The sequence below is a fragment of the Lutra lutra genome, chromosome 1 (genome assembly GCF_902655055.1).
Source record: "Lutra lutra chromosome 1, mLutLut1.2, whole genome shotgun sequence".
NCBI lineage: Eukaryota > Metazoa > Chordata > Mammalia > Carnivora > Mustelidae > Lutra > Lutra lutra.
The window spans coordinates 177928404-179081836 of record NC_062278.1 but is presented as its reverse complement, the minus strand read 5'-3'; the positions used below and the strand labels follow the sequence as shown (position 1 = coordinate 179081836).

General features: G+C 37.2%; 5 protein-coding genes across 11 annotated transcripts; 2 read left to right on the top strand and 3 right to left on the bottom strand.

The window, feature by feature from the left end:
* Positions 1 to 47836: 47836 nt before the first annotated feature.
* LOC125088772 (U2 small nuclear ribonucleoprotein B''-like) lies at positions 47837 to 48727 on the bottom strand. The gene has a single exon (XM_047710269.1). The coding sequence runs from the start codon at positions 48686 to 48688 to the stop codon at positions 48011 to 48013; it is 678 nt and encodes a 225-aa protein (XP_047566225.1). The 5' UTR covers positions 48689 to 48727; the 3' UTR covers positions 47837 to 48010.
* Positions 48728 to 185557: 136830 nt separating this feature from the next.
* Positions 185558 to 1148683, top strand: CNTN4 (contactin 4). Of its 7 annotated transcripts, XM_047746442.1 has the most exons (26): positions 185558 to 185791; positions 327468 to 327508; positions 408427 to 408488; positions 434888 to 434944; positions 655680 to 655821; positions 833499 to 833625; positions 841300 to 841475; positions 919314 to 919409; positions 968226 to 968423; positions 984260 to 984362; positions 987143 to 987327; positions 999738 to 999874; positions 1003356 to 1003485; positions 1018161 to 1018311; positions 1074636 to 1074763; positions 1122432 to 1122607; positions 1126878 to 1126998; positions 1130772 to 1130930; positions 1133268 to 1133417; positions 1134923 to 1134993; positions 1136057 to 1136291; positions 1136777 to 1136889; positions 1137432 to 1137618; positions 1138051 to 1138163; positions 1143310 to 1143478; positions 1146016 to 1148683. In XM_047746442.1, the coding sequence occupies exons 5-26, from the start codon at positions 655767 to 655769 to the stop codon at positions 1146114 to 1146116; spliced, it is 3081 nt and encodes a 1026-aa protein (XP_047602398.1). In that variant the 5' UTR covers positions 185558 to 185791; positions 327468 to 327508; positions 408427 to 408488; positions 434888 to 434944; positions 655680 to 655766; the 3' UTR covers positions 1146117 to 1148683. The 7 variants fall into 7 exon arrangements, with proteins under 7 accessions (XP_047602398.1, XP_047602408.1, XP_047602434.1 ...); XM_047746452.1 differs by lacking the exon at positions 408427 to 408488 and having other exon boundaries at positions 185558 to 185783; XM_047746478.1 differs by lacking the exon at positions 408427 to 408488 and having other exon boundaries at positions 1126881 to 1126998.
* Positions 305552 to 307145, top strand: LOC125109487 (lupus La protein homolog). Its single transcript, XM_047746490.1, is given in 2 exon segments — positions 305552 to 306203; positions 306205 to 307145. Coding segments are annotated over 2 exon segments (1218 nt in total). The 5' UTR covers positions 305552 to 305633; the 3' UTR covers positions 306853 to 307145.
* On the bottom strand, positions 359805 to 361535 carry LOC125104653 (polyribonucleotide 5'-hydroxyl-kinase Clp1-like). The gene is given in 3 exon segments (XM_047737349.1): positions 359805 to 360874; positions 360877 to 361341; positions 361514 to 361535. Coding segments are annotated over 3 exon segments (1140 nt in total). The 3' UTR covers positions 359805 to 360221.
* LOC125109495 (chromobox protein homolog 3) lies at positions 943902 to 945703 on the bottom strand. Its single transcript, XM_047746502.1, has one exon. It carries the CDS (start codon positions 945637 to 945639, stop codon positions 945088 to 945090), a length of 552 nt encoding a protein of 183 aa, XP_047602458.1. The 5' UTR covers positions 945640 to 945703; the 3' UTR covers positions 943902 to 945087.
* Positions 1148684 to 1153433: the final 4750 nt, after the last annotated feature.

Genomic DNA, 1153433 nt, shown 5'->3' with positions numbered 1-1153433 from the left:
ATCTTTTTATTTTGTAAAAAAAAAATGTAAACCTTGGAGTTAGAAAAATAATACAATGTTCACACACCCTTTGGCAATTGTTTTACACATTTGCTGCAGGCTTCTCTCTCCTCTCTCTGTCTCCTGAGTCTCTCTTACTCCCTGTTAGTCTCTTTCTCTATCTCCACAAAATGGGTCATACCTTCCCTTCTATAAGCAAAGCGAAGTAAATGGATCAAATTCAGGAAATTCAACAGTAATAATATGCTAATAAAGTCCTTATTAATTTCACAAATATCCTTATAGGACTTTTTCATCCATTTATGCCAGGAATGGCTAGCAATCCCTGTACCAATGGATGAAAGATGACTCCCGACTTTGCTGTGAAAGAGAGAAGGCAAGGCGGTCAACTCTCAGAGACTGAGACCCTTTGCTCTTCTTCTGCACCTGCTTTTACTAGTTCTTCAGGATAATCACGAATCCTTATCACTGTTTATCAAGCACCTGATGTGCTACAAGTGGTTTTACTGGAACTAGGAGGATCTCTTTACAGGAAATAGGCCAATCTGTGTGTTAAATACAGCCTGAGGACAATGCATACTTCTCTCAGATTACAGAGCTCTTTTGGCTAAGAAAGCTTGGGGAAGGCAACTCCCTGGGGCATTCCAAAGGCAGAGCCGTCAGGCAGGCCCAGGCATTGAAAGGTCTGTGCCCTTTTCTGAAAACCTTCCCTGCCCTCAGCGGCCTCCATGTTACATTTTAGCAAGCCAGGTGTGTTTTGGCTGATTCCATGCTCTACCTTAATCCCAACACATGTATGAACTAATCCAGGATCATATATGGCATTTAGGTATCATGGTTCTTTAGGCTTTAACATGGAAAAGTTTCTCATTCTTTTTTGTATTTCATGACACTGAGATTTGAAGACCATGGTTTACATGTTTTGTAGACTAGTCCTCACTTAGGGTTTTTCTGAGGGAGTACTATGTAAACAATGCCGTATCCTTCTCAGTGAATCACATGAAGACATGACTGTTACCAGTTTGTCTTATTATTAGTGATGTTGACTTTGATGTCTTCGTTAAAGGTGGAGTATGCCAGATTCCTTCACTTTAAAGTTTCCCTTTTCCCTTTGTAATTCATAAGTAAACTAGGCATAGATATTTGAGACTGTATAAATAGCTTCATTTTTTGGTTGTCATCCTACTGAAGAAACAGCTTGTCACCCTTATTTACTTTCTTTATTTTTGAATTTATCAGTAGTTTCATGGATCACTTTTTTCTGAAGGGTTTTACTTCATTACTCTTACCCATTTTGTGGTTTCCATTGTCCTAGATTGGGCCAGTGGGATCCCAGTCAGCTACCTCTATGCTAGTTTACCATTTATTTACTTATACTTTATGAGTCTTATCTATAGGCACATGACAAACTTGTAGGATTTTTTTTCTTTTAGATTTTTTATTTATGTATTTAACAGAGAGAGAGAGAGAGAAGGAGGGAGAGATCACAAGTAGGCAGAGAGGCAGGCAGAGGGGGAAGGGGAAGCAGGCTCCCTGCTGAGCAGAGAGCCCAATGCGCGGCTCTATGCCAGGACACTGAGATCATGACCTGAGCCGAAGGCAGAGGCCCAACCCACTGAGCCACCCAGGTGCCCCACTTGTGGGATTTTTTAATGACAACTTTATGGTTTTAAGGAAATTTGACTTACGATGTTTTTATGGTTTTGAGTTTTGTGTCCTAAGAAACCCTTGCCAACACCCAAGTTACAAGATTTTCTCCTACATTTATCTCTAAAGCTTTATAACTTCTATTTTTACATTCAAGTCTGTAATACAAGCTAGTATTGTGTTTAGTGTGTTTAGTGTATTTGTGTTAAGGTTCTAGGTATATTGCTTTCCGAGGATATCCAGATTTTTGGCCCTATTATTAAGACTGTTCCTTTCTCCCACTGGATTGTTTTCAGATCTTTATCAAAAATATCTAATGGGTATATAAGTACATACCCATTTCTAGCTCTCTATTAATTTAATCCATTTATTGATCCAGGTACCAGTAAAATAATGATCAGGTCATCATATGCTATCATTAATCTTAAAGTTATATAGTATAGTCTTCAAGCTTTGTTCATCTTTCTCAGGACTGTTGGCTAATGTAGGTCCTTAACATTTCCATATGAATTTTCTTAAATAAGGTTTTTTGGGGGATTGTGATAGGGAGTACCTGGAATATAATAGATCAATTTAAGGTAAATTGATATCTTAAAAATATTTTGCCTTTTAAACCATTACCATGGTTATATTTCTCCATTTTTTTTTCTAGGTGTTCTCAATTCCTTTTAGTAGATGACTAAGCCAGGTACTACATGTGTTCTGTTAAACTTGATCTCCTATGGGTGGTGTCTAAAGTTTCCTTCATCCTTAGCCAGGCTGCTGGCAGCGTGCTTGCTCTAAACATGCACATTTGGGGGTTCAGCCTGGGATGTCTGTAGAGCTAATACACAGACTCAAGGGCTCCCTTCTGCATATCTCCTTTGTAGGATTATCTTCTGACCTTGGGAGAAGTGATTGTCCCAAACTCTACCGACCAATGCTTCTTGGGAGAAATTTTGGGTTTTCTTATAGAGGTGGATTTTTTTTTCTTTCTTTCTTTTTTTTTTTTTTAGGATTTTATTTATTTATAGAGAGCACATGATGGGGGAAAGGGCAGAGGGGAGAGGGACAAGCAGATTCTGAGCAGACAGCCTGACGCAGGCCTCCGTCACAGACCATAATCTCCTGAGATTATGTCCTCAGCCAAGTCAGATACTTAAGCTTCTGAGCCATCAGGCACCCCCTCTTTTGGAGTTTTAACTACCTGTGCAATGCTGACAATGACTTACCCTTAGACTAAAAACTGTAACCTCCAGAAACTCGCCTTGTGCTCTTATTATTTTTTTCCAAATGTCAGTTTCCCTCTAAACTATCATAGTTTTGTTCACTGCTCATTGTCTTCATGTCATTGTATTTCATCTAGAGTTCATGGTCAGTGTCTGCAGGAGCATTAGTTCTACATAACTTACTTGGTCCTGCCACTTGAAGTTCAGTTTTGAATTATGACCTGATAAACACACAGGGGAGATGTAATAGAGTATGTAATTACAGATGAAAGCAAAGACAAGTGTCCTCAGGTTTCTCTTCTACAAAACAGAAATGCCACAAAAGAATGGATTTTCCTCAGAATTTTCAGTGAATATCACATACACCTAAATATGCATAATCAGTTTTAATGTCCTTCCTGGATGGCAGGATTATTGAGTGTTCTTTGATATACATGGACTTTGAAACATATCTGCCACTGACACCTTTAGGAAAAAATCACTAGCATCTTGCTACCAAGTGTGGGGCAACTCTCAGCTGCATTAACAGAACTGGCAAGGTTATTAGAATGCAGAATCTCAGGCCCTATCCTAGATCTAGTGAATAAGAAATTCAATTTTAAAAATATCTCTAAATACTTCACACACACTTTAAATTTGATCAGCACTGCTCTAGCTGTATGATATTTTAAATTTTAGGGTATGATATCATTTTTAAAATATTACCATTTATTTACCCAGTTTAGAAGTCAAGTGAAAATCTTCTGAAATGTAAAAATTATGCATAAGGATACAATGCTTATCATAAAAATTGAGAAAAATGAATCCAGCATTAGGAGGAAGGATGTATAGTCAGTCACTGAAATTTTACTTATGAAGATTGTGATGGTATGGTAAAATATTTGTTATGTTATATTGAACCGTAAAGCAGGAAACAGAAGAGTGTATACAATAAAAACTTAACCCCAGAACAAATAATAATCACAGAAAAAAATATTGGATGTAAACATTCCAATATAAAACTTCCCAAATATGTGTGCATATTGAAATAAAAAATACATTTGAGTAACTAAGGAAATGTTATCGATGGAAAAGTTACAGAGGATATATAGGATGCATATATTCCTTTAAGCATTTTACTTCATGCAGATTATATCATTCTTCCTTAGGTGCTATTTTCTTCCTTCCTAGCCCAAGGACATAGTACACACATGACTCGGTTTTGGATGAAGTAATCAGTGAGAGCTAGTGACTGAAGCGTTCTCTGAATTTTCAGTTGCTTTGTGATAAAACGTGAATTCTACAACCACTCTGTGTACCATTTCTCATGTTTGGGTAATAATAAAGTTTGATATGTACAACAGAGCCACTTTATAAAAGTTAATGAGCCCAGGACCCATGAAAATCTTAGAGCCTGAAAATGGAAAAGGACTGTGTGAATAAATGCAGCAAACCTGTAGCCTGAGTCCTAGTGTTATAGAAATTTCCTGCTTAAAATGTTTTCTAAATGGAACTAGAGGGTATCATGCTTAGCGAAATAAGTCAATCGGAGAAAGACAACTATCATATGATCTCCCTGATATGAGGGAGAGGAGATGCAACATGGGGGGTCGAGGGGGTAGGAGAAGAGTAAATGAAACAAGATGGGATTGGGAGTGAGACAACCATAAGTGACTCTTAATCTCACAAAACAAACTGAGGGTTGATGGGGGGAGGGGGTTGGAGAGGGGGTGGGGTTATGGATATCGGGGAGGGTATGTGCTATGGTGAGTGTTGTGAAGTGTGTAAACCTGGCGATTCGCAGACCTGTACCCCTGGGGATAAAAATATATGTTTATAAAGCTGTAAAAAAAAAAAAAAAAAAAGAAGAAAGAAAGGATGAATCCCCAAGTTTTGTAGCAACATGGACGGGACTGGAAAAGATTATGCTGAGTGAAATAAGTCAAGCAGAGAGAGTCAATTATCATATGGTTTCACTTATTTGTGGAGCATAACAAATAGCATGGAGGACAAGGGGAGATGGAGAGGAGAAGGGAGTTGAGGAAATTGGAAGGGGAGGTGAACCATGAGAGACTATAGACTCTGAAAAACGATCTGAGAATTTTGAAGGGGTGGGGGGTGGGAGGTTGGGGGCACCAGGTGGTGGGTATTGTAGAGGGCACGGATTGCATGGAGCACTGGGTGTGGTGCAAAAATAATGAATACTGTTATGCTGAAAAAAATAAAAAAATTTAAAAAAAAAAATGTTTTCTAAAACCTCTCCAAAGTAAGGGTAAGTTTGTATTACCCCATAAGGATCATCTGCCGGCATACTCTTGATCTTGGAAGTTCATAATCTTAGATATAAGGATTATACTTACAAGGTTTATGGCTCATGACTAGTTTTCTAACACTATTTTCCTGTTGTGGTGGTGGGGTTTTTTTGTTGTTGTTTTTGTTTGTTTGTTTTAATTTGAGAGAGAGAGAAAGAAAGAGAGCACCTGAGTCGGGGGAGGGGCAGAGGAAGAGGGAAAGAGACAGAATCAAGCAGACTCCACACTGAGTGTGGAGCCCGATGTGGGGCTCTATCTCACAACCCTGAGACCATGACCTGAACCGAAACCAAGAGTCAGACGCTTAACCCACTGAGCCACCCAGGTGCCCCTAACTTTATTTTCTTTGTTAACATATTGTTACTAATTTTTATTATGTTTACAAATTCAGTCTAAGCCTTTTTCTTGTCTTCTACTCTCTTCCTTTTTGGAATCACGGACATCAATTATGGCCTACTCCACTGTCAATTACAATTACTGCTTGCTGCTATGCAAGTACAAAAGATCTAATTGTTACCAATTTGCAGTTCCAATTACCTGGCTATGTCCTTGCCTTAAGGTACCTCTTCTTAGTGCCAACTATGCAGTTGGCAGGAAAAGGGGATTTTATAGGATTTTTCTTAATATAAATATGAAAGGGTGAATCATTGCTACTGTTGTGATGTTCCCAAATGTACAGCAGTTCAAGTCACTAAATGTCGCATAATCAAAACCATACAGCTGTTTATCCTGAGACGCTCTCTGGTCTGTTTTATGGGTATTAGCTGTATAGCTGCCAAGTCCATTTCTAAGGAAGCCATATTGCTTAGTGTTTAAGAGAACTTTGCAATCAGGCAAACCTAGGTAACATATACTGCCTTTGTGTTGTGAGAAGAATTAGTTAAAACATCTGTGCCTCAGTTTCTTCATTCTTTCTGTTCCTCTGAAATGCCATGTTCCTTCGTGCCCCAGGGACTTCCAATCAGTTTTTCTCTCCAGAATGGATCCCTCTCATTATGCAGATCTCAGCTCAAGTGTTCTCCATACTTAAAGAGATCTTCCCCAAGAATTCCCTCAAATGTAGCTTCTTTTCTCACCCATTCTACCCACTTCATGTCTATTCCATTTTCCCTTTTTTATTTTCTTCAGACCTATCTGAGAATCTTTTATAAGAGTGATGAGACACATTACTATCTCAAAGTATGTTATCAATTTTGTTTATTTTCTGTCCCCACCACTCACTTCTCAAGTTAGTATCATAAAAGTGGGGAACTTACATATCTTTGCTTTGATATTCACTGCTCATTCCATTGAATATATAAGGAAAAAATAGTTGCTCAATAAATACTTGAAGAAATATAAAACAAGTGACAATTTTATCAACTTCATAATGCTGTATTTTATTAGTTTTTCTTTTTAAACTTCTTAATAGAAACCTGGTACATGTTAAGTACTTGCAAATATGCCAACATCACACATACACCAAATGCTTATGAGTATATATATACACACATACACACATATACATATACGTATACATATACATACATACATATATATATGTATATGTATATTTCTGATTAGTAGAATATATACATGAAGTTTCTGGATATTAAACAGTAGAGGACAGTTTTACTGTTGCAGTTCCTCAGATATAACTCTTTTCCTGCCAATTCTTGGCTAGACAATTCTTAAAAGAGTCTTAAAAGCACTTACAGGCTTTTAACCGCTTACTACAAAGTTAAGATGAAGGGAAACACTGTATTATCTTTTCTAGTTATAGACTGGTATGTCTATCCCAAGAAGATATAAGGAAGCTTGGAGGTAGTCTTCCTGATTTTGTGTGTGTGTATATATATGTGTAAGCCACAGAGACACTTGTGTGTGTGTATATGTGTGTGTATGCCACAGAGACACTCTGCAGGTGTTTAGCCTAATATTTAAATTAATCTTGTTCTTGTTGGTTTAGAAATGAGAGGTACTAAGCCTACCACTGCACACTTTCTCCAGTTCTATCTAGTTCTCAAAAATATCCCCAGAGAAATCCCAGTTTATAAATCATTGATTTAATCTAATCTTTCCAGTTTGCAAAATAAGAACATATATCCCTGAAAAGGTTATCACTTGTCAAGGTCACACGTGATTAGTAAATAGATCAGGATTCTTCCCAGAATCCCTAATTCCCACACCAGGGCTCTTCCTATTGTAACTAGATATGACCCTTATATATTTGTGTGTACATATGATTTATTTATTCACTCACTCAACAATTTTTTATTGATTGTTCACCATGTGCCAGATACTCTGCTGGGCTTAGGGAAGAGTGGTGAACTGGTAGCCATAATTCTTTTTCCTTGAAGTGCTTTCAATCTTTTGGGGAGTGAGTCATTAAAAATATATGTATTCACACATAAAATAATTTAATTAAATTCATGCGGAGGAAAGTAGCAGAAGAGTCAAGGTCATTGGCAGCCTGAAGTTAATTTCTGAACAGCTCCCTCACACAATCATTAAACAACAAAAAATAATCACATCTTGTTGGGACCTCTAGGCAACCCCTGTGCATGTTATATGTAGAATTCTCTTGTTTAGAGTGCCAGAGACTTTTGTTTGTTTGTTTTTGGCTTTGTTTTGTTGAGCAAAAGCCTATGCAGGTCCTTGCTGAAGGTGCTTATAGCTACCAAGGGAAAAGAATCCCTCAGTTCCAGTGCTGCAAAGAGGCTGTAGGAAAATCAGTTAGGGTTTCTAAGTCCTTCAGCATTTCCAGGCTTTTCCTGGACTCCTGTTCCCACTCAGTTTTGGGGACTTGGGAAACTCTGTGAAGAGTTCAGGGCTCATTGTCCTAGAGATAGAGCACAGTCATTTCTTCTCTACTGCTCCAATGACACACTGGAGAGTCAAGGAAATTTGGGATATCCTGCTACCACAGCGTTTGCTTGGGTTTCTTTTGCAGACTCAAAATTTATGAGTTTTGTTTTTGTTTTTGTTTTTCATCTCTTAAGTCACTGCTTCCCAAAGAAGAGAGCTAAGAGAGGTTGGAGTTCTAAGAGAAGTTAGGGTGCACCCTTTTTTGGAGACCCACCACTAAACAACCTTCACTTCATATCTCATTCTTCCATTCCAACTCCTGGAATATACGTGATATAGTGGTGTGGCCAGGAGAGGATGTGGAGGAAATGAGAGGTTCCTACTGACAATTTATTTTCAAATTTTTGTCTTATGCTTTCTCCTTCCTCTGAGTCTGCACTAAATCTTTATTTGGGTTGTTTTTTTTAGAATCCACTTGGTCATCCCTTCTCTCAGGCAACAAAAGAAACATATCAGCTACCTTGATAGTGAAGAACAAGTGGGTGAAAAATTCTTAGGGTTATATAAGAACATTTTTTTCCCAACATGTAGTATTTGATAAACATAGAGAAAAAAATGTGTGATTCTGCCTAAATTTGGTCTCACTAGTAGACATGCTACAAACAAAAAACAAAAGCATATTTTAATAGGAAAGGTTTGTTATCATGCAACCTAGCTAATAATTCTTAAAATAACATCTAGTAATTAAAAGATTATGGTGATAGCAGAGAGAAGTAAAATAGAAAGGAGGGAGAGAAAAACAGACCAGATGAATCCAATAGGGAGCCAAGAAAAATGTGCTGAACATATGGGAATTTGGGATAGCACAAATCTGACATTAAAAAAAAAAAAAAACTGTGAAAGAATAAATGATCCTGGGACAATTGGCTATTCATATGAAAAAAGGAGAAAATGGTATCCTGGTATCCTTCTGTTACATAATAGGCAAATATAAATTCTGGACAGATTAAAGCCCTCAAAGCCAAAAAGTTAAGTTTTTTTTTTTTTTTTTTTAAGATTTTATTTATTTATTTGTCATAGAGAGAGAAGCGAGAGTGAGCACAGGCAGACAGAGGCAGAGGGAGAAGCAGGCTCCCTGGCAAGCAAGGAGCCCGATGTGGGACTCGATCCCAGGACGCTGGGATCATGACCTGAGCCGAAGGCAGCTGCTTAACCAACTGAGCCACCCAGGCGTCCCCAAAAAGTAAAGTTTTAAAGCTTTCTTAAGAGAACATAAAAAACATATTTACATCAGACAAAATAAGAGAAAACATGAAGATGAGAAATTTCACTACATTAAAATTAAAGATATCATAAACAGAGTAAGAAGATAAGCTACATACTGGATGAGATATTTATAATGTAAATAACCAAGAAATAACTTATATCAAGAATAGTGAACAAAACAGTAAGAAAAAAAAACAAAACCTAATGACACAACAGAAAAATAAGCAAAGGCTGTTTTATGAAAAAGTAAACCCAAATCACCCGTCTGCATTTAAAAAGATACATATCCTCAATAATGTTCATGGAAGCCAAACTAAAATTGTAATGAGATACCATTTCATGCCCAGATTGGCAAAAATTCAAATTTCTGTATGTGCCAGTTGTTCGTATACAGGAAAGAGGAAATCTCTCAAGCTTTCTCAGTGAGTGTCAATGGTATAGCTAATTTATAAAATAATTTGATTATACCTAGTAAATGTGAAAATACACTTTTGCTACAACTGCAATAAGTAGGCTTAGATCTTTTTTTTTTTTTAATTTTTTTTATTTATTTGACAGACAGAGATCACAAGCAGGCAGAGAGACAGAGAGAGAGGGGGAAGCAGGCTCCCTGCTGAGCAGAGAGCCTGATGCGGGGCTCGATCCCAGGATCCCAGGATCCCAGGACCCCAGGATCATGACCTGAGCCGAAGGCAGAGGCCTTAACCCACTGAGCCACCCAGGCGCCCCGGTAGGCTTAGATCTTTAACCTAGAGCAACTCTTGCATAAGAGCTTAAGGCAGCAAGTACAAGAATGGTCACTTTTGCCTCCTTTTTAACAGCAGAATAATTTATACAGCCTGAAAATCTTTCAACAAAAGATGAGTAAATAAAATAGCATTTAGTCATACTATTGAAAAACATATATAAGTTAAAATGAGCAAGAATGACATGAATTAGAATGGATAGATCTCAAAAGCATAATGAAAGTTGCAAAATAGTTGTGTTCAGTGTGATGCCAGTTTTGGTTATTCAGAAAATATACAGAACAATAGCATGTATTGATTATGGATATATACATATATACTAAAGTACTAAAGTATAAGAGGGTGCTATACACCAAGCATCTGATTCTAAGATTTCGCCCATCCTCATTCTCCATAAACAGGTCTGTTCTATAAGGTCCACCTGGAGAGACCTTGCAGAGGGGGAGTGGGGAGGGATGGTAAGGGGGGAGGGTAGGAAGAGATGGGGGAAAAACTCTGGGCCTCAAATGGTAGTGAACCTACAGTGTTTCATTTCTCTACAAGCATAAAGCAATTCTGATGCAAACATAGAAAGAAATATACATGTCAAACCTGGACAATGGATAAATTGACTTGTATTTTCATTTTAACAAAAGAGTAAAAGCAGTTACTATATGCCAGGTACTGATTAACTCAATGAATGATCTTTTTTTTTTCTTGTGTTTAAAATTTTTCCTACTAAAAATTTGTTATCTTTTTCAAATCTTGAAGGATAGATAGTTATCTTTTTCAAATCTTGAAGGATCTTTATTTTCTTTTCTTATATTTAAAATTTTTCCTATTAAAAATTTCTGTTATCAGGCGCCTGGGTGGCTCAGTGGGTTAAGCCTCTGCCTTCAGCTCAGGTCATGGTCTCAGGGTCCTGGGATCGAGGCCCACATCGGGCTCTCTGCTCAGCGGGGAGCCTGCTTCCCCTCCCCCTCTCTGCCTGCCTCTCTGCCTACTTGTGATCTCTCTCTCTCTCTGTCAAATAAATAAATAAAATCTTTAAAAAAAAATTCTGTTATCTTTTTCAAATCTTGAAGGATATCCCCTTGCTTCTGCTCTGTCTCTCTCTCTCTGTCAAATAAATAAAGTCTTTTATAAATCTTTTATAAATCTTAAAGGATATACCTAGCATGATTTCCAAAAATGAGAAGGAATTTGAGGATGGGAAGGAAAGATTAGAATTTTTATTTCCTATGTCTCTATACCTTTTGAACGGTTACATGTAGTTTACATTTCTTGGGAGTTAAAAAAAAATGCAAAAAATAATGTAATTACATTAATGATTATTGAGTGAGCATTAAAACAGTAAGAAAAACATTCTTAAAAAGAAAACCAGAAAGAATAAGGGCATGAACCAGACACTGTTGGCTGAAAGAGAGTATGGAATTGTGAGATTAGTTAAAAAAAAAAAAAAGATAGATGATCTCATGACATCATAAATGGGTGAGAAATATGGATAGCTCCACATTTCATGTAAAGTTTACTTGTCATTTGAGTTATAGTCATGATCAAAAAGGAAGAAGAGTCTTCAAACAGAATGTCTGACAAGAAATGGAGTTTAGAAATTTCTAGAGGGTAAGTAGGGTAGAAGTAAGTTAATGGAGCAGTCTTTTATATTTTGCCAAGCAACTTGAAATGGGTCCAGTGGGACTGTGGCATGCGATCCCAGTCACGCTGGAAACCTAGATTATCTTGCCCACTGGAATTCCTCCTAAATGACATGTTCATCAAGGAAAAGAATTGACAAATCCTTACTCCCAGCCCTGCCGTGATGATACTTGGACTCCCACTGAGCCAACGTGAAGTGAAAACTCTGAGAAGGAAATCTGTTAGCATCAATTAAGTGATAAAGCAGTCAAAGTTACTGATAATGTGTGTGAGCATGTCTAACACATTCCTTCTTAATGAGGTGTTCTTAGTTAATGCATTAATTACTCCTTTCAGGTCTTGTGCTGTAATGATACCAATGTCCCCTAGAGAAGTGCTTCTTGGTCCACGTCCGGTGTTACTGCAGTAAAAGTAAAAATAATCAAAGCCATCTTCTGAGTCTATCAAGAGACACACTTTTAAAGTGGTTTTAATTCAAGTGATACCTTCCAAGGTTTCTTCACAAATTCAGATTCGTCGCTGAAGATGATTTTAGGCTCACTTGTCAGCAGGTGTTGTGTACACTGTTGTGGGTCTGCCAGGTATCCATTCTCTTTTCCTGTAAGCAAATAAAGCCTACTTCTATTGAGTTATTTCTCATGGACTTAACTTAGGTGTTTCAGGGTGACTGATACGCGCTGTAGTTCTGTCCTCGCTCACCACCTCCTCAGCTCCATGTGCAGTCCTGTTTGGTGTGCGAGTATTCTCATCATTTGTCTTACACATCGAGCCCCACAGTCATTCTTTCATATGCTCCAGCAGGGAGCCTGTAAATGGCATTTCTTAGACTGTCGTGTTGGGTGAGTTTTGCCAGTGAGAGCCAGTAGGTGGGAAATAAGGAGTGCTCTGCTTCTGGCAAAGGGAACCTCCAGGGGACTATGTATTCTAGCAGGGTGAATGGAACAGAGATCTCCTGGTTGTTTTTACCCAGTGACAGAGTGGCCATGTTTTCAAGAGCAGTACTGTGTTACAGTGACCTTCCCCTTTTGTTCTCCCAGGTATGGGGGAGGCAATAGCGGCTTCTTGCAGTTACAGGCCCCGGGTCACTTGCCTGACCCCACTACACATTCTGTCCATGTAACAGTTTCACTGCAAAATGACCTGTATTTTTTTCCACCCAGGCTACTAATTGATTCTAAGAGTAACTCCACGCCACTGCCAATGATAGGCTCAAGCATGGCCTCTTGTATAATTTATACCAATGAGAATACAGGACATGTTTGCTATTGAAGCTTGGAATAACTTTTATTCTATTTTTTGGAACAATTTCTTTCCTGTAGTTTTTTTTCTCTGGTCCTTTCTCTAAAAACTGTCATGTGTTTCATTCCTGTAGTCATTTCATCACCCTCCTGAGGATTAAGTCTATACACAGATGAAAGCAGTGTTCAAAGACCTCTAGAGAAGTGAATTTTGTCATTCCTGATAGGTACCCTACTTCTAGATTCCCAGGGATGGGAAGCCATAAATGTTCTTATTTTAAGTCATTATGAGATGGGATTTCTGTTACTTTCTTCTAGCTGACACAGCTGTGACCTACTATATAGATGTCTATAAAAACAGGATCTAGATGGGTCAGCACATTGGCATGTTAAATTGCTCTACCAGTGGACAACCAGTGGCTCAGTCGGTTAAACGTCTGCCTTCGGCTCACGTCATGATCCCAAGGTTCTGGGATCAAGCCTGCATCTAGCTCCCTGCTCATCAGGGAGCCTGCTTATCCCTGTCCCATTCCCCCTGCTTCTGCTCTGTCTCTCTTTCTGTCAAATAAATAAAGTCTTTTATAAAAAATTGCTCTACAGGTCTCACAGGAAGGACACAAGAATTGCTGTATCCTCCATCTCTGGGGATTTAGAGCCTAGAGTGTATTTGAGGGCTTCTTTTGGCGTTCACTTGAATTCTAAAGGTCTTTCTTATAGAATGTACCTTGAAAAAACCAAATTGACTACATTTGAAGGTTTGGGATAGCCAATGCCAAATATCCCATCTTTTAGGTAAAGAAGACTGCTCTAGAATTTCAGACTCAGTGGCTCAGGAAAAGTTTCAGACAGATATTAGAAATCTAAGAAAGTTAGGGACAAACTTTTTTTTCTTATTCTATTCTGGGGGACTTTAGAGAATTTAAAGCCCAAGGTTTTCTTCTTCTCACCCTGAAATACTTACTGCATTAACAGCTAGACTTTCTTCCCAGACACCCTTCAAAGTTCAAGGTCACACTTCAGGTCTGTATCTCTCTCTGAAGCATCTCCTTGATCCTATCAGTCCCTAATACTCTTGATTTCACTTTCTAAATTTCCTTCCATTCAGTCACTTCATCCCAGCCTTTGGCTTTGTGCTAGCATACTTCATCTCACCCTGGGACCACCTCTGTTCCTAAATAATCTTTGGCTTGATAAGTATCTTTCTACCAACATAACTCATGTCTTCATGTTCATTTTATCCCCCCACTGACTTTGAATCAAAGTCAAGTCCAAATCACTTGGAATCAGATTCCAACTTGCCTTTCCACTCTTATCTCTCCCTTTTTCTGACCTCTCCTCCAGTTCTAATCCTTACGTCCTATATTTAACTGTGGGAATGCTCATTTATCCTCAACACATTCACATTTATACCTCTGTGTATATCTCATGCTGTTCTATTTCTCTGGAAAGCTCGCTTTACTACATTTAATGAATGGTGATCATGTGTACGTTCAAAATCAATTTACTGAAAATTTTTTGTGTGCTGAACACAGTTCAAGGCATTGGGCATTTAAAATGGTATTTGCTTAGGGCATCTGGGTGGCTCAGTTGGTTAAGCATTTGACTGTTGAATTCAACTGAGGTCATAATCTCAGAGTTGTGAGATTGAGACCAACCTGGGGCTCCGTAGTGAAGCCTGCTTAAGATTCTCTCTCTCCCTTTCCTCTTGCCCTTCCCCTCTCTCTCTTTCTCCCTCTCTAAAAAATAAAATTAAAGTAAAATAAAGTAAAATGGTACCTGTTCATGTGTAACTCCATGGAGAATGAACAAACATATACAATTAAATAAAATATGGTCCTAAGTACTATAATAGAAGTGTGTTTTAATCTCTGTGGAAGTAGGCCTCAGATATCATCAATTTGTCTTTCAAAATTAAATCTAAATACTACCACATCATTTGAAGTATGCAGTCCAAACCTCAGACACATTTCTCACATTTCTATATTCCCAGAGCATTTGACCTGCTGTGCTCCAGCTTTTAGGGGTCAATACCACACTCTAAGCATCAATTTCTTTATCTGAAACTGAAGGTTAGAATGGTATAGACCTGATAGAAGTGTTATAAGGAAGAAATAAAACAATCTATCAAAAATGCTTTAAATAACATTCAGTATATTACAAAGTATATGTTCAATACACCTTAGAGAGTATTATATCTTGGTCTACATTTTTCAAGGGTAGAGAGTGTATCATACACATTTTGTATTCCCCATTTGGGTCCTGGAGCCCACAGGGAGTAATGTGAAGAAGAAAAATGAATGAGTGAATAAATGAATGAATGAATGCCTCACTCAGTAATGTATACGGAGGTAGCCTTTTAGAACTGGTTTACACTGTTCTGTGCCTGAACTATTGACATTTTATTTTAGTACGAGAGTTCTTTCCCATTAATCAACTCTTACAGTAGAAAATGACTCTGACTTCAGGGACTGCTAGCAGGGGAGAATGTTAACAGACCTTTCAGTGGCTGCAGTTTCCTTGTTGCCCATTGATGGATCAAGAGCTAATTCCCAAACTATTTTCAAGCCAACCTGGTAAGTACATAATATTTACTCAAGCGACACTAAGCCATTTGGCGTGATTTCAGCAGGGGGAAAAAAAAGGGCACTTTGAGGAAGAACTTGTGGTATAAATAGGGTTTGCTCATAATTGTATGGGTAATGCTTCTGTTCATCTCCTGATAGAGAAGCTAGGAAATAGTTCTTTAGAACTCACTCTGTTTAATATTTTGCTTATTCTTTCTGCTGCTCTCAGTGCAGATCTGAGTGACAGTATAATCAGACAGAACTAAAGTATAATCCCAGCCAAGAAGGGGCAGAGGCGATTAAGCTATATAGATAAAGCAAATGAATTCTAGCTCATCCAAGAAAAAATTGTTTGGGCTACAAGACAATGGCCACTTTTTTTTGTTAAGCTAGTGGAAGGTTTATCAGTGACAAAGGCTTGCTTAGGTTTATTTTTTTAATCCATTTTCCTGCATTCGTGAAGGGGAAATGCTGAGAAATAGAATTCCTATATTCTGTTCATAATGACTTTCAAAGAGGTTTCCATTTTTTAAGATCCATCCCCCTCGTGGGTGGAACACTTTCACCTCCCTCAGGCACCTAAGTAAGACAGCAGTTCCTTTTTAATGTTAGGAAAGCAGAGAAATAGTTTGAAATTATAGCTTGGTTCATTGCAAAAGGCCCCCTAGAGAATTTGTTTTGAAATGTGGTAATTTGTCATTTATGTATCACATCCTATTTCTTCCACTGATATAGGTGACCAATCAAAGGGTGCCTGTCAGAAAGGCCATTGCATTAAAACTCAAAGAGTAAGGGTAGGGTGTCTGAAAGTGGGAAATGACATGATCTGACCCAACTCAAAGAAAAGGAAATGGAAAGCAAAGAGCTGGGAGCTGGCTGAGTAAGGGATGGTGGGAAGGATTATGTTATGTGTTTACTCCAGTCACATAGTATCAGAAATGTTTATGACAGTCCAACATAAATGGTGCTGAATTGCTTCAAGGTCTCAAACCAACACCAGTCCTTACAATAATAATGAGATTAATTGAAAGTTGCCTGACCATGAACCCAATTCTTACTTTTAAACTTTATTTTTGGTCCTCATTCTATTTGTACATATCTCGGGATACATCTCTAAAAGATTAGGACCCTTAAGAAACTGAGCCTTAATATTATTTTTTTAAAAGATTTTACTTATTTATTTGACAGAGAGAGAGATCACGAGTAGGCAGAGAGGCAGTCAGAGAGAGAGGAGGAAGCAGACTCCCCGCTGAGCAGAGAGCCAGATGCGGGCCTTGATCGCAAGACCCTGAGACCATGACCTGAGCCGAAAGTAGAGGGTTAACCCACTGAGCCACCCAGGGCCCTGAGCCTTAATATTATTAAAAAACCTAAATGAAATGATAGTATTTTTTATTTTTTTATTTTTTTAAAGATTTTATTTATTTATTTGACAGGCGGAGATCACAAGTAGGCAGAGAGGCAGGCAGAGAGAGGGAGAAGCAGGCTCCCTGTCAAGCAGAGAGCCCAATGCGGGACTTGATCCCAAGACCCTGGAATCATGACCTGAGCCGAAGGCAGAGGCTTTAACCCATTGTGCCACCCAGGCACCCCATGACAGTATTTTTTTTTTAATTTTTTATTTATGTATTTGTCAGAGAGAGAAGGAACGAGAAAGCATGAACAGGGGGAGCAGGCAGAGGGAGAAGCAGGCTCCCTTCTGAGTAGGGAGCTGGACTCGGGGCTCCATCCCAGGACCCCGGGATCATGACCTGAGCCGAAGTCAGACGCTTAACCGGCTAAGCCACCCAGGCGTTCCATAATGACAGTATTTCATCAATAACTTCAAATAACCAGTCAGTGTTCAAATGTTTCTGAATGTCTAATGATTTTTTATAAATGTGCTTGAATTAGGATCCAAATTATGATTGGTTGATCTATCTCTGCTGTATCTATTAATCTGTAAGTTACTTCAACTCATTTCGCTTCATTGCCAAAGATCCTCATTGTTGCTACTTAATGAAGCACAGGCCTGGCCAGTGGTAAGGATTAACACATATTTGCAGAACAAAGATACCTCCGATGCCCTGGTTTGTGTTTGGAATATAATTCTTTCCAGAATGATCACTTTTTGTCTTTCACTTTCCTGTATCCACTCATTCACCTCTTTTACTCTGTCCTGAGTGCTGAAGGGGCCGAGGACTCCCTGCCACGCATGCTCGCCAACCCGACGGCCAGTCTCTACTCCATGCTCCTTTCAAGCCTCTCACCCTTCCCCAGTTCACTGAATAAACCACTGCATGTTTTCCTCTGCAAGCGAGGACACTGCAAACAACTTGAAGGAAGAAACCCTTCTTCATCTCCTTGTGTTCAGCCTAAAACACATTCCATCACAGAGTATACATGCAGTGAACATTTATGATTGCTGATTAAAACCATAACTAAGCCTTGTCCAATCGTCGTGGACAGGTGTGAGGATTAAGGAGAAACGGCCATAGAAAATTAGCATTTTCCCTCATGTGTAGATTTTAGTTTTCACCAAATCGGCATTGCCTATTTGAATGACCGTGTGCTTTCAGTTAAGAATGGCTGTGAGTCCTTTTGTGTCTGTCTTCATGCCGCCACTTTCTAGCACTTTTTAATTAGTGAACTCCAATTTTACCTTTTGCAAAAAGGATGGTATTATGGAAAGTAGAGCAAAATATGTTCCCACAGTGCCTCAGAAGACAGAGCAGAGCTAGGACTACAGTTCTAAATTGCAGTTAGCTATAGGACTGCACAGGAGTAAAAATAAACTTGCAGTCTGAGAAGAGAGACTACGGTTCCATTTCTCATCAATAGTGAGGAGTCTGGGGGTACCTGGTTGGTTCAGCCGGTTAAATGTGTGCCTTGGCTCAGGTCATGATGGTCATGATGGGATCAAGTCCCGCTTTGGGCTCCCTGCTCAGTGGGGAGTCTGCTTCTCCCTCTCTCTCTGTTCCTCCCCACCCCCCATGCTCTCTCTTGTTCTCTCTCTCTCTCCCTTTCAAAAAATAAAAAAAATCTTTAAAAAAGAGAAAAGAAAAGAAAAAAGTGAAGAGCCTGCCGAAGCATGGCTAAGGAGTCAAGTTTCTGTTTTTAAATATATGTCCCTCTCTCCAGTTACTGCTCTTACTGAGAGTCTAGGGCTAGAGACACACTGGTAACAGGCCTATCTTCTGTGGACTTCCCTTACTCCAGCAGCAAGCTCCCATCCCAATTAAAGTCAGATCTGTTTTAAAATTCCAAATAGTACTATTATTTTAACTTTCTAATGGAGTACCTGAGATAGGCACTTATATCCCAATTAATACTTAGACTTCTCAAAAACTAAAGCTTCAAGGGATAACTTATTTATTGTCAGTTGAGCTGAAGGGTAAATATTGAGGTAGAAAACCCTTCTAGATAACGAAAATGGAATGCTACTCAGAGATGGCTGACATAAAATGAATTGGGATTCAGCCTAGAAAAGTAAATATTAATGCACTTGAACAAGTATTAAGAAAAAGTATATAAGAAAAAAGTATATAAGAAAAAAAGTATTTATTTAGTAGTAAGAGGGTAACTGAAAAAGGGATGAACTAAAACCCTTTTAGATCCTAATAGAGTTATGAATCATCCATTGATCTTTCTTCTCTTTTTCCTTCTAAATATCAACTTTGTTTCTTGTTCCTGATTTTCAGAATTAAATTTTAGCCTATGATGTGGAAATATTAATAGTCATATTAAATATATGAATATTCTTTAAACACCATTTATAAAGATAGTCCTTAAACAAAATGGGGAATGAATAAAATTGGATTCTTGTTGATACAATCCAGTTGTAGAATAGATAGTTTGGTTAATAAATTACTTCCTTTTTACTGTATTGGGATGAATATATTTGCCTGAATTAGAATGCAATAATAATTTTTTTTAAACTCTGGAAAATAAATCATGTATCACTGGCAATTTTAAAAATCAATCCTATAGCATTTAGAGCAATGTTTGTAGGGGATAATATCAGGGCATCTTTCATCTCTGCATATTCTAGAGGTCAGTGCCAAGGTCAAGACCAAATTCCATTCTCTTTGTTTGAGCTCACTTGGTTCCCTCAGGGCAGGACAAAATTGCCAGAAGACTAATTTCCCCAGGAGCGACCATCAGCCTGTAATAGATGGGAAGTTGTAGTTAAGTCTACAGCTTCCTTGTCCAACAGTGGGACAATTCTGTGCTGTTCTGCACCATCTATCAGAGCATCCCCACTGTGATTGACCTGGAGATACAAGCTCAATGGCCCTGACTTGCCTTTTCCCCCTTCCATGTCTCTCTTCACCACTCCCTTCCTGTGCACTCTGGAATCACCTCCAAATGAACCACCAGTATCTAAAACCTCATCTAAAGGTCTGATTTGGTCAGAACTCAAACTTGGATAATGGTTCCCCACTATTTTGGAGTTCCATCAGAAATGGTAATTCACTAAAGTTGACATAATAATTTTCTGGCTTCATTTATTCACATTAAAGCATCATAGTTTTGCCATACCAGCATTAGCATCTGCACTATGATTTACTCAGTAGCCATTCTAAGTTAGTTTAAAATTGATTCACTTTTTAATTTAGTCTTTACTGTGGTAAAATTATGCATGAAATCACATTGTAATATGATAGCAATACATAATTTTTAAATGTTTGCTCATGTATCATCTCAAATGATATCAAGCTTTCCAAAACCCTGGCCTACAGTACAGATGAGAAGCATGCATATTTTCTCTGTTACTGGCTTATGACACCACAGGTGAGAATTCTTAAGGTAGAAAGGTAAAATTTTTTACTAGATGCTTCTCTTGGAGTGTTTGAGAATTCTGCATTTCTTGTTGGATGATTTCATCTAGATTGAAAGTGTCCATCTTGAGTTTTGAACTCCTACTCCCCAGGAACCTTATCTAGCACTTTCATATTAGCATCCAGGGCAATGGGATCAAAAGGGAGAGATAAATGGGTGATAATAGCAGTTATTGGCACTCATTAGATGTCTGTGGCATTTCCTTATGAATATATAAGATACAGGGGCTCCTGGGTTCCCCTCCTGGTTAAGCATCTGCTTTATGGCTCAGGTCATGATCCCAGAGCCCCAGGATCAAGCCCTGTATTGGCTCTCTGCTCAGTGGGGAGTGTGCTTCTCCCTCTAACCCTCATCCCAACTGTGCTCTCTCTCTCTCTCTCAAATAAATAAAATATTAAAAAAAAAAAAAAAAGAATGTGTAAGACATAGAATGCTGATATTTTGGGTTCATAGCCAAAGGACAAAAATTTTCTTCTGCTGTCATGTAGCAAAGGTCTTTATTTTTTTGGAAGGAGGGTTTTACATTTAAAAGGATATTGATCGGGACGCCTGGGTGGCTCAGTTGATTGGACGACTGCCTTCGGCTCAGGTCATGATCCCGGAGTCCAGGGATCGAGTCCCACATCGGGCTCCCAGCTCCATGGGGAGTCTGCTTCTCCCTCTGACCTTCTCCTCGCTCATGCTCTCTCTCACTGTCTCTCTCTCAAATAAATAAATAAAATCTTTAAAAAAATAAAATAAAATAAAAGGATATTGATCTTCATAACAGCTCAGGACCCAAAGTCATAAAGCCACTTTTCAAAAGAGAATTAATATCTCATTTTTTTCTAAAGAAGCACTCCAGATTTCTTTTAAGTGGCAAAATTTGTTTCTCAGTGATTTAATTGTCATTACTAATTTGTGAACCACATGTTGGTGTTACCAAGAAGTCAGATCTATTTAATTCATGAACGGTATTATGGCTCTAGTCCTGAAGGGGTGTGTGTGTGTGTGTGTGTCTGTGTATACATGTGTGCATGTGTATGTGTATGAGAGAGACGGTGACAGAGACAGGCAGACAGACAGACACAGAGACACAGAGATGGGGGAGAGGATGGAGAGATGGAAATATCAAATAGAATTATCAGACAGTATTCATTGAAGTCACTGTGAGAGAGAGACAGAGGGATAAAGAGAGAGAAAGACTATGGGAGAGGAGGGAGAGAGAGAGAGAGATCTAAGAGAATCTTCAGACATAATCCATTGAAGTCACTGTGTGTGCTGATCTACAGAGATATGTGCAGACAGGATATGAAATTGTATAGATTATGAACATTTCTGGTTGATTAAATGGAATTGAAATACATTTTCTCTCTCATATTGGAAGAGGCTTAACACTAAAAAACTAATCTTTTTCTGAGATAAAGTTCATTAACACAATGATTATTCATTTGGCTTTTATAATGATATTGCTGCTTAATCACCAGAACATTGCTTCCTGTGCTTGGTGGGAACCAGCAGGAAGCACTTGAAGAGCAAGTCTTGCTGCTAATGTGAAGGGAGAGGGAATGGTATTCTCCCTGCTCTTTATTTCAGAAGTACATCACATTCCTGCTCAGAAGACTAAAAGCTCTTGTCGGACAGCATGAGCTTTAAACTCCACATTAAACACGGAATAAAGTTATATAACCCTGAAGGCTAAATCTTTGCCTCAGGTCTGCTGTTTCCCTTTGGGTTACACATGATGTTTCTCTAAGAGGATATTTTTATTATAAACCAAGATTTGAGGTGGTTTTATCTTGGTAGTTGCAGATACTGTGGCACCAAATTTGATATCTCCTTTGACTGTTTAGCTCAGTAAACAAAGACATGAACAAGATAGGACCAAATATAAATCTTTAAAACTGTATCTTTCTTGATGCGAGATGAACCCACACAGTGCACCACTTAATCTAAAAACTGGTATCTTTGTAATGGAATCTAAATGAAAATATAATCATAGGATGTCATAAAGACAACTGTTATAATTTTTGTTTTTATTCACTGAAGATTCTTTTGAATGTAGGAATTGATAAACTCCCTGTAGGGAGCTAAATTATCAACAAGGTGTAAAATGCATAATTATCCACTAAGATGCATTGCACAGTGTAGCAATGGTAGAGCTGTAAATTGCAAGCAATAGAAACTAACTCTGGATAATTTAAGTAGACAACAAATGTATTGGAAGGATATTAGCCAATTCACAAAATTGTCCAGTGAATCAACTTCAAAAGCAAAAGCTGGGCATAAACAAAGTATGTTGGTTAGGGCTAACACCAACATCATACCATGGAACCATTCTCAATGAGCGCCAGACAATGGACTTCCCAGCTTGCACTGGATGTCCATATGGAACCACCCTGAAAACATGGCATGATGGCCAGTAAGGCTGTCACTGGCCACAAAATTGGATTCTCTAATGCCTCTGCTTCTTCTGTTCAAAAGCTGGAGATTCCAGTTCTAGAGTAGGTGTACCAGCCACCTGAGGTGTAATGCACTCAGGTCCTTGCAGCAAAGAGACCAAATGATCTCTGGCCTTACTGAGATTCCCAAGACAATGAGTTTCCCCAAGATATAAGATTAGTTCAGACTCAGTGAGCTAAAATGTAACATCTCCATTATCTACCATCATATAAATCTGAAAAATTACACATTCATAACAAGGAGATGCTTAACCTATTACTAATTTAATCATATTATTCAAAGCCTTGTTTACAGTTTCTCAGGCAGCATGACTTGCTGGCCCAGAACCCGCCCATATGTTCCTGCCAGACGCTATATAATGTTCTTTAACTACCAACATTAGTCTTTTGGCCTCCTTCAATCTGCCCACAGCCTTTCAGATAAGCAGTCAGAGTTGTACAAAGAAAGGAAACAGAGATGAACAGGTGTAGGTAGCATAGGAGATTGTTAAAGGTCATTTCAGAGAACTTAGGTGTGCCTTTACAATGATAATTCACATTTTAAAAGGGAGAGAAGATATATCTTTACAAAAACAGTGCTATAGGTTCTCCTTATTTCAGTACCCCTTCACAGGAAGAACTAATAACTTTTCAAGAACAAGATTCCACTGAGGGAATTCTAGAACATGGGGGATAAGACTGACGCCCCTCTGTGCACTGCAGAGACCAAAACAGACTGCCTTAGAATGGTAAGAGAAGCAACTGTATATTGGTCATTGCTCCTATCCTGCCAAGTTAATGTAGCGCCACATGGAGAGGTCTTCCCTGAAACTCTAGTTCCTCCAGGAGAAGAACCCAGGGAGGACAGGCAGCCCTCACTAACATTGTGGGTAGCACTGAAGTGCACTCTGACTGGGGAGCTTGGGGAGAAGATGCGGGGAACTGCCTGATTTGGATCCTCAAAGTTTGCCAGCCCTAGAACCTGGTTTACATATGTCCAGGTAAGGAACTGACTCATAGCCCCATCTACTGTTGAGAGTGTCTTCTAGTTCCAGATGATCAGAAGGGCTGGTGACAGTTTCTGGAAGTAGTGTTGCCCATCTATGTTCAAACTGAGAAGTGAGGGAGGAGAGGAGTGCTGATGCTCTCCTACCCCCCAAGGAAAGCCAGTAGTGGGTATATGGTGTACTATACAGAAGAAGTAGACATGTTGAAGTTCTAGAACCTAGGTGAGGTTCAGTGGGCTGAGGTCCGGAGCCGATGACCAAGAAAGAATTCTTGAGATATTTTTGGTGCAAAATGGTGGTTTATTAAAGCATGGGGACAGGACCATGGGCAGGAAAAACTGCTGCCCCGGGTTGTGAGGGATGGCAGGTTACGTACCTTGCGGTTGGGGGAAGGTGAGGGGAAGGGAGGTTTCAATGGAGGTTTCATATGCTAAAGAGGGCCTACAAGGTGCTGGGATACCAGAGGCCTTGCCCTTGTGGCTTAATCAATGTTGTCTTTAGGCCAGCCATTAACATCAAGATAGTTGGGAGATTCTTGGTGGGGTGTCACAATCCTGTTGTCAATCGTCTTTGTTAGTGAGATTTAGGTTTAGAAGAGATTTAACTATATTTACATTCCCTTCTATCTCAGCCTCCTTCAGTTTCCTTTGTGGTGGGGAGGGAGACATTAGGGCTTGAGGAACTGAGTTATTTGCCTCTGGAAATTTGTGCTATTGATAAGGTAACTTCTTTGTAGATCTCTAGGACATTTGTAAAGCAAGGGAGACTCCTGTCTTGCAGGATTGAGATCTCTGCAAGTTAGCTATTTGTTTATCGTTTATGGCAGTCAGGGGTGCCTGAGGAATGCTACACATATTACCGAGGGGGGGTGCAGATAGAGAGGGGGTGCAAGGTGCCAGCTTTTGCTTTGTCTTCAGCCAGCCTCCTGCTCCCTCATCAAGACATTTTAACAATGTTTATTCTTCCGATCCATGAGCATGGAATGGTCTTCCATCTTTTTGTGTCTTCAGTTTCTTTCATGAGTGTTCTGTAGTTTCTTGAGTACAGATCATTTACCTCTTTGGTTAGGTTTATTCCCAGGTATTTTTTGGTTCTTGGTGCTATAGTAAATGGAATCGATTCTCTAATTTCCCTTTCTACATTTTCATTGTTAGTGTATAAGAAAGCAACTGATTTCTGTACATTGATTTCATATCCTGCCATATTACTTAATTGCTGTATGAGTTCTAGTAGTTTGGGGGTGGAGTATTTTGGGTTTTCCATATACGGTATCATGTCGTCTGCGAAGAGAGAGAGTTTGACTTCTTCATTGCCAATTTGAATGCCTTTTATTTCTTTTGTTGTCTGATTGCTGTTGCTAGGACTTCTAGTATTACGTTGAACAAGAGTGGCGAGAGTGGGCATCCTTGTCGTGTTCCTGATCTCAAAGGGAAGGCTGTCAGCTTTTCCCCACTGAGGATAATATTCCGTTTGGGGTTTTCATAGATAGATTTTATGAAGTTGAGGAATGTTCCCTCTGTCCCTATACTTTGAACTGTTTTAATCAGGAATGGGTGCTGTATCTTGTCACATGCTTTTTCTGCATCAATTGAGAGGACCATGTGGTTCTTCTCTCTTCTCTTACTGATTTGTTCTATCACATTGATTGATTTGTGAATATTGAACCACCCTTGCATCTCATGGATAAATCCCACTGCTACTGCCCCTAGGAACAATTTGTTACTTAAACTATAACCCCTGGAGGATTTTACTAGTTGCCAAGCACATTTAGATATGGCCTTAAGAAAAACATATACTGGCAACAGGTCTTTGGGGAGAAGGACCATATATGACCGTGAAGCTGGGCAGCTGGGGATGCCTGGCTCGCTCAGGGCAGAAGGCCGCCCCTTCACAGAAGCTGAGCAGCCGGGAACGCCCAGCCTGCCCAGGGCAGAACGTCGCCTGCTTCAGGGAAGCCGAGCACCGGAGAACGCCCCGTCAGCTCAGGGTGGAACGAAATACCGCCTGCTTCCCTTTTCCATTATCGCTCCTTTCTCTTCCCAGAAGCGCCCGTTGTTTTTTAGATGAGTCCTTTGAATGTGCTTGGTTAACTATAAACTTTGTCCTCCTTGCTTGTCCTCAAGACAGGTGACTAACGTTTGACTTTCATCGGTCCTTCTGTTGGCTGTTGTTTCTATCTAATAAAAGTGAGACTGTGGAGTTGCTCGTGGCAGCAGTCTTTTCGACTGTTGTCCCCTGCTCCCAATCTCTTGCATCTGACTTGTTTGTGCCTAATTCTTCTCCCGTCGCCGGCTGGAAGCGGCATCCCACCTGGTTATGGTGCATAATCTTTTAACGTACTGTTGGATCCTTTAGCTAGGATCTTGTTGAGAATCTTAGCATCCATATTCATCAGTGATGCTGGTCTGAAATTCTCCATTTTGGTGGGGTCTTTGCCTGGTTTGGGGATCAAGGTAATGCTGGCTGCATAGAAAGAGTCCGGAAGTTTTCCTTCTGTTTCTATTTTTTGAAACAGCTTCAGGAGAATAGGTATTATTTCTTTTTTGAATGTTTGGTAGAATTCCTCAGGGAGTCCATCAGATCCTGGGCTCTTGTTTTTGGGAGGTTTTTGATCATGGCTTCAATCTCATTACTAGATATTGGTCTATTCCAGGTTGTCAATTTCTTCCTGATTCAGTTTTGGAAGTTTATAGTTTTCCAGGCATGCACCCATCGATTTTTTTTTTAAGATTTTATTTATTTATCTGACGGAGAGAAAGGGAGAGAGGGAACACAAGCAGGGGTAGTGGGAGAGGGGAAAGCAGGCCTCCCACTGAACAGGGAGCCAAATGCAGGGCTTAATCCCAGGACCTGGGATCAAAGGCAGATGCTTAATGACTGAGCCACCCAGGTACCCCTTAATATACCAATTGTTAATTAGGAGATCGAATCAGTAATCAAAAATAACCCAAGAAAGAAAGGCCCAGGATCAGATGGTTTTACTGATGAATTTTACCAAACATTTAAAGAAAAATTAACATCAATCCTTCTCAAAAAATTGAAGAGGAAGGAATACTCCCCAAATCATTTTATGACATGAGCATTATCTTTAGAAAAAAAAAAATTATTTATTTATTTGAGAGAGCATAAGTGGAGAGGGGCACAGAGAGAGGGAGAGGCAGACTCCCCACTGAGCAGAGAGCTTGACACGAAGCTCAATCCTAGGACCCCAGTATCATGACCTGAACTGAAGGCAGATGCTTAACCAACTGAGCCACCCACAGGCACCGAGGCCAGCATTGTCTTGATACAAAAACCAGAAAAGAACATTACTAGAAAAGAAAACTACAGGCCAATATTCCTGATGACTATACATGCAAAAATTCTCAATAAAATACTAGAAAACCAAATTCAACAGCACATTAAAAAAGGATCATCCACCATGATCAAGTGAAATTTCACTCCAGGATACAAGAATGGTTACGCATACACAAATCAATGAATGTAATATACGCATTGGTAGAACAAACAAAAGAATCATCTAATCGTCAATAGATGCAGGAAAAATATTTATCTATATACTGGCTAATTAAACATATAATTAGAAAAAGAAATAAAATTTAAAAAAAGAAAAAGCATTTGACAAAATTCATTCATGATAGCAACTCCTAAAAAATTAGGAAGGAACATATCTCAACATAACAAAGGCCAGATACAACAAGCCCAAGCTAGCATCATACTCATTGGTAAAAGATTGAAAGCTTTTCCTCTAAGATCAGGAACAAGACAAGGGTACACTCTCATCATCCCTATTCAGTATAGTACCAGAAATCCTAGCTAGAGCAATCAGGCAAGAAAAAGAAATATGAGTTATCAGAATTGGAAAGGAAGAAGAAAAATTATGTCTGTGCAGGTGACATGATTTTATATATAGAAAATCCTAAAGACTCAATCAAAAAACTGTTAGATCTAATCAATGAAATCAAAAGTTGCAGAATACAAAATTAACATAAACAATTAGTAGCATTTCTATACACTAACAATGAAAGTGCTAAAAAAATTTAAAAGATTAATAGCATTAATAATAACATCAAAAACAAGAAAATACTTATGAATAAATTTAAGGAGGTGAAAGATCGCTACTCAGAAAACTATAAGAAATTGATGAAAGAAATTGAAAAAAGATACAAATAAATGGAAAGTTATCCTGTATTCATTAATTGGAAAAATTAATATTGTTAAAATGTCAATAGTACCAAAAGCCATCTATGGCTTCAATATAATCCCTATCAAGATTCCAACAGCATTTTCTACAGAAGTAGAAAAAACATTACTAAAATTTATATGGGACCACAAAGATGTCAAACAGCCAAAGAAGTCCTGAGAATGAAAAACAAAGTAGGAGGCATCACAAGCTAACATCCTCAAAATAGTATGGTAGTGGTGTAAAAACAAATACATCAGTGTAACAGAATTGAGAGCCCAGAAATAAACCCAAGTGTATATGATCAAATAATATTTGACAAGGCAGCCAAGAATACTCAATGGAGAAAAGACACTCTATTCAATAAATGGTGCTTAGATGGATATTTACATGTGAACACTGGACCCATATTGTTCACCACTCATGAAATTAACTTGAAATGCATTAAAGACTAAAATGCATGGAACTCCTGGGAGAAAATGATCAGAATAAAGCTCCTTGACATGAGTCTTTGTAATATTTTCTTGGCTATGACACCTAAAGAACAAGCAACATAATAAAAATAAGCAAGTAGAACTACATCGAACTAAAAACCTTCTGCAATGAAAAAGAAATGATCAACAATGTGAAAAGACAACCTATGGAATGGGAAAAAAATATTTGCAAACCATCTAGTTGATAAGGGGTTAATGTCCAAAAAAAATAAAGAATTCATGTTATTTAATAACAAAAAACGAATACTCCAATTTTAAAAACTGGCAAAGGATCTGAAAATATACATTTCTCTGAAGAAGGTATATAAAAGGCCAACAGGTACATAAAAGGATGCTCAACATCACTAATCATTAAAGAAATTCAAATTAAAACCACAGGGAGATAACACCTCCTGCCTGTTAGAATAGCCATCATCTAAAAGACAAAAGAAGCCTCTGCCTTCAGCTCAGGTCATGATGCCAGGGTTCTGGGATCAAGCCCACATTGGGCTCCCTGCTCAGTGGGAAGCCTGCTTCTCCCTCTCCTACTGCCCCTGCTTGTGTTCCCTCTCTCACCATCTCCCTTTCTGTCAAATAAATAAATAAAATCTTAAAAAAAAAATAAAAGACAAAAGATAAGAAATGCTGGCATGGATGTGGAGAAAAGGAAACCCTTGAGCACTGTTGGTTGGATTGTGTGTTGATACAGCCACGATTAAAAAAAAACCAAAACAGTATGGAGGATCCTTAACATATTAAAAATAGAACTGCCATAATGATACAGTAATTCCACCTCTGGGAGAATATCCAAAGGAAACAAAATACTAACTCAAAAAGATATCTGTTCTCCGATGTTCGTAGCAGCATTACTTGTAAAAGCCAAGACATAGAAACAATCTGATGGTCCATCAGTGAATAATGAAAAAATGGATAGAGAAGTTGTTCATCCTCAAAATATGTTATTGGACAGGGGCGCCTGGGTGGCTCAGTGGGTTAAGCCGCTGCCTTCGGCTCAGGTCATGATCTCGGGGTCCTGGGATCGAGTCCCGCATCGGGCTCTCTGCTCAGCAGGAAGCCTGCTTCCCTCTCTCTCTCTCTCTCTCTGCCTGCCTCTCCATCTATTTGTGATCTCTCTCTGTCAAATAAATAAATAAAATCTTTAAAAAAAAGAAAATATGTTATTGGACATACATACATACACACATACAATATAGAGTATTATTCAGCCATAAAAATGAGGAAATCCTACCATTTGTGACAATATGGAGGGACCTTGAAGGCACTATGTTCAGTGAAATAAGTCAGAGAAAAACAAATACTGTATGATCTCACACTTATGTGGAAACCAAAAAGAAAAAACAAACACAAGGTAATAGAAAAAGAGATCAGACCCATGTTTATTTACCAGAGGCAGAAGGTGGAGCAAGGGGAATTGGAGGAAGGTGGTCAAAAGGTACAAACTTCCAGTTACAAGATAAACAAGTCCTAGGATGTAATGCACAGCATAGGGTCTGTGGCTAACACTGTTTTGTGGTAGACAGCTATGTTGTTAAGAGAATGGATACTATAGGGACGCCTGGGTGGCTCAGTTGGTTGGGCAGCTGCCTTTGGCTCAGGTCATGGTCCCAGCGTCCTGGGATCGAGTCCCACATCGGGCTCCTTGTTTGGCGGGGAGCCTGCTTCTCCCTCTGCCTCTGCCTGCCATTCTGTCTGCCTGTGCTCGCTCGCTCTCCTCTCTCTCTGACAAATAAATAAAATCTTAAAAAAAAAAAAAAAGAGAGAGAATGGATACTATAGACTCATTACAAGGAGGAAAAAAAATTTTTTTGTTTCTTTCTCTCTTTTTAAAAAATTTATTCATAGGAGAACATAGATGTTAGCTGTATCTATTGTGCTAATCATTTCACAGTATATTTAAGTCAAGCTATCATGCTTTATGCCTTTAACTTATACAGTGGTATGTGTCAATTATATCTCAGTAAAATTGGAAAAAATTTTCATGATAAAGGGGTACGATATAGAAAGAGGTCATTTAGAAAGGAGTCAGTGTTTGTGAGTGTGCTGACCCCATTTGATCATATCTGAGGCACTTACAAGTCTCATTCACTAAACCTAAATGATTTTGGAATTCATAAAGGAACCTGACGCCAGGGACATGCACTTTCATTATGGTGTTACATTTCATTATTTTGCAAAACCCTGGTGAATGCATTTGACTCCCACAGAGATCAGCTCTGAAAAACTCACAGAGATCAGAGTGTATAGGCTGAAAATCAGAGAGAGGTCACTGGTGGGCTATGAGAAGCTATGTTTTGACATTTGTCAAGTATTAACAAAACAATCCACATTAATCTGACATCTATGGATAGTAAAAGGTAACAGCAGGAGCAAATGGGGCATGGATAATCCAAAGCATGAGCTAATATAAAATTAATTTATATTTGATTAGTGGAGATATTATGTAATTTCTGCAATATATATTTGCTTTATGTTTTCTTCTGCTTATGTTGTAATTGGGTTCAACTCCCTGAGTACACCTTAGCTGGGTGATGTACAATTAAACATTTTCAGTTTAATAATGATTAAAAAATTTTTTCTAAGTAGTGGAAATCTTACTCAGGTACCAATTTGTCACTGTGTGAAATCCTAGAAAGTTTCTTGACTAAGAAAATCTTTTGAGCAGGGACAGATCCGAAATAAGCAGCCAGTAGTGTTGGAGAAACATGCGTATTAAAAGACTTGGGAACATGGTGTTTGGTGATAAGGAATCACTAAATTTAAAAGGAATTTTTTTTTAAAAGATTTTATTTATTTATTTGTTAGAGAGAGAGGGAGAGAGAGCAAGCACAGGCAGACAGAATGGCAGGCAGAGGCAGAGGGAGAAGCAGGCTCACTGATGAGCAAGGAGCCCGATGTGGGACTCGATCCCAGGACGCTGGGATCATGACCTGAGCTGAAGGCAGCTGCTTAACCAACTGAGCCACCCAGGCGTCCCTAAAAGGAATTTTGATGAGAATTTTCGCTGGGAAACAGGATGTTCTTTGCTTGGGACACACTCTCTGTGCTAGTCTGAGGCAAACATTGCAGGCAGAAATTGCTACCCTGGCCCCAGGGACCAGATGGAGAAAGAGGCTGCAGTGCTGAGTGCTGACTTAGGCACCACATGAACAGTGATGCGCAATAACCTGTGGAAGATGATGAGGTTCCATATTGATTTTTCAGTCATATCCAGACCCCCAGATAATAAGGAATGGAGTAGGGCCATCGCCTGAGTATAAAGGACAAATCAGAACTGACGGCTGCAGGATTTGCATGTTAACATTTGTTTTCCCATTTACATGGAAACTTCCTTTGCAAATATTATCTGCACTCAATTTTCTGCCCATAATTTCAGATTAGCTAAACTTCAACATGATTTAGACCTGAACTTTGAAATGAGGAACAAACACACATTCTACTCCTGACTATAGAGAGTACTTATACAACTCCGGTCGAGTCACTTAGTCTTTCTTGGACTCAGTTACTTTATTTGCTTAATGAACTGTTGGGTGGGAGGCAATTTCAAAATCTAAGATCCCCTTCAGCCATATGAATTCTGCATTTGGAGTGTGATATGTTAGACTTGATGTATCACAAGAGTTTTAGATCAGACTGAAGGAAGAACTTTATTTTTAAGAAATGTCTAGAAGTATTTAGCTAAAGGTTAGAGTTCTAAGCCAAATGACAGAATCACCCTCCCAAAATATTACATAAACCTAACTATCTTGAAAAGCAGGTAACTAAAATAGGTGAACTTCTGAGATCCCAATTGTTATCTTAGTGTTGCTTTTCTTTATAGGAAGGGAGATGTCTATTTGATATGATTCATGCATTAAAAATTATTTGGAACTCATATCTTTCTATTGCTATGATGAAGAATTAGAAACAAAATTTTTCATTTTAAATTATACATGTGGAATAATTCAATGAAAAGTACTGACATTATAAAAAGATTGATAATAGATATGGGTAGGCTTATATAATTAATGGATTAACTACTCAATGGATTAACAGATTCATCTGAACTTTGCATATCTAAAGCCATCATTGTGTCCCTTGCCCCTTTTGTATCATCTTGGTGAAGAAGGAGAAACGCAGTATGACAAATCTATGTCCTGGCAAGGCCAGGTGTTTCTGTTAATAACACGAAAGTTAAAATTGCTTCATTCTCAGACAATCAATGAAAGTCTCCTGAAGCAGTTAAAAGACCATAATTATGCATATTCTCTAAGATCAATTAGGAAACACAGCTTTCATCCTTTGTACAAACCAACAAATGATAACATATATACACTATGGGAGACCTGGGAAGCTGTGCATAAATAGTAGATACGTTAGGCCATAGTTGCATAGAAAATTCATTCTTCAGAGCAGCACTCAATCTGAGAGGGTAAAATCTCTGATGTTAGATGATAAACCTGCTCTGTGCAGAATACTATGATGGGGAGGATATTGGGATGGTATCAAAGAAACAGGTTTAAAGAAGCTTAAAGTATTCAATAGAAAAGAATAATGGAAATCCAAGTCCAGATTTCTTGAGCTGTTTTCCGTCGAACCCAGTCTCTGTAAGATTCCTAACACACCAGGCAGTCACCTAGGTTTTTGTTGCTGATTTACTCTCTCTGAATTATCAAATCTTTGGGAGCAGGAGGGTCAATGCCTTCAGGCCTTTATACACAAGCCTCTGATTATAGAGGCCTTCCCTGACCACCCTTGTGGAAACTAGCAAAACCCTTCACTTACCTAACCCTGCTTTTTCTCCAAGGCTCTTACCACCATCAGTCAAACCATGAATTTGTTTGTTGAATTTTTTTTTTCTTTTGTCTCCTCACTCTAGAATATAAATCCTGCAGGTCCATGGACTTTTCTGTTTTGTTCACTATCTTCAGTGAGTAGAATAATGACTTATACTCAGAAATTGCATTATCAGTATTTGCTGAAGGAATAAATATATATATATATGAATGAGTGAAATTGGTTAATTAGTTAATATACTTGTATTTATGGGCATGGATGAAGAGCACTTATTTTATTTTAAGTACTTTTGTACTTTTACGATAAGCACACTTTATTTCTACAATCAAAAATTTTAGAAGTATTGCTGTTTAAAAAAATAAGTGCTCTGCCTTGAAATAGAATGACACAGATAATTCACAGAGATTCACACATATCATATTTCTAATCAACTTCAGAGAAAATGATTCCAGCTTCTCCACTGAAGTAACCTATTCCATCATTCAGCATCTCCTGTTAAAAAGAAATCTTCTTTTAGTTAATGTGCATTTTCTGTTTTATTTTCTATATGATCTGTCCTTTTCGCCTTTGATAACAGAGATCATCGTATCACAAGAAAATACTCCCAACAATTTACTCCAAAAAATCTTGATAGAATATGAGATATGTATACATTGAAACCATGCAACAGTCCATAGTAGGGAAAGGTGTGTTTGATGGGAGAAGAAAGAGTTTTAATCCAAATGAAACTATCATGTATGTGTCAGGCAAGATATATATTTTTTTAAATTTCTGTGAACTAATGAGCAAGAGGATGTCAGATTTTCTTAGAAGTCTAAGTACTAGTTCATATTTTAGTAGGTAAAATTTTTCTTAGAAGTATTTAACAGTACAGATGTGCATATGTTTATAAAATAAAAAAGATACTGTCTATATCCTTGCCTCTACCTTCAAGGAAGATAATGGTGATTTTTCATGATACTATTTTACTTTAAAAAGAACAGGGATATTACTTAATTATGTAATGTACCATGTTTTCACCACTTACTTTTTAAAAGTAGTGACAGCTTAAAGTTTGAATTGTACACATATTCCAATCAAAACAAAATAATGCTCAGAAAAATTACATCCTTTTTTCTCCTTAATGCAAGAATTTCATTTTTACTGGTATACTCCTTTTGCAATGCTAAACCATTATGATAATAAGGATAGATAGATAGATAGATAGATGATAGATCCATCTATGGCAAGTTGATTTTCATATCTTGCAAGAAAAAATTGCTTAATGGACAAGATTTTAGTTAAGTGGGTACATAGATAAGATAGGGATATTTATAGCTAGAGACTTAGAACTATATAAATACATGAAATCTATGTTAGATTTCTAAGAAGACAAATTTTAATAAAAGAATTGATAATCTTATCTTCAGTATCTTAATCAAATGGAGAAAAATATTTCAAGTTCAGTCATTAGAATAGTGGATTAATGCTAGGAAGAAGATACAGGGAAATTATATGATTATTTGTAAATGGTTGATATAGCTAAATGTGAAAATAAATGATTTCACACTGTGCTATGCCTAGCTCTCTGAGCAAATAACTGAAGCTTTACAGCAGATTCAAATGCAAATTATCCATGATGCTTTTTGATTTTGTATTAAAAAGTGAGAACTGCATGAGTCCAACTTTTAAATTAGCAAGATTTTTCTCATCAAACATTCAGATATAATAACCAAAATTATTCAACTACCTTATAAATTATTTACATATGAAGAAATTATTCTAAAAATCTATTCCCACCAAATGGGTGCTTATTATTATTTTTCTTTATCTTTTCTTTTGCTGCCAGATTTTACAAATCAGAACTGATTGGATGACAAGTAAATATTTCTTGCTAAATGTTTAGAATTAAGATTTGCAAGTGATTCTCAAAAACATTGACTGTACATAGTTTTTACTGACCAAAACCACTTATAACACATCTTTTTCCCAAAGATAACGTTTCTTTTTTTTTTTAAGATTTTATTTATTTATTTGACAGAGATCACAAGTAGGCAGAGAAGCAGGCAGAGAGAGAGAGAGGAGGAAGCAGGCTCCCCGCCGAGCAGAGAGCCTGATGCGAGACTCAATCCCAGGACCCTGAGATCGTGACCTGAGCCAAAGGCAGAGGCTTAACCCACTGAGCCACACAGGCGCCCCCCAAAGATAATGTTTCACACCTCTCTCACTAGGACTTGGCACTGCGAATGTAACTTTTACAGTGTGAGGACAAAATACAAAATATACATATGAAAATGGAGTCATTATTTCAACTGTTTATTGTATTGTTGTCAGAAATGTTGGGTTGGCTTTCTCACTCACTCCCTATTAAATAGCTGTGTTACTATTAGCAAGTTGTTTCTATACTTAAAGCTGGATCCATATCCTGTGAGTGGACAACCGCTAAGATCTGCTTTAACCATTGCTGTGAGAATTAAGTAAAATAGCATATGCAGACCACCCAACATAGTGCGTATACATGGCAGTCATTCAAAAGATTTTAATCTTTTCTCTTTGAAGTTCTTTCTCCAATTGTACTTGTGAGTAATCCACATATAAACTACTCAAAGTTTCTTTTTGGTCTCAGTTTGTTTATTGGTAAAATGAGGATAATTTTTTGTGTCTTTCTATGTGATATAAGGGTCAAATGAGAAAAAATATATGCATTTACACTTGCATTTGTATGTGTATGTACATATATGAAAATGTTCTGGATAGTATAACAAACTGTGCAACTTTTGGATCATTGAATGAGATGATTTTTTTTTTAAAGATTTTATTTATTTATTTGACAGAGAGAGATCACAAGTAGACAGAAAGGCAGGCAGAGAGAGAGAGAGAGGGAAGCAGGCTCCCCGCAGAGCAGAGAGCCCCATGTGGGACTCGATCCCAGGACCCTGAGATCATGACCTGAGCCGAAGGCAGCGGCTTAACCCACTGAGCCACCCAGGCGCCCCTGAATGAGATGATTTTTAAGGTCCTTTAAAATTTAGATTCTCTAGGGGCACCTGGGTGGCTCAGTGCTTAAGCCTCTGCCTTCAGCTCGGGTCATGATCTCAGGGTCCTGGGATCGAGTCCCACATGGGGCTCTCTGCTCTGCGGGGAGCCTGCTTCCTCCTCTCTCTCTCTCTCTCTCTCTCTGCCTGCTTCTCTGCCCGCTTGTGATCTCTCTCTGTCAAATAAATAAAATTTAAAAAAAAATTTAGATTCTCTAAGGATGCCTGGGTGGCTCAGTCAGTTAAGTGTCTGGGTTAAGCATCTGCCTTCAACTGAGGTCATGATGCCAGGATCCTGGGATCAAGTTCTGCATCAGGCTCCTTGCTCAGTGGGGACCGTGCTTCTCCCTCTGCCTGCTGCTACCCCTGCTTGTGCTCTCTCTATCTCTGACAAATAAATAAATAAAATCTTTAAAAAATAATAACATAAAATTTAGATTCTCTAATTCTGTAACATTTATATTAAAGCTTCCTATTCTTGGAAATTGATCTTTAAATAGATTAACTATGGTATGCAAATTTAAACTTATTTGGGGCCATCATTGTGCTTTATAAATGATTCTGCCTCACTATGATATCTATGGGGCATTTAGGTATCTTTCAAGTATATTAGAACTTCATGACCATTTGGTTAATAGTGATATCTTGGTAGACCTTTCTTTCTTTGGTTCATCCCATACTCTCAGTGAATATGCTTTGCTCTAATCAGATGATCTGAAAAGGCAGGTACCAGACTGGTGCATTAGCACAAATCTGTTTATACTTCTAGAAATGTGATGCTGGGGCGCCTGGGTGGCTCAGTGGGTTGAGCCGCTGCCTTCGGCTCAGGTCATGATCTCAGGGTCCTGGGATCGAGTCCCACATCGGGCTCTCTGCTCGGCGGGGAGCCTGCTTCCCTCTCCCTCTCTCTCTCTCTCTCTCTCTGCCTGCCTCTCTGCCTACTTGTGATCTCTCTCTGTCAAATAAATAAATAAAATCTTTAAAAAAAAAAAGAAAAAAAAAAGAAATGTGATGCACTTATTTAAATACATGAGTGTGTATGTGTTCATATAAATGTATGAACACGTTGTACATATGTGTGTGGTCCTGTGTGTCCATACATTATTTCACTGATGTATTCAGCCCACATTTATTGTGCTGGTATGGTCATACCTAGACTGTATGGATTGAAATCCTTGTTCCATTACTAGTTGTGTAACTTAAGGCAAAAGGTTAACCTCTCTGTTACCCAGTTTTCTCATCTGCAAAATAGGGACAGTAACAGTACCTGTTTTAGTCCATCTGTGTTGTCAAAACCAGTCTCCTTGCTTTGGATCCAAAATATAATACAAAGACAGAGTTTGGGATAAAGAGGAGCAATAGCTTTATTGTTTTGCCTGACAAAGGAGGCTGCAACAGGCTAAGGCCTTCAAAAAAACTACAAGCCCCCTGGAGGAAGGGACTGGGGGCCTTTATAGGGAATACAGGATCTAGCCAGTTTTGACAGGAATTGTGTACCTGTGGTCAGCCTCCTTTGTCATGTTTTTAGATAGCAGGTTCCTGAAACAAAAGGCTAAGAAGGGAGGGGGATAGGTTTGTGAAAGAGAAGGGAAAAAGGTTACTTAGTTTAAAATCAAGGTTTGCCGAAGCATTAGTGCAGCCATTTTGATTATTGTTCCACTTAATGATTTAAGTGGTTTCATTTGTGCTGTTCTAACAAACTCGCATAGACTGGGTGATTTATAAATAACAAAAATTTATTCCGCACAATTCTGGAGACTGGAAGGTCCAAGATTATGGTGCCAAGCGGATCTGGTATCTGATGAGGTCCCATTTCTTCACAGATGGCTATCTTCTCAATGTGTCCTTACATAGCAGAGAGGGCAAGCTAGTTTTCTGGGGTCTCCTTTATAAAGGCACTAATCCCATTCATTAAACAACACCCTCATGACCTAATCACCTACCAGAGATCCTACCTCCTAATACCAACACCTTGATGGTTAGGATTTGAGCATGCGAATTTGTGGGTGACAAAAACATTCAGTCCATAGGGATATTTAATTCACAGGGGTTTTGTGAGGAATAAATACATTAATACCTATGAGTCCCTAAGGAGAGCATGTACCTGGCTTATACATCCAGTTAATATTGGTTTTTATAATTATCCAGCGCCTAATTTTTGCCAGGAACTCTCTTCTATAAGGTGAGCAAAACAGACAAACTCCCTGCCCTTAGACAGCTTACAGTCCAGTGGCCAAGATGGAAGGATGCATAAAAATTAAATAAGTAAATAAGGTAATTTCAGATGGCAAAAAGTGCTATGAAGGAGTAGTAAGATGGTCACACAATAGTCATAAAGGTCCTCTCTAGCTAGGATGGTCAGCAAAGGTTTCTGAGGAGGTGACACTTGACTTGAATTCTGCTTGACCAGAAGGAGCCAGTCATGCAACAGTCTAGTGGAGAAGTAATGTGGGGAATATGAAAAGCATATTCAAGAGTCCTCAATCAAGCACAAGTTTTGGAGTTAAAGAATGAGGGAGGAGGCTGTTGTGGTGGAATCATGTACTCAGTGGATAAACTAAATGGAGAAGATAGGTCATACTAACTTAGAAGCCAGGGCTAGAAGTTTAAATTAATTTGAAGTAGAATCATGTATGTGTTTGCTTCTGAGGTAAATATTTTCCCTTAGGATGAAAACACTTGAATGAAGTGGTATCCATTATAGATATGTTGTATATCTACATGTGAGAGTGACCCTGTTACAGTGATTTTCTGGTACAGTATTATTTTTGTTGTTGTTTCCGGGCTATGACATTTGTTGTAATGAACCATCTGAGGAAGCTTGGAATCATTCTTCACATGTAAAGCTGAATCTCCCACAGAAAATTCCCCTAGCATCTTTAAATGTTATATTCTGAGGATGATTTAAACCATTTTTTTAAACCTATAGATTGACAGTCATCACTTTCAGGTCCTCAGGGTTCAGGCCATTTGCCAAAATGACAATAGCACTAAACATATTGCTATTATTAGTATTAATAGCTCTAATAATATCTACCTGATGACTTCAGTGCTGAATTACCTCAGGGCTAGTAAGAAGTAATGAGTTAAAATGATCATAAAACCCTTTTCAAATATTTCAGGTAATGCTAAATTATTACAAATAGAGGAGTAGATGTTACACATTCCCTATGAAAACACCTGGTATCAGCCAGATAAGAAGAGAGCAACATTAGCTTTGAAAATGGCATTGGAGGTCCAAAGGCTCAGATTATCCCTGAAGTTTATTTTCAAAATCACTGTTACTAGCTCCAGGTTCAAAAATGAAATGGGAATCATTTATCTGGGGATAAGAGAATAAGAAGATGTTACCATTCCAAAACTGAACAATTCCTTATTGGGTTTTGCTTATTCCTATTGGGTTTTGCTGCTCTTACTATCTTCAGCCATTCCTTCCACCTGTCAAACAGCATGGTCAAGGTGTCCTCACCAGATGCTCTCAAATAAGCCCATTTCTAACAGCTCACTAGCCAGCTAGCTACTGGAGGTGAAGTGTAATAGTGCCTGGTCTAAAGGCAGGAACTGAAGGCTCTTTGCCTGCTAGATAGGGTAATGAAACAAATAAGCTGCCAGAGCTTGGGACAGTAGAATCTGGAGACTTGGCCTTAGCAAAACGAATTCCTGGACGTGAAGGCACTCTAAAGCTCCCTGTAAGATGGGATTAGTACTACCTTCCTAGTGCATTCAGTTCTGATGAAGATCAAAAGAAGTAATGTATGTAAAAACCCATCTGAGGAAAAACTCACTGTTTCTTTTAAACTCTCACACTGCTAACTACTACACTGACAACACTTCTGACCTCAGATGAACGGGTTTTCCACAGCAAGCAATTATGAAAATACCTGCCTGGAGTTAGGGTAGACCCCACAGGTGAAGGGCTCATTTCCACCAGACTGCCTCTCCGCCACGACAGTAGTGGGTCTTTAGGTTACCCTCACTTCTGTCTGACTTGGCTGCAAATCAGGGGTCCCTGCAACTCCCTCCCGTTTCATTCATTTGCAAGAATAGCTCACAGAACTCAAGGACCCAGGAATGTTCATTTACCAGTGTAGTATATAATAAAGGATTGATAAATGATGCAAATGAAGAGCCAGTTAGAGAAAGATAAAGGTGAGGCCTGGAAGTGTCAGGAGCACAAGAGCTTCTGGCCCTGTGGATTGGGGTGCACCACCCTCTGGCCTATAGATGTTTCCCCAGCCTGGCTTCTGTCCAGATCTCCTACTTCACGAATTTTATGGTGGCTTTATCGTGTAGGCCTTATCCATTATTGTCATATTCCAGCCCCTCTCTCCTCCCTAAAGAAGAAAAGGGAGCAGTGCTGATAAAAGGTGCTAGCTTATAATCACAACTTCGTCTTTTTCGTATGCGGCCCCCACCCAGGAGCCCATCAAGAATACCTTCATTAGAACAAAACATATTCCTATCATGCAGGAAATTCCTAGGAATCTAAGAGCTCTGGGTTAGACACTCCTATCCCCCAGGAAATGACACCAGTTTGGGAGCTCTGAATCTGAAACTAGGGTCAAAAACCAAATATTAGTTAGAACTAGGGGTGTGTGTGTGTGTTTCTTTTCATTTGAAGAATGCTTTGCAATTAGTAAATTGCCATTGCCAAGTGTTTTTAACCATGAATTGTTTATGTAGAATATAGCATTTGAGAGTTTGTATGGTCTTGGGAGTCATGCAGTTGCAAAGTGGGCTGTCCAAGAGAGTGGCTCTGACATACTCAACAGTTCACATAATTTCTCTCAGTGTCAGTTTTCCCATCTATAAATGAGAAAAAAAGACTAGTACATGGGCCATAGTATTTTAAGAATTCAGTGAAGTAAGTATATGGCACCTAGCAGTTATGCATCTGGACTATAGTATGCAAACATGTTGGAACTTGTTGTTTTTGTTATTGTTGTTACAGAGTCTTTTTTTTTTTTTTTTTTGACTGAGATCACAAGTAGACAGAGAGGCAGGCAGAGAGAGAGAGGAGGAGGCAGGTTCCCTGCTGAGCAGAGAGCCCGATGTGGGGCTCGATCCCAGGACACTGGGACCATGACCTGAGCCGAAGGCAGAGGCTTTAACTCACTGAGCCACCCAGGCGCCCCCAGTTGTTACAGAGTCTTAAAGCAGAGAGGCATAACATCCCGAGTACTGCCTTCAGCTGTTCACAAAAAGGATTCCTAATAATATGCATCAACTATTAGTGCTGGGGGCTCAAATTTGAGTATGCATTAAAAATACAAAAATTCCTAGAAATCGTGATTCGTTTGTTGTGGAGGAGCTTAAGAATCTTCACCTTTAGCACACACTACAGGTGATTCTGGTGTTTAAGAAACCATGTCTCAGAGTAAATGCCAAACTTCCCTTTCTACATCCTTCCTAAGACTTTCAGAGCAGACTCCTTACCATCAGGATGTATTTTAGAAAAAGAGCTTGGCAACTGGGTTTGAGTGTGAATGGCATCCTCACTCTTAACTCCAGAAACTTCACCTAGAGCTTGTTTCTGCAATTCGTACACATTTTTAGCTTGTGGCTATCATGACTGAAGTATAAAACCGACCAACTTAAAAGCTTCTTTCTCTGAAGACAAGACCTCTGATTCATTAGAAGTTAAAAATGATGGCTCTTTGACAAAAGGGGACTGGGAGAGCAGCAAAGAGGGACATATATTCATGTGGAGTTTTGTGTAAGAAGAGAAAGAGACCAAAAATAATGAATTTCAGCATCAAGTGTTCTTCACCCATCCAGCTTTGGGTCTACTTTGTTTACTGGTAAAAGGAATGCCTGAGACGGGACAGAACTGCAAATAGAAAGTGACTTGGCATGAATGTCATCAGGTTTTACCACAGCATAACGCAGTCAAGATTGCAATTTTACTTTGTATAGATTATGACTAGGGCTCGTGGACCCTCAGTTTCTTGCAGTCTTTCTCTTTAACCCACACCATTACTGAAAGTGAACATTTTTGAGTGTTTACATGTATAGGATTAAAACACATTGGTCACATGTAGTATTCACAATTTTTTTTCTTTTCCTTGTTTTTTGTTTTTATTGCAGGCAACATTCATTGGTCATTTAATAATCTTTTTCTGGTACATTCATTTTTGGGTTTTTATCAGTAACTTTTATGTGTTCATGAACCTCTGGTGACCATGCTCACTCACTAGGAGTCAGCACATGACTCTACTCTGGGACTAAGATAGGCACCAAGCCTCAGCCACTCTGCAGCTGTCCACGGAGCCAGACGAGGCATGCCAAAGTCCACAGCTCTGCCTCCTGAAATTATTAAGGCAGCAGGCTAGCCTAGAGCTGGCTTTAGCCCTGGACAAAACTGGGGTCAAGTCCTGAATTGGCTTCATGCCAGCTCTAGGACCAAGAGCAAGACACACATTTCTCTCAGGTTGCTCACCCATAAAACATAATAGCAGTACCTAGTTCATATGATTGTTGTAAGGATTAAATGAGACAAATGGTAAATACATGTTCAATATTACTAGTAATGTCTAATAGTGATTATTAAAAGTGCTAATAGTGTTGAACTTCTCTGAGTGCTTATTAATGTATATCTTCCTGAGCCCCATCCAGACAAAAGATTAGAACCTATTTGAGTGGTTTCTACATGCACTACAGTTTGAGGTCATGGTTTCTATCCACACTATACTTTTAAGTCCAACTGAACTTTAGTATTTTGTTCTGACAACACTGACATATGTCCCATACCTAGAACAGTACTTGGTACATAGTAGTCACTGAAATAATGGATAAGAAATAAAGACATGAATTAATGAACATGCATTAGTATTAGTATTTTCCTTCCTGTTTTATTTCTGATTACCTCATTGCAAGTTACTAGACCACAAGAATTTAGACAACCTGTACATCTTAAAACCAGCAGAAATAAATTCTGTATACTTCTTACTCCTTCATATTTATCATATTTATCTCCCTTACAGCCACCCACAACACTAAGAGGTTAGCACTCTCCTCATCCCATTTCGGGTATAAAGATGCCAAGGCTTGGAAATAAAATTGTCTTGCCCAGGCTTTCACATCATTGAAATTCACAACCAGGATTCTGCCCCAGGCAGCCTCCATTCTGGATCTGTGTCCTAACACCACGCAAACTAGAATTCAGCATTTTTCCTTCCATGAGGGCAGCCATGGAATGGGGATTGCTTTTGACTTCCAGAATGAGAACAAAAACATCCCAAGTACAGATTCTACATACTGCCAAGTCACTTGTTCATTGAGCATTTCATGAAGAAGTACTGTTTATCTACCTACTCGCCGATCTATTAAGTTTGACAGATATTTATTGAGCCCAGCTAGAAGTGTACAAGATATACAGGGCTTCTGTCTCCATAGAATTTATGCTCCACTAGACAGTATGGCGGTATTGATCTAACCAATTTTTAGTAGCCTTTTTATATATAAAATACAGAGTCATAATGTTGGTACTAAAAATATTTTTTTACCTTCATTTGGAAAAAAAGTACCCAAATGTCAGAAAATTTCCAGGAATCCTACAAGTAATGTCCATATAATTTTCCCTCACAGAACTCATTTATGTTTCATCAGTTATCCTGGTGATGCCCTTTATCTTAAGAGACCCATCCCAGATCACAGGTTGCATACATTTATCATGTCTTTATAGCTGACTTCAATAGAATATTCCTCAGTTTTTGACCCATTTTGACTATGGCATTCCTGAAGATTGAAGGCAAATCATTTTGGAGAAGGTCTCCCAGTGCAGGTTTGTCCAGTGGTTTGTCCAGTGGTTCAGCATCATTAGACCTGGAATATTCCATTGGCTGGAATATCACACAAGCACTGCCAACTTCTCAGTGAAACTTGGGCAGTGCAGAGATACTGATGTGTCCCATTGGAGGCAGTGTTAACTTGGATAAGCTGATTAAGATGGTGTCTGCAGGCTTCCTCTCTCTGTAGAGAATAACTATTTTTGTGGGTAGGAACTTGAGATTATGTAAAATCCCATTCCTTATGCAACTTTTACCTGTGACTTACAGCATCTAGTGACAGTTCTTTCCTGAATTAATTTTTATTATGATAGCTGTCTCATGGTAACTTTCTAATTATGTCATTTCTTCTACATTCATTAACTGGGCATTCTACTCAAAGGAAAAACTTTCTCTCTACTCTCTTTCTTTCTTTAATCAATTTATTTTAAGTGTATATCTAGATTTATTGTGTGCTATTTATTTATTTATTTGTTATTTTTATGTTCAATTTGTCAACACACAGTACTCCCTTCCTTCCTTCTTTCCTTCCTTCCTTCCTTCATTCCTTCCTTTCTTTCCTTATATTTTGTAGAATCACTTAGTCAACTGATTATAATCCATTGCTATAATTATTTTTGTTGTTGTTGGTCTGGTTGTCTCAGATTAGCTAGTAGCAGAACTTTCAGTCTGGTTTTTATGTCCTTTTGACATATCCCCATTTTCTTCAGACCTGTCCCTGATTTCTGGCACAAGAAAATGCTTAAGGTCATTTTATTCTTTTCCTGCAGCAGCCCATAATCAGCCATTTTCCAAGAATCTCTGATCCTCTTAGTGGATAATTTTTGTTTGTTTGTTCATTTGTTTGTTTAGAACCTGAGATATAGGTGCTAAATATGCTCATTGCTTGAGGTATTGTTGTCCCCAGCCCATCCCAGTGGATACACGTTTATATCTAGATTTCTTTTTATATTTATAGGTACTGAAATCATGAATTCACACCAGTATTTCTCATTCCAATGCAACAAAGAGTGTTCATTTCAGCTTACTCAATTTCCATATTTGTATCTCCCTTCGCCAATTGTGAGAAAACTACCCGCCATTATCTTTCAGTATATGTATTTATTTATTTCATCTCCTGCCTATAGTTGTTAATCTTAAAAATAAAACTACCAGTTATTTAACCAGCAAAAGTGGTTCTGTTTGGGAATAGCATAAAATTGGGATCCGGGAAAAGTAAGCTATAGTAAAACCATAGGCAGGTCCAACAAAGGAGAAGAACATTATTTTATGCAGGAGGAGAAAATGGAGAGGGATTCTTTTGAATGAAAGTATATTGGAGAAAAGGAAGAATTCAGGGTGGTAATGGTTTCTCACTGGCTGAATTGCAGAAATTGTCAGTTTCTTGTAGGAATTACAATGCACATCTTTCCCTTTTGGGGCCTGTAACTGACCATTCTTTCCTAATGAGGATTATTCTCGAGGAGTCTATAATTGACAATTCTTCTTGTAATTCACATTGAATAGTATGGCTCCCTCTTTCAGGCTTCCTTTCTAGCATCCCAAGTCTACTTTGCTAAGGTTTCCCTTTATTAGTTTTCACACAGTCAACCCTTTGACCCCACTTGGATGTTGCACAGCTGAGACACCCTCTTTACTTGAGCCTTGACGTGAGATGGCTGCTACCCCTGTCAGATAACCACCTCACCTAGGCTGCCTTCCAGGAAGAAAAGAAGGAGAGAAAAGAGAGCAACAGAACAATATTATTGTTTATAAAAATAAATTAACACTGTTCTTTCCATTTATGCATACAAACAAAAGAGCCTAAGGGGTAAAACTTTTATGACTGCTAATCTGGCCCATCACAGCTGTTATTCCAGTAAAAGATGAGAAGTTAGTAATCTCTTCTTTGCCTTGTAGGCTCTGTAAAGAGCTTTATGTGGGATGACTAAGATAAAAACAAAGTATAGCATTGTCTCAGCAGTCCCCAAAGTGCCTAAAGCACAAGTGGTATGGGAGAGTAAATTGTAAATCAAATTCATTACGATCTCATAAGTCATCTGATTTGAATCTATTAATTACATGACAATCAGTTTTGTTGTATAGTTTTCAACAATGTCTTTAGATGACAGTATAGGAAGATGGTTTGTTTTTTTTTTAAAGATTTTATTTATTTATTTGACAGAGAGAGATCACAAGTAGACGGAGAGGAAGGCAGAGAGAGAGAGAGAGAGAGAGGGAAGCAGGCTTCCTGCTGAGCAGAGAGCCCGATGTGGGACTCGATCCCAGGACCCTGAGATCATGACCCGAGCCGAAGGCAGCGGCTTAACCCACTGAGCCACCCAGGCGTCCCAGGAAGATGGTTTTAGAAATATAGTTGGGCACCTGTAATTAACCACACACCACATAAATGGCTGCTTGACTACATAATTATATTTGCAATTATTTCCTTTATTCTTTAATTTTAAGTGAGAACATACAAATGTTGGAAAGCAAAGTGGTAAACAAAGTTAGGCATGGACACTGAGTTTGAGATTCATAATGTTTGGGGACTTAGGTAGAGAATTTTTTGAACCAGGCAAGAACGCTGGACACCAACGGTCAACTAATTGGCACAAATTAAAAGAAAACCTGCTTAAGTTGTGTGTTCATTTACAAACCACTTTGTTTTCCCTCTTTCTTATTTTTTTAAATGAAACAAGTAGCTTTTGCTTAAAGTGAACCAAAAGACTACCCAGGTGCCATTGTCTCCTGAGAGAGAAATGAGAGTCTTCAGGAAAATAAAAATGTTTCATGCCTCCCTTTCATCTTCTGAGAGGTTACTTTTAAAAGTCAACTCCTGAAGAGAAACAGATGTGTCTAGAAATTAAGTATTCAAAGCCAGACCAGGAGAAATTCTTTTTGCCTCTTAATGGAAATGGAAGAGGAAGGTCTAGTTCCAGGAACAATTTCTTTTTTTTTCTTTCCTTCCTTCCTTCCTTCCTGCCTGCCTTCCTGCCTTACTGCCTTCCTCTTTCTTTCTTTAATTTAAATTTAATTAAATTAATGTTTATTTTTCTGATCCATGAGCATGGAATGCTCTTCTATCTTTTTGTGTCTTCTTCAGTTTCTTTAATGAGTGTTCTATAGTTCCTCAAGTACAGATCCTCATAGAGCAATTCAGTAATGTGGCAGGATACAAAATCAATTTACAAAATCAGTTTCTTTCTTATACACTAACAATGAAAACATAGAAAGAGAAATTAAGAGAATCGGTTCCATTTACTATAGCACCAAGAATCGTAAAATACCTGGGGATAAACCTAGCTGGGAACAATTTCCAAGAATTGTTTTGAAGTGGGGAGCAGGGGAGATGGGGGTGGGAGTTTTTGGGCTAGAGTAGAGCTCTTTAGTATGGTTTGTTTTCAATCACAGTTTCCCTGACAGACTGTTATGTGTGCTAGGCCAAAACATCTGCTTTCTCTAGATATTCCCATCATGACATATCCTGAGGAATGTCTAGAACAAATGGGACTTCTTACTGTTTGTTTTGTTTTATTTTCTTGAGCATATGAGGTTTACTGCAAATATATCTTCTTTTTACTATGGGAATATTTCCTCATATTTAACCAAAGTTCCCTGGAAATCAGACTAAAGTTTTCATTGGAAAATTGTATCATTTTAAGATAAGATACTTTGAAAGGTAATTTAGAAATGTACATTTATGCAAATCTAATTACAAAAATACAGAAATCAAGAATCTTGATAATTCATGATGCTTTATCTACTTCATCATGCATAATATGTCACAGAAGAAGGAAAGCAATAATTTACCCACTGACATTTTCAAAGATCTCCTTTCACCTATACCTTTATATGTAGGCATTCCCAAAGGTCCCAGGTTCTCTCTATGTCCTGATTCTTTCCTCCATTTTGTATCTTTTTTTTTTTTTTAAAGAATACAAATAGAATTTTATTATACAAAATTGAGGTCTTCATATTTCATAGTTCACTAAGGCTAAACAAAGACTAGGTATTTTTTAAAATCATTCACAAAAATTTCACTTTCACTCCCCCCTCACTCCAACTATTAAAAAATGGCCTGACCAAATGTTATCAAAACAAACACTATAAACAACACCAAGTCCTTTAAAGACAACTATCCAATATGTTATTTCTTGGCATAGGTGATCTTCATGGCGTGGGACGGTGTGATTTTAAATCCCTGTAAAGCATCCCTGGCAGCTCCAGCCTGTCTGTCATTTTCAAATTCAACAAAAGCAATGTCATGCCTCCCAGGTACCAAACGTACTTCCTTGAAGCCAGGAAACTGATTAAACAGCATGGATAACATCATCTCATTAGTCTCTTCTGGTAAATTATTGAGGAATAAAATATAGTTTGGAGGGTAATCAGGGACCTGAGGATTTGGTGTTGAATTTCCTTGGGTATTTGCTGCATTTGGTGCTCCCTGACCAGGCTTTTTGTTTGCAGTGGTTGCAGTCTGTTCCACAGTTTTTGCTTTTTTCTTTTCCTTCTTCTTTTCTTTGTCAGCAAAAGTGCCACGCATTTTAGATATTATATCAGAATCTGTTTTTGCATACTGGATTCGCATTGGTTTACCATAAAATGGAAATCCTTGTAACTGTCTCAAGGCATTTGTGGATGAGCCCAGTTCCTTAAAAATAACAAAGGCTTGCCCCCTCATCTTCATCGTCTTTAAAGCTACAATATCTACAACGTGGCCAAACTGAGAAAACAGGGCATACAGAGATCTCTTCAACTCTTCTTTTTTAATTTTGTCTTTCATATTGTTGATGTAAATTGTATGATTTGGTCTGATATCCATGTCTGGAGTTAAACTGTTCAAATTGCCAGAGGCCTAGGCCAGTTCCCAATCCATTTTGTATCTTTTGTTCCACACAAGTTCACACCTGTTCCTGCACACTGGTTATTTCTGCATTGTGGTGAAATCTCACCCTAGTCCAAATATACCCAGTGGAATCCTTCTCCAGAAAAATACATCTCCTGATTCACCAAGAATATAAACTTCCAGGTCAGGTTGGATTTTCTTTGCATGTCCTATCAATTCCTGTAAAATTCTCCAAACCTGTCTTCAGCTTTTTTAGACTGTTTCTACTGACAACATACTAATTATAACACTGGTCATCTCAAAGATACTTAATGTCTTATCTCTCGATCTTATTTCTATTTATTATCTATGAGATTTAGAGCAAGTTATTCAAATTCTCTGAGCCACAATTTTCTCATCAATAAAAATGGACTTTATAGTAGCCCTCTATATTACTTGGGAGTATATATTACCAGCTACAAAAAACTGTCTGCCTAAACAAGTAGGGAGGTGATTTTCCCCCACAAGTCATCTCCCAATTGCTAAATCCCTCACATTTGCTACCACAGGTAGTATTTTCTAAAAGAATAATATGGTTATTTTCTACAACTACCAGAAGAAAATCCTGATTTTATGCTAAAGTAAGACCATACTTCTTAACTTTCTTGGAGAATCACTAGTCTCTTCTTTCCAAATATTCTGCAATTCAGCTTTAACAACAACTAACATTTGCTGAGCATTCTCCCATACCTTGTTTGTTCAACCTAGAATGCATTTCATTCTTATTTCTACTGTAACAGCTCTTTGTGCATAATGCAGCCTTCCACCTCCAGCTCAAAAAGTGATAACACCATAAGAACTTTTCCTACTACTGAGCATAGTGGATCACTCACTTTTCTACATTCCATAATGCATCTTTATTTATTTTGTCTCTTTTTAAACCTCTCTGATATTAAAATCAAATAGCATCTAATGTTATATAAGAAGAAAATATATGATGTTATTCACAAGATTTCACATACATAGGCACTTAGTAACATTTGTTGAATCATTAATGCCTTAGATTCTATCAGAGTAATAATATGCATCTTCAGATATGGCATTATAGCTATCTTGTGTTTCCAAGAGTAAGTAAAATTTGAAATGCAGGTAATTTAAAATTAATTTACTTTTTAAATTTGGATAAATCTGGTCAGTTTACTGAGAGCAAATAACAGATTTGAGGGGTGTGTGTGTGTGTGTGTGTGTACACGCATGTGCATATTGAGGGTTGTTGTTTTCTTCCTGAAACTTGGCATTAAATAGATAAACCCTAGAAGTAGGTCTCTTACAAGTCAGTGAAAGATTTTCTCACAAATGAACTCTAGCAGAGGACTTTGTTTAATCCACAGTCAGGTTGGTTTTCTTGAAGACTGCACAGTATTTTCTTGATTTCATTATTATATTAATACAACAACTAATATTCTTTGTATGCTTTAAATATGTCAGACATGCACTGAGTGCTTTTCATGTATTATATCATTTATATATGAACCATAGCTCAACAACCATTAAGGAAATAAAATCTAAGCCATTAACTACAGTCTCTCTAAAAGAAATACCAAAGGGGAACCACATTTACAATAGAAAGCAAAACATCTTAAAACTTTTATTTTCCCATAGTATCAATCTCAGTATCTCACACAATCCTGAGAGATGCTCTCTAAAGACTTTCCATCTCCAGTCCAAACTCTAAAATTCATCTCTCCAAGTCAGCCCAAGAAAGACCCTCATCACTCTTCTCTCTGCTTTCTACCTGTGTGATGTTGGACAAGTTATTTAAACTCACTGTGACACAGTTTTCTTGTTTATGTAATGAGGATGCCTACTGGTAGTAATGAGGCATGAAGTCAGCTGTAAGAAAAGGTAATACCTTGCTCATACAATCTGATTATCTACTTCTCCCACAACAGGAAGTCTACCTGGTAGGAAGTGGTTGTTGGCCTCGGTTTGGGAACTCAATATCCGAGCCACTGCTCTGTAAGTTTCTGGGCTCTTCTCTCATTGTTACGAGATGGTTGCTGCCTCTTCAGCCACCATGCCCATCTTTCAGGCAAGGGAAGGGAGGAAGAGAAAAATGGCACTGGTATCTAATGTAAAAGCTTTCCCCCAAATCCCCAGCTGAGGCCCACTTACAACTCATTGTCAGAACTGCTGCACGGGAAGCTTGTAAGGCCAGTGATTTGCTTTGGAACATTGCCCCCAGACAAAAGTGAAGCGTTCTTAATGAGAAAGAAGTGGGGAATAGGATATTGAATACATAACTGGTAATGTCTCCTACACTACCTTCAGGATTATCATGAAGGTAAAAGGTAAATGAACTAGTTTAATACCTGTACAATATTTATCAGATTGCCCAGCAAATAGTAGTTGTTTTTAATAATATACCCCCTCTTCCTCCTCTTTTCCCTTACCCTCAGTTTTCTGCCACAAGTAATCTTCTGCTGTTTTAAATGTAGATCCCACCCTGATCTGTTTCCCTGTTCAGCTCTCATTCTTAACCAGTGAGCACAATAGGCACAGTATAGGTTAGGATACAGTACAGAGAATTGTTTCTAGGAAGGGCAAAGGAGTTTTTGAAAACTCTCTGGGTTTTTTTGTTATTGTTGTTTCTTTCACACACTCAAAGAAAAAAAAAGTGACCTAGGAAACATCATTTAAAATGCTCATTTATTTAATACCTTGAGCTAGCAGATCAGAGTTAAAATTTGTTCTTCCCCAGTGGCAAGGTGAGGTAAAGATATGCATAATAAGACATATTAAGGTCATCAGCAGTGCTTCTAAACTTTGAAAATAAAAGCTTTTTGAAGTCTATAATTAATAAGCGTTATGTTAATTAGGGCATTCAATCTTAGAGGTTCCCTTCTTTACTTGGGTGAATCTTTGATGTGGAGGATCAGGGGAGTTCTTCTTGACTATTTTTATTGTAAATTTCAGTTAAGCAAAACGGTTGTCTGTCACTACATGATCAGCTTATTATTCAGATCTCTCTTTTTAATAAAAAGTCAGACTACCTGCTGCCATCAACTAAAAACAAATCTCCACTATTCCATGGTCGTGCCTTCTTGACCACTCAGAACTGATGCCACTTGATCCTTACCTGTGGAAACAATGTCATGCTAGGTCTTAGGATCATTGTTGTTGCCTACAGGGAATTTAAGAGCCATTGCCTAGATGCATGATTGACCCACAATCAATTTCAACATGTTGATAACACAGCGTATTCACATTCTGATCATTGGGTTTTGGTCTTATTACTGAGACCAAAGCCCTGCCCCATAACAGAATTCCAAAAATTTGCTCATTTCTTATGTTTCTCCCACTTATAGGTCATAGTTTTGCTAACCTGACTAGAAGTAAATATGTTTATTTGTTTTTCTGAGACTGTGTCCAATCTTTTTATTTAACAGTTTAGCCATAGGAATAGAGATCTTCCATTCAACCCCAGCCCTGTGACCCGCTGGTGAACATCTTATAGGCCAAGATCTGATTTGTAAACTTTCTATCTGGCTTTGACAGAATAGCTGATTCAAACTATCAATCCATTGTAAGCAAAAGTAAAAACTGGAAGCATAGATAGAATGCCTATTTGTGTGCATCACATAAGTAAGCAATGCAAAGTTATAAATTCTTGTTAAAAAAAAAGAAATAGAAGGACTGGGGTACCTGGGTGGCTCAGTTAGTTAACTGTCTGACTCTTAATCTCAGCTCAGGTCTTGATCCCAGGGTTGTGAGTTTGACCCCCATGTTAGGCTCCACTTAAGAAAAATAAATAAATAAATGAACTAGTTTATCTGACTAGAACTCATATTTCGTTATACCATAATTACTGTGGTTATATTATGGTAATTCACAAAACCTGTTTTGTTCTGTTGGCTTCCTGGTATTGCAGACTGATTTACCTGTGCTCTGTATGCTATGCCCTTCGTTATTTTTTTTAAAGATTTATCCAACCATTAGAGAGAGGAGAGAGAGAGAGAACGTGTACTGGGGAGCAGAGGCAGAGGGGGAGAATCGCAAGCTGATTGCACACTCAGCACAGAGCTGATCCTACGACCCTGAGATCTTGATCCAAGCTAAAACCAAGAGTTACCCTCAACTGACTGTGTTACCCAGGCACCCCTATGCCCTTCATTATTTATTGAACAACTTCCTATCATCTGTACCTGGGTTTACTCCCAAGCCTGGATTAATTCATCCTAGGTCGGCTGGTGATAAGAATCCTTAAGAGGTGCATATTAAATATATAACTTACCTTTAGAATTTATATTCAGTAGGTCTCAGTTGCAGCCAGTAATCTTTCTTTTTCTTTTCTCTATCAAACGTTCCAGGTGATTCTTATCTTTAGCCAAATTTGGAAGCAGTGCCCTAGGTGGTATGATTAATTACTGGTATGATTAATTACCATATCCTGACTTGTCCCACTTCTTTACCTCTCTTTCTGACTAGGTCTACCAGGTATCCTACTTATTTTCAAGGCTGAAAGTTTAAAAAAGAGGTCAGAGGAAACATTCAAGATAATTTCAGTGATACTGGAAGTTTTATTGAAGAATTGATGTGTTTTTTCACCTCAGTGGAGAAAGAGCCATGATATGAGGAAGTAGACCTCTGCAGTGATCTTAGTGTCAAGAAGAAGGTTAATACCTGGCCACTTTGTAGACTCAGCACATTATCAAGTATTTAATATGTACAGTTCTCTCAGATAGGAAATCACAATGTTATCACCATCATATCTGCATCTCTGCTGTGATGTTATGTGTTAGCACCACGTCTCATAACTTCTGTGAGGATAATCTCAAGACTTTGCAAGTGCCTGATTTTTCTTCTCTCTTTTCACATAGAAATGAAGGTAGAAAAGGGAAAACATAGGTAAAAATGAACCACACGGGTACTATTTTGTTAAAGACTGCATTGTTCTTTCATTTGACGAACACTTACCGAATGTTTGTTATATGCCAGGCACTGTACAAAGCTGTGGTTTCACAGCAGTAAATAAGAGAAAACATATCCTTCCTTACTAGGATCCCCATAAGAATTTATACTTTCATATGGAAGGGATGGAAGAGAGATTTCTTTTTAAAGCTTACTTAAATTCTTTATAATAGTGTGCTCCAAGATATTAAGGAGAAGTTGAAATAATCATGAGATATTTAATGGAGGGAAATGTAGTTTAGGAGTCAGTGAAAGTTTCTAAGTCATAGTTGAAGCATATATTTTATCTCTGATTTTTAACTTTTTTCGTCAAATGAGGGGGTTCTATTTTGTCGCAAAATGGAATTTAAAAAAAAAAAAAAGAGGTTTCCGTTAACATGTTATGATTTGAGTGTTGCAGGACCAGGCCAGTTAATTCTCAAGGACAACCTCCAAAGCCAAGATGCTTTGAGCGTCACTGACTCTGCCAGAACAACTGTGACAAAGCCAGCTCTTTTCTTCCTTCTGTTTTGAAACAAGTGGCCAACTGCAGTTAGCTTCTTTGCAGATAGTCAATAGAAATAGATATGAAAACTTCAAAAAAAGAGAATGAGAATATCTAGGTAGGCGTATGTGAGATTTTTTTCTTTTTTTTTCATTTTTATTGGCTCTGTTCTAGATACGTGACTCTAGAGAACATCAGAAATAGCATGGTTGATCAGACAGTACCATTTCTGTTTCAACATGAGTCCAGGGAGATAAGTTACATTTTTTCTATTTCCAACTAGACTCAGTGACTCTATAAAAGCATGCATCTATAAATAATATTCAGGAAAGTAAAGAAGTTAAGGTTTGCTAATATTTTCTCATGTGCAGTGGTCACTGTTTCCATTTTATCAGGCTGTCTTGGACTAGGCTGTATATTATAACCAAGAAATACATGTATGCAGTTTGATAGCTATTAAAATTGGTTCAGATTTTATTTTTTAACTACCATCTCCTCCAAAAGAAATCTATAACCAAACATAGTTCTTTTGGGGGAAGAGGAAATATATATTCTTTTTACTGAATTTAATTTCCAAAGCCAAAACTCTAACATGATTTAGAATGTAAGCATGAACCTGGAAGCTTGTCATAGCTCTCCTGACAAGCTCAAGTTCATAACTACTACTTAACAACAACAGAGGACAGTGACTCCTTTCCTGTCCTGTAAGGGAGAGGGTGAATGCAAGTGCATACATACCTGGGTTGATAGGTTAATGTATTAATTTAGCTACTAAATTTATTTATTCACCAATTGGAGGCTGTTGTATTTCAGGCACTGTGTTAGGCAATGTGAACACAGATGAGAATAGAACTGAGGCCTCTGCCATGATAACAATTGTATTTTGGTCAATGAGATGGATAATAATGCACTAAACAAAGAGATACATATATTATAATAATTCAAGGGTATGTTATAAAGGAAACAGAAGCAAGTCAATGTAGACACCTTTGGAAAGGCTTGGAGGAGTCACATGGAGGGGAAGGGGGGGTTCTTTCGTGAGTGATGAACTTTAAGGAAATACTTGAAAAGTGAGAAGAGAAGCCAGCCATTCAGTAGCAAGAGGAAAAGTGTCAGCCATTTGCCAATACCATGAGACAGAAGAGTGCCATGGGTTTGAAGCTCATTGAGGAGATCAGTGTGTTTGGAGTTTAGGATGGAAGTAGAAGATGGTAGAAGGTCAAGTGGGGAAGTAACCAGGAGCCAGATCATTCAGTGCCTCTTAATTTTATATAGTGCACTGAAAATAAACTGTATAAAATCTTCTTAGCTGTTGGGGATTTACAGAGGATAAAGCAAGAAAAGATTGTAGATGTATGGTTTTATAAACAACTAAGAACTATGATAGTAGTTGTTATCAGTTGATCTTCAACCAAAGAAGTAACACTATTATGGTGCTGTGGAGTAAGGGAGATGAGACCTTAGGCAATTATGAAAACTGGTTACAAGAGCTATGCAAGGTTGTTGCCTATATATCTGTCATTGAGCTTAATATGAAGAAGGGCAAGGACAAACTGTAATCTCTTGCACTGGTCTTTCACTGTCTCCACTTTTGATGATGTCAGTAAGGTGTTAGGTGAGGTGTATTCATATCTGGCCCTAAGCTCAGAAAAACCAAAGGAGAAGAGGTGGCAGGATCTGCACCTGTGGGTCTGGGTACTCCCCACACTACCAAAGTGAGTTGCAACAGTATCCATGAGCTGCCCTAGTGGATAGCATCCTACACTTGACCTTGAGTATAAAAACTGGCTGCTGCTCCACTTCACATCCCAAATCTGCCCCAAAATTTCTTCTTTTAATCTGGAACCAGACAAGAAAGGGACTTTGGGAAATGTAGCTACAGTTTAGCTACAGTCTTAAAACAAAACAAACCTGGTATGGAAATCACTTTTAGTGATATGGCTGTACTTTGTGGTTGTGGTGATGAGGGTTGTATATGAATGTCTATGTTCCAGGGAGCTTGTTCTTATATAAAGGCATCGATTTTTACATGTTCTTTGTTCTCTCATACTATTAGACAGTAAGCTTTCATATTCATATAAAAATTTTTATAATGTATTTATTATACTGTTAATAATCTAAAAAATGACTTTTATACCAACTTTACTTTGAGTTTCATGTAGCTTCAAGGTATTAAAGTTAACATTTAAAATGTAAATTATGGGGGCGGCGGGGGGGAAAAAAATAAAAAAAATAAAATGTAAATTATGGGGGCACCTGGGTGGCTCAGTGGGTTAAGCTGCTGCCTTCGGCTCAGGTCATGATCTTAGGGTCCTGGGATCGAGTCCCGCATTGGGCTCTCTGCTCAGCAGGGAGCCTGCTTCCCTCTCTCTCTCTCTCTCTCTCTGCCTGCCTCTCTGTCTACTTGTGATCTCTCTCTGTCAAATAAATAAATAAAATCTTTAAAAAAATGTAAATTATGGAAAACTATGTGCAACAGCTGCATGATAGTCAAGAACATTACAGAATTAGGTCTCAAAAAGTCTCAGAGCTGGAAGAATCTATAGACCTAGTGGTTTTCAAATTATATTTTTCACCATAGATGAAAGGGCTTCTTTATGCAGAACCTAAAAATAAAGAGAGGGGAAAAAGTCCAACAATAGCTTTGATTGAGGCAAAGGTAGGACATTGAGTGGCACCTGTCCTTTCCCCTCTGTGGCCCCTGAAAGGGCTGTTAGGGAATCAACAGTTTAAATATGTGATCTCTCAAGGCTGCTTCTGTCTCATTCTTTCTCTGTTTGAAGCAAAACTCTGTACTTCACTTGCAGCCTCAAGATACATGCAACCACATAGCACATAAATGGGAAACGGTGGTTTAAGTGAAAATTTTAAATGGAGATGGAGAAAATCCTTAGCCCTAAACACCAAATGGCAATACTGCATTAAAATACTCTTTAAAATTGAAGCAGTAATCAATAGTCTCCCAACAAACAAGAGTCCAGGGCCAAATGGTTTCCCAAGGGAATTTTACCAAACATTTAAAGAATTAATACCTATTCTGAAGCTATTTCCAAAAATCAAAATGGAAGGAAAACTTCCAAACTCTTTCTGTGAATCCAGCATTACCTTGATCCCAAAACCAAAGACCCCACCAAAAAGGAGAATTACAGATCAATATTGCTTAATTACATGGATGCAAAAATTCTCACCAAGATACTAGCCAATAGGATCAAACAGTACATTAAAAGGATTATTCACCACAACCAAGTGGGGGTTATTCCTGGGCTGCAAGGGTGGTTTAACATCCACAAATCAATCAATGTGATATACTACATTAATAAAAGAAAGGATAAGAACCATATGATCCTCTCTATTAATGCAGAAAAATCATTTGACAAAGTACAGCATCCTTTCTTAATTAAAACTCCACACAGTATACTGACAGAAGGAACATACTTCAATATCATAAAAGCCATATACAAAAGGCCCACAGCACGTATCATTCTTAATTGGGGGAAAACTAAGAGCCTTTTGCCTAAGGTCAGGAACACAACAGGGATGTCTGCCCTCACCACTGTTCAACATATTACTAGAAATCCTAGCCTCAACAAGCAGACAACAAAAAGAAGTAAAAAGCATTCAGATCAGTAAAGAAGCACTCAAGCCCACTCTTAACAGATGACATGATACTCCATGTGGAAAACCCAAAAGATTCCACCCCAAAATTGCTAGAAGTCATACAGGAATTTGGCAAAGTGTCAGGATATAAAATCAATGCACCGAAATTTGCATTTTTATATTCTAACAATGAGACAGAAGAAAGAGAAATTCAGAAATCTATTCCATTTGCAATTGCATCAAATCCCATAAGATAACTAGGAATAAACTTAACCAAAGAGCTAAAAGATCTGTACTCTGAAAAGTATGAAACACTTATGAAAGAAATTGAGGAAGACACAAAGAAATGAAAACATTCCATGCTCATGGATTGGAAGAACAAATATTGTTAAAATGTCGATGCTACCCAGAGAAATCTGCACATTGAGTGCAATCCCTATCAAAATACCATTGACATTTTTCACAGAGCTTGGAACAAACAATCCTAAAACTTGTATGGAATCAGAAAAGATCCCAAATTGCCAGGGGAATGTTGAGAAAAGAAAACCAAAGCTGGAGGCTTCACACTGCCTGACTTCAAGTTTATTACAAAGCTGTGATCACCAAGACAGAATGGTTTTGGCACAAAAAGAGACACATAGATCAGTGGAACAGAATAGAGACCCAAGAAATGGACCCTCAACTCTGTGATCAACTAATCTTCAACAAAGCCCAAAAGAATATCCAATGGAAAAAAGATAGTCTCTTCAACAAATTGTGTTATGAAATTGGACAGCCACACACAGAAGAATGAAACTGCACTGTATTCTTACACCATACACAAAAATAGACTAAAAAATGGATGAAGGGCCTAACTGTGAAACAGAAAACCATCAAAATCTTAGAGAACTCAGGCAGCAACTTGTTTGACCAAGGCTGTAGCAACTTCTTGCTAGACTCCAAAGAAAAGGGAAACAAAAGCAAAAATGAATTATTGGGACTTTATCAAGATAAAAACGATTTTCACAGCAAAGAAAATAGTCAACAAAACCGAAAGACAACCTACAGAACGGAAGAAAATATTTGCAAATATCTTAACTGACAAAGAGCTAGTATTCAAAGTCTATAAAGAACTTACCAAACTTAAGACCCAAAAAACAAATAATCCAGTTAAGAAATGAGCAGAAGGCATGAACAGACATCCAAACAGCCAATAGACATATGAAAAAATGCTCCACATCATTTGGCAGCAGGGAAATAAAAATCAAAACCACAATGAGATACCACCTCACACAAGTCAGAATGGCTGAAATTATCCAGTCAAGAAATGACAGATGATGGTGAGGATGCAGAGAAAGGGGAACCTTCTTAGGGTGCTGGTGGAAAAGCAAGCTGGTGCAGCCACTCTGGAAAATGGTATGGAGAGTCCTCAAAAAGTTGAAAATAGAGCTACCCTATAACCCAGCAATTGCACTACAAGGTATATACCCCAAAAACCATGATCCCAAGGAGCACCTGCACCCCAATGTTTATAGCAGCAATATCCATAATAACAACACTATGGAAAGAACCCAGATGTCCATCTATAGATGAATGGATAAAGAAGAGGTGGTGCATGTATGTATATGTGTTTGTGTATGTGTATATATATGTGTATGTCACACACACACACACACACACACACACACACACAATAGAATATTACTCAGCCATCAAAAAACCCCCAAAATCTTACTATTTGCAATGACATGGGTGGAACTGGAGAATATTATGCTAAACAAAATAGGTCAATCAGGGGCACCTGGGTGACTCAGTGGGTTAAAGCCTCTGCCTTCGGCTCAGGTCATGATCCCAGGGTCCTGGGATCGAGCCCCGCATCAGGCTCTCTGCTCAGCAGGGAGCCTGCTTCCCTTCCTCTCTCCTTTGTCTGCCTCTCTGCCTACTTGTGATCTCTGTCAAATAAATAAAATCTTTAAAAAAAAATAGGTCAATCAGAGAGACAATTATCATATGATCTCACTCATACGTGGAATTTAAGAAACAAAACAGAAGATCATAGGCGAAGAGGGGGAAATAAAATAAGAGAAAATCAGAGAGGGAGACAAACCATGAGAGACTCTTAATTGTAGGAAAAACTTGGGGTTGCTGGAGGGGAGGGGAGTGGGAGCATGGGGTAACTGCATGATGGACTTAAGGAGGGCATATGATGTAATGATCACTGGGTGTTATATACAACTGATGAATCACTGAACTCTATCTCTGAAACTAGTGATCTACTGTATGTTAAGTAAAAATAAATTAAATTAAAAAAATAATAAAATACTCTTGAGGGGCACCTGGGTGGCGCAGACAGTTGAGCATCTGCCTCTTGATTTTGACTCTGGTCTCAGGACATGATTTCAGGGTTCTGAGATTGACGCTGCATCACCTTGAGCTCAGCAGGGAGTCTGCTTATCTCCCTCTCCCTCTGCTCCTCCCTGCACTCCTACACCCAATGCACCTGCATCTCTCTCTTTTTCTCTTTCTCTCTCTCTCTATAGGTATATATATGAAATAAATAAATAAATCCTTTTTAAAAATACTCTTTAAGCATTTTCCTCCAGAATTTCTTTCTGCCATAAACCCCTTTTATGATTCCCAACATACCACTTCTCAAAATTCCTCCTATTGCACTGAATAACAACTATTATAATTAACAATTAGGTGAAATAAATACTTTTAGTTTAAGCTATCCTCCTAAATAATAACACCAATCTTTTGTGAGTGCTTGGCATATTCTAATCATGGTGCTAATTCCCCATTTTTCTTTTCAAAACAACTCTATTAAGAGGTTATTACTATTCTATTCTGTTTTATAGTTAGGGAAACTGAGGAAAAGAAAGATCAGGTAATCTGTCCAAGGACATTCAGGAAATAAGTGGTAGAGGATACAAATCCTAACAAATATCAGGGAGACTTCTCCCTAAGAAAGACCATTACCAGGGGATGTGTTTTTACCAATCAGAATTTCTGGAGGCTTTACACTCTACCAACTCAAGAAGATGCTCAAAGTACTTACCAAACAAAACCAGTCACCTACTGGGGGTTGAGGAGGAATGGACTCATAATGTCTCTTGAACAAAATACAATATTCCCCATGATGTTCCAGCTGTTTGAAAACCACCAGATCCTCTGACATTCATGTATGAAAGTCATAACTTTTCTTCAGCAAGTCATCAGCAGCCATCTGTTGAACTGAAGTGAAGTATGGAGGACTGAGTTTTCTAGTGATACTGCCTACAACATCTACCATCCCAGAAGCTGTTATTATAATGCAACTCTGACATCCCTTCTATCAAGAGATGGAGTTCATCTTCCAACCTCTTAAATTCCAACAGGCCTGTGTGACTTTGCTGAAAGTAATGCCAAAGTCTTTCAAGGCTAGCTTCCACCTAACTCTTTTGGGACACTTGCTCTTGGAACTCAGCTGTGATTCTGTGAAGAAATCCAAACTAGCCCACACAAAGAGGCCACATAGAGTGTGGTGTTCTGGCCAGCAGCCCAGCTGACAGTCCAGTCAGCAACTAGATACACGAGTGAAGACACCTCTAGATGATTCCTGTCTTGAGGTGTTCAATCCATCCCAGCCTTTCAGCTACCCAGCCAAGGCCTCAGTCAATGCTGTACCAAGACAAGCAATATGGGCTATGTCCTGTTCAAACTCCTACCTGTCCTGTCCTATGAGCAGGACACCAGATATTTTATGCCACTAAATTTTGGGGTGACTTGATGCACAGCATTAGTAACTGAAACCTACGGTGAGGAAACAGGCTCAAAGAGGAATTGAGCTCTCAGTTCCTAGAACACATATTCAGTACACTCTGAAAATGTTCACTGAATTTAACTGCCTCATAGCAACAAAGCCAGTAAATCTTGGTAGCACCCTGTCTGTTGCACCCCTGTACTTTCTCCAGTTAGGCTTAAAAGTAATAAAAAATAAAAAAGGAAATTTTGCTGTACCAGTTATTAAAATCCATGGTAACGGTACTTTTAAAAATATATACTATATGCTATTAAAGTTCTTAAAAATTGTTTGTTCTCATGAATAAGTTAAATACTCTTCCAAATATTTAATTTATATTTTTAAAGTATTTCTTGGCTTTTTGTTCCCACTCTACATGCCTCCTACATTGATTTCTCACTCCATATTCTATATATTCCTCTCTCTCAGTCAAGAAGTTTTATCCAGCTCTCCTTTCAGGCTTATGTAAGGAATAGGTATAGTGAATATACTTTTTCAAATCTGGCATGCTTCTTGATAACAGATTCTGCTATAGCTCCCTATCTCCACTGAGAATCACTGCCTTATGGCACTGCTTCAGAAATCATTTTTATACTTGTAAAAAGATGAATACTAGCTTACTCTCTATCCAAATTACGATGATTTTCTAATTAGTTGTGTCCAAATTAGCCATCCATTATTCTATCCCAGATTTCCTGCCATCTTCTACTATTTCTGAACAAATATCAATTGTGCCAATGTCTTGAGTAGAGTCGATCTAAACAAATGGGTCCAGCTTCCTTAATATCATCACCAACTGTCTTATTAATTAATTAATGATGCTGTGAATAATAAAGTACTAGTGTTGTTAAACCAGGAAAAAAGCAGTAGGCGGCAACAGCAGCAATAGCTCTGACACCAGAGTGCGTATCAACTGGCTAGAGGGAGAAGGTGAAAATTCTCCCCAAGGCATGAAGACAAAGCAAGTGGGGAAAGAGAATAATAATTCATCTCTGTTGGGGGCAGTGTCCTTGTTTGGAATCTTTGGAGGTGAGATGCTCCCTCAAGTTTTGGAAGTGGACTTTCTTCATAGGAAACCCAAGGTTTTCACCATTTGGTAATATAATGAGGGAAATGCTGGCTCCTCTTGTATTTGTTCACAAGCCCTTCAGAGTTTGGGAATAAATGTAATTCATTGGACAGGTCACACGATGAATAGGTTTCATGGTCTCCTCTGTCAGCTTTATGATGCTGAAAGTGAAGGTAGAACAAGAAGAGTGAGTATTAGGGGATATAATACAGTGAGTAATAAGAGAACAACAAAGCCATCCTTGTTGAAAAGAGCTTTTACTCTAGAGTATTGAATGGCAGACTTATTTTTTCCCTCCTCTAGTCCATGTGAACACAATCTGAGAAGACAGTCATTGCCTGAAATGATTGATGTTATTTCTGAGAGTTTGTCACCATTACCACAAGTATGAGTTGGATTGCTTTGTTTACTCAGCTGTTCCTGGCCCCATTCCTCTTGCCTCAAACCAAGCAAAATGAGAGGTGCAGGAATCCCTGGATCCATCAAGTGCCTGATGGAGCCCCGCATTCAGGCCTCCCCCGCTCCTCTACTCATCAGTCTTCATCGTCCTGGCAAGTGGGTAACGTCTGCAGAGTACATTCCGCCCTGAAGCTGTTCAGTGCAGCCGTGCTTTCTGAGGGTGCTAGCTTCATGTGATTAAAGATCTCTGTTCCTTCAAGGAATGGGGTGAAGAAGCGTTAGGGAATGTAATTGGCAGTTTTTAGTATCTTTCGAGACAGGCGCTAAGCTCTGTCTTTACATATATCATTATCCTCTTAAGCCTTGCAATAATTCTTTGAAGTAGATACCATTTTTTTCACTTTACAAGGAAACTGAGGCTTAGAGATGATAAATAATTTGACAAAGGCTAATAAGTTCCTAGTAACTGAACTCTAATATGTAGATGTAGATGCTTCTTGCCAGTTTTTGCTCACTGTTTTGTCCTCATAGTGTCTGGCTTGGCACCTGACACATGCTAGGCATTCAATATTTGTCACGTGATTAATGAATTGATGAATAAATGAACAAATGAATTGGCGGTACAAGCAATTGTGCTCAAGGCTCTGATGCCGTGATAGATCCCCGTGACTGACAAAGTAAAGCATAAAAACAACACAAACTACAACATCCATTGTGAGGGAAAAAGAGAAATAGAATCCATTATGAGTTGACCCCATTTGCTGAACTTTTTGAGGTTTATATCTTTTTGATGTGCAGAACAGGTACGTAACTTGTTGGTTTTTCATTTTCTCTTTTGAGTTGTTGTTTTTCTGTTTGAGGTGCTGTGACTTGATGGTAGTTATCTGGCCAGAAGAGTTGAGCTAATGTTGTAAGTAAAACATTTAAATTAAAACTTCAAATATCTCCTCAACTTATAATTAAATGTACCATATGGTTCTGTTTTACTGAAAGTTGGGGCCTAATTTAATGTTTTCCTTTTTCAGCAACAAATTTTATTGGCTTATTCTCAATCATTTTTATGTCAAGAAAACAATCACAACCACAGCAGTATTTGGAGATTATTAGACAGAAACAATCACTTACCTGGGGATAAAAATACAATTTTTGGTGTGGATATATCATTATTTAAACTCATCCAAGAATAAAGAATAGTTGCTTAGCTTCACAATTGTTATGTCGTTGTAGGAAAGACTCGAACTTTCCCCAGGTTTCATCATCCTACTCTTCTATTTAATTTGAATGCAATTTGGGACAAAATGCTGATTTTCACAAATTTTAACAGGAATGGTTGAGCATTATTTGGGATGTCTTAAAAATGTCCAGTAAGCAATTTATAAATACAAGGCCAAGTTTTATCATCTGCCAAACTTCGTATCTTCTTGTCAACATTCCTAAGTGAGAGAAGTGGGATGTAGACAGTGTTAAAATTTAAAGAAAATAGCATTTTATAGAGGCAATTCCAGTTCTCTACCCACCTTGTTCTAGGTCTGCAGATATATCCAATGGCTGTAGCCTACTTCAGTCTAAGCTATTTGATTAACAGTTATAATACTAAAAAATAGTTTGTAATCTTCCCCACCAAATGTATTTAGGTACAACTCTTCCTCTAGACATTAGTCACCAACTATGTAGGCATGTGTCAATATGCTTTATAGTCTAAAGTTGACATTTGTTTGAAACACTGTTGTAGCCTTTCTATCAAAGGAGTGAATCTCTGGCAGACACCTTCAAGGATCTAATAATGCCAAAAGGGAGAATGTGAATGAGGGGCAAAATGACTGCCTTGTCAGATCCCATAAAAAGTCATTGTGCGTAGAGAAGGATTTGTGTAAAGGACATACTTCAACTTCTAAACAAAAACTAGGATTTAGAGTGGTTTAGTAATTTACCTTATAGCCACATTGTAGAATCCTATGCATGTGTATGAAAAAAGTGAGGTGGACCCAAATCCAGGTGCTGACATGGGATAGTCACCAAGACATAATAAGCTGAAAAGGCAAGTTATATTCACCCAACAAATATTTAAGTGGTTGTTATGTAGCAAGCACTTCTCTGACTTCTGGATCTATCAAAGTGCCAACAAAGTCCCTGTTCCCATGGAACTTACATTCTACTGTAATCCAGTTTATGTAAAAAAAAAAAATGAAAATAAAAATAAGTGAAAAAAATCTATGCACATCTGAGTAAATCTACTTATGTAACTCAGTAATAAGGGTTCTGGAAGGACACACACTATGTAGGTTACTTCTGGAGTTGGTTACTTCTGGAGAACAAAGTAGGAGTGAGGGGGTGGTGATGGGAACTTTGACATTGTTTTTATAATGATGTATTATTTAAATATTTTAAAGCAAGACTGCATTCATGCTTTACTGTGCTTGAAAATAAAACCGTAAAGAGAGAAATGAAACAAAAGAAATAAGCAGAGAGGAAGCATTTTGCACATAGGGAATAATTTGAACAAGAGTGGAATATGAAAATGAGAGCTAACAGCTTGTGCAAGTTTACAAGGAACATGCCCTGAGACTTCCTATAATCCTGAAATTTGCCAACAGAGGGAAGTTTCACCCGAATCATGAATCATGGATCTATAGAGAATTACATGTGTTATCTATAGTGTGTAATATCGTGTTCCTAGTTTGCTGCCATTTCAGTTTTCAATGTTTTATATCTCACTTGATGGAGCTGAAAAAGAAAGAAAGATTGTCTTCTTGAGAGGCAGTGGGAAAGGTAACCAACATTGCTGAACTGAGACATTGCTATTAGGCTGTTGACCAGTTTTGCTACTGGATGAATGCCTGGCTTTGATGATCAGCCTTGTAAGGAATTATTAGAATCATTCTGATTTGTACCTCAACAAGATGACAGATTACTACATATCAGGGTTCTCTCAGGAATAGTTTTAACGATGAATGTTGAATCTGCCAAGTCTCATTTATCTACTCTTCAACAACAACAACCAAAAAAAAAAAAAAAAAAAAAAAAAAAAGGAGGAAGTAGAAGACAGATAAAAATGAGAAAGCATATTGTGTCTGGAAAGTGCACCATGTCTGATTCTGTTGGGTTTATGAAAGTCTCTTGTAGGGCTTGGCAGTAGGGTGAAAGTGTGCAGGTACAATTAATAAATGCCCCAGTGCAAAAGCAAGTTAAAAAGTGAAAAAGCAGGTCAATCACCCAAGTGATATTGCTAGGCCATGCCCTATGTGAAAATACCTTCGATGTCCGTGTTGGAGAGGAAAAACCTATTTCTGGCTTTATGATGTTCCATTTTGACCTTTTATTTTGGCATTACTGAAGAGAAGCAGAAAGTGAAAGATCAGATGGTAGTGATAAGCTTCTTATGTACCTGATTAATGCAGAATTCTTTCTAGCAAGGCTGTGGTCTATATCTAGAACTTGCTGCCATGGTGTGCAGAGTGAAATAGTCTCTCCGTACTCAGGAAGTTCTGTTGCAGGGCTCATTCCAAAGTGCTTTGCTTGTGGGAGAATTGAACAGCTCTGGTAGAAAGTGATATAGTTTATGAGGCCGACCCAGGACACAGGAGCTATATGATCTACTCAGTGAGTCAAGATGCAATTCACCGTTACTGTGTATGGGAAGGGCCTTATATAAGTATCCAGAATACATGTTTCTAATTGTCTTGTGTCAAAATAAACGTACCTGAACTATTTCCAAAAACTTGAAGTTACCATTTAGCTACGTGGGCAAATTTGCCTTTACAGGGGTCAAGAATTTATGTTCATTTTCTCACTTAAACCATTATAATAAACACATTTTAAATTTTGATCATTTTTGAAGAGATGCTTTTATAAAATTTATAACATTTTTAAAAATTGATTTTTACAATAGTATCCCACATATAGTATATGGACAATTGGAAAACTGAAAAGAAAACATTTGAAAGGCATTTGGGGATGTTGGAAAAATGACAATAAATAACATTTTATTTTATTTTTAATTAATTATTTATTTATTTTTAAAGATTTTATTTATTTATTTGACAGAGAGAGACGCAGTGAGAGAGGCAACAGAAGTAAGAGGAGTGGGAGAGGGAGAAGCAGGCTTCCCGCTGAGCAGGGAGCCCAATGTGGGTCTAGATCCCAGGGGATCGAGATCATGACCTGAGCCGAAGGCAGCTGCTTAACGACTGAGCCACCCAAGTGCCCCAATAAATGGCATTTTAAATGCTCATTCAATATATTATCAAAATTGATGCTTTATGAAAGAAACACCAGATTTTAAAACATTGTTTTCTTATCTGGTCCTCTCACTGTACAGCACTGTTCACAGAATACAAGGTAAATCTTTACCAGCAATGTGTTATTGAATATGCAACAATTTCCAATTTTTTTTGTTCGCATTATCAGCACTAACAGTTTGACCCATCAACCAGCATAACTGGATGAGATAAGAGAATCGGAAGATATATTATGCGCTTTGTTAGTATGGGAAGTGCAGATGCATGGATCCATGATCAAAATAGACTGGAAAGCCACAGTAGGGCACTATTGTGAAAGCCTCAAATGTTCCATTAAAATAATTCTTGTGGATCAACCAGCCTTCTCCTTCCAGATCAGATTTCAGATCATTTATATACAAATGCCTTCACCCAGCATGCTTTCTTGTAGCCACAGGAAAAAATACTCACCTTATACCTTCTCTTTTAACAATGCTTTTCTCACACAAATCTCCTCAGTAATTTTTCAAATTCTTTTATTTTTGTTTGTTGTTGTTGTCCTGGTAAAGAGAAAGTTTTATAGCATGTGAAAAATAGACAGTTAATGGAAATATTAAAAGGCCTTTAAAATTTGATGGCATAAGACCCCAAGAAAAATAAAACATCTCCTTAATATTATGTTGTAAATATCAAGACCATATCAAAATCATTTCCCTACTGGTAAAAAAAAAAAAAAAAAAAATGATAGCAAATCTCATTAAATATATACCTTTCTAAGGAAATTTCATTTGTTTAAAAAAATCAGGATACTGGGAGCCTGGGTGGCTCAGTGGGTTAAGCCGCTGCCTTCGGCTCGGGTCATGATCTCAGGGTCCTGGGATCGAGTCCCGCATCGGGCTCTCTGCTCAGCAGGGAGCCTGCTTCCCTCTCTCTCTCTCTCTCTCTCTCTCTCTCTCTGCCTGCCTCTCTGTCTACTTGTGATCTCTCTCTGTCAAATAAATAAATAAATAAAAATCTTTAAAAAAAAAAAATCAGGATACTAAGAAATAGTTTCCTCTTCACCTATCAACATGTTTCAGCTGCAGTGATGATATTATTTTCTTGATGTGAAGTAGAATTTGAAAGCACTTTATCCTTGCATTTATATAGGACAGTATGTCCACTAATGAACAAAGTGATGCAGAAAATGCAACCCATGACGTCTTCTTGATTTCACTAGGTTAATGAGAGCAGTAATAAATGTTTGTTGCAAATCATAGAACAGATTGTCTTTGTCAGAAATATCTCATGAACTAATAGTGAATTAAACTAAGTATCTTCATGTTCATTCAAGGGGAGAGATCAGACAATTTCCTCAATTCTTTGGATCCCTGCTAAAATGAGAATGTTCGCTTGGGGCACTCACTGATTAAAACTGGCAGAGAATTTTTCACAAGTGTTATTTCAGTTAATTCATAAAGATAGATATAAGTATACAAAATAAAATAAAACAGGTATGTCAGGAGCTTTGACAAGTGACATGTGTGGAGCTCTTTTCTTTTTCCATAAGGTCTTCTGACTTAATCTAATCATCGGAAAATAATTTTGTTTGTCAAGGGAAGTTTGTGCATAATTATGTTTAAGTCTCAGATAGTTTCCCCTTTAGAGACACATAAAGATTATTTAATAATACATTTCCATACTTCAAATGGATTAGCATGTCAAAAAGGCAGGCTTGGTGTACAATGGCTTTTCAGAAGCATTGTGTAGTGCTTTTTTTTCAATTAAACAGGCAATGTATCATAAGCTCTTACTGTGTGCAACAAACATGCTGTGATCATATGGGACGAAGGAAGGAATAGCTAGCTATGAAGATGAATAAGACTTAGCACTGGTCCCAACTTAAAGGTGTTTGAAACATGGTATAGTTCTAAGAAGAATCACAATGGTTGGAAACTCAGTTCTTCTCATGAAACAGAATTTCAAAGTGTAAACTCAATTTCCTTCAAGCTGTATGTATGTATGCTTGATAAATTGCGAAGAACGCTGCTCGTTCTGTAGCTTATTAGCTAACTTTCTTGAAATGAATACTTCGTGAAAGAAACACATCTGTGCTCTCTTTAGTCTGTGTAATGCTTCCCATGATATATGGGGCGAAAGTCTTAATACAGCAGCAGCGATCATTGATCAATTCACCATATTTATTGGGCACCTACTGTGTTCCAGGAACATGGTATTCAGTTTTCAATTAACCCATTTGCAGCTTATAATCTTCCTACCACTAATTAACTGTTTGAAATTAAAAATAAATCAGTGCACACAGGATATCCTATTGTTGCTAGTTTCATTCTTTTCAAATTAATGAATATTTGAATATAGCTAGATATCACTGAAATAATAAATTCCAATTTTTTATGCTATTGCAAGTCACATCATTTGATAAAGCAATCTTTGGGGGAGATTGAATTAGATTAAGTTGAAGAATGCATCTGTTTGCAGTAGGAGACTGAAGATTATTTGAATACATTATTGATATTGTTGCCGATCAAATAGTTGTGATGATTACATCGGGCAGTTGAATTTATTCCAGTGCTGTTATCTTGTAAAGTTACTGTGTCCAAATCTAGTTACTCTGCAGTATTTTCTTTAATATACTATTATGTGTCTTTTCCTCCTTCTAACAGCTTTGTTTTGTCCCTGTGTGAATATAATCGAAGGATCAATTTTATTAATCCAGCCCCTTTCCCATTTTAAATGCTTAATTAAATCATCATGAAGTGTACTGTTTTCCTGTGAGAATAAGATTCATTTCCTTAGCCTTTCTCCTCAACATACTAAATCTCTGAAATAGTCACCTTCATAGTATTTCCTAAACTGTATATTTTCCAAATCTATTTTCTTTTCCTTAAGGAATTCCATAATGTGTAATGACCAATCCAATACCTCCTCTAGGTAAGGTCAAATTGGTAACGATGCCCTGAATTTGATTTATTTCCTATTTTGCTAGAAAAACAACCAAGAATGCCTACTTTATTCTGGGCCGCCTCATACTGCATTGCATTCTTTGGAAGTTTCCCCACAATTAGGTTTTAGGTTACCTTTTTATTTATTTATTTTTTGGTCCTCTTCTGACTATCCAGTTGAATATCTTGCGGTAAGCTTGTTTACGCAGTGCTATGAATATGTTGGTTGGCCCGTGGTCCAGTAAGCAAGTGCTACACATCTGTGCCTCCCCTGAAGTCACCATTTCAAAGTAAGAAAAAAGAATGATCTAAGCAAAATTAAATGGCAGCGGGGTGCCTGGGTGGCTCAGTGGGTTAAGCCTCTGCCTTTGGCTCAGGTCATGATGCATCGGGCTTTCTCTGCTCAACAGGGAGCCTGCTTCCCCCTCTCTTTCTGCCTGCCTCTCTGCCTACTTGTGATTTCTATCTGTCAAATAAATAAATAAAATTTTTAAAAAAATTAGATGACCTCATAGAAACCATAGCTTAGTTTCATTTCTGAAGGAATGGCAGGGTTTTTATTTGTTTGTTTGTTTGTTTGTTTTAGACTCTCTATTTCTTAAGCATTCTTTCTATAGACCCAATCAGTGAGTCCATTTAACAACAAACAAATAACAACAACAACAAATTAGTCATTTGGCATTTAATTACTAAAATAAACCAGTATTTAAATATAGTTGTCTTTTTGTGTCCTACATTTATCAATGTAATATTTTTTATATATGGTCTAAAACAGTCATCCTATAGAACTTTCTTCAATGATGGAAACCTTCGGGGCGCCTGGGTGGCTCAGTGGGGTGCCTGGGTGGCTCAGTGGGTTAAAGTCTCTGCTTTCGGCTCTGGTCATGATCCCAGGGTCCTGGGATCAAGCCCCACATCGGGTTCTCTGCTCAGCAGGGAGCCTGCTTCCTCCTCCTCTCTCTCTGCCTGCCTCTCTGCCTACTTGTGATCTATCTCTGTCAAATAAATAAATAAAATCTTTAAAAAAAAACAAAACGATGGAAACCTTCTATGCATTATTATTGGCCATATGTGGCTGTTAAGTACTTGAGATGTGGCTAGTGTAAATGAGAAACTCAATTTTTAATTTAATTTTTTAAAATTCTATTTAAATGGCCACATGTGGCCAGTGGCTGACAGTACAGGGCTAGAATATGAATATAATGGGTAATTCTGAAATCATTCCTCAAATTGTAATTTTGAGAGGGATTTCTATTTGTCTTTTAAGGAGTAATAATCTTCATCATTCTTTAATATAATCACAGTAGTCCCTTTATTATGAACTTTACTATCTATCTTAAGAAAGACAAATGTTTAAACATTAGTAAAATTAGATCTTGACTATATTGCTCAATTCTTAAAACAGCCCTCTAAGGTAAGTATTCCTTTAAACCTATTTTATAGATAAACTGAAAAACCAAACTCAGGCTTAGAAAAATATTTTTCCTAAAGTCACACAGCTTTAACATAGCAGGACTTATCGGAATCCCTGCATTTCTGATTCCAAGTTATAAGATCCTAACAACTCTGAACAGGTATTTTCAACTGCCTGCTGTTTTCCAGACTTTGCTTTGTAGACAATCACAGGACTAGAAATCAAATTTTTAAATTTCCACTGACACTAATGTGAGGTCATACATAAATACTTGTTGCAGCTTTATTCTAGTAAGCCCATCCAAAGATCGAAACCAAACACACAAACTCAAAGCCTACACACGTACATCTATAATCAAAGTCTAAATCAATAAGCATGTTTTAGAACTTCATTCTTTAAAACTTCATTCTTTAAAACTTTTTTTTTAAAGATTTTATTTTATTATTTGACAGAGAGAGACACAGCGAGAGAGGGAACACAAGCAGGGGAAGTGGGAGAGAGAGAAGCAGGCTTTCCACCCTCCCCTCCCCAGGTGGGGAGCCTGATGGAGGGGTTGGTCCTAGAAACCTGGGGTTATGACCTGAGCTGAAGGCAGATGTTTAAGGACTGAGACTCAGGCGCCCACTTTAAAACCTTCTCAGTGGAAAACACTTAAGCCTGCTCGATTTAAAAAAAAAAAAAAGAGAGAGAGAGAGAAAAGAACCATCTTTTTAAAAATCATTTTATTTTATTCTAAAGATTTATTCGTTTATTTGAGAGGGAGAGAGAGAGAACACATGGGTGGAGGGGAGGAGAAGAGGGAGAGGGAGAAGCAGGCTGCTCTCTGAGCAGGGAGCCTGATGGCAGGTCTTGATCTCTCCCCCACCCACAATGAACCTTGGGATCTTGACCTGATCCAAAGGCTGATATTTAACCAATGGAGCCATCCAGGCATGCCTGAAACATATTTTAAGTGTGTACCTGAGCTAGCAAGAAAGTAATCTCCTGCTCAAAAACACAAAAGCGACAGAGTCTTTGCTACTCAAAGTGCAGTCTGCACAACAGCACCCACCACATCCATTAGTTAGGAAAAAAAAAACAAAAAAACAAAACCTCAAACACTACTGGAGACCTATTGGAGAATAAGAATCTGCATTTTTCACATGATCTCCAGGGTATTTGATAAGAATTCACTTGTAAGATGGTTGTTACCTCTGAGGCTTTTGGAAAAGAGGATGATAGGACTCTCATGTTTACGATACGTACATGCATACATACATACAAAAGAAGGAAGAAAGGGAGGCAGGGAGGGAGTTATCACAAAGGGAAGAAAAAATAGAAATGTTAAGATTTCTACTACAAGAAAACAAAAGTTCAAGTGAAGGCTGAGGGATATTTTATAGTGACCTGACTTAGAAATCTTAGAATGTTTTCAATTTGGTTATGTTTCTTGGTTTCCTAGTAATTAATACCAGTGAGCCTTCGGTGAGTTTTTGTAATCAATGTATTATAAAGATTAATGAAAGGCAGTATCATCTGGGGACTGAATAGCATAAACATTTACCCATCCCCTCTCTAAGAGTCCCCCAATATCATTCCCTCCCTCCTAAATAATTCCACGATATTGGCTTATTTTTCACTCTATAGGGTTTATTGCCTTTGTCAACTCAGTAATTTGCTCCACTATTAAAAACATAATGAAATACAGAATTGGACAATCTTAAGAAAGCTTTTCCATTATCATATGAACATAGAATTTTTCAACGGTATTGAGATTCAAAATCGTTGAAAATATTTTGCTTGTTTTTAGAAAAAATACCATATAACTTTATGATTTGTGGTCTACCCCAGTAAATATGGTATTTATAATTAATGTCTTTATATTTTGCCATTTTGAAGGTGAGCAAACTGTTCAAATGTGGTAATTGGGTATTCCTTAACCTTTACACTTTGATTCCTCATATTTACCCATCAAGATTCTTTCTTCCTCTTTTATTTTCCAGATGTTTAATACCATTCAAGGACTATTTTAAACACACATATTTCAGGTTTGAATAACTTCTGTGGTCTGAATTCTTATTAATATGCATTGTATCTATTATCATTTGGCCTTATGCACATACTACACTGAGACATCCTTTCTACTGTCTCCCTTATTATATAATTCTAGTGAGTTTTAGTGTTTATATCTCATCTCTCTCAATAGATCTGTTCTAATATGCATAGTTCTCTTATGGGGCTCTGAACTGTTGCAAAAGATGTAAGTCCTTCCCTCAGTTATTATAGATAAAATATGTATAATTCCATTGATTTTTCACTTTTATGTGATAGAACTAGGAAGTTCTTACCATTAACCTAATAAATCTACTATTAAGTGTAACTAAGGTTTGGTATTTTAAAACTAAAATTGAGGTATTGCTAGAGCTTATTGAAGATTTTAATTCAATAGTCTGCCATATGGCCCTTGGGAACATTTTGAACAAGGAAATTTGGAATTCCAACAATTCTGAATTTGCTTTGTTATCATTATACTATTAATGTTGTCTTGAGTTAGTTGATGTTTTTATTTTCTTCTATCCTTCTTTGTTAATCTACTGTAATAAAGTTATAAATACATCATTATCAATTTGGTTTATTATATTTTATATTAATTCTATAATGAATAATGTTACATGTTACCAATGACAGGACTTTTACTAATAGTGTTACATGATACCAAAAATTAAACTTTAAAACATAATACATTGCAGTTCAAAACAGAAATTATTAAATCTGGTTGCTTAACCAAAAATACATGCAATGTCCCAAATTTTACTGGATGGACATAGTATGTCCTATGAATTCGTGCTATTTCGGTATCTCCTAAAATGCTATCAAGGTAAACATAATAAAAATTCTGGGGTATATTTACCTTTATAGGTTTAATTTATATTCAAAACACATAGAACCACAGATTCTTCTCTCATTGGGATATGAAAGAAAATTCCTATATGTTGCCAGCAACAAATTTATGGCATTTTATTTTTTTCTTCTCTGGTACTTGGCTGCCCATGAGCCTATTTTTCACTGGAAAGCTCCCATGATCTTTTGCTCTATATAAGGTGGAAATGAGCAAATACCTTTGAGAGCCTTGTATATAAATTACAAGAAGGGATTATACTACAGAACAAGAACTAAGCTCAAGGTGCTTTTTTCATAGTATCTAAAACCATACTATGACCTATTAGGGGCTCCATAAATTTGTACTGGTGATTCAGTCTGATCTCAAGTGCAGGAACAATACCTGGTCATATATTATCTCTCTTTCTAAATTAAGTTTGTATTTGAAGGGTGGTGCCTAGATAGCTCAGTCAGTTAAGGATCTGCCTTCAGCTCAGGTCATGATCCCAGTTTCCTGGGATGGAGTACCACATTGCTCTGCATACTTGTGCTCATGGGTTCACGCTCTGTTGCTGTCAAATAAATAAATAAATAAAATCTATTATTTATTTTTTAAAAGATTTTATTTATTTATTGACAGAGAAAATCACAAGTAGGCAGAGAGGTAGGCAGAGAGAGGGCGGGGGGAAGCAGGCTCCCCACTGAGCAGAGAGCCGGATGCGGGGCTCAATCCCAGGACCCTGAGATCATGACCTGAGCCAAAGGCAGGCACCCCAAATAAAATCTTTTTAAAAAATGATTTATTTGAAGGACGTAGTATCAAACATTTTTTACAGTCATCCAGTGCTCTACTGTACAGTAAAATTATAAAATTTGATGAACTTGTTTGGTTAGGTCAGATGTGTCAAGTGAATAAAAAAATGATTTAATTTTCCCCACAGAAAGGAGAAATAATCTTTGTTTAGATCATCCTCATTTACTTTGTGTAGATTATGTGTTCTAAATTTATACTATACATATATAAATATATATGTGTGTATATATATACACACACACATATATTCCATGGGATTTAAGGTGCAAACTTTAAAAAAAAAAAAAAGAAGGAAAGAAGAATAGTAAGAAGGAGGGAGGAAGGGTAAAGAAGGAAAGAGAAGGGAAAGGAAGGGAAGGTGGGAAAGAAGGTAGAAGCTTTATATCCAAAACACAAGATCCTTTGTTTTATGCATACTAGAGTCACAGATCTACTTAGGACTGTAGTAAAAGAGAAGTGACTCATAGTTTCATTCACTCACAACAGAGATATAAGAAACATTTTATGTTTGGCACTTGAGTCCCAGTCTTTATTTGAAACTAAGATGAAGTCAAGAGTAAAGGCACAGGCAGCATCCCTCAGAGAAATGTATCTTTACCCTAGTGTGTCTTACCAATTAATGCTAATTGGTTTCATTAAGCCATTGCTGTGCTTCTCAAGTTGCTACCATGTTTAAGAACCACCTGGGCAGCTTGTTAAAATAAATTCTTGACCCCATCCCTAGAAGGGTTGGTAGAGCCTCAAATTTGCTCTTAAAACAACTTCCAAACAGTGTTGCTGCTGGTGATCACATAGAAGTCACACATAAGTAATATTTAAAGTCCACTGACATGCAAGATGTTATAAATTTTAAGTCTTACCTAAGAAAACACTTGACTTGGGCATGCAGAACACAATGAGTAGATTATTGTTAATTAATAGTGACTGCTGTTATTAAAGATACAATTCTAGTGTAAGTTCAAAACAAGACCTGACCATTTATGGATGCATAAAGTAGGAAGGAACAGAAAGAAAGCAGTCTAGTTTTCATTTTAGAATTTGATGTTACCGAAGTTGTTTTTCTACCCACATCCTCTCAACATATTGAGTATTTAATTACTGCAATAGGTATTTGGAAGTGGAATATGTCATGTATGTTCTGTAGTGGTATAAACTAGAAAGACATAGATAATTTTGGTTCTATTTAGAGACAGTGTGGTAAATGTGCTACTTTTTAAAATTCAACATTGCTGTTTCTTAAGGGAAAAGAAAAAAAAATCTGAGTATTAAACAGTTGTCCCTGGCATCTATTTCACATTTTTTTTTTTCCTGGAAAATGGCCCCAATAAGTTTCCCCAAGATTATGTTAGGGCTTTGTTTTAAGTTTGTAGATGGAAGGAAAGAGTGCCACCTACTGAAGAAGCCAAATGCTGACTCCAACATAGTGCGCACATCTTGGCTGCCCTGATTCAACCTTAACACCTTAAGGAAAAAATGGTTCAGAGCTGCCCATAAGGCATTAATGGCCATTTGGACTTAGACTTCTAAACTAAAGGACTTTTGTTAATTTGTCATTATCATTGCAGAGTAATTATGTGTTATCATTACCCAGGAATACTGGGATGCCCCAGCTGTTGAACCCAAGGCCAGAAGAGAGATGAAAATTATGACCCTACCCTCCTGAATATGCAGAAGGAAGGTAGGAGAAAACATCCAAACCAGAAAAACTCCTGTTTATTCTTTATCAGAAACTGTAAAATCACCTGATCTTCTCATCCAGGTGAGAATTTATAATATTCTGTACAAATTTAAACCCAGTTAGTGTCAAAAATCCTCCAAATCTGCCTACCTTAGCCAATTAATGGGATTCAGTAAAAACAAGATTCTTCAACTAAAAATCTGATTTAACATATAATGAAGGCAATTTAAAATAACATTTAAGAGCATAGATTCTGGAAATATTGCATGGATTCAAATACAGGTCTGCCATGCACTAGCTCTGTGGCTTCGCACACTCACTTGTAACTCAATTCACTCATCTGTAAAATGCGGGTTACAATCTCATAGAGTCATTATTAGAGAAAACAAATAATAAAATAAGTGCAAGTACCTTGAATAAGCAGTTAGTAAATATAAACTGTCACTGACATTTATCAGAATCTCTTAGAAGTTATGTAACCCTAAGGAAATCCCTGAGGGCGCAAAGCTAATAAATAGCAAAATGACTGAAAGTTAACTCAGGTGTATTTCAATTCTGAAAACAGAATAAAAATTTTAAAGTCTTTCTTCACATTAAATACAAAGTTACTAACACTATATTCAATGGTTGTTTTTTTTTTTTTTCCATAAAAGCTTGGCAGATAATGTTGTCAAAATGAAGAAACTATTAATCCTTTAATATGTTTATTTTGTGGGGTCAAAATTGATATAACTGAATGAGAAACTTCACTTTTGCTATCGTCCCACCTCAAACATTACTCGCCCAGGGGAGCTCTTTCTTTTAAAACTGAATGATCTAAATATTTTCTGAGGAAATTTTCACATTTGCTTATTTTTAATTGAATTGTGTTATATAATATTCTACTTTGTTAAACTGATCGGAGTTTAGCTGAAAATTCATTAGATAATTTATAGGAATTACTTTACCATTTTATAAATAATCCTATTCAAAAACAGGAGATTGGGCGTCTGGTGGCTCAGAGCCTTTGGCTCAGGTCATGATCCCGGGATCCTGGAATTGAGTCCTGCATCAGGCTCCCTGCTCAGTGGGGAGCCTGCTTCTCCCTCTACCTCTCTCTCCGTCTATCATAAATAAATAAATAAAATCGTTTTAAAAATCTTTTAAAAAACAGGGAGATAATTTTAAAATGGAAATATTACCCTTTAACATAAATATTTGCTTGCTGTCAACAATCCAGGTGCTTTCCCAAAAGCAAGATCAAGAGAGAGCTATGACAGTGACTAAGATATTTACTAGATTTCAGGCTATTTGTAATAATGGATAATGCAGCCTTACATGAATCACCATGGCTTCTGATTGGTTCCTTCTTTGTTACCTGTAACTTAATCATATTTTAGCATGGGCTGTGTGTGTGTGTGTGTGTGTGTGTATGTGCATGTCTCTCTGTGTGTCTGTCTAGCTACAGATACCTAAATGAGAGATAACAGTCTTCAGGGAGCTAGTTCACATTTAGAAGGCTCCCTCCAGTGAAAATCCACACTGCAGAGGGAGCTACAATAAGACATTGTCCATTATTGTGTAATTAACAGTGAGAGTTTTCATGGTGACCTTTTACAGGTTAGATTGGTAGAGTTCAACAAAAGTGGCCTGTCTGAAAAATTGCAGAGATGTTCCCATCCTTTGCAAACCTGGTGTAAGAATCCGGAAGGACTGGTCTTCTGAACAGTGTCATAAACTTGATGCATAGCTGCTGATCATGACAGTTTTTTACCATGCCCTGACCAGATGTTTAAACTTCTCCTGCCATTAGGAGGTCATTGTGAACATGATGTCATGCAAGGCGTGGTTGGAATATCTCAATGGACAGAGAGCTAGGATTTCACTGACCTTGCTGGAAAGGTGGGATGGCTATATTTTTTGCTGGCTTGCTATGAACATTTGAACATGTTCACTGTGAGATCTAGGAAGGAAGTTGAGGCAGGTGGGACCTTTTTAGCTCTTGCCCCTATCTCTCAAAGTTGGGAAATATAGATTTTTACCAGTCAGAACCTAGTATTTATGAACTGCCATACTTTATTAGGTCAGTTTGCAAGTCTGTTAAACATTACAGTGTGTAACTATCTGAGATTTAGTTTCTTGGAGGAATTTCAAAAATCTGAATTTTTTCATAACTGCTTACTTATTAAATGGAACTGTCAATCTGATAGGCAGTTTTAGTATTGAGAGCTGTAAGTCAAATGTAAGATTTTAATGTGGTGAGAAGCAAAGTTTGTTTTTATCACATGTTATCCAAACTGGGTATACTTAATACCCTAATAATATCTTTGAGTTTTAATCTATTACTGATTTTATTTTAAATTCTGACAGTTTCACTTTCTAAAAGAAAGTCTCAATAAGACCGTCATGTTTCCAAAGGATCTTAATTGCTGGATCTTTCCGCCATGTGTACAATTATTTGGTTGGACAGAGAGAGATGGGAGGGGTAGTTAGAGGAGGAAGGGAAGGAAGGGGAGATAAAGATTGAGAGAGAGAGAGGTTAGATACAGATAAATATGTCTAGGTCAAGGTGATTAGGCATTACAGGGACCATTCTGGGGTGGATGCTCATGAAAGAAATAAACTGAATACAAGAAATAAGACCACACCAGCTCTAGGTAGACTTCGTTAGAAGCTATAGGTACTGGTCCTGTTCTTTTTTTTGTATCTATATAATAATGATATCTATTTTATAATTTGTAAAATAGCTTTTCTGTACAATACTGCTTATTTTTCATGGTCATGTAGTGAGGACAGTCAAAAGGTTATTTCTGTGTCTAAATTCTAGAAGAGCAAGCTGAGTCACCGTGGGATTTCACTGCATGCTAGAATTGGGTCTCAGAAAACCTGGACGTTTTCTGAATCTCCCTCAGGGATCATGATCCAATAGGCATGAGCTGGTGTCAAAATATCTTTAGGATCTTTATGCTTCTGTTGCTACTGAGCTAGCCATATTTTTAGCTTTATACTTATATATTCATTCAAGAAATAAATTATCATGCCTTATTTCAATTCAGGTTTCTATTCTGGATGGATTTGAATATTATCTGGCTTATTAACTTTACCTCTGTGTAAACTGTGTCTACATTGTAGAGTTAACTATTTTGAAATGACCACTTAAAACACAGTAGGTCAAATCATCTGTACGCTCAAAATTATATTTATTCTTTTATGTGCAGCTTGTTCTGGCAACTTTCATTTAATGAGTGTGTGATTGTTCAGCTGCAGGAAAATGAATACTACTGATAACACATTTATCACGTACCTACATTTGGATTCCTTTACCTGTCAGATTAGACTTTGTTAAACCTAGAACTGTTTGTTTTTAATTAGGGTATTCTGTATGTCTCCTGGTGTGCAGCTTTTTTGCTAAGGTCATGAAGAATAAGGTAATGAAATGTCTAAAACACTATTAATTGTGCTAATTCTATTCATAGCACATGGAAGTCTTCATTTTAATGTATCAAATGTCGTTTTTCTTCTTTTAAGAAATTATTATATCTAGTATTTTATTCCCAGAGGTTCTTAACCCTATCCATATGATTATGAAGTCTCTTAAAATGTTGATTACACAGAACAAGTATCCCTGAACTCCACTGTTCAATCAAAACTTTTTTGTTGTTACAAAATTGTGGTGGGAACCTGAGTAATTTCTCAGCTTATCCTTTTCCCACATTTCCTGACTGCCTTCCATTAAGAAATAAGGAAGTGTCTTATTTAAAAATTTTTAAAAGACTGTTAATATTCAGTCTTCCTGTAACTTGAAGCATTCTGTATATATAGCAAATTACTTCATCTATCAGAACCAAGTTTCTTTTTCCTCATGTTAGTTGGATCTGAATCTCATTCATCTTTATAATTGGATTTTTTTCTCTTTTCTCTTGGGCAAGCTTTTATGGGTTGGGGGGAAGGAATACACTTGCTAATCAAGGCCATAGGAGAGCAGCCTTCTGTATCCCTACAGGGGCACCTTCTCCTAAATTGAGGATTGCTGACACAGAGAAAGTCCAGCCTAATGGATGTGGACTGCCTGGATTCCAATTCCTGTCCCACCATTTACCATTTCAGTGACCCTGGACCAATTATTTTATACTTTCTCTGCTTCTAGTTTCTTATCTAGAACAAAGGTGCAATAATAATATTTACTTAATAAAATGTTTCTAGGAGTACCTGGGTGGTTCAGTCAGTTAAGCATCTGACTCTTGGTTTTGGCTGAGGTCATAATCTCGGGGTGGTGGGATGGAGCCCCACGTTGGGCTCTGCACTCTATGACAGTGGGCGGAGCGGGGGTGGGAGGAGGCCTGTGCTTCAGTCTGTGTCCCTCTGCCCCTCCCCCTCTGTCCCTCCATTTGCTCTCTCTCTAAAATAAATAAATTACTAAAATATTTTTTAAAGAAATGTTTCTAGATAACATTAAATAAACTAGCTATATAAAGTTCTAGAACAAATATCTGGCACATAGTGTTTTAATTAATGATAGCTAGTATTACTACTATTGTCACTTTGCCAGTGCTGAATTCTCTGTATCTAATCAATGTTATTTTCTAAACCATTCATAGTATGGCTTATTTTGGTACCATTGGGAGTGTTGCCATCTTCTCAAATAGAAAGCAGATGAGAACAATTCAGAATAAATTAGACCTCTGAAGATATGTCAACACCTTCACTGGAAACTCATTTTCAAAAAGCCTGCTACCTCTAGGATGCTGCCGATACGGAAGGAGGCATTCTTTGGAAATCTATTTGTTTCACATTGCTTATGTTCTTTTTAATCTGTTTATTCAAATATTAAGAAGAAGTTTGTTCTAATACATTAAATTTATCATTGATTTAATGGGTCAAGTCCATTGCAAGGTGGAAAGTACTTCAACAGCTAGAGTAGCATTAATTTCTCTACCTGGCTTTTGACAAAACAGTTTGGCATAATGATTGAGTTGAGGGTGAAAGTTTTATAATTTTGCTGCATGGATTGAAACTTTGATTTTACAACTTTCTAAGGGAGCTACCTCATGTTTCCTCACCTGAAAAATAGAGATAATGATAGCAGTTATCTATCTTTAGGATTATTGTAAAGAGGTGATGCAGGGGGCACCTGGGTGGCTCAGTTGATTAGGCATCCCAACCTTGGTTTGGGAGCATGTAGTGATCTCAGGGTCATGGGATTGAGCCCCACATTGGACTCTGCACCTAGCAGGAAGTCTGCTTGAGACTCTATACCTCTCCCGCTGCTCCTTCTCATTCTCTCCTTCTGCCTCAAATAAATAAATCTTAAGAAAAAAAGAAGTGGAGTGGTAGGTGGCTCAGTTGGTTAGGTGTCTGCCTTCAGCTCAGGTCATGATCCCAGGGTCCTGGGATGGAGCCCCACATCAGGATCCCTGCTCTGCAAGGAGTCTGCTTGTCCCTCTCCCCCTGCCTGCTGCTCCCTCTGCTTGTGCTCCCTCTCTTTCTAATAAAAATAAATAATTTTTTTAAAAGAAAAAAAAAACAGTGATGTAAGAAAAACACGTAAAAGAGGCTCTGGAACACAGTGTGTGTATGGTGTCCACAGTTATGTCAAGGATGATTTATACTGTACTGAATCTCAGTGAGCACTAATGATTCACAATTAGTGGACTATACTAGTCAGTCCCCTAAACTTAGAGAAGAGAGAGCCTTGAGACTTTCTGTCATCAAATTCACTTAGAGATTGAAAAGAAAAAGGAAGTCCCAAGAACTGAGAAGAATGACCCAGGGATTCCAATAACTCTAGTTTGACTACAAATAAAGGTCTTTAACCTATTCCATCCACTGCGCTATTATCTGTAATGTGTGATTCAGCCTTGTCTGATTTATGTCAGGCTGCTTTAGACTGCCAGGCAGGGCCTAGATTATGAAAGGACAACAAATGTCAGACAAAACAACTTGAGGACAGAAGAGGAGAGATATCAGGACTTCCAATGTAACTGTTTTTCCAATTTTAAAAATCAAGTAACTTGTCCCCAAAATTTCTTCACATTTTTTTCTATGACGATTTTTCAGAAATTCAAGAATTCAAATATGGTTGTCATACATGGGTTCCAAGATACAGTATCTAGACTTTAATGAAATGAAAATGTAGATTGTCTACACTGCCTTTCATCTTTAAAGCATGGGATAAAAGAATGATCTAGATCTGTGCCATCCATTATAGTAGTCACTAGCCACATGCACTTACTTATTTTATACTTTAAATCAATTAAAGTTTTAAAAGTTTCTCAGTTGCACTGGCCACATTTCAGGTGCTCAAGAGTTGCAAGTGGCAGGTGACTACCATATTGGACAGTTCAGATGGACACACCCACCATCAGAGAAAGGTCTATTGGATGGTGCTGCCCTGGAGCATCTGAGAAATACTTATATAGTTAGTAGACTAAGGTGCACACTCAGAAATACCATAGAGAAGTGTTTTCACAAAATGTGAGCTGGGCTTGCACTATGATAAACAAAATAATAGCCCAAAATATTTAGAGAGTTCAGTCAAATCCAATCATTCACTGTGCAATGAAGGGTCTATAATTTGTGATATGAGAAATATCTCCTAGAAGAAGGGCAGGAAGGGAGGGAGGGAAGGAGGGAGGGAGGGAGGCAGAAACTGCAGGCTCTTAAGGGGGAATAAGAAGGCAGGCATTCAACTAATTCTGATGTAGGCTCACCTGATTTCCTAATTTATTTACAAGCATCTTTGAAGTGTTTTCAACTTTCAGAGTCACAACAGGGGCTTTTCCAATCAATATTTATGTTACTTACATTACACTTGGAAAACAGCTAACACTTTCAAATGCTGATATATGTGGAAGAAGATCATGTTGGCTCAAGACCGAGTCTATCCATGGAAAATGTCCCTGTTGATATAATTCCACAGTTCACCATGATGAATTTTAAACAGAAGGTACATTTTTGTCTGCTTAGATTTTATTTTGGCAGTAAAATATCTAATGATTATTCAATTTGGTCTGAAGCATAAAATATCATTAGGAGTTCTGCATAAGTGCTTGGGAATTCAGTCTCAACTGCCTATTGCTCTTTACTGTGGATCTAATTAATAACAATAGTTTCCAGCCTTGAAGTCAGGAAGAAAGATTTGGCACTTTGCCCTCACAATTCTGACCTTTGACATTAATAATAATCCTTGTATTGGAATTGTTCTTTAGAGTTTGCAAGATGCTTTCAAGCAGCGTTTTAACATAAAGTAGTCCACTTCCTTCTGAAATGGGCTCATGAAAGAGACAGGAGTTTTAGCCTCTTAACTTAAAAACCTGGAAACTGATGTGTGCAAAATTAAGTTATCTGTCCAGAAAACTCAGGGATATGAGCAGAACTTGTGTTATATCTGCTGTGCTATGCTGTCTTCCTAAGCATCTTGTAACCTACACCAGTTGCTACAACCGGATTTTGGCCCAGACATGGGAAAGAGAAGGATGAGAGGAAATGGGCAAAAATGAGACACAAGATAGAACAGTTTATGCTCTTAAAAATAATTAGCGTAAGGATACCCGACTATAAATGCAGTATGATATAATGGGACCCTGAAATAGAGAAAGGGCAATAGATAAAAACTAAGGGAATCTGAAAGAAATATGGACATCATTTAATAATGATACATTAATATTGGTTCATTAATTAGAATAAATGAACCATTATAAGATGTTAATAATAGGAAAAATTGGGTGTAGGATACATTAAAATTTTCTGTACTTCTCTTGCAATTCTATGTCAGTCTAAACTTTTCTAAAATAAAAAAGTACTTAAAAAAGTCATTGGTAGGAGTATGTATCCAAAACCTCTCAAGAGTCACAGTGCAAGTCTACAAGTTGCAGTTGGCAACTTGATGAAGGGAGATAGTTTCCATTCCAGTAGAAGTTTTTTTGTTAATGATGCTACAAAATAGGTTTGTTGAACTAAGACCTATAGGCCAAATCCAGCCCATCTCCTCTTTCAATAAAGTTTTATTGTAACATGGCCAGGTTCATAAGCTTATATAATATCTCTGGCTATTTTGTGCTACTACTGGCAGAGGTGAATAGTTATGAGAGAGACCACATGGTGCACAAAACCTAAAATATTCGCTATCCAGTCCTTTACAGAAAAAGTTTTCAAAACACTGGTATAAAACATCAGATCCTCTGCTTTTCATCAACATCTATTTATTGAGTGCCTACCATGTGCCAGGCATTTTTCTATGTGATAGTAACACAATGGTGATCAATTCAAAGAGTCTACCTTTTATAGTACCTCCAGTATAATGAAATAATGGTATAAATATGTAAATAAACAGCACAACTGATGAATCGTGCAAAATTAATTCCAACAGTCCTAAGTCCTACCAAAACAGTAAAGTGAACATAGTTGATGTAGAGAGAGTTGTTGGGGATTAAACAGCTAATTTACTTTGGGTAAGCATGTAAGTGCTCTGAGATAGATCCTGAATAAAGGGAAGGAACCGACTATGGAAAGATAAAGGGGATGGCAGTCCAAATAGAATGACTGGTACAAAAGTCATAACACAGAAACAAGCTTAAAGTTCACAGCAAAGAAATTTTAAGATTTGTTTAGACCTCAACTACTTCCAAAGTTAACTACGACAAAATTAAAATAGATACACATCCCATATTTCTTTTCCTTTTTTTTTTTTTGCTGTACATTTTTGAAAGGATTACTCAGCATGAATAACCAAGATTTTCATATCCTATGAGAATTTTGCTAATGAAATTAATGATTATTTTGAAAACATGGGAAAAGAGCAGCAATAAATGTTACTTATTATAAGATATTTGGCATATTATAATTTTCTGTTAAACCTTAAAAATATTTTCCCTCCTTATCCATGCCAGATTTATTGAGATATAATTGACATAAACACTGTGTAAATTTAAATATACATGTGTTGATTTGATACACTTATATAATGCAAAATAATGACCACCACAGCTTTAGCTAACACCTACATCACATCCCCTAATTTCTACTACTTCTTTATGGTAAGAACATTTAAGATCTCTCTCATGGTAACTTTCAAGTATATACTACAGCACTACTAACTATAATCACCATGGTGTACATTATACCCGAAACTTAATTAACTTATAACTGAAAGTCTCTACCCTTTGACCAGCATCTCCCCACTTCCCCCACCCCTGACCCCTGGTAACCATCATTCTGCTGTTTCTGTGAGTTTGGCTTTCTTAGATTCTACACACAAGTAATATCATATAGTATGGGTCTGTGTCTGATGTATTTCAGTTACCATAATGCCCTAAGGTCTATCCATGTTGTTGCAAATGGCAGTATTTCCTTCTTTCTTTGGCTGAATAGTATTCCATATTATCACACACACCCTTCATCTTCTCTATCCATTCATCCACTGACAGATACATAGGTTGTCTCCGTACCTTGGCTATTGGGAGGAATGCTGCACTGAACATGGAAGTGCAGGGATCTTTTCAAGATCCTTTTTTTCATGTCCACTGGGCATATATCCAGAAGTGGGGTTGCTGCATCACGTGACAGCTATCTAATTTTTGGAAGAATCTCGGTAATGTTTTCCATAGCAGCTATACCAGTTTGCATTCCTACCAACAGTATACATGGGTTCCATTTTCGCATCGTCTCCAATATTTGTTACTTTTTGTATTTTGATGATAGCCATTCTAACATGTCTGAGGTGAATCTTTTTGTTGTGGTTTTCTTTGTACTTCCCTGCTGAATAGTGATGCTAAGCACTGTTTCATGAGCCTGTTGGCCATTTGTATGTCGTCTTTGGGAGCATGTGTATTCAGCTCCACCAGGGCTAATTGCTGAACCCTAGTCCTGGAGTTCCTGATGTAGTAGATATTAGTGAGGCCTCAGAATTTGTATTTCTTTTTTTTTTAAAGATTTTATTTATTTATTTGACAGAGAGGGAGAGCCATCGCAAGTAGGAAGAGAGGCAGGCAGAGAGAGAGGAGGAAGCAGGCTACCCGCCAAGCAGAGAGCCCAATGCGGGGCTCAATCCCAGGACCTTGAGATCATGACCTGAGCCGAAGGCAGAGGCTTAACCCACTGAGCCACCCAGGTGCCCCAGAATTTATATTTCTAACAAATTCCCATGCAGTGCTGCTGCTGGTCTGGGGATCACATTTTAAGAACTACTTAAACTAGATAACTTTTCTATTTCTAGGGTCGTATTAATATCTGCAGTTTTGCGGACAAGAATCGTTAGTAATTGTGACATATCAGCAATTTTAGCATCCCCTTTAATAAAAGTTTCATTCTCCCCATGTAGAAAGTTAATTATCAATATGTGTTACTTGCTTTAATCAACCATACAAGAAGTAGTATGAAAGATTAAAAAAAAAATAATTGAAATGGCCTATGACACTAAGGGGTCAGAATTTTTTTTTATAAAGATTGATTGATTGATTGATTGATTGATTTGACAGAGATCACAAGTAGGCAGAGAGGCAGGCAGAGAAACAGAGGGGGGCGGGGTGGGGGGGAAGCGCCCTCCCTGCTGAGCAGAGAGCAGAGAGCGGAGACCTGGATTCGGGGCTCCATCCCAGGCCCCTGAGATCATGACCTGAGGTGAAGGCAGAGGCTCAACCCACCGAGCCACCCAGGCACCCTGAGGGGGTCAGAATTCTTTTTTTAAAAATACAGCCTTGCTCATTGCCCTCCTTAGATACCCTACTTATGGGCTGCTGAGGTCTTCAGTGTTACTAAGTTGAAGGTGCTCTTGAGTCCCTCTCAGGCACACTTGTTTCTAAAATACCTGCTGTGCTGTCAAAGTATAGCTCTCAGAGAGGCAAGTGACTGTCCCTCCACTCCAACCTCAGCCAACAGAAACATTCTACATTAAGCCTCCTATTTTCATTTGCTCTGTTCTCTCTGCTGGGTACCATCTGCTCTATCCCAGTCACTGTATGTATTTATATATGTTCCTGATGTTAATGAACAACTCAAGCTGATTTGAGAATATTTTCAAAATACAGAAAAGTATAAGCAAAATAAAACAATACCAGAAATCCCACAAATTAAAATCATCCATAATGTCAACATGCAGAGAGAACCATTAAGTAACGCTTTGGTATATTCCCTTTTGTTTTTTTTTAATCTAAAATATATGTTAAGTGGAAATGTTTTTTGTTTTTATTGGCCATTTCTGTTTCTTCTAGAAATTAACTCCTATTGTCATTCATCTATTTTTCTACTGGTGTGTTACTGTATTTATCACAATCTGTAGATGTTTTTAATCAGTCAAGGATATTCAACCTTTAATTTTCATGTTGTTTAAACTTACTCCCAATTTCTTAGAGGTTGCCAGTACTTAGCCATGTTAACCCACAAAAGTAGTGATACCGTATGGTTCAACCTAATTTTTAGCTTTCAGTTTTTATGTTTCTGATGTTTAGAAATCTTTTTCCTAAAGATTTTATTTATTTATTTGAGAAAAAGAGAAAGGGAGAGAACACGGGAGAGGGGGAGGGGCCAAGGGAGAGGGGCAAAAAGACTCCCCGCTGAGCAGGTAGCCAGACATGGGGCTCCATTTCAGGACCCTGAGATCATGACCGAAGATGAAGGCAGATGTTTAACCAACGGAGCCACCCAGGCACCCCCAGAAGTTTAGAAATCTTAACTTCTCACACAGTTAAAAGTTCCTTGTGTGAGGGGAGATGGAGAGGAGAAGGGAGTTGAGGGAAATTGGAAGGGGAGGTGAACCATGAGAGACTATGGACTCTGAAAAACGATCTGAGAATTTTGAAGGGGTGGGGGGTGGGAGGTTGGGGGCACCAGGTGGTGGGTATTGTAGAGGGCACGGATTGCATGGAGCACTGGGTGTGGTGCAAAAATAATGAATACTGTTATGCTGAAAAAATAAAAAAATTAAAAAAAAAAAAGTTCCTTGTGTGACTTTTCCCCATTGTTTATTAAAACAACAGTTTACTTAGTCCTACCTGTCCAAGACCATTTGAATATTCACTTTTATTTTCTTTGGTCTTTTATTACATCATTTTTATACCTAAACGAATATGAACAGTATTGTTCAGTGAACAGTAACTTGACATTTTTAGCAAAGATGTATTTTTTTCTTCATGCCATTTGTTGAATATTCTATGTCTTTCTTCTTAAAAGATTTTATTTATTGAGGCACCTGGGTGGCTCAGTGGGTTAAGCCGCTGCCTTTGGCTTGGGTCATGGTCTCAGGGTCCTGGGACTGAGTCCCGCATCGGGCTCTCTGCTCAGCAGGGAGCCCGCTTCCCTCTCTCTCTCTCTCTTTCTCTCTCTGCCTGCCTCTTTGTCTACTTGTGATCTCTCTCTGTCAAATAAATAAATAAAATATTTTTTAACAAAAGATTTTATTTATTTACTTGAGAGAGAGAGAATGAGTGAGAACATGAGCAGGGGGAGGAGCAGAGGGAGAGGCAGATTCACCACCAAACTGGGAGCCCAATGCAGGATTCGATCCCAAGACTCTGGGGTCCTGACTGGATTTGAAAGCAGACACTTAACCTACTGATCCACCTTAGGTGCCCCTTAATATTCTGTATCTTTCTAGCCAGTTTGTTAGGCTTCTTTTAGGATATCATGTGAACTAAAGTTTTTATATAGATTATTAAGGTATTATTCATACAAACATTTATTTCAAGGCTCTTTGGGCTGTCACATTTCTGTTTTCATATTTTGTGTCTGGTATAACACTATTTCTATTATGAAAGCTTTAATAGTGCAATTCTCCAGTTCTAATTAGCACAATTTTTCATATGTAAACATTTCTGAGATGATTCTTACAGGATGACATAGAAAATCACTTTTTTTTCTTTTTAGTGGTGAATAAAACAATGGTATATGTTACAATCAATGATTTTTATATTTGTTGTAATACAGAATATTTTCATATATGGCTGGACAAGTTTTTTCATTACTCCTTGTCAAACTGTATTTGTGTTCATTCCTATTTTTAATTCATTTTCCTATGCTGTAGATTCACTTGAAGTGTATATTACTGTGAAAAGATCTTTTTAATCTTGTGTAATGTTTTTGCTTTCCACTTTACTGAAGTAGTTTCCCACTGCTTTATTATAGTGTGTGTCTATATAAATATATTTTTATTTTTTAATGTTTTAGTGTAATTTTATCTTTATTATTTTCTCTTGTGTGTGGCTCAAATAGTTACATATTGGATTGTCAGCCAAATCCAATTATCTTTGTTTTCTAATAGAAGAGTTTAATCCTTTCATACTTACTTCATAAGTAAGTCTTGTTTTTTTCTTTTTGGAATTTGCCTGTTTTCTACCTTTTTCTTTATGGAAGTATTTTTTTGTTCATGATCTTCAGGGATTCTGAAGTAATTCCTCCAGTTTTAAATTCCTTAAAAAGTTGTTTTTTGTTGGGGTGCCTGGGTGGCTCAGTGGGTTAAGCCGCTGCCTTCGGCTCAGGTCATGATCCCAGGGTTCTGGGATCGAGCCCCACATTGGTCTCTCTGCTCTGCAGGGAGCCTGCTTCCTCCTCTCTCTCTCTCTGCCTGCCTCTCTGCCTACTTGTGACCTCTGTCTGTCAAATAAATAAATAAAATCTTTAAAAAAAAAAAAAAGTTGTTTTTTGTTTTCATGATAACCTCCATTAATCAGCCTCTGTTGATACATGAAAGTATTCCCTTTTACTTCCATATTATCTATTCACAAAAGATGAGAATTTTGACAAGCTTGTACTTCTCTGCCTTTTTAAAATTTACTCCTGTTTATTTGAGAAAATTTGGTTTTGGACCCAAATTATGATACTGAATTATTATTATTTGAACATCTCCCTTCATCAAAAATTTGTAACCTCACAACATGTAACATCACAACATTTGATATAATTACAGATCTTCCCTTACTTATGATGGGGTTATGTCCCAATAAACCCATTGTAAGTTGAAAATATCATAAGTTGACAATGCATTTAATATGCATTGAACAAGCTCAGAATGCTTCTGTTAGCCTGCAGTTGGGCACAGTCATCTGACACAAAGCCTGTTTTATAATAAAGTGTTGGGTGGCTCCTGTAATTTATTGAATACTATATTGAGAGTGAAAAACAGAATGATTGTAAGGTACCAAAGAGTTGTAAATGTATAGATTGTGTACTCTCGGGATGGGGGCCTGGCCAGGAGCTGCAGCTTACTGCCACTGCTGGTATCATGAGAGTATCATACTTTATCCTACTTTATATTGCTAGCCAAGGAAAGATAAAAATTCAAAGTGCAGTTCCTACCAAATGCATATTTCTTCCACAGGATTATAAAATTGAAAAATTGCTAAGTCAAATCGTTGTAAGTCAGGGGCTGCCTGTATTTAAATGTTTTCAAAATTTACCAAATCTTCTAGCTTATATTTTTCTTCATTTTTGAGTTTTAAAATTTTAATCCTTTCTTAATAAGCTGTAGTATGTACTTAAATCTATTTAAAAAATATGTATGTGTGTATACACATTTTTAAGTGCTTCCATCTCTGAGAAGGTCTTCTTGTTGCCTTAACATATGGAGGAATATTTGTTTTACCTTTTTAGGTCTTAAATTTGACACATCAAAATTCTGAGGCCTTTATGCAATAAATATTGCCTTTATGAAATAACTCCTGCAGTGGAGAAGTCTAAGACCAATTCAGGTTGTTTCTCTGTGGGTAACCCACTTCATTGTCTGGATACACATATGAATTTTTACCTTTATTCTAATCAGAATTTTTGGTTTGGTATGGGTTCTTTTTATTTCCCTTTCCTGGAATATTATGAAGCATTTTTATTGGAAGAGTCATAGTTTTATCAGTTGTGGAAATTTTTCATCATTTTTTTTCCTTTAACGATTGCTTCCATTCTAATTGCTCTGGTGTCTTTTTTGCCTCAAATACTCTTTTTAGATTTCGATTCTCAAACTTCCATCTGCTTCAATTTTTCTTTAATAGTTTTTTTGAGTCCCTTGGTTTTTCTCCTTTGTTTCCAGGAATGAATCTCAACTGTGTGCTTCACATGAATGGTTTTATTTGCTGCAATAGTAGCTCTTATCTTTACTGCCTCTGATGCAAATTTTAATTGTGCTTTCCTAATTTAATTTATGATACCTTATTTAGATCAGCTTCATAACTTCTCAGCCTTTGGTCTGTGTGTTTCATCTTGTTTTATTTTCAGACCATCCCCCTTTTCTTTAATATCTTGCTGCATTTGCTCTCAATCCTTTCTGCTCATGTATGCATAGGCACCATTATTTCTTGCATATTGGGATTTATTTTTTTTTATTTTTTTATTTTTTTTTAAGATTTTTATTTATTTATTTGACAGAGAGAGATCACAAGTAGACGGAGAGGCAGGCAGAGAGAGAGAGAGGGAAGCAGGCTCCCCGCTGAGCCGAGAGCCCGATGTGGGACTCGATCCCAGGACCCTGAGATCATGACCTGAGCCGAAGGCAGTGGCTTAACCCACCGAGCCACCCAGGTGCCCGCATATTGGGATTTAGTTCAAGCTGAAATATTTTAATATTTTCTTCTGTTTTCCTTGATAAATCATTTTTTAAAAATGTTCTTCCAAAGAGCCTTCGCAACAATATTCTGTTTTCCCCTTCCCTATGTGGCAATTAGATTTTAATAGAACACATGTTGTTTTGTTTTCCTTCTTGTATGCATGGAGATCTACCCTATTTACAGTGTTTACCAATTAGTAGGATGCCCTTGGCCCCAGCTACTGTCCATTTGATTATAAATTTAATCATCTTCTCAGATCTATATATGAAGAGTAAATTGATGTGCACAGTTCTTGGCCCAGTTCCCAGGATCTTTTCTGTTGAAATTAAGAGGGGTGTCTTTCATCCCACACACAGGAGTTCTTATTAAATTAAAGGTGTACATGAAAATCTACTGCATATATTTCTCACACATCCTTTTCATCTTCTGCCTCACACTACCCCGCTTTCTTTCTGAGAGCTACACTTCTCAGTATATAGTGTGTCCCTGTTTAAGGGCTCCCATATCCCCACGTTCTACTCCATTGTGTTCTTGCTATAGGAAAGAAGATACAAACATTGAGATTACCTGTAAAAGCAACAATGGCATAGAAAAACGGAGAATGGATGTCTAAAGTCCTAGAAATTAGATACAGAAAGCAAATTGTGTAGGAAAGATAGAAAGAAAAGGAGGACAGAAAGAGAGGAGGATATGTAAGGAAAATAAAGTATCTTCTGATCTTTTTTGGTAGTGTGAGGTTATTTTCTTTCATGAAGCCACCATTGTTTTTCTCAATGCAATTCTATCGACTTTATAGTTAGTGGAAATTTCTCCCATTTTCTAGCAATAGGTGGTCTGTCAGTCTTAATTTGTTGTGATGTCGTGAGTTTTCCTGTGTCTTAATAGGTATTTTAGAGAGAAGTTGAGAGACATTGCCACTGGGAAGACTAGCCAGATGCCATTTTAAATGGAAGCCTGTGGCTTAGTTATAAATACAGAAAGGACAATTGCCCATGCCAAAAGATTCCATGCTTGTTCATTTTTCCCATTCTATGTTGATATGAGCCAGATAGTGTTGTTTGTTTTCAGGGTCAAATGTTGAACAAAAGAATTATGCTAACTCCTTGATAAATACCTAAAAATCAAGTTTACATTGACATAAGTTTTTTTAATATGTTATAAGCCTTGGCTAATATTGGCTTTAACTTGATATTTTTGTGTACTTAATTATGATGCTTAAAGTTTATATGACTATTATACTTTGAATTTTTTCCTTATCCCTGTAAGATGTCAAGACTCTTGATATCATCTGATTTTAAAATCACCTTCCACATTTATAAATATTCACCCAAGGTAGTGGTTCTATAACTACATTGTACATAATTTTCAGAGGAGTCTTTCATAAAAACATTCAGATTTCTAGGCATTACCTCTATGATGTAGATTGTGTAGGACCTCAAAGTCTTCATTTGTAATGAGCACCCTCAAATGGTAGGAATGTTTGGTCCACTTACACTTTGATGGCTATGGATGAGGATCAGTAGCACCCTCAAATGGTAGGAATGTTTGGCCCACTTACACTTTGATGGCTATGGATGAGGATCAGTAAAGGGATTAAGGTATGATGCTTTATCTTATTCTCCTTGATATACTTTAGCTTCACAAATGTATAACTAGACGATTTCTTCCAGTGAGGACTAACTGCCCTCAGGCTAGATTTTGTATGTAAAAACCATATGATTACCACTTTAAGAATTTGTGAAGCATACACTCAGATATCTCCTGATTGCCTGGAGGATTTGATAGTTTGTTCTTACAGAAAAAAAATTTCTTTTCATAATATTCCTCAAATGAGTATTATTGACCGCCTACAAAGATACTAATTATCTGATAAACAGAAAAAGCACACTGTAGTAGAAAGTTTAGTGGACATAAGAGTCAGAAGAACTAAATTAAAATCTGTCTATGTGATCGTGAACCCATTTTTAACTCTATTTCTTCATCTGCCAAATAGGGCTAATGCCATCTGTTTTATTCACACAACAGGTTTTAGAAAGGTCAAATAATACACATATGTGAATATACAAAGTACTTTGTGAACTCTAAATACTGAACTCATGAAGAATACTGTGTTAAATGAAAAGTATTTTATTACCATATCTACATAGCATCAACAGAAGTTTCAGCAACTCTCTTATTTTATTGAAAACTAAATAATCAACATGGATATACTGAGGATTACAGCAGGAATAGAAAACTAGGGATCTATCATAGAGTTAGGAAATGGCTTGTTTGCTTTTCTACCTTTCAGTTAATATATTGGTATGTAAAAGTTCAAATATATATTATGAGTTTTTCTAAAACTATTAAAATTGCATGCTGTTCTTTCCTAGATAGGCTAAGTTCATTAGTCTAATAGAATGCGACAGGTAACAGTTACCCGTTGGTAATTTTGTTCCATTAATATCCATGCACCATACTTCACTCTTTCAACACTACTTTAATGACTTGTAGACTTTCACTCAGGTACTTCCTAATTAAGTATACTTGCAATAGCTATAGTTTTTATTATCAAATCATTCTTGATTCAGACTTTAGGCTGATGGTTGTTTCTTAATTGCTCAGATTTTTTTTTTATTTAATTAGCTTTAGATAGCAGAACAGATGGTCTCTGAATTCATTGATGCTATATCTATGTGGTAATACATTTTGGTTCTGTCTAATGGGGTGACTCTTCTTTTCTAAATTTTCTCATTAAACAGCACTTTTAGTTTCTCATTTTCTTTTTTTATTCAATTTATGTCAAAGTTAATGTGAAATAAACATAAATTTCTCAAATTATAATCTTGGCCAAACTCAAAATCAAAAATGATAGCTTTGGATTGGATACAGTTAGATTCATATATTTAAAGTTATACACACCCAATAATATTAAATCAATACAAGTGGAATCTTCTCTCAACCAATATGATACAATCAAACAACTTCCTAATACATCTTGGTAAGCACTTAAGGAGTGCCAGACTTTAGGGATAAATCATGAATCAAAATACACAATGCTCTTCTCTGCTCTCAGAGAAGAGAAGGGCATACAGTCTACTGGCAAAGGAGTGAAGTCTATATATTAAACTAATTACCACATCACTGATCATATAAATTATAAATTGTAATAAAAGATCTGAAGAAAAGAAATATAATTATATGAATGTATTACTAAATAAGCCTAAACAGAGTCAGAGAGTTCTTCTTCATGGAAGGAGTATCTAAGCTGAGTTCTGGATGAGTATCCATAAACTTGGTTATTGAAGAGAGTATAGAAAAATGTTCCAGACACAGAAGGCACAGCATATGTGAAGAATATTATGCAAGAATATATGGCGCATTTAGGGAAATTAAGGAAGGCCAGGGTGGTTGAAGCAGACAAAGCAAGGGGAAGAGTTTTCTGGGGTAAGGTTTGAAAAATTGAAATAGCAAGACATTTCAAGTGAGAGTAAAACTTAGAGCCAATATCCTAAGAGTATAGCAAATTTAGTAGAGTATTTTAAAAGATGGGCAATGTTACCATAATTGCTTATGGAAAGATTACTTGGCTAATTTCAAAATATAAATTAAGCTAAGCCAATACATCTGCCACTACAGGCATATAAAAATGTTGGGTAAATATACTACAACTTCTAAAAAAGAAAATGAAAGAATATATCCAAGAGCCAGTAAAGAAGAAAGATTTTGTCGTGAAATCATAAGAGGAGTAGTTGCCTAGAAAATAAGATAAAAGAACTGTGGTTATTAAAGAGTGTATTAAAGAAACAGAAGATTGTCTTTAAAGCTATGTGAGTCAAGGAGCTGGAATTTGCATATTTGTAAAACACAGGTGTATTAGAAGTCCTGTCTTCCCTGTAAAAGAGCCTAGAAAAATTCTAATTCCTGGCTAAAGAAGCTACATAAAAAATTAATGTAAAACCACTGACCAAACATAGTAAATACCACAATGTGCAGGACTTCCATCATAAAAGATACAGTCCCAACTTAAGAGGAACTTAATTAAAAAAACAACAACAACAACAACAAAGAAGCAAATAACTTCTACTGAGGGACGAATGCAACACACTGGATGATAGGAACTTCAATAGTAGACTTATTTGGAAAAGATAACAAAATAAGAACATTTAAGATTAAAAATTTTAAGGGTGCTTGGGTGGCTCAGTCAAGCATCTGCCTTCACTGAGGTCATGATCCTGGAGTCCTGGCATGGGCCTCACATTGGGCTTCCTGCTCTGTGGGGAGCCTGCTTCTCCCTCTCCCTCTGCCCTGTCCCCTGCTGTGTATGCTCATTCTCTGTCTCTCAAACACATAAGTAAAATCTTTAAAGAAAATTTAAAATTACAGATGAAATAGAAATCATGACAAGAGAATAGAACACAATGGAAAAATAATGCATGTACTTGCAAATGAATGGAAAAGATAATAGAACAGTTAAAATTAAAAAGTATAGGTGTGGGGCACCTGGGTGGCTCAGTGGGTTGAGCCGCTGCCTTCGGCTCAGGTCATGATATCAGGGTCCTGGGATCAAGTCCCACATCGGGCTCGCTGCTCAGCAGGAAGCCTGCTTCCCTTCCTCTCTCTCTGCCTGGCTCTCTGCCTACTTGTGATCTCTCTCTGTCAAATAAATAAATAAAATATTTAAAAAAAAAAGTATAGGTGTAATAGAAATCATGACAAGAAAATAGAACACAGTGTTAAATAATATATGTACTTGCAAGTGAATGGAATGTAACTTCTAAAAAGAAAGAAAGAGCATTAATTTAAAACTTAAAAATCTTTAACCAGCAGATGTTGTAGAAGAAAGGATTTTGAACTACATGATAGATCAGAGCATCCATGTGGATGGAAGATAGAATATAAAATATAAAATGTGACAGACAAGAAAAATGGAATAAGTAGAGATCCCAAATAGAGCACAAGGAGAGAATGAAGAAGAAAATACTTGTAGAGATAATTGCTGTGAATTTTCTAAACTCCACAGAATAAGTATTTAATTTAAAAAAGAACCTCAAAGCCAATTAAAAAAATAAAAATCAGTCACATAACCAGAATATGAGAGTGAATGTGAAGAACACTACAGACAAAAGATGGTTACTTGGTGTTTGGCTTGCCCAATAAGGTAGATTATCGGCCCATTCACTGACACTGAGAGTAATGGAAGTAGAAATTAAGGCTGGTAAAGTCAGTCTTTCACTCATTCCATTTTATATGCCTTAAAGCCACTCATGTGGTGAAACTTAGTAGGCAATTGCAAGTATGCAAGTATGGATCTGAAAAGAGAGGTCTGGGATAGAGATATTTCTTACATGAGTACATCTTAAATGAAGTTGTTTGTGTGGGTCTGGCTCCCTAGAAAAAGGACGAGGTTAAAGTCCAGGACTTTTTGGAACTATATACAGTGACTGATACACCTACAAGAGAAACATGGAAATTTTGCCAGAGTGGAAGAAAATAAAGAAAGGAGATTTATCTCCCTAAAAGCCAAAGCAAAATACTATTAGAAGATACTATTTTTCATTTTCCTGTATTTGCAACAGTTAAGACCATCTCTACAAACCACAACATCATATTAGTCTGACATTTTTCTCTTGGCATTAAATGCTAAAAGGAACACACATTCTTAAATATATTACTGTATGTGGACATCAGGGATTCTTCAGAAATATTGGGTGCTGCATATATATTCACTTTATTTTTGTGGAGTTTTTAATAATTATAATCTCCTAAAGCAAGGATCTTCAAACCTTTTCTGTAAAGAGGATGGTATGTTAGGTGTTGGGTTCCATAGGTCTCTGTTGAAATTATTCAGTTTTGCTACTATAGCATGAAAATAGCTGTAGATCATACACAAATATTGAGTATAGCTACATTCTAATGAAACTGTTAACAAAGACAGCATCAATCCAGAGACACCAAACATATGAGAGCTTTAGGGTTGCTGTGGGATAGACTCTGAGCTATTTCAAATCTTTTTACTGCATGCAAGTAACATTCGTATGCACAGCATCTTTGACTTCCCATATTTCTGTTAAGTCAGAAAAATGCTTTGACTTTAGACAGAAAAAAAGAAACAAAATATTATTAGATGCAAAAAATATGATAGGAAAAATACAGATTTAATTAGAAAATAACTACAAACCATATAAAGACTAACAAGGGAATCTAAAGAGTAATTTTTCGATTAAGGAATATTCCTTATATATGGCAAAAGGGAAATGACATAGAAAATCAGTTTGAGGGGCGCCTGGGTGGCTCAGTGGGTTAAGCCGCTGCCTTCGGCTCAGGTCATGATCTCAGGGTCTTGGGATCGAGTCCCGCATCGGGCTCTCTGCTCAGCAGGAAGCCTGCTTCCCTCTCTCTCTCTCTCTGCCTGCCTCTCCATCTATTTGTGATCTCTCTCTGTCAAATAAATAAATAAAATCTTTAAAAAAAAGAAAAAAAAAGAAAATCAGTTTGATAAGAGAAACTATAAAGGAATTCATGATCCATGTAATAAAACTAAAGTGTCTTTTTTTAGGAGTAGCAAGACATTCACACAAATACTTATGAACAGCTATGTGGAGGAAAAGTAATGATAACAGAGGAGATATCCACCAAAATAAAAATGTATGTGCCTGTATACACAAGATACACACACACACACACACACACACACACACTCACAACTGTAGTTTGGAGTTATAGAGAGGCTTAATACATCTCTGTAGGACAATACAGTTAAAAATTAAAAATAAAAGTTGATGGTTTGAAGACAATTTCAAATATATATGTAAGAAAAGGCTAAATACATTAGTATCCTGTTTTGTCTCCTGCAACTAGATTACTATATTATAACCAGTTTTGTTTTGTTTTTTTTTAAACAAACTGATTTCCAGGGTGCCTGGATAGCTCAGATGGTTGGGCGTCTGCCTTCAGCTCGGGTCATGATCTCCAGGTCCTGGGATTGAGCCCCAAGTTGGGCTCCTGGCTCAGCAGGGAGTCTGCTTCTTCCTCTCCCTCTGCCTCTCTTCCTGCTCATGCTCTCTCTCTCTTGTCTCAAATGAATAAATAAAATATTTTATAAAACCTTATGTCCAAGAAGAAGAAATAGGTACACTTTTCTCTCTTCTTCCCACTATGTATAATTAATATCCCACCAATTATAGGTAAAGTATATAAAAAGAAACTTTCAAGGACGGAAAAAAAGACAGACTGGCAAAAGACCTCAGGACCAAAGGGCAACCTGATAGTGCATTTTCCAAGTGTTCTTTCCATGTCATACAGCTCAGACTATTTCAGACTATAGAAGATAGCACCTAAACATGACAAGAATATAAACAAAAAACAAACAAAAAATAAGACCTACTCAAAAACTGAAGGACCAGGAAAGGGGCAGCCTGGCAAAACAGAAAACCTTGAGACAATAACTGCTTTACTCCACCCAAATACCACAGAAAACAGCTGTGATTCTACACACATCTACCCCAGCAGAGATGGAGTGGATGTTCCATGCTCACCAAGTGGTAATAAGGCACTCTGGCACCCCTCCTCCAACACCACCAGGGTAGTGTCAGAAAATACTGAATAAGGAGCCTGGAATTTCAACTCCATCAGTTAGCTTCTCAACCACTGCAGTGTCAAGAGACTATGTGGGGAGCATAGAATTTCACCCTGACCCAGAAATAATGAGGCACCCCTCTTCACTGGCTTGAGTGACATCAGAAGAGTCCAATACAGAGTCGGTGTTAAGAGGCCATCTCCTGGTGGTTTCAGTGGAGGCTTCATGGGGAGTAATAACATGAGACTCCTATCGTTCCCAGCTAGAGAGGTATCAGTGGTCACCTAGAGCAGAAATGGTACTCTTACCTCCACCCAACAGTAAAGATGCTGCCATTCCCATGGGTATCAACAGAGACCCAGGGGGAACATAGACTTATACTTCTCTTGGCTGAAATAAGGGAGTATACCCCTTTTTCTGCTTTCCTGACACTACAGTGTCAGAGGAAACCAGGCAAAATAGAAGATTTAAATAAGCTCCTGTCCCATAACCTAATAAAAATATGTCAAGGTGTCAGTTGTGTATCACCGAACACACCAAACCAGAAAGATCTCAAACTGAATGAAGGAAGGCAATCAACAGGTGACAGTACTTAGATGACAGAGTTGTGAGAATTACGTGACAAAAATTTAAATAGTAAATAAAAGTTAAATAATATTTAAATTTAAATATTCCAACAATTTAATATTTAACATTTAAATAATAAAATTGTCCCATTGAGTAATTAAAATCTCACTTAAAACAAATGAAAAAGAAATACAAAGTCTCAACAAAGAAATAGAAACCTCCAGTAAAGAAAGATAAGACATAAAGAATCAAATGGAAATTTTTGAAGTGGAAAATATGGTATCTGAAATAAAAATTCAGCAAATAGTTTCAACAGTAAAATGGAAAGAACAGAGAAAATACTCAGTAAACTGAAAGATGGAATAATAGATATTAGGTCATCTAAAAACAGAGAAAAAATATAGACTGAAAAAAGTAAACAGAGCTGAGGGGAAAAAACGGTCAACCCCCAAAGGTTATACACTTCATGATTCCACTTATACAACCAAAAGATGACAAAATTATAGAAATGAAGAAAAAAATTAGTGGTTGCCAGATATCACGTGTGGGGTTAGAGGAAAAGATGATGTAGGTATATGTTACTACAGAGAGGTGACAGTGGAGATCCTTGTGGTTGGAAAGGTACCTGGACTGTAGCAATGTCAGTAACCTGGTAATGATAATACACTGTGGTTTTTTAAGTGTTACCTTTGGGGGAAACTGAGTGAATGGTGCACAGGATCTATTAATTATCTCTTACTACATGTGAACCTACAATTATCTCAAAATACATTTTTTCATAAAAAATAATTGATCTCATACCAATTCAGAGATTTGATGCAATCCCTACCAAAATCCCAGTGGCTTTCTTTTTTTTCTTCCCAGAATGGGAAACTATATCTTAAAAGGTACATGGAATTTCAAGAGAACCAGAAGAGTTAAAACATGCTTGAAAAAGAACAATGCTAAAGGACTAACAAATTTTAAGACTCACTTGAAAGCTACAGAATTCAAAATAGTATGATATAAATCCATAGAATTTTTTTGTTTGGGGTAATAAAAATTTTAGAAATTTGGAAATTGGAGCACTTAGGTGGCATAGTCGGTCAAGCATCTGCCTCTGGCTCAGGTCATGATCCCAGAGTCCTGGGATTGGGCTCTGCATTGGTCTAGCCTGTTTCTCCCTCTCCTCCCCATGTTCTCTCTCTCTCTCTCTCTCTCTCTCTCTCTCTCTCAAATAAGTAAATAAATAAATAGCAGTGATGGTTGCACAACTTTGTGAATATAATTAATGTGACTGAATTGTACACTCGCAAATGGTTAAAATAGCAGATTTTATGTTGTATATATTTTACCACAATAAAAAATATTCAAAAAAAAAGAAGAAAGAAAGAAAACCTTATTATGTCATTTATTAATTATTAACTATTCCATGGCTTCTCAGGCCTCTTTGAATGAAGAAAGAAAAAAAAAATTCTCAGTTTGACCAACGGCTCTGCATCTTCTGACCTACTCTTGCAGCAAGCTCCCCTCCTTCCACTAGATGATCCAACTAGCACTCAGAATCTACCAACCTCAGTCCTGCTCCTGAACTTCTGCTTCTGCTATTCTCTATACCTGCAATAAGATTGCTTCGATTGCTTCCCCATTACCTGTTTTTCCTCTTCTTCTTCTCCTTCTTCCTCTTCTTCCTCTCCTTCTTCTTCTTCTTCTTCTTCTTCTTTTATTTATTTATTTGACCGAGAGAGAGATCACAAGCAGGCAGAGAGAGAGGGGGAACCAGGCTCTCTGCTGAGCAGAGAGCCCGATGCGGGGCTGGATCCCCGGACCCTGAGATCATGACTGAGCTGAAGGCAGAGGCTTAACCCACTGAGACACCCAGGTGCCCCCCTCTTTTCCTTCTTATCTCAATCAGGATTCATTTATTTTCTTTCCTATATGCCTTGAGAGGTTTTATAACCGTAAAACTAACTAAAATTAGTAATTAGTAATTCTCATGTCAGTGGCCTCAGGTATTTCACTTGTAACACTTGTCACACTTGCAAGTTTTGAAATATATTTGTGATCATGTAATGGATATTTCTCCTCTTTCACAGAATACAAGGTGTGTAAGGGCAATAATCATGCCAGTTTATGGTCACCACCAAGTCCCAAAACTAGCACCCTGGTGGCATATAATTGACAATAAGTATTAGTGGAGTGAATGAATATAGTTTTTGCTGTTATTTTTATACAGTGATTTGCCCAGAGGAATATGTGCCATAACTAAGAATCCAAAGAAGTCAGATAAGCTATCCTGTGATGCATGAGTATGTAACTTTGAATTACACATTGATGACAGAGCCTGCATTTTAACATCCCATGGACCCACTACCCATCTGCATTACAGATCTCACTTTGTAATTTAACAAGTATATTCTAAACATAATATAGATTATACATTTAATGTCCATCTTCCCTTTACTACAGTATACCAAAATAGGTTTTTTCATATTACACTTGGTAAAAGTAATGTAGAAAGAGACTTGATTTTGAATCCAGAATTGAAGTTGGACTGGGAATATTGTTTGACAGGAAGTGAGCTAGTGCTATGTATGTGTACTGTGTATGCCATTCTTATTCTCAAGTGTGATCTCTTGACTCTTAACAAATAAAAAGATAAATATTACAAACTTTGAAGTGCATACTCAAATATTAAGTTTTAGTTATGGTGCTCCAAACCACTAAGTCAAGAACTTGATCACGTTTGTTCACTCCTTAATCTTCAGAACCTAGAACAATGCCTGGAACAATGTAGGTGCCTAGTAAATAAGTGCCAAAAGAATGAATGAAAAAAACCAAAACTTCACTCTTAAGCAATCGTTTTTTTTTTTCTTTTTACATCCCGCAGTATATCATCAAAATGTTTCAAGATGTTCTTGAAATTCTTTCCAATTTACCAAAGCATGATGCTCTAATTTTCTTTTTTATTTATCTCAAATGGTCCTCAAACTATGGCATCTTCAGAATTACTTTTCCCAACTTAATTCAAGGGAAAGTTTGTTTCCCTCCAAACTCTTTCTTTCATTGGTCTGCTGAAAAAAGCCTTCAGTATCTGCTCTTTGTTAATAGGAATTTTCAGTAAAATTATTAAGTAAAGGCAGACTGTAGATGAGACTTGAGATCTATGAAAAACATAAAGATCAACCACCAATAATTAGCAACCTCACATAAACTTTGTAGCATCTGCTTTCAGTCTCATCTAATTGTATCTAATCCCATATCAATAGGCTTCCCAAGCCTTTGCCTAATGAAAGAGTTTACCATAAATCCATCAAAATGGACTATGGAAGTTATTTTTTCTCCCTCACCCCTTCAAGGCATTTTAATCCTTTTCCTTTTTAAGAAATGACATTTTGCTTTATTCTTCTTTGATATTTGTCAAAATCATGACCATTAGGCAAACTAGAAAATAGCAGGAGCTAAGAACAAAACTAAGTGCTCAGTAAATATCCGAAGTGATATATTGATTTACTGTTTTCTTAATTCTTCTGCACGTAACTCCTGCTTTTCTATTCCAAGTTGTCCAGAAATTATAAAACCTTTAAAATAATAGTGTCTATGGGAGAAGTTATTTAATCTAAATGTAACCTACTGTGAAAATCCAGTAATGTTATTATGCTTCCTTTTTAATATTTTTTAAATTTTAATAACTTTAATTACATTTCATATTTCTAATAAATACATAATGAATTCTAGCATAGGGTAAATGGACATACTGTGGTCTAAAATGGGGGGAAAACTAATTTAGGAAGATCACATAATTTAGGAAACTGGTTGTAATTCAATTTCTAGATAGCAATCTTTAATCTTATAATTATTTTTCTTTCAATTATTGCTTAAAGATTTGCTCCTATTGTGGGATATTGAGACCATAATAGTAATTCAGAAACCCACCCAAGGGTTGTAAGGAATTCCTCATTACTCCATAGCGAATATTAAAAGTATGGGGGCAAAACAAAAAATATAATAAAACACAAGGTACGATATTACTTACTTTGTTATGCTAGTAAATTACAATATCAAGAACCAAGCTTTCAGAGGTACAATGGTAATATATCTAAACATCCAAAATTTTTAAATTTTATTATATAACAGATGGATCCCATTATTTTTTAAAATTGCAGATAAATTTGTTTTGTTTCTCCCAGTGGAGATTTTTGAGTATTTAATTAAAGGCCTCATTGCCCCATCATTAAATTCAAAGAAGCATATCTAATGTGAACACTTAAATGTAATGTCACTCATTAGTCTTTAATGAAGAGAAACTTATTCTTTCTCTAAAGAACAGCTGTAAAAATAGTATCTGTCACCTACAAAATTATATATTCCCAGGATTATTAATGTGCATTTAATGACTTTGAAATATGTCTTTGCAAGTTATTATGCATGTTTCTTTCTTTTTGGCTTCATCTGTAAGAGAGGTTAATTGAAGTCAGAAGGCCTGGAATTCTCATGCACCCCAGGATACCACACTGAAGCAGAAGCTGAATCTTCCCAGATACTTAAAACAGATTTAGCATGAAGCTGTTTGGCTTTCTATACCACACATTCTCTTATTGGTCCTGCACCTTGATAATAGTTTTTAGAATGCCTTAGTCATAAAATCTGTCATTAGATAGTTAAAATTCATCTGGAGCTCTTTTTCCTAGTATCTAGTCAACAAGAAAATTGATTTTAATGTCTGTGCCATTACCTGACTCTGCAAGATGGAAACTCAGAGTAAGGAGGTAGACTGCAGTTGATTCTCTAGTGTGATATTATGCTCATTATCACCATTACCATTAGCATCAGTAGCAGCATCACAATCATTACTAACTCTGCCATTCTTGAAAAGCATACTTAAATCTATTATATACTGAATTCCTAAAGTCTGCATATTTGATCACTGGCCTATGTTAGCACCCTAAATCTATTCCTTTTCCTTTTAAAGAAAAAGCATTAATTAGTTCTCCTACTACTCAGCAAAACATCTAGACAAAAAAATTTTTTAAAGGCTATCAGTTATCTATGTGAAACAAATAGACGTATATCTGGCTTTAATACACTAGACATCTATATTTTTATAGAACTTTTTAGATTTTATCTAGGAAATTTAGTGTCACATAGGTACAGTTTTCAAGTGTATTTCTACATTGTTAAACACAGTTCATCAAGAAACAAAATCCAGGGGCGCCTGGGTGACTCCGTGGGTTAAAGCCTCTGCCTTCGGCTCAGGTCGTGGTCCCAGGGTCCTGGGATCGAGCCCCACATCGGGCTCTCTGCTCAGCGGGGAGCCTGCTTCCTCCTCTCTCTGTCTCTGCCTGCCTCTCTGCATACTTGTCTGTCAAATAAGTAAATAAAATCTTTTAAAAAAAAAGAGAGAGAGAAAGAAACAAAATCCTACATTAAGTACCTCCATAAAGTGCATCCAACATGGTTTCATTACAGAAGCAACTAAAATATTTCATCACATTTGCATATGTACTTGTTCTGTGGCACAACTCCAAGAATGACAAAATAACATTATTCTATTTATTTATTCATTCAACAAATATTTATTTAGTCTTCCTTGTGCCAGACATAGTGCTGTGTGCTAGAAGTATAATAGTAGAGTTTCACATATATGTGTATAAATACATATATTTCACAAGTATAATTTTATGTTTTTCCCTATGTTGGGAAAATGTTCTTTTTTTTTTAAGATTTTATTTATTTGTTTATTTTAGAGAGAGAGTGTGTGAGTGGGGCAGGGGGAGAAACAGATTGAGAGGGAGAGAAAACCTGAAGCAGACTCCAGGCTGAGGGCAGAGCCCCACAAAGAGCTTGATTTCATGACTGTGAGGTCATGACCTGAGCTGAAACCATGAGTTAGACGCTTAGCCTACTGAACCACCTAGGTGCCCCAGGAAAATGTTCTTTATACTCTGAATACTTCACACTTTTTTTTTCTTTCTACAACAGGAATGTGAACTACAATAATATAAGCAAGTGTGTTGTTTCTGAAACTATTACCAACATTCAACAAAAAGTTAGCTCTTTTGTCTTATGTGGCTTTCATAATCCAGCTACTCTACCACATTACATAAGACATACATAGTGGGTGTCCAAAAATACCTATTGTTTATTTGGTTTAATAAAAGGAGTAAAGGAGTTAAGACAAAGTCCCTTTCTTTGTAAAGCAATTCAGGTGTTTAAGTTTTTCTTAAAGCCACCTAGATATGTAAAATTTTCCAAAACAAGTAAATGTTTTATAGCTACTCTATTTAGCTTAATTTATTAAGTTACTCAAAAATACTTTTGAAATTGATGCTCTGCAAGGCTGATCATCCTGAAAGCCTTTCTTCCAGCATCCTTTTCTGTCTTCTCCACCTCCCTGGCCCCAATGCATCCACATCAAATAACATAATATTTAGGAAATATAACTAATCTTTTAAAGCTCTGCTAAAAATTCACTTTCCCCATTAAACTTCCCCTGGTACATTTTCCACCGAACTATTGATTACCCCTTATTTTGTTTCTACATTGTATCTTATTTTCTTTTTAAACCATAATAATGCAATCATTTTATTGCATACATTTGTTTACAAGTATAACCTATAGGAAAGCCTCATTATGCTGTTTCAAGTATAGTTTTATCCAAAATATAATCCTACACATAAAAGATGAGAAATAATTCACCTTTGTACTGAAGAAGTATCCCAAAAAGTTATATTTCTAAAACATATAGAATTAAAAAAATGTTTTTCTGATCTTTATAATACTCAGTGTCATACATACAGGATTGGCAAAATGTTGAATTGTTTTGGTCAAAAGTCTAATAAGTAAGACATTGTAGGTTGTTGTAGGTTGATGAGATCATAACTGAAATGACTTTCAGTAGGCCTGCACGTTAGGAAGGTGGTTGATAGGAAAAATACAATGAATTTGTGTGGTTTGGAAAACAGAATCTATACTATCACTTATTACTCAAAACTCTTTGTTTGCAAATAAGAGAAACTAATTCAAACTGACGTGGCCGTGTCACTGAGTCTAGGGACAGTCTTCAGTCATGGCGGGCTCCAGATAAACAATGTTATCTTGAATTATGTGCTTGTTTTGTTCTCAGCAGAGCTTTTCCCCCATGGGAAAGATGGGTAGACCCTACAATGCCAGGTCTATATTCAACCAGTTTAACAAACCCAGTAAAAAGAAACCTCATTCCCCAAAATTCCAGCAAGAGTTATACAGGATTAAATCTTATTCCCAAACTTGGGACAACCAAATTAGGACTATGAATAGCTCAACTGGGTTTCCTGGGTATCCTAGAAGGTGTGGATTTTGATCAGCCCCATCTGAACTGCAGGACTGAGAGTAAAGGCAAAAACCAAAGAGCTGTCACCAGAAGGGAGAGATGGAGGCTGATCAGGCAAAACAACAAATGTGCAATGTGCACCGTACATCACATGAAATAAGATATACCATAGATGGATATTCTTGTTTTACAAAGGTTTTCATGCTAAAATACCAAATGGAGACCATAAGATAAAAGAATACATCATCAATCATCCACAGAAACTTTTCACATTTCAAATTTTCAGAAATTCACTTTCCTTTCTATTACATTTTCATATCAACAGTATGAATTATATCTTTTGAAACCTTAGTTGCCCTGCTCTATCGACTAACAAGAGCAAATAACTCAAGTGAAATAGCCTTTCTTTCTCTGTCTTTCTGTACTCTACATCTCCATATGCATATAGATCATATATATGATGCATTTCAATTCTTCTCAGAGTGCCCATTAAGGACAGTGAGTGTATATGGTACCGCTTCAAAGAGTTCAGTGAATTTATTGAACTTTGTACTTGGCCTAATTTGTTTTCCATCTTTTGCTTCCTCAGTGCTCTTCCCAGAATGAATGTATGTGCACATAGAGTCTTTGCATATGTAAACATTTCCCTCTGACACCTCTTATGTGTGGAAATTACTTTGCATTTATAAGCTTTCCCTCCTCACTTCCCCTCCCCTTTCATTTATCTCTAAGCTCTGTCTCTACTGGGGCTCTCTGCTCTACAATCTCAGAGATATTTCTAACTCCTTGCTGTTTGTAAATGGACTCCAGTTCAGCCGTTTCTTCATAAACTCACCATTTTCTCGTACTCTCCTGCCATCAAAATTCTTCAGAGACAGTGTGCTGTCAGTGTATCTGCTACATCTAACCTCATTCATTTTTAAAATCTACCTTACAGTCTGACTTCTGGGCCCTTCCAGTCTACTGAGGCTGTGGTTAACACTGATTACTAATAAACAAAGAATAATGCCTTCCTCTCTGTAATAATGTAATGTTGTAACAACAATTTCAACAGCAGCAGCTACCATTAACAGTAACTCAGATGCTGGGCACTATGCTAAATTCTTTATGAGATTTATCTCAGTATCTTATTTAATTCTCACAACATCTTTAAGAGGTAGGCTGTATTTTTAATCTCCACAGAAACTGATGCTCAGAAATTTGAAGTCAGGTGTCTGAGTGGCAGGGCCATGCTCAGTCCTGTTCTCTTTATCCACTGTACTTGGTACCTATGTTTCCTTTATATCCATTCTTTCTTCATATCTACCTTTCAATCACCTTTCTGGTTCTACCCTTCTAAAGAGGTTATAACCTCAGAAATTTTCAGTGATAACAAATCACCTAAGTATAATGAGTATTCTGTCCCAACCTGTCTACTTTTTAAACAATAACAACAGCATTTTAAAATTGTATCTACTAGGGGAGTTTTATAATCTCTATTACCTGTTTCCGTGTCTTAAGATCATGACACTTGGAGTACAAGGATCATTTCTTAATATGCTTTTATGCTTAATATGGTAGATCTCAGAACTGAAATAAGATATAAAGGAATAAAGTGAACAAAGACTTTCTGTAGCGTATCATATAGCAGGGTTGGTTCTCAGTGCATCAGGGTTAGATATCTATATAGACATCCCAGTTTCAGTGCTAATTCTTGTTCTTCCACTCACCTGATGCTATGGCAATATGGCAATATATTCATCAGAACAGGTGTGTGACCAGCGCAGTGATGTTTGTTTACTTATGAAGCAACTTGCGAGAAAAGATAAAGCAAACCATGTGCTATCCTTCCACCCCCTGCATTATGCTGAGATTAAGGTAGCATTAAAAAAAAAATAGATTAAGGTAGCATTTTGGGAAATCCTATGAAGAAAATGATACAGGAAAGGGGCGCCTGGGTGGCTCAGTGGGTTAAGCTGCTGCCTTCGGCTCAGGTCATGATCTCAGGGTCCTGGGATCGAGTTCCACATCGGGCTCTTTGCTCAGCAGGGAGCCTGCTTCCCTCTCACTCTCTCTGCCTGCGTCTCTGCCTACTTGTGATCTCTCTCTGTCAAATAAATAAATAAAATCTTAGAAAAAAAAAAGAAAATGATACAGGATTAAATGAGGAGGGGAAATATTCTCTCTAGCAACTAGTGTACTTTAAAAATGACTCTTCATTCCGAATCTCTTGGGTAACCAACATCAAAAAGAATTGGAGCATACTGCAGGACTTCAAGCAATTTCATTCATGTCGGAGTTGTGATTTATTACATAAGATAACCTGCTGTATCGTTCGTTCTCTCTTACTCACTGAATTACTGTACAAGTTTATCAGTTAGACTTAGGAGCTTGATCTTGCTCTCTACTTAAAACACACTGTAAGTCTGAATACTCAGAGCAAAGGACCCTGCAATCTGAGCGGCCACACTTTCCACCAGTCCAAAGTTACTTCATTTTGCTTGGATTCATAAGCCAAGAAGAAGTCAAGAATGGAGGAGGAAAGAATCAGAAACAGGTCCACACTGAAGCAGCTTCTAAGACACGGTGTATTTTCTGTGGACTGTTGAAGACCTTGTAACACAGTCCCATTCCTTTCTACCCAAACAGACGGTCTCACTGGACTGAACATTTGTACCAACCTCTGGTTTCGTTTTTTTGTGGGTACTACACTGATAATGCTCAATTTTGCTCCAGGTGCCTGCTCTATTAAAATTTATGTTGGCTTCTGCTTGAAAGAAAAAAAGCAGCAAGGAAAAGAACTTTGAATTGTGTTACAAAACTATGGCTGAATCTCAAGGACGTGTTATTCATGATTCACTTATTTGTGTACAGTTTAATTGAAGTGTATGTCTTCGCTCTAAACGTGCAAACTCCCTTTGGGTACCAGCCCTCATTTTTTAGGTAAAAACAGGGAAATTAATTCTTGCATGCACTACTGAATAAACAAATACTTGTTTCTAAATTATTCCTAAACAGATTCTACTTCTGCTTCTCTCATTCACCTACATTCGTAATATCACCCATGTACAAGGCACTGACAGGCATGTAGCCTATACACAGTATAATAGCGCCTGAAATTCTAATAGATCTTCTAGCCTCTACAATGTTGTAAATGAATCAAGAGGTTGATATTCTATTTATTAAGGGGTTGCAGAGGCACTGTACTTTGTAAATTTCAAGCTTAACAGTTCTAGAAAAGATAATAGCATGCCTTATCTAACTACCTTAAATTTCAGTTTGCTGTAACTTTGCTGTGGCGCTTTGGGTACTCTCAACCATAGATGGCATGGGACACAGGTGTTCTGAGCTGGTTTGAGTTTTATCGATGTGTTACTTAGAACACTAGAAGTCAAGTGCACGTGTCTCAATCCATCAGCAAAATACCGAGCATACTGCACTATGGTAGTTGAGCAGAATGCAAAGATTTTCCCCACCCTCTGATAGAATTGCAGTTTTGTTGGGAAAATGAGCAATACACATATAACAAGGAAACTCAGTGACATTAGGCAATCAATTAAGTGCTAAGAAGCAGTAGGGAGAATACTTGTTGTTGAACTTCGTAAGAGAAAGAGCTAGTTTTGAATATGTAGTCACCAGAAACTAAGTCCAAAGTGAGGTTTGAAGTATGAGTCAGACCTTGATTAATTAAAAGGAATGGAATGTCATAGGTACATGAAACAGTATGAAGAAAGGAAAGAGATGGAAATAGCAATTCTGACAGCTAATTTTTATTGAGTATTGAGTTTGTGCCAGGCACAGTAGTAAATGTTTTGTGTGTAAACTCATTCAAGGAGAAATTAGAGATGTAGTTGAAAATCTTTGAACAGTCAATAAGGTAACCCAAGTTTTCTTCCTGGTTTTGCCACTATGTGACCTATGCTAATATCTTTTTTTTTCCTGTGGGCCTCCATTTTTTCATTTGGCTATTAACTAGTATGCATTGGGCAGTTATTCACATTCCTTCTGCTCCAAATCTAGATCATAAGGTCAACATAGGAAAAATCACTATCAGACTGAAAATTATTATTATATGCTGGGTTTTAGCACAAAGACCCTAGGATCATTTAGTTGTTAATACTGTGTTGAAGGCATTTTGCTATGTCATCTCATTTTCTTTACACCTGAATTTTGTAAAAACTAAGGTACTGTCCAACACTTATTTATGACCTTACGTAAAGATAGCCCATTCATATACTTATAAGGAACAGGTATCTAATGTAAATGAATAAGTAATATTGCATAGTGACCATGGTAAACTGAAGAGCAGACGCTCTGTCTAAACAGTGAAGTCACTGCCCATCCCTGGCATTCATCATCATGTGACTCATAATGCTGGTGATAATCCTTTATTTCCTATTTCAGGTAAAAGGGACTTAAGCTCAGGGAGGTTAAGTAACTCATCCAGATTTTTTACACACATTGAGAAAAGGAGAAGATGATGACAAGTTTCAAACTCAGGATAATCTAGCTATCAGGCTCTTTTCCTCACCAATAACTCTCGATGCCTGGTGAGACAGGAATGCAGCGAGCGGACAAAAAGAAATACAATGTTTGGCCATATTTCTCTTCTAGAATTAAGTTTCTTGAATAAAATCTGGCCATCTAGTTCAAATCAAAGAAATGGAGATATTATATAAATATATCACATTAAAGCTGAGAGACGGCAATGGGAATGAATAAACCATAGTTCTACATCCCCAGGTGGGAAAACTGACATTCATGGGCACTGTGCAATTCAACCTATAATCAGGATCTAGTTCATCTACTTCCAATTGCTTTTTCTCCTTAGGTACAATTGCTTATCTGTTCTTTCCTTGATGTTGTTCAGGGTAGTTCATGCATTTCTCTATGAAGCATTTGGTTGGACCATCGCAGAGTGTTGGATTCAAGGTTATCTTTTTGCAGGTAGTTAGTACTTACTTCTCTGCATTATAATAATTGTGTATTCCTTAATCTTTTATTTATTTATGTGACTTCTGCTACTGCTACATATTTATTTATGTGGCTTCTGCTACAGGTCTACACTCTCTGTCAGTCCCTGACCACAGCAAACCCTCTCACCAAACCAGGGCTCCTGCTTAATCGCATCCAAATCCACTATATGACGTCTTCTGTCCAATCACTTCAGTCCAAAGGGAATTCCACTTCCAGTAGGTTCCCAGGTGTTTGTGACTTATATCAAAACCTTTAATGAGAAAAAATATATATTTTTTTATTTTCAAGACATATTGGAAGCAGTCTCCAAGGGTTGTATGAAGTTAATCCATCATTAAAATACTGAACACTTTTTTGCTCATAAGTATAGTTAAGAGCATTACAGCATCCAAACCAGCCCACCTGTTAAACATCTCCAGCAGTCTGCTGCTGGGAGCTGATTTTCACAACTGTAACAACTTTGTAATTTGGACAACTTTAATCAAGATTTTTACCTTGGCAGATGCCATCTTTTTGCTTCAGTTTCATACTAGGCCTTCTGACGGTCTATTTGTTGAAGTTTTTGCCCTTTATTTGATCCCCAATGATTTCTTGTTTCCTGTATTCTTCTAGATTAATATCTAACAGCTGTTTGTCTAACATAAAAAACTCTTATATAATTAAGACTTTACCCCTCTACACCATTTATTTTCAAACCTGGACTATGTTAACATGTTTGGTAATTTAGAGGAAGATTCTTTGTTGTCATTTCATACGCATGTTCTAAAAGAAAGATCTACTTAATAATGGACAGTGATATCCCAGAGACTATATATACTAATATGAGTGCCATTAGTTAAAAGTGGAATGCTTTCAGTTTTAAATGTTTTCAAAGAATATGAATGCTAATGTATTTTTACTTTAGAGGATTTATTCTTAGCATTTGGAATCATTTTTGCTTAATTGGTATCAGCTATTCTCACATAAATAAATGAATAAATAAAACTCAAATTGCTAGCCCCCATTGACACAAGAGAAGCTGACTTCTGGAGCCTTCCTAGACCTTGTCACTTATTACTGCACTCACATCTATCCACTTAATGAGAAGAGCCATTTCAGCTGACACAACATGGCTTTGATGTAGAAGCTTCGATGAAATGTATGAAGTTTGCTTCTTTTAGAAAACATCTCATTAGATATAATTAAGATATACAGGAAGGGAATACTGAAGTTCAATGGCTTACCAACCAAACGTCTCAACCATTCACAAGTAAACCTTAGTAGCTAGATTAATTCACCAGTCAGTTTAAAGCAGTTGGGACCATATTGGAATTAGCAGCTTAGAGTTAGTGTTCTGTCTCCCACTGGAAGCTTCTGAGGTGAAATGAAAGTAATAAATAAATAAACAAATTAGAATACCTATAGCCTCTTAGGAAAACAGTGTATGGAAGGAGCATCTAGTTAATTATTTGAGAGGAAAAATAAATTTAATTATCATTCTGTGAAGTTTGATGGTTAATTTCACAACAGGAAGAGAAAGTTTAAAGCATTAACATGCATATATTTTGGCTCAGGATTCAATGTGACTATAGCGCAAGGAAATTCACCTATTTAGGTCTTGCGGACTATCTGTCAAACACAGTAGCAGCATTTTTGAAGCTATTACCAGATTTCATTATTCAATAATGTAATTAAGAGGGAGCCTGCGTGGCTCAGTCTGTTGACCACCAACTATTGGTTTCAGCACAGGTCATGATCTCAGGGTGATGAGATCAAACCCCGCATAGGGCTCCGTGCTCGGTGCAGAGTCTGCTTGAGATTCTCTCCCTCTGCCCTGCCCCCTCCCCCCGACCTCATGCTCTCCTGCTCTCTCTCTAAAATAAAATAAATAAATAAAATCTTAAAAATATATATAATTAAGTTGGGGTTTTTTGTTGTTTTTTGGGTTTTGGTTTTTGCCAGGCATGAGTTAACTGTTTTGAGGATATGAAGAGGTCGTGAGATAGAGTCCATAACTTTGAATCTTCAGGGAATTAATGAGTTCCTTTGTGGAACCCCTCTCTGATCCTGATTTATTTTAGTAGTATATCTCTTGCTACAAATCTGTAGGGTGCAAACTTGTAGGTAGTCCTCTACAACAGCTATTGTTAGCTATTTTTCATAACTAGTGAAGGGACACTAATCGCAAGGAATACTTAGAAAATGGAATAAACTAGTGTATTGGATCTTCTTACTGGAAATACCCATGTGTTACTGAGGATGTACTATAATCATTCCATTTATTTTTTATGGTAGCCCACGAAGCTGCCCTATTATTAACATCATCCCTCCCATTTCACGTGTGGAAACTTGGTCTCAGAGAGCTTACACAACTTGTTCATGCAGCATCTAGCAGGTGCTAGAGATAGGTTTTTTTTTTTTTAAAGATTTTTTTTTTAATTTTTATTTATTTGACAGAGAGATCACAAGCAGGCAGAGAGGCAGGCAGAGAGAGAGGAGGAAGCAGGCTCCACACTGAGCAGAGAGCCCGATGCGGGGCTCAATCCCAGGACTCTGAGATCATGACCTGAGCCGAAGGCAGCGGCTTAACCCACTGAGCCACCCAGGCGCCCCTAGAGATAGGTTTTGAAGCTAAGCAGTTTGTCTCTAGAGCTTAAGCTCTTAATACTATTCCATTCAAACCCTGCATATTAGTATGAGTAAATAGATTCGAGTTAGAAGGCTAAAGTAAATTAATGGCCGATTGCTCTGCTCAACATACAGAAATAAACTCAATAAATCTCATGAATCCTTTCAATTTTAAGACTTTACCAGGAGAAAATAGCTTCCAAGACTAACCACAGGTGATATGTGTAACCAGTTTTTTTCCTTTTTAAAATTTTTTTTCTCTATTTTAGTATGAAAACCCCAGACTTGTACTACAGGGTGGTTTTTGCAGAATAGTTAATGCTCAACAATTATTCCATATGCTCCCCTGTATTTCCCAGGCTTCCTTGCTGGTCCCATGAATCTAGTTTGGTCCATGGATGCTGACAGGAAATGGCATATTTTATGTGTAAGCTAAGACAGTTCATCCATTCCCCTCCTTCCCTGCAGTGTCCTTAGAAGATGTGTTTTTCATGTGGCATGACTACAAGATGCAGAAGGGCTGCCCAATATGCACTAGAATAATAGTTTATGCAAATATATTAAGTGACTGAGATTTAGGGGTATGCATAGCCTAACCTAATCTGACTAATACTAAAGTTCAATTGCTCATGGGTTAAAAATCTCCATTATCTGTCCATCGATGCATGTCTTTTCCATCACCTCAGAGACACTCTTCCTTAGAAGACAGAATTTGTTTTATGTGTTAGCCATTAGCAGGATGCCCAGAACCAGCCATTAGTCAGGGCCTCCTAACAGCCTCTGGGTTCTCAGTACATAGAAATTGGAGATGATGATGCATATCTGATTAGGAAGTGAGCTCATTGTCACCTGGAGCCCTTAGCATGTGGGTGGATATACTGAAGTCTCTCTGCTCACCCATAATGAAAGGGGTGTGTAAATTTTCCATAGTAGTCACCATTGTCCCTCTGTTGAGGCAAGTCATAAAACCTGTGCTGCTCTTTGGCAGAAGTCCAGGAAAGCCAAAGACATTTGTTCAGAATCTTTGGCAAGGTTGACTTTATGTCAAAATTTTGTCATGAAAAAATGTCAAATGAAAGGCAAGTCTAGGTAATTTTGCCACCTTCCCCACCCCCATTTTTGGAGAAATATGTTTCCTTTTAAATATATGGTATTCTAGATCTTATCACCTTGAACGATCTAGAATGAAGCTATTAATCTCGGTAAAATTCTGTACTGCCTGACCTCCTGAAGTGTACTGCATCAGAATTAAATGTTTAGATTTAAGGAAGAAAGTTTAAAAATATGTCTCCTGGGTTTTATGTTATAACCTGGGAATTTACTAGAAGAATGTGAGAAAACATCTCCCCAGTCTTAAAGATCCAAAATTATGTCTCACAGTTACAAAAAAAACCACGTATTTAAAGATCTCAACTCAGATTATTTCTGAACATTTTGGATTGTCTCACTACAAATAAATTCTCCTTCATATACATAGTACATAAACTTAAAAGAAATATTAAATGCCAAATAACAATGGTATTGGCCAATCTGAGATCCTCTATTCTGAGAATTTATCATTACGCCTTTCAAATTATGTCCAAACCCCACCTGCTTTCAGATCCTCAGAAGCTGGCTTTCTGTTTTGCTATGATTGCTCAATAGAAAATAAACAGATGGGGCTGAAAAAAATCCAGAAATACAAATGGGGTAGAAACCGCCTCAGGCTTTTGAACAGCATCAAAATAAGGGTTGTTTTTTCTTTCTTTCTTTTTTTTTTTTTTTTTTCAAATCTGGAACACAAACCTCGATATGGTTTCACTTTCAACAACCATCAAATGTTTTATTTTGTTTTCTCTTTCTTGAAATCCAAAGCTAATTTGGAGATTTTCTTTTTTAAAAAAAATTCTGATGAGTGAATGATCAATGATTGGTATTTCAAAAGTATATTAAACTGGGGTTCAGGGTAAGGGAGAAATTCTTGTAAGACATTAGGATATATGGATTTGCTTATTTCAGCAATGAAGAACTTCAGGGGCACTAATCTCATTAATTAAATTGCTTTCAAATAAAGGGCAGGTCCATTGACACCTGACAAAGATAAATTATGCCCAGAATAGATTTTGTTTTTTCTGCATCTGCTTGCCCTTTATGTGTTGACTTCCACATATAGGAATCTAAGTTAAACACATTGTTATGTTTCCAATACCTTATTTTATACCTGCTTTTTTGTTTGTGCAACTTTTCCAGAGAACTTCAGGTATAGGACTTTGAAGGGAAAATTGAAGGGCAGAGATGCTAAATGCTCTAGCTCTATAGGGGCACAGGGTACAGTAGCACAGGTTGTATTCCAAACAAACCATCAGTCAGTGGTATAAATCAGGACTTAAATCTAACTTGAGTTCTGCTCTCGAAGCCCCCAGACTCTTGATGCTGCATTAGTAAGCATGAATAAGTTTTCAAATTAGTTCTCGGGGCACCTGGGTGGCTCAGTGGGTTAAAGCCTCTGCCTTCGGCTCAGGTCATGGTCCCAGGGTCCTGGGATCGAGCCCCGTGTCGGGCTCTCTGCTCAGCAGGGAGCCTGCTTCCTCCTCTCTGCCTGCCTCTCTGCCTACTTGTGATCTCTGTCTGTCAAATAAATAAATAAAATCTTAAAAAAAAATTAGTTCTACCCATGGTTGTCTTTATTTGGACAATCCAGAAGAAGTGTATTTTTCTTACACAAAGGTACCATAAGGCCCTTGCTGAGCCCTGGTTGCTCTAAATAAAAGAAGTGAAAGCTGCTTTTTTTTTCTTTTTAAAGATTTTATTTATTTGAGAGAGAGAGGGTGAGTGAGAGAGAGCACAAGCAGGGTGAAGAGCAGAGGGAGAAGCAGACTCCCCACTGATCAGGGAGCCAGTGTGGGACTCGATCCTGGGACTCCCAGATCATGAGCTGAGCTGAAGGCAGATGCTTAACTGACTGAGCCACCTAGGGGCCCGAAAGCTGCTTTTTTGATTCTCTTCATTTCTAAGATATACAATTATGCTACCATTCCAGTTAGTTCAGAAACACAACAGGATGGCTTCAACAACTGAGGTTAAATTAGGTGTTTTTGACATTCTAGATCCAGCTTTGACAGCCTATCAAAAATAGAGAGATGAAGACTGACATGTTGACAGCTGTGGTAAACTTTAGCCAGGACCTGAGAAGCAATATAGTTTTTTAAGACCATAGGATTTGGGTTCGGCCAGTCTGTGCTCAAATTCTGGTTCTTTTCTTCTGCTAACTGTATGAATGTAACTATTTACCACATAGTTTTTAGGACATCCCCCCACCCCCTTTATAGGTAAAGTTAGCAAGAGTGCCTATGTCACAGAGCTGGTCTGTGAAGAATTATGTCTTAGTATATTTAGGTGATCCATTAAGGATGGTTATTATACCATTATCAACATCACTGTCATCATTGTAGGCTTGAGTCTTAAATCCCATATATGCATGTTAAAAAAAAATGTATGCCTTCAGTCCTCACTCTTTATTAACTTAATCAGAATAAATGGAGTTGGGATCTGGAAATCTGCATTTTGACACACTTATCACAAGATTCTAATGGTACCTTGAGTATGAAAATATCAGAAAAAATAGAAAATTTGCCTCAGAGATAATCTCAATCAACCCTTTGTTTTAGTAGATGAAGAAACATACCCATGTTAGTTTGGTGACTTTCTGAAAGTCACACAGTTTTCCTACTCACAATTCTAAGTATCTTCTAGCATTTTGATGGGTTTCATCATTTCAAAGATGATGGCAGCTTTATTCCACCCATCATGGAAGGATGAGTCAAAGACTAGGTTAAGTGTGCTTCAGAGAGATGAAAAAGCTGTTGAATTTTCTTGTTAGAATACAACCATGCTGAAACTTGCCATGATCCTTCTTATCGCTATTCTCCACCTTTGTGTTCTATCAGATCTAAACTGCAGGCCAGAGACTTGTTAGGTGTAGAACTGTAGCTCCCTCAAGGCCCTGCTCCTAAATGACACTTACATACAACAGGCCATGATTGATAAGTTTGGAAATATATAAGTAAAATTGGTCAGTGGCCTCCAACTCTGGTTGTCTTAATGATTGATGTCAGGCTCTCCCAAATCTAAAGAAAAAGATCACTTTGCCATTGATTGACTAACAGGCCAGAAGGCACTTTGTTGTGAAATTTTGTCAGGCCACATTCTAATGAGCTGTCTGGCATAGAACTGGTATTGAACTATTGTAGATATGGCCCTGAAGATCTGAGATTTATTGGTCAGACTTACAAACAGACCAAGATGAGAACAAACCAAATATTATTCTTCCAGTTCTACCACTTGGAAAAGTAAAGTTTAAAAGCTAGAAGCAAGCTTGGAAATCATCGGACAACTTCTTTAATGTTGTAGGAAGGAAACAAAGGCCCTGCAAAGTCAGATAATACATACGAGCCCATGGAATATAGCGGCATATCTGGTTTAGGAATAGCAATAATACCAGCTTTAACTTAAGCACTATTCTAGGAACTTCTTATTCCATTAACTCATGAAACTGTAATGTTCCATTAACAATGAGCAAAATGCTCAGGATGGTTAAGTAACTTGCCAAAGATCACATACCTTGTACATAGAGAAGCCAAGATATGAACTATTATATCAGACTGCAAACTATGATGCTTAGACCCAGTTCTAATATTTCCTGTACCATCCTGCCCTCACTCCTCATATTTCCAGTCTACTGGGTTAGTGCACCTTCATCATTCAAACTCTTGAAATTAAATTGATTTTGTATCTGAACTCTGGGTTCATCAAGGCTTCAAGAAACACTTCATTGCCAAGCTGTTAGGCGTCAATAAATGAAAATTGTAAGATGGGTTTATAAAGCCAGTAGAAGAGATTTCTGCACTCCCAAATGTCACTGCTGTCATTTAGATGATTAGCTGACTTTCAGAATAACTTGAAGTTTAGAACCAACTTGGAACATTACTTCTCAAAGGAGTCGAAGGGAGAAATGAGATGAGGGTGTCTCCTAAGTGGCTGTTTGTATAGCAAAGGTTTTTGATAGTAAGATAAACAACTGGATACACACACACATACACACACACACACACACGCAGAGAGAGAGAGAGAGAGAGAAAGAGAGAGAGAACTAGCTGAAAGGAAGCAAAGGCCACAAGACCACTGTAAGAAGCCAGTGAAGTTGTTGGAAAATCACATGTGTGCTTGGGAGGGAGGCTACAAGGGGGACTCATGTACTTCCCTGTACAGCAAAAGGACAGCTGCAGTGCAATCTGCTGCTTCTGGAGAAGCAATAGCAGTTACAGAGGATCTGCTGCAAGGTGCTGTTGGAAAGCAACCATCCTGTCACTGACACATCTGTGTAGGAAAAATGGCACTAGCAAGAGATGCTAAAGAAAGCTCTTGGGCACCTGAAACTAATATTACACTGCATGTTAACTAACTGGAATTTAAGCAAAAGCTTGAGAAGTTGGTGGGGGAAAGAAAGGAAGCCATTGGGGTGCTAGCCTTCGGCATTAAGGTCAAGTACAAACATAAGTCTCCTACTGATTAAAATTGTTGTTGTTAATTGTTATTGTTATTATTTCACACATTTTTTATGTTAAAAATATTTATGGCCTCAGGACAAATACAAGATTTGTACAGATTTCATTAACTCCATCTAATACTGCATAAAGGCTGTGGTTAAACATCAAAGTGGATATAAAGGCTTTGCACTTGTGCCTGTAGTCATCTGCCAACTATGTAAGGAAGGCTAATGATGAAAGAATTCCTTAAAAATGGGTGAAATTACAAGAAGTGAGAGAATGAGATGCAACCCAGTTCTGGAGGCAAGAAAGTGGAGGGTGCAAGTAAGGAGAGGAAAGCAATTTGGCAGGTGACTCTGACCCCTGAAGGGAGTTTCAAACGAATCAGACTGTAGATAAGGTCAGGTGGGGATGATGCTCTAGATGGCTCAGGGCAGACTTGTTTCTGTTCCCTAAGTGATGGGTAACTTACAGTTTTGAAGCAGTGGATTGGTAGGCATGGAGTATTTAATGAGATACACCAACAGGTGATCTAAATATTTGCAAATAGAGAGATATAAAGTTTTAGCACTAAAATCTGACACAAAGCAGAAATGGTAGTAAGACCACATAGCATAACAAAAAGTTAAGGGAAGATTTCTGAAGCCCTCTTCAAAAATGAGTAACTTGCACCTGCTCTGAAGCTGAACATCACCATCGCCTTCCTTTCTTCTCGTCTCCTAATTCCCTACATGAATTAATATTTGGCAGTTACAGGTACTTTACTACTCCATCCCTCACCTCAGTACCTCTTTCTACATATCTTCCATGGCTGGGGCTACAAAGGGGCAGAGAGAGTGGAAGATGGGTAGTTGTGGTGTGCACTGTATTGTAGGATGATGAGCTGATAGTAGGAAGGGAACAAGATGGAAATGACCAGAGAAGAGTGAATCTGAAGGAGTTTCCATATTTTTCCATCCTTCTAACAAAAGAAAAATTAAGCACTTTTTCAAGTTAATGAAGAATAAAATTACTTCTCCATTGTTCATGGCAAGATAAGATCAGCCATCTCCTCCTCAGAAGAGCATAGTCAGATTAGGTCAATAGTGGCTTGAGACCTGCTATTTGTCTAGAGGTTCTGCAAGCAGATGAGAGGTTTGATCTGAAGATCTTGGTAACAGCCACACGGCATGAAGCAATAAAAAAGCTACTGCCCCATCTTTACATACAACAGAATGAGAGAGAAACAGTTTCTCACACAAAGGGAAGTATAGAGAGAGAAAAAGGGAAGCTCAGAAAAGATTGTGTGCCATAAGAATGTCTATTTGCTTCATAATTTAGAGAAAATATAGTATAAAAGCATTTTATAGAGGAAAAGGAAATGGGAAAAAATCAGCTTTATGTTCTGAATAGACTTTAAGGAGGAATGAAAAAGCAAAAATAAGAGAATATAGATGACATGAAATCACAGGTTAGAAATATACATTGATTAGTGTTATGAGAAAAATTGCAAGGAAGCTTAAGGTTCAAGAGAGCAAAACTGTTGGCAGTAAGGAGTTGAATTGGCATTGCAGAAAATGTCATTGCTGGAAGAAGATTGGGAGAAGCTTTCCCAAAACAGACAAAGAGGACAAAGGAATGAAAATGACAATAGAAAAATTGTAGATAGCCAGGACTGAAAATAGGGATTCAGCTTTCAGATAATGAGTCTGTCTAATCTGTACAAATGGAAAAGAAACAAGATTCAAACTAAGCAAAGAGAGCTGTTTTTTGAACTTTCTGATTAAAAACCAAAGATTGTGTTTTAATGAAACTAAGTTGATATTGACTCAGTAACTTAGAGTTAGAATAAGGGAACAGAAGAGCAAACTGAAAAAGGATTCCCCCAAAATAAAAAAGTAAGTGATAAAGGTGATAAAGGTGATGGTCCAGTTTAGCAGAGACAGGATGGAAGCTTCTTGGTATAATGGACCACTTATAAAAAGTTTCAGTTAAAGACTCATAGGACAGTGCATATGAAAATATGTAACAGATGGATTTTTAACTTAGAATTCTAAATACAGGGCACCGGGGTGGCTCAGTTGGTTAAGCATCTGCTTTCAGTTCAGGAAATGATCTCAGGGTCCTGGGATCAAGCCCTGCATTGGGCTCTCTGGTGGCAAGTCTGCTTCTCCCTCTCCCTCTGTGCTCTCTCTCACTTTTTACCCTCTCTTAAATAAATAAATAGATAGATAAATAAATAAATAAATAAAACCTTTTAAAAAATAAAATAAAATTCTAAATACCAAATCATATTTGAACTTGCAGAAAATATAAGTGAATACTTCTAGTATATGCTGAAGATATGTCTAAACACAAAAGCAATAAAAGAAGTTACAAAGAAAAAATTATTAGATTTGACTACCCTGTAACCAGACAGTTTCTTTTCCCCTTAGATACCCAAATTTTTAGAAGGATTTTTCCATATTCTCAAGCCTTATTGTACCAATACACCCTCATCACGGCGCTAAAAACCTGGCTTCCACCCTGATCAATATACTTGATTTTGCTAAGGTCAGCAATAATCAAAAACATATTGGTAAGCAGTGGAAAATATCACAATTCTTTTCTTATTTTGTGTTTTGTAATATTTGACAGTTTTTACCATTCCCTCTATTTTGGAATTTTCACTAATTTTGGTGACTTTGTCTTCACCTTGTTTTCCTTCCACTTATGATGTCAACTAGCCTTTTCTGGAAATTAGAAAAAGATGGTTATGCCATGCTGAGGCACAGAGCTGAGTACATGGGATTTTAGCCCACACTTACCCCTTTGGCCAGATGTTCTTGTGCAGGATACAATCTGCTAATCTGTATGTGGCTGCCTTCTTACTATATCTCTGTTTGCTGATTTTAACTTCCTTTATAGATTTCAAACTACACTGCTGATTCTACGCTGATATAATTTAATAATAACATTTTAAATGCTGGAGTTTTTACCAGTTTTTAGAATTAAGCTAGAACTATGCAAAGAACTGTGGACTAATAAACAATTTAAATTACATAGGCCCTAGAAACATGAAAATACATACAGTAATAAAACTAACAAAATTTAAAAGGTAGGTGAAAGGAGTAAGTGCACCAATTTACACATGTTTCGCAATGGGAAGTCAGTATATATTGCATTACATGTTATTATAGCCAGAAAAGAAAGTTAAAGCTGTATTATGTCAAATTATAATAGTAACCACCAGGAGAATAAAAACTCAAACTAAAAGTGAAAATAGTTGCTTCTGGGAAATAAGTGGGGATGGAAGAAAGGAGCAAGATTTTTGCTTTTTATTTTGTACTGTTTAATTTTTTTAACCATCCATTGCTTCTATAATAAAAGTACACATATCCAATTCTAGTATTTATTAAGAAATAAAAAGAAAAGAAAGAAGTTGCTTCAGTTGACCTTTAAGGGCCTCTTTTATCTTGAGAGTCTGTGATTCTGTGATCAGAGATGCAGTTTAGGAAGATTAATCTTATTAGCAGTGTTAAGATGAACTGGAATGGGGAGATACAGAAGTAGAGAAGCCAATTACTAAGTTATTATAGCACAGAAGGTAGGAAAGTAATGAGGATCTGAACTGAGGTGTAGGCAGCAGGAATAGAAGGAAGGTTAAAAATGTGAAAGCCTTTGTAGAGGTAGATGTATGTAATTTGGAAATTGATTGGATGGATGTACAGGGTTAGGGAGAAGGAGGTATTAAATTGACTATAAGATTTCAAGTCAGGGTGATTATATGACTAGAGGCATCATTAGCTGAAATAATAGAGTCAAAAGTAGAGGGCATATTCCAATGACTAGGCCAAGCTGAGCGAGGCAAGATTGTAATTACGAGAAGCACCTTAATCATTAGTGCACGGGGATTTAGGAGAGGATGGTAGTAGTCAAAAGGAATTTAGGCAGCACCTAAATTTGTTGAAGAGCTTTGTTCCTGCTCTCCAACACGAGAGGACTGGAGATCATTTCTGACTGGATAAAAGTTTATTTGTAGTTTGATGTGGTTTAAGTATAGGAAACCAAAAAACAAAATAAAACAAAACAAAAGCAAAAACAAAATTTTCTCTATTAAAAGAAATAGAAAGTATTGTATTGAGATAGCTCATCAGCATTATTTTATAGGATTGACCTTGTCATGCATAGCTTAAAAAATAAAAAATGATAATAGCCTGTCAGGTACTGTGTAAGTAATAAATGTAATTGCTCCTATAGTATATCTGGTAGTATCAAAAATATACTCCTTAGGCAAATAGATGATCATCAAAAACATATAGGTACATTTGTAATAGTTACTCTTTCTACTTTTCTTAACTTACCAGAATTGCTTGAACTGAATTTCCTGTTTTCAGGGATATAAATAAGACTATGTATATTCTGAGTTACATGAATTCACAGCCAACCACTTTATTTGGAGGTTTTATTATATTTATACCTGCCTCTGTTGTATTGAATGAATTTAAGCTAGCTCACACCAAAGAAATTTTTAAATATATCATTAAAAATTAGAGTTAACCCAAAATAAGGAAATGAAGTGGGATAATACCAGCTGCTATTACAAATGAAAACTGAAATCTCAACAGATTAAGAAAATAGAAGTTTATTCCTCCCTCAAGTAAATAAAGTTCATTTGGAATGGGAGTGGGCAGTTCCAGGCAGTTATTCAAGGCTTTAGGTGACAGACTTTACCATCTTCAACACATTTTTTGCAAGGTCTCCCAGAATGTTAACTTTTTATCAGCAGATAGGGGAGAAGAGACATAAGATTACACAGGAAGTTTTTATGGGCCAGGCTTGGAAATGATATTACCTCTGCTAGCATTCCTTTGGCATAAACTCAGTCATATGGTCACAACTAACTGTAACAGATTCTGAAAAATAAAGTCTAACACTATGCCCTAGATGTAAAGAAAATGGAATTGGTTTGGTAAATATTCTTTGCCACAGTTCACACTGCTGATCAATACCTGGTTTACCCTTCATCCCATACATAGAACACATGCATCTCTTTCCCAGTCCCAACCATTCTCTACAGATAGCTAAGTTTCTGAGGTTTCTAGTGAAGCACCTATACTTCCAAAAGGACCCATCATGGATCATCCACCTATGATTAAAAGGGCAAAGTATCATGTACCACCTCAACACACACACACACACACACACACGAAACACACACAGTTTAGTGGAGAAGTAGCAACAGAATCATCTCAGTAAAGCCCTTTTAAAAAATTTTTAATTTAATTTTGTTCTTTTTTCAATGTTCCAAAATTCATTGTTTATGCACCATGCCCAGTGCTCCGTGCAGTATGTGCCCTCCATAATACCCACCACCAGGCTCACCCAATCCCCCACTCCCCTCCCCTCTAAAACCCTCAGTTTGTTTCTCAGAGTCCACAGTCTCTCATGATTTGTTTCCCCTTTTGATTTCCCCCAACTCACTTCTCCTGTCCATCTCCCAATGTCCTCCAGATAAGGGAAGAACACATAGTAGTCACTGGTCTGCACTGGTTTATGTATAGGTCATATGGAATTGTATATGTCTATGATGGTAGACACCTCTGCCCTAGCAGTGAGTCAGTTTCTGAAGTAGATCCTGGTTTTTGCTCTCTTGGTAGCCAGAGGGATTGTCATGGTTTTCCATATTCTGAGTCTGCCCCTTCTTGGCTTTTCCATGTTTACTCATATGCCTGGCCACATCTGAAGTAAGTGATGAGGATATCCTTCTTAATACTGCTGAACTTCCACAATGTACTTTCTGCCCATTCTAAGCCTTAAGAAGTCAAATTTATTTTTTAGTCTAGGTTTCTGGGTTTTTTGTTTTTTGTTTTTGTTTTGTTTTGTTTTGTTTTTAGATCCAATACCTTCATAATCTTACTAGGCATGTGATTAAACTGGCTCTAGTCAATTCCATATTCTGACAGACTAACAGTTTTTTCTGGGTCATAGTTACTGAGTATGTTTTTTTCTTCTTCGCCTTCATGCTTCCCTTGCAAATAAATATTGGCTATATTGAGGCCTTCTGGTTTAAGCGGGAAGCTCCATATCAGATGGAATTTTGCTGCATAGTTGAGTAGAAATGAAGTTTTGTCAGAAGCTGTTTTGATCTTACTCTCTTTTTGGCTTCTACTTTCTTTTTTGTTGTTGTTTTTTAAGGTTTTACTTATTTATTGGAGACAGAAAGGAGAGAGAAAGAACATGTGTACATGTACAGAGGGAGAAGAAGAAGCAGACTTCCTGCTGAGCAGGGCACCTGGTGTGGGGCTTGATCCCAGGATCCTTAGATCATAACCTGAACTGAAGGCAGACTCTTAACTGACTGAGCCACCCAGTCTCTCCTGGCTTCTGTTTTTCCAATCAAGTTTTTCAAATCCTGCAGAATCTCAAATTTCTAGACACTTTCTATTGTTTTTTATTTCTCTGTGAAACACAGCTAATTATTGTTTAACCTTATTTCCTCTAATACCATGTTTTTCTCAGCCAGTGGAAACCAGTCCTCACCAATGATACCATTTTCAACCCCTTTTATAGAGAAAGGCTTTGCAAACATACTGTCTGTCTTCAGGTTATCACGGGCACACAAATTCTTAGCCACCAAATAACTTGCATTTATATCTTTCTTGCCTCTGACATGAGTTTTTTTTCTTGCTAACCAATAATTAACTGCTAAGCAAAGAACAACTTTGGAAGGGATGTTTTAAAGATGGCAGAGCCTCCAGGAACCTGAACATCTGTGTGAAGTAGAACCCATTCTGCTATAATTTTTGTTACACAAGCGCCCACATCTTACCTCAGTAGAGCTTAAAAAAATGGGGGGGGGGTAGAAAAAAGGAAAAAAAAACCACTTTATGTCTGTTACCCATTTCTTTAGTAATTAATAAAATAGTAGCCACTATAATTGATAACCTCTGAAGCTTTAGTGGCTTCTAACATGAGAAGTTTATTTATTGGCCATATAAGGAGTAACTTTCGGCAGAGAGGTGGGAGTGTGGGGTTGAAAGAGGTCTGTTCTCTTCAGTACATACCTTCAAAGATGACCCTTGGCATTGTGAATCAGCAAGCAATTTGGGGAAGGGAGAGAAAATCAGCAGTGGGTGGCCAGGCTGAACATAACACACATCACTTTTACCTACGTTTCATTGATTCAGATTAGTTATCTACCTGCAGAGAAGCCTGGAAAATAGTCTAGTTGTGTTCTCAGTAAGAAGGGAAAATAGGAAAAGGTTAAAGCCACTGCCACAGATGCTAAATGATTGCTTTGAGAGAGCATTCATATTGGGTTGAGCTTCCCAACCACCAGGGTAAAAATGAAGCATGTTACTAAGACAAGCCATACAGTTCCTTAGGGGAGAAGAAGCCTCTCCTGAAAGAATTTCCACAAAAGCACTTTCTTTCTAACATGGAAACTTAGATAGGGACTGTTAAATGATATAGAAGGCAATGCTTTTGACAGGAGTCTTAAAATCAGTTTAATAGTGTTTTTCATATATTTCCCATGACATTAAGTAGTAATTTGAGAATAGTTTTACCTCATTAGCAAGAGCCCAGATCCTCATTTTAAGAAGGATGGATAGCATTTTACAGTGGCTTCATAGGCATTGGAGAATAGCTTTGCCCCTTAATTGTTCTTCTCTAATCTCTTCTGTAAAGAGAACGAAATCCTCTAATGCTTTCTTCTTGAAAGCAAAAAAACAAATTAATTTCTTTGAGCTTCATTTGGTCAGATTGATTGTGGTCACCATCCTGAAATCAACAGTTTCCAGCCATGCTGTTGCAACTTCGTTAGCACGAAGAAATGCTCCTACCGGGGCGCCTGGGTGGCTCAGTGGGTTAAGCCGCTGCCTTCGGCTCAGGTCATAATCTCAGGGTCCTGGGATCGAGTCCCACATCGGGCTCTCTGCTCACCAGGAAGCCTGCTTCCCTCTCTCTCTCTCTCTCTCTGCCTTCCTCTCCATCTACTTGTGATCTCCCTCTGTCAAATAAATAAATAAAATCCTTAAAAAAAAAAAAAATCGTTAAAAAAAAAAAAAAGAAATGCTCCTACCTACCCTGACTCAAACCACTGGGTATGGAGACACAGTGACAACTGCTCAGAGGCCACAGCAGAAGAGGCTAAGTAGGCAGAGGGAACTTTGTAGTATAAAGAAGTCATACTTTGGAATCACAGAGCCATGGGTTCAAAAGTGACTTCTGTCCCTTTGGACTTTTGTGAATTGGGCAACTTGCTTCACTATTTTAAGCACCAGGTTTCTCAATGTAAACTGAGGGTATCATTAATAGCACCCTACTCATGAGCTGTAGGAACCAAATGATTTCTTGTATGTAGACCACTGGGAACAAAGCCTGGTAAAAAGCCAACCCTAGGAGCTCAATAAAGACCAGCTATCATTTTTTTTTATTAGTTATTTATTACTGTGTAAAATATGTTACAGCTTAGAAGAGTGGTTGGAACATTATACCTACCAAACAAATGTCAACTGCCTTTGATGTTATTCCTTCCATCAGCTGGCCATAAATGACCACATGTATCTGTTTCTATCCATCTTTATATATAAATAGTATATCTCCAAACCACGCCAAATGGGTTTTATTTTATTTTATTTTATTTTTTAAAAAGATTTTATTTATTTATTTGACAGAGATCACAAGTAAGCAGAGAGAAGAAGGGAAGCAGGCTCCCTGCTGAGCAGAGAGCCCGATGCGGGGTTCTATCCCAGGACCCTAGGATCATGACCTGAGCCGAAGGCAGCGACTTAACCCACTGAGCCACCCAGATGCCCCACCGAATGGGTTTTAAATGTACAGTAAGAGGGGTACCTGGGTGGCTCAGTGGGTTAAGCCGCTGCCTTTGGCTCAGGTCATGATCCTAGGGTCCTGGGATCGAACCCCGCATCGGGCTCTCTGCTCAGCAGGGAGCCTGCTTCTCCTTCTCTCTCTGCCTGCCTCTCTGCCTACCTCTCTGCCTACTTGTGATCTCTCTCTCTTGTAAAATAAATAAACAAAATCTTAAAAAAAAATAAATGTACAGTAAGAAAAACAAACAAATAGAGTGAATTTTTTCTAAAGTATCACTTTGAAAGGAGGAATTGAGGTATTGAAATTCTTAGAAGTAGAAACAAACATTGTGATTCTTGAGGACAGTCTTTGGAAGAAGATACAGGAAGATTATACTGTTACATAAACTAATTTTATCAATGGTTACAATAAAAGCACTTCCCAAAATTGCTTGATATTCCTTTTTTTTTTTTTTTAAGAATTTCATACTATGCCTGGATATAACCCATGAATATAATAAAATCAGCATTCTTGGTCTGGCATACAATTTTATTTGACCATGACTATCTGTAAATCTAACAGAATAATAACTTGTTCTTTTCCTATCACAGTCTTTGGTTTAATCCCACTGTTCTACTTCAAAAAGCCATAAGTAAGAGTGTAAATATGACAGGCAAACATTTGCCATATGCAACACCCAAATACTAATCCATAGGCTGTGTTCTAGTAGTACATTCCATATTACAGATGATTTATCTATTGTTTCATTTAATAACTTTAAATATATTAGAATATATATTGCTGATTTATTTGAAATTTTAATAATATGAGACTTTCTTACTCACTTTCTAGTATGCATTTTCCAGAAACACAGTGAAGTTATTTTAACCAAGACTGTTGAATTTCTAATTTTCCTAATCTCTCTATAAAAGTACCCAAATTAGGGTTTCTTAATTTATTCAACGTTTTTAAACACACCTCCAAAATGGGCACTTATTTCTCCCATGTAAAACAGTGTGTATATGTTTACCCAAGATATCCAAGGTTTATATTGAAATGTTTATTTAAATTGTCTTATTTCAAATAATAGAAATTATTTGAAATACTCTATTTGAATAACTTGAATATGAATATGAATTTCCCAAACTTGTGAAATAAAACAGTAGAATCTTTTGCTTCACGATGTGAAAAAAGAACCTAAATGAAATAATTATCTCATCAGATGAGAAAGTCATTAATTAAGGAAGAATTATAAAAACATACTCTTTGTTGGCCTGTTATGATTCACTAATACGTGGTAACAAATTATCAAAATATTACTAAAAATCCTAAATCAAAAATGGAGTCTCCTGTTAAAGGATTATGTGTCCTAGGTAATTTACATAATGCCTCTGTTCAGTCCCCTCTTTTGTCAAACAGGAAAAACTACACTGTCTATGGCAGATATGCTGATTGCTCACCTGGTATCTGAGTACTTCCTTATAATCTCTGCCCCCTGCACTTAGGCAGGGTCATGTGGTAGTCATGGCCAGTGGGATCTTCTAAGTCAGTTCTGGGCTAAAGCATTTAAAAGCAGATGGCAACTCTCCAGATCTCTTTTCTTCAGATTTGGGGACTTGGGAGGCATGTGTTAAAATGGTGTCATCGCAAAATTAAAGCAACCCAAATCTCTGAGTCATAGCATGCCAGAGAGCTTCTCTGAAGATTCACCTAACTCTGCATCAGAATTTTTTGTGGAAAGCCACTGAGATTTACAGGTTTATATGTTAATTCAGGGTAGAAATAAACTAACTTGTAGATTGGTTTGAAGATTAAATGACATGACACAGAGTATGAATTCAATAAGTGATGTCAGATAGGAGTAATAGTCATTGTACAGTTGGCCTCACAGTGACCCTTTGAAATAATCAGAAGCAGTGATTATCACCATCATGCTTTATACCAGATGAAATTGAAGTTTCTAAGGGCCTTACCTATAAGTCTGTGATAGAGCTGGAGATCTAAACCTGTGACTTTGTTTCCTGAGCACTGTGTTCCCCACCACCACATTGACGGTAGTCAGAGTTTAATGCATCATTAACGCAATGCATCAAAAATTCACTCTCAGTATGTCTGATTCTAACTGTCTTCCAACAAATAATAACACATACTCATGTTGATTATCTCTGCTGACCAAAAAAATCTGATCAAATAAAATACTTGATATAGGAGCCCCTGTGATATTTCAGAGAGGCATCTAATAATAATCTGGTTAATATCCTTAAATTTTACAAGCTATTGTTTCAACCATATTTGCCATCCAAAAACATATTAAAAAATACTTTGGGTTGGGGTCCAAAAATTGTCCACAGGAATAGACAATCCGCTTATTTTTTTTTTCCCTCTGGCAATTACCTGATCTCTCAATAAACTTTTTCTTGGAGTGCGTCTCCCTAAGTAGCATGTCTCAGTCAAAACAATTATAGTGGTTAATTGCAAATGAAGAGCCTTTCAGGCATCTGAATGAATTTTGAGAAATAAGTATTTGCTAGGTGGATGGGGTTCAAATATGCTGAAACTGCTACTTGCATTGTTCCAGGCTGTTATTTTTGGTCCACTGAATAACAGCTGCTGCATATGGTAGTTGTTGAGTTTTCTGCTAAAGATCCACTTACTGGCACAAATAGTAAATGTTTGCATGTGCTATTTTGATACATCTCCTGTGAGGCTCTGTTTCCACATTTAAATATGGATCACATATGGTGAATTGAAATATCTTTTTGTATGTAAAGCATATGTCCAAGGAGTAAACCAAAGAGACATAGTCTATGGCACTGTCATGTTCCATATGCCTTCTATATGAGCTATAATTTAATGAAAAAATAATAGAACAAAAACCACATAAGAAAAAATTAAGTTCCTAGTTATAACACTAATGTTTGGTGACATGGAGAATAGATATTTATAATGTATAATAAATGCTGGTTTCTCAAAATTTAGTTAATATAAAGGCTATATAGAATTAGAAGACAAAAGTAATAAGGATAAAATATATCACTAAAATATTACAGTAAATTCCTATAAATTTGAATTCATAACAACTAGAGAATTCAGAAACTTGACAGCCCTCCTGAATCCACAACTTAATTTTTATGAAACATAGAATAGTTAATATATGGACAGTAAGTCAATAGATGCTTCAAATATGGATTCTCTATTCAGGGAACTTACAACTTGGTAGGATCAATATGATTTGTAGAAAAAAATATATGTTTTGCAAAAAAACAACTATAATAAGGAAGAAAGGGAAATGTGTGCTATGAGACAGTCTGATAAAGTACTCTCAGAGTTTACTGACCAAGAATCAGGAGCTCTGGGGCCCAATTGAGTTCTGCTAATAATTATATGTCATTGTATGCTAATAAATTTTTTCCTTCTCTGACTGAAGTTTTCTCCTTTGTAAAGTTATGAGTCCTCTGGACTGAATTTTGTCCCCCTCCCCCTGCCCAAAATTCACAGATTAAAGCCCTAACCCCCAATGTGATGGTATTTGAAGTGGAAACTTTGAAAGGTAATTAAATATATATAAGGGTGGGCCTCCCATTTTGAGGTTATAAGAAGAGGAAGAGAAACCAGAACATGTTCCCAGTCCTACTTTCTTCCTCTGTCTCCCTCTCTCCCTCTCTCTGTCTCTCTCTCAATTCCCATTTCTCCCTCTTGCCTTCTCTTTGCCCTATGAAGACACAGTGAAAAGGAAGTCATCTGCAAGGAAGAGGGCCCTCACTAGGGAATTGAATCAAGGCCAGCACCTTGATCTTAGACATACTAGGCTATGAAACTGTGAGAAATAAATTCCTGCTGTTGAAGGCAGTATTCTGTTATAGCAGCTAATATAGTACATAGCAGACTAATGCAATATGTAAATTCAAGGAAACTAAAATGTTTTACATTTATGCACCATACTTCTCCAGTTGGCATCTAGCAGTTTTTTTCCTTCATGACTCTGAAACACTGTAAGATTCTAAAAATAAATCAAAATTAAAGTATGTTCTATTCCAGTGTTCGTTTTCATAGCATCTCATTTTTTAACTTTTCAAATATTTTAAAGTTGAAACCATCTCTAATTTATTTGGTAACTCTGAGTAAAATAAGATATTTAATTAAATTGAACCTCTTATTCTACGAGCATTAGGGGATTTGTTACTTGGTGATATAAAGCCTACTGATATGTCACAACAACCCTTCGAATTAAGAACATCTCCTAGATCATTCAAAATAATGGAGCAATGACTAGCTCCGGTTGTATCTTGGCTCACAAAATTTTCAAGCTGAAGTAGATATTTCAAATGTGTTGGTATATTTTAAAAGCAGTACATTTTTGAAAGAAGCCTTATATAAGTGAAGCATCTTAAAATAAGAAAAAGTTTACATATGAATACTCTATTCCATTATATGATAGTCAACAATTCACCTTATAATGAATACCCAGGATCAATTAAATACTATGAGAACCTGTCACCAATCTTCCTCATTCTCATTGTAACCTGCCAAATCATCTTAATTAAATTTTTTAAAATGCATATTCCTGAGCATCTATTTTTGACATCCAAATATTATTCCATTGTTTGAATATGCCAAAATTCATTTTCATAAATCTCTGTTCCTGGCTCTTTGGAATTCTTTAAGCTTTTACTATAAAATAAAAAGCTATAATTAACTTTCTTATATGCAAATATTTGTTTATTTTTGTTAGCATACATTTTTCTTGGATATATTCCTAGATGGAGATTTGCTGGATCAAATCCACGTATAGTGATATTTAAATGTATAAAAACAATTTGGTCAGAAAATACATAATTTTATTTTTCAGTAACTGAACTCAACAGAGGTCATGAGTTCCCATCTTAATGGAATACTCAAAATAATTACACATTAATTCAAAGTGTATTGGTCATTTCTTATTTAAAACTCAATCACTTTTGGGAAAGTATTTGGTTACATATGAGTCACTCCTTTCCCCTCCTCCCTCCCACTCTTCCATGTAGCCTGAGTCCAAAGTGTGGGACAGGTGATATTGCATCAACCTAGCTTCTGTTCCATGCTTCCTTTAATCCTTATTGCCTCTATTGAGGTATCTGTTCATGCATAGCCTTAGGATGCCAGCCCCTGTCTTTTCTGCTTCCCATCAGCAAAACCCATGCCCTCTGTACCTCCTGGTCTAAATTTCAGGCTTCTTTATATTCTGTGGCCTTCTCACCATTTCTGTCCTGATCCTTGTGTGGCTAAAGGACCCCCACCTTCTTTCTTCACAGCCAACTGAGACTTTGGGTCTCTGGTTACTTTGGAAAGTGAATATTGCAAATAAAAGGTCTTTCTATTTTGGGGCGCCTGGGTGGCTCAGTGGGTTAAAGCCTCTGCCTTCGGCTCAGGTCATGATCTTAGGGTCCTGGGATTGAGGCCCACATTGGGCTCTCTGCTCCGTGGGGAGCCTGCTTCCTCCCTCTCTCTCTGCCTGCCTCTCTGCTTACTTGTGATCTCTGTCTGTCAAATAAATAAAAATCTTAAAAAAAAAAAAGGTCTTCCTATTTTGTATTTATTTAAAGGCTTTATTAGTCAAATTATAGATATAAATGAATAATTTCAGGATCAATTTATAAGGGATGATCAATGAAGAAAACCATTTATAGATATAACTGGTTTTACTGTTTTTGTACTAGTTTTATAAGTGATAAATCTACTACTTTTATTATGTTTATATGTACCTGTGAAATCTTCCTTACCTAAGTTTCTTACTCCTGATTATGGTCTTTCCTTTTCACTCAAATAACTCCCTTTGATGTTTTTGTAAGACTCATTTAATGTTGATGAATTCCTTTAAATTTGTTTCTCCAGGAAAGTCTTTGTCTCTCCTTCTAGTCTCAGTGATAGCCTTGCTGCATAGAGTATTCCTGGTTTTAGGTTTTTTTTCCTGTCAGCACTTTGAATGTATCATGGCACTTTCTTCGGGCCTACAAAGTTTCTGCTGAAAAATCAGCTGATAGATTTTTGGGTTTCCTTTGTATGTAACTATTTTCTCTTGCTGCTTTTAAAATTCTTTATCACTATTTTTTGACATTTTAATTATTTTGTGTCTTCACGTGGACCTCCTTGGTTGTTTTTTGGGGGGGGTTCTTTGTGCCTCTGGGATCTGGATTTCCATTTCCTTCCCTATATTAGGGAAGTTTTCAACTATTACTTCATTAAATAAATCCCCCCACACACACTTTCTCTCCTTTCTCCTTCTGGGATCCTTATAGTGCAAATGTTACTATGCTTGATGTGTTGTTGAATTCCCTTGAACTGTTCTCATTTTTTTTTTATTATCCTTTTTTCTTTTCCTTGTTCAGTTTGCTTTCCATTACTGTCTTACAAAACTATAGGGTTGTTAGATAAAGTTTAAGACACCTAGTTAAATTTAAATTTCAGGTAAATTACTAATTTTTTAGTACAACTTTTTAATATAAATATAGGTAAAAGAATATTGCACTATACCAGTTAAACAGTAAAAAAAAAACCTTTATTCAAGACTGTTTCAATGGAGAAATAGACATTGCAATACAGGAGAGAGATTAGACTCAACTACACTGAAACAAAAGGCAAGAAGGTTTTTAAGTGCAAAGTGAGCTAGTGAAAAAGCATCACAGGACATTGATGGGAAGTTGGTTAATATGATTAGGCTATGCATCTGTGTTTACCAATTGGTGCTTGTGAAAGTTATGCTCCTATCTTCCCACTGAGACTGGAAGATAAGGGCCCTATTTTTTTTTTTTTTTTTTTTTTGATGATTATATTTCCAAGGGAAGGCTCCAGATCCTTGAGAAAAAACATTCCTGGGTTGTACAAGATTTATACCTCAAAAGGGCAGAGAGAGAATTGACAGCTGCTAGTTTCCTGAAGTAAATGTTCTAAGAAAGGAGAGGCAAGGGTCTGAATCAGAAAGAAAACTGTCTGAAGTTTATTGTACCTGAGGGCACCATTAAGACTGTTTTGGTTATGTGTCCCAAATATTGCATAGGACATTGATAATCTGTTTCAAATTGAACTGGAATACTATATTTTTATTCACTTAATCTAGCAACTCTATACATCTAACAAGTTGTCCCAGCTCTTTCAAGGATTATACAGGAAGAAATGTCTTCACAAAGTGTACCTACACAGAGTTATTATGCTACTGTAATAATGATTTCAGTCTTTTAAATTTGTTAAGCCTCATTTCAACAACATGTAATGTATTCTGGAGAAATTTGCCTGTGTGCTTGAAAAGCATGTGTATTATCCTGCTGTTGGGTGGCAAGAGGATTTGGTTTATGGTATTGTTCATGTCAGCTCTTTGTTTATTGATTTTCTTTCTAGAGGTTATTAAATTCCATTAAGTAAGATATTGAAGTTCCCTACTATTACTTTATTGCTGTCAATTTCTACCTTCAGATCTGTCACTATTTGCTTTATGTATTTAGGTGCTATGATTCTTGGTGCATATATATTTATAATTGTTTACTTCCCATTGAATTAAACTTTTCATCATTATATAATGACTTCCTTTGTCTCTAGAGACAGTTTTAGACTTAAAATCTAATTTCCCTGACATAAGTATAGCCACCTCTGCATTTGTTTGGTTACCATTTATGTGAAATATTTTTTCCCATCTCTTCACTTCAACTTGTGTACATCTTTAAATCTCAAGTGAGTCTCTTGTAGACAGCATAGCACTGGATCTTGTTTTTTTTTTTTAATCCATTCATCCACTCTTCACCTTTTGATTGATGAGCTTAATTTATTTATATTTAAAGTACTTCTTGGGGCACCTGGGTGGCTCATTTGGTTAACCATCAACCTTTGGCTCAGGTCATGACCCCAGGGTCCTGGGATTAAGCCTGGTGTTGGGCTCCCTGCTCAGCTGGGGAGTCTGTTTCTCCCTCTCCCTCTGCCCCTGCTCATGCTCTTTTCCTTCCTCACTCTCAAATAAATAAATCTTTAAAAAATATTCAATAAAGTAATTCTTGATAAATGAACACTTACTATCATCATTTTGTTAATTGTTTTCTGTCAGTTGTTTTGTTCCTCTCTTCTTGCTCTCTTCATTTGTTATTTTATGAATATTTGTAATGATTTGCTTTCATTATTTTCTGTATCTCTTGTGTCTTTTTCATATTTTTTCTTTGTGGTTAGCTCAAGGCTTTTGTAAAATATCTTATAGTTATAATCATATATTTTATATTAATAACAGCTCAAATTCAATTGCATATAAAATCTCTACATTTTTCCCCACTCCCCCTATGCACACACTTTGTGTTCTTGTAATTGTTTGCTTCCTTTTCCATTGTGTATTCATTAGTAAATCTTTATCTATTAACTTTTACATTAAAGGTTAAAAGTAGGGGCGCCTGGCTGGCTCAGTTACAAGAGCTTGTGACTCTTAATCTCAAGGTTGTAAGTTTGAGCCCCATATTCAGTGTAAAGATTACTTAAAAATAATAGTAATAATAATAATAAATTTTAAAAATAAAGCTTAAAAGTAACTTACACACCACCCTTACAGTATTATACTATGTTCTGTCTATATTTACCTTTATGAGTGACATTTCTATTTCCATATGTTTTTCAGTATTTTTAGTCCGTTTTCGTTTTGATTTATAGGACTCTATTGAGCATTTCTTTTTTATTTTTTTTTAAGATTTTATTTATTTATTTGACAGAGATCACAAGTAGGCAGAGAGGCAGGCAAAGAGAGAGAGGAGGAAGCAGGCTCCCCACTAAGCAGAGAGCCGGATGCAGGGCTCAATCCCAAGACTCTGGGACCATGACCTGAGCTGAAGGCAGAGGCTTTAACCCACTGAGCCACCCAGGTGCCCCTATTAAGCATTTCTTATAAGACAAATCTAGCAATGAAGAACTCCCTCAGTTTTTGTTTGTCTGGGAAAAGCTTTATTTCTCATTTTTTAAAGATAATTTTATCAGGTACGTTGTTTTTAGTTGGCAGTTTTTAATTTTCTTTTTCTTTTAGTACTTTGAATATATCATCCCACTCTCTCCTGGCCTGCAAGTTTTCTGCTGAGAAATTCATTAATGGTGTTTTGGGCATTCCTTGTATTTAATGAGTTATTTTTCTCTTGCTGCTTGAAAAAATTATCTTTTTTCTTTGATTTTTGATAATTTGATTATAATGTGTTTGAAAGTAGTCTACTTCAGGTTGATACTGTTTGGGAATCTTTTAGCTTTATGAAATTGGGTGTTCATTTCCCTACCAAGATTTGGGAAGTTTTTGGCCATTATTTCTTTAAATAAGTTTTCCGCCCCTTTCGGCTCCTCTTTCTGAGACTCCTGTAATGCATATATTGAAACAGTTTATGACGTCTCATAAAACCCATAGGTTTTCATTACTATTTTTCAATCTTTTTTTTTCCTTTTTTTTCTCTGACTGGATAATTTATAATGATGTATCTCTGAGTACAGATTGCTTCTTCTGCTTCATCAAGTCTGATGTAGAAACTCTCTATTGCATTTTACATTTGATTCATTGTATTCTTCTACTTCCGAATTTCTATATGGTCCTTTTTTATGATTCACTCTTTGAATCTTTGCTGAATTGTTTTGTTCTTGTGTTTTGTTTTGTTTTTTTTTCTTTCTGATTTTGCTGAGTTGTCTGTGTTCTCAAGTAGCTTTTCGAGCTTTAAAGCAATTATTTTGAATTATGTTTCAGGCAATTCATAGATAGCCATTTCTTTAGGATTTGTTACTGGGAAATTATTGTGTTCCTTTGGATATGTAATGTTTCCCTGATTTTTCATGCTTCTTGTATTTTTGCGTTGATGTCTGTGCATTTGAAAGGCAGTTACCTCTTTCAAACTTTATGAACTGGCTTTGGTAGGGAAAGATCTTCACCTATGAGTGAGTATGTAGGCCTGGCTAGTTGGGGTACACTGTCTCTAGCTTTAAAGGGTTGTCACTCCTCTTTTTCTTGATCAGATTATTTATAGTTTATTTACTTGCTTTCCTCCCAATTTTTAAAAATTTGCACATTATTTTTAAAGTTTCTATAGTAATTTATTCTTGAATTTACCTATATTATGCATTTCTTAGTTGTATTTTCCTTCATTTTATGTTACTTTCTAACCTTTTTTGAATCTGGTGTTTAATTTTTTTGTTCTCATTTTTCTTCTTTAAAAAATCAATATATGGTTGGGGCGCCTGGGTGGCTCAGTGGTTAAAGACTCTGCCTTTGGCTCAGGTCATGATCTCAGGGTCCTGGGATCAAGTCCCGCATGGGGCTCTCTGCTCAGCAGGGAGCCTGCCTCCTCCTCCTGTCTCTCTCTGCCTGCCTCTCTGCCTGCTTGTGATCTGTCAAATTAAAAAAAAAAAAAATCAATATATGGGACATAAACATTCATAAAAATTAGACAACTGTTGAAGCATAAAGTAAACTTTGATAAATTTATGAAAGTGGAATTCATACAGATAGTATTCCCTGATCATGGTGAAGAAAAACTATGAGTGCATAATGAAATTATGTAAAAGAGATTATTTTACTTGGGAATTTAAATAATCTCTCTTAAAACTCTTAGTTCAAAGAGGAAAGACCAGAACTGAAGAATATTTACAGAAAAAATAAAAATAAATGTGGTATCTATCAGAACCAAGGGAAACTATCTTCAAAGGAAAACTCATAACCTTGAAACATATATTGATTTTTTTAAAGATCTTATTTATTTATTTATTTATTTGAGAGAGAGAGAGAGAGAGAGAGAGAATCAGAGAGGGAGAGGATGAGAGGGAGAGGTTGGAGGGAGAAGCAGACTCCCCACTGAGCAGGAAGCCTGATGTGGGACTCAGTCCGGGGACTCTGGGATCATGACCTAAACCAAAGGCAGTCACTTAACCAACTGAGCTTCAACACTTGTCTAATTTTTATGAGGGTTTTATGTGCTCTTAAATAGAAGGTATTTTCCTCTTTGTAGCAAAATGAAGCATATCTATGTATTGTTAGATCATCCTTAATGTTTTTTTTTGGTCACCCACCCTTATAGTTTGTAAACTTGATTTGTCATGAACTGATTAATTTTCTACTACTAGTGTGTTTCTATTTATCTTTGCATTTTTAGTAGTTTTATCAAGGACAACTTTGAACTCTTGAATTTATAGCCAACTTACATTCATATGGTATATGCAATCACATCTTTATGTTATATGCAACATTTATGACAGGGTTTAAAGTTAAATAAATTTAGTTTTATTTTCTTCAAATTATAATGTGCAAATTATAAGACAGAGAAACTGAGTGCTGTAAAGCCATGTCATTCCCACTGCTCTACTATTTCTTTAAGTAAAAAAATCAGTAATGTTTATCTGCCCTATCATATCAGAAAAATGTTATATATTTTATAAATCTTATAAATTTTATAGCATTACTTTTCAGAACAATTGGCTTTTACATGAGTAATTTAAACACTAAAACCTGCCATATGCTAATATTTTCTTAGTGTGTGAAAGTAGACTGACACTCCTCACATGATTTCTATAGAGAAGGAAACAGAGAGAAATTAGTATCTTTCCTGACAATGAAAAATTCAGTAGCCACTGGACTGTGGACTCAAATTGTTCTGAAGAATTCAGTGTCTCCTCACTATATTTTGCCTTGTTCATCTCTGAATAAAAAGTGTGTAAGGAGAGTTTTCTCATTTCTTATTATTCTATAATTCCTACTCTTCCCTAAAATCATACTAATGTGCTTCCAAAATCTTTAAATTGTTTGTTCCTTCGTCAGAGCCTCCAGCCACTCAATCTTTGTTATTTCCCTTTTTCAATACTTTTATTTCCCCTTACGTGAACCTATTCCATAAACTCTTTATGTCTTCAGATTCAAGTCTTCAAAACCAAGTCTTTGCAGGAGAAATATCTAGAAGTATTATGTTCTATTATTTATCCATGACTGTGTTTTTTTCTTGTATGATTTTTCCATATATGTAGACTTTTACTTATAAATGTTAAGCTATTTGAAGGAAAGGAATATGCATTCCTACATGGTGCTTAGAACACTGTTTAAAATCCCAACAGAACTGAAAAGGAAAATGTGTTGTTTTTATAAAATTACAGTTTATTTATCGACTATTATTATAACCATAGATTTTTCGAACTAGAAGAGAGATACCATTGAGTCCAGGTGATTTTCTTAATACCTAAATCCACAGCATGACTGTTCAATAACTGACTTCATCATAAAAAGAAAATATTTCAACTTACCATTTACATTATCCCCACAGAAGTGTAATTTTTCAGCTCTGTCCTCATTTCTTTAGTCATTTGAGCTGCAGATCCAGAGAGAAATCAGTTTTATTTATTGAAAACCACTGGGCTTTCCTCTGAATAGGGAGTGGCTTAGGTGGCCTGAGAATAGGGTTCCGTTTGTGCTTTAATGGTGTACATGATACTAAGAAAATGCAGTTGCTTTCAAACTATGCTGCCTGGAAAGCACAGGTGGGATTTGTGGATTCACTGTTTAAATATTTATGAAGCTATTAGACATATTTTATTTATTGCAAAAATGTTTATACTATAATTATTTTGAGAATTAAGCTTCCACATGCTATCAGAGGCTAAAACTAAAATCTAATTCTTCTCCACTACGTCCTTCTAATGCTAAATCATATCCAAGTGGAATAGGGTGAGAAAAATTCTTCAGTGGGTATTTGTTGCCATAGACCTATTGAACTATGTATTAGTCAATCAACTCATGATTTTAAAAGCATCCTCTGTGGAAAATCATTGGATAGATCTATTGCATATTGCAATATAAACTTGTAATAATAGTAAACACATTTACCACTTACAAAAATACAGGAGATAGTACACATTTACTCACTTAAGACCCAAACTAACTTTGCAGTTAGGTCCTACTGTAAATCCCATTGTACAGATGAGGAATATTTCACTAAATTCTATAAGTTTAAAGTTAACTTGAAGACATAAGTATACCTAACAACTTATAGTAAGCTTCGAAGTAAGATTGAGAATCCATTCAATAGAAATTAGCAGGATTTAGAAGAAAAAATGATGAATAAAATGAAGGCTGAGTGATTAAAATTCAAAGAAATCAGACATCAGTAAAGTAGTAACCTGTGGACCATATCAGCCTTTAATTAATATTAAATATCCCATATTTTTATGAAGTCTATTAACTCTCAACATAATATAATCATTCATGTGATTATAACGTGAAATCTTCCACATAAAATTCCATATTTCTAGCTTTTCTTGCAAAAACAAAAAAACAAAACAAATTAAAAAAAGAAATGAGAAGGTCTATAAACATTTGCTGCCCACAATCAGCCTGATCTAAATACTGACTATCCACTTTAGATGAATATTTGTTCTCCATTTTACCATGAACCCCCATTGCTCTGTGAATGCTCTTAGAGCCAACCTACCTCAAGATATTTAACCCCCTTGCTTATGTAGTCAAATGCGCTGAGTGTCTATTTCCTCATCATTTTTTGTTATGTCAACATTATTCATTGATACTGGGTGGCAATAAGCTCACTCAGATGATTTTTGTTATCAGACATATGAAATGGATGGGCTCTCATTATTCCTGTCCAGAGGTGTATAGTTAAACATTTATTGATGTTGTCATTTTAATTTTTTAATTGTAATTATTTTAATTGTCATTGTAACTTTCATTTTAAGCATTCTGTTTGATTGGATCTTTCTTTCTTTCTTTCTCTCTTTCTTTCTTTATTTCTTCAGGGCAAGGGGCAGGATACTGTCTAGTCAATTTTGAAACAATAAGTTAAAAAAAATTTTTTTAAAGATTTTATTTATTTATTTGCCAGAGAGAGAAATCACAAGTAGGCAGAGAGGAGGCAGGCAGAGAGGGGGGGAAGCAGGCTCTCCACTGAGCAGAGAGCCCGATGTGGGGCTCGATCCCAGGACCCTGAGATCATGACCTGAGCTGAAGGCAGAGGCTTAACCCACTGAGCCACCCAGGCACCCCAAGTTAAAATTTTTTTAAAGTTAAAAATTAATAGCTTGTATTATATGTGTTTATCATAAGTAAAAGATCTTCCAATCTTTAATTTTTTTTTTCTTTGCTTCTAGTCACAAGAGTAGAAACACATTTCTGGCCACTGAAAATAAATATAACCAAATCTTAAACCCATATTTGATGCTCAAATTGTGCATATAAATGAAAGACCACAGGCAGTTTCTCCTTTCCCCAAAGCAGACCACTAGATAAAAGATTGAGGATTTTAAATTTCAAGCTTCAAGATCTCAGGAATCCTATTGTCTATCTCAGTCATATATACTTGTTGCAATATACTTTTTTCCCCCAATCTATTTAGGAAATTCTCTCTGTGCCTTGGCCCTCACATTTTCTCATTTCATGCTGCCAGTATGGTGGTTTGCTGAGTGTTCATTGAGTTGAATTATAAAGCAAAAGAGAATATAAGAGCAAGTCCTTTGTCCGGAAATTCTGTGGTCTTACTTATAAGCTTTCAGGCCTTATTTTCCCTTCCTAACTTTTATTTTTTTTTCCCTTTGGCATTTATGTTTCACACCATAAAAGGTAGCAAACATGCCTTTAAAAGATGCAATTGCAGGTGAAAACTTTTAGGAGGGAAAAGGCACATGAGGAAAGGGTGATACGGCTTATTTTGAAAGTGTGAATCGCATACTGGAACTGTAATGCCACCAAACAAACCATGGAACTACACCTTTGGAGGTGAAAATGTGATTTTTAGGAATGTGATAATAGTTTCTACAAAATACAAAGAAAATATCATTGAAAATTTGCTATTCCTTTTATTTCTCACTATAAACATTAGAAAATTGAAAATAAGACCTTGTCGAAGAAAATAAAATTGATATTAATCTTTGTTTTTGTTTGTTGTTTGTTTGATCAAAATTAAACCTCAGAATCCTCTTGGAAAAGAGCATTCTTTACTATAGCCATTTCTTAGGTAACTACCGTTAAGTTGAGTGACCTTGCAGTAAGGAAGAGGTTGGTGGAGATCTCTGCCTCTGTCAGGGAACTAGAGTAATGCTTCTCAAGTTTGGCTTCATACTGAAATCACATGGGAGCTTCAGAAACATTGATGTCTGGGTCCCAACCACAGATATGCTCATGTCATTGATTTGGGGGAATGGCCTGGGCATCAGAGTTTTTGAAGCCCCCAAGTGATTCAAATTTCAACCAAAGTTGTGAACCACTGAGAAAAGGAAACTATTTCAATTATAAAAGAGGAGAAAGGATAAAAAAGTAACAGAAGGAGAGAAGTCAGGCTTCCTCTTTCCTTTTGATAGTTCATCCACATGTGTAGGAAAGAGTGGAAAAAGTAACTTTGTTCTCCATTGAAAGGGTAAGTATTAAAGAGTATTTATAATTTGCACAATTTAAATCCTTGATATGAACCAAAATGGCAATTCATATTGTTTTACCCATTCAATAATTGGCCAAAAGGTACGAATACATTCAGCATTGGTAAATATGTAGTGATACAAAGGATACTCTATTAAGTATTAGTTTACTAATATGAATAAAATATATAATTGTGTATCTTAATGTTTTATGGTGCTTTATAGTTAACTAAATGCTTTCATATACAGTGTCTTATTTATTTTTTTAAGCAACAGGTGGCAAAGTATTAAAGTGATGGTACACTCTGGAGACATGAGAGGGAGGCAAGAGGAGGAGAGAGAGTGCTGTACCCCTCTGTGGCTGGGTTTCTAACTTTTTTCTCAAAAAATTTTTTTAAGTTTATATTTTAACCACTGAGGATTCATCACAAGTGCACTCCTAATCCCTATCACCAATTTCACCCATCCCTCTACCACATCCCCTCTGATAAGCATCAGTTCATTCTCTGTAGTTAAGAATTGAGAGTCTATTTCTTGGTTTCTCTTTCTATCTCTCTTTTCCCCTTTGCTCATTTATTTTGTTTCTTAAATTCCACATATGAGTGAAATCATTTAGTATTTGTATTTCTCTGACTTATTTCACTTAGCATTGTAACATTATATTCTCTAATGCCATCCATGTTGTTCAAAAGGCAAGATTTCACTCTGAATAATATTACATTGTATATAGATAACACTGCTTCTTTATCCATTCATCCTCTATGAACACGGGCTACTTCCACATCTTGGCTATTGTAAATAATGCTGCTATAAATATCAGGATGTATATATCCCTTTGAGTTACTGTTTACTATTTTAGTATTCTTTGGGTAAAAATACCCAGCAGTGCAATTGCTGGATCATGAACCTCCATACTGTTTGCCACAGTGACTGCACCAGTTCGCCTTCCCACCAACAATGCACAAGAGTTCCTTTTTTTCCACATCCTCAACAACACCTGTTGTTTCTATTATTTTTTATTTTAGCCATTCTAATAGGCATGAGGTGATATCTTATTGTAGTTTTGATTTGCATGTCCCTGATGATGAGTGACGATGAGCACCATTTCATTATTTCTATTGACCATCTAATCTGTATGTCTCCTTTGGAGAAATATCTGTTCATGTCTTCTGCCCATTTTTTAATTAGATTATTTGTTTTTTGGGGTTTTTTTTGTTTGTTTGTTTGTTTTATTTATTTATTTGACAGAGAGAGATCACAAGCAGGCAGAGAGGCAGGCAGAGAGACAGGAGGAAGCAGGCTCCCTGCTGAGCAGAGAGCCCGATGCGGGACTCGATCCCAGGACTCCGAGATCATGACCTGAGCCGAAGGCAGGGGCTTAACCCACTGAGCCACCCAGGCGCCCTAGATTATTTGTTTTTTTGAGTGTTGAGTTTTATACATTCTTTATATATTTTGAATACTCTGCCTTTATCAGATATGTCATTTGCAAATATCTTCTCCCATTTCCTGCATTGCCTTTTAGCTTTGTTGATTGTTTCCTTCATTGTGCAGTAGCCTTTTATTTTGATGTAGTCCCAACAGTTTATTTATTTATTTATTTTTTAAATTATTTTATTTATTTATTTGAGAGAGAGACAGTGAGAGAGAACATGAGCAAGGAGAAGGTCAGAGGGAGAAGCAGACTCCCCTTGGAGCTGGGAGCCCGATGCGGGACTCGATTCCGGAACTCCAGGATCATGACCTGAGCCAAAGGCAGTCGTCCAACCAACTGAGCCACCCAGGCGTCCCCCAACAGTTTATTTTTGCATTTGTTTCCCTTGCCTTGGGGGACCTACCTAGAAAAAAATTACTATAGCCAATGTCAGAAAAATTAATGATTGTGCTCTTTTCTAAAATCTATATGGTTCCAGGTCTCACATTTAGGTCTTTCATCCATTTTTAATATGTTTTTCTGTATGGTATAAGAAAGTGGTCCAGTTCCATTCTTTTGCATGTTGCTGTCCAGTTTTCCCAACACCATTTGTTGAAGAAACATTTTCCCACTGGATAGTCTTTCCTGCTTTGTTGAGGATTAATTGAGCATATAATTTTTTGTTAATTTCTGGGTTTTCTATTCTCTTCCATTGATCTGTGTCGTGTGTGTGTGTGTGTGCCAGTGCCATACTGTTTTGATCATTACAGCTTTATAATATAACTTGAAGTCTGAAATTGTGATGCCTTTAGGTTTGCTTTCGTTTTTCAAGATTGTTTTGTCTATTTGGTGTCTTTTGTCATTCCATACAAACTTTAGGATTGTTTGTTCTTGCTCTGTGAAAAATGCTGTTGGCATTTTGATAAGGATTGCATTAAATGGTGTAGATTGCTTTAAGTAGTACAGACATTTTTAACAGCATTTGTTTTTCCAATGCTTGAGCAGGGATATGTCTTTCAATTTCTTTATATCATCTTCAGTTTCTTTCATCCTTGTTTATAGTTTTTAGAATATAGGTCTTTCACCTCTTTGGGTAGGTTTATTCCTAGGTATCTTATTATTTTTGGTGCAGTTAGTTTAGTTATAAATGGGATTGTTTTCTTTATTTCTCTTTCTGCTGTTTCATTATTGGTATATAGAAATGCAACAGATTTCTGTAGATTGATTTTGTACAGTATCTTATTTAATTATCCCAATAACAGTATGTAAGAAAGTAGAAAGTTATCCTCATTTTACAGATAAAGATACCAAAGCCAGGGAAGTTAAGTGATATGTCAAGGGTCATACATGCTTGAAGTTGGGCCCATAGCAGAGACAGTCCAGTGACCCTGTAGATAAACCCTGATTATTTAAACCAGAAATTTCTTATCCTTGATTTCTTTCTTTTGGATAAAACTTGCCTCTGGACATAGAGGCAATACATATTCTAGTAATAACTCACTTGAAAGCTCTCTAAGAATATTGAAGGTGTTCTGAAAAATGTTGAAGATGTTTGGACTGAATGTATGAAAAGATGTCTCTGTCATCCATGAAACCAGGATAGTACCACTTACATGATCCTTTAAGTAAAGAGAAAACATAACTTTGTTTAAAGAACAAGACACATTGAGTCATAATAGAATCTCCTTTGTTCCAGACTCTGTACTTGGCACTTCAAGACATTTAATATTTGAATTAATCTAAAACAAAACCAAACATCAACTTACCCCATTTAACAGAAGAGACTGAGACTCAGAGATCTGTCTAGTTATAGAGTCCATACTTTTTGTGTAGTTCTGGAGGCATACCAAAAAAGAACTTCCCTGAGAGTGAGGAGTCCTGGATTCTAATCTTGGCTGGTTATACACCTCATACTTCCCAAAAGGTCAAGTCTCTTAATAGGTCTCATCTAATTCTAAAATTATATATGAGCTATAATTCAGAATTTAACTCTAAGTTGCTTAGAAGTTGGCCTTTGTTAATTGAATGCAAGAGACATGTACTGTCTGTCATTTCTCTTTCATTCCAGAATTGCATGGTATCAAGGTCCCCAGTTGTCCTGCAGTGAACCACCCTTTTCCTCAATCTCAGTATAAGATTTCCAGGAAGAATTCTCTCTGTCTCTGGCCTTCTAAGTGGACTTGTGACTTCAGCCTAGTTAATCATGTACTCTTTACCACAGTAATTGTTCATTTATAGGCCGGAAGTAACCCAGTTCTGGTCAAAGAGATCAGAGATAAGACTTATTTTTCCAAATTAGTCCAAAAGAAGCTTTTTTTTTCTTTCCTGCTAAACTTGGAAGCAGAATAATGTAGGTGTGTATCTGCTCATGGCCAACTGACCACTTGGTGGACATTAAGAATTAGACTAATATGTGTGCATGCCAATGGATGGACATAAAGTGTCACATATCAGTGTTATTCAAGTCCCTAAATCAGACTTTTACTAAAATTTTCAGTAATATGAGTAATAAATTTCTCTTTTTTGTTTAAGTTAATTTGGTCTTATTTTCTGTCACTTGGAAGTGAAAAAGTTCTAACCAATACATAAACACTAAAAGCAGCCTTTATTGGCAGATGCAGAGATTTTGGGGGTGATTATTATGGGTTTAGATCAAGGATACCTATGCGATAGAGGACTCAGTTTGTGGCAAAGTAGATGAATCAGTAGGAAGCTATTGATTATAAATGGTTATAAATGAAAATCTTATCATTCAAATAGGATTGAACAATAGAGGTAGTTAATGAAACAAGTAACTGTTTAAGGACTAAAGGTTCATCAAGATCAAGCTGGCCAACAATATTGTAAAGACCTAATTTGTTTCTATATATTTCCTTCACCCTTTTGTAGTAGCTGTTTGCATCTTAAGGCTGTTACAAAATAGTTCACAGAAGCCCTAAGAGTTACATATTTCTCTGTTCTCTTCGCAGGAGTTAGCATTGTTCCCTATAGCTCTCTCTCTCTTTTTTTTTTTTATATTTTATTTATTTAGTTGACAAACAGAGATCACGAGTAGGCAGAGAGGCAGGCAGAGAGAGAGGGGGGGAGGAAGCAGGCTCCCTGCTGAGCAGAGAGCCCGATGCGGGGCTTGATCCCAGGACCTGAGATCATGACCTGAGCTGAAGGCAGAGGCCTTAACCCACTGAGCCACCGAGGCGCCCCAACCCCCCCCCTTGATTCTTGTGCCCTGAAACTTACCTGTGGTGTGGGAATTGATTATGCTAACTGGTTTAAGTTGAGGACAGGTTTAGCTTTACCTGAAGCACAAAGGCTGGACCCACCTCCAACTTAAGCCAATTAGCACAACCAATTACCAGCCCAAAAGGTAAGTTTCAGGGCATGTGAACCAAGCTGTTCTCCAGGAATGATTTCTGTGATACTGAGCATTGCGGTTTAAAAACAAATGTGTATAGCTCGATGTCCACATTAACTACAAGACATGGGATTTGCTTTCATAAAACACGCAAAATTATATAAGCCTGCGCTATAGTTTACCATTTTTAGTTCTTCCTGTAATTCTGTATCTGTTTGGCAAATATTTAGTAGTCTTAATATATGCCAGGAACCATGCTGCACGGGTTATTACAGCAGGTCCATGGACCAAACTCTGCATCAAATATCCTACAAAACTATCCCCTGTAATTTTACCAAAGCTCTTTTAGAGTAGGTATGTGCATTGTTAGCATCCAACTCTAGATAAATCAAGTTGAAAGGAATTAACTGAAAAGAAATTAGGGAGATAACCAAACTGGTAGGATCTAGGGAAAATGGGTTGAAGAAGGAAGCAAAACATCTCCAGTGGTGTAGCCTGCAAGAATCCCAGCAGTCTCTTAAAGCAATGACTCTTTGGTACACCGTTGTGTTCCTTGCAACAAAACCCTTACACTTCCCAAATGCTTTTATCACTTACTCAAGCAAAAAGCATCTGCTTGGCCAAGTCAAAGTTATGTGCTGGGGAAGAGAAAAGGATCTTCAGATTCTATAGCAGGATGGGCATGATTTTCTATTGAAAACGTATTCAATCAAGTATTCCTCCAGTGTGAGCTAAGGGTACTAATAGTAGCAGATTTGCATACAAGACAGCCAAAGGCTGTCCATGCCACAATTATTATCTTCATTTTACAGAATGGTTATCTCTGTTTTACAAATGAAGAAACACGGGTTCAGACAAAATGAGTCATAAATTCCTTCATTCTCATATTCTTTAAAGAGTTAACAAATCTGCCATTGAATCATATGACCCTAGTTTATGATGGGTCTACATTTCTGCAGTATAGGATTTACTCTGTTTGGTATCCTGCTTATTTTGACTTAGTTTTTAGCTTCTGCATTTTGAAATTATAATGTTAGGATTTTGTTAGGTTCATTCAACTTCGTATTTCTACATAACTTTGTTTCATAAGGTTTTTCTAAAGTCTATATAAGTCATTAGTCAAAAGGATTATCAAATATTTAGCATATTTAAATCCCAGTTGATTCACAAGGCATGAATTAGAACCAGTACAGATATCCCTCCTGTGAAATAGATAATTTCAGAATTAAATCTAAAAATATTTATTTGTGGGGTGCTTGGGTGGCTCAGTGGGTTAAAGCCTCTGCCTTCGGCTCAGGTCATGATCCCAGGATCCCAGGGTCCTGAGATCAAGCCCCCCATCAGGCTCTCTGCTCAGCAGGGAGACTGCATCCTCCTCTCTCTCTGCCTGCTTCTCTGCCTATCTGTGATCTCTGTCAAATAAATAAATAAAATCTTAAAAAAATAAAATAAGCACTTTTTCATGTGTCTGTTGGCCATCTGGATGTCTTCTTTGCAGAAATGTCTGTTCATGTCCTCTGCCCATTTCTTGATTGGATTATTTGTTCTTTGGGTGTTGAGTTTGCTAAGTTCTTTATAGATTTTGGACACTAGCCCTTTATCTGATATGTCATCTGCAAATATCTTCTCCCATTCTGTCAGTTGTCTTTTGGTTTTGTTCACTGTTGCCTTTGCTGTGGAAAAGCTTTTGATCTTGATAAAATCCCAATAGTTCATTTTTGCCCTTGCTTCCCTTGCCTTTGGTGATGTTCCTAGGAAGATGTTGCTGTGGCTGAGGTCGAAGAGGTTGCTGCCTGTGTTCTCCTCAAGGATTTTGATGGATTCCTTTCTCACATTGAGGTCCTTCATCCATTTTGAGGCTATTTTCATGTGTGGTGTAAGGAATGATCCAATTTCATTTTTCTGCATGTGGCTGTCCAATTTTCCCAACACCATTTATTGAAGAGGCTGTCTTTTTTCCATTGGACATTCTTTCCTGCTTTGTCGAAGATGAGTTGACCATAGAGTTGAGGGTCTATTTCTGGGCTCTCTATTCTGTTCCATTGATCTATGTGTCTGTTTTTGTGCCAGTACCATGCTGTCTTGATGATGACAGCTTTGTAATAGAGCTTGAAGTCCGGAATTGTGATGCCACCAACTTTGGCTTTCTTTTTCAATATTCCTTTGGCTATTCGAGGTCTTTTCTGGTTCCATATAAATTTTAGGATGATTTGTTCCATTTCTTTGAAAAAAATGGATGGTACTTTGATAGGAATTGCATTAAATGTGTAGATTGCTTTAGGTAGCATAGACATTTTCACAATATTTATTCTTCCAATCCAGGAGCATGAAACATTTTTCCATTTCTTTGTGTCTTCCTCAATTTCTTTCATGAGTACTTTATAGTTTTCTGAGTATAGATTCTTAGTCTCTTTGGTTAGGTTTATTCCTAGGTATCTTATAGTTTTGGGTGCAATTGTAAATGGGATGGACTCCTTAATTTCTCTTTCTTCTGTCTTGTTGTTGGTGTAGTGAAATGTAACTGATTTCTGTGCATTGATTTTATATCCTGACACTTCACTGAATTCCTGTACAAGTTCTAGCAGTTTTGGAGTGGAGTCTTTTGGGTTTTCCACATATTGTATCATATCATCTGCAAAGAGTGATAGTTTGACTTCTTCTTTGCCGATTTGGATGCCTTTAATTTCCTTTTGTTGTCTGATTGCTGAGGCTAGGACTTCTAGTACTATGTTGAATAGCAGTGGTGATAACGGACATTCCTGCCGTGTTCCTGACCTTAGCGGAAAAGCTTTCAGTTTTTCTCCATTGTGAAAAAGTGCTCCACATCACTCGGCATCAGGGAAATACAAATCAAAACCACCATGAGATATCACCTCACACCAGTCAGAATGGCTAAAATTAACAAGTCAGGAAATGACAGATGCTGGCGAGGATGCGGAGAAAGGGGAACCCTCCTACACTGTTGGTGGGAATGCAAGCTGGTGCAACCACTCTGGAAAACAGCATGGAGGTTCCTCAAAATGTTGAAAATAGAACTACCCTATGACCCAGCAATTGCACTGCTGGGTATTTACCCTAAAGATACAAACGTAGTGATCCAAAGGGGCACGTGGACCCGAATGTTTATAGCAGCAATGTCTACAATAGCCAAACTATGGAAAGAACCTAGATGTCCATCAACAGACGAATGGATAAAGAAGAAGTGGTATATATACACAATGGAATACTATGCAGCCATCAAAAGAAATGAAATCTTGCCATTTGCGACGACGTGGATGGAACTAGAGGGTATCATGCTTAGCGAAATAAGTCAATCGGAGAAAGACAACTATCATATGATCTCCCTGATATGAGGGAGAGGAGATGCAACATGTGGGGTTAAGGGGGTAGGAGAAGAGTAAATGAAACAAGATGGGATTGGGAGGGAGACAAACCATAAGTGACTCTTAATCTCACAAAACGAACTGAGGGTTGATGGGGGGAGGGGGGTTGGGAGGGGGGTGGGATTATGAACACTGGGGAGGGTATGTGCTATGGTGAGTGCTGTGAAGTGTGTAAACCTGGCGATTCACAGACCTGTACCCCTGGGGATGAAAATATATTATATGTTTATAAAAAATAAAATTAAAATAAATAAATAAATAAATAAATAAATTCAATTTAATTTAAATAAATAAATAAATAAAAATAAAAAATAAAAATATTTATTTGTTTCTTATTTAAGAATTATTTGAGCACACATAACACTGTACTTGATGCTATAAATACAATGAATTGTTAGTTAGAAATGTGGTTGCAGGAGAAAGTAACTCAACTCATATTAGCTTATGCAAAATAACCAAAAAATTAAAAATTGAATATTTTGGATTCAGTTAGCCATACCTTGGCCATACTGTGGCAGGGGCAGAAGTGGGGCAAGCCTTCTGATACCTTATTCTGAGCCCTCCGATACCTGAGACCTCACTATCTCTATCTATATCTTAGTCTTTATTTCTATCTCTGTCTCTCCAGCTGCTCCTAAGAGGATGGGTCCAGGGCATTAAACATTTGGATTACATCCTATCAATCAAAGGAAAAATAGTATCTTCCTTACCATCTATAGTTTTACAGCTACATTATGACTCATTTGCTGCTCCCCAGATCAATTAAACTGGTATGAGGAGTTTGGTTGAGGCTGGGTCACTTGCCAAAATCTGTGGCCACAGTTGGCATGGTCTCTGAAAGAAATGTAGGAAAAAAAAATAATCAAAACAGATATGTCTCTGCCCTCATCAGAGTTTGCAGGACAATATGCAAGAAAATTGCTAAACAAGTATAAATTACTATTGATTACAGTTGAATGCATGCTACTTATAAGGACAAGATAGGAAAAAAGCATTTTATGTGGATAGTCAAAAAAGGGTTCTTCCAGAAAACGATGCCTAAAATGGTGTACAAAAAAAGTGTAGGAATTAATTAGATGAAGGATATAAGGGGTTCCCAGGCTGAGGGGAAAAGAGGAAAAATGGAAGATCTAATTAGAGCCCAAAAATATATCTTGAGAGTCAAAATAACAAGGTTAAGATATTGAAAGAGATCTTGAAAAATCTTTAGTAAGTTTTTTAAAACCCTTAAGGGTATGTGATACCTTATGTTTTATTCCCTTTTTCATTCACATCATTTCTTAATCTAATTACATTATAAAGCAAGTGCTAACATAGGCTCAGAGCTACTTTTGGTAGTACTAATACTGGATGACTTTAAGTAAATTATTTCCCTTCTTGGGACCTCCACTTATTCACCATCATGAGAAAGGAATTGCATTGTACTAAAATATTTTTCCCTATAATTTGTGTCCTCTGAAAATAGTGGAAGCTTTGAGGCCAATAAGTAGATTAATTTGGGGGAAAGAGCAGAATGGGATTAATGGCAAGATTAATTAAAGGACCCTGAAACTTCACCATTAAAAAAAAAGAAAAAAGAAAGAAAGAAAGAGAAAGAAAGAGAAAGAAAGAAAGAAAGAAAGAAAGAAAGAAAGAAAGAAAGAAAGATTATCTGGGAATAGAACGAGGTGTAGGGAAAAAATTTACCAGAGTTCCTGAAAGGAAAAGTTCATTTGAATAGTTTGAACAGTCACGTAGGATGAGGTAAGACCTCTAAGAAATATGTTCATAGAAGAGGATCCTCCAGTGTGTCTCCCAGGGAAAGCCAGTTAACTGGAGGGTCTTGTTTTTCTGATTGGGGTCTGCTAGTTTGTCACCAAAGGTGAATTAATGGTTCAGGAATATAAAGTCAAGGCTGAAAACTGCCAACAGCATGTTTTCCACCTACATCTGTTTCCTACATATAATTCAGACTATTTTCTAGGTAAATATTGAAGAAATATTTACTGCTTATTGATTTGAAGGGTTGCCAAAGTATTTAGTTCTTTGGAATGAATGGTTTGGTACAGATCTAGGTGAGAAATTGTGCTTTTTAGATTACTGAGCATTGTGTTTCCACATTTTACCTAAATGAGGAGACAGAGGTGGGGCAAATTTTGATGTTCTTCCAATATTTTTAAAGTAGTTTAGCATCAGATTCTAAGAAATGCGCACAAATTTGAGTTATCTGGTAAAATGCAACATCATTCCCCAAAGGAGAGAACAGAGATAAAATGTGATCTTAGCAGTGTAGAGAAGGAAAGGATGTGACTAAGGGCATTGATGACCAAAGGCACCAACTGTGACCCTTGGAATGAATTTAACAACTCAGTGCAGTAGTAAGAAACCATGAAAGTGAGAAGTCTGAAAATATGATCACATGTTCCTAAGACAGTGATAGACATAGAAGTAAAATGTCAATATTTATTTTTGCTAAAAGAACAAAAGTTTAGGGGATAGCTGGACTCATCAGGGGCAGTTGTTACAAATATCACTTATTCTATTACATGCTTTCTAGAAAGGAACACATACAAACTAATTTCGTTCAGTGCAATGAAAAGAGTCATCAGAATGCATTTTTTTAAAGATCTTACTTCTTTATTTATTTGACAGACAGAGATCATAAGTAGGCAGAGAGGCAGGCAGAGAAAGAGAGAGAGAGGAGGAAACAGGTGCCCTGCTGAGCAGAGACCCCGACGCAGGTCTCGATCCCAGGATCTTGGGATTATGACCAGAGCTAAAGGCAGAGGCTTTAACCCACTGAGCCACCCAGGTGCCCCCAGAATGCATTTTTAATCTAAATAGATCTCTTGTAAAATTTTATTCCAGAGATAGTCTAATGACCTAAGCTAAAACAGAATCTATAGCTAACTTTGAAATCAGTAGAGAACTCTGAGATTGAAACATCCTTATTTAGTGCTACTTTCCTATATAATAGAGAAAAGCAAGGTTGTAGTTTGGTGGGGTTTTTTGATTGTTTTGTTTTTAACTTGAAGAAAAGGTTGAAATCTTTTTTTTTTTAAGATTTTATTTATTCTGTTATTTGCGACAGAGAGAGAGAAAATATGAGCTGGGGGAGCGGGGGAGCAGAGGGAGAGGAAGAGCAAGAAGCAGAGTCCCCATTGAGCAGGGCACCCAACACAGGGCTCCATCCCAGGACCCTGGGATCATGACCTGAGCCAAAGGCAGATGTTCAACCGACTGAGCCACCAGGCACCCCTGAAATATATTTTAGATAATATCTGTATTCTTATTGTTTCACAAGAGAACTTTCTTTTCCTGTGTTTTCAGAATGTTGTCTCTCAATTATTAAAATATTTCAGTCAGTCCCTTCAGAACAGAATAAATTGATAAAGAACATTCTAGACTATTAGCAGACCTAACCTGGTTTTTGATGTTTTTTTTTCCCCCATATAAACTACTTCTACTTATTTTATTTTAAAGATTTATTTATTTATTTGAGAGAGAGAGAGAGAGCGTGTGCCTGCATGAGGGTGAGGGGCAGAGAGAGAGGAGGGAGAGAATCTCCAGCAGACTCGCTGCTGAGTGAGGTGCCTGACCTGGGACTCCATTCCAGAACCCAGAGATCATGACCTGAGCCAACATCAAGAGTCAGATGTTTAACTGGCTGAGCCACCCAGACACCCATACTTTTACTTATTTTAAGTCTAGTTCTTCTTGTTGTGGAATGGAGATATAACCTTCTTAATTCATTGCAATCATATAAAAAATTGAAATAAGAAAGTATCAAGTCATCTATATATTTACTTGGAAAAAAATATTGTCTTTAAGATCAAAGACTGGATCTATCAATTCCTTATTCAGTGATTCATATTAAGTAAAAAATAAATATATCCTTGATGAAGATGAGGATGGCAATAATCATGGTGATTATCAAAATCAGAGTGAATCAATGTATGGATAATTATTTTCTAAACTATAAGTCTCTACAAGAATGAAAGGTACAATGTTGAAATGGACCTGAGTTGTCATCAGCAATCATAGATTACTACTAATGTTAATATTACTCACATGTATATGCAATGATCAGTCTTTTATCACCTTAATTTGCAAGTATTCCAAGATAAATGTGTGCCACCCTGAGTTCTTTAGAACAAAAGTTAAGTGGAGAGTCATCAGCAATATAGCAACCTCAGTATTATTAAAGTTGTTTAAACAATCAAATATAGACTTAAAAGCAACTAAATCTGCTATTTTTGCAAGCCCAAAATGTTGCCTTTAAAATCTGCATATATAATGCTGGTTTTATTTTCAAAGGTCAAAAGAGGGACAGATTTTTACCCCTGAACATTATTATTAACATTTTGGGGAGTAAAATAACTAGAATATGTCACATACATAAGTCAGAGTCATTTGAATGTGTAATATGCATTTTAGCATCATTAGCATATTCACACTGTCTGATGTTTGCCAAGGATTCATAAATTGGGCTCTCAAAAATTACCCAAGCATGTTCTACAGGAAAGTAATGCAAAAGGTGGTAAGGAAACTAAAAGGTCAAAATAAAGTACTTCTACCAAATGGAGCCAGCATGTCTCAAAGCACTAGATTTGTAACAGGATAATCTGAGTTGAATACTTGAAAATGAATGCAGATGGAAGGACTGTGAATGTTGCCAGGGGCAGGAGATTTCCGAGTGTAATGCTCTCACATTACTGTTATTGATACTTAAAAAGTAAAAGTGCTTCAGAGCAGCTCCACATATACTCCACACATTACCATGCGTGACTCCTAGATCCCGCAAAGAATGCTTATTGCTGAAACAGGGTACCATACAAACACATACCGTAATAAATAGACATTGATACCTATGTGAATGGAAGCTAATGAACCTCTCCAGAATTCTAGCAACTGCAGGAATCTGAGCCACTGGGATACTTCCTTTATGAACAATTGTTTGACAAGTCAACAGAGATCTCATGGTTTGGTAATGGTTGGTTGCCATTAAGACAAAAGACTGTTAAGTCTGGGGTCTTAGTCAACAACTGTAATATGTATAAAATTTGTCTATACTTTTAAATATAAGGCCACCATCTATCCTGACAGACAGTAATAGTGAAGCCTGCTGATCACTGGACAGATTAACCAATGATTAGAACTGATGCTAAACAGATCAAAAATGTTAATGAGGGGCACTTGGCTGGCTCACTTGGGAGAGCATATGATTCTGGATCTCAAGATTATAAGTGTGAGCCCCACATTGGGTGTAGAGATTACTTAAAAATAAAATCTTTAAAAAATATGTATTGTTAATGAATTTTCTAACACCTTCTCAGAGCACATTTGGGCCTCCTACCTCATTGATATGGTTGTTGTGAAGCAAACAGGTAATGCTTTTTGTTATCCCCATTTTCAAGACTGGTAGATTTTTACATCAGTTTTTATGTCAGTAACAGACTCTAGTGAAAGTAACTATCATCAACAAATAAATAAGCCACTGATTTGATCATAGAAGTCATCACAATCACATGCAAACATTATATGTGTGTGTGTGTGTATGTATAATCATACAGATTCACTCAGACTTCTCAGAGGTCAAGAGAGACCAGAACATTTTCATTTTCTAACATCCCTGGCATATTAAAAATTAGGAAAGGCCAATATCAAGATAACAAAAATTATAAGATGTTTCATATGTTTACATATATCACACCAATGTCTGATGAAAGTCTTTTTTCAATTCTTGTCACTATTTCTGCAACTAAATATTACATCTTATTTGAGGATGACATCAAAACTAATTTTGAGCTGCTACCTGATTGTGACTGCCAGACTTCCCTTATGATATGGGATTTGATTTTCAAATATGAATATAGAAGGAAGAATAATAGATAAATACTTTATGCAAATATCATTATATAGAGAAAATAATAAACAAATAGAAAATAAAATAAAATAAAAAAGCCAAGGCTGAGGAAGAATAAATATTTAAAGTATTGAAAGCATAATACTTGAAAGTGACTTCTCATTTCTAATGATTCTCTAACAGTGTATCATGTATTGTAGTCATTGGAATACATGTCTTGCAACATGAAGACAAAGACAGTGTATTAAGCACATAAAACAAGCAAGTGCCAGAGTTACAAAGGCAAAACAGACATCACTCCATTGCATGTCTCTGCACTACCTGATACGTTGTGAGTGCTCAAACAAATATTGTTATATGAATGAATGAATGAGTCAATGAATGCAGGCCTTATTGCAATATTAGGTGACAAGGTAATTTGGTTATTGTTGTTTTGTAGCTCACCAGATCTTTCCCTTTTCCTGATGAAATTAGAGAATCTCCAGCACAGGCTGAGTCTCTAGTGCATTTTCTCTTAGTAGGCCTTGTTTCTGCTGAGGAAGCAGTTCTCTGTTTGTTGGTCTAAAAGGGTCTTTTCAGTAGTAGTCTGAGGCTGCAGCTTTCTTGAGATATGTAATCAATTTTGCATTGAATGCATGAACTCTTGCTAAGGGTGCGTACTGCAGGAACCCTCTGCTTGAATCCAATGCTTTGTGAAGACTATTCAACTTTCAAGACACAGTGAGCCAAGACCACATCTTTGCAGTATTTCACAGCCTTCAGAGATGACCCAGTTAATTTTCAGAGATGGACCTAATGGTCCCTGAAGATATATTTCCCTAATGCTTGATGTGTTTAAGATGACTAACAGCAGATGCATAAAACCCCTGGGAATTCAGTCAAGATGGAAGTCCGTTTCCTCTGGTGTTCCTTTGCCACAGCTCTCTGGGGGAAGAGCTCTGACAGGCAATATGTACATATCTCAGATTCGAATAACAAATACCAAACAATATCACATTATTTGATTGAATTAGGCTCTTTATTACCTTTCTTTATGCCAAGTAGATACTAACAATTCTAGTCCTTCATACCTTAGAACCAAGCCATCCAGATACCCAACCACTATATATATATATATATATATTTGTAGTAACAGAATACTCACAGAAATTAAAGCCTGTTCTAACATATTTTCTCCATGAAAAATCCTTACATTTTAAGGGAAGTGTAGTTAGTTAAACCGTAGTCTCTGTCCCAAAGAGAGACAAATGTTAGTTAGAAACTTCCGCACATCCTGAGAAGCAGTCTTTCAGCAGTCCTTCAAAGACTGGTTTCAGTGGGCTGGGAGGTTTCTCTTAGAACAACAGGAAATGAAATTAGTCACATAAGCCCCAGTAAAATATGCTTATTTAGCACAAAACGGTAAGAAAAGGGGTGGCAGTGGTTCACCATGACTACAGGGAATGATTTTGGGAAGAATAGAAATCATAAGACTTTTTATTTGAAAGTATTTAAGAAGCAATTATAGACAATGAAGAGTAAAACAACAACAACAACAAAATAAATGATAAAGTGGTAAGTACTTGAAAGCTGATGAGTAACAAATAAAGCTTATTCACATAATAATAGGTTGCAGCAAAGTTGCTGGAGAAGTCTGTCAATATTAAGGAGTAGGACAAATACATTTATGCTTAGCCATTTGAAGAATAAATCCATGTGTGTATTTTTATCACTCCTCCAAAAGAATAAAATGGTGCACTTAGTAAGCAAGTTAGGGTTTTATGGTCCTAATTAGGGTCAAATTTTTAACAATAAGTCAAATGCTAACATACACAAAGGGGCCTTGCACAGCAATAATATTAGTTAAAAATGTGAAATTTTCCTGAGCTGGTACAATTTCCCAACAAACACATTATGCTTAAATTGTATTCAGAACTTAAATTACCAAGACTAAACAGAAAATGCTTCTAGCTAAGGCTGCTTCATGGTATCTTGGGTTGTAAATTTCTCAGAAAGAAGTTTTCTAATATGCTAGTTTTAGATTTTCTCTCTCTCTCTCTCTCTCTCTCTTTTTGGCAGCAGAGAATGTACGTACCCTTTTCCATTGACCTAAAAAAAGAACAACACTATTATTCAATAATTACTTTAAAACCATCTCAGAAAATGTGCTGCTCTTCACTTGTAGGTCTAGAATAACTTTAATATAAGAGGTTTTAAGACATTCAATAAAAAACTCCAGAGATTATATTTTTTTCAGAACTCAGTGCCATAACGTATAACCAGATGTTATGTGTTCTTACTTCCCTAGCGCTTTAACTATAAGAACATCTTTTATATGAAGAATTCAGGTTGTATTTGTGTGCAGTTTGGTTCACTTCCCATAATTTTTTCTAAGATAAGATGACAAATGAAGTCTGGGGTTTCAAGTATCTTCTTTAACCACAGTCTAGTTGGGGTTTTTTATTTGTTTGCTTTGTTTTGTTGCTGTTTTAATCTCAAAAGTAATCTTATTGAAGAACAAGTAGCAAATTACTCAGGCATTCTTTCTTTCTTTTTTTTTAATTTTTTTTTAAGATTTTATTTATTTATTTGACAGACAGAGATCACAAGTAGGCAGAGAGGCAGGCAGAGAGAGAGAGGAAGAGAAGCAGGCCTCCTGCTGAGCAGAGAGCCCGATGTAGGACTCGATCCCAGGACCCTGGGATCATGACCTGAGCTGAAAGCAGAGGCTTTAACCCACTGAGCTACCCAGGCGCCCTTCGGGAATTATTTCTACTTACATACTAAACTGTTTCCTAACTTAGATATAACTGCTATTATATGTTGGTGTTCATAATCCTAACCATGAAATAAACTACATAGAAGCTTGCTCTGTTTTACTCAATGTATAACAACCACACAGTAATTCTGGAAATAAACTGGGCACATAATAAATGTTACAAGCTTAAAGAGACTTGAGAGAACACTAAATACTGTGGTTTTCAAATTGTACCTTCTTGAACCTCAGCAGAAGAGAACAGATTGAAGGAGAAGGCCAGCAGTTGTGATTTTAAGACACCCCTCCCTCAAAGACATTATCACACGTAAAATTGCACCCATATGAATAAAGTATTTGAAATAATGTTATAACTTTATTGTTGAGATTGAGTGGCTACAAGAAATTCATTTAATTTATTGCCTATGATTCCTCAGCAATCAGTGCATATTCAGGAATTCTTTCAAAGTGAAAATAGTCTAATCCACACAGTGTTCTCATAAGTGATGAAATTTTTGTGGATAGTTAACAAAATATGTCCACAAATAGCCAATCAAATATTTATCAGTTTATTTTTTGAAGGTTTTTGGTTTTTGCTTTGGAGACTATACATGTTTTTTTGATTCTCAGATCTTCTAAAGATGTTAAAAGTTTATAGGTCCTAGGCCTATGATGCCTAACAGGTAAGATGGTTCTTCTCTCATCTCCACTCTAACAAGAACAGACCAAATTTGAACACTTCTACACGTTAGACATTCAGTAAAAAGCAATGTTTAGAGTTAGCAAACTGATACAGAACTTTTTTAGCCTACCAGATGTGGAAACGGAATACGTAAGCCCCCATTTTGAAATGAGAATTCAGGACATCAGAAAAATGGGACATTTATGAAAGAAATGAGCTTATTTTTAGTGAAAATTATAAAGTCATCACCTGAACATTTCATTTATTCACAGTCAATGCAGTAAACTGCCTTTGCTTCCGAATGTGTAAATTATCTTTGGGATTTGAATGCTGGCTACCTAAATTACTTGGGCTATTTAAAAAAAAAAAATCCAATTCAGACTTAGTCTCCTATACTATATTCTTTCTCATGAGGTTTCAGGTCCCCAAGTCTCCTGACACCTATAGTCTGAGAAGGTGTAAGTGCTCTAAGATGAAGACGAGGCACATTTTTATCTATTAGAATATAAATGCAAATGCTGTATTTTATAGATAATAAATGCTCAGAAATGTATTTTCAATAATTACAAGAAGTCATAAAACATATCTAGTGTAGTATGTAGTAACTGTTCATAAAATGCCCCTGTAAGACGCAAATGATTTCCAAATAAACTCTTCCTTCTTCCTCATCTTAAGAACTTTGCTTAAGGGGTGCCTGGGTGGCTCAGTTGTTAAGCTTCTGCCTTTGGCTCAGGTTATGATCCCAGAGTCCTGGGATGGAGCCCCATGTCGGGCTCCCTGATCAGCAGGAAGCCTGCTTCTCCCTCTCCCACTCCCCCTGCTTGTGTTCCCTCTCCCGCTGTGTCTCCTTCTGTCAAATAAATACAATCTTTAAGAGAAAAAAAAAAAGTATAGTAAGGAAGAAAACATCAAGAAGATGTTTCTGAGCCCATTAGAGATCTGTGTTGTAGGAAACTGAATTCCTGAAGTCCCAAGTCCCTCCAAGAAGAGAATGGAAATAATGAACTATTTCACCTTTAGCAGAGCAAGGACCAGGGGCTGCCATTGTGGTGGGTGGGAAAAAAACAGCTAAGATTTAGGTGAATTCTTAAAGGAAAAATGCGGGTTTAGCCCAAGAGTTCCAATTAATTTTGGCCCCGATCCTAATGGGAGTCTGCTCTTTGAAAGCTCTTTTCCTCAGGCCTCGCTTGAGTGCTCATAGGAAAGATTGTGGACAAAACAAAGACCAGACAGAGAACTTTTTAATGGCTCACAGGAAGAAAACCTGCCTCACACTCCCAGACTCTTTCCTCCCCCAGGTAAAAAAGCCTTAATCTGTGGTGACAGGGATATAAAATCTAGCTTCCTGGAACCTATGTTTCAGGGGAAAGGGTTAGAAACAAATGGCGGATGGTAGGAAACCCTTTCACACAGACTCTTATATTGATAGAAAGCAAAGGTATGAAACTGCTGGGGGATGGTAAGAAACACTTCTCTGCACGAGGCAACCACAAATACAAGGCTCAGTTTGGCTACCACAGGGACATTGGTCCGGAAGGAACACTGAGAAAGCCCCAACCTGAGCCCTGGGCCTCCACAATCTGCCTTTTAAATGACTATGCAGTGCTGATGAGATTTCATGTCCTTTAATCCACAGCAGAAGTTTTATCTTGGAAAAAAAAAAATTCAAGAAAATTTAGAGGCTAATATAGTCTGAGTTTCACAAATCTTCCTGAAACTGCTGTTTTTCCCAAGTTCAAAACTTTTTTCTGTTTATGCAAGACATTTTGAACAAGTTTTAATAAGGCATTTAAACATCTCTTCTCTTTTTCTGAAATACATGTCTCTTTAATAATTGGAAAGAAAGCATTACTTTTTCTCCAACCACAATTGCAACTTCAGAACTACATAATGAAGTTAAACAAGTTTATTCCTTGAAGATTTCTTAGGTAGATGACTTCTTAAAATCTAAATCTCAATTAAAATTCCTTTGCATTCTTTGATTGGAAAAGCTTTAGGGGCTTCCAATTCAAAGTCTTGCCTTACAACTAAGATGATTGCAAATATATTTGTGGGTTACATTGAAAAACCTACAGAGAACATTTTTCCTTTAATAAGAAATATGCAGTGATCTTTAGAAGCATTTAGAAATCTTAACCATGAAATGCTTCAGTAAATGGCTGATAGACTTTTTTTTTCCTTTTTTACAAAAAAATGAACAAGATATATATTTCACATGAGAGATAACATTGGATGATTTATATTATTACCAAATTCTAGTTTGTCTAAATAATTTTCCTAAAATAATCTCTAGTTTTGAATATATTGAAGAGGCAGCAGCAGCATGGTAAAATGGAGATTGAAGGCCACCTGTTCTGGCTTCCTCTCCTGTGTCTGTCACTAACCAGCTGGGTGACCTTGTTTGTCTCAGCTTTTCCTCTGTGCAGTAAAGCGTTGGGGTTATATTATCTCTCTGGTTTCTCTCACATCTGATTTTTTTTTTTAATGTGTTCCATAATTCTTCTATTTTTGTCTATTCAGTTGCCCTACATTTAACCCCTCTAATGCTGTCTTTAAGGAAAGTGTCCAGTTCTACAAGCAGAGGCTCTCAAATGTACATTTGCATGATAATTGTCTGGAGATATTTATTTTTAAAAGACTCTTGGCTCCATTCCCATAACTAAAATTTAATAGATATGAGATAGGGCCCAAGTATATTTTAACTGTTATCCCAGGTGATTCTGATCCAGCGGTCACAGATTCAAGAAATCTGTGACCATAAGACTGAGAGACATTTTTGTTTGTTTTTATTAAATGTTAACTATTATCTAGCCAAGAGAAAGCTAGAGCCAGTATTATATCAATAATACATGGAAAGAATTGGCTTGATTTGGGATATAACTGATGAAATCTACTGAACCAGACTTTTAATTTCATCAAACTATTGATTGAAATGATGGAGATAGAGTGGAGTCAAGGATAAAGATCATGTTTTGGTCTTGGTCAACATAATGAACGGTAAAGCCCATCATTCTGAGGGCAACAGAAGAGTATTAATAAATGATGGGTGAGATAGGAGAATAGTAAAATAATTTGGTAAGTTTTGGACATTATCACCTATGGAACATCCACATGGATTTCTCCAGAAGGCAAATGGACTTTGAAGTTCAGTTCTCAGGAGAAATATTTAGATTAAAAATAGAGATTTGATATTTATCTAAATATAGATGGTAATTGAAGTCCTGAGAAGGGTAAAATGTCCATGAATGAATGAATGAATAAGTTATGAGTTCTTTGTAAGAGACTTATAAAAACACCTATACACTTAAGTTTGCAGATACCCATATTTAATGTGCAAGAAAATCATTGGGTGCTCTCATATCTTCTAAGGGCCTGACAAAAAGAGAATCATACTTTATTGAACTGGGCTGGTTCCAGCAGTCTGATTTTTAACAAGAACCCGCATGCAGTTCTCATATAGGGAACCTTAACCACATTTGTAGAGACTGAAGTATAGGCTCAGGAAGAGGTATTTTTCATCATTCAAGCAGATAAATGAATATATATATTTGGATATAAATATATATTTATTCTATAGAATTGTCATTTGATCCAAACAACTACTGTTACAAAGACATATGCTAAAGTGAAATACTGACCACCTATGTTTATAAACCATAATCACTTTCTCCAACCACTCAGTTCTTAGACTGATAAATGAGAGTGTTCTGTTTGTGCCATTTGTGTGTATATCATTGCTTCCCATTGTTTTATTGGGTGCTTAACACATAATAAGTGTTTAATAAATATTAATTGAACTGAATTATAAGAATAAAGTTCTTGGCAGATGTTGCCTTCTTCCTTTCTTTTTTCTAAATATCGGTAATTGCAAAGTAAAGCACATCACTGAATAGTAAAACCTAGTACTATAAATATGTCACTTTCTCTCAGTCTTTCATTTACTAGATGTGTGAACAATGTTAAAGTTCCTTATCAGTAAAAGAGGATAATAATAGGAACTATTGAAACATTCACTTTTGGTAAGGGCAAACTAGGTTTTTCAGACAGTCTTTACCATGGATAACAAATTGAGTAAAGTCTTTTTAAAAAAAAATCTGTGTGCAGACATCAGAGAACTAACAGGGCAGTGAAGATCTTTAAGAAGAAGGAAAGTCAAGTTGGTAAGCATGGATTTGAGGCTGCTGTTTCTTGAAGGTTATTTCTTATCTGGAAGAGGTTCTAAAAGACAGGGAAAATTATCAGCACTTTCAAGGGCCTAATAGGAAAAAGAACTTAGTCTCCCAAAAAAGGCCCCTTGGTAGAACTTTCATGCTATGGCTTAGGATCATGTAGGGGTATCCTCTAGAAATAGAAATGAGCTGGAATATCTACAGTAAGATTACATTACACTGAGTTTGCTATTGACTGTAGCCACCCACTAGAATCAAGCATAAATAACCCTATGGAGAAGATCATGTCATCCTTGTCCTCAAATTATTTCTGAAACTTTTCATATAAAATTTCTCATACCAAATAAAAAATAACCAGGCACATGATGAGAAAAGACCACATGGCTAGAAAGCAAGAGAGCAGGCCATAGAAATAGAAACTGATTCATAAGAGTTCTGGATAATGGAGCTATTAGAACCAGATGTTAAAATAAAGTTATTACATTCAAGAAAGACAAGATTGACAACTTTGTTAGAGTAGCAAATGAATTGAAAATACAATTAGAGTTACAAAACTCATTGGATGAGTATGAAAGCAGATTAGATACAGTTGTAGAGAAAAATAGTAAACTAAAATATAGATTAGAAAGAAATATCCAGACTGAATATAAAGACACACACACACATACAAACACACATACACATAGAGAGAGAGAGAGAGAGCACACAGAAGAGTGTAACAAGTATAGGAAATAGATTAAGAGGGTCTAACATATGGGTAATTGGAGTTCAAAAGGAACCTATATGATAAAGTATCGTGCAGAAGCAATATTTGAAGATGTGATGTAAAAAGAGTTTTACGAAACTTAGAAGATATTAAGTCTCAGATTTCAGAGGCTCTGCCAATGATCTGATAGAAAACAAATAAATACATGTATAGCCAGAAATTCTTTCCATCTCTGAATGAAAGCCATTTTGCAGTGTGACCCTGTTGATCCTTCTGTCAAGTGAAGTATATTGTTTCACTCTTTTAATTTGAACAAATAAGTCCATTTGTTTTGATTAGTAGGAGTATGGAAAAAGTTTTGATGTGGAATTTCTAAGCATAGACCTCAAGAGGCTTTGGAACTTTGGCTGCCATTCTCTGGCTGCCTATTGTTTATCATGTGAATAAGCTGGGGTTAGCCTCCACAAGGATTAGAGGCCATAGGAAGAGAGGCCCAATGAACAGCCAACATCAACTATTAGACATGTGATTATCCATTCCCAGTTGAGAAATCAGTTGATTGCATCTGCTTACATCATTTCAAGGGCAAGAACCACCTAACTAAATATAGTCCAAATTGCTGAGCCACAGAATCATGAGTTAAGGAATTGTTGTTAAGGCACTAAACTTTGGATGTAGTTTATTTGGCAACAACAGATAACTGATATAGAAATTGTTACTAAAAGTAAGCAGCTGCTACAATAAAAACATAGAATATGTGCCAGTAGTTTCTGAATTTGGTATTGAGTGAAGGCTGGGAAGGGGTGGGGGAGGAAATACACAATATAACCTTAAAAGAAAGGAGGAGACATCTATAGGAGGGTAGAAAAGAGGTGACCTATATCATACAGGGGCAAGTGACACTATAATCTGGAGTGACTTGGAAAATGTACCTAAATGAAGTTATGTAGCTACCCAAGGCAGTATATCACAGAATGTTGAAAATGTGAATTTGCAAGTAAAATGTAGAGGAAATATATGGGGCTCAGGACTTTCCAGTTTGGAACATAAAACTGTTTCTCATCCTCTGTTCTTCAAGCTAGCAAAATGTTCTCAAAGAATTTGCCTCAGAACAAAGATCAAATCACTAGTTTTGGCTCTAAGATCCTTTACTAAGATCTCGGAAAGATTTAACAAGGTGATAGTAGACCCTTTCAGTTAAGCAAAAGAATTCCAAGTAAGACTTTAAGAAGCCATGTACCTTCACGGCACAGGAATGAGTAAGAAGCCAAGGCTAGCCACCTTGAGTATGAGAAACCACATGATGGATGTCCAACCAATGTCTCACTTATAACACAGACATGAGGAAGAGGTCACCTTAAAACAGTCATCCCCAGTCAACCTTCTGGAGTAACTTTGATCACATAGTTATCTTGTCAGGAGCAGTAGAAGAAAAATCCAAATTATCAACACTCAGAATCTGAGCCAGATGAAATTGTTATTTTAAGTCCATAAGTTTTTGAATGATTGTTTTATAGAGCAATAGGTAACTGATGGAACCTCCAGTGTAGCCGATATATTATTTACAAGTTAAGAGATAAGGACATTTTCAGACAAGCAGTACATGAGAGAATTCATTAACAGCAGATCTCCAGGATAGGAAATTCCAGTGAATCCAGATTAAAGATAAGAGATGCAGGAAAGATGAAAGGAACTTGACATGGTAAATATGTGGATAAATATCAATGAGTAATGACTGTATAGTAGTAGTTATAGTGCCTTAGTAGATTAGACAGTTTTATAGGGAAATACATAAGTAGTATTTAGATTAATACGGGAAAGAATTAAAAATTACAATACTAATAGCAATAAGTTTGGAGTGGAATAAATGGAGTTTAATGTTCTAAGGTTCATAAATTACTGAAAAAAAATGGTAAATGTTCTAAGGAACATAAACTTCGTAAATCAGGCAGGCAGTTATAATTTCTAGGGTAGCTTCCAAAACATGGCTAAAAGAGTGGGGAAATGTCAAACTAATAGAGGAGGAAATTGATTGTTAAAAACAACTCAACTCCCAAAAGAAGGAAGATGGGGGAAGGAAAGAGTAAACAGGAGACAGAACAAATAATGTGGTAGATTTAAACATAAATATATCAGTAGTTAAGTGGAAAAATTATTCTACTTAAAAGATAGAGATTATCAAAGTGGAATTAAAAAAAAACCCAACTATATACTAATTGCAAGTAACATACCTTAAATATAACATTACTTAATGATTGTTAGCAGTCAGAAACATGTTTCTCTTTGGGGAAGAGGGAAGAGTAGTAATTGTTAAAGGGTGTTAGGACCTTGTGGGATGCTGGCAATTTTCTAGTTCTTGATATATTTACCGGTTGTGTAGATGTCCACTTTGTAACAATTTATTGATCTCTATATTTATGTTAATGTACTTTTCTCTATGTGTTTATTTCACAATTTAAAAAGTTAAAAAACCCACACTACTTATGTCATGGAGATCTTGTAACGATCATTATAAGCATGTAATAATTATGCTTGTTTTCTAGCATGTCTAAAGCACTTAATAAATGCAGCATTATCATTTTAATAGTTTATACAGTCCAAATAAAAATATGAGTAATAACTTTTAATCTGACAAAATCATTTTAATATATATTCAGAAGAATCAGCTAAGAAAAGTAGTCAAAACCAATAGTGAAAAAAAAAGAGTATAAATGATTACTTATCCAAACAAGTATTAAAATATATATAATAGGGGCGCCTGGGTGGCTCAGTGGGTTAAGCCGCTGCCTTCGGCTCAGGTCATGATCTCGGAGTCCTGGGATCGAGCCCCGCATCGGGCTCTCTGCTCTCTCGGGGAGCCTGCTTCCTCCTGCCTCTCTGCCTGCTTGTGATCTCTCTGTCAAAAAAAAAAAAAAAAAAAAAAAAAAATATATATATATATATATATATAATAATCTGTAAGCATAATACTGGCATATGTTTCCAAGAATATAATGAATAAATAATCCATATGTATATTTAATTAAATACATGTCATATTTTATCGAAAAAACAAATTAGCATTTCAGTATTTGTTGAAGAACAGATTTGTTAGAAAAATAGAATATGCATGACTTGGTGTTACGTTTGTTTCAACAGCAAATGCCTCATTGCTTGATACCCTACCCTGTCTGCTGCCCCTGCTGCTCTTTTATCAGTTTGCTCTCACGGAGAGATTTTTTTTTTCCCCGAAGGGTTAGTCACCCTTTTATTTCATATTTATTTTTCCCCAAAGTAGGATCTTTAAGTTAAATATTTCCAACCAAGTGCTACATCTCAAAGTTAATTTCTTTAGCATCTTAATTGTGCTCTCTTAATTAGCATTTTATTTCACATAATTCAAAAGACTACCTAATTTCTTTGGCAAAAGTAGAAGTGATAACACTATGGCTGAACGAGCATCTACAGTGATATGGAAAGAACTGGGTGATCGTTTCATTAATAAAAACAATAGCTTAAAAATTAAAAATCACCCATAAACTGAAATGAATGCTAGATGAATTAAAGACAATTCTCTTTTGGAGCCCAACACAGAGACTGAACTCATGATCCTGAGATCAAGACCTGAGCCAAGATCAAGAGTCGGATGCTTACCAACTGAGTCACCCAGGTACCCCAAAGATAAATATTTTAAAAATAAAAGCGTAAGTATGGTAGGAAAAAAATATAGGTAGGATTTTATGTTCCCTTGAGATGAGAATACAGGGGTTTTTGATAACAGCCATATTGAGATATAGTTCACATACATACACTTATTTTTTAGTGTATTTACAGAACACTAAACATCACCAAAATCAGTTTTAGAACACTTTCATTATCCCTCAAATAAACCCTTTAATCTTTAACCATTACTTCCTTTTTCAACTCTATCCTCCTCTCCCCCAACACCCAGCCCTAAGCAACCACCAATTTACTTTCTGTGTTTGTAGGTTTCCCTGTTCTGGACATTTCATGTGAATGGAATCATATACTTTTGTGGTCTTTTGTGACAAGCTTCTTTAATTTAGCATGTTTTCAAGGTTCATTTATATTGTATCATATATCATTATTTCATTACTTTATATGGCCAAATAATATTTAATTGTATGGCTCTACCACATTTTGTTTACTTATTCATTATTTGATGGGTGTTTAGGCTGTTTCACCTTTTTTTGGCTATTATAAATAATACTGCTCTGAACATTCTTTTTTTTTTTTTAAGATTTTATTTATTTCTTTGACAGAGAGAAATCACAAGTAGGCAGAGAGGCAGGCAGAGAGAGAGGAGGAAGCAGGCTCCCCGCTGAGCAGAAAGCCCGATGTGGGGCTCAAACCCAGGACCTGGGATCATGACCTGAGCTGAAGGCAGAGGCCCAACTCACTGAGGCACCCAGGCGCCCCTGCTCTGAACATTCTTATATAGATTTTTAGTTACTGTACTTTTCAACTCCAGAAATTCCTTGGTTCTTTTTTTATAATTTCTGTCTCTTTATTGACATTCTCTATTTGATGCAACATTGTCCTCATGCCTTAGTTTACTTCTTTAATCATATTTTCCTTTAGTCCTTTGAGCATGTTCTTAATGTCTACTCTGAAGTCTCTTTCTGTCAAATCTGATATCTGTTCACTCTCAGGGACAATTTCTATGTTCTTTTTTTTTTTCTTTTTGTTTTATGGGTCACATATTAGTGATTCTTTGTGTGTCATATTTTATTTGAAAACCAGATATTTTAAAGATTTTATTTTTTATTTTTCATTTTTTTTTTTTTTTAAAGATTTTATTTATTTGAGAGAGAGAGAGACAGAGTGAGAGAGCATGAGAGGAGAGGTCAGAGGGAGAAGCGGACTGCCCATGGAGCTGGGAGCCCGATGTGGGACTCGATCCCAGGACCCAGGATCATGACCTGAGCTGAAGGCAGTTGCTTAACCAACTGAGCCACCCAGGCGCCCTATTTTTCATTTTTTAAAGTGATTTTTATATGCAACGTGGGGCTTGGATTCACAACCCCTAGATCAAGAGTTGTATATTGTTACAACTCTTGTTGGTTAACTAACTCTTGTTGGTTATTGTTAACCTACTAACCCAGCCAAGTGCCCCTGAAAACTGGATATTTAAAATAATGTATTGTAACATCTCTGGAAGGTTCCCTTTAGCCTCAGGTGTTTGTGATTATTGTTTTCTTGTTTGTTTAGTCACTCATTGATGAATTCCCAATTCTTCCACAGACTGAAGTCTCTATTTTTCTCCTCAGATGGCACTGGCCTGGCATGCACACAGTTATCCTGCGTTGACAGTGGTTTTATAGTTTTAGACTGCTTTTTGTGGTCTCTCTTCCCCCCCCCCCCCATCACATCCAACTTTAAGCTCTACTAATTGCAGCTCACTTTTCTATTGTTTTTAACAACACAGCAGAACGTAATTGCTCCGTAGATTGAGACTGATCCAATTAAATCCGGGTTCCTTTACGGGGATACATTTTGAGGTCAGTGTTTGCGTTTTGTTCCTACCCAAGCTCCTTGTGGTCTTTCTTCAGTAAACTTATTGACTTCTTTTTTTTTTTAAGCTGATTTTTTTTTTTTTAGATTTTATTTATTTATTTGACAGACAGAGATCACAAGTAGGCAGAGAGGCAGGCAGAGAGAGAGGAAGGGAAGCAGGCTCCCCACTGAGCAGAGAGCCCGATGTAGGACTCGGTCCCAGGACCCTGAGATCATGACCTGAGCCGAAGGCAGAGGCTTTAATCCACTGAGCCACCCAGGCACCCCAACTTATTGACTTCTGATGTACCTAATACCCTTCAGAAAGCAACCAACCTCCTCTTATTTGCTTTCTACCAAAACTTCACTGTTTTTGAGAGCACCCTTAGAATTGAAATTCCTCACACTCTGAAAGAGTTTTAATAAACTGAATATTGTCTTTGCCTTTTTTATGTTTGTTTGTTTCCCCAGAGAGTACAGAAGCAGTCTGTTCTTATGGCTTACTTCTTCACTGGGGCAAAATCTCTGAGCCATGGCTTTGGAAATGATTGTGGGAACAGTGGTATGATTCTGTCTGAGTGATCCCCTAGATTTCAGAGAGTTCTGGGTGGGGGGCATTAGCCTCTGGTATTCTAGACTTAATTGTCTTGACATGAAAACTCCACTCTACAAATGTGTTAGGGCAAGAGTGATGGGGTCCCTAGTATTTTCTACCTGTCATGCCAGAGATAGAGCCTCTGCTCTATGAGTGAGGGCAGAGTAAAATAAAGTAACCCTGACTTCATAGCCATACTCAACTGCCATTTAGCTACTGCAATAAATATTTGGGAATAAGATAAATGCTAAAGGCCTACCCCTCCAGTTAAGATACCATATATCTCTCTCAGGAGCTGGGGGTGAGGAGGAGGGAGTCCACATTCTTAACCCCATCCTGAGTGGAGTTTCTGTTAATCTGAGCCCCAGCAGGGGTGGGGCTGGGTGGGTGGAGGGTAGGTATCATGATTGAAATCTAGACTTGCTGTTCTGAGTTTTACTAAATTTTCTTGAATAAATGTTTCTTTATTTCATGTCATCCCTTAAAACTGCTTCTAGAGACTTTAATTGTGTGTGTTTTAATTATTTAAAATTACTTAAAAGTAATTTCACCTGCCATATGCTTGTTTTTCTAGTTGGTTTTTTTTTTTTAAGATTTTATTTATTGAGAGAGAGAGTGAGCAAGAGAGAGAGAGAAAGAGAGAAAGAGAACAGGTAGGGAGAAGAGCAGAGAGGGAGGGAGAAGCAGATTCCCTGCCAAGCAGGGAGCCTGTAGCAGACAGCCTGGAGGAGGCTGGCTTGATCCTGGGGACAACCAGGATCATGACCTAAGCCAAAGGCAGATGTTTAACCAACTGAGCTATCCAGGCGCCCCTAGGTAGTTTAAAAATATGACATTGAAGAGAGAAATGTAAGGGGTGATGTTACCAAGACAGTGGGGTAAGCGGACCCAGTTTCTGTGACCCCACAAAGACTAACAGTTAGCTATCCACAAACAAAAATAGCTCTGGGAGAGCTCAGGAGTTCACTTAAGAACCTTCAGAAATGCAATGGAACAAAAATCCCAAGAATAATTGTATAAAAAGGTTAGGAAGAAGAGTTTAATTTTACTTATTCCCTAGGCCAGCACTGCTCAGTGCCAAGAGGGAATTCCCCAGCTCAGAAACATTCCCCTATATATGACTGGGAGAATGGAGTTAGCAAACAGTTCCCCTAGCCTTTGAGGGCACTGCATGATGGATCCACTGTGGTTTTGCCTGCCAAGTTGACTCATGTAAAGATAGCTAGGAACAAGAAAGATAAGGGTTACCAATAATTAGCCACACAAACGGAGTGTCTCCTGAGAGGACCCCAGAAGCTTTTGCGACTGGAGAAACCAATGGCCATCAGAATCACTGTGCACCCCCTGCTGATTTTGCCACTGAGGTTTTTGTCCCGCAGGTTTTTACATCCATAGACACTAGCTACGTAAGTGTCTCTCTGCTCCCTTCCCAGCACCCTATGGAACCTCTTTGGCTACACCCAGAATGCACCGACCTAGACCAGCCCACAGCTGAATCTTAACCTGTGTGTACCCCTAGCTTGCCCCTGTAGCTGTGCACCTCTACGCTGCTGACCAGACTCCTATCACTAGCCTCCATTGCTCTGCACATGCCTATGGTAAGAGTCTGCAGCTACAGGAGTGCATGCTGAGAGCTAGAACTCTCACAGCTGTTAGTGTTCCTGCAACTGGCCCCAGTCCTGGCAGCAAGACTTAGCCCTTGCCACTACGTGTACGTCTACAGCAGGCCCCTTCTACTACACAGGTACCTGGAGGTGGCCAGTGCAGTCAAGCACATCACTGGGTCTGGCAACCACAGCTGCCTGCCCTGGGCCTTAGTGGCTTGAAATAGAGGTGTCAATGAGGACCGACAGCCCTTGCACCCTTGTGGGACCCCTGCAGCTCTTGCTAAGAGTCACACAGCTGTGGATGTCATGGACTTCAAGACTTGAGCCAATGGGACATTATGTTGCCCATACCTGCAGCAGTCACACACCCCTGCTTTTAGCACACTACACCTAGAACAAGGGTCACAGCATGCTCCAGCATGGACCCAACCATAGGTAAAGGTCTTTTCTTTATTTTTTTTAAGATTTTATTTATTTATTTGATAGAGATCACAAGTAGGCAGAGAGGCAGGCAAAGAGAAAGGAGGAAGCAGGCTCCCTGCTGAGCAGAGAGCCCGATGTGGGGCTCAATCCCAGGACCCTGGGATCATGACCTGAGCCAAAGGCAGAGGCTTCAACCCACTGAGCCACCCAGGCTCCCGAAAAGGTCTTTTCTTAACCAAAGTCAGTCCATAAAGTCTGGAAGAGGTGACTGCTTTTTCTAATGTGCAGACACCTATCCAAGCTACAGGGATCATTTAGAATCAGGAAAACATGGTATCACAAAAGGAATACAGTAATATTTCAGAACTGAGACCAAAGTAATGAACATAAGCAAATTACCTAAAAAAATTTTTTAAATAATTCCTCTAAAGATGCTCAGAAAGCTATAAGAGAACACAGATACAGTTTACATAAATCAAGAAAACAACACAAGAACACAGTAAAAGATTCAACAAAGAGATAGAAAACATAAAACAGAAGCAAACAGAAATTTCAGAATTGAGGCATAAAGTGGCTGATGGGAAGAACTCGATAGAAAGCTTCAACAGCAGATTGATCGAGTCAAAGGAAGAATCAGTGAACTTAGAGACATTATTCAAAACTATCCAGTAAGAGGAGTGAAACAAAACAAAAGAAAAAATATAAAAAGGAATGAAGAAAGTAAATCGTAAATGCTCTCACCATAAGAACAACAACAACAACAATAAGAAAGGGCAATTCTGTGATGTGAAGATTGTGTTGACCTTCCTGTGGTAAACATTTCACAATATGTCCATCTACCAAACATCAGGTTGTATACTTTAAATATACCCAATGTTATGTGTCAATTGTATCTTAACGTATCTGGAAAAAAGAAACATAAAGGAAAAGCAATACAGGGGCGCCTGGGTGGCTCAGTGGGTTAAGCCGCTGCCTTCGGCTGGGGTCATGATCTCGGGGTCCAGGGATCGAGTCCTGCATCGGGCTCTCTGCTCAGCAGGGAGCCTGCTTCCCTCTCTCTCTCTGCCTGCCTCTCCATCTACTTGTGATCGCTCTCTGTCAAATAAATAAATAAAATCTTTAAAAAAAAAAAGAAAAGAAAAAGCAATACATTTGAGCATACAAGAATGTAAAATATAGGGGCACCTGGGTGGCTCAGTGGGTTAAATCCTCTGCCTTTGGCCCAGGTCATGATCCCAGGGTCCTGGGGTGGAGGCCCAGATCAAGTTCTCTGCTCAGCAGGGAGCCTGCTCTTCCCCCTTCTCTGCCTGCCTCCTCTGCCTACTTGTGATCTCTGTCTGTCAAATAAATAAATAAAATCTTTTTAAAAAATGAAAAATATATGTAAAATTTAAAGTTAAAAAGAAAATACAAGGAAATATCTGCAACAGAAAAAATCTTCTTAAATATACCAAAAACTTTGACAAATTTCTAGGATAAAGGTTAACACTCAAATAAGTAAATGAACAAAGAACACAAACTGGCATCTCATAAGATACAGATAACAAATGAACACATGTAAAAAGTTTGACCTCACTAGCAGTAAAGAAAAGTGAGAAACGCTTTTATGTCCACAAATTTGAAAAGATGATAAAGTTATATTACTCAGTGAGTATGCAAGGAATTGGGAAGTATATACCACTAGTGAAAAAGTAAATTGATACAAACTTTCACAAACTAAATAAACATAATACTAAAAATGTGTATTACTTTACCATGTTGCATTCAAGTTATTTGAAAATGTTAGCATAATGTGAAGTATGGCTTATGGGTGTGTGTGTGTGTGTGTGTGTGTGTGTTGATTTTACCCTACCCTCTTGCCAGGTTTGGTTAACATTTTTAGTTCCCTAATCAAGGATATACATTCCAGATGCAGGTAGTTGGCATCTAAAAGCCTCTTATCAGAAACCACGTGAGATTCAATTAACTTTATTTAAGATCAATGATAAAAGCTTTGTTAATTGGCATAATTGAAGGTAACTGTGATTATTCTCTGGTGAAATAAGTGGTGCTCAAGATATGGGTTCGACTAGAAATATTGCAATGAATGTTGCTCTGCAGAACATGGTGTGAGAATCTGGTGTGCCCAATAGCTTATTTTCCTGAGAATGGTGTCCTGTGCTTATGCTTGCAATGATATCTGTGAGTACTTTTTTTTTTAATATTTTATTTATTTATTTGACAGACAGAAATCACAAGTAGGCAGAGAGGCAGGCAGAGAGAGAGGAGGAAGCAGGCTCCCCGCTGAGCAGAGAGCCCAATGCAGGGCTCGATCCCGGGACCCTGAGATCATGACCTGAGCCGAAGGCAGAGGCTTTAACCCACTGAGCCACCCAGGCGCCCCAACCGTGAGTACTTTTCAGAGCATTTTGTTGCTTGACACAAATTAAAATGCTAACTATATCCTGCCCTTGTAATAATACTGTGGCATTTGCCTCTAGTCAATCTTCCATTCAAAGTGCTATTGGAGAGCCTGTAGGACAGAGAGTTGACACTTGGCTGCGCTCAGTTTGAATGATTTTTTTAATGTCCACTTGCTATGTTTTTATATGTACAGAATTTAGACTTGAATCTTCTTTCATTATAATTTGCTAAATTGTTTTGAGGGTGTTGAGAATAAGATCTAGAGCCCTTACCTACATTTAATTTTTGTAAATTATGGATATATCTCCAAAATAATCTAATAATTAAGAATGAACAAAATCACAATACTTTCTCAACTGGTAGTTCAGGGGCTAAATGAGGACATGGGAAGAGTTGCAGACTCCCTCCTTTCGCTACAAAGCCACATAAATCCCCTAGTGGCAGTCACCCTCCAGCACCCATGGGCCCTAGACCTACTCACAGCCAAGAAGGGAGGGACATCTGACTTCTTAAGAGAAGAGTGTTGCTACTAGGTACATCAATCGGGAATAGCAACCACAAAAATTAAAGATTTAAAGGAAAAAAAATATTAAAAAGAAAGAGCTAGAAACATGGGGAGTGGGAGGATTTGGCCAATGGACCCTCTGGCTACTCCCTTTGGCTGGGCCTCTTATCTCCATCGTCTTCCTCATCACTGTGGGCCCCTGTGTACTCAATACCCTCAAAGTTGAGAGAAAAGACGGTCACCAGGCAAGCCGCTGCTCGTGTATTCGCTCGGCAGGGCTACAGATCCGTAGTAGATGAAAATGGTGCCCTCCCAACTAGGTGTTGAAAGGGGCATCCAAGGGGGGAATGATAAGGAAAATCTATGTTCTAAGATGGCTCACCAAGCCAGCAGGGAATCCCAGTCCCTGCCCTGGGGCCCTTCCAGGCTCTTCTTCCTGCCCCACTTACAGCGCACACTAAAAATTGCCACGGATACGGAAGTAGAAGTGTCTAAGTGACCCACCTTGCTTGTGCTCGTATGTGCTCAGACCTTCGGAGATCATTCTTCACTGAGTCCATCGGTGTCAAATAAACCTCCTGTCCTCTAAGGGAAAAAAAAAATTGCTCTAAAGAAGTAATTAAGAATGTATGTAAAATTTAACTTCAATATGATTTTCAAAGACTTATTTATCATGGCAGATCATACATGATTTAATGTTCAACAATTGATTGAAAATTGATTAATTTGTGGTATATTCTAAAATGAAATATTAAGCAGATTTAAACAAATTGGGGCATTGAAAACTAGTGATAGGAAAAAACTGCAGGACACATTGTAAAGGAGCAGTATGTACAATATGAAAATATGCACAAGATGAAATATTTTAGAATATATATTTTAGAAAATATATAATCATGCTTATGTGGATGTAGTACCAGTTGTTTAGAACAAAATGAAAGATGTATGATGGAATGAACTCTCTAATTTCTTTGTAACTCTTTCATCTCCAAATACCAGGGTTTATAAAAGAGTTGTCGAGGAAGCACATGCATTAGAATCACTTGGTTTGTTTGTAAAACTCATATATCCAGGCTGTAGCCCAAACTTATTAAATCAGAATATCTTGGGGGTGGGGTGAAATAGCTATCTATGTAACAAATCACAGCAAAACACATGGTCTTAAACTAATAAACACTAATTGTTCAAATTTTGGGGGGGGGTCTATAATCCAGGTTACCTCTTAGTGGGAGTGTTTCTGGCTGAGGGTCTCTCATGAAGTCAAAGTCAACGTGTTGGCCAGTGATTCAATTATTTTAACATTTCAGTGGTATTGGAGAATCTGCTTCCAAGCTCACTCACACACTGTTGGTAAGACTCAGCAATTCCACCTTTAAAGTCATTCCCATGAATTCTGGCAGATCTTGCTTATTTGCCGTGTGGGTCTTACCATTTTAGGCTGATTGATTCTCTTCACAATGTGGACGCTGGAAATCTGAGAGAGAGAGAGAGCACTCAAGATGGTAGTCACAGTTTTTGTGTAACCTAACGTTGCAAGTGACATCCATCATTTTAGTGAATCAAAAATAGTGAATCAATAAGTCTAGCCAACAGTTAAAAGGAAAGGAATTAAAGAAGGACATGAACACCAGATAGCATGGATTGGTGGTGGGTAGCTTATAAAATTTCCAACATGGGTTGAGAACTTAAACCTGAATTGTTAACAATACCTGTTGTTATTGTTTGGAATTTTTAACAATATTTATAAAGGATTTGTATAAAAACCATTTACTTCCTAAATATTTTTAATAGAACAAAAAAAAAACTGATAAGTAGAACCTGACTAATTAATTTCAGCCCATGGATTTGTTTCCTCTGCACCTAGCCTTCGGTATAGATATTCGCCAGTCTTCTGTTCATCTAGGATTACATTGTTCTGGGGCCAAGACCAGAATTCCAGTTTTCTCAGTTCCTAAAAAGATACACTTTTTGGTTCACTATGCTTCACCTTTGTTTATCCTTAACTTTATCTTAGTTTTTGAAATTATTTTACTTTGTGAACAGCTGTCTGAATTATAATGTTGAAGAACAACAAAAACACCAAAATCCACTTTGGAAGTCAAAACAGAATGACTGTGGTCTATAATAAACAGATAAATCATATGTGATTGTGATGTATCACTTACTTGAGGAAGCTGGCAGAAGACAGTCTTTGATAGTACAAAATACACCTTTTACCTCAGAATAACATGTTCCGAAAACAATTGAATGTAGAAAGGGATATATAAATTGAATCACGTACCATACGGACTCATGTGGCTAGCCATTTAAAGGGTATATTTGGTATAGTCATCTTTATTATTCACAGATTGCATATTTGCATATATAAAAATCATTTGCAAATTTGCGTACTTGGTAAGATTTATTTGCAACCCCGAAGTCAATACCTGTGGCACTTATGCAGTCATTTGTGGACATAGAGCAGTGAAAAATTTGAGTTGCCTACTTTCCCTGTTGAAGTCTATTAAGTCTACAGGGACAGGATACAGGTGGTTTTTTTTTACCTGAAGGTGATGCTCTGACTTCCTGTTTCCTATTGTAAATAGCCTCTCTTTTGCAATCCGTTTGCTGCCCCATTTTCCAAATTTGTGTGCTTTTTATTGGTCATCATGCTATTTAAAGTGGCCTGAAATGTAAGGTCTTACATTCCCAAGGGCAAGAAGTCCATGTGCTATGCCTTAGAGTGAAAATACATACTCTGGATACGTTTTGTTTGGGCCTGGGGCACGTGGGTGGCTCAGTCATTAAGCAGCTACCTTTGGCCGGGGTCATGATCCTGGGGTCTTGGTATCAGTCTGGCACTGGGCTTTTTCCTCTGTAGGAAGCCTGTTCTCCCTCCCCGACTCCTCCCGCTTGTGTTCCCTCTCTTGCTGTGTCTCTCTCTGTCCAAAAAAAAACCAAATAAAATCTTAAAAAAGTTTGTTTGTTTTTTTTTTTTTTTTTTTTGGTTCAGGCATGAGTTTGCTCCTGGCGTCAGGTTAGTGTTAATGAATCAACGATATATATTAAATACAGTGTCTTTAAGCAGAAACATACATAAAATGAGGTTTGGTCTTCACTGGTTTATGAAAATCTTATCACCAGAGGCTCACAGGAACATATTTCTCCTAAGAGCAATGGTTTTAGTTGTCCCTAATTCAGTGTTCACAGAGAGTTTACAGAACGTAACTACTGCAAACAACAAAAAATCAACTAAATACTTTTGCAGAGTAAGCACTTATTGAACTTTTATTTTTGTATTTTATGTAAAGAATCTAATAAAATCAAGAAAAAGAGTGCAGGGGAGCACAGCTGATTGATTCCTAATTCCACTTCATTATGCTTAAATTCAGGGGGAGTCTCACAGCCATGTTTATGAAGGAGTCTTGGCTGGGGTGTCAGGCTTCTAGTTTACTTTGACTGTCTGTCAGTCTATGTCATAACCTTCATGGCAATTAACTGTGCTTTTGTGTGCTAATTATCATTATCACACTATGCGGCCATTATTATTCTGATGCCCTTAGTTTGAAGCTCGAGCATCAATCAGTCACCTAAAACAATTGCATGGAAGAAAGCTTTGGAACGCTGGTCTTAAAGTCCTTATCTGAGCTCTGTTTTATTATACTCTGTTTCAACAGCAAGCACAAAGCTAAGACACAATTCTTTGAAAAAAAAAAAAAGACAGAATTCTTTGAAAAATAATGCTTTATCCATTTGATTAGAATGAAGTTGAAGGTAGTTTTAAAACTGCATATAGGATAGAAGTGGTGCTTTATACCTGAAGATCTATCCAGGCACTCAATACATTAAAATACACAAAAATTACAAAACTAAGGTACATTTTTTCTCATTGAGGCACCCTTGCCATTGGATGACTTTTTCCAAGTTTTTAGAACAAAGAGGGTGGTGTTTTGTTTTGTTATGTTTTGTTTCACAGATTTTACTTATTTATTTGTCAGAGAGAAAGAGAGGGAGAGAACAAATAAGCAGGGAGGAGAGGCCGGCAGAGGGGAAGCAGGCTCCCTGCTGAGCAAGGAGCCAGATGCCCGTGCCGAATGCAGAGCCCAGGGCAGACGCTTAAGGACTGAGCCACCCAGGCATCCCAGGGTGGTGTTTTTGAGTTTTTTTAAAATTCCCCAGGAGGCCAGATTTAGGGGAAAGTGGAATCGGATTAGATGTGGTCGGAAGAGACAAATTTCTTTTCCTGTAATGCTCTTCCTTTTTCCTCCTCCTATATTAAAGCTACTCCTCCTCCCCCTCACCCCTACCACCCTCCCATTGCCCCGGATGTGGGGGAAAGGAAGAACAGGAGCAGATAGATGCCCTATCTGGAGTTTTCAGAACCGTTACATGTTGAGTTTAACCTAATGATGTATTCTGCCCATGTCTCCAAAAAGTCAAAAGCATTTTCAGCGTTGATTTCCCTTAAGAATCATCACACTTTTGTTCAGATTGGTTTAATGAGAGTAAGGGGTGACCTTGTGTCCACATAGATAGCCCTGTATTAAAAGACCTGGAAGTAAAACCTCACACATGTGTATAAGTAATTATTTTAGGGCACATAACGGGGAGAGGTTTTGCAGCTCTCTGCTTAGATGCTACCTAGGCTACCTGGGCAGGAGAAATTTTCCATTGCATTATAATGATTAGTTGCAAATTACATGAGCACCAATAATTCATTCTTGCACTGATATAAAGCAGGGGGACCCAGTGCCGCAGTATTGAACTTGTTGCCGGCAGCATTAATTGATTCGTTTGGAACATATCCCCCTCCCGCACAGAATCCCAAAGACAGCTTCCCTGAGCAAGACACTGACACACAGCCAGGGTCTTGGATATGCAGGGACACACGTGTGAGGATGTTGTCGTCGAAATAAACCACTCTTGTCTCCTGGCAGGGGCTGCTTCTCCTAAGAACACTCCAGAGAGCTTCAGTGAGAGGCTTTCTTTCTTGGCAGAGGTGGCGGTTGAGCTTCACGTCTTCTTTGTGGGATTGGAAAAGGGGACTGAATTATTTGTTGTATTTTAAACTAGCCACTGTTCTTCTCAGGGAAAGGTTGGGCATGTGGCTCTTGGAAAATGTTGGTGAGGTGCTGATCAAGCTTAGCATTTGATCTGTGTGGCCCTATTGATGAAAAGAAAAAAAAAATGCCTCTCGTCACAATGTTTAACTGACATCCCCTCAACATGACCCAAATCTGTCTCTCCTGATACATAATGCCTGTCTTTCCAACTACATGGTAAACTGTGGAGCAGATACTAAGTTTTGGTCATTTTTAGTTTCCTAGCACCTACTAGAATACAATGTCTAGCTTATAATAGAAACAGAAGAAGGGTAAAAGGAAAGAATGAAAATAAAACTATTTAAATTTGAAATTTGAAAACACTGTTAAGGGGCTTTGTCCTAAACGTTAATAAAACTTTGAAAGTTGCTTCAGTTTATAGTCTCTTTGGTAAAATGTGACAGTCTACTTTATTCTTTTCTCTTTGAAATTTTATTTCAAGTTTAAAGCATCACTTTTTCCCTGAACATGTTAAGAGTATGCATGTATACATAGGAATATTTTCTGGAGAATTTCTGGCTAGAACTTTTGTTTTTTCGTTATGTATTTTTACTGAAAATCATATATATAATTTTAAGTGACTAGTGGCAGAAAAATAATCTAAAAGACATTACGTTATAAGTCATTGTTCTGGCAGGACCACAAAAGCCTTCAGAATGAGTAAAAACAATTCATCTTAACTATTTACCATGGAAAATTCTTGCATTACCCAACATTCCCTTTTTGTGAAAGTGCCTGTATCAGAGAAATACACCAAGTGGGCAGGGGGAGGGGGACTTAAAATCTCTCTCCAAGTTTAAGCCATCAAGAAATCTGGGGAACAATAGCAAAAACTCCTTTCTTTAGCATTAATCTCTGCAACAAGGAAAGCCATGGAATTTCAAGTGGTGAAAATTCTGACCACAACAATACATACCACACTTCTGAATTTGCCCACTGCCTGAATAGGAATGAAAAAAACAAAGAACACAAAACTGTGTGAACAAGGCAGCTGCATGTATCTGTAGGAGTTGGTTGCTTATTACAGTAGTTTAAAAATAGTTTTCCAGTTAACATCTTTTCCACATAATGGAGAGGTCAGTGTGGGTTTACGTGATTGTAGAAATGGTCAGAAGCTGTTTATGTAGCTCTGAACTACTGAACAACGCACAGAAAGACTGGGGTTCAGCAAAGCCCTTGGGGCTTTTTCCCTTGAGAGAAGCCTGGGCTTCTCTTGTGGTTGCTGGAAATGCATGCCAATGAATTCGACCTGGCTGGCTTTCCTCTGCCTGTCAGACTCACTTTGCACAGGGTTCGTGAGGGGCTGGGACATTGTTGCCGATCTCTACGGTTACCCTGAGGTTTGCAGTTGGGGATGAAGACAGCCATTTCTGCAAGAAAACAGTAGATTCACACTGTAGAAAGATCATGGTAACGTCATTTTCCAAGCACATGCTTTTGAATAACAAAGATTTCAATGTGCGCCTCCCCCCTCATACACCACAAATTGATCCTTGTACGTATTTCATCGCAACCGTTTCCTTTCCCACACACACATTCCAGCTTGAAAGCACACTGTATGAGAGTTCAGGTCGGAAACGCTGTCTGGCCAGTGTCCTTCGCCTAAGGACAAGTAGGTAAAACCTTCCAAAAGCCCCCTCTTCCGGCTTCTCAAGTTCACTGTTGTCCCCCCACCCACACCCCCCTGTACTCGGCAATTCTCAGCCCCAAAGCAGGAGCGTTTGTTTCCCTGAGTAGGGCGCCTTAAAGATTCCTCTCCTCGAGTTCCCTGTCTACGGAGGCCAGAGGTTTGGGCATCCGCACAGGTCGAGCCTCCTTGTGCCCCTACACTCGGGTTGCAAAGGACGACAGCATCACTGCTGTATATTCCCCATCGCTAAGAAGCACATCCTGTAAGCCTCTGCGCCAGAACGGGCTGTCGTCGGCGGCTTCGGGTTCAGGTGAGGCACCCTACGGGAGTTTTACGCCCAGGAGCTGGGGACCTTCTCTCCGGGGCTGGGCCGGGCAGGGCCGGGCAGGTGCAGCACCCGGGCGCGCGCCTCCTCCCGCCGCGCACTGAGCATGCTCAGCCCGGCTGCGCGCGGGCTCCCGCCCTCCCCGAGTCTCTCCTGGCTCCACGCGTCTCCGCCTCCTTGAGGCTGAGGAGCCGGCTGCTTGAACTCTGCCGCGCCGGGTTTTTTGAGCTGCCGGGAGCGCTGGGAGGGAGGAGAGCGCGGCACCAGACGGAGCACCGGGTTCAACACCAGGATTGGTCGCAAGTAGGGAGCTTTCGCCACTACAGCGGGACCCTCGGGCTGTGCCGACGCCGTTTCCTAGGAGGCTGTAGCGGGAGCTGCGCTCAGGTGCGGAGGTAAGTGAGGCGCGAGCAGGCAGGGTCAGCTTCAGCCGGGCGCGTGCTGCCCCGGGCGCTCCGGCTTTCGGGTTTTGAGGGAAGACGTGGTCCTCGGAGGCTGCGGAGTGAAAAGGGGCTTCCTGGGGCACCCACTCCTGCAGGGCTGGACGGGGTCTGTGGGCCATACTGCCTTGAGCCCGGCAGCCCTGCGGGGTCGGCGCAGCTGGAACTGAGCGCCCTGAATCCGCGAGGAGGCAGGGCACCCACGACGCCACCTTCACCCCACGGCGACCCTTCTTTTTAGTCAGAAAATAAGTTTGTTGCGCTGCAAGGCAGCCACAGAACAAGTAGCCTGGAGCGCGTAATGCTTCAGGAATCGTTAAGATCAGCTTCTCCAACTGGTTCAGGCTATTGCCCCCTCTCCGTGCGTGCTGGCAAGTTTCCTTCTGATGTTGATACCCGGGGGCTCCGATTGCCCAAGCTGTGCAGCCTACGTTAGAGAAAGGCGGACTTGAGCTGGTGTTTGAAGGGATTTAGGACCTAAGGGAGCCGGAGCCGGTAGCGGTGGTGGAAGGAGCCCTGTTGGAACAGACCCTGATTTTGGTGGTGCCCACTGTGTGCCAGGCTCCTTGCTAAACGCCGGGGGTACAGCGGCGAATCCAGCTCCCCGCTCTTGTGCACGTACCTGGTATACCCAGGCTCTGCCCAGGGAACTTGTAGGGGTGGCGTAATAATCTCCAGTAACTTCGGGGTGGGGGGCGGTTTGCAGTTTCTTTTAAAGCGTGGCAAAGACAACTGCCTTGTAGCCTCCTCGGACCCAGATGTCAACGAGATGTGCGCCAGGCACCCCGCAGACACCAACCCGCACTCTCCTTCTGGGAAGGAGGGCTCAAAACCTACCTGCCTTTTCTCCCTGTGATTCGTTTGTATATTCTATTATTTATGAACGGTGTGGAGGTGAGGGTAAGAGGACGTGGGCTGTTCAATCTTTCTGAACCAGTCAGGGAGTCTGATGCATTAGAATATTTTGCAGCACAGCGGATTTCCAGCAAGGAGGCTGCTTCGCGCAACGCGAAGCTAAGGAGGTTGGTTGCTGGCTGGGGTCTCCAGATTTGTAGCGAAAAGGTTTGCGGGGATAGTGTAGGGCAAATCAGTGTGACTGATCACTTAGGGTGGGTGGTCTGCGTAGAGGTGGGGTCGTGAATCTTGGGGTGCGTTGGAGGTTTGTTTGCAAGGAGGAGCTTCTGGAAGGAAAGCTCCGGGAACTTTTTCTAGTTTTCCTACTGAAATCAACATAGGGGCGGGGACATGTTTGTCTGAATTACTATCTTTTAATGGCTTGGGAAGCATCTGCAGCTTCTTGTGACGGGAGCTGGATATTTCAAAGAATAATTCCACGTAATTGATTTGTTTGGACACTTACAGTAATAATTTGGAATGAGCTTTTTGTATTTTGAGGTTTATGCCCTTTAGTAAGGAGTGGAGTCGATTTCCAGCAGGCAGGTCCCCGGAGGAGCATTTATATTCGGGTCAATTAGCAAGTTTGTTCTGTCTCTACCCAAGTGGGTGAAAAAGAACATCGTGTCATGGAGACAGACACCTGGAGGTGATTTTTTTTGTGGCATTTATGAGAAAATTCACATTTCACCCATAACTTTTTTCTTGCCATCTTCATCTTGATTTCATTCAAGACTTAGGTTAATCTCCACAATAGGTGGTGGGAGTGTTAGATTGCTAAGAATCAAAAACAAGTTCCATCATTTTTGCCACGTTATAAAATGCTCTTGATTTTTGTTTGTTTAAAGTTTAAACCAACTTCAGCTGCTCTGGATTGATAAGAAGGGATCACGATGATAAACCTCATTATGGACCCTGTCAGGTTGGAGGCGAGCACAGAGAAACCGACCTTTTAAAATTAGGGACTAAGACCAGTAAGAGAAAAGACCTATTGTTTAAGGGTGCAGGTCGGAGCCATATGGAAGTTTCAGCAGAGGGAGATTTTCTTTTTGGTAGCCTTTATGAAAACAGTTTTCTTTAACTTGGGGGAGTTTGTCTCCTTGAGTCAGCTCAACATCTCTCTAAATAGTCATTACATATTGGTGGGACATCAAATAGAAAGCTTATCAAATAATCTTAGCTTTTTTTTTTTTTTATCATCCATTTATTTTACCTAGTTCTCTGTCTTCTTCTTATTCAGAAGTAGGTCTTCTAATTATTTTCCCTCTAAGTACTAAATCTTTTGACTAGGAGTTTTCTTCTGAAAGGTACACAGGACATCTGTTACTTCAATTTATTTCTTAAAAAAACATAAAGGTAACCTGAATAATTAAGCTTCTCAGCAGAAAACTCCCCTTTATAGTTCCTAATTATCTGCCCAGTTTAACTTGTTGGGTTCTTCTGTGTTATATTCAAAGACATAGATAGAATATACATTAGTTTCAGTCTTGGTTTTTATTTAAAGAATTTAATCTTTTGTGAAAACATGTTTTTATATGATTTTAATTGAATTAGTCTATTTTTGTATGGTAAGCAGAGAGATGTCTGTATACACAGATGTGGTAAGCTTTGTTATTTTCATTTTTTCCATAACACAGTATCTTAAGTCTGGTGAGGGAAACCAGATTTATTACCTAGACTTATTAGTCCTTATTTATTTTTTTCCTCTTACATGCTATCAGAAGAAAATTTGTCCATACTCACTAAAATTTATTAATGTTATACATATATACTAATATGTTGATATTACTACTTAGGAAATATATACAGCAAAAGCTAAAGGATAAATAAAGCAAAAAATATGAAGCAGAAGTTCTAATATTTTTATGGATTCCAGTGATTTGCTCTGCATTGCCCTCGGGTGTATTCTCCACTTTGGAAATCCCTGATGGTTTGTGGAGTTTTTACCTTTCTTTTCTTACCTATGGCTTTGCCATTCACTGTCTTTGGTATGGTAGCCAGTTGAAAAACTGCTAGAAATCTGTGTCTCCTGTAACAGATGGGTTAAGAGCACTGTTTCCTGGTCATGAGCACATATGTGGACAAAATGACGCAGAAGAGATGAATGTGATATTAGGGATCATCCTGGATCTCCCAAATTAGATATACAGAAGGAAAAAAAAATGAGGTTTTAACTTAAAGACTGAAGTTTCCGTGGTTAAAAAGTGAGGAAACCGGGAAGAGTGAGGAAACCGGGAAGAGTGAGGAAAAGAAAGACATTGTCCATGTTGCAGTATTGTGTGGAGGGTGGAAAGATCAAAAACCTTACAGCAGATTAACCTGGATGTGACCCTACCACTTCTTACATTCATGATGTTGGACAATATAGTTCCATAACTTTTTTGAGTCTCACTTTCCTTAGCTATAAAATTGGGATAACATTAAGTTTCAAGGCATCATTGTAGGAATTAAACGTGAGAGTATAGGTATAGAGCTTACCTCTGTTAGCGTAGGCAGGTTAACAGCTGTAACAAATGAATCCAAAGTGTACTTCTTCAAACATGAAATATTCTCATTCATGTTAAGTTCCCAACTGGATGATCCTGGCAGCATTCCTCCAAGACCTCTGTCTTCTTCAGCAGAGTCACCATGCTCATCTTTATGCATCAAAGTACTGGAAGGAAAAAGACTTGGAGAACATTAATTGCTTAGACTTGCAAACCATACATATAACTTTTGCTTTCATTCCATTGGCCAGAACTCACCTGTATGTAAATGAATCTTACTATAAGGGAGGCTGGGGAATGTAGTATAACTGTGTTTCAAGGAATGAGAAGAACAGTTGGGGGAACAGCTAGCATTTCTGACACTCTGTTACTCTGTGTAATATTTCCTCCATTTTCAGTAAATATTATTTACCTTTCCTTCCCCCAACTACCTGGTTTTCCTGGCAGAAAAAAAACCAGGACAATTATAAGGAAATACTTTTCTAAGCACTTCGCCCTCCTCGGTAGGTATTGTCTATGTTGTATAAATAAGGAAAACTTGGCTTAGAGAAATTAAGTCGTTTGCTCAACATAGCCAGTAAGTGGCAGAGCTGGGATTTGAACCAGTTCTCTGGCTCTAGAGTTGATTTTCTTAACAGCTTCATTATACTACTTATTTATTCTTGCCTTAATACTTTTGTTAGGTTGCCATTGGACCACTTTTTCTTTTTGTCTATATAAAAAAGTTGGAGGAGAATTAAAAAATCCCAAAGAAGAAAAAAGATTGTATCTAATCTAAAATGTAATGGCGTGTAATTAGATATGATACAGGTTTATCTTGAATACTTACTTGAATCAGGTATTTAAAGTAAGACTCTCCACCACAATGCTTTTTTACTTCTGATAAACAAATTACCAGAGTCTATGCCCTGAATTATATCCTTTCTCTTGGGCTTTCGTTGTGGGAATTCTTGGCTGCCATTTTTATGCTGCAGTATGTGAAGATAAATTCCTCCTCACTTCTTAGCCTAAGTAAATATCCTTTCTGGCAAATTCATAGCTAAAATATTCTCCTCTGATCTTCCTTTTGATCAAAAGCATTGTTTTTCATCAACATTCCCAGCTCCCAAGAAAGAAAGCTCTTCTCTTGTTCTTTCAGCTTTGCAAAACTTTGTGAGCATTTACTGCACGACTAAAGGTACCTCTCCCAATAATCCTAGCATCCTAGAAAAGAAAAATGATCCCTTTTGGTCTTGTCCTGTTATCTTGTCCCACTTATATTAGAGAATCCGCCTCATCTCACCTTTCCTCTGTATTTGTCCTTTGTAAAAATACCTCTCACAGTTTTGTTTCCAAGCAGTTATAGTAGAGATGTGAGGTGGTTAATAGTGAGAGTGTACTTTCTGCCAACACAATTCATTTTCCAGTATTTTAAGTCATTTTTGTCTTCTTGTTCAGCATGTATTTGTGGCATCTTCCCAATTAATTAATGACACATATGTTCTTACCATGGAGGTGGGCAGATATACTTGCATGCTTATCAGTCAGCTCTTTCTCAAAAGACCCTGTTCATTTCCTAACTTTCCCTGAACCTTTTAAGAAATACACTTTATTTTTTTTTCCCTAAATTTACCTTGCTTCCAAATTTCCTCACACCCACACCATTTATATGTGTGTAAGTCCCTTTTTATAATTTAATGGGGATAACAGGACAGAGAGGTTTCAACTTACTTACTATCGTATTTTCAGACTCCGAGTGAACAGAGTCCCACAGGACCTCACGAAAAGCTAACTCTAGCTGCTGTAACAGGTAAACTCTAAATTTTCAGTGACATAAAATGCTTCTATTCTTGCTCATGTGGGGTAGTTCAATACTCACAACATAGTTCTGATTGAATGGCTTCCCATGGGGTCATTTGAGAAGTCAGGTTCCTTGTCTTCTGGCTTCATCCTCTGCTAAGACCCTGGGGTCCTCCTTCTTCAGACAAGGTATATGGGGTGTGAGGAGGGAAATGACCTGACAAGTTTCACAAGTGGTTTTTATAGGCCTGCATTGAGAGTGGTTATCATGTCTTCTGCCCACATTCCATTAGACAGAACTCTCTTACATGGCTGTTCCTCTCTGTATGGGAAGCTAAGAAAAGGAGTCACTCTGAGTGCCCAGAAAACAGGTATGGTGAATAACTGGCAGATTTTTCAATAAATGGTCACTTACAGATTTCTTTTACAGGAATGTGAGATTGCCAGCCAGTTCTCTATTTTCCTCTCTCTAGGTGTAGAAAAAGGAGTGTGTCTGTGTCTCTGTGGCGTGTGTGTTTGTGTGTGTGTATAGGTTATTTGCCTGGTAAATGCCTATTTCCTTTTTTCCTTTTAATGTTGGCCTTTGTTACTATCCCATTCTAGTATTTGTTTTAGGACTTTATTTATAAATTTCTTTGGGGTGTGGGAGGAGCAGAGCGGGAGGGAGAGAGAGAGAAAGAGTCTCCAGCAGACTCTGTGCTCAGTGCAGATCCTGAAGTGGGGTTTGATCTCAAGATCCCCTGAGATCACGATCTGAGCCTAAACCAGGAGTTGGATGCTTAATCAAGTGAGCCACCAAGGTACCCCTTAAGACCTTATTTATTTGTTTATTTATATTTATATATTTTAAAAAATATTTTATTTATTTATTTGACAGAGAGAGAGATCATAAGCAGGCAGAGAGGCAGGCAGAGAGAGGGGGGAAGCTGAGCTCTCTGCTGAGCAGAGAGCCCGATGCGGAGCTTGATCCCAGGACCCTGAGATCATGACCTGAGCTGAAGGCAGAGGCTTAACCCACTGAGCCACCCAGGTGCCCCATGACCTTATTTTTTAAAAATTTAAATTCAATACATATAATACATCATTAGTTTTGGATCTTATTTATTTTTTTTTTTAAGATTTTATTTATTTGTCAGAGAGAGAGGGAGAGAGAGCAAGCACAGGCAGACAGAATGGCAGGCAGAGGCAGAGGGAGAAGCAGGCTCCTGCTGAGCAAGGAGCCCGATGCGGGACTCGATCCCAGGATGCTGGAATCATGACCTGAGCCGAAGGCAGCTGCTAAACCAACTGAGCCACCCAGGCGTCCCGGATCTTATTTTTTAAGAGCAGATTTATAACAAAATTTAGAGGATAGTCCAGAGATTCTCTATATACTTCTGCTCCCAGACATTATCAACATCACTCATCAGAGTGATACATATTTTACTCAGGATGAACCTACACTGACATCATAATCACCCTAAGTTCATAGTTTACCTTAAGATTCACCGTTGGTGTGACAATTCTATGGGTTTGGACAAATACATGTATGATGACATATAGCCATCACCATAGTATCATACAGAGTATTTTCACTGCCGTAACACTTCTCTATATTCTGCCTATTCATATCTCCCTCTCTTTCATTTCTTTCTAGTGCTCAAGAGTATTCCATCGTCTGGTTCCATCCCATTTTTAGTGTGTATGGTCTGGGTGAAGCTCTTATTTCTTAGAGTTAGGATTGAAACATGCTCTGCTACTTACGAAAGAGTATTGGCTTTCCCTATCCACAGTAATTGTTTCCAGAAAGGGCATGTGGCACAGTGAGAATGACTGCAAAGAAGTGAGATCTTTTGCTGCTTGTAATAAGTCAGTTTCCCAGTCAAGAATCACTTGGCATGGGGGCGCCTGGGAGGCTCAGTGGGTTAAAGCCTCTGCCTTCGGCTCAGGTCATGATCCCAGGTTTCTGGGATCAAGCCCCGCATCCGGCTCTCTGCTCGGCGGGGAGCCTGCTTCCCTTCCTCTCTCTCTCTGCATGCCTCTCTGCCTACTTGTGATCTCTGTCTGTCAAATAAATTAAAAAACAAAACAAAACAAAAAAAAACCTTAAAAAAAAAAAGAATCACTTGGCATCCCCCTGCCAAGGCACATATAGTCATCACTAAATCATAAAGTGAAAGCTGTCATTTCTTCAAAGCCCATCTCTGAAGAACTACGGAGGGAAGTGGAAGTTAAAACCATATCCTCATGCTTAATTTCCTTTTATGAGAATACTTTCGGTCCGTCCTAGATGGTGTTTTCCTTTCCATTTACACTTCCCTGTTGTTATCCCCTTTCCAGGTTTGCAGTCTAGGTGCCCACCCTGGAACCTGACCAGTGATTTTTTTGCATGCCTTTGTTTGCATTGCCTTTGTGTCTGTTCTACCTTTGTCATCTTTCTCCACCATGTTTATTACAGTTTGCATAATGCTCAGCTCAATTGCCACTCTATTAACCCTCTTTCAATATTACTAAGGAATGATTGCCTTTTCTGTATGGACTCTTATTTATTTATTTTTTCCATGCCACTGATATAACACTTATTATGAAGGTGATCAGCCCTCCTAGTTTTCCCAAGACTGAGGGATTCCTAGGCTGTTGAACATTCAGTGTTAAAACCAGTAAAGTATTGGGCAAATTGGGACATTCATTGCCCTACCCAGTACATTGTAATGTTACTCAGTACCATGAGAGTTCCTTGAGAGAGTGGATAAGGGCTTGAAATTTGGAGTCATAGATTTCTCACCAGTCCTAAATCCATTTTGCACTATCCGTGTAATTATGTCATAGCAAGTTACCTACCTTTTCTAGATTTCAGTTTTATTAGCTGCGTAATGGGAAGATACACATTTTGTAGGGTTGTTCAGATAATTAAAAGACATAGTAAGCTAAATGACTTAGTTTATTGATGGACAAATCTTAAAACTTGGATAGTCCTTAAAGGCACAGGAGTTTTATGAAGATTATGTGGAATACTGCTTGTAAAGTACTTAGTTTAGTGCCTAAATCTTAGTAAGCTTCCAATAAACAGATTTTAATTGATTAGTAATATTCATTTTGGATATCTCTTGGTAAAACATGGTAGACACCAAAGATACAATTAACTCAGAAAATACATCTTCATGGAATGTTAATGATATTGCCAGGAGTTTGAGGAACAGACAAGTCCCTGAGAGTAATTAGGAAATACTTAAGAAAGATTTTTTTTTAAAAATTTTCTTGTTTAAAACTTAAAAAAGCAGGAATTGGCTGTAAGATTAGTTCCTTTTTAGACAAGGTTTTATTTATTTATTCTTTTTCTGGCTTATATGAAGCCAGAGTCAGCTGTTTTTGTAGTTTGGAAAGAGAAAATATTTTCCATATTTGGACAGGGTCAATTTCAGGCCCTAACACTTAAAATATGCATTTATCACTATTAATTAAATAAAAGTAGTACACTTCTGGGAAGGGAGTATGGTTCAGGAGAAAATGAGGGTTAGGAGAGCAGAAGCACTGCTGATTCCATAATGACCTGGAGATTTTTTTAAAAAAATGCATACAGAAGTCTCTTTTGTTTATACCATGGTAAAATATATTCTCCATCTTTGAGTTGAACTTTTGTGTGTAAATATTTGTGCCTTGCACAATTGTCCTAATAGGAACCTTGATAATTCATGTTTCCTGTGCCTTTTAGGTTTGTTATGGAAATTTCCAGTGAGGACAGGTGATGTAAGTGTGCTTATGCTGAAATAGGTCCAGTTTGTAGGAGAAGAAAAGTGAAAAAAATAATGACATGACTCAAATCCTCAAATGTGTTTTATGAGGCTTGATTCTAGGCACACTGCCATCATTTTCAGTTGTACAAATTTGTATTATCTGTATTATGATTGCTCTTCAATTATGAAATATAAATATGAATATTTTTTGCCTTTAGTGACTCATTTGATTAGCTGTTAGCTAGCTATTGATTCTAGACTTCTCACAGATGAGCGAATTAATTACAAATCCAAGGACTACTTTTACTGCATTTAATTAGGTGAATGACATCCTTAAAAAAAAAATGTTTACCTAGGTCACATTTCTTTTTTTAATTTTTTTTTCAAGATTTATTTATTTATTTGAGAGAGATAGAGAGTGGAGAGATGGGGTAGAGAGAGAGGGAGAGAGAATCTTAAGGAGACTCTCTGTTGAGCGTGGAGGCCAAAGTGGGGCTCTATCTCATGTCCCTAAGATCATGACCTAAACTGAAATCAAGAGCTGGCCACTTAACTGACTGAGACACCCAGGGCCCAGGTCACATTTTGAATTCCTAGTAAAAATTAGAATACAAACATGGTTATATATAGAATTCTTGGAACTAAGTAGTTATAAATAGAAGTTTATCTTTAATGGTAGTTTTTTTTCTTTTTAAATGGGAATCTCTTTAAAAATATTCCTTTACCTTTTAAACGGGTGGCTGAACATATTCATTTACTTCTTGATGACACAGGATCACCATGATGAACATAGAATAGTAGTTTAGACTAGAACATGGGCCTTTGATGCAGACAGACCTAGATTTGTTCTGTCACTTACCAGCTGTGTGATCTTGAACATGTTCTTAACCCTTCCTAAGGCAGTTTTAAAAATCTGTGAGAAGTTGAATATGCCTATCTTACAGAGATGTTGTGAACGTTAACTGATAAATTGTTTAAGAATAGTACAGTGTTCATGGCACATTCTAAGTAATAAGCAAATTAGCTTTATACTATGATCTTTGCAATTTATACAGAACATAGTACACATGGATGCTTTATATATTTGTTGAACCACTTCATGTTTTTTATATATATATATATATATATATATATATATATATATATATATATATATTTCATGTTATATATATATATACACACACACTGTGTAGCAGGATCCCAACAAGTGCAGCTGAGATGTGGGTACCTCTGTGTGCTTTCTGATGCCTTTTGATGGTCATAATTGATTCCTTAGTTTAGTGAACTAGCCATTTCTATTTGCTGTTTCTTACTGTTTCTGAACTAGAATAATGAAATATACAAGCCATTCCAAGTATATTTAATAGTTTGAGTAGATTCTGAAAGAGGCTCTGAAGGGCCTTTTCTTTTTTTCTCCTTACCTGCAGCTCCCCGCCCCCCAGCCCCTCTCCACCCCAACAGACGCTTTTGGTGACAGAATAGTATGGGTGTTTCACATTTTCTCTGTTCTCAGTTTCACCTTTTCCTACATCCTGACTGAGGATCTGAGAGGTAAAGTGTTACTGCAGTACAGTAGAAATAGAAAATTACCTGCCTTGATAACATTGTCATATGTGTTGGTGATATGCTTTGCAGCAGAATCACCTTTGTGAAGATTCCTGTGATATAGGTGTGGAATGTTGACCGTTTTACCTGCAGTACAAGAAACTTAGTTCAAAAGTCTGTATGGGGGTGCCTGGGTGACTCAGTGGGTTAAGCCTCTGCCTTCGGCTCAGGTTATGGTCTCAGGGTCCTGGGATTGGCTCCACATCAGGCTCTCTGCTCAGTGGGGAGCCTACTGCCCCTTCTCTCTCTGCCTGCCTCTCTGCCTACTTGAGATCTCTGTCTGTCAAATAAATAAATAAAATCTTAAAAAAAAAATCTGTACTATGAGCACATTGTCTTTACTGAATGAAGTCATTCTCTTTTATTTACTTTAGCACATTTCTAGGTTTCATTTACCAGTTAGTAGTTTCTTAAAATTCCTAGTGTTTCCCCTCCATTTTCTTTTTTGAACCTGATGGTCAGAATTCAAGACACTGCAACAATTCTAGATATTATTGAGGTAGTGGTAACCTCTGTATATGCACTATGTAACATGGAGGTATCATGAATTCACAGTTCCAATAACTATTCACTTTATTAATAGCAATTTACCAGCATATTGTAGTGTAGAGTCCGAGCTATAATTGAAATAAGCACTGTTCTTAAAATGTTACTGTTATTTAGAGTAGCAGTTTTCTGTTCTTCTGAATTAATAAACTTTTACAAATTTTAGTGGTTTTCTTACAATGTAGCTCCTTAAATGAGTATTTCAAGATTAACTCTTTTTTTTTTTTTTTTTTAAAGATTTTGTTTTTAAGGGATTCCTATGCCCACTGTGAGGCTAGGACTCACAATCCTGAGATCAAGAGTTGCAAATGCTCCACCAACTGAGCCAGGCAGGTGCCCTATGAAGGCTAACTCTTAAGAAAAGGAACATAATATAATGCACATCCCAAAATGATGAATTCTGTATTTTAGGTTAATATTCAGTCTCTGCAGGTGGAATACACTATTTTATATGATGTAAAAGAGAGGCTATAGGCATACTTGGTGATTCGGTATGATCTGATGACTGAAATATTAGTGTGAGTTATATAACCTCTTCCAGCTTTATTTTCCCACCTGTATAATGGGGATATTATTGTAGGGTTGTGAAGACTAAAATGAATTAATCATATATACACATAGCCTAGTGCCAGGCACATAATTAGACCATTCCTCAAATTGCAAAGTTTATTATTATGATTGTATTCTTTTTATACATTTATTCAGTATGATGCCTATGTTGATGAGACATGTGAAAGTTATTATTTATGAACTTGAAATTTCATTCTTCCAAAACACTCAATAAAGTGATTTATGTTTGTTCCTGTGTCTTTATCCATGGATAGATATTATGATCTCTCTTGACTCTATAGAAACAGAGGAAGGCAACATTTCCATAGTGTGTTGTTTTATCTTTGACTATTACAGGGAGCCAGTGTATCAGAACTGAAATGTGATTAGCACTATTTGAAATTTCATTTTGGAGAAATGGTTTTGGCTATGGTTAAGAGTCTTGTTTATTAAAAAGAATGAATTATCCAATAGGCTCTGTATACTTTTTACTTCAGCTATAGTCTATCTTGCCATGTTGCAAAAGGAAATGCTGACATGTGATAGAGTAGAAATATAAAAATGTTTCAAGTTGCTCTCCATCAAATGTGATTGAAATTTTTCAAAAGATTTACACATTTTTTTTTTGTTTATAATAGTGACGTTACTCAGAAATGAATTTCTGTTTTTTTTTTTTTTTTTCTGGAGAAGAGCAGCTTTTTTATGCGTCTTTGTATTTCAAAACTTAGCAAATGTAACATAATGACTGGTGTATTATTAATATGCCTACAATGAAGGAGTTTTACTTATTTGAAGAGAAACAAATTACTCTTATTTTACTTCCTAATTCTATAACCTTTAAAGCATGAAATATTGTCAGTAACTCTGTTTTGAATGTTTCTCTACTTCCTCCTTGTATATATGTTTAGTGTGGCTTATGGAATTCAAATAATACTTTTATATTGTTTTGTTTATAATTATTTGACATTATTTAGATTCCTTAATTACTTTCATGTTTCTATTTTTTTTTTAACACATGCAAATAAGAACTTACTGGTTTCCATTGTGATTTACATTTTCTCCCTGCTATCTACTAAACTAATTCACATCAGAATCTTAATTCCTTGACATGTTTCCATCCATTACTTCTATCCCATAGAATCTAAGTTTTGGCTTTGTTATGGAAATTAGCCTAACTGCAGGCTTCTAATTGTTAATGCCCTAGTATTTTCTGTCATTTGGTTATTCCCAAAATGCACTGTATACTACAGTTGTTAAGTGATTCTTCAGAGCACCAGACCAAGTTATTTGTGAAAGTCCTAAAGGATACACTTTGAATGGAAAGGATGGTAGAAATCCTGCCATTTCTGCCTTAGGCTTTCAGATGTTAGAAAGAACTATAGAGCGGCGCCTGGGTGGCTCAGTGGGTTAAAGCCTCTGCCTTCGGCTCAGGTCATGATCCCATAGTCCTGGGATTGAGCTCTGCTTCGGGCTCTCTGCTCAGCAGGAAGCCTGCTTCCCCTTCTCTCTCTGCCTGCCTCTCTGCCTACTTGCAATCTCTGTCAAAATAAATAAATAAAATCTTAAAAAAAAAAAAAGAACTATAGAAACACGTTTACATTGATGGATTACATCATCCCAATTACTAGAATTACGTAAATTAAGGGAGTGTAGGGGCGGTTTCCCTTGTATCTAAAAATGATATAATGAATTGTCCATCAATTATTTGAGTTTTCTATTTATCCTCGATGTTATGTACTCTATTTCTTATTGCAAATGAACATCCATTCTAGCAAGGCCTATGTATTCAGTCTGAGTATACAGTCTATAGTTCAGAACAGAACATCATTCATAGAGAAAGTTTGCTCAAGACCTTGATAACCATTGTACTCCATAGATTGGCATTTCCTGGGAACTAGTGAGAAATGCAGTACTGTATCAGGATCTTCATTTTAGCAGGTGTATTCACATTAAAGATTGATAGGCATTGATTTACATCGTATTCTTAACTAACTAAACTAACTGGTTACCTACTGTTAGGCTTAAGTGTGAAGTATATACTCAACATACTTAATTATATATTAAGGACCCAATACTACAGGAATAAAGATAGATACAGTGAAGTTTGGCCAAAGAATGGTCAGAGTCTAGTAGGGTAGAAAGCATATGCATGCGTGCGCGCGCACACACACATACACACACTCAGAAATTCAGGTAGAATAGGTCAACATGAATGGAATAGACAATGAAATCATTGTAGGGAAGCGTTTTCATTTCTTAAGACTGTGTTCTCATCATGTTCTTTTTGAAGGCCTTGGTGGCGGAATATCTCAAGCCATTCTTGCTTATGCTGGGATTAGGAACTCAAGTACAGTATCTACCGTTTTACCCATTAGTGTAATTGATGAACCTTTAGTGAATTTCTACATATCTAGTTTAAAGGATAAACTTTGTGTGCATGAGTGTGTGTGTATGTGTGTGTGTGGAAAGACATGTTAAATATGCTTTCAAGAAGCTTTTTGTTTAGTATGAAAATTCAAAGTATGACGATAGGAGATCTTACGGTGTCAGTTGCATAGAGATTACAGGGAAGACTGGATAATTGATATAAAGTGGGAAGATGGACTGTATTTGCATGTTGTGTTTGGAAAGAGCACTTAAGAAAGATAATATAGGGTGCACAGTGTTATGGCTCACGAGAGAAAAGAGTATCTTCAGAGAATGGCAAAGAGCTGGGTAATGGAGGACCTTAGGGATGTGGGAGTGTAGCAGCAGAGTCCTTGCCTTACACAATTTCATAGGCTAGAATGAGAATGATGCCCCAAGAACTGGGCAGACAACAGATGCATTAGTTGTGACTGTGATTTGTGCATCATAGAATTGTGCGGATTAGCATCTATAGCATGCGAGACAACTTGGGGAATAAGAGAAAATTGGACCATATCCTTTAGACCATAGAAAGCCATTATATGGTTTTAAAGGGCCAGGATGACATCAGATTGTTAAATTTGAAAGATCCATCTGAATTCAATGTGAGATCTGAATGATGTGTCTAGGCTTTTAGATGTATCCCTGCATGATTAGTTCTTATTTCCTGTTCTGGCTCATGGTAATTATGGAGGATAACAGTAAACTGGGTACAAAAGTACATTTTCATTTTATTTATATGAAATATTTATACTTGTTTAATGTATTTCATATTTAAATTCAGTATGCATAGGAATTAATAAGTGATTTGGGGCTTAAATTAGAAAACTCAGAAAATGAGCAAACAACAAAGGTTCTTATGCATATGATGAAAAAAATGCATCTCACAGGTAATTAAGTGATTTTATATTGCAGTATGAAAATAATTGTCTCGTGGCTGTAGGTTACCAAATGGACAATTTCAATTAAGTCTAAGACTTTTTTTTTTTAATTTAAATACTTTTTTATTTGGAATGTCAGAGGTTTACATAGCAAGATGTTCAGGACCCATTTGCTTATCCACCATATTTTCTGGCTTCATTTCATATCTCTTTTCTGTGACCGAGGTATAGTCTTTTGCTAATAGCATTTGCTGTCCTATGATGTTGTTGAAGGGAAATTAATGCTGTTTGACAACATTTCAACTAATAACCATTGATAGTGTAGTGGACATTTTTTCCTTTTAATTCACAGGAACAAGTTTACCTTCTCAACAACAAAATTACTTCCGCTGTTCATAGTCTTATTGGTCAATAAATCCCAAGCCCACTGCCCATACCCACTAGGAAGTGGATGAGGAAGTTTTCTGGTGACTTTCTCAGCCATGCCCTTTCTCTGCCTCAGTATACCAGATGTGCAGGCATGTGACCTGCACTTCTGGATGTTCGGATTATCAGACTCTGTCTCCTTATGTGGAATCTTAAGCTAAGTAATTCAGGATGAAGAAATAGGAAGGTCCATTCATTCATTCATTTAATTTTTGTATTTATTTATTTATTTATTTATTTATTTATTTATTTATTTATTTTTAGTTATTGTCCTGGCTAAACTGCCCAGTGATATCTGCTACTGGGGATTTTTTGGAGCTGCTTGGTTCCCTATTTCTCTCTTCTGTCCCATGATCTGCCCAGATCCTTTTTAGAGAGTCCCTTTTTTCTTAGGTTTTCAGCATTGTTTATTCTTGCTTGCTACCAAAGAAATGTAAAGTTCTCCCAGTATGTTCTCCCAGCATATGCTTGGAGATGTTTCTTACCTGTCACCTACCTGCCTTATGATGTTACCCCTTAATCTTTCTGTTGGGACCTTGTGCAGCACAGACGCATAGGTTACCTTTTGAAGGTTTATTACTTATTAGTTTGACATCTCTCCAGGAACTGGAAAAGTCATCCCCTTGAATAGGCTGTGACATTTTTCAGTTTATGGTAAGTACTCTCATCCTAGGGTTATGCAGAATAGGGAAAGATGGCTGGAAGTTTGGCATCTCTCTGCCTTTCTCTTTTCAGGTTTGGGTAAATGACATCATTCAAAAGGAATTCTAATGTCTCATGCAACCACAGCCACACCTTGCTTCTTCATTAAGCTGTATCTTCTCTGAATAATTCACATAAGCTGCTACCTCTGATATTTCATAACATCACTTAGGTGAAAGTTCCCATCTTGGTCTAGCTGGTACTTAGTGTCTTTTCTACAAATGTGTTTCTGGAGTCTTTTTTTTTTTTTTTTTTAATCATAGTAGGGACCTAAAGCTTAGCTTTTTGGGCATAGCTGAAAACTTGCTAATGCTGGATCTAGATGTGTTGGTATTTGTACTGTTGGACTTCATCTCCATCCAGGATGCCTTATAGCATGAATGTGTCTGAGTTTAACTCAGGTCTGGCATTGTTAATTGGGTTGTACCCCAGGCCAGTGATCTTTTAATACTCTTTCATCTATAGTCACTCACCACTAAACTCTTAGTGACTTTCTGTTAGAAGCAAGGCATTGCAGGAGACCTACTGTTAGAAATAACATTCATTGTCATTAACTTGGAGGTAGAAGGGGGGGGCATGTTTATAGGACTGAGTATAAATTCTCTAGGGTAGATAATACAAAATATGATCCTGAGAAGAACCTTGGCACTTTGGAAGAACATACAGATTTGCAGCCCCACTCTATTGAATCAGAGTCTCTGGGGGATGAGGTTTAGGAAACTATATTTTGAATACACTCCCCATGTGATTCTGATGTTCAGCCAGGTTTGGGAACTAGAGCATGTTCTGCAGAACACTAATTCTTCAAGATATAAATAGATTCCCTTTAAACATGTTTCTTAAGAGAATGAGCTTAGGAAATTTTAAATTTTAAATAGGGTTTTTTATGTTAGTACATTTTAAAATCTTTATATGCTTTGTGAAATACATGTTTCTAAAATTTATTTGAGTAGTGTTGTAGAGTGTTTGGCCTCTATTAACAGAGTACCATAGACTGAGTGCCTTATAAATGACAGAAGTTTATTCCTTACACTTTTGAAGACTGGGAAATTCAGGACCAGATTATTGGCATATTCAGTGTATGGTGAGATCCCACTTCCTGGTTCAAGAACAACCATCACTGTAAATCTCTGGGGTCTTTTTTATACAGGCACTAATCCCATTCATGAGTGCTCTGACTTCATGGCCAAATACCTCTCAGAGGCCCAACTTCCATTTGTCATCATGTGAGGAATAAGGTTTCAGTATTTGAATTTTGACATACTTTCAGTCTGTGGCCACTAAGAAACAATACCTGCCTCTTAAACATGGAATGGTTGTAGTTATCAGCCCTGGCAGATTATTAAAATCATTTAGTTTAGTTTTATCTTTTTTTTTTTTTAAAGATTTATTTATTTATTTATTTGACAGACAGAGATCACAAGTAGGCAGAGAAGCAAGCAGAGAGAGAGAGGAGGAAGCAGGCTCCCTGCTGAGCATAGAGCCTGACGCGGGGCTCGATCCCAGGACCCTGGAATCATGACCCGAGCCGAAGGTAGAGGCTTAACCCACTGAGCCACCCAGGCGCCCCAAGTTTAGTTTTATCTTTTATCTGGAATAAGAATGTGTCCTTGGTAATGGAATTTTTAAAAAGCTTCTGAGATGATTTTATTAAATGCAGCATGGTGTAGGCTACAAAGAGTGAAATATTCTTTGGAATATGGTTTAGGAAATTTTGTCCTACATGTGTGTTTCCTGTCACCCAGTTTTTTAAAATTGTTTTATATCTATCAGTTGGTTTTACTCAATTTATATATGTTTCATGCCATATATTCCAGCATAGGTTTTCAAATTTTTTTTTTTTCTGATTAACTACCTTTTAGGAAGATATACCCCACCCCCCCCATCCGTGGAGACACTCCATCAGAAAAAAAATTATACATTATGCATTATATATTTCATATATATATATATATACACACTTTCTCTGTGTGTGTGTATATATACATTATATACACATTATATATTATATATACACACATATAATACATAATATATACACATATATATACATTATACATTATATATTTTATATATTATATATACATATATGTATTATTATATATGGGTTGTATATGTATATATGGATTGTCTATGTAAATTTTAATCATAATGAGTGACATTAATTGAATACTTAACAAATGTACAGGGAAGTTGTTAAATTCTTTTATTTTATTATCTCATTTAACCTTATGATCATTCTATGAGCTAGGTACTGTGGTGACACCCAGGTCTTAGATGAGAAAACTAAGAGTCAGGGAGATTAAATAACTTGATTCAGGTCATGCAACTATTATATGTCAGTACTGATTTCAGATCCCTAGTATGCCTGTCTGTGACCTAAAGTTTTTAACCAGTTTGGAATCCTGGCTAAGGAAGAGATTTTTATCTTTTATGGTTAAAAGACATCAGCACTTACGCATTGCTTTCAGAATTATATTTTATTTCAGGGATGGTAAATCTTCATAAATTATAGGGGTTTGGGAAGGTATTTCAAATGTTGAGCACCCTTTCTAACTAGGAAGATTTTCAAATAAACACCGGCATATGTGTGTAAACCGAATTTTTGTGGGTATAGTAAATTGGTTATTTGCATATATAAATTGTATATTAATTATTCCGAATGTATTCGAATGTGCAAAATTCACTATATAAATGTATTTTTCATAAAGCTAGGCTTCCAAGTATTGCTAAGCTTCTAGAAAATACTGAGTTTGATAGACTTTTGTTATTCTGGCTATAAATTTAAACAAAGGGAAAAGAATGATTTTGACTGTTGGCAATAAAACTCAGTGGATTTATGTATGGGTTCAAATGCATGCTTATTAGTCACTCAGAAAATGATGTTTCATTTTAAAAGTACATGCCTTTATATCTTATGATGACACTTACAAAGTTTTCCCTTGTATGTCTTTCATTTTGCCAGAGAGGATAAATTGAGTAAATGTAAGTGACAATATAGGGTCTTCTTAATAAAGTGTAAGGGCTACTCTTATGTGTCAGCTTGGCTAGACAACAGTTCACATATTTGGTCAAACACATCTGGATGATACTATGAAGATTTCCTTTTTTTTTTTTAAGGTGAAATTAACACTTAAATCAGGAGACTTTGAATAAAGCGGATCCATAATGTGGGTGGGCCTCATGCATGCAGATGAAGGCCTTAAGAATAACACTGACCATCCCCAAGGGAAAGGGAGTTCCTTCAGCAGACTGCTTTTAAACTGAAGCTGCAACACCAACTCTTCCCTCTGTCTCCTGCCTATAGGTTTCCTACCTAGTCTACAGATTTTGTACTTGACAGCTTCCACTATCATATGTGCCAAATTCCTAAAATAAATAAATCTCTCTCTCTCTCTCTCTCTCACACACACACACACACACATACTCTCTCTCTCTCTCTCTCTCTCTCTCTATTAGTCTCTTTCTCTGGAAAACTTTGACTACTATACCAAGATTCTCTTTATCTCAAGAAGATTCTCCCATAGTTTTTCAAAAGATTTTACTTGGTGTCCTTGTCCATGGAGTTGCCATCATATTTTTGCAGAATGAGGAGCAGTAGATGACATTGAATTCTGCTATCTCCAACACTGGTGATATTTTCCCATGAATTGGGTGATTTCATAAATGCCACATAGAGTTAATGGGAGCACAGAAAGTTTAGAATGAAATTTATTGCTCCCTACAAATTTGTGGTATTACAAGTTTTCAGATGTGGCTTTGGTCTTCTTGTCAAAGTGGGATAACTTAGAAACATGTGAGTGGACTGTCCTTTTAGAAATAATTTCATTCATCTAGGGAACCTATCATAATGCATACTTGTAAGTGCTAGGGCTATGTTAGGTCCCATGGGTAGAAAAGAAAAATGCCTCAGGTCATGATCTCAGGGTCCTGGGATCGAGCCCTGCATCAGGCTCCCTGCTTAGCGGGGAGTCTGCTTCCCCCTCTCTCTCTTCCTGCCTCTCTGCCTACTTGTGATCTCTCTCTCTCTCTCTGTGTCAAATAAATAAATAAAATCTTAAAAAAAAAAAAAAGCCAGAAATAGACCCTGCCTTCATGGAGCTTAGAGTCTGGTAAGGGAGACTGTTAAAAAAAAAAAAAAAGTTAATACTTCAGATAAAAATATTTAACTTATTAAAGAAAAATAATAAGTGTTCTGTAGGAGATGAGGGTGCTAAGGTGGAGAAGAGTGTAGGAAATATCTGTCTTAGATGGTGTAGGGAATGGAAGGTTTTTTGGTGAATGTGAATTTTGAGACTGAAACTTGAGAATGTGCTAGTCCTACAAACAACTAGAGAAGAAAGTTCCAGATAAAGAAGATAGCATGTAAAGAGTAAAGAGACAGTAGGCAAGTAAGAGGTTGATTCATAACTTAAGTTGTTACATATAAATGATGAACTTGTCATTGGTCAGGAAAGCCTTAGACTATCAGCGGAGTGAAGGAGGATGTTGGGAGTGAAGGCTGTGGATAGAATGAAGTAGGAAAATGTAACACTGGGAAAATGAAGTTAGTTTAGATGGATTCAAGTTTGAGAGTATTATAGAGAAACCTTAATTTCATACTTGACTAGTTTTTAAATATGTTTACTTTTCATACTATTTAAATCATACATGAGGCATCTAGGTAAAAAATAGTTTTTTTAGTATGAGTATGACTGTCACAAATGTAGATAACTATCTAAGGCTAGCTCATGGATTCTTGTCTAGATCCTAAATTACAGTGTCATATTGTTGGTTTGGAAGGCTCTCCATACTCAGAGAGGCTATCACAGTATTTCAACTTTCTTGAAACTCTAGGCTTACCAACTTTGTGAATTTTAATAGTCTAACTGTCTCTTGTGTTCTTTTGTCTTGTCTTTTTTCCTCTCCTCTCCTTTCTTCCCTTCTTCTCTCCTCCCCATCTTCTCTTCTCCCCTTCCCTTTCTTTTCCTTCTTCTCTTCTCTCTCCTTGTCTTTCTTCTTTTTATTCTCAAGTCATTACCAAAGGCTAGGAAGTCATTACAACATTGGGTATGGTAAATATATCATTTCAGCTCTGTTTTCCAGTCCCGTAGAATTGTTAAATAGGTTACTCTAGAATTTGTGCTATATAAGAAGCCTTTCACTGAAGAATTTAAGCAAATGTCAAACCTATAACTTGGAAGAGATTCCACTTCATTGTTTCAAGAATTCAACTGTACTGTCTACACTGTTGAAATGAAGAGTTAAGGTAATTATCCATATTATTTAAAAAAAAATTCTGATATTGATGAAAAAGGTAGGGTCTGGGACCTTGATTGATTTGGACTGGCTGTTAATGCTGTTTGATTTCCCTGGATGATGTTTGAACTTTCATTTCAGTTTGCCTTTATAACCCTTTGTATTTTTAAATTATTTTTACATAAAAGTTATGTGTCTGTGAATGGGCATTTTAATAGTATGAAAGTGTATTTGGTCAAAACTAAACTTCTTTCTATCGTCTCCTGATAGCTCTTTGTTTAGAGACAGGAAAACTTTTTTATTTTTAAAGATTTTTATTTATTTATTTATTTATTTAATTTATTTTTATTTAATTTATTTATTTTATTTTTATTTATTTATTTATTTTATTTATTTATTATATATTATATATTATTTATTTATTTATCTATTATTTTATTATTTTATTTATTTATTTCATTTCATTTATTTTATTTTATTTATTTTTTATTTAAAGATTTTTATTTATTTACTTATTTGACAGAGAGAGAGAGATCACAAGTAGGCAGAGAGGCAGGCAGAGAGAGAGAGAGAGAGAGGGAAGCAGGCCCCCTACTGAGCAGAGAGCCCCACGTGGGACTTGATCCCAGGACCCCGAGATCACGACCTTAGCCGAAGGCAGAGGCTTAACCCACTAAGCCACCCAGGCACCCCAGGAATACTTTTATCTATTTATCTTTCTAGGGATGTTTACTGTAGATGAGCATGTGTATGTTACTTCTTTAATTAAAAGAAAAATCTGAACATCTACTATAAAAAGGATGATATGGAATATCTTTCTTTACTGAAAGATGAATCTTAGAGGTCAGTCTCCATTAGTCTACACATACCTAAGCAAGCTATCTCTTGCTTGCCAGTGACTACTTGGAATATATGTACCCTTGTACCAAGGTCGTAATACTAAAACCCTACTTATTGTTATTTATGTTCTTTATATGCCTTTGTTAGTTAAAAAAATTAGTTTTGTAGACATATGTGAATATATCTGTAGAATAAATTCTGGAAAAAGAAACTGGAATTTCTCAGTTCAAAAGTAGTGCATTTGCATTTTTGACATTTATAGTTATTTCCAGATTGCCCTCCAAAGAAATGATCACAATTTACATTCTCCAAACAATGTCTTCATAACTTTGGAGTTGATTTAGTAGCCCCTTAGTGATTAGCAGAAGTTCATTCCATAATCTGTCAACATTGTTGATTTTCACAAAGCCTCAGTCAGAGTGATCACATACCCAGGCAAAGCAGCTTATATTAGGCATTCTTGTACAAGGTCATGGTTGACTGTTGTGACATAGCTCTACCTGCTTCCATGAGTGTTTCCCCATTTATTCTGCAACATTGCAACTGACCATTCAGAATCACATAGATTTACTAACCTTTATGTGTTAAAGAGGTCCTTTCTGACCAATATCCAGGCAGTTTTAAATGGTGCTTTGTCTAGAGGGTCCCTTTATTTGGTTGATCCAGCTGCTGTGTCACCACTGCTTAGAGGGATGTCCAGATCTGTCTTCTTGTACCGAATCCAGCAGTGCTATGTCCCCTCACACCACCCACAACCTGTTTTGAAATGACATCTCACAAGATTTATTGAGATGCTGTAATTTTCTAGCACTACAATGACTGTAATTAGTCGCTGACATACGATGATTTATTACTGGAGGTTTCCTTAGAAATTTACTTTGTGTTTTGGGGCTAGGGAACAGTGTTAGAGTTTCAGATTTACAGCTCTTGTCCTGCACCACTTAACACATCAAAACTACATTTGGGATCACCGGGCAACTTGACATCATCCTGACTCTGTCTCCGAGTAAAACTGGAATGAATAGCAATTAAGAGTGTTAAACAATGTACATGGGCAGATTAATTCTTCTTGATTAGGCCCTGGCGAATTTTTAAATATATAAACAGATTAAAAAGACTTTAAGTTGTTGGCTAGTCAAAACCAAGAATCCAGAAAAACTTCTAACAATTCCACAAAAACAAGCCAGAAGACAAAACTCTAGACTGTCAAAGCATGAAGAACAAGAAGAATCTCCGTGACAAGGCTTGCACAAGAATGAAGATTAGAGGGAAGTCATTTAAAATAGTTAGGCAACATATTCTAAGAGTGTGCCAGAAGAAGTCAGGTAAAATGTGCAGCCCAGTTGAAATGTTTGGAGAGGTGAGGTAGTAAGGGAGAGGAGAAGCATTATCCAAGAAGTATGAACAGTGTACAAGTGAGAAAAATGTTAGTATCAACTTGCACTCACACTAATTTTCTCACCCCAGTAACCATGCCATTTAAGTCATCTTGGAATGTTGTTAAAGTGGGGCATTTTTAGGTAATAATGGCTTGGTAATTAGAGGAATCTTTTGGAAGAATGGAAAAATGCATTCCTCAGAGCCATTGTCTGTGTAGATTTCTGTTAAGACTTCTAGGTCCCTGAGTTGTTTTGTTTTGTATGTATGTGTGTTTTAATTTTAAAAATCCTCATGGGGGCCCCTGGGTGGCTCAGTGGGTTAAAGCCTCTGCCTTCGGCTCAGGTCATGATCCCAGGGTTCTGGGATCGAGCCCCGCATCAGGCTCTCTGCTCAGTGGGGAGCCTGCTTCCTCCTCTCTCTCAGCCTGCCTCTCTGCCTACTTGTAATCTCTGTCTGTCAAATAAATAAATAAACAAAGTCTTAAAAAAAAAATCCTATTACGTTTAGGATTTCTTTCTTGGTGGGTATATTGGCACTGATGGCGGCTGTGTTGTATCAGAAGCCTTTCCTGTAGTGTTATGTTATTATGACTTCTTAAGACCTGTTTTCTTATTGACTGTGGAGCAGTGCATATAGCCATTGGAATGTCTGAGTATTAAACACTTCACTGTCTTTATGGAGTGTCCACCAATGCACATGGGTTTGTTTTTGTTTTTTTAGGGACCTCACTGATTTCTCTCTAGTTAGACCCCCTCAGGCTCTTATGAGATAGAATGGAAAACGAATACTGCACTTCTACTGTGTGTTATGCTATTTTCTTGTCCATATTTCCATTAGAATGTGAGATAATTAACTGTGTTTTCCTTTGTGTTCCCAGCACATGGCACATTTCAGTGTGTCACACAGTCCCTAACATTAAAATGCTCAGTAAATATGAGTGAATTCTACTTTGGTTTCTTTATCTGATTACCTTTTCTTGTACTTTCTGGGTAGAGATCTGGGTTTCTGGTAGATTTATGCTTTATAATTAAGAAATATTGATTTAATAATTTTTTTGTCCTGTGGGCTTTTTTAATCATTAGCTAATAAGATTTACTGAGCACCTTGCCGTTCTATAGCCCTATACTTGATGGTGTTAGCTCCTTAGCACATAATTGTTTTGAATGGGATAATAATTAGGTTAATTAGATATAGAAAACTAAGTGCTATGTATGAAAAGATTGAGAGGAGGAAGGGACAATGTAACTTTAAACATGGCTGAAAACTCATCAGGTAATGGATTTCTTAATTGTAGGTGTGCTTTGTCCTCCTCTGGTTAGTTGCAAGCAGTGAAGACTTATTGAGGTTTGGTTAAGTAATAGTGGCTTATCAGAAGTGAAATACAGACATAAAGTAGAGGGAAATATCTTCCACATGGAAGGTTTATATGGGAATTTTGGGAAAGCTACACAACTGTGGTACAACTAGACCTTAACTAGGTCAGGAAAGTTCAGGACTAGAAGATTATGTGGGATCTTTTGACATGTTACTGGGAACATTAAGAGTTTAAGGATCCCTATTCCACTGTTGTAGAGTTACTGAGATTTACCCATTCATTCTATCTTTCTCATCTTTTGTAGTCTATGCTTTCCCCCGCCCCCCTTTCTCTCTTTCCAAGTGAATTACCTCCTCTTTTTTCATAAAAAGACTGAATCTTTACACTTCTGGGAGCCGTGCTCTTGCTAGGGGCCGCCTAGTAGTGTCTTGCTCTGTGATCAGCTACCCCTTACCAGGTATCCACCACAGTCCCATTATGTGTTGCTGAGGGGGTTGCCTTCAATTGAAAGAACTCAGTATTTGATCAAAATTAAGTGAAGCGAGTGAGAAAGGGATTACATGATCCTAATATAATTGGAAATTCAGGTTAATTTAACTATGTAATAATAATTACCTTTTCAGAATAAGTACATGATTGAAACTAGTCTGTTTCCTCTATTCACTTTTTTAATTGATTACTAGAAATCAAGACATTCCTAAAATATCAAAGAGATTTCATGACAGATAATTTGGGTCTCTTAACTTTTTGTACTCCTGTCAAGTGTTCTCCACAACTCCATCAATTTTAGAAGGATCAGAATCCATATTGGAAATATATGCCAAGTTCAATTTAGCTCCTTAGTGCCAACAGTTGTTGCACCTATGAGTTGCTAGAGGTTTGGGCTAAATGGAGCCACATTCATCTTTGTTGTAGAACTCTGCCAGTGCTTAAAAGGTGCTACAGGGAACTATGACTCATGCACTGAATTAAAAGATTGTAAGCTCCACTGGTATAGCCAAAAGCAAACTCAAAGTTGAGTGGCATCGGTTCATGAGTAGAAAATTACTTGACACTGAATTTTGTTCTGTCTCTGAATGCCATTCCTTCAAGCAGAGCAGGGAAAAGTTGAAGTCTATGTTGTTACAAGATGTTTGTTTCGACACCCCCATTTCTTGTTCAAATTGAAAGCTTTTGCAGAGTGTGTTTCACTGAAACCCTTAAAGGAAAGTGACATGTTACTACATGGGAAGACAAAGATAGAGCCTGTTCTGTAATGATTATATAGTCAAGGCTTTATCTACTTGCCGATAATTTGTGGTTTATTTTTAATCCTCTGCCAGTTTCTTTCCTCACTGTTGCATTACCTGCTGATTACAAACCCTGAGCCAATCAGTCACTGTTGAGTACTTGGTGAATTCTACTTTTTTAAATTGGCTGAAAGAATATATGTATTTCAAAATGGACATATCAACAGTAGCTAATACTTATTGAATACATAGTATGTGGCACATTCAATCTATTACATTTAATGTTCATAGAAACCTCACGATGAAAAGAGTTACCATTATTACTGTTTTCCTAATGAGTGGAGTGAGGCTTCAAGAAAGTTAACTAAATTGTCAAGGTCTCAAAGACAGTGAGTGACAGAGTCAGGGCTTAGACTCTTGGAAAACTGGGTCAGTATTCATTCATGGTTGACATGACCACATTCTGAGGATCGTGACCTATGCTTTTATCTCCCAAACACATATATCATGAGGAGGTCAGGTTGGAAAGTGATGACATCTAAACCATGAAGAATTTAGGATATTTAGCTTATAGTGATGGAAAGTCAGTGCAAGGGATTTGAGTAGATGTCCTCACTTATACAAAAGGCTTTTAAGTGGAAGAAGATCTGTTTTGCATTTACGTAGAGGTAAGAACCAACACATATTAAGGAAACCACAGGAAGACCAAGACATATTAAGGAAACCACAGGAAGGCCACTGAATGGAATGGTCCAAAAGTAAATAGGGTGTCTCAACATGTATTGAGACATCACTAGAAACATTAAAAAATAGGCTAGTTTTTTTTTTTTTTTTTTTTTTTAGGAATCTTAAATCAATGGATTGTTTATGATGAATATCCAAAATACACTGTATGGAAAATCCAGGAAGTACAAACCATAATTTTCTAAGGACAAATATTGGGGAAATACTTCTTTTGTCAATTCATAATATTTATTAGAACATTAAAGGCCAAGAAATTATTCAGGGAAACAAAATAAAAGAATTTCTCAAACTGTTTATCTAACCCTGAATTTATCAAGATTTTAAATGCATTATTATATTAAAATAGCACAGAAGTCTTCTTGTGGCATGGATTAAGAGCCCATATAACATTGTTTGCAAATACTCATTTAAACCTACATATGCAGAGACCTTCTTTGGGTGTTGGATGTAGCTCTTTGTAATGAGAAACAAAAGAATCTTTGGGCTTATTATCAGATTAATGAGAAGAAACCAGTAGCTTTAAACAGTGCGGGATGGATAAAATTAGTTATTTTAGATACACTGTTTTCCATTCTCTTGAATACTTGGAAATAATCAAGTGTTGATGGCATTAAATTTCCTTTAGCAAACATGTAAAGAAGAACGTGTCTCTAGACTTTGATTTTAATTTCTTATAACGGGTCTTATTTTCCCTGGGTATGTTTCTACTTAAAAACAGATGCTCTCTGAAAAATTCATGAAAACTGAAAATATGCTGAAGACTTTGGAGAGAAGCTCTTTACCCTGTTATTAGATTGTTTTTAATGAATGGTCGTTTTTCTCATCTGCTTGGCAGTTAACTTCATGACCTTGAACAAATTTCCTGGTGTTTATAGAACTCATTGTCCTCATTTACCTACTTGCTTAACCAGATTGTATTAAAAAATGACATACCACTTATTGGTGTTTATATGAATAGATAGATCCTTTCAAACAAATTTCTGTTGGTGATTTCATGAAGGACTCTTGCAGTTTGGCAAATATACATGTTTTCTGAAATGAAGTTTTTTTTCAAAATTGGCATTATATGTAAATTTTACCTATTATTTACTAGCTCCCAAAGCCATTTACTCTGTGAATTAAAATATATTTTAAGCAGGCGGTGGGTGGGTGGGGATGGGTGAAATAGATGATAGGAATTTTTTTTTTTTTAAAGATTTTATTTATTTATTTGACAGAGAGAGATCACAAGCAGGCAGAGAGGCAGGCAGAGAGACAGGAGGAAGCAGGCTCCCTGCCGAGCAGAGAGCCCGATGCGGGGACGCCATCCCAGGACTCCGAGATCATGACCTGAGCCGAAGGCAGCGGCTTAATCCACTGAGCCACCCAGGCGCCCCGATGATAGGAATTTAAAAATACATTTACCTTGATGAGCGCTGAGCAATGTATAGAGTTGTTGAATCACTATATTGTACACATGAAATGAATATAACTGTATGTTAACTATACTGGAATCAAAATTTTAAAAACTTAATAAAAAATAAGTAAGATATATCATAAGAATTTTTAAAAGTGATCTAAAAAACTCCAGTGGAAAAATGATAGAGTGCATCACAACCTTATTCATTATCAGAAGTAATATGCCATTCTGATTGGATTGTCACATGAAATCAAGTGTTTAAATTTAAAGATCAAATTGGCTTTATTCAGCAATTCATGATTCGGGCAGCATCCCATGTAGCAACAGAAAGAAGCTCCACAGAGCTGTACAAAAGGAAAGGTTTTGGAAGGCAGAGAAGGGGTGGAGAAAGGACATTATTAGCAAAGTATGCACTGTTCAGGCCTGTCTGCCCTCCCAAGGAGGATAGAAGGGTCTGTCCTATGGAACACCTTACTGGTGCTGAGCAGGTAATTATGTGTTGGCTGGTTAAAGGTTACATTCCTGGATGATTGAAACTGCAGTTAGGTTAGAGATTAAGTCTTGGTTTGCTGATATGTCATTTAACACAAGTGACTCCATTTTGGGCCTGCTTTCACCTTCTTAACAAATTATAATTTTTATATTTGTCATACAGGGATTTGTACATACTTATCTTTAACTTTACATTTTATTTTTGGAAAAAAAAGAGTCTCAGAATCTTAGTATGAAATCAAAATTTAACCCTGGAGAAAAGATTCTACAGTGGTTTAGTCTTTTATTCTGGAGCTCTGAACCGCTGAGAGCCAGATCTGACAGTATAAGCAAAAGCAACAGTCCCAGGGTGGGATTATAATTCAAACCTCTGATTTTTCCAATTCATTGTGAGTAAGAGGATATGATATGAGTGAACAGCAGCCTGTGAGAAACCTACAAGTGTGGAACCAATGGCATTTAATTCAGGTAATAAAATATAATTCTTAAACACACACTAAATTAAAAAGCCAGAAGATGCAGTTCTAATTACATGCCTTAACTAGAAGTACGATATTTGTGGAGTAGCTTATCCAATTATATGTAAATTTGTTCCTTCGGCACAATTTGCCTATATAAGCAGTATTAGTTCAGCATAAAATGTTTGTTTGTTATTTAAATTGGCTTTAGTATAACTTCTGGATGTTGATAAATAGTTGCATTTTTTAGAATCATTCACAGCTCTCCATAGCCATTCTTCTCAGTGTGTATGTTTTTATTTTAAAATTCTTTTTTTTTTTTAAGGTTTTTATTTATTTGACAGGTAGAGAGAGAGCACAAGTAGGCAGATCATCAGACAGAGGGAGAGGGAGAAGCAGGCTCTCCCCTGAGCAGGGAACCCAATGTAGGGCTTGATCCCAGGACCCTGGTATCATGACCCGAGCCAAAGGAAGACATTTAACTGACTGAGCCAACCAGGTGCCCCTAAAATTCTTAAGTAATAACAACTTATAGGTCTGTAGTCTTTTACCTGAAACCCTTGGGGTCAAGGTGTTTTAGAATTTTACCTTTTAAAAAGGAAGTATGCTGCCTGTGCTACATGCTGTGTGATTTTCTAAAAAGATGTTGGGCTACGCATATTGATGTTTCTGTGGTGTAACAAGAACAGTTACTTAATGGGATAAAGATCACCAGGAGCCCTATTTCACTTCAGGTGAGGTTTTGCTGACAAAGGGTTTGGCTTTCAGAGCTTTTTGGATATTAGAATTACAGATAAGCAATTATGGACCTGTAATATTAAGTGTAATAACTAACAATTACTGAGTAGCTTACTACAAGCCAGACTTTGTGCTTTACTTATATCATCTCATTTAATCTTTGCAATTATTTGAAGAAGATATTGTTCATGTTGTTTTACAGGTAAGAAACAGCTTCATAAAATTTAAGTAATTTGACTAGGATGCATACACCTAGTAAGGAAGTGGCAGAATCATATTTTAACTGACCTGGGTTAGATCCCAGAGCTGGTGTATATTAATGACTCTAGTGTCCTACCTGTCCTGCCTACTACATAGTCAGTATATCTCACCTGTGGGCCATAAGTTCTGACTTATATCAGTACAAAGCAAATTTATGGGAAAGATATCAAGTTGCCTGACTCTCAGGCCCAGGAGATAGTAGGGCGTGGGTCTCATTAACAATAATTAGTTGGTATTCTCTCCAGGACATTGCCACTAGAATAAATCTGTTTCAAACATTGCATTCCTTTTGCCATTATGTTTAAGAGTGAGATGAGAAAGAGAGAAAGGAAAAAAGAGAGAATGGAGATACTTGAGTATGTGCTCTCCTTAGCTAAGGTAGAGCAGGACATCTTGAATCCTGTGTGGGTGGACCAGTGTTTCTAAAGAAAAAATGATGGCTGTTAGCAAAAGAAGATGTGATTAATGTGTGATAGTGGGCTGTCCTGAAATGTCCACTCCATGGACAATTAATTGTAGATGAAATTAAGGTTTGGATGAAAACTTCATCTTTTTAAGTGTAATCCATTTTAACATTGCGATCTAACTGGTATAAGCTGAATATTGAAATTAGAATCTGAGTACTTGGAATCCTTTCCCATTTTGGATAATTTCTAGGACTTAGATTACAGACCCAGAATCAAAGAGCCTGTTTCTTGTTTGTAATTTGCAACAGTACTTTACCCTGGTTACCCAGTAGGTGTTGTGTTAGCCAAGATGGCCCAAAGAGCCTCTGGAGGTTTCTCCCTGCTGTGGTGATCTCCCACACTGAATCTGGGCTGGCCTTGTGCTATCAGTAGATGTGGTGGAGGGGATGACTTCTGTGATCACGTCTCAAGGAGCCTTGCAGCATCCACTTTTTCTCACGGCATGTTCACTCTGGGAGAAGCCACTGCCAGTCTGATGAATATGCTGTAAGGAAGCTCAGGCTAACTCTGTGGAGAAAGAGTGACTTCTGGTCAACCACGTGCTGTTCTTGTTGTCCCACTTGATGGGCTAGACATGTGAATTACCTTGGACAACACCGCCTGACCAAGCCATCTGATAATTTCAGTCTTAAGTGACTGTAATTACATGGAAGACCCCAAGGGATAGCTGCCCAGCTGAGCCCATTCACAGAAATATGAGAAATAATAATTCATGGTAATAAGTCATAGAGTTTTTGAGTGGTTTGTTATCCAGCACTAGATATTAAAAAAACAGGTTTGTTGTGAAGAGGAAGGGAGATAATGTGTTAAATTCCTCATATGAAGGTGAGCAGCTGTTTTATTATAATTGTTTTGACAATCCCGAAACCAAGGCCTTTCTCCCTAATATCCTCAGAGGTTTCATTATAATTTGCCATTGTGATGAGGATAGTGATCATTCTGTATTCCCTGGACAAGTATAGAGAGTGAATATTTGTGATTGGCTGGCAGCCAAGCTGGTCATTCTTTTTCCTTACTAGAGGAGTTTTAAAAATTCTATCTTTTCTTTACTCATATTTATTTTTTCATAATGAGTGGGATTTTCGACAATAACAGACCTTTATTGTTATAGCAATAACAATATGTAGAACATCTGATGGGTCCTCATTCTGGATGACACAGCACCCATTACTCTCTTTTTATAGACTCTTTGTCTAGGAAACTATAGGGGAAATAAGATGTTGGATTTTGAGAAAGTGGCAGTAAGTTGAACAGTTGCTTGAGCAGCTTCCCAACAATTGGGAAAGGCTGCTAGAGTGAATGTCAGAGAGAAATTGTTTTTTTGTTGGTGTTACAAGCAAGCAGATAATGAAACAAAGAAAGAAGAAAGAAGTAGGAGGTACACAGAGGGGAAGAGATGATGGATTTGATCTTGGAACACCAGAGCAATCTGTGGTAAGTTGAATGGGGGCGTTGGAAGAAAGAAAGGAGCAAGTAAGGGTTGGTTGGGACATTATCACCTGTTGGGCTCATTCCCTCCTCTCTGTAATTAATTTTCACTTTATTTAGTTCTTCTCTCTCTAGGAAAAAAAAAAAAAAAAAAGGTGACCTGGATTGTTTTCTTTCTATTGTAGTTGTTGACAGTCAAACAGCATTTTTTGCAAAGTCTGTTTTACCATGTAGTTTTTCAGGCTTCTTAAGTGACATTGTCTCATCAAAGCTTGAGTCTTCGTATATACAGTGATTGTTGCCAGCACAGGGGATTATAAAAAGTTAATGCTATTTTGTAAAGAGTAATAAAGAGTAAGTTACACATTCCAGTGTGAATTTATTTTCAAAAGAGAATAACTCAGAGTTTTTCCATAGCTTTTTTTTTTTTTTTTTTAAAGATTTTATTTATTTATTTGACAGAGAGAGATCACAAGTAGACAGAGAGGCAGGCAGAGAGAGAGAGAGAGAGGGAAGCAGGCTCCCTGCTGAGCAGAGAGCCCGATGCGGGACTCGATCCCAGGACCCTGAGATCATGACCTGAGCCGAAGGCAGCGGCTTAACCCACTGAGCCACCCAGGCGCCCTTTCCATAGCTTTTTAAAAAAGACTCTGGTTTCTGTATTTTTCTTAGCTGTACATAGATTTTATTTCAAGGAAAATTTTACATATTGAACTTAGAATCTGTACTTGGATTCCTGTTCCAGTTTGGACAATTTCTAGGTCTTAGGTCACAAACCCAGAATCAAAGAGCCTGTTTCTTGTTTATAATCTGAAACCATGACATTGCTTACATTGTCCTTAATATTTACTGATTCTCTGTAGTGTTAAAATGGACAAATGAAAGCCCTTGAGGATGAGAAATTTATATTCTAATGTAGCACAGTAAATATATGTGTACTGCTGCTAGAATTGTTAGAAAATTTTAGGAAATTACTTGTATGCCTGAGTTAATGAATTATTCAATTTAGGGTTACTTTTGCTTTCACATTTATCACTGGTTAGGTCGTTTAACAATCTTTTGATTTATTAAAAGTCACTTTTCAGAATTAGATTTAAAACCTTATTATTTTCTTATGATTTTCTTTTGAAAATTGAATATGTGTTTTATAAAGCCTGTATTTCTTTTCTATGACTTTGCTCATTTTTCTATTATGAAAGGTAATTCTTTAAGAACTGATGGAATTAAAAAAAATTGACCTCATCTGATGAAGTAGTCCATAGAAGTAAAGGGACATTCTATGATACTTCTTCACTTACTGAAAAGACAATTGAGTTGGGGCCATGCCCATCCTGACTTCCATTAGGAGACAGAATATTTGCTTGTGTCTAGAGATGTTTGGTCTCCTGGTGGTCATTTGCCTCTCAGTTCTTGCTGCAATTTTAGGAAAATTGTGCTTCTACAGGGACTATGTATCAGACTCAGCTATGAAACTTTTTATTAATAGAGATTCCCTGGCCCCACTATCAGATTTATGAAATGAAAAATCTCGAGGGCTTCACAGGTGGTTTGAATTCATACACAGTTTGAGTCTGAGAACTACTTTTACAGACAGGACAGTGGGTTAAGGGATGAAAGAATCTGGTCTGAAGCATAGAAAAGCTTTAAGAGAAGAGAATGGAGACATCTTTAAGAAACACTTGGGGGTGCCTAGGTGGCTCAGTCGGTTAAGCAGCTCCCTTGGCTCAGGTCATGATCCCAGTGTCCTGGGATCAAGCCCTGTGCCAGGCTCCCTGTTCATTGGGGACCCTGGTTCTCCATCTCTTCCCTATGCTCATGCTATCTTTGTCTCTCTCACTCTTTCTCTCAAACAAAACACACTTGGATGCTGTAAATGACATAATCACTGCTAAAAATTTGTGATATTTCTAAGACATATTTATGTCCCTAGTTGTCCTCATGGTGTCTCCAGTTAACCTCTAGTGTAGAAGTTCTCAGCCCAGTGGGGCAATTTTGTCCCCAGGGGATATTTAGTAATGTCTGGAGACATTTGGTTGTCATAACTAGGGGAATGCTACTGGAATCTAAGGAGGAGGGGCCAGGGATATTGCTAAACACCCTTCTGTGATTGAGAAAGCTCCTGTATTAGTCCAAAATGCCAGTAGTGCCAAGGTTGAGGAATTCTGATCTAGTGAAATTCAGTGAAATCCTTAAATAAAAATATTGAGGGCTCCAGCATTGAAAAGGGTGTGACAAACCAGGCAGGAGAGCATTTGGAGAGCCTGTGTGGCCCTTGAGGAAGCCAGATGAGGTAAGGAGGAAGAGAAGTCATGAACATAGGCTGAAGGCTAGAGACAGGAGTAAGGGTTCTAATGCATATTAAGGTCTTGGAAAAAGGCATATTCATTGGAATATTATTTTCCTGAAAAGTGTCATATAAAATACAAATATCTTAGAGTCTGGAAAAAACAAAGCATATTTAATATCAGCTTTCAGATAGTAAATCTCCTCTATTCTATATATCCTAATGGTAGTTACTGAGTCTTAAAAAGTTAAAAACACAAGAGAATGGTAGCGTAAGTGAGCCAGAAAGAATATGGTGGTGAATTAGCATCCTGGGATTCTTATCATCAGAAGAAGCATTTGAGAAAGAGTGGGATAATTGATGTTGTCTCTTCAGGGCTAGTAATGGGGTGATAGTGTTGATAGAACTTTTTGGATGGAGAGCTGGAGCTGGTTGATGCAGATGAATGGGTAGTATGGGATCCTTGTGATTTAATCAGTTAATTAATAAATTATTTTCTGAGAGAGAGAGCGTGTATGGGGGGAGGGACAGTGGGAGAGGGAGAGAGAATCTCAAGGAGGCTCCAGCCAAACACGGATCCTGACACAGGTCTTGATCTCATGACCCCGAGATCATGATCTGAGCCAGAATCAAGAGTCAGATACTTAACTGACTGAGGCACCCAGGCACCCTGGAACTTTGTTATTTAAAATGCACTGCTTATTGTCTTTATAACAGCATCTCTAATTGCCTGATCTGTGTCCAAATTGGTTGTTCAGAATGGAATGGGTTATCATAAGTATGAGAACTGGTTCCTGGCTTCTTGCAGCGTAATGTCTAATTGGAGAGAGGAGGCTACTGCCACGAAACAGCAGAAACCCACTGAAGTTCGTCGTCCATCACCCTTCTGATACATACTTACTTCCTTTCTCTTGGGGGATATTTCCTCATGTTTGTTCCGCTTGATCTGTGAGCTGTTGACTTCATCTTTGTTTTTAGGGTTGAATTTATGTTGTAGGCAGTGTCTCAGAGACATTTGGTTATAATTTTCATTCAGGTATGGACCTACGGACATGATCCATTTAGGTATGTTGATGCTAATTTTAGGACTTTATTTTCTTCACTTCTATATTTTGAGGTGTGAGGATGCAATCCCAAGTTCTTGGCTGTCATCTTGCCATCCTGAAGGGAGGCACTGATTGAGAATATATTCAATTCAAAAGAGAAAAGAGCTTGAGACACATGATATTGTCTGTATTTCTGGATGAAGCTGTACCTGAAGCCAATTTAGTTACAGAATTCACTTATATAAACCATTACATTTTCATTTTGATTTTACCAGTTTGTATTGTATTTTCTTCTATTGATGACTGAAAAAAATTACTAGAAATACGCTGATGTAGGGGAAACTGTACAAGAACAGAATGTTATAGCCAAGTAATAACTCTGGGTCTAGTTTTTCATACTCCATTACTTAGTCTTTGTGAACAAATTCATAATATTTTCCATATTTTTGTGTTTATGTTTTGGTGACTTTAGTAAAATGCATAGGCTTTCTCTGTTAATATTTTATTTAAGGCACTTTTTAATATTTTTGAGAGTTGTATTTCAGAAGTAACATGATGGTAATTTGTGAGAGCATAATTCTTAAAAATGAAAGGGTTACATTGTTTCCTTGGTGAAAACAAAAAAAAAAAAGAAGAAAAAAGAAAAAAAATCTATGTTCTAGGTGTGTAAACAGAGGCAATGCACTTTATGGTATTTGCAATTACAGATACTACTCAACAGAATTGGCCATGTTTTTTTTTTGCTTTTTTATTAGTATACTATAGTAATTAATTAATTGTAAATTCTATCCTTCTCCAACAATCCCAAATAAGTAAAGATAGAAATATATGGATTATCAGTTTAAAGACCTAGGTGCATGTCATCAGGCTTCATGGGATTGCTGAAATGCAAAAAAAAAAAAAAAAAAAAAAAAAAAGGAAAGTCTTTAAATAGGACATCTGTGACATAACAAATTAGAATCTGGGAGAGGAAGAATATTTTCACTGTGTCTAAATCCATTCAATCAAAATAATCATATAGATCATACTTGAGTTCAGATATAACCTAGATAAATTCTCTAGCTGTGGCACCCATCTGTCAAAAAATAAAACTCTGGCTCTCACTTAAAATGGCTCTTTTAGACTAAGGTCATCGAGCTGTATCTAAAATGGACATGAAATGTCAATTTCATATGTTATAGTGGCACATTTCATATTGCTCTACTTAAGGTTATGTCAGCCTTACCCATAAAAAGCAAGTGATTTAGGTCTTATTCTAAATGAACTAAGCAGAGAAATCAGCAGTGGGACTGCCTTGCCACTAAAGACAAAGGGAATGTGCAGAATACTTCTTCATTGTCCTAACTCTGGAACTGTGCAGTGTTTCAAGACAGGATGTCTTCTCTTTTATTTTTCTGCATTCTAATTCCCTGTGATAATTGTTGGGGGTGGAATTTTTGGCAAGGTTCTTTATTCAAAACGAATTTTGTTGCCTGGAGTTGATTCACTTGCTTGAGTTTTTTGTTATTTTGTGTAACTTTATCATGTTGGGAGGTTTATGAACCTTCTGTAGAAGGATTATTGTGTTTGGGGAGTTATGCTCATCATGGTTTTATTCACAAGTGACAGAAAGTTACTGCAGATGATTCAAGCAGAAAGAATTGAAGTTTTTTGAAATGTATTGAATGTTGGAGAGTCAGTCTTAGAAAATGGCAAGGATCAAGGAAGCCAGGTAGGCATCCCCATAACTACAACTTCCCGGGGAAACAGTGTCCTTGACACACATGGCTGCTCTGTCCTGGCTGCTGCAGTGACATTGGACGTTAGTGCTGGTAACCACTGGTCCTGCTGTCCTTGAGTCTGAATGTTGTCTCTGTAGCCACCATGATCACATCACTTCTAATGTTTTGCTTCTCTGGATCCCATTAGTAGTCCTGGGAGCAATGTATCTTGTTGGCTGAGCATGTATTGGGCATTTGTCCTTAAGCAGCAAGGAGGCTGGGAAAAGTGAGTAGCCTGCTATTTTGGCTAGTGTAACAGGAATGCAATTGTCTCCCTGTATGTCTTCTGATGATACTCCCCCCCCCCACCCCAAAAGAAAGAGGCTTCAAATGCTTGGCAGCCAAAGAACAGATAATTGTCATGGTATGGTTTTTTGGCGGGGGGAGAAGAGATAAGTTTTCTGGAAAGCCAGAGAGAGAGAGACTTGGATACTATACCTTTTTTCCTCTAAGAGATAATGATGTGGCCTTCTGGGTACTGGGTTTTGTTAATGAAAAAGGAGAGCCAGCATTTGTGAAAATCTCTTTAATGGAAAGAACATAGACCAAAGATTCCCAAACTTTCTTGGTTCATGGTGTCCTTATGTATTCCTGGTACCCTAGGCCCAATGAAATACCCAACACTTTCATTTATTATGAACTTAGTTTGAAATAAATTACTAATTATTTGTTTTACAAAATAACTTGAAAAAACTATGCCATTTGAAAAAAAGTACACCTCAATTCAAAGAAAAATACTTTTCATTCCATAATGACTTTCAAGTAGATTATGTTCCCTTCTTGGACTCTGAATGACATCTCAAACATTGGAACTGGATTTGGCACTGTTGCCCTATTTCCTGTCCACACTTATTTTTATGCAACACATTTTGTCCCAGCATTGGTATAGACCTAGCTTTGCAAAGATATGACCATCAAAAGGAATGTAGTACAATCTGTTGTTGAAGCTGAACTTCCTGGAACGATCTCGAGAGTGTAGCACAACTTTGGAACCATCAAATTATGTTGTCAATGAAGTTCTCATGGGATGGTGATGGAAATTAGAGATTAAGGGCACTTTTACAGCACTGCTTAATTGCGAGTGTTACAGCACCTGGATGACTCTAGAACCAAGAGCTGGCAAAGCCCTGCCATGGGTTCTCAGTGTAGCCACCCTACTTCTGTTTGATTTCCTTTTCTAAATCATTTTGGCGTTTATCACAGATGTGTGTAGCCTTTTCTTTTTAATCCATGAGACTCACCTAACATACTCTAGCTTTTAAAATATTTATTGATTTATGAGTGACATACCTTCTTACACGATTAACAAAAAGATGAGTATCTTTGCTGCTCATATCAGGCCAATAAAGATTTAAAGACTTAGGCCTATATGAAAACATGGTTCCTTTCTTTCTCTCTCTCTCTCTTTTTTTAAGATTTATTTATTTATTTGAGAGAGAGAGAAAGCATGTACTTGGGTGGGGGCAGGGCGGGCACAGGAACGGGGAGAAAATCTTGAGCAGACTGTCTCCTGAATGTGGAGCCCAACTTGGGGCTTGATCTCACCATCCTGAGGTCATGACTTGAGCCTAGAGTTCAATGTATAACTGACTGTGCCAACAAGGTGCCCCCATGGCTTCTTTTTTTTTTTTTTTTGTAGTATATATTAGCACAAAGTTGGAGTTTGTCTCAAAATTTATATTGCACTTGGAAAAAATTATTTATTTTCCTTTGTTCTTTTTCATTTGCTCTCTATGAGAGCATGTTTATGCCTGGGTCTGCCATATATGTGAGTTGACTATCATTGTGTTAAGAGTACCCTCTGAGGGACGCCTGGGTGGCTCAGTTGGTTAAGTGGCTGCCTTCGGCTCAGGTCATGATCCCAGCATCCTGGGATCGAGTCCCACATCAGGCTCCTTGCTCAGCGGGGAGCCTGCTACTCCCTCTGCCTCTGCTTGCCACTCTGTCTGCCTGTGCTCACTCTCTCTGACAAATAAATAAATAAAATTAAAAAAAAAGAAGAGTACCCTCTGATATTGTTAAGAATCCCCGTTTCTTTTCTTTTGAAGTTCTCAAGTTTTATAATTTACCAGCCTAAGCAAACTAAGTATGCAGTCTACAAGATAGAGGATTATATGGAGCCCTCAAATTGGGATCACTTAATCCTGTTTCAGCTGGAATAACAGTTGTTGGGAAAGTTGGGGAAACATTCCTGAAATGTAGAGCACTTTAGCTTTTTAAATCCTTTTCCCTCATTACAAAAGACAACTTTCTATAAAGTTGTCATGCAGGGTATTGTGGTAGACAATAATAGCCCCCACCAAATATGTCCATGTCCTAATCTCTGGAAAGAGGGGAAGAGGAGAGTCAGAGAAGGAGACCTTATGGTGGCAGAGTGATGAGATAGCTAGCTTTGAAGGTAGAAGAGGGCCACAAAGTAAGGAGTGAGAGCTTCTAGAAGCTAGAAAAGGCAAGAAAACAGATTCTACTAGACCCCTCAAAAGGAACATAGCCTGCCAAAACTTGATTTTCACCCTGTGAAAATGATTTTAAACTTCTGACTTCCAGAACTATAAAATAATAAATTCATATTGTTATAAAGCACTACATTTGTGGTAATTTGTCACATCAGCAAGAGGAAAAGGAATTGTAGATGTAGAGTTGAAGAAACCATAGAAACTCAGCCACTAGAATGATACGGCTCTCAGTCTCAAACTGAATTAACTGCATAATCCTTTACAATTCTCAGGTTTGCCATAAACAGAATTGATTATACCATGCTTGTGTTCAGGCAGTTGTACTCACACTATCATATACTTTTTACATGAGGTTCTGGTGATTGCCTCCAGAAAGCTTAAAACCTTTGGCATATGCATCTATTTTATGAATCCAGCTTTAATAAAACCTAAAGACTGAAATGCACTGAATCATTGACTGTTATTGGCTTAGTAAGGAACCAAGGATGGTTATACAAAAATAAACCTTCTGGCCAGTGGGCCTTGCTACCATCAGTACATATTTCTTTATCCTGATACACTTATTTTTATGACACTTAATTTCTGTCATAGACCTGTTAATCATTCACACATAAATTGTAGGACATTGTTTGCTTTTCCATGGGACTCTCTTAACTGGTCATAACAGCCAGGAATGGAAGAAAGGAATGTACACTGTGGATACATATGTCTTTTACCTGTATTTGTGGAAGCATCTAGCTCTACAAATGATTACTGTGAATAATATTTTTTCATAAAAAATTTTGTAATCTCTTCAAAATGTACTACTTTTTTTTTTTTTTTTTTTTTTAAAGGAGCTTGGGGGGCGCCTGGGTGGCTCAGCGGGTTAAGCTGCTGCCTTCGGCTCAGGTCATGATCTCAGGGTCCTGGGATCGAGCCCCGCATTGGGCTCTCTGCTCAGAAGCCTGCTTCTTCCTCTCTCTCTGCCTGCCTCTCTGCCTACTTGTGATCTCTCTCTGTCAAATGAATAAATAAAATCTTAAAAAAAATAAAATAAAATAAAGGAGCTTGGACCTTTGCCTTCCTGTCTTTTGGATATTCCTTCATTTCTCATTCCAGTTTTCTTAATCATCCCTTCCCTTACCAGTTTAGAAACTAATAAAGCTGCCTTTGCAAATGGTCAGAGGAGAGCAAGGACAAAGGGAAAGAGGAAATGGGGAAGGAACAGGGAGGGGAATGAGAAAGGTAAAGGGAAAGGGGGAATAGTAGTTCTTACTAGAAATTAAGGGTTTCCTGGAGAGAGTTTGCATGTGGCTTTCAGGTTTTATGAATGAGCTGTCTCTATTTTTTGTGATTGTGAATTGGTGAAACTGCTATACTTCTACTCTCCTCTGAAGAAACAAAATGAGTACTCTTTGGCCTTAACCTCTTTTTTCCTTAACTACATTCAAATGTATGTCTTGCTTTGTACTCTCATTACATAAGTGCTTAATCTCAAGGTCACTTAAAAATCAGCACTCATCCCCTCTGGATGGCTCACCATACTGCAATTACACATTTTCCTACCATCTCATGACTTGGGGGACGCTTTCATTGATTCATTTTAGAGACTGGATTTTTTTTGAAGTTTCTCATTTTCTTTGTAAATTGGAATGAACCATGACCAAATCATGGATGATATAGTTCTATTTAGATCTATGTTTTCTTCTTCCTTTATTTGTGGATTTAGTTCACAGTTACTTTCATAAATGTTTTGATTGCTATTGAGGCTAAACTAAAGATTATCAATTCTAATTTTGTATAAACTGTGTGCCCAAACTATATTAGGTTCAATAATGTTCCATTTTTGTTTAGTCGTCACAAAAACTTTTACAAGGAAGTGAAAATATTCCCATTTTAGAGGTGAAGAGTCTGGGGCTCAGAGAGTTATCAGCAGAATGCAGTTTTTCTTGCCAGATTGCTCGAGCTGGGACTGCCAGTACTGTGTTGAGTAGGAGTGGTAAAAGGGCCACTCTTATCTTGTTCATGATCTTACATGAAAATCTTTCACCCTTTTACCAATAAGTATGATGTTAGCTATGGACTTATTATATACTGCCTTTACTATGTTGAGATATGTTCTTTCTTTGCTCAACTCTATTGTTAAGAGTTTTTATTGTGAATGGATATGGAATTTTGTTAAATGCTTTTTCTTCATCTATTTAGATGATCATATGATTCTTTCATTCTACTCTTGTGATGTATCATACTGATTAGCATATGTTGAACCATCCTTGCATCCCTGGATAAACACCACTTGATCATAGTGAATGATCCTTTTAATGTGCTGCTGAATTTGGTTTGCTAGTTATTTATTGAGAATTTTTGCAAGTATATTCATCAGAAATATTGGTCTACAGTTTTCCTTTCTAATAGTATCCTTTTCTGGTTTTGTACCAGGATAATTCAGCCTCATAAAATGAGTTTGGGACTGTTTCCTCTTCAATTTTTTTTTTTTTGGGGGTGGGGTGGGAGGGAGAGTTTGAGGATTGGTCATAATTCTTTTTTAAGATGTTTGGTAAAATTCACCAGTGAACCCATCAAGTTCTAGGCTTTTCTTCATTGGGAGATTTCTGATTACTAATTCAATACCCTTACTAGTAATAGAGCTATTTAGATTTTCTGTTTGTTCTTGATTCAGTCTTGTTAAATTGCATGTTCCTAGGAATTTTTCCATTTATTCTAGGTTGTCCAGTTTGTTGTTGTATAATTGTTCATGGTAGCTTCTTAGGAGTCTTTGAATTTCTATAGTATCCATTGTAATTTTCCTTTTTCATTTATAATTTTGTTGAATTGGCTCCTTTCTTTTTTAGGTTAGTCTAGCTAAGGGTTTGCCAGTTTTGTTTCATCTTAAAGAACTAATTCTTAGTTTGGTTAATCTTCTCCATTGTTTTTCTATTCTTCATTTATTTTTGCTCTATTCTTTATTATTTCCTTCCTTCTGCTAACTTTGGGTTCAGTATGTTCTTTTTTTTCTTTTTCTTTAAGGTGTAGAGTTGGGTTGCTTGTTTTGTATCTTTCTTGCTTCTCAATGTAGGTGTTTATTACTATGAACTTCCCTCTTAGAACTGCTTTTGCTGCATCTTACTAGCTCTGGTGTGTTGTGTTTACATTTTCATTTCTCTCAGACTTTTTTAAATCTCCCCTTTAATTTCTTCTTTGACCCATTGCTTCTTCAGGAGAGTGTTGTTTAATTTCCATGTGCCTGTCAGTTTTCCAGTTTTTTGGGTGTTACTGATTTCTGGTTTCATGCCAGTGTGTCCAGAGAGGACACTTGCTATAATTTTGGCCTTCTTGAATTTTCTAAGGCTTATTTTGTGGCCTAATATATGGTCTTTTAGAAAGTGTTACATGTATGCTTGAGAAAAATGTGTATCTGCTATCATTGGATATTCTGTATATGTCTCTTAGGTCCATATGTTCTATACTGTTGTTCAAATGCGCTGTTTCTTTATGGATTATCTGTCTGGATGATCATTCTGTTGTTGAGACTTGGATATTAAAATTTCCAACTTTTATTGTATTACTGTTTATTTCTCTTTTAGCTCTGTTAGTTTTTAATTTATATATTTAAGTGCTGCAATGTTGAACACATTTAAATTTAAAACTATTATGTCCTCTTGATAGAATGACCCTTTTATCATTATATAATCATCTTCTTGGTCTTTTGTTCTCCCAGTTTTTGCTTAAACTTCATTTTGTCTGACATGAATTTAGCTATCCTTTTTGTTTGTTTACTATTTGCTTGAAATATCTTTTTCCATTGCTCCCATCTCAGTCTATTTGTGTCTTTAAGGCTAAATTGAGTCTCTTGTATTGTATCTTGATTTTGTTGTTGTTGTTTTTTTTTTTTTTCCAACTTATTCAGCCAGTTTGTGTCTTTTTAAAAAAATTCATTTATTTATTTATTTATTTATTTATTTATTTATTTATTTATTTTAGAGAGAAAGAATACACATGTGAGTGGGAGAAGGTAGAAGGGAGGGAGAGAATCCCAGGCAGACTCTCTGCTGAGCACAGAGACTCAATCTCACAACTCTGAGATGATGACATGAGCCAAAACCCAGAGTCATGTGTTCAACTGACTAAGCTACCCCAGTGTCTCCATTTAGTGTCTTTTAATTGGGGAATTTGATCTCTTTTGTTTAAAGTTATTATTGATAGTAAAGACTTACTATTACCATTTTGTTAATTGTTTTCTCATTGTTTTGTAGATCTGTTGTTTCTTATTTCTTATCCTGGTGTCTTTTTTATGTTTTTTGTTGTTCTTTGGTATCAGTATGCTTTGACTTCTTTGTTGTGTACTCTTGTGTAGTTACTACATGTTTTTTTCCTTATGGTTATCATGGAGCTTACATAAAATATCTTAAACTTATAACACCTATTTTAAAATGACAACTTCAATAGAATTCATAAATTCTACAGTCTTACTTCTCCACCTCACATTTTTGGTTATTGATGTTACAATTTAATGTTTTTTATATTGTAGAACTAGTAATAAATTATTGTAGATCTGGTTATTTTTACTATGTTCATATTTTTAAACTTCTAAATTAGAGTTGTAAGTGAATTATGCACTACTATTACTGCATTGTAGAATCTAATGATGACTATATATTTACTGTTACCACTAAGATTTATTTTACCTTTTTAATGTTTTTATGATGTTAATTAGGTTCCTTTTACTTCTACTCAAAGAACTCCCTTCAACATTTCCTATAAGGCAGGTCTTTTGGCAATAAACTCCCTCAGTTTTTTGTTTGGGAAAGTATTCCTTCTTCATTTTGGAAGGACAGCTTTGCTGTGTCTAGAATTCATGGTTGAGACTTACTTTTAGTATTTTGCATATGTCATCCCATTCTCTTCTACCCTGAAAATTTCTTTCGGGAAATCCACCAGTAGTCTTATGGAGGTTCCCTTCTATGTAAATTTTCCCTTTTCTTTTTTGCTTTAAAATCATTTTTTTGTCTTTCACTTTGACAATTTAATTAAAATGGATCTTGGTATAGCTATATTTAGATTCAAACTGTTTGGCATCTTTTAGGCTTTATGGATCTGGTTCATCATTTCTCTCCCCAGATTTGGGAAGTTTTCAGCTTTTATTACTTTAATATTTTCTTATTTCTTTTTTATTTTAGGGAGAGAAAGAAAGAGAGAGAGAGGCAAAAGGAGAGGGAGAAAATCCTCAAGCAAACTCCCTGCCAAGCATGGAGACTGACATGGGGCTCAATTCCAGGACTCCTGAGCCCAGGCCAAGAGTTGGATGCTTAACCAACTGAGACACCTAGGGACCCTAGTATTATTACTTCAATTATACTTTCTGTCCAGTTTTCTTTACTTTCTCCTGGAATTCTCATAATGCACTTTTTAATGTGGTTGTTGTTGGTGTGTACTGTCAGTCTTATAGGCCTTCTTTACTTTCTTTCATTTTTTTTCTTTTTGTTCCTCTGACTGGGTAATTTCCAATGTCCTGTTCTCCAGGTAACTGAATCTTTCTTCTACATGATCAAGTCTACTTTGAAACTCTCTATTGAGTTCTTTTATTCACTTATTTTTTTTTTTTAATGGTTGATATTTCCTGTCAAATTTCTCATTTTGTTTAGCATCGTTTTCCTAATTTTATTTAGTTATCTGTCTGTGTTTTCTTGTAGTTCTCTAAATTTCCTTAAGAGGATTACTCTGAAATCTTGGTCTGAAAGTTCGTAGATCTCCATTTCTTTAGGTCAGTTCCTGGAGCTTTATTACTTTTCTTGCATGGTGTCATGTATACCTAATTTTTCATGATCTTTGGTTAATCAGGTTGGTATCTGTGCATCTCAGTACTTGGACTCCTTCTAGACTTTACAGGTTTGTTATGACACAGACAGTTTATCACCAGTCAGGTCATTTTGTGTTTTGGGCATGTCTGCAGATCATGTCCTTGGGTAGGTGGGGCTTACTATTAGGGTTTATTTTTAGGTGAGGCAATTGTTCTACTTCTGAGAATGGGGATGGGGGCTGTGCTTCTGGCTGAGAACAGCTGGTAGGACTGCTGGCTTGGTTTCCTGCTCAAGTGAAGCTGTAGGATATACTCTGATGCTGCCTCTATTCAGACTTGTTAGATGTTTGGGACTGCATTATATTCAGTAGTTGATAGAGCTGTCAATTAGCTTTTCTCCCATTGCGGGGCAACAGGACAAGACCCAGGGCCTGGATATTTTGAGAACCCCATTCAAGCCAAAAGTGCATCCTGCCTTCTTGGTCAGGTGAGACCACCAGTTTTGCATGCAAATGGGGGAAGCCACAGGCTATACTTTCTGTTGGAGTGCCACTGAAGGTAGGGCTGTTGAATGGGCTGTGTGGCTTTCCATGTACCATGGTTGGGTTTCCAGGTCAGATAGGGTGAATGTTGTATTTAGAAATGAGCAGGGCTATGAATTAGAGTCTCTGCTTGGGCCTAGCAGGAGGAGCAGTTCTAAAGCCTGTAGAGCTCTTTGTTTGTTGTCTTAACTCAAGCTCACATGCACTCCCTGTTCCCTAACTGAGCAGAGCCACTGGTTTTGTTCTACTTCTTGGCCTGAGTTTTGTTCTACTTCTTGCCTGCTAGGTTGCACAACGTCTAGGATTTATCACCAGACCTTATGGTCGTATGGGGCCAGAAAACACTCTGCACAGTAGGCAGGGCTAGGATTTAGCTCCTTACCTGGATGTGGGCACACTGGGTGCAAGGGCCAGCAAAACTCCTTGTTTGAGGATCCAGATCAGTCATATTTGTACTCTGCCAAGTTTCCTTGTCCGAGTGCATCCCTGACTTGGTTCTGTAAATAAGCAGAAATGCTGGTTAGAATTACTGCTTTGACTGCAGATATAAATTCAGTCTGACAAAGTCCATGTGCTGGTTTTTGTAGGTCCCTCCCTACCTTTTCTGTCACAGTCAGATTCCCAGTGGTTGAGCACCACAGATTCCCTTGTATCCTCATGGGGCAAGATCAGAGTTGTGGTTCTCACAAAGTGACCCACAGTGCTGGGGTCAGGACAGGGATGTTTGTCTGCCCTGGCTCTCTTTTCTCCCTGGAGGAACTAGAGGCTCAAGGGAGACCTCTTGGCATGGTGCTGTCAGTGTGTAGCTGCTTCTCTTACCCTTCTAATGCAGTCTGTCTCAGTCTCTGTGATGCAAATGGGGAGGGATGCTTCAGTCTCATCATGTGCCAGAATTCTCAGTGGTGTCTTGTTCTTATAGAGTTGTTAGTTGTTCTTGTAAAGGAGAGTGAAGTCAGGGATGATCTATGTGCCATCTTAGTGATGTCACTTTCTAGAGTGCAAATTTGAACCCAGATTATGATTCTAAATTGTAACTCCTCTATTATACCACTTTGCCAATTTTATTAATAACTAGTATTTGTTAAGTGCATGCTATGTACTAGGTAGGCATTGTTCCCAGTCATTTAGTTACACTCACTCAACTAATTCACAAACCTTTGAGCTATTAATATCTTTGATTTATAGGAGGGGAAAATGAGTTCATGGTTGAGTGGTTGCCCAAGGTTCTATTGTTACTAAGTGCAGAATCAGAAACCAAAAGGATGTGCTATGTCCTTTGGAGTCTGAGATCTTGCATCATGATGAGCCATTAAAGGTAAAGGTGCTAATTAAAGGCAGCCATGACTAATTTCAATGGGTAATGCAAGTTGATTTATACCATAATATTTTGGTTACTTTACACCATCTGACGTATTATACTTGTGCTGGTGTAGTGAATGGTATGAGTGGGAAATAGGGTTTCTGAGCCCCCCTTTTTTGAGTGACAGCTTGATTCAGATAAACTAGAATCAGCTGTAAACAAAGTGCAATCTCTCTCTTTCTTTCTCTTTCTTTCTTTCAACAATAACCCTCGTGCAAGGCCCTGGGATTCTTCAGGACTCTCGAGGTCTTAGCCTCCAGCCTAAAATTACTCTTCTCCTCTAGATTGAGAAGTCATGAGTTCCTTTTACCTGAAAACTTTAATGTAGACAACTTCTGTGATAATTCTGATGATTTTCCCTTTATCTGTGGCTACTTTGTGGGTTTTCATAGGGATTTTAGAAGAGAAAGGCACTTTTCTGAAAAATGGTTCCCACTGTAGAAAGTTCTTCAGCCTTGGTTGTACACATTGTTCAAGGAGTTTGGGATAGGCAGGGGTAAAGTGTGGTTGTGGAAGTATGTGTGACATTTAATTACCTGTAATAGTTGATTCCCTTCTCCCCACATGGCAGCAAGGATTGTTGAGGATCTGGGTTGTGTTTTATTCATTTTTCTGGCTCCAGTTCCTGGTGTTAATTCCCTTTCTTAAACCTGTGATTGAGGACCTAAAGATAAACAAGGTAGTGAGTGCCTGACTGGTATGGTATCCTTTGTTTGTTTTTAAATATTTAAATATTTAACATTTAAATAATTTATTTAATAACATATTATATATATATATAAAAAATAAATTATTTAATATCTAAATTTAATATTTAAATATTTAAAAAATAAACAAGTTTTAAAACTTGTTTTTAAATATTTTTAATTCAGTTTAATTGATTTATTTTTAAGTGAGCTCTACACCCAGAATAGGGCTGAACTAAAAAACCAGAGATCAAGAGTCGCATGCTCTACTGACTGAGCCAGCCAGACACACCTGGTATCCTCTTGTTAAGAGAGAAAAATCGGCCCAGCATTTCCTGGGACAGATTTCTCAACACTGAAGTCACCCTGTTCATACCAGATTTATTTATATAAGCAGGAATACATTTGCATGGAAGATAAGACACCACCATAAGGCTTTTACACCATGATATACATCCTCTCTCCTTCCCTAGAAAAGCACTGCTGATTAAAACCATTTTGGTGGGGGGTCTCATGAGAGTAGATGTGCTGATGGAGGTTATCTCTGATGTTCTGGGTTTATTTTTCACAATTGTTTGCCCAAACAGAGTAGTTTTCAGCCCCACATTTCCTGTGCTCATTTGGACATACGGTAGTGGAAGGATGAAGAGAGTCTCTGACCCACAACTAAAATCTGTGTTCTATTGTCACTTCATCAAATTAGTTCTGGTGTCATTTTGTTTTCTCCTGGAAATAAATCACTGTTAAGCAATTCTTTACAAAGCAGCCCACACATTTATCACACCATGGTGATCTGAACCCATTTAGGGAATTTTGAGGTACAGTTGGTCATGTTGCTGACCTAGCAACTCTGATCTTGTCACATTATATCTTTCTTCACTCCCTGTTCTACCATTAATCCTTCAGAACAGAGACTGGAGGCTTTGCCCCTTAGAGGCTTGGAAATAATCCTATAAAATACAATAATGTGGCAAGGGGAAGATAGAGCTTTTAATTTTTTTAAGTTAACAGAGAGTGGGAAGACTGACAGGAAAGAACAGACAAATTAGGAAAAAATCAGGAATAATGCTAAAATATCCTCAGAACTTGAGCTTCTGTGATTCATTTGCCTCATGTTCAATTTAATTGTTATGAGACTTACTGAAAACAGCAATTGGCTTTTTGCATAAATTAATCATACCAACCATTAAACGTGAAATGCAGTTTCAGTCATATTTGTTGAACATTTTCTAAGTGTTTGGTATTCTCACTCCTCACTTTACATACAGTTTCTCATTATCCTCCTCACAAGACTATATAGTGAATAGTATTATCATTTCCACTATCAGTGCAAAGATACTTGAGGATTAAAAAGCATAAAAGCATAAGTAATTTGACTAAAGTCATACAGCCTATTATAGTAGCCTGGGACACCAACCCTTGATGCTTTAATCCCTATACTAGAATGTATCTTATTTTTTTAAAAAAATGGTGTCTTGACATCAATTTTTTTTCTTTAGCACTTTTACTTGAGATTTGATAATTAAGAAAGTAGTTACAGTATCTAAATTTAGAAGTCATCTGGCAAACAGGTAAACTTGCTACATTATTTTATTATGATGTCTATTTTATATTTGATGGTGTTCTAGAAATCAAATACTTGGCCATGAATTAATATTAATTATTGATTTTCTTGATTGTGCCTTTGGGGAATAATATTTATAGTAATTACTACTAGAATTTTAGATTGGACTAAAAATTTATTTCCAAAAGTAAGCTTAGTAATGTCTACCTATGTCTTGTTTGAGGATTTTGTTGTAAGTACAGTAGCTTTCCAACTTATTTTACTATAATGGCAAATAAACACCATCCCTTATTTATTTTTATTTTTAATTTTTTATTTATTTTTATTTATTTTTTATTTTTATTTTTTTTTTTAAGATTTTATTTATTTATTTGACAGAGAGAGATCACAAGCAGGCAGTCAGAGAGAGAGGAGGAAGCAGGCTCCCTGCCGAGCAGAGAGCCCGATGCGGGGCTCGATCCCAGGACCCTGAGATCATGACCTGAGCCGAAGGCAGCGGCATAACCCACTGAGCCACCCAGGCGCCCTATTTTTATTTTTAATTTTTTAAAAGATTTTATATTTCGGCTCGACACTGACTGTTAGCTCCAACTCACAACCCTGAGATCAAGAGTCTCATGCTCCACAGTCTGAGCCAGCCAAGCACCCCTAAATACCATCCCTTTAAATGTACCAGTAAGAATAAATATGTATATATGACTAATATTTCATAAAACATTGGTTATCCTTAGTATAGTCAGTGCTCATTGGTACTGTTGTTTTATCCCATTTCAAAATATATGGTGGTCAGGATCCACCCACAGTATTTTATAACTCTTTTAGAATCATGACATGCAGTTAATAGTTTATTCAGGTGTGGTGTGATAGATAGAAAATGAGTTGGTTTTTCATTCAGAAACTGGTGTTTAGTCCCTACCAGATATGTATTAGTTATGTGTCACCTGTCAGTCAGTCAAATAGTGATACTCAGTACTTCCCCAGGAGGTTGCAAGATAGTCAGTAAATGTCCAATTTCTTTTGCCTTTAGGGTTCACACTTTTGTTTTTTAATTAGCATTCCATAGTATGACAGAAAACGACTAGGTCTTTGGGCATTCCAGCATGCTATTGGATTTTGTTACTACTTGTGATTTTTAGCTCTCTTTTTCATATCTTGATCTTAAAAAATAAAAATCAATAAAAACAAGCAAACAAACAAAAAAAACTTAAAAAAAAAATCTTTTATCAGTCTTAACAGGCCAATGTTAAGTAATCCAGAAACTGGAACAGAATCTAGGGGCTCATTAATTTTTATGTGTTATGAATGGAAATGACTGCTTGTATTTGTTAAGTATTTTTTTTATGACAACCTTTCGTAACATCTCTTAAGACATTTTTCCTGGCATTCACTCTTTAACCTTCCTGGCCCATTTTTTGTAGGTGCCAGCAAGGTCTTTCTCAGTCAAATCTTTAAATATGTTATTTCCCACCTCAATATCCTTCACTGACTCACTGCTATTTTTCATATTTGTCATATGTTCCTTAGCCTGATTTGGAGTCTTTGTGAAAAACAGGACTAGCCTACCTTTGGAGCTTTATTTCCTTTACAATCTCTACTTTACATATATTGCTCTGATCAAACAAGATGACCTTTCTTTCCCCAAATGAATCTCACAATTTCTAGTCTGTGTGCCTTTCCTTATGTTCTACCTAGAGTGTCCTTCTTCTGGTCCATCCCTACTCATTAATAAGTAATCTCCTGCTTTCAAATTCCGTGTCAGAGCTGCCTGTTGCATTATGATTCTTCAAATTGATCCTACATTCAATCCCATATTATTCCATTGACATTGATTTTTCTGAAGCTACCTCCTATGGCCAGCTTGCTTGCTGGCCTGACTGCCTTCCTTCCTTTCTCCCTCCTTCCCTCCCTCTCTTTTCTCCTTTTTTTCTTTTTCTTTTTTTTTTTAAAGATTTTTTATTTATTTACCTGACAGAGAGAGATCACAAGCAGGCAGAGAGAGAGGAGGAAGCAGGTTCTCCGCTGAGCAGAGAGCCCGATGCGGGGCTCGATCCCAGGACCCTGAGATCATGACCTGAGCCGAAGGCAGTGGCTTAACCCGCTGAGCCACCCAGGCACCCCTCCTTTTTTTCTTTTTAATATCAACTTTATCTGTAGACGTGTCCATTGTGTTGTTTATATCATCTCCAAACTGTACAAACACATTTGAAATAAATGGTCAAACTCATAGAAAAATATAATTTACTATTTTATGGTTTTTCATTTCCTTTATAGCTTTAATGAGATATAATTGACAACATTTAAGATGTATAATGTGTTGACTTGGTGTATTATATATTGCAATATCATTAACAATGTAGTGTTAACTAACACCTCCATTTAGAGAACATTTAAGATTTACTGTCTTAGCAACTTTCAAGTGTACAAAACAGTATTGTTATCTATAATCACAATGATGTGCTTTAGATCCCAAGAATTTAATCATCTGCTAACTGGGAGTTTGTACTCTTTGACCAACATCTTACCATTTTTCAATCCCAGCCATCAGTAACCATTTTAGTATCCAGTTCTGTGAGTTTAGCTTTTTCAGATTCCACATATGTAAGTGATACCATATAGTGTTTGTCTTCCTCTGTCCGATTTATTTCATAATGCCTAGGGTCTTTTTTCTTCATATCTCAAGGCATATGCAGTCTGTCTCAGTTGGAAATACTTCATGGGTCCCCTACAGCTGATAAATGGATAGGTTATATCCCTAAAGATAATTCAGAGAATTCATAGTAGGACTAATAGCAATTCTGCAACTTTGGCTTTAAATATTCTCTGTTTCTTTTTTTTTTTTTTTAAGATTTTATTTATTTATTTGACAGAGAGAGAGAGAGAGATCACAAGTAGGCAGAGAAGCAGGCAGAGAGAGGGGGAAGCAGGCTCACTGCTGAGCAGAGAGCCCGATGCGGGACTCGATCCCAGGACCCTGAGATCATGACCTGAGCCGAAGGCAGAGGCTTAACCCACTGAGCCACCCAGGCGCCCCAAATATTCTCTGTTTCTTGGGCTAGGGCAGTAGGGTAAAATTATCCCATTTGTGTAAGTCTTATGAGGCTTGATAAATGGACTTAGTAATTATCAGATGATGATGGAATTAAATGAGTCAGAGAATGTTAATATCTCTCCTTCCATATAACTGTATGCCTTGAGACAGTTCCAATATGTGGCATTTATACTGTGTTATGATATATTTATAACAAGTGGATCCAAGAGAAGCAAAAGTCAAGGACAAATGTAATTTTCTGTGGAATATACATTTAATACTTTTTAGCCAGTTACCTTTGGGTGCCAATTAAACATTATACCTTCTTCCTCCAGTAATTTTAAATTTTTTTTTGTGGTGTCTATTTAGTGAATCTATTCATTTTCTTATTGCAATCTCAAATACTAAATTATTGTAGATTTTCTTCATTTGCATCAAGTTCAGTATATTTTATTGATTCTGCTCTAATCTGAGAGATTTGTTTTTGTAATTTAGAGTAAACTGGGCAGATTTCACACTGTGTCAAGCTTTGGAGTCATCGATTAGATTAGTATATTATTTTAGAAATGTTTTATCTGCCTTATAGTGGCCTTCAAGTTTGATTAAAGAGTACTAGTATTGTAAAAATCCCAGGATATTATACAGTGGTTTATTTTATTTTATTCTGAACCTTGCATTTGGTTATTTAAATGCCTAATACAGAACTTATATCACGGCAAGTTCAGTGACAACCTTTATTCTATAGAGGGTTATATTGAGAAGTGTGTCGTTTGACCTTAAATTACCATTTTGAGATATATATATATACATACATACATACATACATACACTTCAGGTGTCCCACTGTCTCAGAGTTACTACTGCTGTACTTTAAAAGCACCTCAGGTTTATATGGTGAAGACAAAGATCTTCATAGTTAGAGAATGTCATTGTCCTAGACCAAGAGAAATGCTTGCAATTCTTTAATTCTACTTGATGTCTCCAACATAGCATGCTATGTAGATGCTACTATAGATCATGTTTATTTTTATTCTATACTTACAAATGTAATTAGGCTCCCATTTTTTTTTTTTTTAAAGAACAGTGAAGGGGCCCAGGGCAGTCTACCCCAAAATGTGCCACTTTGGCATAAAGATTATTTTGAGTTAAAAGTAATAAAAACCTAGCAGATTCAAGAAAGGTGCTCTGCCTTTTTAAATACATTTCTTTCTTTCTTTTTTTTTTTTTTAAGATTTTATTTATTTATTTGACAGAGATCACAAGTAGGCAGAGAGGCAGGCAGAGAGAGAGTGGGGGAAGCAGTCTCCCTGCTGAGCAGAGAGCCCGACAATACATTTCTTTATAGTAGGGAGATTTTTAACTAAAATTGTGATCAGAAGATTTTATCTGTATAAAGCATTTCAATAAAAGCCTTCTAATTTGACCTTGGCTTCTATTAGTCCTTGGTCTTTCACAGATCATTTATGGGAGGGATTAAGAAATTTTGGTCACCTTTTCCTCTGGTGGAAAGGTAGTAAATAAGTTATTAACCTTTTAAATTTCTTCCCAAATTTTGTAGGCTCTTTGAAAAGTGAAGGTAAAAGGGCTTACACTTTAAAATATTTTGCTACTGTCCAGGGGATACAATTTCTTTTGCAGTGGGCAATCTAGGATACACCTGTGAAGGACATTGCCCATGAATGCCCAAAACTGGCAGAGCCTGATTATCAGTGCCTGAAAGGTAGGAGCAGAGCAAGTCTATTGCCGTTCTCAGGTGCTTTTGTTAAATTTATTTCCCGGGCTTTCAGCATTTACATGAACAACCTGTACACTTTGAACCTATAGATCAGGGCTGAGTGCTCCTTGTAAATCTTATAGGGAAAGGTATATTAAAACAGACAGATGAGATAAGATTTAAGGGAAATTTGCATCAGATGTGGACATTTATTTCTAAGTCTTAAGCCTAATTTCTCTGATTTTATCTTGTCAAGGAAGTCCCTAAGACTAGCCATTGTACTACTAAGACAACCGAGATCTGTCTATAAAGAATATTTTCTTTTAAATAGAGCTAACTTAAAGGATCCATTGTCTGGCCAATGACGAGAAGATCTAATAGTGATTCAAATCAATAAGCCTTAATGGCTGAACCAAAGGCCAAAGAGGGCATAGGTGATACAGCCCCATGATCCAAAAGTTGACTTCCAAAATTTGTCTAAGAAAGCAAAGATGTTCCTGGCAGAGACACTGATGGTGTGGTAAAAATGCTGTATCCAGTCTCCTCCAAAATTGTGAGATGCCTCCAGTCACAGGCCTGCTAATCTCCAACACTGGGTCGATAATACTGGAATGGGACTTTCCAGCACTAACAAACAACAAAGTTTCCTATGGGTTGGAACCTCTCATGACAAACACCCCCAAGAGCTGGCATGGTGGGACAGACAGAAGGAAAGAGAGAGAGAGGGGTCATACTGACCCCCGTCTGACCACAGAAGTGCACTCCTAATGGTGGAGACTAAAGAGAATATTCTCAAAGCCACAAAGCCAGGCTCTTAAGACATAGAACAAGACAAAGGGAAGATACATGCACATCAAGTGTTGGCCAAGCCTCGGGTTTCTTGGAGCCACAATAATACCTATGAGAGATATGCCACAGGGCTGGAGACTGTGTTGGTTTATAGTGTACCTCGGATGCTTGAAGTTTTCTTGTGGTTGGCAGGTGACCCATGCTCAATCAATCTAACCTGTTCTGTGACCAACTTATCCTATCACAGAACTCTTGAGGTGATAAGAGCTCTACTAGCTCTTAAGTGCTCAAGTCTTGCCCACCAGTTTTTGCGGCTTTGGCTTCCAAGATGTCCCTTAGCAGCAGCCTGTACCTCTTGTGCGCATCAAATGACACAGACAAAAAAATACAAAGACCACGTCTGGGAGGGAATGGATCAGTAACCGAAGAATACTCTGCCATATTTAACCAAAGAATCTCTAGGTCCAAGGAACTAGTTCCACAAATATTTTCTCTCCTGTTAATCTAAATTTAGAGAGAAGAGGACTCTCACCATTCTCACTCCTTAGGACTCAGCAGATAGAGATTCCAAGGAGGTTACGTGGTGAGAAATGTCACCTTCTGCCAGCTGCTTGTTAGATGTCCCAAGAATCTCTCAGCTGCAGCAGCATCTGGGGTGAGTGGTTTCCAGCAAGTTAAATATCCTGCTGACAATGCCAACTGATCTGGAGGAAGACCTTCTTCTGCCCTGTGGTTCCTGTTGCTTGACTTAGAATCAAATTGACATGAGACAGATTAACGGGAGAAAATCAAATTAGTAGGCGTACATACAAGGAATCCACACAGACATGAAATTCCAAAGACGATGAGGGTTATATGAGCTAAGGAGAGGCATAGTGGAGAAAACTCATTAGCAGGAAGGTGAGAGGAAATATTTGGAAAAACGTGGTTGCCCTGTTATGCAAATAGGGTCCATGGGTGGGGGGGCCTCTGTGCCCTGTTATGCAGATAGGGTCCATGGGTGAGGGGGCCTCTGTTAATACTTCTCTTCCTGTTGTAGACTCTCCTTTCCTGTGTAAATTCAGGTAGTAATGGGTGGGGTGGGGTAGGCAGAACACCTTTCCTACTGTGCTTGGTTTTTATCATTTTAACTGTAAATAATCTTTATGCCAAAGTGGCACATTTTGGGACAGCCTGCTCAGGGCTCCTACAACAGTAATGCATAAATTTATACAAATTGATGCAGAGGGTGTTCTCCATAATATAAAATTATTTTAGTGTTTAGTAAAATAGCAAGAACTGTCTGCCTTGTAGGTTACATAGTTGACTTAACATGTTTTCACTTTGTTACAGTGACAACATAACCAGGGGCCTGACCCATGCTAGTCCAATAACTGAAAAGAATTTCCACATGATTGTCAGACAAACCTTTGAGTATCAGCACAAATTGAATTTGGAATGAAGTGGCGATAGCCTTTTATTTTTTATGTTATAAAACAGTTGGACATATGCAAGATTAGAACTGAGGAAATAATGAGTTGGTTGATTCACGTACATTTACCAGCCAATATCTACAAAGTGCTGAGCACCATACTCAACTCATTGTAAGCACCTCATAAATTGGCATTACCCTTGAAGAAGCATTTACCATAAGAATTAGGAGCAATCTCTCTGGAGTATTTATAACATTTTTAACTGGTTTTAATAAGCAAGAAAATAGTAAGAAAAATACCAGCTAAATGTCAGTTGTTATTTGTAATGTATTCTTAAACTAATTTTTTTTTTAAGATTTTATTTATTTATTTGACAGAGATCACAAGTAGGCAGAGAGGCAGGCAGAGAGAGGAGGAAGCAGGCTCCCTGCAGAGCAGAGAGCCTGACCTGGGGCTCAATCCCAGGACTAGGATCATGACCTGAGCCGAAGGCAGAGAGGCTTTAACCCACTGAGCCACCCAGGCACCCCTCTTAAACTAATTCTTGACATAACTGTTTTTTAACATTCTTGGAAAATTGGGATCTCTTCATTTCCTTGGCTTCTTTGGAAATTTGAAATTGCAAGTAGCTACACCCAGGTGTAGGACATGTCTTTCTGATTCTTTCCCCTTGATGGAGAAGTCTGTGTCTGAGGGATGGTTTGGTTATTAGGCTACAGATCTTCTCCTAGAGATTAGGTAGCAACTACTTCAAAGCTATCTCAGCTTGCACTTAATCATTTGAAACATCAGATAACTTGTTTGTTCATTTTATGCATGTTTTCTATTGAGGAAATTAGTTAACCTAAAATGAGCACCAGAAGCTGATTTTTCTTGGTTCTTGATTGGTTTTCTTCTTAAAGTAGTTCTCAAGCATGTTTATCTTGGAAGAGTAGGGCACTCTCCTGTAGCTTTTAAGGATGATTGAACTTGGGAACATTCTGTTTAACCACAAAACTCATGTTCCCTCTATTTAATTTCTTAAAGCTTGCCCTCCCTTCAGTGTAGTTATCATTTTTCTTCTACATTAGGTGGACAAGATTTGTTTTGCCTCCTCATTAAGGGAGGACCTTTATTAAACAAGTGTGTATGTGTGTGTGTGTGTGTCTGTGTCTGTGTGTGTTTAGTTCTAGCCCAGTAGCTACCACTGAGTTGAGGGGGCAGTGATAAGTAAGATAAACCAAGTTTCTGTTCTCATGGGGCTTTCAATCTCATAGAAGACAGATAATAACAAACAAATAAATAGGTCATTTTTGAAAATGTGTAAGTATGATGAATAAAATAAAGCAGGAAAATGGGCCAAAGAGGCAGGAAGGAAGGGGTGTACTTTACATGAAGTGACCAAGGGTGACCTCTGTGAGGAAGTGATGTGTAGTCAGAGATTTGAACGGTGAGAGGGAAAGTACCTGAGTAAAAAAGGTCCCAGGTGGAAGAAACAGCAAATGGCAGGGCTTCAGGGCAAGAAGGAGCTCTGTTTGGGTGAGAATGATTATCAGTGAAAATTCATTTTTTTAGTTTTCTAGATGTTGAAGATGTTTGGGGATGTACACCAGTGAACAAAATAGTTTTCCCCCTTAAGACATTTACATTGTCAGGCTGTGTAGGTGGATGGTATTTGAGTGAGGTCGGAGGGGCAGACAATAGGCAGCCTATTAAATTGGTTAATTATGTAGAATATTAGCAGATCAGTGAAAGAAAAAAAAATCATGTATGGGGGCGTTGGGAGTGTGGGATGGGTGGGCTATAGTATAAAATAGTGAGGTCAAGGTAGCCCTCATAAAACAGGTGACATTTAAACAAAATATTGAAGGAGCTAGGGAAGTTAGCTACGTGGCTATCTAGGGGAAGAAATTGCTAGGCATAGGTAAGAGCTAGTGCAAAAGCCATAGGTAGCAAGCTTGGCTTGTTCAGAAAGTCTGAGGGAATCCTGTATGAGTAATAGAGTGAGTAAGAGAGAGAGCAGTGGAAAACAGATTTGTATAGATAATAAGAGGTGTTATCACATAAAGCCTTTAAGCTATTAGTGTTTCATTTGAGCCTGAATGAAATGAAGTACCATTTGTGTGTATATGTCGGGGAGTAAATTAAGGGGCATCGGCTGCACTGGGGATTAGGGGCAGGATTACCTGCCGGAAGAATAATGTACTAAGCCAGAGGACACATTTTGGTGGCTCATACACTGTGTTAGTAGAGATGGAAAGACTGTTAGATTCTGAATATGTTTTGAAGGCTTCTGGAAGTGGAGTGGGAAGGAAAGAAGGGTCCTGGATGACATGAGCATTTGGCTTTGATAAGTTGATTAGTATGGGAAAGACTGTGGTTAGAGTAGGTTAGGACTGGGTGAGGTTTGGATATGCAAAGTGAGAGACATCTGTTGTACATGGTGGTTATTGTTCCTTGTGCCCATGGGCAGTGTATCTCCCCTCCTCACTAGTCTGTGCAGTGTGACTGGCTTTGGCCAGTGGATCCTTAGAGGTGAGATGGAATGGGAGATTGAGATGTGTTCATCATGAGAAGAGCTCCCCCTGGGTAGTTGTTCACATCTGTTGTGGTTCCCATGTACGTGAGAGCAAGTGAAGCAGATCCACCCCAGCTAAGTAGAACTAGACCAGCAGCTTGAAGCTGCCTGCTGCACCCATTTAGATCTTCACACCCTGACTGACCTGCAGATCTATGAGAATCCATGGATGCTATTAAAATCACTGAGTTTTGGGGCAATCTGTTATACAGAAGTTTTATGCCAGTAATTTACCAATGGAGTATCTTAGCACTGACGTGAAATAGGGAGTTGGATATGAGTCTGAAGTTCAGAAGAGGTCTGGCCTGGATATAGAAATTTAGGAGTTATTGGTGTATTGATGGTATTTAAAACTGCAGGAAGGGGGGCGCCTGGGTGGCTCAGTGGGTTAAAGCCTCTGCCTTTGGCTCAGGTCGTGATTCCAGTGTCCTGGGATCGAGCCCGCATCTGGCTCTCTGCTCAGCAGGGAGCCTGCTTCCTCCTCTCTCTCTGCCTACCTCTCTGCCTACTTGTGATCTCTGTCTGTCAAATAAATAAATAAAATCTTAAAAAAAAAAACAAATTAAAAAAAAAAACGCAGGAAGTAATGAGGTCACCATGGGAGTAAATGTAGTAGAGAAGGTAACCACAGATTGCATTACTGATCGTTAACAAGATTCTAGAAGAGGAGCGACAAGCAGAGAAAACTTTAAAGGAGCAACCAGGAAGGTAGAAGGGAAATAAGTTGCTGTTAAATGTTGAGTGGATAAAACAATGTGGAGGAGAAGGAAGTGATAAACAAAGATGACTACTAAGACTTGGACATTGCATTTAGTAACCTGGGGGCTTTTGTTGACCTTGATGCAATGTCGTTCGCAGGTATGGTGGACGTAGAAGCCTGATAAGAGTGAGTTGATAAAGGGGCACCTGGGTGGCTCAGTGGGTTAAAGCCTCTGCCTTCAGCTCAGGTCATGAGGATGGAGCCCCACATTAGGCTCTCTGCTCAGCAGGGAGCCTGCTTCCCTTCCTCTCTCTCTGCCTGGCTTTCTGTCTACTTGTGATCTCTGTCTGTCAAATAAATAAAATAAAAAAATACTTTAAGGGATGCCTGGGTGGCTCAGTTGGTTAAGCAGCTGCCTTCAGCTCAGGTCATGATCCCAGCGTCCTGGGATCGAGTCCCACATCGGGCTCCTTGCTTGGCGGGGAGCCTGCTTCTCCCTCTGCCTCTGCCTGCCATTCTGTCTGCCTGTGCTCGCTCGCTCTCCTCTCTCTCTGACAAATAAATAAAATCTTTAAAAAAAAAAATACTTAAAAAAAAAAGAGTGAGTTGATAAAAAGTAATTGGAGATTGTGAGCAACATGATTTTTCTGGGGAATTTTGTGGAAATAGTATAGAAATGAAATTAAATCATGGCCCCATTACAAAGGGAATGGTAAACCAAGGTAAAGGTGTTGGGTTTTATTCTGACTGAGGTGGGAGATAGTTGAAATGTTTAAATTGGGATTTCTGTCTTTTAAATATTGTTCTGGCTGCTATATAGGGAACGATGTAGGGAGAGCAGTGAATAGACTATTTCTGTTATCCTAAAAGAGATTGTGTTGTCTTCACTGGGTTGTAGCATGGAGATGTAGAAATTCATGCATAAATTTTACAAAGAGGTAATGCTGTTGGAAAGACACTGTGGGATCTTTAGCTTAAAGATTTTTAAAAAGTTTCTGTGACTGAATGAAATTCACAAATGCACATGAGGATTACTTTTTATAATTTATTTCTAGCTGTACCTTATGTAAATAGTGCCTACTTGAAGCAGTATTTTTTTTAAAGATTTTATTTATTTGTTTGACAGAGATCACAATTAGGCAGAGAGGCAGGCAGAGAGAGAGGAAGGGAGGCAGGCTCCCTGCTGAGCAGAGAGCCCAGTGGGGGGGCGTTCAATCCCAGGACCCTGGGATCATGACCCTAGCCAAAGGCAGAGGCTTTAACCCATTGAGCCACCCAGGCACCCATTGAAGCAGTATGTTATGTTGGTTAATTTATTAAAATTTACATTCTGCCATTTTTCAAAATGAGGATTTCTGTTGTCAGTGGAAAAATGCATACAATCATTATTCTCTCCTTCAAATTCCATTCCACTCCTGAACCATTCCAGTGACACTGGCCTATTTTGCTGGTAACTTTAGAGACAAATTCTTGTATAGTGTCCTTGTATGAGTTCGTATGCAAAATAACTTTTTTTAAAAATTGGAAAACGTTCCATTATCTTTATGTGGGAAGAGGGTTAAACACATTAGACACAGTTTCTGGTGTAATGTCTTTGTGTGAGTTTGTGTGCAAAATAACTTTTTTATTTTATTTTATTTTTAATTGGAAAAGGTTCTATGATCTTTATGTGGGAAGAACAAGACAGACTTTTACTTCCTTAGATTTTGGAGTTATATTTATATATTTACTAGTGAATTCGTCCTATGGAAGTGGTGAATAAAGTATTTTGTCAACTGTACTTTCAGTAAAGACTCAAATGATTGTGATCTGTTTTGCTCTTATACCACATCCAGAGGTTCCCATGGGAACTGCCCCCAATTCGTGGGAAGAGTCAAATTTAACAAACAATACCGAAAAGCCATTTAATCATCCTCTGTGTGATCCATGAAAGAGCCAGAAATACAGAGGAAATTAAATCACTAGAATCTCTATCTGTATGGGGACTGTCCAGAGAAAAAAGTCCTGCTCATGGTAAATAGATTTGATAAATGGCAAAAAAAAACCAACAACAACAAAAACAAACCCTCAGTGTCCCAAATCTGACAATAACAAAATCTTTTTCATCACCTGTCTCTTTCTTGGTTCAAGTACTTTCTCAAAATTTAAGTATTTTGGTGTCTTACACTTTGGCATCTTGCCAGTCTTTTTTTTTTTTTGGTCTATTTTTTTAAATTACCTTAAAAATTAACATATAATGTATTATTAGCCCCAGGGGTACCGGTCTATGAATTATCAGGCTTACACACTTCCCAGCACTCACCATATAGCACATACCCTCCCCAATGTCCATAACTCAACCACCCTGCCAGTCATTTTTATTTAACTGTTTTTCCTCTGAAAGATTTTTTTTTCCATAAGCTGCCAGGGTTCGTAATACAGTAAGCCTTATACATAGTCTTCTCATTATGTTTAGAAAGCTGATTTTATTTTATTTTATTTTTATTTATTTATTTATTTATTTTTAAGATTTTATTTATTTATTTGACAGAGAGAGATCACAAGTAGACAGAGAGGCAGGCAGAGAGAGAGAGGGAAACAGGCTCTCCGCTGAGCAGAGAGCCTGATGTGGGACTCGATCCTAGGACCCTGAGATCATGACCTGAGCCGAAGGCAGCGGCTTAATCCACTGAGCCACCTAGGCGCCCAGAAAGCTGATTTTATTTATTTTTATTTTTATTTATTTATTTATTTATTTATTTATTTATTTTTTAATTTTTTTATTTTTTTCAGCATAACAGTATTCATTATTTTTGCACCACACCCAGTGCTCCATGCAATCCGTGCCCTCTACAATACCCACCACCTGGTGCCCCCAACCTCCCACCCCCCACCCCTTCAAAATTCTCAGATCGTTTTTCAGAGTCCATAGTCTCTCATGGTTCACCTCCCCTTCCAATTTCCCTCAACTCCCTTCTCCTCTCCATCTCCCCTTGTCCTCCATGCTATTTGTTATGCTCCACAAATAAGTGAAACCATATGATAATTGACTCTCTCTGCTTGACTTATTTCACTCAGCATAATCTCTTCCAGTCCCGTCCAGGTTGCTACAAAACTTGGGGATTCATCCTTTCTTTCTTTTTTTTTTTTTTTTTTTTACAGCTTTATAAACATATATTTTTATCCCCAGGGGTACAGGTCTGCGAATCGCCAGGTTTACACACTTCACAACACTCACCATAGCACATACCCTCCCCAATATCCATAACCGCACCCCCTCTCCCAACCCCCTCCCCCCATCAACCCTCAGTTTGTTTTGTGAGATTAAGAGTCACTTATGGTTTGTCTCCCTCCCAATCCCATCTTGTTTCATTTACTCTTCTCCTACCCCCTCGACCCCCCATGTTTCATCTCCTCTCCCTCATATCAGGGAGATCATATGATAGTTGTCTTTCTCCGATTGACTTATTTCGCTAAGCATGATACCCTCTAGTTCCATCCACGTCGTCGCAAATGGCAAGATTTCATTTCTTTTGATGGCTGCGTAGTATTCCATTGTGTATATATACCACATCTTCTTTATCCATTCGTCTGTAGATGGACATCTAGGTTCTTTCCATAGTTTGGCTATTGTAGACATTGCTGCTATAAACATTCGGGTGCACGTGCCCCTTCGGATCACTATGTTTGTATCTTTAGGGTAAATACCCAGCAGTGCAATTGCAGGGTCATAGGGTAGTTCTATTTTCAACATTTTGAGGAACCTCCATGCTGTTTTCCAGAGTGGTTGCACCAGCTTGCATTCCCACCAACAGTGTAGGAGGGTTCCCCTTTCCCCGCATCCTCGCCAGCATCTGTCATTTCCTGACTTGTTAATTTTAGCCATTCTGACTGGTGTGAGGTGATATCTCATGGTGGTTTTGATTTGTATTTCCCTGATGCCGAGTGATATGGAGCACTTTTTCATGTGTCTGTTGGCCATCTGGATGTCTTCTTTGCAGAAATGTCTGTTCATGTCCTCTGCCCATTTCTTGATTGGATTATTTGTTCTTTGGGTGTTGAGTTTGCTAAGTTCTTTATAGATTTTGGACACTAGCCCTTTATCTGATATGTCATTTGCAAATATCTTCTCCCATTCTGTCAGTTGTCTTTTGGTTTTTTTAACTGTTTCCTTTGCTGTGCAAAAGCTTTTGATCTTGATAAAATCCCAAAAGTTCATTTTTGCCCTTGCTTCCCTTGCCTTTGGTGATGTTCCTAGGAAGATGTTGCTGCGGCTGACGTCGAAGAGGTTGCTGCCTGTGTTCTCCTCGAGGATTTTGATGGATTCCTTTCTCACATTGAGATCCTTCATCCATTTTGAGTCTATTTTCGTGTGTGGTGTAAGGAAATGATCCAATTTCATTTTTCTGCATGTGGCTGTCCAATTTTCCCAACACCATTTATTGAAGAGGCTGTCTTTGTTCCATTGGACATTCTTTCCTGCTTTGTCGAAGATGAGTTGATCATAGAGTTGAGGGTCCATTTCTGGGCTCTCTATTCTGTTCCATTGATCTATGTGTCTGTTTTTGTGCCAGTACCATGCTGTCTTGATGATGACAGCTTTGTAATAGAGCTTGAAGTCCGGAATTGTGATGCCACCAACTTTGGCTTTCTTTTTCAATATTCCTTTGGCTATTCGAGGTCTTTTCTGGTTCCATATAAATTTTAGAATGATTTGTTCCATTTCTTTGAAAAAAATGGATGGTACTTTGATAGGAATTGCATTAAATGTGTAGATTGCTTTAGGTAGCATAGACATTTTCACAATATTTATTCTTCCAATCCAGGAGCATGGAACATTTTTCCATTTCTTTGTGTCTTCCTCAATTTCTTTCATGAGTACTTTATAGTTTTCTGAGTATAGATTCTTAGTCTCTTTGGTTAGGTTTATTCCTAGGTATCTTATAGTTTTGGGTGCAATTGTAAATGGGATGGACTCCTTAATTTCTCTTTCTTCTGTCTTGTTGTTGGTGTAGAGAAATGCAACTGATTTCTGTGCATTGATTTTATATCCTGACACTTGACTGAATTCCTGTACAAGTTCTAGCAGTTTTGGAGTGGAGTCTTTTGGGTTTTCCACATATAGTATCATATCATCTGCGAAGAGTGATAGTTTGACTTCTTCTTTGCCGATTTGGATGCCTTTAATTTCCTTTTGTTGTCTGATTGCTGAGGCTAGGACTTCTAGTACTATGTTGAATAGCAGTGGTGATAACGGACATCCCTGCCGTGTTCCTGACCTTAGCGGAAAAGCTTTCAGTTTTTCTCCATTGAGAATGATATTTGCGGTGGGTTTTTCATAGATGGCTTTGATAATATTGAGGTATGTGCCATCTATCCCTACACTTTGAAGAGTTTTGATCAGGAAGGGATGCTGTACTTTGTCAAATGCTTTTTCAGCATCTATGGAGAGTATCATATGGTTCTTGTTCTTTCTTTTATTAATGTGTTGTATCACATTGATTGATTTGCGGATGTTGAACCAGCCTTGCAGCCCTGGAATAAATCCCACTTGGTCGTGGTGAATAATCCTTTTAACGTACTGTTGAATCCTATTGGCTAGTATTTTGGCGAGAATTTTTGCATCTGTGTTCATCAAGGATATTGGTCTGTAGTTCTCTTTTTTGTTGGGATCCTTGTCTGGTTTTGGGATCAAGGTGATGCTGGCCTCATAAAATGAGTTTGGAAGTTTTCCTTCTATTGCTATTTTTTGGAACAGTTTCAGGAGAATAGGAATTAGTTCTTCTTTAAATGTTTGGTAGAATTCCCCCGGGAAGCCGTCTGGCCCCGGGCTTTTGTTTGTTTGGAGATTTTTGATGACTGTTTCAATCTCCTTACTGGTTATGGGTCTGTTCAGGCTTTCTATTTCTTCCTGGTTCAGTTGTGGTAGTTTATATGTCTCTAGGAATGCATCCATTTCTTCCAGATTGTCAAATTTGTTGGCGTAGAGTTGCTCATAGTATGTTCTTATAATTGTCTGTATTTCTTTGGTGTTCGTTGTGATCTCTCCTCTTTCATTCATGATTTTATTTATTTGGGTCCTCTCTCTTTTCTTTTTGATAAGTCTGGCCAGGGGTTTATCAATCTTATTAATTCTTTCAAAGAACCAGCTCCTCGTTTCGTTGATTTGTTCTATTGTTTTTTTGGTTTCTATTTCATTGATTTCTGCTCTGATCTTTATGATTTCTCTTCTCCTGCTGGTTTTAGGGTTTCTTTCTTGTTCTTTCTCCAGCTCCTTTAGGTGTAGGGTTCGGTTGTGTACCTGAGACCTTTCTTGTTTCTTGAGAAAGGCTTGTACTGCTATATATTTTCCTCTCAGGACTGCCTTTGTTGTGTCCCACAGATTCTGAACTGTTGTTTTTCATTATCATTTGTTTCCATAAATTTTTTCAATTCTTCTTTGATTTCCTGGTTGACCCATTCATTCCTTAGAAGGATGCTGTTTAGTCTCCATGTATTTGGGTTCTTTCCAAATTTCCTCTTTTTATTGAGTTCTAGCTTTAGAGCATTGTGGTCTGAAAATATGCAGGGAATGATCCCAATCTTTTGATACCGGTTGAGACTTGATTTAGGACCAAGAATGTGATCTATTCTGGAGAACGTTCCATGTGCACTAGAGAAGAATGTGTATTCTGTTGCTTTGGGATGAAATGTTCTGAATATATCTGTGATGTCCATCTGGTCCAGTGTGTCATTTAAGGCCTTGATTTCCTTGTTGATCTTTTGCTTGGATGATCTGTCCATTTCAGTGAGGGGAGTGTTAAAATCCCCTACTATTATTGTATTCTTGTGGATGTGTTTCTTTGATTTTGTTATTAATTGGTTTATATAGTTGGCTGCTCCCACGTTAGGGGCATAGATATTTAAAATTGTTAGATCTTCTTGTTGGACAGTTCCTTTGAGCATGATATAGTGTCCTTCCTCATCTCTTATTATAATCTTTGGCTTAAAATCTAATTGATCTGATATAAGGATTGCCACTCCTGCTTTCTTCTGATGTCCATTAGCATGGTAAATTCTTTTCCACCCCCTCACTTTAAACCTGGAGGTGTCTTCGGGTGTAAGATGAGTTTCTTGTAGGCAACATATAGATGGTTTTTGTTTTTTTATCCATTCTGATACCCTGTGTCTTTTGATTGGGGCATTTAGCCCATTAACATTCAGGGTAAGTATTGAGAGATATGAATTTAGTGCCATTGTATTGCCTGTAAGGTGACTGTTATTGTATATTGTCTCTGTTTCTTTCTGATCTACTACTTTGAGGGTCTCTCTTTGCTTAGAGGACCCCTTTCAATATTTCCTGTAGAGCTGGTTTGGTATTTGCAAATTCTTTCAGTTTTTGTTTGTCCTGGAAGCTTTTAATCTCTCCGTCTATTTTCAATGATAGCCTAGCTGGATATAGTATTCTTGGCTGCATGTTTTTCTTATTTAGTACTCTGAATATATCATGCCAGCTCTTTCTGGCCTGCCAGGTCTCTGTGGATAAGTCTGCTGCCAATCTAATATTTTTACCATTGTACGTTACAGACTTCTTTTCCCGGGCTGCTTTCAGGATCTTTTCTTTGTCACTAAGACTTGTCAATTTTACTATTAGGTGACGGGGTGTAGACCTATTCTTATTGATTTTGAGGGGGGTTCTCTGAACCTCCTGGATTTTGATGCTTGTTCCCTTTGCCATATTGGGGAAATTCTCTCCAATAATTCTCTCCAATATACCTTCTGCTCCCCTCTCTGTTTCCTCTTCTTCTGGAATCCCAATTATTCTAATGTTGTTTCGTCTTATGGTGTCACTTATCTCTCGAATTCTCCCCTCGTGGTCCAGTAGCTGTTTGTCCCTCTTTTGCTCAGCTTCTTTATTCTCTGTCATTTGGTCTTCTATGTCGCTAATTCTTTCTTCTGCCTCATTTATCCTAGCAGTGAGAGCCTCCATTTTTGATTGCACCTCATTAATAGCTTTTTTGATTTCAACTTGGTTAGATTTTAGTTCTTTTATTTCTCCAGAAAGGGCTTTTATATCTCCCGAGAGGGTTGCTTTAATATCTTCCATGCCTTTTTCAAGCCCGGCTAGAACCTTGAGAATCGTCATTCTGAACTCTATATCTGACATATTACCAATGTCTGTATTGATTAGGTCCCTAGCCTTTGGTATTGCCTCTTGTTCTTTTTTTTGTTGTGAATTTTTCTGCCTTGTCATTTTGTCCAGATAAGAGTTTATGAAGGAGCAAGTAAAATACTAAAAGGGTGGCAACAACCCCAGGAAAATATGCTTTAGCCAAATCAGAAGAGATCCTGAATTGTGAGGGGGGAGAAAGGGGATAAAAAGGGGTTCAGAAAGAAAGAAAAAAAAAACTATTAAAAAAAAGAAAGCCGATAAAGAAAAAATATAAAAAGAGGAAAAAATATATATATATTAGATAAACTATTTAAAAAATGTTAAAAAAAAGAAAACGGTAAAAGTTAAAAAAAAATTTAGCAGAAGAAGAGAAAAAGAAAAAAAAATTGAAAAAGAAAAAAAAATTAAATTAACTGTAAGGCTAAAAAATCATGGGGAGAAAGCCATGAGTTTTGTGCTTTGCTTTCTTCTCCTCTGGAATTCCGCCGTTCTCCTTGGTAGGTGAACTTGGTCCTGGCTGGGTTTCCCGTTGATCTTCTGGGGGAGGGGCCTGTTGTAGTGATTCTCAAGCGTCTTTGCCCCAGGCGGAGTTGCACCGCCCTTACCCGGGGCCTCGCTGAGTCATCCGCTCGGGTTCGCTTTCGGGAGCTTTTGTTCCCTGAGCGCTTTCCGTAGAGTCCGGAGGACGGGAATAAAGATGGCGGCCTCCCGGTCTCCGGCCCGGAGGAGCCGAGAGCCCGGGGCCCCACTCCTCAGTGCGCCCTCAGAGAACAGCGCCAAATGACTCCCTTCAGCCTGGCCTCCGGCTGCGCTCCGAGCTGACCGAGCCTGCGACCGGTTCAAGGCAACCCCGAGCTGAGAGTCACTCCTCGGCTCTGTCTCTGCAGCCGGCTTCCCCGTTCTAATACCGGTAAGCTCTGCGACACTGAGACACCCCCGATCCTTCTGCGACCCTGCGGGACCTGAGGCCGCGCTTACCCCGCCTGGGCTTCACCCCAGTTAAGCCTCTGGAGCGATGTCCCTCAGCGGAACAGACTTTTAAAAGTCCTGATTTTGCTCCGTTGCTCCGCCGCTCGCCGGGAGCCGGCCCCTCCCCCCGCGGTCGATCTTCCCGTCGCTTTGGATTCACTTCTCCGCCAGTCCTACCTTGCAGAAAGTGGTTGATTTTCTGATCTGGAATTGCTGTTCTTCTTCTCTTCAATCTCCCGTTGGATTTGTAGGTGTTTGCAATCTTTAGATAAGCTCTTTAGCTGATCTCCCGCTACCCGAAGTAGTCTCAGCCTGCTACTTCTCCGCCATCTTGACTCCTCCCCTCTATTTTTATTTTTTTTTAAATATTTTATTTATTTATTTGACAGAGAGAGAGATCACAGGTAGGCAGAGAGGCAGGCAGAGAGAGAGGAAGGGAAGCAGGCTCCCTGTTGATCAGATAGCCCAATGTGGGGCTCGATCCCAAGACTCCGGGATCATGACCGGAGCTGAAGGCAGAGGCTTTAACCCACTGAGCCACCCAGGCGCCCCCAGAAAGCTGATTTTAAACTTGAATTCCCTACCTCTCTCTCTCTCTCTCTCTTTCCCAATGCTTACCTGCCTGCATTATGTAATTTTCATATAGCAATGATTTGCCTCTGATACCAGGTTCATCACCTTCTAAAGATAGAGGCTGTGTGCCTTTTATGGGGAAGCGGGGCACCTGGTGCCATAGGATATACAAACAGATTATCTGTACCTGGGAGGTAACTTTTATGAGTTGGGGTCTCCAAGGATCAGCTACTCAGAAGAGTGGTGATGAGCATAGAGGATACCCCCACAATATATTATAGAACCCAGATCCTTCTTTTCACTGATTTGACTGGAAACTATTTTTAAGTAATTTTGTTTTTTAGAGGTTGCTAAAAGCTATTGGGTTCTGAAGGTGGTCTCTGGAAGTATCTTGGAGACCACATAGTACAAGACTCCACTTGATCTTCACCTGACCTGCTTCTCCATGTTTATCTTCTCACTCTCCTCTTTGTTCTCTACTGTGAAACCACATTGGCAAGTGTCCTTGTGCTTGTGGTTTATTTTTCCTGAAATGCCCCTTGGCAATCCCCATTCATCTTTTTTTTTTTTTTTAAAGATTTTTATTTATTTATTTGACAGAGATCACAAGTAGGGAGAAAGGCAGGCAGAGAGCGAGAGGAGGAAGCAGGCTCCCTGCTGAGCAGAGAGCCCGATTCGGGGCTCGATCCCAGGACCCTGGGATCATGACCTGAGCCGAAGGCAGAGGCTTTAACCCACTGAGCCACCCAGGCGCCCCTATCCCCATTCATCTTTAAGATTTCAGTTTCAGCCTCTTCCTCAGAAAAGCACTTCTTTGGTCCTCTAGTCTACATTAGGTTTCTCTGCGTAGTTTCCTCACTGCATCTTGACTTTTCCATCAAAATATTTAACGTGGTTCATCATTTGCTTTTATTGATGAGGTCCTACAAAATAAGAGTGGGGAGTGTTACACTTGGGTTTGCTTTTTCTTTTCCTCAGTGACAGATGTTCCGAAATCACTCTCCTTAAAAGCATAGATGTGAATTTCTCCATGAGGGCAAGCCAGTAGCATGCCTGCCCCAGAAGGCATGCAGTCGAGCCTAAAAGCAAAATACTTGGTATCTTTGAGAGAAAACATGGAATTTCAAAGAGGCGTGATAGATGCTAGAGCCATTCCTTTCCAGTGCTTCCATAATGCACTGGGGTCTTGGGAGGTGGCTGTTTTGGGGAATTAAAACAAAACAAAACTGAGCCATGGGAAACTTGGAAGCTCAAGTACTGACCATCTTGGATGAGCTAAGCACTCAAAAAGTGAAATTGTCTTCCGTATGTCATGTGGGACGTGTGCAAGGATCTATAGCAGCACAAGCCATCACAGCAGTGGCTTAACCTACTGGGTAGCATCCTTAAACAGTGCCACCGCGTGGCCATAGTAAGCAATGGCAGTGATTCAGTATTTTCTCCCTGGGGTGGATGTGCTAGGACTTCCTGTCCGTTATGCACGCGAGACATGAAGAAAGATACTGAAAGAATAAGAAATACAACTGTATGTGAATCCTTATTTAGAGACAAATTTGTTACCATTGGACTGTAAGAGTCATTGTAGATTCTCTGTAGATGTTTTATGGTAGAAATAGAGGCTAAGAGAAGTCAATTACTTTATTATGGGATCCTAGCCTTAAGCAATGGTAGAGTTAGAATAAGAATATATGAATCTTCTGGCTCCATTCTCGGTAGTTCTGTGGCTGAATGACATCATGAGGAAGGCTGGACAGTTTGCTATGATGTCTCTTAAGAGGTTATGGTCCATTCCTTCCTTTGGAAAACATGCCAGGGATATTCCTGGCTATTTTGGAATAGGTAAATGTGTGTCCTTGGGATGCTTGTTCTCTTGATCATTTTGGGGGTCATTCAGATCTCCCTCAGCATGTCTTTACCTCCTTCCTTTTATTTCTGCCTGGCTCCTTGAGGCATTTTTCTTCCATCACTTTCTTAAGTAGATTTCTACAGAAAGAGAAATTTTGCTTTCTGATCCGAAATTACTGTCTTACACAGTAAATGAAAGAAAATATTTTAAAAGTGAGGTAAGAAATAAACACATATTAATATAATAAAATAGATTATATAAGGCCTTGTGAATAATAAAAGAAAGAATGGGGTGTTAATGATGATGGCTTTTTTTTTTTTTTTAAAGATTTTATTTATTTATTTGACAGAGTGAGAGAGCAAAGCAGGGTGATAGCAGGCAGAGGGAGAAGGAGAAGCAGACTCCCCACTGAGCAGGCAGCCCCATGTGGGACTTGATCCCCGGACCTCAGAATTGGGAACTGAGCCCGAAGGCAGATGCTTAAGCCACTGAGCCACCCAGGTGCCCCTAATGATGGCTTCTTAGAGGAAGAGGGTTTTAAGGAGATGTGAAGATACAGATAAAAGATGTGCACCCCAGAGAGAAATGAGACAGGTGGGAAAGAACCAGGTATCTGTATTTACTGGGGTTGAGCGACTCACTGGGATGAGTCAGAACCAGCTGAGGAAAGGATGGCTTGGGAAGGAATTTCTGGAGTCAGTGGAATAGCCCCACACTGCCAAAGGACTGGAGGATGAAGATCATTAGAGGAGCTTATAAAAATGCAGACTTTTATGGGTACAGCTGATTGGCAGGGAATCTTCATAGGTTTTGCATGTATAAACTGGGGATTACTTCTACAAAGTAACATGAGAAAACCCTGGTATAATTTCTGGCTTCAAAATCTGACTTTATAGCTTATTACCTGGGTGATTTTAGATAAGCTTTTTTAAGATGTAAGACTCAAGTATAAAAATTGGTTTTTCTGATGATAAAGTGAAATATCCAATGAGATGTCCTAGGGCAGAGCTGGCTCAGAGGAGGTATCCTATAAATGCTAGTTTTATATTTTAAAATATAGTCAGTCTAGGTCATGGTAACTGATGAAGCTATAGTTTTGAATGAATGTTTTCAGTTTAATTATTTAGTGTCTGACTTAAAACTTTTCCCTTTGAATTTTCTCAGAAATGAATAGTCTTTCATAATTAAGTATGGGATAAATCATTGTTTCCATTCAAGAGGCAAGACTAAATAAGTACACATTGACATAAAATCACTCCCAGAAATCTGTGAAAATGAATGAAAAGAACCCCAAATTAGGGAGGATGATTTCATTTATACCGAAATTAGAGTAAGACTCAACTTCCTACCCTAAATTACAAGGACTAGTGTTTGAATTCAATTTGGTAGAAGTTGCCAGAATTTAATTCACATGTTCTTAATCTTGGGCATGCTGCATTACATGGGAAATGAAAATGTTTGGAACTTTCTAACAGCCGTGGTAAACAGGACAGAGTGGCAAAGTTACACATCAAATTTTATATTTCCCAAAATGCAGCTTATAACAAAAAGACCAACAAAACGGGATGTTGTTTTCCAAAAGTATTAATGTAAGAATTTTAGACATGTTTCTAAAAATCTGCTGTCCTTCATTATTTGTCCATTAATATTTTAATATATACATACTCAATGTTTCTTAAAATACATTTCATAAATAATAAAGAAATAAAAGCTTTTATTTAACAGTTTCTTACCATACAATTGTGGTTGTGCTCTAATCAGCTACTGAAAGAATTATGAAGGACCAACTGAGCCTTTGTACCAAAGACAACTATCAGAGATGTTTGCTTCTTCTTCTTCTTTTTTTTTTTTTTAAGATTTTATTTATTAGAGAGCACGTGAGTGCACAAGCAAGCAGAGTGTCAGGCAGAGGCAGAGAGAGAAGCATCCTCCCTGCCGAGCAAGGAGCTGGATGAGGGACTCAATCCCAGGACCCTGGGAACATGAATCTGAGCTGAAGGCAGTGGCTTAACTTGACTAATCCACGCAGGTGTCCCAGAAATGTTTGCTTCTTAGATGAAAATGGCTGGGCAGATTATCTTCATTGTTTCTGTTCCACATATGAAAAGAGCCTGAATTCCTGGTGATGTGAGTCATCATGGATGCAGGGAAGTGAAAATGTCTGTACCAGCAGGGTCTACGGAGAGTATCAGGTAATCTAAATAGGAGAATCAGACACTAGGTATAGAATCTATCAGTGGTTGAGTCTGCAGAGGCTGGAAAGGCCACAGGGAAGTTATCAGTGCCGGTCCATTGCCATTTGGGAACTTGAGGTCAAACACTTGTTTCTAGATGTTCAATTTTTCAACAGAAGCAAGGTATCTGTTGTTTTTTCTTTGTTATTTGGTTATTTGTTTATGAAGGGGTTAAATCTACAGATTTAAAAATGTAGGGAACTAGCCCAAAGTTTTGTGGGTTTTTTTTTTTTTTTAATTTTTAAAAGATTTTATTTATTTATTTGAGAGAGAGAGTGTGCACGCAAGTGGGGAATGGGGTGTGGTGGGGGGAGAGGGGCAGAGGGAGAGGGAGAAGCAGACTGTCTGCTGAGCAGGGAGCCCAATGTAGGACTCCTTCCCAGCAGCCTGGGATCATGACCTGAGCTGAAGGCAGATGCCTAACCAACTGAGCTACCCCAGCACCTCCCAGCATTCTTTTTAAAGCATAAGTCAGTGTAGGAAGCACTGTGCAGGCTAGATAGGACATTTCTCTGAGCCAGATTTGGCCCATGGGCTTTTAGTTCACAGCCTCTGAGGGCTACTGTATGATGTGGGAATCCTGAGATGCAGAGAGTAAGGTAGGGATGAATTCTCAGATCACAGTCCGTAGTCCTGGCATCAAGCCTACAAAATTTCCTGGAGTGCTGACTATCCTAGCAGGATACAAAATCTGATCAGGAAGATGGTTGTATAGGATTGATGCTCCAGAATTGATACTTCTAACAGGGATCTTCCCACGAAGACTTTTGCTCCTCTATAAGCACACTGCTTTCATGAGTTGGAACATCATTATTATTATTATTTTGCATTTTAAAAGAAAACAGTAATTTTCAGCATATCCCCAAACTCCGCATATCTATGCCTTAACTCGTCCTTATTTCTTAATATTAAAAAACTGAATATCAAAGCAGAACATAAAATCATTAGGCATACTTTACTGCCTCTTGTCCTGATCTATCTTAGGTTCCTTAAGAAGCTTTTCCTACGATGATACAAGCCAGTTTTACCTGAGCATTGGAAAACTGCAAAGGTCTCAGAGAAGTAGGAAATGATACAAGAGGCATTAGAAAGTTGGTTTTGAGACTGTCCTCATGAAAGGTATCCGATTTCTCTGCCCTGTGAATTTCATATTAAATGGATTATCTGTCTGCCAGGAACTTTCAGCCTTCCCCCTTCACTGACTTTCTCTGAGGACTAGTGAAGCATTCTGTTTTGTGATATGAGCCATTTTTTTTCTTTGCAGGTGATTTGTAGAATAGGAGATCTGTAAGCAGCCATTAAAATATCCTATTGTATTTTAAAAGCTGTGTTTGAATGGATTATATTTGTCCCATTATGATCTCTTTTCTTTTTTTTTTTTTAAGATTTTTTATTTATTTATTTGACAGAAAGAGGTTACAAGTAGGCAGAGAGGCAGGCAGAGGGAGAGGAGGAAGAAGGCTCCCTGCTGAGCAGAGAGCCCGATGTGGGGCTAGATCCCAGGACCCTGAGATCATGACCTGAGCCGAAGGCAGAGGCTTTAACCCACTGAGCCACCCAGGCACCCCTATGATCTCTTTTCTTATATGAATAATAGTAAGGTCCATTTGACAGCCTTTTTTTTTTTTTTTTTTTTTTTAAACATTAAGTTTAATCCTTTGAGAAACCTTTGCCCACATTTGTGTTTAACCTTGGACCACCTGTCTTGGCTGATATGTGATCTGCAAATTAGGAAATGTCTATTTCTTTTCCATTGTTATTGAACTTCAGAGCTCACCCAGACTCTTCGTTTTCTTTGGTTTGCTTTCCCTTCTGTCTTTCTAAAAGTTTATTATGCTCATATTGATCACAGAACTCAGGGACATACTTACATTTACCTGTTTGTTATATAGTAAAGGATATGATGAAGGTATAGGTGAACAGACCTAGGTCAGGGTCTGAAGGGGTCCTGAGTACAGGAGCTTCTTTTCCCATGGAACTGGGGTATGCCACCTTCCAAGCACTGGGATGTGTTCACTGACCTGGAAGTTCTCCAAAACCCTGTATTTTTGGGTTTTGTATGGAGGCTTCATCATGTAGACATGCTCAGTAATTCACTTAATCTCTAGGCCCTCTTCCCTTACTTGATGATAGGGGTTGGGGCTGAAAGTTCCAAGTTCCTAATCATGGTGTGGCCTTTCTGGTGACTGGGCCCTGTTCAGGAGATGTTCATTAGACTAAAAAGAAATGCCTCATTATTAAAAAAAAAAAAAAAAAAAAAAAAAAAAGAAAGAAAGAAACTCCTTTAACCTAGGGAATTCCAAGGGATGTAGGATCTCTCTGTCAGGAACCAGGGTGAAAGACCAAACATTAGAACAAAAGGTACTTCTAGGATGACAAAGGTAATAGCTGGTCTGTGCTAGAAGCCATGGATGAAGACCAAATGTATATTTCTTATTATAAATCACAATCTCACAGAGAGGAAAGTAGAAAGAAGACTCGAAGTCGTGATTATGGTAGAAGACATTTCTGCTTCAAGTATGTTAAATTTCAATAAGATTCAATATTTCAGATAAGACCAGTAAATATAACGAGTTAATCTACTAAAGTTGTGAATTGTGAGGTTTGTGTGTATGTTAATCAGAATTGAGGTCTTTTTATTTTTTATTGTTTTGGTGGGTACCATTTTCTTCCTTGACAGTGATCCCAGAAACTATTTAGGTCAACTAAATCACTTTTTAATAAAAACCTAGAACCTCAGTCTCAGTTCTGTGGTATAAATTGATTGATTAGAATTTTGCATCTGAAACTAAGCTAAACTGTGGCTGTTTGTACCTAAGATATTGATCTTGCATCTTTTACCAGTGTCTCAAATATTTTATTTTTTGTTTAGTTTTATTCTTTTTCAATGAGAAGTTAAGTTTCAGACTAAATGATATGTAGGTGTGAATGAGGGCAAAATAAAATACCAATTTAGTGTAGTTTTCTTACACGTATTTTATGCATTTCAGCATATTATAATTTAAACTTGATTTGCACTTGAATTATTTATTTTTGTTCACTGCCTTGAGGTTCCAGCCTATCAAGAATTAAGTATTTTGTGTTCAGAATTCCGTCCATTGTATTGAAAAATGTTCATTTTTAATGTTTACATATTGTTCATGTATATATGTATATTTGGATTAAAAAAAATTAAAATCCTGGGCGCCTGGGTGGCTCAGTGGGTTAAAGCCACTGCCTTCGGCTCAGGATATGATCTCAGGGTCCTGGGATTGAGTCCCTCATGGGGCTCTCTGCTCAGCAGGGAGCCTGCTTCCCTCTCTTTCTCTCTGCCTGCCTCTGTCTACTGTGATCTCTCTCTGTCAAATAAATAAATAAAATCTTTTAAAAAAAATTAAAATCCTTTCGCTGTGAAGATATTTGGGCATAAGACCATGATGGCACTTTAATCACGTTTTTTGTTTTGTTTTGCTTTGTTTTGGACTTTCTTTCCTCCACTTTCCACTACCTACTGTAAAAGGGAAAATTGTGCCTCACAACTGGGAAATCATTAAGAGTCCATGTATATTTGAAACCTTGAAGTATGTACAAGTCTATCATTCATGCAAAAAAGAGTTGTGGGTTAACCATTATGGCCTGTTCTTTAATTCCACAATATTTGCCAAACTTAGGGAATGGAGAAAGGTTCTCTTGCTTTCCACTGGCCACAGTTGTTTTGAGAAAGTTTAAAGCTACATATGGGAGAGGACTGAAATGATACACCAATTGAAGTTTCCAGCCAGACACAAGGGCATATTGCATTTATCTAAAAAAAGCAACCATTAAAAACATAGGGAATCATTAAAAATTAAACAAACAAACAAAAAGGATTGGTAGGGAAAAACATAAATCATCTACCTTACTAGAAACAATAATATCAGAAAGGATATTATTGGAAACCAAATTAATTAAGGAAAGGTGGCCAAAGAACATAACTACAAGTAATAGGAGTTTATAAAGGAGATGAAACATGTAAAGCAGGCTCTGGAGCTCATCTCATAGCTAATGGTAGGAGTTTTAGAAATATGGAACAGATGTGAGGAAGGAGGACAAATTAGTATATTACCATTTCCCCTAAGTGGAACTAATTCTTAAACCCTTCACATTAAATGAACTCACCACAGGCTGGTGAAGATTAAGGAAAATAAGAACTTTGAGACATATCACGGTGAAAATTTTGAATTCCGAGGATAAAAAGAAAATTCATAGAAAAGTTGACACACACAAAAATAGGTTACTTAAGAGAAATGAGAATTTGTTACCTAATTTTCTCATCTATAACACAAAATGCTGGAGCACAGTACAACATAACTCTGAGTAAAAAGAGTTATAGCCCTGGTATTCTTTAATCAGATATTGTTTGCTAATACAGGAAGGGAAAAAGTACATTTTCATAAATAAAAGGACTCAAAGTATTCTACAAATGAATTGTTCCTGAAGGGGGAGCAGGGAGAGGGAGAGGACAAAGAGAAAAAGGACAAAAAAAGAGGGGAGGGGAAATGGAATGACATACCATAACTAAACTAAATTTACTCATTTTTAGATTAGAATATGTTATGAATGAGGAGGACAGACATAATGGTCACAAATGCTGCCCTGGGCTGCTGCATTAAAATCACCTAATCAGACTTGTAATGCTTTCTTGGAGTCCAAAATTAGGAATAAAATATATATACCAGAGAAAGAGCCCAGCAGTCTACTTTTTTATATAAGTTCCCCAAGTGATTTAACACCAAGCCGTATTTGGTAACCTGTGAGTAATGAGTTCAGTAAATTACATAACTAAGTTATTGTTGATAATGTAGTCATGAAATGTTAATGTAGTGTTTTAGAAAAGATAGCTAACTACAAAGAATACAATGTAGATTTTTTTTTTTTTTGTAAAACTACCTTATTTCAGAAGTAGACAGTGTGTATAAATTAGGGTGAGAAGGGGAATGTGGTGTGAAGGGATCACTGAAGAAACAGGAGCCTGTGAATGCCAATGTGGTTTGTGAAGTGGGAGCTCTTAGAGACAGTTTAATTATTGAGCATTGATATGATGTATATGCATACACATTTTAAAATAACTAAGAATAAAAGATATCAGATGAAAAGATCCATATGGCTAGATAATGGAAAATAATAAGGAGAAAAATAAATCTTTGACAATATGGTAAAAATTGGGGGGAAAGGAACAAGAAAATATAAACACAAAAACTAAACTAAAGTGATAGAATATATGCAATATATACTCAGGTGGTTAAATTAAACCTTAATTATAAAACAGATACTGTTACATTAGGTGAAAAACATAACCCAGTTACGTGCTGTTTAAAAGACACATTTAAAGAAATAGAAAGCAAACACTGCAAAATAGGAGGAATTAGTAAAAAGTAACTAGTAATGTAAAAGGCAAAAATTAGTGAATTGTTTACCTACAAAATATGTAAAATTAAAAATAGACCATGTTTTGAAAAGACTGGTAAATCAACAGCAAAACTTTGTCATGTCTGATTGAGAAAAATGAGAAGTCCACAAATATGTAAATTACAGTATAAAATGGATAGGGCCTGAAATATATAATACATTTTCAAAATCATAAGTGATTTTATGGGTGTATACATACAGACAGAATTGTCAGTTTTCTTTGAGAAAACTGTACCGATGTTTTTTTTGTTTTTGTTTTTTGTTTTTATTCAGGAAAAGAAAAATTCCCAATTAAATGAATTACCTTGTGGGGTGGGGAATGAAAAATATCATCTGAGATTTACCTGTAGTTCCACAAAATGCACAGAAGCACATGGCTTTACAGTTAAGTGCAAGAAACAAAACAGATGAACATAGGGGAAGCAGGGGGTCTAGAGGGAAGCAAACCATAAGAGACTTTTAGCTATAAAGAACAAACTAAGGGTTGATGGAAGGGAGGTAGGAAGGGGGATAGGTTAAACAGGTGATGGTTATTAAGGAGGGCACTTTTGATTAGTATTGGATGTTACTTGTAAGTGATGAATCATTCAATTCTACTCCTGAAACCGATATTACACTATATGTTAACTAACTAGAATTTAAATAAAATCTCGAAACAAACAGAAACAGTTCAAGAAACAAATCACTAAGTGATTTTAAATGTTTCAGATTTTTAAAACTAACAGAATATTTTTCTGTCTCACTTCCAATTCCTGTTTTGAGAATCTAACATAAATATATTATTTAATTTGAGAAAGGGGGTACCAGGTAGCAACAAAAAAAGTGTAGGCCATTTTTCTTACGATTGTTAATGTAAATATTAGTGAATCGAAGTTATCATTATTATTAAAAGAATGATATAAGCTTATCAAATCAATTTATCCTAAAAATATGTGAAGAGATGAGTCTTCAGAGGTATATAAATGTAGTTAATTACAGTCCAATAAAAGATAAATGGTAAGTTTCATATTATTATTTTGATAGAGGTTAAATGTCTTCTGATAAGAATGTATAGACACTCCCAAATAAAGCTCTTAGTAAACTAGAAAAAATAAAATAAAATGTGTTAACAAGAATACAGTTGAACATATTTATGAGAAATAGTAGTTAACATGACAATTTATTATAAACACTAAAAGCATTTCTGTTCAAAATCAAAAAGAGTACAGAAAAGCCTTTTATCAGTGCTTAGTCAATAATGCTGTGAAGATTGTAGAAAGCTAAATGTAAACAACATTTAGAATAATTAATAGGGAAGGACATATTACTACTATTTTAAGATTATATTTATGTTACACAACAGAAGTTTCACAGTTACTTAAAGACTTTAAGAAATAATGAGTTTAATAATATAGTTAGATAAAGGATAAAACAAGGAGCTAATAACAATCAGAAGTGTAGAGGAAATGCTATTATATTCATAGGGAAAACAAATAAAAAATAGAAAAAACTTAACAGGAAATGTTCAAGATCTGTGTGAAGAAAAGTATTAACGTTTATTAAATAATGTAAAGCACATGCTCAATTGACAAATAAAGCACAGCATCCTCTCAATTCGAATGACCTAGCCTTTTAAGGATGTCAGTTGTGTACAAGTTAATACATAAATTTATTGAAGTCCAAATAAAAGTCTCAACTAGTTTATTTATTTTTATACTTAGATTTAGGACAGGCAGAACTTAAACAATGAATTAAAATTTGATCTGGAGGAAAAGTGGCTAGAAAAGTATAGAGTATTTAGAAATAGAACATCATAGAAGAAGGGATGGAGGATTTTATTAGATGTAGAAGTGAATTAAAATGCCAAATAATTTAAAAAACTGTATAGTAAAAAATTGTGCAGATATAGATTAATAGAAACAAAAAATTATAGTTAGAAGTTTAAGAGTTTATTAAATATGTCAAATAAAATGAATGGTAACACAGACTAATAACAAATACTACGAAAAGCCCATTTGTTTATTGGATCAAGACTCCAACTAAAAAATTTACATTAGCCTGAAATTTAAATATAAAAATAATCACACACTACTAGATGAAAATAGAAAATATTTTTTACTTTTATGGAGCAACTTCCTTAGCATGTTCCCAATCTAAGGACTATAAAAGAAGAAAAATAGATGTTAGGTTTTCTTAAATACTTCAATTTTATAAGATAGAAATTCCCCATAAATGTAAAACATAGCTACTAGCTTTTTATTGTTGTTATTTTTTTTATTACATCAGAAAATTAAGCACAAAAGTGTCCACAATGAAATAAGTCATTAAATAAAAACAGTACATTCTTACAAAAGATTGTTTAGACAATTCTAACCAATGATGAGGTGTATCTATTTGGTTGACTTAAAAAGTGTTCATTACATTTTTGGAGGAAAACAACAGTTATAAAATAGGATGTAATTTGTGATCTCATTTTTATAATCCTATCTGTTGTGCATAGGGAAAAAAATGCAAAAATAAATACCAGACTCTCAAGAATGCAGTAGCTAAAATGACAAGAGTGAAGATTTTTAACTTTAATTTTATTTATTTCCAAATTATTGCAATATTTATGGTGAACATTCTCTATTTTAATAATTGGAAAAAGTAGAACTATTGACATTTTAGTTCAGGAATTCAGTGGGAAGTTACAGTCAATTTTCTACCTGTATATATGTTAAGCAAAATCATAAACCAAACTGTGATTCTTGGAGGTATTCTGAGTGACCTGTCCCAAAGTGTATATAAACATGCTCATTGTTAGTGTCTCTTCAGTTAAGAGGGAAACAGTCTCCAACTCCATCAGATACCATAAAGGATAAGAACAGATAATATGCATAATATATTTACTTAATTTACTTACTGTATAGTTTGTGTGATAATCTTGATGTGTTTAGTATTAGCATTGTCTGTGACACTCTTGTCTAGACAAGTCATTTTCAAAGTGTTGCCCTTGGATCGACAGCACCTGCGGACCTGTGCAGATTCTCAAGCCTCACCCCAGACTTCCTGAATTAGAAACTGCTACATCCTACCCCCTAGAATCTGTGTTTCAACAAGCATTCCAGTTGATCCTGATGGGTACTAATATTTGAGAACGACTGCTCTAGAGTCCATTCAGGAGAAAGCTTTTTACTAAGTCAAGTTTTATTATAAGTTGATTTTTCCTTTTAGAGACTAACAGAGAATTTATTGACAGTGATAAGAAAACTGATTGCTAATCCATGGCTAAGTAAGCTGGAATTGTTGTTTGTTTGTTTCTGGGTTTGTTTGTTTGGTAGATGGTAGGAAGTTCTAAATGTTTCCGAATATGGGAAGGATGGAATAGAGATGTTCATCATGACAGCTGTTCAGGAGAGTATATAGTGGATTATAGGGGACTGACTTAGGGGATAGAGGCAAGTTAGGAAGGAGGCTATTGAATAGATCAGGCAAGAAATAATGAAAAACCTGGATGTGAATGTGAACTTAGTTATTGATTGACTTAGTTATTGACTGCATGTAGAGGGCAAAAGAAACAAATGGCAAAGTCTGAAATTTTAAGCTTATGCGACAGGTGTCATTGGCATTACAGATATGAATGACTCTTAGTGCTCTGTATATTGGTAGATTGTATTTGTGCTGTTATTAGTCATCATGAAAATGATTGGTTTGTTTGGATGTCTAAATTGGGGCTTTCAGTTAATCAGAACCGTGGTTAAAATTTTCAATGATTAGCATGAAAAGAGAACACAAATACAGTTGAGTACTTTGCCAAACTCATGAAATATGATGGGCTAAGAACTCCTAATGAGGATGCTGTGATCAGCTGAGCAAACAGACCATTTGGCTTCAACAGAAATGTCAACACAGGCATACTCTACTAACTTGTTGATTAGGGATGGTTCTAGCTGGTTGATGGATTTTAGCCAAGATACAGAATGGTGGGAAGCTGGTATAGAAGAGCCTTCAGGAATCTGAATGATCAATTATTTTTCACCACATAAATTAATTTCCTTGTGTTAGAGTTATCTATGAACTTAAACACTCCTTCCTCCAAGTTTCCATAAGACTTCATTTAGATTTTTATTACAGTGATGGCTTATTCATCTTGAGAAGAGCTTTCTGTGAGATATAGAGCTATTAATGGCTATCAAGGGATAGACTGAATGTTTTTAGGAGGTGGATTAGTGTGAACAAAGGTTTGAGGTTTGGATATACCATGACAGGTAAGCTATAGGAATGGAGTAAAAAAAAAAATTAAAAAAAAATTAAAAAAATTGGAAGTTCAAAGGCAACTCAGGTTCTTACTTCCTGAGAGAATTTGGTTTGTACCCTGGTTTCTCATTTGTTAAATAGAAATGGTAATAATAGCTTACATTATAGGGTTGGCATATGAAGTAAATGAAATTATGCATATGCAATATATAATACAGAATCCATAGAAATAATTTCTTGAAAAGTATAGCTGTTTTTTATTGTGAAATAAGCTTTGAGAGTCAACTGGAAGTGTGCAGATCTTGAAGGAAAGTGTGCAGATCTTTGGACATCTTGAATACATTTTACCAGAACTATCAGCTACAAGCTAAGAAAATGTCAATGAGCCTGAATTTGGTGAATAGTAGTGAAAAGGACCAATAAAGGCTACATTCATTCATTTTTATTTGTAGGGTAGAAGGGTACAGTGACCTGGTTATTCTAGAATATACCATGTTGACTTTTCTTTCTTTCTTTCTTTCTTTTATTTTTGTTAGATTTTATTTATTTGAGAGAGTGTGTGTGTGTGCACATGTGAGCACAAGCGGGAGTAGGGGGAGGGAGAATCTAGAGCAGACTTCACGCTGTGCATAGAGCTCAACACAGGGTTTGTTTCCACCACTGCAGGATCATTACCTGAGCCAAAACCTAGAGTCCCAGGATACTTAACTGACTGAGCCACCCGGGTGCTCCTATGATGCTGTCTTTTCTGTGGAAAGGGAAACTATAGTTGATCATTCAGATTGAACAAATGATGGTAAATCATCCTTATGGATGGAAAAACTAGACCTTTTCCCCCCATAGACATGTATATGTCACTTTTTTAAATTTATAAGAATAAAATCTTTACTGGAGAGATCATAAAAGCTACTTTCCAGGTTTACCGTCCCACTTTAAGAAAACTTAGAATGTCATCAATCTCCTAAACTTACGCTTATGGCTTACTTTTTCTCTGCGGCCTTGAATTTTTTCTGTGTGAGATTTCCTGCTTAGGCTACAGTAACTTATTTCTAAACATACAAATCACTTATCCTTCATGACTCAGTTTACAGTCTTTCTTCTTAAGCAAAGTAATTTCCCTTGATTTCAGCCAGGAGTGAAGTCTTGAATTCTGTTGCGATTTGGACCACTATTATAACATGAATTTCAAATGGCCTGGTATTGTATATGCTCGTGTATAAATATCTTTTTATCTTACTAGATCGTAAACTCCTTCAGAGAAATGTAAGAAAATCAAATTTAAGAATATGGGGAAGTATGTGAAGCCAAGGCTCCTGAATGCCTTCCTGAGGGATTAGCTTGAGTAGTGCTTGATATAGTATGACTTGTCTCACTAACCATGGTTTAATGAACCAGAGATGGCTCCCTGCCCCCATAGGATGGGGATCTTTAGGAAGTGGCTTGGCAAGAGCTCTGGCGAACAGCCATGCTTAATACTTTATGGTGGCACTAGGCAGTCAGTTCATACAGAAGGAGTGAGCAGAGAGTGGATTGGCTGAAGCTGGAAGGCGTAAAGACAGGGTAGTAATTTTAGGAAACAAACAGGGTTGCTGAAGGGGAGGAGAGTAGAGGCATGGGGTAACTGGGTAGTGGACACTGGGGAGAGTATGTGTTGTAATGAGCACGGGGTATTATATAAGACTGATGAATCACAGACCTATACCCCTGAAACCAATAATACATTATATGTTAGTTAGTTGAATTTAAATTTAAAAAAAAAAATGAGGGTAGTAATCAGAAACAATGGGTAAGCAGACAGCATAGCATAAAGTCAAGATAAAGAAAGTAGTTACTAGACGCAGATTACCAGCCCTCTTTACCAATTTATCTTGACAGTAAACTTCTTTAATGAAAGTGACCTGAAAATGTGGCTTATTCCTTATATATGGAAAAAAAAAAACCCCAAAACGTAACTACTGCAGCATCATTTTGTAATATCTGCAATAGTAATGACTCTCTTTTTATGTTGAATTTAAAAATGCCTCCTTGTAGCTTCTTTGGAAAAGTACTTGTCATGCTTCCCAAATTATGCACTAACCCTCTGGCCAGTAATGGACCTTCTGGGATAGATCTTTCAGCAGTAGGGGGAATCCTGTTTTTTATAGGAAACAAGTAAGTGTTAGTAAGGACTTTATATGGTTCATCTTTCATCACTATCCCTAGTAAGGAAAGGTAGAGTATAACTGAAGTATGTAAAATTTACTGATTAATGGAGTTTCTTGCTAAGTAGAAATACTTACTACTTACTGGTACTGTGTTTGTTTTGGGTGACATATTTAAGATCCACTTTTGTTTTCATAGTTATGTATCTATTATAATATATATTAGGAAAATAGAACTAGCATGTCAAATCCATGGTTTCTTAGATTCTCTTGGCTATGACAAGTGTAAAATAAGTGTTTAAATTTAAAATATTAAGTAAATAGTTTTGGTGATGTGCACATATGGTCCAAATAATGGAAGATATTTGCTAATGACTGTAATTAATATGACTCCTTTAAAGAAAAAGATTAGCATGGTATCACCTTTATTTTTGCTTTCTAAATTTATTGGGTATATCTTATGATATTTTCTATAATTTGGGAGATATATAAGTCAATTTAAATGTAAAATAAAGGGGCGCCTGGGTGGCTCAGTGGGTTAAAGCCTCTGCTTTCGGCTCAGGTCATGATCCCAGGGTCCTGGGATCGAGCCCCGCATCGGGCTCTCTGCTCAGCAGGGAGCCTGCTTCCTCCTCTCTCTCTCTGCCTGCCTCTCTGCCTACTTGTGATCTCTGTCTGTCAAATGAAATGAATAAAATCTTTTAAAAAAATAAATAAATAAATGTAAAATAAAAAAAGTACTCTATACTAGCACTAAGAAGGCAAGAAATAAACATCATGGCAAGGCCAATAACCTGAAATTGGACCCTTCTTTGAATTTCAGGAATGTGTTGAGAAATAACTTTGTGTCAAATAGAAGTCAATAGGAAATCAGCCAAGAGTTACCTTTGTTGTCACATGTAGATAAATGCAAGAATATGAATTTAAAAAAAAAATCACTTTCAGGGGCACCTGGGTGGCTCAGTGGGTTGGAGCCTCTGCCTTCGGCTTGGGTCATGATCTCAGGGTCCTGGGATCAAGCCCACATCAGGCTCTCGCTCAGCAGGGAGCCTGCTTTCCCCCTCTCTGTCTCTGCCTGCCTCTCTGCCTACTTGTGATCTCTCTGTCAAATGAATAAATAAAAAATCTTAAAAAAAAATCACTTTCAGCAGTCAGAGGGAACATTTTTTTTTATAAACACCACTGCGTATCCATTTCTATGTTGCATGTCAGTTACATAAATATAGATAAAAGCAAAATTGTGGTGGTAATTCTAGAGCATGTATCTATTAAGGAATCATGAAAAAAGTTTAGAGCAAGAAGGGCTAAAACTTTTTTTCAAAAGAGCCCTTAAGACAAATGTGCAAGGGAAAGTACATAGTTTCATCACCATATCATTTTTATTACTAGAAGGAATTCAGCATTATCAGTGTGATTTTTCATAGACTTTATTGGTTTGGGAAGGTTAACTATTAAATGTTGATAATAATCTTCTACCTGGTTTCTCTACATCTAGTATCTTTTGTCTCTTTGGTCCAACGGGAATATCACTGACACATTTGTCTTCTTAAAGTACCTCTTCGATTGTTTTCCTCTGATCATACGTCTTCAGAGGCCACTTTTTGAATTCTTCCTCACATCTGAATTCTTCAGCGTTCCTCTGCTATCTGTTCCAAATCTACTTTTCAGTGGTTTCCCTGTATTCTGTGTGTCTTTACTTTTATCTTAATATGCTTTATCAGGTTCTCCAGAGAAAACCAGTGGGATTGTGTCTGTGTGTCTGTGTGTCTGTGTGTGTTAAGGAATACATTTATTATATATACATGTATAATATAATATAATATAATATAATATAATATATAATATTACACAATATTAATATACACAATATATTACATAATATTATAAATATTATATTATATTATATTTGTATATATACACACATATAATATGTATTAAGGAATTGGTCCATACAGTGTGGAGTCTGGTAAGTCTGAAATCAATAGGGTAGGATTTCAGGCTGGAAACTCAGGGAAGAGTTAATGTTGATGTCTTGAAGTTGAAATTTGCCGAACAGGCTGGGAGGCTAGATACTCAGATAGGAGTTGATATTACAGTCTTGAGTCTGAAAACTTTAGGGCAGGGTGACTGGCTGGAATCACAGAATTTCTGTGTTATAGTCTTGAGATAGAATTCCTTCTTTTCCATGAAACCTTAGATTTGCTGTAAGACCTTCCGTTGTTTGGATGAGGCCCACCACATTATGGAGGGTAATCATTACTTAAATTCAACTAATTATATATATTGATCACATCTACAAAATATTTTCACGAGAATATCAAGACTACTGTTTGGCCAAACAACTGAGCATCATAACCAAGCTAAGTTGTTACATAAAAGTTAACTACCACACATACCATGATTTTTCTTTCTGCATTTTCTGCCTTATATGTCCTTACTTGACATTCCTAAACTTTAAGACACTCAAGCTCTGGCTCATTTTCTTCCTCTATTGCAAAGCCACTACTGTTTACTTCAGCCAGGAATGATATAACTAAGACCTGTGACATTCTGTAGGAGGATGTACCTCTTTTATAGAATGCATTTCATGCTGCCTAGTATTGAATGTATTTGTGTAAGGCTTTTATACTGTGTGCGAGCTTTGAGTTTCTCAAGGGCCAGGGTGATAACACATAGATCTTTGCATTGAATTTATTATATAATGCATTGCTCTACACAAAGGTACTTAGAATTTTTTTGTTTTCTGATGTGCCAGGGTACTATTCTAAGCCATTTTTAACCTTAAAGAATTCTAGCATCAGTGGGAGTGTGATATAGCACAGTGTTTCACAAAGTTTGGTAGGCATTCTGTAACAGAATATAGTGTTTATAATAGTAGATACATGTTAGCTTTAATGTGATTTGGAAAAAAAAATGTAATTAACATCAAACTAATAAATTTGCAGGTATGAATTTTTAGGATGAGGTGAAAACAGAGACCTGATTTAGGATTGAATCTATTATTAAGTAATAGAGGGTCAGTGTATAAATACTGCAACATTATGAGTAGTACGTAAAGCATTTAGGTTTGTGAGATATTACTGTCAAGTAATCCTAGATTGAAAATGAAGAGATAACGAAATTATTTAGTTCTCTCACACTGTGTGATCTAAGGTATTTTATGTCTCCCATCAATTTATCTTCCAACTCTAAAACTATAATTTGTTGCTTAGATCCCTTTAAATACACAATGTAGATCATAATACAGATGGTGTGAGTACGGAGAAGATCTCTGATTTATAGACTAACCCCAAATAGGCTGTGTATATATTGAATGAAATAGGACCAAAACATTTTCTAACAGTAGGCACAGGGCATCCTTTGGCTTAGAAATGAAACAAATACATTTATGATCTAATCTTACTTATTTTGTGACATTCCTGTTAAATGGATGTCCCTGATCTTCCTGCCATACTACTCATATTTCTAATGTGCTCATAGTACTCGAAAATAATCATGATCATTTGCAATTATAAATGTCCTGTTATCAGTTAATTTGCAGTTCACCAGTAACCATCTGATTATCTCTAACAAAGCTGCAAAGGCATGGTAATTACGTTGAAAGTAATTATCATGTAATTGCACATAATTATTTGTACCTTATTAAGTGCTCACATGATTAAAATATTTCCGGTCAAATACAAATTATCAGTGGGTTTAAATTTTTTTAAAATTCATTTATTTATTTTTTTTTTTTCTTGGGGGAAAATAAGAAAGTTTTCTTCCTGGTCTTCTCTTTTGTAGATTAAGTTGAGCCATCAAACTGACATTTCCATGTTATTCCAAATAGGATGAATTGGTAAGGAGAGGCGAAAGTTAGATTTCATTAATGGGATTCCTCATACATCCAATGAAGTTGAGATAATAAACTTCAACTTTCAGCATGGATGATGCTTTTCTTCTTGTAACTATAACAAAAAATATTACCCTATTAAGAGTATATACTATGAATGTCATTGAGGACAATGTGTTTTTCATGACTAACACCACCATTAGCAATTTTACATTGAACTTCTATTTTTTCCCCAGTATTCTTTCTTCAGAACTTTTAATATTCCCATATTCATACTCAGTGTTTCTGTTTTAATTTTCAAAAGCTTTATTTAGAATGGGGTGAACTACATGTATGATTGTAAAAGTAGTTCCCAAGTTTGTTCATGTAGAAATCCATAAAGATTCAACTATTTATATCAGCATGGTCTTTTAGAAATAGTATGTGAGCCACATATCCAATTCAAATTTTTCTTTTAGTCACATAAAAAAGCAGCAAGAAGCAGGTAAAATTAATTTTAGTTAATATTTTATTTAAAACAATCATTAATTCAGAGATAGTGTAAAAATTATTAATGAATTGTTACTTTTTTTTTACTAAGTCTTTGAAATCTGATATGCATTTTACTTACAGCACATTTCAACTCAGATTAGCCACATTTTGGAAATGACAGAGTATGACTTCCATGACTAAATCATTAAAGATGTTGGAGCTTTTGCCTAGTTCTCTCTTGGCTCTCTTGCTCTGGGAGAAGCCAGAAGTGATATGGAACCTTATGGATGCTTATGCAGGCCCATGGAGATTACTACAGGACAGAGAACTAAGACATGCTACCAAAGCCAGCATCAACTTGCTGGCCATGTGAATGAATCATCTTTTTTTTTTTTTTTAAACTTTATTTATTTGAGAGAGAGAGAATGAAAGAGAGGAGAACATGAGAAGGGACAGGGTCAGAGCGAGAAGCAGACTCCCCGCTGAGCAGAGAGCCTGATGCGGGACTCAATCCTGGAACTCCAGGATCATGACCAGAGCTGAGGGCAGTTGCTCAACCAACTCGGGCATCCAGGTGCCCTGAGTGAATCATCTTGAAGCCAGATCCTCTAAGTCAAGCCTTCAGGTACCTCTCTGGATGACCTCTTGACTGCAGCCTACAGAACTACCTAGCTAAGCTGCTCCTAAATTTCTGACCCACAAAAATTATGTGAAATAATAAATGTTTATTGTTGTTTTAAGCCCCCCCCCCCCATTTGACTACACCTCAGTTGCTCAGTAGCCACATATAGCTTATGGCTACTGAATTAATAGTGTAAGTATATTGATTATATTGATCAATATCTACATGATGGAAATATGAGTTATGTAGTTTGCTTTCTGATTTATAGGTTTTTCTATCAGTTTATATCTCATACTCTGGTAAAAAATATGTTTAGCCTAAACAAACACCTACTTTTTTATATTAAAAAGTTTGCTAGAAGGATAGGGATAAAACCAAGATTTATGAACTGCTTTATTAGGTCATATATGATGTTGAGTACATTTACATTTATTACCTGATTTAATCTTCATAAAGTCCAAAAAGATAAGTTGTGTATCCTTACATTACAGATTAGTGAGGCTCAGAAAGTTTCACCTTATCAAAGTTGTATAGTGAATAGTGAGCTGTGATCCAGACTTCTCTTTGATGACAAATTTTTGTCTTACTCTTTTCAAATAAGAAACACATATTTTGGGTCCACTTGCTCATTTGGTGGTCGTAGCAAGAGTATTTTGAATGACTCAGACTTCTGTCAGTATTGTGTAACAGACTTGATATGAATAGAGTTTCTTACAATTATAATTTGACTGTTAGGGTTACTCTTGACCTTCCTTATCCATTGAATTAAGTTCCCAATTCAGCTTCTTAAATTGAACTCTCCCAATAGCTAGGCCTGGCAACTTATCTCAAATGCAGCATAAATTGTCTTTTTATGGCATTTTAACTGAAAGTTTGTTGACTATCACACACACTCATAGAAAGTCGACCTTTGGGGATAACTCCGTGACTGACAGCAATGCCTTAGCAACCATCTGATTGCAGTTATAGAGGAAATTTACCTTGGATTGAAGAATCACATGCCATTGTGATTGACAGAGTCTGTAAGACAATCAAGGTCAAACCCAGAGTGAATTGAGTATGTAGCTATAAGCATTGACAGATAAGTCATGTGTCAAATATTGCCTAGCCATCTGGTTACTGCTCATGATTAGGCTGGACTCATTGTGTTAACATTTTATTGAGGCCAACTACATAGGAAGCTTGTTTGTCTTCAGCTTATCAGTGAAATATGTTTTATCTGCAACACAAAATGGTTCTGCTTAAAGTGAACCTCCAAATCCATTGACTGTAATGACTCCAGCATGATCTTCAAAAAAGCTTTATTTGGGAAATTGTCATAACTATGTTGTAAAATGTTTTCTCATCATTTTTAAGTGATTGATGCATTATTGAAATAATATATTAGGTATTAAAAATGGCACTCATGAATTGGTGCCTAATTTCTTAAACAGTTGTAGAAAACAAACTTGGCCACCTCAGGGGTTTTAGAAGACCTCAGATATTTAAAGACTATTAGCTAATCCCTAAATTAGATGTGTGGGTAGTGAAAGGTGATGGTGTGTCACTACTAAGCTTTGCATAAAGGGATACGTAACTTATGTGAAATACTGAAAACTCATATTCAGCCAAATGTATTAAACATACTAAAACTCCCCTAACAAATATTTGGTTTATTTTTGAGGGGGGGAAAAAAAAGAAAACACAGGGAAATGAAGTCAAATGTCCCTGGGCACGTTATACTTAGAATGGGGATCCCAGCCTACTGACTATTAATCCAGTGTTATTGACTCTTGTAACTTTGCTGTTTTTGTAACTCAAGTTTTAAATACAGTGGCTGACTGACTTAAAATTAATGTTAGAAAAACCAAAGTTGCTTTAAATCTCTTATGGATTAGTAATTATCATTCTGTTTTTAACTGTCATATTCTAACTGGATTATCAGAAAAAAAGCGTCCTTTTGATCACAAGTTGAGTAAACAGATGGGGGCTAATCAAACATAAGTTTTCAGAGAAGGCAGCAACAGCACCAGTTTTGATGGATTGGTAGTTACATTTCCATATACAAATTAGACCATGATATAAGCAAATAATTTGAACCAGTTTTAGTTGGTGTTCTCTCTGTCATGGCTGGTTCCCTTGCAAGAACAGGTATTGAATGCCTCTAGGCATTTACAGTAACTACAGCAAATCCATTCCAACAATGGATGGATTCTTGAGAAAATGTAATAGAATGGTAGGTTCTAGCCAAGTGTAATTTTATCATCAATTACATGATGTTCCACCATGTTAACATTTGTGGTCCAGTATGTCTGGGATGGTACTGCTGAGGCTGGCATCTTAGTAAATGCACTGTACTAGGTGGTGCCTAGTTCACAATGCAGTCAGTGATAATCCTTTTAAGTGAAAAACCAGTTTTATCCGTTGTATTTTCCTTTTTCCTTACTCAGCTTCATCTCTTTATCTATCTACATATTAGTTGTTATCTGCATATTAGTTGTTATCTACACATTAGTTGTTATCTACTTACTTCCTGTTAGTTGTTACCTACTCAAAGGCAAGACCATAAATGAATTAACAATAACATTAATCAACCAGAGATGATATAAATTTGTTCGTCATCTTTAGTAAAGTCTGCAGATACAACATTAGTTGTTTCTTGTCTGTCCCTTTGTCACTACATAGGAGATTTTCAAGTTTTCTTTAATAAACAGCCAGCATATAGTATTTACCATCTATATGCATCATGAACTATCTGAATTAGTGTTTAAAATGTAGGGTAGGCAGCCAAAAAAAAGCTACTGAATATGCAGCTTATTGTATATGTTATAAATTAGCCAAGTTAGTGTTTAAAATTATGGGTCAATCAGCCAAAAGGCTATTGAATATGTAACTCATTATTACATTAATAGAACGAAATATGTCTTCTTATAATCCAATTATTGGTGATTTGGGAGCTATTTTCCAAGCAAAATTTCCCCATAAGTTTGTTTTTGTCTTGGTGGAGAACTGGCACTTTCGAGATAAAGCCACTAACACAGCATGTGTGTGTGTGTTTTTTTTCCTCCCCAATAATTTTGTTCAACTTAAAATGACTTTTCCTAACAGCAGGTGTTTTCTTCTTTGTTTTGAATTATACTGAACATGCTTTTGGTGTTCACAAATACTGCAAAATCAACTATAAAAGTGCTGGATTAAAAAAAAAATCTATTTACATATGGTTGGGAAATAAAATTTTAGTTTTGTTTCACATATTCTACAGAAGTGAGTTCAATAACTCACATCACATACTCTGTCTTCCAGGAAGTCTTTGGATGTACTTTCAAAATATATCTAGAAACAGAAAACATTTATAACATCTGACTGGTTTGCTCATGATGAGTAAAATAAAATCTTTAATACCTGTCAATCTTATATCTGTATGAAAATCATGATTTTGAGTTTTTAAAAATTGATTATATTTTATGAGCTTTGGAGATCTTCCACTGAGATATTCAGAGGGTTCAATTGTCAGAACCAGGTGAATTTCATCACAAAAGAAGTATTCTCTGTAGGAAATTTAAACCTACTCATGTCTTTTCTCGGCTTCTAGAAGTGAATCCAAAGAAGCAGTAGAGTTTTGTTTCCTTTGTTTTTCTCTTTTTAATTTTGTTCTCTACTAATTCCGTGGTGTGTTTTTGTTTGTTTTGGGTTCATTTTTGGCCTGATAAGTTATTCTTCATTAGTGACAAGCATGATTAGGAATTTTGTTTTATGGTCTGACCATTTGGTTGTCTTTGAAAGTGAATTAACAGTTTATAGAGATTTGTTCTCTGTGGGTGAAAGATGATAATCTGGTTTGTTAGTCTTTAATTGTGTTCTTGTCAATTTTGAGCTTAAATCAATTTTTTTTGCCCACTGGGAAGGAGAGCAGTTCTTTTATATCTGAATTATATATAACTGGAAATAATGACAATACAACTAAAGCCTTGGATGGAATGTCCTGTTTGAGAATGATGCTCACTTAATCAGCCCAAACTACTGGGATTATGTAAGACTTGACTGTACAGAGAAGACAGTACTCTCATTAGAAAAACCAATATAGTCAGAAGAAAATATTTTTGTAAGGAGAAACAGAGACCATCCTCTTAAGAGAACAGACTAGTGAAATACATTTTGTTCACATGGAGTGGAAATTTTCACTGAAAGACATTTCCCTTTATAGGAGGAAATGAAAGAGGACTTTTCAGGCATACTTGAAATGATAGTCTCAAAAGAGAGATCAGAACAGGGGTGGGAGTGAGCTGTAGCTTCTTCCATCGTGGATAGCAGCTGGTGGGGATAGAATGGGGACACAGGCTTCTTGGGAGGTGTGGAAAGAGGATACCTCAGTCACATTTGACTTCCTCATTGTTTCTAGGACATCGATCCCTATTTCTGAACTGCCTGCTCCTCCCTAAAAAATCCAGGCCTTTAGAATCTCCTTGAAGGTAGTAGAATGTGGCACTTGTCACTTTGCTTTGCTTAAAGGAGGAGGAAGGTCTATAATTACAGGATTGTTCAACTGTGGGCTCTGCCTGAGCTGGGAGTTCTTCGACGTGTTGTCTGTGCTCTCTCGCTTGAAGTAGATGCCTTAGATGCAATCTCCTTTCCTGGATCAAGCCCATGACTGATGTGTGCTGCAGTCTTCAGTGTTCACATTACACTACCTGAAAGCCAGCTCTGTTTTGAAGGCCTGGGCTCTGCTCAAAGTCTGAGACTCACTTGACATTCTGCGGGGAACCTTGCTGACTTTTCCCTTTTCTTGGATGAACCCAGTGAGGCAAATGACTCTTCCTTTCTCTGAATTGTTTTTTGAAGAGTCTGTACCCTGTTGGGGCAAGATTTGGGATATCTCCCTCAGCAGGTTTCTGTTGATCCTCTCTTTTTTGAAGGGTGGGTCTTTCTCTCTGGTGAGGAAGTTTCTCAAATCTTTATGCCTTGTGGATTCTCTACTTGTTGGAGGCTGCCAGAGTACTCATTTTCTTCATTTTTGTCTAAACCAATACTCTAGATCTATCTTATGATCTGAAATATAGATAATCCATTGTCCTGCTATCCCAGGGTGCTTGTCCTCTCCTTCATATAGTTATATAAAACCTGGGAAGGTGCCATATCCCTGCTGTGCATGCCATGTGAATGTGGCTTTGAGCCAGTAGCAGCCAAACTGAGTTGGGGACATGTCAGTGACACAATTATGAGCCTGGTTCTGAGGTTTTGCCTCTGTTTTAAGCTTTAACTGAGAAGAAGGATGGTGTTTAAAGCATGTTTTCCCTATAGTTTAGACTGCCAAAAATCATGGTTGTATAGGGCATTCCTTAGTTATTAGAACCCTTGAGCTACATAGATGCTCAGTTAGTATGGGAATCTTCTGAGCTTTATGGTTCTCAGAATGTCTTTCTCTCTCTTCTTCAAATGTCTTTGTTTCTTTGTTTCTTTTTTGGCACTATGGTCTCTATAGCCATACTGCACTATCTTCTTAGAAATATTTGCCCTTGAGGGCATCTTCAGATTCATGCCTCATGGCTTCCCTCTCTGAGACATGGGTATGTGATTGCAGGAGTCACCTGAGGCACAGTTCTCGTTCTTTTCCCTGGGTTCATGGTCTGCTATGGTTTTCTCTTTGTTGCACATTGTAGGGGTTGAAAATATATATGGCGTCTTCTCTAGCCTGATGAGTCTATGTAAGACCATCGCAAATATGAAAGTAGGACCATGTCATGCCTCTGGCCTTGTTCTCCCACAAGAGGAAATTGTCCAGGGTAGGTACCACATGTTTTAAAATTACACCTTTTCTCCAGCTTAGGTATTCTCTGCCCCTGAAACATGGGTGACCGAGTAGAAAAGGGTATGGTAAAAGGCCAGATTGAGCCTCTTTGACCTAATACCATAATTTTGTGAATTAAAGGATCTTGAGGAGTAGGCACCACTTTTGCCATTCATGACAGCAAAGGAAGTGGGCTTGTAGTATCAACCGAGAGCATGGATCAAGGGAGGAAAGCTCCCAAGAAGCATTCATGTTGATATTTCTGACTTATTGATGATACCAAGTTTCTGGTTTCCAAGAGGGAATGAGACTTTTTAGGAGCGGGGAATGTAGAATAGCCAATAATCCAGGAAGGATGCTCACCCTCATTGATCTGTCCTTGAGCTTGCCCAAGTATACATTCTACTGTTTTCAGGATACTTTTGGTGGAGGTCTTCCTTGGGCCCCTGAGTAAATTCCCTAAGTGACTCATCAATTTTTTTTTTTTCTTTTCTTTTTTGTCTCCTTCTCACCATCAGCTCTGAGAGTGAGCCTTCATTGAATAGCTTTCTTAGCCCCTTGGTAACTTATCTTTGTGCCCATCCCCAGGTTATAGCCCAGATGCTTCCTCAAGTCATTTCTTAGTGGGAATTATCTGGATCTTCTATATAGAATCTTTCTGGGTGTTTCAGTTCAGTTTCCTTGAGATCCTTTGGCCCTTATATCTCCCTTGAGATCCTTATAGCCTTCTTCATCTTTACCCCAAATAATATATTTTTACACATAAAAAAAATCAATAAGCAGTGTAACCGCTGTATTAAAGATACTGCAAGAGTGATAAAGCTGGAGAAAGCTGTGAATATATCCTATAGCAAATAATTTGAAAACTCTCTTGATCACTGTTGGTCTTTCTTGTCCTTTTGGGGCTGCTTTGCCCTGATGTCTCTCAAATCCCCACTCTCTACCCATATAGTGCCTCACTAGACTGGTCCCACTCTCCAAAACCCTTTTACCTCTTCTGTATTTTAAAATTTTTCTCACATATCCATGCACAGCAGTTCAGGTCTTTTAAGCCCTGGATCCATCTTGCATATGCAAACACTTCTTGATTTAGGGAGTGGCCTAGGCCTTCTCTTACAAAATTAAATCTTGAGGAGATTGAGGAGAACGGTTGGGGGTTACATAGAGCAACATGTTTGTGAGGTTTGTTTTGCATTACAACTATGACTGCTTTTTCTGTGAATGATCTACTGATTTCTCTTTTCTACATTCTAGCATTTCACCAAAAGCACTATTGAATTGCCAATATTTATAAAAATAAGTAATGAGAAAAAATATTTGGTGGTGGTGGTAGTGGTGGTGAGTGTGTGTTTTACCTTGTGATCCAGGCATATAACAGAATCTGAATACTTACAACTTCATTATTTTTTTATTTTCATTTTTTTTAAAGATTTATTAATTTATGTTAGAGAACAAGCAGGAGGGGCGTAGGGAGAGGGAGACAGAATCTGAAGCCAGCTTGCGGCTAAGCATGGAGTCTGACATGAGGCTCAATCTCACGACTCTGAGATCATGACCGGAGCCGAAACCTAGAGTCAACCACTTAACTGACTAGGCCACCCAGGTGCCCCACTTACAGCTTCATTATTAAGACGAGAGACTGCTGAAATCATGCACTGTATAATGTACATGCTTGTTTCTTCATTTTCCTCTGATTCTGTTGCTTCAGTGATAGGGGGATACCTAAACCTTTTCCACTCATGTGATGAACCTTTACCACAGTTGACTGTCCCTTTATTTGTCCATTTTCCCCTGCAGCAAAATAAATAAATCTAAAATTTTAAAATAAATAAATAAATAAATAAATAAAATTTTTTTAAATCCATAGTTTCCCATTCCCCCAAATACTTAGATTCTAAGCTACACCCCATAATCTATTCTCTCTTCAGATTCCCTAATCTCTCTGCAGGATTTCCTTCTAAATGAGGAATTCCCTCCAGGTATCCTAGCATCTCTGGTGTTGTCAATTATAGAATGATTTGGCCCTGACTGGTCTTAATGCTTCAGGACTCTTCTATAAAAAATAAAAACAGCCTTCTAAGTTTGAAGGAATATAAACTCTAGAAAGATAATATTAAGGTGATATAAGGGACTATAAAAAGAGCCCATCAACTTTATTCTTCAAAACTCTCAATATCATAAAAGAAAAAGTCTGGGGAACTTTTTCAGATTAAAAACTACTAAAGATGTGTGGTGACTAAGTAAATGATAGCTTGGATCTTGAAGTATAAGAAATACAATGTCATAAGGCATATTACTAGGTGAACTAACAAAACTGAAATAAAACCAGTAGATTAGATAAAAGTTCTGTATACATATTTGGTTCAATGAAGATAGCAACAATACTGTGGGTATAAAAGGAAATAACCCTATTTAAGGACATACTGAAATAATCTAGGTATAAGTCATGACACCCATTTCAAATGTTCAGAAAAAAGAATAGTATGGATATGTATAAAGACAGCAAATAGTACAGATTGTTAAAACTCTGTTATGGGTTGAGTTGTGTCTACCCAGGAGCAATAGATTGAAGTCTTAAACTTCCAGGACTTCAGAATGTGACTTTATTTGGAAATGGGCACATTGCATATGTAATTAGTTAAGATGAGGAATACTAGAGTAGGATGGGCTGCTAATTTAATGAGTGGTATTCTCTTAAGAAGCAGGCCATGTAAAGACACAGAGACAACCAGGGGGAATGTCATGCAAACACAGGACAGAAATTGGAATTATGCATCTACAAACCAAAGAACAGCCAAAGTTGCCAGTAAACCACCAGAAAATAAAAAGAGTAGGAAGGATTCCATGACAGATCTAAAAGAGAGCAGGGCCCTGCTGACACCTTGATTTCAGACTTCTAGCTTCCCAAACTGTGAGACAATACATTTCTATTGTTTTAAGCCACCTAGTTTGTGATACTTTGTTACAGCAGCCCTAGGAAACTAATTTAGTAGGTGAATGTACCTAAAGGGTTTAGGGCTTTTTTTGTTTGTTTGCTTTGTTTTGTTTTTATTATTTATTTTTTTTAGTGTTCTTGCAGCTTTCAGTATGGTTGAAATTACAGCAAGATAAAAAAGAATTTTGAGATACAAATACACACATGCACTCCGAAACTGATAGCATTTTTACCACCTTCACTTCCATCATCCTGGTCTGAATTACCTTCATCTCTCTGCTACACTCCTATAAAACCTTTTAATAGTTATCCCTACTTTTATGCTTTCCCCACACCCCAATCACCTCTAGTTTTACTAAGTGTGATTTATTTAAATTTTATGTCAAATTCTGACACTTCTCTGCTTAAAGTCCTGCAGTAGTTCCCTTTTCATTCTGAGTATAAGATGCAGTCCTTTGAATGACCTCAGATTTTTACATGATGTAGCCTTGTAATTTCTTCCTTTACTACTCTTTCACTAGCTCTGGTCCAGCCACCATGACCTTCAACACTGCCAGGCACAGACCTGTGTTTTCACTTTGTACTCTCTGAAGCCTCTGGCAGACTTCCTTCTTTACCCCTTTAATTGCTTCAAGTATTTCCTCAAATTACATACCATTGAATTCATGTGAATCCACTTGCCCCATTTAATAGTATGCCCTTTCCTTCCCCAGAAATCCCTCCAATAGTCCCAGTCCTCTTTAGCATGCTATGCTACCTTCTGTCATACTGTTTTTTTTTAATTTTTTATATTTTAGAAAATTTCATTTATTTATTTGACAGAGAGTGAGCACAATGAAGGGGAGCAGCAGGCAGAGGGAGAGGGAGAAGCAGGCTTCCCGCTAGGGGAGGACCCTGGGATCATGACCCCAGCTGAAGGCAGACACTTAACGACTGAGCGACCCAGGCATCCCTGTCCTGTCATACTGTTTATATTGCTTATTTACCTTATGTCTTGTCATCTGGCTGCCCCCACTATAATATAAATTCCTTAAGAGCAGAGATCTTTTTTGTTTTTGTTTTTGTATTTTGCTGTATTTCAATTGCCTAGCACATGGAGGGTACTCATTATGTATTTGTTAAATGAATGGCATTTTAAGTGTGATTGACTTATATAATACTACATACATTGGTAAAAAATTTTTAAAGTAAATATAAAGTTTATATCATCTCTTTTCTCTCTAGTTACCTGTGAAATAATCTGTCATTTTGTTAAAAACAAACAAACAAACAAACATAGCTATAACAGTGACTATTTGCAATCATGGATTAATGGCAAATAGCCCTAATTAGTGGACTTCTAAAATCTGCAATAAATACAGAATTCTTACTGCATTCGGTAGAAAGCAGTGTGGATCTTCCATGATCCTTCAGATCTTGCATTATCATAAAAATAAAATGTTTTTTAAGAGGAGGTGCTTCCTTAGCCCACTTACATCTGTTCCCTTATTTCTTCTCAGACAGTCATTTATTTCTCTGACATTCCAGAATATGAGAATCTTATTTGGATGTTTTGGCTGCAAGTAAAAGTAAGTCCTCGCCCTCACAGTAGGTTTAAAAATGAGCATCTTTATTATTTTACCTAAAAAGAAGCTCTCTGATAGGCAGTCTCCATGGTCGATTAATCTGGTGATTAATTGACTTCATCAAGGGACCACTGCCCCCCCCACTCCAATTTCTTCACCATACAGTTTTTCTCCCATTAGGGAAGAAAAGAAACAAACAAAAAACATGCTGCCCAGATTTTGTTTACTGTATGAAAACATATAAATATTGAAAAGAAGAAGAGGGGCTATTTCTTTATGTATGTTCCTCTTGATCAGCAAGGATGGTCTTTCTAGAAGTTCTTTATAGATTTTTCCATATATCTTATTGGTTAGGATTTTGTTGTATCCATTTATTCAAACCAATCATTGATAAATGAAATGAGATGATTAGTATTGGTTTATACTAAGGGTATCAAACATTTTCTGTAAAGGGCCAGATAGTGAACACTTTAGACTTTGCAGACAATACAGTCTTTGGTATGGATAGTCAATCTGCCAATGTGGCACAGAAGCAACCGGAGATACATCTATAAAGGAATGACTTACTTGGTTCCAATAAAACTTTGTTTATACAACAGATGGCCTGCTTTGCTTTGCTGACCCTTGGAATAGACTAATCCAGTCAATCCTGTCATCATATCCTCAGGTTTGAGAAGAAAGAATTGAAGCCCAAACAAAATCAGGCTTTTTCTCCAGTTAAGAAAAAGATAATGACCATGGATAAACAAGTGTGCCCTACACATTGCCCCTTATGTTAGAGATTTTTTGATATTAAAATAGAGAGATATAAAACTATTTTTAAAATTATTTAGTTACTTATTTAGTGACCTCTACCCCTGTCATGGGCCTCAAACTCATGACCTTGAGATCAAGAGTTACATGCTCTACTGAATGAGCCAGCCAGGCAACCCTGTAAAAGGTATTTTAAAAAGAAGTTAAGAAACTTGTGTTCGGCTCTGAAAACTAGGATGTAGTAGTTCTCTACCCCAATTACTTCAGGTGGAGATGAATACCCAAGGAAGTAGTTATCAAACTTAACTCCTTTTTAATTTTTTTCTTTCCAGAATGTATGTGTGCTTTTATAATCAACTCTAAATTTATGACTAAATCAGAAGTGAAGATGAGGGGATTCTGTTCTGTCAACTCCATTGCCATTGGTACTTTTGCTTAATGGATCAAAAGACATGTGGTATGATGAGTGCAGATTGCTAAAATGAAACAATGTAAAGATTACCACTGTAAACAAGTCATAGAGAACATGAGGATGGTATATATGTTAGGGAATGTTGAACTGATTCTCTTTATATTTGCTCAAGCATCATCTCTTCTACCCATGATGCTGCCAGAGTTACAGTATGTGAATTATAATTTTTAAAAATCTGATTTCTCAGGAATTTGACTTACTTATAAAAATTTAAGTTTTTTTATTTTTATTTTTTATTTATTTATTTGACAGAGAGAGAGATCACAAGCAGGCAGAGAGGCAGGTAGAGAGAGAGGAGGAAGCAGGCTCCCTGCTGAGCAGAGAGCCCGATGCGGGGCTCGATCCCAGGACCCTGCGATCATGACCTGAGCCGAAGGCAGCGGCTTAACCCACTGAGCCACCCAGGCGCCCCTAAAAATTTAAGTTTTATTGTCATATAATAATACATGGAAATAACTTATTCTGGTGCTATGTATAATGTCATAGATTACAAGAAAATTTATTAAAACATTTAAAAGTTAAAAAAAATTAGCATCTATTCTTAAGATTAGTTGCTATATAGGGCAGAAAGCAACTGACACCTTTCAAATGTTTAACACAGTTCTGGATCCATAATATCAGGTAAACCCTCCACTGACAGGTATTACCCTGGAGATCATATGGCTTGTCCAACTGCAGAGCTGACTGAAAAAATGAGGGTGGGCAACTTCCCAGTATTTCAAGGTAATGCTGTAGTGATAATCAAATAGTTCAGCTTGAAGCATCCTGGAGCTCCTTATGAACCAACTTATTTATGGAGGTAAAATAATATGCGTAGAGACATGTTCTTTAACTGGCAGGGAAGAAAATAAGTCTGCTTTCTCTGTGAATTATTGATAAGGGTTGTAGTATTTCCCAATATATTGCTAAACTTTTAGTAAGTACTCATATGTGTTTGTTTGATCTTCTTTTGAGTAAACACTTCTCCCAAAAATCTACAGATGGCATGGGAATAAGGAAGCAGGTCCTGTAATCAATAGTATCTGTGTCTGATCCAACTTCTGAAGATGGCAATTTACATAGCACTGTATCATCTATACATTATCTCCTATAAAGAGAGCAGGCTGAAATTAACACCTCTTTGCTGTTTTTTTCAGATACTAGCTTTTATGCCTCACTTAGAAAGAGGTAGTCTGAGGTCTGTGTCTGAAGGCATAAAAATGGTGCCAGAGTGTTTTTTATTGTTTTTTTTGTTTGTTTGTTTTTTTGTTTTTTGTTTGTTTGTTTGGTAAGTTTTTATTTATTTATTTGAGAGAGAGAGAAAGAACAGGAGCAGGAGTGGAGGGAAGGTCAGAGGAGAGGGAGAAGCAGACTCCCTGCTGAGGAGAGAGCCCAATGCTGGGAGCCAAAGACAGACACTTAACTGTCTGAGCCACCCAGGCACTTCCAGAGTGTTTTTTAAGATGGCCAACTTGATATTCTTGATTTCCACTGACCCCCTACCATGGAATCCTAGTTTCTGTCATGGACTTTGAATTCTTTTATTGACAGAATATTCCGAGAACATATTTGTCCTTTTAGTTATTGGTTGCTCGGTAGACTCAAAGGAACCTTCATTCATTTGTTCAATACAGAAAGTATTTATTGAGTATCTACTCAGTCACTTATCTCTGATTTCTTTTCATCTTGGATGAATACCAACTGTTTTGTTGGTATCATTCATCCATCCATCATCCAACAAGTATTAGTGCTTTCCATGTGCCTGGCATAAAGGGATACAGACAACTGATCTTTGTGTCAAGCTCTTGGCTTAGTTGACTGTGTTGTCTTCTCTGTGAATTGGTCCTATATTCTCCTGTGCTTTGTGTCATGATCCACTCCTGACCTGTGAAAGATACCTGCTCTCAGACCTCTTCCATTAGTAAATTGAAGCATAGGCTTTTCTCAAGTTGTACCAGCTTTTAAATCTTCACAACTTAGCATCATCTCTCTAGTTCTTCATTCTTAAAACTGATTCCTGACCTCTACTATTCTTATTGATGTCCCTGGATGCCCTATTTACCTGGATTTTGTCCTATATATGTAGTGGCAGGTGATGACCTATTTTTAAATTCAAAATACTTTAAATTCCTACTTGGTTTCCTAGCTTGGATTAATTGATATTTTTAAAATAAAAGAATAGTCAGGATAGAATACATCTGAAGAACTCCACATTTAATATTTATTGAAATGCATACCATGTGCCAGGGCTGTGATTCTGTGCCATAATGAAACTACATTTCCAGTAATCCTCAAAATAATACTGCAGGTAGGAGTTACTTTTTTCATTTTATAGATGAGAAGTCTGAAACTCTGATGTTTTGTCACTGTCTCTAGTTAGTGTATTTCATTAATGGTCAAATCTAGATTTGAACTCCAGGCTTTCTGGCATAAATCTCCTATTCTTTTAAAGCTGTCCTAAGCAAAGTATATTGGTCTTGTGAAGAGATGAAAGCTGGTACATACTTTTTGAAATAGAGGATTTTCAGTAATGCATGAATTCTCTCGAGGGAACAGTGTGGCAGACATTTTGGTTTCACCACATGGGGCTCTTGATTAGTGACAAATTCATACTGAACTGCAGATCTGTAACACTGTCATATAAGGTAGTAGATGTATTTGTTTTCCTAAAAATGCTCTTTTTAGCTTTGGAACATTTTAGATTTTTTTCTATTATCTTGGTTGCTCTCAATTTTATTACCATTGAAATATATATCTTCCCATATCACAGCAAAAGAAAATAATGCCTGTGAATGATTTATTTTTAATGTTTGAACACATAGAATTCAAACTGGTGCCAGTTTTCAAGTTGGTATTATGCTATATTTTACTCAGTACATGAAGGATATGAAAGTATTTGTATCATAATGATTTTTACTATTTACTAACTCCACATTAATTTAACTTACGGTTCTGAAATTATACAGGGATATATCATCAGAATCACAGAATGTTCTTCTAATTAAAATTCCCCCCAAATATTCATTTCAAATATCCAAATTTATAAATAACTTTGGACCTCTGATTTTTCATGGGATTAGTCAGGAAGAAATAGTATACTCAAAGAAATAAAATACTCTTCCTCCTTCCTCCACACCCACAATCATCAGGGACTTGCATAAATGTACTTGAGACTTAATTTGCTTCATTTTGAGTTTCATTTTCAAAGCTATTTCTTTTTCAGGCTTCCCATTACACTTTATTTGAAAACCAGCTCTTATCATTTTAGTCATTATTGTCACAGATTCCAAGTTCTTAAATTATGCTGATCACAAAAGATACTAGTTTTATGTTCTCATCTCATTCAGTGGCTGTTCCAATATCCCAGCCGAGGGCCACGTTGGCAACATTCAGCACGGATGACAGCTTTTGTTCTGTGCAAGCACACAAAGAAGTGGCTGGGGAAGCTGAATCACCATTTCATAGGCAGCAGAGGAGCATCTCTCTGGGTCCTGTAGCCCATGGCCAAGAGATGTCAGAATACTTACAGCAAACATATAAGCAATGTAATTAGCTCACCATCTACCTGGTCCTCCCCCTCTCACTTGGCATTATTAATCCAGACCTCCTAAAGGCCACAGGATTTTAGGCAAGCTAAACAGGCTGCAGTTTGATGGAATATATATTAACTTTTGCCTTCTTCAAGATGCAGCTTAGGCTAACATCCTAAATGCAGACTTTTGTGATCCCATCCTGTACTTCTTTCTTTCTTTTCTACTGTTTCATGTCTATACCAGTATTTTGGCATTTCTCACATGTGCTTTTTAAAAAGTGTCTGCATGTGTGTGTTTGTGTGTGTGTGTGTGTGGTGTGTGCATGACTCCCCTATAGACTGTAAGATTTTCCCCTGCAGAGATTTCATCTTACTCATCTTCTTCTATCCCCCTGTCACTACCGTTTTCTATTGTAAGAATTGATAGCTTTGAAATCACTGTTTTTGTTTTTGTTTTGTTTTTTTAAATAGTATAATGGAAAGAATCACCTGGTTTCTGGTCCTGACTCCACAACTTATTAGTCATTAAGTGATACTTTTATTCAACATGCATAAATTGAGTGCCTGCTATGTGCCAGATTGTTCAAAGTGCTAGGAATATAGTGACGAATGAAACAGTGAAGCTATAGACAACACATTCCTGCTATTCTAGAGTTTGCATTCTTTGGAAAAGATAGAAGATAAATAACATACATACTGAGACAAACATCAAATAAATATTATGTAGGGAATTAAAATAGGAAATATATAAGTTGTTATTTTAGATTAGTAATTTAGCAGAGATCTGAGGGTCAGGGTAAAGGCATCCATGAATAGAAGGAACAGTTTATCCAGAGACTACAAAGCAACAATGAACTTGTCCTATTTTAAGAATATGAAGGAGATCACTCTTAACAGTGCTGGATGAGGGTGAAATATCAGAGAGATAAGCAACATAAGTAGTTTGGATTTTATTTTTTGTACATTGGGACAACATTGGAGGTTTCAAACTGCAGTGTTATTGTTTGATTGGTTTTGCAAATATTACTCATGCAATATCTGGAGAATGGATCTGAGGGGAAGAGAGGTAGTAGAGATCCTAGATAGGAAACTATGGCACCAATTCAAGCAAGAGGCACTTCATTGGTCTGGCTGGTGGTAATAAAGATGGAGATGGAAAGATAGATTTTGGGATATGCTTGAGGTAGAGTTAAAGATTTGCTGAAGGTTTGGGAAGTTAATTAAAGAAAGGAATCACAGTCTTTGTAAACTTGGGTAAGTGGGTTAAATGTTTCTAATGACAGACCCCTCATAAAATCAGATCATTAATATTATATTAATCAATTAATTACATTATTTACATTAATTATATTTAATTACATTGATTACAGATAATTAATCAATTAATCATTGATTTCCAGCTGGGAGTGGTTTTGTCATCATTCATCCTCAAACTTGGGGACATTTGCAATATCTGGAGACAGTTTTAACAATCACAACTGTATATGACATTGATCCTACTAGCAATGAGTGGGTAGTGACAATAGATGACGCTAAAACCATGCAGGAGAGCTGCCTCAACAAAGAATCACCTGGCCTCAAATGTCAGTAATGCCAACGTTGAGAAATCCTGAAATACATTTAACCACTTCACAGGACGTTTGTGAAGATTTGCTGAAAACAATATATTGTAAAGCAGGATGGAAGTTTTAAATTCTACATCAAGTATTATTGATGCCTCAATTTTACAGTTTCTTTTGGGGCAAACACAATAAATTCTCCCCATGAAGAAATTGAAAGGACATCCTGTCTCCTACTCCTGAATGAATGTAATACGTTTTGAATGGGGTACCTTGAGCATTGGCTTCATCATGCTTCAACAGAGTAGCAGAGAGGAATTGAAACTTTTAGTTTCAAAGTTTCTTTGGATTCCCCTTACAACCACAGTTTTAAATTGTGTTTCAGAACGGCTCATTATAAAATTAATTGGAAATGAGTTTCAAAGTATACTTTTATTTTTAAAAGAAAGTGGTGGGTGGGAGAAAATGAGACTTCGGGTGCAGGGCCCGGTTGTGCCACCTTTCTTCCTGAGAAATGCCAAGGGAATTAATTAAAGAAGCTGGAGAGAGAGCGGAGGCACGAATAGAGTAGCCAGTTCTTCGTTCCTTCTGTTTCCAGCAGTGAGCACACCTTCCACACTGTGCTCTGCACCAAGGTCTTGTTAGTAACCTCCCATGGGACAGGGCACCTCCCTCCAGGAAGTTATGCTTCAAGATGAGGAGAACAAGTAAGCTTTACCTGTAATTAGCTCCAAGAATACAACGAAAGATAGATTAAAAAAAAGAAAACTGTTTCAGTGAGTTCTTTTTTTTTTTTTTAAAGATTATTTATTTATTTATTTGTCAGAGAGAGAGGGAGAGAGAGCAAGCACAGGCAGACAGAATGGCAGGCAGAGCCAGAGGAAGGAGCCCGATGCAGGACTCGATCCCAGGACGCTGGGATCATGACCTGAGCCGAAGGCAGCTGCTTAACCAACTGAGCCACCCAGGCGTCCCTGTTTCAGTGAGTTCTTAATTGGGTACAAGATAATGTTGGTAGAGGTTTAAAATATTTAACCAGCAGTAAATATTCAAGGCAGTCATTTGAAGTAATCAATGGCTAGGTGAATGCATACATTAGCTAGCAGAGAATCACTTAATCAACAGTTCACATAAACAAGAGGAGAATTTAAAATGCAGAACTGAAAATACAGAGAATTAACAAAGTTGCTAATTACATCCAGGTACTTTCTTCCTCCAGTCATTGACTATTTAAGCATTTGTCAAAGTATTGCTAAAAATAACCAGTTGTCAAAGATTTATTTCTTTTCAGAGATCTGCTTACTTAGATTGATGGCCAGGTCCAGCAGGCAGCTAGAAATACTCAAGAATGAAGTGCCAGGAAGTGACCTCAGAATATAAAGCCTTGAGAACCCGTCAGCTGGCATATTCTGCTGGGGAGAAAAGGTCTTTTTCATTTTTTAATCTTTATCACTTAAAAATTCCAGACTTTTCTCTTTGCATTCAGACATTGTATGATTGAAACTATTAGACAGTGAACCACAATCATGATAATATGCTAAAACTAACATAATGCATGATTTTCTTCATTTAAAAATTCTTAGTTATCTTCCTATTCCAATCCTTGTCAACCTCTTCTATATCCTGCTATATACAAAATAAAAATATATTAAAGTGTTTTAAATCTTACAGAGGAGGCTATTTTCAGTATTTCCAACTAGAAGAACAAAGTTCTTAAGCCATATAGTAGAATCAGAACGAGACATTCCTACAGGCATTTTTCTTTTGGTTTTTGAAGGAAATATGACCTTTTTTCTCCCTTCAAAGAGCAGCTTCTATTTCTTCCTCTAGCTTCAGTAGCCATTAAACAATTCCTCATTTTGAAGGAAACATAGAGATACCAAGATATTTTCTGGTTCAAAAAAATCAATGCATATTTTCAGGGCTCCCTGACTTCAAGTTTCCTACTTCTTATATAACGTAATAGGATAATCACTACAATGTGTTGTTACTTACGCTTTCCCTAGAAAAATCACGAAGCTGGAAGATACAAGTACTGGTTCTAATTTTAGCACTGTTAAAAACTACTATGGCTTTGGGCAAGTCATGTACATTGAGTTTCAGCTTAAATACAGGGATTTAAAGTAGAAAGGATCATTTTGTTAAGTGTATTTGAAACCTTCTGGACAATTAAGAACCCTACCCAAGTGGGTTCGAAACCAGATAAGCGTGTTAGAACTAGTTTCAGTTTTTCCAAAGTCTCAGGTAATGGAGTCCTTTACAACCAGGCTCCCAATGTTTGTGCATTACTTATAATTCATTTCCTTCAATTTGCAGACTATAGAAATTTAAGGTTCAGAGAAGGTAAGTAATTTACTTGAGGTTACATAGCTAGTGGTAGAACTTGTACTTTATTTTTTTTTTTTAAAGATTTTATTTATTTATTTGACAGAGAGAGATCACAAGTAGACAGAGAAGCAGGCAGAGAGAGGGAAGCAGGCTCCCTGCTGAGCAGAGAGCCTGATGCGGGACTCGATCCCAGGACCCTGAGATCATGACCTGAGCCGAAGGCAGCGGCTTAACCCACTGAGCCACCCAGGCGCCCAGAACTTGTACTTTAAACATAATCCACTGACCCACAAAACTGCTCATTCCACAATTTATTAGTTGCTTGTTTAATCTGAGAATGGCTATGCCTTTTTTGGTAACATAATAATTTATTATTAAAAGATATATATCTTACTACATATGCATAAATACTTAACTAGAGTATAGAGGAAACATACCTCAACATAATCAAGGTCACATGTAACAAATCCACAGCCAACATCATACTCAATGTTGAAAACCTGAAAGCTTTTTCTCTGTGATCAGGAACGAGATAAGGATACTCTCTTTCACCACTCCTATTCAACATAGTACTGGAAGTTCTAGCCAGAGCAATTAGGCAAGAAAAGGAAATAAAAGATATCTAAATTGGAAAAGAAAAAGTAAAAGTGTCTTGATTTGCAGGTGACAGGATATTATATATAGAAAATCTTGAAGATTCCACCAAAAAACTATTAGAACTAATAAATGAATTCAGTAGAGTTACAAGATACAAAAGCAACATACGAAAACCAGTTGTGTTTCTATATACTAACAACTATTGGAAAGGGAAATTAAGAAAGTAATCCCATTTACAATTACATCAAAAAATAAAAGATGTAAGAATAACTTTGAATAAGGGAGTGAAAGATTTGTATACTGGAAAGGATAAGTCATACTGTTTAAAGACATTAAAGAATACACGAATGGAGAGATATTCCTTACTGATGGATTAGAAGAATTAATATATTGTTAAATATCCTTACTGCCTAAAGCAATCTAGAAGTACCTTATAATCCCTATAAAAATTCCAATGGCATTTTTCACAGAAATAGAACAAACACATTCTAAAATTCATATAGAGTGATAAAAGACCCTGATAGCCAAAGCTGTCTTGTGGAAGAGGAACAAAGGGGGAGACATCATATTTTCTGATTCCAAACTACCTTACAAAGTTGTAATTATCAAAAAAGTATGGTATTGGCTTGAAAACAGACACATAGATCAATGGAATACAGTAGAATTGAGAGCCCCAAAATAAGCCCATGCATACATGCTTAATTAATTTGTAACAAAGGATCCAGGACCATACGATGGGTAAAGGATATTCTCCCCAATAAATTGTGTTGGGATGACTAAACAGCCACATGCAAAAGAATCAGAATAAACCCATAACTTATACCATATACAAAAATCAACTCAAAATGCTTTAAAGACTTGAAAGTAAGACCTGAAACCATAAAACTTCTAGAAAAAAACATTGGGAGTAAACTCTTTGACGTGGGTCTTTGCAATGATTTTTTGTTTTTTGTTTTTTTGTTTTTGTTTTTGTTTTTGTTTTTTGAATTTGATACCAAAAGCAAAGATAAGATAAGCAAAAATAAACAAATGGGACTACACCAAACTAAAAAGCTTTTGCACAGCAAGGGAAATCATCAACAAAATGAAAAGGGAACATACTGAATGGGAGAAAATATTTGAAAATCATTTATCCAATAAGGGATTAATATCTAGACTATGTCAGAAAGTACTGCAATTTGGGGTGCCTGGGTAGTTCATTTGGTTGAGCCTCTGACTCTTGGTTCTGGCTCAGGTCATGATCTTGGGGTCCTACAGTCAAGCCCCACATCTGGCTCTGTGCTTAGTGAGTGGAGTCTGCTTGAGATTCTTGCTCTCCCTCTCCCTCTTCCCTTTCCATGCTTTCTTTTTCTCTCAATAGGACCATCTAAGGTAATATGCTGACTTAATACTACATATATAGTATATATACTATATATATGTATATACTATATATATGTATATATATATTTATTTATATTTAAAATATTTATATTTAAATATTATATCAATTACACTCCTTTACCTAGCCATAGGATTTGGAGTATAACCTCTTTATATAGATTATAAAACTAACAAAGAATTTGAAACTACAAGCCCAGAGCTGTCTAGCCAGTAAGGACAGAATCAGTATGTGGACTTGGATATAAAGTTAATATATAAAACAAGGTTTCTCTAAATTTCTTTCCTTTTTCTTATAAGTTCTGCATATATATAATATATGGATATGTATTAATGTTGTGTGTATGTATTTTAAATCTGTATATTCAAATTTTCATCATATAATTATAGGAAACAAAAATTTTTAAATCCTTAAATTTCATAGTAGGACATCTGGGTGGCTTAGTGGGTTAAGTGTCTCCCTTTGGCTCAGGTCACCATCCCAGGGTTCTGGGATTGAGCCCCATGCTGTTTGTCTCCCCACTCAGCCAGGAGCCTGTTTCTCCCTCTTTGTCTGCCCCTCCTGCTGGTTGTGCTTCTGTACTCTCTCCTCTCTTTCTCTCTCAAGTAAATATATATATATATATATTTTATTTTATAACTTGTATTTGAAGTTTTGTATTCATTCATTGTTATACGCCATGAGGAGCACTTATGAATACTTGGAAATGGAGAGAAGTGGTTAACTTTTAGGATCTTTGATGTATACACTTTAATAAATAGGTCTAGTAAAATTCATATTTCTTGACATACTCATTACTCAGCAAAAACTTGCATACATCTTTTTAATTATTCCCAAATTTCCAGTGCCTTCAAATCTTAACAATGAATTAATTCCTTTGATGTTATTATACACATTTAATGAAATTATATGCATCTACACAGAAAAATAGTATAAGCTTTTCTTTTGATCCTAAAAGTAGGTAAACTATTCTTTTGCAATTGTAGAATCTGTTCCCAGATTGTTCTTGGAATTTTACACTTTTGTATGTTTCTGCTTGCTATTTTATTGGTTAAGCGAAATAAGACTCCTGGATGGCTTTTAGAATTATACACAGGCTTTCGGATACCTGGGTGGCTCAGCCAGTTAAGCATCTGCCTTCAGCTCAGGTCATGATCTTGGGGTTCTGGGATTGAGCCCCAAGTCAAGCTCCCTCTCTCTGTCCCCCTGTGCTCTCTCTTGCTATCTCTCTCTCTCAAATAAATGAATAAATAAATAAGTAAATAAATAACCTTTTAAAAATTGTACGCAGGCTTTGAAATTTTTTTTAGAGATTTTGTTTATGTATTTGAGAGAGAAAGAGTGAGAGAGAGCATGAGAGGGGAGAGGATCAGAGGGAGAAACAGACTCCTCACTGAGTAGGGTGCCTGATGCATGACTTGATTCTGGGACTCCGAGATCATGATCTGAGCCAAAGGCAGTTGCTTAACTAATTGAGCCACCCAGGCACTCAGGCTTTGAGATTTTAAAAGTCACAGCCTTATGGGGCACCTGGGTGGCCCAGTTGGTTAAGCATCTGACTCTTGATTTCCTCTCAGATCATGATCTCAGGGTTGTGTGATTGAGTCCACTTTGGGCTCTATGTTCAGCATGGAATCTGCTTGAGATTTGCTCTTCTTCTGCCTCTGCGCCACCCGCCGCCCTCCCCACACCCATTAACACACACACTCTCTCAAAATAAATAAATAAAGTCTTTGAAAAAAAAAACAAACCCACAATCTGTAAATAAAGTGTTTAATTAAGAAAAAACTATTACTTTTGAACCTTTTTCCTCCCTTCAGATTTAAGGCATATAAAAGGCATATTTAAGGCGCGCTGTGTTAATATTGTCCTGGGATTCTGAAAAGATGCAAGGCAACATGTCACATAAAGCCATCCTGGTCAAAGAAACATCAGCCTGTCAGCTCTTTAAAGTTCTTCAAATGGTTATTTGGAGTTTGAAATAGGAATGTACAGAGGAGATAATTGAGAAAGTTGATTTAGGACAGGATTTCTGGCCCTGATAATATATGAATGTTTCATAATTGTCAGTATAGAATCATGAGAAATCTGTTTACTTTGAAGCTGAAAATATCATCACATTTATATTTAAGTATCTGTAGCAAATAGATATAGATATTAGGTTTTACTTAATAAAAATAGTCCCTGCTTTTTTATTTTTTTATTTTTTATTTTTTTAAAGATTTTATTTATTTATTTGACAGAGAGAGATCACAAGTAGACAGAGAGGCAGGCAGAGAGAGAGAGAGAGAGAAGCAGGCTTCCTGCTGAGCAGAGAGCCCGATGCGGGACTCGATCCCAGGACCCTGAGATCATGACCTGAGCCGAAGGCAGCGGCTTAACCCACTGAGCCACCCAGGTGTCCCAGTCCCTGCTTTTTTAAATCACATTAAAAAAAATCTTTTTGGTGAGAAAAAGATACCTCAGAATGAATTATCTTTACCAAGACATTAATATTGTCCATTCTTATGAACTGTTGAGTTTAAAACAGCTTTTTTAACCTACTAACTATACTTTTTAATACATGCATGATTTTCTGTCATATCCAACATATTATTTGATAATGCAAAGTATTTTAAATTTCTAAATGTAACTATTCTTCTAATTTTTTTTCTGATCATGAAAGAATATTGTGAAAATGCAGAAATGTATAAACACTGATTTAAGTGGGATTCCCCAACCTGATGTTATGTTTCTTTGACCATTTTAGGAGCCATACTTTGTTTTTGTTTTTGTTTTTGTTTTTGTTTTGTTTTCAACTAAAACTTCTATTAGGGACTTATGACTTGAATTATAGAGACTTATGTCATCCTGGAATTCATTTTGGGTCTAAGTGCAACCTAACATATTCTTAATTATAAGCTCCCAAAGGGCAAGGATTATATATATGTCTCGTTCTCAAAGCACATAGTAGCCATTCAGTAAGGAATGACAGATGGACTTAGGCAGTTTTAAAATAGTCCCTCAGTTCTTCTGCTCAGGAGTCGAAATAGTACTTAGAAACTTGATTGAAATAGAAATAATATTTGTTTCAGCAAATTGACATGTATATGGCTCTCAAAAAACTGGCTGTTTTTTTTTTCTTTTCAAAAACATTAGATTATTAAATAAATTTCTGTAATGAGTGGATAAGATGGTGTGTCTTATGCACATAACCAGAGAAACACTTAATCAGCAGTTTTGAGAGATGAAAGTGTCATTTTGAGGAAATGCAAAACAATTGAATACATTTCATTACTTTGCATTTAAAGTAGGAAGGTGGTGAATACTCAGAAAAGTATTCCAGCTATTCTAGTTCTGTTTCTTAGTAAGTAGTTATTTTTACTACAGGTGAGAGTATTTCGCCTGTACTTATTTTGTAGATACAAGCTCTTACAACATGATTTTTCTTTCCATGCCCCCTCTTCCCTTTTTTTTCTTCTCAAGTCAGTTATTGAAACAGAACTCTTGAGGTAAAGTGAGGAAGGAGACAAGTAATATCTTCCTGCTTTCTCTTTCTAAACAATAGGGAAAGATCAAAGTTAGGGTCAGAACTAATATTGTCAACTTATAAAAGAGCCCACTCATCATGCCTAACTTTCTTTGACAGTATCTGCACAGGCTTCTATATCTAAAGATGATTTCATTGTCAATATGCAATCAGGCAGGTCAATGTTCATTTCATTTGTGAAGAAAACCACATCAAGCAAATTTCATTATAAAACCTAAAAATCAATATACATTTGTGTCAGTGTTATCGAAACAATGAATGTGAGTACTCCTTTACCTTGAAATAACATTTTTAAGGATTGGGTGTTTTTTTTTTTTTTTTTTTTTTTTTTTTAGATTTTATTTATTTGACAGAGAGAGAGAGAGAGATCACAAGTAGGTGGAGAGGCAGGCAGAGAGAGAGAGAGAGGAGGAAGCAGGCTCCCCACTGAGCAGAGAGCCTGATACGGGGCTCGATCCCAGGACCCTGGGATCACGACCTGAGCTGAAGGCAGAGGCTTTAACCCACTGAGCCACCCAGGTGCCCCAAGGATTGGGTTTTTACTAAAAGAAGGAAGAAGCCATATTTAGTTTTGGACTATTATTGGACAGTGTTTTTATTTAATACGAAGATAGTGATATTAAGAATGACTTTTGGAGCCCATTTTGTTTTAAATGTGTTTATTGGTCATTCATGGTGCCTACACAAGTTGCAATTGACTAGAATGAAAAAAAATACTCATGTATCACTAGCAAATACCAGAATAGTACAAGGATCATAGTAGTTGTTTAGCATGCAGTCTTTGTGGACACTGTGATAAGAATTTTCTTTTGATTTTTCATTAGTCTTTAAAAGTGTCCTAATATGGGAGTACAGTAGTGTGTGTAGGCTAAATGCCAAAGTCCCAACTACCCACACAACAGATATTTCTCTTTCATCTGACAGTTTAATACAAATGTGTCTTCCTAGTTGTGGCTCACCATTTTGCAGAGCTTCTGAGTACTTTGTTGGATTCTTTGCTCCATCTGACATAAGAGGAGAGAGATAGTAAGGATAGCAGAGATTATTTTACATGAGCCAGGCCTGGAAGACGCATCTACCCCTTTAGCGACAGTCCATTGGCAAGAACTTGGTCATGTGGTATACCTCATTGCAAGGGAGTCTGGGAAATGTAGTCTAGCTTTGTGTGCTGGGGGAAAGGATATTAAGTTTGGTGAACAAGCAGCCAATCTCTCCCACAAGGGGGTGTTATTCTCCTTTTATAGATAACAAAATAAGACCTAATATTCAAATAATACCCAATATCATCTCAGTGGATAATGGTGATACCAAATATGTCTAAAAGTATACATTTCTAAGCACTGCTTTCTTATTCAACACTGGACTGTACAGTGTACTAGTTTCCTGTGGTTTACCTTGGAATTGCATAGTATCTTCCTAATGAAAAGTTTAGGTAGGGAGATGTATACTGAGCTTTTGACTTTATGTTCTATGCAGGGGCCTCCACTAAACTTGGTATAGCTCTACTGATAATGCTGAAATCTTAAAACAGACATAGTAAATACAACTTCAGGAGACATTTTAACAATCACCTAGGCATTTCCTGTGCTAACTCCGTCTCCTATCATGACAACGTTCAGTGCTCCAACTGGGAGCTGTTCTGTCAACTTTGGTTCCTGTTGAGAGTGATGAGCAGGGCCCCTCTGCAGTTCCATGTCTGATGCGTAGTGCAAGTGACAACTAAAAATTTCTATAAGCCACTGAGTTTTAATTTTGTAGTATTATTGTTATTGAAGCATAACCTAGCCTTTTCCTGACTCGTAACACAGTGTGTCTTAGTGTTTGTTTTACTGGAATATTTACAGAGGTGCATAAATATGCCCGTGTCCCTGTTTCTGTGTACTCCCGTTTTATTCATCCAAGTCTTATTTTAATAATTATGGTTGAAATTTATGCTGTAACCACACAATAGAATATATGGAGCTCATAAAATGCATATAGTTTAGGTCTATATTTAACTACATGAAAAGATGTTTATGATCCATGATTATATGGAAAATGTAAGCTGAAAAATGCATAAAGTTAGATATATGATATTTCATAATGTTAATAAAAACTTTATTCTCACTTTTGTGAGACCTCACAGGAAGAGAGCTATAGGAAGTGATGGTACCTGGCTGATGTAGTTCCAGCTACCACGATTTTTTGCCTGAATCACCAAATAAGCCTTCCTGAATGGTCATCCTACATTTACTTTGGCCCCTCTAATCCATTTTCTACTTATCTATTTATTGTAGAGAGAGATTTATCTATTTATTGGAGAGAGAGAGAGTGTGTGTGTGTGTGTCAAGGAGGAGGGGTAGAGGGAGAGAGAAGCTCAAGCAATCTCTGTGCTGAGTGCAGACCCCAATGCCAGGCTTGATCTCAGGACCCTGAGATCATGATCTGAGCCAAAACCAAGACTCAGCATTGCTGGGTCAGATGCTTAAATAACTGGCACCCCTAGTCAGTGTGATCTTTGTAATAGATTTTATATATATATATTTTTTCTCCTATTAAAAACCGAAAGTTAGCCTCAGTGTTACCATGAAAAACTCAATGTCTTATATCCTGGGTTCCTAAAAAACAGAGCCTAAGACACAGCATTCACATTTTACGGGGAGGTGTAGTCCTATAGAGGAGAGAGTGAAGAAATAAGGATGTGAGGAAGACCAGAAGAGACAGTGGAAGGATGTTATCATGGTTGCCACAGCTTTATGATCTGCTTAAGATCAAGAATGGTTGCTTGGCAGGTACAGTGGCTGGACCATGTGAGATATTTCTGATGTGTGTACACAAGAACAACACAACCTTAAAGAAAAATATCTCATCAGAGGGAGGAAATGAGAGAGAATTCCCTTGCTGGCTCCTTGAAGTCTCCCATGGGGAACTCCTCTATGAGTATGGAGTCCATCATCAGGCCCTGTGGAGCTGCTTAGGAAGTAGATTCCACATGTGTTATAGTGACTTACCTAAATGTGAAATTAACAGTGGGTACAGAGATTGTAGGGTGGGTGGCACGTCAGGAGGATATGAAATAGGAATAATATATGGGCTCACATGAAGTTTACAGCAACCACACAAGCGGAGGTGGAACAAAGTGGAAGAGGGTCCCGTAATGGGGAAGGGGTAGAAACAGATTTGAGGGTAATGTAATATGATGGCTGCATTTCATCATAGTTGGGATCCTAGGTCCTGGCACAATGAAGTGCCTTCTGGGCCTAAGATCATGTTAGTTCTCATTTCCTTTCCCCAAACCTTACTAATTTACTAGGTCCTCAGCTCTGTTTCCATTCTTCTCTGTGAAGAGAATAGAATCAACTCTTGTTTTAACTTTTGTATTAAAGGCATTCCAAAACCTGTTTGATATAAAATTAAATGTCTATATTTAAGACATTTCAAAACTTTTTTGATAACAGTTTTATCTGTAACAACTACCATTCATGAGTTTAAAATAACTTAGTAAATTCTTCATATCGAATTTAAAATATATTTTTTTCTTGGTTGTTAGTTAAAAATATTGAAACACATTTACAGTATTCTGATTTATATGAAAAATATATATTTGATCATCTGAATAAACCATGGGTCCTGACTCTCAGTTCTCAAAACCCTTGGAATTTCCTAAGTGTTGAGAGTGACCAAGGTGTCTCTTGTTATGTTAATGAGGTGACTTTTGGGAAGCACCTAGGGGTGGGGACTGGTTGCCAGGAGAACCCGTGATGTGATTAGAGGGTTTAACTTTCAGCCCCTGGTCCCATCCCCTGTGGGGAGAGGGCTTGGATGTTAAATCAATCACCAGTGCCAGTAATTTAAGCAATCATGACTTATAAAAGCCTAGGAACACAGCCATTTGCAGTTTCTGGGTTTGGGAACTCAGGGGAGGTGATGGGTGAGTGGCACGCCTGCAGGGCTTGGGCAGTCCCTGCCTGTTCCCCATGCCTCACTCTGTGCCTGGTCTCCATCTGGTTCTTCCTGAGTGATGATACAGTAAGTAAAATGTTTCTGAGTTCTGGGAGCCTCTTTAGGAAATTAATTGAACCCGAAGAAGGAGGAGGTTGTGGGAACTTCTAATTTATAGCTGGTTGGCAAGAAGTACAGGTAACAATCTGAATTTAGAATTGGCATCCTCAGTTGGAGGCGATTGTTGGAACCTGCAATTTGTAGTTCGTCAGTCAGTAGCACACGTAACAGCCTGGATTTTCTGGGTTTGCATTTGGCATCTGAATTTGGGCAGGGCAGAGGCAAGTTTTGTAGGACTGAGCCTTTTACCTATGGAACCTGATAATCTCTGGGTATAGGTATCAGAATTGAGTTGGATTGTAAGACATCTTGCTGGTGTCCAAGAATTGTTTGTTTGTGTTGGGATGTACGCCCCCCTCCCCCCGCCTCCGGAAGTTTTTACATTATACATTTAGAGCATTATAGGTATTCTGATGCTTTAAAATATTTTTTCTTTTTTTTTTTGTATTAAAGCTCTTCGCAAATGCCCTTAAAGTGCCCCATTATTCATTAATTTTATTTTTGTTTAAAACAGTGGCTTTGTCTGTGAACATTAGGATTGTATGGGGACTTAAAAAATAGTAATAATAGTAATGACAGCCTGACTCCAGGAATTCTTAAGTGATCTCAGATGGGAGCTTAAATACCGGTATTATTAAAATTGACCCCATGTGATACCTATATGTAACTCGGGTTGAAGAATTTTGAGAAGAAATTTTCTCACAGTGTAATCCTCAAGCCATTGGGGATCTTTATGAATCTTTGTGGTCATTATAGCTCTTAAAATAATACACATTTTGTTCCTGATATGAAAGAATTAACTTTTCAATTTCAAACCTTTTAGGTGTCTTGTCAATATTGGCACCACTTCATAAATTGTTATGTTTGGTGTTGATTGACAAGTTGGGAAGCTGGCTTACTAACTGAAATTACTGTCTTAAAATAATTTGAAAAATCAGGGGAAAGTTACAGTGTTGAAATTGAGAGCTTTAGGTATCTTTAGTTAAACTCACTCATTTTATGGATGAGGAAATTGAGGTCCAGAGGGATGATAGGATATAGCTAGTCAGATGAAGAACAGGGACTTTGAGGCTTCTAGCCCATAGTCTGGTACTCTTCTTGTTTTACCCCTTGCCTCCCTGGAACCTTGTGCAATATCATAGGACTTAAGACTTCAGTTCATGGGCGGCGCTGGGAAGTGGAGACGTTGTTGTCGCTGTTAGTGTTTGTGCGGCGTGGCTTTGTGGTACCGGGACCTTAAAGATAGCCACAATGGCTGAAAATGGTGATAATGAAAAAATGGCTGCTCTCGAGGCCAAAATCTGTCATCAAATTGAGCATTATTTTGGTGACTTCAATTTGCCACGAGACAAATTTTTAAAGGAACAGATCAAACTGGATGAAGGCTGGGTCCCTTTGGAGATAATGATAAAGTTCAATAGGTTAAACCGTCTAACAACAGACTTTAATGTGATAGTGGAAGCACTGAGTAAATCAAAAGCTGAACTCATGGAAATAAGTGAAGATAAAACTAAAATCAGAAGATCTCCAAGCAAACCCCTCCCTGAAGTGACTGATGAATATAAGAATAATGTAAAAAACAGATCTGTTTATATTAAAGGGTTCCCAACTGATGCAACCCTTGATGATATAAAAGAATGGTTAGAAGATAAAGGTCAAGTACTAAATATTCAGATGAGAAGAACATTACACAGAGCATTTAAGGGATCAATTTTTGCTGTGTTTGATAGTATTGAATCTGCTAAGAAGTTTGTTGATACCCCTGGCCAGAAGTATAAAGACACAGACCTGCTAATACTTTTCAAGGAAGATTATTTTGCAAAAAAAAAATGAAGAAAGAAAGCAAAATAAAGTGGAAGCTAAATTACGAGCTAAACAAGAGCAAGAAGAAAAACAAAAGTTAGCAGAAAATGCTGAAATGAAATCTCTAGAAGAAAAGATTGGCTGCTTGCTGAAATTTTCAGGAGACTTAGATGATCAGACCTGTAGAGAAGATTTGCACATCCTTTTCTCAAGTCATGGTGAAATAAAATGGATAGACTTTGTGAGGGGAGCAAAAGAGGGGATAATTCTTTTTAAAGAAAAAGCTAAGGAAGCACTGGATAAAGCCAAAGATGCAAATAATGGTAACCTACAATTAAGGAACAAAGACGTGACGTGGGAAGTACTAGAAGGAGATGTGGAAAAGGAAGCACTGAAAAAAATCATAGAAGATCAACAAGAGTCTCTAAACAAATGGAAATCAAAAGGTCGCAGATTTAAAGGAAAAGGAAAGGGAAATAAAGCTGCCCAGACTGGGTCTGCTAAAGGAAAAGTACAGTTTCAGGGCAAGAAAACTAAATTTGATAGTGATGATGAACATGATCAAAATGGTGCATCTGGACCAGTAAAAAGAGCAAGAGAAGAAACAGACAAAGAAGAACCTACACCAAAACAACAGAAAACAGAAAATGGTGCTGGAGACCAGTAGTTTAGTAAAAAATTTTTTTATTCATCTTAATTAGGTTTTAAGCTGCTTTTGTCTTTAGAGGCTTTTAAAAAGAAAACCGAATTAGATCCACTTCAATATCAACCTGTAAGAAAGGAAAATTTTTTGTTTTTAACTTGTCTTTTTGTTATCCAAATGAAGATTTTTTTATTGTATAGTTCTGTTTGTGTTATTTCAAATGATTCAAATATCAAAAGACTTCCACTAAATTGCCTTTGTAATATGAAAATGTATTAGTACAAACTAATAAAATATGTACTATATAAAAAAGAGCAAAAAAAAAAAAAAAGACTTCAGTTCATTTTGAGTCAGGTCCTAAAAATGCCACCATTTGTTATTTAAACCCCAGTGCTAAGTTCTAATTACCATTCAGTAATTACTTTACAGTGAGCAGATGTGTGTTATTTTCTAGAAAAAAAAAAAAAGCTGGAATGTGTTCTACACCTGTACCTTCAGCAGTGTTTCTCCACTGAGAAGTAGCAATCAGCATTAATGGATAAACTCAAGTTGCCCAGGTCTCAAATTTAGCTGATGCTGAGGCAGAGTGCAGTGTAAAGGTTTCTCTTGCCAACAGATCAAATGTTCTCCAGGCTCCTATCAACTTTCCCAGTTGCCAGTCACCAAAATCTGTTTTCTCCTTAAAAAGCAAGTTTTTTTTTTTGTTCATTAAGTGGTACATTGGTGAAATGAGTTGGTGTCTTTCTCACAGGAAATTATTTCCCTGGGAGCATAAAGTAACAGAAATGTAGCGCTTGAGGGTTTGTTTCTGTTATTAGTTTGTATTATTTGCATTATTTGTATTATATTGTACACAGCTAAGAGTACAGAATTGAGGTTGTAGTTAGCAACAAACTACATCAATGGACTTTAGTTATTCTTTTAGTTTTTCAGTGGAATGGGCTCTTCGGCATGGCACAACCATGCTCAGAAGTGAGGTTAGAGAATGCCAGTAGGCTTGTTTCAAACTGCGATTCATTACATTATACCATGTGGCCAAATATTACTATATTTCAGTTGAATTTCATACTTAGAAATTTTGTACTTTTTCAATGTGGGCTTAAACTGAATGGTGTATATGAATGCAAAGTAGTACTTTTTTTTTTTAAATATACATATTTGTTCAGTAGGTTTGCTCCTAGAGAGGTAGGTTATGTGGTTTAAATACATTAGCCTCCTAAGTTTCCTGAGCATGGAAATCATGTTCACTGTAGCTTAAGGGGATACAGGAACAAACAATTTAGTTGAAGTCTGAATATTGCTACAGTCCCAAACAATCTTACACTTAGCTTTTTCAGATCAATTCATGTTTGTTTCTCAATTTGGACTGTTAATGAGTAGATTATAGAGGCAAGTCCTAAATGGTATTGTAACGGTGGTCAAGCATGATCAGTTGTTCAGCCTTCTATTTGTTTAATGTTGAGGTTTGTGCTTTTTATTTATTTATTTTTTAAAGGTTTTATTTATTTGAGAGCAGGAGAGCACACAAATAGGGTAGGGGCAAAGGGAAAGAGAGAAGCAGACTCCCCACTGAGCAGGGAGTCAGACCTGGGGCTCTTTCCCAGGACCCAGCGATCATGACGTGAGCTGAAGGCAAAGGCCTAACTAAGTCACTCAGGTGCCTCTGAAAGAGGCAATGCAAAATTCTCCCCCATCTTTCTTTTTCCTTTCAAAGAGTAGTAATGGTAGTAAACAGGCAGTGTCTTAAATGGAAGGAGAGGGACATTATAAATGACCAAATTTTGACATTATTAGTTGATATTAGAGTATAAATCTTCTTATAGTCAAATTGACAACATAAAAGTTTTCCTCTCAAAAAAGACATAGTGCCAAGAAAACAGTCACATAAAATGAATCCATGATCCTGTGAACCGTCAAAGCCTTAGGTAAGGTAGCATGTCTACCCAAGGGGAGGGGCTTATGCTGCCTTCCAGTACGTACATAATAAATTCAGTGTGTATACTCTCCAGTTGAGTTAAATGTTATCTAAGAATCTTATTAAATATTAACGAACTTTTGTGGTCAGTTTTAAAGAGGAAATTTTGCATAAAGGAAAATAGTCTCTTAGCATTTTAATTCTTAAAAAAATGACATAAATATTTTATATAGTGCTGTACAAGATAAGCCATATCCTATCTGTGTATTCTTAACCTCCTTGGACATGTTAATATTTTACAGTGTTTACTTTAGATCCATTTTAATGACAGAATCAAACCCTCAAATTACAGATACACATCAGCTGCTTTTCTTGAGCAGCTCTTTCTCTTTCACAGCAGATTTGACAGAGCTGCAGCCCGCTACTCTATAGCTCATGTATCTTTTGTGCTTATTGCTTGTCTGGCCTTTGTGACTTTGTTTAAATAAGTAGACTTTTATATTATAGGCACTTGGACCCATGTTCTGAAAAGTGGATCTTTATGCTCTGTTCAAGAGCCCATCTCTTCAGGATTTTACATTAGGTGTAGGATTAAGACTTTGCCTGACTTCTTAAAGTTTCTATTTCGAGGGTTGAAGTTCAGACCCTGGAATTTAGTCTGCTTCTGGGATTTTGATGAATGCTCCTGGGCTTTTCTGTGACATGATTCTTCATCCCCATCCTTCACCAACCCTCTCTTTTGACTTCCTTCTTGTCTGTATTAGGAAAAACTTGCCCTTTATTTGTTACGGTACTTGCAGGCAGTGTGTTTTCTGACCAAGTTCCTTCTCTTGTCACCTTCCTGGCCTTGAGGGTTGGTCTAGTTCCAAGCAAGTTAATCTTGTTCCACTATGGACTTTGTTGTTGATACCATTTAAGAAAAAGATTGATTGCCTGCACCTCTAGAAGTGATTTCATGCTGTTGGGTCTAATCTTTTGTAAACTGTCAATTTTTTAACTCCTATTTTTCCTTGAGTAAGCTTTGAAGGTCATAACCACTAACAGGTCCACCAGATAGTTCAATCTCTTCTTCACTGATGGGAACATCTTCATAGAAGACTAATATGTACATTCTAATGACCAAGCAGTAAATGACTGCCTTTGACTCAAATACCTGGACTATATCAGAAAATCAAAGCCCCAAGAAAAGCATTATAAAGGGAAAACCACCCTTAGAAAAGGGAATAATTTTCTTGATTTCACAAGAAATAGGTGTTTGCTTTAGAAAATTTGGAAAATACACCGGTGCATAAAGAATAGGTTATCTTGGAGTCGTTATCTTTTTTCCTAATCCAGATCTCAAGATAGACACATGTACATACTCCTTGATTAAATATTTGAGTGCCTAGTATATGTTAGGTGTAGAAATAGAATGGTAAATGAATTGAATGTAGATAATCCACTCAGGGAGCTTAAGGTTTATAGAGGAGACCCATAACCCATGGAAACATGAAAACAAATTGGGAAAAAAAATGTGACCGTAACAAAGAGATATGGTGATAGTAATCAATGTTGTGATTGGGTAGGAAGGAAGAATGGGTTAAAAGGGCTGACAGTGTCAGTAAAAACTAATTAGTGTATTGTGGGAATGCCAGTTTTAGAAGAGAACATTTCAGCTGAGTTTCTCAGGATGAGAAAAACAGTCATGTGAAGATCGAGGAGGATAAAATTACAAGGAGATGGAATTGCTTGTCCAGAATTTATGTGGACAGGAAAGAGGTTGGCATGTGTCTATAGTTAGGAGGAGATCCCATCAGTTTAATCTCAGCTTTCTAGGGAGAGGTCAAAGAGAGAAAAGAATACAAGAACTGAAAGTACAACACGGTTTTAGATACAACCAGTTTCAGATAGTCAGTTTACAAAAGTACTTTTTAGAATCAAATGGTATGGTATGTTTATATTAAAGAAATGGGGAACATGTATATACTGTGTAATAACTGTTCTAAAACATAAGCCTAATACTTTTTTTTTTTACACCTGTCTGAGTATGGCCATGTAGAAATTAATGGATATGTAAATTGGCTTAGATATTTGACATTAAATTTTTAAAATTCCTTTTTTTTTTTAAAGATTTTTATTTATTTATTTGAGAGAGAGACCACAAGAGAGGCAATACAAGCAGGGGGAATGGGAGAGGGAAAAGCAGGCTTCCTGCTGAGCAGAGAGCCTGATGTGGGGCTTGAATCCAGGACCCTGGGATCATGACCTGAGCCAAAGAAAGATGCTTAACAACTGAGCCACCCAGGCACCCTTAATTTTAAAAATTCCTTATCTTCAATTCTTTACCTTATATACTCTGGTAAACATAATTATAGTATTAAGCCAAAGGGACTCTTTCCCTTGATAAAAGGCAGAGTGAGTATTTATGTACAACAAAGAAGGATTGGTCCCAATTTAATCTTTTCCTTCCCTAAATTCTCCTATCATGAATGAGGTCCTTCCATTTCTCATCATACTAGGATTGGCTTATCAGATTGTCCTATAGCAACTTCAATTTTGCTTATCAGGACCAAAATGTGTCCTCCTGTTTTCTATTTTTAGGGATTGTAGGAAGCTGTGCTTTGACATGTGAGATGTGAGGAGCATCTGTTAAAGAGAATGCTAGAGCTGAAGGTGTTAAATGTTTAAAGAAATGATAAGACTTTGTGCTCAGCTTCCACATAGGTTTACAAAGGGCTTGCAGATACTAGAGAGCTAATTCTCCACACATTTCTGTGAGGCGGATTTTATCTTCTATAAATACCTAAATGCACAGAGATGGTGAGTTGGCAGAGTGTTAATCTTTATATGTCTAGCTTGATGTTAACAGTAGCTGTGAAGGAAGAGAGCTGGTGATAGATATTTTAACCAGTTCCTAATTTTGGGCCTTCATCTATCTTGGCTATAGCTTAATGCTTTTTTGTAGGGCTCCAAAAATATGTATGCGTCTGAGATAATTTTGAATTTTCATATCCCAGTGACACAGAAGACTTCTAGAAATGTACATGAACCAGTCAAATATTCTGTCAGTGAACTGGACTTCATTTCATTTATTTATTTATTTATTCTTTATGCCTTTTTCAGTGGTTACTGAAAAATGTTATTTGGCACAGCTTTAGCAAAATCTGCTACTTGGGTTATGGTGAACCTTCCAGGCTATAGTATGTATTATTTTCCTGTATATTACTTAGAAGCCTCCAGGTACCTATTGAATTATTTATTAAACTACCTCTCCCAGAGCTTTGACGCTACTGCTCCCTGCGTTTAGAAGCACAGTTCTTTGGAAGATGTTTTAATTGTAGTGTATATCAAAAATAAAATACAATAAAAGATGGTGTTGTTTTTTTTAATTTGTGACAAGGTAATTTATATCAGCTTTGTTTGTTTACTTAGAATTCATAATTATAATTCACATTTCAGCCTGATTTAAACATTATTTTTTTATGGTTGTTTTGAGCAGGGTTTTAAACCATCAAATATTCTCCAATAAAACATGGCATTTTTGAGAAATATAGACCTTAACGTTAATGGAATTTGCTTTGCCAAATTCATACCATGCCTCTATTTATTTCTCTATGATAACTTTTTTCATACATATAACTCATTTCATACTTCGTATCCATTTCATTTCTGCCTGTCAGGGAGCTATTGTTCTCACCATGCTCAAGACACCATTTAAATTAGTTGATCAATATTTTACTACTTGGTTTTGGACAAATACAGCTACTCAATTTTTTGTTTGTTTTCGCTGCTGCCTCTTAAAATGTTTCCTTCCTCTGGTATATTATTGTCTTAACTTGGGATGCCGTATTTATTTAATAACATAATAAAATCCTATCCTCAATGACTTGAACAACAGACATGTTTCTCACAGTTATATATATCCATATTTAACAGGTTATTTAATAGAAACCTGATATTTGACAGAAACTTGACTGAGCCAGAGTCAGACTTTTGCAAAATTTTATATATATACACCACTGCTGGCCTTAAATGTGCTTTTTGTAAAAAATGCTGCTACGCCTAGAATTTTTGAGTTGGAGTTTTACTCTAACATTTTCTACACCAAATGAAAACTATAGCTAAACTGTCATGTTCATCCATATTATTGGTTTCATTAATCCCTGGAAGCTCCTTATGAAATTCTAAACCATTATAAAAGACCCTGACAGAAGCCAATCCTGATGACCCCCAGGTATAGCCTGGAGAGTTAAACTGCCGGAGGGCTAATATAGACGGCATTTACACCTTTTATGCCATATTTTGCATTGTCTAGATAAAAATTTAGACTCCTGTGCTTCTTGCACAAGAAGGCTTTCTTCCCTAGGATTTCTCTAATATTGGAAACTAATGGTTCCTGAGCACCTTGACCAATAGGGAATGGAGAACCAGTAAATAACTATTTTCTACTTCACTATTTTGAATGGACAATGTTAAAGTTCATTTCACTTTGTGCTTCATTGGGATTGATCCAACTTGCCTGTGGTGGTAACCAAATTAATAAAACACCCTTGAGGGTGCCTGGTTGGCTCAGTTGGTAGAGCATGTGACTCTTGATCATGGGGTTGTAAGTTCAAGCCTCATGTTGGGTGTTGAGATTACTTAAAAATAAAATCTTAAAAAAAAAAAAGACACCCTTGGGTGAGCTTTCCATCCTCATTTCTCTGTGTCCTAGTCCTCTCCATCTCACCTTTACTCCTGTTTCTTGAAATTTTTCTTAAAACTAAACCATTTGACAAGACCTTTGTCTCTGTGTATTTTTAAAGAGCTGTCAAACTAAAACACTGGCACTTAGAACTTGTAGGATCATAGATGAGTTACTGAATGTCTCTGTGTTGTAGTTACTTGATCTTTGTACAGTAATAACTGCTCCATGTGTAGCAAAGGGTTATAAGAGCAGTCCTGAAACTAAGAGCGGTGCTTGTGAGATTGACCCTTGACTGGTACTGATAGAAAGCATGTCCTAATTGATAAGAGCTGTTCACTATGCCTAGTGTGTTAATACAAATAATGTAGTTTGTGCTCAACACTTCCTTTCTTGTAATCTAGAATTTTGTTGATTCTAGGCAGAGAGAACCTATGGACCAGCCCTCCAATGAATAGACACTGGCGCTCAGTCCTAATAGTTTTCCCTGAATGGAATATATTGCACATGTGTATCGATATATTCATTGTTGGGAGAAGAGTGTACTCTGACCACCACATAGGAGAGGGGAGCATAAAGAAGTTTGCATATGGATTCCTACCGATTCTATCTGGGTTTTTTCCCTCTTATTATTTACTTGTATATCCCTAATACAGGGTTGTAATAATTCCTTAACCATAAGAACAGCTTAGATCCTGAGTTCTGTGTTTCTAGCAAGTCTTTGCTTATAGGGGTGGTCTTGGTCACCCCTGACAGACCAGTTGTGGTTATAGTGAAGGTAAAATAAGGAGGAATAAAAGAGATTTCAGCACAGCACTTCTAACATAAGTGTTTAAATATGTTAAGATTTACTAAAGTGCTTCCTGTCAGCTCAGTATTGGGTAACAGTTGGTTTGGGGGTCCCAGTTAATCATATTGATTGAGTGTATGGGCCATAACAGAGTTTTAAGAGAGATAACAGGATAGATTGGCATTAAAGGATTTGCAGTTGAAATTTAGCTTAGTGATGCTCAGTGCGATTGCTTCAAAACCCTGGACAGCCAATAGGAAATGTAGAAGAATAGCTAATGACTTTTCTATTCTTCTCAACACAGCCACCCCCACTGCCAGAATCTCCATGCAAAACCATTGACCTGGTTCTTTACCTTTCTGAGGTGACACCATTTCCCATTTGCAGTGACCTTCTTCTCCCATGAGCATGCTCACTTCTTCATCTTTTTAAAGTTTTCTTTATTTAAGTAATCTCTCCATCCAACATGGGGATCAAACTTAAAACCCTGTGATCAAGAGTTACATACTCTTCCAACGGAGCCAGCCAGGTGCCCCGACATGCTCACTTCAGACCGCTCATCATGAACTGTCTCACATCCTCTCTCTGGGAAGTTACGGAATCTCTGTTTTCAGAAAAGAGTGTGCTGCTGTTTGAAATCTTAGATGTTAGTGTGAAGATCTGGATTCTGCATGACAGCTTTGCCTCCATCTTTAAGGCCTGAACCACGTTATTTAGAATTTCCTGAGGCTTTGTGTGGTAATCTGTAATGGCAAGATAATACAGTTTATTTCTTGGAGATTACTTCCTGGACTGGGGTGGGATGGAGGTATTTCATTTTGTTATCTCAAAATGAGATAACACACTGGTGAAAACATTGTAGATACTAAAGCACTGTACCCATGTTTGCTGTTTTAGTTCTTCCTTGATGTATGATTCTGTGTTTCTGTTTTCATCTTACCTGTTTAAGTTCTATTTTGTTTATCCAAATAGATGGTAAACTTATTGAAGTTTGGGCTGCCTTTTCTAAATCTTGACGTTCCATATGATTGTTAGCAAAGTGGTATGGTCTCTTACTATTGTTCACTGAAGTCCATCTATCGAGTTTATTTCTGAGGACCTTGCAATTTGAAATTAGTAGGTCATAGGGATATTTGGAGGAAAAGAAAGCACTGGATTGAGAGCAGCCATTGTTACATACTGAGCATGATGACTTTTGTTACATACTGAGCAGGAGCTAATGAAGTGGCATATTTTCAGGGTTATTATGGAAGAGTCAAATTTTCTACACTGCTGGTTAAAGACTCCTTCATTATTAGCTGCTTTAGAACTAAGTGCCCTATTGCCCTGTAATTTTGTTTCATTAATTATGTCAGACGTTGGTGGTATTTGAGGCAAACAACCCTTAGATTTCCATTTCACCTTTATTGTTGGCAAACATTTATCATGGATAGGGCTATTAAGTTCTTTAGATTTTTTTTTTTTCTCATAGAGATCTAAAAAGAGCCATTTAGTAGTGACCTATCAAAATGCAAGTTTTATAAAAACAGTAATATAGAGTATTAGTCAATAAGTATTTTAGCCATTGCTTTATTTAATAATGATTTACATAGCTCTTACTTTCAGTTGGATAATATAAAAACTTTACACATGTTAACTCTTTTAATCTTTCTAACACTTTATGGTAACTATGATCATTATTTGCTTGTTACAGATAAATTCAGGCTTAGAATGGCAGGTAAATTATCTGTAATCCTACAAATACAAAATGGGGAAGCATGCAGAACACAGTCAGTCTGGCTTTATCGTATGTATCTATGCTTCGTTATTACCTGTATGTTTAACAATCTGTACATCTATCCAACGGTGGCTGTGTTGCTATTTTGTTAATTGTTTGGGTGCTAATTTGATGTCAGGACTGGGAAAACAAACCTGTCTTGTGATTTGTATACCTCAATGGCTTATTTATCTTTGCATTCCTATGTTTTCACTTCCCATGGTAATTAAGTTCAAGAAGTCAATAAATTGGTGGGTTATAAAGTATGGATAGATAAGGAATTCTTGGTAAATTTCTCCAAACTCGAAGTTACTGTCGTGAGATCAACTGATATGAACCTCAACAGCACATCCTTCAGTGGTGGTGTCAGTCAGCTCGATATTCTCAGCAGAGCTGACCTGATATTCACCGCCTTTGTTCATTTTACAGATAATCCAACATTAAAGGCATAAGATAGAAAAAGGATGAAAAGATTATGCCCCACTTTGCTTATTTAACTAAATTATTATCCCTTGACCTTTTGACCAAACCAAATTCGTCTTCTCTCTCGCCTGCATTTCCACCCGTTTTAATACTGCAGCACAGATTTAATGGATTGGGAGTCTGTGAGTAAGTAATAAGAACACAGAGGAGAGTGGCCAACATGATTAAGATTTTATTTGTAGTGTAATTCCATTATAATTAACATTATGTAACTGGAGAAATACGGCGTTTGCATCTCTTCCTGGCAGCTGTTTTTAAGTCAGTGGCAGAAAGGAGATTAAAGAGTAAATGAAGACCTATTTATTGAAATTGTGTTTGCATCTTGTATTGTGAGATTCATGTTTATTTCAGAGACCACAGTTAATTTGGTAAGGAAAAGGAGCAATGTGTTTAACAAGCATGCTAAATAAATTGGTGGGCGCTGCTTTGGGCTACCAATTGTTGAACTTTTTACACTGGAGGTGAAATACCCTAAAACTTCTACAAAATGGTAGGTGTTTAAATAGTGAGAGCGAGATAGAGGTTTATCCCGCTACCCAAAAACAGACAGGCCCCATGAAGCCTTTTGTAAGCTGAAATAGCACAAAGAAAAGAGTATCCCCCCTTCCTGAAAATTTGAGTTATGCTACTTTGCTTTTATACAGACCTTCGTTAGCACTTGTTTTTGCTAACCAAAAGCAATCTGCAGAGGATTTTTGCTTTTATGAACAAAGCCCTTAACTACTCATGTAGGTAACTAATGTAGGGAACTCAAACTTTAGAAAGCAGGGATTCCTTGTATTGTGTTTTTCCAAAAGTGTTCAACAGACTTTAAAGTTTTTGTTTTTAAAGATTTAATTTATTTATTGGAGGGAGACAGAGAGATTGCACATAAGCAGGGGGGAGGGCAGAGGGAGAGGCAGGTTCCCCACTGAGCAGGGAGCCCAACGTGGGACTCAATCCCAGGACCTTGAGATCATGACCTGAGCTGAAGGCAGACGCTTAACAACTGAGCTACCCAGGCATCCCAGCAGACTTTAAAGTTAATGAAAATAACATGGTTTTGCATGTGAAGCATTTTCAATTTGTTGTAAATGATTTTTTTTTCCTAAAGAGTAACTGGCCAATTAATGATAGAATCAATTTATGTAAATTCAGATCAGAGTCCTCTAGCCCAGGGCTTGGCAATATATGGCCCGATGGTCATAACTGGTTTTCCAGTTCTTTATGTTGCCCACAAACTGAGATGGTTTTTATTTTTTTAGATGGTTGAGAAAAAAACAAAACAAAACAAGAGAATAATAATTCTACATAACATTCAAATTTCAGTATCCACAGATACAGTTTCATTAGAACACAGACACCTCATTTGTTTACGTATTATTGGTGAATGCTTTTCTGTTAGGACAGCAGTTGCATTGTACTAATACAGATTTTATGGCCTGCAACGCTAAAAATACTTACCATCTGCCCCTCTACAGAGAAGTTTATAGACCCCTGCCCTAGCTGATAAAATATAATATCAGTAGTGGTAATAACTTTGTGATAAGTGCTTTAAATACATTACTTCTAATATTTCTAAAATGACTACAGTGTAGCTGCAATTACCTCCATTTTACAGACCAGGACATTGAGGCTTTGATTAAGTGATTTACTTGGTTAGATCTGTCTTTTGAAGACCGTCTATAACAACTTGTAGTAGATAGGAATGACTAGAATTTAGACCTACTTAAAAATATCATTGTTAGTCTTTTGAAAGTAGGATGGTATCGTCTATCCTCTAATTAATAGTTACTAAATAGGACTGGATTGGTGGATTTGAAATCTGTCATTCCAGTGTATGGAACTTTTGACATGCTGTATTAATTTACAGTTATCTGCAAAGGGAACTTGACATTCCATTTTGATAGTAGATGGTAAAATCTGCTGTGGCCATTTGGATTCTGTTCCCTCCCTGCCCCCCACAACATAATAAATGATTACTAATTGATTACAACTTTTGAGAAATTCTATTATAGTGGTCTTGCCAAATTGGCCAGTAGGGGCTTTCCTTAAAAACTGTTAATATTCTGTGAATTATTGTAGGAAGAAAATAAATTGGCAAAGCTGATGGGTGCTCATGGTAGGAGCTTAATGAGGCAAGTTTCTGGAAGGGTACAAGAAGGTATTGAGTTTTTTTTATTATTTGTCTCTCACCTCTCTGACTGAACCAGAGGATCATGGTAAATGGTTATTGTGTTAGTTTGTGATGATGGTGGTTTTGTGTGTTATTAAAAAGTGATTTAAGAGGAAATCCATTTGACAGAGTACTTAGGTTAACTTTAAGCCTGCTGGAAGAGGTAACCACTGTTTCCTCACGAGCTTTCAGAAATTCAGTATGACAAGACTGATTAAATGAAACCTATTAGGTAAACTCTATATTAGTTTGCAAAAATCCTTAGGCTTCTTGAACGGATCCTTCAGAGGATCAAGACTGTAATTACACAGGGCTAAATATTAGGATAACAGCCTGTAAGATCCATATAGCTTCCTGGATACTGGAAAATAATTACTTTTTAGACTTCCTTAGCTACAGCTCATAGATGATAGTGTAGATAATGCCTTGAGGGCAGAGCCTGTGTCTTTAGTATCTTCAGTGCCTAGAACAATAACTAAATAATAATAAATATTATTATTTTAGCTAAAATTTAAGTACCATGTACTAAGAGTTAATTTTTAAAATATGTCATTTAATTGTCCAAAAAAATCCTGCTATTATTAATAATTGATTCCAATATTACAGGGTTGGAAGGGCCACATAAAACACTCAATGGGGCCAAAATTTAATACTCTAGTGTCTGTAATTCAAAAGATTGTGATCTTATCCACTTTGCTGTATTGTAGAGCACACTGTAAATATTTGATGAATGAATGTGAGTATGTGATAGAATTGTTATGAGGAAATCACCATCATTGAGTTTGAGTCTATTTTCAATCTAAAGATTGTTTACTTTTAATTCTGGTACTGTTAAAATTGGTAGGATTTTTGAAAGATTCATATGTTACTTACTTGATTTGAAAAGAATTATTTTTTAAAAATATTTTATTGATTTATTTGAGGGGGAAGGGGAAAGAACAGTGGGGAGGGGCAGAGAGAGAAAGAAAGAGAAGCAGTCTCCCTGCTGAGCAGGAAGCCTGATGCTCCATCCCAGGACCCTGGGATCACGACTTGAGCTGAAGGCAGATGGTTAACAGACTGAGCCACCCAGGCATCCCTTGAAAAAGAATTATTGTGGAGTAATCCAAGGTATGACTTATGATTGGACAAATGAGCTGCTGCCTATTGTACACAGCGATGTGATTGGCAGGAAGGGTGTGATACTTCTGCTCCAATTTAGATGAATGACAAACCGTTTTCCAGATGCTGTTGGTTGGGATAAAACTAAATGTTAATGCCACTTGAAAAGTGTCATAATGTGTATGGCTTGAAGAGTTCTCATCTATACCTTAAGTGATTTTCATAGCAGTGTTGTTGGTCATACAGGTGGGCCCTCTATAGCTAAGAAAAAATATTTCAGAGGCTTTAAATGATTTGTCCAGTTAACCCAGCTGAAAACTAAAGCCTTTCATACCAAGCTGGCCAGTGCCTTGTTTTGAGGGGCAAGATCTTATATCAGTAAGTACCAATATTAAAACAGTTATGAATGAGATCCTTTACATTGACCGTTTGCACTACATTTTCAGTTTTTACTAGTTACATGACAAAGTACTCAGTAGTCCCATCTGGACTGTGGCTACCTTACTGGATAGCACAGCTCTAATCAGCAGGCTAGTCCGACTGAGATTTAGTTCTTAGATATGGGGAAGCTCTGAGAATAAAAGGAAGGGAAGAAGTTCTCCTAATTCATTCCTCTACATCGCCCATAATTTGTCATGAGGATGATCTCCTTTATGTTTAAATTTAAATGTCTTTTCATATTTTTAACCTAACTGGCTAGTCATCTCACTCTTTGATATTCAATCATCTGATAAAGAATTTCTATTCTCAAGAGTTCTCTGAGGAAGCAGTATATCTGTGCAAGGAAATACATAAACATGACTCCAGTGATTGGAACAAAATTAGAAGATTCCTGAGGAAAAATTGCTGCTATAATTTAACAAATGCACCTCAGCAACAGCCAAGGCTCATGAGAAGCAAATTGGTTACTTTGGGTTAATGTCAAATGAATGTGCTTTCACTTCACATTTTTTTTTTTTTCTTTTTGTCACTCACCTAAAATGAATGGATGATAATGGCTAGAATGTAATTTAGTTACAGAAAGAGAAGAAAATGCTGGAAAAAATTTTAAACTACTCTTCAACTCATTCAATCATGTCCTAATAGAATTATATTAATTTTGATTAAGATTATAAGGATTTTTGTTTTTTTTCTCTACTTTTAGACTTTATTAATTCAAAACAAAATATTCCTAGGAAATTAATACAAATGATTATTTATAAATTATACATTCCTCTAAAGAAAATTCTCTAGTTGGCAAGGCTTACCAGAGCATTTAAATAATTATGTTCTAGGTATAGATTTGTACAGTACACACATAGGTTTTTTTCTTTTTACATAATGAAAGCAACACTTGTCTCAAATTTTGTAGTGTTTTCTAAAATGATTAAATCATATCATCTAATAATAATAAAAATCACATGAACTACTTTATACTTTTTTTATACTTTTTTGTTCTATATACTTGACAGCCATTATTTTATTTAATCTTCATTATTTAAGTAGCTTCCCAGTAGAGAGTGCCCCAATGACTATATATTCTTAGACTATATAATTTTCTTTAACTTTTACTTATTTGTTTGACAGAGAGGGAGAAAGAGAGAGCGGCAGACAGAGGGAGAGGGAGAAGCAGACTCCCCGCTGAGCAGGCAGCTCGATACTGGACTTGATTGATCCCAGTACCCTGAGATCATGACCTGAGCTGAAAGCAGATGTTTAACTGACTGAACCACCCAGGCACCCTAGACTATATAATTTTTAGGGAGATATTTAGGAGTAAAAAAAAAAATGCTTTATTACTTTGCATAAATATTGATAAATAATCCTTTATAGATTTTGTACCAATGGATCCACCCACCAAAAATGGTGGGTATGTGAATTTTTTTTATCCCTTGCACATACCAACACAGTGTAAATATTTTGATTTTTGCCAGTACAATAGATGGAAAACATGAGGTGTTAAAATATTCTGTTTCTCAGTTGTATTTTCTCTTATAATTAAAATTGAGCCCTTATCATAGCCCTTATCACCTTCCACATCTTCAAAGCAGCCTTGCCAGAGGATTAGCAAGTTTTAAATGAGATGGCTTTGTCAGTGGAAATTAAAAAGAAGAATTGAGGAGGAGATGTAGGATTCTTCACTTTGGTATATAGTATAATTTTTATAAAATATCTTATTTTTTTCTGAAGTGGTTTGAGAGCTTTTGATAGAGATCTGTTTGCATCCTAAAAGTTGGTTATGGGGAACCTGTTAGAAGCATTCAAACCATCCATGCATGACTGGAGATCTGTCCACTATTATATTTTTAAGGTTAAATAGGGGTTAGACTGTTTCTGAGACATGACAGTTATTAAACTTATACCCACACAAACCCTGGAGGGATGTTCAGAATTGATGGGCTTTTATTTTTATATACCAGATTCTTCACTGCTCCAGGACTGAAATCTGCTGTTGACTCTTCATTCAATAAAATCATATGAATATTGAATATTTTATTGTCAGTAGATGGGATTCTCGACTGGAAACCTACCTCATAACTTTACCTCGTGACCTCTCCGTAACCTCTTAAGTAGTTGATTAAAAAGCTTTTGCTTTATTTTCCATTCTTTCATGGCTATATGCATTGACTTTTACATAGAAAGCTTTTGTGAACTAGGCATGTACAATTCATGAAATACTTGACTTTGGGATAATGTCACTTAAGGATTATCTCCAGTGACTGAGGACAGGCATAGATGGCTTGGGAAATTGTTGAGAATCTGGAGATGATTTTCTATGGGTTTCCACTGACCTCCCTAATAAATCTTTTAATGGAGTAGCAGTATGATAAAATCATCCTAGAAATCATAGTTATTCTCTCATGCATAGACTTGAAGGTCTTCTAGCACACCCCTCTAACTTCATAGATGGAACAACTCACTAGGGAAGTGCTTTTTCCAAGAAAGATCCTAGAAGAGTTAGGACTCCCTGATTTGAGCCTAGTGATTCTTCTTTATCAAAATTGTCCATGGCCTGTTTGAACAAGAAGTGAAATAAATACACAGCACAGGTGGAAAAACAAAGATAATCACATGGACAATGCACCTTATTAAATTAGTGTTGGCAACATTTCTTCACTGTTCCAGCTATTCCATAGGATTCTTTGCTCTGTGAGCTGTCTAATAAGCTTTCTTTGTTTTTAGGTGATAAAAAGGTAGCTTTTAGATTCTGAAATGACAACCTGACCATCTGGCAAGAAAAGCAATACTACATAGGTATTATAAGAGATCTTTTCTTTGCATCCATCCAAGACTTAAAAACTTCATCAGCTTGTGGAATTTCTTTCCTTACACAGAACTACTCAGAAATATGCCTTTATTCCAGAAACTGGACCAAGGAATCTTTGACAGGGATTTATGCTGATACATCTGATAAGAAAATTTATTAAATGTCATTTTACAGAGCTCATGAGAACGGGTATGATACCTGGGGTTCGTAAGTTATAAAATAAATTTATAAAATAAAATTATTTTCCTGAGCATAAGACAGATGCATTGTTGATTGCATTTGTCATAAAGAAATTTAATCTATATCAATTACTCCGAAAGAAGCTTGATCTTTTCATGAATGTCGTCCTAACAAAGAATATATTACTCTTGTCATTTTTTCCTCTATTTCCCTTTTCTTCTGTTTAGTCAGTGGCACCTATCTCTGTCAGAGAATCATCCAGTTGCATTTCCAGTCACAATTGCCTCAGTCACAAATGATTCAAGTTTATGCTAAAAGGGGACCAGATACTTGTCTTCCTTGTTGCTTGACGCTTTGACAACATCTATTCATTTGCCTTCAATAGTATTGCTCTGAGTTTATTTTTTGCTTGGGAAAAAGGCCATAGTTACTTGGAAAAATTGAGTTTTCATTTATCTTGGCCTATCTGTCATACTGATAAGATCTGCTGTCTTACAACTCGCTCAGAACTAACAAGAACAAAGTGGCTGAGAAGACCCATAAGTCTATATGTTTCAGAAACAAAAGATTTATTTTTCTCCATTCCACTTGTCTTTTGAATAGAGTTTGAATGAATGATTATTGTGAATAGCATGAGATTTAATAATGCCAACATTATCAATTTATACATTTACCGAGATGTAATGGATTATGCATACTGAGGTAACCTGAAAGCTGCTTACTTTAAACTAATATGGAACTTAGTTTTAGGGTACCTGGGTGGCTCAGTTGGTTAAGTGTCTGAACTTTGGTATTGGATCAGGTCCTGATCTCGTCGGTCCTGATTTCATAGGTCATGAGATATAGCCCTGCATCATTCTTCATGCTCCGTGGGTTTCTGCTTGGAAATTTTCTCCCTCCGCTCTCTCTCTTCCTCTCTCTAATATATCTTAAAATAAATAAATAAATAAATAAAAAGTTAGTTTTGATGCAGTCACAAATACAGAACCCTTAATGTCTGAATAGGAAGGGAATATCTCATTCTCTCATTCTGTTTTTCAACATGCTACAGTAAATACTTAACAGATATCTTCAAAATTTTGAGTAAATAAATCCTATTGCGTATCATTTTCTTATTTTTGTATTAATGCCTGTAAGGGTTTTTATAAATGTTTGATCCATTCCATCTTCTTAAAATAATGTTTCCCCTTGATGCAATTTGCTTTGATCTTTAACTTGTCAGTAAGAGGAGCTTTGCCATATTATTATAAACACATGATGTATTTTGATTATTGGTTATTCTGCTGACTGAGAACCAGATTTCAATATAGTGGTCTCACTAGATTTTAAGTATTGATGATTTACAAGTCACAGGACTATGTAGTGCTGTGCTTGTTCCTGGCCTAATTCATTTATTTCCTATTTCATATACCCATTCCTCACCCAGGGTTTCAGTGACTATGGTGAGAGAGACCTTGCATTAGGTGCTGGAGTACATATATGAAAGCCCTCTTGCTCCCAGCACATACAGTTGAGTTAAAGCAGAGATGTCACTAAACGGGTATAAAACATGCAGCAGGAAATACTGCAATAGGAGATGCAGAGGTAATCCTTAATTCAGTGGAGAAGGGTTTGGAAAGTTCAGGTTGGCAGAGTTGAGTTTTGAGGGGTGAGTGCTTCCTTAGTTATGCAGTAGTACAGATTGCATACATTATCATGAAAATTTAGTGTAGCGGTAACATAATCATCGTAGAGTTACAACATGGTCTCACTGGGAGAACTTGTCTGGTTTACATCATCTGGATCACTGCCAAGGCTCTGTAATTTAGTAGGAAGTACACAAGAGTTAGAGATAAGAGGTCTCATTCTGCTGCTTATTAGCAATGTAACCACAGGCCAAACATGAAACCTCTTACCCTACTTTTTTATCTGATAACTGGAGATAATACCACTAGATACTCAATATGTGTTCTCCTTTGAACATTAAGTCAAACATTTATCTGAAAGCATATTGTAAATGGAAAGGATTCATGAAATACAACTTTTATTTTATACATATTTCACTTCTAAATTTTATTCATTGAATTACATGTGGGGAATAAATAATTTTGTTTCAGGCTTCAGGAAGCAATTAACAGTTTATAAGCATCGTTATTGGCCTCCATACTTCCTTGTTTTGGAACCCCGGAATAATTTTAAATATTTTCCTCAAGAATACAACATTTTTATGTTCCATTTATATCACCATACCTTGGTACAAATGGAACATAAAAAAGATACACCAGGAGCACCTGGGTGGCTTAGTTCTTAAGTGTCTGTCTTCTGCTCAGGTCATGATCCCAGAGTCCTAGGATTGAACCCCACATTGGGCTCCCTGCTCAGTGGGGAGCTTGCTCCTTCCTCTCCCACACCCCTGCTTGTGTTCCCTCTCTTGCTGTGTCCTCTGTCAAATTAATAAATAAAACATTTAGAAAAAAATATACCCCAAACTATCATTTAAATTCACTTACTCATTTTAATTTTACTCATTCATATCTATTGTATGTCAGGCTCTCTGCTAGGCACCAGAGATGCAACATAGATGCTACCCTCATTTAGTTTACATTACAGTGAGGGATGTAGTTATGTCACAGAGACAATCAGTGATAAAATCTTTGAAGAAGCAAATACTGTTCTGTGAGAATATATTATGAGGACCTGACTTAGAGTGTCAGACTTTTCTTAGAAGGTGAACTTTAAGTGGGAATCTGCAGAAAGAATAGGTGGAAATGAGTTAAAGGAGAGAACATACCAGATGAAATGATATGTATAAACACCCTTAACTAGGAAGGAACATGACCGATTTTAAGAAATGAAAACACTTCAGTGTGTCTGGAGTGCAGACAGCAAGGTAGAGAAAGGTGGAATATACTGGGAATATTTGGCAAACGATAGATGATGGATTTGTCGACCAATTTAAAAACTTTGGTCATTTTTATGACTAATGAGAAGACACTGAAGCATCTTCAGAGGGTTGAAATGGGGGGGTGGGGTTGGGTAAATGCAGTGAGAAGGTTCTTTCTGCTGTTTCGGATATGAAATAATGGTAGGTAGAAGAGAGATGGTAATAGATAACTGTATGAGGTAGAGTGGTCTAGACCTAGTGGTGGCTGATTACTTTTACAAGAGGTGAGAGAGAAAGGCATGAGGGACTTCTGCCTCTCTGGCTGGTGAATTATGGTGGTGCCATTCACTATCAACACTGGAAGTTGACCATTTAGAGTGGGAGGAGAATCGGTATAGGAAATTATGTGTTTGTACTCAGAGACATTGATTTTGACATCCCTTTAGAGTATCCAAATAGTTTGTCAGGTAGCCAATTGGCTGCATGGGTGTGGAGGTCAGAAAGGAGCGTTTGAAGATAAAACAATGTGAATACAAATTTTTGTTAAGCCCAAACTATTATCAATAACTCTTGGAGTTTAAATTTAGGAAGGTTCAGTGTTAGATTTTTGAGGGTAAGAAAAGTGGGGCATTTTTAAATATTGGATAGACCTCACACCATTTAAAATTCTGTAGGGGTGCCTGTCTAGCTCAGTTATAGAGCATGTGACTCTTGATCTTGGGGTCATGAGTTCGAGCCCCATGTTCAGTGTAGAGATTACTTAAAAAAACAAATAAAATTTTTATAATTGTTGAATAATTTATCTAGACTTAAAAATTTAGATTTCAGTTTTTAAAAGTGAATTGTGATCTGAAAATCATCAGTGAATTTAAAGAAATGGTGAGAAGTGAGTTTTTATTTAGTTTATAAAGAATGAATATCAATTGTTGCTCTTTATGATCTTAGGAAATTTTTTCCTTAATTTTAAATGAAGACCATTTTTAATTTTCATATGAAAATCAAATGCTTACTATAATGTGTACATTAAGCAGAACTAGTAGTATCTCTTTGGTTATAGGTATTGAATATAGGTCAGCCTACAGGCTTTTAAAATAGATTTACGACAATTTTCTTACTCATCGGGGTAACATACACACAGTGTAAAGAATATGATGATAAAATCAGATCCTCTGTAATTCACTGAGATACTTTTTCTGGCATGACTTCATGACTTCCCATTCAGACAGCTTTTCAGTTTTGTTCATTTTTGAGGAAGGCTCCCACTGTGGGGCTTGAACTCATGACAATGACCCTCAGATTGAGACCTGAGCTGAAATCAAGTATCGGACACTTAACAAACTGAGCCACCCAGGCACCCCTGCCATTGAGACATTTCATTCTAAAACCAGCAATACTGGAATGCAACTGACTACATTAAACAGGCGCACACACACACACACAAGCCTAGGTTTGTGCTTTATTCTAAAGTCCATTTCTTTATTTGTAGGTGATGAGCAATTGAAGTTGAGATGAATAACATATTTGGGGGTATGTACCCTTTTTTAAAATAAAAATAGGTATGTGTAATGTAGCATATAAATTCTTTTATGAATTGTACAAAGACTATGACTATTGATAAGGACCACATTTCCTTAAATTATAGAATTAGTAAATAGCTCTATTTTATGTAAATAATACATACAGAAAGCAGTAGCAATGGATTTTATAATAAACTATAAGATAATAGGTGATTTTAAATGTAATGTGTAATGTGTTAAATTTTAAATGTAATATAATAAACTACAAGATAATAGGTGATTTTAAATTTTAAATGTAATGTGATTTACAAATAAAATCTTTTCATTAAATTTCATTTGCCAATGTGTTTTAAAATTGTTCAGTTTTTAAAGTAGGAAAGTTAACTAATTATCTTAAATATATTATGAAAATAATTGTAGTATGCACAGTGTTTATTAATTTTCCCTGATATATTTATTTGGCTATAAACCTTTGGTGTTTTTCATATACAAGTTCTATTTTGTTATGTTAAATTCTAATTATTGCCAACATGTGCATTTTTAAACCCAGTTTACCCCTGTAAACACTATTTTATATGTTGTCATTTTTAGTGATGAGTTGGCTCTGTTTTCAGTAGAAAAATTCTCAATGAGCTTCTGTTTCTCAAGCTAACACCTTTATATTTTATACAAAGTTTTCTGTTGTTACATCTTCTGATTTAATATATACATCATATACTGGAGAATGATCAATTTGTTGTTTTAGCAATTTACATTTTGGTTCTAGTTACAAATAAATATAAAATACTAGTTTATGGGGAAGATCTTTAGACTTAAAAAGGGTTACTGACGGGCGCCTGGGTGGCTCAGTGGGTTAAGCCGCTGCCTTCGGCTCAGGTCATGATCTCAGGGTCCTGGGATCGAGTCCCGCATCGGGCTCTCTGCTCAGCAGGGAGCCTGCTTCCCTCTCTCTCTCTCTGCCTGCCTTTCCGTCTACTTGTGATCTCTCTCTGTCAAATAAATAAATAAAATCTTTAAAAAAAAAAAATAAATAAATAAATAAAATCTTAAAAAAAAAAGGTTACTGACCATTTAAGAATGATTATTAATAAGTATAAAATTGAGTCTTCACTGTATTAGTGCCTGACTAACTTAGACATAGATACATGGACACAGACATGTACCACCCAATCCCATAGCAAAGATGACCAACTTATAAAAAAGCAGATGGTATCCTACCATGTTGGGCCATCACAGCCTTGGGCCAGTGGTTCTCAAGTCAAGTGTTTTGAGACAAATCTTGCTTTCAAGAGCTGTGGGATATTAAGCAATTCAATTTCCCTAAGCTCAGTTTATTTGTATGGTTTAGTTGTCTAAATCATATATGATTTCTTAAATTACTTCTTCCTTAAAACATTTTAATTTCATATTTGAAAAAGCTAAAGTTTAGAGGTGAATAATTTTGTATTGGTAAAACTGTTACTAATATTTTGCAGTGTAAGATAAATTTACTTATTAGGATAGGACAATAGAAAAGTACAATTGATTCTTTGGCTGTTATTTCGACAGTGGTTTTCTTTGCTTAAATTTGGGGGTCTGGGCAGATCTAAGAAGGCAGGCTTCCCCTCTGTGTCCTTTTGTCCTACCTGACATGGATACTCAGGATTGAGTCACATTGAAAGAATCCCTCATGACCTTGTTAGCTCAAGGTTATCTTTTATCTGATTTCTCTCTTCCTGGATAGGTTACAGGCTGGAGAACATTAAAATATCTATTTTCTTGGTGGTTTTCTTTTCTAGATTTGAATAATTCACTTGATTCTTCTAAGCTATTTAGATGAAAAAATGTTATCAAATAAACGCGGTATATTTTTAGTCTACATATAAGGCTTCATATCTTTTAATTTGGTCATTTAAAAAACTAAATAATGTTCAGATACCTTTTATATTGTGAGATTAGATATTTGCTTGAGATAGGCATTTCTTTTTTAATAAAAAATACTGGAAGTATCTAAATACTGTGAAAGATCCGTTTGAGTATCGGGCTTACTCTGCATTGAATACTCCCTTGTGTTCCCATTTATTCATATAATATTTTAAGCTCTTTATTACAAACATTACAAATGCAGATATGAAATGACCTCTCTTTTTGTAGAGGGGATTTTTAAGAACCAGGTTAGGGACTCCGGTAGGTATCTTGTGCCATTTTTCTCACTCTGAAATTTTGTTATTATATGATTTTTTTTTTAAAGATTTTATTTATTTATTTGACAGACAGAGATCACAAGTAGGCAGAGAGGCAGGCAGAGAGAGAGGAGAAAGCAGGCTCCCCGCCGAGCAGGGAGCCCGATGCGGGGCTCGATCCCAGGACCCTGGGATCATGGCCTGAGCTGAAGGCAGAGGCTTTAACCCACTGAGCCACCCAGGCGCCCCGTTATTATATGATTTTAATCGGATAGGTGAATCAAAAAAAAAAAGTTAGGTTTGTGAGTGAAAAATGGTAAGATGGTGTCCATTTTATATGGATTGACCTACATATATAAGATTAGTTATTCATTGTTTAGAAGAATGTATATAACTAATCCGTGAAAATGATAACAAGCAGCAAAGCTTATTAAGACACTGACTTCGTTTTAAAAAAAGTAGTTCTCATCATGAGTGTCAGATAAAACTATATTTTAAACATTTGTAAATCAAATGGGAATAAAGTGTTCTTTGCATGTATTATTTCCTTTACATGAATTCTTTTCTATATTTTATGAGACAAGTTACAGGCATTACAGTTTCAAATCAACTTTATTGTTTTCATTGCAATTGCTACATAGCTATTGAATAGTTATAGTAAGTTTTAATGACAAATGAAGTGCATGTTTGATTATATGCCGTTAGTAAAAATATCTTTTTATGGCCCAGGGTGGTTTTCAGCATGACCTTGACAAAAGCAGTATGTAAATGTGTATTTCCCTTCAAGAGAATGTAAGTCAGCATAAGCAAATCTTAAGGGAAATATTTAAAAATTAACAATTAGTGAATATTCTTTGTGTGTTGAAATTATATGAACATGTAAATAGCATAGTTGAGCTTATTTTGAGGCCATTATAATACTAATTAGAAAAGTTGTAAATACCATAATTACTCTACTAAATTAATTACATTTTTATTTCTATGTTATTGCTGAATATAGCAGGGATTAGGAAGGTAGTTATAATGCTGACATTGAGAATGTTCCCACAATTACTTTTTTATCTTGTGTTACTGATTCTCCTGCTACTTATCACTTGCTGTTGTACCCAATATCTGATCCTACCTTTCTGCCTTTTATTCAGTTTCCTTTGTCAGAGATACTCTTTTCTTCCAGTCCTTACATTTCAAAATTGTACTTAACTTGCAATGTCTAGTTTGAGGGTTGCCTCTTTCACAGTGCCCTACAGTCAAAACTCCCTGCTCAAGGTCATTGCTGTCAACTTGTCCTTCTACTGTAGCTCATCTAAAGTATGGTCCCTTGTGACTAACAAATGTTCTTGATGTTCATCTCACTTACTCCTTGTTTTCTGCCCCATTGGAAAAATCATCTCACATCATCATTTATTTAACTTTGAACATAGTTCCTCAGTGTTGAGAAATACTAGAAAAGAATCTCTGCATCTGCATGCATGGTGTGAGGTTTTGGGCTAGAGACCATGAAAAAGTATATTGGTGCTGGGAAGAATGATTATCTAAGGAATTCAACGTGTAATTATTTTATCCAAGAGCCAGGAGGATATCTTTGATAGGAATTACAAGGCAGGAGATACTTTGACCTTTCCTGTTCTGCTTCTTAACATCTCCTTAATATTAATAACAGCAGAAATGAGAACTATAATGGCAACTGTAGTTTTATAGAGCTTACTGTATATATTACACTTCATCTTTTTTTATCTTCATGTCCTGCCATGAAGTTGGTGGAACAGAAGTTGACATTATCCAGAATTAGCCAAGTTTATTTGTTATCAGCTAATACAATTTAAAGCCTGATTATGCAGTCTAACTGTTCTTTTATTAAATGTTAAGTTAATATTTAATATCTGTGATCTTTTAGCATAATTTAGAAATAAAGTAACCTCTGCAATCCAGAAAGCAGTGTCCTAATTTAAAACTGTATGCCTTTTAAAATAGATAACAGCTATTTTGATCAAAATTCTTGGAGTAGGGTCCCAAGTTGCATCAATTTCACAATTCCTAATCCTCTGGACAAAGGAATTCAAGAAAGAATAGACCTATACCCTAAAAGTATCATCAGAGTAGGAACATTAAGAGTGAGTCTCTAGTGAAGAAGGTGACTAATGTCCATACAGTTAGGCTAAGCCAAGATACCCAGACAAAATTGACCAGGGGCAGGGAGAATCCTGAAAGAGTGTCTCCACTTCTGTGAACTCAGCTGCTACTTTGTACAATTTTTCCTTCAATCTTGAGCTATATCCTAGGGTAATAAGGAGCTATAGGACCCAATCAATGACCCTGTTATATAAGCTATACTAACTAGGGTCTTTGTTAATTGCAATTCAGTGTCCTGACTAATGCAGGTAAAATCATTGATATAACAGTATTCTTCTTTCTGCTCCACTTTCCATTTCTATTTTACTTTCTTTTCTTCTTCCCTTTTCTTTCTTCTCCTCTCCTTCTCTGGCTACATTTTCTTTTATCCTTGCCCTTTCTTTCTTCCTCTTACTTCATTACTTGCCCATTCATTCATCCATGTATCCATCCATGTAATATTCATGTAGTGCTTAGCATACATTGGACATTATGCTAGGTTCTGAGGACAAAAAGATACATGACATATACTCTTTATTCTCTTTAGGATCACATTTCCTCTTTTAATTTTAGGAAGTTGGTTTTTGAACAGGAAGATAGAGCTTAGGCCAAAAAATGGGAGAAAATAATAAAAAAGGAAATCCCTAAAGCATTTGCCTAATACTTGAGATTGGTGGAAAGATTCAAGATGGGAAATGTTAATTGAGAAGGGTTGCTGAAAAAGTTGAACTTAGAGCAGAGATTCTTTGTAACACCAATTTAGTAAGTCAGTAACAGTAACTTCAAGGCAGATTATAGATTCAAAGTACATACCCTCATACCATAGCATACATTATTTAAATTGGTAGCGGGAAAATAATCCTTGAACCTTCCTGTTCTATAGTATGATTATAAGGTATGGGTAAAGAAGAAAACCTGGATATGTTACTCTTGCTTCTATAGTAAGCATTGGGAAAGTAAGCACTGTAAGGACACTAATTATAATCACAAAATCATTCACTGCTTTTTCAGGTCCTCATAAACTCACAGGGGACCAACAGCAGAGGAATTGGTGAAATTTCCTTAAAAAAAAATGCTCTCCATATGCAACAAGTCAGTCCAAGTCTGCTCACATTGACATTCACAAGAATAGTAGTAATTTGGAAACCAAAGATGGAAATTTTGATGGCTTTGATCTGTAACCTTTCCTCTTAAAATATTTCAGCTAAATTCCTTAGTTTAGTATGTAAGATCCTGACCACATTGGCCACAATCTACTTTGTACCTCATCACCTCAAATACCCTAAGCTTCTGAATTTCTTTACTGGCATACCTCGGCAAATATTCTTCTTCAGACATGTTACTGACCTCTATCTGCTGTCCTCTTAAACCTGGTAAACTCATTTTTTAAATAGCTCTTTCTGTTAAAGCCTACCTTTTTAAAGGCTTCCCCCTTGGAAGCTTTCTCTGACTATCCAAGGCAGTGTTGTTCTTACTTGATAACTGTGAGCATCTCTTTCTTAAGTCACCAACCACTGTGTGGATTATTATCATTATTATGTTTTTCTTTTTTAAAATGAGATAAGGGCTCTGTTAGAACAGGAACCTTTACATTCATCTTTATATGATCAGTTTCCAGACCCATGCATGAGGGATAATGAGGGTTGAATACTTGTTACCTGAATGAATAAATGAACAAAATGGGATGGAAGAGACACATAATATAGTTCACTGTGGACAAGTAAAAGATAATGCTTTTCTCAAAAATAAGGGCGAAGCAAAGGTTCTGAGGTTTCTAGATGCATTATTCTTAAAACCTTTATGGTTTTACATGTAGAAACTTTTTTTTTAAAGATTTTATTTATTTGACAGAGATCACAAGTAGAGAAGCAGGCAGAGAGAGAGGAGGAAGCAGGCTCCCTGCTGATCAGAGAGCCGGATGTGGGGCTTGATCCCAGGACCCTGGTGAGCCGAAGGCAGAGGCTTTAACCCACTGAGCCACCCAGGCACCCCATACACATAGAAACTTTTACATTGTTCAAAATATTATCTGATAAATAATCATTGCTACAAACATTTCTTATGATCTATATTCCAAAAGGCTATGTAATAAAAAAGATGAATATATAGTAGTTGTCCACAGGAAAATACTGGAAACAAAAGTAAAAGCACTTCAGTAATTCAGGATATTTAATTTTTTAATGTTTATGAAAAGATTCGAACAGCCTATTATAATGTTTAATTAAAAATATTCTGAAGTTGGGGCGCCTGGGTGGCTCAGTGGGTTAAAGCCTCTGCCTTCGGCTCAGGTCATGATCCCAGTGGGGTCATGTGGGATCAAGCTCTGCATCCGGCTCTCTGCTCAGCAGGGAGCCTGCTTCCTCCTCTCTCTCTGCCTGCCTCTCTGCCTACTTGTGATCTCTGTCTGTCAAATAAATAAATAAAATCTTTAAAAAAGAATTCTGAAGTCAAATTGAGAAATATTTTATATATTTATCTTCTATAATATGTATATGTTTCCATATTAAATACAAGGATATGTCCTATAGCTGAAAATCTGTTGTTGCAGGGGTGCCTGGATGGCTTAGTCAGTTAAGTGTCTGACTCATGGTTTTTGCTCAGGTCATGATTGCAGGGTCTTGAGATCAAGCCCTGCATTGGGCTCCACCTGGACAGTCTGCTTGAGATTCTTTCCCTCTGCTGCTCCTCCCCACTTAGCATGTGCAAGTGCACTCTTTTCTCTTTCTCTAAAATAAATCTTTAAAAAAAAACAATAACACCTTTTGTTGCAGATAAAACTGTTCACATAACTCTAAGGATAGAACCGCTCCACCCTTTTCCTTTGGTAACCATATTCCATATAATATATCTTATTATATGGAATATATGGAATATAACAGAAGATAAAACCATAATCATTTATTAGAAAGGAAATGAGACTGGGAGAATCCCTAATTGATTTGTGATCTTTTAAAAAAATTAAAAAAAAAATATTTATTTGACAGTGAGAGAGGGAACACAAGCAGGGGGAATGGGAGAGGGAGCCCAATGTGGGACCTGATCCCAGGACCCTGGGATCATGACCTGAGCTGAAGGCAGATGCTTAAAGACTGACCCACTCAGGTACCCTTTTCTGTGATCTTAAGCTGCCACTTTCAGAAATAAAACCTTGGGCAAAATAGATACATTGATGCAGTAACTTAACTTTCTGAGTAGCTCATTTGTGCCAGGTACATTCTGGGTATATGATGAGTAAGACAGCAGGTTGGGGAATATCACAATTAATAGGTTCCCATGTGATGATTCTCATATTTACAGAAAAAGGCAATAACAGTGTGTACACTGAGCATCATTCTTCTGCTGTAATTAATTTCCCAAAAGCTCTTACTGCATGGAAACTCTTGTAACTATTCTTCAGAACTAGAGACTTTGAAGAAGACTAAAGAAAATAATTAGGAATTTTAACAATGTACTATATACATTTAAAACTGTTACCATTTTAATTTAAAACAATAAAAGTTGATGCATGCATGTATTTTCTCATAGACAAATGACTGCATAGTGAAAAATTCTAAGTTCAACCTAATATTTCATTTTATTATTTGAGTCTCATTGGTCCTGTGTCATGAAAAATGATACACCTTTCAGCTACCTTTAACGTATCCTATCATTAATCATAAACTGTCTACCATTGCTGAAGTTTGCATATTTTTTTGTGAATCAATATTTTTACCCCAAAAGTAAATAAAGTTGCTTTTTGAGAATTATCCTCTTTCTACGACCCCTTCCTCCAACTTCACTAGCATGAGACCAACATATGGATGCATGTGTGTTTGTATAAATATGGGTGCTCTCTCTCTCTCTCTCCTTTACACACACATGCTCTTACATGAACACCTTGCTAGATGTTAGTTTTTTTTAGGATATTACTGGTTGTAATTATTTTCCTCAGGTACACATAGGATTCTTAACCTAAAACTCTGGTAGAATTCTGTTTAATAACAGCTTTGATCTATTTTCTTTCCTTTTACTCTATAATTTAATTTGTACTCTGCTTATTTGGACATTCTTATCTTCCAACCATCTTTTCTTTCCCAAATTTTTTACATTCTGTGGCTGAGATAGAGTAAGGTGCCATAATCATGCAATCATTTACTTACTCATTCAAAAAATTGTCATCAAGGCAATGTGCTGACTGTTGTGGGAATAATAATGAAGGGATTTTATAATATCCCTTCTCCTTAAAGGAAACTTTTAATGCGGATTTTTTTGGCCATTGTACTTAAACATTTCTTTTCTTTTTTTTTCTTTTTCTTCTTTTTTTGAATGATAGAACTGCTATTTTTGACATTTGCTTTAAGTAGTTTCCAAATAGTTATTTTGGTTCTGGCTCTTAGCTATGCTAAGAATGATGGAAGGAATATTTTTAGCTGAGGATACTGGTTTGAAGTTAAAGCATAATTATTATAGACAATGTTTGTTAATTCAGCACATGTCTCTGTACCAGTGTAATATGTAAATACTATTTTAGTAAATAAAAATAAGCTGTAATTATAATTGCGAACTTGTTTTTCCATTGACAGGTGAAGGGGGATGATGGATGCAGATAAAACTGTAATGCAAGATAGAATATGAGTTCCCAGAAGATGTATAGGTGAAGTCTGATGGGGAATTCAGAAATGGCAAAAATTACTTCTCTCTGAGAATCTAGGAGAAATTTTTGGAAGAGGTTGGCATTGAATTTGTTCAGTGTTGATGGTTAGGATATGCATATATGGAGATGGTGATGATGGTCACTACCGGCTAAGTAATTAGTGCAAATACAGTTAGGAAGATATGGCTTGGAGCATGGATGTGTACAGTACATGGAGAATACAGCATGCAATGTGGAAATTAATGTCTCTGTTGTGTGTGACACACAAGTACATTGTGTTCTATATATGTAGTCACAGGTCTCTTCTTTTACAAGGTAGATTTACATGGATGCTTTTCTACTTGGCACTCATACAGTCAGTTCTGTTAAGTTCTTGCTAATGTAGTAACCTCAATAATCTTTGAGTTATGCAGTCTTCACTAGCTTTGATAGAGTGTTGAATGTTCAAAAGAAAAATCCAAGTACCTATTAAATCATCAAATGCCATTGTGTGTTTATGAAATCAGATGAAAGCCAATTTCTACATTAGAGCAAATCTACTTTCCTGTACTTGGTTGAGGTTGTAAGGAGAGATTACTCTGCTTCCCTAAGAAGGTTAAGCTGTCATCTAGTTAAATATGGACTTAAAATAATGCTGCTAAAGCAGCTGCCTCCTGTGATTGATGATGATGATGATGGATGATGATAGTTTTGAAATCAGTTTTGCAGGGGAAATTGCTATTTTTCTACTTTGGCTGATGTTGTAGTCTGGGTTGGGGATTTCTTGTCATATTAGGTATCTTTTTTTATTAAAAAGGAAATTGCTAAGGACTGTATTCTCTATGATAAAATGGCTCTAAAACTGAGCTATGGGGCAGATGATTTTAAGTTTGTCTATATGTATTACTCGAGTGACACAAGTTATTCTGGGCTTCACAGTGTCATCTCATGGTGAATTGTGTTTTGGAGAACAAATAGTGACCCATGTCTAAAGAGAGAAATGGCAGAAAATATGGTATTTAGAAGATAAGATAATAGCAGGTCACTAAAGTCTTCCAAAATTGTTCACATATATTGATATTTATTGTCCTCTTCAAGCCACTCAAGACTTATTTACTCATTGGTTCCCTCATTTGGGTTGCTCTTACCCCAGATGCCTGCTTGGCTGGATCCCTTACTGCATTTGATCTCTGCTCAGATGTTGTCTCCTCAGAGCAGTCTTACTTGATCTTCATCTCTTAAAGAGTCTCCATACATAGCTCCTCTGCTTTTTCTCATTTCCACGTGGCAGTATGCATTCCCTGATGTGTTATGTATTCATTTCCTATTGTCTCTCTCCCCATCTAGAGTAAACTACATGACAGCAGAGACTGGTTTGTTCAGTGCTATAAACTGAGAATCTATAAAAGTTCCTGTCCCATAATAGGTATGCAATTAGTAATTATTGAATGATTAGCTGAATGAATTAATCTTTATTTTATACTTTAAATAAAGTGTTCAAAATATTTTTAAAAGCTTATTAATGTTGGGCTCCAGAGCCAAAATCAAGCTCTTTGGCTTATTAACTCAAATTGCTTTTGTTTGCGTTACACAAATAATACAAACAAAAACCAGCCCTAAAAGGAAAACAGAATATTCAGGGCTTGCTCTTAGGTGAACCATTTTATATCTCATCATGTACTAGAGAAAAGGAATCAATTTTGTTTATACAAAATCACTGGTTAACCACTATTCCATACCATTCCATTGTGTAAACCCAAGCACACACTGGTCTAAAAAAAGCCATTTTCAGAAAGGAGAAGAAAACAAAACATAAATCCCCCACCAACCCCAATATTTTTTAAAGGCCAATAACATTTGTGTCCACTGCGTAAACATGATCAATCAAAGCTTTACAAGCTTTATATGGGTTGCTTCCTTAACAAATGTGTTTTTTGTCTCAGTCATTCATCATATCTGGAAGTTTGGATGATGAGCTTGAGCAGTCTCTTAGGTTAACACGGAAAATTGCCACTTGGTGGATTTGTAAAAGGAAAAGCCTGTTAAAGTGGCAGACATAGCCTCCTGACAACATAAAGAAGCATATTGTAGCCTGTATGTGTTGTCTTGATGTGGTGAAATTCAGCTGAACTTTAGGAGGAGGATTTGTTGTAATGGAGAAATCAGGTTGTGAATGTAAAGAGCTAACATGAACATGTTGAAGGTATTCCCTTGGACTTCCAAATACATAGGAAGTTTTCTAATGAGACTGAAGCTACTAGCTAGGTTATGAGAGTGGAATCATCTGCTGTGTTGAATAAAGTACCTTAAAAAAACTGTAGAATGCCTTCAATAACCAAGATATATGTTGCTGCTGTCACTATCACTACTTAGAGAAATTGAACTGTTTAGTCAGGGGGAGAAGGAATGCAAGCATGTGATATCACATCCAGAGAGGACTTCACGTAAGGAGTTTGGTATAGTCATATCAGGTCTCATGGTAAGACCTCTGGAATGAGATAAGGCACCAATTATATGTCATTGTATGACAAGAAATATTTTGTTCTTCAGCTAAGCTAGTGCTTATGAAAGACAGCAGATAGGTGAAATAGGCTCATTTATCTTTTGTTGTAGAACTGTTAGGGGTTATGCAAAAGGCCCTAGTTCATTCACAGGGTCAAGGTCAGACCTTATTCAGGTTAATAAGAACCCTAGTGACAAGCAGTTGGAACTGCATAGATTGGGCAAATAATTGAATGGAGGGAGGAGGAGAAGGTTGTAGAAGAACATGCAAATGAGACCCAGTGAATTGGAAAGAAATGAAATGGAAATCTGAGACCTTGAAAGTCACAGAGGGGAAAAAAAAAGTTTGTCTTACCATACTGTGGTTTTGGTTTCCGCTCACAGTACTGTGAGCTGAGGTACTGGTACTGTACAAGAGGTACTGGTACAAGAGGTACTGGTACCTCTTGCCATGGACACTTTCTTTAGAAGAACCCAGGAATATACTTACACCTTATCCCCTATATAATAAGTGTTGTTATAGAGCCCCACTTTTAGATATTTTATTCTTTTCAAGATCCCTGCAGAGGGATTTTGAATTATTTTCAATTTCTGCTTTAGCTGGGCTGTGTGCCAGAAATGGATTTTCAAATAAGTATCTCTTAGTGTGTCCTAATCCCTTTCCAGAGATAAACCTATCACCCCAAAATGTTTTTTGAACATAGGTTTTGGGTTTCATAGAACATGGCTCACTTATCTGGCTCTTATCACTTAACTTTTTTAATATAAAACTACATTCATTACTGTGTGGTCAGTTAAAAAATGAAAGTATTTAATTTCGTGAATCTTAGATTTGAAAGGGCTTTAGACCAGGGATGAGAAGGGAGAGTCAGTGTTTCCCTTTAAAGGGCATAGCTGATTTATAGCAAAATGGGATTCACACTTTATGATCATGGCCTCAGTGTACTTTCTTTCAGGGAGAGTAGATTAGAGTGTTTCAGAACATAAGCTCTTCAGTTAAACAAGATCATATTAAAATTTCACCATAGCTGAGTGACCTTACACAAGTTATTTACCCTGTAAATCTTACTTCATCATCTTTAAAATGGGGTTAATAACAGCTTTTGTCTTATGAATTTGAGGATTAAATGGAACAATAAATATTAAACTTAGCACAATTCCTAGCAAAGCCTTAGAAAATATTCAGTACATGATAGTACACCTGTATTGCATTTTTGTTGCTGTGTGATACATTACCCGAGGTATAGAAATATATATATAAAAAACCCACATTTATTATCTCACAAATTCCATGGGTCAGGAGTCAGCATGTTTTAGTTGTGTTATTCCCTCAGGGTTTCCTCATGCTAAGATTGAAGTGTCAGTGGGCTGTGTTCTCATCTGGATGCTCAATTAGGGAAGTAATTGTTTCCAAACTTCTCAGATTATTGGCAATATTCATTTCCTTGCAGTTGTGGCAGTGAGGTCTTAGACTCTTGCCTTGCTCACTTTCAGCCAAACTCTACCCTCAGGTCCTTGCCATGCAGCACCCATCGTAAGTACCTTACACACAGCAGCTTACTTGTTCAGTCAGCAGGGTAATTTATGTCACTTCAAACCTCTCCCTTTATGAATAGAGAGAGTTTAAGATCTGACCTGATTAGTTCAAGAACATCCAAGAGAATCTCTTTTTCAAATAATTCAGAACTGACTGATTAGAGGCCTAAACCTATTCACTTGAGTCATATAAAATAGTCCAGCCATGGGTTTGAAATCCATTCTATTAACTGCCATACACTCATTAATAGGAGGGTATTAGTGTATGTATACCAAGGGGCAGGGATCTTGGGGCGTTCTCAGAATGCTGCCTTCTTCATAGAAATATCATTGTTAATTGTCATTAATTCTTGCTCTTACCATTATCCTATATTTATTGTATTTATATTTGTTTCTGTTATAGTTGTATGCTTTATTATTATATACTTCTTTGAACTTACGGTGGTTGAGAGCGCTAAAGTGAAAGGTGATTGTGTGATAATAGTGGGAAATAAAGGAAACTATTTGGGAACTCTTGATTGTGAAGGAATTGGCATTGTACCTCTCCATGTGCATGCTCATTTGTTTTGCACTGCATAATGATATTTAAAACATACTAAATGTTATCCCCCTAAGAATATATCTATTATAGTATAATTCTTAAATCTTAGAAAGTTGTGAATGAAGGCAAAAGTAGACTGCAATCATTGGAAACACAGACCATAATACTGAATGTTCAGTATAATGCCTAGTAATTTAGAATAGAAACTGTCACTGATTTTGCTCTAGTTCTAGTTAATTGAGGAAGAGATTACCTTAAAGGAATATTTAGTAAAGGGACTTGAATATTTGACACATAAATCTGAGGAAGAGAAGTTCTGCTTCTAATGCTAATGTGTTGTCACCTATTTACAGTTTCGTCAAAGGAGTATTTTCAGAATTCCAAATAGGAATGCCTTACTTCTTACCATACAAAAGAAGCTAATGAAAAGCCAACCTGGCCAGTTTTTAAAATGTATTCTCTGTCCTATAAGCTGTCCTTAATTTCCTGGTACACCTTGAATATGCCACAAGCAATTTATAATGGCATCAATTAACATTTGGGAAGTTGAGCATGGCCATCTAGGATATTAAATATTTGCTCCAGGAATGCTAATAACACCCATTGACCTTATATTCTCAAAGTATTTGTTAACAATAACAGCAAAGTTAAGGGGTACCAGATAAATGAAAGAATATCTGTTTAGATCTGTTTTCCTCAAATTTTTTTCATTTTTGTGTTCCCATTTGATTTTGAAAACTCTACCTCTTTTTAAGAGGTACAATTGGGCTATATCACTAATGATCCCTTAGAAAATAAGTTTTTGTGTCATCAAAGTCATTGAGGAGACTTTGGTAATAAAATGGAAAAGAGAGAATAAATTTACCCTTCCTCCCACTTCTTCGTAGGATCATTGCCGTTTTTGTATTTGATATTCATGGACAGCAAGGATATTCAGCCCTACTTATAAAATATAACATAGTCTCTTCAATTAGGGTGACATGCTGGAAAAAAAAAAAGCTATGGCCCTATTTTTAAAAGTTAATAGTAATTTTTCTTGATTCTGAATATATTCTATAGACAGGTTCCATATTTTTCTGTATATTATATACCATGGTTTCCATTGAAAAATAAAGTTGGTATAGTTTTATTGAAGCTGTGCTATGAAGATAAATATTAAAAAGGAAAATGTTGTTTTCCCATTTGGGCCAGTTTTCTAATTGACACGTTCTTTTTCATCCAGTGTATTTCATATAATAAAAACAACTGTTTGGAAAGTGAATACATCAAACTCAATTTCACTGATTTAAGTTTATTTACCCAAATCCAGTCAGCACTGTATGTGTGGCAGTGTAACCTGTGATGATTTCTATTCATATTATACATTCATGTATATAGGAATTGGAATATTGCTTGCATATAATAGGTGCTATTATATAACATATTTAATATGAATGGACAGATTATAATATTAAAGCCACCAGTTTCTAATGAACTAATTGGATTTTTGTTTTCCTCCAACCTACATGAATGGTTAAAAAAAAAAATTCTTGCTAAAGTTCTTGCTCATAATTTAATGTGTGGATCCTATTAGAAATAAAATGGACTTCATTTCCGAATGGTTCTTTAGCAAAACATTTAAGTCTTTAATTAACCTCTATTACATTTTTGTGTATTCTTTTGGGATACTGTCATTGCTTCAATATTCATGACATTTTGATATTTTTAAGTATGTTTACAAAATTTTCCAGAATATTTTTATTAAGAACAATGGAAACTACTTTATTCTTTAACCTTATTTTCTTGCATTCCCATTGATGATGTTCCCTATATGAAATAAGAAAGGAAAAAAAAGATTGGAAGAGATTCATTAGGAGCGAAATGATATTGCTTGTAATAATTTTAAAATCATAGGCCATCATTTTGATTATACCCCTTATCTCCTAGAATAAAATATGTCCTTTTTACTGGGTTAAGTTATAGATTTTAATAGAGCTGATGATTTAAAAGCCAATCCACTAGGAAACTTGACCAAAATGCTTAAGTATGGTGATTTAAATGCTGAATCCTTTTTAAGTACATCCTGGCTTGATAGTAGTATTTGGTGTTCCAATTGGTATGTCATCCACAGTGCTGCAGAATATTTAGTTCTTTCTGAAGTCAGTACACTGCTGACTAAAGACTTCAAAAACCAAGATTGTCTTGAAAACTACTTATTGCTTTTTTTTTTTATTACTCTCTGTTTGCCAGGGTATTTTATCTACATTTAGTCTTTAGCTTTTCATGCCAGTTAAGCTTATTTTAAATTTATGTCTTGTCCTTTATTATTTTTTTTTAGATTTTATTTATTTATTAGAGAGAAAGAGAGAGAGTGCGCACGCACAGGGAGGGGAAGAGGGAGAAGGAGAGAGAGGATCTCAAGCAGATACTGCTGAGAACAGAGCCTGACAAGGGGCTTGATCTCACCACCCTCAGATCATGACCTGAGCTAAAATCAAGAGTTGGATGCTCAACCAACTGAGCCACACGGGCACCCCTATTTCTTGTCTTTTAGAGACTATGGTATCCACAAAAGAATAGCAGACAAAATATGCAAAGCACAAAGGAAAAAAGAAAACTGCTAAATTTAATATTTGCATGTTTACTTTTACCAATTTAAATGGCCACTCCTAGAGTCTAGTCTTTGTTTTAATTGAAGTTAATCAAGGGAAATAGATAATCATAAATCTCCAGTGTACTTTGTACTGTATCGTTGTTCTAAGATTATTGAAGAGTTTGGTCGTTGATCAGTATTTTTATTTTTATTTATTTATTTTTTTAAGGTTTTATTTATTCATTTAACAGAGAGGGAGAGTAGAAGTAGGGAGAGCAGCAGGCAGAATGGGAGGGAGAAGCAAGCTCTCTGCTGAGCCAGGAGCCAGATGTGGGACTTTATCCCAGGACCCCAGGATCACGACCTGAGCTGAAGGCAGCCATTTAACAAACTGAGCCACCCAGGTGTCCCTGGTCAGTATTTTTAAAAGTGTCTAAACTGCTTGCATTCCTGCTGACTTTTTTTTCTGCCCACTTGAATGAATAGTAACTTTATTTCAGATAGAAGTAACCTTTTCTATTTCTTTAAATTTTTTTATATAGTTTGTTACTATATTATGAGAAATGAGATAAAAAATAAAAATGGATAATACAATATTTTAGTAAACAAAACAAAACAGAACAAATATTCTGCTATGGGATTTATACCATAATTCTAGAATTTCTATTATCTATTTTTGATAAATTCATTGCTGAAGAGTTCTGCTCACTAATTTTTCTTTAAATTATTTTCTTGAAACAATTAACTTCCTACTACTAATCTCTTTAATGGAATTAGTTCGATCATAATGTGCCAAGATTTCTTATTAATTTAACATTTTCAATTATATCTGCACAGTTGATATGTCTTAGTCCTCATATTCTGACTTAAGAAATTTCATTGACTATTACCACAGATTGTCTTATTTCTCTCAGTAAGCATTTAGAAAGTTACTTCCTAATAAGTAAGATAGGCTTAGATGAGATCTATTATGTTAAGATGAAATACTGCTTAAGAAAACAATTGGAAAGTGCTTTCCTTCAGTTTAAATCATCTATTCCTGCTAGATATATATATACTTTATTTGCCCAGGTTTGTGAATCATCATCCGTGATATGAACTTTGAGCTTCCTGGATCTTAAATCCTATATTTAATAATTGCATTCACATAGCCTGTTTTTCAGATCATTTCTGGAAACTCTGATCTTTATGAATACCTTGAGCTACTATCTTGTATCTGAGTTCCTGACCTTTAAAAATTCTTACTTTTGATTATTTGTATTATTCATATATTGATTTGCCTGTTTTCTTCATTGAAATGTGAGATTTAAGAGAGCAGAGACCTCATCTTTCTTATCTACCACTGTTTCCCAGTCCTTAAAGCATAGCTTGGTGTAAGAGGGATTCTAAAAAAAAAAAAAAAAAAAAAAAAAAAAGAAGTGTATATATATTATATATGTGTTTTCATATTATATACAAATACACACATACACATATTATATTATTATTAACATCCATATATAATTCACAATCATTAATATCACAGGAGGTATTGTATACTCTGACACTGTTCTTTTTCATTTATTATTTCATTTAGTGCTTACAACCTCATAAGGCACAAGTAATATACAAATAAGGACATGGTAACTTAGATAAATAATTCAAGCAAAGCTATATTATGCTATTAAGCTGATATTTTAGTGATTAGTCTAAGTTCCGGACTTTTCTTTGACTTCAGATCCCCCCCCTTTTTTTTATTATTAAAGAATTTATTTATTTATTTATTTGACAGAGAGAGAGAGAGAGAGAGAGAGAGAGATCACAAGCAGGCAGAGAGGCAGGCAGAGAGAGAGGGGGAAGCAGGCTCCCCACTGAGCAGAGAGCCCGAGGCGGGGCTCGATCCCAGGACCCTGAGATCACGACCCGAGCCGAAGGCAGCAGCTTAACTCACTGAGCCACCCAGGCGCCCCCAGATCCCCTGTTTTTAACAACTTTTCTGTACATATCCTCTTTCTCCCCAACAACTTTATGTGATTTGGCCATATGATTGCTTTTGGACCTCATCCTTGTTTATTCAACCCATTCAAAGAAAAGTCTGGAACACAAATTCTGAGTTTATTAACCAAATAATAACCAAGAAAGGAGAGGTCAGTGAGCATTGTCTCTAAAGTTAATGATAACATACAGTGGACAGAGCCTTATCTTTTATTATTTAAAAAAATTTTTTTTAATTTATTTGATGGAGAGAGAGCACAAATGAGGGTGGCAGCGGGAGAGGGAACTCCTTTGCTTAGCAGGGGGCTTGATCCCAGGACCCAGGGATTATGACCTGAGCTGAAGGCAAATGCTTAACTGACTTAGCCACCCGGATGCCCCAGTGCCTTATCTTTTATAAAGAGATTTTCATATAAGTTCTTATTTACTTGTAATTGTATTACTAGTAGAAGAAACTAGTTTCACAGTTACAAATGTTCAGCACTGTGGCCAAAGTCTGTAGCTGGTGCATGAGTGGCAGACCGTGATTAAAATCTTGTTATCTTTGTTTTCTTTTCCCTCTGTTGTGGTGTAATACTTGCTGATAGTTCTCTTTTGTATAATTTACAGAGCATTTGGGCCCCGGTTTTTCGTCCAGAAGTGGAGATAGCCATTCTTTTACTTTCTATTACATAATGTAGCTATGGGATTAAATCAAGTTTTCTCAACCACAGCATACTGGCCCTTCGGACTAGGAAAGTCTTTGCTGTAGAAGGCTCTGCTTTGTAAGGTTAGCAACATGACTGGTCTCTACCTGTACTATTCTCCTAGTTAGAACAACCAAAAATGTCTTTAGACTTTGCCTAATTTTTTTTGCCTCCAGGAAGAAGCCAAATTGAAACCTCTATATCAAATTAAGATAAAGAATGTTAAAATGTTTTGTAAAATTTAAAACACTCTTGGGGCGCCTGGGTGGCTCAGTGGGTTAAGCCTCTGCCTTCCGCTGAGGTCATGATCCCAGCATCCTGGGATCGAGCCCCTCATTGGGCTCTCTGCTCAGCAGGGAGCCTGCTTCCTCCTCTCTCTCTGCCTGCCTCTCTGCCTACTTGTGATCTCTGCCTGTCAAATAAATAAATAAAATCTTTAAAAAAACAAACAAAAAAAACCACTCTTCAACATCTTATTAGGTTGAGCTTTAAAAACAACAAAAATGTACTGTGACGTATTAGGGAAGCAGGCAGAAGAGAAAACAGTACATAAACATCAAGGACAAGAGTTGGCCACCTACTGTTACTGCCTTGTGAAAGCTCACTCATCTGGATTTCTGCTATAAATTTCTTGCTTTTGCATTATTCTAAGCAAATATTTAATGTTGCCTGTTAATAGGACTTCCCATTATAGATTTAAGTTTTCATTTCTTTATGAAATATTCTGCAGCATATTCACTACCATATGATGAATAATTAAAACTAAATTGCACTTGTCAAAATAAATGAACATAGCACATTTAGAGATAGAAAAATCCCTAATTTTTTTCTCACATAGTTTATTGCATATTATTCTTACTTGTGGTATTTTTGCTATGTAGTGACTCAAAGTTATTCAGAGTTAGAGCATTTATGCTATATTGGTTTTTGTTGAATTGAGGTTATAGAAGATGCCAATTAAATTTAAAGACCTACATGTTGGTTTGCTTACTATTTGCAGAGTAAAAATTAAAAAAAATCCTCTGAGGCAGCCTTATCTTAATGACATGAACATGTTATGCTCATGCTGTTAATATCATGTCTGCTGATATTCATAAATGAGATTTTATTAAAATGACACATTTATACCATAGGCTTTGGTGACGGGGCTTTGAGAAAGCTATCCAGGAGATGAATGTGAGCATCTTCTCTGTCAAGAATTTTCTACTGTTTTATTTTAATGCAACTTGCTACATTTACCATCTGGGATAGAAGCTTGAGCATCAACACTGACTATTCCAGACTGCAGACATTCGAAAATTGTATGGAATAGAGCAAATAGTGTAAGACAGGCTTGCCTCATTGCTTTTCCCTTTCGGTGGCATATTGCTCAGATGTAGAAGTTAGTTGTTTAATTTTCAGACAGAACTGTGTACCTTGAGAATGGCTGGACATCTTCCATTTGTACTACTTTTTATTATTGTCAGAATTGATCAAATAAATCTGCCTGAGTATCTGTGTGTGGGATGCATGTTGAAAGTGATTTTATTTTTGCCCAATAAGTCCCAAACATGCTGTCATCTTCATTTTATTTTCCCTCTCCCATCTTAGAGAGCCTTTTGCAAGTTGTCTCAAAATCACATTGTCTCTACTTATTACCCAGGCCTTTCTCCAGCTGGTAAAATGCATTTTTTTTTTTCCCCTCAGCAAGATTCAGTTTTTCCCTTTTCTTATTCCCTGTATGTTTCCCTTCTCTTTTAATGTGAAAATTGCAAATATATTTCTAACCCCTTCTGTGCAACACTTTCCATTTATTGAAAACTTAATGCTACATGAAGTAATCTAGAAGAGATACCTAAAATGCTTCATCCATTTTCCACTCTGTATCACCAACTGGACCAATTTTTCTGGATAATTTTCCCTTTCTTTCAAATTTCATCTGCATCATATAATTCAGGAAACTAAAAGCATTTTGTTTTCCAAGATTCATTGTGGCTGCAGACTTTTCTGAATAACAAAAAAGTGCCAGAGACTACTTAAACTTTTTGCAGTTTTATGTAAGAGGATAAAAATCCTCATGCTGGGGTGAGTCAAGCAATCTCTTTAGGTACTGAATGAAGAGTAGGTTTTCTAAGCTTGGACTTGTCTAATAACCCCTCTTTGCCATATTCTTTTGTGTAAATAAGAATTTATCACCTGCCATTTCCTGCCTAGAAGATTTTTGAGATTCCCAAATGTGAGGCATACAAAGATGTGAAATACTTTTGAAGTTCCATGGTATTTTACTTTGCTAAGCTACTTTTTTTCCAGAAATTTTCCTGATAACTATCCCGTCAGACGCTTTAGAACTTAATGTTTCTCTTTCATACCAAGTTAGGTGGAGTTAGACTTGGATATCAGAAATAGAAAATCCATAACAGCAGAGACTTAAATGAGATAAAAGTTGATTTTTGGGGGCGCCTGGGTGGCTCAGTGGGTTAAGCCGCTGCCTTTGGCTCAGGTCATGATCTCAGGGTCCTGGGATCGAGCCCCGCATCGGGCTCTCTGCTCAGCGGGGAGTCTGCTTCCCTTCCTCTCTCTCTGCCTGCCTCTCTGCCTGCTTGTGATCTCTCTCTGTCAAATAAATAAATAAAATCTTTAAAAAAAAAAAAAGTTGATTTTTTTTCTCTTTCAAGTAAAAGTGAAGGTAGTTAATACAACACTGCTTTGGTTTTGCAGGATGTTAGGGATCTAGGCTTTGTCATACATTGTCCTTGTCTTTGTGCTTGCTGGTGGAACGTTGGTGTCATCGACGCAAAGAAGCAGAATCGAGAAGAGAAACAAGTCATTCTTCTCTTCATGAAAATAGTTGCCATACAACTTCTCTGATTAATTCCATGGACCAGAACTTAGATTGCTTCATGTGGCTGCAAGGAAGAGTGGAAGATAGAGTCACTCTTGTGGCCATGTGTCCAGCTAAAATTTCTGTCTTAGGGAAGAAAAGAAGACGAGCAACATTTTCTTCATAACTTTAATTTTAATTTAATAATATTTCTGAGTAGACTATGAACTACATGTGGGCAGGGACTAGTATAATAAAATAATTGGGTATTGCCAGTCTTAGTGGCAACAAATATGTGCCAACAAATATTCATTGAAAATGTGCATGGAGAGAATATTTTTCTTGAATGTGAACTGTGACTAAATATGAGGCTGATTTTTGTTTTAATTTAAAACCGTTGTACCCAGCCTTTCCTTTTTCATTCATTAATCACTGAACATCTTATGTGCTAAGTACTGTCAGATGAGTATAGTTTTTCTTACCCTGGCAACTGTGATATAACCATTTGTCAAGACATGTTTTGGATTCCTCTTTAGAAAGGACTTTCAGACTAATGTTTCAAGACATACAAGGGAAACAGTTTCTTCATTACTAATTTTACTCTTTAAATCGGCTGTTTTCATATTTTCTCTGACAGTTTTCTGACTCTCCCTAAAAAAAAATCCCATTGACCCACCTAGGATTGAAATTTGGTCTCCTTGGAAGATGTTTAAATAAAGACTTTTAACAGTGATTGAGGCTCTCCTACTTTTTAGACAAGGTGCCTTAATGTCCTGGGATAAAATTAATGAAATGTTTTACTTAGTAAGCACTGTTGTTGAAGAATTTATAATACCTTCTATGCAAACTGATTCATTGGTAACAGCATTGCTATTTTGAGTGTTCTAGAAATGTCACAATATTGGAGGCTTCTCAGAAGGATCTCTGAAGAGTTCTCACAAGAGAAAAGTCATTGGTAGTAACAACAGCTGCCATCACCGTCAAGTGGTTTGCTTGGCTTGAGGTTTTTCGATATCAAAAGAGTATGGGCCCTGTGGTACTGAAAGCAAAAATGAGATTGCCCAAGTTATTTTTATGTCTCTTCAAATACAAGCATGCAGTGGTGTGATCCACTTTATTATTACTGAATTTTAAGGGCGAACCCAATTAAGAATTAAATGCATTTGTTGGCATGGATCTGTCTTGTCTCATAGAAACAAAGATGGCACCAGGGGAATTTCCCTTTCAGTGATATAAAGAGCTTTTGATGAGTGAACTTTGCCTGTCTCTACAAGATAGTGTTTACCTCCCTTCCTGCTTCCTATGCCAGACATGACTGGGGTAGTAGGTGGAAATTTCATGTGACAGACATTGAAAGAACCATTTCCTGGGGTGATACTATCTTTGACTTACAAAATGAGTAGGTTTTCTTTGAATTGACCTGTATGTGTTTGTAAAAGAAGCATATATATCTCCTCTCCTCATAGGAAGAGGACTATTTCAAAGGGCCATTTTCTTTCCTAACAAAGATATTTATACTAGAGACAAATCAGCAATTTCACAGCTGGTTTGAAATTTCCTAAAATGATGTATACAAATCAAAGCAGGGGAGAGTCATTTGGAATGAAAGGAATATTTGAATTGCATCCCAATTTCTAATAAGACATTGTTTCATGGTTCTACGATATTATAAACCTGTCATGTGTATTCTACATGACAATTCTGTCTTATCTATGACTCAGGAATCTTTTGAGAATGACCGTTTGAAAGCATAGAATTGTAGGATTAGATGGAGCTATATCATCTAATCCATGTCTGTTCCATACTTTACCCACTTGTAATTGGCCATGCTGACCCTCTTCTAAAAACATTTTTCAATATGTATGTGAATAGACCCATTGTTTTTTTTTTTTTAAGATTTTATTTATTTATTTGACAGAGAGATCACAAGTAGGCAGAGAGGCAGAGAGAGAGAGGGAAGCAGGCTTCCCGCTGAGCAGAGAGCCCGATGTGGGGCTCGATTCCAGGACCCTGAGACCATGACCTGAGCTAAAGGCAGAGGCTTAACCCACTGAGCCATCCAGACACACCAAGACTCATTGTTTCTTAAGATAATTGGTTATGTTGCTGGAAAGTAGTGGATTTTCTTACATAGCATTGAAAATAATACCACTTTAATTCTGCCACCTGGAGTTGTAGGAGAACAAGGCTTTCCATTTCACAGATAACAGACTTGTCATCAAGTCCTCTGGAACCTGTTGACTCTTGGGTGAGGGTTATAGGAATGGAGGTGATGAGAAGTGGTCACATTTTGAGTATATAACAGCAGTTGTTTGTATGTATAGTGTACAGGAATCGAACATGGGATGGATATGAACTGTGAGAAAAAGTATTTTTGGCCTAAACACATTTTGGTATATTCTCAAATACTATGTTTGCTATTACAGCACAATCAAAAATGCATTCACATTGTTGTTCAATTCTACAGATCAGGGATTTTCTCTAAGTGAATGTTTTCCACACCTCTCTTATGGAGAAACTGGGAATTCCCTTTCTTCCCTTCCTTATGCTTTCACTTGGAAGAATAGACCTGTGTATTCATTATGGTTCAAGATGAGAGATTTAACACTCCGTTTTATTTTAAGTCTAGAAATTGGCTTTTGAATATCTAGTATGTACATGAACATGATTCCAGAGTACTTAAAATGAGACCATCTTTGATAAATTATCAGGGGAAACATTTTTAGTCCAGAAATATTACACCCCAGTTACTGCTGCTAAATTCTAAACTTTGTTGAGAGTGGGAATTTGATTCCTCTACACAGCACTTACTGTATAATAGGAACTTAGTACACGCAGGCTGAACTGTTAAACTATAGTCATAGCCCATAAGTGAACTTGTTTTATACATCACCTTCTAGTTAATGTATATCTGTGTCTTTTATCTATATCCATATGTATATATCTTTGGGGAAGAAAATAAAGAACTAGTCCTGAAAAAAAAAAAAACTCAGTTCTTTACATTTTGCAACTCTGTTCTGCTTTGTCAGCTATGTGCATGCAAATAACCTATGCCTAAAGTTAACATGTATAAGTTACATGAGACAGAAGTCTCTGGTGTATTATTTCACCAGTAAACTGTAATCTCTAGGGCAAGAAGAAGTTTCTTCTCCCTGGTTTATACATGCAGAGAGGAAATTAGGTGGCTGACTATCCTGTCAAAACCAGGTTTCTTCCCCTATCCACAAGGTAGTAGGGAAATATTAGTGCCAATATAACAGATTAACTAAATAGGCCTCTGTCTCTATGTGGATGCTTTAGTTGCCCTGCCTATAATAATGTCAGTCTGCCTTGGGAAATAAAACCAGACTGAATTCCGAATATGGATGTGTCCCTCACACTAGCAAAGTTTTCAAAGGTGTGCCCTTCAAACAAGAGCAGAAATAAACTGCACGTCAGAAGAATTAGCACTCAGAGGCCTTTGTTTAATCAATGGTTGGTATGGTGGTGATTGTACAAATTCACTACATTAAATTTAATCAGGAATGTTTCTGGCATGTGGGTGGCAGGTGTGCTGATTAATTCATTTATATTCTGGAAATAAGATATGTTCTCCTGGATGAATTTCCAGAGTTTCGCGATCCCACAGTATGCATTTCAGCATCTCTCAATGGCTTCTTTGTTCACAGTCTCAGAGCTGAAGTCATGCTGGATGCTGTGTGCTGATTAGCTCACCACACCAATAATAACAAACAGGAAATGGCACCATTTTGTTCATCTATGGGAAGAACACCAAAGGAAGAGTTTAGTTAGCTGTAAACACTTCAGGATTTTGATATCACCCATTTGAATTGCCTTAAGAAACCAATTAGAAGTAGGAGAGATCGTGATACAATGACACTTTGGAAGAATTAAACCTTTTTCAGTGGGGTCCTGAAACTGGTTAAATATCTTTATGATGTAACACATTATATTAAAGCTGTAAGTTTTGGAGTAGAAAAGAAACTAGATGGACTAGGGAATCAACCCCCTTATTTCAAAAATTATGAGAAAACAGAAGTGAAGTGACAGTATTTTAGGTGAAAAGGTAGAGTTTGAAGTTAGGACTCCTAGTTTGCTTACTGATCTTTATGGGCAAGAGAAATTGGGTGCATGTGTAGGGGGGTAGGGGACATTTGGGGACAGAGAGAAGAAAGGACTTTGTGCCTTATATGTATGTATTTATATATATGCATATATATATATGATCACCCTTTGTGAACAGTCATTTGGCTATCTGAGTGGAGATGGGATAGGTGTACTAGGTATGCCCTCAGGGTCCCTCACTCTCCCTGTTCTCGAAGGTATTTGACGGAAGGCTCTGGGCAGGATTGCAGGAAAGGTCTCTTTATCTGCACTCTATCTGTGTTCCAGACAGCAATAAGGAGGTGAAAGAACATGGTTCATTGTGATATTTTCTGGCATTAATTGTGTGATTTGCTTGAGGAATACTGAAGTATACTGTGACGGAAAATGGATCCTAGAACCACTCAGGGTAATTGCATTCCTTTGGAGGGTCCTGGGAGGGGACAGACCCTTGCTCAGTGCCTTTTCTTCTAACTCATTTCTCTTAGTCCAGCAGCCTGCTAAAGTCTAATTGTTTGGTGTGCAAATCAGCAATCATTATAAGTGGGGTTAGTAGCAGCTCATAGGTTTATAGGCTGTATCTGTTTTCTCTTAAAGAATTATCTCTGATGTTGAACATCAGTTTTCTTTTTAGAAATCTGAGTGTTAATCAGGGCAGTTCTTACGAACTTAGGGATCTTTATGCTGTTGGTGTTAAATTGTAGCAAAAAAGGATGCAGATAATAGAAAAATTCTTGACATGTTCTTGAATGTGCCTTCAGTTTTGTGGTTGTGCTCATAATTTTGAAGACAGTTACATGGATTGTGCAGCCATGGTGCTGTGTTCCATTTGTGTTTCTGTGGTTACTCCCTGTGTCAATTACTCTACTTAGATAACCTCTCTTTACTTCCATTTCTTCATTTGCAAATTAGGGATAATAAGAGCACCAATATCATACATCAAATATTCAAAATATCGAACTGAGAAATAAATACATATATAAATATTTCATGTACCATAAAAGTAGTATTGAAATGAGTAGAGAAAGGATTTAACTAAAGATGAAGGAAAACCATTTGGGAATATAAAAGTGAGATAAGGTGACCCTGGGGGGAGGAGTCAAGATGGCGGAGAAGTAGCAGGCTGAGACTACTTCAGGTAGCGGGAGATCAGCTAGATAGCTTATCTAAAGATTGCAAACACCTACAAATCCAACGGGAGATCGAAGAGAAGAAGAACAGCAACTCTAGAAACAGAAAATCAACCACTTTCTGAAAGGTAGGACTGGTGGAGAAGTGAATCCAAAGCGACGGGAAGATAGACCACGGGGGGAGGGGCCGGCTCCCGGCAAGCGGCGGAGCAACGGAGCCCAAAATCGGGACTTTTAAAAGTCTGTTCCGCTGAGGGACATCGCTCCAGAGGCTTAACCGGGGTGAAGCCCACGCAGGGTCAGCGTGGCCTCAGGTCCCGCAGGGTCACAGAAGGATCGGGGGTGTCTGAGTGTCACAGAGCTTACAGGTATTAGAACGGGGAAGCCGGCTACAGAGACAGAGCCGAGGAGTAAGCTCTAAGCTCGGGGTTACCTTGAACCGGTCGCAGGCTCGGTCAGCTTGGAGCGTGGCCAGAGGCCAGGGTGACGGGAGTAATTGGGCGCTGTTCTCTGAGGGCGCACTGAGGAGTGGGGGTCCCGGGCTCTCGGCTCCTCCGGGCCGGAGACCAGGAGGCCGCTATCTTCATTCCCGCCCTCCGGAACTCAATGGAAAGCACTCAGGGAAAAAAAAGGCCCGGAAGCAAACCTGATTGGATTACTCAGACCGGCCGGCCCGGGTAAGGGCGGTGCAACTCCGCCTGGGGCAAAGACACTTGAGAATCACTACAACAGGCCCCTCCCCCAGAAGATCAACAAGAAACCCAGCCAGGACCAAGTTCACCTACCAAGGAGTACAGTTTCAATACCAAGGAGAGCAGCAGAATTCCAGAGGAGGAGAAAGCAAAGCACAGAACTCATGGCTTTCTCCCCATGATTCTTTAGCCTTGCAGTTAATTTAATTTTTTTTTTTTCAATTTTTTTTTCTTCTAAATTTTTTTTAACTTTTACCCTTTTCTTTTTTAACGTTTTTTTAACTAGTTTATCTAATATATATATATATTTTTTCCTTTTTATATTTTTTCTTTATTGGTTTTCTTTTTTTAATTGTTTCTTTTTTTTTTTTTTCTTTTTCTTTTTTCTGAACCTCTTTTTTCCCCTTTCTCCCCCGTCACGATTTGGGATCTCTTCTGATTTGGCTAAAGCATATTTTCCTGGGGTTGTTGCCACCCTTTTAGTATTTTACTTGCTCCTTCATATACTCTTATCTGGACAAAATGACAAGGCGGAAAATTTCACCACAAAAAAAAGAACAAGAGGCAGTACCAAAGGCTAGGGACCTAATCAATACAGACATTGGTACTATGTCAGATCTGGAGTTCAGAATGACGATTCTCAAGGTTCTAGCCGGGCTCGTAAAAGGCATGGAAGATATTAGAGAAACCCTCTCGGGAGACATAAAAGCTCTTTCTGGAGAAATAAAAGAACTAAAATCTAACCAGGTTGAAATAAAAAAAGCTATTACTGAGGTGCAATCAAAAATGGAGGCTCTCACTGCTAGGATAAATGAGGCAGAAGAAAGCATTAGCGATATAGAAGACCAAATGACAGAGAATAAAGAAGCTGAGCGAAAGAGGGACAAACAGCTACTGGACCACGAGGGGAGAATTCGAGAGATAAGTGACACCATAAGACGAAACAACATTAGAATAATTGGGATTCCAGAAGAAGAGGAAACAGAGAGGGGAGCAGAAGGTTTATTGGAGAGAATTATTGGAGAGAATTTCCCCAATATGGCAAAGGGAACAAGCATCAAAATCCAGGAGGTTCAGAGAACCCCCCTCAAAATCAATAAGAATAGGTCCACACCCCGTCACCTAATAGTAAAATTTACAAGTCTTAGTGACAAAGAGAAGATCCTGAAAGCAGCCCGGCAAAAGAAGTCTGTAACGTACGATGGTAAAAATATTAGATTGGCAGCAGACTTATCCACAGAGACCTGGCAGGCCAGAAAGAGCTGGCATGATATATTCAGAGTACTAAATGAGAAAAACATGCAGCCAAGAATACTATATCCAGCTAGGCTATCATTGAAAATAGAAGGAGAGATTAAAAGCTTCCAGGACAAACAAAAACTGAAAGAATTTGCAAATAACAAACCAGCTCTACAGGAAATATTGAAAGTGGTCCTCTAAGCAAAGAGAGACCCTAAAAGTAGTAGATCAGAAAGAAACAGAGACAATATACAATAACAGTCACCTTACAGGCAATACAATGGCACTAAATTCATATCTCTCAATACTTACCCTGAATGTTAATGGGCTAAATGCCCCAATCAAAAGACACAGGGTATCAGAATGAATAAAAAAACAAAACCCATCTATATGTTGCCTACAAGAAACTCATCTTAAACCCGAAAACACCTCCAGATTTAAAGTGAGGGGGTGGAAAAGAATTTACCATGCTAATGGACATCAGAAGAAAGCAGGAGTGGCAATCCTTATATCTGATCAATTAGATTTTAAGCCAAAGACTATAATAAGAGATGAGGAAAGACACTATATCATACTCAAAGGAACTGTCCAACAAGATCTAACAATTTTAAATATCTATGCCCCTAACGTGGGAGCAGCCAACTATATGAACCAATTGATAACAAAATCAAAGAAACACATCGACAATAATACAATAATAGTAGGGGACTTTAACACTCCCCTCACTGAAATGGACAGATCATCCAAGCAAAAGATCAACAAGGAAATAAAGGCCTTGAATGACACACTGGACCAGATGGACATCACAGATATATTCAGAACATTTCATCCCAAAGCAACAGAATACACATTCTTCTCTAGTGCACATGGAACATTCTCCAGAATAGATCACATTCTTGGTCCTAAATCAGGTCGCAACTGTTATCAACAGATTGGAATCATTCCCTTCATATTTTCAGATAAAAGTGAGATAAGCTAACTCATAACTGATACAAAATAAATTCTCATGGCCTAATGTGTTCATGAAGAAAGAGAAAATGCTAGACTTAAAACTTAAAAAACATGATGGCATCTGTATCACAAGTTCATTATGAAAACTCAGTGAGCAAGAATTTGTAATGTGCTATGTAATTATTCACCATTATTATTTTAATAAGAAAATCATTGCTTGGATTATCTTGTTAAGGAAAAGAATAGTGTGGCTGCAGATAGATAGCCAATTTAGACATTTTCTTCCCAGATTATGCTACTTACATCAGTGCTTCTGAGCACAAGAATTAGATTCTCTGCAGCAGAATCACCTGGTGGGGGGTCTCACCTCCAGCAAATGACATATTTGAGTCTATGTACTATGAGGCAACTATGATTAACTTGAGAACCTACTTGACTTTATTTACTGTCAAAAGTTTATTCTTCAATAACCAAGTTTTGTAATTCAGAATCATGTCCTGTACTTACTTTCTATATCAGAAACCTAAATAATAGTTAAAGTAATATATTATACCTTGAATACAAAAAAATTTTTTCTTTAAAATTTATTTGCTTATTTTAGAGTGAGAGCACACAAGTAGATGGAGAGGGAAAGGGAGAGAAACTCAAGCAGACTCCTGCTAAGTACAGAGCCTGACTTGGGGCTCGATCTCACCACCCTGAGATAATGAGCTGAGCTGAAATCCAGAGTTGGCCACTTAACTGACTGAGCCACCTGCCACCTCTTTGGTACTGCAAATACCAAATAATTTTTAAAAATCATATTGTTAAAGAATATTTGAAAATATGGAAACATGTTCACAAGATGATAAATAGAAAAAAAGGTTAACAGGTTGCAAAATAGTATTTCAGTATGGTTCTAAATTTGTAACCATCAAAAGATTTTATAATCATGAAAAATGCTATTAAAATATTATAATCTTATGATAAATTTTAATGAGTACTTTCTTGATTTGGCCTTAACATTTTCCAAAATGATAATTACTCTACAGGTTTATTTTTCCTCATTATATAAAGTAGTAAAGCTCATTGTAGGTATTTCACACAAAACAGAAAAGTATATAACGCTTGTTAAAATCTGGATGATCTTACCCATCAGAATGACCATTATTGTTCTTTTAAAAACCTTTACTTGCAGGGGCACATAGGTGGCTCAGTGGGTTAAGCCTCTGCTCTCAGCTCAGGTCATGATCTCAGGGTCCTGGAATCAGGTCCTCATGGGGCTCTCTGCTCAACTGGGAGCCTGCTTCCCCCTCTCTCTCTGCCTGCCTCCCTGCCTACTTGTGATCTCTGTCTCTCTCTCTGTCAAATAAATAAATAAAATCTTAAAAAAACCACAAAAACCTTTACTTGCAGATATAAGCATTTATGTATGCAGTTCTATCATTTTACTGAAGTGGAATTTGTATTATCTACTTTATTCCATTCCACGGTCACGTAGACCTTTGCATTGCTGAGATATACTCATTTTCATTATTATACTAATAGCCTAGTGAACTGAATAGATGTATGACAATCTCTTACTGATGGATGTGTGTGTGTGTGTGTGTGTGTGTAAGTATACTTGGCTTATTTACATTCTACCACTAGTACACTAAAACTACACTCTGGTAAATATTGTTGATACCAGTTTGTACTATCAAAAAAGATGGGTAAGAAATGTTCTTAAAAAAAAAATCTAATTGCTTTGGGGTGCCTGGGTGGCTCAGATGGTTAAATGTCTATCTTCAGCTCAGGTCATAATCCTAGATTCCCAGAATCAAGCCCCATGTCAGGCTCCCTGCTCAGTGAGGGGTCTACTTCTCCCTCTCCCTCGGCCTCTCCCTTCTGCTCTTTCTCTCTCTCTCTCAAATAAACAGAATCTTAAAAAAAAAAAATCTCATTGTTTTAATCTACTCTTCCTTAAGTATTAATGATGAGGGGCACCTGTGTGGCTCAGTCATTTGAGTGTCCAGTTTTAGGTTTTGGCTCAGACCATGATCTTGGGGTCATAGGATCAAGCCGCATGTCAGGCTCCCTTCTCAGAGGGGAGTTGGCTTGGGATTCTCTTTCTTCCTCTGCCCCTCCCCTGGCTTGTGTTTATGCCCCGCCCCCCCCCACCAAGCAAATAAATAAATAAAATCTTTTAAAAAAAATTCGATGAACACTTTCTAAAGGTGTATTTGAGCACCTCAACTATACTATCAGGTTTATGATTGAGCACTGTCTGTTATCACTTTTATTGATTTATTGTAGTATTTTAAGAGAATCAGACATGTAACAAGCTTTTTTTTTTTTTTTTAAATAACAACACCCCATTCCTATTTTGTTGATTTTGGCCTCCTCCCCATGAGGATAAGGTGATGACTGAATTTGAGTCTTTGTTTTTATAACATTACATGGTCTAATCAAAAGAAACTGTTGGGATTATAATCCCATTTATCTTAGGACTTTTCCTCTTGGCGTTGGCATGGGGTGGTGCCTTATGAAGGTTTGCATCTCCATCTCTCCTGTGAGGCTTTGTTTCCTAGGACCAACCTACTTTGGTACGCTCAAACCTACCCATTGCTCGCTCCCCCTCTTCTGGGCACAGATGGCCCCATTCCAGGACCTCTGTAACACATGCCCCCCTGCAAAAAAAAAAAAAAAAAAAAAAAAATTGAGCTTTATTATCCACATTTGAGCTTTATTACAAAGAGGCCTTCTGATTCATCCTTTCATCCTGGATGAGACAGTAAATGCTATATAACAGAATAGAAAGCAGTAATGGTTTAAAAAAAAAAAAATCCCTCCTAAAAATCAGTCCACCAAGTAGCACTGCGGAAGAAATGGGATTCTTCAGGACCTCAGCAAATTCAAAGTGGCACCTTCGGTGATCCAAGAAAACCAATTATATTCTCATGGTTGTCCTTTTGGTTCAAGATTAGAAGAGCTGGGTTTCCACCACCTGTTTTAAGAGGTAGCAATATGCTTTCTACTAGTTCACTATTTACTCCTCTGCGTGGCCTCAACAGAGTCTCATACCTCAGCCTATCTGCCTTTGGTGATGGCCAGAAGATCTTTAATGTCCAGGCAGCAAGGCTTCCTGCCAATCTCTACTTAAGATCCATGAACCGGATATCCATGATGAGAAGGAAGTTCTTGGGCAGTGGTCGAAGGGCTGGAGAGAGAACAGTAAACACCTGATGTTCCAGGTCCACACTGGTCACCACGATGAAGCCAGCCACACTGGTCTTGGAAAGGTTCTCCTCTGTGCCCTCAGCAGTGCTAACACTCAGGAGGTGGTGCACCATATCTCGGCCAGTTGTGACAGGTACTAGCTTGAGCTGATTGTCCTCCTGAGACATGCGTAAAGGCAAACAGGAGTCTGGAATGGTGGGTGCCCCAACTTTGTAGATTTTCACATCTGAAAATTTGACATTGAAGGCATGGGGATAGAAACAGCCCCGGAATCCATAGAAATACTCACGGATACGCTCATCCCTGCATTCCCGCCGGAAGTCTTTGGAGCGTTCAACCACACACCCCGATTTAGGGAGCAGCACAGTGCGGACAAAGTGAGGCAGGTCCCGTTTTAGTTCATTGTACAGTCGTTCTTGATCCAGAACCACTACCACATCGACCTCAAAGACTGAAGCTGCGTGCACCAAGGCTTGGTACCCAGAGCCCTTGACCCAGCCACAGGTGTTAATGACACAGCCACTCACAGAGGCCCTTCGGTTCACTTCACACCTTTGATTGAACACGGCCCTAACTGAGATGTAATCTTATAAAGCTTGATGTTGGTACCAGGAGTGGTGGAGCCAAAATGATACACCAGAGGGGCTTGGATAGAGAATCCCTCTTCAACATCTGCTGGCCGCTCAATGTAGAGGGCCCCCATGGTACCAGGGATGGAAACGGAGCCCTGGCCCACATCCAGCTCCACATAAGTGGGACGGCGGCCCAAACGCACTGCGTAGTTGAGCAGTAGACGATACACTGTGGACTTGCCCACATCAGTGGGGCCCACTACCATCACCCGGGGGCCTCGCTCTTCTTTCTTCTCCGCCTGCCTCCTCATCTGCTCCAAAGCTGTGTGAGTGTTGAGATAAAGCAACATAGGCATGTCCTTGGAGATGTAAGCCACCTCGGTGCGGCCACTCAACTGTAAAGAACAGCCATGCCAATTGAAAACAGCCACCTTGGCACCAGCATCAAAGGTGAATTTCTGGCCTGTTATAGAGGAGGAAGATGTAGGGAACTGATGGAACCATATCAGAGTGCCTTGTTATTTCCCTTCAGAGATAAATTATGCATACTTAATAACCGATATCTCTCTACGTATTGAGACAGAAACAGGGGTTATTTTTATCAAGTTTTTTTTTTTTTTAATTAATCTCTGTACCCAGTGTGCGGTTCACACTCATAACCCCAAGATCAAGAGTCACATGTGCAGGGGTACCTGGATGGCTCAGTCATTAAGCATCTGCCTTTGGCTCAGGTCATGATCTAGGGTCCTGGGATCGAGCCCTACATCGGGCTCCCTGTTCAGCAGGATGCCTGTTCTCCCTCTCCCACTGCTCCTGCTTGTGTTCCCTCTCTCGCTGTCTGTCTCTGTCAAATAATTAAATAAATAAATATATAAATAAAATCTTTTAAGAAAAAGAGCCACATGTGCCACTGACTGAGTCAGCCAGGGACCCCAGGAATTATTTCTTAAAATATCAATATAGGTTGTGAAGTTCTCTGTTACACTGGCTAACCTAGAAGGAAAAATAAAAATAAAGTTAACCTAGAAGTTGTGTTAGTGATAAAATTTTTCTGCTATATCAATGCTGGAAGTCAGATACTAACAGAGTTGTAAGATGCTACGGAAGTTGAAATTTTATTAAGGTTCTTTTAAAACAAATACAGTAGTAGTAGTAAACCACAATGTATTGAACTGTCTACTATTTTTTTTTCAGTGACCATTTTAAAAGTAATTATTTTTCTGTTGTGCTTTTTTGTTTTATAATTGACTTTCAGTGTAGCCTTCTGAAAATAGTATCTCAAGTCCTGTTTTATATATTTATATGAATATATATTTATATATCCCAAGGGAGATGATTAAAAGATTCAACTCAGCTTGCTTTGCAATGTAAGCAACTGATAGATGTGTCAGTAGGATGTATCCTTTAAGTTTGTTTTCTCATACTCTTGATATCTTACTTGGAGACATTTAACTTTACCTCTTGGTCTCACAAGTGGTGACTACCAGGACTGATAGGTGGGTTGAATTGGGGATGGTAGTATATAGATGAAAACAGGATTTCCTTGGTTGGAAGCCAGTTGCCCAAATACTCAAGACTGTTAGCCTTAGAAATTTTTGTTTGTTTATCCTAGAAATTTGAGCCTGTCAGGTAAAGGAAATTTTTTTTTTATTACCATACAATGTATTATTTGTTTCAGGGGTACAGGTCTGTGATTCATCAGTCTTACACAATTCACAGCACTCACCATAGCACATACCCTCCCGGATGCCCATCACCCAGCCACCCCATCCCTTCCACCTCTCTCCCCTCTAGCACCCTCAGTGAGCTTCCTGAGATTAAGTCTCTTATGGTTTGTCTCCCTCCCTGGTTTCATCTTGTTTCATTTTTCCCTCCCTTCCCCTATGATCCTGTCTTTTTTCTCGAATTCTAGATGAACATCTAGGCTATTTCCATAATTTGGCTATTGTGGACATGGTTGCTATAAACATTGGAGTGCAGGTATCCCTTCAGATCACTACATTTGTATCTTTTGGGTAAATACCCAGTAGTGCAATTGCTGGGTCGTACGGTAGCTCTATTTTCAATTTTTTGAGGAACCTTTAGACAGTTTTCCAGAGTGGCTGCACTAGCTTGCATTCCCACCAACAGTGTAGAAGGGTTCCCCTTTCTCTGCATCCTCACCAACATTTGGGTGTTGAGTTTGATAAGTTCTTTATAGATTTTGGATACTAGCCCTTTATCTGATCTGTCATTTGCAAATATCTTCTCCCATTCTGTGGGTTGTCTTTGGTTTTGTTGACTCTTTCAGATAAAGGAAATTTTTGACACATTTGTGTGAAGGCCAGGTTCCCACTTTATAGTTTTCTTAATAATAACATATATTGAATAATAAACACAAACCTGAGCTTACACTATAACAGTACTGATTTTATTTTCTTTAAAGATTTTATTTATTTATTAGAAAAATCATGATTAGGGCATGAGGAGAGGGACAAGGGGAGAGGGAGAATCAGATTTCCCACTGAACAGGGACCTTCATGTTGGGCTCCATCCTGGGACCATGAGATCATGTTCTGAGTTGAAGGTAGACACTTAACCTGATTTAAATTGTGGCTTTACCTTCTGTTATCCAGGTTAATCTCCCCCATGTAAAATAGAGATAATAATAATATATAATATATAATAATAACTTCCTTGGTGTACATTTTTTTTCATTCTAGCTATCAAAGATATATGAGCTTTTTCTCCTTTCTTTCATTTAGTGGACGTTGGGATTGTTTTCGTTCTACTATAAATATAGAAATAGGTATCCCCTGGAAACTTGTGTGAGAGTGGAAAAAATCATTTTGAATGTCAGGCAGATAGATATCCTTTCCATTTCTTCTCTAATCTGCAGAGGCCCATGCCATATTTTAAAAATCAAGGAGTCATCCTGGAAATTATTTATTCTCCAAGTCTGTATTTGTTTCAGGATCTGTGTTTGTTTAATTTTCTCCTCACAAAACTTACAGCAATACTATTTTATTTTAATTAAAAACAATAATTTTTTTGTTTGCCTACTTCTCTCTCTCTTCAGTAGATGCTACTAATCAATGATTGTATCACCTTATTTCTCGTCTATTAAAGCTCTCCCAATGATAATCTTAGAACATTTGAAGGTCAATTATATGGGCCTTGGAAAATAAAGCTAAAAAAAAATATCTAGAGGGAGAAAGAGAAAATGGGGGGGGGGGGGAGGGTATCCAGACCTGAGAAGAAAGAAATCTATCCTTTAAGTTTACTGTCAAGTGTCCTAGTGAAAATGTTAAATATTAGCAGTATCAGCCCATGTCCCTGTGGTATGGCTTATTAACTCCTTTGATTAGAACACAATATCAGGAATTCAGGAATGGGGATTATCTCTTATTAGAGTGTTGTTAATTCATTTTGAAAATATGTCATAGGGAATGGGGTGAGAGGTCAGTGGGTTTGGACAATATAGATGAATTAGTGCAAATCCAAACCCTTATTTTGAAAAACTCTAAAGTGCATGTATTTAAGTGTTCCATGGAGGGATTAGCCTTTTCTCCTTAAGGGAACTAAGATGAGAATTCGAGAGTTACCTAAAAGTTTTGCTTCTGCATCATTTATGTTGCTTGTTAATTGGAGTCACTAAATGTTTAGTGTTGTGAAGTGGTTAATTGTGAATATATCTGCTGATTACATTCATATCAACTGAACTGTGTGTAGTTGTAATACTGGAGTATTTTCTTTACATGGAATTTGGATAAACTAGTGTTTAAATCATATTTCATGAATTATGTGGGCAAAGCCCAATATTACATGGAGAGAATGCCATTTATATGCTACTTTGTCTTCAATATTAAGCAGTGCTATTGACTAAAACGTAGCCACATGAAACTTTCCCACAATAATGTCCTAAACATTCCTTTCACTATTTATTCCCTTCCCTCAGGGATCACTACTTCTTTTGAACTATTTTAGCAATTAATTGTTAGTTATAGGCAATGAATCACACATATATTTTATGTTAATTCTTCTGATCAGAAAAAGTAAGATTTGGTTTGAAAGATTTGGAATATCAGGGGAGTGTAAAATCAGCAATATTTCTAACAGCTAAAATTAACAGTTGTAAAATTTCTGTTAATATCTACATACAAACTGTACTTATATTTTCAACTTATAAGAGCAAATGTTGAGTTCATAACATATGTTTGTATAACCTTTTTGACATCTGAATTTTTGCTTCGAATTTCTCTTTATCTTTTAAATTTTTTAAAATAATGGGCCAATTAAATAAGTATTTAAAAATAGGACTCCTCTATTTCTTTGTGATCTCCATATATTGTTACATAGCAAATAAAAGTTCTCAATAAATACCTTTGTGTGAAGCAAATTCAGTTGCCTTGTAAAGTCATTTGTTCTCTTAAAGTCTTTTTGGTCCTTAATTATGGTGATAGAAAATAGATTAATACAGTTGCCTTTAAAGAATCCATGTGCCTCAGTTACCCCCAGGTAGAAATCTGCCATTTAAAAAAATATTATTATAAAAATATATGGTAACAGAAAGGGGAAAGTTTTGGTGGTTTGGTAAAAACAAATCAAAAATGCAAGAGAGGAAGAAGGAGGTATGTGTTTTAAAATTCACTGGTTCACCACAGGAATTTTAAGGCCTATGGAGGTCCATGAAATCATGGTACCCCAGGTCACTTGAGAATACAATATACATCATTTAATTGTTTTTCTTTATCTGTTAGAGAAATGCTGTATAAAAACTATTGACAGATATCAGCCAAGGTTAATAATAAGCAGAATGCTGTTGGATTTTTTGTTTTTGTTTTTGTTTTTTATTTGTTTTTTATTTGTTTGTTTTGTTTTGTTTTAATATGGAGAGAATAGAATGACTTAGTTAAAGCATGTGTAAGCCGTTGTTTGGTTCAAAAAAACTTTATTTGGAGTTAAAAGCTCCCATTCAACAGCTTATAGAAAAACACAGAAAGGAATGCGGACTCATTTTGCCATAAAATATTTTTATTTCTTGTTTTACTTTTTTTTTTTTTTCTGGACTCTCCTTCTGTCAGTGTTCACGGTTGGATGTTACTGTATACCTTATAAGGACTTTGTGTTGTATATTCCCATGTAGAATATGTATGTGTATAATTATTCATCTTGCCCTGAGTCTCCATTGTTGGCAGAATTCTCATTCAAGCTAGCATTATATAGTTTTGCTTTTCTCCTCCTGGTTTGTCCTTTTCTCACTTGAGCATTATTGATTATTCTCCATTGTAGGTGGGATGCACCTACATGGCTCATTTGTGCTTTTACTTCCTTCTTGTTTGGAGACTCAGCAAGTTCTGCACAATGCTATTTATTGAATTTATCTGTCAATTTCTCCTTCCTTGCATGGCTGACTAATTCAATGGAATCAGCACAATAATAGAATGCACAGGATAATGACAAATTTTTTTTAAACCGAAAATTATAAATCAAAAAGAGACTAGGTTTGAAGACCAGTCACTTGAGATGGTTGCAACTTTTAAAGTGTGTACAGGATTTTCTAGATGCATATAGCAAGCAACACACTATGATTGTATGATGGCTGCCTCCCAACTTTTCATTAAATGTCTAAGAGGATACATGGAAGGACATAAATTGAAAACAGGATTATAAAATAGAAATGGAAAGAGCCTATATCTAAAGCAGAACTTACCCTTTAAATATAAACAAACAAAAAAGATAGCCTTTAAAGAATATAAAGTTTATAAAGAAATAAAAATCAAAATGGTCCCTCTTTGTCATACCATTAAATAGTAGAAGTCAGTAGAGAACCTTTCGTTAATGGCTTAATCTTGAAATTGGCTGGGAAATGCGTTTTTACTCTACACATCCTGGTGAACACTGGCATAGCAGCTGACCACTGATAAAGTAGGAAAGCAAACTGACCAGTAATAAATGTCTTGTTATACATTGAAAAAAATTACTAGAAAAATAAGCAACAAGGCTTTCTGAACAAGATAGTAACTAATAACAGAGCTAAAATTCCACTGGCTTCTGTCTGCACCAATGTCAGCTCCAGTCTGTCTATATCAACACAGAAATGACATATCTTAGGAGGCAACATGTTTGAGATAAATGGTGTAGAGAGGGGCATGCATGCTTTGTTGTATAAAGAGAAATGCTGTGCATATGTATACACATGGGAGTTTCTATACCTTCAAAGAAGAACTTTATGCAGCATAAAAGAAAGGATGTTAAACAGGATGGTTTTGAATTCCAAGATCATTTAACTCAAAATAAATTTCCTACCTTCTTTGTGCTTTAATGTCCTAATGTGTGAAGTGGGGGTAAAGTACTTCATAATAATATTATGAGAATTACACGAGTAAGGACTAAGGTCTGGTAAACATTGGATAGATGGTTGACACTGCTATTGTTTGTCCTTAGTTTAGGCTTGCAAGGAAATGAATCCCTGCTTGTGGTGAAGATTAAGCTAATAAACGATGCCCATCAAGTTAAGTAGATCTTTCCCTGTTCAAATATAAACAAATATAAACAATCAGAACAACTAACTGAAACTAATGAAAAACATCTGAAAGACATTATTGATTCAGGCAAGAGTCAAGAATTTTTAATAAATTCTTTACTTATAAATAAAATTTTTTTAATTTAAATTTTATTTTTTTTTAATTTATTTATTTTAAATTTAATTTTTTCTTGATTTATAAATAAAAAATAAAAGAATTTTTAATAAATTGGTTTATGGTGAGCTAATTTCATAATGCTAAGGTACAACTACACACATAACTTTGTAATCAAAGGAAAAAACTAAAATTGTGCAGTGAAGGAATCTGACTATTTACATGGCAATCCAATAGTAAGTCAGGTATTATAGATCTCTTATGTGATGCAAGATATAATAGATGAACTCTGTGATGTACTCAAGGCAAAAAAGTTTTAGTAACATCAGATCATCAGGAGATAGAGGAAATAGGAGAACATCATCAGGAGATACCAGGAATAGAAGAAAATCATCACAGAGACAACCAGTCAAATGACAAATGTGGTAGAGCCTGCACGATAGAAGTTTGATCCCTTCTTGGGGCTCCTGGGTGGCTCAGTGGGTTAAGCTGCTGCCTTCAGCTCAGGTCATGATCTCAGGGTCCTGGGATCGAATCCCGCGTCAGGCTCTCTGCTCAGCAGGGAGCCTGCTTTCCTCTCTCTCTCTCTCTCTCTCTCTGCCTGCCTCTCCGTCTGCTTGTGATCTCTCTCTGTCAAATAAATAAATAAAATCTTTAAAAAAAAAAAAAAGTTTGATCCCTTCCAGTTTGTGTCTGAAAAAGGGACAGCACTGTGTTAAAAGGGACCAAAGAACATAACGAGATGTGATGCTTGGTCCTGAATTGGATACTTACTTTGTCAAACCATATGAAAAGGGCATTTTATCAATAGTGCCTGTTTTTGTAAACCATGGTATGCATTGTAAGAAAATAAGCAGGACTTTTGTTAACATATCTCTAGACAACAATTGTGATAGATACTTTCTATGACCTTTCCTTTCATCATGTTTTCTTGATAACCAGGTAAAAAAGTAGACTAACCAGTAGGCATTTATAAGCATAGTTATGAATCTAGTGCTCTTGACTAAAAGAATATTTCAAGAATTATTTATTATGATTCTCTGAAAGGCAATTATTATATATTATTATATATAATATGTATTATGCACATTACATATAATACATATTATTATAAAAGCAAGAGAAAGGAAGTGAGTCTTCGTCTCCTTCCTCCCTTTTGGTCTCTAACCTTTGGATCCACATTGTAAAATATTAATTTGCCATCCTGGACACAATTGGAGGACAATGTTCCTTACCCCAAGTCCCATGGCTAGTGACATTTAAAATTTAAATGCAGGCAGTCTAATTACAGAAATCATGCTGTTAGTTAGACTCAGTGTCTTCAACTCTTGACCTCCTAGGAATACGTGGCCACAACCCTAGAGAATAGGGTGAAACACCAAAATAAAAAATGAGAATACAAACTTTACTGTTTTTCATGGAAAACCTCAACCTCTTTTAGCTACTTTCTTTGTCAGCTTATAAGAACTTCTGTATGAAGTTTGATACTTAGAGTCCCAGCTCCCACAAAACTGTTCTAAAAGCCTCAACACTAGTTAAGTTACAGACAGAAGTAGAAAATAGGAGAATGACACACATGGTTTTTGTTCGGATCACCTGGGGAAGGCACGTCATACTGGCATCAACCTCCAGCAGTGTCTGAGAGTGACAGAAGCAGCCTTTCAGTGGTGGCACCTACTTACTCTGTTAGTGAAACGTTGAGATTTGGATGGCATTTTCCACACTCTTGACAGTTCGTGACATACTGGTGGTATGAAACAGGAAGACTGCCTACTGAGAGTTTGCTGTGACCTAACAAGCAAAGTTAGAGAAGTCATTCCTGGTCACATAAGAGATTTCATAGCTTTATTTTTAAAACTTGTGTAATAATTACTAGTTTTTGTGATTATTGGGTATAGCTCTATCATATTCGAATGGCCTTTAGTCCAGCAACATGTAAAGCCAGTGTTGAGCTCAAGATCTGAAGTCAGGTAGCAGCATGATCTTAACCAATGAAGCAGGGATGGTGATAGTACATACCACATACTGCAGTTGTGAGGATAAATAAAATATGCCCAGCTTTGTGACATCCAGTATATACTTACCACAGTACAGTGCTTGTCATTTCCTATGACCCATTTGTTTCAAGCCTACAGCATCTTCAAGAATGAAGGGTGTGGTGCATAAACAATTAATTATGGATCACTGAAAAAAATTAAATTTAAAAAAAGGAATGAAATAGTATAATGCACTGAGAGTGTCTGTAATCTCTTCTCTTCTTACTGTAAATTGTGGTCTTCTGTCTCTTCTGGCCACTTGGCTAGCTCTCTCTAAAGGAGTACGGAAATCTTTGAGATGCTGAAGTTCTCTGTCCTACCTGATAATGCCATTATCTATCAACTGATAGATTTTTATTTTTTCCTCATTCTTTTTTTACAGTCTCTTAAATATTTTTTTCCTTATTCTTGATGAGCTTAAATAGTTGTATTTCACATAATTACTTTGAGAAAGGTTTTGGTTCACAGCTTTCAGTATTGTTAGCTGTTTTGCATTTTTCTCTTATCTTTTCTGTATGTTTTAGTGTTAACTATGAGTTGTTTCATTTATTAAGCCACATTCTCTGTTTGTCTAGCATCATTTTGCTCTACAGAGATAACAATTAGTTACCTTTGAGCATTATACTAGTTTGGTATTCTTGACTAACTTTTTTTGGCTAAAAACTCTGACTCAAAAACAATGATTTGCATGTGTGTGTGGGTTTTTTTTTTTTTTTTGCATGTGTTTTTAATTTAATAATCCATCAGCTTCACAGTTCCCACATATCCCCTGATAGGCATTGTTTTTTTTCCTTTATTTTTTTTTAAGATTTTATTTATTTATTTGACAGAGATCACAAGTAGGCAGGGTGGGGGTGGAGCAGGCTCTACCTGCTGAGCAGAGAGCCTAATGTGGGGCTCGATCCCAGGACCCTGGGACCATGCCCTGAGATGAAGGCAGAGGCTTTAACCCACTGAGCCACCCAGGTGCCCCAAAGATTTTAATTATTTGACAGAGAGAGATCACAAGTTGCCAGAGAAACAGGCAGAGAGAGCAGGGGAAGTAGGCTCCCTGCTGAGCAGAGAGCCCCATGCAGGGCTCCATCCCAGGACCCTGAGATCATGAGCTGAGCCAAAGGCAGAGGCTTAGCCCATTGAGCCATCCAGGCACCCCCTTTTTCCTTTATTTTTACATAAACTTGTTCTCCATTTTTACAGTTAACCTTTGAAATTTTCTTATTTTCCCATGCTTTACAATATATTCATATGTTGAAGTTAATTATAATTTACATTTTATTGTCTAGCATATCATGTATATAAATTTTTATTTTGCAATTTATTTTCTTGTGGATACTTCTTTTATAAAAGTTTTCAGGTGATGGTCCAGAATTTTATGAGGTCAGTTAAATGCAGCAGCCATTAATGATTTGCTGAAAATGTATTAGTTGATTAGCTTTGTTTATTGCTGATTGGTTGTAGTTCCATTTGTGTTTAAGGTATTTTCCTTAAAATAAGGATAGATAACATGACTCCTTAAACACATGGTATGTATTTTTTCATGTCCTCTAGCATTGAGAGCAAGTATACAATATCATGATCACTGTTAGCCAGTGTGTGCTGTAACATGTTTTCCTGAGTTGTATTCTATAGTATATGTTGTTTCTCTAGTATATGACCTCTTTCTGGTATATGACCTTTTTTTTTTTTCCCTCTTCTGTTTTTTGAATAGTTTAGCCAAACATGTGTATATGACATGATGAAACAAAGCAAGACTATCACAGTGGCTATTAAAATGCAGGTTTTAGAGTTTCTTGAATTTCTTTAAAGAAACTATGTCCGGGATGCCTGCGTGGCTCAGTTGTTTAAGTGTCCAACTCTTGATTTTGTTCGGGTCATGACTCATTGTTGTGAGGTCCAGCCCCATGTCAGGCTCTGCATTTAGCATGAATCTGCTTGAGAGTCTCTCTCTCTGCCCCTCCCCCTGCTCTTTCAAATAAATGAGTAAATAAAAATCTGTTTTAAAAAGATGCTAAGTCCAAGAGAATTGGAAACATATTTTTACAGAAATATTTGTACACAAATGTTCATAACAGCATTATTTATGATAGCCAAAAAGTTGAAACAACCTAAATGTTCACCAACAAATGGATAAACAAAATGTAATATATCTATGAATAGAATATTATTCAGCCAAAGAAATAAACAAAATAGTCATATGTATCACCTATGGATGAATCTTAAAAATATGCTGAGTGAAATAAGTCAGAAATGAAGGCCATATATTCTATGCCTTCATTTATATGTAATGTCCAGAATAGGGAAATGTACAGAAACAGAGTTGATTAGTGGTTTCCAGGGCCTGTGGGAGGGTGACTGCTTAATGGATATCAGTTTATTTTGGAAATGATAAAAATGTTCTGAAATTATATAGTGGAGATAGTTGCACAAGCTTGTGAGTATATAAAAACACTTGTACATTTCAAAATGCTTTAGTGGTAAATTTTTTGTAATGCGAATTTATCTCCATAAAAATGAAAAAATATATTAAATAGAGGATATTTAAAAAGCCAATAGAATTAGTAGAAATGCATTGACATTAAGAAGTGCATAAGTTGGGGCGCCTGGGTGGCTTGGTGGGTTAACCTTCTGCCTTTGGCTCAGGTCATGATCTCAGGGTCCTGGGATCAAGCCCCACATCGGGCTCTCTGCTCAGCAGGGATCCTGCTTCCCCTGTTTCTCTGCCTGCCTCTCTCCCAACTTGTGATCTCTTTCTCTCTGTCAAATAAATAAGATCTTAATTTAAGAAAAAGTGCAAAAGTCGAGATTTTAGGAGAAGTGATAAACATGGATGAGTAGTTACAAAATGATAATACTAAATGTAGTATGTTTTTAGATAAGAAACACTTATTACAGACCTTTACAATAATGAGGGTCCCAATTTCCACAAATGGACTGTCTTCCCCTGTAAAAGGAAGGCAGGTAAATAGTCATTGATGGGATGGGTGGCTGGAGTAGTGAGTTCACAAATCTCACTGAAAGAGACCCATGGTGTAGCAGGTACTCTGTTACGAAGAATAGACAGAAGAGAGAGAATTGATACTGCATACCTGAAATGGATATAAAGAAGGGTGTCATTGGAGAGGTTCTATTTCAACTTGTTTGGGAAGAATGCATAGGACTTATCCATGGTGTGGATGAGAAGAAAACATGAGAAGTAAGAGGTTTCATCCCAACTTAACTCCTTTTTCTATCCAGAATGGCTTGTCAGTTGTGCATTGGGCCCAATCATTCATTCCTTATATATAATTGAAATAGCTTACAATCATTATTTTTTGGTTTAGTTCTGTAAAGTTCAGTTTTACTACAACTTTAGCATTTCTGCTCAGGGAAGGCCATTAGAACTTTTTTTCTTTTCTTTTTTTTTTTAATCTACAAAAGCTAAGAAAGCATATTTCCCTTTCCCTTTATGAATTTTTCATATGCTCATTTGATGCTTGTGTGCTCTCTGCCCCTTTGCCTGGCCTGAAATCTGCTTCTTACTTATCTAGTTCATCTCTTGCTATTTGCCAATGCAAATGCAAGACTAAAAACAGACTGAAATAGTAAGGGCATGTTGGCAATGTGAGAAAGGAAAGGAAAGAAAGGTAAATAGAATAAGTACTCAAGGAAGGAAATGGGTCAGGGGTGATGGATTGCTATATGAGATTGAGGCAGCAGGAAAGAAAGAAAATGAGGAAAGAGTTTGGGAAGAAATTAGAATGATGCCTATAGGCTTGAAGTAGTGAAGGAAACCATCTCAGGAAATATGTAAAAGTTAAGAGGTTATAAACATTTTTTTTTATTGTATTGTGAAAATACTGAACCAGTTGTCCTTTGCAAATATATTTTGATATAGGGCAGTCTGTAATGTACATATGAAGACTTAGCTTGCTTTCGTGTTGGGGATAGCTGTATACTTTTTGGATATCTTAAAATAATTTTCCCATTAATCCTTATAACCTGTCTGGAAGGTGGGTTTTTTTTTTTTTTTAATACCTTTACCATATTTTCATGAATCTTATTTGTACCAAACTTCTTATAATTGCTTAAAATGAACTAAGTTATTATGAAAGGTGTAGTTGCAAAGAATTTATAATGGAATATCAAGGTAGGGGTCTTTTTTGTAATCATACTACTGAAGGATAGCTGAATATGCTACTGCAAAATATGCCACTTTTGCATAAAGATTATTTTCAGCTAAAGATAAAAAGAAGGATTTATAACAAAAACTCCTCTCCTATTTGCCTAAAAGCAGGACATAAAGTTTTGAAGGTGTCTTCTGTCCCCTCTCTATTAGAACAGACAAAATTTAATTCCCTGAGAAAACATTAGAACTTAGCAACCTGGAGATGGCTCTGGAGGAATAGACATTAAAAATTTTACCGACTATTCCTTATCTACTATTGGCTTACCTACCTAGTATTTTTCTTTGTCCTGTCATTTCTCCACATTTATCATTTTTTTGTTGAAGATGCTGTATATGCTGAAGTTCTAAGCCACCTCTTTAAGTTACTCAGTTTTCCCTGAGTAACCACCATGAGGTACTCTTGTTAGTAAACTGTTTGATTTTCTCTTGTTGATCTGTTATTTATTACAGGGGGTCTCAGCTAGGAACTTAGGAGAAAATAATTTTCTCTCTCATACAGTACTGTAATTTTCTGTTGCATAATAATTTACTTACATAGTTTTCGAAAGTGAGTTCCTGTAATAGAGGTACTAAAGTGAGCCAGCATCATCTCTGAGGGTGTTCATTTTTAACAATAATAAAACTATTTCTGATTATATGGAAGAGTTATATAAAATACAAAATAATAGAAAAATGGATATTATAAGAAATTACTAATATTAAAGTGGTTCAGATTATACCACAGATATGTCTTCAAAAAATATGTGAATTTTTCATTAGTTATTGTGTTATACCTAAGAGAAAAGTTTTTATTTTCTTATGTATATGGTTTTTGCCAGTTTATTTTCTTGTGGCACAGGCAGAATAAGGAATTAGAAAGTAGTGGTAACTTAGCAAACAAGTAGCTTATGAAGTTTGTAGTTGTTATGGTAAGACCTAGATAAGCTATAGCAAGATGAATAAAAAAATACATACTTCAAAGTTCATAATTAAGGAATTACTAATCTGTAAATTTGATGAATGGGCTGGGTAGCCAAAATGGTTTATCTGGTTCAGTTACCATTGATAAGTCTGTATAATGGCTTTGCAATTGATTATTCTGTCACACCAGAATTTCTTAAATGATACATATTAAAATTATTGAAGTAGAAAAATATAAAATTACATCAGGGTATTAGGATACCTTAGAGCTTTCTTCCTGCCTCATTCCTCTCCTGTATTATACCTCCTTTCTTATATTCTAAGTATACTTCTCTGATAAAAAAAAAAGAGTGACATAGGAGAGAGAACCAAAGGAGGACTTCCTCATATTAAAAATATCATTCTTTTTCCTATCCTGTATTACACAAACAGTATATATTACAAATGAAAACTGGAAAAATCTAGATAAGTAGAACAAAGGTAAGTAGTCATCTATAATTCTAATGCCAAGAGATTATAACCAATTCCATTTTTTTCCCTTCTAGATTTGTTTTTCCTGTGTGTATGTAGTCACATAAATGATTATATATTTTTCAAATTTTTTATGGCTTGTGTTTCACATTTAGTTTTACAACATGAACATCTTCTGTGTCAGGAAATATTATTCTCCATTATTTTAATAGATAGATATTATTCCATTTATGGATGAACATAGTTTATTTAACATTTTATCTCTTGATAAATTCTTTGAGCAGAATTGATGATTCAAATAATAACTATATTTTATACTTTTAATATTTATAAATTCCACTAGGAAATTTTTATCAATTTGCATATTTATCTGCAATGAATTAAAGTACTGATAAGGACATACTTAATAATTTTGGGTGTTTTTTTTTCTCTTTTATCTGCCATTGTTAAGACAAAGTATCATATCTTCTTAAATTCTATTAGTAATTTAAAAAATTATATTACATTAGATTTTATGTATCTATATCTATGTATCTCTGTCCTACCTTTCTCTATTTATCTGCCTATACATAGATGAATATATATACTCACATATATGTATTAAGAGTTTTTAAAATATTGTGAACTTGTATTTTGATGATATGTTTGGTCTATACATCAGTTTTATTGACAAGAAAATTGAGCACTTCCCTTTCTTCAAATTTATAGTAACTACATAAAAATATTGTTAACATTAAAGGAAAATACTACAATCACACTGATAAAGGGTACAGCTATCTTAAAAATATAGTTAATAAACAAAGATTTTATACACCCATATATAAACAGGAAACAGATAAAAATTGTAATTTGTAAATAGGGCAACTGTCCTAAAATGTACTAAGTGATGTTTAGGTTAGATGAGCCTATGGTCAAAATATATGATTAATAATGTGGATGGGATGTTTTTTTTTTGTTTTGTTTTGTTTTTTTTTAAAGATTTTATTTTTATTTATTTGACACAGAGAGATCACAAGTAGACGGAGAGGCAGGCAGAGAGAGAGAGAGAGGGAAGCAGGCTCCCTGCTGAGCAGAGAGCCCGATGCGGGCCTCGATCCCAGGACCCTGAGATCATGACCTGAGCCGAAGGCAGCGGCTTAACCCACTGAGCCACCCAGGCGCCCTGGATGGGATGTTTTATGGCTAACTTGGTAATAAATTCATTTATGTTAGAGTGTTTTATTCATGGGCATAGTGGAAGGTATAAATATTTTGGATTATTCAAGAGATAATATCTGATATTTGATAGGTATATTTGATATTTGATATTTGGAAGGGACATAAATGAAGTAGAGTGGTGGGGGGAGAAGATTAATCACAGTATCATGAGAAACGTTTGAAGAAAATAAGGATGGTTTAGTTGGAATGAGTTAAGATTCAAGAATGGCACCTTTATATATAAATGCTAGAGGGGCTATCAATGCAGATTATGGTTTGTTTTTATTTGTATGCAGGAAAAAGATTTCTTATGAAAGAATGAGGAATCATAATTGTAATAAATGTTATGTAACAATGTCCATAGTTGGATCAAACATTTCCCAAAGGAAATTTTTGGTATATTCTCTCAGTGGACCTCTTTGTTCAGAGACTGGACATTGACCTAGCAAGGTTATTGTGGAGATGATTTTGTCATTTGAACGGTAGTTGAACCAGATTACATTTAAAGCCATTTACAGCCCTGAGATTAAATATAAGTTCAAAAACTTGAACAACTGAGGGACTTTATGATATTCTATCCATTATAGCACTAGAATGTAGTGTGTGGAAAAAAATATGGTGTTTTACAACATATTTACAAATCTAAAATTTGAAATAGTCTGTTTTATGATAACTGGGTTTTTGTCTTAGTGAACTTACCAAGCTCTTTATATTCATCTCCTGATGCTCAGATTATACTGCGTGATTAAAAAGCTAATAATTTTTCTTAGTAAATTTTAAAATGAATAAGTTGAGAATTAAGATTTCATTTTGATTGTGTTAATTTTATAAAGAAATATGAAGAATAGAGGAGTTCCGACACTGATGGCAATTTGACAGAAACAAAGATATTTCATATTGCAGTAAGAAAATTGACAGCAGAATTGGGAAATAAATCAGAGTACAAGTTAGTAGAAATAAAGTGGTATGGAGTTGAAAGGCAAATAAGGAAGGGAGGAAACTGAGATAGATTGCGCCACGTGAGATTTTCAATTATTTTCTGTTTCTAGTGGAATAGATTAAGCTATATGCTAAGGATAAAATGGAAAATATATCACCAAGTATCTGTCATCAGAGAAATGGAAGGATAATAAGAAAAGTAGGAGTCTGAAAACTAGAATGAAAGGAAACAACTCATTTATTGTTGTTGGAAAATAGTTGGTAAATGTTAGATAAGCATAGAAATAAGAACGTAATTTAAGTTATTCTCAGTTTTAGTATTTTAAGTTCATTTAATAATGTATGGAAGGTACAGAAACTAGAAATTCCAAGGGACATAGTTAAATGAGGGCCATCTATATAGGTTTTAAAGCTAAGTAGTTGGGTTGAAGGTGTGCAGAATCATGTTAGGTCTAGAAAGATCTCAAAGATCTTTTAGTCGAACTCCGTAATTAACAAATGGACCTTAGCCCCATATTCCTGAGAAGCACGTTCTCAATATGGACTCAAATGGGAATTCACTAATTTATAAGATAATATATTCTAGTTTTAAATAGCTTTTATTTATAAACTTAATATATTATTATATAATATATTTTATATTATAAACTTATTATAAAGATACAAAATGAAAAAGGTAAGTTACCTTTTGTCTAGTTTTACCCAAGTTCAAACTCCTTTAAGAAAAAAATCTACACATTGATGGGCCAGTGACATCCATTTTTTTTAATGTGTTGAAATTTGACTTTTAATCATGGATAAAATTAGATGAAAGAGGTGAAACTGTAAAAAAGAACAAAGACTAATAGTGGAGATGGCAGTTAACACAGTCTACCAAAAGTGATCTGTCATGACAAGTAGAAGGTAGTGCAGGAGGAAGCAGGTGAAGAGGATGAAAATTATGAGAAAAAAAGCCCAGCAACAGGACTAGAATCTCAGTTGGGGGATCCCAATTGGTATAAACAGACTCTGTCAGTAAGGGTTCTCTCTGTATTCTCTGATAATTTTAGACAATTTATGTTAAATTGACTCAGATTCTCTTCTGATCTGAAGAGGGGACAATAGAAGTTGGGAACAACAGAGGACAAACTGGTGAATGGCTAGGTAGGGTTTGGGTAGGGTAGGAGGATTGAAGACCAAGTCCCTTAAATATGAGTTGATTAAATGTCATTTGGGGCTGTTGCATAGAAACATGAGCATGGGTTAGACCCATGTTTTTCATTGCTTAGCGATATCCTAGGCAAGTTACCTTACTTTTCTTCTCTTAATATTCCCATCTATGTAATAGGGAAAGTAATTACACCTACATGACAGGGTTAGTGTAAGAATTACATGGATCATATATGTAAAGCACAGACCATTGTGCCTGTGCTTTCCTTTCTGTGACATCATTGAATGCTGTTATTAATAATGATACTGTCAGAAAGACATTTGCTTTGATATGTTAATATGAGGGAAGTTAAATCAAATATAATGATCTTTCTAGTCCTTTAAAATACATACGGGATTTTGGACTTTGGGTAACTCCTTGCCAATATCCAAACACTGCCTCTCACCATATGTAAATATAAAGGAGATAAGACAGTGACGACCAGACTATGAGTTAATTTAGGGGCCTATTGTGACTATCATCAGTTTTTGTCCTCCTTGTAATTGTGTTCTACTTTCTCCTTTTATAATAATAACATAGGTGTATAAGTCACAATAGTGGCTAAATAACTTACTAAAAATATTTCATTATAAAACAGTTTTATTTGGATATTTGGTTTGAAAATTAAAACTACCTCATTTTAGAAATTTTGCAGTATAGTTTTCAGGGCTTTAGACTTTCATCATTAGTATTTTTTTATATTATCAGTGGCTCTCTTGAGATTTGACCTCTGAGCCAAGTACTTTCTGAGGTCTTGGAACTTCTTCATCTATACATTCCATCTGTGATGGAGTCACAGGGACTGGAGGTATGCTTCTGCCAAATATAATAACAAAAACTGAGGGGAAAATGATGGAGTTTCTAGATTGTAAACAACAGGCAGGACAGAACAATGATCCCCAGACCAAAGGCAACAAATGAGTTGAGTACAGAATTGTTCTGGCTCACACCCTAGAGAGAGCTTCCAGGTCACAGTGCAGGAAGATGGAAGCAGAAGGACCCTGGAAATATCTGTAGTAGTTTTTAGAAACTGTTCAATCCAGTCTTGGTACATTATGACTTGAATACTATTAAACCAAATTGTGTTTCATGGAATTTATTTTGGGACATTTTCATCTGTACATGTAACATACTAAATGAGTACTTAGTAAGTACTGTGGTTGCAGTTACAAGCAAAAATCATTAAGGATGATTTTGATGTAGAAAGTCTAGGAAAGAGAGAGAGAGACAGAGCAGAAGACTATATATGAAACATGAGTAAGTGAACAAATGAATGATATATCCAAGAGAATGGTAGATATCAGTGTGACTGAAATCAGTTGTTGAATCAGAATTGGGAAGAGATGAGCCAGGCTACTACTACCCTGGGTCTTAAGAGCCATGTTAAAGATAGGAATATTGATGGGAAGGCAGAATCAACTCACACTCTGCTTAAAATTCTGTTAGCAGTGCTCGAGAATGCTGTCTAGAGTAATAGGCATTAAAATATTTCTGATTTCACACAGATCAGAATGGAGGAAATAATTCATTTTCCTTTACACAGGTGTGAACTTCAATGTGAGCTTTGTTGAGTTTATTCTTACAGTAACGAACAGAATTTCCAGAGAAAAACTTAAGATACTAATGGAATTGTATGATTCAAGACTTATTTTTATGAAAGTCTTATATTTGTATAATTAAATCACTGTCTTACATTGAGCTGTCTTTCTTAAAGAAAAGAACTTTGTATGTTAAGAGTGGCCAGGTACTTTGGTCTTGACTCAGTCATAGCTGTGTGTTTGGATAACTGCATCCCTGGTCATTGAGGTATCCGGGCGCAAAAAATTCCAAACATGGTGATTTCTACTCTTCAGTGTTCCTCTGTTTAGATCTTTATACATGTTTTACCCTCCTCCTGTAACTAACTATGTTAGATTTTTCTTGGTGGCATTATGTTTGAGTAGAATGTTAACTTCCGCAACGCTGAATGTAGAAACTAGGCATTCAATAATTTCATTGAAATTCAATGTATCGTAGGATGAAACTCCAACCCATATAGAAGGACTTTCACTATACAAGAATTTATCTTCAAAATTTTAGCATCATTTAAAGATGATGGATAATTTGTTTATTTTAATTCTTTTTTTATTGTGATATGTTAGTCACCATACAGTACATCGTTAGTTTTTGATGTAGTGTTCCATGATTCATTGTTTGCGTATAACATCCAGTGCTCCATGCTATCTTGGCTCTTTCCACAGTTTGGCTATTATGGGCATTGTTGCTATGAACATTGGGGTGATTCTGGCCCTTCTTTTCACTACATCTGTATCTTTGGGCTAAATACCCAGTAGTGTAATTGCTGGGTCATAGGGTAACACCATTTTTAATTTTTTGAGGAACTTCCACACTGTTTTCTAAAGTGGCTGCCCCAGTTTGCAGTCCCACCAACAGAGTAAGAGGGTTCCCCTTTCTCTACAACTTCTCCAACATTTGTTGTTTCTTGCCTTGTCGATTTTTGCCATTCTGACTGGTATAAGGTGGTATATCAATGTGGTTTTGATTTGAATTTCCCTGGTGGCTAATGATGATGAATGCTACTGTAAAATCATTAAAGGCTTAATTCACTGAAATGTTTAGGATAAAATATTTGGAGGTCCCTAGAATTCTTTTGGCATTTTAGTAATTCTATTTGTGTTGCTTCCTTTTGAACTATAATATTTTCATGAATTTTAAAAAATAAAATGATAATCTTTATATCATTAAATGTTGAAATGTCTCATAAATGCTTACTCCCTATCTCACTTGTAAAAAGTGATACTTGTATTTTATTTCTATAGCACATATTATCTGCCACACATTTTATTTAAAAGATTTTATTTATTTATTTGAAAGAGGGAGAGAGAGTGCAGGAGTGGGGGTGGGTAGGAGGGAGAGGGAGAAGCAGACTCCTTGGGGGAGCCTGTCTCGGGGCTCAGTCCCTAGACCCCAGGATCATAACCTGAGCCAACGGTCATGATCAAAAGCCAGGTGGCCCCTCTGCCACTCTTATTTTGGCAACAGATTATTCTCCTGGAGTTTGCCCTAATTGTTAAATGTGATTAAGTTTGTCTCTCTCACAACAGAATGAATTTCAAAATAGCACAGACTTTCACTAGATTTCCTTCTGTCACTCAGGATTGTTTGAGCACAGTACTGAGTACATGGTAGGTACCCCACAGATATTTCTTAACTTGAATAAATTGAATTTGATGGGTTTTGTTTTGTATGCTTTTTTGGGGATCATTTGCATATGGGAAAATGCTCATTTTGCACATCTGAAGTGTGCAATGTGTTGACTTTTTAATTTTATTATTCTTATTTAAAAATTTTTAAATTTAAATTCAATTTAATTAACATATATTGTTTTGTATCAGAGGTAGAATTCTTTTGACTTTTTGATACCCATTTGCCTACCACTCAGATAAAGATACAGACTATCTACAGCATTCCATAAAGTTCTCATGCATCTCCTCTATACCCAGTTAACCACATTTCTGGCTTACTCTTCCTTAGAATATTCCCATGTGTTGTATAATTTCTTATAAATGGAAATATATATTACATATTAGTCTTTGCCTACCTTCTTTTGCTTAACATAACATTTTCAAATGCATGTTAATTTGTAAAATTTATAAAATGTAATGTATGTTATTCCATGTATTGGCAATTTGATCTTTTAAAATTTCTCAGAATATTCTATTATATGGGTATGCACAGTGTATTTTTCCATTGCCTCATTGATGGACATTTTGGATGTTTCCATTTTGGGACTGTTTTAAATAAAACTTATGAATATCTGGTACAAGTCTTTTTGTGGACATATGAACTTGTTTCTTTAGGAATATAATTGCTAAAGGATAGGGTAAGGATGTGAACATCTTCATTAGAAACTACCAAGCTATATCCCAAATTCATTGTATGATTTTACATTGACACCAACAAATCATGGGAGCTACATTTGCTCTTACATCCTCACTAACATGCGGTATTGTCAGGTTTTTTGTTTTTTGTTTTTTTAATACTAGCTATTTTAGTGATTGTGTAATGGTATTGGATTGTGGTATCTATCTGTCTATCTTTCTTTCTTTCTTTCCTTTATTTCTTTTAAGATTTTGTTAATTTTTGTGAGAAAGGGAGAGAGAGAGAGAGACAGTGAGCATGCGCTCACGTGAGCTAAGCAGGGAGCCCGGTGTGGGACTCAGTCCCAGGACAGTGGGATCATGATCGGAGCCAAAGGCAGACCCTTGACTGACTGAGCCACCCAGGTGCCTGCATTCTGGTTTCAGTGTGAATTTTCCTGATGACTATGATTGTATAGTACCAAACTCTAAGGGGTGTATGGATAAATTACCCATTTTATAAAATATTTTTAAATTTGCCAACACAGGAAGCTCTAGCTTCATATATATGTGTCTTTGTTATCCACTTAAAAATGGAAGTATTAGTAGTAAAATCCTAATTTTTTCCTATGAGGAATGAGAGAAATTTAGCACAGTGCTAGACACATGCTAATCATTCAATAAATGCTACCTATTACTATGAAAGAATCCAAAATATTGTCGTCATTATTGTTGAGAGGCAAAATGAAATAGTATTTATTGCTTGGATTTAAATCCTGTCTTTACTACTTAGAAGCCATATGACTTAGGATAAGTTACTTAACTTTTCTTTGTAATACTCTTCTCATCTAGGTTATAATATAGCACTATTTCATAGGGTTGTTTTGGTATTAAATGAATCAGATTTCTTAGCATACATTAAACATTATACATATTTTTGCTGTTATTATTAGGATAGTTATTCTATTGGTTTATTCTATGGTTTACATATATAAGACTGTATCTCTTTAAGGTAAACAGGAGTTAACTATTTAATTAAACCTTTTCATTTTAAAGTCTTTATAAAATATTAATTATAATCAAATAATCTGGTTAACCTAAATATTCAGTGGAAGTATAGGCAACAGTCTCATTCTCAAATAAATAAATCTTTAAAAAGGTTAAAAAATAAAGGGGTGCCTGGGTAGTGCAGTTGGTTAAATGACTGACTCTTGGTTTCAGCTCAGGTCCTGGTCTCAGGGTAATGAGATTGAGTCCCTCATATGGCTCTGTGCTCAGTGCAGAGTCTGCTTAGGACTCACTCTTCCTCTCCCTCCACTCCCTCCACTCCTTCCATGTGCACATGTGCATGCATGCACTCTTTCTCAAATAAATAAATAAATCATTACAAAGAACTTAAAAAACAAAACAAAACAAAACTCTAGGCAGTCTTCTTAGTCTTCTTAGTCTTGAGTTTGTGCCAGTCATCTGTTAACAGTATTATAAACCTGTAAACCAGGTGGCCTAAAACAATGAACATTTATTTGGTTTACAAATCTGAGTATTACCCATTTGAGCTGTACTCAACTTTGTTTCCTCTGGCCTTGGATGCGCTGATGGTCACGTAGTTCTGTTTGTAATGGCTGACTTGCTTCAGTTAGTGGTGGCAACTAAGACACACATCTCTCAACACCACACCAATTATACTTGTTTGTTCTTATGGTGGCTAGGTAGGGCTCCAAATAATAGCATATAAGGTATTTTGTATCTAGTGCAGTGTTGTTTGTAAGGCCCACACAGATGAAGGATACCAGATAACCAGAACAAGACTCCAACAGTTTGAGGGATAGTGTGAGGAGCTATGAGTTTAGGTTGTAAAGGGAGTGAAAAGTAACTGTGTCCTTTTTCAGTTTACCACACCACTCAAAGTTTTCTTTACTGAAAATATTGTTCAAATGCATGTTAAATGTAGGGTGTCTCTCATTCTTTGGACATTATTAAAGAGCATTAACATTTGTCAAAAAAATGCTGATACCACTTTGATTTACCATCATTTAAAAGTAATAAATATTTGAAGATTAAAAGGAGGAGCCAAGTTTAAATGGTTCTGCCTAGGAAGAATTTCCTGATTTGTCTCAGGGAACATAAATAAAAAGTTGCCAATTTACCATAACAAAGTTTAGTCTAATAGAAATGGCAACACTGGTTTTGGAATTTTATAGGACAGAAGGCAAAAAGAAAAAGAAAAAAGAAAAGTAAAAAGGTACATAGATGTTGAAGCTGACAAGTTTATATGCAGGTGGTGTTTGTTTATTTTGTTACCACCTTTTGCCCTATAATTCCAATGTAGTGGAAGATTAGATTTTAAGGGAAAACTAACCTTTTAATTCTCTAGAAGATATTTGCCTTAGGATTGTAAAAGTTCTGTTGAGTTTATTTTAAATCACGTCATTTCTGTATTTTTTTTTTTAAAGAACTGAGTGGAATTTAAGTTTAGATAGAGAATCAAGGAAATAAAACTATTTCCTCATTCCTTTGGTTGTAGAAATTATTTTCAATTTAAATGCATTGTAGGTTTCAGAGAACTTTTATGATAACCCTTACCACCTAACGGTACTATTGACAAAATCTGGATGTAAATCACATTATTAACTGAGTTTAATAGCTCTTTAAACATCAGCCATAATGTCTTTTCAATAGATTCATTAGATTTTTCCAACTTCGATGTGACTTACCAAATAATTTCTATTATTTGCAGCTATTAGAATACACAGGATGTTTTATAATTTACATATAAAAAGAATGTAGGACAGACTTTGTTTCTAGCTTTGTTTTTTTAGACTTTATTTATTTTTTATTTATTTGGATTTATGAAATTCTATATACTTTTCTTAGTTGTTATTTTTATTTCCAGGCTATCTACGCATGAATCTAAGTTTCAAGTGACTTTTGGTTTTTGATTGTTATGTTGAGGGAGGTATACTTAACAGCTTCAGCAATGCTCCGCATAAAGTGAATATTAAATAGATGTAGAATGAATCAGCAATTTAGTACATAAATGAATACACTTAGCTGATTCTTAAAAGAGAATGTAATTAGTAATCATCTTTAAATTTATTTCCCATTTTATGTTTAAAAATAGTTATAAAAGTATAATTTAAACTTTAAATGACAGGACTGTCTTCATCTTGTCAGTCAAATAAAAATCTAGTCTTAACCTCTTTCTTGGTATTTAACAGGCTTATTTTCAAACCTGGCTTTTGTCCCTGTAGTTATTCCTCAGATAGAATTAGAAAATTATTTTTTTAACATGCAGAACCTCTTCTATTGTTCAACTCAACTAATTATCTAATTAACCTTGCATTCTGAGAAAGTAGTTTCCTAATTACATTCTGTACATATCAAAATGTCTTTGAAACAAATAGGAATTTAAAAATTTGTTCTCTTCCCTCTCTTTCCTAACCCCCTTTTCTGCTGTCCCTTTCTCTGTCTCTAGGTTCCTCTGTCTCTCACTTTATCTTATAAAACTTAATGGCGAATGAATATCAAATTCTTTTAATTCATATTTAAAAAGCTAGTAATCCAGCAGTCATGCTCCCTGGTATTTACCCAAAGCTGTTGAAAACATATGTCTGCACAAAAAACCGCACATGAATGTTTTTAGCAACTTTCTTCATAATTGCCAAAATTAGGAAGAAACCAAGATGTCTGTCAGTAGTAAGAACTGTGGTACAACCTGACAATGGAATATTATTCAACACTAAAAAGAAACGAACTGTCAAGCCAAGAAAATACATGGAGGAACCTTAAATGTGCTTTACTTAATGAAAGAAATTAATCTGGAGAGGCTCCATACTGTGCAATTCCAACTATATGACATAATGCGAAAGGCAAAACAGTGGAAACAGTGAAACGATCAGGACCTGGACCTGCAGGCCAGATTTGTTTGTGTAAAGTTCTCCAAATTCTCAAAAAAGAATTCTTGGAGATGTTTTGAAATTTTTATCTTAAACAATACTTCTTCCTTAAAGCCAGGAGCCTTGAAAATTGCAGCAACAAGTGAGTGTTTATTTTTAGTCCAAATGGTGTAACTGACATTCTCATTTATAACTGTTTGCTCTTTACATTTATCCCAGGGAAGAAAGGATCAGAGTATATTTAGTCAGTGGAACTTCCTGTTTTGTTTTGTTTTTTTTTCAAATAAAATATTTTATCAGAGAAACCTGAAAATACCATGAAGGGATTGCCTGTTTGGTGGCTTTCAAACAGGAGCTTGGTTCACCTGCAGAAAATAACAACTTAATGGATAATCATTTTCAAAATATCGTTGGTATTATTCCTCAAATCCGGATTTGAGCTAAGCCATCCTTGATATGTCCTTGACCCTTCACTGAATTCATTGCAAATTGAAATATATAAATCTACCAAATGTTCTGGTATTGAATGTTAACTGTGCAGTAGTAATATTGAAATCTCAAATGCATAGAGATATAATTTTAGTACCCATTACTAGTGAATAATTAAAAAAAAACCTTATAAGCAAACACTAATTACTTTTGTGATTTGGAGGAAAACAAAAATCCATACCAATTTAGATTATTATTGTCTGCATTATATCTGTCCATGAATAATCTGTTTTAACCATTTATTAAGTTATAAATACATTTTTATAAGTCTGGTTGACATTTAGATATTTTATAAAACACAATAAATGCCAGAAAAAATTAAATTAAGAAAGCTTGTAATATGCTTTATTACTAGTTAAAAAAATTTGTGGCTGTAAATGGTTCTGCTCTATATCGAGTATAAATCTGATCCCAGACCAGAGGATAATTTTTTTTCCTTTTCATGCCGGAGGCTTTGACCTTTTTGTTGATAGCTGGTTTTTAACAGCTTCACCTTATGTTTTATTCCTTTTGATTTGTAAGAAATTTGATTATCAGCCTTGAGCAGAAGTCATAATCACAGCAAAAGGAGGCAAGTCATTTAGGGAATAATACAGAGTCTTTTAAAAGCAGTGTGAAGTCTGAGTTTGGCAGACTCAGGCACACTGTGATAAGCATTCGTATCAGACATCAGGCTGGAATAGACTTTGGCTTCTACAAGCACTTCTATTGGATATGTACTTTAAGCCACCATACTTGTGACTCGGGCTGGCTTTGCCTGTCCTTTAAAAAAAATCTCAAAGCCGTGTAAGTAAACTTTAAAATTCACTTCTAGTTTTTTACAGATTGCAATCTACTTGAAAGAAATAATGAAAAAACATCCAACCGTAGTTTGAAATTGATAAGAGGGTTACAATTGGAGTCACTAGTTATTAATCATTCCAGTGTGTATGTATTTTATTCTAAGTTGGAACTGAACTCATTCCTATTTATAGTTGCCTTTTGTGAAAGAAATATTATGGAGAAGCCGAGTGAAAGAAGGGACTATTAATGTTTACTTTGTAAACCTTTGAATAGTTTGGTTATGTAATTATAAATTAGTAAAATATATTGTGGGGAAATTTTAGTTTGAGTTAATTGGTGTGCCTTAACTAAGGTCATTATAGTACTTATTTTTGGAATGCAATGTTATTTTCTTGGATGAATCCTCCTGCCTGTAAATATGAGAGCAAAATCATTATAATTAGCATTTATTTCCATCTTAAATTCTTCCATCTTCATCCATTTTCTCATTGCATGTGCATCAAAGGCAAAGAGACCACAATTTTTGACTACTGTGGACACTGGGGAGATACTAGTTGCTTTGTCCAATAAGGATGAGTATTTAGTGAAATGTTGGAATGTGTCCTCCATGAGTTTATTAGTCCATCTAGAGTTTTATATGTACCTAGTAATGCCAAGCAGACAGTGTTTGCCCCATTAATATTTAAGAAGGAACATGTAAATGGAATTTGAAGAATGAAGTACCCTTGTGTTGACACCTAAGTTTGCTATAGGGCAGTCATCGGTTTTCAGGAACCACGCTGGAAGATGCTTTGTTTAGCTATAATAAGAGCTCATATTTATTGTGTAGAACAGTACAATTGTTTGGTCTTTAATAGAATGAATTATAGAAACTGTTATCATCTCTACCTTCAGATAAGGTACTGAAGGTTAGAATAGTTAGGTAATTTTCCCATCATTCTAGAACTCTTAAATAGTAGAGTTATGACAAAAATCATGGTCTTATTTAAAAACAAAAAAATTAAAAAGCTTTGTTGAGATATAATTTACCCACCATACAATTCACCTTTGTAAACTGTCTAATTTAGTAGTTTTACGTGTATTCAGAGTGAATAATAATTATACTTATCTATTACCACAATCAATTTTAGCATATTTATATGGTTCCACCCAAAAAACTTTGTACTCATTAGCTGTTAGTGTTCTTTTCCCCCAATTCATTATCTCCCCTCTGCCAATCTAAGGCATCCACTAATCTACTTTCTGTCTTTCTAGATTTGCTGATTATAGACATTTCCTGTAAATGGACTCAGACAATATGTGGTCTTTGTGGCTGACTTATTTCGCTTATTTTCACTCTGCCAGCTCTCTTCCATTACTTATGGTTGACTCCTAAAAGCCATCTGAGATCTTTTGTACCTGAGAATTTGGATAGCTTAGCTGACTCTTTCAGCACTAACAAAAGGGACAGCTCTAAACTTAATTTAAGGTTTAAACTTAAGGTTTAAACAGGTCTAAACTTAAGGTTTCTGAGTCTGAGAGGCACCTCTGATTCAGCCTAGCTGTGTACCTCAGAGAATGGTAATAGGCAAGCAAGCCTGAGGAAAAATATGTCCCCCCATTTGCATTCTCAGTTCCCTTCAGCTGAATCCTTAGCTCAAGTGCCATATTATCCAAGTTGCACAGAAGAAGGAAAATATTTTCAGCAAGTTTTCAGAGCAGATTGGACATGTCGAATAATGTGTAAAAAGTATATTTTGTATGACAACAGAATAGCACCTTTGGATTTTTCCTTTTCAAAAGAAATTTGATTATGGCACCTTTAGTTGAGTGTTACTCAAATTTCCTGTAAAGCTAGATTACATATTAGTAGATGCCATGCACAATATATTCAGTTGATGTATGTTTTGATGGGATATTTAAGATAGCATCAAGAATGGGTCATTTTGGGGGCGCCTGGGTGGCTCAGTGGGTTAAGCCTCTGCCTTCAGCTCAGGTCATGATCCCAGGGTCCTGGGATCGAGCAACGCATCAGGCTCTCTGCTCATCAGGGAGCCTGCTTCCCTCTCTCTCTCTGCCTGCCTCTCTGCCTACTTGTGATCTCTGTCTGTCAAATAAATAAAATCTTAAAAAAAAAAGAATGGATCATTCTGGGACATGATCTCTTTGTTAGAATGCAGTGGGAGCCATTGCATAGAGAATTTCTCTTTCAAAATATTCTTTAGAAGTTCAAATTTTACACACCCATAAATTTCATCACTTATATCAAATTAAACTTTTTATTTTATGGCATATGTAATAATTTTGTAGCTAAGTTATGATACTCAATTTTCCCTGTTATTAGAGTGTAGTAGTATATTTTAGGAAATAAATTTTCCCTTTGACAATTTTCTCATTGGAAAATATTAGTTGGTTTATTAATTTATACCCTTAATTTTGAATGAAATGTGTTTAGAGCTGAATTCTATTGTTAGTTATTTGAATTTTATGTGATCCTTGATATTGATTATGATTAATGATAGACCAAAGGTAAGGAAAGAGTATTATGTCACTTAGGAAGAAGATACTTAACATCATCTTGTTTGAATTCACAACATAATTTAGATGAACACCATTGGCCTTGGTAATTAGGAAAATGATGAAGGCAGAAAGTTGACTTTATCATAGTGTATGATCTGACCTGATGATTAATGTGTCAGATAATGCCCTGTATTCCCAGTATGTTTACTTAATAGAAATAACTAAACAGAATGGTCCTTGTCTGTTGTAATCTATGGTATGTGAATTGAAACCATTACATTTGTGATCATCTGAGATTATATTTTTCAAAAACATCAGATATGCCCAAAAAAGAGGCAGAAAAGTTTGTTGACCAAAAAAGTTGGTTGGCCAAATTTATGCAAGTATTTGCTTGATCATAAACAGCTAATAGAGGCATAACAGATGTTCTAAAAAGATGAGGAGACTATTAGGGTTGGTATCAGAAATTTATTTTTAGCTCTCTGTGTGCAGGCAGAATTCATTTATAGGAGCATGTCTATAGTGCCGTTATTGCCTTTGCATTCATTTTATACTCAGAGCAGTCATCTGTTTCCAAATTTTGACACTTGAGAAGTAGCTGTATGAATGGAACAGGATGATTACAAGTATCCCATAGTTATCAATGCCAGAAGTGCCTGCTTCTACTGTGGCCTGAGCAGTTGACCATCCAGCATGGCAGTGCATATTGGGAAACATAGTTCTGTTCACAGAGAGGAGACCCATGTTGGACAGCAGAGATCAATTGCTCCTATCTGGGATTTAATAGAAAGCTATAGTATAGTTGCTTCAGGAAAGTCTTTAAAAATTTCTTTTTGTGGCTGGTTGTTACTTATTCATGTATTCATTTGCCTAGTGTTTCACTTCAACTTGATGTTGAATTTCTAAATAATGAAGTTTACCATTTACCAGATTGAGTTTCTCTGTTAACTTAATTTTAACCTAGTTTTTAACCTTAGTTTCTGAATAGTCCCCCTTAAGGCCAATGTATGCATTATACTGATACATAAAAATAATTTGAGTTTTCTTTTTTAAATTGAGATATCATTCACATACCATAAACTGGACTCTTTTAAAATGTATAATTCAGTGATTTTTAGAATATTCACAAGGTTGTGAAATATTACCACTATTCAGTTCCAGAATATTTTTAAAGCTAAAAGAAACCCTGGGTCCATTAGTAGTCACTCTACATTTGCCCCTCCCTCAGCCCCTGGAAACCATTAATCTCTACTCTACCTCTAAGGATTTGCCTATTTTGAATATTCTACATAAATAGAATAAAACAGTATATAAAGTTTTGCATCTGGCTTTCACTTAGCATGATGCTTCAGGGTTTATCTATGTTGTAGCAAGTATCACTACTTCATTTGTTTCTATGGGTCAATAATACTACATTATATGAATATACAATACTTTTTTTATTCATTACCGTCTGATGTACATTGGGGCTATTTCCATTTTTTACTATGCTGAATAATGCTCCTTTGAACATGTGTGTACTATTTTTGTGTGGACATATGTTTTTATTTCTCTTGTTCATATACCTGGGATTGGAATTACTAGGTCCTAATGAAACTCTGTGATGTACTTTTGGGAGAAAGATCAACAGAACTGCTTTCCAAAGTGGCTACACCATTTTACCTTCCCACTAGCAGTATAGGAGCATTCTTCTTTCTTCACATTCTTGCCAACTTATTATTACCTATTTATAACCATCCTAGTGGACATGGAGTAGTAGGTCATTGTGGTTTTCATTTGCATTTACCTGATCACTAGTGATCTGAGAATCATTTCAAGTGCTTATTGGCCATTTGTATTTTATTTCTTCTTTAGAGAAGTTTCCTTGAGTCCTTTATGATTTTTTTAAAAAACTGGGTTATGTTTTTGTTCAGTTATAAGAGTTCTTGATATATTCCCTCTAGGAAGTGTGAATTCTCTGATGTTGTTGTTCTTTTTTAAGATTGTTTTAGCTGTTTAAAATGCATTTCCATATGCATTTTAAGCCATCTTATTAATTCTTGAAATAAAATCAACTAAAATTTTGATGGAGTTTTGCATAGAATCTGCAGATAAATTTGAAACTATTACTGTCTTAATGATATTAAGTCTTCTAATCTATGAATATGGGATGTCTTTTCTTTGGTCTTTTATTCTGTGGTGTTTTGAAATTTTTAGTGTATAAATCTAGTACTTCTTTTATTGAGTTTGTTCCTAGGCATTTTATTTTTAATAAGTTTTTTTTAAGATTTTATTTATTTATTCGACAGAGAGAGATCACAAGTAGGCAGAGAGGCAGGCAGAGAGAGAGAGGAGGAAGCAGGCTCCCCACCAAGGAGAGAGCCCGATGTGGGGCTTGATCTCAGGACCCGGGGATCATGACTTGAGCCTAAGGCAGAGGCTTTAACCCTCTGAGCCACCCAGGCGCCCCATTTTTAATAAGTTTTTAAATGGAAGTGTTTATTTCATTTCAGATTGTTCATTGCTAGTGTATCAAATACAACTGATTTTCATATATTAATTCTGTACCTTTGCTAATTTTTTTTTTACATCTACTAGTTTTGTTAGTGAAGTAGTCCATAGGGTTTCCTGTGTAGAAGGTCATGTAGTCTGCAAATTGAGACTTCTCCCTTTCCAATTTGGATGCACTCTATTTCATATTTTTGCTTAATTGCCCTGGCTAGGACCTCCACTACCATAATGAACAGAAGGACCAAGAGCGGACATCCTTGTTTAATCGGTTTAAGAAAATGCCTTTGTCTTCCATCTTCCTTGAGTTTTTTTTTATCATGGGATGGTGTTACATTTGGTCATATACTTTCTATGCATCTACAAAATGATCATGTTGCTTTTGTCCTTTATCATATTAATATGGCCTATTACATTAATTGTTTTACATATGTGGAACCAACTTTGGATTCCTTGAGAAACCCATTAGGTCAAAGATTTTTTTTTTTTTTTTTTTTTTAAGATTTTATTTATTTATTTGACAGAGAGAGATCACAAGTAGATGGAGAGGCAGGCAGAGAGAGAGAGAGGGAAGCAGGATCTCTGCCGAGCAGAGAACCCGATGCGGGACTCGATCCCAGGACCCTGAGATCATGACCTGAGCCGAAGGCAGCGGCTTAACCCACTGAGCCACCCAGGTGCCCCAAAGATTCTTTTTATATCTTGGTTTTATCTTGGTTATATCTTTTTATATGTTGGTTTTGTCAGTATTTTGTTGAAGTTTTTTTTGTGTTCAACTTCATAAAGATTTTTAATCTTTAGTTTTCATTTCTCAGGATGTCCTTGATTAGTTTTGGCATTAGGATAATAGTTGCCTGATAGAAAGGGTTGGGGAGTGCTCTCTCTTCTTGTATTCTTCTAAAGAATTTATTAAAAATTTTGTAAAATTTAGCAGGGTAGCCTTCTGTTCATGGACTTCTTTGTGTGATGTTTCTTTATTTGCTTTATTTGCTTTACTTGTAAGTCTATTCAGATTTTCTATTTCTTCTCAAAGCAGTTTTAGTAGTTTGTATCTCTAGAAATATGTACATTTCATATAGGTTATCTAATTTGTTGGCATACAGTGATTCATAGTATTCCTTTACAATCATTTTTTAAATTCTGTAAATTTGGTGATAATCTCCCCTTTTTTCTTAATTTTGAGATTTTCTTAATTATAGGATTTAAATTTTTTTTCTTGGTTAGTCTAGATAGACTTTTATGAATGTTATTATCAAAGAACCAACTTTTGGTTTAATTGATTTTTTTCTGTTATTTTTATCTTCTTGTATGTCATTTATTTTCTCTTTAATCTTTATTATTTCTTCCCTTCTGCTAGATTTAGTTTTAGTTTGATCATCTTTTCCAGCATCTTAGGATGAAAGTTTAGGTGTTTGATCTGAAATATTTCTTCTCTTTTACTATAAGCATTGACAGCTGTCCAGTTTTTGTCCAAGCTTTAGTGCTTTAGTTGCATACTATAGGTTTTGCATATTGTGTCATCATTTTTGTTCATCTCAAAGTAATTGCCCTTTTGCTTTCTTCTTTAGACACTTTTTTTTTAATAGTTATGTTATTTACTTTCCACATACTTTTAATTTCTAATCATATTCCTTTGTGGTCAGAGAACATAATTTTTGTGATTTTAGTCCGTTTACATTTTTGAAACTTATTTTATTACTTTTCATAGTCTCTAGTCTATAGGCTATAGTGTATATGACCTGTAGACCCCTTATAGTTGAACTTTGAAATTGTTTCCACTTGTAATTGAGAAAACTATATATTTCTTTGTTTTGGAATGGAATGTTCTATAGATATTTCTTGGTTTAGTTTGTTTATAGTGTTAAAAATCTTGTTGATCTGCCAATTCCCTTTACACTTGGGAAAGAGGGATATTGTCTCCAAATATTATTATTTGTCTATTTCTCCTTTCAGTTCTGTCATTTTTCCTTGATGTATTTTGAGTCTTTATTGTTAAGCACGTATATGTTTGTAATTATATTTTCCTGGTGGATTGGCCATTATTTTCATTATGAAATATTTTTCTTCTAGTAAATTTTTTGGCTGCAGGTATTAAAGTCTGATATTATTAATGCCAATCTAGCTCTTTTGTTTACCATTTACATGACATATCTTTTTCCATCCTTCGACTTTCAATCTATTATGCCTTTGAACCCAAGAGGTTTTCTTTATAGACAACTTATAGTTGGCTCATGTATTTTTAAACCCATTCTGAAAATCTTCACCTGTTAACCACATGACGTTATTTATATTTAATGTTATTGTTCATAGAATTTATATTTGCCTTTGTACTATTTCTTTTCTTTTTAAAGATTTTATTTATTAATTTGAGAGAGAGAGTGAGAGAGCAGGAGGGAGTAAGCATGGGGGAAGGAGCAGAGGGAGAAGCAAGTTCCATGCTGAGCAAGGAGCCCACCCTGAGACTTGATCCCAGACCCTAGGATCATGACCTGAGCTGAAGGCAGATAATTGACCAACTGAGCAACCCAGCACCCCTACTATTTCTTTTTCATGTGTCTTATGTCTCTTTTGTTTGTGACTCTTCTTATTTTTCTGTTTCCATTGACATTCCTGCAGTCCAGACCTTCCTCTGTTGGGGACTCAATAGAATACCCGACCTGGTTAGGTAATTATTGCCATTACAAAATGGAGTACTAGTGTTGATACATCTTGCAATATATGAAAATAAAGTAGAATTTTATATTTCTTTAATTTCTTCAAGTTTTAAATTTTAACAACTAATTTAGATTTTGAAAACATTAGTGTGGACCCAACAGGCTATATCTGTTAGGAAAATAGAGTAAAAGGGAAATTTTTTACCATCTCTGTTTTCCATGTTTAGAAGGTCTTAGGACAGCCCTAGGTCTGGCATGTTTGTTTTAATATGTTATCTTCTCACTTACATAGACCCTGCCTACTTGTTAAAGTAGTATGAACTAACAATAATAAATGCTTAGTTGTATTAAACATTCTATAGTATGTCAGGTACATTTATGTCATGTACTCTTTTTCTTTTTAAGATTTTATTTATTTATTTGATAGGCAGAGATCACAAGTAGGCAGAGAGGCAGGCAGAGAGAGAGAGGGGGAAGCAGGCTCCCTGCTGAGCAGAGAGTCCCATGTGGGGCTCGATCCCAGGACCTTGGGATCATGACCTGAGCTGAAGGCAGAGGCTCTAACCCACTGAGCCACTCAGGCACCCCTGTCATGTACTCTTTTTATCTTAACTTACTGTAGGTAGAATATATGAAAATTTATCAGATACCAATTAACTACTCCAAGAGCTTTCAAATGTTAGAAATGTTCCATTTCTGGAACCAAATGCATGGATCAATAAATGTGTGTTCTCTTCCTTGACACTGGATAACCGAGAAGGGCATTAGAGCAGTAGTCGAATGACTTGGCTTTAGTGCTGTCTTCATCTTATTTACTGGGTGCTTTTCAAGTTTCCCACTCTTAGAGACTTAAGTTTTCTCTTTCATAAAATGAAAAAAATTAGTCTTAATGATCCATAAAGTCCCATGTTATAGATTAACGTCATTTGACAATGGCTGACTCTGTGGAACAATGGAATCTATATAAGAAATTTTTCAGTCATACAGTAGGTACAAGGGAGAAGCACTTTAGTTTCTGTCATAGTGTGAAGTGTTGGTCATTCACTGTTCTTAAAAGTCCACTTCATGTTTGAACGCCAACAGGTTTGACTGCAAGTGTCCACTTATTTGTGGATTTTTTTTATTAAATTCAGTAGATTATATTTTCTCTTAAGATTTTCTTAACATGTTTTCCCTAGCTTACCTTATTATAACAATATGGTATATAATATATCTAATGTACAAAATTATGTGTTAGTTGACTCTTTATGTTATCAATAAGGCTTGCAGTCAGCCTTATTAGAGTATTAATAATTAAGTTTTTAAGTAGCAATTGTGAAATTAAGGAGAGCCAGAATAACACATGGATTTTCAACTGCCTAAGGATATGTGCTCCATATTGTTTCAGGATCAACTGTAATATCATCTGATTTATGAAACTGCTAGAGAAACATTTTTAACATAAGTGTTTGCATTTCCACTTTTTCATCCCAGCATATTCTGCCTTGTTGTACATTGCCCTTATTTTTACTTTTATACCATTAGCTGTTGCTAATGTTTGACCCAGTACTTCATTATTGGTCCCTTTACAAATGGCTTCTTTTTACCCCAATGGCATATGGAGCACCTATGAGATTTCAGGTATTCCTTGATAGTTTAGGTAAAATTACCTTGATTATCTTGGATGTGAAGCCTTTCAACCCTCTGCTACCTAGGACATATTCTTTCTTTGCTTTCAGTTGTTTTCTTTTATCCTATAGAAATAAAAGGATTGCAATTGAAATATAGAAAATGTTCTTACTGCAAGTGCTCAAGTGCACAAATCTGGTTAACTCTCAAATGATAGATATTCAACCTGTCTTTCAAAGTGGTAATGTGTTTTGAAATTTTCACATTCGATTTATAAACAGAAATTCTCCCTTGACTTTATCCTCCTGTTTTCCACACTTTTTTTTCTCCCTAAAGAATGAAAAATAACAGCTAAGGAAGGTAGCTTAGAATAAAAATAACAGCAACAGAGATGCACACTAAATAAAAAGCACACCTACCATTCCGCCTTGAAATAACATGAATGTCTTATTGGATCTGACAAAATCCAATGAATTTCTAATTGAAGGCTGTTTTTCCATTCCTGATTGAACCTGTCTTTCCTAGCAATAGCAGCAGGAATGAGTCATAGTCTCTTCAGAAAGCAAGGCATTACAGATTGAGCCGGTGATGGATTTTTTTTCCCTTGATTTGAAATAATACTCTTGCCTCTGTCTTTCTGTCAACCTTAGAATAGTATTTTGATTTGTGATTTTATATTGATTTTAATTTGCCTCATTATTTCCTTGGAACCATTGAAGAAATACATCAAGCAGAAACATGTTTGACAAGAAGCAGGAAGAGGCCTTTCACTGACACAAGAACTGTTGGGTTTTCTTTCTATTGATGCTTTTAAGTACTCTTTGCCAGTCTACTTTTTATCATCTGAGGTAAAAGTAGTACACAGAGTGTTACTTGAGACAGTTTTGACAGAGAGTGCAGCTGTACACCTGCGAGAACAAATGACTGATGCTCTTCTTGGTCACTCAGCAGGAATACCATTTCAGTAGGTTTTCTTTAGTGCCCTAGCATGGTAAAGAGAGTTAGTAGTGTGTTTTTAATCTGCTGCCTATACAGCTGGCTTGCTTTGTCAAAGAGAGGCTTATCTACATTTATAACACTTTGGAAAACGGTGTGATTTGCTAATTATTTGGAAAATTGCTCATGTAGTTGAATAGAAATACGTTTTTAAAGCAATTATATTTCCTTCAGATAACTCTTTGCCCTTCATTTAAGGATAACAGAATTTCTCAGATACTCCTTAGATATTTATCTGGGGTTTGGAATTTAAGGATTCTTTTTTTTTTCTTTCTTTTTTTGAGAGAGAGAGAGAGTGCACGAGTACGTGCACATACCAGTGGGCAGAGGGAAATCTTTTTTTTTTTTTTAAAGATTTATTTATTTGACAGAGAGAGATCACAAGCAGGCAGAGAGGCAGGTAGAGAGAGAGGAGGAAGCAGGCTCCCTGCTGAGCAGAGAGCCCGATGCAGGGCTCGATCCCAGGACCCTGAGATCATGACCTGAGCCGAAGGCAGCGGCTTAACCCACTGAGCCACCCAGGCACCCCCAGAGGGAGAATCTTAAGCAGGCTCTATACCCACTGTGGAGCCCAGTATAATGGGAGATGGGACTCCATCTCATGACCCTGAGAACATGACCTGAACTGAAATCAAGAGTCAGGCACTTAACTGACTGAGCCACCCAAGTACCTCTGGAATTCAAAGGATTCTTAATCAAGGATATATATCTGGTATATTGTAAGCACTTAATAAATACTCATTGAATGAATGTATGAAAACTGACTTTAAAAATGGGTATGTTTCCATGACGTGAGAAAGTACTAGATTTTAAGCTTAAAGTAAAAATGAAGAATGAATTTTGTGGTTACTTTTCAGTTGTTTCTAAATATTGTGGTTTTTGTCTCTTTCTGGGTATATGGGGTAGTTGTATTTCCCTAAAAAGTGAGGACAAACTAATTGCTATGCCAGTGGATTATGAGTAAAAGTGAAATGAATCACAACTGGATGAAAGGTTTAAAAACAGTGCGTACATCTCCATTTTTCCTTTCCATGTGGAAATTTTGGAAACATTTATTGGTAAATCTTTTTTTATCCCATGGTGTAGTTAAAAACTGCCATCCTACACTGGACATAGAGCATGAATGAAAGATAAATGGTCTTAAGGCATGATTTTGATGTTAATCTTGGACCATAACCTAGCTATTCTGGCTGATAGAAGGCTCTTAATCACTGGCTAGTTTGTTACAAAGATCTGCCAGAAATTATGCATCCCACTGTAGGCCAGGAGAAAATCCATTCTGAGTGATCCTCAAACTTACGTAATGTAGTAATCACACTTCTCCATGTAAAAGTTGGTCACCCAAATGATTCAGTCCTTTTAAATAACCAAAATAGTGTGTGCTAGAATATTTATGATTTGTAATACAAATTACATTGTGAGTACACAGAACATAGTTTTTGAAAAACAATTATTTTTTTTCCCAAATGTTACAGAAAACTGCATTTCAGATAAGTTGACCTAAGCCAGATATTTTAGGTTCTTCAGGAGTCTTGGTTGGTTGTATTTGTGTATGTGTTTCTTTCTATGAGTGTGTGAGAGAGATTGTGGTCATTAATATAATAAGAAATAAGATGACAGAATTAAAGTCACATACTAATAAGACATAAAAAAAAATAAATAAAAGCAGTACATGTCAAAGCTTGTGAGGTAGGACCAAAATTGTACTTTCAGGCAAATATGTAGCTTTAAATAGAATTTTATCACATAACATAAAGTGAACTAATGTTCAACCTGAAAAGTTAGAAAATATGATAAATTAAAGTTATAGCAATAAGGAAAATAATGAAAAAAATAATTTAGCATTGCAAAACCAGAAAGTAAATTAGATACATATAAGCTGTTATTTAAAAACAAGACCTAGGGGCACTTGGGTGGCTCAGTAGATGAAGTGTCTGCCTTCAGCTCAGGTCATAATCCCAGATTCCTGGGATCCAGCCCTGGATCTGGCTTCCTTCTCAGTGGGGAGTCTGATTCTCCCTCTCATTCTACCCCTCCCCACTGCTTGTGCACTGGCATATGCTTTCTCTCTCTGTTAAATAAATAAAATACTTGAAAAAATAAAATAAAAACAAGACCTGTAAAAATTCATGCAGAAAAAAATAAAACATACTCATTGAGTTAGTAATTGTAAGGGGAATTTATCAATACAGAACACATTTAAAATGTTACAGAAATGGATTTTTTTTTTGAGAAATACAAATTAAACTATCTCAAGGAAAAATAAAATAACCCAAGGGAAAATGTTAAGCTTGTCATATTTATCCCCATTAGGATGACATTGGGCTGCCATCTTAACAATACACCAGTTTCAATTAATAATGTGTAATTTTGTTTTATAAAAAATTTTTTTTCAGAGCCCAGAAATAGAGGGAAAGCTGACAAATGTGTTTCTGCAACAGTATAATCTGAAAGCACCTGGTGCAGAGTCTGGTTCACTGAATAAATATTAAGTGCTGGTGGTAATGGAGGTGGTAATTCTGAAGTCTCTAATAGTATTGATTAGGGGAGGGGCATGCACAATGCTACTATGTGAGTGTTTATGTACCCGTGACGTTTATATGTTGAAACGAAACCCCAAGGTGATGTATTTGGAGGTGGGGCATTTAGGTGTTGATTAGGATTTGAGGGTAGAACCCTCGTAAATGGGACTAGTGCCATAAAAAAGTTCCATAGGGAACACTAATACCTATCTCTCATATGAGGACACAGTGAGAATATTACTAAAATATTGAACTAGAGGATTTATTGGGATACCTTGAAGTGGTCTATTTTTAATTAGTTATTAGTTCTCTTGGATCTTAAAAAAAAAAAAGTCATGAATCTAAAAAACTTGGATTTAAGTTCTGGAATTACCAATGATGAGTGGTAAGTTATTTAGCTTATGTGACTCTCAGAATACACACCTAGAAACTATGAGTTCTGTCAATAAAATCATTTAGAATATGTGGATTATCTTTTTAAAAAATATTTTATTTTTAAGTGATCTTTCCACCCCACATGGAATTCAAACTCACAACACCAAAATCAAGAGTCACATGCTTTACTGACTGAGTCACCCTGAATTACCTTTAAAAGGACATAGAGTTTCCTTTTTACATCATAGTGTCATAATATTAATGGTGAAATCAATAAGTTTTAATAAATGAAAATAACAGAATATCTTTTCCAATTATTAGTACACAGATATTAAACACTAATATTTAAAATGTTCATTCTGTGTGTGCTCTATGTATTCATTTATTTAACAGTCAAATTTGGTTTTGTTTTTTGGAGTTTTAATTTTTTTTTTTTTAAAGATTTTATTTATTTATTTGACAGAGAGATCACAAGCAGGCAGAGAGAGAGGAGGAAGCAGGCTCCCTGCTGAGCAGAGAGCCCGATGCGGGGCTCGATCCCAGGACTCTGAGATCATGACCTGAGCCGAAGGCAGCAGCTTAACCCACTGAGCCACCCAGGCGCCCCGGAGTTTTAATTTTTTAATTTAAATTCAGTTAATTAACATATAGTACATTATTAGTTTCAGAGGTATAGTTCAGTGATTCATCAGTTGCATGTAACACCTAGTTCTCATCACATCACGTGCCCTCCTTAATGCCCATCACCCAGTTACCCCATCCCTCCACCCACCTCCCGTCCAGCAATCCTCAGTGTGTCCCCTGTAGTTAAGAGTCTCTTATGGTTTATCTCCCTCTCTGGTTTTATCTTATTCAAATTTGGATTGGAAAAGGTCATCTCTTTTCAGCATATATTTGGGGCCTCTCCTCCTCCATACCTGTCTTACATAAACTGTGGAATTTCAGGGCATCTCAGTGGCTCAGTCAGTTAAGCATCTGCCTTGGGCTTAGATTATGATCCCAGGGTCCCAGTGTCAAGTGCTCCATTGGGCTCCCTGGTCAGTTGGGAGTCTGCTTTGCTCTCTGCCCCCCCATCCCCCAGCTTGTGAGTGTGCACTCTCTCTCTCTCACAAAAATAAATAAATAAAATCTTAAAAACAACAATAACAAAAATCATTGGATTTCAAATTAGACTAACTGCAGGAAGAAAAATTCTAAAATGAGGGTTAGCAATAGTTTAAGATTTTCTTTCTTTTTTTTTTTTTTAAAGATTTTATTTATTTATTTGACAGACAGAGATCACAAGTAGGCAGAGAGGCAGACAGAGAGAGAGGGGGAAGCAGGCTTCCTGCTAATCAGAAAGGCCGATGTGGGGCTTGATCCCAGGACTCTGGGATCATGACCTGAGCCGAAGGCAGAGGCTAGTTTAAATTTTTCTAATAAACACATTAACACTTGGATTGATAATATCCTGAGAGCACTTTTCCTCAGGGAATACTACAAAGCAGGGACATGGTCTATGGGGAGGTCATGTTTAACCACTTCATTTATAAATAAGGCATAAAACACTACATATCATGTCACATCTTCTTAATAATGTGTACATAGAAGTTGCCTTTTTTTTTTTTTTCTCTAAGATTTTATTCATTTAGGGCGTCTGGGTGGCTGAGTTAAGCCTCTTTTACTTTTAAAAGATTTCATTTATTTATTTGACAGAGCACAAGCAGGGAGAGTGGCAGGGAGAGGGAAAGGGAGAAGCAGGCTCCCCACTGAGCAGGGGAAGCCCAATGTGGGGGTCCATCCCAGAACCCTGGAATCATGACCTGAGCTGAAGGCAGTTGCTTAACCAGCTGAGCCACCCAAGTGCCCAGAAGTTGCCTCTTCAAAGGTTTAATTTATCCATGATTATCTTTTAAACACATATTGATGCAAAGTTTTAAAATAAGTAACTGAAAGAAAAAAAAGCATCCAAATTGAGTTTGATCCAGTGCATATCTTCCTCTGATTTTCAGTATATTTCCCTCTCTTGCATGCCTTCTTTTCATCCCATAAATAGGCACACTATCATCTTCCTAATTACATCTGCCCTTAGGCACCATATTCAAACTATGAGAACTCTAGGTCATTCATCTCTAAAAAAGGTGTTGTAATATCATGTCTACCTGTTTCCTGGTGTGGTTGTATGGACCACATGGCAAATATTTCTCAAGCACACTGTAAGTTTCTGTATAAACATGAGGAGTAGCACTGCGCACTGAATCTAAACCTGACAGATTATCATAAAGAAGATAAACTGTATTTCTAAACTCTTTTAACAGTGGTACTGGTTTGTGAAGTGGTTGGAGTTGTGTTTAGCTTAACCTCATTAATTTATGTAAAGACCAGATATGTTTATTTTTTAGAAGAACTGGCAACCAGAGATTCATCAAAATAATAACCAAAATACCCAGAAAAATTAATAGGAACATTTGAACTCCAGATCTTTATTCTCACCCAGAAGAGTTTCTGAGCACAGTTGTAGACGTTATCTGTCATTCCCGGGATTGTACCTCTCCCTCTCACATACAAGTCTTCAAGCACATTATTGTACGCACCCATTAATGGTGTGGCGGATCACAGAGCTGTTTCTTTACGAGTATTCTTTTGTCGACTATTCTGTTCTAATGCGCAGTCAGAGTTTCCAGTAACTTTAGAGGCTTTCTTCTACTTAATCTGTCAGTTTTTCTCTTATGGTGTAACTGCTGTGAAAGAAATTGGAGCTGTTATACACCATGCTTTGATACAGTTTGTAAAATGCAAGATAAGAGACAGTAAACCAAACACAGCATGCTAGTAATTTCTTTAAAAGGAAGGATGTGCTAACACCCAGAACATGTGGCCCAGACAGCTGGAATAACTTTTTCTCTGAGAAGATGAAGATTGTTTCAAAGTGTTACCTTAACTTTTGAATCAACGGGATAGATGTCTTTTTTTTTTTAAGATTTTATTATTTATTTGACAGAGATCACAAGTAGGCAGAGAGGCAGGCAGAGAGAGGAGAAGGGAAGCAGGGTCCCTGCTGAGCAGAGAGTCCAATGCGGGGCTCGATCCCAGGACCCTGGGATCATGACCTGAGCTGAACGCAGAGGCTTTAACCCACTGAGCCACCCAGGCACCCCAAGGATAGATGTCTTTGGTATGTTTTCTCAGACTCATTGGAGAGAACTTAGTCTTTTGACTTCATGTTCCTCGTTTTTTATTTTTTTAGATTTAAGTCAAAAATTTTTTAAATATGAGTCTTAGATGAAGTGACCTGATATGTTTAAAGTGAGTGCTTGAGGATATTGATGTGTCAACATGTGAATAGATCCTTCACTATATTCTTCTAAAGGGAAGGCTATAGAATGTGCTGGAAATAATTAGTATTGGAAGTATTTTAATCAGAAAGATGGCTTACACTGGAAGAGCTCAACCCTGCCTCCATCAGGAATTGTCAAAAATGCCAGGATACAGCAAGTGTCATTTAACACATCAGAATTCTTCTCCCTTAGAGGGATGACTATTTTCTTCCCCATTGAAACATTTCTAAGATTAATCCAGATTTTTCACATTTGTTTCCTACTGTGTGAGAGCCATAGGTATTCTGTTTTTTTTTTTAATTTTTATTTTTAAAGGACTTTATTTATTTGAGAGAGAGTGCAAGAGTGCAAGAGCGTGCGTGAGCGCGAGAGAGCACAAGCTGAAGGGGGTTAGGCAGAGAGAGAAGCAGACTCCTTGCTGAGCAGAAAGCCTCATACTGGGCTCCATCCCAGGACCCTGGGATCATAACCTGAGCCGAAGGCAGATGCTTAACTGGAGAAACCCAGGTGCTCTGACCATAGGTACTCTATTTTAATTGAGAATGCTTAGGGGTAGGTTGTATCATCTCAAGGAACAGATTTTCTTTTGTATCTTTATATTGTTTGCTTATGTTATGGAGAGGCTTATCGAGTAATTTCTACTGTAATAAAATAATTTTGTCAATCCAAATATGTCACTGCCTGTTAGTACTTTTTAAAATTTTTTATTTCATTATATCTATTAAGGAGAGGAGATTGAAAATGGAAGAAGAAAGTAAATTAATATTTCTCAGTATTTATTAAATGTATACTATGTTTTAAGCTTTGTCCAAATATTAGGTATAATATATATAAATTATGTAATTATATTAAATATAACTTAATATTAACACATATCGTATGAGAGAAATATTATTATTTTAGATATCCAGGTATAGGGAAGAATGAAAGCTAATAAGTCGGATGAGGTGTGCCTAGAAAATACATTTCTCTTCACTGAAAGCTTATATAGTTTTTGGCTTCTTCAGAGAGAAGAGCCTTCTTTTTTTTCTTTTTAAGATTTTTAAAAAAATTTTTTATTTATTTGACAGAAATCACAAGTAGGCAGAGAGGCAGACAGAGACAGAGAGAGGGTGAAGCAGGCTCCCCGCCGAGCAGAGAGCCTGATGTGGGGCTTGATCCCGGGACCCTGAGATCATGACCCGAGCTGAAGGCAGATGCCTTAACCCACTGAGCCACCCAGGCGCCCCGAGAAGAGCCTTCTTAAGAGAAGGTTTGCAAAAGTGATGTCTTGAAGTTCAGCTTTTTCAAGCCCTTCATTTATATTAATAATAAAATAATTTTATAACATTTTACAATTTCAGGTAAGATCTCAAGAGCAGTTTGTTCATCTAATACAATAAATCCATATATTAAGTATTATTACCCGTGTTTTACTTACTTAACATGTCGGTCTTCTACAATCTGTTAGACTCAAAGAATAGAAGAAGATTCCTTGGCAACAAGAAATGAGCTGGAATGAAAAATCCAGCAGGTTACAGGAAATACAGTTTGGGAGTAAGAGTTAGACTGAGGCTCTGTGCCTCAATCTGTACTCAGCATCCCTAGATCTTTGTTTCCTCATGTATAGAACGTGAAGGTAGAACTTAATTATTTCTTGTTATTTTTCAAGCTCTAAACTCTGCTCTCTGACAAAGTTTGTAAGATGTGTTAATAGTGTATATAAAAAGAAACTTTAATCAAAACTGCTAGATAAAATAATACAGATTATTCAAAAAAAAAAAAAGGCAGTATAATTGCATAGAGAATGCTAAGCTAATAAACCTTATGTGCCCAAATTTGTGACTTGGATTTCAACCTGGGTTTTAATAGTTGATTTCATTTACTTTTTCCTTTTCACGTGTACCTTCCATATTAACATAGATTTAATGTACATTTGCTGTGTATCCCAGGTGAATAACTGTTCTTGTAGTTGACTTTCATAATGTAACTTTATTGGCACAGTTAAGGTTAATGGCACATTAATTTTACACAAGACATCAGTCAGTATTCCATTTTAATTTACCATGTTAATAATGACTAGTGTTCTAGTTGCTTATGCCACTTTGGTCTGTCATAAATTATCCTGAAGCAAATATCAATGTGAACTCAGAACCACACTGCTGACTTCTAAAATTATTAATGACAGTGCAGAGTAAAAAGAAACACATGAGTCTACATTTGGTTGATAATTTCTTTATGGATTATTATCACTCTTTTTCTGTAAGTGAATAGCATAAATGCTAAGTTTGCTTGTCTTAAAGGAAACAGCAGTTGTAATTAAGAATAATTACAGTGGTAACAGTGAAACTTTCTTTATAACACTCTAGATATGGCTTCATTCATTCATATGGCTTCATTCCTAAATTCCTAAGATTACAAATGTTGGCCAAAAGAGCCAACATTAGAATTTCAGGGGAGAGGTCTAAATGAAATGGTAGGTGAATCCATGTGGAGCCATGTTAGGTTGCTAAATTCTCAGGATGGAGAAATACCAGGTAGTTTGGGCACTGTCAAAAGCTGGCTGAGCAGTCTCCACTTTATAGCTCTAAGGGGACCCATTTTAATTCGCAAGGCACATTAATTCTTAACTCCGTCATAAACACGTATTTGTTTGAAGCATTGTCCCAGTTGTGAAGTGTGGCTTGGAACAATTCTAGATAGCATAGCCATAAAAAGCTTCAATTCAGGAGTCCTATAGATAGGAGTTCAAAGTTCTTCTCCACCATTTATGTGCAGTGTACCCCCATGAGAGTTATTTAAAACTCTTAGTTTATTTAGATTTACATGGAAATAATAACAACCTGTTTTCACAGAACTGCCACGAGAGTTTAATAATCTTCCCAGTGTGACTGAGACTCCCTAAACATCTAAAAAATGTGGAGTTGTGCAATTGTTTAAATGAGAAGTGCTCTATTAAAATAAGGTTTATAGAATTTTACTTTTTGGCATGCAATTATAATTTTTAACAACCTGTGTTCGCAGTACCACTATTTTGTTACTTTTTATTCACATCAACATTAAATAGTCTCTTTTTCTTTACTTAGCCTTGTCAGAGCTAGTTTCTCTAGTATTGGTTCTATTCAATGTAATATCAGTTTTCCATTTGTGAAACCAGTGAAATAATGCATTGACTTGGATAAGAAGGACGTTCCTGGTCACATTAACTTCAGAATTATTTATGTCTTGTTCTAGTCTATCACCTGGCTGTTTGTGTTGTAATAGAGACAAGGGTCTTATGATACATAGTGACATGATTTGATCTTGATTTTAACTTCAAGACAGGGAGCTACTTTGAAATAGAGTCATAGTTGTTTATACAAAATCCATGTTCATGATCTGTAGTAGGGACAATGTATTTTGGGAGTTCCACATACAGGATAGAAAGAGTATTACCAACACTTGTCCTGATTTGTTTTGTATGCTTCAAAAAGTAACTTGAGTGCCCTAAGTAGCTATGTTCGTATTTATAACAATTTTATCTACCTATGCCACAAAGTCACATAAAATCACATGGAAAATGTCTATTATATTACTTTATTTTATAACAAGTTATGGTTTTCAGGCAGTGATTTTTAAATGAGCAAAAAATGACTCAAGTTGTAAATTGAAAGCAGGGACTCAAATACTTGTATACTAGTATTCATAGCAGCATTACTCACAATAGCCAAACAGTGAAAACAACCGATGTGCTCATCAATAGATGGATAAATGAAATACAATGTATACATATAATGACATATTATTAAGCCTTAAAAAGGAGTGAAATTCTGATATGTGCTGAAACATGGGTGAACCTTAAAAAATCTAGTGAAGTAAGCCATACATAAAAGGACAAGTACTAATATAAAATTCTGCTTTTAAGAGGTACTTAGAATAATCAAATTCATAACAACAGAAAACAGAATTGAGGTTACCAGGGAGTGGAGAGTTATTTTTTAATGAGTGTAGCATTTGTGTTGGGAATGATAAAAACGTTCTGGAGATGGATGGTGGTGATGTTTGCACAAAATTGTGAATGTACATAAGCTGCTGAATTGTACATTTAAAAATAGTTGAAATGTGAAATTTTACTTTAAATATATTTTACCACAATGAAAATGTACTATAAAATTTTTAAATGGAACTAAAATTTAGAATTTGAAATACTAAAACTCTAATTGTCTGCAATATGCTGCCAGCAACGTCTTTCTTTTAAGGAGTAACTAGTTGCATATTATGAAGTATCGTAATGGGATCAGAGCTTTAAAACGGAGAAAAAATGGAACTTTCAGATTAGTGGATTTCAGATTAATGGAAGACCATAGGATTGCTGAAGTTCACTCTCCTGAGCACTCTAGCTCATCTCTGGCTGCTGTCATATGGGTCCAAAATTGCCATCTCAGTGGCACAGAGCCTCAGCTTATGATAAGCAAAGGTATTTTTCGTGCAAGAGCTGTCTTGCCTCGAAGGGACTGATCTGGAATGACTGTCAATAACAGCAAGCACATACCTGAGGAATCAGTCTCTTCCATTTTAATTTCATAGACATGCACCACTGGAAAGATGAGGATTACAGGATGAAGTCTTCTATAGGAATGCTGGCCCAGGTAACAAAATCAAGCCCCATTAGGTTGTCTCTGGAGCATAGATTGTAAATGGCATGGGGAGAGAAAGTCAGACAGGAAAGGGGAAGTGAATGAAAGCTTGAATATGGGTGAATGTCTTTACATGCATGCCATGGCCTCATGGAGATTCATGGAACCTGGTCAATGAAAGCCCAGGTCAATTCCATAAAGTGCCATTTTGCATTCTGCTTCAAGTTCTATTAATTCTGTGCACAGAGACATTTAGATGTCTCTTTTTCTTCTATCTCTCAGAGCTCCTAAGTTGAAATCATTACTTACTCTTTTTGCAGTCAGGGTGCGCCTCAAATCAAATGAACATGTTTTGGAGCTAAACAAATAGTCCACCCATTAAATTAAGTTTCTTTGATTGTTTGATTTTCTTCCTCCCTCCCTCCCTCTTTTCCCCTCCTTCCTTCCTTCCCTCTTTCCTTCCCTCTTTCTTTTCCTTTCTTTGCTCTTTTTACCCCCTTTTCTCTGATACACTGTGGTCAAAGCAGCTATGGCATTACAATTCTGATTTGAATAAGCAAGCAAGTGCATGCTCATGTATCTGTGTATACTCTCATGTGGGCTACTTTAGTGCTTTGACTCAAATTAAATTACTTTCAAGTGTGAATAATACAATATTAATATAAGCGCTTTGGGAAATAGTAAAGTTTTGTGTTGGGCTTATAATATTGCGGGAGTGTTTTCAGAAACCTAAGTAGTACATTGGCAATCCAGAGAGTGCTACCCTATGAAAATGGAAAATGACTATTTTTAAGTTTTTATTTAAATTCCAGTTAGTTAACATACAGTGTAATACTAGTATCAGGCGTACAATACAGTGATTCAGCACTTCCATACAACACCTGGTGCTAATCACAAGTGTACTATTTGATCCTTATCACCTGTTTAACCTATCCCGACTGCTCTCCCCTCTGGTAATGATCAGTTTGTTCTTTGTAGTTAAGAGTCTGTTTCTTGGTTTCTCTCTCTCTCTCTCTGTTTTTCCCTTTTGCTCATGTTTTGTTCCTCAAATTCTACATATGAGTGAAATCACATGGTATTTGTCTTTCTCTGACTTATTTTGCTTAGCATAATACTCTCTAGCTCCATCCATGTCCTTGCAAATGGCTAGATTTCATTCATTTTTATGGCTGAGAAATATTCCATTGTATGTGTGTCTGTATATGTATCACCTCTTCTTTATCCATTCATCAGTCACTAGACACTCACTGAACACTTGGCCTGTTTCCATAATTTGGTTATTGTAGCTGCTGCTGCTGTAAATATCACAATGCATGTAACTCTTTGAATTATTATTTTTGTATTTTGTCAGAGAGAGAGAGAGAGTACAAGCAAAAGAAGCAGCAGGCAGAGGGAGAAGCAGGCTCCCTCCTGATCAAGGAGCCGGATGTAGGACTTGATCCTGGGACAATGGGATCATGACCTGAGCTCAAGGCAGATGCTTAACCAACTGAGCCACTTTGGTGTCCCAGTACTTTTGTATTTTTTGATTAATTCCTAGATCCTAAAATTCTGGATCATAGGATAGTTCTATTTTTTAACTTGTTGAGGGACTTTCATACTGTTTTCCAGAGTGACTGCACCAGTATGCCTTCCCTCCAATGCCCTAAGAGGGTTCCCCTTTCTCCATATCCTCGCTAATACCCGTTGCTTCTTCTATTGTTAATTTTAGCCATCCTGACAGGTGTGAGATGATATCTCACTGTAGTTTCAATTTGTATTTCCCTGATGATCATTGATGTTAAGTATTTTTTCATGTTTCTGTTGGCCATCTGTATGTCTTCTTTGAAAAAATGCCTATTCATGTCTTCTGCCTATTTTTAATTGAATTATTTCATTTTTAGGTATTGAGTTGTACCATTTCTTTTTTTTTTTTTTTTTAAGATTTTATTTATTTATTTGACAGACAGAGATGACAGGCAGGCAGAGAGGCAGGCAGAGAGAGGAAGGGAAGCAAGCTCCCTGCTGAGCAGAGAGCCTGATGTGGGGCTTGATCCCAGGACCCTGAGATCATGACCTGAGCCGAAGGCAGAGGCTTTAACCTGCTGAGCCACCCAGGCGCCCCGAGTTGTACCATTTCTTTACATATTTTGGGTACTAAACCTTTATTGGATTTGTCATTAGCAAATATTTTTTCCCATTCCCATGTAGGCTGCCTTTTAGTTTTGCTGGTTGTTTCCTTCATTGTATAGAAGCTTTCTATTTTTATGTAGTACCAGTTTTTTATTTTTGCTTTTGTTTTCCTTGTTTCAGGAGACATATCTAGAAAGAGGTGTGTATGGCCTATTTTGAAGAGATGGCTGCCATGTTCTTCTATAGGATTTTTATGGTTTCAGGTCTCACTTTTCGATCTTTAATCCAGTTTGAATTTATTTTTGTCTTTGTTGTTAAAAAGATCCGGTTTCTTCTTTTGCATGTAATTGTTCAGCTATCCTCCACCATTTATTGAAGACAATGTCTTTTCCCATTGGATATTCTTTCCTGCTTTTGGGGGATTAATTGACCATATAATGGTGGGTTTATTTCTAGGTTTTCTTTTCTGTTAGTTTGGTCTCTGTGTCTATTTTTGTGTCCGTACTATACTGTTCTGCTCACTACAGTTTGTAATATAACTTGAAGTTTGTAACTGTGATGCCTTTAGCTTTGCTTCCCACCCCTCCCCCCACCCCAACTGCTTTAGCTATTCAGGGTCCTCTGTGGTTCCATACAAATTTCAAGTTTATTCTGGCTCTGAAAAGTGCTGGTGGTATTTTCAGAGAGATTGCATTAAATGTGCAGATTGCTTTAGGTGATATAGACATTTTAAGAATATTTGTTCTTCCAGTCCATGAGAATGGATCTCTTCCCATCTCTTTGTGTTATCTTCAATTTCTTTCATCGGGATTTAGTACTTTTCAGAGTACAAATGTTTCACCTCTTTGCTTAAGTTTATTCATAGGTATCTTACTGATTTGGTGGAATTATAAATGTGATTGATTCCTTAATTTCTCTTTCTGGTGCTTCATTATTGGTGCATAGAAATGCAACAGATTTTCTGTACATTGATTTTGTATCCTGAGACTTTGCTGTATTCGTGTATCACTTCTGGCACTTTTTTTTTTTTTTTTTTTTTTTTTTTTTGGTGGAGTCTTCTGGGTTTCCTATAGAGTGTCATCAAATAATGAGATTTTACTTCTTCCTTGCCAATTTGGATGCCTTTTATTTCTTTTTTGTCTTATTGCTGTTGCTAGGACAACAGGGTAATTTGGAAGTTTTCCATTATTTTCTACTTTTTGAATTGTTTGAGAAGAATAGGTATTCTTCTTTAAATGTCTGATAGAATTATCCTATGAGGCCATCTGGCCTAAGACTTTTGTTTGCTGGGAGTTTTTTGATTACTGATTCAATTTTTGTTGGTTATCAGTCTGTTCAAGTTTTCTATTCCTGTTTCAGTTTTGGTAGTTTGTATGTTACTAGAAATTTACCTTACATTGCTCCAGGTTGTCCAATTTATTGGCATATAGTTTTTCATAACATTCTCTTATAATTGTATATTTTTGTGTATTGGTTGTTATTTGTCCTTTCTCAGTTTTGATTTTATTTATTTAGGTTTTGGGTGGGTTGGTTTTTTTTTTTTTTTTTTGATGAGTCTGGCTATAGGTTTATCAATTTTACTGATTCTTTTCAAAGAACTATCTCCTGGTTTCATTGATCTATTCTATTGTTTTTCTAGTTTTTATATTACTTATTCTTGCTCTAATCTCTATTATTTATTTCCCTTCTTTTGCTGGCTTTAGGTTTTTTTGTTGTTCTTTTTCTAGTTTCTTTAGGTGTAAGGTTAACTTATTTGAGATTTTTCCTGCTTCCTTAGGTAGACCTGAATTGCTATGTACTTCCTTCTCTTTCTCTCTCTCTCTCTTTACGATTTTATTTATTTATTTGAGAGATAAGGAGAGAAAGAGAGAGATTGAGAGAACAAGTTGGGGGAGTGGCAGAGGGAGAAACAGATTCTCTGCAGAGCAGGGAGCCCAATGCAGGACTCAATCCCAGGACCCCAGGATCATGATCTGAGTTGAAGGCAGATGCTTAACCAGCTGAGCCACCCAGGCGTCCCTCTCCCCTTTAAAGATTTTATTTATTTGTTTTGAGAGAGAGAGAGAGAGAGAGAAAGAGTATGAGCGGAGAAAGGGCTGGAAGGAGAGGGAGAAGCAGGGAGAAGCAGATTCCCCAATGCAGGACCCCAGGTATCATGACCTGAACTGAAGGCAGACATTTAACAAACAGCCACCCAGGTGCCCTATATACTTCCCTCTTATGACCACTTTTTGCTGCATCCCAAAGGTTTTGGACCATTGTGTTTTCATTAGTATTTGTTTCCAAGTATATTTTTATTTCTTCCTTGATTTCCTGGTTGACCCATTCAACATATAATATAGTAGCATGTTGTTTAACTGCCCTGTGTTTGTGGTCTTTACAATTTTTTTTTTCTTGTGGTTGACCTCTGTTTTCATAGCATTGTGATCAGAAAGAGTATATGGTGTGAATGTGGCAAATTTTAAATATATGTGCTCTGATACCTGATACCAACTCTTCTAGAACTGAGGCCCTGCATCACTCTCTGGTTGAGAAAGTGGTGTGGTAGAGGTTTGTGCTGGTCTTCTGGGAGAATGGGTCCACTGCACTGGGACTAAAGCATGCTTGACTGAGAAGGGCAGTCCTGCCACAGCGCAATGGTGTTGGGCTTGTTGTAAGCAAGTTAGGCAGCCAGTGTTGGCACTGTGCTGCTTCCTGCAGGTGGCTTTGTGTTTATGCTGATGGCAGAGGGTGATAATGGTGGAAAATAATTCCTAAACCAAGATTATTTTCTTGCAATGTACTTTTTAGTCTCAGCGCTATGGACATTTTAGAGTGGATAATCCTTTGTTATGGAACCTATTCTGTTCAATGTAGGACATTTAGCCACATCCCTGGGCTCTAGATACCAGTAACACACACTCTGTGAGTAAAATAATGTCTCCAGGTACAGTGAAGTATCCTCTGGTGTGGGAGTGGCATAACCACTCCCAGCTGAGAAGCATTGTCTAGAGTATGGTACGAAATTCCAGGGTCATGGCTTTGGTCTGGCACAGACAGCTTAGATTTTCAGAGTAGAATGTGGGGTGAGAGGAGAGGAATGATGGAGAAAATAGACAAATATTTTTCCCATGACATTGCTTCCTTTTTTTTTTTTAAGATTTTATTTTTCTTAAGTAAGCTCTATGCCTAACATGAAGTTCAAATTCACAACCCTGATATCAAGATCCACATGCTCCACTGACCAAGCCACCCAGCATTGCTTCTTTTAAGGTAGAGAGAAACTCCTATTTTACACTGAACAACCTGTTTGTGTTCTGTGAGGCATGAACTTAATGAAAATTATACTGCTTTCTGGTTAGTCAAAAGCCTAAGAAGCTAACTTAAGGTATGGGTTTCTTTATTTGGAGCAGGAATGTGGTTTTATTTCTGGGTACTATCAAGACTCCTTTTTGTCACTTTTAACTGTATATTTGACAAATCCAAGGATTTACCTTAGGCAGAGTTGTGTCCAGAGGTTTCAACTGTACTCTCATTGAGCTGTTTCTCTTTAACCTTGACTTTTCTTGATTTTTTTTTCTGGGACAGAGATAGGTGGCTCCTGAGAACCTTGAGGATACCCCCAAAAGTAGAGGACCCACCTTTCCTGAGTCCGTAGATTAAAACTCAGGAAATACGCATTTGGGTCTGCTTGCAGCTAGGTGTCCTCTTGATTCAGGCACTTTTACAGTGGGTTTGACCAGCCTAGATCAATGAATCCCTCTCTACTCTTCCCTCCTTCACCAATTCTGCAGGTCTGAAAACAGAATCACAAGGAATGATTCTCATACAAATCAGAAATCCTTTGAAAAGAAAATTGTGCTGAGCTTTCTTTATGAAAATATTTTCCCAAATTGTGCTCACATATATTTTCCAACTCTTTTAATCTCTCGGAGGTATCCTTTCTACTTCCAAGGTATCCTGTTAGTATTCTTAGAGTCTGGTTCAGGGAACCCTGGGGACATGACCAAGATTTTCAGGTGATCATCATTTTGAAGCTTTTTTTCAGAATACTGAGATTTGTCTTTGTCTCAGTTTCTTACAAGTGTTTGTGGACTTTTCCAGAGGCTATATGACATGTGATATCATGTAAGACTAAACACAGAGACAAATAGAGGGATCAAATTATCTTCTATTGAGCCAACCCCCCCTCTTTTTTTTAAGATTTTATTTATTTATTTGAGAGGGAGAGAGAGAGAGAGCATGGAGATAGAGAGAGAATGAGAAGCAGACTCCCCACTGAGCAGGAAACCCTATGGAGGGCTCGATTCTCAGGACTCTGGGATCATGACCTGAGCCTAAGGCAGATGCTTAACCAACTGAGCCACCCAGGAGCCCCTGAGCCAAACCTTTAAACAATTTGCAAATGTGTAACACGTGTACACTGATCTCTATTTTTTTGTTTCAGATAATGCACTTTTCCTCCTTAAGATGTGCTATTTATCTTAATGTGTATTGGATTTACTATCATTGTTAAATGAATAAGTATTTTTGAAAGTTTCATTTTTAAATCTTAAAATGGTAAATATTAGTAGACCCCCATTCTGTCTAAGAAATTTAAGAGTGTACCTTTTTATGGCCTCCATTGAATACGTGGATTGTTCACAAAGTATTTTCCACTATAGCTTTTGGAACTCCAACATTTCCAGCCCTGGGATAGCCATGGAATCTATTCTCAATTCCATTAGTGGCCATTCTCTGCCAGGCCTTGAGAAACTCCTCTGGGCCCTGCAATTTAGTGTTCAGCCAATGACTCAAGTGGACCTCTATGCAGAGGTCTACAGATCATTCTTTAGACAGCACCCTCCTTTTCATTATCTCACCCTGTAAAGTCCACACTGCAGATAGCCCTGAACTCTAATCTTTGTTTTTACCCAGTGAGACCACTGCTCTCAGTTTGGGCTTCACTTCCATTTCCTGTGATCTGGAAAGTGCCCACAGAAATAAAGTTGGGATAAACTAGGAGCTCATCTCATGTGTGTCCTTTCTCTAAATGATCACAGCTTTGTGCTGTCTGTTGCTCAAAGTCCGAAATCAGTTTCTTCATTTTTTTTTAAGTTTTACAGTAGTTTACAAGGTTAAAATAAGTGTAATACCCATTACTCTAAAAAGACCAAAATTGGAAGTTTTCAATTTTTCCTGTATTTAGGTGTTTCTTTACAAAAAGTGACTTACTGATGGTGAGATGAATGTTGAGACATAGCCAAGTATATCCATTTAAGATTTGGGGACAGATGAGAACTTAAGTATTTTATATCATCTTAAATAATTGCTTATATTTAATTATATGTATAATTTAATAACATAATACATTTGTATACTTTAGAACTAAAAATGCATAGTTGGAAGTGTTATTTTTTTCCTAACAGAAGTGTACTATCAAGAAATGTGGAACGTTTCCTATGGTGTTTGAGCTAATTTTGTGTGTGCGTGTCTGTGTGTGTGTGTGTGTGTGAAAATTATAATGGTTCAGGGTGAAAAGAAATATTTATTTTAGGGAATTAAGCAAATCATTAAGGAAATATACTTTTGCGTGTACCCACTATGAGGAGAAATTGAGCAGTAATTTCTATAATCTTAGTCTGACAACTCTTTTCATCAGGTGACTTATTCCGTTATGAGGAGAGAATGAAGCAGTGAGGTTTCAGTTGAAGCAAGAATAGAAGTGGCTGCCACCATTTTTGAACTAGTACTAAGTGCTTGGCCCTGGGCAATGAAGGTATCCTGGCCTCCATTTTATAAATGTAGAGTTTGAAGCTAAGAGAGAACGCTTTGCTTCTGGTCATAAAGGAATAAATGCGGTAGTTAGGTTTGAACTGACATTTCTCTAACTCAGTGGCCATTTCTTACCAATTCACCAGACTTTCTTGGATTTGGACTATACACAGAACAGTTTTCTACCTATGAAGGTGTAGGACATCAATATGATTTTTTGAAGTATTTCAAATGTCGCAGTGCCTACCTACCCTGGAGTTCATTTAAGCCATAACTGATTTATAGTGAACTAGGGAAATTTCAAGTTGATATGAATATGCAATCCTCAGTATAAGTGTGTGTGTGTGTGTGTGTGTGTGTGTGTGTGTGTGTGTGTGTAGCATTAAATTTCTTTCAAGAAAGCTAAAGAAATTTCCCGCTGAGTAGGAAATGTTTACATTCTTCGCATACTTGTGCATGGATTTCCAAATTGATGGCTATTTGCTTCAAAAGTAGACAGGAAATCAATCCTGGAAATTATTGTGTGTGTAGTTCAACTCTGTAAGTTGTAAAATACTGTTTCTTTCATCTCCTTTATGCTGTTTTGTTGCTATTTCATTCTTCATGGTAATAAAAATATATTCAATGATATTGTAAACACATACTGACCTTTCAGATTTGTTCTCAGGTTCAGTGGCCATTGTTCAGGAGGCACTTGACTTTTTTACATCAGCCAGTCTCTTCCTCTTTGGGGAAGAAAATCAAGTCATGCTTTGTATTTTACGTTGTGTTATGTTTCCCTTCCAAAATGTGTCACTATGTAATGAGGACTTCTCTCTTTAAAGAAAAGCATGATCCAGCAGTGGATCTGGGAAAGACTGCATGTTCTCAACTATGGTGGTGGGAACTAGTAATCCTCCTCCAGAGAACCAGAATAAATAGATGTTTCTAGTAAAAAGTAAGAGTGATGTTTGTAAGCTGCCCTCCCCCCAAATTCTGGACTCTTAGACCTAACTATTCATACAGAATTTCGCTTTTTCTTTTTATATATCAGTTCTCTACCAATTCTGGACATTTATATACTATGATCATATTTCTTAACATTGGTACATATTTTCTATTACCATTTTTTATAAATCTAGTGAATTTTTAAGTAATTGTACATATGAAGAACATTCATATCAATAATAGAAATAGAAGAAAATGTGCTATAAGTGGAAAATAAATGCAAAAATATATATTTATACAAACATAAGTACACATAGATTTTAAATGTTCAGAAAATAAAAATAATAATATGTACCACCAGAATTTTTAGCACCACATTTCTGAAAACTGTGACCCTCTGTTCCCTATTTTTTGAATTGAAATTACACTTCGGAGCCCTTACCACAGTTTCCATTATGAGTTTCCCCTGCTTTCTGAAAGTTGAGTGTTTCTATGAAAGCTTTCATAGCTCTAATGGCATAAGGCAAAAAACAATTACCATTAGTTTATATAGAAAATTTTTGAACATTCTCAGACCCCAAAAATAACCTCTTTCAGACTTCTCCAATAGCTTAGGACACATCTCTTTAAGATGCCCAAAATAGGGATTCCTGTGTCTACCTTTGGCTCAGGTCATGATCTCAGGGTCCTTGGATCGAGCCATGTGTCAGGCTCCCTGCTCCATAGGGAGCCTGCTTCTCCCTCTTCCTCTGCCTCCTGTTCCCCCTGCTTGTGCGTGCTCTCTCTCTCTCTCTCTGACAAATCAAACTTTAAAAAAATTGCCCAAAATAAATCAAAGTAAAGCACAAATGCTCTTAGACACAGTTCTGTGTCAAAACTGCCATGGCTTGATGCGGAGTGTAGTTCCTGGGAACGAGCTTGGTGGTGTGTTCAGTGTGTGCACTGCCTTTATAACTACATAATACAGAATGAATACTGAACAATATTTGTGCTTCTTGCTGTCTTTTTTTTTAATAAAAATGAAAATCCTTTTCAGATTCATGTACTCTGCTAATGTAGGTCTTTCCCAATAGTGAATTAGCATAATATGAACTTTCAAGAAACAAGGGGTATCTGTTTGTAGATGTCTATGGCCATGAACATATTTTCTGCCTTTGAGGAACCAGACTGAAAGCCCCTTAGACCTCCAGACATTGTTTCCGTTACCCTGCACTCCATTATATCCTTTATTGCATATAGGTATGCACTGTGTATTTACTTCCCGCTCAACAAATTGAACAGTTACACAGTGGACTCCGGGAATGAGGTCCAGTGCAGCTTATGAGAACAGGACAGTGCAGAACAATAGGCTCAAGAAAAGGAACCAGTGATATGTGGGAAAAGTTATTTAAATATAAAGAACTCGGAGTGTCTATTTTTATTAAAAAGTACATTTAATACCCTTAACTGTGTATTGAGCATTTGGTCAATGTTCATGTATATAATTCTCACAATAGCCCAAAGAAGAAAATAGGATTAGTACGTTCATTTAGTACATGAAGAAAGTACGGTGGGGAGGGAAGTGAGTAATGTGCTGAAGGTTACTGAAGTAGGATATGGAGATTTGAGTTTTGAAAGCCAGATTCTGGACTCTCAATCTCTACTCTATGCTGTATTTCTTGTTAGGGTATATGAAATTACCCATGTGAAAATATCTGGATTCTGTCATTCTACAGTTACTTGCTGTGATTTATGCATCATTTCATTTGTCTTCCATTTGCTGTGCAGAAATGTAGGTATTTCCTTTCCCTGAATTGGTGAAACTCAGATAAAGAGCATGCACTTATAGGAAATATCAAATTCTAAGTGTCCAATATATTTTTATATCATGTCACATAATGTGACATATTGGGCTGTTGTGGAATGTCAAGCACTGGCATAATATATGTCTTGGAAATGCAGAGTGACAGGTTGTCATTATAGCTGTTCCAAGTTTTTGTGATAATGGTGAACCCTGGAAAATTTCATTTTCTGGCTTTGCACATTGCCAACACTTTGACATTTCCCCTATGTTTTCCCAATGGGAAAGACAGAATTGAATTTAGCCAAACCTGATAATTTTCCTTAATGGAAATTTAAGGGACTAAGAATCCCACATTTGTATATGGGCTCAATAATTTGAAGTGAATTATCTTCTATCTCTATCCCTAGGATGTAGAGGCAGATGAAGTAGTTTTTCACAAACCTGAATTGTACATATGAACACCTACTGATGGAGATCATTCAAATTATGAGTTAAGTGCAAATAGAGTTAAGTGTAAAATAGACCCTATATTTAGCAAGCATTCCTGTCATCTGTTCACTAGGTGTCAGTGGCAAACCAGCCTCACCCCCCTCCCCTATCTGTACAGCCAAAAATGTTTCCAGACTTTGCCAAAAAATTGCCTCCAGTTGACAATCACTGATTTTGAGAATGGACTCTCTGGTTGTTTTGTAATCTCCTAAAATTCATACCTTTACACACATTTTAAGACTTCAGATTTTTTTTTTTTTAGGATAATGTCTTATGAGCCACAATACCAAGCTTGCATTTCCAAGCATATTACAACAAAATAACTATTATGTATTTTCTACTAGCATTATCTCTTACAAATAAAATTAAGTTGTATCACTTGCAGACCCTTTGAGAAATGATGCATTCTTATCTCATTTTAAGGTTAATGAAAGTAATCTCTCCAAATATCAGTAATATAGAGACAAATATAGATAAATATAGAGCATTTTATCATTACATGGTGCTTTTATTTTTATTTTTTAAAGATTTTATTTATTTATTTGACAGAGAGATCACAAGCAGGCAGAGAGGCAGGCAGAGAGAGGAGGAAGCAGGCTCCCCACTGAGCAGAGAGCCCGATGTGGGGCTCGATCCCAGGACTCGGAGATCATGACCTGAGCCGAAGGCAGCGGCTTAACCCACTGAGCCACCCAGGCGCCCCAATTTTTTTATTTTTTTAAACACGATCATTCCTTTTTTTTTTTTTTTTTTTTAAGATTTCATTTATTTATTCATCAGAGAGAGAGAGAGCACAAGCAGGGGGAGCAGCAGGCTTTCCACTGAGCAAGGAGCCCAAAGTGGGACTCAATCCCAGGACCCTGAGATCATGACCTGAGCCGAAGGCAGACGCTCAACCCACTGAGCCACCCATGTGTCCCTACATGGTGCTTTTAAACTCAATATTTAATTTTCTCAGTAATTTGGAGGAAGGTTTTAATTTACCCATTTTATCGATTAATAAAAAGAGACATGAGGTGTAGCTTTTATCTATTTCTTGTGAGTTAGATCAGAAACTACCACCATTCTGAGTAATTTTAGGTGAGTAGAGTGGAGCCCAATATGGGCCTCAATCTCACAACCCTGAAATCATGACCTGAGTCGAAATCAACAGTTAAACACTTAATGGACTGAGCCACCCAGGCACCCCTTGATGATTAAACTCTTAAGTAAAACTCTCTTCTCATGTATAAACTTTTTTCATATCCTAGAGAGTGGTGTGAAAGATGCATGCCCCTTTCTTTCTTCTGCTCTTCTATTTCTAAATCTTTGTACCACTATTTCCTATTTTGATGTCACTGGCTTTCGTCTTGGGACCTCATGTCGACTGGACCATCTGTCTAGAGCCCCTCAAGTGAGCTGCCCTAATTATGTTACATCAGGACAACTTGTGAAGCTCAGAATATCACTTTTCTAACCTTGCAACTGATAAGCAGCATAAGCCATTCCCATTGCTGTTCTCAGTCCTCTCTCTGTCTTAAATAGATGCATAGAACTCTAGGCTCTTAAGCATCTTCCAGTCTTGTTTACTTTGTAGTCAAGACCCCAGAAATTAGGGCGCCTGGGTGGCTCAGTGGGTTAAGCCGCTGCCTTCGGCTCAGGTCATGATCTCGGAGTCCTGGGATCGAGTCCCGCATCGGGCTCTCTGCTCAGCAGGGAGCCTGCTTCCTCCTCTCTCTCTGCCTGACTCTCTGCCTGCTTGTGATCTCTCTCTGTCAAAATAAATAAATAAAATCTTTAAAAAAAAAAAAAAAAAGACCCCAGAAATTAGTCTTCTAGAATATGGCTCTTCAAGCCAGAATCTTCAAGGTGACAGTGCTTGTGTAACCTTGATATGAAACCTCCTACACTGTGTAATACTGTCATCTCAGGGAGAGCCACTATTCATTAGTTTAAATTGTCAGCTTTATGTTTCAGTAAAATAAATACACATTTTCCCTACAGTAATGACTTTTTTTTCTCACTTTGTGAAAGCTGCAGGGACCCTTGTTATCGAGAGATAATCATATTCTAGCAGTGCCACTTATTATGCCCAGTGAAAGTCCCAAGGATATGATTATCTCTTAATAACTCTAAAGCTTGTTATGTATCATGTTGTATTGTTGTTTACTTTGAGTGCATGGGGGAAACCCATTAGTGATCTCTGTGGTTGATATTATTCGTTGGGATAATGATAAAAGAATCAAATGACCATTTGTTTGCTTGTAGCTAGACAGCATGATAAGTGCATCCCACTTCCCACTGAAAAATGTATTTAAATGTAATCTCTAGCTTAGTATTAGTTTAATAACCTGGATGTTAATACTAAATTAATATCAAGTGAAGCTAAAGGAAAGTTAGGAAATAAACATGGGTAATTTAATAACTCTGTGACCTTTACCTCTCACAGAAAATTCAGATTGGGTTTTAAAATCTGTGAAAGAAGTAAACACCCCTGAAAAAGAAGTACTCACCAATTCAGTGATGGAAAATGCCATTGATAATTTAAGTTAATTAGGATGGATGTAAGGAAATCCCCTTAAATATGCCTCTAGAATATAGACAGTAAATGAATTTTTCCCCTCTTACCTCATGTCTTCCTTTCATGTTCAAAGAATGCAATAATTTTGGTTTCATTTATTAAATACCTTTTAAAGACCAGATAGTTGTCATGCATTCTCTCATCTTTTTATTTACTAGAACCTTGCAATACTGTTGCTGATTTTTAGGTTGGGAAACTGAGACTGTAAGAGATTAAATAACTTGCTTGAGTTCTTGTAGAAGGTAGATGGCAAAGGTTAGCTTCAGATCTGATTTTAGAGTCCATTTGTTATCTACTGATTATTTAAAGGCATGATATGAAGGATGATTACAATTATAGGACACTTGTAGCTGACAGTGATCTTGTACATGTGTATTATTAGGTAGACACAGGTCTGACCCTAATGAAAGGGAAAAAGTTTGCTAAAGTGATGAGACCACTGTCTTCCCTCCTTATCTTGCTTCCAATGTCTGTGAGAACTGAAAGAATTAGGAATGCCTCATTTGGTTTTTTTGTTTTGTTTTGTTTTTGTGTGTGTGTGTGTGTGTGTGTGTGTGTGTTTAGCATTTTAATTAGGACAATTTTCATACTCTTAACTGTCACTTGGAAAAGATTGTTTTGTTCTGAATAAGATTTAATACACTTTTTACTTCTGAGGTATTTGGCAAGGGTCTAGATCAGGACTTCTGTTCTCCAGAGTAAAAATCCTTTTTGACCCAGGATTTGCCAGCTGCTGTCTCTTTCTATTTGCATTTAACCAAGAAGCTGTGCAGTCATTAGTGGATTTCTGATTTCTTTGTTTTGTAATAAAAACAATGCATTTCTGTTGACACCAGCTGATATGTTCAAAACTCATAGACCCAATCATTCTGAACACAGGGAGATTCAGCCATTTATTCATGCATTAATTTTCTGTCTACTCCTACATGTGACTTTCTGGAGTTTATAATAAAAGCCACAACTAAACATTAACCATAATTTAAAGGGTGTTATAATAGCAGATAAATTGTATAGATTTAACATTGGAAAATTTAATAAATTTTCAGTAATTTTAAAAGATAATTAAATATTTTGTGCATATTATAAACTGGGCACTGTTCTTTGCATGGATTATCTCATTCTGCCCTCACAAAAACAATGTAAGGTAGAAACATAATTATTAGTCTCTTTTTATGCATAAGGAAACAGAACTTAAAGAAAGTGAATAAAATGAAAGCCTTTCCTCATGTTCTTGTTCAGAGGAGGCTGTTACTCTATTGCCTCTAATGGATGCACAGTTTCTTTCCCTGCATAAAACAGGGCAAAAGTAGCCAAGAACAATGCATGTATCTTTATCCCTTTATAAGGAATGGTATTGTGTATCTACCTACCTTATTCATCTCTTGAGTGTGCTGGCTGCATTTAAGATGAAAAGTTTTAACTAATTCACTTTCCCCCTGGTAAGAATATGGCTGTTCAACATTTTTTTTTCCAGTGGAAAGTAAGTAATTCCTAATTATAAAATCAAGAACTTCTCATTAGGAGTCAAGATGGCGGAGAAGTAGCAGGCTGAGACTACTTCAGGTAGCGGGAGATCAGCTAGATAGCTTATCTAAAGATTACAAACATCTACAAATCCAACGGGAGATCGAAGAGAAGAAGAACAGCAACTCTAGAAACAGAAAATCAACCACTTTCTGAAAGGTAGGACTGGCGGAGAAGTGAATCCAAAGCGACGGGAAGATAGACTGCGGGGGGAGGGGCCCTCCTGGCGAGCGGCGGAGCAACGGAGCACAAAATCGGGACTTTTAAAAGTCTGTTCCGCTGAGGGACATCGCTCCAGAGGCTTAAGCGGGGTGAAGCCCAGGCGGGGTCAGCGTGGCCTCAGGTCCCGCAGGGTCACAGAAGGATCGGGAGTGTCTGAGTGTCGCAGAGCTCACAGGTATCAGAACGGGGAAGCTGGCTACAGAGACAAAGCCGAGGAGTGACTCTCAGCTCGGGGTTACTTGAACCGGTCGCAGGCTCGGTCAGCTCGGAGCGCGGCCAGAGGCCAGGGTGGCGGGAGTCATAGGGCGCTGTTCTCTGGGGGCGCACTGAGGAGTGGGGCCCCGGGCTCTCAGCTCCTCCATGCCGGAGACTGGGAGGCCGCCATCTTCACTCCCGCCGTCCGGAACTCTACGGAAAGCGGAAATCGCTCAGGGAACAAAAGCTCCCGAAAGCAAACCCGAGCGGATTACTCAGCCCGGCCCCAGGTAAGGGTGGTGCAACTCCGCCTGGGGCAAAGACGCTTAAGAATCACTACAACAGGCCCCTCCCCCAGAAGATCAACGGGAAACCCAGCCAGGACCAAGTTCACCTACCAAGGAGTGTAGTTTCAATACCAAGGAGAGCGGCAGAATTGCAGAGGAGGAGAAAGCAAAGCACGGAACTCATGGCTTTCTCCCCATGATTCTTTAATCTTGCAGTTAAATTAATTTTTTTTTCTTTCCTTTTTCAATTTTTTTTTCTTTTTCTGCTAAATTTTTTTTAACTTTTACCCTTTACTTTTTTAACATTTTTAACTAGTTTAATATATATATATATATATATATATATATTTTTTTTTCCTTTTTATACTTTTTCTTTATTGGTTTTCTTTTTTTAATTTTTTTCTTTCTTTCTGAACCTCTTTTTATCCCCTTTCTCCCCCCCCCCCCCCCACGATTTGGGATCTCTTCTGATTTGGCTAAAGCATATTTTCCTGGGATTCTTGCCACCCTTTTAGTATTTTACTTGCTCCTTCATATACTCTTATCTGGACAAAATGACAAGGCAGAAAAATTCACCACAAAAAAAAGAATAACAGGCAGTACCAAAGGCTAGGGACCTAATCAATACAGACATTGGTAATATGTCAGATCCAGAGTTCAGAATGACGATTCTCAAGGTTCTAGCCGGGCTCGAAAAAGGCATGGAAGATATTAGAGAAACCCTCTCGGGAGACATAAAAGCCCTTTCTGGAGAAATGAAAGAACTAAAATCTAACCAAGTTGAAATCAAAAAAGCTATTAATGAGGTGCAAACAAAAATGGAGGCTCTGACGGCTAGGATAAATGAGGCAGAAGAAAGAATTAGCGATATAGAGGACCAAATGACAGAGAATAAAGAAGCTGAGCAAAAGAGGGACAAACAGCTACTGGATCACGAGGGGAGAATTCGAGAGATAAGTGACACCATAAGACGAAACAACATTAGAATAATTGGGATTCCAGAAGAAGAGGAAACAGAGAGGGGAGCAGAAGGTATATTGGAGAGAATTACTGGAGAGAATTTCCCCAATATGGCAAAGGGAACAAGCATCAAAATCCAGGAGGTTCAGAGAACCCCCCTCAAGATCAATAAGAATAGGTCCACACCCCGTCACCTAATAGTAAAATTTACAAGTCTTAGTGACAAAGAGAAGATCCTGAAAGCAGCCCGGGAAAAGAAGTCTGTAACGTACAATGGTAAAAATATTAGATTGGCAGCAGATTTATCCACAGAGACCTGGCAGGCCAGAAAGAGCTGGCATGATATATTCAGAGTACTAAACGAGAAAAACATGCAGCCAAGAATACTATATCCAGCTAGGCTATCATTGAAAATAGAAGGAGAGATTAAAAGCTTCCAGGACAAACAAAAACTGAAAGAATTTGCAAATACCAATCCAGCTACAGGAAATATTGAAAGGGGTCCTCTAAGCAAAGAGAGACCCTAAAAGAAGTAGATCAGAAAGACAGAGACAATATACAATAACAGTCACCTTACAGGCAATACAATGGCACTAAATTCATATCTCTCAATACTTTCCCTGAATGTTAATGGGCTAAATGCCCCAATCAAAAGACACAGGGTATCAGAATGGATAAAAAAACAAAACCCATCTATATGTTATCTACAAGAAACTCATCTTAAACTCGAAGACACCTCCAGGTTTAAAGTGAGGGGGTGGAGAAGAATTTATCATGCTAATGGACATCAGAAGAAAGCAGGAGTGGCAATCCTTATATCAGATCAATTAGATTTTAAGCCAAAGACTACAATAAGAGATGAGGAAGGACACTATATCATACTCAAAGGAACTATCCAACAAGGGAATCTAACAATTTTAAATATCTATGCCCCTAACGTGGGAGCAGCCAACTATATAAACCAATTAATAACAAAATCAAAGAAACATATCGACAATAATACAATAATAGTAGGGGACTTTAACACTCCCCTCACTGAAATGGACAGATCATCCAAGCAAAAGATCAACAAGGAAATAAAGGCCTTAAATGACACACTGGACCCGATGGACATCACAGATATATTCAGAACTTTTCATCCCAAAGCAACAGAATACACATTCTTCTCTAGTGCACTTGCAACATTCTCCAGAATAGATCACATTCTTGGTCCTAAATCAGGTCTCAACCATAATCAAAAGATTGGAATCATTCCCTGCATATTTTCAGACCACAATGCTCTGAAGCTAGAACTCAATCACAAGAGGAAATTTGGAAAGAACCCAAATACATGGAGACTAAACAGCATCCTTCTAAAGAATGAATGGGTCAACCAGGAAATTAAAGAAGAATTGAAAAAATTCATGGAAACAAATGATAATGAAATCACAACGGTTCAGAATCTGTGGGACACAACAAAGGCAGTCCTGAGAGGAAAATATATAGCGGTACAAGCCTTTCTCAAGAAACAAGAAAGGTCTCAGGTACAAAACCTAACCCTACACCTAAAGGAGCTGGAGAAAGAACAAGAAAGAAAGCCTAAACCCAGCAGGAGAAGAGAAATCATAAAGATTAGAGCAGAAATCAATGAAATAGAAACCAAAAAAACAATAGAACAAATCAACGAAACTAGGAGCTGGTTCTTTGAAAGAATTAATAAGATTGATAAACGCCTGGCCAGACTTATCAAAAAGAAAAGAGAAAGGACCCAAATCAATAAAATCATGAATGAAAGAGGAGAGATCACAACGAACACCAAAGAAATACAGACAATTATAAGAACATACTATGAGCAACTCTACGCCAACAAATTTGACAATCTGGAAGAAATGGATGCATTCCTAGAGACATATAAACTACCACAACTGAACCAGGAAGAAATAGAAAGCCTGAACAGACCCATAACCAGTAAGGAGATTGAAACAGTCATCAAAAATCTCCAAACAAACAAAAGCCCGGGGCCAGATGGCTTCCCGGGGGAATTCTACCAAACATTTAAAGAAGAACTAATTCCTATTCTCCTGAAACTGTTCCAGAAAATAGAAATGGAAGGAAAACTTCCAAACTCATTTATGAGGCCAGCATCATCTTGATCCCAAAACCAGACAAGGATCCCATCAAAAAAGAGAACTACAGACCAATATCCTTGATGAACACAGATGCAAAAATTCTTGCCAAAATACTAGCCAATAGGATTCAACAGTACATTAAAAGGATTATTCACCACGACCAAGTGGGATTTATTCCAGGGCTGCAAGGCTGGTTCAACATCCGCAAATCAATCAATGTGATACAACACATTAATAAAAGAAAGAACAAGAACCATATGATACTCTCCATAGATGCTGAAAAAGCATTTGACAAAGTACAGCATCCCTTCCTGATCAAAACTCTTCAAAGTGTAGGGATAGACGGCACATACCTCAATATTATCAAAGCCATCTATGAAAAACCCACCGCAAATATCATTCTCAATGGAGAAAAACTGAAAGCTTTTCCGCTAAGGTCAGGAACACGGCAGGGATGTCCGTTATCACCACTGCTATTCAACATAGTACTAGAAGTCCTAGCCTCAGCAATCAGACAACAAAAGGAAATTAAAGGCATCCACATCGGCAAAGAAGAAGTCAAACTATCACTCTTTGCAGATGATATGATACTATATGTGGAAAACCCAAAAGACTCCACTCCAAAACTGCTAGAACTTGTACAGGAATTCAGTAAAGTGTCAGGATATAAAATCCATGCACAGAAATCAGTTGCATTTCTCTACACCAACAACAAGACAGAAGAAAGAGAAATTAAGGAGTCCATCCCATTTACAATTGCACCCAAAACTATAAGATACCTAGGAATAAACCTAACCAAAGAAACTAAGAATCTATACTCAGAAAACTATAAAGTACTCATGAAAGAAATTGAGGAAGACACAAAGAAATGGAAAAATGTTCCATGCTCCTGGATTGGAAGAATAAATATTGTGAAAATGTCTATGCTACCTAAAGCAATCTACACATTTAATGCAATTCCTATCAAAGTACCATCCATTTTTTTCAAAGAAATGGAACAAATAATCCTAAAATTCATATGGAACCAGAAAAGACCTCGAATAGCCAAAGGAATATTGAAAAAGAAAGCCAAAGTTGGTGGCATCACAATTCCGGACTTCAAGCTCTATTACAAAGCTGTCATCCTCAAGACAGCATGGTACTGGCACAAAAACAGACACATAGATCAATGGAACAGAATAGAGAGCTCAGAAATGACCCTCAACTCTATGGTCAACTCATCTTCAACAAAGCAGGAAAGAATGTCCAATGGAAAAAAGACAGCCTCTTCAATAAATGGTGTTGGGAAAATTGGACAGCCACATGCAGAAAAATGAAATTGGATAATTTCCTTACACCACACACGAAAATAGACTCAAAGTGGATGAAGGATCTCAATGTGAGAAAGGAATCCATCAAAATCCTTGAGGAGAACACAGGCAACAACCTCTTCGACCTCAGCCGCAGCAACATCTTCCTAGGAACATCGCCAAAAGCAAGGGAAGCAAGGGCAAAAATGAACTATTGGGATTTTATCAAGATCAAAAGCTTTTGCACAGCAAAGGAAACAGTTAACAAAACCAAAGACAACTGACAGAATGGGAGAAGATATTTGCAAATGACATATCAGATAAAGGGCTAGTGTCCAAAATCTATAAAGAACTTAGCAAACTCAACACCCAAAGAACAAATAATCCAATCAAGAAATGGGCAGAGGACATGAACAGACATTTCTGCAAAGAAGACATCCAGATGGCCAACAGACACATGAAAAAGTGCTCCACATCACTCGGCATCAGGGAAATACAAATCAAAACCACCATGAGATATCACCTCATACCAGTCAGAATGGCTAAAATGAACAAGTCAGGAAATGACAGATGCTGGCGAGGATGCGGAGAAAGGGGAACCCTCCTATACTGTTGGTGGGAATGCAAGCTGGTGCAACCACTCTGGAAAACAGCATGGAGGTTCCTCAAATTGTTGAAAATAGAGCTAACCTATGACCCAGCAATTGCACTGCTGGGTATTTACCCTAAAGATACAAACGTAGTGATCCGAAGGGGCACGTGCACCCGAATGTTTATAGCCGCAATGTCTACAATAGTCAAACTATGGAAAGAACCTAGATGTCCATCAACAGACGAATGGATAAAGAAGATGTGGTATATATACACAATGGAATACTATGCAGCCATAAAAAGAAATGAAATCTTGCCATTTGCGATGACGTGGATGGAACTAGAGGGTATCATGCTTAGCGAAATAAGTCAATCGGAGAAAGACAACTATCATATGATCTCCCTGATAGGAGGGAGAGGAGATGCAACATGGGGGGTTAAGGGGGTAGGAGAAGAGTAAATGAAACAAGATGGAATTGGGAGGGAGGCAAACCATAAGTGATTCTTAATCTCACAAAACAAACTGAGGGTTGATGGGGGGAGGGGGGTTGGGAAGGGGGTGGGATTATGGACACTGGGGAGGGTATTTGCTATGGTGAGTGCTGTGAAGTGTGTAAACCTGGTGATTCACAGACCTGTACCCCTGGGGTAAAAATATATGTTTATAAAAAATAAAATTAATAAAAAAAAAAGAACTTCTCATTACCTATCTAAGCATCATTAGAAGTTTACTTTTAAGAGCAGTCAAGAAAACACATGGGAGAAATGGAATTATTTTTTTCAAAGATTTTATTTATTTGTCAGAGGGAAAGAGAGCCCAAGTAAGGGGAACAGCAGGGAAAAGCAGAGGGAGAAGTAGGCTTCCCACTGAGCAAAGGAGGCTGATGTGGGACTTCCAATGACCTGAGCCAAAGGCAGACACTTAACTGACCAAGCCACCCTAGTATCCCAGATACAGAATTAATTTTTAAGTTACATGTCCCTTACTTAGTTTTTAATTTGGATCCTTTCATTCACTCAGCACATATTTAAGGAATACTTGTTTTAGACTAGATTGTACAAAGCTCTACAACTTTAAATTGAAGAATAAGACAAAACAAATACATATAGTCCTACAAGAAAAGATACGTGTTTGTGTATGGAGTGGGTAGTAAGCACACTGTGATTATTGTCATACTAGAAACCTGTTGAATGTAACAGGACAACGAGATTCATTACAATCCTGAAAAGCTATGATTGTGTAAAGAGGATTATTTCAAAAATAATACTCTGATTTTTTTAAAAAAATTGAAATATAGTTTATGCGTAATATTTAGTTTCAGGTGTATAACATAATGTTTTCATAATTGTATACATTACAAAATGATCACCATAAATCCTGTTATCACAAAATGTTATTTTTTTAAAGATTTTATTTATTTATTTGACAGACAGAGATCACAAGTAGGCAGAGAGGCAGCCAGAGAGAGAAAGGAGGAAGCAGGCTCCCTGCTGAGCAGAGAGCCCGATGCAGGGCTCAATCACAGGACCCTGAGATCCTGACCTGAGTTGAAGGCAGAGGCTTTAACCCACTGAGCCACCCAGGCGCCCCCATAAAAAGTTATTTCGATATTATTGACTGTATTCACTAAGGAGTATTTTTCATCCCCATGATTTATTTACTTCATAATTGGAAGTTTATACCTTTTAATCCCTTTAACCTATTTCACTTAATCCTCTACCCCCCTTTGGCAAACAGCAAAACCCCAATATTACCTTATACCAGTCAGAATGGTTATTATCAAAAAAGACAATAAATAATAATAAATAACAAATGTTAAAGAAAATGAGAAATTTTGGTGAGTGTGTGGAGAACAGGAAACCTTTGTGCCCTGTTAGTGGGAATGTCAATTGGTGCAGCCACTATGGAAAACAATATAGAGTTTCCTCAAAAAAATAAAAAACAAAAAAGAAAAGTGCCATATGATCCAGTATTTCCACTTCTGAATATTTCTGTGAGGAAAAAGAAAACTCTGATTTGAAAAGACTTATGTGCCCGTATGTTTATCGCAGCGTTATTTACAGTAACCAAGATTCTGAACCAATCTAAGTGCCCATCAACAGATGTTTGGTTGGAAAGATGTGTGTGTGTGTATGTATGTATGTATGTGTATATATATATATACACACACACACACGTATATATATGCAACGGAATATTACTTAGCCATAAAGAATGAAATATAGCCATTTGTGGCAACATTAATAGACCTAAAAGGTATTATACTAAGTGAAATATGTCAGACGAAAGACAAATACCATATGACTTCATTTATATTTAGAATCTAAAACACACAAAAAAAGGCAACAAAAAGAGAAACAGACAACTATACATAGAGGAGTCTATTATGTTTTTACATTTATTTTGATGATGTATGTTTGTTTGAGTGGTGTGGCTGAGTAGAGTAGTAGTTTGATTTGTCAGCAAATACTGTGAAGTTAGGGATATTTTTCTGTTTATTTTCCCAGTAACTATTTTTGGAATAAATAAATGAATATAAATATAAAATCTGTTGGTCTATAATAGTGAGAAACAGCTGAGTATGAATCATATTTATGAGCCAAGAAAATTTGTATATGTAGATTTTCTTGCAAATAATGTTGTGGGGTGATTTTTCTTGTTTCTTTATATTGCTCATCTATATGTCTTCCTCAGTTCCTTTAGGCACGTAGCTGGGACTTCATATCACCCACAGAAAGCTTGCTTTCAGTGGGCTCATTTCTTAATCAACAATCATTTAGTTGCAAGTTTTAGAAATGTACCTTAGTTCACATAAAGAGAAGGGCTGTTGAAACCATATGTCAGCCAGTAATTGCAGTCTAAGAACAGAAAACTGGGTAAAACCTGACCCTAGAGGGACTTGAAAAGGCAGGAGATATGGCTACTTGTCACCCCTTTTACTTTTAATACTTCATTTCTCATGGGGATTAGGATTCAGGATGTATGTTATCCCAACCCTAGTTTTTCCAGAATGTCTTTTTCATTCTCTGATTTCTCAACACACAGGTTTCTTTTACAGTAATTCTTCCTGAACTTGCCTTGAATTCTCAGTGGTGCAGTTTAGAATCTCTGAGAGAGAATCCTATTAGGTTTAATGTGGGTCAAGCATTCCTCCTTGTTCAATCACTGTTGCCACTTAGATTTAATTACACAGTACATAGGGCAGTCCTTTCCAGGAGCTATGGATGGGCTAAAATTTTTAAGGTGCAAATGTTGATTCAGAGACCTTCTTGGAATCAGTCCCGGATATTCCTGCTTACTTTTCCAACCCTTCCAACCTGCCTTCCATCCTTTTGGGTGTTGTTCTTTGCTCTGTGACAGCTAACAAATCAGATAAATGTATTCTTGATGTTAACCCATCTCACAGGTAATTTCTTTTGGCCAGTGTTCCCTCTGGGAGCAATTCCAAAAATCAAAGGGATGAATTTAATGCTAAATATTTTACTTTTTAAAAAAATTTTTAAAAGATTATTTATTTACTTGAGAGAGAGAGTGTGTGCCCCCACAAGAGAGCAGGAACTCAGAGGGGCAGAGGAGAAGGAGAAGCTGACTCCCTGCTGAGCAAGGAGCCCTAACTGGGCCTCCATCCCAGGACCCCAAGATCATGACCTGAACCTAAGGCAGATTCTTAACTGACTGAATCACCCAGGCGCCCCTAATGCTAAATATTTTAGACAATGGGAAAATATTTGGTAGGATGTATTGCTTTTCAGTGCTGACTTTACCTTTTTTTATGTATAATCCTTCTTCATGAAACTATTTATGATAAGAATCTTTCACCACTGTTATTATAATGTTACTACTGGTGTGCCATATACCAGGTAGAAGATTGAATACCTAAATTGCATTATGTCATTTAATTTTCGGTTGTTCTTTGAGGCTGAATAATGCTGTTGTCCCCACTTTACAGGGGAAATTGAGGCTTATGTTAGTTAATGAATTGCTCAAGATTACATGGCAAGTAAATAATTGAGCCATTATCCCATCTTGGGCAGCTCTCTGTTCCAAACTTGTGCTTTTAAAAAAGAGGAACATGATTATTATCTAATAAATAAAATTGAAACCTAAGTTTTCATTTCAAATCTATATCATTCACTGCACAAGTATGATATCTACTTGCATTCTATGAAGAATATTTTTTGTACACATGTATATATATGTGTGTGTGTGTCAAGTTTTAGTAATACTTGAAAAGAAAGAATGAACCCTTGGTCATAGCTGTGGTTTTTGTTTTTTTCTGGTTTATTATCGTTTTTTAGCAGTTGTTAATGATGTGTAAGCTAGAGTTGCAAGAGATGCCAATAGTTATACATAGAATTTTGCATTCTTATCCATGGCTATCCCTAATGTAACAAAAAGTTACACTTTGAGGTACATACTGAACTTTTGTAGCCAACTCACATACATAGAGCCTGTGACTGACCACAGTAACATAAAACAAATGGTGATTTATTTGTGATTCATTATTAACTTGAATATGGGATTTTTGTCTATTCCATAAGAAATGTTTCATTTGTCATGATCATATGTGGCACTTTATTTGGGGGGAATATATAAGGAAAGACATTAAAAAAAGATAAATTACATTTCTGGATATATTAACAATATAAAGAAGACCTATTTGGTCCTTACCTTCTGGACATTATTGATATTAACTTGAAAGTAAAGGTAGTTAGGTGCTTAAAAATGGATGAATTATTATGATACCCAGCAGGGGCCACTGTAAACTTAATAAGTGATAATGTATTTATGGCTAATCAGGAAAATACAATATTTCTATCCTAATAAATTGTACTATATTTAAATGTAAATTAGATTAGATTTGTGTAAAGATATTTCTGAGTGACCAATCTATATTGATCTACATAAAATATTTTAAATTATAAACAATTATAAGACAGTTATTTTGTTCAGAAGTAAAGTTATCTACAATAGAAACTTGGTTACAAGATATATACATATACATAAACATGAAGGTATGAATATATGCATTTATTCTCTGTAGTATTATATATATATTTTTTTCCTTAGAGGGAAACAGTATTGCTTCAGGGGAAATTACTCTCAGGCACAGAATTATTTTGCAATTAAAGTTTAACTTGTTGGCTTTAAGAGAAGATATAATACCATATTTATGGAAAGAGTGTTTTGTTTTTGTTATTGTTAGTCTCATTTTCCATATTCATATGTCTGGCAAAAACCACCAGATATTTTTTAGTTCATTGTTCACCTTTTCATTATTTTATAAGCTTTTATAATATAGTTTCTTTAGAAATTGTCTTTTTTATTGAATCTGAATATCACAAAATATCACAGTCTCCTAGAGCCATTATACTAACAAAGAAAGACTTGAGTGGTGAATAGACTTGTCAAAAGTCACACAGCTAGTGGGAAACAAAGCAGAGAAAGGAACCTGGCATCCTGGCTCCTAATCTGGGCAATTCTATCAAGCTGGAAATTCATACTGACCATATTTAATTTTCTTTTCCTCCTAATTTAATTTTAGAATGCCAATAGTAAAGTATCAGCTTCCCATAGCTTCTTTATACTTGAAAATTATATTTATTTGTATATTTTTAATTTTATTCTAGGGATCTTTGATATAAAATACCTCCAACAGTATGTGGTCCGAAGAACTGCCCTAAAAGGTAAGCGTCCCACAAGGGAAGATTGTCTTTATTTCACTTTACCTTTGGTTAGCATCCTTAGTTTTTATGGAAACAGTGAGATCTGTTGCTTACAGACTGATGCTATGAGATCATTTTTAGTGTTTTTCTGAAGGTTGAAGTTAATGAAGATAGTGAAATCAAGTAAATTAGGACTTGACCATAGGAAATTGAGACCTTTCCCAAGTCTCTCTAGAGAAGATACTTGGGGTAGCTGTTCTGTGGCTCAGATTAATTTGATAATTGAAAAACTTTTGAATTTGGCATCATGGAAAGAGTATTGGGAATGAAGTAAAAGTTGTCGCACTTTTACCAAGTGATTTTATAGGAAAAGACATTTTATCAGTCAAATCAACACAAATATTGAGTTACTAGATCCTACATATATTCAGGTCTTAAAATTGAAGCCTTTTAGGGTTAAAACACAAGCAGTATTACTCATGATCTATGATATATGCAAATTTTTTCCTTCATAAAATATTCAGATCCAATAAAGTGAAATACCTGTTTTTATTTCCTAAGGCTGCTATCACAGTACCATGAACTGGGTGACTGAAAACAACAGCAGTTTACTTTTGTCATAGTTCTGTAGTTTAGAAGTCTGAAATGGAAGTGAAGTCATAGTCCTACTCTCTGAAGGCTCTAAGGGAGGAATCCATCCTTGAGTCTTCTAGTTTCTGGTAGTTGGCAACAACAGTATGTGGTCTTTGTTGGCATGTAATGGCTTCATTCAGATCCCTCTGTCTTCACATAGATTTCTTCCCTGTGCACCTCTGTCCAAACTTGTATTTTTTTTTAATTTTATTTTTTTAAAGATTTTATTTATTTGACAGAGAGAAATCACAAGTAGGCAGAGAGGCAGGCAGAGAGAGGAGGAAGCAGGCTCCCCGCTGAGCAGAGAGCCCGATGCGGGGCTCGATCCCAGGACCCTGAGATCATGACCTGAGCTGAAGGCAGAGGCTTTAACCCACTGAGCCACCCGGTGCCCCCAAACTTGTATTTGTAATAAGGATACCAGACATTGGATTCAGGGCCCAATCTAATCCAATGCAATCTTGGGATGGTGGTGGAGAAGATCTCATTCCATTGATACACATAAAATAAAGTGCCAACTCATTTTAAAAGTTGTAATAATTATGTCTTGATGGACAACATATCTCCCAAGCAAGATAAAATTTAAAACTTCTGTTATTCAGTACAGGATTGATGACGTTGGGTAAGTATCAGCACACAATTTTGGCTCTCAGGGGAAGATTATTTTTAACACCCTTAATTATAAAAAAAAAATTAGGAAAAAAATTTATTTCACTTGATTCCTTAGTTGTTTTGCGTAAGCCAAGATCGAGTAAGATATTTTTTACAAATTAAGTATTGCTCTATAACAAGCTGCTCTCAGATTCATTGCTTAGAAATAGTACATATTAATTATTTCTCATTGAATCTATTACATAAACTATTTGGGTCATCTGATGTGGAACCCATTCTTGACTGGGTGTGTTAGTGTATATAGGGTCACCCAGGCACCTCAGACCACATTTTTTTATCCATTCATCCATCAGTGGCTACTTAGGTTATTTGCCTATCTTGACTAATGTAAATAATGCTGCAGTCAACATAAGAGTGCATATATCTTCCCACATTAGTATCTCTTTTTTAAAATAAATACGCAGAAGTAAAATTACTGGATCTTATGGTAGTTTTTTAATTTTTTGAGAAACCTATACACTGTTTTTCACAGTGACTACACCAATTTACACTCCCATCACCAGTGCATGAGACTTCCCTTTTCTCTACATCCTTGTCAATGCTTTCTATTTTTTGTCTTTTTGATTTTTAACCCTTCTGAGAAGTGTGAAGTGGTACCTCATTGTGGTTTTGATGTGCATTTCCCTGATGACAAGTGATGCTGAAGCACCTTTTCATGGGCTTGTTGGCCATCTGTAAGTCCTCTTTGGGAAAAAATGTCTATTCAGATCCTCTGCCTGTATTTTAACTGAGTTATTTTTTATACATGATATTATATAAGATTTTTATGTTTTAGAAATTAGCTCTTGTCAGATGTATGAGATACAAATGTAAGTTACTTTCTTATTTTCATAGTTGTTTCTTTCACTGACTGAAGTTTTTAGTTTGATGTAGTCCCAGTTGTTTATTTTTGATTGTGTTACTGTTGCTTCTGGAGTAAGATTCAAAAGGATGTTGCTAAGAACAATGTCAAGGAGATTATCACCTATGTTTTATTCTAGGAGTTCTATGGTTTCTGGTCTTAAATTCAAGTCTCTAATCCATTTGAGTTAATTTTTGTATTTGATGGAGGATAGTACTTTAGTTTCACTCTTTTGTATGTGGTTGCTCAGTCTTCACAACACTATTTATTAGAAAGACTCTCCTTCCTTGCCTCCTTTGTCATAGATTGACCATATATGCATGGGGGCTTATTTCTGGGCCCTCTTTTCTGTTCCACTGATCTGTCTGTTTTTATGCCAATGCCAAAGTGTCTTGATTACTGTAACTTTGAAGTACTGTAAGAAATGAGGGAGTGTGATGCCTCCAGCTTTGTTCTTTTTTTTCCTCTGGAGAGCTTCGGCTATTTAGGACCTTCTGTGATTTCATACAATTTTTAATCATTTTTGTTCTATTTCTGAGAAAAATGCCATTGGAATTTTGATAAGAATTGCACTGAATATGTAGATTTCTCCAGGAGGGATAGACATTTTAAGAATATTAATTCTTCTTGTTTTCAGTATATAAGTCCTTCTTCTCTGTGATTAATTTATTTCTAGGCATTTTATTATTTTTTGGCATTTTATTCTTTTTGATGCAGTTGCAAAGGGGACTGTTAACTTCTCTTTGATAGTTCATTGTTAGTGTATAAAAGTGCAATAAACTTTTTTAATACTGATTTTGTATCTTGCAACCTTGCTAAATTCATTTATTAGTTCTCACAGTTTTTAGGTGGACTCTTTATGGTTTTCTGCATATAAAATCATGTCATCTGTAAATAGTGATAATTTCATGTCTTCCTTTCCAATTAAATGTCTTTCATTTCTTTTTCTTGTCTAATTGTTCTGGCTAGGACTTCCAATACTATGCTGGAGTTCAGTAGTAAGAGTTTGCATTCATGCCTTGATTCTACTCTTAAGGGCAAAGCTCTCAGCGTTTTGTCACAGAGTATGATTTCAACACCTTAAACTTAAAAACAGTGGAATTGGAACACAAAAGATGTCATTATATGCTCCATTCTTTTCATGGATAATTACTGACAACTGAATACGATGATGTAGAAAAGAAGCATCATCACTGGCTTAGTAGGGTCTATAAGAAGAAAGTATGCTAATCAAACAAGCAGTTACTGTACCATGTGATTTTCATGTTGTCCACATTGATACTGGCCCTGGAGGAAAACTTAACCCAGAGAAGAAAAACCACAGAAGCCTTCCTCAAACATTAAATTTTTAGTTAGCTGCATAGAGTTGAAGAAAGATGTGAGAAGGGTACAGGTTGAGGAAAACAATATATTTCTGAAAGAAGGAATAGAATGAAGAAAAGCAAGAGGAAAAAAATAGCATATTTAAAAATTTTTTTTTTTTTAAATTCAAGGTGAGGGACACCTGGGTGGCTCAGTCGGTTAAACACCTGCCTTCAGCTCTAGTCATGATCCCGGAGTCCTAAGATCAAGTCCTGCATCAGGCTCCCTGCTCAGCGGGGAACCTGCTTCTCCCTCTCCTCCTGCTGCTCCCCCTGCTCATGATCTTCTCTGTCAAAGAAATAAATTAAAAATATAAAAAGATATGTGGCATATATGTTTATATATGTATATATGTATACACACAAACAATTGTAATTCTACACAGGTATAAAAAAGAATGAAATTTTGCCATTTGTGGCATCATGTATGGACCTAGAGGGTATTATTCTAAGTGAAGTAAGTCAGAAAAAGAAAGACAAATACTGCATGATTTCGCTTATAGCTGGAATAAAAAACAAACAAACAAAAAAACGAATAAACCCAAACCAAACTCATATATACAGAGAATAAGTTGGTTGCCAGAAGGACGGGAGGCTTGAGGGAAGGCCAGCTAGGTAAAAAAGATCAAGAATTACAAGTTTCCAGTTATAGGAGCATCTGGGTGGCTCTGTTGAACGTCTGACTCTTGGTTTCGGCTCAGGTCACGATCTCAGGGTCTTGAGATTAAGCCCTGTGGGCCCCCCCCCCCACCTCTGGCCCATACTCAGTGGGGAGTCTGCTAGAGATTCTCACCCTCTTTCTCTACCCCTCCCATGCTCACTCATGTACATGCTTTCTCTCTCTTTCTCTAAAAATGAGTGGAGAAATCTTAAAAAATATATATATGTATATACATATATATATTATATATATATGCATATATTATATATATATATATATATATATATATACACACACACACCAACCTTCCAGTTATAAAATAACCTAGACATGGGGATTTAATATGCAGCTTGGGGACTGTCACCAATAATATAGAATTGCGGGACGCCTGGGTGGCTCAGTGGGTTAAGTCTCTGCCTTCGGCTCAGGTCATGATCTCAGGGTCCTGGGATCGAGCCCCACATCGGGCTCTCTGCTCAGCGGTGAGCCTTCTTCCCTCTCTCTCTGCCTGCCTCTCTGCCTACTTGTGATCTCTCTCTCTCTCTCTGTCAAATGAATAAAAAAAATATATATATAGAATTGTAAATTTGAATAGGAAAGTAAATCTTAGAAGTTGTCATCACAAACAAAATGTAACTTTGGTGAGAGATGGTAAATAGACTCAATGTGGTGAACATTTTGCAATGTACACAAATGTTGAATCATTACATTGTACACCTGAAACTAATAAAATTTATCTCATTTGTACATCAATAAACAAAAAAAAGTTGTTGGACCTTTCCAAAATTAAGACTGAAAGGCAGGAGGAAGTCAGGTCCTTTTAAATTGTAACGATCCCTTTTAGGTTGTCTTTAAGGAAGGCCCTGGCACTACCTCCAGGTGCCCTAGCCTTTTGTCATCCACCACAGGTTGTAAAAGTGGTAGCCTATGGATAAGAACAGCTTCAAAACAGAGTTATGGGGGCACCTGGGTGGCTCAGTGGGTTAAAGCCTCTGCCTTCTGCTCGGGTCACGATCCCAGGGTCCTGGGATCGAGCCCCACATCGGGCTCTCTGCTCCGCAGGGAGCCTGCTTCCTCCTCTCTCTCTCTCTGCCTGCTTGTGATCTCTGTCTGTCAAATAAATAAATAAAATCTTTAAAAACAAAAACAAAAAAACAGAGTTATGTTGGTTCACACATTTGTTTGTTGTTTTTTACCTTTTAATTGCAAAAAGATAAAGTTTTAATTGTTGCCAACCCTTGAAAATGCAGTTTCAGATATAATGATGATTTCTAGATTCTCTCAGAAGAAATCAGAATACCTTCCTATCTCAGTCTTGCACTCCTAGATGACAGGAGGACTTTCCTGGGCAGCCGCTGCCTCCTCCTTTCCTCTCCAGTTTATCATGCCACTTCATTTGCTACCTATTTGGCCCTGACAGACCCTTGAGTTCAGTATCCTCAGCTGCGCAAAGACTTCTGGATTGATGAAATGTGGAAGCTTTGCTCAGCTTCTGAGAGTTTGTCTCTGGTGAACCAAAGATCATAGGTTCAGTGGCTGAATGGGCCATTTAGTTGTTCCTGTCATATATCTATCAACTAAGTGAAAATAGTTTTGGCTCTATGTTCAAAGTCCTGTGCTTTAATTTCCTGCTCTGATGTTGGAGCTGGTAAAGTAACTTCTCTTAGACTCATTTTTTCCATCAGCAAAATGGAGACTGGGCTTACATCATGTAAATTTGTTTTGTTAACACTACAATATTCAATCTAATGTACACACAGAGGAAAAAATGGAAGAAAATAATTAGATTCTTTTTCTCTGGATTGGTAGAAGTAATTTTCTTCTTTTGTTAAATATTAGTCAATTAAAACTGGGAAAATTAAGTACTGGCACATGCTGCAACATGGAGGAAATGTAAAAATAGTATAAGAAGCCAGACTTAAAAGACCACATATAGGATTGCATTTATATGAAATGTCCAGAATAGGCAAAACTATTGATATAAAAAGTGTAAAGTTGTTTCCAGGAACCAAGGACAGAGGGGACTGCTAATAAGCACAGTCTTTCTTCCTTCCTTCCTTTCTTTCTTTCTTTCTTTCTTTCTTTCTCTCTTTCTTTCTTTCTCTCTTTCTCTCTTTCTCTCTCTCTTTCTCTCTTTCCTTTTTTTAAGATTTTCATTTATTTATTTGACAGACAGAGATCACAAGTAGGCAGAGAGGCAGGCAGAGAGAGGTGGGGAAGTAGGCTCCCTGCTGAGCAGAGAGCCCAATGCTGGGCTGGATCCCAGGACCCTAAGATCATGACCTGAGTCGAAGGCAGAAGCTTTAACCCACTGAGCCACCTAGGAGCCCCAAGCACAGGGTTTCTTTTTTGGAATGATAACTATGTTCTCAAATTAGATAGTGGTGATAATTGTATGACCTTGTGAATATACTAAAAATCACTGAATTGTATAGGGAATGGTGAATTTAAATGTGAAGTATATCTCAATATAGTAATAGATTATGAAATGCATGTTTTAAGAAGACAAAATTTCTCCTTCAGATAAAGTGACTAGGGGATGTAACAAAATAAAGAGACTCCTTAGGTTGTCATTCAAATCAGTACATACTGTCTTCCTAAAATCCTGACGTGTCCTCCCAGGCCAAAGACCAAGTCAGGTTTCTAATTTTAAGGATTAGGTTTAATACAAAAGTTATAAGTGATGGAGGCAGAGAGAGATGGGTAAACATTTGAATTTTTTTCAGTTTTTATCTCTGTAAGCCTCTGATTCCTCAGACTATAAAGTGAGGGTCCTAATAGTCACTTTGTTGCGTTTGCAAGAGTTACAAAGAGTATGTTAAGTACTGATCCTAGTGTCAGTTATAAGACAGGCCCTCTATAATTCATACTTTTTAAATGAATGTTACTTGGCTGTAAATTTTAGGCTGTAACATTATATTATGGGCAGCCTGACTGTCCCAAGATTGGTTTTTCCTATGCTAGCATCTTGGCCAGAAAGAAAATAATGGTTAGAATTTTCACTATCACTTAATGAATTTAATCAGCCCCTGAGGGACTTCTGATATAGCAGGGAAATATTTAACAGAGAAACATGATTTTTATTCTTCCTTTGTTTCTCTTGATAGTTGACAGAGCCTTCCCTAGCAGAGGTAACATTACCTATGCTGAGAGAAGAGTATTAACATACCATGAGGGTAATGTTAAAATGAAAAGAACACATCCCTGTGGCCTTACGTTAAAATGTTTCTGTGCACATGTGGTTCTGAATGCAATTTAAATTGCTGTCAAGAAAATAAACCACTGCCCGAAAATGGACAATTCAATCGTCCATTAGTTTTTATGATTGATGATTTTTTTCCCTTTAGGACATAGAGTGTTTGTTCTTTTTTTAACTTTGAGTTTTTCTTTGGGAATTGAAATTAAAATAATAATCTAGGAATATAGAAGATGATTGAGTTATTCAATGGAGCATATTATATTATAACATTAAGCAGAAACTTTTGATTTTTTTTTTTTTTAGATTTTATTTATTTGATAGAGAGGGAGAGAGTAAGAGGGAGACCAAGAGCAGGGGGAGGAGCACAGGGAGAAGCAGACTCCCTGATGAGGGGAAGCTGGATCCCAGGACCCTGGAATCATGACCTGAACTGAAAGCAGACGCTTAACCGACTGAGCCCCCCAGGTGCCCCAGAAACTTTTAATCTTAAATATGAAAAGATGGTTGTATGAATTGTTCTATTTGATAAAATTGGTGTTGTGTCCTTTATGGCTAACAGGAAGGATTTTGCTATGGGGAATAGTTGGAATAACAGCTGGGGTCATTTGTTCTTTTAACAAGTATGTACACAGGGATCTAACTATATGTCAGAATCTATATTAAGTTCTGGCGATATGGTGGCAGATAAAATATGTATGTACCCTCAGCTTTTGAGTTGATATATCATAGAGATGACAGATGATAAGTTAAAAAAAAAAAAAACTCCTGATTGCGTTAGGTGCTATGAAGAAAATGCAATGGTAGAGGAATAGGTTATTAAATGAATGAAAGGATATTCATGAAAGAAATTGAAGACACTGACACAAATGGAAAGATACTCCATGCTCGTAGTTGGAAGAATTGATACTGTTAAAATGCCTACATTATCAAAAGCAATCTGCAAATTTAATGCATTCCCTATCAAAATACCAATAGCATTTTTCACAGAGTTAGAACAAACAGTTCTAAAATTTCTATGAAACCACAAAAGACCCCAAATAGCCAAAGCAATCTTGAAAAAGAAAAGCAAACCTGGAGGGATCCCTTCTGAACTTCAAGTTGTATTACAAAGCTTTAGTAATCAAAACGTATGGTACTGGAATATCTGTATTTATAGGTGGGCATTGGTCTGCATTAGCCAAGTCTACCATGTTTTTAAAACTGGCAGTTTCTAAAATCAGCTTTCTACTCTGTAAGAAAAGATGCTAAATTACATTTTCCACAAGGATCCTATGACTCTGTGAAACACCTCACTACATGAACTAATGGGAAGACAAATCAGACTGAATATCAGGTCTCCTGTCTTGTTTTCTATTTTGATATTAACCAAATGTGTGATGTTACAGAAATCATTAAACTTTGTTGTTTTCCCGTCTATAAGGTAAAAGGCTGGAATTCAGGGACTTGGGTAAATGGATTCTCTTCTCAGCTAAGCATGTTTAGAAGGGACATGTTTTTAGGAAAGACCGTACTTCATTCCCACTAGTCTGATATTTAGTTGTGTGATTATCTCTAGCTCAATTATTTTTAACATAAGTTACTGAAAAACTATGTCTTAACCGAATTTAGTTTGTGGTGTTTTATAAGTAACTGTTTAAAGAACCATCAATCTGTAGGTTAAATCTATGGATTGAATGAAATTAGGTCAGTTTTACAGGGGTCTCAAAAGGTAACACTAAATTAAGCATTTGTTGATCGTTATAGTATAGTTTTTTAAGAGAGGTTCCAAAGTAAGCCTGGGTTATTTCTTTCATCATATGAAAAAAAAAAAAAAAGAAAATGGAGTACATTTTTATCTTGCCATGTTTAAATTAAGACATATGGTAGCTTGTCAAAATTGCAAAACAAAGTCCTTTGTCTATTTAGTACAGAATCACCCTTCTAATTACACATGTAGTGAAGGAATGTAAACTTCAGAGATCATGTAAAAAATACCCATTGGAGTCTCCTCTTTAAAAGTGGTCCCAAAACCATAGACTTCAGGATTTGAGCATCACAAAGATACGCTAAAATATATTAGCCAAAAGCCAATGAGTTGCTGTCAGTTTCCTTTTAGCCACAAATATTGTAAGGAAAAAATAAAGATCTACTTATCTGAAGATTATGCAGGAAAATTTATTAAAAATATAGGCTTGCAAGGACTGATAGACTGTCTGCAGACTGTTAGCATTGCTCTAATTTCACAAACCCTTGGACTGGGATAATATTACCTAGGGGAGTCATCCAAACACAAAGTGGCATAAGATTTCAGATATTGTGCTGATGGCCCAATATAATGCACCAAGTACATTGAAACAAACAACCGGAAACAAGCTAGAGAAATTGGAGAAGCTTAAACTGGGGGAACTGTGCAGAGAAACTGGAAAGAAACACAGTCAACTTTATCTGTACAGGATGAAATATCACACAACAGGAGGATGTTAACATATCTCTGGTGAGCCTGTTGGGGACAGGACATGGACAAATTACCGAAATCCAGCCTTCCCATTAAAATCTGTTTTGAAGTGAGACAGACATTTGTCTCAAAGGTCAAGGACTGAATGTGCCTTATAGAAGTGGCTGTGGTTATTTTACCTTTTAATCCACCTTTTTGAAGTAAAAGATTAGAGGTAAGATTTTTACCTTGCCGGAAGAATGAAGCTTTTAAAGGAGAGCCATAATTACAGCTATCTTCAAAGTAGGTGGATGCCAAGTCTTAGGGAAGTGTGGGATTAACCTTGTTGATAATGACAGAACCCAAGGTATCCACAGCAGTGTTCTTAAGGACTTGAAAACCAAGGATTTGGAGAGCAGGTGGTTGGACACAGCTGCTGAATAATCCTCTTAACCTCATCTGTACTTCACAGGGTGAAAAATAGCAGGAAAATAAAAATCTCCACCAAGTGGTTGATAGCAATGAAATAAAAGGAGCATCTTAGGTATACAAGGGCAAATTTGTCCTAGTGCTGATAATCCTAACCAAAAGAAGTGGTTGCTGTAGAGAGGTTTGTACTACAGTAAAATAAAGTCATAATAAGTGTGCCTAAATAAAGCATGAAATGGAATAGGATGCTGTGGGTGGTGATTTCTTCGAGGTACTTCTAAAGCATAAACCCCTCAATATTTTGTCCTTAATTTTTTTTGTTCATGAAATAGCTAGAAATGAACAGCTCTTAGTCAGTGTTTAATTGATACTTATAAATTGAATTTAATCAGAAACTATCTATGTCTCTTCAAAAAAAACAAAACAAAACAAAAAAAACCTATGTCTTACCATCCAACAAAAATTTAAGCAAGACAGATGTAACAGAGAAAAATGGGAAGCAAATGGCAGGCAAATGGCACCAGACTTTATAGAAGAGAGAAAACTTGAATACACCAAGCCACTGGTATTCCTGGAATATTGTGTATTCCTAGAATATTGTAGCAAAGCTTAACTAGTCCTGATTAGTATCTCCTTTCCCCCAAATCATGATATAGTCTGAAAAGAAGTGGCCTAACACACTTGCACTTCTGTGCAATATATATGGTCCCATGTCTTAGTAATGCTTTTTTTTAAAAGTTCCTCTATTGAGCTTACCTCAAACATGTTGACAGCCAAAGCTCAAATTGTCTTTATTACATACAGATCCATATAGTTTAACTCTTGCCATAAATGTGAAATCATTTAGTGACCAAACTGGAAAGAGTAAACTCATATAAGGCAGTAAGTAAAAAGAGCCCAGGTAACATCGAGGCCAGATATCTCATTTTGTGGTTAAGGAAATTTAGGCTCAGAAGTATTTAATGACTTGTCCAGAATTACATGCTCACACAGAGCAGAATTCTTGAGTTCAGAGTTGTGTTTTTTTCCCACAATGCTGGGAAATCTTCCTCTTGTGGATGGTGAGAATTTACTTCTCCACAAGGACAGACAATGGTTTTCCCTTAACTGAATGACATTGAGTTTTACTCAACAGAAACGGAAGAGCTTACATGCATAACAGCTTACGTATTTTGAGTACTTATGATGAGCCAGGCACTTTTCTATTTCTTATAAACACATGTTCTTTTTTGATACTCAGAATCTTATCTACAGGGAGATTTTAACATCTTATTTATTTATTTGATAAAAAAAAAAAATCTGAAGTTGAGTGGTTAAATAAGTTTCCCAAGATCTCATAGTAAATCTGTGGCAGAGTTCCATCTTGATCCTGGGGCCAGGATTCATAATCACTGTTCTTATTCTTACAGGTGGGCAGAAACGGAATGTTAAACCTTAAGTGCCAGTTAAGGGATTATGCACCTGGGGTTCTTGAAATGCGCCCACGAGCTTGATGCAGGAGCAGCTAGTTGCATCCAAACTCTTTTACCTTTCACAAGGTGGCAAAGTACTAATGGGGACTTTGTGTATGAAAATCTGATATTAGCAAGAGACAGTTGTGCTGAGCTGCTTTCGGCTGGCGCTGCAGAAAAATCACACTTGGCTGTAAAGAAGCTGTTGATGGCTTACACAGGTTTCTGTGGCATGCCAGCTCTTCTTGCCAGCCTGCTCCTCCTTATCAAAGAGCCAGTAGTTCCAAGGGAGGTGAGAATCCCACTTCACAAGCAGACATAAGCCATTTGGGGAAAATACAAATTAAAAGGCTCCAAGATAGAAATAGAAGCATTAGCAGCAGGAAGTATCTTGGGGATACATTGTGTCAGATTACATAGGGGAGTTGGGAGAATAAGTGAGTCACAGCCTCCCAGTAGATAAACCCTGCTGTGTCAGTAGTTGGGCAGCCTCAGAAGCTGTATTTGCTATTTAAAGGTGCCAGCACTGCTTGAAATGCCCCCAAGCTTGCATCTGCTTAGTAACATCATTGAATTATGCACAGTTTGCCTGTTTTTCAGTAGCTTTAGCATTTGTCCTAACTTCTGACCTGTGAGTCAAAGCACTGTGATGGAATTTTACCCACGTTTAAGGGTAGGAATACAGAAATGTAGAATTACTAATGTTTTGCCTTACTCTCCACCCAGCAATTCAGTCAATGAGCTAAAAGTAAAATGTTGATGTCAAAGAGTTTTAGTCTTTAAAAATAGCACCAATATGGTGTCATGGGGTACATTTGATCAGTGTCTTGGCCCAAGAAATATCAGTTGTGAGATGCAGAAACTAAACCAAGCAAAAAAGTTTACTGGAAGAATGCAAGGAATCTCACAATACCTCCAACTAGGAGGTACAGCTGTGCTGATACCAGGACTGACAAGTCAAGGTGCAAAGGTGTTCCCTTTCTGTCATTTTAGGACCAGGAGGTCTCTCAGTGCATGTGTTCTTTCTTTCATCCCCCACCGTTCTCTCTTTTTCTCTCTCTGTAATGCTGTTTTCTTTTCTTTTTGCAGATACTTCTTTCTGTCTCTGTTTGTAGTCAGGTAAACTTGGTCATCCTAGTTCTGAATTAACATAACCCTCTGGCTCACTTGTTTAGGTCTAGTTTAATCACCGTCTCCAAATCAGAAATTTCACAGAAAGACCTCTCCCTGTTCAGTCACTTTGCGGTGCAAGGAAACATCAAAGCTTCCTTTTGGGCTTGTCTTTGGGAATTGGGTACTCCTGAGAAGAGAGTACCTAGAGAGAAAGGTCTCTAGGCTTCGGAGAGTCTACCCAAAACTTTCTTTTATTCAGCAAATTGTTGGGAATGTTCCATTTTGATCTAGCTTAAAGTATCAGAAGAGCAGGGCTTATCCCTGGTTAATGTGTAATATGAACACTTATCAGCAAAGGAGATACATCCTTCTTGCCTTCTAGAACTGCCCTCTGTGATTGCTAGGGTGCTTTTTGCCCTGTTTCATTAATTATTTCTTCACTGCTCATCCTGAATCAAAGGAAATTTAATACAAGGCTCAGGGATTCTATTTCCTATTATTTATACCATTTCCAGCTATTGGAGAGAAGAGAGATAAGGTGGTACCAGCTCTGGTCTAAAAGTTACTATAGGCAAAGTGCTTCACAGTTAACAAAAAAAATGGGGGAGGATGTAGATACTGTTTTTTGGCTGTGGTGTTGTGTATGTGTGGGATATATAGCTCTTAACTAAGTCAGCAGAATAAATTTTAACAAGAGACATTTGAATATAGTTGCAGACTTGCATGTTTGGTGGAAATTCCAAGACTGTCAAGACAATCAGATTTATGCATAGTGCCTATTTATTATTACAACTTGGTAGCTAGACCAGTATTTCTCAAACTTGAATGTGCCTACAGATCACTTAGGAATCAGGTTAAAAATGCAAATTGTGCTCCAGTAAGCCTGGGTGGGGCCTGAGAGTTTGCTTTTCTCACAATGTTTCACATGGTCCAGGTGCTACTGGTCCGCAGACCTCAGTTTAAATAGCAATGACATTAAGATACTGTTTTTAGGGGCGCCTGGGTGGCTCAGTGGGTTAAGCCTCTGCCTTTAGCTCAGGTCATGATCCCAGGGTCCTGGGATCGAGCCCCCGCATCGGGCTCCCTGCTCAGCGGGGAGCCTGCTTCCTCCTCTCTCTCTCTGCCTGCCTCTCTGCCTACTGTGATCTCTCTCTGTCAAATAAATAAATAAAATCTTTAAAAAAAAAAAAAAAGATACTGTTTTTAGGGGTGCCTGCATGGCTCAGTGGGTTAAAGCCTCTGCCTTCGGCTCAGGTCATGGTCCCAGGATCCTGGGATCGAGCCCCGCATGGGGCTCTCTGCTCAGCGGAGAGCCTGCTTCCCCCCCCCCCCCTCTGCCTGCCTCTCTGCCTGCCTGTGATCTCTGTCTGTCAAATAGATGGATGAAATCTTAAAAAAAAAAAAAAAAAAAAAAAAGATACTGTTTTTACAGGCAGAATTACTGGTTTTTCAAAACAAAAGAAAATATGCTAACTTCTTATTATAGACCTGAACAAAATGAACTTAAGTGTAGTGGGATAATTTGCTTGAGGACAATTTGGTTTGTAGCACTGCTAGAATTGAAAACTAAATTCTGTTGATTCTCCCAACTTCAGGGCTGTACATATTTATTATTTTAATTCTTGCTCTTCTGTTCCCTTTAGTAAAAATGACTACATATGTAGCCTTAATTCAGTATCACTGTTTTATTTTCAGCTTGAGCAGGTACTTTAAACATAAACATACACACAAAAAGGTAGGTTTATCTATTTATCAGCCAGACTTTTCGAAGCAAAGCCCAGGATGCACATACATTGTTGATTGATACTAAGATTTTGACACCTGGGAGTTTATTTTCAGAAGCCAGATGAGTAACTAAACGGCTAAAGGGAACCCATGAGAATAAAACTCAGGTTTATTTTATTTATTTTATTTTTTTTTTAAGATTTTATTTATTTATTTGACAGAGAGAGATCACAAGTAGGCAGAGAGGCAGGCAGAGAGAGAGAGGAAGAAGCAGGCTCCCCACTGAGCAGAGAGCCCGATGCGGGGCTTGATCCCAGGACCCTGAGATTATGACCTGGGCCGAAGGCAGCGGCTTAACCCGCTGAGCCACCCAGGCGCCCCAAAACTCAGGTTTATTAAGGACCTTTCCAGTGAGTGGGCTGTGTGTCCTTTCTCCATGCAGAAATGAGTAGTGTATAATTTCAGTTATATGATCCTGCAACAAGTAGGTTAGCTTTGGACATCTACTTTAAATAGCCACCATCTTCTTAACCTTTTATGTATCCAATATCATGCTTAAGATCTGTACATTTAAAATACTGTGATACTGAAAAGGACCAGAATTTTTCATGTTTTACTTAGGGGTTTTAAAATAAATCCAGTTATTTTCTCTTATGTAATAAAATGCATGATTTCTGTACTGGCCATTTGATCTATAGACCCACCGTGTAACATGATCAGTGTTTGGGAATGTCTGTTGATACCCCATGCAACAGTCTTACTTATATGGACAAAGGAAAGTCTGATGTGGCAAAATCATTTCTTTGGATTTCCAATACTTTCAACTTTAGGATACTTGTCAAAAAGGATACAATATTTTTATCTATTCAAGATGGATATCACAGCTCACTTAATGTCTGAGGAACATTGTGTCTTGGTAGTGGTTTGACCTTGGGCAAGCTTATCATTTGAATCTCAGTCTTTGTGCTTACGACATGAAAATGGTAACATCTAAGCTTACAGGGTAATGAGGTTGAAATGACAGCATATTTGAAAGTTCTTAACCAGTGCTTAGCATATTAAGCACTCAGCAAATACTCTTTTCTTCTCATTCCCCCAAGCATTTACTATCTCTAGGAACAAGCTATAGCAAAATGATAATTCTCTCTATTTACTTCTGGCACTTAGAATGCTCTTGGGTAACTAAAATCAGTTTTAATTGTAACCAAACTGAACAATTAATAGTGTAAACTTGCTATGGGAAAAAGAAAGGAAACATGCTTTCCAGAACCAGTTAAAAAATGATTTTCAATGATTTACTATTTCAGATTCCCCACATCATTGCTTCTTCTATTAGTGTGTGTAAGTGAGAACTAATAGTAAATAATGGGAACAGAATCAGAACTAAAGTGCATAGTCATTTTTCATCAAGCAGCTATAATGCTATGATTAGTATCAATTTATTGATTATATGTAATGAACTAATGGATTAGACTTTTGTTTGTGTTTTATAGAAATCATTTTTTATCCCAATATAGTTATTTGAGAGTAAGTTCCATTTATAAAATACCAGCGCACATGCAGAATGGAATATATGGCTGGTCTAAGCATAGGTCATATGTGCAAAACAGTGCATTTGTCTCTTTCACAGTTCCTCGAGATCTAAGGAGAGGTACTTCTCTCTTTCAGTTACAGTTAGACGTCACTGGTGTGTTTATGAATATGTCATGTTTGCATCAAATCATTTAAACATTCTGGGATTTTTTACCCCATCCAAGTCAAGTAATCATCTTCTCGGAGTAAATTATGATAAACATTTACTTGCAAAGTTTTAATCAACGAACGACAGCCCTCAAATATAATGAAACTGTGACTTTATAAGGTTCGGCCACATACAAATATCAGTCAGGTTTGCACCATTTAATTAGCTGGACTTATTTTACAGATAGAGTCAACTCAGTTGTTATATCGGGCTTATTATCTGGTTGGAGAGAACTGAATATAATTATGTAATTATTACAATGTATACTGTACAATATTGTTCATATGTACAGTATATATTGCAGTGCATTATAATGTATGACACCTTCATGTTTACTCAGAAGCCTTCTCTGGGGAATTGTAGGTATGTCTAGTAGCTTAGGTGCTACAGTTTCTGGGGAAAGTTATATGAACTTCAAGGGAGTTTTATTACTATGACAAATTGTATATAGCAATCATAATTTTCTACCTTAAGGCTGAAGTGAATCCAAACTAGCATGTGCTTAACTTAAATCATGTATATTTGATTGTTCATTTACTCATTCATTGTCTTGTTAGACAGATACTTTGGAGTTCCTCCTAAATTATAGCTAATCTATAATATACTGTTAAACATATCACCTGCCTTAAGGAAATTAATAGAACAGAGTAAAAACAAGTGAATGGATAATCTCCATGTATTATGACTTAGACCTTTCCTCTGTGTTCGATAGCACAGAGTTTATGGAAACCTTCACAGGATGGGTGACGTTGGAACAGGATGGTGAAGAGCAAGTAGGAGATTGTAAGATATAGGACACTTCAAACAGAAGGAACATCTGAGCAAGAATTAATGATTAATTTCTATTGCCTCAGTTTTAGCAATAGAATGTATTTTACTCTTCAGTTAAATAATGTTTTTGGATTCTTTAGAGTTTTCTTTTTTCCTTTCTTCTCCTCCTAAACAATTTTATTTCATCTTTCACTGAACTGAAAATACTGGAAAAAATGCATAATTTCCCAGTATTTTAATCTTCTGTATTTGCCCAATGAAATGTGAACACAGTCTTGCATAATGCTGAAAATTGACTTAAAACAATTCTAAATGCTTGACATTTACTTTTCCTGAAAGCCTGGTTTGGAGTTCAGCTTTTTCTTCTTGAGTGATCAGTTACAGTGCTGGTAGTTATGCATGTTTCTGGGGCTCTATGGTTGGGGCTGAATGAGGTTTTGTTGCTTTTATTAACCAGTTCATAATGTTGTTAAAGAATTGGCTTTACCATGGCCATGATATAATTAGTGTGAGACACAATGCATGGTGAAATGTTAAATCCTTGAATAAGGAGAGGTTCTTCTTTAAACTCAATGGCATTTTGTCTGTGTCTCTTTATTATAGTATACCTGTATTAATCCCACCCACCTAGGCTTGTAACTCAAGGAGAGCAAAGACTGTTTTATTATAGATACACTCTATCTGTGGTATTCAACCAGGGATAGTTTTGTCACCAAGGAAATATTTGGCAATGTTTGGACATATTTTTAGTTGTCACAACTGGGGAGTGGGTGCTGTTAGTATCTAATGGCTGGAGTCTGGGGATAATGGCCTACATTGTGCAGGATGGCCTCTACCACAAAGAACGATCTAGCCCAAAATGTCAGTCTTGTCAAGATAGGGAAATCTTGCTTTACATCAGTTTCTTAAGTCATTCTGTAACTTTGACGTTGTTAGCTCATACATTTTTGCCTCATTATAAAAGGGAAATTAATTATTTATGCAATCATATTGATATAAGAGCTAAGTAGTTAGGCTGGAAATGACATGCACTGCTATGAAACAAAACTAAATCTTTATACAATAAAATATTTTCACATAAAATAGCTGAAGTGGTAACTTCTTAGTATTGTGTGACTGTAGCATTAGTGACTTCATTCATTAAGTATATATTAAGCAGTGACCTTATTGATAGGAACTGGGGATCTAAATTAGGGAGCTGTATAGACACAGATAATGCTGTCATTATGCCTATAATCTTATAGGATCTAAGAGAGATGTGGAAAAATAATTACATAAATGCATGTTATATTTATAATTTAGATAAGTGTTTTTTTTTTTTTTAAAGATTTTATTTATTTATCTGACAGAGAGAAATCACAAGTAGGCAGAGAGGCAGGCAGAGAGAGAGGAGGAAGCAGGCTCCCTGCTGAGCAGAAAGCCCGATGCGGGGCTCAAACCCAGGACCTGGGATCATGACCTGAGCCGAAGGCAGCGGCTTAACCCACTGAGCCACCCAGGCGCCCCTATAATTTAGATAAGTGTTTTAAGATAAGCAGACACACGGGGTGGTCTGAGAACTATAGGAACACCTGGGAATAGTCTAATAAAAGTTCCCATTTTAAGTAGATAAAAGGAGAAGGTGTAAGAGTTGACCTGGCATAGGATGAATTCTAGGCCAAGGGAAGAGCATAGGTCAAGGTGTAGAGGTAGGAAAGAAAGTGCATTCGAAAAACAGTAGGGTATCCGATATGACTATGTGTGGCAATTAGGCAAGGCCCAGATCTACTTAGGGCCTATAAGCCACGTAAAGAATTTATACCTTGGGACGCCTGGGTGGCTCAGTTGGTTGGACGACTGCCTTCGGCTCAGGTCATGATCCTGGGAGTCCCGGGATCGAGTCCCGCATCGGGCTCCCAGCTCCACGGGGAGTCTGCTTCTCTCTCTGACCTTCTCCTCGCTCATGCGCTCTCTCACTGTCTCTCTCTCAAATAAATAAATAAAATCTTAAAAAAAAAAAAAAAGAATTTATACCTTTATTCTAAAAATAAGATTAGACCTTAGGAACTTTAGGCAGGGGAGTGACTACGGTAAGAATCATACTTAAAGCCTAGTAAGACAGCCAGAGATATTATGTTCCAGGTTTGCTCAGGAGCATATCTGTAATACTTTAATGATGGAAGTGTTCTGGGTGTCTGTCTCTGAACTGACCAAGGCCTGGCTGAGTATCTCATAATGTAAAATGCCCAGGTACCCCCATTCTACACCCCTCCCGTCAAAAACCAGGTTTTTTACCAACTTGTGGTAAGAAATCACTTTCAAGTAATATTGCATGTTACTTGCTTCATAAGGAAGCAAGCCAACATATTTCAAATGTCAAATTTCAAAAGGGTTAGGGGTGGGGTGCTGACATTTATGGGTTATTTACCATGTACTGGTACTAGACTAAGCTTGTCACATCTTCTCTCCTTCCTCTAAGGCAAGTACTATCTATTTTCCTCATCAGAAAACCTTATCTTGGGACACTTGGCTGGCTCAGTTAGGAGAGCATGCAACTCTTGACCTCAGGGTTGTAAGTTTGAGGCCCACATTGGGTATAGAGATTACCTAAAAAATTAAAGTCATATTAATAGAATGAAAAGACAACCACATCTCAGAAATGCTAACGGATGTGGCTAGTTTAAGACCCCACAGGTAAACATGGTAAAAACTAATTTCTTTTTTCCTTACAACATATAGAAGATAAATAATTTGTATGTTCTGTTTTTAGCAAGATTTGTCTGACTCCAAAACTGTATTCTCTTTTTGCTGAACCCTGATACTGTCTCCAAAAGTCATCAAAGTCTAACATCTTTCCTCTTTTTATAGACTGTAGAGCTGGAGAATGACTGATCAGCATCCTCTTCAGAAAGGCTTTGTTATAATTTAAAGTCATCTTCAAGGTAGTATTGATAGCAAGCTTCATAAAGCACAGAATGTAGTAATTCTGCCAATGACTGAAACAATAAATAGTAAGGTAACACATAATCTATAGCCTTAATGTAGGTGATTTCCTATAAATAGAAAATAAATAATGCGTATTGCATATTTCCAGTTATATGATCACTTCTTAATGATCACTGAAGAATGGAGTATTTATAACAGACTAGGCAATTTACATTCCAGCCATCTAAGAGCCAGAGCTTTGCTTAGATGTGATGCTATAATATTTCAGTGTTACTCCTTAACCTTGTGTTGTGTGGATAACATGGCAGAATTCAACTAAATTAAGTTTGGAAATCAGACAGTCCTCGACTGGAACTCCAGTGCTGTAACCCCACCTGGCATTGTCACTTGAGCTTTTTGATCAACTGAGCCATCTTCTGTAAAAGGAAAATATTTCTCTCAGGGGGCTGTTAGGATATTTTTAAGGTGCCTGGTACAGTGTACAATAGCAAGCCAATAAACTGGAAAGTGCCATGATAATATCATCATAGTTGCTGCCTTTGTTCTCTTTATTCTATTTTGTTCCTCTTCTTTCTCTTTCCAGGGACCACTAAGTGCTGTCATGTCAGATGGAGAGGGGCTGTTACTGGAATCTTTGAGTGAAGGTGGAATTTCCATTTTCAAAACTCTCAAATGTTAGCCCGAGTTAGGTCATTTCCAAAGAAACTTCTAGCATTTTTTGACAACATAGCCACTCTAGATCTCTTTTAATCTGACTGAATCCCCGAAGGATAGTTGAATAGTTATAATTCAGGCCTTGTTTAGGAACTAAACCAAGTCAATGGATAGTGTATTGCATTTTGTTTGGAAGCTGCAGATAAAAGGAAAAATTATGCAAAATCTGATCCTACGAATTTTGGTTTCCTGGTAATTGCAAGTTCCTATTAGTTATTCCAACAAAGTGAAAGAACAAAATTCTATTGTTACTATTTTTAAGAGAGATAACTCCATGGTGAATCTAGGCCATTGCCATGACAATACCGTCTTATAATTTCTTCCTCTGTGTGTGTGTGTGTGTGTTGGTCTGCCTCAGGTATACTATTTTCATAGCCCACAAAATACTATGAATAATGATACAATTTAACCTGGTACTGTAGACATTTTTCAAACCATTTATTTATCCTTTGGGGATAAGGAAGTTAAAATACAATGTTTAGTATATAGTGTGTATTTCACTTTGTGACTTAAGCAGATTTCTAAATATTCAGTTTGGAGAGATGCTACCTACAGAAGTTATTTAGTGTAATATTATTATTTTATGATGAAGAAAAGACTGCAAGGGGATTTAAAACAGTTGTTCTAAATATAGGTAACAGTATATCTACTATGTCTTTTCTCCTCCTCAATGTCAAGTTAACTTGCTTGGTTCAGTCTGGCATTTTCTTTCATCTGTACTTCCTCATTTGGTTCTAAAGATTCACCTTCCTGAAACACAACTCTTCTTAGTCTCTCATGTGACTAAAAATATCCACCAATTATCTGTAAAATAGAGTCCAGTCTTCATGTTCAGTGTCCATGATCTGTCCTCAATTTACCTTTCTCATACTTCTTAATCACAGTAAAAGTAATCTTAATGATGTGGAATTACATTAAATTCAAATTTATCTCTTCAAATTTGCTCTACCCACTTAATAATAAGAACAAGTGAAGAAAAAGAAGGGATGGAGAGGAAAAGTAAGGGAGAACAGAGTGCAGACATTTCTGCCTTCCAATCCCTTAGTGATACTGTTTGCCAAAATGAGGCTGAGATGAGGAGTGAGATTCTGTTCTCCTGTGCTTCTATCAAGTAAACAGCTTGTCATGCCCAGTATGATTTAAAGTTTAAATATAAATAATTTTATAAACTGTGCCCCTTAAACACACATCAGAAGTCACTTAGGTATAGTGCTCTGTTAAGAAAAGTAATCTATTCCATTGCTAAGGAAAATAAAACAAAATGAGGAATCTGTGTTGGGCCTTTTGATAGATAGTAAAGTATGTCTATCCCTAACATAGCAACTTCATCATGAATTAAAGTAGTTTTGATTGAATGATATTTTTAACTTATTCTTTGAGCTTTAACCCTCAACTCAACTCTATCTCTACTTTCTTTCCTGGAAGTCTATCTATGTTTGGAAAGCCTTTTCCTTTGTTGGCTTTACCTTTCAGGAGAAGTGAATTTGAACAGGTGAAAAAACATTATATCACGTAATCAAGTAAGAGCTCAGAAAATTAATTCAATATTGCTATTATTAATATTATTCAATATTAATTCAAATCACTTTTGATAAGTGATCCATAAGAGTTTAAACATTATGATCTAAATTTTGGGATTTTGACCTAAAATGTGTGCTTCTCTTTTCATTCATAACACATTTTCTTCAGTTATAATGGTCATCTTTGTTAAAAAATAAAAGATGAGGGACAAAATCTAACCTGACACATTCCATGTCTCTTCTTGAAATTTGGATTCAAAGTCATATCTTTCTGAGGCTTTATTATCAGCATTATTTTGTTGATTAGACTTACATAACTTTAATAGCTAAAGAATGTCATATTTAATAAGTTGTAGCCAAAGATTTTAAGTTGAAAATATTCATGCTTGGCTATAGTTTGTAGAAACCCCAAATAATAAGGATGTAAATACTTTGCTTGATGTTCCTTCAAATTTAGTATATGTGGTCATCTAGCTATGTTTGATTTTGATTTTCTAATATTTATTAAGCATCTGTGTTTTTAGAGATGTCATGATAGGATACTAAATGCCATGTAACGAAAGAGTAGTTTCTAGCATAAAAATTAAACAGAAACTAAAAATATCATAGAAAATACGCAAATTTACAGAAGAAAAAATACTGGATTTCTCTATGCCACACTATATTATTTTGGGGAAAACCTCCTGGGTGTGACATGCAAAATACTTAAGTTGCGTTTCTAGATTTCTCACTTAAAATATACAAAGACAAATTACAAAGCCATATATGAAAGCTTAAATTACCCCCAACATATTTTAGATTATTTTTAAGAATATAAAAACACAAACTACCCTTGAAAATATAATAAGTTTTAATATACTTATAATGTAGAGTGGATAACTAAGGTAGAATAGCGTTCTACTGGTGTAAAAATCTCACTTGGCTATGGGCTGAGTTGTTCCTTTTTTTAGCATAGAGAACTCTTTGAAACTTTTTTATCTATAGCTCATAAAAATGAATATTTGAACCTTTAACCCACTTGGCCCTGCTGAATATCATGAAATCATTAAACTCAATCAGGATCCACAGTACTATTATTTTTCTATAGAATTTGCAGATATATTTAAGCAAGAACCAACTTAATGACTTACTGTAGTTTTATAATTTAGCATTTAAAATATGCTAATATAGCCATTTTATCTCTTTTACCTACTTACTATATTGAGACTTTTTTCATCTATCTTTTCTGATAGTCTGTAATTTCTTTTATGATTTTTTTTTTTATAATTGTGGTTTTTTTTTGTTTTGAAAGTTCTTTTTTTTTTAAGATTTTATTTATTTATTTGAGAGAGAGAGAGAGAGAGACAGAGAGACAGAGAGAGAGAGCATGAGAGGGGAAGTCAGAGGGAGAAGCAGACTCCCTATGGAGCTGGGAGCCCGATGTGGGACTCGATCCGAGGACTCCAGGATCATGACCTGAGCCAAAGGCAGTTGCTTAACCAACTGAGCCACCCAGGCACCCCTCTTTTATGATTTTAAAAAAATATTTTATTTACTTGTTAGAGCATAAGCAGGGGGAGCAGCAGGCAGAAGGAGAGGGAGAAGCAGGCTCCCTGCTAAGTAAGGAGCCTGATTCGGGGCTAGATCCCAGCATCCTGGAATTGTGACCTGAGCCTGAGACTGATGCTTAACTGATTGAGCCACCCAAGCATCCCTAGATAGTCTGAATTTATATATGGATGTACATGCACATGTACCTAAGTGGACTCAAAACCGTTACTTTACTTGAACCACCCTTTTGCAACCTACCTGATCTCTAATTTTTTTGCCATTTATTTTGACACCGAACCAATTAATAAGAGCTAATGGATGAGTGGCTGTTATTGCCAAAGCCTCTCTAAACCTGTACATTATGAAGCCTCTTCTCTAATAACTGTGAATTCTATGTATTATGGATGGTTACTTAAGATATAAAATATAAATGGACTGGGTTTGTCACATTTTCTTCAATAGTAACAGAAAAAATTAATTTTTTAGAGTGCAAGACTGTAAAATATTTGTATTAGGAAGTCATTTTTGCAATATTGAAGTGTAAGTTTAGGACTACGAACAAAAAAACAAAATCTCATAACTTAAAGTCACACATCAAGTATTATAAAGAAATGAAGAGGAAAATGCTAATGTAAATAAAGTTGGATGGTGAATCAAACTTTTCTCTCTATGTTAAGCTAATCTTAAGGCCAAAGTAGGGAAACATGCCAATAAAAATAGTGATTTGCTGATTTTTAAAACAAAGGCATTGTTCCCATTTCTTTTGAGTTTTAGAAAACCAGCATTTTAAACTCTTATTCAGAAAGGAGATAAGAATAATTTGATTGCCCCTGTAAGTATTCTAATTATACTGTTACTATTGTTCTTGTGTTAATTAAAGAAAAATCAGAGCCGTTATTATTTAGCAACCTGTATTATTCCTTGTAAGTATCAGATGACAAATACTGAAATGAAGAGCAAGAGGTTCTTTAAGGGAAACCTCAGCTGTGCAAGATTAGCAAGAGGTTGCAGAAATTAGAAAAGTTAACAGAAATCAGAAATGTTCCTAATTTTGAGCAGACTGTGATGGCCCCCATTATACATATTGGCTTTATCCTCTGAATGTGAGCCCAGGTAACAGAATGTCCAGGTTACATTAGAGACCTGATGCTTACTTCCTCTTACTTGGAAATTAAAATATATATTTACATTTTCAAGAAAGCACAAGGTCTTTCTCTGAGAGTCCTGTCTAACCTCTAATGTTAGAAGTTACAATACCTGCCACAAATTAAAAAAAACGTATTGCACTGATTTGGAACCGTCTTCCTTTCTTTTATCCAAACTAATAAAATGGTGGTGTAATCATTTCTCCCAAGTTAAGTGATGTTTCCCTCTTGAGAGTGTTTGAGTCTATGTATATAGTTTTACCACTGTTTTGATACAGGGTAGAGTTGTCCATATTGGCAGTCTCTTTTCACATTAATTTTCCATAGAGATGGTATCGGTTATCTCACTGATACCATAATATCAGAATACAGTACTAGTCTAGAGTCTTATTGACCAAGTGTCCAGCCCTGATTGACTGCCAATACCACCTTTAGTTTTAGAACATGAGAATAGTTGTTACTTTTTGTTTGTTTCTTCTTCTTCCTTTTTTTTTTTTTTTTCCTTTTTTTTGGGGGGTGTCTCTACATCTTCTCTGCTCTCTTTAATACACACTGGGTTCCCAGCCTGAGGGGAGTACCAAGGTTAATTACCTACATCTAACGACCTGTCATTAAATACATTTCTGGTATTTAGTATCTTTCAAAGCACTTAATACAGAACCAATGTTTGTCATTCTTGGTATGCTTAAGTCCATTAAAATAATTTTAAAAAACCTCACTAAGAATATTATGTTGGAGAGAACTATTTTGTAACTGTGATGCTTTGGTTTGTTTGAAATCATAAAATGGTCATGAAAATGACTGACAAAAAAAACTAAGATTAGAATGTACCAGAATCAAGTTTAATGACATTTCAAGAGAATGAAATGAGCACAGAATATAGGAGGGGTGACAGAGCAATGAATTGCCCCCTGCTGCTGCTGATCCTGTTTGATCTGACAACATTGGAAGGATAACTGCTTAATGAGACTATTTGACTCAGAACGATTTGCATATTTTTCATCAGAGAAATTGGTTCTGTAGATTATGGAATGATTCTCTTAATCTGAATATGGTGGTGATCTCAAAGACAGCAGTCCTTTGACATTTTTTGTAAATGAGTGGATTATCTGATTAATTGGTTGTGTTTTTATCATAGATTCAAAGAGTCATAGAATTCTGGAGATTTTTCCCAGATTTCTCAATCAGGAGGTGGCTGTGGACTAGTTTTTCAAATTATATGTTGGGTACCATATATGCCTCGTTTTGTGGAAGAAGAGCAGGTAGGCATTTGTCAAGACACAGCTTCCCCACCAAGAGTGACAAGTCAGTCTGTGCCTGAACAGCCTTATTTAAAAGCAACAAGCTAAGGAATAGGCAAAGTTATTGCATTACTTGGTGATTTTGTGATATCATATTTGTAGTGAGTAAGATTTCAAATCCAACTTGCCTAGTTGTGCTTGCGTATAGTTTAGAGGCAGAAATGGGAGAATGTGTGGAGTGCTTTCTGATCTCTTCTATATCTTGAATACTGCTTTTGTGGAAATACCTAAGTTCATTCCTTCTAGTCCTTTCCACTCCTGCCTAATGTAGCAAAATAATGTTGCCATTTATCTTATCAAGTCTGCCATTGCCCTTGGTGTAAAGACCAGCATCCTCTCCATGGCTCACGCATCCGTGCATGTCTTTACAGCCTTTGTTTTGTAGTATTTACCCAAGGCATTTATTACTTTTTAAGTCAACTCACATTGTCACCTTTTAATAAAGCTTATCCTTGACATCCTTTAAAAAATTTTAACCCCCAACCCCAGTGCACTTTATCCCCTTTGTCTTTCTCCATTTTTTCTTTTTTTCCTCTCCTTTCCTCCAGTACTTAACACTAGGTGGATCTCTGCATCCTAGAATATAAATACAAAGAAGACAATGATTTTGCATGATGACTGATATAACTCAAATTTCTAGAATAGTGCCTTGCACATAGTAGGCTCTCATAAATATAGTAAATATTTGTTAAAAGAATAGATATTGAGTGAATGAATATGTTTGTTTTTGTTTCATTACTGTTTAGTATTTCCTATTCCACTAGACTAAAATGCATGAAGATAGGGAACATGGTCTGCTGTTTGCTTTCTTGTATTCAGATTGTATCCCCAGTGCATTTCATGTGATAGTAATGTAATACATGTTTTTGAATGAATTAACCAAGAAAAAACTTGAAAGAATTTTAATGTTTGCATGGCTGTTGAAAATTTCCTGTTAGTCCTCATACAAGCTCAAAGCTAATGTGATGCTGATTTCCATTAAATAATTTTCTTTAGCAGGTGGTGATTGGGAGATATGCTAAATAATCAACTGCATGCCATTGTAACATTGATAATACAGCAACTGGCCAAGTCCCGGAAGCATACAAATACCTGTGTTTTCAATGGAGGGATTAAAACCCACATCTGATTACTTTGTGCTATTTGGTCTAGATAGATAAGAATTTCATCTCATTTAAATAAACAATCATAATGTTTTTTGTGTAAGTGATGATTCAGGCTCTGGTAATAAGTGTTTATGTTTCCCACTTAGAGTTAGTAAAAGTGCATAGATGTGATCATTCCTAAAATTATCTTTTGGGAAACCCTGGTTGGGGTGGGGGAGATGACAGGTACTTGCAGTAGCCTTATCTATTTTTTTATTTTGTGGAGGATATATGCTTTAGAGGTTTAACATTTAAAAGACTAAAGCAGTAACATGAAGGAGACGTAAATGGTTTTCAGTGTCTGCTGAATGCACAGAGATTTGATAATTTTGTGAAGTGTTTTGAAAATATTGTTTTATATGATTGATCAACTAAAAGTCTAATGACCATTGTGGCTGGAAATATGTCACAGAGTAAGAGATCTAAAGGGCAATAAAATATATGGGTAATTTGTACATTCTTCCTTGGTCAGCAGAGGATGTGACAAATGCAGGTCCATGGAGGGAGTGTACCCATTCTCCCAAACTCTAGTTCTGGAAAAGGAGAAAACAGACAGGACAATTGAACAAGAGTCAGAAGATCTGGGGTCTAATGTCAGGTGGACTGTGGTAAATTGTTTGACCTTGGGAAAATCACTTTAGTTTTAGTCTTCTCCCATCTCCCTGATTTTTTAAGGTAAGGAGGAACATTGAGGTTAGAGAAATTAATCTCAAACGTTCATCCAGTGATGACAGATGTAGGAAGCAATGTTGTTCCTATTGAATGTCAGAAAAACTGTGACTTAGACCCAACACGGTTCGAGAAGGATCTTACTCTCAGAGGGTAGCAGTTGGTTAAAAAACTTGAGATGAATAACATGATTACTTTGCCTGAGACTATTTCTTCATCTGTAAGATAGAAGACTGTTCTTCTGTACTTCCCAGGAATACTGTGATTTTCCAATGGAATAAAATATATAGAAGTGTTTTGTAAACCCTGAAAGCCAAGGTAAAAATTAGGTAAATATGGTATCATGATTATAAGCTAAACACTCTTCAGAATGGATACACTACTTAGATATTGCTTGATTTCTTGAAACAAGATTTCATTTTGGGTTTTGTCCACATCCCTAACCCCCAACCCCCAGCCAGGAAAACAATTTTTAATATTTGGCAAAGTCTCAACTGGTATAAGCATGTATTAAAAATTTTAAATCTGTTAATAGCTTCTAAGTGGGACTTTGATATTTGGCAGAAGAAGTGACAAAAATAATATTTGGTGTCTTAAATACTAAGTTGTGATTTTACACAACTTTAGCTTTTATAATTATATTTGGACAGACAGATTGCATGTGAATATAGTATGCGGAAGCATCTTAAAGAATCTCAGTTCTAGAAAAGCTCTTTAAAGGTCAGCCTAATTAAGGCAATGTTTTTGAACCAATATAAAGTAGATACTATTATTGGAAATTCATTGCAACAGCATAGAATGGCATTTCACTTACAGTTTAAACTTTTTATGGTTAATTTGGAAAGCAAAAATGATCTTTTTTGGGGTTCCTGATCTCTGACTGAAATGACATTTTAATCAATAATAATGATTTCTCTGCTATGATTAGAAGGACTTTATTCTCTAGAATGTGTGGCACGAAAAATTAATCAGCTCTTTTTTAGAACTCTTAAAGGAAAGGTTTTTTTATTTCTTCTTATTTTGTAAGTTTGTGCCTATTTAATTCAGCAAAGGAAAATGTGCTCCTTAGACAGAAGGTGGACATAGATGTTTATGTACAACCTCCTGTCCATAGGTCATGGAATAAATTGGCCTGTGAGGGAAGTCCAAGATAACCCAACCCTGGCCCCAGGACAGAGCTTCAGTTAATGCAGGAAGGCCATGCATTTCAACTGCCATACCTGTAAAGAAGGGTCATTCTTTTCCTGTGATATTCCATCAGCTGCATACATAAAAAGATTGACTTTAAAATGTTGCCTCTTTCATAATGTTGTTAGTAAATGATCTGTAACTATGCAATATTCTTCCAAGTAGGTGCTTGTGCATCTGTTGTATTATCCTATAACTAGGAATCTTCAGAACTGTTGCTCACGTGTCTCATATCTGTGTGTAAAGAACGTCATATATTCTTGATGGACCATACTAAGCGGGAAAACTTATTTGAAAAAACAAGGCTATGATTCTAATGAGAAATAATTATTTGAAGCAATGAAATATTTATGTTAGTCATTACACACGATTGACCATGAGGAAATTAAAAAGTCTTAAATGCCAAAACGATCATAAATACTACCAGAAAATATAAATGAATGTTTAAATTTTTATTTAATGATTAAATGAAAGAAAGATCATATTTATCATGCCCTGAGATACTAATCCAGTGTCACTGGTTGAAATATCGATAAAATAAATGAGAAAAAGATTAATGACTTTTCCAAAATACTGTCTTTATTTAGATATAATTTAGCATTTTATACCGTAATCTGTTACTTACTTCAGCAAATTCACTAATTTGATTGTTACATTGAGTGATATACTTTAAAAATGAAAAGTTCATCTGATGATGTACATATAATGTGATGTCTTAAAAACTCATTGTGCAGTGGCACCTGGGTGGCTCAAGGGTTAAGCCTCTGCCTTCGGCTCTGGTCGTGGGTCTCAGGGTCTCAGGGTCCTGGGATCAAGCCCTGTGTTGGGCTTTCTGCTTAGCAAGGAGCCTGCTTCTCCCTCTCTCTCTGCCTGCCTCTCTGCCTACTTGTGATCTCTCAAGTAGTATCAAATAAATAAAATCTTAAAAAAAAAAACAACAAAAAACCTCATTATGCAAATCTACTCTAATCTAGTGCAAATCAAGTCCAAAGAGGTTTTATGAAATTGAGTAGTGAGTTTGAAATTAATCAACAAGTTGGTGACAATAGATGGTTTCTAGTGTTCCTAAATACATGCCGTGTCTTTGCCACCGAATAGAAATTGCTACCCATAGATATTTTTCTGGGGCATTGTTTTGTGTTGCAGAAGAAATCTTTTAGAGAAGTGATTTATGAACAAACTTCAGCTTTCCCAAAATGCCATGCTATTTCTGTTTTCCCTGGTATGTCACAGTCATCTTACCCTTTTCTCTTCACTTCTTTTCTTTTGCAGCCTTCTTTTTCGCCTATCCCCACTGCCCCCCTCCCTGATGCAGAAGGAGATGGGTCATTTTGGAGTTAGAAAGTATATTACAGTGGTCTTATTCTCCTCGGGGCCTTTCAGTACTCAATAATATGACTGTCTCAGCTTCTCTAGCGAAAAAAGCCACACAGGTACATCAGTTAAGTTACAGATCCTATTCTGCCTTTTCTAGAGATAGAGGAGGCTGGGGATTGCCTAAACACAGAGTTCCTTCAATTGCTGAAAGGCACTGCCACGGGAGCAAAATTCAACTCATCTTCCCAGGGGCCTGCCCTATTCTGAACGTCTCCAAACTAAAATGATTCTTCTCTTCTTTCTTCTTTATCCATCTTCAATCACTGTTTTTATGTCATGAAGTGTCACCAGGTTTATGTGCCTGCCCACATTTCATAAAGTGAGAGGACACATGATAAAAATCTAAGAATAGCATCGTAAATCATCCATGCCTCTGAATTGCTTGGAAATGTTAAATGCCTTTTTTTGGACCCAGATGTTCAACTTGCCCCTTTTATGCCAGCCTGACATACATCAATTGGGGGAAAAAAAAAAAGAGAGAAAGAAGAGAAAGAAAGAAAGGAAAAGAAAAAGAACAGCTGGTTTTACAAACCCTCTGCTGTTCACTTCCAGTGTAATATTCGTTTTATTTTCCTTTCTTATTTGGCTATTTATTGAAGCATAGAGGGATGTCTTACCTTATAGGAAAGCTATTTTCTACTACTCAGAAAAAATAAAAAACGCGAGATAAACAACTGTTATTCTGTTACTAAAGGACAATAGAGTGCTAATGTTTGGATAAGATATTGTAGGGCTGTGTTGTGGGTTTCCACTACAAATTTAAAGACATCAGTAATCCATGAGCCATGTAGAAAACAGTGTATGGTGTGGTTCTGTTTTTGTTGAACTATTTAATTACAGTAGAATAATCTTTATTATTTGTTCCCTAATCCAAATCAGAATGTTGGCCTATGTGAGATTCCTAGAAAGTGACAGATAAATACTAAGGATGGTAATGATGATGATGATGAGGAGGATATATTTAATCATAAGAACCAAGAGCTATGGGAGCCCACAAAAGATAGATACCTTTCCCTTTCAGTGTGGGGGAGCTATGAGCAAGTCAGGAAAGGCTTCAAAGGAGAGATATTTGAAGTTGGCCTTTGAAGTAAAAGTATTTGTATATCACCAGGCAGTCTTTGAGATAAAATATTTTGGATGGAATAAGCACTGTCCACAATTGTCTTTGTTTTTTTTAAGTCTTTTTTACCTTGAGAATTCCTATCTCCCAGTTTTTGCAATTTCTTAGCTTCTGTATATTTTGTAGAAGGGGCCATTTGTAAGTAAAAAAAAAAAAGTATGATTAACATTTAATATGAGGTAATATTTCCACTTTTAATGTTTGCTCTGTCCTTTCACCTTGATTGTGTGCTGACCATGGATGGCTTCATTATTCATCGGTATACAGTTCTGAGACAGTGAAAGCATCAGCTGTATTAACATATTGAAAAAAATGACTTGAGAGCTCTTATCCAGTTTCTAGAGGCTATATCTGGTGATTTTTCTTTTTAAACAGAAGGTAGCATTGCTGATGGCACCTCTCTCTGATCAGAAGCCCAGCCAGATAGCTTGCATGTCACACAGCCTTTAATATAAATGCCATCTTGGACTATGCTTCATTATACAGAGTATTAATAGAATGGTCATACCTGCAAGGCACCGTCTTTTTCTCTCTCTGTCATCCACACACAGGTTGTTAACTCACCAAGGGATGTGTTGTCGCTGTAGACTGTTAAAGCTTTTCTCTCTGGAGATCTGATATCTTCACAGGAAAGGTCAGGCAGTTTTCATTGTCTTTGCACACTAACACGCTAATTTTAGATTTGAGCGTCTAAAAAAACAAAAAGAAAACAAAAAACTACTGTAAACTCAAGTTTCCTGGAATATTTAAGATATAATAAATTTGCACAAAAAGCCAGATACATTGCCAACATAAATGTTTCTTTTTCCAAAAGAACGGATTCTTAGAAGGATGAGTTCCCATTACTGTGTTCTTACTGTTGTGGTCATGTCATAGTTTCTTACATTGTCAGTATGAAATGGAACAATTGCTTGCTCTTTCATTATTTGGAAAATATATATGGTGTAAGGCCTACATGCCACAGTGTGGTTTGGGACTTGAATTGTAGGATTACCCCCTTCATTAATTTGGGGTAAGATAAATAGATGCAATTAAATAGGCCCAAAATGCATTGACTCAATAAAATAGAATTTTATTTCTCAAGTTCATAAAAATCCAGAGTGGTTCCATGTCCAGGAGTGTGGGAGGAAGTTGATCATGTGATCTACATAGTTCCCCAGTGATCAAGGCAGATAAGAGTTCTGCCTCTTCAACATGTGCTTTCTGAAATGATTCTGAGCATCACCATTCCAGTCAGGGTGAGGGAAGTAACTTGAGGTAGCTTGTGAGAGTGTTTTTGTTTGTTTGTTTGTTGTTTGTTTTTTAGGATTCCATTTACTTATTTGGCGGAAAGAGAGACAGTGGGAAAGGGCACACAAGCAGGGGGAGTGGGAGAGGGAGAAGCAGGATTCCCACTGAGCAGGGAGCCCAATTTGGGGCTAGATCCCAGGACTCTGGGATCATGCCCTGAGAGAAGGCAGAAGCTTAACTGACTCAACCACGCAGGTGTCCCATTGTGAGAGATTTTATAGCAAGGCTTTACTTCCATTCATATTTGTTGGACTTCAGGCACATGGCCTTTTTTGGTTATGCATGACAAGCTGGGAAATATTTAGCATAGGACCCTGGAAAAAGGGGAAAATGGATCAGGTAGAAATCTTTGCTACACGCGCTCATTTATTTTTTTCATGTAATGCATTTTGGGACAACCCATTGTGCTAGGTGTTATAGTTATAATTTCATTGGCCTTTTCCTGGTGCATTAGAGAAATAGCTGGTTAATTTATGTCTTACGTGAGAGAAATTAGTTTAGCAATTCAGACAAAGCATATGGAAACTTGAAACTTACAGTTTAGCGCCTTTTTTTTAAGAAAAGAAGAGCCAAAAATAATTCTGGTAGTAGCATTATTTTTTATTTTTCTACTCTTTGAATCTTAGTAAGAGGAGAATTTGCATTGTTGTTTTAGTGTTTTATAAGAGTGCATCCCTTTACTTTTGGTTTTAGAGGAATGGAAAATTTATCCTACAGTTCCATAAACTTCGAAATGTGAGGTGCTTTATTCAGTCACTGACCATATGTTAAAAAATTGTCTTTTCATTGTCACGTAGGTTAAATGAGGGCAGATGTGTTGCTTGTGCTTCTTGTACTTTCCATTAATTGTCTAGCACATTTTCTTATATAAGAGAGGTATGATCTTTGAGCCTTTAAATGGAATTATGGAATAACGACCAAAGCAGCATTAAAGATTGGGACAGCTTTTCTAGTAATTAGATAATATAACCCATTTTCTTTCTTTTACTTTACATCTCTTTCTTCCCCTCACCTTTTTTTTTTTTTACCTCCCCCTTTCTTCTACTCTTCCTTTCCATTCCCCTTCCTCCTCTCTCATCTCCCTATCCCCAATTCCTCTTTTCTTCTTTCTCTTTCTCTTCTCCTTCCTTCCTTTGTTCCTTCTTTCCTTCCTTCCTTCCCTCCCTCTTTCCTTCCTCCCCTCCCCTTCTTTCCTTCCTTCCTTCCTTCCTACCTACCTATCTACCTAGCAAATGGTTATCAGTATGGGGAAAATTCTTTAAGAAGCATGCAGCTCTTTCTGTTGAAGAGGAAAAAGTCACAAGGCTACTAGTTGTGTGTTCTCTTTTCACTCTGGAGACTAAGTTCTGATCGTAACTTGGACAGTTAATTTTATTAATGTTTTTGACCTCAGTATCCTAATCTAAAAAGTTAGGGTGCTGTATCCAGAGTTTCACAAGTTTCTTTGAGCCTTGTTACAGAAGGAGTTCAGGATAGAGCCCCTCACCTTTTGTGCCACTTTGGCACATGGATTATTTTGAGCCAAAGGCCCTGAGACCCTGTAGGCTCAAGAGAAATTTTGTCTTCCTGTAACCACACAGAAAAATCTAAATTGTAGGTCTTTCCCAGAATAAGGTTATTAGCAGAAGTGAATTTTATCTGGGTGACCCATCTGTATGGTAGGGCTAACATTTAATTACCAAACCTTTTCTCTTCTTATCACCCTGTGAAGTACATTCCTTTCCTTTGAAGTTCCAGGTCCCTGCCCTCTTCTCCTTGGTTCAGAATGACATATATACCTCATCTTGCTTGACTATCTTTGGAATTTCCATGTCTATGTCAATTACCTATATGTAGGCCTATTAAATTTGATTTTCTCCTGCAAATCTGTTTCTTGTCAATTTGATTCTTAGCCCAACTAAAAGGACTTTTGAGGGGACAGGTCTTACTCCCCAACATTACTTAATTGCTACTTAATGTTAATTATTCATTAAGGGCATGAGATAGATGATTATAAAATAAAATACTGGGTGAAGGGTGTATTATTTATTGTTAAAGTCTTACCTTTGAAATCTGATTTGCATCTCTCATCACCACTACATTGGGCTACGTGATCTTGGGAAAAATACATAACCTCTTTGAGGTGCAGTTTCCTCATTAGCTTAAAAAGTTGCAGGTTATAAGATTATCAGCATCATAGGGTCTTAGTGAGAATTTAATTAGATACTATCTGTCACACAGCATAAGCTGTCAAGAAAAAGTTAGTCATTAAAATAAAAATGTCACTCTCTTTCCTCAGTTCTTTGTATTTTTCCTGAGTTTAAGGGAAATAAGATACAGTTTTTCCAAAGTAACCCTCCATGTTTTTATGTGAAATTGGGTTATTGTCCGTGTATCACAGCCCTGGTGACGACATTAGTGCTTCCTTCAGTGTTGTCAGTTCCAGAGATCTGTTTTTCTCTTTTGATTCTTTAAGTCATTTGGATAAAATATTAAAGAGTCCTAAGATCAGGTCTTGAAGATTGGAGGCAGGAAATAGCTGAAGAAAATGAAATGAATCTATTTTACATTTATATAGCTCTGTGGAACAGGTGAGATTCGGTATTAATTTGAATAGTAACGACGCTTACCACCCTTCTAGCACCTTATATTTGCAGAACAGTTTTCAAACTTTAATTAGTTTATCTGAACATCACTTTGGTGGGCTAGGCAAACATTCACACTTTATATCTGCGGGCATCTATCAAAATAGCCAATTTACCTGCGTCATTTAATACATTGACTGTTACTAAATTAAGGGCATCCAGATTTGACTTGCTGCTCATGCATGCTTTGTGGTTTTTATTTATTTATCTTTCTATTCTTACCCTATTTGACTTTAGACTGAGTCACTTTCTCTGTAGATTTTAGTAATCCCATCTGCAGAATGGGAGATCTGAAAGAGAGTAGGGCAGACTAGACATTGCCTTTAACTTCAAAGACTTGTAGCAATTTTGAGATTTCTGGATTTCTGATTTATAATTGGCCAGTTCCAATAAGTATCATATGTCTTTCCTCTACTTTGAATTCATTGCTGTTGTATTCTGAAGTCCTGAGTATACCAATTATTTTAGAATTTTTTAACCTTGCCTTTGTTTTCTTTTCTAGAGAGAAGACCCAATATTTTTTCTTCCATACTGTGTTCCTTGGCTAGACATGGGAAGCAGAAAAATAAGTGACCTTCCTTATTTAGGTCTCTTAGATCTTATTAGTTGAGAGGTCTTGGGGATATAATTTAAACTCTTTGAACTATACTTTTCTGTAATATGGGATTAATAAATCTGAACTATCTGGTTATTATGAGAATTACATGTCAAAAATATGTAAAAATGCTTAGAAGATTGTGTGGCACATAATATATAATAGTCACTTCTTTCTTAGTCTGTAGATTAGGATGGACATTTGAAGACTTTGTGATTTATTTTATTCCAGTTAAGATAAATATTTTAAGTCTTTTTTTTTTTTTTATTTGACAGAGAGATCACAAGCAGGCAGAGAGGCAGGCAGAGAGAGAGGAGGAAGCAGGCTCCCCGAGAGAGCAGAGAGCCTGATGCGGGGCTCGATCCCAGGACTCCAAGATCATGACCTGAGCCGAAGGCAGCGGCTTAACCCACTGAGCCACCCAGGCACCCCAAGATAAATATTTTAAAAGTATTTGAACATCATCTCCATTCTTTAATAGAGGCTTAACTATAGTACCATTTTTGTGATGTAACAAAACATTATGTATTCCTTATAAAATATTATGCATTTCAAAAAAGATACTTAGCTCATTGGAAATATTCAGAAAACATATAATATGGTATTTTTTACCAGTATTTTGAAATATTCCTAGCAAAGGAGGTTATTCTGAGATCAAATAATCTCCTTAGAGTTGTGTAAAATTTAAAAATATATGTAATTTCAAACGGGCAAGAAAGTTCATTGTTCTTTGTACATCTTATAGCAAAGATGATGCAAACCAGGGCACAAAGCCAGTTTCTCTTACACATAAAAATTAGTTTTGGTTTGCCTGTGGAGGTAATATGTATGTGACCCTGTGATTTAGACTAAAGGTATGTTAAACCTGGGCCACTCCATAGCTCTCTATAAAAAACAAACAAACAAAAAACCCAAAAAACAACAACAAACAATATATCCTCATTGTCAATGGCTTAACTTTCTTTTCGTATACTTTTTGTGTTAAGTTGATTTGTTGATCTGAGTTTAGATTTCTTACTCCAGGCACTTTTCAGTCCTAACTGTAATCAGTGCAAAAGAAAGACCTAGGAAGAAATGCTTCCTAGTATCTGAAAGTCTTATATTGAACCTCTGTTCTGTGCATTTAAGTGACTGTTATTTGAATTTGAATTACTGGTGGATTAGAACCAACAGTAAGGAATTCTTCTCTTTGCTTCCAGAGTAGGCATTTTCTAAAATGTGTTAAAATAACACTAATGTTGAGTTATACTCAAGTATACAGTGCAAGAAGGAGAGCATCATCTGACAGAGCTAAAAAGTTCTGGGTTGAAAACAAGATAAACCACTTCCCTGACTGTTGAAACTCTTAATAGACCTGACATTAATTTTGAAAGTCCAAGAATGGGATATATTACATAGTATTTCCCAGACTTACATGATCACAGACCTGAACTCACAAGATAATGATAATCTTATCAAATTATCCAGCATTTGAATCCTCTTTATAATATCCATGCTGTGTACTTGTCCAACCTCTGTTTAAATGTCTGCAGTATTGAGTACCCACTTAAGTATTATAATGATGATGATGAACATGTTAATGACACTAGCTAAATAGTGCTGTCTACATGCTTTGTACACACAGTTTCATTTATTAACTGTTTTAAACCTCCCACAACTCTTTCCATAGATACGATTTAGTTTTCGTATTTCATGTTTGAGGGAACTGAGTCTTAGAGGGAGTAGGTACACTGTCCCAACACAACAGAGATGGAGCCAAATCTGTATTTTGATTCTACAATATCTTGTCCCAAGTTCATGAATTTCATCACAACACTATACTTTCTTTCTGTATGTATGCATGCATTGCAGCCAATTGGTACCTATGATTGACTGGGTAGCTTAATAATTAAAATTATATACAGATCCTTAATTCACCAATTGGGAAAATTATTGATGGTTCCTAAAGTTTGAGAATAAGAGTAAAATCAAGGCTTGAGGGCAGATCCAGTAAAATAATTCATTGAGTTTATAGCTCAGAGCTTGTCACAGATAAAGGCTCAGTAAACATTAGCCAAAATCATTATTCTTAGCATTGTTGTTAATAGAATATTGAATAGGGGCGCCTGGGTGGCTCAATGGGTTAAAGCCTCTGCCTTAGGCTCAGGTCATGATCCCAGGGTCCTGAGATCGAGCCCCGCCCGCATCTGGCTCTCTGCTCAGCAGGGAGCCTGCTCCCTCCTCTCTCTCTGCCTGCTTCTCTGCCTACTTGTGATCTCCATCTGTCAAATAAATAAAATCTTTAAAATAAATAGAATATTGAATAAAACAATCCTAAGCATAGGCCCCAGTGTACTGAGTGACTTGCACAAGTTTGGTAATATCAAAATTGGTAGTACCTGGAGGGTGAGGACTAAGATCCCTGAATTAAGATTCTGTAGTCCAGTAGTGGCATGCTTCCATTCAGGTTCTCCTCTTGCCTCTTCCAAAGTCACATAATTACTCGGAGCACATACATTTTCTTCATTAGATTAAATTGGGTAGATAGGGAGGGAGGGAAAGCAAGTGGGATTTTCTTACTGTTTAGATTTAATGTCAGAGAATGCCAAGCACAGACATATTTATTATGTTTATTTTAATGTTTTTTGTTTTTTATTTTTATTTTATTTTTTTTAAATACAACAGGTTGGGAAATCAGGGATTATTCAAAAACAGGTCTAAAGTCATAGTAAACTGCAAATGCCCAGCTAATCAAGACTGAATCAAATGCAGTCCCTTTGTGGAAGTCTCTTGATGCTTTGAGAGTCAAATAAAACTGAAATCTGCCTTGCTGTTCACCTACCTTTTCAAGCAGCTCTCACATAACAGATCTCTCTCTGGCTCCCATATCAGGAACCACTCAGCTTATTTTTGTATGTGTGCATGTAAGCCATTCTATGTAATATGCTTGGTTTCTAAATGGAAGGACTAAATTTTACTTTTCACCTGTTTTTAAGGGTTTGTCTTGCTTGCTTGCTTTCTTGCTTTTTATTTTTTTAGTAGCATATTGCCTTAAATCATACTCCTTTTAAAAATATTAGTTCCACATAACCCCTTCTACATTGCTCTAAGTTTGAGATCATTTGGCTTGAGAGTCATTGTTGCTCTTTCCACCTCCATGCAGATCCCATTTTCATCTCGTTTGGCTTATTACTATAGCTTCGAAACTGGTCTCTTTCCTTCTGCTATTGCCTAGAACGAATTGCTTATCTTGCTGCTGTCAGAGTGACCTATGGAAAGTATAAGGATACTATCATTTTCCTTAAGCCATAAACAATGCCATTGTCTACAGGATTAACCCCACACTCTTTACTGTGACTTAGAACTTTTATGATTTGATGCCTGTCTTACTCCTACCTAGCCTCATTATCTTATCCCACCTTTCTTTATAGTAATATCAAATCATGTACAACTCTCACAACAAACAATACCAATTCATGAATTTTTATTTTGTTTATATCGGTCTTCTTGCCTAGTATCTTTAGGGTGGAGTCTTTGTCCTTTTCAGCAATATTTCCTGAACGATTTTCATGGTCTGTTGCCCATGATAGATGCTTTATTAGTGTTCTAGGGCTGCTAGAATGAAGTACCAAACACTGGGTGGCTTAAACAACAGTGATCTATTCTGACAGTTCTGGAGGCTAGAAATCCCAAATCAAAGTGTTGACAGGGCCATGTTCCTTTGAAGCCCCTGTGCAAGGATCCTTCCTTACCTCTTCCAGCGTCTGTTAACTTCAGACACACTGTGGCTTTTGGAAGCAGAATGTCAGCCTCTGCTTCCATCTTTTCTTAGCCATATTCCATCTGTGTCTGTGATTTTCCTCTTCTTATAAAGACACTGCTCATATTGAATTATGGCTTACCCTGATAGCTTCATTTTAACTTGATTACGTCTACAAAGACCCTATTTCCAAATAGATCATAGTTACAGGTCCTAGGGTTTTGGACTTCAGTATGTCTTTTTTGGGGAACACAGTTCAAACAATCACAATGCTGAATAAATGTATGTGTGCTTAGCTACTCCTTCTGAGACATTGTCTTCTATGTCCAAAACGGAGGTGATCACCCCGCCTCCATTTAACCTTACTAGCATATTACTGGACCTTGAACATACTATTTATAAATTGTCCTGTCACTATAGATTTGTTCAGATAGTTGTGTCAGTATTTAGATTAGGAGTTCCTCAAGAAAGTGCTGTGTACTACTAATCTTCATATGTCACTGGCTAGCATGGTCCCTGGAAGGGAAAAAACAAATGCTTATTTAACTAAATCTCTGCTTTTATTCTGACTGGACTATTTTCCTTTTTCTCCTTGAAAATTGCATTGCTGTATGCTCAGCCTTTTGTGGTGGCATCAGACTGGCCAGGTGGTAAGGTTGTAATATTGAGATGTAGAATACATCTAGAATACATAGTCTCTGTGGGCCTACTGTACCATAACCACCTCAGACAATAAAGAATGCTTTTACTGTCTGGGGCCAGTTCATCTAACTACCAGTATCTCATCACGCTCTAATAGTTTGGCTTTTTAAAAATTAGTTTAAACCATTGTTTGCAAATTATGTTTATGTTGTATGTAATTTTTTTTTTTTTTTTGGAAAATATGTTTGCATTTTTAGCAATGAGTTTTGGAAAAATTTATATAAAGAGATAGCAGTAAACATTTCACACGCTTGAAGCTAGAAAATTTCTAAGAAGATGTATGGAAATTGCAAAGCTGTTTTTGTTTGTTTCTTTAAGCTAAAAACGCTGATGGCTAAGGACATATTTTCCTTTTTAGAACCAGAAAGGAAATTTATTTCAACAAATAATTCATTTAATAATATGTATCCCTTTCAAAAATTATTTGGAGTGGGTTATAACTAAAACCCATAAATAAGATAGTAAAAGATAAACTGATAATGTAAAAATTATATTGAGTATAAGATATAATTACCACAAATGTTTGAGTTAAGAAATAACCACAACTGAGCATTTACCTTAAAGATTACCTCTTTACTGGTTGTTGGTAAAGGAGAAAGATAACATTTGTAGGAGTCATTTAAGTAGCAAATGCACGAGTAGCTCCCTTTGTCTTTCTCTCCATCTGTATCTTTATTTAATCTTTATTTCAGTTATGACACAGTCATTTTTGTTATATGTCTCTTAAAAATGCTTTTGGTAATCCAAGGACTGTGGTCTACTAGTCTGTGGCAGTGATGTCTTGACAAAGACTTTGTAAATCACTTTCAAAATGTTAACCTGACAAGTTATTTCCATCCTTCTAGAGGCAAATCTTTATTTAAAGTAAAAAGAAAAACATTTAAAAATAAAGTTTAAAAAAAAAAGGCATATTGGGTGCCTGGGTGGTTCAGTTGGTTAAGTATCTGACTTCAGTTTAGGTCATGATCTCTGGGTCCTGGGAACCCCTGCTTAGCAGGGAATCGTCTTCTCCCTGTCCCTCTGCCCCTTCCCCTGCTTATGCCTCAGGTTTTTCTCTCAAATAAATGAATTAAAATCTTTATTAAAAATAAATAAAATAAAAATAAAGTTGTCATAGAGGGTTGCTGCTATTGGGAATTTGTTTTTTATTAAAAAAATGATTTGACTTTGACTAGGATGTCAAAAAATAATAATAATGGTAATAATGGTATCTTTTTCCATTTTAAGTAGTTTTTTTGCTGAGTAAGAAACTTGGCTAAATTATTATTTGATTGACAGAAGGCATATATAATGATGGAAAATAACTAAAACATTATAAATCTTAGTTATAAAGAATTTATCATAAAGGTAAAAGTAGACAGCTGAATAAATTTTACTTTTATTTCTATTTTTAAACCCTTATCCAAAAGCCAGTTTTCAAAAAACTTTCTCTTGTTTTGTTTTTCTATTTTTCCTGAGAGAGTTGTGATACTAGTTTCAGGGGATATACTTCCATTATTCTTCATTATTTCTTATGTTCCACCCATTATACCTGAACTATGTATATCATCAGAAGGCCGAAAGCAAAGAGCTGGTCTTCCCAAGAACAAAGTGTGAACCAAATTGATTTTAAAATTGTGCTGTGCCATGCAAGCTGTGAGGTTCTAGAAGAGTACAATCAGCTTCTCTGAAAACATGGTTAAAATAATATTTAGGACCCATCATTTTTGGTTTCCGTGTAACACAAATATGGTATCATTGGGTGAAGTATTAAGATTTTGGAAAAGGCTTTTATTGTAAATTTAGTCAGTAGAGCGAATTTAAAACAAATGACAAACAAATGATCTTTTAGAAAATAATTGTTTAAATTTTCTCTGCAAAAAGTACTTAAAATGGAGAGTTAAATGCTGGAAATATTTTTGATGACTTAGGTATGTTGGGTTAAAAATTTCTAGGTATTATTAATACCATAATATACTACATACATTTGGTTAATCTGTCTCTCATAATTGAATGTTCTAGATACAAAAAAAATACTTAAAAATTAGGGGTACCATAACTGCCTTTTTTTACTGCAACCATTGCATTGATATTTTCAGTGGATGAAAAGTTGAGATTTGGATCCTGGTGTTACAAATAGATGAACCCATGCTGTCATCTTTTCCTCTACTCTTGCTACACTCAACAATTCACTATCCAAGGAGAAACTACATTATTTCACTTCTTGGCTTGCTTTCAAAATAAATTCCAAACTCCACAATGTGGCCACAGAAGTCAACATTATTGGAAACCTGCCTAATCAATCTGATTTTAACTCTTACCCCTCATTTTTCTGCCTGTTGAGCTTTCTGTTCTCAATGAAAAATACTCTTCCTCTTAATATATATTCACTTGACTAGATTTACTGGAGACTCTTACTGTTTTTTTCTCAAGAGTAAACATTAACCTCCTCTACCTACCTGTCCTTATTGTAAACCCCAAAGTTTCATTTTTCTGATAACGCTACTAAAATTTATCTATTTATTGTTGGCTTGTTCATTCTTTTTTTTCCTTCTTCACTACATTTCTCTTTCTCTCTCCCTCTCCCCGTTTTCCCCTTTTTCATTGTGGTCTACCTTCTTTTATTAAATGTACATTCCTAGAGAGAATGGGCCTTATCTGTCTCCATTGACATATCTCCATTGCCTGGAAAGGGAAAAATAGAAACTTTATAGTGAAGAAATATGATGGTTACCACTTTAGTCGAGGGATCAAAGTTATCTTGATCACTAATGGGACAAATCAACATTATGCAGCTTTGAGAGGTTACACTGAGGAGACAAAAATTAGATTCACCAAAGAATCTAATCATGAGGAAACATCAGACAAGCTCAAATCCTACAAAACAAGTATCCATAATACTCAAAGACTTTGAAACAATAGACAAAAAAGATTTAGAAATTGTTCCAGATTAAGTGAGACTAAAGAGACCTGTCAGATATATGGAATATATGATCTGAGATTTGCTTTTGCTCTCCAGGACCTTAGCGGTACACTTAGAGAAATCTAATTAAGGTCTTTAGATTAGATAGCAGTACTAAATAAATGTTTATTTCCCTATTTTGAAGTGTCATTGTGGTTATGTAAGAGAATATCTTTACTTTTAAGAAATATATACAAAATTGGGGCGCCTGGGTGGCTCAGTGGGTTGAAGCCTCTGCCTTCGGCTCAGGTCATGATCCCAGGATCCTGGGATCGAGCCCCGCATCGGGCTCTCTGCCTGGCGGGGAGCCTGCTTCCTCCTCTCTCTGTCTCTCTGCCTGCCTCTCGGCCTACTTGTGGTCTCTGTCTGTCAAATAAATAAATTTAAAAAAAAAAGAAAGAAATATATACAAAATTATTTAGAGTTAAATGTTATGTCTGGAGCTTATCATCAGTGAGTTCATAAAAGTGTGTATGTGTGTTTACACAGAGACTGAGAGGACAGAAATTGCAGAAAAATGTAGGAAAATATTCAAATTTGGTCAGTTTCAGAATCAGAGCACACAGTGCTTCTTTATACTGTTATTGCATCATTTTCATGTGTAATTATGAAAATTTAAAGTACAGAAAAATGCATCTAGTCAAAGCATCTATCCATATAATCAGAGAACAAAACAGCCACAAGAAAGAAATTTCCAATAATGATGCAGCCTCAATAAAATCTTTAAGTATGCTTATGAAAACACATGATAAAACATTAATGTTCTATTTATTTATAAACTAAGTTGATGTGATAGCCAAAGACTTATGTTTTTCCTGTTGAAATTATTGTAGGTTACCTGTAGGGCTTACAGGTTCTACTTTGAGAGTAACATACACATTAAATATTTTCCATGCAGTTAGTGATTAATAAATAACCTAAACAGAATTCAGGATTTTTGTTTTTTTTTTTCACCCGACTTCTCTTGATGTAAAGTAACACTTTTAGAGTTAGAATAGTTTTAGAAGGAAGGAAGGAAGGAAGGAAAGAAAAGAAAGAAAGAAAAGAGAAAAGAAAGAGAGGAAAAAGAATGCTGGACATATAACTGAGACGTCATCAACTTGCTTTAATTTCTAAATATGATATTTTATGTATTTCTTGAACTGGGATATTTTGCTCAGAGAGTTGCTAAACCCAAGCTTTCAACTGAATAAATACCTTCTAAATAGCATGAACTCCAAAAAGGCATTTCTTTCTTCTAGAAAATACATTATTCTTTAAGTACATTTTTTAGGTTATAAAGTAAAAGATGCTAAACAGAATTCATAATGGTTATTATCTGGCTTAAAATTCTAATAACAGGCATTTCTTACAGATTTTGAATAACCGGACTGTAATATAGGAGCCAGATTTAGTGTATAATAGGCTCAATATTGACCTTCCCTGCCACACTACCTGTGGGCATCATGCTAACATGATAAAATGGCCTGCATCGGAGGAATACCTTTGTTTATGGGGTTGGATACCTGCCATATCTTCAGATATAATAACCAACATCCCATCTAAAATTACTGAAGCATGAAAGTGAAACAGAGTGCATAATAAGAGTATGTTAGAATCATTTAATGTGTGCTTATTTTAAGCTCATTTAACTCCTTGTTTCCTGATTAAATCCATGCTATCCCCTTATTATGACCATTTTTACCATTGCATTATCTCAACCTTACATGGCTGAGAGTCATCATCAAGTGCAATATACAAAGCCATGGCAAACCTAGGAAGAATATAAAAACTTTGGTGTTATATGAAGAATACAACAAAGTAACTGTACAAGGTCATAGAGCTAGAACAGGCCAAAACAAATTATAAACTCAAGCTTCCTAACTCCTGTTGCTGTTTCACATCTAAACTCTACCAACTTGGTCCCCAAATGAAATATCTGTTAGAGCCAATTGAGCCTCATTTTGATGGATGGTCTAGTGAGTGAGGGATAACACACAGGGATGTTTACATGTGATGCCTTATTAGATTGTGAAAGATAACTGGTTTCTTAACCATTGCATGGGACTTTCGCATGACTCCCGTAAGGATTTTGACCTTGGGACTACTTCTCCCATGAATGAATTGTTGAGAATGAAGGATCATCTCTGATCATAAAACCTTTAGTGGCTAGCGTTTTCATTGATCTTGTGACCCATGAGAGCTTAATATAAGCATTCTGATCCACCAGTTTCGGAAAGGTAGGAGTAAAGCTCCTTAGATAGAGGTTTTCAGTCTGCTCATTTGGTGGGTCAGGTTATAGCCAATAACATTAAGTAGTTGGAGGAAGTTTTTATTTGACTTGTTTTAATCAACATGTGAATGTCATTATGGTGGCTTTTATGGAGCTCAGAATAGAACTGAGTCTTCTCCAAATTGTACTCTGCTAGTAAAACCCAGCTAAGAAAAATGTCACTTCATTAATCAAATTCTACCAGACTGTTTTTCAGGCTTCCCAGGTCTATTTGGCTGTTTTACCTAAGGACAGGTTGATGTCAAGGAAGTAGGAACAGTTATCATTTTATTCCCTTGTGGGGATTTCTCTTCAGGAAGTCTGTAATCAGGTTTCCCCTGATAGAGATTTGACAATTTGATACATGCATAGCTTCTTCTCTTTCCCTTTATGACCTTCAGCCCTCCTTTGGAAACTTTTCCTAGCACCTTCATATTCATCAAGTCCCGATCATTAAATGTCACTTGTTGGTTTACTACTTATTAGACTTTTAGTATCTGATTATAAATATATGCCCAGTCTTCATCACCTAGGAGGCCTAAACTTGATTTTCAGTAGCCTCTCCTTTTGGGCCTCTTGACCTATCCATTGTTTAAGTTTGCTTGGGCTGCTATGACAAAATACTATAAACTAGGTGGTTTAAAACACAGAAACTTGCTTTCTCACAGTTCTGGAATCTACAAAACCTAGATTAAGGTGTCAGCAGATTGGTTCCTTCTGAGAGCTGTGAATGAATCTTTATTTCATTCTGCTACCTTCTGGTAGACAGCTTGAAATCTTTAGAATTTCTGAGCTTATAGATCTCTGTCTTTATTTTCATGTTGATATTTTCCCTTGGTACCCATGTCTGTCTCCAAATTTACCCCTATATGAGGATAGTAGTCCTATTGGATTACATCCCACCATAATAACATTACCTTAATTTAACTAATTATATCTACAACAAGGCTGTTTTTAAATAAGGTCACATTCTGAGATACTGGGAGTTAGGACTTCAACATATGAATTTTTGGGGTAACATAATTCATCTGTAGCATCTATTAACTTTACACAAACTCTTGAGCCTCTCTTTCAACCTGGTAATAATGTATGACAGATACTAATCAGTCATTTTTTTGGATACATTTTTGCTTTTTCATAGACTTATATGGGTTATATTTATTTTTATGTCTGTTCTACCATACTAGATAGGTAGAGATATAGAAGTATCTTTATTAGCAGATAAACAATTAACAAAATAATCCATACTACATTGTATAGGCTTATGTGTCTGCCTTACTCTGAGATTATATAAAAAGAAATAATATAGAACATTTCAAATCACATTACCTTCTTGCCTATTATTATCTTTATATAAATCTTTATATAAACTAAAGATACTTATTAAGTATTATCTTCATCATTATTGAAGCTCACAGATGATAAATGATATACCTGAAGAGAGCAGGTGAAAGAAAGGAGAGAATCACCATAAATCATGTAAGTCTTTCAAAGAAAATAATTGTCATTGTGAACCGATGTCATATTTCGATTGAGTAGTATGAGTCAAAAGTGTTACCACCTCCTCATCATCACTACTTTTGATGGGTTCAGATATGTCACATATCAGTTGTGTATTTTAATCCTTACAACAACCCTAAAAGATCCTTCCTCTTCTAATTTTACAAATAAGAAAAGCAAGACTCAAGACTTGAATTTCTAGGGTTATGTATGGATGTTCATACACAGGTCTGTCATAATCCAACACCCATCAGTGAAAGCTAAATTCTTAGGCATGCTAATGAACATAAGTTTGCAAAGAAAGTATCACTTCATATACAGAGGAAGTAATATTTTAATATTGAGAATGAAAAAAAAAAAAAAAAACCCAAAATGCAGAGCATCATCAAACCCAGATAAAGGGGACCTCTAGAGGATGAGTTGGCAGGACTTAAGGTTTTTATGTTAACAGGAGCAGTAATTGATCATAGAAGTAGTAGCTAGACCTGTCTGAGTGGAAGATAGTAATTTATAGGTGCACTATTTCAAAGGCCACTGAGGCTTTACTTTATGTGAAAAATCTTTTTCTTTACTTCTCTCACCAAGTCAAAGGCTACTTTATTAATTATTAATGAATATTGAGCTTTAAGCCAATAAGCACATGAAACAAGTGCTCAATATCAGAAGTTATAAGAGAAGGGGAAAATTAAAATTATGACATACCACCAAATATCCATTAAATAGCTAAAATTAAGGAGATTGACAGCAACCAATGTCGGTGAGGATGTGGAGCAACTAGAACTCTTCTGTATTATGGGTGGGAATCTGAAATGTTGCTATTACCTTGGAAAACAGTTCAACAATTTCATAAAAAGTTAAAATGAATCCACCCTGTGACCTAATGATTATGTTTACATACAAGGAACTTTATCAAAGAAGAATGAAAACATGTCCACAAAGGGCTTTGTGTTACTTGGTTTATAGCAACTTGATTTATAATCACAAAACCTGGCAATAACTTAGGGGTCTGTCAGTAAGAGAAAAGGTAAGTAAATGATGGCATGCTGACAGAGTGAAACACCCTTCAAAAACAAACAAAAATGCAGCAATGGGAATGAATCTCAAAACAGGTTGAGTGAAAGAAGGCAAACACCAAAAAATGCATTGTGTGTGATTCCACTAGAATAGGCAACATAGTCTACAACATGAGAAATCACTTGCTTTGAGGGAAGGATTTTTTTTTTTTTTAAGATTTTATTTATTTATTTGACAGAAATCACAAGTAGGCAGAGAGGCAGGCAGAGAGAGAGGAGGAAGCAGGCTCCCTGCTGAGCAGAAAGCCCGATGCGGGGCTTGAACCCAGGACCTGGGATCATGACCTGAGCCGAAGGCAGCGGCTTAACCCACTGAGCCACCCAGGCGCCCCAAGGGAAGGATTTTGATTAAGAAAGGATACAAGGGAATTTGGGGCGTGGTGAACATATTCTATTTCTTGATAGGACAGTAGATTGAAATAGAGCTCTCAGATCTGTGCAGTTTGTAAGTAAATTCTTTCTCAGTGAAGATGGCCTTTAAAATGATTAGACCTTCCAGATAATGAGTAGCTAACTCAGAGAAGAAACTGCTCTGTGTGAATTATTGTGTGTGTCCAAGTACTCATATGCAAATGAGCACATCAACATACAGGCACACACAGCACATGTATGGCAACTGGCCCAGACTGAGCTGTTACCATGTATGAAGGACAGTGAAATACAGGGTAGATCTGAACCTGAAATATCTTCTCAAAAATCCTGTTAAAGGCCACTTTTATAAACAGTGAGGTAAAATCCCCCTACTTTTTTGTCCAAAGTGCCCCTCAAACTGAGTTTACTACCTGCTCCCCCAACCTCTTGCATCCTGTACTTTTCACTTGGACATCCTCCCTAGTCAGATGCTCATTCAAAATAATGATGTTATCCCTTGAACTCCCATGATGCCATGATAAACCCAGCTTGTGCAAAGGCAGTACTAATTTTAAAACTTAAGTGTTATGTCTGGGATTTTTTTTTTTTTTTATTAACTAACCTCTCCTAGAACTCTGCTGTGCTGTCATACATAAATCAGAGAATTATGAAAGAACTAGTCAAAGTGGCTGTTTCCTTCTAAGGCTGTAATTTGGCTCCATGAATTATTAATTATTAGACTGGTATGGCATCGGCTCCTCAGAATTCAATATAAATGTAAAAAGCACACCTTATCAGTTAGAATCTAAGAAGCTGAAGTAATATAATTCTTACCCTTTAGTGCTTTGTGTTATGTTAAAGGGATTTGGGATATTCAACCCAGGAAACTTTCTGAAATAAAATACAAAGTAAAGAAGGTTTCTTTGTTTCTTTTTCTTTTCTTTTCTTTTTTTTTTTTTTTTTTGTTAGTAGATTTGAAATTCAGTATAAGGAAGCAGATGTGGATTGCCTCAAGGGTTTTGACTGTTGTGAAGGATGGAGTTGTTTCGTAGATGCTGAAGCAAATAACAGGACATGTAAAAAAGACTGGTTGAAGAAAAGGGTCTAAAAGTAAAGCTTTGGAACATCTTGCGTCTTTGTTGCTGTTAAGGAGGAAGTAAATAATGCACCAAGGATTGAAGTTATGCTAAAGATAAGTTCAGTGTTTGTTGAAAGCAGACATCTGATAGAGTAAGTATGTTATTTTTCATATGTGAATTATAGCTCTTCAATTAAACAAAGAACTAAGAATATATGGTTCTTTTTGTTTTGTTTTGCTGAGATACTTAGTTTTAATACTTGATGAAGCCTTCCAGTCTTCATTGGTTCCCTCTTTAAGATATAAAATGCCATTTTATTTTAAAACATTCTGCAGAAAAATGTAAGAGTTTACATTCTGTTCTTTTTTTGTAAACATAAGATTAGTCTCATTTATGTGCAGGACTTTTTTTTTTTTTAGCAATTTCTAAATATTTTAGAAGCGTGTTATACATATACACCCATTGGCCTCTATCAAATTCCAACAACAATGCTTAACTAATATTACAAATTCCACACTGCTCAACATTGTGATTTAAAGAAGGAAATTTCACTGAGACTCTGATCTATCTAATAATTTTGAATTGGTGAGTTTTTGTCAATATAAATCCTAATACGATAGAAATATATGTTGTGGTTAGCTATGCTAAAATAAATATGTTATGCTTCACCAGCTTAGCCTTTCTAAGAGATTATTTTAGAAATAATAATTTTGCTAAATCTCTGCAAATTTTCATATTATTAATAGAAATTTCAGTAGCTTTATTACTTTGACTTCTCTTCAGTGATCTGTTTGACTTAAATTGAAACAGACTACATTTAAAAAAAATAATTCTGTTCTGTGGGGTTGCAATTGGTACAGGAAAATAGATAGTAAATTCATTCTAAAAAAATGATTAAATGAGAAAATGACCTGGGAGATAAAAATACCTTGAATATGCTCTGTTGCTTTTCTGTACCAGTTTTAACAAACTGACAAGTTAAAATTTTGCTTGAATCCTATTTTGACGTTCAAGTATTAAAAATAGAGATGGTTTTCTTTTTAGGCCAGAGAGGCCAAGCTGTCACCCATAGCGCTTCAAAGATAAATGACAGTGCATCAGAAATGATGAAAACTCCTATAATTTTAAGTGTGCTTGAATGATAGCATATGTATCTGAAGAGTTTCCTGAAAGACAGAGATTATACCTCACATTTGAATGGCTCATTAAAACAACAAAAATAAAATGATGTTTCTCCTTTAGGGTGAAATAATTCATTTTCTATTTTAAATGAACTGTTTTATGTATATAAAATTAGGGGCAAAAATGCATCAGAATGACAATTACATGAACTGTTTCATTGTTAATAGGCTACTATTTTAGACCCATTTATACTATAGGCCATCAACAATCACTAAAAAATTGATATTTTTCTAACCCTATTTTCTGTATGAGAAGTTGATCCTTTATATTGTCAGGAAGGGGAGAAAACTGTATAGAAGTGGTTTTATTATAATACATTTGCTATAATACCTAAGATTGTGGTGTACAAAGTATGCTTTATACAAAACTTTCTTTATAACTAGCTTATTTTGAAGATACAGTTTCTGTCCCATCTCTTTGGGCAGCCTATTGTCAGAACTCAAGAGTTCCCTGAAACCCTTGGAAATGAAACTGGGTCTAGACTTGATCTCAAATAATGGGCTCCTTCTCCTTTCAGCTTTGCTAACCAAATCTGACCCCCTACCTTCAGTTTTACTAGGGCTTTGGATTATATATTTGGATTTTCAATGAAACTATAAAATACAGGGGTCAGCTTTTTCTTGGGTCAATTTTTAGATGACTCTTAAGTGTTCAGTTACCTAGTGAAAGATGGGGTAAGTTTAAAATCTGTAACAATTTAGCAATAGGATAGCCTTTTGGAGAAAAGCAGTATGCAGAGAGATTCCTTTGGCCCAACCCAGGTATTATTCTGTTAAAGAGCTATTGAACTGGAGGAAGAAAAAAGTATCCCTTTGGTTGGAACCCCTGCTGTTCCTGCCCCTTATCTGTGTCTGTTTTTCTAGGGATCACTTTCTGTTCTGATTTGCCCTTGCCCTGGGTTAGTCTACAGGGTTGGTCTCTAGATTTCTTATCTCTGGCCTTATTAAGCCATGATAAGCATTTTAAGCTTGCTCACTTGCTGTACCCTGTCTGTTACATTCTTTAAGTCTTATTTTACTTGTATAAGGCTTGCCATTGTAACTTTTGTGGCCACAGTTTCAAGACAGTTCTTATGTAGTATAGATGATTTTTTTTTTTTTTTTTTTGAGAAGAGATATCTTAGGATCCAATTATAATTTTAGCCTGGTGTAAGATAGAGCTGATTTTGAAAATAAGCTATGCTACTTTCTAGCAGTTACTAGTTCCCTGAGTTCTCTGAGACTTCGTCATTCCCTATTTGTAAATGAAGATATTAGTACTACTTACCTAATTTGATTATTGAGAAAATTGAATGAAACAATGCATGTAAAATACTTAGTACTTGCCTTGCATGCAGTAAATGCTCAATAAATTTATTATTGCCTTTACCTATTCTATCAACATGGTTAATGCTTTTCTAAAAATCGCTGCAATTAATTGTAGTTTGGGGTAATAATGGATCTGGTCTGTTATATGGATTCTAAGTAGGGCAACCATGAATCTTATTTAAATGTATATTTATTTTTAATGAAGAGTAAAAATCAAATGATTTTTGTCATTACCAGCTCACCACATAATCATGCTGTGGTGGAAATCCACTTAGAAAGAGTAGCCTCCCATTTTTTCTTCAAATACAATCAATAAATGTGAGTGATTTCATTAGTTATGAAATATATCAAGGAGAAATGTAACAGCATACATCAGGTAATATAATTTAATGTGGGCAGACAAACTGAGACTAATTATGGGGTTAGGTTTTCCCAAGAAATATTTATATAATTAATATCTACACTTTGAAAAAAAAAGTCCTGCAAGGATTTCCATATTCTCTGCCTTCAGTAAAGCCACATCTTCTCTCTACCAAGACTCAACTTTTTTATGGAACTTTACTGCTAACACCATCATGAAGTATTTTTCTTACTTTTCACATTTCTACTGTAAGAAAATCAGAAACTTGTTTCTGTATTATTTTAAATTTTTCTCTTTTTTTTCATTATATCCTTGTTTTCCCTTGAATTTCATTACAAGGTTTTAGAATCCCATTTTTACTACTGAACCTTCCCTGCCACTTGATGCATATTGGTGTTTTTGTAGATAAGTAAGTAATACAGCTCAACTTCTAAAGTTCAGTAAGTCATATAGATAGAATATACACATTTAGTAAGAACACGATGTTTCCAAAATTACAATAAAAGATTAATATCTTGGGGTGCCTGGGTGGCTCAGTTGGTTAAATGACTGCCTTGGGCTCAGGTCATGATCCTGGAGACCCAGAATCAAGTCTGGCATTTGGCTCCCTTCTCGGCAGGGAGTCTGCTTCTCCCTCTGACCCTCCCTCTTCTCATGCTCTCTCTCTCTCTCATTCTCTCTCTCTCTCAAATAAATAAAATCTTTACAAAAAGATTAATATCTTCTACATGGCTATATCTGTGTGATGGTGCAAAAGTCATGCCTATTATAATTTCAAAAATCAAATATTTGATGACATTTTTTTCCTGGACACAAAGAAACTTAATTCATAATGGCTTTTATTCCAAGTTTGCCAATGACTACTTTGGAACCATTTGAATTAAGATGTATATTATAGGAGAAACACTTTTCATTTCTATGTGAAGACATACTTCCCTCTCTTTTCTTCCTCCTCCAGCTTAAAATTAACCCCCTTTCGGGGAGCATTATTAAAGTTCTCTTGTAGGATGCTTACCTGATAATTGTATCAAGAGACTAGCACAGAACAGAGCACAGGATAAGTAATTTTATTTTAATTATTTTATTTTTGATTTTTGTTCCACATACCACCTTTAAGGTTTGTATACCAAATATTGAGTTGGAAATGATCTGGCTATTATCACTTCGATCAGCCTGTATTTGGAGTTAGTTTATTCTCCAAATTTTACAAAATCACAATCATGAATTACTTCTTGTTAGACTTTGGAGAGTCTGTTACATTATTTGGATCTTAAGGATTTTAGATTAGAAATAGACCTGGGGATCATGTAGTTCATTACACGAATGTAGAGGCAGTTTCCAAAAGGCATCCTGAAGGTGTTAGTGGTAGAGCCTGATACAGAAATCAGGTCTCCTGACTTCTTGTTTAATGTCCTTTTTAGTGCACCATATTTACTCTGAGTTGCATCTATAAACGGTTCCTTGCTGACATTCAGAAATTTCTCACATATTTGTGGATAACGTGGCATAGCACCTACCTAGAAGTTAAGGTAGCACAGATAGTTCTCATTTGTATATGCTTTTGTGTGTAAATTATTTCACACTGTAAACTTTTTTCCCCTCTAAAATAATAATAGATTTCTGTTATTATTTTGGTTTTTCTAGTTTTCTCGAGTGGGATGAGGTATAGAAACAATCCAAGTAGCTTAAAGGGAGGGAAGCAAATAAGGAAAAGAAAGAATTGTTTCATTCTTACTTTGATGTTTTCTTCAGGGATTATAAATCCATTGCTTCTATAGTTAATAATACTTTGCTCTTCAGATAAGCTACAAACTTTGTAGAGGTTAAAACTTTCAACATACAAGTGTGGCTGTTTGTTCACCACAGTGTGTTGCCAGGTAAACTTTAACGGAAAGCCCAAGAGATTGAATATTTTAATCCTACGGAAGCAGTTTTGTTCGCTGGCAAAATAGTACCTAGATTTTGAGTATTTCTCAAAGGAGCTAGGCTGGGAATCTAAAGTATGTTAGATCTCCTCTAGGGGCAAAGAACATCTGCTGGACTGTAATCTAATAAAACAGAATTGGACAAAGATGAGGTCTCTGACATATGCTGGTGCTGGAAGTATACCTGAACAACTCAAGCAGTTTTGCTTTGACAGACTGAGCAAGACCACGGGCTCATGGAAACTGCCTCACAGGACAGCTGGACCCTGTCTTCCGGGTTCTACTCCCCAATCCCCGCAGTTTGAATTTGATCGGATTTTATCATGTCTCAAATATGCAGTCTTAGAGCTGATCTCTTTTACCATTTCTGTTTGATAAATTCTCCTATCTGAGTTTAGGGATAAATATGAGGAATTGAATGAAATGGAAATTGACTGAATGGCATAGCAAAAGGAAATGTGGATTCAAACTTAAAAGTTTCAGATTCAAACTTTTCCTCCTTCATCTCTTTGATTTTTTATTTTATTTTATTTTATTTATTTGAGAGAGAGAGAGAGCCTGTGTGTGGGAGAGAGTGAGCATGAGCAGAGGGGGAGGGAAAGGGGCAGAGGGAGAGGGAGACTCTGTATTGAGAAGAGAGCCCAATGCTGCCTGATCCCAGGACGCCAGGATCATGTCCCAAGCTTAAGGCAGACTCATAACCAGCTGAGCCACCCAGGCATCCCCATCTCTTTGATTTTAAGCAAGCCTTTCAAACTACCTTATGTCCACTATTTTCCTGCAACATATAGCAATTACAGTCCCCACTTTCTTTATGATTTAAAAGATTTTTGGGGGGAATTAAATGTAACCAAGGTGTTTGAAAGGCCGTACAGTATGAAGGATAATGGTAATTGCAACAGTTCCTTGTATATCTTCTTTTTCAAATGGAGGTGGGCATTAGTTTCTGGGCTACCATAACAAAAATCACACAAACTGGGTGGTTTAAACAATAGTAATTTATTAACTCTCAGATCTGAACGCTAGACCTCTGAACTCAGGGTACAGGGTTAGTTCCTTCCAGGAGATGTGAAGAACAGTCTGCTCTAGGCTGTCCTTCTGGCTTCTGGTGGTTTGCTATCATTGTGTTGTGTTCTTTGGTGTACAGAAGCACCGCCTCATCTTTGCCTTCATCTCCACATGTGTATTTCCTGTGTGTATGTGTCTATGTCCAAACTGCCCTTTCTATTTTTTTTTAAAGATTTTATTTATTTATTTGACAGAGATCCCAAGTAGGCAGAAAGGCAGGCAGAGAGAGAGAGGAGGAAGCAGGATCCCTGCCGAGCAGAGAGCCTGATGCGGGGCTCGATCCCAGGACCCTGGGATCATGACCTGAGCTGAAGGCAGAGGCTTTAACCCACTGAGCCACCCAGGCGCCCCTAAACTGCCCTTTCTAAAAAGACATGAGTCATATTGAATCAGGAGCCCATGCCACTCCAGTATGAACTCATCTAAACTCATTAGATCATATCTTGAAGTATTGGAAATGAGGACTTCAACATATGAATTTGTCAGAGGGGAGAAACATTTCAACCTACAAGGATCATGGGACTTTTTTTTTTTAAACTTTCCTTACTTAATGTCCTTTTCACTGATTGGAAAATTTGGGATTGCCATAATGTTATTCTGCTTCCTTCCATTCCTTCATTCTAGCTCTCTGTATAAACCACAAACTACCTCCTAATACATTGAATTTATAATCTCAAAGTAGGAGAATATGCAAAGAGATCAGCATTATAATGGGTGATTGTAAATCAGTCTTAGAATATGAAGAGTCTACACTAATCTGACTGCCAGAAACTGTTTCGGTCAGTTTCTGAAAATCACTAAGTAATGTACCAAAACCTGATGACAGTCTTTGTATTTTTAATTTTTGAGAACTTTCATTTACATTGTCTCACTTAAACCAACATAGCTTTTATTTACACCCATATTAAAGATGTGGAAATTTAAGTTCAGAGGTGATATGATGCCAGAGGTCACATGTTTAGTGCCCGGGTTATATACAACCTGGATTACATTTTTTGATTGATTACAAATCCAAGTCTTGAGCTCTTTGAACTCTCTTACATGTTCTCTTTAGAAAATGGATATAGGGGAGGCGCCTGGGTGGCTCAGTGGGTTAAGCCGCTGCCTTCGGCTCAGGTCATGATCTCAGGGTCCTGGGATCGAGCCCCGCATCGGGCTCTCTGCTCAGCAGGGAGCCTGCTTCCTCCTCTCTCTCTACCTGCCTCTCTGCCTGCTTGTGATCTCTCTCTGTCAAATAAATAAATAAAATCTTTAAAAAAAAAAAAAAAGAAAAGAAAATGGATATAGGTAGGTTTGTGACTCACATAGGTCTCAAATAAAGACCAATGAAATTATATAGTGGACCCTGTATGTGTATATTGTTTGCATAATACTTTCTCAATTTCCTGACTTTCTCACATCAAATGTTTCTGATTCGTGTTCTCTATCACTAGTTGTCATTATGTCTGAGGTGCTACGGATCACAATGATCGTGAAGAGAATTATTTCATTTTTCTGAATCATTTTTCTTCTGCAGAAACCTCATGTATTTTGTTTTATTGATGCTGTAATAAATTATCACAAACTTAAAACAGTACCCATGTATTAGCTCACAATTTTTATTGATCAGGGGTATGATGAGCATAGCATGGATCTCTGCCAACATTCTCACAAGGCTGAAAGCAAGGGATCAGAAAGCTGCCTTACTCCTTCCCTCCTTCCTTCCTTCCTTCCTCCCCTCCTTCCCTCCCTCCTTCCTCCCCTCCTTCCCTCCCTCCTTCCTTCCTTCCTTCCTTCCTCCCCGCCTGCCTGCCTGCCTTCCTTCCTTCCTTCCTTCCTTCCTTCCCTCCCTCCCTCCTTCCTTTCCTTCCTTTTTTCCTTCCTTTGTGCAGCTATGAGGGAAAATCTCTCTGGGATGATTTAAGCTGTTGGCAGAATTCAGTTTCATGTGATTGTAGGACTGGGATCGCTGTTTCCTTGCTGGCTGTTCTCAGCTCCTAGAGTCCACTTATATATCCTGGCTCATGATCCTCTTCAAAGCCAGAAATGGTAGGTGGAGTTTTTCTCACACCTCTCTCTGCCCTCCCCTTTTGCCTCATATCTGCGGCCTCATCTTTTTATTCACATGCATCTGAGGACCCTTCTACTTTTTCTCTTTTGCTTTTAAGGACTCATGGGATTACATTGGGTCCAGTGATTAACCACAATAATCTCCCTATTTTTTTTTAAAGATTTTATTTATTTATTTGACAGAGAGAGAGATCAGAAGTAGGCAGAGAGGCAGGCAAAGAGAGAGGAAGGGAAGCAGGCTCCCTGCTGAGAGGAGAGCATGATGTGGGGCTCAATTCCAGGACCCTGGAATCAGGACCTGAGCCAAAGGCAGAGGCTTTAACCCACTGAGCCACCCAGGTGCCCCTGATCTCCCTATTTTAAAGTCAACTGATAAATAATGTTAATTCCATCTGCAAAGTACCTTCATAACTGTACCTGTATACTTGTGTGATGGGATAATCAGGGAGTGGTAATCTTAGAGGGACATATTTAGAATTCTGCCTGTCATATCATGGTTAAATTTTTTTTTATTAAGCATTTTTCATATTGGACAGCAATTTGCCCTTAAAATCATGTATTTCAGGGGCGCCTGGGTGGCTCAGTGGGTTAAGCCTCTGCCTTCGGCTCAGGTCTTGATCTCAGGGTCCTGGGATCGAGCCCTGCCTCGGGCTCTCTGCTCAGCAGGGAGCCTGCTTCCCTTCCTCTCTCTCTGCCTGCCTCTCTGCCTACTTGTGATCTCTGTCAAATAAATAAATAAAATCTTTTAAAAAAAAATCATGTATTTCAGTTTACAAAGTTCCTTTGCTTTTATTATCATCCATTGTTTTCATGATATCTTTAGGGGATAGAGGTAATCATCCCCATTTCATAGGTAGGGAAAAAAAAGCACTGAGTTTGAAAGTTTTTCTCAGATGTACTAGATTTATAATTTAAAGCATATTGAGTTCCTGTCAGTATAAAGAATCTCTGCTAGTCCTTAACCTAATAAAAGAAAACCAGGCCTTTATTTTACTCTTTCTGTTTAATTATTTACATAATTGACTTATCATTTCTTTATTCTTTCCTGACTTGTGAATCCTCACAGATTACAAACCAGATTCAGGATAGGTGAGGAGATTATTGGAAGAATAAGAAAATGGCTGCCTTTCTGGCAGTATAATGCATATATTTCCAAGCTTTGTTTATGGAGAGGACTTTGAAGCAATAACACTCTACTAACAATGAGCATGCCTAGCTTAGATCTTGGTATTTAAAATACCCTTGTCCAAGGAATCCTTGAATAAGTGGTTGATTCCAGGGGTGTAGAAGGAAAAGTACAAGATGAGCTTGGAGTATCCTTGGCACCAAAGAAGTAAGGAAGTGCTTCAAAGGTGGGGTCATGTCAAAGGACACAGGCACAAACATGGAAGAGCTCCTAGTGGCCAAAGCTAGAAAACTAGAGCAACCCAATAAATTAGTGTAATTGTGAATTTTAACCCATAGAATAAAATAAATACCCATGAGCCAATGCTGAGATAGAGATAGGGGAGAATATACAGCTCTTTCTTATGGACGAATTATAGTATAATAAAGAGAATATAGCATCATTAAGAAACCATGGTCATAATTGTAGGGAAGACCTACTGATGGATTCTGAAACTAGTGGATAAAAGTTTGGGAAAGAGCAAACTCTTCTTACTCTCAAATCATTCCCCTCCCCCAGTCTTTATTAATTACAAAGGGGGCAATTTATGACTTTACAGTGGAAAAACCTTGGAGATACGATCTGAAGAATGTGATCATGGTTAACATCACTAGTGATGAGATAACATGGGATGTTGTATATCCCTGACATGATACCCTGAAGGGCACATCACTTCTGTTTTATTCTTGAGAAAAATATATAACCCCAATCTAATCATAAGAAAGGATCAGACACTGTACAAAATTATTCAAAGGACAGAGTATAGAATTATTTACTAGAACTCTTTATTATATTGTATCATGGAACAGAAAAAAGTAAGAAAAACACTGGTAAAAATCTGTATAAAGCTTGTAGTTTTTTGTTTTGATCATGACACTATGTTCATGTAGTTAGCATGGAGAAGGCTGACTGAAGAATACGTGGGAGTTCTCTGTTCATTTTTGCCATTTTTTAGTCTAAAATAATTTTTTGTAAAGTCTGATTCTTCTGTTAACTAGCTTTGTAATAACAGTGGAGAATTCACATAGCCTCTTTTTTTTTTTTTAAAGATTTTATTTATTTATTTGACAGAGAGAGATCACAAGTAGACAGAGAGGCAGGCAGAGAGAGAGAGAGAGAGAGGGAAGCAGGCTCCCCGCTGAGCAGAGAGCCCGATGCGGGCCTCGATCCCAGGACCCTGAGATCATGACCTGAGCTGAAGGCAGCGGCTTAACCCACTGAGCCACCCAGGCGCCCCACATAGCCTCTTTAAAGCTTCAATGTACGTGTCTTTAAAGTAGGTCTAACAACACGGAGCCTGTTTACAGGCACAGCATATTAAATATAATTTATATAGCGTAATTAAAAGCAATGCCTTCAGAGTCATACAAATGTGGTATGAGTATTTGTTCTGCCATTTAATACTGTGTGACCACATAACACTTACCTATTTCTTTAACCCTCTGTCTCTATGTTTAGTACTTACAAGCTTGCTATGGGTTTTAAATATGATAGAGCAGGTAAGCACTTAATCAGAGTATTTGACATTTTGCTATTATTACATATTATTTTGTTTTAATTAATATACTATTAGCTAATTATTAATTGATATAGTAATAATATGATAATTAGTTGCTTGTCTATTATACAATAATGATATAGATTTTTAAAGAAGATTTTATTTATTTACTTATTTTAGAGAGAGAGAGAGAGAATGTGAGTAGGGGTAGAGGCAGAGGGAGAGAATCTCAAGCAGACTCCATGTTGAATGAAGAGCCAGACACAGGGCTCACTCTCAAGACCCTGAGATCATGACCTGAGCTAAAAATCAAGACAGTCGCTTAACTGAGCCACCCAGGCTCCCCAATAATACTGCTTTTATTACATATTTACATTTAAAATTCTCATTGAATTAGTAGGTTTTAATTACTACGTGTTGACTCATGCAACTTTTTAAAAATGTGGTAAAATATATATAACATATGTGCCATTTTAATAATTTTTGAGAGTGCAATTGGGTGACATTAATTATGTTGTGTTGTGTAATTAATAATTAATTAGTGTTGTATCACTGTCACCACTATTTCCAAAAGTTTTCCCTCATCTCCATAGGGATAATCATAAAGCAACAACTTCCCATTCCTTTCCACCCCCAGCTTCTAGTAATGTTTAATCTCTTTTCTGTCTCATTGAATCTGTGTATTTCATATAATTAGAGCCATATAATATTTGTCCTTTTGTTTCTCTTCAGTGTAGCCTTTTGTTTGAATCTCAATTCAGTATCTATTGCTCTATAAACAGTATTTTCTATACGTGAATGATTTGGATAATCAGGAAAATATTTTGTTAATATGTTATTTGGCAGATTTTTGTTCATTTGTTTTTTAAATCTAATTTAATAAAGAAAGATTCTGCCAAGAAATTATAGGTGAAAAGGTTCGATGTAATATTACTAAATGTAGCAAAATGATCACCTAGGTGTCCGATTTCAAAATAAAAGGGATTGCAAGAAAATGCTGCCTAATGATTTCTTGATAGTAACCTAACAGGTAAATTTTATTTTTCTGTTTTACATATTTTTTAAACATGTGTTATTTTCATAAGAGATATATCTAAATATGAGAACAGATTTATAGTTAGTCAACTGATCAGAGCTTTTTATATATATTATTTTTATAGCCAGTATCTGAACAATAATGTTCAAGCTACAACCTAGTATATTATTAGTTCATAAATTACTTGTGCATCTGCAAATAAATGTGTATATGCTTATTCCAGAAGGTGAACCAAGATTGAAGAAAAACAAATTTGAATCCAGTGCTCCAGCTTCAGGACCTCACATTATTTTTTTGAATTTTGTTTTGGATTTGCTTTCTTTCTTCCTTTTTTTTCCCTTCATAAAGCAGATAGTAAAAATTAAGCATCTGAGGTATTTAGTTCATGCATATAGTTCATGTATTAATATTTGAACCTAGCAGTTATAGATAGGCTTGATTAATCACATAAAGGTACATTTACATCTGAAAAGAAGGACCATAAAAATGGAAGTTGTTTTTACTTACAACATCTTTGGCTCAAAATAAAGAAGAGTAAATGTTGAGATTAATCACTTGTTAATAAGTAGCTTCTGAAAAATGCATATATATCCTTTTTAAAAATTTTTATTTATTTTTTTAAATTTTTTTTCAGTGTTCCAGAATTCATTCTTTATGCATCACACCCAGTGCCCCATGTAATATGTGCCCTCCATAATACCCTCCACCAGGCTCACCCAACCTCTCACCCCCTGCCCTTCCAAAACCCTCAGATGGTTTTTCAGAGTCCACAGTCTCTCATGATTCATCTCCCCCTCCAATTTCCCCCAACTCCCTTCTCCTCTCCATCTCCCCGTGGCCTCCGTGTTATTCCTTATGCTCCACAAATAAGCGAAACCATATGATAACTGACTCTCTCTGCTTGACTTATTTCACTCAGCATAATCTCTTCCAGTCCCATCCATGTTGATACAAAAGTTGGGTATTCATCCTCTCTGTTGGAGGCATAATACTCCATAGTATGTATGGACCACATCTTCCTTATCCATTCGTCCGTTGAAGGGCATCTTGGTTCTTTCCACAGTTTGGGGACTGGGCCATTGTTACTATGAACATTGGGGTACAGATGGCCCTTCTTTTCACTACATCAGTATCTTGGGGTTAGATACCCAGTAGTGCAATTGCAGGGTCATAGGGAAGCTCTATTTTTAATTTCTTAAGGAATCTCCACACTGTTTTCCAAAGTGGCTGCACCAACGTGCATTCCCACCAACAGTGTGAGAGGGTTCCCCTTTCTCCACATTCTTTTCAACACATGCTTTTTACTGTCTTGTTAATTTTGGCCACTCTAGCTGGTGTAAGGTGGTATCTCAATGTGGTTTTGATTTGAATCTCCCTGATGGCTAGTGATGATGAACCTTTTTTCATGGGTCTGTTAGTCATTTGTATGTCTTCATTGGAAAAGTGTCTGTTCGTGTCTTCTGCCCATTTTTTGATGTGTTTATCTGTTTTGTGTGTGTTGAGTTTGAGGAGTTCTTTATAGATCCTGGATATCAGCCCTTTGTTTGTATTGTCATTTGTGAGTATCTTCTCCCATTCTGTGGGCTACCTTTTTGTTTTGTTGACTGTTTCCTTTGCTGTACAGAAGCTTTTGATCTTGATGAAGTCCCCAAAATTCATTTTTGCTTTTGTTTCCTTTGGCTTTGGAGATATATCTTGAAAGAAGTTGCTGTGGCCAATGTCAAAGAGGAATGAAACTTGACCATTCTCTTTGACCATATACAAAGATAAACTTGAAATGGATAAAAGACCTCAACATTAGGCAGGAATCCATCAGAATCCTAGGGGAGAAATGCATATATATTTAAAGAATTATGCTGATATTTGACATACTTTTGATGTTCTCTCTTTTTTTTTCCTTTGCAAATCCATTTTATACCCACTTGATCTCTGGATCAACCAAGATCTGCTAACTCTTAGAGCATAATTGCTCTTAATCTGTCTCCCTATATGGAAGAATGTCTTAAAACATAGAAATAACATAAATACACAGAACATTGGAGTGAGATTTTGGTGGTCTGTCTTTATTTTAGTAATCTGAGCTTCATGACTCATTTGGCCACATTTGTTAGACTTGTGTCCTCATCTGTCATATGGAATGATACCCCCCTTTGGATCATGAGAGAGTAAAATAGTGTATATGTTAAAACTAATGATGCAAATCAGTCAAAATGTCAAATTTTGATGTTTGTTGGGTAACAAATGCAGTCATCAAAAGTTTTCTTGTTACTACAAGGGATTGTCTTGTTCTAACAGAAACAAGGTGTTTTTTTGTTTGTTTGTTTGTTTTGTTTTAAACAGTAAATTAGTGTGCCTGCAAGGCTCAGTGGGTTAAGCCTCTGCCTTCGGCTCAGGTCATGATCTCAGGGTCCCGGGATTGAGTCCCTCATCAGGCTCTCTGCTCAGCAGGGAACCTGCTTACCTCTCTCTCTCTCTGCCTGCCTCTCTGCCTACTTGTGATCTTTCTCTGTCAAATAAATAAAATCCTTTAAAAAAAAAAGTAAAAACAGGAAATTAAAAGTTTAATTATTGCATATGATAACTCTTCATGAAATAATCCGTATGTGATATATTTAAATTATTGACTACCATACTACTAATATATGTGCATATTATGTATATAAAATGTATGTATGTATCCATATTCTTTTACATATGTAAGAAATATTTCTGACATTTATTTAAAATTAATTTCTTGGCAGCATGGTAGTTCAAAATGATTAGGATGGGCATTCTATAAATGTACTGTTTTAGGAGTAAAATATCTGAAATCAAGTAGCACTTATTTTTTGTCTGTTTTCATTCTGATCGTAAGCAACTCTATTATTCAAATAGTGTATCACCAAATACATATATTCTGTACAACCTAAGAAGGATTTTGGACGAGGCCATTGCTATATTGATATCCTTAGAGTTACATATCTCTTGAGACCAATTACAAGGGTTCACAAGGTTGTTTTTATTTTGCTTTCTCTTGATGCCTTTTTAATGAGGACTCCCAGTAAACAGAAAGCATGATACTTTCTTGTTGGAGACCTGTCTGCCGCCTGCAACCATTTATTACTAATACATCTGGGAAATGATTTATAAATTAAATATTAGCAAAATGTACTTTAGGAAAAAATGTAATAAGAGGTGTAATTTATAATTCGCATTTAGGGAAAGTCATGCCAGTGATTTGCTAATGGAAGGACACTGAGAGTCACTCTTGGAAGCATTGCCATGGTTTATATAATAAATGGAGATAGTCGATGAAGGGAGTTTTTAGTGTGTATATTTGGGTATGTGGTTTTCCCTCAGAATGACCCATTAGAAGAGTGAGAAATTTTAAGGAACAAAACTGTTGTTTTACGTGTTATTTCATACCATCTCCATATGACAAAAAAACTATGTTGATCAATAGTAAGTGAAAACAATTTCCTCATGGTATATAATGTGATAATAGTTGATGTCACTGTCCTCTTGGTTTGGATTAGAAGAGATTTTAGAGGCTATTTTAGGACAGTCCTTACATTGTACAGATGGGGAAACTGAAACTGTGCCTATATAGACTTACTGAGGATCTCATAACTTAATGTATTAAGCTTTTAAGGTTATTTTCAAGGCTTACTTTGTAATTTCTTTTTTTACATATATGGTAGATTTTGTGTGATAGAGATCTGCTCTTCAGCTAATCAGTCAGATTAGGTCTTTGCATTATGAGAATATCTTTCACGTCTGTATCATTAAAAGCAAATGAACTGTAGCTGTGTTTATACAACCAGAATTTAAGGGGAACAAAATTATAGCTTTGGGATCATCTTCTAAAATGTTATGAATTCCAGGGAATTAAGGCATACTCAGCTTGTAGATTTTATTTAATAAAAACATTTGTTCCCTTTTTTGAAGTTCGGAAAATTTCTAGGTATCTTTCCATGACTGCTATAAAGGTTGCATATAGTAATTTTAAATATATAAGGAATGAATTCATAACTATGGGCTCATAACTTTGTGGTCTACATCTATTTTTGGATCCCATTTCAATCTCTTTTATTTCATTTCTGTAAGAATACTTGGACTGCATTTCAATATGAATTTCAAAGACATAAGCATGTATCATTTGAAAGAGGCATGTACATATATCACCTATTTATACATTATAAATTATGAAAAATATATATGTTTAAAACACATATGTGATATCTTCTGTATTTTTACCTATTTATAAAAATATGTATTTTTATTTAATTTAAAAATAATTAATACACATACATTCCTATAGGGACATTGTCTTCTTGTCCCCTGAGCTGATAGTTTGACCTCTGAGCTGATAGTTTCTGTAGAGAATAGATCACTGGTATGGCTTTATCAGTATCCATTTGTCACCACATAATGATAGGATTCTGGTGGATCTCTGATAAAAATTTGAGTATTGGAGACGGTTAAACTAAGTTAGTAAGATCATAGTTTTATCATTTACTAGTTTTACTAACAGACTTTCATCCACTGTTGGTTTATGAGGAGAAATATCAGAAACCAGTATATTTAAACATTTATCTTTATCTGATTTAAATCAAGTTAATTTTGATAAAATGCTGTCTTGGAAAATGTAAGAAGACAAAAAACCCTCAAATGAATTTTGTGGGATAGACATTGCAAATCTGTCTGCCTTCGGCTCAGGTCGTGACCCCAGATTCCTGGGATGGAACCCTCCATCAGGCTTCCTGCTCAGGAGAGAGCCTGTTTCTCCCTCTCCCTCTGCCTGCCGCTCTGTCTACTTATGCTCGCTCTCTCTCTGTCAAATAAATAAATAAATTTTTTTTTTAAAAGAAAGAAAATCTGTGTTGACAGCACGTCTCTGATTCATCCTTCTGACAACATTTACAGTTAGTAGAGTATTCTCTTAGAGTCCTTTTTAGATAAAGATTGTTACAGAGGCATAATAATTCCAAAAGATTTCCATCTTCTAACAATCTCTTGAAATTAATGAATAAAGACAATGGCCTTCTATTCATCTAAATTTACCACATCAGGCAGTGGAAATAGAAAATGATTTAAAATTAATCCTTTCTCTTGACAGTTGTGAAATGGTGATTTTTATCCTCTCAGAGGATATTTGAAGATCCCTTTTTTATTCTCCTCTTTTTGTATTCTGTCTCATAACCTCTTGTATTATATAGCCAGTTTCATTGCTGGTGGCCAAAGTAAAACTGCAGGCTAGGTTACTAGGGTTCTGAAGAATGCAGCATCACTGGAAATCAATTTCAGATGTATTTTCAATGTCATTGCTTTAGAATACATGTCCCTTACTGAGATATCAAAAATCAAAGACTAGACCAACTCATTCATTTGGATCAGCTTAGGGATAAATTAACTCTCTCTGCTTTTACATTTAAAAAGCAATAGTATAGTCAGTGACATCTTGGTCAAGCAAAATTAAATGTTATTTTTACTAATGTGTGATATCAATAAAGTGTCAGAACTATTCCTTAAGTGCCTTATTGGTTTAGCTGTGCTTTTGGAATCTTGGGTGTTCAGAATAAGCTTAGGTACAATGGCTGCATTTCAACTGGACTTTAAGTTTAAAATGATGATGTTAATGTGATCAGTCTCTACCTTGGTTATTATTTAGTTAACTTGTCAACTGACATGTAGGACACATATTTATTTCTTTAGAAGTATTGATCTATTTATTTAATATAATTCCTAAAAGTGTCTGAAGTCTAATTAATAAAATCCTGATTAAGTACATTTGTTCTGGAGAAGATAGGCTATTATTCAAAATGTGGAAGTTGCAGCCTTAGAAGATTACTGTTTAGTGTTATGGAATGCCTTTTCAGAAGAGAATTTTATTTCACAAACTGGGAGTTCCACAATCCTATTCAATCTACAGTTCTAGACTAATTGCTTTCTTTTCTTTCTTCTTTTTCTTTTTTAAAAAATTCTATCTTCTCCCTCTCTTTCTTTCTTCTGTAATGGAAAAGTAAGTCGCTGGAAAAGGTATTCTTTTATTCTGTATAGGTCATATAAATTTCATCATTTTCTGCCTCTTTTCCTTTGATTTTGTGGTAGTTGCATTTTGAAGCATATTTTCCCTTTTTCAATTTAAATACTGATTACACATTATAAAAAATAAATCTGAACCATATAGCACAATATATGTATTCATTTAACCACCACCCAAATCAAGCTAGATCCCAGTTTTTCACTAAGGAAAGTTCTCTTTACCTCTTCCCAGGCAGTACCTCCCTATCTTGAGGCATGTGCTCTTCTGACTTGTATCACTCTAGAGTTGTTTTGCCTGTTCTTGAAATTCATGTACATAGAGTCAAAAAAGTATGCACTTTCTTCATCTGGCTTGTTTTGCTCAACGTACTATTTTTATTTTTTTTAGATTCGTCCATGTTGTTAAATGTACCAGGTGTGTGTTCTTTCCATTGCTGCATGTTGGTTGCTTCGTATGAAAATACCATTATTTCCTTATTTCCTTGCCTGGTGATAGACATATCTGAAACATATTTCCACATACATTTTTTCCTTAATTACCTTGTCAGTTGTATATACGCATATGCAGTCATGGTTTACTTCTCTCTTTCTCATGCTGTGAAAATTATTTTTAAAAAACCCAAAACTGTGTTTAAATGTTCTTGAAATCTCAGAAATTATCTAGCAAGCTCAGGTTCTTAAGAAAAATGATTTAATTATCTTGTTTATATCTGCATGGCATAGTTGTACACCTGCCAAAAATTGCCTCCCCTGGTGACCATTCATCTTCCTTTTTATATTACTTTTTATGTCCTACCCTGCCTACTTTCCAAAGGGGGGAAGCCCTTTGCCTGAATTTTTCCTAATTTATGAGAATCTTGCATATTTTGGCACCTAATAGGTACTAAGTAATATTTGATGGATTGATAACATTTCACTAAAGATTTTGGGTATTTCATAGAGATCTGTTTTCATTAAATATACAGCAAATACTTTATTACCATTTTAGCATTTAAATGGAAATGCTGATATAATTAGACTTTTTTAACATAGTACCAAGGGGAAGAGGCTAAATATAAAGGATCCCTTTTTTAATTGTCAGATTGTTTAAAAATATTTTATATTGAAAAAACCCTAAAATTGGAGGTGCCTGTGTGCTGTAATTCGTTAAGCATAGGACTCTTGGTTTCTGCTCAGGTTGTGATCTCAGGTTCCTTAAGATCAAGCTACACATCTGGCCCCGTGCTCAGCGTGGAGTGCTTAAAACTGTCCCTCCCTCTGCCCCTCACCCCCCTGTGCACATGCACTCGCTCTTTCTCTCTCAGATAAGTAAAACATCTTTAAAAAATGAAAAATATCTAAGATAAACTATACACTTTGATATCTTCCCAACTATGTGGGCGCCTTTATGACAAAATTGGAAACTGATTATTGCATTGTGTTGTTTTAATTTTTATAGTTTTTTGGTGCTCTTATATCTCACTACTATCATAGCTCATTATATTAACTCTTTATACTCTGCTGTCACTCAAATCTCCTGATTTTCTGGTTCTGATCTTGTTTTGCAGCATCCAGCAAATAACCATGTTAGAATCAGCATAAAAATTTAACTGTGTAGGCTGTGAAAAATTAAGTTCATGGGATTTAGCTCATGGAGAATATAAGATGTGTTTAGAGACCATTATTAGTGAACTAAGGTCACATGTTGGCCCGGAGTACTTCTCTAGCATTTAATTTGAACTTTGAGCTTGGAATAATCAACCTGCTCAGTATGGACGGCATCTTGCAGTTTTTGATGTACTCAGATTTAGAAAGAGCATTAGCATTTACTTAGATATTCACTCAATGCAGTTAATCAGAGACCCTCCATAAACTGTCAGTGCTAATGTAACATCCATGTTCTGCCTCTGGAAATCCCTCTTTTCCATACCCTGATGTTTTCATTACAAGCATACATTCAGTTTCAACTGTAGATCCTTCTGTTCTTATTTTTCTCTTTTCTATCTTATTTAATACATTACCCTTATTTTGAATTTTTCACATTATTTTCTCTTTATATATTTAAAAATTTTATTTTTGTGTAATCTCTCTATAGGGCTCAAACTTACAACCCTGAGATCAAGAGTCATGTGCCCTACTGACTGAGCTAACCAGGCATACCCCCGCACTCCTTATATTTTTATTATCATATATTTTATTCATTTTCAAATTTCACTATAGAATACTCTCTCTATACATATATATATGTTTTTAATTTTTATTTTATTATTTTATAATTTTTATAATTTTACTATAAAATTCTCTCTATATATGTATATATAAATATATACACATACATATATATGACTGTGTGTATATGTGTATGTGTGTATTGTTTCATTTTTGGTTTTTTAATGTCAAGAAATGAGACTCCTCAAATGTCTGGGTCCTAGGCCTTTTATGTTAAAATGAGAAACTTGCACTTCTCATGACTTATAGCAATATTTTATTCAGTGTAACTGAGTCACTAAATAATTGATGGCATTTTGGTAATGGATTTTTTCTGCATTTATGCATCATCCATATATGCTTTTGTAATTTAAAACAAGGCAGAAATGCTTAGTAGTTAAGGAAAGCTCTAGAATCAGACTGCCTGAATTTGAATCATAGATACTGTGCATGCTACTATGTGACTTGAAGGCAAATTACTTAAATTCAGTGGATCTTATTTTATTTGTAATAAATGATGACTTTTGAACCTACCTCATAAAGTTGTTGTGATGATTAAAATAGACTGTACCCTTAGAAAAATAATAAGCACTCAGTAAATATTAAGCTATTATTATTATCCAAGAACACAAGTCATTTTTATTCAAAATATGTATAAGATTCCATATGATCTTTTATACATATATGTAGTAAAAATGTAGTATGTGAATGAAATTAACTTATTGACTATTTTATGTAACTGGAATTGCCAAAGGGCTAAATCTTTTCACTCACTTTAGCTCTTGTATCTGTATTTTAGCTGAACCAAAGTGAAATGATAATAACAGCCATAGAAAAATTGCTTCTTGACTACAAATAATGAGATACTCCAGTTTAAATTACTTCAACAATTGTCTTGATTGAATCTTTCTCAACTGCTTACTTTGAGAATCCAGATATTACTTCTAAGAATAACAAAAGAAAACTCAAACCTCCCTTTTTGAAACACTAAGGCTTTTGATATTGGGAGAATGCTTTTGGTGTGAAAGAAAGATAAACATAGAAGTTGTTGAACATATAGGCGTGTCATCCTAAATTCTTTAGCTTCGAAAAATAAATTTTACTTAATATGTTTCTCATTCTGTAATGATTTCTGCATAAAGCTCTGCCTATACAAATTTTTAAATAAAGTTTCTTTTTTTGAGGACTTAGTAATGGTGGTTACAGTCAGAGATGTTTTAGTTAAATATTTTACATTTTTGGTGCCAACAGTTCTGTTTAGCCTAATCCCTACACTGGCATCCAGAATCTATATTGGTGTTGTTAACTGGGTATCAAGGATGACAAAGACTTAAATCTCCCTCCTAACATGATCAGCAGGGATGGTGCCTCCAGCATACTTTTAATAGATTGTATAGAGACATGGCCGGCAGATGGTAGATGGAAGACTTTCCCAACTTGTGGAATTTCAGGTTTTTCTAATAGTGTTGGATGGCTGGTGGTTGCCTTTGGCATACCAGAGAAGTCACTTGAATTATTTACTTAGGTGTTTTATCTCATCTATTAGAAAGGAGCACATTTTAGGTCTTAATTTTTTCTTCTTTATCACTTAGAATAGGGCCTTGCTCTTGTGTCCCACGTAAATATTTCTCAAAAAATAGAATAAGCATATTGGATTTAAAAAGTACAGTGAGATAAAAAGGCTACTTTAAAAGAAGATGACAACAAAAATGGCACATATTCATTAACATATTAAGGAAAATGATTCTCACTAAAATATTAATGGGCAGTTATGTTTGGCTGGGAAGTCAAATGATTAAAATGTTTCTTTGTATCATTTTTATTATAATTATATATTATTTACATACTCATAAATAATATGCTCATAGTAAACTCAAAAGAAAACCTAAGAAACATTAACTGTAGAAGAAATCAATAAAGTTTTTAAAAACTAATATAAAAAATTGTCACACCTACATCTTCAAAGAACAACTTTTTTTTATGTATTTAATTTTTGCTGGAGTATAGAAAAGAAGGAAATCTTAAACTATTTTTAAAGATTTTTTTAATTTATTCATTTGAGAGAGACAGAGTGATCAAACACAAGAGCGGGTGGGAGTGTTGGAGAAGGCAAAGTAGACTCCCCACTCTGCAGGGTGCCCATGTGCGGGGCTCGATCCCAAAACCCTGAAATCATGAACTCAGCGAAAGGCAGATGCTTAACTGACTAAGCCACCCATATACCCCTTAAATTATTTTTAATAAAGCCATCATTGCATTAATACAAAGACATACTAAAAATAGCACAAAAAGAACACTTCAGATTAGGTACTTAAGAATATGGATTTAAGAATCTTATTTAGAACCAGCAATAATTTATTTCTACATTATAAGAAACACTTATAAAGAAAATAATAAATGTTGAGTAAATTTTGTTGGAAAACTCGTACAATATTTCACAACTGGGAAGCAGTTTCCTCTTCATCTAAAGCATTATTTCCAACATGTTAAGTATAACACAAGTGTAGGTTTAATCACTTTCTATTTTGGTAACTCCATTAAAGAGCACCCCTATTTTTATCCTGTGGATGAGGGATTCCGACTTCTCAGGTGACTTAGAAGACTGCCACCTAATCAAACATTAGAGTGTTAAATATACTCTTCCGTCTTTCATTCATGCTGAGAGCCCACTATCTGTTATGCTGCTCCTACCCTTAGCCTTCTCAGCATGAGTGGCCGTTCCAGGATAAACTGTATTTTGTAAAAGTATTGATTATGTTGGCTTTAAAGGCCCCATAATGTTATATCCACATCAAACCTGTGCTTTCTGAATGAGAGAATCGTAATAGCTGAAGCAACCTGGTAATCTATATGAATTTTATAGAATTGGAGTTTAGTAATAGTGCAGAGTTTCATTGGGCTTAACCAGGTGTGGGAAATTGTCAGGTGCTTTTATAAAGTCATAGCATTTTTGATGAAGTAATGTGATGGGTCATTTTATAAGAAAGAAAATGGATTGAAAAGATCACATTATTTTTAGTCTAATAATAAGTATAAGAAGAGAAGTAGTTTTGTGTGGTATACTTTTCTGTATAACTGCTTTGACAGTCTGCTAGACTAATTGCCTTTGCTTTTACCTTTTTCTCTTTTATTCATCTATTAATAACATAATTTCTATGGGTTTCATAAATGTCTAAGCACTATGAAACTCCATTTATTTGTTGTTGTTGCTGTCGGCCTTGCTTAATTTTACCTCTTCTTTGAAATTTTGTTTGTAACTTACATTTGATTGTCTAATTAGAGTTTAGGATTTCACCACATTTTCCTTCTTCAATACCAACTCTGGAAGCCTAATAACCAAAGTTATAACCTTTGTTGGTATTACTGTATTCTTAATATTTTTAACTATTATGCAGATTTCAGTAAAAGTTACATTGGGTCCAAGAATTATTTAGGCATTCAGCATCTATTTAGTAAGCATTAGATTACAGGTTTTAGGATTTTTAAGAGATGTATATGATACCAGGATCCCATCTTTACACAGAGAACAGGCTATTGGAGGAGAAATTAAAATTTATTGAACAGATAATGATTTTACATAATAAAAAAGAACTTCTTTTATAAGTGAGGAGCTGATTGTCTCATAAGGTCCTTCTTTATCCTGAGTCACCTAAACTCTCCAAAAAGAATAAAATCATTAAATTTGAGACTTTATATATTATGTCACTTTACATTCTGACTCTACCACATATTGACCTTGTGACCTGAGGAAAATTTACTTAATTTGGCTATGCCTTCAGAGTTTGTTTCTTTAAAATGGGGGTGATAAAAATATCTGCTTCATGAGACATATGTGAAATATCTCTTGAATGTTTATAAATGGACATAAATGATATTCAACCAACCTGTGTTACAGATGAGAATCTTGACTCACCAAAGTTAGGAGGCTGCTCACAAGTGGACTGGCTTGCTCCCTTAGTAGACTTGATAGCTATTTACTCTTTCAGGCTTCCTCATCTGAGTTCCCAAGTTTGCCACTATTGATTCTGGAAAGCCTATGTAATTTCTGATGTAAAAATGGTGTCCTCACTTACTCCTGCACTGGGTTTGCTTCTTTTACTAAAAGTATCACAGTTGGATAACTAAACTTCTCAGCTGAGGGCTGGCAGATATGTTATAAATAATGGCTTCAGCCACCTATTATGTGACACATTGCCCACTCCCTTTTGGTATTTATCTGTCCTAGACCAGACAGAGGCACATTTGGTCTCCATAAAATATGCTCTCAATTTCTCTTCTTCCCTCCTCTTCTCAGTGTTAAAGCAAATATAAGTTTGTACATATATGAGAATAAGTCCATCGGGAGTAGAAAGGTATAGGGTGTGCTATCCAGCATTTATTTGTCAGATAGACAGTTGGTGTCATGTTAGAAGTGGAATGCAGTCTCTCCAATCCAGTATACTATCTACTGTATCATGAGCCAATCAAGAACATTAACAATCACATTTTGAGTGGGTTTCAAAGACTGCAAACTCAATCACATGATCTCAGTCAAGCTTTGAATTTAGAAATACTGAGTTTGCACTAAGCTGTTTCATGCTTTGCTGTGGGGTCTTGAGCAAGGGGTCTTGAGCCTTGTCATCCCTTCATATGAATAAGCTGCCACCAGACTCCTTGGAGAGTGACCATAAAAAGAAACAAACAAAAACCTGACAAAATGAGATTTGAGCAATCTCTTTAAAATGATATTTAGAGAGTATTTACAAATGCTAAGACACATCGTTCCCAGCATAAAACTGCTTACAGCTCAGGTACGGAAATTACTACTAAATCATCAGCAACAAAGGAATTTCTTCCAGTAGTAAATGTTGACTTCCTGCCCTGTGATATGCTACTTACCATGGCCCAGTGTTAGCATAAAGCTTTAGTTTGGCAATTCCATTTGTGTATTTAATAACTGTTAATAAAGCTGAAATAAAGAATCAGTAAAGAGGTTCTACTTTTGTAAAGCACATCCACAGTTTAAGCAAAAGGAAATCATTCAACAGATCTAGTTTATAAAAAACAGAATATGCTATATTAAGAAGAAATAACATAGGGGCGCCTGGGTGGCTCAGTGGGTTAAAGCCTCTGCCTTCAGCTTGGGTCATGATCCCAAGGTTCTGGGATCGAGCCCCGAATCGGGCTCTCTGCTCGGCAGGGAGCCTGCTTCCTCCTCTCTCTCTGCCTGCCTCTCTGCTACTTGTGATCTCTGTCTGTCAAATAAATAAATAAAATCTTAAAAAAAAAAAAAAGAAGAAATAACATATGAAATGGTATCTTGGACATTGAAAGTAATCAATATCATTTTTAATCAGTCTTGGCTTGCATTATGAAGGAAGAGAATATAAACTGCATGATGTTTATATCAGTGTTTAGAGAATCCCAGGAGATGAAAGAATCCTTGGACCCATAGGATGAAAGGAGCCATGAATCTTTTTGCAAGACAAGGACACTGTGCCCCAAAGACAAAATGGACTTCCTTTAGATCTTTTGGTAAAAGTAGATTTTTTCTTTTTAACTTTGCTATAGGATTCAGGAGTAGGATTAATAGGTAGGAGTTGAAAGGCCACATGGTTCAAGTTTTAGAAAGGATAATTAGAAATTAGATATTCCCAACAAAGGGAAAAAAAAAAAGATGCTTTGAATAATAGTAAATGTTCCATTATTGCAAGTAATCAGTCATGTAACAGATAACCTCCTGACACGAATTATATACTAAAAATTCCATTGGATAAAAAACTTGAATGGTTATCATCTGCACTCTAATTTAGATTTCTATGTCTTAAAATATTCAACTTCATTAAGATTTTATAATTTTTAAAATAAATAAAGTTAATAAAGATCTTGGAATATACTACAAAGGTGGGCAGGAGGATTACTTCTGGAGATTCTCATGTATTCAGGATATAACCAGCATTTATTTGTTCCTAGGCATGGGATGGAATAAACTGATCTCCTTAAGTCCCTTCCAGCTCAGTGATTCAAAAAATGCTGACATTTTAGTGAAATGTAATATGGATGACATAATATAACCTAGGAAATAGAAAAGTCTGCAACTAAAAGATAAAGCACTTATATGTCAAATAGCATTGTGGGGATAAATCTAAAATGTAATTTTGAACCAATTTTTAAAACTTACACCAACAATCATAATATGGTGTCATGCAGAAGAAGATGAGGAGCAAAGGATATGTTGAGAAACCTGCAGATAACCAAATGTCTTCTTGTATTAAATGAATTCACCAGATCTTTAAAGGAGTAGTCATATGTATCCAAATCTGAGTGGTTTCCAGGATCTATTTCTCCCTCACCATGTACACAAACAAAAGCATACCATCAGCTCAAATATTTGTTTCCCTTATGGTTTCAAGACATTGAATAATTTATAATCACTGTACTTGATGACTATAATTCTGAGTTGCAGGTTGAATAATTCTTAGGTGTTGATTCTTTCAGAAGTCATGGTCTCTGGCAACATGGTGTCTGGAAGACAATCTGGCATGTAGTTTTAGAGAATTGGTTGATTCACTGCCATGGTTTAAGTAGACATCATGACCTCCTATAGCTGGTGCTGTCGGTACCTTGCCCATATACATCAGACTCTTAACTGTGTTCCTGAGGACTTCCAGCCACAAGTATCTACAGCCATGTTCCTAAGGCCTGTTTTCTCCTGGAACCGTGCAAAAATTTGCTGCTTCTATGTACTGAGCTTGAAATGCTGAGAATTAACATCCTCTGGGAGTAGCTCTCAACCAGTGACTCTGAAGTGGCGGTGTTAGTACCCCAGGACTCTTACTCTTCATGTGGGATAATTCTTCAAGGTATATTTCACAGGACTTCCCAGAGTTTCTATGTAAGATTGTCGCAGTGCATTCACTGCTTTAATAGAATATTCTTTATTGAATGTTCTCACTTCCCTATATCATTTCCTTACTTCCTTTCTGGCATTGTATGTATTTCCTAAATGAACTAGTTTTATTCTAATATTTGTCTTAGAGTCAGCTTCTGGAAAAATCCAGTCTGGAACAACCCTCACACCCACTAGCAAGGCAAGCCCTCCTGAAAGGGTAGAAAGAGCACTTACTTCGGGTACATTCCATTCCATTCCCAGTTCAGGCATCTCTTGTCACTCTAACAATCAACATCCCATAATAATCAACACCTTGTTATCAAGAGGTAGCCAGGAGTGAGCTTTAGGGTATCCTTAAAAGGGTTTTGATGTTAATATTTCTTTTCTGCTTGCTATAATACGCAGCCCTAGACAGCCCTTGAAACCCCTTTTCGTGTCTTTACTGGGCATTCTATTGAGTAACACTTGTGCCCTCACCAGTCTTAACATCAAAGAAAGAACAAACACAAAGCTCATTGAAAATGTAACTACTGAGTACTAAACATTTGCTTTGTTAGGCAAAATGCTAAGCACTTTATAACCTTTATCTGGCATTATAGTCTTAGCCATCTTTTTAGGTAATACTCTTATTCCCATTTTACTGATGAGAAACCATTGTCATGGAGAGATTAAGTAATTTGCTTAAAACACTAGCAAGTAAGAGCTGAAAAAGCATTTGGATTTATAGAGGTCATTTATAAAACTTGGCCTCTGGGGCACCTGGGTAGCTCAGTCTGTTAATTTCTTCCTTTGGCCCTGGCCCTGGGATTGAGCCCCATATAGGGCTTCCGGCTCAGTGGGGAGTCTGTTTTTCCCTCTCCTGCTGCTGCTCCCCTTCTTGTGCTCTCTTTCTCAAATAAATAAATAAAATCTTTAAAAAGTAAAACAAATAAAACTTGGCCTCTGAGCATACTTGATCGAGGGGCGCCTGGGTGGCTCAGTGGGTTAAGCCTCTGCCTTTGGCTCAGGTCATGATCTCAGGGTCCTGGAATTGAGCCCCAGCGGGGAGCCTGCTTCTCCCCACCCCCTGCCTGCCTCTCTGCCTACTTGTGATCTCTGTCTGTCAAATAAATAAATCTTAAAAAACAAACAAACAAACATACTTGATCAAGTCATAGCCACTAACTAACCCTGCCTCTGTAGGCTTATGCAGCTAATATATATGGACAACATTTTGTATCTCTATTCTGAAAATGGCAGGAGAAAAAAAAAAGAAAGGAAGAAAAAAATAGTCACTAGGTGGTTCTCACCAGAGATAAAGTTAAACAGACTTGGGGAGTGGTACTGTGGTATTGTACTTGAAGATCATAGTCCTGGGAAACAGAGAGCGGTGCTGAAATTTTTAGACCAATTTGTATTGCCTAATGAATCCCCTCTGTCCTTTGCTCTGAGTGCCAACCCCATTTCCATTCATTCACATCCTTTTTCAAAATTTCTCCAATGTAGAATCAGTCATAATCTAGGGCCTTTGGTTTCGGTTCTGTTAACTTTGTGTGTTTTCATTAAATGGGAAGTCTGAATTTGATAGTGTTGAAGGTTCCTTCCTTCTAGTCTCGAAAAGATCTTGTCTTCTTTACTGTTCCTAGAAAACAATGACATCTTTTCAGTTATAAATTCTAAATGCATTGTAAGAATGAGCTCTATTTGGATTCCTACCAACCTATATCAGGAAAACAAAGATTTGGATCAAGTTCTTATAATCTAAAGGCATTGTTCAGCAAACTGGTTTCCACTGCCAGTGCCGCATTCCCTATGGCTTTTTGGTATTTCTGGTCTGAAATGGGATGGAGGAATTTATTTTAGCATTTCAGGAACCTCTGTAGATACTTAAAATAATTCAGAATTTTACTTTGGCTCATTGTCACAAAGTGTAGAGATTTTTTGACATAAAGGAAGAGCCATTACATCCTGTTGTTCCTGTTGTCTGTGAGTGACATGGTTTCAAAGGGTTGCTTTATCAGGTGAAGTGATGAATGATCAGGTAATGAGCTAGAGTTCCTGAAAATTAGTGAGTGCTGTGTTGTCCAGGAACAAAATTTCTTTTATCCATATTTGCCACCTGTCCTAGATTTCTAGTGCCGAATCTGAATTTCCAAGCCAAACTGGAAAAGCAGCATTGCCCTCCTTTTCACATTGACTTTGGATTTTAGCATGTAAGGTGATGCCATTGTTCATAGTGAAATGAACTTTGAATGAACTCCAACAGTAATGAACTGATAACCAATAAAATAAATAATTGATTCATCGCAAAACAATTTAACTGCTAGAAGTGGCATGCCCGAGAAGCTGCTGTTTAACTGCCCTCTAGAAAGCTTCTCAAGTTTTTGCCTTCCTTTTTTTTTTTTTTTTCCAAATGGATGATTTTTGACAAACAGACTCCTAAGGGCAGTCAAGTGTCAAACACAAAGTTATGGCTGGTGTAGCTGCCTTTGGGATCACATGCTCCATTTATTCATTATGGAAAGCTCAGATGCACAAACATGTGGTGCCATTTTGTGTACCTGTCAGTTTAGTGCATTTAATGAACATTGATCATGCTCATTCAGACACATTTCTTCATGCTGCAAACAAGAAGTCAGTCATTTCTGAAAAATGTGGAAGAAACTTTCCTTTTCTGCACACTGCCTCTGTGAAGTACTTTTTACTGAAAATAAATAAAAAATAAACATGACTAAAATGTACCTTTAATTTCACTACAAAAAAGTGCTAATTAAAGATTTATTCTGGTTTTGCTAATATAGAACTTTTTTTTTTTTGGTCTACTTAAAGTTTATTTCACATTTTACAGCTTTGTTCTGAAAGTCATTTTTTGTTCTTTTTAAAAATATCCTTTCAATTATAAAACTTCCTACTGGTTCATTTTACCAGTTATATATTGTGTTGAGTACAGTGATCAATTGGTGCCAGATTTATTACCCCACTTTATAGTGAGAAAAATACTTTTTATTCTCTTACCATTTGATTTTTGCATCCTGTCAAAAATCTCATAAAAGGAATAACGCAGGATCTTTTAATTGGAAAACACCATTTTTTATGAGTGATATTTTTGTTTGCTCTTCAGTTATTATTGGGAACAAATTAAAAAAACATGTTCAATTAGTTTACCCCCGTTAGAGATGCATTATACTTAGAAACGATTTGCTCGTAACTGTTGTTTTGGGAGAATAGTCTAATCAGTTTTGGAAAGGGCTAAGTACACTTATATTATTCTACCTGTGTTTTTATTCCAGTGTTCATATTTCTTTGTTTGAAGTTTTGTTGTTGTTTTTTTTTGCATTACCCCAGAAGACAGTACAGCTGAAGAAGACAGATATGCTCAAAGTATACTCTAGACTTATCTAAACGACTTGTGGTTTTCCATGTTGCTGTTGAAAATTAGAATTAAATTGTGATGCAAAGAGTCACAGACATCCAACTTTTTTTTTTTTTTAAGATTTTATTTATTTGACAGAGAAAGAGATCACAAGTTGGCAGAGAGGCAGGCAGAGAAAGGGGGAAGCAGGATCCCCGCTGAGCAGAGAGCCCAAGGCAGGGCTCGATCCCAGGATCCTGGGATCATGACCTGAGCTGAAGGCAGAGGCTTTAACCTACTGAGCCATCTAGGTACCCCAACATGCAACTTTTAGAAGTTGATAACCTTGTGAAATAAATTGAGCATTCCATTCATAATGTTGTACATCTTTAGAAGAAAAAAATCTAGCATTTCTTTTTGTTTCTCTAAAACTATTTTAAAATATTAAAAATGTGCATAATGACATATAGTAAGAATTATTCATTATAGCTTTCTTTATCCTACAGGAAAATTGTAAATAAGTATAATTGGAGGAACAGTTCTGGTCCTTATCAGCAGTGGATTATTATAAATCCATTAAAATTATAAGGCAGATCAATATGTTCTGATAGGAAGAGATATGCATGTCCATGAGAAAAGCAACATGTGCAATACTATGCATATTATGATGCATTTTATGTAATAAGTAAAAATAAGAAATATATACCTATCTTTATATATGTATGTAAATGCACAAAATATGTTTTGAAAGAGAATTCTGTTCCTTTGTGAAGGAGAATGAGATATAGAGCAGTGAAATGAGGATTTGGGTCTATATGTCTCTACCAAAATAATGCATGAACCTGAAATTTGTGTAATTGATAATAACTGATTTTTTTTAAAGAAGAAAATTTGTGAAACAAATTTCATAATCTGGTCCACAAATATTTATGGTGCATATTCTGTATGTCAGTCTCTAGAGTTGCTATTGGTGATGCAGTGGAGAGCAAAGGGACATACTGGTTCTGAGCCCAAAGATATATAGATAAAAATGTTATAAGCATATATGTTGTTATGTAGGAAAAAAACTTCACTGGTCACTGAAGTTTTCTGGGGAAGGAATTCTCGCACGAATATCTGAAAACTGAATCAGGCCTAACTAAGCAAGAAGGCTGTTTGTGAAGTTAAAATAATGGAAACACTAAAGAAAGAGGTAAGAAAAAATGACAAGTATAGAGTATTTCTTAAGAAAGAGGCCAGATTATCCACTCTATTCAATTGACCACAGTTAATCTGTAATGCTTGCCAATAGCAAACCATCCAGAAAAATCAGTGTAACTCTTATTGCACAAGCAATGACCCAAATATTATTGAAGTTAGTATATGTTCATTTGTTCATTTCTGATGCACTATGAGACCTAGCCTATTTAAGCATCAAATTACTGTTACTGGCCTTATTTGGATAAGTGGACCTCTCTCATTGGCTAAGACATACCAAAATATCACCTGAATTAACTCTCCTGTCTTTCCCCCTTTCCTTCCCTTTTTCCAGCCATGTGTTCCTGCATTGTTGCATCCAGTAAAATGTATTTATGGAACACCTTGTATATGCCAGATACTTGGGAATGCAAACATGGTCCTTACACTATGCGTTCATATTTAATTGTAAGAAACAAAGAATTAATAGTAAGTCACATAGAGATTATTTTTGTTAATAAAGTTCTTGGGGAAGAGAAGCCTACTTCAATTATTATAGTCAAGGAAGGTCTTTCTGAGGAGATGGCACTAAGCTGAGACTTGTATTAAAAGAGCCAGATATGGACAGAGGAAAGGAGAAGCCATGTGTAAAACTCACAACCCTATGCCTGGGGTAAGCATCCCACTCTTGATTTTGGTTTGGATCATGATCTCAAGGTCATGAGATGGAGTCCTGTGTTAGGTTCCACACTTAGTGTGGAATCTGCTTGTCCCACTCCCACTGGTCTCCTTCCTCCCTACTAATGCTCTCTCTCTGAAAATCAATCAGTCAGTCAATCAATCAATCTAAACAACAACGAAAAACAAACTCAGGAGCTAGGGAAGAACTTGGGAGTATTGGAGCAATGAAACAAGGTGGATGTGAATGGAGGAACACAGTTTCAGTTAAAGAAGGATCCCAACCCCAGAGGTGCATAGTACCTTGGGGGAGAATACTACTCAGGCATTCTGGAAGCACAGCCTTCATGGAGATCATGAACAATTTGTTTTTCTGTAATTTACAAGACCACACCCTTTATCTTGGAATCATTGAATCTTCAGTGTAGAACAAACTCAGAAGGTGATCTAATCAAATAATTTCCTTGTTGAATACACTTTTTGGTGAGGTCTGAGTGCTCAGGGTGAAGTTCTCCATCACCATTCAGGTTTTGTTTTGTTTTGTTTTGTTTTTCTTTCCCTTCAAACCAATTTTCTGATTAACTTAAAGACCTAATACTCTTTCCCTTCACAAAGGTGACCCTGAATACATTTATAACATCATTCATGTTAACCCCTATGTGCTTTTCGATTATGCCTCCAGTGCACTAATAGAAAGCCCTCTTTACACTCAGAGTATTTTAATAGTTGAAAACATTTACAGCAGTTGTTATTTTATGTGGCTCTCTTAAGCCCTGAGACAAAGGAGAGTAACCCCATCTTAAACCATCTCAAGGAAGGGGCTTTTCCATCAGTTATTTTCTCCTGATATCTTTAATAGTGATTGTCTGAGATGTGTGGTATAGAGAGTTAAGCCAATTATCTCTCAAAAACAAAGAGCTTAATAGTGAAGTAAAACTCCTAAATAATCCTCATGGATGTATATACTGCTTACTATACTTTATTTCCTTAAGTAATTACATATTCAGTGAGGTCACTTATGAAAATTTATACATAAATATATAGCTACTTGAATCTGAAATGGAGACACTGAAAGTGTCTTAACTGGGGTTCCTCACCTGATCCAAGAATCGTAGGAAATGATTTCTATGACTGTTTTTTTCAGTTTTCCTTTTGGGTACTATTGCTATTCTAATGCTATTCTAGATACCGGGGAAAAAATAATTCATTACATATAACAGGTGTTCTCTTTCAAGAAAGCCCACTCTAAAGAAAGCCTAGTAGGTTATTCAAAAAGACCTACATGTAAATACCTGTCTATGTATAATCTCTAAACTTTTAGGCAAAACATTTTATATGTGTTAACTCTTCTTTTCTTCCCACAAAACTTGAGCACTACTGTGATTTCAACCCTCTTGTAATTAATTTCTCTTCGTTGACCTAAACCATGACTTTACTGGCAAAGTTAAAAGTGTAAACGCAGTTGAAGAACTAATGCAGGTTTGAAAAAGCCTTTTTATCTCTATTATGCACAAAGACTACACCCTTAGTAAACGTCTGTTGAGTGAAGTTGAATTGAATTAGTTTGAATTGAATTGCTTTGAGGTAGCTGTAGCTGGAACCAATTATTACTTCATCCTTTGCTCAGTGATTTCAGCTAAATTTTTCAACAATTATTCATTCAACCAACATTTTATTGAATACGTGTCTGTTAATAGCCGGACAGAAACTCAGTTCAGGGCTGTGGGTTCATAGATTAAATAAACACAGACCTTCATTTATAATTGCTCACAGTGTACAGAGGAGGATAATGTGCAAAGTGCCAGTAGTTGTGTAAGTAGAGACCTCCAGAGAGTTCCCACAGGGATCAGTAAATAAGTTGGGAAAGGTGGTGGTGGGGTGGGAGGCTAGAATCCTAGAGAAGGGGACACTGGATTAAATTACTTAGGTATGACCTTGCTAATCAGATGAGGCAGTGAATAGCAGTTCTATTTAGCCTGCAAGAGGTCATTTTAGTGTTTACTCTGAAGTGTTTTCTAAGCTTTTCATTATCTCTTTGAATTTTTCTAGAATCATTTTCTGTTGGTCTCTGGCATTGTGAATTGGACATAAAGTGTTGAAAAGGCATTCTTCCTGACCTCAGAGCTTGGTGAAGATGCTAACTGCAAATTATAGTGCCTTTAACTGTTGTAGCTGATTATACACGCACACATACACACACACATATTTGTATGTATGTGTGTGTGTGTGTGTGTATGTGTGCGTGTATAATGTATGTATAATCTCTGTGTGTGTTCATTTTCTGTAGTTTAACATCTCATACAAATTTTATTTTAGGCAGCCTTATGTATTTTCCCAATTGTGTAAATAGATATGCCCATAAGTTCACAGTTTGTAAATAAAACATATATATCAAACTAAAAGTTTCTTTCCCTTTGGAATTGGTTAGAGAATTTTTAAGATTTTTTTTTTTTTAAATATAAAATGGTGTACTTGGAGTTACCAGGTTCTGATGTTAAATTCCACTTTTAGCATGTAGTCGAACAAAGTGTTGGTAAGATTAGTTTTTGCTTACTTTAAACCTTAAAGGATGAACCTTCAAGATTGAGTTAGTAAACACTAAAGTGTTTACTTCATCTGCAGATCTTATGTTAAATATTTCTTCATCTTTAACCTTTTCTTTGCTTTCTGTTTTCATACAAATGGAACTTGTTAATTACCAAAGTGCTCAGAGATATTAATAATTGTGCATTCCTTAGTCTTAATTCTAGTGAGGAGTAGGGAAGCTCTGATAATTAAATCTGTTCAGTTCACGAATTCATGGTATTCACGACCTCCTTGGAAATCGCTTTAGCATAAGTAAAACTAGATATAAATAAGTAACTGCTATACATTTTAGAAGAAAAATTTCCATTAAGAAACTTACTCCATTAATGTTCCTTAAAATAAAACACCACAAAATAAAATGTCTTTTAAAGACCCAATTATTTGAATTCTTTTTTTCATACTATAATGAATGACAGTTTTTCACTACCATAAATGTGCATTTTATGTAGAGTCCTTTCTATTGTGAAATTTAAAACATATTATTGCTAAAAATCAAACCTAAAATTTCTGAGTCTATATATTTTGTTCTGGAGGGCCACCTACTGAAAAGCAATAGAAAAAAAAAGAAAGAAAGAAAGAAAGAAAGAAAGAAAGAAAGAAAGAAAGAAAGACAAAGCCTACGACCTAACAATTTTATTTTTAAAATTCATGCATAAATATCACCTCTATATTGATTAAAATATACATATCCAGACTCTCTCTCATTCTGATTGTAGAATCCTGCCATAGGGTCTGAAACATTTTCTGAAATGGAAATCCTAAATGATTATGATGCAGGTGGCTTTTAGTACACACTTTGAGAAACTTTGAAGCATGGAGCTTAATCACCTATATCTTTGAAGATTCATGAAATTCATATTGGCAATGTAGAAGGAGATAGGGTGAATTAGGGTGGAGTTAGTGTAAATGCCTGGGGGTAATGACTTGCTTAATTTACTGGTGGGGACATGCACTTTGGAAACAAATCAGCATTGAATGGGATCTTCATAGTCTTTGGTCTGTAAGTATTAATAGATGCGCTCCCAACATCAAAATTGGTTTTTGGGTTATATTTCAAGTCTGTGAGATGGTGATATGCCTCCAGCCATGGTTTGTTTTGAGTGTCTTACATTCCCTTTGATTCTTTTCTGCAGTTATCTCTTTATTGACTTTCACGAGCTCAAAATCTTTTTCACCTTTTTCTTAACTGTTTGCTTACCTCCACCCTATGCTTCTCTCACCAGTTCTTTAAAGATGTCTGCAGGTATAAAATTTTCAAGATGTTCTTAATCTTCTAGTTTTTAAATTTTATTTATGTTTTGTGGCAAGTCCAAACTATGTCTCTTATTCACACTTTTATTTGAAATTGTTTGCCAAAATAAGAAAGGAAAGTGTCAGTGCAGTAATAATGTATATATCCAAAGATGCTTAGCTCAGAATATGCTAGTAGGCCACAGTCTGGCTGAACTTTTTTTTTTTTTCAGTAATGGCAGATGACAGCAGGCTAATGAATATAGCAATGGAAAATGCAGTAATGGCCGGCTAAGGCTAATGGCTCTGTAATTCTGGTTCTCATTGGGTGAACGAAGCATTTTAAGAGTGGTGTGAAGACATTGGCAATTTACTGAAGTATCTCTGCATCATTGTTTCTTAAGGTATGGTTCACAGATGGGATCAGCTTATAATGAATCTTCAGTTCCAGTTTTTTAGCAAGTAACTAGGTGGACCCTGAGACAGCAAGTGCCAACCAGGATAGTTCAGGGTAGACCGTGGCAGTGGTCTATTCCTAAACCACCATCCGTAAAATTACCTGAGATATTTGTTAAAGTTGCACAGCCTTAAGACTTACTTAAGGGGCGCCTGGGTGGCTCAGTGGGTTAAGCCGCTGCCTTCGGCTCAGGTCATGATCTCAGGGTCCTAGGATCGAGTCCCTCATCGGGCTCTCTGCTCAGCAGGGAGCCTGCTTCCCTCTCTCTCTCTCTCTGCCTGCCTTTCTGTCTACTTGTGATCTCTCTCTGTCAAATAAATAAATAAAATCTTAAAAAAAAAAAAAAGACTTACTTAAAAATTTCTGGGAGTAGGGTGGGTATCTCCAGCATATATTGTTCCTGGGAAGTTTAAACAAAGCAAGATAATTACTGCTTACTAAAGCATTAGAACCTCAGAGCAGTGATTCTCAAAACCTGTACCAGAGACCAGCAACATTCCCATCATCTGATAACTTGTTTGAAGTGCAACTTCCTAGACCCCTCCCTAGACTTACTGAATAGGAAACTGGAGATGGGACTAGGCAGTCTATTTTAATAGACTCTTCAGATAATTCTGATGCACAATGAAATGTGAGAAACAGTGCTCTATTGAATCTAGCAAACCATTACCTTTCTGATTTACTGTTTTTGTTACTTAATATTATAATAATGTATTTTTAAAAAAAAATCCAGGTGCTCCTCCCACTTACCTTCCCTCATGAATGATGTGCATTGTTGAAAGAACTCTAGAGGAGATAGTTATGAATGTCTTGCTTAACTTGGATTGTAGTCATCTGACTTTTCTTCTTTATAATAAGTTTTGGAGAGAGAGAGAGAGAGTATGTGTGTATATGAGAGAGAGAGAGATACTCAAGTGGTGAAGATGAACAGTGTGAATTGGATCACTAATGAAAAGGAGTGGTTGGGGTTGTGGAGAAGAGACAATGAAACAGGGACAAACACTGACATAGCTATTCTCTCAGAGGCCTTGATTATGATTCTCCATTTCCAGTGCCTGAGGCACTCAACACTGAGGTGCGCACAGAGACCCCCAAGTTCACCTGCCCTTTAGTACAACAGCCTGACCATTTTAAAAGCAGTTTTCCTTTTGAAAAAAATCTTCGGAAGTAAACTCTTTAGTTTTAGCATTTAGTAGTGCCAAAACTAGTGCCAGAAAAGCCTCTGGAAATAAGTAAGTGAGATTAACAAACCAAAGCTAAGAGAAATCCACAAAAGTTTTACAAACCTGAAAAGCAGTTTTCTTTTCTCTCTGTAAATATTATATTTGCAGAGATATAATTGATATTCAGTCATATTTGTCTATTCTCCAGCTCATTTTTTACTTGTCTGTTGGCAAAGGTGCTTGCAGAAGAATTAAATCACATAATCCTCAGATGGGTTAACTGATGGTACTTGAAAATCACTCATACAGATCTTTAAATCACAAAGTATGAAATGTTGTGCCATTGGGTGCCGTTGTTCAATTAGATACAACTTCAGTCAATACTGTGAAAAGGTAAATTGTGAATTACCTGTAACGCTCAGGAGCTGCAGATCCTCAGTCCACTTTTAACATCTCCAAGTAAGTCAGAACAAGTCATGTGAAAGGAACCAAAGGATGCATGTATATGAGTGTGTTTGAGAACAGTGTGTTTGTTTCTCATTTAGTATTTGGATGTCTTTGCATTACAAAGGAAACATCCTGAAATCTTTTTTTCTATTATTCGTTCATCTATTCAGCAGGTAAATAAGGAGATTGAGTGACTAGTTCAAGGCCCTTTGCTTGATTAAAAGTTGATTCAGGATTGCAACTGGTGCTTGATGATACAGTGTACCTACTATGTATTACAGGCAATGGTGTTCACTCGTATAGTTTTCATTTATAAAATATTACTATTGAAGTTGAAATGAGTTACTGTATTTTTACATTTGGTGATTACTAAATAAACCAGTGAAACATTGGGATAAATTCAAGGGGGCCCCAAAAGAAGCCCATTATTAAGATAAGTAGAATATGATTTGAATTAATAAACTTATTTATGCATATGATTCAAAAAGTAATGTTTTCAAGGAAGGAATGGTGTTTTATTTAAGCCTTCCAAGTCTGTGTGATGCAATTGAATTGGCATTGCTTACAATAGGGTCCAAGGGAAATATATTTCCCAATATTATCTGTCCCCAAAAGAGCCTCATCTTCATGAGGAAATAGTCTAACAAACTGAAGATAAAGTATAACCTCTAGGGGCCTCTTCTTCCACATATTTTATTCTGCAGAGTAGCAGGTAATAAATAAGGTATTAGGCTAGATTTTCAGTTCAAATTTAATTTGATTCTTACAGTGGATTCAGCTGTGGCATTCAAACATAGTTTTTGCAGGTGCAGAGAGAGTTATTTAGGCTTCCAGTGTGACTAATTGCTAGTAATTGCATATAGGAAGGGGGTTGGGAAGGCCTGTCTCCAGATACTCTCCTTAGCAGGGTCCTTAGCAACACGGAATGGCAGCAAGGAACCATGTAGCCATTGAGAAATCATTAGTAAGTATGCAATATTATAGAACAGGTGGATCTCAGTTCAAAGAACAGCCTTATGTGAAGTGAATTTTTACATACATAAGAAACTCTTGGAAAACATGCTTGTTTAAATAATGCTTTATTTTCATAACTTCCATTTATAATTGGCTCTAACCAATATGGTAATTTCCCATCTCATTTCTTGCTTTCTTCCTCTTTCCAGTAAACTAGTTCTATAAACTAATATTCAGTATGCCATTTAAAAAAATATGGGGGAATTTACTGATTATAAAAAGAATAATGTATTTATAATGAAAATACATAGTGAAGCAAGTTCTTTAGAATATTGTTATTCTTTATAACAATATCTTTAAGTCAGATCTTTGCAACCTGGTAAATGGATGCCCTTCCTGTGTCATTTATGATTATGATTATGACTTTTATTTTGGCCTCTTGTCTCTATTATAGTTTTGTAAACATAACTCAAGATCTGGGAATTTATCAAGTGGTGACATTTTTATGATTGTCTGGAATTGAAAAACCCTAACAACAACAACTACAACAACAACAAAATACACAGTTTATGGACCATAACAATTTAAGCAGATACAACCTAAGATCAGGTGGATTGTTCCTAAGCATGAGATGAAGAAAATCCAGGTCTTCACTAATATTGAGAATTATTTTGTTATCTACTGAGTTTCAGGACACTTTTTGAATGGAAACAGAATTACAAAACATTTTTATTTATTTTCTCTAATTCTTTTTTTTTTTTTAAGATTTTTATTTATTTGACAGAGGACACATAAGCAGAGGGAGTGGCAGGTAGAGGCAGAGGGAGAGAGAGAAGCAGGCTCCAGGCTGAGTAGGGAGCCAGGTGTGGGACTGGCTCCCAGGACCCCACAATCATGACCTGAGCTGAGGGCAGATGCTTAACCCACTGAGCCACCCAGGCACCCAAATTCTTTTGTTTTGTTTTTTTAAGACTTATTCAGAGAGAGAGCACAAGAGGGAGAGGGAGAGAGGGAATCTCAAGCAGATTCCCAGCTGAGCATGGAGCCAGATTCTGGGTTCAAGTTCATGACCCTGAGATCATGAACCCAGTGGAAACCAAGAGTCTGACATTCACCCACTGAGCCATCTAGGTCCTCCTGTTTCCCCTAATTCTTTTATGTCACATTTCTTAAATATTGAATGACTATAAACTTGCCAGTTATCTTCCCCCTGTGTACCCCACCCCAATCCCCCACCCCATACACATGTAAAGCTTTTCTTAGGAGCTTTTTTAGTCCAAAAAGGAAATGCACTATAATTTAGGGCCTTTGTAATATTCAGCTTGGTTAGTTTTTTTTCTATTACATTGACTTTAAACTACTTGGGTAGTTTAAATAGTGTCACCTAGATAGTGATATATCCATTACTACTCTCTGTGTGATATATAAGATTCAAAAACTTACTTCTATGTTTGTGTATTAAAGGGAGGTAGGGAGGGAGAGAGAGAGAGAAAGGAGAGAGGTATATTTATTTTGAGGAATTGACATACATGATTATGAGGGCTGAGAAGTTCCATTATCTGTCATGTGCAAACTGTAGACCCAAGGAAACCAGTGGTTTAATTCAGGTCAAGCCTGAAAGCCTGAGGATAAGTGGAGTCAGGGGTGTAAATCACAGTCCCAGGGCTAAAAAAGATGAAATTAGATAAAATGTCCCCACTCAAGCTACCAGGGAGGAACCAAGAGGACTAAATTACTCTTCCTCCATCTTTTTGTTCTATTTGGGTCCTCAGTGGATTGGATGAGGTCCACCTACGTTGGTGAGCGTCATCTCCTTTACTCCGTCTACTGATTCATATGTTTATCTCTTCCAGAAACATCCTTCAGACACACCCAGAAATAATACTTTACCAGCTACTGCAGCGGGCCTTATACGAATCAAACTGGTGCATAAAATTAACCCACACTGTGTGACTGGACATGAATCCTGAATTATAAAACATTTTGAAATTGCTAAGGAGAGTGCACCTGTTTCTTTTTTCCAAGTCATATTCCCAAATGAATATCTGCAACTTCAAAGAAATATATCCTAGAGGGGACAAAATATTTTTAACTCTGTTTAATATTTTACTTAGGAAATAGTTTATGTAATAGTAGAAGCTTACTTTTGAAAAGTCATTTACTTAGAATTCTGTCAGTGAGGGATGGTTTTAAAGGACAACATTTCAGGAAAGAGTTTTTTCCTGACAAAACTGTCTCTTCAGTATAATTGATGAGTTGGTTCCATTCTAGTTCCTGGTGACCCATCCAGCACTGAGAAGGAAATGATGCAGGAAATGAATGTTGTGGTCTCATTTGTCAGGTGGGGCCACCAGTTTCTTGTAGGACAACTGACTTTCCTTCCCATCTCTTCTCATGCTTACCCATCCGTCCTTTTCTCTTTCTGTGCCTTTCTCTCCTGTTAAACCACTAGAGTGACTGCCCTTTTGATAGCATCTTAGCATTAGTTCTTAAGGATCTGCATTTGTATTACAAAGAAGGCAAATTATTAAGAATCACAAGAGTTCAGTAAGAAAAAATATATCTGCCATTTTGACACCGTTCCAATTCTTTTCAGACATGTATCATTTAGCTCAATTTAAAATATGTATTTAAGCGTTTACCTAATCATTTCACTTAGTCCGGGTCTCTGATCTACTGGAGGACCAGTATCCTAGACCAGTTTTTCTATGGTGCTAAAGACTCAAAGAGGGGTACGGTTCTACTTGATTGCTTTTCTCTTCATTTACATAAGCATTCCATTTTAATTTCACCAACCAATTTAATTTATGTATAAGTTGATTCATTTGTAGTTTATCTTGTTGGGGTTTTTTTTTTTTTTTTTAAGTTCAAGTAATGAAGGACCAAATTGGTTTACATAGTTAATGTGAAAAACAAATGTGTGATTAAGTTTGAATATTAGCTCCTTAGGAATCTCTAGCCTCTTCCAGGATAGCTCCAATTACCTTATTTTATACTCCTATAGAAACATTTATCTTTCCTTCATGGCAGTGTAATTTTATATATACCTGTGTGCTTTCTTTTTTGTTGTTGTTTAATGGAATATTTTTTCAGACAACTACTTTATACCAGTTACTTTTACCATGGTGAATCTACTCTGTGAATAAAGTGGATTAAAAACCACTGCTTTGGGGCGCCTGGGTGGCTCAGTGGGTTAAGCCACTGCCTTCGGCTCAGGTCATGATCTCAGGGTCCTGGGATCGAGCCCCGAGTCGGGCTCTCTGCTCGGCAGGGAGCCTGCTTCCTCCTCTCTCTCTGCCTGCCTCTCTGCCTGCTTGTGATCTCTGTCAAATAAATAAATAAAATCTTTAAAAAAAAAAAAAAAAAAGATTCTCTCTCCCTCTCCTTCTGCCCCTCCCCCTGCTCCTGTGCTCTCTCTCTCTAAACAAATAAAGTCAAAAAAAAAAACAAAAAAAAACAAAAAAAAAAAACACTGCTTTGGGGCGCCTGGGTGGCTTAGTGGGTTAAGCTGCTGCCTTCGGCTCAGGTCATGATCTCGGGGTCCTGGGATCGAGTCCTGCATCGGGCTCTTTGCTCGGCGGGGAGCCTGCTTCCCTCTCTCTCTCTCTGCCTGCCTCTTTGTCTACTTGTGATCTCTCTCTGTCAAATAAATAAATGGGATCTTTAAAAAAAAAAAAAAAAAAAAAAAAACCACTGCTTTGTGACGCTTATATCCATGGAATGAAGGCAAAGAGCAGGCAATGTGCATTTATAACGTCAGGTGGTAAGAAGTGCTTTGCAGATTCAGTTAAGCAGATTACAAATGGAGAATGACTGGGAGAGGGTGCCATAGAAGATTAAATATACTAGTGAGGAAAGACCTCTCTGAGGAGGGGATTAGAATCAAGAACTGAATGGTAACAATTGCCCATCCTATGACAATCAGAGGAAATAGCTCTTTAGGCAGAGGGGGGAACCCTGGAAGGGGGACCCAGTTATAGAGTAAGACCAGTGATGCTGGGTGTGCTGAATGGAGAAAGTGGTAGAAGTTGGCATTATAGAGGCTGACAGGGAGGAGATCACACAAGGCCTTGCTGGCTGATGCAAGTTCTTGTCTTTTTCAAACTTTAGTGGAAAGTCATGGTAGGATTTTAACTGATATTTCATCTGTTAGACCATTCCTGGCATATGCACATAGGGTCTACATTACCCATTGTAGCCCCAGAGCTAACACTTAATAAATCAAACAAATGAATGGATGGCTTTCCAACCCTATTGCTCTTTTTCATTAAGTGATTCAGGAAAGCAAAGCTTTTTGTTTGTTTGTTTTGTTTTACTTTTTTAGTATCAGAGTTACAGATGTAACTATTTGGTGTTGCATTTGTATCCCCTGACAAATCTAAGTGTAACATTTACTACATCTAGATAATCAGAATTTCTGAAGTCGCACACCTTGAATGCTATGTCCCTTTTCTTCCTTGTTCTAGGTTTAAAAAAAAAATCTGATTGGCTTGACAGCTTGAACATGACTGACTGTCCACGTAAGCTGACTCATATTAACATGTGATAACTAATCCTAAGGGATAATGCTAAACCAGATTTCCCAGCTCAGAGATCAGAGGATCAGACATTAGCTCTCTAAAACAATGAGATGGGATAGACAGAATGATCAAAACCTAGTTATCCCCCTTCAGGGGGCATGCGGAACCAATATATGTGTTTATGGGCTTAGTAACATCCTCCTTACTGGGCAGCAGTGACCTAAGCATCTTTGTCATCTCTCTCTAACAAGGGGTTACATCAGATCCAGGTGCTACTACCTGAAAGTTTAAAAATGACAGCCATTTGCAGTTCTTGATCAATCTGGAGAATAAATGTGAAATCAAGGACATTACGAGAGTAACATTTAAAAGATCTTTGTCATTGTTGTCTATTTCACCTTTAAAAAAGGTGAAAATTGGAACGTCTCATATCTAAGAAATGTTTAACTGGTACCTTTGAAGTATGGTTGAAATTCGTGTGATTTAAAGAAACTAAATTTAGATTTAAAAAATAATATAGTTGCAGCCACTTTCTATGACGGGTCCATAGAATATGCTCAAACATAAAATCATCTGATTGTGGAACAACACACATGTTATCTGAATAACTGTCTTTTAAAAAATAATATTTAAGGGACACCTGGCTCAGTCAGTTAAGCATCTGCCTTCGGCTCAGGTCATGATCTAAGAGTCCTGGGATTGAGTCCCGCATCAGGCTTCTTGCTCAGAGCAGAGTCTGCTTCTCCCTCTCCTTGCTTCTTCCCTTGCCTGTACTCTCAATTTCTCTCTCTCTCTCTGACAAATAAATAAATTAAAATCATAAAAAATAATTTTTAAATCTATAGATTAATTTTGTCAGAAGAAACCAATGTTTTAATGCCTGGAATTATTTACAAATGATGAAGTAAAAGGCATTTTCTTAGGACCTTATAATTCTCCTTTACTTGAATTAACTCTAAGACGTAATCATAGGATTTCAGATACAAACTCAGAGAAAGACTCGGAGGTTCTTATTAGATTCTGCAAGGGTTACAATAATTGCCTAATTCTTGTTTCCCTTTTTTTTTTTCTTTAATGACATTGAACCTCTGTTCCTTGATCATGTTCATTCTAAAATTAGCAGGTTTTTCTTGTTACATTTTTTTTTTTTTTTAGATTTTATCCATTTATTTGACAGACATCACAAGTAGGCAGAGAGGCAGGCAGAGAGAGAGAGAGAGAGGAGGAAGCAGGCTCCCTGACAGGCAGAGAGCCCGATGTGGGGCTCGATCCCAGGACCCTGGGATCATGACCTGAGCTGAAAGCAGATGCTTTAACCCACTGAGCCACCTAGGCGCCCCTTGTTACATATTTTTGAAGCTGATATTTAGGTGGAATTTCCAAAATATACCCCTCTCCACCACTTCCTCCTCTGTTCATAATCAGGAATGATCCAAACATCAGTATAAAGCTTTGCACAGAAATCGAGGTAACTGCATTGTTTTCATGTCTCTTCCTCATGGGGCTTATGTGATCCTTAAGGGCAGAGAGTTTATCCTGCTCTTTTTGCTGTCTTTTGCAGCACCCAGCTAGGACCTTGCAGTGGAGGAGACACTTAGCTGTTCACTGACCAGATAGATAGATAAATAATGAAAATTTTATTTCTTTTTTGATTTTGGGTTGGTTCTTAAATCCATAATTCCCTGATTTGTCAGCATTGCTTGGTGATCTGAATCTCAAACTTTCCTGTGATAAGGGGGGAGGGGGCATTACCCAGGGAAGGAGAAGACAGTAGTTTTGCAGATGGCCTTTTTATCTGTGCATTTTCTTATTTAAGAAAGAATATACCCTTTTTTTTCCTGCTGTGACACAGTCCTAGCTTTTGTTTGCTTTTTTGTTTTATGTTTTTGGTGTTTTTTTTTAGTGAACCAAACTAGCTTGCTATGTATATGTTACAGTGAGCCAGGCCACTCTGGTAGGAAGATAAATAAATGTGATGTTAATGTGATTTGAATGTAGAATCTGTTTTTCTCTTCCATAGCCTCCAGAGCTTTAGAGAATTTTGCTGCTGTCCCACTTAACTGGCATCTTTCTTAAAGGGCTGGTTTTATTCATACCAATTATTTTCTCATTCTCTTCTTGATTTCTTTCACTCAAATTCAGTAAATTCTCATATTCTAGTACATTATCCTGCAGCTCATTCATACCTTCAGCCTTGTTCTTTGAATTGAATTCAGAATCTGATGTGGAGCTTGTTTCTCTGAGTATGAAACACCTCCTGCTATAAATAAACTCATGGAGTTTATTTAGGTTTGATACTGGATGAGTCACATCAGCATATGTTTTACTTCATGCTATCAGTATCTTGTGGGTTGAGCTCTTATAATTTTTATTTATTTATTTATTTATTTTTTACCCTGAAAGTGACAGTGCTAAATATATTTTGAGGGGCTAAGGCAGTTTCAAGAAATTCTCCTCTCTGCAGCAGTTGGAGAGAGCCAAGTTTAATCTAGCCTAGTGGTTTAATGAAAGAAGTATAATCTTTTTTTCCTTCTAATTCCCTTTATTCTTTAGTGTCATAGGTTAATAAACTGGTGTGTAGTAGTTAAGTGAGGAAGAACAATACTAACAACAAAGTAGTTTCATCCTGTTTTATAGATGAACACCTAAACCTCAGAGAAGTAAATGACTTGACAGAAAGCAAATAAGTGACAGAATAGGGGTTTGAATTCAGGCTTTCAGACTCTGAATTTCTATCAATTGGCTTAAGGTAAGGTAAGCTCCCCTTTACCCAGGTTTTGGGCATGTGTAGGACTGTGAATACAGAGTGAATTGATAGTTCTTCATAGGAAATTAAAAAAAAAAATCCATTTTAGCAATTTGGTTTATAGTAGCAGAAGCTTTTTGGTGCTTTCCATTTTCAAGTCATTCAGGAGAGATCTGGCACCTAAATTTAGAACCTTAAGGATTTTTTTTTTTCTCCTCTTGATTTAATTTGGGAGTGCTTGTCAAAACTGTAGGTCATGAGGGCGCCTGGATGGCTCAGTGGGTTAAGCCGCTGCCTTCGGCTCAGGTCATGATCTCAGGGTCCTGGGATCGAGTCCCGCATCGGGCTCTCTGCTCAGCAGGGAGTCTGCTTCCCTCTTTCTCTCTCTCTGCCTGCCTCTCTGTCTACTTGTGATCTCTCTCTGTCAAATAAATAAATAAAATCTTAAAAAAAAAAAAAACTGTAGGTCATGAGTCCCATCTCAATATCAATGATTAGCATGTGTTTGAGTGCTTACTACTTGCTGATTACAACTTTGTCTTTATCTATACTAGCTCATTCAAAGTATCATCGCAATTCAATGCATGTGGCCAATAATAGCATCCTTTTACAAATGAGGAATCATTGAGAGGTTAAAGAACTTGTCCAAGGTCATACAGCTAGTGGGTAAAAGATCCACCTGCAGTCTGTCTTCAGAGCCTCTGCTGGGAAGTGTAATCCTACCACAATGCTGAGGTTCCAGTGAGTTAAGTAGCTAGCCCAAGGCCATATATCTAGCAAGAAGGAGGCTTGAGGTTTAGACAACTTTACATGATTCCTGAACCTGTTCTTACCACTGAGTACATGTACTTATAAGCCTCCTTTACATATCATATGTCACTGATTATTAAATATTATTCTTTTCTTTTTCTTTTAAATATTGTTCTTTATGAGAGCATTTGTCTCATGTCTTTTCCCTTCTAAGGCAGAGGCTTTGTCATCTAGAAGGTTGTGTTTCTAACTCTTGCTTCCCCAATTATTGTGAATTTTATGTACCCAAGCCTTTGTTAAATAATGTGGAGAAAAACCATCAGTAAAAGAGACACCAAACCTAGAGTCTTGGTATCTTTCTTGCTCATGGAAAATGACTGATTATCACATTACCTTTGACTTGCCCAAGATCACACAGCAAACTGTAATAACACAAGTAGCAGTAATAATAATAATAATGACAACAAAATAGTAACAATTATGTAGTACTTAAAATGTAATGGGGGATGTTCATATATATATTTATATATATATATATAAAATTGTGTGTGTGTGTATATATATATATATATATAAAACATTATTTGTGTATAGTATAAAATTATCATATGTATATTGTATATACTTATTTCCTTTAAAAAAAAAGATTTTAGACAAGGAATTTCAGTAACTTGCCTGAGATTACTTAACTCCATAGGAGATGGAACCAGGATTCAAGATTAGATGTTCTGGGTTCCAGAGGCTACCTTTAACCACTAAAAAGGACCTAGTGTACTTTTTACTACGTGGGCACTTAAACATAATTACAGTGTGATCAAGTCACTGCTAGTGTTTCATTTATAAAGAGATGAATAAAACACTAAAAATAATGGCAGATGCAGTTAAATGATGGCATTAATCTTGCCCACCTTCTACTATATAAGAAATGATATTTTACTTGGAGGGACCAATAACACTTAAAGAACACATTACAGCTTTATTAAAATACTTGTGCAAATCTGGCACTCCATAGAGAGTCCGGCCACTGAAGGAATATTACTGTCTCTGTGTATATATTATGTGTCTGTTAATCAGGAAACAAGAGAAAATTATTGCTGGGAAAGTTGTATGTTGTTATATGACAGGGCAGTAATGTTTGCAAAGCAGTGATGATTATAACGTTGATTTGTTCAGTATGTAGGAATATTTGTGTGTATCTGCGGGTTGTGTGCATATCTTTTATCTGTGTAGGCTTAAGTGTACGTATATGAAGGACGTTATGCACTTATGCCTCTCAGAATAATTGTTTCATGCTTTTTGGTATTCCAAAATTATTACAGCAGTTTTAGAAGTACTTATAAATTTTTATTTTCCAATAACTTGAAAACACTTTATTTTATTTTTTGTGTGTGTGAAGATTTTATTTATTTATTTGACACAGAGAGATCACAAGTAGGCAGAGAGGCAGGTAGAGAGAGAGGGGTAGCAGGCTTCCTGCTGAGTAGAGAACCTGATGCAGGCCTTGATCCCAGGACCCTGAGATCATGACCTGAGCCAAAGGCAGAGGCTTAACCCACTGAGCCACTCAGGTGCTCTTGAAAATCCTTTAAACTTTAGGGAAAGGTTTGCAAAAACACTGTCCCTTTGTTTTATTTTTCTGTATCAGTACTGCCACTGTCTGTGGCACTGCCACTGCCACTGCCATTTCAGACTACATGATTTATCTCCTGGATTATTACAATCACCTCCTAATTCATCTCTCCCTTAATTTTCTCACTCCTGAAGTTCATTTTCCTTATCAAGGCCTTTCTATAACCCCAAGCTGAATTTTGTTCATGATTATTTCATTGGTGCAGAATGAAGCACAAATTTTGCAGTTTGCTTAACAGTATAAGACATACCATAATTTAACCTTGCCATTTAAGAAAATATTATTGAGGGCGCCTGGGTGGCTCAGTGGGTTAAGCCGCTGCCTTCGGCTCAGGTCATGATCTCAGGGTCCTGGGATTGAGGCCCGCATCGGGCTCTCTGCTCAGCAGGGAGCCTGCTTCCCTCTCTCTCTTTCTCTGCCTGCTTCTCCATCTGCTTGTGATCTCTCTCTGTCAAATAAATAAATAAAATCTTTAAAAAAAAAAAGAAAATATTATTGAGGTTTCATATGCTTGATACTATTCTCTTTACTGGTGTAATAATGAATCTTACTTACTACCCTCCCCCACACCAGCTTCCATTCAACATATTAACATGTGACTCCTTTTAACATTACTTTCATTGTCAGTTGTTCTGAGGTGTAACTTGCCTTAATATACCTACCTCTCCATTCAAGGAACTTAAGCATAAAATCCCATGAAAATACTAGATTCTAGGTACATGCCTAGGAGGTTGAAATGTTGCTCACCAATCATAAATGTTGGCATATTCTAATTATCTAGTGTCTTTGAGAGTTAGTGTGGTAATAAAGATATAATAATTATTTTTCTATAATTCATTAGGTCCATATCAGTGTAACAGAAGTAGTAACTCCTTAAATACCCCCCAAAAACCAGTGTTTATGATTAACTTCTCATATTTAAAAATATTACATTTATATATTTATAGTATATATTATTTTATATGCTCGCCTGTCTCTACTATTATAGTCAATACCCACGAGAACATTATGATTTTGTTTTATTTATGTGCATCTTGAGACCTAGGAGAATATAGGAGGGATACTTTGACTATTATATATATGTGTATATATATATATACACATACCCACATACACACACATAATGAGATATATATATATACACATACATGATAATCATATATATGGTTATATACACACACACTCAGTAAATATATTTGAATGAATTCACTGAGACTTTATCATGTGTTGAGTTTTCTCACACGTATTTCAATTCTGTTACCTCAAAATCCAAAATAAGAGTAGATACTATTATTTCCCAATTTTAAGAATGAGGAGATGTAGGCTTAAAATGACTTTCTGAAGGATACTCAGCTCATGGAAGGTAGTATCAAGACTTATATCTAAGCCAGTTTGAAAGAGAAGCAAATGCCCTTAACCACTATTATATGCTTCCCCTAAAATAATTGCCTGAAGGAAAATTTTGCATGAAAATGTAGGAAGAATTATGCCTCATGGGATCATGGGCATTAACAGAGTGAGATCAAGTTGCCTGATGGTTTCCTACTATGAAGCAAGCATAGCAAGCTCACAGGTGGTGAAGCTTAGTGGTGAGTTATAAGCTCAGTGATAAGTAAAAGGTTATGTGCCAAGAATGTAGCAGATAATGTAGTGGTCAACAGGAAGTATCATTAACCAGAATCTGAGTAACCAGAGAACCATGAACCAGTGTGTTGAGTTAAAGTGGGCTAACATACTTATCTCTCAGGAAGGGGAAAGTAAATGAATATATAGGTGGATGGGAAAATAACCCATGTCATTCAGACACTATTTTCTACTGTTAGAGTGATAGGCAGATGTATGTAACCATAAGACTTCTCAGTTGTAAAAGAAACAAACACGACTCAAAATAAATTTGAGAATTGCCCGCTCTCCCTCCAGAATGTCAATTAAACACCAAAAAGATCTCTGAAGTTTTGACCAGTGCATGGGTACTGACTACTCTGGGTCATGTATCAAGGCTTCTTTCTTTTTTCTTTTTTTTTAATATTTTATTCATTTATTTTTTGAGTGAGAGAGAGGGAAAAAAAGTGAGTGAGTCAAACAAAGGAAGGTAGAGGGTGAGAGAGATTCTCAAGTAGACTCTATGCTGAGCTTGGAGCCATACACGGGGCCAATCTCATGACCCTGAGATCATGACCTCAGCTGAAACCAAGAGTTAGATGCTTAACTGACGGAGCCACCCAGGCACCCCTGTATCAGGGTTACTAATCTGACAACCTCAGAGTCACACAGAGATGGGAGAGATGGTTCTCTGAATGGATATTGGGCAAACAACACTAATGATTCTGTATTTACTATAGTTGTGGCAGCTGTATCACAATTACCCATCTAACAAATATTACTGAAAATAATCTCTGACATGATTTAGAAAATATTACTTCCTCTGCTGCGTCCGCTCTGGTTGTCCAGCAGCCCAGATGTCCTCATCTGTTAACTGAGAATGATCAAATCTAATTTGTGTTTGGTATGTAGATTAGATGTGAATGTATATGAGAACATTATATGAATGATGAAGTATCATATAAATATGAGGTGCTATTTTATCATCAGTATCAAGCTATGCAAGGCTGTCTTCCTATCTCCAGATGTCTCTACTTTAAATTTCCTGTTTATCTCCTGTTACTTTTTTTTTCCACTTTAAGTCCAATTTTCACTTTCAAACAAAAAACACAGTTTTAAGACAGCACATATATAACTCTCTCTCGTACTGGGAGCTAAGGAAAGCCTGGAACTTTTATACATTTTCCCATGCCAGGATGATGTTTCAGACATGTCAGATTTCCTTTTTTTTTTTCCTTTTTCTTAAGAGGGAGCATGTACTAGCAGGGGTGGGCAGAGGATGAGAGAATCCTAAATTGGCACCATGCCCAGCATGGAATCCAGAGCAGGGCCTAATCTCAGGACTCAGGTCCTGACCTGAGCTAAATCAAGAGTCAGATGCTCAACTGACTAAGCCACCCAGGTGCCCTTCAGACATGTCAGATTTCAAAGAGGGGAAAAAATAATAGAGAAATCCATTTTCAGGATTAGTGTTTAGGTTAGTTTCATTGATTGAGAATAGATAGATCATTCTATAGGGAATAGTTAGTAGGGAATGAACCTACCTGCAGGGATGGGTTCAGAGAGCCTACCAACAGGTCAAAGACCAAGCAGATGGATGGAGAAAAACTAGGAGCTAAGAAGATCTAAGATAAATGATAGAAATGTAAGACCATGATATGTAGTTAAACATAGAAAACCAGGAAAATACCTGAATTTTTAGAGTTTGAGTTAGAAAAAAACTGACTTGTTTCCAGACATTCCTACTATAATTCATTTTGAATAATGTATATTTTATTCATATGTCAAGATATCAATCAGGTGTGTGTATGAGAGGTGGAGAGAGGAAATGTCTGTTTTTCAAGAGTTTGGGGGGCTATGCTAATTCTTGGTATTGCACATTAAAATGGTAATTTGCTGACAGATTTAATACCATAATTTGGCAGTGTGATTCTTTGAAGGCATGGAGGTCTTGTCAGTCACACCCTGCCTCCTGTCAGGGTTTTTTTTAACCACTTAAAAAGGGAATTAAGCAATCAAATACCACTTAAGGTTTTATTAATGAAGACTGAGGAGCTCCCAAAGTACAGTAGGAAAGTACTGCTAAAATATAAATACTGAATTTGGGTTGTACCAAAGCCCTGCACCCTTAACTTTGAATTAAAGATAAACTGTCCCAGGAAGAGTCTAGGCTGACTTAACTAGAACAGTTGCAGACACTGATGTTGGTGCAAAGAGAGAAAAGACCAAGCTGGCCCTTATCTATATATAGTTTGGACTCAGGGTCATGGAATAGAGCCTTGTCTAGGGCTCTACATTCAGTGGGGAGTCTGCTTCTTTTCCTGTCTTGCTGCCCCTCCCCTGCTTATGTGCTCTCTCTCTAAAATAAATCTTAAAAAACAATGAACCCAATTCTTCCGTTCCTCCATAAAAAGTAACTTTATATCCATTCAAGTTTGATCATGAGATTGCAGCAATTCCATTCCATCTTGGGCTCCACTTCTATTCTAGTTCTCTTGCTGTTTTCACCACACTTGCAGTTACTTCCTCCACAGAAGTCTGAAACCCTCAAAGTCATCCCTGAGGGTTGGAATCAGCTTCTTCCAAACTCCTGTTTGTGTTGATATTTTGACCTCTTGCCATGAATCACACATGTTTTTAATGGCATCTAGAATGGTGAATCCTTTCCAGAAGGTTTTTGATTTACTTTGCTCAGATCCATCAGTGGAGTCTCTATCTCGGGCAGTTGTATAGCCTTATGAAATGTATTTCTTAGATAATATTTAAAAGTTGAGATAACTCATTGATCCATGGGCTGGAGAATAGATGTTGTGTTAGTAGGCATGAAAGCAACATTGATCTCCTTACAAGTCTTGGGTGACCAGCAGCATCGTCAGTGATTGGTAATATTTTAAAAGGAATCTTTGTTTCTGAACAGTAGTTCTCAACAGTGGGCCTAAAATTCTTAGTAAACCACATTGTAAACAGATGTGATGTCACTCAGGCTCTGTCATTCCCTTTAGAGAGCACAGGCAGAGGAGATTTAACTTAATTCTTAAGGGCTATAGGACTTTAGGAATGTTAAATGAGTGCTGGGTTTAACCTAAGACACCAGCTACATTTGTCCCTAACAACAGTCAGCCTGTCCTCTGAAACTTTGAAGCCAGGCACTGACTTGTCCTCTCTAGCTATGAAAGTTCCAGATGGTGTCTGCTTACAACAAAAGGCTGTTTCATCTGCATTGAAAATCTGTTGTTTAGTCCAGCCCCCTTCATAATGATCTCACTAGATCTTCTGGATGACTTGATGCAGCTTCTATACCAGCCCTTGCCCACTCACTTTGCACTTTTGTGTTATGGAAACATCTTTCCTCAAGCCTCATGAACCACCTCTGCTGGCTTCACACTTGTCTGCTGCTGCATGCTCACCTTTCTCAGCCTTCACAGGGAGTTGGGGCCTTGCTCTGGATTGGGTCCTGGCTTAAGGGATTGTTGTGGCTGGTTTGATTTCTATCCAGACCACTTAAACTTTCTCTATCAGCAATAGGCTGTTTGCCTTTCTCATCATACGTGTGTTCACTACAGTAGGACTTTTAATTTCCTTCAAGAACCTCTTCTTTGCATCCACAACTTGGCTAACTGTTTGGTACAAGAGGCCTAGCTTTCAGCCTGTCTAGGCTCCTGACCTGCCTTCTTCATTAAGCTGAGTCATTTCTAGCTTTTGATTTAAAGTGAGAGACATGTGTGTCTCTTCCTCTCGGTTGACCACTTAGAGGCTGTTACAGTGTTATTAGTTGGCCTGATTTCAATATTATTGTGTTTCAAGTAGGGAGACCTGAGGGGAGAGAGAGATGGGGGACAAGACTGGTATGGAACAGTCAGAACACTCAAAATATCAGTTAAGTTTGCTGTTCTTAGGTGGTCATGGTCCTTGGTGCCCTATAACAATTACCATAGTAACATCAAAGATCACACATCACCATAAAATTTATAATAATAATAAAAAAATTGTAGTACAAGAGTTACCAAAATGTGACAGAGACCTGAAGTGAGCAAAGACTTTTAGAAAAATGGCACCAATAGGCTTGCTCGATACAGGTTTGTCACAAACCCTCAATTTGTAAAAATAAAAAAAAGAAAAAGAAAAACTCTGCAAAGCACAGTAAAACAAAGTATGCTGATGCAGAGACCTTCCTTTCTTTTGAGGACAAAGAGTAGAAAGGCAAAGTGTGTTCTCTCTATTCCCCCACTTGGGAAGGCTGTTAATCCCTTTTACATGGCCTAAAAGAAGAATGGTAAGATAAAGAGAAAGGGTTTGGTTTTCCCCTTCAGAATTAATCAATTTTTATTTATGAGAATAGAGAAGAAATATCCTTAAGGAAATAAGAATGACCTTGAAACTAGGTATATTATTATCCAGATATGGATATAGTCTGAATTTAATTTTTATTAATGTAGATAATAGCTTACATGGGCCTTATGGCGACATTACTAGCACTCTAAAATTTAATTAGATTTTTAGAGCTTCTGTTAATGTCTTTTGTAGGATTATACAATCTGGGGCATCACCAGCAAGCTTCATACATTTTATTTTCATTATGATTTGAAATACTCAGGAATGAGGTTTTTGCATAGTAAAACAGTTTTGAATTTAGGATCTTTACCTAAAATTAACCCCAGAAGGTTGAAATCAGTATTCTTTTTGTACCATATAGTATAAATACATGCTATTTATATGTATTTATATGTCTATCTTAAAAATATTTGTTACATACTAATATTATTACTATACATTAATATTAGTTACTTTTTACTTCTCTCAATATTGTTTTTTCATAATTATTAGACTGTAACAATATAAATACATATATACTCACAAAGATTTTAAAACTATTTTGGTGTAACTTATTTTCTTTAATGTCTGTATTTCCCTGAACTTTTTGTCATGATGAAATGTTTCATTTTTGTCCTTTACTGTACTCTTATTATTTATGTAATATGCCTTCCCAGTTCCAGCAAATCCTTTAAATTAATAGAAAAGTCTGTTCAACATTTTTTAGAGTCACCACAGCAATATGCTGGATACTTTTGTAAATTTTAAATCATTCTATCTCCTTCCCTTAGAAGCCAAAAAAACAAAACAAAAACAAAACACAAAAAAACAGGAATTTGGGGCAAGAATTAAATCTTATTTTGTATAAGATATGCTTATAGAGGGAGAGAGAAACTATTGGTTTTAGCAGAGAGTTGTCTTAGTTATTGTCAGTCAAATTCCTAATTTTAGGTTGCCTGCTAAAAAAGGTACATTATTAGGTGATGTTCTGCGAAAGACTGGGGGAATAAAACCTATCCAGCATTGATAAAGAGAGGCAGCATTGTATAGAGAGCCAACGAAGTAGGAATGGGAACCAGAAATTTATATATGGGCTTTGCTATTTATTAACTGTTTGAACCAGGGAAGTCAGTACTTGCCCTGGCCCAAGTGGAGTTCTCTGTAAAATGAGGTAGTTGGGCAAGATGTTCCCAGGATCCCTTTGAGCTCTAGCACTATACAAAGTTAATTACTGTAGAAACATCAAGTGTTACTTCCTTTGTGTATGCACCTTGCATATTCCCCCAGGCTTTGTGCAGACATCTTCTCTGTAACAGTCCTGTCCTTATATGCCTTCTGGTGGCTTTAGAGAAAGATTCTGTTGGGAAGGGACTCAGTTTGGCATGATTGCAACCTAGTAATTACAAAGTACCAATTGATCCTCATCTATAATTATAGTATGAGCTTGTTACTCATTTTTCCCCTAGTATGTTACATTGGGGATGGGGAGGCTCGGGCAGAGGTTTCTAAAACTTAAATACATCTATATTTTTAGTCTTATACTTTTCACTGAATTGGTATTTATCTTTCATGATTGTCAGGCTTCTATCACTTCAGAAGCAGTCATGTCTGTTTATGCCCTTGATGGACTTGGAAGGGGAAAGGGATTAGAACATAATGGGGTATATAAGAAACAATCTTTAATCAAACAATTTATTTCTTCATCCCTCTATGAAGGTAAGATCACAACAAATACAAAACAATGGCAGGAAAAGGTTATATGAAGTCCCAGCTTGTGAAAAAGGCAATCCCAAATATGCCTGTTCCCTTCTATTCTAGAAAAACATTCTCGTTCTGTGTTGATGTTATACTACTCTTGATCATTGCAGATATTCATGGTTGTCCTTTACAATGAATTTTTAATTTTTTTCCTGATTAGGTCTTTGCAATTATTCATAATGTTCATTTGAGGGAAATAAAATGATATACACTGAGACAGGTGTTAACAGATCCTAAGATTTGATATGTTTTGAAAAGAATGGTAATGATAACTGACAGTGACCTAATTTGTGGAATAATCTTCTTGCATAAAATAATCTACTAGTTTGTAATTATGTGATTAACTTACCAAGAAGAAAAAAAAAAAGACAATCAAGTCAGAATCATCAAGTTATAGAATCAAAAAATGTCTGGAACTTTTCAAATTAATTTATTACTGGCAGTAGACTTTCATGTCAATTTCAAACATAAATATTATTCAAAAATAATTTTAGGAGAAAGGTGTTCATCTGTTTGCTACTAAAATCGAGAAGAATAATCAAGAGAGAGCAAAAATGTCAAAAAAAAGTAAGGATAGCTGTTTTTGGTTAGTTTTAATGTTTATAAAGCATGTCTGTGTACATAAACACCCATCTTACAAGAAATAAATGAAGTAGTGTGGCAAAGCGTAATCAGGTATCAGGTACATTTTAAGGATGAGAAACTGAGGCTCAATAGGTTTAAATACCACATCCATGACCACAAAGCTTTTCAGAGGTAGAGTGTAGAAATTTTTTGTACACATCATGATCTTTTCATTCTACTGTTGAGAAAATAAAAATGAAAAATCCAAGGAATGTGAGTTCTGAAAGGTTTTTTAGTACACGTATTTTCTTATGAATTTCAGACTTTACTCATAATGCATGGGAGACATAGGTAAGTATGTCTAAGTTTCTGGTCGCTATTATAAAATAGACAAAATTACAATAGATATATAGGGTCAATTACAGTTTTATTAATATGCAAAAATCAGGATAATTTGACTTGAAACAAATTATATAAAAATATATTTATAAATCCTAATTGAAGTTTAGAAGTTATTTGGAAAAGAGAAATGACACTTTCATAGAGGGAATAAGAAAAATATGAAAAGTATTTAAGTGATTTGTGCACATGCATTTTTATATCTTATAACATTTTGAGCAAGTAAATATAATTGTGAGCAAGAAACTTGAGATTCAAGGAAGTTAATCTCTTCATTGTCAGATGGCAAGAAAATGGCAGAGCCAGAATTTAAGTCTAGGTCTTTCTAATTTAAAAACCTATTGTTTTTTACTTTATTAATGATTAATTTTTAATTGATCATTAATACATTTAATCATTTAATAATTAATAAAATAAATACAATTATGAATTGTATTTACTTTATTAATGATCTTATCTCTAAAGCATGTTAACTCCTATCAATTTGATACTCAGTAAATATTTCATGAGTGATTGGCTGAATGTGTGAACATTTAAAATAACATTTGGGATCATATTTATACTGAAGTGAGACTAAAATAGAGCTATTACACTCAGGAGTATGAGCAATGGGGCAATAATTAAGAAATGCTGTAAGCCTTTTAGAAGTAGAGGGAAAAAAGAGAGCTTTGAGTATATTTGGTGATTAAAAAAAAAACAAACAAAAGTATTCTGTAACTTACTCAGTATCAAGCACACTTCATCTTTAAGACAACAGTAAAATATGTTAAATATGTATGGAAGCAACTAGTCATCATGGAAGTGCTCAGGAGAGGATATGTATGAGACTCACATAAAAGGAAGGGGTGGACTTGTGAGTCCTTCCAGGAAAGGGCATCAGCTGAATGCAACAAGGGCAGTGGCAGACAAATATTCAGGAAGCAGTAGGCAAATTTAATATCGGTAAGGAAGGATCATCAACCTGTGTTTGGCTTTATAATGACCATTACTCTTCATTTGGGATTATTGATCGTTCTAAAGGCTAGGACAATAAGCGTAATGACCTGTTACAGCCACTCTGGGTGAATGTCGACCCTCCAAGATGATCATTCTCCAGAGTGGGTTATATAAATAGTTGAGGTGTTGAGACTGCGGTACAAAAAAGAGAAAAAGAGGGGCACCTGGGTGGCTCAGTGGGTTAAGCTTCTGCCTTCGGCTTGGGTCATGATCTCAAGGGTCCTGGGATCGAGCCCTGCATTGGGCTCTCTGTTCAGCCGAAGGCCTGCTTTCCCTTCTCTCTGCCTGCCTCTCTGCCTACCTGTGATCTCTCTCTCTCTGTTTCAAATAAATAAATAAAATCTTTAAAAAAAAGAGAGAGAGAAAGAGGCAAAACAGGGAGAGAAGAGGTCCTTGCCTAATTCCTTCGTCAGTTTTCTAAGGGGAGACACCATTGCTTGTATGCCTTCTATAATTGGAAATCTCTTTGGTAATCTTTTTTTTTTTTTTTTTTTTTTTTTTTTTTAAAGTAAGCTCTACACCCAATGTGGGGTTCAAACTCAGGACCCTGAGATCAAGAGTCACACACTCTACTGACTGAGCCAACCAGGTGTCCCTATTAAATACTCTTTAGTTTAACTACTCTGGTAGTAGGTAAGGAGAAGAGGCCATTTTACTATTAGAGTTTTACAGTTTTGTCATTGAAGGAGGACCGAGCCTCCAAAAAGGTTAAAAGTTAAGTTTTGTGTTTTGTTTTGGTGTAGTTTTTGTTTGTTTGTTTGTTTGTTTGTTTTTTAAGTAGAATTCATGCCCAGCATAGAGCCCAGTGCAGGGCTTGAACTCACAACCCTGAGATGAAGACCTGAGCTGAGATCAAGAGTCAGATGCTTAACTGACTGAGCCACCCAGGTGCCTAAATTCTGTGTTTAAACAAATTGTGCACTTAGCCTAGCTTGTCTCTCTTTCTTGCCTCTTCAGGTAGTCACAGTTGAAGAGTTTCCTTCAGGGTGAGAATTATATTACTTTTTGGCTCCAGAGGGAGAAATAGAGTCAAGTTTTAGAGGGAGGCCATTGGTGCAGGTCAGCAGAATTAACTTTTGAGTCAAAACATCCCCTTCGTCCTCTCTCCAGTTTACCCGAAATCTTTGTCAACAATTATATCTGATATGTTCAGATTGTATTAGTTCCTGGTAAGCACCTACTGTCTGTTGGGAACATTATACTAGACACAGTGTAAGTTATCTTATTTAACCCACACTACAGACTGGTTCCATAAGCATTTGCATTCCTATTTTAAATATCAGTAATTGAGGTGAAGAGAGACTACATAACTTACCAACTCTGCACGGCTGTTAGCTTACAGAACTGTTAAATGGGCTTTATAAATCCTTTCACTAACGCTGGTCTTTGATGGCACCAGACCTGCCTGAACACGGAATGGGTTGCCTTATGTAAGGGAGTGAGTTCCCCATCCACAAAGGTGAAGGAGAAGGAGAAGGAGGAATATGTCAACAGCTTACCTTTGTCCTTTGTTATTATGAATATTATCTAAATATTTTTTATTTACATAAGGTAAATAAAGGTAAAATTCTCATAATCAGGTAAAATTCACATAATGTAAATTATACAAAATGTAATTTATATAAGGTAAAATTCACATAATGTAGAATTAAACATCTTTACATGAACACTTCACTGGTGTTTACCACATTCATAATATTATGCAAAGACTACTTGTTTCTTTCCAAAATATTTTCATCACCCTTAAATAAAACCCAGTACCCATTAAGTGGTTGGTTACTCCCCATTCCTTCTCACCCTAGCCCTTAGCAATTATCAGTCTGCTTTCTGTCTCATTGGATTTACTTATTCTAGATATTTTGTACAAATATTTTACAGTATCTTTTGTGTCTAGCTTCTTTCACTTAGCATCATGTTTTTAAGATTCACCCATATTGTAGCATATATCAGCACTTCATTCCTTATTATAATTGAAAAACATTCTATATTCATCCATTTTTATCTGTTGATGGACATTAGAGTGGTTTCTGTCTTTTGGCTGCACACATGTTTGAGTAACTGCTTTCAATTCTCTGGGAGCTACGCCTTTTGGAACATTTACTTCATGCTAATCACCGAACTGAGTGCTTTACATATAGGAACTCTGAATTGTCAGAAACCTATGAGGTGAATACTATTATTATCCCTGTTTTACAGATGAGGAGACTAAGTCACAGAGAGGTTAACATACATTATGTTTGATCACACACTGGTGGTTCTGGGACTCAAAGACAACCAGCCACATTCCAAGTCTGCACACTATATTCTTTCTGTTTTGTGCCTTACCAGTTTCATACTTAACACCTACAGCTGCTTCAGCTGAATCATTTCCAATAGCGTCCTTCCTATTTCCCCTACGCACACTCTGATTTGTCATTTCCTTTTAAAATGCAGAATCCAGTATTGGATATAATATTTATTGTTTCTATTATAATCATTGCATTATTGGTATTTTGATTATGTTTAAAAGGTACGTAGGTGTTAGTTTTTGTAAGAAACTATTTTTTCCTCAAATAGTAAAAATCATATATTTTTTTAAAAACTGATTTAAAAAGCCCTAAATTTGACAGCCTAGAATATTTCATTAAAAGAAAATCACAAAAAAGTTAAAGAAAATCACAGAACATATACACGGTTAGAGCTCCAAACAGTAAAGAAATGTGTAAAATTTTTATTATGACTTTTGCCTGAAAAAGGACATTATGTATATTTCTAAATATTTCCAGTTGTGTTCTGACACTGGTCATGTTCAGAGTCTTATAAATTTCCTCAAGCATTTGTTGTAGCTCATTTATAGGTATATACCAAACCAGGAGCTAATAGGGAGCTGGTGGTGGATTAAAACTCCCAGGTACTGTCCTTATGATCTGCTGTCACACCATGAGCATCATTCTGCCACAGTGACTTACGCAGTTGATATTCTTAATCTCAGTGCAGAATTTTCCATATCCCTGTGTAATTCATGCTGTTTTCTTTTTTTTTTTTTTTTTTTTTTTTTTTAAAACGTATTTGTTACTTTTCAAAGTTCAAATTTATCTAGGCATGCTGTATTTTTTTTTTTAAAGATTTTATCCATTTATTTGACAGAGAGATCACAAGTAGGCAGAGAGGCAGGCAGAGAGAGAGGAGGAAGCAGGCTCCCTGCCGAGCAGAGAGCCCGATGCGGGGCTCGATCCCAGGACCCCGAGATCATGACCTGAGCCAAAGGCAGCGGCTCAACCCACTGAGCCACCCAGGCGCCCCATCATGCTGTTTTCTTAAGGTAAGTTTATATCCCAAGTCTGATGCCCGTTTTGTTGATGATCACTCTCAGTTTTGTTGATGATCACTCTCAGTTAGGAAAGTACAAAGGACTCTGGCACTTGACCATCCTGGGGGTTTTTCATTTATTTTAGTTAGTATATTTAACACTATCAGCTGGGAGGAGATTTTGATCACCTTAAGCTGCACTTAGAAACATGTCTGCTTGGGGCACCTGGGTGGCTCAGTGGGTTAAGCCTCTGCCTTCGGCTCAGGTCATGATCTCAGGGTCCTGGGATCGAGCCCTGCATCAGGCTCTCTGCTCAGCAGGGAGCCTGCTTCTCCCCCTCTCTCTCTCTCTGTCTGCCTCTGCCTACCTGTGATCTCTCTCTGTCAAATAAATAAATAAAATCTTAAAAAAAAGAAACATGTCTGCTTTGCATTTATTCCTGAGAGATTCCTACTCAGATCAAACATCTCCACCAGCCATGGAGTTATGCAGAGTAACAAGATTCCAACTGTAGAACCAGACTGTCGTTTGTAAGAACTGGATGTGGAGGAATGAAGAAATAATCATCAAGTTTAACTACAGCATTTGAAACCAAAGGTTCTCTGCAATTCTCAGTTTGAGTATTGAATTTCACAATCTTTTACTCAGTATAATTTATGATCTGAGAGATGTGCCTGCATTAGTGGCATTTGACCACATTTTAATCTCACTAAGCTGCTATGAATTAAACCAAATGGTAAAGTTATAATGTATGACTCCATTTCATACCGATATAAGTTAATGTTAACTGATAAAATGAAATGTGTTTTTAAAAAATGAAATGTGTTTCGCCTGACCCTGAGATACCTATCTTTCTTGCATATAGTAGTCCTATACGTCAAGGTAAGCTTTTTCTTATGTCTTTTTCAATAAACTGTTTATATTAGAATACAAATCATTAATTATCAGGTATATGTACTTGTTGATGTCTTCACCAAGTCTGAAGAAATTATTTAGGTGTTATGTATGTATTGTCTCTTAGAAAATGTTGATACTGATCATTTAGGGGTGGGCATTTTTGTTAAAATTATGCAGTTCACTAGTGAGCTTTTCAAGAATGGATTTCTTTTCACCACATCAGTGCCCATAAATGTCTGTGGTTTCTTTACATGGGATAAAGGCAAGCCAGATGGTGGTCTTGTTTTTATTAAGATTATTTTATATAGGCAGAGATTCTTCTTGGCTTCCTTTTTAAATGGATGCCATGATAGGAAGAAAATGCAAATGAAGTAATAGGAGCGCTCATAAATTTCTGGCCTGGTGACTATAATGCAGGGTTATTGGCTTTGCTATCACACCTTTCCAAGCACACTTTCTTTGTATTAGTGACTTATGTAATATTGGATTTTGCATCTGTACATTAGACTGTATAATTCTTACTCTCCACTTAGTGTGCCTTGTACACCACCCTGCCTCCCTCTCTTTCACACACACACACACATACACACTTACACAACAGTCTTTCCTAGCTGAAGCTAAGAAGTGTCGGTGTCAGATTCCCCTTATCCATTTCAATTCTAGTTAATGGATACCCTGTGGTTATGAAAATTACATACCCTTAATACCTTAGGCAAGTGGCTTGCGGTCTCAGCAAATGCCTAAATGATGATCTACATCCTTGGTGCTACAAAAGTGGTATTAACACTTTCCTAGGAGCAGTCACAGATGAGGATTGATCCTTTATAAATTTGAATGCACTACTATGCTTTTAACATTTCTTTTCCACCTATTTTATGAGTCCTATCCATCTTTAAAAGGAAACATTCCTTTGCGATTATCCAGATATAAACACATTCCATAAAGCTTCTGAAGACTGTTAAAAGAATTTGAGAACTGGAAAATGCACAGGTGATATGGGAATTGCTAGAGATGCCCTTACCCATCACATTGCATTTGCAGTCACATCATTATTCCATCTGCAGTGTATCTCCAATGCTAAATATATTTTGAACGAGTTATCTGTGGCATTTCAAATCATAAAATTTGCTAGATGCAGAGCTACTCTCATCATATGGCAAATCAAGCTTTTCACCTTAGTGTTGTCCATTAGGATTACTTCGATGGTGGTGACACGATGGGAAGCAGAGAGAAAAGGAGACACCTCTGAGAGATGGTATTAAAAACATCTCAGAGCTCTAAAAGTCCTTCTTTTATCAGAAATGTTTGGCTGCTGCAAAAGGCTAGCTAGGTTCCTGTCCTTTCTGGTTGAGTAACCCCAATCATTGGGTCCACAGGGCAAGAAATAGCTATAAGGCCATGATTTTATTTTTATGAGTTTAACTTCAATTTCTGAATCAAATATAGCAAATAAATAGTTTAGTTGTTATCACTCCTTTTGTATTTATGGCAGTCATCACCAATTTGTTGTTGCTACTAATTTGTTGCTAATTTTTTCTCTTAAACCTAGATATGGCTTCGTAATATTTCTCAACATAACCCTTGAGAAAGCCACTGTTGCTGGATGAGAGTTGTGGTCTGCAGGTGGTCTGGGCAACCAGCTCCATGTTGAGTTACAGCCGGCCACATTTTTATCTAACAGTCTCTGATATGTCAAGATCTCTCACTTTTTCTGGTCAGTCTGACAATAGACATACCTTGGATTTCTTAGCCTATGTATAGTTTATCACCATAGTCATTAACTATGATCTTTTCCAGTATTTCCAGGTCAGCCCTATCATTGTATTTCAAGTTTATAATCATCTTCTAAGTGACACTATTCCAAAAATCATTCCCTGACAATTTGCACCTTGAGCATCTCCTGCCAGAGATTAGGAGAGTCAGTAGAGATGAACATATGTATTCTGGACCTCCTTGACATTCATGTCCTGGTTTCAACAGATGCTTGGTATCGTCATCAGTAGAGTGAAGTCCAAAACTTCGCTATGAATGTGACCCTTTTATGGCTCAGATAATAAGGAGGGAAGAACAGATCCCTGCAGCCTGTAGCCACTGAATCATTTCTTCTTTCTCGGTGTTCCTTGGAGTTATCATTGATGAAGATGATGGTTTTGTCTGTCTTAAGTGAAAAATGGTCCATGGTTAGTTCTGGTCTCTAATCAGTGGAATCAACTGACCTCTAAGGATTATAGCTATGGATGGTTCCTCAAAAGAGGACTTCAGGTAATGGTTTTTCCTGTAGATTAGACTACTACATGTATTTGGCAATAGATAAGAGGGAGAGAGTTCTTCATGTAGCTTCTACTTGGATAGAAAGACAAGCACATAACTCTTTCTTATGTCCCTGACCAAGAAAGATCCTTGTCAAATCAAACCTAGTGAGCCCCTTCCTTTTTGGATGATGAGTGAAATCCATCTATACAGTCTTGTGATTATCAAAAATGGTTAGTAGCCCACCTTAGTCCTATTCTGAGGACCCTCAAAGCCCTATTCAGATGGTCTGGATAAGACCTTTTGAATTTGAATTTGAATTTGAATATGAAGTATGTAGTAAATAAGCTACTGTATTTACCCTAGGGCAATCTAGACCTAATAGGGACTAAAGCTATGTAAATTCATATGAACCACCCTCATTTTTCCTTTTCTACACATTAAATGACTTATTTCTCCTTTTTTTTTCAGTGTTTAAGTTAAATGTACTTTAAAAGCTAGAAAGTATTAATAGTAATAACAGCAACCATATATTGAAGATTTGCAGTATTATTGAATATTCTAAGATTTTATTTATGTCATCTCAGTTAGTTCTCCCACTAACCCCACTGAGGTTGGTGTTGTATTATCTGGGTTTTATTGAATCAGAACATAAAGTTTCTGGCACATTCAGCGATCTGTCCAAGTTTTAAACAGCTAGTGAGTTATAGGTCCAAGACTCCCACACGAGCAGTCAGATTCTAGAACATGAACTCTTAGCCACAGTACTGCACAGTTTCACTAGTTAATGTTTGGTACAACCTCTACTTTGCTTATGAGAAATCTCAGACCAAAGCTGTTAAGTGAGTTCCCCAGTGGACATACTATTTAGCTACAGAGTTAAGACTCAGTCATATGTCTTTATTTTAAAATAATAACCCAAACAGTAACAAGAGCTGCACCTTTTACAGTACTTGCTGCATTCCAGGTACCCTCATAATGCTTTATCTAGGTTCATTTACTCCATCACCTCAGCTACCTTATGGAAAATACTACAGTTACTCCCATTTACTCATCAGGAAACTTACGCATTCTGAGACTAACTCAGTTGCTTAAGGACACATACCTGAGAAGTTAAGCATCTAGGATTTGAATCCAGGCAGTCTGGTGCCAGACTTTGTGTTCTAACCCAGTGGTTTGGAAAGAGGAGAGGATTTGCTTCCTCCCTCAGAGACGTTTGCAATGCGTGGAGACAACTTCGGTCGTCTGAACTTGGAGAGGGCACTACTGGAATCCAGTGGGTAGAAGCCAGGGATGCCACTAAACATACTGCTTTGCATAAGACAACCCTCTCACAACAAAACATTATTTGCTCCAAAATGTCAATAATGGTAAAACTACTGTTCTCTCCACCATGCTGTGCAACCTCTCTTTGCCACCAGGGTAGTCTGGGAAGGGACAAACAGTGGAAAACACCTTTCCAAATCAGGAAAAAGGAGAATAGCCTTCAGTGTACAGGCTAAATGTAGTGTGTCTTTTATCATGACTACAATTCTGGGTTGGAATGTTACATTTTTTTTTCAGGTACCTCGTAAAGATAAAAATTAGCATTGTGCCCAGTGAGAACCGATAGGGGCTCATCAATGATTACAACGACATGCATAAACTGTTCTGTTTGGATTTGGGATGAAAGAATGGAAACCCAGTTGGAGCAGATGATAAAAGTAGCACTCCAATGAGTAGTGGCGAAGTTTGGCTTCAGGAAAGCAAAGTAGCCACGTTGTTACTCAAAAAACCATGTTATTTTGGAAAGGAAGAAATGCTGGTGTTTTAGGCATTTTCTTTCCATTCAAACCAATTTTTCAGATTTAGTATGCTTTTTATTAATAGTACAGCTCAGTTACAGTTGAGGCAGCAAGTTTGGACAAACTTAAAAAGAGGAATAAAAATATTTTTATGCCTACATTGTATATTTCTCACTAGAATTTCCGAGTATAATTATCTATGAGTTTTATTTAGAAATCTTGAACTGTGGGTATCTGTGGTTTGGTTACTGGCTAATCAAGATTGTGTATAAGTCCAGTGTGTATGTTATTTAGGGAGGCAGAGTCATATATTACTAGCAAAAGGAAATTTTCCTATTACTACTTCCAAGGATTTATGCTGTTTATTATCATCCCGATAATCAAACATAAGACTACCTACCTACCCGGCCACTCGCCTTCACTGTGTTTTCATTTAGTAACTATTTAGGTTTATTTGCTAGGTGCTAGCTTTGGTGGAGACCCCAAATAAATGAGATACAGCCTCTGCCGTCATGAAATTGGTAAATCAGATAGAATTAACATACCTGACACATGAAAATCGGTTTACCCTTAGGCTGGTTGTCCTGATTATAGCAATTTCAGAGAATGACAGAGTCAAGAACGGTAGCTACATCTTGAAAGATAAGGTGGATGTGCGTAGGCAAATGCGCATAAGAAATTGGATCATAGTTGAAAAGAGTAGTGTGATAGAACATGGGCATCATGTGGCATTTGACTCGACATAGGCTTTATTTATTTATTTATTTATTTAAGAAATAGGTTTTATTGAGTGAGATTTTCTTTTTCAGGTTAAAGTCCAGAGTTTACATTCAGTCAGATAGAAGTGCATTTGAATCCTGATTCTACCACATAAGCTCTGTTGCTTTAGGAATATTATTTCAGTTCTCAGCTTTCTCATTTGTAAAAGTACATAATAGAATTGGCCAGATTATGAAATAGGCACATTTAAGTCAGTCATTTGGGACATTCACATATCAGCTAGTATTACTGCTGTTGACTCCTCACACTTTAGGGTTGGTGCAGTATACTTATAAGTTTACTCACTTGAATCTGCATAGTTATCTATACCTAACCACACCCTGTTCCCTGTCACATGTCTTCCAGACTATTTATAGCAGGATCTATATAGCAGTGCTATCCAACAGAAACATAATGCCAGGCACATAAACAATTTTAAATGTTTCAGTAACCATCTTAGAAAAAAGAAAAATAAGCAATTGGAGTTGATTTTAATAATCTATTTGCTTAATCCATAAATCCAAAATAGTATCATTTTAACATGGAATCAGTGTAAAAATTATTGAGATATTTCAGATATTTTTCCCATACTAAATCTCTGAACTTTGATGTGCATTTAACACTTAAGCTCATCTCATTTGTATTAGTTGCATCACTGTTTCTAAGACTCAACTATTTTGGGGGACCATTCTCCTTTGCTTTTAATAAATGGAATTGCTAGCCTCACTTGTCTTTGTAACTTTATTGGTAGTCATTGATGATGACAAATAAAGTGTCTTGTCTGAATACAAACGTCAAATGGGAGAAGACAAAGATACAGCTGGAGAAATAGAAGGCAATATCTATTAAACAGGCTGACATTTATTTTTAAATGCTTGGCTTTAAGAATATTGATAAATCCTTAAAGTGAGAGTGTGCTTGTGAAATAAAAACACATCAGACAAAATAAACCTGATTTTTACCTCCTCTGTGCCTCAACTGAAATAAAAGCTTCTGTGAGGATCTAGCAATTTATACTACCAAAGTTAAATAAATGGAAGCCATCCTTAGGGTACCGGATAAACTTTTAGCACATGAACAGCTTTCCTTTATATAAAAAATAGTGTTTGGTTTTTGTGAGAGATATTTTTAAAATAGGAATGAATTGGTTTTTGTTTAGCTCTGCTTCTTAGTGCTCAGTACTACAGTATTAAAATCCTGTGCTGTGCTAGAGGAGCACGTTGCTTTTATGTGTGAAGCTGATTTTTATAACATAGAAGCAGGAGAACCCATGTGTTAGTCTACATCTCCCAAGCCTCATGATGGAAGGCCTTGAACTATTCCTTTTTCTTTCCAACCCTAACTGTGGTTAGCCGGGTCATATGTGTGCGCGCGCGCGCGCGTGTGCTTCTTCTCAGACCATTATGTTTAATTGCTACATGAAGTTAACTGTCTCTAACTTACACTGAACCACTTAGGACAACTTCATTACTGCTCTGCCCTAACCATTCTAGGCAGGCAACTAACGTTCTGGGTATGTCAGTTTAATTTTGTCTTTTAGATTGTAAGTTCAGCATTATAATTAACTGTCTCACTATGTAGCCGTTTTTAAAAGAAATGCCCTGTTACACTGTCAGAACTCAAAATTCAATTCAGGATTCAAGTTTCTGCTTGTATACTGAATGTAAATTTCTAAATGGCAAACTGGATTTAGGACTTGGATAACCTATGTTCTATTATTGGACAAGACACACATATTATTGACATTTAATAAATACTAGGTGCTACTGGATAGTTTTAAAAGGAATGGATGCCATCTTTTTTTTTTTTTTTTTTTTTTTTTTGGCTACCCAAAACGTTAACCATCCAAGAAATAATAGATTCAAGTTATAACCTTCTACAGATGATCATATAAACTACTTGGCTGCTTCTGAAAGGGGAGTTTTTAATTATTCTTGAAATAGATTCTATAATTAACTTGTCTAATGTGAGAAAGAAAATGAAAGATCTACAGTGAAGGTCAAAACTATAGGGATTCATTATGCTGTATGTTTTGTTTTGTTTTAGTGATTTCAAAAATTTTTTGTACATACAGGTATCTTGTAAATGGAGCTTTTATTTAAAATATATTGAAATAACTGTATATATGTGTGTATGTATATGTATATATAACCCATACCTATATGTAGATGGGTTAGCTTTGCACATTATTTTCATTTGTTATTCTTCCTCTAAAAGGCAATAGTATACCTTTTAAGAATATCCTTCAACCTTAAATGAAATCATCTTAGAAATAAAAGCTATCAGAAATAAAAGTAAAATATATATCTGCTCTTATTAAAAACAAAAAAACCAATTGAGTAAGCACGGCATCTTATACACATTTGGGGAAAGAAGTAGGTTTAGAATCAAGCTTGGCTGCTACCAGTAATGATTTGGTACCAGAGTTTTTATTGTAATGTCTGTCTCCTTTAGTTAATATACATACCTTATTCTTTTTTGATCAGGATTGTCAAAATAGCAAGCAAGAGAATTCGTAGTTAACTTCTTCCTTTGACCAATTATTTCTAAATGTTATTGCGGGAAATGGTGCGTTAGAAACTAGTCATTTGGGTTTGTATGGAGACTTAAACTTTTATTATTCCCTTTAATTGAACCATTGCCTCTCCTCAGACAGCGTGCCTTAAAGGAATGTTTAGGAGAAGAGGGAAGGCATAAGGAGGTACTGCTGTACATGGGTGAAGGGGTAGGGTGTGTGTGGAAGGGTCAAGGGGAGTGGCAAAGATTAGAGAGAGAGAGAGGAAGGGGGAGAGGTACAGCTATAGGCAGTCAAGCAATGTTTACCAAATTTTGATGTGTAATGCAATCCCTTGGAGACCAAGTTCAGTGACACTATCTAAGGATTCTACACACCTTCCAAAGAGGCTTTTATTTGCTAGGTATCAGGTTGGAATTGCAAAACTATATTATATCAAGAATCCCAGGACTGTACCACACTTGGGAAACTGCCCTACGGGAAAAGGAAATATCCTATATTCTATTTCCTGTTCTAAAGACATGAGAGGATCCTAGGACTGATGGCTATTTTGTGGAAACTGCATTTACTAAATCTCTTTCCCTTGCATGTAAATCATGTAGAAATGACTTGCCTGTTAAGGCTTTAATCACTTTATAGACCCCACAATTTAGATTCTGGAACAGATCAGGATAAGAGGGAAGAATACTTTTTTCTTACTTGTGTTCCTTAAAAAAATAGTAGCTATATAGATCACAGAATTTCTATTAGGAACGATGAAAAGGTGCCAGGAGTAGTTGTGATGTTTGTACAAAAATGTGACTTAATGACACTGAACTTTATAGTTAAAAATGGTTAAAAGGTAAATTTTGTTATATATATTTTGCCACTGCGTTTATCACAACAATAACAAAAGTTTTGTTTACGCACTGCTACGATGTCTTTGTTTACTTACCATCTGCTACTTTTGAGATTATTTTAGTTATTTGTGGGCATATTTCTTGATGAGGACTTCAAGAGCCAAACATCCACAAAGATTAACTGTTCATTAATTTAGGAAAAAATAATTCTTTTGCAGTTTGTCTCCATTTTAGTTTCAGCAAAGATCTGAAACATGGCTATGATGTTGAATTTGGTTTCTTAAAAAAATTAATATGATAACTGTGTAGGTGTTAAACTTGAAACATCTTTATTATTATTTTTTTAAATATTTTATTTATTTATTCGACAGAGATCACAAGTAGGCAGAGGAGGCAGGCAGAGAGAGTGGGGAGCAGGCTCCCTGCTGAGCAGAGAGCCCGATGCGGGGCTCTATCCCAGAACCCTGGAATCATGACCTGAGCCGAAGGCAGAGGCTTTAACCCACTGAGCCACCCAGGTGCCCCAGAAACATCTTTATTATTACTGGAACTTTGGAAACTGTGTTTCTGGGATTGGTCAGATTAGTGTCTTGGTTTTTTTCTGATGTGAAGTTCTGTAGGTCTTCAGCTTACTGTTGTAATTTAACATTTTGATCAGGAATATATTTTACCTAAAGCGAAGTATGCAATTCATAATTGTTAAGTTTTGGGTGGAAGATTACATTGTTGTTATTTGCCACATGTATTCACATTATTATGAGCAAGGTCAAAAGCATCAAGTGTGCAAGTACTTTATAATTGGTGGTCTGTGAGGTATATCAGGGAATTCAATCTATTACATGCACTTCAGTACACTAAACCAACACTACATGAAGCCATCAGAGTATAGGATGGCCTCACTAATCTTACTGTGGTAATTACTGCAGGTGTAATCCTGTATCCTGATCACTTAAAATGGGCATTCATAGTGGGATGCATTGTTCTGTTGAAATATTAAGGCCATTATAGAGAATTATAAGAGAATTTCATTCTGAGTATTTGATACAAAAGATGAAATGATTGTCAAACAAATATATCCTAATAATCTTGAACACCTAAGACTCTTTTCTTGAAACAAAAATTCACTAATGTGAAACAAAACCTAAGTGTTTTGTGCTGTTCTCAACTTTTATTTTTATCTTTTTCCAAGATCTACAGGAGTTATGGAAAGAGTGCTTCAAAGCAATAAATAAATTTGGAAATTCAGAACAGGTGAAGACATTTTCATTGGAGAAGAGGGGATCACATTAATTTTTACAGTAACTTTTTTACAGATCTGAAATGATTCTTTCTTTCAGCTTGTGAATATGAGTTTGCTGCTGTAGCAGATAGACTCTTGTTGCTATGGTATCTCTGAACATTGCTTTTGACATTGCCTTTCGCAGCTATAGCTGGTCATTTTAGAAGGGCATTATACATGCATTTTGACTATTGTTTCCATGTGAAAGCTGGTTTGTTTTGACATGTATTATATTTCAAAATTAAATTATTTACTTAATGCAAGTCTCTACCAAAAATGAATATATTAAATGAACTAAATAGTATTTATATGTTAGCCATTTTAATTACAGGAAAAGTTAACTATTTTCATTCCAGCTGTTGTGTTTATTATGGGAGGATGTGTAGGTCCCTTTGTTCTTTTAACAAAGCCCTAAATCTTTATTTTTTGCTTAAAATTTTTTTTTTCATTTCCAGCTGCCAAAGCTCTCAGTCTCTCATCTAATTTTAGTATTTACATATGGAGTAGATGCCAATCTTGCCTCATTTAAAAAGTCTTGTAGTATCACTGATATGTATTTTTTCCATTGGATGAAAGATGGTAAATCTTTAAGCTGTTTTGTTTTTTTTTTAATTTTTTTTTATTTTGAGGGGAAAAAAAATCCCAGTCAGGCCCTGGCTACCAAAAATATCAAGTGTGTGAATTTTGATAAGATTCTCAAATTGGTACCGTTTTACTAATACATTTATTTACTGAATCCTAAATTTAGTTTCCAGCTAACATCGCTGTCAGCCCTTTCTGTAGTTTGGCCTCTAGGTTCAAGACCCTGGGAAAACTGTGAATGCTAATTATATTTGCCTTTGGACATTTATAACTCTACTCTCCACTATCTCCAACATACTTTTTTAGCTAGGTCATAGAGCAATTGAATTCTCTGTGTCAAATGCATTTTAACGTAATATCAAGAGAAAGATTTCATCATGGAAGAGACTTGTGACCATGTTCCAGTCTCTGTACTTAGGTTTGCATGACTCTTTATAAGTTAATTATTGTCTCTGAGCTGCTGTCACCTTCAATGTGGATTACAAGATCTGGCTGGGGATGATAATATAAAATAAATAAGTAAAGTAGAGTGCCTGATAATTGGAAGTATTGTAGTAAATCAAAACTGCTCTTATTATTATCAGTAATTACTTAATAAATATATAAATCTTTTAGATAGAATCATCTTTTAAAGTAGAACAGAATCCTCTCTCTCTCTCTCTTTTTTTTTTTTGAGAGAGACTGAGAGGGTGAGAGAGTTTGTGCAGGTGGATCAGGTATGTGGAGAGGGAGAGAGAGAATCCCAAGCAGTCTCCAGCGCCCAGCATGGATCCCAGTGCTGGACTCAGTTTTACAACCCTGAGAGATCATGACCTGAGCTGAAATCAAGAGTTGAATGCTTAGCTGGCTGAGCCACCTAGATGCCCCCAGAATCATATTTTTTAACCAAAACCAACTATGACAGAGATAGACCTGAATTTACTCTTGGCAGTGTCCTGGTCCCTCCTGCATGTAGAGACTATGCCCACTAGTGAAAACTACCTATGATTTGCTTTTTAAACAGCACCCAGATGATACCCATTTAGTTTTCAAAAAGGTTTCATGAAATGGGTATCATTATTCCTATTTTACAGATGAGGGACCAGAAGCCCAAAATGACCTTGATCAGTTTGCACATGGGGATAGAGTCATGCTCAGACCCAGTCTTTCCTAGGTCTTAGTCCAGAGATCTTTCCCTCAGTGCTGCACCTTATCAGATGAGCCCTCCCTTCTTAGGACACTCAATCACAAAGAATTCTGGGAAAAAGGCTGAAGCTGGTATTTTATTTTTATTATAAAATGAAATTTTTAAAAATATATTAAGAGTAAAGACATGCCAAATCATTTGAATCTAGGATTCTTATAGTTGGACTTCTCTGAAGACCATACCAGTAATTCATGGATGGTTTTCAGGAAGCTCCCCAAACCTCCCTGAAATTGTTTCATGTTGCATGTTATCAATATATTTCCAGAGCAGAGGGCATATCAGATTTGGGGTTTGTGAACACTTTTCTATGTATAGAAAAGGAAAAGTCTAACACACATGTGTGAGATAAGCAGATTGTTAAAACAAGCTACCAGGGTGTTGTCTTAGGAATAGGATATATAGAAATGCAGACTTTTATGATGGGTTCTTGTGAATGGATCCTGCAGAGAGGACTATATTTGTCATTTAGAAATGTGTTAGGCTGCAGAATATTTGCCTTAAATAGTACTTTGTTCTCACTTGTTTGCGAGATTGTAGGTTAGGTGGGTGTAATTTTAGTTTAGAAGGTCATTACTGTCAGCAACAACATAGGCTTGGTTTTTTCTATCCTCTTGGCTCTCCTTTGTGTCATGGCCATTAGTCGTCATGCATCTCAAGATGGCTGTCATTACTTTATGAAATTATATCAGTGTTAAAAACAGGAAAACAATGGGGTAGGGGTTGCAACATTAAGCTCACTCATAGTCCTGCCAATTTATTAAAAAAAAAAAAAAAGAATGTTTTCCCAGAAACACCCCTCTCGTATAAGAACTTCCCTATATTTCCTTGGATAAACTGGCTCATGTGGCTATTTAATATTTGGCAAAGAGAGCTAAGATTGCTGTAATTGGCCTAGCCTAATCATAGTTCAGTATTGTGATTATGTTCATTGCTGCTCTGAAGAGAAACAGAGTTCTTTTGTCACAGAAAAGGGTAGGCTGACAGTTAGTTAACCAAACACCCCATGTGTCTCCTTCCTGTGATAATTTTCCAAAAATCCTGAGAAGGGTTAACCAAGTTTTACTTTTTTTGGTGAAATTGAGAAATATCTTGTAATTCCTAAAATATTCCAATGTGATAAGTAATAACCACTTACTTAGTTCTTTGCCTCTTAAACATGGCAATTATTTTTAATATTCTACTTTTAAAGTTGGAACTATTCAGACCAAGAAAACAGTGAGTAATTTTATTAAGTGACAAAGTCAGGTAAAGCCTTTGAGTGATCTTTTGATTTTCTGGCAGGTGCTTATTCTAGCCATGCTAATTCTAACAGTGGTATAGCTGAACACAATACTTTATTTATTACTTAATCTCCCAGTTTTGTGGACTTTGCGTCCTTTATGAAATTTTTATTTATTTTTTATTTTTTTTTAAAGATTTTATTTATTTATTTGACAGAGAGAAATCACAAGTAGGCAGAGAGGCAGGCAGAGAGAGGAGGAAGCAGGTTCCCTGCTGAGCAGAGAGCCCAATGTGGGACTCCATCCCAGGACTGTGAGATCATGACCCAAGCCGAAGGCAGAGGCTTAACCCACTGAGCCACCCAGGCGCCCCCTTTATGAAATTTTTAGAATAAAAAGAAAAACGCACCAGATACTTCTTAATAGTCTTTTACTTTTCTTATTTGTTATATAGTTATAGGAATATTGTAACACTGGGTCAGATTAGAGTCTCATTTTGGGATTTATCAGAATACACAATCTTTTCTTTGGAGGTAATGTCCTTTTCTAAACCAGTTTTTCAGTTTATAGAAGCTGTATATATTTTTTGAATGAATAGAAAAATGGACTTTCCATTCTTTTGATCCATTATTTCATATCTGTTGGCTGATGGGCTTAGTAGAAAAATCAATGTTTGAATTCCTGACTCTTGTGAGAATCTACTTCCTAATGTCTTAGGAAAGGCATTAGTGAATGTCTTAGTGAAAAAATAAAATAAGTTTTCACTGTCAGAGTTTACTCATCTAAAGTGTGCTTATTCACCTAGTGGGAGGAAGTACAAGGGTGTATTTGTGTTTATAAAGTCTTTGAAAGAAATGTTTTAATACAATTATTCACTAGTATAAATGTGTAGCATGAGAATGGCATTCCTTTTCAAAGGAATGTAAATTTTTTTAATGATTAGCTGTATGTTGCTTATTTTTAGAAAACATGATTATTGGGTAGTTATCTTTTCAACACTGTCTTTTCTTTATTGATAAAATTATACTGCTTATTCCCTTTTTGATTCCATATTTCATCTCCAAAATCCTGCTGATTCTGAAGTGGGTTTTAACTGCTCCTCTTAGCTTCACATCTACTCTTATTTCTGATCCTGTCTTAATATTGTGACTTTTTCTGCTACTGTGAGAGGCCAGCAGACACTATAGCTCAATCTCTATTTCTCTATATTCTTCTGAAGGACTCTATTGTAACAGCTTTACCCATAAGAAAAGATGTTGCTTCTTGCCACTTGAGCCTGTGATATAAGCAGACTTGATCTGGCTCTCTTTTTAGGAATATACAACATCAGGGTCATTCCTATTTGCAAAGCCTCTCAAGTAGACCTGAGGAAAGTTTACAGAGTTTATCAGCAAATTAATGGACAGATACTTCGGAGGCACCTGGCAAGTGTAGGGTTCTGGGCTGGATGTTTTGGGAAGTGCAAAGAAGGTAATGTAGACTTTGCCCTGAAGGCACTGACACTTTTGCAGGGAAAATGATGGCATGTATATGTGAAAGCTAACATGCATGTAAGATTTGTTATACATCATGGGTTGAAATCACTTTTATTGAATGAATATGGCATCAGTAACAAGTGTTCTAGGAATTAATAAGAGGTACAGACCATTGGGAACCAAAGACTAAAACGTTAGAGAATGTTTGACCTTGAAGAGGTCATCTAATTTTCTCCTCTTATGGATAAGTAAAGAAAAGTCTCAGAGTAACTCCCAGAGTGTAATTGTGACTCTCAGAGAGCTATACATTTGTTATTGACCGAAGTGGGATTTGTTTTTAGAGACCAACAGACTGGATTTATTCAGGAAGGCACAGAAAAAAAAATCCTAAGTGGAAAAATTGGGGCAAGGGGTTGGGGGGGATGAATGTGTTAATTTACTACATATATTCAAAGAAAAAGAAACATAAATCTCTCCATTATGAGAAGAGAAGAGAAGATAGGTAGAGAATGAGTTTTCTACTTCCCATTCTCTGACTTTATGTTCCCTAAAATGATACATGCTTTAGAGCCAGAGGAGTAATTTTTTTTTTCTTAGAGGTGAGTGACATCTGTGTTTTCTCTTTTTAATCAGGAAAAATTAGCATTTCCCTTCTGAAATAGTTAATTCTAGGAATAATGGTTGTTTAATCTTATGATTATCCTCCATAAATGTTAAACTTGTAAATCATCAGTCTTTGTTCAATTGGAGACCATGTGTCTCCTCCAGAGGTGTAATGTTTCACAATATTCCAAAACGAGAGGATTGTGCCATGTGCTAACCTGGCAAATTAAGAAATCTCTCATCTAAGTGTTCTAAGCCTTAGTAGGTCGTGGTCAGAATCGTTTGCCAATGAACTTTTCATTAACATTACCTGCATCTTGTATTAAAGTCTTGGATTTTACCTTCTGAGAACATTCATAAAAGGCCTCATTCTACGCAAAGCTGGATGCCATACACATCCTAGTTAAAAAATCTCAGATGTAGCTCAAAATGTGTTTCGCATAATTTTGATACCAAGAGTATTAGAGATAGGAAGAATTTATTTAGCTACTTAAAATTTGAGTAAGGGAAAGAATCCTAAGTTTTAAAAAGTTCTCCTCAGCCTTTCAACAGATAAATTAGGAGCAAGTTTTACTTAAATGATAAATGAGATTATTTTGGAAATGGTAGGGTGCAATAAAAGTGGTTATGTTATTAAAGCTGAATTTCCATTTGGGATAAAGTTGAAAAAGAAAGGAAGTCAAAGACAATGTAGGGCTATGACAAGGAAAGCAATAAATTAAAGGAAAGTGAGAATTTGAGCATGCTCCATTGCAGAAGGAGTGCAAGATTTCTCCCGAAACACATTTGACATTAGACTCCACTAATTCTAATATAAGAAAGATGATATAGAAAGAATGATAAAATATTTTAGGTGAAATAGAAGCCTAAGATTGCCTATTTTAATACTTTGACATTCCTCCCATGTTCCTTATAATATGGTAGTCCTTTGTAGTTGTTAATAGTACTTAAATACGTTTGTGGAGTGGAGTGCATGCTGTAGGACCTCAGGAAGTGATTAGATTAATTTTACTAAAAGAATTGCATAGTCAGGTTCTTGAGGGAGAAATTCTTATACAATAATAGATTATTGTACAATAATAATAATAGAAGACTTTTATCGAATAGTTAAGTGCTATTTAATTGGTTCATTTAAGGAATGTTTATTGAGCACATTTTTAGGCCACTAGGATATATAAGTGAACAAAGCAAATGGATATTCCTTACTTCTAAAGGAAATGTACAAAATAAGCCACGTTCCTTGCCATACCAGAACACAAGGAAACTACTCTCAAAGACAAATGTAATAAGGACAGGACACAGTCAATTTACAGGGCTCTTCATTAACCTAAAATGGACCAATGTAAGCATTAATAAGAATAATGGCAGCAAGTGATTGATGTCACAAAAATATGTAACAAAATCATTAGTTCATAAATACTATGATAGAGGGTGATAGAGAATGTTGCCAACAATGGAATCAGATAGATTCTGCCTATTATTGCCTTCTACAGATGAGTTGGATGAGGCTCTAAAAGGCTAGGCAATTGGCCCAAGACTGACTCTTAATCAGTGGTAGAGTTGAAAATTCAAACCCAGTGAGCTTGTGTTGACGGGGCTATTATTGATAGCTGTATTCTAGACCTTGTGCTTAATTTGTCTTCTGACTTGTCCTGCTTGTGATAGGAAAAAAATCACAGATTCCTCAGATTTCTTCATTGTTACATTTTCTGTGTCTGGAAGGCTCATTCTGAGCATCTTTGGTCAAGAATTTAAGTCAAACTTGAAAGTTTCCAAGTTAAAAAAAAAAAAATAGCAGTCGCGCAATAGTCATTTCTGTCTATTCAGCTTTGTGAGCCTATTCACACATGTTTATGTGTGTACGTGTGTGTATTTCCTACTTCTACAGTTTCATTCCTAAAACTTACTCTCTCAAGTGACAAAGGATATGGTTCAGATTAGATCTAAAAGTGGCAATCTCCTGAAAACTTTGGACAAGAAAGTATCTGTGAAAATTGATTTGGGATAGTTCTATCTGATTTGAAATATATTTTAATCAAAGTAGACACTCTTATCCCTACTTAAGGAAAAACAAGAAAGAACAAATGCAAAACATTTGTACAAAAACATTGCTCCCAAGAGAGGATGTTGACAATAAATGGGCTTTGTAATTTCTTGTTTCTAACATGTCTGTGATTTATTATAGAGCATGATGTTATGTATTGTCACATATAAGAATGTCCTCCAGGACTGTGTATCTCTATAGCTTAGCTACATAATTCAACATATCAAATTACCAAAAAATGAAATCATAGAGTCCCATCCACAGTCAAGTTTGAGATCAAGTAAAGAGATATGGCACATAATATTATTTTTTGATGATAAATATTCTTGAAAAAGAAGTCCGCTTTGATACAAGGGTTTGATAATAAAAATAAGTGAGTTAGGAAAGGTAGTCCTAAAATCAGGTGGAACAAATCTCACCTGTTATCTCCTCCAGCCTTCTTGTTTGACCGAAGAGAGATGTAACCCTAAGAAACTGAGTTGACTAGAGTCACCCACCTAAAAGTAGAAGAGAGTCAGGACCCAATGATGGTAAAATTATCTCTTCTTTTAATCTACTGTGTTGTCTCATTTCTCCGTCTCTACCAGTGGTACCACCATCCACTCTAGCCAAATTGGAATGAGAGTATCACTCTTGAGTACTCCACTACCTTTCTGTTCACATTCAATCCATTCCCCAGTCCCATCTATTACATCTAGCAAATACCTGACTGTAGGTGCTTGGTTTATCCCTAATACATTGCTATTACTATGAGAGCATCCTTATTAGTTTTCTTGCCTCTAGTCTGGCTTCCTGAATTCCATTCAACAGAAATTTTTCTACAGTGCGACTTGATCATGAAATCGCTACATTATTCTTAGTTGTATGTTGCCGTTACATAATGGGAATGAAACAGGAGACCAGAAGCTCAAAATCAGTGCATTCTTTTTTTGTTTTGAACATCATTATCAGAGAAATGAAAAATTCTAACTACATGGAAATCCAGGAAATGTATAGACAAACACAGAATACCTTTCCTGTCCTCCCCTTCACATTCCACAGGACTCCCTGCACGTCAGTGTATTAATTAAGTAAGCTTCACTTGTTTCAGTCTGCAAAAGCCAATGTACCATTTGAAGGGGGAAAGATGGCGGTTATCTTGGTTTGTAAGTGCCTTGCTGACTGGCTCCTGTAGATGACCACTCACACTCCTGTGTATACTGTCAAGTTATACCACAGCTGTGGCGACGTGTACCACATAACATGGTACACACATTTCTGCATCTTCTTACCTGTCTTGCCTCTTGCCACTTTGCTCCCTCTCCACTGCCCCACACCCTTTGCTCTTATCATAGCGAACTTACTTGAGCTGTGCTGTGCTCTTGAATAATGTCGTCACTAGCCACTTGTAACCATTTAAATGTGAGTAGAATCAAATGAAATTAAAATTTCAGTTCCTGGGGCACCTGGGTGGCTCAGTGGGTTAAAGCCTCTGCCTTCGGCTCAGGTCATGATCTCAGGGTCCTGGGATCGAGCCCCGCATCAGGCTCTCTGCTCAGCGGGGAGCCTGCTTCCCCCTCTCTTTCTGCCTGCCTCTCTGCCTACTTGTGATGTCTGTCTGTCAAATGAATAAATAAAATATTTTTTAAAAAATTGCAGTTCCTAAATCACCCTAGTCTTATGTCAGATAGCTAATGCTTACTAGAAGCTGGTGGCTACCCTATTGGACAGCACAGATTTTAGAACACTTCCATGACCTTATAAAGTTAAGCTGGGCAGCAATGCTATGAAGATTAATGCCCTCCCTTGTCTTTGGTCCTTCTCACAAGCCAGAAAGTACGAGGTAACTTAGTACTTTTATTTTAATAAGTACTGCTTAGTTACTTAATTCCAAATTCTCATTCTAGTTTAGTATGCTAGGGTTCCTTCCTCTGGGGCTATATGCCGGGGTATCTTCTCCTCTCCCTTCCCAACTTACCTGCCTTGATTTAGTTCATTTTCTGTGCCACTCTTTAAATGTAGGACTTCCCTTTGCATAGCATTTTATCACATATGTTCTAAGGTGTGTCTTTTTATCTCAATCTTGCAGATTCTATACCTGTGTTTCTTGCTCAGTCTCCTGTTTGGGGCATATAGCTTAGTGCCTGGGACTTTGTAAGAATTCCACAAATTTTGGATTAATTAATTGATTGATTAAAATGCTTATTTTAGGGGCGCCTGGGTGGCTCAGTGGGTTAAAGCCTCTGCTTTCGGCTCAGGTCATGATCCTAGGGTTCTGGGATCGAGCCCCGAATCGGGCTCTCTGCTCAGCAGGGAGCCTGCTTCCTCCTCTCTCTCTGCCTGCCTCTCTGCCTACTTGTGATCTCTGTCAAATAAAAAAAAAAAAAAATGCTTATTTTATTTGAAATAGGCACCCACAATAGAACAAATGTATTTACAATTTTCCATGAATCGACTTACCTTATAAAATTAGAAATTAATCTTCTTAGAAATTGGCTACAGGAAAATTACTCATAAAGGTCTGTTAGTTATATCAAGAATACTTAACCTTGGGATGCCTAGGTGGCCCAGTCGCTTAAGCTTCTGACTCTTGATTTTGGCTCAGGTGCTAATCTCTGGGTTGTGATCTCTGGATCATGGAATCCAGCCCCTTGTAGGGCTCTGGTCTGGGTGTGGAGCCTGCTTAATATAGTCTCTTTCCCTCTCCCTCTGCCCCTTTTATTCTCCACCCCACCCCCACTCTTGCATGCATACATTCTCTCTCTCTCCAAAACAAAACAAAACAGCTTAACCCTATACCATACAAAGGTGATGATGTGATGATGGTGGTAGTGATCACCATCATCATCATCATCATAACAGGAAATCTAAGGAAAAATAACCATCAGCCTCACACCCCAGTTAAGGAGAAGGAAACTGTATTTAACAGAGTCTCCTTTAGGACAAGGCATATGAGAAGCCTATTTTTTAATATAATTAGAACAAATCAACTGTTCTCATTTTTGTATGTTGCCTTCAAACCCTTGACCACATGAATACATAATTTTACAGTTGTCTCCAAAGCTAAGATAGTTTCTGGTTTTAGTTTTAACATTAATATTTCAACATAGGTTTATAACATGAACAGTGTAATTAGTTTTAATGGCTGCACAATATTCTGTCCAGTAATGACAATATAATTTACTTTGAAATTCCTTTATTACTTTTTGGACAATTAGACTATTTTCAGTGTTTTCTATTTTTAATAGCAGTGCATTTAATAATTTTATGTAAGTAGTTTTTCTTATTGAGAGAGAGATATTTTGCCTTAAACTAAGTTGCTTAAGTTTAAAAACCTGTGGCATTTATGATATTTGAAACATTTTACCAACTATTTCCCCATGAGCTGGGGTCGTGTCATAATTTTAAATTCTTTTGTTAATTTAATGATACAAAATGGACAGAAAAGGTTTTAAAGGTGAAATATAATTTTTTATTGGAAAACTCTGATGTTGTTTTAGATAATGACTTAACATTTTGAGAAAGAAGTTAGTTCAAAGAAGAAAAGGGTGCCGTTTATGTTACTCAGTTCTTTAAACAAAATCAGGGGCGCCTGGGTGGCTCAGTGGGTTAAGCCGCTGCCTTCAGCTCAGGTTATGATCCCAGGTCCTGGGTTCGAGCCCCACATCGGGCTTTCTGCTCAGCAGGGAGCCTGCTTCCTCCTCTCTCTCTGCCTGCCTCTCTGCCTACTTGTGATTTCTCTCTGTCAAATAAATAAATAAAATCTTTAAAAAAAAAATCAAAAACCTCTCATGCACTAAAGTTAATATCCCTTTTATAAACTGGAGTTCTTAGGTGTTCCAATTCAAGAGGGTAAAGGTGTGACTTTAGTGTCACATCACTATGTGGAAGAGGACCTGGTGAGCTCAAGAACACAAATGAAGCATGTATTCACAGTGTCGCTTTGATGGTAGCAATAGACTTTTATTTTTCTCTCTAGGGGCATTTTGTGTTTTGTTTTATTTTAAAATACAACAAATCATAATGCACAGATATTGAAATCTACCCACATACATTCCCTTCCACCTCTTTCCCCTATTGGTTCTTTTTTATTGTCATCTGTTTTTGTTTGGTTGATTAATTGCCTTGATTAACCTATTTGTGCTTCAGGATGTTAGTTCTCTGCCTATAGCAACAATGATAATGTAAAAATAGCAATAATGATCCCTAATTAAAAAAAATTAAAGGTTTTATTTATTTATTTGAGAGAGAGAGAGAGAGAGAGCATGATTGAGGAGAGGGGCAAAGGGAGATGCAGATTCCCCCTGAGCAGGGAGGCCAGTGCAGGACTTGATCCCAGGACCCTGGGATCATGACCTGAGCTGAAGGCAGAGGCTTAAACAGCTGAGCCACCCAGGCACCCCGATACTTAATTTTAAGAGCTTTGCTGATGTTAGCTCATTTACTCCTCCAAACAACACTATCATATAGGTGCTATTTCTATCTCCATTTCAAAGAATGGAGATCTGAGTCATAGGTGGTTAAAGTAACTTGTCCAAAATTGTACTAGTGTTTAAATCTGGGCAATCTGGTTATCTGACTCTCTTTCCCTAAACTTGTATGCTATGCAAAATGAATCCAGTGTTGTTGCTGCTGTTGTTTAGTATTTCAAGTAGTTACAGGTGAAATTATTTTTTTAAAAGATTTTATTTATTTATTTGACAGAGAGAGATCACAAGTAGGCAGAGAGGCAGGCAGAGAGAGAAGGGGAAGCAGGCTCCCCGCTGAGCAGAGAGCTCGATGGGGGGCTCGATCCCAGGACCCTGGGATCATGACCTGAGCCAAAGGCAGAGGCTTAACCCACTGAGCCACCCAGGTATCCCTGAAATTCATTTTTTGACTACAAAATGTATGAAAGATATTCTTAAATACTTATTTATAATTGTACTTTGAGAATCTTTTCCAAATCCCTCAAAATCTAAGTTTGGAAGGCACAAATATGAAATGGCTTGAGAATCTGTGTGGATTTACTCCAAATAAATCACACAAAATCATTCTTCTTTTATGTTTGTGACTGGTACACTGAAGGGTCGCTTTGTTTATTTACTTATTTATTTGTAAATTTATTTTTTTATTTTAGGGAAAGAGAGAGAGTGGGAGGAAAGGCAGAGGGAGAGAATCTTCAAGCAGACTCCATGCTGAGTGTAGAGCCCTACTCAGGGCTCTCTCAGGACCCAGAAGCTCACAACCCAAGTGGAAACCTGGAGGTGGACACAAACCCCACTGAGCCACCCAGGGTCCCCGGAGTATTGCTTTAGGATAGGACAGCTGTTATTCAGCAAGATGCAGAGCAGAAATTTTAATGACATCCTTGTGGAAAATAGGGATAATAATGAGTGGGTTCCGTGAAATTGTAGCCATGGGCTCGCTCTCTCAAGTGCTTGATCATTCTCCTGAAATTGGAGGCACAGTAGGTTACATATATGAGAGTGGAGTTAGCCCATCTGGATTCAGATTTAGGCTTTCACACAGCAAATTTAGTCTTTGAGTAAATTTCTTAGTTTCTCCAAGCCTGGAATTCTTCATCTCTGCTATAGAGATGCTGATGTGTGGTATCCACCTACTACAATTGCTGTGAAATATTCAAAGGGGCTAATGTATGTACGTTGTATACAAAGTGTATCCATATATTGGTATACAATTTGTGGTATAAAATTCAGCAATAAAAATTAAGAGACTATTAATATATCCTGTAACATCTATGTGCCTTATTGAGTTACACCTAAGCATTGAGATGCACCTCAAAAAGATTATGCTAAATAAAAGTACTCAAATGTTTTTAATGCTTACATTTATATGATGTGGGAAGACAAGGCCAATAGAGAGACACATAAACTAGATGTGTGGTTGCCTGGGACTGGAGATGGGCATGAGGACTGATTAAAAATGGGCACAAATGATCTCTTTAGGGTAATAGAAATAATCTTAAGTTAGATCGTGGAGATGATTGTGTATTCTTTAAGTGTATTAAAAAATATTAAATTGTATAGTTAAAACAGGTAAATTTTATGCTGTGTAAATTATACATCAATAAACTTTAAAAAAGAAACCTAAAATAATATTTAGCATAGTCATTATTAAGGTCTTTTATTATTTTTATTAGTCTGTAGTAACCATCACTGAGTATTATCCATATTACTTAAGATGAGAAATTTCAGGGATACATCATAGGTCCCTATGCTTGACTGGGCTTCATCAACATTTTGTCAACTTTTTGGATGAAGACACACTTTCAGATTTGTCAATGACACAGCTGGGAAGGATAACTAATAGAATAGAACCCAGAACCAAGATTTGGAATTGTTTTGACAGCCTAAAAAGCTGAGCTGTACCAATAAATGAAATATAACAACAACAACAAAAAAGTTGTAAAGTCTAGCACAAGTTGGCTTTCTTAGGCAGGCAAAGAGATATAAGTAGCTGGCTTCTAAAATAGTTGTTATTCTTATAAAAAATGTGTTTGCCTGTAAGTAAGGAGTTCCCAGAAAATTGCACAGGTGATTCAGGTCATAATGAAGATTTCAGATATAAATAATACATTATGTTTTAGTAGATGCTGAGGGAGTACCCATCTGGATATTCCATGCTTTATGTTCACATAATGATGATAATTATGATTATTTATAATGATATTATATGCAATGACAAAATTCAGCACTTATTATGAGATCTGTGATAAGTACCTTATATACATTATCCCAGTTAATACTTATAACAACCCTACAAACAAAAGAGTATTTTTTATCCTATTTTAGACACGCAGACCTGAGTCTTAGCCTTGGTTAAATAGCTAGTGAGTGGCAGATCCTGTTAGGAAGCAGTCAGAATTCAGGACCCATATGTTCAACACTTAAGCTCTGTGATCTACCTTTAGAAATTCCTTATAAATAAAATACAGTTCTTGAACCTCTAGTAAAGTAAAAATACAAAAGCAAAGAGATACACAGCACATGTCTTTTGGGGGAGGAATCATTGATGGTTTAACCAATACCAGGATTGGTTTATTTTAGCTCTAATCCTTTGGGAGGTACTAATTTCCATCACTGTGTTCTAAACCGTGCTGCATCTAATGAGCTGTGTGAAAATGCTGAGGTATCAGGGGCTCTGGTCATTTGAGCAAGAAGGCAGTAAACTCAGTACAAACAGCTGCTTAATAAAAGGCTATTAGTAGGCCAGAAAACAAACAGGAGATTTTGCTGAAACATATAATCTATTTTTAAATCACTTGGAAATAATCACTTGGGCATTGATATGGAAGAGAATTATCAACAATCAGCTGTTTTATAGAAAATATTCTACCTTGAATTCTACTTTTGGATATTGTTTCCTATATTATGTTCAGTAATCTGAAGAGGGAAAAAAGGAAGTACCATGTGATTATGAAAAGTATGATAGATAACGCATTGACTTGAAACCCTTTCATTTTATTTTTTATTTTTTTATTTTTTTGTATTTAAAGATTCATTTATTCGATCCTTTTTGGAGAACAGTAAGTAGCTATTGAAACTTAAAATGTACATACCCATAATTTTTAAAATTTTAATTCTAGTATAATTAGCATACAGTATATATTAGTTTCATTTGAATAGTTGAGTGATTGAAAAATTCAAAACCCCTTCATTTTAAAGAAGGAAGATGCATTGGCACAAAGTCAATTGGTGTTTTCTTATTTTAGAGGGTCATATACACAGGAGACCTAAGATCGAAGTTAGTCTGAGGTGCCGTGTAGATCTGTGGATTGGGGTTAGAAGTCCACCTGCTAGCTCTTTTGCACAATGTATGCATGACATAAAAGTAGTTCTCAAATTAATTTTTAAAAATGGTGAATGAAAATGTAAGTTCCCTGATAGATAGGTGTCTTTTCTTAGTTCTTAGTTTTGTCAGTTCTTAGTGCTATTTAAACATTAATTGTTACTAAACAGAATGCTTGTTATAGCTTTATCAATAGACTTTATTATTTTTTTATCCATACTCATAAGGGAAGCTTATGTTTATTGTACATTCCCTCCTTCAGGATGTCCCCCCCCACCCCGCCCCGAAGGACTTAAGTTTTCATTCATCCTTTTCATCTTCCTGATAGTGTGACAATGGTCTATGGCTAGAAAGCTCCAACCGTTTTAGAAGCTGTTCCTCTGAAATTACTTTGTCTCTTCTTTTAAATATTCCAGATTAACAAAGATTTGTTTGTCCTTCTGGAAAAGATTAAAACTAATACAGTAGTCCCCCTTTCTCAATGGTTGCCCTTCTTGTGGATGCAATTACCCCCATCACTTAGCTGATGATCCTTGCTCGACTCTCAGGAAAAGGTCAGTACTGGCCTGATGCCATGTCACCTGCATCATGCACGACACTTCATCTCATCACGTAGGCATTTTATTATCTCACATCACAGAAAGAAGGGTGAATTCAGTACAATGAGATACTTGGAGAGAGAGAGACCACATTCACATAACTTTTATTATAGTATATTGTTGTAATTGTTCCAGTTTATTATGAGTTACTGCTTTTAATCTCTTACTGTGCCTAACATATAAATTAAACTTTATCATAGGTGTGTATCTAGAGGAAGTATCATCGTATACATAGAGTTCAGTACTATCCATGGTTTCAGGTATGTGCTAGAGGTCTTGGGATGTATTCCCTGTAGTTCGGGGTGGGGTGGGGGGTGGACTATTATATGCCAATAACTTAACATCCTATAGTCATTTCCTTTACTTTTCTGTCTTTCTGACCCAGAAAACAAGTTACTTTTAAACATTTTCCAATAAATTCTACAAGTATACATTTAAAAAATTAAGTTGGCTAATTTCTATTAACAGCTGCTAATGTAGGTAAAAGCCTATGTATGCTTGCGCACAGGATTTTAACTTGCATCATGTGTTTGCAGTTTTGTTTTTTTTTTGTTTTTTTTTTTTAGATTTTATTTATTTATTTGACAGAAATCACAAGTAGGCAGAGAGGCAGGCAGAGAGAGAGAGGGAGAAGCAGGCTTCCCGCTGAACAGAGAGCCCGATGCGGGGCTCGATCCCAGGACCCTGGGATCATGACCTGAGCCGAAGGCAGAGGCTTTAACCCACTGAGCCACCCAGGCGCCCCAGTGCTTTCAGTTCTTATTGAATAATGAGGAACTAGTAGCTTTTCCTGAGCAATCTGTCACATAATGGTTTTGGATAATTTGTGTTTGGATCAAAGTTTTCTTAATGTCTAATGGATGTTAGTAGAATGGGGAAATGGAATTTCAACATGTCTGTCACCAGTTGCATAACAATTGATGATGGTAGTTATCAATGCTCAGATTATTTCCTCTAAATTCGTATGCTATAGAAGAATAAAGTATTTGAAGTGGCTGCTATTGAGATAGAGATCTGAGGGTAAAAATTTAACAAAATCCTGTTTCCTTTGACTTTCGAATTCTACCTTTCATTACTCTAATTCTGTTAACCTGCTAAACTGCTAAGACAGTAAGTAAATCCTATTGCTAGACAATATTGTTCTTGGTGAAAATAACTTATGGTTTATAAATTGTATCTGCATTAAGAGGAAGTATAAATGGCCAGTGAGTATTAGGTGGGGATGTGATGGTTTGGGCTTCCCTGGAATGCAGTGACTCTTACAACTGTGTGTCCCTTGTGGAGACCCTGGAAACTATTTCTATGGAGTTGTTAAAAGAGATGCTGGCTCTTTGGGGACATGAAGCTTTTAGACTCCAGTTCTTGTCTAATGTGCCTCTTGCTTTCTTTCACGTCACCAGTCCTCGTGCCTCCTTACACCTCCTGGTGAGAAGGGGTCCTGGAAGGCTCTTTGTGAACTGCTGCAAGGACATTCACAAAAAGGGGCTCCTGAGTGGCTCAGTTAGGTGAGCATTTGCCTTCAGCTTGGGTCATGATCTTAGGGTCCTGGGATTGAGCCCTGCATCAGGCTCCCTGCTCAGTGGGGAGTCTGCTTCTCCCTTTACCCCTCCTCCCATTTGTTCTCTCAATCTCTCTTTCTCTCTCTCTCTCTCTCAAATAAATAAATAAGATCTTTAAAAAAAAAATACATCTCAAAAAGGAACCGCTACTGCCCTGCTGGCTAGCTGTATTTCTGAACTGTATTCTTCTGTATAACCTGATATCACATGTGGCCTATACTACTGGAGTGTTCTAAGTCTAACATCCATTTGAATCTAAGAGAAACCTCTGCTAAGTATTAAACACCTGAATAGAATATTAAGATCAAATGAGGGAAAAGTTTAGATTTTGGGATGATTTGATGTGGTGGTAAAAGGCAATTGTGCACCTCACTAACTAGAATTACTAGTATAATGAGCACAGAATCTAACTCAATTTTTGAGGTTTTATACTCCGTGTCAGTGTTGGATGCATTAATTTCTGAAGCACCAAAACGCAACTTGAAAACTAAAAATTTATCCCAGATAATCATGTGCTTTGAGTACAAATCTGGCTTACTGTCTTGTCACTGTTCCATATTATTTTGTCAAAATAACATTTTCATTTGGGTGCAGTTGTAAAGGAATGGATTAGCCTTGATTTTTGGTCACTGGTGTAAGACTTTGACAGATTAACCATCTTACTGTAGTGGGTAAAAATTAATCATTTGGAGGGTTTTGCAGAAGTTAAAGCTAGGGGCCTTTTGTTTCCTCGAAGCTGTTTTTCGTGAAATCCCAAGATTATATAAAATGACATTTTTAGATTGTTTTGTTTTTATCTTAAAAATTAAGGTGGACATACTTTCTTCATATAAATCAGTTACAAATGTGTAGCCTCGTTGAAATTATGGACACCAAATGACTGTTTTCTTCCCATTTTCTTCTCTGGCAGCTTTGGAGTGTTAAGGATCTACAGAAGACAGTTTGTAAAAAACACCGCTTTCTGCAATTATATAATTATTGGGGTTCCAGATGGAGTAGTTTTGTTGGTAAATGTCTAACTTAATAATAGTTTTAGTTTATATAAACATATCATTTTTGAACCTGATTCCTTTCTTAGATTGTGAGTCACCTTATTTTTTAACCCCAGTACACTGACTTTTATAGGTATTGCCACTTCTTGGTGGGAGAGGAGGATACTGTATAAACTTAACGTAGGGACACCTGGGTGGCTCAGTCATCTCATCTGCTGTTGGCTCAGGTCATGATCCCAGGGTCCTGGAATCGAGTCCAACATTGGGCTCCCTGCACAGTGGGGAGTCTGCTTCTCCCTCTGCCTGCTGCTCCCCCTGCTTGTACTAGTGTTCTCTTTCTTTCTCTCTCTCTCTAATAAATAAATAAAATCTTTAAAAATAAACTTAACCTAAAAAATTAACAAGAAAGTTATATATTTATATAGTAGTTTATGTCTTCTTCTCTCCCTTCCTGCCAACCATCCACCCATCTATTCATCTATCCATCTACTCTGCAAAAGTTATTTGTGCCAGGGTATTTAGAGATGAAAATATAATCGTCGTGTTGAAGAAGCTCACACTCAACTTTATTGTCCTAGGATAATAGCGTATTTGGTTATTCTTTACCATAGATGATTTCCTTCAAACTAAAGTGAAATGTGTATCTGCGTATATTCATAATGCAAATACATATAAACACTTAAAAATGTGTTAGCATTTGATGAACATTTACCTTTTTTCCCCCATGCGGCAGACTGTGTGCCTCCAAGAAAGTCTAAAAACCTTTGGTGGGATGTTGCATTGATTGTGATCTCTCTTCTCCTGTATCTTCATAATTTTAGAACTATATGAGAAACTCTCCTTTATACTCCCCTTTCAGTTTCTAATCTACTATGAGATTTGCCACATACAAAGTTGGAAAGAAATAGTATCAGCATTTGGCAGCAAATTAATTTTTGCAAAAACAGGTGACATGTAGCAGTAGGTTTTATTTGTTCATGAAAATAAATTTAGAGTTAAATTATGACTCAGTGAATTTTAAGACTGCACACACATAGAAGGTAGGTTTAGCAAACCTGTGATTCAGCCCCAGCTGAAAAGCACTTCTATTTTCTCCTCTTCTTTAAATGTACCTTGCCAATTAACATCCCCATAGCAATTAAACTATCTGTAATTATCCCTAATACACATTTATTTCCTTGGGCATTAGCCACACTGCATATTTTACAATTACTTACCCTTCAAGCACAACTATTGGTAGTTCTCTAAGGTGTTTAGATACAGAGGCTTAACAGTTAACAATCTAAATTCATGTTTGCTAAGAAAATGTATAAAACAACTGAACATTCAGAGCTTGGGTAGGGTATTCAATGGCAATGCCTCCCTTTCTCTTTGCATTAGTGCATTACCAGTCCCTTCAACTGAAATGAATGCTTACAAGTGAAAAGAGCAACTAGCATAATGTTATTTAAATTGAATGTAGACTCCATTTTTAATAATAGATAGTCTGGAATCTTAGATAAAAAGGAATGATAAATAATACAATAGAACCCAAATCATTCATCTTTGCATCATTCTACAGAGACATGTTGATTTCCATCAGATATTTTCCTGGCATCAAGCCTTGCTTTGTTTTGCAATTTTTTTTTTCTGTGAGTTTTTATGTTGAAATATTTGCCACATTAGCATGTATTGACTCATTTTATTTCTGGCGAAATATTGAAATAGCTCAGTTTAACGGATCATTTGGGAGCTTTTGCCAATCTTGAGAGGATAAGAAACTTGTTGAAAATTATTTTTGCCCTCTCAACAAAAGACATTAGATGTTTAAGCATTCTAGAATTATCATATTGAGTCTAATAAAAGTCACCATAGTGATTAAGGCTCTTCCCAGAGCCCACCAAGATTTGAGTACCGAATAAAACAGAGAGTTTCCATTATTCTCCTAATTTTCCTTACTTGAGTGAAGTTGAGGGGGTGGTGTTAAAGAAAGGAAGCCCACACTCTCACAGCCACTGTTTGTTTTCCCATCCCCTTATGCTAGACCTTGTGTTCCCTGCTGGTTGAATATTCCCATTTGCTACTACTGAAATGCAGAGAAATACGGAAGTAATTTCTTCATTTCCAACATACCATGTTCTGAGGAATGTAGCAAATTTAAAGACGAACATCTTATGTCCATTGTAGGGAGCATTATGCACTAATTTTAGGACCTCGACACTCCAGAACAATTCCAGTTATATGGGCCACTCTTAAGAGTGCCTTTCCTGGGGTGCCTGGGTGGCTCAGTGGGTTAAGCCTCTGCCTTTGGCTTAGGTCGTGATCTCAGGGTCCTGGGATCGAGCCCTGCATTGAGCCCTGCATCGAGCCCTGCATCGAGCCCTGCATTGGGCTCTCTGCTCCGCAGGGAGCCTGCTTCCCCTTCTCTCTCTGCCTGCCTCTCTGTCTACTTGTGATCTCTCTCTGTGTCAAATAAATAAATAAAATCTTAAAAAAAAAAAAAAAGAGTGCCTTTCCTACATGTTGCTAAGTTTTAAAGATCCTGACACAGGGCATAATTTTTTGTGCCTAGAATAATCATTTGTTCAGCTGTTCAGGAAAATTATGGAATTTAATTTTTTCCCTTCTTCCAGTATTCCATATTTGTTTTCTTCATTTTCTTGAAGGAAAACTGGGAAATACTCTCTAAGGAACAAGGAATACTGTGAGGAATATTGGTTCCATCCATCTTACTTATTTGACCTTTATTGTAGAAAGCATGTGTATGTGTGTGTGTGTGTGTGTGTGTGCACGTGCATGTATAAGATATACAGTTTGTTCTGTTGTTACATGTGTCTATAAATAGCAATAACCACATAGGGAAGTGATATGTAGGGAAATGTGGGAGTCATAATTGATCATATGATATTTTCCTAAGCAAAGGTTGCTGAAATAGTAGGATTAAATTAAGATCTTCACCAGGAAAGGAAAAAGCTCTCAGCTAACAGCTGCATAGGCAAGAGTATTGTCAACTCTATTTACAGGAAAGACAAAAAAGAAAAACAAAAGCCTAAATGTCTGCACCAGGGACTTTTTCCCTAAAAGACATACTCCCATCTGAAAGGAACTTTCTTCTTGTATCAGGCTGCACGTCTTCCTCCTGGGCCTACCTTAGTAGCAGTCCTACACATCCAAAGCCTGCTGCCTTCTGCATTATCTCAGTACAAGAAACCTTCATGTCCTCTCTCATGTTTTTGTCTATTCTTAATTAGCCTAAGCAGTTTCTAGCTATGCTCAGCTGCCTGCCTAGGTTATCCCAACACGGTTTCTGAGTGAGGCACCAATAACTGTTTTTATCAATGTGCTAGTTACAAAGTCCCATGGGTTTTGAATTGTGATCTACTTCAAATTTGTTTTCCCTGAAGCCATATCTTTAGTGAATCAATTAAAAAAGACATTGAAGGCTAGAGGGTGTTTAACATTAACTGTTTTACCCTCTACACCACATAGTACATGGCAGGTGCTGAGAAAACATGTGAAGAAAACAACTTATCGTGGTATGAACAAATCCACCCCCCATGTATACACTCATGTATCATTAGAAATAAATATGAATGGGGCGCCTGGGTGTCTCACAAGTCGTTAAGCATCTGCCTTTGGCTCAGGTCATGATCCCAGGGTCCTGGGATTGAGCCCCACATCAGGCTCACTGCTCAGCAGGGAGTCTGCTTTTCCCTCTCCTGCTCCTCCTGCTTGTGTTCCCTCTCTTGCTGTCTCTCTCTGTCAAATAAATAAATAGAATCTTTAAAAAAAAGAAAGAAAGAAAAATGAAGTTAGCTTTAAAAATTAAAGAACCAAGTTAGTAAAGGGTAACAGATAAAGAAACCTCTATACTAGCATGTCCTCCTTACCAGATGCTTTACTCACCAGTGGGTCAACAAATGAAATGGAAAGAAAAAAGTACAAATGCATACATGTATAGTGAAATGTCAAACATTGTTGAATGTAGATGGTGGGTATATTGGTAATTATGATCCCTTTTCTAAAATTAAACTTTGTGAATGTGTAAGCACTATCATGGTAAAATTCTAGGAGAAAACAGATGATGTTGCTTTTGTCTAATAAAAACGATATCATTATCTAATATTTATAGCCTCTCATAGGCTTTAAAACTTCATTTTTAAACTGTGTTTCATTTAGTTTGAACTATGTCATCTAATGCATCTTTTCATGTGTGTTTAAAATCTCTCTAACTGTAGTTTTAGTATATATAATCTCTGATAATCAGCCCAATGGGAATGCCTCAAAAGGTATCTACATTCCCATAATCCAAATCCTTTTGATGGGAATAGACCTTCACTCTTTCTTAAAGAACCTTTCATCATGGAGAAGACTGCTGTCATGGTTTTATTGCACTCTGGTGCTTTATACTGGTGTCCTCTCTGTGATTATTTTTGAAGCATTGCACAGGTTTTTGTTTGTCTCACAAATCTATACTATAGACTTCTCAAACAAGGATTCTTTTTAAGTCTTCCATACCTTATTTCCTACCTGCAAATTAGAAAATGTGGCAGTTTAGGCTGTATTATATTGTTCAGGTTTTCATTGTTGTTAAAGAAAATCTCTAGGTACCCTTCTAAATGTATTCAACAATCACTGGCTTGAAAATTCCTGGTCAGAAAGAAATGTTGCCCTCTAGGTTCTTAGCACAGTGCCTCACCTATATGGGTGCTTAATAATTTAATGGAATTTAATGGAAGAGGTGGTCATATGCTTTGCATGTGTTTTATATACTTTTACTATAACACCTTTTTAATGGTATTTGTGAATCCTACCTTCAAACTGTGTCCCAGATTTCAGGAAAATTATAGGTCAAGTACTGAGTCAGGTGGCTGGGCTTTGTTCTGGAGGCTTATCTCAAATCTAACAGGCAGTTTTGAAGATACTGGAACAGAGATATCATAACCTGTTGAGAATAGTGTGGGGGAGATCTTGTTCAGTGATCCAAGTTGGCAGAACAAGAGAGCAGCTTCTCTTCTAGGTATGATGCTTTAGAGATCTCAGAACTGGGATCAGCCATTGTTTTCCCTCCCACTTTCCTGTATTTTACAGATAGATAGGTGACCATATTGTTGTTAATGGATATTTTTTTTCTCCTTGGTGAAATAATTAAAAAAAAAAAAAAGTCAGCCATTTGGCTCATTATTAAATTTTCTACTTAGTTTTCTATTTAATTCCTTTTTACGACACTCTGGGTCCTTCCATTTAAGAAACAGCAGATAAATGTGGATTAGCTGCCTTCTTCGGTAATACTCAGAAAGAACCACATGCTTGTATCCTAATTAACGAATCTGAAGTATGGTGGCAGTTTATAGTTCAAACAGTATTCTGTAGTCTTTTCATTCTATCAGGTTTTATAGGAAGACGATACAAAGACTTGATTGTTATATTGTTACACAGATATAATTCTATAAACATAAACAAATTGATTATCCTGGGGCATTAAGAGCTGTTTTTTACTGATTGAATATTTTACTTGCATAAATGATAGTTTTTATAAACAGCTGCACTTTTTTTTTTAAGATTTTATTTATTTATTTGACAGAGATCACAAGTAGACAGAGAGGCAGGCAGAGGGAGAGAGGAGGAAGCAGGCTCCCTGCAGAGCAGAGAGCCCGATGTGGGGCTCAATCCCAGGACACCGGGATCACGACCTGAGCTGAAGGCAGAGGCTTTAACCCACTGAGCCACCCAGGCGCCCCCAGTTGCACATTTTAATGTTAGAATCTTAAAGTTCTTAAATTATAAGCCTAAACATTTCATTTTGATTGTGAATTTCCCTTCCCCACCCCAAATAGTAAGAAGATAATATATAGTATCTTTCTCTTGGTACCAAGATGATAAAAAAGTTGCCATCTATGCTCAACTCCCAAGAAAAATTCTTTCTTACTCTTTATTTTTTCTTTCAGTGAATATCTGTTCTAATGTAATCCAATCAATGGAGCTACTCTACTATGCTTACAGAGTCTAAATTACACCTTTTTCAGATGTGGGGGTAGTTAACATAGCAGAAAATGACATAAGGTAATGAGGTAACATTTATTTTAGCTCTTTTAAAACCTCAGTGGCTGGAGGCTACCTGAGGGGCCCTCTAGTCTCCCAATTTCTGTTATTTTACAAATCAGGAAATGCAAACCACAACAGATCTAGTTGATATTTTCTCATCAACCAGAAATCACATCTTCAGAATTCTCATTCAGTGATTTCTACCATCACAGTTTTATTGTTGCCTTTAGCATTTAGTGTTGGGTAGTGATTATGGGATGGACTGCTGTTTGCTAATCATATCCATTCTTACTTTGTTCTTTAATAACAGAACCCCAGTCTTATTTAGGGCATCAGTGTACCTAGATAAAATACTGTAATTGCTAGTATGTTTGCAACTAATATGACCATGTAACTAAGCTTTATCCAATGTAATATAAGCAGAAATATTTGGAGGGACTTCTGAGAAGTCTCTTCCATGAGAGTTGATATAGTTAGAAATTGTGCTTTCCAGTCCTCTGCTCTACTTCCTTTTTTCCACTGCTGGGAATGTAGACGTGATGGCTGGAACTCTAGAAACTATCATGGGCTGAGAGGTTATCTTGATTAATGTAATGCTAGAACAGTGGGGTGGGGAAGAGGGGGAATGAGAAAAGAAACCTAGGTTAATTGATGACTGTGGAACTGCTATACCAGCCCTATGTTGCTTATTAGGAATTTTTCCCCCTTGTGAGTAAGAAATGAACTTCTTGGGCCCCTGGGTGGGTCAGCCGGTTAAGTGACTGCCTTCAGCTCAGGTCGTGATCCTGGAGTCCGGGAATCCAGTCCCACATCGGGCTCCTTGCTCAGCAGGGAGTCTGCTTCTCCTGCTGACCTTTCTCCTCTCATGCTCTCTCTCTCGTTCTCTCTCTCTCTTTCTCTCAAATAAATAAATAAAAATTTAAAAAAATAAATGAACTTCTTTTTATTTTGAGTTATCCTTTTGATTTTTCTTTCTCATTGTAATCAAACCAATTTGAATAAGGAAAGTTTCAAAAGAATGATAAAAATGAAGAATTTCAGCAGCTTAAGGAGGCATTATAATCAGTACTGGTATAATCCCAGAAAATCGCAAGGAAATTCTTAATCTTGGAAGAGTTACTTGATTTCTCTATATCTCATCTAATTTGAAAAATGGGGGCAATGATAAAGCCCTTACTGCTACTTCATATTGTAGTAATGTAAAAGGTCTTGAAAAAATGTAAGATACTATTTATATGCAGTATATTATTTATTTAAAATAGTCTCTTGATCTAAAGCAGAATTTCTTAACTGAAAGTCTGTGAATTCCTTGATATTTTATTTTAAAAATGTAATTGTGCATACAAATGTTTTTGAGAGAGATAGTCCTTTAAATCCTAAAAAAAATCAAGATACCAGAGACCATGCCCCGAATGGGAAAGTGATACTTATTTAGAAGGGGACCTCTTTTATTGTGGAGCAGCTAAAATAGAAGATTGTCTTAAGTCCTCTCTTCAACATCATAATCAACATTTAATAGCAATCTCTGAATGTCTAAAATTGATAGATATTTCAAGTTCTTTTTTCAAACACCACTTCTTCCCCAAAGCATTTTTTAAAGTGTCAAGTAGGAAATAATATTTTCCTTTTCTAAATTCCCAAAGGACTTTAATAAATACTCTCTTACAGTACTTATCTATATGATTATACTTCTCTATGGGTCCTCAAATTTCTAGAAAGCAAGTGTCAAGCCTAGACCTGCATTAAATCCCCAGCCACTTAGACATATGAGTTATTCAATAAATACTTAATAAATGAATTAATCCATGAAAAACATTTGCTTATTTTAGTATTGCATACAGTATATTTTTTATATAACCCAGGTCTAAAAAATAGCAAACTTCAGTCTCTAAAAGTAATTTTAGAATATAAATTTAGAATACAGGAAGGGCTTCCAACCTGATCCTGAGTTCAGCCATTAGAATATGGCACAGAGACAAAGTAGATGGTAATCTACAATACATGGTTGAAATGCAGATCTTGTCACTTATCTTCTGTCCTTAACCATTCAGATGACAATGGAAGTTAGAGTTGTGTGTGGGCTTGCCCAGAAAAGTTAGATTTTGAAAGGTATAAGCAATTTCTAATATTTCCTTTAGATACAAACTCTACTTTGTCATGTCATCCAAAAAATATATTGGCAGTGCAAGATTCTACCAGTAAGAAAGCTGTTTATTCTTGATTATATCGTATATGCTTATATAAAATTTTAGTTTAATTAAACTTGTTTGCTTTTAATCAGTTCATTTCATTTTTACTGAGATACTGTAAATTCTTAGACATTCCACCAAAAACCTATCTGGAGATTTTAGGAGGCTTAGGAACAATGCCCTATTTCCCTGCAAAATTTAGAATGATTTAGGAGACATACTTAGCAATCACACTAATAGAAATAAAAATACAGCAGTTATTACTGATGAAGGGGAAATATAGCATAAATTTGTTGAAATAGTGGCAGTAATTCACCGCTGAATTAAACAGATTTATCCATCCAGTTACTTGTACACCTGGACAACTGTTGTTGTTTCCAAAGGACTGGCTCTGTGCTACATGGTCAGAAAGCAGAACAGAAGGCACCCTTTCAGAAGTATAGGTTTCTGAAGAGAGAATAGAAGGAAATGAGGTGCTTATGTCCCATTTCTTCTTGCATACTCATGGGGAAAAGTCCAAGAGTATTATTCTACCATTATCCCTCCAAAGGGGAACATATGGCATGGGTAATAAATGCTTCCTTTTTTAACATATGTATTTCATTGTATTTCTTTACTACTTTTTTTTTTTTTAAAGATTTTATTTATTTATTTGACAGAGAGAGATCACAAGTAGGCAGAGAGGCAGGCAGAGAGAGGAGGAAGCAGGCTCCCTGCTGAGCAGAGAGCCCAATGTGGGGCTCGATCCCAGGACCCTGGGATCATGACCTGAGCTGAAGGCAGAGGCTTTAACCCACTGAGCCACCCAGGTGCCCCCTTTACTACTTTTTGATGTCATCATTTTTATCACCAATAATCCAAAAACTTTAATGGACAGTCATCTTCCCTTAATGAATCACATATAAAATTCCTTTTTTTAAAAGATTTATTTATTTATTTGACAAAGATCACAAGTAGGCAGAGAGGCAGGCAGAGAGAGAGAGAGGAGGAAGCAGGCTCCCTGCTGAGCCGAGAGCCCAATGTGGTTATATCGTATATGCTTATATACGACCCAGGACCCCAGGATCATGACCTGAGCCGGAAGCAGAGGCTTTAACCCACTGAGCCACCCAGGCCCCCCAGATATACAATTCTTAACTTGATATCTCAGATCCCTCTGAACTAGTTCCAGAGTATCTAAAATCTACACCCCATTGGTTGTATTCCCATAGCATTTGCACCTTCAAATGATTTAGTTCATCATTATGTCTGGAAAATCCAGTTTGGTACATTTTCATAAACACTGCCAGTGGTTCTCACATTGACACATTGAATGAAAAATTTAGTGCCCTTTGTTCATGAGTGTACACATATAGAAACAGAAGCCACATTGAAGGGATTTGGCAGTTGGAGTGAGTTTATTCTGATAAGATGCTGGTGAATATTATAACCCACCACTATGGCATATAACAATTTCACATGTTTTCTATTAATGTTGCTTTTAATGGTAACTTATTTAATACCTTTTTCTGATCTCACCAACCATGTTGAATACTGAAGTGCCAAATTCTGTTATTCTCTGTCTTATGACTCTTATTTCTTATAGAGCACTTACAGAATCTATAATTATTGAATTTACCTGTTGATTACTTATCTATTGTCTTTCTCCCTCCCCAGGATATAAACACTATAATTGTTGTCATCTGTTTGTCTGGCTCACCAGCACTCAATCTTTTCATTTACTTACTTTCCCACCGGTTCTCTCTCCCTCTGTCTGTATTTCCATGCTACCAATAATCAGTTGTTCTTTAAAGTCGAAACAGATGAAATAATTTCAAATTCTCCATTGGAATATACTAAGTCAATATTGATAAAAAGTTGTTTATATAATGAAATATGAATATGAAGACAAGTCATTAAATATTCCTATTTTATTTTTATATTTTACTTATTACAAATATATATGTTTACTACATGGAACTTGATAGATGCTTAGGAAATATTGATTGCATTTGTGGCAACATATTAGTTAGTAACAGGAGAGCAGTTTGGGGGTTTATGGTAATTTTAGTTTTGTGGTTTCAGAGATTACCAAAATGTTTTCCAGAGTGTCTGTATCATTTTATATCCCTGTCAGCTATGTGTTATTTATTTTCTCTACATTCTCCCCAACATTTAATGTTTCCTTTTTTCTAATTTTAGCTTTTCTGACAGGTGTGTATTATAACTCATTATGATTTTAGTTTGCATTTTCCTAATAGCTGATGAACAGCCATTTCTATTCTTATCTATTTATCCTTCTCAGTGAAATGTCTGTTTGTGGTGGGGGGGGGGGTGGTTCTTGCCCATTTTCTAACTGTATTTTTTTCATTTGCTTAGTCCTATATTTCTTCATATATTACAGATTCTAATCCTTTAATAAATATGTGGTTTGCAAATATCTCAGGATATAGTTTGTGTTTTCATCTTCTTAACAGAACATATCTCAGAGCAAATTTTTTTAATTTGATAAGATCCAGTTTATCAGTTTCTCCTTTTATTGACTGTGCTTTTCATATCAAGTCTGAGAACTCTTTGCCCAGCCCTAGGTCCTGAAGATTCTCTCTTAGACGTTTTCTAAAAGATTTATGGTTTTATATTTTGTATTTAAGTTCTCTAAAACATTGAAAATATTTCTTGATGAAGCTTATAGGAGTAGGGAAGCATTATAGGCAAAGGAAATAATATATTTGCATGGAGAGAAAAAAATACCATGAAATTTTCAAGAAAGGGAAAAATCCTGATTGATGAATATAATATAAAGTACAATCATCGGTCAAAGGAGGATATTAGAAAGGGAACTTTGTATGAATTGGTACTGTTTGAGTTTTACCAGGCAATCGATAGGGATCCATTGAAAGATTTTAAACAGGAGGATAATGTGTTTAGATGTCTGTTTTGGAAAGGACACTTTGACATCAGTGTGGAGAATGGATTTCAACCAGGGCTTTTCATTTTTTATTCATTTCCAGGTGAAAAATGCTACAACAAAATAGAATGCTTGGAGGTCAATAAATGGCACAATTTAAAATGTCTGAAAGGAACCCTTTAGCTCCTTAATATAGAGTACATTCTGTAGAAGTTGAAAGTGATTCTACTCTGATACGTGTAGCATTAGTAGATATGGAGAAGGATGTCTCATTAATCAACTTCAGACATTACTATGAAGAGTGATATCTGGGTTTATCCTGACAGACTCCCGCTTTCTCTTAAAAAGAGTGATTATTTTCATATTTTCCTGCCTATCTTCATGTTCTCTGGAAATTTTCATAACTAGCTTGATGAGTTGTCATTGGCCTTGATTTCTAAGAAAACTTGAGAAACAGTATTTTTTGAATGGCATTCATTGCCACCACTCTGATGTTATATGAGAGGGGTAAGTGAGTGGTTTTGGATCCTTTAAAAAAAGAAATTAGCTGATTATTGAGGCTTACAAATCCAGATATTTTGTCACCATTGTTGCAAAAACTGATCAGTCAGGTTTCATCAATGTAAGCTAAAATCACCAGATGGAAGGCTATTGGAGACTATGATGCCCGTACATTCTCAAAGTATTCTCCAATTGCTACTTTCTAGTTACAAAAGTAAAATTATAACTTTATATTTATAAGAGAGGGGGCACCTGCGTGGCTCAGTGGGTTAAGGCCTCTACCTTTGGCTCAGGTCATTATCCCAGGGTCCTGGGATCGAGCCCTGTATCGGGCTCTCTGCTCAGCGTGGAGACTGCTTCCCCTCTCTCTCTGCCTGCTACTCTGCCTACTTGTGATCTCTCTGTCAAATAAATAAATAAAATCTTAAAAAAAATCTTATATTTATAAGAGAGGAGTCTGGTGATTAAATTTCATACTACTAACAGGACAAACTGACAATACCTATCCCCCAATGCAGTGCACTGAGAACACAATGTCACTTACACATAGAAAATATAATAAATTATGGTAGTTTTTTGTCAAGGTTAGAGTTCTTGGATTGGTTAATTGCTTTGTAGTTATGTAGGTGAGAATCTTTTTTCTTTGGAAAAACATTTGGTGAATCATCACATTGTACACTTAGAGTATCTTACCATTTTATTTGTCCATTATACATCAGTAAAGGTAAAAAAAAATATTTGTTTAATTCTGTAGAGAATAATTTAAGGATAAAGTGCCAAGATATCTGCTCCTTTAAATTATTCAGAAAAAAAAAATAAGTATAACAGTGAGAAGGAAAGAGGGAAAAGGAGGGAGCCTGGGTGGCTCAGTGGGTTAAAGCCTTCAGCTCGGGTCGTGATCCCGGGGTCCTGGGATCGAGCCCCGCATCGGGCTCTCTGCTCGGCAGGAAGCCTGCTTCCTCCTCTCTCTGTGCCTACTTGTGATCTCTGTCAAATAAATAAATAAAATCTTTAAAAAAAAGAGAGCGAGAGCGGAGAAGAGAGGAAATAAAAAGAGAAAGCAAGTATCAAAATGTTTCCATTAGTTCCGAGTCATAATCATATGGATTTCATTATACTATTTTTTCAACTTTACTGTAAGTTTGGAATTTTTCAAAAAATTTTTTTGGCCAACGGGGAATCCAGATAATCAGTTTTAAACTGAGTGTTCTATGTAATCTTGTCCAAAGTTATTACATTTTATATGTAATTCTAGGTCAACCTTACCCAACAGTTTAAAGGTTTAATATACTTGCTTTACTTTATACCAGCTTGTTTCAAATTTACAAACTTAGAACCACTGGTTTACTCTGGGCAAACACACTGAGGATCATTTTCAGATATGAACATGATTGGAAAAGAAAATATTGTCAACAAAGAAAAATAACTGTTCCACATGATAAAGTTTTAGAAAACCCAAATCTGCTACATATTAGCTGTGAGCCCTTGGACAACTTATTCAACATTCTTGGTTCTCAGTGTCTTTATCTATGAAATGAGAGTCGTAAGACATCTACTTCACAAGGTTGTAGTGAAAATTAAAGTAGATAATCATTAGAAAATGTGTAACTGATTCTGACATGTAATAAGCATCTGAAATGATAGTGCGTAGCAGAAAAATATATATATCTCTAGACAGAAGCCATCCTTCTATATTCTGCACTGCTCAGAATTAAATCTGTAATATCTTCCCCCACCCACCCACCAAAGCAGTAAGAAAATTTATTTTGAAATTGCAGAGACCCAACTAAATATATCACTTAGCACGAGGGTGGATTTATACTGTAGCATTACATGTGATTCTGTGGCTATATCATGTAGACTACCTAGATTCTGGATTCCTAGAATTAAAGGTTGATTTTGCTATATTTGTCATTTGTTTTCAATATTTCTATACCATATTGACAAAAAAAGTAGAAGGATATGAATTTAGACAGTGGTTTCCCTGAAAAGAACTTTAAAAATGTCTACTTAAAGAGAGTTTTGGATTCTGCCTTAATCTCTGATTCATGTTGTTCTAAAATTAAGCCCGTTTCTCTGTATCTGGGATGCATTTTGGGGGGGAAAAAACAGTAACCTATCTTCTTAAAGCATGTGCAAAAGAAGGAAGGCATCTTACTCCTCTTTCACACTCCATGAAATGTTAAGAACAGACTTTGCTTAGTGTAATCAGTTATTCACTTTTCTTCTAATGTAACACTGTAATAATCTTAAGAAATAGAGAACTTTTTTGGATTTAGTTCTCTTTCTGCCAGTCTTCTTGAACAACTTTTTCCTCATGTCGTTCCATCTGCAACAGATCTAAGGGGAGATAGTTTCTCTTTAAGAAACAGAGGTGATCCGAGTCTCCTCCTGTAAAAGCCTGCACAGGGCTTTTTGCAGTTGATGGAAGGGATGCCAACAAGTAAAATGAAAAGCTCCTGCCATCTACCTAGTGCCTACACTCCCTGGAGCCAACAAAAGAGCTCAGCACCAGAGCTGAAGAGCCTACAGGGCACTACATTAGTGATAAAGCTGATTATAAATAATAATGACCTTAGTGGATGATGAGAAATGCAGTAAACTTTTTCTGAGCCAGGCAAGATGATGTAGGGGATACAGTATAAATGCATGAAGTTTGTAAGGAAAGCAGATGCTGAGAGATTTTATTTCTCTTCTCGGTAATTTAAATGGACAATGAATTTAGTGGGTGCTCAGTAAATTTTTGTTGAATGAGTAAGTAAACAAGAGTTTTTAAAAAACTGAGTTCTTAATGGAAGTCCATAAATTGAAGCATATTTGCATTTAATTCCAATTCTCTACTTAAACTCTATTTCAAGAGTAAGATCAGATTCCTGACATGGGAACATAGAAAAGGATGTCCATCTGTTTAGGGACAAAGAGATAGAAAGAAAACACATATACAGAATTAGATGGAGTTAACTAGCTAAAGAGTTGTCTTCTTTGGTTCCCATGGCAGGGTCTGGTGGGAAAGGGTAACATACAGAGGATCGAGATACATTTTTATTTGTTCTATTTTGTTTTGTGAGAAGCAGGACAGGAAGGTTAGGGCCATATTGGGTACTTGTTAGGATTTGACTTTTTTAGTGACCTTGCCTCTGGTTAGTTGTTCTAAGGCCCTGCTTGTTTGCACTGATAGACTTGGAATTATAGTACTTTATTGGTTTTAGAACTAGCTTACTATACTGAATAACTTTTTTGAAAGCATATTGAAAAGTCTGAAGTTACTTCCAAGTCTAAACAGTGTTTAGTATTGCTACTACAGTTATACTTAGAACAACGCCATTTAAACTTGGGGGGTTTTTAATCTCAGCTCTGAATTCCTAGGAATTCTAACTATGAGGATCCCACATGGTTCCCTTGGGTCAGAGTTTCTCAGATGTGACGTTATTCACATTTCGGGCCAGATAATTTTATTCAGAGTTGGTTATGCATTACAGGATGGTTAGCAGTATCCCTGGCCTCCACCCACTAGATGCTGGTAGCATCCACTGACCCCCTCTGTTGTGGCAGTTAAAAACCAGTCTTTCAAAGCCTCTCTCTTTGTTAAAAGGAAAGCCAGAGTCTTCTGAGTAAAAGGATTTTTTTCTCTTTAGATGATAAGAAAATCTCTATGTGTTCTCTAGCCAATATAATAAGGATAAATCAGTTTTACCCAGAAAGTCAATGAGAAATACTATTTACAAAAGTTTTTCTATAATTTGTCTCTCCCTGCTCTCCCTCTCTACACACACACGTGCGCGCGTGCAGGCACCCACAGACCCGCGCATGTGCGCACACCTTCAATTAATAGACATTTTTTGATAATGGTTACTCCACATGTCTGAGCAATTTGTAGCAGATAAATATTGAGGCATGTTATATTTTTATCTAGCTCATGGACCAATTTTATGTCATTGTTACATAATATTTAAAATGGGCTATTTTGGGGGCGCCTGGGTTGTTCAGTACTTAAGTTTCTGTCTTCTATTCAGGTCATGATCCCAGGGTCCCCACATCGGGCTCTCTGCTCGGCGGAGAGCCTGCTTTTCCCTCTCTCACTCCCACTGCTTGTGCTCCCTTTCTTACTGTGTCTCTCTTTGTCAAATAAATATATAAAATCTTATAAATAAATAAAGATAAATAGGTAAAATGGAATTTTTTTTTTCCAAAGACTGTTTTAATTTTGTGATCCTGGTCTCTCTGAGTCACTGTTATAGGAATCGGATTACTTCTTGGAAAACAAATAAGGCCACAGACTTTCTCATGTGGATCCATACTTTTGTCTTGCTCTTTGATTACTTTATTACTGGCCCCATTGCTTTTGATTGGAAAAGAAAGTCCAGTCCAGCTGCTTAGATTGTCATTCCAGTGGGTGCCCTGGGCAGATTTCTGAACCATTTATTCTTTTGAAATTTTGTTCTCAGCTGGAGAAATGTCACAGTTGTCTTAGCTTTTGACTCTGGCTTTTAGTGAGTGAGGAAAGGAATAGGAAATAAGATCACTTTCTAGAAGAAACAATGAGCAGTTGTATGCCTATCAGGTGACTTACTGCTGAAGATTCCAAAACATTAAAAAATATTGATTAAGTTTCAACCTGTCGGGAAATTACTGCCATAACTTTCATTTTGCCCCTAGATTTGCTGAGGCTCAGAGCTGTGTTTAACTTGCTGAATCTTGTATTATGGCCAGAAAGAGACCTCAGGAGCCCCATTCCCCAGGTTCTTATTAGCCTTGACAAGAGTGTTCTTAAAATTGCAGACTCCTCAGAGTCCCAAAGAGATGCAGTTTCTTGCAATTTCTATGCAAAGTCTAAAACAATCTCTGTATATATTTTGGCTTCTGAAATACATTCTGAGGTAATATATCAGGTTATACTATCTCTGTGAAGACAGTTTCTTTTGTTTATAGTTGCTAATCATTTTTCTTTTTCTCTTCCTCTTTGCTATATTTATTTTGACATTAGTGTTGGCTTTGACCTTAAAGGAAAAAAAAAAATACCAGACATTTCCCAGATTTAGGCTTTTATTATAAACCACTTCATATTTTAAATGGTATGTCTCAGGGGAGAAATGTATGAAGAATTGATGGAAGTCAGAAATTTTTAGTTAGTAATTATCACCTACCATTAGAAACAAGTGCAAATCACATGATGTCAAAGTGAATCTATTACATATCATAATCAAAGATGAATCAAAGTAATTACCAGCCAAACAGGGATTGAATAGAACTTAAAACCAATTAAACTATTTATTTCGACTGTACCACTGAATAAACACGTTAGTGTTTTAATTTGCTCCTTTTTTCATTTACTTCAGCAATATGTTTGCTAATATGACTGAGATGCACAATTGCTATTTAATTAACCTATTTTTGTCAGCACCTCACATGAGCTGTGTGAGGTAGACGTGCTAAAGTCTCAATAATAATGAGCCAGATAAAAATAACAAACATGAGATTTATGCCAGTCATTTTACAACTTATGCCAAATTGCAACAATACCCAAAGAAATAAGGAAACAGATTATCTTAGAGAAATTGGATTGAAAATACTTAATGAATCATGTTGAACCAACAAAAAATTACTCAAAAGTTAAGTAAAAAAAAAAAAAAATTAAGTAAAATTTTTGAAAAGTGTAATTATACTGTTTCTTCATCCTCCACTTTGTTTTATTGCTATTAACTATTGACAGTGAGTCTCCTTGAGGCCATAACTGAGTTGGTAATGGACATGAAAATGTCTGGCAGGATGCATTTTCCATGAGCTCCTCTGTCATTGGAGTGAGTTACTTTTCTGGTTCTTGAGTAAGGGATTTTAAAAGTGTCAATTTCCCGTTTATTCCCTAAGGCCAGTACCAAAACCCTAGGATAGTTTGGGTTATTTTGACCTTGTTGATACACCTTTTTCACAAAAGTGAGGTAACTCACAATGTGAAGAGAAGCCATACCTTTCTTTACTTTCAAATAGTAGGAACATAAGAAAGAGGGAGTAATTCAAATAAATATAAAAAGACTCTTTCCCCCACAAAGTGTTGTACTCTGGCAGTTGGCTGATGAAGACAAACATCTACCTGGACTTTCAGCTTTTCATCCAGTTTTACTGACAGATAGACATAATTAGTATAGAATTAGATAAAATAATTTTCTGAACAGTTTTTTTTTCTTTCACACATTTATAATTTACTTACACTTCATAATCAGGATGTCTTCCATTTTCTAAAACTGCTGCTTATTAGCCAACTTATCATGGGACCCAGAAAGGTAACGGAAGCTCCTGCCTTTGGAACAGGTTTTTTGTTTTTGTTTTGTTTGTTTGTTTAAGTATACCTTTATTAAATTTCCATTATTCTTGTTACTGTTAGAAGTGTAATCTAGTGGAATTCTACTTTCTATTTCTTAGAACAAATAGAATGTTATACCTGTGAGAGCCCTCAAAGGTCTGGACCAAGCCCTATTATACAGATAAGAAAACTGAAGCTCAGAAAGGCAAAGTGTCCTAAGGTGAGAATTACAGCTTAGGTTTTCTGGCTCCCTGAATCCCCCTAGCCTCTTTAACACACAGACTCATTAACTTCTAGCCACCGTGTGTGTATAGCACTTTAAATTACCACATAAGTGCCTTGATTACAGCCTTTTAATGAGTGACACAAGAGATCAGGCTCCTTTCTCTCACATGGAATGTTTTACATCCCTAACTCAGATTTGCTTAACTGAGGTCAAATTTACATTAAAGAAGAATCTGCAGGGTCTAGCAGGTAGCATGTATGGGCAAAAGTGTAGCAGCACCATTTTTGGTGTTCGGTTTGAACGTGTTCATGTTCAGGGTACCTGGGTGGCTCAGTCATTTGAGCATCTGTGTTCAGCTCCAGTCATGATCCCGGGGTCCTGGGACTGAGTCCAGCATAGGGTCACTGCTCAGCAGGGAGCCTGCTTCTCCTTTTCCCTCCGCTGCTCCCCCTGCTTGTGCACTCGCGCTCTCTCTCTCTCTCTGTCAAATAATTTTTTTTTAAAAGATTTTATTTTTATTTATTTGAGAGAGACCGTGAGAGAGAGCATGAGCGAGGAGAAGGTCAGAGAGAGAAGCAGACTCCCCGTGGAGCTGGGAGCCCGATGCGGGACTCGATCCTGGGACTCCGGGATCATGACCTGAGCCGAAGGCAGCTGTCCAACCAACTGAGCCACCCAGGCGTCCCAATAATTTTTTTTTTTTAAGTTCACATTCAAATACTAAAATCTCTGCTTTGCCAAACCCAGCCTGTCCACAGGCAGCTGCTCAGCAGCTCTCGAGTACATCACCGTGTGGACAAGTGATGAGCACTGAGCACTCTTTCAGGTGTGGAAGCACAGTCAGCATCGCAGTTCCTTTTAGAATTCTTGGTGTCCCAAGTACCATGCCAGGCCCTGTTTTGAATAAGCTGGACGGCCAGAACTCAAGAAGATGCATATCTTTGGGGACATAAAATGCACCCATAGAAACCATCTTTAGTCCATCTAGTCTCCCCAAAGTCTAGACCTGCAAAGGATCTACAATTGCATGTCTCAGAAACTCCACAGGGGAAATGAGGCTGCAGCCTGTAACCTTCCCGGGAGCAGGAAAAAAAACAAAAACAAACAAACAACAACAACAAAAACAACAACAAAACAAAACAAAACAAAAAAAACCTAACAGACAAACCAAATCACAGGACAAATCCACCATATGTACCAAACAATCAGTGTAATTATGTTCTATAGTTGAGGAATTACATAAATTGCCCATTGGGAAAGAAACCTTAATCTCTACCCCTCCCTTGAAATTTATAAACAGCTGTGTGGGTCTCTCTATTTTTGAAAGGTTGAACACATTTGATCGGGGAACCAACTTGATTTCCTAATCAGGTTCAATGTGAGCAGAGCCAGTTAGAGATGTGTGTGATTCTCCCAGTGTGCGTCTTTGATTCATGCGCTAATTATGTCGATCCTTTGGGGAACACAGCCACGAAGCTGGGTCCTCCTTGATTAATGCTGGCTGAGAGCCATGCAGCACGCAGCGGAGAGCAGTTCAGCATCTCCAGTCCCAGCTGAGAATATGGTCCCATTATCTCCCAGCTGCCTAAGCAATCCATAAGGGCCTGTTCTGCGTGGATGATCAGTGTAGTGGAAGCAGGGACTTGCTGAGAGCTGAAATCTCTGTTTGATTTGCTGTAACATGTAAAGCGAAACTGGGACGTTTTACTTTACAGTCTGTAAGTATCAGGTTTTTTTTCCCCCTCTTTCTCCCTACAGCTCCATGTGAATGTGACTTTGCAAGCTGCATTTGATTTGCTATTCCATTGCTCTTTGTTGAATCAAGCTGGTGAGACAGAGTGTAATCTGTTTAGAGCTTGCTGTTTCTGTCAGATCTCCTTTATAATTTATTCATACAGGAAAATAAGAGACCTTTCCGAATGCTTTTATAGAAGTTAAAAATATTTGGTTTTATTTTTAATTTGGAAGCATGAGTGTATTGTCTGTGGTGCTCAGGATGGTTAGAGCATATGTTTATCTTCTCTATCTCTGGCCATTGCAAGAAAAATGTAAGTAAAAGTAATGTATACGTAAAGAGATCATCTTACATGCACTTCTGTATAAAAGAAGAGTGTGTCATTATTTCCAGAATTTGTATAAGATAGTTTATTTTGTGGCTCTCTGCTGCCACTAAGAAAGGCAGAAACAGGAAAGTTTCTCCTGTTTTTCAGTTGCATGCTGTTTAAAAACTTTGCCTGGGGTGGGGAGTGGGAGTAATATATTAGGAATATTTGCACATATAAATTGCATATCTCCTTTTTCATGCTGAGGTTCAGTGTTTCAAAATAAGAGTCTATTATTTAGCTCAGTTTTGCTTTTGAATGTGCCACTGTTTATGAAGTAATGTTAATTAAAAAAAAAAAGATTTCAAATCTGAGTTCATTTATCTTTCATGTGTCTCCAAATGCAGTCTATCAAATTAATATTTGTTATCCATGCAAGATGAATTGGTCATGAAAATGATATTAGAAATTAATATTGTTGATAATGTTTGCATGGTGTCTCTCAAATGATCAATGGCTTAGTGAAATTAAAGATTGTTATCACTAAGAAAAGGGATATGTGGATTTTTTGTCTGGGTTTCCCTATCCTAAATATAAATCACACTTTTCTTCCTGGATCGAACATAGAACAATTGAGCTGTTGTAAGAATAGAATTTGATTATAAGAGGCTTGAGCTTGAACCAATGGCCAGAGCTTATATGGGCCAAAATGAACTTGACATCATTCATACCTTAAAAGGGGAATCAAAGTGTCCTCATTGAGCTTGAGACCATGGAGCCAGAGGATCCTGTAATTTCCAGAGTGGAAATACAATTTTCCTGAATAGACAGTAAGTTCTCAGAGCAGAGAAAAACCACAGGCTGTGAAGTATGAAAGTGTCTCACTGGTGGGGACAGAGTTTGTTCTCATTAGATTTGGTTGAAAGGAATGATACAAGGGAGAAAGGACTCAAACTAGATGGTTGTCTACACGAGCACAGGAGTTTTCAGGGCTTGAGGTTTGGAGGGAAAAGGTAACAAGCCAATAAAGAACGCTTAACATCTGGCCAGATGGAGCAAAAGGAGAATGGCTGTGTTAACCTCTGGGTAGCGAACGGTCCCAAGGCTGTCCTTGCAGAGAAGTCTGTTTTCTGGGGGAAAAAAAGAAACAAAAACCAAAAACAAGTGTGTTGAAGGATGTGATTCACTCAAATCTGAAATGTACGCAAATGGTTTTGATGGTTACAGTTCCTCTAAACAAAAGAATGGCATCATGCCTTCTGAAACCGAGCTGACTTTTGCAGGCGATAGTTACTGAGGAAGCCTCGGCTATATTTTAGAACAAAAATTGTTGGTGTTTTTCTAACTAGTGCAAGGATATGATCTTGCAAAGATGTTGTCTTATTTAAAATTATAAGAGAGAAGGTAGTCCTGATTTGTGGGTGTGTGTGTGTCGGGTGGGAATTTTTGCCGTTTGTAGAGAAGTATTTTCCTAAAGTAATTAAGTTTGATTTTTATTGTCCATTCGAACGTTTAGAAATTTCACAGCCTATGATATTAAACATTTTTTGTGGCTGTTCACCACGGAGCTGTAGGAGATTTAGCAAGATTTATAGTGTGCTTCTGTTACTTTAGAAATGTTTTGATTATTTTCTAAAAATTGGGACACTCTCTCCCTAATTGTGCTTCATCTGTAGAAAAGGGGATTGGATGTTCCATGGGTTAGTTTAGGGTCTGGTCGTTTGACAGATGGGGAAGTCATATGGGTGTTAAATATGCCTTGTAAGAGGTGCTTTTAAAGCTCTGGTGATTTAATTGGTCTTCAAAGTAAATGTAAAATGTTAGAAGTAATAAAGGAAAAGTCTTACATTTAATATGTAAAGATCGTATGTCTCTGTGTTTGCGTGCATAGAAATCCACCCAACATGCCTGGTAGATAGTTTCTGTGCTACTCTGACTACAGTACCCCTCAGGATTGAGAAGGTGCTGAGGTTGAACAAAGTGGAAGGAATCCTGACAAGGGGCACATGAGTAGAAAGTAAAGCCCCTGGCAGTGTGTGCTGTGGGCACTTGGCAAATGTTTTGTCTGTCCCCAGAGGCGACACAGCTAAGCACAAAGAGGACTTCACAGCATCCTCATAAGCAGGTCCTCCTTGCTCACAAACTGTGCTCCAGCCCTCTGTGACAGGTTGGGTCAGCAAATGTGAGGTGCAGATTGAAGCTCTGTGAACTACCTCTAAAATAACTTCCAAGTGAATATGATGGAACAAAAAATGAATTTAATAGCCCTGAAAATTTGGGCAGATTTTAAATGTTAGCAAGCCTTGTCTATTATGCATTGTCAAAGAATCTACTCAATGGATTATCAATAACTGTAGAAGCTTGAGTTAAGCTCTTTCAAATTGCTGTGCAAGTTCTAACAAGCCACTTTACCTCTCTGTGCCTCAGCATTTCCCTGTAAAACTAGATATGATTTCTAAGATACTTTCTAGGTTAGGGAAGTCTATGATCCCATGACACTTCAGTTTTAACCTCTCACTCACTCCTGGAAAGTCCTTCAAATTGTCCAGGGACTGAGTGAAATGCGATTTAAATGTCATCTGATGCAAAATATTACTAGGATTCTTTCTTTTCTTCCTTTCTCTTTGCTTTCTCTCTTTTCCCTATTCCCTTCCTTTCTTCTTCTTTCTCTTTATCCGTATTCCCTCCCTTTTTACCCTTGTCCCCTGTTCCCCTCTCCCCCATTTTTATTAGTGAGTTGTTATAAAATCAAAAAGAAATGAAGTTGGGAATGCCTGTTCTTTTGATCTGTTTGTTTGCCTCCTTCTCTTCTGAGAGATCATCAAGGTGTAAATAAGGTATATAATGATGTTCTGCTCTGTTGTGTATTAAATTTACTTAATCCTAGACATGATTTTGCAGAAGGGACCTGAAAGTTATAGATATGAATATATGTGTGTCTAGATTGTTCATATAAATTTCTAAAGTAAGAGAATATCTTATCTCATAGATTTGAGGTGATTAAACAGGATTTATCCAAGTGTGTTAAGCTAACAATATTTACTTTAAAATTAAAACAAAAACAATTTCATAACTGAATGTACACTTCAATGTAGCTAGGTGCTAAAGAACTAAAGAGCTTGATTTAAAAAAAAAAAAAAAAGATGTACCAAGGATTTTTATTTTTCCCCAAGAAATGACAGTCTTATTTAATAGTATAGAAAAGAAAAGCCATAAATGATTAAGAAATAGAGTTAAGAAATAGAGTTGACCTTTGAACAGCTAAGGTGTTAGGCGCTCTGATCCCCTGCACAGTCAAAAATCTTTGTATAACTTTTGACACCCCCAAAACTTAATTACCAATAGCCTAATGTTGACCAGAAGCCTTCCAAGATAACATGAACAGTTGATTGACACATATTTTGCATGTTATATGTCCCTGCACAGTTGAAAATTACACAAACTTTGGACTCCCCCACAACTGAACTTCCAAGAGCCTACTGTTGACCAGAAGCCTTATTGATAACATAAATAGTTGATTAACATATATATTATATGTATTATATACAGTATTCTTTTTTGTTTGTTTTAAGATTTTATTTACTTATTTGACAGAACAAGAGCATGAGCATAAGCTGGCGAAACAGCAGGCAGTGGGTAGAGTGAGGCAGGGAAAGAGGGAGAAGCTGCGGGAGGGGGAGAGGCAGGCCCTCCCAATAAGCAGAGAGCCAGATACAGGGCTTGATCCCAGGACCCTGGGATCATGACCTGAGCAGAAGGCAGACTCTTAACCAGCTGAGCCACCCAGGTGCCCCTATATACTGTATTCTTAAAATAAAGTTAGCTAGAGAAAAGAACACATTTTTAAGAAAATCATGAGGAAGAAAAGTACATTTATAGGACTATATAAAAAAATAAAATAAAAACACCAATAAGGGGACCTATGCAGATGAATAGTGTTCAGGGATCAACTGTATATACCTGACACCATAAGCCAGTGACCAACCTTGTGGAATTTAAGTCAGATAAAAAAAAATTATGGAAAATGTTCTTTGTGGCACTCTTTCTGTGATCTCAGACTATTTATTGCTAGTGAAGAATCAGTTAAAAACTACAAACTATGGATTTACTAATCTCACTACTGATGAGACTTGGGCTTCTTGATGTGCTCAAACCAAATTGTGAGTTAATTCCCTTTGCATGTCTTTACTACAAATACTAGAAGCAGCTAAATTAATTTCAGAATTGATACTTTTTAGTACAAGGATGGCAGTATTTTTTGCTTCTTTCATTGTTAAATGAAATAAAAATACACATTGGCTGGATAACCAGAATGGCACAGAATAATTACAGAATAATATCCTTCCTAACAGTGGACAATATTTATCTATATTTTTAACAACTAGTATACTTGAAGATGGGTGGTAAGTGCCCATTTGAGGACAGTAATAGCTTGGATTGGCTCCACTTCTTATTCTAGAACAGAGTAGTGTTAAGGCAGCTTTTAAATGGAAGTTGAAATATTAATTTTTCCCTCAAATTTTACCATTAGGAAATCCCTGTATATGTGGCTTCCTACTCTCAAGTTTGAATATTAATGTTATTCCTTATTGAGCTTGTAGACTATATTTGATGTGATCCATGCAGAGTATAAAATTAATTTTCCAAATCTCATAATATTGGGTAGATAGCCTGGCTTTTCAGGCAGCCGGCCGTGTTGTAAGTAGAATCAGTAACGTGACACAATTCCTCTATTTTATAGTCGTGCATCCTTCCATGACCAAAATGATTTGTACTTATGGACTATTTCTATGCAAAAAATATAATGGTGACAGACAGGTTTGATAATTTGTGGCTTTCAGACCCTTGATTATAAAGTTACCAGGCAGCTCCAGGAGCTCTGCTTTTGGTTTTAAACCAGTGCTTCTGATGACTTGAGATGTTCAATTCAATATCACTTAGTTAATAGCTCCAATGGTTTCTCAGACTGTTTTATTGTGTAGTTAAAAAGGTAGAGTTGTAAATCGGATTTAGACATGGATCTGGGTTTTGTACATGGTTTCGCGTGTCTTCACCTATATTCCAAAGTAGGAACGAGAGTCCTTCTGCATATTAGCATGAAATCTCTCTGTTGTTTCAAGGAAGGAACAGGATGATTTAATACTGAGAGGAGCTATTCAGAAAGAAATGCAAAGGAATAAAGTATTTCTATGGTTAGATATAAAATGCAGGGCTACAGATTCTGAGGATATGACAGAATTTAGAGACACCGCCTGTGCCGGGCAGTTGGCAAAGGGGACTAAAGGAGACATATTTAAGTCTCGCCAGAAGGAACCCTATATCAAGGGATAGAAATGTGAGTGCCCTGGGGGGAAAAAAATGTGAATAAGGAAGTAGAGGAATGAGTATATTGTAGTTGAAAGAGATGTGGCTTTTCTACAGAGGAAAATGGTGTGAGGGAGGAAACATATTGAGTTTAAGGACACCGGGACTAATTCCAAAATAGTTGGCATAGGTATTGTTAAGTTACTGTGCAGATTTTTAAGAAATTTACATCAATGATGAGATACAGAGAAAAAGGAATACTCTTGGCACTTAAATGTACTGCCCTGACAAGCTTTAAAAATATAATTATCTTAAATGTAGTGAGTGTTATGGTACCAGAGGTAGACTGTCTTATTTCAATGAAGGTTTTTGCAGTAGTTATTTTGGATATTGTGTTTACTATGGTAGATATTGGTACACAAGTATATATGCAAATTGTGTAGCTGTATATGTACTTAGGAGTGAATTGTCTGGATCCTTCTCCCAATGTCTGTGTTTATGATCTCCCCTCCCAAGACATACCCACACACCATTTATATGTGTTATCCTAAATTGTCTCAGGACATGGGGTAGATGCCTGAGTCCCAGGAGGTTAGTTTTATTAAATCCTTTGACAGCTCAAGAGGTCAATTTAAAATTCTTTTTATTGGGTGTAATATTACACAATACTGAATGACTTCTTAAAATCATTTCCTTTCAATTCTCTTCAACTGAGTATGGTGTTGAGATTAATATATTTAGGTCTCTCAAACATTCAGATAAATTCCTTTATCTACTACACATGATCCTCTAAATGAGTCATGACACTAATTACACACAGTCGTGTGTAAGAACGCACAACTGAGAATTCAGTGCATTTGTATATCTTTCAGACTGGTAGAGTTGCTCACACACAGGCATCATGCCTGACACCAGAGGGGAAACAACCACCATCTCCCAGAAGAGAACAAATTATGTGTTCAAACATGGTCTCTGGCATCTTTATGATGTGTGTGCTAAGTGTGAATCTGGTAATTTAAGGTGTGTGACTCTTCCTCCCATCCAGCTGTCTGGCCATTGCTCAGGGAGAAGAATAGCAGCAGATTTAGACTGACACGGTCCTTCCCTGGAGTCCCCCTCCAACTCTCCCAGCAGGAACCCACAAGGGTATTACTTGATTGCTGTTGTTAACCTCTCTTGTAGTATTATATTTCTTGTTGAAAGTACCTTTTGTGGCATGTGAGTACATTTAAGAGATGTGAAACTTGAAAAATGACTTTACGTTTAAACCTTCTTACTTAAATTATGAGGAGAAAAACAGTTTCTCAGGCTAACTGATGTATGTGTATGTGTATACATCTAAGCTAAAATCTTGGTGGAAATTTTTGTTCATCAAGAGCTGGTTGAATGATTAACATTGGTTTTAGTGGTATTTTTTTTCGAGATCATTTTCATATCTTGTAAATGATAGTCAAGATGTTTATGTAAAGTGATAGAGTAAAATATTTCACCTGAGAAACATTTTCGAGTATATGACACTTTTCAGTCTCAAAGTATTCTGGAAGGTAGAACTAGGAACGTGTTTGGAAGTCTGGCGAAGGTTCTGATAATTCTACAAAAGTAACTGTTTTAATAAAATTTGGACTTCACGTGGGAATTTTTCCAAAATTGTGAAGCAGATACCTTTGGTGGAATATGTGATAACTTTAGGCAATATCTATCTAGGTAGGTTTTTTAATGAATGTGTTAATGGAAAAATATGTAACTTACAAATAAAATACATTTTATAGATATAATTGCTTAGGACAAGCCTGAGATGTTTTTTACTTTTTAATTTAATTTATTTTATTTTTTTTTTTTTTGGATAAGCACTTCTAGAACTCGTTCTTGAATATGGCAGACCATGTCTCATACAAGTCACACTGCCATAGGTTATTTCCTGTGTGTTCAAGGATGGCCAGCCTAGCAAACAAGGAGACAGGGACTGGAAATCATGGGATTTCCAGCCTGAAGTTATCTACAGATTGTCTCATCTGACTCTCTTCTAATGGGCTTGGATGCTTACCCAAGATAAAATGGTGGTCTGGTAGTATGACTAGGAATGGAGCCTAGGGTTTCCAGAGCTCCATACAGTGCTCTTTCCCTGACAAGAGACCGACTCTTGAGTTTCTCTTCAGATTTTATGCACATTTCAAGATGTAAGAACTCTGAGAGCCAGAGAATCCAAGAACAAAGGCCTGTAGAAGCCAGACTGAAAACATGAATGAATGAAGTAGACCACGGGTCAAAAAATAAGGAATCCACAGAGTCATGTCAGAATAGCATGTAAGTGTTCCTCCTACGTGCTATTGTTACATAGGATTGTGAGCCTAGTGTTGCCACATGTCAAAAATTTTAAATGTTATTATTTTTTAAATGTTGGAAGCCAAAACACAGCCATCTGATCCATACCCATGCAGTTTACATCCTCTGTTAAAAGGTATTTGAAAGACTACTCAGTGATGGGGGAGAAACCATGGGCTTTTACAGCACGAGGTAGCATGTAGCCTACTTACAAGATGAAAAGTACATTAACAATGCATTCTATGTACTTTCAGGGAGGAATTTAAAAGAACAGAACAAAGCATACTGGGATTCCTGTAAAGCTTGTTTTAAACTGTATCAGGTCTCATGAATTGTCCATTTGTACGGGTCAAATTTAAGAACTCATATTTTACTGATAAAAAGATGAAGTAGATCACACAGATTTCAATAAATAAACATATTTTTCTATACCTCAGTAATTTAGTTTAATACACTACAATTGTAGTTATTGGTTTTATTAACATGTAATATTTTTCTTTGATTTTTATTTGGCACTAAAGTTGCCCAACGGAATTTATACTGCTTTAAACGGGATAAGTAGATTATTCATTTTTTTTCCTTCCTTCCCTTTTCTTTCTTTCTTTCTTTCTTTCTTTCTTTCTTTCTTTCTTTCTTTCTTTCAATTTAACTTTCTGTAGACTCTCACGGAGTATGTATCTAATCAAGCAAGTAGAGGAAATCTGCAGACGTTTTGATCACATTTGAGAGACAAAATGATGATCTCATTTCTGCTTGTTTTGACTTCAAGACACAGCCTATATGCTATTTAGTTTTACATAAGATATTTCAGAAGTTATATCTGGTAAAGGAACAAAGAGCATGTGCTTTGATGTTTAGGCATAGACGTTTTCCTTTCAGACCTGTGTGGCTGACAGAATAAGCCAGTTGGGTCCACCTTCAGGACTGCTGACCTACATCCATTCATTCCTTAAAAATTATTAATTAAATGTCGACTATTTAAATTATTAATTAAATGTCACCCTCTTTTACAGTACATACAGCGCTGAACAAAACAACTAAAAAATTGTTTCCCTTATCCAACTAAATGCATTCTACTTGGGCATCTCTCTGTGAAGAAGAGGGAAGGGCGTGTTCTGTAGGCCACCCCTGGGATCTGTGGCAGCCATTTTCTCAGTCTCCACTGCTTCCTTTAACTCCTTTGTCTCTTTGCTCCAGTTAGAAGTCCTGTGTTCTTAAAGTTGATCCTATACGGCCCATATGAAGTGGATGAACAAAACAATCTTCCAGATATTTTTGTGGACCCAAATTTGGTTGGCCTATAATAGCTGAGTAATTGGGGCAAACTCTTTGTTTGTTTATGACTAGGTATTTGTGATTAAGCCACCAAGTTACCAAGGCAGCTCTCCCCCTCTGTTTGCTTTTAAGAGAAAAGCTGACCTCTACCTCCCCAACAGGTTCCTCACAGAGGCTTTCCTTTCTACCTGCTTTAAAAGATTGAGTTGAGCAAGAAGACTAATTTGAAACCTATTTATAACCCATATACCTTCAATATGGGTATAGCCTTCCCTCTCTCCCTAGGATATGTTCTTAAGTAGAGTTGAATTAATATGTGGAGAAACATTTTGAGCTTTTTGGAATAAGGTGTTTTATAACTGCAAAGTGCTGTTAGTATTAAAGGTAATAATTTGTAAGTAAATATTATAGCAACTAGGTGCAAAGGGACTCTTAGTAGACTCTTACATTTTAATGTGTAAAAAGAAAATTGGTACTAAAATATATAGTATCTCTCTGCCTTGTAATTTCTTTCCCAAAGGCTATTCACTTTTCTTTCCCTTATAACTTCCCTTTAGATAACACAGGAGCTTACCTAAGCTTTGAAGTAGTCAGTCAGAGGCACTTATGGAGTAGATGACAGTTTGGTCTTTTTTTTTTTTTTTTCCCTGATTTTTGAGGGCTGAGAACTCTGGAGTGACTAATTGTGGGGGTGTCTGATGTCATATTTTTCAGAGGTAGAAAAGTGGTAGTGCCTCTTACCAGAGAGCTGGCTCTGAGCTTCAGTAAAGTGGTCCGGACCCCATCCTAGGAAACTGAGTGGAATGGTTGTTAATGTTCAGAGCCTTCAGGCTCAATGGCTTTCTAACTCTACTCCTTCAGTTAAACACAGAGCAGTCAAGGATTTATTTCACTGTTAATAGGCAGGCATATCATCTATTGACATAACTGGATTTGGTAAGCATGTGGTTTCCCTAAACAGCTATTATATATTCTGGCAAGTTCAAAGTATATGACCTTACCCACCATCACAATACAAGCTCTTTGCCTTTAATGGTTTAGAAGTACCACCTTCTTTATTACATTTTTATATATTTAATTTTTTTCTTTTTTTTTAAGTTCTAGTATAGTTGACACACAGTGTTAAATTAGTTTTCAGCTTTGCAATATAGTGATTTGATAATTCTATATATTACTCAGTGCTCATCATGATAAGTATGCTGTTAATCCCCTTTACCTATTTCATCCTTCCTCCTCTACACCTTTAGTAATCATGTTTGTACAAACACTGCCTTCCTATACAGAGTTACAGCATGCCTCAGCATTAAATTGATATACTATTTTAACATTAAAGATCTATACTCAGTATTAACAAGGTTGTTGCATTTTCCACAGAGACTCTCACAGATGATGTAGTCTTAAATATCAATTGATTTAGAATATCTCTTAACCTGACATCAATATTGAGGCTTTAGCAAAGCTCTCACATGAGAGATCTGATGTGTTGAACTTTTAATTAATTTAGCAATACAGTATGAATTGTGTTATATTACATTTCTTTTCTCATGTTAATATTACTTAATAGCCATTAGTAGTAAGAAATATGTTATGTCATTGGTCCAAGAGTTCAAATAGTAGATAATGTCCCTGGTAGGAAAATGGTCAACAGTGCTTCTCAAGCATTAATGTGTGAAAATACAGATTCTGACTTAGTGGGACTGCAATGAGGCTTGAGATTCTGAATTTATAATTAGCTCTAAGATGACATTCATGTTGGGGGTTTGTATCACAAAAGAGAAATATGAGTAAAGACCAATTTGAATTCCCTCCTCAGCACACATTGAATTTTATAACTAAGGAATTCTTTTTGGGCATCTTTTTTTTTTTTTTCCCCCTCAACTTTTTCTCACTGTATTGGTATTTGAAATCTGAAAAATATATTAGGTCAACAATTCTATCAGACTGTCAAGTTAAAAGTTGGCGTCTCATTTTATATTTTACTGCTTTATGCCTTCCATCTTTTGCTTTCTATTCTAAGTCGATCTGATAGATCTTTGCCTGGCACCCAATTCTTATGGTTAGTTATTTCAGGACATGTAAAGTAAAAAAATTTTAATATTGTAACTAGGAGAGATGTTTCTCCAGAATCTTAGGAATTGTGATGTATACTAGAGATAGGACAGGCAAGGTCCATAGGAAGTATTCTGAAGTTTTATGAATGATACTATTGTTTGTTTCTTTCTCTTTTATCCTTCAGTTTATGAAAGTGAAATGTAGGCTTTTCTAATTTATGCATGCTCTAGTTTCCTATACAGTGTTTATTTCCCCTTGGTAACATTGCATATTATGTTGCTGCTAGTCATGACAACTGTTGGGGACGTGAGAGTCCTTTCTTTTTTAAACTTTCCTCCATTTGTGACATGATGACAGCTGTCATGGGAATAGGGAAAGATAGAGCAATTTTTCAGAGTCCGTCAAATGAAAGTACATTTATTGCTGTAACTTAATGAAAGTTGCTTCACTGTGACATGTGTCAGAGTCTTTGTGATGCAAGTGTGGAAGGATCTTTTCTGAAAGATTTATGCCTCAAGTCTGGATTTGAGCTGAAAGGACACGACCTTGGCTTTGAACTTACAGAAGGCTACCCCTGTAATAAAATCCAGAGTCAGTATGAAGAGTCAGGAAGGTAAAGGATAAACAACAGCACAGAGCTTCTTTCCAAGAGGTGCATTTATCATGAACAGGGTATGTCTCCTCCACTTTATTTTACCCAGAATTCTCAGAAAATAGGTGGATATTTAGATTGTCATCTGGATGCTTAGAAATCGAGATTAATGCCTGCCTTTTTAAATTTTCATCAAAGTAAGCCTTATTTTATAAAAATATACATGTATTTCCTCATTTTGAAAGGATATTTCTATTATAAAACCCACTGTGAATGTGTGGCATTGTTGAAGAGATTGTGAAAATTAAGAAAAGAAAATTTCTCAAGTAAATATTTATTAAATTGCTTTACTGAGTTATTCATTCATAGTCAATATAATTAACACATTTAAGAAGTAGATGAGTGTTGTCGGTATATTGAGTTGGATAACCATTACCACAATCAATTTTAGAATATATTTATCATCTCCAAAGGAAACCTAGTACCTGTTAGCAGTCCCTTCTGCATTCTTCTAAACCCTCCCTTAACCCTAGAAAAGCACTCATCTATTTTTTGTCTCTATGGATTTACTTCTCCTGGATATTTCCTATTAATGGGATTATTTTATATAGAAGCTCGTATGTGAACTGACTTCTTAGTATCCTGTTTTCAAGGTTTATCCATGTTGCAGTATTTATTAGTACTTCATAATTTTTTTAATTGCCAAATAATATTCCATTATGTTGGCATACCACATTTATCTATCCATTCCTCTGATAATTGACATTTGAGTTGTTTTAGCTTTCTTTGGCTGTTATAAATAATGCCCATAAGAGCATTCATGTACAATTTTTGTGTGGACATGTATCAAGAGTAGCATTAACCGAAGATTTTTTTATAAATATATGTGTACATTTCACCAACACTGAAAAAATAGTGGATTTTTTTTTAATGCAATCTGTAAAAAGTATAAAAGAAAATGCTTTTCAGTGAATAATTCTACTGATCTAAATAATCTTTTTTCAAATTATTTTTTAGTCTCTAGAAAATAAATATTTCCTAAAAGTTTAGTCCCTTCCTTCCAAACTCAGTAGTGGCTTACCACATGAGGATTAAAGATTTGAATACAAGACAGGAAGTTAAATTGCCTATAGAAAGTAAAAACAAGGAATGTATCCCTTCTACTTACTAGGAGCAAGATACATGAAACTTGAATAAAGAAATTTATAGTAGTATGCCTGGCTGGCCCACTTGGTAGAGCATACAACTCTTGATCTCAGAGTTGAAAATTTAAGCTCCATGTTGGGTGTAGAGATTAATTTAAAAAATAAAATAAAATCTTAAACAAAAAAGAATATCTCCAAAATACTTTAGTAATAACACTCAGGGGAAAAGAAGAAGAAGAAGGAGAAGAAGAAGGAGAAGAAGAAGAAGAAGAAGAAGAAGAAGAAGAAGAAGGAGGGGGAGGGGGAGGGGGAGGGGGAGGGGGGAGGGGGAGGAGGAGGAGGAGGAGGAGGAGAAGAAGGAGAAGAAGGAGAAGAAGAAGAAAGAAACTAATTGAATCTCAGTTCAACCTTCAGTGGCTTAAAATATTTGCATTGTAGGATAGGCAACTGTGGGTGAGCTCTGTCAACCATTCTGTGAAATCTGAAGACATAAAAATGTATCAAGTTTGTATTTTCTCATTCCTGAATGTGCCAGCTGAAGTCAGAAAACATAGGACATGCCCATCTTGGAATTAGGTCTTTACTGTGTATCACTGAATATAAAAACCCAGAACAGAACACCTATTAGAGAGGAAGCTATGCACTGGGGATAGTGATGTTATTAATGCAGCATGCACCTTGGAAAGCTGTTTGGATTGCATTTGATTACCACTCCTGTGTATTTGCTATTTTGCAAGTATTCAGTGGGGACTGCTTTTTCTTTTTCCAATTGAAAATAGGTGAGAGGAAGAATATAAACATGTTAGTGATCTGAAATAAAGGTAAGATACTTTGACAAAAATTATCATCCTTGACCTGAATGTTGAAAGATAGTGCAAAAAAATCATATGAAAAATCCATGAAAAAAATAACTAAATGACATATAATACATCATGGTTATACATTTTATTTAATATGCTCTAAAATCAAACAAGCAAGTATTTGACTTAAAATACAGATTATTGCCATGTCTTTATTAACTTTTTTAGGTTTTATTATAATTTTTTTTTAGTAATCTCTATATCCCATGTAGGGCTCAAACGCACTGTCTCAAGACCAAGAGTTTCATGTTCTTTTAACTGAGCCAACTAGGCACCCCTGCCATGTCTTTGTTGTAAATTGTGTAGTTTTTTTTTTTTCTTTTCAATGTTCCAGCATTCATTGTTTATGCACCACACCCACTGCTCCATGCAATATGTGCCCTCCATAATACCCACCACCAGGCTCACCCAACTTCCCACCCCCCTCCCCTCCAAAACCCTCAGTTTGTTTCTTAGAATCCACAGTCTCTCATGGTTCATCTCCCCCTCCAATTTCCCTCAACTCCCTTCTCCTCTCCATCTCCCAATGGCCTCCATGTTATTCTTTATAGTCCACAAGTAAGTGAAACCATATGATAATTGACTCTCTCTGCTTGACTTATTTCACTCAGCATAATCACTTCCAGTCCTGTCCATGTTTATACAAAAGTTGGGTATTCATCCTTTCTGATTGAGGAATAATACTCCATTGTATATATGGACCATATCTTCTTTATCCATTTGTCCAAAGAAGGGCATCTTGGTTCTTCCCACAGTTTGGGGACTGCGGCCATTGCTTCTATGAACTTTGGGGTACAGATGGCCCTTCTTTTTACTACATCAGTATCTTTGGGGTAAATACCCAGTAGTGCAATTGCAGGTTCATGAGGAAGCTCTATTTTTAATTTTTTGAGGAATCTCCACACTGTTTTCCAAAGTGGCTGCACCATCTTGCATTCCCACCAACAGTATAAGAGGGTTCCCCTTTCTCCACATCCTCTCCAACACGTGTTGTTTACTGTCTTGTTGATTTTGGCCATTCTAAATGGTGTTAGGTGGTATCTCAATGTGGTTCTGATTTGAATCTCCCTGATGGCTAATGATGATGAACATTTTTTTCATGGGTCTGTTAGCCATTTGTATGTCTTCTTTGGAGAAGTGTTTGTTTATGTCTTCGGCCCATTTTTTGACATGTTTATCTGTTTTGTGTGTGTTGAGTTTGAGGAGTTCTTTGTAGATCTTGAATATCAGCCCATTGTCTGTAGTTTCATTTGGAAATATCTTCTCCCATTCGGTGGATTGCCTCTTTGTTTTGTTGACTGTCTCCTTTGCTGTGCAGAAGCTTTTGATCTTGATGATGCCCCAAAAGTTCATTTTCGCTTTTGTTTCCTTTGCCTTTGGAAACATGTCTTTTTTTTTTTTTTTTAAGATTTTATTTATTTATTTGACAGAGAGAGATCACAAGTAGACAGAGAGGCAGGCAGAGAGAGAGAGAGAGAGATAGGGAAGTAGGCTCCCCGCTGAGCAGAGAGCCCGATGTGGGCCTCGATCCCAGGACCCTGAGATCATGACCTGAGCCGAAGGCAGCGTCTCAACCCACTGAGCCACCCGGGCGCCCGGAAACATGTCTTGAAAGAAGTTGCTATGCCCGATGGTGAAGAGGTTACTGCTTATGCCTCTAGGATTTTGGTAGATTCCTGCCTCACATTGAGGTCTTTTATCCATTTCAAGTTTATCTTTGTGTGTAGTGTAAGAGAATGGTTGAGTTTCATTCTTCTACACATAGCTGTCCAATTTTCCCAGCACCATTTATTGAAGAGACTGTCTTTTTTCCACTGTGTATTTTTTCCTGCTTTGTTGAAGATTAGTTGACCATAGCATTGAGAGTCCTTATCTGGGCTCTCTACTCTGTTCCACTGGTCTATGGGTCTGTTTTTGTTCCAGTAATTGTGTGTTATTTTAAACTTGTTGAACAAGAAGTAGAAAGATATATTAGTTTATATTTTTCAAAATCTGTCACTAATATTTTGTTGTTTTGTTTACTTTTCATTTTGAAGATTCAAATGTCTTCCATTTAATAAATATTTTTACTAATAAACATGTGATCTGTAACACAATTGGTATTGGCTCTCAGTTTTCTGAAATGATAGAAAATGTATATTCAGAGCTGACTATGACAGATAAACTGAGTAATGAAGGAGATGTTTGAGTAATATCCTTTGGTTCTATGTTTTTGTAGTGATGGATTATATATACAGAATATCAGGTGGAATTAGAAATTAAATTATTTTAGTAATTTTTGTGTATTTTAGTACGCTTTTCACTTACACTCTCACCTACATGTTTGACAAATTTTACCCATGTCTGGAGCTATGGGTGTTTTTCTCCAATTACCCACCTCCCTTCCATACCCATCTCCTTTCCCCACACTCCTTTCTGTCAACCTTCTCAGTTCTGTCTCAAAATTTATTCTCAGAGACATTGAGAATGTGCTGTCCCAGTAGTTCTGACAATTTCTAGTGTTAGGAGAATTAAAAGAAGCTGGTATTTCTGCAGAATGTCAGATAGTTTCTCCTAGGTCTTATGGCAAGCATAAAGGACAAATCCTTTAAATGGCTAAAATTTTCATACTTGGAAAAAAATATCAAAGTAGGAGTCATTCCTAGCAACTGTATTTTTAAAAATCATAGTTTTCAAAATAGAAATTGACAAATAAGGGAAATATAAAGTCAAATAGTTTTAAAACTTCTCATGTCATACATAGGTAACTAGGAGATAAAGAATCTAAGCATAGATATGTATCATTTTCTAATGAACTTGATTTACAGAAACATAAGTGGAGATCAGAATAATTATTCATCACAAAACAAAACTTTTTCACCTTCTTAAAAGAGTAACTACAATAGTCTGCATACTCTTTCTCTATTACATTGATCCACTGCTTCTACTTTGATAGGAAAAAGATATATATCCTCCTGAAGTTTGTTTTCTTTAATATCCCCATGAATATGGATATGTGCGCAGAGGGTGGGAGAGGACTATGGGAGAGGAGGTCATATTATTCTGAAATAAAGGTGGCACTCATAGTCTTAAAAGTGTTCTGAAGGTACTAATGGGGCAGAATACTACAAATCAGAACAGCCCTAGACATTGGTTTATATAATCTTTGTACAAAACTCCAGGTTTTGAGACCTGTTTCCACTGTTGACTTTCTTTGTTGACCTTGGCCATGTGGCATTAACTGTTCTGGACTTTGGTTTCTTCCTTAGAAAATAGAGAAGTTAGGACTGCTTCATCTTAAGATTTGTTCCAATTCTGGCATTCTTTTAGAATGAGTCTGCTTCTAGCAGCAGTGTGAGTGCAGTAGGAATTGAAGCTTTCTTGAAGAAAGCGTTGAACAGGAGACCTTAGCCACGCATTGCTGATGTGAACTCTGGTTTCCTTTTTGGTCATCACAGGTCCCTTGACACAGTTGTACAACTGAAGGCCATGATCTAAGAGCCTTGGCCTAAGTTAAACTTTTTATTTAAAGGTCCTTTAATTGATTACCCTGTCCTCCTTTTTGCTTCTTATCCTGTCACCTTAGAAATATCTGTTAAAAGCTATCATTTTACTCTTTAGGACTGGTACTAAATTAGGAAACAAACAAATATTTCTCCTTGTAGAAACATCCTTGGAATTTGGAGGTAGAATTAAGTCATTGTGTGGACATGTGTACAAAGATTTAGATTTCTTTAATGAAAAACAGTGTTGGGGAGATGAAGATCTTCATACCTCAGCTTATTCTGTCCTAGTAAGCAATGAAAACTCTCTAAGCCTTGCTTCATTTGTTAGGTATCTATATGAAAACAAGTGTTAGATCTTTTTTTTTTTTTTTAAGATTTTATTTATTTAGTTGACAGAGGGAGATACAGCAAAAGAGGGAACACAAGCAGGGGAAGTGGGAGAGGGAGAAGCTGGCTTCCTGCCTAGCAGAGAGACAAATGTGGGGTGGGATCCCAATTCCCTGGGACCATGACCAGAGCCACCCAGGCGCCCCTGTTGGATCTTTTATGTCCTTTCTGATTCTCTTCTTGTGAAATTGTTTGAAATAGGATTAGCTATCAAATTTGTAGATAATTTTTTTTAGTGTTCCTTCCTAAGAGCTATTTCCCCAAAGATGCCTTTCCATCTTGAACTTCAAAAATGAGAGCAACTTAATATAGTATTCCTGATGGCATATCTTTATTCACAGTTACATACATTGTCCTCCCCTTTTAATTCCAACCTCAGTTCTTTCTAAAACTTTTGGTCTCTGATGAAGAAATCCTGCTGTTTTTCTTTTTCCAAAGATGTGTCTCTTTCTCACTATAAGACTCCAGTTTTGAATTTCCTTTTATTTGATCATAGGCTTTTTCTTTGCTTTTTCTCAAATAATCAGTAGACTTTCTTGTATTCATTCTTCTTTTCAGCCATTTCTAGGAAGGTGTTCTGACTTTCTTGTAAAGGCATGGACATACCCTTATCTCTCCAGATAGTTGTTTATTTCTTGATCACAGCATTTAGTGATTCTTTCACATCCAGTTTCATTCATTGATGAAATCCTTCCATTACAAAATATAATCTGTTCTTATCTATCCCTTAATTTTGTAAAGAGGATACCTGTGTCTTTATGTTGGATATCAAAAGGAAACTATGATTGATATACATTTTGAAGTAATTTCTTCTGTTATTTTGGAATTAGATTTTGATGGTGTATCATCAAACATGCAGCATGTTGGCATAACCCTACCTACAAAAACAGAGCTATCATTCATAAAATGCTACATTGATGGCCACTCCCTCCATTGACTTATAAAAAAGAACCTAATATACACAAAGATGAAATCATTAAAACAAATGAACATGGGCACCTGGGTGGCTCAGTGGGTTAAGCCTTTGTCTTCGGCTCGGGTCATGAGCTTGGGGTCCTGGAACTGAGCCCCCGCATTGGGCTCTCTGCTGAGCGGGGAGCCTATTTCTCCCCCTTTCTCTGTCTGCCTCTCTGCCTGCTTGTGATCTCTGTCTGTCGAATAAATAAATAAAATCTTTAAAAAAAATGAACAAACACCAAATAGCACTGATATTTTTTTTAAATGGCACCGATACTAGTATAACCATGTTATGAAATATAATTCAACCTGAGTGAAACCAAAACTGATATGTCTGAGATTGTGATACCTTATTGACCTATTTCAAGTATAATTTCCCCAAAATACATTTATGAAGAAAATAAATTCTATGGTATATTATTATAAGATCTCAGTGTTGGTTAAGTCCTTGCCATAAAGTAGCTATGTTACTTGGGCATGTATTTGTCGACTGTTAAAATTTAAATCGAGATTTTTTTTCTATATTAATCTTAGTCTTCTTCTCTTAAGTCTGTAGTTAACTTATAATAACCTATAATGTGATCATATATTGCCTATTCTATACAATCAACAAATATAATAAAATAACCCATCTTTAAGAAGTCTACATGAGAGGAGATACGTTAGAACATTGGATGTTTTGGCTAGAACGTATACCTAAATTAAGGCAGGGTATGTTTACTATGTTTTCAGCTTTTCATGAATCTGAACTGCTCTAAAATTCTTTGTGCAGTTTAATTTTCATTACCAAATAAATATGTATGTAGATCTTATTAAAATTAAGATGTATTTGAATATATTAAAAAAAATTTCTTCCTGAGATATGCTGGGTACACTGTGATAAAACATCATAGGCATATATAAAATCAAGAATGAAAACAAAACAAACCAGAAGCTGCATGCATGGACCCCTGTACAGGGGGCTGCTGACCCTTCCCTTGAGGTCACCTTTTTCTCAGATCTTCAACTCTCAGGGGTCATAGGAAGTTTTAAAGAACTTGCCGTCTTGCACAGCTAGACTGATCATTTTCTGAGCTAAATTGGTCATACCCTGTTCACCTATATCACTTGTCTTGGCTATTGTTTGAATGACTTGGTCATGGTGACCACTACATGAAGATCATGATGTTGATCACCATGATGGCATCTTTGGCAACATGCAATACCAGAATATTTTGATACCCTGGTTCTTTAACAGCTGTTGATTTGGTTCCAGTTTGGGGGTCCCTTTGTGGGCCTTCATGCAGTAGAAGACTTTACTTGCAGTTGATATATTTTCATCAGTCAACAGTGAAAAGTGGAGATGCTATGCCTTAGAGTTCCTTCAAGGACTTCTCTGGTCTGTATCATCATGGTTCTTCCCTGCCTGTGAAATCATTACCTGCTGCTGTCCCCAATGCTGATTCTCAGAAAATTTGTACTGAATTCACTCATTTGAGAATATCAAGGGCTTCTCTTCCAATTTTTCCCCCCGTTGGCCGCATCATCATTTTCATCTAGAGATGCATTGGCTTAGGAGTCATCCAAAATAAGTAAATGAAATCCAGTGTCATCATTGCTTGTCAAATGTAATACATTGTCAATGTACAGTTGAACCCTTTAACAACATGGATTTAAACTGTGTGGTTCCTTCCATACATCGATTTGCTTTAGATAAATATCGTACACCAATGTAAATGTATCTTCTTTATGATTTTCTTAACATTTTCTTTTCTCTAGCTTACTTTATTCGAAGAAAATTGTGTATAACACATATAACATTCAAAATATGCATTAATTTACTGTTTATATTATTGGTAAGCTTCCAGTCAACAGTAAGCTTATTAGTAATTAAGTTTGAGTCTGAAGTTATACTCGGATTTACAACAATGTGAGTGTAGTGCCCCTACCCCCCATGTTGTTCAAGGGTCAGCTGTGCTTCATTAACTCACACTGTATCCCTTTTCCTTCTTAAAGCCACACTGACTGGACTTGGCTTCAGATTTTCTCCTAAGTTAGGTCTTATATGTTAACATTATCCTTTAGATGCTACTTGCACTTTCCATTAGTTAGAGACTATTACTTAGACAGACTTTTTTTTCCCTTGAGGCAATATTCTTAAAAGTGTATATGTTGTGATCCAAGAAGTGTGGTTTAGGCAATGAGTTACCCCAAATTTTACCTTCCAAAGTAATTTCAGAATAATCCTCTTTAAAATTTATGAATAAAGAGAAATATACCATATTTTTTTTCACTTGTTTTTTAAACAGGTGTTAAAAATTCGCTGTTTACAAAGAGTTATTTTTTAAGTTAATGTAGCAGTTTAAAAAAAAAGTGCCCCTTCATAGATGGTTCATATGGAAATGGCTTATTTTTACTTAGCAAAAGTGATCCAAAAGATGTAAGAATGGTTACTGAGTTTAGAAAAATGAATCTTCTAAGGAGTCACAAACACAGTTGATGACATCAAACTGAAACCTTATCATGTGTTAGTATTGTCACTTGCCATGTGAAAACAGTGGTGGGTCTTGAGATTCTACCTCTTTCTATGTTGACCAGTAAAGAAGATAAGCTGTTGCCCTCAAGGTGTTCCTCTTTCACCTTGGCCCTTCCTGGAGCAGAGAAATTAAGAGTAGCTCAGGTAGGTAAGGCTGAGCAGGGAGAGACAGGTTTTGCTCAACTTTTGCTCACGGATAGATAGGAATCCAGAAGTAGCAGTCTAGTCAAAGGGAAGGGTAGGGGAATAACAGAGGCGCGATCTTCATCTCTATTGTCCATCCATCCTCCAACCTGGCAAGCAGTAAGTCCTTAGGAATCCAAGCTGTTACTCCTTGCTTGTTTTCAATTAATTGCTACACTAACTAAATAATGCACCCTTTCACATTTGTACCCAGTCCCAAATGTGAGGGTAGTATAATTATTCATTGTTGATGTCCACTTAGTCTTTAAGCCATTAGCTCTCTTATTCAAATGAAAGGAAAATACTGACTCATTCTTGACTCTGCTGGTGAATTTTCTGACCTTTTCTGATCTCTTTTGTATTGTCTTTACAAGTGAAGATTCAATCTGAGTGTTATTATCTCTCCTTTATTAATGGTCATGAATGCTGTAGAGAAGCTAATACATGCATTTTTACACATTCAGACTCAAGTAAAAATCTGTCATGATATTCATAATGAGAATTCATGTGATGGTCCTGACTACCACCAGAAATAACCTGTGGTAGTGTTTGCTCTAACACTTGATCTTGTAAGAGACAAACTCAGCTTTATGCAAACTGAAGAATTAAAATTGAGCCAGCATGAGAATGCTAGGGAATGGGAGATTTTGTGTTGTTTTGTTTCTAAATGAGCCATAACCATGTGTTGAGAGATACTGACTTCTTAACTTACATGGACATCTTTACATCTTTCATTTCAATAATCAGTATTCTTGTGGCCAGTTTACTTACACACACTCATAAATCTCCTCCCTATTGAGAGATAATACATTTAGAATGAAAAGAATTTAAATAGGCTGGTATTTCTCAATTTTTATCCATTAGTTTCTCCTAGGTCTTACGAGAAGTTAAAGAGACAAGTTCCTTCATTTGGCTAAGGTGTTCATACTAGAGGAAAAAAAAAATCTCAGAGTGACATTTCTCTAAAAACTCAGTTGCCTTGACACTTTGCTGAGAGCAAAGGGCAATCTTATCCCAACCTTCAGGATCCTTTAAGTCTACTTTAACATATACAAATTCCTTTGGAAACTTCCTTTATCTCTCCCCCTGCCAGATACATGTTGGCAGTTACCTCTCAAGCATATGACCCACTGATATACATCTAAAAGGTTTCATGACTAGGAATTACTTTAGACAGTAATAAATGACCTTTTCCCAACAGTAGCTAGCCCCCTCAAGATCCCGGAAACCTTGCTTCAAATTTCCTTAGAGCACACCCCTATCTACAACCACGTTATCAGTTTGAAAGTATATAATGTGCCATTCCTTATGATCCTAGTGCAGCTCTTTCTGCCCACAGGTCCTGTCCCTATGCTTTAATAAAACCACCTTCTTGCACTGAAGACACCTCAAGAATTCTTTCTTGGCCTTTGGCTTCAAACCCTAATGTCTTTCCTGCATCAACAGTTGTCATTCAAAGTTGATTAATGGAGAAATTATAGTTTCATGAAATCAATTAATTTTAAAACTTTTCCCATTATACATAGGTAACTGGGAGAAAAAGAGTCCAAGTGTAAATGTATTCCATTTACAAATTACTTGGTTTATGAAAACATAAGTGGGGATCAGAGTAATTATTCATCACAAAACTTGTACACCTTCTTAAAAGAGTAACTACAATAATCTGTATACTCTTTCTCTAGTACATTCATCAGCTGCCTCTATTATTTTTTTTTAATTTTATTTATTTATTTGACAGACAGAGATCACAAGTAGGCAGAGAGGCAGGCAGAGAGAGAGGAAGGGAAGCAGGCTCCCTGCTGAACAGAGAGCATGAAGTGGGGCTCCATCCCAGGACCCTGAGATCATGACCTGAGCTGAAGGCAGAGGCTTACCCCACTGACCTATCCAGGTGCCCCAAGCTGCCTCTATTTTGATAAGAAAAAGATATGTATCCTCCTGAAGTTTGTTTTCTTTAATATCCCCATAAATATGGATATGTGCAGAGGGTGGGAGAGGACTATGGGAAAGAAGATCATATTATTCTGAAATAAAGGTGGCACTCATAGTCTTAAAAGTGTTCCGAAGGTACTAGTGGGGCAGAATACTACGAATCAGAACAGCCCTAGACATTGGTTTATATAATCTTTGTACAAAACTCCAGGTTTTGAGACCTGTTTCCACTGTTGACTTTCTTTGTTGACCTTGGCCATGTGGCATTAACTGTTCTGGACTTTGGTTTCTTCCTTAGAAAATAGAGAAGTTAGGACTGCTTCATCTTAAGATTTGTTCCAATTCTGGCATTCTTTTAGAATGAGTCTGCTTCTAGCAGCAGTGTGAGTGCAGTAGGAATTGAAGCTTTCTTGAAGAAAGCGTTGAACAGGAGACCTTAGCCACGCATTGCTGATGTGAACTCTGGTTTCCTTTTTGGTCATCACAGGTCCCTTGACACGGTTGTACAACTGAAGGCCATGATCTAAAAGCCTTCACCTAAGTTTAACTTTTTTATCTAAATACCCTCTAAAATTTTAATTGGTTACCCTGTCCACCTTTTTACTTCCTATCCTGTCACCTTAGAAATGTCTGTTAAAAGCTGTCATTTTACTTTGGCACTAAATGAGAAAAAAAAATTTTTTTTTTCATTTCTTTTATTGTCATCTCCTTGTGGAAGTATATTTGGAATTTGTTGGCAGTATTATTAGGTCATTGTGTGGACATGTGTATAAAATTTAGATTTCTTTTTTTTTTTTAAGATTTTATTTATTTATTGACAGAGATCACAAGTAGGCAGAGAGGCAGGCAGAGAGACAGGAGGAAGCAGGCTCCCTGCTGAGCAGAGAGCCTGATGCGGGGCTAGATCCCAGGACCCTGGGATCATGACCGGAGCTAAAGGCAGAGGTTTTAACACACTGAGCTACCCAGGTGCCCCTAAAGATTTAGATTTTTTAAATGAAAAACAGTGTTGGAGAGATGAAGATCTTCATATTTCAGCTTATTGTGTCTCAGTAAGCAAAGAAAACTCTCCCAAGCCTTGCTTCATTTGCTAAGTATCTATATGATAATCAGTATTGAAACTTTATTAGGTCCTTTCTGGTTCTCTTCTTGTGAATTGTTCAAAATAGGAGTGGCTATCAAATTTATAGATAATTTTTTTTAGTGTCCATTCTTTTTTAAGATTTTATTTATTTATTTAACAGATAGAGATCACAAGTAGGCAGAGAGGCAGCAGAGAGAGAGAGAGAGAGAAGCAGGCTCCCCACCGAACAGAGAGCCTGATGCGGGGCTCGATCCCAGGACACTGAGATCATGACCTGAGCCGAAGGCAGAGGCTTTAACCCACTGAGCCACCAAGGCTTTTTGTTGTTGTTGTTGTTGTTGTTTTTCAAATAATCACTTGATTTTCATTCTTTTTTTCACCCACTGCTAGGAAGGTATTCAGACTTTTGCTGGGGAGGAAGAATTTCCTTCACCTTTGAGTTCCTTCTAGCTGGACTAAGAATCAAACTGATATGACACAGATTAACAGGAGAAAATACAATTTAATAGGGTACCTATGGGGAATCTACACAGATATGGAAATTACAATGGCAGTCAGACAATGTGAAGAGTAAGAGTCTGAGGATCCCAAAGGGAGAAAGACTATTAGCAGCAGGTGAGAAGAGATGTTTAGAAAACAAAGGTTTGCTCTATTATGCAGATACATTTTTTTTGGTAAGGAGGAATGTCTGTAAATAGCTCTCTTCCTGGTACTAGCAGGCAGTTGGGGGTGAGGGACAGGTAAAGAGTTTTTCCTAAATCTTCTGAGTTCTGATTGCTTTTAACTGGAAATGATGACTATGCCAAAGTGGCCTATACTGGGGCCCCTACATAAGAAAAGTCTAATCTAAAGCTGTTGGACAGCCTGGAAGCTATTGGACAGAAATCCTGCAGTTTACTGAGGCTGTGTTTTTGAGTACTTCTTCACTGAGCAAGACCACACAGTTTGTGCTGTCAATGCCAAAGAAGAAGGAGTAGATTTTTTTGTATTACAAGGATAAGTAGTAGACAAAGAGCTGAGTGCCAACAGCCTGCACTTGAAACCTTATTGTTTTCAGCAAACTGTCCAGAGTATGCTCAGATAGACAGGGATTTAAGAGTGAAGCAGCTCAGACCTACCTCTACTACCATGAAACTCAAAGGCGACATCTATATATCAGGAAACCATTTAAAAACTATCTGGGGGGGGGGGCGCCTGGGTGGCTCAGTGGGTTAAAGCCTCTGCCTTCGGCTCAGGTCATGGTCTCAGGGTCCTGGGATCGAGCCCCGCATCAGGCTCTCTGCTCAGCGGGGAGCTTGCTTCCCCCTCTCTTTCTGCCTGCCTCTCTGCCTACTTGTGATCTCTGTCTGTAAAATAAATAAATAAAATCTTTTAAAAAAATAAAATAAAATAAAATAAAAACTATCTGGGTAAATTTCAAATCTACAAAGTTCAACTGGATAGAACATTTACTCAAATGCATTTCTTCATCCCTGTTTTTAAGCCTAATCTTATTGCTTTTAGGCTGACTCAGATTCACAGAGCTAAAATCATTATTGTACTTCCCCAATGACTGTTAGTGATATTTGATTTCATAAGCTGAGACCAATTTTTATTTAATTCACTGTTTTTAAAGAGCTTGAAAATCAATGTCCAATGCTGAAAGTATTAAATTAGCTTTCTCAAATACGTATCATGAAAATGGTTGACCCCATTGAGGTGAGGTCATATCAAAGTAGTACACTGAGTTTGAGCCCAGAAAATTTTTAAATGAATATGTTTTTAAGATATCAAAGCCTAGCAGTTTTTCTAGGTCAGTGAAAATAGCTTTCTTCTTTCTCTGTCTCAGAAGTGCCATATTTGATATCACGCAAGTAGGTGTTTTAGAACATAATGTTGAAGAGTCTGGCTCTAGAATCCTACTATATAGTTCAGATCTTGGCTTCAGTGTTTGGACAGTGTGACCTTGGGATAGTTACTTAACCTCTCTGCACCTCAGTTTTCTAATGTGTAAAAAGAAGTAAAACACAATATTGACCATGTGGAGTTAATCTGCATGTTAAGTGAGAAGAAGAGAATTAGATACAAGTGAAGCCTGTACTGTATTCTACTATAGTGTATGGAAAGATGTGATGGACTTCTAAATTTGGAGATAGAATTATATATTACAAATGTCCATGCTATAGAGCAAACTTAGAAAACTGTATACTGTGAATTTCTGTACCTGGTGTGGGTATCAAGGCCACACAGACCAGCAGAATACTGTCTTAAAGAAAGATAATTGCTTGAGTCACAGAGGTCTATGTGAATCCATTAGAACAGAAGATACAGACTAGAATTAGGAGATCTGAGCTAGTGCCTGGGAAATCTAAAGGATAATATTGGGATATAGATCTTAAGATTTGAGGATATAGAGTACTTAGAATCCTTATGCTTGTGAGAAACCCACGTCTGTCATTTCCCCGTTTTCCACTACGGGTTTTCTATTGTTTCGTTTGCTTCTCCTTTTTTAAGTTTTTATTTGAATTCCAGTTAGTTCGCCTACAATGTTATTTTAGTTTTAGTTGTATAATACAGTAACTCAGCATTCCTGTGCTCCTTCAGGACAAGTGCACTCCTTAATCTTCATCACCTATTTAACCCAAACCCCCACCCCTATTGTTTGTTTCTTTATTTTTGTAGCTATTCAGATCCATTTGTTCATCTCCTTCTTGCCTCCCATTTCTATCTGGACATAAAAAGCTAGCATATAGCAGGTGAAAAGTGTTTACTCTTCAAATAACTTGGTATGGGTGTTTGCTTGAAGCAAACTAAGACTCTTCTAGGGAATATGATACCTCATGACCCAAGTTACCAGATTCCTTGATAGCATAGCTGCACAAACTGAGATCATCAGAATGTTTAGAAAGATGAATTATAATTGCCATCCATAGATCTATTTATCCATCAATCCAGACATCCACCTGTCATAAATATTACTTCATAGAAATCACTTATAATAGTGTGTGGCACAAGTAAATACTAAGAAATGTTAATTATAGTTATTGCCTATTAAATACATACAGTATCCATATATGTGTGGAGCAAGAGGTTGCATCTTGCTTTCTGATGTAAAATTATACAATGTTAAGAGATGTATTATAAATGATACAAATAAATATTAAAATGATAATAATGTATTGCCAGCACCCAGATTAAATAGAGGTAATATTTTGGTATGTATTTTACCAGTTAGGGTTTGTCTATTTGTTTTCTTACTCATTCAGTCTTTTATTCATGTTGTATTTTTAGCTCAGGGGAAAAAGTTCAGGGGACATGAGAATAGGTCAGTCAAAGAAGTCCAACAAGGCATGCTTAGTATTCTCTTCCTGAGCTCAGTATTCAGCTGAAGTACCTCTCCTCTTGTAGAAGTGGGAAAGCTGAGCAGAAAGGAATTGGATATGCATCTACAATAGCACTCCTGGTATTAGAATGAAAGTCCCTTGCTTCCATCTGTACTCTCTCCATAAGTAGGTCTCCTGCAAATTCATCTGTTAAAGACTAACCCCCAGTACTTCAGAATGTGACCTTATTGGGAAAAGAGGGTTGCAGATATAATTACTTAAGTTAAGATGATATCATAGTGGAATAAAGTGTGGCCCTAATCCATGATAACAGGTATCCCCATAAAAAGGGCAACTTGGACACAAATAGATACACAGGAGGATGACGTATGAATATTGCTTCCACAAGCCAGGAAACTATCAGAATGAAGGGGGAGAGGACTGGAACACATCCTTCCCTAGCATGTTTACAGGGAGCATGGCTCTTCAGACACCTTGATCTCAGTTTCAGAACTGTCAGAATACATTTCTCTTGATGAAGCAGTTCATTTTGTGATTCTTTGTTATAGTGTCCCTGGTAAACTAATAGAGTAAACTGTGAAATTAATCTCTCTCCCCAACCTTGTGTAAACTATTTTTGATAGATGTAGCAATACCTTTTGGGTAGTTTTTCTATATCGATAAATATATTTTTATGTTTCTTCCAATAGTTTTAGAATATAGTTATTCACCAGACTTAAAAAAATTATTAATCATGGGGCGCCTGGGTGGCTCAGTGGGTTAAGCCGCTGCCTTCGGCTCAGGTCATGATCCCAGGTCCTGGGTTCGAGCCCCACATCGGGCTTTCTGCTCAGCAGGGAGCCTGCTTCCTCCTCTCTCTCTGCCTGCCTCTCTGCTTACTTGTGATTTCTCTCTGTCAAATAAATAAATAAAATCTTTAAAAAAAATTATTAATCTGTTCACAGAAATATAGATTTAGTGTAATAACTTGTCTGTAACTTACATTAAAGTTTAAAATTATACATACTAGTTTTATAATCTATTTTAGATTCACAGCTATCACTTGTTAATTTTTTTCTTGTTAATTTTTTTCTTCATTAATTTTCTTAACTGCTATTTTATGTTTTCTATATTTTATGTATAGTCAAGTTCTAAAATTGGGTAATTTTTAAAAAGAGGACTGAATAATTTAACAAATTGAATGTAATCCTTAGTGGCAGTTACTTTTCTTTTGTTGTGTTTATCTAGTTTTTTCCCATATACATATGCATTTTATATATTTCTAATCCTGATTTACAGAATATTGCATATATACATATAAAATTTATTTTTATCTATTAAAACATATTCTGTTTTCATATTACCTTTATGAAATATTTTGAATCACTATACAATATCCTATTAAATTTATATACCCTAAATATTTCCGATATAACTATTCTCCTTTATTGAATATTTAGTTTCCTTGTTGCTTTATTAAGTTTTTGGAATTTATGGTGCAGTACCTATGACTATCCTAAGTAAATAAGAATATTTATCTATTTGAGGCATAAGTCAAACATTATGACATTTTGTTGATACCCAGTGATTATTTCCATAAGGATTATCCATAAGGAAATTAACAGTGAAAATGACTAATTTAGGATGGCAGTTTTTTTCCTTAAAATTAACCAAAGCCAGTAGGATAGAAAACAGTAACAGAGGAATAAGATTCAATTCCTAATTGAATGCTAAATTTTCATCATCAGTATTCTAATTTTCTGAATATATTATGTAACTTATCAGGTGAATGATTTAGCTGTTCATATAAACCTCTGCTTGTTCCATATCTGCAACATAAAACTTGTCTTTAGAATCCTTGTCAATTGGCATTAACTTCTTTTCACGTATGTGTTCTGGCTGGGGGTGGGGGAGGAAATTTTCTTAGTTCACCAACTTTATTGTTTTTCATTTAATCTCTACCTAAGATAATAATCTTGAGATCAGAAATATTTGGAAATACTGTAGGTATAAATCCCCAAAGAGAGTCAATATAAGAAGTCTGTTATTTACACCTACAAAATAAACTTTGACTTTTTGTCCTTTACCACATAGTCCTGATACAAAAATCAATGAGGTATTCTAGCTTCACAAATGTTTTTTTTTTTTTTCTTCCTCACATTAAAAGGAAAACATGAAATTAATGTTACAAGTAAACAGATTCCTAGGCTTTGTTCCTGGATGCTGAACATCTATATACTTCAAAAACTGTGTAGATTCTTTGAGATAAAAAAAAGTGTTTTTTTATTCTTCTGATAGGTGGTATGAATGAATGGGGAAAATTTTGCATCAAGACATGCTATTTTGCACAGTATAGATTGCCACCTGCTCACTCAGCTTTAACACTTCAGAGCTGGGAGGGTATTTAGAGTTATTCTCATGTTTTTCCTTGTAGATCCAATAACTATATTGAGAGAATGTCTTTAAGCAAATGCAGATCTTCTATCAAAAATAAAAGTGGCAGAGGAAGAGATAATATGCCATAATCTGCATCATCAGTGTGTGTATCTGCAGACAGGGTATGAGCTAACTAAGAGATGATTCAAAAAATTAAGAGCTCTGGGCTCAGAGTGGCTCAGTCAGTTAAGAGTCTGCCTTTGGCTTAGGTCATGATATCCCGGTCCTTTGATGGAGTCCCACATCAGGCTCTGCTCAGCTGGGGGCTGCTTCTCCCTCTCCCTCTGCCTGCTGCTCTGCCTACTTGTACTCTCTCTCTCTGTTAAATAAATACATAAAATCTTCAAAAAAATTTTTTTTTTACCTTCAAGAACAAACCACAGAAGCCACCATAAAATACTACCCATGAAATTTCTTGGCCTCTCTTGAGGAAGTTTATTTTCTTTTATGATTAGTATTCACCCTGATGGTGGATGTGGTTGCATTTTCAAATGCCCCCAGTAGTTGTTTGATTGGGTGGAGTTACATCATGTCGCTTGGCATCACTCATCTGAGTTAACCGTTAGTTTGGAAACACGTGTCTCATGGGCAGTGAGTTTTAATTTCTCTTGCAACAACAGAAAGCAGTCAAATGAGAGAGTCTAGGTGTGTGGTTGTGTGAGAGAGGAGAAAAGGGGGTGAGAATACTATTATATTTGTTCTGCCTCTGTTTCAGGCACTGAGCTTCATAAGCTAATACTGTAGGTGGTTTCAACGGTCTTATAAACATAGCAGATGTTTCAGTATGATGTGTCCGTTGTCTACAGAAATTCTAAATATGAATAAATTTCTTTTTAAAATCTATTTTATTTTGCTTTAATTCCAGTCTGGTTGACATATAGTGTCGTATCAGTTCCAGGTGTATAATACAGTGATTCAACAACTTCATACATTACCCAGTGCTAAATATGAAAGATTTTCAAATTTAATACAGTTAATAAAATAGCCAATTCCGTGGACATATAGTTTGATCACTAACAGCAGTTCAAAAAATATTCAGGGCCAATTAAAAGGAAAAATAAAATTTTTTGTGACATTTTATGTATTTTATTCTTCTTGATTTGAGCTTCTTTAAGGTTGTGTTTACATAGCTTCTTTTTTTGGTAATATTCCTTTATTACCTTTTATTTATAGTGGACTCATGTGTACCTATTATTTAAATTTTACCACTAACATTTAACTCTGTTTTTTCACATATCTATACATCACTCTATCTAGCCATCTTTTTTTTTCTTTTGCCTTTTTTAAAAATTATTTTTATTAGTATATAATGTATTATTTGCCCCAGGGGTACAGGTCTGTGAATCATCAGGCTTATACATTTCACAGCACTCACCATAGAACATACCCTCCCCAATGTCCATCACCCAGCCACCCCATCCCTCCCACCACCCTCCCCTCCAGCAATCCTCAGTTTGTTTTGTGAGATTAAGAGTCTCTTATGATTTGTCTCCCTGCCAATCCCATCTTCTTTCATTTTTTTTCCTTCCCTAACCCCCACAACTGCCACCCTGACTCTCAAATTCCTCATATCAGAGAGATCATATGGTAATTGTATTATGCTGAGTGAAATAAGTCAATCGGAGAAAGACAATTACATAGCTTTCTGTTTATTTGCCCAATAACAGAGTAGAAATAGATAAAACAAGAAAATGGGAAGAAAGGAAATAGTATTATCAATTAATGATCATAGACATATTTATTTATTAGAGAATACAGAAATATTGAAATAATAATTTAAGATTACAAATATTCTAGAGCAGCCTGGCTGGCTGGGTCAGTGAAACATGTGACTTCTGATCTCAGGGTTGTACATTTGAGATCCATGTTGGGTGAACAGATTATTTAAAAAAAAAAGTAACATCTTATAAAAATTTTAAAAATCTATTTTGCTGAGGAGGAAGCTGAACTTTCATGATTTCTTGAGTCATTACATAGCTAGAACTTGAACCAATGCCTTTGTTTGGTGGTACAATCTCCTAGCTGTCTACAGCTATCATCCAGGGTTCTACATCATATTTAGGCTGTTTGGAGAATTATTTGTTTGTACATTTAAACTCATTTGAATTACAAAAATAGAAAATTTTCAAATAGAATAGCTTTATAGAAGCTACTATACATGACAACTTTGGCAAATGGCAATGTGCAAATATGGAGTTGGGGAGTTCTAAGCCTCTTCCCTTATTATTATTTTTTTTTTTCTGGAATGAAGTGAGAGTATGGTAAGTGAATAATATTAAGCCATATGGTCATTTGTATGGTCATCATTTTCCTGTGCCAACAAAACTTCTCGCTGAACTATTATTAACCTTATTTTCAAATAAATCAAAGGAAAAATACTTTTTTTCCATTTGAAGGAATCAGGCAAGATAAGTAGGGTTCATCTAGAATTCCCAAAACATTTAGCATCATTCCCTTCGTCCTGAGAAAAAAGTACAATAAAAGGTAAACTTCGGAATTTTGAGACTATTCACTCTTCAGGACGCTATTTACCCTGCATTTGTCACATATAATTTTCTCAGGATACTTGATACAACCTCTTCCAGACATTAGGTTTAAAATTAATTGGCACTCAATGGCAGAGGGTAGAATCACTTAAATTTGCTAAAGCAAGCACAGTGGCATCCACCAGAATACATGTCACATTGTTCTCAGAATGCCAATGGCAAAAATATATGCTGAGGAAGGCTGTGTGGATGCCACTATGCTGCAGGCCTCCTTCAACGCTTAATTAGCTTGCAGTGAATGGAGATGCCATCTTGACTGGCTGTGAGGGATACCATTAGGCCGGGCCAGTGACCTTGGCAACTCTAATATTTATGTCTGTAAAACTGAGTTGTGAAACTAAAGGGAATTGTACAGGTATTTCCAAGTATTTTAAAATAGGAATGTGGAGACGACACATGGGTCATTAAAACTATCGGTGTATACAGTGGTCAGTGCAGGACACACTTCCTGCAGGCATAGTCTCTCTTTGGGTTGGTAGCACCATACCACTTGCCATCTAATATCATTTTAGCAACTTTTATTTTTTTAAATTTTGTTTAGCCTGAACACCCTGGCAGGTTAAATTATGTGGGGAGTAGTTCTATTTGGTAAATCAGCAAGGAAGCTAGACATAATACTGGTTGGGAAATAGTTGCCCTCTCAGCCACCAGCCTTATCTCCCAGAGCCCTGTGAAGCTTGCAGTTACATTTGAAAATCTCTAATAGCCAGATAAGCAAAAAAGGCTTTCTGCGGACCCAGGTTAAAGGGTTTGATGATGAGATATGATTTAAGGCCAAACGAAGTGATGTAGCAAAGAGGGAGTAGTAGAGGAAGGGAAACAGAATCTCTGTAATGAACTAGCACCAGAAAATCTTCTGCAGAGGAAGAATATAAACAAGAAATAATCTCCCAAACACAGGACTTAAGCCTCTACATTTTCTTTTTATTCCTAACGGTCTGCCTAGCAACAGCTGATAGAGTACAGATTTCGCTGAATGTCAGATTGAGAGCTCCAGAAGGTTTATTTCTGCAGGAGATTAAGGTACAAATATTTCCAGATTAGTTTCAGGGTGGCAAGATCAACTCACACCATGAGGCCTCTGCCATCATAGAGATGCTCTGTGGCACTTTTTATTCTCTCATAAATGAAGTGGCAAAAGTGCCTCTTGAGTCAAAGGGAAGAAGTCAAAATGTTGTCTCGTTAGGTGTCCTGGGGAGTGAGTGGCATGTTTCCTGGGTTGGATTAGCAGGTCAGGATTCAGGAAGGGGACTCGGTGTTCTCTGTGGAACTGGAAGGTCAGAAAACACCTGACCACACCTGTGTTGTAGCAATAACAGCTTTAAAAAAAAAAAAAAAAGTTTCACCCATTCCGTTATCACTGCTGAAGGATATTGGGAGAGCTGGGATAAAAATCATAAGCATTGGGGGGCCTGGGTGGCTCAGTGGGTTAAGCCTCTGTCTTTGGCTCAGGTCATGATCTCAGGGTACTGGGATCAAGTCGTGCATCAGGCTCTCTGCTCAGAGGGGAGCCTGCTTCCTCCTCTCTCTCTGCCTGCCTCTCTGCCTACTTGTGATCTCTCTCTCTCTCTCTCTGTCTCTCTGTCAAATAAATAAATAAAAATCTTTTAAAAAAATCATCAGCATTAACAAAGGTTAATTTTACAGTGGGTCAGCCAGATTGTGTACATGGACATGTCATAAGATGTACCAGAATAAATCCTTACTATTTATTTTTATCCCCATTTGCTCTAGGTAATGTGGTTTTTTTTTGTTTGTTTTTGTTTTTGTCAGTTACAGAAAATATATGGCTTCTTGGCTATCATTAGTTTGAAAAATAAGGGAGAATATATTCTGACCTGAAAGTAGAACTCCAGGCCTATTGCATCTTTAATAAAGAGCTAAGCTTCTAAACTGCTGTTTGAGATAGTTGTCAAGTAAAGACAGAGCTGTTCACTTGAAGCACTCAGATTCTAAAGCAACCTTTTAGAATAAAACCCAGTGGAAACCCATTTAATAAATGAATAATAAACCATGCTAGAGAAGCAATCCAAGTATAATCAAGTGTTTCCATCTTAGTGTTGGGTTCCACGCAGCAGGAGCCCTGGGATTTGGACCCTAAGATTGGATAATGGTAAATAAGGGCTTAGTTTTGGACTTTATTACGTGTTGATACCGTAGACCAACTGGAGTTCATTGACTTCGCGGATTAATCTGTTTGTCTATAGAAGGAATAATAGGGACCCCAAACAAGAGCATTCCATTGCTTCAATTACACCTCCCCCCCATATGACTTTAGGTATGCAGAGACTTCATGGAGTCACCAGGAGAAATTCTTTGTTGTATTCACAAATGGTCTAATGGTGCTTTAAGAATGAGAATGCATTAGTTCATCTGCATTAGTTCATGCATCCTTTTCCTATGTGTGTTGAGTATTTAACAAGTTGTTTTTACTTTACCTGTTGTTTTAACTACATGTGTGAGAAAGAAATACCTTGTTGGTTCTGGCGCAGGAGACTTCTGTGTTCCTGTTTCAGTCAAGAGCCGGCTGGATAGGGAGGAGAGGAAAGGACAGGCCTCTCCCTGCTAAGTATTCAGTGTTGTATATTTTAGATTTATCTGACATATTTTTTCCTCTGAGGATGCACAAAAGAATCCTTATAACTAATTTATTAAATTATAAATGCAAAAATTTTTCTTGACATAACAGTTACGCTTTTTTTTTAAACAAACTTAGTTACACAAATCATGAACCTGGCATTATAATCCTAGTAAACAAGATTAAATCTTACTTGTAGACTTCATTTTCCAATACTTATGATTGTCCCAATAGAAGCCATTAGCAGTCCCTTGTTTAGAATTATTCATGGATTGGGCTTTAAGTATTTTAGTAAGTGATGGTAACATAATTTTCAGTGCCTTCTCCCTGGAAAAGATGGGAAGAAGGATTATCCTTAGGCAATTGTAACTAGTCTGTGGCCAATCAAGCTTATGTTTCATTTTGTTGTTTTTTTGTTTGTTGTTTTTTGTTTTATTTATTTTTTTGACAGAGAGAGACACAGCGAGAGAGGTAACACAAGCAGGGGGAGTGGGAGAGGGAGAAGCAGGCTCCCCATGGAGCAGGAAATCCGATGTGGGACTTGATCCCAGGACCCTGGGATCATGACCTGAGCCGAAAGCAGATGCTTAATGACTGAGCCACTCAGGCACCCTCAAGCTTATGTTTTATACAAGGTTGAGTCCACCAGAAACAGCTGAATAGAATATTATCAGTCATCAAATAATGAGCAATGGATTTTAAGGATCTTTTAAAATATACTTCACAAACCATGAGAGATTCTGAACTCTGGGAAACCAACTGAGGTTTATATAAGGGGAGGGAGGTGGTGGGATTGGGTAACCAGGTGATGGGCATTAAGGAGGGCACCTGTTGTAATGAGCACTGGGTATTATCATGGAATACTACATCAAATTTAATGATGTACAATATGTTTGGTAACTGTACATAATAATATAAAAATAAAATGCACTTTATTAGGCATTATGGTGGGATACAGAAAATAGGAGAATACAGACTATTTCCTGTCCTCACAAAATTCACAATATAATTAGGAAAAGAGAATAAATAGAGTAGGAACAAAGTGCCAGTGTAAGAGATAAGTAACTGCTAAATTAAATGCAGAGGATGTCATGAAGTAAGACTTGATTGAATGAATAGTAGAAATAATAAATGCTCTAAGAGAATAGAAGAGGAAATGTTCATGGACTATCCTGACTTCCAAGGTGAATGGAAAAAAGTGAATGTGAGCAGGATTCTAAAGGATTTTTAGAACTTATGCATTTAGACCAGAGCAGAAAAGAGAGCCCTAACGTGCACAAACATGAAAGCAGGGAAATTTGAGTTTAAGTATGGTAATGATAATAGAAGTTAACTTTTTATTTAATACTTAATAGGTTCCATGTAATATTGATTAATCTTCACCATAACACATAAGATAAATTTAAGACAGTCCAATACAAAGACTTTGTCCCTAATTGGTTGCAGGTGATAGAGCGATAGGGAATGGGGAAGATAAGCATGGGGAGATATCACTGATAACCTCAGGTCTTTAAACTTGGTTGACTGGAAGAACAAAGTATAGATTTTACTGAAATAGGGGGATTTTTTAAAGAGCTGCTTTTGGGGGGATGAATGCACAAATTGTTCATGAGATGATTTTTAATTAATTGCATGAGATGATTCAAGGAGAAATATTCAGTAAGATGTTAGACATTTGTGACCTAGAATTCCAGGGAGATGTGCAATTAGAAAAACAAAGTTAGGGGCGCCTGGATGGCTCAGTGGGTTAAGCCGCTGCCTTTGGCTCGGGTCATGATCTCAGGGTCCTGGGATCGAGTCCCGCATCGGGCTCTCTGCTCAGCGGGAAGCCTGCTTCCCTCTCTCTCTCTGCCTGCCTCTCCGTCTACTTGTGATCTCTCTCTGTCAAATAAATTAAAAAAAAAAAAAAAAAGAAAAACAAAGTTATAGTAAGAGGAGATAGCTCAAGTCACTAGAGTATATGTCAGAGCAAAGATTGTGTACTGTGCTTAGAGACATTTTACATCCAAAGCGTTAGTGAAACAAAGTGGGCTTTCACTCATGTGGAAAGATAATTTATTAATAATCAGGTTTCTCAAGATACTGTTTGAAGGCCCACAAATCCACGAGAAACAATCCCTTCTTTTCATAGATACACACATATTGGGTCAATTTAGAGAAGGAAAAAAAGAAAATTGTCTGTGAATCCATGAGATCCCTTTTTATTCCAGAGATCAGTAGAGCATGTTATAAGGTTTTGTATTGATTCCTTAAGAATACAGGAAATGTATCACTTACTAGAGATCCAGATCAATCAAGAAATTGTGTGTAGGGTTTTTTTTTTTTTTAATATCTAATGGAATATTTTGAGGAAATTAGGACTTTAGCTGGAAAATGCAAAATGTGTATGGATGATAGGAGAAGTAAAATGTTTGTCATTTTGTGTGTATGTGTGTGTATACATATGTGTATGTATAAGAGTTTATGTGCTTGAGTGTGTGTAGGCCTACACACACACACACACACACACACACACACACCATCTTTATTATTACTCCACAATGATAATGGATCAGAATGATTTGTAGTGGTCAAAAATATACAAATTTAAATTGATTCCTAAATTTACATTAGGATGAAATGGAAGAAATTACTTATATCACCAGTATTATTTTGAAATAATTAGAGAAACATTTTTGAAGAAAAAGGCACTAACTTTCTTTAATAGTAAGAGCAGAAGGCATACCATCAAACATCAGTTTGTTAGGCATGTGATGGTTTTGAATAATGCAGAAAAGGAAATAAATATCTTCCCTAATGGAGATGTACAGATACGTGTTGATTATCAAATCTTTTATAAATATTTATTCCCACGCCAGTTTCTATTACAGGATTTATTCACAAACATTGTGAATAACCCAACTTTAGCTGGATTTACTGGCTTACAACTGCCTTTTTATTTTTTTAGGTTTTTTTTAATAGTTATTAATAGAACCCCTCATTTATAATCTGCATATTGTCTTCATTTTATTTAGAGAAACAGTAAAGCATCAGAGAAGAAATTAAAATGGGCTAAAATGGATACTCAGAATTTTTTGCTATCTAATTCGGTATTGAACACAAGATACCCTTCCTTTCTGACCAAGAAGACAAAATTATCTGTCTTCACTATCTCTTCATTCAAGGAGGATGATTTTCTCAATATATACAGTTAGGGGGAAAACATATGTCAGGTGAACTGAATCCTAAGATAAATGAGCCCAGAGTAAAGAGCACCAAGTCCTTTTTAAATGGATTCATGTATGTAGGCCACCGTGGATTAAAACTCATGGTACTTATACAAACATAACAAAACAAAAAGTAACAACAGTCAGGTATTTTGATAGAGTCCATTTAGGATAGTGTTTTAGGAATGCTGAGATCAGGGAGAAACCCAGAGGGCTGACAGAACAACAATTCACGTTTCTCTCATTTTTAAAATAAGTTAAAGAAAAAATTCTGGAAAATACAGTTGTCAGTTTTTTGCTAGTGATGAGACACATCTGTCTGCCTTTGGGAGTTAGTGATCATAGGTTCGGTACCTACTGTGTGCAAGATAGGGTTCTGAGCATGTTATAAGGAATGCAGACATTTAAATTATAGATTCTACCTCACCTCAGGGCACTCACTCCAAATCAAGCAGTTAACATGGAATTATAATACAATTTGAATTGAATAAGTAACATTGGGAAGTTATAGAAGAAGTGCTTTCTTATTCAGTGCAGAAAAGGTAACTTTGACCTTTGTGGATCTTGAAAAGTTAACTGTTCAGAAGGTAACAAGTGAGAACATTTCATTTTAAACGGCGAAGGAATGAAGGAAACTGTCAAAGCATAGCTATGTAGACAGTAAAGCATGCAGCAGATTCATGCATGGAAAATCCAGTTTGATTTCATTCAACTGAAGCACAGTTGAATATCAGGGAAATTGGGAGATGTGGCTGGAAAAGTCCATTGGAATTTGACTGGAGAGGTCTTGTAAGGAAGGTAGAGTTGCTATGGTGTAATGGGGGAACAATAAGTAAGAGTCTGCAGCCTGACGTTCCAGTCTTGTCTTTACTATTCACTCAATTTATTTTCTTAGGAATCTAATTTCCTTGGGATATATGCTCCAGCCTGTAAATGATGGTCTGCATTTGTAAACCAACATGTCCTCTCACAAAGATTCTAGACAGAGTGCTTTTCTTCTAGGTTTGGGGTAGGTGGCCAAGTTACCAGATGAAGCAGCTGACTTGTATTTAGGAGCCAAGTTTTTTTTTTTTTTTTTTTTTTAAAGATTTTATTTATTTATTTGACAGAGAGAGATCACAAGTAGACGGAGAGGAAGGCAGAGAGAGAGAGAGAGAGAGAGAGAGAGGGAAGCAGGCTTCTTGCTGAGCAGAGAGCCCGATGTGGGACTCGATCCCAGGACCCTGAGATCATGACCTGAGCCGAAGGCAGCGGCTTAACCCACTGAGCCACCCAGGCGCCCCTAGGAGCCAAGTTTTATAAATCGTTAGTATCTTTAAGTAGAGGAATCACACTCATGCTGGGGGAATGAGAGAGAATCAAGAACTGAAGTCTCCCTTGGGACTATGGTGAATTGTATTTGCATGTCCCAACTCACACTCATTCTGGGGCATATCCTGTTTATAATATTATATCTCTATATGTATGATATATTACTTTTCTTCTTTTTCACAGCCTGTGTAGTTGAATTCGTTTGTGTATGATCACTTTGGTCATTCATCCCAAGAAGAACAAGAAAATAGAAAGCAGAGTTCTTTATTTCTAGTCAAAGGGCAGCCTTGAAACAAATATCAAAACTCCTATATGTTAAGTGTTCTTACCACAAGGAAAAAGAAGCTATCAACTTTTGCTTCTAAAAGGAGCCTACAGACACTTCATAGTTTCTCCCAGGGCATCACATGTTAAAGAAATATGATGGTTTTAAGCCCACAGAGAGAAGGAGACCAGAGCCAAAGACCAGTAGCAGTGTCTGTCCAATGTTTTGGGGATGTGGAAGGTGGAAAGACGAGGAGAAAAAATTGGTATGTGAAATACGATTTCAGATGAATTCTGCTGAATTACAGAAATAAAAAAAAATTATGGAAATTACTGCTAGCTAATAGCTTCTTTTCATTTCACTGTTTTCTAGTAAACAACAACCACAAACAGGTTGATTCTAGGGATTTATAAAATGGTGTTGAATATGCCCCAAACCAAACCAGTATTTGAATTTGTTTAATTGTATGGATTAATAATTGAGGAAACAAAAAAATCTTCTTTATATTAGGAATTAAATCTATATATTTAACTACCAAACTGGAATAAAAAATCATGTCATCTGATTAGTGTATGTACTGTGCATGAATTGATACTTCATTTAGATCAAATCTGTATCACATACCATGTTCTGCTCTAGGTCTATGTGATCAAAATTAATCTTTGTAATGAAGTACTTTAGGTACTTTAGGGTATCAGTTTGATTTCTTCAAGCTATCAAAGGTTCAGTTCTCTTTAGTAAGATTTCCAGTATATTAGTGTTTTAATAAATTATCCGTGAAATATTTTAAGTTATTTGTTTCAGAAGTTTTTGTGATAAATGTGTCTATATTTATTTTTGTTTTGTTTTAAATTTCATTTTAATTATAGAGACAAAAAAGAACACACACAAATGAAGTGGGGAAGGGGCACAGAGAGACTCATTAGGGGGCTTCAGGCACAGTGCCTATAACCTTACACAGGGCTCCTGGAACCTGAGATCATGACCTGAGCTAAAATAAAAAATCAGACTTGACCCAGCTGAGCCACCCAAGTGACTCTAAATGTGCCTATGTTTATAAGCTTTAATTTACTAGTTTAAGTATATGTGTTAGTTTCTAATTCAGATTTAAAGCACACAGTCCAAACCTGTTTTGCTCAGTTTAGGCTTCAAATTAAAAAATGCTGCTGGTCAGTTCAGCGTGTAGGGAAAATGTGATGCTTTCCAGTTTTGTGGGTCATTTCATGTTGCATTTGTAGAACAAGTTTGTAGAACACAGCAGTGGGTCCAGCTGACAATTACATTGATGTTTACAAACAAAATACTACTGTGAATTAGGGATCAGCAAACATTTACTGTAAAAAAAAAAATAGTATTTTTTCCTTTCCTGGCCATATGATCTTTGTTGCAAACTACTCAACCCTGGCATTATATCACAATAGCAGTCACAGACAGACCTTAATGAGCAGGCCTGGCTGCGTTCCACAGAACATTTTTTTTTTTAATTTTTTAAAAAGATTTTATTTATTTATTTGACAGACAGAGATCATAAGGAGGCAGAGAGGCAGGCGGAGAGAGAGGGGGAAGCAGGCTCTCCACTGAGCAGAGAGCCCAATGCGGGGCTCGATCCCAGGACCCTGAGATCATGACCTGAGCCGAAGGCAGAGGCTTAACCCACTGAGCCACCCAGGCGCCCCCACAGAATATTTTTTTTTATAAAAACAGGTGTTGGTCTGAATGTGGCCTTTAAATAACCAGTCATTTCTGGAGATGACTGACTTGTCCCAAAGTGAGTTCTGAGGATGAGATGAGGTATCCATGAATGAAGAGGAACTTCAGGTCAAGCAATTCTGGTAAACAGAATACCTCTTCTCTTAGACAAGTCCCATGTTATCTTGAAGGCTATGAGAAGTCTTGCAATAAAGTAGTCTGTCTACTTTGGCTTATTCAGTTTTCCCAAAGAGATGTGATCCTGGAATTTTGTTATTGTTGTTTTTGTTGTATTAAGTCCTAAACGTTTGAGAAAATCCATGATTTAGAAGCAAGTTATCAAACTGAAAATTTGACTACCATATAGGTCATCATATGCAAACCTTTACTGCAATCTTTTAAAACCCAAAGCCCACTCACCAACTCTTGTCCACAAAACTAGCCAGGGTAAAGTCTTAACTATCTGAACTAGTTATGAGTAATTTTCTGATTAGTCCTTTCTTAGGCTCTGATCATATTACTTCCTGCTGGCAGTTTGAGCTCTTGGACTTTTTCTTTTGGTTAAATGCATTATTGTTTTTTCTAATTAAATAATTTATTTGAGGGAGAGAAAAAACTAGCAGGGAGGGGCAGAGGAAGAAGCAAACTGTCCTCTGACCCAGAAGCCCAATGTGGGGCTCAATCCCAGATCTCCGGAATCATGACCCAAGCCAAAGGCAGACTTGCAACTGAGTGAGCCACCCAGGTGCCCCAAAAGCTTTATAGTTTAAATTAATTGAGCATATATTTACTGTGTGCATACATTCCAAACACCGCGATGTAAAGACTCTTTTTTTTCTCTGAATTTATAATAGCAAAGAGGGATAAAGACAAAAGTTAGAATACTATATGATAACTTCTCTAATAAGAGGAATTTTTAATCCTATCAAAGTACATATGAGAAGTACTAAGCCATAATTACAATTACAGAGAAAGCTTCCTCAGGATGTCTGTCTAAGCACATATTTCAGGCTAGCTACAGAGAAATGGGGAAGGAGCAGATACAAAGATACTGGGCAAGATTACCAGGCTTATCCAGCTAATGCAGAGGATGGCTCTAATGTGGCTATATGCTGCAGAGATAGGTGGGAGTTGAATTAAACAGGTCTTTCCTCATTCTGTAAAATTATTGAATACAGGTAGAAAGTTGCAGAGCGTGGCTCAATCATATTTGCGCTCTGGTAATACAGTGGTACTTGAATGCAGAGAATGAACTGGAGGGAGCTGGTCTGCTCAGATGTGGGACTTTGCCTTAAGTTGTTTATAGCTTTCCCATGGAATCTTCCATCGTGACCTATTGCTCTAGATTCTTCCTTCAAGTCCGTACCACACCGCCAAGCCTCCTATGTTATATTAAGAAACCGAGAACCGGGTGATATTTTCCCCTGAAACCATCTGCTTGCTACTGGAAACATTAAACTGTCTTTTCATTTGGGGTATTAGAAAAATTATAAGGAGTGAATAAGTGTTTTTAGAAAATTCAAAGGAGACTTTGTTACCTATTTGTAGTTAGACAAAAATTGGCACCAAGAGACCAACCTGGTTGTTACACCTTAAAGAAATGATTGACTCTAAAGACAAACCTGGGCCTTTTTCTTAGCAACAGCAATTAACCTAGGAGAGCCTTTCATTAGATCTGTTTTAAGACAACAGAACTGGTGGGCGTATAAATATATACACATATAATTACACTCCTTGCCTGTCCTTGTGCACCTGTACTGCTTACTTTCAGAGCGTGAGGTATTTCTGGAAGTTCTCAATTAGAATGCAGCTTAATCTTGTGTTCTCTAAATAACAATATATGAAGTATGTCTGCTTTATCCAGCCTGGCACAGGGAAGCACTTAAAAAGATGTGAGGGTTTCTTTTAATCCTTTCCTTTTATAGAAAAAATTATTTGGGGGACACCTGGGTGGCTCAGTCAGTTAAGTGTCTGCCTTGGGCTCAAGTCATGATCCCGGGGTCCTAGGATCGAGTCCCATGTTGGGCTCCTTGTTCAGTGGGGAGCCTTCCTCTCCCTCTGCCTCCTTCTCCCTCTACATGTTTCTCCTCTGCTTGTGCTCTCTCTCTCTCTGACAAATAAATTTAAAAATAAAATAAATTTTGTGTGGACAACTGGGCTCTGGGGTGTTATATATGTATACACATGTATATAATATATATGAATTATATAGTACGTATATATTTTATTCTGGCTATTTAACATTGTTTAGAAATGCAACTTCTGATGTCTAAGCTGAAGGCTGTGGAGTTTTTAATTAGGGGATACTGCAGTTGTGTTGGAGGAGCAGGTGTTAAAAGCCATGGGACAAAGACATCATTTAAACTTTGGGGATTTGAATCAAACGGTTTCCATAGAGTCCATGTTAATATCAATAAGAAAAAAAAATGATACATTTTACCTCCGTTTTTTTTCTTAACTTTTATTACCATGCTTATCATGGCTACCAGACTCATTCCTCACTTGTATGAATTCAGGAGAAAGCAGGGTGCAGGATCTCCTGGGAGAAATGGAAGCCAAAACTTAGAAGTGATGGAAGTCTGCCATTATAGTCTGATCCCTTGCCATCACCATTAGCCCCACTTGAGTTCAGAACACTGTTAAAGTACATAAAAATATTTATTTCTGGTTGGTAAACCTTTGTCTTCCTTGTACTCATCAGATTTTTGGATGACTCTGTCATTGTATTTATGCAAGCTGTTCTTTTCCATCCATCAAGGATACCATTTTCCAAGGAGTTTTTCCGTATTCCTCTAGTGGAAGTTCCATAAGGCAACCTGAGGTACAAACTGAGCCTGGAATGTGATGCGTGGAAAAGTCAGATAAAAGCTTATGCATATTCACAGTTACATAAACATAAGCATTGAGAGGTCACATTTCATCATGTTTTTGGTTTTTTTTTTTCCTACCTGAAAATATTGTCCTGAAACTCACAGCTGAGATGTAGTAAGTGAAGGGTTCAGAGGCAATAAAATAAAAACTTGAACTGTGTGGGCATGGACTTAAATAAAACACTTGTGACTGAGTTTTCCTGAAGTAACTTCAGCTATTTAAATCTGTCTTTGGTCCTTTGTCTCATCTCTGAAACAGCTCAGGCTCAGAATTTGAGTTGTCTCTAATCAGAATTCTTCTCTAAAATCTTTTTGTAGATAACAGTTACCTCATAGTTTCCATAGGTAATTGAATTACATTTCCTTCTACCAGCAACATGCCTAGACTGCCAATTTAAGGAGGGAGTTTTATATCATGAAAAAATGTATATAGTACTACAGCTATTCCCATTTTCATATTTTTCTCCTCTCTTTACATAGATCTTATGTTTTTTTGCAGAAAGCTCACAATGATAGTAAATAGGAAATGTAGGAAAAACCTGCATGCTATTTTTTAGCATATAAGAAGTATGGAATTGTGGCTTTATTTATTTATTTATTTATCATTAAGAAACGTAAGATAAGCCTGGTTCTCTCCACACCTTAATTTGACTATTCAGCAGTCTCATACCAATTAAATTGTCACAAAGTAACAACATTGACAATATAGCTTGCAGCCTGGGCATACAGACATAATTTTTTTCACACAATTTTTCTCTGACCATTGTGCCTTTTATGAGCAAACTTTTATGATCTTTGAACTTCATCCAGAAATGATGTTGCAAACCATAAATATAACATATACACTGGTATGATACATTCATATTTCTTTCTAGGAAGATAGATCCACTGTTGTAAAGACAAAAAAAAAAAGATTTTTTTTCTGAAGTCTGATTCTGAGTGTGGGCTTTATTTTGAAATAATTATAAACTTACAGAGAAGTTACCAAAAGTGGTACAAAGTTCTTGTGTGTCTTTCCCTCTGGTTCTTCTAATTACCTTACATACCATAATAGAGCAACCAAGACCAAGAAATTGACATGGGTACAAATCACGTAGGTAAACAACAGGCCTTGTTTGATGTGCACTTGTTTCTCTAATAATATCCTATTTCTATTACAGGATCTGACCCAGAATCCCACATGGTTTATAGTATTTACTTCCCTTTAGTGTCCTTCAGTTCCATGACAGCTCCTTACTCTTTGGTTGTCTTTTGTGATTTTGACACTTTTGAAGACAACTGCTCAGTTGTATGACAGATCCTACCCAGTTGTCTTGTGTTTTCTCGTGATTACAGTTAGGTTAGGCATTGTTGGCAAAGAAAACCACAGAAGCATATTGTGGCCCTTTTATTTTTTTTATTTTTTTTTATTTTTAAAGATTTTATTTATTTATTTGACAGAGAGAAATCACAAGTAAGCAGAGAGGCAGGCAGAGAGAGAGGAGGAAGCAGGCTCCCTGCTGAGCAGAAAGCCCGATGTGGGGCTCGAACCCAGGACCTGGGATCATGACCTGAGCCGAAGGCAGCGGCTTAACCCACTGAGCCACCCAGGCGCCCTATGGCCCTTTTAATATACCACTTTCAGAGGCTGCACGAGGTCAGTATGACTTCTCATTGGTGACGTTAGCCTTGATCATTGGTTAAGAGTAAGTCAGCTGAGTTTCTCTGCTGTAAAATTAATATTTTCCCCAGCATTAACTTTAGACACAGACATATATTTTTTTAATGTATTAAATATTATATAGTCACCATATTCTTTTATGCCCTAATGTCCCTTCCTAAAAACCATTATGCAGGAACCTAACTTTCATCGCAACTGGTGTACTAAGAATTAATGCACCGTCCTTGGGAGCTTCTCAGATAAAAGCCCACTTTATAGCTGGAAATGATCACTCTATTGCATTTTAAATAAGAACATAAATAGAATGGCTAAAAGTAAATTGGCAACATGTGCTCATTTCACACCCAGAACTACAGGACATCTGTTATATATGTGACAGGCCAGACCTGAAATCTGGTTTTCCCAGAACCAAATAGTGTTTGCCCAGTTTGACCTAAGTCAGCCTAATTAAGCAAAGAACACATCAATCACGTGCTACCTATTTTGGCTATGAAACTAACTGGATGGATAACCACCCTTTGATAAGGACAATAAAAAAATTTTTTAAAACAGTCACATTCACAGTTTCTGCTGCTGATACAAGAGGGGTAAAAAAATCCCTTAGCATGCTAATGATTCTGCATTCACATGCTATAATTATCATTAGTGTGCAGCTGATGCTTAGGTATCCCCACCAGTGCAGAGAAAGACAGCCTTTGCAAAGAGGTTTACCAACATTATACTTGATTTTTCCTTTGAATGTCAGTGCTATCTGCCCTGACATAATATGCTGAGAGGAAATTGGCCACTTAGAGGTCCAGAGAAAGCAGGAGAAGGAACACCAGAGAAATAAGTCTCTCACATTCCTCTCCAAACTTCAATTTCCTCTTTGACAAATGGGAATTATTATATTCCTACCTCCTCAAGTTATTGTGAGGATTAGATCGTCTGTATAAAATTTTGGATAGTAACTGACACATAGTAAGTACTCAAGAGAAAAAGCAGCTTGTCATTTTATCACTCTACCGTTTTTCATGCCTGAGGTACAGATTTCAGTGCAAAAGACAAGAGAATGCAGGTGATTGCTTGCTTAAATTGTTCTGTTTAATAGGCAGGGACTTCTGGTAAACTATTCTATACCAAACAAGAATTCAGAAGAGTTTGTCAAATGATATAGAAACATCCTATCTCTACATGCAGTCCCAGAATGAAGGACAATGTCAGTGAAGTGTGCATTGTGGGAAATTAATCTGTTCTTCAAGAAAATGAGTCTATGGGAAAATAAACAGGAAAATGCACTAGAATACAAGTTCTATCATAAGATTTCTTCAACTTTATTATGATATCCAGTGCCTAGCACCATGCCAGACATACTGCAGGTGTTCAACAAATATTTTTTTCAGATGAATGTTCTAATACAGTATTTTTCTTAATGTAGTATTTATTTCTCTAAAGGCTAGCACAGGAACTGGAATGCACAACTTACCTTTGCAAGGGATGGAAATCTATGAATATCATCACTACACCGAAGAGGAAGGTAGTGGGTAGTTTCATGTCTTTTTTTTTTTTTTAAGATTTTATTTATTTATTTGACAGAGAGGGAGAGAGAGATCACAAGTAGGCAGAGAGGCAGGCAGAGGGGGAGGGGGAAGCAGGCTCCCTGCCAAGCAGAGAGCCTGGTGCGGGACTCGATCCCAGGACCCTGAGATCACGACCCAAGCTGAAGGCAGAGGCTTAACCCACTGAGCCACCCAGGTGCCCCTATAGAGAGATTTCTAGGTTTCCCCTAGGTAACACAAAACCTTTACTAAGGTTGTTATTATGTTGATAACAATTTTAAACATATTAGCTCATATAGTTCTCAGTGAACTTTTTTTTTTTAAGATTTTATTTATTTACTTGAGAGAGAGAGTACACAAGTGACTGTAGGGGCTGAGGGAGAGGGAGAAGCAGGGTCCTCACTGAACAGGGAGCCAGACTTAAGCGTGGATCCCAGGACCCAGAAATCATGACTTGAGCATAAGGCAGATGCTTAACTGACTGAGCTACCTAGGCACCCTTCTGTGAACTTCTGAAGTAGGTGGCACTGTCTCCATTATATAGATGAAAAACTGAAGGTTCAAAAATAACTTTTATAAAACAGTTCAGATATTTGATATAAAAACTGAGATTTGGGGGTGCCTGGGTGGCTCAGTGGGTTAGATCCTCTGCCTTTGGCTCAGGTCATGATCCCAGGGTCCTGGGATTGAGCCCTGCTTGGGGCTCTCTGCTCAGCGGGGAACCTACTTCTCTCCTCCCTCCCTGCCTTCCTCTCTGCCTACTTGTGATCTCTGTCTGTCAAATAAATTAAAAAAAAATCTTGGGGGCACCTGGGTGGCTCAGTGGGTTAAGCCGCTGCCTTCAGCTCAGGTTATGATCTCAGGGTCCTGGGATCAAGTCCTACATCGGGCTCTCTGCTCAGCAGGGAGCCTGCTTCTCTCTCTCTCTCTGCCTGCCTCTCTGCCTACTTGTGATCTATCTCTGTCAAATAAATAAATAAGATTTTAAAAAAAATCTTAAAAGAACAAACAAACTGAGATTTGAACTTAGGTCTGTTTCCAAAACCATGTATACTCCTGACTTAGAGTACTACACTTTCTTGTTTGTCTACTGTTTGAACACCCTTAAAGTACTGTGTTACTTACTTCCCCAAAGAATAAAATAAACTTTACGAGGGCAGATTCTATCTGTCTTATTACTCATTGCTGTATCATATGGCATGCCAGTTACTTGAAGCATAATTAATAATTTGAATAAAGGAGAGAGTGTAAAAGATCTTAGTCCCTTTATTTTTATAGCCTATCATTATTTGTACGTTTATGTTTGCAGTCTTATTTCTACTTCTAATTAAGTAGATACAGACTCACTTTTAAGCTATCGGATATCTGACTCGGCTGTCCAAGCAATCAGCAAGCTGTGCATAGTGATGAATATACTGGTAAGCTTACTTTCCCACTAAGTGCATCCAAGGAAAAGCTCTGATAGTCATACGGTTCTTGCCCCTTTAAATCTGACACCTAATATATTAGGTATTAGAGTGTTTTGTGCTTACCTTTAGCTCTTCTTTAGTTTAGGTGATTAAAAAATGCCTGTTGCTGTCTGTATTGCAGCATGCTTCATTAACAGTGATTTATTTGGAAGTTTAGCAGAACTGGCACTCTGCAGCATGCCAGTGGGCAGAAGGAAAACAAACGTGAGATGGTTGCTAAGAAACCCATCCTGCTGGGATGGTAGGAGCCTTTAAAAAGTTTGCAAAGTTGACTTTCCATTACCCAGAAAGCAAGACTGAGACTGGAGTCTGTGGGAAGATTCATTTCCCCCAAACCACTTCCATAACCCTTCGTTAATGCTCAGGAAAGAATCCAATGCAATCATGGGTTTTCCCTGTCTGTACAGTGTACTTTTCTGCATCCTTTGTCTCCTGAAGCCAAATGTTTCACAGCTTGCTCATCTTCTTTTCCCAGCAAGTTTACTTACTCAAAAGCCATGCTTACCTTTTTCTAGCAGAATCCACTTATAAATGTTTTCTCTTATATTCCTTTCAACAACCCTGTATCATCCCTGTCACTTTACCAAAGTGAAAAGGGAGGCCAACAGAGGTTAAATGACTTGCCCAAGGTCAACAGGTAAATGATAGAACTGGGATTTGAACCTAGCTTTTGTAATTCTAAAGCCATTGTTTGAACCACCATGAGAAAGCCAAAGAAATTTTTAATTTTACTTGCAAGCTATATTGATTTTGTTGTGTCTACTTGAAATGTTATGTTGAAAAGATTCAGGGACTGCCCTTGGGCTAAGCAAGAAAGAGTGCCATACTAAATTAGCTTGTTTTCCTTAGGAATGGGAAGGAAGAATGGAGGTGCCCTGTATTTTCCTATCTTCAGCTATGATCTCATTTTGTTTTTGTTTTTATTGTAATGAGAGTGTACTAATATGGGAATGCCATTCTAAAGGAAGGATGAAATATCTGAGAAGTAGTCTAAATAAGGGGAAAACACCACTCTATATTTTTTTACATGCTACAATTTCCTGTTCTTCTAATAAGCCTTCATTGTAACTATTTGGGAGAATTTCCATATAGGGCTTAAATATCTACACTCTGAAGTTGAACTTTCAGGTTCATTTCAAGGGTGATGTAAATATTCTCTCTTGTTGGTAGTGGCAGTTGTATGACTGCATAAGTTTTTGAAACCTCATCAAACTTTACACTGAAAATACTATAAATGAGCATATGCAAAATAAACTTCAATAAACTTGTGGGGGGTGGCATTTAGAGTTCATGCCCTCTCCCTATTACAACAGTTCTAACAAAGGACTATTTATTTAACCCTTAAAATGAAAATAATATTGTCCACCTTAACAGGTTCCTCTTAAAAAAAAAAAAAAGTTTATTTATGTATTTGTGTTTTTACTTATTTATTTATGAGAGAAAGAGAGAGAAAATGTACATGCCATGTGCACAAGCGAAGTGGGGCAGAGAGCAGAGGGAGAAAGAGGGGGATCTTAAGCAGGCTCCCTGCCCACTGATGAACCCAACTCAGGAATCGATCTCACAACTCTGAGATCATGACTTGAGCTGAAATCAAGATTTGGCCACTCAACTGACTGAGCCACCCCGGTGCCACTTGAAGGGTTGTTCTAAGGGGTGCCTTGGTGGCTCAGTGGGTTAAAGCCTCTGCCATCGGCTCAGGTCATGATCCCAGGGTCCTGGGATCGAGCCCCGTATCGGGCTCTCTGCTCAGCAGGGAGCCTGCTTCCTCCTCTCTCTCTGCCTGCTTCTCTGCCTACTTGTGATCTCCATTTGTCAAATAAATAAATAAATAAATAAGGTCTTTAAAAAAGGGGGGGGTTGTTTTAAAAACGAGATGAGTTAGTTTACAAGACTACTAAGTGGTAAGTACTCTATAGATGATAATGCTGTTTATCATTTCCTCTGTTATTTTGTATTTTATTCTACCATCACACTGCCACCAACATTAATAGCTTAATCATATATGCTTTTTTTTTTTTTTTTGAGTGAGAGAAGGCGTGTGTGTATGCATGAGCACACAAGCACAGAAGGGTTGGAGGAGGGGCCGAGGGAGAGGGAGAGAGAGAATCTTAAACAAGCTCCAGCATGGAGTGTAGGCTCGATCTTATGACCCTGAGATCGTGAGTTGAGTTGAAATCAAGAGCCCAGAGCTTAACAGATCAAGCCATTCAGGCGCCCTTAATCGAATATACATGTTGCTTTAATTCACAAGTAAGTACTGAAAACTCAAAAACATATAGACTGTATATAGATAAATAGATAATTACATAATATACATAATATATATAATTATAGTTTTGAATACATGACTTTCATGATGGAAGATAGGCCCCATTTTCATTTGTTTTTTAACTGAATCATAAAAGTGATCGTTATCTAAATGTAAATTAAAACTTCTTAAAATTGATGGACTATAAGATGTGTTTAAACATATTGAAAGTGTTAAATATAGTAGAATGTTTAGGATGAATTTGTGATAGATACTTGGAAACCTAAGTGAATAAAGAGGAAATTATTAACTCTAAAAAAATCCCAACTAATACAAAAAGGAAATAAAAACAGTATAGTCTGGGACTTCGTTGAAAAATTATCAGCCAAATTAAGTGATACAACTAAATTCAGACAAGAGTGGAACCAGGTATGTGTGCATGTGTTTGTGCACGTGTGTCTATCACTGGGACTGATTGTATAAGAGAGCTGAATTATCATGATCTATAAAATAAGCTACTAATACATTAAATCCCCAAATCAAGAAATAGTAGTTTAAGCATTTTTATTTAATCAAAATTAAGATACATACCAGAAAAATAACTTGTTTTCTCTGGGAAGTAGTTCCCTCCAGGGAGCAGGAGTAAGTATTTAAGCTATGTTTATGTATTACTTTAATAAAAGTAAAGAATAAGTAAAGCTTGAACAGTAGCACAAAAGTGATTATTTAGTGGAGGCTATGAAGAGTGAATATACATTTGTGGCGCAGGATTTAATTTCCAGTAATACCATCATACATAGTATTTAATTTTTGTTTGTTTTTGGTACACATGTAACTTTATTTTTTTTACAGTGTAATATTAGTTTCAGGTGTATAATATAGTGATTCAGCATTTCCATACATTGCCTGGTGCTCCTCACAAGTGCCCTCCTTAATCCCTAACATCTATTGAACCCAAACCCTCATCTTCCTCCCCTCTGGTAACCATCAGTTTGTTCTTTATAATTAAGAGTCTGTTTCTTGATTTGTCTCTCTCTTTCTTTTCCTCTTTGCCCATTAGTTTTCTTTCTTAAATTCTATGTATGGGTGAAATCATACGATATTAATCTTTCTCTGAATGACTCATTTTGCTCAGCATTATACTCTCCTATTCCATCCATGCTGTTGCAATTGGCAAGATTTCAGCTTCTATGACTGAATAATATTCCTCTGTGTGTGTGTGTGTGTGTGTGTGTGTGTGTTTATCACATCTTCTTTATCTGTTTATCTTTTCTGGACTTCAAGTTATATTACAAAGCTGTAGTAGTCAATAGAGTATCCTATTGATACAAAAACAGACAATAAGCACTTAGATTGATAGAAGAGAAAATCCAGAAATAAGCCCAGAAGTAAACTATTGGTGGACACTTGGGCTGTGTTCTTATCTTGGCTATTGTGAAAAATTGCCCCTATAAACATAGGGCTGCGTGTATCCCCTTGAATTAGGGTTTTCGTATTCTTTGCTGGATTATAGAGTTGTTCTCTTTTTAACTTTTGAGGCATCTCTATACTGTTTAATACAGTTGCTGTACCAGCTTGCATTCCCACCCAATTTTCTCCAAATTCTTGCTAATACTTGTTTCTTGTGTTGTTGATTTTGGCCATTCTGAGAGGTGTGAAGTGATTATAGTTGAACTCATTATAGTTTTAATGTGTACTTCCCTGATCATAAGTGATGTTGAGCATCCTCTCTTGTGTCTGTTGGCCATCTGGATGTCTTCTTTGGAGAAATGTCTGTTCAGGTCTTCAGCCCATTGTTTTTTTGGGTGTTTATATGTATATGTTGCTTTATGTATTTTGGATATTAACCCTTTATCAGATTAGTCATTTGGAAATACATTCTCCCATTCTATAGGTTGCCTTTTGCTTTTGTTGATTGTTTCCTTTGCTATGCAGAAGCTTTTTATTTTGAAGAAATCCCAGTAGTTTTTTGTTTTTTGTTTCTTGTTTGTTTGTTTTTTACTTTTGTTTTCCTTGCCTCAGGAAACATATCTAGAAAAAAAGTTGCTATGGCTGTTGTTAAAGAGTACTGACTGTGCTCCTTTCTAAAATTTTTATGGTTTCAAGCCTCACATTTATGTCTTTAATGTATTTTGAATTTATTTTTGTGTATGGCATAAGAGAATGGTCTGGTTTCATTCTTCTGCATGTCCAGTTTTCCCAACACCATTTGTTGAAGAGACTATCCTATTCCATTGGTTATTATTCTTCCTGCTTTGTTGAAGATTAATTGACCATGTAATGGTGGGTTTACTTCTGGGTTTTCTATTCTATTCTATTCTCTTGATCTTTGTGTTTATTTTTGTGCCAGTACCATACTATATTGATTATTACAGCTTGGAAATAAAACTTTAAGTCTGGATTTGTGATGCCTCCAGCTTTGCTTTTCTTTTTCAAGATTGCCTTGGCTATATGGGTCTTTTGTGGTACAATACAAATTTTAGAATTGTTTGTTCTACCTCTGTGAAAAATGCTGTTGATATTTTGATAAGGATTGCATTAAACATGTAGACTGCTATGGATGGTATAGACATTTTAACAATATTTGTTCTTTAAATCCAAAAGCATGGAATATCTTTCCATTTCTTTGTGTTGTGTTCAGTTTCTTTCATCATTTTGTAGTTTTCAGAGTGCAGGTCTTTTACCTATTTGGTGAGGTTTATTCCTTAGTATCATAACATTTCTTTAAAAGATTGTATTTATTTATTTGACAGACAGAGATCACAACTAGGCAGAGAGAGAGAGTGGAGGAAGCAGGCTTCCCACTGAGCAGATAGCCAGATGCTGGGCTCGAACCCAGGGTCCTGGGATCATGACCTGAGCCAAAGGCAGAGGCTTTAACCCACTGAGCCACCCAGGTACCCCAGTATCATAATATTTTTGAGCAGCACACATAACTTTAAAAAAAGTTTTTTTTAAAAAGCAGTACATCTCCTACAACTTTGCTGGATGGGAACATGGTGTAATCTGGGAAACGGTGAGGTATCTCAAATAGTTTTGGTGATGACAAAGCCATGGTGACTACCATTCATTTGACTAATTATCTTCCAAATGCACAACTGTTCTCTGATATGATGATACAAGTCAGGCTTTCATGTTTCCTTAGAAGCAATCTAGTTCACCCTCTTTTATTGGTCGAGAAACTTGGCCAGCAATTAAATAACAACACTGAGTTAGTAACCCAGTTACGCTGAGTCTCAATCCAGGGATCTTTTGAAATACTGCAGTGTAATTCTTGGGACTGCTTTGGTTTTTGGAAAAATGTCTCCCCTGTAGCAAAGTGTACAGGTTCAACATCAAAGCAGATTAAGGTTTTATAGGGAAAAAGTATACTGAGAAAGTGAAAGTATATATTCTAAGAAACTTTAATAAAAATATTTGAAAATTAGTGTATAGAACTTTCTTGGCTCTCAGAATGCATAAATATATCCTTCAGTGACTGGAATAATGAGATATTGGCTTGCTTGGTTTTTATCCCTCAGGATGTCTGCCTAATGAAATTATCATGTTTCTGGTTAGAATTACCACAAGTGGTAGACACTATTTTGTCCAAAAAAGACTTTAGAAATAGGGAAAGTTGTCCACTTTAAGCCACCCTTTGTAATTCTTCAATGTCTTCTCTGATGAGGTGTTATGATGGAAGTAGAGTCCAAATCAGCTATCAGGTAGGCAAGTACAGTCTAAATAAGGGATTGCATCTTATGCTATCTACCTCTTGGTAAATAGGTGGCATTTTCCAAATGTATTATCCAGGCTCTTTATAACTTTTTTTCTTCTTTTTTAAAAGATTTTATTTATTTATTTATTTGACAGAGAGCACAAGCAGAGGGAGTGGGAGAGGAAGAAAGCAGGCTCCCCACTCAACACGGAGCCCAATGTGATTGTGGGGCAGTGTTCTATGTAGGGCTCCATCCCAGGACCCTGGAATCATGACCTGAGCTGACTGCAGACTTTTAATTGACTGAGCCACCCTGGTGCCCCTCTTTTCTTCTTTACACTGTTCTCTCTGTTCTTCGAGATGCTTGGGACAAGAAGTCCAATGAAAAAAACTAAGCAAAACATGTTTTCTCACCATTCCTAAAGAAGACTTACTGCAGTCTCCACAGAAGCAGGGAAAACATCAGGGACATGGAAATGGAAATGTGTCTCTTCTAGTACATAGAGTAGAAAGCTGGTGCAGAAGAAAATCTAGTAAGCTAATTAGATTGATATGATAAGAATTTTCATTTGTCAGAAAGAACCTGTAGGCTAGCTACCATAACCATAGAAATTATACATTATATATACTACTCATTTTACATATAAACTAACTTGTATAGTCTGCAGTCTTTTCTACCTAATGAGTTTCTGTGCCCTTGTGGGCAGAGACCTTGACCTTGACTCTTTTCATTCTGCATTTTACCATTTGAATAATGGGCACTCAGTAAATATCTGTTGACTGATTGAAATTTAAGATTTGACTGTGTGCCATTTTCCCTTGAAATGATTGGCAGATTGCTTTCTAAGGAAGCCAGATTTCTCTATTGCTTTCAGTTTTGTTCATTGCTTCCCCACCATTGTGATGGACTGCACACCTCATTAGCTAATTGTGGAGTTAAAAAATGCTCAACTATACAACTGGGAAATGTGGATGATCCTTTTTAAAATTCCTGCCTTAAGAATGGCAGCACTCTAAATAATAATTAGTAAGAAAACAAACGTTCATGTTGCTCTTACACTGGGAGAGAAAGGAACTTACATTCGTACTGGCACGAGAAGATTTGTGAATTAACACTAGCGATAGGTAGCTTTCCGACTAGGTCTCAGCTCAGAAACTGCATTATAAATGTGACACAGATTCTGCACTATTACGTGCTGGCATCTGGCTTCATTTCTGAAAAAGGACAATGTGAAAAGCAGATTTAGAAAAGAATCACCATCAGAACTTTATGTCATGCTTTAAAAGACACAGGTTTATTTACATTTCTGTCACTGGTAGAAAAGAGCACAGAACTTCAAGTATGAAGACATAGATTTGAGGACTGGCTCTATAGATGAAAAAGACATTTGCTCTTGGACAACTGCCACAGCCTCTCACAATCTAATTGCCAAAGCTATAATTTTATAGAGGATAGTGCTGATGCCTGACCTTCAGGGTCCTTATGAAGGCTAAATAAGAAAGCAATGTAAAAGCATGTGGTATGTCCACAAAGATGTGAGTTACATTTGTTCTTTCATTTACATACCAACCATTGACTGCCTAGTCGTGCCATACACTGTCCATGTGCCTCTTAAATATAAGGGAATAAAGCAATGATTCCTTACCTTCATTAGGTTTAACTTCCATTTGGGAAGAAGATTTTAATTTCCATCTAAACAATAATAATGACTAATACTTACTTTCAAAAAAAATGTCAGTTGACCTTTACAGCACACTTATGTCCCCAATCTATAGATGAATATGTTTACACAGACTATATGGTTTTCCTAAGTCATGGGCAAAACCAGGAAGAAAGAACTCACTGTGCTTGATTCTAATTCCAGTGATATTCCACTCTGCCTTCCTGCCTTGAGGCCCTGAAAACTTTGTTATATATTGGAAGAATACTTTGTAATTAGAAATGTAGTTAAATTTGTTGACCAGAGGAGAAAAGCAAAGAAGGAAAACAGATATCCTATACTTCTGGGATTGCATTTAAAGTAGGTCCCCATACACATAAATCAACTTTTTTTTTTTTTTAAGGTCCTTTCCCTGTTTAAAGTCATCCCCCTAGTCATCTTAGCTTTCAGATTTTTCAGATTCAAGTCCAAATTCTTTAATATACATTCAAGGCAGTTTGGCTATCAGGGCCCTGACTTAATTGTGGTGTGCTATTTTTCTTTTTTTTCTTTAAAAGATTTTATTTATTTATTTGTCAGAGAGAGAGAGGGAGAGAGAGCGAGCACAGGCAGACAGAATGGCAGGCAGAGGCAGAGGGAGAAGCAGGCTCTCTGACGAGCAAGGAGCCGGATGTGGGACTCGATCCCAGGACGCCGGGATCATGACCTGATCCTGAAGGAAGCTGCTTAACCAACTGAGCCACCCAGGCGTCCCGCTATTTTTAACAAGGATGGCAACTAAGTATCAAGGACCTGTCTTCAGTGCCTTCCATAAATTCTCACTAATTCTTTCAGGAAGCCTGGGAGACAGGTATGATTGCCATTATTTTACAAATGAGCCAAGTAGCTAGGGAATTCGAGGTCCAGGATTAGAGCACAAGTCTGACTCTTCAGACTTTGCTGCTTTCATTATCTTGTGTTGCCTAAAGAACACACTAAGTTCTCCTCTTCCTGGTCTGTGTTGTCCTTATCCAGTTGGCTTAGAATTTCCTTCCTCCCTCTTATTTATCCTTTAAACTCAGATGAACCGTTTAGGACCATTGGAGAGCTTTTTTGAAACCGCACTACCCCCAATTAAATTAGATGATGTTCTTTCCGCATCCTTAACACCTTGCACTTAATAGACTTTTTTATATGCCTTGAACTGAATTATAATGACTGCTTTAGTCCCCTCATTGTCAAGCCAACAGTAAGCTTCTTGAGGACAGGGCCCTTAACCCTCCTACCTCCGCACACCTGGCACCTTTTACTGTTTTTGTTGCACAATAAACAAATGCACTTACTTCTTAAGCTGAATTAGAGCTACTTGGATAACAACAGCATTGTAAATTAGCAGAGTCCTAAATCAAATAATGGTATGATCAGATCCTGCATGGAGGTTCTTAGAAACCAGGACTCTTAAGGGGGAATTGAATCCTGCTTAATTATTATTTTTTTTAATTTAAGATTTTATTTATTTATTTGCCAGAGAGAGAGAGAGAGTACAAGGAGGGGTAGCATCAGGCAAAGGGAGAATCAGGCTCTCCAAAACGCAAGGAGTCTGATGCAGGACTGGATTCCAGGACCCTGGTATTCATGACCTGAGCCGAAGTCAGAAGCTTAACTGACTGAGCCACCCAGGTGTCCCATGAATCCTGCTTTTTCTTAAGTACTTTATAGGGACATCTTTGGTATTACTATCCGAATATCAAAACTGTTCAAAGGATTGAAGGCTAGAGGAGTTTTGCTTTGTGTAGCATTGTGTAAAAATATCCTGAGAGTTCTCAGTTAATCTCCTGGCTCAGCCAGAGAAAGCAACCAAGTCCTCTTTCTTTGTGTGGTCTCCTCTCTAGAATTTATGAGTCTAATTCTTGGGCAAGGTCTCAGAGTTAGTGCTGAGTACACTATCTTTTGCTATAGCCACCTTAGGATAAACCAGGGAGAGCTCTGAGCTGCAGGGGAGATCTATTACCACCATAACTCTTGGCTCATCCTGCAGCCTTCTTTCTGGCTTTAGTAGAAAAACTGAAATTATGAAACTTTGTATCCTGTACCACAGTCCCACATGAGATTCATGAATCTTCAGCTCTATACAGAAAACCTGGTTCTCTGACACAACTGTCCACTAGACAAATTACTGTTAACGACCTTACCTTACCTGAATGTAAATAAATGCCAATAGGGTTCTTGAATTCCTTCATCCTTAAAAATCTACAGCTCTTAACACACACTGTAAATAGCATCATATCATGAATTAAATCTTTATCATGAAGTAGGATACATTTCCTAAGCTAATTTTAATTGCTTCAAGAAACTGCTTAACATTGTAGATCAATCCCCAGGTCTGAGATGACATTTCCCTCGCAAAATTAATTATTAATACCCTGATCATTTGCTTAAGACATTAATAGTTTTCATTGATCAGCACATCCTGTTTATCTAAAATGGCCTAATCACCATGCATGTCAGAAAAGTATCTGAACATATCCAATTAGAGATGCTGCCTGCTTTCAGCCACATCAGCAGATCAGAAGTTAAGAGTCCCTTTTGTCTTCACAATATATTAGTCTAGCTTTATCAGAAACTGAGCTATTTAAGGGCACAAAAGAAAGGCAAGTTCTCTAATTATGGTTCTCCACTTTCTATTAGCTTCCTGGTAAACATAAAGGCTTCTCAGTGACCACCCAGTATAAATTAATGCTAAGAGCCCTTGATTAATGAGCTTGTGCTGTTCCATGTTTTTATGTGAGCCTGTGTTCCATCATAGTGTTTTCCTTATAAGTGGGGGTGAGATGAAAAGCCCCAGGTTATTATTAGGATAAAAATATTGGATGTGCAGTGATAATACTATCTAGCATTTGTATGGCACGGTATAATTTTCAAAAAGGTTTTATTTACTTAGCAAGAAGGTATCTTTGAGACAAGAAGGGATCGGGAGGGAGACAAACCATAAGAAACTCTTAATCTCACAAAACAAACTGAGGGTTCCTGGGGGTTTGAGGGGGTGGGGATAGGATGGCTGGGTTACATACACTGGGGAGGGTATGTGCTATGGTGAGTGCTGTGAAGTGTGTAAGTCTGATGATTCACAGACCTGTACCCCTGGGGTAATGTATAATATGTTAATTAAAAAAAGAAGAAGAAGAAGAAGAGAGGATCAGGTGTATACCCAGAATCATGCAACTAGTTATAGCCAGAATTGTAAAGAGAATTTGAGTCTCCTAGTTTCCTAGCTTTCTCCTGTAAATAGGATAAATAGGTAGTATCCTACTCATCTTTTAGACCCCTGTGGGAGCTCTTCTCCTTTATGATATTTCCCAGGCCGGAAAGTCTCTTCCTTCCTTCACAATGGCATTTTGTATTACAGTTTTATGAAAAGTGGGTAAATGCCCCCAGTTAGTAGGAGTCGGAGATCCTTGAGGCTAGATCTGTTTGTCTGCGTTTTGGGAGGTCCAGTGCCTCATCCAGTGCCTGGAAAGCAAAAGGTGCCCCATATATGCGTAAATACATGGCTTGCTGTCAGTATGGAGGGAGAAGGGACGGGTGGGTGAAAGCAAGTGCTGTCAGAGTTCTTTTTTCTAAGGTCATGTTGCAGACTTTGGGACCTGACAATAATTTGACATTGTTTGGCTCGCACATTGTTTAAAAAAATATTTTGAACCGATTTTCAATATTTAAAAATGGGAGATTTTCAAAATACAATAATATTTAAATTTTTTTTCTTTGAAAAGTTATAAGTGGTCTTGTAGTCCTGGGTCTGTGCCCCATATGTTAGCCATCAACTTGAGCTAAGGACCACCTACCCCCTTCAGACAGGTTGTGTTCTCCAGAGTGCCCTGTTTGTCTGCCTGCTTCACTCCTTCACTTACTTGCTTTGTAGCCTTTGGAATACAGACCCTTTCATATACCACAAAGTTCTCCTATTTTGAGATTTCTGGATAATGGAAGAGCTGCTTTTTTAAATCATGTTCTCTATTTGTCCAAAAGAACCTAGTAGTCAGCTACTCATAGATGGTAGGATTTCTCCCAGTAGGCACTGGAGCTGAGCTCTTTTATTAGATTCAGAAGATGAAACATAGAGTAAGGAAAAATACTTAAATTGATAGAGTAGTTATAATCTTCCCACATATAACTCCATTCTAAACCTTGGAATTTTTTCCTTGTGGTCCAGCAATGTTAACTCTATCTTGTACAGTAGCAGCTTTTCCATGTTGGCATTTTTATATTATTAATTGGAAAATAAATAAGAACAGGAACTGGAGACTAAGGGGTTGAGTAGGACCTTATTTAAAAAAATAATAATAATCCATTCCAATAGTCCATTCCTTTGCCTTTGGGTTGGTTTATATCTAAGCAAAGCTGTTCTTGCTTACACTCAGTAGCCACAGGGAGACACCAGCTCCATTCCCTGCCCAGGTATTATTTGGAAGGAAAGGAGAGGGAGCTTATTTGCTTCATATTCATAATTTAACATACTATTCTTTAGTAGGACTTTTCCACAAGTGAGTTTTATTTGTATTCAGGTAGAAACAAGTTTGCAGAGACCACAAGGAGAAGTATCTGCGAATCTCATTGCAATGTCTCTTCTTTCCCACAGATTAAAGGTTGAACAAAACTTAAAAGAAGCAGCGATTCTATTCACTTGTTATTGGACTCGAAACTCCTTTGACCTCGGAAACTGAAGATGAGGTTGCCATGGGAACTGCTGGTACTGCAATCATTCATGTTGTGCCTTGCAGGTAGAGTGTCATTTAAAAACTTCTTGATTTAAAAATGCCACTGTATTTCACACTAATTCAAAAGTGTGTCTTCACTTTAGATGGCAATGATAAAATCGTAAGAGTGCACGTTACTACGACTAGACTAACATTTGCTGACACTGTTGAATATACTTTCCTGATGGTCTTTTAGTGGCTGTTTTCATGGTGTTGTATCCAGAGCTAGACATTGATGTTTCACCTGCCTATCCGGTCCTTTTAGAGTCCACTGAGCCATTATTTAGTTTGAAAGTTGTTATTTTTGCTCATCCCACTGGTCAATTGCATAGAGATATTGGGCAATAAAACCGATAATATAGTCTAGAGTATTGCCCACTTTGATGTCAGTGGATGGAAGTTTATTTGGGTAGCTCTTTCAATGTCTTTGTTAATATTGCTCCATCTTTTGATACTAAGACTCCTTTTTTATTTCATTTCAATACACCTATAGTTAGCAGAAGACAGAAAGCAAAAAGATAGGAGATTTTTACTGTATACCAATGGTCAGCTAGTAGACAAGGGCTTTAAAAAGTTCAGACATGCTGCTTATTACTTTCTCGATTTTCTGGAAGATATGAGCCTACCAGGTAGCATACATAATTCAAATACTGATGCACCGTAAGTCCAACACGTGCTGAGAGTTGGTGTTAAGGTTGGGATGGTAGGCATCTTTCCAGGCCTTTTTGAAATGTCTGGTTGACCTGCTTTGTTGTTGAGAGTTTTGAGTCCAAGAGGGACACTTGGAATATATTTGCATTTTTATAAAATACAGCAAAAATGACTTTTGGGTCGCCATTACTTTGATTCATGACTTCATTCAAATAATGTTACTGAGTACCTTGCAAAGACCCAGCCTTGTGCTAGTATCTGGGACCATAATCCTGAGAAAGACACACATGGTTACTGCTCCATTAAAACTCTATTAGCTGAGTTCTATATTTATATAGATTGAAAGCTTGATAGAACAGATTATTTGTAATTGTTACAAAATTAAAGCTAGCAGTGGTAATACTAACATATAGAGATGACTTTTCCATCCCAGGCACTATGCTCACCTGTTGTACTTTAGCTCATTTAATTACATCATGAGTAATTAAGAAGTCACTTCACTAAGAAGTCACTGTTAACTATTTATTTTTATTGGCAACACCATTACTATTAATATCATTACTGAAACATCAAGAAGAAGTTAAGAAACTTACCCAAGCCAGTAAGTGGGGAAATTGTTAAGTTTCGGACTCAAGCAGACTGACTCCAGAATCCATAATTTTGATCATTAGAATATAGTCCTTTAGTTATATTGTTGATTTGTCCAGTTTATGCTTACAAATTTATTCTTGAAATTTTGGCTTTCATTCTCACTGTTTTTCTATGTGAATGTTACGTTTTCTATGTGAATGTCATGTTTTCTATGTGAATGTTAACCCACATTCACTCATAAGTGTTATAGTGCCCTACCTTTAAATCTGAACCTTTTATCTTCACAAATATCCTCACCATTCCCTGATTATGGACATGTTGGCATCTAGACACCTGTTTTAGCTTTATCGCTTTTCCCTCATCTGGTCGGAGAGTAAATCTTGTCATTCTCCACCAGTGTTTATCAGGCTTTGTGCCTCACTTGCTTTTCTCCAGTCTTTTTGTGTACATGGACCCTCCAGAAAGGGCCTTAACTGAATCAGTCTGGTTCTAACTTCTCCTACTCTGGGATGAACATATTCTTTAAAGTTTAAAGCAGTGAATGGATTTCTCAGTATTTGACTACAGCAATGTGCTTATTTAACCCAGTGTGCTGAGTAGATGTCAAGAAATTAAAAGAGCTGAAAATCAAGGAAGACATTAATCTTCTCAGTTGTGTTTTGAAAAACTTTGAATTCTCATTGAAGATGAGTACCTGTATCTTTTTGTTCAGTTAGCTTTTTGTTGGGAATCGGTCGGTATATCGATTGTTTCTGTGAGCTTTTTTGTGAACTGTTTCACTTGGCATTAATATTCTCTTACCATATGCCTCCTTCAGTGTAGGTAAAGTCGAGCTTTAATTAATGTTTTTGTTTTCTTGCTATTTGTCTTGATTTCATTAATTTATATAGCACTCAGTACTCTGAATTTTGAACAGATTTCTTTAACTGCTTTAGCTTCTCGGTTTTTTCCTTTCCTATACTTTCTTAGTCATAGATTTCATGGTAAGTTTTTGGCAAGGAAAATATTTGTGTCTGTTATGTTTACTGTAATTAGTGGATCTCAAATGGGTCTTTTCCTAAATAAGATAGAAGATCCAAATCTATAAGCATATTGCTCCTGCAAGAGATAGATCTTGAGGTCTGCTAATTATTTAAAGGTATTGATTAGTAATTTATGGTACAATAGAAATGTTCTTCTCTTTTGCCAAATATTAGGCTAAGTCTCTGACAATAATTAAAAAAAAAGAAGAAGAAGAAGAAGTAGTAGTAGTCTGAAAATCCAGTCTCTATAAAATTGGTTTTATTATCCTGCCTCTTAGTGAATTTAAACCAGGGATCACAGAACTCCACTACCTGAATGAGTAAGGAAGTTAACAAATGAGTGAACATTCTTCAAGTGATAGTGACTCCTACATACAATATAGGATGCTGGTAATTGTGGAAAACGGAGAAAACATATCCTGCTAAATTAGCAACCAGCTAATTAGTGCCCAACTCTAGTCTTCTGGGCTAGGTCTTCTAGTTCTTCAACATTTTTATGCATAAATCTCCTATTTTTTTTAACATTGCCAACCAATTCAAATCAATTTTAAAAATGAAAACAAAAAGCCCGCATAAAACAGACCAAAATGGTCTTCAGGCTAGAGATACAGCTCCTGGTCTACCAGTTTGCAAAGTTTATTTCTAGCACTGTTTTTTTGTTGTTGTTGTTACTATACACTTTTCCAAGTACACTGGTTGTTGGGGGTGTCTGTACAAAGTCTTCCTTTTGCCAAGAAATTTCTTCCATTAAATGTCCCTGTCACTTGCCCTCTAACCTTATTTGAATTGTTGCTTAAATGCCACTTAGTTGGTGAGGCTTTTCTTGACAACAATAAACAAATTAATACTAGTGAAAATAGCAACATTTTCTTTCAGCAACATTCTCTACCCCTATTATTATTTTATTTTCTCTAGGTTTCTTATCAATATATGAATAACTGTATTTTATTTGTTTTTATACTAAATGTCTTTCCCACCTTGATTGAAGCTTTATTCAGGAAGATATTTCTGGGGGTTTTTTTGTTGTTTTTAGATCACTGCTATCTTCATCTTCACTAGCATCTTCAAAATGACTAGTGAACTGTGCCATTCTATAATTAAATAAACATATTTCAAATAAATGAATGCTGCATACTGGCCAGACATGAGAGAGAGAGAGAGAGAGAGCGCGAAAGCAGTCTCCAAGTTTAAGGTCGACTATGAACCCAAGGCAGACTGTAGTCACTTTTATGTTAAGGGAGGGGACTAGTCATCTCTGAAGCTAATCCATACAAATTTTTATTTTACGTGTGTGTGTGTGTGTGTGTGTATTAGGTTTAAATATATAAAGTATGAGATTTGGTTTATGTGCCTTAAACTTTATATGAGATGTTCTTGGTATAACACCACCTTGCCCATTTCTTACTTCAGCTACTGCTGGGTACACTGTGCCCCCTGTGGGTTTTTCTGCCTCCAGTCTTTGTCTATAGTTACAAGCAAGAGAAACTATGAGAAGCTCACTCTCCTCTGCTACATTCCTCAACCAGTGAGGTATGAAGAACAGTAATAAATACCACAGCCTCCTGTCATTTAGGAGGACAGTTATTAGGCACATTCTACATGGTTCCTTAAAGATCCCCAGGAAAGATGGAATCCCAGTTGCCTACAGTAGTTTCTTCTACCTTTCCCTGCTTCACCCCTGCTTCCTGGGATCATCTCCCAAATAAACTAGCTGTTTCCAAACCATCCTTCACACTGATTTTGGAGGAATACAAACCAAAAATACGTACACGCTGATTAATAGCAGAGCAGTGGCCCAGTATTAGTCATGTCAGTAATGAAGAAGAAACCAGACAGGAAACATAGTTTTGACAGAGATTACTGATGTGCTTGACTATGATGTATATCCATGTAGGTATATGTATGCAGTTACTTATACAAGTGCATGTACACATGCCTTTATATAGGTACAACTTGAGTATTGTCTAGGTCTTGCAACCAGATAATATTTTACTATTAAGCAACACTCTTATTGTTTTTCCAGTTTACTGGTTGCAGTATTAGCCAAATACAGAGCATTGCTCCTCTGGGATTCACTTTACACCTCTGTACACTGAGGCTATTAAACAGATTGTTCCCAAAGTCCTTTTTCAACTCAGAAATTTTTGGCTTTAGCTATACACATGGTCTGAGAAATTAACCAATCAATTAATTAATTCTGGAAATGTTAGAGCTAAGCTTAAAATTTTGTTTAACTTACTACAAAGTTTTACCTAGTTCCTATGCGCAACCATGTGTTACTGATTCTGTTCACATTGGCAGAATTTGAAAGAAAGAGTAAAATGGCTGGTCCATATGTTCATGTATGGAAAGAAGCAGCAAGCTATGTGAATACCCTCTGTGAATGAATGAAAAAAATGTGTATGTTTGATGTATTCTCAGTTGATTTTGGTTTCGGGGAGGCTAAATTTATTCCCATCTCTGTGGTGCAGTTTACCAACTTCAGCAATTATCTCTTTTTGAGAAAGTGCATCCTTTCCAAATGCAAGCATTTGTTGACTTGTTCACAAAATCCCATGCCATTGTTACAGCTGCATCTGGGGGTAAACGGTGGAGTAATGGTCCTGTATAATTCAAGAGAGACATATTCTAGCATTGGTGAGTGTGCACAAAATATGGAGCAAGAAGGAGCCCTGGGTTGAATAGTTGGTCATAGGCATATAGCTTGTATCTATGACAGTAAAAAAATACAAGCCAAAGGCCAATATCTGCAATCAGACTACTTGGAGAGAATATTCAGTGGTCTTCAGAAGGGATTTTTATGCTCAGGAAATCTCTTATCATTAAGATTAAGTAGGCTGTCTATGGTTTTAGCTTCTTCCAGGGTAAGAGGACAAAGATATACACTAGGAACTTCCGGTATATATTGATTGTGATAATAGAACTCAATGAGTATCCTCTGTCCACTTAATCAGAATATTCCAGCAAAGTTCAGGATCATGCTGAAAACAAGGGAAGGGAAGGGAAGCCTTCTTCATAATGCCCATGTAGCTCCACCAGGATGGAGAGCACACTGAAGTTAGTTTCACAGCTTGTCCTCATAGAACAGCCTGTATAGTATTTCATTTCTCAACATTCTCATATTTTTTCTAGAATAAACAGAAGAATGGGCAACATTCAAATAATTAACAGTTCTAGACAGATATTAAACCTAGTACTGACTCTGCTCTTGCAAAAGTTACAAAAATAAAATTAAGATCAAAAAAGGTTTGGATAAATGTCAGTTTTCATATAGTTACTGCAAAGCATAGTCCTTTAGTGACCTCCTATTTTATTGTTTCTCTTTCTAAGAAACTGGCTTGCTAATGCATTTATAGTCATGCTGACTGAACCCAACGAATAGATTTCCTATTTCCTCTGTGCTGTCTTCTAACCATGGCCATGAAATGAAGCCAAAGCAGTAGAAAGATTTAGCAAGAAGAGAGCTAATAACTAGATTAAAAAGCAGTGACTCCAGTGATGAAAATTCAAGAAAAGAATGGGAAGAAGTATGCCCAGAAAATAATAAACAGCAAGTGGAAAACTCCTTTTGAATATCAATTTAAGTACTTAAGTACATTTCATAGTGGGAAAATAATAATCAGTAATGAAGATGTTGAGGTAAATAGAGAAACTGGCAGCAGCTTTATATCCCCATAGGCATGGACATATAGTAGCAGTCATACAACCCAAAAGTTATTAGAAATATTCAATTTAAGACCTCTCCTGAAGCAACATCATTAATGGCTTCATTAGATATGCTCAGCCAAGCTGGATGTCTTAGCTATAAATAAAATTCCCTTACTGATAGAGTCTAGGACCTGTATCTACAAAAAAAAAAAAAAAAAAGTATTCTGCTGAGTGAAACATATTAGGAGGAAGGGAGAAAAACAGATGAAAATCTATACGTTACTATGCATATCATATCAACCTGTGTAGTAGTTGTTTGTTGAAATACGGGTTTAACCCCAGAGCTTGAGGATGGTAGGTGGAAGAGTAGCCTGTGGCATCTCCGACATTGCCAAAAATGGGACCTGGAGACCCAGCAGCACAGGTAGTTAAGAGCAGGGACTTTGAAATGTAATAGATAGGTCAGCCACTTAAAGGCTGTGTGATTGAGTTATTTTATCTCATTCTCTTAGGTGGCTTTTCCCACCACCTATAAAATGGACAGAATAAGTGTATTTACTTTATTTGGGTGTTTATTAGGCTTGAAATCATGTATGTGTTCTTCATGCTCAGTACGGTGTCTGATACTTAGCCAGCACCATTTCATGTGAGCTATTGCTCGCCGAGTCATTCGACATCCATTTGAGGATCTGCCAGTGCTAAACATTGCATTGTTCTCATTCTAAGAATGTTGTTTAGTTCTAAGTGAAACATAGACCCTGTCCTCTTGGCACTGGTGGTAGTGGTGGTAATGGTGATGATGATGTCACCAGTATCCACTTCTTAGCACCCTGGTGTCTGCCCTTCTTCAGGGTTGAAGATTGGATAGCAGACTTTATAGCACATTTGTTCCCCTGACCTCACCTTTTTGCAGTATGACCTCATCTTTAAAATAGGGATATAATAATAATGAAGAATATCAATGAAAAAGAAATACCCAAATTGATTAAACTTCTATGTGTAGAGCACTCAGAAAGGTGCCTGGCTTTGTCACATGGACTAAGTGTTAGTTGCAGTTAGTGCTATTATTATCATCATCACCAAAAGCAACAAACAAGTGGGCATCCATTTACTTGTATACCAGCCACAACATTTAGGGTCTGCTTCCTAGAAGGAAGACACCAAAGACCGTTGCCAGCTGGAGCCATCTGTGTGGGAAACTGGCACTGGGAAAGAGTTGGGAAGGTTTCTGTGATGGGGCTTCCAGAAATTTTATCAAGTTGCAAAGAGATAAAGTTTCCAAAGATAGAAGGATCCGGTGGCTCAAAATGATGAAAGATTTCCAAAATACATTTTACAAACAATAACCGCAACAACAACAACAACTAACCCAGATAAAGAAAGGTGCACGTAATAGCCCCTAAGGAACTGTGGTGGAATGTACTAGGGCAAAGACTGTGATGAGCCAATTCCTTCTATTCTTCTCTCCCCCCTAAACTCCCATTGATGATGTCAACCAGATACTTCATCTATATGATAAACAGAGTTTGATGAGATGTTGCCTTACACTACTGTAATAACACCCTTAATTTGTTTAGCACTTGTTAACTATGAAATATTAGCTGAACAGTCTGTTTAGCAAGGCTGTTAGGGGCTAGAGGCAACCACAATAATAATGAGTGAAAATTTATTGAGCATATCTATGCCAGATACATCACATTCGTGAGTGCAGTTATCCCATTTAACCTGACAAGAACCCATTTCCTAGATGAGGGGTTATGACCTGACTAAGGAATCAAAGCAGTATTGAATTTGAGTCTATATATCTCCAAAGCCTGAGCTTTTTACTGTGATAGTATCATGCCTAATGACACCTAGTACCTGTCCTCTTAGAGCTCGCCATCTTGTAAAATACTATGAACCAGTAGTTCTCAAATGTAGTTAGTTCAGGGACCAGCAGCATCAGCATCACCTGGTAAAGTGATCGGAAATGCAGATTCCTGGACCTCAGCCCAAACCTAGAGAATTAGAATTTGTGGAAATGAGTCCCTCAGTGTGTGTTTTAATAACACATCTATAAGATTCTGATGCTTTTCGATGCTTGAGAACCGTATTAAATGCTCATGGGAGGCAGGTAAGGCAGGACTTGTCATTATTCCAATTTTACATATGGGATTCTTAGTGGTAAGTGACCTGCTCAAGGTCATATGTCTGGCATCAATGTCAAAGCTGGAATCTAAGTTTTGTGATTCATAATCTAGTAGTTTACTTTTCCCCCTTGTATATATGCTACACTTTTACTGTTGCAACTTTCAGAGCACCTTACTGAATACCTGATAATATAAAGTAAGGGCTTCTCATGTTGAAGAGGTGTCCTGAGTAATGAAATAATTTAATTTTTCTGCTAAGCCTTGTTTCACTGCCTGTGAGCCACTAACAGATATGATATTGGCCTGTGCTCTTGATCTGTTTTGTGATGTAATGAATGCAGAAAAGATGTTTTTCTTTAATTTTAAAGGGAACTAGAACTATGTGGTCGAATCTTGGGAAAGTGGAAAATAGAAGAAAAATGTCCCTGGAACCTACAAATACAGTATAATGACTAATCCTTTTGGTAAACAATAATGTACATATTATCATTAGATGTGAATTCTGTGCTTAGAGAAATAAAGGGGGGGGGAAGGCAGGAATATTTTGCACAGTGCCTAGTGAATTGTCAGGTTGTTCTGTCTTCTTGGAGTAATCAAGAATCCTTTCCCTTAAGGTAGATAACAGATTGTTTTGTTTTGGAAAGGAATAATTCTAGGCGAGATGGCTCACTCTGTCAGATCTGAACTGAGATTTTGTTCCAAGGTTCTCTTTTTCTGTAGTAATGTTTGGCAAAAGGCCACCGAAGACCCCTCTAAAGCTTTAATTTGTGCTGGAAGTAGCCACAGTTAGCTATGAGCACTTGACATGTGGCTAGTTTAAACACCTCCCAAAATCTGTAGTAGTTTCCTAGGGCAGCTGTAACAAATTAATGCAAAATAAGTGGCCCAAAACAACAGAAATTTACTCTCTCAGAGGTCTTGAAGCTGGAAGTGTGAAATCAAGATGTTGGCAAGGCCATACTCATTCTGAAGTTTCTAGGGAAGAATCCCTCCTTGCCCCTTCCTAGCTTCTGGTTATGGTGGCAATCCTTGGCATTCCTTGCCTTGTGGATGGATGACTTTAATCTCTGCCTCTACCTTCACATCCCCTTCTTTTTGTGTCTGCCCTGGGATGTTGGAAACCTAGTACAAGGAAACATTTAAAATACCTCTAGTAATTTTTATACCAATTACATGTTGAAATGAATACACTGGGCTAAACAAAACATTAATTTTGCCAGTTTATTTTTTCTTTTAATGTAGGTACTAGAGAAATGTTAATTATGTATGTGCCTCACATTATGGGTCTATTGAATAGCAATGCCATAGAAGATGCAGGAACTAACCTATTATTCCTTAGTTTATAACTATAGCTGAGAATAATTCCCTTCTTTTTCTTGTCTTTGTAGAAGTAGAAACTCAAGCTGGTAGCCCTGAGCCTGAAGGGAAATTGATTAAGGGACAGGTATAGAGGGGAGAGGTAAAAAATGTAAATTTTTTAAACTTTTGACTCAAAGAATAGGTTAAATGTTCTTTATCACAGTCCCTCCAAGGTGCTTTTATAGAAGAAAGAATGTCGAAGTCTTCTTGTACCCAGTAAAAACAGTGAAATATTGAAGACTAGAAGATTTTTTGAAAAGTTTTTTTTACAGAGACCCTACAAATCACATTGACCATAATAGAAGTAATTTGTACAAAAATGTTCATAGCAGTATTATTCATAATAGTCAAGAAGTGGGAATAACCCAAATGTCAATAGTTGATTAATGGATAAACAAAATATGATACCCATATGGTGGAGTGTTATTCAGCCCTAAAGAGGAATGGCATACTGATAGTACAGCATGGATAAACCCTTGATATATTCTAAGTAAAAGAAGCCAGACACAAAAGGCTATATGTTAATTCATTTATATGAAATGTACAAAACACAGAAATCCATAGAGACAGGAAATAAATTATTCTTGCCCAGAAGGGGGTGTAGGGGAAGACTAGAGTGACTGCTATTGGGTGTACAGTTTCCTTAGGATGATGAAAATACTCGGGAATTGGGTGCCTAGGTGGCTCAGTCAGTTAAGTGTCTGCCTTCAGCTCAGGTCTTGATCCCAGAGTCCTGGGATGGAGTCCTGCATCAGGCTCCCTGTTCAGCAGGGAGTCTGCTTCTCCCTCTTTCCCTCCCTCCTGCTCATGGTCTCTTTCAAGCTCTCTTTTTCTCTCTCTCTCAAATGAACAAATAGAATCTTAAGAAAAGAACGAGAAAGGAAGGGATGAAGAAAGGAAGGAGGGAAGAGAGGAAGGAAAGAAGGAAGAAGGGAAAGGAGGAAGGGAGGAAGAAAGGGAGAAAATACTCTGGAATTATGAAGTGATGCCTGAACAACCTTATGAATATACTGTAAACCACTTGTCTTAATCACGTAAGGCTACGATAACCACAAACTTGGTGGCTTATAAACAACAGAAATTTGTTGCTCACAGTTTCCATTGGCTGGAAGTCCAAAATCCACTTGCCAGCTCGTTAGGTTCTGGTGAAAAAGGCCTTCTTCCAGATGGCAGATAGCCAAATTCTGTCTGTATACCCATCATCACAGGTCTAGGATTTAGACATAGGAATTTGAGGGGAAAACAAATATACATACCATAGTACGATTTTATTGTACATTATAAAATGGTGGATTATATTGCATGTGGATTATATTTTAGTAAATTTTTTAATAAAACTCCTGCAGGGGGAAGTTTTTGAAATCTTACTAAATATTACATTTTACTGATAGAGCCTATCTTGTCAGGAAATCAGCATTACTCAGTGCCAACTTCTGTTATATAAAATTAACAGGATTATAGGACTGTAAGCCTATCCCAACTCCCATATTTTAGACAAGTTAACTGGTTTGGCCAAAGACACACAGATAATTAGTAGCATGTTCAGAATCCAAGTTTCCAAACTCTTAATCTCAATCTGTCTTCCACTGCTCCCTTAAGGCACCTTCTAGTGTGTGTTTTATGGACACTGGGGGTTTCATCTCTCTCTAGCCCACACCCAAAACGCAAATCCTGTAATAAGAGCAGGGGAAAAGCTCAAACATCCTTGTGGGAGTGAACTCTCTGACTTTAATTCACCTGAGTTGTGACACTTGATTCCATCATGGAAACAAAAGAGTGGGTGCTAATGTAGGGGAAAGGAGACTATCTGTGTATGAGGGTGATCTTGAGGAAGCAGAATGACCAATGTTACTTATTTGTCCCGTATTGGTGTCTCCAGGAAGCAGAACATTTCTTTTCCTTCCTGTCTGTACCAAACCTCCTGGTGGCTAAAATTAAAAATCTGTACTGAGTTTGTGATTAAACTTCCCCCTACCTGAGTATTATATCCCAAGCCAATGCTTTGTAAATAGTTTTGGTACAAAAAGGGAAGGCAGAAAGGGGACAAATAGGTAAACTATTTTTTTGGTTTTGTTTCCTTTTTTTATTTAAATAAATTGATTTTTTTTTTAAAGTGTTTATTTGAGAGAGAGAGAGCACAAGCAGGGGTAAGGGCAGAGAGAACAAGACAAACAGGCTCACTGTTGAACAGGGAGCTGGATGAGGGTCTCGATCCCAGGATGCCTGGATCATGACCTGAGCTAAATGCAGACACTGAACCGGCTGAGACACCCAGGAACCCCTGGTAGCCACATTTTAAAAAATTCAGTTTATTTAGGGGTGTCTGGGTGGCTCAGTCAGTTAAGTATCCTTATCTTGATTTCGGCTCAGGTTGTGAGCTCAGCTCGTGAGATGGAGCCCTGTTTTGGGCTCTGCACTCAACATGGATTCTGCTTGGGATTTTATTTCCCCCTGAGCTCGTTCACATGCTGTCTCTCTCAAATAAATAAATAAATCTTTAAAAAATACTAAAAATAATAAAATGTGGCTACTAGCAAGTTTAAACTTACCTGTATAATTTGCATTCTCTTTTTACTGGGCACACTACTCTGGAAGATGTCTCAGGTTTCTTTTAGGTCAGGTGTCAGCAAACTTTTTCACCTAAAAACCAGATAGTAAATATTTTAGGTTTGGGGGACCATATAGTCTCTGTTGCAACTCCTCAAGTCTGTCCTTGCAGTACTCAAGTAACCACATACAGTACAAAGTATGTGTGGCTGTGTTTCAATAAAAATGTATACATACATAAAAGCAAGTATATTTATATGATCCTACAAATGAGCATGGTTGTATTATAATAAACTTTTTTTTTTTTAAGATTTTATTTATTTGACAGACAGAAATCACAGGTAGGCAGAGAGGCAGGCAGAGAGAGGAAGGGAAGCAGGCTCCCTGCTGAGCAGAGAGCCTGATGCGAGGCTCCATCCCAGGACCCCAGGATCATGACCTGAGCCGAAGGCAGAGGCTTTAACCCACTGAGCCACCCAGGCGCCCCTATAATAAACTTTTATACATACATCCAAATGAGTGTATTTATGTGATATATATATAAATGGGTATGACAAAAAAAGGCAGACGCTGTTTTACTGACAAAGTATATGATAAATGTATCATGTCAAATAGATTATTTCAAAGGTATGAATGCAGCAACGTCCATGTTGTTTGAACTATTTAAGTAAAAGGAAACAAAATTCGATGTAAACTTCCTGGTGTCAACTATATTGCTTCCACTTAAGTGACATCTGTACCAGAAAGGAATTAACATACCTAGAAATGCATCCTGCTTATTGATGTGGAAGCAAATTTCAAAATAAGTCAGGATAAACTTGAGATACAGAAGAAAGCATAACTCTTTTCTAAGGAGCTTTGAAGATGAGACCTAACAATCCCTTGCAGCGAATTTATTACCTTAGCAATCAGAGATTCAAAAGTTGTGCCAAAACTATTTGCCAAAGTTGTGCTGTTGTTTAGTCCCTCTCTCTTAGAGCAGATGAGAAAACAAAAGAGTGAAAAGATTAATTCATCTGCCCACGTTCACATGGCACCCTACTTTCAGAGCAAGGATCACATTTTGGGAATATTTGATTGGCTTTTATCAAAATTTTTCCTGATTGGACTTGGAATTGATTGCTGTGTTTCTGTCACATTCATAACACGTCTAAATTTAATGTAAATGGACATGGAATTTTATTATTAAGGGTGTTTTGGATAAAAGTTTGTGACTGGCTTTCTCAGCTGTTTTCCCACCTGAGAATGGTTTTAGGTAACTTGGCTAACAATACCTGTCATCTTTTGATATAGTACCAAATAAATTTGGAGAAGAGATTAGGTTCTTAATGTTAGAACTTCTGGTTCTTTTGAAAATACTTACATGTTTTATTTATTAATCTATTCACCTATGTAAAAACAATTTACGAAGCATCTGCTATCTTCCACGTACTGACAGGTGTTGGGCATACATCTACATGTGTATCCATCTAGATTGGATTTAAAGAGTTTATAATCTTGTGTGCTGAAAGAGTTTGTTTTAAATGAATATGTTCTGACAGATTTAAGTGAGAATTCCAAGTAAAATACAGTGTTCTCAATGAACCATGTTGTTAAAATTTCATAAGACACTTCCTTGGGGGGTGTCTGGGTGGCTTAGATGGTTAAGTGTCTGCTTTCGGCTCAGGTCATGATACCGGGGTGCTGGGATCGAGCCCCGCATCAGGCTCCCTCCTCTGTGGGGAAGTCTGTACCTTCCTCTCCAACTGCCTCTCTCCCCCACTCATGCTCTCTCTCTCTTAAATAAGTAAATAAAATATTTAAAAAAAATAAAAGGACACGTCCTTGATATAACCTATAGTAGATAAGATCATGGTCTTGGACCTGAGATAATTCTGGTTTCAAAAATCTTTTTCTAAGTGTGGCTACCAAATTACTTGAGGAAATTTCTTAATTCTTTGACAAAGGAGATTTAAAATATTTAACACAGTGTCTGGGCTATAATCAGGATATGATAAAAAATGTCTGTTGCAATCATTTATTAATAATAAAGGGGCATGGCCTTCTTCCTTTTTCCCACTGAGCCCTACTGCACGCAGAACACTTGAATTTTCTTTACTTCATTGGATTCTGAATTACATAAATGAATAAAGAAGAAAGAAAATTCTGGCATGAAAGGGAAAGAGAGAATGCTGAGGTCAGGCTTACCTTCTGGCCTATCATGATTAAAACTAAGTAAGGGAGGTCAAAAGTGATAATGTTTAGTTTTGTTCTAAAGTTGACTAAAAAGGGGGCAGGTCACAGCCTCATTCATAGGTAAGGAAGGAAGAAGAAAACAGGATTGATAACTATTTCTCTTATGTGATTATATTTTATCTTTAAGGATAAACCTGTATCCTATTATTTGTATAGCCATATAGACATAAATGTATATAAGAATTTTTTTACTGTATCTTTACCCTATAGGTCTATCTGCTAATATTTGAATGAGAAAATTTTAGAAATGGAAGAGCATGCTGTATCATACATGTAATACTTTATCATTAACTGTTAATCATCGTTACTTTACCTGATTTTTGAAATTTCTTACCATTGAAACATGACTTAGAGTCCTAGGATGCTTTTTCATTACTGATGATGATGATGATGATTATAGTAGTAATAATAACAGTAATAATTACTATCTTCTTCCCTCTCATCTAAATGCTTTGCATATTATATAAATAATATTGAGCTCAGAGTAGCCCTAATGTGGCTAATATCACCTCTGCATTATAGAAGGACAACTAAATCATGGGGCATTTGGATGGCTCAGTCAGTTAAGCATCTGCTTTCAGCTCAGGTCATGATCCCAGAGACCTGGAATTAAACCCCATGACTGGGCTCCATGCTCAGCAGAGTCTGCTTCTCCCTCTCCCTCTGTTGCTCCCCTTGCTTGTGATTGCTCTCTCTTTCTCTCTTAATGTCAAAGAAAGAAAGAGAGAAAGATGTTAAAAAAAAAAAAGAAGAAGAAGAAGAGGAGGAAGGGACAACTAAATAAGATTAAGGAAGTGGTGGAAGGTCATAAGTTATGGCTTCACTAATGGCAGATATTTTCCTCCCACTCTGTTCTGGTCCACATCAGCCTCAGTCTTTTCCAGGTTCCGTCTGGAGCAACACTCTTGGTTTTATAGTGCGTAAACACCTGTCTGTCCCCCTAGCACCTGTGTGACTTAACCCTTCATCAGCCTCCTCCTTATTTACTGATACACTACATTATGATGGAGAACACCGAATTAAACTTGCAGATGTTACTTCCTGAAGTTGCTTTATTTCTGGTATGTAGCCACAGTATCATGATCTCTGTTTTCTTTCCAAGGTGGTATATTTCCTCCATTTTCTTTCCTTTTGAGTCGTCACTTTGTTTTTCCTCCATTCCTTATGATACTATTCATTATCTCTCCCACTGATGTACTCCAGGTTAGTGCTTTCTTCCTCTGATCTTCCTTTGCTTTCTCATTCTAATTACATCTTAGCTTAGCATACAGATGTAAAAGAAATGAAATTGTCTTTAAGCACTCTTTCCAAACTCCCAACTGTTCACCTCCCTCTGATTTGAAATGAGTAAAGTTCTAATTTATTTGTTTAAAACTAAGCTAATGTATTCATATATTCAAATACAGTGCCTACTTTGTATGTGGTATCTTCTGTGCTTCTTTTTTTTTTAAAGATTTTATTTATTTGTGATTGAGAGGGAGGGAGAGAGAGAGAGCGCGCGCACGAGCGCCCACGAGTGCAGGAGCAGGGGGGTGGGACAGGGAGAGGTAGAAGCAGGCTCCTCACAGAGCAGGGAGGCTCATACTGGGGCTTGATCCCAAGACCCCAGGATCATGACCTGAGCCTATGCCAGAGCTCAGTCCACCTAGTCACCCAGGTGGCTCTGTGCTTCTTTTAAAAGAGAGAGTGAAATTCACTCATAATCTTGTTTTTAGAATAAAATACCACTTTCCTCCTGGGAATTATAATAATTCAAGGAACCAAACCTAACCAAAATAAATCCACTTCAGGGCAAAAGAGTAAATAATAAAAATGCAGCAGTATTTTTCTGGGTCAACAGTTTTTGCCAGAACTTGATGGGATATCCTCTGTAGAATCTGACTGAGAAGTTATGAACTACTGATAAGACTGCCACATATGAGTTGCACACAAGTGATCTATGCAATATAAAAATTGTCAAGTGAAAATGAATTCTCGCTCTCCTCTTTTTACTCTTCAGAAGAATTCTTGGACATCCTGTTTAGAAATGCTTTTTTCCCCAATGGTGTGATATCTGTACAAATTCTTGGTTTTAATGTAATGTTTATCTAATTAGAAACATAGCCAAATTTGAAGTGGATACTCTAGATTTCTTGCATTTCCTTAATGATTTCATCTACTTGCTCTATTCCATTCCATTAAAGATAAGAAAAGAGGAAAGGCAATTGTGAGTCAATTGCACTTCATAATTGTTTATGATTTCATATTATCTAAATTGATCCTCAGTTCAGTAAAAAAATTTTTTTAAAAAGTAACTATGTATTTTGTTGAATAATTTGAAATCACTTTTGAAAAGCAAAGTCACTTTATGGTAATGAATGGTAGGTAATTACCATTTACTGTGGTAACCATTTTGTAGTATATATACGTACCAAATCTATGTTGAACAGCTTAAATGAGTACAGTGTTATATGTCAATTATATCTCATTATTACAAAAAAAAGAACAAAACACTCTTACAAATATCACAAAAAAAAAACCCTCACACAAAAAAAGAAATTGCCCTCAAATTTTGGTCTTTACTTTTTTTATGTTAATGTTATAGAGACTCAGGATTTTAGAATCGTATTTACCCCTTTATGGTTTTATAACATTAAGTAAGTCTGTCTCACCTTGGATCCAAGATTCTACATGAGTAAAATATATGAGTGAAGCACAAATGTGTTTTCTAAGCCAGTGCTATCCAAAATTTGATCATCGATTTTTGTCGAATCTGTGTACTTACTGTGTTATTATTTACTTCAGTTTTTATTAACTCAATTTGTTAAATCTAAAATAACTTTATCACAGCAATATTACTTGTTACAAATGAAAAAAAAAAAACATAGAAATAAATACTGTGGAAACAAATGTATTAAAGCCTGAATTGTCTTCAGAATACTCTTGAGTCCTGATATTTTCCCACAGAAATACGACTGTAAAGTATTAGATAGGTTTTTAAGGTATGCTGACATCAACTGAGACTTTCTTTTTTAATCAGAAAAATTAAAAGAGAATTAATTGAAAGAGGAGTTAATTTATTCTTAAGTGAGTCGATATTATTTAATGCCTTGTCTCTCTATGATCTAAAAATTACCTCTCATACCAGTGTTATGCATCCCACATTTTAGGAAATGCTAATGTAGAGGGATGAAATCTTCCAGCTCCCCCAAAATGGATGTTGGAATGCCCCAGCATGGTTTATCTGTTGTATCCTGCCCATATTGATTCAGATAAATCATATTTATTGTATGATCATGTTTTCTTCGTGCATTATTTTTCATCTATGGAAATGTTTATTGGAATTTTTCACCTCACGTACTACATAAAAGTTTATATGAATCATGTGTGCACTAAGGCATATAATATTACTACTACCTTTATGATTCAATTTAATGATGTTCAAAGGCTGTGTAAGATCACCTGTCTTCTTACTTACCTGTCTGTCCCTATGCAGACCATCACACAGTAAGTGACATGAAGGAGCCAGACTAACCTTTCATTGGAGGCCTGGAACAGGGACAGCCTGGTATAGGATGTTGTCAGGACTTGAGGTCCTTTAAGCACATGGTATTTCGACAGAGTGCTGAGTAGTTGTAGCATTAGTTGTGAGTTTTAACATAGAAACCATTCTCAAAGTCTTAGCCCAGTTGGGTCTTACAAACATGATTCATGAGTTTCCTTGGTTTTGATGCCTTATCTTTAACATTTTTTGCAGTGCCTTTTTGTTCACTTATCTGTTAAAATGTAATCTTGTTTCTGTTTTTAGCCTATTATCATAATAAGCCCAGTGTTTTTTTTTTTTTAAGATTTTATTTATTTATTTGACAGAGATCACAAATAGGCAGAGAGGCAGGCAGAGAGATGAGGAAGCAGGCCCCCCGCTGAGCAGAGAGCCCAACGTGGGGCTCGATCCCAGGACCCCAGGATCATGACCTGAGCTGAAGGCAGAGGCTTTAACCCACTGAGCCATCCAGGCGCCCAGTGTTTTAAATGTGTGTGTGTGTGTGTGTGTGTGTGTGTGTGTGTGTGTGTGTGTGTGTGTTTTAGTGTAGTTTCTCCTTAGGCAGAACTACGTAAGCCATCTCTTCCCTCCACAAAGATAATATCTGGATTATGGATCTTTAGAAGAATACTAGGGTCATGCTTAACATTTTCCCCCTCCATAAAGCAGTAGTAAGCATTTATTGTCTCATGTAGGTTTTGGGTTTTGTTTGGCGGTGTTGTTTTTGTTGTCAGGAATTTGTTGTTAGCTTATCTGGGTGCTTCTGACTCAGCATCCCTCAGGAAATTGCAGTCACATGTTACCTGGGGCTAAAGCATCTGGGGGTTTGACTCGGGCTGGAGGATATACTTTCAAGTTGACTCAATCACATATATGGCTGGCAGGTTCATGCTAGCAGATGGTGGGAGGCCTCTGTTCCTCATCACATGGAGCTCCCATAGGGCTGCTTGTGTATCCTCTTGGCCCTGGCTTCCTTCAAGAGCAACTGGCTCAAAGAGGAAGTGAAAGGAAGCCACAGTGCCTTCTTGCAGGCCAGCATGGTATAATGTCATTTCTACCATATTCTATTTGTTAGAGCGAGCCACTATAACCTGACCACACTTGAGGGAAGGGACTTAAGCTCCACATTTTGGAAGGAGAAATATCAAAGAATTTGTGGACATAATTTAAAACCACCACAATCTACTTTTCTTCATTTCTTATTCTTCCATTATAGGAGGAACTGTCATCATTTCTTACTGGGATGATGTGGAACAGTTCTATCAGGTCTTTTCCTTGTCTTCACTCTTCTTTCCCTCTTCTCCTTTTCCATTCCATTCTTGATATACCAGCCAAAGTAAGCATTTAAAAACACAAATCTATTGTATCATACTTCTTAACTTTGAGTGGCTTACTACTGCATATGGAATAAAATCAAACCCATAATGTCCTACATAAATGTCCCTGTCTTCTTCTCCAACCCTATCTCCTGCAACTCCCTCCCTAACTCATTGGAAGTTCTAATCTTCTCTTCATTGCTAATACATTTCAATCTCTTACTGCCTCAGGGCCTTCACCACCCCCAACACCCACCCTATGGTCACTCTGTTCTGACTGGTCTTTTCCCTTGTTTTTCTATGACTGGCATATCCTTCGGATTTCCATTTAAATACCTCTCCATCAGAGAAACTTTCCCAATGAAACTACAGTAGTACCTTCCCACAATCTTCTCTTTTAATTAAAAAAAAGTTCATCAAAGTATAATTGACATGTAACAAATACCACCTTCCAAAAAATCAAATTCCGCATTTTAAAAATATATAATATGGTATATTTGACATATGTATATAATTGTGAAGCCATCACTGCAAGAAAATAATGAATGTATCACATCAAAAGTTGCCTCTTGGCTCTTTGTAAAGAGCATGTTCTGTTGTTTTCTAATGCTCTTTAATCATTACGCTGCTTAACACAATTGACAATTAAAGTTACAATGCTCTTATTTTACTTTCTAATAATTCACTTGTGTATCTCCCCAATTAAACTGTTAGTGCCACATAGAAAGAAAATATACTTGTAGAGTTCATGGCTGTTTTCCATGATTATATTACCTGGAACTTTGAAGATGTTTGAAAAAAATTTTTGAGTAAGTGAACAATTAAGTACATTAGGGCCCTTAAAGAGCTATAGGTCAAGTGCTACAGTATAGAGAGGCATTCAAAAGTTTTAGGGAGATGAGGATTTACTTAGGAGTTTGAGGAGCTGATTGCTTTGTAGCTGTCCTTTGAATAGGAAGTTTTGTGTATTTTAACAAAACAAGTAAAAGCCTCCTGAGACTGAGCCTAGAGCATGAGGTGCCTATTTCTAAAGAGTAAACAAAGGAAAAAAAAGATCTTATTTGGACTGTCATGTAGGGTAGGTGAAAAAAGGTAAGCACTGGATGCCTGGTGTAGTAGTCCAGTTCTTTATTTCAGCGATTGAATGTTTTTAGCTTGGCCTTGATTTTTAGTCATACTGGCTTTACCTCAGAACAATTAATACGGTACTAGCAGATCAAAAAACATAGGTGATTATCTTCCAAATCTTTGTTTTACCTGTTTTATGATTTTTGTCATTCCTAATAAAGAAGAAAAGTTGAGAGCATACAAGTATCGTTCCAAATATAGGTCTGAACTTCTCGGAAAGGGACTAAGGAAAGAATTGGTTTAATCATTCTCTGGGGTAGTCCATTCAGGAATTGGTAACAAATCAGTTATTTGTTTTTAAGATTTTCATAGCCTTAGAAATGTTCGCACAGATGTTAGGAAATATATTTGGAGCACACCAAAATAGATGCTTTGTCCACATTTATTTTAGTATTTATTAAATTGATTTGCATAGTTGCAGTTAGGGGAACTGTGTATTGAGGAGAGCATTGGTATCAGAATGGGAAGTCTGAATTTGAATTTGGATATCTTTAAGCAGATTTCTTTCTTTTATGGGTCCAAATTTGAGCAGAAGTGGTACCCATTCAGTACTCTCTGAGGTCACATGTTGGACATACCTGTACAATTATACTATATACAATACGAAAACAAGTAAATGTTTGGTCTATACACTTTCTAAAAGTATGGAAACATCCATTTGATGTACCAAGCACAGTACAATTCACAACTTTGTTTGATTTAACATTATGTGTTGGTGGTTATTGACTGACTAATAGCATAAGAATGGTGGCTAATGGGGCACCTGGGTGGCTCAGTGGGTTAAGCCTCTGCCTTCGGCTCAGGTCATGATCCTGGGGTCCTGGGATAGAGCCACGCACCAGGCTCTCTGCTACCTCTCTGCCTCTCTCTGCCTACTTGTGATCTCTGTCTGTCAAATAAATAAAATCTTTAAAAAAAAAAAAAAAAAGGAACGGTGGCTAATGAATAAATGGCATGATAGTGAGATGCCATATGCATTCAAGTGTTTCTTGACAATGAAACTCTCAATAATCTCTATCATTTGTTCATTCAGTACCTACTATATGTCACAACCTCAACCTAATGAATCTGCTTCTATTAATCTGCACAATTATTCTGATGGATATGTATATTGAGATCATCCCTGTTTAACAGATGAGAATACTGAGGCTTAGGTAGCATTCACCCTAAGTTATAAGCTGTAGAATTGAATTGAAATTTGAGTTTATGGGCCATGAAATGATCAGGCAATGGTTATTGACTTCTAAGTTCACATGATGACAAATTTTTATTTGATTTTAGTCTGGATTAGGTATTTTTGATAGAAAGGAAGATGTACTATTTTAGATGAACAGGTGAAGATCTCATAAGAATGTTCTACTTCACTGCAGACCTGCTTATGCTGAAAATATTTTAGGGAGAAGAATATGTGAGCTTTTGTATTTTTTTCAACTGCTTCTGGATTGAGTAGTAAGAGCCAGTTTTGATTTATAGCTTAAAGTATCTGATAAAGCTTAACCATTTGGTATAAGGAAGAGAAGTAAAAACTGTCATTATTATCATCATCATCTGAAGTAATCCCATATTTTGATTTCCTCAGATGCTCTAGTCAGTTCAAATAGTTATAGTTGTCTTTAAGTAAAATCTCATATTTTAATAAATATTGCAACCTGGCAAGAAGTACATTATTTTTACATAATTAGATGTTTTCAGATAGTCTTGTTATTTGTGAATTTCAAGACTATAGTACCTTAAAGACCTTGACTTACTTGGGAAGAGCATGCAAATTGGGCTGCCTGAAAATCTATTGGCAAATATTCAAGATAAATTTTCATAAGTGGGAGATTATTTGGGGAGCATACATCATGTTGCTTACATAGTTAATAGTTCCTAATCTGGCATTTTATTGGAGAGCTATACTTCATTGGAGTAATTTTATTTCATTTTTTTTAAAGATTTTATTTATTTATTTGACAGAGATCACAAGTAGGCAGAGAGGTAGGCAGAGAGAGAGAGAGGGGAGGAAGTAGGCTCCCTGCTGAGCAAAGAGCTCAATGTGGGGCTCAATCCCAGGACTCTGAGATCATGACCAGAGCCGAAGGCAGAGGCTTTAACCCACTGAGCCACCCAGGCGCCCCTGTTTGTTTGGTTTTTTATTGGAAGCATTACTGATCAAGATCCCTTAGCCCAGTACTGTACACAAGGTACATACATACTCACTGATGCCATAAAAACATGTAAATTTTTTGCCTTCATAAATAGATAATCTGGTTGAGGATTATTTGCCTTGAAGTATCTGCCGGATCAGAATATAATGGGATGCAGCTTTCAGAATTCTTTATTATGAAATTGGACAAAGAATGTCTCTATGTGTTTGTGTTTCTGTGTAATCATATAAATGTATACTTGTGTATTTAGAATAGTTTTTCTTCCTCATTTTTAAAGATGAATGTGATGAGCCGTGAGAGACTATGGACCACAAGAAATAATCAGGGGGAATCAGAGGGGAAGGGGTGAGGGGAAGGGGGTAACAGGGTAATGGGTATTGAGGAGGACACATGCTGTGATGGGCACTGGGGGTATATACTTAACTAATGAATCATTGAACACAACATCAAGAACTAATTATGTACTATACAGGGGCTAACTGAACATAATAAACAAATAAAAAGGGGTGCCTGGATGGCTCAATGGATTAAAGCCTCTGCCTTTGGCTCAGGTCATGGTCCTGGGGTCCTGGGATCGAGCCCCGCATTGGGCTCTTTGCTCAGTGGGGAGCCTGCTTCCTCCTCTCTCTCTCTGCCTGCCTTTCTGCCTACTTGAGATCTCCGTCAAGTAAATAAATAAAATCTTTAAAAAATAAATAAATAAATAAATACATATTAAGGTATTTAGTGGTAAAAAAAAATAAAGATAAGTGTGATAAATTTTGCCTATTTTTGCCTCTCGTCTCAGTCTATTAGTGTAAACAATTGAAATGTGGTTAAATTTGAGAAATTATAGGGTTTTTATTTTTTTATGATTTATTTATTTGAGGGAGAGAGAGCAAGAAGGAGAGAGCGAAGGAGAGAACAGACTCCCAGTGAGCACAGAGCCTTCTGTGGGACTTGATCCCATGAACCAGGAGAGCAGGACCTGAACAGAAACCAAGAGTTGGACACTAAACTGACTGAGCCACCCAGGCACCCCAAAATTACAGAATTTTTTTTAAAGAAATAATATTTATTACATTATAATAATTTGATTTTGGCATTTTAAAGATTGTATTATTCATAGTTCCTATGGTAGGTTCCATCTCAACTACATCTATTCTATAGACTTCAGGATAAATTACACAATGTCACATATTCCGGACTGCAGAACAGGATTTATTGGAAAACTTACATAGGTCGAGAGCAACAAAGTAAAGAGAAGACAAAGTCCCTTAATCCTCTACATTCCTCTAAAAGATATGTCATAGTCTGACTGTACTGAGCCTCCAATGCGGTTCTGTGTTCCTGTCAAGGGTTCCTTCTTTCTAATGATCTCCTTTGTCAGGAAAGGATAAGCTAACTGCTTGACCTTAGGCAGGCTCTTTGTAGGAGTTCTAGAATACTGGCTCCAGCATGTAGAGTCCTTCAGGCCCCATGATATGTAATACTATTCTTTGCATGGAGTATGAAGCCCATAGTTGTATAATAAGATGACCTTAGCTATAGCCTTTCCTACTGGGAAAAAGTAGGGAAGCTCCCATCCTAATTAGCATGTGGTCCATGGACACAAAGTGAGCTTCCATGACTATTTTCAGGTTACCACAATACATTTCAAATTACCACAGTACATTTACATGGTCTTTAAGCAGTTAGATACAACATTTTCTCAAAGCTGATACCCTTTTACACAGAGTCTCATTATTTAGTGGAAGGCTAACTATGAAAACCATAAGAATTATTTATCATTATCTGTTCTAGGTGGGTGCCATTGCAATAACACTGATTTTAAAAAAATGGAGCTGTCATGGTTTTCTAGTTTATGAGATGGCATCATTCTCAGAGTCTACATTTTTTTTTTTTTAAATAAAAAATAGCACTATGGGGGTGCATGGATGGCTCAGTGGGTTAAGCCTCTGGCTTCGGCTCAGGTCATGGTCTCAGGGTCCTGAGATTGAGCCCTGCCTCAGGCTCTCTGCTCAGTGGGGAGCCTGCTTCCCCTCTCCCTCTGCCTGCCTCTCTGCCTACTTGGAATCTCTCTTTTCTGTCAAATAAATAAATAAAATCTTAAAAAAATAGCAATATGGTATATACCTTCATGTGAAGGTATAATTAAAGGCATTAAATAAACACATATGCAGACACCTTAAACTTGGTGCTAATATTTTAAGGATTCTGCAGTTTGGCAATAGATAGGATTAAATGTTTAAAATAGACCCTATATGGTCCTCCTGGGTGGCTCAGTGGGTTAAGCCTCTGCCTTTGCCTCAGGTCATGGTCTCAGGGTCTTGGGATCAAGCCCTGCATTGGGCTCTCTGCTCAGTGGGGAGTCTCCTTCCCCCTTTTCTTCTTCCTGTCTCTCTGCCTACTTGTGATCTCTCTCTCTGTCAAATAAATAAATAAAATCTTTAAAAAAATAAAAATAAAATAGACCTTATAACCATCCTGATTTACATATTTCCTTAGAGAGAAGCAGGTGAGAGAAGCATATTAAATTACATATAATTCTACATTGATTTACATATAAATTAATTTACTAAAAAATTACAGTTTATATGTTGAGCTTATATGTTTAATTTTACTAGACTCATAAAATGGACATTCGTTGTCCTTCAAATTCTTTGTGTTTTCATGAAGATAAAGATGGTAATGTTGATAATAAAAATCCTAATTATTATAATTATATATTATAGCAACAGCAATCATTTATGCTATGTTTTCTTTGGTAGTGATAAAGAAACAAGCCAGATATACACACACACACACACACACTAAAAAATATATACATATACATGTATATACATATATATGTATGTATACATATGTGCACACACACACACATATAATATATCTATGTATTTATACACCTATGTGTATATATATTCATTCAGTCTGCACGCCGACCTAGGGAGGTAGATTATTTTATTATGTCCAGACATGGGAACTTAAGAATGTTCAGTAGTTTACCCTACATTATTCTGCTAGTGGAAGCAGGATTTGAATGGGTCCATTTTAACTCTAAAACCCATGCCTTTTATCACTATTTCAATACTTCCTCCTCCAAAAGTTGAAAGACCATCTTGTACATCTTGTAGTTATAATTTTAATTCATAAGTGTTATTCGCTGAGGTTTTTTAAAAGATTGGGTGGTGAATCTACAGCGGCTTGCCTCTGTATCTGAATTCCAGTCATACCTTTCTTGGTTCTCTGTACAGGACACCGTTAAATGTTAAGTGAAAACATTTCTGATAATATCTTCTTATTGGGGGTTATCTGACTTACACACATAGCAAATAGGAACTCAAAAATTGTTTACTTCGGGAACTCACTGAACAAAATATCTTGAACTCTGTAGTGTTAAAGAGATGAAAGACCAGGTTACCCCCAAGCTCAGTTTGTAAATGCTTTGGCAACCGTTTTTTGGCCGCTACTGTCATTTCCAAGGCATTTACAAGGCAATCTGCATTTTTTTGCAGCTAATAGTACACTAGTAATCTGCTTTCTTACCAGTTCCATAGCCAGCATTTCAGAGATGGTCATAAAAATTACAGTGAATCAGTGCTTTGTTATAAATTTAGAACAGAACACAGTACTGTGTTGCAAAAGAAGGGACAGGGCCTCTTCTAAATCTGTGATGTGCCTTCTAGGTTCAGCATTAACACTTTGAATGAAGTCTCAGGAGCTTTAAAGAGTCTTTGGCAGGGAGCACCTTCTGTTTGAGTGAGAGAGCCATAGCAAAAGGTCATAAAAATACCAAGGCATTTCTGTCCTGACACAGGACTCATGAGTCATAATTTTGCATAACTTTAATATAGAGCTATTACAGCATGTGCATCTGGTGACTGCACCCCAGCTGTTTCCCTGGAAAGGTGTAAAAGAAAGAATCAGCAGCCTGGAGACATGAAAGACAACATCTGCGAAGTGGCACTGAGTACCTAGGAAGGTGTCAACACAGAGTACGGTCTTACTCTGAACCATTCCCTAGTGTAAAGATGCATATATATCAAGGGATCACAGATGAGAAAATCGGACTTTATAAAGCCTGAAGGGTCAGAGCATGAGTTGGCAGTGTTCACCAGTCCCTTAAAACAGCCAATATTTGTCCTTATCTAATCCTATGACTTGAAAAGTACTGTGGGAAGTAAACACACTTGAACTACCTACATACAGGAGGGAGGAAAGCATTACAGTCTGTCACTTTTTTGTCCCCTTCCCCTACCTAATGAACTTTTTTTCATCCATCCGTTCTAATCAGGCAGCTGCTGAAATTTTTATTCATGCTTTGGTTGCCTCCAGAATTGATTTTTGTAACTCTGTTTTACGGCCTTCCCTTACCAGGCTATTTTGAGGTTGCAACATACTCTGAATTCAGCAGGTGCTTTAAGCCTGGCAGCTTCTTAGTGCTTCTCTTCCGGCTCCCTTTAGTGACTCCCAGTATCAAACATGATTGCTCCTCCGATTTTAATTTTTACTTGCTGTGTCACCGAACAACCCTTTTAGTCCTATCACTGAGCCCAGTGGGCAATGTTAGGAGCTCTGAGTAGTTACCCACTCTGGAAACTGCAGTGATATTAGCAAGTACAATTGCACACTCTGAATCATCTTACCCTTATTATACAGGAAGTGTTCTGGCTTATTTTAAGGGAGGAAATGCTTTGGAGAGAAAAGGAAAAAAAATATCAAAGCAAACTCTGTTTCCCTCTCAACATTCTAATCACCAAAGATGGGAATTTTCAGGAACCAATTGCAATTCAGTACTTTCAGTTTAAATTGAAATGTGTGTGTGTGTGTGTGCGCACGTATGCATGCACGCACACATACATGTGTGTACACATTCACATATAGTTTAAAAAATATGGTATTTGAACTGCAGCAAGGCCAGCACTCCTTCCTTGATTTTATGTTTGTATCACTTTTATTGCATAATTCAAAAATATCAGGAATCCTATGTAGCTTTAATAAAAGTTCAGTGAAGTTAGGTAATAATGGGTTATAAATAAAATAAATATAAAAACTTCCAGCAAGTAAGGCCCTACAACCCCTTTCAGTTAGTTGATGTGTTTATTGTGTGTGTAGAGCCACAGTATGTGTATAAGTATGTCCCAAAATACATACATGGTTGGGGAAATCCAGGTCTACTTTCTTGGTTTTGTAGCTGATCAAATTTCCTTAAGCTGTTAACAACTTTTCCTGTGCAAAGAGCATTTTCAAATGGGACATCGAAGTTGTTTTTTTCTTTCCTCACATTAAAAGTAATTTCTAGTCTACAGAAAATGCACTTAAATCTATAATATAGAATACATTATTAATAATAACAATTAGTATCTACTGAGTATTTACTACGTACCCAGTCAAGTGTTTTGTGCAAAGTGTTTTGCATGCAGTGTCCTATTTTAATTTTCCAAATGGGTTAGTCAGCGGCAGTTCCAGATACTCTGCACACTCTAAATCTAGTTTTCAAGTAGATTAAGGAGCTTGTCTTGAAGCTGAATATTCACTTTAAGCATACTGTCGTTACTTGGTATGTATGTTGTAGATAAATATAAATAGCAACGTTTCCTAAAAATACCTCGTTTACACTGTGCATCAGACTTGGAATGTATTTGTTTCAGGGATTAGGGAGGGTATCTATATGTGGCTGTCAATGAACGTGTGGTTGGGGTTTGACTACAGCTTTTCTATGCCACTGCATTGGCGCTGTCACTAATTGTAGGTTCCATTTTATCCCTTTTTTACAAATGACGAAATTAGGCTTTTTAGAGTTTAAACGATGTTTCAAGGTCATCCAGCTGGCATGTGGTAGAGAAAGAATTCAGGGCTAGTCAGTCCGAACACACGATCTGTGAGCTGTTAACTACAGGCACCACCGCCATCTTCAATCCTTTGGCAATCTATTTTCCTTTGGGGCCAACTTTATCCTGATGCCATTTTCTTCATCATATTCGTTAAACTAAATCCTTTCTTGAACTTCAAAGATGGTGGTCAGTTACTAGTTCAATGTATCCTCTCACTGCAAGAGTCAGAAGACACCTAGAAAGCCCGCTAACCATTCAGAGCCTTGCTTACAGCAGTTTCTGTGTTATGAGTCTCTTTTATAGAATGGCTTGTAGGATTTATCAAACTTCTCTTGGTTAAAAGTTTGTCATGCTAGAGAATCCTCGGCTGGTAAGTCAAAGAAAATCATTCCTTAGAGGAAATTACATCAGCATTATTCATTATTGCATTACAGAGTGTATTTTTGTCAATTCTCTGGCAGAGATCTAAGTCCTGAGGGAATTAAATGGAGAAAGAAGCACTGGGTAGGAACTGGATGAGGTTCTGCAGTGCCTGAGGCCTAAGTTAGTTATTAGCAAGAGTCTAAGATACCTTTTTTATTGAGATTTGGGCTATCTGTTCCTCAAGTGACAAAATTTCAGAACCTTGATTTTGGAATTCTCCCCCATCTCTATTTTAGTTTATGGGATTCTTATTAATAGATAACATAGAGGGGCGCCTGGGTGGCCCAGTGGCTTAAGCCTCTGCCTTCGGCTCAGGTCATGATCTCAGGGTCCTGGGATTGAGCCCCGAGTCGGGCTCTCTGCTCTGCAGGGAGCCTGCTTCCTCCTCTCTCTCTCTCTGCTTGCCTCTCTGCCTACTTGTGATTTCTCTCTGTCAAAAAAAATTAATTAATTAATTTAAAAAAATAGATAACATAGAAAACCCACAGATTACAAATATTGTATTGGTGATAATATAACAGAAGCAACAGAGAAAAATAATGCACCAGTTACTTTCTTCCTAAAGCACCACATTTGCCCGCTGAACATGCTAGCCTATATTTTGGGTGAGGGGAAAAGGAAGGTTTTAGTAAATGGAGTTTCAGTGAGATCATAAATGCATACTATAATGTTAAGGCAACTTAGTGAACTGTTTGACAGTTAATATTGCAGGATGATTTAGGCAGCTTAATGAATATAAATATGGGGGTGGGGGAATTTTCTCTTCACTTAATTGACTATAATTTGCTGATAGGATGTATTCTTGAATTTTTGAGTCCCTTCCCATTTTTCTGTGCTTCTCATTTCTCTGCCAAATTATAATTGTCAGGAGGTTTTTTGTTGTTGTTGTTGTTTGTTTTTTTCATTAAGGATAGAACAAACTTGTTGGTATTCTATTTGATTAGGGAATGATATTGTAGGTTAATTGAACAGTACCTGATTTTTCTCCAAATGCCAAACATAGAAGACTAATAAAATTTGAAAAACAGTGTATTTCCTAATATTGAAAATTCACAACATGAAATTCTGTGTATGCTTCAGAAGGTACTTTAGGATCTTCTATTGTGGAAAACTCATTAGAAATTGTCAGTCTCTTATAATATTATGTAAGTGCTGCTTTATAGAGATTTTTCTGTGGTAAGAGGAGAAGATAAATCTTTACAGAAACAAAATCCTACGGAAAATAATTTTGGTTCTCTGCTGATTTAAGTGTCTAAATAAAATGGATTAGGTACATAGAAAGAATGAACATATAAGTAGTAGAGATAGTAGTTTCTAAATATCGAATTCAGAAACTTTTGATTAATGACTTACATTTCATGTCATGTGGCTTAAAGATTTCTTTCTTTATTTCCTATTCTTGAAAATGAAATGAGGTGCATATGAGACTTCCAATTAAATAAAAACAGCCCATTATGGGCTTGTATTTTCCTTCTGTAACAAAGCTCTCTCTACTGCCACAGAGTAGCTTAGAATGACAGAAAGGAGATGTAAATTTGTGTCCCAGGACTTCCACTTAATACCTATCAGTAAATCACTTGGGATACATGACATAGTCTAGTTATGCTACAATTAAAAAAAAAAAAAAGAAAGAAAGACAAAAACCTCAAGATTTCAGTATCACAACACTGCAAAAGTGTCCATCTCACTCACATGACATCTTCCAAGATAGTTTGACACAGGGTCTCTGCTAGTGGGTCTTTCAGGGGATCTGGGCTGGTGGAGGCTTCCTTTAAATGCATCAACACCAGGAAGGGAAAGGTGGCAAATCAAGAAGGCTCTTTACATTTCTGCCCAGAAGTGACGTAATTTCTGCCAGAGCATATCATGTGGTTAAAAGGAAAGAAAGTAGGATCCTATCATGTACCCAGCAAGATGTTACTAATGACTACCACAATGTAACTCTTTTCCTGTATCTGAGCTTTATTTTTCTAATCTCTTAAAGAAATTTAGAGGATTTCCCTGACTTGACCCCTTTTTCCATGGCCCTTCTCTGACCTTGTGTATCCTGTATGCCAGAGCAAAGTCATTTTTTCCATTCATTCAACAAATATTTTTTGAGCTTCTATGTGTCAGATACCAGATGAGCTTTGGAAACCCTGCAGAAAGTAAAACCAGGCAAAATCCCTGATTGTATGTGTCTTACACACTAACAGCACTGACAATAAACAAGTAGGCAAAATCTATGTAATATTTGAGGTGGTAAAGTGTTCTAAGAATAAAGCAGGGTGGATTTTTTCAAGGAGTACTTCTCTAAGAAGAATTAATTGTCTGGACACCTGAAAGAAAAGGGAGAGTGAAATATGTGATTATCTATAGAAGAAGCCTTCTGAAAAATGGAAGAGCAAATTCAGTGCCCTAAGGCAGGATGCTTCTAGGCATATTTGAGGAACAGAGGGAACCCAGGATATCTGGAGTGCAATGAGTAAGAAGAACTGTGATAGGATGTAGAAGACACGATCAGAGACAGCAAAGTGTCAGATCATGAACGGCCTTGTAGGCACAGTAAGGAATTTGTGCTTTGTTCTGAATGAGGTGGAAGGATTACAGGGCTTTGAGCAAAAAGGTGCCATGATATGATTTGAATTTTCTCTGGCTTCCCTGCAGGGAATAATCTATAGGGCAGTGATAATGGAAGCAAGGAGCACAACTGGGCAGCTATTACATTAATTCATGCATAGAAGATAATGTTGGCTTGAATCAGAGCAGTAGTGGCGAAAGTTGGGAAAGAGTTGGATTCTGGGTGCATTTTGAACAAGCAGCCATTGGATTTGCTAATAGACTGGATGGGAGATAAGAGCTTACCATTGTAATTATGACCACCATATAGATGCCCCTTATCTATTCCACACAAAAACCCAGTAATCAATCAAGTGCTAGTGTTGTTCCAGAACTGGGGTTACAGTAGTTAAACTTTCATGGAGTTTCATTCTAATCAAGGGAGGCAAATAGTAAATAATTTGAAAAAAAAAAAAAAAAAAGATTAGTAAGAAAATAGACATTAACTAATGCTAGAAAGAAAATTTAAATGTGGGGGTATGAGGGACTTACGTGATGGTGTTGGGCAAGGTAATGAGGGAAGACCTGGGGAGCTGAGGCCAAAGCAAAGAGGAGTCAGACCTGAAGAGACTGGTGGGTTGGAAGGGTTGTACTCAAGCAGACATAGGGTAGTGCAAGTATCTGTAGGCTTAGTCAGTAATGACCTTATGGCCATTGTACTTTAAGCATAGCAGGAAGGGGGAAAGTGGCTCAACATCAGTGGGGAAGTAGGCATGGGCCAGGTCACACTGGGGTTTGTAGGCCAGGATAAGAATTTTAGATGATCAGGTAATGACAGGTGTTGGTGAGGATGTGGAGAAAGGGTAACCCTCATACATTGTTGGTGGGAATGTAAGCTGGTGCAGCCACTCTGGAAAACAGCATGGAGGTTCCTCAACAAGTTGAAAATAGAGCCACCCTACAACCCAGTAATCGCACTACTTGATATTTATCCCAAAGATAGAAATGTAGTGATCCGAAGGGACATGTGCACCCGAATGTTTATAGCAGCAATGTCCACAATAGCCAAACTATGGAAAGAACCTAGATGTCCATCAACAGATGAATGGATAAAGAAGAGGTGGTATATATATATATATATATATATATATATATATATATATATACAATGGAATACTATGCAGCCATCAAAAGAAATGAAATCTTGCCATTTGCAATGACGTGGATGAAACTAGAGGGTATTATGCTGAGCAAAATAAGTCAATCAGAGAAAGACAATTATCATATGATCTCCCTGATGTGAGGAATTCAAGAGGCAGAGTCGGGGGGTTTGGGGAGTAGGGAAGGAAAAAATGAAACAAGATGGGTAAGGGAGGGAGACAAACTATAAGAGATTCTTAATTTCACAAAATACACTGAGGGTTGCTATGGAGAAGGGAGTATGGAGAGAGGGATTGGGTTATGGACATTGGGGAGGGTATGTGCTATGGTGAGTGCTGTGAAGTGTGTAAGCCTGAGGATTCACAGACCTGTACCCTTGGGGCAAATAATACATTATATGTTAATAAAAATAATTTTAAAAAAATAGATCTTGCCATTTGCAATGATGTGCATAGAACTAGAGAGTATTATGCTAAGTGAAGTAAGTCAGAGAAAGACAATTATCATATGATCCCACTGATGTGAGGAATTTGAGAAATAAGACAGAGGATCATAGGGTAAGGGAGGGAAACATAAAACAAGATGAACCCAGAGACGGAGACAAATCATAAGTGACTCTTAATCTCTCAGGAAACAAACTGAGGGTTGCTAGAGTAGAAGGGTGTGGGAGGGAGAAGGTGGTTAGATGATGGACATTGGGGAGGGTATGTGCTATGGTGAGTGCTGTGAATTGTGTAAGACTGATGAATCACAGACCTGCACCCCTGGGGCAAAATGCATTATATGTTAATTTAAAAAAGAATTCTAGGGCGCCTGGGTGGCTCAGTGGGTTAAGCCGCTGCCTTCAGCTCAGGTCATGATCTCAGGGTCCTGGGATCGAGTCCCGCATCGGGCTCTCTGCTCAGCAGGGAGCCTGCTTCCCTCTCTCTCTCTGCCTACCTCTCTGTCTACTTGTGATCTCTCTCTCTCAAATAAATAAATAAAATCTTTAAAAAAAAAAAAAAAGAATTCTAGATGACATGATTCCATAGCAATAAGAAGTCATAGTAAGGTTTCAAACAGAGAAGGAACATGGAATGATTTACTTTTTTTAGAAAGGTGATCCTTGCTGCTGGAGAATGGACTTTAAAGGGACTTTGTCAGTGAAACCATTTTGGAGGCTATTGTTTACTGGCTCATTCCACATTCTTTTCTTATCTTTATGCAGCCAGTTGCTTAGTTTTTGAAGTAAAATATTTGCCCCTTTATGCCCCTGCCACTCAACTTTCTTAGTGAATGCAGTGATTCACAGAAACCCTAAATAACTATCAGTTACCCTTTTAAACTCTGTATCTTAAAAAAAAAAAAAAAAAAGTGTTCCATTTCAGTGGAAGTTTTTCTGAGTATTAAACAATTTAAATGAAGGATAGTGAATGTGCTGAATCCTTTCCTCTGCCTCATTCCTGTTGCTAGTGTTGATTAAAAGTCATGATCTCAGAGACTTTTCACGGCTCCAGACCTGTGAGTCTTACAGATGCTGTCTCTGTGCTTTTTCCTTTGGCTCCTGGCTATGATGTCTGTGTTGGACTCCCATAAGTCCTCCAACCAGCTCCCATCACAAGCTTTTCTAAGTAATTTTAAAAGCTCCTTTCCTATTGCATTGCCGCCTCTCTTTCTGAGTAAATTATATGGACTTTGAGACCATCCTGTTCTTCCAAGGCCTTTTTCCTTTGGCATCTGGTTCAAACTTAACTCTTTTTTCCAAAAAACTATTATATGAGTGAGGAATAGAGTACGAATTGTTAGTCATTTTGTAGAGCAATTTGAATATTCCATGCAGAGGAATATGTGCGTATCTACAACCCAGCAATGATCCTTCTAGATATATACCCTAGAGAAACATGTGCATATATGCAAGCACACCTGTGCGTAGATGTTCTCCAAAGCACTGTTGGTAATAGCAAAGAGACAGAAGCAACCTAACTGTCCATTAGAAGGGAAATAAATAAACAATTTTTATGCATATCATGGAATACTGCATAATAAAGTAAATTAGAGCTACATGTATCACTGAAAATACCTGCAGAAATATAATATTGAGTGAAAATAGAGAATTTGAAAGTAACATGGAAATGTAGTGCTGATAATATTGTTTTAGCAATACAAAAACTGTATAAATACGTAGGTATATACAAAACTGTGTAAAAATACAAAATGGTGTGCACACACACATGAATACATGGTTAATAAAATTTTAACATGCATGATAATGATACATACAAATTTCAGAAAACTTCTGGGAATAAAAGCAGGTAAGAAAGAGACGGCCTTAGATCAACTGTCATTTTTAAAATGGTATGTTAAAAAAGAAATATATCTTAACCAATCTGTAAAATATGATCATCTGTTAAATAACAGCTTTTGAGTACATGGGTGTAAAAATAATTTATGAACGTTTCTGTGATAGAAGTATTTAATAATTAAAGATATTAAATAATAAAAATATCTTAAGTCTTTTTTCAGTTATTTTTTCCCACAAGTCATATCTTGATCATTCCTATGGGTTTTTTTTTTTCTGTGCTTTATACCGTCTAAGAACATAATAGAATCTTCTTCTGAGTGACTGAATCATTTTTAGACATGATGCTTTACTTTTAAAGTTTAAGTAGAGGCTTCAATAAAATCAGTTTTATTGTAAGATCTAAAGGGATTAAAATAACCTGACATTAGTGAAATTTGAGGTGGTGTTTCAGCCACTGTAGTGATCATGTGAGATAATGATGCATTTTTGAAGTCAGCATCAGATGAATATTTGTGTTCTGAGTGAGCTGGAGAAAAAGTTAAACAGGTTGACCTAGCCTACTAATGTAAACCATTTGATTTTAGCATGGTTAGTGTTAGACTCTTAAATATACCAATTAGTTTGAGAACTATGGATAGAAAAGGAAGTTGTGCCATGAACTATCCAATTTCTCTATTGTTCCTCCTTTGAGAGAATTTAACAGGTAGATAATCACTCTAGAGATGGGGATGCCTGGTGATGCAATCTGCTCTTGCTCACCTTTCAACATATCCTAGGTAAAATAATCAGTGATGGAACTTTAAGAAACCTTCTAGTGTGTGGGCCATGTTACTAAAGGCAATGCATGGAAACAATGTTTTTTTCTAGTAGGCTTTCTTAAAAAATAAATTTGTGTGCTTCATGTACTGATGGACACAATACTGGATTCCAAACAGTGAAACAGCTACTTGCATTTATAAAATATAGATAGTTTTCAAAAGTAGTATTTTCACTAGTATAGCTCTCCAGTTTATCTCGAAATAATTTAAAATTAAGGATTTCAAATGAGTTTTTGTTTGTACTCTTTGATCTTTGGGACGTGAAAAATTAAGTGTTAAAAGTATTTCAGAGATATATATATTTATATATATATATATTTCTATACTATATAAATACATATACATAATCATGTATTTTCCCTTTTAAAAATCTGTTTTTCAGTTTTCAAATACATTTTCCCCCTTGCTATGAATGAAATGGCATTATTCTATTTCACTAGATAAATGCCATCACTGATTTTATACTCACAGAACTCTATTTTATTCACCTTAATTTTGAATATGTTCACCCAAACAAAAAAATCTGCTTATCTCTTTGCTTTTGTGGTTAGAAACAATGTCTTACTGATTTCTCAATCCCTCAACCTAGTACAGTGCCTGGCACATAATAGGTACATAAGTGTCTATTGACTGGTTGAAGAAGCATCTGTATTACAAATAAATATTGAATATCCAGCTTTGCACAGTATTGTCTGCCACGCCCATCCTACTTTGTTTTTCTCCATTGGTACTAGTATATTTATACTTTACCCTTACCCATCTTTCTCCTTCCATAAAATATAAATTCCAAGAAGATGGATTTCATTGTCTTTACTGCTTTATCCACATAGAACATTGTCTGTTATGTAATATGCATATTACAATTCTTGAATCAATGAACAACTATTGATTTCCATTGGTCCAAAGCAGATTGTCAAATGCAAGGAATGGGGATCATTTAATTTTCTTCTCCCAAAATTTAGTATGGAATTGAGTATTTTGAGTATTTGCTATAAAAGTATTTTGTATTCACTGCCTCTGTTCCAGTCAAGGGTGTTGTTTCCAGATGAAGAGGTGATAAGTTAGATTCTGTAGACCTTGAAGAAATTGCATAGTGGTCTGTGGTCTATGGAAGTTTTCTTACTTCCCCTCTTATGCTTATAATCTTCTCTTACTAAAGAGAAAAAAAAAAAAACCAAAATGTTAAAGGTTAGTTCTTATTTGCATAATGAGAATTTTATTTCTTGGGTTGCCATCCCACAAGCACTTTTTCTAAGTCTTTAGAAGCCTATGATTATTTTTAAATTGCTCTTGCTATACATGATAAAGACTAAGTCTCTGGCCTTTTGAGATGATTTGGTTAATCAGTCCTAACATCTATCTGTGGTGGTACTTCTTTTCATGTGTGTGTTTGCTATTCTCACCTTCTTTGCAACTATTTTCACTGAGTCATGTTTCAGCACTTGTGAAAACTCATGACAACTTGTCGTCTAGTAAAACCTTATGTTTTGTGCATTTTGCCATTATGGGGGTACATTGAAGTACTGTAAGTGTATAACTAACTGATGTAACAGCAAATCTTAGGTGGAGAGGAAAACATGTAAGTTTTTTGTTGTGTTTTGTTTTGCTTTTTTATTAGTTTGCTTTTCTGAGAAACTTAGTATCTTGGAAGACTAATACCAGGACGTTTAAAAATTCTAAATATGCAGCCAAGTGGGAGAACAGCCACTATGAGCACGTTAGTGTGTTTTATTTGAGAATATAGCAGTTATTTCCCATTGCCAAAAAGTAATTGACACAGCCCTCCATGAACTTGAGGAAAATACATTTTCAAGTATATGATATAAGGAGTTACTTGACCTGAATTGGGTGCTTAAATTTGCATTGATAGTGTAAGGATAATGAAATCAATAATTCTTTTGTTTTTTCTCTAATAGTTGTTTTCATCTAAATTTATAATAATTATAATTTGCTCTATATGTGTTATCTCATTTATTCTATATCATAAGCTTTTCAGGTAGATATTGTTATTATCTCCCATTTTACAGATATTGCAAGTAAAACTTAGCAGTATGTAGACAGGTAATGATAGAAAGTGGTATAGCTTACATGCTTAACATCTGTCAGGTGCAATATTTATTAAATAATCATATGCATTTCAACTCATGCAGAAGAGAAGGGTTTGAAACAAAAGTCTGTGTGGCACTTGGGACAAAGAGTAGGACCTGTTAACAATTCCTCTACTCTTTCAAGAATGCTGATAGCCATGGGACAGAGGTGAAAAAAGGTAAAGGAAATCAGCCAATGAGACTGACAGAACTGTCACAGTTTGAGTACTAGGAGTGTAGGGAAGAGCCAGGTGGCCTCTGCACCTTGGTTGTTAGCTTTGCAAGAAACTGTGGTGGTACTCTTAGAGGCAAGGATGGACCTGACCCTGTCCATCTCTAACAGTGATCCCAAAACCACAATAGGAAGAACCAGATTACATTCAATTATTCTCTGCATCCTGTAGGCTATCACAGTCCTTGGTTCTTAATTTTCATTATCTGTTGATTTGAACGTAATGAAATGAATGCAAACATAAATATGTATGTCACTAGTGGTATGTGGTCTTGGAAAAGTCGATGTATTTCTCTTAGTCTATATTTCCTCGTCTCCAGAATGGGTAATAGTTCTATTTGAGACAACTGTTGCATGAATCTACTTTGTGAACTCTAAAGAGAAATGTGAATTGGATACTTTCATGCCTTTTCTGTTTCTTCTTTCTTGGGCTACCTAGTGCCCACCTAGTGCAGACTTTGTTGTTGATACCCAACTAATGGCTACAATACAGCATGAGAAGGATCCTGGTAAAGTCAGATGGACTTATATTTTTAAAAGGCAGGAAGGTACTCATGAAAGAAGGAGTCTAGAGAGAGACAGGAAGGCAGAATTGGGGTGAAAGCAGAGAACAGAACAGGAAAAGAACAACTTTTTAACAAGCTATCTTGAACATTTAGGAAATACAGGTTGGTACAGAGACTAAGATGTTTTGACTTTCTTTTGTGTAGTAGACAGACTATTTCATTTTTACAGATGGCTATGAAATTTTTAATCACATTTTTTAGTGTCAGGAAAGTTTTCCTTTTGAGTAAACCTATGGTATGATGAACTAGGAGGTGGCCTGGTCTTACTAAGGCTACATAGCAGATAGGATATTATAAAGTTACATCCATGAAGATTCTTAGTAAATATACTCAGATGATAGTATTTTAATGGCTAAAAATACTATAATGTTTTTAATTGGAATTTACTGTTCAACATAATGTAACCAGAATTTTGTTATTCCCCCCCTTTTTTTAAGAATTAGAACACCCATAGTTGCTTTTGCAACAGTGTTGAAGTATAGATGTGATACATACTAATATTAGTTTCACAAAGTAGGGAACATTATTAGTGGTAAGGGAATTCAGTCAGGAAAATAGTGCATTTAAGCCAGATAGAGTGATGTATTCTAGATTATTTGAATTAGAGATTTCATGTGATAAGCTATATTTCTTTATTCTTTAATCAGCATGTACTTTATGATGTCTTTATTAAAGATGAAAATAGAGTAGTATGCCAACATACAAGCATTTAATTTAGTCACATTCACCTATGCAAACTTAAAAGGAAAAGAGGAGAGAAATATCAGCTTAAATACCGCGAGCAATTTCTCACACCATTTCACCCAGAGAGTGCTAACCTGAGTGACCTTGAGATATGAGTGAATTACCAGGTCACTCAGTAAATCTCATTTCATCTCATGCCTGACTAGAGGAAAAATCTTAGGGTGCTGCACATGAGCATTGTTGTTTAAAGATAAAATATTATAAAAGGGTATTTTGCATATTGTACTGAACACTGGCTCAGATCAGTAGTGCAGTGGTGTAATCAGTGACCTAAGTGTTTTCTTTTCCTCCATTAATTTGCTTTATCATTCTGAGAGTGCCAACTTATTTTCCCTTAAGATAGCTGCCATAAAAAAAAAAAAAATAAATAAAAAAAAAAAAAAAAAAAAAAAGATAGCTGCCATAGACTCAGACATATAAATACTGAGAACAAATTGATGGTTTCCAGAGGGGAGAGGTGAGGGGAGTGGGCAAAATGGGTGAAGGGGAATGGGAGGTACAGTTGCCAGTTAGTGAACATGTAAGTCATGGGAACAAAAGGCTCATCATCAGAAGTATAGCCAATGATATTCTAATAGTGTTGTATAGTAACAGATGGTCCCTACACTTGTGGTGAGCACAGAAAAACAGAGAGAGATGTTGAATCACTATGTTGTATACCTAAAATTAATGTAATACTGTGTGTCACCTATACTCAAAAAAATAATAATGATGATGAAAAGAAAGAAAAAGGACTGCCAAAGTTTTAAGCTCACGTGGAAATTTCAGGTCCAGTGGAATAAGTTCTAATTTCTATATATTTTAATTAGCAATGATGTCTTTCCCTAGCCTATTTCTGTTCACTTCTTTTTGGCCATAATTGTATTACATACCAAACCAGTCCCTGGCAAGGAAAATGATTTGGTTAGATCAGCCACAATAACCATTGGCTTGGCAATGGGCCCATATTCTCTGATGCACAGGAAAATACTGGTTTCTGTTAGAAAAAAGGAAATGGAGTGAATAACGATCAGGTAGGCAAATAGCGTCTGCAGTATATTAATTAATATAGTGGAAAATACTATTTCTATTTCACATTTATATTACTTTATATACAAAAGACCATGTACATTATACTTGATGGGCAATAGAAAGACTTTTTGTAGAGGTAATTTTAAACTCATACTTTGGCAGTAGGATTTGTGCTAGAATACAATCCTAGCACGTAAAGTGAGACTCAGCCAAAACACCAATATTCCCCTTAGTTTTCTTAAAGGCAAATGAAGAATCTGGTTTGCTGTTATATAAGTTTAATCAATAACTTACATGTTTTAGAGTTTTGTTTATTTATGGTGTTTTTTTGGTTTTTTTTTTTTTTTTGTTTTTTTGGGTTTTTTTTTTTTTTTTTTTTGAGAAGAAAACCAGTATAGGGTAACTCTACATTAAAGAAACCTCTCCAAATCTATGCAGACATTTAGACATTCAACAAACAAACAAACAAACAAAACTGAGTACCTCCTATGTGCTTGCCACTGTTTTAACCATTTTGGATAGATCAAAGAATGGGATAGGTAAGGTACGTGTTCTTTTTTTTTTTTTCTTCTAAACATTTTATTTATTTATTTGAAAGAGTGAGACAGAGAGTACAAGTAGGCAGAAGCAGAGGGAAGAGGAAAAAGAATCTGAAGTAAACTCAGCACTGAAAGCAAAGCACATACGAGGCTCTATCCCACTACCTTGAGATCATGACCTGAGTCGAAACCAAGAGTTGGATGCTTAACTGAATTAACCACCCAGGCACCCCAATAAGGTACCTGTTCTTTTTTTTTTTTTTTAAGATTTTATTTATTTATTTGACAGAGAGATTACAAGTAGGCAGAGAGGCAGGCAGAGAAGGAGAGGGAGAAGCAGGCTCCCAGCTGAGCAGAGAGACGGATGCAGGGCTTGATCCCAGGACCCTGAGATCATGGCCTGAGCTGAAGGCAGAGTCTTTAACCCACTGAGCCAGCCAGGTGCCCTAAGGTACCTGTTTTTAAAGAGTTTACATTCTACTATGGAAAGAAAAAATAACCAGGTATGTTAACAAAAATAAAACAAAACAAAAAAACAATATAAAGTGATATAGTGAAAAGCACTGTGATAGCAGGCAAGCAGGTACCTATCTTCAGGGGTCAAGGAAGTCCTCTCTGAAGAAGCAACATTTAAGCTGGAATCTAAATGAAAAGAAAATGAAAATAAGGAGCCAGCATATGGAACTCCAGGGAAGTCTAGGCTAAGCTTTGGAAATAACTGGTACAAAGCCCTTCAGGTGAGAATGTGCTTAAGACACAAGCAAGCAAAGGGGAGAGAGGGGGTGAGATCAGAGGTCTACAGGGACCAGATCATGTGGCATTGTGCAGTCAAATGCAGAAAGATTGGTATTCATTTCATAGAATTTATTATTTTTTTTAAAGATTTTACTTATTTATTTGAAAGACAGAGATCACAAGTAGGCGGAAAGGCAGGCAGAGAGAGGAAGGGAAGCAGGTTCCCTGCTGAGCAGAGAGCCCGATGCGGGGCTCCATCCCAGGACCCTGGGATCATGACCTGAGCTGAAGGCAGAGGCTTTAACCCACTGAGCCACCCAGACGCCCCGGTATTCATTTCAAACATAACTGGAAGCCAATGGAAACCTCCATAGGAGTAGTGACGACATAGCATACTGGATGTGGTATGGGGACAGCATTGTAGGAAAGCAATTGAAGTACAATTAGGAGATTGTTGCTGAGGTGACAAATGGTGGGAAAAACAAGGTAGTAGTGGTGAAATGTACAAAATATGTACAGATTCAACACGTTTGGAAAGATGTGAGAAATAGAAAAATGAGAGCAAAAGGATTACTTCTAGATGTTTGGCCTAGGCTACAGAATAGGTAGAAGAATTATTCCAAGATGGGTAGGAAGCAGGACTGTTGGGGAAAGGAGGCAAGCAGAAGCATGAGTTCTGTTTTAGCCCTGTTAAGTTAGAGATGGGTGTTGGGCATCCTAATAGAAATGTCAGGTAAGCAGTTGAGTATATCAGCCTCAAGTTCCAAGAAGAGAGACAGGGTCTGGAGATAATGGATTTAGGAGTCTTCTGCAAGTAAGAAAAGCAGAGAAGTGCCCACACAATTATTTTAATTAATTCCACAGAGTGTTCTAAAGTATAACTTGTATAACTGAAAAATTGATGGGTGCTTACATATTGAAACATTTGTCTTGAAAATTTGTTGACAGCATGATTTCTGAGAAATTAATTGATTGCTCATGACAAGCAGTGATGGCTCATTTCATCAAAGTTTCCCTGAAAGACAAAGAAAGTTTTATATGATCAGCTTTAGCTTGCTTTGAAAATGTGTTTTTGTACATCCTTGTTTTGGGTTAGCAATAAAACTATCTGCTTTTGCTTCATAAATCAAACAAGGACACAGTTGTTAAATAGTCTATATCATATTAATTAAGCTCTGAAACAAGGCAAGCATTTCAGCCATTTATAACAGAGTATTGTATAACTTGCTAATCAATGAAAAAAGCAACTAATTAACAAGCCACTAGTCAGCATTTTGAGCAGAAGTTGGTGACTTTCAGCTTAATTAAACCTTGCAGGTGTCAGTGATCACATGAAAGAATCTTTAATATGTTTGTGCCTAAATTCCCCCAGATCATTTTCAGGTCTGCACATGTTTAAAGCCCCTATCTATTTTAAGGTAGGTAGAGGGATTTCAGTATATTTTTTAAAAGATTTTATTTCTTTCAAAGAGTGAGTGAGAGCATGAGCAGGGGGAAGGCAGAGGTAGAGAAAGAAGCTGACCTCCTGCTGAGCAGGACCCTGGGATCTTAACCTGAATTGCAGGCAGGGGCTCAACTGACTGAGCCACCCAGGCTCCCCAAGGGATTTCAGTGTCTTAAAAACACTTGGCATTTTAAGAACTCTCTTATATAAATTGTTGAGATTTCTCTTAGATAAAGATAGTAGAATGAAGTTCATGAACCATTTTACCCCAAAAATAATAAACTTGGAGGGCTGACTACATACCATCTACAATTTTTTTTTAAACCAGTTGAATTTAAACCTGTTGAAATTTAAAGCACTTTTACTGAAGCATAATTTACATACTGTAAAATTCACTTATTTTTGAGTGTGAAGTTTAATAATTCTTAATAAACATATAAAGTTGGATGATCATCACCAAAACATAACTAGAACAAATGAAATTTTAAAGTTTGGCAGATTTATCTACGATGGTGTCAAACTTAGCTTGTAGGGAAGCTGAGATAAATCTAACCTTTAGGAATGGCCTATAAAAGAATAGGTATGCCTTTGCTTCTAGTTCTGAAATATTTCCATGAGTCAGCTAAAGCCCACATCAAAAGCAGGAATAGAGGCAGGATGACTCAAACATTAAGATTAATTATTTTTATATAATATTTAAATACAAGTTTTTCTGTATTACACTGTTTGGCAAAAATTAGGAATCCTAGTTTTTTATGGTGCTTTTTTTTTTTCTTTCTACAGATCATACTTGCATGGTTATTACAAGAAATAAAAGTATTTTTTCAAAACGATAATGTTCTCATTCCTTCTCAGTTGTAATCTCTTTGTTGCGATAACGTCATTTTCAAAGAGTTGCTTAGGAAGTAGGCAAATATTTATATCTGAAATTTAGGTAAGTGTGCCTATCAAAAATATGTGTCATATTGAACACATAACATGAAATTATTTTTTATTCTAAAAAGATAGGTAGTAGTTTTCTACCTCAAAATATCAAGGGATAATCATAATGCTCTCACTCATCACTTTCTCTGTTCCAGAAACTTTTCAAAGCTATATGGTTTTTTTCTTTAATTTTTACAACAACTTATGGAATAGGCATTTATACTGCTCCCATTCCACAAACTTGGAAACTAAGGCAGAGTGAAATTAAGTAGTTTTCTCAAGGTGCTCCAGATAGTAAGCAGCAGAGCTGGAATGATGAATATAGGCAGTGAGATTGGAATTCTTGCTCTTATTTAGTATCTCCTACTAGAAATTTTGATTATTAACATTGCTTATATCATATAGCTTCAATTGTTTGACACCTGTAAGACCCAACAAAGTTTCATGCTGTAGTCCCAACCTAATAAAAAATAAGATCAGAATATGTTCTGGAATACGTCTTTTAAAAGTAGGAGATAGGTAAGGGCTCAGTGGTTAAGCCTCTGCCTTTGGCTCTGGTCATAATCTCAGGGTCCTGGGATCAAGCCCCTCATGGGCTCTCTGATCAGCAGGGAGCCTGCTTCCCTCTCTCTCTCTGCCTGCCTCTCTGTCTACTTGTGATCTCTCTTTCTCTCTCTCTCTGTCAAATAAATAAATAAAATCTTTAAAAAAATTTAAAAATAGTAGGAGATACTCCACAAATAAGTGAAACCATAGCATGGAGGACAAGGGGAGATGGAGAGGAGAAGGGAGTTGAGGGAAATTGGAAGGGGAGGTGAACCATGAGAGACTATGGACTCTGAAAAACGATCTGAGAATTTTGAAGGGGTGGGGGGTGGGAGGTTGGGGGCACCAGGTGGTGGGTATTGTAGAGGGCACGGATTGCATGGCGCACTGGGTGTGGTGCAAAAATAATGAATACTGTTATGCTGAAAAAAATAAAAAAATTAAAAAAAAAAAAAATAGTAGGAGATAGGGGTGCCTCAGTGGCTCAGTCGGTTAAGCATCTGCCTTCGACTCACGTCATGATCCCAGGCTCCTGGGATGAATCCCCATGTCTGGCTCCCTGCTTGGCTGGAAGTCTGCTTCTCCCTTTCCCTTTGCCCCCCCTCTCTGCTCCTGCTCTCTCTGTGTGTGTCTCTTGAATAAATAAATAAAATCTTTAAAAAAATAGATATTTTCAGACACATTGACAATGTAGTGTTGTGTGAAGAATAATGTATTTGGAATCTGAAGATTTGGGATAGAAATAACTCTTCTAACGTAATTATAGTCGCTTGGCAAATTATTTAGTCTTAGTGAACCTGTTATCTATAAAACAGGGAAGGACTTTCTTGGCTGACCCGGCATCTCTTTCATGTCTTCAGTAACAAGATGGTAGCCCTTATCACAGTGCCTGGGGGTTTCTGTCATCTGAATCTCCCTCATAAACTGGAAGCTCCTTAATGACAGGGACCACATCTTTTTGTTTAGTATCTTCAGTATCATTTAATATACTTTCTGTCAACTCAAAAGGTTACATTAAATATGTGAGAAAGTAAAGAGTACAGAGTTGTCATCAAGATCAAATATGATGCGTAACCTTCCGTTGGGCTCTTGCTATCAGCCGTAGGTGAATAAAAACACCAGTGTGGGGTTTCCCCTGCTAGCAATATATACATTGATTCATATGCACAGATGAAACATAGAAATGACATTGGGAATAAATATTTTCAAATGAATAGCTTGAAGAATTGATAGAGAACATTTCATCATTCACTTATGGGAAAACATTTGCATCATCCCCTGTATGCCTTTATTTCTGTTTCTATTATCTCTTAAAATCTTTCAAAATTGTGTATGAGAGACAAAGGATGGTCATCAGGTCTCAGCTGTAAAATGATTGATGTCAGTTGGACTACTTGGTTAAGGAATAAAAGAAGGGGCAAGACCTGTTGAATCTCTTTTTAGGGTCTCACACAGCACATTTCAGTTTTCTTTCATTTTTTTTTTCTTTACGTCCTTACAGAGAAGTCTTTTATTTTCCTCATGAAGAATATGAGACAGCACACACTTTTTCCTTGAACTGTTTTTTGTATTGATCAGACATAGACGGTTTACCAGGGATGCAACTGCTTACATCTTCTCTGTCCAAAAGACATTCATTTTCTTGGTAGCACTCAGAGCTTATGACTTTAACCCTTTCAGTTTTGGAATCTGTTTTTCCTGTGATAGAGACTATGCCCCTGTTTCTGTACCCAGTGCTTTTTTTGTCCCTAGCATGAGTATTCTTCCAAACTTGTACTCAAATAGTGGTATGTTGTCTGTCCCAGTCCCTGGAGAGCTTTGAAAATTAGAGATAAGCCAGTCACTCATTTAGTTGTATTAACATTGAATAATTGAAAGCAGGGCAACACTACTATATGAAATCAAATTTTACTTTTCACTTAATACAACTTTAGCTGAGCTCCTCTGGTGATGCAGAAAGTAGTTTTGAGTTTAAGATACCTATTGATTTATTGAGGATCCCTAGAAATCTCAGCTACAAACACGTGAGCTAAAATAATAAGCTTATCCTTTTATGCCACTGATAAAAAATTTACCTATATAAAATAAATATTGCTACAGATTAAATATAATCATTTATAATTGCTTGGATCTAAATGAAAAATCTATTTACTTGAGGATGCCCTTGTGCATAGATAAATAGGATTTAGGAAATCTAACACTCTCACTGACAGAGAAATACGCATTATCACTAGCTTCCGTAATGGCTCCACATCATCATCCCTCCTTTGAAAGAAGGCACTTCAACTCCAAAACACCTCTCTTAAAAATTAAGAGTGGTTAGACATGTTTTTATCTTTTTGGGCCCCTTTCCTTGTTCATGTCTTTCCTTTCCTGGATGTTCAACAAAAAGAGACTCTATATTTTAAGAAAACAAACCTAAACATGAAGTAAGAATGACTTGGAATCCTGAAAGTATATATTTGAACTTGGGTCCCTCCTGGAACCTACTGAATCATAAGTTTAACATTTATGAAATGAAATAATAAAGATGGTATCTGGTACAGAAGGTTGTTTGGAAAATTAAATAAGAAAAGTGCAAAATTTTGACATGTTATTGGACACACAGAATGTTCTGAGTAAATGTCAGCAATCCCCTATTCTCTTCTGCTCCTTCTCCTCCTCATCATCATCACCAGCGCATATTAAAGTATAACATGAGGAATGAGAACTGGACTGAGTCTGGCTAAGAACATTCTGGAAGAGAACATTTTGTCCTGCCTGTCCTCCTCACCAGAATTCTTATTGCAGTTCTCAGATGTGTTTCACTCTATTCCAGTAACTGTAAAAACACCTGGGGAGTTCTTAACTTACATTTTATTAAAAACACACAAATTTTAAGTGGAGACCAACTTAAGGAACCTCATGGAGCAGAACCAAATACAGTTTATATCCCCTTAACTTGAATCGTTATAGGCAACATTTTTCACTAACTTGTGACAAACTCTCCCTTCATAGAAGAGTTTTTGAGAACCTGAAGCAGGTATGACCAAGGGAACGATTCTTGTGCAGACATGACTTCTCAGAAGGTCAGTGTCTTCCCAGGCACCCTTTACGTGCCCTGCATGAGATTTGGTCCAGGCCATCGTGGGCTGCCTTGTTGCTTCTAGATATCCATATTGTGCTCTGCAAAATCGCAAACTTGCTCTGTGTTTAAATGTACAAAGTCCCCATTCAGGGATCCTTTGTGAGAGACAGTAATGAGACACTTTGGGTTTCATCTGTGCCCTAATGATTAGAAAATACCCCTTCCCTAAATCTGCTCTTGCTCTGCCTGTTTGCCTTTTACTTTGCTGTTTCAAGGTTCTGCTTTTTACTTTCTGTTGTCTACTCACTGTAGCTTATTACCTTTTGGTAGAAAAGAGTAACTTCCAGATGGGAGTCTGGAAAAAGTAGACCTCATTGGACAGAAGATAAGGACTTCATTCAGCCAGGGTGGCACAGTGAGACACTTAGCTGCAATAAACATAATATTCCTATTGTAGCAATACCACAGCAGTTATAGGACTGACGGTGAATAAAGTTGCTGATTAATAAAGATCTGTGATATTAGTTTCATGTAACTAAGAGTCTTTATGCAGATATTCAGTGATCTGTCATGGGTGTCACAGAAAGGTGATAATCTCAAAAACGTATCTTTCTTTTGAAAGACATTCTGTTAGTATGACTTACTATATTAGGAAAGTCGTTTATTCTAATTTTTCAAAGATTTTATTTATTTATTTTAGAGAGAGAGTACACAAGTGAGAGGAGAGGGAGAGAGAGAATCTCAAGCAGACTCTACGCTGAACCTGGTGCCTGATGGGGGTTTTGATGTGGGGGTCGGTCCCACAAAGCTGAGATCACAACCTGAGCCAGAACCAAGAGTCAGACACTTAACCAACTGAGCCACCCGGGCGCCCCTGTTAATTCTGATTTTGAGACTATAGACATAGTTATAGATGTAGGACAAATAAATTTTGAAGTAAAGGAGATGGCTGTAAAACCCAGAACATGTAAGCAATTATGGACAAATAATATTAATATAATTATTACTGTTTATTGAATGTTTTCATATATGCCAGACCCTATGTGAAATCCCTTTTATACATTATCTTAATATAGTCCATTCCAAAGCAAACATGAAGGAGAAAATTTGATATATCTATTTATGGATGAACTTTTAGAAGCTCGATATCTCAGCCAAGATCACAGAGGTGCAATGGAAGAGCTAAAATTTTGAACCCAGTGCACTCTGACTCCAAAACCAGGGCTCTTAAGGATTGGATTTCCTTAAAAAAAAAAAAAAAAAAAGGATTGGATTTCCTAGTGGGAAAAGTAGGTCATCTGAGGATAAGGGGGATGTGTATTTGGGTGTTTTTTGTTGTTGTTTTATTTTTATTTGAATATAGTTGATGTACAATGTTAAATTAATGTCAGCAACATAGTAATTCAACTTCTCTATATTTCGCTATGCTCACCACAAGTGTAGCTACCATCTGTCACCATACAATGCAGTCACAGTTATCATTACTATATTCCCTATGCTGCATCTTTTATTCCGGTGACTTACTCATTCCCTGACTGGAAGCCTATACCTCCCATTTCCCTTCACCTATTGTGCCCATCTCCTAAACCCCTCACCTCTGATAACCAACAGTTTGTTCTCTGTATTTATAGGTCCGATTCTGCTTTTTGTTTGTTAGTTGTTTTTTTTTTTTAGATTCCATGTGTAAATGAAGTCATATGATATTTGTGTTCCTCAGTCTAACTTATTTCACTTAGCATAATACCCACGACTCCATCCATTTTGTTGTAACTGGTTTTCCTTTAACTCCCCAGTATCATTTCTACACTTATATATAGTAAAGTAATTGTTCTGTAGCCATCAGAGAGTTACCTGCAAAGGAATGAGTGAAATTAAAGACCCGTGCTGTCTTTTTTGAGGGCAGATTTTCTTTCACCTTGAAAAAACAGTGCAGAGCATTATAGAAAGCTTACTTCTCTGCTTTCCCAAATATGACAACATCCCTTCATCTTCACCTTAGTCAAGGATGATATTCCGGTGGGTTTGTAAATACTGAATGTTAGCTTCATGAAGGATTATTTTTGGTGATGAATTCTCTTTTATTTTCATTTTTATTCTCATGTTTTTTTTTCTGATTTTCTTTTTTTTTTTCTTTTCTGATTTTCTACCCCCTTGTTTTGCCCGTTCATGGTCCATGTATGTTTGTCATTTTAACTCTTCGTCCTGAAGCTCTGTAGTCATTTCTGAGTTTTATGGATCACTGCACAGATATTCTTGTGGTGTGCTATTAATCCTTCTCTGACCATACGGCCATTTTACCAAGGCTTTGGGATGATATTTAGCTGTTACTGTGGAGCTTCCTACTGGAATCTAGACAGAACGGGGGGTGGGAGAGGTCAGGGGATAGGTAAACATAAATCAGGTTTGTGCAAACAAGCATGATGAATGCTAGTTCCCAAAGTGCTCTGCCTTTTGTCAAACTTATATATTAGGAGAGAGAGCTGTGTGGCATGAATGATGAATCATAAAACTGCTCCCTAGTGAAAGAGCAAGCCTAAGAACTACTGCAGTAACACGGTAGCTTGGACACATCATAGGGCTTGGGAATACAGAGTGAAAAACAGTGGTATCTGTTTCAGCCTGAATGAAACATCAAAGAGAGGAGAGCAGTGTCCCTCCCTGGGAAAACCAGATCAGTCAAAGGGACATGAGCGTGGAGAAGCACACTCACATACAGGATATCCAGGATTCTAACCCAGTACCCACAAGTTTAAAAATTAAAAAAATAAGATAAACATTCAAGTCCGTATTCATTTACCTTTAACTGAAATCTAGCAGTTCCTTTCATTATGCAGGGTAAATGATGATAATGGAATTATGATCTCTTACTGTGGTCTTACAACTAGTAGAAATCAGTGATTTATTTATATTGTATTGAGAGTAATTACAAATATCTCAAAACATTGATTATGCATTCATTACTTTGAAATTTCACTAGTTATTATACTCGCTACTAGAAATATATATATTATTTTACCATGAAAGTTTAAAAATTTTTAAGAGGTTTTATTCATTTATTTTAGAAAGAGAAAGAGAGAGTGCATGTGTGTGCAGTGGGGGAGGGGCAGAGGGAGAGGAAGAGAATCTCAAGCAGATACAGTGCTGAGCACAGAGCCTAGCACATAGGGCTGTATCTCAGGACCCTGAGATCATTACCTGACCCAAAACCAAAAGTTGGACATTTAACCAACTGAGCCACACAGGTGTCCCTAAAATGTTTTTGTAAACATATTTTAATATATATAGTTCTGTGCATGTTATTTTATTCCTAAAATATATTATTCTGAGAAAGCATCTATAGGTTTCACCAGGGTATCAAAAAGATCCATGGCATGAAAAAGCTATGCACTCTTGAAGGAGATGTTGTTGCTTATGGTAGATAAGGTCTGGATTCTTGAGGATTTAACTCTTAAAAATTATTTGAGGAAACAAACATTGTACTTTGATATATTCATTATGTATATGTTGCCACAAGTCAGCATCTACCATGAATAAAGATTAATTTGTGGAGTAGTGCCTTCCGTTCGTATGTCAAACTTTGCACTCCCATGCCAACCCAGGAACATGGCATGATTTGCAGACTAACCATGCTAACCCATTCTCCTGCTGACCTTTACTTTTATTGTATAGATACGGCTTACACTATGATTAAGAGTCCTGTCTCTTGAACTGGAATTCTTGGATCAATTTTAGCCACACGATTCATTAGATATGTGATGCCAGGTATACCATTTAACCTTTCTGATCCTCAGTATTCTCATCTATAAAAATGAGAATAGCAATACCTACCTTACAGAGATCCAGAGAGGACTAAATTAGAGAATGCACATAGAGCATTATAACACTGGGTATATATTCAACTAATGAATCATTGAACATTATATCAAAAACTAATAATGTAGTATACTTTGGCTTATTGAATTTAAACAAACAAATAAATAAATAAATAGTTATAAATACAGTTTAAGTATTTAAAACATAATCATCGGTATTATTTTCAGTACTGTAATTCTCTGTTTAGTCAGAATTATGGCCCACCACCATCTTCAGTCTCTAAAGATGTAACAAGCCCCTAAAAACCCATGCAGTTCAACTGGATAGATGGATTCCATAAGAACAAAACTTCTAGCATTCAGAGTACTAGGGTATGGCATAGTAGCATGTCATGGGTTACCATATAATGAGACTACATTCTATTTTAGAATTAGTTTCAGTAAAACTGGGTCAACATACAGGAATACTTATAAGGTTTGTGTGAGGTATAGAGAATAACATTATAGCATATGCCAATGACATCATTACCATTAACTTTTAATTTCTCAGAATACTCTATGACCCCAGGGTCTCCTCCCCTAAGATGGAACCATTATCCTGAATTTTGTTCACTATCCATTGCTTACTTTTCTAGTTTTATCCCGTGTATCTCCTAATAAATATAAACTTTATATGAAGTCCTGTTGAAACTTACACCTTGCTTTTTTCACTCAATTTAAGTTCCTGAGATTCATCCATGTCATTACAACCGGCTATCATTCAGTTTATTTTCTTCCCCTTTCTTTCACTTTTCACTAAATGTATATACCACAATTTATTATTCGTTTACTACTGATTGCCCTTTTTTCTACTATCGGTAATAGTGTCATGACTGTTGTTATACATGTTCCCTGACTCTAAACAATCATTATGTTGTGAGTATCCTCAGCTTCACCAGGTAATTCAGAGTTGTTTTTCAAAGAACTGTTCCAATTTACGTTCCTACCAGCAGTGTCTAACTGAATCAGTTCCTTCACATTCATGCCAACATTTGATATTGTCAGACTTTTGCATGTTGACAATCCGTCGAATTTGAAATGCTATCTCAATGTGATTTTATTGTGTAGTTTTTATTTTCAAGGCTTTATTGACCATCCATTTCTCTTCTGTGAATTGCTTGTTCACATCCTTTGACAGTTATCATCAGGATTGTTTGTACGCTTCTTAGTTTGAAGAAATTCAGTATATTCTGTACACTATCCTTCATATATATATATATTTTTTCTTTTCTTTTTTCTCCCAGTTGGTTGCTTGTCTTTTTACTTATTTGGAATCTTTTGAGTAGCAGACGTACTTAATTTTAGTATGTTGGCGCCTCTTAAGCTTTTCCCTTATGATTATGCTTTCTGTCTTATATAAAAAATTATGGTCTACTCTCCCTAACAATAAAATGGATGAAACAAAAACCATTGCATCACTGCAGAGGGCAAATAATAACCCAAAAGTAGAGGGAAGAGTTGGCTAGGCTTGGAAATGGTTCTTTTTACATTTTCCATGTATGGCTACACTGGGAAATTGTGTGTGTTTACCCAGATTATTAAGACACTCTTTAGTAAATAAAATTTTCATATTCCTTTGATGTTCACCTCCAATCAAACCTTTTTATTCAAGTGTCCTAGATAATAGAGATATAAATATTGTTACAAGAAGTAAGCAAGTTGTCTGGCATTCTACTTTTCACATTTACTATACACTTCTCACATTTACCTCACCGCTAGGAAGTGATTCAAAGATAATACTTAAACTGTGTCTGTGTTTCAGTTTATCGTCTTAGTATTTGATACGTTCCTAATCAGTCTATACTTGGTCCCCGCTCCCCACTCTGCTTATCTACTTATATAATGGGGTTTGTGCCTCACCTTCCCACTAGTCTGAACATATTGTTGAGGTGGGATCCAAGATCCTGGTTTGCCTGAGGTTGGGGAGCTTCTGAGTTTGCAAGACTTGCCATAGTAAACACATGGCAGCTAGAACACCCTACTTTAAGGGCAAGAACTATATATATGAAATCTTTGTATGTTGTTGCAACTCTTCTTACAGAGTTTGTGCATAGTCAATAGTTTAAAAATATGTTTTGCATGAAATTAGGAGGTATTCGGTTCTGACTTAGATTCTACTAAGTCTAACAACTTTTGCGTCTTTCCTAGCTTATGATTTCACTAAGCTGTCATTTTGCTTAAGTATGTTCATCTTTTTTCTTTAATCTGTTGACATTAGGGTAGCCATAGGTTTTGTTTGCCAACAGGGTCTGTCATCCATATAAGTGATGTTGCCTGTAGCCATCATGTATTTTTTTTTTATTTTCAGAAATAATCACAGTTTACTAATTAAAATGAATTTATTATGAATCATAAGATTAAGAGCTTAATTAACATCTTGCAGACTTTAACTGAAGATATTTAGTTTTTATTATATCACCAAGTATCTCTCCTTCGAATCATAAAAGTTGTAGTTGTCAAGTTTTCTGTCATCCTTGAATTATCCTGGAGGTGACACGTTTACATTTACATTTATTAGGGATTTGCTTTGTAGTGTAATTTGAGAGTTGGTTGAAATGGCTTTTGTAGCTAGAAGTATCTCTTCCTTTGACCTAGTGCATACTTTTTTGTTAACCCTTGTTCTGGGGCGCCTGGGTGGCTCAGTGGGTTAAGCCTCCGCCTTCGGCTCAGGTCATGATCTCGGGGTCCTGGGATCGAGCCCCGCATCGGGCTCTCTGCTCAGCAGGGAGCCTGCTTCCTCCTCTCTCTCTGTCTGTCTCTCTGCCTACTTGTGATCTCTCTCTGTCAAATAAATAAATAAAATCTTTAAAAAAAAAAAAAAAAAAAAAAAAAAAACCCTTGTTCTACCCAGCACCCCTGTTAAAATGTGTGTGTTTGGGGTGGGGGGGGGGATGCATGCACACATGCCTTGAGGAAACTCAGCATATTAAGAAGGTTTAGATCAGTAGTACTCCTTTTAGCAAGAATTAGCTTATCAGCTGCTTTCTAAAGTAACAGCTTAGATGAAGGGGAGTTTGGAAAAGAAGAATGAGATTGTGAGCAGCAGGTAGGAAGCAGTCATCCACACAGAGAAGCAGAGAGGACAGGCCACCACTGCATGTTTGGGAGTGGGAGTAGGACACCTTAAGAGAAATGGCTCCACAGACTAACTTTGCTGTTCTGCAATGCTGTGATCTTGGGCCAAAAAAAAAAAAGGAAGAAGAAGAAGAAAGTCTTTAAAAGGTTTGATTTATGAGAATATTTTCCACTCCAGATAGAATGCAGTGGTTATCTGATGTGGTTTTGTGCTAATCTAAGTGACTATCGAGAGATTTCCAAATTTCTCTGATTGCCATCAGCAGGCAACAATGAAGTGGGATTTTTTCCCCCCTAGTTGCCTTTATCAGTGTCAGCGAAATGAGAACAAGCCTCTCTATTCTTTCAAATTGGAAAGAAATCAGTTCTGAATCTTGAAAAATCAGTTGAACATCCTTTAACCTGTAGTTCCATGTCTGATTTGTAGAGTGGTAACTGTCTTACTAAAGGGAAGCTAATCTTGTGGTAATTCACAACTGGACATACCAAAAAGTTTTATTTAAAAAAAAATCACAAAATATTTTATCTAGGTTGTGATCATTTGGAACTAGACGAAATAAAAAATGTTTTTTTTTAACTCAAAATACAATTTTCTGAGAAAATCTTCCCCAATTGTGTATCCATTAGTATAAGAATCCAACTACTGATATAGTAGGCCTTCAGCACAATTTAATTCAATCGATTATCATTGGCAATAATGAAATTATGTGTTAATAAAATGTAACTGGGGGCACCTGGCTAGCTCAGTCAGTGGAGCATGAGACTGTTGATCTTAGGATTGTGAGTTGGAGCCCCACATTGGATATAGAGATTACTTAGCAAGGTTTAAAAAAAAAAGAAAGAAATGTAACTGAAATAGGTGTCTTTTATAGACTGAATTGTGCAACCCCCCACCCTTCACATTGAAGTCTCAACTCTCAATGTGATTGTGTTTGGAGACAGAGTCTTTAGAAAGGTGGTTGAAGTTCATGAATTTCCAGCCTCCCAAACTATGAGAAAACACATTTCTGTTGTTTAAGTCACACAGTCTGTGATATTTTTGTAATGGCGGTTCTAGCAGACTAATATAATGTCTAATTTGAAAACAAATAGTTTTTAAGTACTCCATTTTCTCAGGACAGGGTATCACTGCTTAACCTCTGGATTAGATTTTCTTTCTTCTAATAAAAACCTTTAACCGTAGTTCTTTCCATTCTAAGTTCACAAATTGTCTTCTGGGCCTCACTGTAGGTACTCCAGCCTGGAAGGCTGGTCATAAGACTTTGTAAGTTTAAAAAGAAAGCAGAAGGTCCAGATTATTATGTCAGCCTCCTTGGTCTGACACAGTTCATACTTCCTTTAGGCCTGAAACATGCCTCTTGGTTTTTGTCATTCTGCAAACCAATGAACTCTATAGTATTTGATGCCTGCTTGAGCTGGTGCTATGTTTTTTTCTTTGCTTCTTTGTTCTGTTTTCCTAAAGGATGAACTTATGGATTTTTACACAGACCTATAGGATTAGCTTATGCTATAAACTTATAGTTATTTATGGACAACCTCCATTCCCCTAAAATATTCAATATGAGATTTTCCCCTGTGTTTCTCTTTAAGATAACTTTTGCCTTTTGGTAATTTATCTTTTATGTTTACCTGCGATGGACAAATTAGAGCCCAGGGCCAAATCTGGCCCACCACCAGATTTTATCAATAAAGTTTTATTGGAACAACACGATACGCATCAGTTTATGTTTTCTGTGGCTGCTATTATACTATACAGTGACTGAATTGAGACATTACAAAAGAAAAATGACAATATAAACCTAAAATATGTGTTCTTAATATATTTGTATGTTACTAAAACATTTATTATCTATAAAATACTTACTATGAGGAAAGTGTTTGCTGACCTATGCTATATACTGATCTCTTTGCCTGATAGCCGCAACACATCCCTATACCTTACTACTATATAAATCATAAGTAATGCTGAGAAAGTATACTTTATATTGTGAAATCTTTTCTTTGTTAAATGAGTATATCTGTATTTATTGAGAAGTGTGTGTACACGTGTGTGTGTGTGTGTATGTGTGTATGCTTATTATGGATTAACCAAGTTATAAAAGGTGTTTTGTTGTTATTGCTTTTTTTTTCCCCCTCCTTCCCATCAGATTTCATTCATATTGGCTGATGTGGGAGTAGTAGTATTATCCGGTAATGGTTTTAATTTCTTCTCCAGAAATTAATTAAGTATTGACATTATTTTCTGAGAGTAATGGCTCACGTGCAGAGTTTGAGCCTTTATTTCTACATCTGTTACTACTGACTATTAGGAAGGCAATGTTACTAGGTCAGGAAATCAGCTTAGGGGAAAGAAAAAAAAAAGGCAAACAGTTACTCTAAGTTTAAAATCCATACAGTATGATGGGTTATTGTGATGAATACTTAGTTTTGAAAGACTTCATTTATTATGTAATAGCAAAATGCAGTTAGCAGAATGCTTCTGTCAGTGAACCTTACAGATGTAGTAGCCTCCAGAGGTTACTTAGATGTTTGTATGCGCTGTAAGAAGGAAGCAAATTTGACACTAAAAACAGTATATAATCCAGTATAAACAAAATACCATAACCGTTACCTTGTACAAAGAAGACCTGTCAGTCTTGCAGAGCCTGAGGTTGGTCACTCATGTTTACCATCTGATTCTTATACTGGTTTTGGCGACTTAACCATAGTTTTGATAATGTTTCAGGCACTATATTAAGGGACTCACAAATAAATACTCCAATTTTTATACTTTTTGTAATCTGAGGAAACTTAACTAAGATGCACTAGAGAAAATACAATTCAAGCCAAATGTACAAGAATCGAAACGTTGTGCTGTATTGAAAAATCATTTCATTCCTGTTCACCTGCTTTATGTTTACCGTCTCTCCTACTCTGTAATCTCATAAAAGAGACTATGTCTCATTACTTTTTAATTCCCCTAGTTGTTATCAGGTGCATTTCCTACACAGTGCACTTATGATCTCATTCAGTTTCATTTTTGAAAGCAGGGGGTGCCTGGGTGGCCCAGTCCTTAAGCGTCTGTCTTGGATTCGGGTCATGATCCCAGGGTCCTGATCTTGAGCTCCACATCAGACTCAGTAGGGACCCTGCTTCTACCTCTGCCTCTCTCTCTCTCTAATAAATAAATAAAATCTTAAAACAGTACAGAGACAAAATTACTTTTCACAGCCTTAGGAAAGGGCCATGTTGGAGGTTGATGTATTACCTCTAACTAAATCCAGCATTTCTGGATTTCCCCATAACACTGGGAAAAAAATTGCTATTGAACATTAAATGAAGTATTTTTCTTATCCTCAGGGACCATGTTATATGTAAAATATATCCCTTTAGAGGGTGCCTGGGTGTCTCAGTTGGTTAAGCATCAGTCAGCTCAGGCCATGATCCTGGGGTACTGCGATGGAGCTGGGCTCCCTGCTCAGCGGGGAGTCTGCTTCTCCTCTGCCGCTCCCCCCTGCTCATGCTCTCTCTCTCTCTCTCATAAATAAATAAAATCTTTTTTTTTTTTTAAATGCCCTTTCACACACCGGACTCAGCATGGCATGGAATGGCCTGGAGAACTCAAGGCTCACTCAAAGAACTTCAGTTTTATGCCACTCTTACACTCACCACAGTGTATAAAGTCATTGAGAATCTTCTGAGCAAGATCACCCTGTGCACTGTTGCGGTGGAATTTAATTCCTGTAAATTAAATTCACCTGTGATCTCAAACCTTTATACCAGGTGGTGATAAGAGTAACTTCTCAAGGTTTTTTTTTTTAGCACTTACTCTGGACCAAATAGGCAGCATGCACTTACAAGTAACAATTCTCATGACACTGAACAAGGTATATTATCTTCATCTTTATTTTAAGGATGAGAAAGCTGAGGAGCAGAACAGTTGAGGAAATTACCAGAGGTCACTTTGCCAGGGCGTGTCAAAAATCAGGATTTAAATATCACAAATGCTCTTAGCCACCAACCCACACTACCTTACAGTCAGTATGTGTTGATGACCCAAAGCTTACAAGCAATAAAACTATGTTGACTTTAACACTGTACAGTATCTGGCTTTTGTTTCAGGTTGCCTTTTTCTTTTTAAGATTTTATTTATTTATTTGACAGACAGAGATCACAAGTAGGCAGAGAGGCAGGCAGAGAGAGAAAGAAGAAGAAAGAGAAAGAGGAAGCAGGCTCCCTGCTAAGCAGAGAGCCCTATGCGGGGCTTGATCCCAGGACCCTGAGATCATGATCAGCTTGCTTTTTAAAAATTACTCATTTCTACATTTTTTTTCTTTGCATAGTCCAGAGAACAAGTTAAGAAAGTGAAACCTTCAGCCGTTTGTACACATACAAACCTTAGCTGTACCAACTACTGTATTACACTAAACCAGGAATGCTAGTCACACAGACAGCATGAGACTGGTGCTCCCATTCCAAAACTCTACAGAGTGGTCAGTACCCTGGCCTGCTTGCTAGTCATTGGATTTATCAGAAATTTTGCCTTTATTTAACAAAAACATGGTGTCTTTAACACACTGGTTACATTCAGTGCTCGACCTCCAGATTCTGCTCCTCGTACAAATTTAATACACCGAGATGCCAATAAATGTGTTGACACATTTGTTACAGCCAATGTAAGCCAATGTGAGGATTTCAGTTTGGGGAACTTTGTGCCCGTAAATGTGTTTGTTTCTCATGCTTATACAGAAAGCGAAACTTGAGTTCAGCATCAAACCTATTGTGAAAATTTAGTGTATCTTTTTTAATTAGGTTGGGATTTTTCCAAAGATTCTATTGTGTGGTGTTAATAATGCAGTCATAAAAATGGCTAACTCCAAATGTTGTCCAAGTAATCACAGTAGTCCACTGCCTATAAAAGTCTTCGTGAAAACAGAAGCACTGTGTTTCTAAACTTGCTGGTGTGAGGTTAATTCAGAGAGTCATTCGATCTTTAGCTCTTGACCTCAAAATCTATCTCCCTGTAAAGAAGAAGAAGGAAAAAAGCATCTGCTCTGTCACTTGTCAGGAAATAAAAGAAAGAAATGGGATATACTCAGAGTAAGGTAATAAAGTGAAAACACAAACTTTTTTCCCTAAAGGACCATTACCTTTAGACATTGTTGATATTATAGATAAAGAAATGCTTACCTACTCTCTACAAATGATATCTTGTCCCTTATAATCATTGCCCATCATGAAGAGGTAGACATAGTTGTTGGAAAATGACTTAAATTGTTTTCAAGTTCTTTGGAAGATCTCATGTAAATTCAGTGGTGACTCTGGAACCATCTACTCTGCATTTAAGTAATGAAAAATGTCTAAGTTTCACTACACAAATGTATTAGCTTCCACTGTGTAGTTAAATGAAAAATGTATTAGCTCTACATATAAATATATTAACATTCATTCTGTGGCATTTTTCTCTCAGACATTATTGCACTTGAACTAGTCTGTAACAGAAACACCGCTTAAAGTCTCAATGCTGGAGAATTGCACTTAAAAAAAAATCTCTTAAGTAGCAAAAAATATTTGTGTCTACAGTGGTATTTGTTTATTATGGAAAATAAGCATTCCTCCTTAGAAAAATGCTGTTTCAGAACATATTCACTTCTTGTTTTGTGTAAGATGCAAAAGAAGGATATTATTTTTAAAAAGCTATAAATGATTACATACTTTAATCATTTGGATTTTTTTTTTTTAAATCTGGAATTGAGAGATCAAGATATTCTCTTTAGTGGAAAGACATGGCATGAACCACTCAGTTATTGGGATTCACTTTCGGTAGTAACTAGATATATACATCAGCGAGATATATCACTCTGCATTATCTGGACAGTTATTTTTAAATTTTCATGAGTTTTATCTTCTTTCTTAAACCATGTTGCTGTGCTTAGTTTAAATGGAACATTTCCTACCTAACTATTCAGTGCCAGCACTATGGATAGCTTTTTTTTAAATTTGATTTGATTTTATTCTTTTTCAGTGTTCCAAAATTCATTGTTTATGCGCCACACCCAGTGCTCCATGCAATAAGTGTCTTCCACATTGGGGCGCCTGGGTGGCTCAGTGGGTTAAGCCGCTGCCTTCGGCTCAGGTCATGATCTCAGGGTCCTGGGATCGAGTCCCACATCGGGCTCTCTGCTCAGCAAGAAGCCTGCTTCCCTCTCTCTCTCTCTCTGCCTGCCTCTCCGTCTACTTGTGATCTCTCTCTGTCAAATAAATAAATAAAATCTTTAAAAAAAAAAATAAGTGTCCTCCACAATAAAAATACCTTCCCCTTAACATCTCCTTGAAAAATAACCTGTTATATTTGATGGGTTGATCTGATAATCTCCAACGAAACATATAAGTAAAGTTACAAAGAGAGTGTGAGGTAACAAAGTGTAATTTGAAATCAACGTATGTTCTTTCAGTTTTTCTTATTCCCACACTTTTATTTTTCTCTATTAACATTATAGTCATGACTTAAACTATAACCTGGAAATGAAAATTTTAAGAACAAAAAAGGGGTGCTATGTATATTCACATACCCATTTATGTGTCCACACATAACTTTCATCCCATGTGTTTAATAGCACCTTCCACCAAGAAATAACTGGATCCCAATTCTCTGTCCTTTTGTTCTCCTTTTTGTGGCTGGAAGGTGCCCACAAAGGATTGCTAGCTGGAGGGCCACCCAGCTCTGCCCTAGTCTTTTCCTTCTCTGGTTTCTGCCCATATTTAGAGCTTGCAAATCCCCTCTCCTCTGTCCCTTTTGTTCCAGCTGAAGAACATTGAATATATCTATCTATATTAGACGTAGAGGGGTGCCTGGGTGGCTCAGTGGGTTAAAGCCTCTGCCTTTGGCTCCAGTCATTATCCCAGGGTCCTGGGATTGAGCCCCACATCGGGCTCTCTGCTCAACAGGGAGCCTGTTTCCTCCTCTCTCTCTGCCTGCCTCTCTGCCTACTTGTGATCTCTGTCTGTCAAACAAATTAAAAAAAAAAAAAAAGAAATTTTTAAAAATAATAATAAAAAATAAATAAATAAATTAGGCATAGAAAATAGGATATTGGTAGCCTCTTAGGGATTGCACAATCATTTTTCAGAAGTCTGAGACCCACAACCTGATAAAAATCTACTAACCTCAAAAGAGAAGAAAAACCAGGAATTGCTTATCTCTATGCCTTAAATTATCTGAGTTAACCTGAAATGAAACATTTCACAAAACGAAGAAAAGTCTTTTGTAAAGCATTTTGTTATTGGACAATTTCCAAACTCCCAAACCTAAACTCATACCTGTTTATTATTTTATAGCAGCCCCATACTCTTCATATCAACAATGAAATCCAAATAAGCTTATAAAATCCTAACAGAATGGCAAGTACTAGGTTTTTAAGCATCAGATTTTATGAAGACCGTTTTCTGTTTCATTCAGATGCATTTGCTGCTGAAGGACAAAACAGTATTTACTCTCTCAAGGGCATTTGCTTTAGAATTAATAATGCTTGCCCATATGTATCTCTACATTTGTTTTTAATTATTTTAATTATTTAAATGTAGGACAATTTCCATTTTCTTTACATACATAGGATTAAAAAAAAAACAGTTCATATACTAGTATCCTCATTCACCCTACTTCTAAGACAAGTAGAATATACACATTTTGGTTATTGTTTATTATTCAGATTGTACAGCACAAGAGCCCTGAGGCCCTAGGGTATCATTTGAGGTTTGGTCCCTACCTCAGTGGGAACATCAAGAACCTTAGAAGCTGCCTCAGCTACCAAGCTCTCTTGGGATTTGCATTCTGCCTCCTGTCTGTTGCCATCCTGCTCCTTCAGCTCCTATAAATCCCTGGTTCTTGGCCATTCTCTCGGAATCTTAACTACAGTTGTCCCTAGGCATGTGATAAAAGGGCTCTCTGCCTGACCTCTGATACCCTTCTAGACCATGCCATGCCTAGATATATTTCCTAAACTTCTAGTCCCCAGTTACAGAAGTTGTCCTTAATGATTCTTTATCTAACACAAGATCTGAATTTGATCACTAACCTACATGTTGGAATAGAAAAAGCCAGAATTTGGAAGTCATACTTGGAATCAAAACCCATTGTACTTTTCAACTGTATGAGCTTAGACAGATTGCTAATCCTTCCAACTATTAATTCTTCTTCAATAGAGGTAGATAAATGATGGGCCTTTAATGAGTTATATGTGTGAACTGTCAAGCACAGTTCAACACATATTGTAGGAATTTAACAAATGGTAACTGTTGTTTTCTTCTTGTTTGACTTTAAATTTCAGTTCACTGGATAAATTTCTCCATTTATGGGGCGCCTGGGTGGCTCAGCAGGTTAAGCCTCTGCCCTCGGTTCAGGTGGTGGTCTCAGGGGCCTACGATTGAGCCCAGCATTGGGCTCTCTGCTCAGCAAGGAGCCTGCTTCCCAGCTCACTGTGTCTGTCTCTCTGGCTACTTGTGATCTCTCTTTCTCTGTCAAATAAATAAACAAAATCTTTAAAAAGAAAATTTTCTCCATTTGCTTCTACTATATGGTGTCCATCTCATTTGGCTTCCAGTTCATGACTCTAGGTAGATTCTTGAAATCATTTAGCTGTCTTTGGGTCCCTTGATCATAGTATGATGCAGCAATCTATAATAAGAGCTAGATGGTCTAAAACCCTAGGAATTGCCTAAGTGGTAAGAGTGATAATGGTGTTTTAATATTCATAACAAACCCCTTTCAACCACACCTAAGTTGACATTAATGAGGCGACTTTTGAAAAGTACCTAATGATGGGATTGATTGCCAGGGGAACTGACCATGTGATTGGAGGAGTGGAAGTTTGAGTCTCACCTCCTGACCTCTAGGGAGCTGAGAGGAGCTGGAGATTGAATTGGTTGTTTATGGATGATTAACAGGTGAAGAGTGGTGCACTCCGTGCCCTGTCCCATCCCTATGCATCTCTTTCATCTAGCTGTTCTTGGGTTATATCCTTTTATACTGAAGTGGAAAATCTAGTAAGTAAAATGTTTTTCTGAGTTAGTGGGCCACTCTAACAAATCTGAAAGGAGGGGGTCATTGGAACCTATGATCTATAACTGGGCCGTCAGAAACACAAATGACAACCTGAAATTGCTTTGGCAACCAAAGTGGGACATCCCTCTGGGACTGAACCCTTAACCTGTAGAATCTGAAACTCTCCAAATAGATAATATCAGAATTGAATTGAATTGTAGGACCCGTGGTCAGTGTCCATGGAGAACTGAGTTAATTGCTAAGTAGTATATGAGAAGCCCCCAAACATTGGAACTGGATACACAATCAGTAAAGGCCTTTCTTTTTCTTTGTTCCTAAGCTCACCTTCTACTTTTGGTTTTACGTGGTTCAGTGTTGTGCCTCTGTCCCCCAAAAAAGCTATAGCAAGAAAAAGTTTTCATTACTATAAAATCTAGATATGCCTTAAACATTTTTAAGCCCTTCAAATTTATAATGGAATTTTATGTGTATCAAATAAGTGCAAGGTGTACAAATTGAAGATTTCTGGAGGGAATAAATAAATGTTTCTTTTTTCACTTTAGGACATGCATTCACACATGTCATTATATTTAAAAAACCTGTGAAATCAATAAACTTTGATACTTACTCATTATTTTTAACTATATATACAACTCCAAAACCATAGCAGAGCGAATTTATGTGTATGGAAACAAATGTAATTGATGAAACCATTTAGCTAGACGAACAATTTGATGTCTTAATAGGCATTTCACACCCAGCATGTTGACCTGATCACCTCATTTTCTCCCCTAAAGCTGTTTTACTTATAGCCTTCCCCTTCTCAAATGATGGTAACTTTATCCTTTCCACTGGCCAGACCAAAAAACTGAGAACCCTTTTTGGTTCCTTGCTTTCTGTCACATTTTTGGTCAGTCTGTGGCTTTATCTTTAAAATATATTTGAATCCAGCTGCTTCTTCCCACCTTCCATGCTACCAACCTGATCTGAGATACCAGCAAGTATGTATGTCTCTCCTCCAATACTAAAATACTGTCCTAACTGGTCTCCCTTTTGCTTTCTATATTCTCTTCTACAGTCTGGTTTTCATGCTTCTACTGTATACTCCATACAGTTCATTCTCAACACAGCTCAGTAATTATTTTAAAATGCAAACCAGGGGCACCTGGGTGACTCAGTCAGTTAAGCATCTGCCTTTCACTTGGGTCTTGATCCTAGAGTCCTCGGATCAATCCCTGCATCAGGCTCCTTGCTCAGCAGGGTGTCTGTTTCTCCCTCAGCCCTTCACCTGGCTGATGCTCTCTCATTCTCCCTCTCTCTCAAATAAATAAATAAAATAAAATTTTTTAAAAAGCACACACACCAGAACTTATCATTCCTCTATTCGAAAACTTGCATTAACTCCCCATTTTACTCCAAGCAACATTATAGTCTGCCTGCACTGTGTAATCTGCACCTGTACCTGTACCATCTTCCCTCCCATAACTAGCTCCTGATTCTATTCTGTTCCACCTGGAAACATGCTAGGCTTGTATCTGCCTTCAGACCTTGGCTCTTCCTATCTTCTGCATGATCTACTCTTCCCTTAGATAAATTGTTGGCTGACTTCATTCCTCTCTTGCTTCAAGCTTTGTTCAGGTCCCACCTTCTCTATGCAACCTATCCTAAACACTGCGTTTCATACTGTTTCCTACCCAGTTCCCTCTACACTGATGGGTCCTTTTATCCTGTTCCACGTTCTCTTTTTTCTATAACACTCATCAAACTATCACATGCTATCCGTTTTACATATCATATTTGTTTCTTGTATCTCCTTTTCCCCCTGAAATATAAACTCTTCAAAAGCAAGCCTTTTTGTTTTATTCGCTGATGTATCGCAAGCGACGAAAATAATGCCTAGCACAGAGCAGGCACTCAATAAATACTTACTGAATGAAAACATGAATGAATAAATGAGATTTTATGTCAAATAAATTCATTTTTAAAAGTTTAATACATTAGGGTTTTGTTGGGTGGGAGGTTTGTTACTATTGCCATTTCTATGTAAAGTTGAAATACAGAAGAGAAAATAAAATCTCACCAGTTATCTGCCTTCGTACAGATAAAGCCAAAAGACTGAATGCTTGACTGAGTTGACTGGTTGTTTAGACTTTTTATTTTTATTTTTTTAAAATATAATAGCTTAAGGAAAAACTAAAAAACTATTTGACTTCCACCCCCTCCCCTTACTAGAGCTAGAATCGTCAAAATGGCACATAATACACCCTTGGTTTTTAAAGAACTTAGTTAATTGAATTCATTGAACCAAAAATACTCACAGTGAAAATCATCAACATTTATATGTAAAACAAAATCTGTTTTTGTCTGACTTAAAAGAGGATGTAGCTGGGGGCTAAGGGATTACAAACAAGAGAATAATCTGACATAGGTTTTTAGTGGGGGTTTTTTTGTTTCTTAGTTTTTGTTTTGTTTTGTTTTGTTTTTTCATGCATGCTTTCTAAACTCTGAAATGACAGTATTTGGAAATTCATTACCTGATGGCAAAGTGTGTAAAGTTGAAGAGTTTAAGTTGAGTAACAGAAGCAAATAGTAACATGTCATACATGAGAACTACTATAGAAACAGCAGAGCAAAAGCTGAAATCTGTAAAAATGCTGTAGCTTTTAGGAAACCGCATTCTCTATTTTCAAAGATTCTGTAAGGTCATGTTCAGGTTAGCCTGGAAAGAATAAGATCTTCCACCTAAAGGAGATAAGCACTTGTTCTACAGAACTATGTCTAGCATGGATTATATAATCGGGAAGTGGTGGGTTTGTGGAAAGAATAGGATGTGAAAGGGAAAAAATGTAAAGAATCAGAGGTTACCTTATACAGTTCTTAGGGGAAGGCACATCAGGTGATGGCAAATATTACTTGAAGACACTTGTAAAGCTAAACAGGGACTGCCATATAAAAACTAGATTCAAGGACAGCTCTTGAATGCCCAAGGGCAGCTTATATGTAAGTATAAATGTATGTGTGTGTGTGTACATATACACATACACACTACGTTTATAATACGCACAGTGTGTGTGTATATGAGAAACACTAGGAATGTCCTTGATCAAAAATATTAGCATCACTATTCAGCTCTTGATCTCGGATTTTCCATTACTAAGAGGTAATTCCGTTATTGCTGAATTTTAGAAGCAGAGAGGCCCTTCTAATGAGAGAACTATTCCTAGGATTGTATGTCCTATCAAGACCTGTTTTTAAATGGGTCACATTTGTTAGGTCACTTTTCTCACTAACTGAAGGCTGTGTTAGATTGCTGGGTAGGGGGTAAGACAGGAAGAGAATAAGAGTGATTAACAGGAAGGAAGAAAAATTAGAAGGTGGTCATGCAGACTTTTCTTTTCTCAATTCTGCATTGTCATAGCACTAAGATGAGTTCTGCCAGATTGTTCATTACAACTTAGTATACTCACTTTTACCCCCAAATAAATGTGATACACTACTCCAAGTATGTTTAAAAGAAAATGCAACAAACGCAGCCAATTTTAAATGCTATGTGCTTGGCCACTGCCAAATCATTCCATTAATCTTGATAGGCAGTTCCTCTGTAGCATGTGAGTATTAAAATCCCTATTGCATCTATCTATAGATTGGAAATGATTTGTATATTCTGTTGGTATTTCCCAAGGGGTACATATTATTCACATATTTCGCAGAGATAGGAAGGGAGGAAACACGTAGATTGTTCAGATTTTAAGCTTTCACTTAAAAAATCTGGGTTATTGGGGAGCCTTGGTGGCTCAGTTAAGCATCTGCCTGTGGCTCAGGTCATGATCCTGGGGTCCTGAGATCGAGCCCCAGGTTGGGCTCTCTGCTCAACGAGAGGCTTCTTCTCCCTCTGCCTGCTGCTCCCCCTGCTAATGCGCTCTCTCTCTCTCTCTCTCTTTCTCTGTCAAATAAATAAATAAAATTTTTTAAAAATAAAGAATAAGGGGTGCCTGGGTGGCTCAGTGGGTTAAGCCGCTGCCTTCGGCTCAGGTCATGATCCTAGGTCCTGGGTTCGAGCCCCACATCGGGCTTTCTGCTCAGCAGGGAGCCTGCTTCCTCCTCTCTCTCTGCCTGCCTCTCTGCTTACTTGTGATTTCTCTCTGTCAAATAAATAAATAAAATCTTTAAAAAAAAATAAAGAATAAAAATCTAGGTTATTTTATTCCCCATGACTGCAGGAAATACCTGATTAAAATAATCTTGACATAGGTCACATTAATAAATTCTCCTACGGAGAACGTTAAATTCACCAACTTTAGTCCCATCCACCTCATGCATCTCCAACATTTCAGTCTTAACGTTAACATTGGTCCACATTGTCCTTCCAATTATTTTTACACTTCCTCTTCAGGATGCCCCTAGTTCACATTCCTGGTGATATACTGTTACTCTGCATAATCCCTCAGAATGTGGCAAAGTTCATAGCACGATGAGTTACAATGCAATTTGATGCCCTGGAGGTGAATATTGAAATATTTTTTCTTTGTTGGTTTGCCAGAGTTTATTTGATGCCAGCAAGGAAAATTGCTTAGAAGCTAAGATTATATCATAGCCTGTATCAACAGATGGGACTTTAAAAGCCAGTCAGATTGCAAGCCATATTTGTATGATGTTAAATAATATATTTAATTATATCAGTACTTCTTTCACACCTTAACTTCAGTGGATCCCAAAATATTTCATGAAAACTTAGGGAAAAGACACTCTCATTCCTCAAATAAACTATATAAATTATATAAAGTATATTGCCTCTCTTCAGTGTCGATAGCTTCTATCCTGACCATATTTTATATAGATATGTATACTTAGAAACAGGTATGCATCTGCCTTTTCTATGCATATTTATATTATGACCAAATCTAAAATATTTAATTTCCTGCCTCTCACTTGCATTCTCCCCAGCTTCTCTGCTCTTTTTTCCTCACCTGTTTATTAAAACTCTGCCCAAGAGGCACTCTATGTTCTGATTGCTTGGATCCCTATTCAAAATCCACTAACAGACTGCTTTGTGATTTGGGGCAAGTGACCTAGCCAGTCTAAACCTGTGTTTAGACTCCTGGAAAAGAGTGAGGGCAATAGTACATACCTCCTAGAGTAGATGTGATTTTATTGAAATAATCCCTTTAGAGCATGACACACAATAACCTGTCACATAGGAAGTGCTTAAACAATGGGAGCTGAGCTGTATCCTCTCCATGGAGCACTTTGTATCTTCACATGTTAATCTCTTCCCCTCAAGTGACCTCATAGTGCCTTGCTATTAGAAAGCTCTTATTGAATTGTGTTCTCTAGTGCAGTGACTTGCACACACACACCTGGCTTCTGTGTCACTGAGCAATTGCAGAGCTCCTACAACGCAGACACTGTTTTAGATGCTCAGGATGAGGTAGTAAAAATATAGGCGTGGTTTTCCTGCTTATCTTCCACCTGGAGAATACAGATAATGAAAGAGTTAATAGATGTGGCATAATTTGAGATGGTGGTAAGGGCTAGGATAGAAATAAAAGAGGTGATATGAGAGTTACTGTTTCTGTTTGTATGTGTAGAGCTACATTACTAAGAGTAGAGTAAGACCACACTATTGCTTGAGTGTCTCTTGATGCTCCCTAACTGTCCCTGTCTGAAGTCACAGGCTGCCTATAAAAAGCTGCTGTGGCTCTACTTTCTAGCTTAGGGAACTTCTAGGGGAGCTGCTTCCTCCCTCTCATTCAAATTAATTTGCTCTTATCAGATTTAAACCCATCTTCTTATATCTGCTCACTCATTGTCTCTTCCATTCTACTCAGTTTGCAGCTATTGTCAGCCTGGCATTGATTTTGGGATCATCCCAAGACGATATCACTAGCTTAGATCCCTCTTTATGATGCCATGTACTACATAGCTGGACAGCAGGAGCCCAGAGCCAGGACATCTGTTCTCTGCCCTGTCTCTACACTTGGTGCTCCTCCTTGCCAGGGACAGAAAAGCAGATAAGGAATCCCCTAAGGGTAAGTTCTAATTATCTCCCTGAAGAAAAGAACTTGGGCAGAGAGACTCAACAACAGTACCAGCTGTCATTGCTGATTCTTACTTTAGAGATTGAAAAGGGATTCACAACACTTGTCTTTAACATAAAGTAGAAGAAACCTTCCTTTGGATAAATCATTCCATAGCCTTCTTTCTCACAAGCTGCATGGAGTTTGGTTTCTAGTACTCTTACATCAATAGCTCTTTTCAGAATCACTCCTGAGACTCAGAACCGAGGGTGAATGCTGACGACAGAGGGAGATTATAGATGTTATTAACATGCTTATTCTGTTTACCTGTCACTTGTCCGTTCATCTGTCCATCTGTCTGTCTGTCTGTTTCTCTCTGTCTCTCAAGATGTGTTTTTTATGTGCCCACTTTTCTGGAAAATACCCATGTCTAAACCTAAGAAGATGAAAAAGGCTAAGATGGAATTGGATTCCTTGGATGAATCCATGCCTCTGTGGTCTGTCTACAGGAAAGTCACAGAAACATTTGGGCTGCCTGAGCAAAGGTCATTGAAAGTAGATCCATTCTTAGTGTGGCTACCTCTGAGAACACTGGCTTGATATTTCTGTGTGGGCCATATATCAGTGCTGTCTAAAGAAGTGAACACAATCACTCTTCCATATTGAAAAACCAACTAATCCCTCATCTTGTATTTCTCAAACATCTAGTATTACTCTGCTTGTTCCCTAGGCACAAGTTTCATGAATTAATGCTGCCTTTGACAGTTAAATATTCAAAACTTATTTGTTTAAACTAAGTGGCGAAGAAAATAATTTTAAAGATGGGTGGTGGAAGGGGGGTTGCTGAGTTATATTGAAAGCATTTGATTAAACAGATTTAAGAGCCACAGCTAAATTAGTAAAAAACTGGCACACTTCACCTACCTTTCTTTCTTATTTTTCAGACATGAAAATTGCTCAGACTTCAAGTCTAGTCTGTGTGAAAGCATTAAGTGTTTCAGAAATCAACATGTTCTTATCAATCTATTGTGCTCAGGGGGGAAAAACCAACTTGTGACATTATTTCCTTATGTTCTAGAAACCTGATAATACCTTATTGTACATCAGGAGTATAAGCAGATTTCATTGTAAAGAGGTTCTTGTGACAAGATCTGTGAAGAACATTATGTTATTAACTTAGACGTCTGCACTTACCAACATAGCTTTTTCAAGGCAATTTTTGTTGGGCTACAGGTGGTTATTTAAGACAATCAATTTACATAGAACAATTTATTCTTTTTCATGCTGTTAAGGCAAATTGGTATGTAATTAGATTTATATACTGAATAATCTCATTTGCATATCCAATTAATTCTTCCTATTTTAATTTGCTAGGGTTGAATTCACATTAGTAGTAAAAATAACACTTAAATTATCAAGGACTCGAATTTTCCTTTGCTGTAATTTGTTCAAGATGTTCCATTTAAACATTGGTCCCAAGCATTCTTTTCAGAATCTATGGGGAATATGTGAAAGACTTTACTTAAAAATGCCCTTCACCAAAAATCACATACTTGAGGCATGCTGTACAGGGAAATGGATGGTATAAAGCCACTTCCGGCCTCAGTACACAGTATTTTTCAAAACAGGGGAAAGTCATATTCCAGGTTTTCATCCTGACCTATTTTCACATTTCAGAGTATGTTTAAACACAAAACCACGCACATACAAAAATGATGTCTCTTCCTAAATGCTTTATACTTATTCTTCAGTTGTACCACTTCAATGATTGTGGCTTATTACTAAAATTGCAAATGTATGGCATTGGGATTCAGACACACCTGGGCTTAATATGTGTTTCTGCTTTTGCTGACTGATGTTGGGCAACTGGCTTTATCTGAGAGTTAGTGACCTCATCTGTAGAAAAGGGAGTCATATATAATTTGTCTTTTAGAATATGGTGTAGCATATGAAAGCATCTGCTAGCGTTGCAATAGAAGATCCTCAGTATGTAATTGTATCTGGTCTGTACTAAAGATGCGTTTACTTTCTGAGGCTCAATAATATTTTTCTTAAGCTCAGTGGACATTTATTTATTCATTTATTTATTATTTTTAAAGATTTTATTTATTTATTTGACAGACAGAGATCACAAGTAGGCAGAGAGAGAGGAGGAAGCAGGCTCCCTGCCGAGCAGAGAGCCCGATGTGGGGATTGATCCCAGGACCTGGGATCATGACCTGAGCCGAAAGCAGAGGCTTTAACCCACTGAGCCATCCAGGCAGCCCTCAGTGAACATTTATTAATGATCATTCTCATGGTCAGATACATACAGTCAAATGTTGGCTGAGCATTTGGTAGGAGTTAGTCTGTATGACTCATTTTCTTCATTTGTAAATTAGGAATAATAGAAGTACCTACATCATAGAATTATGATCATAACTAAAGGGGTTGGTACTTGTTAAACTCTTAGAATATTTCCCAGCACAGACTAAGCAGTCAATAAATGTTAACCATTGCTGTCATTTTTATCATCTTAAAAGAATAAGCACCTATATCAGAGGTTTTTTGAACAAGGCACTACATACTGGGTAGCTTACACAATAGAAGTTTATTGTCTCCGTTACAGAGAATAAAAGTCCAGGATCAGGGTGGATGTTGGCAGGTTTGTGTTTCCGCTGAGGCCTCTCTCCTTGGCTTGCAAAGAGCTGCCTTCTTCCTGTGCCTTCAGCCATTTCTTCTGTGTGTGTCCAAATTTCTTCTCCTTAAAAGGACATCGGTTAAATTAGATTAGGACCTACATTTTCATTTAATCACCACTTTGAAGGCCCTGTCTTCAAATCACTCACAGTCTGAGATGATGAAGGTGATCGCTCCAATCCTTTGATTTTGAGGGAACCTAGCTCAGTGCATCATACCAAGGTTGAGCTTTCTTTATGTGTGGGAGCTATCCTGAAGCTCTGCCTTCAGAACGCATATCATAATGAAAGCATACCTATTTTTGTAAGGTATTTAAAAAGCATATGTAATCTATGCCTTATCTAAAAAAAAATCTCTGCTCTGTTTCTGTGGTTACAGTCATTCTTTCAAAACTGCATGTTTATTTTCTCTGATCCTTAGCTTGTGTGTCAAACTCATGTAGTAGAAAGATCATAATATTGATAGTCCGGAGACCTAGGTTCACATGCAGATTTGCTACTTAGTATACACATAAACGTATTATACAAATATATATGCAGGGATTATGTAAACTCAGGCATGTCATTTCACCTCCATGAGACTTTCTTTTACTTATCTGCAGAAGGGGACACACAACCTCACAAAAAGATGTTAACTAAGACAGGGCTGAGAAAAGAACTTTGCAGCCTCTTAATTGCCACATAGACACCAGCTGTCTGCTTACTTAGACGGCAGTATGATTTCTATTGTCTCTTTTACAATGGTTATTAGTTTACAGCTACTAATATGAAATGGCTTTAACGGTCATTTTAGAAAAGACATTTACTTCATTGCTAAAGCACGAAGTCTACATTTAAATGCAAGTTTCTTTCTGGATTTTAAGAAAACTGTAATTTGCAGTTGACACTGACGCAACTTTCTGTGTTCTGTTGTATACCCATTTTATTTTATTTTTTTATTGTTTTTTAAAGATTTTATTTATTTATTTGACAGAGAGATCACAAGTAGGCAGAGAGGTGTGAAGAGACAGAGGGGGGAAGCAGGCTCCCTGCTGAGCAGAGAGTCCAATTTGGGGCTCAATCCCAGCACCCTGAGATCATGACCCAAGATGAAGGCAGAGGCTTAACCCACTGAGCCACCCAGGCACCCCTGTATACGCATTTTAAAAGAAAAATCTTTTCAGGTCGTCACTGGGTATATATAAGAACGACAAAGCAAATTCTCTAAAGACTTTTTTTTGGGGGGGGTCAAATACCACTTTCCCTTTGAACCACCATCTACATATATTTTAATGTCATTTATACTATTTAGAATGCCTGTATCCTGTGATCTTGTGTGTAACTTTCAAATAACCTACAGGTATTTGAAAACCTGTACCAGTTTCTTCATTTCAGTTTGGAAGATGAGCAAATTTTTTTTGTAAGTGAGACTAGAAAGGCTTAGCATTCTGTAAGTTGGAGTGATCTTAACATCTAATTCATTTGTGATCCTGTTCCTAGACCCTTTACATCAGAAAAGGATATCAAAATCTTTATTAACAGAGATTGACTAGGCAAGTGTACAAATCAGCAAAACCGTTTTAGTCCTTTTCTTTGTTATAGTTTCCCATCTGCCAGAAAAAGGATCCAAGAGTGCCACCATAGCCAGATAACTGGTCCACATCTGAGAGCTTCCTCTCTTACAGTGAGGGTATAGGCAGAGGGAAAATAATTTCTGAGGATTCTGTCTGATTCATTTCTTTGTGATCCCTTTGTATCTTTAATCCATGGGTTTCTTTAATGCTTTTTTAAAAAAATTTTTTTAACTTAAAATCAAGTAATTAACATACAATGTTACTGCTAGTTTCAAGGGTAGAGGTCAGTGATTCGTAAGTCTTCTCTAATACCTAGTGCTCAGTACATCACTTGCTCTCCTTACGGTTCATCACGCCATCTTTAATGCCATTACTCCTCCCTTGTCTCTAAAATACTGTTTGGTCTCGTTGGCCACCTGTGTATCTGTCAGTCATCCCATTCTCTCAGCTCGATGTTGACCCACCCTTTCTACTTTATCAAGAAAGAGCTCCTCCTCTCCCATGCCGTGGATGTTATGCGGAAAGAAAAACTCTGTTCCTCTGGTTGGGTAACATTGTCAGGACCACCAAGAAAAATGAGAGCAGAAAAGAGAAAAACTTCACCCAATCATACATTTATTCACAAAACAAATAATTTGTATGTGCCTATACTAATTACCAAGAATTCTGTTTAAAAATGGCAGTCATTTCCCTGGGGACTTGCTAATCTAAACAGATGCTACCACCCTGCCCCCCACAGTGAAATATGGTAGTGCTGGCCAGAGAATGGGCCCTGACAGCAATGTAGCTACAGTGAGGCACAGCATCTAACCCAAATTCAACCCTATGGGGGCCATGGTAGGATGTGGAATGGAGTGAAAAGATGGACTTCCCAGAGGACATGCTGCCATTTCTAGACACAGGAGTCTTAACAAAGAAACCTGGGCAGGGGCCCAGAGGGTAGAGGGACATGCCTGATGACTGTAAAGCAAGGAAGTAGTTGTACTTGGTTCCCAGGGAACCCACACCTCAGTATGGTAGGTAGTAGTTTATAGTGTAGATGGATTTTTTATGTTATTTCTTATCTGTTGTCCATCAAAGTATGCTTCCCAAACTATACCCTTATTATCACGCTCTGGTTATTGTTAAAAACATTTATTATGGATCTTCTCTTAGGGAATTTTCTGTATGGTTTGTGTTTTTTCCTCTAAATATTTAAACTATTGGTAAATCCTTGTCCTTTAGTGTTGTATTTATTTTTGGTAACAGCTAACTTTCTATTTTTAGAAGAAACTTATTCAGAGCCAAGTCACAGTAAACATCAGTGATCTAGCTGGGTAACACCGTTTTTGGTCAGAAAATGAATTGTGAATGTAAATTAGTAAGGCTAACTTTCCTACATGGCTTATAAATCAGTTCTCTGTACAGTTTAAAAGAGGAGTGTGAAAACTCACATGAGATGATATAGGTGAAAGGCTTTTTTTTTTTTCCATTGTAGATCACTCTGTAAAAATAAGGCCTTACTTAATTTGTGTTAATTATTAAATTATATTTCAACATACTGCTTTAAAATTGAATAAATGTTTTAGATTAACATCTTAACCACTAAATTAGTTTCTTTAAAAAATGTTCATTTGGTGGTTTCTATTATTTAATCTGTAGATTGAGCTCATTTCAATAGCATATCTTGAATTTATAGGACATATGTTAAGAGTATTGTTAAATGAGGGGAGCCTGGGTGGCTCAGTTGTTTGTGTGTCTGCTCCTGATTTCAGCTCAGGTTATGATCTCAGGGTCCTGGGATTGAGCCCCATATCGGGCTCTCTGCTCAGCAGGGAGCCTGCTCCCCCCACCCCAGACCTGCCTGCCTCTCTGCCTACTTGTGATTTCTCTGTCAAATAAATCAAATCTTTAAAAATAAATAAATAAATAAAAAGAAAAAGAAATTTTAAAAAAGAGTATAGTTAAATGAGGAAACCGAGGCTTAGGAAAGAGAAATAAGTAACTTATATAAGGTCACAAGGGTAGTAACTGGTGGGCCAGAGAATGTAATTCAAATTTCTTGACCGTGAGTCCACTAATTTTTGCTCCTTCCATTCATGTAGGTCAAATGATTTATCCTAAAATATTCCTTATTCTCTTATTTTCTCTCCCAAACCTCTCCCTTCAACCTCCATTAGCCTACACAAGACTGATGCCACTTTTTGCTTGTATTCCTTCCATCTGTTTAGGGTTTGAATAACAAGACCATCTTCTTGCCTTTTCATTTCCTTTATATTCCTTCACTTACTGGTTTAAAATGATGCCCATAGTAGGCACTAGATAGATGAACTCCTAAATGTTAGCAATTTTCTCTTCTGTAAGAATTAGCTGATCAGTTTTCTTTGCCAAACCTAGGGTGTGTTTTTGATTGAGTAAGATTGGCTATGTAGAGTTAGTAGCAGTTGCAAAACAAGTTTGACAGGATAGGTGCTATAGAAAAGCAGAGTTTGGTTGTTGTCATTTTATTGTTGTTTATTTTGTTTTTGCTTTGTTTCCTTTTCTCTTGTTGTCCTTGGTAGATAAAACTAACCTGATCATCAGATTTATGTTTGCTAATTTCCCCAAGGCCTTGCTTTCCTTCCTCAAAGCAATTAATTGCTAAATTTTTACTCCAGGGTTGAGTTTTACCTACTCCCTCTGCCCCAAAGCTGAGCTGCAGGATTCAAGAGGGACCTGGAAAGGCCATTGAAAAAGAGTTCTTTACTGGGTTTGCAATTGGTGTGTTGCCATTGCCAACCTCTTTGTAATTTATAGAGCACAATGTCTAAGAAAACGCCCTCAAGGTTGGGAGCCTCTTAAAAGTATATAGATCGCAAGGCTCAGGAAGGATATTAATTTTTGTTAATTAAATTTAATTTAAATTTTGTTAATTTCAATATTATATTGTTTGTAATCATGATGCGGAAAGAGTATAAAATTTTAGGTTTACGTATATGCTTTATACATCATACATTTTCCATTAAATGTGCCATTAGCAACTATAGTAATTCCACTGTGTTAGGGAAACACATATTTGTAGGAGATGGCCACCTTAACAATTATTTTCATTTTGTCATGTCACGCAGATATCTTTTTCCTTCATTTGTTTTAAATTCTGAAGTTGAATTTGTTGATAGAATCCATGACACAAAGCAAAAGATTCTGTTTGTGGAAATAGAAAGGAGTGTGTACATGAGGAGCAGGGTGTTTTTTGCTTGTTTAGTTCTTTCACTACAATTTTGTTTTTGTTTTTACTGCTGAAGGATAGCAAATTGGCAGGTGTAAATAAGGTTCTAGCTAGTGTCATTTTGTATTTACAGTCAGTTATCATGGGTTAAAACAGCTGCAGTGCATAGGAAATTAGGCGCACAACTTCTGTTAAGAATAATGGAAGCTTAGGAGTGTCTGGGTGGTTGGGTGGGTTAAAGCCTCTGCCTTCGGCTTGGGTCATGGACCCAGGGTCCTGGGATCAAGCCCGCATCTGGCTCTTTGCTCTGCAGGGAGCCTGCTTTCCCCTCTCTCTCTGCCTGCTTGTGATCTCTGTCAAATAAACAATAAAATCTTAAAAAAAAAAAAAAAAGAAGAATAGAAGCTTATTGTCTGATTTCAAACATACCTTGAATATACTTCTTCAGCCTGTTGTTGCAATAATTCCCACTAACTTTTATGAAGTATATACAAATGGGTTCTTAGGGATCTTGTTGTTTGTGTCTTAATTTGTACTTGTATAAAGTTTAAAATTTTGAATATTAAAAAATTATGTGGTTTCGAATTACAAGATGTGTTCCTTTCTCCCCTATGTGTTTTTCTACCTTGCATTTCCCTTTTCCAGAAGACATAATAAGGCTAGCCCAATGGTATTAATTCTAAGATTGAGCAAAAATGGTGTTATTCTTTCTCAGAGCATAGTCTTGAAGCATTCAGCCCTTCCTTGTAGTATGTTTTGGTGAATAGTATTTTGTTTAGAAAAGAGAAGAACTGTTTGGAAAGAGTGTTGAGGTTTTATTATATTCTGCTTTATTTGCCAGCCCTCCAAAAAAATCCTTTCTAATTCTGGTTAATTTAGGTAAGAGATCTGGATTTAACTTTGTAAGAATAAATAAAAATCTACAGTACTTTCTGGAGGGTCTGGGTCATAACTCTTTGCTTTTCCTATTATCTACTTCATGGAGCCAGATACTATGCCCTAGTTTTAACACTGGGGAAGAATTTGACCTATTCCCATCTTAAGTGCAAACTACATTCATTCTGGAACAAATAGAATTTTGTGAATCAAGGGAACAGCTCACCCTAACACTCAGATGGCTTAAAAAAATTTTTTTTTGCCTACATAATTATTTTGGGTGAAATGTGTAGTGTTCCAGAGGTTTAAAATCTCACATGGTCACTTTCTCTCTAAAATGTCACAACCTCTAATTGACAGAAATCCTGAAATTTCAAAGAATTTAGAAAATTTTTGTTTTATGCCTCCTCCCTCCAATGTGATACAGAATCTTAATGAGAAGCTCACTGTGCCTTTTGAATCATTAACTCTGAAGGAAGTTCAGGGATGTAAGGCTTGGGAGATTCATAGCTGTCCCTGCAAAGAACAATCTTGTCTGCTAAAGAATGTGTGTGCACTATGGCGTCACCCAGGGTGCGTGCGCCTGGTTTTCTATTTTTAACATTTTTTAATGACAGCCTGTCTCTTTGGTTCTATCTGCCCTTCACCTTTCTCAGAATGAGATTGATAGTGAAAGTTTCTCTCCTGTTCTGTTCTCATAAAAGTTGAATTAAGGGTCTTGATTTTGCTTGAAAGCACTGTGGCACATTACCTCATATTCCTGTGGTGGTCTCCCTCTGTTTCTATTTCCTGTTCCTTCTATATTCTGACATGTAGGGCAGTTCAGTAAAGGCACACCACCATATTGAGATGCCTGACTTCTCTATACTACAGACAGGAAGAGAAGTCTTAGGAACTGCAACGGAGGATTACACACTGCCAGAGCAATTAGAAGTGATGGGATATGAATATTTTGACATGTAATAGCCTAGTACCTCTTTGCCAGAGGACAGTGGTGAAATGAATATGCAAATCATCACAGTGTTACCAAGTTTCTTTTGACTCTTGCTTTCAGGGCAATTCCATTTGGGTTGTTAACTTTCAAATATTTGAAGCACTGTCACATGGAGGAGGAAACTGACTTGTTTGCAATAGCCCAAGACCTTGGACACATGGTGAAAACTGAAGACACATTCTACCTCAGATTTAGGATTTGCTTTCTCATAATTTGAGATATCTAAAAAAATATCTTAAAAAAACAGAATGAAGAAGAGGAGAGTGTTTTACTGTGGAGAAGATGTTAGGATTGTGGCAGGAATTGTCTGTATTATCTGGCAAGAATGTTGAAGAGTGTGAGTAAGCATCCTGTGGAACTTTAAAAGCAGAATAATTGTGATTTAAGTTATAAGAAAAGGGCAGATAGCCTCTCATTTCACTTGGTGATAGTAGGTGAGGATACACAAATACATCAAGACAGAAAAATGTACAAGAAATTGAAGATAAGTACGAATGGATGTAAAAGGTAACCTAAGGGTAATTCTATTTTTCCCACGCAGAGAGCAGTGTGACCTAATCTCAGATTGAATTGCCCAGAAGCATCATCAGATTCCTTGTGTGCTCCTGTCTTAAGGGCATGTTTCACCAATTATAATCAAGGAAGGGTCTGTAATTACGACTGCTTAAAATACGCTTTCTTTCAAGCCCCCTAATTCCATGAAGACTATAGCTAGGTCTGTTCCCCTTTTGAATCCCAAACTCTAGTACAGTACCTGGAACACAATAAGGACTAAGTAAATATTTGTTGGATGAGTAAATGAATGGATATATTTTGACAGTTTTAATGTGACAATAATTTATTGGGAAAGCAGGTCTCAAAAGGGAAGTCTAAGTAATTAGTATTTTCGATTTATATGCTTCCCAGTCATCACTGAGTATATATAACAACTGTATATTGCGAATGCTCTATAGATTTTTTTTTTTCTCTCAAAATACTACTTTGCCTTTGGAACTATCATCCGCAAGTTATTTTAATATCATTTACACTATTTTGGAATGCCTCTATCCTGTGATCCTTTCAGACAGCCTATAGATATTTGAAAAATTCTATCAGTTTCTTCATTTCAATTTGGAAGATGTGGCTAGAGGAGCAGTAACTGGAACTCAGTGGAATATAGATACACAAATGTGGATAGGAATTGAAGTACTCATGCCTTACCAGCTATCTTCCTTTTACTGGGTAGAAAGACTGCCAGTTTTAAGTAAGTGGTTTTCCTCACAGTTCAGGAGAATGGCTCATTGGGAGTTCTGGTCAGTACTTTCAGATTCAAATATGCAAGCTCTCTGAAAAATCTATACATAATGCAAATAATTTAAGATTACAGTGGTCGTCTGATGTGATCTGGAACAGTTCACCTACTTCTACTTGGCAATAAAAATAAATTATATAATGGGACAGCCAACTGTTACAGCTTGGAAAACTGTTAAAGACTAAAAATAACTATACAGGTTAATGCCATGAAGTACTTGACCAGACAGGCATATTTTTCCAATTCTAGGGGTAGAAAGTATCTGTACACATTACAGCATGTCAAAAAACCAAGTGAAAATGACCTTTAGCTTTGAGGCACTTATTGAAGAACCTATTTTAAATTGAATACACAAGCCAAGATAATACAGGCGGTTTGATAAGAAACATTAGACAAATCTATAACATGAGGCTTTTTATTATAGGTTTATTACATCAATCTCTCCAGTGGGTAATGGAACTTGTAAATATACTCTTATGTAGGAGTCTCCTTGCGGGCGTTTTATTCATGCTGAAGTAAGCACAGCAAACTTATTTGCTGTCAGGGTACATTGAATTTAAGATTAGTATTTATTTTGGTTCTAAGGAGGTTTTGCTTTTGTGAATTGAAAGTTGGATCAGCTGCACGGAAACAAGATGGGACTGCAGGGAGCACAGGAAGCAAATTAGTTTTTTGTAAATACGCATTCTGTAAACCTAAGTATTTAGTTAGCATGGGATGCATATGTGTGGTTTCTCGGATGGGTGAGTCAGTCATACATCGGATGTGTATGTTTATGGCTCTGTGGTTTGGATAGAGAGAGACTTTCAAAACAATATGCTATAGCCAATGTTTCTGATACAGAGAGTTCTAGGGTGAAGAAAGATATAAAATAGTAATAATAAAATATTTTTACAAGGAAAATTCTTTTTTTTAGGATATTTATTAATTTATTTGGCAGAGTGAAAGAGTGTGCAAGCAGGTGGAGTAGCAGGCAGAGGGAGAGGGAGAAGCAGGCTACCCCTGAGGAAGGAGTCTGATGCAGGCGCCATCCCAGGACCCTGAGATCATGACCTAGCTAAAGGCAGTTGCTTAACTGACTGAACTACGAAGGCACCCCTAAAAGAGAAATTTTTAACCTCTTTTGACAGACTTTATTAATTTGGGGGGAGCATGTGAATAAATCAAACCCTCATGGGTCATCCAGCTACACTCTGCTTCCCATAAAATGGGTATTATTCCAACCTGTCCTGATACTCAAGAAGAGTCTATCAGGGATAACTTAACCCACAAGAATGACTTGCCGGAGAACGTTTTTCCATTTCTTTGTGTCTTCCTCAGTTTCCTTCATGAGTACTTTGTAGTTTTCTGAGTACAGATTCTTTGCCTCTTTTTTAGGTTTATTTCTAGGTATCTGATGGTTTTCGGTGCAATTGTAAATGGGATTGACTCCTTAATTGACTTAATTGACTCCTTCTCTTTCTTCTGTCTTGCTGTTGGTGTATAGAAATGCAACTGATTTATGTGCATTGATTTTATATCCTGACACTTTACTGAATTCCTGTATGAGTTCTAGCAGTTTTGGAGTGCAGTCTTTTGGGTTTTCCACATAAAGTATATCATCTGCAAAGAGTGAGAGTTGACTTCTTCTTTACCGATTCGGATGCCTTTTATTTCTTTTTGTTGTCTGATTGCTGAGGCTAGGACTTCTAGTACTATGTTGAATAGCAGTAGTGATAGTGGACATCCCTGCCATGTTCCTGACCTTAGGGGGAATGCTCTCAGTTTTTCCCCATTGAGAATGATGTGCACTGTAGGTTTTTCATAGATGGCTTTGATGATATTGAGGTATGTTCCCTCTATCCCTACACTGTGAAGATTTTTGATCAAGAAAGGATGCTGTACTTTGTCAAATGCTTTTTCAGCATCTATTGAGAGTGTCCTATGGTTGTTCTTTCTTTTCTTAATGTATTTTATCACATTGATTGATTTGGGGATGTTGAACCAACCTTTCAGCCCAGGAATAAATCCCACTTGGTCATGGTGAATAATCCTTTTAATGGACTGTTGCATCCTATTGGCTAGTATTTTGGTGAGAATTTTCACATCTGTGTTCATCAAGGATATTGGTTTGAAATTCTCTTTTTTGATGGGGCCTTTGTCTGGTTTGGGGATCGAGTTTGGCCTCATAAAATGAGTTTGGAAGTTTTCCTTCCATTTCTACTTTTTGGAACAGTTTCAGGAGAATAGGTATTAATTCTTTGTTAAATGTTTGGTAGAATTCCCCTGGGAAGCCGTCTGGCCCTGGGCTCTTGTTTTTTGGGAGATTTTTGATGACTGCTTCAATCTCCTTACTGCCTGTGGCTCTGTTCAGGTTTTCTATTTCTTCCTGGTTTAGTTTTGGTAGTTTATACGTCTCTAGGAATGCATCCATTTCTTCCAGATTGTCAAATTTGTTGGCATATAGTTGCTCATAATATGTTCTTATAATTGTTTGTATTTCTTTGGTGTTGGTTGTGATATCTCCTCTTTCATTCATGATTTTATTAATTTCGGTCCATTCTCTTTGCTTTTTGATAAGTCTGGCCAGGGGTTTATCAATCTTACTAATTCTTTCAAAGAACCAGCTCCTAGATTCATTGATTTGTTCTACTGGTTTTTTGGTTTCTATTTCATTGATTTCTGCTCTGATATCTATTATTTGTCTTCCCCTGCTGGGTTTAGGCTTTCTTTGCTGTTCTTTCTCCAGCTTCTATAGGTGTAGGGTTAGGTTGTGTATTTGAAACCTTTCTTGTTTCTTGAGAGAGCTTTGTATCGCTATATATTTTCCTCTCAGGACTCCCCTTGTTGTGTCCCGTAGATTTTGAACCGTTGTGTTCCTATTTTCATTTGTTTCCATGGATTTTTTTCAATTCTTCTATAATTTTCTGGTTGGCCCATTCATTCTTTAGTAGGATGCTCTTTAACCTCCATGTGTTTGGGGTTTTTTTTTAACTTTCCTCTTATGTTTGAGTTCTGGCTTCAAAGCATTGTAGTCTGACAATATGCAGGTAATGATCCCATTCTTTTGGTACCAGTTGAGACCTGATTTGTGACCCGGGATGTGATCTATTCTAGAAAATGTTCCATGTGCACTAGAGAAGAATGTGTATTGTGTTGCTTTGGGATGAAGTATTCTGAATAGATCTGTGATGTCCATCTGGTCCAATATGTCATTTAAGGCCTTTATGTCCTTGTTGATCTTTTGCTTTGATGATCTATCCATTTCAGTTTGGAGGGTGTTAAAATCCCCTGTTATTATTCTATTGTTGTTGATTTGTTTCTTTGATTTTGTTATTAATTGGTTTATATAGTTGGCTGCTCCCATGTTAGGGGCATAGATATTTAAAATTGTTAGATCTTGTTGGATAGACTCTTTAAGTATGATATAGTGTCCTTCCTCATTTCTTATTATAGTCTTTGACTTAAAAATCTAATAATTTGATGTAAGGATTGCCATCCCATCTTTCTTTTGATATCCATTAGCATGATAAATGGTTTTCCACCCCCTCACTTTAAATGTGGAGGTGTCTTTGGGTCTCAAATGAGTTTCTTGTAGACAGCATATTGATAGGTTTTGTTTTTTATCCATTCTGAAACCCTGTGTCTTTTGATTAGGGCATTTATCCCATTTACATTCAGGGTAACTATTGAAAGATATGAATTTGGTGCCATTTTATTGCCTATAAGGTGACTATTACTGTATATTGTCTCCTTTCCTTTCTGGTCTACTACTTTTAGGCTCTCTCTTTGTTAAGAGGACCCCTTTCAATATTTCCTGTAGGGCTGGGTTGGTGTTTGCAAATTCTTTTAATTTTTGTTTGTCCTGGAAGCTTTTTATCTCTCCTTCTATTTTCAGTGATAGCCTAGCTGGATATAATATTCTTGACTGTATATTTTTCTCATTTAGTGCTCTGAATATATCATGCCAGTTCTTTCTGGCCTACCAGGTCTCTGTGGAGAAGTCTGCTGCCGTTCTAATATTTTTACCATTGTATGTTACAGACTTCTTGTCCCGAGCTGCTTTCGGGATTTTCTATTTGTCACTAAGACTTGTAAGTTTTTGTATTAGATGATGGGGTGTGGATTTATTTTTATTGATTTTGAGAGGGCTTCTCTGCATCTCCTGAATTTTGATGTTTGTTCCCTTTGCCATATTAGGGAAATTCTCTACTATAATTTGTTCCAGTATACCTTCTGCCCCTCTCTCTCTCTTTCTTCCTCTTCTGGAATCCCAATTATTCTAATATTGTTTCATCTTATGGTATCACTTATCTCTCGAATTCATCCCTCGTGGTCCAGTAGTTGTTTGTCTCTCTTTTGCTCAGCTATTTCCTTCTCCATCATTTGGTCTTCTATATATTCTATATATTCTCTTTTACATAGTCTATATATTCTCTTTTCTGCCTCATTTATCCTAGCAGTAAGAGCCTCCAGTTTTTATTGTACTTCATTAATAGCTTTTTTTTTTTTATTTCAACTTGGTTAGATTTTAGTTTTTATTTCTCCACAAAAGGATTTTTTTTCTCCAGAAAGTGTTTCTCTAGTATCTCCTGTGCCTTTTTAGAGTCCAGCTATCACCTGGAGAATCGTCATTCTAAACTCTAGTTCTGACATATTACCAATGTCCATATTGATTAGGTCCCTAGCCATCGGTACTGCCTCTTGTTCTTTTTTTTTTTTTGTGGTGAGTTTTTCTGCCTTGTCATTTTATCCAGATAAGAATATATGAAGGAGAGAATTAAATGCTAAAAGGGTGGCAAAGACCCCAGATCAATGTACTCTAACCAAATCAGAAGAGACCCAAAACTAGGAGAAGACGAAAATTGGAAAAAAGAAAAAAAAATATATATATACATATTAGACTGGTGAATGGAACAGAGTCACCCACTTGATTTTTGGAATATTCTATTCTCTTAGAAGCACCTACCTCCCAAAATTTCAAAGCAAGATAAACATGTATAAATAAAAATGAGGGTAAACACAATGAAGGAATAGAATATGAGTGCAAAGATGAAAATTTTAAAAAAATTCTAAAAGAAATTGATAAGTTGTTTGGAGAAAGAAAAAAAGAAGGCAGAGAGCATGTGCTCAGGTTGGAGACTAGAACAAAGTCATATGCTAGATTTGGGAGATATTTTGATCTATAAGATGAAATTGTATCCCCAAATTTTAAGGGAAAAAAAACCCTATATGTATACAAAAAATAAGGTTAAATACAATGAAGGGATAAAATGTTACTATAATAATGAAGGTTTAAGATGATTTTTTAAAAAGTTATTGTTAAGATAAACTAGTTAAAAAACATTAAAAGAGGAAAGAGGAAAAGTTAAAAATAGAATAAGAAAGGAAATTAAATTAAAATAAATAAAACTAAAAACAATTTAACTTTACAAGACTAAAGGATCATGGGGGGGAAAGCCATGAATTCTATGCATTGCTTTCCCCTAGCTCTAGTTCCGCTGTTCTCCCTGATGGGTGAGCTTGGTCTTGGCTGGATGTTCTTGTTGATCTTCTGGGGGAGGGGCCTGTTGCAGTGAGTATCAATTGTCTTTGCCTGAGGTGGAATTGCACACCACCTTTGCCAGGATCCAGGCTAAGTAATCTGCTCTGGTTCACTTCCGGTAGCTTTTATTTCCTGAACACTTTTGGTAGAGCTCTGGAGTACGGGAATGAAAATGGTGGCCTCCCAATATCCGGCCTGGAGGAGCTGAGAGCTCAGACCCCCACTCCTCAGTGCACCCTCAGAGAAAAACAGTCTATTACTCCTGTCTCCCTGATCGGGCCACGCTCTGTGTGCACCTGGCCTGTGACCGTGTGTTTGTATATCTGACCTACAGCCCTATTTGGAGTCTCCAAATCCTGCTGTACATTCCTGCACCCCTCCTTCTGGAGGAGGAAGTAGGGTTTTTCTCCATATCTGCCACTTGTCTCTACAAGTGGCACTGCTTGAAGAAGAGTGTCCCGACTGTGCCTTGGATCACAGTTTAAGGTAACCCCAATCTGAAAACTCACTTCTTGGCTCTGTCTCTGTAGTTGGCTTCCGCACTTCAATACCTGGCAGCTTTGCCACACTCAGACACCCCTGATCATTCTGTGAGCCCACGGGTCCTGAGACCACACTATCCCCACAAGGGCTCCATCCCTGCTTAGCCTCTGGAGCGATGTCCCTCAGTGGACCAGACTTCTAAAAGTTCTGATTTTGTGATTTGCTGCTCCACTGCTTGCCGGGAGCCGACCCCTCCCCCCACGGTCTATCTTCCCGTCATTTTGGATTCATTTCTCCGCACGTCTTACCTTCCAGAAAGTGGTCAATTTTCTGTTCCTAAAATTGCTGCTGTTCTCTTCTATCTCCTGTTGAGTTTGTAGGTGTTCGGAATGGTTTGATACCTATCTAGCTGAACTCCTGGAACCTGATGTCATTTCAGTCTGCTACTCCTCTGACATCTTGCAGAGGATTCCATCTTGCAGAGGATCTGTGCAGTTTTGGATTCCCCCAAAACTTAACTACTTTTAGCCAGCTGTTGACTGTAACTTTTACTGATAATGTAAACAGTTGATTGACATATATTTTGTATCTTACATGTATTCTATACTGTATCTGAATAATAAAGTAAGTCGGAAAACAGAAAATATTAAGGAAACCATAAGGGAGAGAAACTACATTTATAGCACTGTACTGTATTTCTCGAAGATCTCTGTATAAGCAGAACCACACAGTTCAAACTCATGTGTTTGTTCAAGGCTGGACTGCTCAATCATAACAGAGAAAATGTCTTTATTAGAAAATAACACTCTATTGCAGAAAAAAATACTGTAGAAACTTTCTTGGGAGTAGGAACAGAATAAATCTGTAGTAGCTTGTATGCAAAACCCCAGTTTGCCATGAGGTTTCTGTTCCCTTATCTGCTATAATGATTAATGAAATGCAGTACCTCTTACATTAATGTTCAAATTAATGTTCCTTTATTATTATTATTATTTACCTTTTCACTCACTTAATTTGGCTTCCCAAATATCAGAAGGTCAGCCTGAGACCAAGGGCTTATTCTTTCATCTTTATCTTTTTAGACTTTTCTTAATATCCAGTATGTATTTGGCATGCACAAGTATTTATGGGATTGTTTTTCCTTTGATATGGCAGTGGCTTGAAATTATCTTCAATGTACATAATCTATTTGAGAGATATTATGTTAAGCATGACAACATGTGAGTTTCTCAAAATGTTGCTTTTGTTCTTATGTGTCGAACTGGAAACCTCATCAAGAATTGTTTGAACAACTTCATTTTCTAGGTTCTACCTTGTACACAAAATCCTGTTTGTGTTTGTATTTTTTTTTAAAGATTTTATTTATTTATTCGACAGAGAGAGATCACAAGTAGACGGAGAGGCAGGCAGAGAGAGAGAGAGAGGGAAGCAGGCTCCCCGCCGAGCAGAGAGCCCGATTCGGGACCCGATCCCAGGACCCCGAGACCATGACCCGAGCCGAAGGCAGCGGCCCAACCCACTGAGCCACCCGGGCGCCCCGTGTTTGTATTTTATTGGCTTTTAAAATAGCATGGCAGTTTGCTACAAAATCACTGGGCTTCAGCAAATCTCTATTTCCTCATGGCCAGAGAAATTTACATTTCTTCCCAAGTTCCTCTGACTGTGAATATCTATCTAAGGAGTGACCTCAGTTCAGTTGAAAGCATCCCAACATCCTGAAAATTGTAAAGCCACAGCACTTACAGATTTTCCAAGGTCTAAGAGATACTTTATAAATGATGATAAAACTACAGTAGTATACTCGAACACATTTAAAAAGAAATAAATTTAGAAGTCTGTAAGGGCTTTTTTAAGGAGGATGTACTAATGTCAGGGGTGTTGGATCCAGCCACACTGTTACATCAAACAGGTATTTCATGTGTGAGGCGATAAAGCAGCAAACTATAAAATAAACAGCATGTGTTCACCTTAGATAGCCAGGACATTTTACTTTGAATATATTTGCTTCCTGCAAACGAGCATACTGCTTTTAAAAATCCAAGGCTATATTGTGTGTTAGACAAGTTCTGTATTTGGTTTGTGTCAGGCCTGTTTTAACCCTGTCAATAATTGGTATATGCCCGGGCAATTAAAGCTGTAGTATCTAGCAAATTAGAAAGGTGAATTTCAAACCACAAAATCACTGGAAATTCCAAGGTCAAATTGAAATGACATTGAATTATCTTCTTTAGGGGATTATTCCTGCTTCTGTTTTGTCATCACTAGTGATGACAATCTAGACTTCATTGCCTCCTTTTAGCATCTTCAAAAGGAGAAAATACAGGAGCATGACTTGCTTAAGGCCAGAATGACAGATATAAAACTGAAGTTAAACAAGACTGAATCCCAGCATGTCAGAGCAGAAGTAGAAGTCAGAGGCAATTTAATCCTACTATTTGTTTTTGAAAGACAGGGGAACTGAAGCCGTGACCTGCCCAAGATCACCACAAGAGGCTTGCTACCAGTGCTCTTTTTGTTTCAATAACTACAGTAAGGAACATTTATTGAACATTTACCTTGCCAAGCACTCTACCAAGTTCTTTACATATTTTGCTTTTTATAGTTGAAGGCACTGAGATGCAGGACCTATTAAGTAACTTTCCTACTATATCATACTGACTACAAAACTGTTTCTCTTTAGACGACCCAATAGCTGTATTCTTTTCAGCTCATTCTTAGCCAGACTAAGACAACAAAAGAAATGCACTAAGCATGATTTATTTTATCTCCACATCCCTAGTTCTTGTTCTGAGTATGTACTCATGGCAGAGAAATATCCCAAAGCTAGGCAACCCCAAATGAATAGAGCCTCTGGCATGAATATTCCAGAAACTCATCAGTCCCTGCATATTTAAGTTGACTGTGTGATTTATGCATCTAGGACTGAAATAAACATTTTAGAGTTTTTATGCAAGATCTTGTAATATTTGTATTAGTGAAGGTCATTTCGTTTTTTTTTTCTTTCCCAAAGTATGCTTTGTGGATTACTTGTCTCTCAAGATGTTTTATAAGAAAAAAGCTTGTGATCAAATAATTTTTAGAAAAAATAACTACCATCTTGGTGATGCTTATCATTAGAGAAGGCCTGCAATAAAAAAACATGTTTTTTTTTTGTTGTTGTTTAACCTATCATTTTCCAAATTTAGATAAACACAGAAATAAATAACCCCCAACACACACACATAAATGTTTGTTGTAAAACTCCTAGTTTCCTAAAGACATAGGGAAAGATGTGTGAAGGGAATTTTAATTCATTCAGCAAATACTTAACAAATACTTATACAGTGGCTATTACATTTGATGCTAGTTATAAAGTCCAAAAGTCCAGTCCATAACTTCATGGAGTGCATGATGCAGTGGAGGAGATAGGCTTCCCAATTGCTGTTACTATACAGCTTGGCAAGTAGTATGATGCATAAAAAGTGGGATATGGAAGTAGATATTAAGACCTTTCCAGTCACTTGGTTGTTGAAGAGTAGTGCTGACTGCTATATTGGATTATCCCTAAAATCTGAGGCATAATATCCTGGAAACGTAGTTCTCACTTATATAAGATTCAGTGGAGGAGAGTGGCTGGAACAGCTATGGCCTTGTGTAGTCATTTAGGGACCCAGGCTTATCTTCAACATAGGACTTTCAAGATATCTTTAGACATCAACATTGAGCCACATGACAGGAAAAGAGAAGGGTCATTATACAAGAGGGTTTTATGATGTAAACCTGAACACATACTTCAGTTTCACTCATGAGCTTATGGCTGCAGTTCTTTCCCGGGCTACATTTATGTGCAGAGAGGTATGGTCTAGTTCTGGATCCAGTAAAAAAGAAAAAAGTGTTTTGTAAGCAACTAACTAGTCTCTAGCTCAATGGACAATATGAAATTAGGCCATAGAAGAAGAGGAATTGAATTCCAGGCAAAGAAAATAAATTATACATTGACATAAAGGGAAGTCAGTCATGGCAATGTTCATAAACACCAGATATATGATACGACGAGAGTCGAGATCACCTGTGGAGTAGTTGAGCAAGATTGATTAGATAAACTGAGGCAAGACCATGCAGGCTTCTTATCCTATGCTAAGGAGCTTAGATTTTATTTCTTCAGTGGTGGTGAGTTGTTGGAGAACCCAAGAAGAGTTATACTAGAATCCAAAAAATGAGTTAAGAGGTGAAGTCTGTAGTATAAGGATAAATGGTGAGCCCTGGCAAGTTATTAACGGCATAGAATAGGGATGGATTCAAGATATAGCTGTAGGGAAAATATCTGTGACATAGGGATCCACTTGATGTGAAAAAATGAGGAAGAAAAAGCAAGAGTCAATATCTTTAGTGATGTCTGCTGAAGTAGTTAGATATTTGGAAAGAGAGTAAGTAACAAGGAAAAGTAATAGGCATGGAGGGAACTATACGGAGTCTGACCTATAGCAAGAAGGTCTTTAGACATTGAGATTTGACGCTTGTCATTATGTAGGACTCATTGACACATATAGAATGAATGCAATCACAAAGAGAAACTAAAGGCATACAGAGGGCATGTGACAAATCTGCAAGACAGAATTTAAAGGAGTGGAAGAAATTTGTCCATGGAAAGACTAAAATCATAAAAAAGGGAATCAAGAGAAGAAAGAATTTGTGAAAGGAAGGTAGGAAATAATACAAATGTCTCATCAGCTGGTAAATGCATTATTAAAATGTAGTATATCTATCTATACAATAATATCATTCACCAATAAAAGAGGAATAAAGGGGCACCTGGCTGGCTCAGTCAGTAGAGCAGATGACTCTTGATCTCATGGCCTTGAGTTCAAGCCCCATGTTGGGCGTGGAGCCTACTTAAAAAAGGGGCGGTGGGGGGGGGGGGTACCTGGGTGGCTCAGTAGGTTAAAGCCTCTGCCTTCGGCTCAGGTCATGATCTCAGGGTCCTGGGATCGAGCCCCACATTGGTCTCTCTGTTTAGCAGGGAGCCTGCTTCCTCCCTCCCCTCTCTCTGCCTGCCTCTCTGCCTACTTTTGATCTCTATCAAATAAATAAATAAATAAATAAATAAATAAATAAATAAATCTTTTGAAAAATAAAAAGGAACGAAGTACTGATTCATTGTACATCATGGATGAACCTTGAAAACACTACATTAAGTAACAGACTCCTGTCAAAAAAGACCACATATTAAGTGATTCTGTTTGTGTGAAATGCCCAGAATAGCAAGTCCACAGAGTTAGAAAGTAGACTAGTTGTTCCCATGGTGGGAGGAAGGGTAGGGAAGTTAGATAGTGGGAGGAGAATGGAAATGACTGTTAATGGGCTTTTGGGGGAAAATGATCAAAGTGATCTAAAACGGATTGTAGTGATACTTGCACAACTTTGTGAATATATTAAAAATGAATTTTAGACTTAAAATAGGTGAATCATATGATATATAAATTACATCTCAATATAGCTATCGTTTAAAGTAAAGGGAAGGGACCAGCAAAATCTTGAATACAATAAATGCCATAGGTCTAAGTGAGAAGTAAAATTCTATGATTTCAAAACCAACCATGTATTTTTTGGTCCAAAAATATATTAAAATTTCTCTATAGAAAAGATGTTCATTTTATTTGAAATTGGGCACATTCTTAAGGCACTGAGATCACTGCCTCTGCCTTTTCCTTCTTAAATAAGTCTAGATACTGTGAATTAGCATTGGGATTTATGATTAGTAGGTTGGGGGCATTTTATTTATAACAAAAGATTTTAATAGCAAAACTAAGAACAAAATTATCTTAGAAAATGTTGCAGTTTGCTATAAACATGTAACCTCCTATTATCCATGGTTAGATAGTCAAAAACCATTCCTTCAGCAATACCTGGGACCCAGAGTAAACCTAGCCAACACTTATCAGAGGAAAACATTTGTCGTTCTACATTAAAGTTCTCATTCATGATATTCTCCAGGTTTTTTGGGAACAACACAAAAATAGTTATACATTATTTAGTAACCAGCTTGCTTTGCAAAGGTCAAGTCCATGTTACCCAAAACATAATGCTCGGTATGCAATAACACAAACAGATTTGTTGTTTTAAAGTAATAGAATGTGATGAGTGAAACCAACTTTTTGTGGAAGAAAGATGTCTCTTTTCTTCAGCATTTGATTTGTAAGTAGGTTTGGCCTCATTAATATTTAATCATCTTTTTAATCTGTATGTCAGATTGCGTCCTTTTATTGCATCCTGCTTCTGAGGAGGTTTTCCTTTGAAATACCAGTAACACTGCCTTCACTGTTAATATCAAAACAAGGGCTCTCTCAGGGGGACAGACAGTTGTATTTCATCTCTAGGGATATAATTATTTTGTGTTTATCCACAATTCCTCAAGGGGCTGATGATGTAGGACACCCTTCTTGCAGGGCTTTGTTTTTCAAAAGAATGATCTGATTTGTTAGTGTTGCAGATATTAAATCAGATGATCTTGCATCATTCTTGTGAATTGCCTGTTCTTAGCCAATCTATGTACAAGCTCTACTTTTTTTTTTTTTTTTATTAGCATGGTATTCAGGTCTTGAAAGTTGTCTATTTGATTTTTTTTTAAGATGTTTTCATGAGCTTCAGTAGTTTAGGGAATAGTGTCTTAACTGTTGATGTGTTTTAAGCATTTAAAAGCATTTTCAGGGGCGCCTGGGTGGCTCAGTGGTTAAAGCCTCTGCCTTCAGCTCAGGTTATGATCTCAGGGTCCTGGGATCGAGTCCCGCATCGGGCTCTCTGCTCAGCAGGGAGCCTGCCTCCTCCTCCTGTCTCTCTCTCTCTGCCTCTCTGTCTACTTGTGATCTGTCTGTCAAATAAAAAAAAAAAAAGAAAAAAAAGAAAAAAAAATAAATAAAAGCATTTTCAAACTCATAATAAAATACATCAGAATAGGGAATAAAATTATGTACGACCCTCTTTGAATTTTCAATATGATCATATATAGCAATAAAATACAAATATGAACTGAGAGTTAATATCTCTGGAGACTGACCTAGAGAAATTGAGCTTGGCATCCCTTTAGCAAAGCTTGAACCTCTTTCATGTAAGTTGGTGATTTTTATTTCCTGGTCACTTAGGAGAACCTAGGTGAAAAAATTGAAAATCTCAGTTTTTGTTTCTGATATGAGAAATTCCAATGCTAGGAGCATCAGCCTGATTTGGTGACCAATTTTAGCCCTCTCAGGAAAGAATGCAAGGGTAGATATGGTGGTACAGACTCAAGCTGGGTTCTCAGTCAATCCCTGTGGAACAAAATGGAAGAATCTCCCACATGATTCTATAGCTGGATGTTTGTAGAGGGGGTGGAGGACATGTATCTGTCCACATCCTAAAACTGTAATACTGTCCTATGCTTACACAAATGACATGAGGTATCAATAGAATGGATACCTTCATCTGCCTTTTCATGAAGGTCGGTTGTGGCATTGCTTTGATTCTTTGAAGATTTTATCTCCATTTAGGTAGATGTCCTTTCAAGTTAGAATATAGCCTGTAATTATGAAAAGGCAAAGATAACTGACCCTCTTGAAGTTCACACCCCTTGAGTTGTCTATACAGCATTTGCTTGAACCTGCACTGATAACACACTTTGGCTAACAACAGAACACATGTACATGACTTTATTTCATGACTTCCTGGAAGAGAAATCAAGACGATTTATCTTGTTATCCAGGCCAATTAATATCCCTCCTCTTTAGATTTCTCAATTGCACTTACAGGCTATTTTCGGTATTTGAATAACAGGCTTCATGTCTTTGGGGTTTTAATTTACTTTCAGAGTCTTGTTTTTGTAGAATAGTCTTGTTTTCATAGAATGGAATCTTCATAACCATTGTTTATGATTCTACAAGTAGGTTCTTGTAAGTAAGACTTAATTTTTGAAATGGTACTAAGAAAATACACATCAAAACAAAGAAAACTGTTTTAAGGAGTAGCCGTTTTCCTCTCTAGATCATAGTACAGTAAGTGGCCCTTTTATGATCATTATTGAGTTTTCCAAAGTCATTTCTGATTCACTTTGTCTGTTTCCATTTTCTTCTTTAAAAATATTCCCTGACGCAATTTTATTACAAGGAATAAAATTTTTAAAACTTATAGCTTCCTACTGTTTGTGGCAGAAAAGATCCTTAATTAGCTTTGTAATACTTAAATCCATTAATTAATTCAGTAATAGTTATAAGAAATCTACTATCAACCAACCAGCCAGTTGTTTTAGGCCCTGGGGCTGTCATAAATGTTTACAACCCGGTCCTTGCCCTATAGAAGCTTTCATTCTAGTGGCTCAAAGAAACACATAAATAGGGGCACCTGGGTGGCTCAGTGGTTTAAGCCTCTGCCTTCGGCTCAGGTCATGATCCCAGAGTCCTGGGATGGAGCCCTGCATCGGGCTCTCTGCTCAGCAGGGAGCCTGCTTCCCCCTCTCTTTCTCTGCCTGCCTCTCTGCCTACTTGTGATCTCTGTCAAATAAGTAAATAAATAAAATCTTAAAAAAAGAAAAAAAGAAAGACATAAATTGCTAACCACAATGCAATTTGATAACTGCAATAGTACATATGCTAAGTACAGTGAGAAGACAGACATACTGGTTTCCAAAATACTTTTGTACTTAGGTTATAGTAAATATTACTCTGTCTTTCTGAGATTTTTCTTGCCTGTCAATACATTATGATAGGAGATGGTAGGGTATAGTAGTCCCCTCTTTATCCACAGTTTCACTTCTTACAATTTTAGTTACCTGTTTCACATTTGTCAACTGCAGTCTAGAACAGATGGTCCTCCTTCTGATGCATGTTCAGAAGGTCAGTAGTGTCCTAAGGCTACATACATCACAGTGCCTATGTCATTCACTTCACTTCACGTCATCACTAAGGCATTTTATCATCCCACATCATCACAAGAAGAAGGGTGAGGACAGTACAATAAGATATTTTGAGGGGTGCCTGGGTGGCTCAGATGGTTAAGCATTTGCCTTTGGCTCCAGTCATGATCTCCCGGTCCTGGGATTGAGCCGCACATTGGGCTCCCAGCTCAGCTGGAACTCTGCTTCTTCCCCACCCTCTGCCTCTCTCCCTGCTTGTACTCTCTCTTTCTCTCTCTCAAATAAATAAATAAATTTTTAAAAAAGATATTTTGAAAGAAAGAGACTATATTCATAAACTCTAATTATAGTATATTTTTATATAACTGTTCTATTTTATTATTAATGTTAATTTGTTATTGTGCTTCATTTATAAATTAAGCTTTGTCATAGATATGTATGTATGGGTTAATTTGTACTATACACCGGGCTCAATACTCTCCACAGTTTAAGGTATCCCCAGGGTTCTCATCTCGGAACCTATCACCCATAGATAAGGAGAGTACTATATTTTACACTTGATCTTAGCCAAAAGGATGAGAAGCAATGGAGAGTACTATATTTTAATTAAAAATGCACAACCTGTGGTCAAATGACTTGGATTTAAATGTTTGGCTTCAGTAAATAGGTAACACTGGGAGGTCATTTAATCTGTACAAGTTTTATTCTAGAGACAGCAAAATAGACATAAAATAGAGCCCTCTCAGATAGTTAAGTACACTCTTTCCATCTTTGCTCCCATATCACACCTAGCTCTATGCCACCACCCCTTGCCTGGACCGTTTTTGCTAAGATAGGCTAGAGAACATCACCACAAATTCTCCCATCCAGATGGGCACAGTCATTTGCGATGTGAACAGTGTTTCCCCTCCCATCAAGAAATGGACTGTTATTTCTCTATCCCATTTTTCTGTGCTCTACTTGTAACCTGCTTTGGACCAGTAGAATATAGCAGAAATTATACTTATGAAGTTAAGCTTTAAGAGGCCTTACAGCTTCTGCTTTTCTCTCTTGAAGCATTGCTTTGTGATCCTCATGAGAGGAATCCAGTCTAGCTTACTGGACGATGAGACACCGTGTGGAAGACACCATGTGGAAGCAAACCAGCCAACTTGCACCAAGTGTCAGACACTTGAGTGAAGTCATCTCAGACCTTACAACCCAGATAACTCTGTACCTGATTGCAGAATAAGAAAGCCCAATTGAAAGAATGGTGAGAAATAATAAATCATTATTGTTTTAACCACAATAATGGTTTGGGAGTAGTTTGGACACAGCAACAGATAATTAAATTACTTAGCCCATATGTTGCATACACCCTAAGTGGACCATATTTTTAAATAGTATATGGTGTTTGCCCTTAACTGAAAGATGTTTGTGGATTAAAGGAATCTATATAGATTTTTCAGTCACTAGCAAATAAACTTCAGAGTCTGCAGCACTCTGGATTTTTTAGACTAAACTTCTATCTGAGGAATATGTGCACTTCAAATAAATTTGAACCCAGTAACAAGTGATGACTGTTCAGGGATTAACAAACCAGATTCAGTTGTGAGGCTTAAATACCTTGTTGGTTGAGCAGATACTGTGTGAGAAAAGCAAGTCATAGTATCCCACACATTTAATTTGAGTTTAGTGATATTAATATATATTATATATTATATATACATATAAAGTGTGTATTATATATATAAATATATATATGATATATGTATATAACTTATGACTGGTTTATCTTAACAGGACCCTTAAGATGTCTGGGAAGTAATATAGTCTTTATGAAGATAGGTTGAACATCATCAAATAGCATGGTTTATTGTGAATTTTTGTTTTAAGCATTTTAAGCAGTTGACTTCAAATTCCCAGCAGATGGTGGTGGCAGCAGGCAGGCACTCTAGTCAATGAGAAATCAAAGTGAGCTTTTAAAAGAGCTGATTCTTAAACGTGGAACAAAAAGGAGTGAATATTAGAAAAAAAATAACAGGTTTTCTACGATGCATCTTATTATGTGCAAATCAAAAAATTGAGAAACTGTAGAATTTGCAATATACACAAGAATGTGTATTTTACATTATGGAAATGTAAAGCATTTAATCAGTCTTTTAGGAGAGAACTTGAATATTAACTGTCACTAAATCTTTTTAGTAAATAATAACTTAAGAAATGCAGAACCAATGTATTTTTTTCCAACACAGCTTACCAGAGGTGTTTTCAAAAAGATTGTGGTTTTTCTGTTAATGATTTAAAGTGGAAAAAAATAGCAGTATATTTTCTCTTAGTCTCATTCCCTAGTAGAGTGATAATTATCTTACTATACTTACTATTCCTATTACTAGTGCTTACGCTTTTAATACAATTTTGATAAAATAAATGATTTTTTTTATTAGTCATTAAACTACTTTCTACAGATTTCTGAATGCTTCAGAAGATAAAATTTTACTTGTGAAGAAATTCTTGTTCAACCCTGGTTAAAAATAATCTTATCTTTGGTCATATTTATGCTTGCCTTGCCCTTAAAAATATTGAGTATAACTTCTTATATCAATAGAAATTTTAAAGATTGTTCACCTTTATCTTACTAGATAGCTGCTTAATAAAAACTCAACCAAGGTTATATGTCACTTTTCCCCTTCAGTTATGTTTTTTCTACTTGTCTTTTTGTCTGGTTTCTGCTCTCTGGTAGTAGAAGTGGTAGTTGTGGTAGGGGATTGAAGGGCATAAGGGTATATTTGAAGTGACCAGAATCACCAGAATTATTCTTAGCACAGATAGACCATGTTTGCAGATAACCTTTCTGTTTTTATTTGCTCTGCTGTATCTTCTGTATCCAAGATTCTCCAAGCCATTTTTGCACGGTTGGTTTACCAGCATGAAATGGAATAGCTCAAGATACAACACAGCCCCTCCAAATGTCAGGCACATGAGATAGCTAACAAACTTCATCAAATGCCAATAATAGGAAAAGAACTGTATATCTTATAAAACAGACCCACATTAGACTATAAGGTTTTTCTCATGCCTTAAAAAGTCAACAGATGTGATAACTCCCCAACCAACTGGTTTCCTTTCCTTAGTTGGGTGATCAAGGGTGTAAAAGTACAGCTGCTGTTTTATCTGCAAAGGTACAGTTTTATATTAACCTGAAAAAAAGTCCACACATGTTTTTACTGAAATGCCCTCTATATCTGTTTTGAATTTCAGTTCATTGAATGCCCTGAAAATTAAATAAACAAACAACAGGGCTTGCTAATATCTTCAATGAGGTGCTTAATTCCCCATCTTAATCAGCCATTTTCCATCCCTTTCCTTCTTCCTGCCTATCTGTCAAATATTCCCTAATTAAGAATTATTCTTAATTACAAAGTTTATGTGTCATTTTATTTTAGAGGTAATTAATTAAATTTAACACTAATTGTTGGGGATATTGCCTTTTCTGCACACACATGGTTGCTTAATTATTGGAATACCTTGAATCCCTTGACTGAGAGGAGTAGAGAGTATTGATTTGTTTTGTGTCTGGTATGTGGCAGCTCATACTGAATAGGACAGAGACTCAGGCCATCGACCAGACAAAAAAGTAGGAAACATTTTTTTCTCAACTGATAAAGGACACTGAACAAATGCACTCTGGTAATTCATTGCATTATGTGGAGTCTCTGAGGAGCAAGGAAGTGTGATGATTATGGATAAAATTCGGTCTTGAAAAGAGTAGCCAGAGTGAATCTATTTTGTAAGGGTCTGTGGATACTTGTTAGAATGGATTTTCCAATGTTTGTATGTGTGGGATTATACTGAGGTCACCCTGAGCAGGTCACCTGGTTGGAGGAAGGAAAGATCCAGTGAGCAGATTAGGAAAAGGACGGGTTGTGTCTTAGTTCCTTCTTCCCATCTTTTCCCCTCCTACATTCTCAGATTTTGTCTCCAGTGTCACTTTCTCAGAGAAACCGTCCACAACTTAATTATATACCTTTCCTTGACACCACTCATCCTTATTATAATTTAAATGGATTTAGCTGATTCCTTGATTGTCTGCCTCATTCAATAAATGAAGTCTCTTCAAGGACAGAGATAATTTCTAATTCTCCTTATCATTTATTTGCCATTTGTTTAGTAATTGACACAGAGTAGACACTAAATAAAAATTTTCATGAATGGATGAATAAATTTTAAAATATCTTTTCTAGAAACTATAAATTATTTGACCTTTTTTTAAGTAGTAAGTGTCCATTATGTTTGGTGCCTCTCTATTACTAGATTCCGGGAACAAAAGATGGATGAGTAAAAGCTAATCCCTGCCTTCAAATATTTATATTACAGTAGAGGAGAGGCTCATGCAATTAAATATCATATAAGACAGACTATAATACAAACTCTGAAAGATACAGAAACATCTCTATGAGAACAAATAGAAAGCAGAACTTCCAAGATGGGCAAAGCTTTAAAAATGCAGAGATTATTTGAAATCTGCCTTGAAGGTGGTTTTGAATAAATGGAGAATTAGGGAAAGGACATGCTGGGAAGAGGTAAGATGAACAAAGGCCAGGTGCATAAAATGAATATGATGTTAGCAAATTGTCAAAGATTAGAAGATGTAATGGCACTCAATCCTAGCAAGGATCCAGTGAGACAAGCACTCTTGCACTCTGGACTGCAAATGGGAATTCACTTTCTGGAAAGCAATTTGGGTACATACATATCAGAAGCCTCAATATTTCTTCTTCTAGGATTCTTTTTAATGATCAGAAATATGTACAGTTCTTTATGTTCAGAATTTTTTATCACAGCATAATGAACATCATTGACAGCCTAAACAAAAAGTTGTAGGTCACTGATTAAATAAATTATAAAATTTGTGTGGGATGAACTATGCATCCATCAAAAAACCATGTTTTTAAAGAACATTTAATGACACAGGAAGGTGCTTGGAATGCAATATGTATATAACATAATGAAAATCAGAATATAAAGCTAGATAGCAGTTTTATAAAAGTTGAAGTATGTATGGAGGAAAAAAGGAAATAACTGTATGCTAATTTACTAACATTAATTATCTTTGGGTGGTAGTTTTACAGAGGTTTTCCATTTTCTTCTGTGTATATATGTGTGTGTGTATGTGTGTGTGTGTATATATATATATATAGTTTTCTAGAGTTTCTACACTAGATATATTCCTTTTATAACAAGGAAAACAAATATATTTGAAACTGTATATTTTGTAAAGGAAATTGGATAGGATAACTAGTGGCTAAACGATAAAATGAACTAAGAATAGTTTTTAAAAAAATGAAACTAGAGTTTTACAGGTCATTTAGAACCTGATGTGGGTAAAGCATGGTATTAGGTATTCGGCATAATAGGAAAAAGTGTATGCTATGGCTCTCAACTCAAAGATTTTATAATCTTTGGGAAAATTCTTGAGAAGTAAGACATGTAATTTAATAACAATGTTAGATTACAGTTGTAGATATACCACGGGCAGGATTCTATAAATTGCCAAAAGTGTGGTATATAAGTTATCGGCAGAAGTTCAGTGAGAGATTGGCTTATTGAATATTTACATAGAATATTTAGTGCTTTTGGTCATCTCCCAGCATCCTGGGATACAAGTGGTCTCACCAGCTATGCAAAGACATATGGGCTCTGCAATCATCTACCATGGCAGCAGAGTCAGGGAGTAATACTAAGTACATATAGGCTGACTGAAAAGGTAGAGAGGAGGAGGGTGAAGAGATGCTAGACCTTATATTACTAGGGATCCAGAAATAAGTAGATGGTATTCATTGGCTTTCCTTCCTCAATTATGTATCTTTCCAAAGGACCTCTCCCTAAATTATATAGGTTATATTTTATCCCATACATGATAAACATTAATTACACACACAAACCTATATGTGTATACATACGTGTGTGTATTCTGTATATGTGTGTATACATACATACATGCCATGTATTTGTGTGTGGGTATGTATGTGGGTATGTTTTAGGAATCACCCAGTTTCAATGGCAGGTGATTATATAAATGCACTTAAGTGGAATTACAATTTTTATTCCTTGTTGACACCAATTTGCTTTATTCTCAGTTACTGTTGAATTACTTGAATAGTCAAAAAAAAACATACATTGTAGCAACTGAAAATGGCTAATATTTTGGAAAAGAGCAAGAAGGATATTTTTTTTTACAGAGACCTAAGAGAACAAACACAGTCTCTTTTGAGAGTATCATACCAAATTTAAAATATTAGGAGAATGATATAGTTCTTAGATGCTTATTTAAAATTTTTTGTTCTTTCAATATGAATTTTCATTCATTCACAGATATTTATAGATACACGCTTAGGTGTAAAGCCACTGATAAGTGTTACAGGAAAATAAAGTAAAAATCAAGGAACAAGAATACTGACAGTCTACATATGACTGAGAATTCTAGAATAAATAAAATGTATTCCTTGACTGTGAAACGTTCGTTGTTTTCTTGGAGGAGTTAGGAGATTAAAGGTGTTAATGTTGCCCTCAAGGCAATTCTAACTGTTGACCTTCCCTTATGGGCTTGTGACAGGGGACATCTTTTTGGAAAAGGAGGTCCATGGTTGAGGCTCCAGATTGCTGTAGTTCTTAAGTTTTTTGCAGTAGGTGAAGTCAGACATCTCTCAAAGATGACAAATCTGGTGAAAATCATTATTTCTCACATCCAAAATTCACAAGCAAGTTGTTATTCAATTAAACAAATTTATGGATTCTAAGTCAATCTATCTGCATTTAGTTTATGACCTACTATTTTAATAAGTAGTTAGCATTTGCACATGTACTACGCTAGAAGCAGGCAAAGGGAATTCAAGGTGAAGTAATGAAGTATGTTATAGAAAATGGAGAATAGCTGCATTAGAATGTGGAAATGGATAATGGAAGATCTTTGTTGATAGGTGAGGGGCTCACATCCCCAATTACTAAAAATTGCACCTGTATCATATCTTGAGTCCATTTTCAAGAACGATTAAACAGTTGTTAATCTTCACTTAGGTGTAAGTGCCCACTTTTCCCAGTTTCATTTCAGAGTTACACTTTTATAGAGCAGCAAATTTTGTTCTTATCTTTCATAAGATGGTTTTCCTTGTGGTGCCAGCATCCAGGTATGTGTTTTAGATTCTATAAAACCGCAGGAGAGACTGGGGACAGACCATACCAATCACTGACCCCATCATTCAGAACCATTCAGTTCTATCTTATCACTTTCCTGTGTAAGGACATTTTCTCTCCTTAGATTCCCTATAAGTCAAAACAACCCAGCACCATTATTGTTACAGAATGTCCATCTCCCAGAATGTCAGAAACTCTTTACAACAAGAAATGGAATAGAAAGACGATGTTTTGCAGACTTGGGTATAGTTATTTTCAAACAGAAAGGGGAAATGACAAGAAGAGATTGAGTGAAGTAAAGTAAAGATAAGGCTGCTGACTTGAAAAAATAGTCAAGGCAAGATTGATAGACCCTGTACAAACACACATCTTTCTCACGCATACACACACACACACACACACACACACACACACGCACGCACACACAGATGGTCTCAGCCACTGACTTCTACAGAGTCTTGATGATGTGATCTTCCTAATATTGTCAATGATAAGAATAAAATTACGTGGTCATTCTTGAACATATTTCATTAAGTTCCATTGAGCATTTGTTCACCTGCTGATTAAATGGGTTAATACCTGTAAACACTAGGTACACGCCAACAAACTTCCAAATGATTTTCCATTATTATTGAGGTTAATAATGATGTTGATGATGGTGATGGGTGATGATGGTATAATATTAACTTCTTTATTCCTCAGAACTCAGCAAGGTTATTCTTTTTAACCCTTCTGATACTTGAACAAGGATAAACTGAGAGATGTACCTAAGTGCCAAGTCTAGGTATTATATTCTGATTCTTGACCGGGAATGTTCCAGTGGCCTTTTGGGTAACAGGTATTCCTCAGATTTCTTTGAGGACCACTTGCCTTAGAATTGCTTGTGTTATTTGCTTAAACACAGATTCCTGGGCTCTTCCTTAAACCTCCTAAAACAGGGGATATGTCTCTGGGGTTATGTCCCAAGCCTACATTTTTAAGCAACTCTCCCCAACATGATTCTTAAGCACACTTAAATTTAAGAACCATTGTTCTAGGGGCTCCTGGGTGGCTCAGTGGGTTAAGCCTCTGCCTTCGGCTCAGGTCACGATCCCAGGGTCCTGGGATCGAGCCCCGTATCAGGCTCTCCGCTTAGCGGGGAGCCTTCTTCCTCCTCTTTCTCTCAGCCTGCCTCTCTGCCTACTTGTGATCTCTCTCTCTGTCAAATAAATAAATAAAATCTTAAAAAAAAAAATAGGACCATTGTTCTATCCAAACTTGGAAATAACTCACAATTGCATATCATATATAGGTTCTTCCTTAAAGGAGGGATTTCATTTGATGAGGACTGACAGAGAACACCAGCTCTAAAATGTCTTTTACCATGCTTCCTGCAATTCACAATATTAAATATTTATTCTTTTGGTTCCCAGCGTACCTATAGGAGTTTCCATTTAAAATTTAAATACTTGGGGAAGCCATTAACATCCATTAGCACTCTGCGTGATTTAGGGATTTGAAAGTCAATCATTTAGCAAGGCTTCAAGGGGAAAGGAAGATGAATGAATCCCATTGAGGACACTGAAGAGAGAAGGCAAAGAACAGAATAGATCAACCTAACTGAAGTATTGAAGCTAAGAATTCTGGACAGCCACAAGAATATGAAAACAATGGATCTTATAGCTAGCTGCCGGAAAGCAAAAAGTTTAAGTTGTAGAAAGTTACATAAACAGGTTTAAGATAAGTTGTTAGTAAAGGTGGACCCCAAGGACCAATTCTCCCTGTTTCCCTCCCAGCATGACTTATGATAGAATGTGATGCCTGATCACATGTGATGTATTTAAAGGTCTAATGCCGAGTGCTGACATCCTAGCATAAATCATGGGACTAATAAGCATGATCTCTGAACAAGTCAAACAAAAGGTAAAGCTAAATTTATCCAAATAATAGTAATCAGGTAATTTTGTTTTGTCAATAAAACCTTTCAGTTATGAATACTCTTTCCCTAAGTTATTTTTTAAATTTCTTTAAAATTTTTCAACTTTTTTCCCAGTGGTTATAAATATGACTTTCTCATTATCTATATGAACATATCATTGTACAGACTAAAGTGATAAAAGGGTTAGGAAAGCTCAGGCAAGAAGAATTGGGAGGAGCAGAGAAGAGAATACATTTAGAAATTAGCCAGGCCACTGCCTTGTTCAAGGATCAGTATAATTCGTGGAAAAGAAAGATTAGCCATACATTCTTGGGAAATGGAAACTACATTCATTTCGTGATGAGTTCTTTACATAGCCCTTAGCTTTGGTCATTGAAATATACATAAACATTACTGTATTAATCTCCATAGTTTCCTTGTATATACATTACCTACCATCTGGTCTCTAACCTTAAAATGTCCACACCATGAATCATCTTTGTCAAGATCAAATAATGGGAATAAAAATTCATGGTGACTTATTGCAGAACTGAATGAAGACATCTGACGAGAAGTAACTTATGCATCACAGTCTGGGAAGTAGTGAGATGGTGAATATTTTAAGTGCCCTAACATCCTTTGCATTCCTTTAATTTAGGACAAAAATGTTAAAAATTATCCTGAAATATAAGAATTCGTATAAACTCCTGAAGAAACCAATGGTAATAGTATAATTTTCCCCTAGTACATTTTTTTCATCTATTTTTATTTTATTTCAAGAGGTAACATTATCCCATATAATTCAGTAGCATTTGATTTTATACTGAGACAAGACCTATGAAAGGGTCCTTCCAAAAAACATGGTTCATTTGACAATTATGCAAACAGTTTAAAGATTTGGAACTCAAGAGATAAGCTTCATGGGCCATAGTAGCAATTAAAAGGAGGAAAGCTAACTGCTTTTTGTGTGTTTATTTGGTTAAAGCATGAAACTTATCTGTGTTTTCCTTAATAGATTAAAGCCTTGCCCCCCCCTCCCCGTTTGGGTCCCTTGTTATTTAAATTAGAATTTAAAGAGAATCGAAGGAATTAAAGAGTCTCAAAATGGATGTGGTGATTTTGGTTTAAATCTGTGGACACTTCACAATGGTGTTCTATTCCAAATTCCCATCTCAGCAATATTATATTCCGTGATTCACAGCAGTAGAAGCCCCAAAGTATAGACTAACCTGATTTTTGTTTGGAGGAAAGGAACCAGTCAATTCCTGATAACCCTGACTGTATTTTAATCCCAAAGTACATGGAATTAAAATGATTGCAAATGGGAATACACATAAAGAGAACTAAACTCTGTATGGAAAACTAGCTCCCCAGTTGTTTGTAGGAGGACAAAGGCACTTGCTCTGGAGTGGTGTGCGATTGCTGTTATTGAACTAGGCCCTTCACTTGAGAACACGTTTATTAAAATAGAAGATAAATGCTGTAGGGGAAGCTAGCCATATGTATGATACATGCAACCTGATAATGAAACTTTTTTTTTTTTTAAGATTTTATTTATTTACTTGACAGAGAGAGAAAGCACAAGTAGTGGGAGCAGCAAGCAGAGGGAAAGGGAAAAGCAGGGAGCTGGATGCAGGACTTCATCCCAGAACCCTGGGATCATGACCTGAGCCGAAGGCAGCCACTTACCGGACTAAGCCACCCCAGTGCCCCACTTTTCTAGCGGGCCTTGATCCTTATATCAACCCAGATGGACCTCCTTTTAACTTACACTTTTTGGTCCACTTTAACTGTGTGCACAATTGAATTATTGAATGCTGTGAGAGAAGAAAAATTGGTGCTACTAAAATTTCATGGTGTCCAAGTGGAGATGACTGGGGGTCCACTAAACATATGATCAAGGCTTCAGAACAAGAACCAAGCTAGAGATTTAAACCTGGCTGTCCTTTCCTTTGAAGTGTTAATTGATGCCATTGTGGGTATGACCTCATTGGGGAAGAGGATATGCTTTCAGTAGAGAACCGTGATTTTTCTTCAGCTTACAAAGTTTCAATCATTTGAATATCAGGAAATCTAGCAAAAATGTCTGGATATCTGACTTATTTTAGTTATATGAAGACTTGCGTTCCTACATAACAACATTAGTTTGGAGTTGAGAAGTTGCCTTCTCTAGACAGGACATAAGCTCTTTGGTTCTCAAAAGTGCCCACCACTTACTCTTGATTGATTTCATCCATTTACATGCAAGTCTGTCACCTGTAAACATTTGAGTTTGCAATTTCTGATAGACAATAGTAAATACATATTTCTGCCTTTGGTTTCTTTCTCTTGTTAGTTGGATGGGCAATTTTTGACAATTAGGGATTAAAAGTGTGGCTTTTTGATAGGGTTGTTTGCATCAAATCGTTAGAGAGATGGACCCATCAAGTGTTCGAGTAGGAAGAAATCTCAGCAGTTATTTAGTCAGCAGTTTATTCTGCAGATACAGAATAAAAAGCCCAAAGAGTCTGGGACAGTGGCTTGCTCAGAGTTTCCATAAGTTCACATCGTCACATGGCTCTTCTTAGAGCTTGGAATCTTTAGCTATTATATATACTGACATGTTTGCTCTTAATTGAATAGAAAATTTAGTACTTGTACCTGGATAGGAATAAAGAGACACCAAAAATGAATTTAAGACCTGTAACTAATATGATTGCTTACTAAAATATGAAAATATTACACAGATTTTGAGGGGATTGTAAATTTACTTTTTTTGCAGTTGTGCTTTAAACTGTGCCTTTTAAAAAAATAATCTGCTTATTTCTACCCATTGAGAGAGAAATAGCTATTTCCTCGGTGCTTTCCTTTGGACCACATTGGGTTTTTTCCCAACACAGTTCGCAGTGCAGCCAAATTAAAAGGCCCACAGATACCGCCTTCCACCCAAGAATCAAAGGAATCATTTGGTGTGAAAGTATGAGTCGTGCCAGGCACAGCACCAGCCAATTACTGATTACCCAAGCTGTATTTTATCATCCCGAATACATGGAATTAAAATAATTGCAAATGTGTATATACACACAGAGAGAAATATATCATATGCACACAGCTCTCTGTTGGTGGGAAGACCAAGGGTATTTGCTGTGGAGTGGTATGTGATTCCTGTTATTGAAGAAGGCGCTTAACTTGAGCCTGCATTTATTAAAAGAGCAGATGAGCGCAGGCAGCTTGATAATGAGGAACCATCCAGCAAGGTTAACTCTTCAACAAGGTTACAGGCGTGAATATGCTGAAAGATTTATAGAAAACACACTTTCCCCTAGTGTTTATCAGACTTCCTGCCCTCCCCAGGTCTTTGCAACCCCCATGGGAAGGTCTAGAGCCTTTTGAGCCCAGGGCAGCAAGTGAAGCATTTCCATGGCCCAGCCTTGAGTCAGAGTTAAGCATTGAGAGCAGTGTAAAAGCTGACAATTTGGGAACTCTTAAACTAAAAACAGGGCCAAGATGAGGAGATAGAGTACTTATTGAGTCCATTGTAGTACCTGAGAACTCTACACTAAGTCTTCCACCATTGAGACTGGAAGTTTAACACCATAGAGAGTTCTGGAACTACCAGACCTAAACAAGTAATGGTAGTGTGTAAAACTTCATTTCTTTATTTCCTCTAAAGCAACTTCTTTCTTTCTTTCTTTCTTTTCAAGATTTTATTTATTTATTTGACAAGCAGAGATCACAAGTAGGTAGAGAGAGAGGAGGAAGCAGACTCCCTGCTGAATGCGGGGCTCAATCCAGGACCCTGAGACCATGACCTGAGCCAAAGGCAGAGGCTTTAACCCACTGAGCCACCCAGGCACCCCAAAAGCAACTTATTTCTGACTCCAGAGCTCCATCCAGTCTTTGCCAGGTTGGTGAGAAAATCATTATTTCCAATCTTACCAGAACCAACCCAGTCCCTAAAGTTGTACACAGGAGATGGGGAAGGATACCAAATTCTGGTCTCTTAAAGTTGCCACTGACATTCTCATTGTCAAAGCCCAAGTGGTTCCTTGAAATATGGCAGCTTTCAGCTTTTTTGCCTCTAGGAAGAAAATCTCTACTAAGGTTATAACATCAAAACCTTAGATAGCCCCTCCCTCGGCACATCAAGGAGTAACCCAGTAGTGGGGGGTGAACACTGGCTTGGCACAGATATGCCACTCCTGCAGTACCACATCCTCTCCTCAGTCCAAAGAGATTTTGTTGCTCTTCTTGTTTATGACTCATGCCCCAACCCATTTGTCTATCTGCTTTTACAAGCTCTTTGCTATTCCTTTTAGGAGAGAAAGAAAGAAAGGGGGGGAGCAGAAAATGTCTTCCCTACCCCTTCCTCAGGAGACATTTGGCAATGGCTGCTGCTAAACATTTTACAATATACAGGGCAGTTTGATACAACAAAGAATTACACACCCCCAAATGTCAGTAATGCTGAGGTTGAGAAACATGGCTCTAGGTCTTATTTAATAGGAGCAGGTTAGTGATATTTGGAACTGATTATAAGAGGAAAAAATGAGGGGGAGGGGAGGGGACAATACTAGAGAGGGATATATCTGCGGGAGAGTGATTATTCAGAGAGCCGGGATGGAGTGAACTCTCTGAAATCCGCTCTGGGATTAGCAGTGGAGAGGCTGATGTACAAAGTCTGCATGTTTAATGTAGTGCTCTGGGCCCAATTCCTTCTACCTCTTCACTATGAGAATTCGGTAGTTTTTACAGAGACATTGAACAATCCGCACCTCCCTCTCTACCTCCAGTACATACATAAAAGTTTTTAACAGTTCACTATTTCATATGTATTCTTTATGAAAAGCCAGGCACACCCTATGGGGTGTGTGTGTGTGTGTGTGTGTGTGTGTGTGTTGCCATTATGCCCAAGAGTTAAGACTACATTATATGTCTTCTCATTCCTTTGTGTTTCTGTTGCTCAGGAATGAACTGAACATTTAAACTTAGAAAAAAGCAGTCGTACCAGCCAGTGATGTTCATACAAGCTATTAATCCCTCCATTTTTTTTTCTTTATAATCTGCAGTTCCTTTGGTGAGCTCCTAAATTAATAGGTTTCCAAAATAAAGTTTCTATTCCATCAGCAGGTAACCTGTGCTATGGCTTGTGAATATTTTACAGCACATACCACTTCAGTTAAATTATATTCTCTGGCAGAGGGAATGAAAAACAAGATAGCTTTACTTTTGGTTATAAACATCCTTCTCCAGTGAATATGCTTACCATGAGACAAAGTAATCTGGGGCAAAGTCCCAGCTATGTTCTCAGAAAAGCCACTCAGCAAAATGAACTGAGCCCGATATTTGGGATAGTCCAGACATGTATACCTGTACTAACTATGAGGGTTGAGATAGGTTTTTAACTCTCCAAGCCTTATTTTCTAATCCACAAGTGGGGTAATACCACCAGCATTACAGTTTAGGCCATTAGTCAGTATTCAGTCCAAGAGAGATATTGTTGTTGCTTTTACCAGTCTTCAAAATTTCCTCACCATTTTTGGGAAAAAGATATTAGCCGTCATTTAAGTAATAAATCCCTACTGCTACTCTCCCTAGAGCAGGGGTCAGCAAGCTATAACCTATGGGGTAATCTTCACAGTTGCTTGTTTTCATACAGTCCATAGGCTAAGAATGATTTTACATTTTTTTGATTGTTGAAAAAGTAAGTGGGGAATAATATTAATATTTCATACCATGAGAATGGTATGAAGTTCAGATTTCGATGTGCCTCAATACAATTTGCTTAAAACCCAGATAGCCTCATTCCTTTATGTATTGCCTTTGACTTCTTTCACTAGGTAGCAGCAGAGTGGTAACAAAGACCCTTGCTCACAGGACTTAAAATATTTACCATCTGCTCCTTTACAGAAAATATTTATCAACTCCAGCCCTAGAGAATAGTCTACAGAGGAGACAATGTGAGAAATAGCTCCATCAAGAATAAGCACCTCCTCCCCTGTTATCTTTGATGCAGGTCTTATACTCACAATCAGGGTTTATTTTTATCTATGCCATGTCATCATGAGTACGGCTTTTCCCTCTCTGTTGGCAGTTAACCTGACCTATCATATTATGTAAGTTTCAGCTCTTTGAGAGAATATGTGATGATTTCTTTGAGATGTTCCTCAAGATCTTCTCAAAGCTTATTCCTTATATGCCTCGTTGACCGTATTTTAAATCGAATACCCATAGATTGCCCTCAAAGTGGTTGAAAAATCTACCCAGCAGTTTTCAGAATGGTATAGTAACAAATAGGCAGAAACATAATTTTATTTATAATATGTGATGGTTGTGGTGATGGTTTCGATAGAGGAGAAGGAGAAGAAAAAAAAAGATTCAGAGTTCCTCCTGATAAAGGCACCAGCAATGTTGTAGGTGAAGGACTTAAGAATCACATGATCACCGTGCCAAGCTAAGTGTAATCAAGGTAGGAGCTCTTCCCACCAGGCTCCTGAGAATGAGGAACTCACCAGAAAGTAGTAGTAACTATTAATTGCAGGGTCTAGTTTTTCCATGGTACTATTTCATCGTGCTCTTTACCTGAAGCCATTGCCTCAGGGGAATACACTAATTAGCATAGCTATCAACAACAGTAGTGCATATGCATAAGTTAAAACATAATGTATTTTGACTAACAAATTGTCACAGTAACCAAAGAGGGGTAGATGTACTTTCTTAGTGCTGTGAAAAATGTGCGAGTTAGAATAAACAATTATTAGAGCTTTTTTCTCCCCCTGTTGTTTATAAGTAAGCTAACACCCATGTGTTCCCCATTGCAAACATATTTATGGCCTTTGTTAGCTCACCAGTGTGTGTCAACATAGTAGACAAGTGAATACCTACCTGCTAGAGATGATGACATTTGTTCTTACTGTTTTGCAAAGTATCCAGGGGTGATGAGAGCCAATGTCCTGCACCCTCGTTACTGTTAGGGAGCAGAATGCAATCAAGTTGATTTTCATTTAATGTGTTGCATAAATTACATCTCACATTCTTAAAGTTAAGTGGCACACTTGGACCCAGGAGAAGTATTAGGTTTCTCAGTGGGCAACTGGTAATTCCTTAGCTTATTCACAAATATTTGAAGATACAGTCTCTTGACTAAATATTTCTGCAAATAGCGGGAGGATAAGTTGGCAAGAAACAGCTTTGCGTCTAAGAGAGTTTGATACTCCTCTTTTGGAAAAAACAATGAAAACCTATAGAGCCCAGTGCTTTCCCTCTACTACCTGTGACATCCCTGTAGACATTTCCATTAATTTCTCTTTTCTTCCTGCCTCCTTTCTCCTCTGCGTCATTCTGTGAATAGCTATGCCTTGAGGATTGGGGCTGAAGGGATGGAATGCTGCTTCCATCAGTTGTTTTGGAATACTTGGATATTTTCTCTTTTTCCTCTTCTCTCTTTCTTAGTATAGCAGAAAATTTAAGATTAGATTTATCTCTCTGAAGTTTATTGCTGTCTGTTTCTTTAACTGAAACATCCTGCAACCATAAATCCTGAGATTTCTTTTTTAATACTCTTTTGTAAATATTTTTTGTCATACACACATTAACGCATACAAACACAATTTTATTTATTTAATCTTGTGATGACTCTGTCAAGAAAGGGAGATATCCTTAGAGAAAATTCTGAATTTAAATGTGTAAAAAGCATTAGTAAAAAAGATACTCTAATTTTAACCACCTTGCATTTCTTTATTGTAGATTAGAATAGTTAAATATAGTAGTTTCAAAAGACTAACTTGGTACTTCTTCAATGCATGTCTGTTCCTGAATTGTTTTTAAAGATTTATTTATTTATTTATTTATTTGAAAGAGAGAGAGAAAGAGAACAAGTTAGGGAGGGGCAAAAGGAGAGGAAGAAGATGACTCCCCACTGAACAGGGACCCCCAACCTGGGCTAAATCCCAGGACCCTGAGATCATGACCTGACCCAAAGGCAGACACTTAACCAACTGAGTCACCCAGGCACCCCTCCTCATATTTTTTTAATCAAAAATCTTTTTATAATCTTCTTATGAAAATTCTCAAAAGCACATTAAATTTGAAGTAATATCATAGTGAGCACTGGTATGCCCAACAGCTAGATTTTAACCTTAACATTTATTGTATCCATCTATCTATCTATCCATCCCCATATTCATCTATCTGTTCATTTTTCTTCCTTAAGCATCTCAAAGTAAACTATAGACCTTCATCCACTTCTTCCTAAACACCTAGCTAGCATATCATTAATTAGTGTTAAACATTTGTTTAGGCTTTTATCCCCTTTCAGCTGAAATGGGGACTTATTGAAGTATACAGATCTTCAGTGACCATTTCTTGAGACTTAAGACATGTGTACACCTGTGTAAACCAAACCCCTATCAAGATAGAAAGAAAGCTCCTTATTGTCCTTTCTAAGTCTGAGCTGAATTTTTTTTTTTTTGAGAAAAAGTCATGTATTTAATTTCAAAAGTTTTAGTTTCAAGCAAGTATATATGGGTACGGGTATGCATAAATTAAAATACAGACAAAATTATATTTTTATAATTTTTTTATTACTTATATAGGTTTTGGATAATACTCAGGAAAACTTAGAATATACACAAAATATGTAATTATTCATTTTTGTATGGTAACAGTGTAAGCTTTGGATCCTGACTTTATAAAATGTACTTAAAAATTCTCAAAATAGGGCGCCTGGGTGGCTCAGTGGGTTAAGCCGCTGCCTTCGGCTCAGGTCATGATCTCTGGGTCCTGGGATCGAGTCCCGCATCGGGCTCTCTGCTCAGCAGGGAGCCTGCTTCCCCCTCTCTCTCTCTCTCTCTCTCTGCCTGCCTCTCTGTCTACTTGTGATCTCTCTCTGTCAAATAAACAAATAAAATCTTTAAAAAAAAAATTCTCAAAATAAGTAGTTTTACAAATTTAGAAGAGTTATCTAAAGAAGTAATCCAGTAACTGCCATATATTATATATATTCAATGTTAAGGCCTTTTCCCATTTTTAATTTCAAGAATAGTACTATCTCATTAATACTGAGCTGAATTTTAAACCAAATATCAGAAGATTGAGTTTTATAAGATTTTCTTTAAAATTCTTCAGAGCCAGTTAGATGTGCAGATTAATCCAGGGTTGAGTTGCCTTTAGCATGACTTTTTGAATATCCTACCTTGGTTTTCTCTTTTGACTGTTGTAGTGACATTAAGCAGAACCTACTTACCTGTGATGGGAATTACTCTCTTTGCTCTTAGGCTTGTGCCAGTGGATTATTATCTTTGTTCTCAGGACTGTCTAATAGATATGTCCCAGTTAGGATATATTTTTTCCAGTTTCCTGACTTCGGGCTAGAAGTTTTTTGATAGTAATGGATCCTTAAATCTAAGTAGTAAGTGATCTGCTGTTAATAATGTGTGCCCACAACTATAATTACTCTATGGAAGAGATCACAGATCCTATCCTCTGAATTTATTTTCAAGAACCAAAATCCCAAACGGGCAAGTGGTTTTCCCAAGACTGCACATCTCAGAAGTATCACAGCTCAACTTTGAAGGGAGTGTTCTAAATACCTGTCTGGTTCTTTAAAAATAAACAAATAAATAAAATAATTAGTTATTGCCAGATCTGTGTTATATGCAGGTGGGATACAAAAAGGTGAATAAAACCCAATCCTTACCCTCTAAAACTATATGTATGTTGGCCAAAATATGCAAATAGAAAATTTCAATTTCCATGTTTTTTAAATAGTAACATGTGGTGGGTACTCTAAGAGTACCTAGGAGTGTCTGTTAATCCATCTGGGCTCTTAAGCAAGGACTTTGAAGGAGAAATCAGCTGAAGTCTGGAAAAATGAATAAATGTTAGCCTTGAGAAAAGAATGGTAAGAGAAATTGCTCTAAGAAATGGAAGATTTATTTTGAAACAGTATCTGTTCTTCTAGTGTTAGGGAGAATCTGTGAATCAGACACCCAGAAGAATGTACATCATCCTCTCAAGAATTCTAGGAAACAGTTCACAGGTAATTCTCTGAGAAGCTCAGCATCCTTCTGCACTGCTCAGTTTTCTCTCCACTTGCTGAGTTGCTGAGCCCCAGCTTATCAAAGGGACACCTCTCAAGCCTTGCTTCAGTGGCTTCCTAATTGCCTCCAATAACAAATACATTCTACTCATCTTAGGGTTTCTGGGTGCCTTTCATCAAGGACCTTCATAATGTAGTCCTGATCTTTCTCATCCTTACTGTTTCACACACATCTATATTCACATTGTCCCCAACTCTGTAACTCTCTAGTTTTCACACTTTGCTGCCAATACGCCTCTGCTCAAGCCTTCCCCCATCCCTGGAATTCTCTCTCAAGATCTGCACTTCAAAATTCCATCTGTCTGTCCATTTTTTTCTCCCTTTCCCCAGGAGAAGCCATCTTTTTAAAAAAATTTCTTTAGCTCTTTGCTCCTTTTAAAGTCAAACTCTGATCTTTTGTTCTGCCTCAGCTAAATCTAGCACAGCTCTTGGCACAAAGTAGAAGTTATTAAGTATTTGTTGAATAAGATAATGATTTCTACCTTATGTCAGTGTGTACTTCTAGACTTAGAGTTTCTCTAAGGTAGGGTCTATATTCTGTGCATTTTTGTATTCCCAGAACTCATAAAAGGCTTGAACAAACTTCCAAATGAACCTCCTGTGTATTCTATCACAGCCATGGTTTTGCCGTTATTCTACTTATACATAATACCAATCCAGGCAAGGTGTTGTTTCAGCACTGGACCTCACAGAAGTGTTCAGTTTTCTATCAGTATATTTCAGCTTCCTCCTTACTACTCATAATGGCTTTTAAGTGGACCATTTGTAAATTTTAAAAGACATTCCTCTAAGGGATATAAGGAAAGGAAATAAAGAATACATGTTTAGTTTTGGAGTATCTGTGCCATTTGTTCATCTATCAGCTACTTACTCTGTGGCAGACACAAGGCAGTCACAGTGCTGGCCTGGTGTAGAAATTTTTCCACTTCTGGGATATATCAGAGTAGACCCCAGAGAAAGACATAGTCATTTTCTGTCTCAACCCTTAAATATGAAAAACTTTCTCTTTAGTGAATCAAGGCCTTCTGTCTACAGACAGCCCAGTTATTGGAATGTTCTTCTGTATACTAAGTTTTATACCACTCTGTCTACCTTCTTCCCTTCACCCCTGTTTCTGCCTATGGAGCGTCCAGAATCAAATAAACTACTCTTTTGCACAATACCTTTTTCAGTATTGAGTATTCTCTACCTTCTAAGTCTTACCTTTTTCAGAGCAAGTATACAAACTTGAAATTAATTGTTTTTCCAAAGGAATTGTTTTCCATATTTGCTGTTTTCTTCTTTTTAAACATTTGTTATCAATCCCGTGAACTTTCCTCCTCTGTTTATTCTGTACAAGTCTGGTGATAGGCATATGATGGGGCGATACTGGTGGGTGGGTGCTGCAGAGAAAATAAATAGGAAAAAGAAATAGAAAACAGGAAACAGAAAATAAACCCTGTCTAAAAGTATATATATGGTGGAGTGGAGACCATTATTTTGTCAGATTATTTCAATATGATATTGTAAATTATGTCAGAGATAGGGGGAGTTATACTATGGAAGCACTCAGGAGGACAGTTTAGTCCAAAGTTTTAGGGAAATAGTTTTGGAGAAAACATCACCAGAATTGAATCTGAAATAATCAAATATTAGCCAGGAAAAGAAATATAGGAAGCAAGACTATAGGAGTTAAGGCATTGAAGTAAGATGAGTAGAGCAGATGGGACATTATAATGTTGAAACATTATAGTTATATTTGAAGAATGACATTTGGGAGAAAAATAGGGCTCATGGTATATGTATGTGTGTTTTGTAAATATGTATATGTGTATGAAGTTATATTCTGATATTTTAATTAATAAATTTTGTCACAGTTTTCTTGTTGGAAATTAGAATTCTTTCTCTATGGCCAAGGACTTCAGCTAATGTATTAGCTTTTCAAGGGATCATAAAGAATTAGCACTTAAGGTTGTAATGACCTGATCATAATGACCTGAAATATTATAATAAATAATTTCTGCAAAGCAGAGTTTTAGATAGTGCATGTTGTAATAGATACAGTTATAAATCAATGCCAGGTTGTTTCAGGTACCGTAGTACGGAGGTTTGTCATTTCGAGATGCTTCATTACTTTTACCTGAATAAAGTGGCATATTTGATTCTTACTATACTATTGATATCAGAGGGGAAGGTTATCATTTTATTTCAGAAGAGTTATATCCCATGGATTATTTGTATTCCAGAAACCAAATTTTATTTGAGGTTGTCCAACTTAAGATCGTTCTTTAGTTAAATAATTACTGTAAGTAGACTGAGCAATATTGTACAAGCTCTGTGAATACTTAGCAAGGGAGTTTTGTGAATTAAAATATAAATTCCTCTACTGCTCACTCAATATCAATTACCTCAAAGCTCACTGTATACAGTCTGTGAATGACGTTTGAGTTCATGCTTCAAGATTTGTGTTAAGAACAGGGGTGCGAAATGTAGAACTCAGTGTACTACTTACCACAGGAACTACAACAAGCTATTAAGAACTTGTCTTTTCAATAATTTTGTAGTTTATTTTAGGAGATATTATATATGCTTATAAAAAGGTAGCCTACAATATTAAGTAATAGGTAAATGTCTGTACTCTGTAGGGAACATCTGCAGTGTGCCTGCCCAGTGTCTATTTCCTCTGCTTTTGTGATAGCATTTCATTTTTCTTTTGGAGAATTATTGCCTCTCCTATTTTCAATCCCTTGGTGTTCCTCTGAACATCCCCTTCTACCCTGAACACCTAGTGACACCTAGGTTTGACTCTCAAAGTCCTTCCTCAAACTCTTGCTGAATCTCTGTGGAAAAAGTGCCTACTCATTATAATGTAAGCCCATGTTCGCAAAGACTGTCTTTGTGACTACAAAGTAGAGCCCACCTAAAAATACAGACAACAAAGTAGAGCTTAGACTTAGCAGTTCTATCAGACAACAGATTTTTTTTTTCTTAAGCCAGTTTGAGTTCTTTGTCATTTGTTGCATTAGTCAGGATTCCCCAGAAGTGCAGAACTAGAAATATCCATGCGTATACAGGGAGAAAGATATTTATCTTAGGGTATTGGCATATGCAATTATGGGGACAGGCTAATCGGAGTTCTGTAGGGCAGGCCACCAGGCTAGAGTCACAGAGAAGAGTTGGTCCTGAGTCCAAAGATGGTCTGAAGGGAGAATTCCTTCCTTTTCAAGGGATTGCAGTCTTATTCCTTTTAAAGCATTCATATGACTGGATGAAACCCATCCATTTTATGAGGGGTAATCTGCTTTAGTCAGAGTCTACTGATTTAAATGTTAATCATGTCTCAAAACTACCTCACATTAACATCTATCTAGATTGATGTGTGACCAAACAACTAGACACCAAAGCTTAGCCAAGTTGACACATAGAATTAACCATCACACTTGTAAATGAAAAAATCAAGGCTATTTCCCACGGTAGCTGGTTGGTGTAAAAGCTCAGATGTGTCAGGAATTATCATGGATGGAGACAGGAGAGGCTGTTAAGGGGTGTACTACTTTGTGTTAAGTTAGAAAATTCATACTCCACTGTTTTGTATTTATAAGATGGGAATGTCTTTCATGGATTTGGGAGAATTGAAAATGCTAACATAGAAGGCCAGAACCTAAATGTTCAATTATCTTATTTTCCTTCTACTTTTTATTTGTGGCTCAGAGTAAGCCTGTGGCTGCACCTAAATCTGGAATGTTGAAAAACAGTTTATGTTGAGAGTTTCTGTTTTAAAAATTAACTGGTTTCTTATTGACCATGCAGCATTCCGAGATTAGAACTAGAAGTGATCACTGAGAGAGCATTTAGCCTTCCATTCTTCTTTTACATAGGAAGCTATTCTCTTTGGTGATGACTTTTTAAAATAATGACATTTGACAGCCATGTGCTTAACCAATCAGATTTCTCCATATATTTTTAAGTCAATACAACTAGCACATATGTTTATTAACACAGTTAATGTTACTTACTGGTGGTCTCATATCTATTATAGTATTTTAGCATTCATTTAAGATATAAAAAAGCAAAGATATGTAAACATAGCCATTTCTATGTAGTTTTAGGAGTCTGGAACATTAACATACTTGGCCAAGTTGTTTAAATTACAGTTGAGGGAGTGGCTTAGTGCTTAGGCGAATCTAATAATGATCTTTTTAAATCTCACCAAATCTAATCACATGATCATAAAATAAAGATTTTGGGGTCATAAATTCAGGTTACCAGGGTCTAAGCGTTTTTGAGATGGCTTTGGAATGGAGATTTCCTTCATCGTTAATTTGCAGGAAGACATCTCTGGTGTGTTTCACACATTGCACTCTGTCTCCTATACTCCTGACTGTTCTTCACTCAGCTCCTCTCTGAATGTTGCACTGGGATTGTCAAATGCCACTTCAGACTAGATCTGTGTCCCCAAAAGTCATATACAACTTCATAAAAGAATTCTACCTGACATTTTCAAGTGCAACTCACTTGAACTCGTAAAAGTCAGGTATAAATTGAGAATGGATTTACCCCTAAACCTTTTTGGTTGATTTTGGTATTTATTTGAAACTGACATTTGGAGAATAACTCAGTTGCCCTTGGAATTGGTCCCCTTCTCATTCCAAGATGTGAGGGAGATGGCGGCAAGTGTCCAAATGGCTAGTACAGAATGCTTCAGGTGAATTTCAGGCACTCTTACTTACTGAGCTCGGGCCAATTTGGCATGGAATTCAGCAATATGTGCATTCAGTAATTTCACCAGTGTGGCTTCTTGGGGTAGAGTTGGACTCTGTATCACATTTGTTGCCTAAAAATGTTAATGATTATATGGCTTGGCCTCATGGGCCTGATCCTTTACCAGTAATATGTTGATTATTGGCATTTTAGAGATTGTTGGGGTAACACAGCTGAATCTGTGCACAAATTCAGAGCATTCACACGGGCTTCTACCGCCGGGTGAGTGGATGAAGCAGATGATGTCTACTCCGATAATGCTGCACCAGACAGATGGGATGGCAGGCTGTCTGTTCCTCTGCATATCTCTGAGTATAAACCTGTCCTTCTGCCTACCCCAGTCAGTCCTCCTCCATGAGGTATGCTACTAAGCCATATAAGGATAACATAGGAAATAGATATGGTAACTTTAGCCTCTGCAACACTTGAACTGGACATTTAGTGTCTATGTGAAATTCATCATAGTTAAAAGGCCTTGTGAGATTTTATGCTCAAAGATAAAATTAGAGATGAAATAGCTATAAAATCAACATACCTAATTTTCTCATCATAAAGATAATACAACTGAGATCTGCAAGGGTTAAGACCCTTGACTATGGTTACATGGGTGGCAGAGATGCAGCAAGAGTTATAGGTCATTTAGAGTCATGGTGTTATCCTTATAAAAGAGAGTGACCAATGAATGCATTATTTGAATTGCAAGGGACTGTGAAACACGAAGTTTTTCATCCTTTCCAACTATATAAAAATGTTGACTCTTAGATGCTCTTTGAACTCTTCCTGGATTTATTCTGCTTCTCTTTTTACATTCCTGGAAAAAAGGGACTCTTGCTAGACTTCTAACTTATAGAAATATTCATTTGTAAGTTGGTTTGAAATTAGCCTGTCATCTGATTCACTGAGATAGTATTGAAATGAATTCCCTTGGAAGAACAAAAAGAAAGAAAGAAAGAAAGAAAGAAAGAAAGAAAGAAAGAAAGAAAGAAAGAAAGAAAGAAGGAAAAAAAAGAAACAGAAAGGATTTTATCATTTATATGGATCAATTCTAAATTATGCTTCAGTTTAGTTATTAGTTTCCCCTACAGTATGTGATATTCAATTAAACCTTCCCTCAAATTGGCCATAAATTTCAATGAAAATAAAAGAAGTTCCATTTAGCATACAATTTCTGTCAAGGAATCTAATAATGGGATGCAGTAAGAATAATTTTCACCTGTGCACCTGAATGAAAATGTTTGGTCTGGTTTTTGTTTGGTTTGGTTAGTTTTTTCCTTTGGTTTTGCTTTTAGGTTTTGTGTGTTTGTTTCTTTGATCCTCCCCCCTTACCCTTATTCAGTGTAGCATGCCCAAAGTGTCAGGAAGGTGAGATCAGGTGGAATTGTTTAAAACACAAAAGAATACTTTACAACAGTTTTCACCACTGATTGGTGGGTCTTTGGTAAAATCTTATACTGTACCAGCACCATTCTCTGTTAAAGAGAACTACCGTGAAACAAGTCATGTTTGATACTGATTCTCTCCTTCTCACTAAAGCATATTCATTGCTCAAATTCTTTGGGGCCTTCCTTGTAGCTACATGTACTTACTCAGCATCCATGGAGTGGATGTCGGTAGAAATAACCCACTCTGAAAAATTCATAGGGTATTTATTGAGTCGGGAGTGATTCTTGGCACTGATCTAGATTCTGGAAATAAGAGAGAAATCAGATATGGATGGTACTTCAGTGTAACTAGTGGTCTAATGTAGGAAATAAGGCAGAAATGAGGGAGGACATAAGTAAGGAAATAAGGCACAAAGTCATGAGTACTGCAAATGAAAATACAGTGATGTTCACCACCCTTCCCTGAAAAAATCATGGATGAAAGAGCTTTTGAGCTGCAATTCAAAATGTTCTGGAGACCTCCTTCTCTACCTTTGTTCTGCTATCTGTGAATGGTCTCCCCCCTCCGGGGGGAGCTAACCAGGGAGGTGGAGTTGGGGAGAGACCACCCAGTACATTCTGACAAAATGTCTCATAGAGCTAGACATGAATAATACCATCCTTAGTCCAATCTCACTTTTTACGAATGAGACAACTGTGGCCTAGCAAGGTTAGCAACTTATCCAGTGAGTTATAAAAACTGAGATTTCACTGCTGATCTTGTGATTCCTCTTTCACAGTTGTTTTCCTCGTTTTGCAATAAAACTCCTTTTTTCAGTATTCCTTGATTAGTTGGGATTCTTGAGATACAAGAAATGGAAGCTGGCAATAGATAATATACACAGAAAAGGAATGTATTAAAAAGTTAGCAGGAATTCCCAGAAACTATAGAGCGCTCAGAAAGCCAGATGCAGAGAATGGGAGTCAGAGTAGAATGAAAGGGGCAAGTAACAACAGTGTAGACAGTTTTCTCAATAGCTATTGGAATGAATGGGCTCGAAGCTTTGTTGCTATCTTATCTATATTTGTCTTAATTATTGCTCACAATTCAAAATGTTAGAGAGAACGTGTCTGATTGACTAGTTTGAATGACATGCCAGTGCCCACCATTTTGCTAGGGGAAGGTTCAGCATCTTGATGTATACACCACTGTGACAGTCATTCTGAGAGGAATTTACATGTGTTCATTCAACCAAATTATTAGATATTAATAAATATCTAATTCATATTAGAAAATTTATATTAGAAAAATTAAAATAAATAGAATAAAATAATTATTTTAATAATTTAAATAAAAAATAATTTAAATAAAAATAAAATAATTAATAAATATCTAATTTATATTAGAAAAATTAAATAGAATAAATAAAATAAAAATAAAAGGTAGATATTTCACTACAAATAATTTTTAATTTTTTAAAACTTCTTTTAAAATTTTTTATTTTTTAAAGTGAGAGAGAGCATGCGTGCTTATGTGTGAGAGGGTTGGGAAGGGGCAGAAGGAGAGAGAGAATCCTAGGCAGGCTCCACAGTCAGCATGAAACCTGACATGAGGGCTCGATCCCAGGACCCTGAGATCATAATCTGAGCTGAAATCAAGAGTTGGAACCTCAACAGACTGAGCCACCCTGGCACCACAACAAAAAAATTTTTTAAAGGATGATAACATAAAAAGAGCAGAAAGAAGGAAACTTGAATTTAAACAATATTCATATACCAGCCTTTGTTTTTCACTTTATTGTACTTTTGAAAAATTGAAGGTTTGTGGCAATCCTGCATCAAGCAAAATCATCACCATTTTCCAATATCATTTGCTCGCTTCATGTCTCTTTGTCACATTTTGGTAATTCTTACAATATTTCAAACCTTTTCATTATTATATTATGATGATCTGCGATTGGTGATCTTTTGATGTTACTACTGTAATTGTTCTGGGGCACCGTGAACCATATAAGATGGCAAACTTAATCAATAAATGTTGTGCATGTTCACACAGCTCCAGCTACTGGTTCCTTTCCCTGTCTATTTATCCTTGGACTTCCCTATTTCCAAGATCCAACAGTATTGAAATTAGATCAATTAATAACCCTACAGTAGTCTCTAAGTGTTCAAGCAGATGAAAGGAAGAGTCACAAGTCTCTCACTTTAAATCAAAGGTAGCAGAAATGATCGGGCTTACTGGGGAAGCCATGTTGAAAGCGAAGATGGACCAAAAGTTGGGCCTCCTGAACCAACCAGGCAAGTTGTGAATGCTAAGGAAGAGTTCTTGGAGGAAATGAAAAATGCTACTCCAGTGAACACACACATAATAAGAAAGGGAAACAGCCTTATTGCTGATGGGGAAAGTCTGAGTGGTCTAAATAGAAGATGAAACCAGCCACCATATTCCCTTAAGCCAAAGCCTAATCCAGAACAAGGTCCTAAATCTCTTCAATTCTTTGAAGGCTGAGAGAGGTGAGGAAGCTTCAGAAGAACAGATGGAAGGTAGCAGAGTTGGTTCGTGCAGTTTAAGGTAAGAAGCCATCTCTAGAACATAAAAGTGCAAGGTGAGGCAGCAAGTGCTGATGTAAGAAGCTGCAGCAAGTCATCCAGAGGATCTGCCTAAGGTAATTAATGAAGCTAGTTACACTGAACAACAGATTTTTTTTTTAAAGATTTTTACTTATTTACTTGACAGACAGAGATCACAAGTAGGCAGAGAGGCAGGCAGAGAGAGAGGAGGAAGCAGGGTCCCTGCTGAGCAGAGAGCCTGATGCGGGGCTCGATCCCAGGACCCCGGGATCATGACCTGAGCCGAAGGCAGAGGCTTTAACCCACTGAGCCACCCAGGCGCCCCTGAACAACAGATTTTTAATGTAGACAGAACAGCCTTCTATTAAAAGAAGATGCCATCTAGGACTTTCATAACTGGAGAGGAGAAGTCAGTGCTTGGCTTCAAAGCTTTGAAAGACAGGCTGATTGTCTTGGGAGGGGCTAAAGTAACTGGTGACATGAAGCTGTAGCCAGTACTCATTTACCATTCCCAAAATCTTAGGGTCCTTAAGACTTATGTTAAATCTACTCTACCTGTATTCTGTAAGTGGAACAACACAGCCTGGATGGCAGCACATTTTTTTACAACATGGTTTACTGAATATTTTAAGTCCATGGTTGAGAACTATAATTCAGAGAAAAAGATTCCCTTTAGCATTTCTTTTCAAGTATTACTGATCATTGACATGCATCTGGTCACCAAAGAGCTCTAATGGAGACAGACAATGAGATTAATGTTCTTTTTATGCCTGCTAACATAGCATCCATTTTGTAGTCCAGAGTTCAAAAAACAATTTCTACTTTCAGGTCTTATTATTTAAGAAATACATTTCATAAGGCCACAACTGCCATAGATAGTGATTCCTATAATGGATCTGGGCAAAGTCCATTAAAAACCTTCTGGTAAGGATTCACCATCCTAGATTAAGAACATTTGTGATGCATGGGAAGGGGTCAAAAGAGCAACACTAACAGGAGTTTGGAAGAAGTTGATCACAGCCCTCATGGAGGACTTTGAGGGGTTCAAGGCTTCAGTGGAGGAAGTAACTGTAGATGTGGTAGAAATAGCAAGAGAATTAGATCTAGAAGCAGCTGCATTTCTGCAATATCATGATAAAACCTGAATGGATGAGGACTTGCTTCTTATGGATGAGTAAAGAAAGTGGTTTCTTGAAATAGAATCTACTCGTAATATGCTGTGAAGATTATGGAAATGACAACAAAGGATTTAGAATACTATATAAACTTAGTTGATAAAGCAACAACAGAGTTTGACAGTCTTGACTGTAATTTTGAAATAATTTCTACTGTGGGTAGCATGCTATCAAATAGCATCACAGGCTACAGAGAAATTGTTCATGAAAGGATGAGTTGACTGATACGGTGAACTTCATTGTTGTTTTATTTTAAGAAATTGCCACAATTTTAAGAAATTTTAAGAAATTGGGTAGATAAGTTAGTTAAACGTCCAACTCTTCATTTCATTCATGATCGCAGAGTCTTGAGATCGAGCCCCACATGAGGCTCCATGCTCAACGGGTTGTCTGCTTGAGATTCTCCCTTTCCCTTTCCCTCTGCCCCACCCCACATGCTTCTTCTCTCTCTTTCTTTCTCAAATAATTATTTTTTAAAAAAAGAAAGAGGTGGCACCGGGGTGGCTCAATTGGTTAGACGACTGCTTTCGGCTCATGATGTGGAGGTTCTGGGATCAATTCCACATCAGGCTCCCTGCTCCTTGGGGAGCCTGCTTCTCCCTCTCCCTCTGCCTGCTGCTCCCCTTGCCTGTGTGCTCTCTCTCTCTGCATCAAATAAAGAAATAAATCTTAAAAAAAAAAAAAAAAAGGAAAAAAGAAATTGCCACAATCACCTTGCCACAATCACTTGACCTTCAGCAACCACCACCTTGATCATTTAGCAGCCATGAACATTAAGGCAAGACCCTCTACCAAAAAGATTATAATTTGCTGATAGCTCAGATGATGGTTAGCATTTTTTAGTAATAGACTCTTTTCCTTTTTTAAGGAGAGAGTGGGAGTGGGCAGAAGGAGAAGGAGAGGTAGAGAATCTTTTTTTTTTTTTTAAGATTTTATTTATTTATTTGACAGAGAGAGATGGAACACAAGCAGGGGGAGCGGGAGAGGGAGTAGCAAGCTTCCTGCTGAGCAGGGAGCCTGATGCGGGCCTCAATCACAGGATGCTGGGATCATGACCCAAGCCAAAGGCTGCTACTTAATGAGTGAGCCACCTAGGCACCCAGTAGAGAGAGAATCTTAAGCAGGCTCCATACCCAGCATGGAGCCTAATGCAGGGCTTGATCTCACAACTCTGGGATCATGACCTGACCGGATATTAAGAGTCTGATGCTTCACTGACTGAGCCACCCAAGTGCCCCTATAATATACTATTTTGGTTTTTAGGCATAATGCTGTTGCAAACTTGAGATATGACATTATAGTGTAAATGTAACTTTTACATTCACTGGAAGCCAGACAATTCATTTGACTCTACTGTGATATTCACTTTACTGAAATTAAACCTGCAGTATCCCTAAGGTATGCCTGTAAACACTGGGTAAGAGAATAGGTGGGAGAAAATAAACTAACCATTCTCTCCAATTTAAAGTTGATCTAGGGGCGCCTGGGTGGCTCAGTGGGTTAAAGCCTCTGCCTTCAGCTCGGGTCACGATCCCAGGGTCCTGGGATCGAGCCCTGCATCGGGCTCTCTGCTCAGCAGGGAGCCTGCCTCCTCCTCTCTCTGACTGCCTCTCTGCCTACTTGTAATCTCTGTCTGTCAAATACATAAATAAAATCTTAAAAAAAAAAAATTTCAAAGTTGATCTAACACACTTCCTCACATATACACTGCTACTTCATGACCTCTTTAAAGTAAGTGATGATTTGAAAGATAAAATCATAGAGATAGAAAATAGGAGCAACTCTAAAATTAATATCAATTTTAAAAATATCCACAAAGTGATCTCTAATGGCTTTAAAAAATGCGTGAATAAATTCAGCTAACCAGTACAGTGACAAAAATGTCATTCTTTGTTGGGAAGAATATTATTTAGTACAGGCAAGAATAGTGCTTCTCTTTAGCAGACATCAGAATCACCTGGAGAGCTTGTTAAAGTGCAGATTACTATCCCCATTCTCAGAACTTCTGTTTAGTGCGTATGGGGTGGGACCTAAAATTTTGCATTTCTGGGTTTCCAGTTGCTGTTGCTGGTATGAAAACAATATTCCGAAGTACTATGCCAGCATACTGGGAGCTTCCAGTCAAAGATTCACGGGAATAAGGCTAGATCTCTCACTATTCCAGTGATGTCTGAGGTTTTTTTCTTTATTCTAAAGAGCATTACATACACTTAGAAAAAGAATGACTAGCTTCCTGTTTGGACTTTACATTGTGTGTGTGTCTGTCCAGATTACTAAAACATAGATTTGGATATGGACTATCAGATTGACTTTAAAAATGCATTAATGGGTGGCTGGGTTATGGGCATTGGGGAGAGGATGTGCTATGGTGAGTGCTGTGAATTGTGTAAGACTGATGATTCACAGACCTGTATCCCCTGAAGAAAATAATACATTATATATTAATTAAAAAATGCATTAATGGGTTCATATTTTTACAAGGCAGGAAGGTTTAGAGAAATGAAATGAGAGATGTTGAATAAAAGACTTTAATGTGTCATATATTTTATTAAAGTTGGCTATAGATAATGATTATTGAAATATAAGTCTTAAGAATACTATGTTCCTTAAGGGACATTAATGTACATTTTCCTTAACTATCTCAAGTTGTATCCTAAAGACTGTGTGAGTGATGATAGGATCAAAGATCACTGGAGCACTATATAAGGCATATATTAAATCAGAGTTCCAAAGAAAGTGTTCTGATTTCAGATATTATATGGCTTTATAAAGCACTGAGTGTAAAAGTTCCCATCTACCTTATTGGAGGTGACACATCTATTAATCTAGTAGAATCATAAAGTAATATATGACTATAGAAGTCCACTTTTAAAATATGCTTTATATAATAGAAAAAACCCACTGACATAATGCATAATGTCTATGTATAAAAATCTCTGGCATATCCCCACCACTGAGATCCATGAAATCTGCTTGGTATTTGTCCACTCAAACAATACTCCATTGTCATTTTTGAGAAAATAGTAGTGTGAGTTCACCGGAAAGAATGACACCTATAGTTGTTTCATTAATTATAAGGTGCTATAAAATATGAAGCAGCACAGTGGAAGGATCGTGTTGATTTTTAGTATTATTATTATTTGACTTCGAGGTCATGTTTGTAATTCACTTTTCACAGCTGATGAGTAGGCCTCCTGGGTCATCACATCAGACCCTGTGCCTCTCCCGCTTTACTATAACAAGGAGGCAGAGTAGAGAATTTCATTGTACATGAAATTGTAACCATTTGTTAGGTATCTACTTGTGGTTATTTAATTTCACCCACCACAGCAAAGTAGTACTTTTACAGCCTAAGTGAGTAGGGAGATAGTTGTTCATGTACCAGTTCTTTCCATTTTTCTGCATGTTTGAAATTTTTCACAAAAAGAAGAGGAAATAAAAGATCTCCAGAGTCTCCAGAGCCAAACTTCCTAGATTCAAATCCTAGCTTTCTTGGTATGACCTTGAGCAAGTCCCTTTACCTCTATGCCCAAGTTTCCTCAACTGTAAAATATAACTTACTGGGTTGTGATAAAATTTAAGTGAGTCAGTATTTCCAAAGTACCTACAAGTGTAATTGGTACAGGGAAACAAAGGATTGTGGGTACGTATGGGTGTTTTTACTTAAATCATAGTAAGTTAAATTCAAAAAAAGACTTTAGGGGGCATGTTTGTGTGGCTCAGTCAGTTAAGCGTTGGTGTTCAGCTTAGGTCATGATCTCAGGGTCCTGGGATCTAGTCCTGAACCACATGTTGGCTCACTGCTCTGAGGGGAGCCTGCTTCTCCCTCTCCTTCAGCACTTCCCCTGCTTATGCACTCTCTCTCTCTCTCTTTCTGTCAAATAAATAAGTAAAAGTCTTTAAAAAAAAAAAAAACACAACACTTCAGGAATAATTTAACTCAACCCTCTTAATTCCAAAAGGATAACACAAATTAGTGTGTGAGAATTCTTGGCTAGTTAACAGCAGTCAGGTCTATAAATCAAGTTTTCCAACTGTAAGACCCATATTATTGGTAGCACACCAGAATTTCTCCTTTGGCAGTGGTAGAGAAGATAAATGAACATTTTTGTTATTACATCCTTTTTCATTTAATTTAATGCTATTTGGTGCTTTGAAGTAAATTAAAGTATGTTTGAACTTTCACAAATCTAACTGTATTTCATGTGCTCAAATATTTGTACCTGAGCTATAATTGAAGCTAACAAGTGTGGGAATAATCCAACAAATCATAATATTCTTATTTTATTTACTTCAGTGTTGTATTGAGATATAGCAGAACTTTAAAAAAAATTGCTTGTTTTGTATAATGCCAGTCCATTTTTCTCTTAGTTCTTTTGGGTGCTGAGAAAACAAAGTGAGAATTTAACAAATTGGCTTCAGGCTAGAAAGTTGTCTAAGTACATTATCTGTAAGAGCATCCCAAATCATTTTCTATTTCGAATTTACAGTGGGCTTATCTCATAGTTTCCATTCACTTAAAAATGAAAGCTAGTGACAAAAAATCAAAATATGTAATAATTATAGTCTTCATTACATATCTTAAAACCAATAATAATGATGACAAAACGTCTTCATTTGTTAATAATACAGTGACATTTTTAAGAAGGAAAAGGATCCAACAGAAAGTAATCATTTATCTTCAAATACTACATAAAAAATAACCCCTTTTATTTTCAAGAAATAGTAGTTATTGAGAGGGGTGATAATAAGGGATTTCTTAAGAGATTCTGTCTATTATTGGAGGAGATAAACTCTCCAGATTTTTGAGAATTAGGTTATCTTCATCTGCTGTGCGGAAGCTCTGGGAGATGAGCAATCACCTTCAGTGACAAAACTGTGAAGTTTTTAATAAAGGAGCCTACTGGTATGGGCCTGAGGCTCTAGCACTGTGGCTTGTTGTCCCACTCCATGAATATTCAAAACCTGAAATCTGGAGACCTTCATGTACCTCCTGGAAAGGCAGTCCGTTCCCTCATTCCTAGTCAGTGCCTTCAGGCGTGCGCGCGCACACACACACACACACGCACACACACACATTCCAGAAGTAAAGGATAGACTTTTTTTTCCTAGTGCAAAGACATTACTATTTTATAATGAGTAAACAAACTAAGTCTTATTGTTGGAAATATATATATAAAGAACCTTTGCATTCCTCATGTAAAGTGTTCTAATAGGAGAACTTTTAAGTATAAACTCTCATATTTGATACTGCATTGCAGAAATGCATGTATACATTTTATTGGCTGTTACTATTCACATCTTCAGAATAAAAGGTAGGCATAGCTCTTTTAGATGTTCCACATAATCCATTCCTCCACCCAGTGACTTTTGCTCTTCTTAGGCCTTAGGGGGTGTGTAGTATACCAGAATATCACAAATATTGTATACCAGAATTACACAAAATGTTAATGTAGACTTAACAATTGATGATAATCCAGGAGGAAAAAAAAAAGCATATTGTGTTTATAATAGACAAACATAATTTTAATGATAGAGGAAACCATGCCTTTTAGAATATAGAATGTATTCATAGTTTTTTCTGTTTGTTTTTTTTTCTTTTGCTCTTGAAAGGTATTTACAATCAGTGTAGTGTGCTTCTCAACCTTGGCTGCCTACTAGAATCTTCTATGGGGCTTTGAAAAACCCTAATGTTTGTGTCTCAGTCCCAGATTAGGATTTGTTTGGTCAAGGGCAACCCATGCACCAGGGATTTTTAAAGCTCTCTTCAGTTACTTCACTTACTGTGTTGTGCTGTTGAGGATGGGAACAGCTAGGACCCAATCCCCAGAACTGTAGTGAGGAAACCTCGTTAGCCTAAAGCCAAAGAAAGACTTAGACTAGGTTTCCAGACCAACCCTCTTCCCAGCTCTATAAGATGAACTAATTCATATATTAAAAAATTATTTTCAATAATTAGATAATTGAAATTCAAAAAGGCATGTTTCCCCAGTTATTACTTATTGCTAATGACCCTCTTTGTTAACACATTTAAACATCACTCTATAAATATCATTACCATTCCTCTGGAGAAGTCATTGATAAAAATTTCATTAGTAGCACTAGCTGTAATATTTGGCCCATGTTATAATTAGAGCCACAGTTAGTAATAAACCAATACACTAAAAATGCCTGTGTTTTAATGCATCACAATCACGTATTTTTTCATATAAGGGCTTTGGGTTCTTAGTTATGCACCACATAAGAGTGACTTTGGTTTGGCGACTTTCATTACACAACACTTTCATTGTTGTGCAGACCTCAGAAAACTCGAAATAATGCTTTATTTAATGACATCCATCGTGTATGGGGTATGGGTAAAACCGTTTAAATATTGCTTCTCTTAGCCAGACACAAATACTGTTTGGAGAGGGAAAAGAGAAAATAGTGAAGAACAATTTTAATTGTGCTTTGTTGTGGCAATCTTATTCTGCCTTTTGTTGTATTTTAATGGTGACAGCTGCACCCAGAATTTCTTGTTTTTGTAACTAGCGCAATTTCCTTTTCCTGAAAGCTCTGTGTAGTTGTAACCTGGTCTTTTGTTTTCCTGCTTTGACTAAGGAAATTAATTTTTTTGTTACTAGATGGATAAAAGACAAATGTTAAAAGGTGTCAATTGCATTCATTTTTTAATATGGAGAAAGCATCCTATCTTGTGGTCTGTCTTCCTCTAATTTTAGATAGGATTTTATTTTTCTGGCCACCCGTGGGTTTGTCACAAATTAATTAAATGCTCCATTTCTTTTATCTAATTGAGGCCATTTCTACCTCTGATGAAGAATTTCACAAAGTTTGTTACAAAGGAAAATGCTTTGTGAGTGACTGTTTATGCAAAGTAAACAGCAAAGAACAGCTCTATTTCACCCTTTGCTTGTGAGAGAGGCCTTCCAGATGCTCCACTGGGAGGCATTCCCTCTTGATGAAGGTCAGTCTCTCCCTTTTTTTTACTTACGGTATGAAAATGTGCTTGACCCCAAGCTTCAAAGCAGAAGAGTCAGCTTTACTTAGCAGGTACACTGTGTATTAAATCAATAAAATGGCAAACTATGAAACCAGTGAAATTTTGAATTGGATTCTGTTGAAAGTCAGTCAGCCTGAGGAGAGCTGATATTTTCTGAATGAATTGTTGGAAGAACTGGCCTTCAAAGTCATCCATGTTGTTTGATAATTCCCTCAGCCAGAGAAGTATCATACAGGACATGGAGTCACTAATCCAGATACCTACAGAGGCCAGGTAAGGAAAGAAAGAAGTGAAACTCCTCAGGTAGGTGATAACAGGTAGTCGTGGAGACTGTGGCCTGGACTTTGTCAAATGTGTGGCTTATGTAAGGCAGTTGGCATTTACTGGTACCATCCAGTTTCTGCTTCAGAGACATGTTGGCAACGTGTTAGAAGAGCTTTCAATTTTTTGGAGGAGCTGTAAGTCTGGATTTTTATTTTAAATGTTAGAAACTAACCTAAAAGGGATTAAAACACCATACCTGCAACACAATAGATATATTTGGCCCAGACTTAGCAAGGAACTTTAGGCTTGGTATATTCAGATCCCTTAACTTTTCTAGAAGAAGGAAGAAAGAGAAAGAAGATCTAGGGGGCACCTGGGTAGCTTAGTCGGTTAAGTGGCTGACTTTTGATTTTGGCTCAGGTTGTGATCTCGGGGTCCCAGGATTGAGCCCTGCATCAGGCTCATGCTCAGCTGAGAGTCTGCTTGAGGATTCTCTCTCTCCCTCTCCATTTGCCCCTCCCCCTCCTCTCTCTCCCAAATAAATAAATCAAGAAAGAAAGGAAGAAAGAGAGAAAGAGAAAAAAAAAGAAAGAACATCTAAAACTGGAGGAAGTTTAGGACGATGGTAAAGTCCCTGAAGTTATGGGACGGGAGTTCCCATCAACACTACCCTCCAGATTAGAAATGTTAACCACAGAGGATTTAGGGAACTGGTCCAGTCACCCAACTTCTGAGTGTCAGAGTTGGGACCAGGCACTGATAATAAACAAATTATAAAACTGCTAGGAATCTTTGAGAGAATGTAAATTACAGCTCATTCTATGATAAGGGTCCAAAGACTACCAAGGGTAACAAAGAACTTGCCCAAATCCCATCACTAGTGACAGAACCTATCTCCCAGCTGTATTTGGTATGAATATTTTTAAGCATATGAGTGCTCAACCAGTTTTTTTCACTCTCCTTTCAATGTATTACAACTTTAAAAAATGTTATTCATGGTATATTTCATCAGAAAGCTTCATGGTTGATCTGCTCTGGCTGTTAATGACAGATGAATCATTATGCAGCATTTACTGAATTATACAACCATTAAAAATGCAGTTTGTGGAGGCTCTGTAGAAGTGTTGAAAGTGCTTATCATTAGTGCAAAAGCTTGATATAAAATTGTACATACATTTTGATTACTACTGGTATTATAGTTGAATTACAAAAAATTGGAAGGAAATATACCAAAAGTAGCTGTTAAGGAGATGGAATTACGTGTCATTTAAAAAATTATTTTTTTTTCTGAATTGTTGTATATCTCTATACTTTTAATAAAAAATAAATGTACAGATACCAGAATAAATTATTTTAACATCTACTGAGAATCCAGCAATTTGCTAGTTTGTTATAGGGAGATAAAATTTTATTAGTTAGCCTCATCTATAAACTAGGAATGCTGAGAAATAATGAGATAAATATTGAAAGAACTATGGCATAAATATAGAAAAAGTGTGCATTGGATTTCACCAGTCATGGATTTTACTCTCAGCTCTATCATTTCATCATATTGCCTTGGGAAAGGAACTTAACCTTTCTCAAAGTCTCAGGTTTATCATCTGTAAAATCCAAAGGATAATAATGCCTTTCTCATGAGTGAAATGAGATAGTGCATGTAAAGCACTTAGCAAGGAGCCTGTCAGGGAGACGTGTTCTACAAATGTTAGCTATTATTACTACCGTTATGGACCTTACCCTCATTACAGAACTAGAAATAATAACGGCGCCAAGACTCTAGTAATTCTAGTAGTGATCACTCATTATCCAAATGAGTGCCCACTAAATACCAGGTGGAGTGCTAAGACTTCTACTTGATCGCTTCCTAAATTTCACACAATCCATTAATAAAAAAGTATTGTGAGGGGCGCCTGGGTGGCTCAGTGGGTTAAGCCGCTGCCTTCGGCTCAGGTCATGATCTCAGGGTCCTGGGATCGAGTCCCGCATCGGGCTCTCTGCTCAGCAGGGAGCCTGCTTCCCTTCCTCTCTCTCTGCCTGCCTCTCTGCCTACTTGTGATCTCTGTCTGTCAAATAAATAAATAAAATCTTTAAAAATAAAAAAAAATTTAAAAAAAGTATTGTGATAAGGCTATTATAAAGATATAGAATAGAAAAAAATGTGGTATAATATATAATATATATATAATGTTATATATTACATAAGATAATATTTTAATAATACTGTTACAAAGAAAGTGAGGCTTACAGAGTTTAAGTAACTGTTCTAAGAACTTATAACTAAAAATCAAGGAGTTAGGATTTAAACCCAGACATTTATGATTCTAAACTGAGTTGTTCCCTCTGTTCTACAGACAGATCTATGTGTAGCCTTAGAAAATGGCTTGGCTTTACTTAGTGAATGGCCAAGTGGGGAAGTATTGAGACTAGAGAGATTTTTTCAATAGTTGGACTGCCAGAGAATTAGATACTATGCCAAAAAGGAATGTGAGTATTTATGAGAAAGATAAAATCTTTTAAGCTGCAGCTCTGGATTAAGACCAGGTTGCCAGAGCCATGAATATGCAGTCCAAAGACAAAGTGAAGCTGAGCAAGTATTTGCCCCTTAAGACAAAGGAATTCTAGGAATCGATATGTAGTATAAGATCGGGCCAGGCTAATTACAGAGAGGATCATGAAAGCATACTTGGCCTTGTGCTTACTTTTAATGTTAAGGTTGGGGATTGTATAGAGAAGTTAAATAGTTCAAAGGCATGGAAAGAAAATGAATTTTAATCAGATTATTGGGGAAACTGTGGCCTTTTATAAAATATGCTCCTTAAATTAAAATATTAGAATATGTTATTAAGTTTTAGGAGATATTGTCATGTAAATACCTAAATTCACAAATACCCTGCAGCATGACTATTGGGGGTGCCATTTTTTCCCCCACAAAGAGATGAAGTTTACTCTCAATACCATATTCATCCTGTCCATAATGAAGAAGAGGTGGTAGCAAAGAGACATGGTGATGCTAAGTTGGTGTTGGTACTACTCACTGACCTCTTTCCCCTAGCCTCTCAGGGGCTGCAGTTTAAAATGGTGTCTCAACAAAGTCATAAGGTATCAAGCAGAACTTTGGGATCATTCTCAGAAGTCAAAACCTCTAAAATTCATCCTTCAACAAAGATTCGGAGTCCTCATAAACTCTACATAGAAATTTTCACAGACCTTCAAAAAGGTTTCTGGTACATGTAGACAAAGATAATGTATTCCAATCAACAACATTATCATAGGATATGAACCCATATCGAAATATTCACCTGATTTCATCACACGATACATACATGTTATTTCCTCCATTCCTCTCTGGAGCTGAACCACTTTCTTGTATCCACATCCCAGTGACAGAATCGACTCCTTGTTTCTATGTAGCAGAAAGCAGAGTTCTAATTGCAGAAATAACAATGTGAATTTACCTCGTAATTTTCTTTTCTTTTCCTTTTCCTTTTTTTTTTTTTTTTTTTTTTACAGAGAGAGAGAGAGCACAAGTAGTCAGAGAGGCAGGCAGAGAGAGAGGGGGAAGCAGGCTCCCCGCTGAGCGGAGAACCCGATGCAGGGCTGATCTCAGGACCCTGGGATCATAACCTGAGCCAAAGGCAGAGGCTTAACCCACTGAGCCACCCAGGCACCCCGTACATAATTTTCTTTTCTTTGTCAATGATAAGTTGCTTAATCAGGAAGAAAACTGCTAGCAGTAGTTCTGAGGAGTTTTGATCTATTCAATTTATGACTGGTCAGTTAAATGAAATTAGTATCACACAATGAAATAACATAAAATAATTATGAGGCCCCTTACAAAAGAGATGTGACTCTTAAATTACTCAGTTGTGACCTCAGAATAAAAGGATTGGTTACATTAAGAATCAAATTCAAGTAAACATTTCTTAGACTTCTTCCAAGTATCAGATTTCACGGAGGTTTGGGTTGGATACCCAGTGGTTTTACTTGCACAAAATTCAACTTGAGCAAAACAGCATTTTAGACCCCAGTTTGTTGCTAAATGTTGACATTAGTCTGCTCTGCATTCTGGATTTTATGGAGTACTTTATATATGTTATATGTAAAACTTAATGTTCCAAATACAATTTCAAATTAATTTATTTTTAAATTACTTCAAAAGTAAACTAGAAACTAAAGAAACTGAACTATGTATTTTTCTTATCTACAGATTTTTTATTTACATGAAATTTAGTAGATTGTCAAAAAGAGATTGGTGTGGCGAGGAACAGGAAAAGAGGGAGGAGACGGGTTGACACAGAGAGAACTGTTTTTGATGAATTATGGTATATATGTTTTTCAATATTTAGAAAAACAATTTGGAAACTTTTTTTTTCATTTTCTTAGCTTGAGAACTGTCAAATAGCATGGGATTCCTTAAATGTTTGTAGAATTTGTGGATCCATCTGTGACTGATTCTTTGGTAGTTCTTAGACAACTTTTTCTTTAAGCTGCTAACTGACCTAATTAGGTTACCTGTTACCTCTGGGGTTAGTTTAGGACATTAATATTTTACTAGTGATCATCCATTTACATGGAATTGAGACAAATAATCTCTTTGGATTCTTTTAATTTCCTCAGTGTTTGTGGCTATTCATTTTTTATTTTGTGTGTGGGGCTTTTGATTCCTTTTTTTTGTAAGATTGCTGAACATTTTAACATTTTTTTTTTGTTTCTTTAAATTAGGTGTTAAATCATTACTCTCTTTATTAATTGGCTTTTTTTTTCTATGTTTATTTCCTTCCCTTCATTTTTGGTTATTATTATGCTTTTCATTTGTCCTTTACTTAGGTATTTATTTCATTATATTAAAGAACATGGATGTTCCTTAAAGCATTGTTTTGTGGGTTTTTTGGGCTCATGTAAGTTTTATGGGGTGTTTTTACCGTGTTATTCTGAAAGTATTCTTCAGTTTTCATTTTTGTTTTCTTCTTGATCTTTGACTTTCTTTTAATTGCCAAGTGTTTTTTATGTTTCATTCCTAGTTTGTAATTAGTCTGTTCTTTTATTTGGAAATTTACTGTATGTGACTAATATGGTCATTTGTGATTGTTACACAGGCATATGAAGAAAAGTTCATTTCTCTGTGGAGCCTAGTGTTACATATAGATATAAATCTGTATTTGTAGATACCATCTCTCTCTCTCTGTGTGTGTGTGTGTGTGTGTGTATGTATAAAGTAAGTAGTGCTTAGAATTACATTATTGAAGAGTCTTATGTGATTATTTTCCACATTTCAACTCTCATACCATGAAAGAGACAAATAAATGTTTTCTAATACTAACATTTCCTAATATTTTCAGCATATTTCTTCTCATATCTCCTTTAGTACTTGCATTGTGAATGTCACTGCTATGTTGTTTTCATACATACTAATAACATACCTTCTTTGTAGATTAGACCTCTTAACATTATGAAGATTTCTCCTTTCATTCATTTCCTTTTCCCTTATCTAATAGTAATACGGTAACTCCTGATTTCCTTATATTTGCTTTTGTTGTGTATACATTTATCCATCCCTTTCTTTTTAAAAAGTTGTGACTCTTACTTAGGAATTAACTGGAGTATGTGTTATAATTAAAACTGGGAGTATGTTTCTTTTAATAGTTCTTCCATATTTCATTAATATAAAGCAATTATTTTTATCATGTTTAGATACAGTGTCCATTTTTATTGTTTTTAAAAATATTTCCACATGTGGTTATTTTCTTGGTAGATGTAATTTTTAAAAATAATTTAGAAAATTTTACTTTTGGTTCTATAAATTATCTTTTTTAAAAAATTATTAACATATAACAAAATCATTTGCTTCAGGGGTACAGGTCTATGAATCATCAGTCTTAAACAGTTCACAGCACTCACCATAGCACTTGCCCAACCAAATGTCCATAACCTAGCCACCCTATCACTTCCCCCCGACTCCCCAGAAACCCTCAGTTTGTTTCCTGAGATTAAGAGTAAATAATGGTTTGTCTCCCTCCCTGGTTCCATCTTGTTTCTTTTTTTCCCTCCCTTTCCCCCACAACCTCCCGCCCTGCCTCACAAATTCCTCGTATCAGAGAGATCATATGATAATTGTCTTTCTCTTTTTGACTTATTTCACTTAGCCTAATACCCTCTAGTTCCATCCTTGTCATTGCAAGTGACAACATTTTTGATTTTTTGATGGCTGCATAGTATTCTATAGTGTATATATACCATATCTTCTTTATCTATTCATCTGTTGATGGACATCTAGGTTCATCCTATAGTGTGGCTATTTTGGACATTGCTGGTATAAACATCCAGGTGTATGTGCCCCTTCATATTACTACATTTGTATCTGGGTTGTAGGGTAGCTCTATTTTCAATTTCTTGAGGAATCTCCATGCTGTTTTCCAGAGTGTTGGCTCCAGCTTGCGTTCCCACCAACAGTGTAGGAGGGTATCACTTTCTCCACATCCTCACCAACATCCGTTGTTTAAATGACTTGTTAATTTTAGCCATTCTGACTGGTGTGAGGTGGTATCTCATTGTGGTTTTCATTTGTATTTCCCTGATGCCAAGTGATGTGGAGCACTTTTTCATGTGTCTGTAGGCCATCTAGATGTCTTCTTTGCAGAAATGTCTGTTCATGTCTTCTGCCCATTTCTTGATTGCATTATTTGTTCTTTTGGTGTTGAGTTTGATAATTTCTTTATAGATTTTGGATACTAGCCCTTTATCTGATATGTCATTTGTGAATATCTTCTCCCATTCTGTCAGTTGTCTTTTGGTTTTGTTCACTGTTTCCTTTGCTATGCAAAAGCTTTTGATCTTGACGAAGTCCTAATAGTTCATTTTTGCCCTTGCTTCCCTTGCCTTTGGCGATGTTTCTAGGAAGAAGTTGCTGTGGCTGAGGTCAAAGAGGTTGCTGCCTGTGTTCTCCTCAAGGATTTTGATGGATTCCTGTCTCACATTGAGGTCTTTCATCCATTTTGAGTCTATTTTTGTGTGTGGTGTAAGGAAACAGTCCAGTTTCATTCTCCTGCATGTGGCTGTCCAATTTTCCCAACACTGTTTATTGAAGAGATTGTCTTTCTTCCAGTGGACATTCTTCCCTGCTTTGTCAAATATTAGTTGACCATATTGTTGAGGGTCCATTTCTGGGCTCTCTATTCGGTTCCATTGATATATGTCCATTTTTGTGCCAGTATCATACCGCCTTGATGATTACAGCTTTGTAATAGAGCTTGAAGTCTGGAATTGTGATGCCACCAACTTTGGCTTTCTTTTTAACATTCCTCTGGCTATTCGGGGTCTTTTCTGATTCCATATATATTTTAGGATTATTTGACCCATTTCTTTGAAAAAAATTGGTGGTATTTTGATAGGGTTTGCATTAGATGTGTAGATTGCTTTGGGTAGCATAGACATTTTCACAGTATTTGTTCTTCCAATCCATGAGCATGGAATGTTTTTCCATTTCTTTGTGTCTTCCTCAGTTTCTTTTAAGCGTACTTTATAGTTTTCTGAGTACAGATTCTTTGCCTCTTTGGTCAGGTTTATTCCTAGATATCTGATGGTTTTGGGTGCAATTGTAAATGGGATTGACTCCTTAATTTCTCTTTCTTCTGTCTTGCTATTGGTGTAAAGAAAAGCAACTGATTTCTGTGCATTGATTTTATATCCTGACACTTTACTGAATTCCTGTATGAGTTCTAGAAGTTTTGGAGTGGAGTCTTTTGGGTTTTCCACATAAAGTATCATATCATCTGCAAAGAGTGAGAGTTTGACTTCTTCATTACCAATTTGGATGCCTTTAATTTCTTTTTGTTGTCTGATTGCTGAGGCTAGGACTTCTAGTACTATGTTGAATAGTAGTGGTGATAGTGGACATACTTGCCGTGTTCCTGACCTTAGCAGAAAGGCTGTCAGTTTTTCTCCATTGAGGATGATATTCACTGTGGGTTTTTCATAGATGGCTTTGATGATATTGAGGTAAGTTCCTTCTATCCGTACACTGTGAAGAATTTTGATCAAGAAAGGATGCTGTACTTTGTCAAATGCTTTTTCAGCATCTATTGAGAGTGTCCTATGGTGGTGGTTCTTTCTTTTATTAATGTATTTTATAACATTGACTGATTTGAGGATGTTGAACCAACCTTTCAGCCCAGGAATAAATCCCACTGGTCATGGTGAATAATCCTTTTAATGGACTGTTGCATCCTATTGGCTAGTATTTTGGTGAGAATTTTCATATCTGTATTCATCAAGAATATTGGTCTGTAATTCTCCTTTTTGATGGGGCCTTTGTCTGGTTTTGGGATCAAGGTAATGCTGGCCTCATTAAATTAGTTTGGAAGTTTTTCCTTCCATTTCTATTTTTTTGTCTGTGATTATTTTAATTCTTTCTATTACTTTGTGCTTTCCCAGCTTATATTCTTCTCCAGATATCACAACATATTTTCCTGAGCTTTTGTATCTCTGCTTTCAGCTTATATTCTCTAAGTATTTCTTTATTAAAATATTTATTTCTTTAAAAGATTATGTTTATTTATTTGACACGCAGAGATCACAAGTAGGCAGAGAGGCAGGCAGAGAGAGAGGGGGAAGCAGTCTCCCCGTCAAGCAGAGATTCCAATGTGGTGCTCCATCCCAGGACCCGGGGATCATGATCTGAGCTGAAGGCAGAGGCTTAACCTACTGAGCCACCCAAGCACCCCTATTAAAATATTTATTATATGATAATATAGTTGATCATATTTCATCTGTTCTCTGGTAGCATATTTTTGATTCATGTTCTTTTTTCTGCCATTCACGTTGTTCTATTTATCATTTTTTTGTTTTAATTTGTGCAAAATATTCTATATTTATGATTATAATTTTTTTTACACATCTCTGAATCGGATGAGTTCTCCTGGACCACTTGGTACTATAAAAACCCAATACTGTATTCCATACTATAAAGGGTTCTCCTTTTGACTAGAGGTTTTACAAGTCATGTTATTTAGGGGTGCCTGGGTGGCTTAGTTCTTAAGCAGCTGTCTTCGGCTTGGGTCTTAATCCCAGAGTCGTGGGATCGAGCCCTACATTGGGCTCTCTGCTCAGCGGGAAGCCTGCTTGTGTTCCCTCTCTCACTGTGTCTCTCTCTGTTAAATTATAAATAAAAAGTAAAAAAAAAAAAAAAAGTAAAAATAAATCATGTTATTTAGACTTTAATTATCTCTAACAGAGATCAGTAGTTATAGTGATGCTCACAATATGACAACACTTGATGCTAAAACATAACTTTTGCCATATATACATCTTCTGTATGATTCCATGTTCATTCTTACATTTCCTGTTTCTTGAGATTTTCTACAAAATCAATTTCACTGTCCTTATTTCAGTTCATAAAAACCATTCTTTTTATTCAAACAGGATATTATTGGTTGGACAACACACTTGAGAGCTATCCTCTATCGCTTTGTCTAAAATTATCCAGTTTTTTTTTCCTAGATCTTTATGAACTCCTGTTTGACTTTAACAGCCTTTAGCAGCTTTCGTAATATATTGTTTTACATAGATTTCCACAAATATCTCCTGTTCTTGTCTATGATATACCTTTCTTTCACTTCCTTTTTACATCCTTGTTTTGTGGTGATTTCCAACAAGAAAAGAAGGAAGCACTGCCTTTATGTATCAACTTAAAACTAGATTTTCTGAAGACCTTCTAAAGGAAACAATTATTGAAAAGCAACATAATAAAGGAAAAGGAATTGTGCGAATACATGCACAAAGGGGCAATATATGTATACAAAAGAAATTTATAAAGCAAGCCTATTTTATATTAAATGGTTTTATATTTTGGAAATTTCATCACAGTATCATCACTTGAGGCAGTATAGAATGTGGTCGAACTTGGATTTTTAATGTCAGACATCCTTAGTTTAAATCCTATTTTGTCAGGGAGCCTGGGTGGCTCAGTTGGTTAAGCAACTGCCTTTAGCTCAGGTCAGGATCCCGGAATCCTGGGATCGAGTCCTGCATCAGGCTCCCAGCTCCATGAGTAGTCTGCTTCTCCCTCTGACCTTCTCCCCTGCAATTCTCTCTCACTCTCTATCAAATAAATAAATGAAGTCTTTAAAAAAAAATCCTATTTTGTCTCAAGTTAATTTTCATAAGGCTTTATGTACAAAGGAAACATCAATAGACTATATCTTACAAGAATATTGTAAGGATTAAATGAGATACTTTATGTAAAGCATATTTTATATTCCCTTTATATTTTATATTCTTACCTCAGACTGCTTTAGCAAAATGCAATAAAATGAGTGGTTTAAATAACACAAATTTATTTTCTCACAGCTCTGGGTGCTGAGAATTCCAAGATCAAGGTGCTGGCTGATTGATTTTCTAGTGAGGGCTCTCTTTCTAGCTTGCAGATAGCTTGCTGTGTCCTCTCATGTCAGAGAGAGAGCATGAGCCTTCTGGTATTTCCTCTTAGAAGGGCACTGATTCTCCAATCAGGGCTCTCTCCTTATGACCTTATTTTATCTTAATTTACTTTTGTACTCCAAATACATCCCAATTGGGAATAAAGACTACAGTGTAGAAGTTGTGGGAGTTTACAATTCAGTCCATAGCAGTCCCCACAAGTTTTAAATACACCATTCTACCAATATAACATTATGCCATTAAATGTAATACAAATTAATACAAATATATATGTTTGAATTTAACTCAAAGGTTAACATCTGTGAGGATTTTTTTTTTAATTGAGATCATATTCACCATTTAATGATTTTGAAGTATACACTTCACTGGGTTTTGTGAAGTGAAGTATACACTTTCACTGGTCAATATACTTATTGACAAGGCTGTGCGGCTATCAGCATTCTCTTGGGTATTGTTCAGAAAAGAGGTAATTTAGCAGGGCTGGCTGCTCTAGTTGAAAAGGCTGCTTGAGAGGCTGGCCATTGTCTAGCATCTGGAAACTTAAGATTTCTGTATGTTTCCCATTACTCTAAGAAGAATGGCTCACTGTTCATAAACTGCTTATGTAAAAACTATGGTTTATAATGCATACCTGCTTTCCTTCTGGGAATCTGGAAATGTGGTGTGTGCTAAGCAGAGGCTGCCTGAGTGACCAATGCCCATTAAAAACCCTAGGTGCTGAATCTCTGGTGAATTTCCCTGGTAGACAGCAGTTCACCAGTGCTTTTAAAATATCTTGGTTTTTTTATTTTACATTTTTTTTTAAATTTTATTTTGTATAAACATATATTTTTATCCCCAGGGGTACAGGTCTGTGAATCGCCAGGTTTACACACTTCACAGCACTCTCCATAGCACATACCCTCCCCAATGTCCATAATCCCACCCCCCCAACGCCCCTCCCCCCATCAACCCTCAGTTTGTTTTGTGAGATTAAGAGTCACTTATGGTTTATCTCCTTCCCAATCCCATCTTGTTTCATTTACTCTTCTCCTACCCCCTTAACCCCCCATGTTGCATCTCCTCTCCCTCATATCAGGGAGATCATATGATAGTTGTCTTTCTCCGATTGACTTATTTCGCTGAGCATGATACCCTCTAGTTCCATCCACGTCGTTGCAAATGGCAAGATTTCATTTTTTTGATGGCTGCATAGTATTCCATTGTGTATATATACCACATCTTCTTTATCCATTCGTCTGTTGATGGACATCTAGGTTCTTTCCATAGTTTGGCTATTGTAGACATTGCTGCTATAAACATTCGGGTGCACGTGCCCCTTCGGATCACTATGTTTCTATCTTTAGGGTAAATACCCAGCAGTGCAATTGCAGGGTCATAGGGTAGTTCTATTTTCAACAATTTGAGGAACCTCCATGCTGTTTTCCAGAGTGGTTGCACCAGCTTGCATTCCCACCAACAGTGTAGGAGGGTTCCCCTTTCTCCGCATCCTCGCCAGCATCTGTCATTTCCTGACTTGTTCATTTTAGCCATTCTGACTGGTGTGAGGTGATATCTCATGGTGGTTTTGATTTGTATTTCCCTGATGCCGAATGAAATGGAGCATTTTTTCATGTGTCTGTTGGCCATCTGGAAGTCTCCTTTGCCGAAATATCTGTTCATGTCCTCTGCCCATTTCTTGATTGCATTATTTGTTCTTTGGGTGTTGAGTTTGCTAAGTTCTTTATAGATTTTGGACACTAGCCCTTTATCTGATATGTCATTTGCAAATATCTTCTCCCATTCTGTCAGTTGTCTTTTGGTTTTGTTCACTGTTTCCTTTGCTGTGCAAAAGCTTTTGATCTTGATAAAATCCCAATAGTTCATTTTTGCCCTTGCTTCCCTTGCCTTTGGTGATGTTCCTAGGAAGATGTTGCTGCGGCTGAGGTCGAAGAGGTTGTTGCCTGTGTTCTCCTCAAGGATTTGGTTGGATTCCTTTCTGACATTGAGATCCTTCATCCATTTTGAGTCTATTTTCGTGTGTGGTGTAAGGAAATGATCCAATTTCATTTTTCTGCATGTGGCTGTCCAATTTTCCCAACACCATTTATTGAAGAGGCTGTCTTTTTTCCATTGGACATTCTTTCCTGCTTTGTCGAAGATGAGTTGACCATAGAGTTGAGGGTCTATTTCTGGGCTCTCTATTCTATTCCATTGATCTATGTGTCTGTTTTTGTGCCAGTACCATGCTGTCTTGATGATGACAGCTTTGTAATAGAGCTTGAAGTCCGGAATTGTGATGCCACCAACTTTGGCTTTCTTTTTCAATATTCCTTTGGCTATTCGAAGTCTTTTCTGGTTCCATATAAATTTTAGGATTATTTGTTCCATTTCTTTGAAAAAAATGGATGGTACTTTGATAGGGATTGCATTAAATGTGTAGATTGCTTTAGGTAGCATAGACATTTTCACAATGTTTATTCTTCCAATCCAGTAGCATGGAATATTTTTCCATTTCTTTGTGTCTTCCTCAATTTCTTTCATGAGTACTTTATAGTTTTCTGTGTATAGATTCTTTGTCTCTTTGGTTAGGTTTATTCCTAGGTATCTTATAGTTTTGGGTGCAATTGTAAATGGGATTGACTCCTTAATATCTCTTTCTTCTGTCTTGTAGTTGGTGTAGAGAAATGCAACTGATTTCTGTGCATTGATTTTATATCCTGACGCTTTACTGAATTCCTGTACAAGTTCTAGCAGTTTTGGAGTGGAGTCTTTTGGGTTTTCCACATATAGTATCATATCATCGGCAAAGAGTGATAGTTTGACTTCTTCTTTGCCGATTTGGATGCCTTTAATTTCCTTTTGTTGTCTGATTGCTGAGGCTAGGACTTCTAGTACTATGTTGAATAGCAGTGGTGATAACGGACATCCCTGCCGTGTTCCTGACCTTAGCGGAAAAGCTTTCAGTTTTTCTCCATTGAGAATGATATTTGCGGTGGGTTTTTCATAGATGGCTTTGATAATATTGAGGTATGTGCCGTCTATCCCTACACTTTGAAGAGTTTTGATCAGGAAGGGATGCTGTACTTTGTCAAATGCTTTTTCAGCATCTATGGAGAGTATCATATGATTCTTGTTCTTTCTTTTATTAATGTATTGTATCACATTGATTGATTTGCGGATGTTGAACCAACCTTGCAGCCCTGGAATAAATCCCACTTAGTCGTGGTGAATAATCCTTTAATGTACTGTTGAATCCTATTGGCTAGTATTTTGGTGAGAATTTTTGCATCTGTGTTCATCAAGGATATTGGTCTGTAGTTCTCTTTTTTGATGGGATCCTTGTCTGGTTTTGGGATCAAGGTGATGCTGGCCTCATAAAATGAGTGTGGAAGTGTTCCTTCCATTTCTATTTTTTGGAACAGTTTCAGGAGAATAGGAATTAGTTCTTCTTTAAATGTTTGGTAGAATTCCCCTGGGAAGCCGTCTGGCCCCGGGCTTTTGATTGTTTGGAGATTTTTGATGATTTTTTCTATCTCCTTACTGGTTATGGGTCTGTTCAGGCTTTCTATTTCTTCCTGGTTCAGTTGTGGTAGTTTATATGTCCCTAGGAATGCATCCATTTCTTCCAGATTGTCAAATTTGTTGGTGTAGAGTTGCTCATAGTATGTTCTTATAGTTGTATTTCTTTGGTGTTAGTTGTGATCTCTCCTCTTTCATTCATGATTTTATTTATTTGGGTCCTTTCTCTTTTCTTTTTGATAAGTCTGGCCAGGGGTTTATCGATCTTATTAATTCTTTCAAAGAACCAGCTCCTAGTTTTGTTGATTTATTCTACTGTTTTTTTGGTTTCTATTTCATTGATTTCTGCTCTGATCTTTATGATTTCTCTTCTCCTGCTGGGTTTAGGGTTTCTTTCTTGTTCTTTCTCCAGCTCCTTTAGGTGTAGGGTTAGGTTGTGTACCTGAGACCTTTCTTGTTTCTTGAGAAAGGCTTGTACCGCTATATATTTTCCTCTCAGGACTGCCTTTGTTGTGTCCCACAGATTCTGAACTGTTGTGTTTTCATTATCATTTGTTTCCATGAATTTTTTCAATTCTTCTTTAATTTCCTGGTTGACCCATTCATTCTTTAGAAGGATGCTGTTTAGCCTCCATGTATTTGGGTTCTTTCCAAATTTCCTCTTGTGATTTAATTCTAGCTTCAGAGCATTGTGGTCTGAAAATATGCAGGGAATGATTCCAATCTTTTGATAATGGTTGAGACCTGATTTAGGACCAAGAATGTGATCTATTCTGGAGAATGTTCCATGTCCACTAGAGAAGAATGTGTATTCTGTTGCTTTGGGATGAAATGTTCTGAATATATCTGTGATGTCCATCTGGTCCAGTGTGTCATTTAAGGCCTTGATTTCCTTGTTGATCTTTTGCTTGGATGATCTGTCCATTTCAGTGAGGGGAGTGTTAAAGTCCCCTACTATTATTGTATTATTGTCGATGTGTTTCTTTGATTTTGTTATCAATTGGTTCATATAGTTGGTGGCTCCCACGTTAGGGGCATAGATATTTAAAATTGTTAGATCTTCTTGTTGGACAGTTCCTTTGAGTATGATATAGTGTCCTTCCTCATCTCTTATGATAGTCTTTGGCTTAAAATCTAATTGATCTGATATAAGGATTGCCACTCCTGCTTTCTTCTGATGTCCATTAGCATGGTAAATTCTTTTCCACCCCCTCACTTTAAATCTGGAGGTGTCTTCGGGTTTAAGATGAGTTTCTTATAGGCAACATATAGATGGGTTTTGTTTTTTTAATCCATTCTGATACCCTGTGTCTTTTGATTGGGGCATTTAGCCCATTAACATTCAGGGTAAGTATTGAGAGATATGAATTTAGTGCCATTGTATTGCCTGTAAGGTGACTGTTATTGTATATTGTCTCTGTTTCTTTCTGATCTACTACTTTTAGGGTCTCTCTTTGCTTAGAGGACCCCTTTCAATATTTCCTGTAGAGCTGGTGTGGTATTTGCAAATTCTTTCAGTTTTTGTTTGTCCTGGAAGCTTTTAATCTCTCCTTCTATTTTAAATGATAGCCTAGCTGGATATAGTATTCTTGGCTGCATGTTTTTCTCGTTTAGTACTCTGAATATATCATGCCAGCTCTTTCTGGCCTGCCAGGTATCTGTGGATAAATCTGCTGCCAATCTAATATTTTTACCATTGTACGTTACAGACTTCTTTTCCCGGGCTGCTTTCAGGATCTTTTCTTTGTCACTAAGACTTGTAAATTTTATTATTAGGTGACGGGGTGTGGACCTATTCTTATTGATTTTGAGGGGGGTTCTCTGAACCTCTTGAATTTTGATGCTTGTTCCCTTTGCCATATTGGGGAAATTCTCTCCAATATACCTTCTGCTCCCCTCTCTGTTTCCTCTTCTTCTGGAATCCCAATTATTCTAATGTTGTTTCGTCTTATGGTGTCACTTATCTCTCGAATTCTCCCCTCGTGATCCAGTATCTGTTTGTCCCTCTTTTGCTCAGCTTCTTTATTCTCTCTCATTTGGTCTTCTATATTGCTAATTCTTTCTTCTGCCTCATTTATCCTAGCAGTGAGAGCCTCCATTTTTTATTGCACCTCATTAATAGCGTTTTTGATTTCAACTTGGTTTGATTTTAGTTCTTTTATTTCTCCAGAAAGGTCTTTTATATCTCCTGAGAGGGTTTCTCTAATATCTTCCATGCCTTTTTCGAGCCCAGCTAGAACCTGGAGAATCATCATTCTGAACTCTGGCTCTGACATATTACCAATGTCTATATTGATTAGGTCCCTAGCCTTTGGTACTGCCTCTTGTTCTTTTTTTTTGTGGTGAATTTTTCCGCCTTGTCATTTTGTCCAGATAAGTGTATATGAAGGAGCAAGTAAAATACTAAAAGGGTGGCAACAACCCCAGTAAAATATGCTTTAGCCAAATCAAAAGAGATCCCAAATTGTGAGTGGGGAGAAAGGGGATAAAAAGAGGTTCAGAAAGAAAAAAAAAAAAAAAAAGAAAATAAAAAAAGAAAGAAAAGAAAAAAAAAGACACAATTAAAAAAAGAAAACCAATAAAGAAAAAATATAAAAAGAAGAATATATATATATATATATTTATATATTAGATAAACTAGTTAAAAAACGTTAAAAATGAAAAGAGTAAAAGTTAAAACAAATTTAGCAGAAGAAGAAAAAAAATGGAAAAGAAAAGAAAAAAAAATTAAATTAACTGCAAGACTAAAGAATCATGGGGAGAAAGCCATGAGTTCCGTGCTTTGCTTTCTTCTCCTCTGGAATTCCGCCACTCTACTTGGTATTGAAACTGCACTCCTTGGTAGGTGAACTTGGTCCTCGCTGGGTTTCTTGCTGATCTTCTGGGGGAGGGGCCTGTTGTAGTGATTCTCAAGTGTCTTTGCCCCAGGCGGAGTTGCACCACCCTTACCCGGGGCGGTCTGAGTAATCCGATCGGGTTTGCTTTTGGGAGCTTTTGTTCCCTGAGCGCTTTCCGTAGAGTTCCGGAGGGCGGGAATGAAGATGGCGGCCTCCCGGTCTCCGGCCCTGAGGAGCCGAGAGCCCGGGTTCCCACTCCTCAGTGTGCCCTCAGAGAACAGCGCCCAATGACTCCTGCCACCCTGGCCTCCGGCCGCGCTCCCAGCTGACCCAGCCTGCGACCGGTTCAAGGTAACCCCGAGCTGGGAGCTCACTCCTCGGCTCTGTCTCTGTAGCCGGCTTCCCCGTTCTAATACCTGTAAGCTCTGCGACACTCAGACACCCCTGATCCTTCTGTGACCCTGCGGGACCTGAGGCCACGCTGACCCTGCGTGGGCTTCACCCCGTTTAAGCCTCTGGAGTGATGTCCCTCAGCAGAACAGACTTTTAAAAGTCCTGATTTTGTGCTCTGTTGCTCTTCCGCTTGCCGGGAGCCGGCCCCTCCCCCCGTGGTCTATCTTCCCGTCGCTTTGAATTCACTTCTCCGCCAGTCCTACCTTTCAGAAAGTGGTTGATTTTCTGTTTCTAGAGTTGCTGTTCTTCTTCTCTTCGATCTCCCATTGGATTTGTAGGTGTTTGCAATCTTTAGATAAGCTATCTAGCTGATCTCCGCTACCTGAAGTAGTCTCAGCCTGCTATTTCTCTGCCATCTTGACTCCTCCCAAAATATCTTGCTTTTGTGTGAGTCCACTGGGATAGAATTTGGAAACTTGTCCCTGGCTTTTGCAGGTCTTTACTCCATGTGCACCTTTTCCATTTGCTGATTTTGCTCTGTATCCTTTCACATTGTGATGCAGTGAATCATATCTGTGAGTACTGCTGTATGCTGAGTCCTGTGAGTCCTCCTGGCAAGTTATTGAAACTGGGATGGCTTTGGAGACTATATATATTTGCCTAGGAGAGGAACTTGTGGATCACAACATTTTGTGCATCTGCAACTGTTTCCCACAACAGCTGTACCATTTTTATATATCCTCCAGCAGTATTTGAGGGTTCCACTTTCTCCACATTCTTGTCAACATTGGGTATTTTCTGCTTTTGTTTGTTTGCTTATATGTAGTCTATTTGGTGGGTGTGAAATGGTATCTTATTTAATTTGCATTTCCCTAGTGTCTAATGATGTGGAACATATTTTGGTGTGATTATCTGCGTTTATATATATATTTTTAATATTTTATTTATTTATTGGACAGACAGAGATCACAGGTAGGTAGAGAGGCAGGCAGTGAGAGGGGGGAGGGAAGCACGCTCCCTGCTGAGCAGAGAGCCTGATGCAGGGCTCGATCCCAGGACCCTGAGATCATGACCTGAGCTGAAGGCAGAGGCTTTAACCCACTGAGCCACCCAGGTGCCCCTTATATATGGGTTGTTTTTTGTTTGTTTGTTTTTGTTTGTTTGTTTGTTTTTTAGAAGTGACTATTCAAATCCTTTACCAAATTTTATAAATTGTGTTGTCTTATCATTGTTGAGCAAAGAATTCTTTGCATATTCTGGATACTGGACCCTTACTAGATATATGTCTTGCATATGTTTTCTGTATTCTATGGTCCATGAGATTTTTAGTGATGTATAAAGATTGTCTATAATTATTATGTTTGAATCATTGTATTTTGAAATCATCTACTATCCTTTTTACAGTTGACAAAAATGGCCTCATTTTTATTATTTCCATATGCATCTATTTTCATGGTTATTTTTAATAACTCTGACTTTTGCTATGTTGATAGCATACTGAATTCCCCGTGTATGTTGACCAAATATTTTACATATCTCAGTAATCCTCTATGGAAGGATTATAAATACCTCAGTTACATGCTGGAAATTTTGCCTAGAGTAAAAGCATATCAACCGTCAGTTGCTGACTCTTGAATTCCCTTTGAGAAAATCTCAAATCCTACTTCAAAATGCCTTTTGGGCAAGACCTCAAAAGTTTGGTAACAAATAGTTACTTCTCATTTGAGAGTAGTCATTACCCAGCAAAATAGTTTTATTTCACTTAATCTTTTTATAGAGATTAGCTTCTAACCCTATAACCAATACTTTTCTCTTGATTTTTTTGAGGGTACATAAGAGTTAAGAATATTTGTCACATTCAAAATGTATTTTTTTATAACTTTCCTACTAAAAGAGAACAAATTCTTCCTAATTACCAGTTTTTACCCTGGTCACTTTAAAAATTTTACTTCTACTTTTGCAACTTCTCAAGCTCCTGAAATACCCCCAAATAACTCTAAGGTTTTTGTTTTTTTTTTTTAAAGATTTTATTTATTTATTTGTCAGAGAGAGAGAGGGAGAGAGAGCAAGCACAGGCAGACAGAATGGCAAGCAGAGGCAGAGGGAGAAGCAGGCTCCCTGATGAGCAAGGAGCCCGATGTGGGACTCGATCCCAGGATGCTGGGATCATGACCTGAGCCGAAGGCAGCTGCTTAACCAACTGAGCCACCCAGGCGTTCCATAACTCTAATCTTTTGATTAACTTTGCCGCTATAGGTAATCTTTTGAAGTTTCAGATATAAGCCAAATGTTACTTTTTGTTGTTTTTTTTTATTGAAGCATAATTGATATACGGTATCCTATTAGATTCAGGTATACATCATAGTGGTTCAACATTTTTATACATTATGCAATGATCCACATGGTAACTATAGTTACCATCTGTCACCATGCAAAGTTATTACAATATAATTGACTATATTCCCTATGCTGTACATTATATCCCCATGACTTATTTACTTTATAACTGGAAGTTGGCATCTCTTAATCCCCCTCAACTATTTTGCTCCCCCTCCTCCTATACTTCCCTTCTGATAAGGGAAGTATACAAATCTATTTCTGTTTTATTTTGGTTTTTAGATTCCACATATAAATGAAATTTATTTGTCTTTCTCTAACTTATTTTACTTAGCATATTATCCTCTAGGCCCACCATGTTGTCACAAATGGCAAGATTTTATTCTTTTTTATGGCTGAGTAATATTCAGTTGTGTGTGTATATATATTTATAAATAAATGCACACATACATACATACATACATATGTAATCACATTATCTGCTTACTTATCAATGGACACTTAAGTTGGCTATTGTAAATAATGCTGTAGTGAACATAGGGGTGCATATATCTTTCCAAGTTAGTGTTTTTTTTTCCCTTTGGATAAGTACTCAGAACTGAAATTGCTGCATCATATGGTTGTTCTATTTTTAGTTTTTTGAGGATCCATATTGTTTTCCATGTTGACTGCACAAATTTATATTCCTACTGACAGTGTATGAAGAGTTCCCTTTTTTCCACATCCTTGACAACATTGTAATTTTTTAAATCTTTTTGATAATAGCCAATATGACTGGTACAGGGTAATAATATCTAATTGTAGTTTTGATTCATAGCTCCCTGATGACTGCTGGTGTTAAATGTCTTTCCATGTACCTGTTGCCTGTCTCTGTGTCTTCTTTAGGAAAATGTCACTCATGTTTCTGCCCATTTTTAATTAGATTATTCTTTTTTTATAATATTAATTTGTGCATGTTCTTTATATATTTTGGATATTAGCCCCTTGTTGGATACAGTATTAGCAAATATTTTCTATCATTCAGTAAGTTGCCTTTTTGTTTTGTGGATGGTCTTCACTGTACAAATGCTTTTGAGTTTAGTATAATCTCATTTATTAATTTTAGCTTTTGTTGCCCTTGCCTGAGCAGACGAGTCCAAAAAAATACTGCTGACTGATGTGAAAAAGCTTACTTATGTTTTCTTCTAGTTTTATGGTTTTAGTTCCTGCATTCAAGGCTTTAATCTAGAATTTATTTTTGTAAATAGTTTAAAAAAGTGGTCTAGTTTTATTCTTTAGCTGTCTAGTTTTCCAGTATTATTTACTGAAGAGACTGTCTTTTCCCCATTATATATTCTTTCCTCCATGTTCATAGATTAATTGACCATATATAAGTAGTTTATATTTGGGCTCTCTGTTCTCTCGCATTGATATATATGTCTGTTTTCTTGCCAGTACCATACTGCTTTGACTACTTTAACTTTGTAGTGCAGTTTAAAATCAGGCAACATGATATTCTCACTTGTTCTTTCTCAAGATTGCTTTTAGCTCTTCGGGGTCTTTTGTGGATGGCATAAAAATTTTGGAATTCTTCTACTTCTGTGAAAGATACCATTGGAATTTAGATAGGGATTGTATTATATCTTTAGATTCTTTGGGTAGTACGGACATTTAAAAAATATTAATTCTTCCAATCCGTGAACATAGAATGTATTTCCATTTATTTGTGTCATCTTCAGTTTCTTTCATCAGTGTCTTATAAATGTCAAAGTACAGATATTCTACCTCCTTGGTTAAATTTATTACTAGGTGCTTTATTCTTTCTGACAAAATTATAAATGGGATTTCCTTTCTTGATTTTTTGATAGTTTGTTATTAGGGTATAGAAACTCAACTAATTTCTCTATGTTATTTTGTATCCTGTGACTTTACTTAATTTATTGATTGATTCTAATAGTGTTTTTGGTGGAATCTCTAGGTTTTTCTATATATAGTGTCATCTCATCTGCAAATAATGACAATTTTACTTCTTCCCTAATAATTAAGTTGCGTGTTTTATTTATTTTTCTTTTCTAATTGCTGTGGCTAGATTTATAATGCTTATCTCTAAAGTCAATGAATATTGAATAAAAGAGGTGAGAATGGACATCCTTGACCTGTTTTTGATCTTAGAGGAAAAGCTTTAGCTTTTCACCTTTGAGTACTATATTGACTGTGAGTTTGTCATATGTGGCTATTATTATGTCAAGATATGTTCCTTCTATAATGACTTTGTTGAGATTATTTATCATAAGTGGATGTTAAATTTGAGCATATATTTTTTCTGTGTCTTTTGTGATGATCATATGACTTCTGTCCTTTGTTTTGTTAATGTGGTGTATCATGAAGATTGATTTGTGGATGTTGAACCATCCTTGCATGCCTGGAATAAGTTACACTTGACTGCCGTGTATAATCCTTTTCATGTATTCTTGAATTGGGTTTGCTAAAATTTTGTTTCAAGATTTTTTTTAATCTATGTTCATCAAGGATATTAGCCCCCAACTTTCTTTTTTATGGCATCTATGGTTTTGATATTAGGGTAATACTAGCCTCATAAAATGAGTTTGGAAGCATTCCTTCTTTAAATTTCTGGAATTATCCAAAAAGGATAGATACTAACTTCTTTAAATGTTCAGTAAAATTCCCATGTGAAGTTGTCTGAGTGGACTTTTGTGGGGGACAGTTTTTAAAATTATTGACTTAGTTTCAGTAAAATTCCCATGTGAAGTTGTCTGAGTGGACTTTTGTGGGGGACAGTTTTTAAAATTATTGATTTAGTTTCATTATATGTAATTGGTCTATTCATATTTTCTGTTTCTTCATGCATCATTCTTAGAAGGTTGTGTGTTTCAAGAAATTTTACATTTCCTTTCAGTTTTCCAATTCACCTGCCTAAAATTATTTATAGTAATCACTTAACATTCTTTATATTTCTGTGGTGTCAGTTGTAATTTCTCTTCTTTCATTTCCAATTTTATTATTTGAGCCCTCTTTCTTTGTTTTATCATGAGTTTGGCTAAAGGTTTATCACTTTTATCTACCTTTTTAAAGAATTATCTTTTATTTTCAGTGATCTTTTCTACTTCTTTTTTAGTGTTTGTTTTATTTTCTTCCATTCTGATCTTTATTATTTCCTTCCTTCTACTAACTTGAGGCTCTGTTCTCCTTTTTCTAGTCTTTATATATAAAGTAAGATTAATTTGATATTTTTCTCTTTTCTTGAAGTAAGCCTATATAACTCTGAATTTTCCTCTTAGAACTGCTTTTGCTGCATCCCATGAATTTTGGAAAGCTGTGTATCCATTTTTGTCTCAGGGTATTTTAAAAATTTCCTCCTTGATGTTTTTGTTGACATATTGGTTGATTAGTAACCATGTGTTTGGGCAGTTTTCTTTTTATAATTGCTTTCTAGTCTTATACCATTGTGGTCAGAAAAGATGTTTGATATTGTTTCAGTCTTAATGAGTTTATTGAGACTTATTTTGTGTTTAACATGATCTATCCTGGAGAATTTTTCATGTGCACCTGAGAAGAATGAGTTTTCTGCTCCTTTGGGATGGAATTTTTCTGTATATATCCATTAAGTCTATTTTGTCTAATATGTCATTTTAGGCTAGGGTTTCCATATTAATTTTCTGTCTACATTATCTATGCATTGGTGTATAGGGGAATTAAAATCCCTTACTATTATTGTCTTACTCTCAATTTCTCCCTTTTTGTCTGTTAATATTTGCTTTATATTTAGGTGCTCCTATATTAATTGCATAAATATTTATGAATGTTATATCCTCTCCTTGGACTGAGTTCTTTATTGTGAGTTAATGTTCTTCTCTGTATCTTGTTAACAATCTTTGTTTTAGTCCATTTTTTCTAATAGGATTCTTCATATACCAGCTTCTTTTCAGTTCCATTTACATTGACTATCTTTCTCCATCCCTTCACCTTCTGTCTGTTTATGTCTTTAGATCTAATGTGACTCTCTTTTAGGCAGCATATAATTGGACCTTGGGTTTTTTTTAATCTATTCAACTCTTATTTGTCTTTCTATTGGAGCATTTAGTCTATTTATATTTAAAGTAATTAATATAGTTATGTATTTCTTGCCCTTTTGTTACATGTTTTCTGGTTTATTAAACTTGTGTTTTAAAGTAAATGTACACACACACACACACAAAATGATAGCTCCAGATCTGATCAGAAAATTTTAACCTGAAATCTGTGAATCATCTTCAGGGTAGTCTGTGAAATTCCTGGAATTTTATGTAAAATTTTGTGTGTGTATTAATTCCTCCCTTAACTTCATCTCAATGTGTTTCTGACTAAAATATATGATAAAAACCACTCACAAGAGTAAATGATGTCTTAAACTAGTTGAGATCCTGTTGTTGTTTTTTTTTCTTTGAATTAAGTTACTAAGCACCAACTTGTCAGTGAATAGATGCTCAATGAAGGAAGCATTGTCTATCTTTGTTTATTTTCATATCTTAAGTATGTGGAACAGAGCAGGTGCTCCGAAAACTGTATGGATAAATGAATAAATGAGAAAGAATTCTTCTACAGAGTAACCTAACATTAGAAACACACTTCATAAAAGCAGTAGTCCATTGTAAAATAGAATGAAATGTGAATTTTCAAAAAAAATGCAAAAATTGATTTTCTTTTCTTTAAAAACATTTACCCATTCATTCTAGAGAGAGAGAGAGGGAGTACAAGTCAGGGGAGGGGCAGAGGGAGAAGAAGAGAAAGACCCTCAAGGAAACTTCCCACTGAGTACAGAGCCAATGTGGGGCTCAATCTCATGACCTAGAGATCATGACCAGAGCCAAAATCAAGAGTCGTTTGCTCAACCAGCTGAGCCACCCAGGCACCCCCCAAAATTGATTTCCTTGGTGGCATAAACCCCAGCTAGTTCTCTCAGGAGATCTTCCAGAAGCATAAAATTCTCTTATAAATAGTACTTGACAAGCAATTAGGATACTTAAATTTTGCCCTGTTTTTGCTACATACCAAGTTATATTTGTTGGCAAGTTGTTTCCTTCATTCATTAATGCGTTCATTAAAAATGGACTAGACACTGACAGTGTGGCAGAAATAATGATGAAGACTGGAGAATAAGACCACAATGACTTAGGTTCCTATCTTCAAAGAGCTTACAAGCTATATACAAGTAAATAAAGTATTATCATAGTCTGGTAGGTAAGTGTCATAGTGTACAAAATGTTTTAGGAGCAGAAGGGAAAGCCATTCTATTTTTAAAATTATTTATTTTTAAAGATTCATTTATTTATTTGAGAGAGAGCATGCATGTGGGTGGGGAAGGGTAGAGGGAGAAGTCGAGAGAGAGAGAGAATCTCAAGCAGACTCCCTGCTGAGTGCAAAGCCCAACACAGTGCTTGATCTCACAACTCTGAGTTCATGACCTGAGCCGAAATGAAGAGTCGGATGATCAACCGACTGAGCCAGCCAGGCACCCCAAAGGACATTTTATTGAAGGGGATGTTTTATTGCCTGCCAAAATAGAGACATTTCCTGTTTTTGTTCTGATTCACACTTTGCTTTTTTTGATGTCCTAGAGATAGAAATGTCCTGACATCAATAGACAGAAACCAGTCAAAAGGATTTCTATTCCCTTTATTCCATTTTAAATGGAGACATTACCTACATTCATTTGTGTCTCAAGGTCACCTTCTTTCATTTAGACAAGTATTCTGAGCCTGTATCTTGGCATCACTCATTCAGAGACCTAGGGGAAGATTGAGGATAGGTTGTATGTAACTTATAATTGTGTGTAAGACCCAACTATGCTACTAATTATGGAGAGTGGAGGTAAGGAGATAATGATGTGCAGACCCAATTTGTTACTTTCCTTGAGGCAAAAATTGTGTGACCATGGTGATTTACATTCAAATTTTATCGTATCTCAGCCACTGAGGGATAGGTGTGTCTTCCTACCTACTAGACAAACATTAAAAAGTAACAAGGGCTTATTCTCGTCCCTATTCCCAATGCCCCTACTCCCCAAATCAGAGACTTTAAAGAAGGAGTTTGTAGACATTTTGTGTTTTCTTCCTGGTGTAGGACTTACTGGTACCAGGAAGTGTTCTTAGCACTTTAAAAATATTAAGATGTTAATCTTAATCTCAGCTCATGGCTTCGAGCCCCATGTTGGACACAGAGTTTACTTAAAAAACAAAAAAAAGTTAAGATGTCTAACACTCAAGATAATCCTGCAAGATTGGTGCTGCTCTATGCTTCATTTCACAAATGGGGAAGCTGGGCCACAAAGTCTAAGCAACTTATTCAAGGTCACCCAGAGGTAGAGATTTGAACCCAGGCACTATTGTCAAGAGTCTTTTCTTCTCATTCCTGTACTATAAACAACTTATTGATCTCGACATTGTCTTTAGGAAAAAAAAAATTCTGTAAGAAAAATGGTCAAAAATTATAGTTCTCTAATTCTATTTGCATCCTTTGAAAGTCAAAAAGGAAAAAACATCGTAGTAATGCCAGGGCATCTCAAGCCCCCTCATGTGGATTTTTTGTGCCTCACTTTATCTGTAAAATAATAATACAACAATAATACCTGCTTTCACTTATATGAATATGGGTTGAAGAACTCTACCATGAATGTGGCAGTGCGAATAAGCACTGATAAGTGGTATAAATGCTACCATACTCCTTATCTCCTCAGAATGTTCCCCCTGAGTGCTAGGCTTCAGGCATACTGGCTGCTGCCATACTGTGTGTTTATGGGGGGAAGGGGCGGGGGAGGGGAGAAAGGAAAAGGTTAAGCAGAAAAGCATGTGTTTTAAATAAATTAAGCATTTTCCCACTGCTCAGGGTCTTTTGCAGTCATCATTGCCTTTGCCTGCAATGATTACCTCCCAGATATCTTCATGGTTTGTTCCCTCACCCCTTTCAAGTCTTGGATAAAATATCATCTTCTCATAAAGGCATCACTGGCAACCCTGTTTAAAATTGCACTACCCTCCCCAGAATTCTGTCCACTTTGTTTTACTTCACAGCATTCATCACCTTTCAACACACTGTATAAATTGCATCAAGTCTTCCTCCCCCAACCTAAGATGTGATCACTATTAGGGCAGAGTGTTTATTTACTTTTCTGTCTACCCTCCATGTGTTGCATATGGTCTGATACATAGTTGGCACTCCATAAAAACTTGTTGAATGAATGAAAGATGTTAACCCGTTATCCCTGGTCAGTTACTTTCTGCTTAGTTGTTGTTTTGATCAGACAAACAGATATTTTTGTTATAAAAGTAGATGCTCATGGTCATCCATCTCCTCTTTGGAGGTCTGTGGTAAGCGGTCTGAGTTTCATTTGCTAGTGAAATGAGGAGGACAGGTGGATGACTTATTCAATACTCTCAACAACTTAATGGACATGCTTTTTACCTTGTCTTCGGAAAGCCAAGAAAATGTTTTTTCCTCCTCTTTTGATAAGCCTGTGAATTCAAGTCAATGGCATTTTCTGCTGCCATTTATCCCTTCACAGAAAGAGTTTTCGCTTTGTGTTTGCCCAAATCAGTGTGCATGCCACTTTGCCTTATGATAGAATGACATAGAAAAAGCAGAATGCCCAATAATTAGATGCAAATTTTATGCTTGTCGTTTTGAAAGGTTATGAATCCCCCTTTTATAAAGTTTTCTATAGAGGATACTTTAGGACAAAATATCCTTTCTGTACATCAATATGCTGGTAATTCTAAAAAAGAACAACTTTGTAATTTGAAAGAATTAGTAACAAGTACAGCATATAATGAATACATTTATTCCTTCTGCTCTCTATTGAAAGGAAATAGGTTTTCACTTATTTTCTCTTGAACCAAAGTTTTAAGACATAAATATTGACAAAATAGATTTCTCTCCCTTCCTAAGGGATGACCCCATTATTCTCCTCCAGTATATTTCTAGGTAAAAGTGGACCAATTCTACTGTTATACAAAAAGTAAACTAAAGGGAACTGATGGTACTATGATAAACATTCAACTGGTAATCAGAAAATCAGAATTCTGGTTAGGGTTCTGTCACTGAGTATCTATGTGAGTTTTCATAAACCATTTAACCTCTGAAAATCTTTGATTCCTTACCTCAAAAATGAGATTGAATTAAAATTCTGAAGTTAAGAGGGGGAGCCTGGGTGGTTCAGTTGGTTAAGCATCTGACTCTGGATTTCAGCTCACGTCATGACCTCAGAGTCGTGAGATCAAGCCCGGTGTTGGGCTCTGTGCTCAGCGTGGAGTCTGTTTGAGGTTCTCTCCCTCTCCCTTTGCCCCTCCCCCTGCTCACATTCCTTTTCTCTCTCTCTAAAATAAATAGATAAAATCTTTTTAAAAATCTGAAGTTACATTTGATTATACCATTTTTTTTTTAAAGATCTATTTATTTGAGAGACCACAAGTGGTACGGGAAGGGAGAGAGATAAAGAATCTTAAGCATACTCTACCCTGAGTGCAGAGTGCAGAGCCTGATGTGGGGCTCAATCTCAAGGACTGAGATTACAACCTGAGCCAAAACCAAGAGTCAGAGGCTTAACCAGCCAAGCCACCCAGGCACCCCTTGATGATACCATTCTTACTCAACATATCAGAATCCCATTTGTTACTTGTTGGTGGTAATGCGCAGAGCGCAATCGCCACTATGTAGCATAGTGCCACTAAATACTTGGCTCTAATCTTAGAATATGCCAGATATTTGCAACCAGTTGTAAGTGAATTTTCTCTAATCTTCTCTTTCTCCATCAGGTGAGAAGGAATATAGGACCAGTCAGCAGGCTAGTTGGTGGAGTGAAATAAAGTTTAGCAAGTGTTTTTACTTTGCGCACAGCCTTGCCTTCTTATACTCAGGAAGGGGTAGTTTTTATTGCCATTATTTCCCATGTCTCTAAATAGAAGACACAGGGGTTATGTTTGGAGAAAGGGAAAGTAGAAGTTAATTTGAAGTCTCTGAAGCATCTTTTTTTTTTTTTCCCCTTTTTTCCCCAGAGCTGAACACATCACTGCCCAAGTTGAGTGATTGTGGTTGTTTGTCTATCTCTAGCAGGACTTCAGGATTTGGTCAGAGAATGATGTAGAACATAATACTGGCTTACCAGTATTCAGTTAAAATGCCAGCATCCCACCAAGGAGGCTCATACCCTGAAGCCAACTGCCTGCCATGAACTATGTCTAAATTTTATCTACTCCCTAGCTTCATCAGGGACATCATGATACCATGTATCCTAAGCAACATATGCAAAATAAATAAAGATACTTACACACCAGAAAGAGAAGCATACTAAATTCAAATTTAGTGAATCTTTCCTGTTAGAAATATGTTGTCAGAGTTTTGCTTGAACAGCTCCCAGATTGCTCCCTTTCACACTTCCGTGTGTGTGTGTGTGTGTGTGTGTGCATTTATTATGTCCCAAATTGAAAACCTGAAACATTTAATGAAAGACAAGGGTATTTCAGCTACCAAAGAGACAGGTGCAAAAGTTCATGAATATTACCTGAGGAGGCATAGTGCACGTAGCATGAAAGTGCCACTTCCAGGTGTTCCATGTTCAGGCAATTTAATGTCAGGGAAGGCAATGGAGAACATAGGGTGTCATTGAGGAGATAAGAACACCAGCAGTTCTCCCCAGAATACCTTAAAACAGAGGGTCCCCAAAGAAGTACAAAAATATGACTGAATATGGAAGAGGCAAACTTGGTCATACTTTTGTTCAGTTGAAAATGAATGTACTTTGATACTGGGAGGCTCAGAGTCATAACCTGGGAAAGAGTTCATTGTTTTTCCCAATCACACAGAAACCTAAACAAATCTGTATTGTAATATTCTTAAGATGTAATAAGCAAAACATTAGGAGCCAAAGCAGATCTGTTAGAGTCACTTATACCTCCCATTGCAAAGAAGAATTTATCCCCATGAACAGGTATGATGGGAAACACCATGCTCAGCAAAAGCAAAGAAGAGAGGCATTTCCAGTATTTGATTTAAGAGCTGAATAAATGATCTCTTTCCTTGGTGAAAAGTTCTGGTAGCCGTGATGTGCTTGAAACAGCCTGCTGACATTCTCTCAATCTTTCTTTCTTAAATGATGGCTCATGATTGTGGATCATCTGCATCTAAATAACCTGGGATGCACAATTCAAATGCATATGTCTGTGCCCTACCTCCAAATCTATCTAATCAGAATTTGTGATGGGGGGTAATTTAGTCCTGTACTCGTTTTTTAACTGGCTCCTGAAGAGTGTCTTTTTGCACATGAAGAATACATAAAACCACATTATGATCACTAACACTGTTTTAGGTTCATTATCTCTTCAAAAGGCCATAATTAAAGTGTATGAATTTCAGCTAGAAGCTAGGAGTCTGGGGAATGGATTAACATAAAGTTATCTATATTTTTTTCCAACAGGAAATAGTGTCCTGTGATAGGGAAGGGCATGGGGAAGACATACTTTATGGGGCGTGTCGTAAGTATCCAGAAATCAGAGGAAGTGAAGCAGTTTAAAGGAGCAGACTTTTAGGGAGCAGTTGCTCATAGGAGTGACCATGTTGAAGTAGAAGCATGAGAATGAATGGTAGCTCCAAAGGAAGATCTTTGCCTGCCTTTTTGCTGAGGGCCTATTCGTGTGGATTTATACACACAAGAGCTTTTGGACAATTGCCAAAAGGAAACTGCAAGAAGAGGAGGAAGACTACTGAAGTGAATTAAGGCATGGAATAATGGATGTATATTTTCTATGAATATAGTTTCAGTTAGGAGTTACTTAGCTACTGCTGATACAAGTTAATTCAAATTTGCCTATATAAAAGCAGTCACTAGTTTATGTATCTGGGAATCTTAGAGATAAACCTTGCTTGGAACAGACCTGGTTCCAAAGCTCAAATGATGTCATTGAAACTGAGTCTCCATTCTTTAGTTTCCTATTGGCTTCCCTCATTGTGTTAGTTCATTCTCTTTTTTTAGATTCTCTATGTGGAGGCCTTTGGAAGCTCCAAGTTTTCTCCCTCCAAGCAATCCCAGATTATAAAAGGAATTTTTTTTCTAGGAGTTTTATGAAAAGCTCTGAAATAGAATCTTATCCAAACGTGCATCATATCCTTGGGAATCAGTTTGCCAGGAAAATGAAATATTAATTTGCCAGGCCTGAGTTACCTGCTTCTCCTGACTTAGAGGATTTTAGTCTATCCAAACCATTTAGGTTAAGAAATTAGGGCACTTGGTTCACCAAAGAAAAAGTGAAATGTGAAAAAGAAAAAGAAAAAGTGAAAACCTTAAAGAGAAGTGATGGATTCTGAGGAGGCAAAATCCATAGATAACTACTATATAACTACTATATACTTATGTCACTAGGAAATAATATTTAGTGAATTCATGTCCTGGTATTTCATTCCAATTTCTTTAGTCAAAACTGATCAGTTACATACATATGCTTTTCTCTATTCCTATTTATGAATATAGTAAGTAGCTATCAGTAAGTAGTAATATATTTGAATATAAATTAAAGAGTTAACTATACTGGAGCCAGTAAAGTATTTTATGGATATTGTAATAGTGAATACATGATAAAAAGCATTTGCTGAGACCCATAGAATTATGCAACACAAAGAGTGAACCCTAATGTAAACCATGGATTTAGTAATTGTGTATCATCTGGCTCATCGTTTATAAAAATGTACCTCAACTAATGCAAGATGTTAATAAGAAATTGTTGTCAACATCAGGTTCCTTCTTTGCCTCTGTGCACACCTTGGTTCTTGAGTTTGGCCAAGAAAGAATTTGGAGCCAAATTCTTAAGTAAGGAGGAATTTAATGGCAATTAAAGAGAAAATGCACACTCAAGTAGACCCAGAGGTGGCAACTGCAGCCCCCGCCCCAGGGTTAGGGGTTAGGAGTGTCTTTTCTTTTTATGCTTGGCATGGTTTATGGGACAAGGCTAGGAAGGTCTGACTGAGATTACCTCCAATCTGTCACCTAAGGAATTCCTCCTACTGGTCCTACATAGTAGCTGGGGAAGGGGGAGATTGGTCTTATATGGTCCTTGTTGGAACTGTCATAGCAGCCTTCCCCTGCATGGGGACAGGGGCAGAGGGAGGAGTAAAATCTGCAATGTAAATGTATTATAATAAAGCTATAAGTTGCTTTAGGGCAGCAAATATGGGAAAGGGTGCATGCATGCTCCCTCAGGACTCTTTCAGCTGTTTGTGTTCTTGGGGTTGTTGTAGGTTTCCCTGCTCATATCTAGCTAACTGAACACTAGGTTCCTGTGAACAGGAGAGACGGAATATAGGGAACTTTATGTACTTTCTGCTCAATTTTTCTGTTAACCTAAAATTGGTCTAAAAAATAAAGTTTATTAAGTAAAAAGATAAAGTTACCTATAATTATCCAATAATCATTTGGCAGTACCCCTGGAAAAAACACCCCATGAGGACAGGATGGTTCTACCTTGTACCTTGTGCTCTACCTACACTACCAGTATTGGCGCATAGTATAGGCCCATACACTCTGATCAGAAACTGTTTGGGTCAGAAATGTTTGAGAATTAAGAACTTCTCTGAGTTTAGAAACAAAACACGGTCCATAAAATATACCCAGTGTTACATAACATCCCCAGCTGAGTCTGGGTCAGTACTCCATAATCAAACACATTTTTAAGTCTCTAGCAATATTCACATTAAGGCTATATATAGCTTCACATCCCTTTAGGTCTGTTTTTTATTGTTGTTGTTTTAATTAACATATAATGTATTATTAGCCCCAGGGTTACAGGTCTGTGAATTCTCAGGCTTACACACTTCACAGCACTCACCATATCACACACCCTCCCCAATGTCCATAACCCAACCACCCTCTCTCTGACCCCCTCCTCCCAGCAACCCTCCGTTTGTTTTGTGAGATGAGGAGGTTCTTATGGTTTGTCTCCCTCCCGATCCCATCTTGTTTCATTTTTTCCTTCCCTATCCCCCAAACCCCCCACGTTGCCTCTCAAATTCCTCATATGAGAGAGATCATATGATAATTGTCTTTCTCTGATTAACTTATTTCGCTCAGCTTTATACCCTCTAGTTCCATCCACATCATTGCACATGGCAAGATTTTATTTCTTTTGATGGTTGCATAGTATTCCATTTGTGCGTGTGTGTGTGTGTGTGTGTGTGTGTGTGCATGAGCGCTACATCTTCTTTATCCATTCATCTGTTGATCGACATCTAGGTTCTTTCCATAGTTTGGCTATTGTGGACATTGCTGCTATAAACATTTGGGTGCTCATGCCCCTTTGGATCACTACATTTATATGTTTAGGGTAAATACCCAGTAGTGTGATTGCTGGGTGGTAGGGTAGCTCTATTTTCAACTTTTTGAGGAACTCCCATGCTCTTTTCCAGAGTGGCTGCACCAGCTTACATTCCCACTAACAGTCTAGGAGGGTTCTCCTTTCTCAACATCCTCATAAACATCTGTTTCCTGACTTGTTAATTTTAGCCATTCTAACTGGTGCAAGGTGGTATCTCATTGTGGTTTTGATTTGTATTTCCCTGATTCCAAGTGATGTGGTGCACTTTTTCATGTGTCTGTTGGCCATCTGGATGTCTTCTTTGCAGAAATGTCTGTTCATGTCTTCTGCCCATTTCTTGATTGCATTATTTGTTCTTTTGGTGTTGAGTTTGATGATTTCTTTATAGATTTTGGGTACTAGCACTTTATCTGACATTTCATTTGTGAATATCTTCTCCCATTCTGTCAGTTGTCTTTTGGTTTTGTTGACTGTTTCCTTTGCTATGCAAAAGCTTTTGATCTTGATGAAGTCCCAATAGTTCATTTTTCCCTTGCTTCCCTTGCCTTTGGCGATGTTTCTAGGAAGAAGTTGCTATGGCTGAGGTTGAAGAGGTTGCTACCTGTGTTTTCTTCAAGGATTTTGATGGATTCCTGTCTCACATTGAGGTCTTTCATCCATTTTGAGTCTATTTTTGTGTGTGGTGTAAGGAAACGGTCCAGTTTATTTTTCTGCATGTGGCTGTCCAATTTTCCCAATACCATTTGTTGAAGAGACTATCTTTTTTCCACTGGACTTTTTTTTCTGCTTTGTCAAAGATTAGTTGACCATTGAGCTGAGGGTGCGTTTCTGGGCTCTCTATTCTGTTCCATTGATCTGTCTGTTTTTGTGCCAGTACCATGCTGTCTTGATGATGACAGCTTTGTAACAGAGCTTGAAGCCTAGAATTGTGATGCCACCAACGTTGGCATTCTTTTTAACATTACTCTGGCTATTCGAGGTTTGTCCTGGTTCCATATAAATTTAAGGATTATTTGATCCATTTCTTTGACAAAATTGATGGTATTTTGATAGGGTTTGCATTAGATGTGTAGATTGCTTTGGGTAGCATAGACATTTTCACAGTATTTGTTCTTCCAATCCATGAGCATGGAATGTTTTTCCATTTCTTTGTGTCTTCCTCAGTTTCTTTTAAGCGTACTTTATAGTTTTCTGAGTACAGATTCTTTGCCTCTTTGGTCAGGTTTATTCCTAGATATCTGATGGTTTTGGGTGCAATTGTAAATGGGATTGACTCCTTAATTTCTCTTTCTTCTGTCTTGCTATTGGTGTAAAGAAAAGCAACTGATTTCTGTGCATTGATTTTATATCCTGACACTTTACTGAATTCCTGTATGAGTTCTAGAAGTTTTGGAGTGGAGTCTTTTGGGTTTTCCACATAAAGTATCATATCATCTGCAAAGAGTGAGAGTTTGACTTCTTCATTACCAATTTGGATGCCTTTAATTTCTTTTTGTTGTCTGATTGCTGAGGCTAGGACTTCTAGTACTATGTTGAATAGTAGTGGTGATAGTGGACATACTTGCCGTGTTCCTGACCTTAGCAGAAAGGCTGTCAGTTTTTCTCCATTGAGGATGATATTCACTGTGGGTTTTTCATAGATGGCTTTGATGATATTGAGGTAAGTTCCTTCTATCCGTACACTGTGAAGAATTTTGATCAAGAAAGGATGCTGTACTTTGTCAAATGCTTTTTCAGCATCTATTGAGAGTGTCCTATGGTGGTGGTTCTTTCTTTTATTAATGTATTTTATAACATTGACTGATTTGAGGATGTTGAACCAACCTTTCAGCCCAGGAATAAATCCCACTGGTCATGGTGAATAATCCTTTTAATGGACTGTTGCATCCTATTGGCTAGTATTTTGGTGAGAATTTTCACATCTGTGCTCATCAAGGATATTGGTCTGTAATTCTTATTTTGATGGGGCCTTTGTCTGGTTTTGGGATCAAGGTAATGTGGCCTCATAAAATGAGTTTGGAAGTTTTCCTTCCATTTCTACTTTTTGGAACATTTTCAGGAGAATAGGTATTAATTCTTTGTTAAATGTTTGCTAGAATTCCCTGGGAAGCCATCTGGCCCTGGGCTATTGTTTTTTGGGAGATTTTTGATGACTGCTTCAATCTCCTTACTGGTTATGGATCTGTTCAGGTTTTCTATTTCTTCCTGGTTCCGTTTTGGTGGTTTATACGTCTCTAGGAATGAATCCATTTCTTCCAGATTGTCAAATTTGCTGGTATATTTTTGCTCATAATATATTCTTAAAATTGTTTGTATTTCTTTGGTGTTGGTTGTGATCTCTTCTCTTTCATTCATGATTTTGTTAATTTCAGTCCACTCTCTTTTCTTTTTGATAAGTCTGGCCAGGGGTTTATCCATCTTACTAATTCTTTTAGAGAACCAGCTCCTAGTTTCATTGATTTGTTCTACTACTTTTTTTGGTTTCTGTCTCATTGATTTCTACTCTGATCTTTATTATTTTTCTTCTCCTGCTGGGTTTAGGCTTTTTTGCTGTTCTTTCTCCAGCTTCTATAGGTGTAGGGTTAGGTTGTGCACCTGAGACTTTTCTTGTTTCTTGAGAAAGGCTTGTATCGCTATATGTTTTCCTCTCAGCACTGCCTATGTTGTTGTCCCATACATTTTGAACAGTTGTGTTTTCATTTGTTTCCATGAACTTTTTCAGTTCTTCTTTAATTTCTTGGTTAACCCATTCATTCTTTAGTAGGATCCTCTTTAGCTTCCATGTATTTGGGTTCTTTCCAACTTTCCTCTTGTGGTTTAGTTCTAGCTTCAAAGCATTGTGGTCCGACAATACGCAGGGAATGATCTCATTTTTTTGGTACCAGTTGAGACCTGATTTGTGACCCAGAATGTGATGTATTCTGGAGAATGTTCCATGTGCACCAGAGAAGAATGTGTATTGTGTTGCTTTGGGATGGAATGTTCTGAATATATCTTTGATGTCCATTTGATCCAGTGTGTTATTTAAGGCCTTTATTTCCTTGTTGATCTTTTGCTTGGATGAACTGTCCATTTCAGTGTGGGGGGATGTTAAAGTCCCCTACTATTATTGTATTGTTGTCGATGTGTTTCTTTGATTTTGTTATTAATTGGTTTATATAGTTGGCTGCTCCCATGTTAGGGACATAGATATTTAAAATTTTTGGATCTTCTTGTTGTACAGAACCTTTGAGTGTGATATAGTGTCCTTCCTCATCTCTTATTATAGTCTTTGGCTTAAAATCTAATTGATCTGATGGAAGGATTGCCACCCCAGCTTTCTTTTGATGTCCATTAGCATGGTAAATGGTTTTCCTCCCCCTCATTTTAAATCTGGAGGTGTCTTTGGGTCTCAAATGAGTTTATTGATGCATTTTGTTTTTTTATCCATTCTGATACCCTGTGTCTTTTGATTAGGGCATTTATGTGATTTACATTCAGGGTAACTATTGAAAGATATGAATTTAGTGTCGGTGTATTGCTTGTAAGATGACCGTTACTGTATATTGCCTTTGTTCCTTTCTGGTCTACTAATTTTAGCCTCTCTCTTTCCTTAGAGGACCCCTTTCAATATTTTCTGTAGGGCTGGTTTGGTGTTTATAAATTCTTTTAGTTTTTGTTTGTCCTGGAAGCTTTTTATCTCTCCTTCTATTTTCAATGATAGCCTGGCTGGATATAGTATTCTTGGCTGTATATTTTTCTCATTTAATGCTCTGAATATATCATGCCGGTTCTTTCTAGCCTGCCAGGTCTCTGTGGATAAGTCTCTGCCATTCTAATATTTTTACCATTGTATGTTACAGACTTCTTGTCCTGGGCTCCTTTCAGGGTTTTCTCTTTGTCACTAAGACTTGTAAGTTTTTCTATTAGATGATGGGGTGTGGATTTATTTTTTTGAATTTGAGAGGGATTCTCTGTGCCTCCTAGATTTTGATGCTTGTTCCCTTTTCCATATTAGGGAAACTTTCTACAATAATTCGCTCCAATATACCTTCTGACCTCCTCTCTCTCTCTTCGTCTTCTGGAATCCCAATTATCCTAATATTGTTTCATCTTCTGTTATCATTTATCTCTCAGATTTTCCTCTCTTGGTCCAATAGTCATTTGTTTCTCTTTGGCTCAACTTCTTTATTTTCCATCATTTGCTCTTCTATATCACTAAATCTCTTTTCTGTCTTCTTTATCCTAGCAGTAAGACCCTCCATTTTTTTATTGCACCTTATTAGTAGCTTTTAAATTTCAGCTTGGTTAGATTTTAGTTCTTTCATTTTTATAGAAAGGGATTTTCTTTCTCCAGAAAGGGTTTCTCCAATATCTTCCATGTCTTTAGAGCCCAGCTATCACCTTGAGATTCATCATTCTGCACTCTAGATCTGGCATATTACCAATGTCCATATTGATTAGGTCCCTAACCTTTGGTACTGACTCTTGTTCTTTTTTTGTGTGTATGGTAAGTTTTTGTGTCTTGTCATTTTATCTGGATAAGAATATATGAACAAGAGAATAAAATGCTAAAAGGGTGGCAAAGACCCCAGACAAATGTACAAACACCAAATCAAAAGAGACCCCAAATCAGGGCAAGAAGAAAGAGGGTAAAAAGAAGTTTAAAAATCTTTTTTAAAAATTTGAAATACATATATATATATATATATATGTATGTATATGTATCTTAGACTGGTGACTGGAACAGAGCCCCCTCCCCCACTTCATTTTGGGTGTATTTTGGTCCCTCAGAAGAAACTACCTCCCACAATTTTAAAGAAAGAAAAACTTGTATATATACAAAAATAAGGGTAAACATGATGAAGGGATGGAATATACCTGTAAAGATGAAAATTTTTTTAAAAAATTTTTAAAGGAATTGATAAGATAAGTTGTTTGGAAAAAGAAAGAAAAAGAAAGTAGAGAGAATTTCCTCAGGATGGAGACTAGAACAAAGCCCTGTGCTAGATTTAGAATATATTTTTATCTTATTAGAAGAAATTGTATCCCAAAAATTTTTAGAAGAAAAAAACCTATATCTATACAAAAAATAAAGTTAGATACAGTGAAGGATAAAATATGACTATAATAATGAAGGTTTAAAAAGGTTTTTTTTAGAAAGGTATTGTTAAGATAAAGTATTTTAAAAACGTTAAAAGAGGAAGGAGGAAAGGTTAAAATTAGAATAAGAAAAAGTAAAATTAAAAAAATTTAATTAACTTTACAAGACTAAAGAATCCTGGGGCGAAAGCCATGAATTCCATGCTTTGCTTTCCCCTCCTCTTGAATTTCACTGTTCTCCTTGAGAACTGATCTCCTTGAGCTTGGTCTTGGCTGGATGCTCTTGCTGAACTTCTGGGGAAGGGGCCTGTTGTAGTGATTCTGAAATGTCTTTGCCTGAGGCGGAATTGGACCGCCCTTGCCAGGGGCCAGGCTAAGTAATCTGCTCCATTTGCTCTCAGAAGTTTTTGTTCCCTGAATGCTTTCCATAGAGCTCTGGATGATGGGAATGAAAATGGCAGCTTCTCACTCTCCGGCCCAGAGGAGCCGAGATCTTGGGCCCCCACTCCTTAGTGCACCCTCCGAGAAAAGCGGTCAATCACTCCCGTCTCCCTGGTCGCTGGCCACACTCCAAGCTTACCCGCCCTGTGACTGAGTGTTTCTGTCTCTGGCACAGAGCCCCATTTGGAGACTCCAAATCCAGCAGATCCTCCCGCTCTGCTCTTCCCACAGAGGAAGGTAAGTCTCCCTGGATCTGCCACTTGTGGTGTCCCTGCTCAAAGAGCAGTGTCCTGACTGTGCCACTGATCACAGTTTAATGTACCCTGAGCTGAGAGCTCACTCCTTGGCTCCATCTCTGTAGCCGGCTTCCCTACTTTGATACCTGCGAGCTCAGCTACACTCAAACACCTGAGACCACACTGTCCCCATGAGGGCTCAACCCCTGCTTAGCCTCTGGAGCGATGCCCCTCAGTGGAGCAGACTTTTAAAAGTTCAAATTCTGTGCTCCATTCTTCCATCTCTTGCCGGGAGCCAGCCCCTCCCCCCGCAGTCTATCTTACTGTGGCTTCAGATTTACTTCTTTGCATATCCTGCCTTTCAGAAAGTGGTCAGTTTTCTCTTCCTAGAATCGCTGCTCTTCTTCTCTTCAATCTGCTGTTGGGTTTGTAGGTGTTTAGAATGATTTGATAACTATCTAGCTAAACTCCTGCGACCTAATGTCATCTCAGTTGGCTACTCCTCAGCCACCTTGACTCTGCCCCCTCCCTTTAGGTCAGTTTTTGCCTCCAAATGAGTTGTAGAATATTTGCATTTGTGAAATTTGTCATTATTTTTATAACTGGAGCTTGACGTCAAAATCACCCATGTACTTATATTTAATGGAGTAATGAATCCATTGTTCCTGAAATTTGTCTGGATTTGGAGTTAAGGTCAGAGTAGGATTTGCTGACCCACTTCCCCTTATTGTTCCTTGCCACTCCTATGAATGCTTCCTTCAGTAATGCACATCTTTTTCGCCAACAGAGATCACTTTTATCTCCTCACACTTTCCACTCCTCACCACCATTTCTAAGATCTAACATTGCATACAATTAGGTCCTCATTATGTATGACACAATGTATGATGACAGCAGCACTACTCTGTTCAGCACTACTGAAACAAAGAGTAGGAGAAGAGTTCACTTCTCATTTGGACTTTCTTTTACTTTCTGCCTTCAAACATACTGGCTGTCTGCATACTTCTCTCTTCCTTCCTGTTTAAAATGCTCATGTAGGGGGGTTAAAAGAAGGAAGGTGGAAGCAAGGACAGTTGAAAGAAACACGTTGTCCTTTAAGCAGGCATGTCTGTCTCCTCTGGTGTTTGTTTTGCCTCTGCTCTATTCAACCGAACAAGCAAATAGAATGAAGCAGATCCTTATTCAGTAAATAGTGTGTTGGCTAGAGTTACACATAGGCACTTGTGTGGGGTCTTTGAACATCCCTTGCTATTTATGTTATAAAGACTAACAACACTAAATTGTATTTGTAATGATAGTTTGACAGCTGTCCAGTCATCATTTCTACAACCAATGATTATATTTTAAAGGAATACTCATATTCCAGAAAACCAGTTAAGAGTATTTTATTTGTTTCTGAATTACCTTGGGTTGTTGTCCATACATTTTATGAGTAATTTTGATCCACTGAGAGATGCTGCTGATCTTACAGTTTCTTAGCCAAAATGATTTTCAGTGATTGTGAGAAAGGCAGGAGGAGAAGACTCCCAGCCAGCAGGATAGAGTATGCCTTTCTTGGAACACTCTGGTGGCAGAATGAATAATGTCTCTCTTCACTGGGCTTCCCCATTGATGCAAGTGCTGAGAGGGACAAAGTAAAATATAAACATGACTCTGGGAGCACACCCAGCAAACCAGCTTTGCAGAAAAACTACCCCTTTCTTGTCCCTGGTGAAATGGCTTTGGTCTACAATCCAAGAAGGCAACATGTTCCCACTGATCACACATACAACACTGATGCTCTTGAATGGTGAAGGGCTTTACAGGATGCAGAGTAAAAAATACAGTATGACAAAGCCACCTTGGTTTGCACAGGATGCTTCTGTGCATGCATAATGTAACAAACTATGTAACTTCCAGATGTGACCCAGATGTAACTCCCGTCTAAACCCACAAGCTCATATTCTGAGCTCACACTCAAACCCCTGCGTTCCCCATTAGATGTCCTAGAGTTTACTTCCAGTATTTAGATTGTTGCCATTTAAGTGTTTCTGCCCAAGACCAGGTGTTAATAATCAAAAGCCTATTTGATGTGGTAGGAAGATTGACTATGTACCACAGTCCTAGATTCTTGACGGTTGAGCCTTCAGACCTGCCATTAGGATCAAGAGCCTAAACAACCCTCAGATGCAACGTCTGGGAACTCACAGCAATTACAATTAGAATTGAATCTGGTATTTTTAGTTTTCTAAGGCGAAATCATAGTATTGCGTTTTTGTCCTTTCCCAGCGGAGTTGAATCACTGAGTTTCCAAGTGATAAAAAATATTTCCAGCAGAAGAGAAGTGCATTGACCCAAGGGATTTGCTGGAGACATGTGGCCTTTTACCCCATCCCTCATGGTAGCTACAGAGTGATCTAGCACATAGAACAAAACTCTGCAGGGCTGTTTTTCTTCATTGGCATCTTAATTGGTTTAGGGCTGAAAGTCATCTGTGCTCAATTCATAACTTAAGGTACTCCTTTTCAAACTCTAAGCTCTGGTAATGAAAATCTAGTAGGTCTGGCAGGAGCTCAAAAATCTGCCATTCATCAAGCACTACCAGGTCAGGTGATATTAATGCAGGAGGTTTCTAGACCACACTTCGAGGAATAAGTTTAAGCAGCGTAGCTTGATTTTTTTTTTTTTTTTTTTTGCTAAGTTCCTTTCTATGAAATATTTATCTTGAGATCCTACTGCTCTCTGATATGGCTCAGTCCTTTAATGCCTCCCCTTACTTTGCTGGCTACATTTTAGGATTGTTTATAAATGTCCTATTAAAAAAAGATCTACATTTAGCATTAGTGGACTTTTCCAAGCCATATCTACCCACTGGCTTGCTTCTTTATGCATGTTGTTTTTGCTGACCTTACACTTGGAATGGAGATTATGCTATACACTTGCTCCACTAGTACTTGATACATGGGCCTCTGCCTTGCTTCCTTGAGTACACCATCACCTGAGATTCAGTCATAGTTTTCTCTTCTCAGTTTCAGAAAAACTCAGGCTGTCCCCCTCCATTCCCATTTCTTTTCCCAGTCTGTCTTCTGGTAGCCTAACTGAGCAGAACTTTGCTTGCCCGGGGGAAGAGTTTGGGGACATATCAAAATGGGCCAAATTAAAAAAAAAAAAAAAGAGTAAGATCATTGCTTTCCTAAAACTGCAGATAAAGTAAGTGACATCTAACTGTAGAAAGGTGTTTTTTTTTACTGTATTTCTTAGAGGATTATTTTATTTTTAGGTAAAAATCATTTTTATTTCTACTATAGATATAGTATATTTTTAGTCTGTGACTGGGAAAATACATTCAGGATTAAATAATCTCTTTTAATCTAAATTCTACAGTTCTTTGCATCTCTTTCGGTACTCTAAACATTTTAAGAGTAGCCTTGGCACTACATTTTGTTTCTGGAACATTAACAGGAGGAAGCAAGAAGAAATTGGCTGACAAGCATCGATTTTTGTCTCCCCCCAAAAATAGATTTTAAAAAGAAAAGAGTCAAATGGGGGAAGGAGTTTGAGAATCATTTGTTGAGAACAGTGTTTTCCAATAACTTTCAGTATTTGATGAACAAATGGGGAGAAAGTTTAAGGGTAGTCTGACCTTTAACCTAAATAAATTTCTGGTCATGAAATCAAAACCCAAAGGTTTCTCAGTCTTTGTTGAAACAGTAAAGGGGGCTTTCCTAAGTTTAGGTATTCTCTCTTCTTTTTACAAATGTATGGTTTACTCAGAAACTAGTCCATGAGAATGTGTGATATGGAACTTTAGGGAATGCAGGTAGTATTGTAGAAGTAGCCTAGTGAACAACTGGCAGGTAGTCTCCAAGCAGAGGAGAACCCAGGAAATCATGATGTACCAGTATTGGCATCTGCACTAAATCCCCCAGCCTGGGGCTGGAATCAATGATCTGGAATCTGAAAGACTGTATCTGTGCTTTTGGCAACCTGGCTCCTCTTTCTTTCTCTTAACATGATTTTCAAGAATTTCCAGGAGAACAAAAAATAATTGCCTGCTGCTCCCCTGAGAGATCCCTGATAATAATGCGAGTCCATTGCCCTAACTTCTCCAAGCTAAGCGAGTCCCTGATTTTTCCCCCTTTTGGGAATCCACAAGTTAAAACATCAATCTGAACATCCTGCCACTTTAATGAGGTTCATTCCTTATAAACAAAGGGTAGTGGTTGCAGCAGGAATGCAATGTGTATCAAGTGAGGATAAATTTTCACTATAGGTCAGTGGATTATTGTGTCACCCTGGGGATACTTTTACTTTGTCACATCAGTAGCTCTTCTTTGTTACACAGAACCCTTGGGGAGTTCTCACAATTAGCTGCCGGCATTCAACTGTGAGTGTTCTGAGGAAATGTTGGTTTAGTTTCAATACGAATCCTGTACCTTGACAAATTCATCCATTTTCTTTGTGTGGGTTGGTTTTACCGTTTTCTGTTCCTGTCTGCTTGCATCTCAGCTGTTAGTCCAAACATGTGCTAAAAAGTCTTTCTCTAAATGTTATCAAGAAAAGATCTGTTGGTTTGACTTGGCCCAACAGAGAAAATTTAGGAGTGTGTCTACAGCCAGTGTTGGCTGATGTTCTGCTGTTAGGAAATGGAAAGCTAGGCATAAAAGGATCTGTGTTAGTAGTTTTAAAATTTTAGTGTGCCTAAGAATCACCCAGATTCAACTAGGTTAAAGGCAAATGCCTGGTCCCTGGATTTTTCTGGTGCAGTCAGTCTGGACTGCGATATAGAAAAACAAGCTCTGTACTTGCTCAGTCCTTTGCATAACATGATTACAATGCGGGCGGTCCGGTCTAACTTTGAAACGTATTGGCTTATTAAAACATTGTCCTCTGTCATTCTCTGAGATGCTCCTTTACTTCTCTAGGCTGGAAATCTTGGCTACCCCTCTGATTACATAGAGCTAGTTACTGTGACAGAGAAAAGGGTGAACTTTATCTCCTAGACTTTACAAATGGCAAATGCAAAGTGTTTTATATGTACCTTCAAGACACTTGAAAGTCACTTTGTCACTACTACACAAAGATAGAACAAACTTACTGATACCTCCCTCCATGTTTCATCTCAGAATGTCATTCTGGGGACTATGTTTCACCCAGCTACCTCAAGGTTTAAGAGAAACAAAGCAACCCTTTAACTCCTTTTTGTCAAAAATACTCGTATTTATAGTAACTCTAGGCTAAAGTTTTTAAAGTTAGGTTATCTGTTTTCTACACCTGCATTGCTAAGCTTTCTAAAATCTCTCCCTCCATCTTTTTTAAACTAAACAGCTCATGTTTGAAAGGCTATGAATTTCCTTAGATGAAAACTGAAATACCACTCCCTTTATGCTAATGTTAATTTACAGGCAGCAAGCTTGGTTAACCAAGAGAAAATAAAAACTTTGGATGAAATGTGTTATTTATAGCGAATGCAAAGCATCGTTATTATCAATTCTTGTTACAAAATACAGAGAAAAAATACCATTTTTGTTATTTAAATATGGCATGGATACATTGAGAAATAGTACAGATGTTAATCCACAGTCTCTCAGCTGCATCCTGGATAATCATTATTATGTTTTATTCTTACTTGGAATTACTAGTAATAGACTGTGTATTTCTGTATGAAATTCAAATCAGGGAACACCAATGAATTGAGATGATTGATATTATACACACACACACACGCACACACACACATATAATTTTAGAATTGGGACAACAATAGAAATATTTCTCTCTTAGAGAAAAATCCAAGCGTGTAGCTATTAGTGATCTTGAGAAGGAACATTTGCTACTTAAATAGATATGCCAAAAATTCACATAATTCTTCACATTTGAATTGAGCTAATCGTTGACCGGTATTTAAATCTGTTTTGAAACTATCTATATAATTGTTGAAAATCTGAAATGTATATATCTGGATTTTGAAGTGTCTGGTTTCAAACCATGAGTGTTAAAAAAAAAAAGTACATGCTTAGGTACTTTTTCATTCTATGCTTTTCAGTTACTTGGCTTATCCTGTTTTCTTTTTTAAGAGTTTTTTTTATTTATTTGATAGACAGATATCACAAGTAGGCAGAGAGGCAGGCAGAGAGAGAGGGGGAAGCAGCTCTCTGTTGAGCAGAGAGCTCAATGTGGAGCTCGATCCCAGGACCCTGAAATCAGGACCTGAGCCAAAGGCAGAGACTTAACCCACTGAGCCACTCAGATGCCCCACGATCCTGTTTTCTTTTGTTTAAGTCTCATTAATGAGAGATTTTATACATGGAGTACGGAGAGAGGATGGTGGTAACAATATAATTCATGTCATCTTTGAATGCATATTTTACATGTATGTGCATATAACTTCATGGGCAAATACTCAGGGATTCTTTCCCATTCTTAACTGGCAGAGAACCACTGACCAAGTCCAATCCTGTTATTTTGGAGATGAGAAAATTGAGAGCCAGAGAGACTAAGTGGTGGAGAGTTAAGTCATGGATTTAGTAGTTGACCCAAGGCATTGAATCTCAGTTCATGGTTTGTCTGAATTCATATCCTGCTTTTTCTTACTACGAGGTCATTGGCTGTCCTTACTCCTCTATAATAAAATAGAATTCTGTTTTGTCATCTTGTCTCCTTACATTTTATCTATCCCAAGCTCAACATATGGATTTTTTTTAAGCCTGGGTTATAAACCTTCCAAGAAATTACCTTACTTCATGTCCTCCACCAAGATTTCCAAGCCAGCTTTATTCTTTTTCCTCAGTCCTGATACATCTGCATGAGTTTACTCTCATCTTATCACCTATCAACAAAGGCTGGTTGTAAAGGTTTTCCAGGATAGCAGTTGCAATTCACACTCTTCAAAATATTCACACCTAAGTGGGGAGTGGATTGTCAGCTCCAGGGCGATATTCAATATCATAGCCACTGGCCCTTCTTTCTGGAAATTCATCAGGCATTGCCTAAGTTAACTGATTAAATACATTAAAAAGTGAAAAAAAAATTACACACAAATAGAACAGATCTTTAGTAATGATCTTCTGTGCATAAGCTGCTGTACTTGGTATCAGAACATACCAAAATGTGTACATCATGCTCTTAAGGAGCTTACAGTCCACAACAGGACAAAACAAAGTACCAATACACCTGATAGAAAAAAAAAAAAAAACGTGGCTACAGGGAGATATAATTGAGAATCATGTGGTTAAATGAAAAAGATAAAGGTCTACAAAAGCTTTCTAGGAAAAAAAAATGAACTAAATTTTGAAGAATGAAAATCACTTTCATGGGTATGGGTGGTGAGATGCATTTTGACTAATCTTTATTATGTGTGTATCTAGAAACACGTACTCTCCACTGCTCTATACTGGTTTGTGGATTATTCCAGTCTTTAAACTTTATAGCTGTTTTGTGATAAAGTAAGTTTCATACATCTAGTCAGTGTTAATTGAGGGAAAGTATTCAGAAACTCATACATCATTGTATACTCGTGTATTACTGAGCTAGCTATAGACTCATTTGAGTATTACTGAATTTGCCTGCTGAATCACATAAAGTTCCGGCTGTATGATATTTACACAAACATCCCCATGTATGGATCCTTAGTAGGTTGGGGGAAAAAAAGACACAAACAAGCTGGTCATTTACCAGATAATTTGAGAATCATGAGGTTGTTCTTTACTTACATAGATAATTTAAGAAACTTTTATACGTATTTTAGCAGTACAGAGATGTTTCTCTTTATTAATGTATGTATGAAATCATCATTGCTTGCTTCCATTTCTATTACCCCCTTACAGAGCAGAGAAATGTTTAACTTTGTGACATTAGAAGGTCTCCCAGGGTAATAGACAGCAGCACAAAAGAGCTATAGAAGGCACAAAACATAAACAAAGTAAAAGGCTAAGCAAAAGGCAGATAGAATAAAAAGTAAAAGGAGAGGAAAGGGAAGGTCAAGCATTCTGGAAGTTGTGAGTAAAAAAAATTGTCAGTATGAAATAGGTAAGTCTGTGTCTCTACTTCATTGTAATCTACAAAGGATTAGTCTTCTGGGAAATTTCATCTAAGAGGCTGAAACTAAATCTGTTGTGTATTATTATTTTTTGTTGTTATTTTACTGCTCTTATTTTCATTTTGTAGTTGTTTTCTGTTATTGTTTGCGTTTGGAAGATGTTCTTCATTTTGGGGCACTTGCCCTTCTCATTTCAGATGACTACGCGCTGCATGGCCCTGTTTTTATTCAGGAACCAGGTCACACGATGTTCCCTTTGAATTCTGAGGAGAAAAAAGTGAAGCTCAACTGTGAAGTTAAAGGGAATCCAAAACCACATATCAGGTTCGTTAATTTAAATCATGCGTTTCCGTGCGTACGAGTTCTATTATTAAAATCGACAAGTACTTATAGAGCACTAATTACTTAAAGTGCTTTTAGACAGGCATCATAGAATATCCCGAGACACTAAAGAGATCATTGTGTTCATGAAACGTTTAGTGCCCAACTTCTGTTTCTGGATGTACTGGGAATTAAATATCCTGTCTGACACCCTCACTGAAAGCCTAAATATTTCTTAACATATTCTTTAAAAACACTTTTAAAACCTGCATCAACAAACTGGTATTAAAGTAAGAAGTACTCAGAAGTTAAAAAAATAAAAAATAAAAAATAAAAAAAAGTGGGTTGGAACCCAGAGAAGAAAACTAATCCCTAAAAGCAGGTTTCACCTTGAACTACGTGGATTAGAACTTTGGATTTTGCAGCTGCATACAGTGATTACAAGATAAAGCCTAGAATCAACCAAGACCAAGAGGAGAATCTAACATTAGCGTACCTCCTAGAATAGACCTGGGGCCTAAAGGCTACGTACTTAGAGTGCATGTAACAAGAAATAAGCTTACCTCCCCAAAGAACTGTAAAGCAAAAATAATTGCCTGTTTCAAACTTTGGTGCTAAGTGGTCTTAATAAAAGATGAGACACAACTGAAAAGAGAATTAGTAAATTGCAAGGTATATCTGAAGAAATCATCCAAAGCCATCAGAACTGGATAAAGAGAAGTAAAGGGAGAGAGAGAGAAAGGAGGAGGAGGGAGAGAGAGAGAGATACAGAGAAAGGGAGAGCCACAAAAAAAAAAAAAAAAAAAAAAAAAAAGAGCGAGCGAGAGAGAAGTTAATAGAAAATGTTTATATATGTTTAATCAGAGTTCCTTAAGGAAAGGCAAGGGAGAATGAGGCAGAGACAGTATTTTATGAGAAGGCTAAGAATTTTCCAGAGCCAAATAAAAATTCTATGCTATAAGAGTGCTGGTTCAGTCAGTAAAACATGCAATATTTTATTCTCAGGGTTGTGAGTTCCAGCCCCATGTTGGGTCTACATACAGATTACCTAAAAATAAAATATTTTTTTAAAAAAGTAAAAAAAAAAAAAAAAAATTCCAAGCTATATATTTAGGTAACCAAATGAATTTCAAGGAGTACAAATAAAAATAAAGCCTCATCTAGAATTATTATAGTGAAATAGCAGAACACCCAAGTTGAAGATACAATCATAAAAATAGTTAAGCTTATAACATAGATAACCTTCAAATAGAAGGCAGATTAGCAGCTGACTTTTCAATAGTAATAAATCAAGACAGATGACAGAGTCTCCCATATGCTGAGAGAGATTAACTGTCAAATTTCTACATAGCAGAAATATTTTTTTAAAAGGTGAACAAAATAAATGTGTTCTCAGACATTCAGAAACTAAAGTTAGACTCCAACAAGGACACCTGGGTAGCTCAGTTAAGTGTCTGCCTTTAGCTCTGGTTGTGATCCCAGGTCCTAGAATCAAGTCCCACATCAGGCTCTTGCCAGGGTCCTGAAATCAAGCCCCACATGGGGATCCCTCCTCAGCAGAGAGCCTGTTTCTCCCTCTGCCTGCTCCTTTTCTCTCTCTTACTCTTTTTCAAATGAATAAAGTCTTTTTATAAAGAAATAAAGTTTGACTTCAACAAACATATTCACTAAAGAAAATTCTTGAAGATATAACTGAAACAAAATAAAAATGGTCCCAGGTAGAGTATCTGAGATAAAAGAACCAATGGTAGTAACGCAAGTGGTAAATGTTAACATTTCCACCTTAAAACCAATTGCAGTTACACTGAACAACAAAAATAATAACAATATACTGTCTTGTGGAGATAAAAATTAAAAATCATGATAATAGTAGAAGTAAATTTTTAAAAGATATACTGCACAATGGATTTATACACATGGTTAAAAAAAGTGAAATAAAATTTGACCCCTACCTAACCACATACACAAAGACCAATTTCAGGTGACTGGAAGACCTGCACGGGACATACATGCTTTTAAAAGAAGATAGGCATACATATCTATGACTTTGAAGAGAAGGAAATATTTCTCAAATATGACAGAAAAAGCACAAATCATAAAAGAAAATATTTAACTTCATTAACGTTGAGAACTTCTGTTCAACAGAAATACTGAGATGAGTAAAATTTCAAGCTTCCAACTGGAAGAAGATATTTTTAATACATGTCATTGGCAAAGAAATAATATCCAAAAATATTTTTAAAATCCCCACAAATCAAAAAGTAAAAACTGTTCTTTTAGTAGCCTAGTAGAAACATTACCGAAAGACTTGATTAGGTAATTCTAAGAAAAGAAATATCACACATCCATGAAATAGACAGAAAGATTGTCAGTGCCATTAACAGAAACATACAAATTAAAACTGAAATGTCGCATTCTTGCAAGCCTACCAGATTAGCAGAAATTTAGAAAACTAAATTCAACATAATATAAATAAATATAACCTAGTATGTTCATACAATGTAACCCCATGCAGTAGTGAAAATGATGAATTACAGCTACAGTATGATGGATCACAGGAACCTAATTTCCTGCAAACAAAGCAAGTCACTAAAGAATGGTATAATTCCATATTTATAAAGTTCAAGAGCAGGTAACACGGAGCAGTTGTTTAAGGATACCAACATACTTGATAAAATCATAAAATCAAGGGAAAGAAAAAGACAAAATTAGAGGTTATAATTAACTATTGAGAAAGGGAGTCAGTAGATTCAGAATGGAAATGGAGACTTTAAAATATTACTTTCTTGAGAAACAGACTTACTGTCTTGTGACACTTTATAATGTTGGGGAGGATAAAATTTTCTTCTGTCTGAGATTCCTCTAGCTGCACTAAGAATTAAATTAACACAAGACAGATTAACAGAAGAAAATCAAATTCAAATTCATATGTATGAGGAATCTACACAGACATGAAATTCCAAAGATAGGCAAAAATGTGGTATATATGTCATTCTGAACTAAGGAGAAGGGTGGGGGTCAGGGTCTTGGAACTTCAGAGGGAAAGAGTGAAATTCACAGCAAGATAAAAAAGTAAATGTTGGGTAAATAAATGTTTGTTGGGCCACATGACTTCATATATCTTATAAGTTTGATTTTGCCTCTGTTCGCATTTAATAATAAAACTTTAAGCTAATGATCAATATATAATAGTGTTTAGAAACCAAAATAACAGATAACATATGTCATAGTTTTGGGGAGGAAGAGATTGGATCATTAAAGAGCCACAGAAGTGGGGTATGAACTGAGATACTTGCAATTTGGCAGAAGATAAAGGACACCTTATATAAGTTAAAGGATTGGAGTATTAGTGTAGTAGAAATTATTTTAGAATTTAATTTGTGTGCACATTCATTCATTCATTCATCAACTATATGATCATTCATTACACCACCCAGTGTCTTTCAAATTCTGAGTTATGGGTGCATGGAACTGGCTCAGCAATTACCTGGGATAATCTTCTACCCAAGAGTTCACCATAGTAGCTCTCCTTGAACTGGGATAATGATTAGGATTCTGAAAATATGTGGTCCAGGAAAGGTATTTAAATCACTATAGTAAGCTACTGTATTAAACCACTATATTACCGGACACCACCCTAGGTCCAAGAAGTGGTGAAGGTCGCTGCAGAGCTATGTAGAGAGTAATGTGCTATCCTTGCTGTAAAGGATGTCCACATTCTAGGGCATCCTGGAGGAGAGTCTACTTCAGGATGCAAGGGGAAGGTACAGGGAAAGTTGCATAAAAAAGGAGATATTTAACTGAATCCAGAGGGCAAATGACGTTTTGCTATATGGATATTTTGCCAAAGGAAGTGCCTTACTGAAAGGGGAAAAAAAACCACTCTAATGGATATATAATTTATCATTCAAACCAGGACAGTTCTGAGAGTAAAAGGCCACTGTTAATGATTATTCTAGGGCAGCAGGTGTAAAACCAGCACTGTCCTGGGCAAACCAGAATGTGCACTTACTCTCCGCAGACAGAATATGTTGAATTCAAGGTTAAATCAGATATTTTAAGATGTGTTATATAGTAAAAAATAAGTGCGAGAGGCAAAGGTTTCTATATACATAAAGGATGAGTTAAATGGGCCTATTTTTTAGCACAGAGCCAAGTGTAAGTTCAGATGTTAGCCATAAATGAAAACAAATTTTGCAGCAGAATTTGGCAAGTTGCTGCTTCGTTTTTACCCCAAACTGTGACCTTTAATTAACATTGCTTTTGTAACATTGTGTTTCAAGATACAGGGGCCTGCTTTGTTATTTAAAACAAGCAGTGGAACAGAAACCTATTATGTTTTTAAAGATTGCCAGGAAAAGCTGAGAAGAAAACTTTTAATCAAATGCACCAGCAATTGGTTGCAGGGTACTGTGTTTTCCTTTATACCTTTGGCAGTTTCTCTGTAACATAATAGCCAGTTGCTACCTGGGAGCTAAAAACTCCCTCATGTTGAAGGAAAGAGCAAGGGATAGAATGGAGAGATCAGGTATTTTCAAACATCTCTCTGGCTACACTTTTTCAGTGCTCAGGCTGACTTTGAGGGGGACAAACAAGGAGGAGAAATTCCAAGGTGAACTCTCCATGGGGATTTTCAGCATTGGGTTTTTCTGCAAAGACCACAACTGACCTCTCTTCTTTGTGTTTATTCCCTCAACTGAGCCTTCTCTTTTCTTTGTTTCCTGCCCCTCAACTTTGAAAGGATTGACCTAGACCCAGAAAAATTTTAGAACTGTTGACTTTTGCCGACTTTCCTTGCATTAAAGTTTCTTAAGGACTTGTGACATTACTTATTGCACTCAGCTTCCCTTTCCAGACAGATGGGACATTCAAGTACTTGGCTGGAGTACTTCTACTGCGAAGTTTCTGTTCAACTTAGTTTATAAACAACAAATTCCAAGTCACAAAGGTCTTGCCCTTTCTTCCAGGTCAAAATTGAGACCGTGAACAAAGAAAGAGGGTTTTATTGCAACAAATTCCACAGACAGCTTCCCAGCAAAGTCTGGAAAATTGTACCTCCCAGCACTTTATAGTGTCAGCTTTTAGTTGGGCTCAACCTGACTCTCTGGAAAGAGTTGAGTTATGGTTCCCGAAGTGGTTTAGAAATCAGCTTATGGGACTCACTAATTTCTCCTGACCCTAGGGAAAATCTCTCTTTGTTCCACATGGGCATTGTTTCTATTGCCAGTACTTAAAAGATGACTCAAACATTGAAAATAAACTGATTTTTCAGAGAGTGTTCCAGTATGGGATAAGGTAAGGAATTCAGTGCAATCCACATTCAGTGGGAATGAACACTGACTTCATTGCCATAAAACTGGGTATAGTGCTTTGCAATCTAGTCTCAACTGCACTTCACAGCAAGCACTTTATTTTCTAAATAATCTCTTTTCCTTTGCTATTTGTATGTAAAAGCAGGCAATAAAGTAGATTAAAGGACTTTCTGCAGAGCATTTAGGTTGAGATGACTAGTGTAGACAAACCTACAGAGGTGTTCTCATTATCCCCACAACCACTTTTCTAAAAAGGCTCACATGGTCCATTTCTAAATCCCACATTCTGCTTGCAGCTCATATTATATTGCAATTTCTCTTTGAGTTCTTAGATTTGTCATATTAAATTGCTCGACTATCATTTGAAGTGAGAGTTATAGCCAAGATGTGATCAGCTGACCCCCAAAAAAAAAATGTCTAGGGCAGGCAGTCATTTTTAGAGATTCATGTGCATATAGACCTGCTAAAATATAACCCGGCTTTCTCTTTTTATTGCTTATTGCTTTCATGCCTGTGTCAGAGCACAGAGAGAATTACTGTCAAGCTTAAAAATAATGTCTGTTTCTAATACCCATCTTCTTATAAACAAACATATAAAGAGCTATGTCCCATTTTGTGATTTTGACCTAGCTTTCCTGCCCCTCGTGTTTCTAAATTTTTATATTTCAAAGACATAGATGTGAACAAACATACACCACCATACTGTGAGGGGCTAGAATGCTTCATAAACTGTGCATGCTCAAAGCTAAAATATACAGCAGAGAAGTAAAATATGTAGTCAGGTTCCACAGACATTTATTGAGCACAAGGAAAGTGTCAAGTTCTAGATTGCTAAAGGGACAATGCAAAAGAGATCTAGGCAAATTATCTACAGTGAAGGCAGAATTGCTCCGTAATAGAGCAGAGAGACTCCTGTAGGAGATTGTGGAAAACTTTGATTAATTTTGACTAGGAATATAGAAAATGACTTCATTGGAAGAGGTGTGATTTAAAATTGACCTTGAAGCATGAGAGAGATCTTGACAGAAAGAAAAGAATCCTCCTTAAACTTCTGTTTTGTGGATACCAAATATCCAAAATCTTGAAACAAACTGCCTTGCATTTTTTCATTTAAATCCTTTTACATGTACGCGGCAGCCGTAATACTCCAGAATGTTATGAGAGGATGCACAATGAGTGTGTATGTACAAATACACATTTTCAATGGATTTTGTTTGTTTTTTACTGATTGAAGGAGATAAAAATGGAAGTCTCTCATTCTTTAGTCTTATTATTGTTTCTTACCAATTTCCTTTGTGCTTCAGTGTTTCCTTGTTTTTTGGTCTCTCAATGTAAATGCTACTGTGAGACTGTTGATATTTCAGAAGTTTCAACTATGATATTTTCATTACCTGGTATTTGTGTAGAATTTGGGAGGGAAGGGGAGAAAAAAATAAGATACATAGTCACTGAATTATATGACCTTAAAAGTTCCTAAGTATTCAAAGGAAGGCAATTTGGTTAAAATAAGCTCTTTTTTAGAATGTTATTGGCTACAAAAAAAAGAAGAAGAAGAAGAAGAAAGAAAAAAGAGAAAGAAGTAGATCCTGTTAGTAAAGCTTTGCTGTTTAAATGTATGAGTCCTGGTAAAATTTATTTATAGGGCCAAACACTAGAGCCAAATACAATAGATTGTTCAAGGAAACAAAGAGAAGAACAACAAAACTCTCTTTGCCTCTGTTACCTAATTACCTGATCTCGGTTTACTGGGATGGCTGATTGATGTTTGAGTACCATTAGCTAAGAAGATCCTCAAAGTGATCCATGGTTAAGACTAGTTTGGTCCCTAAGACAGCTCTAGATCAATAGAGTTCCTTTGCTTTGCAGTCAGCCATTTCAGTCATATTAAGGACCAAATCAAAGCAACTCTGCTGCAATTTCATCAAATACTAAGCAATCTACCTGAAAGTGGTGTATTCTGTCATCTGTATAGACCCATTTAAAGAATAACTACAAACTTGGAGAAGAGGGAAAAAAAAAGATTAACTTCAAACTAGAAAAAGGACTTTGGCTGAGAAACCCTATTTGAAGAAAGTTGTACAAGATGCAATGGGGACTAAAAAAAAAAAAAAAGTGAAGTGTGTGTAGTATCAGATTAGCCACAAAAGGAGGTATTAAAATTTTAATATCATTGTTTACTGTAACAGACATGCTCTTTCCATGGGAGTTGTCAACCATTGCTGAATAGAGCCTTTTTTTTTTTAACCATGGTTGAGAAAGTCACAGATGATATTTCATGCTGTTTATAATTTTTATATATTTTATGTGATTCAGAAATATTGATTAATATTACAAGGCTTTACCTATTGGCATTTCTATACTATAGGTGGAAATTAAATGGAACAGATGTTGACATTGGTGTGGATTTCCGCTACAGTGTTGTTGAAGGCAGCTTGTTGATCAATAACCCCAATAAAACCCAAGATACTGGGACGTACCAGTGCATAGCAACAAACTCATTTGGAACAATTGTTAGCAGAGAAGCAAAGCTTCAGTTTGCCTGTAAGTAGCAATTACATCATGCTGCAAATGTAACTCTGAGTTTTGGTACCATTAAGCCTTTAAAACAGTTTCTTTTTAAAAATCAAGCAGATTTTAATTTGTTATGTGATCTTCACCTTTTTTTCATATTTGGGAAATATCTTGTTAATAGGATAAATTGTAAATCTAACTGGAAAGATGTATTCTGCTTTTAAAAGGTTGAAGACAGTTTGATTATGTGATAGTTTGTTATGAGACTCTCTGTACATGTATAAATTCACACGCACTCAAATTTATACACAAATTTACATAGCCAGAAATTACACACATAAACCCACACACATTATAGAGTGTGTATAAGCAAGCAATTGAACTGCTAGTAATAGTCAATTTAAGAAGTATTTAATCATAAAGCTCAGAGTTTCCAAAAAATGTTGGTAGTCTATTAATCCTGTAATTCTCCAGTTTTTTTCTTATTTTATAGATTAGGAAAATTTTAAAAATCACTACATTAACAACAAAAAGTAGAGACAAAGTGTTAGCTTCTACATTATACCTTTTATACTTCCAGTTTAGAACATTTAAAAAATAAATCACCATATCTTAAGACTATCATCTAATAAAAGTTCATGAACATATCAAAGAAAGTGGAATTTAGAAATAGCAAGTTGAAAATTAAATCCACAGGCAAGAACAGTGAGTACACATTTGAGTATGGATGTCTTTGAGAATTGATGTTCAGCTACATTTTTAAGGGTTTTTGTATTTGCATATGATTATATATTTCCTTGTGTAAAATCCCAATTCATACAGCAGTGCATTAATGTCAAAGTTTTCATAATTACAAAATCTGTTGGCAGTAACACTGTAGAATATTCTCATTAACAAAATCCTCTCTGGGAACTCAACATCAAATATATCTAATATCCAGTGCTAAATCTATTATTGCCATCAGGTGGCATTTTTACTAGTTGAGAAATGAGTTTTCTGAGTATTAGATATATATAGGATTCCAAGATCATTTTGTTTGTGAATATTTCCTAATAGAATCTTCTAAATATTCTTAGGTATGCAGAATAATAGAAGGATAATATGTCCAATTGAGTGCTACAGAACCAAACTATTTCTCTTGGTTTAATGCAAGTTTGATACCTTTACCTATTTTTTAGGAATGACAAGTGAATTTTGTTGGGTTCATTTTGAAAAATATTCATAGACTCTTTGATTCTCAGAGTAGGGTGGTCTCTGCATTCAGTGAGATTACTTCTTTGATTTTTGGAATTCATAGAAGAAATTTTTAAGATCGCAATAGTAACAACAAAAAATAAAGGTTGCCATACCATTTCCAAGCCTATCTTTCTAATTTATGACATTTTGAGAAACAAATTACCAACTGTTAAGACTATCCTTTTGTAAGAGTCCAGGCATTTCTACTACCAAAACTATCCAAAAGACAGAATATCATATTCGAGGGTTGTCATTTAATTACATTATATTAGCCTAAGGAAAAGCTCTAACACTCATTTTGTGGCTGAGTTGGCCTGAGGACCAGTGTTTGGAGCCCACCTTGCTTATCCCACTTAATGGGTAATATAGGCATCCTGGCACCTTAAGAATCCGTAGCTGATAGTTGTTCAGCCTTAAAAATTCTAAGAACAGAGAGCTAACCTATTCATCACAAAGCATTCTGACCCATAGTAGACCGCTCTAGTTTTTCAAAACTATAAAAACAAACCCAACATCGTGTTCTTAAAATTGAGCTAAATATCTGAATTTCCGTCATTCTAACTCCCAAGTCTTGCTCTAGGATTCTGGTTAGGCTTCAAATACGTGAAAACATGATCATATTTAATTGTGGTCTTCTCCAAGTAGTAAATCTACAATCATCTTCTTCATGACACACACATTTATATTAATTTATCTATTAAATTGTGACCATATCAAAATGCACCCAATTCTATGTATGCGCCCTGACCTTTGCAAAGGACAAGTGGAAAAGCAGTGGCCCACAATGTGTAAACTTCTTTTTCAGTGAATGCAGCTGACGTTGATATTCATCTTATTTTAAAGCCCCAGTCTCACATTGTAACCTTATTTTGAACATACAGTCCTATAAAATCTGAGGATTGATTTTTTATGAATGTCTATTAATCCCAAGCTACCCAACCATGTTATTTTATTAACCTAAATTCAGCATATTATATTTACCTCTATTAAATTCACCTTCTGAGTGGTGACCCTTTGTTCCCTCACAGTTGAAATTGTTTTATATCTTTTTTTTAATCTGACATATTGATTGTCCTCCTACTTTAATGTCAGCAGAAAATTTGATAAGCATGTGTACATTCAAATAATTGATACAACATGTTGACCAGGTCAGGGCAGCATGCCAACACAGAACTTCCACTGAGACAAGATGAGACTGAACTTTTAAATCAATATTCTTTGCATATTCTTGTTCAGTTAGCTACACATTTTCCCACACATACTGTAGTTGGACCCCAGTTTCTCCTATGTATTCTTTAAGTAGTGAGAATCTTTGCCAAATGGCTTGGTAAAATCAAGATGTATTTTTTTCTTCCACACCCCTCCTACCTGGTCTCTATGCAACTTCTCTACATCTTCTTTAACCATTTGTCATAAAGCAGGCAGATTAATCTTTTAAACATGTAAATGAGATCATTCCACTTTGCTGTTTTATGCATTCTACTGCGCTCAGAATAAATCTCAAATTCATTACCATGGGCTCATTTTAATTTCTTGAAAATGAGAATCTCTCTTTTGTACTGGAGCCTTGATACTTTCATTCCCTCTGCTTTACATGCTTTTCTCATGATACTTAACATGCTCACTTTTCATGATTCTTCCTTTTAAATTTAGGTAGAGCTCCTTCCTAAGAGAAAGTTTTCACATCACCCTGTCTAACCTAAGAAGGGATTCCCATCATTTCTGTTTTTCTCTTCTGCTTACCTTCTTCCAGCCTTCTACTTCTATATAACATCCTCTGTTTCATTTATTAGGACTTAATACAACCTAGCATGATTTTGTATATTTATTTTCCCTCATCGTTTAATCACTGCGATAGAGTCTAAGTTCCAAGAGAATTGAGACTATCTTGTCTGCAAAGTCTAGGAGACTTTATATGTATGAATAAAGGATTTCCTTAATTTGTTTCCTCTTTAGTGACACAAAAAAGAAAATATATGTATAAAATTATTTGGGGGATGATGTATTTTTATAAACTCATACCCTTTATATTTTAGTCATTTTCTAGAATCCAGCCTAATTGATCTTAACTCTGCAGTTTCTAGACTTTTTTCTTCCTATCCTTTTAACATTAATTTTATAAAAAGATGATGCCTTTATTCAAAAACCTATTTAAATAGTTTAAAATAAAATACTTTTCTTCAGTGATATAAGGGGAAGCATGACAATGGCATCTCCTAAATGTTACTGACTAATTGCTTTCACCCCAAACATTTTCATAATGAGCGAGGAGAAAAAATATTGTCTTTTGACCATACTTACTGCACTATAATGTGCAAGTGAAAATACTTCTTCGTTTTTAATCATATAATTTTATGGCTGAAACAGAACTTAAAATATTCCTGGCTTATATCATTTAAAAAATGCAAATTAAGATTAGAGTAACTGAATCACTCATGGTTATTTACACAGTGAATAAGTGACAGCCAAGGAAAACCAGCCTCTGCCCCTAGTTCAGTGCACCCTTGATAAGAAAACATGACTTCATCTTTATCTATCATGTCGTAGCTTCAAGTCTCATTTTTATACTTTATATAAATTTATCTATATGACAGTCTTATAAGATATACATTGTTTATGGACAATTTTTAAGTCTTATAATGCTGCTATGTAGACATAATTTGATAGTCTCTTGTATTTAGCATTTTTAAAGAATGAATTAATTCACATAAGCAAAAAGTCTCATTAATGGAGATGGTTCCTTTAAAAACCTACTCCTCCCCACCATTTTTTTCATTCAATATCGTTAGGCTGAAAATCCTTCCTTATTAAAAAGGCATAGCATAATTTAAGTCACTCTTGATGAGATGGGGACATTTTCATGAGCATACATTATTGTAATGCAATTTGGGTCACATTTTGTTTTTCAGTTCCCCTGCAATATTAAGCCATTAGCATTCATTTTTCTTGCTGTCACGAGACTACCAATACCCCTTTCACTATTTACTCCTTCTATTATATCAAGGGCTACAAAACCTCATTGATTAATTTACCAGGGTTGGGACACCTGCATGGCTCAGTCAGTTAAGTGTCAGACTCTTGATTTCGGCCCAGGTCATGATGTCAGGGTTGTGGGATCAAGTCCCACATCAAATATCTGCTTGGAATCCTCTCTCTTCCTCTCCCTCCCCCTTTGCCATCTCCCCACTCATGTGCACCTGCACTCTCTCTCTCTCAAACAAATGAATATTATCTTTGGAAAAAAAATTTTTTATAGGAGTCTACCCAGTACCCAGACCTTAGTAAACTTGCAATAATAGTTGTTAAACAAGTGAAGACATAGTAAGAGTGGATGTTAAACTCATCAGGCCATATTTGGGTCATGATTTGAACCACTGAGTTCAAAGACTTTCTGATGATCCTTTGAGAGTGTTTTGGAAGTCGGTGCAAGCATTTCCACCCCGAGGTGGAAGATATTATGCGGAAAACAACTGATGTGTTATTCCAGATAAGGGTATATGTTGGGACAGGAGGTTTTAGCCTAAAAAAAAATTGTTCATGCATGGAATGCGTCAAACATGTCATCCGACTCCTGAAAACTTGGCCTCAGAGTACACTTAGCTTTTCAGTACAATGTTTTAGGAATAGCCTTGCTTTAATCTCCCCTCCATCCAAAGGAAAAAGCAAGTTGAATGATCTTTCATTCTTACATAGGCAGCTGAATCAGAAGATAAGGCAGGAATGGAGGGAATTTCAGTTCATTATTTCCACCGCTTAATCGTGGGGCTATTTCAAGAGGCTTTGTCTATGCAGCATGAAGGGCTACAGCCTCATCATTCTAGCCGCCCACTTCCTGCAGACGAGTATCCCAAGTTAAATCTGTTCGAGAGTCATTGTGCATGGTAATTCAGTAGGGCATTTTTTTCTCAGACATATGGACATATATTTTTTAAAGTAAATTATATGACATACTTACATACTTAGAAAAATAATCATAAAACTATTTTGAAAAATTGATTATGTGGGTTTGAGAAGCTAAGGTATTATATTGCCCAAGTTTAAGTGGAATGGAATGCTGTTTATTGTTCCGCTTCACTTTAGGTGTCCGTAAGGTTTCTAAAATTCAGACATCTCATCAACATTGGGAAGATAACCATAGTTAGCTCTTAGGGTTGTTATGAAGACTAAATTATGCAGCATATGCAAAGTCCCAGAATATTTCCTTGCTTGAGAAAGCTATATAATAACTTTCTCTACTTTTCTTTCTGTCTTTTCTTCCCTGTCCTTCTCTTTGCCTCCCTTTTCTTTTTAAAATAAAAATAATAATCAACATTTGTTTATTTTTCTGCATTCTTTTTTTTTCAACTTTCAAAAAATGTAAGTAGATATTTAGTTTACATTGGAAAGTTTAAATTTTTTATATTACTAAGGTAATATATAATGCAAAAGCCATATATAATGTGTGTGTGTATATATGTATATAGAAAGATTGAGAGAGAGAAATTTTAAAAATCTTAATTCCTATTTCACCCATCCCTGTTCCTATCTCCCCTCTGGTAACCATCAGTTTATAACTAACATTTATTAAGAGCTTAGGTATAATGGATAAGATCACAAGCTCTAGAGTTAAATTCCCTGCTTTGAAATTCAGCCCCTTCTATAGCCCCGTAACCCTGGACAAGATACTTCTCTCTACCTCAGTTTCGTTCTCCATAAGATGGGGTTAATAACCATACCTCCTTTGTTGTAAGGGTCAAATAAATTAATCCTATTAAAATTTCCACATCATTGTTTAGTACACACTAAGGATTTATTTTTTTTTTAAGATTTTATTTATTTATTTGACAGAGAGAAATCACAAGTAGGCAGAGAGGCAGGCAGAGAGAGAGGAGGAAGCAGGCTCCCTGCTGAGCAGAAAGCCCGATGCGGGGCTCGAACCCAGGACCTGGGATCATGACCTGAGCCGAAGGCAGCGGCTTAACCCACTGAGCCACCCAGGCGCCCCCACACTAAGGATTTAATAAATGTTAGCTATTATTATAGTATTTATTATAATTTTATTACTCTATCAGATTTTATGCTAAGGACTTTGAAAGCATTGTCCTGTTTAGTTCTTAATATAACCCAAGATTGTCCTATAGATGAATTTATACAAAGTATAAAAATAGACTTGAAACTATGAAGTGTTAGATAAAGATGAAGGGATGTTTTCTTATAAATCAAGGTGGATCTAAAGCAGAAGTGAACAAGGGTGCACTGAACTAGGTGCGGAGGCTGGGTATTTTTATTTCACAGGTGAAGAATCTGAGAATTAGTGAAATGAGAGAACTTTCACTGAGGTTGCAGTGGGAGAAGGGGAACCCATAGGGACCTGACTGCCTAATTCGTAGCAGATACCCATTACATGGAATTTGCCAAGTGTGGTTCCCCCATGATACCTAAAACTAAACTTTCCTAATGGAATTCATGTTCAAACATAGATTTGGGTGGGTGATAACATGTTTCCTTTAGAGACACAAACTTGGAATCTTTAATGTGTTTTGCAACCTTTAGTATAGTATCTCCATCATTAATTTTTTTTTGTTTTTAATTTTTTAGTTATAAGCTTCCTTGATGTCATCATGATGTTGATTTACTGTTAACATCTAAAAGCATAATGTTGTGTAGTGCAATTATGCATACATTTGTGACTTTAATTTTAATATAATTGGTTTCAGGTTCCATAATGAGAATAATTAATAACAATATTTCTGCTCTAAAAGTTAAAATGCAAATTCTCAATTTATTATAAGTAGGTTATAAAACATTCTGAATATTGAGATTTTATGGTAAATAACCCTGGGTTGATTAACTGTATATCCCCAAGCAGTAAATGACATATTATTATAAGCTTTCTTACTCCCATATAATTCCTCCCCTACACATGAAAAAGATTATTTAAATATAGATTATTATGAAGAGCTTCCAAGGGAATAATACAGTAACTCTAGATTTTAGCCCATCAAACTTGATTGCTTCATAAACATTGTTTGGGGCCTTCATCCTAGAAGTTCAGCTGTTTTATATTAATTCAGATCTTCAGAACAAAAGACTTAATACTCTTCATCATCTCAGGCCGTGGATGACAATAATTCATACATAAGTATCTCCAAATCGCTCATGGTAAAATTAAATCATGTAATGAAAATCCAGTTGCCTGTAGAGAAACTGGTGTTGTCTTGGCCACTGGTGAGGTGATGTTCTTTGAAGGAAGCCCTTGAATGTTACCAATGCTGATCTCTGTTGGTACCTTGTCTGAGGTGGGAAAAGAAACCAGACTCGTACACTACCCTGCATGTCTACCTCCTGAACCTGCATTAAGGAGAAGGAAATTGAAGAGGGAAAAGATGATAGAAGAAGAAGAAGAAGAAGGATGGAGATGATAAATGAAGGGGTCTCTTAGGTGCAGAAGCCACTCCATTTTGGCCTTCCTATGACCTCAAGCAGTGTAGATACACTGGGTATCTTTACAAGGTACATTACAAGGGTAAAGTAACTCAATAAACCAATCCATTCTAAGGTTAATTTCATTTAGCTTTAGCAATTAAGTGGCAGCCAACATTTTTTATGGTGAAAATATTTCACTGATGAACAGAAGCTGATTAGATGTTCTCATTGAAATAGATCTTTCTTATTGCTGCCACAGTGAGCTTTGCCTGAGTTCTCCTTAACTTGGACACCCTCTGACAACTGCAGTGCTGATGGTAATAAAAACTGGAAAAATGTATTAAATTTAGAATACTGCACCATGTTCAAACTGGGGCTCTTGGCAATCTGGTTTTTTAGCCTTGATTATTGCTTCTCTTCACAGTAAATTTCAAATGTTCATTGCTTTTAACATTCAATAATTAGTGTATCTTTCATAGCCAAAGAATTAAATGTGCAGTCAACCCAAACAATTATTGGGGGTTTGAGAGATGGCCAAACCCATGACTGGCTTGACTTATTTTTAATTAGCAAGTCTGTTTAAATAAGCTAACTTTTGTTTCTGAGCAATAAAATGTTGATGGATGATTGTTTGGATAAATAATTTGTGAATATTTAGATCAATTAAAACTTAATCAACTAAGAAATATTTGGACAGGAAAACTAAAAACACTTATCAAGGCAGGGCTTAGATTCTCAATAAAGGAGTGCGTTTTTCTCATTGAATAGTTAGAAGCATTTAAACCGAGCCTTGCTAAGTTTCTGAAAGGTACTGTCACTTAGTATAGTATTAGAAAGACATTATTGGTAATAATCAATGTCTCTAGAAGATCTTATAATGTAAACATTAAGAACTAGGCAGATATGGCCATGCTATATGGGTTCTTAGTGATGTGTATAGTTGTGAGTTCTGGTATAATTAATAATTGAAATTCACAGGTATACAACATAATTGTCCTTTTATTTTTTTTCTGTCCCTTCTATGAAACCTATTATTGTACAGATTCCAGTTAATTATGGCTTTGTTAGGTATTTCTTCTTCCACTCATCCCACCATCCAATTTGATGTCTACATGACTGACAGAGACTTAATGACTAAATGAATGAAATGTGCAGATTTTTAAAAAATCAAGAATATTTTAAGAATACTGTTCACCTGAAAATTAGAAAACAAGACCAGATGGGGGTCCAAAGATGCTTAATCAGACAGTACTTTTAAAAAGTCACCAAAGTTTTTAAAAAAAGTTAAAAATTAACACTTTATGTATTAACTAAAAAATAGCAAGTTACTAAAATATTGTCACTTTCTGTTTCACTGTTTTAATTCAGTCAACAAATGTTAAAATGATTTTTGTTAAATGTTTAACAAATGTTTAACAAATGTTAAAATTGTTTTTCCAGCTTGATTTTTAGAGAACACGAATTCAGGCTTACCTCCTTACCCACTCTTAACTGTGCTTTATGTTTGACTGAAGTTTTGGTGAACAATCAGGTGTCCTCATTCCTTTGAAAAAGGGAGCAGTTTCTGACCAGCAGAAAATGTCAACTCTAAGGAATGACTCTAATCATGTCACTGTCCATTCTTTCTCAGGAGTTTTTGTTTGAGAGGTTATGATATTATAGATTAGATACATATTCATTTATGGTTCAGAATTCAAAATCTAATAGACTACCTCTAGTGGATTGAATGGTAACTTACCCAATGACATACCCACCTACAACCTATAAATGTAACCTTATTTGGGGAAAGTGTCTTTTTTTATTGTAAATTAAGGATCTCAAGGTGAGATCATCCAGAGTATGCAGTTGGACCCTTAATCCATGACAGGGGTCCTCCTAACAGACAGAGGAGGAGACATGAGGAGGAGAAGACAATGTGACCATGGAGGCAGAGATTGTAGTGAGGTAGCCAAGGAACGCCAAGGATTGCCAACAGATATCAAGAGCTGGAAAAGACAAGGACAGAGTCTCCCCTAGAGCCTTCACAGTGAGCGCAGCCTTGCTAATACCTTGATTTTAGACTTCTAGCCTTCTGAATGTGAGAGAACGAATTTGTGTGTTTTAAGCCACCAAATTTGTAGTAACTTGTCTGCAGCCACCCTAAGAAACTAGTAGACCAGCATATGTACAATTCCTTTCCTATTCTTTGCTGACCACTTTCACCAAGGAAAAATACAAGTATATAGGGAATCAGGCTGAAATCAGGTGTTTTTGTAACTTTACTGGATTAGGGAACCAAGTATTGAGAGCAATGGCCTTGATTAAATGTGGGATTACGTGTGCACGTTTTGTGTCCTGCCATCATTTGCCTCTGGTAAGCACAATAGAGTTTTGAACATTACATAGTATGATTTGATGAAATAATGGAAAAAAGGTAGCTACAGAAATTCAAAAAGTCACCTTTTCTTTTCTTCAGTACTTCCTCCTCTCACTTGAAATAGCGCTCTCTAGACCTTCTCTAAAATAGGCAGGATTGGCCCTTTCTTCATAGGGCAGTGATTTGAAGTGATTGAGGGTAGTTTGTTGGCCCCAAATCCCTCTCTCTGTACTTCTTTTTTCTAGGTCATTTTCCCAGGATTTGACCCCTTTGTATGACACACTAAAGCCCTAAAAACTGGCAATTATCACATTTAGAGTGTCTGAGCTACCTGTGGCTGTAACAATTTGACCATGGTCTCTCATGCATTGTTACCTTTCGTGTTACTACATTTCTCTCTGCAGAAATCTCTGTGCTAGCGAAGGCCAGATTCCACTGTCCACCCGGACAGCACCTTGCACTGCGTAGGCTCTAATCTGCACAGGCCATTTACCTCCTAGCTGACATGTATTTTATGTACCACACTAGCTAGTTTTTTTTTTTACTTCATGGCTATAGTAGTGATCCCTTTACAGAACAAAGTTTGCTTTAGGGTTCAGAGGTTAAATCTCAAATTCAGGGGCATCATGAAAGGGTGTGTGTGTGTGTGTGTGTGTGTGTTTTCCAAGAACTAAATTATGCTGTTAGATATTATACCAGAGATTAAATTCTGTACTAAGCACTAAACCCTCACTGGATGGTTCTGAAGATCAGTAATTTATCCTTGATATATGTATTTAGTCTATCCAGTTATGATCAGAATATTAATTTGCTGCCAAAATTTGTATTGTTGTTTATCATTAACATTTCAGATTTGTTCATTTTTTCGTACCGGTTACTGCCCGCCACCCCTTCCATGAAATTCTCTGCCTTTGTTGTGCAATGAGCAATCTCTTAACTTGGCCTCATAAAATATAGGTTAATTATACCTTGAAGACCCTTCTTTAAGTAGCCCACAATTATGTTAAAAAGCAGTGATGGGACAGTGTGAGGGACTCAACAAATGGATTTCCTCATTTTTAATCTTAGTGATTACCTTGTTCTGCTTTTTTCAAATGTTACTAACGTGAGATGAGGGCCAATATATATGGATAGGTGCTGAATAAATATTTGTGGAATAAGTGAGGCTGAATGACTATATTAATCAATCAATGAAAGAATACAAGAGAAACAGAAATAGCAGTTTGAGGTAATACCTCCTCCTAAATACTTTATTCCTTTAACCGGGAAGTACGTTTTAAAATTTCTAAAACAGGGAGGTAACTTCCATAAAGTTGTATATTAAATATGGTGTTTCTCGTTAAAAAAAAAAAAAAAGTTCATTGAAGAAGTATTTTCTCTTACTTCTCATACTATGTTTTCTTTTGCTGCCGTCACCACTAATTTCAGAACACTGTTATCACCTTAAAAAAAGAACCCTGGGGGTACCTGAGTGGCTCAGTCACTTGAGTGGTCAACTTTTGGTTATGCCTTGAGTTATGATCTTAGGGTCCTTCAGTCCAGCTCAGAGTCAGGCTCCATGCTCAGCAAGGAGTCCACTTGGGATTCTCTTTCCCTCTCCTCTGCCCCTCCCCTGCTCAGGTACATGTGCCCTCCCTCTCTCACTCTCAAAAATAAATAAAATCTTCAAAAAAAAAGAAATTCTGTACTCATTAACAATTACTCCCCAATTCTGCCATCCCCTGACAGTGCTAACCTATTTTCTGTCTTTATGAATTTGTCCATTCTGGACATTTCACATAAATGGCGTCATATATTATGTGGCCTTTTGCAACCTGTTTTCTTTCACTTAGCATAATATTATCAAGGTTGATGTATATTGTAGCACATATCAGTATTTTATTTTTCTTAATGGCCAAATGGTATGTCATTATATATATTGATGTAGGGGCCCAACTTCATTCTCTTTCTTTTTCTTTTCCCTTCCTTTCTTTAATTAAAAATTGAGGTATAATTGACATTCAACATTGGATTAGTTTCATGTGCTCAATGTAATGGTTCACTATTTCTTTTTTTTTTTTAATAAATTTTTTATTTTTTCAGCATAACAGTATTCATTATTTTTGCACCACACCCAGTGCTCCATGCAATCCGTGCCCTCTACAATACCCACCACCTGGTGCCCCCAACCTCCCACCCCCCACCCCTTCAAAATTCTCAGATCGTTTTTCAGAGTCCATAGTCTCTCATGGTTCACCTCCCCTTCCAATTTCCCTCAACTCCCTTCTCCTCTCCATCTCCCCTTGTCCTCCATGCTATTTGTTATGCTCCACAAATAAGTGAAACCATATGATAATTGACTCTCTCTGCTTGACTTATTTCACTCAGCATAATCTCTTCCAGTCCCGTCCATGTTGCTACAAAACTTGGGTATACATCCTTTCTTTTTTCTTTTTTTCTTTTTCTTTTTTTTTTTTTTACAGCTTTATAAACATATATTTTTATCCCCAGGGGTACAGGTCTGCTAATCGCCAGGTTTACACACTTCACAGCACTCACCATAGCACATACCCTCCCCAATATCCATAACCCCACCCCCCTCTCCCAACCCCCTCCCCCCATCAACCCTCAGTTTGTTTTGTGAGATTAAGAGTCACTTATGGTTTGTCTCCCTCCCAATCCCATCTTGTTTCATTTACTCTTCTCCTACCCCCTCAACCCCCCATATTGCATCTCCTCTCCCTCATATCAGGGAGATCATATGATAGTTGTCTTTCTCCGATTGACTTATTTCACTAAGCATGATACCCTCTAGTTCCATCCACGTCGTCGCAAATGGCAAGATTTCATTTCTTTTGATGGCTGCATAGTATATATATACCACATCTTCTTTATCCATTCGTCTTTAGATGGACATCTAGGTTCTTTCCATAGTTTGGCTATTGTAGACATTGCTGCTATAAACATTCGGGTGCACGTGCCCCTTCGGATCACTACGTTTGTATCTTTAGGGTAAATACCCAGCAGTGCAATTGCTGGGTCATAGGGTAGTTCTATTTTCAACAATTTGAGGAACCTCCATGCTGTTTTCCAGAGTGGTCGCACCAGCTTGCATTCCCACCAACAGTGTAGGAGGGTTCCCCTTTCTCCGCATCCTCGCCAGCATCTGTCATTTCCTGACTTGTTAATTTTAGCCATTCTGACTGGTGTGAGGTGATATCTCATGGTGGTTTTGATTTGTATTTCCCTGATGCCGAGTGATATGGAGCACTTTTTCATGTGTCTGTTGGCCATCTGGATGTCTTCTTTGCAGAAATGTCTGATCATGTCCTCTGCCCATTTCTTGATTGGATTATTTGTTCTTTGGGTGTTGAGTTTGCTAAGTTCTTTATAGATTTTGGACACTAGCCCTTTATCTGATATGTCATTTGCAAATATCTTCTCCCATTCTGTCAGTTGTCTTTTGGTTTTGTTCACTGTTTCCTTTGCTGTGCAAAAGCTTTTGATCTTGATAAAATCCCAAAAGTTCATTTTTGCCCTTGCTTCCCTTGCCTTTGGTGATGTTCCTAGGAAGATGTTGCTGCGGCTGAGGTCGAAGAGGTTGCTGCCTGTGTTCTCCTCGAGGATTTTGATGGATTCCTTTCTCACATTGAGATACTTCATCCATTTTGAGTCTATTTTCGTGTGTGGTGTAAGGAAATGATCCAATTTCATTTTTCTGCATGTGGCTGTCCAATTTTCCCAACACCATTTATTGAAGAGGCTGTCTTTTTTCCATTGGACATTCTTTCCTGCTTTGTCGAAGATGAGTTGACCATAGAGTTGAGGGTCTATTTCTGGGCTCTCTATTCTATTCCATTGATCTATGTGTCTGTTTTTGTGCCAGTACCATGCTGTCTTGATGATGACAGCTTTGTAATAGAGCTTGAAGTCCGGAATTGTGATGCCACCAACTTTGGCTTTCTTTTTCAATATTCCTTTGGCTATTCGAGGTCTTTTCTGGTTCCATATAAATTTTAGGATTATTTGTTCCATTTCTTTGAAAAAAATGGATGGTACTTTGATAGGGATTGCATTAAATGTGTAGATTGCTTTAGGTAGCATAGACATTTTCACAATATTTATTCTTCCAATCCAGGAGCATGGAACATTTTTCCATTTCTTTGTGTCTTCCTCAATTTCTTTCATGAGTACTTTATAGTTTTCTGAGTATAGATTCTTAGTCTCTTTGGTAAGGTTTATTCCTAGGTATCTTATAGTTTTGGGTGCAATTGTAAATGGGATGGACTCCTTAATTTCTCTTTCTTCTGTCTTGTTGTCGGTGTAGAGAAATGCAACTGATTTCTGTGCATTGATTTTATATCCTGACACTTTACTGAATTCCTGTACAAGTTCTAGCAGTTTTGGAGTGGAGTCTTTTGGGTTTTCCACATATACTATCCTATCATCTGCGAAGAGTGATAGTTTGACTTCTTCTTTGCCGATTTGGATGCCTTTAATTTCCTTTTGTTGTCTGATTGCTGAGGCTAGGACTTCTAGTACTATGTTGAATAGCAGTGGTGATAACGGACATCCCTGCCGTGTTCCTGACCTTAGCGGAAAAGCTTTCAGTTTTTCTCCATTGAGAATGATATTTGTGGTGGGTTTTTCTTATAATTCTTTTCTTTTTAATTTTTTAATTTTTTTCAGCATAACAGTATTCATTATTTTTGCACCACACCCAGTGCTCCATGCAATCCGTGCCCTCTACAATACCCACAACCTGGTGCCCCGAACCTCCCACCCCCCACCCCTTCAAAATTCTCAGATCGTTTTTCAGAGTCCATAGTCTCTCATGGTTCACCTCCCCTTCCAATTTCCCTCAACTCCCTTCTCCTCTCCATCTCCCCTTGTCCTCCATGCTATTTGTTATGCTCCACAAATAAGTGAAACCATATGATAATTGATTCTCTCTGCTTGACTTATTTCACTCAGCATAATCTCTTCCAGTCCCGTCCATGTTGCTACAAAACTTGGGGATTCATCCTTTCTTTCTTTTTTTTTTTTTTTTTTTACAGCTTTATAAACATATATTTTTATCCCCAGGGGTACAGGTCTGCGAATCGCCAGGTTTACACACTTCACAACACTCACCATAGCACATACCCTCCCCGATATCCATAACCCCACCCCCTCTCCCAACCCCCTCCCCCCATCAACCCTCAGTTTGTTTTGTGAGATTAAGAGTCACTTATGGTTTGTCTCCCTCCCAATCCCATCTTGTTTCATTTACTCTTCTCCTACCCCCTCGACCCCCATGTTGCATCTCCTCTCCCTCATATCAGGGAGATCATATGATAGTTGTCTTTCTCCGATTGACTTATTTCACTAAGCATGATACCCTCTAGTTCCATTCACGTTGTCGCAAATGGCAAGATTTCATTTCTTTTGATGGCTGCATAGTATTCCATTGTGTATATATACCACATCTTCTTTATCCATTCGTCTGTAGATGGACATCTAGGTTCTTTCCATAGTTTGGCTATTGTAGACATTGCTGCTATAAACATTCGGGTGCATGTGCCCCTTCGGATCACTATGTTTGTATCTTTAGGGTAAATACCCAGCAGTGCAATTGCAGGGTCATAGGGTAGTTCTATTTTCAACATTTTGAGGAACCTCCATGCTGTTTTCCAGAGTGGTCGCACCAGCTTGCATTCCCACCAACAGTGTAGGAGGGTTCCCCTTTCTCCGCATCCTCGCCAGCATCTGTCATTTCCTGACTTGTTAATTTTAGCCATTTTGACTGGTGTGAGGTGATATCTCATGGTGGTTTTGATTTGTATTTCCCTGATGCCGAGTGATATGGAGCACTTTTTCATGTGTCTGTTGGCCATCTGGATGTCTTCTTTGCAGAAATGTCTGTTCATGTCCTCTGCCCATTTCTTGATTGGATTATTTGTTCTTTGGGTGTTGAGTTTGCTAAGTTCTTTATAGATTTTGGACACTAGCCCTTTATCTGATATGTCATTTGCAAATATCTTCTCCCATTCTGTCAGTTGTCTTTTGGTTTTGTTCACTGTTTCCTTTGCTGTGCAAAAGCTTTTGATCTTGATAAAATCCCAAAAGTTCATTTTTGCCCTTGCTTCCCTTGCCTTTGGTGATGTTCCTAGGAAGATGTTGCTGCGGCTGACGTCGAAAAGGTTGCTGCCTGTGTTCTCCTCGAGGATTTTGATGGATTCCTTTCTCACATTGAGATCCTTTATCCATTTTGAGTCTATTTTCGTGTGTGGTGTAAGGAAATGATCCAATTTCATTTTTCTGCATGTGGCTGTCCAATTTTCCCAACACCATTTATTGAAGAGGCTGTCTTTTTTCCATTGGACATTCTTTCCTGCTTTGTCGAAGATGAGTTGACCATAGAGTTGAGGGTCCATTTCTGGGCTCTCTATTCTGTTCCATTGATCTATGTGTCTGTTTTTGTGCCAGTACCATGCTGTCTTGATGATGACAGCTTTGTAATAGAGCTTGAAGTCCGGAATTGTGATGCCACCAACTTTGGCTTTCTTTTTCAATATTCCTTTGGCTATTTGAGGTCTTTTCTGGTTCCATATAAATTTTAGGATTATTTGTTCCATTTCTTTGAAAAAAATGGATGGTACTTTGATAGGAATTGCATTAAATGTGTAGATTGCTTTAGGTAGCATAGACATTTTCACAATATTTATTCTTCCAATCCAGGAGCATGGAACATTTTTCCATTTCTTTGTGTCTTCCTCAATTTCTTTCATGAGTACTTTATAGTTTTCTGGGTATAGATTCTTAGTCTCTTTGGTTAGGTTTATTCCTAGGTATCTTATAGTTTTGGGTGCAATTGTAAATGGGATGGACTCCTTAATTTCTCTTTCTTCTGTCTTGTTGTCGGTGTAGAGAAATGCAACTGATTTCTGTGCATTGATTTTATATCCTGACACTTTACTGAATTCCTGTACAAGTTCTAGCAGTTTTGGAGTGGAGTCTTTTGGGTTTTCCACATAGAGTATCATATCATCTGCGAAGAGTGATAGTTTGACTTCTTCTTTGCCGATTTGGATGCCTTTAATTTCCTTTTGTTGTCTGATTGCTGAGGCTAGGACTTCTAGTACTATGTTGAATAGCAGTGGTGATAACGGACATCCCTGCCGTGTTCCTGACCTTAGCGGAAAAGCTTTCAGTTTTTCTCCATTGAGAATGATATTTGCGGTGGGTTTCTCATAGATGGCTTTGATAATATTGAGGTATGTGCCGTCTATCCCTACACTTTGAAGAGTTTTGATCAGGAAGGGATGCTGTACTTTGTCAAATGCTTTTTCAGCATCTATGGAGAGTATCATATGGTTCTTGTTCTTTCTTTTATTAATGTGTTGTATCACATTGATTGATTTGCGGATGTTGAACCAGCCTTGCAGCCCTGGAATAAATCCCACTTGGTCGTGGTGAATAATCCTTTTAACGTACTGTTGAATCCTATTGGCTAGTATTTTGGCGAGAATTTTTGCATCTGTGTTCATCAAGGATATTGGTCTGTAGTTCTCTTTTTTGTTGGGATCCTTGTCTGGTTTTGGGATCAAGGTGATGCTGGCCTCATAAAATGAGTTTGGAAGTTTTCCTTCTATTGCTATTTTTTGGAACAGTTTCAGGAGAATAGGAATTAGTTCTTCTTTAAATGTTTGGTAGAATTCCCCCGGGAAGCCGTCTGGCCCCGGGCTTTTGTTTGTTTGGAGATTTTTGATGACTGTTTCAATCTCCTTACTGGTTATGGGTCTGTTCGGGCTTTCTATTTCTTCCTGGTTCAGTTGTGGTAGTTTATATGTCTCTAGGAATGCATCCATTTCTTCCAGATTTTCAAATTTGTTGGCGTAGAGTTGCTCATAGTATGTTCTTATAATTGTCTGTATTTCTTTGGTGTTAGTTGTGATCTCTCCTCTTTCATTCATGATTTTATTTATTTGGGTCCTTTCTCTTTTCTTTTTGATAAGTCTGGCCAGGGGTTTATCAATCTTATTAATTCTTTCAAAGAACCAGCTCCTAGTTTCGTTGATTTGTTCTATTGTTTTTTTGGTTTCTATTTCATTGATTTCTGCTCTAATCTTTATGATTTCTCTTCTCCTGCTGGGTTTAGGGTTTCTTTCTTGTTCTTTCTCCAGCTCCTTTAGGTGTAGGGTTAGGTTGTGTACCTGAGACCTTTCTTGTTTCTTGAGAAAGGCTTGTACCGCTATATATTTTCCTCTCAGGACTGCCTTTGTTGTGTCCCACAGATTCTGAACCGTTGTGTTTTCATTATCATTTGTTTCCATAAATTTTTTCAATTCTTCTTTAATTTCCTGGTTGACCCATTCATTCTTTAGAAGGATGCTGTTTAGTCTCCATGTATTTGGGTTCTTTCCAAATTTCCTCTTGTTATTGAGTTCTAGCTTTAGAGCATTGTGGTCTGAAAATATGCAGGGAATGATTCCAATCTTTTGATACCGGTTGAGACGATTTAGGACCAAGAATGTGATCTATTCTGGAGAATGTTCCATGTGCACTAGAGAAGAATGTGTATTCTGTTGCTTTGGGATGAAATGTTCTGAATATATCTGTGATGTCCATCTGGTCCAGTGTGTCATTTAAGGCCTTGATTTCCTTGTTGATCTTTTGCTTGGATGATCTGTCCATTTCAGTGAGGGGAGTGTTAAAATCCCCTACTATTATTGTATTCTTGTCGATGTGTTTCTTTGATTTTGTTATTAATTGGTTTATATAGTTGGCTGCTCCCACGTTAGGGGCATAGATATTTAAAATTGTTAGATCTTCTTGTTGGACAGTTCCTTTGAGTATGATATAGTGTCCTTCCTCATCTCTTATTATAGTCTTTGGCTTAAAATCTAATTGATCTGATATAAGGATTGCCACTCCTGCTTTCTTGTGATGTCCATTAGCATGGTAAATTCTTTTCCACCCCCTCACTTTAAACCTGGAGGTGTCTTCGGGTGTAAGATGAGTTTCTTGTAGGCAACATATAGATGGGTTTTGTTTTTTTATCCATTCTGATACCCTGTGTCTTTTGATTGGGGCATTTAGCCCATTAACATTCAGGGTAAGTATTGAGAGATATGAATTTAGTGCCATTGTATTGCCTGTAAGGTGACTGTTATTGTATATTGTCTCTGTTTCTTTCTGATCTAGTACTTTTAGGGTCTCTCTTTGCTTAGAGGACCCCTTTCAATATTTCCTGTAGAGCTGGTTTGGTATTTGCAAATTCTTTCAGTTTTTGTTTGTCCTGGAAGCTTTTAATCTCTCCTTCTATTTTCAATGATAGCCTAGCTGGATATAGTGTTCTTGGCTGCATGTTTTTCTCATTTAGTACTCTGAATATATCATGCCAGCTCTTTCTGGCCTGCCAGGTCTCTGTGGATAAGTCTGCTGCCAATCTAATATTTTTACCATTGTACGTTACAGACTTCTTTTCCCGGGCTGCTTTCAGGATCTTTTCTTTGTCACTAAGACTTGTAAATTTTATTATTAGGTGACGGGGTGTGGACCTATTCTTATTGATTTTGAGGGGGGTTCTCTGAACCTCTTGAATTTTGATGCTTGTTCCCTTTGCCTTATTGGGGAAATTCTCTCCAATATACCTTCTGCTCCCCTCTCTGTTTCCTCTTCTTCTGGAATCCCAATTATTCTAATGTTGTTTCATCTTATGGTGTCACTTATCTCTCGAATTCTCCCCTCGTGGTCCAGTAGCTCTTTGTCCCTCTTTTGCTCAGCTTCTTTATTCTCTGTCGTTTGGTGTTCTATATCGCTAATTCTTTCTTCTGCCTCATTTATCCTAGCAGTGAGAGCCTCCATTTTTTATTGCACCTCATTAATAGCTTTTGTGATTTCAACTTGGTTAGATTTTAGTTCTTTTATTTCTCCAGAAAGGGCTTTTATATCTCCCGAGAGGGTTGCTTTAATATCTTCCATGCCTTTTTCAAGCCCGGCTAGAACCTTGAGAATCGTCATTCTGAACTCTATATCTGACATATTACCAATGTCTGTATTGATTAGGTCCCTAGCCTTTGGTACTGCCTCTTGTTCTTTTTTTTTGTTGTGAATTTTTCTGCCTTGTCATTTTGTCCAGATAAGAGTTTATGAAAGAGCAAGTAAAATACTAAAAGGGTGGCAACAACCCAGGAAAATATGCTTTAGCCAAATCAGAAGAGATCCCAAATCGTGAGGGTGGAGAAAGGGGATAAAAATGGGTTCAAAAAGAAAAAAAAAAAAAAAAAGAAACTATTTAAAAAAAGAAAGCCGATAAAGAAAAAATATAAAAAGAGGAAAAAAAATATATATATTAAACTATTTAAAAAAAACGTTAAAAAAGAAAACGGTAAAAGTTAAAAAAAATTTAGCAGAAGAAGAGAAAAAGAAAAAATAAATTGAAAAAGAAAAAAAAATTAAATTAACTGCAAGCTAAAAAATCATGGGGAGAAAGCCATGAGTTCCATGTTTTGCTTTCTTCTCCTCTGGAATTCTGCCGCTCTCCTTGGTATTGAAACAGCACTCCTGGGTAGGTGAACTTGGTCCTGGCTGGGTTTCCCGTTGATCTTCTGGGGGAGGGGCCTGTTGTAGTGATTCTCAAGCGTCTTTGCCCCAGGCGGAGTTGCACCGCCCTTACCCAGGGCCGGGCTGAGTAATCCGCTCGGGTTTGCTGGGTTTGCTTTCGGGAGCTTTTGTTCCCTGAGCGCTTTCCGTAGAGTTCCGGAAGACGGGAATGAAGATGGCAGCCTCCCGGTCTCCGGCCCGGAGGAGCCGAGAGCCCGGGGCCCCACTCTTCAGTGCGCCCTCAGAGAACAGCACCCAATGACTCCCGTCACCCTGGCCTCCGGCCGCGCTCCGAGCTGACCGAGCCTGTGACCGATTCAAGGCAACCCCGAGCTGAGAGTCACTCCTCGGCTCTGTCTCCGTAGCCAGCTTCCCCGTTCTAATACCTGTAAGCTCTGCGACACTCAGACACCCCCGATCCTTTTGTGACCCTGCGGGACCTGAGGCCGCGCTGACCCCGCCTGGGCTTCACCCCAGTTAAGCCTCTGGAGCGATGTCCCTCAGCGGAACAGACTTTTAAAAGTCCTGATTTTGCTCCGTTGCTCCGCCGCTCACTGGGAGCCGGCCCCTCCCCCCGCGGTCTATCTTCCCGTCGCTTTGGATTCACTTCTCCGCCAGTCCTACCTTTCAGATAGTGGTTGATTTTCTGTTTCTAGAATTGCTGTTCTTCTTCTCTTCAATCTCCCATTGGATTTGTAGGTGTTTGCAATCTTTAGATAAGCTATTTAGCTGATCTCCCGCTACCTGAAGTAGTCTCAGCCTGCTACTTCTCCGCCATCTTGACTCCTCCCTTGGTTCACTATTTCTATATACTGCAAATTGATCACTACAGTAAGTCGAGTTAACATCCATCACCATCCATAGTTGTAGAAAACTTTTTCTTATGATGAGGATTTTTAAGATATACTTAACAACTTTCATATGAGCAATATAGTCTTATTAGCTGTGGTTGCCATGCTGTCCATTATACCCCTATGACTTTTTAATTTTGAGATGGAAAGTTCTTCTCTTTGATGCCCTTCAGTCAATGTGATGACCCCCCTCTATCCTCCCTTCTCTGGCAGCTACCAGTCAGTTCTCTGCCATCTGTAAGATTGGTTATTTTTTTATTTGTTTTGTTGTTTTGTTTTTTTTTAGATTCCACATATAAGTGAAATCATATATTTACCTCTCTCTGTCTAACTTATTTCACTTAGCATAATGCCCTCAAGGTCCATGCATGCTGTCACAAATGGCAAGATTTCATTATTTTTTTATGACTGAAAAATACTTCATTGGATTTATACCACATTTTCTCTGTCAACTCATCTATCAGTGGACATGTAGATTATTTCCATATATAGACTATTACAAATAATGCTGCAATGAACATAGAGTATATATGTCATTTTGAGTTAGTGTTTTTGTTTCCTTTAGATAAATGCCCGGAAGTGGAATTTTTGGATCATGTGGTAGTTGTTTTTTTTAATTTTTTGAAGAATCTCCATACTGTTTCCCAAAGTGGCTATGCCAATTTACATTTCCACCAGTTTATTTTCCCATCTCTCCCCATCTTTGACAACACTTATTATTTCTTGTCTTTTTGATTATAGTCATTCTAACAGGTGTAAGGTGATATCTCATTGTGGTTTTGATTTGCATTTTCCTGATGGTGAGTGACGGTGAGAATCTTTTCATGTCCCTGTTGGCCATCTGTATTTCTTCTTTGGAAAAATGTCTATTCAGATCTTCTGCCCATTTTTAATATCAGATTTCCTGTCCTTTTGCTCTTGAGTTGTTCTTTATATATTTTAGATACTAACCCCTTCTCGTAGACATGATTTGCAAATGTTTTTTCTCATTCAATAGGTTGCTTTTTTATTTTGTTGATGTTCTCCTTTGCTGTGCAGCAGCTTTAGAGTTTGATGGAACCCTGCTTGTTCACTTTTGCCTTTGTTATCTTTTGTTGGCAACTCCAAAAAAATCATCACCAAGACCCATGTCAAGGACCTTATTTCCAATGTTTTCTTCTAGAATGTTTATGGTTTCAGGTCATACATTCACGTTTTTAACCCATTTTGAATTAATTTTTGTGTATGGTGTAAGATAGGGGCCCAGTTTCATTCTTTTGCATGTGGCTGTCCAGGTTTATTAACAACATTTATTGAAAAGACTGTCCTTTCCTCGTTATATATTCTCGGCTATTTGTTGTGGACTAATTGACCATATATTCGTGGGTTTGTTTCTGGGCTTAATATTGTGTTTCATTGTTCTATGGGTCTGTTTTTAGTTCACTACCATACTGTTTTGATTATGATAGCTTGGTAATATAGTTTGAAATCAGAGACAGAATCTTTTGTACATGGGTGTACAGTTGTTCCAACACCATTTGTGAAAATGTAGTTCTTTCCCCATTGAATGATTTTGCACTCTTGTCAAAAATCAATTGACTGTAAACAGAAGAATTTATTTCAGAGCTATCAATTTTATTCTGTTGATCAGTATATCTGCCTTATACCACACTTTGTTAATTATTGTAGCTTTGTAATACGTTTTGAAATCAGCAAGTGTTATTAATAGCATCTTAATCATAATAATATAATGCATATAGCACATAAACTCTAGACTCCATTCTGCTTTCCCTACAACTAAGCGTATTGCCTTTGAACATGTAGTATAAAATTCAGTATCAAATTTGAGTTGTCTAATCTTAAATGATATCACACTTTGAGCCTTGACAATCTAATCCACTGTTTTCCTCACATTTGAGGTTGAACTCATTTATCCTTATTTCTCTTGTCAGAGTCTCAGTTCTGTTTTCCTCAAACAACCACTTAAGAATGATTGTAATTTCCTTTTTTTTTTTAAGATTTATTCATTTATATGAGAGAGAGAGAGATTGAGCACAAATAAGGGAAGGGAGAGAGGGGGAGAATATCCAAGCAGATCCCTGCTGAGTGCAGAGCCTGACACAGGGCTCAATCCCAGGAGCCATGAAATTAGGACCTGAGTCTAAAGCAAAAGTCAGATGCTTAATCAACTGGGCCACCCACGTGCCCCAATGAATGTTTGTGATTTCTTAAAAGCAGTCACTATTTTACCAGCCAGGCACAGTCTAATTCCACAGAGGAGAAATGTTTTTCTCTAAGATGAAGTTCTACAAGAACTATTCAATTAGCAGCCAGACCACTTAACATTGGTCAGCACATCTCCTTCTCTAACTCTTCCAAGAACCTTAGGGATATAATTGTACATTTGTAAAACTAAATATCCCTTAGTGGGTTTTCTCAGAACAAAGAATACTCTTTACCCAAGGCTTATTTTAAATGTTAATTTTCCTATCTCCTCCAGAGTACTTTGTAAGTCATTTCTTCTAAATTTTCTTAGCCCTTTCAATTCTCTCCTTGGCTTTTGTGTCTGTTGTTCTCTGGTATCTACCGCCTAAACTCTGTATGACCTAGAAAAAGTTCTACATTCCACTCAATCCTAGTATCCTTGTTTATAGAATGGGAATAATGGCAGTATTTTAAAATTATGAGGATTTAGTATGTCAGGGAAATGTCACATGTATGTTTATGGACATGCCTTCACCTGTATATGCATCGATTGTGCATTAATATGTGAATGCTATGCTTTCTTATCTCTTTTGCCTATGAGTGCTCCAATATTTATTATGAGGTACTAGAATTGAGCATATGGTTTTGTCTGGCTCTCTGACTAGTCCATATATAACCAGAGAACCAGATCCATGTGTCTGTATTTTACTCAACATGGTTCTTTGTACCTAGCAGATGTTCCAAGATTTCAAACACAGCAAACACAGAGCAAATCAATTGCTCTAAGATAGTAAGCTTCGTTTTACTCTAACCATCCATTTATCCTACATATAGTTCCATGTCAGTAATCACAGCCTGAGATTTCTACTAAGTAATTACCTCGACTGTAAAGAACCATTAATTGTCCTACATATTTGAAAAATTAAGGATCTTTGGAAAATACCACCACATCATCCAAGTAAATGTGTTGTGAAAAATTGAATTATCAGTACTCAGTGTGGCTATTTCCTTTGTATGCTTGCCTTTTTCCCATAAATAGTTAATGTATACCAACTAGGTAGAAAACTTTGTTAGATGAGGAAGATACATCAGTGAACTAGACAAATATGAAGTTTATATCCAGCAGGGAAGACAGATATTGAACAAGTAACCTCAAGTGTGGTGAGCGTTCAGAAGGTTGAAGGTCTTGAATTCTAAGGAACAAAAGACAGAATAAGCAGGAGCAGAGGGAATGAAGAGATGGTCTGAAAGTAGTCTTTTTTGTAAGGTAGTTGATTGGGCAGATGTTCAAGGAGGTTAAAAGTGAAGGGGCACAAAGAAAAAACAAGGCATTTTAGGAGAGGAAAACACAGACTGTATATAGCATTCATTCATTCTGGGGTTTTTTGTTTGTTTGTTTGTTTTTGCTTTTTGTTTTTTTGTTTTGTTTTTGTTTTTCTGAGTGGTCTCTATATTGGCAGGTAAAGAAAACAAGACCCAGTCCCTCATCTTACAGAGTTTGCTTTCTAGTGGGAGAGGAAAATGTTCATTGAATAGTATTGCAAGAAATACACAATAACCAATTGAGATGAATGCTGAGAAAATGGTGGTGGTACTATGACATTTGTAACAAAGGGTATTGAGAAACATAGACAGAGGAAATTGAGAAAGACTTCCATGAGGAAATGACTGTAATTGAAATCTGAAAGATAAATAAAGATTAGAGGGGAAGCATGTCCCAGACAGAAAATATAGTATGTGCAAAGGCACTGTGGTAGAATAGTACATGGCACGTATAGGGAGATCTCTGTCAGTGTGGCTGGAGTGCACAGAGCAGTGAGGTGAATGCAGCAGAATAGAAGATGATGGTAGGGAGTGAGAAAAGAGATTATTTTTTCTGCATTTTTACTTCAAGATTTCCTAGAGTCACTATCCTCAGGTATGTTATTTTACTGGCTAAGGATTAGGAAAATTCTCATATACTACTGTAAAACACACTCAGTCTTTTGAATTCTACATGGTTTTCAATGCACTGGAGGCTTTCTATAAATGCAGTCATCAGTTCTCACGTCTTCAGTCAACCAACTGTAATAACAACAGAGCTAACAGTTCATACTTGTTTTGCATATGTCAGGCATTAAAATAAAAAGTTTCTCTTACAATCCTTACCTCAGCTCTAGATACTTGTATTTTTTTTTAAAGATTTTATTTATTTGACAGAGAGAGAGATCACAAATAGAGAGAGAGAGAGGAGGAAGCAGGCTCCCCGCCTAGCAGAGAGCCCGATGTGGGACTTGATCCCAGGACCCTGAGATCAGGACCTGAGCTGAAGGCAGAGGTTTAACCCACTGAGCCACCCAGGCAGCCCGATACTTGTATTTTTGATATTCCCATTTCACAAACGAGGAAACTGAGACATAAAGTTGTATGACTTGACAAAGTTCACACAGGCAGGAAATTGAAGAGCCAGGAGGTGATTCCAGGTTATTTGATGTCAATATTTTCAGCATTAATCACTGCACTCTACTGGCTCTCTGTTATTTCCATTACAGTGAAAAGGCATCTTCACCAGAAGCACCAGTTGTGCCAAGAAACTCAAAACTGAGTTTGGAATGTGATGCTAGAAAATAGCCAGACTCCATTTCTAAATGCCATATTGTTAACTAACCTATCCTTGCATTCACATGTAAAAAAGCAAGACTGTAGTTTGTTCATTAGCTGGTAATCAGCAGTTCTGAGTGCAGTGCAGAGAGATCTACAGTAGGATTTCAATCCCACCAATATTATTTTTCATCACCAAGTTTCTACCCAGAAGTGAGAGGATAAGATTGAAGATGTTAAGTCAGAAAGAACCACTTAGTTGGTGGTGCTTGGAACATGGAGCTTATATGATACTATTGGTGATCTTTCTGTCGCAGTTAAGGAGCCATTTCTCCTGATCCTGCTTCCTTGAGTATTTGCCTCAAATGGTTGTTGGAAGAATTAAGAGACTATCTACACAATATCTGACATGCAGTAGAAATGGGGAACTATTTGTTTCCATATAGTTAGACAGCTAATCAGATATTACTCTAATAGCCCCATTTGTGTTTTTAGTTTTGTTTAGCAATTTTTACTAATCATCAATTAAATATAATTAGGTATAATTAAATAGTGCTATATTACACAAAGATTTTATATCTGTGAATAGCTGCACATAAGATCCTTTGTCTTTCTGCCTTGGGCTCTAGTTTTAAAACAGGTGTCCTTGGTGATCAGACTGTTGATTTATAAGGCAAGTGCTACTTGGACAAAACTACTTCCTCCTTTAGTAAATCTCCTTCATTGGCCAAGAAGTACACAGCATTTGTTAAATTTGAAACTGATTCAAAAACAATATTTAGTGAGTAGTTCTTCAGCAATGGTACTGTACCCACATACATAGAAACTAACATTATTGGGTGCCAGAAAGGACAAATCACCAGCTTTAAGGAGAGAGCACTTTTAATGAGCTTAGGGATTTGGGCAATGGAAGAGTAGGAACCTCTCAGAATTTTATCTCCTGTCTGTAGCTTTTCCAATTGAATCTTATTTTTGTTTCCCCCATGGGAGGACATCTATTACCACCACTTCTTCCAAATCAGTTCAAGTCCAAAATCATGATAAGATGCATGGAGGGGGGAGGGCATTGCTGAGGTTTCTAATATCTCCTGCTCTTACCACACTGGCCCAGTCCTGTCTTTTTCATACCTCCTTGATTTTCGTTACGTATCACCTTGATAGTTTGTAACTTTATCCATCAGTCTCTTTTGCTTGTCAACCCTACTAGAAACTCCACCAGTGCCTTGCTTTGTTAAATAAATTTTTTGTTGCCTTACCAGGCTAATAAGTCACTCTACATGGAAGCCAGGATTCCAAAGAGAAGCTAGTAGGAATGGCAACCTTGAGATTTTTAACACTTTGGAGTGCAATGTGCAAAGTAAACTCAGAGACAAAAATGAGTGTCCTTCCATTTTGGAAGAGATGTGATCTGGGGGAGGATAGGAAAGGAGATCTCTCAAAGACTTTATTTCCTTTGTTATCAAGTGATTATCATGCATGTGACTTTTTGATCAGAGGTACAGTGTAGCACTAGATTGACAGTTCTTCTATTCTTATGGAGCTGGTGTCTTACAATTGATTTTTAAAATAGACCTAATGTTTGCCTCAGTTTATCAGGACATAGTATATATCGTGAAAAAGGAAATTTATGAAAGTGTTCTTGGGGTGCCTGGATGGCTCAATCAGTTGAGCATCCAACTCTATTTCAGCTCAGGTCATGATCTCAAGGTCCTGAGATTGAGCCCCACATTGGTCTCAGGCGCTGCACTCATGGGGGTGTCTACTTGAGATTCTCTCTCTCCCTTTTTCTTTGACCCTTCCCTCACGTACTCCCTCTCTCCCTCTCTCTCATAAATACATAAATCTTTTAAAAAAATGTTCTTTATTTAGGGGCGCCTGGGTGGCTCAGTGGGTTAATAAAGCCTCTGCCTTTGGCTCGGGTCATGATCCCAGGGTCCTGGTATTGGGCCCCTCATCAGGCTCTGTGCTCACTGGGGACCCTGCTTCCTCCTGTCTCTCTTTGCCTGCCTCTCTGCCTACTTGTGATCTCTGTCTGTCAAATGGATAAAATCTTTAAAAAAAAAAATTGTTCTTTATTTGCCTTTAAAATTTTTTCATTTAGTTGCCCCACTGAAAGAAAATAGAGATAATAATTAGTTCATGGAATACTTCGAGACCAGTTGGAGAAAAGTTCCTGTGTGATAGTACCAAACTGGAAATTCCCAACAGAGGTTCTGACCCCCTTAGTGTTTCTAAGTGATTTGCTCTGTGATCCACATCCTAATAATGGTAAGAAGCAAAGTCTTCAATGTGAGTTCATTGTTGGTAGCAACCAATCCTGATAGCCCAACATGGAACACATCTATAGACAGCAGGTGCTCAACAAAAGCTCTTCTAGTTTGCCATCTTAGTATTTCTGGTATTTTTTCTTTAATTGGCTAGAGGGAGGAAGAATTTAAAATATTGTCACCTAGTGCATCTGTGTTGCCACTTATTTTTTGCCAACCAAATGATGAAGCTGGAAAACATTTGCATGTAAATGTTACACTAAGTTGAAGTTTCAAAATACTGAAATGTAGGTAAAATGGTCAGAGTGGCACTTAGAGATGAACAAATATAGTAGATCTGTGGATCCTTCGTATTTATTACTGACTGTCATTGCCATTTCCTGCTGGAAATTAAGCATCACAAATGTATCCTTCATTTGACCAGGTGGCCTTGATACCTCTGAAAGGAATGGTGAAACCAGGAATATAAATTATAATCACATCATAAATATCTTCCTCTTACCCTTGGTAATGAAGTAAAATAGTGCATTTTAAGCTTCTTTTGAAGGTTAAGCTGAAAATCTTGTCTTGGATAATTAATATTTCAATAAAAATCAATGTTGCTACAATTAGTAGGTAGGTAATCTAGCTAATTGGCTCAATATTAAATTTGTTAACTATGAATTGTCTTATAGCTAAATTGTGTTTGTAGAAAAATGGAAATCAGTGAGGTATTTACTGGGTTTGTAGCATGTCTTGTTAGCCAGCTGTAGAGAGTACATGATATAAATATGGAAGCTGTAGAAACTTGTCCTCCAGTTGTCTCCAGGACAGTCCTTGCGATTTTCCCTAATTGCTTTGTCACACATCGCACCAAAGACTTTAAAACTAAGGAAATGTTTACCATGTTCACAGAATGTATATTGTCCCTTCTATTCACTGCTTCACTTTCTCCTTGATAATCCAAGATACCACTATTACACCTTGGAAAAACAACAGCTAAATTGTCTATACAATTTTACGATTTAGAAGGCACTTTCAAATCTATTTCTTCCAGCCATTATGCAAGCCCCATGAGGTATGATTTATCATCATCATCATCCTCATTTTACTTGATATGGAATGTGCTCAGAGAGGAAAAGTAGCTTCCTCGGGTCTGTGATACTAATAGTACCAAACATAGGAGTCAGAATTGAGACTTCTGACTTTAAGTCCTGATGTCTGTTTGCTACACCACATTGCTATTTTCTTTTCTCTTTAAAAGATTTTATTTATTTATTGAGAAAGAGAGAAGCCGGGCAAGGGGCAGAGGGAGAGAGAATCCCAATACGGATCCTGATATGGGGCTTGAACTCACAACCCTGAGATCATGACCTAAGCCAAAATCAAAATTCAGACACTTAACCAACTAAGCCATCCAGGCACCCCCACTACACTGCTGTTTTCATTTGAAATGAGCTCCTTTCTTAAACCAGGAAATGGACCTTTACTAGCTGGGTATCTGACACCTGTCAATATTGTGTGAAGAAGATATTTTAGAGTATATCTTCAAAAGCTGGTTCTCGGGGCACCTGGGTGGCTCAGTGGGTTAAGCCACTGCCTTCGGCTCAGGTCATGATCTCAGGGTCCTGGGATCGAGTCCCGCATCGGGCTCTCTGCTTGGCAGGGAGCCTGCTTCCCTCTCTCTCTCTCTCTGTCTACTTGTGATCTCTCTCTCTGTCAAATAAATAAATAAAATCTTTAAAAAAAAAAAAAAGAATTCTAAAAAAAAAAAAAAAAAAAGCTGGTTCTCGGGGCACCTGGGTGGCTCAGTGGGTTAAAGCCTCTGCCTTCAGCTCAGGTCATGGTCTCAGGGTCCTGGGATCGAGCCCCACGTTGGGCTCTCTGCTCGGCCAGGAGCCTGCTTCCCTCTCTCTCTCTGCCTGCCTCTCTGCCTACTTGTGATCTCTCTCTCTCTCTCTGTCAAATAAATAAAATCTTAAAAACAAACAAACAACAACACTCCCTCCAAAGAGCACAGTTAAACTTTAAAAAAAAAAAAAAGCTGGTTCTCAAAATTAGTCTGTAAGAAATTGTACTATGTACTTCTAAGAAGGCATAGTTTAGACAACATAAAGAATAGTTTTGGGGGGGCACCTGGGTGGTTCAGTCGATTAAGTGTCTGTCTTCAATTCAGGTCATGATCCTTGGGTCCTTGGCTGGAGCCCTGCATTGGGCTCCCTGCTCAGCGGGGACTCTGCTTCTCCCTCTCCCTCCCCTTTTCTCTATGTCTCTATCAAATAAATAAATATAAAATCTTTAAAGAAAATAAAAAACAGTTTTTCTCCTGAAATTATACCCTTCCTATATTTTTTTTATGTTGGAAAGTTTTTTCTTTTATGAATTGATGATGGTGGAAGATGGTGGAGGTAGTGACAGTAGTTTTTATTGTCAACACTTAGAAATATCTTTGTTGGTTTTATATATCTCCTTTTTTTTTTTTTCCCTTACAATTCTGTTGCTCCATTAAATTCCAGGTCTATACACCAGTGGTTTTAAAACCGCATGCAGCTGATAGAATGGGCGGTGGGTAAAAGTGCTTCTCTCCTATAGCTTAAGTCCTTAGAAATCAATAACAGAGTCAAGGGTTCACAAGAAGTGACCAGCCAGACAAGTAAACTTTCTCCAGGCATCAATACCTGGCATTATGATGTTTCCTGGAGGCCATCTCTTGGACCTTAGCACCTGTTGTGTTTTCATGGTTAGATTAATCGTATTCTGTTACTAAAGAAGACAAGAGGGGCTTATCTTCCATCTCTTCTCATTTAGTTTTGGAGACCGCTGTTAAGAGTTCTACAACCATTTAGGATAAAGTAGCTTTGCCTTTTGCATCCACATCCTTCCCCATCCTTGAACAGGCTCATCTTTTCCTTTCCTCCCAAGAAAGGAAGCACATTGTACAATCCCTTACAAATCTGACTCCCTTAAAGACAAGGAATCATAAAAGCTACATATTTTTGTGGAACATTAGCTCCTTTTTCTCAGGTGTTTCATGCACAGCTACTACTTATGGCTCCCAGCCATATGTAATCCTTACCCATAAGGATTAAGCAAAATAAACAAAGACTAACTATCCAGAGTTAGAGATAATCAATGAACTAGACTCATTAAAGAGATATAAAATTCAAGTATCTTATGACTAAGAGTTCCTATTTGAAATGCTAATGCAGTGGGAATAGAAAGAGTTTAAAAGCAACACTTACTAGTAAGTGTTCAGTGGTACCATATGAGGCACAGACTGAGGGACTCTTCTACCATATGTGGCAGATTACCCACGGAAACAGAGGCAATGCATACCCTCATGGGATCAGCAGTGTATTTTATTGCATTTTCCTTATTGGGGAGGTTTGCTTTTCTATTAAAATTTCAAAGTGGGGTGCCTGGGTGACTCAGTGGGTTAAGCCTCTGCCTGTGGATCGGGTCATGATCTCAGGGTCCTGGGATCAAGGCCCGCATCGGGCTCTCTGCTCAGCAGGGAACCTGTTTCCTTCTCTCTCTCTCTGCCTGCCTCTCTGCCTACTTTTGATCTCTCTCTCTGTCAAATAAATAAATAAAATCTTTAAAATAAAATTCAAAGTGAAAAGCAAATGTGCTCATAAAATACTGCTTCTCTTTCACCATAGTGTCTAGAAGCATTGAGTGTCCTGGAATAGAAGGAGCATGATAGAGTCTCACACCCCTTTCAGAGATTTGTTCTCGAAGTCAGCACTTAAAGCAAAATGCATATAATTAAAATTTCTGTAAAAATTCCCTTAAATTGTGGGTATATGTGCCCATGTTTGCCTTTTTTTCCCCCCTCCAGGATTAGAACACACAAGTAACTGTTTCCTTGGTTCAGTATCAAATGAAGAAGTTAGTCTGACTTTAGCATTATGTCATATGAGAAACAGATATCTTTAAATAGTAGAAGACATAGCAAGGTACTCCCTCTATGTAAATAATGAACCGAAGTAATAAGGTAGATTCCGTTTCCTATCTTTAAGGCAGTATGGAAAATTGACCAGCACATGGCATGGTAGGTAGAACTACCCACCTTATTTATGTGGCTAGCTCTTTTGTCTCCATTATGCTACCCTGCTGTGAGCCATCTGACAAGCCATTTTACCTCTCTAAGCCTCAGTTTTATTCTCTGTATAATGGGAGTAATATCAATATCAATGAGTATTTTAAGGATCCACCAAAACAAAGTATGTGAGAATATCTCCTTCCAATTCTAAAAGGAAGATATGCATTGTTGAAAAAAGAAAATAGGAAAAGATCTAAAGCAGAAAAGTTAAAAGTAAACATGAGGATCTTGCACTCTGGTGGGACAGAAAGGCAAACGGTATTAATAAATTTTGAATTCTGGGACACAATGTGATAAATGAAAACACAGCAAATGTGCACATTTTGTTATGGAAGCATGAAGGAGAAACATGTAACATACGCTGAAGTGCCCAGGAGGCTACCCAAAGATGATGACTGAGCTTTGTCTTAACAGATAGTTGAAGAGGCCAGGAGAGTTGAAGCTTGACTTCAGGGATATTCAGGTCACACACCAACACTCCAGATCTCAAGGTTGTCAAATATGAAGTGGGGCTGGAGAGAAGTAAGAATCAGGTCAGGGAGGACCGGCTTGACGTACTAATGAGTTTGGTTTAGACTTTCGGTGAGTGATGGTTTTGAATGGTTTAAGCAGCAGAGTGATATAACCAAGTTTATATTTCAGAGTCTGATTACTATGGCTCAACTTTGGAGGATACATTTAAGCAACTGGAATGCCAGAGCTTAGGAACATACTAAGGTGACTTTTTTTTTTTTTAAATATTCCAGGCAGGAAATGGTAAGAGTCTATAGCCTAAGGAAAATGCAGTAGAATTAGAGAAGGCGTATTTGGAAAATATTTATAAGGTAAAATCATCAGCGTTTGGTGGATGGTATGATTGAGGTGGGGAGAGTCATGAAGAATATAGAATGACTCTCAAATTGCAGTCTTTCATGGTGGGTTACCACTGCATGAGCTTGGAAGTAGGTTAGGGTTGGAGATCAGTGTGTGAAAAATTTAAGGTATACCAAGTTTTATGATTTATCATGCAAAGTTGGGTACTTATGACTGTAAAAAAGACCATTATAAATAATCTTGCCAGGACAATAAATGTAAACCACAGCTATCTTAGGAAAACTAGGATTCAAGTATGTATGTCTTTGCTAATCAGACTGCTGAACATATGAGGATAATGTATCTGCAGGATTGGAGATTTGCAGTAAGTGGACACAAACATGAAGGTTAGAATTAAAATCATGAAGAGTATCAGATTTCCCATGAGAGTCTATCAGACAGAAAAGAGGGCAGCAGGCCAAGGATACCATGGAGAACACCAGTGTTTAAAGGGTAGGCAAAGTTGAGAGAGCCCACAAAGGAGACAAGAGAGAGAAGACACAGAAGAGGTAGGAATTATAGGACGGCAGAGAACTAACATTTTCAGAGAGTGGTTGAAAATGTGCAGTGCAGGGGCACCTGGGTGGCTCAGTGGGTTAAAGGCTCTGCCTTCGGCTCGGGGTGAGATCCCAGGGTCCTGGGATCAAGCCCCACATCGGGCTCTCTGCTCAGCAGGGAGCCTGCCTCCCTTCCTCTCTCTGTGCCTGCCTCTGCCTACTTGTGATCTCTGTCTGTCAAATAAGATAAATAAAATCTTAAAAAAAAAAAAAAAGATGTGCAGTGCGGCAAAGGAATGAGAAATCAGATAAAAGAAATGAAAAATGCCTACTGGGGCTGGCAATACAGACTTGATTTGCCAGAGTGATAGAGTGATTTCAGGTAGAACTGAGGACAGTATCCAGATGAAGGTGAAGTATACGTGAACTGAAAAGTAGACAGGAAGTGAGGAAGTCTAGGAAGCAAGGGCACACCAAAAGAAGAAAAAAGAGAGGGGCATAGCTAAAAGGAGTATAGAGTCAAAGGAAGTTTTGCTTTATTATTTTTTTTTCAAGTTGACAGAAATTTGCATATTTTAATAGGTGGAGACTGCAAGTTAAAAGATAGAATTTTCATTCATTAGTAGTACTGACTTAAGTTTTGTTCAAGTTTAAAGATGGTACTGTCTTTATTTTATGATGGTATTAACTCATTTGAGTTCTGTTTTATATTTTGCTCTTATAAGTAGATAGGGAAGGAAATTGACCATTCTTATTGGGTATTTTCCGTGACACAGTGCTGCAGAAGTATTTCAGAACACCTGAAAAGTGGAGGAAGATCTCAGAAAGGTGATGCATGTCTGATTACACATGAAGATGAGACTGAACAACCTGCAGGCATTGAGAGCTTAGGTGGTTACCGAAATTCTGGTGGTGGGTAATAATGAAGTTTTCATCTCAACTCAGTCGGCTTCTGAATGAGACAAGCACTAATCTGGAAAAGGAACATCAGTGCTGCTCCTCTGTCTGCATTTTATATGCCAATCTTGTTTCTTTCTGATCAGCCTACCATTTCCTCAGCAATTCTTCCTTCTGTCTTTCCCATCACTATGATGTTGCATCTCCCTTGTGTTCTCTACCTTCAAAGTAACTAGTCGCTCATTTTCTGCTTGCCCACACCAAAGTGAAGGAAGGACTCCTTTCCTCTTGGAACTGACTGACAAATAATGGTTACACTTCAGTCTGGTAGCTCTTGTCAAATCTAGACACCAACTGGTATTTTATATATTTTGAGTTTTAGAAATCCTTCAGAAATCACCAAACTTTGTCCTCTGAGCCGAACATAGAAGGGGAGGGAGTAAGGCAGCAAAACAGAACATAGGATTCTTTTTCATACTAGCAAGTTTTTCTCTTTGCTTTTATTTGGAAAGATTAGAGAAAGGATGAATGTTAGAGGAGTTTGGGAACCAATGTGTGACTATAGTGTATGAGGCAACATCACTTGGTTTAAAGGTGTTTATTTAATACTATTTTCTTATTTTCATTAACCAGCTGAAACATGAAACCAGTGTTTTTTGGGAAAGATTTACAAAACAGCCTGTTGTTCTTGCAAGATTCCCAGGATTCTTGTCTGTTCTCCCTCAACCATACAGCTCTCTTTGGAAGTAGAGATGGCTGTTTCAGCTTCGCAAGAGACTGGTTCTGCTTGTAAAGTTCACCCAGCCACCTGCTGGTGCTCTTTATTCATCATATGCTCTGTGGGACAGTAATGACTTTTCAGCAGGCATAAGTGATGGTTTGCTTTTGCATCTTAAAAGCATTAATCTTATATGATATGATCCATGTGCTCTGTACAGTCACTAACAATTAAATGTTCACATGGATTCTTTTAGAGCACTGCTTTGGCTTGTTTCAGAACTCAAATACTGCCTAGTATTTTTATTTCCAGCCAGTTCTTTTTTGCAGATGTTTCAAGCCATATTCCTTCTGCTCCTCTTTTGTTCCCATCCTTGCCCTCTTACCCCTTCTTCTGTATGTGGGGTACCTGTGGCAGCACACTATTTCTGACCACCCTCTAAAAAGCCATGTCCCACCATTTCATCTCTGTAACTTTAAAAAAATCTTCCAACATAGCAATAATCATCATACTTTCTGATCATTTCATTTTGTTCTTATTTACTAAGTTATTGCATGTCTCCTTCACTATAATATAAGCTCCATGAGGGTAGGAACCTTTTCTTTTATATTCACTGCTTCAGTGATAGCAACGCCTAGCATTGGACCTGACTCATACAGGCACTTAGCAGATATTTGTTGATGGAGACAGTGTTCTTTGGATAGAGCTAACTGCTTTATGCCTTACATTTTATACATACTTGTATCATAGCATCTTTACTGTGCAAATTTGCCCTCTGCCCTCAGTGGACTCGATAGACTATGAATTCTTTGAGGGAAGGGGATTGTGTCTTCCACATCTTTGATTTCCTAGTTCCCAGGCTTTGTACTAGACAGCCAGTGCTCAATAAATATTTGATTCAATGTAGGTGTACACTGCATTAAATTTCATTTAATGAGTTTTGCTGAGCCCATTGGGTGCAAAGACCTAGGTTATCCCTGTTTGCTAACTGGAAATAGACTTAGCCTCATCATTTGATATTTTAGGCAAATGATGTAGAAACCAAAAAATATGTGATATATTGGGAATCCTTAATTTTATTCCGAGAGACATAATACATCTGAGTTTAAGGATCCTTTATGTTTTCAAGAAAATAAAAAATACATATATTATTTAAATAGAAATTATTTCATTCATGATTACTTCTAAGTAGAAAAAAATAAGACTACTCAGCACCCTATATATAGGTGGGCTTTTTTCCCTAAATGTAGTGAAGAGGGATTAAAGATAGTAAGAGTCACGGTTACTGCTGGAAACATCTTCAACTAATATTTCCAATACTGTGTTTGGAGCCTCTACCAGGAAGTATAGCTGTTCATCGGTCTTTGGCTGAAAAAAGGTTTGCTCTAGTTAATGTGCCTGGCATCGATTACCCATCTGAGGCCAGGCCAGGTGTACCTCACCCTCTCTGGCAGCATCAAAGGGCAAGAAGACCAATTGATGCCTCAGTTCAGGTAACTCAGATTATTCTCAGCTTCCTCAGTTACCATAAACCAAGTCTCCTCAAAAGTAAGCAGCCCAGTGGGCTCTGTTGATCTGCAGTGCAGGATTTCTAATACACAGCATGTTAAAAGGGCTTGCCCAAGACATTCTCAAGCAGGCAGTTCTAATATATGTTCTCTTTCACAATACAAATTCTTTCCAAAATGACCAACATATTTCCAGATGTTCCTAAGTACATAAATGCTCCTAAACTAGGTGTTTCTCAGTCAGTGATCTGCACTGCAGATCAACCTATTACTTTGTATTTTAATGTAGTATTTTTTTCTTGATAGTACCTATCTTCTAGTTTTAAGAAAAATCTATTTCAGAAATTCTTCATATCATCTGTATCCCAAGTGTATGTAAGAGAGAATAATGATATGATTATTTTTACGATTTTAAATTTGATTAATTGAATAGTATTCCTCTAGGCTAGACAATTTCTGTTCCCAAAACATGAGCCACCAATATGATCTTTCAAAAACAAATCTGTGCCTGAAAATCTTGTAAGCTCTCAGACCTAAGACCACTCAAAATTCACTACTGTTTTACCCCATGTATAGTGGATAGAGCCCTTTACAATCTCTCTTGCTCTCCTTCATATCCATTATAAAATTTTTAATTTACTCCAACCATGACTACATTTAATAAGTGCTGTTTCAGACAGGAAATAGAACTATTACAGTGATGAACTTCTTTCCCCGTTATTAAACGAATCTGTTTTTATCATGCTGATTCTTTTCAATGTATTATAACACACAGGATAACCAATACAATTGGGTTCAGTATAATGTGGGAGAGAGGAGAAGAAAACAACACACACAATAATAGCTGACTTTTAATGAGAATTCTTTAGAGCTTTGACCAAGCAGATCCAAAATAATTTATCTATGATAGTAGCAAAAGCAAATTACTCACAACATTATACTGTTAAGGACTGTCGCAATATTCCCAAGGCTGTAATGCTCCCTTTTATAGATGTGGTAGAATCAACTTTATAACTTTCACTATTAGTTGCTAAGAAACAAATTATAATTGCCCCTCAGATTCTTTGCTGTGTTAGCCTCTTAATGCCCCATAGTGGCATTTCTTTACTTCAGATGATTAAATGGTCAACAAAGTTATTGTTTTAAATATAATTGGCAATGAAAGCTTTGTCAGAAAGCAGGCCATGTTTGTGTGATTTTTAGTTGGGGGGCAGGTTGTTAGAGTAATCGTTTCATTGACATCAACATTTTGAAATGATTGGGACTTTGAAAAAATTCAGTGACTTTCTTTTCTGGCAGTTGGTTATTAATTGGAAGTCAGTTTTACTTTTTTTGAATAATTATGCCAGAGGAAAAGGGAATTAAGAGGAGAAACTTTGGAGTGAGGCCTATCAGCATTCATATGGTGACTCTCTCACTTAGTAGATGTGGCTAATTTTGGGTAAGTCATATAATTTTCTCAGAACCTCAGTGTTCCCTTCCCACGAATGGGTATAATAATACATACACTGCAAAGAGAAAGAAACAGGTTTATATTTTTTTAGTGTTATTGAGAAATAACTGACATACATCACTATATAAGTTTAAGGCATACAGCATGATGATTTGATTTATATATATTATGAAATGATTACCATAGTAACTTTAGTTAACATCCATCATTCCATATAAATACAATGAAAATGAAAGAAAAATTTCTCCTTGTGACAAGAGTTCTCAGGATCTGCTCTCTTTTTTTGTAATTGACATAAAACATATTAGTTTCAGGTGTACAACATAATGATTTGACTTTTGTATACATTGCAAAATGATCAACACAGTAAATCTTGTTGCCATCTGTCACTGTATAAAGTTACATATTTTTTTTTTCTTGTGATGGGAACTTTTAAATTTACTTTCTTAGCATCCTTTAAGTTTGCAATACAATATTATTGACCATAGTCACCATGTTATACGTTACATCTCCATGGCTTGTTTCATAACTGTAAGTTTGTACATCTTGATCACTTCACCCTTTTCACTCACCCTCCACCTCCCGATCCCCTCTGGCCATCACTGATCTGTTTTCACATCTGTGGGTTTTCCCTTGTTTTGTATTGTTTGTTTGTTAATTTTAGATTCCACATAAAGATGAAATCATATGGTATTTGTCTTTTTCTGTCTGACTTCTTTTACTTAGCATGATTGCCTCAAGGTCCATCCATGTTGTCTCAAAGGCAAGATTTCTTTCTTTTTTTTTTTTTTTTTGTAACAGCTGAGTAGTATTTCCACTGTGTTGGGGGGGTGTGGGGGGATGTTTCCCACATTTTCTTTATCCATTCATCCATGAATCATCACTTAGGTTGTTTCCATATCTTGTTTATTATAAAGAGTGCTTCAGTGAACATAAAGAGCACATATATTTTTGAATTAGTGTTTTGGTTTACTTTGGATAAATACCCCAAAATGGAATGGCTGGATCTTATGGTAGTTGTACTTAAAAACATTTTTAAAGTAAGCTCTATGCCCAGTGGAGGGCTTGAATTCACAACCCTGAGGTCAAGAGCCCCATGCTCTACCAAATGAGCCACTCAAGTACCCCTTATATTTTTAATTATTTGAGGAACTTCCATACTGTTCTCCAAAGTGTCTGTACCAATTTACATTCCCACTAACAGTGCTGGAGGGTTCACTTTTCCCCACATCCTCGCCCATTTGGTATCTATTATCCTTCAATAACAGCCATTTTGAAAGGTGTGAGGTGGTGTCTCACTGTGGTTTTAATTGTCATTTCTACAGGCATAGTACACACCCACCACCACATCAGATTAGAGGGAGAGTACCATAATGGGACCTTCCAGTGGCAGCACTAGCAAGGTAGAGGGAGAACATAAACTGCTATCTGCCAGCAGCTCCCCCCAAAGAGAGCCCTAATAGGCTCCTGTCTTTCTGACAAATGCTTTCAGAACGGTAGGTGAGTGGAATTCCTGTATGATCCAGGGACTTTTCAAATTGCTACTTTTGTGCTGGGTTCTAGGGGGAGTGTGTATGCTCCTAAGCTTTTTAAGAGCATAGTCTCTTCCCTGGAACCCTATGGTTCTCCTGGACACAAGTCCCTTTGCTTTTCAAAACCAAATGATTTGGAGACTCATCTCTCTTGTATTTGCCAATTGTTGAAATCCCTGATTTGGGCATAAACTCCTCTAGTCCTCAGAGGAGAAACTCTGTATTTGTTAGATTTCCTCCCTACAGTGCATCACTGCGCCAGGGTGGCAGAACCCCATTTCTGCCTCTCCTCTGGTCCAGATCTGACCGTTTTATACTCTGTTGTGGAGGACTGTTCAGTTAGTTTTCAGTGAATTATTTTATATGTAGCTGTCGATTTATTGTGTCGGTGGGAAGAGGGGAGTTCAGGATCTTTTTACCCTGCCATTTTGAACTGCTTCCAGGAATTACTCTCTTATCAACTTTCCTAAATATCCTATAGCACCATTAACTACAATCATCATGTTGTATTACATTCTAGTACTTATTCATCTTATAACTCTGGGTTTATACCTTTTGACCACCTTTCTACCATTTCCACTTCCCATCTTTTGTAACCATAAACCTGATTTTTTTCCTATGGCTTTAGTGGAGTTTTACTTATTATATTCTGCATGTAAGTTAGATTTTTCAGTATTGGTCTTTCTCTGTCTGACTTATTTCACTTAACATAATACTCTCAAGGTCCACCTATGCTGTTGCAAATGATAAGATTTCCTTGTTTTTACAGCTGGACAATATCTGTGTGTGTGTGTGTGTGTGTGTGTGTGTGTGTGTGTGTGTGATGACTTCTTTATCCATTCATCCATCATTGGACACTTAGGTTGTTTCCATGTCTTGGCTATTATAAATAATGCTGGTATGAACCTGAGCATGCAAAGGTGTCTTTTTGAGTTAGTGTATTTGTTCCTTTTGGATATATTCCCAGAAATGGATTTGCTGGATCATATAGTAGTTCTATTTTTAATTTTCTGAGGAAACTTCATACTGTTTTCCATAGTGGCTACGGGCTACATCAATTTATATTCCCACCAACAGTGTACAAGAGTTCGTTTTCTTATATCCATGCCAGCATTTGTTATCTCTTTGTCTTTTTTATAATGGCCATTCTAACGGAGATGAGATGATACCTCATTGTGGCTTTGATTTGCATTTCTCTTATGGCTAGTGATGTTGAGCATCTTTTCATGTGCCTGTTGGCGATTCATTTATCTTCTTTGGAGAAATAGATTTTCAAGTCCTTTGCCCATTTTTAATTGGATTATTTGGGTTTTTTTGGCTATTGGGTTATACAAGGTTTTTTTTTTTATATATATACATATATATATTTGGATGTTAATTCCTTATGAGATATATGGTTTGCAAATTTTTTTTCCCCCATCCCATCAGTTGTCTTTTCACATTGCTGATAATTTCTTTTGCTTTGTGGAAGTGTTTTAGCTTGATTAAACATCACCAGCTTTTTGTTTTGGTTTGGTTTTTGTTGCTTATGCTTTAGGTCTGTTTCCAAAAAATCATTACTCAGACTCACGTCAAGGAGATTTTTTCCTATGTTTTTTTTCTCAGAGTATCATGGTTTCAGGTCTTACATTTAAGTCTTTACCTTATTTTGAGTTAATTTTTCTAAGGGATGTAAGATAGGGGTGTCTAGTTTTATTCTTTTAAATGTGAGTATCTGGTTTAAATCCATAGGTGACTTTTAGTAGTATTGAAATTTTTTAACATTAATTAATTAATATTAATTCTTCCAATGTTAACATGGGATACTATTCCATTTATTTGTATCTTCTTTGAGCCTTTTCATCAATGTCTTACAGTTTTCAGAGCAGAGATCTTTCATCTTCTTGGTTAAATTTCTTCCTAAGTATTGTACAATTTTTAATGCTATCGTAAATGGAATCAATTTCATTATCCTTTTTTTCAGCTGTTGTATAGAAGCACTACAGATTTTTGTATGCTATTTTTGTATCTTACAACTTTACTGAATTTGTTGCTTAGTTCTGACAGTTTTTCTGGCTGAGTCTTTAGGACTTCCTGTATATGAAGTCATGCCATCTGCAAATAGAAATAGTTTTACTTTTTCCTTTCTAATTCTAATGCCTTTATTTTTGTTCTTACATGATTTATCTAACTAAGACTTCTAGTACTATGGTAAATAGGAGTGGTGAGCATGGGCATCCTTGTGTTACTCCTGATCTTAGAGGAAAAGCTTACAGTCTTTCATCATTGATTATGATGCTGGTTGTGGTATGTATTTCTGACTTATATTCTGAGCATTATATATGAGAGTATTGTATATGAGAATTAGATAAAACTATTTGCCCTAAGGGCACCTGGGTGGCTCAGAGGGTTAAGCCTCTGCCTTCAGCTCAGGTAATGGTCTCAGGGTCCTGGGATGGAACCCTGCATCAGGCTCTCTGCACAGCAGGGAGCCTGCTTCCCCCCCTCTCCCTCTGCCTGCTGCTCTGCCTACTTGTGATCACTCTCTCTGTGTCAAATAAATAAATAAAATCTTTAAAACAAAATTGCCCTATAAATCTACATTGTCAGGACCAAGTTGAAACAGAATGATTCTAAATATTTTCAATTCAAACTATAGTAAGTACTATTAATGTCATTTCTTGTATTACACATTCAGTGCCTAAATACGTGTATCTTTTCAGTGTAGGAGATCATTTATGGCTGTTAGGCTCTGTGAAACTAATTCCTCACCCCCAATCTGTTCATCCAGTAAACACCTTTATGACTTCCAAAGGGTCCTCATTGATTTGATTCAGTACGAACTAGTTCTTTTTTTATGTTTTATATTTGGGATTCTGACTAAGAATAAAGGATTTTTAAAAGTAGTTTCTCTAAAAGATAATCTGGATTTGAAGCTTCTCTTTTTTTTTAAATTTAATTTAACTTTATTTTTTTTCAGTGATCCATAATTCATTTTTTATGTACCACACCCAGTGCTCCATGCAATATGTGCCCTCCATAGTATTCACCACCAGGCTCACCTCACCCATCACCGCCCTCCTCCAAAATCCTCAGTTTGTTTCTCAGAATCCACAGTCTCTCATGGTTTGTCTCCCCCTCCGATTTCCCCCAACTCCCTTCTTCTCTCCATCTCCCAGTGTCCTCCGTGTTATTCCTTATGATCCACAAGTAAGTGAAACCATATGATAGTTGACTCTCTCTGCTTGACTTATTTCACTCAGCATAATCTCCTCCAGTCCTGTCCATGTTGAGAGAAAAGTTGGATATTCATCCTTTCTGATGGAGGCATAATACTCCATTGTATATATGGACCATATCTTCTTTATCCATTCATCCATTAAAGGGCATCTTGGTTTTTCCCACAGTTTGGGGACTGTGGCCTTTGCTGCTATGAACACTGGGGTACAGATGGCCCTTCTTTTCACTACATCTATATCTTTGGGGTAAATACCCAGTAGTGCAATTGCAGGGTTATAGGATAGCTCTATTTTTAATTTCTTATGGAATCTCCATACTGTTTTCCAAAGTGGCTGCACCAGCTTGCGTTCCCACCAACAGTTGCTGTGGCTGATGTTGAAGAGGTACTGCCCATGTTCTCCTCTGGATTTTGATAGATTCCTGCCTCACATTGAGGTCTTTTATCCATTTTGAGTTTATCTTTGTGTATGATGTAAGAGAATGGTTGAGTTTCATTCTTCTACACATAGTGTCCAATTTTCCCAGCACCATTTATTGAAGAGACTGACTTTTTTCCACTATTTATTTTTTCCTGCTTTATTGAAGGATATTTGACCACAGAGTTGAGGGTCCATACCTGGGCTCTGTATTCTGTTCCACTGGTCTATGTGTCTGTTTTTGTTCCAGTATCATGCTGTCTTGGTGATCACAGCTTTGTAGTAAAGCTTGAAATCAGGCAACGTGATGTCCCCAGTTTTGTTTTTCTTTTTCAACATTTCCTTAGCAATCTGGGGTCTCTTCTGGTTTCATATAAATTTTAGGATTGTCTGTTCCAACTCTTTGAAAAATGCCATGGAATTTTGGTTGGGATGGCACTGAAAGTATAGATTGCTCTGGGCAGTATTGACATTTTAACAATGTTTATTCTTCCAATTTATGAACATGGAATGGTCTTCCATCTTTTTGTGTCTTCTTCAGTTGCTTTCATGAGTGTTCTGTAGTTCCTTGAGTACAGATCCTTTATCTCTTGGTTAGGTTTATTCCCAGGTATCTTATGGTTCTTGGTGCTATAGTGGAATCGACTCTCTAATTTCCCTTTCTATATTTTCATTGTTGGTGTAAAAGAAAGCACCTGATTTCTGTACATTGATTTTGTATCCTGCCACATTACTTAATTGCTGTATGAGTTCTGGTAGTTTCAGGGTGGAGTCTTTTGGGTTTTCCATATAAAGTATCATGTCAACTGCGAAGAGAGAGAGTTTGACTTCTTCTTTGCCAATTTGAATATCTTTTATTTCTTTTTGTTGTTTGATTACTGTTGCTAGGACTTCTAGTACTATGTTAAACAACAGTGGTGAGAGTGGACATCCTTGTTGTGTTCCTAATCTCAAAGGGAAGGCTGTCCGCTTTTCCCCATTGAGGATGGTATTCACTGTAGGTTTTTCATATTTATGACGTTGAGGAATGTTCCTTCTATCCCTATACTTTGAATCCTTTTAATCAGGAATGGATCTGCATCTTGTCAAATGCTGTTTCTGCATCAATTGAGAGGACCATGTGGTTCTTTTCTCTTATTGATTTGTTCTATCACATTGATTTGTGAATGTTGAACCACCCATGTATCTCACATATAAATCCCACCGGGTCATGGTGAATAAACTTTTTAATGTACTAGTGAATCCTGTTAGCTAGGATCTTGTTGCAAATCTTGGCATCCATATTCATTAGGGATATTGCTCTGAAATTCTCCTTTTTGGTGGGGTCTTTGCCTGGGTTGGGGATCAGAGTAATGCTGGCTTCATAGAAAGAGTCTGGATGTTTTCCTTCTGTTTCCATTTTTTTGAAACAGCTTCAGGAGAATAGGTATTATTTCTTCTTTGAATGTCTGGTAGATTTCTCCAGAGAATCCATCAGATCCTTGGTTCTTGTTTTTTGGGAGGTTTTTGATCACTGCTTCAATCTCATTACTAGATATTGGTCTTTTCCGGTTGTCAGTTTCTTCCTGATTCAGTTTTGGAAGTTTATAGGTTTCCAGGAATGCTTCCATTTTGTCTTGGTTGCTTAACTTATTGGCATATAACTCTTGATAATATTTTCTGATGATTGTTTCTATTTCCATGCTGTTAGTCGTGATCTCTCCCTTTTCATTCATTATTTTATTAATTTGGGTCCTCTCTCTTTTCTTTTGAATTAATTTGGCCAGTGGTTTGTCAATCTTACTGATTCTGTCAAAAAACCAGCTTCTAGTTTCATTGATGTGTTCTACTGTATCTCTAGTCTCTATCTCATTGATCTCTGCTCTAATCTTGATTATTTCCCTTCTTGTGTGTGGAGTTGGCTTAAATTGTTGATTTTCCAGTTCTTCAAGGTGTAAAGAGATTTGGTGTATTCTGGATTTTTCAATTTTTTGAGGGAAGGTTGGATGGCTATGTATTTCCCTCTTAGGACCACCTTTGCCATATCCCATAGGTTTTGAACCAATGTGTCTTCATTCTCATTGGTTTCCATGAATTGTTTAAGTTCTTCTTTGATTTCCTGGTTGATCCAAATATTCTTAAGCAGGGTGGTCTTTAACTTCCAAGTGTTTGAATTCCTTCCAAACTTTTTCTTGTGGTTGATTTCCAGTTTCAAAGTATTGTGGTCTGAGAATATGTAGGTAATAATCTCAATCTTTTGGTATCAGTTGAGCCCTGATTTGTGACCCAGTATGTGGTCTATTCTGGAGAAAGTTCCATGTGCGCTCAAGAAGAATGAGTATTCTGTTGTTTTAGGGTGGAATGTTCTGTGTAAATCTGTGAGGTTCATCTGGTCCAAAATCTGTGAGGTTCATCTGGTCCAATGTGTCATTCAATGCTCTTGTTTCTTTATTGATCTTCTGCTTGGAGGACCTATTACTGAGAGTGGCATGTTAAGATCACCTACTATTAATGTATTCATATCAATGTGACTCTTTATCTTGATTAACTGTTGTGTTATGTAGTTGGCTGCTCTTGTATTGGGGGCATAAATATAATTGTAACATTTTCTTAGTGGATAGACTCTTTAAGAATGATGTAGTGTCCTTCTTTATCTCTGACTACCGTCTTTATTTTAAAATCTAATTTGCCTGAAATAGGAATCTCTACCGCAGTCAAACTTCTCTTAAAGACAGAATTTCTAGCAACCATTGCTGCCATTGAGCTACTCTAGATCAGGTGCATTCTTCTAACCACTTTGGCCTTTAATGTGTTATGCAGTTAAACCCTACTTTATTCATTTAATGTTTGTTTTTTACTCCCGTTAACAAGTATGTTTCTAGTCTTGGTATAGGCCCATACATACTCATGCTCTTAAAATTTCATCTTTGCATTGTTGGAAAATGTACCACTTTCATACCTGTAATAATACATTTTCATTTCCTGAGAGGGAAAGTTGTGATGCTGTTTATCATATAGAATTAAATAATCTTCTTTACAGTTTCTGCATTATAAACTTGAGTCAGTCTCAATTCTTTGCCTATTTTAATTATCTCTCACAATTACAAGCCCAGGTTAAGTAGGATATTTTGATCTACTTTTTAAAAACCAACTGAGCACATGACACAGTACTAGGAACTCTGAAAAGCAAGAGGAAAATTAGATATGATCCTGCTAAAATCTCAAATGAGTAGGGAGAGGAGAAATAAAAAGAAATATACATGGAGTGCTTTGCCTCAAATAAGGAAGAAGGAAACCAATATGCCATAAGATCAATCGAAATAGAGTATCTGCCAGAAACCTAAACAAGGAATAAAGGTGCTTTTAATCTTAATTCCGGTGAGTTCAAACTTGCTGAATTCAATAAATACCATTTATATTCTTTATTCTTCTATAACCTTCATTTGAAACCTCCTTTTAAAACTATGGGGAAAATACTCTGCCATCTTTTAAGTTTATCATCATTAACAAAATGAATATAAAACACTTCACAAAGTTAAAAAAAATGGAAAGAAGACAAAACAATAATACTGTCCTGTGAATCAGGTCTAAGCTATATCCTAGATGTATGCGTGAAGTGAGTAAGATAGCTGGGAGCAATGTATTAACTAACCCTCTTAGTCTTCCTTCCATGGAGCTCCTTTGCATTAAATGGTTTCCGAGTAACAATAAGGAGTTCAAAATACACATCCATAACTGATTCCTACTTTCTGGTTGTATGGATTTTAGAATTTTATTTATGGGGAGGAGTATATATAGTTCATAGCAGGTCCTGCCTCCCTTACTAACAAATAATTAGCCTAACCTCCAGAGAATTCTGGCTGTTTTTCTAAGAAGTTATGATGCACCACTGGGCAGACAGGAGACCAGGTGTCATGATTCAGTTCAGGGACCAAAAGTCAGTACCACTTTACTTTGAAAACCATTTCAGTGCTCATTCCCCATCGTTTCCAGGATAAGCTACTACTTTTCTTTATCTCTCTGCTCTTTAATGCATAATAAAGAAAAGAAAAAGAAGACATGTATCCTAGAGCGCTGTGGTGAGGAAAAGCAACTTGATGTTTATGAAGTGCTTTTAAGGGAGATTATAGTCTTAGGGTAAAAGAGTGACCTGAAATCAGTTTTGTGTTTCTGTTAAATGTCCTGGCTTGATACTTGGCTATAAGAGATCCCTTAGAACACTGATCCAGTTTCCTAATTATAAAGGCAAAGGCAATTGAGGCTCTTGACGCAATGCATCTTGAAAGTCACAATTGTTAGCTGAAGTCCCAATGCCATTATTAGGGTTTCCTGTTCTCCCTTTCCCCCATTATGCCTATGTTTTTCACACTATCCCCCTATTTTATCTCCAGAGGTATGTCATGAGGTTTTCATGGGGATCTAAGTATTAGAAGGTATGAGAGGAGGAGGTAGGAGCCAAAGGAAATAGAAAGTATTGTGATTTTTCTGTGTAGGATTCAGTCTTTTAACCTTTTTTAAAAAAGATTTTATTTATTTATTTGAGAAAGAAAGAGAGATAGCAAGAGAGAGCACAGTGGGAGGAGAGAGAGAGATGCAGGCTCCTTGCTGAGTAGGAAGCCTGACATGGGGCTCGATCTGAAGACCCCAGGGTCATGACCTGAAGGAAGGCAGTCACCTGACTGAGCCACCCAGGTGCCCCAGGCTTTTAAACTTTTTAAAACTTTTCTGTAGGGATTACTTGAAAATACCAATATTTTAATGCTGTAAAGTTTCTAATGCTTAGGAAAATTCAAACCAATCTTATGTGTCTGTTATAAGACAGCATTTGGGGGCACCTGAGGGACTTAGTTGGTCAAGCGTTTGCCTTTAGCTCAGGTCATGATCCCAGGCTCCTGGGATCAAGTCTGCGTTGGGCTCCCTCCTCAGCAGGAAGCCTGCTTCTCCCTCTGCCCCTTCCCCTGCTCGTGCTCCCTCTCTCTCTCTCCCTCTCTCTCTCTCTTATGCATTCTCTCTCTCTCAAATAAATAAATAAAATATATATATTTTTAAAGACAGCACTTTGAACTGAAGACTATAAAAGAATTGTTACATAAAAAAATCCATTTTTGGCATATTGAGATTTCATTTGATCACTGCAGGATAATTACTGCTGTTCCTAATCCACCAGGTTGACATTTAATGAATGTTCATGACGAATCCATTCTCTAGTTGGTTGAACTCTGTAATTTTCTTGCTTCTTTTTCATCTTACAATATTTATAATAAAGGTGCCATGCATAATTCCTCTGGAAATGTCAGTATAGGTTTTGATTAACCATAACCCTTTCTGGTTTTCTGGGTATATGTTTGTCAGAGAATAGACTATTGTACCATGATTTTAAATTTTAGATTATATAGATTGGTTATATTCATCTCATTGCCTGCTGAAATATTTACTTGCAGACATTTAGAAAATAGAGATAATAACTTACCAACACTATTTATTGCTCTCTCAGAAGTCAGAAACCCAAACCCATGTAGAGCCCATATAGGTAGCATGAATGGGTGGATCATAGGGATGGATATAAGCCCATAGAGAGGTGAAAGCTGTGCTAGACCAGAGTAAGTATGCTCTTTTTATAGTATTCAATGTTTATAGTATTCAGTGTTTGAAAGCATTTTAATCATTGTTTGGCAGGCACAACACATCTTCGGCTGATTCTCCCATCCTTTTGGTCTACCAAATTCAACATATCAGTTGCTCAGACACATGACAATCAAGAAGAAAAAAAGTTGATTCTGTCTGTACATCCACATATATTTTTTTCTCTTTATGCTTTAAGAATTTCACCAGTGTGCCAACTAGATCTTCACTCTGTGTGATGTTGTATCCTTTTAGTCTTAATGATATTGATTCAGGATCCCTAGAAATTTGTCTGACCATTTGAAAGACATCTCTAGAACTACATGGTGTAGGATCAAATTTTGATTCCCCTTTATAGCTGTACACCTCTGGGCAGATCCTTTACTCTGAACTGTTTCCTTATCTATGAAACAGTAATAACAGCAGTAATGGTAACACCAGAACCTAACCCATGAGGCAGTTGCAAGCACTAAGTATATGACACATTTAAAATATGGAATACTGTTTAGTTATTATTGTTGTTAATTAAGTTGTCATGCCTGAGAGGTCTTAGCCCTGACATGATTGCTTAAGTGGATGAAACTCACAAGTTTCCTTCTGATGGAAAACAGAGGGAATCCAAAAAACAATGTAGAGAGGCAAAGGGAAAAAGAAACTAAACTAGAAAAGAATTGGAAAGGTACGTATCTGGTTGCAAGGTGAAGAGTGAATTTTTCATTTTGAACCCAACCGATGATTCCGGCTACCTCAGATGAGGGAAATGTTTATGGTCTACCCATTTGGTAGGGTTTATTATGTGAGGTAGCTTTTGCTATGAGAAGGTGGAGCTAATAATGATGATGGTTTTGAATATTAGGAGCAGTTGCCATCTAGCGCTTAGCATTTACCGGATGCCAGGTTATGCAATGTACAAGCATGATCTCACTTCATCTTTAGGGGAGAAAAATCATTATCTCTTTTAAAAATGAGAAAGCCTATGGTAAGCCAAATGAAGTCATTTATCTGGAGTCACACAGTAAGTATATGGTGAAGTTAGAATCCGAACCTCAGTTTATCAGATTCCTGTGTTCTCAGTGCTACTATTTCTCTGGGTCAGATTCCCCCTTCCGTACTTGTGGCCATCTGAAGTGATTCAACTGTGGCTAAGTAAACTAGAATGAAAGAGACATCAAGCCATCATAGATCTCAGGAGATCAGCTAGGCCAGCTTGCTTCTTTCCATCAGGTGAATGACTGAGCCATCTACGACAGATGCTTGCTATGTTTTTTAAAAAAGACCTTCAAGGATAGTCACTTCACAACCTCCTCAGAAGGCAGAGGAACAGAATTGGTCAAGCATGCAAAGGAAGGGACTAAGTGGGCAGATGTGCTCTATGTGACTCAGGCCCCCGGCTGACAAACATACTGTGAGATGTTCTGCTTGAGAACTTTCTGTTTAACATGTTAGGCAAACCAGTCTCCAGGTCGTAAGTCCATGAAAGTTGCTTTGCTTTCTGTGATTATTGTATGGATTTATCCAACAGCTTTTTGTTAAACCGGAGTGAGTCTGATATTTATCATAAAACAAGTTACCTTCCACAAAAGCACTTCAATGACCAGTGACTTCTCCCTTCATGCCATCTAGAACTTGTACATTTTCTTGACTTTTTTCTGCTCCATGGAAAATCTTATCTTTGGTGCAAACTTTCTACATGAAAGAGATAAATACTTGATGATAATCAGCATCTGCCACCACTAATTTGCACAAGTAACAGGTATTATTACTTTGGTTTATGTATAAAATTGGATTTAGTTGCTTACTGAACACTTGTCCTCCCTGCTTGACTGTAAATTCCACATCACCAGAGCTATCACAGTGTCCTAAATGTCTGATCTATTCAATGACAAAAGGAGAAGAGGAAGATCAAGTCTCTACAAACTCCCTGTTTCAACAAGGATGAGCCATTTGACTTCTCTGAGATTATTACTTAATAAGTGTTCTATAACACAACCCACAGGATTATTGTAAGGAGTTATACAAATGATGGTGGTGGTGTTAATGTTATTAATTGATATTATTATTATTTTCGTTATATAGTTTAGAAAGATACTTTTCAAAAGGTAAAGGAACTGAGGCTTACACAAATACTCTTCCCCAGGTTCACATAGCAGGTGAACAAAAACCTGATGCCTTAGCTTCTTGAAGCTGCCCTAACAAATTATCACAAATTTGATGGCTTAAAGCAACAGAAAGTTGTTCTCTCACAATTAAGGAGCTTAGGGTCCAAAACTTGGTAGGGATACACTCCCTGTGGTAGGTGTAAGGAAAATCTCTGCCATTCCTGCATGTGATTCCCATTTCTGCCTCCATCCTCACATGACTTCTCTCCCGTGGTAATGTCTCATTTCCCTCTGCCTCACTCTTATTAAAGACACTCAAGATTGGCTTTAAGTCCTACTCAGATAATCCAAGATGATCCTCTCATGTGAAGATCCTTAATTATGTCTGCAAAGACCTTTTTCTAAGTAGATTCACACTCATAGTTTCTGGGAGCCACTGTTCAGCCCACTATACCCCATCTCCATATATTTAGATGCTCCCTGTGCTCTCCCCGTATAGATCTCAATTGCACATTTTTGCAGTGAGCACTGGTGGACTACTTGAATCAAACAAAAGAGATTTCTAGTACATAACTTTGTTGACAATGACTGTATATAATCCTTATTTCAGGGATGGGTTATTTCAGGAATCACAATCCTTCTAGCTTATGAGAAAACATTAATTGTCTTGAATATTAATACTGCTTTTAATTTGAATGATTTTTTTTTTTTTATTTATTTGAGAGAGAGCATGAGAGAGGAGAAGGTCAGAGGGAGAAGCAGTCTCCTCATGGAGCTGGGAGCCTGATGTGGGCCTTGATCCCAGGACTCTGGGATCATGACTTGAGCCGAAGGCAATCGCTTAACCAACTGAGCCACCCCGGTGCCCTTTAATGATATTATTTTAAAGATCTACTTATTTTGGAGAGAGACAGTGAGCATGGCAGGGGAGGGACAGAGGGAGAGGGAGAGGTTGTTTCAGGCAGACCCCACACTGAACACAGAGCCAAGCACAGGGCTCATTATAATGACCCTGCATTCAGCACCAGAGCTGAAACCCAGAATTGGACACTTAAATAAGTGTACCACCCTGGCACCCCATGAAATGATGTTTTGAAAGCATCTAAAACTAATTGATCTGTGCATCTTTTAGTTTGCTCCTCAATATGTACTAATTCAGACTGTGACCTTGCCAAGCAAAAGTGAATTAACAAATGCACTTGAATTATTGTAGCATTATTGTGCTAAACATGGAAGTCCTTCACAGAAAATCAGCTATAGAAATCATCTTGCTATGAGACACCTGTCACAACCAATTCCATTTACTTAGCAATCACTTTTAATATTAAAGCGTTTTTTGTTTTAACTCTGAATCTCCCCTTCCCTGAGAGAGGGAGAGAGAGAAAGATAATTCGTTTAATTTTTCGTTTTAAAATGAGCATCATAATAGGACCCATAAAATTAATATAGGGGTATATGTGTACTGCGTATTTTTAAAACACAGTTTCCAAAATACCAGTATTCATGGGAGCATTTCCCAAGTGCATAAAGATTTGCAAAGCAGAGCTTAGCTTTCATAAAAGATAGGGACATCTCTGTCACACCACCAATGACCTGAGACATGTAACCTCTTTGGGGAAGTATTATTGTTTTCATTATGGTTGCTGGGGAGCAGCAAGTTCAGTTGCTGAATTATTTCCACATTACAGGCAATGAAATGAAGAAAGCTAACCTTGTATAAAATGCTGTAAACAGGATGCCAGAGTTCAAATGAAAAAAACTTCACAATTAGTTTCATCCTAAATGGAAACAGGTTTACTTGCTAGAAAGAGATCACACGTTTCGCTTCCGATCCCTATATCTCTTCCGGGTTTTTGTGTGTGTGTGTTTTTTTTTGTTGTTGTTGTTTTTTGGGGTTTTTTTGGTCATAGCAAAAAGAAGGCTAGTTAATCATCTTATCTCTTCAGCAAGCTTATTAATCTCAGTTATTAACCTACAAGACCTTGGCAGATGAGGTCCAAAAGCAAGTTTTAAGACCTCATTAGTAGTATTAGTGATGTGATGATGTTTCTCCAACTCTTGATTTTACCTAGAAACATTTGGCTTTATTTCCCTCTGTAATGGAAAAAGAGAGTTGGGTTGTATTTTATGATTTTTAATTGAAATTTAGTTGACATAAAATGTCACATTAGTTTCAGGTGTACAACATAGTGATTCAGCAACTCTGTATGTAATCCTGTGATCGCCCCAAGCGTAGTGATCTGTCACCACACAACAGTATTAAAAGTACCATTGTCTATTTTCCCTATGCTGTATGTTTTATCCCCATGATTACCCTTTTCTTAACTAGAAGCCTGAATCTCCCACTCCACTTTTACCCCTTTTATCCCCTCCCTGCAAGTCCTCTGCCGCTCTGGAAAACACGAAATTGTGCTCTATATTTATGGTCCTGTTTCTGCTTTTGTTTGTTTTGTTTTTAAATTCCATATATTAGTGAAATCATGTGCCATTTGTCCTTGTCTTGGTTCACTTCACATAGTACCTTCTAAGTCTGTCCATACTGCCATCAATGGCAAGATCTCATTCTTTTCTGTAACTGAGTAATACTCCATTGTAATATATAACACATCTTCTTTATCCATTTATCTATTGGTGGACACTTAGGTTGCTTCCATATCTTGGCTATTGTAAATAATATTGCAATAAACACAGGGGTGCACATATCTTTTGGATTTAGTATTTGCATTTTCTTTGCGTAAATGTCCAGCAGTGTAATTACTGGATCATATGCTATCTCTATTTTTTTTTTTAAAGATTCCACTTATTTATTTGACAGAGAGAAGTCACAAGTAGGCAGAGAGGCAGGCAGAGAGAGAGGAGGAAGCAGGCTCCCTGCTGAGCAGAAAGCCCGATGCGGGGCTTGAACCCAGGACCTGGGATCATGACCTGAGCCGAAGGCAGCGGCTCAACCCACTGAGCCACCCAGGCGCCCCATATGCTATCTCTATTTTGAGGACCCTCCATCCTGTTTTCCCTCCAGGCTGCTGCAGTTTACATTCCCACCAACAGTGTACAAGGGTTCCTTTTTCTCCACATCCTTGCCAACACTTGTTTCCTGTCTTTTTGATAGCAGTCATTCTGGCAGGTATAAGGTTTTTGATTTGCATTTCTCTGATAATGAGTGATGTTAAGCATCTTTTCATGTGTCTGTTGGCTATCTGAATGTCTTCCTTGGGAAATGCCTATTCATGTCCTCTGCCCATGTTTTAATTGGATTGTGTTGTTTTTTGTTTGTTTGTTTGTTTGTTTGTTTGTTTTGGTATTGGATTGTATGAGTTCTTTATCTATTTTGGATATTAACTCCTTATCAGATATATCATTTGCAAATGTCTTCTCCCATTCAGTAGATTGCTTTTTCATTTTGTTGATGGTTTCCTTTGTTGTGCAAAAGCTTTTTAGTTTGGTGGAGTCGCTGAAGTTTCTTTTTGCTTTTGATTCCCTTGACTGAGGAGACATACCCAGAAAAATGTTACTAAGGCTAGTGTCAAAGAGATTACCGCCTATGCTTTCTTCTAAAAGTTTTATGGTTTCACATCTTACATTGAAGTCTTTAATCCATTTTGAGTTTATTTTTGTGTACGGTGTAAGAAAGCGGTCCAGTATCATTCTTTTGCATGTAGCTATCCAGTTTTCCAAACCCCAGTTGTTGAAGAGATGGTCTTTTCCCCATCATATATTTTTGCCTCCTTTGCTATTGATTAGTTGACTATGTAAGTGTGGGTTTATTTCTGTGCTCTTTCTTCTGTTTCATTGATCTCTCAGTCTATTTTTGTGTCAGTATCATACTGTTTTCATTATTACAACTTTGTAATACAATTTAAAACCTGGGATTGTGATACTTCAGTTTTGTTCTTCATTCTCAAAATGGCTTTGGCTATTCAGGGCCTTTTGTGGTTCCATGCAAATTTTAGTATTCTTTGTTCTAATTCTGTGAAAAATGTTCTTTGTATCTTGATAGAGATTGCATTGAATCTGCAGATTGCTTTACATAGTATGGACATTTTAATACTAATTCTTCTAATCCATGAACACAGAATATCTTTCCATTTGTGTTGTCTTCAATTTCTTTCACCAGTGTCTTATCCTTTTCAGAATACAAGTCTTTTACCTTCTTAGTTAAGTTTATTCCTAGGTACTTTATTCCTTTTGGTGCAAATATAAGTGGAATTGTTTTCTTAATTTATCTTTCTACTACTTCGTAATTAATGTATAGAAATATAACAGATATCTGTATTTTAATTTTATATTTTGGAACTTTACTGAATTCATTTATTACTTCTAATAGTTTTTTTGTTGGAATATTTGGGATTTTCTTTGCATAGTATATATCATTTTTAGGTGCCCCATTTCTACTTCTTCCTTACCAGTTTTAATGTCTTTTATTTCTTTTTCTTGTCTGCTGTGGCTAGAATTCTTAGTACTATTGAACAAACGTAGTGAGAGTGGACATCTTTTTTGTTCCTGATCAAAAAGGGAAAGCTCAGTTTTTCACTATTGAGTATGATGTTAATAATGGGTTTGTTGTATATAGGTTTTATTATGTTGAGGTATTCCCTCTAAACCCACTTTGTTGAGAGTTGTTCTCATGAACAGACAATTTTTTCAAATGCTTTTCTGCATCTTTTAAGGTTGTAAGCCCTTAATTATTGATGATATTACCTTCATGAAATATGGTATGGTGCTGCTTTAATTAAAGATAGTTGCAGCTATCACATGTCTAAATGATTTTTCTTTTTAGTTCTTTTTTTTTTTAAAGATTTTATTTATTTATTTGATAGAGAGAGATCACAAGCAGGCAGAGAGGCAGTCAGAGAGAGAGGAGGGAGCAGGCTCCCCTCTGAGCAGAGAGCCCGATGCGGGGCTCGATCCCAGGACCCTGAGATCATGTCCCGAGCTGAAGGCAGCGGCTTAACCCACTGAGCCACCCAGGCACCCCTCTTTTTAGTTCTTAATCACTACTATTTGGGGGACCCTTTTTAGCATTATTTCTTATTTACATTTCCCAAGAACGACTTAACTTGTTTCAACTGCCAATTTCCAGACTTCTGTGATCTCCTCATTTGTGGCTACCAGCATGGAATTATCTCATTAATGGTATGTAGTAAGAAATAATAGGAAGAAAAGGTAACCATCTTTTGCCTTGACCACAGTTCCTGAGTACCCAATAAGAACAGAATGGCAAAGTCACATGGAGCTTTATGTTATGGGAAGTTGAAAGGACTCATGTAACATTCAGGTAGCCCTTTCCTCTGAATGAGTCTTGAAGACTGAGTAACTCATATTCAAATCTGAGAAAAGTAACAACCTTTACCTACCATTTTTCTGGTAGATTATGAATAGTTGGGAATACCAAATAAAAACTTGCAGTGCCGTACATGTTCTTATTTAGGGTATAAAGTTTGCAGCGTAAAGAAATTTACCATGTTTCAAATCTTCCATATCTTTTAAGTATATTTTCCTGTCCATTCACCAATTTTGGCAGTTTGGAACAAGTAATGAAAAACATAGACTAATGTTTTAGATTCTAGTCCTCTAGGTGGATTAAACCATCAGAGAAATATTTCACTTTCTGTAAATAATATTTGTTGCCTGATCCATCAGTAGAAAAATACTAGCATGATGCTCCCCTGTAGCAGTTCCCAGTGTAGGCTCAGGAGGACACTGATTCTAGGAGAGATTAGCAATGAACAGTCCACAGCCTTGTTTTCTGTAGACTTCTGGGAATTTTTGATGCTGTAATGTGCTTTGTGTATCCCAAGAAGGAGATACAGTAAATAGTAACTCCCCAACTCATTTCATGATGCATCCCCTTTTTGTTCATAGAAAAGCAATGTTCTCAGAACAAACTTTGCAATAATTGTTAGCATAGTACAATATATTGGAATGGGAGAGTAGTAAAAATGTCAGCTTGGGTTCTTCCAGCTTGGTCCTGGCTCTGCCACAAACCAGGCACTTCAAGCAATACACTTGATGGCTCCAGGCTTCAACTTCCTTTGGGAGTCCAAATAAATGATGTCTTGAGTCCTTTGAAAACTTGCAATGCTATAATTCTCTGTCTGTGGGTAACAAGTTTCTTAGATAATATTCACATTTCTATTCTATAAGTTTGATTATGTCTGTTCTGCTGGTTTCAGTAAGAATCATTAAAACCCACTGGAATATTTAAATGATTAAATAATCTGGAAAGGGTTCATATTTTGAAGGTATTAAGTCATGGACAAATAATCCAAATTAGATTATCCATCAGAATTGAAAGTGGCAGGCTGCACTTTGATCTAGTCCCAAAGAAAGCACTAGACAAGGTTTTGGCATACACGATGTTTTCAGGAAAGTGAGTACTTGAGATGAAGGGCTTTTTCTTATGGTGTTTGTTCAAACATCCATCCCCTTCTCTCCAAGGTTTGGTGTCAAGTGGCCTCATATATTCTGCTCCCCGCCCCCATTCTTTTTTTTTTTTTAAAGATACACTTCATCATGCTTTATTGTGTTTCATGTGCTATAAACACACTTCTCAATTGAATTATGCTTAATGTTCAAGTGAGAGGTTAAATTACACTGAAGATAGAAAGAAAAGTACAGTGATTTTAAAGAGTCCTCCCCCCGCCCCATTCTTATTTGTTATTCTCTTTCCTTCTCTCCAGAGACTGTGGAGAGAAATGTGTGTAACTCGGCTTTGGTGGGATCCCAGAGCCTTTTTCTCTGCCCACAACTCAGATGACACTCCCAAAGGGAAGCAGAGAAAACTTTCTGTAATATATTTTGTTAAATAGTAAGGATCATCTCATTTTACTAATAGCAGTCTTATTTTAGAGTAACAGAAGGATATCTTTGGTTCAAATTTTTGTATCCAAAAAGATGTATGATCAATTCAAAAGCTCATCAGGTTTTTATAAAATATGATTGTGGGTAAAGTAATCTTCTTATTGTATCTAATTTCTATGTGTTCATTACTGCAGAAAATCTAGACAATACCGTCTCAGACTTTTGAAAATTGCTTTTCTTATCCTTTCATTAATCACAGAAATAACTGGAAAAAAGAATAGGATGTTTTGTTCTCACTATAGCATTGTTGGTTAGTGTTCTCTTGACAATTAAGATATAAGAAGTTAAGTTTGTGTTTGTTTTCTTCTTTTAAATTAAATCCAAATGTATCTCAGTTAGGTTGGTTACATGCTTGGTTTTTGACCCAAAAAAAGGGGAACCTAAACTACACTATAACTTGAACATCTGAATTCGGTAATTTTCATCCTCCTTCATCATTGTAGTTCTTAGTAAAATGGAATTATTGCAAGATGTCTTTTATAGGATTATATTTGGAGATACTCTAGAAACCACACGTGGAAAGTTGAGGAATTCATCAGTAAGGCTGACATGAATTTAAGGATTCTTAAAGCCAATCAAGTAGAATCTTTTGGCCTCTCCTAATCCAAAAATACCACTTGATTAAATTCACGTTTCAATATCCCTTTTAATTCCATAGTATGGTCTTTAATGCACCCTTATTTCTCTGAGAAAAAAATGGAAATGAAAAGCTGAAATCTAAAAATAAAATCCATACTTAATACATAAGCTAAATATACCCCCAAGTTTTCTCCTTGCTACATTAATTCAATGAAATCTAATTTAGGCTAGTACCACTGTTCTGAATAAAGATGAATTAAGTATTACCAGTTCACATTGTGTTTCAGCTTCTTTCTTTAAAACTTATCAGAAGAAACGTTAATTGCTTAAGTCTTTACATAATATCATGTGTTCTTTAAAGTTTTCTGGAAGAAAGATTAAATGAATGGTACAAATTACTTTGCATTTATTTTTAGCTGCATCCTATTCTATTGCTAAACCCCCAAAGTATTTGTCTTGACTTCATACTACTGTGTAAGAGTTAACATTCCCAAATCCAGATACTGTTATGTTGCTCAACACATCATACCCCCTCCATAACTAAATTGTACTATAGCCCTTGTTGCTTATATTATTGTTCCCCAAATTGGTGAACTCTGGTTCTATGGGATATTAATAAAGTCACCTCTAAAGTGTACAGAAATCACATAAGTTTAGGAAATGATGGGTTAAACAAAATTAACAAATTTCTTTACTGTTGGATTTTTTTCTGCAGTATGATCTGTGAATCTCTAAGGTGTTTTTTTAACTTTTACAACTAAACCACAAAATATTTTAAAATCAATTCTATATAGTAAAATTACTGTGTGGAAAACCAAATGCAGTTCTATATCTCCTGGATGACCCTTATCCACCATTCTGGTTTTATGTCTCTTATTTTTGTGCATACACCTGTTGGCTTCGGCTCAGGTCATGATCTCAGGGTCCTGGGATCAAGCACCACATTGGGCTCTCTGCTCAGCAGGGAGCCTGCTTTCCCCTCTCTCTCCTGCCTCTCTGCCTACTTCTGATTTCTCTCTCTTTGCCAAATAAATAAATAAAATCTTTTTTAAAAATCTTATTTTTTGACACCAAGACCACATGATCTATACTATTACATTTTTTTTTTCCTGCAAGAAAACTATTTTGCTTTCTCCTTTGTATTCCCATAAGCACTTTGTTTACACATGTGCTAAAACTCTTGCCATTGTCTGTTTTGAATCAGGTCCACATCTCCCTACAAGATGGGGAACTCTCCAAAGCTATGGCTTGTCTTAATTTATCTTTACATCTTTTGTTTCTTAGCACTCCAGCAGCCATGCAATGGGTAATCATTCCGGTTCAACAGAACTGAGTCAAATAACCACAAAACCTTAAATCAAACTATGTAGCTCTTCTGCTCAGAAACCTGTCATGTCTCCAGTTACACTCCAAATAGGAGCCAGGGATTTTACAGGGGTCCCCAAATCCCTGAACAGTCACTCATTCTCCCTACCCTAAGACTTCCTTGATTCCATCTCTTAACTGCTCTTTTCCTCCTTTGTTCAACTCCAGTTAAAACGGGTTCCTGGTGTTCCTCATAAGATAGTTTCCCCTAAACACTCACCTGGTCAAATCTTTACCTCCTTCAAATCTTTGCTCTAATGTCAGAATCCCACAGACTTACCCTGAGTCTGTTATCTAAAATTGCACCTGTCCTTCCAGCTCTCCCAGTCTCTCCTACCATGCTCTATTTTTTGCATCCCCCACAGCCTCACTACCTTCTAGCATACTTTGTAATTATAATTTATCATGTTTTTTATTTTTCTACCTTACCTGTCCAGATGTAAATTCTGCAATGGCAGAAATATTTGTCTGATATTTGTCTGATATTGTGTCCCAAGCTCCTAAAACAAGGTCTGATCAATATTAGGCACTTCATAAACATATGGTAAAAGAATTGAATAAGTGAGTCTGATATTCATCCCATTTTCTACTACAATGAATTTGTGATATCTGCTTGTCACAGTATGTTCATACAGAATTTAGTAAGATCAGGGTAGTTTTTGTTAGCTTTTATTATTGAAAAACTGTTCTCTGCACTTCAACTCATTCAAGCTGTGAAGGCAGTAAAACATTGCATCAATTAAAATATTCCAATTAACACTAATCAGGAAGAGCAATATTAATAACACAGCTGAACTGGGTTGTTGAATTTTTGTAGCCTCACATATCACTCTAGGCACAGCATGTCAGTTTCAAAAGGTAATTTTTGTTCCCTTTCATGAATTTTGATAAAATAATAAAGATCTTCAGAGGAGAAAGAGAAAGCATTTTAAAAAAAGAAGTGGGTCTCTATTTTAAAATGCTGTGGTTCTGCTCTTCAATCCAAAATAACATTGCTTTCATCATCATCATGATTAAGAACAACATATCATGGCATGTCCACTCATCAGAACATTGAGATAGGTTTTGGGAGCCTAAGAAGTGTGAGATGGCATTCTAGCCTTCAAGGAGTTTGCGATTTCCACCAAAAATGTTTTAGATTTTAGGCTCAGATCATTTATTTATTATTTTCAGCTTTATTGAGATATAATTGACATAACATTGTAGAAGTTTAAGGTGTCAGTGTGTTGATTTGAAACCCTTATTTATAGCAAAATGATGACTACCGTAGCTTTAACTAACACATCTGTCCCATCACATGATTACCATTTATTTTTTTTGGAATAAGAACATTTATTATCTAGTCTCTTAACAACTTTCAACACTCTTTAATTATTGCTAACTATAATCACCATGTTGTATATTAGATCCCCAGAACTTGCTTGGCTTAAAACTATAAGTTTATATCCTTTAACCAACATCTCCCTATTTCTCCCACCTTCCAGCCTCTGGTAACCACCATCTACTCTGTTTCTATGAGTTTGGCCTTTTTTAGATTCCACATATGTGTGATATTGAATAGTATCTTTCTTTCTCTTATTTCATTTAGCATAATGCTCCAAGGTTCATCCATGTTGTCACATGTCACACACACAAATCCTGTTGGCAAGATTTCCTTCTTTCTCATGACTGAAAAATTCTCCATTGTGTGTGTATATATACATACATATATGTATCACATCTTCTTTATTCATTCATCCATTGACAGACACTTAGGAAATGTAAATAGAATCTCAATTTGATATCTGCACTTCCATGGTTATTGGAGCATTATTCCCATAGTAAAAATATGGAAACAACCGTATCATTTACTTATTAAATGTTTAACTTTCGGGCACCTGGGTGGGCTCTGTGGGTTAAGCCTCTGCCTTCAGCTCAGGTCATGATCTCAGGGTCCTGGGATCTAGTCCTGCACTGGGCTCTCTGCTTGGCAGGGAGCCTGCTTCCTCCTCTCTCTCCTCCTGCATCTCTGCCTACTTGTGTTCTCTCTCTGTCAAATAAATAAGTAGAATCTTTAAAAAAAAATGTTTAACTTTGAACTGATCTCTTAACATTTCTGAATTTCAAACATTGCCTTCTATACACTGCAGTAAGTACTTAATGCCATTGCTGTCTATTTTACAGAGATTTTTATAATCGGAGGTATATTATGAGTAATTTCTCTTTTAATTTTTAAAAATAAGGACTATACAAATTCATAGAGACAGAAAGTAGAATGGTAGTTGCCAGAGGCTGGGGCAGGAGAAGTGGAGAATGGGAGGTTATTGTTGAACAGGTACAGAATTTCAGTTTTACCAGATGAAAAATTATGGGAATAGATGATGGTGATATTAGCACAACATTAATAATTTATTAAATACCACTGAATTATACACTTAAAATATGTAAAATGGGAAATTTTATATCATGTGTGTTTTACCATAATAAAAAAATGGGAAAAAATGCACACCCCAAGGAGTCCATTTTGAAGAATTACATTCATTTGGGTATGTAGTTCAGGTGCCTTTGGTAACTAAGATGGTCCCCAAATTCATGAAAACTCAACAGAAATAAAGCAGTGTTTTAAAGTACTATAAAAATAGGGGCGCCTTGGTGGCTCAGTGGGTTAAAAAGCCTCTGCCTTTGGCTCAGGTCATGATCCCAGGGTCCTAAGATTGAGCCCCGCCTCGGGCTCCCTGCTCAGCAGGGAGCCTGCTTCCTCCTCTCTCTCTCTCTCTGCCTGCCTCTCTGCCAACTTGTGATCTCTGTCTGTCAAATAGATAAATAAAATACAAATATAAATAAATAATAAATAAATAAAATATAAATAAAATATAAGGAAACATATCATTGGTCTAGTTGATACTATTATTACTACTATGTCTTATAGTTTTGTTGTCATTATTGTTATTGCTAAACTATTACCATTATTACTGTCATTATCATCATCATCATTTTCTTTGTAATCATATATTACCTGAAGCATGGTCTAGGCAATAATTTTTTTATATCACCTATATTTAAATTCTGTGTACAATATCAAATATTTAACTATGACATTTGTTGAATGCCAGCAAAGTGCCCAGTCTAGAGCTAAATGCTAGGGGTAGACTGAGTATCTCTGAAATGTATCGATAACCCCCAAATCAGTATTCTTAGCACCTTCTTCATCCTCCATGAACATGTGCAAAACAAAATATTTGAGCCTTCTATATACTTTCCCTGATGAAGTTGAACAAAGTAATGTTCTGCCTTCTTGTTTCAGCTCTCCTAGTATAAACAGATGTCCTTTTGGCAATCTCTTTATTGCCATGTTTTTTGCATTTTTGTGTTCTTTTTTGGTAATTTCATTGTTTAAAATAGCCCAAAGTGTAATGCTGGAGTATAGTCTAGTGTTCCTAAGTGCTAGAAGCCTGTGATATGCCTTATGGAAAAAAGTATGTGTGTTAGATAAGCTTTATTCCAGTGTGAGTTAGAATGCTGTGGGGTATGAGTTAGTGTTAATGAATCAACATTATATAGTAAAGTATATTTTAAAAGAAACACACATTGAACAAGGTTATGTATTAATCGGTTGATAAAAACCTTGTGACTAGAAACTTGGAGAAACCAGCTATGTATTTCCCTCTAAGAACAATGTTCGGTATTTGCTAATTCAGTGTTTGTAGCAACTCTATAGAACATAACTATAGCATAAAACATAACTACCATCAATGATGAGAATTGATTATAGATACCCAATGGTATGGTGCTGTGGTGGGGGCAAGACCTAGACTTAAATGAGAATACCAGAACTTTAATAATTTAGTAATTAAAAAATACTTTAATACTTTAAGAAAAAATATAATTTTATGGCTTTGTGATAAGAAAGAGTTTTTTAAATAAGAAACTAAGAATGTTAGCCATAAAGAAAAAATGAATATATACACAGGACTTCCATTCATCAAAAAATATCAGGAAGAGAATGGGGGGGAGGTCATATATGCAGAAAAGATATTTGTAAAAATATAACTGCCAAAAAGGGTCCCAAAGAAATCCATTGAGTCAGTAAGAAAGAGACAGAAATCTAGTAGATGACCAGGTAAATTACATGAAGTAGTATTTTAAGAATAAGGAAATGCAAGTGGTTCATAAACATATGAAAAAAAACCCAGCTTTATTAGTAACCAAGGAAACGCAAGTTAGAAGTAATAAATTACCATTTCATGCACCATATTTGCAAAAATTAAAATACTAAGTGTTGGTGAGGAACAGCAGGAATTCTCATTTAGGCTGGCAGGATTGAAAATTGTCCCAGGCACTTTGGAAAATAGATTGTGTACCTCTCTTCTGAACTAGTAAATCTGAACTTTTTTTTTATACTCTTAGCTATATATATATATATATTGAAGTCCAGAAAAACTTTTGAAAATGTGACCAGAAAACTTGCTTTCATAGCAGGTTAGTTTGTAATGGCAAATGAGCAGGAAAAAACAACTGTGTGTGGACAGTGGAAAGGATATGCAAACAGGTAAATTCCTACAAAGTATTAAACTATAATGAAAATAAATGAACCAGGGCCAAACTCATCAAAGTTGACTCTCAAAGAAATAATGTTAAGCAAAAATAGCAAGTCTCAGAGGAATACATACTACGATTCCATTTTCATAAAGTACACATTACTATCAAGACTAAATATATTATTTAGGAATACACATATATCTGATAAAACCATAAGAAAGGACACAGAATGATAAGCAAAATAATTAGTGGAGAGAGCGTTATCCTGGAGGAATGACTGGCGGTGCTCAATCTGTAAATCTGGCTGTTGGGTTCACAGACGTGCACGGTATTGTTCTGCAGACTCCACAAAATCATTATATGTTTACCTTTATGTGCTTAATATGTCACACAATAACAACTCTAAAATAAGGAAAAACATCAGGTTATTTGAACTAGACAGCCTGGGTTAAAATTAAGACATTATTTACTACCAATATGAAATTAAGCATATTGTTTCTAGGTCTTGGTTTCCTCATATATAAAAAGACTATTTTGATACCCACCTCATGATATTATTAAGAGGATAATAATATTCTCTATAGTTAGATTAAATTAGATTACATATATATAAAATATGTATTATATAATATATATTATATATTATAACTATATAGATTATATAGTTAGTGCCTGGCACATAGTAAGCAATGAATAAATCTTAGCTCTATGTGCTCTTGTTACTATTGCATCCCAGAGCCACTTCTGAATTAGTACCAAAATTCCAAGTTAGCAAGAAGGATGAGAACACTGCTCTCATCACTTGGGTTCCAGGATGCCTCAGCAAAGGTCCAAAATACCTTCATTAACTTACCCAACTACATACACATTTCAGAGACATTTAAAAATCTGTCTATCCTTTGCTCTGTTCTGTAGCATCCTGATAATGCTGGCTTCCTCTACAGTGTTTAAAGAAGTCTGTAGAAATCTGTGTGCCACAGTGAAGTTTCTTGCTTCAGAAGAGGAACAGGGGTCACGTTGGATTCTTCTGGGAAACTCCAGCAGATAAGTTATGAGGCAAAGACATACCCAGAGATATTGGAATAGAAAGTGACCTCAGGATTTTAACACTGCAGAGATGGAAAGATGACAGGCCAGTGCTGACATGCAAGATGAGACTGTAGCTGGAGATGAGCATCTCTCATGTTTTCTGGAAAATAAGAGTACCAGGAATCTCAGAGGTTAACACAGTCTGGGTTTGAGTAACTGAACGTGCTTGAAGCTAACGTTCTCATAAGAGCCTAGTGTCACCTTGCCATAGAATGAGGCAGTGCCTTGCACTGCCTGTGTGCAGTGACCTGTGTTAAAGAAAGTAGGGAGAATGAACTGGCCTGCAATGGGGAAGGAGAGGAACCAAGTCATGGATGCTGACATAAATTAAACCCAAGATCCAAGTCTCTTGGTTCCCATACACTTTGATTCATCACTTGTGCAGATGGAGCGTTGACTGGATGATTTATCCCCAACGAAAAGTACTTCCTTTCGTCTCCCATAGCGCTTTCTCCCTACCTCTCTGCTGCATTGATTACCAGCTTTATACCTTGCAATGGAGTTATTTATGTGCCTATCTTATGTAGATTGTAAACTTCTTGAGGTCAGGGACCATGTTTGATTTGCTTTCGTATTCTCCACATAATCTACCACATATGGCACCATAAATAATATTTAAGGGAAGAAGTTAAGGATGAGGGCAGGAGCTCACACTGAAGAAAGGATGGTGTTATGGATTAAATGTTTGCATCTCTCCAAAATTCATTTGTTAAAATCCTAACCCCCAGATAGCATTAAGAGGTGAAGCCTTTGGGAGGTGTTTAGGTCATGAAGGTCAAGCCCCCATGAATGAGATTAGTACCCTTATAGGAAGAGACCATGGAGGATACAGCAAAAATCAGCAAGCAGACCTTCAGCAGACACCAGCTCTGCCAGCACCTTAATCTTGGACTTCTCAGTCTCCAGAACTGTGAGAAATCAATGTTTGTTGTTTAAACCACTCAGTCTGTGTGTATTTGTTATAGCAGCCCAAACACACTGAGGCATTAAGATCTTCCCAGCTCTGAAATTTTCTGGCTCTGTAGGATTTCTGAGACAGAAAACAGTAACATTGTCTTAAAGCAGCACATACATTATCATAGTACTGGTTTGGTGATTGTCTTCCTTTAGGAAATCAAGATGTGTTTAGTATGCCTGCTTATTTGTTTCTGCCATTTCTTCAGTTATTTAGAGTTATTTCAAGTTTTATACTTGTTTTTGCTGGGGAACTGCATTAAACTTTTAGACACAAAATAAAAATATTTATTAGGCCTCTCAGATGTTACCTGAATTAAGGTGACTTCAACTTCAGTTATAAATAAGAAAGTACAAAACTAAATCAAGACTGCTGTGCCACTTGGCACTACTTTACACCCTTCTTGGCATTCTCTGTGGGGGCCAAGAGCTGAGTTGGCAGAAGGAGAGTGATTTATTCCTCCACATTTGGAAGTAGGAAGGGAAGTAAAAAGATTCTACTTTTACATGATCTTCCTCTTTTAAAAGTTCATACAAGCATTCCTTATCCTAATTTTTCCCTATGTTTTCCTAACTCATGTTCCTATAGCCCCTATCATCAGTGTGATTTATTTATTTTGCTTATGGTCATTTTGTCCACTTTAGCCTCTTTGAGAAGAGGATGTTTTTTGTTTTTTGTTTTTTATCGTTCAATAATACATCCCCTGTGCCTATAATAGTAGCTGACATATAATAAGTGCTCATCATAAACATATTATAGATATTGATTGAGGCTGTATTAGTTTTCATCTCCCTTAACAGCGCATTTAAAGCAAGAGGCTTTAGTGATGGCATTTCCAAAACTCCACAGGTTTACCACGCTGCAGGCTTATCTCTGATTTCTCTCTGTGAAAATAAGAACAGTGAAACAGCATCCATAGCAAAGTCTAAATAGATGATGAATAAACACATAGCTTACATGTATATTTGATGATGGTTTTATTTTCAAAACTGTAATGAGATAAAAATATATGGTTGAAGTTGCCAAAGCAACTCAAATTCAACATAAATAACAGCTGCTCTTCATCTGGGGATTTCATTTATATACAGAAATTTTTTTTTTTTATGCCCTTAACTTTTTTTTAAGAAGTATACTAAATACAGCTAATTCAGCATCCAGTATCCCAATATATGTTTTATACTCAAAGAAGAGATAGGAAAAAGGCAGAGAAGTATACTCTTTGAGCCAGTGATTAAACAAACATGTTACTTCCAATAGCTTTGATTTCCCCCAAAGTAACTATATGGCAAAGCATGTCCAATTCCTTAGGAGCCCTCCATATATGAATACTGGCATTTTTCTGTATGAGTCACCATTCCCTGTTTTATTGTGTCAAAAATCCTAAACTTAGTATGTAGTGAGGACTCTTCGTTTGCTTTTTAAAGCAAAACTTCACTGCAGAGCATAGAGTGTCAGGAAAAACTGATAAAGTATGCCTTTCCCTTTAAAATTAACAATCAGTGTAATTTCTTCCCAAGATCCTTGGGAAATATGTCTACTTTTTTGGATAGAAATAAGAGAACATTTGGGGCACCTGGGTGGCTCAGTGGGTTAAGCCTCTGCCTTCGGCTCAGGTCATGATCTCAGGGTCCTGGGATTGAGCCCCACGTGGGACTCTCTGCTCAGCAGAGAGCCTGCTTCTCCATCTCTCTGCCTACTTGTGATCTCTGTCAAATAAAAAAAAATTTTTTAAAAAATTATAGAAATAAGAGAACATTTAAATATATAAGCACCTACCTAGTTTCATTTATGAGCAGGAGGTGAGAAACTGCCCCTCTTCCTTAGAGACTGTACCCATTGCCACTCAGTGCTAGGCAAACTTGAAAGTGAATTAATTGCTCAGGCTTATATCTCTAAAAGGTTAACAAAACAAAAGAAATGGAATGAAAAAGTTTCGGATGAAAAGATTTCTTTCCCTTTAAAGCACAGTGTTTTATCACCAATTGTATGGCAGGTAAATATATGGTCTCCAGGGTTTGATCATGATCTGTGGCCCATATATCTCCATTTAGTAGTATCTTCCCAAGGTTTTTCCTATAGATTACTGACTTTACAATGGCCTCCTGATACATGCCTTTTCAGCATTTCTTCAGAGGATATTTATCCTAGTGTTACTTGAATATATTTGATTTGCCCTCTAGGGTTGCCTGTTTATTAAGAAGACTGGTACAATGAATTACAACTTGCTAATTTTAATTTTCAGAGGGGAGAAGAAAAGGCACAAAGAAAAGTACAAAATGAAGAATCATGTTTCTTTCTGTCAAAACTGTAATGATCATAAGTCTATCAAATTACAGAATTCTCACACTAGATGAAAAACAGATAATTGTATGATATATCACTGACTAGCTGAGAGCCCTGATCACAAATAACAGACCCATGCAATTTGCATGCTGTTGTTTCATATTTTCATCATCTTGGGCATTTCCTGAGCCTCAGGGGTCAGCGGGTGGGAGGGTATTTCTTGTATCAAGCAGCAAATTTTTTTCATACCCTGCTTGTATTTCAGTCTTGGTGAGTGTATCTCTAAGCTTTCATACTTGGGTAGCTTAACTCTTTGATTAGAGACCTTTTCTTGAAGTTACCTTCCAGAGCATCCCTGGCAAGATCCAGCACCCAAAGGTCTTTTGTAGCCAAGATGTTGGGAAATGGTCTTTCATGTGGACAAATACAAGAAAGTTCATGCTAGACCAACAAGTCTTACTGAGTGTGTGAAACAGGGGGGAGCTGTGCTGAACAAATAGTCATTAAGTACCTAGTATGTATCAGACACTGTTTGGGGCCCCGTGCTACAGATTGATAAAGACTTGAAAAGATTTCTGTTTCAGTAAGCTTTTCTCTTGGGTAGAGGAAGGGATGTAGGGGAGACAATAAATCAAATAGCGTATAAGAAAACATAAGGCATAAAGAGGTGATGTGATGGAAAGTGACTAGAGTCAGTGGTGGTCTACTTGAGATAAACCCTCAGAAAAGGTTTGTCTGAGGAGGTGACATTTGAATTGAGTCCTGAGGGATGGGAATGATGAGCCAAAGATGAGTCAAATGTGTTCCAAATAAAGGGAACAGCAAGTTCAAAGGTCTTAAAAAAGGATTAACCTTAAAGTTCTTGAAGAAGAGAAAGCAAAACCTGTTTATTGTGGTTTAAATAAGGAAGGAGGAAATGGGACTGGGTACATAGGCAGGGACCAGATATCAAAGGGCCTTTATGGAATACAGTGAATATTTCATGATTTATTCTAAAATTTACTAGGCCAAATGCTTTTCTGAAATCCTTGTTTCTGTTGATGTTTTGTAAACATGAAACCAAAGATACAGAATGCAGCTGCCTAACTATTAACACTCCTGAGTCAGGATGATATGCGAAAAGAGATGAGCTCCTGTAGAGAAAAGCGCTGGTAATAATAGCTTGTATTTTAGAGCACCTGTCTCCAAAGTAGAACAACATTATTTATGTTGCCATATCACACTAATTCTTGTAACCTTGTGAGTTAGATAGGTTCAGGTTTTTATGGAACACATGGAGAAACTCAAACATTTTAAATTGAGTTGTTCTTTAATTTATTAAGTAACACAAGGGTCTAGATAAAATCGAATATGCTCAAAAAGAAGAATAAAGAGAAAGAAACCAATATGAGGAATAAAAAGAGCTACAGGAGAGTCACACACTTACAGAGCAAAGGGCAACAAAGCACCTTTTATTTTCTTGAAAAGTCAAGGAAATAATTGTAGAGAGGTTAAAAAGTGAAAGTCTCAACTAGTCAACCAATCAGCAAATTTTTAAAATTTTCATTTTTAAAAGTTTAAGTTTCATTTTTAAAATTAAAACTTTAATTTTTTTTAATTAAAATTTTTCATTTTTCATTTTTAAAATTTAATTCTATGTAGAACGATGCTAAGTGTGTGTACTTCTGGATTAGGTTAACCTTGGTTATAATTCATTCTCTTCCTTATACTGTATCTTTGATCTTGGGTGTTAACTTTTTCTTTATATAAAATGGGATTAGTAATAATACATCATAGAGTCATTTCAAGGATTAAATAAATGAACACATGGAAAATGAGAAATTGAGTTCTTTATGGAAGCTAGTTAAAACTGGCATTCTATTGTGTTGTTGTTGTTGTTGTAGTTGTTTGCTAATGAGTTAGAGTTTACAAAAGTGATTAATTTCCCAAAGAGTCCTCAGAAGCCTCCTTAACACATATACCATTTTAAGTTCTTAACTAGGTTTTGTTGCTGGAAAAGAAAAATGTTATAGTAATGTGGTGGAGGAGAAAGAGGAGCATAACTTCCTCTTTTGCAAAATACAAGATTGCTGACTCCAGGCAGATTTGTCTTTGACAGTCTCTACCCACCTTTCCTCATTCTATTTTTTAGGTCATTAATTTTTTCTTGAGTTTTCTCAGCCCTATTTTACCCTCCCCATTATTTCGTAGATAACATTTTCTTTTCTTTCTTTTTTGTTAAAACTCCCAAAGAATCCCTACTGATCTTATTTACTTATTTAGAGAAAGAAATCTGATTGGATTAATTCCTCTTCACGGTAAATGACTACTCTCAAGGTAATGTATTTACAGCCATTTATGGTTTTAAAATATAATTTCTGTAATTCCAAAGTAATCCCTAAATCATAGTTTCCATCTGGCATAACTGAAGAGGGTGAGAAAAACTTCAGACATTTGGTGGGAGATATTGTGTGGTCTTGTTCAGCACCTGGGAGAGATCCCATGGCCTCTTCCTTTGTATTTGGAAATAGGTGCTTGAGAATTTTCATAAGATGTCCATAGTAGCAGCATTAGGACTGTGAAAGAACAAGGTCATAAGCCAGTTCTATGAATGAGTCATTTGTAATTTGAGTACACATTAACTTAGAAATATTAATAAAGACACAAAGATCTCCAGGAAAGAGATTTGCTTTACTTTTCAATGTCAGACCGCCACCTAGAATCAGATTTTGATCTCTTACTTTAGACTGCCAACAAATTGGGATATTTAATTTCAGATGTTTAGCGTAGACATATGTTTTCCTTTGTTGTTTTATTTAGTTGTTAGAGAAATAAGATAGCTGACATCAATACTTGGAATAAAAGAGGAACTGAAAAAATATTTGCTAGAGACTGGATAAACAAATGGGAAAGTTAACAACATAAGGAAAAGCAAGATTCTGACAAACATATCTATCAATATTTTACAATCATATATACATATATTTCGATTCCCATTTTTATCCATTCTATTTCCATCTGGTCTATAGTGTGAACTTTAGTTCAGTAAGTAAATTTATATAATCAATAAATAATATAATGTTTCATAATTTATTTCTGTTTCAGAAATCATATGTTTGCATCTGTTGTAGAAGGTAAACAAATACCAGTTTTTACTATTTTATGAAAATATTTTCCACTTTTTCACTAAAAAGTAACAAACTTGCTCAGACCGTATCATCGTAAGAAAAAGTTCTTAAGAAAAATTTTCTGAATCCATTATATGTGAATATATCTTAATTGTAAGTCATATAAAAAATACAGTCCATGCAGTGGACAGGATAAGATAGACTGCTTACTTCAGCTTCTGTCTAGACTTAAAAACACAATTAAGATTAGCAAAAGAAGATCTGTTTTAAGCCCTATTAGCATTTTTTTGCCATGGTACATTTGACTTGACCACTCTAGTGTTACCTTATCTGGTGGAAGTTTGGACTCACAGGCTTTCCCCCAGCAAGTCATTTTCTGTACAGTTTCATTTTGATGGCAAGAAACAATAATGATAATGCTAAAATTTATAGCCTACCAACTTTGGATCAGATAGTATGTAAATTCTTCATATGCATGATCTTCTTCCTTAAAGAGCTCCATGAGATAGGGATTATTATCCTAATATTAGAGATGAAGAAACTGAAGTTCTGGGTGATTAAATAACTCACCTACCACCATCATACAGCTAGAAAGTAAGAGTACCACATTTGTCCTCAGGTTCTTCTGACTACAAAGCCAGTATGTTAAACCACTATGCAATTTTTCCTCTTGCTGTATATTCTCATTGGGAAACCCAGTCAACCATGCCAGTTTCATTAATGGTTTCTTCTTTCTTCCTGAGTAGAAAGAATGTAAAAGATGTGGCTTTGCAATTCCTAAGGTTTTATAAGTTTAGACTTGTTTTCAATAGGAATCTCTAGAATTCAAGAAACCATGCAAATGTGCATCCACAAATGCATACATTCAGGGAACAAATGGCAGAGAGTCAAGACATAATTTTAAATATGCTGCATGATAATCAGTTTTTAAAGTTATGTTCTAAAAAATACCTCTTTTAAAAAAGTAAATGGTGCAATCATCATTATGGAAATTGTATCCATAACAAATGTATTGCTTGACCATTTTTCCAAGTTGATATTGATTTCCTTATTGATTGCTACTTTCAAAATTGGAGGAAGCTTTATCAAAGGAAACTGGTGATGGAAATTTCTTGTTCTAAGGCCACTCTATAAGAATTAATAGGATCCATGCCTACCGAAACCAGGGAAAAAGTGAATTATTTTTAACTTGTAGTGAATAATACATGTATTAAAAATACATGCATTACTTGCATAGTTTACTGTTTCATTCTTCCTCTTTCCTTTCCTACTGCCTCTTTGTAGATTCTTAACCAACAATGATCTATGTTATGATCTCATTAACATTTTCTGGCCATTTTAAAACTAAAGGTCTTATACCTTGGCTGGTCCCACCCTATGAATGTCTTCAGCTCTTCCCTGTTCAATGGGTAGTCCCTTAATGATGGCCTAAATAAGTTACTCTTTACTATTTACTGTTACTTCTCAAAACATATCTTAGGCCCTCTTGATTTTTGTTTTCTGTAGAATACATCCAGGTATTTGTTGTAAAGTATCTCTTCCTTTCCTCTAAACATTTAATAACTTTATAGACAGGAAATATGTGGAGATTTTTCTCTCTCACTCTCTGATTTACTCTGCAGCCTGAATTCTAAGTATTCTCATATATTAAGGCTTTTTATTATTTATCACATATTACAGCTTTAAGACCTTTGTATACTTTTACTCCCCCAGGAATTTAACTGCTAAATCATTTCCTCCATGCACTCAATACACATTCCAAGTACTATAGCATATTTTCTAATCTCATTTAAAAATGAAATGCTGATATTACATTCCACAGCAGAAAAAAGGACAATTGTTTCCACAGAAAAATATGATTTGAAAACACATCTGCCACAAAATTGTGCGTCCCTTAGCATATGATTTCTGGAAAAATTTATGTAAAATGATGATGAATGAAATCAACACCAAAAAGTATAGCCATTTATTTTTAAAAGTCTATGAATCATGTGTCAGTGAACCATATACAGAGCTGGAAAAACAAGTTGTTTTGAAAAGCCACAATACATGGATATTAATTCCTTGTCATACATATACATCATTTATTCAGCCATATCTTTAGTGCCTGACTGCATTGTTCAGCTACCTTACTGACAATGCAACGATCATGCTTCTTAATAGAGTTGTTTCTGATTGTTTTCTCCTTGTTCGATTTCATCCTTTTCACCTAATGTTTAAAATCCCTACATTGAGTATTCAACCACAAGGAAAAGCAAAGGAATAGAAGATTTGGAATCAAATGCACCTACTCATTGCTTTGTGCATTGAAATGTGGATTTTCTTGCATATTTACTGAAGAGCTTAATATTCATTCAAACTTTTTTTTTTCTCTAAAATTTTGAGTAACTAGTTTGAATGCTCTTTTTCACTGGCTTCACTAAATCAGTGCAGAAGCCAATCAGTGCAGAAACCATATATTCTGGTGTTTGAGAGCAGTAGCTTTGGAGGGAGACAGATAAGAATTTGTATTTTTCTGACCACTTCGTATGTGGGTAAAGAAATGTCTCTGAGCTTCACTTCTATCACCTTTAAATTGAGAATTTAAATTATGATGGAATTAGATGAGATCTATATGATAAGTGCTTGGCACATGGTATGACCTTAATGCATTTTGCAGGTGGATGCTGTTGTTGCTATTAGAGCAATGGTCGTGGTAATAGAGCATCATCCAAAACATATTCTAACTATCTTGTAATGTCTGTTGTTAGCTGTCATTACCTAGTACCAAGGCTTTAGAAATAAAATGACTCTTAGAAAATAATATATGTGGGAATTTGCTGAGAAAGGCCTGAGCCATGAGTGTACAAGCTTCAAATATACCATTCACATACATAGTTCTTTGATTTCTACAGTTATCATGCTGCTAGTAATTATGATCTGGATGGATAGTTATATCTAAAAAGGCCAGTTTTGGACATGAAATTTTTCCTTAAACATGTGCATAAATATAGTGTCTTTTGTTTAGCATCTGTAGCTCTCTAGAATTCTCTTTAGAATTCATTTACTATTTGGGACACTCTCATAAATAAAATGATTGGGTTATGATTTGCCTCTGTATTACAGCATTTTTCAGTGGACAGAACAAACATATACTGAATGCAAAACTTGTAGCATGACAGGCTTTGTGTATGGCCTTGTGTTTTTCAAGTATTATCTTACTTAATTATTGATCATGACTCTTACTTGAAAACAAAACACACTTATTCACATTTATTTATGAGAAAATGAAGACTTGCCCAAGGTCAGCAACATGGCTAATATATGACAGAATTGATTTCAAAGTCAAATCTGTCTAAATGTAGTCTTTTCCATTCACTATGTAAGTAGGGTTTGCCATGTGGAATTTATTTCAACTAACTACTAAGAAATATGTATAAATAGTTTATCGAATATCAGATTACTGTGATTTATTCTGACTGCCCAATACTTGTAGAACTGTATGAATTCATAAGCCAAAAAGGAAGAAACAGAAATCTAGTTTTTTAAACTCAGAAAGGACAGTTAAAAATCATAGCATGTGTTTCTCATTTTCTTTCTCTTTCTTAATGCCCTTTCTCTAGTCATAACAGTGGTGCATTTTGCCTACATGATCTCTTTTATCTATTAGCCCTTAATTTTTCATGCAACTCTGAAGATTGGATGGGATGTTTGTGCAAAAGCTTAGATGATGTATTCTAAGAACCTATATGCAGAAGTGACAATTCAGAGTGATTCACTGTCACTTTTAAGCGTAATGGTTTACCATATTAAACCATTTTCCATAATAAAGTTGTTTTTAAATCTCTCCCTTAATCTCTTCTGAAGAGCCATTTCCTTGAAAGAAAAATATCATATCTGTCTCACCTGGTACTCCTTGGATTAAAAGAATTGTATTATAGCAGCAATGTAATTCAAGCTATAGTACTTTTTTGTATTGTGCTGAATATATACATGTCCTCTAAGTGCACTGTTTCACATCTTAACTCTGATATAGTTTGGCTTCCTGTGATTAGGTGTTACCTGTCAGTCATGCCCACTACACTCTTGGGTCCCTACAGGGCAGAAGCTATAGAGCATATAATGTTTGTATCCTGAGCTGACAACCAAATGATGTTTAGTGAAATTTTTATAAGTACTTAATTAATGAAAATAATAATGTATGATCTTAAAATTTGCATAATTCTAGAAGTTGGTAATGAAGATATGTGTGTATCTAAATTTTTTAATATCCTGACCTCTCCTTAAAGTCAAGCCTGACTGTAGAAACATTCCATTTTGCAGGAAGGTTGTCAGCTTTCTCCTCCTAGCTTCATCGCTCATTAATGTAGCCTTTAACAAACCTCATGGTGCCTCTCCTTTCTAGCCTGTAAAATGGAGACATTAATGGAAATTAACTCATACAGTTATTATTAGGATCACTTAAGATAATCATCAAGAAATACTTATCAAGGGATGCCTGGGTGGCTCAGTTGGTTAAGTGTCTGCCTTCAGCTCAGGTCATGACCCCATGTTCCTGGGATGGAGTCCCCCATCAGCCTCCCTGCTCAGCGGGGAGCCTGCCTCTCCCTCTGCCTCTGCCACTTCCTCTGGTTGTGCTTGCTCTCACTCTCTCTCTCTCTCGCTCTGTCAAATGAATAAAAAAAAAAATCTTTAAAAGAAGTTCTAAAAAATATAAAATAAAATAAAATAATTATAAAATAAGATAAAATACTTAGCAAAATGGCCACCATGAAGGAAATAGTCAATAAATGTCCATGTTCTCTAGTGTGCACATTGAGATGGCCTTGCAACCCTGCAGAGTATACTTGGCTTGGAATAATCCTCAAATCCGATAAGAGGTTATTGAATCAAACGTTTTAGACAACAAAAACAAAATGGCACTTAAAATACTTCTTGTTGAGAAGATTTACATTTGGGAGGATGGAAGAAAATTTTTTTCAACAGTAATATGTCTGTCACTTTATTATCCATATTTTTTTTTTACATGAACTCACTTTTATTGGCAGCTGCTTATTCACAGGCTCAAACTGCAATTTTTGGATTTGTAATGTTTTATCTTTCTAACCAGACTTGACCTCCTTGACAGAGGGGAACTTTTGTTTTCCCCACCAAACAGAACCTTGGACGGTACCTTATAAATTTTTAAAAATATACAAGAGCTTTGAAACAATTATGTATGTGTGCATATGTATGTTTATACATTGTATATAATGTGTGTGTGTGTGCATATACAGAGTCGTATTCTAGGTACTTATAGACTGATACATAATTGCATATAATAAACGGTTCGTGAAGTGAACAGAATTGAGCATCAGATTACATGAATTTACATCCTGATAATGATATTTAATTACAAAAAAGATGTTGGTGAAGTCACTTAACATCATTAAATCTTGGTTCCTTCACTGTCCAATAGAACTTTCTTCAGTGATGTGAATATTCTATTTCCAACATAGGAATCGCTAGCTACATGTGAACACAAAATGTAGCTAGTATGGCTGAGGAACTGAAGTGTACATTTTATTTAATTTTATATGTTTTAAATCTAACTAGTCACATGTGGCAAGTAGCTCCATTACAGTATAGATACAGAATCAAGAAAGACAGGACATTATCACGTGGAAAGAGCCTATACTAAATTTCCTTGGTACGAGTGACACAAAGGCTATTTTTCAGCAAAAGACCATCCTCTTTTGAAACACTTATACTCTCCCACAGTATCTCAGGCCTTTTTAATTTAAACCCTTGTTCTTTTATTTCCCCTAACAGATCTTGAAAACTTTAAAACAAGAACAAGAAGCACTGTGTCTGTCCGTCAAGGTCAGGGGATGGTACTACTGTGTGGCCCACCAGCTCATTCAGGAGGTAAACTATAAATTCACTGAAATGTCTACACTTCACTCACTGCTATCTTTCCTGCTGGTTTTCTGCCCTCCTTGGCACTGGCTAAGGAAAAAGTGTCATTTGTGGAGATTCCCAAAGTCACTCTGTGTCAAGGAAGAATCAATGCCTCCCATAATTAGGATAGGGAAATGTCAGATTCTGCAAACATTCTACCCAACTGCTATCTACCCGGCACAACGGGAAAGACACCTGAGCCCAATGAGATCAGAATCCTGTTTCTTGGTAAGGCAATGTAGGTAAAACTATCAGTACTTTCTCCAACTTTATTGGTTTCAAAGCTGACGTTGCTTGATTTCATCTTGTGTTTGGCCTGGGAAAGGATCAGATCCAGTCCAGGATCACTTTGTAAAGAGTCATAATTACTGGATCAGTTAGGAATCCATTTGAATTATTTTTGTTTATTTTTCCAAGTTTTTATTTAAATTCTGGTTTATTAACATACAGTATAACATAGTTCCAGGTGTAAAATTTAGTGATTCATCACTTACATCAACACCCAGTGTTCATCACAAGTGCCCTCCTTAATACGCAATAAATAAATAAATAAGGAATTCATTTGACTGCAAATAACTGAAAACCCAGCTTACACAGGTTTCAGCAGACCGGATTTTGTGTTGTTTTCACTCACATTTCCAGAGGTACGTAATTTAAATCTGATACCACTTCTTGAAGATGTCTTCCAGGATACGAGCCGTTTCTTCCATCCTTTTCTGAAGTCCTCAACATGTGGTATGGCTAGGGTACCAGGGTGCAGTTCAGATAGGAAGAAATAGGAAGAGTCAAGGACAAAAGTCAGAAGACTCTGTCTCAATTTGCCTTTGTATTATGAAAGGTTTGCTTTGCCCAAGGACTTACCTACATGTCACTGATCACCCCTAGTGGCAAAAGAGACTGAGAAATCAAGTATTTTACACAGATCAGTTTGATAGCCCTGAAAAAAAACAAACAAACCATAATTTTGTAATAAGGGAGACTATAGAGACGTGCTGTATAGGCAACTTGCAGTGTCTGCTAAAAAGACTAACAATGACTGACAGACAAATCTGAGTCCCCATAAAGGGTTCAGTAGCTTGGAGGTTTAATAGATAATGATATTTATTGGGATTCCTCTAAAACTTGAGGTAACAAGATTGACAAACTCTACTCTTGGAAATTCTGGCTCAAGTTGAATTTGCTATCTGCTGTCCTTGCTATTTTAATTTTCTGTTTGGCCTAACACATGATGAAAAGAAAAAAAAATATTTTAAACTGAGAATGTGAAAACACCCTTTTATTTTTGTCCTGCATTCTGAAGTTGTAACTTTTCCTTTCTGATCTAATGCCCCAGCTAACCTTTACAGCAGGAGATAACAATTAGCAAAATAGCTAAAAGACTTGTACTTCTGACGCAACAAGTATAAAAACAGATGGAAGAGGCAGGTGCCCTTCTGAGTCTAGACTGAAGACATGGAATTATTCAAGGTTCTGGCTTTTGAAGACAGGCAGAGAATCCAGATTAGATTTTGGTGGTTTGTGTTCTGAGAGATGTTTACTCCTTAGGGCTCCCATTTTCCCTTCAAGTTAGTATCAGAAGCATTACATTTGGAGTCCAGGACATGAGTTCCGGTCCTGACTCTATTTCAAATCGTTCTTTGATATTGAGCAAATATTTTCCCTCATCTTATCTATAAAATGAGGAGATGAAAGGAAAGCTCTCAGATCCCTTTTAGTTGTATCATTACATGGTGGTAACTCAGTAAAGACTAAACGTATTTATCCAGTAGGTTTGCATTATTGAAGTTCTGTCATTTATATGAAGAAAGCAATTAACTGGACACGTATTTCGGTTAAAGTGAAGCTCACTCAGACTAACTTTTCTCTTCCTATTGTGAAATCGAATCAAAATAAGAATTGAGGGTTTTGCTAATTTTTTCTGCAGTCTGCCTCACAGCATTAAACCTACATAACATGGCAGCAACGCTAAAAATTAATCTTGTAGGCATATTAAGAAACAAAGTGCCCCACTACTCCCTGGTATAATGGTATCTTTGGGAAAGGCAAAGCACCTGGAGTGTTGCTGTGCTGCTACACAGCGAGACACCTGAAGACTTTCCCCTTCCCACAGAGAAATATATTAAACATTTTCATAGACATCCCCTGAAATGTGCTTGTCTCTGTTGGCAGCAGTCAGCAGCTCTGAAATCCAGTTTCTTGAGCTGTGCTGACATTCCTGACGGCCCTGATGGTGAAAGACAAGGAAATAAATATTCTCATTATGGGCTTTATTAGAAGTTGCGTGCCCAGGAACACTGTGGGCAAGGCAGGCAAGGCAAGGAAATGTGCAAGACAACAGGATCTTGAAGGGTGTAAGAGAGCATCTCAGACAGCCATCAGTTTTGGGCAGCAGAGTCAATGATTATGTGATGAAATCCCCCCGATTACTCAGAACCTTTCGGTGCAAACTGTGCCGCAGTGATTCTCTCATCGCTTCTCTGGGCTTATGTCACCTGAAAGCCAGCAGAATCACCAGGAGCCATGACATACTGAGCATTTTAGATCCAGCATATGGTATCCCAGTTTCAATTGTAACAGATCATGCAGAGGGAAGGAAATGAGTCAGCCTTTTATTGTATCAGTGGGATACTGAGTAATGGTGTGAAATCCATTGTAAAGGATGCTGCACGTCCTCTTTCATAAGCTGTGCAGTGTCAGACCTTCTTAGGGTAACAGAGAAATGAGCAACAATTAATATATTTTGAAAAGCATTTCAGTCAGCAGGTATACCCAGTACCTTACCAATCACCGCATGTAGCATCTTTGTCATCTTTTGGTTAATAGATATGAATTCTATTATGATGTCACTGCACAGATTTTACTATTAAATCTTAACACAAGCACCAAATAATAGAAATCACCATGATGGGCTCTGGTTGTCCATGGTGTTCCTTCTTATTAGAAATAGAGTTTAGTGAGATCCAGAATTTTCTCCTTCTTTCCATCAACTCCAAGGTCATTTGGCACCGGGAATTCGTGACGCTTAACCAAGCTCTCATTAAATAGCAATAGAACCAAGGTACTTTGAGATTCTTCCTACCACTGTACTGAAATTGGATTATTCACTGGTGAATTCCTCATGAATTCTTCAAGGAGGGTTTCTGTTCTCACCTTCCTTTTATATGTCACCTGGATCCTTGCTACTCAAAGTGTGGTCCATGGACCAGCAGCATCTGTCCCACCTGGCAGCTTGTTAAAAAGACAGTTTAAGGCTCCACCCAGAGCCTACTGAATAAGAACTGACATTTTAATAAGATCTCCAAGTGATTCATATGCACATTACGGTTTGAGAAGCCCCGAGCTATATCTGTGATTCTCACACACACCTCACTTCTGGCCAGTGATAGACAGGAAGCTGAGGCATAACCAGGGCAACATATTAAAACCATAGGTATCCAGCCACTTCCCAAGGATATTCTAAGGCCACAAATCTATTGTTTTAGAGACTCTAAGGTAGCACCATATTTAAGATCCACCCACTTTGATCACCTTCTGCAAACGCAGCCCAGATTCACACTGCTCAGATAGAAGTCCTCGATTTCCACATCACCCAAGCAGAAAGGTTGAGCACTTTTGTGTCAAATTCATATTTAAAAGAATTTAAAATAAAATATAGTCACCTCAAGCTTTACGTTTACTTCATGTATTTTTGTGGTTGTTGATAAAGGAGATGAACAGCCAAAAAGAAGGCTGGCTTTTTCTCAACTATTTATCTTTAAAAGTAGCATTTTATATCTGGCCAGCTTTTACTACAGTATTATTAGTAAAAGTATGGTTTCCTAGAGTATTAAAAAGAAACTACATGATTCTGATTCTAAGATGATCTTCATTGTTACCGGTTTTATAGAAACCAGCTATAATTGTCATCATTAGATGCTTTTACACAGAACACATTCACATTAAAGTTGGATTCTGTTCACATGGCATTGAGATGCAGGGACCTTATAACAGAGCATCTGTAGAGTTCTTTATGGTGTTTATAATGTCTTACTTTCCATTATATTATCTCTGATCCTCACAATAATCCTATAAGAAGGAAGGACATGTATTTCACAGATAAGGAAATCGAAGCAAAGAGATTATGTGGGGTCACACACTAATCAATGGCAGGGTCAAGAGTTATCTTTGCCTAGAACATTACTTTTTTTTTTTTTTCCCCAGTCCAGAGACAACAGTAGAAACAGGTACTGGATTTTCTATGCCAGGGGTTCTTTAGGCCCCATCCCAGATCAATTAAGTGTGCCTTTCTTGAGAGGGGTCCTGTGGCATCATTTTTAAAAACACTGTACATGATTCTAATATGCAGACAGGGTGGAAAGTGTGCATTTCTGCATTACAAAATCAAGTAGATCTTGTCTGAGCAGAACCTCTCCGTTTGCAAACATCTCCAGGGGCCAGGAAACTTGATTTGATCTGACATATCCACGAATATTATAACCCTAAAAGAAGCATGCCTTCCCACAGTGTAGTTATTTCAGCTGGATCATTTTGTATTTACTGTAAGTCGGAGGAAAAAGCATGAAACTAGGACACCCACATTCCAGACCCAGATCTCCTGTTAACTTACTATGTGGTCTTAGGCCACTTATGTAACTTCTTGGAACCCTATTTAGGCTCCGTCATTCCACACACACTGTTTCTAGCATCCAGATGTCACCTTCAGGATCAGGCTCACACAGTTTCGTAATGAGTTCAAACCATGCTGACAGGTCTTGGGCCTGGACTGATATTGCTATGCTAAAATGTTTCTCCTCTATACCCAGAATAATCTTCTAGACATCCGCATTTTGTCAGGCTGACAGCTTTGCCTAACCTGACTCCTGCCTTATTCCTAACCCCTGCCCCACACTGGCTCCCATGCTTACAAGCTCTGTGTACCTTTAGACTTTCAGGTGCATCTTTATTTGCTCCAAATACCAATTAATTTTACTGTAGTATAGACACTAAGTTTAGCTCTTGCCCTCATGTCTCACCCAAAGATGCACCCAGATCCAAACCTGGGACCATAACACACTGTGCTGTGGATTTTAAGTATTGCTGACAGGGGTGCCTGGGTGGCTCGGTGAGTTAAGCCTTTGCCTTCGGCTCAGGTCATGATCTCAGGGTCCTGGGATTGAACCCCCAATCGGGCTCTCTGCTCAGCAGGGAGCCTGCTTCCCCCTCTCTCTCTGCCTGCTTCTCTGCCTGCTTGTGATCTCTCTCTCTGTGTCAAATAAATAAATAAATCTTTAAAAAAAACATATTGCTGACATTTAAAAGTTTTACATATTGGGCCCCATCCATTATATCACACTTCCTGAAAAACTGACATCAGAATGGGTGGATTCTAGTTTTATCACCATGTGATTTGGACAACTGGTCATTTTCTTCAAGAAGCAGTCCCTCCACTTCCAGTTTATTCCCTCTGCTTTCTCTCATCCACATTTTACCCTCCCAGTCTTTCCCTAGATCTTTATTTCCAGCATAAGTCTCAAATCCTCATACAGTACTATGATACCTAAATGAAATTTATATTTGTTCTGTAAACCCCTCAAATATGTTGTTACAATTTTTAAAAACGTAATAAATATGACAGCAATCTGCACAGTTAAAGGCTTCCTAAAATATGTAACAATAAACTTAACCAAGGAGGTGAAAGGCCTGTTCTCTAAAAACTGTTAAGACATTGATGAAAGAAATTAAAGACAACACACAAAAAAATGGCAAGATATTCTCATAGATTGGAAGAATTAATATTATTAAAATATCCATACTTTACAAAGCAATCCACAGATTTGGTTCATTCCCTATCAAGATACAAGTAGCATTTTTCACAAAGCTAGAACAAGTAATCCTAAAATTTATGTGGAACCAGAAAAGACCCTGAACAGCCAAAGTAATCTTAAGAAAAAATAACAAAGCTAGAGGTATTACAACCCCCAATTTCAAGATACACTACAAAGCTGTGGTAATCAAAACAATGTGGTATGGCACAAAAGTAGGCCCATAGATCAGTGGATTAGTACAGAGACCCCAGAAATAAACCCATGCTTATATGGTCAATTAATCTACATTAAAGGAGGCAAGAAATACAGTAGGGGAAAAGATAGTCTCTTCAATAAGCATTGGAAAACTGAACAGCTACATGCAAAAGAATGAAACCAGACCACTCTCTTAAACCACACACAAAAATAAACTCAATGGGTTAAAGACTTAAATGTAAGATGTGAAGCCATAAAACTTCTAGAAGAAAGCATAGGTGGTACTCTTTTTGATGTTGGCCTTAGCAACATTTTTCTGAATATGCTCCTCAAGCAAGAGAAACAAAAGCAAAAATAAACGATTGGGACTACATCAAACTAAAAACGTGCATGGGGGCACCTTGGAGGCTCTGTAGGTTAAGCATCTGACTCTTGATTTTGGCTCAGGTCATGATCTCAGGGTTGTGAGATCAAGCCCTGTGTAGGACTGCATGCTGGGTTTGGAACCTGCTCGAGAATCTTTTTCTCTCCCGCTCCTCCTCCCCACTCCCTCTCTTAAAAAAAAAGAAAAGAAAAAAGTACAAACTTCCAACTATAAAGGGAATAAGTCATAAGAATGAAAAGTACAGCATAGGGAATACAGTCAATAATGTAATAACTTTGTGTGGTGACAGTACTAAGATTGTAATGGGGAGCATTGCATAATGTATAGAAATGCCTAATCACTGTGTTGTTTACCTGAAACTAATATAACATTGTAGGTCAGCTACACTTCAGTAAAAAAAAAAAAAAAAAAAAAACACACAAAAAACAACCATATATATTAGGGGTCAATCAAACTTGAGTAAACTACCTTTTTAAAAATTTTTATGGAAAATGCATTCTGAGTTTTATGTCTGACCTAAGAAACTTCATATATTCACTTTAAGTAGACATCTATTACAATTCAATGAGGAAAGGGTAACCTTCAGTAATAGATTAATCAGTACCATAGACTATTATGGATATTTTTGTTTTAGGGTGTTTTCTGTTTTCTTTTGGTTTTGGCATTAAACACTCTTTTTTTTTTTAAGATTTTTTTTTAAAGATTTTATTTATTTATTTGATAGAGATTACAAATAGTCAGAGAAGCAGGCAGAGAGAGAGGAGGAAGCAGGCTCCCCGCCGAGCAGAGAGCCCCATATGGGGCTCCATCCCAGGACCCCGAGACCATGACCCAAGCTGAAGACAGAGGCTTTAACCCACTGAGCCACCCAGGCACCCCTAAAGATTTATTTATTTTTTTTTTTTATTTGAGAGAAAGCAAGAGAGGGCAGTGGGGAGAGCCAGCCAGAGGGAGAGGGAGAGAGAGTCTCAAGCAGATTCTGTGCTGAGCACAGAGCCCAGTGTGGGGCTCAATCTCAGGACCCTGAGATCATGACCTGAGCCGAAACTAAGAGATGGATGCTGAACTGACTGAGCCACCCAGGTGACATTAAACAGTCTTAAGGCAGTGTTGTTTGTGCTGTTTGATTCTACCATATTCCTTTGAAATCTGTGAGCCTGAACTCCTTCATCTGAAATGTAATAGTCTAATTCCTCCTTTTTTATTTTCCTTCTCATTTTACCAATCAGATTTTAGACATTAGTGATCTAGTCAGTATAGAGTAATGTGAAACAGTTTGGAAGGTGATGCTTTTCTTCATTTATTAAGCCGCCCTTTTTTCTCTCATTGAGCAGAAAAAAGAGCCACACTGACCAAGGACTACTTGTTATAAACTGTCCCACACAAATGGTGTGGTGGGGTATTTCATGTTTGGGAGGATAGTCCACTAGGATTATTTGTCTTTATTATACCAAATACAGGCTCCATTTCTCACAGCCATGAGATCATTTAGTTCAAAGAAAGAATCAGCAGAGGAAGCAAAAGGAAGGAATTAGACCCTGCATGTCTCAAAGAATGACTTGCTTCTCCCCCGCTGGATAGGACTATAAGAAGGAGGGTCAATATTTCTGATGTTAATCATCTCCACAATTAGTTAAGCTTATTCTATGATGCTACTACATACTTTTTGCCTTTAATTTTTCTATCAGCTCTTTACAACAAGTTGAATGTTTTATGACCATGTTTTTGTGCCTTGATGTCAATAACTATATACTTATGAAAAGAAAAAAAAGGTGAGTATATTAAGTAGGAAACATTCCTTAGCTTTAGAATAATTCTAAACCTTATGCAGCCAAGCCACCAATTTCTTAAATTAAACTATATAGAGAATTGCTGGTCTGGGTTCTAAGAAGAGTTCCCCAGGAATGATAGCCATATACTTTCTACCTAATTCTCCTTTTAGTTCCAGTTAGAGAGATGTTGAAGGTGATTTACAGCTATAGCAAATCCATAGCACTTAGAAATAAACTCGACTACTGAATAAATAGCAATTAATTAAATTTCTTTCTGTTCAGTAGCCTAAAGAAAATCATTTAGTTAAACAAAAGTTATTCCAAAAATAAATTTCAAGAAATGCTTTTTCTATCTCTTCTTTTCCTTCTTTGCTTCTGTGTAAATGTTTCTATGTTCATTATTTGGCAGAAACCAAAGTCTTTTAGGTAATTAATGATGGCCCTAATTACCCATGTCTCTCCTGACAGTTATTCTGTATTTAATTTAATGACCGGCACTATATAAGAGTATTTGTGGATAGATTTAAATTCAAGTTGGAAATGTTTCTCTCTCTCTCTCTCTTTTTTTAATATTAAAAAAAAAAAAAATCAAAGAGCTTATCTCCAGGTTTGATCCTTAGAATGGGAGACCCATTGATCAGTCAAAGTCAGGGCCAAATGCATTAACACCAAAAGGAAGTGGCATTTGGGAACTGAGATTTGATCCATAAAGCTGAATGATCTGCAAACTGTGATCATTCCACAAAGCTCAATTTCATGTTGAGCTTTCTCTTTTGGAGTCATCCTGTCCCAGAAAGCACTGAGGGATGATATTGTGTTGGAACACAGGTGCTAGTTGGGATGTGAAGAGTCTGGAGATGTGAAAAGTACATTACATATCCAGTAGAGTACTACCAGGGATGTACCAGCCAGAACAGAATAAATGATCAACACCAGCCTTTCAACAACATGAACCTGGCTGAGCATTTCATAAATAATCCAGTGGACAATCACTGCAGGATGTATGGAAACCATTCTTGTTTTAATGCCCACTGGAAATACGCCCTATGAATCTCATCTTTTCAGCTGAGAAAGAAACAAGCAGCTCTTTGGATACATTTTCAGCAAGGAATTGGTGTTTTGTCAGGTCAGTGCATCATGATGTTACAATGAATTAAGCAGGATAATGGTGCAGTGCATAGAATGAGGAAATGCTGCCTGAGTCCTGGAAATTTGGAAATAGACTCTGGTTGGGAGATCAGAAATAGAAGGCTCCAAAATGTTCCATACTGTCAGGGGTCTTGATCCTGTGAGTATTAAAGAAAAAATATGAAGTGAGCCATTTCTTTGCTATGTGTATTTTGTATCTCATTCAGTTGGTTTTCAGACATTTGGGTAAACAATAACTTAAGTGGGCCAAATTTAAGACCAGAGAAAACTATACATTTGGCCAAGTGAACTTCACATCCAAAAGAATAAATTGTAGGATTTTGTATAAAGATAGGCCTATAACTTCTGATGCTGTGTAGTATCAGAATACTGGTTTAAAAGAAAATGATTTAATTAAGTGACTGTACATTCATCAAGGATGAACAATATGGATGAAAAACATTTTTTTAACCAGTCATGCTGATTTTCCCTAACTATATTCACTAATGATTTTGTCATTTGAGACATGTAGAATAAATAAAAAATTCCAAATAGAGCAGTAAGAGTTCTACAGGGAGACCAACTCTGTCTACATAATGAACTTCAAAAGATATGTCAGATCTTTAATTCAGAAGCTGATTGGGAGAATGTTCGTGATCTCTTCTGTAGATACTGGCTGCTACCAAAACAACTGATAGCTGTTCTGTATCAAACCAAGAAAGCTCTTCATATCTCCACGTGTAACACACCCAATATTTTCACGTCAGATAGTTGCAGGTTAACACATTATCATAATCTTCACTGTCAAAATTAACCCCTGGAAAGGAGTTGTGTTATAACAACACTCCACAGGAATTCATAAATCCATATGGCGGGCACAGCTGGAGAGATAGTTGCAGTTGATAATGTAACATTTCGGAAGTACCCGAAGAATCTCTTCTTTGTGAAGAAATTTGGAATCTGTATGCTTTCTCATTCTCTTAAACAACACATAGACAAGAGGACACATGGGAAATGCCAAAATAGTTTGGTTGTAGGTGTTTGAGGCCAAGTTCTTATCACTATGCAAACTTTTGCCTTTTGAAAAGATAAACAAGATTTTAAAAATAAAATGTAGCTAACTTAAGTATCATATTTCTTCCATTTGTGGTTCCCACTTACTGTAAAAGAAGGTTTGTGTAACACCGCCCTGAAATGAACCCCCGGTATAAGAAAGACATTCCTACACCTTCTTGTATGTGAGTCTTGCTACCGTTTGAATCGGTTGACTCCTTCTGTGAGCCAACATTCCTTATCAATGTACAGTTCCAGGTTATTTCAGTGGAAATGGTTGTGATAAATGGGATTTATAATTGGGTCCTAATGGAGCATGTAAATTAGGATTTCAAGATTGAAGAGAATAGATTGGTTTTAAAAAGTAAAAATATCTAACTTTGGCAGAACCTCTCAGTTCAACCTCTCAGTTGCCAGGCATTGGCATAGATGTGGCAGAGAAAACAGTGAGCAAAGCAGAATGGTTCCCCTACCATAAAACTTATAGGGCTGCTGGGGAGTAAAGGGGGCGCCAGTCACACTAGAATGTGTACCTTTGGTTGTGAGCTGGGAGAAGCATAGGGTTCAGTGATCTGAATGTGTAAAACACAGACATACCTCAGAGATATTATGCGTTTGGTTACAGACCAATAAAGTGCAATAAAGCAGATATTGCAATAACATGACTCAAATGATTTTTTTTTGTTTCCCAGTGCATATAAAAGTTGTATGTACACTATGCTATAGTCTATTAGGTGTCTAATAACATTAGGTCTAAAAATACTGCACTTGCCGTAATTAAAAATACTTATTGCTAGCAAATGCTAAGCATTATCTGAGCTTTCAGCGAGTCATAATCTTTTGACTGGTGGAGGGTCTTGCTTCGGTATTGATGGCCGCTAATTAGGGTGATGGTTGCTAAAGGTTGAGGTGGCTGTGGCAATTTCTTAAAATAAGATAGTGAAGTTTTCTGCATCAACTGACTCCGTTTCACTTGAACACACTTAGAAGCCATTGTAGGGTTATTAACTGAGCTAACTTCAATATTGTTGTGTCTCAGGAAATAGGGAGGCCCAGGGAGAGGGAGAGAGATGGGCTGATGCCAGCTGGTGGAACAGTCAGAGCACACACATTTATGAATTCAGTTCACCATCTCATATGGGCACAGTTCCTGGTGCCCCAAATTACAATAGTAATATTACAATAGTAACATCAAGAATCTGTGCTCACAGATCACCACACCAAAAGTAATAATCATGAAAAAGCTTAAAGTATTGCAAGAATGACCAAAATGTGACAGAGACATGAAGTGAGCAAATGCTGTTGGAAAAATGGCACCAGCAGACTTGCTTTACACAGGGTGGCCACAAAACTTCAATCTGTAAAAAAAACAGTATCTGCAAAGCACAGTAAAATGAGGCTTATCTATTGGAAGGATACAGGCTGGGAGGAGGAGAGAGTCGAGGGAAGGAATAGTATCCCAGACCGAGCAACAGTACGTATGTCTGCAGTGGGAAGGTTGTCTGGCTAAGAAGAAATATGACATGGTGTAGTTCCTGAGAGTGGTGGGGAGGGTAGTTCAAGTTTAAGGTTAGGATATCAGCAGAGAGTAGGAGGCTCTGGAGCAATGTTAAAGATCTGGGTGTTTTTCTGAAAGTATGTTAAATATTGTGAAAGATTTTTTTTTAAGTGAAATAGATGAATTAAAGTAGAAGGCAGTGTTGAAAAATGGACGCTTGGCAGCTAAGGCTGATTTATTATTACCTAGCTTTTTGTGAAAAACAAAGAAGCAGTTCTCATCAGACTAAAAACAGAGGCTAGTCATCAAAAATTAACTTGAAGAATTACCTATAATTATAGCACAACTAGGCCAAATGGAGATATAACCATAGGAGACAGTTTTAATCCATTTGGGCTGCTCTAACAAAATAACTGGGTAACTTAGAAAGAAGAGAAATTTATTTCTCCCAGTACTGGAGATGGGAAGTCTGAAATAAGGGTGCCGGCATGTTCGGTGAGAGTTTTCTTCCCGGTTCATTAGAGGTAACATTCTTGCAGTATCCTTATGTGGGGGAAGGGACTAGGGAGCTTTGTGGGGTCTCTTTTATAAGAACACTTATCCCATTCATGAGGACTCTACTTCATGATCTAATCACTTCCCAAAGGCCCCACCTACTAATACCTTTACCTTTAGGGATAAGATTTCAAAATATGAATTTTGGGGAGACACAACATTAAGACTAGAGTAGAGACTCATGACTAAACAACTAAATTAACAATAAGGAATATGGGAAGGATATCTTTAAAGGCTTCCAACAATAGCCATGTTGTATTTCCTTATCAAATATATTTCAATCTGGACATCTAACTAAAAAGTCTGATGTCTGTCCCCTTATTATGAGAAAACATTTTTTTCTAAGATATCCAGAGGAAGTAACCTACCATACTTAATAACACACACATACACACACACACACACACACACACACACACACAGTGCATCATATCCCTCTCCCCAGAATCACCAGTAATCAACAGTTCAGTTCTTTTTTTTTTTTTTTTAATTTTTATTTATTTATTTGACAGACAGAGATCACAAGCAGGCAGAGAGGCAGACAGAGAGAGAGGAGGAAGCAGGTTCCCTGCTGAGCAGAGAGCCCGACGTGGGACTCGATCCCAGGACCCTGAGATCATGACCCGAGCCGAAAGCAGCGGCTTAACCCACTGAGCCACCCAGGCGCCCCCAACAGTTCAGTTCTAACTAATGCTTTATAAAGAAGCTATCATGGCATATTGGGTATGGAAAGAGGAAAGGGTTTATACCAGTTCACTGTGAAGGTGATAACTGAAGCAATAGAAAGTGCTGTCTTAGTTCCTCAGAATCTTACTAAATTGATGATAGCCAGACACCAGTAATTTGCAAAGAAAACATGGCTATCAAATTGCTTTAAAAGTTAAGATTTGAGGTGGGGATTCTGTGAGCCTCTGTGGTCAGTTTGAGTGAATAAAGGGATGCACCTATTTTTTTGGTTGGTGTTTCTAAGACCTGGATAAAATCACAACCAATGTTAATAAATAGAGTTAAATTTAAAAATCTACTCCATCAGGTGCCTTGGTGGCTTAGTGGATTAAAGCCTCTGCCTTTGGCTCAGGTCATGATCTCAAGGTCCTGGGATCGAGCCCCGTACCAGGCTCTCTGCTCAGCGGGGAGTCTGCTTCCTCCTCCTCTCTCTCTCTGCCTGCCTCTCTGCCTACTTGTGATCTCTGTCAAGTAAATAAATAAAATCTTTTTAAAAAAAAATCTATTTCATCATTGTGACCTAAGAAAATACTCCGTGATAAAGAGTAGGAGCAAGAGGAGGGAAGAGTCAGCCATGGTCTGAGGATGTAAAACAAAACATAACAAAGATGCAGCTCTCTTGTGCTTTCAGTCAAGACAGAAAGCATGCATTCTATGAAACAGAGCTGCTAATGTCAAAAGGGATCTGGCTCTGATACAGACTGGCATTTAAAAAGAGTTAACAAAGATGAGAAATGAGCGAATTAAAACCTGCATTGCAGATGCAATAAAAAGCCAAATGAACATTGTAGAAAACTGCATTAGCAATAGCATGACTAACTAGATAAGCTTTTTTAAGGAATGCAAAAAGGAACATATAATGATTAGAAAGCTTCACAAATGTGGAAATCTGAGAATAAAGATCCAGTCTATACATAATCATTGTAATTAATAAAGATATTTTATCAGCGCATACATACTATTTTATTTATTATCATGGCATACTTAGCATTTCATGCCAGCACGTCATCCTTTCAATAGTAAAAATGTACTTTCCCTTCATTGAGAGGGAATCAGAAGTTTTTATGTTATTCTTTTTTCTAATAATTAGAGGAAATATAGATCAAGGTAGATATAAAATCAAAGTGTGTATCTTCCAAGTTGCTGGAGACAGTTAAATAAACTGTAATCTGTTCATCCAAAGACCAGAGGTAAAGAAGAGCAGAACAGCATGAATAAAAAATTCACATAAAGATGACAGATACAAGAATATATAGTATATGACAGAAAGTACAAAGAGATAAAACTTTCATATGAACATAAGAGCATCAGATTCAGTTAAAAATTTGTTTGATCTAACCAGAATTTGATGGCATTTATTTCAAAATAAAATATCTATTCTAACAAAATAGTCTTTAAAAGGAAAAGATAGTAAGTTTTCTAGCTTAGGACCAAGTATTACTTGTATGCAAAAAACATTAAACATTAAGTTGGGAAAAGATGCTTTTTATTATTAAGATACACAAACCCTAATGAAGACATTCCAATTATATTATTTTGAACACCATAAAACATAGTGTCAAGATTTATAATGCTAAATATTTGGAAACACAAGAAGGAATTATTAAAGCATATTTTTTTAATTTAATTTGACAGACCAAGTAAGTAGAAATAAGGATACAAAAAACTGAATAATGTAATAATTAAAAATATATACTAGTCTTCCATTACCAATAGGAAATATGTTCTAAGACCCCCAGCGGATGCCTGAAATCGTGCTTAGGAAATATAGATAGGAACCCTATATATATATTATTTTTTTCCTATACGTATATACCTGTGATAAAGTTTAATTTATCATTTAAGCATAGTAAGAGTTTAACAACAATAACAAATAATAAAATAGTACAATTATAACACTATACTGTAATAAATGTTAAGTGAATGTAGTCTCTTTCGAAGTATCTTATGATACTGTACTAACCCTTCTTGTGATGATGTAAATGATAAAATGCCTATGATGACATGAAGTGATGTGAACGACATAGGCATTTTGACATACTCTTAGTCTACTATTAATCTTCCGACCATATGTCAGAAGGCAAATTATCTCCTTCTGGACCACAACTGACCACATGTAACTGAAACCACGGAAAGTGAAACTGCCCATAAGAGAGAGCTTCTGTATATTTATATACTTTCCTTTCAAGTGCCCATGTAATGCTTCTTATAACTGGCTACATAATAAGCCAAGAAAAAAAAATGTCAAATTGTACCCATCAGGCCTAATACTTTCTGCTATTATACAGTTAAACTAGAAATTAGCTATAGAAAATTTTATACAGGGGCGCCTGGGTGGCTCAGTGGGTTAAGCCGCTGCCTTCGGCTCAGGTCATGATCCCAGGTCCTGGGTTCGAGCCCCGCATCGGGCTTTCTGCTCAGCAGGGAGCCTGCTTCCTCCTCTCTCTCCGCCTGCCTCTCTGCCTACTTGTGATTTCTCTCTGTCAAATAAATAAATAAAATCTTTAAAAAAAAAAAAGAAGGAAAGTTTTATACAACACAATAATCACATTTAAAAAAACAATCCATGCAAATTTCAAGTCATTTTTCTAGTATCTACTGGGTCAAAGCACAAAGAAAAACCATAGTTTATGGATATTTCAGAATTTGGAGAAATGAGAACAAATGCATCCACACTGATAGAGTCTATAGAAAGTGTACTCAGAAGCAAGTTAGTAACTTGAAATTTATTATTAAGAAATTCTGGAAATCTGGGCACCTGGGTGGCTCAGTGGGTTAAGCCTCTGCCTTCGGCTCAGGTCATGATCTCAGGGTCCTGGGATCGAGTCCCGCATCGGGCTCTCCGCTCAGCAGAGAACCTGCTTCCTCCTCTGTCTCTCTCTCTGCCTGCCTCTCTGCCTACTTGTGATCTCTCTCTGTGAAATAAATAAATAAATAAATAAATAAATAAATAAATAAATCTTTAAAAAAAAAGAAATTTTGGAAATCTAAATCAATAAACTAAGTATTCACCTCATGAAGGTTAAAAAGAACACAGAAAAACTTAAGGGAAATAGAAGAAAAGAAGATAAAGATCAAAATTAGTAAATTGGAAAGTAGAAACAGTACACATGAGACATCTGAGAGAAGTTTTGAGAAGGAAAAAAAATGTATTTCCCCCCAATTCTAATCATAAAAAAACAGAAAAATACAAATACACAAAATTGGAAATTAAAAGGAGCATACAATTTTGTATACAAGATTTAAAATCCTAAGAGCAGACTGTCCACAATCCTGTGATCATTTGAACATCTAGATGAAATGAAAAATCTACTGAGGTCATATTGATAACAAAACTGATTCAAGAAAGTACCGAAAATCTAAATAGACCATTTATCATGGGAAGAATTAAGAGTTGTCAAGAATCATTTTTTCCCAACTGTTCTGAGCCATAAATTTTATAAGAAATTATTTTTTCAAAGTTTTAAAATAATTCCCTTACCAAACAATTTGTGTCAGAGCAAAGACAGGATGAAAAGCTACCAGTTCATTTAATGAAATGGGTATAATCCTGGCACCAGAACCCAACAAAGACTATGAAAGAGGAAGCAACCTCACCTATGAATGTTAGTAATACTTATATACTGAATAATATATGTCAGGCGCAATTTTAAATTCTTTACACATATTAACATTTAATTCTTACGACAACCACATAAGTGCTATATATTCCCATTTTATAAATGACAAAACTACTGAGACATTGTTAAAGTAAATATGACATTCTTCAGTCATTTATGAACAACCATTTTTGGATATGTCTACAATACAAAGGAAAGTCTTAAAAATACAGATAACTCCATAAAGAGTATTTGTTTCAGTCTTTCCCATATTCTGGATTAAAAATACAAAAACACAGTTTTCAAATAAGAAAATAATGAAGAGTAGAAAGATACTCTTCTGACCAGCTAAACATTATTTCCTCTTTCCCAAAGAGGGTGAGAGACATATAAGAATGAAACAGTGTTGATAATTTTTAAGCTGAATGATACATGAAGTTTCATTATACCATTGCATCTGCTTTTGTAATTTGCGTATGTTTAAAAATTTCTGTAAAAAAATTTAAAGTTCAAGTATATGTTGGCTTTAATGATCTCCAAAGTTGGTTCTAGCTTAGATTTTGTATTGTTCTCCATTGTTAATTCTCTTTCTCCAAAACAAAACAAAACAAAACAAAACCATTTTTCTACCATACTTTATGGGAGTAAGATGTTTGCATCATCTGGAGGAGTTTCTACAATGCATGAACATATGGGTATCTTGCCAATCATATAGCTATTTCATTACTTATTCTCCATGTGAAAATCAATCTAGATATTCAAGCTAAAATAGGTGCCCTTACTACCCTGCTTTGTGAGATGCATATCACTAAAATGCCTGGATTGGCAATAATCCGATTTGCTCCTTCCTAGAGCTGTTTTGAGTCTCTAGTGGCAGGCCCTCGCCGTGTTACTGGGGCAAGTGTGCAGTGATGTGCATTAAATCTGCACTCAGCAATGCTCAGATGATGACTTTCTGCAGGGAATGAAGAAAATATACATATAAACACCCCATTCCCAAACGGCACTGTAACCTAGTTAAGAGAATTGCTTGCGGGGGAGTACATTATGCTAAGAGGACTAGTTCATTTTCAGGTTAGAAAACTTTAAATTCAAGTTGACATAGCTTCTATTTTCATTTCCATACTTATCTCAGCTGGGGAAATGTGGCATGTGTCACTAAAAATCAACCACCGGAATACAGGGAAGGGATGGGGAAAGTCAGTGGTCTGAAGCCTGAAAGTGGCTGTGATCTGAAACAGGTCATGTTTTATTTGGTAGCAAATACCATACCAGATTTGCTTTCCACTGGTACACCTTCTCCTTTTGTTTTCAACAAAATCCCATGTATCCAGCAGCAATCTCTAATAGCAAAAAATGCAATTAACTTAAGTTACCTTGTAATAGACCAGCATTCCAAACAGCTCGTAAACAAGAATCAAGTCTGAATCAAATTCACAGGTTCAGGGCTAAGTATTTTAGAGTAGCACAGAATATGTCAGTGTTCTGACAATGAGCAGCTTCATTCATCAAACCACATGTATGAGGCTTCCCTGTTAAGCCACACGTGTCCTCTGTTTTAATGTCAGGGTAGATCCATAAAGCTTAAAGTACAGAAGCTTTCACATGGCCACACTGAAGTTTTCAGAATGAGAATGAATGGGCTCATTAAAAGATAGAACTGGGAGAATTGAAATTAATCCTCCATAATCCTAGCTGTAAAAACGCACATCTCTGTTGTGTACAGGTATCTTTAAAATGAGTTACAAGTATGTGAACAGGCTCCTCTGGACACCTTTTTACGTTCAGCCCCATCATATCCCTTTTCCAATAGAACCTGGGAAACAATCCAGGATTAGTTAATTGAAGAGTCTGTTTGCTTTTATATACACTGAGTATAAGAAATAGCAAAGTTTTCAGAGTTTCTGTTGACTGATCGAATATAGTTGCCATTTATATCCTATGCCTTTAAAAAAAAACATGAAGAATTCGGGGTGTTGACCCTGGGATGTGTAATTTATGCATGGCTCTTGTAAGCTGTTACCTTTTAATCACTCAGGAGCCCCAGCTCTTCAAGCAGACTAATGATCCCCTGCTGACTATCAGCTCTGCTTGCAGTTCTGCCTTCAACACATCTGTCAGCACCACTTCCCAAGGGGACTCAATGAAAGTTGGAAAGTCTGACATCCGTACATCAACTACCCTGTGACTTTCTCCATTAATAATGGACTGTCCTGCCGTAAGCTGTGAGATTCCTCCCCAACACCGACTGCTTTTCCTTTTATGTGCCACTATGCCTGTCATCAGAGAGATAGCCAGAGAAAAGACATCTGGCATCTGTAACTCATAGGGGGTTCATAAAAATTAAAGCAGGTAGATTGTTCTCTCAAATGAAGTTCCTGGGATTACTGAATGATGAATATCGTGCTAATGGCCTCCTTCTAGCTTGGTGACAGCCTGTAACCAGTTTTTCTTTCTTTCTTTCGTTCTTTCTTTTTTTTTTTTAATCACATCCACACTGACACACACATCCTAAGTTTTTATTTAAGAGATACATTTCTAATTGTTATGTTGAATCCTTAGAGATGGAGCCCAATTAATTTGAAAACATTATTTCCACATCTGCAAAGAAATCGTCCTAAGATGTGACGACTAAGTATGTTAAGACCTGTTTTCCAATTAATAGTTCAGAAAGAATTCTCCGAAGTAAATAAAAATGGCCTTGAAGATTTTGGCTGGATTATTTGTTAATTTACCTCAGAAGCAGATAAAAAACTGGGGACAGAAAAAAGAAAATTGGAAGCCCACTGGGCCAGAATGGCAGGTTTTTGCTTTTGTCCAAAATACAAAAGAAAGAACAAACAAGTGACCCAAACAGAAACATGTTAGACCCCTGAAGGTGATTGATACTTATTTCTCTAAATCTCATCCATATTGAGATGCTCAGTACTTCCCTTGCTTGACAGGTTACTTGTCAACTTACTGTAACAATGAATTACCTTATCTGGAATCTGGAAAAGCACTCTAAAACTTTCAGAGACTGCCCTGAAAAAGCCAGGTGTGAGATAATAAGGAATGGTGAAGGCTCTGGTGAACTAGAGACCATGTATCTCATCCAAAAGGTGCAAGTGCATCCTGGTGGGGTCCTTAGGGTCAATTAGGCAGTCATACAGACCTGATCACCGTGGAGCACACTTGGCCTCTGTCTCACATAAGGACAGGACAGAGTACATGCCAAAAGACCAGGGCCGGGACCTTCTCTTCAATGGGAATCTGGGAGCAGTCCAAACAGCAATTCAGGGACTTTTTCTTGTCCCCACAGTCATGTTTTAAGAACAAAGTATTGAGACTCATGTAGCAAGCCTCGAGACTTCTAACTTAGAAGGTCTGTATCTTCTTTTTATTTTAGATTTACTGATTATTTGAGAGAGAGGAAGTGAACACACACACATATATTCATAGGAGTGGGGAGTGGAAAGGGAGAGGGAGAGAGAATCCCAAGCAGATACCCCTCTCACCCCCGACCATGGAGGCTGATTCAGGGCTTAATCTTAGGACCCTGAGATCATGACTTGAGCTGAAATCAAGAGTTGGATGCTTAACCAGTTGAGCCATCCAGGTGACCCAGAAGATTGATGTCTTAAAAAGAAGCAAAAATATCTTGCAACATTTCTATAGGCATAGCTTCCAAAGTCCCCATGAGGGGGTCCAGTGATGAGAGTCACCACATTTAGGGAAACCTAACACAATGACTGTCCGCCAGATGTGTGTGGTTCATTTGCATTCCTCTCAGCCTGATACAGGGTGCCAATCCTGGGTTATTTTTACTATAACACTGGTGCCTGGTCACCTGGCTGACATCTTACTTTTATCACATTTCTGGGGAACCAAAGCCAGAAAGTTAACCTAATATAAGTTTGTTTATAAAGAAAATAGGATTTTAACATTTTACACACTGTTAACATGTAGGAGTATGAGCTCAGATCTTTTTCTTTTCATTTTCTCTTCCTTCTTCTCATCCTTTTCCTTCCTCCTTCTCACTGCCCCCCACCTCCTTCTCATCCTTTTTCTTGTTTCAGAAAAGCTAGAAGTCCAGATATTTTAACTGTTAAGTCTCCCAATTTTTAAGTGAAAATACTTAAGTAAGAGTAAGGAACCAGGAAACAGAAGACCTGGGTCCTGGGATTCTAGCAATTGTCTGTATGATCTACATCATAGCTAAGGTAGAAGAATAAAAGCTTGCCTAAAGTTGGTGAAAAGCTGTTTCTATGATGCTGTTACTGTTTTCTAATTGACAAGATGTGAAGCTTCCTATTCATATGCTCAATGCCAGGGAAGTTCCTCTTCCCTTCCCTTTCTACTTTTGTTTATCATGTGAAAATCCAAACAGAATAAAACACTCGGGTCTTTCAAGCCAAAATGCCCATTGTTGGACAAGATTTCCCAACAAAGATGCTCAGAAAAATGATGCTAACTCTCATGGAATTTAGACCAACATACCTGCTTTTGTTTGCATTGCCCAGAGAAATTTGGTCAAAAAAGTAGTACCTCGGTGAATTTTGGCTTTTAGATTGGTTTTTCAGATGCCTGATATATTAATACAGTGCAGAGATTGTATCATCACTGTTATGCCCCAATAATGGGTCCGTGATTAAAGGAGCAAGATTGGGGGTGCCTGGGTGGCTCAGTGGGTTAAGCCTCTGCCTTCGACTCAGGTCATGATCCCAGGGTCCTGGGATCGAGCCCCACATAGGGCTCTCTGCTTGGCGGGGAGCCTGCTTCCTCCTCTCTCCTCTCTCTCTGCCTGCCTCTCTGCCTACCTGTGATCTCTATCTGTCAAATAAATAAATAAAATCTTTAAAAAAAAAAAAAAGGAGCAAGACTGATACAAAGCGAAGGTCAAGCAAAGCTTTATTTCGCACCAAGCATCAAGAATCTATGGGGCGCCTGGGTGGCTCAGTGGGTTAAGCCGCTGCCTTCGGCTCAGGTCATGATCTCAGGGTCCTGGGATCGAGTCCCGAGTCAGGCTCTCTGCTCAGCAGGGAGCCTGCTTCCCTCTCTCTCTCTCTCTCTCTGCCTGCCTCTCTGTCTACTGGTGATCTCTCTCTGTCAAATAAATAAATAAAATCTTAAAAAAAAAAAAAAAGAATCTAACCCAACGTACGGGGCCGTGCCTCTTACAAGAGAGGGCCACCTCTCCCTACTTTGCAGACTTTATAGAGCAAAGGCCATGTGGTTGGACCTGGCCACACACAGGTGGCCAATGAAATTGTAACACACAGAGAAAGCGGCGCAGTGATGCTAGGTGACCAATTGAATTACAATTTACCCTAGCGGACATTTGAACCAGTCTATTACAACTTGATTAGGATTGGCACCAAAAAGGCTCCCAAAGGGCGGGGGCCCATACTCCTTGGAGGCTAGGGAGACAGTATGCAACCCCTCACTGATCGGATGTCCCAACCTGGCCTGATCCATCCTTCTATCTGGGCTTTGTTACCTGGAGCTGGTTTCCGGGACTTGTTTTTAAGTGAATCCCCTGGGGGAAGGGGAGCAGGGACAGTTTAACTTTAAAGAAACCCTCTTTGCTAAATAGGCCCTTAAAATCACAGCTGATACAATCCCAGTTAAAATTGCTTCATGTTATGCTTTTCTATCCTGCGTTCATTCAAATCTCTTTATTTTGCTTATTCTGCCATCATAACCACAAAAATGTACTGTGGTAGAGAATTAATTTACAAATGAAAGAGGATTAGGATTATATTTGTTTTTATTTTTCTGCTACAATTTCATCAATCTTATGGGGACAAAACCAGGAATTCCGTTCTGTAAACAGCATTGAATAAAGGAATTTATCCATTCCCAACTTGGTTCCAACATCAAGTCTGTATTTGGCCAACAAGTCTGTATTTGGTTATTTGCTCAATCCTTCCTGAAGAAATCTTTTCATGTTGGGGGGTGGGGTGGTCAGAGGCTCTTTGTTATATAGGAAAGGTATATCCATTAGGAACAGAAGGGAATAGGTTGAAAGCACAGTTATTAGAAATGTTCTCATTCGTGATAACACAGGCATTTGTAGGAGTTTCATTTTCCTCCATTGACCACAATACTAAACATTTCACCAAGGAAATGTTCCACAGGAGATTTACTCTTAGGAATAGGATCTAATCTTTTATATCACAGTAAGAAGCTGATCAAAGGTGTCGAAAGCTAGCTATTAAAGGATTAACTAGGTCACATTGAAATATATGATGTAAAAACAGAAGAACCATTTCTATCCAGTTGAAGTTTATAAAAAATACAGAAACCACTCCCCCTCATTGTTTTCCAGACTACATTAGTTAAGAGAAAATACTGAGCCTTCATTCAACATTTAAAATAATCTCACTGTGCGTAGTTGAAGCTGTCTTAAGGATTATGTTCTCTGACACAAGGATAATGGAAAGCCATTAGGTTTTAGGTAATTACGCTCATAGTTTGAAAATATAACTCAAGATGTGGGAAATGGCTTGCAGCAGGGGAGGAGTGTGTGAAGAGGGACAAAGAATGTGGTAGTTTTAATAGTCTGACCAAGAGACAATAGCGTTTTGGTCTTGGATAGTGGCTGTAGCAATGGATGCTTTCTGCTCCCTCCCTTAACACAAATACAAAGTCTCTTTGGGTCTCTAAGGTCAACTCCATACACTGGTGCCCTGGACTCTGTCACTTCTCACCCATTCAAAGACTTGGCTCCAGCCATTTTTTTTTTTCTCCTTTTCCCTGCATTAGTTAAATTCTCCTTCCCTGCTGCATCACCCCCATCAGCATTCAAATATGCAGCAACATATTCTGTGTTAAATAAAATAGGAAGTCCCTTGAGCCCCATACCCAATTTCTGTGCTCTCCATTATAGCAAAAACTGCCCTAAGAGTTATCTCTATACCTTATACTCTTACGCTTAGTGCATCAGGACTCGTCCCCACAATTGCACTTAAATAGCCTCACATGTGACTCCATCGGTATTACTGCCAGTGGTAAATTCCCAGTTTTCATTTTATTCAACCAGTCAGCAGCATTTGGATATAGTTGATCACTCTAAACTTCTTGGAATACTTTCTTCCCTTGATTTTGATACTCCTTTACTCACTTCACTGGCTTCCCATTTCAGTCTCCTTGTCTGGTGTCTCATTTTCCTGTCTTCTTCCCATCTTCTTAAAGTGAATTTTAAGTACCCTCAGGCTCAGTCTCACGCCCCAGACCTTTTTCTTTATATATATATATATTATATATATATATATATATATATATATATATATAATATATATATATATACACACACACACACACTCATACTCTCTAATGATGTCATATAACCCATGGCTTCAAATACCAATTTTATATTGATATTTCCCAAATGTCTCGCTTCACCACCCCACCCTCCTAAATCCTAGACTCGTGGGGCGTCTGGGTTGCTCAGTGGGTTAAAGCCTCTGCTTTCGGCTCATGATCCCAGGGTCCTGGGATGGAGCCCCGAATCAGGCTCTCTGCTCAGCAGGGAGCCTGCTTTCCTTCCTCTCTCTCTGCCTGCCTCTTTGCCTACTTGTGATTTCTGTCTGTCAAAAAAAAAAAATTAAATCCTAGACTCGTGTAACCATTGTCTGATCATCATCTTGCTTGTTTGCCTAACAGTTATCTCAAAGATAATATGACCACAACTGAGCTTTGATCTTCTTATTAACTCTGATCCTCCTAAGTGTTTTTCCAATCATAGGAAAGGACAGCTCTATTTTTTTTTTTTTAAAGGAATATAAAACTATTTATTGACCACTGTTTACCAGTATTTACAATAAAGTAAACAATATACAGTTGGATAACATTCTGACTACAAAGTTACTGTTTTTCCTGGTTTGTGCTGAACCAGTAACTCAAATACTGAAAAGACTGAGCCTACATGTCAGGAATGAACTGGGGTAAAGAAAAAACATGCAGGTGAAGAATTTGGATTATAGAAGCCTGTCCACCCATTTACTCCAGCAGGTGCTAACTGCCAACATCTCTAACCATCTGATTACGATTAGTTTCCATGAAGGAAGTTGTAGACAGTCCATGAATCATGACCTTTTAGTCAATACAGCACAGAGAATTTCAACTTCTTAAAAAGGAATGGTTCACTAGAAGGAACATTTAAATGTCCATTTAACTAAAGTATTGCTTACCTAAGTAAAACACACCAGGACTTGTCTAGTTTTGTCATTTGGGTGGGGAGGTTGGTGGTGGTGATAAAATTTTCCCTTCAGGGATCTTGCAAATAAACTTGCGTTTATATGGCTGTAGAGAAGGATATGGATTCTGATATGGCTGCTTTTAAATTGTCCAATTTAAATTGTTTACATTATATTTAAATTGTCCAATTAATTACAAAATTTGAAAGGTAAGGCCTCAGGAAAAACTTCAGTTTAAGTGATTTATTTCTTAAAATGCTGAAAATGGTAGCATCCCGGAAACATGGGCTTATCCATGGTTATAAAATGCTGTTTTTGTTTTGGTGAAGGTTAAAAACAAAAACCACTTATGTATGTATTTTAAGTATACACACAAAAAACCCCCTAAACAAACAAAAAACCCAGAATGGTCCTTAGGCATATAGGAGTTAAACACAAATTCTGACTGAGTAAAGACTATGAAGATTTCCCCCAACATTTAGAAAAGGTTCTCTAATGCAGGGGGATAATATATCATGGTCTCAAATATTCTTTTCTGATAAAGGAAGCAACCACAGAAAGCTTTTATTTGTTTAAAGTAACCAGTGCTATAGATGCAAAAACCCCAACAACTCCCCCAATACTACTTCAAAACAAACATATCAAACTTGATTTTCATTAGAATGTTATTTCTTCACACTAATAAATCAAAAAACAAAGACCCAGATTTTATATATATATATAAATATATATAAAAAGCAATGCAAACAATTATTGAGCTTCATCTTCTGGACAAGAATGCCAAGTTAGTCTCTCTTCATAAAAAGCAATTACAATTTGAGGACACTTCATGTTTGCCTCTTTTGCCAGCACCAAGTCTGCCTCATCTGAATCTTTCCATTTCATGAGAAACATTAATTCTCCACTGCTGTCTGTGGCACCAATTATTCGTTCAGGATCAAGACCTCTGGCAAAGCCTCTTGGTTTATCAGCAGCATCTCTCTTCTTCTTTGATTTGCTATCATCAGATTCACTGTCAGATAAAGATTTTCTTTTTGTACCATCTTTTTCTTTACCAGCTTTTTGAGAGTTAAGAAACGCTTCAATTAACTCTGGACAATCTAGATTTTCTTCAGGTTCCCAAGTATTGTCAGCATCTGTAAAACCCTTCCACTTCAGGAAATACTCCACCTTCCCATTCACTACACGTCGGTCCAGTACTTTTTCCACCACAAATTCTTCAGGCTCTGCCTCTTCTACTTTTTTACTCTTTCCATTCTGTTTCTTTCCCATTTTTTGCAATGTAGTTTTATTGGAGGCCATTTTTTATTGCAGACTTGAAGAGCTATTATTCACCGACTCCGAGCTGCTCCGGGTCCCGGGTCTAGGACAGCTCTATTTATGCAATGGCTCAAGACTGAAATTTAGGACATAATCCTTAATTTCTTTTTTTTTTCTTCCACCACTATCCAATTATTTACAAGTCCTTTCCACTGTACCTTCAAAATATACCCTGCTTGTAACCACTTCTCCCTACTTCTACAACTGCCACCCTCATTCAAGCTCCCATCTTAACTACCTTGGATTTCATAACAACCTCCTAACCATTGTCCCTGGTTCAGTTCCTACCACTCTCCATATTTTAGAAAAATAGTGATTTTGAGATATAAATCAGCTCATGTTTCTTCCTTGCTTAAAACTGTCCAGGAGCTCCTGGGTGGCTCAGTTGTTAAGCATCTGCCTTTGGCTCAGGTCGTGATCCCAGGCCTAGCACTGGGCTCGCTGCTCAGCAGGGAGCCTGCTTCTCCCTCTCCCACTCCCCCTGCTTGTGTTCCCTCTCTCGCTGTGTCTCTTACTGTCAAATAAGTAAAATCTTTAAAATAAAAATAAAATAATAAAACTGTCCAAAGTCTTTTATATCTGATCCAGGAAAAAAAACCCTAAAACCCCCGTTAGGGGCTAACAGCCTCCGCTAGCTCTTATCCCTGGTAAATCTCCATCATCATCCTCCCTCTCATGATATTGCACCAATATACTGTTTCTCAAAGACGCTAAATATGTCCTTGCCTACAGTGGGGCCTTTGTGATCGCTTTTCCCTTGCCTTTAAATTCCCATTTCCTAGATACCTTCATGGCTTGTACCTTTTCATGTTAAAGCTCTGGTCATTTTCACTCCTTCCCTGATATTTCTAAAATAGTACCATCTCTTTCGCTGCCTTTTTTTTCCCCTTTAATTGTGTTTGGCACCATGTGGTATACTTTCCTTTCCAAGAACTGTATTTAATTTGAGGAATTTCACGGTTATATTTTAAAACATTTTGTATTAAGAGGTACCTGGGTGGCTCAGTGGTTAAGCCTCTGCCTTCGGCTCAGGTCATGATCTCAGGGTCTTGGAATCGAGCCCGGCATCGGGCTCTCTGCTCAGCGGGGTGCCTGCTTCCTCCTCTCTCTCTCTTTGCCTGCCTCTGCCTACTTGTGATCTCTCTCTGTCAAATAAATAAAATCTTTTTTAAAAAAACTTGTATTAAAACCACCATAGATGTATTAGCTACCGGAATTTGGAAGTAGAATAAATATGTAATATAAACCCCTGGCTTGCAGTAGACTACTTCAGGATCTGTCTCCTGCCTCTTCAGAGTGAGTGTTATATCCCACTATTCAGGTACATCAGTGGAAAGGTTGAAATGCGCTGTTGTATTCAGACTGGACAATCATCTGTATTTCACAATTGAGATATCTGGTTTCCGTAGTGTAGTGGTTATCACGTTCGCCTCACACAACTGAGATATCTAGAAAACTGTCTTCTCCATATTCATTAGTCATTGGTCATTGGTCATCCGCCCATCAGGTCCCACCATCAGTCTCCCCTACTGGAACCAACCAGTTAGAAGTCAATCTGCAGTGCTTCTATAGGAAGCCCATGCAGAGATTTAAGATATAATTACATGGTCTAAGAAGCCAGAGTCTGCTTACAGGGCAATAAAACAGAATATGGCTTCTTGTAAAGCACTATAGAGGCTCTGTCAACCCACCTCCGCTTACCTAACTTCCTGAATAAAGAGATTCTCTCCATTCCTTCTGTAATGAACAGTGCTGATCGCCTGTGGCAAGCTGTAGGCTCATCGCTGGGTAGGCTACAATCAAGTGAACCTATATCCTTTTGTTCCTCCCTATGAAGTTGTATACTTGCCAAGAATCAGTTGTTTTTGTTCCTAAGCCTGTTTAGGCCAGTTGCACTTATTTAGTTTAAATATTACACAAACTAATGAAATATAAAAAGGAAAGAATTGTCATTTCTACAAAAACTACTTGGAATCCTTTGGGAAAGGCTCAATAAAGGCAAGTCAGTGAAAAATAAAGATGCTGTGGGCAAGATAATTATGAAAGTTGGGGGGGAGGGTCATTAAACTCTAGTAGGATTCTGTATTCCTGTAGTTTCACATGTCTTATTTTAACAAAATCAAGTCCCAGGAATGATGGGTGTAGTTTAGGTAAAAATGATAACATCAACCCCAGTCAACAGTCAACCAACAAAAAAAAAAAGATAAGAAACAAGAAGACAAAGGGGTACATTGTTCCTATATCAAAAGATTGACAAATAATACTTTAATTATCTAAATAAGAATTTATTAATGAGTAATATATAGAAATATTTAAAGTGGATAAATAAATAATATTAGATAACTTGATTGGATAAAATGTTTATGATGTAAATGTGGCTTTTTTTTTCATGATTTCCCACTTTTAGTAACTTTTTGAACTAATCAACTAACTAGGTTCCAAGAGTATAGGACAAGAGGGTTTTTACATTACTTGAGAACCCTTTTCAAAACTAGGAATTACATTCCCATTACAGACATGTTGACAATATCAAAGTAGGTGATATATTGAGAAAAGCCCTTTGAGAAAAGTAAATTATTAGTCCTATTTTATGCATGAGGCTTAAGGAGAGTAAATGACTTAGAGATGACATGTTAAGAATTAAGATCTGCCTTCCTCATGGCATCTGCTCTGAGTTCTACTTGAATGCTGCTTCAAACCTCTCCTCGTACACTTCTCATTTAGATCTTTTATAACAGATTTTTCAAAATAAATACCAACTAAAGGCTTCTGAGCTAATTATGTATTTTAATTAATGACTTCTGAATTGCTATGACATTATGGTAATAGAAATGCCATTTTTACATTTCCAGTAACCAACTCTCATACTTTAAGGGTGTGTGGGACAGTTCCTTGATTTGGGAAATGCTGTATATGAAATTCTCTTCTTGGAGATTTTACAGCTCAAGGATTTGGAGAAGTACTGTGGTGAAGAAAGGTACCCAATTTTTTTCAACTTGTTATTTTCCCAATGTATTTGTCCCCGTGGCTTTAGCGTAGAATGCCTCTTTAAATTCAGTTAAACCAGTATTTCATGCTTATGTGTTTTAAGTGTTGCTGTATAGAGTGGGTACTCATGTTTTGTTTTGTTTTGTTTTTCTTATAATCAGTCCTGTTTTTATATACTCTCAGCTTGTTGACCATAGTTCTCTGATCTGAGTCCTTTTATTACACCCTTATTATTCTCATCTTTTTATCATATTCAGGAAGGAAAAGGCAAAAGTTTCAAGGGCTAGACTTGGCAGTTTCTTCTGATAGCTGAACTGTGACCTTGGCACCTATCACCTTTGAGGTCACTAAGGCCTATCTACATGCAATTATCCACAAGCAGAGATCTACCGAAGACTGAGATCACCCCCTTGCTCAACAGGTCTTAGTTAAGAAGCTCATGGAGAGCAAAAGAAATTCAAACTCCTGCCACAAGCTGAAAAAGTATAGCTAGGGTCAGGCATCATAAGAGAGAGTCAGCTAATCCATGTTGACCTAACAATTTGCAATCTGCAGGGTGGCAGGAATGCTAAAATTATATGCCTCTTGTCCATTATAGCTAATGTTGGTATGTTTGTGTTTTTGAAGCTGGCTGAAAATAATTTTGTGCCACATGCCCTCCTTTGCAGAATAACCAATCCATGTGTGATTTTTTTGTTATTTGTGTCTGTCTTGTACAGAGTGTGCCAGCACCTGGCCACCTAGCAAATTACAGATGAACATTGAATGCTTGTGCTCAGAGCCTTCATTGAGAAGGACTTTCCTTCACTCCATCCTTACCCTCTGTCCTGAATCTTCACCATCATACATCAGAAGAGATCAGCTACAGAAATACCCCTAGAAAATAACAATGCCTGACTTCCCCATCTCCGTACTCTTATAGGGCCAACTTGACTACTAGAACAACTCTGAGTTGAACTGACTTACCCAAGATCACCCTGCTAACAATGGCAAATGCAACATTATATCTAAAATTTTAGCATAAGTTTTTAGATGACATGTTTTTTTAGTTAGAATGAGGATGAATAGACATCAGAGGAAGAAGAATGAAAGCAGATAAGACAAGGATGTATTAGGGCAGTTTTGTACTAGCAGAATTAGTCAGGGGCAAGGTGAATAGTTTTTGTTTCAAAGAGAATTAAGAAGAAAGAGTTTGAGAACAGATTTCCAGGAGTTATCATACAATTGGCCATTGGTTACTTGTTAAGATGCTATAACACTCTCCAATATTTCTATTGTCTAATTGTTCTCTTATCAAGATCTGTTTGGTTGCAAGTGTCAAAATCCAATTCAAATAAGCTTAAACAAAAATGAGGGTTTATTGGCATAAAATTCCCATTCAATGCAGATAGGTTTTAGTTCTCAAGTGATAGTTTTAGGAATCTGTCTATCTGTCTTTTGGCTCTAGTTTCCTCAGGCTGGCTCTTGCTGTATGATAACCCCAGCAAAAAGAGCATGGCTCATTCCCAATAATTTTAGCATAAGCTTCAAAATTGACTTCATGTGCCAGCTTGAGTCATATGCCCACCCCTAAACTAATTATGGTGACTGGAGGTTATGGGGTGGTGCTGGACAGAATTTTAATCAAGTAGACATAGAACATATGCTCATTCCTGGAACCAGAATGAGGATAAGCCCGACTCATATAATAGCATCTACTGAGAGCGGATGAGAAATGATGCCTGCTGAAAAATGGGGATGAGTTTACAAGGTGTGGGTAAGCTAAACACCAAAAACAAGCAATGTCCAGTTATCATCTTCTACATACTAAGGGATGCTTGCAGCCCAGGATCGCATCCCCAAAGAGTTATTTCAGGAGAGGAGAGGTATATACCACTAATCATAAGATAAACTGTCTTGGAAAAGTGAGCAGGATTCAGGAAACCTAATTCCCCTAGAACTGTGTCCCAACTGCCTATATTCTGCTCTGTAGTATCTAGGAGAATGCCTGGCACATTATAGGTACATAGAAATATTTGTTGATTGAGCGATTCAAATCTAGACCTGATGGATATAGAGTCATGGTTTGGGGTGATGAAAAGTTCCGGGTGACAGTTGTACAACAATTTGAATGTACTAATGCCACCTGAGCTGTAAACATTCAAATGGTAAATTTTTTGAATATCTTGCCACAATATAATTTTTTAAAGGGGGAGAAAGTGTACACATAGAGAAAGATAAGATTTTAATGGCTTCTTTTGGCCTCCCATTTTCCATTAATGCTTGCCCTAGTCAGTCACTGGACCTCAGGAGTTATACAGTGACAGAGGGGAAAGATGCAGTTATCCTGTGCTCCTCCACAAGGTGAAGGCACAAATACTAGCTGCCCCCTGCTTTGTACAAGAAGAGCAAGGAGTACAGAATGGTGGGGATTGGTGAAAATCTGGAAGATTTGCTTTACAAGTGCATGTATGAATGCGGTTCAGTCAGTTTAAAAACTCTATCTTCTCCAAGAGCCAGGCAGGTAAGAATGTAAATGATTAAGTTAATGTGGGTAACAAAGATAAAATGTAGTGAAAAGAAGGGCCATCTGTACCCCAATGTTCATAGCAGCAAGGACTACAATTGCCAAACTGTGGAAAGAGCCAAGATGTCCCTCAAAAGAGGAATGGATAAAGATGTGGTCCATGTATACAATCAGAAAGGAAGAATACTCAACTTTTGCATCAGCATAAATGGAACTGGAGGAGATTATGCTGAGTGAAATAAGCACAGAGAGTCAATTATCATATGGTTTCACTTACTTGTAGAGCATAAGGAATAACATGGAGGACATTAAGAGAAGGAATTGGGGGAAATCAGAGGGGGAGACAAACCATGAGAGACTGTGGACTCTGAGAAACAAACTGAGGTTTTTGGAGGAAAGAGGGATGGAGGGGTGGGTGAGCCTGGTGGTGAGTATTAAGGAGGGCATGTATTGCATGGAGCACTGGGTGTGGTACATAGACAATGAATCTTGAAACACTGAAAAAATTAAATCAAATTTATAAAAAAGATAATGTGGGTAAGGTGGAATTCCTCATGATCCCGTCAAATAGATGAGCCATTGTGCATCTCAGGCCAGTAACTGCCTTGAAGAAACAGAGGGTCAACATTGCTTGGTCTTGTGGTTTTTCATGAGAAGACTTAAATGTGGAATTCTATGGGAAATCTTTCAATTTTTGAATGTTGGCAGTCATTGAAAAAATGTTTATGTAGTAAGCATGGGAACGAGAACATCTGGCTCATGGGCCCCCAGCTTGAAATAAATGTTGTATATGTTCCTATCTTTCTGTTTATCTTCAGTTTCTTCCAAAGGACAGACTATTGTTTACTTTCTCACAAAACGCAGTAATGACCCCATGTATTTTGTACATATCACAGTTTAGGGTGACATGTGTGGTTAGGATAGATATCATCATTCCAGTTTTACTCTTGAAACCACTAAGGCTGTAAGTGGAGGTACTTAACTTGCACCCAGATCCTTGTGAAACAGTGTGCTCTATCACGAAACTTCAGGCAGTTTCCTTCTTTCAAAACTCCTCACCAGCTTCTGTTATTTATCATTTATCTAGATAAATTATTTTTCCCTTTCATCAGAGAAAGCTGAATTTCTCAATTCCCCGCACCTCCTTTTGTTGGTCAGGGAGGGGAAAAAAAATCATTACTTATGCGGAACTATAGAAGCAGATTTGTGTATTTAGCTCTAATAGATGCAGTAACCAAGGAATTTAAATCATATAATATTTTCCACTTCCCAGAAATGGATAAACTCTTTTTTTTCCCCCCCGAGGGAACTTTTAACTTAAGAATGTGTTTAAATCCCTTTGGCATGTCAGAATAATCATTAATGTTTACAGTTGCTATAGCAACTAGAAATGCTGGCGATAGAGTAGGAAAAGAGCCTGGGAGAGGAAGATAAGCTGTGTCAATTATTGAACATCTGTCAAACATTTAGCCAATTTAAAGTGACAGGCAAAATGCTTGAAATCGAAGGTGGGTAAAATGTATTTTTACAAACATTTACTTAAGAACATCAGTTTTGCATTGTTTTGCCACTATTGTAGAGGGGTAATTAACTTTCACTTTCATCCACACAGAGGAGGTATTTTCTATGAGTAAGACATGTTTGTATGTGTGATTTTTAACTCTATCATAATATTAACCCATCTCTACTGGATTTACTTTAATGCATCTTGGGCTCTTTTGCATATATTATTTCATTTAGTCGCATGACAATGCACAGATTTGGTAAAGTATATCCATTTTGTAGAATTTTATATTTTATGGGGACAGGGAGGTGAAAAAGTAGGTTTTAAAACGTCTGCCTGTTCATTCAGTGCTCTCCTCTTCCTATCATAGCCACTACTCATTTATGCAGAGGTAGCATCCTACCTATTTGTCACGTGTCTCCAGCACCCACCCTGATACCCACGATGGACATCCTAGATCAATTTGTCTCCTTTTGCCTCAAGTCTCATCGCATCCTCAGAACCCTAACATAGCATTCTGGAGAGCCAATACCAATTAGGGAGAGCTCCTCAGTCAAGTTGAAATCTATTTGCACTCCCTGTCTAATAATGATTTCTCACCTTTGCTTGGTGTTTTCTCGTTTACAAATCGATTTCACGTATATGGTCTTATTCGGTCATCAGGCTTCCGAGGTGAGGGTTATCCCTTCTTTACATGTGAGAAAATTGAGGCTTACAGAGATTAAGTGATTTGGCCAAGATCACAAAAGGAGATGGAGGACACCTCCTCCTCTACTGTCTTTCTACTACACTATATGAGAAAAGAACCGTGGGCATAAAAACCAAGGTCGTGGGTTCCAAGTGCTGCCTACTCACTTGCTAACTACAAACCAAACCAAACCAAACCAAGAAAGGTTCATTCCTTCCTAGATACCTCTCCCTGTTCCTAAAAGAAGAGTGATAGACAGATGATCTCTAGGATACTTTCCAGCTATAGTCTGTAATACACGAGTTCTAAATACAACTTTGCTGCTACGTTTCCCAAATACAGCATTTGTTTATTACCTATCATACCTCTGTTTATCGTCGCCCTCTTCCTCAGTTTCTAGAAACTGAGAGAACAAATTAGTTTTAAGTTATAATTTTGCTACTTCAACTTATTAGCATAAGTATACTAGCGCTGTACAAATGGTCAGATTTAATTTTTTGGGTTAGTTTTCTTTAATGCTAAGTTTTAATAAGTCATTATTCTTTGTGTTCCTCATTTTCCTTTCCTGGAAAATAGATATTGCCTCCTAGAGATGAACCAAATGATTATCATAAATGAAAATAATCTCAGAAAAATGAGTACTATACTAAGATAAAATATCATTGTAGCTTTATTAATCACAAACCCTGGTCTGGTAAGATAATATAAGTGGATGATTTAGAATGGATCTTTACAGGGAAGTTGAATGACTATATAGATCATCAAAGAGTTCTTTTTCCAATCCTTTATCAATAATAATAAATATTAACATTGAGCGCTTGTATATGCTGGACACTGTGCTAACTGTAATTAGGCACTTAGATTACAGCATTGCCCTTGATCCTCTCAACCACCTAGAAAGTGTAGTATTATCCCCAATTTTCGATGAGAAAACTGACTCTTAGATAATTTAAGTAGCCTGTGTCTTACAGAAATGGCAAAGCAAGACTTTAGGACCAGAGAGATATGTCTAACTCTATATGCTAGGGTACATATTTGACCAGTCATAGAGAATGCTCTTAAAATACCTTAGGTGAGGATATTTAATTTTAACACACACACACACACCCCAAATAAATAACTGTGATTAGCAGATGTTATTTTCTTCTGAAAGCGTCTCTCAAAGCTGCCTCCCTCCCCAGCCCCCTGTCTTTGCTATATTACCGTAAAAGAGATACAAGAGTCATTGGTGGGGCGCCTGGGTGGCTCAGTGGGTTAAGCCGCTGCCTTCGGCTCGGGTCGTGTTCTCGGGGTCCTGGGATCGAGCCCCGCCTCGGGCTCTCTGCTCGGCGGGGAGCCTGCTTCCTCCTCTCTCTCTGCCTGCTTCTCTGCCTACTTGTGATTTCTCTCTGTCAGATAAATAAATAAAATCTTTTAAAAAAAAAAAAAGAGTCATTGGTAAGAATCCACTATTTCTAAGAGTCAGTTTTAAGTAGTGAATGGGATGGGAGATTAGTATACAATTATTTTTCAAAGGACATTGAGAGGAGACTTAGAACAGTGTAAGAGGAGGACACTGCTAATGGAAGAGGGGAGGTGGGATAAGCCTCTAACTAGAAAAAGAAATGACAAGGGTTTATAGTAGTCAAGACACTTGATCATAGAGGACAGAAACTCAGTATCCACTAGGGAATTTTTTTTAATGAACAGATTTACTGATTTTTTAAAAAGCAGATTATATGAAAGACAAGAATTCTCCCTCCAAGTGGGTTTTCTTGAGTAACTCAGATGCCACCTGCACTCACTTGTTCTGCCTCTCAGCCCTGAGTCTTGGCTTTATCCTCTCAGACCAGCTTGTCAGTAGCACATTGCACATGCGCAGAAGGCACTTTGCTGTGCAGCCCCAGAATCTCCAAACCTGAGGGAAAATGGCCCCTTTTGCAGGGGTTTGAATTTTAGAAGTTTTTGATTGGCTGGTTTGTGTCATATGACTCTTCTTGAACACTGTGCCTTAGGGGATGAGGTCATCGGATTGGTCTAGCTCAAGACTCATCCCGATCCCAATCTTGTATAAGACTGCTGCTTATACAATCCAAAAGGGCTATCTCATCAAAGTCTAAAAATGTACGACTAGGTCCATTCTTTAAACATGTTTACAAACAAATGTTAAAAGATGATTTACATAAGAACAGTAAGGCCTTGTTAGAGTTGCACAACATTATTTCCAGGATGGTGCCCTCCTCCCCTGCGAGCACCCAGCTGGGGGGGGCAGTGCTTCCTGACTGGTCCTCTGAGAGTCCTCGCCAGCGAGCTCCACACCAGGAGGGTGCCCAGGGCCCCCACCCCCCCAGCCCTTAGGGTCCTCAGCCCGCTCCGAGCCCCCCCCCGGGGGGCGAGGCTCTAAAGAGTCCAGGGGTCCTAAGAGATTCCCAGCCTTAAAAGAATGACCGCTTGGTACTATGAGAACCAATTGAAGATGTATTGCCAAGAAGAGAAACCTGCTTTTTATGGCAAAGCAAATAGGGAAGAAAAACTCAAGAACGATTAAATTTTTCTTTGGTTCTGTCCACCGCATCTCAAGGCAGAACTTGACCATTACAGTCAGTGAATATCTTTTTTGTTTTTAAAGGTATAAATAAAAATAAATACTTCTGTTTAGGAAAGGTTTTAATAGACCACGAGGCCAAATGCTTTTGTTATTCGTTTTAGTTCATCTTTGGCAAAATACAGAGAAGAGGTGGGAAAAAGCATCTTGGATTACAATGAAGACTAGCATTTGCTTGGCAGATTTGATTAAGAGTTAATTTAGGCTCAGAATTTAAATGTCAGTTGTTTGAATTTTGATCACATCTTTAATTGAGGAGGGTGTAGAATTGTTTAATAATCTGATGAAAAGGCTGTGTATTAGTGACTTGCGTGAGAGTTGGTGACATTGCTTGAAAACTTGTTCTGTTAGTCATATTACTGCTTGAATCCTTTTAAAAATGTAAATAATTAGAGTTTAACTGACATTTTCTACCATTTACTCAAAATTTTTAGTCATTCCTCCGAATGCATTTCAGTTCCCTCATTGAGTATTTTTTTTTCTTTCTCCCCAGAAATTGCTAAGCCTAAAGTAATAAGACAGATTTTGATTATGTTGTGACAAAAAGCACAAATTGCATTAATGATGATTTGTGGGGCCCTTTCATAGAAAATATCTTTAAATGTTGATATACGAGTGACCTGTATATCCTGATATTTCAAGATTTAACTGGTTACCGAGTTCCCTGAAATTCTGAACATCTCTTGAGTGCCGTACCGGATCAGGTACTTTGGCATACAAAAGCAAACAGGAGGGTGCTGATCCCTGCCACATTTCCCATTGTAGTTATTTCAGCAAAGGGCCTGGCAATGTCAGTCATGATAACCCCTGCACCCACCTTGTTACTGGCTCAGTTAAGCTGAAAGTGGCTGTGGCAATGGCTTCTAGCATGGAAAGAGGAATCTTTGCCAAAGTACCATTTCAATCCTAAGTCTAATTCCACTAGTTTTCTCTGTGGTCCTAGAATAGATCACGTGTTTTCCTATGTCTCATTTTCCCTGTCGCACTAATGGAACTAATCTTTATTCAACTTATTTCCAAAAACTGATAGAGGCAACAAATGAGGTAATGAATACTAGAGTGTTATGAAGTGTCAAAATTTGGTTCTGCTCATGTACTTGTAAGACAAAGCCTTACTTAAGGGTAGATATGAAAATCTGGCTCACCAAGTCCAAGTTTATTTCCTCCTACAAGTAAACATTGTAGTCCAGGGATGACTGCCACCCTCAAGTACCCACAGTGTGGCCAGGCCACACAGGTGTCATCTGGTTTCATTGCCACATGTCATTTAGCCTGTTGTGTTATATGGGCTAGCCATCTCTGCATGCCTACCTCTCTGCTTTTACTGAGTCTTTCTCTTAGGTATTTGGAAGATTATGAATTAGTTATCTTCTTTTATTGCCATTTTGTAAACTCAGTAAAACTGCATCAGAGAGTTAGAAGAAAAAAAAGGGGGGAAGGTTTTTGTTTTTGTTTTTGTTTTTTGCTTGTTTATTTGTTTGTTTTTAGAGAAAAGACCTAGGCATTCTGATTTGAAAAATATGGGTTCTGGGGCACCTGGGTGGTTCAGTCATTAAGCATCTGCCTTCGGCTCAGGTCATGATCCCAGGGTCCTGGGATCTAGCCCAGCATTGGGCTCCCTGCTCCGTGGGAAGCCTGCTTCTTCCTCTCCTGATCCCTCTGCTGTGTTCCCTCTGTCTCTGTGTCTCTCCCTGTCAAATAAATAAATAAAATCTTTAAAAAAAAATGTGGGTTCTGATGTTATAGATTTCCTGTCCTCTAATTTCAGTGATTCTGATTTTCAGTCAGTGTTCTGATGGATACATTGTATTCTCTTCTTTACAGGTAACTTCTTTCTCACTAATACTTTTGGCCTAGAGTTCAGTAATGAATTGTTGCTCTAGGAAACTTGTAACATTTGGAATTCCAATTCATTTCAACTAATATTCACTAAGTTGATTATGGAATGTGAGGGACAAAGCATATGTTCCCCTGCCATATGTATTCTTGTCCATAAGTAATACTCAAATCTGTTATATGAAGAAGAAACAAGTAATTGAGCCATTGTAATAAAGGAAAAACAAAATTTTAATATGTGAAATACTGTGTAGTTGCCATGAGGCGGAAAAGAAACACATGTTCATTTGGTTGTTGAGGAGAGACCACATGTACTTCCAAGAGGGAAAATGGCTCTCTACAAAAGGTAGTGATTGTGATAAGCAGAAGTTGGAAGGCATCCTGAGAGAGAGAGAGTACCCAAGCCTAAGCAGGGAGAATTGAAAAGCATAGAGCACATCAGGGGATCAGTGACTGTTTTTCCACTCTACCTTAAGCAACCCTACTTAGCAGGACAAACATTTCTTAAAATATAGTTTTGTTGGGAAGGCTAAATCACAAAAAAGTGAAAAAACAGAGCTCCCTGCTTAAAGCCAAGACAGGTGGGCAGAGCCTTCCTGCAGTGCCTTATCTTTGCATTTAAAGGTGACTTCAGAGGGAATAGATATGTATTGTATGACAAATTAATCAAAGTAATCAGCCTCTCTGATGTTTTGCAGAGCCTAGCTTCAAGAGTACACCCCCAGAAAATGGACTTACATGGAGAGAGGAGTAGAAAGCTAAAACTAGATGATTTGAAGTCCTGCTTTGGAAGGACTTGCCTACTAGCTTAATGTATTTTATTTGATCCAGGTTGCAGTGGATATCACAGAGGACTTGTGTGGGAAGGCGGAACATGATCCAAAACTGTTCTTTAGACAAATTAATCCTGCAATGGTATGTGGGCTGGCAGGATGTTCTTAGGCCAATGACAGGTAATGGTGAGATGGGCACAGAAGCAAAAAATCCCATGAAATTCTAATCCACGGGATTTGGATAACTGATTGGCTATGCTTTCCTCCAACAGCACCTTCCCCCAACATTCCTAGAGAGAATCTGAAATCAGGCAGAAGGCGTTGTTGAAGGGGACATAAGCATTAAGCTGAAGGAGTTATATCTTATTTTCTTCTGTTCACTTTCCACCTGAGGGAAAGTGGCATTCTCTCTGGAATGGGGCATTGAACTTTGATAGCTCTCTCATTAACTGTTAAGCAGTTTTCACATTGTCTGAAGTATTTTATACGTGACTGTCAAAGGTATCTATGCTTCAAGTAAGCATACTTACCAAATGAGCTATGGATATTGTATTTGAGGTCTTCATAAAATACGGTGATAACTTTGATTTCTTTAAATGCCAGATTTTTAACAAATAACTGAAATAAGTACCCTTTAATCCCAATGAGCAGTATTTTTATCTGCCCATGATAGTCCAGTCAAGTTACCTCTCTCCGCTTTAGACTTGACAGTTTGACTACGCTGAGCGGGCTGGACCACTGCTGATCACAGTCATACAAAGCTCTAATGTTGACTGTGTGTAGTTTCGGTACCACCCCTGCCTTTATTCCATTAGCTCATATTTATATACCTAAGTACCATTTTCATGCTAACAAAAACATGCAGCTAAGTGTCACTGCCATTTCTTTGGCTTTCTTCTGTCTTCCAAAACAGGTCATGAGCTAAATTGCCTACCAAGCCATCTGGGCCAGTACAAGAAGTAGGGATTGGGAGAAACTGTGACCAAATGGAGACCCCCTACCCTCTCCTAAATGGCAAGCTGGTACTCAGTTCTGCCAGTTGTTTCCCTGATGGAATGAGATTAATGTGTTTCAGTCCTTTAAAGCAGTGTTTCTTCAAGTAGGATGGATGTTCAGGCCAACAGCAGCAGCAGCAGCACCACCACCACCTGAGAACTTGTTTCAAATTCAGATTCTTGGTCCCCACCCCAACCTTCTGAATCAGAAACCTGATGTGGGGTGGAGCATTCTGTGTGGTAACAAGGCGTTCTAGTGATTCTGAGCTCACTCAAGCTAGAGAATCGTTAGTGTAGCAGACGCCATGCTGTACCTCTCTAATTCCTCTTGAGGACTGATAACTGAGAGTTGTGTTTGAGTTTCAAGAGAGTCCCAATATGGAGATGTTTATTTGATTTTTACTGTTTTTAAAGCATGCAAAACCATAGAAGACATGCATGCTTATGCAAGCTAAATCCATTCTGTGTGCCATCAGTTCCCAGCCTCTACTTAAGAGTCTGAAAGTGCTAACGAGAAGGATGCTGTTCTGTAGAAAAAATATATGGATTTTTTTCCCTTCGTGGATGAAGGTTTGCTGACATCAGACCTAGACAATATTTCTCAAACTTTTTTTCTGATATATTTCTGAGAGCAAAGGAGAGTCAGCATGTCCCCCTAGGAATCTGGGAACACATCCTGAAGCAATCAGCTCTAAGTATATGATTTTGTTGAAGCCTTTCCTTATACATTTAAGATTTGTGTGAGTTTTATATATATTCCATATATACTCCTATTTGGCTTATGATCGAGACAATGTGTTAAATTGCCTTCAAGTTAAATTCCTTAACTTAAGCCTACAGAATTTTAAAGAACATATATGCCCCTCAAAATGCTTAATCTATTCAATAAAATAGAGGCAAGAAAACAAGAAGTAACCCATAAAATGGAGGAGACTGTAAGTTATACACAAGAGCAATATGCAGCCTATATACTTGAGAAGAAAATATCCATTTTTTCCATCTTACTTCCCATCTCTCCACTGCCTCATCTGAGTGACTAAAGAGCATGTACTAGATAATCATTGACTACACTGAGTGAATAGTCAGGAGGCTTATTTTTAGAAGTGCTTGCCACTAGTTTGCATGGGATTAAGCACTTTCCTAATCCTTGCCTCGTGTGATCACCACTTCATTTCTCCTAAATCACTTCTACAAAGATGGTAAAGAGTTTTGACCTTACGTGCCAGCACCAGTTGCTTGGAGGTAACTATTTGAAGCACTGTATTGACAATGATCATGAATCGAGGTAGGGCATAGTCAACTATCTGTGTTGGCTGTGGGTACAGGAGTAGCTATTGGTGGTCCAACTGGACAGATGCGTGCTGTCCCCACTCCACCCAGCGCCACTTTCTCATGAGAAACAATTTCTGAGCGCTGGCAAGTCCTGCTTGTTGCTGCAGATTGTCTAAACCAAGTTCTCTGCGCTACAAAGCAACCTACATTGGAAAGGACCGTGGTCATCATTGGAGGTATTCAGTGCCCACTGGTCTGTGTTGTACTTAATCGAGGTACAGTGTCTGTCCTATTCCAGCCCTTCAGATTTCAGCTTTTTCCAGACACCTCCTCTCTCCTTCTGTTTCACAAAATGCTGTTGACTATATGACAGTTCAAATATGACTTTATATGGATCACTTAGGGTCTTAATATAATTAGAGGTCTTATCCAGAGGCATCGTCACTTAGAAGCCAGTCTTTCGGCCACTTCCTCTTGGAATAACACAAATCTTTTAAATGACGATACCCTCTTCTCCAAGGCTCTCCTGCCACCTGTTTAATGATGCAGAATCACTATTGCCTGTTTAGTGCTCAAGGTTTCTGGTACCATTCTTAGTTTCTCTAAAATGAATTAGGCTTCTCACAATTTATAACCTCCCTTTCCCTGAGTTAATAGAAAGACCAAATACTCATCAATCCATTTATAAGCAAAAACAAAAACATAGTCACAGAAGTTGACATCAACATGTTTGATGTTCAGTGTGACTGGGCAGGGCAAGTATTCTTTTAATTATTCCTATTTTTCAGATGAGAAAACTAAGGAATGGAAATTACTTTCTAGCCGATAAGCTAAAGCCAAGACTCAATCCAGATATTTTGACAACAAATCAGGGATCTCTGAACTGAGTTATGCCTTCTTTCCCTTTGCTGAGGCAAACTACCAACAGGATCTAATCCCTGTGTTCACTCCCATTGCTGAGCTTGTGCAAGGTTTGTGTTTAGTAAATCTTTGGCCAAGAATTAAACTAGTGAATGTACTCGTCTAACCCAGTTTATCTGTAGAATCACTTAAGATACATTTTTCAGGGGCACCTGGGTGGCTCAGTGGGTTAAAGCCTCTGCCTTCAGTTCAGGTCACGATCCCAGGGTCCTGGGATCGAGCCCCGCATCGGGCTCTCTGCTCAGCGGGGAGCCTGCTTCCTTGTCTCTCTCTGCCTACCTCTCTGCCAATTTGTGATCTCTGTCTGTCAAATAAATAAATAAAATCTTTAAAAAAAAAAAGATACATTTTTCACATTTACCTGCTTAGAACCCTATCTCAGTTTAAATTCTAGTTCCAAACACTGTATAAAAAGTAGAAGAGATGTTGATAAAACTATCTAAAAATAAGGAGACTCTCATGCCATTTAAATAATTTACCAAAGTAAAAATGGTTATAGCCCAAGGACTAGAATCCAGATATCTTGCTGTTAATTTTACTGTCTTTCTTCTACATAACGCAACAGAGCTGAATTCAAATAACCATAGTGTAGTGTTTGTATATGCGTGTTTGTGTGTGTGTGTGTGTGTATGTGCGAACCTGCACACATGCGCATGTGTGTAAAGTTCTAGTTCTGAGGGTACCTGTCTGGCTCAGTTAGTGGAATGTGTGATTCTTGGTGTTAAGGTTGTGAGTTTGAGCCCCACACTGGGGGGTAGAGATTACTTTAAAAATTTTTTTTAGTTAAAAAAAAAGTTCTAGTTCTGATTTTGTCAATAAACACCTATGTATTGTTAGCAAGTTACTCGGTATATTTGGATCCCCCTTTTGTCATTTGTCAAATTAGGATGTTAGATTTGATGTTATACGTAGAGAATTGTGGGATTTTAATGCTGAAAGATACTTCGAGATCACCTAGTTGTACTCCCTCACCTACAGATGAGGAAATTTACAGATAAGGAAAACTGATCTTTTCTAGCTCCAAAATAAATTCAGAGGGGAACATATGGGTTCCTAACAGAATCAGCTCTTCCAATACTGTGACTACCCACTTACCAAATGTGTGGCTGTGATCCACGCATGTAGTTTCTCCAGATTTAATTTTCTTACTCTGTAAAATTGACGGGGTCATCCTAAGGTTCCTTTCACATTTGAAACTTTGAGGATTAAGAAAGGCATCTTTGAAAACTGACATTTGTCTACCCCTGTGACAGGACTCAGAATGTCATGAAGCATAACATAACTCTAGGAAGAAATTAGCAACAGGAACACATTAAGAGCATCCATCCAAAGGACTCTGATCACAGGGTGAATTTGCTCAATGAATACTTAAATGTGAAAACTGTTTGATTGATGTCTTATTTGAGAACGAATAACCTGGCGTTCTTTGCCCTTGGCCCAAAGAAATGGAAAAAAGAACCAAGTTAGAGTGAAGTTTTATAGTTAATTTCCTGTAGATTTGGATGCTACAAGTCAGAAGACCATCACTAGGTCCTTCTTAAGTATCACATAACTAGTTTCAGTATTTTTCAACTGAGCATCAGAAGCTTCATAATCTATTAAATATTGTATTCCAAGTATCTGTTTACTGAGTTGTTACAAATTGCCAATGGGACAGGAACTGTTTGTCACTTCCAGAGCAATTAGTGTGTGAAAACTTATCAAAAGAAATCTGTCAAGTTTGAGTAAGTATAAATATTGCATGGAAGTCCCTAAGGAAATCAAACTGAGTGGGATACATTTTTCCTCATGGCAGAGCATGAGAATTTATTTTGTTTTATTTACTTGGCTCTATTTTTCAGACTGTTGATAGCATTTCATGTAACCCAATGGATTAATCTTTCACTCTGATAAAAATAGACTTTGATTCTTAGGGGAAAGCTAGAGTATCTGTTGAGTGATACAATAGTACTGGCTCCTTTCTTTCAAATTTTAAGAGCTCTTATTTGCTTCCTGGCAGGAGCACTGGAATGGGAGTATAGCTAAAAGGACTATTACGTAGAGATCTTCCTCCACTTCAGATGGGGTCACATCCCAATTAATCCATCATAAGTAGACAGTGCATTTCATACTCATAACCCACCGGCCATCATCACTTAGCCTAGTCTACCTTAAAGGTTCTCAGAACACTTACATTAGCCTACATTAGGGCAAAGTCCTCTGACACAAAGCCTATTTTATCATAAAGTGTTCAATAGATCATGTAATTTATTAAATACTATACTTGAAGCAAAAAACAGAATGCGTGTATGGGTACAGAATGGTTGTAAGCATATCAATTGTGGACCCTCCTGATGGCATGGCTGACTGGGAGCTGCAGCTATAGCCACCGCCCAGCATCACAAGAGTGTGTAGGACAGTCTCTCGCCAGCCAAGGAAGAGATCCAAATTCACATTTTGAAGTGTAATTTCTCCTGAATACATACTTTCATACCATCATAAAGTTAAAACATCAAAAGTCAGGACCATCTGTAGTCTACTTTGCCACTTTTTTGACTCTCCAACCTTATTCTTTCTAGGCTTCAGTTTGTTCATATCTTTAAAATAAAGGACAAGTGCTCTATTGGATAATTTTTAGCTTCACTACCTATCTTACCTGCATTGATGTCTCCATTATCATTTACACTATCTTTCTCATGCTCCTTCCTCATTGTCCTGGACAAATAAAAACACAGTATTTACAGGTAGTGACATTTGCATAAATTGGTATATTTTATAGAGATGTCCCCCTTTCAGGGGACTTGGCATTTAGGTCAATACGATCTCACCAGTGTAGCAATCAAGACTTTTTGAACGACCTTTGCACTTTAGGACTCAACGGTATTTACAAAGGTCACATGTTCTACTGACATTGGTTAGGATCTTTAACATAATCCATTTGAGACCGTTTTTGGCAACTGTGCTTTGTTTCTTTACTACACCATGGAAAATCGTTATAGTGTTATTATTACATTTTGGAAAGCTTATTACAATTTTAATTCAGCATTTTGTTGCTTTCTGTTGTTTAGAGTCACTTAACGATCCATCCTGCACTGAAGCAATAGAGTTGATAATCTTCATATTATACTTAATGTTTCTAAAATGGAAATCACTCCCATTTGTCCAGGGTTCCCCAACCTACGTCTTGTGACCTATTAATAGATGTTTTAGAAAAACAGTATGTGTGTAGAGGGGATTGTGGGCAGGGGGCAGGTTTTATGATCAAGTAAGTCCTGTGTGCTTAAATATGCTCTAAAGCATTTGAGGAATCTTGGGATGTTAAAAATCTCTTGCAAGGATTTCTTCTGAAAGAATAATTTAAAAATCTGTCAAACTTTGTGTAATTTAGGGCTTCTCAAAGTCATTTGATTATATAACCCTTTTAAATTTGAGATAGGTGGGAGGGAGACTACTTCTGTTAACAAAAAAAATGAATATTCTAAGGACCACAGTTTAATAAACACTGCAGTATGTGCTTAAGGTTGTTTGCATCTTCTGCTAAAGCACTAAGTCACTTATGTCACAAAAGCAGTGAAACCAAAATAATTAACTTATTTTTAAATAGCCAAACAGCATGTTAATTGGGTATGTTTTTTACTTTTACTTTTAAAATGATTAACTTAAAATGATTCAGATGTGCTTAGGACTCAGAGTGCTTTCACATAAAAACATCCTCACTACGGAGACTCTTTTTTTTTTTTTAAAGATTTTATTTATTTATTTGATAGACAGTGATCACAAGTAGGCAGAGAGGCAGACACAGAGAGAGGGGGAGGCAGGCTCCCTGCAGAGCAGAGAGCCCGATGCAGGGCTCGAAGCAGGGCTAGATTGTAGGACCCTGGGATCATGACCTGAGCCGAAGGCAGAGGCTTTAACCCACTGAGCCACCCAGGCGCCCCACTACGGAGACTCTTAACTCTAGGAAACAAACTGAGGGTTGCTGGAGGGGAGGGGGGCAGGCGATGGGGTAACTGGGTAATGGGAATTAAGGAGGGCATGTGATGTAATGAGCACTGGGTGTTACATGCAACTGATGAATCACTAAACTCTACCTCTGAAACTAATAGTATACTATATGTTAATTAATTGAATCTAAATTAAATTAAATTAAATTAAAAAAAAGAATCCTCACTACATACCTGCATCACATTTATTATTATCCCCAGTTGGTGGGTTAAAAGTTGAAAGTGAGAATGTTTAAATGGCTTCACTTATGTAATACAGGTTTGAAATTTGGTCTTTTTTTTTTTAACTCCAATTAGAAAAATAACAAAGTAGATGACCTTTTTTTTTTTTACCCCCCTGATATCCGTGGTTCATACAACTTTCTAGTTGCCTTGTCCTACAGGATTCAAAGAGGTTGCTATCACTGGCCACTGGCAACAATCTTGAAAAATATCTTTAGAAAAAGAAAATACAGTTTCATGTATTTGATTACAACTCTCTTTGGAGAGGTGTGGGTTGATTAATATTGTGCTGGTAAATTACTTTCTAACTTCTACCTTGTGATTTTGGAGATGCTAATTTATACTTAAAACTCTCCTATAGCTAATTAGGGGATAGACAATGTTCTTGTCATTGTTCATATGAGAGAACGGAGATGCTCAGTTCTTAGTTTTACTTAGTTTGCCCAAAACTCACACAGCATATTGAGTAAATAGTACACTCTACTTTGCTATTTGCTGTGTTTTTTGTTAAAATCCCCTGGGTTTGTATGGAAAAACTACCATACCAATTGAACTTCCCCATGACCTATTGTAAGGGGTTTTCCTCCCCGAGACTTTAGTTGCTTGCTGGGAAGCACTTGCTTATTTATACTGAGTATCCTCTTGACATCAGCATGGGGTTACTTATAATTACAGGCACATGTGTAAATAAAATGATTAACTATTCTCATATAAACATAATTATATCTCTCTAAAATAATACATGCGGAAATGTTATAATCCAGTGATAAAGGGAAAGCAATCTGCATGACCCCTCCTTTGTATGTAAACAGTGGATTATTAAGGCAGAATATGTTTCCTGTTGCACATTTGGTTATTGAGGACAATTACACTTAGGACTCATCTAAGTATTAAACAACAGAAGTGCCTTTTCCAGCAATTTCTGTTCTCTATAAAAAGCTGACGTCCTTCTGCCATTTTCCAAGGACATTGCCTACATTTGAACTTTAGCCCAGGATTCTATTAAAGAGAGATGTATAAGAATTCAGCTAACTAGCTCTGAAACCAGAGTCTTCTTTTCTATCTAGTTGCTCCCCTCCCCACCGCAGTAACTTTTGAAGATAATATGGGGCACGTTAACTAATCGGTGCTGGTGGCTAGTATATCACTTCCCCAGCTTTGAACAAATCTGGAGATCACTCCTTAAAGAGAGGAATCATGGAAAGCCTGGAGCTGAAGAAATTTGATTTCCTTGGAGCAGTGCTCGCTTCGGCAGCACATATACTTAAAAAAAAATTGGAACGATTTCCTTGGAGCACAGTAGTTCACTGTAGCAAATCATTTACGCTCACTGTCATTTAGGATTCATCCCTATAATTGAAAGCATGGCATCACATGTTCATTCACAAAGCATTTACCTAATTCTTCAGAAAAATTAGAACTTTGAAGCATACATTTTCAGGTGTGGCTGCCTCTCACACTTGTCCCACTGGCACTCTGGGATGAGTAAGTATTTGCAAAAAAGTTGTTCTTAGACTGTGATAAATTATTCAGCCAATATTTTTAAATGCACATTTACATTTGGGACCAGCCAACCAGTCAGTGTGTTTACCAAGTATTTGCTACAATATTAAACCACTGTCTCACTCAAATAATAGAAAAATATTTCAACCTAACAAGTAAGGAAAGAGTAAGAATTAGCATTGATAGCGAGAGACTTTGGGAGAAGAATAAATTGAGAGTTAGGAATTATTCTGTCCCTAAGTAGGGTGAAGAGTTTAGATTAGTTACTTTGTTGCACAGTTTCTCAGTTAATAGAAAACTGTAAAATGCATTGAAAACCACAAAATGCTATGTAGGTATGTGGCACTGTGATGCACTATAATGATTATTATCTATAAAATGAGAGAAGTGATTCAAATAGTTTTCAGGGTGACTTCCAGCCTTATGATATCAAAATTATAGGCTCTCTGGGTCTGTAATTTGAGCATTAGCTCAGTAAGTATTGCATAGTGCTTGGCACATGCTTAGTAAACTATAAATGCTTATTCCCTTGACTTAAAGAGGTTGGACTTCTTTTAATCAACTATCAGTATACCTTTTAGTTCTCTCAAAATAAAAATCTTACTGACTGACAGTATGAGTACTGGTAAAATGCTTAGGGGTTTATGATTACTTTCTATTTATATGTAATAGCAGGCTGAAAAAGGACCATTGGGCAACAGTATGAATTTCTAACTTGACCATTTCTTTCATGAATACAGTAGCATTCCAATGCCAGAAGACATATTTGTAATGATGATTCCTTTGCTTTCAGAGCTGAGCTATGCTTGGATCTTCAATGAATACCCTTCCTATCAGGATAATCGCCGCTTCGTTTCTCAGGAGACTGGGAATCTATATATTGCCAAAGTAGAGAAGTCCGATGTTGGGAATTACACCTGCGTGGTTACAAATACAGTGACAAACCACAAGGTCCTGGGGCCACCGACACCACTAATACTGAGAAATGATGGTGAGTTTCCTAAGGGATTTTGTTCTGGGTTTTTTTTTTTTGTGGTCCCGTGTTGCATATGGAAAATTGTCACATTATTGGCACATAAACCCTGATTGTCTAAATTAAATTTAAGAAAAGTTTAATGCTTTTTACATTTGGTACCTATATTTTCTTCATTTGTGTAAGAAAAAACCCATGAATCCATTTTGGAAAACTAATTAGTAGTTTAATTGCTAATTTCAACATGGGTGGAATGTGGATTTAGGTAAGTATAAATAACAAAGGAATCTATTTCTTGTTCTTTTTCACTTAATATATGAACACAGGCAGAATGAAGTGGAAGGTTGAACAATTAGCTCATTAATTAATTCTATGTAATTTAGTATTTAGTGTCCGGAAAGAAGTTTTAAATTATCCAAATAACTTCTGGATTAATGATACTAATGGCATAGTTCACACCACAGTGAAATACAGGAATACCAATGCCTATTTGAGAAATAAGTTTTAATTTCCAACAATCATGTGAAAAGATTTCAAGAAAATATATGAATTTCACCTTAGTTATCTAGATAGATGACATAACAATGTGCTTTTCAAAGACAATCTTACTGAATTACATATCAAACTCTAGTACCGTTATGCCTTTCCCCCACTCTGAGTATTTTTATGTATTCTGTTCCCTCTTCTTGAAATGCTTTTCCTTCTCTGAGTGTCAGCATTTCATTTGACTGACTTATACTGGCCCTTCCCTTTTCTTCAAGTATATCACTTTCTCCAGGAAGTCTTCTCTGCCTGACCCCATCTCCACTATGCTGCATCAGGTGTGTTCTCGATAAAGTCCAGCAATGTCTATAATGTCACAGTTCCTAAGAACTCTTCATTCTGTATCACAATTACCAGTGTGATACCTATCTCCCTCACTACAAACTTGCTGTTTAGAAGCACACGCAGTGCCCTGATCACTAGTATATCTCCAGCACTTCATGCCGTAATTAGAACATAGATGCTTCTTAATAAATACTTATTGAGTAAAAGAAAACAAAGGCATACTCAAGTCTTTCAAAAATGGCTGGCATAATGATTTAAACAGTCATGGTTTACATGTTTAAGTTTCTACTCTTTCTAAATTCCTTTCCCATCGAGTACACATTGGAAGTTTCCATTATGAACAGGAATCACTAGACTCATTACACAGATGAAGAGACTGTCATCTGTGTGTTAATGTTAACACACAAGCATTAACAACAAGCATTTCCTGGGAGCTTGCTGTTTGCTGGGTGGTCAGGATTTCATCAGGATTATTTCATTCAAACTTCAAGCAACTATATAAGGAATTTCCTCTTTTATTTAATTTTTTATAGATGAATGAACTGGGCTCAGACTTGTTAAACAGCAAATCCCAAAGCCCCACAGCTAGCTAAAAACTAATAGGCTTCAAGATTCACACTCGCCTCCCATGTCCTATTAATTCCAGAGCCTAATATCTTAACTCCTCACTCACTGTTTGATTTTGTTACACTCTGCCACCTCTTACCTGAATTTATAAAGAAAAACTTGGCAAATTGGCAAATTCAATCCTGGAACTCAGATTTCTCTCCAAATGTGTTCCTCTTCCCTTCTGTGCTGAAAGGACTTAGCACCCAAGTGGGGCTGTAAATCTGAACCTCCCAGAACAGGGCATTTGCAGACAAACCAGCTCTGCAAAGAGGGTCTGAGCACATACACCAGGCTATGTAATTTTTTAGCAAATAATATAGATTTCAGTCATTCCTTTATTTATTCCTTCCTGCATTTCACATGTATTTATTTAATACTTACTGTGTAACAGATACTACCCTGGTACCAGGGAACAAGAATAATGGGTACCTATCTCATTGCACTTCTGTTCTCTAGGAGGACACAGGTAAAAACAAACATAAATAAAAACAAAAGCCCAGTTATTCTAGGTAGTAAAAAATAAACCAGTATGATAAAATAGAGGCTCTGTGGCGTGAATGTCTACTTTAGTCAGGATTGTCATGGAAAGCCTTTCTGAGAAGGTCACCTGTGAGCTGAGACCTGAATGATAAGAAGTCAGCCCTGTGATGATCAGAGGGAGGAGCAGTGCAGGCTGAATTAGCATCACATGCAAAGGCCCTGAGGCCTGGGGTCAGGAGGAGACCACTTGTCATGTTCAGAAGGAAAAGAGATTGTGAGCATGGTTGGAGCACAGTGAGCAGAGTGAAGGGTGTTTTGAGTTGAGGTTAGAAAGGAATCAGCAGCCAGATCATGTAGACCAGATTTTATTTCAAATGCAATGGGAAGCCATGAGAGGATTTTACTCAAGAGAGTGATATGTGTTTTTTTAAAAGTTTGCTTAGTTCCTGTGTAGAAACGGACTTCTAACAAGTGAGAGTGGACACTAGATATCCAACTAAAAGACTGTTGCAGTAATTCAGTGGGGACATGATGGCAGCTTGAACTAGGGAGTAGTAGCAGATAATAGAGAAGTGGGCGGATTGAGGATACAGTGTGTAGGTAAAACTGCCAGGACTTGCTGAGGCACTGGATGTGGGAGGTGTTAGAAGAGAATGTCAGGAATGACACATGGGTTTCTGATGTCACAACTGGGTTTATGGGAATGCCATTTACTGAAATGGTTTCACTGAACAGGTTTATGAGGGAAAATCTGAAGTATTATTTTAGTCATTATTGGTAAAGCCAAAAGCATGACTTCTCTCTTGGCAACAAAAGGAATTATTTTGTTTTATGCTTCTTGTCCCATCTCTCTATCCTAATACTCATCTGATATATTCACATGCTTATCAGCTTGCCTTCTTCCCCAACCTTGCCCACACTTACATGTGATCAAGCATGGATCATAGGTCCATCTACCTTTGTTCCGGGGAGCAGCACCGTGCTTGCCAGATGACATGTGTTAAATGAATATGTTGGAGTAAGCTGAATTATATTAAATAAAACTGAAAATTTTATCAGTTTAAAGAGAAAAGTAGGCAAAGGACCATTTTTGTCCAAAAGCTATTGATGCTATCTCTTCACAGACCTAAGGATGAAGAACCTTTTTCAAAAGGTGTGCTTCACTGGCATTGTATACAGAATTACTTAAAAATAAATCCCTGTGACCTCTGCTTATAATGCACTTATGCCAAAATGTCTGTTCAGTGGTGTTATTATCCATTCAGGTGTGTCAAGTCACAAATGTAATGAAATATTGATGAAGTGCTAAGACACAGCCCAGGAGACACACTGCCCAGAGTTGCTAGAAGGAACAAAAATTCAGGAACACAAGAACTCCCGAATCATCACGGACACCTCAAGTTGCCAGCAACTTTGCCTTTTGCTTAGCTTTTAGATATATCTTGACTTGTCTAGTATATCATCATCGAGATGACAAATGTTTTTTACTCGAATATTTTATCACAAAATTAACAGAATAAGGATCTCATTCTTCAGCAATTAATGCCCATTTATTCTTAATTTCCATGAGAGTTGCATGGTGAAAGTTCATAATATGTCTTTCCCATTTAGGCTGGAGTATATAAAATGGATACTTGAGCTATATTACTAAGGATAAAATAGGTTATTTAATTAGCTCTTCTCTGGAGGTAAGAGAAAAGGGGAAATATAAATCAAGAAGGGATTGCAAAATAAAGATGACATTCTTGTGAAAATCTACTCTATGAGAATAAAATCCATAAAATGATCATTCTGCATGATCCTGTATTTAGGGACTATATATTAAACTAATAAATACAAGGTTGTATAGAATTTGTACAATCATTTTGTTAATCAAAGCTCTTTCAGAATTTCACATCCCCCTTCTGTCTCCAAAATGTGAAGAAGCAAGGCAACAGAGTCTATTGCCTGAAGTGAACTAATTATCATGGCTGGTCATTTTTCCTGCAAAGCGCAGATGTAGTTTAAAGAACTAGATGTCCTCAATATTCAGGTTATTCCCTTGAAGTTCCAGCTAAGCAGTTCTGGACTGTGATTCATTGTTCCCAGCCCAAAAGGTTACAGTGAGTCATAAAGAGTGAACAGTGAACGTTGACTCAAGTCCTGATAGACATCAAATGTGATAAGTGTCCCATGTTTATCCCACTGACCCTAGAGACCCTTTGCCCCTAGCTCACCACGGTTTGGCAAGACTTTGGTGCTTTATGTTCCCTTCCCACCCACACATTCTTCACATGCCTTACCCTTTCCTGGGCCTCAGATTGTTACTGAAATGTGGGGCAGGATGGTTTGAGGTAAGCCTGAAGGACTCTGGAGCCAGGTCCCCAGGGTGGAATCCAGTTGTACCACTTATTAGCTGTGTGACCTTGGATGTCAATGTAACCTCATTTCGTTCCAGTTTTCCCAGCAATCAAGTGAGAATAATGGAAGCTAGCTCAGAGGCTTATCTTCTGGGTTAAATTACAAAAGAGTGACAAAATAAAATGCAACATCAGTAACCTCCTTACCTAGATATACTCAACAAATTATATTTTAAAAAACAGATTACATAGTGAATAGACAGTATTATCCTTGTTTTGTAAAATGTATGTAGATGTTGACAGAGTCAGCTGGAAATACCACTCTCCAACATGCTAACAGTGTTAAACGTGGAAGGGTTTAACTTTCAGAGGTAAAATGTTCAATTCTTTTTTTTTTTTTCTCTTTGCTTTGTCGTCTTTTTTTTTCTACAATGATTAGAGATATTTTGAGTTTTTAGGAAAACATTTGGTAAAAGGGTTATTTACAGATGGCCCTACAAAGAACTTAGAAATCACCCAACTTTGTATCTTTATTCTTTGGGAAAGAAGAGAATTAAAGACCAGCAGAGTAAGGTGAGGAAGCACCAGGGTCAAGTTCCCATGATCCGACCCCATGCTACTTAACTGAGTTTCACAAATGTTGTTTGGGGCTCTAGATTAACAGATTTGCCTTTTCTGCTATGATTTTTAAATTTCTTTGTATTAGTTCTTCTAAATAACTATACATTGCTATGTAGTATTTACCTCAAGGAAGTATGAAATTGAATTATTACACAAATGTGAGAGAATTTTATAACAGAGTTTATCTAGATATTTTAAATTCTGCTTTGGAAAAATAATATAAATTTTTTGTGGGAAAGTATACCTGTTGCTTAGGTACCATGGAGAAAAAAGATTTGAGAAAAGCATATCATAATTATTTTTATGGTAGGTACTAAAGTAGTCTCTGGATCAATATTAGCCAACTGTTGGGTTACTAATGATAATGAGCTTGCTCTGTTATGAGCTTCCTACACAGATATCAAAGAATTGTCCCTAAATTTCTATAAACAAAAGTAATAGATTACCTATAGAGCATTAAGTACAAGAGAAATCGTGGATTTAGATGATAGTTGTAATGGCTATTTCTTCTGTCTTTAATCACTATCCCTGACCTCCTCTAAAATGGCTAAAGAAGAGAATAATTAGCAGAGATGACTACAATCTTGGGAAAATGAGGTCATGTCCATGAGGATGTTTTATGTACATTACATACACAGGTATATAATTGAGCAGGAGTTATTATATGACCTTTGCCTTTTTCCTCTGTTTTCCTTGAGGCTGGCTGGGGATTGGTTTGACAGTTCTTTGTTTTGCTTATTAGAACCCAGACAGATTTTAAGCAATTTACAGTCACTGTCTGTCTGATGGCTCCTTGCTTTGTATAGTGGGTATTAAATATTTTTGAATATTATCCCCAATTAGAACTCCAAATAGAAGAAATACTAAGGAACGGGGGAATGGGGTTTATCCTCTCTTTGCCTTTGAAAATCTCTTCCTGTTTCTCCTCTTCTCTTATATATACATTTATAAATATATATATGGGTTATGTTGTATAAATGTACATATGTTTATATACACTCGATATATTGTCTTTGGAAATTAAAATATAAACTTAATTATTTAAAATTTATGTTCTCATATATAACCCAAATAATTGGTGATATTTTTCTAAGTTCTCCCTCATTTTTCTCAGCCTAATTTTATGTAGCCATGAAAATGCTGAGCATGGTGAGCACTGAGGCATTTAACATTCTCACCTGAAGTCAGCTTTAACGCAGTGGACAAGAGACTAGCTGATAACCTCAGCTTCCTGCAGTTTCAGAGCAGGGAGGACAGAAATAGATGTGCTGGACATAGGGTAGAAAATGTCCCTGATTGGTGCCAACCAACTTTGTCTTTTTTTGCTATGGCCTCACCTGGGATGCAGTGAAGGCGGGACGGGACTAAAAAGTCAAGAAGAAAAAAAGTCATGAAATCTGGGCTGCAGTCTCAGATCTACCAGTAACTCACATGACAAAAATCATGCCATTTCTTTGGTCCTCTGTTTTCCTAGCTATTAAAATGTGTGATTTGAAATAAGTCAGATCTAAGCTTAAATCTAGTTATCCTATAGGATTCTAGTCGCAACTCTTCTACGCTACCTTACTCCAATCCCAATATTCACACAGGCCAGGTAATATCTGGTGCTAATCCACAGATGCCGTTCATTGGCTCGGATTTCTTCCCAATGCTAAAAATCAATCCTAGCCCCAGACCAGGTGCATTCACTCTTTTGATCAAAATGGTCACTTGTGAGCCTTCACCTCTATGACCATTAGTGGCTCAGAAGACTACATTCCCCTTAAAGTTCCAAATTTAAGACCAAAGACTAAAAAAATGCAAAGGATAAAACTGGAATATTGTAGAATATTCTATAATGTTGATGCAATATAGTGTATCCTTCATTATGATATGTCACTTGTTCATTGTAAACTTTTCTAATACTGCCCCAAACTGGATTAGAACTTCAAGTGAGTATTAACAACCACTGTGTGTCTTCATAAACAAAGCAGCTTGATTTCTTGGTCACTTAATTAACCTCGTGGGATCAGATCACAAACTCATTCATTAAGAAGATCTTTTTTTGATTGTAAACTTGATCTACAACCTTTTATTGATGACCTAGCATTTAGATTAGCAAGGATGACACTTCTGCCTGGCAATGGGTAGAAATATATTCTTCACTTAGACACAGTTTTATGTTGCTTAAGATCTAGGGTTTATACCAAAACACTTTGCTTTATTTTACTCTCACTTCTAATTGCAACTTTTGTGTGGCTTTGTCGCAGCAATCATGTCTTGTTTTTAATTTTCTAACAACATCACAGTTGAGGATCTGTGGGTGTAAAACGTGTTTTATGAGGGGAATATCTAAATGACTAGAGGATGTGAGATATTTTGCTAAACTGCCATTGCTAATCTGATTTAATAGCATCTTAATGGCTCTGGATATTTTGAAGGCTTGACAAGCTTAGAAACTTGGCAGTCAGGGGACGCCTGGGTGGCTCAGTTGGTTAAGCAGCTGCCTTTGGCTCAGGTCATGATCCCAGCGTCCTGGGATCGAGTCCCGCATTGGGCTCCTTGTTCTGTGGGGAGCCTGCTTCTCCCTCTGCCTCTGCCTGCCACTCTGTCTGCCTGTGCTCACTCTGCGCTCTCGCTCTCTCTCTCTCTCTCTCTGACAAATAAATAAATAAAATCTTAAAAAAAAAAAAAAAAAAAAAAAAAAAAAAAAAAAAAAAAAAAAAAAAAAAAAAGAAACTTGGCAGTCAGCTTTAGACCTCTAGCACAGTCGTTCCATTTCAGGTCCATGGGGGCCAAAGGTCTTGGATGGTCATTTAGCTAGTCAGTTAGGAAGCATCTGTTAAGTACCGGTTGTGTGTGGTATATTATGAAATAAAAAGATGTGATCCCAGCTCCTGAAAACCTATAGTCTTAGAGAATTCCAAATTAATGAAGGGTCTGAAATTTCATTCTTATTAGAATCATTGAATTGAGTTCCAGAAAACACTTGTACAGACAGAGGGATTTGAAATGAATAAGGGAAGCAGAGGTGTCTAGCCTAAAATAGAGATGACTTGGGACATTCATTTGATTATGCATTTAACCAACAAATTTTCATTGAGTACCTGTTGTATACCTGTCACCAGGAATGCAGACGTCTGTGTATGACAGATTACAGTTCATCTGAGAAGCGTAACTGCAGCCTGAGGCAGGAGTGGGGCCATATTAGGGGAGAGTGAAGAAGTAAAGCAGGTTCATTTAAGTTTCTTTTGTAATAAGAGCCAACAAGAAGCAGTGAAGGATGCAGTGAGATTATGCATATAATTGTGCCTTGGAGGGGAGGAACTCTGGCCTGGTTGAGGATCAGCCCAAGCTTCCATCAAGAGTTGAGGAAGGAAAAGAATTCCAGGCCTTCCAGTATTTGTTTAAAGGAGGAATCATTAGACTCCCTCCTGCAGGCCAGTATGGCCTGTGGCCTGTTTTTGTGTTAAAAAAAAGTTCAACATTTTCTCCATAGAAATGTTGGGTATTCTTAGTTAATTACTAAATTCTCTGTAATTTTTGTTGCTATTGCAAATGGTTTCTTATTTTTAATCACATTCTCTAGTTAGTTATTGCTGATGTACAGAAATGCTATTTTTTTTGTGTGAGTCTACATTTGGCAAGCTTGCTGAAATCTCTTGTTAGCTCTAATAGTTGTTGATTTTATCAACCCTTTCAAACTTTGCTATTTTTCTCATTTCCTCTAAGCCAGGCAGGGGTCAGCCAGCTAGAACTCATGGGCCATATAGCCCACCACTGTTTTTGTAAATAAAATTTTATTAGAAACTAGCCATATCCTTTTGTTTATATATTGTTTGTGGATGCTCTTCAGCTATAATGGCAGAGTTAACAGAGACTGCATAGCTCACAAAACTTGAATAAAATCCTTGTTCTCTGTCACTTTACAGTCAAACTTTACCAGTCTCTGACAACATGATAATATCTTTAAATATGTGAAGACTATCCATCAAAAGACTTGATTTGTTATGGCTCTACAGACTTGAACTAGGACCAACATGTACAAATTAGAGGGAGAGAGAGAGAGAGTATATTATTAATTAATTAATATATAATTGTATATTAATTATATTTCTATTATAATTATTTATATTTATTATATATTATATGTAATATATAATGATTATAATTATTTTATATATTTATAGTATAATTAATTATTATATAATTATATAATGTATAATTAATTAATATATATTAAGGCAATATGAAGAACTTTTTAGTAGACTGACCATAAAAGTACTTACTCAAAGGAAGATGAAAGCTGGCTTTCTTTCACCTAAAAGAAGATGATCTCATAATTAACTGCCCAGACTGGAAACTTAGCCAATTACTTCAGCATGTCAGGTAAACCAGGACTGTTATAGTCAAGCATGGATACATTCACTCTCCCTTTATAGGAGATAGCATTCTGGAATAACTCAATTATCTCTGCACTTTAGTTATTGAGAAGGAAGGAAAGATTTCAGATTTAAAGTTAAAACATGTTTATTTTCACATCCTACAGATTTCTGAGGATGCCCTAAAACCCTGCATTTAAGAGATGATATACAACCTGCAGCTTCCTTACTCCTCTTCAGCACTGGGGGGCAAGGGTCATTGTTTTGATAGTTGTGGCCTCAAACTCAATGGGAATTCACCTTTTGGAGGGTGGATAGTGGTAGAAGGGATTCTTTGGATGGTCCCTTAGACCTCACAACGTCTCCTTCAACTGAGAGTAAAATAAGTCTTTTTTAAAAGAGCAAAGTGTAAACTCAGCCAAAGGGATTTGTAGGACTAATGAGGTATTTTCAAATATTTTTAGCTTAATGAACTACACATCATATGACTTAGTCCACAAGAAAGTCAATGTGGGAACTTTTCATAAGATGATTTTTGCAATTTTTTTTAGTGGAAAATCCCATTCTGTGGAAGTGGGTAAAAGTCCCTTCTGTGGTTTAATTTAGCAAGCACAGATTCCAACTAAGGCAAAATGTCACGGCATTCAACTCCGAAAAGTGGCCTCTTTCTGCCAACACAGCACTCTGCAAATTGTAGTTAAACAAGCATAGTGTACGACTGATTTCTCTTTCATATTCTGTAATTTGCCAGTTATTTTGTTAAATTCTATGTTCTTAAAAACATTGGCATCCCATTAATGATTTTTTAGGTTTCAAAAGGGGAGCAGTCATTGCCACAAGGTCATATCCAGGGTCCAGGATCTTGACGGGCATCATCCCCAGTAAGATTCCATTACTCCTACTCTCCCAATGACTAGTATTACTGTGTCGTACTTTTTGCTTTGGCTTGACATGTCATGGTTACTACAGAAATTCTTAAAGTGTACTCCCTGGACCAGAAGCTTCAACATCACGTGGGAAGTTGTTAGAAATGCACATTCTCGGGCTCTATCTCAACTTCTTAAATCAGAAACCTAAGCCCTCCAGGTGATTCTAAGTTTGAGAACCACTGGTTTAGGGAAAAACAAAACAAAACAAAACAAAACAAAAAAAACAAACCCTAGGAATTTCTAGTTATGTCTTCCTCAGAAAGTCAGCTCTTTGGGTTATTTGATAAATAATCATTACCTACATATGCCACCATGAAAGTCCTGAAAAAGAGTAGCGTATGGGGGTCATAATGGTAACAATCAGGTGTGTGTTATCCACACTGTGTTCCCATTGGTAGACACAGTGCATGTCTTAGGGTTGTGTTACATGAATATTAACTGAATTACTCCATTGGAATAAAAACATGGCTAAGCCTTTGACTCCTGAGGATTCTAATATGTAGAATTTCAAGTACTGACCTTTCACTATTGTTATGATGGGTCTCTTACTCCAGAATGGAAAACATTGACAAACATTCTCATGAAATGAGACTTCTATTTTTCTTTACATTTAAAATTGTAGGTGTAAATGTCTCTAAAATTGAAAGTAAAAGCTGTTTCTGTAGACCATTTGTATCATGAATGAATGAAATCGTGCAAGAGAAAGGGAATATTACTGAGATCATATTTCCTGGTTGATTCTGACTATATGACATGCACTCTTTATTTCTACTTACCTTGGTTGTGTGGACATAACTAGGCCTTTATGTCTTCCCACCTTTTAAATAGTTTGAAGACGGAAAAAATGTCTGGAGCAATTCTATCAGTAGCCTTTCTCTTTCTGCCTAATCATTCTGTAAATCAGAGCAGCTATAGACCAATTAAGTTCAAAAGTGTACAGGTGGTCAAAGGAATGACTTGAAAAATGTACTCTTGTTTTAAAGGGACTTTTGTTTCATAAAAAATAAAAGCAGCAATAGCTTTTTGAATTTAATGTAGAAAGTAAAGGCCAAAATAGTTAAAATGAAATAAATAGTCAAATAAAAATATAGCTTGGGCCAGATGTAACTGGATTAAAATTAAATGGAACAGTTTGCAGGTGCCCCCCCCAAATGTTGATAATATAGTTGGAGAAAATTGCTTCCTTCATTTTTTATGACTGTAATACTAGGACAATCTTTATATATAATGAAAATTCTTTAAGCGTCATGAAAACCATGCCATCCCATCTCTGATCCATATCTTTATGTCCAATAACTACTGCTATAAATACAGATCAATCTGTATTATTACTAACTCTGTTACTTTAATTTCTAAAGCTAAAAATATAGATCAGTGTGTATTAACCCAGAAATCATCCATATAACCACCTAAACAACCTAGAGCTCATGTTAGAAAAAAACCTACTATAATCAAGTGAACTCATACAGGGACCCATGATGATGATACTTTAGAAAAGACTTCCATGCCTGGGAACAAGTGTAAATTTTACTTAATGGCTACTGTGTGTCATAGTATCAGGCACCAGTATCAGGAAAAGATTCCTCCATCTTTTCCCTCCCTTCCACAAATTTCTACTGATCACCTTTTTTTTTTTTTTTCATATGCCCGGAACTGAACTAGGATTTGTGAGGGCTACAGAAAAAAATCAGAAGTATTTCCATTCCTCCAGGAAATGAAAGCACAAAGAAAAAGATAACATTTATAAATAGCTATAAAGATGATAGAAAACAATAATGCTGTTTGAGAGTGGCCCAGAATTTTATGTGTAAAATGACATTATTTATATGGAAGTAGTTTTTTAGTACCTAGTAAGTGAAGAAACAATGATAGAAGCTAGAGGTACATGTGAAAAAGGCAGACACATTACTTAATCTCATGCATTTTACAATTGGGATGAAATGACAGATACTAGAGTCATGAATAAACAAGATGATTATGAATTGTGTAATTAACATGGAAGAAATAAGATGTTGATAAAGAATAACATAGGGACTTATTTGAGATAGTGTGATAAGAAAACACTTCTCTGAAGGGACGCCATTTGAGCTGAGACATGTAGCAAGGGAAAAGTCATCCACATAAAAATCACGGGGAAAATGAGAAATGAAAGACATTTCTACACAAAGACTTGCATGCCAATGTTCTTAGAAGCATTACTCCTTATAGCCAAAAATGGAGGCAACCTAAATAAATGCCCATTAACTGATATTACGGGTTGAATCATGTCTCCCAAAAAAGCTATGTTGAAGATGTAACCCCCACTTCAGCATATGGCCTTTTCTGAAAATAAGCTCTTTATAGGTGTAATTAGTTCAAATGAATTCATTATGGGTGGTGGTAGGTCCTTAATCCAATATGACTGATGTCATCGTAAAAATACAATAAGAAGACACACAGAACATGATGACAGGGATAGAGACTGGAGTGACGGAGCTGCACGGCAAGGACCACCAAAGATGGATGGCCACCAGCAGAAGCCAGCAAGAGGCAAGGAACGATTCTACCAGAGTGTCAGAGGCTATGGAGCCCTGTCATGGCCCTCATTTATGACTTCTAGCCTCCAGAACTGTAGGAGAATACCTTTCTTTCTCTTTAAGCCACTCACTTCGTGTTACCTTGTTGCTAATATGACCAGGGAACAAATAAATAACATGTGGTATCTTCAAACAGTTGAATACTATTCAGCAATAAAAAGGAACACATTACTGATACATACTGCAACAAGGATGACCCTTGATAACATTCTGCCAAGTGAAAGGGTCCAGATGCAAAAGAACACAGAGTGTCTAATTCCATGTTTATGAAATTTCCAGAAAAGGCAAACTCTCAGAGACAGTAAGCAGATTAGAGTTACTGCCTGGGGCTAGAACAAGTTCTGAGGCTTGACGATGAACAGGCAGGAAGGACCATGGGTTTTGGAAATGCTCTAAAACTGGATTTTGGTGATGGCTTCACAGCTTAGTCAACTTACCAAAAATCTTTGAATTGCACTTAAAATTGGCCAGGTATTTCTATGTGAATTATTCCTCCATAAGTGTGTGTGTGTGTGTTTTAAAGAAGTCAGGGGAAACATTAAGAACTGAGGCAAAGAGGTTTTGTTGCTATCTGGTCATTTAAAGGCCACTGTGGGATGGAGAATAGGCCAGACAGAGGAGAAGAAGGATCCTGGAGGAGTGGACTTGGAGTCTGGGCCTTGGTACGTAGCCATTTAGGATGAGGATTGAAAAGGGCTGGGGATCTTCCACTCTGTCTCTGCATTGCAGTGATATTTCAGTTTCTCAGGAAAAAGGTCCTGTGAGATATATTTTTTCCTTGGTATATCTTTCAGCGCTGGGTTAAAGAAACCTAGTGTATATGTAATGTTTATCGAAGGAGGAGGCAGGGGGAACCCTGATGGCTGCTGAAACAGCCTTGCCCCCTGTATTTTATCAGTATTGTCTCATCTCCCTCCCACACAGGACACACTGCAATGCAGATTGTTTTGATTTCCTGAGAGCACAAAAGACCTCTTTTTCTCAAAGCAATTCTTTTTTTAATTAGCCTTGTTCCTGGAGTACGTAACCATACACATACACGCCGCAGTAAAAGGTGTTAACTTGTTCCTGCACTCAGAGTCATACTGCTGATATTTATGGGATGATGAGTCAACGGTTCGCCTTTGGTTAGCAAGTTCAGCAGCTGTGTGCGAATGCCGGCATAAGCAAGTGCCACTTCTTTACCGGCCCCGCTTGGTAGCAAATGCTCAAAGAAAGGCAAACCCAAATTGAAGTGCACGAGAACTCAGCCCAGCCAAAAAGGAGGGAATGGTTTTGTATCTGAATGTGGCAAGCATGGATTTCGTGCATTTGAATCTAGTTTTGTAGTGTTACTCATTACAGGGGTGAGAGCCCATAATAAAAGAGGAATCAGGGACCAGAGTTGCAACCTGGAACACTAACTAGTTTGTTGTAAAAATGAAGACAAACTTCTTGACCTCTTTGAGATTACAGCTATGCTCGCAAAAGGAAAAGACAGATTTGGACTGATTTTAATTCCGGGAGAAATGTTTTAGAATCTCCCCCCCCCCCTTTTTTTAAGATGCATTTATTTTAGAGAAAAAGAGAGTGCACACACATAGTGGCCAGAGGGAGAGAAGTGTTAGCAGACTCCGCACTGAGCAAGGAGCTGGACATGGGCCTCAATTTCATGATCTTGAGATCATGACCTCTGTCAAAACCAAGAGTTCAGCACTTACTTAACTGATTGTATCACCCAGGTGCTCCTTTTGAGAATAGGTTGCTAGCTACAGATCCACTCTGTGGGAAAGTATGATCCATGGATGCCAAGATGAAAAATGCTCAACTAAATTATTTCAAAGGGCCCTTCCAAATCCAGTCCTCCCTATCATTCTATGAAAGGAAAAAACTAAACAGGTATGTTCAACTTCACACTTCGGATGACATACCTCATAGCAAACCTAGCTAGACAGCTATGTCATCTGACACTTTTGATTTTCTTTTTACACATTAAGGAAATCCCCTTGATGCTTCCCCAAACAAAGCTGCATCAGAAAGGATCATCTGCAAAACGAATGAAATTATTTCCCTCTGTCATTGTACCTGTCATCATCTGTTCCTTGCTTTTACCTTTTCTTCTAAATCCCTCAGTCTTTTTTCCTGTAACTATAGAATACCTAAAAGGTGAAATGGAGGAGCCTATCATTTCTTACGAAGTTAGGTAATTCCAAACTTTGTACTGGCACAGCTGAATCCGAGACCATGGAAAAAGATTAGAAATTGAATAGAAATAAATGTATTCAATCAATTAGAGCAGTGGGAGATGGGGTCAAAAAGGCACTGATAAGAAATAATTGGTAAGTCTTCAGTTATAAAGTATGGACTTAGGTAAAGTATGCACTTAGATATTTAGACTTAAAATATGGACTTAGAAAAAGTATTTTTTGTTAGGTTATGTTACCTTGGCCACAATTGTACATTTTCTAGGATATGGGAAAATGGGAAAATATGACCTTCAAAGTAAACATGCCATTAAGAAGGTGGGTATAATTTTAAGATTATTTTTTATAGTTACTTCCTACTGTCCTTTTTACATTGGTTCAGAATACATTAATACTGGCATTTGATGTTTTCCTCTGTGCACTAATTTATGATTGGATCAGATTGGTGTTGAAAGTGAATGATAAAGTAATTTGTGGTCACAAATTGATTATTAAGATTTTTTTCTTATATAGATCGAATCGATCATGGAAATATTTTTTTGAATACTTAAAATTTTTCTACAATATTTTCAGTAATTTATTTTATTTTCCTGATGACTAGGACATTATCTCTCCCCTCCTTTTTTGGTCCATGACTGCCTTAAAAAAAAAAAAAGAAAAGAAAAGGAAAAAATGTTTTTTGATAAGTGAAGTTGAATGCATGAAGAATTTGATCCTAGCAGATGGTACGGCACTGTGATACAAAATTTCCCCTAGCAGTAACTGGGAGAAGAGCCACAATTCAAGGCTGGTTAGAGATAGAACCAGCTTTAGATGAAGAAATTAATTGTGCACATAATGATGTATGAGAGCATCCTACATTAACAGAAGAACACTTACGTACGTATAAAAAGAACCTCAGAGACATAGTTCCTTTGTTTATTCACAGGGGTGATGGGTGAATATGAGCCAAAAATAGAAGTGCACTTCCCAGAAACAGTGCCGACTGCCAAAGGAACAACAGTGAAGTTGGAATGCTTTGCCTTAGGAAAGTAAGTTCTGGTTTCTCTTCCATCTTGTCCTCCCTTCAGCTGGGGCAGGTAGACAATTTTATGTGCACTGTTCACAGCAATGGTTTCTGAGGTGAAAGACAAGCCTTTCTTTTGGTAATTCTATGTATGCATCTTTGATTCTGCCCTCTCACCATGGAGAGGGGACATGTAATGGCACAAGGGGAATTAGGCTGCCACAATTGACATGGCCACAAAGGAGAAGAGAATGGGCAATTCTGAAAAAGTATTTTGTTCTATTATTGTGACCTGTAATGTGCACGCTGTCTAACCCAGAATGACAGGAAAACAATGGCCTTCATTTGAGATACACTCAAGCTGACTCTTTGGGAAAATATGGACTTTCATTCTCGCCCTAGTTTAGAGAGGATGCATCAAACTTTTCTTGAAATTCTTTTTAAATGCCCAGTCTCTTCTCTCTAGTTTGGATTTCCTTCTATTCTAGCTAAAGATAGGTAAGATCTTACATCTGAAAATTATTTACTTTATTATTACGTCTATGGAGTGATAAGCCTATTGGGATCCAGTTAACCTTTCCATAGATTATCTTTGAGAGGGCAGAAAGAAAATGAAAAACAGATCAGTTAAGATTTTCCCAGTAACACTGAAAAAAGGATTTGGCATAAATGATACACACTATCATCTGAAATGAAATTTGTAGATCATCTGTGATTTTAATGATTGACATTAATCTCTACACCCTACTCCCTCTCTCCAGCTAGCCTGTTGCTAACTCCCCATCCTCTCCCTGTGCCCAAATGTTGACTAATGCAACAACACTAATGCGCTCAACCCCAGTATCAGCACCTAATCTGTTTCTGTATATTTTTTTTGCACTTCACACCAGCCATAGAAGAAAGATGTTCCTTTTTTTTTTTTATTAAAGATTTTTATTTATTTATTTGACAGAGAGAGATCACAAGTAGACAGAGAGGCAGGCAGAGAGAGAGAGGGAAGCAGGCTCCCTGCTGAGCAGAGAGCCCGACGCGGGACTCGATCCCAGGACCCCGAGATCATGACCTGAGCCGAAGGCAGCGGCTCAACCCACTGAGCCACCCAGGCGCCCAAGATGTTCCTTTTTATCATTGTATTTTCAGCTCTAATAAAAGGATTCTTTTGGTTTCAATGTTTTTAAGTCGGAGCAGTGTGAGCTACAATAGTATCTTAACTTCGGCACAATGCAATACAGTGATAAATTTTTGTATCCTGAAAACTTACCATATGAAATGAATTATGACATATCTGTAGGACTGAACACTGTACAGACATTAAAAGGCAAGTTGTACAGCAACATATGAGACAGAGAAAATACCCATGATTTATTGCTAAGAGACTAAAAACAGATTGCTAAACATTATAGTGTGGGCCCATTTTTTATTTTAAATATATGTGTTAGGAAATGCAATCCAGGGAAAAGGTGGAAACAGGTAGCTGGATAAGCTAGGTATAAATTTGGTAAACTATGCAAGGTGACACCTTGAAAAATCTTTTTTGGAAAAAGAGCAAAACTCAAATTGTTCATATTTCAAAGGGGGTATGAATTAAACTCTATTCACACTGCTTGAATGGCACTGGAATAAAAACAAAAGACCAAAATTGGGCTCCTCCAGTCTGCACAGAAATGTTTGGGTATGCATATCCAGCTGCCAAAACACATCATCATTGCCCACTTAAGAGCAGGAAGACTATGTCTAAGTACAGTTATTTGTAAAGACACGTATTAAGTATATATCTCATCAAATGTAAAGGCACCCGTAATGTACTTTTGATAGAGCCATTTCTGCATTTTGAGTTAGTGTCTGTTGAATTAACTTAAATTGTTCTAAAACAAGTATAGTAGAATTGATGGCTTTAATTTTTTAAATACCATCTCAGGTTTTCCAGAGAAGATTAGCAAGTCTTTAGCCTAATTTCTTCTCTGTGTCTGTTTTTGTGAAAAATAAATAAGTAAATAATTGTATCCCCTGATAGGAAGCTGCACTCTTAAAAGCTGTGGTTAGCTTGCTAAACCATTGATTTGCAGACTCAGTGATGCCCTCCTTGCAATTTAAGATGTGTTCTCACAGTTATGGCTGTAGGGTGATAGATGCCTTGAGAGTACATAAAGACCCCACTGATGGCTTCTTTCCTTATCTTACTATTTTAAGTAAAATTTCCCCAAACCACTCTCCTAGTCAGCTGCTGCTATAAGTTGGTAAGGTTCTATAAAAACTGTTCCAAGGGACAGAAATTAGAAGCTGCCAGTTTCTTCTTGCCTAACACTTAAAACTGACACATCACTTCTGTCTTATTTCAATAATCAAAGTAGACAAACAACCCAGCAGGTTTAAGGCAGAGGAGAACCTGGATCTCATATGGGAAGAATGTGAAAGAATTTGCAGTCATCTTCAATCTGACACATTTGTGCACAGACATTTCTATTTTCATATTTATGATTTAGGAAAAAAAACAGTTACACTAAAAAATTCAACAAGCATGTAAAATCTGTTTTTTATTTTAGTGATAATATTATATATTTTTATTAAGGTTAAGAAAGATTATTTGATTCTAAGAAAACACTTAATATATAGATAGTAATACTGGAAATGTGGATATAGCTAAAATCATAATAGTGATATGTGAATGAATGAAGTTTGAGAATACTGTCTAAGGCAAGCTTATATGTTTAGAACTAAGAAGAAAGGGGTTATGGGAAGCATAGGTTCAAATAAAAGATACAGTTTTCTCTAATTTAATGTACTCCTTTTTATTCTCACAATCAGTCCAGTACCAACTATTATCTGGAGAAGAGCTGATGGAAAGCCTATAGCAAGGAAAGCCAGAAGACACAAGTCAAATGGAATTCTTGAAATCCCCAATTTTCAGCAGGAAGATGCTGGTTTATATGAATGTGTAGCTGAAAATTCAAGAGGGAAAAATGTAGCAAGGGGACAATTGACTTTTTATGGTAAGTTTACCTTTAGGATTTATCATTTGTAATGCTAAAAACCTTGGTACTAAAAGCATAAACTGGGAGGTTTCATTTCAGGCTTTCTGGAAAGATTGTGTAAACTAGGACTGTATAAAAGCCTTGGTTTGCTGCTAATTAGCGTTCCTGGGGTGATTCTTGGTGTGGAGAGTGAGGGTGGGGGGCAAGGATGTTGACAAGCAGAAAGGAAGAAATCAGGCTGAGGTGTTTGGGAGATGGGCATTAGTGGAAATGCACTTGCAAAGAAGTGTTTTTCCTCTTCCCATCAAGCTGTAAACATGACACAGGAAAGCTTTTGTGATTCCTTCTACCGATGTTTTTCTTTTTAAACTGTGTGCTTCTTTCGAATTTTGATTTGGGGCTCATGTTAATTCTTTGTAATTGCTTCTATTTGATAGCAATTTAATGTGGTACCATGAACATTTCAAAATGCACACTCCCCAATTTTAGTTCTTATCAGAGTAGAGCGTGACAAATCTCTCTCACCCCAAAGACATTTTATGTGCAGCTGCTCCTATTCCAATCAAATCATCGGCATTGATCCAAACGTAATATAAATGTAAAACCTCCAGCACGTGGTCATCAATTTAGCCAATCTTGGAAACCCCTGTCAGGGTATTGATTTGAAATCCAAAGAGGAATTTCATTGGATAGGCATTTTGAAAGCAAATTGAGTTCTGCCAAATTGGAACATGTCTGAATCCCATCTTTCTGGGAGATGGGAAATAACTATTGTAGACTGATAATTATTCAAAAATAGTTTAAATATACAACAATGAATATTAAAGTGCTGAGAGTAGTTCTTTAGGGGCAAGTTGTAGCAAGAGTTTTAAATGTCCTTATTTTTTTGAAGTAACAGATAATAATATTTATTTAAAATAAATATTTTACCAATTCTTCTTCCAAAGCATTTTGGTTTTAAGATAATAGCCAAAGATTAGGGCACCTGGGTGGCCCAGTGGGTTAAGCCTCTGCCTTTAGCTCAGGTCATGATCTCAGGGCTTTCTGCTCAGCAGGGAGCCTGCTTCTCCCCCCCAACCCCCCTCCCCACCTGCCTCTCTGCCTACTTGTGATCTCTCTCTGTCAAATAAACAAATAAATAGTCTTTTTTTTTTTAAATATAGCCAAAGACTTTATTTATTCATCATAAAATCTTCCTTAGAAACATGATTGGAAACTGAATGGAAATTTTGAGTATCAGCTAGCTTGCAGGGAGCTCCCCAACATGACCCTCAGGATTTAGAACTTACCTACCTGACATATCCAGGGTGACAGGTGAGCACACATGGTTCTAGAAACTATTTCACATGATGACATGGGCAACAGTTGTTTGAATAAGGTTATACACTTCTTTAATCATTCATCTTTCTTGAACAATTATAAAGGACTAATTCTACTCAAGCCAGATGATGGACTTGAAATGTCATCTTGGCTCTTTCTTAAACTGTGGTAGTTGATACTTTATTTGATTGGTTGAAAAGTAAAAGACTCCATAGTCCATTGACTGAAAACCATAGGACCAAAAGTTATACATTTGTTTAGTGAGATACAATTGATGTATTTTTCAAGTGTTTAGAGTACATTTTTCACACAAGCATAATAATTTCGTATATGTCAGGCAAGGACAACCTGAAACTATTCAGATAAATGGCCAGTGTTTTCTCTTTTTTTATTAGCTGAATAGAATTTTTTGATTTAGTTGTGGCTGTTCCTGAGTGTTATTTGAGTTGTTCAGCTAATTGAATAAGATCATTTTCGCTTTCATGGTTTTCTTTTAAGTGAAGTATCTGTTTTTGTTATGAAAGTATGAAATGTTCTGTAACCAGGAGTTGGTATAGTGCTTTCTAGTGAGTCAAAGTTTTCCTGCAGTGGAAAAAGAATACTCCAGAGTCACTGTTCTGGAGAGTCAAACTTGTCACTGGCCCTCAGCCTTGTGCAATAAAATGGTTTGGTTTATTCCCTTCCGGGATCCTGCCCTGGAGATGAAAATCAGGTTCTAACAGTGTTTCCCTTTTAAATGGAGTTATCTGCATCCATGCATGGGGGAAAGAGCAGAATGAAATTTGCCTGCTTTCTGAAGATAACTCGGCTTTTTTCTCAGTTGTCAACCACCCTTGGTAGTAGAAGCTTGTCAGATAAGTTGACTTTAATACCACTTGGCTGTTGCATCTATGTTTATTCTTTTGTTTTTCCTCAACTAGCATATCAGTGACACAGAAATTATCGAACTGTTTTCATTGTCACAGGAGAGATTAATTATACAAAAGTGCTTGGCTGTCATTTTCTCTCTCTGTCTCTCTCTCTCCTCTCTCTTTTTTTTTTTTTTTTTTTTTTGGTCTCTATTGGGTTTTCCTAGTGCTGAGTTCCTAATATCCAGCTGTCTAGATCTCCAATTTAAATGAGTTATTATAATTAAAATCACTGTGTAGACCACAAAAGGGGAGAAAATAGCCCCAGTCACTTATCCATGAACACTCTATCTTTGTTGACAAAAGAATTTCTTATAACATTAAGATGTGCTGGGGCACCTGGGTGGCTCAGTGGGTTAAGCCGCTGCCTTCGGCTCAGGTCATGATCCCAGGTCCTGGGTTCGAGTCCCGCATCGGGCTTTCTGCTCAGCAGGGAGCCTGCTTCCTCCTCTCTCTCTGCCTGTCTCTCTGCTTGTGATCTCTGTCTGTCAAATAAATAAATAAAATCTTAAAAAAAAAAAAAAGATGTGCTATGCTCAGGGATTATAAACCATGGGTTTGAGTTTAGAAACCTGCTTCTCTTTTTAGGGTTTTAGTTGTTTATTCCGTTCATCAAATCTCCACTTCAACAACCACAGGTGTGTTAACTTCTCATCTAGCTTAGCGATACGGCCATTTTTCTCATCTTACACTGGAACAATTAAACCTTCCTCCAACCGCCTGCTGGACATGATTCTGTTGTTCCCATCTTCCCTGTGTCCGAATATGGACCCCCCTATTCCTGGTTGGAATATTCCCACTATAGTTCTATCTTTAGGTTAGCATGTGCTACTCATGTCTGGACTCTGTGAAGAATTAAAACTAGTTCAGACATAAAACATTTTACCCTACCCTGTCTTTCCAATTTATTTTTGCCGTGACTTGACCAGTGTGGTTTAGTTTTTGTTTTTTTCCTTTGTTGTTGTTGTTGTTGTTTTGAGTATAGTTGACACACAATGTTACATTAGTTTCAGGTATGGGATACAGTGACAGGATAAGTTTATGCATTATATAGTGCGGTCTACTTTTAATATGATCTTTCAGACATTTTTTCAGCATAAAAAACTTTCTACAAGGGATTTTAATATATTATTAACTTGTTTAACAACTATTTTTTTTTCATTGCCTGATGTATTGTGAGGCATCCTGATTGGGTGAGGGCTGGTGGCATAGGCAGTAAAAAATTCACCCATTTATAACAAAGGAGGTAGTATATTGAACACACTCCAAGGGAGCAATGGAGACAGCAAAGGAGAGAATGTCTGCCACGAGGTGATAGTGAGGGGCTATAGTTATAGGGTGGAGTGAGGGAGTATGGCAACATATGGAATTTTCCCTTTTTTGGTAATCTTAGGAAATTTGCCCCTATTATAAGTGGTAAGTTAGGGCCTATGACTATTTCAAGTTGGGTAGCTTAATGACCCTGTTGCATTCAGCTAGGTGGTTATTCTGGGCCATTTTGCCTTGCTCAAATTTCCACTGCTCAAACCTTTTGCTTAAAGAGGTCTTTATACCTACGGCAGGCAATGCCAGGCAGTAGGGTTGCAGTACAAATCCCTGCCCTCAAGGAGCTTGTATCCTACTAGAAGTTGAAGATAATATACTACTAAGCAAATGAATGAACTAGAAAGTTTCATATTGTAATTAAGAATTATGAAGAGGGGACGCCTGGGTGGCTCAGTTGGTTAAGCAGCTGCCTTCGGCTCAGGTCATGATCCCAGCGTCCTGGGATCGAGTCCCACATCGGGCTCCTTGCTCATCAGGGAACCTGCTTCTCCCTCTGCCTCTGCCTGCCATTCTGTCTGCCTGTGCTCGCTCTCTCTCCTCTCTCTCTCTGACAAATAAATAAAATCTTAAAAAAAAAAAAAAAGAATTATGAAGAGAATAATCAGGATGATATGACAGAAAATAACAAGGAGGAGGGGAAAGGCTTCATAAGATAAAGCAGTCAGGGAAGACTAGTCTAAGAATTGAATTCTGAGCTGAAACCTGAAGGATGAGAAAGAGCCAGACTTTCAAGGGAAGTACACCTCAGGCAGAAGGTAAAGAATTGCAAAGGCCCCAAGATAGAAAATTACGTGACATGTTTGAGCTGCATCAAGGAAGCCAGTATAACTAAATCATGGTGAAAAAGGGCAAAAAGTTTTGAAAAATAGGAGGGTGACAGATACCTTACAAGCCAGGCACAGAGTTTGGGTTTTATTTTGAGTATAATGGGAAACCATTGGAGGATTTTAAGCAGGGAAATGACTCCATAGGATTGACCACTTTAGAGACCACTCTGGTTGCTCTGTGGTGCATAGATTATGGGGAACCAAGAACCAAAGCAGGACAACCAGTCAGGGAGCCATCGAGGTGAGATGTTGGTGGCTGGGACTTGAAGAACAAAATAAATGGAGAAACTTAAGATATATTTTGAAGTTAGAGCCAATAAGACTTATTCTTACAAACTCAGTTTGCAGATGGAACTGCTTCCCAAAGAGCCAGTTTAAGTTTACATAGTAAGAAGCAGAGCTAGATTCCAAATGCCATGCTCCTTCCTCTATGTTAGAGGTTCTTGTACTTCAGTGTGCATTAGAATACCATTGAAAATTTGTTAAAATACTGACTATCGGGCCTGATGCAGAGGTCCTGATTCTGTAGGGCTGGGGCAGGACCTGAAAATTTGCATTTTTAAGAAGTTATGCTTCAGTAGTGCTGTCGCAGCTCGTTTAGAGTCCGCACGGTGAGAACCCTTGTGCTAAGCTGTTTGCCAGTAGCAGAGTGAAGCTGAGATTAAAGTACAAGCATGCTAAGGTGCTCTTGGTTCTCCACAAAGCTCACTGCTTGCTGTCACATCAGGTCCTGTAGCCAGTTCACATAGACAAAGTAGGATGAGAGTGCTAAAGCAATTATCTTTGAGGAAGGTAAAGGGAAGTATAAAATGGATTTAATTCACTTGATAATTACTCATTTTTCCACCTCATTGTGTCTGTATAGTCACTTCCTTTCTTTCACAAATAGACATATAGTATTAAATAGCCATCATTTAGAAGCATGAAGTGTGAACTAAAAGAACCTGATATTTAATACCTTTTGTATTTCTCCTATAGGTAACAGGTGTTAGGAGAGTGCAGTCATCATATTTCCATTAGGAAAATGGAATATTTTGGGAATATAATATTTGAGCAGGCTTCAATTCATAGAATCTTGTCATGTTTGAACTGGAAGGAACTATGGAGGCCAACCCTTTGATTTTTATAAGGAAAGAAAATAAAGCCAAGAGACATAAAATAACTTACCCAAGATCATACAGTGAGTGAGAGTCAGAGCCATGACTAGAGCTGTTCTTTCTGTTATACTGCATGTTAATTTTCCTGCCAAGAAGACATTTTAATACAGTAGGTAAGGGGGAAACCCATTAATCATCTAGATACTTTTTCTGCATATCTTCCACAACCAAGGTCATAAAATGAAAACATCCAGATGAACAGTTGACTTTCTCAATTCCTATTTTGTAAGATAATCACCTGATTATTGAGTCCAAATAGCTCTTTTTATTTTCCTTTCAAAATTACACATTTAGTTGTGTGTCTAGACTTTGTATGCTTTGGTCCTTTGGCTCGAATGACATAACTGTAGGCTCGATGACTCTGCAAACGATGTTTGAGTATCTCTAAGGTCATCAGTAAGTGAATACAGAAGCATCATGCAGGACAGCATACTAATTTCCCCCCAGATATGCTAAGTATATGTGATCACTAGATAAAAGTCAGCCCTACAGAGCCGCTTAAAGGACACAGTGACCAAAAACTGAACACAGTAGATAAGGTACTTCCACAGTAGAGCAAGAGTCTGCTTAATTGTCCTGGACAGAACTGATATGGAGACCCTCAATTTCCCTCAGTGCCACTTAAAATAAAGTCAGCAATTTTTGTTTCCTTCTCTTTGTCTGGTAGTTCCAATAAGATGGCTTACTGCAATATTTCAAGAGGTGCACACTGAGAACACAGTGTAAACGAGGGCCAATGGGAAATGATACAGAAGTAGGGTCATGAGATCCTTACCCAAGAGAAGCTTCAGATTAGGGAAGAAAAAGCCATATCAAGGACAACATATTAAAATACAATTCAGTTCCTTCACTCTGTATTGCCATAGAAAGCAGAGGTGCTATTACAATTTTTTACCCAGCAAGGAATATTGTTTAAGTATACTTGTGGCAAGTTTTACATAAGTGAATTCATTTATCTGCAAGTTTCTATGCTTGTCTAAAGTAGGAGTTCTCACACTTTTCGTTTCAGACCACTTTTCACCTTTAAAAATTATTAAATACTCCAAAGAGTTTTTGCTTATGTGGGTTATACCTACTAATAGATACCATATTAGAAATTAAAACGAAGAATTTAATTCAGTGATTTTTTTTATTTTAAAATGAAAACATGTTAACAAAATTAACATATTTTAAGAAAATTGACTGTATTTTCCCTAAAAAATTAATGACAAAAGGGACATTGCTTATGTTTTCACAAATCTCTTTAATGTCTGTCTTAACAGAAGAAAGCTGGACTCTTATGTGCTTCTCTAGTCAGTCTGTCATGATGTATTGGTTTGGTTGAAGTAAATGAAGAAAATCTGGTTTCCTACAGATAGGTAGTTGGAAGGAAAAGTTCTCATGGACTTTCTGAAAGAGACCTGGGAAACCCCAGTGGTCCTGAGACCATACTTAGAGAGACACAGGTTCAAAAGAATGCTCCCATCATCACTGATAGGTAGGGTTGAACATATTTCAACCTATAGAGCCTATAGATAGAGCATGGATGTTGAAGGCAAACAGGCCTGTGTGTTCATCCTAACTGAACCACATTCTGAATTGAGACCTTAATATTTCTGGGCCTCATCTATAAAATGAGGATAATTCTATTTAGCCTACAGGTTACTATGAGGTTGAGAAATGATATGTAAAAAGGGACACCGATGAGGTACTCCATAAATACATAGTGTCAATGTTTGGTATTTTGCTCAAAAGGTAGATAGGGGAAGGAGAAAGGGATAAATTCAACAAGAGCAGATTTTGGGAATTACTAGGTAGTGATTAAGTTATAAATTAAAAGGAAATTAATCTGTGTCAGGCTAGAGTCATACCTTGGTTTTCTGGGGTAGAAGTGAGCTTAGTGAACCAACCTTAAAAAACAATAGAAGTGATGGCACAAAACAGGCTGTTTGTGGCAAATGAACAGGATGTGTTCAGAAGGTCTACAATTGGAAGATCAGGGAAGTCTTCATGGAAGAGGTGTTTCTTCGCAGTAAAAACGGGTTAGGAATGAAGTGCAAGATAATACTCCAAAAAGACAAAGTGGTAAGAACAAAGGTTTGAGGAGGAACTGGCTTATTGGACTTGAGGACAAAGAAGACCCTTTCTTGACAGGGGCTATGTGTTCAATGGGCATAGTTACAGAGAAAGTAAGAGAATGGGGGTAGAACCAGATAACAGGGTACTGTAAATATTAGCCTAAAAATATGAAATGATGGTAATGTTCTCTTAGTATGTATAACAGTTACAGCATGCAAAGCACATTCACAAATCCTGTCCATTATGTCACACACAGATTATTTCCTACAATCATATCTGTTGTATACATTAGTGAATACCTGTTAATAGAAATGTGCTTGGTTGCCCTCCAGTATACCTTCCCAGTAGTCGGCTTTTATCTTTTGTGCAGAGTTTATCATTGTTACCTGTGAGAGAGAGTTGGCCAGAGGCAAAAGTGCAGCATAGAGGTAAAGAGACCCTAAATAGGAGGGTCCAAGTGAAGCACAAATTAACTGTGAATCCAGGAGATTCAAGAGTTCAGTTGATTCAAGATGCAATCTCAAGATTTAGCATATTAAAGTTAGAAGAGACTTCAGACCCTGTCAAGTCCAACCTCACCTCAATTTAAATGAGAAAACAAGCTTTCAATCTCCAGGCCCTAAATCCAAGCTGCTTCTGACAAAACAAGATTTACATGACTTCAGTCATAGTATTTTTCAAAGTGCACGTGTTGTTTATTCATCAAGTCCCTTGTTTTTTACATGAAATTCTAAATATTTAAAACAAAGCAAGGCTTCTCTAGTTGAAGACAGTACTTCCCCAGAACCCTCAGAGCTTCAGAGAATTGAATTAGAAAACCCCCATATTAGGGTACTTGCTTGCTGTTGTGTGTGCAGTGGATGAGAGACTGAAGTCAGAGGATGGGAGATGATGAGGGCTGAACAAAGATTAAAGAGGTACCGTAGCTTAGAACACAATACAAGTATTTCTGGTAAAGCTGATCTTTCCATTCAATGACTTGTGCAAATGGGAAGTCAGGGGTTTAAATGGAGACTGTAGTGATAAGTTGGAAGACTCTCTATAGTATGGTTTCAAAATGAATAGTTCAAGTGCCAGCACTGGAAAACATTGAATTCAAGGCAAAGATAATGAGAATATCTCAATGATTCTGTCAACAATCCAAATTTCCAGACTGGAGATAACAACTATACACATAGGTGGTAAATTGAAGATAGTAATTATCTCCGGGTTCATAAAACCCACTATCAGCAAACTTCTGAAACATTTTTAGCCAAAGCTCTGCTTTCCTGGAATTGGTTCATTTTCTCCAAGGCTGTGTAAGAAACCAGAAACAATTTCAAATGGCTACTGGGTCATCTTTGCAATAGTAATTTAAATGCTTTTCTCCAGCATATCATTTCTTTTACATTTTTAAATTTCTAAGCTCTAAGGCTCAGGATGGCATTTTTTCCTATTAGGAATGTCTGATTTTGGAGAATCAGAGATGTCTCCTTTGAGAATTGTTTGGCCACGAAGTTCAAATTCTGTCCCTCTGAAGTTAAATTCTTATTGGATATGATGCTTACATGATTCCAGTGTCTGAAATACACAAAGATTCAGGTCATTTCTGGCAGTTACTGCACAAAAGACCGAAATGTAAAGATTGTTCATCTATCCAAGAGACTAACAGTGTCACAGGTCAAATCCAAAACAATCATTTAACCTTATATTTGAATTTGTAGCTAGAGGACAAGACTTGTTATGTTTTAGAGTGAGGATTATTCCGTTTCAAACCTTGAAAGAACATGAATGACCAAAATGGATGATTTAATAAGTGGAGGTGATTAATTATGTTTAATATGTGGGATATACATATATTACCTGAAAAGGCATTTTAAATATCCTTTCTGAAATAATAGTGCTATACCAACCTATTCAGGCCTTGTATAGAGTTATGATTTAGGCATGGCGTCGTCAAACGTAGTTGAAACTAGATACCAAGGAGTAAATACCACAAGCCCATATGTGTTAGCCACTCCCTACCCCACCCACCCAAGGAAACCATGTTTTCTGTCATGCACTAAAATGGACCATTTGCTGTTCAAGGACTTAGAACTAGGTGACGCATAGAGATATGGAGAGATGAAAACAATTTCCATCAGACACAGGACTTTACACAGGAAACTCACCCCACTTAGATCTGATTCATCCCATCTCAGTGAGTGGCAGCAGAAGTCTTCACCGTGTGGGCTTTTGCCCTATAGATCTGCAACTGGCATGTAAAGAAGAAAGATTATCTCCTTTGCCATTTATATAATATGATATTCCATTCCTAATCCTGGGTCCTTGTCCAGATGTTCACTTCAAAAGGAGTATGGTTTTATCATTTCAGTTTTGGCTTCTAGGAGTTAATTTTACTTTAAAAAGTAAAGAAAACACCTGATGATGTCTCTCTACTCCTGTGTTTGCTTGTGATTTCACCTGGGCCGGCACAAATAACCACCACTGAGCATTCCTGTCAAGCACCTTAACCTCCACAACCCTGTTGGAAGAGACAAAATGAACCCATGGAAGTAATTAGTTAGAACTTTGCAAGGTCTTTTTGTAATGCTCTCAAGACCCTCCCTTCCCTTCCCCATCTCCCTTTCTGTGATGGCAAGATTTTGCTACTGCAAGCTCTCTATAGTTTTGAGAGAAAGCAATGAATAAGCGCAAGTGTTACAGGAAATCCATGACATTGAAATCTCAGTCTCTGCACGTGGTTTTGATGTTTCCTTTTTGAACTTCAACTTGACATTGCTTCATAAGTTCCATTTGCCCTTCCATTTATTTTTCCCTCAGTCTCTTTGAAAAGTTTGGCTTAGTTGTTAATATTCCACATAGATTTCTGTAGCTTTTCCTGTTTGCTTTGTTTTCGTGGGCTCTGTGGGGGGTAAATATTCAGCAGGTAGAATGTGAAATCAGGCACACAACTGCCATTAGCCCTATCAGGGCTACACATCGAATTCTCCAAGCAGAGAACAGAAAAGGTATCTACCTTTTGAGCTCCCTTTGCATTAGCAGCAGGAAGATACAGAACAATGGCAGACTTGCAGCTCTTTCAAGGATGAAGGTGATAACCTTTCGTTCAAGTTAATGCTTGTTGATGTTATAACTTTTTTTTTTTTTTAATCGACCCTTTCAGCCTCCCTTCATATGCAGCAATGCATCATCCCCCTCAGGAGAGGATTTGTAAAATTGTGTTTTGCTCCTTGAAAAACAAGCAATTGCTAGAAGATGTTAAAAGGAGAAAGCAACATTTATTCAGGGACCTAGAGACCTCTGCTGGTTAAATGACTTGTTGAGTGTTTTTCTAGTTTTGTTTATTAGTAAGTAGGTAAGATAGACAACTTAGCCTCAACACTAATAATTTCCTTTTGAATTAAATTATAGCTGATTTGAAGCCTCACTAAATGAAGATACTGAGGTCAGGTCAGCTAAGAGACATGTTATGAATATTGAGCAGCATCTGCTCATTGAATACCGGTAACAATTCTAACTATTAGGTTTATATTGGTAGGCATTACCCTGTAGAATTGCCCTGTGAGAAAAAAATATTCCAGAATGATAGCTGTAGTTCTCTTCTTCATGAACTTTGGGCTGAAAGTCTTCTACTTAAATACATTTGCCATTACAGTTAACAATAGCATGAATTGTGCTTTTGGCAAGGCTTGATATTTGTGAAGACATGGAATGTGGAATTAAGGTGGTCTTTATGTCTATTGAGAATAAGGAGAAACAAGTGTGACTTCAACTGAAGCATGAGAAAGATGGCATAATTTGGTTGATGGGAGTGGTACTGGGCAGTGGGCAATGTGGGAGTTAAGTGCTGTTTTTGAATTCCTGTCAGACTGTGGGCAAGACTTGATTTCCTAAGAAAGTTTCAGAAAAATCAGGACTCATTCAGAGATTAGGAATCCTGGAGCCATAATTTTGTGTATAACATGCTATCAATATGAAATAAGTCAGTAATAAACAATGATGTAGTCAAGAAGAAGAAAGAAGCTACACAATTATCTATATAATGTGTAGGAGTAATGTATATTTAGGGACAGACTAAGCTGCTGTAACAGAAAGACCCAAAAATACAGTGGCTTAAAAAAAGTAGTTTCTTTCTTTTCCACATATTTCCCCCAAAATCAGCTGGTGGGTGTGAGTGGGGCTGCTTTGCTCTACCAGGTCATTCAAAGTCCAAGAATGGGTAGTCAGCATTTTTTATCCTACGTAGCTTTTCTCTAATAAACAACAGCCTAAGGCTGTTGCAACTGTCCCTTTTTTTCCCCATCACTGGTATGGGACAAGAAGAGTCCAGGACAAGTATCTTTCAGTAAACTAACCTGGAAGTTGCTTTCACTACTGTCACACAGGTACTTTTAGCTTGAACTTGGTCACATAGTTACCTCTAACTGCAGAGAAATCTGGGAAATGTAGTGTGTATCTAGGCAAACATGAACCCAGCCAAAAATGGTGGGACAGTATGGAATATTTCTCCCACAAAAAAAGGAAAAAAAAAAAAAAAGAAAGAAAAGAATAGATGCTTGGGGGAGAGGGACAGTTAATTTTGCCATATGGCAGTGCTAGTTTTATTTTCTGCCTTTCACAATTAAAAGACCAGCCACATGGGCTGCAAAAACAGGACCTTCCATGTTGGACATAGGGTAGGTTGTCTTCTAAAAGTACCCCCTGAACTCTTACCCAGTCTTGTAATTTGCAAAACATCTGGAAACATAATTTTATTATAAGCCTACTTCTGTCTCTTGATTGCATGTGATAAAAATAGACTCAACATACACTGAATGTACATATTTTCTTTGCTTTCTGAACTGTTATAGCTCAACCTAATTGGATTCAAAAAATAAATGATATACACGTGGCTATAGAAGAAAATGTCTTTTGGGAATGTAAAGCAAATGGAAGGCCCAAACCTACATACAGGTGGCTAAAAAATGGTGAACCTCTATTAACTCGGGTAAGCCAACTGATGATAATTGTGTCTTGCTACTGACTATAATGTTTACTGTGGCCTCATTGTTATGAAAGCAGGAAAATGATGAGTTTTATTTCCAAAATTATAAACAATCAAATATTATTAATAGTGGAAAAAGTGGAAGTGAATGCAGCAGATACATAGAAACTACATAAATCTAGTTCTTCAGCCTTGTTTAATTAAGCTTCTGCATAGAACCTTTGGTTTTCACCAATTAACATCTTTGGCTGTACCATTAGAAAGTTACGCAGAGGGGCGCCTGGGTGGCTCAGTGGGTTAAGCCGCTGCCTTTGGCTCAGGTCATGATCTCAGGGTCCTGGGATCGAGTCCCGCATCGGGCTCTCTGCTCGGCAGGAAGCCTGCTTCCCTCTCTCTCTCTCTGCCTGCCTCTCTGTCTGCTTGTGATCTCTCTCTGTCAAATCAATAAATAAAATCTTAAAAAAAAAAAAAGTTACGCAGAAAGTCTGAAACTTGTAATTGTGCTAAGATACAAATTTGCATATGTTCCAGATAAGGGAGAATAAGGCCTCTCAGCATATAGATTCTCATCTCAGTGTGGTTTTGTTATTCTCTTCTGCCTGTGGAGATTTCTGGACAATGTGATGTCCAACATGATCACTCTCAAAACACCCACCCTGCCTCCAGACATGTACTAATGACCTGCGCAATTGTAAGATTAACATCTGTCATGCAACAGAAATAGAACAAAAACAAAAAGTGATCCCTGGGGTTGTAGGCACCAGACGGTAGGCCTGAGAACAGGCAGTGGCACCTGAGAGCTCAGACTTAAAAAATTATATCGTCTCTGGAGACAGGATACAATATCTTTGCAGTAAAGACTTAGGGTGGGGATCTTCCCCACCTGCTGCTATCCAGTAAAAGAAGCAATCAAACCTATTACCTGCCTGGTGTAACAGGGCACTGTGGTACAAGAGAACTCCTGGGAACTCTTGGGCTCTGACTCCCGCTGCCTCTGGGATGAGAGCTGCAGTGATTTGAGTATCCTCACAGATTAGACCTCAGAGAATCCTTGAGTAGATCTGTTTCTAGACTGGTGGCCCAGGGGATTAGGTAGAGGAGCCACAAAACTGTGAACAGGAATAAAAACAAAGAAAAATAACTCTTTTTCATTAATAAACCTGCAAACCAATATCCAAAACATAGGCAAAATTTTATTTTTTTAGAAAGATGACCAGCCTATAGAATATTCTAACAAAGCAAAAGGAATAAGTCTCTTTCGGGTGCTGAAAGAGTTGCATGAAGAAATCCTGTCCATGAAAATAAAAAGATATTTTGGAGAGATAAACAGACTTTTTAAAAGAATAAAATGGAAATTTTAGAAATACATAACCATGGAAATAAAAACCATGCAGACTATTCATTTTGTAAGGGGACATGATAGGTTAAAATAATATGTTTAAAGGATTTGGAAGGTGTACTTCTCAAACATTTAACAAGTGCTAACTGATCTTGACACTTTAAACTCATTGTCTCATCTGATATTCACAAGGAAACTTATGAGGTATCTGCTATTGCTATGTCCAGTTTACAGACAAGGAAACACCTGTCTAAGATCACATCCATCCTTAGTAAGTAATGGAGCCAGGATCCAAATATTAAATGTCTGCTGGATTCAGAACCGGGAAAGTTTGCCAGAATAAGGTTTTCAGAATTGGTTATATGGAAGATAAGATCTTAAGGAAGAGGGGTGTGGGGGAGAGGATATGGCATAAAGGGAAGAAAAATTCAAATGCTCTTTGAAATCCTGAAGTGGTCACTCTCCATCTTTGAGAATGTTTTCTAAAAACAGACTCTGAAGCAGAGCTTTGTGTTCAGGAGGTATGCTGGGAAAGCTCTCAGAGCTTAATCTGTGGAGTCAGGGAAGCCAGACTGGGCAGAGGTTAAACAGTGGTGCGGTTCCAACAGAGGCCTTCAGAGGGCGCACTGGAGCAGAAAGTCCTTAAGGGGTTCCCAAATTGCCCCAAAGGGAGTCCTGCCTTTGTACCCCATGTACCCTTTGTACCCTTTGACCAGTCATTGAATTTGGGAAGTTCTTTCAGTCAAGAGCACTTCCCAGAGAGAGAGAGAGAGACAGAGAGAGAGAGAGAGAGAGACGCAGCTATGAGCAGTCATCAGATTTACCAGAGAGCACAAGTGCCTTGGTTCTGAAAGAGCATCTGGAAGGTACTACAGAATCTGCCATGAGAGAGGGGACGTTGACATAATACAGAAATGCCCTGTGAGGGAGCAGATCCTGACAAAGAGCTTGGAATGAAGCAAGGGGGAGGATGAGGAGGACCTTAGAATGAGGAACAATTGAGTCCAATTTAACTTTCTTGTTGTATTTTCCTACTGAACTCAAATGTTCACTGAAATTTGACATTTTCCTCAGGCCCCAAGTCGAGAGCCAGTTTTTCATACTCAGATTTCCTCCACCACAGGCAGCCCAGTGAAAAGTGCCTGCTGTGAGCAATGGTGGGTCATCAGTGCACACAAAGCAGAAAGGGGGCTGTCGCCCTGTCACATACTTCTCTCCTGTCCCTGGAAGGGCTCCTGCTGGCTCCATGATTCTCCCAATTATAAAAGCCAAACTCAAACCACTACAGTGTAGGGTAGATAATAGGCATTTTCTCCCTATTATTTAATGTGAGGGAACATGGATACCTAGATTTGATCAACGCCTAGTAAGGTGCCCGCCCAGCTAAATCACAACCCTACGGCAAATAGAAAATCAGTATGTCTTTATTTTATTTCTTTTAAATGCCAGGTTCCTGGGGAGGAGGAGATCCTTTCTGGGACTTAGGAAAATTGATAATGCAAGTTATGTATCCTCAGGCTGACAAATGAAAATAGTCTTTTGTTTAATACACTAATTTCTTTCTTCCAATTGACCACCAAAAGATGGTCCTAAGCTTAGATGATGCCACTGACAGCAACAGAGTGAAGGAACCTTAAATTATTAATACCTACTTTTTTTTTAGTAAACCTCAACCAATGTGAAATATTCTTTTTCTGCTTCTCCAAGAAGATTATAATTCTGTTAACCTTCAAAGTATTGTCTGTTCATAATCTGAGTGTTTTTAATACTCTAAACAGTAAGTTTGGTTGTATTCCCCACCCCCCTCCCCCAGTTCGCACAAAGCCTCGGAGTAAGAAAGACTTTTAAATTTTAAGTTCATCTATTTAGAGGAGATATTAATCTGAATGGTTTCACTATTGAATCAATGAGAACTCCAGAGTCCGCAATTTGAATTCCATTTACCAACTGACGTACAAGGTTGTTCTATTTAGTGCCTGACCTGCCACAAATTTACTTGACAGATAAATAGATCATGTTATGTAAATTGCTTATATGATGGCTATTTTCTTCTCATTAAGCCCCTTTGATATAACATGTAGCAAAATTGCCTTAAGGTCTCTGTTGTAGAAGGTCATTGTTTTGTGTTCCTCTTTTCTTTCACAGGATAAAATTCTAATTGAGCAAGGAACTCTCAACATAACCATAGTGAATCTCTCAGATGCTGGCATGTATCAGTGTGTGGCAGAGAATAAACATGGAGTTATCTTTTCCAACGCAGAGCTTAGTGTTATAGGTGAGTCTTTATACTGGAAAGAAAAAAAAAAATAGGTCACTAAACTAACATGTGTTTTGCTAAGCATATTCTTCAATTCCACCCCTCAAAGGGGGTAAAGATACTGCTCAAGAAAAAAGTAATGCATTCTGCAAGCAATACAAGGAAACCCCTTTCTAAATCAGTCTCTACTGATGCTTCCAGTGGGTAACACCGTTCCCTCAGCACCCCAGTTTATTCCTCTGTCAGCCACTCTTCTAAAGTGAGCGGTTTCTGAAATGCTGTGGAGCCTTACTACCGTGCTGATTGGGTACAAACTCCTGCTTGGAAGGATGAAGAGTTGACTTGCTTTGGAAAATTCCTTTGAACAGCTGGCAGAGTACATCTTGTTCTTCCATATCGGAATTTTCCAGAGTATACAGAAGTGGTCTGCCTCTCCAGCTGTCTCTTTCACCATGTGACCCCTTTTCCTCTGCAATTCAGCTATAGTGACTTTTCTGTTCTGCATATTTACCATTCACCATCCTCTCTTCCTCCAGGGGCCACTGGAACATACTGTTCCTTCTCCTTGGAATGATTTTCCTTCCCGTCTTCATTTCATCAACTCCTTCCCTTTCTCCATCTCCAAGTTCCATTGCTGCTTCCTCAGAAAGTCACACTTGGTCCCGTGCCTCAATCAACTTCGCCTTTTACAGACTTTTATATTGTCTCTTAATTATCCTCTATAACAGATACCACAGTTGCATTTTACATTTGTTGATGTGATTTTTCAGGTTTCTTTTTTTATCCCTCTCATTGCACATTAGCTTCCCATGTTGTCAAGGACCATATTTGGTTTACTTATTTTATTCTCAGGAGTTAATATAATAGTGAAGCACATAATATGCACTCCATAAATATTGAATGAATGTAGGAATGAATAAAATGTGATAATGGTGAAAGAGTTAAGAGGCCGCTTATAAAAATGAATTATTTCCCGTGCCTGGGTGGATCAGTGGGTTAAGTATCCAACTCTTGATTTCAGCTTACATCATGATCTTGGGGGTTACGGGATGGAGCCCCAAATATCCAACTCTGTGCTTAGCATGGAGTCTGCTTGAGATTCCCTCTCTCGCTCTCCCTCTGCTCCTCTCCTCTTTCATGTACACACACACACACACACACTCTCTCTCTCTCTCTCTCTCTCTCAAATAGATAAATATTTTTAAAAAATAAAAAACGAATTAGGACTAAAGTAAATAAATAATTGAAAGTATAAGTTAAGTGAATTGGCAAACCTATTTTCATTAAAAAAAAAAAGAAGTCCAGGCTATCAATTTGCTTGTGTCCCATTAAAAAAAAATATCTTGACTCTGAATTCAGAATTTATCTAAAGTGCCTAAGCAGTAGTTTTTAGGGAGAGCATAATAGAAAGATTATGAATAAGAGAGAAGCAGAACACAAAGGGAGCTGATTCTGTAAATCCTGATGATTTGCCCAGTTTAAAGTCTTGACTTTTTCTTCTGCAAGGCACTTTTTGATGCCTAGCATGTGGAGCCTACATGTATAAGAAGATACTGCCAAAATAAATGTACTTCTTCCCTGTGCAAATTTAAAAAGGAAGGGAAAGCTTCCATGACTTTTCTTCTTACCAAGTTCTTTAGCTTGAACCAGCATCCCAAAAAAGACAAGAATCTGTGAGAGCTCATGGCCCTACAGCCTGTTTCAAATAGACCAAAGAGCATGCTGCGTTCCTAGAATAATCATGAACTTGTCTTGGCCCTACTATAAGTCTGACCTTTTTGGAAGCCTAAGCACATGTCCCTCTCACTCTATGAACATTGGGAGCAACAATTCCAACTTTTTCTGGGACAAGTACGATGGTTTCATCCTGCCCCAGTTAGATCTGATGATTTGTTGTTGTAATTGACTCTTTTGGAGCAAAATTCAGCATGATAGGTTACTTAAGATTTTCTGCAAAAAGAAGTGTGTTTTCTGTTAAACTGTATGTCAACTAGTTAGAAGAGCTAAAACTGAGGACGTATATAGTCTAATGAATGAATCACATTGTCCTAAAACCCTCTAAGTGAGTGCTTACCAATTTACAACTCTGGGAAACCCATTATAATTTTTAAAGATTCTAAAAAAGAGAAAAGAAAAGAAAAAGATTCAGTAGGTCCCTTTGTTAAAGTAAGAAAATTTGATAATAACAAATGACTGTAAACCTGGGATATGATTATGGGGTAACAAGAAAGAATAAGTGAAGTCCCAGAAGCAGAGCTAGAAGTGAGAAAATGTATCAAATGATTTTTATCTAGAGCACCTACCCACAGCTGAAAATAGCAGTGTATATGAGATGTATGTAAATGTATATATATAGTCTTACTTGTGGATAGAATATAACAGCTTAAAATAACTCCTCCCACAGCCTTCTCTGAAACCCTGTCTCCTCCCCCTGCCTGGGGTTCAAGGCCTATGAGTTGGGAATCACTGTTCCCTCTTTTACAGAGTTTTATTTCAAATCATTCCCAACTGGCACTAATTCCAAATGAATTCTTGATCTGAGTCCTTTCTTAAGTGCCCTAAGGTCAGCAAGGCAGAGCAGTGAAGATAAGAAGAAAATGCCTGAGAAATTACTTAACCATTCTATTTCAACTATGTTGAATATGAGAACAATAGGGCATGTCAGTAAATGATACAGGCCAAACTGTAGTAAAAATAGTAAGGCTTCTAGGAATTCAGGAAAGAGGGTTTGGCTAATGGGCTGGGCTGGGCAGCTAAGCCTTGAACAGTGATTTATATTTGGACAGACAGAAAAGAGGACCAGGAGTATTCCAGATCAGAGTGAGATGGCCGTAACAAAGGCTCAAAGTTATAAAACATCTGGACAGTTTCTGGCACATAGAGAATCCTGAATGATTTTAAAATTTTTAATTCAAATATATAAAGGGTATGGGCAAAGTTTAAAATAGATGGGAAAGTTAATTGAGAGCCAATTTTTAGAGAATCTTGAATAACAAACTTAGAAGGTCCTTCTTTAGTGTCCCACTTCACTTCCAAAAAAATCATATTAATATTCTCTAAGTGTATTGAAAGGACAGTTAAGTGTTGAAGGAGTAAATCCCTGGAGTTCATTTTAAGTGAACGAGGGAGAAGACATTTCACTATATAAAAATACACATAAATTAATATTGGCTCACTTGGATAAGCTATAATATGATTGTATTCCACAAATCACTTTGTTTCTTAAAGAATAGTAATAGTTTGACTCTTTGGGATCAGATAATCGATTTGTTTTTACCTTTCTAAGAATCATGGTGAATTTGAATTGAATAAAGAAACACAATGAAAATAACATACTTTATTATCAGGAAGAAAAAAAAAATAAGAATGTTGATTCCAACCATTGATCAAATACCAGGATCCCCACATGCTAGAGAGGAGATTCCCTTTCATGCTAGGTAATAATATTCTCATGAATAAGAGATGGTTAGGAAGCATATTTTTAAGAGGCTTTTTCCCATGGTCTTATTTTATGTGTTCTAAATAATGTGTATGTAACGTATCTATATTTAATGGATTGAAAATGCTAAATAATTAAGTAGGTGCTCAGTGATTTACTCACTGGCTGGGAGAATAACATAGACTTTTACCTTGAGGTCAGTCTATTAGAGTAGACCTGGTTTTGAGGACATCAAATAGAACTGTCCTTCCTTGTGACTGACCTATCCCCATTGATAGCCTAGTGTTCCTCAAGGCATCTGTGCCCAGGCTTTTTCTCCTGTCTTAACCTACATTGTGGAAGAGTTTGACTATGTGATGTACTCCTACAGGACTCCTGGGAGGCTATACAATTCTCTGGGTAATGCCATCATTCCATCCTTCTCTCCCACTCATGAAAGTGTGTTGGAATTAGGGTAAATAGAGTCTGTTAATCATGGGGAACTTGGATCTTCTATACAACCTAATTAAAAAAAAAAAAGTGTCCTGTTGGTAAAAATTTAAATTTTCTACTGCAACATTTCTACTCATCTTTAGTATTGGTGTCCCCTCAGATGATCATTGGTGATGGGGAATGCTGGTTGAATCACCAACCTTGAGATATTTTTGATGTTCCAATTAGAATACTTCTGCTGTATATATAAACATAAGGTAAGGACAGAGCACAACTAAGGCCCCAAAAGCAGAAGCAGGGATTAAGGTACCTCTGAGCCATTATAGGAGAATTCTCTAAGGAAAAGCCTATAAAAGAAAGCAAGATAGGGAAGGGTCAGTTTGGGAGCTGAGCAAGGTCATGGTCTAGCCTATATCTCATCCTAGAGGGGGGTATCCAGATCATAACTGCATCTCAGAGTTGTTACCACCTGAAGCAAGGAACATAGACTTTTCTAAAATTTCTGTTTATCAGTCCATCTTTGGGCTGCCCCTTAGATGGTATTGGCAGTGGGTGTTGGGGTGGTGATGTGGGTGCAGATGAAGCAAAACCTCCCAATTTCCCAGAGAAGAGGGCAGCTGGAGGTGGTAAGCAGCCAACACTCAGAGCTGGTAGGGCCAGAAAAAAGAATGTGTGTGAGGGTGCCAACAGTGTTCTTACAGAGGACAAGTACTTGTACCAGACCAAGCAAGGTACTTTGTTACTTTGTCCAGTTTACCTGGATCATGATGGGGAGCATGACTAGTTTGCTAGACTAAGTTTGATTTTGAAATGGGAGGAACTATCCCAAAGGCCAAGTAAGTCTTTCGGCTATGACCTGACTTTACCAGGACTGTATAATGGAACAGAAATAGCTTCTGCCCTGAGGAGTTTCTGTCTGATGCTTCTGTGTTGTGAGGATTCTCCTGGCCATTGTGGTAGAGGACATCTGACCCTGGAAGGACGCTTAAATACCATTAAGGAACTGATGGTCCTATTAAAGTGAGGTGCAGGCTTGAGCAATTATTTGGTTAATTTGGCATTTATCCAGATGATTGGCTCTCAAATGAGGAAAACATTAAGGCTAAACTAAAAGTTATTTCACAGGGGCTTTCACAAGTGCTCATCTGCATCTCAGTCTGATTTCTCAACTGCCTCGTTGAGCCAGATTACAAAATAATCAAATGTGCTGAGTGTGATCAGCATCCAGTGAGAGGACAAGGGCCTTTCTTACTCTGATGTAGTCATCTAGACAGGAGCTTGACTAAAATTGTCCTGAAAAAGGAAAACTATGCTTGGATCTCAAATTCCACTTTGATATATATATTTTTAAGATTTTATTTATTTATTAGTGAGAGAGAGAGAGAGAGAGAGAGAGAGACGAGTGAGAGAGAGAACAGGAGCAGGATAAGGGGCAGAGGGAAAAGCAGACTCCCTGCTGAGCACGGAGCCCAATGTGGGCATGATCCTAGGACTCTAGGTTCATGACCTGAGCTGAAGGCAGACATTTAACCACCCAGGTGCTGCCCCCCACTTTGATAGTTTTAACAAGTCACTAAGCCTTCCTTTATCCATACAATGAGTAAGCCATTATTCAGCTTACTGCCAAAACTAAGAGATCCCATGTGAAAGCTTTTTTAAAGCCTAGAAGTGTTTGTAGCAAAACAAGAAGTGTTTTGTTGTTGTTAACTAGTATCCATATTAAAATCTCGTAGACAGCCTCCAAATCACCAGCAAACCCCATTTCTGTGATTCTCAGATTTTGCTGATGACAATCATTCGGGGAGGTTTTCAATATGCCTTACCGTCTTCCATATGCCTTACCGTCTTCCACATCAACTAATTCAATCTCTGGGCCTGGGACCCAGGTGTGAATCCAGTGAACAGCATGGTTTGGGAACTATTGCTCTGATTGATCAGATCAGAAGGCCATTGTTTTTTGAAGGTATTCTCAACCTTTACCATGCACCAGAATCACGCGGAGGACTTGTTCTTTTTTTTTTTTTTTTTTTTTAAAGATTATTTGAGAGAGCAAGCGAGTGAGCACAAGCAGGGGGATGGGCAGAGGAGAAGGACAAGCAGACTCCCTGCTGAGCAGGGAGCCCGATGTGGGGCTCGATCCCAGGACCCTGGGATCATGACCTGAGCCAGAGGCAGACGCTTAACGACTGAGCCACTCAGGCGCCCGGAGGACTTGTTCAAACACAGATTACTGAGTCCTACCCCCAGAATTTCTGATATAGTAGCTGGGGTGGGGCCTGGAGAGCTGCATTTCAAACAAATTCCTGGGTGATGCTGGTGCTGAGGGTCCATGATCACACTTTTGAAAACCGCTATCCTAAAACAGGAAATTTATCCCAGGTTGTGTGTGAGTGTGTCTGTGGGTGTTTAAGTTGAATACAATCTACCTAGCAAATCTTCAGATTTGGATCAAGACTCTGAATCTGAAATCCTCCTGTAGAAGAGAAGTATCAGGCATCAGACCTTCTCACCGTGGCTGAAGGGCCCATTTCACCAAGATGGTGAGTAGGATTAGGCATACAGAGAGGTCTCACAGACTGCCATGTGAGAACTGGGCTAAGATGTTGGTTGGCATGGCTCTGGTGGCTTAAAGCCAACTGAAGGAGGGGTGCCTGGCTGCTCAGTCAGTAGAGCACATGACTCTTGATCTCCAGATTGTAAGTTCAGGCCCTATGTTGGACATAGAGTTTACTTTAAAAAGCCAACTGAAGGGAGACACTGAAATCTGAGGGGTAAGTACTATGATAATTTCTTACATGAGTTCACCCAAGGAAATGTCTTCACTGAGCTAGAATTTAAAGTGTAATTCAGGAATGCACCCCAAGGTATCACTGAGCAGTGATACCATTTACTATCCTACAGCTAAAATCTCTCGGTCTTCTATAAAACTACTGTGAAGGATTACTCATTCACAAGTCTACAGGTTTTTTTTGTTTGTTTGTTTTTTGGGTTTTCTTGGGCTGGGAGGAGGGGGCAGGAGAGAGAGGAGGAACCCTAAGCAGTCCACGCCCACTGTGGGCCCTGATCCAGGGCCTGATCTCATGATCCTGAGTTCATGACCCGAGCTGAAATCAAGAGTCAGGAGTTGGTGCGGCATGCCCGGGTGGCCCAATAGGTTAGGTGTCTGCCTTCAGTTCAGGTCATGATCCCAGGGTCCTAGGATCGAGTCCTGCATCAGGCTCCCTGCTCAGCGGGAAATATGCTTCTCCCTCTCCTTCTCCTCCTGCCCCTTTTGCCACTTGTGAATTCTCTCTCGCTCTCAAATAAATAAAATATCCTTAAAAAGCAAAAATGAGTTGGTCACTTAACCGACTGAGCCACCCAAGCACCCCCAGAAGTCCACCATTCTTTACCTGCAGAGATATCCAATAAATTCTCTTACATTGTAAAATGAAGAAGAAAGTTTGAATGTTTTAGCAAACTTACTCGTTTCCTTTTACCCACCAGTGAGAAATAAGCTCTTTTTCCTTCTGCATACCATATTGATATGTCTGCTTTGGCTTCCAAAACTTCACTCTATTGTACCAAATCTAGTAAGATTGTTTCCTGCCCTTCCAATATTTGACTTTCGCCATCTTCTAAAAGCATATGTTACTTTTTATCTTTTATGATTATCTACACAAGACTTTCTGATAGTCAATCAATGAAATGAAGTAATTATTTTTTCCCTTCTACCACTTTCTAGCAACAAACAGATTGTATTTTGGTAGTCCAGAACATATTAGAATTGGCATTCAAGAAGATTTAACTGATTTTCAAACTTTCATGTATGTATACATTACTTAGGAATCTTGTTAAATTTAGATTCTAATTTCGAGTCCTAGAAAGAGCCTGAGATTCTGCATTTAACAAGCTCCCAGATGATCACCGGTGCTTCTGCTCTGGGGGTCACATCTTCAGTGGCAAAAACTATAAAAATGTAAATTCTCAAGTCCCTCTCCTGGTAGGTAGAGTTCAGGAGTGTATATATACACTTAATAAGCTCCTCTAGGTGATTCCTGTGATCAGTTCACTTCAGGTGCCACAGGTCTGGAATCTGCTTTGTAAATCCCTTTGTTACCCAATCTTAAGCTATCAGAGGAGAGTAGCTTTCTAACTTACAAAAGCCAGTGGGAGTTGGAGAGCAGAATAATGACTAGGCTGTTCTCTTTTTATCATCACTGTACATACAGTTAATCCATGTTTCCATTGTTGAACCCAGTATTGACAGAAGCTCTGTCAATCATTGAGACGATTTCTACCAGAAATAAAGCATTTGCCCGAGCGACATTCCAGCTTTTTTTTTTTTCCAACATTACCAGACAGTGGTTCTTCTAGGTTTCTGAAGAAATTAATTTTACACTTAATGTGAGACAGGCATGAAGCCTTTTGAATGTGGTTGAAAGTGAACGCAGCACAAAGGCAAAATCTGTGTTCTCTTTCCATGTTAAAAACACTTCAGTAAGGAGTTTTGGAAGGAACATGATAAGCAAGAAATCATTCACTGCTGGATAACGTAAACGTTGCTTATCCACACTGAAGGTTTCTCTTGAGCCTACGTGTCTAGGGCAGGGCAAGACTCACAGAGTCTAAGGTAACAAAATGAAACAATCAAAGGAAATGCAAGGGTGTCGAAATTCCTGTCTTCCTGGCCCTAGGTTGGTTGGTTGAGAATGCCTGGGGAGGAAAGAGGAGACCATGATACTGCTCAGAGAAAGGCTCAAAACTGGGGAAAGCTGAACTCCCAGGGCCCACTTGACCCTGTTACCATCCCGTAAGTGTGTTTGGGGATAAGCGAGGAAGGGAAGTTATGTGCTGGAGCTAGCTCCTACCGACAGTAGCTGAGTCTACGTATCCTTCAGCTCTGGAAGTGTTGACTTCTTGTTGGTAACTTGAAATTGGCCATGAAGGAAGTATTTATACCACAGAAATTGGGGAGCACCAAAAGCTAAGTTCCTTGGTGTATTGTTTTGAGAGCCATTTCTTAATTTACCATCACACCAGTAGTTTCAGAGTAGTTTAAGAGTATAAACAGCCCAGATAGTTTTTCTTGGGCAATTCTACTTCATTATACTTAGTCCCAATTCCAGAAAGGATGGAGTATCCGGTAAGTCTGAGAAGCCATCTACAACCCGCCCTGGAGGAAAGAAGGTATCCAGGCAAAGCATCATGAGAAGAGACTTCTCTGTTTTGAACTGAACTCTGAATTCTCTCCTACAACGTACACTTATTCAACAAATACCAATTAAATACCTACTTTGTGCCCAACACTGGGCTCAATAAGGGTTATATAGATCCATAATACAAAGTCTCTGCCTTCAAGACACTGATGATCTAAGGATTGCTAATAACAAATGCTACCACGTCTTCTTAACCATGATTCTTTCTACCACATTCAAATGACTCTTTTGTTCACTCAACAAACATTTCTATCTCCTAACAAAGTTACAATCAAATAAGGCATACAGTACTATACACTACTTGTCTAACCAAGGATAGGCATCTGTATAAGGGTTCAGGACATTGTGTCTAATGTAATAAAATATCACTAACTTGGACTTATATAAGGAGGTCAGAGTGATTACAGATATTTAAAAATGCATACTGTCTTAAATAGGGTAGCTCAAAGGTGGTTAACAAGGATTTATCAGCTGAAGCTCTTAAAACATGTAAGAATGATTTCTAGTCAACATGTTAATCACTGTATGTAAGATATAATCTTCCAAAATGGCTCTAAAATGTCTTGCTTGGAATAAGAAAAAAATTTTCCACCCAAGGCTCAACAATTAATTTTTGGCTTTTCAAGCCTTTTATAAAAAGAAAAAAGGCTAAGCCTGATCCTAGTTGTTGGCAGAGAAACTGTTGAGAGATCTTGAAATGGTTCCTGTGCTCAAAAGTATTTGTCAGTTACCATAGTGCCTGAAATGCCAACATTAAGGAACTATTTTCACTTATAACTGAATGGATGAGATACCACTACTCAGCAATAAAAAAAGTACAAACTGTTGATACACACAACTGAGATGGATCTCGAGAGCATTGGGCAGAGATTAAAAAAAAAAATATATATATATATATATATATATATCTGAAAAGTTCACATGCTATGCAATTCTATATATAAAATATTCTCCCAAAATGACAAAACTATAGAGATGGAGAATAGATTAGTGGTTTCTAGACATTAGGGAGAATTCAGCAGGAGGGAGCTGGATGAAGCTATAAAAGGTACCTGAGAAAAATCTTTGTTATGATGGAATACTTCTGTGTCTTGATTTCAGTGGTAGTTATTCAAGTCTGCATAGGTGAAAAAATAACACAGAACTAAAGACACACATTGTACCAATGATCACTTTCCTTATTTTGATGTTGTAGAATGCTCACATAAGGTATAATCAGTCGTTAGGAGAAAGTAAATGAAATACACAGGACCTCTCTATCTTTGTGACTGTACATCTATAATTATTTCAAAATTAAAGAAAAATTCCAACCATGATAAGTTTATTTGGCTCTAAAAAGCACTCTTATATTTCAGCATAAAGTCCCCTAATAATGGTGGTGGCGGTAGTGGAGATAACAGAGAGGAGAAGTAGGAATGAAGCAAATATTGGGCTAAGTACTTAATATACAATACATTTACCATTTCATCTATTCTTTTTTTTTTTTTTAAAGATTTTATTTATTTATTTGACAGACAGAGATCACAGGTAGACAGAGAGGCAGGCAGAGAGAGAGAGGGAAGCAGGCTCCCTGCTGAGCAGAGAGCCCGATGTGGGACTCGATCCCAGGACCCTGAGATCATGACCTGAGCCGAAGGCAGCAGCTTAACCCACTGAGCCACCCAGGCGCCCCATTTCATCTATTCTTCAAAACAACCTCATGACTATAAATATTATTACTTTTCTCTTACAATAACCTTCCCAAAGGAGCAGGAATCCATAAACATAAGAACGGTAGGAGGAGACCCAGGTAAGCAGGACATTCAATATATTCAACCAAAACAAGCAGGGCACAGGTATGAGGAACTTAAAAGGAACACATCATGCTGATATTAGAAAAGAGAAATCTTACTTCAGAGTTTGTTGAGTCTTCTTGTGAATGTTGTCCTTGGCTAGAGAGGGCTGATTTTGAATCCACCATTCTGAAATGATGGACCTAGAAAGAAGATTCCCACTGTAAGCAGCCTTCTAGTTATCTACCCAGCAAGCCAGAAAAATCTTGGGGTTTTAAACTCTGATACCAGCATTTTCTCTTTAGCGGTGAAAACATTTGAATGGATGAATTCATTCTAGGTTTATTTTTATGGAATGATGAGGTGATAGTTAAAGATAATAAAGTTTAAAATAGTCAAGACTTCTGAAATTCCAGAAGGGCCAAACGGAATAGTCTCCATCCATTGGCAATGTTGCTAGTGATGTTTCTACAGACTAAGTGCAGTAGAACTGTATGCAGAATTATCCTTTCCTCTTCAATAATGAAAAGCACATTTGTACATTTTCCAAATGTTACTCCCTTTGCACATCCACTCAAGGAGTTATCACCCTTGCTCTCTCTCTCTTGAGAAATGACACTAAGTCACAAAACTTTTGTTTTCAAGGGTTCTGTTAGCTACTTTAAATACCCTTGACATGTGACCAAGAGTCATTTAATTCAGTAAAACCAAACAGTTGAGAATTACAGAGAGAACTTCTTCTAGCTGGATGCTTCTCATAGATCATGTAATGTTAATGATTAAAGATCGTTGATAAATAATAAAAAGTTGCATTTTCCAAATGAAAGAGGTCCTGTAACCTGACTCATTTCAACACTGAGAGAGCAGTGCCCTCTAGTAGTTGATGTAAGAAATATTATCCCCTAAGTGCATTAGATTTAGCAAATGAGGATCCCCCAGTATCTGAGCAACTCTCATATTCAAGTGGGCAATTTGACAATTGGTTTTACCTTTTCTGAGCTATTAAGAACCTACTGAAGTTTCACCTTCAATGTGTACTAAATTTTTAAGTGCCAGCAAAGGTTGGGTTCTAATAGTGCTCTACTGAGGACCTTACCAGTAACTTTTAAAACCTAATTTCTCTGTGAATGTCAAATTTAACGGACTCCTTTCACTTAAATACAAGGTACAGACAGGAAAAAACATCATTCCATACACTTAAGGGCGTCTTAGGTGCAACAGATGGTCACAAAATGGCAGAATGTTAACAAAACCATTAATGGGTCAAGTATTCACAAACTGATGAAGGTTTGACAATTTTGCCCTAGAAAGCACTGCAGCTTAATGTGGAAGCTGATAGATTTGCAGGGTTAAATAACAGTAGAGGTAAATTAAGCAAATTAAGTAAACAAAGGGAAGAGATTTGAATTTATAATTCTATTTTTATTAATGAAAGATATTCAAAGATATTCAAAGCCACTCTTATCACTAGGATATCCACAAGATAATATGCATGTAAACAGTGAAATGTACAGTGAAAATGCTTCTGAAACTGGAAGGTGTGCTTTCTGTCTTCTGTGAGGCTGATATCATGCTATTTCAAATCTTGTAAAAGCAATATATAGTTTTTTGACAAATACACCCATGTGTTGTGCAGTTTGATTTATGTAAACTCATTTCAAATGCAATTTCAGAATTCCTCCTGAACAGATGAAAAATGTCTGCCTAAAGTGATAAAAATGTGTGTGTAGAAAGATACAGTTTTAAGAAGGGATTTGTATATGATACAGCTTTGTAACTCTATTTCACAAAATACTCTTTTTCAAAAACTTCTAGAAATTTGATTTTTTTTTTTTTACATTAATGTGTCAGTTCAGGTGTTTAAGATGAGAATGAGGCTGTTGTACTATAGAATCCTTTCTGTGCTGCATATTAGCATGTATGGGAGTGGTAAGTGGGGGAATAATGACAGTAGAACATAAATGCTGGCTTTGTTCATGTATTTCATACATGGCAGCAATCAAACACAGAGCCCACTGATTCAAGTCAACACAGTATCCAAGGCAAAATGATGTTGCCCACCATTCCCCTCACCTGCATTCTTCCTCTTGGCTCAGTTTGACTAGGTGACATGACAGTGCTGATAGTATGGTTCTCTTAAGGCTTCCGGCAGATTTTGCTTTGTTACAAAGTCTTTCCAGTTTTACTTGTTTGCTTGAGTTGAGCGATCTCAACTCTTCCTTCTGTCTTTCATCAAGCTGTCTTCACACACATGTACAATTCATACACATATGCTCTGCATTTTTTGTAGTATTTATTAGGAATTTCACTTATCTTTTTAATCATGCTAATACATTTATTCAAAGGGTGGTCAGGTGTTTCTTTAATACTGTGGTGTTACATAAATATTAGGTAGGTCTGTCCTGACCCCATCTTTTTCATAATCCTATAATTTTTATTATGTGATTTTGCAGATCATACTAGCAATACATTTATCTCATTATAGCAGAAACATCAGTAACAACTTGCAGGTTACTTACTAATTGTACTTATCATTATAGAATTATACTCCCAAGTTGTAGATTGCCCTCACAAATCCAAGGTACACAGATGGAGATATCAACTGCCTACTAAATTCATCTACTTAATTTCACCTTTGCATAGTAAAACCAGCTCCAGTTATACATTGCATCACCCCTTTAAAAAATAGACTTTCCACTTTTATTTCTTTCTAGACAATTACTGAAAATATTTCCACAACAAAAGCATTTAATAAAACTTTAACTTGCTTTCACTGAAGCTTATTTTTGTTATTTTTTTTTTAATATATATATCACTAGTACCTGGTTTGGTTGCAATTAAGAAATTGACTCCCATTCTCCCTATTCACATACATATATTCTCACTCTCTGTCCTCATTTAAGTAATTTGTGGTATTTAAATTTCACATTCAACGTGATCTAAAATCTTAGATTCTAGTAGGTCAAACTGCTGGGAGTCAGGGATTTTAAGTATAGTGAAATTAAGATTCCAAGAGGTGAATCCCTCCTCAAAAGAGATCTTAGATCACATTAATTTAATTAACTCAGAAGGAAATGGAGATTTTTTTCCAGAAAGGCATCTTTTAAATTCCTTCCAAGAGGATACAAATGTGTATCTATTGTTTTAGGAAAGCAATAATTCTTTAACATTATTTTCGTATAACCACCTGAGTTATAAAATGAATTTAGAACATTCATAGTGAGCATGGAATTGAGTTTTCTAAGAGCAAGCCCCAGTTTATCCTGCGTGAGCCAAGCATTGCATTAGGGAACAGTAGCAGAAAGCTGGAGAAAGCCCTTGTTTTTAAGTAGAAGCTCAGAGGGTGATGATAGAGACATTTCAGCATGTTCTCATGGAGACATGCACAGAGTGGTAAGGGACGGAGCAGAGGCAGAAACTGTTATCAAAGAAGGAAGCTTTAACCTCCATAATCAGAAAAATGCCTTATGGATTTTCTTGTTTATCTTTTCTTATGCTTCCCTGAAATTTTAAAATTTTTATTCATTTGAACATGAAATAATTTTTTGAGTCTCTGAATAGAGTGATGGAATGTTCTGTATCTTGATCTTCTTAGTGTAGTATACCCAATTCATCAAGCTGTACACTTGAAACTGGGGCATTTTACCACATATAAATTAACCTCAATTTTTAATAAACCCATCAAAATGTACAGTGCTGCTCTTTTTACTTTAGAAAAAATTTAACCTCTTCCCTTTGATGCCCAAGGCAACAATAAATACACTGTAGAAAGAAAAAGGCTAAAGCATGATCTGGTGGGTTTTTTTTTTTTCCTTCCATAATAATTATTTTATTTTCTGTATTCTCTTCCAGCTGTGGGTCCGGATTTTTCGAGAACCCTCTTAAAAAGAGTAACTCTTGTCAAAGTGGGAGGTGAAGTTGTCATTGAGTGTAAGCCAAAAGCTTCTCCTAAACCTGTCTACACCTGGAAGAAAGGAAGGGACATATTAAGAGAAAATGAAAGGTATTATTATCTTGAGATATTTTTAATAATTGATTAATCTATAATAATTTGTCTGCTATTAATAGTTCTAGAGGGAGAAATTTACCATCTGCTGTTGATGGACTAAATGTTAATCAAAGATCTGAAGTTTTGGAAGAGTGTGGAATTAAAATTAGCTGGTCTCTCTAATCCTTCTTGTTATATTAAGATTCTCCAAAACCCTCCCTGCAAAGAGAGATTTCATGATCCCTGCTGAGTGTCAGAGCTGCTCAAAGGTGAGCAGCTGGAAAAACCTTCCTTTAATTTTAGCCTAAAAATTATTTGTTGATTCACCCACTTTTCTCCATATTACTTGTTTTTCCTAAAACAAAAAAATCCAGTGTGTCTTTGCTGTGACAACTTCCCAAATATTTGGCAATGGCTATTATGTCTCAATAGTTTCTCCTCTTTTTTTTTTTTTTTTGGAGGCTAAATATTACTAATTCTAAAACTCATTCTGCATATAACATAGTTGTGATTATTTTAGTGACATCTTTTTGAAACAAGTTATTTTTTCTTTCTGACATATAAACTCTTGTGTATTTCCTTTTATATGTGAACTAAGAATGCCTGCTGTTTATACAGTGTAAATACATATATGGGTTGTTTGGGGTTTTAGGTCAAATTACACCAAATGGCAGGTACCTGTAAGACCTTTTCTTGGCTATCACCCCTATAAAACATCCCCCATCCCTTTCTGTAATCTACTCAATCTGTTGGAAAATGGTAATTATGCGTGAGTCTATGTCAGAGCATTTACTAGCTGTATACATAATGATTTTAATTGATGCTAAAGGTCAAGTACTTGAGGTTCCAAAGTGGAAGCCTGTAAAAATGTATCCGTATCTACCCTTTACACCTGTACACCTTTGGATTTGCATATGCAAATTAGATCTTTGCGCTGATGATGTGCTTATTAATGATTTTTGCAAACAAACTTGATACGGTTTATAGATGGTGTATTCATACACATATTAAATTCATAATATATATCCTTCCTGATTTCTGTTATATAAAGGAAGCAACATTTTTCACTGAATATTGGCATGGTGTTCAAATTTAAAGACATACTTGGAGCTTGAGAGGACAGGTTCTTGTTTTGTAACCTTAGGGTTTATTTCCTGTTTTACCTCAGTATTTCCCCGAAGGTGGTATGTAAGATTACTTTTAATAATTATGCATTTACTTTGTTTATTAAAATACAGTTGAAATATGTACCACATATAATGCTTAGACTAAGGGTACATTGTAAATTTTTAGTTTCACAATGATGTAAAGAAAAAGTACTTTAAAATAATACAGGTAATAGACATGTCACAGTCCATGAATAAATCAAGTTAGAGTAAGATTACTTTAACAAACAGCCTACAGTGATTTAAAACAATAGAAGTCTATTTGTAATTCACACTGCATGTCCCTCAGGGGTCTGAGGGTGGCTTTGCTGTCCTCAACAACCAAGGCTGGTAGAGTAACATCCTCCGCAACATCAGTATTGCAGAAGGGAAAGAGAGTGGCCAAACATGCACTTAAAGCTTTTGCCCAGACGTCAAATACTTCACTTTCACTCATGTTTCATTAGCCAAAAGAAGTCACATGGCTCTTCAAAAGTTCACACCAGCAAGGAAATACAATCTTAGTTTGTGCCTAGGGGGAAAAAAAATGATGACATAATATTTTGAACAGTATTAATGACTACTTACCACTGCTATAGCTTAACCATTGTTATATACTGATCAGATTACCTTTGGGAAAATGGTATATCAATATCAAGAACTCTACCTAACAAGTGAATTTCATGGATTGTTTCTACCACTTGACTTACCACAAAGCTTGTCTCTCTCCAGTTCTCATTCTTTCTCCTACTAATTTGATTAATAGGGTTCACATACTGCTTCAGCATTTATATTAACTTGGTTAATTTTTTCAGCATTTATATGGCACTAAGGATGTATTTAACGAGGCCTTGCTCTTTTCCACCTCCACTGCCAGTGTCACCAGGCAAGACCCTAACTTTCAGTATTAGCACTTCCTCCTCCACATGGGTGCTGTGTTCTCACAGCTCTGCTCCTTCCTCCTACCTCACTCAGATTGTATTAAGCAGACAGACTGATGTGGGTAATGTGCATGAGTCCCAAAGCTGCCAGGTTTAACATTAAGGGGAATGATGGTGTGCTACATCCAAGGGAGGCACCTGCCACTAAGTTGGAACATTATTGCTGCCTCCCTGTCTTTCCGTTCTTCAAGAGAAGCTAGAAATCAGGGCTTTTATTTGAACTCTCTTAACTTTTTAATGTCAGCAACTCATTTTTTATAATTGTAATGGTTATTAAAACATGGATCCACATACCAAGTTTACTCCATGAGTCACTGGATTTTAACTTCTGAGAAAGATATAAACTCAGTTGTATATCTCATAATTTCTAAAAAGCATGAAAAATAGAAAAGATTTTAATGTTTTCTCACTGGAAGAGAAGAAATTTTGCCATTTTTCTCCCTTTTTTTCTGGTAAAGGAGAAAGACTATCAAGTGGATGAGCAAAACAATTCATGAGTGAAAAATTTTAGGACTCCTATTTTAGGAAAAGATTGACATTTTAGACCAACACAAAAGGCACACTTCTTTGTTCCCAGTGCTGAGTTATAGTTTCTAGTACATGGACTTATTAGCCCTAAATCTCTTTTGAGATATGGACTCTTAAGAACCAAATGGCAAACCTTTAACCTTTGAGTAAAAAGTTACTAATAACCTAAGTACAAAGTACTGGTACAGTGTTTTGGTGAAACAAAACTTTATGGTCAACCACCCCTTTCTAGTAATGTGCTCCCCAGAGTCTGTGTTTAGACCGATTTTGCCAAACACTATTTTGTAAATGAACTTTAACTTTTGTCTTAACTAACCAACTGCCTACAAGTGAATTTATAATGAAAGTTTATGAAGCAATGGTTTTAAGTTTTTGATTTTATTGAATCATACGGTGATATTGTAGTTATCCCAGGGGATATAGACTGAGAAAGATTGGTTTAATGTAACATGTGAACTATTTAAAAAGTATGTTTGTATGTACTTACTTTGGTTTGTCATACCTTTAGAAATTTAAAGCATATTCACAGTAGCCCTCTCTATACAATGCATCTAAATGGGATTTAATTTTTAACTTTTATAGCTTTGTAATTTTGTATACAAATCATTTCTTTTTGTCTTTTACACATTTCCAGCTACCAGAGTTTAGGCAATATCAGATATTTAAAACAGTTATGACCTGTCACAAAGCCCAAGTACTTGAGTCTTCAGGAAACACCTATTGTTACCATCAAAGCAGCAAGATTATGTGGATTAAGTGAGCAAATAAGTCAACTAACTGAATAAGATTGATAATTTTGTTTACTTTTAGTTTCTAGATAGAAGGCATTTGAAACAGATGAGAGTGAAGTTGATTAGAAACAAAACATCTGAGTACAAAAGTAGCAGAATCATTGATAAAAACCTAGGATCCTGCTATTGTAAGGAGCCTGAAACCATGTTTCAACCAGAATGGGCTCTTTTGGTGTAAGTGATAGAAACCCAGGTCATGCCTGGCTTCAGTACTTTGGCTCAAGTGTCTGAGAAGGACAGGGATGGCCTGACTGAAGGTGCAGCAGGGCTCAGGAGCTCACACAGGGGCATCAGGACTCTGGCTCTCTTCATCTGTCACCAGCCCTGCCTTCTGTCTTGACTCCACCTTCTAAAAGGCTCTCCTATCCTGGCACTAGGATGGCTGTCAGCAGTCCTAGGCTGCCTTCTTTTCTAGCTTCTCATAACAATTCCAGAATCAGTTTTCATGTAATTAAATAAACCTGCTTTGGTCAGTGTTCTCCCCTGATCCAAGTATATTCAGGGAGGAAGTGATGCCCTGTGTAGGAGAATGTGATTCACTGATCCTCAGAGAGCACATGGGGAAGCCCCACTTTAAACCACATGGACTGAGAAGGGTTTCCCCAAAGAAATTTAAGGTTCCTACTACCAGAACAAGAGTAAATGAATGCTGGACAGACAACAGTGCCAAATTCCTGCTGTAGTCACAGAACCCACCTTCCAGTCCAGGATAGGGGGTCCCCACAATGGCTGGACCCTTATCCTTCCCTAGCCACCTCTAATGATGGAGACCTAATTGTTAAAAGATGTTTTTTCTTCATAAGCTATATCCTTGTAACTTTCACTCATTGTGTTTCAGTTCACTTTCTGAAGTTGTGCTGACAAATCTGATTTTTCTCCACCCCCAGTCCTTCCCTTTTTATAGACTGGCAGGCTATAGTCCTGCCCTCTTTAATTCTTTTCCAAGCTTACATGTCCCTGATATTGTTCATATGACAGTATTCTCGCATCCTTTCACTATCTCGATCATTTCTTTCACTGTCTTTCTAAAGGTATGCCACTTAGAACTAAAAGCAATATTAATAAAGGGAACAAACAACTTTATTTTATCTCTGAAGAAAAGTATGATCATTACTGTTATATGATGTCTCTGAAGAGGAAAAGTTACTTCAGTGACCTTAGATTAGTAAGGCAGACAAGTGTATATAATACATCATAGAAATACCACTCACTCCCAAAGGTTATTTTTAAAAATTATCTTAGTGCTTAAAGGGGTAGATCTAGTTGACTGGAAAATTCACTTAGATGAAATATTTTACTTCTCACTGAAGCTGAAGAAATGAGCGAAATGTTACTCTCGTTAACTGTGTAAATAAAGACTTCTTAGTCTTATTCATGCTTGAGAATTTCTCTCCTCCCTTTTAGACATTAGGCTAATAGATTATGTCAAGCTAATGGACAATCACCAATATAGATGTGCCACTGAGTGTGGCTGGAAAGAATCTCAAACTTACAGCCTGCATGTCATGGGCATGGTTTCAGAATAGCAGCATGACTCTTCTGTCAAACTAGCCCACTCCAGTTTTGTTCAATGAACGAAGAATGCATTGGGTACTTGCCATATGCTAGCCCCTCTGCTTGGTGCTAGGGATAGTGAGAAAGGGGAGACATAAACCCAGCCCTCAAGATGCTCACTAGTGCAGGGACCCAGCAGCAAAATAACAAAATGTTTTTCAGTAATCCTAGGGCACATGTTATAAAGGTGATATATTGAGAAGGAACACTGAAAAAATGTAGGCCAACAATAGATTGTGGAGCCCTTGCATTTTACATCTACAGAGCTTAGACTTGAACTTGAAGACCCTGGAGAATTGAAGGATTTTATGCAAGCAGTGCACTGTCATACAGTACTGTGAAGGGGTTGCTCTGCCTGCAGTACAGAAAAGAATCAGAGAGGAGCAAGTTTGGAGAGGCAAGCAGACCAATTGCAGGCAACAGTCTGGGATGGAAATGAAAAGAACATTGACTTCAGTCTCTTGAGAGTAAAGGAAGGAAGACCGACAGGCTCTTAAAAGGGTAAAATTTGAAAAGATTTAAAGATGTCGTAAGTAGAAAGATTGTATGAAGAAAGAGGGGGTAAAAATGACTCCTGGGATTCTAACGTGAGCAGCCAGTGCCCAGTAGGCCAATTGCCACAGTAGTCACTACAAAGAGAGCAAGTCTGAGAGGAGAAAATAGATTAGTATTAACATGTTGAATTTGAAGTGCCTGCAAGTGGAGGTGTCACATTCGAATAAGAATTCCCATTCAAGTTTCACCTACTCAGAGAAGATTTTCCCTACGAACCTGTTAAAAATTGTAAAATTCCCATCCTCTTTACCTGCTTTATATTCTCCGTAGTTCTTATCGCCATCTAACACACTACATACTTATGAATTCCCCACCCTCCACCCAATCAGAATGTAAATTCCACAAGAACAAAAATTTGTGCAGGTGCATGTGTGTTTGTGTTGCATTTGACTTAAACAATACAGTATTTTACAGTTCTGGAGATCAAAAGCCTGAAATGGGTCTCATTAGGCTAAAATCATGTGTTCCTTCTGGGAACTTTAGATAGGAATCTTTTCCAGCTTTCCAGAGGCCACCTTTGTTTTTGGGCTCATGGCCCCCCTCCTCCATCCTCAAAGCCAACAAAGATGAATCAAGTTGAGCCTACCCACATCACATAACTCTGACCTCCTCTTGGGCCTCCTTCTTCCTGTGGTGACACTGGGCCCTTTGAATGTATTTTGTTCCATTCTATAGTGGTAGCATCTGGGACAATGCCCAGTATAGAGTAAGTACTCAGCAAATGTGTCCAATAGGAACTTGAAATATAGGTCTGAGTTCAGGAGAACAATGAGACCTACATATCGCCAGTAGATAAGACGCAACGGAGTGGGTAAAATCATCCAGACAGAAGTTTGTCAAATAAGAGCATGTGAATCAAAGGAAGAAACCCTGAGGAACAACCACGTACACAGAATGGTAGAAGCAGAGCCTAATGGAAGGATTAAGAAAGCAGACCCAAAGGTGTAGAAAAACAAATAGAGGAACATAACAAACAGATACCAAGGGAGCAGAAAGGTTCAAGAAAGAACATGCATTTTGTGCCTTCAAGATATCCAACCAATTAACAGCTCAAAGATGACCACTGGGGGGGCACCTGGGTGGCTCAGTGGGTTAAAGCCTCTGCCTTCAGTTCAGGTCATGATCCCAGGGTCCTGGGATCGAGCCCCGCATCGGGCTCTCTGCTCCGCGGGGAGCCTGTTTCCTCCCCTCTCTCTCTCTCTCTATGCCTGCCTCTCTGCCTACTTGTGATCTCTCTCTGTCAAATAAATAAAATCTTTAAAAATAAATAAATAAAAATAAAGATGACCACTGGGTTTAGGAACCTTGACGTCATCTTGGGCAGAACACTTTCAGACCACTGTGGACCTCTTTTGAAGACAGTATTAACATCTATATTCTTAGGCATTTGTCACAGACTGTAATATATGTTTAGGTTTGTCTGATCCCCACAGTCTAATCAGATCAAGTCTAGCATTCCATGAGAATATTCAACCCAAATAGGAATAAAATTCATATTCATGTTTCTTGCCTAGAGACACTAAAGTCTGCCTCTGAGGTAAAATTAGATCATGGCCCTAATATGCCTCTTCTCCCAAAGGCCTTTGGAAGAGTTGAAATTCATGTAATACATGGAGGCAAATCCCAGCACAGGGCTACAAAACTGCATGCTGTATATAAAGTGTGAAAGCCTGGTCTGAAGACTCCAGCAGTCTGGGATGCAGAGCAAATGTGATGGCAGGTATTTGCCCAAAAGGCCGATCGAATCCTAGTGTGGAAAGCAGAGTTTATTGCTTCAGGCATTCTGTTTCTCTTCTGGAAGCACAGTGTCTATATATGTGCTCTTAATGAGAAACCTGCATTCAGTATATCTCTTACAGTTGCTGCAGAGCTGCATAGCTCTGTTATTAGGAATTCTGCCCTGGGGAACAATTATGTTATTGCAATAATTAGAGGCAGTTCATCTCCATAATAATGGAAATCCTGCCTTGGAGGCAAAACAACATCAAAGCAACATGAGCATCATTGCTCTAGATAGAATCTGTTGCCTTGCTTATTGGTAGTACTATATCATTTTAATTTTGCATGTGCAGTTATAGAAATAGAGTTTATTCTGCTCTCCAAATGCAGACCTAGAACTTTCCTCCGTTGCCTCAGTTGATCTCTCCTAGAGCCATGGACAAAATAGTTATGACTTTAAGTCCCCTGAAGTACAGTTGCAGAAGAATTTAGAGAGATGTGTTTTTAAACATTTGTAATGATATCAAACCCAGTGGTACAGGAGATTCCATGAACTTCTCCTCAGCCACAAACCTTTTGTACTTCAGCAGAGTATGTCATGTTGTATTACAGTCAGGGGTTAAACCGATAGCCAAATTCAGGCAGGGACTACTACTAACAGTTTGACTCATGTGGTCATGGTATTGGTTATGCCTCAAGACATGCTGAGAAGAGAACTGAATTTTTATGTAGAAGTATCTGAAATAAGGTCCCGAATGTAGGCAACACTTGATTAAAAAAAAAAAAATTTTTTCCAGGTGTGTCTTACATTAATCCTCTTTTTTGTTAGTCAGTTCTTTGTGTCCCTGTACTCATTTCTATCCTCATTATCTCAAAGCATAGACTTTACAACTATTTAACCTAACCCCTTAACTGGCCTATCTGGAATCAGCCCTCACTCTTATCTTCCACAAGATTTGACTTCCTATATCACATCTCTGATAAATTCAATCCAATAAACATTCATCACACAGTTCCTTTATATAAGATGCATTTGAGATTAGGAACATAACCTAATTTATATTCGGGTTCTATGGGTGTCGTAAAAAAAGGGATGTGATTTTGACAGTGGTTTAAAGGATAGAAACTTTTCATCTTATTAGAGTTATAAATTTTATTTTTTAACATTATATAAAATATTATTCCATAGCCTTCAACACACATACACATGTAGGCAGGCTTTTTTTTTTTTTTAAGATTTTATTTATTTATTTGACAGACAGATCACAAGTAGGCAGAGAGGCAGGCAGAGAGAGAGAGAGAGAGGGGAAGTAGGCTCTCTGATGAGCAGAGAGCAGAATGCAGGGCTCGATCCCAGGATCCTGAGATCATGACCTGAGCCAAAGGCAGAGACTTTAACCCACTGAGCCACCCAAGTGCCCCACAAATAGGTGGTTTTATGTATATGCCTAGAAGGAATTTTACCAAAATGTCAGCAGTGATTTCCCTGGAAGCTGGGACTATGGACTTTTCTTCCTTGCTTCTTTAATCTTCCCTCCTTCCTTTTTTTTCTTTTTTCTTTTAAGTTACAAGTTTTATATTTATGACTACGATTATTTCATTAATGTTCATTTCCCATAACAGGCTGAAGGGGCTATGAGGAAAGGTGCCATACATGTGTGTTTGAGCACAGGTGTGTTGGAGTACCCCAGCTTCTGGTAGTGAACCTAAAATACTCTAAATACTCCATATTTGTGTCTAAACCTTTGCAAATCATCTGATGTTTGAAGGAGACGGCTGGAGAAGTTGGTGGTGGTATATGTAAGTGGAAGGAGTGAAAAAATGAAACATATTCAAATATATTCAAAAGGAAAATAGAGATGAATGAGCAGAGAGAGATGAGGTTGTAAATTTTCTTGGACTTAGGCTTCAAAAGGTCTTGCATGGAAATCTGAGGAGTTTGCACTTCACTGAGGGGTACAAAGAGTTAGGGAATGATTTTGGCATACATCTCCAGGCCTTCTCTTGTTGCTTGTCCTTGATCAGCTGAGTTCGGCGTGTACTCAGGTAGCATGTGTTGTGATTTACTGTGCACCCATCTGGGAAATCACTTGACCTTCCTAGAGCAGTGATTCTGCATCCTCAAAGTGGAGATCCAGCAATAGTTTCCAAATTCAGGTCTGCAGACCAGAGCTAGGCTGACTGCGGCAGAACCAACAGAGGTACCTTTAAAAATGAGAATCCCACTCCTCTTCCCCAAACTTTCTGTCTTAGGAATTCTGAGATGAGACCCAGGAACATGAATTTGTCTTTACATTTCCCAGGTGATTCTAATGCACAACCAGGTGTGATGCTGTTTCAGTAGCTTCCCATTGATCTCAGTACAAATAGCCCATCATGTGACCAGCGAGACACGCCCCCCCCCCAACCTCTACTGGTCCAGCCCAACCTCGCTCTTCTTCCTGCTTTCTCACTTACTTGCCCTTAGTCTTACTTCTTGAGTCATGTGGACCTCCTGTCACCTCTTCAAATGGCCTTACTCCTACAGCAAAGCCTTCAAACATACTGTTGTCGGAGCGCCTGGGTGGCTCAGTGGGTTAAAGCCTCTGCCTTCGGCTCAGGTCAGGATCTCAGGGTCCTGAGATCGAGCCCCGCATCGGGCTCTCTGCTCAGCGGGAAACCTGCTTCCTCCTCTCTCTGCCTGCCTCTCTGCCTACTTGTGATCTCTCTCTGTCAAATAAATAAATAAAATCTTTAAAAAAAAAAAAAACATACTGTTGTCTCTGCCTGAAATGCTTTTATCCAGGACTTGACAAACTATAGCCCACAGGCCAAAATTCAGCCTGCCACCTGTGTTTGCACAGCCTGCAAGCTGAGAATGGTTTTCCGTTTTTAAATGCTAGGAAATAAATCAAGAGAAAAATAGCATTTTGTGACACATGAAAATTAGATGAAATTCAAATTTCAGCGTCCACAAATAAAGTTCTATTGGACACAGCCACACTCATTCATTTACAAATTGTCTAGGCTGTTTTTGCGCTCGAAGAGCAGGGTTGAACCCTTGCAACAGAGACTGCCTGGCCTGCAAAGCCGAAAATATTTACTTTCTGGCCCTTTACTGACAAGTTTGCCAGCCCCAAAGCCAACTCATGGAGCATTGCTGACAATACTGAGTATGAAGACATTTTCCTAGGGGCACTTGGGTGGCGGAGTTGGTGAAGCTCCTGGCTCCTGGTTTCGGTTCAGGTTGTGATTTCATGGGTCATGAGACCGAGCCCTGTAAGGGGCTCTACACTCAGCATGGAGTCTGACTGAGTTTCTTTCTCCCTCTCCCTCTGCTCCTCCTCCCTCCCTGAAATAAATAATCTTTTTTAAAAATAAAAATAAATAAAATATCTTCCTAGTGGTAGGATCTAGGACCTTCTCTTTGCTGGGTTACTTTTATTTTTATTATTTTGGCTTTATTTTGGTTTGCCATGCCTTTTACTCATCCTTTGTGACTTAACCTTTTCTTTCTTTCTTTCTTTCTTTTTTTTTTTAATTTAAATTTTAGTTAGTGAACATACAGTGCAATATTGGTTTCTGGAGTGGAATTCAATGATTCATCACTTATAATACCCAGTTCTCTTCACAAGAGCCTTCATTAATACCTACCACCCATCTAGCCCATCCCCCACCCACCTCCCTCCATCAACCCTCAGTTTGTTCTTTATCATTAAGAGTCTCTTATGGTTTGTTTCCCCCTCTCCATTTTGTCTCCCCCCCCCCATATGTTCATCTATTTTCTTTTCTTAAATGCCACATATGAATGAGATCATACTTAACCTTTTGATTGAATTATAATTTTCACTGGGTCCTTCTAATACAAAATAATGTGGAAATAAATTTGGTTGGAGGCCTGAATGTTCTCCCTTTCTCTAGAGCAATGGGCCCCAACTTATGCTGGAAGAACTTCTTTTCCTGCCCCCAAAGCCTTGAACTCCCTGGAGAAATCAGAGTAGGGGGAGGTTTAAAAGTGAAAACATGGAGGGTGAAGGATGTTGGAATGGAGGAGAGTAAAGTATGAACCTGAACCTTTTCCCCAAATTTCTAGAAAACCAGTCAAAGAATGAAGGGATAGGAAATCTTCATTCTTAGTTGAGAATCTGTGCTCTACATAGACTGTTCTACATAAGGGTTTTCATTTTAATTTCATGATTATAAAAATTATAAAAGTCTAGTGAAGTTGAGCAAGGAGAGAAGATAGCAATCATGACTTGCTTCCTAGAGTTTTATAAAATTCAGCTGTTGTGACAATATATACACACATGAAACAATTTGGAAACCATTAGAGAAGTTTAAGTTAACATAACAGAACCTAAACAAAAGTACACAGCAGTGCTTGGGGAACACACAGGGAAGAGACTCTCGGGGTCAGGCAGAGTCTGGCAAAATTGGCTTTGAATAGGAAGTGAGTTTAAGCAAGATGAAGTGATAGACTTGTACAAGAAATGAGGTAAGAGGGATCCAGCCAGGTGGAAGACTCGGTATCTGTAGAGTTGAGATGAAAGAAATGGAAGAAGAATCAGTAGGGAGATGCTTCAGATTCTTAACAAGATTATGATTAACAGGGACGCCTGGGTGACTCAGTTGGTTAAGCAACTGCCTTCGGCTCAGGTCATGATCCTGGCACCCTGGGATCGAGTCCCGCATCGGGCTCCTTGCTCAGCGGGGAGCCTGCTTCTCCCTCAGCCTCTGCCTGCCATCCTGTCTGCCTGTGCTCATTCTCTCTCTCTCTGACAAATAAATAAAATCTTAAAAAAAAAAAAGATTATGATTAACATTACAAAATAATGTTATTAAATATAAAATAATAGCAACAAAAACACTGTGATTCAGCTTTACTCAGAAGAAGCTCAGAAATCTGTAGCTAGTAAGACAAAATGAGACTTTGATTCCTTTTGTGTCACCAGTGCATTCATGAATAAACCTTGGGCTTTGGGAATCCTTGGAGATTTGGGGTACTTATTACTTTGGCTCTTTTCATGTATTTTTTGGTTACTTGTGCCCATCACTTTTATCCCATTTGTTAATAATAGTACTAGCAGCAACAATACCTAGCTTTTTTTCAGTGTTTATGATACCCTCTGATAAATACTTCGTATATGTTCTCTTTTAGTCCTCAGAAAAAATCATGAGATCAACCCTTTGGTTAAGCCTATGTTTTAGATAAGAAAACCAAGGCTCAAAGCGGGTATTTTTTGGTTGCAAAGCTCAATGGTGGTTTTAGAGCTGGGATTCAAATCCAGGTATCACTTATGCCAGGGGTTATGTCTTCACCAGCTTTGCTAGAAGAAGGAACAAGTATTAGATCCTTCTCTCTACTGCAAAGAGTTCATGAAATCTGGTGATAAGTTAATAAATTATTAGCAAAACTAAAGCACTGCTTTCATTACCTCTCTTTCAAAACAGTGGAATATTGCTGGCACCTTTAATATGGACAAGGTGACTGCCCAGAAGAAGCTTTTACTTTTGCTTCATATTTTTAATAACATATTGGTAGCCTTCAGATCCATGGCTTTATAGTTCCCTGGGAGGAAGGAGGCATGGTCTGATTTCAGGGCTGGGTTAGAACCATCTAAGTCCCTTGGAGAAGAGGTAAATTAAGTCCTTGAACTACCTCAGCAGTGCCTTTGTTCGGAGAAAATAGCTCTGTAGCGTCAAATGGATTTAAGTGATCATGAAAATATTCAAACCAAAGTGGCATGTAATTAAGAGCAATTAGAACTGAAGTGATGTGACTGGATATTAAAACCAGACGTGCAGTGTTTGTGCCTTCTCAGTAGACACAAGGCAGATAATTTGGGCTCCTCCTAACTTTGTCATCTCTAGAAATAAAATCTGCTAGACTGCTCAGATGTATAGATGCTATGTAAATATTGAAGGTCTAGGATCATACACTGTGTTCGACCCTATATTTCTGTTGTATAGTTTTATCCTCATATTTCAGTAACAGATATGCCAGAGTTAATTAGGTCTCTACTAGTAAATATCCATCATGGTGTTTCTAAATCCCTTTTGCCAAATGATCTAATTAGAGCAACACTTGGCTCTCTATATAATTACAACATATGGCACCTAGAGGGTACATATAGTAGAATTATAGGTTTCCTGATGAGAAATCCAGGTGGTGGGTAAAAGACTCCATTTAACAAAGTTGGTATGTGTGTGTGCGTATGTGTTTTAATGTATACAGTTCCTCCTACTCTCCCCAGAATAAGAAATATTGTGTAATTCATCTGTCTTTCCCACATGAAACAATATAATTATATCATAAAATTGGAGTTTTAAAATTTAAAGGAAAACAAATAATGGATAATATTAGCATAAATTATTTAACCCTCCATGCCTCTAAAAAATTACCATGTATTGTAAGTTAGCCAGTGCTGGAAGCAGCTCTGTATAAATGACTTACCTATTCAATGGGACATATTCCCCTTTCAAGCAAGATCGCTTACCTAAATGGCTGCTGAATATGTAAAAAAATGGGACTGAATCCCTTGGCCAATAAAAAAGAAGGGTTTCTTAATGCTTATTTTTAATCTCTGGAAGAAGATAAACCAGTTTGGGTAGATGAGAAGTCCAGTTTCATGTCTACTGAACTTGAAGGGCTTATCATGTGATGGTATTTTGGAAACCACCTGCATGGGCTTGAAAGAGCTGTCTGGACACTTTCCTTCCTAGGTCCATGTTCAGTGATGTCCCATTGGTAGCTTAACATTGACCAGAGTGGGGGTATGAACACCATGGAAACTGGCACATGTTTTCCACAGAGAAAGAGTGGTCGGACATTAGCCAGCTCCTTATTACTTGTGGAACATTGTCCAGCCAGTTCGGAGTTCATGAGACGGATCAACACTAGAAACATAGCTTTCCAGCTCAGCTCGCCTTCTTTGAAATGATGAGGGTGAATAAGGTTCACGGAGAGGAGATGGAAAAACTAAAGTGTTCTGAATAGGCTCTTCAGAATTGTGTCAAGTGCATGAGAGAAAGAAACCAAAAAATCCATCTGAAAACTAAGAGGAGAACCAGGAAATGGAAGTGTTGTGAAGTTCTACATGAGAGTGTCATACATAGGCATTGTCAGATGTCACTGAGAGGTCCTAAAGAATGAAGACAACAAACTGTATAATATTTGAAATGGCGATAATGAAGTCAAATGTAACCTTGAAATAAACATTTTCAGTAAGAGCAAAAGCCCTACTGGCTGGATAAGCAGCTGGGTGTAGAACTAGTTTTTGCAGATGTTATGTAATCAAAGAAGAGCGGATTACTGGAGGGGAGTGACATATCTGTGGCAAGGATCTTATTTGGAAGGAGAACACTGGAGCATATTTATAGTCTGAGGAACTCACACTGGTAAAGGAGAAGTCAAAGATATAAGGGAGGGGAGATGATTCTCAAGGAGACAGGAGGATGTTGGATCTGCAATAAATTGTTATGGGACAGAAGATGAACTTGTCTTCTCTGACTGTGGGGAAGAAGAGAGGGTGAGCAAGGACACAGAAATAAGTGGAAAGACAAAGTTGAGGAATTTCATATAACATAGCCTTGACCATGATCTTGATAAAATGAGAGTCAATGTCATCTTTTGAAAGTGTGCTTGTGGGTGGGGGGCAATTGTGTGCTTGAGAGAAAGGGATATCTGGATTGTCTTCTGTGATCAATATGATAGAAATTAGGTAAGATTTGTATTGTGCTTTTTTATATTTTCAGTTGCTTTCACACATGTTGACTTTCCCACATATTGATTTGCTCTAAAGAGTTTTATTCCAAACGAGGTGGTTTGTTCCAAAGGATGCATAAAGTTATTAAAGAAAAAATGAGGCTTGACTGTTGTTAACACCAAGAAAAACGTTTTTCACTCAAATTCAATATGCTCTGACCCGGGGCTGGGGGGGGTGGACAACAATGTACTTTAAAATTACTATAGCCCTTTCTCATTTTCCCAAGGACTAACTGCTTCAGCCACCCCTGCTCTTTGCTAGACCATCAAACTCTTCCTTCTCTTCCATCTGTTGGATCATTCTGTCAGCATATCTTCATCTTCCTCATCCTCTTTGCCACCTTTTCTTTTGCCTCCACTCTGTCTCTTGGCAATCTCGTCCCCTCCCATGGCTTTAAATACCGTCTATACTAACTACTCCCAAATGTACATCTTCAGTTCATTGTCTCTCCTGAGCAGTTTGGGCTTACCATGACCAAAACAGAAGTAATTGCTGCCATCAACCTCCACCCTAAAACCTGTTCTTCTCCCAGTTACATCATTCTCCCTCTTGTTATTTAAGCCAGAAACCTAGAAATCCTCTTTGATTTCTCTCTTTCAACATCCCATATATCCAGTGCATTAAACTTAGTAAATTCTACTCCCACAGAATATATGGAATCTGTCTTCTTCTACCCATCTGCACTGCCAGTGCCCTGGCCCAATCACTATCCTCTTGTCAGACTGTTGCATCAACCCCATTGTAGTCCATGAAGGCTGCTATAACTGGGTGGTTTAAACAACACACATTTATTTCTCACAGTGCTGGAGGCTGGAAGTCCAAGGTCAAGGTGCCAGCAGATTCAGTGTCTGATGAGAGCCAGCTTCCTGGTTCCTAGACAGTTGTCTTCTCACCATGTCCTCACAGGATGAAACGAGGGAGGGAGCTCTCTGATGTCTCATTTATAAGAGCACTAATCCTATTTGTGAGGGCTGCACCTTATCACCAGATCACCTTTCAAAGCCCCACCTCCTAATGCCATCACACTGAGGGTGGAGAGTGTAGGAATACAACATAAGAATTCTGGGGGGGCCCAAACATTCAGTCCATAACACCCTCTAACTGGCTGTCTTGTTCTACACTCACTCCTTTCCAGCCTGTTCTCTGTATCACAGCCAGTATGGTCTTTTTAAAATATAAATCAAATCTTATCACTAACCCTTTAAATAGAAACTAAGCTGTTGACCACGATGTTCAAGGAACTACATGATCTGACTCTTTGTGAATTATTCCTGGGTTTGGTTTCAGTAACCTTCCCTCACAGATCTTAGTGACAAGATGCCAAAGCTCAAGTGTATCTTCTTTCCTGTTAGATCACCAGTACCTGCTTTTCTCTTCAATTCCTTCTTTGTAATTTGTAATTACAAATCTGTGTCTTGTTTTATTTGACTATTATGTATCTTTCCCATCTGGTGTGTAAGCTGGATGAGAACAGGACCTGGTTTTAGTCACCACCTTCTATCCACTGCTAGCACAAGAATACCTCTGAAGGATTTATTCAATAGTTGTAGGATAAATGAAGGAAGAAATCAATGAACTGACAGTCTGCCTCATTTCACAAAGGATTTGAGGTTGCCTGTGAAAACAATACAAGCAATAGACAACATACAAGGAAAAAATTAGGCAGTGGGAATAATGGGAAATTATCAGTAAAAAAAACAAAGATGTCAGAAACAAAATTAGTACATAGAAATACACTCTGTATAATTCACAGATTTGGATGTACTTGTCTTAGTACCTAAGCAAAGAGAGAAACATAATTAAAAGAGCTAGAATGTTTATAAGATGAAAAGCAATTGTTTTGCCTCATAGGAGAATCTTTAAAAAGTACTTTCATGAGATACAATTACTATAGTAGATACAAAAAAGATTTCATAGATGTCACACAATTTTCATATAGTTGGCATTATACATTGATGAAGTGCAAGTTAGTGAATTCATTTCTATGAGGTAGGACCAACTATATTGTGGGGTCTGTTTGTCTTTTTTAGTGGAGAGACGTGAACCAATGGTAAAGTTTTAAGTATTTACAACAGTATTTTCTAGTTCCTATAGTGGATTGGAGGGGCAGGGAAAGGGATGATACCATTTTGTATAATGCAGTATTCTGTGATTGAGTAAGTATTAAGTATAGGGTCTATATTTCAGACCTTCTCAGAGCCTTTAGGATGTTTTTTTGCATTGAAAATTACCAATAATTATATTTCCCAAATTTACTTGGAAATGAATTTTATTGCACAGAATTCCTCAAAGGATAAGGGTTTTAGGAGGGGGAAAAAAACTTTGGAAAACTCTGATCTAAGTAGATGTATGTGTTCATTTACTGTAGAAATTCCATCACTAATTGTCATGACTAGAATTGTACTAAGGGCTGGTGAGAAGAAATTTCAATATTGTAATTACTAACAAGAATATGAGATACAGCTATTCTGTTACCAGTTTTGCAATATAGACTAGGTCTATAACTATAAAACAGGCCAAAGAGAATCATTAAGACACATGGTGGAACGCTACCGGTAGGAAGGTACAAATACATGACTTCCATGTGACAGTCAGCACACAGGCTTTGGAAGCATTTAGCCCATACCTGATTCCTGTCCACAGAGTCAGACATGGGGAATGCTGGGTAAAAGCTACAAATAGTCTCAAGTTTTTCCGGACTTATTTTTCCACAAGAATATTAGGTATTATACCTGAATAACTGAAGTGAAAGCAGACCAGCTCTTTCTTTTTGGAATAATAGCATGATGATGTGAGCCTACAGTTAGCTAAGAACAAAGCTTTACTCCCAGTGTCTTCAGGTGTGAAGAGGCTGAAATTTTGAACACAGTTAAGCGGGAATACTCAGCAATTCCTCGGCAGTTTCGTCTTCCTCTTTTTTTTTTTTTTTTAAAGATTTTATTTATTTATTTGACAGAGAGAGATCACAAGTAGATGGAGAGGCAGGCAGAGAGAGAGAGAGGGAAGCAGGATCTCTGCCGAGCAGAGAACCCGATGCGGGACTGGATCCCAGGACCCTGAGATCATGACCTGAGCCGAAGGCAGCGGCTTAACCCACTGAGCCACCCAGGCGCCCTCGTCTTCCTCTTTAATTTGACACCAAGCAATTTATGTTGATTGGTAAATATTTGGCTCTAACAGAGTTGGTGGTATTCAAATCATTACATTACACATTTTTAGAACACTAGATAATAATAATGCTCACAAACCGTTTTCTACTAAGTGGCTTGGAAGTGTTTGCATTGTTTGGAAGGAAGGCACATAGCTTACACTTTGCCTATGGATACATGCATTTGTATATCTGACTACATAATGGGATTGTGATCCTATGTAAAACAAAACAAAACACCACTGATGAAGTATTCCTAAGATTTCTTAGTATTTCATTCCTAATCACCTTTACCTTTATTATTCAAACAACCATGGTCAGAAGGTAAAAATGTAGCCTAAAGAAAAATGAATTGTGTTTTGTTTTATTTTGTCTTGTTTCTGTTGCACACCCTCAAACATCACACTTACTGTATTAAATTTATACTAACAGTAATATTTTAAGATAACTAGAGTAGAAATTATTCCTTCCATTTTATTATTGGAAGCACTGTAACACAGAGTGAAAAAAATTGAATCCAAGTAATAGAATTTTAAAGCTCAGAATATTGTCCGGCTAGAACTCCGTAAGCTAGCTCCTCCTCTGTAAGAGCACATACATTTGCTTCCTAATAATTCAAAGTCCACATCCATGAGGTTGGTGATGGAGCTTTTATCATTTCTGCTTCTCCATAAAGCCACTTCGCATTTAGTTGTGAACTTACAATGCGATTTTTATTTCGCTGAATACTGGACTCTATTAAACATCTACCAAAAACAAAGCAGAACATAAGAAAACTATGTATACACAAATAGTTTTAAATTTCAAATGGTCAGGCGCCTGGGTGGCTCAGTGGGTTAAGCCTCTGTCTTCAGCTCAGGTCATGATCTCAGGGTCCTGGGATCGAGTCCCACATCGGGCTCTCTGCTCCGCAGGGAGCCTGCTTCCTCCTCTCTTTCTGCCTGCCTCTCTGCCTGCCTCTCTGCCTGCCTCTCTGCCTACTTGTGATCTCTCTCTCTCTCTCTCTCTGTGTCAAATAAATAAATAAAATCAAATAAATAAATAAATAAATTTCAAATGGTCTTTGTCCTTATTTAACAAATATTTAAGGCAACTAAATTGAAGTAAAAAAAAAAACAACAATACTATGAACACTCCCTTGAAGCTTGGTGGAGGCCTGGTGGAGGCTTCATATCCTCATATGTAATCCTTGGATTGCATATCCTGGAAATAGACCCCAAGATGGAAAGTTGCATGCAGAAGGTTTGCTGGAGTATTCTCTGAGGCTACACATGTGAGGAAATGAGTCAGCAGAACTGAGCAGGAGAAGCTGTCAATGTAGTTGCATTTGAGGCTTCAGCCAAGCCCATTGGTAGTTCTGGAGCTAGATGGACCCCCAGAGTGGTTCCATCTTGAGGCAGGGGACTGGTCTTTGAAACCCTAGATCACCCAGTCTGCAGCCTCAGCCTACCACTGGGAAGGAAGAGGAGTTACCTTGTACGGGCAGTTCCCCCACTGCAGAGGGCACTCCAGTGAGGAGCACAGCTGTGAAGCCGTTAACAACCAAGACTCCTGGCCACAGTTGGGGAGGGCAGTGCATCGACCCCAAGGAGGGGATCCTGGTTGAATTTTCTTTAATGTAATTTTAAGAACTGACCATGCGGTACTTATCATGAGAAGAATGTTTGGAACTATTGGGCTTCATCATAAAAACAAAACCAAAAAAATGTCTGTGTTGGGCTAAGTCTTACATAGGATGCCCAGAGCAATCTGCTCTGCCTTTTACTTCATGGTCAAAGCATAAGTTAGAACTAACTGAGAGTCTTTCTTGGATGAGAAACAAAATAGGATTACTCTGCCTGATTTCATTTTTCCAACCTTTCCTCTTAAGACAGACTCAGGGAGTCACCTACACAATTCCCCGTTTTTTGTACCCTTGGGGACTCTTTCTCCTAATTCTGCCCTTCCTCCTTCTTTCCCATAAAACCTGTCTCTTACAGCCCTCTGTACCCTCTACTTCCCAATATCTACCTCTCCTCTTGAACTTTGTCTGGAATTGTCAGTCATTTCATTCCATTTTTTTTTTCCTCCTAGAGGAAGGTATAAAAGATTTCTGATCTCTACAGAAGTCAGAAAACAGGAAGGAAGGAGGGAAGGAGTAACGAAAGGAAGGAGGAAAAACAAACTGTAAGACAATCAGACTTTTACACTGGACCACTAAGACCACTAGGACTATGCAAATAGTGAGTTTCTTTTCTCTGATTTGTACTGCACAATGTTCCCTTTAGTTAGCCTAATTGGGTATATGCCCCTTGCCAAGAAGGTGGGCATATGTCAAGCCTGAAAAAGAAAGCTAAAAGGAAAGGAAGAAGAATCTGTTATATAAACAAGACTACAGGTATCCACAGTCATTTGGGAGTTTTCAAAAGTGAGGCAGAAGATTTGAATGCTGGAAAATGTTCTCTACTACTCATATATGTAAGTCTACTTACATATATGTAAGTCATAGTAAGACATGATGTGTAGGGTCCAGGGATTCCCATCTTCCTTGAAGGAAATATATCTTTTCATGGGACTAATGTCATCTCTGGTTCTGAGAATTTCAGGGTTAGATGAAGCATGAGAGAGCAATAGGCCAGTGATTTTTCAACCTATTTCTACTCCCCCAGCATACCTAAGGTCTGCAACATATTTCTGTTGCTTGAAATGGTTCATTATGCACTAATTATGGGAGGAAGAATGGTAAAGTGATGGAGGGAGGGAGCATATCATGTGTAAGAATCTCAGGCTAAGGGGTGTCTAGGTGGCTCAGTCAGTTAAACATCTGACTCTTGATTTCAGCTCAGGTCATGATTTCCAGGTCATAGGATTGAACCCCACCTCGGTCCCTGTGCTCAACGCAGTCTGCTTCAGATTCTCTCTCCCTTTCCCTCTTGTTCTCACTCCCCCTCTTCCTCTCCCACTCTCTAATACATAAATAAAATCTTTCAAAAAAAATAAAACCAGGCAGATTATAATTTGAAAAATCCCTCCCATTTTTTTATGCATGACTTTGGGAATGACTGATTTCCCCCCCCAGAACTTTTATTAGATTTTTGGGAGAAAACTGGGGCTAGATGACTCATAGCAGTTCTCATAACCTAGTGTTGGCATATACATTCTCATGTAACAATATGTGCAAACTAAAGAAACTTCTTCCCATTCTTGCTTTGGCAATAGAGCTTTATATCAAGAGTAGTATTTACAGTCCTAGAATGGTACAATCTGAAAGTCCCAAAAATCATCCAGCTTTTGGTTCACTGAATCCAGCTTGCAAAATGGTTTTCTTTGGAAGGCACTATGTATTAGCCAACATCATGTTTACTTTTCTTAAATTAGGTTCTAACCATTAAAATTTGGAATATGTCATGTAATCCAGATTTCTGACTTATTTTTAAAAACTGGATGATCAGTAACAGTCAGCCTGAATTTCAGTAGACAATAACTGGCCAGAGCTGAGAAACAAGTTATCTTTTTATCAGGGCATGAAATCTTCTGTTGGTCACACAACTTTGTAGCCTATATTAAGATGTAGTGTCAGTTGCCATTAATCGTGGCTCTTGTGTTATTGTTTTTTCTTACAGCCGAGTTAAAATAAAAGCAACATATTTCTGGTATTTATTTCTCTATCAACAGATGAGAATAAGAAAGGTTGACCAAAGGGCCACACATTTCGGGAAAATATAGAAAGAGTATGTTTTCTTATGTCCACAATGAATATTCTTTTTTTCGTATATAAGCAAAGTGAGTCATGAAAACATCTTCTCACCTATCTCAATCATTTTATATTACCCACCTAGCCCCTGTAGGCAGAGACATTTGTAGATCTAGAGCGAGTTCTGTACCTTTATTTGACCGGTGACAATTTGGAAGAACAAAATGGTATGGAATCCCTCAGACTTGCTGTGGCAGTCAAGCCAAAGACCTATTTTCTGACACACAGCACAGTGTTCTTTTCATTTTCCTATGAATGGTTAAATACAAGAATTACTGTATTTTGTCTTCTCTGGAGATTCTGCTAATCCATTGGTGTTTTTTTCCCCCTCTTTTTGTCTTTGTTTCATCTGTCACACTGACATGCATGACAGATTGTCAATTATCCCTCTTCCCAGATTATATTAAAAATCTGAGCATAAAAGCTCGATCCAGATCCCTCTTCCATTGTAAATACCATGCATCTAACAATGCCCAAGTGAAGGTTTTCTCTGCCGTTTTTCGAGCAGGTGATTGTCAGCCTAACTTAGCCCTTGAATAGATAAAACAGAGAGTTAAACTTGCCTTTTAAACTAGGAAATTATTTTATCCTAACATTACCATTCATATTAAACTCCTGTGCCATTAAAGCTGTCTCTTTTAAATGGATATGCACTGGTGCATTGTTTATTCAATTTAATTTAGGGAGAAAAAAACCTCATACAAGGGAAATGGTTGTTTGAACTGGTTTTTACTAGTCACCAGCCATGTGAATGAGTGTCCAATTAAATAGTGGCTCACTAGGACTCGTATAATAGTAACATCTGTTATCTTAATTAAACAAGTTACTGTATAAAGACATTTTCATGGCTCACTTTGTTAAAGCAGGTTCTGACCTAGAAACTCAAGGAAGGTTTGTTCTCTTTGTGGGATTTGGTTGTCAGTGGTGTTCCCAGTTGGTCCCATTATGTTTAGACCTGGCAGGTTTGTGATCTGCAAACATACACATATGTTCAAGCCCACAGAGCCTGGGGGAAGGATGAAACTAAAGTTCACAATGCAAAGTGGAGGAGATAAAATAGGAAAAATTCTGAGTAAGAATGCTTTATATGCATGCCAGCCTACTTGGAGGAAGGGGGTAGGTAGGAGGGGCAAGTGATAGAGAAGGGAAGGTGAACAAATGCACATTGACTCTCCATTACTTGCCAGGCATCAAAGTAGACCCTTCAGTTACTGGCCACAGTTGTATATCTGTCTCTTTGAAATCCAGTCTAAATAAGGTCTAAAAACCAAAGTGGTTTTTTTTTTTTTTTCTTCTCACTAATTTATTTACTTTGGGCCCTTTTGCAGCAAACTCGCTTGGTGGCAGAAATAATCACATATCGGATTGTGAGGTAGCACATCAGACTTTTTTGAGAGATGTTATGTAAAATAAACCATGTACTGTAGTATGTTTGTAATATAAGAAATGCTGAATTCTAGAACACAACTTTCCTTGAGGGTTTTTGATAAGGGGTTATGCATTAGACCATTTTAAAGGAGATAAACTGAAACTCAGTGATATTAAACATCTTGCTTAGGGGTAGACAGCTAATAAGCTCCTCTAGTTGCTTCCTATTCACTTTATTTTATTTTTTTTTTAAAGATTTTATTTATTTATTTGACAGAGAGAGAGAGATCACAAGTAGACAGAGAGGCAGGCAGAGAGAGGGGAAGGGAAGCAGGCTCCCTGCTGAGCAGAGAGCCCAATGCGGGACTCGATCCCAGGACCCTGAGATCATGACCTGAGCCGAAGGCAGCGGCTTAACCCACTGAGCCACCCAGGCACCCCCCTATTCACTTTAAATACAATTTGTTCTTGCCTCACCCTGGAGTGTCATACATAGCCAAGCTTCTGCTTGTCTCTCTCACAATATCTGACATTAGCCAGCTTTTTCATGTAGCTATAATCACATGGTATTTATAGCTAATCAAAGACATCAAGCTTTATTTTTTTCCTACCTCAGGGCCTTTGCACTTGTTTTTCCCTCAGACCGAAACACCTTTCTCATTGATCTTCAGTGGCCAGCTCCCTCTTTTCCCGCATCTCAACTGAAACGCCACTTTATTCAAAAAACCTTGCTCCTGTCGTACAAAGCAAAAATGATGATATCAGAAAGAGTCTGGATATTATGAAATTTATTTGATTTGCATAGCATCTAGTTTTTCTTTTTCTGATAAAAGCAAAAATGATGATATCAGAAAGAGTCTGGATATTATGAAATTTATTTGATTTGCATAGCATCTAGTTTTTCTTTTTCTGATAAAAGCGTCTTAGTCATCCTCTCAGGAAGTGCCTTTTCCCATTATTTTTGATCTTCCTGGGTCTCTCAGTTTCAGTGCTATTTCCTTCCCATGCTGGGGGTTGGTCAGGCACAAGCTGAGCCAACCAGATCCTCTCCCTCTTCAGGAATCAGACCTTTCCTATGGGCAGAACATGGTTAGAGCAAAGTGATTCTGATGGTAGCTCCTTGAGGATACTGACCCTTAGATTCTACTCTAGATTCCCGGAGCTACCACTGATTACCCTCCTTCTTAAACCTGTCCAACTTTTCCAGTTTGTGAACTACCACATAGCTTTTCAAGAAGTTAACCAAAGTCTGTTTCAGTAACATAGGACCTAAAAAATCTAACTGATGCAGGCCAACAGATGGATAATCTATAATGATATTTTGTTGTTTAAATCCACCTTAGAAAAATAAGAAGCAAATCTTTAATGGGATTTGGGTATTTATCTTAGTTCTTAAAAATGATTATATCTTAACACATTTGAGGTAGACTACTTGCTAACTTGAATATCTATAACTTTCTAGGGACAGTTTGAACTGTTTTGCTTCACAAAGGCATTTGCCTTTAATTTAACAAGTTACCCACCTGATTAAATATCTCATCCAGAAGAATGGGGTTGTTGAGCATGTGGAGTTGAAGGATTCCCTGGAATTAAGACAAATGCATCTCCTCCACTCAGCTCTTTTCTCTAGAAGGAGAGCACACACTAGAGCACAATGCTGCCCACTCCCATGAGCATGTAGTTGGTGTTCTGGTTATGACAGCTGAATTTGTGAAGTTCTTTGTATAGAATCTTTTGGCTGCCTTTGTGCAGTCTCAAGTTGTCTGGCATCTGTACCCTCCCAGAATGAGTCATTGAACTTCTCTGCGTCGTTGATTCTCATTGAGGAAGATTGGGACAATGGGCCTGAGCCTGCCAAATGAGTTTAGGAAGTCCCTAACACTCAGTAGCTTGTTATATAAGCATCTTGTGCTCAGCAGTTAGGACTGCCACTGTCTGTGATGAGTACATTCCCATCCCAGTGACAGCCAGATGGGGTCCTTTGCCTACTTCTATGCATGGCATTTGAGCTCAGAGATGCTGAAATAGACCTTCTTCAGCAGAATGAGTGCCTGTTGCCCTGACAGCACCGGGATAGCATTGGGGCAGAGTATCAAAGGCAACATGTGCTCCACCCCCCACACTGGGGCTCTCATTTGAGTTCCCCTGACAGTTTCTTATAGGTGTAGAAGAAGAAAAGAGGCCCCACTATTCTTGGATGTTTTGGTTTCAGCTCTACATGGAGGCCTTCTGGAATCCCTCGATGACCTAACCTTTATTTTCATAGCCTATTCTCTTTTCTCTTATAGCATTTGAAGTTGAACTTACTGGTTTCCAATCTACCTCCCGGAGAGAACATGCTGACCTGTCTTGGCCATTGTATCTCAAGCACTTTATTTAACACAGTATTTGGCACGTAACAGATACTAAATATAAATATTTATTTGTAACTTCTCACCAGGAAAGTTTCCATCCTTCACATGTGTATATCAGAACAACAAAGGCAGCTCTTCTCTCTGCAACAGCTCCATGTATTACTTTCGTTACAAATCCTTTATTGCAAGTGTCACAATTATAATATATATGTATGTATACCTTTCGGAACTTTACCTTTAAAATTTTAGATGCTATTTTAAAATGGAGTTTTGTTTTGGGATGTCAGGATTTTAACCCCCAAACTAGTCACATGGATCCCTATGCTGGGGACCCTAGAGCAAATGGGTGAACTAAAGTGAACTTTACACTTAACATTGGCTATGGCAAGACCCAAGAGGTTGCCAACTCTATATGCATGCATGCCTGGCAGGTTCCAGAAATCACCCGGAGAAGCCAGGTAGTTGACCCTGCCTGAAGCACCACATCCTGGAGAGAAGTTCTGCTATTCCTGCAGAGGTAGAAATCCACACAAACAGAGAAGGAAAGAGAAAGAGCATAAGAACTACTTTTTTCCAGGGCACCTGGGTGGCGCAGTGGGTTAAAGCCTCTGCCTTTGGCTCAGGTCGTGATCCCAGGGTCCTGGAATCGAGCCCCAGATTGGGCTCTCTGCTCAGCAGGGTGCCTGCTTCCTCCTCTCTCTCTCTCTCTCTCTGCCTGCCTCTCTGCCTACTTGTGATCTCTAGCTGTCAAATAAATAAAATCTTTAAAAAAAAAAAAAAGAACTACTTTTTTCCAAACTAGCCATATCTAAAGCCTTAGTCAGATGGTGTCATGGATAGAGATGGTATGGATATAGTTTCTAATGGTATTTTGAACTCTTAGTCCCAGATGCCATGAAAAGGATTAGATTTGGAGAATGGAGTCAAGGAACCAGTTTTGCCATCTATTTAGCCTTGAGCAGGTCACTTCATCCTTATCTTTAAAATAGACTAAATAGTGTTCTGGTAAGACTTCATTAGATGGAAAAGTACTTTATAATTGGTAAAGCACTATGGAGGTTTTATTCTATTGACTTTATAGATTTTAAGTCTATACATATTTTTATAAAAGTGAAGTTACAGCATAACTGTTTTGGAACCTGACTTTTTAATTTAAAATATCTAGTAAGAATCATTCCATAATGTAAATATAGAACATATTTTCATTTTTAATGGCTCAGTCACGTGGCAAAATATGATTTTGTCAATTCACTACAAATTTTTATTTTCAATGTTTCAGTTTCTTCTTGAGAATTGCTGTTTAACTTACTACATGAAGTTTACATAAACCACAGCAAGACAAGGATTCTGATGAGAATTGCAATAGTAACTAAGGAAATTTCCAAGTGGTCATATTTTGGGCACTTCCACCAACATGATCAGATTAACCACAAGCATTATCAAGTATCTAATAGCACACGCTGTATCTAAATCTCTCCAAAGCATTCCAGCTCATTATTATTATGCTCATTTTACACTTCAAAGAACTAAAGCTCATCAACATTAGCTGACTTGCTGATGATATCCCTACAGGGTAAGTGGCAAAACCAGAATTCACCTGTAGGTTTATTTGAGTTCAAAACGACACAGCCTCCATCGTATCAATATTCCTTGTGATCTGAAACACTAGAAAATATACCCAGATCTGACCTCATCACCTCATCTCTCCCTCATATGCACCCCAGTTTTGCACCCCATTTCTGTGAAAGGTACCACCATCTAGCGGACTACCCTAACAAGAAACCTTTGCCTCCACTGCCCTGAAAAGACTCTTGTTAAGGTTAATGACCTATGATCATCAAATCCCATGGTCAGTATTCATTCTTCAGCTTGGTCTTGCCGCAGCATTTGACATATAGTGGACCATTCCTCCTGTTATGAAATTCTTGCTTTACTTGCTATCTAGGATGTTGGTTTTCCTTCTATACCCTGGCCACTCCTTCTTAGTTATCTATTGTATTCTCATCTCTGCAATCTCTAAACTGACCCATTGCCCAGTGTTAGGACCTCTTCTCTGACTATGTCTTCTTCCTAGGTGTCTTATCCTCGTTTAGTCTACAAAGCTATCTAAATGCTGGGCAAATCCAAGTTTCGATCATCAGCCCAGATTTCTTCCAAAAACGCCAGAGTGATATATTTAATATTCGACATCTACCTAGGTTTTTGCTATCCATCCTAGTCACAAAAGTTCTGACTCTAATACATAAACTGTGTTTCTCCTCAGTGAAAGCTTGGAAAGAGCTGTCAAGCTTTGTCGGGCCTATGGATTTGAATGACATCTTCTCCAAACCACCTTGAGGAATTCATCAATTAATGCAGTCATTACTTCATCTGTTTATTCATTCAAATATTTAGTAACATCATCATATGCCAAGTACTACACTAAGACTCTAGATAAAAATTTTAGAACCATTTATCTAAGCAATAAGTAATTACAAATTAAACTGATAACTTTGGAATTGGCTTTTAGTTTCTATAATACACAGCAAAAGGAAGACTTCTGAATCACTCATTCCCAAATTCACTTTTCTAAAATATGCATAATCCTTTCCTAAATGGAGATTTATTTGGATGTCATAAAAGATAATTGCAGCTTTATAAACCTGACCTAAGGGAGATTGAGTTTTTATTCAGAAACCTTATCTTGATTGCCTGCACACATCACCCAGCATACTCTGGTCCCTCTGTTTGATGTCATTATGTCAGCTTGTCTTCTAGAGAGAAAGAAGAAACTTTACCGAAATGAACAAGGTCTTTCACCTTCTCCCTTTGGGTTACATGAAGAAGCTATTTATGGAGTTGTCCCCCAGTGCCCATTGGGAACTTGCAGAAGATCAATTACTAGAGATGGACAGTATGTCTGGTCTTTCTTCCCCTTTCCACATATTAAATTGTCACTGTGTCAAATGTCTTGTCATCAAATATGGTGCTGCAAGGAAATTGCAATTATATTTATCAGTTTTTTTTCTCTGACCTTTGGATTTCATTTGGTCTACAGAGAATCCCTCTAGGTGGTTCAAAGAACATGTGTCAGCCAAATCAATAGGGCCAACAAAGCCTGACTCCTTCCTCTTTTCACTGAAGGGGAGGGCTGTTCATGTATTAGAATCAGAACTTTTTATGCCTAGGATGAATAGCAAAGACCTACGGCTTCATTGCATTTAATCTTGTAATGTAATAACTTTATAGTCATGTAGTCTAGGTCTAGTAAGTAATTACAACAATACCATATGGAGTTTTCTAGTGTTTTCATCCTCTGTGCCTGTACTAATTTTGAACTTCTGTCTCTAGATGGTTTTGTTTAGATTTTAAAATCTTGGCTTTTGTTCTCTAATTATTTTCTCTCACCATAAGAATCCCTACTGTCAGAATTCAGTAGGTTGTAAAACTAATGTTTAACCATAGTGCCTCTCCCTGCCCCCATCACCTGGAATGTTTTGGCAGATAACAGCAGGTAGGTTCTCCAGGAGTGCAACCTCATTTTAATATTGGCTAAGCAGAACTAATCAAGAAAGCAAATCTGCCATGAAAAGTCTTATAAAGCATTCCGAAGTTAAATGGACCATTGAAAAAATAGAAGGCAGAGAAGAGATAGCCAGGTGCTCACCAAAATCTAATAGTTGAACTTTAGAAGTCACACATAATGAGCAGACCAGATGCAAAACCAGATAAAATACATAGATAAAATATTCCTCAAGACTCAAGTCTAAAGCACATATAAATCTTATTTACTAGCATGACTCAGCTATGGCCGTAGTAAATGATTCCTGCGTGGATTAGTCAAGTGGAAGTATTAGACCTCTTCTCATTGTAAGTGACAGAATAAACACAGGCTTAGGTGTTCTTTCCACCATGTTGACTCTTTCTCCTCATGGCCAGAAAATGGCTGCAGCAGCTCCAGACCTTAAAACTATAGATATTTAATTATAGAAGGAAAGAGTAAGAATTATTTTCCACAAAGTCCCAACAAAAGTCTCACTGCAGATCATTGACTCAGATTGGGTCATGTGATCATCCCTAACCAGACACCGTGACCACAAGAAATTAAATTATATGATCATTATAAACCTGGGTCCCATGTTTCACTCCAAGGTTTAGAAGTAAAACCTAACAAAATCATATGGCTGAGATTGGAAGAGAAGTACATTTTCAAAGTAGCTGTTATTAGATATAGAACTAATGGGTGCTAGGTATCGTCAAAAATGGAAGATAGGGGGCAGAAGGTGGAACCTATGTGCATGGTGGTGGGAACGTAAAATGGTGCAACTACTGTGGAAAAAAGTATGGAGATGTCTCAAAATTTTTTAAAAATAAAATACCACATGATCCAGCAATCCCACTAATGGATATAACCTCAAAAGAATTGAAACAGGGACTCCAACAAGTTAACTAAGAAAAAAGAGAGAGGACACAAATCTCTAATATCAAAACTGAACAATGTTATCCAAAATATACAAAGAACTCTTAAAACTCAACCAGAAGACAAAAAACAGCTCAGCGTTAAAAATGAATCAAAGACCTTGACATATAAGAAGAAGATAAACAGCTGGCAAATAATCATAATAAAAGATGCCCCACATCATATGTCATCAGAAAAATGCAAATTAAAGCATTAAGAGTACAGTACAATGGCAAAATTCCAGAATATGACAAATCCAGGTGCTGGCAAGGATTTGGAGCAATAGTAACTCTCATTCGTTACTGTAGCAAATGCAAAAATGTGGAGCCACTTTGAAAGATGGTTAGTGGTTTCTCACAAAACTAAATGTACTCTTACCGTATGATCAAGTAATTCCACTCCTTGGTATTTATGCAGAGGAGCTGAAAACTTACACCCACATAAAAACCTGTACACAAATGTTTACAGCACCTTTATTTAGAATTGCCAAAACTTGGAAGCAACCAAGATATCCTTCAGTAGACGAATGGATAAATTGCGGTACATCCAGACAATGGGATATTATTTATTGCTAAAAAGAAATGATCTATCAAGCCATGAAAAAACATAGAAGAACATTAATTAAATGTGTATTGCTAAGTCAAAGAAGCAATGTGAATAGCTACATATTGTGTGATTCCAACTATATGACATTGTGGAAAAGGCAAAACTATGGAGACAGTAAAAAGATCACTGGTTGCTAGGGTATCAGACCACGAAACTTTGCCAGCGTAACTCGGACTGTTGAATTCTCTCAGCAGCCAGCCTCGCATCTTCCCTGCTACCTTGGCAATGTACTCCTTTAAACATTACTGTAAACAATCTGCATTTTCTAAATTATCCCTGTCATTACTTCTCCCAGTACAACTGTGAGTGATAAAAGGAAGACAGATACTGAGTCTATCTCAAGAAGCACATAAAACATAAGCATCATAATACAGTACAGAAAGCAAGACCTCCCTTTTTCTAAAAAAGATTTATTTATGTATTTATTTGAGAGAGAGAGAGGCAGAGGGAGAGGTAGAGAATCTCAAGGGAGAGGAATCCTAAGGGAATCTCAACTCATGGGAATCTCAAGGGAGAAGAAGAGAATCTCGAGAGAGAAATAAATATTGATTTATTTATTTTAGAGAGAGGAAGAAAAAAGCAGGGGGACAGGAAGAGAATCTCAAGAGAGCCCAAGGCGAGGCTTGATCTCACAACCCTGAGAGTGTGACCTGAGCCAAAACCAAGAGTCAGATGCTTAACAGACTGAGCCACCCAGACGTCCCAAAAGCAAGAACTCTCTTAAGAAACACTGAAATCAGGGGCAGCAAGAATACAGGGGAAGTAGAAAGGAATGCAAGCTGGGAGAATCAGAGCAGTCTTCATAAAAGAGAATATACCTAAGAGGTGCCTTACGTGACACATTTGTGTTAGGAGGGTATGGTGAGGTATTCCATGCATTCCATGAGTAAAGTGGGGCAACTAAAACTAGAGCTAGGGAATCTAGATTTTATGAACTTACAGATTCCTACATAAAACTTCAGAGCAACTGGCATAAAGATGACAAAGCTATTTCACTGATTAGTTATTTTGGCCAAACAACTTGTTTGACAAAAATTGTGTCCCTAGGGAATGGAAGGGTCAGCACTCATTTGGGTATCCATACACCTACAGACAAAGACACATACGCAACAAGAGCAAGTGAGGCATTAATTAAAATCAGAGCTCTCAGTGTCTTTGCCAGAGCCTTTCCCTGGATCACAGTGACTAAAATATATAAGCACTTATAGTTAGCTATAAACTATTCCTTTGTGCACTAGAATAAATATCATTAGGAAACTATAGCAATATCTTGACATCAAGTAAAGAATATAATCCTTTGAAGTCCTTTTAGGTCAAGGAAATTAGCTTCTAGGGGGAAATATATTAAAAACAAGGAGTTAGGTAGTATTTTCAGAGCAAATTTTCAGAAGGCAATACATTTTCAGTTATGTCCATGATATCCGTAGAGTACTTGCTAAAAACTCTTTAAAATTATAAATACCTAATCATATTTCAATATGATGGGACCAGAAAATTCTCAAGTCTATACAAGGTGTTTGTGAATTCTTCAGAGTGGTTATGATTTTGATAGCCTTTTTCACATTTATTCCTCTCAACTTATTGTGTGAAAATCATTGAGAAGCTATCTCTTGGTTTAGAATTGGTATATAAATTATTGTTCTTGAATAAATCATTTTCTTACCATTTAGATTGAATATTTAGTCAATGCCACATTTAATTGGGATAACTGGATCCCTTATTTTGGGACCCATTAATTTGTGAGTGACTGGTTTGTCAAAAAGAAATCTTCAACTCATCAGAAATAATTTGGGATCTATAAACATCCTCTGGTTTCTTCCAGAGGTAAATTTCCCCCAAAGACTTTTAACACCTATTAATTCTTTGTCTCCCTAGTTTGAGAGCATGCTGTCAGTTCAGAGGAAATGTATAAGAAAATGTTAAAACCAGCTTAAATAACTTTCTAGTTCTATTTAACTTTGGTACAACTTCAATGAAAATATTTCAAGTCAGCATTTCAAATTCAACTGCCAAGGCTCAGGTAATATTTCCTGGACTCAATCATATGGGCATGAAACACTGCAGCTATATCTTCAAAGTCCTTTGAAAATCTGTCTCATGATATCTTTAGAAGAAAATATTCCAAAATGAAATGAAGAACTTCATTTTCAGCTGAATTTTCTCTACATCTGTCACCTTCTTAGGAGTGGGTTCTGAATTTTAAAATATTTCTCTTTTTGAACCTGTGGAGATTGTAAAAGGCTACATCCCTAGTGAAAATTGGTTTGAGATAATTCCCTGAAAAACTTTTGTTGAGGTGTACAGTTGTCACTTTGGTTCACATAGAACCAGGAGGGTGTAATAGGTAATACTGTCTAGTGTCCTTTTAAAAGATAGAGCCTCTCTGTCTTCTCTTGTTCACAGATATTTTAAATGTCTGTAGGTACTTTATGAACAATGTCCATGCCTTAAATAAATATAAGGACTCCTCTTTGGTAATATGCTGTCTCTCTTAAAAATAAACAAAAATAGGGACGCCTGGGTGGCTCAGTTGATTAAGCAGCTGCCTTCGGCTCAGGTCATGATCCCAGCATCCTGGGATCGAGTCCCACATCGGGCTCCTTGCTCATCAGGGAGCCTGCTTCTCCCTCTGCCTCTGCCTGCCATTCTGTCTGCCTGTGCTCGCTCTCTCTCCCTCTCTCTCTCTGACAAATAAATAAATAAAATCTTTAAAAAAAATAATTGAGGCAGCTTACATTGAAAGCTATATATAATAAGACTTTTAAAATGGAACATTTAGACCATGTAGAAGAAAGGAAATGCATGCATTAATAATGACTTAGCTATGTAAATATTAATATTTTGAGCTTCCTAGTGTTCTAAGCCAAAAGGGAGAACAGTGAGTTACTACCAAGTTCATTATCTGAACAGTATTCTTGAAAAGAGACAGCTTTCTCTTGATATTAAATTTGTTACTTGAATCCAGTAGCAGATTGATTGAAGTAATGTCCCCAGTGTTTTACATTTGCCTGTATCCATACCCTTTGGCAATGCCTTCCCACTTTGACTCTGGGCTTGGCCACATGACTTGCTTTAGCCTGTGCAGTGTTAGTAGTATTGATACAAGCAGATGCTTAAAACATGCTTGTACATTGGAGCTTTTCTGTCACTGCTTTCAAAATCTCTCACTGCCATGCAGACAAAATTAGGGAAGCCTGCTGGATGAGGAAGAAACACATGGCCCAGTCGCCCCTGTCACCCCAGGCAACAATTAACTGACCTATAGACTCATGAGCATAAAAATACTTCTTGTTTTAAGCAGCTAAGCTCAGGAATTACTTGTTATGCAGTGATAGCTAACTGATACAGATTGCCTTACAAGGGATATTTAATAATGTAGTGAACAGTGTCTTGCACAATAGTTTTTCAGCAACTACAGAAATGTTTTCAATGTAACAAATGACAATGCTTGGAAGCATATCTTACATAAAAATAAAAATAAACATACTTTTTATTTGCCTCAGTGCCCACTATTTAAAATGTTATTGAATTCCTGCTGGAGATAACATACTCACCTCTCTAACAAACCACTTTGTCATATGAAAACAGCCATTCTTTCAGTCATGTGCCACAACCATGTTTAATGGATGGAGAAGCAAAGGCTTCTCACTCTCTCCAAGGCTGTAAATGAGGCCTGGAGAAGATGAAATGACCAGAATGTGGCTTAGCCATGGCCTCCTGCTCCAAGGGTGAAAACAAAGCCATCTGCACAAAATAACCTTCGAAAAACAGTTTATAAAGGTAAATTGGTCTAGAAAGCATGTCCCAACTTTTTCAATCCAGTTGATACTTGAAAATTTTGCATTTCCACTTTTAGTGGCACTTCATCAAAGTCTATTTCAGCAGGCAAAAACATGCCAAAGACAATTAATTTGAAAATTTAAGTTATATGAAAGATGTCATTTGAATCCCAAGAATTATTGAACCTCTGAACTTTAAAAATTGTTTATCCACCTGCCCTATGATTCTCGAATTCCCTCCAATAAAAGCCTAACTTGTCTAACTCTCTTCTGCTAAAAATACCTCCAATAATAGAAGCTCATGGCTTTTCATGGAGAATAGTACCCCTTAGGGAATTTTTATTTATTAAGATGTTTATCCATGAATAGATCTTATCATTTAGTTTTAAGCCAGATCCCTGGTGTGTCACGGGAGAAATCCAAGCTTTCTGTTCTGTAACACTCTTCCAAATGTTTGAAGATAGCAGCTCTCCTATCCCCAGGTTCACCCAAGTCCTTTGTTTGCCAGGCTAAATGTGTCAGCGTTCTTTGGTTGCAACTAACAGAAATAACTCTAGCTAACTCAAGGAAACAAGAATTTTATTGGAAGGATATGAGGGACTTAGTAAATCCATGGAAGAAGCAGGTTTAAAGCTAAATGGGTCCAAGGTAGCTCTCTAGGGCTGGGAAACAGGAAATGCAAAAGCTGTTTCTTTACAGGAATAGTTTGATCAGGCTGTCACTGCTGACTTAAACTCCAATTATGTTCAGGCTCATTGTCCTGATATTCTAGAGGAACATGGTTATAAATACTGTGGCATTGGTCCCAGGGCACAGGGGAAGAGGAAGCCCTTGACTACACCCCCACCAGACTGAATCCAGTGGGAAAAGATGTCCTCAAAAGAAAATGTGTATGCTAATCAAAGGGGACAGTGGATGCTAGGTAGTCAAAAAAACAGCAACAACAAACACAGATGTTGGGCACCATTCCTTCATTTTCATGTGAAGCAGCGTTAGGTCCCATCTCTCTTCTTCTCACTTGTCCTCTAACATCCTGGGCTGTCCTCTTCTTGGACAATGTTTGGTATGATCAGCATCAAGTAGAGTGGGGCTATCCTCTCCCTCATTCTGGATGCTGTGTATCTATTAATGCAACCTACAATTATGTTGACATTCTTGGCACTCTTATCATTCCATTGACACGTGCTGAATATAAGTCCCCTGAAATTTAGTAATTATTTTTCTCACTGTTCCTCTAATCTATGCCATGTCTTCTTCCATCGTGATCATATCCCTTCCTCTGCCAGGATGCACTCTCCTGCTTTCTGTTACCTCCTACTTTCTCTTGCCTGGTTAACCCTCATGCTTCAGATCCCAGTGGCATCATCACTTAAAGTCCATTGCCCTTATCATAAACTCTTGTAATAAATACCATGTACTTCTCCTTTTATTATGATGTAACTTTGCATTTATGCATATGATTGTTTGTCTTCACATTTTGTGGAAATAAAATCTAGATGTCTTACTTGACGACCTAGCCAAGCTTTAGCAATCAAACTTATCTCTTATCCCACTAGCGTTCTCACTGTTCCTAGAGCACACAAATCTATCATATTAGTGTCTGTATTTTATTCTAAACACATATTGCTCAACTGAATTATCACATTCATATATTTGCTTTATTGTTTATTACCTCCCTCCTTCCACTAAAATTTAAGCTCCTGGAGAGCAGTGACATTATTTGTCTTATTTACTGCTATATACTCAATACCCACAAGACTTCAGGGCCTACAGTGGAGACTCAAGAACTATTTGTTGAATTAATGAATGTAAGAATACTTACCCATAATATAAATGATCTTACCCCAAAGAGGATAATTTCCATGAAGTCAGAACCTCATCACTTGGCTCACCATTGCCTTTCTAGTGCATTGCCTGACACATGGTGTGTTCTTATTACACATCTGTTTAACAAATGAAAGAATATTATATTTGCATTATTAATGCTTTTGGGCCATCATAGAGACATTTATATTTATCCCTATTAACTATCATTTATTATTCAGCCTAACATTCCTGATGATGGAGATCGTTTAGGAATTTAATTCCGTCATTCAAAATGTTGTTTCTGCCTCATGATAGGACTCACTGATACACAATATGTCATCTGTGCCTCTCTCAACTTGTGTCATCTGGAAAGCAATTACATGTTATCCCTGCCCTCATCCAATAATCAACAATTCATCCACTACCAAGACTGGATCTACATAAGAAAATCAGATCGCGGGGAGGGGGGGTTGGGGGGGCTGCGAGAGGGGCGTCTGGGTGGCTCAGTCATTGAGCATCTGCCTTTGGCTCAGATCATGATCTCAGGGTCCTGGGATTGAGCCCTGTGTCGGGCTCCCTGTCCTGCAGGAAGCCTGCTTCTCCCACTCCCCCTGCTTGTGTTCCCTCTTTCACTGTCTCTCTCCCTCTGTCAAATAAAATAAAGAATCTGAGAAAGAAGGAAGGAAGAAAGGAAGGAAGGAAGGAAGGAAGGAAGGAAGGAAGAAAGAGAGGGAAAATTGGACCAGGAACTAGCAATATCCTAGTTCTATTGATTAGTTACGATAAGCCCATGAATTTTCCTTTGAATAAATCAGACTCATGTTTTCCACCAAATTGACTTAGTAATTGCATCGACTCATTCATTGTCTTCTAAGAGTTGGGAGACTCCAGTTGAAATTCCAAGTCAGCTATTAAGTAGCTTAGTGTTTCTCTGATTTTAAGGTGCACGCGAATATCTAGAAATCTTTTTAAAATGAAAGATTTTGATTCAGAAGTTCTGGACTGAAGAGTCATGTTCTGTAATTCTTACAAGCATCCAGATACTATAGTGCTGCTGATCCATGGACAAGGCCTTGAGTAAGGAAATAGGTAATCCTGGCTAATAATAATAAACAACATCCCTTCCCCTATGGACATCAGTTTTGTTTCTAAAATTCCACATGTTAGTGAAATTATAAGGGAAGGAAAAAGAAAATAAGATTAAAAACAGAAAGCGAGGCAAACCATAAGAGACTCCTAACTCTAGGGAACACACTGAGGGTTGCTGGAGAGGAGGTGGATGGAGGGAAGGCGTAACTGGGTGATGGGCGTTAAGGAGGACACTTGGGATATAATGAGCACTGAGTGTTCTTTGCCACTGATGAATTACTAAATACCTCTCCCGAAACTAACAATGCACTGTATGTTAATGAACTTGAATTTCAATAAAATCTAAAATAATAATAGCGTAGCACTTTACAAACTTCAGCGCACTTGTTTGTGAATCAGTTTTTTAAAATCACTACAATGACCGAATGCTTCATTTATAGATAAAGAAACTGAGGTTTAAAAGACCTATAATTTATCTGTAATTCAATATCTAGCTAAAGCACAACTGAAAACTTAACCATATTTCTCCACTAACAGTGATTGTTCCACTTTACCCAGTACTTCACATCACCTCTCTGGGCTATATTCACTTACTCATTCATTCATTCATTCACTCATTCATTCAAAATGAATTTGTTTATGCCTCTCTATACATCAAGCACCATAATAGGGGCTAAAGATACAGCAGTGAATAAGGCAAAGGTCTTACTATGGTTTCTGACTTGAAAATTGAATGGCTCCTCCTAAAAACAATATTCTATGATTATTTAAAGCTGTTCCATATTTACAAAATGCAATTATAGGATGAAGGCATTATCTTAGGCATCATTTTCTACCTACATAGACTCAAAATTAATAAATTAAATTTAGCTGATTATCACCTCCATAGAAAACTTCCCACATTCTTTGTCTGATTGCAATCAAGCATGTCTGAACCTTCCTTCATTCTCCACTCACATCCATCCAATCAGTACCTAATTCTCTTTCTGAATTTTCTTCCTATGCTTTTTTTGTGGTCATCCTGGCCATAGTTGCCCTAGTTCCTGTTCTTCGCATCTCTTGTCCAGTCTAATAGCATCCAATATCAGTTTCTGTAATGATGGAAATATTCTGTATCTGCTCTGTCCAGTATGGTAGCCTCTTGCCACATGCAGCTAATGAGCACTTGAAAGGTAACTAAGGCAACTAGCAAACTGAAATTTAAATTTCAGTATATTTTAATTAAATTTAACTTAATAGCCACATATGCCTAGTAACCATCTCTTGGACAGCATTAATCTAGACTCTTGCCAGAGTTTCCTACTGGGTTTCACTGCCTTCCATCGTGGACTCAAATTCATATCCTCACTCATTCATCAGTGTCATGTTTCTAAAATGCAAATCCAATGGTATCCCTTCCATGCTTTAAGTCACTTAACCTAGCATAAAGTCTTTCCTTCATTTTCTTTAAGATCTTAAAAATTAATAATGGGAAAGGCAGAGGGAAAGAATTCCAAGCTGACTCCCAGCTGAGCATGGAGCCTGAAGGGGGGCTCAGTCTCTTGACCCTGAGATCATGACCTGAGCCAAAACGGAAGAATCTGAAACCATCAAGGTGATCCTAAATTCTTTGCTTCTAACAAGACTTACAGGGCTCTTTGTGACCTAGGCCTTTGCTGAATCCTCTAGCCCCCTTCTGACTCAGAATGAATGCCTGACCAGGTGGTATTACCTTTCTACATAGTCTCCTTTCTACCTATGTATAGAACTCCTATATCCTTGAAGAATCAGTGTGTGTCCATGAAAACCTTTCTTGGGGTGACTGGATGGCTCAGCTGGTTAAGCACCTATCTTGGGCTCAGGTCATGATCCCAGGGTCCTGGGATGGAATCCCGCATCATGTTCCCTGCTCAACAGGGAGTCTGCGTCTCCCTCTCCCTCTGCTCCCCCCTGTTTATGCTCTCTCTCTCAAATAAACAAATAAAATCTTACAAAAGAAAAGAAAGGAAAACCCTCCTTGTTTCATCCCCACCCAGGACCTCTGCTATATGTTTTCAGAATATTCTACAGATACCTATCTCCCCTCAGTTAACCACATTATCTAGTCTCTCTATTATTTATTGATGACGATGGTGGTGGGATTTTCCATTTTAACCAGATTGTGTATTTCTTGAAGGCCAGGGACTATTTCTATTCATCTTTAGTGCCTAAGAACCTACCATGATTGCTAAGGCCTCATAGGTACTGAATAAAGGGGAGATGGAAAGAAGAAGAGAATAAAGAAAGAAAGGAAAAATTAAACCAGTTAACATAAACATTTTCTTTTTAACCTTGGCTGCTCACTGTTTGGGAATTTCAGTTTTCTAGTTAATTTTATCTACTAACCATTGACAACTAGTGTAAATCCTAGTTGGGCATATTTTTTGGATGGCTTTCCTACAAACAACTGATATTTTGAATTTAGTGTCAGTGGTACACCATTAAAGACATTATGTCTTCTCAACATAGCCAGGGAGGACAGGGAGAACCAGGCTCCCCACTGAGCAGGGAGCCCAACACAGGGCTCTATCCCACAACCCTGGGATCACGACCCATGCTGAAGGCAGATACTTAACTGACTGAGCCACCCAGGTGTCCCTACAATCATGGACTTTTAAAACCAAGAAACAGTCCAGCTCCAACATGTTTTGGAGAAGGAAACTGTACAACTTGCTAATGATAAGTCAATAAAGGAGTGATGAATTAAGTCAAAACTTTTATGTACAGAGACTCATTCTAAAGTGAGTTAACTCTGGGAAGAAAGGTATTTTATTTTACAAAGAATTTATTTAAAAACAAACAACAAACAACAATAGTTCTGATGAGATTGGGCTTAAAACAAAAGTTGCAAAGTTGTGCCATGTTCTGTACTTCACATCGTGTCAGTTAAAAGTGGGGTGGGTCATCTGTCTTTGAACCATGACCATTTTCAGTTGAATGTTAGGGAAGTCTGCCTTATCTCAAAAGCCCATGCCTTTGGGCTTCTGTTCAGATGGTATCAGCTGGAACAAATAAGCTGAGATTGCATTTGCTGTTTTTCTGCACTCATCTCAAGAACAGTTCCAAAAATGGTTTGTCAGCAGCCGAACTGAGTGCAGAATCTGTGGGCATGTACATATTTCTCCTCACAAGAAAATCACTTTTTAAGTTTCTTGGAAGTTGATTACAATATGCTTTTTTTCCCCCTCCTCAAAAGTAAGATAAGTATCAGAATCTATCATTTTGTACTCTGGCATGTATTCCTAAACAGATAAAGAAGTGCATCAGCACTGAGAAAAATGTGGAGGGGCCAAGCAAAATGTATAGAGGATATAATCTCTCCAAAGAACTCTGTCGCATGTGGACAAACTGAGGTGAAGAACTGAGCAGTTATCCAGGGAATTTGTCTGGTTTGGGTCATGAACTTGACAGTTCAGATGTCCTCTTCCCAAATAATTTGTGCCTGATTTTTTCTGGAAAAACTGAAATAGCACTAACAACAAAGTTTGAACTCTATAATTCTGTTACAAGGCACAAAAGGCTTTCAGTTAGAAGTCAGTAAAAGGGAAGCCAAACACTTGAATGTCTCATCCAGTCAAGATCACTGTGAACTATCTTAATACCAGCCACTTCTCAGAACAGCTCCCCAGGAGTTCTGCCACCACCACCATAGAACAAACATATTTTAGTGCAACCTCTCTGAGTTATTACTGCACAATGTTTTGAGCACAAAGAGGAAAAGAACTCTGTTTCATGAGTTGATAGTCTGGTGAGGAGGTAGATAGGGAGTGGGCAGTAAGAATCAGCATAACTACTCCAATTGACCTTCTCCATTTGGCATGTCACTAATTTGATGTATCATCTATTGACATGCACATATCTTTTCTCTCTGTACGCCCTCTCACCAGTAGGACTGTATTTGTCACAACTTTTTGGATTATAGATGATAGAAACCCAACTTAAACTGGCTTACAGGGGATTTTTAAACAACTTCATTGCACTATAATTTATGTACCGTAAAGTTTACCCATTTTAAGTGTACACCTCAATGAGTTTTTAGTAAATTTACTGAGTTTTCAACTATGACCATAACCTGGTTTTAGAGCATTTTCATCACCCTTCATGGGGCATTTGCCAACTGTTGAATCTGAAGATTCCAGAGTTTGGTCTGTGTACTATGGGAAATATCACTGAGACTTGTTTTCTCTTGGTTTCTTTCTCAGACAGGCTGTTCTCTGCTATGAATGACAGGTGACCCCTGGCAGATCATCTACCATTTTAGTAACTAGCAGAAAATGTTTACCTCTTTTTTGGTGTTTTGTTTTGTTTTGCTTTGTTTTTGCAAAGGTCTTAAGATGATAAGCCGAAAAGGTGATAATTTACTCTGATTGACCTAGAATAAGTGACATGCATACCCCTTGAACCAATCTCTTTAATCAAGATCATGTGATACTCTCATGGGCCCCACCTGCATCACATGAATTCCCCAATATCTAGATGTTGGTGCCATTACCATCCAAACTGTGTGGTCTGAGATTGGGGGCTCCCAAAGGAAAATCAGAATTATTAGGAATAATAGGGTGTTAGATAGGCAATACAGTTGATGTCTCTCTACAGGAAAGCTGATCATAGCAATGTCGTTTCTTTCCTTTTGATTTTCCTTTTGTGGTTATCACAGTGCCTTTTCTATAGCCAGTGCTCAAGAAATATCCGTAACCTGATTATGTTTGTGCTAAAACAGAGCAGACCAAAATGAGGGAATCTGTGTTCACTTACTTTATTGTTTGGGAAGGCTACAAAAATTAGGAAGATGACTATAATATGCCTTAAAGGTGATGATTTTGAGCTTATTTTGAGAAGCAGCATGGGCACCTGATGGTCAGGAAAGGTCAGATGGGTGCTGGAATTTAAAAACAGGTTGCAACCCAGACTCTTCCCCTGCATATGGTCTTTCTTATATATAGAAAATTGGCCTTTCTTAATGGCCTCTTTCTTTCTTTGTTTTCTTTGTTTCTTTCTTTCTTTCTTTCTTTCTTTCTTTCTTTCCTTTTTCAGAAAAATTACCCTAGTGAATGACCTGGAATTAATTCACGGGTGTAACATAAGCTGGCAGGGAAGCTAAGAATCATGTTATAATTTTTTTTTAAATTTTTATTTATTCTTTTAATTTCTTTTCAGTGTTCCAGAATTCATTGTTTAAGCACCACAACCAGTGCTCCATGTAATACGTGCCCTCCATAATACCCACTACCAGGCTCACCCAACCTCCCACCCCCTGCCCTCCAAAACCCTCAGATTGTTTTTCAGAGTCCACAGTCTCTCATGGTTTGTCTCCCCCTCCAATTTCTCCCAACTCCCTTCTCCTCTCCATCTCCCCATGTCCTCTGTGTTACTCCTTATGCTCCACAAATAAGCGAAACCATATGATAATTGATTCTATCTGCTTGACTTATTTCAGCATAATCTCTTCCAGTCCCATCCATGTTGATACAGAAGTTGAGTATTCATCCTTTCTGATGGAGGCATAATACTCCATAGTATATATGGACCACATCTTCCTTATCCATTCATCCGTTGAAGGGCATCTTGGTTCTTTCCACAGTTTGGGGACTGTGGCCATTGCTGCTATGAACATAGGAGTACAGATGGCCCTTCATTTCACTACATCAGTATCTTTGGGGTAAATACCCAGTAGTACAATTGCAGGATCATAGGAAGCTCAATTTTTAAATTCTTAAGGAATCTCCACACTGTTTTCCAAAGTGGCTGTACCAACTTGCATTGCCACCAATAGTGGAAGAGGGTTGCCCTTTCTCCACATCCTCTCCAACACATGTTTTTTACTGTCTTGTTAATTTTGGCCATTCTAGCTGGTGTAAGGTGGTATCTCAATGTGGTTTTGATTTGAATCTCCCTGATGGCTAGCGATGATGAACATTTTTTCATGGGTCTGTTAGCCATTTGTATGTCTTCATTGGAGCAGTGTCTGTTCATGTCTTCTGCCCATTTTTTGACATGACTATCTGTTTTGTGTGTGTTGAGTTTGAGGAGTTCTTTATAGATCATGGGTATCAGCCCTTTGTCTGTATTGTCATTTGTGAATATCTTCTCCCATTTTGTGGGTTGCCTCTTTGTTTTGCTGACTGTTTCCCTTTGCTGTGCAGAAGCTTTTGATCTTGATGAAGTCCCAAAAATTCATTTTCGCTTTTGTTTCCTTTGCCTTTGGAGACATATCTTGAAAGAAGTTGTTATGGCTGATGTCAAAGAGGTTCTCCTCTGTGTATGTTCTCCTCTAGGATTCTGATGGATTCCTGCCTCACGTTGAGGTCTTTTATGCATTTCGAGTTTATCTTTGTGTATGGTGTAAAAGAACGGTCCAGTTTCATTCTTCTCACATAGCTGTGCAATTTTCCCAGGACCATTTATTGAAGAGACTGTCTTTTTTCCACTGTATATTTTTTCCTGCTTTGTCGAAGATTATTTGACCATAGAGTTGAGGGTCCATATCTGGGCTCTTTACTCTGTTCCACTGGTTTATGTGTCTGTTTTTGTGCCAATACCATGCTGTCTTGGAGATCACAGCTTTGTAGTAAAGCTTGAAATCAGGTAACATGATGCCCCCAGTTTTGTTTTTCTTTTTCAACATTTCCTTAGCAATTCGGGGCCTTTTTTGATTCCACACAAATTTTAGGATTGTTTGCTCCATCTCTTTAAAAAATGCCAGGGGAATTTTGATTGGAATGGCATTGAAAGTATAGATTGCTCTAGGCAGTATAGACATTTATTCTTCCAATCCAGGAGCATGGAATGGTCTTCCATCTTTTTGTGTCTTCTTTAATTTCTTTCATGAGTGTTCTGTAGTTCCTTGAGTACAGATCCTTTACCTCTTTGGTTAGGTGTATTCCCAGGTATCTTATGGTTCTTGGTGCTATAGTAAATGGAATTGATTCTCTAATTTCCCTTTCTGTACATTGTTTGTGTGTAAGAAAGCAACTGATTTCTGTACATTGATTTTGTATCCTGCCACATTACTGAATTGCTGAATGAGTTCTAGTAGTTTGGGGGTGGAGTCTTTGGGTTTTCCATATAAAGTATCATGTCATCTGCAAAGAGAGAGAATTTGACTTCTTTATTGCCATCATGCTATAATTTGTATTCACCAAACATTTTCCCCAAATTACATAAATCTTTACATATAAATAAAGACAATGAGGAATTCCAAAACCTTTGGAATAAATAATTCAGTAGTAGTGTATACTTTGGAGTATACTGCCTTTAGAAAGAAACAGAGTTTAAAATTGCAAAGGAACCAACTTATATTTTAAAAGCAAATTTTAGACTTAATTTCACAAATGGAAAATGGTTCATAGCAAATTTTAGCATCCATTGAATATTTATTTTCCAGTGACTTTTAAAGTTTTCTTTCTTGACAAGGAACTTCAAGAATGGCAAGATATTTCTTTCTTAACTGCAGTGTGACTATTAAGATGCTGTAAAAACTTGCAAATTAGGTTGTAAATAGCAGCGATGAAAGCATTAACTCTCTTAGCCACATTTCCTAAAGTGCACTTTACATGATGCTAGGGATAGATATTAAAAAATAAACCTGAATGCTTATATGAAAAGTCCAGTTTCCTATTTTCCCAGCACAGTGGTATAATTTAGCTCTAATTTATGGCATACTTTGTAGGATTGCTGATTAATTATACAGACCTCCTGATGTTTTATATTCTTTTCAACTTTTTATCTTTCTGCTCTTTGCTACAAAGAGAATATCCATAAATCACTTATTACTAAGGTTACTTTAAAATAGTGAATTTGCTATTAGCATCCTTTTCTCATAGATCACTGAAACTTATAAGCATTCATAACCTCTCTGTTTCTTATTTTTGGACCTAACTCATAAACACACACACGCACACCCAAGCTCACTCACTCCCAGGCACAACACTTGAAGCTTCTAATAGGCTCCTTGTCTGACTTTAAGAGTCTAACCCAATGCAAACATGCCTAACAGTTCTGCATTATTTGGCCTGAGATATTGGGCACATTGAGAAAGCAACAAAGTATGCTTTGTTGGGGGTAATATTAGCCAATCTAATTCTTTAAGTGATGAGAGGTCTTCAACTTGAGTAATTCACTACTGTGAATTATTTGAAAATAACTGTGGCACATTTGGTTGCTTGAAATTATCAGTATTTCAGGATTACTATATTCTTTTCATCATTCCTTTGAGTTTAACATTTATACAAAACCTCTTTTACTAGATTCTCTAAGAAATGTGGTAAGCCACTTAAAATATTGTACTATTAATTATGATAATTATGATAATGATGAAGAAAATAATAATAAAAATGATCAGTGTGGCCAATATTGATAATGTGCTTACTATTTGCCACCACAAGTATAAATGCCTCACAGGTGTTTGGACATGTAACCCTCTCAGAAAAACTTACAAAATAGATGTATTATTATTATGCCCCTTATTTTAGAGACTAGGTAAACTGGAGTCCGGAGAGGTTAGGAGACTTTCCTAAGTCACATGTCTAAGAAATAGTGGAGCGAAGATGCAAGCTGTCTAGTAGTACATGCATGAGTAGAGCAGAAATTTGGAGCATACCAGGAAGTTTGGGAAGGCTTATATAAAATGACCACTAAAGTGACCCTGAGCCTTTATACTTCTGGCAAAGGCAGAAATAGTATGTTCAGGTGCTGTACAAAGCAGGGAGGGTCTTTGAGAATTTTAGCTGGGCCCTGACAATAGTGTCCTATCACTAATGTAAAGGAGGAAGGTGATTCCACTTTGACTTCCTCACTTAGAAATGTTATAAAGTTCTGGGATAAGAAGTTGAAGCACACAAACCACAATCTTGCAATTCCTAAAGGGTCGAGAGTTGGGTACATGAGAAAATTACGTGTTTTTCTAGCATGGCCAATATTGCTATTTGTGTTGTAGAGACCTCCCCTGCTTACTAAATTACGTTATCTATATAGTGGGCCCCCTTTCTAATTAATAATTAATATAATCTTCCAGGCATTTTAGTTACTTAGGGGTAAGGGAACCTGCAATGATTACAAACTTCAACTCATTTTTACACATTCTTTACTTTTACTTCTGTTTTTAGACATTAGTGTGAATACATATTTCTCAATATTAGAAAAAGCTATTTTGACAAGCTTAATTAGAAAGCAGAAAAAAAAAAAGCAAAAACAAAACAAAACCCAACTATCATAACCGAAGACCTAATGGCAAATTTAAGGAAAATCTCTTAGATAGGGTTATCATGGTTTTTGCTTTTTGTTTTCTTTCTTTGTTATACCCTTCAACAACACAGGGTGGTGTGGTAGGAAGTGTACAGGCTTTGATGTGAGAGCTGAGTTTGAAACTCCATTCTTTACTGACTACATTGACCTTGGACATTTCCTGATTTGATTTTTCTTATCTGAAAAATTGGGATAATAATGTTTCTCAGGATTGTTGTACAGTTTAACTGTGATAATAAGTACAAGCACCCAATAGTATATTCTAGGTGCTTGGTAAACTTCCTCAGCACCATGCCATTCCCAACGCTCAACTTAGGTATTTACAGCCATCCCTCTGGTCTTTCAGTCTGTTTCTTTATTTCCAATTATTTCTAAAGACAGCTTTGCTTTGCTATTAAATTATTCTTTTACCTGCTCTTCTAGTATCCTAAGAGGTTGTTATATAAAATATTTTGAGTACCTTGGAGTTTAATAATAAGATTTTTTTCTCATTATACAAGTAATATTACTTATTATGATGCTTTGATAAAAACACATAGAGGTGTAGAGAGTAAAATATGGTATAGCCTTCCTGTCCCTACCCCATTCATCTTCACAATGCCCTACAGATTTATACTGAAATTAGCTCGGGTCATAAATTTTTGGAAGAAAGGAATCCTAAATCTTGTATTAATGGAGACACAGAGAGATCCTGTATAAATTAAAGGTACAATTTAAGAAACAAATTTTAGACAAAAACATGTCCTTTATTTCTTTCTTCCCCAGACATGGTGTTTTGGGTGGTTTTTGCTTACAGTGTCAATAAGTAAAACCTCCAAGTTGTATCTGCCCAAGAAAACTATTTCCCACATCAATCCGTGCACTGTGTCCTGAACAGTAATTAAAATTAACTTTAGGATTAACTCTGAGATCTAAATACTCATCTCTACCTGGGAAGATAGTCCCTTCCAAGTTATTTTTACAGAGCTTTTAAAACTCTTGTTCAGAGGAAGTTAGACTTGGATAAAATCAGGTTAAGCAAACACAAGTTTATTTTCTCTTTTGAACAGTGCTGGAGGCAAGGGCAGTAGGCTCTGAACTGCTGGCTGTTCTTCAAGCAGACTGAAACACACAGGTTGTTCCGTGGTTTATTAAACTCAGATCTTACGACAGAAAGCAAATTATCTCTAAGGGAACTTTGTCACCAAGGTGTCTGTTCAATAGCAGCGTCTGTTGCTGCCACAGAGACTACACAGAAGGATCAATGACAGGTTGGCCTGAAACTGCCCTTGAAGTAAGGAAGCATCTTCCCACTGACCTTCATTTAAATTCGTAATCTGAAACATCATCTTTTCTCAAGATGGACAGAAAAGCCATCATCTAGTGCTCTCGGTGGACTGTTTATAAACTGCACATTACCACAAAACAATCTATCTTTCTATTAATCAGGATAAACCCCTCTCTGCAATGAGGCTGAGAATTTCCATGTCTCTTAAAATTCAGAAGTAAACTTAAGCAAATCCCAATTAAAAGTTGTATCGGTCAGGGTTCTCCTGAGAAACAGAACCAATAGGATATATAAGGAAAGACTTCTTCTAGGAATTGGCTCACACAACTCTGGGGGCCCAGAAGTCCCATGACTTGCTGTCTGCAAGCTGAAGATCCAGAAAAGCCAGTGTTAGGATTTAGAGTGATTCCCAAGCCCTGTGAGCCAGGGACACAGAGGAGTCCAAAGGTCCGAGAACCAGGAGCGCTGATACACAGAGCCAAAGCCGAAAGGTATTCTAGCTCAAACAGAGAAAGCAAATTCAACTTCCTCCTCTTTCATTCTCTTCAAGCCCTCAAAGGACCGGTTGATACTGTCTGCATTGGCGAGGGCCATATTCTTAGTCTACCAACTCCAATGCTAAGGTCTTTCAGCAACACCTTCAAGGCTCAGAGAAATAATGCTTTACCATCTATTTGATCATCATTTAGCCCAGTCAAGCTGACACATAAAATTAACAATTACACAAAGCGAAAATGCCTTTGAATTTTATTAAAATAGGTAGCCTAATTCAAACCAAAACAAGTAGTTTGGTTTTTGTTGTTGTTGTTGTTGTTGTTGTTATTGTTGTTATTTTGGTTTTGGTTTTGGTTTTGTTTTTTTCATTAAGAGTGAAGTTTTTTGGGGGTTTTTTTGTGTTTTGTTCTTGTTTTTGGTTTTTAGGGTTTTTTTGCTATTATCTAGAGCACACCAATGCCAGTTCATCTTCTAGGCTTTTCTTAGTTTTCACTTGGCACAAAGCCAGGAATAACTCTACCAAGTACAAAAGTCTTCACCTCTGTTGGTCACAGGCTAATTCTCCAATTGATAGGTTGAATATACAAATCTTTATCTCTGTCTCTTCATTGCCACTACTTCACTCCTTCAAAGTTTCGACTCTTTCATGGGTGTTATATTCTAAAACAGTGTTGTATTGCTGTTTTCTGAAGGACAAGTAAAGACACTGCCTCTCTCACAAACAGTTTAGCCTCCATAAAGAACTACTTACCAAACCATATGTTCCTAGCCCTGTACTGGCTCATAAGGTAGAGGGACCCCTGGTTTAGGGATGTCTAACTTCATTGCCCTGATTCTAGTACCTTGCTGGTGGCCCCTGGGGTCTGGAGTCCTGTGACATCTCTATCACACTGCCAGTTTGCTTGAGGTGAGAAGTAACAGTACTCTTATTAACCATGTCTGAAATTTTATAATATATTTTAGCCCTCCAGGAGTGTTAACTTCTTTTGTAATCAGTAAGTCTATGCTTTTATGTTAGGCTTTTAAATGGCAAACATGGGATGCCTGGATGACTCAGCAGGTTAAGCCTCTGCCTTCAGCTCAGGTCATGATCCTGGGGTCCTTGGGATTGAGTCCCACATTGTGGGGGGAGGGTCCCTGCTCGGTGGGGAGCCTGCTTCTTCCTCTGTCTGCCCCTCCCCCCTGCTTGTGCTCTGACAAATAAATAAAATCTTTAAAAATAGTTATTTAAATGGCAAATATGTTTTCTGGTACTCATCATGTATAAGAGAAAGAAGTCTGTTCTGACCCCTTGAGATTTTTTTTTAATTATACAAGATTTTAAATGATTTATATTTACCTAATCTAACACTATTAAAGATGATTTAAAAGTTAACGGTTTGAAACTTCCATTATTTGTTTGTTCAAAAGTTTTTAATCCATAATACCCACCTTTGCAGAAGGGGAGAGATGTACTTTCAGGGGTTTTAAGTATAAGGAAAGCATTTCCAGACAAGTGAGGATGCACTACGTTTCTCACCAGTAGTTGGGCTTCCGCGCAGAACTGCTCACAGAATCATAGGTCGTCATTTGGGGATAACCCTTCTCTTTAGGGTGATAGAATATTGTGGACTTGACAGCTTCTGTCATCTGTTACGAAAGCCCCAAAAAGGAAAAATCAGCATTTTAAAAGGTCCAGTGTCCCCAGACTGGTTTTGATTAATAGGACTGACAAGGTCAGCTCTTCAATGGCTATAACCCAGAGCCTCATATTAAGAAAGAAAGATTCAATTTATCTCATAATTCCAGATAGGTTCCTATCCTCTATGGATCTGAAATCTTTAAATGAAGTGGAGGAACAACGGTTCTCTATGCAATGGACAATTTACTATGTTGTGAATTAGATGACCTTTTTTTCATGTAGGGAAAATTAAGTCCTATGTCACACCTTTATTTTTACTACTTGCTGCTTTATCATTTTTGACTTTTCTCTGATACTACCAATGATTTAAAAAGAGCCTACAGGTAGGTCAGGGCTAACCTGTTCTAAGCCAGGAACAGATTTACATTTTCAATTCCTTTTATCTAACTTGATCACTATTCATGAGTATTAGAAGGAGCTCAAAGTTCAATATCAATCTAAAAGCTACAGGTCAGCCAGTAGTCTGAAATGGGAAAACTAAAATGAAATGGAAACTTTGAAGTCTCACCAAGAAAACAACGTGAAAATACAACTATCCTTGGACTGAATTCAAGAACTGTATTCACAGGGAAAAAAATGAATGTAGAAGTATTGGTTGAAAAACTTTTTCTAAGTTGGGATAGACTCCAACTGAAAGGAAGCAAGTATCTAAATATTTGTGTTGAGTTATGTTTCAAAAGTTTCTTGAGTTAGTGGAAATTAGCCCTCCAAGGATAAATGCTAATTTTGTACTAATTTCCCAATTATAAAAATCCCATAAATTCAAAGCAGCAAGTGACTGTAACTTAGCCCTTTTTCTGTAGAAATAAATAGTCAAAGGTATATGGCACAGCTGTGTATAAAGGAAAATCAGGTCAATTTTTTCCAGACTCAGAAATCCATATTCCTCCATAGTTGAGTTAATCAGTCTTTTAGCAACAAGTTCTGTAGAGGTAGCCCTCAAAGAATGATCTGAAGAACTCATCTCTCCTCTCCGCTTTCACTACCCCTATCTCCTGAACAAGTTCACCAGTTTCCCTAGATACCGGGCTCTTCCAATTACAAGGGATTAAAACCAAATTCCTCATGTCTTAAATGACTGCATTATGTAACTGGAGCATGCGAAGGAAGCTGTTGGCTTAGCTGTGGACAGAAACAGGGTCTCAAAGAGCTCTTACGTTCTCTCCTTTCTCTCTGTCTCTTGGGCTCTGCCTATCTTTGGTTGGTTTCTTTAAGGCATGCTTTCTATGACAGGTAAGATGACTGCTAACAGTTCTAGATTTCCATCTCTAAATGTAGTAATAAATAGAAAGAGACTGTTTCCTCAAATAGCTCCTGGTTTTGGTAGCATGTCTGTCCTTAAACCAACACTGCAGACAGGGAAATAAGATCTCCTGATAGGCCAGGTCTTGGACCTTGCCTTTCTTTATTCTGTGAAGCAGACTCCCCACTGGCAAAACTAAGTCCCTTCTAGTATGCATTTGTAGAAATGTATGCATTATGGTATATAACACACTGACATCACTTCTAGGTATGCAGTTATCTAAGATCCTCCTGATTTATATAGGCCTAGTGGACAGGAGGTATTTAGTAGATATCTATGAGTAAGTCCAATTTTTCATCCCCCTCTGTAACTACTTGATGTTACCTATATGCTTCATTAAGCATAATAATATGTCACAGGATTTCAGAATATAAGACTACTTGGTAGTAGCCTTAACCTTAACAGAATCCTTTATTAATATCTGAAATAAGATTTAGGAAGGTACAGAACTTCAGTTAATAGAATTATTTCGCTAATGCACTTACATCCTGCATTTCATGTGGGAGACACTGGTCTCAGCAGTGCACGCCTTTATAACACCTTGTGAGATAGAGTTACTTTTATTATTCCATTATCTCAAGTAAGGAAATTTACAAAGATGTTAATCATACAGCTCATAAGTGGCATGAGTTGATTTGCGCCTGGATAGTATAGTTTTAGAGTTTATGGGGTTTTTTTTCTTAAGATTCATTTATTTTTTTCAGAAAGAGAGCACGAGAGCAGGGGGAGGGACTGACAGAGAGGGAGAGTCTTTCTTTTTTTCTTTTTAAGATTTTATTTATTTGTCAGAGAGAGAGAGCACAAACAGGCAGAGCGGCAGGCAGAGGCAGAGAGCGAAGCAGGCTCCCCGCCGATCAAGGAGCCGGATGTGGACTCTATCCCAGGACCCGGGGATCACGACCTGAGCCAAAAGCAGCGGGTTAACCAACTGAGCCACCCAGGTGTCCCAGAGAGGGAGAGTCTTAAGCAGACTCCACACCCGGTGTGGAGTCCAACAAGGAGCTCAATTTCATAATCCTGAGATGATGACCTGAGCTGAAACCAAGAGTTGGACACCCAACCAACTGAGCCACCCAGGCACCCCCAGAGTTTATGTTCTTAATCAGTACGTTATACTGCTTGGATAAGAAACTGGTTGAATTTTATAAAATTCCATGTTATACTCACATTTGGATTATACCTAGGAAAAATAAACAGAGCAATATAATGCAATTTAATGACAGCTACCAAAAATGACCCCTTCTACAGATCATCTTCCTCACTCATCTTTTCCAGTGTCTAGAATTCAAGCCTTGGAGGCCTAGCTCTTACCTCTTTGCTTTAAAAAAAAAAAAAAAAAAAAAAGGGAAGATTAAAACACTTAACCAAAGTCAGGCACTGAAATCTTAAAAATCAGTAGTACAGCAATTGGTAAAATTACCTTGTCATTTCACAAAGCTTAAAGGAGATTGGATAAGGAAGCTTTGTGGGTAAGAGGCAAAGAGAGCCTTGAGAGAGATTGTGCAGAGCTAGCTGGGTCTCACAGCTGGATAGCAACAATATGCCGGGTGCCTTTTGTGCAATGTATACACCATCATTAAGGATGCAGGGGTGGGAATGACAGTAGGAAGTGAGAAAAAAGATTTAAACACCACTTTACAATTAAGAGAACTTTTCAAATATCTTATCTCATTGCGGAAGATAATCATGATGGTAACCACTGAGATTAAAAGAATAAAAACTGCCCTTGACCAGTAGCTCTCTGCTGGGGATGATTTTTGCCCCCAGGGAACATTTGGCCATATTTGGAGATATCTTTGATTGCCACAGCTTGGGAAGAGAGGCCGAGCGAATGGAGTCCAGTCCACTGGGGACAGAGATGCTGCTAAATGTTCTCAGAGGACAAAGAATTCTATGGTCCAAAATGTCAGTACTGCCAAGGCTGAGAAGCCCTGCCTTAGGGCATAAGTAAATAGGGCAGGTCATACACTTAGCAAGTATCAGAGTCAAGGCTAATACCAGGTCATCCAATGACAAACCATTTACTTGTTTCCTTATTCATACCCTGTTGGCATTAAACAGTATGATACAGTCAATGGCTTTAAGTGTTGGAAATTACAGTACCACTTTAATGGTACAAACTATTAATAGGCCTTTGAAAGACTCAGCTCACCTCTCAGTGTTTAATATGCCTCAAATCTATGTTACCTCACGGAAAACGACTCCATATATAAAAAAGAAATGTTATCTTCCTTATTGAGTTCTCATATGCCAGCATTTTACAATTTCCAGAGAATTATTTTATAAATAGGAATATGATTAACTCCTCTGAAGTTATTTTTGTAATTATTGAGAGAATTAGGATTTAATTACCACACAATTTTTATCAGTACATCTGCTCTTGGGCTAATGGGGTATCATATGGTCTTTACTGAGCAACTGTTATGTGTGTATTATGGTGTGAATGAACAAAGGACCTCCTTGTCTGCATCTTATATACTGATTTGGGAGGACTAGGTTAATTTGTGTATTGACTTCAGATTGTCAAATGTAATAGTTGGAGTGCAAAAAGTGGGCTAATTTAATTACTATATTAAGGGAAATTATGTTCAGAGAATGTTGTCCAATTTTTCCCATATGCACAAATAACTAAATAAGAGGACACAGTTTTAAAAGATGACATAATCACAACACCAAAACTACTACCTAATAAATACCAGGAATTGTGCTAGAAATCTCACTGACATTATCTTACCTAATTCTTCCTAACAAAGTACCCAATTGGGATTGTTAGCTCCATTTTATAAATGAGGAAACTGAAACTTGGAAAGTTAAGCCAACTGCCTCTGATCACATGGTTGGAGCTGACAGAACTGGAATCTGAATACCCATCCTTCTGATTCCAATATCCTTTGTAGAGTTCTTATAACTTCACACCTTCTCATCAGCCTGAGTCAAAGAACGTGGAATGAGTCATCAGGAAATCCATAGCTTCACCATCCCAAAGAGCCTTCGTGAAAAGTGTATACAGCATTTGCAAACCGGTATATTTAAATCTTCACCTGTGGTTTTAAAATGATTAGTCAAAAAAATCTATTAAGTGAAGCTGTGACCACAGAGACCACTTGTTTCAAATATTTATCAAAGACTCTTAAGGCTATCACTAGTGCTCAGTGGCTTAGCCATTCTGAATTCACTAGTGCTCAGTGGCTTAGCCATTCTGAATTCCTGTAACATATTATTGATTTTTCTCTTAGGATATTTATTTATTTACTTGTCCACTCTGCTACGTGTCATCCTAGGTACTAGTTCCTGGAGATTAAGTCATAAGATAAACATGGTCTGTGGGGGCACCTGGGTGGCTCAGTGGGTTAAAGTCTCTGCCTTTGGCTCAGGTCATGATCTCAGGGTCCTGGGATCGAGTCCTGCATCGGGCTCTCTGCTCAGCAGGGAGCCTGCCTCCTCCTCCTGTCTCTCTCTGCCTGCCTCTCTGCCTACTTGTGATCTGTCAAATTAAAAAAAAAAAAATCTTAAAAAAAAACAAAAACAAAAACAAAAAACATAGTCTGTGGCCTCAGAAAAGCTCATATGCCACGTGGCAAGTAAGACAGCTAATAAGTAAACAAAACTTCTAGGTTGTGTTTGATAGGAAAAAAGCAAAGTGGCTGCCAGAAAAGAGAATAACAAATTAAAATATCCAATTTAGATATATGAGCCATAAGAAAAGCGCCACCTCCAAGGTAAGGTGCTGAGAGGGTGAGAAAGTGGTAGCTAGGTCCTGATACTGTGGCAGGCAGAACAGATAGAAAGGCCCTGAGGTGGGAAAGGGTTCCAGACACTGCAGGGACTTGCAGAAGGCCTGTGTAATTATAGTTCATTGAAAGGTAAAAAGAAGAGAATGAAATAAATAGGCAAGAGAAAGGCAAAGGCCAGATCCATCAGGCCTTGTAGGTTCTAGAACAGAATTTACTGATGGCAGTGGGGTGCAAAGAAGGATCTTTCAGACTGAGCAGTGATGTAATCTGATCTAGCTTTTAAAAAGATCATCTGACCACTGGCCAAAGAATGTATTTGAGGCACGAGAGTAAAAATAGGCATATCATTTAAGAGGCTGGTGATAGGCCAGGTGAGAACAGGGGAGTAGAAGAGATAGAAAGAAGTGGGTAAATTTGAAGGATAGAGTAGAGGTTCAGTAGACAGTAATCTTAAATGAGCCATCTGTGTCCATTTTTTTATTTCTTTAGCTGGTGTCCCAGCCAGGCTGCATGAACTACTCAACTCTGTACTGCTATGTCTTAGGTCATGTTGAAGATAGGGTTCTCTAGAATCCTCCCTGTTCCAGTTTTGTGCCTATCAGTACAAGTGTTTCCATCCCAGGTAGTAGAGATTTGTTCCTAATTATGGACCCTAAGATGCGCCATCCATGTTTGCTGTTCTGCCAAAGTCATACCATGTTGTGGGATTTTTTTTTTTTTAATTCACTTCTCGCATCTCATTAAAAATGTATGATATATGTCAGAAATAAATATACTTAATAACTCATTTAATTTAAGCCACCATTTAGAAGAAAACTTTTTTTTTTTTTTAAGATTATTTATTTATTTATTTATTTGACAGAGATGGTGGAGGGAGAAGGAGAGCACAAGCAAGGGGAGCAGCAGGTAGAGGGAGAAGCAGGCTCCAATCAAGAGATTTTTTTTTTCTTATACCTCAGCAGTGTTAAAACTAATGGTGATCAACAATGAGCCTTCTCTATGCATAATGTGGTGAGAACCACCAAAGACAGAGAATGGTTACAACCTATCTAGTATTTCCAAAATTTATGCCAACAGAATGTTGAGACCACTTTAGTAAGAAAAGTGTTGAAAGTCCTAAATATGTCATGTGTCTTAATTATATTTATGAGTATGTAGACAAACACCCTGAACAAAGATGAGACTGTCAAGCGATCTAGCCGTGCTTTATAGTTTAAAAGATGACGGAATGACAGACATCATTTTCAGTTAGTCATATGAGATAAACCTACCGTTTTGGTTTATTTGTTTTAATTTCAGAATTACCATTTCTGAAGATGGAAGCCTCAAAATTGTCAATGTGACGAAATCAGATGCTGGAAGTTACACCTGTATAGCCACTAACCATTTTGGAACTGCTAGCAGCACTGGAAACCTGGTAGTAAAAGGTAATGACTAACCCAGAGCACACGTACATTGGTATACCTGTCCTCCTTTCTAGTAATGCGATCTATAGAAGTCGCATCCTTCATATTAATATGTACAGATCACTGTGTTGCTAAATTAATACATCATGCTGAACATGACATGATTAAGGATTCTTAGAGAACTGTTGGTAACGAACATGATTGAAAGGCTATCTTATTTCAGAATCATCCAATACAATTTTGAGAATTACAGCCATTGTATCTATTATACTGTTGTAACTAATGTTATCTTCAATCCTTTAATTAAATTTCTTTCAAGTCTCTGTAGATTTGAAATTCATGTCTAGGAACACTGTGCTAACAAATTAAAAACCCATGACTTGAATACTATTTTTAGCAAACATTGTTTAAACGATGACATTGGCTATTTTTAAAAGAGCTGCCCTGGTTATTCAGAGAGATGGGTATGGATTATTACACCAGTAAAGGGATTTGATCATCTCTGTGCTTTTTGTTAGTCACCCTGCCAACCCTCTCTGTCTTAAGGAAATAAAATTTTCCACATACCTTAGTCTGGGTGCTTTATACTATATGACAAATTCCTTTATTGCTCTTAACACAGCACATGATATGAGTCTGTTCTAACACCAGGTTGATGGGATGGGCTGAGAGTACTAAAATGCAAGGGATGAGATTTTAATTTACATTTTATTTGCATTTCTATTACTTTCTGTCTTGAGGAGTTGTAGAGTTTTTGAGTTGAAGGGATCTTGGCAATGAGTGATCTGACTGAGGAAGATAAGACTCAGGTTGGTGACATTCTCAAGGTCACCAGTAGTAGAAGACAGATGTTAACCCAGGAAGCCTGATTGTGCATTCTGCTTGGTTGGTTCTGTTTACTGCACCAGGAAATCTGGTTAATTCAGCTGTTCTTTTTATAATAGATTTATACAAAATAGATATTTTTCTATAACCGATATAGATGACCACATCATATTATTTCCTTCTTGCCCATTTATTTGTAGCTCTCCCTCTGAAATAAGAAAACCTAAGAAAAACAAAAATATCTATTTTATCTATCCCAATTTTATTTTAAAGAAGAAGCTAAAAATTACCTCATTGCATATTTTGGGGTCATTGGAAGGTGGAAAAATACTATCATTTGGATAAGACTTTTTATTATAAACAACATCTATGCATGTAAGAAAACTGGAAGGCCAAGAGTTAGAAGTAAATTTGTATTTAGATTCACTCCACTACCTCAGTCAGTTAATGAATCAGTCAGAGCAATACCATGGGCATAGGACTATGTGTTCACTCTATCTCACAGTGCAGAGGGAAAAAGAGGTTCAATAGTATTTGTAAATCAAAATTTCAGCTAGAGGTCTTTGCTAATGTGTGGCTTTCTCGGCTGCAAAAGGAAACAGTGATCAGCTAGGATCAGGAGGAATCCCAAGGTTTCAGAGTTGGTTAATGGCAAAGCTGGTACCGAATTATAGATTATTTGCTAGTTATGGAGATAAAAGAGAACACTAGGCAGCAGTCTTAGGTGCTGATCAAGAGACTGAGCGTGAGGCAGAAAGATCCGGCTTGAATCACATTTCTGTCACTTACTAGCTCTGTGACCTTGGACTAGACAATTTACCCGTGTGGGGATAATAGTATGCCAACTGCTTGGGGGTGTTTTGAGGACTGTGCTAATCCACCATAAGTGTTTAACATAGTGCCTGGCACTTAGGAAATAGTAGTAGTTTTTTTGTTGTAGTTGTTTATATTTTAATAAAATGGCTAAACATACATTCTAAATCTTACTGAAATGAACATTTATGAAGTTGCCATCGCCGACCTATTAGAGTAGCGAAAAGAAGTGAGCCTGCCACGAAAAAAAAAAAAAAGCCCAAGAGTGTGAAAGATTATAAACACCTAAGCCTAAAAACCATTTTTTGCTGTTCCGTATTGCGGACAGTGAGGTATTTTTGCATGTAGTTACAAGTTATATCCTGTGTTTGATCAGCCTCCTTCTCGTAAGGATTTCTTTAGTTCTCAAGATGGAGGACAGAGGGAGCTCCTAGGTAGTTCGGTAGGTTAAGCAGGTAACTCTTGATTTCAGCTCAGGTCATGATCTTCGGGATGTGGGATCAAGACCCATGTAGGGCTCTGCACTAAGCTGAGTGCTCTGTGCTGAGCTGAGCATGGAGCCTGCTTGGAGTTCTCTCTCTCCTCTCTGTCCACCCCCCCCCCCGCCCCCCACTTTGTGCATGTGCGCTCTCTCTCTCTCTCCCTCAATCAATCGATCAATCAATCAATTCATCCTTTGAAAAGATAGTGGACAGAAAGGAATATCCTCTGATTCCCATCAGAGTTCATATCCCAGCAATATGGGCAGTCTGGGGACCAACTATCCAGATGAGTCTCTGCTGCTTGTCTTGTACTGAATGATGGCACAAAACTTGCCATACATCAATAATGAAATGTGCAGTGCTCACCCCATGTTTTAGGTGAATATAAATGTTGCTGAGGTAGGGACTTCTAACTATTTTAAGAAATTAAAATACTTTATTTCTAGATTTCTAGTGAAATGTAAATGGTGATTATCCAAGTATAGTATAAGACATAGTTTTACTGTTGTTTTACTGTTTTCTTTTCAATTTTAGTAACTTATTTGCTTCTTACAATGTGTATTAGGAAAAGTCTAGTTTTCCATTCATGGCAATGATTAAAAAAAATCTTTTAAAATATATTTAAGGGGCGTCTGCGTGGCTCAGTGGGTTAAAGCCTCTGCCTTCAGCTCAGGTCATGATCCCAGGGTCCTGGGATCAAGCCCCACATTGGGCTCTCTGCTCAGCAGGGAGCCTGCTTCCTCCTCTCTCTGACTGCTTCTCTGCCTACTTGTAATCTCTGTCAAATAAATAAATAAAATCTTTAAAAATATGTATATATTTAAGAAGTGAGTCAATATAAAGAAAAATATTAAGTATGTATTATTACACGAGGATATGCAAAATCATAAAGATGGGATATGAAGATTGGGAAACATGATGTAATGGCATTTTTCAGGAGAGTTTTAGCATACTTATGGACAGGACTTAGAAGGACATATGACAGGATCAGAATATGGGTGGCCACCTGTTTTGCTGAGACACATGGAATACTTCAAAACTGAAATTTCCTAATAGATGGGGAAAGAAAAAGACCAGGGCAGGAAGAGAAAGACCAGGGCAGGAAGAGAAAGAAGGCAGAGACCTGTAGGCAGGAGCCCTGAGGTCGTAGTACAATGGTTCCTGCTGGGAGGAGTTCATTTATTTAGAAGTAGTGTTCTTTCTGGGCTTGCCTGATGGTATTCTATTGCAGTCGGGTTTTGTGCAGAGGTTCTCTGATTCTTATATTATTCTTATAGGTGAGATGGGGGTGGGGGGAAGAAATATGTTGTTTTATCTGATCCATTTGTTCACAGAAGTTAGCAATCCTGTTACTTCCGGGAAGGTCAGAAGGTATTGGAGAGAACATTTATCTGCCGTTGCTTGGTTCTGAGTCCCATTAACATTAATGGGAAGAACACGTGTGTGCATAGGGCATCCAGACCACCAGGTCTCTGTGAAGGACATTAACATAAACTGAGAAATGCAATTTAGAAATCTGCCCCATAAAGCACGATAAAGGCAGAGAAAACCATTCTGAACTCCACGTGAACTGTGCCAAGTACTGAATCTCACATTGTAATGCTTCAGCCCTGTACCTTTAATGTAAATGTAACAGTTTAGCCTGAAATATGACTGAGCACCGTATTTTAATTCAATTTTGAGATCTACAAAGGGACTAATTTATCAGAGAAGGTGTTCTCTAACCTTAAAATGTGCTTGTATTCATTTTGATCTCCTCATACATAGGATTAAAACACCGTGAAGGTCAGACATCAGAACACATCTTTTCTAACCTTTTTATAATCATTCTGTCATTAACAACGCTTCTAAAATCCAATGCTCTTCCTCCTCACCCCACCACCATGTTTTGAAGGCAGGCCAAAGATAGTGTCAAACACAGGGTCAGTAAGTATGGGGGAGGAGAAGGAAGGGATAAATCTACTACAGCAGGTACAGGAGGTTTAAAATAAATCTGTCAGGCAACCATAAAATGGATAAATATTCAGATTATGCATGAGCAGGATTCCAGACTGCAGAATTCTGACAGGTGCCCAGAGGGCTCTTGATTACCATCCCGTCATCTGAATTTCTAAATTTCACTGATTTTATAAACTAGATATAGTATATTTGGGATTTGGTGTGCTGTTTGATTTGAAGCAAGTACAGTTCTCAGGTCAGACCCCTGAATCCTACCAGAAAGCATAATATTTGACCTTTCAACGAAGATGAGCTTTAGCAATTGTCGACATCATTAAGAACTATATGGAGGGCAGGCTGCATCTACATGCAATATTGTACTTACTAATTCATGTTTATCTCTATAGCAGGGTAAAAGGCATGCCATTTTGCGTGACATAGCGTCCTTGCTGTACAGGTTTCATGTGACAGCTATTTTAAAGTAGTACGCCCAAGAAAGAGCAACTTGGAGTATTTGTCTTAAATGTAGTTCAGCAAAATAACTATGGTAATAGCAACCCTAGCTTCTGTTGATCCCCTCCAGGGCTGAAAATGAAATGCAGAGCTTTAAGCTATGGATGTTATTGTCATAGTTGTCTTGTTGAACCACAACCAAAATGACCTTGGGTAAGTCTGTGGCAGGTGATTCCAGCCGATACAGTGAGAAACCCTGCCCTACATCAGAGAACTTTGTACATGACACATAGCAAGTGAAAGTTCAATAGAATGCTTAACAGAAATACAGATTTCCAGTGCCCTAGCCTAATCTAAATCTTTAAGGATAAGCCCTGAAAAATAAACAGTTTTTAAAGATTTATTTATTTATTCCAGAGAGAGCGAGAGAGTACAAGTGGGGGGAGGGGCAGAGGGAGAGAATCCCAAGCAGACTCCACGCCCAGCATGGACCACCAGGAGCCCCACACGGGGCCTGATCTCACAACCCTGAAGATCATGTCCTGAACTGATATCAAGAGTCAGACACTTAACCAGTTGTGCCACCCAGGCACCTCCCAAAATAAATATTTTTAATAAACACCCTACTTGATCCTGATATACACTATATTTTTGGGAGTTGGCGAACTATGGCCCATGGGCCAAAGCCAACTAACCCCCTAATTTTTTATAGCCCAGGAGCTAAGAATGGTTTCTACATGTTTAACTGGATGAAAAACAAAAAGAATAATAATAATTTCAGACATGTGAAAATGTTACGATATTTATATTTAAGGGTGCATAAACAAGGTCTCGGTGGAACACAGCCATGTCATTTGTTTACCTAGTGACTGTGGTTGTTTTTACCCAATGGCTGAATCAAATAATCATGACAAAGACCAACAAACATGCAACAACCTATGTAATATCCTCAGTGTTGCTTCTTGACCAGCAAAACCTAAAATATTTGTTATTTAGTCCTTTCCAGAGAAGCAAAAACAAGAACAAAAACTTACTGATCCTCTCTTTTTTGACCTTTTTCCTTTCCCAGACAGATCTCCAAAATGTGATCCAAGGTGTAGCTTAGCCAGGTTATACAGAACAGGGAATTTCGACATCTCCTTGAGTCTGATTACAAGCTGAAATTGGTGGGGATATGTCTTTCACAAGACCTTAACCTCACCCCGGTATCAAAAGGGTTGACCTATGAGGCTGTCAGATCATTGATTGGGGGAAAGGAGAAAAAATACTTGGCAGACACTAGAACAGCGTTTTCAGTCCGCTTCTGTAGGAATGAGGACGCCTCACACTGCTGGAACCAACTATTAGGCCAGGGAGACTCCTAAAGCACAAAACGTGTCAACTGGAGTTTATCAAGATATTTATCTCTTCCTGAACTTTTCACTGTCACCAGCCTAAATCAGTTGAACTGTTTCACATATAGTTTACACATCTCTCTGATTGCAGGTTGTTCTTTCACTGTTTTTTTTTTTTTCTTTTTAAGTTGTCCTAGGTGCACGTGTTACCCTGTTTCCATTGGGGTTTTAGAAGATTTCATAATAAATCAGTAAATAAAATAATTTAAAAAAAATTAAAAAGTAAATAAAAAGATTAAATTTTGTCTATTCGGTACACAAAATTACTTTTATAATAAGAAAAACATTGTACTTTAACTATCTTGATAGAAAAAAAAAAGATTCTCAGTAGCATTTAACTAAGACCTTATATATTTATAACAAGAAATTCTTTTGTATTCTTATTCTCCATTCCTGCAAAGTAAAGATGCTCCTGTGACTTTACTCAGCATTTAATTGATCTCTTCATTGCCAGAATGCTCATTGTCCATCCCATCACGAGTTTATTTACATTTAGAAGAAGAGAATGCATACATATAACAGACCAAGACTAACAAGTTTTACAGCATTATCTGTAGTGTGCCCTATAAAATACTTCTGTTTTAACTGTAGGACCTTGAGGAATATCAACCTATCCATGCATAGCATGACCGACACAATAATGTAGAGTCTTTTCAATTGGAACCTCTTTTGAAAATGAGTTTAAAACAGCCCACATCTTCTATGTAAAATTATTCAAGGCTTTATCCATATTTGACCGGGGATCAATCAGAAATCAGTAACCAGCAATGACATTTGGCTGCTAACCCACAACAAAGGCTTTTAACATTGGGCCCTTATAACAGAATACATTTCAACCTAATTAGGTGTCTTCCACTGGAACCAATTATTTCTAGGCAATAATTAAGGGTCTTTCTAATAGGATTAACGCAAATTCTGACCCAAGGCACCTAGAGTAGGAAAAGTTTGTTGTTAAAAGTGCTAAATGCTAATTATGTTAGGTCCCTGGGTAGAAGGACAATGGCCAGAATATTTCAATAGTAGATCCTGTTAGGTCTGAGACCTGCCACAATGGAGCTGGCAACAGTTAACTAAGGAGAATCCTAAAGAAATGTTAGATAAGTGTATCTCTTGTTCTTACTGTATTCACAGAGCATAATATAACCTGGAACTCTTTCTACGAAGACATGAAGCCAAGATCTTGATGAAAGAGAGCATAATTATTTCCCCTGACATTCCTTTGAGCCCTAATGAGGGTCACATAGACTTAGCAAATAGTGTGCCTTTAGCAACATCAGTCATGGATAGAATGACTCCCCCTTTTGTCCAGTACTTTTTGTAAAAGAGCTTCTCACCTTTTATAATGTTAAGGTTTAAGTTTGTGAAGAATGCCACTGAACATTATGTCAAAAACTTAAAGAAAAGAAAAAAAAGATTGCGTACCATGACGTCTACTCTGACTCCATCCTGCCATCATTTCCTCATCCTTGATAGAGGAAGTAATTTCCGTGCCAACTCTGCCCTTTCTCAGGCAGACATCTATACTGAGGCAGGCTTCACATACTTGATTTTGGTATAAAAGACACACTGTTGGCCAACAAGACTTCGAAAAAAATCTCAATTTCACTAGTAATCAGAGAAATGCAAATGTAAACACCAGTGTGATAGGATTTTTTACATATGAAATTGGCAAAAGATAAACATCAACAAAACCTTTTGTTAATGAGAGTGTGAAGAGAATACTCAAACACTCACTGTAAGTAGGAATACAAACCAGAGTAGACACTGCAGAGAATAACATTGCAAAAGGGACGTTTCCTTGGCCCATCAATTCCATTTCTGGGTGTCCACTCCAGAGGAAATTCCGTGTGTTTTGAGGTAGACTTGCAAAGATGTTCATTATGTTGTTTTTTGTAGTGAAAAACAGATACACAAGCAAAATAAAAAATAACACAAAAACCATTATTTCATTTAATGCATATAATTATATTTAACATAAAATTAGTAATAGAAAATAATACCATATAAAGTTTAGAAATAAAAATACATGCTCAGGGGCACCTGGGTGGCTCAGTGGGTTAAGCCTCTGCCTTCGGCTCAGGTCATGATCTCAGGGTCCTGGGATCAAGCCCCGCATCAGGCTCTCTGCTCAGCAGGAAGCCTGCTTCCTCCTCTCTCTCTGCCTGCCTCTCTACCTACTTGTGATCTCTGTCTATCAAATAAATAAATAAAATCTTAAAAAAAATACATGCTCAGTATAAACATCAACTCATGATAGTATTTGTGAGGGGAGGGAATCTGGAATGACCTTCTATGGGAGGACCTAACCTGTGTTGGTAATATTTTATTTGGGTAAAATTTCAATATATATTCAGAGGGGAGAAGGCTAGAAAAAATGTTAGCGACTGCTGATTCTAGAAATGGGGATATGAGTACTGGTAAATTGTCCTTGTTAGTCTTACATGTATAATATCTCAAATTAAAAACACGAGGTCAGAATTCTACAGTATAGTAACATATTGTAGTCAAAATCATCTAGATGGTAGATCTGATTTTCTACTTCTCCCCCAGATATTCTAGAATAAATAAAACCTTATTACTAGTGATATTTAACCTCTTGAATCCAAAATTGTCTTTTAAAGAAAAAACTCTACTATAGAATGAAATAAATGGTTTAGTTCCTAATGAATACTTACCAATCAAAATAAATAAAACAAACAAACAATAAAGGCAAACAGAATATGACTCTGGCTTCATTAAATGTGAAGCACATAATTAATTTCTTTTCCAGCAATTCAAACAGACTTGTGTTGTACTGATTCAGTTTAATTGAACTTATTACCACAAGCAGATAATAAGAAGTATATTGAAGATATCCATCTGGCTTGCACTGAAAACCTCACGTTTCATTCTTCATGGCTGTCATCGGCCGTACTAATTGCCTCATTTCAGCTCTTTTACAATCAGTATGATTTAGCTATTAATGTGATAAAATTCTTACTCGAGAGGAAGTTGATATTAAAAAGCATAGATCTCTGGCCTACCTCTGCTACCACTACTGAACACAGCCCCAGCGTTATTAAAGTTATATATTTTTCAAATACATAAATAAGAACCCATCTCTCTCTCATGCATATCGTTTTAGTCACATCTATCATCTTATATCTTGCCATAGAGCTCTTTCCCTGCTAAAGGAAAGAAATGGTTTATGTTGAGCTTTTCAGTTCATAAAATGTTTAAAGATCAATGTGGTTTGTTTTCAGCTATGGTATGTTTGCTTTTTTATAATTTCCAAAGCTGAAATAGATTTTAAATGGGTAATTGTGTAATAAATAAAAAGGAAAGTAAGATTAAGCACTTTTATCTTCTGTTCCTAAATATCAGAACTTCCTGTGGTTTGAGAATGATGTTTTGTCATGCAGACTGGCATTGTATGGGCAGTCTCTCTCAAGAGCAGAGGGGTGTGTGTGTGTGTCTGTGTGTGTCTGTGTGTCTGTGTGTGTCTGTGTTTTAAATCCTCCATCTCCTTGTAATTTAGAGGTGGTCCTGTGGGGGAAGCAAATGCTTGGTTCCAGCGCCAAAAGGGAAAGTTTCATCTATTACCAATCCGGAACCAGAAAAGAGATATGTCAGGAAAATTCATGAATGATTTCACCTTCCTTTCTTGGCATTTGTTTCCTGCGCCAGAGGCAGGAGGGGGGGTTTTGCTCTCTCAAAGGATTAACGCCACCAAACCATAATTGAATTTCTCTGGCTGTCATAGGCAATCACATCTAAGAAAACCTCCCAAAAGATTGTAGGCCTTTAGGTTAAATACAGAATCTGACCAAGATGAAGGCAAGTTAATTAACATTTCCATCATTTCTCTCTGATTTACTCTAGCAAGATTCATTTCTAAAAGGTTAAAATGGTTGTCTCTTTTATGCAGCCATTTGAAGAGCCAAAAGTAGGTTACTAGTTATAGGAGAAGAAATGTAAGCAGAACATTTAGACCATAGTGGCTTTTTACATGGCCTTCTAGCAGTTCTATAATCACTGTGCAAAAGTGCAAGACATGTTATTAAATGAATATTAGCAATATTGACTTTGAAAGTTTCCCATACTCAAAAACATGTCACCTATTGTCATATTAACCCCCCCCTCCCTTTCTGTCTCTTCAAAAGTAGAACTCCTTATAAGTCCAGCTTGGATTTTTCCCAGAAGAGTGGGATCCAAAAGGTCTAATCAGAGGTGCCTACTCTTCCATACTCTTTCATAAGGCTAGCCCATATGCCTTCCAATATAACATGTATATGTCTCTGTTGGCTTTGTCTACGATATAAGTAAAGTATCTGGTCACCATGGTATTCGCCCTTAACACTTCTTGATGGGTAAGGCAAAGACAATTTAGTATAATTTTAAGGACCAGTATAGTTGATAAGAAGACATTCTGATAGAGTCCAAATATGAGAGAATAGTCAAAAAATACAAATGACATAGTTGTCACCCTCCCTATATGGCACCATGGGCCATGAACCACAAGCATCAGAATTGCCTACAGGTTTTTTAATAAATGCACATTCTTGAACCATGCCCTGCTCTGATGAACAAAAATCTCCAAAGGTGCAACCTAGGAGTTTCCTGTTTTAGTATGTCCTCCAGGAATGCCTGGCTGCAAGCCTAAGAGCTCATAGTTTAAGAGTGGATCCTGATAGGCATAGAGATAGAGCTTTGTTGAAAATGTAGAAGGAACGTGAGCCTGGGTGGTTCAGTTGTTAAGCATCTGCCTTCGGCTCAGGTCATGATCCCAGAGTCATGGGATGGAGCCCTGCATCAGGCTCCCTGCTCAGTGGGAACCCTGCTTCTCCCTTTCCCATTCCCCTAATTTTGTGTTCTCTCTCTGGCTGTCTCTCTCCGTGTCAAGTAAATAAAATCTTTAAAAAATATATATATAGAAGGAATGAAAAGGAAGGAATGAAGAGGGAATTCACTGGGGCGATAAAAGTGATAATTGAACTGGGAGCTAAGAAATGAAGAAGAGCTCACCAGGTTAAAAAAATATAAAGGTAATATCAGACAAAAGAAATTTATCTAATAGCCAAAAGGCATAAAAGCTCCCAGTGTGTTTAAGGAAAACTGAGCAGAAAGGTGAAATGAGAACACATCCAGAGAAGAGGTCCCTGAAACACTCTTGACCATATTTTAGGAACTGTGGACAAAGGGGAGGAAATATTTTGGTTTTCTTTTTAAAGGAAAGAAAACACATTCCATCAATTATACCTACACGATCTTGATACCAACATCAAGGGAAATTTTCCATCTTCTAAGAGGATTTAGAAGGGAAAGTAGTTATCACAAGCATAGGATTTCTTAAATTCTTTTTCAAGTATAGGATAATCCATGTTATTTATAGAAATATTAGGAAAAAAGATAATCTCATTCACAGAGAGTCACTTACATATTTTTTACATTTTTTTCCCAGAATGACATCTAGGCATGCGTGGTGTGTGTGTGTGTGTGTGTGTGTTTGTGTACACATGTATATTTAAATCTACATTTGACCCTTGAACAATGCAGGGATTGGGGCCACCAAGTTCTGTGCAGTCAAAAATCCACATATAACTTTTTTTGTAAAGATTTTATTTATTTATTTGTCAGAGAGAGAGAGAACGATCAGCAGGCAGAGGGAGAAGCAGGCTCCCCGCTGAGCAAAGAGCCTGATGTGGAACTGGATCCAAAGACCCTGGGATCATGACCTGAGCTGAAGGCAGCCGCTAAACCAACTGAGCCACCCAGGCATCCCCACATAAAACTTTTAACTTCCCCAAGACTTAATAGCCCACTGCTGACCAAAATCTTACTGATAACAAAGGCAATTAACACACCTGTTGTATGTTTTATGTACTGTATATTATATTCTTACAATAAAGTAAGCTAGAGAAAAGGAAGTATTATTAAGAAAATCATAGGAAGGGCACCTGGGTGGCTTAGTGGGTTAAAGCCTCTGCCTTCTGCTCAAGCCATGATCCTAGAGTCCTGAGATCAAGCCCCTCATCTGGCTCTCTGCTCAGCAGGGTTCCTGCTTCTCCCCCACCCCCTCTGCCTGCCTCTCTGCCTACTTGTGATTTCTGTCAAATAAATAAATAAAATCTTAAAAAAAAGAAAGAAAATCATCGAAGAGGAAATACATTACAGTACTGCTCTGTATTTATCAAAAAAATACTGGAAGTGAACCCACACAGTTCACTCATGTTGTTCAGTTGTTTATCTGTCTTCAAATCTGTAAATAAATATCCTCATGACAAAAAAAAAATCCTACTGTATACACTCTTTTGTAACTTTTTTTATTAATATATTTCCACCAACATAGAATTTTGGTCAAAAATAAGGTCCAGGGATGCCTGGGTGGCTCAGGTGGTTAAGCAGCTGCCTTCGGCTCAGGTCATGATCCCAGCGTCCTGGGATGGAGCCCCACATTGGGCTCCTTGCTCGGCAGGGAGCCTCCTTCTCCCTCTGCCTCTGCCTGCCACTCTGTCTACCTGTGCTCGCTCCTGCTCTCTCTCTCTTTCTGACAAATAAATAAAATCTTTAAAAAAAGAAAATAAGGTCTAGCTTGGGGTGCCTGGGTGGTGCAGTGGGTTAAAGCCTCTGCCTTCCACTTAGGTCATGATCCAGGGGTCCTGGGATCGAGCCCCACGTCGGGGCTGTTCAGCAGAGAGCCTGCTTCCCCCTCTCTCTCTGCCTGCCTCTCTGCCTACTTGTGATCTCGTTCTCTGTCAAATAAATAAAATCTTAAGAAAAAAGATCTAGCTTTATTTTCTTATAAATACGTTCCTTTCTCCTGCTAGTCAAAATAACAAAAGCAAGACTCCTTTGAAAAGGAAAATCTCTTGTGATACCTTTGTGAGCAAGGTAGAAAGAGAAGCCTGAGGGAATGTTTAGAGGATTGGTTACCATGTCTCACCCCCATCGTGGTGATTAGGGGATTCATGTCAGCCTGGAAGGGAGATCGCCAGCCATCCCCCTGCCCTCTTTCCTCACCCTCTTCTTACTGAAATTTCTTATCAGTAACACATGATGTTACGAATCATGTTCTGATCACATGAGTTATTAGGGAATAGATGAAATGATAGAATCAGTATTCAGAATTACCATGAAAAGATCATCATATGAATTATCATAAAAACATCATCATATGAATCATATGAATGTAACAAGCCTAACTTAGTAGTGGTGAATGTAAAGATAAGGAGGGCATGTATTGCATGGAGCACTGCATGAGGTACATAAACAATGAATTTTGGAACACATACACACACAAATTACATTAAGTTAAATTAAAAAAAAAAAATTTGCACTTGGGCCCCCAAATCAGGATGAGAGAGTCAAATTTCAGGGTTAGGCTGTTAAAAGTTTTAGTTGACTGGGGCCCGTGGGTGGCTGAGTTGGTTTAGTGTCTGACTCTTGGTTTCAGCTCAGGTCATGATCTTAGGGTCTCTAGATAGAGCCAGGGCATTGGGCTCCAAGCTCAATGCAAAATCTGCTTGAGATGCTTTCCCCCTCCCGCTCCCCCTCTCCCTGCTCCCTGAGCTCTCTCTCTCAAATAAATAAAAAAATAAAATCTTTTTTTTAAACAGTTTTAGTTGATTATAAGATTGTTGCTGAGTCAGCAATAGTCTATTTTTTTTTTTGAGGCAAATTAAATCTATAATGTAATAGAATATCTAAAATATGAGAGGGAAAAAACTACAGTAGCAATGATGAAATACTGGGAAAGGACTATGTTTTTATTTTAAGACCGACAAAATTTGAAATCAGCCTAGAGGAAGACAGTTGGGCTGATGGCAGGAGGCACAGCTAAGGAAACTGAAGCTGTTGAGGCAACAGAACAGGACTGGTGAAGTGGGGATGAGAGGGATAGGTGGTGTTTTCAAACACCAGCAAACTCTAACTAGAGTTAGCCAGCAAACTCTAGGTGACAGCAGAAGGCAATAGCAGAATAGGTGGGTGGTAAGCATTGAAGCAGAGGATATTGTTGTATGTTCAAGAAAAAGAAAAGGTTTCAAATCATTAAACCATGCAAAAGATGAAAGTAGTGATTTTTCCATTATTGGTAATGATCAGTTTCAGACTGGACCTATATTCTGGGGAAACACTACAGAAAGAATGCAGGCATCAGATGGGTGTGTGTGGTCTGAGTGGCCTGCCTGTAAGGGGCATTTTCTAGTTATTTTTGCATTCTCACAGCCCACTTGGGTGACCTCAGTAACAACCCATATGAACCTCCCAACTCTGAAATGTTCTCATTCTGCAATTTTGTGGTTTTAAAGACTTATTTCTGCCCTTTGTGTTTTTCTACTCCTGAGCAAAAGCATGCCCCAAGGTAGAATTCTACCACATTGACTTAATTTTTCTTTTCTTTTTTTTTTTTTTCAAGATTTTATTTATTTATTTGACAGAGAGAGACACAGCAAGAGAGGGAACACAAGCATGGGGAGAGGGAGAGGGAGAAACAGGCTTCCTGCCAATGCGGGTCTTCATCCCAGGACCCTGGCATCATGACCTGAGCCCAAGGCAGACACTTAACAACTGAGCCACCCAGGTGCCCTGACTTAATGTTTCTCATTGCAGACTCTTTCTGATCTTTTTCTTCCAGTCTGAATTTATTCATAATCTGCAATGCAGTATGGGTTGAAAAGGTTATTCTGGTAATTATGGATAGTATATTCTTAAAACACAGTCCACTAAAGGAACCTCTATTATATGTTGGAATTTGAAAAGTTCAATAAACAATACCTTTGTCTGTTGCATGAGGTTTAAACCTCTTAGGTAAGTCAAGTCAGGCAGATGGCAACTGAATGTCAGCTTTATCATGATAGAGCTGATAAAAGAGAATGTGGCTAGGTACACAGCCATCTCCAGTTCCCTAATGCTGAACTCCAGGTTTGGTAGATTTGGATCACTGTACAACCTTAAGTCTCTGTCCCTACAAAACTTATAGAATGGGAGAATCAACCCATTCTAAGTGCTTACTTCACACTTCCAGGAGAAAGAATGGCATAGAGCCAGGAATTCTCCCTCCACCTCCAAACTCACCTTTGAATAAGGTGGAGGGAGGGAGGTGAGAGGAGTGGCAGGAAGAATCAACCATGTTCAAATGTCAGCTGTAGACCACAGGTTGCAAAGTGGTGGCTCTCGTGGCTAATTTGTCTCGAAACCAGAGATTTGTTCTGTTTGTCTGTAAGTATGTTTAAAACTTCTGAATCAGAGTACCGTTTAGAGGGGGTAGTCATGTATTCTTTAAACTGACCCCAGGCCTCATTATTCCTTATTGTCTTATATCTCTATATCACACGTGATACTATCAGGCCCTCTATAAGCACTTGACATACAGTATTAAGTGGATCTTATCGCTCTGTGGAAAAGGCTGGCCTTTCGATTATTTTCAATTAAATTATTAAGTAGATGCCAACTGAATATGATGGAGATATGAGAAAAAGAGGATGAAAATGCAGTGTTTCAAGTCATTCTGTTTATAATTCTGTACATGATTCTGTTCTAAATCTACATTTTACTCCCACATATAGGTTATCAGTGGGAAGAGAAACTCAGTTATCTGAATGGACATAGTCTTCTTGGGAGCAGCCAGTGGTTAATTGGGACAAGAAAACACAAGTCATTATCTTTGAGAAATCTGAAGCAAATTGAGGCAGGTTGTCACCTCTCACCAGGAAACAAATTAGTCCTGTCTTTGAAAAGACTCTGCTTTCTCCAGCTGCTGACTGGGGATTCCTGTCAACTGCCAAAGAAATAGGGAGGATGTGGATTAATGGTACTAAAATAGTGGTCATGAAATACCCGTAAACTCACTTTCTCATTTTCATGAATATTTTTAATTGATTTGACGGGTGTGTTTGAATGACAAAATTTGTGCTAAGCATTAGCTCCAGAAGATCAGGGTGCCATCTTTCAGCCGAAATCATTAGTGTCCTAGTCTGTTTGGGAAAGCTCTGTGAAGAGAGGAAAAGCCATAATTTATATACAAAATAGCTCTTTCCCTTAGCTAACTTATCTTCATGGACTCCCTGCCAGCCTGGTTGGGGAGGGGGGTGGATTGTAGTACAAAAAAAGAGAGAGAGAAATAATAAAACAGTAACAACATGCTGGGTTATAAAGGTTGTGAATAATATAAAACTTGAGAAGGTATGACCTACTTTTCCTGAATTTTGTGAATATGGGAATGATTGCAGTCTAGTGGAAAGAACAGTGACCTGAGGTTCTGCCATCCTGGGTTTTGGCCCCAGGTCTGTTATCAGCCAACTGTGTAGCACAAAGTAGATCTTATCATTCCAGACTCCAGTTTTCTCACCTATAAAATGAAGAAACTTGGACAGAGAGAGTTAAGACATCTCCAAGTTCTAAAGCTCTATGATTTGATGAAGAAATACTTAATTGGATTAAAGCATAAAAGCCCTTTAAATTCCAATGTCTTTTTTTTTTTTTCCTAACTCAACAACAACAACAAAGAAATCCAAAGGTACTATTATTCAGGCTCCCAAAGAAAATGAGGTGAAATCTTCCATGTGCAGGAGATTTGTATTGTACGAACATTTATTTTACGTGAATTCAGTTTAGGATCCCTGAAGGAAAAAGAAAAATTACCATTTAAGTGTTGCAGACAATTTAACCAACCAATTCATCCATAAGTACTTATGAGATAAGAATCTGAAAGGACACTGGGCTCAGTGCACCTCATTCTTCATGTACCTCTTAAAATATGATCATCTTGCCACACGGAATGGGATTCCAGTGTTTGATGACATGTTGATTTTACAGTATGATCACCAAACACAAGTCAGCCACTTCTACTGGCCGATAGCCAAAGAAAGAGCTGGAGATAAAACTGTCTCATTTGAATAACATATTGATTCCAAAGTGGTAACTTGTTGTGGAATTTTTAAGGGCAAATTTTAGTATATAAAATTTTGTTTTATTTTTTTGTTATTTTTTTTTAAAGATTTTATTTATTTATTTGTCAGAGAGAGAGAGAGAGCAAGCACAGGCAGACAAAATGGCAGGCAGAGGCAGAGGGAGAAGCAGGCTCCCTGACGAGCAAGGAGCCCGATGTGGGACTCGATCTCAGGACGCTGGGATCATGACCTGAGCCAAAGGCAGCTGCTTAACCAACTGAGCCACCCAGGTGTCCCTAAAATTTTGTTTTAAATACTGCCTTTAAAACTGAGTCCCATGTAGATCTATCAGAAAGCATTTAAAACTTGTACATGTATGTTCATAGCCTTATTACTGTTAATTGCCAAAAGTGAAATCCACCCAAATAACCATCATCTGATGAATGGAAGAACCAAAAGTGGTCTAGCCATACAATGAATTATTAATTATACTTAAAAAGAAAGAAAATACTGATAAATCCTAATGACACTTGAATGAACCTTGAAAACATGATGCTAAATGAAAGAAGCCAGACACAAAAGGCTACATATTATATGTTTCCATTTATATGAAATGTCTACAACAGGCAACTTCATAAAAACAGAAAGTGGATCACCTGTTGTCAGAGGACGGACATAAAGGAGAATTGGGACTGACTCCTAATCAGTACCAAGTTTCTTTTTGAAGTCATGGCACATTATGGACTTAGTGGTGATGGTTGTGCAAATGGTAAATATGCAAAAACCAGTAAAGTGATGCCTTAAAAGGGTGAATTCTTTGTTATGTGAATTATATCCCAACTTTTAAAGATTTTTTTTTTTATTTGATAGATAGAGATCACAAATAGGCAGAGAGGCAGAGAGGAGGAGACAGGCTCCCCGGTGAGCAGAGACGCTGGGATCATGACCCCAGCCAAAGGCAGAGGCTTTAACCCACTGAGCCACCCAGGTGCCCTGAATTATATCCCAACTTAAAAAGAAAAAAAATAAAATAAGTAGTGATCTCTTTCCCACACTAAAAAGAAGGAAGAAAGAAAAAGAAAAGGAAGGAATAAAGCAAATTTACCAGCTGTGATTCAGGAATCATAATTTCTAGAGAATGGCATATTCTTGGGGAACATCATCTTTATGATTCTTACTTAGATGCTTCTCCCAATCCCAGTTCTATTGTGGTAACGGCCTTCCATCTACTCTCAAAGATGTCACTGGGCAATAGTGCCTCCTTAAGTCTTCCATTCACTGTGGCCTCACAGACTCTTGGGCACACTTCCTCTCAATTCCTGTGACACCATGCTGGATATTGAGAGCAAGGTGTTTGGACAGAGAAGTTTCCTGGTATGTCCAATATAATCCACTTGTTCCCTTCTCTACTAATGCATTGCAGGGGGAAACTATGGGCTTTGCAGATAGACAAATCAGGTTCAAATCCCATTGTCACTTACAAGCCATTCAAAGTGAACTTATAAAATGGGTATAACAGGACCTATTATACAGACTTTGGGGGAAGACTAAATTAGAGAATGTATTTACATTAATTAGCACAGATCAGCACTCAATTTGTTATTCCCTTGCCTATGCCGTCACATACTTGGCTTCAGAAATAAAGTCTTTCTGACGTGCTGATTCTATCTTTTCCTCTCAGTCAGAAAATTAAGATAATGCTTTAAAGTACTTGGTACAGTATTTGTCCATGCAGTAAGCATATTATGAATGTTAGTTATCATTATTATTACCATTACTATATAAATGGTTAATTCAAGGTTTGAAACCTCTAGAAAGTTATCTAGGAAATGCTCTAAGCCACCCTACAGCAGGAATGAGCATTGCTGGCTGTGTCACTAGGTTGAGTTGATTCCCTGGAAGCCATCTTTGTGAGACACGAGGAACAGAAGTGATGTGTTGGGCTCTGAATAATATAAATCCCACCAGTTACGTTGACCAAGGCAAGGCTTAGTGCTACGGTGCTGCTCCAGCTGCACTTAAATAACCTTCACTTTAGCCTAGGTCACTTGTCAGCCTGGGTGAACTTGACCAAAACTCATAATGTCTCTGAGCCCCAATTTCTAATTTAGAAAATAAGGCACATCGGCTTTGTCTATTTATGTATCTATTTGTTTTCTGTTGTATTTTTGTTTGTTTTGGCCAGTGGGCCTTGATAATGTTGTACCTCCAGAATTAGGGTGCGTTTCTCTATGTATGTGTGTGTATACATGTGCATGCAAATTTTTTCTTATCTTTCATATTATATTTATACTATTATAATACTATGAGAAACTTGGATAATTTTTCTCTCTATGTTATAAAACTCTCCTCCTACCACCTCACTCCCTTCTCATCCTTCAGATACCAGATCTCTCCAGGAGCTCCTTCAGAAATCTCTGTATATCCCATCAAAAGAAGTGTCTTTCTATTATTTTCTATTACAGTACCTTATATATTTCTTCTTTAACACTTTCAAAATCTAAACATGCTTTGTTTTGCATACATATGCATCCATTACCTGTAAACCTAACAAGAATGTAACCTTTATGAACATCAGAACTGCTGACCTATATCCACAGTCTTTAACACATCCCTTGTACATATTAGGTGCTCTGTAACTATCTCGTGAGTGGAAGAATAAATGAATGAATGAATGAACGAATGAACTACATATTCGGGTCTCCTTTTGCAGCATATTAGAATCGTCCTGTTCTCAGTTGATTCATAAATTGGCCCAACTGGAAAAACCCTTAAATATTTTGGAAGAGATGATCTCATCTCTTCAAGCCCCTTCCTTTTGCAGAAGAAACTCAAAAGGGGAAATTCCATATCCAAACTAAGGCCCAGTAGGCTGTGCCTCTTTTTACTATTAACATGTTGCCTCCCAAAGGAGCTCAGCAAATTCTTGTTAAAATAACAGCTGAGAAAATTAATAAGTCAATAGAGCATGAGGAAATAGAGGTTCTCAGTGGGGCACAGTGAAAGGGGTATGGGCTTTGGTGTCCTACAGCTTCGATTTGTATACAAACTCTGGCCCTTATGAGCAGCTTGTGATCTGGGACGAATTAATCTTTAGCAGTTTGCATTTCTTCCTCTATAAAATGGGAAGCCCTATGTGATGCAAGAATTGTAATTTTGTCTGCAAAGCACCATTCTCTCTGTAAATGCCCCTGGCATTTAGTAGGTACCTTTAAATGATAGTCAATATCATTGTGTTTCTATTTCTTTCACTGCCTGCCCCCCATTGCCTCAGCTACCATTTATGCAAGAGAAGTGCCTCAAACTGCTTAACTTTGTATCCTACTATGGTTCCCTAAAAATGTACCAAAACTCCAGCAGTGTTTCTGTAGCAGCACTGAGGTCTGAGAGATTAGTCACTCTCTTTTCAGACAAAGTAAATCATTACTTTATATCTACTTCTTATATTTATGTTGTTTACCATTGTGCATGTATTATAAAACCCACAAATCAATGCTCTCAGCAGGCGAAACTGTTCAAACCTGCAGAATGTCTTGTTTTGTACTAGGTTTTGACAAACCAGTATCTGCCTGCCCTGAATTCTGTTTTCTGAGCGACGGTGATTTGGGCAGCTGGGGTCTATGATTGATCTCTGAGTGACTTGTACTTTATCAAGGAACAGATATGATTTCCCATGTATCTGATTAACCTTCTCTGTAAGATTGCCATCATTTCTGTAATGCCAGAGGATTATTCTGTGCTCAGAAAGATGGATATCAGCTCCTTTTAATCAATAGCCTACAAAAGGTGTCACCTGGCTCTGCCTGTGGTTAATCTATAATGTCTGACTGAAAGGGTGCTGTCATTTGTCAAATAACCTGGGTTAATTTAAAGTGTCTAGGAAGTAAAGTTGCCTTTATTTTAAAACAGTATACAGAACAATACATTAGGTTAGTAAACTGCATGCTTGTTTTCTGGATGATACCCTGTTAGAAAGAGAGAATACCAAGGAGGTAAGATCCTCCCTTATCCATCTCCATTACATAGGACTGGCTTGGTAACAAATATGTTCACAGGGGAGCAGGAGAGGAGTAGAGGATACAATAGATTCTGTGCCAGCATACCAAAATGATGAAGTATCACTAGGCTGTCATATAATTTTTCATCCAAACTGGAGTGAACAGGATGCTGTTGATAGACTGGGACAACCAATAAACCAGGACTGTCCCGAGGAAGCAAGGATACATGGCCACCCGAAGTCATACTGTCCTCATGCTGAGTAAGTGGGACATTTGGAGTTGATGATGTGTTTGTGGTGTACTTCTCCTCTGGGTCCGAAAGCCCTGTAGGGTATAAACTAACCATCGCTTATTACTCGACCATGTATAGGATGCAGAGATCCGTGGTTGAGATCATAGCCCCTACTAGGAGAAGAGAGCTGTTAATTCTTGGGACAGATCATCTAAATCAAGTACAGACAGTTTTCTGTCTGTGCTAAGATCCTTTTTCATTGTCAGTTTAGAGAAAATGCCACTGCCTCATACTGAAATCTCGATTTGGAGATGCAGCGAGTCAAGCAGAAAACTGCCTTTCTCCCAAATGAGCGACAGAAGGAGAAATCTGTCAGCCAGCAGTTTACCTGCACAGATCCTCCCAAGGAAACAAATCAGAGTTGAATTTTTGGACACTCATAACATCAGGCCAAAGAAGCAGGTTTTCCACGGTGAAAACTGTGGGATTCTTATATAAAAGTTGACAACACCCCCAACTCCTTTAGTAGGATCAGGAGGATCCAAATAGGTAGAGTTGTGGGCTCCTTAGCGTGGGCTTTGAAACCTCCCTTCAAATCCTGATGTCATCACTTCCTCTCTAAGCTTCTGACTCTGCCTTTGTAAAAAGAGAACGGTGCCCACTTTTAGGAGTTGCTCTGAGTCTTCAGTGAGGTGGCATTACGTAGAGTACTAAGCTTACGACCTGACACATAGAGACACTCTGCAAAATGATAGGCCTTTCCCCTTCTAGAGGCAACTCGCTAAACTGTCACGGTTAAGAACACCCACAGACCCAGGTTCAAGCTTCCCTTCTACTGCTTACTCATTTTGTAAACTTTCTGAACCTCCATTTCTTCATCTTTGAAGTAGGAATATCAGTGTTCCCCTGACATTAGTTTGTTTTCTCCATTTTAACATTTCTCCATAGTTATATGCAGACAAAGAGTGAAGAAAGAAGTCGTCCTAAAAGACTTAGTGTGAGAAACATAATCCCTCCTGCTCCCTTTTCCCCTTTCTCGGAGGCAACCACTTTGACTCTGGGTTTTTTTCCCCCCTTGGTTTTGTATTGATTATCTTATTTTTTTTTTTAATAATTTTGGTGGGTTTTTTTAAGATTTTTATTTATTTATGTGACAGACAGAGATTACAAGTAGGCAAAGAGGCAGGAAGAAAGAGAGATTGAAGGAAGCAGGCTCCCCGCTGAGCAGAGAGCCCGATGTGGGGCTCGATCCCAGAACCCTGGGATCATGACCTGAGCTGAAGGCAGAGGCTTTAACCCACTGAGCCACCCAGGCGCCCCAATTATCTTATCTTTAAATAATATGTTTATCTCTCCTGATTCTTCTGTTTTAGGGATTGTCTTTTGCCTTTCAACTCTCTTTCACACATGCCCATCATCTTAATATAAATTCATCATAATTCTGATTAGACTTTAATCCATCATTACATAATTATGACTATGCAGTGCTATTCCTGTAAGCAACGAAACAATTACTTCGCTTTTCTTTTTTACTACATCTTTTTTATTTCTCTTTGTTTACTTAGTTTCTATATATATATACCACTGATTCAAACCCCAAACTTTTGACCCATTTGCAAATTTTTAGAAATATTATTAATCACTTACTATAAAATATCCATCTAGGATGTATCTTCACCATTTTCTTGAGAATTCCTCTCAAATCTTCCCTATTTTGGATTCTCTGTTGTTGGGGACTTGTTTATTCCTTCATTTCTTGAAGCATATCCTGCAGTTGTTTCCTGAAAAGCACTTTGCTTCTCTCCAAGTTTCTTTCTTTTACTGTCACACTTAATGATAGTTTGGCCGGGAATAGAATTTTAGGCTAAAAGTAATTTTACTTCTGAATTTTGAGGTTATTGATCCATTGTCTTACAAATTCTGACATTTCTATTAAATCTGAAATAATTCTAAATTCTGTTCCTTTATATATGACCTATTTTTCTTTTTGTTTTTCTCTGTCTCGCTCTAGACATGTATTGATACTCATCGGCATTGTTCTGAAGTGTCATAATATTGTGATATGTCTAATTAGGTTTAATTAATTATGTCTCATCTCATTTTCTATTTTCTGATTGATACTGTGTAGGCCTATTTAATTTGGAAACATATGTCCTTCTGTTCTGGGAAATTGGGGGTTGTATTTGTTGAGAATTTCTTTCTTTTTTTTTTTTTTTGACCGAGAGAGAGAGAGAGAGAGATCACAAGTAGGCAGAGAGGCAGGCAGAGAGGGGCAGCGGGTGGGGGAGTCGGGGAAGCAGGCTCCCTGCCGAGCAGAAGGTCCGATTCGGGGCTCGATCCCAGGACCCTGGGATCATGACCTGAGCCAAAGGCAGAGGCTTTAACCCACTGAGCCACCCAGGCGCCCCGAGAATTTATTTATTTCCTTTTTTTTTTTAACCTGTTCTTTTTATAGATAGTGGTTCTATAATTTTATCTCTTATCCCTCCTATTTTTTTTAAAGATTGATTGATTTTAGAAAGAGAGAGACCATAAGCACTAGGCAGAGCAGTAGATGGAGAGAATGTCTCAAGCAGACTCCCCACTAAACGCAGAGCCCAGTGCGGGGCACAACGAGAGCTCTACCCGGAGCTCCAACTCATGATCCCCCAGAACACGACCTGAGCTAAACCAAGGGTCACATGCCTAACCCAATGTTTCCACCTAGATGCCCCATCCTTTCTATATTTTATCTCTTTGTGGTTTTGCTCTATGCTCTAGAACTTTCCTAAGCTTTCTTTTCTAGTTGCTTTTCATCTCAGTTGTTTCCAGGCAAACAAAGACAAATGACCAGGCTGTACTCATATCATACCTGCTGAAGCAGCATTTCCAGGAAGAAATTCATGGTGACAATAAAGCAGTAGTTGGAATACAAGCCCCCTATTGTTCATGACATTCTGGAGCAACTAAAAGATCTAAAAGCAACTGTAAGATTACAAGAGGTGGTGCTGAAGCTTGGGCTTTAGGATTTCAAGCTGAAAGATTATAGAAGCACAGCCTCTCTCTTGACATGATCTGCAACCTAGAAACCAATCTGTGGCTGCTGGCATGTGAGCAAGTGGCAGGAACACCATGTCAGATTTCATAGTTGGGGAAGTATTGCACTTCTACACCTGTCCCTGGCATGGTCTGGGGCTGGGGGCCAAGTATTAGGGTTGAATAGATTGATTGCCTTAAGCACTGGGCCGTGGCTAGTTTCCATGGGACAGTGCATAAAGCCTCCTCCTTTTTTAGAAGCCAGCCTCCAGCCCATTAGTCTTATACCACTTAATCTCTACCACTCAATTATCATGCCTCAAATTTTCTAAGAACTCTCTTTTAGTCTCTGAATGTTCCTTACTTGTAGTATTGTTTTCTTGTCGATGCATGAATTCAATATCTCTTATTTCTCTGAAAATATTAATGATAGATTTTCTTTACTTGCTTTGGATTTGATCTTTTATGTTAGAAGCTGTCTTCAGATGTCTAGTGATTCTGGGCTGTTGGCTCATACTGAAGGAAGAGGCACTAAAAAGCTAACTTGAAGCTATAAACCTATGGGTAAAGTTTATTGACTATGCAATCAATATGACTAACCCACTTCCTTGGGGAATCCCCCCAACACACACACACACACACACACACACACACACACACACACCAGTATTTTTAAGTCTTTCTTTTTGGGTTGATCACAGTCCCCAGAGAAAGAGTATTTAATCTCCTTTTTGAGAGCAGAGATCTCACTGCCAGTGTTCTAGAAGCCATATTGACAAGTGAGTTGGGAATCTTACCCTTCCCTACATAACTATTTATAAAATCCCTGCTACGTTCACTTGAACCTGTGTCCTCTGGCCCAGAGACCTTTCTGGGTTATCTTCTTGGAGAGAAAAACCCCAGTATACTTTTGGGGTAAGGAGGGTTAGTCACTTGGTTGCATAGAATAAAAAAGTTCTGGGGACTTAATTGATTCTAAACAACGTTGATCCAGTGCTCTGTGTCCTCTACTTCCTATGGTGCCTCATGCAACCAATTCCTGAATCTTTGAGGAATGTTCTAAAGAATAAGGCCACTGCTTCTTTTGTTTTCCTACTGCTGGCTCAGGATTCAGTGCTTCTAGTCTGTTAACCACATACTTCCTTCCAACATCCCCAATTTTAATGGTTATTCCTCCCAACTATTCTTTCTTTCTTTTTTTTTTTTTTTGAAGATTTTATTTATTTGACAGAGAGAGAGATCACAGGTAAGCAGAGAGGCAGGCAGAGAGAGAGGGAGAAGCGGGCTCCCCACTGAGGAGAGAGCCCAATGCGGCACTCGATCCCAGGACCCTGGGACCATGACCTGACCTGAATGCAGAGGCTTTAACCCACTGAGCCACCCAGGCGCCCCACCCCCCAAATATTCTTTCTTATAGGCTTAAGCCTTTGAAAAAAATAATTTCTGTTTAAAGACATTTTAGAAAGTTCCAAGCATCCTAGTAGAGTTATTATGAAGAGGAAATGGGATAATTTATGTAAAGAAGCAAGGACAATATCTGATACATAATCATAATGATTATTTTTGTTGCATTTTTACTATTTAATTCTTGTAAAACTCTCCCTGCATGTAAATTATTTGTGTGCAGTTCTGTATACCTAAGTAATATGAAAAGGGAAGGCCCTGTGAAATCAAAACTTGTGTAATTTTTATGATTTATTAAGGTTCCACTTGCTACCGTTGCTAGGTTATCTATATAACCCTGATCCTTTAGACGGAGCTTGTAAAAGAAACAGGATTTGAGTGTGCATAACACCCAACCACTAACATGATGGGGATTCCAGATTCATGGTTACAGTTTTGTAAGTAGACTTCTGTACTGGAATCCAGATCTCTTAATTATTGGTAAATTCTACTGACTCCTTTTGAAGAATGAGTTGCCCCTCAGAAGCTTGGTACCCTTCGTCCCACGTGTATTAGTTGTACCAAGTTAAGCAGTGTGCCTTGGGGTGACCCTGTGAGGTAAACAATCCTACAGTGTCTGTAGGAATTTGTGCTGATGTTCCCGAAAGCAGTTCTTAGCCTTGTGTGATTTCTGGCCTCTGGAGAATTATAAAATAGAAGGCAATAGGGGAAAACAGCATATCATGTTTTAAATCCAAAGATTTTACTAACCTAAGCTATGCTCAGACCTTTCATGTCCCTCAGTGAAGTATATTTTGGGCTATGCCCCATAAACTACTCAAATAATCCATTAAGATAGCTGTAGAAATCAGCATAGCAAACTATCAGTGAGCTAGTTTAGTTATTCACAGGTTATTAATCTTCTCAGCTCAGGGTCATACTGTCCTGTCTTCAGCATTTTTCACAGTGTCTGATGATGTCCAGAGAGTTAATGGAGGTCCTGGAATGTGGATACAACAAGCATGATAATCTCTTCACTTGATGTCATTCTGGTGATCATCTTCAAAGTTGGTGTGTTGCCCTGGCCCGTGAGCAAGAAAGCACATGTGCTGTTTATCTGGGTATTTGTACACTGTTCTGGCAAACAAATGGCTATGATGATGATAATTTCCTTATGATACTTTGACTAGCAGCAAATTGTTTGGAGCATCTGCTATCATGTTTAGTAGCTGTCCATTTTCTTTCTTCTTTGGTTTCCTTATAAAGTTGAGGCAGGTTTGTCATGACTTAGAGACCCACAATATTTCTTTGAAGATTTATATGGACATTTTTCTCTAACTAAATTTTGCTCTCCCCTTCCCCAGTCTTTGCATGTTTGGGGAAGCTGTTTCTCTTTGAAAGTTCCTGCAGTTATACCAGATGAACTCAGGCACAATTGCACTCAGTTATGATCATGTGATGATGATGATGATGATAGCTAACTTGTATCAAATGCTTACATTGTTCCAGTAGTATAACATGCAGAATAGGACTGTTGAAGTGAAGAAACAAATTAACCGACTTAAAGTAAGTGACCTACCCCATCATCAGTCAGCTAGTAAGTAGTAGAGCTAAAATTTACATCCCTATTTCTAACTCCACAGTTTCTTAACCTGTAAGGATCTCTTTTTTAGTCTGTAAGTGCAGCTTTCTATCTACAATCTACACCCTCTTGCTACCAGAGTCTAGACAGCAGTTTTCAGTTTTGATCTAAAGGGTACGAGTATCTATCCGTATACCTGAAAGAGTTTCCTTTATTTAAGATTTCTGTCAACAGGGGCGCCTGGGTGGCTCAGTGGGTTAAAGCCGCTGCCTTCGGCTCAGGTCATGATCTCAGGGTCCTGGGATCGAGCCCCGCATCGGGCTCTCTGCTCAGCAGGGAGCCTGCTTCCCTTCCTCTCTCTGCCTGCCTCTCTGCCTACCTGTGATCTCTGTCTGTCAAATAAATAAATAAAATCTTTAAAAAAAAAAAAAGATTTCTGTCAACAGAAATATTACTTGAGACCAGGTTGGGTATTGTCAACTACTGTAAGGATTCGGACATTTACACTGAATGATATATGGAGGCAGCTTTGTTTGTGCTAGATTCTTAGTAACAACTAACATTTCTTATTTGGCAAGCTCTGTTTTCAAACTTTATTATTTCACTCATTTAATCCTCAAAGTATGAGGTATAGGCTATTATTCCCACTAAATCTAGGGAAGCTGAGGCAGTGAGAAATGAAGTAACTTCCCTCAGATTAACACAGTCAGTAAGTGGTTGAATTAGAATTAAAATCCAGGAAGTACAGGGTGTCTGGGTGGCTCAGTCAGCTGAACATCTGCCTTCAGCTCAGGTCATGAGTCCTGGGATTGAGCACCGCATCAAAGGCTCCCAGCTCGGCGGGAAGCCTGCTTCTCCCCCTCTGCCTGCTGCTCCCTTGCTTGTACTCTCCATTTCTCTCTCACAAATAAATAAATAAAACCTTAAAGAAAAAGAAACAAAAAACAAAAAAACTCAGGAAGTCTGGTTCTATTGTTTACATAGTGAATCTCCCTAAACAGAACTGCCTCTCATTCAAGGGGTCCAATTTTCCAGTATATAATACTTTGAAAAGATTTTTTTTTTTAACTTGGAATTTTTATTTGTATTTTGGCTTCCTCAGCTGGGTTGAGCCTTCACTTGTGGAGCTGTGTTCCATAAATAACCAAAACATTACTACCTTTGGGAGCCTTTGATAATAAAGTCTGATGATTCCTTTTTGGCTTTCCCAGACCTGCTTCTTGTCATTCTTCTCTTGAATTCTTTTCTCACCTTATCAAGCTGGGCTCCACTGGATTCCCATTTTTTTCTTCTTTTCTCCCTCTTCCCAAGTCTTGAGTCCTTCAAGTACGTCTGGTTCCAACACATCATGTCACATTCTATCATAATAAAAAGAAAATTAGACAAAGCTCATTTATACCTAAACATTGGCAGCCACCCAAACACCTCTTTCACAATGAATTAAAGCAAGCAGTGAGCTGCAGGCAGTTATATTAGAATAGAAATCAGTAACTTATAGGACTTTACAATCAATCAGACCCCGGGGTGAATATTTATTTCCTCCCCCCAATGAAGTCTGTGACCTTGGTGAACATATTGATGCTCTTAAGGAAGCATTAGCTACATCTTTTATTAGATAATGATAATAATGATACCTCTATCTTAGGGTGGCAAAGTTTCACTGCTGGTGACTATTTATCCTACAGATATTTCCTGAGCACCTGTTGCATCAGTAACTATACTGTGTTTAAGGTATCTATGATGAACAAGAAAGATATGTCCTCTGCCCTCTTAATGCTTACATTTCAGTGAGGTCATAAACATGGATAGCACAGATCCTGGCACATGGCAAACACATAACATCTGTAAGATGCAATGATGATAATAATGGTAAAGTTCCGTGGTAGTTGGCCATCATGGTATCAGCACCATTTCACAAGAACATGAAAAAATAATTGCAATCCACGGGAACTAGGCATCCAAAGGAAATCTCCTTGTTCTCTGTTTTTTCTCCTCATAGACATCGTCTGTTAGGTAACTACAAAACAAAAAGGGAAATGCTTAATAAGCATAGTATTTAACCACTGTGATAAATGTACTGCAGCCTTAACCCTTGATTGACGTAATAAAGGTAAATATTTTAGCCCTTTCATTTTAATCTCTTACATTAAGTATTCCATTGACAGATCTCCAAAAATCATAAATGAATGTAACCTCTTCCAGCACCAAGAGGAATAGCCGTCTTCGTCATTAGCAAATAGCAGTCTTGTCTGTTTTTACCATCCATCCCTACAGAGGCTCCATTTTCTCTATTCGTGTTTTACCTTCTTTTGTAGCTAGTGGTTTAATGATGCTTTTTGTGTTTGCCACCTTTCTGATCAGTTTCACAATTACTCCTCCTCCTGGGTGATTTTCCAGTGACATCTTCTCCTTTTGGAATGCACATTTATGCAGGCCTCTGACTTGAGAAGGCAGGATATTGTTGGTGCATGAAGTGTCTTTGGTGTCTTTGGATTTCGCTGCTAGCTTGAAGCATCTGGCACTCGAACATAAACTCCTGTACTGGAGCATTCATGCTTGAACCAGAAATTACTTTGTCATCTTCACTGGCTTTTATTAAGCAGCCAAACAGCTGTCTTAGAGCTATGACTTACTACAGTGAGCTTTTTCCCTTAGAATGTCACCCTCTTCTTATCCTCAAAATAAGTCTCTCCCTTTCCTTTTTTTTTTTTTTTTCACAAGCAAATCTTTGGCATCAATAGTATCAGTAATAATAGCATCTCACACTTGGGTAGCACTTTATGGTTTATGAAGCGTGTTAAAATCCATTGACCCACTTTGAATTTCATAATCTTCCTGGGATGCCAAATACCATCACTTCCAAAGTACGGATGAGAAACCTACAGCTGAGAGACGTCAAATGACATCTCTGTGGTTACAAACCCAGTCAGTGCTATCTGGCTAAACCTGGAAACTTGGTTTTTAAGACAGTACATAGATTGTTTTGTACATTTCACCATGCTGACATTTTTAGCAAAACCTCTGTCAACATCAGTGCATCACTAAAAGAAATGTCATTTACTCTGTGAGAAATAAATTCCAGCCACCATTTTTGAGGTGAGCTATGGGTCTGGGCTTATTTCCCATGAACTCAGTGCCCAGCTTATTTCCAGTCCCATGGCATCGTTTGGAAGCCTCCACTCTGGATGAAAATGGCAGTGTTCCCCTGGCTGCTGTGTTGCACAAGTGAACATTATTCACTGTGTGAATGGTAGTCTCTAGACTTGTAAAATAAGAGCTGGTCTTAATGTGGTAGCCAAGTGCAAAATGATGTCTTTGAGGCTGTTTGCTTCCCTGCCTAATGCAGAAACAACTCCCATTGGGGCTTATCTTAAGTTAGAAGAGAGTTGTAGAAATGAATGGGAAACTGAGGAATTATCTACAGTTGCAAAGGGCCATGTGCTTTGTATATCTCGCCTGCTTGCTTAAATAAATGAATTGACTTTTCTGACATATTTCTCCATGAGCATTGGTCTATGTGATGCTGCAGCCTTTTCAAAACTCTGTTCACTCCTTTGTACCACAGCTCAGAGAGACACTCTAGGGACTTGGCATGAGCCATGCAAGCAATGTATGCATACTTGTTATAACCGAGGCTAGAGTCTTGTCTCACTATCTTCCCTAACAGTTGTGAGTTGTTAGATTCTAATGGATAATCTAGGATGTGAGTACATTTCCTGTAAAGTTTGAAAAGATTTATTGAGGAACGGACATTTGGATATGTACACACATACACAAAGACACGCATACACCCCTAGGGGGTTTTTGTGTGTTTGTTTTAAGTCAAGTAACATGTTTCTGGAGTAAAGAATTAGTGTTTTTTGGTTTTTGGGTTTTTTCCAATTAACCAAGCCCTAGCCAGAAAATAGTTTCTCTTTTTACCTTTAATAAATCCCTTTCTAAAGCATCTGACCAATTTTTAAATGGTGATCATCACTCATTATTTTTAGACAATATTAGCACTACATTGCTTCACTAATCATGGCAAAGCCCAGCTGTTACTGTAGAGGAGAATCAGGAAAGATGAAGAAAATGTAGGACTAAGCGTCAAACTAGCACTCTGACTTAAATTCCAAGCACCCTTCAGGTGGAAGTAGTAAGATGCAGCTTACCTGAAAATGACTGTAATTACACTGATTCAGCTAGTCCAGCAAAGGTTTTCTCTTTTAATATCCTGAAAAACCACAAGATGGAATGTTGCTCCACAAAAGGATGCCTTTTCACTTTCCCAGAATTCTTTTGTGACTGTGTGCCTTCCTTTTGGTGTGAGTGTCCTTTATTTAGCGTGTGATCTCTTGTGTGTGTGTGTGTGTGTGTGTGTGTGTGTAGCACAGGACTCTACTGCTTTCTGCCGGTGTCTTTCTTCTCTGTTTCTCTGTATTTTCATCTCCTCTTCTCCACCTCTCTGCTTTCCCATTCTCCCCCTACCGGTGCCACTGTGTTTTACATAGATTAGGTCTAAGTTTTAAATTAGTGGATACATGTTTAGATCTGTATGCTCCCTGTACCTAATTTAAAAGGCATGAAAATTTGTAAACATCTCTCTAAAAATAAAACAAGTTGCTTTATACTTCTCTGACCCTCAATTGATTTTTTTTTTTTTCCTCTTTGGGTCAACAACTCTCAATAGAAAGAAAAGTTTCCCTATCTCTGGTGTGGAAGATTGGACCAAATGCAGTGACCCTCAAATCTACCTCAGAAAGTAGTTCTTCCCAGAAGAGTGTGTTTTCCAGCTCTTTGCCTCCTTCTCCTCAAAAGAAGTTCACTAACAAAATCTGACTGAAGACTCTCCTAAGCTTTCATTGTTCTTTCTTTAAGTTTCATTGAATGTGTACACAGATCACACTCTGAATGAAGCAGGCACTACAACAGAAGAAGAATCTGTATTAGCTAAATGAATGATGTCTTACCTGCCACGGGCAGGGCATTTCAACAATGGAAGGGGCCTCGTAGCTATTAATAGTTATCCATCCTGAAGGGTTTCAGGAAAACATCCAGTTAGAGCTGTAGACAAACCCGAAACAAGGCCCCGCACTAGTCAGTAGTGACCCAGACTGCTGGGGTGGGTGGCGTTGTTTGCTTTTGTTTTGCAGAAAGCTTTATACATCAATCCCTCCTGCCTTGAATAAAGGGAGGATCTAATAATGTCTACAAAGATAGTGATACCCTCCGTTTTAATCTTCATATGCTCCTCAGTGACCTTTTTTCCAAATCTATAAGCAAACAAAGAAACACAGCTTTGAAATAGGAGGATTATTGCGTCTTTCCCAAGATGCAGAGACCTTAAACTGTGGAATTTGAAAACATGTAGAAAATTGCTGACAGGAGCAGGATAAACAGAAAAAGGGATGCCTTCTCCTTCTGCTGGAGAGTCAGCACCACCTACCGACCAGATCTTCCTCCTTCTCTGTGTAGCAAGCTGCATGAATGGCTCCTGGTTGGCACTTTGCATGTAGTGACAAGGGAAGGCACTGTCTGGAATTCATTGTCTTTGCCTCAAGGTGTACATTTCATTTCTTTTGTAGTTTAGATAAATACTCTCTTACCTTGTATCAGTAGATACTGCCAGATGTCCATCAGGTACAATAATGTATTCCTTTAATCAGCAAAGACCTCATTATGCCATTCTTATGCATTGTCTATGATACGATTTACTTTATTTCAGTGACACTAATGGGATTTCTTTGGGACCCTTTTGCCCAGTGACTCATAAGAGAGGGTTACGCATGTACAGTAGCTGGAGGAAACAACCCTGTAATCCCTCCTTCTCAAAAAGGAAGAATTCTAATTATTATTTGTTGAGAATGTTTCTCCATGGTTAAAAGATAACCTGTGGTCCCAATTTATCATTCCTTTTTTAACTCCTGTTACGGGGGGTGGGGAATTTTAGTGTAATTTTAGTGTAATTTTAATTATACCTTATCTTGAACATACCAGTTTATTTGTCAATGAAAATCTTTTCCAAGAATCTGTTTAGATCATTTCTTTTCAATCCTAAAGAAAGCTTCATGAAGAAAATGTGGCAGGGTAAATCTAGCATACCTCCCTCCTTTGTTATGGCTTGCTGCTTTGTTTCCTTATTCATAGAGGAAGCTTAGACAACTGTAGAAAAGTCTTCCATTTGGAAAGACATCCCAGCTGAAAAACCCAGTCACTAAAAAAGGCACAAATCCCAAGCCCAGAGATTTGTTTTCCCTGGTGGCAGGTGAAAATAAGAGCACATGGGTTGACCATGAATGATTTTAAGACATATTATAATTACCCCATTGAAAAACAAGACAAAACAGACACTCATTATTAATGGTTATAACCAATTTGGAGACCCGAAAGGCAACCAAGCACATTTGGGGTCATTAGAGTGGTCTTCGTAATTAAGCACGTGCTCTCTGTGACACATTTGACCAGCAAATCTCATTGCTTTATCATTTGGCTGCTCATCTCCCAAGTACCTACCCTGGCCACCCTCGTTTGGCTTGTGCACAGCAGTTTCCATTCGTGGCAGTCAAGCTTATTAAACAGCTCCGCTTTGTGTTTTTTTTCCCCTAGTCCTTGAAAAAAGATCGGTAAGCATTCTGCTCAGAGGTGATTTGTAAATTGCTTTACAGAAGGCTCCTGTTTGTGCTCAGTCTGACTGGGGTCAGAATTTGCCTTGTGTTTTCTTCTGATGTCATTTGTCAAGTCACAAACTTGTTCAAAGAACCAGGTCACAGTGCTTTGTGGCAATACTTCTTGGCATGAATCAATTAAGAACCTTGACTCGTGAAAGTGCCCTGGACCATTGCTGTGTTTTTTCCACTACCTAAAAAAGGGCAGGTTTCCTTGTCTTCAGCCAAGATAAAATCATTGCTGTTGTTGGTTTTTGTTTTTATTTTGTTTTGTTTTGTTTTTAGCTGGTTCCCTCTCCCTTTTATATACCACAAATCATATTTTAACTGTGTTATCAGAGAGGTAAGATGAAGAGAAAAATAACCTATGTTTGTTTTAAGATTTTTTTTTTAAATTTTCAATTTAAAGACATGGCTGCTCACTAGAAAACAAATCTTAATGAGAAATAAATGTCTAAAAGAAATCACACATCTAAAGAATTTCCAAGGGAGTATTAATTTATAACCAAAATGGAGGCTCGGAAACAAATACCAAATGTGTAGGTGCCTGATGTTATCTAGATGATGATACGTTGAATATATATTATTTCATCAGCATATTTGGGCAGTGAAAGCTGTCTATGCCTAAAGTTGGGGCCTGGATCTCAGGTCCTTGTCAGGAAACTGGTCGGGGGGTGGGGGAGTTGGTGGGGAACCTCTATCCAGATTTAAGAACTTTAAAAGGAATTTAACTATGGCCAGAGTGGGCAGCAAGGCCCCCAAGGAAACAAAGGCCAAGCCTGTACAGTATACAGTGGACTGCCCTGTATTTTGCTACCCTGTGGGATGTAAATCCCAAATTCCTCATGTAACCTGATTTGAGGCTTTGCAACCACACAACAGGGAAGAATGCTCATGGGAAGGATAAGAACTCCCTTGTGAGATATAATTTCCAAGCCCGAAGTGCAAAGACAATGTCACCATAAAAGACAATCAGCAATACAACAAAGAGAAGAATTTCAAACCCTCAAAAGTAGCAATGATAGAACAATCTGGAAGGGACTTTTGTCTGAGTAGTATAGAAAACCCAAGGGTAACCTCTCCTACCCCATCATTCATTTCCTACTTCCCATCTAACTCCCTGACAGAAGGGATTCATGGCTGAAAAGCAACTCAGGGGGAAAAGGACAAACTGGAAACTATGTTGGTTGTTTGTTCTGGTAGCTGTTTTAAAAGGCAGAACCTAATGACCTAGCAGAAAAGAGTAATTAGAATATTAATCAATTTTTCTTCTTTTTAGTAATAAATTTATCTCTAAAAGCTTAATATAATTTGAGTAATGCTGTGTTCCTGATATTAGGTAATTTATGAAATGTAATTGACTCAAGGTTCCACCCTGGTGTGAAAGGCAGAAACTTGGTGTTTCAATTTTTATGAAGTAATACATTTCCTGTATCTATTCATCTTCTAGGTGGTAGCATAAACCTTTAATTTTTAAATAACATATGCTCTAGAATTTGAGTTGGACATCTTTTTTATTTTTCTGCAGTGTATTTATTTTAAAATTTTACATTTTCAGTATTAAAACTATGCAAGTCCCATCTTCCCCACCATTCCATTTTCTTACTTTCCTACATCCCTTCCCTTTCCAACACGGCAGAGTCTGCACAGTAGCTGGGGATACGGGACGGTGAGGTGGGTTGGAGAGCCATAGGGAGGCGCGGGTCTAAGAGCCTAGAATCACAGGACATGGGATAGTTGAGTGTGGGTGTAGAGGTGATGGGCAGAGAGGACTGTTGACAAGGTTGAAGATTGGTTATACTAAGCAAAAAATAAGTTGATTAAGCAATAAGTAAATGTTGTGGGGGTTTTTTGTTTTGTTTTGTTTTGTTTTAAATCCAGTATAGTGGGCGCCTGGGTGGCTCAGTGGGTTAAGCCTCTGCTTTCGGCTCAGGTCATGATCTCAGAGTCCTGGGATCAAGGCCCACATCAGACTCTCTGCTCAGCAGGGAGCCTGCTTCCCCTTCTCTCTCTGTCTGCCTCTCTGCCTACTTGTGACCTCTCTCCCTCTGTCAAATAAATAAATAAAATCTTTTAAAAAAAAGTAAATAAATCCAGTATAGTTAACATACAGCTTTATATTAGTTTCAGGTGTACAATAGAGTGATCCAGCAATCCTATACATTACTCAGTGCTCATCAGGATAAGTGTACTCTTAATCCCCATCACCTGTTTCATCCATCTCCCCATGCACTACTCCTCTGAAACAAACTCCATCAGCTTGTTCTCTATAATTAAGAGTGTTTCTTAGTTTGTCTCTTTCTCTTTTTTTCTTTCCCCTTTGTTCATCCATTTTCTTTCTTTCTTTCTTTCTTTTTTTTTTTTTGAAGATTTATGTATTTATTTATTTGAGGGTGAGTGTGAGGCAGGGAAGAGGCAGAGAAATAATCCCAAACAGACACCCCAATGAGCAAGGTATCAATTCAGGGCTCAATCTCATGACCAAGATCATGACCTGAGCTGAAACCAAGAGTTGGATGTTCAACCGACTGAGCCACCCAGGCACCCCCTTTTGTTTTATTTCTTAAATTCCACATATGAGTGAAACCATATAGTATTGGTCTTTCTCTTTTTCCCCTTAACATTAAGTGAAATATCTCTCTAGCTGCATCCATGTTGTTGCATAGCAAGATTTCATTCCTTTTTATAGCTAAATAATAATTCATGTGGGGGGGGGTGTGTACCACATTTTCTTTATCTATTCATTTATCAGTGGAGATTTGGGCTTCTTCCATAATTCGGCTATAGTAAATAATGCTGCAATAAACATAGGGTTGCAGGTATCTCTTTGAATTAGTGTTATGTTTTGTTTTGTTTTGTTTTAAGTAAATACCCAATAGTGGGATTGCTGAATTATAGGGTAGTTCTATTTTTAACTTTCTGAGGAAACTTCATACTGTTTTCCACAGTGGCTGCACCAGTTTGCATTCTCACCAACAGTGCACTAGGGTTCCTTTTTTTCCCACATCCTCGCCAACACATTTTGTTTCTCATTTTGATTTTAGCTATTCTGACAGGTGTGAGGTGATAGCTCATTGTAGTTTTGATTTGCATTTTCCTGATGATGAGTGATGTTGAGCATCTTTTTAATGTGTCTGTTGACCATCTGGATGTCTTCTTTAGAAAAATGTCTGTCCATGTCTTCTGCTCATTTCTTATCTGGCTTATTTGTTTCTTAGATGTTGAGTATGATAAATTCTTTAGAATACTAACCCTTCATCAGATATGTCATTTGCAAACATCTTCTCCCATTCAGTAGGTTTTTAGTTTTATTGTTTACTTCTATGTGCCGAAGTTTTTTTTTATTTTGATGTAGTCCCCATGGCTTAGTTTTGCTTTTATTTCTCTTGTCTCAAGAGACCTATCTAGAAAAACATTGTTATAGCAGATGTGAAGGAAATTACTGCCACTGCTCTCTTCTAGGATGTTTATGGTTTCAGGTCTCCCATTTACATCTTTTTTTTTTTAAAGATTTTATTTATTTATTTGATAGAGAGAGAGATCACAAGTAGAGAGGCAGGCAGAGAGAGGAAGGGAAGCATGCTCCCCGCTGAGCAGAGAGCCTGACGTGGGGCTCGATCCAGGACCCTGGGATCATGACCTGAGCCGAAGGCAGAGGCTTAACCCACTTAGCCACCCAGGCTCCCCCCCATTTACATCTTTAATTCACTTTGAGATTATTTTTGTATATGGTATAAGAAGCTGGTCCAGTTTTGTTCCTTTGCATGTAGCTATTTAGTTTTCCCAATACCATTTGTTAGAGACTTTTTTCCCATTCCTTTTGATTCCTTTGTATTCTTAACTTTTGTCAAAGATTAATTGACCATATAATCAAGGGTTTGTTTCTGAGCTTTCTATCCTATTCTGTTCATCAATGTTTCTATTTTTGTGCCAATATCATATTGTTATGATTATTACAGCTTTGTAATATAACTTGAAATCTGGAACTGTGATACCTCCAGCTTTGCTTTTCTTTTTCAAGATTTTTGAAAAAAAAATCTTAAAAAAAAAAAAAAGAGCCCAGAAAAAACAAAACTGGGGGGGACTCTTCACGGTCTTTGGTGGTTCCATATAAATTAAGGTTGTTTGTTGTAGTTCTGTGAAAAATACTGTTGGTATTTTGATAAGGATTACATTGAATCTGTAGATTATTTGGGTAATGTGGGCATTTTAACAATATTTGTTCTTCCCATCCATGAACATGGAATATCCTTCCATTTGTTTGTGTCATCTTCAGTTTCTTTCATTAGTGTTTTATAGTTGTCAGAGTATAGATTTTCACTTCCTTGGTTAGGTATATTCCTAGGTATTTTATTATTTTTGGTTCAATTGTAAATGAGTTTGCTTTTTAAGTATTTCTTTCTACTGCTTTATTATTAATGTATAGAAATGCAGTGGACTTCTGTACATTGATTTTGTATCCTGTGACTTTACTGAGTTCATTTATCAGTTCTAGTAGTTTTTTGGTGGAGTCTTTTTTTTTTTTTTAAGATTTTATTTATTTATTTGACAGACCTAGATCATAAGTAGGCAGAGAAGCAGGCAGAGAGAGAGGGTGAAGTAGGCTCCCTCTGAGCAGAGAGCCTATGTGGGGCTCAATCCCAGGGCCCTGAGATCATGACCTGAGCCGAAGGCAGAGGCTTAACCCACCGAGCCACAGAGGCCCCCCCTTTTTTGGTGGAGTCTTTAGGGTTTTGTATATATAGTATCATGTCATCTGCAAATGCTTAAAGTTTTACTTTTTCCTTACCAAGTTGGATGCCTTTTATTCCTTTCGATTGTATAATTGCTGTGGCTAGGATTCCCAGTACTATGCTGAATAAAACTGGTGAGAGTCGACATTTTGTCTTATACCTAATATTAGGGAGAAAGCACTCAATTTTTCACCATTGAGTATGAGTTAGCTATGGGTTTTTCATGTAGAACCTTTATTATGTTGAGGTATGTTCCCTCTCAACCTACTTTGTTGAGGGTTTTTATCATGAATGTAGTGCTTTATCAAATATTTTTTCTGCATCTATTAAAATGGTCATATGGTTTTTATCCTCCTTTCTCTTTTTTTTTATTTTTAAAGATTTTATTTATTTATTTGTCATAGAGAAGCGAGAGCGAGCACAGGCAGACAGAGTGGCAGGCAGAGGCAGAGGGACAAGCAGGCTCCCTGCCAAGCAAGGAGCCCGATGTGGGACTCGATCCCAGGTCAGGATCATGACCTGAGCCGAAGGCAGCTGCTTAACCAACTGAGCCACCCAGGCGTCCCTCTCCTTTCTCTTATTGATGTGATGTATCACTTTGATTGATTTGTGAATATTAAACCACCCTTGCATCCCTTGAATAAATCCCACTTGATCATGGTGAATGATTTTTTTAAATGTATTGTTGGATTTAATTTCCTAATTTTTAAAAAGATTTTATTTATTTATTTATTTGACAGAGAGAGATCACAAATAGGCAGAGAGGCAGGCAGAGAGAAAGGAGGAAGCAGGCTCCCTGCTGGGCAGAGAGCCTGATGAGGGGCTCCATCCCAGGACCCTGGGATCATGTCCTGAGCCAAAGGCAGAGGCTTTAACCCACTGAGCCACCCAGGTACCCCTAATTTCCCAATATTTTGTTGAAGATTTTCACATCTATGTTCATCAGAGATACTGGCCTGTAGTTCTCTTTTTTTTTTTTGTAGTATCTTTATCTGGTTTTGGTATCAGGGTAATGAAGGCCTTATAGAACAGATTTTAAAGTCTTTCTTCCTCTTCTATCTTTTAGAAGAGTTTGAGAAGAGTAAGTATTAACTTTTCTTTAAATGTTTGTTATAATGCACCTGTGAAGCCATCTGGTTGTGGACTTTTGTTTGTTGGAAGTTTTTTTTAATACTGATTCAATTTCATTGCTGGTAATTAGTCTGTTCAAATTTTCTATTTCTTTCTGATTCAGTTTATGTTTTCAGTTAAGTTATATGTTTCTAGGAATTTATCTAGGTTGTCCAATTTACTGGCATGTAATTTTTCATAATATTCTCTTATAATCCTTTTCATTTCTGTATTGTTGGTCATTATTTCCTTTCTTTCATTTCAGATTCTGTTTATATGAGTATCCCTCCACCCCTTTTTTTATGAGTCTGGCTAAAGATTTATCAATTTTATTGATCATTTCAAAGAACCAGCTGCTGGTTCTTTTGTGGGGTTTTTTGTTGTTGTTTCTATTCCATTTATGTCTCCTCTAAGCTTCTCTATTTCCTTCCTTCTACTCATTTGGGGTTTTATTTGTTTTTCTTCTTCTAGCTCCTTCAGGTGTTAGCTTAGGTTGTTTGAGATTTTTCTTGCTTCTTGAGGTAGGCCTCTATTGCTATAAACTTCCTTCTTAGAACAGCTTTTGCTGCATCCCAAAGATTTTGGACCATTGTGGTTTCATTTTCATTTGTCTCCATGTAATTTTTTATTTATTCTTTGATTTCTTGGTGACCCAGTCATTGTTTAGTACCATGTAGCAGGTACAAACACCTGGAAGTTATTTGTGCTCTTTCCAGATTTTTTCTTGTGGTTGATTTTTAGTTTCATAGCATTATGGTTAAAAAGATACATGAGGGATGCCTGGGTGCTCAGTCGGTTAAGCTGGTGCTTTCAGCTCAGGTCATGATCCCAGGGTCCTGGAATCGAGTCCTGCATTGGGCTCCTTGCTCGGCAGGGAGCCTGCTTCTCTCTCTGCCTCTGCCTGCCACTCTGCCTGCTTGTGCGCTCACTTTCTCTCTCTCTCTCTCTCTCTGACAAATAAATAAATAAATAAATAAATAAAATCTTTTAAAGAAAATATAATAAAAAAAAAGAAAAGATGCATGAAATAACTCTGATCTTTTAAATTTTGTTAAAACTTGTTCTGTGGCCTAATATGTGCTCTATTCTGGAGAATGTTCCATGTACAATGGAAAAGAATGTGTATTCTGCTGTTTTAGGATTCTCTGACTGTATCTGCTAAATACAGTCGTGTATTTAGCATGTAGCACAGGTACAATGTGTCATTCAAAGCCACTCTTTCCTTATTGATTTTCTGTTTAGATCATCTATCCATTGATGTAGGTGGGATGTTAAAGTCCCCTAATATTATTTTATTACTATCAATTATTCCCACTATGTTTGTTATTACTGCTTTAAGTATTTGGGTTCTCCCATGTTGGGTGCATGATAGTTGCAATTTTAAATCTTTTTTTTTAAAAGATTTTATTTATTTATTGGTCAGAGAAAGAGACAAAACACAAGCTGGGGGAGTAGCAGGTAGAGAGAGAAGCAGGATCCCCTCTGAGCAATGAGCCTGATGCAGGACTTGATCCCAGGACCCTGGGATCATGACCTGAGCCAAAGGCAGAAGCTTAACCATCTTTTTGTTGGAGTATCCCCTTAATGATTGATTATATAATGTCCTTCTTTTTCTCTTGTTACAGTCTTTGTTTGATATGAGTATTGCTACCCTTGCAGGTAGTTCTTACTTGCAGGTTAGTTCTCTTTTTAATTTTTTGAAGAACTTCTATACCATTTTTTATAGTGACTCTCCCAGTTTGCATTCCCATCAGCAAAGTACTAGGCTTCCTTTTTCTCCAAATCCTTGATGATACTTGTTGCTTTTTGTGTTTTGATTTTAGCATTCTGACAAGTGTGGGGTGATATCCCGTTGTACTTTTGATTTCTTTTCCCTGATGATGAGTAATGTTAAACATCTTGTCATGTGTCTATTGGCTATCTAGATGTCTTCTTTGAAGAAGTGATTGTTCATATCTTCCACCCATTTTTAATTGGATTATTTGTTTTTTGGGTATTGAGTTGAAATGAGTAATGTTTTGAGGACAAGATCTAGAAATAATTATAGAGGTATATGTATGTGTATTATACCTGTGTGTGTGTGTGTGTGTGTGTGCGTGCAATCAATTATCTCTTTGGCTAATGGGGCCTAGAATCAATAAGCACATGGTGTCAACATCTTGATTTCTCAAAACAATCCTCCACTAAAAAGAACCAGTCCTCCCTGCACAAACTGCTGATTCTAGGACTACAGCAAAGTATAAGATGAGCCTGGAACATCTTATTGGGCCAGATAGTAAGGAACCACTCAACAAAGGAGCGAAATGTCACAAGGACGCAGGAGCCAGCTTAAAAGGATTGACACTGGCCAAAATGGGACTATTTGAGCATCAAAATAAATAACAATAATAATGTATTACAACCCATTGGATAAAGTAGGAGGCCAAGAGTGAATGAATGAATGAATGAATGAAAGAGGAAAGTTCTTCCTTAAAGGAAAATGTCATCCAGCACATGTAGAAGCAATGAGAAACAGACTTGGCATTCAGCAATCATCAAAGGGGAGATTGCTTCAGGCAGGAATATTTAATAGATCCTAAGTCTGGGAGGTAGAGGTTTGATGAGTGTCAGAACATTGGTATAATTTCAGAATACCCCCCCAAATTCTACTCAGTTATAAGAAACAATTGTTAACTATGAGGTAAAGAAACCATGCAGACACCAACATAGCCAGGTGAGCAGGTTAAAATGGTCAGTGTGAAGATGAGTTCACTTCACATCACATCACATCACATCGCATCACGTAGCTCCTGATCCAGTGCACTTAGAAGATACACCACAACATTTTAGTGTTGTTCCTGCTGAGAATGCACAATCTAAATCAGGTCATGCAACATCAGATAAATCCAGATTGAGAGTCATCCTAGAGAACGTAATGCCTATTCTCTTTAAAACTGTCAAGGATTTGAAAGATAGGGGAAGACTAAAGAAATGATTTAACTTGATGGATCCTGAAGAAGAATGACAAATAAATTCAACTTGCTTTCCTGGATAAAATCCTGGACTAAAATATAAAGAAACATGACTGAGAAAGTTAGGAAATTTTGAATGGGATCTGAATTGCAAAGTGATGATGTACTAGGGTTGATTTCTTTATTTGGAGGATCATGTGCTGATTATTGGGAAAGTGTCCTTGTTTGCATAAACACATGCTGGAATGCTTAAGGGCGATGAGACCTCATGTCTGTAGTTACTCTCAAAAGGTTTACAAAAAGACTAATGATAATGAGTAAATATTATATATTATACAGAATATAATGTTTATTATATATAATAAATATATAATTGAATATATCTTTGTTGCAGCATTTAACTACTATTAAAAATAGTTCGCTGGGGGGCACCTGGGTGGCTCAGTGGGTTAAAGCCTCTGCCTTTGGCTCAGGTCATGATCCCAGGGTCCTGGGACTGAGCCCCACATCAGGCTCTCTGCTCTGCAGGGAGCCTGCTTCCTCCTCTCTCTCTCTCTCTCTCTCTCTGCCTGCCTCTCTGCCTACTTGTGATCTCTGTCTGTCAAATAAATAAATAAAATCTTTAAAAAAAAAGATAGTTCGCTGGCTATTCCTCCTTGTGCCATCTCAGGTGAGCTGTCAGCTCTTTGACTAGCTCCTGTTTTTGAAGAATCCCATTTTTAAAGTTCCATAAAAATTAATATAAAAAAAGAAGACACAACTTGACTCAAAGGCATCATCAAAACTGTTACAGTAAAGAAATACACTAATAGGGGCGCCTGGGTGGCTCAGTGGGTTAAGCCGCTGCCTTTGGCTCAGGTCATGATCTCAGGGTCCTGGGATCGAGTCCCGCATCGGGCTCTCTGCTCAGCAGGGAGCCTGCTTCCCTCTCTCTCTCTCTGCCTGCCTTTCTGTCTACTTGTGATCTCTCTCTGTCAAATAAATAAATAAAATCTTTAAAAAAAAAAAGAAATACACTAATAAAAGGAGATGTATACCTTCTGTAAATGAAGAAGAATGAAACACACATTAAGTACTTTCCTGGGGCACCTGGGTGGCTCAGTGGGTTATGCCTCTGCCTTTGGCTCAGGTCATGGTCTCAGGGTCCTGAGGTCAAGCCCTGCATCGGGCTCTCTGTTCAGCAGGGAGCCTGCTTCCTCCTCCCTCTCTGCCTGCCTCTGCCTATTTGTGATCTCTGTCTGTCAAATAAATAAATAAAATCTTTAAAAAAAAAAAAAAAGTACTTTCCTGATAGTCACTGAGTGCATATCCTGGTACCGTGAGTGAAAGTATTTACCAACTGAAAGGAAGTGTTGGTATTGTATAGGGAAAGGAAAAGCAAAATAGAATTCTTGTCCTGTGAACCCACAGGTACTTGTTTTTACAGATAATAAAGCCCCTTGATCAGAAAGCTTTTCCGCCAACAGGGAAATTCAGAAGATGATATGACTTAGATAATAAGTATTATAATTTATGCATCAAATTGTTGACCTAATCATTAACAGAGTTGTTAATAATTGTCTCTCTCTCATCATTGTCATGCTCTTGAGAACAAAGCACTTAGTATTACTTTATGTCCTCTATCATAGAAAGCAATGTAGAACATGAGGTGTTTGTTGTTGTTGTTTTTTAATTTTATTCTAGGAGGTTTAAACACTTGGTAAATACATGCATTTTAAGCATCAGTCCTCTGGAGTTCTGAATTTATCATTCTCTGCAGATGAACCAGCCACAAGCAGAAAAGTTGAGGGGTGTTGTCGGTCCTATATATTGTTGGTATTTAATTACATCCAAATCCAGACATCAATTCACATCTCGAGTCCTAATTGCCTTTGAGAGTTCTATGCACAGAACAATAGCTGAAGTGACTCTTCAGAACACAAGTTGTAAATATAGGTTCTTCCTGAGCTTGATGAATTAAAACCCAAGGAGGGGAGACAGTTTTGCTTTGAAGAAGCCATCTGTTTGTGTACAGCGTTTATATTCAAATTTAAGGAAATTAATCAAGTAAAAAACATCAGAATTCACAACACAGGAAACAAGAGTACTGAACAGGCATGCAATTTGAGAAAACCAAGTAGATAATGAGGTTTCAACCTCTTTAGTTTAATCTTCTCTAGTCCCAAGGAGACCTCTCTGCTCTGTGTATACTGCATGACTTGCTTTGTATTGATTTTTGCTCCTTCAAGGCTCAGAACATGAATCGGTGACAAGTGCTAAGTTAATGAATTAACAGCTGTCAGCACAGACTGGACCAGCATAATCCTTGATTTAGGGAACTTCTCTGGTTCTTGGTTAGCAGACAACTGAGTTCACTGATAATAAAATCTGTCCCCACTCCCTACCTGTGCATAAAGGAATGAACATTTCTTCAGGAAACAAATGTCAGTTAAAAATGTGAGCCAGAATTGCAAATGACTCTAGGCTTTGGAAAATGTGCCAACTCCTTGCTGCTCACCCAGAAGTTATCAGGAGATAGGAAGCCAAGACATTTTTTAAGGACTTGAGCCTGGACATTTGACACCACTCTCAGAAGTCTGACGTGTAAGCTTAGAGCCAGAGCCAGCATTTTATGCATTAAGTCATTACTACTTTTTAGCTTTTGAAGGCAGTAACTTCATTACTCCTGCAGTGAAACACTCTGAAACTGTCTTCACTCCACGGCCTTCTCTGAATTTCTTCTGCATTCAGATATCTTAAGTTGACTATACATAAGCAAGAGGACAAATTGTTACATTATGCCCTAGATTTGTTCTCTGGATAATTTGTGAGTGGGTATCATGTTTTCAGCTAAATGAAAGGACGCAGCTCAGCGCGTGTTTAAGAGGAATAGATAGTTCCTTTTAAACACTCTTCAGTGTCAGTTTCTCTCATCCATTAGGTAGGGATGATAATAATACCTCTTTGTTAAGAATAAATGAAATAATCTATGTAAAGTTTTAACACAGTGTCTGGAATGTAAGAGGCTCAACTAGTTACTATGAACGCTTTTATTCCCTCATTCTCTTTTATATCTCTTTTGGTACCAAGACACTGTCATCCATACAACACACACTACACACTTGGTGAATAAATCAACAAATGAATGTTCTTAAAGATAAGAATCTAAATTGTGAAATCAGTAGTCAGCCAATTAAAGGAGAATTAGGCAACATCTTACCAATTAAAAAACATACACACATATGATTTGGGCCTGGAATTATTTGTTCCAGTCCTCATTCTATAGATGAAGAAAATTTAAATTTAAAAGTGAGACTTATTCTAAGGTGCTTTGTTCTCAATTCCTTCCCTCATTTAAAAAAATCTCAATCTGTATTAATACCCGCAAATCAGTTAATCACTAGAGCAAATTTTGATTATGTGATTTGTAAAAGCCTCAGGTTTTAAAATAAAGGATTTTCCCTCCCATTGTCTCTTAGCTAGAAATACCTGTTTTTACCTTTTCTTTTCATGGACATCACTCATACAATGCAATGACCAAAAGAACGGCAATCCATTTATGATCTTTTCCTAGTTTTGGAAAACACCTAAAGTGTATTTCACTCCAAGCTAATAGTCTGTTTATGGACACAGACTTTCCTTTTCTAAAGACTTGAGATGTGTGCTTTCCATAGTTGCATAAAAGGACAGAAAAACTCTTTTAAATACTCTCTTTAAAAAGGAGGTTTTGGGGGGCGCCTGGGTGGCTCAGTGGGTTAAAGCCTCTGCCTTCAGCTTGGGTCATGATCCCAGGGTCCTGGGATCGAGCCCCACATCGGGCTCTCTGCTCAGCGGAGAGTCTGCTTCCTCCTCTCTCTCCCTGCCTGCCTTTCTGCCTACTTGTGATCTCTGTCTGTCAAATAAATAAATAAAATCTTTAAAAAGGAGGTTTTTTAATGCATTGTTAGAAAGTAAGACCCATCAAACATATCCTATGAGACATCATTTCAAAATTTCCAGCTGAGATTTTAATCGAAGACATACACTTAATAAATATTTATATACTCCACAGCCTGAAATGCAATCCTGTGAATATAGAAAGGTATTAATCAATGTTCTTTCATTGTTTTGTTTGCTTTTGATTTGTCTTCTTTGTTATGGTTTGTTTAGTTCGGTTTAGTTTGATTTGGTTTAGTGCAGAAAAATTTCTGGAATACGGCTGGATTCAAAATTTCATTCTTTACGTGTTTATATGACCTTTATCTTTAACTCAAATTTATTTTCACTCTCGTATTCTGACAACATTTATGAAATCATATTGCAGTGAAAAATAAAAGATCAGCATGTGAATGGTAGGGCATTAGGGTTTTTAAACTTTCTCAGCTAAACAAGCCCATTTCATTTTCAATTAAAATCATAATGTAAAGGGTGAATTTAAAAGCAAATTAGTACCTATTTTAAAGATGTAATATACATACACAAATATATATAATTTTGTCAATGAGTTCATTGCAGTGCTTTTATATTTATAAAAAAATTGCTAAAATGTCTTAGTTTCAAAATGTTTGAGATTATAAACTTAATAGTATATTATGCAGATTATAAAAATAAGTGGGATAAAGATATAAACCTATATTATATCAACTAGAGAAAAAAGGAAAATCATATGTGTATGATGTTTACAAGAATGCAAAACAAAACAACTTGAAAAACTATAAACCAAAAAGGCAGAGGGAAATTATACCAAAATGAAGAAAGATGTTTACTCTGGACAGTAAAGAGAGTAAGTAGGATTTGTTTTGAATTGGTTTTTTGGTCTCTTCTTTTAACTGTCTTAAATTTCCCAAATTTCCCATACTAAACATTTATCACTTTTATAATAAGGGGGGAGGGAACCAAGCAAACTTCAAATTAACATGGATTTCTCCTGTTAGTATACAACTGAATTACTGCTTTCTAGTGACACCTGGGAGATATGAAAACCTTTTTAAAGAGGCAGTTTCCGAGCAGGCTGTCAGAAGTAGGCCCTTCCGTGAGTGTCTTCAAGAGATCTAACCTCTGTGCTCCCCAGCTGAATTTTGTTGCTCTGTGAAGGTTCACATAATGAGTGTTTTCTTTTCATATTAAAAATGACCTCCTGGCCTGAATCTCAGCTTCCCAGATGACTGAGGTTTACTGGTCACAGCTGCCCCCCCAAAAATAAATAAAGCAAAACTACTTAGTATTTCATCCTGCTCTTGGATTCTACATTTTACTTCCACCCAAGTTCACAGGCTTTGTTGTTGGTTTCCATTTGTTTTCACCCTACAGATCCAACAAGGGTGATGGTACCCCCTTCCAGCATGGATGTGACGGTTGGAGAAAGTATTGTTCTGCCTTGCCAGGTAACACATGATCACTCGCTAGACATCGTGTTTACCTGGTCATTTAATGGACACCTGATAGATTTTGACAAAGATGGGGACCACTTTGAAAGAGTCGGAGGGGTAAGTATTAATATCAAAGTACCTACAACAAACTCACTATGCAATTGAACTTCCGCAAAGTGACTCAACTTGTTTAGCCTAACATGAAAAGAAACATAAGATTGTTCTTGTTGATCTTGTTCCAACACCTACTTTTAAGAAATTCTTGGTTAATTGTTGCTCCTTTTTGCCTGATCGGTGTGGTCCCTATGGCTGAGTAACCCTACGTGACAGTCCTCTTGATCCCCACAACAATGCTATAGGCTAGTTATTCTGCACTATGTATGAATAAGGAAACTGGAGCTCAGAGGCAAGTGTATGGCTTGCCTTCGCCTCATAGCCCTAACCTGTGGAACTCAGCTTTAAACTTCAAATCCCCAGCTCTCTACCCCACACAGTACCATATATCATAGCAGAAAATATCTTAAGGACAGTTTACTCATGTGTATTTAGGTTTCTGATTAAACTTTCCTTGGCTCTTATAGAAGTCTCATCATTGTGACATTAGGGCTCTCTTTCTTAAATCTGAAAGTCTGATTAGGGTATTTATTATCTTTAGGTAATTTTGAATTCAAATGTTTGAATTTTCATAATGCCTTTCTTTCTGTAAAAATACATATTACCATTGAACACACACCAAGATGAGGTTAAATCTGGAAATAATTTGTATCTATCACAATTGTTGTCAAAAAAGATTTTTTTACCCTAACACAGTCCTATAGCCCTATTAGTAATAAAGATTCACTCTGGCTGCCATTCTCATGGAGGCATCTAACCGAAAGTCAGCATAAAATAAAAATGAGGCTATGATTTTAAAACCCCTCCCCATCCCTCTGCCATAGGAATCTAATTTGCCCACTTCATTTTGCCTCCCTTACCCCTTATGTTGAGAAAAAGTGGGCTAAGGCTTATAAAAATATCTGTATGATATGCTGAGGGCCTGTTTTCCATTCAACTATAGTATTATTTTTGTTAATTACATTCTTGCAGCCTTTCTCAAATGATATCTCTCACAGAGCACCAAGCATTTTCTCAGTTTTTCCAAAGATCATATACAACTGGTAATATTTTAGATACATAGGAGAGAAGTTAGTTTATTACATCAGTGGATACCTTAGGTCATGAGGGAGTCTCTCTTGGAATCCTGGTTGAGAAAGGCTGGATGAAATTGCCAATATTAAGCATTCTGGACTTCTTTGATATGATTCGGCTTAATAATCAAGTGGGAGAGATATGAATTTCACAAGGACATTGAAGATATTAAATACCTTCAGGTCTAGAAAAGCGCATAGTCCAATGCTTCCCACAAAAGAAGTATTTGACAAATTTTAATAGTTGTACTAATTGAAGGAAGAATAACATTGATTTTAATAACAGGAAAGTATACATTGAGAAGACCTTCATAGATTAAGCAGAATATTAGTTTTCACACTAAGACCAATGTCTTGTCCAGGAGAGACATTAAAAATATTATCTCCCAGAATGGCACAGGCACCAACCAATTAGAACAGCTGTCTGACCGATCAAAAGAGCTAGCCTGCCAGTCAGACAGATGTGGTTGTTATCCTGGACTGGCTGCATCCCAGCCAGGGCTGAGGCACAGGTGGAGACACCCTTTATGGAGTCAAGCACTAATGACCACCTTTGTAGAGAGTTCTGTCTGTGGGATCACCCTCGTTAGCCTCTCAGATGGGAAAAGCTTGTCTCTTCTCTGAAACTCTCACCAATCAATTATTGCAAAGAAGTGAAAAATTCAGGACAGCACTACAAACTGTGAGAAGTAAGTGTGTTAGTCACCAGGATCCTTAATGTCTATAGAGGTAGAACTTGACAGTAGGAGAGGGAGGGAAGCAATTTTGAAGTCAAGCCATTTCACAGCTTCTACTTCCTGGGTCAGCGTGGTGGAAGGGATGTTGGGTAAAGCCAATCTGTTGGGGTTTTCAGTTTCCACTTGTCCTTTGACAGCCTCCAAATGCCCTGTCAGGAACAGAACAGACCACACCAGGAGAATATAAGCTGGTGCTGTTTTGTTCACTTTGGGAGGAACACAAAGATAGATCTCAGCAAACTGGGTGATCTAGATGACTTCAAAGGGAAAGAGAAAGTTGATTGTGGTCTCCTTCTGTGAGACTCTTACTTCAATCCTGACTTTATTTTTTTCTTTGTTTCAATTTAAACTTTTAAAACACAACTCTGGTCCAAATCTGTAAATAAAGACCTCACATGCCATTAATCTGGTGCTGTACTGTGAAGTTTTCAGGCTATAACTAGTTTATCCTGACTTTAAGACCTTGGTGAATAAAATGGATTATTGATAAAGTATACCCATTTCTTTAAAACAAATTCAGCTTTCCACCTTCCCTGCACACACCTCCTTGTGAGGCATATTTTTCTGTTTAAACCTATACCCTAGAGTCCTAATAACCACATGAATGTCTTAGGTAAAGAAGTATTAATGATGATGATTGTGAAGCCTTATATTTGCCCAGTGCCTGATCATTTATTAAGCATTTTCATGTCTATCAGCTCTTTAATCATCACAGAAAGCCTGTGGAATAGGGTAGCAATTATTGTACTCTTTTTTACTGAGCAATTATAAGACTTGATTAGTAAATAGAATCTGAATGAGAACCCAAGGGTTATAAATAAAAGAGCTTTCAGGTTAAAAAAATATATATATCACAGCTCTCCTTGAGGTAGATTTAATATCTTTGACATGACCACTTGGAATCCTGGTTGAGAAAGGCTGGATGAAATTGCCAATATTAAGCATTCTGGACTTCTTTGATATGATTCGGCTTAATAATCAAGTGGGAGAGATATTGATGACCATTGGTCATCAATAAGACCAATTTAAATTCACTCTGTGCTTCCCAGTTTTCAGATTTCACATACACATACAGTTTGATTTGATTCTCACAACCTCACCCAGTGGGCAATGTATCCTTCTTTCATAGGTCAGTAAAACTGAAACCCAGAGACTTACATAAAATCACACGGCAGGGATCAGCCCAAGCTAACTGAGTACCTACACATCAACTCTCCCTTCACTGAATGCTTGAGCCTGTCTTCTAAACTTATTTACAACTATTGGCAGTTCCAGGTTTTCCATTGTCCTGGATGGATTTGTGATATGTTGCTCTAAAACAAAGGGAACTAAGTACACGTTAACTTAGATTGAGAATAAAGTCTTTCGAATTGGTAGAATGGCGTGACCTTGTGGGTTCACATCCTGGCTCCCCCATTTATTAGCTAAGTGATTTCAGGCAAGTCATAACTTCTTTGTGCTGGAGTTTCTTCACCTGTAAAGTAAGGACAACAGAGCACCTACCTCATAGAATATGTGAGTATTTAGCTTTAATATATGACTCCTGTATTTAAATATTATAGAACATTATTGTCATTTGGAAGAATAGCAACAGGGCCAAAATAACCTATGTTACCTTGTCATCCATTATGGGGTTAGAAGTAAACGTAGCTTCCTGCATCTGACCTCTAGGGAGCACTCCTACGCAAGCCACCTACTCCCCAAACTTTCGATGAACAGAGCTATGAAATGAAACCCCAAAGTGTAGCCACGTTCTTTAGTTAAAATGCCACCTTCGTGATAACCTGTAGAGGAATCGTCTCATTTTTATTAAAAGCACAGTGCTGGTGAGCATGTAGGAATATTTCTAGGGCACACAGAAATCCATACTGGGATGTAATCAGTCCTATTCATCTGCTAATCAAACTTGCATTTGGCATTTCAAAAACAAATTATAGCAGTCTTCCACACTAGGTGATGCTAGATTTCCTTGGAGAGTGTGGTCCTCATACTCTTTTAATTCAAACCTGGGAACAATCAAAATGCTGGCTGTAAGACAGAGTTGTGCAATAAAATGCAGATGCCTCCAAATGTGGGCTTGCCTCCCCTTTCCAAATATAGAGTTCCAAAGTATGGGAAGGCCAGTGAAGGCTTCAGATTGAGGGCTTATCTGAAGAAACCCACAGGACGAGATCAAGAGCCACCTTCAGTAAGTTTAAGTGCTTCCGACACAGGTGGCAAACTGCTCCAGAGACCCAGAGAAGCCACACACCCCCAAGGTCTTGTCCAAGGTGTGTTCTGAAGGTGTTGTGGTCTCCTATCTCCCAGGCAGGCTCACATGTTTTTAATAGGCCATGGCTTGCATCACTAATGTTTTCATCAGCCAGTATAAAATAAATCCATTAGTCACAGTGTCCTTCATGTGATAATGATATTTAGAGCTCATTAAAAAGTAATTGTAGCCACTTTCCCCTACTTTATCAGCAGGATTCAGCTGGTGATTTGATGATCCGAAACATCCAGCTGAAGCATGCTGGGAAATACGTCTGCATGGTCCAAACAAGTGTAGACAAGCTCTCTGCTGCTGCGGACCTGATTGTGAGAGGTATGGGAATGTTGGTTTCTGTTCCTGGAATGCTTGTGTGATATCTACTCCTGCATAGGTTGCTAAAAACCTCACCGGTTTAGAATTACAGAAGAAAGTCAGATAGAAGCTGAACATTTGCAAATAGTGGCTAACAGCCCACAGTCCTCTGTGTATCTCTTTCTCATAGGAAGGATCACCAGAAAGTGCAGAGCAATCTGGTTACTCTGGACTGAAAATAACTCCTGTGAGTGCCCCAAGTGCCCCAATGTGTGGCTGTTGGAGTTGATAGGACTTCTAGAATAATTTTGGATTAACAAAAGCAAATAGTTTTAAGAAGGATCAAACCGTGCCTTTTGATGTTTCATCTGGGCTAAGCCAAATTAGTGATTTAGGGCACTGATAGAACTGTGGCTTCAGAAAATCACCTGTTTTTCCCAGTTCCCTTTTTTCCCTAAAGTTAATAGTTCAATCCAGTTCTTAAAATATGGCTTTAGAGGGAACACTTTGTGACTGCCTGGGATGCAGTAAATCAGCTGGCAGTTGATGTGCAAACTGACCTTTGTGAGGTTTTCTTCAGCCCTCCCAACATGGCCTAACTTCAACCTAATGGCTCCAAAGGCCCTGATTGAGCCCCATGGAACCAGTTTACAAAGCAACAGTAAATGGAGCTTTAACAAATATATATTTTTTAAATTTTTTTTTGAAGATTTTATTTATTTACTTGACAGAGAGAGAGAGATCACAAGTAGGCAGAGAGAGAGGGGTAAGCAGGCTTCCCGCCGAGCAGAGAGCCTGACTCAGGGCCCGATCCCAGGACCCTGAGATCATGACCTGAGCCGAAGGCAGAGGCTCAACCCACTGAGCCACCCAGGCACCCCTTTAACAAATATTTTTTATACTGAAATTAAAATCTTTGGGAACCAGTGGATGTACAAGAATCAAACTGACGCATGCTCAGAGCTTTTCTCAAGTGTTAAAAGTGAAACCAAATCAGAATATCCAAATAGTCTCTCCGCTAGCACCTCCTTCCTCTGAACCCTAAGCACTGGCATTTGGGTATCTTTGGCCAGCAGAACCTGGAGGGCAAGAATCACAACTCCAGGGGAAATCAGATACAGAGGCAGGCTAAATCTGAGTTCAGGGAGAACAAGGAATTACTGGAAGTGATAGACATGTTGCCCTATCCTTAGGCAGAACCTGAGAGGGGGAGATGTGTGGGAGTTCCTGACTTAACCTCATTGTCAAGAGAGGTTAAAGAAAAATAGCTTTTCCAACTGTCTGCTTCCTTCCTCTTTAAATTGCCTACAAAAACCTTTCGGTAATGGTACAGATAAGAGCGAGATAAGAGCAAAAAACTTTCAACCTGGGTTGAGCTACCCATTGAATAACTTATGGAAACGTGTTTATTTCCATTTTAAAATACATGAGAGCCGCTCTGCTCTCCCCCTAGGGACAAAAGAATTCTGTTGCCGAAAATTTATCCTCTATTTAATTAGGATAATGTTCAGATCAGCAGTTTAAACACCAATAAATTAGACTAATAAATATTTAAATCAGTAATACTTGAAGTTCTTAAATGATATTGTATACTTCATTTCACAGAAAATAACATTAAATACCAAGAGGAATTTGCAAACTCAGTCTAAAAGAAAATCTAGTCTAATCAGTTAATAAGGCCAATAAATTAATATGCCATTTTAAACCATAATCTTTCATTTTATTTCCTCTAGCTCTGCCCTTGCAGCTTTTCTGCATATTACAGAAAGGTCGCAGAAACGTATTTCACTGCCCTGTAAGAGATTTTTGTATCTGAAACTGGTAAAGCTTTGAGTCTTGGCTCCAGCCCCCTTGATTCTCTGATACCTACTTTATTCAGTGTATACCCCGCTACCGGTGGGTAGAAAAGCCCTTCTTCACTGAGAGAGAAGTTGAGGCTCTGGTCTCATACCAGTGTTCCCTCTTCTGTTGCCTTGACCAAAACATCTGTGAGCCCTGACCATGTGAACGTTTTGTTCAGAGGATAAACATTGGCTCATCTTCTCATTTTGAAAGAGGGACCCTACTTCCCCAACACAAAGTTGACAAACATTCCGTGATCACTGATGTGGTCAGTGGCAGGAGCAGCAGAGCAAACAAAGTTATGCAAGCACCATCTTACTGCCAGTGGCCAAATTCATACCACCCCTTCATTTTCCTTTATTTGGCTGCCCAAAGTGAGCTCAAATAATCCCTGTCTGTTTAGTTCATTGAGGAGTTTAGAGGGGAACACTTTTCTATTTATGCTACTTTGATTTTAAAGGCCATCAAAAAAGAGCATTCATTGAAATTGGGGTTGGTGGAGGGAATCTAGGATGAGCGAGGTAGTGAGAAAAAAGACAATGATAGGGTGTTCTGGACTTTATCTAGTTAATCAGGGTTGCAAAGACCAAAGTTTGCCTCAGCTCTATCCAGGTGGCATTAGACTGGCATGCTGAAATGTCACCATGGAAAATTAATCAGTTTCAGCGTACAGATTTCCAGACCTTTCATGCAGGAGTAGGAGGGAGAAGATAAATTTAGTTTCACCTGTGGGTCTATAAAAATGACTTTTTAAAAAGGAAAGAGAAATTTAGGGCATCCTATGAAGGGTACAGGAGTGAAAGTCTTACTTCAGGAAATTACAATTAACTTTTCACCACTCCGCTAGACGTCTTTCTTCCCTGCCCAGCCACCTGGCCCAGTAGTGCATGGCAGTACACTTGACCTCTGTAGGTGGGTAAGCAAAGCCCTCCCAGGAATAGATAGCTTCTTATTCCTGTCTCAGGGACATGAGGACTGTCATCATGTCTCCCTCATGATCACCTTCCCTCCTGAGGCGGTCAGTTGTGTCTTACTACAAATGCATTGAATTGCCTGGTAAGAACCTTTCCTGTTGGAATCTAAGACACCTCTGGGGCTTTACTTGGGTTGCAATTTTGTGTTTGTTTGCCTATCGCTTTCCATCCTCTGTTCATCTGGGATTTCCAAGCCTTCATTTAGAACTGATTTCCTCTCATTTCAATGGTTTAAATACATGGGGAGAAACAGTGAACATCAGGAAGATAAGTAGAAAAGTAACAGGTATGATTTACAGAAGCTGCAAATGAAGGTCTTTGGACTCCAGCCCAGGTCTGAAGTTGTACTGAAGAAGCCATAATCTTGTGACTCTTGAGCACCGGCCACTTTCACAGACATTCCCTTGTATACAAGTGTGTGTTCGCATATGACATGGGGCAGGGCTGGGGTCAGTAATTACAGCGCAGTAGAAATGTATGGAGCAGCATCGGGACCATGGAAGTCCCAAAGCCAGTTCTGCTCAAATCCACATGCTCAATCCTAGCAATGACCATTTCCAAAAGACTGTCATCTTCATTTATCACTATTCTATCCACAGATAACACTGCCTGACCCATATCAGGAGCCTGTAAATATATGATAGTTAAATTAATGAACTTGAGCTTTTGTGGTATCCCAGTAGTCTCTCCTACCATTTGGAACCAGTATTCTATTTTAATTCCTGGCTGACCTATTATTTTTTTCTGATTGTATAGTGACCCCCTCAGAAAGAAGGGTCCGTGTCTCATTCATCTCTGTAGTTTCAGAGCCTAGAAGAATGTTGGGCACCCAATAGGCATTCAAAAAGGAATTGACAAGTGATGAATCTGTGAGTGGGTGAAATGGTTGACTGGATCAGCACTGCATTCAGTTCCACAATCACTAGCTTGGGCACGTGAACGTACTCCTCCACCTCTGAGGGTCTTGCTCTTTAACAGGTCCCCCAGGACCCCCAGAGGCTGTGACCATAGATGAAATTACAGATACCACCGCTCAGCTGTCCTGGAGACCTGGACCTGACAACCACAGCCCCATCACCATGTATGTCATTCAAGCCAGGACTCCGTTCTCCGTGGGCTGGCAAGCAGTCAATACAGGTACCATATTGGATGCCTGGTGCTCGTGTCTCACAGAGGCTTCTTAAACTCAGCATAATGGACAGAGCACTGTGGCAGAAGCCAAGGGCCATCTAGGTTCTCATTAAGACACAACTATGAATGATACATTGTGGCAGTGTTTCCTAACCCTCAGTCAATGGTACTATCATTTCTTTAATATTTTTCTTTATATCAATTCACATTTGTTTGTTTGTTTGTTTTTCTTAACTTGTCCTAAGCAATAATGTCTATGAAATGCTAGGTCTGTATGTTGGTCAAAGTTTTTCTTAACATACATATTAAAATACTTTAGTTGTAAAAAAAAAAAAATAACATTCAATCTGCATATTACCTAAAATTATCTGTGTGCTACTGATGATACACTTTGAGAAGCCATGGATTATGCTAGTCTACATAGTCTATGTAAAGTTTATATATGGCTCTCAACAAACCAGTAACTAAGGACTGCCTAGAGCCTCTTGACTTGCTATCTATTTTTTTTTTAAGATGGCTAAATTTGGACATGAAGAGTCATGAGATTCTGTTATATTAAAAGCCATGAGTTGCCATACCATCCCTGCCCCTCCAAACTGACTCTTGTTATTTTGCGTAGGTTTCATTTGAGGAAGAATGGACAAGTAATTATTGCCAGCAAGATACACACTCCTCTGGTCCTCAAGGGTTGGCTGTGTTGTCTTGATATTTGAAATAGAAATACATGGGGTGATAGGAGTAGTTCTGTGCAATTCAGATGAATCATATTGATTTTAACAACCTCGTTGTTTTTTGTTTTTTGTTTTTTTACATCAGCTTGTCCAACCTCAGAAGTGGGTTTCTGTGTTTGCAGCTCAATCTCTTTCTTCTGAGTCACATTTGTGCTTAGGAAGGAAAGATAGAAAAAATCTGGAAGTTAGGGGATCATGCTAGCCCTGACTCTGCTACTCAGAAGATCTCTAGACAACTACATCTTCTGTTAAATGGGCATGATGAGAATTGTGTATGAACCAAAAGAGAAACAATTGTGAAACATTTTAAGAACAAGAAGTACTACAGAAATATAATGAAGAAAAGGAAGAGGATGAAGATGCTGCTGATAATGGTGGTTTAAAAAAACAAAACAAAACAAAACACTACAATTTGCTGAGCCCTTACTGTGTGCTCTATACTTTGCTAAGTGCTTTTTTTTTTTTTTTCCTCAACAGTGGTATGAATAGATACTGTTATTAGCCTCATTTTATGGTAGGGAAACCAAAGCACTGGAAAGGTTAAGAGACTTGCCCAAGGTTATTGGGGTACTAAGTGTGGATTCAAGTTTAGAATCCAGATGGTCTGACTCCAAAGCCCACACTCTTTACCTTTGGAGGCTAGGACTATGTTAGTGTGGCCTAAGGAGCCTGGTAGCCACTGAACCCTAGGCACCAGGATGATGGCCTCAGCTTTGTCACAGGGGACCTCCCTTTAAGTCTTCTTGGCCACATGGGAAATCTTTATTTTTTATTTTTTTAAGTAAGCTCTATACCCAATGTGGGGCTTGAACTTACAACCCCAAAATCAAGAGTTGCATTGTGTACTGACTGAGCCAGCCAGGTACCCCTCACATGGGAAATCTTTATGATAACCCATTTAAAACTCAAACAGTTGTTCAGTGAGCCTGGAGGCAATGTCCATTGCTTGTTACTTTATGGCATCAAACAGTGGGCCATGTCCTATTTGGGAAGGAGCTCTTCTCCAAACACTTCTGGGTGAATACTGTCAAATTCTGCCTCTCTGACTCCCTAATCTTCATGGTCTTTCCTTTTAGGTTTACAGATTCTTTCTTGAGATGTGTTAGTATAGTTCCTGTCAGTGGTATTATAGATTCATAATTTTGTTAACGTCATTATTATAGTAAGTTATAGAACTTGGGCCACACAGTCAAAGGTGCAAATTCAGTGCAATCTTGGGTCAGTAACTTAATCTTTATAAGACACCGTTTCCTCATCTACAAAAATGAAGACAGTGATTTTACTTTATTCATAGAATAGTTGTAAAAAGTATACAGTGTAGATAACACTGTGCAGTAAATGTTGGAAAATGTATTAGGTGATAGCAATAATGATTACAGTCAAGTGCCTTGGGGCTTTGAAGACCATAATGTCATCTGCTGGTATCTGATTTGAACCTGTTAGTTTAGCAAAAGAGAGTTCTTGAATTACTTCCCACTAACAGCTGTTGAACAACTTGTCTCAGACCAACCACAATGCCCTGCACACAGTAACGGTAATGATGATGGATGGAAGTTCCTCTCTGCTTGACATAGAATCCTGTAAAACATCCCCACCTTTTGATGTCTTTCAGTCCCAGAACTTATTGATGGGAAGACATTCACAGCGACTGTCGTGGGTTTGAACCCTTGGGTCGAGTATGAATTCCGCACCGTTGCCGCCAATGTGATTGGGATCGGGGAGCCCAGCCGGCCCTCAGAGAAGCGGAGGACAGAAGAGGCTCGTGAGTAGCAGCCACGACACAGACTCTATGCCAGTAGATATGATCTCTTAGGAAAAGGCTTTGAATTCTTCCTGCTCTTTAGCCCTAACGAGGCTCTGCATTAACACCCCCTTCCCTTGAATGATTACATTGATCAGAAACCAGGTGAGGACTTGCTCAGCTTATTGAGTCTCAGTCAAGAGTTAAGTTCTTACTCTCCACTGGGTCTCCTTGTATAGGGGGAGACACCCTGTGCTTAGTTCTTCTAATGCCAACTTTCTTCGTTGGTTCATTTTCACCAAGATTCTTCAACCAGGAATTATTTTTTAATACACGCCCCACATTTCAAATAAAATCAACACACAGAAATCATGAGTTGCAAAGAATAAATTTTTTAGAAGTATTTGGTAAGATTTTCTTACTGACCTTTCCCAGAAGCTAAGATTCAGAACATCCTGCTAACTCACACAAGCCCGGGCAACAGTTCAGTATGAGACCCTCCGTGCCCACAGCCTGAAGGAGCACAGGGCGAGAATAACAGTCACTTGCATCAGTTGTACATTTCCTTCTCTCTTGTCAAGTGGGCGGCCTACATGTGGTTCTTTGCAGAGTCCCCAGCTGTGACAAGGCCAAGTGTGTGTTGAAGATTCCTAAGCAAACGGGAACTCTGACCCTACTCTTTGGGCAGAAATCCATCTAGATCTATTTTATTGGCTTTCACTGAGGGAACACACCCAGTCACTAATTTCTAAATTCTTTCTGGAATCTTTCGTTTATATGGTGGTAACTAGCTAATCCCCATGCTCTCTTTTCCCCCTCCAAAACTGTCATTGAATTGATTCCTCTCAGCAGTCCTGAGGAAGAAGCTAGCATAATTTCCCCTCTTTTACAGAGAAAACTGGGGATCAAAGAGGTTAAGCACAGTGAGCCAGGGGTTAACCTATGTCCACCACTTCCTTCAGCACCCAGCTCAAAACTCACCTTCCTCCGAGAAGCCATTAGCCCAACCCTACTCTGAGCAGCCTGCTACTTCAGAACGTCACTGCATTTCATTCTGTCTGCACCGTATTGTTGTTTATTGTCAACATCCCTGTGTAATTGTTCTGCATGTCCCTCTCCCTCCAACAAGATTGTAAGCTCTGCACGGGCAGAGGGTGTATTGTCTGTCTTGTGTACCACCGCATCGTTAATAAACGCCTCTCCAAGCATTAGAACCAGAACCTCAGTCCTTTCAAAGCACTGAACCTCGGCCTCTAGGGATGGAGCCGAAAGCTGGTCAGACTTGTCACATACCTCATGTACCTTGCTGAATGGGAAACAGGTAACCAATAGTGATTTCCTTGGTATGTTTCACTTCTTTAAGCTGATGCTTTGGGCGGCTTGAGCACACTGGTCCTGATCTCAAAAGACAAAGATATATGTTTATCAGCGTATTTGCTTAAAGGGAGTCACTTCAGCCAGGTGACCTTCCTGCCCTTGATTTGCTTTTACCACCTGACGTGACTTGTTTTTTGTTTCCTGCACAGTCCCGGAAGTCACCCCAGCTAACGTCAGTGGTGGTGGAGGCAGCAAATCTGAGCTGGTTATAACCTGGGAGGTAAATGAATCATGGAACAAAAGGAACGCTCAGTAGTATAGGCTATTTTATTTTTTTCCTCTGTGTGAAAGAAAACTCTGAGAAGTTTTCTCCTGTGTTTTTAAGAGCCAAAACTCAGTGGAGTGCAAACACTCCCTCTCACCTAGCTAATGAGTAGCAGGAAAAGATGGTGTTTGCCCGTTAATTCTTGAATTAAGTTTTAATTGGATGCATCACAGAAAAAAAAATCATGAAATGGATGACAACACAAGAAAAAAAATATATATATACATATATATGTATATGTATATATATACCCATGAAGGCTGGTTCAAAGAAAACCAGTTTTCCTTTCTTCCTGAATTGAGTCATGGGCAATTGATTTAAAACCTCTGCCAGCAATAGATTGGGTGTGCCAGCATGATTTCCTGGCCATTGGCTTTGCTTCTGGAGCCCTCTTCTGTGAGGTATTTTTAAAACAACTTGGAGGTAGGTTAGTCACCAATTTATTAAAAATTTATTTTGAGAGAGGAGATTGAAGTTTTATGAAGTGTTCTTAATGTTTTTGAAAGATTCTAGACAACAGTTCCAGAAGTTAAAAATCTTTCATTTAATTAAAGCCCCAGCAGTGAAGGAAATTTCTCACCCCCTCCGGCTTAGCTCCTCAGTTCTGAGGGGGAAGATCTTGCCTGCGCCAAGATGAGATCTACAATGCGATCTTTTGTCTGTTTGCCCCTGGAGGAAGATTCGTATTGGATGGTACATGTTGCATTGTTGGTTTCTAGATCAACTATCCACTGAATTTCCTAGTCATTTCTAAGAATTTCAGAGCTGGATCACCCCCATCAACAAGCAGGCTCTCCACTGCAGGTTCTCCCTAGGGTTTGTTTAACCTTATTTCAATACCTCATGCATAGCTAAGATAGATGGATGGCAAGGCCCAAACCTGTCTCCTGACAAAATCTGAAGTAAGATAGGTGGGAAGAATGTCTATAAGAACGTTGGAAGGTAGGGTGAAATGAAACAATCTTAGCATTTGAATCAAACTGCTGTGATTTCTGAAAACTACCTCCTTCTTTCCCAGACAGTCCCCGAGGAATTACAGAATGGCAGAGGCTTTGGCTATGTGGTGGCCTTCCGGCCGTACGGCAAAATGATCTGGATGCTGACAGTGCTGGCATCAGCCGATGCCTCCAGATACGTGTTCAGGAATGAGAGCGTGCGCCCCTTCTCACCCTTTGAGGTTAAAGTGGGTGTTTTCAACAATAAAGGAGAAGGCCCGTTCAGTCCCACCACAGTAGTGTATTCTGCAGAAGAAGGTATGATTTATGCTGCCTCTATAAGGGATACTTGTTCAGCTATGAGATGTTACTGACTTTAAGACTGAACTGTCACCCAGCTCTCCTGACTCTTACTCAAGTCAGTTGGCTTTCCTTTCTTCTTACCCTCTTATTTTCATAATCCAGTGACCAGGACTCTCACCTCTGGCAAATGCTAATTAACAAGGATATGTGTTAAAGGAATTGCTAGCTACGAAAACTTGGTGCTTAAATTTAAGCAGTCCTGAATTACTTCCCTTCCATCTACCCCCAAATTTAGAAGCCAAAGACTTTTGTCTTTACCATCTTTGTTCCCACTCCATTCCAGCTATTAATCATGGCTCCTCTGTAAAATGATGGTTAGGGTCCTAATCACTAAGGGCTGTTATACACCCATGGGTTATTTGCTCCTTATAATGCCAGTATCTAGAAGCCTATCCGGAGGAGGCTGATAGAGTAATTACTTTTTCCACATTCATCTGTAGAACCCACCAAACCACCAGCCAGCATCTTTGCGAGAAGTCTGTCTGCCACAGACATTGAAGTTTTCTGGGCCTCCCCCATGGAGAAGAATAGAGGACGGATACAAGGCTATGAGGTAAGTAAGAGATACGTGCATCGGGTCTGGGAACTTCAAGACACATTGTATTGAGAAAAACACTCAGATTCCTATTTAGAGGAATTTGTTTCAGAGAACAATGGCTTCGAGTAGGCATTAGTTGAAAAATTAACATCCCACTGTGAGATCACCCTTTTTCTGGTACACTGCAGAAATGTATTTTTCAAAATACATGTGGGTCTAAGCATTTATAAGAGGATTGACAAAATGAGCTTTGACTTTTGACACACGCAGAATCACTTGGGCTCAAGATAAATGTAGGGGACAAGTGAGAAATGGCCAATAATGGTTGTGCCAATTTTCCTTCCCACTATGAAGCTAAGAACAAAAAAGGGGGGGGCTTCCTATTCTGGGTAAGTTCTCACAGCATACCAAGCCCTTGGCTCCGAAAGTTCCGCGTATGAGTTGGTATAAAAAATTAATGCCATCATAAGAATCTGCATTTTTTAAAAAATCAGCTGATGACATTGAAAATATCCCCAAAGATATGGTTTCCAAGGTCTTCCCTTTTATTTTCTCAGGTTAAATACTGGAGACATGATGACAAGGAAGAAAATGCTAGAAAAATACGAACAATTGGAAATCAGACATCAACAAAAATCACCAATTTAAAAAGCAGCGCGCTGTATCATTTAGCTGTCAAGGCATACAATACTGCAGGGACGGGCCCATCCAGCGCAACGGTCAATGTGACAACCAGAAAGCCACGTAAGAACATCCTTGCTCAGAAATATTTTAGGGATTCATCAGACATATCCCCAGTTCATTCCCTATCCCCACCTCCCAATGATCATTTGCATACTAATTGGTATCATTATGTGGATTCAAATTTACCTTAGCATTTTAACTGAACCTTTCCGAATACCATGCAAAATTCATTGCTCCAGAGGACAGAAAGATAAATGTTTTTTTCCTCACTGGGAAGGGCTACTTCTTTTAGATATAAATGTTAGGCGACCAACTGAATCTTTTTCCATTTGCAATGCTGTATCTCGTCAGATTTTAGTGACCTTGAAGACACATATTAGTGCAATAGCCCATTAAATTGCCTCCACTCTTGAATTCTAGTAAGGATATATTCCTCAGAATCCATTGAGACTTAATAATCTGTGACTTCGTATATCTTAATTTTTTTTATAGCACCAAGTCAACCCCCCGGAAACATCATATGGAATTCATCGGACTCCAAAATCATCCTGAATTGGGATCAAGTGAAGGCCCTAGATAATGAGTCGGAAGTAAAAGGATACAAAGTGGGTAATTTCTTTTTTGCAGAGGCCCCTAATCCTGCTGTTTGTGAGAACAGTCTCTTCTCAGGAAATCATATGACTATGTTCTCACTTTGCCTGATGACGTCCCACAGCCCCTCTAGGCATCTCTGTCCCCAGAGTGGCTTGCTCTGAGTTTTATAAATAGTCCATGGCAATAAGGCAGTTGTAGAAAATTGACTAAACTTTGGAATCAGGCAGAGTGAATCAAAAATGGTTGAAGACCCTATAGTTGTGTCATCAAAAACTCATGAAGAACCACGTTTGTAACATCTCTCCAGTCAGCTTTGTTTTGTGCTTGTCCTGGTTGGCTTTTTTTTTAATCAACAATATTATGAATGGTTAATCATTTTTGTTCACGTTCCTATAGTTAGATTTATTTAGAGAAAAAGAAGCAAGGAATTTGTAGAAGATTCATTGGCCTGATCCCAGAGTGCTAGCCTGACTTTAAAGAGCTAGAAAAGTAAATGTGAATAGCCTTGGTGCCACAATTAAAAGCAGTTGGTAATAACTTGTTTTGTTTTACTGGACATGACATTCGAGGCAGTGCAGTGCAGGCCAGACAGAAGCAGTCAGTAGTCTATGCTTTGTGGTATTTTTGCAGAGTGATGTTGAGCATAGCAGAAAGGCATTTTAACTAGTTTTAACTAGTCCAGGAACTAGTTAAAAAGCATGGGACCCTTGGAAAGTTCTTGATAAAACCAAAGCTGGAATTGGGAGTTGACATACATGGTGGTAGAACCTTGGGTATTAAGATTAGAGAAAGATTTGGGAAAAGGCTCCCTGTCATGGATTCTTTTTCTTTTATTCACATTGCACAGTGATTAGTATTGTACCAATGGAGAAACATTCCCTAAAAATTACTCTCCAGACCTTTTATTGGGCCCTTTTCTAAGAGCCCAGAGTCTTCCAGCATATAGCATAAAGAGATAGGAGACCCACATATTGGTCCTCTATTGACTCTGTGACTCTAAGTAAATCATTTAGCCCCTTGGGAGTGCATTTTCTCTTTCATTAAGGAGAAATTTTCTCTTTCTATTTTCTATTTCAATATTTCTCTGAACTTTTGCTCAGACATTTCAGTTGGGCCATGAAAAAGGGAGAAAGATAGGTCTCTGGGAGAAAGATCGGTCTCTGGGAAAAAGTGTTCCAAGCACAGTGAATGGCGTGTGCCAAGGTCCTGAGGTAAACACATGCCAGTATGATACAACAGGAAGCATGAGAGACTGTGGTGAATTAGAGACTTTCTCATTGTCCAGAAGGAGCTGTGGCTTTTGAGCTCTTGCATATTGTTGCCAAACAGTGTGGCTATATCTTCCAGTTTCTTGGTAGAACTCAACATTTTTTCATGCATAAGTTTTTGGACAGTTTTAAATATTGACATCTAAATCAAAATAAAATAAACACTCCAAGAACCAAACAGTTAAAATATGCAGGCCAGATGTGACCCATGGGCCTACAGTTTTCTACCTCTAACCTCCTTGTTTTGTATTTGTGAAGACAGAGACCAGAGAGGGGAAACAATTTTCCCACCTAGATGGTGGCCAAACTAGGCTGAGTTAAGAATGTAGGCTATTGACCCAGACTGCCTAGGTTTGAATGCTAAATCTACCCTTTACCATTCATAGTACCCTGGGCAAATTGCATAATAGCTTCAGGTCTCAGTGTCCTCATCTTTGATATCAGTATTAGAGTGCCTACCTCAATAGGTAATGGTGTTAGTACTTAGAACATACAGTGTTCATTGGTCCCATTGAAGATGTCAGGCAAGTCCTCCAAAGCCACAGTGCAGCTCCCCAAAGTTGAAGAGCCCAGGCGTCCCATAATATGGTAGCAGGTGGTGACAAAGCTCTCATTGCTTGTGAGGAGGACATCTCCAGGCACCGAGTGTATGACTGTATCAGTGAAGTGGAGAGGTTCCCTGCCAGGTTCCATACATAGTGTTTTGAATCAAAGCACAGGCCAAAATAACACAGTTAGGGGCTCTTTCTCCCTGGTGTAGTGATCTGGAAACCCAGATCCCTGGTATGTATGGTTGTAGCCAAAGAGTGGGAACAGCCATAGAACATAAAAACTCCTAAATGTTGCTTGTTGTAGTATACAAGGACATCCAATGAAGGACAAGGAGCAGAGAAAATGCAGTTTGAGGGAAAGTAGCTGAGAGTCCTATTGTTAACCTTGATTATGGGAGTGTCTCAGTGATTTCAAAATATCCAGGGACCACAGCGCCAAGAACAGAAGCACAGAACTGTGCACTAAGCACCATCCTCAGAGGGTCACTCAAGTCCAAGAAAATCACACCTTTGGGAAGGCGGTGACTTCACTTTTTTGGGGACTGATGGTCTGGACACTTCACATATTGATCTACATCTGGTGAGGAAATCAGAGGTCCAACAGCTCCATTTTTAGCCACTCTTCCAATTCCCAAGGCAAAACTTGTCATCTTTGAGAAGTTAGGACAAATCTCCACTTTGATGTTTCATCCAGACATTGAAAAATGGACTACAACTGAAATAATTTCAGGTTGTCGATACTGTCTAATGTGATAAGAACAAAAATTAAACTTCTCTTACTTTTCATTAAAATAAAGAACATACGGCATTCAAACACAAAGTAGACATTGAATTGTGTTTGCTACTGTTAACTCCCATGAACCTGCATTACTCCCATAAACCTGCCCTTTGCCCCTGTCTTCTACCCTGGACTATATGAAATGCAAGCTCAGCCTTCAAATAGGTCAGCTGAACCGAGTGTTTGGTGTAAATAAAGGTTTTACAGGCTTTTATTTAGGTTCCAATGCAGTCCCTAATATTACAAGACTGATAAGCCGTGCTGATAACGGAGCTGTTTTCTCCTGGAAGTGTTTCCCCTGGATTTCTATTTGAAACTGGTTGAATTCTGTGTGCTCTGGCAAGGACCAGAGGTAAATCAAAGAAGCAATTTATTCCTCAAAGCCAGATGTGCCCTCGCATCCCATCAGCCAGCCCACATTCCTGAAGGGCCGTGATGAGACGCTTTGACACTCTCGAATGTGCCTGAGGATTTATTTGAGCCTGATCATGAGCAAGGGGACGCCAAGTTGGATACAACTGATGCTCCAGAGGGGAAGGGGACGCTAATGAATCTTTCCACCTTACGGAAATTGTGTTTTCCACCTTGTATTAGAGAGATATAAATTAAGGTGATGAACTGCCAGGGAACAAATGGGATCTATACCATTTTAGGGAATTTTTTGAATTTTATGTGTGTTTGGTTTTTATTGCAATAGTGGAGTGGGTCTTAACGTCTCTAACTTCAGCAGATCAGAATTTTGAAATGTGGGCTAATCTTACCCGTCTCAAAGTGCCATTGGTGGGCCAGAGGCCTTGGCATTATCTGAGAACTTGTTACAAATGGAGATTTTTAAGGTCCAACTTCAGAACTACTAAGTTAGAAACTCTGAGCTGGGGTCCAGTGATCTGTGTTTGAATGAACCCTCCAGGCAATTCTGATCCACATTCAGGTTAAATACCTGACTTAATCCAGGCTTTGCAGCCACAGTAACATCACATCAAACGCTCTCTCTCTCTCTTTTTTTCCCCCACAAACCACGCCTCAACCTCACCTCCGTGGAGTCTAACGCTGGAGTGCGGCTCTAGCAGACTTTCTGAGCCTCCTCACTTTGGCCAGTCTGAGCTGGGTACCTCTCAGCCTAGGGATTGTCCTCTGCATTGCAGGATGTCCTGCAGCATTCCTGACCCCCACTCCGTAAACAGTAGTGCCTCCTGTGACAAACAAAACTAGTCCGCAGACATTGCCAAATGCCCCTTGGGGGAGAGGAGCAAAACAGCCCCCTCTCCCGTTGCGAAGCACTAGGCTAGAGCGATAGTATTTTTTACACGTTCCCCAAGTGCTTCCGCCGCACATCCAGGACGGAGAACACTGATCGCCCACCCCTCTGTTTCTCACTATGAGGAGAAACTGGAGGTTTTGGAGGACCATAATTTAAGAGTTGGGGTTCAGGAGCTCTCACCTTGCCACGTACCTGCTCTTTGTCCTCATCCAGCCTCTGTTTTCTCATCTGCGGCAAGGAATACTACTGACTGTGTTGTCTGATTGTTGTGACGGTTAAACACGGCGATGGTGATAAGGCGCTTAGGTCACAGTCAACATCAGAAAGTATTTGCAGGACAATCATCATCCCCGTTGTTATATCCAAAAAGGCAGATGCGATTGTCCAGGCTTTTAGGTTTTGTTTCTATTGGTGGCAAGCGGGGTAGGCAATTCCAGGCAGGGGGGTGTGTTTTCAGGAGACGTAGTTGGGAACCTCATCAAATGAGCCACCAACCCAGACTCCCATCCAGGGGAGGCCAAGAAGGGAAACAGGAGTGAGACTGTTGAAGCTATAGACACTTCTGGAGTGACAGTGATGGCCACAGAATATTCCCTATTTTCCACATAGCTCAGGAGGAGTTCCGGGGCTGGGGGAAAGCAGGTAATTGCCCTTGCCTTTCGGAGATCATCTCCCTGTGCTGAAATGGGCTCTCTCCAGAGGTTTCATGATAATAATAATGAATGATGCCTGCCTTGCGCTTCTCACCTTTGCCAAGTATGTTTATCTCGCGTTTCCTTTAAGCCATCATAAACACTGTATGTCTTACATGCTTCCTTTGAGCCAGTCCTTCACGAATATGCAATCCTCATGCAGCCTTGAAAACAGCCCAGTGAGGTGGGTTCATTGTTTGAAGCTCAGATTATAAAGAGGACTATAGTCCCACATCGGAAGCCAAGTTGCTTCCAATGCCAAAGCCCCTCACATGTGACTGAGCTCTGTGCAGCCTCCAAGAGGAAGTCGTTTTCCAGGTGTGTCACCTGAGCCTTCCAGAGGTTCTGTGTGGCCACATGGTGCACTGGTTGACAGATGCTGCCTCCGTCCACATGCTGCAGTGTCCTGTACGCTTGTTCCTCATAATGAAACTGTGGCTGCAGACATGCCCCTTACTATAAATGAGGCTCCCAGGGGCGTGTGGGCAGCCTGACTGCCTCGGCGTGCCCACATTTCGCTGGTGCCGAAAGGTGAGAACAATGGATGTTCCATCTTTGGGGCCTTTGTGAGGACAGCAGGTGACACCTGTTCTTTCTGTATTGGCAGGTCTTGTACAGATGGAACAGACAAAGCAGCACATCTGTCATTGAGACAAATAAAACATCCGTGGAGCTTTCTTTGCCTTTTGATGAAGATTACATAATAGAAATTAAGCCATTCAGTGATGGAGGAGACGGCAGCAGCAGTGAACAAATTCGAATCCCAAAGATATCAAGTAAGAGTGTCTTTTTCCTCCCCTCCCCCTACCTGCTGGCTCTCCTCTGTCTTCCCAGTGAGTTCGGGCTTGGACAAAGTAGAGCCCACAAAGAAAGAAAGGCTTCTGTAACAATGGTCAGTCCTGCCCCCTTTCATCAGACAACTGATGTTTGCTGATCACAGGTGGTTTCATAAAAAAGACAATTTGACTAGTTTTGACTGATTTAATCAGTTGCCAGTCAAAAATCAGATTAAAGCAGCCTCAAATCCGTCACACGGGTTTTCCCATGTGGACATGTGTGCATCCGTAACAACTATAAAACTATCGCTCAGCAAGTTAAAAGCATGTCTCAGTCAGGAGAAAAAAGCAAAGGGTTTTTTATTTTATTTTAAAGATTTTTATTTATTTATTTGACAGAGATCACAAGTAGGCAGAGAGGCAGACAGAGAGAGAGAGGGAAGCAGGCTCCCTGCTGAGCAGAGAGCCCCATGCAGGGCTCGATCCCAGGACCCTGAGATCATGACCTGAGCCGAAGGCAGAGGCTTTAACCCACTGAGCCACCCAGGCGCCCCAGCAAAGGGTTTTTTAAAATGTGGAGGCAATTTGTCTTTAGCAAAACAGTGTAACTCAGTGTCTGTGGCTGAGAATATTTTGAACTCGACATTATTAATTTTGAATGTGTGTATGTAACATGTACCTAAATACATGTCTATATATATAGTCAAGATTATCTTTAGTAACAAAGGCAGAACAGTGTGAGGATATTCTTTTTTCAGCAAACATAGTCAATCCTGTCTTATGTATATACATATATATGTTATATATATATACACACACACACATTTGCATATATCTCAGCAGAATATTATTTTTTATTGCGTGGTTTCATTTATTAAAAAAAAAAAAACAGAAAAGGCAAATCCATAGAGACAGAGGTCAGATTAGTGACTTGTAGTGGCTGGCCAGTGGTATGAATTGCAGTGTAATGGCTTCTGCATTTCCATTTGGGGTGATGGAAAAGTTCTGGAACTAGGGGTCTCAATCTCACAACCCTGAGATCATGATCTGAGCCTAAATCAAAAGCCAGTTGCTTAACTGACTGAGCCTCCCAGGCGTCCGAGCACTTATGTCTTTAAAAAAAAAAAAACAAAAAACTGGGCAGCATTGAATTGTATACTTCACTAAGGCAAGGGCTCTAAATTCTGTTGAAAGGAACTAGAGATGTGGAACCAGAGATGTGGAAGTAATCACCAAGGCACAAAAACACAAGATTGGGGTTTGTTTGGGGGTTAATTTATCTCACTCTGTTAAAAAAAAAAAATCTAACTTCATACTTTCTTATCATTGTAAGGATTATTTGGGTTGTTTTTTTTTTTTTTAGATTGGTTATTCTTGGTTTAATTCATTCTAAAAACAAATCTTAAGCAATAATATTGGTATAATTAATTGATTTTAGATGATAAGCATAAAACTGTGAAAAAAACAAGTTCTATCCCTCAAAACATTGTCTACTTTGTTGGTCAAAGATCTTATACTCTTAGAGAAACCTCAAACAACAGTTGGTAATCTGTTACTATGAAAAATGTAAGACCTACAAGAAAGGGTTTTATTTGAAAGGCTTGAGATTATTTTGTTGGGAAAAAAGGATATATCAGGCAGACATGAGTTTGAATCCCAGTTCAGCTATTTACTAACTGGTTGATCTCAGACAAGTATCTTACCCCTCTGGGCCTCTGTTAAATAACGTAAAAATATACCAAATTTGCTTATAGTTTGTGTAAGAATCAAGTGTCCCATGGCTCTATGCCCAGTGCAAAGGTAGAGTTAAAAAGGGAACAGCAGGGGCACCTGGGTGGCTCAGTGGTTAAAGCCTCTGCCTTTGGCTCAGGTCATGATCTCAGGGTCCTGGGATCGAGTCCCACATCGGGCTCTCTGCTCAGCCGGGAGCCTGCCTCCTCCTCCTGTCTCTCTCTGCCTGCCTCTCTGCCTACTTGTGATCTGTCTGTCAAATAAATTTAAAAAATAAGGGGGGGGGGAACCGCAACTTTTATTTTGCTGCATCATTGATATAACATTTATTAGTAATGTTATTAGTAATATTGAAGTTTCTTCTCGTGTTAGATGTAGAACCCTCGTTTTGTAAATGCATCAGCCAACCTCAAGAGATGTGAAATAACTTACTCCTAGTTTCCTGGCTAGGGAGTCAGAGAACTGATATTAAAAAGTCATTAGGAGGGGTGCCTGCGTGGCTCAGTTGGTTAATCATCTGCCTTCAGCTCAGGTCATGACCCCACCATCCTGGAATGAGTCCTGCATCAGGCTCCTTGCTCAGCAGGGATCCTGCTTCTCCCTCTGCCTGCCCTTCTCTCTGCTTGTGTTCTCTCTCATTCTCTCTCTGACAAATAAATAAAATCTTAAAAAAAAAAAAAGTCGTTAGGAAATTGTTATTTCTGGTAGGATCTGGCCAGTTTTGCCACTGCCTAAAACCCCGTGGCCTCGTTTTCCTCTGTAGCCAGGGTGAAGAAACAGTGAGTGAATTTATTCTCTCTTTTCAGATGCCTATGCAAGAGGAGCTGGACCTTCCACGTCAAATGCATGTACACTGTCAGCCATCAGCACAATCATGATTTCCCTCACAGCTAGGTCCAGTTTATGACAAAAGTTATCTAAAGGACTTGCTGTTTATAATATAAGCAACATTTAGCTAGTTGTTTTGAAGACACCCAGTACTAAGTAATATTGTTGTTCAAGTACATCTTATTACTGGAAAAAAATGTTTTTTGCTTCTTTAGGAATGGCATTATACAGTACTTCCTCAAAGCAAATCTAGCTTTGTCTGAAGTTTCTTTGGAAACTCTGCAATGCACTGAAGACATCTGTAATATGATGTTACCAAAGCAGTTTACATATGTCCTTATATGCATATTTTTTATTATATATTTAGTGTTTTATAGAATTTTTTAAAGTTAACATGAAATGTAGATATTGATTTTTTTCCTCTGCTGTAAAATGCTATGGGCAACACAATCATACCATTATTATTTGAGAATATTTCCTTTAGAGAAAGAGTTTGAAACTCACCTTGGTAAATAAATTACAAACGACTTGTACAGTTTTACAAGGATTCAGCGGCAGAAGAGCTGAAGATTTGGTCTGTAACTCAAGGCTACTGTATGTAAATGACTCTTTGGATGGTTAATGCCTTGAATCAAGTCCTTTTGACATGTACAATATATTTTCCCACCCTGTTGTGAATTTTGTTGTTCAACGCAACTTGAGATGGTTTCAGGAATGGCTGTAAATTCAAAACCTAAACTAACTGCCCAAGAGGTACCTTGTGCAATATTCCCATCCCTGAATTTAGCATTGTACAGTAAGACTTTCTTTTCACTCAACTAAGTTAGCATTGTCTTTGTAGTAGCATTATCTTAGACATTAAATTTGACGTTACATATGCAGTAGTAACATAGGCCAAAAGTGACTGTAGTCAACCGAGTCTTTCAGAGGATAAAAGATAATTTTACTATCTTTAAATGTATCTGTCTTGAATGTACATTTTTTATAAAGGTAATTCTCTGTTGATGGAGTCATAATTTCTTTATATATGTGTATGTCTTTAATAATAGGAGTCCTTCTTTTGAATCAAAATCATATATGGAATTTGGCAAATTTCTCCTATTTCAGCAAATAGTCACCACAAAGAATATTTTCATGACATGATAAAAGATCTTTAGTATAACCATATGTTATCTTGATGATTATCCTGTTTTGCAGTAGGTAGCTTAGTTGCTTTGTAAGCTTTACCTTCTAAGTCTTAAAATCACACATTGGAAAATGACAATATCAGAAAAAAAAACATATTCTTTTGAAAAGAACTATTTGTTATAATGGGGGAGGTTTTGTAAGCTGACACTTGTGGAACAGTGCATATAAAAGGCAATGAAATTTTCTATAAAAATTTTCACATGCAAACACTCTGCCACCTTTTCTTCTTTCTCAGAGAGCTCAAATTTGCCTGCAATTTGTCATTTTTGCTTACAAATAATATAAGTTAACTTTTCAACCTTCTAGCTATATTTATCCAGTAAAGTCATAATCAGGATTCCACTTGTGTAAAAACTAGGGTGGTAACCAGAAAAATATTGTCAGTATTTCAAGCTGTGTTCCTCTCTTAGTTTGATATGGTTACTTCTATGTTAAAATAAAACAGAACTTAAAATCACACTCACAAAAAAATCAACAAAACAATAAAATGAATGAAAAAAAATGACACCCCAGGTAGTTCCCAACCCCAGTGTAAATGATATTTACCAGTGATCTAGCATATGTAATCTTTTTTTAAAGGTATTGTTAATAAATATTCTGTCATTTGTAAAGATACTTGTCTTTTGGGAGCATTTTTCCTGCCTGCCTGTCAGGGAATTTGTTAGTTCACCCTTGTCCTTGTTATAATTTGAGACGATAGAGGGACTCAAAAGTCTCTGGCCATGATCCAAAGCTAGATGACCCAGAGCTATTCCTTTGCAATTGACAGCCCTGAAGACACCATTTCAAATCCTCTTTGGAAGCACAGAGGGTCAAAATCCACAAATAAATATGCTGAAGCTCAAACTTTAATAGTTCCTCTTGATTAGCTAAGTCTTTTGTATGTTTAATTTAGGGATATCTGTTGTTTTAAGGTATCCTCCACCCAATTGCTAGAAGGATAAAATCTAAACTTGATCATTTAAGACCCTTCTTAATCTAATAATGTAACTTTGTATCCAGCCACACTGAGCCCTCACTGGCCCCTAAACACTGCTTGCTTTTGGTCTCACCTCTGTGCCTTTTGATCATACAGCTAACCCTTCCTGACATGCCCTCCCCGCTCTTCTTTCTCACCCAGTTCCCAACTGTCCTAGGGTAGCCCAGCCCCAGCTGTCTGTGAAGTCTTCCCACACATTAGCCCTTCAGGATGTCCTTCCTCTGAATTAGCCACAAGCCCTGTCAATACCACTCATTTAGTAATTAATCAGGTACTACTTTTGGAAATCTCTTGTACTGTTATCTTGCATTTTAACGTAACTCCTGTATTGTTACTTAATTTTCCTTGTACTATGCCTTGTCTTCCCAACTAGATTGTAAGCTCCTTGAGGGCAGGGACTTTGGTCTTATCTTCCATGTACTCTCCATAGTGCCTAGCACAGTGCCTTGCAATAAATAATCATTGATTAATTCATTGAAGGGGTCTTTGACGTAGCATTTTGCATTAGTTGCCTGCCTGTGTGCCACAGTGACCCAACCAGAGAAAACTGTGTCACTGCTTTTGTTAGGTGGTGGAAAGCATTAGAAGGCCTGGCTTCAAACTTTATGCTTTGAAAAAGTCCTTTGTATCTCTCTGCTTCATCATCTGATAAATGAGGACCTGGATTAGCGAAGTCGAACTGAGCTGAAGGTATTTTTGGAAAGGGCATGGTAGGCACCTTCACTCACACCTGTCTGATTTGTTGGCTTCCAAGGTGGTTGCAATTCGAATCACTGGTTGCAAGCAAGAGAAAACAAAATTGAGTTAAATTGAGCAAACAAAAAGGAATAAAACAGATTAGGTCACACGAGCTAAGGAAACGCTGAATGGCCAAGCGTTGGTGAGAATAAGAACCAGGCTACTCTAAGAATCCAGACTGCAGGAACTTCGGAAACTCTATTCCAAGTGCTCTTTTGGAAATTATTTGGCTTTTGTTTATTATTTTGATGCTAATCTGCTCCCTATCCTTGATCATGCCAAACCTGCACTCATAGCTTGTTAAAGAAAAAGTGAGATGACGTTTCCATGACATGGGATAATAAATGCTAGGAAGATCTAAGCAACACACTTTGTATGTTTAGCTATCCCAGGGGACTTCCCTGGGCCCTGCTCCCAAATACTGCACTCACATGGAATATGTTCCTACCTGGGACTGTGACTCTGAAGCAGGGGCACTAGGAAGGGGCCTATGTGCTTTGGTCATTTAACTCTTTCAACTGCTTACCCTTACCTTCTTTGTGTGTGTGTAATCCACCTGATCCACCTGGTGATTTAACTGTTTAAAAGGAAATTCTATTTCGCCAGATAATTGGATTCTCTCAGTGTTCCTGCAGAGCTCAAACACCCTATGTACAAAACAGCATCTTTGCATGGAGGTAGAAGACATGAATGATAAATTTCATTTCTCAGGTGAGTTCAGAATTCTTCCAGAGACTGGAGCTGCCATAGCTTTTTATCTGAAGATAAAATTACGGAGTTATTCCTACCATCAGATTTTTGGTTATTTATATCCAGAAAGCAATGTTCCATCCTGATTAACCTTTTCCCAGTCTCTCCCACCACCCTTACCTTTCTGCAAAGTATGCTCAAAGAACGTTGAATGTTGAGTGATAGATCATAAAAAGTACATAAATAGCACATAATTAGCTACTAAAATGATGTGTAAATTTTAAGATAATTTGATGTATGTAATCACCATCAGGTGATTTCTATATGCTGTATTGGATTATCCATGCCTCTGTTCTCCTCCATTAACACAGATAATCCAGAATTGACTGTATTTTCCTGTTGTAAACAATTAAAACAATTCTCTGGCCAACCACAGTGAGGAGCAAGCCTTTTACAATGAAAGACATGTAGTCCGTTTCTAGGCACACCCAAAATTACTCCATCAAAAATGAAAGACATTGGACCTTACACAGGCCACTTAGTACAGTGGATTCTGGAATCTGACCACCTGGAATGCATTCTGACCATTGGTACTTGTTATATAGGATTAAGTTTATAAAGTTCTAAATGCACAGCTCTCTAAACATTAGCAACAATTTTATAGATCACTTACTGTTCTTCCTCTCAAGCGACTGAGATAGTCACAGAAACCAGACAAAGAATGTCGATGCTTCCCATAGCCAAAATGAGTTGAACTGAACACATATGTCCATTATCCCCTTTTATGTAAATATTTTCATGTCTTAATATAAAGTTATTTAAATAACAAAGTTAATAAAATAAAAATATTTAATAATATTAATACTTATGAAAGGAGTTAGGCAGTAGGGTCCTCACTCAGATGCCAGCTTTTCCACAAAGTCTTCAGTTTCTCCATTTCATTTGTTTGACTTCCAGGGCACCTCATCAGTGCCCACACATGTCTATCATCCCATAATCTATTATTTACTTATATGAGGGAGAGAGCATGCATGAGCAAGGGAGCATAGGCAGGGAGAGCAGCAGTGGGAGAGGGAGAAGCAGACTTCCCACTGCACAGGGAGCCCAATGCCAGGCTCTATCCCAAAACCTTGAGATCAAGACCAGAGCTGAAGGCAGCCGTTTAATCAACCGAGCCACACAGGCTCTGGCATTTAAATCACTGTGTTCGTGTCGTCTTCCCAGTACACAGAGAGCATCTTAAGTTTAGAATCTGCTTGTGATTCTTAACTGTACTTCTCAAGCACCAGGCCCATATCCCTCCCCCATTGCTGACACAAACAAAGCTAGAAGGGGAAGAGTGTTTGGCACCACATGGCGTGATTTGCTCAGCCCTTGCCCTCCTGGCAGGAGTTAGTTAAAATCCTAAGATGTATGTATCTCCTGGTAGAGTTTGTGCTGTTCGTAACAAGTGGTAAGAATATGTAGCAAAAGGCCTGGGTACAGCTACTGGGACTCTCACATTAAGATATCCCAGCCTTGGGGCACCTGGATGTCTTAGTGGGTTAAAGCCTCTGCCTTCGGCTCAGGTCATGATCCCAGGATCCTGGGATCGAGCCCCGCATCGGGCTCTCTGCTTGGCAGGGAGCCTGCTTCCTCCTCTCTCTCTGCCTGCTTCTCTGCCTACTTGTGATCTCTGTCAAATAAATTTTAAATAAAATCTTTAAAAAAAAAAAAAAAAGATATCCCAGCCTTATAGACTCCAGACCTTCAGATCTCTTATATGGTTGATCTTTCTTTTTTTTTTTTTTTATACTATCTTTTGGTGTGGTCTTTATTACTAGAGCCCTGCTAATCTACAACTGACCATAGCTGTTGGTGATAAAGGACAGAGGATGAGTTTGTTTAAACTGTGAGCTCTCTTGAGTATTGCAATTTACACTTGAGTCGAGGGATTGGAACATTTAAACTGCATGGGTCACAGCATGAGGGAAAAAGGCTTCCTTTTGGACTGGCATATGGTAATCACACCCTGCCAGGGTGAAGTCACCTGCCTTGGAGTCCCACGGTGTGTGTGTGGGGTTGGGGGTGAGACCAAGGGACCAGTACTGGCACTTTGCCACAATACGGAAAAATGTGATGAGAATACTAGCTGACATCAATCACACTTCTGGTATGTGCCTATCTTTATGAAAGTGAACCTACTGTGGAGTCACTATTCATTATTCATATTTGACACATGGGGAGCCAACACCAAGAAGTATAGTGGTATGACCCAGGTCACAAAGCTGATAAGGGAAACCAGTAATTGAGGTGCTGGTAGATTGACTCCGATCAAGTCCAGTCCAAAACATTAGATAGATATCTAGGTAGGTAGGTAGGAACATAGACAGAATGATATTCGTTGCCACACAGCAAGAAGAAGAAATAAGGTGGTGAGCTTCCCAGGAAGTTGTATATGAGTTGTTAAAAAGTGACCAGGGGTTTAAGTAAGCCCAGATCCCAGGTATAGGAATCTTGCAGGGAAACCTCATATAGCTCAGGTGTGGTGATTTCTCTGCTCCAAAGCAGTCCCGCTTGGCTATTATTTTTTTACTGCAAATGGTGCTTTTGGCTTGTTTGTTGTACTGGACCTCAAACATTCTCAGAGCTATTTTTCAAATGGGCTATCCTGCAAGATCTGAGTTGCCAGATAAAATACAGAAATCCAAGTGAAACTTGGATTTCAGATTTTTAAAAAATCAATAATTTTATAGTGTATGTCCATGCAAAATTTATCTGAAATCCAAATTTAACTGGGCTTCATCTATTTTTATTTGCTAAGTCTGGCAACCTCATGCAGGGAGGATTCATTCTCACTGATGTATTTAGTTTCTGATGCAAAATTCCAGGATCTTGCTGAAGTGTTATCACATCTCCAAAGGTTCATGGTTCTGAGGTGTTGAGGGGGATTTCAGAAATGTTTTGAAGGGTTATAAAAATGGGCTTGTTGCCCAGAACATGAGTATAACAGAAATAGTTGGGAAAAAATTACGAGGTTGATGTAACATTTATCACTCTTCAGAACCAAATATCTGAGACCAAATAACTGAGAGGTTGAATTGGCCCAGTCATTCCTCTTTTGTTTGTCAACAATTAAAATGTAGACTGCTTTCTATGTGTTGAGCACTGTGCTGGGCACTGGAAAACCACAGAAATCTGATTAAGGCTTCCCTCTTCAGGGTTCACTGGAGGTGACAGAAACACACGCTTATTTGCAAATGGTGTAAAACGTGTGAACAGATAAACGTATGAACAGAATTCTGGACCCTTGTTTCTTGCAAAACCAACTGGTAACAAGGTTAAGTTCAGTCAAACACAACACATTTTTTCACCACCACTTCCCTCCATAGAATGATTTTCTTTTTTTAAGATTTATTTAATTGAGAGAGAGAGAGTGACAGGGAGGGGCAGAGGGAGAGAGAGAGACTCTCAAGCAGTCTCTGCTGGACGCAGAGCCTGACAGGCTTGATCTCACAACCCTGAGATCAGGACCTGAGCCGAGCCAAGAGCTGGATGCTCAACTCAGGGCAGCATTGAGGTGCCCCCCATAGTAAAAAGATTTTTATTGATTAAACATATTTCCCAAATTGGTTGCTTTGCTTTAAAGAGAGAAAGAAAGAAACAGCACACTCAAATGTAACATTTTGGATCCATTAAGCTATGTACAGATAAATATTGGCCCGAAGTCCAAACCTGGCTCATTGCCTGGTTTTTGTAAATAAAGATATATTGGAACACAGCCACTCTCATTTATATACTGTCTGAGGCCGCTTTTATGCT

Excerpts from the sequence above, each read along its gene's own strand:
- LOC125088772 (XM_047710269.1), bottom strand. The coding sequence starts at position 48,688 with ATGGATATCAGACCAAATCATACAATTTACATCAACAATATGAAAGAC.
- CNTN4 (XM_047746452.1), top strand. The coding sequence starts at position 655,767 with ATGAGGTTGCCATGGGAACTGCTGGTACTGCAATCATTCATGTTGTGC. Across the intron at positions 999,875-1,003,355 it reads GTGAACCTCTATTAACTCGG|GATAAAATTCTAATTGAGCA; the intron begins GTAAGCCAACTG and ends TTTCTTTCACAG. Across the intron at positions 1,122,608-1,126,877 it reads ACTTTGAAAGAGTCGGAGGG|CAGGATTCAGCTGGTGATTT; the intron begins GTAAGTATTAAT and ends CTACTTTATCAG.
- LOC125109495 (XM_047746502.1), bottom strand. The coding sequence starts at position 945,639 with ATGGCCTCCAATAAAACTACATTGCAAAAAATGGGAAAGAAACAGAAT.